This window comes from Narcine bancroftii, chromosome 4 (genome assembly GCF_036971445.1).
Source record: "Narcine bancroftii isolate sNarBan1 chromosome 4, sNarBan1.hap1, whole genome shotgun sequence".
NCBI lineage: Eukaryota > Metazoa > Chordata > Chondrichthyes > Torpediniformes > Narcinidae > Narcine > Narcine bancroftii.
In genome coordinates this window covers 187,218,573-188,372,005 of record NC_091472.1, presented here as the reverse complement: position 1 = coordinate 188,372,005, position 1,153,433 = coordinate 187,218,573, and the positions used below count along the sequence as shown (strand labels likewise).

The 1,153,433-nt window shown below is 41.1% G+C and overlaps 16 protein-coding genes, 3 long non-coding RNA genes and 2 pseudogenes across 39 annotated transcripts; 12 read left to right on the top strand and 9 right to left on the bottom strand.

Moving 5' to 3' along the window:
- Nucleotides 1–20,084: 20,084 nt before the first annotated feature.
- Nucleotides 20,085–59,580, top strand: LOC138761329 (leucine-rich repeat-containing protein 43-like). 4 transcript variants are annotated; one of them, XM_069933253.1, is made up of 13 exons: nucleotides 20,085–20,393; nucleotides 23,557–23,826; nucleotides 38,436–38,546; nucleotides 38,724–38,863; nucleotides 40,501–40,590; nucleotides 41,067–41,305; nucleotides 43,509–43,699; nucleotides 46,354–46,476; nucleotides 47,154–47,294; nucleotides 49,754–49,837; nucleotides 50,589–50,840; nucleotides 52,123–52,231; nucleotides 59,362–59,578. In XM_069933253.1, the coding sequence occupies exons 1-13, from the start codon at nucleotides 20,307–20,309 to the stop codon at nucleotides 59,517–59,519; spliced, it is 1,995 nt and encodes a 664-aa protein (XP_069789354.1). In that variant the 5' UTR covers nucleotides 20,085–20,306; the 3' UTR covers nucleotides 59,520–59,578. The 4 variants fall into 4 exon arrangements, with proteins under 4 accessions (XP_069789354.1, XP_069789355.1, XP_069789356.1 ...); XM_069933254.1 differs by lacking the exon at nucleotides 40,501–40,590; XM_069933255.1 differs by lacking the exon at nucleotides 46,354–46,476.
- LOC138761331 (diablo IAP-binding mitochondrial protein-like) lies at nucleotides 46,611–132,726 on the bottom strand. Of its 3 annotated transcripts, none has more exons than XM_069933261.1 (6): nucleotides 132,633–132,726; nucleotides 132,435–132,537; nucleotides 125,675–125,803; nucleotides 124,373–124,483; nucleotides 115,239–115,335; nucleotides 46,611–46,807 (listed from the first exon to the last, which is right to left on the bottom strand). In XM_069933261.1, the coding sequence occupies exons 1-6, from the start codon at nucleotides 132,689–132,691 to the stop codon at nucleotides 46,764–46,766; spliced, it is 543 nt and encodes a 180-aa protein (XP_069789362.1). In that variant the 5' UTR covers nucleotides 132,692–132,726; the 3' UTR covers nucleotides 46,611–46,763. The 3 variants fall into 3 exon arrangements, with proteins under 3 accessions (XP_069789362.1, XP_069789360.1, XP_069789361.1); XM_069933259.1 differs by lacking the exon at nucleotides 46,611–46,807 and adding an exon at nucleotides 105,619–106,174 and having other exon boundaries at nucleotides 132,633–132,725; XM_069933260.1 differs by lacking the exon at nucleotides 46,611–46,807 and adding an exon at nucleotides 110,614–111,150.
- On the top strand, nucleotides 75,435–91,828 carry LOC138761330 (N-acetyllactosaminide beta-1,3-N-acetylglucosaminyltransferase 4-like). The gene is made up of 2 exons (XM_069933258.1): nucleotides 75,435–75,625; nucleotides 90,171–91,828. The coding sequence occupies exon 2, from the start codon at nucleotides 90,188–90,190 to the stop codon at nucleotides 91,271–91,273; it is 1,086 nt and encodes a 361-aa protein (XP_069789359.1). The 5' UTR covers nucleotides 75,435–75,625; nucleotides 90,171–90,187; the 3' UTR covers nucleotides 91,274–91,828.
- On the top strand, nucleotides 132,087–136,376 carry LOC138761332 (uncharacterized). Its single transcript, XR_011356260.1, has 2 exons — nucleotides 132,087–132,866; nucleotides 136,072–136,376. It is a non-coding gene; the product is annotated as an uncharacterized lncRNA (long non-coding RNA).
- Nucleotides 136,377–201,445: 65,069 nt separating this feature from the next.
- Nucleotides 201,446–260,715, bottom strand: vps33a (VPS33A core subunit of CORVET and HOPS complexes). 2 transcript variants are annotated; one of them, XM_069933251.1, is made up of 13 exons: nucleotides 260,316–260,715; nucleotides 258,449–258,514; nucleotides 253,269–253,396; nucleotides 252,184–252,373; nucleotides 250,162–250,278; nucleotides 237,378–237,552; nucleotides 231,813–232,006; nucleotides 230,448–230,574; nucleotides 229,724–229,791; nucleotides 229,056–229,193; nucleotides 206,868–207,005; nucleotides 204,121–204,289; nucleotides 201,446–203,556 (listed from the first exon to the last, which is right to left on the bottom strand). In XM_069933251.1, exons 1-13 carry the CDS (start codon nucleotides 260,415–260,417, stop codon nucleotides 203,363–203,365), a joined length of 1,806 nt encoding a protein of 601 aa, XP_069789352.1. In that variant the 5' UTR covers nucleotides 260,418–260,715; the 3' UTR covers nucleotides 201,446–203,362. The 2 variants fall into 2 exon arrangements, with proteins under 2 accessions (XP_069789352.1, XP_069789353.1); XM_069933252.1 differs by lacking the exons at nucleotides 201,446–203,556; nucleotides 204,121–204,289; nucleotides 206,868–207,005; nucleotides 230,448–230,574 and having other exon boundaries at nucleotides 229,106–229,193.
- A 16,072-nt stretch (nucleotides 260,716–276,787) lies between these two features.
- Nucleotides 276,788–456,090, bottom strand: clip1a (CAP-GLY domain containing linker protein 1a). Of its 10 annotated transcripts, none has more exons than XM_069933240.1 (26): nucleotides 456,029–456,090; nucleotides 439,113–439,308; nucleotides 427,247–427,809; nucleotides 377,727–377,851; nucleotides 374,237–374,453; nucleotides 372,621–372,818; nucleotides 371,379–371,482; nucleotides 371,002–371,062; nucleotides 363,195–363,299; nucleotides 359,216–360,157; nucleotides 354,016–354,132; nucleotides 353,380–353,437; nucleotides 350,797–350,880; nucleotides 349,247–349,403; nucleotides 345,902–346,067; nucleotides 345,131–345,346; nucleotides 339,111–341,396; nucleotides 337,571–337,708; nucleotides 334,634–334,740; nucleotides 305,857–305,977; nucleotides 302,903–302,955; nucleotides 292,406–292,523; nucleotides 287,918–288,077; nucleotides 285,891–285,943; nucleotides 278,152–278,279; nucleotides 276,788–277,535 (listed from the first exon to the last, which is right to left on the bottom strand). In XM_069933240.1, exons 2-26 carry the CDS (start codon nucleotides 439,207–439,209, stop codon nucleotides 277,307–277,309), a joined length of 6,603 nt encoding a protein of 2,200 aa, XP_069789341.1. In that variant the 5' UTR covers nucleotides 439,210–439,308; nucleotides 456,029–456,090; the 3' UTR covers nucleotides 276,788–277,306. The 10 variants fall into 10 exon arrangements, with proteins under 10 accessions (XP_069789341.1, XP_069789343.1, XP_069789342.1 ...); XM_069933242.1 differs by having other exon boundaries at nucleotides 339,147–341,396; XM_069933241.1 differs by having other exon boundaries at nucleotides 439,113–439,236; nucleotides 456,029–456,080.
- Nucleotides 456,091–474,665: 18,575 nt separating this feature from the next.
- On the bottom strand, nucleotides 474,666–507,378 carry zcchc8 (zinc finger, CCHC domain containing 8). Its single transcript, XM_069933232.1, has 14 exons — nucleotides 506,905–507,378; nucleotides 503,204–503,246; nucleotides 502,793–502,867; nucleotides 502,576–502,681; nucleotides 502,414–502,491; nucleotides 498,459–498,562; nucleotides 497,019–497,084; nucleotides 496,852–496,912; nucleotides 495,663–495,793; nucleotides 495,193–495,335; nucleotides 490,263–490,387; nucleotides 488,715–488,801; nucleotides 483,786–483,906; nucleotides 474,666–481,026 (listed from the first exon to the last, which is right to left on the bottom strand). Exons 1-14 carry the CDS (start codon nucleotides 507,077–507,079, stop codon nucleotides 480,173–480,175), a joined length of 2,169 nt encoding a protein of 722 aa, XP_069789333.1. The 5' UTR covers nucleotides 507,080–507,378; the 3' UTR covers nucleotides 474,666–480,172.
- On the top strand, nucleotides 507,125–511,867 carry LOC138761326 (uncharacterized). Of its 3 annotated transcripts, none has more exons than XM_069933238.1 (4): nucleotides 507,125–507,545; nucleotides 510,023–510,152; nucleotides 510,451–510,584; nucleotides 510,972–511,867. In XM_069933238.1, exons 1-4 carry the CDS (start codon nucleotides 507,429–507,431, stop codon nucleotides 511,845–511,847), a joined length of 1,257 nt encoding a protein of 418 aa, XP_069789339.1. In that variant the 5' UTR covers nucleotides 507,125–507,428; the 3' UTR covers nucleotides 511,848–511,867. The 3 variants fall into 3 exon arrangements, with proteins under 3 accessions (XP_069789339.1, XP_069789338.1, XP_069789340.1); XM_069933237.1 differs by having other exon boundaries at nucleotides 507,125–507,551; XM_069933239.1 differs by lacking the exon at nucleotides 510,023–510,152 and having other exon boundaries at nucleotides 507,125–507,551.
- Nucleotides 511,868–513,348: 1,481 nt separating this feature from the next.
- On the bottom strand, nucleotides 513,349–567,556 carry rsrc2 (arginine/serine-rich coiled-coil 2). Of its 4 annotated transcripts, XR_011356259.1 has the most exons (12): nucleotides 567,400–567,556; nucleotides 546,483–546,654; nucleotides 544,193–544,239; nucleotides 541,458–541,645; nucleotides 540,437–541,165; nucleotides 537,577–537,684; nucleotides 527,407–527,489; nucleotides 520,522–520,563; nucleotides 518,847–519,070; nucleotides 516,922–517,011; nucleotides 514,199–514,376; nucleotides 514,016–514,103 (listed from the first exon to the last, which is right to left on the bottom strand). XR_011356259.1 is itself a non-coding variant. In XM_069933233.1 (11 exons), the coding sequence occupies exons 1-11, from the start codon at nucleotides 567,469–567,471 to the stop codon at nucleotides 513,921–513,923; spliced, it is 1,938 nt and encodes a 645-aa protein (XP_069789334.1). In that variant the 5' UTR covers nucleotides 567,472–567,556; the 3' UTR covers nucleotides 513,349–513,920. The 4 variants fall into 4 exon arrangements, 3 of the variants coding, with proteins under 3 accessions (XP_069789334.1, XP_069789336.1, XP_069789335.1); XM_069933233.1 differs by lacking the exon at nucleotides 514,199–514,376 and having other exon boundaries at nucleotides 513,349–514,103; XM_069933235.1 differs by lacking the exons at nucleotides 514,199–514,376; nucleotides 567,400–567,556 and adding an exon at nucleotides 563,166–563,305 and having other exon boundaries at nucleotides 513,349–514,103.
- Nucleotides 567,557–567,651: 95 nt separating this feature from the next.
- Nucleotides 567,652–775,350, top strand: kntc1 (kinetochore associated 1). Its single transcript, XM_069933231.1, has 64 exons — nucleotides 567,652–567,781; nucleotides 587,420–587,563; nucleotides 588,174–588,294; nucleotides 590,634–590,749; nucleotides 591,140–591,212; nucleotides 597,473–597,550; nucleotides 597,862–597,896; nucleotides 597,990–598,094; nucleotides 605,891–605,981; nucleotides 608,896–608,948; nucleotides 609,038–609,150; nucleotides 609,709–609,763; nucleotides 609,998–610,096; nucleotides 610,552–610,595; nucleotides 610,792–610,857; nucleotides 612,752–612,827; nucleotides 614,697–614,822; nucleotides 614,908–614,997; nucleotides 615,074–615,139; nucleotides 615,226–615,287; nucleotides 617,467–617,578; nucleotides 624,324–624,467; nucleotides 624,560–624,616; nucleotides 643,775–643,876; nucleotides 646,097–646,216; nucleotides 647,686–647,829; nucleotides 648,511–648,609; nucleotides 649,321–649,424; nucleotides 658,373–658,475; nucleotides 658,900–659,034; nucleotides 663,420–663,536; nucleotides 664,469–664,541; nucleotides 664,619–664,686; nucleotides 667,460–667,746; nucleotides 672,451–672,623; nucleotides 673,752–673,849; nucleotides 674,193–674,337; nucleotides 676,779–676,835; nucleotides 688,979–689,142; nucleotides 690,699–690,803; nucleotides 697,242–697,370; nucleotides 708,754–708,870; nucleotides 711,437–711,546; nucleotides 711,799–712,003; nucleotides 721,303–721,392; nucleotides 721,776–721,947; nucleotides 723,847–723,905; nucleotides 725,713–725,929; nucleotides 726,473–726,546; nucleotides 727,194–727,404; nucleotides 728,302–728,411; nucleotides 730,114–730,169; nucleotides 731,990–732,068; nucleotides 733,344–733,462; nucleotides 734,238–734,373; nucleotides 736,499–736,594; nucleotides 742,785–742,841; nucleotides 748,186–748,240; nucleotides 751,748–751,811; nucleotides 754,069–754,198; nucleotides 757,348–757,437; nucleotides 760,803–760,948; nucleotides 772,571–772,658; nucleotides 774,212–775,350. Exons 2-64 carry the CDS (start codon nucleotides 587,432–587,434, stop codon nucleotides 774,233–774,235), a joined length of 6,642 nt encoding a protein of 2,213 aa, XP_069789332.1. The 5' UTR covers nucleotides 567,652–567,781; nucleotides 587,420–587,431; the 3' UTR covers nucleotides 774,236–775,350.
- On the bottom strand, nucleotides 637,528–708,021 carry LOC138761323 (uncharacterized). The gene is made up of 5 exons (XR_011356258.1): nucleotides 707,333–708,021; nucleotides 699,505–702,273; nucleotides 639,254–639,424; nucleotides 637,763–637,794; nucleotides 637,528–637,542 (listed from the first exon to the last, which is right to left on the bottom strand). It is a non-coding gene; the product is annotated as an uncharacterized lncRNA (long non-coding RNA).
- On the bottom strand, nucleotides 775,340–786,965 carry LOC138762406 (hydroxycarboxylic acid receptor 1-like). The gene is made up of 4 exons (XM_069936166.1): nucleotides 786,861–786,965; nucleotides 784,954–785,090; nucleotides 782,722–782,842; nucleotides 775,340–776,956 (listed from the first exon to the last, which is right to left on the bottom strand). Exons 1-4 carry the CDS (start codon nucleotides 786,963–786,965, stop codon nucleotides 775,955–775,957), a joined length of 1,365 nt encoding a protein of 454 aa, XP_069792267.1. The 3' UTR covers nucleotides 775,340–775,954.
- A 141,014-nt stretch (nucleotides 786,966–927,979) lies between these two features.
- LOC138760016 (hydroxycarboxylic acid receptor 2-like) lies at nucleotides 927,980–930,706 on the top strand. Its single transcript, XM_069930452.1, has one exon. The coding sequence runs from the start codon at nucleotides 928,431–928,433 to the stop codon at nucleotides 929,415–929,417; it is 987 nt and encodes a 328-aa protein (XP_069786553.1). The 5' UTR covers nucleotides 927,980–928,430; the 3' UTR covers nucleotides 929,418–930,706.
- A 40,877-nt stretch (nucleotides 930,707–971,583) lies between these two features.
- Nucleotides 971,584–978,810, bottom strand: LOC138762405 (phosphoserine aminotransferase-like; annotated as a pseudogene).
- A 19,187-nt stretch (nucleotides 978,811–997,997) lies between these two features.
- Nucleotides 997,998–999,123, top strand: LOC138760015 (hydroxycarboxylic acid receptor 2-like). The gene has a single exon (XM_069930451.1). The coding sequence runs from the start codon at nucleotides 998,006–998,008 to the stop codon at nucleotides 999,020–999,022; it is 1,017 nt and encodes a 338-aa protein (XP_069786552.1). The 5' UTR covers nucleotides 997,998–998,005; the 3' UTR covers nucleotides 999,023–999,123.
- Nucleotides 999,124–1,000,888: 1,765 nt separating this feature from the next.
- LOC138761321 (endogenous retrovirus group 3 member 1 Env polyprotein-like) lies at nucleotides 1,000,889–1,011,472 on the bottom strand. The gene is made up of 2 exons (XM_069933230.1): nucleotides 1,010,593–1,011,472; nucleotides 1,000,889–1,003,598 (listed from the first exon to the last, which is right to left on the bottom strand). Exon 2 carries the CDS (start codon nucleotides 1,003,231–1,003,233, stop codon nucleotides 1,001,776–1,001,778), a length of 1,458 nt encoding a protein of 485 aa, XP_069789331.1. The 5' UTR covers nucleotides 1,003,234–1,003,598; nucleotides 1,010,593–1,011,472; the 3' UTR covers nucleotides 1,000,889–1,001,775.
- Nucleotides 1,011,473–1,013,517: 2,045 nt separating this feature from the next.
- On the top strand, nucleotides 1,013,518–1,014,799 carry LOC138760014 (hydroxycarboxylic acid receptor 2-like). The gene has a single exon (XM_069930449.1). The coding sequence runs from the start codon at nucleotides 1,013,526–1,013,528 to the stop codon at nucleotides 1,014,540–1,014,542; it is 1,017 nt and encodes a 338-aa protein (XP_069786550.1). The 5' UTR covers nucleotides 1,013,518–1,013,525; the 3' UTR covers nucleotides 1,014,543–1,014,799.
- Nucleotides 1,014,800–1,017,637: 2,838 nt separating this feature from the next.
- Nucleotides 1,017,638–1,091,518, top strand: LOC138761320 (uncharacterized). The gene is made up of 3 exons (XR_011356257.1): nucleotides 1,017,638–1,017,957; nucleotides 1,084,283–1,084,346; nucleotides 1,091,342–1,091,518. It is a non-coding gene; the product is annotated as an uncharacterized lncRNA (long non-coding RNA).
- On the top strand, nucleotides 1,051,159–1,052,434 carry LOC138761319 (hydroxycarboxylic acid receptor 2-like). Its single transcript, XM_069933228.1, has one exon. It carries the CDS (start codon nucleotides 1,051,255–1,051,257, stop codon nucleotides 1,052,272–1,052,274), a length of 1,020 nt encoding a protein of 339 aa, XP_069789329.1. The 5' UTR covers nucleotides 1,051,159–1,051,254; the 3' UTR covers nucleotides 1,052,275–1,052,434.
- A 14,696-nt stretch (nucleotides 1,091,519–1,106,214) lies between the features above and the next one.
- LOC138761318 (hydroxycarboxylic acid receptor 2-like) lies at nucleotides 1,106,215–1,111,510 on the top strand. The gene has a single exon (XM_069933227.1). The coding sequence runs from the start codon at nucleotides 1,106,260–1,106,262 to the stop codon at nucleotides 1,107,304–1,107,306; it is 1,047 nt and encodes a 348-aa protein (XP_069789328.1). The 5' UTR covers nucleotides 1,106,215–1,106,259; the 3' UTR covers nucleotides 1,107,307–1,111,510.
- A 7,048-nt stretch (nucleotides 1,111,511–1,118,558) lies between these two features.
- On the top strand, nucleotides 1,118,559–1,124,002 carry LOC138762403 (hydroxycarboxylic acid receptor 1-like; annotated as a pseudogene).
- The last annotated feature ends 29,431 nt before the right edge of the window (nucleotides 1,124,003–1,153,433 follow it).

Sequence of the window (1,153,433 nt, the reverse complement as noted above, 5' to 3'; positions counted from 1 at the left end):
CCATACCTCTAACTGCAAGACAAGAGCCTGAAGCCTCAATTTCAAGTGCCACAGTGCACTTAAAAGGACATGCACACTCCCCCTTCAACTGGCTGATCCAGCAACTTAACACATCAGATCCTTTCTTTATCTTACATACACTTAAAACAAGACGTGTAGAGCTCACCCTATTAGCGCAAAAATTTCTCCCTGCGAATGTTATAACATCGCTCAGTTCTCATGTACTCCCTGTGCAAAATCACATTTGAATACAATTTATTTCATAAATTGGAATTAACTGGTAGTTAAATTTGCTCATTCTACAGTATTGATAAATGATCATTTATGACATTTAAATTTTAGCATGAATTTTAATCAATATTGGTCAGTGACTGAAGTGGGAAGTCGTGATTTATGAAATTATCTCTGGTCTCTACTCTCCCACTCCCGGCACTTCTCCCAACATTCAGGAGCTGGCACACAGTCCCTGCCTTTTTCATGTTACTCATCTACTATTCCTTTAACTGCTTGCATTAAAATTTTAGCCTTTGCTTTCTGCTTATCCTCAGATGTCTGGACAAATGCTTTTTGTGTGATTTGTAGAAGCTGGGTTATTCCCTGCTCATGCCAATTTTCTGTCTTTTGTAATTTTCTTCTAATGTCTGGGGCTGAGTTGGTAACAAAACCAGTTAGTACCAATTGTTCCCCTGCTGGGGATTCTATGTCGAGACCCCCATATTGTATATATATTTGGTCCCAAAAATTGGTCTAACTGTTCGGAACATCCGTGGGGATCTTCTATCAGGGAGGTCAGTTCTTTCTTAAAGTTACGCACTTCAGTACTGGTCAGGGGCACATTTACGAAACCGAGACCCTCTCCCACGGGAACTTCCCGCAGGGGTCTCATCCAGCTAACTTCTAGCTTATTATTTCTGACCCTGCCCTTTCTTCCAGTAGGTTACGTACCTCCGTACTGGTCAAGGGCACATTTACCTTCGTACTGGTCAAGGGCACATTTACCTGCCCTTTCTTCCAGTAGGTTCTCACTCTGTTCTAAATTACAACAATCTCTCTCTCCTGTCAACGGAGATGGTAATCGAGCGCTTTGTGAGCGAGTTACCATACCACTCCTATTCTCTTCTCTTTTCTCTAGCTGTGGGAATCCCCAGAGGTATCTTTATTCTCCAGAGGTGGGTGATCTTTAAACTCACGGACCTTGACTGCTGAATGTGTAGAAGGAATGTACTAAATCTATTGATAGGGCTCCATACCTCTAACTGCAAGAGAGGAGCCTGGAGCCTCAGTTTCAAGTGAACAGCATACAATTCATTAGAGCCACAACTTGCTTAAAGGGACATGCACACTCCCGCTTCAACTGGCTGATCCAGCCACTTTACACATCAGATCCTTTCTTTATCTCACATACACATAAAGTTAAGATGTATAGAACTCACCCTATTTGCGCAAACATTTCTCCCTGCAAATGTTATAACATCACTCAACTCTCAGGTACTCCCTGTGCAAAATCACATTTGAATACAATTTATTTCATAAATTGGAATTAACTGGTAGTTAAATTCGCTCATTCTACAGTATTGATAAATTATCATTTATGACATTTAAATTTTAGCATGAATTTTATCAATATTTGTCAATGACTGAAGTGGGAAATCGTGATTTATGAAATTATCTCTGGTCTCTACTCTCCCACTCCCGGCATTTCTCCCAACATTCAGGAGCTGGCACACAGTCCCTGCCTTTTTCATGTTACTCATCTACTATTCCTTTAACTGCTTGCATCAAAATGTTAGCCTTTGCTTTCTGCTTATCCTCAGATGTCTGGACAAATGCTTTTTGTGTGATCTGTAGAAGCTGGGTTATTCCCTGCTCATGCCAATTTTCTGTCTTTTGTAATTTTCTTCTAATGTCTGGGGCTGAGTTGGTAACAAAACCAGTTAGTACCAATTGTTCCCCTGCTGGGGATTCTATGTCGAGACCCCCATATTGTATATATATTTGGTCCCAAAAATAGGTCTAACTGTTCGGCACATCCCTGGGGATCTTCTATCAGGGAGGTCAGTTCTTTCTTAAAGTTACGCACTTCAGTACTGGTCAGGGGCACATTTACGAAACCGAGACCCTCTCCCATGGGAACTTCCCGCAGTGGTCTCATCCAGTTGGTTTCTGGCTTATTAGGTCTGGGTTCCTGCTCCCTGGGAGATGGATTGGGGGGCTCTGCCCTTTCTTCCTGAAGAGTCTCACACTGTTCTGAATTAAAGTTTCGTCTCTCTCCTGTCAACGGGGGTGGTAATCGAGTGCTTTGTGAGCGAGTCATCATACCACTCCTGCTCTCCTCTCTCTTCTCTAGTGGTGGGGGAGGTGGGGAAGGTGCAGAAGGGTAGGTTATAGGAGGGGGAGGAAAGATAGGAGCCGGCATAGGAGGAACATAAGGTGGAGGGAGGGAATGTAGCACATCCCACCCTTGTGGTTCAGGGACAAAAGGTTCCTCCTCTCTTTTGTCCCTGTACTCTTTTTCTTTCAAAACTAATTGATCACACGATCCCCTAAGCCAGCAGGCTGCATATTCCCTGCTCTGTAATTAAAAGTACACAGTACTTTATCTCTCTGGTTTTGATAGAGCCGGATGTTCAAAGCTTGACACATCCAGTCATCCTCGGATCCGAGTTTTGGCCAGTACACGGAGCTCCCTTTTATCGGGTATTTAACCCAGTCCCTACAAAAATACCTGACCATGGTCAGTTTGTCCTTTCCACGGGTCCTTCCCGTGCACCAGTCAGATAACATCAATGCGGGTGGGCTGTACGTAGCTATCTGGTGTTCACATCCTGAACCAGGCCTCTCTTCCTTGCTACTCATAATTCCCATACTGAGAGGCAAGTAAAATTCCTCTTACCGAGTTCCAGTAGCAAGGCTCTGGCGCGCTTCCTCCCATCGTTTGTTCTCAATGCCTCTTCTCGGATATCACTCGCTTCTTCCACTGACCAGCCACCCGTCGTCCGTGAGTCCAGCTGAATCAGCCGGGGTGCACCTACTCTCGTCGTCGGGGTACTCTGTCAGTGGAGGGAGTGTGATCCCGGACGAGCCCCCATTTGTTAGAAATAGAAGTACCTTTAAAGAAATTGCTCGAGACAAATATTGAGAACAAAGAACATTTATTACAACAACAATGCAAAGTTGGGTGCTTCCCCTTACCCTGGGAATACACACATACACTGGGGCTCACCCAACTTTTATACAGTTGATTTCAGTATAGGAATACCCTCCCCCTTACATTCTTCTGCCTCCTGCTGGAGAGGTTTGGCATTAGGCAATCCTTCCTGCCTACGTGCAGTTTCAGTATACTTGGGAGGACCAGGGGGTATCCTGTCAGTGTCCCTTCATGTTATTGTCCTTATTCACACCTTCCTGATTCTCGGGGCTACAGTCTCTTGGTATGCAGAGTTGGCTCATCCTGTCTAGGGTTGGCTAATTTAATATGTATAAATCTGTGTAAGGTTAGCTAATTAGATATGTAGGACTTGGTACTTCTGTCCAGGGCTAGGAGACCCTTATCTGATCCAGACTACCTCAACTTCCTACATTCTATTGTTCCTTACCACTCCTTATCTTAGTCTTATGGTGGCTCTTGTCACAAAGACTAGAAGATTCTTATGTTAATCGTGCTGACTCTGCTTTCCTGCATCCTAATCCCCAAGCTCATCCTGTTTGTACTGGTTACAGCCATTAACTGATGTATGAATTTTAGTTTCCTTCATGTTCATAATTTTAGATCAGTTTTCCCATCTCTCACAGATCTGGTGAGTTCCAATTGGAATTGGAGAAATTGAGGATAGAAGAGGCTAAAGGGCAAAGAGAAGAGGCTAAAGGGCAAAGGGAAGAGGCTAAAGGGCAAAGGGAAGAAGCTGAAAAGCAGAGGATGTATGAGTTAGAGGTTAGCTGAAAGACAGTATCAATTAGAGAGAATGAAAATTGATAGGGAGGAAAGAGAGCTGAGGATGTTATTCCTGGGGAGAGGTTTTTGCCTCGTAAAGAGGAAAATCTAGTGCCTCCTTTTGATGAGGGAGATATCGATACCTATTTTCAGCTTTTTGAAAAGGTTGCTGAGAGCTCAATATGGCCAAAAGAGAAGTGGACTTTGATACTCCAAAGTGTATTGAAGGGAAAAGCACAAATTGCATCCTCTAGCTCACACATATCAAACTCAGGCCCGCGGGCCAAATTTGGCCCGTGATATAATTATATTTGGCCCGCAAGATCATATCAAATATGTATTAGAGCTGGCCCGCTGGCCGCCGCGCCAGCATAGCGCACGCACAGCTAATACTACAAATCCCAGAATGCTTTGCAAATGCGTTGGCGCCGGCCCGTCAGCCCACTAATCGCCCCCACCTCCTCTCTTTACTTTCATTAGCATCTGTGACCTGTCGCCCAACTCACATGTAATAAACCCCTTACGAAAAATGGCCAAACGAAAGACAGGAAACAGGACCTTTCAAGACAGGTGGGAGGCAGACTATCTGTTCATCATTTTAAAAGACAAACCTGTTTGTCATTGAAGCAAGTTGCTATTTATTTTTTTGTCTTGTTGGCTTGTGAAAAAAAATACATTTAAAAGGAGCTAAAGGCTATAGAGAAATATTATTTATTGAATATTTTATTTCTCATTTGTTAATGCTTCTTCTGGAAAGAGTTTAACCAAAACTATTATTAAACATTTATTTTAATAAGAAAAAGTTTACCATTACATATATTGAAAGAAGAGAAAACATGCAGATGTTGTTGAAAATTTTCAATAAATATTTAGTTTGGCCTACGACTTAGTCCAAGTTTTTAATTTTGGCCCTCTGTGAATTTGAGTTTGAAACCCCTGCTGTAGTTTGACTGCATAACAAGTGGCAAATTACGATATAGTTAAAGAAGTTGTTTTGAGAACTTATGAGTTGGTTCCTGAAGCGTACAGTCAAAAATTTAGGAGTTTGATAAAAACATGGAATCAATCTTATATAGATTTTGCTTTGAAGAAATCTGTATGGTTTGACCATTGGTGCATTTCCAAAGGAATAAAGAATGATTTTAAAAGATTGAGAGAATTGATTTTGATTGAAGAAATTAAAAGGTGTGTTCTGAAGGAGATTAAATTATACCTGGATGAAAAAGATTTGGCTATGCGGCAGGATGCAGCTAGATTTGCAGATCAGTTTGCTTTAATTCATAAAAATACATTTCAAAATGGTAGACATTTTCAAAAAGTTAATGTGGAGCATAGTAATAAGCCTGTTCAGGGGAGTAATATGGAGCAGGATAGTAAGCCTGAAATTAAGTCTGGAGAGAAGGTTGGAAAGAACAGAACTTCTGGATTTGTGTGTCATTTTTGTAAAAAACCTGGTCATTGTCTAGTAATGAAAAACAAAAAAGAAAAGGTTTTACCAGAAGTATACACTCAATGCTAGGGTGAATTACCAGATGGATTCAAATACCTTCCATATATAGTCGATCCATGTAAAAGTCGACCTCCCCCCCACCCCCCTTTTTATGGGCTAAAATCATGTATTTTCTGTATATTCCATGTAAAAGTTGATCCCCTATTTTTAGCCCCAACTGCCTGCCCATCTGAGCTTCTGATGCCGCAACCGCCATCTCTCGCCCACCCAACTTCAAAAGCCCCAATCGCCCGCTCATCTGAGCTCTCGGCACACACTGGAGTTCCCAATGCTCTGACCACAGATTCCTGCCCATCCGAGCTTCCAACATCCCCACCACGGACTTACTACCCGGTCCTGGCCATCTGAGTTCCCGACACCTTGAATGACACAGGTACTTACCATGGTTAAATGTAATATCTGTGTAAAAGTCGATTCCCCAAATCTGACCCAAAATATTGGTCCCCAAAACTCGGTTATTACACGATAGGTACGGTAATTCTCTAAAAGAGCATCTACTGATTCACTTCATAATACATCATTTCAAAAGGATGTCAAATAGTTTCTTCCCATAGGCTGTGAGACTGATGAATAATATTCTGTAATCAAATAAATCATCCCAAAATATTTATATATATATATATTTATTTAAAATTATATCTTTATGTATATATGTGATTATTAAGTACTGTGCATTGTGTGTGTACCGTGGTCCAGAGAAACATTGTTTCATCAGGTTGTATATGTAGTCAGATGATAACAAACTTGAACTTGAACCATGTGCTCAAACAGAGCTGCTTGTAGGGAGAAGGTACTGGTGATAAAGCCAAGATTTATTGTGCATCCCTAATGTTCTTAAGACAGTGATGGTGTCTTGTTGTCTTGACAATGGCAATGACAATGGCTGGACAGGAGAAGCTTGCTTCTCAGACTGCAGGCCTGTGATTAGTGGTGTGCCTCAAGAATCAGTGCTGGGACCATTGTTGTTTGTTATCTCTAACAATATCTGGATGATAATATGGTAAACAGGATCAGTAAGTTTGCAGATGACACTGAGATTCGAGGCATTGTGGACAGTGAAGAAGATTTTCAAAGCTTGCAGTGGGATCTGGACCAACTGGAAAAATGGGCTTAAGAATTCAATGCAGACAAGTGCATTTTACAAGGACAAACCAAGAAAGGACATACACGGTAAATGGTGGGGTACTGAGGAGTGCAGTAGAACAGAGGGATCTGGGAAAACAGATATATAATTCCTTGAAAGCGGCATCACAGGTGGATAGCGTTGTAAAGAAAGCTCTTGGCATATTGGTCTTCATAAATCAAAGCATTGAATGTAATAGGAGTTGGGATGTTATGTCAAAGTTGTATAAGACATTGGTGAGGCCAAATTTGGAGTATTGTGTGTGGTTATGGTCACCTAACTACAGGAAAGATAGAAAGAGTGCAGAGAAGATTTACTAGGATATTGCCCGGACTTCAGGAACTGAGTTTCATGGAAAGGTTAAACAGGTTAGGACTTCATTCCCTGGAGCTTAGAAGAATGAGGGCAGATTTAATAGAGGAACGCAAAATTATGAGGGGAAGAGACAGAGTAAATGTAGATCGGCTTTTTCCACCGAGGGCAGGTGAGTTACAAACCACAGGACATGGGTTAAGAATGAAAGGGAAAACATGAGGGGGAACTTCTTAACACAGAGAGTGGAGGGGATGTGGAATGAGTTTCCAGCTGAAGTGGTGAATGTGGGCTCAATTTCAATACTTAAGAGGAATTTGGACAGGTACATGGATGGGAGAGGAATGGAGGGTTATGGACTGGGTGCAGGGCAGTGGTTCGTCACAGACTAGAAGAGCCAAAGAGGTCTGTTTCTATGTGATGTTCTATGGTTAAATATTGCAAGCTTTTGTGATGAGTATGGAGTTCCAGATTTAGACTCAGTGACAATGAAAGACCAGCAAGATTCTGTATTTCCAGGTTAGGATCATTGCAACTTGCAGAGAAACCTGCAGATGGTGGTGTTTTCATGTCCCTCTCAAATAAGTTGGTAGTGGAGAAGAAAAGTGGGAAGAATAGAGATGGCAGGTTTGGAAGTGCTCTCGGAATTGTAAATTTCTGATAAAGAGTTTTGGCACAAAACACCAGCCATTCTTTTTCTTCCATTGATACTGAGCTAGGTTTTAGTGTCCTATTAACCCTTTTTTTCTTTATACTTTGATCGCATCATGCTGAGATGGCAGATTTGAAAGGAAATTAGCTTCATGGAAGAAAGCAGAAGGTGATGGAGGAAGATTGTTCCCGAATTAGAGGCCTGTGGCTCATGGTGTGCCACAGGGTTCGTTTTTGGGCCCATTTCTATTTGTTATCATAATCAATGATTTAGTATACATGGCTTGATTAGCAGGATAGCAGAAAGTGTCTGGTTCAGGTACCCCGACATATATCTGTGCTCCATTCTGGAAGACCGGTCATATCTCGGAATGGACGCAGGTTGGGGAATTACCCTCCCTGTGAAACTGAAGAATAAAATGATCAATTTCCTTCCATTCTCTATCTCCAAAACTTTCTTGTTTTCTCTGTTGCTGCAGGCCCTGAGTACCCTACTGGCCTCAAAAATCTGTCTGACCATCAGAATATTGAGCAACAGAATCAGAAAAAAACAAGACCAATGGAGTTAAAGCGCGGCGAAATATCTCAACATGTTGGCCACCAAGACCAGCTCTCGCAAAAGTTGGACACCAGCCAAGGCCAGCTCTCAGGAGAGGTTGGCCACCAGCCAACATGGCAGCCACCATAGATAGGGTCAATTTTCACTGTAATTGCATAAGTTTTATATTTTTTCTTTATTTAAAAAAAAATTATGTTTATATGTGCGGATGGCTGTTGATAGGCTCTATCAATAACCACAGAGTCATAGGCTGCAGGAACAATAGGCTTTAATGCATACAGGACTTTGGCTGGCCCGGATCCAGGTACAGGACTGCCGGAAAGGGGGAGGTAACACGACCTTTATGGCCAAGGCAAAAGGGGAGGAGACTTAAGGGATGAGTCATTAGTGGGTGGGCCAGCCTCATATATACAATAACTGGTAAGGGCTATACAATGGAGGAAAACATATCAGTACAGTCATAAGTTGCATAGGTCGCGTCAGGGAGTATCTGTATTGTAGATCGTGAAGGCAGTTGCCAAATATTGCAGCGAGACCTTGATCAGTTGGGCAGGTGGGCAAAAGAATAATTGATGGAAATTAATCCAGAGAAATGTGAGCAGTTGCACTTTAGGGGGTCAAAGATGAGAAGGACCAACACAGTGGGGATCTGGGGAGTGTTGTAGAGTGGAGTACAGATCCATAATACCTTGGAAGTGGTGTCACAGGTAGATAGAGTGGTCGAAAAGGTTTTTGGCACATTGGCCTTCATGGGTCAGATTACTGAGTACAGAAGCTAGGAGGTCATGATGAAATGTTATAAGATGTTGGTGAGGCCCCATTTAGACTATTGTGTTCAGAAAAGACGTTGTCAAACTGGAGAGGGTGCAGAGAAGATTTACAAGGATGTTGCCAAGACTTGTGGGCCAGAACTCTAGAGGAAGGTTGAGCAGGTGAGAGTTAGGAGTGCACAAGGATGGGGTGATCTGATAGAGGTGTACAAAATCATGAGAGGAATAGATTGGGTGAACGCAGAGAGTATTTTGTCCAGAGTAGGGGAATTGGTAATCAGTGGATAGGGGTTTAAAGTGACAGGAAGAGATTTATCAGGAACTTGAGAGGTAATGTTTTTCACACAGTGGGTGATGGGTGCATGGAATGAGTTAACAAAGGAGGTGGTAGAGGCAGGTACTATTGTAATATATAAGAAAAGAATTGAACAGATAAATGGATAGGATAAGGGCCAAATGCAGGGAGGTGGAACTAGTATGGGTGGAAAGCTTTGGTTGGCATGGGTGAGTTGGGCCAAAGGGCCTGTTTCCATGCAGTGTAACTCTACAATTCTATGACCTAATCTGAATGTTAAGCCAAAGCTGACATGGTTTCCGCTTAGTTCTCTTCTTCTGCTGCCTGTGCTTTGTCAATACTTCTGTGACATTTTACAGTGGTCCACATTTTATACCTACCCTTTTGCATTGCGAGAGCCATCCTAAGATCTTCATGCCTTATCTATGACAGATTCTTGATGAATGTATCCTCGATAAGCTAGCTGCTCTTCATTCTAATGCAAGTTTACTGTTGCAACTTAATCTTGAGAACCTATCCCAGCTCTTCCTCAAAACCTTTTGCATTGTGAAAGTAATTTTTTGAGAATGCTAAAACTCTTTTGATGCTTTTTCCCATCCACAGTTGATGTGCCTTGGTGACATATTCCAAATTTGGCTTAAAATCCTCATCCTTATCGCTCTGTTCTATTCATTTTCTTTCTGCTGCACATTTGAACCATCTTGTGCTGGGTTTGATGACGTTATCAGCAAATCTTCAGGGCTAAAGTGTCATCTCTTATCATTTAAATGGTTGAAAATCCTGAGGCTTCACATATCTCTGTTTTGAAAGAAAATTATAAAATTACATCTGCGTGATCTGAATTCCTCCCACTACAGTTGATCACGTGCTTTACGACAGCTTGTACCGAGCAAAGTTGCTGTCTTAACTTTCTTGATCAATTTACAACAATGTGTCCAGAGATATTGACCAATCATATCTTGTTTAAAAACAGCCAAAATCCCACATTATACCTATGAGCAAGGCAATTCAGAGCCATAATTATTAGTCAATGGTGCATAAAAGGTGGAGGAGATTTTATTCAGTTATTTAACCATTTACTACCTTGCAAAAATATATTTTTGGGTATCTGTAAACACAGAATCTGTTTCTGAGGCCAATGTCAGAACCTCATTCAAGAGAGTGAACCCTCACGAGGCATCAATCCCTGATGGCGTACCTGGCAGGGTAGTTAAAATCTGTACCAATCAACTCGCTGGTTTCATCACTGTCTGTTATGGAAGTGCCAACACTCAGGACAGGAATAAACTCCAGAGGGTTGGTAGCTCAACATGTGACATCACGGACACCAGACTTCACTCCATCGAGGACATTTGCATGAGGCGGTATCTTAAGAAAGCAGCCTCTTTCCTCAAAGACCCCCAATCTCTCACTGTTGCAGTCAGAGGTTCCCACCAGCTTCAAAAGGGCATCTATCATCCCAGTACCCAAGAAGAGTAGAGTGAGTTGCCTCAACGACTATCACCCAGTAACACTAACTTCTACTGTAATGAAATGCTTGAGAGGTTGATCATGGCCAAAATTAACATGTACCTAAGTAAAAGACTGCAATTCAACCACCGTCACAATTGCTCCACAGCAGATGCAATATCACTGGCTCTCCACTCAGCTCTGCATCACCAAGACAACAGCAACTCACACATATGGCTACTCTTTAACTTCAGCTCAGCGTCAACACCATTATTCCCTCAGTGCTGGTCAACAAGCTCTGGGCATCTGCACGGGGTCTCCAACTGGATCCTTGATTTCCTCATCGGAAGACCACAGTCAGTACAAATTGGAAACAACGTCTCCTCTTCACTGACGATCAACACAGATGCTCCTCAAGGATGCGTGCTTAGCCCACTGTTCTACTCACTCAATACCCATGACTGTGTGTCCAGGCACAATTCCAACACTATCTACAAATTTGGTGATGACACCATGGTTGTCGTCAGAATCATGGACTGTATTGAGGAGGGAGATAGATCAGCTCATTGAGTGGTATCACAACAGCAGTCTTGCACTTAACATTAGCAAAACCAAGGAGCTGATTGTGGATTTCAGGAGGAAGTCAGGAGAACACGGACCAGTCCTCATCAAGGGGCCAGCGCTCGAAAGGGTCAAGAAATTCAAATTTCTGAGTGTCAACATCCTGGAGGATCTGTCCTGGAGCCTCCATGTCGATGCAGTCACGGAGAGTTTGAACAGATTTGGTTTGTCACCTAGGACTCTAGAAAACTTCCACAGGTGTACCATGGAGTGCATTCTGGCTGGTTTCATCACTGTCTGTTATGGAAGTGCCAACACTCAGGACAGGAATAAACTCCAGAGGGTTGGTAGCTCAACCTGTGACATCACGGACACCAGACTTCACTCCATCGAGGACATTTGCATGAGGCGGTATCTTAAGAAAGTAGCCTCTATCCTCAAAGACCCCCAGCAACCAGGCCATGCCCTCTTCACTCTGCTACCGTCAGGGAAAAGGTACAGGAGCCTAAAGACGAACAGTCAGCGGCACAAAGACTGCTTCTTCCTCTCTGCCGTCAGATTCCTGAATGAACAATGAACCACAATCACTACCTCACTTTGTCTTTTTCTTGCACTATTTTTATTTATTTTGTAATGTGCTTGTGATAGTACAGATCTATCACCAATGTACATAGTGTATATAGTTACTGTATCTAGACTGTGCTTACAGCGATTGGCTGAGAGCTAAGCCACACCTATTGTTTGGGCCTTAAAGGGTTGTGTCCCTAGCCAGGTCGGATCATTCCGGACTGGTCGGCCACCTGTGAAGAGCTCCGGTCTTTTGCTAATAAAAGCCTTGGTTTGGATCAACAAGTCTTTGGTTCTTTCGACGAGCTGTACAATTTTATTAGCAAAAAGAATTTTTTTGAAAGGGATGGAGCGTTTAACTCGGCCAGAAAAACTTGATATCGACCCACAGTCAGCTACAGCCTTCAAAGCCTTTAAGTTCTGGCTGCTGAACTTTGAAAACTTCCTGAGATTCATTCAGGTAGAGGAGGATAACCAGCGTCTAACAGCATTGCTGTCTATGGTGTCCTTGAGAGTCTACGAGAACATCCAGGATGAGACCACTTACACCGCAGCCATAAAGGTACTGAAGGAACTGTATGATCAACCGGTGAACAGAGTTCATGCCCGGCTCATGCTTGCGTCGAGGAAGCAACAGCCCGGCGAGTCCAGCAGGGCATATTTACAAGTACTAAAGGCATTGGGCAAGGACTGTAACTGTGTGGACAAAACTGCTGCCGAGATCACTAGTGACCTCGTCCGGGATGCCTATGTGGCCGGGCTCCGATCGAACGAAGTGAGGCTGCGTTTGCTCGAACAAGGGGTAGAAAAACTAGAGGACGTGGCCCGGATTGCAATCACAATGGAGGATGCAGCCTTAAAGTCCACCGAGCTCTCTAGGGACTGGACCCCTCGTTCTGATGTGAGTAAAGTGCCCTTCTACCCTACCCCTGACGGCCTGTCGGCTGCTGCTACCCTGCCCCGTGCGAACCCGAAATGTTATTTCTGCGGGAGGGACAAGCACAGCAGATCCCAGTGCCCAGCAAGAAAAGCCAGGTGCCAGAAGTGCCTTAAAAAGGGCCACTTTGCTGCAGTCTGTAGGTCTAAAATGGCCGCCAGCAAACACAGTGCCTCGTGTGAAGCTCAACCGCCACTATCCCATTCAAACTCTTCTTCCCCAGAGCTCTCGTCCAATGAGAGCGAGGGCTCCCCCGCACGGCAACGCCTGACGTCACGGAGACGCCGAACCCGGAAGGGGCAACCCACCGTCGCAACCATGGTGATGGCCTGCCTCTCGCCCCCGTGTGGAACACTTGACACTACCGTCGCTGCTGCCGCCGCCACAGCCACCCCCGGGGCCGACGCTACCGCCGCTGCTGCCGCCGCCACGGACACCCCCGGGGCTGACGCTACCGCCGCTGCTGCCGCCGCCACAGCCACCCCCGGGGCCGACGCTATCGCCGCTGCTGCCGCCGCCGCCACAGACACCCCCGGGGCCGATGCTACCGCCGCTGCTGCCGCCGCCACGGACACCTCCGGGGCCGACGCTACAGCCGCTGCTGCCGCCGCCACGGACACCCCCGGGGCCGACGCTACCGCCGCTGCTGCTGCCGCCACAGACACCCCCGGGGCCGACGCTACCGCCGCCGCAGCCACCCCCGCGGCCAACCAGGTGCTCACCCTAGCGTCCATCGCTGACGACCGCCAGGGCCCGACCACCGATCACGAGCAACTACAAACCCCACTACTTACCATTCACCCGCCACAACAGCACTTCCGGGAGGTTCTCCAACCTGCTCCTCGAGCGTTGACTACGTCATCCCGTTGCGTGACGTCATCCCGTTGCGTGACGTCATCGCGCAAAACTCGCCTGTCAACTGCTTCAATAACATTAAACCAGCAATGCTCTCATCCCCTCACCAGAGCAATGGAACTGATTAAAGTGCATGGACACTACACCAATTGCTTATTTGACTCTGGGTCAACTGACAGTTTTATCCAGCCAGATCTGGCCCTCCGTTGGGGACTTGACATTATCCCCACTACCCAGAGGATCTCATTAGCGACGAGGTCGCACTCGACTGGGATAAAGGGGTATTGCATCGCCACGCTGGAAGTACAGGGCGTGACGGTCACCCACTTTAAATTATTCGTCCTTCCCCAATTGTGCACCCCAGTGTTGCTGGGATTAGACTTCCAGTGTCAGTTCCAAACGGTGTCCCTACACTTTGGGGGACCCCACGCCCCCCTCTCGGTCTGCCATCGCCCCACTCCCGAAGCACCCGAGCAACCCGCCCCCGTGCCCCGGGGCCAATCCTGCGGCCTTTCCACACTCCGGATTGCCCCGCCAGCACTCTTCGCAAACCTCACCCCTGGCTGGAAGCCTGTGGCCACCAAAAGTCGGCAATATAGTTACGAAAACAGGCAATTCATTAGGAGTGAGGTGCGTAGATTGCTGGATGAGGGCATCATCGAACCCAGTTCAAGCCCCTGGAGAGCCCAGGTGGTGGTTGTCAAGAATGGGGAAAAACTACGGATGGTGGTCGACTACAGCCAGACCATTAACCGCTTCACACTCCTGGATGCGTACCCCCTGCCACGCATCACGGATGTGGTGAACCAGATCGCCCAGTACCGCATTTTCTCCACTATTGACCTACGTTCGGCCTACCACCAGCTCCCGATCCGCTGCGAGGACCGACCATTCACGGCCTTTGAAGCGAATGGGCGGCTATATCAATTTCTCAGGGTACCATTCGGGGTCACAAATGGTGTCGCGGTCTTCCAGCGGGAAATGGACAGGATGGTGGACCAGAACGGGCTAACCGCTACCTTCCCGTATCTGGACAATATCACCATCTGCGGCCACGACATGCAGGACCATGACGCCAACCTAGACAAATTTCTTCAAACTGCCCGTCAGCTAAACCTGACTTACAATTTGGACAAGTGTGTTTTCCGGACCACACGACTCGCTATTCTAGGTTGTGTGGTGGAAAACGGGATAGTCATGCCTGATCCTGACCGCATGCGTCCCTTAATGGACTTACCCCCCCCCCACATACCCAGAAAGCTCTCAAACGCTGCCTGGGCCTTTTCTCTTATTACGCACAATGGGTTCCAAACTACGCCGACAAGGCACGTCCTCTTATCAAGACCACCTCTTTTCCCCTCTCGACCGAAGCCACAGCGGCTTTCGATCGAATCAAATCTGACATCGCTGCTGCGACGCTGCACGCGATCGATGAGTCTGTCCCGTTTCAAGTCGAGAGCGATGCATCCGACTTCGCCCTGGCAGCCACCTTGAACCAGGCCGGTCGGCCTGTAGCCTTCTTCTCCAGAACCCTCCAGGGTCCGGAGAGTAGACACTCCTCGATCGAGAAGGAGGCCCGGGCCATAGTTGAAGCGGTACGTTGTTGGAGACATTACCTCGCTGGGAGGCGCTTTACACTGTTGACTGATCAACGCGCGGTCTCCTTCATGTTCAGCAACACCCAGCGTGGTAAGATAAAAAACGACAAAATCGCCAGATGGAGAATCGAACTCTCCACCTTTAACTATGACATCCTGTACCGGCCTGGTAAGCTCAACGACCCGCCTGACGCGCTCTCCAGGGGGACGTGCGCCAGCATACAGATGGACAGACTACGGAAACTCCATGAGGTGCTCTGTCATCCAGGGGTCACTAGGTTTGCTCACTTTGTCAAGGCGCGCAACTTACCCTACACAGTTGAGGAGATCCGCTCCATGACCCGAGCCTGTTCGGTGTGCGCCGAATGCAAGCCCCACTTCTTCCGTCCGGATAACTCCCACGTCATCAAAGCCACCCGCCCCTTCGAGCGTCTTAGCGTAGACTTTAAGGGACCCCTACCGTCGACCAACCGTAATACCTACATCCTTACGGCCATCGACGAATACTCCCGCTTCCCATTCGCTGTGGCCTGCCCAGACACCACTGCCACCTCAGTGATACAGGCCCTTCACAGTATTTTCACCATCTTCGGGTACCCCAATTCCATCCACAGTGATAGGGGGTCCTCATTCATGAGTGCAGAGCTGCAACAGTACCTTCTGGAGTGTGGCATTGCTTCAAGCAGGACCACGAGCTATAACCCACGCGGTAATGGCCAGGTCGAGAGGGAGAATGCCACCATATGGAGAGCGGTTACACTGGCTCTCAAGTCTAAAGGTCTCCCCACCTCTCACTGGCAGGAGGTTCTCACTAGTGCCTTACACTCCATCCGCTCCCTCCTATGTACTGCAACAAATGCCACCCCCCACGAAAGGATGTTCCTTTTCCCGAGGAAATCCGAATCGGGAACCACTGTACCGGCATGGCTCACCGTCCCTGGCCCCGTCCTTTTGCGACGCCACGTCCGGCACTCAAAGAATGACCCCTTGGTCGACCGAGTGACTCTACTCCACGCGAACCCACATTACGCATACGTGGAGTTCCCAGACGGGCGGGAGGACACTGTTTCGGTGCGGGACCTAGCTCAGGACGCGGTAGACCCAGAAAACCCCCCAACTCCTTATGCTCCAGGCCCCGTGCCGCAACAGAAGGACCAACAGCACCCCAATGACTCGGGCCACCCTGCCGACAAAACGACTGGGGAATTGAGCGACGGAGCAGTCGCACCCGATGAGCCCGCTGGTGACACCACTCCAGCGACCCCAATCCCGGCACCACGGCGGTCACGCCGGATGGTCAGACCCCCTGACCGCTACAGTCCTTGACCTACCCCTTCCTTTTCATTCTCTCCCTCGTTTTTGTTTTTTTTTTTCCCGGGTCAATTCTCCAAGAAGGGGTGAATGTGATAGTACAGATCTATCACCAATGTACATAGTGTATATAGTTACTGTATCTAGACTGTGCTTACAGCGATTGGCTGAGAGCTAAGCCACACCTATTGTTTGGGCCTTAAAGGGTTGTGTCCCTAGCCAGGTCGGATCATTCCGGACTGGTCAGCCACCTGTGAAGAGCTCCGGTCTTTTGCTAATAAAAGCCTTGGTTTGGATCAACAAGTCTTTGGTTCTTTCGACGAGCTCTACAGTGCTTTATATAAATATTTGCACTGCAACTCTGCTGGTAAACAACGAATTTCATGGCATGTTCATGTCAACAAATTCTGATTCTGAGAATTAGTTTCCATATTTACAATCTGGGAAGTAATTTATCTCACCATGAGCTCTCCTGGCTCCTGCATTATCTTGAAATAATGCACCGGACAATTTTCTCCAAAGAAATGATGAAAAGACGAAAGCCACTGTCCATTCTCACATCACAGACGCAACTCTAAAATCACCCAATCCATCCCTCTCTGACAATTGTCTGCAAACACCATGATTGAAGTAAGTATACAACGCTAGAGAAACTCAGCAAGTCAGACGGTGCAGTTTACGGCGCAGAGATAAAGTTGCAGAACCAGTCTTTCAGGCTTGAGCCCTTCATCAAGGTGTGAACAAAATGTAGGCAGGCCACCCTCTCCCCCGCCCCCCCCCCCCCCCATCCCACCATCATTTTGTGAGGACGGCTGCCCAAATCTTTATCTTTGTTATATAAAGTATACTGTTTGACCTGCTGAGTTTAGAACCCTTCTCTGACAATTGTTTGACTGTGCGGACCATTCACAGCCTTGCGTGATAATGAGTCAGACCCCCAGGCTCGTTCCACTGCCAACGTAAAGGCCATTATTTGAACTTGGATGCTGTCACTTGACTCTGCCCCAACTTATCTGTTGGTGAAATCTTCTGCGACTTCTAGACTAACCCATTGCAATGCACCCCTTGCTGGTTTTCTTTGTAGGAAAAGCTCTTGTATTCCCTTCTTAAATGTCTGTTTCTCTTTCAGTCGTTCCTTCTTTAAAATCCTTCTTTCTTAAAATTAAGACACCCTTTGACAAGGCATTTAGTCATTTGACCTAATATTTCCCAGTTTGGCTTGGTCCGTGCTGCTTCCTGATGTAGTAATGTTCCTGTGAAGTATCTTGAAAACTGTGGGAGATGTTATTGTTGCTCTTGCTGGATTCCTTCCTGGACTGAGTTACAATGGGCTATCAGTTATAAACCGTCAAAGAAACGAAAAGCAGACACAAACCCTTGAGGAAAGGCCAAGGAAATACTCCGCACCAAACCACACTAGATCCAAAGGAAGAAGTAAGACGATTCTGGATTATTTTACCTGAGCATTGTTACAGCCCATGAAGAAAATATACATTCAGGAAGGGGAAAGGATGCCATAGGGGAGGCAGGTAAAAGGTTTGAGAAAGGTTGAGGAGAAGCTTTAGAAAAAACTGGTTTTGTCAAGCAGGTGTGTGTAAACCAGCCATTCTCAACCTCTTATTGACTCTGGCCCCCTTAGAACTCTGCTCAAAGTTTATGCCCCCTGCCCCCCTTCCCTGTGGTAGTCTTTAGTTGGTTTCTTCTGTACTTCTCTCAGACCGACCACATAAAAAGCATAACAATTATTTTATGATTTCAGTCCACGCCCCCTCCCTTAAATGTGCCCCCTCCACCAGAGCCTCCATTGAGAATGGCTGGATTAGGCACTCACTGTCTTTAGGGACAATTGGATGTAGAGAGGAAACTTCAATGCAGACCAGGATAACAAGTTGTTCAAAAATGATTAATGCGTGAAAGAGATTGGGCCTTCTGTAACTGAGGCTTTGGTACATCCACTGAAGAGTTCCAAAGAGTGGGTTACCTTCCCGATGTCAGGGCAAGGAACATCTTCAGGTGACTGGGCAGAAGTATGAGGAGGGTAAATATTTGGTTATAGAGGTCCTGGGGAGAGAGCATCAAAGGCTTGGAGCTAAATGTTAAACCTCGAGCATTCTCTCTACTTCACTCTGGTTTTGCAAATAGATGGGGGAAAGGAGAGAAATGCACAAAAGTGAGATGTTTGAAGATGAAGGAGAAATGAACAGACTCAATTAGCATGGAGCAGAGAACAGATTATAAAGGAGGAGAAGGAAAAATGATCAAAAATAAAATGAGGACATCTGCTAATGAAGACGGAGATGATTGATTCAACATGATAGAAGAGAGAAAGGTGATACAAAGAGGGGGCTGAAACAAGCTACTTACAGTCCGAGTAACTAAAAGATGGCTGTGAATAAACCAGAGATGTGAATTAAACACTATGCGTTATCATATTTAGAAAAGGGAGAAAGGAAGTTGAATGGTTGTCCAAAATGTAATGTTGATGGAAAAAAGTGAGAAATATCAGGAAGATAGAAATAGAACAAAGACCAAAAAGACAATAAAGAATAAATCACTCCAAAAGAGAGAGAAACAAATGAGGAAAATCAGTTAAAACATAAAATAACAATCATGGCGGGGGTGGGGGGGGGGGGGGGAGGAATTTAGCTACCACAAAATTAATTGGCTTGAAGAATTAGGTGAAGGAGATAAAGCAAGAGAACTCCTTTGATGTGCATTATAACCCTTTCCTACTGGACGTGTGAGGAGTCCACAAAGAAGACTTCATCATTGGATCCAGCAACCTCTCGAACAGCTTTGCAACGAGGTCACAGCCTGTCAACATTTAATACTTCCTGTATCTGCAACTATGGCAGGAGGTGAGCCCTGCTTGCAAATAAATGCCTGCAACCTCTGGAAGTAATTGAAAGCAAATCAGCACCTAATACTCCAAAAGAACAGATATGATGGAATTCATTTTCAAGGGCAGGGAGAATTATTCAACACAAGAAGAAAGGAGGAAAAAAAAAGAGTCGACCAAGAAATCAAATTGGTATTTCCAAAGTATCAGCTTAACCCAATGTATAGTGAGGGAACAAATTGACAATGGTGCTCTTCCAAAGAGCTAGCATAGACAAGATGGGTAAAATGCCCTCATTTGAGCTTTGCAAATCTCTTTGGCTCCTGGTGGGACAGTATTAAAAGTTATCCTTCTCAATGGCCCCATGACTTGTGGTAAGAAAATAATGCAAAATGGCCACATACAAATGTATAATTTCAGACTACGTACTTCTTTGTGGTAATTGATTGGTTGGTAACTTAATTTTGCATTTACAAACTCATGGTTAGAATGACTAAAGGTTGGCTGTGGATAAATCAGAGATGTGAATTAAACACCTCTTCTCAAATCTTGATATCCCTTTAAAATGTTCAGATATTCCAACATTCAAATGTTATTGAATTTTTCATGAATAATTTGGTTTTAGCTCTTAAAAATTTCTCTCAGTTTTATTTCAACCTTTAAAATTAAAACTTTTTGAGTTAATGAGCAAACCACCAGAGATGGGGTAGAGGAAAGGTACACTGTCCCTTTAAATGTCATCCATACACTTCTGTCTTAGAACTGGACTTTTTGTTGTTGCTTGGCAACAGAGAATGACACCTCCTAGCAACTGCTATACCTGGTATAGAACCACACTTACTCTGCCAGTAAGCAATGTGGTTTACTTCAAACAGAAAAACAGGACTTTAAATTAGGATTACTTTTCAAACATTCCCAAACTATCTAAACTACCTGTATGTGAATCCGCTGTGTACCAGGATCAGATGAACACTGCACACTCTCAACCTCAGGGGAAGTCACACTACATGTCCGGATCTACTTCTTCAATGCTTTGAGATGGCTGGTGTTTCTGTGTTTGTAGCTTTCCAACAGCAGATGAAGTCTTTGTGCCTCACTGATTTCCCTTGTGGTCGTGGGAGCTGGGTAAGGAATTCATAGTTCTGTCTAGACAAATACAAAGTTAAATGTTTTTTTCTGCTTTCACTGATAAACTGACAAGGAAGTAATGACTGAGTGTCTGAGAAGTTACCGTGACATCAACTAAATCCAAGAGAAGAAAATCTAAACAGCATTTTTTCTTGCCAGTTAGTTTTTTTGTGTTGTGTGACAGATTATGCTATATCGTTTTAAAGGAAATACATTGTGACAGCTTTTTTTTAGTAGGTCACACACAGATACAAACACTTCAAAACAGATCTCATTTAAAATGCCAGAGCTCTGCTCAAGCCAGACAGTCCAGGGTCCAAGTGCCTTTGCACAAACTTTGAAGAATCCCTATCAGGACTTTACAAGTAGGTGTTAATTGGACATGCTGAGGAGTAATGGATTATTGTTTTGGAAAGCAACAGATAAACAGGCTTGAAAGATTAGGTCTGGTGCTGCAGTCTGTCTGAGTGCAGTTGACTGTTCTAAGAGGATCATGTGGTTTTCTCTGAGTACTTAAAGAGAGAGAGAGAGAGAGAGAGAGGGAGAGAGAGAGAGAGTGAATTCAATTCTACAGTTCAGCAGCAGCTGGGACTGGAACAGGACAAGCTGGCAAGCTTGTGGAAAAACCCCATTTTGAAGTCGGGTTGTGAGTTCTTAGTTCAGCCTGGTCAAAGCCCAGGGAAACAAAAAGGAACTCTGTGGTGACCTGAAAGGAAGAGGTTATCATCTGGAAAACCCTGATGGATCAGGTTTCTTCAGCAAGACACTGAAGTGGCTGATCTAAAGGAATCAGTTTGTGTCCAACAAGCAACAAATCACTCTCTGAAAACTGACAAGAACCTTCCTGAGTGGTAACCATTTACCTTTCAAGCACCAAAGTCTGGTGAAATTCATTAATGTTAAATTCTGTGCACAGTATAAGAATTGCCTGCAACCAGTGAACTTGGAGGAATGAGAAGTGAGATTGGATTGTGAATTAAATAACTTTTCTGAATTCAATATTACATACATGTGCGCTTAGAATTAGAAGTGGATTAAGTTAGGGTAAGTTAAGTTAATAGTAATAAGTTAAAGTTTCATCCTGTTTTCATGTTTAAAGATAATTAAAAGCAACTTTTGTTTAAGTAACTGTTTGTCTTGGTGAATATCTATTGCTGCTGGGTTTTGGGGTCCTCTGGGCTCATGACAGTTGGAGTTAAACTGTGGTATAATTAGATCAGATGCAGAACAGAATAAATGTTTAATTAAAAACTAGTTCTGATGGGATGTCAACAACGGCAAGTGTTAAATCAAACCAGGAAGTGCTGGAAACATTCTATGGTGAGAGCAACAGAGAATTCTCAGGTTAATTATTCTTCATCAGCACTGCTGAGTGTTTCTGTCTGTTTTTGTTTCACACTTCCAGATTGTTTTTTATTTCAAGACCAGAAATGTTAACTCTGTTTCTGGTATCCAATAAAAGTATCTGCCTGAGATGTGTACTTCTGGCATATTTCAGTATGAAGGTGTAGCTGTTACTGATAGTTTCAGATGCTGGCAAGCGGTTGTCAACAATTTTTAACAGATTAGCCAATAATGTCAATAATTCAATAATGTCACTTGAATCAATTTGCTCCATCAAGTCTGTTACCCTTCTATGGTCTATGAATCATTGCTATTAAAATCACTCACTAGTGTTAAATAAATAAAGAAAATGATGAGGACATTTAGATGTGAAGGTAGATTAGTAAGTTTGAGGGAGACGTGAAAATTGAAGGTGCTGTGGGCAGCAAAGAAGGTTGTATAAAGATGTAGTCCTCACAGTTGGAACGTCTGTTTGGGGTAAAACCTAAGCAGAATAAAACCTAAGCAGAATAAAGATGTAGTCCTCACAGTTGGAACGTCTATTTGGGGTAAAACCTAAGCAGAATAAAACCTAAGCAGAATAAAGATGTAGTCCTCACAGTTGGAACGTCTGTTTGGGGTAAAACCTAAGCAGAATAAAACCTAAGCAGAATAAAGATGTAGTCCTCACAGTTGGAACGTCTATTTGGGGTAAAACCTAAGCAATAAATGACGAGATACTAAGGAATGCAGATGAACAGAGAGACGTAGGTGTCCAAGGTCATAATTCTCCAAAAGCGACAACATGGGTAGACAGGATGGTGAAGCACCAACCTGCCATCGTAGGTTGAGGCATAGAATTATATCAACTTTATAAACCACTGGATAGGCTGCTCTTGGAATGATGCATGCAGTTTTGAGTCTTAGCAAGGATGTGACTGCGCTGCAGAGAGTGCAGAGGAGATTCACTAGGATGCTACATTGATTTGAGGAGTTTAAATACCAGGAGCGATTGCAAGAGGCTGAAGAGTGACCTGTAAGAGGCTGAGGAGTGACCTCTAAAAGGCTGAGTGACCTGTAAGAGGCTGAGGAGTGACCTGAAAAAAGTAGATAGGATTATGAGATTTATAAATAAGATAGGCAGATAATTTTTTCCCATGGTAGAGGTGCCAAAACCAAGAGAGCATAGATTGAAGGTGAGACAAAGAAGTTTTAAAGGGGATCTGAGAGGTAAGTTTTCTTTCGCACAGAGAAAGGGTGATATTTGGAACACACTGCCAGGTGGTGGAGCTGGATATAATGACAATGTTTCAAAGGCCATTAGACAGGTGTTTAAAGGATTGAAGGATCTGGAGAAATGGGATTAGTGTAGATGAGCAAAAAGATCCGCATGGATATGGGTGGCCAAAGCATCCATTTTTTGGGCAAATTGGGCCAAAGGGCCTGTTTCCACACCGAGACTTTGTGACTTCAATCAAACAAGTCAGCAAATAAAAACCATGAGCATTTGCTGCCTTATGAATGATTGTTTCATAATGAAGAAGTATTTATGATTTATAATCATTAATTGTTTTGCATGTTATCAGTGTTTAAGAGCTGGAAAGTCAGGCCGTTTCTTCAGCAAGGCCCACTGTTGCTGAGAAGGGAGATTTTCATCATGCCACTGGCGAAGGTGAACCTTATTCACTTCCAAAAGGATAATCTTCTTTTCAATATTTATCAAATTAGTTCCATGTCCGTCTAAATGTATTGCATCCGAAGCATTCATTGTGATGTTCGTCTGAAGGTAAACACACCCAGCAACCTTTTGCAGATCTTTGCCTATTTTCATATCTAGAATGGATCCAAATCACCTACAAAGAAAGCCAAAAATCGCAGACTTCTACAATATCCCGGAGAGAAGAAAGAGGAACAGGAGAAAGATGTAAATGAGGAAGACCTGCAGGCACTGAAGGAATATTTAACTTCGGAGCAGTCACCTTGGAAGGGCAAGGATCTGAGCCCAGAGAACCAACACTTGAGGGAACTGACAATCTCCTCACCATCGCTTGTGAATGAAAACTTCCTTTGTTCCAATTTAAAAACCTTAAGACTTGTCAATAAACAGGTGAGCAAATTATATTATTCAAATATAAGCAGTGAAAAAAGAGAACGTGATGCTTTTACTTAATTTACTTTAATAATTTGCTTTTGCCTTATCTTGAATATTGCAGGTAGGAAATTTGAACAAGTACAGATCATTGGTCTCATCTCTGAATGTCTACACTTCCTGTTCAACTCCGTGCTTTTAAGGCAATTGAGCTAAATTCCCACTTCTCAACTGAGTCGTACCCAATCTGGCTTTGCCTTCCTGAGAGGGAAAAACCAAAGCCCTGAGGGGTTTTCATTCATTAGATGCAGGTGAAGTGTGAATCTTGTTATCATTTGTGGGTAATCTAAATCCGAGCATTTGAATGGAGTTTTTCATCATCGTGTGTCTGGTGATTGAAGTGCCAGTTGATGAAGTAGACAAAGACGATGTGGTCAAACAATAATCATGGCTTTTATTAGCAGAAACTCATGGTACAATAATGAAAGACAATAGGTGCATATACAGTTATATCCAAGGGGAGTGTTCTTAATAGGAGAGATAATGCACAGCCAATGTTAATACAGCAAGGCTTGCCAGAGGGGAGACAGGCAGCTTCGCAGATATTCATCACAGTCTCTCCCCGGCAGAAGAAGGGTTAAAATCAAAAGGACAGCTGCTAAGAAAGACTGAAGCGAGCGATACATGGATACCATGTTTGGCATTGAGAATTCTGTAACAGCCAAAATATGCCAGTATCTAGCAAGCAATCAAAATATGTCAGCCTATCAGGTTGTTTACGAATTCTGGTGCTTCTTCTCAAAACAGGTGGCTCCTTTGCAACCTTGGGAACTGGTACAGGTCCTGGGTCTGTCATGTGGGAAGGACTGACTTCTGGACCCGCTCCAGAATCGCCAGCGTGAAGCAGTGGAGCCTCAGCATGGCCATCTGAAAGCTGACTAGGGGGTCACAGGCTGGGGGGGGGTGGGGGTGAGCCCAACCTCTCAGGTTCACTCTGAAGGGGCGAATCAGGCGAGGCCAGATATCTTAGGGGTATAGGGTCAGTACTCCCGTCTGGGAATCTAACATGGGGTTAGTATGAAGTAGCTGAAATGGTTGGACTAGGGGGTCTGTTTTACACGCCCGAGCATGGCTCTTCAGCCGCACGGTTCCAGGTTCAGATAAACAGGCTGGCCAGTCCATCAGAGTTCCTGATTTCATAGGAAAGGCAAACATACATTCATGAGGTGTTTGATTTGTTGCAGTACACAATAAAGACCAAATAGAATGTAGTGCCTCAGGCAACACCTCCTGCCACCAGGTAACAGGGTAACCATGTGTTTTTAAAGCAAGATTAACAGTCTTCCAGACTGTAGCATTAGCCCTTTCAACCAGCCCATTGCTCTGCGGGTTGTAGCTCATGGTACAGCTGGTAGCAATCCCCTTTCGTAGCAGGGCTCACTGCAGTTCAGTGCTCATGAATGCTGAGCCTCTATTGGTATGAATGTAATTGGGAAAACCAAAAATGCTGAAAATTCTGTCAAGTGACTTAATGACAGACACTGACAAGATGTCACGGCAGGGTATCGCAAAGGGAAACCTGGAATATTCATCAATTACGCTAAGGGAATATACATTTTTGTAATGGTCCTTTAAAATCAAAGCTAATCCTCTCAAAAGGTCGGGTTGCCTTGATGAGAGTGGCCTCTGGAGCTTTGAAGTATTGCGGTTTGCATTCTGCGCAAACGGGACAGCTTTTAGTCAGTTTCCTGACTTCTTCCAGAGAGTAAGGAAGGTTGTTAGCCCTTATGTAGTGGAAGAATCTCGTGGCTTCTGGGTGGCACAGTCTGCTGTGGATCTCTTTTAGCCCCTCCAGCTGAGCAGCAGCAGCAGATCGTGACAATGCGTCAGAGGGATCATTTAACCTGCCCGGTCTGCACTGGATCTCATAATTATAAGTTGAGAGTTCTATTCACCAGCGTGCCATCTTATCATTCTTGATTTTACTTTTGTGTTTAGTACTGAACATGTAGGCTACAGATTTCTGATCAGTGACATGAGTAAATTTTCTGCCGGCTAGAAAGTGTCTCCAGTAGCAAACAGCTTCAATAATAGCCTGGGCTTCTTTTTCAATGGCAGCATGTTTAAGTTCAGGTCCGCGTAACGTGCGGGAGAAGAATGCGACAGGTCTGCCCTTTTGATTAAGGGTTCCTGCCAAGGCTCAATCTGAGGCATCAGTTTCCACTTGAAATGGAACAGCCTCGTCGATGGACGAGAGTGCAGCTTTGGCAATATCAGTTTTAATTCTCTCAAAAGCATCCAGCTTCAAGGCATTGCGGTATTGTTGCACACTGACTGCCCTGACATCACATTCGTTTGCCAGTGAGTCGAGGGCCAGTGCATAGGCAGCATCATTTTCCCCGGGTTTCTGGCATCTAGTCAGCAACTGGTGTCGAACAAGCACCACATTCCATGGCGCTGCATAGCAAGCAATCAGACGTGTCTGGGCTATAGCCAGAGTGGTAGCTCCTTGAATTATGGCGAAAGGGACCTCACCCACTGTATCGCCTCATCGACCACGTTGTTTCGAGCCATGTAGTAATCGAAACAAGCAATCCAGTGGTTGAAAATTTTTCTGGCCCTTGGGGCAGACTGGTCGATTATCAGCCGTTCTGGCTTGAGTGCTACATCCGTCTCTGCTAATAAAATTGAAGTGCCAGTTGAAGAAGTAGGCAAAGACGATGTGGTCAAACAATAATCATGGCTTTTTATTAGCAGAAACTCATGGTACAATAATGAAAGACAATAGATGCATATACAGTTATATCCACGGGTAGTGTCCTTAACAGTAGAGATAATGCACAGCCAATGTTAGTACAGCAAGGCTCGCCAGAGGGGAAACAGGCAGCTTGGCAGACATTCACCACAGTGATACAGTGAACTTGTTCACTTTGCATGCAGGCAGCACTCAAAAATTCCACTCATTCTGCCACTGTTTACGATTTAGAGAATAATTTACAACAGGTAACGAGACGTCAGGGGAACAGGAGGGGGCAGCATCAGAGGAGGAAGGAGCATCAATGTCTCTTTAGCTTCTCTTTCTCACTTTGGTAGGGGGGTCAAGACAGAGGTATCCCTTGGTGTGCCTTTCAGGACGAGCAAAATTAAATCAATGTACATCTATCAAATTCCAAATTTAAATCGGGGGAATTCAGGCTCAAACCTGAGTTCGATCCATGCACCCGCTGGCTCCCTGACACTGACTGTTCCGTGCACTCTGAAGAATTCATCTCTATGCTGACCCCAACCAAAGTAGCATTTGCTCTGGAGCTGGAGTGGAGCCTCCACCACACTCCCTCAGTCCCCCCCACCCTCGTGCCCCCACCACACTCCCTCAGTCACCCCCACCCTGCAGCCCCCACCACACTCCCTGCCCCCCACCCTCGTGCCCCCACCACACTCCCTCAGTCCCCACCACCCTTGTGCCCCCACCACACTCCCTCAGTCCCCCCCACCCTTGTGCCCCCACCACACTCCTTCTGACCCCACCACACTCCCACTGTCCACCTCATCCTCTTGCCCCCACCACACTCCCTCAGTCATCCCCACCCTGTAGCCTCCACCACACTCCCTCAGATCCCACCACACTCCCACAGTCCCCCCCACCCTGCAACCCCCACCACACCCCCTCAGTCCCCCCACCCTTGTGCCCCCACCACACTCCCTCAGTCCCCCCACCCTTGTGCCCCACCACACTCCCTCAGTCATGCCCACCCTGCAGCTCCCACCACACTCCCTGCCCCCCACCCACATGCCCCCACCACACTCCCTGCCCCCCACCCACATGCCCCCACCACACTCCCTCAGTCACCCCCACCCTCGTGCCCCCACCACACTCCCTCAGTCATGCCCACCCTGCAGCTCCCACCACACTCCCTGCCCCCCACCCACGTGCCCCCACCACACTCCCTCAGTCCCCCCCACCCTCGTGCCCCCACCACACTCCCTCAGTCATGCCCACCCTGCAGCTCCCACCACACTCCCTGCCCCCCACCCATGTGTCCCCACCACACTCCCTCAGACCCCCCCACCCTTGTGCCCCCACCACACTCCCTCAGTCCCCCCCACCCTTATGCCCCCACCACACTCCCTCAGTCATGCCCACCCTGCAGCTCCCACCACACTCCCTGCCCCCCACCCACGTGCCCCCACCACACTCCCTCAGTCACCCCCATCCTCGTGCCCCCACCACACTCCCTCAGTCATGCCCACCCTGCAGCTCCCACCACACTCCCTGCCCCCCACCCACGTGCCCCCACCACACTCCCTCAGTCCCCCCCACCCTTGTGCCCCCACCACACTCCCTCAGTCCCCCCCACCCTTGTGCCCCCACCACCCTCCCTCAGTCATGCCCACCCTGCAGCTCCCACCACACTCCCTGCCCCCCACCCACATGCCCCCACCACTCTCCCTGCCCCCCACCCACATGCCCCCACCACACTCCCTCAGTCACCCCCACCCTCGTGCCCCCACCACACTCCCTCAGTCATGCCCACCCTGCAGCTCCCACCACACTCCCTGCCCCCCACCCACGTGCCCCCACCACACTCCCTCAGTCCCCCCCACCCTCGTGCCCCCACCACACTCCCTCAGTCATGCCCACCCTGCAGCTCCCACCACACTCCCTGCCTCCCACCCATGTGCCCCCACCACACTCCCTCAGTCCCCCCCACCCTTGTGCCCCCACCACACTCCCTCAGTCCCCCCCACCCTTATGACCCCACCACACTCCCTCAGTCATGCCCACCCTGCAGCTCCCACCACACTCCCTGCCCCCCACCCACGTGCCCCCACCACACTCCCTCTGTCACCCCCATCCTCGTGCCCCCACCACACTCCCTCAGTCATGCCCACCCTGCAGCTCCCACCACACTCCCTGCCCCCCACCCACGTGCCCCCACCACACTCCCTCTGTCCCCCCCACCCTTGTGCCCCCACCACACTCCCTCAGTCCCCCCCACCCTTGTGCCCCCACCACCCTCCCTCAGTCATGCCCACCCTGCAGCTCCCACCACATTCCCTGCCCCCCACCCATGTGCCCCCACCACACTCCCTCAGTCCCCCCACCCTTGTGCCCCCACCACACTCCCTGCCCCCCACCCACATGCCCCCACCACACTCCCTCAGTCACCCCCACCCTCGTGCCCCCACCACACTCCCTCAGTCATGCCCACCCTGCAGCTCCCACCACACTCCCTGCCCCCCACCCACATGCCCCCACCACTCTCCCTGCCCCCCACCCACATGCCCCCACCACACTCCCTCAGTCACCCCCACCCTCGTGCCCCCACCACATTCCCTCAGTCATGCCCACCCTGCAGCTCCCACCACACTCCCTGCCCCCCACCCACGTGCCCCCACCACACTCCCTCAGTCCCCCCCACCCTCGTGCCCCCACCACACTCCCTCAGTCATGCCCACCCTGCAGCTCCCACCACACTCCCTGCCTCCCACCCATGTGCCCCCACCACACTCCCTCAGTCCCCCCCACCCTTGTGCCCCCACCACACTCCCTCAGTCCCCCCCACCCTTATGACCCCACCACACTCCCTCAGTCATGCCCACCCTGCAGCTCCCACCACACTCCCTGCCCCCCACCCACGTGCCCCCACCACACTCCCTCAGTCACCCCCATCCTCGTGCCCCCACCACACTCCCTCAGTCATGCCCACCCTGCAGCTCCCACCACACTCCCTGCCCCCCACCCACGTGCCCCCACCACACTCCCTCTGTCCGCCCCACCCTTGTGCCCCCACCACACTCCCTCAGTCCCCCCCACCCTTGTGCCCCCACCACCCTCCCTCAGTCATGCCCACCCTGCAGCTCCCACCACATTCCCTGCCCCCCACCCATGTGCCCCCACCACACTCCCTCAGTCCCCCCCACCCTTGTGCCCCCACCACACTCCCTCAGTCCCCCCCACCCTTGTGCCCCCACCACCCTCCCTCAGTCATGCCCACCCTGCAGCTCCCACCACATTCCCTGCCCCCCACCCATGTGCCCCCACCACACTCCCTCAGTCCCCCCCACCCATGTGGCCCCACCACACTCCCTCAGTCCCCCCCACCCTTGTGCCCCCACCACCCTCCCTCAGTCATGCCCACCCTGCAGCTCCCACCACATTCCCTGCCCCCCACCCATGTGCCCCCACCACACTCCCTCAGTCCCCCTCACCCTTGTGCCCCCACCACACTCCCTCAGCACCCCCCCCCACCCTAGAGCCCCCACCACACTCCCTCAGTCACCACACCCTGGAGCCCCCACCACATTCCCTCAGTCCCCACACCCTGGAGCCCCCACCACACTCCCTCAGTCCCCCACACACCCTTGTGGCCCCCCAACTCCGTGTTTTTTTTGAATATTTTATTTATGATTTTCCAGCCTTGAACTCAAACAGTTATCAACATTATCAGCATCAATGTTCACATGGTCAGTGTTGACAACAATTTACAATAATCCATCTGTTACATTTTCCGTAGAGGTCAAGCTCCTTTTATCTCCCTTCCACCTCACTCCCATATTTGACACTGGACGTATAAACAACCACACATACACATGACACTAATGACAGTCACAACAAAGGGAAGAAAAATATGGTAGGATTTTGCGGGTTGGTCAGGGTACGGTGGCCAGAGGCCAGCAGTAGGAGCTCCTCGTCCAGAGCGAAAAAAATAAGAGTTTAAAAGTCAAAGAAATTAAAAGAAAACGACAAAAATGTTTTTAAAAATAAACCCCTACCTTATTGCAATGGGGGAAAAGAGCCAGCAAGGTGAAGGAACTACTGCCACCCAATCAAACCTGCCTCGTGGAGGCCAAGATGGTGTTCCCAGCTCTAGGCCCGAGAAGGCTCAACAATGGAGGCCTGACCTGCCAAGGGCTTGTGAAGCTCATCCAAGATGTCAGCGACAGGCAAGTCCTACCCTGGGAAAATCGGGGGATGAGGGGCTCCACGGGGGGGGGAGATCCGAGCTCCGGATCACGTTGCATATCGTGTCCCTCCCCCCCCCCCCACCAAAAGCTGGGACAAATTTAGCCTGGGAACGCAATGCATTGGGCCGTGGGAAAGGTTTACCTGAGGACGCGGGAGGCCTCTACCCTGCGTCAGGGGATGGCTCCAGCGTCGATTCCAACAAGGAGGAGTCAGACAACAGCCTGGAAGAAAAAACCGTGGGAAGACCTGGGACTCACTGCAGCAGCCACCTGGTGTCAGCAAGAAGGGGAGGGGGCACCTACCCCTACTGGAAGACATCCAGCAGGCTATGTTGAGAATGGAGAAAAGACTGGCCAAGGATTTAAAAGAAAGAATGGAGAACCATACAATAAAATGAACAATTGGGAGAATGACTAAACTGGATTATCAGGAAGGGTAACAGAATTTGAGGGCAGAATTAATAAATTAGAGACCGAGTTCATTGCATGGGAGATGGAGGGGGAATGTCTCTGGCACCCTTGAAAATTATACAGTCAGAGGAATACCATTAAAATTGTGGGGCCGCCAGAGGGTCGGGAAGGGAGAGATCCCATGTCTTTTTTCCAGCATTAGCTCCCAGAGGTCCTGGGAAAGGAACAAATGGGGGACCTGGTAGAGGTAGAGAGAGCCCTTTGGACCCCCTTCCCCCGCCCGGGCTCCGGTCAGAGACCACACTCGATCCTGTTGAAGCTCCTGCACCACCATGGCTGTGAGAAGATTTTAAGGGCAGCAGCACTCGTCGGGGCGAAACCGCGGGGGGGGGGGGTGCCGATGGAACTGGAGGGGGAAAAGATACTATTTTACTCAGATAGAATCAGCCCTCCTGAAGCAGAGGAAAGAATTTGAACCAATGAAAAGGATGGGTAAACAGAAAGGGTACGAATGTGTCCTGAGGTACCCAGCAACCCTAAAGGTCATAATGCCAAGAGGTGAAAGAATTTTGTCAAAGGCCAAAGAGGCCCAGGAATTTGTGGAGCAGCAACTAGTCTGTCAGAAATAATTGTGCCAAACGGTTAGTGTCAGTATTTTTGTTGTTTATTAGAATATATTGTTGAAAATAACTATATATGAAGAGAGTAACAGGCGAATTACCCGTTCGAGTTGTAAATATGCTATAGGAAGAATTTATGAAAAGAAAATGGTCCGGGAGGGGGTGGGGGTGAAGAGTAGTGGGAGACAGATGGATGTAAAAGGCACAACCTTTAGAAAAAAGGTGGATGGTGATGGTATAGAGGGTAAAGTCACCAGAGGTTGAGGGGGAGGAAGAGTTAAAAGGAATTAGAAATGGGGAAGGAAAGTAAATGGGTAAAGGGTTAAATCTTGGTGTAGTATTTTATGTTGTCTTCATCTGTTTTTTCTTTCCTTTCCTTTTGTCATACCTTTCTCTTTTTACTTACCCTTCTGGGGCATGTGGCCCTGGTCTCTACTTTATCTTCTCAGGGTTGTTTGCAGGCCTGGTGGGCTGGAATTCTTATTGGTTAGGCGAGAATGGTCAAGGGGCGGCGGAGACATGGAGAGAATACGGATTTGAAGGACTCCGGGGCAATGATCAAGAACATAAAATATGTTAGTTTTAACGTTAATGGTTTGAATGGGTAAAGAGGAAGAGAGTCTTGGCACACATTTAAAAAAATGGGAGTAGATCTTCTGACCTTTCTGCAGGAAACACATTTAACGGAACGGGAACACCAAAATTTAAAAAGGGGCTGGTGGGTCAGGTAATATCCTTCTCATTCAGTTCGCATGCAGGGTGGCGGGGGGTGGGGGGGGGTGTGGGGGCGGGTGGAATTGACAATCCTGATAGGGAAGAGCGTTCCAGAGAGAGTGTGCAGAATGTGACCACAGACAGAACAGGAAGATTTGTAATGGTGCACTGTCAGATATATTTGGAATCCTGGACCTTAGTAAATGTGTATGCCACAACTTTGATGATGAAAAGTCATACAGAACACTTTCCTAAGATTGGCAGAGGGAAAGGAGAACATCCTGATTGGGGGAGATTTTAATTTTTATCTGAATCTTAGACAAGTCAACAAAAAAATAACTAAAACAAAGGCAGTGAGGGCTATCATTGACTATTTGAAGGAGCCAAAGAAGGGGGAAACATCTGAGGGAGAGAGATTATTCCTACTACTCAATGCAGCAGGAGTCCTACTCTGGAAAAGATTTTTTTCCTGGCTTCAGCCCATATAGAGGGTAGGATCATGGAAGCTGAGTACATGGTAAGACTTCTCTCAGATCATTCAACCCTGACACTAACAATAAAAATGCCAGATGAGCATACAGATGGCGTCTTAATGGATTGCTGATAAAGAAGCTGGAGTTTTGTATTTTTATAAGATTGACATATTTTGCAAGGCCAACTCTTCCTCTACTCCAGATAAATTCCTCCTATGGGATATCCTCAAAGCATACTTGAGAGGCCAGATAATCAGATACACCAAGACGGTGAAGAAAGAATATATGAGGGAGGTGGATGAACTGAAGAAAGAAATTACTCACTTAGAAAAGGAGTACAGAAATCAGGCTCAGAGGACCAGTACAGGGATCTAACAAACAAGAAAATATGCTTCAAACCTATAACATGGAAAAGGCCATAATGAGGTCAAAACAAAAATATTATGAATTGGGAGAGAGAACCCGTAAAATCCTCACTTGGCAGTTGAGGACAGAACAGGCCTGAAGGCCGATCAATGCAATTCAAACTGGGAATGGCAGGACCATGTATAAACCAAAGGAGATTAACGAGACCTTCATGGAATTTTATGAAGGTTTATACAAATCAGAACTAGCACAGGGGTCTGATTAATGGGATCCTGTCCAAATTAGAGCTTCCAAATTTGGATCCAGAAGAACAGGATAATCTAGATCTTCCTTTCACGGAGGAAGAGATAGGGAAAGCATTGAACTCACTGCAGACTGAATTCTATACAACATTTAAAGATTTATTGATACCCCTATATATGGTGTTGAATCAGACAATGGAGACCCATACCCTCCCAGAATCTTTTTCAACAGCCATCATTTCGACGATACTCAAAAAAGGTACTCCATTATTGCCGCCCCCCCCCCCCCCCCCCATAGATCTATTTCACTGTTAAATACAGATTAGAAGATACTTGCCAAAGCTCTGGCGAATAGATTGTCCAATTATCTGCCAAAACTAATAAACAAAGACCAGACAGGCTTTGTGGAAAAGAGACAGGCAATGGATAATATTGACAGACTGTCGAGAATAATGCATCTGGCACAAGCCAGGAATAAGAGAGGTCTGGTTGTGGCCCTGGATGCAGAAAAGACATTTGATAGCCTAGAGTGGGATTTTCTATTCAAAGTGCTGGAAAAGTTCAGTTGAGGGACAACTTTTACAAATTGGATAAGGGAGCTGTACCATGTGCCCAAGGTTAAAGTTGTGACCAATAAACAAATCTCTCCAGCATTCCCAACGACAAGATCAAGTAGACAAGGATGTCCGCTGCCTCCAGCCCTGTTCATATTGGCCGTGGAGCCATTAGCCAAAGCCAATAGATGGGACCCAGATATTAAAGGTTTTAGAGCAGGCCAGGAAGAACATAAAATCAACTTATTTGCAGATGATGTACTGATATATCTGACAGACCGGTAAACTCATTGTCTAGGCTGCATTCTATGCTAGAGGACTCTGGGGAAACTTCAGGCTACAAGGTTAATTGGAACAAGAGTGAAATTTTGCCACTCACCAAGGGGGACTACAGTCAATGTCAGCAAAGCAGTTATTTAAAGTGGCCACAAAACAGGATCAAATATCTAAGAGTGAGAATAGATAATAATTTGAATAATTTATACAGATTGAACTATACCCTCTTGCTGGAAAGGATTGAGGAGGACTTTAATAGGTGGATGTCCTTGCCAATAACCTTGGTGGGCAGGGTCAACTGAATTAAAATGAATGTGTTGCCGAGGCTTCAGTACCTCTTTCAGACACTGCCTGTGGTGTTGCCCTGGGGTTTCTTCCAAAATCTGCTCTCATGGGTAAGAATGTTCCGATGGACTGGAAAGGTAGCCAGGCTCCCTTTGGAAAAATTGAACTGGGATTACAGTCTGGGTGGATTACAAATGCCAGATTTCAAGAAATATTATTGGGCAGCCCAGTCATGATACATCGCCTCACTCTTCGAGGGAGGAGATGAACCAACCTGGGCACAAATTGGCCTGCACACTGTGGGGGTGAAGGTAGCAGAGGACTTTATTTATAAATGGGATGCTAAATTGTTATCTGGAAAAGCAGGCAGCCCTATTTTAAAACGTCATTACCATTTGGAATAAAATTAACCAATACTTAGGTATCAAAGTGGGGCTGTCCCCAAAAACTCCCCTGACTAATCAATACCTTTAACGGTAGGTAACATGATCCTGGACACCTGGCGTCAGATGCATAGAGGACTGTTACAAACAGGGGCAATTTATGTCATTCTAACAACTCAGACATACATACAGTTTATCGAACAAGACATTCCACTGCTACCTTCAGATAAGATCTTTATTATAAAACAAATTAGGTCCAGCCATGGCCCCGCCAAAATACAGCAACATAGAGTCCGTGATTCAAAGGGGGAACACTCGGACATTCACCTCGGCAATGCATTTCCTGCTCCAAGTGGAAGGACCCAAACAAGGCTTTCACAAATCAAGGCAGAGGTGGGAGTCAGACTTAGGAAAAATGATTGATGAGCGGTGCTGGTCTGATCTGTGTTGGGCCAACATGACCATCAATGCATGGTACAGGCTGGTGCAGTACAATTTTCTGCACCTGGTGTACCTGACGCTGCAAAAATTGAACACATTGAAACCAAAATTATCAGATCAATGTTTTAGATGCAGCATTGAGACAGGAATCTTTGTGCACGCAACCTGGACATGTACCAAGGTGAGACCCTTCTGGGTGGAACTAGGCCAAGCCCTAGGGAAAATCATGGGTAAAGAATTCCTACATGACCCTGAGTTGTCCCTGTTGGGAAACATAATGGACATGAGACTTACAATGAATCTGTCCAACTTCCAAATCCAATTCGTAATGATCGCATTGGTGGTGGCCAGGAAGTGTATAGCAGCTATCTGGAAGTCCGACTCCCATCTGAGCATTGTGCGCTGGAACACAGAAATGCAAAGATGTGTTCCCCTGGAGAAAATCACTTATAACTTAAGGAAAAAAATTCCACCTTCAAAAAAATTTTGCAACCATATTTAAATTCTGTGGGAGCACAACTAGAGATAGACCATCGTGTCTTGCTGTCCTGCCTCACCTGCCCACCCCTCCACCACTTGGGGGTGGGGACATGGGGGGGGGGTCCAACTCATCCCAACCAGGTAAACTCAACTCCCTGTCTTAACCGCCACTTGTATTTTTTCTCTGTCCCCATAGCTGTTGAAGAAATCCTTTCCCATATTTCCTCCACGGAGATGTACCTCTCTCTCCATAGTTCCCAACTGCAAGCTCACCTCTGATTCTCCTCCTGCTAGATGTTTTGTCTTTCAATTAAATTTTAAATTTCACTCACCAATTTCCACCTGTGAAAGATCTACATGAAGTTAATTATTTCACTTAAGAATGTGCCCAGACCTCAGTGAGATGGAAATATGTTTGGATGATTCTTTGATAAGGAATTAATGCAATGGTTTTCTTCCCTTCCTCTGAGGAATTTCTGCTCCCTCTTCATTGCCATCTTCTTCTCGTATGTGTCACTAATAGTACTGGGCCCTGGTCTAGGTGTTGCTTTGGAAGTTAGAACTAACGACTTTAGTGGGAGCCATTGTTCCGAGCATTCTGTCAGATGATTATGACCTTTGGAAAAGATTGGCCAAGGGCCCAGATGAAGATACACAATCATCTGAATTGATGGCAATTCTAAAGCAATTTGCTTTTTAAAAAAAATTAGACGAACAGCACGGTAACAGGCCAACTCGGCCCTATGAGTCCATGCTGCCCATTTTACACCCCATTAACCTATACCCCCAGTACGATTTTTGAAGGATGGAAGGAAACCGGGATTCCAGCATTGTCAATGACATCCTAATCCCATTGTATAACAAAAATATAGTAACGATCCAGATTAGCAACCTTCTTCAGCTTTGAATCCCAGGGGATAATTATTGAAACTATGAACTCTCCTACCAACACCTATGGGTAGTTTGAACCCTGCAACAGCAAGATTGAATTGAATCTGCTGCCAATGTTTGTAGAATGCATTGTACTTCGACAATTTATCTTTTTAAAAAAATTTAAAAATTTAAATTTAGGCATACAGAACAGTAACAGGCCATTTGAGCCCTTGAGTCCATGCCGCCCAATTTACACCCCATTAACCTGCACCCACAATACGTTTTGAATGGTGGGAGGAAACTGGAGTCCCCAGAGAAAAGCCACACAGACATGGGGAGAATGTACAAACTCCTTTCAGACAGTGTGAGATTCGAACCCTGGCCCCGATCACTGGTGCTGTAAAGGCATAGTGCTAACTGCTACACCAACCATGCCAACCTAAGCACTTTAATAATATCCAGAGAGAACAAAGAGCTGGGTAGAAATGTGTTCCTCTGCCATTAATAGTATATTAAATTGATTTAAAGATATCTAACCAGGGTAGGGTACATTTCCCACATGAAGTGGAGCATCTGATGGTGATGAAAAACAAGATGCATACTAATGGTTAATGACAGATTGTAATTCCAAGTTGAAGGACACATGGGCTCTCTTCTCCATTTTACAACTTTCCACATAATTTTCCAAAGCAAAATGAGAATGTCAAAGTATTCAAAAATTAAATAGTGTGCTTACAAAAAAAGCAAATGTTTTCCTGGCCCCCACAAGGATCTCTCCAGCCTGGCTGTGCAGTGCAAATATTTTCCTGTTCTTTGTATTTAACAAAATTAACCCTGACTTAAAAATATATACAGTATTCAGATACACCCACACTTCTTTACACTCCTTGTACACACATACACATATTCCTTGTACACACAGACCATATACTCCTTGTACACACACACACATTCCTTATAAACACACACCATACACTCCTTGTATATACACACATTCCTTATACACATACACCGTACACTCCTTGTACACACACATTCCTTATAAACACACACCTTACACTCCTTGTATATATACACACACACACATTCCTTATACACACACACCATACACTCCTTGTATATACACACACACACACACACCATACATTCCTTGTACACACACACACACACACACACACACACACACACACACACACACACACACACACACACACACACACACACACACACACACACACACACACACACACACACACACACAATTTTTCCACCCTGGCCCTCCAGTGTTGCTTGCCATGGTTGGCCAGTTGCTACCTTTCATTCAGTAGTTGGATCAGATGTGACATTTGCACATCCTGCACACAATTTGTGAGGGGAGGAAGAGTCATCTGGAGCCCTCTTTGTATTAACTGCCCCTGACTAAACTGTTTTCACAAAGACAGCAGAAATTGCCAGACATCCCAATGTAAGAATACAAGTAAATCCAGAATAAAATAACCTTTTAACAGCCAGTAATCATTTATTTTATTCTCTTCGGCAGGTTTGTGAGGTTGACAAGGACTTGTTGAAATTTCAGAACCTGGAGGAACTTATATTAAGTGTCAATAGAATTACCACATTAGAGTCAGCCAACCTTCCAAGAAAGCTGAAGGTAAAGATGGACTGTAAGGCTTTCATAATGTTGAATATGCAACTGTCTCTGCCTTCACTGTCAACAATAACCTTATGTAAAGATTATCTAACTCTATTGTGGACAAGGGAGGTCCATGTGCAGCAAGATGCTGGTGTAAAATGCCATCTTTTTTTTAATTGTGTGACCTATTGACAGGTTCTTGAGCTCTGCACCAATGAGATCTCCTCTTTAAAGGATCTAAGTCACAGCCCACCCCCGGGGTTACAACACTTGGGGTTATCACACAACAAGCTCTATCTTGACTTGGAGTACAAATACCTCTCAGGCGATGTCTGGTAAATATTTTGATGCTATGATAACTGTATTGAATAACTACACTGAATATTCCTCATCTACTGAGATATGTTAAATGATTCATGTAAAACACCAACAGCCCTAAATGTAAAAATGGACGAGATCATTGGCTGGAGCTCTATGGTGACTATTAATAGCATCAAGCAGATTTCAAACACAATACTTTTTGATGGATGCTGACCACCCAATATTTTCAGAGGGTCTCCGCTCCTCTTCTGTTTTGGGGTATCTTCCCAATTTGGGGACTGCATCTTAATTGGAACTTCTGAGTTGATCCTGTAGATTTTCGCTATCCAAGAAAGTGAGAAAAGTGGCTACATTCAGCCAGTGTAAATCATCAAACCTCCTGGAAACGATGCTGATTACATTTTAACCGGTTAATTGTTTTCGTGGATCAGGCATCGACGATCACATGGTGATCCCACAGGAGTAAGCTCACTTGCATCCATCAGAACACCAGATGCTGCCATATTTTTCATGGAAACAGTGCCTTGGTGGGAATGAGTCATGTTTCATCATGAATTAATTAATTAGAAACAAGAGTTTTAATTTCACACGTTGCTCCTTATTTATAAAAAAGTTTCTAAAATTCCAGTTGTTCGATAAGGATTCTCAAATAACTATGTTTTAATTGTGCCATTAACTTCGCTCAGTCTTGTCGCTGGCTCCAAACCCCACTTCATGTTTCCTCCATTTTTTGCATCAACCATTAAATTTGCCTGTGAGCTTATACAAGAGTAAGTTAAGGCCATGCATATGTTTCAGGACCTGGATTGAGACTTTGCAGCCTCATTTCACAAAGACACCTACATACATCACTGAAAGAAGATTTATAACCCATTGCTTAAATATATCCCAGAGGTGCAAGATGTACCACCATTCACTTTTCCTGGGTTATTAATATTCCAGGAAGATCACCAGCTAAGCTGGGATCAATCTGTTGCTGCCCCTATTTCTTCTTAATTAACATCTATTTTCTCAAACAATATCTTGTACTAATACATCAGTAACACTTAGTTGCCTTTCTAAATCAACCATTGATGAACAATTGAGTCGGTTGATTTAAGATTAAGTTAAACCATGGCCTTCTCCTGCTCCTATTTCTAATGTTGTTAATGTCAGAATGAAAACGTATTGTAATAACGCTATTAGCTAATATAACCACCATCTTGATAACTATAAGTAATAATAGTGAAGCCTCTGGAATTTCTGGCGCAGTATAAATTACTCCACTCATTGGATATTTTTGGCATGTTTAATTGAATCCAAATGGTAGGAAACAATTTGAAATTCTTCAGATAACATTCAAGGTTTAGTCTGTTCAAATTTGTGAGACTTTGTTTAATGAGCACCCTCACAGTGTAGCCAAATACTGCTCCAGCTTCATCCTTCAGATTACTGTTGACAGCACAGAGGTTGGCCAGATATCTAATAACAATGATCAAAGACTTTGGAGGGCAAAGGGTACAGATCAATAGTGCCAAGGTGGAGGCAGCAGATAGGTTCAAGTTCTTGGGTATCAGCATTTCACTGCACCAACCATGTCCACACAATGGTCAGAAAGTACACCAATGCCTCTCTTTTCTTTGGCATTCCCCCCCACCCCCCCCCCACCAAGTCCCTCAACGACTTCTACAGGTACACCACTAGATGGGTGGATCAGCATGCTATACAAGACACCCAAGATCAAAAGAAGCTGCAGAAGATGGTAATTTCAGCTCCGAACATCAGACAACTTCCCTCCTCTCCATCAGCACCATCGACTTCCCAGTGCCACAGAAAGGCCCATACTGAAAAATCCGTCCCAACCCAGTCACACTCCTTTCTCCTTCCACCCGTTGTGAGATCACGCACTAACAGGCTCAAAGATGGTTTCTTCCCCACAGTTGTCAGGCTCCTGACTGAACCTCACAATACTGATAGCATGCTGCCCTAAGTATATATGAAGTGACCCTTTCGCTGTCACTAGAATGTGCTCCACACATTAAACTTAGTGCTCCTTTATGCATGTCAGAGTTGACTTGCTAAGCTGCTCATGAAGGAATCCTTTCTCACTGCACCAAGGATAATGTGATGATAAATTGGAAAACTGAAATTAAAACTGAACAAAGAATAATTTATATTCTGAGTTTTTATTGTGATTCAATAATAACACTTGTTTGCTTTTTATCATTGGTAAAATAGGTCCAATCTAGTATCACTCGATTTGAGTTTTAATGACTTTGTCAATTTGCGGGATATTGTGGCTCATCTCACTTTGCTGCCAAAACTGAAGAACCTCATTCTTCAGGGCAATCCACTTGCCTTTCTTCCCAATTACCGGGGCTACCTCATAGACACTCTCAAGAACCTTTCTGCTCTGGATGATGTGTTGATATCCTCAGATGAAAGGCACATGTTTAACCTCATGTCTAAATATGATGGTAAGTATTTCAAGTCTCCTATCCTTTACTAGTTATTAGTGCTGAGTCCTTTGTTATATTTCTAAATCTATGCTATTGTTCTTCCACTGGGTTGACTTGAGACCAATGTTTGTGCTATTCAATATTTTAGTTGACATTAAATATTGATCCATGATTAAAGCTCATATGCACAGTTTCACCATCCATTAAATGAGCTTGCTTTTCTCACTGCCCTTGCTTTCACCTGATAATTTAGGGTGCCAGTTGATATCTAATTCATAGTTAAGATGATAGCAGAATGCTCTGTGCAAATTTCGATGCATTGTACAGAACGAGTGCCCGGTGCGATCGATGTCGTGACAGTTGCACAATGAGAAAACTCGACATCTGTAAACAGTCCTCTGAGACTTTGAAAAGAAAATGCTTAGAGCGAGCAACAAATCAAATTAGTATCAGAGCAGTGTCTATATCAGGCTTGGTCACATGATGTAAAACACGAAAGTGCAGATGCTGTGATTGATGTAAAAACACAATGAGCAAAATGTAGACAGGCTCTCATGATGAAGGGCTCAGGCCCGAAACGTTGGTTGGCTATATAAAGTACACTGTTTGACCCACTAAGTTTCTCCAGTGTTGTGTTTTCACTATTGGTCACATGGAGCATTGCAGAGGCCTGATCACACACATTATACAACTGTGAAGGTTAAAAGAAAAATGTGGAAAACTGAAACTATTTGAGAGTGTCAAAAATATCTTTCAGTGTTAAAAGCAACTATAGGTACTCCCTGACATACTGACATGTTCAATTCTGGATGGCCGGTCGTATCTTGGAATGGACGTTAGTCGGAATTGCGTACTTACCTTGTTCAGTCAGCGTCCCAAGGTCTGTAGGCTGGGCGCAGCCAACTTGATTCCTGTTTCCATGCGTGACTCTTTGGTTGGCACATGCGCAGTAGGTTCGCTTGCTAGAGTTCGGTTGGCACATGCGTGAGAGTTAAGCGCCCTGATGATATTGAATTCGAGCCCTTAACTTTCATGCATGCGCCAACCGAACTCCAATACATGCACCCACCATGCGTGTACCAACCAAAAACCCACCCATGCGTATAGGAATCAAGATGTCCCCGCCCAGCGTATGGACCCCAGGATACTGACGATCAGGCACATTTTGACTCTTGCATACCCTGTATCCCTGTAATACTTTGTCAAATACAACATAAACCACATAAATATTACATTTCTTCTCATTTAAAAAAATTAAAAAAATAGCCTGTTTACATTTTGCTCATTGTGTTTTTACGTCAATCACAGCATCTGCAGACTTTCCTGTTTTACATTATGTGACCAAGTCATATATGCGGATGGACATAAGTTGCATAGGTTGCAAGTCATGGAGTATCTGTTTTCATAACTGTATAGTGCCTCTTAACTTCACCTTGTCAGCCAATGAGTTGGAGGCAAAGCTTGACATAGGTTGATAGCACAGCAAACAACAACTTGTTTAAAGAAAAATAAAATGTTCAGATTCATATTCATAATTCAAATTCAGATTCAGATTTCAGGGTACACACATGACATTACATACAACCCTTTTTTTGTGGATGAGGCAGAATTCCCACTTACCGGTGGTGCAAAAAAATCTGAACACAGCCTATACATGTAAACAAATAAAGAACTGTAAATAGTTAACAAATGTAAACAAACTGACTGTGCAATACAGAGAGAATAACGTGCACAAATCAGAGTCCTTATATGAGTCCCTGATTGAATTTGTTGTTGAGGAGTCTGATGGTGGAGGGGTAGAATATAATCAAAACTTTTTTCAATAAAAAATAAAGCAATTTCTACAAAGTGGAGAATAGTAATGTTAAATGATGGCTATCAAATCAATTTTAGTCACTTTCACAGTATGGTTCCCACGATCAATGAACAGGTGAATTACCCCATCATTTCCATTTTGGCATAGGATAATGTAGTCACTATAAGCGGCCAGAAATGGCCTAAATGCTCTAATGTTCAATCTGCGTCTAATAAAGAAAGAAGAGCTTCACGAGGTCAAGCCCTACATCAGAATATCAACCAACCATTTCCTTCAGGCAGCCATTTTTTGGGATTTTACTTTAATTAAATCATAAAATCTATTTTTAAGGGTATATTTATATTTGTCAATGTAATAGCAAAGTGTGTGCTAATTCCTTTTCATCCATCAAATGTCATTCCCTAGAACTTAATGCTAATCTCGCTCGAGTAACAGTAAGTGTAGGAAATGTAACGGGCATTCCTAACTCCGTTGATCCTCTGGAGGAGCTACCCGAGTTTCCAATTGTCAAGAGGAGTTACTTCGTAACCTATGAGTTTCTTGAAGATCTACAAGACTTTAGCACGTTAAATAAAGAGGTCACCAACAAAAACAAGGTGAAGCAGTCAGCTCTTTCCTTCTCTTTTAATTTTTATTTCTCGTTCTTGAAAAAGAGGGTGAGTTTGATTATCACCCATCTTCTGTATGTTATAATATGAATGTCATGCTGTTTGACAAATCAGTAATAAGGATCTATGTTGGGGACATTGTGGAAATAATATTTCTCTTGTAGTTGTGGTCTGATTTAGGATACTTGCTTGACAAAGGTCAGGTAATAAATTTGGCAACCAAATATGTTAAAGGATATAGGGATAGTCAAGGTCAGCCAAAGATTAGCCTTGATCTCACTAAATATCGGACTACACATTCCAAAGGCTTGACCCCTGCCATCAAGAAGGACGCATCAGCAGGTGTGCGAGAGCATCATTCCAACAAGTTACCTATCGTACAACCATCTCATCCTGGTTACAACCTCCTCGCTGCTACTGTCAGGCACAAAGTAGGGAAATCTGACCTCTAGGTTTAAGAACAGTCTTTTTTAACATCTATCTTGCTCTTGAACCTCCCTTACTAGCCTGATCCTACATTACTCTCTTTCGATATTTTTATTAGTATCATCGTACAAATGTTACATAGGTACATGAGAATAAAATAGAGTATGAACAAATCTTATAGAATAATACAGATGGTATTGTAACCTATGTTACATTAAAAACTACTACTATTTTACTTATCTAACGCCTCCCAACAGAGGCTTTTAGCTTAACACGGACAGACCACTACTGATAATAAAAAAATAAGGTAACCAATGGGATCATTACATTGTATCATATGTTCTGGTTGTGTTCCTCTCTTTCCAATTTTTGGGAAGGAGTATTTAATACCTTGTCTTTAGTTGTTAACGTTACTTTGACTCCAAATCCTTTTCTCGCTCTCTTTGGAATAAGTGGGCCAACAGGTCCGATATCGACTGCTTCACAATCCCATGCAGTTGCCCTCGCCTCCATTATCACTAGAAGGGCCATCCTGATGAGATGGAAAGATGCTGGCCCTCCCACTCACGCTCAGTGGTTGTCCAATATGATGCCGTGTCTGACTTGGGGGAAAAATATTAGATGTTCCACTGCTGAAATTAATCTTAACTTTGTTTCTTTTTTTTTTAATTTTTTTATTTTTCACACTATAAACCACATTGATCAAGATACATACATTTTTCTTTTCAAATATATACAGTGTTATTTTTTTCCCCCCCTCCCCCTTCCCATCCCACCCTCCCTACCTCCCCTCCCATTCATTTAAAGTTCAGAATCTAAGATACATTAAACCCGTCAAACAATGTTGTTACTCAATAAAAATAAACAAGAAGTTCCACTGAGTCAATTCTTTTCATTTCCTTCTCCTTCTGTCATTTTAGGTGGTAGATGTCCCCGGTAGGTTTTCTCTATTGTGTTTCATGTATGGCTCCCATATTTGTTCAAATATTGTATTATTATTTCTTAAATTATATGTTATTTTTTCTAGTGGAATACATTTATTCATTTCTATATACCATTGTTGTATTCTCAAGTTATCTTCTAATTTCCAGGCTGACATAATACATTTTTGTGCTACAGCTAAGGCTATCCTAACAAATCTTTTTTGTGCACCATCCAAATCAAGTGCAAATTCTTTGTTTTTTTATGTTACTTAGGAGGAAGATCTCTGGGTTTTTTGGTATATTGCTTTTTGTGATTTTATTTAATATCTGGTTTAGATCTTCCCAAAATTTTTTCACTTTCTCACATGTCCAAATTGCATGAATTGTTGTTCCCATTTCCTTTTTACAGCGAAAACATCTGTCACTTACTGTTGGGTCCCATTTATTTAACTTTTGAGGTGTAATGTATAACCTGTGTATCCAGTTATATTGTATCATACGTAACCTCGTGTTTATTGTATTTCTCATAGTTCCAGAGTATTACTTCTCCCATGCTTCCTTCTTTATCTTTATGTTTAAATCTTGTTCCCATTTTTGTTTAGTTTTACCATTTGTTTCCTCATTCTCCTTTTCTTGCAGTTTAATATACATATTCGTTATAAATTTTTTGATTATCATTGTGTCTGTAATCACATATTCTTTATGGGGTTCTTTTCTCAATTATTTTCAAAATTGGTAAGATCCTACATTACTCCAGGAGCATCAAAAGAACTATTGAAACTTCACCTTTTTCTCTTGCACTCAATGAAACTGTGAATATCTATTTATCTATCCTTTTATTTTTATTATCTTTTTTTTTACTGCCATGGCATATTGTGGTAATTTAACGTACACTGTTGTAGTTGATGTGTCTTACATTCCTGTGTAGTTACAGCAAGTAAAAATTTCAGGGCATCTGTAGATTGCACTTCTGTATATGACAATAAACTCTCACTTCTTTGCCTAATCCATGGTTGGAAATGCATCCTTCCTTCCTGCTTTGACTCTGAATCCATATCCTGGAACTCGCCTTTAATGGCACCGGGGTAAAGGTTGGCGGTGATGCTCTCCACCACCTTCTCAAAGGCACTTAGCATGGGCAATAAATGCAGGCCTTGACAGTGACGGTGGCTCTTAAAAAAACCTAAAGCATAGGCTGGGGGATAAACCCCTTCCTTGTTTATTTTGTAGCTATCTTATATTAATTGTGCTTTTTTAAAAAAATAATTAACAATAGCATATACTTTTTCATAGATGGGCAACCAAAATAAAAACTCCTCCACTGCAATGCCAAGTAAGACCAGAACAATTTTGCCACAGGAAATCCCTTTCATGACTCCTGACATGGTCAACAACACTCCAAGAAAGCAGGAAATGGTTAACAGTGGTAAAATAAATATTAAAATACTTAAGGCAGTTATTCTGTCTGTATCAGTGTTGATGAAGGGTTCCAATCCGAAATGTCGACCATTCTCTATCTCCCACTGATGCTGTTTCAACGCACTTGAGTTCCTCCAGCAGTTTGTTCCAGATTCCAACATTCTGCGTCCCCTTTATTATGTCATCCTGTTTAATCAGAGCTTCCCCGAGATGATTTGCAGGTTACTCTTTGAAAAACCAGCAGGGTATAACAGGAACCGTCACATCAGTGCTTTTTTCCTGCTTTAATAGTGTAAATGTTTGAGTTTCTTGACACTGCCATTGAAATCTGCACATTGACAAACACATAGATTTTTGTAAAAACTGAAAACCAAATTAATTAAAATACCCTGCAAAGGCCACATCTATTTTCAATTGAACTTATGCCTTGAACAACATGAGGAAGTTGCCTGAGACTCCAAAATATCATGTCGTAAGGTTCTTCTCATGTCGAACCAAAGCCTTTATCCCACATGTCAAATTAAGTTCAATGAACCTTGTCAAAATCAAGAAGGTATCCAGGAGACAAAAAAGCCTGTAAAATCACACAAACCTATGTAAAATAAATTTGTGGGGTAAAGCAAGGTAATCTGCCACATAAAATTAAGGAGTTTTAAATTTGATTTTGTCTACAGTTGGTTACTCACAAGATACCTCTAAAGCCATGGGCAGATCCTGTTGTGTATAACTATACCAAGGAATTCAGTGTCATAGATCTGTATGCACTGAAGAAATTGCTCCAAAATGGTCTCACCATCAATGTAATTGAAGAAAAGGTAAACTTTGTTCATGATTACTAGTTGCTAATCCTGTTATGCGAACTGATATGATTGTTCCTTCAACGCAATTTTGTCTCTTTTACATTTTTTACTTCATTTTCGGCAAATGTAATCAAAGGTAGCAGGTGTTTGTGAGTTTCCGAGCGGACTGAATTCATCACAGAGATTATGAATCTCTAACGGTGTGGCTGAGATCTGCTGGCCATTTCCTGACTGTCTGTGAGTCTCGGTTCCTCCACCAACTGAGATCTGGCACAGAACTGAGAAGACCATGGATTTCCATAGTAAAAATTCAATGCTGGAGAAACTCAGCAGGTTAAACCGTGTACTAATATAGTAAGGATAAAGATACATTTCAGACTTTAGCCCTCGATCAAGGTATGAACAAAATGTATGCATGCAGGCACTCGTTGGCTATATATCTTTCGTTTCTATATAAAATAGACTGTTTGACCTGCTGAGTTTCTCCAGCATTGCGTTTTTACTTCAATCACTGTGTCTGCAGACTTTCGTGTTTTACCATGGATTTTCTTGGAAGTTGTAGGGCTGCACAAGGTTTTTATAGTGGGGTTAATGTTCATTCTACAGCGATAATTTTATTAATTGCATTTACACTTAAAAATTGTTTCTGAGCACCAGAGAGGTTCAGAAACATTTTAAAATGCAAGAGTTTGCAGAGCTTGGCAGGAGACTCAGCTGGGCATCTGAGGGTTTCACACTTGGGGTTTGGTTTAAAGCTGGAGTTTAGACTCTGTTATATTACTGTCACTCCATTCGGCTCCAGAACCAAGATCAGCCTTTCAGATTCAGAGGGAAGAAAAATCGAATATTGAGCCTTAAACAGGGGAGACTGTCATATTTCTGGCCTTCGGCAAATACAATTTCAAGTCTTTTTTTTGACTGGGGCTGAGAGATATTCTCCAGGTCAATCTTCAGCTGAAGCTATACTTTTACATCTTGACGAAGGGTTGTGACCTGAACAGTCCATTCATTTTCCCCCATGGAGACTGATCGACCCAGCAGATTGCTTTGTGCTCCAGATTCCAGCATCCGCAAGTCACTCGTGTGTATCCATGCCTCTACAAGGTGTTAACATCAGAGAACTAAATGAAGTCGCACTCAAATTAAAACAGAGAGAGCAGGAGAACTCAGCAGGTCAGGCAGATGTGGGAAGAGAAAAAGAGTTAATATCTCAGATTGAAGAGCCTTTTGTTTTTGAAAATGTTATTTACTGAATCATGATGCAAATGTTAAAACATACAATTAATGAATAAAACTTAAAAAACATACACAAAGTACATGCATGATACTTTAAAACTAATCCCCTACAACCCTCCACCCCCTTCCCTAACCCACCCACCCCAACCACCCCCCCCCATCTACCCCAAAAGAAAAAAAGAAAGAAAGAGAAGATCACATAACATCGAAATTCATCAGTTAATTACCATGCTTTGGAGCCACACCACCACTGTGCGGTGAGGGGATTTAAAAATTCAACCCCATATAATCCAAATACGAGCTCCAAGTTTTACAATAAAATAGATAATTATCAAGTAAATTATATGTTATCTTTTCCAACGGAATACAAGACTTCAACTCCATATGCCATCTCTGGATACTGTAAGGTAAAACATCATGAGATGGGAATGTGTAGGGAGTTACCCTGTACAGGGCAGTAACAAGAAGGGGAGGTGTCCTTGTACTCCTGTTAGGTAAAACATCATGAGATGGGACCGGAGAAGGAGTCACCCAGTACTAAGGAGTAACAGAATGCATCCTTGTACTTACAAGATAAGAGAGACATTGATGGATTGAGAGGCAGGAAGCTAGCAGGGAAAGGATAGCAACAGTTTTAGTCATTGGACAAGTAATGATATGATGATGTTCTAAGCACATATCCAAGGGTATAAAAAATCACCATTTTGCTGATAACGGCAGAATGCATTCTCCGACTAACTTTGTTAGTCGCAAGTGTTACAATCCGGTAATAAAGAACAAAGAACCCTGATTTCGACTCAGCCTGGTGTTTGTCTCACTCATTCATGAACAAAGCAGACCTAACAATACTTAAATCAGTTTCCTTTTTCCAAACATTTTCTGGCCACAGCTAATTCCAATCTCAAATAAGCAATTTGAAATCTATTTAATCTTAACCCTAAACTTAGCCTCTTAATATTACCCAACAAAAATACCAAAGGATCTAATGAAATTTTCACTTTCAAGATAACTAAAAATTCCTTAAGTTTATTCCAAAAAGGTTTACTGTTTCACATGATTGAAGAGCCTTTGTCGGAACATTTTAAAATTTTATTTAAGAAAACCAGCACCTGCAGTTTTTGATTTCCTTTGAACCCTTTAAACTTTACCTCAAATGACTGCTTGTTGTTGCTTTGTTCTAACTCTTTGGATTGTATGTCAATTGTTTCATTTCCTGAAACCTGCCTTTGTTATTTTAGATTCTCTCGTGGCCAGTCGAGAGTCCGGAAATTTCTATGGAAGCTTCCATAAAAGAGAAGAGGAAAGATCGAGATTCTGCAAAGGTGGTATAACCAATGGCAGATGTGCACTGCTGGGTAAATCAGAGGGTTCCTTCAGACCTGCTAGCTGATCGCCACTCTTTAACCAAATGAGCTCAGCTGAGAGTGACACAAGGAACCCAAAATGAAAGAAGCAGCTCAATCTGGGGTTAAATACAAAAAAAACCTGCTTTGCATTTCTCATAGTTTCAAGGTCAACCTAAAAAAATTGCATTGAAAACATTCTTTTGAAGTTCAGTCTCTGTGGTCCTGCAGAAAAAGGTCGGCCAGTTTTGCAGAGCAAATTTGCATAAATGGCAGTGTGATATTGACCAGGTCATCTGGTTTAGTGATGTGGAGGGAAGAATAAATGACATGGATTCCAGGTACAACTCATTCCTGGCTTCTCTCTAGTATTTGCTATGGCTTCTTTGCAACTGCCCGAGAGAGCATATGAGACCTCGCTTTTAACATTGTAACTAAAAGTGAAAGATGAAGACATTTTCCAATTACCTACTTTGGTCTTTTCCCCCACTTAGAAATCCTGTGAATATTGAGCAACCATGAGATGAGGGGTGGGGGGGGGGCGGTGAGTGCAGCAATACTGCAGGTTGTGTGACGAGCCTTGGGTGTCATCTGTGAGCTGACTGGTATCAGTGTTCATATCCAGTACCAATCTAATGTGGCAATTACTAAATAAGTGTAAAACTTTCTGCTGCTTTTTTGTTGTTTGCGAATGTTGATCTGAAATGTCTGTCTGTTGAGGAGGAATTAGGGAGGTAAAGCCAGTGCCAAAGATCAGAAGAACAAAGACAGAGCCAAGGATAAGAAGGGCAAAGACAGCACCGAGGATAAGAAGAAACTACCTACTGTATTTCGAAGTGAGGCACCCGTTGAGAGAATACTAGGGACATTCCATGTCGATCTGAACTCCATTTTAACAGGAAATCATGTGTTTCAAATGGTTTGTGATTTAGGAATTCCTGAAAATGAACCAAAACCAAAATCGCCAACTCTAGATGTTAAGGTAATATACTAACACACTAAGGTAAACTACTAATGTCTTGTAAACTTTTGAGAATCATTATAAGATATAATTCATTGTTCTGTTTGCTTTATTGAAGATATTGGATATAGGCTATATTTCATTAGGACAATGAATAAAGGCCTATCTTCAATACATTGAACCTTAAGATCCAATCGGATCCTTTCTCTTCCCCTGGGATCATTAGATGTGTATTCCTCATGGGATTCATTTCACCAAGAAGGAACACATTGTATACTTTAGGAATATTTTTTTCTCATCTCCATACTTTACCAATCTAAAAATGTTGTTAAGCATTGAAGAATTTAGACGAGAGAGGGAGAGAGAATTGAGGCAAGAGAGGAGATAAAAAAAATTGGAAGGAGAGTATGAAAGAATGTGTGTGTACATTTGAGCGAGTGTGTATGTGTGTGTGTGTGCGCATGTATGTGTGCGCTCACGTGTGTGCATGCATGCATGTGCGTGTGTGTATGTGTGGGTGGGTGCACGCATGCATTGATATTCTTTGCAATTAGTTTCCAATAGCTCTAAGTTGCTTCCTTCAATTTGCTTTATTTAAACATGTATGAGAAGGTCATTGTTTATGAGGCACGAGGTAATGTTGCAGCTATACAAGACCTTAGTTAGACCCCACTTGGAATATTGTGAACAGTTCTGGTTATCTAATTACATGAAAGATGTGGATGGTACAGAGAGGGTGCAGAGGAGATTTACAAGGATGTTGTCTGGATTGGAGAGCATGCCTTATGAGGATGGGTTGAGTGGACTTGGTCTTTTCTCCTTGGAGTGATGGAGGATGAGTGGTGACCTGATTGAAGTGTACAAGATGATGAGAGGTATTGATCATGTGGATGGTCAGTCCCAGGGCTAAAATGGCTAACACAAGGGGGCATAGTTTTAAGGTACAGGGGAATGTAAGAGGTAGGTTTCTCGCACAGAGTGGTGGGTCCTTGGAATGTACTGCCAGCAACTATGGTTGAGGCAGGTACATAGGAATTTTTAAGAACCTAATAGATAGGTACATGGAACTGAGAAAAAAAATGGAGGGTTATGCGTTAGGAAAGGTTTAGGTTGCTGCAGAATAGGTTATTAGATCAGCACAACACTGTGGACTGAAAGGGCCTGTGCTGTGCTGTAATTTCTACGTTCTATGTTCATGTTGCTCCCAGTTAGTTTTAACAATATATTATTTGCGTCATCTTGGCAACAAATAGAACAATAAAAATCACTTCAACTTTATTTTTACAAAGCTGTATTATTCTAGGAATCCAAAAGAAGAAAAAGCGCAAAGAAAAAAGATGACAGGAGTTCAAAAGCTGAAAAAGGCAGCGAGATGAAGCCCAAAAGTAAATTAAAAGACAAACAGGACAGCAGTAAGTGCAACTGTGGCATTTTGGTGCAGCCAAGTATTTAAATAACACCACTTATCCTGATGTTTTATGTATAACTGATGGTATTATTTTTATGGAATATGCCTTCTATCTTATGCCAGGCAAAAGTTAGTATAGCATACATGTTGCATTTTTAATATATTATGACATAACAAAAGGAACCTTGTACTATTCAATAAATCAGTAGTTATTGCATTGAAAAGCCACCAAAAAGAAGAAAAGAAACTGGTAAAATTCTTTGTCATGATTCTGTGGAATACATCTCATTGAAAGGCTCGTGAACCACATAATGCATGTTATTGTTATTTTTAATTATAATTTTTTATTTTTCACACTGTGAACCATATCAACCAAAATATATACAAACACTTCTTATTAAATATACACAGTGGCATTTTCTCCCTTTTTCCCCCCTACCCTCCCTCCTCCCTTCCCACCCCCTCCAAAACCAATAAATATTCAACATATACAATACAATAAACCCATTAAACAATGTCATCACACAATTAAAAATAAACAAGAAAAAGATGTCATCTACTTTTACACACTGGATCAAGTCGTTTTGACTTCTTATCATTTTAGGGGGTGGAGGTCCGAGGCAAGCCCTCTCTGTTATGTTCCATGTATGGACTTTATTTTTTTAAATTATATGTTATATTTCCCAATGGAATACATTTATACATTTATTCATTTCCATGTACCATTGCTGTACTCTCAGGCTCTCTTCCATTTTCCAAGTTGACATCATACATTTTTTTGCTACAGCTAAGGCTATCATAATAAATCTTTTTTGTGCTTTATCCAATTTGAGGCCTAATTCCTTACTTCTTATATTACTTAGAAGAATGGATTTTTTGGTATGTGGCTTTTTGTGATTTTATTTAATATCTGATTTAGATCTTCCCAAAACATTATCACTTTCTCACATGCCCAAATTGAATGTACTGTTGTTCCCTTTTCCTTCTTACAGTGAAAACATCTATCTGATAATGTTGGATACCATTCTTTTAACTTTTAAGGCGTGATATAACCTGTGTAACCAATTATACTGTATCATGCGTAACCTTGTGTTTATTATTATCTTCATAGTTCCAGAACATAACTTTTCCCATGTTTCATTTTTTATCTTTATGCTTAAATCCTTTTCCCAATTTTGTTTATGTTTATAGCTTATTTCATAATTTTCCTTATCTTGCAGCTTAATGTACATGTTTGTTATAAATCTTTTAATTATCATTGTGTCTGTAATCACATATTCAAAGCTGTTTCCTTCTGGTAATCTCAGTTTCCCAATTTATCCTTTAAGTAGGTTTTCAGTTGATGATATGCAAACATTGTACCATGAGTTATTCCATATTTGTACTTCAACTGTTCAAATGTTAATAAATTATTTCCCAAAAAACAATTTTCTATTCTTTTGATTTCTCTCCCATTCTCTAAAGGAAAGGTTATCTATTGTAAAAGGGATTAGTGGATTTTGTGTCAATAACAATTTTGGTATTTGGTAATTCGTTTTTTTCCTTTCTAAGTGGATCTTCTTCCATGTATTAAGTAAATGATGCAATACTGGTGAGCTTTTATATTGCACCAGCTTTTCATCCCACTTATAAAGTATATGTTCTGGTATCTTCTCCCCTATTTTATCTATTTCTATCTTAGTCCAATCTGGTTTTTCCCTTGTCTTGTAAAAATCTGATAAATACCTTAATGTGCGGTTCTATAATAATTTTTAAAGTTTGGTAGCTGCAAACCACCTTGGTTGTACCTCTCTGTTAATTTATCTAACGCTATCCTCAGTTTCTCCCCTTTCCATAAGAATTTCCTTATTATTCTCTTTAGTTCCTTAAAGAATTTCTCTATTTAGGGAATTGGCAACAATTGAAATAAGAATTGTATCCTTGGGAAGACATTCATTTTATTGCAATTTACCTTCCCTATCAACATTAGCGGTAATTCTTTCCAATATTCTAAGTCTTCCTTCGATTTCTTTATTAGTGGCTGATAATTTAGTTTGTACAGGTGGCTAAAGTTATTATCTAACCTAATACCTAGGTATCTGATTGCTTGTGTTTGCCATTAAAATGGTGATTCTTTTTTTAAATTCTGTATAATCCGCATTACTCATTGGCATCACTTCACTTTTATTTGTGTTGATCTTGTACCCTGATATTTCTCCATACGCCTTCAATTTCTTATGTAATTCTTTGATTGATATTTCTGGTTCTGTTAAGTATACTATGATGTAATCTACAATAAACTGATTTTATACTCCTCCTTTATTTTAATCCCTTTTATTTTATTTTCTGTTCTTATCAGTTCTGCCAATGATTCTATTGCTAAAGCGAACAGTGAGGGAGATAGTGGACATCCCTGTCTAGTTAACCTACTTAATTTAAATTGGTTCGATACATATCCATTTACTGCTACCTTCGCCAATGGTCCATTATATAATGCTTTAATCCAATTAATATATTTTTCTGGTAGATTGAACCTCTGTAATACTTTAAATAAATAATTCCATTCTACTCTGTCAAAGGCTTTTTCTGAGTCTAAAGCAACAGTCACTGTTGGCTTCTCATTTCCTTGAAGTGACTGATTTAAATTAATAAGTTTACAGACATTATCCGCTGTTCGTCTTTTCTTATTAAATCCAGTTTGATCTTGTTTTACTATTTTGGTACACAATCAGCCAATCTGTATGTAAATAATTTCGCTATTATCTTATAATCTGAATTAAATAGAGATATTGGTCTATATGATGCTGGTGTTAATGCATCCTTCCCCGTCTTTGGTATTACTGTAGTTATTGCTATCTTACATGAATCTGGCAAGTTTTGTGTTTCTTCTATCTGATTCATTACTTCCAGGAGAGGAGGAATTAATAACTCTTTAAATGTTTTATAGAATTCTATTGGGAATCCATCCTCTCCAGGCATTTTATTGTTCTGCAGCTTTTTTAATATACCCTGTACTTCCTCTATTTCAAATGGTTTTATCAGTTTGTTTTGTTCCTCTTCTTGCAATTTCAGCAGTTCAATTTTAGCTAAAAACTCTTCTACTTTATCATCTTTCCTCTCGATCTCAGTTTGGTATAATTGTTCATGAAATTCCTTAAAGTTTTCATAATTTCTCTATTGTGTTATATGTAAGATGCCAATACAGTTCTTTTAGCTTGTTCTGTTTTAAGTTGCCAGGCTTTTTTTAAGTGTTTTTTTCTCCCAGTTCGTAATACTTTTGCTTTATTTTCATTATGTCCTTCTCCAACTTATAGTTTATAATGTTTCGTATTTTATTTTTTTGTCTGCCAATTCTCTTCTTTTTGTTATATCATCCCTTTTTGCTAATTCCTTTTCTGTACTTACTATCTCCCTTTCGAACTGCACATTTCCCGATTGTAGTCCTTTTTCATCTTAGTTACATAACTAAGTCTCTTTTAATTTATGTTCCATTTCAGTTAGATGCATTTCCTGCACAAATGCTACATCTATTTTTTCAGTAAATTTAATAGCCTCTTCCTTTTAATTTGGTTATGTATTCCATTTCTGTTTATAATCATATAGTTCAACATGTCCATCTCACATCCTGTTTACACCTCATTTCCGCTTCCTCACCACCTCCATCCCCCTGTTCCCCATTTTCATCTCTCAGTTTTCCCTTTTAAAATTCAATGTATGACAATACATTTAAAACATAAAATACTCCAACAACTCCCACATCCAATATTATCTTAACCCCAAATACCCTGCCCCCCGCTCTGAGTTGCTCCTTATCCCTTGCCAGGCAACCACAACTCCCCTTTCCATTTGGATTGCAATGCTGCTTTCAAGCGTCAACGGATTTCGCAGTGACGGTTATACTCTTCCCCCCACCAACCCCCCCAGAAAACATTTTTTTTTACACATATAACAAAGTTCTTCCTTTTTTTCCCCTTACTTCCTTTCTTCCCTTCTCTTTCCCTTCTTTAGTTCTTTACATATAATACTTTATCACCTTTCTTCATTCTTATTACATCTCTTCATCTCTCTTTATGTCCTGCAAGCATTCTGCAAATTCTTGTGCTTCCTCCAGATCTGAGAACAGTCTGTTTTGCTCCCCAGGGACAATATTTTAAGCACCGCTGGATGTCTTAACATGAATTTATAACCTTTTTTTGCTGTTTTAAATTCCTTCCTCTTCTTTAAGAGTTCAAAACTTATGTCTGGGTAAAAAAATATTTTTTGGCCATTGTATTCCAATGGTTTATTGTCTTCTCTAATTTAATTCCTTGACTGCTCCATTATATTTTCTCTTGTCATATATCTCAAATCTTTTACTAAAATGGATCTTGGTTTTTGATGTGTTTGTGGTTTTGGAGCTGGAGCTCTGTGTCCCCTTTCTATTTCCATTCCTTCCTGCATTTCTGTCGTTCCCATGACCTTCAGGATCCATCCTTTTATAAATTCCTTCATATCTGTGCCTTCTTCATCTTCCTTCAGGCCCACTATTTTTATGTTGTTTCGCCTACTATAATTTTCCAACATATCAATTTTCTGAGATAACAACTCTTGTGTCTCTTTAATTTTTTTATCATTTTCTTCCAATTTTCCTCTTGTCATTTACTTCCATTTCTACAGCCATTTCTTGTTCTTCCACATTTTCTACTCTTTTCCCTATTTCTGTCATGACTAGCTCTAATCTTTGCATTTATCTTCTGTTCTTTTCATTTTTCTTTTAATTGCACTAAATTCTAATGACAACCATTCTTTTAATGCTCTCATTTGTTCTTCAAAAAAAGCTTTATCTATGTTTTGTCCAACTGTTGTACCTTCTATTTCTCTGTGAAGATCTTGGTCTTCTTCTTCCTTTTCTTCTGTGTCTGTACCTGTGTTTGTTTCTTCTTCTCTTCTTTGTATCTGTGTCTCTTCTGATTTTTATGATGAGTTGCTTGTCTCACTTTGTCGGGTCTCTTCTTGCTTGGCCTCTTGCTTTGGTCCTCCCCTTCTGGGCTGCTCACCTGTCGAGCCTCCCGTTGCTGCTCCTCTTGCCATTCACCCCGTCGACTTTCTTTCTCACCTGGTACTTCACTCCCTCTCCTGCCGCTTTCCTCATCTTCCAGCTGAGAGCCCTGGTGTCGGGCATCCCTCAGCTGGTCGCGCTGTTGTTGTCCGCTCCTCTGCTGAGCCCCCCTCCCATCGGTGTTTTCCTTTACCTTAGACTGAGCACTGCTCATGCACGACTCCTCCTTTGGTTCAGAGAGCCATTTTTGCAGTCCACAGGGCCGACGCCAACCTCGGCACCACGGCTCCCTGTTCCTTCGTGCAGGTAAGGCCTTCTCTTTTCTTTTACAGCATCTTTTCTTTTTTCCCATTGTTTTTACTTTTTCTTTCTTAGGTGCCATCTTCTTTCTCTTCTCTGAAACTTTATCTTTTATTTCTTATATTTTATATTTATTGAACTTTGTCTTTTCTTAACTTTTTTTCTTCTTTTCTGGAGAGGGTTGGTTTTACCCTACCGGCCACTACTCCATCACGTGACTCCTCTCCCGTAATGCATGTTATTGTTGAGAGATGAAAAGATGGGTTGCACTGCACATTTTGCAGCTCGATGCAGATTAGGAATTTAATAATATTAGTTTAAGCCCATTTATCTTCTTGTTCCAGAAGATAGTGACTGATGATTTGCATCAGCATCATCTTGCAGCACGAACTTCAGATCCCTTTATTCCCTTAATTTCTAAAAGCCTATTGATCGATGTCCTGACTGTATAATTTGGCTGACTGCCCTTGAGGAGGGCAACAAAATGCACAAATCCACTTCATGATGTAAAAGCTCTTCAAATAATGTAAAATGTTACCCCTCATTCTTCTCCTCTCGAGAGAAAAGAGGACCCAGCCTCATAATAACAAGTGCTCCATGGCCGATAATTTCCTCATAAATGTTTTTTGAACTTTTTCCAGTTTAATGGCATTGTCCTATAGATGGGTGATTAGAACTGCACACAATAAATCCAGGTGATCTCACCAACATCTTGTGCATGATGTCCCAACTCTATGGTCATTGATTGCCCTGGCTGACGAAGGCAGGAGAGCTGAACACCTTATTCACCATCCTGTCTACCTGTGTCTCCACGACAAAGGACAGAAGTTGAAATTTGCAGTCAAGTTTCTGACAAAGGCATTAGAGCAATAACAGCTAATTACATTACAAGTAACTGGGCAATAGTTGGTATAAATGGTGTCCAGCATACAGAATTCCTAAAATGTCTTCAGGACAAAAGGTTAGTCAAGTTGTAGTAAGCCCAGCAAATGAAGAGGCAATTCCAGATTTAGTGTTCAGGGATAAAGCCTAATGTACAATTGGAAGGAATGGCAGTGTTTTGGTGCATGTGATTGGTTGGATATATATTCAGGCTATGAAGCTTTCTGGAAGGTGGAATTGGTCTGTGTAGTTCTTTAGTGACCATGGGCTGAATATTCCCCTGTGTTGTACATTTTATGGTTTGTAAAATTTTATGTATTGTCACAAAATAAATATGATATTCTTCCTTTTGTCCGCCCCTAACAATAGGAAAAAGAGAAGCAAATGAGAGGCCCTTCAGTGATCCTGAGTGTCCGTGAATTTACCTCCAGCACCTCCCGCAGCTTCTGCAGCCACACAGGCTCCAGTTCAAACCATCAACAACCCGAGTCCCAGATCTAAACCTTCAGCGCCTGAGACCCTTCACAAGCCCTTCATGCCCTCGGCATCTGGTTCTCGTGAGTCAGTCTTCAGTAGCCAGCACCCTGAGTGAGTCCTTCAGCCATGGAGCTCCTCACTGGTCCACTGATAGGATTGCCATCCTATTGGATCATCTCTTATACTTTTCCTTCTCAATGTGGGATGTTTCTCCCACCCCCGCCCCCTCCCCTGGCTGGTTTCTGGTGCCCTGCACCAGTGCACTGCTCCCCTGAGTGTGCAAACCCTCATGGTACTCTGCCAAGCACTGGCACTGCCATCTTGAGCACAGACCCTGGAGGTTGCAAGATTGTAGCCTGTAGAAGGTTGCCCATAGCGATCATAAATTGTACAATCCAGCAAGTCTATGCTCTCGAAATTCAGGATGCTCAGTTTGAGCTTTCCATTTTTTTTTTCAGGGAAAAATAAAAACAATGATCCAGAAGTTTTGGAAGAAGATGTGCCAAGACACCTCTTTGTTGAGTTTAAGTTACAGTTTCAGCGATGGTCCTCCACAGGAGAAGCATGGGAAGAAATAAACATAAATGATTCGACAGTCATTTTTGTCAAACTCTAACTGTGCAATTCAACAATATAAATAACAACCTTTACTTCAAATCTCCCAATTGCATTTCATAATTATTTTTATGGTGAGGTTGTATAAGAAATTGGTGAGGCCAAATTTGGAGTTTTGCATGCAGTTCTGGTCGTCCAACTACAGGAAGGATATCAGTAAGATTGAAAGAGGGCAGAGATTTACTTGGATGTGGCCGGGTCTTCAGGAGTTGAGATACAGGGAAAGATTAAACAGGGTAGGACTTTATTCCTTGAAGCATAGAAGAATGAGGGGAGATTTGATAAAGGTTCACAAAATTGTGAGGGGTATAGATAGAGTAAATGCAAATAGTCTCCATTTAGATTAGGAGAGATAAATACAAGAGGACATGGCCATGGGGTGAAAGGGGAAAGGTCTAGGGGGAACATTGAGGGAACCTCTGCACTCAGAGAGTGGTGGGAGTGTGAACTGAGCTGCCATCTGACATGGTAAATGCGGGCTCTGCGCTTAAGTTTTAAGAATAAATTGGATGGGAGAGGTCTGGAAGGTTATGGAATGAGAGCAGGTCAGTGGGACTAGAGGAATGACATTTTAGGACAGACTAAAAGGGCTGAATAGCCTGTTTTCTGTGCTGTAGTGTTCTATGGTTCTAAGATACTATTTTATTCGATAAGTTTCAGTTGCTATTACTTTAGTGTGTGGAAATCTTCATCGGTATTATCTGGTTCCCAGTTCATTGGAAGTCCTGCAATGGTCAAATCATAACATAACATAACATAACAATTTACAGCATGGAAACAGGCCATTAGGCCCTTCTAGTCCGCACCGAACCAAACACCCCTCTCTAGTCCCACCTCCCTGCACAATGCCCATAACCCTCCATCTTCTTCTCATCCATATACCTGTCCAACCTTTTCTTAAATAATACAATTGACTCCGCTGCCACTATTTCTCCTGGAAGCTCATTCCACACGTCTACCACTCTCTGAGTAAAGAAGTTCCCCCTCATGTTACCTCTAATCCTCTGCCCTTTAATTCTTAACTCATGTCCTCTTGTTTTAATCTTTCCTCCTCTTAATGGAAATAGTCTATCCACATCCACTCTGTCTATCCCTTTCATAATCTTAAATACTTCTATCAAATCCCCTCTCAACCTTCTACGCTCCAAAGAATAAAGACCTAATCTGTCCAATCTCTCCCTATACTCTAGATGCTTAAACCCAGGTAACATTCTGGTAAACCTTCTCTGCACTCTCTCCACTCTGTTTATATCCTTCCTATAATTAGGCGACCAGAACTGCACACAGAACTCCAAATTAGGCCGCACCAACGTCTTATACAGTCTCAACATCACCTCCCAACTCCTATATTCCATGCAATGATTGATAAAGGCCAGCATACTAAAAGCCTTCTTCACCACCCTATTCACGTGAGTTTCTACCTTCAGAGAACGATGTACCATTACTCCTAAATCTTTCTGCTCTTCTGTATTCATCAATGCTCTCCCATTTACCACGTATGTCCTGTTCATGGGCACTCGGAATAGCTCAACTCTAATGACAGTCAGTAATTCCAATCAGAACGCAGATTTTTATTTGCCTTGGTTCAAGTGTTTTCAAAATCAGGCATAAAATGAGTACTTATGTTTGCGGTGAAGCTATAAACAGGAAAACGTAAATGTCACTTTCAATTCTGTGACCTGATTTTTGCATCTCAGTTTATTGGAGTGAAACGCGAAAGTCTGCAGATGCTGTGATTGTAACAAAAACACAAAACCAGAAAGGCATGGATCTCCCAGTAGCCACCCATTTCAATTCCCTAGGTGACATGCCTGTCCATGGTTTCATGCACCGCCAGACTTAAGAGCACCCTCAAATTGAAGGGACAGCACCTCATCTTCTGCCTGGGCACCCTCCAACCAAATGGCATTTTCTTCAGCTTCCCCTCCCCCCCCCCAATCTTTCTTTGTCTCCTGTCCCCTAGCCAAAGACAACCCTCTACCCTCCCCCAGTAAATTCTCACCTTTCCTCTCTCCTGAGCCCCATCTATATCCAATTAGCACCTTTTGTCTGTCGGTCTGTACTCCTCCCCCCCTGCCCATTCTTCCCTTCTCCCCAGCCTTTTAATTCAGGTGCCCACCTGCTTTTTACTCACACCTTGAGGAAGGGCTCAGGCCCGAAATGTTGGTTTACCTTTATTCCCTTTTATATTTACCTCCTATGTTCGCTGCGTGACCTGAGGAGTTCCTCTAGTATTTCTAATGGTGAAAGTTAAGGGTTCTTTACCAGGGACTTCTGTACCCAAGTGCTGGATGTGCAACTTTGTTAGCATTTGCTAATGGACACACCTACATACCCACCCCAGGTTTATCAGCTTCTACCAAATACATCACTCTCGGGTACGTCTTTGGAATGTGAGAGAAAATCTGACCACCCAAAGGAAACCTACGCCGACACAGTCTCCATTTCTTTCAACTACCCTCCCCCTCGATTCTACCAGTCACCTACATATCAAGACAAATTTACAGTGGCCAATGAATCTACCCTCTATATTATCACTGAGACGTGGGGACGTGGGTAGAAACAAGGGCTCGCGTTAAACCCACAGTCATAGGGAGAACATGCAAACTCCACAGCGAAGGCAGCATGCTAGTGTGGTGATGTGTTTATACTATTCTGTGCTGTCCTATGTATAAGTGGCTAGCCCATCCACTGATGATTCAACCCCATGTAACCCCTCCCCCTGTGACCTGGCCATAAAGGTCGACTTCCCTACCCTCTTCCATTCATTCGAGCACATGGAGTTGGGCCAGCTGAAATCTAATGTATATTAAAGCCTATCATTCCTCACTCAGTCTTTAGAGTTAATGATAGTACGTATCAATTTAATTCACATTAATTTTCCACATGGAATGGACAAGCTACTGAGACCCAACAGACTTAAAATCGATCCACAGACACCCGGAGCTGCCGAATGGTATGAGCAGTGGATCGCCTGCTTCACAAACTTCTTCGAAGTCGCAGTAGGCCTGTTGGACTCGGATGAAAGGAGACTCAAGGATTACAACCGCTTCACTCAGCTAGATGCTTACCCCTTCACCTGGATAGCTGACATGCTCAATAAAATAGCCCAGGACAAAGTGTACTCCAAGATTGAACTGAAGTTGGAGTACTACCAACTTCCCCTTCACCCGGGGAGGTACAAATATACCACCTTTGAACCAGATGGCAGACTCTGTCACTTCCTCAGGGTGCCCTTTGGAGTCACCAACGGGGTCTCTGTGTTACAAAGGGAGATAGATTGGATGGTAGACAGGCATAAACTGACAGCGACCTTCCCCTACCTTGACAATGTCACCATCTGCGGCCATGGAGTCCATGACGCAAACCTGGCGAAATTTCTCAGCACAGCCAAGTTCCTGAATCTGACTTATAACAAGGAGAATTGTGGGTGTTTAGTACCACTAACCTGGCCCTCCTTGGATGCGTCGTGGCGGATGGTGTCATTGCCCCCGACCCCGACCACACGCGTTCCCTTATGGAGCTCCCAATACCACACAACCTCAAGGTACTGATACGGTGCCTGGGGTTCTTTTCTTACTATGCTCAATGGGTGCCCAATTATGCCGATAAGGCCTACCCCTTAGTAAGGTCCACAAGCTTCTTCTTTTCGGCAGAAGCCCGGGTGGCGTTCAACCAAATCAAAGGAGACATCACTAAAGCCACTAATGCCGTGGACGATTCCATCCCATTCCAGGTGGAGAATGATGCCTCCGAATTCGCGCTGGCCGCCACTCTCAACCAAGCGGGCAGGCCAGTAGCATTTTTTCCCCACAGCCCTGAGACATGGCATTAAGGAGGCACAGGTGATCGTTGACGCATCACGCCACTGGAATCACTACCTGGCCAGGAACAGATTTACCCTGCTGACGGACCAATGGGCTGTCACCTTCATGTTCAACACAAAACTGCAGGCTAAAATCAACATCGATAAAATCCTGAGGTGGAGAATTGAGCTCTCCACCTGCACCTGTACTGGCCGGGCAAACTCAACAACCCCTATCCTGGGGGAAATGCACCAGCGCACATCTTGACTGCCTCCAGTCCCTCCATGATGACCTCTGCCATCCTGGGGTCACAAGGTTGTTCCATTTCATTAAAGCCCGGAACCTCCCGTACTCTATCGAGGTCATCAGGTCCCTGACCAGACACTGACGGGTCTGCGTGGAATGTAAACCGCATGACAAGGCACACCTCATCAAGGCCATGTGCCCTTTCAAATGGCTGAGTGTCGATTTCAAGGGACCCCTGCCCTCAACCAATAGGAATGTCTATTTCCTTAACGTTATCGACGAGTTCTCCAGATTCCCATTTGCTATCCCCCGTCCCGACATGACCTTTGCCACAGTTATCAGGGCACTCCGCAGCATGTTCACCCTGTTTGGGTACCCGGATTATATCCAGAGTGATCAGGGATCCTCGTTAATGAGCAACGAGCTGCGGCAGTGCCTGTTGGCTAGAGTCACAGCCACTAGTAGGACCACAAACTGTAACCCCAGGGGAAACGGCCAGGTGGAGCGAGAAAATGCCATTATTTGGAAGTTGATCCTCCTGGCTGTTAAGTCAAAAGGTCTGACGGCATCTCACTGGCAAGAAGTCCTGTCAGAGACACTCCATGACATCCAATCCCTTCTATGCACTGCTACAAATATGACCCCTCATGAACAAGTTTTCTTCCCCAGGAGGTTGGTGACCGGAACCACTCTACCACCCTGGCTCTCGTCTCCGGGACTCATCCTGCTGAGGAAACGCCCGAGGGGCTATAAAACCAACCTGTTGGTGGAAGAGGTACAGCTCCTGTACGCAAATCCACAATATACTTACGTCCAGTACCCTGATAGCCATGAGGACACAGTCCCTGTCCGGGACCTGGTTTGTGCTGGAGACACCCACCTACCCCCAGCCCCATACACAAACAGGACTTGGGTCAACCTAGCGACTCCCTTCCCGGGCACCCACACCACATACCCAGGACCCTCACCCAGCTGAGCCAACCATCACAACCGCCCCCACCCTCTATGGCGATAGCCTTGCTCCCCCCCCACCTCAAGACACCCGACCAGCAATGGAGTTGTCCAGTGCACCCCCAGCGGAGCTGCGCAGGTCACAGGGGCAGAGGAAGCCACCTGACCAGCTGAACCTTTAGGACTGGGTTTTGTTTTTTAAAGAGGGGGTGAATATGGTGAATGTGGTGATATGTATATACTGCTGCTTCTCTGTGTATAAGTGGCTGGCCTGGCCACTAATGACTCGACCCCCTGTAACCCCCTCCCCCTGTGAACTGGCCATAAAGGTTGACCTCCCTGCTGCTTTCTATTCATTCGAGCACATGGAGTTGGGCCAGCTGAAATCTAATGTGTATTAAAGCCTATCATTCCTCACTCAGTCTTTGGAATCACTGATATTGTGTATAGCTAGTTTGGTACCACTGTGCTGCTAACTGTAGTCACACAACAAACTGATGGGTTAAAGTGTCATGGAGCTTTATTGCAACCATCTCCTAAGTTCCACGTGATCTCTGCTGGTCTCGACACCCCCCCACCCCCCCACCCAGAATTGATTACTAAAACTCTGGTTTTGATTAAAGAGAAATTCTCATTAAGTTGAAGAGGAAGATTGCAACAGACAGATGACACACAACCCCCCAAAATTTTATATGTAAACATTAATGCCTATAGGGTCATTAATGTTTATAGCTTCTAGATCAAAGGAAGAAATATTTGATGGAGGAAGTGGCAAGTGTGGCTCAGACAAACATCTGCAACTACAGTGCTCTGTGTAACGTTAGGAGCTGGCCAAGAGCTGTTGCACCCGAGGTCCCTTCTTTGCATTTGATTTTCTTCCCAGAATCTCCTCACCCGTGCTGCTCTCGTTACCCCAAGCTCAGCCTCAGAAAAGAAGAGAAAACTTTCCAACACACACAATGCGACTCCTCTTATGAAGTTTTTCACCAATGGACTAAGTCTTTCTCCTTCCCCCCCAGTACAACGAGCCACAAATAATTAACTCGCAGCATGAGCTTGTGGGCCTTTACCTCTCTGGGCTGCCCACTTGCCTTTCCTCCAAATGCTGAGCCTGAATTTTGCTTGGTGAGGCACGAGCCCAAGGAATTCATGTCATGGTCACTGGGTTAGACACCAACTCCAGGGTAAGTGAGCATCAAAACAATTTTCTGAACACAAGTGTCTAAAATATTTTCTACATGACTTGCTGCAGAGACTTTTCTACATGACTTGCTCCTGAGTGCCAGAATGTCATGTCAACAATCACAGCCTTTGGAGACAAACCTTGTCTCTTCTCCTGGTTGGACAATGAGCAAATGAATGCTATAAAATTAAACAATCCTGCCTCCTTTCTCCCATTCTTACACTTGTGTACTTACCCATAAAAAATCATTTTGCATTCTGATTCATATTAAGAGAAAATATATTTTTCTGTTTATGAACCTCCTCTTCACTGATGCAGAATTCAGCATGCTGCACTCTGGGGATGCTATTCTTGTTGAGAAAAAAAATGTTTACTTCACGAACAAGACCTTGCCATTAGAATTAGCTGCGCCATCGAGCCCTATGAAGCTTTCACTGTGTGGAAATGCAAAGCAAACCCTGTGACGTAAACACTTAAAAATGAAAATGATGAAGTATCCCAGACCTGAAACCATAACGTCTCTCTTTCCGCAGTGTCTGCTTGACAGCATGTCCTGCCTTCATGCAAATACACGCAGCTATCTGGGCTCAACAAATCCAGTGGGATGATGGATATGATGCTGATACATTAAACACAGTTCTCCTTATTTTTGTTTGATTTCCCTCCTTTGCAAATTAGAAAATCTGTCCTCACACCTCAAATTTTTTTCTAAAAAGTGCATTTCTTCAGCAGAAATCCTGTTTATCTTCAGAATTCACAGAAGAACTGGTGAAGTTTTCCCAAAAGATGAAAAGGGCCCCTCCGATCTTTTATTGCCCATTTGGTATTTATTTTCTCAAATATTATGAAAACTCTGAAAAGTATACTTCTGGTAGCATTTTCATAAACTTAGAATATTAGGAGAAGAGGAAATGTAATTGTTTAATAAAACCCCATTTCCTTGTAGATTTGTTCTTTGATGTGATTTATTTAATTTCTTCAATCTCATCTTTCCATTAGCCTGAGAAACAGCTACCACATCGAAGGAAATTTCGCTTCCATTCTCAGTCTTTTCTGATATTTATAACCATTCAGTTCTGTTACCATTAGTTTTGTGTTCTTCAGTGCCTCAACATTTCTTTTATAAATCTGGAAGAGTCACGAGATGGAGTAGTGGCCAGTAGGAGAATACCAGCCCTCTCCAGAAATGAAGAAAAAAAGTGAAGGAAAAGCAAAGCCCCAGATACACAAATAAAAGATAAAGGTGTGGAGAAAAGAAAGAAAATGGCACCTAAGAAAGAAAACCCAAAAACAACGGGAAATAAAGAAGGAAAGACGCCGGAAGAGAAAGGAAAAGGCCTTCCCTGCACGGAAAAGCAGGGACCCGCCGTGGATAGAGAAGCCCGCTCCACGAGGTTAGTGGAGACCCCGCAGGGTCGTGACCTACCGACCGTGGGACTGCAAAAATGGCTCACTGAGCCAAACAGAGGTGCGCAACTAAATAAAGAAAAATAAAAAGAGAAGAAAAGAGGGGGAGCTTTGTTTTAATTTGAAGATAAAAGTGTTTTTGTGAGGGGGTTGGGTGGTAGAGAATAACAGTCACTGCAAAATCAGTTGACACTTGCGAAAGGGTTCGCAGCCTGAATGGAGAGGGGAGTTGTGGTTGACCGGCAAGGGACAAGGGGCGACTCAGAGAGGCGGGGGGGGGGACACTTGGGTTAAGGGAATTTTAGATGTGGGAATGATTGAAATATTTTATGTTTTAGAAGTGTTCAAAAAAGTTCAAAAAGGGAAAACTGAGAGATGAAAATGGGGAAAAGGGGAAAGGAGTGGTGGTGAGGAAGTGGAAATGAGATGTAAACAGAGTATGAGATGGCCATGTTGAACTATATGACTTAAATATTAAGGGAATACATAACCAAATCAAAAGGAAGAGGCTATTAAATTTACTGAAAAAAGAAAAAATAGATATTGCATTCGTGCAGGAAACGCATCTAGCAGAAGTGGAGCATAATAAATTAAAGAGAGACTGGGTAGGGCACGTAACGGCAGCATCACAGAATTCAAAAGTCAGAGGTGTAGCTATATTAATCAATAAAAATGTACCAATCAAAATAGAGGAGGAAATAATAGATCCAGCAGGGAGATATGTAACGATAATGTGTCAGATATATTCAGAACTCTGGAATTTGGTCAATATATATGCACCTAATGCTGCGCTGGGTGGGTCACGTCTCCAGAATGGAGGACCATCGCCTTCCCAAGATCGTGTTATATGGCGAGCTCTCCACTGGCCACCGTGACAGAGGTGCACCAAAGAAAAGGTACAAGGACTGCCTAAAGAAATCTCTTGGTGCCTGCCACATTGACCACCGCCAGTGGGCTGATAACGCCTCAAACCGTGCATCTTGGCGCCTCACAGTTTGGCGGGCAGCAACCTCCTTTGAAGAAGACCGCAGAGCCCACCTCACTGACAAAAGGCAAAGGAGGTAAAACCCAACACCCAACCCCAACCAACCAATTTTCCCTTGCAACCGCTGCAATCGTGTCTGCCTGTCCCGCATCGGACTTGTCAGCCACAAACGAGCCTGCAGCTGACGTGGACTTTTTACCCCCTCCATAAATCTTCGTCCGCGAAGCCAAGCCAAAGAAGAATGAAGAGGATCAAAAGTTTATGCAAGATATTTTTTTGAAGATTGTAAATACTCAGGGGAATATATTGATAGGAGGAGATTTTAACCTTAATTTGGATTCAAAGATGGATAAAACTGGACAAAAGACTAGCAAAAAGAACAAAGTAGCCAAATTTATGGTTAAATCAATGCAGGAAATGCAACTTTTGGATATATGGAGGAGACAACACCCAAAAGAGAATGAATACTCATATTATTCGAGGAGACATAAAACAGACTCAAGGATTGACCTGTTCCTGTTGTCAGCCCATATCCAAGGAAGAGTTAGGAAAATGGAATATAAAGCTAGATTGTTATCTGATCACTCACCCCTGTTATTAGCAATAGAACTGGAGGACATCCCACCAAGAACATATAGATGGAGATTAAACTCCATGCTACTTAAAAGACAAGAATTTATAGAATTTATTGAGCGCCAAATTAAAATGTACTTTGAAATAAATATGGAATCAGTGAAAGACAAATTTATATTATGGGATGCAATGAAAGCCTTCATCAGAGGGCAGGTAATAAGTTATGTAACGAAGATGAAAAAGGACTACAATCGGGAAATAGAACAGCTGGAAAGGGAATTAGTAAGTACAGAAAAAGAACTAGCAACAAGGGAAGATACAACAAAAAGAAGAGAATTGGCGGACAAAAAAATAAAAAAAAAAACACTACAAATGTATAAGGTGGAGAAGAATATAATGAAAATAAAGCAGAAGTATTACGAGCTAGGAGAAAAAATGCACAAAATACTAGCCTGGCAACTTAAAACAGAACAAGCTAAAAGAAATGTATTGGCATCAAGGAAAAAGGACAAACAAATTACATATAACCCAACAGAGATTAATGAAAACTTTAAGGAATTCTATGAACAATTATACTTAATTGAGAATGAAGGGAAATAAGACAAAATAGATGAGTTTTTAGCTAAAATTGAACTACTGAAATTGCAAGAAGAGGAGCAAAACAAATTGATAAAACCATTTGAAATAGAGGAAGTACAGGATATATTAAAAAAGCTTCTTCTTCTTCTTTGGCTTGGCTTCGCAGACGAAGATTTATGGAGGGGTAAATGTCCACGTCAGCTGAAGCCTCGTTTGTGGCTGACAAGTCCGATGCGGGACAGGCAGACACGGTTGAGCGGTTGCAGGAGAAAATTAGTTGGTTGGGGTTGGGTGTTGGGTTTTTCCTCCTTTGTCTTTTGTCAGTGAGGTGGGCTCTACAGTCTTCTTCAAAGGAGGTTGCTGCCCGCCGAACTGTGAGGCGCCAAGATGCATGGTTTGAGGCGATATCAGCCCACTGGCGGTGGTCAATGTGGCAGGCACCAAGAGATTTCTTTAGGCAGTCCTTGTACCTCTTCTTTGGTGCACCACTGTCACGGTGGCCAGTGGAGAGCTTGCCATATAACACGATCTTGGGATTCGATGCTGTCGGCCTCTGCCATCTCGAGTACTTCGATATTAGGGATGAAAGCGCTCCAATGAATGTTGAGGATGGAGCAGAGACAACACTGGTGGAAGCGTTCTAGGAGCCGTAGGTGATGCCGGTAGAGGACCCATGATTCGGAGCCGAACAGGAGTGTGGGTATGACAACGGCTCTGTATACGCTAATCTTTGTGAGGTTTATCAGTTGGTTGTTTTTCCAGATTCTTTTGTGTAGTCTTCCAAAGGCACTATTTGCCTTGGCGAGTCTGTTGTCTATCTCGTTGTTGATCCTTGCATCCGATGAAATGGTGCAGCCGAGATAGGTAAACTGGTTGACTGTTTTGAGTTTTGTGTGCCCGATGGAAATGTGGGGGGGGCTGGTAGTCATGGTGTGGAGCTGGCTGATGGAGGACCTCAGTTTTCTTCAGGCTGACTTCCAGGCCAAACATTTTGGCAGTTTCCGCAAAACAGCACGTCAAGTGCTGAAGAGCTGGCTCTGAATGGGCAACTAAAGCGGCATCGTCTGCAAAGAGTAGTTCACTGACAAGTTGCTCTTGTGTCTTGGTGTGAGCTTGCAGGCGCCTCAGATTGAAGAGACTGCCATCATCCGTGCGGTACCGGATGTAAACAGCGTCTTCATTGTTGAGGTCTTTCATGGCTTGGTTCAGCATCATGCTGAAGAAAATTGAAAAGAGGGTTGGTGCGAGAACGCAGCCTTGCTTCACGCCATTGTTAATGGAGAAGGGTTGAGAGCTCATTGAGAGCTCATCTTACCCGACCTTGTTGGTTTTCGTGCAGTTGGATAACCATGATGAGGAACTTTGGGGGGCATCCAAGGCACTCTAGTATTTTCCAAAGCCCTTTCCTGCTCATGGTGTCAAAGGCTTTGGTGAGGTCAACAAAGGTGATGTAGAGTCCTTTGTTTTGTTCTCTGAACTTTTCTTGGAGCTGTCTGAGGGCAAAGACCATGTCAGTAATTCCTCTGTTTGCGCGAAAGCTGCACTGTGATTCTGGGAGAACATTCTGGGCGACACTAGGTATTATTCTATTTAGGAGAATCCTAGCGAAGATTTTGCCTGCCATGGAGAGCAGTGTGATTCCCCTGTAGTTTGAGCAGTCTGATTTCTCGCCTTTGTTTTTGTACAGGGTGATGATGATGGCATCACGAAGGTCCTGAGGCAGCTTTCCTTGGTCCCAGCAGAGCTTGAAAAACTCATGCAGTTTGGCATGCAGAGTTTTGCCACCAGCCTTCCAGACCTCTGGGGGGGATTCCATCCATACCTGCTGCTTTGCCACTTTTCAGTTGTTCAATTGCCTTATATGTCTCTTCCCGGGTGAGGACCTCATCCAGCTCTAGCCTTAGGGGCTGTTGAGGGAGCTGGAGCAGGGCGGATTCTTGGACTGAGCGGTTGGCACTGAAAAGAGATTGGAAGTGTTCTGACCATTGGTTGAGGATGGAGATCTTGTCGCTGAGGAGGACTTTGCCGTCTGAGCTGCGCAGCGGGCTTTGGACTTGGGGTGAGGGGCCGTACACAGCCTTTAGAGCCTCATAAAAACCCCTGAAGCCACCAAAATACACGCTGAGCTGGGTTCGTTTGGCGAGGCTAGTCCACCACTCATTTTGGATGTCCCGGAGTTTGCGCTGAAGATGGCTGCATGCACGACGGAAGGCTTGTTTCTTCTCTGGCCAGGACAGCTTTGTAAGTGAGCCTGGTGGGCAGCTCGCTTCTTTGCCAGCAGCTCCTGGATTTCCTGGTTGTTTTCGTCGGACCAGTCCTTGTTTTTCCTGGAGGAGAAGCCCAGTACCTCTTCAGTGGATTGCAGTATGGTAGTCTTCAGCTGATCCCAGAGGGTTTCAGGTGATGAATCCATGAGGCGGATTGCATCCTTGAGCTTTGCTTTGAGGTTTGCCTGGAAGTTTCCTCTCACTTCGTCTGACTGCAGGTTTCCAACATTGAACCTCTTTTGGGGGCTTTACTGCCCCCAGAAAATTATTATAGAGCAGCACAATTAAGATACGAATCAGATGTTTATCAAACAAGGGAAAAACCAGATTGGACCAGGTTAGAGCTAGATAAAATAGGGGAGAAGGTACCAGAACATATACTTCATAAATTGGATGAAAAACTGGTGCAACATAGAAGTTCACCAGTACTGCACCATTTACTCAACATTTGGAAGAAGATTCACGCAGAAAGGAAAAAAAACAAATTACCAACTACCAAAATTATTATTGGCGCAAAATCAACTAATCTCTTTCACAATAGATAACCTTTCCTTTAGACAATGGGAGAGAAAAGGAATTCAAAGAATAGAAAATTGTTTTTTGGGAAATAATTTATTATCATTTGAACAAATGAAGTACAAATATGGAATAACTCATGGTACAATGTTTGCATATCACCAACTGAAAACCTACTTGAAGGACAAATTTGGAAGCAGGCTGAAATTACAGAAGGAAGCAGCTTTGAATATGTGATTACAGACACAATGATAATTAAAAGATTTATAACAAACATGTACATCAAGCTGCAAGAGAAAGAAAATGATGAAATAAGCTCTAAGCCCAAACAAAAGTGAGAAAAAGATCTAAACATAAAAATAAAAAATGAAATATGGGAAAAGTTATGCTCCGGAACTATGAGAAATATAATAAATACGAGGTTACGCATGATACAATATAATTGGTTACACAGGTTGTATATCACGCTCCAAAAGTTAAATAAATGGGACCCAACAGTATCAGATAGATGTTTTCGCTGTAGGAAGGAAACGGGAACAACAGTACATGCAATTTGGGCATGTGAGAAAGTGGAAAAGTTTTGGGAAGATCTAAATCAGGTATTAAATAAAATCACAAAAAGCAACATTCCAGAAAATCCAGAGATCTTTCTTCTAAGTAATATAAGAAATAAAGAATTAGGCCTCAAACTGGATGAAGCACAAAAAAGTTTTATTATGATAGCCTTAGCAGTAGCAAAAAAATGTATAATGTCAACTTGGAAATCAGAAGAGAGCCTGAGAATACAGCAATGGTACATGGAAATGAATAAATGTATTCCATTGGAAAAAAATAACATATAATTTAAAAAATAAAGTCACATTGTTTGAACAAATTTGGGAACCGTACATAGAACACAACAGAGAGGGCCTACCGTGGACTTCCATCCCTAAAATGATAGAATGAGAAGAAGATGAAATTAACTAACCCAGGATGTAAAGTAGATGACACAATTTTCTTGTTTATTTTCATTGTGTGATGACATTGTTTAATGGGTTTATTGTATTGTATATGTTGAATGTTTAATGGGTTTGGAGGGGTGTGGGAGGGAGGGTGGATAAAAAGGGAGAAAATGACACTGTGTATATTCAAGAGGGAAATGTTTGTGTGTATTTTGATTAATATGCTTCATAATGTGAAAAATAAAAAATTTTAAAAAAACAAAAACATTTCTTTTATAAATCTATATGTAGTTTATCCCACTTTGAGAAGAAGAACCAAACAGTGTGCCAACTAGAACCCCTGAAAAGGCTGAGGACCCTGTGATATCTGTCTCTGAGGGCGACGTCAGAACATCATTTAAGAGGATGAACCCTCACAAGGCATCAGGCCATGATGGCATACCTGGTGGAAAATCTGTGCCAACCAACTAGCTGGAGTGTTCATAAACATTTTCAACCTCTCAGTGCTGCAGTCAGGGGTTCCCACCTACTCCAAAACGACATCAATCATCCCCTGTACCCAAGAAGAGTAGAGTGAGCTGCCTCAACGACTATTGCCCAGTACTCACATCTGCAGTGATGAAATGGTTTGAGAGGCTGGTCATGGCCAGAATTAACACATACCTAAGCAAAGATCTGGACCCACTGCAATTTACCTATCGTCACAATCACTCCACAGTAGATGCAATATTGCTGGCTCTCCACTCAGCTCTGGATCATCTCGAAAAAAGCTATTCATACATAGGCTGCTCTTCGACTGCAGCTCTCCCTTCAGTACCATGATTCCCTCAGTGCTGGTCAAGAAGCTACAAACTCTAGGCCTCTGTACCCCCCGATTCTGCAACTGGATCCTTGACTTTCTCATCAGAAGACCACAGTCAGTACGAATTGGAAACAGAGTCTCCTCCTCACTGATCATCAACACAGGTGCTCCCCAAAGGATACATGCTTAGCCCACTGCTCTACTCATTATGCACCCATGTCCATGTGCCCAGGAACAATTCCAATGCCATCTATGAGTTTGCTGATGACATTACAGTTGTCGGCAGAATCACCAACAGCAGTGAGACACCGTACAGATCACCTCGTTGAATGGAGTAACGACAACAACCTTGCGCTCAATGTCAGCAAAACCAAGGAGATGATTGTGGCCTTCAGGAGGAAGTCAGGGGAACATGACCCAGTCCTCGTCGAAGGCTCAGTAGTGGAGAAGGTCAAGAGCTTCAAATTTCTGGGTGTCAGCATCTCCAAGGATCTGTCCTGGAGCCTCCACATTGACGCAATCACAAAGAAGCCTCACCAGCGGCTATACTTAGTGAGATGTCTGAGGAAATTCGGTATGTCACTGTAGAGCTCGTCGAAAGAATCAAAGACGTTGATCCAAACCAAGGCTTTTATTAGCAAAAGACAGGAGCTCTTCACAGGTGGCCGACCAGTCCGGAATGATCCGACCTGGCTAGGGACACAACCCTTTAAGGCCCAGACAAAAGGCGTGGCTTAGCTCTCAGCCAATCGCTGTAAGCACAGTCTAGATACAGTAACTATATACATTATATACATTGGTGATAGATCTGTACTATCACAGTCACCAAAGACTCTCGTAATTTTCTGCAGGTGTTCCGTGGAGGGCATTCTGTCTGGTTGCATCACTGCCTGGTATGGAGGCGCCAACTCTCAGGACAAGAATAAACTCCAGAGGGTTGTTAATTCAGCCTGTGACAACATAGGCCCCAAACTTCACTCCATAGAGGATATCTGCATGAGGCGGAGTTTTAAAAGCGCAGCCTCGATCCTCAAGGACCCCCACCACTCAGGCCACACCCTCTTCACTCTGCTACCATCGGGACAAAGGTACAGGAGCCTAAAGAGGTGCTCTCAGCGGTACAAGGACAGCTTCTTCCCCGCTGCCATCAGATTCCTGAATAATCAATGAACCAAAGACACTGCCTTACTTTTTGTGCACAACTATTTAAATTTTTTTATATAATGTTGTAAGATGGTTCTAATAAGAATTTTGCATTGTGACGCTGCCACAAAACACCGAATTTCATGACTTGTTCATGACAATAAATCTTGATTCTGATTCTGTAGATCTGACAGTTTCTCTGTTTTCAATTTCATGGCTCTGCAAAGAGAGTCCTGTTTGTTAGCTTAAGGCCTTGTTCATCTGCACTCCTGAAAACCTTTTGCTGCTTTTACTTTGGAAGAAGTGCATGGCTTCCACACTCATTCACTATTAGTTTGTAGAGATATGTATTAGCAAAAGGAACATGTACTGAAATGTTGCAAATAAGGAATTTAGGAGTTATAGATATTGCAGATTTGTAGATTATTAACCAAATGTTCCACTTCCTGATGTTTGTTCTTTGCCATTGATTCACCAGTACACTTTCCGTGTATGTGTCTCTATCCCTGATCTCCATAGTTACACAGTATCAGGGTCCCTGAGGAATGGTGGCTTAGTCTATGTCTCTGCATCTTACTGACGTTAGTTTCTTTCATGCGTGGAAGAAAGCAGCACTGAAAACTACCACATTTCCTACCTCAAGGGTTTTGATTTAAAATTACCGGCTTGCAGCAAGGATTGTGAAAACCAACCTGAGTCTTTAACCAGGTAAGACCAAATCACACTCTTGATATTATTTGATTCATTTCTGGTATTTAAGAATTAGCACCCAGGTGCCAATATCAGCGTTTTCTTTCTAAGATGATGAGATGAAATGGTCTTTGTTTTGTCTTGACTTGGTATTGAATCAGTTAAAATGTTAAGACTCTACTGACTTAAGCATAATGTTGTAATTATTCTGACCATTCACCAGAGTTTCAGTAGTTAAAGTATTACTTTGTACCCTTTTAAGGTAAGAGACCTGTGGTGATCTTTAAAAATTGTTAATGCTTATCACTTGTATTGAACAAAAATGTTTACTCCAGATCTGCACTTGCATCAGACTAGAATTCATATAAATGCTGAGAGCTAGTTTTAGTAGCCTTCGAACATAAATGTATGAGGACGTAGTTGCCTGATGTTGTGTTATCGTGATACACGGAGTGGAGGCAAGAGTCTGTCGCTCTGAGGAGAAATTTAATTCCTTGATTAAATTATGATTTTCTCCCCTGAGAAGCCAAGTTTAATCAAAAATAAAATATCCACTGCAAGATCTTACAAGACTGCAAAGTGCAAAATGAGTCTGGTTTACTAGGTCAAAAAATACCTCTGTGAACTACCAGATACCTTTCTGTCTGAGATGCGCAAGATTACTAAATTTATTCTTCTGTAAGACCACTATCTCCATGTCAGGCAAGAGGATCTTTCACCACGTCCGAGGAGAGATATCACAGGATGCAAAGGAACTGATTCTCAGTCCTAAATCTGAGGATAACCTTCTTGCATCTGAACCAAAAACTGATTCAAACAACACTCATCTGAGAGAGAAAAAAAACTGAGTGCAGGAATAAGAGAGGTTCCATCTGCTGTTAGTGAAATGCTTTACATTTCAAAGAGCAGCAGAGGTCTACCTGTTAGTTCAATCAACATTATTAAATAAAAACTTGTCATTATCACACACAGGAACTTGCCGCATATCTTAGAGTGCAACAGATGTTTTACTTCAACTTTAAAAAAAAAATTTTAGTTTTGATTTTCACCAACTCCTATAAATTCAAACGCACACTACAGGCTCTTCCAACACCAGTATAAGATGCAGTCTGTTCTTATCCCCCTTCCCATCCATCCCCCCCCACCCCGCCCTGATACAACATAAATAAAGACATATAAATTATACAGATATGAAAAACACAAATACCAGTGGGGTCAATGACCCCCTACAGAAACCTAGGAAAAAGCAGAGGAGAGAGGAAAGGAAACATCCGAAGTAACTGAATAACCAAAGATAAGGAATAAAAAGAAAAAGATGACTAACAGAGCATGTCGTTTGCACCACGTCCCACTTCATTAATCCCAAGCACTTCCCTGTTGGGATGGATTGTTTCAGTATCCTTATTCCGAACCAATATATTTTAGATAAGGTTGCCACACCCTAGCGAATGCGTCATATTTAATCCTTAAATCGTACGTGATTTTTCTCCAGGGGTTTACAACTCTGTATTTTCATATTCCACTGTGTAATATTTAGTTTGGAGTTGGACTTTCACTTGACCACTATACACTCCCTGGCTACCGACAAGGTGACCTTCATGAACTGAATTTGGTATCTGGACAGTCTAAGGCTCACGTCCATAATGTTCCCCAGAAGGTACAATTCCGAATCCTGTGGAAAATCCATCTTTCTAATTTTTTTCAGAATGTCCCCCAGGTCCTCCCAGAAGGATCCCATCCTTGTACACAGCCAGTGTTGAAAGGTTCCAATCTCCACACCACATCTGAAATGCATTTCTGAGATTTCTGGTTTAGATCTATGTAATTTTTGTGTGTGAGGTACAGTTGATGCAGGAAATTGCACCAACTTGTACCTGGCCTTGCTTTAAAAAGAACTGACTGGGGTTTCTGAGACCTGAGAGACTGCAATGAAACACAAAAACTGCAATCGTTGGAATCTTGAGCAGACAAAGATTTGCTGGAGCAACTCAGCAGATCATTGAGCTTCCGCTCTATTCTTTTCTCCCTCTGCTGCTGCTTGACCCCACTGAGTCCGTCCAGCAGAGTGCATCTAGCTTAGGATTTCTGAGATTTGTAGATGTTATAATAAAGCAGCTCACACAGACAGGAAACTGTCAAGGTCAAGTGCATTGACATCTGACTGTACATATACAACCGGATGATAACATCTTTGAAAATGGATAAATCACAAATTGATACCAGGCTCTTAACAGAAGCAAGGGAGAAAATTGCAGAGGCTTTAATTATTAAATCAGCCCTGGCTGCAGGAGTGGAGCTGGAGAACTGGGGGACAGACAATGTTGGGTCCTTGTTTAAAAATGGAGGAAAAAATTAAATGAATAATAGTTTGTTTTGACATTGAGGACAAATTATTGAAATAAATACAGAGGAACAAGATAAACTTCTTTCAGAAAGGCACAGGTTAATCAAAGAGAGCCAGCAAGGATTTATGAAGGAAAGGTCATGTCTTACTAATGTAAGCCCACTTCTTGAGCTGGCTTCATAGAACAAAGAAGAGCAGGCCAAAGGAACAGGCCCTTTGGCCGAGAATGTCTTCTGCTGCACATGCTCTTTGTCCCTCCAGTCCCTGCCTGATCATGTGACTGTCGAAGGGTTGCCATTGCAGTTGCTTCCACCACCTCCCCTTGCATTGCCTTCCAGGCTCCTGCCACTCTCTATGTAAAAATAATTACCCTGTAAATCTCCTTTCAACTTTCCCATTATCACCTTAAAGCTCTCTTATATTTGATTTAATTTAGAGATACAGCATGGTAACAGGCCCTCCCAGCCCACAAGCTCGCCTTGCTCAAATGCACCCATGTGATTCATTAACCTATTGTGAGGACTGCTGTGCAATGAATTCAGACACAAAGTCCACAGGCTGTACAATGGGCTTTAATCAGCTTAAACTTGTACACACCAGGTCTCAGGGACACTCCTGGCCCCACCTGCCTGACTGCTCCCAAAGGGGGCTGGCTCGAGTCTTTATATGAGCTGGTGATTGACAGTGAGTAGGTGGGGCCAGCCTCCCAGGTTGCCTACCTGCAGGTACAGTGGTTTCCCTCTGCAGTAGGCTGGTAGGAGTGCGGCCAGTGTAGAGGCCATATCACCCCACCTATTTACCCCGTCGATCTTTGAATATTGCCATGCTAAAGGAGAGAGGATGAAGGAAGCACATTTTATATTTCTGACCTGAATTTTAGCAATGCTTTTTCACAGTATCCCACATGACCATTAGTCAAAGGGTGCATGGATGTCAAAGGGAGATTGGATAAACATTGTTACAGTAGCAGAATGCAGAGGCTAATGGTCACTGAGTGTTATTGTGTTCAGAAATCTGTTAGCAGTGGTGTGGGTCCCTTGCTTTTTATTGTGCCTGTTAATGATTTAAACTTAAATATAAGGGTTTGATAAGTAAAGTTGCAGATCGTGCAAAATTGGTTATGCCTTTTGATGGTGAGGTAGAATCCCTGACCCTTTCATCAAGGTAAAATCAAAAAGCAGACAGGTCTCTGAACAGAAAGGCTGGGGGTGGGGGGGTGGGGTACGGTAGGAAGGGGAAAAACACATGCCAGTATGAAGAGGCCATAGGCATGGATAGGATGGGAGGAGAGAAAGGTTGAGAATTGATTGGGGTGGCTCTGTAGACCTGGAGGAAAGGAGACAGAAGGATAAGGAGAGGGGAGAGGCCTAATGGGAACCTGAGGTCGATGTTCTGTTAGGCCCCTCCCATCTCATCTCTCTCTTTCCCTATCCCTCTCTCCTTTTCTCCAGCTCCCCACCTCCATCCCTCTCCATTCAGAGACCCATCCCCTCAGCCTATCACTTCTCAGCTTTTCTCACCTGCCCCCTCACCCATATCCACCTATGACCTCTTGCCTGTTGGCCTGTGCTCGCCCCCTGCCCCACCATTTGCCTGTCTGTTTTTTTTGTTGCTCATACCTTGATGAAGGGCTCACGATTGAAACATTGGTTATACATTGTTGCACCGTCCATCACTCAGGAGTCTATTGTGGAGAAACCAATAGGCTTTAATTCACTAGAGAACATAGCACATCCCTACTGTTCGGCTGTCTTGCACTGAGTGGCAGGGGACTGTGGAACAGCCACCTTTATACTGGAGCCTGTGGTGGGGGGGGAGGGGGGGGGGTCACAGGTACAACCAGCCAATAGTTATGCCTGACCAGACAATTATACCCAACCATGGTTTACCATATTCACCCCTTGTTTTTAAAAAGAGTCCCACAGGATGAAGTGGAACTCACAAAGTTATACATTTACAATTTATAAGTCTTAAGTTCAGCCTATCAGGCGGCTGGTCGATCGCGGGGTCCATCGTAGAACCAGTTGCATCCGTGGTGCGGCAGTGGAGTCCTGGATGGTCTCGGGTGCCTGTTTGTATCCATCAGCATTGTGCTGGTGGTTGGGCGCCGTGCCTGGTGTATCCTCCCTCGGGGTTGAGGCAGGATACCAGAGGTTGGGTGCATCATGTGAGGAGGGTGTGTGGTGATTAGCAGCAGTCTCCAGGGCTCCTGAGGGAGTCAAGTCCCTATAGTCCCCAGTGTCTATTCGGGTATACCACATAGGATATTGGAGGTTGACATGGAGGAGGTGGACCCTTTTGACCAACAGGTCAGTCTTATGGTTCCTCACATGCCTCTGGAGCAGGATGGGCCTTGGGGACATCAGCCATGCCGGTAGTTTGGTGCCTGTTGCAGATTTCCTGGGGAAGGAAAACATACGTTCATGTGATGTAGCGTTAGTGGCGATGCACAGCAGGGATCTGATAGAGTGGAGAGTCTCTGAGAACCTCCTGTCAGTGGGAGACTATGAGGCCCTTTGACCGCAAGGCCAGGAGGACTGCCTTCCAAACTGTAGCGTTCTCCCTCTTCACTTGCCCGTTACCCCGGGGCTTATAATTGGTGGTCCTGCTCATGACAATGCCCCTGGCCAATAGGTACTGGCGCAGCTCGTCACTCATAAAGGAAGGTCTCCAGTCACTGTGGATATAACTGGGGATGTCAAATATAGTGAAGAGGCTGCGCAGGGCCTTGGTGACTGTGACAACAGTCATGTCCGAGCAGGGGATGGCAAATGGAAAGCGGAAGTATTCGTCGGTGAAGTTAAGCAAGTACATGTTATGGTTGGTGGAGGGCAGGGGTCCTTTAAAGTCGACACTGAGTCATTCAAAGGGGCGAGTGGCTTTTTAAAAAAAATATTTTATTTATATTTTCACACAAGCTTGTACAATCATATGCCGCGACCTGCCATCGATGGCAGTTCACAATCACATATACATTTACATGTATTCCTTTTCTTTATGACTATATATACAAGCTCATGTCTTTACCAACCCCCCTCCTCCCACCTATAAACCAAGATGGTTCACTCATACTACAATGACAATAACAAACATTAACAATAAAAAATAAATATAAATAAATAAAAAACAAATAATAAGAGAAAGAGAAAGAAAAACAAAAGGGCAGGGACTGTTGCAGCTCAATGGATGGTTTCCAGGCCGGTACTCATTCTTGACCAGGACCAACATGGGGGAGAGGGAAAGGCAGCAGGGAACAAGGAAAGCAACTACTTCCATGCACCTATGTAGCACATGTATGGCTGCCATAGCTTACAAAAAGTAATCTGCTTCTCAGATTGCAGGTTATTTTCTCCAGGGAAACACAACTTTGCATTTCTTTGTTCCATCACTCGATGCTAAGACCATGTCCCCTGGGATAGGGGTTGTTGAGTTTGCCTGGCCAGTACAGGTGCAGATGGAGAGCTCAATTCTCCATCTCAGGATTTTATCATTCTTGATTTTACCCCGCAGCTTTGTGTTAAACATGAAGGCGACAGCCCGTTGGTCCGTCAGCAGGGTAAATCTTTTCCAGGCCTCAATGATCGCCTGTGCCTCCTTCTCGAATGAGGAGTGCCATGTCTCAGGTCTGTGAAGGGTGCGGGGAAAAAATGCTACTGGCCTGCCTGCATGGATGAGAGTGGTGGCCAGGGCGAAGTCGGAGGGATCGCTCTCCACCTGGAATGGGATGAATTCGTCCACGGTGTGCATCATGGTTTTTGTGATGCCTCCTTTGATTTGGTCGAATGCCGCCTGGGCTTCTGCCAATAAGGGGAAGCTGGTGGACCTTGCTAAGGGGTAGGCCTTATCAGCATAATTGATCACCCACTGGGCATAGTAAGAAAAGAACCTCAGGCACCGTATCAGCACCTTGAGGTTGTGTGGTATCGGGAGCTCCATAAGGGGACGCATGCGGTCGGGGTCAGGGGCAATGACACCATGCGCCACGACAGATCCAAGGAGGGCCAGATGAGTGGTACTAAACACCCACAATTCTCCTTGTTATAAGTCAGATTCAGGAACTTGGCTGTGCTGAGAAATTTCGCCAGGTTTGCGTCATGGACCCCATGGCCGCAGATGGTGACATTGTCAAGGTAGGGGAACGTCACTGTCAGTTTATGCCTGTATACCATCCAATCTATCTCCCTTTGGAACACTGAGACCTTGTTGGTGACTCCAAAGGGGACCCGGAGGAAGTGATAAAGTCTGCTATCCGTTTTGAAGGTGGTATATTTGCAGTCCCCCGGGCGAAGGTGGAGTTGGTGGTATGCTGACTTCAGGTCAATCGTGGAGTACACTTTGTACTAGGCAATTTTATTGACCATGTCAGCAATCTGGAGAGGGGTTAAGCATCCATCTGGGTGAAATGGTTGACCGTCTAGCTGTAATCTATCACCATACAGGGTTTGCTCCGTCTCTGACCACCATGACTTGGGCTATGGACTCGAACTGGGAGCACTGATCCCCTCCACCAGGAGTCGCTGAACCTTGGACTTTATACATGCCCATTCCTCAGGTTCTCGAATAGTGATGGAGGGGATATGCAGAGGGTGGAGAGGCTGCAGGCAGGGGCCGGCTGTCGGGGGGAGGGGGTTGTGAGTTGGGGGTTGTACACTGTTATGGGTGGTTGTGGTCGTCCGAACGCCATCATCACGCTCCTAAACTGGCTCTGGAAGTCAAGGCCCAGGAGTATTGGCACACAGATCTGTGGCATCACAAGCAAATTAAAGTTATCATAACATTCACCCCTCCCCTGCCCCACCATTAACGACCTACACAGTACCCCCAGATCTCAGCAGATTGGTCCTTTGTGACCATAGAGTTGTGATAGTACAGATCTATCACCAATGTATATCGTGTATATAGTTACAGTATCTAGATTGTGCTTACAGCGATTGGCTGAGAGCTTAGCCACGCCTACTGTCTGGGCCTTAAAGGGTTGTGTCCCTAGCCAGGTCGGATCATTCCGGACTGGTCGGCCACCTGTGAAGAGCTCCTGTCTTTCATTAATAAAAGCCTTGGTTTGGATCAACAAGTCTTTGATTCTTTCGATGAGCTCTACAATTTTATTAGCAAAAAGAAAAAGAATTTTTTTTGAAAGGGATGGAGCGTTTGACTCGGCCAGAAAAACTTGATATCGACCCACAGTCAGCTGCAGCCTTCAAAGCCTTTAAGTTCTGGCTGATGAACTTTGAAAACTTCCTGAGATTCATTCGGGTGGAGGAGGATAACCAGCGTCTAACAGCATTGCTGTCTATGGTGTCCTTGAGAGTCTACGAGAACATCCAGGATGAGACCACTTACACCGGAGCCATAAAGGTACTGAAAGAACTGTATGATCAACCGGTGAACAGAGTTCATGCCCGGCTCGTGCTTGCGTCGAGGAAGCAACAGCCCGGCGAGTCCAGCAGGGCATATTTACAAGTAGTAAAGGCGTTGGGCAAGGACTGTAACTGTGTTGACAAAACTGCTGCCGAGATCACAAATGATCTCATCCGGGATGTCTATGTGGCCGGGCTCCGATCAAACGAAGTGAGGCTGCACTTGCTCGAGCAAGGGCCGCAATAGAAGGACCAACAGCACCCCAACGACCCGGGCCACCCTGCCAACAACACGACTGGGGAATTAAGCGAAGGAGCGGTCGCACCCGATGAGCCCGCTGGCGACACCACTCCAGCGACCCCAATTCCGGCACCACGGCGGTCACGCCAGATGGTCAGACCCCCTGACCGCTACAGTATTTAACCTACCCCTTCCTTTCATTCTCTCCCTCGTTTTTTTGTTTTTTTTTCCAGGGTCAGTTCTCCAAGAAGGGGTGAATGTGATAGTACAAATCTATCACCAATGTATATAGTATATATAGTTACAGTATCTAGACTGTGCTTACAGCGATTGGCTGAGAGCTTAGCCACGCCTACTGTCTGGGCCTTAAAGGGTTGTGTCCCTAGCCAGGTCGGATAATTCCGGACTGGTCGGCCACCTGTGAAGAGCTCCTGACATTTGCTAATAAAAGCCCTGGTTTGGATCAACAAGTCTTTGATTCTTTCGATGAGCTCTACAAGAGTCGGTGCCGCTCATGGATCTGACAGAGAGAGAGAGAGAGAGGGAGAGAGAGAGAGAGAGAGAGAGAGAGAGAGAGAGAGAGAGAGAGAGAGAGAGAGAGAGTGTGTGGCAGTGTCCAGATGAATAAAGTTCTCTGTGCTCCCACTGACAAACAGGCAGTTAATTTTTTTCCCATTTATCTTGATCTCCATCATCGAGTGGGCGATCGGATGAGGGTTGCATGGTTCAGGGTCACAGAAGCCAGAATCGGGTCATTGTCGTCACTGTCAGATGGGAGACCCGACTGGTAAGATGGTGGTCTCCATGTTGACCACATTGTCGCATCGGAAGAAGAAGAAGGAAGTGATGTCATCCAGGTGGTGGAAAGTGGAGATGATGTCACCCAGGAAGGTGGAAGAGACACTGGGTCATGCACAGGGTTGAGCCGTTCGAGGCCGGCTGTGACGTCAGCACCATGCTGCTCGGTTAGGAGGATTTGGAGGAATTGCAGACACGTTGGTAATGCCCTTTCTTTCCACACCCCGAGCAGGTCGCCTTTTTAGCCGGACAGAGTTGTCTGGGGTGCTTCAGCTAGCCGCAGTAGTGGCACCTCGGGTGTCCGATTGACAGTGGCAGCAGTGGGGTCATGGCTCGCTATCGTGGAGATCGTCTGTGATGCTAGTTCCCAACAAGGCAGTGCCCACAGTCTGCATGTGGAGGCCCTGTTCAGTGGGAGTTCCAGAATTATGATGGTATGAGACGGGAGTTGAGTAAGATTGATTGGGTGTTGTTTATGGGGGAGTTGACTGTGGATAGACAATGGAAAGCATTCACAGATCTAATGGAGAAATTGCAAAAATCGTTTATACCGGTTTGGCATAAAAATAAACCAAAAAAGGTGACTCAACCGTGGATAACAAGGTAAATTAGAGACAGCATTGGGTCCAAAGAGAGAGCATATCAATTGGCCAAAAAAAGTACCGCAACCGAAGACTGGGAGCAGTTCAAGATGCAGCAAAGGAGGACAAAGGGATTAATCAAGAGAGCAAAAATAAATTACGAAAGTAAGCTTGCGGCAAATATAAAAACCGACTGCAAAAGCTTTTATAAATATGTCAAGAGGAAAAGATTGGTGAAATCCAGAGTAGGTCCTTTGCAGTCGGAATCAGGGGAATATATAATGGGGAATAAGGAAATGGCAGACCAATTAAATTCTTACTTTAGTTCTGTTTTTACAAGAGAGGATACAAATAACCTCCCAAGGATGTTGGGAAACATAGAGACTAATGCAAGGGAGGAACTGAAAGAAATCAGTATCTCTAAGGACATGGTCTTGGGGAAATTGATGGGATTGAAGGCAGATAAATCCCAAGGCCTGATAATCTACATCCTAGGGTACTCAAGGAAGTGGCCATTCAGATAGCAGATGCTTTAAGAATTATTTTCCAGAACTCGATAGACTCAGGATCAGTACCCATGGATTGGAGGGTAGCTAATGTTACCCCACTATTTAAAAAGGGGGGGTAGAGAAAAAGCGGGGAATTATCGGCCGGTGAGCCTTACATCAGTAGTGGGCAAAATGATGGAATCCATTATTAAGGATGTAATAGCGGAGCATATGACTAGCAGAGAAGGGATCGGACGGAGTCAACATGGATTTACAAAAGGTAAATCGTGCTTGACAAATCTATTGGAATTCTTTGAGATGGTGACAGGTAAAATAGATGGGGGAGAGCCAGTGGATGTGGTGTATCTGGACTTCCAAAAGGCCTTCGATAAGGTCCCCCATAAACGACTGGCTTCCAAAATCAAGGCTCATGGGATTGGGGGCAAAGTATTGATGTGGATTGAGAACTGGCTGGCAGGTAGAAGACAGAGAGTTGGGATAAATGGCTCATTTTCTGAGTGGCAGGCGGTGACCAGTGGGGTACCACAGGGATCTGTTCTGGGACCCCAGCTGTTCACAATTTACATTAATGATCTGGATGAGGGGATTGGATGTAATATCTCCAAATTTGCAGATGACACTAAGCTAGGAGGGGTTGTGTGCACGGAAGAAGGGGTCAGGAAGCTCCAGTATGATTTGGATAGATTGAGGGACTGGACAGATACATGGCAAATGCACTACAATGTGGATAAATATGAGGTTATCCACTTTGGTAATACAAACTGGAGGGCAGATTACTATTTGAATGGCAATAGATTAAGAGATGGGGAAGTGCAGAGAGACCTAGGGGTACTTGTACATCAGTCTCTGAAGGCGAGCATGCAGGTACACCAGGCGGTTAAAAAGGCAAATGGTATGTTGGCCTTCATATCAAGAGGGTTTGAGTATAGGAACAAGGATACCTTACTGCAGCTGTACAGGGCCTTGGTGAGACCACACCTGGAGTATTGTGTGCAGTTTTGGTCACCTTATCTAAGGAAGGATGTTCTTGCAATGGAGAAAGTGCAGAGGCGATTCACCAGGCTGATACCTGGAATGGCAGGAATGACTTATGAGGAAAGATTGCGCAAATTGGGATTGTACTCGCTGGAGTTTAGAAGATTGAGAGGGGATCTCATAGAGACATAAAATTCTGGCAGGACTGGACGGAGTGGATGCAGATGGGATGTTTCCAATGATGGGAAAATCCAGAACCCGGGGCCATGGTTTGAGGATAATAGGCAAACCATTTAGGATTGAGATGAGGAGGAATTTCTTTACCCAGAGAGTGGTGAATCTGTGGAATTCATTGCCACAGAGGGCAGTGGAGGCAGGTTCATTAAATATATTTAAGAGGGAATTAGATCTATTTCTTCAGTATAAGGGTATTAAAGGTCACAGAGAGAAGGCGGGGACGGGGTACTGAACTTTAAAATCAGCCATGATCTCGTTGAATGGCGGAGCAGGCTCAAAGGGTCGAATGACCTACTCCTGCTCCTATCTTCTATGTTTCTATGTTTACCAGCGATCTTGTCAGCATTGCATTGGGCTGAGTCAAAGGTCTCTTCAGGGGCAGCATGTCCTCCTCGAGCTGCCTCGATGCATGCCTCACTCCAGCCACGCAGGCATCTCAGACCAGCTCCTCCACACACTGGGCTACGGGCATGGAAGCTATAGCAGTGCCCCAGCAGTCTCTCCCCAGGTCATACAGTGCTTGGAGGAACTCATCCATGGACTCATAGAGTTACTGTCTCCTCGAGGCCAGTCGATACTGCGAGTACACTTCGTTCACCCGGGATTGGTAGAGATTACGGAGTTCAGTCATGGCCTCCGGGTAGGTCATGCAGTTCCTGATTGCCAGGTACACTTGGTGGCCAACTCTAGCTTGCAGGTCCTTGAGTTTCTTTTTATCTGAGTCCACCAGTCTCGCTGCAACTTTGAGGAAGTTTTTGAAACAGGCAATCCACTGCTTATACCATTTGGCAGCTCCAGGCATCTGTGGATCGATTTCGAGGCTGTCAGGTCTCAGCAGCTTGTCCATCCCGTGTGGAAAATGTTAATGTGAATTAAATTGATGCGTACTATCAATGACTCCAAAGGCTGAGTGAGGAATGATAGACTTTAATACACTAGATTTCAGCTGGCCCAACTCCATGTGCTCAAATGAATGGAAGTGGGTAGGGAGGTCAACCTTTATGGCCAGGTCACAGGGGGAGGGGTTAGAGGGGGGGGTCAAGTCATCAGTGGGTGGGCCAGCACTTACTCACAGAGCAGCAGCAGTATATACATATCACTACAGGCAGGTTGGGTGCTTTAATAAAATGAAACAACCTGGTGACTCCAGGGTGACAGAGATCATTACGGAGGTTTTGCAATCGGTCGATCTGGGTGTTGGCACAAGTCCCACAGGACAGGGCATCTGGTGGCTTGTTAAGTGTCCCCGGCTGGTAAAGGATGTCATAGTTATAGGCAGATAATTCTATTCTCCACCGCAGTATTTTATCATTTTTGATTTTGCCCCGCTGCTGATTGCTGAACGTGAGCGCGACAGCGCATTGATCAGTCAGCAGAGTGAGTCTCAGAGTGAGCCAGGTAAAGCGCCAGTAGCACACTGCCTCAACAATGGCTTGGGCCTCTTTTTAGACCAAGGAGTGTTGAATCTTGGGGCCCTGCAGGGTGCATGAAAAAAATGTGGCTGCCAGGTCAAGGCCATCGTCTCTCTCTCTCCCTATCCCTCTCTCCTTTTCTTCAGTTCCCTCCTCCTTCCCTCTCCATTCAGAGACCCATCCCCTCTGCCTATCACTTCTCAGCTTTTCTCACCTGCCCCCTCACCCACATCCACCTATGACTTCTTGCCTGTTGGCCTGTGCTCCTCCCCCACCCCACCATTTTAGGGTTTTAGCCCCTGTCTGGGTTTCTTTTATTCATATCTTGTCAAAGGGCTCAGGATTGAAACATTGGTTATACATTACTGCACCATCCATCACTCAGGAGACTATTGTGGAGAAACCAAAAGGCTATAATTCACTCGAGAACATAGAATATCCCTACTGTTCAGCTGTCCTGCACTGAGTGGCAGAGGGCTGTGGAGAGGGGCCACAGGTGCAACCAGCCAATAGGTGTGTCTGACCAGACAATGATAAATAACAATGTTTTACCACATGCATCTTTGCCATAAAGGAAGCTGCATGGCCTGCTGTTTCTCTAGCTCTTGAGTGCATTAAAAGGCATATCGCTGTGGATCAGCACTCTCAAGTTGCTGTCATTTTGTTGCTTCAGAACAGGTTTGAATCGATTAGCACTGCAAAGCTTCATTCTTATTTTCAATGACATAATGGCGAAAAGAAATACATTTGAAGTGCAATTATTGATCTAATCCAGGAAGTGCAGGAACATCATTGTTCTCTCACACTGACCAAATAATCTGCTTTGCTGAAGTTGATGTTGGTTCAGCTCTGGAAAGAATCCCCCAACTTGTCTTTGACAAATGCACCTGAGAGAGCAGACTGGGGTTCAGTCTGAGAGGCCTCCTGCTTTGGCTTGGTGCCTATCCTGTCCAAGTAGTGTTACACCATGGGCTTTCCTCATGAGCTCACTGGGGCATGTAAATCGAGATGCCACTTAGCTGCTAAAAGTTGCCCCTAGAGTACAGATGAGTGATGGGATCTAGCAGGAGCTGATAGGATTGTGGGGAGAATCAAATATGATTAGTGCAAATAGGTGGTATGTGGGTGGAAAGAAAAAGTTTGAAAACCACCATTTTAATTGTACCTAGTTGACTCATTATGTGGATTGTTTCATAACTCCAAAGGAAATGGGCCAATGACAATTTTTCTCAAGCAAACTCTTTCAGTAACAATTGGGTCTAGAGCAGTAATTCTCAACCTTCCCTTCCCACTCACAGACCACCTTAAGCAATCCCTCACTAATCACAGAGCACCGATGGTGTAGGGATGACTTAAAGTGGTCTGTGAGTGGAAAGAAAAAGGTTGAGAACCACTGAGATACAGCAAGCTTTCATGAAGCTGGCGCCACTGTTGAGAAGTGCATGCATTCAAAAGTAAACCTAGTAGTGGCTGGATACAGCAACTTAGCTAAACAAGCAGAACATAGCTGCTGACAGAAGAAGACGGAGGAGTTGATTAGACTAACTCAGGCATCAGTTTTGTTTGCTGATACTATAGTTGTATGTGAGTGGAAATAAAAAGGTTGAGAACCACTGGTTTAAACATTAGATGGCTTGCCATTGAAATGACATTTCCATTTAAAAGCAAGTTCATTCTTTAAAAATTACAATGAAAATAAAACCCTTCAGAATCTCTGTTTCAACCTCTGGTTCTTGAGGTCAGGCAATCTGCAAAGTATGCTGGGAAATGCAGGGTGAATGCTCACTCTGTTACCCAATGACCTTATTTTCCATAGCTTAAAGGAATAATATACATCCATTTGTCAAAGCACTTAGCCACTATTGCAACACAGATGTAATATTGCGACAGCAAGGGTTAAATAAAATGACAAGAAAGCGGGAAGTCTTTATGTACATTGGGGCACATACATTAATATAGCAGAATATTTTGGAGGATGTGGTGAAGATTGTTTGTGAAGTTAAACTATTTAAATTCAGTTTCCTCATCTGTATTGTATAAAACATCCAGAGAGCGAGAGAGAGAGAGAGAGAGAGAAAACATCCTAATTCACTTTGTGTTGTTTTGCAGAATCAAGTTCTTTCAGAATGCTTTTAAAGAAAACTCGGAAAACGCTATATTTCGCTTTGACCGCATCAGTTGTTATGCTGGTTTTCAAGTGGCAAAGCAAAACATCATCAATCAACAAGGATAATGAAAGAACACATCCTACCATGGTTGCTGAAGTTAGTAATGAAGTGACTGAGGCAAGCCCGTGCTTACCGAATAAATCATTCACCGAACAGTCAGCCAAACTACCTGAGATGTACCAGAACTTCTTGGAATATAAGCACTGCAGGACTTTCCGAACTTTGCTGAAACCAAAGGGATGTACTGAAGAATTGTTTCTACTCTTGGCTATTAAATCTACAGCTTCCAACATAGACAGGCGGATCACAATACGTAACACCTGGGGAAAAGCAGGAGTTATCAATGGAGTTGAAATCAAACTAGTATTTCTTTTGGGAGATACCAAGGATTTCCGAGGCCAGCCACTGGAACGCTTGTTAGCATACGAAACCAGGCAGTTTGGTGACATCCTTCAGTGGGAGTTCCAGGACAGTTTTTTCAACTTGACATTGAAGGAGATTCACTTACACAGATGGTTTGTTGCAGACTGTCACTCAGCAAAATTTGTTTTAAAGGGAGATGATGATGTCTTTGTTAACACCATGAATGTGTTAGAATATCTGAAAGATTTTGATCCGAATCAGGACCTTTTGGCTGGGCACGTCATATACAATGCTAAACCAAAAAGAAATAAGAACATTAAGTATTTTATCCCTGAAATCATGTATAAACATCTAAAATATCCCACCTATGCTGGAGGTGGTGGTTACATAATGTCCAGGAAAACTGTGCTACGTCTCTATAAGGCAGCAGACAATATAGAGCTTTTCCCAATAGATGATGTGTTTGTTGGAATGTGCTTGATACAATTGGGGATAACTCCAATCTCCCATATGGGCTTCAAGACGCTCAGTGTACCCCAAGCATTTGCATTCCATCCATGTTTATATAAAGACATTATAGTGGTCCACAAACTGAGCCCAGCAGAGATGTGGATTATGTGGAGTTTAGTGACTGACACAAAGTACCATTGCGCAAAGAAAGAAGAGCACCAGGGAATTTGAACGAGAACATTTGCAGAAGCAGTGGTGATATGGCAGAGAGCTGAGAAAATTAACCATATGTTTTAATCGCCTCACAGTTCGGCGGGCAGCAACCTCCTTTGAAGAAGACCGCAGAGCCCACCTCACTGACAAAAGGCAAAGGAGGAAAAACCCAACACCCAACCCCAACCCACCATTTTTCCCCTGCAGCCGCCGCAACCGTGTCTGCCTGTCCCGCATCGGACTTGTCAGCCACAAACGAGCCTGCAGCTGACGTGGACTTTTACCCCCTCCATAAATCTTCGTCCACGAAGCCAAGCCAAAGAAAAGAATTTGCCTCCTATAGCACTGACTGTAATGTACAGGGCAAAAATGACTGAGATATTTGGAATGGTATGAAGATGAGCTCAATTCCCTTGTTCTGTTTATTTTGTGACAGCTGAATTACTGCAACTAAAATGATAGGTACTTTCCCAGTGAACTATTTCGAAGAAAAAATGCATTGAAACCTTCAGGAAGATCTTCAATGCAAGTAGCACAGGAACAAAGAGTTCAATTACAGTTTCTGCAATCAAATGCATTGCCTTTTCTTTTAAAAATAATTGCATATGCTTTTTCACTGCCCAGGTGAAGAAACTATTAAAGCACCAGTAGTTACTATAATCCTGCTATTTTTCTAATCACTTCTGAGTCTTGCTGACAAGGCCAGAATTTGTTCACCATTTCAAGTACCCTTAGGATGATGTGCTCCTGGGGAAGTTTCAAGACTCAGACCCCGGAGTGGCAATGGAATAAATGTTTATTTCAGTCAAGGCAAGGTATGACGGCCAGACATATTGGTAGTTGCTGGTTTGTCAGTCCTTCCAGGTAATATAAATCGCAGCTTTGTGAGGTGCTGTTGAATTAACTTGGCATGTAACATGTAAATACTTCACCCATGATGGTGGTTGATGAAGCGATGATTGTGCATGAGGTGTTGTTAACTAAATAGGTTGCATGGTTTGGGACACTGTGCAACTTCTGGAGTGCTAATGAATCTGCACTCAACCAGTCAAGTGGAGAGTATTCCATCACTCTCGCTTCGTGCCTGGTACAGAAACTTCAGGTCATTCCACTTGAGAGGAGTTTTAAAACTCATTTAGATGAGTAAAATGGTAACATTTTTCTAGAAGTCAAACAAAATCCTGATGAAAATGGAACTGGGACATTGTCCAGTCCCCTATATATGAAAGAATAGCTTTACAATAAAGGTGGTGGGGGAGGGGGGTGCATCAAAAGTCCACAAATTCGTTCCAAATCCATGGGAGAAGTGGGGAGAGGGGAGTGGTGCTTCAGAGGACAAGTAGGGTTCTGAGTTCAAGGAATGAAGGGATCCTTTAAAACAGAATATTCTGTGGAACTTGAAAGGATAGATGCAAGAATGCAGTTTCCCATGACTGCACCCAACACCAGGGGTCACAGCCTCAAAATAATCACTTGGTCCTTTAGGGCAGAAACAAGGAAGAGGTTTCTTCACCCAGAGGGAAATGAATCTGCAGAATTCTCTATGCAAGACTGGGTTAATACCTTGATGAAGGGCTCATGCCCAAAATGTTGGGTATGTACCTTGATCTTTCCTATATAACCTATACAGGACTATTTGACCTGCTGAGTTTCTCCAACGTTTTTTTTATTTCAACCACAGTGTCTGGGGGGAGTCACGTGATGGAGTAGTGGCCGGTCGGGAAAACCAGCCCTCTCCAGAAAAATAGAAAAAAAGTTAGGAAAAGACAAAGCACAACAAAAATAAAATATAAGAAATAGAAGATAAAGTTACAAAGAGAAAGAGGATGGCACCCAAGAAGGAGAAAGTAAAAACTGAAAAAAAGTAGAAAAATCACCGGAGAAGAAAGAAGAGGCCTTACCTGCATGAAGGAACAGGGAGCTGCGGTGGCGAAGAGCACCCGATCCCCGAGGTTAGTGCCTGCCCTGTGGAGTCGTGACCTCTCGACTGGTGGACTTCAAAAATGGCTCTCGGAGCCAAACAAAAGTGCGCAGTGCACAATCAAAGGGAAAATAGGACAACGACAGCAGAGGAGTGGGCAGACACAGCGCGAACAGCTGAAGGACACCTGACACCAGGGCACTCAGCTGGAGGACGAGGAAGGCGGCAGAGGAGGGAGTGGGGAAACAGACAAGGGAGAAAGATGGAGGGGTGACCGACAAGAGGATCAACGACAGGAGGCCCGACAGATGAGCAGCCCAGGAGGGGAGGACCAGCAGCAAGAGGCCCAGCAAGAGGAGGCCTGACAAAGAGATACAAGCAGATCATCAGGAAAAACAGAAGAGACACAGACACAAAGAAGAGAAGACCAAGATCTTCACAGAGAAATAGAAGGTAAAACTGATGGACAGAATATAGATAAAGCTTTTTATGAAGAACAAATGAGATCACTAAAAGAATGGTTATCATTAGAATTTAGTGCAATTAAAAGAAAAATGAAAAGAGCAGAAGATAAAATGCAAAGTTTAGAACTGGTCATGACCGAAATAGGGAAAAGAGTAGAGAATGTGGAAGAGTGGGAAACGGCTGTAGAAATGGAAGTAAATGGCTTAAGAGGAAAATTGGAAGAAAGTGATAAAAAAATTAAAGAGACATAAGAGTTGTTATCTCAGAAAATTGATATGTTGGAAAATTATAGTAGGCGAAACAACATAAAAATAGTGGGCCTGAAGGAGGGTGAAGAAGGCACAGACATGAAGGAATTTATAAAAGGATGGATCCCAAAGGTCCTGGGAATGACAGAAATGCAGGAAGAAATGGAAATAGAAAGGGCACACAGAACACTAGCTCCGAAACCACAGACACATCAAAAACCAAGATCCATCTTAGTAAAATTTTTGAGATATACGACAAGAGAAAATATACTGGAATGGGCAAGGAATAAAGTTAAAGATAATAAGCCATTGGAATACAAGGGTCAAATTTATTTATTTTTTTTTACCCAGACATAAGTTTTGAACTTTTAAAGAGGAAGAAGGAGTTTTATACAGCGAAAACAATTTTGTGGAAATAAAGGTTACAAATTCATGTTAAGACATCCAGCTGTGCTTAAAATATTTATCCTTGGGGAGAAAAACAGACTGTTCTCAGATCCAGAGGAAGCACGAGAATTCACAGAACTTTTGCAGGACAGAAGAGATGAAGAGAATAAGAATGAAGAATGGTGATAAAGATGTAAAAACAATGTACATGTAAAGAACTAAAAAGGGAAAAGAGAAGCGAAGGAAGGAAGTAAGTAAGGGGGAAAAAGGGAGAACTTTGTTATATGTGTTAAAAAAAAGTGTTTTCTGGGGGGAGAGGGAATAACCATCACTGCAAAATCAGTTGACGCTTACATGCAAGATTGCAATCCAAATGGAAGGGGGAGTTGTGGTTGCCCGGCAAGGGATAAGGGGCAACTCAGAGAGGGGGGGGGAGCATTTGGAGTTAAGGTATTATTGGGTGTGGGAACTGTTGGGGTATTTTATGCCTTAAATGTGTTGTCATACATTGAGTTTAATAAGGGAAAACTAAGAGATGAAAATGGGAAAAAGAGGGATGGAGGTAGCGAGGAGGTGGAAAAGAGGTGTAAGCAAGATATAAGATGGCCACGTTGAACTATATGACTATAAACATTAATGCAATACATAACCAAATTAAAAGGAAGAGGCTACTAAATTTATTGAAGAAGGAAAAAATAGATATAGCATTTGTGCAGGAAATACATCTAAATGAAGTGGAACATAACAAATTAAAGAGAGACTGGGTAGGGCACGTAGCGGCAGCATCTTATAATTCAAAAGCTAGAGGTGTAGCCATATTAGTTAACAAAAATGTACCAGTCAAAATAGAGGAGGAAATAATAGATCCAGCAGGGAGGTATGTAATGATAAAGTGTCAGATATACTCAGAATTTTGGAATTTGATCAATATATATGCACCTTATGAGGAGGATCAAAAGTTTATGCAGGATATTTTTTTGAAGATTGTTGATACACAAGGAAATATATTGATAAGAGGGGATTTTAACCTTAATTTGGATCCAGTGTTGGATAAAACTGGACAAAAGACAAGCAAAAAGAATAAAGTAGCCAAATTTATGGTTATATCAATGCAGGAAATGAAACTTATGGATATATGGAGGAGGCAACACCCAAGAGAGAAGGAATATTCATATTATTCGAGTAGGCACAAAACATTCTAAAGGATTGATATGTTTTTGTTGTCGGCCCATATTCAAGGGAGAGTTAAGACTACAATCTGATCATTCACCCCTGTTATTAGCAATAGAACTGGAGGACATTCCACCAAGAACATATAGATGGAGTAGCACTCCATGCTACTTAAAAGGCAGGAATTTAGAGAATTTATTGAACGCCAAATTAAAACATATTTAGAAATAAACAGAATCAGTGAAAGACAAATTTATATTATGGACACAATGAAAGCCTTTATTAGAGGACAGATAATAAGTGATGTAACTTTTTTTAAAAACTTTATTTATTCGTTCGAAATACACATAATAAATAACATATATAACAATAAACAAAGCATGAACGATATATTTTATATGTATAAAAGAAAAAAAAGAAAGAAGAAAAAGGAACCCCCCCCTTTCAGCCAACTCTCATAAGGAGAGCCATAAAAATAAAAAAAATTAAAGAAAAATTAAGCATACATATTAAGATCTAATCAATGTAAATCAAAATGTAAATATTCTGAGTATAACAACCACTTATTAATAAAAAAACCTATAGTTATCACGCAAAACATATGTAATTTTTTCCATTATTAAACAATATTTCATCTCATTATGCCATCTATTAATATCAATCATATTCATATCTTTCCACGTACTAGAAATACATTTTTTCGCTACAGATAATGCTAAATATACAAAAGCAAGTTGAAATTTATCTAATCCCAGACCTTTCAAAGGTTGCAAACTACCCAATAAAAATACTGTCAGATCTAAAGGTATTTTAATCTTATACAGGTATTCCAGAAACAATTATACTTTCTTCCAAAAAGATTGTATATGTATATATATATATATATATATATATATATGTGTGTATACATGACCAAACCGCATGAAAAAAAGTTCCAACAGCGTTACCACATCTAAAACACAAATCGACGCCGACGCTGAATAACCTCTTGACTCAAATCAGGATAGAATAAAACTCTACTATTCTGAATCATTAACGGAGCTTGTCGTTGTCTCGCATTTTGCACTGCTAGACGAAGTATCGTTTCTCTGTCCAAATAATTCAAACATCGGATTATCACGGGTCTCGGTGGTTGACCAGGCAGAGGTCTTCTTCTTAAGGCTCTATGAGCTCTTTCCAATACCAGACCTCCAGAGAAAAATTCCTGCCCCAGTATTTGTGGAAACCATTTGGTAAAAAAATTAAGAGGATCTTGTCCTTCCATACCTTCTGGCAAACCAACAATCTTCACATTATTCCTTCTACTTTGATTCTCCAAATAACCTACTTTCTTCTCTAACTCCCGCTCACGTTCTCACAATTTTTTAACAGATTTTTCCACCTCCAACACTTTTTCTGTATTAGAAGCCACTTGCTGTTGACATTCCAAAAAAGCAGCCTGAAATCTTTTTAAATCTTCACAAGATGCTTCCATACGTATTTTAACTGTATTCAGGTCTAAACTGAGCCTTTGAGTCATTTCATTCAACATAGGCTGAATGATAGCGTTTAACTGTTTACATTGTTAGTCAGAAAAGCTCAGCCCTGCTTTCTCTTGCGTAGTGGCAGAACCAGGTAACTGCAGCTCCTGCTGCATCTCAACAACAAGCAGTTTTACAGTTTTACTACGGGTCTGGACTCCCAGCGACGGCACCCCGACTTCCTCAGGGGGTCGATGCTGGTCTCCCCCCCGCAACCTGTTGTTGTTCCAAAAACTCATGGAAAAGATCAAGATATTCAGATTGGAGTATTCCTGAGGCATTTCAAGCAATGGAGTCGTCTTCTTGCGTGCTCCCTCTGTTAAAGTTGGCAGGCTGCCAGAATCGGGATCCACTTCGGGGGCACACGCACCTTCCTCCTGAGAATGGGTAATTCCAGCCATGTCCTTCTCCTGGTGAGTAGTAGTCATTTTTTCAGCTCCCACGGGCAATCTTTGTGGTTTAGACACGGAAGAAATTAAAGCTGAAGTTGTAGCAGGCTGTTTAGGCCCTAAATCTTCAGCACTCCGAAAATCTAGTTTCTTCTGCACTTGAGGTTTAATCTTTTTACCATTAATGGCCATAACAGTTCCTTGATACTTTAAACTAAGTTTTAAAAAATTTAAACTTGAAAACAAAGAGTTAAAAATGGGTTCTTAAAAGTCTGGCCAGAGAGGTCAAGATTACACGTCTAGACTCTACGCCATCTTGCCAAGCCCCCCCCATAAGTTATGTAACTAAGATGAAAAAGGATTACAATTGGGAAATAGAGCAGTTGGAAAGGGAGATAGTAAGTACAGAAAAGGAATTTGCAAAAAGGGATGATATAACAAAAAGGAGAGAATTGGCGGACAAAAAAAAATACAAAACATTGCAAACATATAAGGTGAAAAGGACATAATGAAAACAAAGCAAAAGTATTACCAACTGCAAGAAAAAACACAAAATATTAGACTGGCAACTTAAAACAGAACAAGCTAAAAGAACTGTATTGGCATCAAGGAAAAAGGACAAACAAATTACATATAACCCAACAGAGATTAATGAAAACTTTAAGGAATTTTATGAACAATTATACCAAACTGAGAACGAGGGGAAAGATGATAAAATAGAGGAATTTTTAGCCAAAATTGAACTGCTGAAATTGAAAAAAGGGGAGCAAAACAAACTAATAAAACCATTTGAAATAGAGGAAGTAAAGGATATATTAAAAAAGCTACCGAACAATAAAACACCAGGAGAGGATGGATTTCCAATAGAATTTTATAAAACATTTAAAGAGTTATTAATTCCTCCTCTCCTGGAAGTAATGAACCAGGTAGAAGAAACACAAAACTTGCCAGATTCATGTAAGACAGCAATAATTATGTAATACCAAAGACATGGAAGGATCCGTTAACACCAGCATCATATAGACCAATATCACTACTTAATTCAGATTATAAGATAATAGCAAAACTATTAGCAAACAGATTGGCCGATTGTGTACCAAAAATAATAAAAAAAGATCATACTGGATTTATTAAGAAAAGACGAACAGCAGATAATGTCTGTAAACTTATTAATCTAATTCATGCACTTCAAGGAAATAAGAAACCCACAGTAGCTGTTGCTTCAGACGCAGAAAAAGCCTTTGACAGAGAAGAGTGGAATTACTTATTTAAAGTATTACAGGAGTTCAATCTACCAGAAAAATATATAAATTGGATTAAAGCAATGGACCGTTGGTGAAGGTAGCAGTAAATGGATATATATCGAATCAATTTAAATTAAGTAGGTCAACTAGACAGGGATGTCCATTAACCCCCTCATTGTTCGCCTTAGCAATAGAACCTTCGGCAGAACTGATAAGAATAGAAAATAAAATAAAAGGGATAAAAATAAAGGAGAAGGAGTATAAAATCAGCTTATTTGCAGATGACATCATAGTATACCTAACAGAACCAGAGGTATCAGTAAAATAATTACATATGAAATTGAAGGAATATGGAGAAATATCAGGGTACAAGATCAACGCAAATAAAAGTGAAGTGATGCCAATGAGTAACGCAGATTATACAGACTTTAAATAGCAAACACAAGCAATCCGATACCTAGGTATCAGGTTATATAATAACTTAAGCCACTTGTACAAACTAAATTATCAGCCACTAATAAAGAAATTGCAGGAAAACTTAGAACATTGGAAAGAATTACCGCTTACATTGATAGGGAGGGTGAACTGCATTAAAATGAACATGTTCCCAAGGATATAATACTTATTTCAAACGTTACCAATTCCCTTAACAGAATTTTTTTTAATGAACTAAAGAGAATAATTAGGAAATTCTTGTGGAAAGGGGGGAAACTGAGGATAGCGTTAGATAAATTAACAGAGAGGTATAACCAAGCTGGTTTGCTGTTACCAAACTTTAGAAATTATTATAGAGCTGCACAATTAAGGTATTTATCAGACTTTTACCAGACAAGGGAAAAACCAGACTAGACTAAGATAGAACTAGATAAAATAGGGGAGAAGGTACCGGAACATATACTTTGTAAGTGGGATGAAAAGCTGGTGCAATATAAAAGCTCATCAGTATTGCATCATTTACTTAATACATGAAAGAAGATCCACTTATAAAGGAAAAAAACGAATTACCAAATCTCAAAATTATTATTGACACAAAATCCATTAATCCCTTTTACAATAGATAACCTTTCCTTTAGAGAATGGGAGAAAAAATGAATCAAAAGAGTAGAAAATTGTTTTTTGGGAAATAATTTATTGTACATTGCTCCGGAAAGAACACACACAATCAGACGGGTTGAGCTCAGTGAGAAGACTAGTTTATTGCAGGCTGCTGGACTGTACTTATACTCCCAGCCCAGACCTGGCTGAGAACTGCACTGGAGGACGCTGATGTCACCCGGGCATCATGTGTGGTCCCCCAGTGCGGGCTTCTAAGCCCTGTGCTGGGAGGAAGGGAACATACCCGATGGCACCATTTTTGCCGGCTGCCCTGCCACATGGCTTACAAGCAGGGCCGGTTTGCCTGCCTACTGGTGAGCCGTCACACAGCCCCCCCCCCCACCCCACCCCACCAGAACCAGCATCAATGTCCTTTTTCACTGGGCGCCCTCACTTCTTGGGCTGGGCTATGACTACGGGCTCAGTGGGATCGAGGTGCACTGGCTTCAGCCTGTCCACGGCAAATAGCTCCCGCCTGCCGCCAATGTCCAGCGTGAACGTGGAGCTGGAATGCTGTACAACCCTGTACGGCTCCTCGTACAGTCGCTGCAGAGGTGCCACGGTCTGGCCCCACCGAACGAAAATGTACTCTGCGGAAAGCAATTTGGCGGGAACGTGAGACAGGTGGGTGCCATGCCTGGGTGGCGGTGGGGTTTCGAACAAGTCCAAGCATGTCCTGAGGTGAGGAAGTAGTTCATGCGGCAACCGCTGGGGATTGTGAGGTGCAATAAAGAACTCACCAAGTAGTGCCAGCGGCACACCATAGACCAGCTCAGCAGATGATGCCTGTAGATCTTCCTTGGGAGTGGAGCGGATGCCCAGGAGCACCCAAGGCAGTTCATCCACCCAGTTGGGACCGATGTCGCGGGCCATGAGTGCCAACTTAAGGTGGCGGTGCAGACATTCGACCGGTCCATTGGCCTGCGGGTGGTAGGCCATGGTGCGGTGTAGCTGGATCCCCAACCTGTCAGCGAGTTGTGTCCAGAGCGCAGATGTGAATTGGGGACCCCGATCGCTGGTGAGGCGACCCAACCATGCTTGGGAGCAGGAGTTGGTGGAGGCGTCTGCCATCAGGACTGCCTCAGGCCAGCGAGTGGCGTGGTCCACCATCGTAAACAGGTAACAGTTGCCCCGGGAAACTGGAAAGGGCCCGACGATGTCCACGTGAATGTATCTCAACTGTTCCTGGACGTGCTCAAACTCCTGTACAGGTGCCCTGGTGTGCCTGTGCACCTTGGGCGTCTGGCAATGGGTGCATGTTCTGGCCCAGCCCGCGATCTGCTTCCGTAGCCTATGCCATATGAACCATTCTGCCACCATCCGGACCATGGACCTGTTGGACAGATGTGAAAGGTTGTGGATGTGACGGAAGACCTGCCTGCACCACTGCTGGGGAACCACTGGTCGTAGGGTGCCCATGGAGATATCGCATAGGATGGTGCTTTCGCTGCTCAGAGTTGGGAGGTCTCAGAACCGCAGGCCCGAGATGGCGGTCTTGAAGGCCCTCGTCTCCTCATCAGTCTTCTGGTCCCGGGCGAGCTGGTCGAAGTCGAGGCCGGGCTTCAGTGCGCAGATAGCTGGTCACGAGAGTGCATCAGCAACCACATTGTCCTTCCACACCTTGTGCCGAATGTCGGTGGTAAACTCCAACACGAAGGAGAGGTGACGCTGATGGCAGGCCGACCAGGGATCCTTTGCCATCGCGGGCGCCTGGGTGAGGGGTTCGTGGTCGGTGAAGATGGTAAAAGTCCTCCCCTCCAAAAAAATAGCAGAAATGTCGCACCGCCAGGTACATGTCCAGTAACTCACGGTCAAAGGCACTATACTTGCTTTCCGGCGGGTGGAGCAGGCGGCTGAAGAATGCCAATGGCTTCCCATGTCCATTCACCTGCTGCTCCAGGATGACACTGATGGCTGTGGCAGAGGGATCGACAGAGAGTGCCATATGCAGCTTGGTATGCAGGTGGACGAGCTTGGTGGCCTTCGTGAGGGCATCCTTGGTGGCTTCAAATGCGGTGCAGGCTTCTGGGTTCCAAGCGAGCGTTTTGTGCTTAGCTGTGATGAGGGTGAATAGCAGCTGCATGATGCACACAGTTCCCGGGATGAAGCGGTTGTAAAAGTTGACCATACCCACGAACTCCTGTAGCCCCTTGAGGCTGTCCAGGCGTGGAAACTCCCTGATAGCGGCAACCTTCGCAGTGGCGGGCATGGCTCCTTCGGCTGTGATGGTATGGCCAGGATCTGCATGGACTCTTTCCTGAAGTGGCACTTGGCTGGGTTGATGGTAAGGCCAAAATTGGCCAGCCAGGAGAAAAGGGCGCGTAGGTGGGCCTTGTGTTGCACCCGGTCCTTGCTGGCGACAAGGATGTCATCCAAATAAATAAAGACAAAATCCAAGTCTCTGCCCACAAAGTCCATGAGGCGCTGGAAGGTCTGAGCGGCGTTCTTGAGCCCGAACGGCATGCACAGGAATTAGATCAAGCCAAGGGGGGGTGATGATGGCTGTCTTGGGTATGTCCTCAGGGTGCACCACGATCTGGTGATATCTGCGCACCAGGTCAACCTTGGAGAAAACTCTCACACCATGCAGGTTGGGCATAAAGTCTTGGATGTGAGGGATGGGGTAATGGTCAGGAACTGTTGCCTCATTGAGCTGTCGATAGTCTCCGCAGGGACGCCAGCCGCCGGAGGCTTTCGGGACCAGGTGGAGTGGCGAGGACTGCCGAATGATCCCCAGTTCCAACAGGTGTGAAAACTCCTCCTTCGCCACCTGTAGCTTGTCAGGTGGGACCCAGTGTGCCTTGGCGTTTAAACGGTGGGCCTTGGGTGGGGATGTGGTGGAACACCCCGTGGCTCAGTGAGGCAGCAGAGAACTGTGGCTTGAGGAGTGTCGGGAACTCATCCAGGATTCACTGGAACTCGTCTCTGGCTGTGCTGATCGTGGCCATCTGCGGTTGCTCTGAGCAGGAAGCGTCAAGGCGAATGGCCTGGAAGGTATGGGCATCCACCAGGCACCTACGTCGAATGTCCACCAGAAGCCCGTGTGCGAGGAGAAAGTCTGCACCCAGGATGGCAGTCAGGAGGGATGAGACTGTGAACTTCCACGTGAAATTTCGTTGGCCTATCTGGAAGTGGACTGTCTTGTCTCCATACGTCCGGATTTCTGTTGCGTTGGCTGCATGGAGGGGAGGTGCATGAGGTCAATTCCTGGACTCAATGGTTGTGGCCAGGATGACGCTGATCTGGGCTACAGTGTCAATGAGGAACCGCCAGCCGCTCAGTCCCGCAGGTAGAGGAGGCTGTGTCCTTGGCCACCTGCTGCAGCCATTAACAGTGGCCGGCCTGGTCGTTTCACTGGAACGAACAGGGCTGACGACACTTCCGAGCCCTGGCTTCCCAGTGCTGGTGGTAGAAGAGGAGGCTTGGAGCGGATGTTGTGGCCTTGGTCTCTTGGGGGCCTTGCAGGGGCCGGATGCTCTACCGCAGAACTAGGGGCGAGCTTGGTGTGGTCGTGCCCATGCTTCGTGAGCCCTCTGGATATCGTGCGAGCCATAGCTCTTGGGCCTTCTGGGTGTCCTTCCTCGAGTCGGTGAAGCTCTCCTGGACCAGCACCAGCCGGATGTCCCCGGGCATATGGTCGAGGAAAACGTGCTCGAAGAGTGGGCAGTTGGTGTGCTCGCCAATGAGCATGAGCATCTCATCCATCAGCTCCATCAGGGACCTGTTCCCCAGGGAGTCCGAGTGGCACGCTGGTGTCTGCATAGTCCAAGGGATCCTGTAAGCACTTGCTTGATGGACCATTTGGCAGGTGGGTACTCAACAAGGTGCAGCACGTATCTGGCGGTGGCCTGGTCCAGGGCAGCGACCACATGGTAGAATTTGGTTGTGTCGGATGAAATCTGGCGGAGGTGTAACTGAGCCTCCGCGTGGCTGAACCAGGTCTCCGCCTCCTGAACCCAGAATTCAGGCAGTTTCACGGCTATAGCTCTGATCCCAGGCTCGCTCATGATGGGTTCAAAGACGTTTGAACCAGTCGGGGTCACCAATTGTAGCGGCAGCTACACTGCTCCTGCAATAACACACATAACCAGACGGGTTGAGCTCAGTGAGCAGACTCGTTTATTGCAGGCTGCTGGGCTGTACTTATACTCCCGGCCCGGACCTGGCTGAGAACCGTGCTGGAGGGTGCTGACGTCACCCGGGCATCACGTGGTCCCCCAGCGCAGGTTTCTGAGCCCCATGGTGGGAGGAAGGGAACACCCCTGACGGTGCCATTTTGGCCGGCTGCCCCACTGCGTGGCTTACAAGTGGGGCCGGTTCGCCTGCCTAGTTGTGAGCCGCCACATTATTAACATTTGAACAGTTGAAGTACAAATACGGAATAAATCATGGTACAATGTTTGCATTTCATCAATTGAAAGTTTATTTAAAGGATAAATTGGCAAAGAGATTGAGATTACCTGATAAAAGCAGCTTTGAATATGTGATTACAGACACAATGATAATTAAAAGATTTATAACGAACACGTACATTAAGCTGCAAGATAAGAAAAATGATGAAATAAACTATAAACCTAAGCAAAAATGGGAAAAGGATTTAAACATAAAGATAAAAAATAAAGTATGGGAAAAGTTATGTTCTGAAACTATGAAGAATTTAATAAACACAAGGTTACGCATGATACAGTATAATTGGTGACACAGGTTACGCCTCAAAAATTAAAAGAATGGGATCCAACATTATCAGATAGATGTTTTCGCTGTAAGAAGGAAAAAGGAACAGTACATGCAATTTGGGCATGTGAGAAAGTGAATACGTTTTGGTAAGAATTAAATCAGATACTAAATTACAAAAAATAACATACCAAAAAAACCAGAGATATTTCTTTTAAGTAACATAAGAAGTAAAGAATTAGGTCTCAAATTGGATAAAGCATAAAAAATGATTCATTATGATAGCCTTAGCAGGAGCAAAAAAATGTATAATGAAAACTTGGAAGAGAGCATGAGTATACAGCAATGGTACATGGAAATGAATAAATGTATTCCATTGGAAAAAATAACATATAATTTAAAAAAAAAATAAAGTCATATTGTTGGAACAAATTTGGGAACCATATATAGAACACAACAGAGAGAGCTTGCCTAGGACCTCCACCCCCTAAAATGAAAATGGAAGAAGACAAAATGACTAGATTCAGCGTGTAATGAATAGATGACGCATTTTTCTTGTTTATTTTCCTTTGTGTGAAGATATTGTTTTATTGTATTGTATATGTTGAATATTTATGGGTTTTGGAGGGGGATGGGAAGAGGGGAGGGAGGGAAAGGAGAAAAAGCCACTGTGTAAATTTAATGAGAAACATTTGTACATATTTTGGTTGATATGGTTCAGAGTGAAATTTTTTTTTTTAATTTTAAAAACCACAGTGTCTGCAGACTTTCGTATTTTACTTCTGGGTTAGTACAGGAGTGTGGCCCTCAGCTGAAATAGCAGGCGCCAACTTAATGGATGATTGAACAAGGATGAGAGTCCATTGATGTTCTTTTTGTGAGGTGGACTCTTGCAAAGGTCAAAGATCTTTCATTGAAAAATGAAGCACACGATTCTGACTGTGCTCGACAAAGAAATGTTGTGCAGAACTTGGAACTAGGTGAGAAAGTTTCAAAAAAATCAGTGAATAGAGAGAAAGATGAATTTCTTCTAAATCTGCCCCAGACAACTCCTCTGTTCTGCTAGTACCTCTTACTTGTTCAAAAATGTATCCTCTTTAAATGTATCCCCTTGACTTAGCCTCCTGAACTCCAAGACAGAGAATATATGGCTACTTTTATATACACGAGGCTTTTTTTCAGTCAACGCATTCAAAAGAAATGAGTAGTAACCCAATAAAGGCAAAGAGAATTGAAACACATCTAGAAAACAGATTCAAAGATGGTTTGGTTCCTTTAATCTTGCTTATCACAGTTTCAATATTATTGTGGGGCCATTACAATAATACTAAGGACACTTTACAGGCATTAAAGCACATTCATTATGCATGATAAATGGTAAGCTCATCCACACAATTAATAACAAATAGATTTTTTTTTAAAAGATAGGAAGAATCATTGCTATAAGAAATTCTATTTGTGAGTAGTTTTAAAGGAGTGATTTTTTTTTTCAACAAAAATTACCTACAAAATTGGTACAATTTACAAATGTTTGCAGACCAGTTAACTTAAACCTGGTTTCACAGTTAATTTTATAGGCTAACTAGTCTTCCCGCAGATACTGTTCAGGTATTTCTTCGTTAGTTGGCGGTCTGGCAGTCTGCTGTGTGCCTTTAATTGGAGCCTCTTTTCCCTTGAGATGAATGTCTTCCACCTGAACTTCAGCCAATTTAGCCTCAGCTTTGAGGGCCAGTTGTTTTACCTCATCCACCTGACTTTGTGCCATCTGGATATGCGTGTGAACAGTGATCGAGGCCGGATCAGCACCTGGGGATAGAGAGTATATTGAACACACTTGGCCCAAAGATTGCTGGAAACTCTCACTTAAAAATGCAGGGATAAATGAACATTTATAATCTGTTAATCTTTTTGGGCAAGGATATCAAAGATTACAGAGCAGATGAATATAAATGGAATAGAGATTAGCTGAATTCAAACTGAATGAAAGACATGGAAGGACTAAATCAGTGTAACATATTAAGTTTGTTATGGGAACTGTAGGAAAAAAAATGGGGAAAAAGTACAAATTCCTTACAGACGGTGCCAGATTCAAACACGGTCGGTCGCTGGTGCTATAACAGCGTCGTGCTAACCATGCCGCCCATCTACTCCACGTTATCAAGAAAGAAATGAATGGAGGAGTCACGTGATGGAGTAGTAGCCGGTAGGAGAATACCAGCCCTCTCCCGAAAAGAAATTAAGTGAAAAAAACACAAAGCTCAAGAAACACAAAACACAACAAATAAAAGATAATGGTGTGGAGAAAAGAAAGAAAATGGCACCCAAGAAGGAAAAACCAAAAACAACGGGAAAAAAAGGAAAGACGCCAGAAGAGAAAGGAGAAAGCCTTATCTGCATGAAGAGGCAGGGACACGCCGTGGACGGAGGAGGTTAGTGGAGACCCTGCAGGGTCATGACCTCCTGACCGCAGGACTGCAAAAATGGCTCATTGAGCCAAACAGAAGTGCGCAATGCGCACACCAAGGAAAAGGAAAACACCAACGGGAGGGGAGGCCCAGCTGTGGAGTGAACCTACACAACGCGACCAGCTGAGAGATGCCTGACAGCAGGACTCTCAGCTGGAAGAGAAAAGCAACAGGAAAGGGAGTGATAAGAAAGAAAAACAGCAACAGGAAACCCAACAAATAATTAGCCCAGAAGAGGACCAATAGCAAAAAACTATGCAAAAAAACACCCAACAAACTGAGGCAAGCAGCTCAACAAGAAGGTCAGAAGAGACACAGATACAAGGAAGAGAAGTAGAAGACACAAACCCAAGAGCAGACACAGAAGAAGAAGAAGAAGAAGAAGAAGAAGAAGAAGAAGAAGAAGAAGAAGACCAAGCTCTGCACAGAGGAATAGAAGGTAAAATCTTCTCTTTGGCTTGGCTTCGCGGACGAAGATTTATGGAGGGGGTAAAAAGTCCACGTCAGCTGCAGGCTCGTTTGTGGCTGACAAGTCCGATGTGGGACAGGCAGACACGGTTGCAGCGGTTGCAGGGGAAAATTGGTTGGTTGGGGTTGGGTGTTGGGTTTTTCCTCCTTTGCCTTTTGTCAGTGAGGTGGGCTCCGCGGTCTTCTTCAAAGGAGGTTGCTGCCCGCCAAACTGTGAGGCGCCAAGATGCACGGTTTGAGGCGTTATCAGCCCACTGGCGGTGGTCAATGTGGCAGGCACCAAGAGATTTCAAAATAGATGGACAGTATATATATTAAAAAAATTTTCAAGAACAAATTGAAGCATTAAAAGAATGATTGACATTAGAATTTAGAAAAATGAAAAATACAGAAGAAAAAGTGAGTAGAATAGAGCTGGTCATGACAGAAATGGGGAAAAGATTAGAAAATGTGGAAGAACGAGAAACAGCTGTAGAAATGGAAGTGAATGACTTAAGAAGAAAATTGGAAGAAAGTGACAAAAAAGTTAAAGAGTCACAGGAATTGTTAGCTCAGAAGATGTATATAATGGAAAACTATAGTAGGCGAAACAAGGTGAAGAAGGCACAAATATGAAAGAATTTATAAAAGAATGGATCCCAAAGGTCCTGGGAATGCCAGAAATACAGGAAGGAATGGAAATAGAAAGGGCACACAGAACACTAGTTCCGAAACCACAGACACAGCAAAAACCAAGATCCGTTTTAGTAAAATTTATGAGATACATGACAAGAGAAAATATACTGGAGAGGGCAAGGAATAAAATTAGAGAAGACAAAAAACCATTGGAATACAAGGGTCAAAAAAGATTTTTTAACCCAGACATAAGTTTTGAACTCCTAAAGAAGAGGAAGGAGTTTAACACAGCAAAATCGATCCTTTGGAAAAAAGGCTATAAATTTATGTTAAGATATCCAGCGGTGCTTAAAATATTTATCCCGGGGGAGCAAAACAGACTGTTCTCAGATCCGGAGAAAGCACGAGAATTTGCAGAATGCCTGCAAGACAGAAAGAGAGATGAAGAGATGTAACAAGAATGAAGAACGACGATAAAGTACATATAAAGATGTAAAAATAATGTATAAGTAAGAACTAAAGAAGGGAAAGAAAAGGGAAGTAGGGGAGAGGGGGGAAAAGGGGGGAAAAAGAGAAGAAAATAGGGTGAGCTTTGTTTAAATGTGAAGATAAAAGTGTTTTCTGGAGGGGATTGGGTGGGAGAGAATAACAGTCACTGTGAAATCAGTTAATGTTTGAAAGCGGGTTCGCAATCCAAATGGAGAGGGGAGTTGTGGTAGCCCGGCAAGGGACAAAGGGCAACTCAGAGAGGGGGGGACACTTGGGGTTAAGGGAATTTTAGATGTGGGAGTTGTTGAAGTATTTTATGTTTTAGAAGTGTTGTCATACATTGAGTTCAAAAAGGGAAAACAGAAATGAAAATGGGAAAAAGGGGAAAGGTGGTGGTGAGGAAGCAGAAATGAGGTGTAAACAGAGTATGAGATGGCCAAGTTGAACTATATGACTATAAATATTAATGGAATACATAACCAAATTAAAAGGAAGAGGCTATTAAATTTACTGAAAAAAGAAAAAAAATAGATATAACATTTGTGCAGGAAACGCATCTAACTGAAGTGGAACATAAAAAATTAAGGAGAGACTGGGTAGGGCACGTAACAGCAGCATCACATAACTCAAAAGCCAGAGGTGTAGCTATATTAATCAATAAAAATGTACCAATCAAAATAGAGGAGGAAATAATAGATCCAGCATGGGGGTATGTAATGATAAAGTGTCAAATATATTCAGAATTTTGGAATTTGGTCAATATATATATATATATATATATATACACCTAACGAAGAGGATCAAAAGTTTATGCAAAATTTTTTTTTGAAGATTGTAGATACGCAGGGGAATATATTGATAGGAGGGGATTTTAACCTTAATTTGGATCCAAAGGTGGATAAAACTGGACAAAAGACTAGCAAAAAGAACAAAGTAGCCAAATTTATGGTTAAATCAATGCAGGAAATGCAACTTTTGGATATATGGAGGAGACAACACCCAAAGGAGAAGGAATACTCATATTATCCGAGTAGACATAAAACATACTCAAAGATTGACCTGTTCCTGTTGTCAGCCCATATCCAAGGGAGAGTTAGGAAAACAGAATATAAAACTAGATTGTTATCTGATCACTCACCCCTGTTATTAGCAATAGAACTGGAGGACATCCCACCAAGAACATATAGATGGAGATTAAACTCCATGCTACTTAAAAGACAGGAATTTAGAGAATTTATTGAACGCCAAATTAAAATGTACTTTGAAATAAATACAGAATTAGTGAAAGACAAATTTATATTATGGGATGCAATGAAAGCCTTCATTAGAGGGCAGATAATAAGTGTAACTAAGATGAAAAAGGACTACAATCGGGAAATAGAACAGTTGGAAAAGGAAATAGTAAATACATAAAAAGAACTAGCAACAAGGGAAGATACAACAAAAAGAAGAGAATTGGTGGACAAAAGAATAAAATACGAAACATTACAAATGTACAAGGTGGAGAAGAACATAATGAAAATAAAGCAGAATTATTACGAGCTAGGAGAAAAACCGCACAAAATACTAGCCTGGCAACTTAAAACAGAACAAGCTAAAAGAACTGTATTGGCATCAAGGAAAAAGGACAGACAAATTATATATAACCCAACGGAGATCAATGAAAACTTTAAGGAATTTTATGAACAATTATACCGAACTGAGAACAAAGGGAAAGAAGTCAAAATAGATGAGTTTTTAGCTAAAATTGAACTACCGAAATTGCAAGAAGAGGAGCAAAACAAATTGATAAAACCATTTGAAATAGAGGAATTACAGGATATATTAAAAAAGCTACCGAACAATAAAATGCCTGGAGAGGATGGACTCCCAATAGAATTCTATTAAACATTTAAAGACTTATTAATTCCTCCTCTCCTGGAAGTAATGAACCAGATAGAAGGAACACAAAACTTGCCAGATTCATGTAAAACAGCAATAATTACAGTAATACCAAAGACGGGAAAAGATCCACTAACACCAGCATCATATAGACCAGTAGCTTTACTTAACTCACATTATAAGATAATAGCAAAACTATTAGCAAACAGATTGGCCAACTGTACACCAAAAATAGTAAAACAAGATCAAACTGGATTTATTAAGAAAAGACGAACAACGGACAATATCTGTAAGTTCATTTACTTAATCCATGCAGTACGAGGAAATAAGATACCAACAGTGGCTGTTGCTTTAGACGCAGAGAAAGCCTTTGACAGGGTAGAATGGAATTATTTATTCAAAGTATTACAGAGGTTCAATCTACCAGAAAAATATATTTTCTTTTCTCTTCTTCTTTTCTTTGGCTTGGCTTCGCAGATGAAGATTTATGGAGGGGTAAATGTCCACGTCAGCTGCAGGCTCGTTTGTGGCTGACAAGTCCGATGCAGGACAGGCAGACACGACTGCAGCGGTTGCAGGGGAAAATTGGTTGGTTGGGGTTGGGCGTTGGGTTTTTCCTCCTTTGTCTTTTGTCAGTGAAGTGGGCTCTGCGGTCTTCTTCAAAGGACGTTGCTGCCCGCCGAACTGTGAGGCGCCAAGATGCACGGTTTGATGCAATATCAGCAAACATTATATAAGGGACCATTGGCGAAGGTGACAGTAAATGGATAAGTATCGAACCAATTTAAATTAAGTAGGTCAACTAGACAGGGATGTCCACTATCTCCCTCACTGTTCGCTTTAGCAATAGAACCATTGGCAGAACTGATAAGAACAAAACATAAAATAAAAGGGATAAAAATAAAAGAGAAGGAATATAAAATCAGTTTATTTGTAGATTACATCATAGTATAATTAACAGAACCAGAGATATCAATAAAAGAATTATATAAGCAATTGAAGGAATATGGAGAAATATCGGCATACAAGATCAACGCAAATAAAAGTGAAGCGATGCCAATGAATAATGCAAATGACACAGAGTTTAGAAAAGAATCACCATTTAAATGGCAAACACAAGCAATCCTATACCTAGGTATTAGATTAGATAATAATTTAGGCCACCTATACAAATTATCAGCCATTAATGAAGAAATTACAAGATGACTTAGAACAGTGGAAAGAATTGCGACTAACACTGATAGGGAAGATAAATTGCATTAAAATGAATATCTTCCCAAGGATACAATACCTATTTCAATCGTTACCAATTCCCTTAACAGAGAAATTCTTCAATGAACTAAAGAGAATAATATGGAAATTCTTATGGAAAGGGGGGGGAAACCGAGGATAGCGCTAGATAAATTAACAGAATGGTACAAACAAGGTGGTTTGCAGCTACCAAACTTTAAAAAACTATTATTGAGCACCACAATTAAGGTATTTATCAGATTTTTATCAAACAAGGGAAAAACCAGATTGGACCAAGATAGAGCTAAATAAAATAGGGGAGAAGGTACCAGAACATATACTTTATAAGTGGGATGAAAAACTGGTGCAATATAGAAGTTCACCTGTAATGCACTATTTACTCAACATATGGAAGAAGATTCATGTAGAAAGGAAAAAAAATTACCAACTACCAAAATTATTATTGTCACAAAATCAACTATTTCCTTTCACAATAGATAACATTTCCTTTAGAGAATTGTAGAGAAAAGGAATTAAAAGAATAGAAAATTGATTTTTGGGAAATAATTTATTATCATTTGAACAAATGAAGTACAAATATGGAATAACTCATGGTACAATGTTTGCATACCATCAACTGAAAACCTACTTGAAGGACAAATTGGGAAGCAGGCTGAGGTTACCAGAAGGAAGCAGCTTTGAATATGTGATTACAGACACAATGATAATTAAAAGATTTATAGCAAACATGCACATCAAGTTGCAAGAGAAAGAAAATGATGAAATAAGCTAAAAACCCAAACAAAAGTGGGAAAAAGATTTAAACATAAAGATAAAAAATGAAATATGGGAAAAGTAATGCTCCGGAACTATGAGAAATATAATAAATACGAGGTTACGCATGATACAATATAAATGGTTACACAGGCTATATATCACGCTCCAAAAGTTAAATAAATGGGATCCAACATTATCAGATAGATGTTTTTGGTGTAAGAAGGAAACGGGAACAACAGTACATGCAATTTGGGCATGTGAGAAACTGAAAAAATTTTGGGAAGATCTAAATCAGCTATTAAATAAAATCACAAAAAGCCACATACCAAAAAATCCAGAGATCTTTCTTCTAAGTAATATAAGTAAAGAATTAGGCCTCAAACTGGATGAAGCGCAAAAAAGATTTATTATTATAGCCTTAGCTGTAGCAAAAAAATGTTTAATGTCAACTTGGAAATCAGAAGAGAGCCTGAGAGTACAGCAATGGTACATAGAAATGAATAAATGTATTCCACTGGAAAAAAATAACATATAATTTAAAAAATAAAGTCACATTATTTGAACAAATTTGGGAACCGTACATGGACACAACAGAGAAGGCCTACTGTGGACCGCCACCCCCTAAAATGATAAAATGAGAAGAAGACAAAATGACCTGATCCGGTATGTAAAAGTAGATGACATAATTTTTTTGTTATTTTCATTGCGTGATGACATTGTTTAATGGGTTTATTGTATTGTTTATGTTGAATGTTTAATGGGTTTGGAGGGGGGTGGGAAGGAGGGAGGGAAGGGAGGGGGGGAAAAAGGGGAGAAAATGCCACCCTGTATATTCAAGAGGGAAATGTTTGTGTGTATTTTGATTGATATGGTTCATAGTATGAAAAATTTAAATAAAATTTAAAAAAGATGATGTGCTGGATAGGGCCAATAACTGCCAACTCCGTTTGCACTGATGCCAAGCTTGTACTCCAGCACTAGCTGTGTCATCACCACTGAAGCAGCAGATACCTGCACTCCCTGTCCACAAATGACAGATCAGTCTAATCAGCACCAAACTTACATCCACTCAAATCACAGTGACAGTGATGGCAATCACCATAAACTCACCAATAACCTGAAACTCAGTTCGCTTTGCTCGATAACCATTCGCCCTCAGACATCATTGCAGCCTCAACCCAAACAAGAACAGGTCCTGTCATCCAGGAAATCTAATAGTCTTGGAAAACTGAAGTCAACTGCATTGAAGAGAAAACTGGTGGGGAGGAAAGGTCTCGCCACCGGTCAGAATCATACACAGCCCACAGTTGCTGAGAGGCCAATCACCTCATCTCACCTCAACTCTCAAATTGCTTGGTCATTGAATCTCCCTCATCAGAATGGTTGCTCATTGCATAGTTTTCAGTTCCATTGAAACATCCAAGATAATAAACAAGTCTACATATATCGCAAGGCCCAGGTAATACTCCAGCTTGTGTAACTAGCAACTCCCCCTCTCCAGTATCTAAACCACAATCCTGAATGGGAGTATAATTAATTCCTCTCAAAACCACATCAACAACTCAAGGGCTATCATTGAACAAAATTTTTTTAAAAGTACAGCCACAATCAAAATGCAGCTCTGGGAGATGAGAGGCCGGGTATTTTCAATGTGTCCTACTTTTTGGCACAGTCATTGAAGAATGTCAGAACGACACGTCACATTCCCCAACCTCCAGGACGTGCAGTGTCTACAATGCTACTTGACACTACCTCGTACAAAGCATCTTCATTGGCACCCCATTTACCAAACTAAATATTCATTCCTTCCATAGAATCCCTACTTGGAAATGTTTTGCTGAGCCTCAGGTCAACATCTGGACCATCATAACTTCTCTGAGGATGAACCCTTGTGAGGTTCATTGCTTCTTCAATGGTTGTTACAGGCAGGTCACAAATGCAACCTGCTGGTAATGACCACATCCTGTGCACAAATTAAAAACAACACTTTTATAATCTGTGCTTTTGTCACCATGCCACTACTTGTTATGCAGCAAGCTAGACAAATCCAGCACCTTGGGATCCCTCCCAAAATATTTTGACTTCTCTCTATGACCTGTGACCACCTGTCCCAACCTCTATGGGGCTTGTAATGAATTGAATGCTTCAGTGTTCCTGAATGCAAGTAGTTGTGTGACTTGTCCATGGATTGCTACTGTCTGATGAATCATCATACTCTGGGTTGTGTAATAGGTTTCACAACAAACTCAATTCCGCCCCAACAACCTTGGTTCAATCCTGACCTCCTTGCGTAGAGTGTGTACTGTGGGACTATTTGGGATGGCCTGGTTTGTCTCCCACATCCCAAGGCAGGTTCAGTTCTCCCTGTAAATTGATCTGAGTGTATATTAAAATGGTAGATCTGGGATGTGTTGATGGCCGCGTAGGTAACATAATGCAACTAGAAAAATTAATGAGAAATTGATTTACTGTCAGCACACATTGGCTCAATGGGCAGAAGTGGCTTAGTCCTATGTCATAAGGAAATGCAGAAATTCTTTAGTGATGTTTCATTTAATTTTATATAATGCAACTATTAAATTCTTAATGCTATTTACAGCATGGTAGAAGCCAATTTTGGCCATTTAAGCCAGTGCTGTCCAATTATATCTAAATTAATCAACAACCCCATACATTTTGGATGATGGGAGGAAACCAGAGCACCCAGGGGAAATCCATGCAGATACAGGGAAAGCATACAAACTCGTTACAGACAGCGTTGGATTCAAACCCAGGCCGCTGGCACTGTAATAACACCGTGCTAACTGCTACACTAATCGTTACAATGCAAAGCCATTGCAATGTAACATTTAAAAATCATATTTTTTTGTTTAATCAGATACTTAAATGGTTCATTCTTTGAATTCTCACAAATAGTACAATTGCAGATTCAATGTACACAATACCTGTTTGATATGCAGCCTCTGCTACCATTTCAGACAGATGCACTGCAGTCATCCACTTGGACTCATAACTGAGATAGTTCCCCTGCTTCGCTTTCACCTGCAATTACCCAACAAAAGGCAACAGTTACAGATCACAAGAACCTTATCTGGAAATAATACAAAGTTGTCCAAAATACACATACACACAAACTTGAGAAGGGGAGTGCTGGCTTTAAAGGCAATGGCTCACTGGGTTGATTCTGGAAGTGAAGGGATCATCTTTTAAGAGATTGAATAGCCTGGAATTATAACCACTGGGGTTTGGAAAGACTAGGGGGATCTCAGAGGTTCCTATAACATTATGGAAAGAATAGTCATGATGGAAGCTCAGATGTTGCTTCCACTAGCAGGTGAGACTAGACCTTGGGGGTCAGCATCAATATTCAGGGGAGTAGGTTGGAAGGAACTGCTTCTCCCAGAGATTAGTGTGGAATTCTCTGCCCAAGAAGATGTCTCATTGAATGTGTTCAAGGCACACATTGATTTGTGACAAAGAGGGGAAACAGCCAAGTGGAGCTTTGTCCACAGCCAGATCAGCCACAATTTTATTGAATGGAGTGCAGGATGATCTGTTGTTTAAAAAGGTGGTTTTGTAATGAACAGCATTTCATTGCAATTTTATCCACGTTCATTTGTTTCCTTCCTAAGCCCAAAGCACTGTGCTGGTAGGTCTACTGGCTACTGTAACCTCATCCGAGTGTAGGAAGTGACTGAAGTTCAGATTTATTATCAGAGTACGTACATGACATCACGTACAACCCTGAGATTATTTTCCTGCGGGCCAGGCAGAATTTCTAATGACTAGTAATTGTACAGTATTCAAGAATTATGTACAAAAGAATGAAATGTACACAAAAAGAAATGTAAACAAATTGACTGTGGAAATAAATATTCAGTAATAAATAATGAGTGAGTCCTTAGTCTCTGAATGAGTTTTGTTAAGTGTCTGATGGTGGAGGAGTAGATCTATTCCTGAACAAGGTGCTGTAAGTTTTGTGGCACCTTAACCTCCTTCCTTATGGCAACAGTGAGATCAGAGCGTGTCTTGGGTAATGATTGCTGGTGCTCTCCGACAGCAGCGATCCATATAGATGTTCTTACTGGTGGGGAGAGTTTTGCCTGTGATGTACTGGGCTGTGTCCACTATGTTTTGCAGGACTTTCTACTCAGAAGCACTGATGCCCAGCCAGTCAGCACATCTGTAGATGTTTGCCAAGGATTCTGATGACGTACCAAACCTCTGCAAACTCCTGAGGAAGTGGAGGCACTGATGTGCTTACTTCACAATGTCATTAGTTCAATGGGTCCAGGAAACATCTTCCGAGATGGTGACCACCAGGAATTTAGAGTTGCTCACCCTCTCCACCTTTGATCCACCAATGATCACTGGATCATACATCTCTGCTTTTCCTTTCATATAGACTACAATCAGCTATTTGGTCTTGGTGATTATGAGTGAGAGGTTGTTTTTTCATACACCATTCAGCCATGTTTTCAATCGCCGTCCTGTATGCTGACTCATTGCCCCATTTTATACAACCTACTACAGTGGTATTGCCAGCAAATTTGTACATGTTGTTGTTGTTGCATGGAGCCATATTCATAGGTGGGGATCTAAGAACACAGCCCTGTGGTGCTCCAGTGCTGATGGAGATCCACACTGACTGGGATCTGGAGATGAGGAAATCTAGATCCCATTGCATTCTGGAGTAGTGAGGCCCAGATCTTAGTGTTTGCTGATAGCTTTGAGCGAATGATAGTGTTGAATCTGTAGTCAATAAAGAGCATCCTGATGAATGCATCCTTGCTGTCCAGGTGTTCCAGGGCTTGGTGTACAGCCAATGAGATGGCATCTGTGGTAAACCTGCTGTTGCAGTAGGCAAATTGGAATGGATTCATATTGATGCTCATTTGGGACCAGCCTTTCAAAACATTTCATCACTGTGAGTGCCATTGGATGGTAGTCATTTAGGCATCAGTACAATTGAACCCCATTTCAAACAGGTGTGTACCATGTCGTCGGAGTGAGAGGTTGAAGATATCCGTGAATACCTTAGTTGGTTGGTCGGCACAGGTCTGCAGTACAAAAGAGCAAGGAGGAGGGGAAGGTAACTGGGTACACAAGAGAGGACATTAGCAGGGGCTCAAGGGAAGCAATATCAGGGGAAAGTGAGATTGCTGTGCTAGGAGTCGGCATGGACTCAATGGAAATAAATAACCTCTTTCTATGCTGTTATTCACTAGAAGTTTAGGTTCTGCTTATGAAGAGAGAAAAACAGCCTTTACTGCTGATGGATAATTTATTGCAGACGCCCTCTTCGAATATAGAAAGCAAATCGCAGAATTCTGCAGAGTCTGGAAGGCAGTACTGTGCCCAGATGGATGGCAATGGTGTACTCTTCCTCCATCTTATGTTGAGCTTTGTTAGAAGAGGGCAGGAGACCCTCCCTTCAGCGGCACACCTGACCCATACAAAACCTGAGTGGGGTGATGCAATTTTGTTCCAAACTTAACTAAATTCAGAAATTAAGGGACATTTCCTCTGTCTGCTGTTGAAGAGTCATGGAATCCTGTTCAAAGTTAGAAATAAAGGGCCATATTGAGGCAGAATATAGGAAGGTTTATCTTGAGTAGGGTGTTATATGTGGAAAGCTTTGGTTACCGGCATGGTTAATATAGCAGCTAGTGCAATGCATTACAGTGCCAAACAAGAAGAGGCCCGACAAAGTGAGACAAGCAACTCATCAGGAGAATCAGAAGAGACACAGATATAAAGAAGAGAAGAAGACACAAACACAGGTACAGGCACAAAAGAAGAGGAAGAAGATGACCAAGATCTTCACAAAGAAATAGAAGGTAAAACTGATGGACAGAATATAGATAAAGCCTTTTTTGAAGAACAAATGTGAGCATTAAAAGAATGTTTGTCATTAGAATTTAGTGCAATTAAAAGAAAAATGAAAAGAACAGAAGATAAAATGCAAAGTTTAGAACGGGTCATGATAGGGAAAAATGTAGAAAATGTGGAAGAATGAGAAACGGCTATAGAAATGGAAATAAACGACAAGAGGAAAATTGGAAGAAAGTAAAAAAAAATTAAAGAGAGACAAGGAGTTGTTAGCTCAGAAAATTGATATGTTGGAAAATTATAGTAGGCAAAACAACATAAAAAATAGTGGGCCTGGGGGAAGTCACGTGATGGAGTAGTGGCCGGACGGTGAACTCCAGCCCTCTCCAGAAAAGTTGAAAAAAATAAAGGAAAGCACAAAGGCACAAAAATAAAAATTAAAGTAAAGTGAATATAAAGGTGGAAAGAAGATGGCGACGAAAAAAGAAAAGTCGAAACCAACGGTAAGAAGAGAGGAAGAGAAGACAACGGAAGAAGAAGGAGAAGGCCTTACCTGTTCGAAGAGGCCCGCGGTGGAGAGAGAAGCCCGTTCCCTCAGGTCGGTAGAAAGTGGACTACAAAAATGGCTCGCTGAGCCGAGTAAAAAAAACACACCGACGGGAGGGGCGACCAGCTGGGGAGTCAATCTCCACAGCCGGCAATGACAGCTACAGAACAGCAGCAGCAAGAGGAGAACATAGAAGACAACGAAAACAAGAAAGAAGAGAAGAAAAAGACAACAAAGAAACAACAGATGGCCAACCCAGAGGAAGAAGAAGAGGAAGAGTACAGTGAAATGGAAGAAGAAGGGAAAGGCAAGACAATGGATATATTTTCTCTTATTAAAGAATACATGGATTCATTTAAAGAATGGCAAGCACAAGAATTTAGTGATTTAAGAAGAAGAATAAACAGTACAGAAGAGAAAGTGAATAAAATAGATATGACCATATCAGAAATAGGAAAAAGAATGGACAAGGTGGAAGAACGAGAAGCAGCAGTAGAAATGGAGGTAGAGGACTTAAAAAAGAAATTAGAAGAATCTAATAAAAAAGTTAAATAGACACAAGAGCTGTTAGCTCAGAAAATAGATACAATGGAAAATTATAACAGAATAATATAAAGATAGTGGGCCTTAAGGAAGATGAAGAAGGCAAGAATATGAGAGAGTTTATAAAAGATTGGATCCCCAGGATCTTAGGATGTCCAGAACTACAGCAAGAAATGGAAATAGAAAGGGCACATAGAGCATTAGCCTTTAAACCACAACCACAACAAAAGCCAAGATCCATTTTAGTAAAATTCCTAAGATATACTACAAGAGAAAAGGTACTGGAGAAAACAATGGAGAAAGTAAGAGAGGACAACAAGCCACTGGAGTACAAAGGGCAAAAAATTTTTATTTATCCAGGTACAAGTTTTGAACTCCTGAAGAAGAGAAAGGAGTTCAATACAGCAAAGGCGATTTTATGGAAGAAAGGGTATAAATTTATACTAAAGCATCCAGCGGTATTGAAAATATTTATTCCAGGACAGCAAAACAGACTATTCTCGGATCCAGAAGAAGCACGAAAATTTGCAGAACAATTACAAAAATAGACTGAGGGAGGAAGACGGGTAATGAGAGTAAAAATGATCACGATTGATATGTATGTGGGTAAAGACAAAAATAGACTGAGGGATGAAGACGGGTAATGAGAGTAAAAATGATCACGATTGATATGTATGCGGGTAAAGACAAAAATAGACTGAGGGATGAAGACGGGTAATGAGAGTAAAAATGATCACGATTGATATGTATACGGGTAAAGAGGTATAAGAGTGAATAGAGACAATGTGCATACGTGAATGTATCTGTACTTAGAGGAAAATATAGATAGTATAGACAAGAATTAATAAGGGAAGGTAATGGAATAGAGAGAATAAGGAGGGAATTAAAAGAGTGTCCTTTGTGACATATGAAAAGTGAAATCTTTTCTGGGGGGGGCTGGGTGGGGGGAAATAGCGGTCACTGCAAAATCAGTTGACGCTTGCGAGTGGATTCGCAAATCCAAATGGAGAGGGGAGATGTGGTTGTCCGACAAGGGATAAAGGACAACTCAGGAGGGGAAGGGGAGATTGGGGATAAAGAAGATAGAAATAGGAGAATAAGGAAAATGTTGGATGTTGTAGGAATGTTGTCTTATAAAGAGTTGAAAATAAGAAAACAGAAATGGAAAAGGAGGAAAGGTAATGATGGAAAAACGGAAAGAGAAGATAAACAAAATATAAAAGGGCTACGCTGAACTATATGACTTTAAATATTAATGGAACACATAACCAAATTAAAAGGAAGAAACTACTAAATTTAACTGAATAAATGTATTCCATTAGAAAAAATAACATATAGGTTAAGAAATAATATTGAAATATTCAAACAAGTATGGGAGCCTTACATTAAATACAATAGCGAAAACCTACCGGGGACAAACATTACCTAAGTTGATGGAAGGAGAAGGAAAGAAAAGAATGGACTCAGTAGAATTTCTGGTGTATTTTTGTTGAATGACAACATTGTCTGACTGGCTTAATGCAACCTAGATTGTATACCTAAAATGGATGAGAGGGGGGGTGGGGGGGGTGGCTTGGGAGGAGGGAGTGGGGGGGGGAGAAAAAGTCACTGTATATGTGTGAAAAAGAAATAGTGTATATCATGGCTAATGTGATTTACGGTGTGAAAAATAAAAAATTAAAAAAAAAACTTGAGGAATTCTGAGCTGAAAAAAAAAGATAGCCCTAGCTGTAGCAAAAAAATGTATTATGTCAAACTGGAAATTAGAAGATAATTTGAAAATACAGCAATGGTATATAGAAATGAATAAATGTATTCCATTAGAAAAAATAACATATAGTTTAAGAAATAATATAACATTATTTGAACAAATATGGGAGCCGTACATGGAATATAATAGAGAAAACCTACCGGGACATCTATCACCTAAAATGACAAAAGGAAAAGAGAATGGAAAGAATTGACTCAGTGGAAGTTTTTATTCGTTAATGTTGAGTGACAACATTGTTTGATGGGTTTGATGTATCTTGGACTCAGAGTTTTGAATGGATGGAGGGGGAGGTGGGGGAGGAGGGGAGGAGGGAGAGGGGGAGAAAACGACACTGTATATATTTGAAAGGAGAAATGTATACCAAACTGAGAACGAGAGGAAAGATGATAAAGTAGAAGAGTTTTTAGCTAAAATTGAATTGCCAAAATTGCAAGAGGAACAAAACAAACTGATAAAACCATTTGAAATAGAGGAAGTACATACAGGATATATTAAAAAAGCTGCCGAACAATAAAACACCAGGAGAGGATGGATTTCCAATAGAATTCTATAAAACATTTAAAGAGTTATTAATTCCTCCTCTCCTGGAAGTAATGAATCAGATAGAAGAAACATAAAACTTGCCAGATTCATGTAAGACAGCAATAATTACCAAAGACGGAGAAGGATCCACTAACACCAGCATCATATAGACCAATATCTCTACTTAATTCAGATTATAAGATAATAGCAAAATTATTAGCATACAGATTGGCCGATTATGTACCAAAATAGTAAAACCAGATCAAACTGGATTTATTAAGAAAAGACGAACAGCGGATAATGTCTATAAACATTAATCTAATTCATGCAGTTCAAGGAAATAAGAAACCAACAGTGGCTGTTGCTTTACACGCAGAAAAAGCCTCTGACAGAGTAGAGTGGAACTATTTATTTAAAGTATTACAGAGGTTCAATCTACCAGAAAAATATATTAATTGGATTAAAACGTTGTATAGTGGACCATTGGCGAAGGTAACAGTAAATGGATATGTATCGAACCAATTTAAATTAAGTAGGTCAACTAGACAGGGATGTCCACTATCTCCCTCACTGTTCGCTGTAGCAATAGGACCATTGGCAGAACTGATAAGAACAGAAAATAAAATAAAAGGGATAAAAATAAAGGAGAAGGAATATAAAATCAGTTTATTTGCAGATGACATCATAGTATACTTAACAGAACCAGAAACATCAATAAAAGAACTACATTAAAAATTGAAGGCGTATGGAGAAATATCGGTGTACAAGATCAACGCAAATAAAAGTGAAGTGATGCCAATGAGTAATGCGGATTGTACAGATTGAAAAAAGAATCACCATTTAAATGGCAAGCACGAGCAATCCGATACCTAGGTATCAGGTTAGATAATAACTTAAGCCACTTGTACAAACTAAATTATCAGCCACTAATAAAGAAATTGCAGCAAGACTTAGAACATTGGAAAGAATTACCATTAACATTGATAGGGAAGTTAAATTGCATTAAAATGAACATGTTCCCAAGGATACAATACTTATTTCAATCGTTACCAATTCCCTTAACAGAGAAATTCTTTAATGAACTAAAGAGAATAATAAGGAAATTCTTGTGGAAAGGGGGTAAACTGAGGTAGTTACATAAATTAACAGAGAAGTATAACCAAGGTGGTTTGCAGTTACCAAACTTTAAAAATTATTATAGAGCCGCACAATTAAGGTATTTATCAAACTTTTACCAGACAAGGGAAAAACCAGACTGGACTAAGATAGAAATAGATAAAATAGGGGAGAAGGTACCAGAACATATAATTTATAAGTAGGATGAAAAGCTGGTGCAATATAAAAGCTCACCAGCATTGTATCATTTACTTAATATATGGAAGAAGATCCACTTAGAAAGGAAAAAAGCGAATTACCAAATACCAAAATTGTTATTGACACAAAACCCACTAATCCCTTTTACAATAGATAACCTTTCCTTTAGAGAATGGGAGAGAAAAGGAATCAAAAGAATAGAAAATTGTTTTTTGGGAAATAATTTATTAACATTTGAACAGTTGAAGTACAAATATGAAATAACTCATGGTACAATGTTTACATATCACCAACTGAAAGCTTATTTAAAGGATAAATTGGGAAGCAGACTGAGGTTACCAGAAGGAAGCAGCTTTGAATATGTGATTACAGACAGAATGATAATTAAAAGATTTGTAACAAACATGTACATTAAGCTGCAAGATAAGGAAAATGATGAAATAAGCTATAAACCTAAACAAAAGCGGGAAAAAGATTTAAACATAAAGATAAAAAATGAAGGATGCTAAAAGCTATGTTCTGGAACTATGAAGAATACAATAAACACAAGGTTACGGATGATACAGTATAATTGGTTACATATATATGTATCATGCCTCAAAAGTTAAAAGAATGGGATCCAACATTATCAGATAGATGTTTTCGATGTAAGAAGGAAATTGGAACAACAATACATACAATTTGGGCATGTATGAAAGTGAATACGTTTTGGGAAGATCTAAATCACAAAAAATAACATACCAAAAAATCCAGAGATCTTTCTTTTAAGAAACATAAGAAGTAATGAATTAGGCCTCAAATTGGATAAAGTGCAAAATAGATTCATTATGATAGCCTTAGCAGTAACAAAAAAGTGTATAATGTTAACTTGAAAATCGGAAGTGAGCCTGAGAGTACGGCAATAGTACATGGAAATGAATAAATGTATTCCTTTGGAAAAAATAACATATAATTCAAAAAATAAAGTCACATTATTTGAACAAATTTGGGAACCAAACGTGGAACATGACAGAGAGCTTGCCTCGGACCTCCACCCCCTAAAATGATAAGAAGACAAAACGATTTGATTCAGTGTGTAAAAACAGATGACGCATTTTTCTTGATTATTTTTCATTGTGTGAAGACATTGTTTTATGGTTTTATTGTATTGTATATGTTGAATATTTATTGGTTTTGAAGGGGGGGGAGGGAGGGTAGGGGGGGAAGAAAAAAGGGAGAAAATCCCACTGTGTTTATTTAATGAGAAACGTTTGTATATATTTTGGTTGATATCGTTCACAGTGTGAAAAATAAAAAATTATTAAAAAAAGGTTTGTACATTCTCCCCATGTCTGTGAGGATTTCCTCTCGGCCTTACGGTGTCCTCCTACCCTTCAAAATGTAATGGGTTATAGGTTAATTGGGGCTTGTGGGCCAGAAAGGCCTGTTACTATGCTGTATGTCTAAATTAAATATTAAATTAAAACATCCAGTGATGGAACATTGAAATAGGAGAGTATACTCCACCCATGGTGTCTCTAAAACATACAAATTTGAACTTTGAAAAGTACCTTTACACGAGCTTCAATTATGACTTGCCAAATGGCATCTTCCTCTTTTTCACTTAACTTTCCAGTTAGGCCATTATATCTCTGTTGAAGGGAGATCAGGGTGTACACTGCCTAAAACAAAAGTTTGTTTTTACAAAAAGTAGACATTAAACATATTTCATTAATCTGTATTTCATCTAACAAAAGGGAATTTAGTTATGTTTTGAATACAGGCAGTCCCCAGGTTATGAACGAGATCTGTTCCTAAGTCTATCTTTAAGACGAATTTGTAGGCAAGTTGGAACAGGTACATATGGTTCTTATTTAGCATCAGTTAGTCAAGTGTTTGTCTTAGTATCGAGTAAACAGGTATTTTAATATCCGTGACAAATTCACATAGGCAATTTTTGAACAGCTTTGTTTGCTACAATGTGGTATTCATAGTCCTTCTACAATTGAGGCGTGTACTTGATGACATCACACAGGATGTGCCAACTTTAAATGGCATACCAATGTAGCGTCCTGCGGCAGGAGAAGTCCTGCACCGTTCCAAAGGCTGGAAGAATCAGACAGGATACCAGATGCTAGCAGCCGTCGTTCAGCCAATGTTGAACAAAGCCGCACTTTGACGGAGACTGAATTATTTACATCCAGTGGTTGCATCCAGATGCTGCTGTCAATCGCAGGCAGGCTAAATGTTCCCGCATTCTGCTCCATGATCCACACTGCTTCCTTTCGTTTCACTTACGACAAAGCCCTATCACTCTCTGTGCTCTGAAATCTCTCTTGCTCTGTTATTTGTTTGGGGAAACTTTTTAACAGCGTTCTCCTTCCTCGAGCCGACAAACCATTGAAGTTGCGCATAGTCCGTTCGTAAGTACGAATTGTCCGTAAGTCGAACGTTCGTAACCCAGGGACTGCCTGTAGTCAAGCTACATTACTTCCACTCTCTAAACAGACCCTTCTAATATTCAATAAATAATGGAATTTTCATCTATTTTCTTGAATTACATCCATCATGTTTTTCAATAATGTTGCAAATGCAGTGGGCCAATGGCCTCCTGAAGTCTATATAACCCACCTTGTCAACCACCACAAAGAATGAAAAAGTCTAGGGAGTACCTAGTTTTATTTCAAGAACAGTACAGGAATAAAAACACTGGATATCTTCCATCAGTGAAAGTAAGGACTTGTGAATAAAGGAAGCAGTGTGATCCAAATTTCAGAGGGAAGAGAAGATATGTACATTATAATTGATTATAATGCACCTTATAATTCTTACCAAATAGTAAGCAAAATAAAAGAAATTTGGCTTCAACATACCTTAGTATATTCTGTCAAAGTATCAATTAGTGCAAGAGTAGTTTGTGACAGAAAGGTATTGGCACCATCCGTAACCAATGAAACAGCCCGTTTGATTAAATCTTCATGATCGAGCGATATAGGTTCAAGCTGGGCAAAAAATGCACAATTTTTAGAAACAGGTCTGGAATAAGCCGCAGCAGAATTTTGTTAATAATCAAAAGCAAACACCACCATTGAATCACAAACATATTGGAACAAGTCACTGCTTTGTGCAGCTGAATTGAAGCAGGGCTGGAAACTTAATTTTAAACTTAGACATACCCCACAGTAACAGGCCCTTCCAGACCACTAGCCCAAATACCCCAATTAGCCCACAATCCTTGTATGTTTTTGAAGGGTGGGAGGTAACCAGAGCACCTGGAGGAAAGCCACACAGACACAGGGAAAACAAACTCCTTACAGATAGCATCAAATTCAAACTTGGGCTGTAATAGCGTTGCACTAACCATCCCACCCTTAAAAGTTTAATCTATGCTAATAAGGCAGAAAGCAAAATTAAATTAGATTTAGCAGATTTACCAATCACAATCTAAATGAATATCATTCCACAGGAAAATATTCAAGAATCTGTGAGGAATGTCAGCAAGACATCTGGAACAATAAGGGAGAGGTTTTCAAAACCATTGTTGATTTGGAAAGAAAAACAAATATTTTTCCGGTACTGACATGCGTAAAAAAAAATCAAATATTCCCCACCAGTAAGTAATGTTAGTCTTCTAATACTTGTCTATCTTGGTGACAAACTTTTCTATGCCCAGAGTGGATAAATTATTAACATAGAAGATCAACATCTCTTATCTCATCTGGGACATCTGCCACCCAACAGCACGAACAGATAATTCTCCAACTTCAGGTTGTCTATCAACACCCCCCCCCCCCCACCTTTTTCTCCTCTTCTGATCTACTCAGGTTTTCCCATGCAGTTCCAAAACACTTCCCCGCTCCCCACCTTCTTCCCCAGTTTCTTTCCCCTCCCCACCATGGGAAGGGAAGCAGTAAAAGGGAATGAAAATGCCATAAGGGGAGGGTGAAGTGCCAATGGAGGAGCAAACTGAGGAGTCAAATATAGAATGATCCCTTGGGAATGCTGAAAGGAGAGAGCAGGGGAAGAAGCAACTTGATGGTGGAATCTTAAGAAAGGTAGTAGTTAGCACAAAGCTGTTTCAGCGACAGTGACCTGAGTTGGAAACTAGCGCAGTCTGGAAGGAGATTGTACATTCTCCCTGCATCTGAATGGGTTTCCTCCAGGTACTCTTGTTTTCCACCTATCCTTCAAAACGAACAGGGGTATTTGAGTAGCATGGGCTGTAAAGGCTTGTTACCACGTCTAAATTTTTTACAAATTAAAATTACAAATGATCCATTGAATGCAGACCACGATCAGGTGGGAAAGAAGGAGTTTATCCTTGTTCTGTTCAAAGCAGGAGAGATGTGGGAAAAGAAAGGAAATGCAGCTAAATACTCTGTCAACTGTATGGTAGAGGCAGTGGCGGATTAACTATCACCTGGGCCACTAGGCTGAGCTTTAGTAAAGGCCCCCCCCCCCAGGGTCAGCATCATGGGTGGGGAGGGGGGCATTCACGGGCCATGCCTCAACTCACCTCCTTCCAACCCTCTCTCTCACACTCACTTGGAGTTGTGCGTGCCACAGCTGGTTGGCTGGTTTAGTGGGATTTTTCCAGACTCCGTAAACTTAAGGACAAATCGGTGCGCTGTGGTGGTAAATTTAATTTTGGAAGAAAATAGGGAGGGTGGCAGGGGTGCGTGGGGGAATAACTTTTAATCTGTTGTAGTTTCAACACGTGTGTGTTTTAAATGGAAGATTCAGCCATTTTAAATTGAAGCTTATACACACTCTTCATCAGAAGACGATTTTATGTGGATGTGGATCAGATTTGGTGGAATAAGCCAATCAATTAAGAGGATTTCAGTCAATATCATATTTGGCTCATGTCAGTTTCAATCTTTAAAGCTGTTCTATACTTTACTACTCTTTTGGGTTAGTATTGTGATTTTGCTGTTCATTTTGGAGAGAATTGATTCTAGTGGTTTTCAAACTGCTCCCCTAAACTCGCATTCCACCTTAAGCAATTCCTATGCCACAAGTGCTCTGTGATTGTAAAGGATTGTTTAAGGTGGTTTTGTGAGTGGGAAGGGAAGGTTGAAAACCACTGTTTTAATCATACCTAATTAACTCTTAATGTGAACAATTTTTCGAAGCTAAATATTTCAGTAACATTGGGTCTACAGCAGTGATTCTCAACCTTCCCTTCCCACTTACATCCCACCTTAAGCAATCCTTTACTAATCATAGAGAACTTACGGCATAGGGATTGCTAAAGGTGGAATGAATGTGAGTTTAGGGGGGCAGTTTGAAAACCACTGGTCCAAATGTACATTCCTCCTTCGTGGACACTACTCAAGCCATGAGCAGGGCTAGTGCAACCATTAGGCCAATTAGGCATCCACCTAGGGCCAGGCTTCACAGGAGTGCTGTTGAAGAGAGATTCCATCAGCTCTGGCACCTCTGTGTCATGAATGACGTGGTTCTGACTAACATGCTAGAAGCACGCGCATTAATCTGGTAAGGTGGAGGGAGAAAGTGGTATGGCGCACATGGAATGTCACATCAGGCATTGCACCCACCGCTGAGCCCAATCAAGCCCTCCCCCCCACCTCTGCTCAGCCTGGTCAGCATTCCCCACCCCCCCCCCCCCACCACTGCTCAACCCAGTCAGCACCCCCTAACCACCCCCCCCCCATTGTTCAACCTGGTCAGCACCCCCTCACCTGCTCAGCCTGGCCTAAGGCACAAAATAGTCTGGCACCGGTTCTGGCCATGAGGCCCCTCCATCTTTTCCCAAGCAACTGGGTTGCCCACATTCTCCCTCCCTTACCGTTCATTGGCCACTAACCTCGATCCACGGCTTGTCGGCCACTCCCATCATATCCGCCACAATGTGCCAAGAACCTCTGACTCCGGACAGCACGTCTACCTCCCCCCCCCCCCCCCCCACCATTGGCTGCCAATGGAATCACAGAGGATCCTGAATGTAAACCGCGGCATGGGGAAGAACCTTTGGCCCGTCATATTCAGGATCACGTTCAGCACTGTATAGTCTTCTATCACATTTCAAGAGTTTATGTAACAACATTTTTCCACTCACATACTACCTTAAATAATCCCTTACTAACCACAGAGCAATTGTGACATCCTATGTCATAGAATTCTCTATGGTTAGTAAGGGGTTATTTAAGGTGGTATGTGAGTGGAAAAATAAAGATCGAGAACTGCTTTTATTTGAAGATTTCAGTTTGAGGAGATGAGAACTGTGGTGTAATGTAATGTTATCTTATATGTCATATAGTGATTTTTTTTTCCCTTTATTCCTAGTCTCCTCATGTATTGTTTATCTTTAATATGATTAATAAAGATTAAAAAAAAAGAGAACTGCTGATCTAAATACATCTGACATGGAGAAAGATCCTGCTGCCAAGTTGTCCAGAAGCTAACAGTGGAGCACCTTCCAACTTAGATCTGTTATCCACGCTGCTTACACCGTCAACCCACTACACCACACATGTCAAACTCAGGCCCGCGGGCCAAATTTGGCCCGTGATATAATTATATTTGGCCCGCAAGATCATATCAAATATGTATTAGAGCTGGCCCGCTGACCGCCGCACCATTATAGCGCATGCACAGCTAATACTACAAATCCCAGAATGCTTTGCAAATGCGTTTGCGCCGGCCCGTCAGCCCGTTAATCGCCCCCACCTCCTCTCTTTCCTTTCATTAGCATCTGCGACCTGTCGCCCAACTCACATGTAATAAACCCCTTACGAAAAATGGCCAAACGAAAGACAGAAAACAAGACCTTTAAAGACAGGTGGGAGAGAGACTATATGTTCATCATTTTAAAAGACAAACCTGTTTGTCATTGAAGCAAGTTGTTATTTTTTTGACTTGTTGGCTTGTGAAAAAAAAATACATTTAAAAGGAGCTTAAAGGCTATAGAGAAATATTATTTATTGAATATTTTATTTCTCATTTGTTAATGCTTCTTCTGGAAAGAGTTTAACCAAAACTATTATTAAACATTTATTTTAATAAGAAAAAGTTTAACATTACATATGTTGAAAGAAGAGAAAACATGCAGATGTTGTTGAAAATTTTCAATAAATATTTAGTTCGGCCCACGACTTAGTCCAAGTTTTTAATTTTGGCCCTCCGTGAATTTGAATTTTAAACCCCTGCTCTACATGAAAATAAATTTACTGGTGGACATTGGGAATGAATGACATGTCACCGAGTGCCATGCACTACCAGGTGCAGTAATCATTGGTCATTATGAACTTCGGGAATAGGACCACTGGGTGCGAGACATATTGGATGGTATCCTAATAAAGTCAAACAGCGTGGTACAGGCCTTTTACCCCAATTGGTCAATGTAATATGGTCTTCTGAGCTAATCCTATTTCCCTCCACTTGATCCATATCCCTCCAAAGCACAACTGAATGAGAAATTAATACTTTAATCTGTAAATTTTGTGTTCGGTGTTACCTGTTGGTAAGGCAGTTTTTATTAATATAATGTACCATCGGTCACTGAGCATTGTTATAACATGAAATGATGCAGTTATATTTTAACTACAATATTTGATAGCTATTTTGAAAGCATAATTTTTAAAAATGCATGCCATGTAAATTTTAATACAAATATGCTTCCAACTGAGGGTGGGATGCTTTGAAAGGATTTAATTCTGAAAAGCTTTATTTGCAGAGTGGTAGCTCAAATGTTCTCTTTTCTCTTGTGGTAGGTCATCCCTACTTTGCTGTGTGTCATTGTTGGACACTTGATTTCATTGCAAGTAGCCAACAAGAGGCAATGATACAACTTGACAAATTAAATAAATTTTAAAGCTTGGATGATTGATGAGTCTTGTTTACACAGAACTCACCCTCTTGTTTAGAAATGAATGAGAGCATTTTAACAATCCAATTACTCATGGCACTGGATTTTGTGTGTCCGATTTTACTGTTTCTTCCTGACTGAATCAAAACCAATCGAGCGGGACAGGTATCTCAGCAGACTGATGAATTTTAAACCTTGCATTCCATTTAAAAGTTTGTGACATTTATTTGCTAAACCAGTCAAGTGTGCATTTATATTTATTTGTGATATATTGCCGAATGTTGCTTTATTTGTGTGTGCTTTAACTAGATTACTCTTCACAGGCATGTGTGTTTCCCTGATGCTGGTACAGGCAGAGCAGTTCCCGCTGCATGGGAGATTATGAGTATCGAAGACAGCCATTGATCCCGCATTGAGCCGCCACCCTGAGCAGGCCTGTTGTTTTTTTGATTTCAGTGAATAGGTGAAAACCAATCGACAGGAGCCTTGAAAGCTATAAGTTGTTGCAATTTTAAAATACTTTTAATATTGTGGCTCAGTTCCCTTTAGTATCATTAAATTAACATTTCTATTGTTGTGTCCCTTATTTCTATTGTTGTTTGACGGGCCCCTAGGTTTTTCAGCCTACTCAGCTTAATAGGTAGAGGTCAGGGAAGACATGGTTTAGGAAGGATGAAGTCATTAGAGAGACAACTATTTAGAAACCTAATGTTACAACAGACTCTCAGGGCATTACTCAACACTTCTGCTCCCATTCCTTTAATTCTGCTTTTTGCGCCTTTGACACCCATGACTGTGTCTGAGCACAATTCAAATGCCATCTACAAATTTGCCAATGACACCACGGTGGATGGCAGAATCACAGGAAGCAGATCAGCTAGTTGAGCGCTGTCAAAATAATGACCTTGCACTCAACAGGAGTAAAACAAACTGGCTGATTGTAGACATCAGGAAAGGGAAATCAAGAGAACACAAATGAATCCTCATTGAGGGATCAGCAGTGACAGGGGTAAAGAACTTCAATTCCTGGGTTGTATGAAGATCTATCCTGGGACCTTCATGTCGATGAAATCATGAAGACTTGCCAGCAGCTATACTTCATTGGAGTTTGAGGAGATAAGTCACCAAAGACTCTTTACAGGGGTACAATGTAGAGCATTCTAGCTGGTTGCCAATACACAGGCCAAGTGAAGACTAAAGAGAGTTGTGAACTCCCATCATGGGCACTAGTGTTCACTCCATTAAGAACGACTACAACAGAGTCGCACCACCCAGATGCCCTCTTCTCACTATGTCAAGAGCTTGAAGGTGTTACAAATACAAAAACAACTTCTTCCACAGACACTAACTCACTTGTTGCATTTTTTTTAAAAAAAAAACAATTGTAATTTGTAGCAATTTTTGCACCTGTAACGTTACGGAAAAACAATGAGCTTCGTGACACACATCCACGACGATACATTCTGATTCTAATTCTGCATTTTGCTTTCTTGGCCAGGCATCCCAGGATAGATCATTTTCCCCTCATTGTTTGAGAAGCAAGAACAGCAGGTGCTGAAACCTTGGAAAAAAGAGACTCTAGCAAAAGCATCTAGACCCAAGACAAAGTATGGCCACAATAACATCATAGCAACAAGGTCACCTTTTGCTGCCTCAGAGAACAGGCTTGGTGTTTGATTTTGAAGGAAGGAAGTTATTGGAGGAAGATTCACGGCTCTTCTCAAAATGTGCAATCAAGTTTTGCCCCGTAACATCACGGCTCCGAGCTTCCTCCAGCAGTAACGAGCTTGAGGGTGGCGTACCTGCTTAACAGGGACCGCAGCCAGTGTGGCCCCCAGCCCCAGGGCCACCTTCTGCCACCTCGTCGCGGGCATCCTGCCGTGGGGCCACGCCAAGGAGAAGAACCTTCGAAAAGACAAAGCAAAGCGTGCGTGAAAGGGGGCAGGGGTGCGACTGGAACCTCCCGCAGGCAAGACGGCGACCACAGCCCGGCTCATTACCGCGTCAAAGGGCGCCATCGAGCCATCCACCGGCAGAAAGGTGCGGCCATTGTGCCCATGCGTCTGACGTCACCACGTCGGAATTTAAAGGGCGGACACGTAGCCAATGGAGGTGACGCAGAGCCTCGCGGCCCTTTGCGAGGCGCAGCCCGGGCGGTCCCTTGAACTGACAGGCTCCGTTCACCAGGGGCCGTCCCGATTGGCGGTAACACTGTCTGGTTTTAATGTACTCGGGTAATACATTTTATCTTCGTTGAGCAATGTGTATGATATTACAACTCCACGAACTCTACTATTCATAACATGTATTGTAATGTATGGACCCAGCATATCGGTTCTGGGTCTATGTGTGTTGTGTCTCTGTGTGTTATCTCCATGTGTTATGTCTATATGTGTATTACCTCTGTGTTGTGTCTATATGTGTGTTGTGTCTCTGTGTGTTATCTCCATGTGTTATGTCTATGTACAAAAACAAAGGCGAGAAATCAGACTGCTCAAACTACAGGGGAATTACGTTGCTCTCCATTGCAGGCAAAATCTTCGCTAGGATTCTACTAAATAGAATAATACCGAGTGTCGCTGAGAATATTCTCCCAGAATCACAGTGCGGCTTTCGCGCAAACAGAGGAACTACTGACATGGTCTTTGCCCTCAGACAGCTCCAAGAAAAATGCAGAGAACAAAACAAAGGACTCTACATCACCTTTGTTGACCTCACCAAAGCCTTCGACACCGTGAGCAGGAAAGGGCTTTGGCAAATACTAGAGCGCATCGGATGTCCCCCAAAGTTCCTCAACATGATTATCCAACAGCACGAAAACCAACAAGGTCGGGTCAGATACAGCAATGAGCTCTCTGAACCCTTCTCCATTAACAATGGCGTGAAGCAAGGCTGTGTTCTCGCACCAACCCTCTTTTCAATCTTCTTCAGCATGATGCTGAACCAAGCCATGAAAGACCCCAACAATGAAGACGCTGTTTACATCCGGTACCGCACGGATGGCAGTCTCTTCAATCTGAGGCGCCTGCAAGCTCACACCAAGACACAAGAGAAACTTGTCCGTGAACTACTCTTTGCAGACGATGCCGCTTTAGTTGCCCATTCAGAGCCAGCTCTTCAGCGCTTGACGTCCTGCTTTGCGGAAACTGCCAAAATGTTTGGCCTGGAAGTCAGCCTGAAGAAAACTGAGGTCCTCCATGAGCCAGCTCCCCACCATGATTACCAGCCCCCCCACATCTCCATCGGGCACACAAAACTCAAAACGGTCAACCAGTTTACCTATCTCGGCTGCACCATTTCATCAGATGCAAGGATCGACAATGAGATAGACAACAGACTCGCCAAGGCAAATAGCGCCTTTGGAAGACTACACAAAAGAGTCTGGAAAAACAACCAACTGAAAAACCTCACAAAGATAAGCGTATACAGAGCCGTTGTCATACCCACACTCCTGTTCGGCTCCGAATCATGGGTCCTCTACCGGCACCACCTACGGCTCCTAGAACGCTTCCAACAGCGTTGTCTCCGCTCCATCCTCAACATCCATTGGAGCGCTTACATCCCTAACGTCGAAGTACTCGAGATGGCAGAGGTCGACAGCATCGAGTCCACGCTGCTGAAGATCCAGCTGCGCTGGATGGGTCACGTCTCCAGAATGGAGGACCATCGCCTTCCCAAGATCGTGTTATATGGCGAGCTCTCCACTGGCCACCGTGACAGAGGTGCACCAAAGAAAAGGTACAAGGACTGCCTAAAGAAATCTCTTGGTGCCTGCCACATTGACCACCGCCAGTGGGCTGATAACGCCTCAAACCGTGCATCTTGGCGCCTCACAGTTTGGCGGGCAGCAACCTCCTTTGAAGAAGACCGCAGAGCCTACCTCACTGACAAAAGGCAAAGGAGGAAAAACCCAACACCCAACACCAACCAACCAATTTTCCCCTGCAACCGCTGCAATCGTGTCTGCCTGTCCCGCATCGGACTTGTCAGCCACAAACGAGCCTGCAGCTGACGTGGACTTTTTTTACCCCCTCCATAAATCTTCGTCCGCGAAGCCAAGCCAAAGGGGAAGATGTCTGTGTGTTACCTCTGTGTTGTGTCTATATGTGTGTTCTCTGTGTGTTATCTCCATGTGTTATGTCTATATGTGTGTTACCTCTGTGTTGTGTCTATATGTGTGTTGTGTCTCTGTGTGTTATCTCCATGTGTTATGTCTATATGTGTGTTACCTCTGTGTTGTGTCTATATGTGTGTGTCTCTGTGTGTTATCTCCATGTGTTATGTCTATATCTGTGTTACCTCTGTGTGTTGTGTGTGTTATGTCTATATGTGTGTTACCTCTGTGTTGTGTCTGTATGTGTGTTGTGCCTCTGTGTGTTATCTCCATGTGTTATGTCTATATGTGTGTTACCTCTGTGTTGTGTCTATATGTGTGTTGTGTCTCTGTGTGTTATCTCCATGTGTTATGTCTATATGTGTGTTACCTCTGTGTTGTGTCTATATGTGTGTGTCTCTGTGTGTTATCTCCATGTGTTATGTCTATATGTGTGTTACCTCTGTGTTGTGTCTGTATGTGTGTTGTGTCTCTGTGTGTTATCTCCATGTGTTATGTCTATATGTGTGTTACCTCTGTTGTGTGTGTTGTGTCTATATGTGTGTTGTGTCTCTGTGTGTTATCTCCATGTGTTATGTCTATATGTGTGTTACCTCTGTGTGTTGTGTGTGTTATGTCTATTTGTGTGTTACCTCTGTTGTGTCTGTATGTGTGTTGTGTCTGTGTGTTATCTCCATGTGTTATGTCTATATGTGTTACCTCTGTGTGTTGTGTCTGTATGTGTGTTGTCTGTGTGTTATCTCTATGTTATGTCTATATGTGTGTTACCTCTGTTAAGTGTGTTGTCTGTATGTGTGTTGTCTCTGTGTTATCTCTATATGTTATGTCTATGTGTTATGTCTATGTGTGTTACCTCTGTGTGTTGTGTGTTATGTCTATGTGTGTTACCTCTCTGTGTTGTGTCTGTATGTGTTGTCTCTGTGTGTTATCTCTATACGTTATGTCTATATGTGTTACCTCTGTGTGTTGTGTGTGTTGTGTCTGTATGTGTGTTATGTCTATATGTTATCTCTGTGTTATGTCTATGTGTGTTACCTCTGTGTGTTGTCTATATGTGTGTTATTTCTATGTGTTATGTCTGTTTGTGTATTATATCTGTATGAGCATTATGTCTATAATGTCTGTATGTGTGTTATGTCTCCATGTGTGTTATATCTGTGCATGTGTTATGTGTTTGCACTGCTTTATACCGTGGACCAGAAAACAGTTTTGACAGGTTGTACTAGTACAACCAGATGATAAGTGAACTTGATTAGAACTAGAAGTTGCATTGGTTTCCTGAAAATGATGCTCATCCAGTGAAACCCTCGTCCCTTTTATTCTAGGAAAGGTGTATTCTTCTTGGAGGCAGTTCCGAGAAGGCTCAACCCTGTGGTGCCCAGCATCGAGACCCTATCCCTCTGTGCTGATTGGAGTTAGAATGAATGAAAGGTGGTAGTTTACTTGGGGTCAGTGGTGTTACCCCGCCCCGCATGGACTTCCTCCCAGACCAGACCACACAGAATCCTTGGTAATGTTTTTGTACCCCAATGTTACTCGTAAATCGTAATTCCTGTACGTCACTGAAGGTCATAACACTAGTAGTGAGATAAACAACTAGCAAAATTAAAATTACACCTTTACATTACAATGTCATATGCACAGCTTAAATGTATTTCCATTTACAAGGTTTCATATTTATTGTTACATTCTCAAAAAAGTTATTGATTCACAAAAACTAATTACCACAATGTTGTAGCTAAAACGGTTGAAAATTTGACAAAAGCAGCAACTATAAAAACACCAGCACCAATGAAAACAACAGCGCGTGCAGACAAGATTCAAGAGTCATTGAAATTGGGTAATTATGACAGCTCTGACCAGACAGAGTTAATTAGGAGGTTCAAAACAAATTAGCTTAAGAGCTTTAGCCTTGTAGATACCTGTAATCTGGGCTTACGAAAAATGTTTTTGTAGTTATATCTATCTACAGGGATATTTTTATTTAAAATAATAAATTTCTGCTGAAACACTGCACAAAATTTTTATAGACAATCATTTTGGTGTCACCTCCTCTGATAGCGTCACCCGGTGCGGTCTGCACCCACCTCATCCCCCCTAATGACGCCAGAGCTTGGAGTTCCTTTCTTGAGGCTTTTAGAAAGGTGCCACACAACAGGCTCACCAACAAGAACTTGCCATAGGACTGTGATAGCAGGGCTATGAAGTTGGTGAAGTGATGGGAGGTGGACTGGGCGAATAATAATGTCTCTCCGTGGTAATTTACTTAAGCATGATGCTGTTATAGAGGCAACAACCAGGGTTCGAATTCAGTGCTGTCTGTAAGGAGTTTGTAGGATCATCCCATGTTTACATCCGAGCGCTCATCTTTTCTGCCACCATAAAAAACATATGGGGATGTAGGTTAATTTGTGTGTAATTGGGCTGCCTGGGTTCAAATGGCCGGAATCAGCTACTACAGTGCTATAAATAATATTTAATAAAATTTATATTGATAAACCCAGAATTTTGCTGGATTCATCGGATGAGCGTCACTTTCAGGAAACCAATGCGACTTGTAATCAAGTTCATTTATCAACCTGACAAAACAGCGTTCTCTCATTCATGGTGCAAAACAGTGCAAACACACATACAGACATACCATGCATAGAAACAAACAATACATATGCACAGAACTGATATACTTGGTACATACATTACAATACAGAATTGGTCATTCAAGCCACCATTTTAAAAATAAAAACAGGATATGCTGGAAATGCCTGTGTTACCACTAGATCTGGAAGAGAACCCCAGAGGTGGTTCACAAAAATCATTGTCGTGGGGGATATCAGGAGGCTCTGTGGTGGGGGAAGACCAAGATGAGAGTCCTCTTGCAGAATGTCACATCCCTTGGTAATAGTAATCTTAGAAATTCTGAGCCTCATAAGGAGTTGTAGAGTCACATAGCACAGAAACAGGTGCTTCAGCTCAAACCTGTTGATGATAAACAGGCTGTGACGCACTGCAGTGCGAACAAAGCAAGCACAAACAACAAAAGGCTGTACTACAGGCTTTAATTAGCTTAAATCTCGCACACAAGGTTCTGTATCCTCTCTGGCTCCATGTGCTCTGCTCCTGCCCAAGGGCTGGCATGAGCCTTTATATGAGGCCAGTGATTGGGAGGGAGTAGGTGGAGCCAGCTTCCCAGATTACCTCCCCACAGGTACATTGGGTTGCCTCCTGCAGTAGACAGTGCAGGAGTGCGAACAAGCACAGGCAGTCCAGTGGTTGTATCACCACACAGACAAAATGAGAAAGTGTTTAATTGGGGAAGGGCTCTTTACGATGGGATGAGGCAGGATCTAGTGAGAATAAATTGTGAACAGATGCACATGGGAGAAAGCACAGAAGTAATGTGGAGGATGTTGAGGGACCACTTGTGCCAGGTTCAGGTTTATCCCACTGAAGCAGGGAAAAGATGGTAGGAAAGGGAATTGAGGTTGACAAAACAGGTGAGGCAGCTAGTTAAGAGGAAGAAGGAAGCAAGAAACAGGAAGAAGGAAACAGGAAGGACTCATGAGAATTGTGTAGTAGCCGGGAATAAACTTAAGAAAGGATTTAGAAGAGCTCAAAGGTGGCATAAAAAGGACTTGGATTAAGTAGGATTAAGGAGAACATATGTGCATATGTGAAGAATAGAAAGACAATTAGAATAAAGGTGGGAGATTAAGGATAAAGGAGGCAACATGTGCCATGAGGCGGAGGATGTTGGGGAGGTCCTAAGTGAATACTTTCCTTCATTATGCACCAGAAAGTACAACCTTGATCAGGACGAGGTCAGAATTTAACAGGCTTATGTACTGGATGATGTTGAAATTAAGGAAGAGGAAGTGTTGGATATTCTTAAAATCATTAAGATTGTTAAGTCCCCAGGGTTGGACATGATATATCCCAGGACCCATGTTGCTGTGGGAAGGGAGGAAAGAGATAGCTGGGACATTGGGTATGATCTTGGAGTCCTCCTAGGCCACAGGGGAGGTGATGGAGGATTGGAGAATGACAAATATAGACCCTTTGTTTCAAAAAGATAATAGAGAGAATCCTGGGAATTATAGACCAATGAGTCTTACATCAGTGGTGGGCAAACTGTTGGAGAGAACCATTAAGTGTAGGATCTATGAGCATTTGGAGAAGTATAATCTACTCAAGTATAGACAGCATGGCTTTAAGAAGGGAGGCCATCCCTCACAGGCCTAATTGAGTTTTTTGAGGAGGGAACAAAAGAAATTGATGAAGGTGGGGTGCTAGATGTCGTCTATTTGGATTTTAGTAAGGCATTTGACAAGGTCCGCCATGATTGACCTGTCGCACTCACGTACTTACTTGTGTCCTGACTGATGATGTATCAGTGGGATGTGTGGGAGTAGTAGCGTGCACATCCAGCTCAGAATGGTGGGGGGGGGCTGCATACACTGTGATGGATCTTGGTCGCAAGAGGAAGAAATTGAGAGCATCGAGATCATTCGTGTGGCGGAGAGGGTTTGGCTGGGTGGTGTATTTGGTGGGATGAATAAAGATGAATAGAGTTAACTCCATTTTGTGCTGAAAACGTGTATTTTTTTAAATTGTGTGTGTACTGGGTAAATTACTGCAGCTCCAAGGGGTGACCTCATGGATTCACAGCACCTTCTAAGTTAAAAAAGATAGTTTTAGGGATAAACCCCTTAAAGGAGAAGTCGGGGAGGTCAGGCTGCAGGCTGGAGGTTCCTCCCCCCCCTCCCCACCCCACCACACTTTTTATTAAAAATGCACCTGCCTGGTTCACAACCCTCAGGCACGTTTCTCCGCCCTCTGTGTGACAGGTCAGAAGACAAAATTCAGTTTACCTGTGGCTGGTCTTCCAAAGCAGATTGCCTGTAAAGTGAAGGATGTTTTAGTTGATCCAGACAATAATCTCCCAGAGGACATCCTTAAGCCTGCTAATCTGTGGCATACTCAGCCAACTTGGGAGGTTTATATTGCTGAGTTGCTAGCTGACGACAGCCGAGGCGATAGGCAACCATCATAGATGCTGAAGGGATGGTGCAGTCTAGCTGGGGTGCACCCTATTGAAGGGGGATGTATGGAAGCAGAGGTTTCTCCAAAGTTTACCTCGTCGAATTCCAGGACACTTGGTGAGTGCCTTTTGAGCTTTCACCGTCAATAAGTTGGCGGATCATGCCAACCTAGTTATGTCCATAACCTCCTCAATAAAGATAGAAGGAGCAAACGGAGCTGGAACAACTGCTTTCTGCACCTTGTCAACCTCCTGCACCTTATCAACTGAAGATAATCGAGTTGGAGCAGCAAATGGCAGCACTGACTATGCAGGTCCAAGGTTTGAGCACCCAATGGTAGGAATCGTGGTGGTCGAGAATATGGTAGAGGCAACGAGTGGCATATTTGTTGGAGGCATCAGAGATTTGGCACTGTGGCCTGGTCCTGTCAGCCACCTTGCAACTTCTACAAATGGCAGCCAAGAAATGATCAGGCCTGGCAGTGGAGGCAACTGCTGCCCATGGGCACATCGACCACTGTCTCCTCCTCAAAGACCGTCTATTGGGTGTTCAATTGCTTATCAATTCTGGTGCAGAGATTTCTGTGGTACCACCAACCTCTAACAAAGGCAGACACCCCAATGTGTCATGGGCTCTTTCAGCCGTGAATGATTCTCATATACAAACATATAACCAGAGGTCACTCATGCTGGATTTTGGTCTCAAACCTTTTTGTTGGGTTTTCACGGTTGCAAATGTGGCGAATTCCATTTTGAGAGTGGATTTCCTGTTACATTTTTCACTGCTAATGGATTTGAAGAATCGTTGTGTCATGGGCTGCAGCACTTGTATACAAGTGCATTTGTCATCCCTCCAGTGTCGACACCCCCCTGACAAGCCTCCAACCTGGCTCCTTCCCTTTCCGAGCATTGCTCAAGCGTTTCCCTCACCTAGCGACCTCTTCATATCACCATACAAACATTAAACATGCAGAACCCACCACAAAGAGACTCGGGGTCCTCTGGTTGCAGTGCAGGCTCGTAGATTACCCTCGGATTATCTTAAAATCGCGGAAGCAGAATTTGACCACATATAGGAGCCGGGCATATTCCACAGATCTGACAGCTGTTGGGCTTCACCGTTGTATATGGTTTCAAAAAAGTCTCCCGGGGATTGACGGCTTTGTAGTGATTATCGTGCCCTGGACAATTCCACCTTGCCTGACCAGTACAAGATCCTCAATTTACAAGACTTCTCAGAGAATCTCCATGGTAAACTTGTTTGCAAAAATAAATCTAGTATGTGCTTACTATCAGATTCCAGATGAACCTCCTGATGTCGCCAAGACAGCAGTAATTACCCCTTTTTGCACGTTTGAGTTTCTGCGAATGCCATTTGGTCTGTGGAATGCAGCTCAGACATTCCAGCAGTTTATGGACCACTTGCTCACCGGCCTCAATTTTGTGTTTGTCTACGTTAACGATATTCTCGTAGCAAGCATAGATGAAGAGGAACGTAAGAACCATCTTCTATCACTGTTCCAGAGGCTTGATGAATTGGGCTCTGTGATCAATCCCAGTAAATGTGTTTTTGGTGCTGATCTTATATTTAGAAGATAGAGTTATGCAACATGGTATCTTGTCTGATGAAGTGAAAGAAATTTGAGAGTTTCGTACACCCGTTACGTTTGGCCAGTGTCGCCGATTTCTTCGGGACTCTATAATTATTTAAATAGAAAACACAGCCCGGGAGATCGTTTCAGAAGAGTTTATTGACAAGGTTAACTGGAGAGTCCACAACAGTCTCTGCCCGTATCAGGCAGAGAACGAGCTTTTATAACCCGAAACAAACAAGTCTTTAATCAATTGCTACAGGATATGTACTCCCTCTTACACAGTATGGTTGGTTACAAGACAGATTGAAAAGCAGGAAACAGATAAGGACACATCCTTATCACATTCCAACAACTTTGTGTGAGTTACTCTCTCACCCTCTTCTGTCTTGGCGTCTACTTGATTAAAGCCATGTTTCCTTCCACAGTTCCCTCCTTGTAGATCAAAGATCTACACCACTAAGGGAGCATCCTCTTTGTCCTGGCAATTGGATATGGCTTCTTGATACACTCACCGCTATACCCTTTTTATTGTCTTGTTAATCTGTCCCACGAGTGTGCGCACTCTAACCCACATGCAAATTATCACCATAAGTAAGGCCACTAGGGCCACAAACATAATCACAACAGGGTGCCATGCAAAGTGTAGGGTGGATGAGGCTCCTTTAAAAATGACCCACCAGTGATGGACACTGTTGCGTGACCTGGTCGGCTATTTGCACCAGTTGACCCTCCTTGTAAGTCAGGTCAACCGTAGCCTGGCTTAAGGTGCGCCCTAGCTTCTGGAGCTTTACGGTGATTTGCTCATTTTCTTTTAGCAACTGGCTATAATTCACCTAATTCACCATCAGCCTGAGTAAGGGAAGTTCTATCTTCACTAACCTGTGTCATTAGAACCTATGCGATAAAGATGATTCTCCCTAGAGATATGGATGTGTAGACCTTTTCTAAATAACCATGAACAGGAGGAGAGAGTGTCTTTTGGCCGTTCACGATTATCTCCGAATGCCCATACATACATACTTCATGGGATCACACCTCCACTACAATGGTCCGGTTTACAGCCACTAACAGCCAAGTGCACATGCCCTCTGTATGTCTCATAGTGAACGGGTCATACAGAGCAGAATGTAGTGGACATAGCATCCCATCAGACCATTGGGCACAAGACTGTTTGGTGTGTGTGTGAGACCATCCTCATCTACCCAGGTTCCTCAGAATATCGGCTCCCAGAATTGGGCTCCGAACAGTTGGGGGATTGGCATGAACTGGCACCAGGTTGATGCGTTCTGTCCCTTCACCAGCTGCATGGTGACATTGCATCCTCTATGGTCACAGCATGTATGCTGTGGGTCTGGGTGGAGCCAATACTGCGTCAGGTTAAACATAACTTTCCAAGTTGCCGTATGGTGAGACAATACCTCTCTTTTTAGTTCTGCCTGTAGGCCCCGTTTACCTTAGCATTTAGCCACCTTTAGTCCAGGGTAGACATTCTGGCAGGCTCTAGTATTGTCTGAGGTATCATACCGTATATGGAGGGTGATGTTTATAAGCGGGGACGACTACAGCACCTTCTGGCAAGTCTCAAAGAGGTGATGTAAGTGTCCGCCCTGGGTATCTATGGGTGTGGAGAGTGTTGGTGTGTCTGCAGGGGGGCTAGCGCCTGTCCTTGTGGATAGGAGGTTTATGGTTACTGCTGTGGGGCCCGCCATTGTTGGTACTGGGGCTAAGTCCTCATCCTCTCGGTAAAAGGCATAAGCATAATTCGCATTGAGCGCTCCCTTTTTGCATTCCTCAATCCATCGGAATAGGTTGGGGAAAGCATTTCCCCCTCGCCATGCTTTGCGCCAGTAGGGATCTCCTCACTGTTGATGCCACCATTCATTCAGCTCCGGGGGGCTCAGGGGTCTAAAGGTCATTGTAAGGTTCCCGGTTTTGTATTGGAGAGGTCTTATTGTTAGTTCTGGTGATGTCCCGCACCCCAGGAACCCTGACTGATCCCCATTCCAGATGATTCCTCAATGCATCGTGGAGTTGTCCCAGTACCCCTTAGCGTCGGGGTTCTCCTCAGGAAAGATCTCGACTGGCTCCTCTATGGTTACTTCTGTCAATCCCCCCCATTATTAGCCCCAGTATCTTGATTGTTGTCCATGCAAGCATCGCCTTTGTCTGTATCATCCTCCCGGAATGGTTTGTGTGGATCCAGCCGTCCAGTGCATCTAACTTTAAGGCGGTTCTTGTGACTAGGAGGACTTGGGAGGGTCCTTTCCACCTAAGGGAGAAAGGAACAGTCATGAGCGCTCTCACCATTACTTGATCTACCGGTAAAAATGAGTGGGTGTTTTCCTCCAGCCATGGTCCCTGGGTGGCTTTCATCTTATCATACATTTGAAGGGCAGCCTCAACACAACCCTTGGGCATATGCTAGGGTGCTTTCCTGTATCCAAACTTTGGTAACCTCTTCCGGCATCAATAGGGGGTCTTATTCCCGTGCTCATAGGGCGCCCCATCAGAGCCTCGTGTGGTGTCAATTTTGTATTCCAATTTGCCTGATTGTGTAGGGCGTATAATACTATAGGCAAGGCTTCTGGCCAGGGCAGTCCTGTCTCGCCACATGTTCTTTCCTGTCCCCTTTTTACTTCTCCATTTAATCTCTCCACCATACCAGAAGATTGAGGCTGATACGGTATGTGGAATTTCCAATCTATGCCCATTATTTTGCTTACTGCAGTCACTATCTTCCCTATGAAGTGGGAGCCTCTGTCGCTATTTATTCCCCATGGGATCCCATACCGGGGAATCAATTCTTTCATCAGAATCTTAGCTATTGTCCGAGCGTCATCCCTTTTTGTCGGGTACGCTTCTATCCATCGTGTGAACATGTCAACGATCACTAATAGATATTTAAACCCTCTACAAGCTGGCATGTGGACAAAGTCAATCTGCAAATTCTTGAGCAGGGGGAAGTTTGTCATATTTGGCAGGCGAGTGCCCCCGATTGTTTTGCTGACAGATCAGACAGTTTCTCACTTGTCGTTCTATGTTGGTAGAGATTCCAGGTGCAAACCAAATTTGCTTTATGCTATGTAGCATTCCTGCATTTCCCAAATGGGGTTATCCATGTGCTAACTGCACTATAGGCTGGTACAGGCTTCTTGGACACACCACTTGACCATCGTTGCTTTTCCATATGCCTTTGACCATCTGGCATCCGTGGGTTTCCCACGTACGCCATTCTTGGGCAGAAACCCCCTCCTGTGCAGTTTTCAATTCCAATTCCTGTATCATTTGGTATTGCTTGGGAGTGTTGACCTCTTGCTTGAGGGTCATGAGTAACATGGGGTTCCGTTGGTTGGTGACTAGTTTGGCTGCCATTCGGCCCACTCATTTCCCCTTGACACAGGATCATTCTGATTAGTGTGAGCCTGACATTTAACAATGGCCAACTCTGCCGGGAGTTGGATGGGTTCTAATAGCCTCTCTATCATTTCCGCATGTCTTATCCCCTTCCCACTGGCTGTTATGAACCCTCTATTTTTCCATATCTGGCCGAAATTGTGGGTCACCCCAAAAGTGTACTGAGAATCAGTATAGATATTTGGTCTTTTTCCATCTGTCAATACACACGCTCTAGTTAAGGCAAACAGTTCCGCCATTTGTGCAGTGGTGCCTTCCGGTAGGGTATATGCTTCGATAGTTTCGTCATCATTCACAATGGCGTACCCCGCATAGAGCACCTCATCCCAAGGCCAGTGTGAAGACCCGTCAACGTATAAGGTGATATCTGCTTCTATTGGGTCAGTCTTTAGGTCAGGTCTTGGGCTGGTCACAAGCTCGGTCAGGGCCACGCAGTCGTGTCCTTCATGGTCTTCCTCTTCTGTTTCAGGCAATAGATGGTCAAGGTTGTAAGAGCCTGATCTTTTGTAAGTGTAATTGGGTCAGGATAACAGTACCACCTCATATCCTGTCCTTCGGGCTGTGGTGAAATGCTGTGTCGATGTGGAATTGAGCAGCAGTAGTACAGCATGATCCATGACCACCGTACATGGCCGATCCTGCACCAGCAATACCGATTTTTCTACTATCTCTGCCATGGCGGCTACCGCCCGCAAACACGGGGGAATCCCAGTGTCTTCATCTCTCTTACCACAGATGCCTCCGTCAGTGCCGTGGGAGTGGTGTTTGAACAGAGATGGTGGGGAGTTGGAACCTCTGGCATTCTTTTCAGCCAAGCTGTCTCTGGCTCAGGTATGTTTGGTCGAGAACTCTTGGCCATCTAGCTCACTGTGAAATATTTCTATTTTTTGTTGGAAAGTCATCCTTTCACCATTTATACAGACCACCAGCCTCTTACACATTCCGTGAGTCCAAGCACACATCTCTACTTGCCTTGAGAAATTCGGCACTTAGACTTAATCTTACAATTTTCATTGGACAAATGGCACATTTGAATGGAAGGCAAATGCTGTGTCTGATGCCCTGTCCAGGTGTGACATTGACTACTGCCATCAATTTCACTGCCATAGCTCGTGCACAGCACACCAATCCCAATCTCATCTGGTATTGCCCAATCAACCCTTGTCTTCTTTTACAAGATGTGAGCCTGGATGAATCAGGTGAAAGATTGGTCTGTGATTTTTCCACAAGAAGGCCTAGGCCTTTTATGCCAGTGGCAATGCAGAGGGAGATTTTTTAGGCTCTTCATAATCTGTCTCATTCTTGTAAAAGAGCATTGATCAAACTGATTACAGAATGCTTTACCTGGCTTCATGAAAAATGGGATGTTGGATTATGGGCAAGAAACTGCTTGCTGTGTCAATACTCTAAAGTCTCTGGACACACAAAATCCAGTCTGGGAGATTTTGTTGTTCTGGATTCCTGTTTCCATCACATGCACCTAGACTTGATAGGCTTGCTTGGACCATCCAGAGGATGTACTTATCTGCTCACATGTGAGAACTTGACTACCAGAGGGCTAGTACAAGTGCTAGTGCTAATCCTGACCACTAGCGGGAGTCAGGAAATGAGCTGTTGCAGCTTGGTAGTTTCAAGGTGGATGGCTCCACACGGTCATGAGTAGTTTAGCTAAGAAAGTATAGTTGTTTTAAAAGAACCCATTTTTTTATTACAATAAAAGAAACATCACATGGTACCAGAAGTGGAAGAAAGACTAGGAGTATGCAGAGAGTGTATCATTCATTATCAGCAAGATATGAAGAGTGTAAATACTCCTGACGCTGTAAATTGGACTGGAAATATTGACCACGAGTGGAGGCATTTCAAACAAAGTATCATGCTATACCTTCAGACCATTTGACTCGATACCAAACCTGATGCACAGAAGATTGCACTGCTACTTACCGTGTTGTGACCTTAAACACTAGAGGTTTTCAATACATTTGTTTTTGCTGAGGCAGAAGACCAGGGCAAGTTTGACAAAGTTATTGAGATGTTTGATTAACACTGTTCACAAAAGAAAAATGAAACATTTGAGAGGTACATGTTTCACTTGCACATGTAGCTGCAGGGAGAGAGTTTTGATACTTTTTTAACAGACTTAAAATTGAAAGCAAGAACATACAATTTTGGATCACTGCAAGATTCAATGATCCATGATCAAATTATGTTTAGGATATATGATAAGTAAGTGAGAGAGAGGTTGCTGTGAGAGACAGAGCTTACCTTAGCTGGAGTGGTGAAGATATGCCACGCCAGTGAATTAGTCTGCAGCATGCAAAATGTTTGGTGATCATGCAAAAACCAATGAAAATGAAGACATAGTCATAGCCACATTGTCTGAACACAAACATAAACATAAAGCATGATATAGGAAACAACAAAAAGGTGGAGAGACATTGATGTGGCACTCAATATGGACCAAAACAATGCCCAGCCTATGGAAAAGTCTGTAATAAGTTCAAAGGGCAGAATCATTACACAAACCAATGTTTTTCCAAAGGGAAATAAAACAGAAGTGAAAGTGTGCACACTGTCCACACTAGAAGAAACTGCCCTCTGTGATACACTTTTTGTGGGCATGGTAGTGCAGGAAGATTATAATCGAACAGCCAAGCGTGAACAGAGTTGAACAGGACAACTGGACGGTATCTTTACATACAAATAGAACAAATATTCCTTTCAAGCTGGACACAGGAGCAAAGGTCAATTTGATCTGTGAGCACAACATCAGAGCATTGAAGATAAAGCCATACATCCATGCAAATCCTGTACAGCTCAATGGACAGACCACCGACACAGAAGGTACATGTAAACCAGGGTTGGCATCAGAATGATTAGAGAGGGGCATTAGTGAGTTAGAGGGGAGCACAGTGGAACGCTCATAAACTTGCTCAGCATGGAGAGGGGTGTTGTCGGGTGCTAGACGCTACTGATGCTTGAAGTATGCTAGTGACGTGGTCGGGGACGGATGGAGAGTCCCTGCCATGCATCAAGCTAGAAGCTAGTGACATTTGACATATGCTAATGACATGGGAGGGTGTGGGGGCAGGTCTGACAGCGGGCGATGGCCGTGACTGAACGGGGGAGCTGAACACCTCACTTGGGGAGGGCAATACCCATGGGTGCCCCATGACCCCCCCTCCCCTTAGCACCAACCCTGATTTAAACTCAAGGTGAAAGTTAAAGATAAAGAGCACCACCTCAGGCTGGCAGTAGTCCCAGATGGACAGGAATCACTGCTTGGTGACAAAGCATGTGAAAACTTAAGCCTAGTACACACTAGGGAAACTTATTGAATTAGCTGATGTGTTATCCAGGGCAACAACGCAGAGTGAAGTGCACAATGAAATTTTCACAGAAACAGATGTGAACCTGATCTCTGAATCTCTTCCCATATCTGACATGAAATCCAAGCAGATCGCAGCTGAAACAGAAAAGGACACAGTTCTACAGAAGGTCATCATGAATCTGAATGAAGGATGGCCTAGAGGTGAATGTCGCCCATATTACAACATCAGAGCTGAGCTGAGTGTTGTCAATGGGCTTCTACTCAGACAGAGCAGAATTGTCATTCCTCTATCACTACGACAAGAGATGCTGAAAAGAGTGCACGAGGGACACCTTGGAATGGAAAAATGCAAGAGGAGGGCCAGAACTGCGTTTATTGGCCAGGGATAAATGCTGACATTGACAGGATGGTTTCCAGCTGTGAGACCTGTTTGAAACATCACGCAAAGCAGACAAAGGAAACCATGATCATAACTAATGTACCAGTAGAACCATGGCAGAAAGTCGGGACTTTTGTGTTCCATAAGGATGGAAATAAGTATTTGCTGATTATTGATTATCTATCGAACTATCTGGAGATTGTGCTGCTTCCTAACACGTCACCTGCTTGTGTGATCACATACATGAAATCATTCTTTGCAAGACATGGAATTCCTCAAATCATCTACAGTGACAATGGGCCATGCTACAGCTGTAGAGAATTCCAGAACTTTCCAGAAGAGTATGTTTTTCGACATATGACCTCAAGTCCTCTGCATCCAGAGTCAAACGGTAAAGCAGAGAAAGGAGTTCACATACTTAAACAGTACTCAAGAAAGCACAAGACTGGCTCAGATCTGTATTTAGCTCTACTGAGGTACAGAGCTTCATCACTTGAACATGGCATGTCACTTCCCTACTCTGCAGACTGAAACAAGAAGAGATGGAAACAAAAGCGTCTGCAATAGAGGCAAGAAGCAAACTATGACCAAGTGCGCAAGAAGCCTAGGGCCACTGGCACAACATGACACAGTGAGACTCAGAGATTCCAACACTTGGGACAAAAGCGCTACTGTTCTGAAGGAAATAAAACCAAGACCCTGCAAGAACAGAGGATGGTCAAATACTGTGGAGGAATTGAAAGAGCCTGCTGAAAACACCAGAGATGCAACAGGAGCAGACAAATGCAGAAGATCCAGCCTGCACAGCATCTGAGGAAAAGCCACCAGAGCTAGACAGTCGTGAACCACCAGAGCCGACACACGTACCTGTGTTAAGAAGGTTTACATGTGTTTTCAAAGCACCTGACAGACTGAATCTAACATTTGTGCTGCTGATATGTTTATGTTTGTGTTGAATTTTAAATTGAAATAAATATTGTATTAAAGTGTCATGTTGTTAGATTAAACATCTCAAGGAAAGGGGGTGTACTGATAGAATGCTAATGCAAGTCTGGCTCTAATCTTGACCTCTAGATAGAGTCTGGAGATGAGCTGTGCAGCTTGGGTGGATTCAAAATGGATGTCTCCATGAGGTCTTGGCTATGTGTGCTTTAGTTAATAAATATAGTTTTAAAAGAACCTAGGTTTATTTATTACAATAAAAGAAACACCACTGGTGCCAGGAAGCCCTACCTGTCACTGACATCTCTGCAGAGACCCACAGAGGGCCCTCGAACTTTCATGGATCACTGGGTTACATTTTTCGGTGTTGCAGGCACTATTACAACAAACTGAGGGTCCCAGTTCTGAGCTCTTACTGATCTTTTGGACACCATAAGTATTCAGACTATGGTTTACCATCCGCAGGCAAACAGCCTCATTGAGGATTTCCATCGCTAATTGAATGCAGCGTTGACAGCAGATAACGATGCATCTATGTGGAGCGAACATTTGCCAATGGTTCTCCTTGGTGTGTGTCCTGCTGTAAAGTCAGATCTTGGTTGTTCAGCGGCAGAACTTGTATGGCTGGATACTTAACAGTGTGGAGGAACAGAGGGACCTTGGGGTCCAAATCCATACATCTCTAAAGGTCACTACACAGGCTGAGAGGATAGTTAAGAATACCTATGAAATGATGGGCCTCATTAGTCGGGGGATTGAGTTCAAGAGTCAGAAGGTCATGATGCAACTCTTACAAATCTCTGATGAGACCACACTCAGAAAATTGTTTTTGCTTCTGGTCACCTCATTTTTGGAAAGATGTAGAAGCTATGAAGAGGGTGCAGAGGAGAATTGCCAGGATGTTGCCTGTATTTGCTTCTCTTATTTGGGAAACAAGCACCCAAGGCAGCCTCTCTGAGAAACAGACTATTATTAATACCTTGTGGGAACTACCCTTCTAGAATGGGACCTACAATGGCGCACTGTTAGCGAGGAGACATGGGTTACCATGGAGGGGTCACTAATCAGGGGCATCTACAGAGGCACCTGCAAGCGCCACTTCCCCAAGAGCACAATGGTGATTGGTGCATTGGCGGGCTAATTAGTCACCTCTGCAAATCCCAACCTTAAATGGGTGATCTGGACCCCCCCCCCCCACCTCCATGGAAAATAATAAAGGAAGCCATTACCCCCTTGGAGGGACTGGAGTACACAGAGCAGAGAGCACTGGCTCAAGTTTGCAGGGCTGAGACAAAGTTCAGCGACATCACCATGCCGGAGACTTGCAGAGAAATGTACGTAGCTCTAATGCACACTGGCATGGATCGTGCCTTCATTCATGGGATCCTCACATCTACCATGTATGCTGTCTAGACAGAGCATTGTCAGGGAAATCCTGCAAGGTTGGCTTCCAATTCACTGCCCACTCTGACACAGACTACCCTCCCCTCCGTTCCTCCCCACGCAGGAAACATCGCCCATGGTGGTGGCTGACCTCCATCTCCCTCCCATAGGATGGAGGCCAGGGCCCTCTGTGGGTCTATTAATCTGTTCTGTCCCCTCTGGGTGACCTGAGGCCATATACACGGTGGTCATCCACTGGGAAAAGGGGAATACCTAGCGCTGGATGACACTGGTAAATACTGGTGCTGTGCACACCATCATCACCAGTAATCCCACTGTTTGGAGGGGGCCACAGGTTTCCATAGAGGGGTTAGGAGGGTCCATTATCCCCACCAGAGAGGTTACCTCCGCCTCACCATAGGTAACGAACCTCCCCGACCTGTGTCAGTTTGGTCACAGCCTCCCCTGAGTGAATTCGAGGCATGAATGTGCTGAAGGGACTTTTGCTGGCAATCAACACCTTCAGTGTTGCCCAAGCAACCATTGTTGTTGGAGCCACTAAATGGGCATCAATTGTCATTCCCCTCCCCCCCACCCTCCAAGGTGGTCAGTACCCAACAGTAACCATGTGCTGGGGGCAAAAATGAGATCATCAAGGCCATCAATGCCTTGTTAGAGGAAGGAATCATCTGACCAGCCATTTCCTCCTTTAATAGCCCAATCTGGCCAGTGTGCAAGAGAAACGGAACATGGCGCATGACCATTGACCATAGAAAATTAAATAGAGTTGCATTCCCTCTCACTGCTGCCATCATCTTGCTTGAAGAACCGGGGTGGTCAGGGTGGGGGGGTGGTCAGGGTGGGGGGGAGGGTGGGGGGGAGAGAGAGAGACACCAAACACTGGAATGCAGTAAATGACCTCGCTGCAGTTCAGAGTCACAGGACCAATTTGCATTCACCTGGGAATGCAGCCAATATACTTTCTATTCCATGCCCAAGGGCAATGTGCACACACTGTTGTGCGGGATTTTAAAAAAAAACATCTCCCAGACATTGATACAACACATTATATTGACGTTATCCTCCTCCAAGACCCCTCAGAGGACGTTCTGACATAGGCCCTGGGCACTTTAGTTACTGCACTTGGCATGCATGGCTAGGCCATTAGCCCCAAGAAGGTGCAGTGCCCCAGTTGGACAGTCCTGTTTCTAGGCATACATTGACATTCAGGCCAAAAGGACATCCCAGCTACTGCCAGAAATAAAATCCTCAACCCGCCAATGAACAGAGCTTCATTGGCCTTTCAGGCTACTGTCGACAACACCTTACCATGTTATTCCACCCACTGTACTCAGTCTTGAGAAAGAAAACGAGCTTCCAGTGGGATCCCGAGTAGCAAAGGGCTTTCAGCACAGCAAAATAAGCTATCGACCAGGTACTGCCACTAACCTGCCGCAAGACAGGGCCCCACTTTGAACTACCGTGGCTGAGTGGAATCTCTAGCAAAAAAGATGAATGGTTATAGGGTCCCACTCAGCTTCTGAACTGACCATCCCTGAGGTCACATCCCACTACTGCCCATTTGAGCGCCAGCTGTTAGTGTGCTACCTTGTGCTCCTTGCCACCAAATGGCTGCCAAGGCCATCACACTCCAGCCTAATCTCCCCATCATGCAATGGGTCAAGTCCACCGATGCCACCCACAAGGAAGGCCTTGCCCAGCGGTCCTCCATTGTAAAGCAGAAGTGGTACATTGCAAACTGCGCCGAGGCCATCTCTGAGGGAGTGAGCCAACTGCACAAACAGGTCATATCCCTCCCTGAAAGCAATGCACCCCCCCCTCACTGCAATACACCCCTCCCCATGGCCTGGGGCCAGCTTTTTGACATCCTCAATCCTGACCAACAGCAACAGGCCTGGTTCACAAATGTATCCGGTGGGTGGAACAGCAGCAAGCATCTTTGGAAGGCAGCGGTGCTACACCCTGCCACATCTAAGACACCTACACAAGTGGGTGGGGGGATCCATTCACTGGCCAAGCTGGCAGCAGTAGCACTCCTGAGCAGAGGCCAACAGCATGGCTGTATGGATGGCCCAGTGGCACGACATGGGCTGGCAAATTCACAGTCACCCGCACTGGAGTCAGCAGCTCTGGCGGTTTATCTGTGAGCACAGAGCGCTCACGTCCACAGAGACACAGCGGAGGCTGCACACAATGTCATCGTGGACCACGCAGCGCAAATATCCTCAGCTACCATGCACCCCAATCACAATGACCTCAGTGCACTAGCAGCATATGCGTATTGCAAGAATGGCCACCTGAGGGTCTGAAGGCATGTGACAGTGGACAGTGGCACTCACTCATGATGAGGCTAGAATCACGCTGGACAATTGCCCCACATGTGAGCAAGTCAAACCATGGTGCTGGCCAAGGGGTCCACTGGGTCACATTCGCCGCGGCACGGTAGCAGGCTAGGTCTGGCGGATCGACCACATTGGGCCTCTCCCATGCCAAAATGATAGCTAGCTGGAAGTTGCGTCACCTGCCAATCATGGTTGGACTTCACTCACCCATTAGTGCACACCTGACCATTGGCCCCTTTAATCACCTAGTGACCCTCCAGCTTATCATACTATAATGTCCACTGCGTGGAGCTGCTATTTCTCTCTTGCTCTTCAGACCTGAGACATACCCTGTTCCGCTCCAGGTCGCGAACTGTGGACAACACTGGAGGAGTCGTTGGTAAGGTGTGCACTACATAAGGATCAGGGCTGTTGTACATTAGTGTCATTGATAGCATCTGAGCCATGCCTACATTAGAAGGAACGGCGGGTGGCGTATTGTAGTCCTTGGTGGTGATAAGTCTGTACCAACAGTTGTTGGTATCGGTAATCTTTGTATCCGATGTGATTGGGTTGTACTGTGTTTGTATGAGTGTAAGCAGTTGCTACTGTCAGTAGTGTTAAGTCTGATGTGACTGACTATATTGTGTTGTGTGACAAAGAGTACTAGTGTGTGTGATCCCCTCAATTGTTTCACTAAAGAGAGGAGTCATGTGATGGAGTAGTGGCCGGACGGTGAACTCCAGCCCTCTCCAGAAAAGTCGGAAAAAACAAAGGAAAACACAAAGGCACAGAAATAAAAGTTAAAGAAAAGTGAGTATAAGGTGGAAAGAAGATGGCGACAAAAAAAGAAAAATCAACGATAAGAAGAGAGGAAGAGAAGACAACGGAGTAAGAAGGAGAAGGCCTTACCTGTTCGAAGAGGCCCGCTGTGGAGAGAGAAACCCGCTTCCTCAGGTCGGTAGAAATTGGACTACAAAAATGGCTCGCTGAGCCGAGTAAAAGTGCGCAACCGCGCATGAAAAAAAACACACCGACGGGAGGGGGGACCAGCTGGGGAGTCGATCTCCACAGCCGGCAACGACAGCTGCAGAACACCTGCAGCAAGAAGAGAACACAGAAGACAATGGAAACAAGAAAGAAGAGAAGAAAAGGGCAACAAAGAAACAACGGATGGCCAACCCAGAGGAAGAAGAAGAGGAAGAGTACAGTGAAATAGAAGAAGAAGGGAAAGGCAAGATAAAGGATATACTTTCTCTTGATAAAGGATACATGGAGTCATTTAAAGAATGGCAGACACAGGAATTTAATGATTTAAGAAGAAGAATAAACAATACAGAAGAGAAAATGAATAAAATAGATATGACCTTAACAGAAATGGGAAAGAAAATGGACAAGATGGAAGAGCGGGCAGTAGCAGCAGAAATGGAGGTAGAGGACTTAAAAAAGAAATTAGAGGAATCTAATAAAAAAGCTATAGAGACACAAGAACTGTTAGCTCAAAAAATAGATATAATGGAAAATTATAACAGAAGAAATAACATAAAGATAGTGGGCCTTAAGGAAGATGAAGAAGGCAAGAATATGAGGGAGTTTATAAAAGATTGGATCCCTAGGATCCTAGGATGTCCAGAACTACAGCAAGAAATGGAAATAGAAAGGGCACATAGAGCATTGGCCTTTAAACCACAACCACAACAAAAACCAAGATCTATTTTAGTAAAATTCCTAAGATATACTACAAGAGAAAAGATACTGGAGAAGACAATGGAAAAAGTAAGAGAGGGCAACAATCCACTGGAGTATAAAGGGCAAAAAATCTTCATTTATCCAGATATAAGTTTTGAACTCCTAAAGAAGACAAAGGAGTTCAATACAGCAAAGGCGATTTTATGGAAGAAAGGATATAAATTTATACTAAAGCATCCAGCGGTATTGAAAATATTTATTCCAGGAAAACAAAACAGACTATTCTCGGATCCAGAAGAAGCACGAAAATTTGCAGAACAACTACAAAATAGACGGAGAGATGAAGACGTGTAATGAGAGTAAAAATGATCACGATTGATATGTATGTGGGTAAAGAGGTATAAGAGTGTATAGGTATAATGTGCATACGTGAATGTATCGGTACTTAGAGGAAAATATAGATAGTATAGACAAGAATTAATAAGGGAAGGTAATGGAAAAGAGAGAATAAGGAGGGAATTAAAAGAGTGACCTTTGTTACATATGAAAAGTGAAATCTTTTCTGGGGGGGCTGGGTGGGGGGGAATAGTGGTCATTGCAAAATCAGTTGACGCTTGCGAGTGAATTCGCAAACCCAAATGGAGAGGGGAGATGTGGTTGTCCGACAAGGGATAAAGGACAACTCAGGAGGGGAAGGGGAGATTGGGGAGCTAAAGAAGTTATAAATAGGAGAATAAGGAAAATGTTTGATGTTTTAGGAATGTTGTCTTATAAAGGGTTTAAAATAAGAAAACAGAAATGGAAAAGGAGGAAAGGCAATGATGGAAAAACGGAAAGGGAAGATGAACAAAGTATAAAATGGCTACGTTGAACTATATGACTTTAAATATTAATGGAATACATAACCAAATTAAAAGGAAGAAACTGCTAAATTTACTGAAAAAAGAAAAAATTGATATAGCATTTGTCCAAGAAACACACTTAACTGAATTGGAGCACAAGAAATTAAAGAGAGATTGGGTAGGACATGTAAAAGCAGCATCGTATAATTCAAAAGCAAGAGGAGTGGCTATATTAATTAGTAAAAATGTGCCATTTAAAATAGAAGAGGAAATAATAGATCCAGCAGGGAGATATGTAATGATAAAATGTCAGATATATTCGGAGTTTTGGAATCTACTTAATGTATATTCACCTAACGAAGAAGATCAAAAGTTTATGCAAGATATCTTTTTGAAGGTAGCTAATACGCAAGGGAACATACTAATAGGAGGGGATTTCAACCTGAATTTGGATTCAAATATGGATAAAACTGGGAAAAAAATTAACAGAAAGAACAAAGTAACCAAATTTATAATTAAATCAATGGAAGAAATGCAACTTTTGGATATATGGAGGAAACAAAACCCAAAAGAAAACGCACAAAATCCTAGCATGGCAGCTTAAGACAGAACAAGCTAAGAAAATGGTATTGGCATCAAGGAAAAAAGACAAACAAATTACATATAATCCAAAAGAAATTAAGGAAAACTTTAGAGAATTCTATGAACAATTATACCAAACTGAAAACGAAGGGAAAGAAGGGAAAATAGATGAATTTTTGGCCAAAATTGAACTACCAAAACTACAAATAGAGGAACAAAATAAATTAACAGAACCATTTGGAACAGTAGAAATACAAGAGATAATTAAAAAATTACCAAATAATAAGACACCAGGAGAGGATGGACTCCCAATAGAATTCTACAAAACATTTAAAGACTTATTAATTCCGCCCCTCCTGGATGTAATCAACCAGATTGATGAAACACAAAGCTTACCAGATTCATGTAAAACAGCAATAATTACAGTAATACTAAAACAAGGGAAAGATCCACTCTCACCAGCGTCATATAGACCAATATCTTTACTAAACACAGATTATAAGATAATAGCTAAACTATTAGCAAACAGATTAGCAGAGCAGGTACCGAAAATGGTAAATTTAGACCAAACTGGATTTATCAAAAAAAGACGCACAAGACAATATTTGTAAATTTATTAACTTAATTCATGCAGTAGAAGGAAATAAAGCACCTGCAGTAGCAGTTGCTCTAGACGCAGAGAAGGCCTTCGACAGAGTAGAATGGAATTATTTGTTCAAAGTATTGCAAAAATTCAGTTTACCGGAGAAGTATATTAATTGGATTAAAGCATTATATAAGGGACCGTTAGCGAAAGTGACAGTAAATGGACATGTATCAAAACAATTTAACTTAAGCAGGTCAACGCGGCAGGGATGCCCACTATCACCTTTATTGTTTGCGCTAGCTATAGAACCACTAGCAGAATTGACAAGAATAGATAATAATATAAAAGGAATAAAAATAAAAGACAGGGAATATAATATCAGTCTATTTGCAGATGATGTTATAGTGTACTTAACAGAACCAGAACTATCAATAAAAGAATTATATAAGAAATTGAAGGAATATGGAGAAGTGTCGGGTTACAAGATAAACGTAAATAAAAGTGAAGCCATGCCTATGAATAATGCGGATTTCTCAAAATTTAAGAAGGAATCTCCATTTAGATGGCAAATGCAGGCAATAAGATACCTAGGTGTACAAATAAACAAAAATCTCGACCAATTATACAAACTCAATTATTATCCACTAATGAAAAAATTACAGGACGATTTAGAGCATTGGAAAGATCTACCACTAACACTAATAGGAAGGATAAACTGTATTAAAATGAACATTTTTCCAAGGATGTTATACTTATTTCAGGCATTGCCAATACAACTGACAGAAAAATTCTTCAAAGAGTTAAAGAAAATAATAAGGAAATTTTTATGGAGAGGGGGGAAACCGAGGATAGCACTGGATAAATTAACAGAATGGTATAAACAAGGAGGCTTACAATTGCCAAACTTTAAAAATTATTATAGAGCCGCACAATTAAGATACCTATCAGATTTTTATCAAACAAGGGAAAAACCAGACTGGACGAGATTAGAATTAGATAAAATAGGGGAAAAGATACCTGAACACATATTATATAAATGGGATGAAAAATTGGTACAACATAGAACTTCTCCAGTATTACATCATCTCCTCAATATTTGGAAGAAGATTCATGTAGAAAGAAATAAAACAAATTATCAATTACCAAAACTAATATTGACGCAAAATAAGTTACTCCCTTTTACAATAGATAACCTTTCCTTTAGAGAATGGGAAAAAAAAGGGATTAAAAGAATAGAGAATTGTTTTTCAGGAAGTAGATTCTTATCCTTTGAACAAATGAGAGATAAGTACAATATAACTGGAGATACAGCGCTGGCATATTACCAACTGAGATCCTACTTGAAAGATAAATTAGGAAGCAATTTGAGTTTGCCAGAGGGAAGTAACCTTGAATATGTGATTACAGATACAATGTTAATCAAAAGATTTATAACAAATATGTATATTAAACTGCAAGAAAAAGAGAATGAGGAAACAAATGGTAAAACTAAACAAAAATGGGAACAAGATTTAAATATAAAGATAAAAAAGGAAACATGGGAGAAATTATGTTCTGGAACGATGAGAAATACAATAAATATGAGGCTACGTATGATACAATATAACTGGCTACACAGACTATACATTACACCTCAAAAATTAAATAAATGGGACCCAACAGTATCTGACAGATGTTTTCGATGTAAAAAAGAAATGGGAACAACAATTCATGCAATCTGGACATGTGAGAAAGTAGAAAAATTTTGGGAAGATCTCAATCAGATATTAAATAAAATAACAGAAAACAATATACCAAAGAATCCAGAGATCTTTCTCCTAAGTAACATAAAAAACAAAGAATTTGGAATTGATTTGGAGGATGCACAAAAAAAGATTTGTTAAGATAGCCCTAGCCGTAACAAAAAAATGTATTATGTCAACCTGGAAATTGGAAGATAATTTGAAAATACAACAATGGTATATAGAAATAAATAAATGTATTCCATTAGAAAAAATAACATATAGTTTAAGAAATAATATTGAAATATTCGAACAAGTATGGGAGCCTTACATTAAATACAATAGCGAAAACCTACCGGTGACAATCATTACCTAAGTTGATGGAAGGAGAAGGAAAGAAAAGATTGGACTCAGTAGAATTTCTGGTGTATTTTTTTTTTGTTGAGTGACAACATTGTCTGACTGGTTTAATGTAACCTAGATTGTATACCTAAAATGGATGGGAGGTGGGGGGTGGGGGGGTGGCTTGGGAGGAGGGAGGGGTGGGGGAGAAAAAGTCACTGTATATGTGTGAAAAAGAAAAAGTGTGTAGCATGGCTAATGTGATTTATGGTGTGAAAAATTAAAAAAAAAAAAATTGTTTCACTAAAGATCCTTCCTGTGTTCAGCCTGTGTCCAGACTTGTTACTCTTTGAACCCATCAAACTTGCTTCACTTCACACACAACAGAAATCAAAAGGAATAGGGAAAGTAAACACAAAGGTTAATCATAGTTACTTTAAAGATTTTATTTTTTAGAAGCATACAGCTCTATATTCTCCTTAACCTGTGGTATCTCCAACTGAATATGTGCTAATTGATACTGGTATAATGCTATCTCCCAAATGAAATGTAAGAGATTGAGTCCTTTGATGTGCAAGACATGAACAGGCATGTTTGAATCGACATTTCACAGCTCATGGAACTGAGAATATTCAACACATATTTAAAAATTAATAATTAACACAAAAGTCACAGAGGGCAAAACACAAAACTGCCTTGATACAATGGATGGAAACACCAGTTTATGATTTATCAGCAGTAGAATCCAAAGAAATTTTCACAAGTTAAGCCAGATTTACAAACTTCTATGAAAAAACAACTTAGCTTAAGGTTTGGAGGTGGGATCTGGAAATTCTGGCTTGTTTCAAGCAGATGTAAAGGGTTTCAGAAATTTGACTCCTGTTCCCACATCCTCCTGGCTTCACTGAATGTTTCTGACCAAAATCCCCTCCCATGTCCTTCCTTCACCAGGTCAATCAATTTGGAGACACAACTGGCCAAAGGGCCCATATGCTGCTCGATCCACTGAGTTCCTGCTGCTTGCTTTTTGCTCTCACTTCAGGTTGTTTGTGGGTGTTAGAGCAGAAGGGACATTAAAATAAAAAGTTATTTTCATGCTAATAATAATTTATTTGCCACAATGTCTAAAACTACTTTTTAATTGAAGAATAGTCAAATGTGACCTTTTAATGCTTAAGCAGACGATGTAGAATTTTGCGGTAATTCTGAACTCCTTTGTCTTAGTGGTACTGAATTTGATTACTTTACCCATAGAATCAGGACCAAAGCATTCAAATAGGTTATTTCCAGTAAGTGAATGACCAGATACTGTACTGATTTTTGAAATCTAAAATTGCTAAGATTATAAAATCCTCAACATCTCCTATCACTGTTCTACAATAAACTAATCCCCATACTTCCAACAGAAATCCTGAAAATAATGTGATTCTTGTCATACCCACGCTCCTGTTCGGCTCTGAATCATGGGTCCTTTACCGGCATCACTTACGGCTCCTAGAACGCTTCCATCAGCGATGTCTCCGCTCCAACCTCAACATTCATTGGAATGACTTCATCACCAACATCGAAGTACTCAAGATGGCAGAGTCCGCAAGCATCAAATCCATGCTGCTGAAGACCCAACTGCGCTGGGTGGGTCACGTCTCCAGAATGGAGGACCATCGCCTTCCCAAGATCGTGTTCTATGGCGAGCTCTCCACTGGCCATCGAGACAGAGGTGCACTAAAGAAGAGGTACAAGGACTGCTTAAAGAAATCTCTTGGTGCCTGCCATATTGACCACCGCCAGTGGGCTGATATCACCTCCAACCGTGCATCTTGGCGCCTCACAGTTCGGTGGGCAGCAACCTCCTTTGAAGAAGACTGCAGAGCCCACTTCACTGACAAAAGACAAAGGAGGAAAAACCCAACACCCAAACCCAACCCACCAATTTTCCCTTGCAACCGCTTCAACTGTGCCTGCCTGTCCCGCATCAGACTTGTCAGTCACCAACGAGCCTGCAGCAGACGTGGACATACCCCTCCATAAATCTTCATCCGCAAAGCCAAGCCAAAGAAAAAAAGTGAACCTCAGAATTTCCCATCTTGCTGTCCAAAACTCAATGTTAAGAAAAACCCTCCAAAATACATTTTAGCTGGAAGTTATAAGCTCATAGAAATTGCACAGAATTATTATTTTCTGATTGTTGATACCATGTTGAATTTTTAAAAATACATTTAGTCATGACAAACTAGTGGGTCTCCACCTTTTTTTTCCACTCACGTACCACTTTAAGTAATCCCTATACCATTAGTGCTCTGTGATGAGTAAGGGATAGCTTAAGGTGGGATGTGGGTGGGAAGGGAAGGTTGAGAATCACTGCTCTAGACCCAATTGTTTCTGAAATATTTTGCTGGAGAAAAATTGTCATTGGCCCATTTCCTGTGGAGTTATGAAACCGTGCACATAACAAGTCAATGAGGTATGATTAAAACTGGTTTTCAAACTTTTTCTTTCCACCCACTTACCACCTTAAGCAATCCTTTACTAATTACAGAGCACTGATGGCATAGGGAATACTTAAAGTGGTATGTGAGTGGAAAGAAAAAGGTTGAGTACCACTGCCTTGGACAAATAGACCAGCCTAAGAATATACACAGATCCATTGAACACTGGTCCATATTCCAGGTAATCAGATCCCAATGAAGAGTCACAGAAGACACAATTTATTACTTCCAACGAACCAGGGCCTTCCAACATATATTCTGTTCTTTTATCGGTGGTTTGTCCTTTAGGGCTGTTACTTCCTCTCACTTTGCACAGACAAGTACGTAAAAGGAGAAGAGATTGTTGTTCTTGGCTGCTTTCATATACCTTGGCAAAGCTCTAGAGTGGAATTATTCAGATGATCATTTTTGCAGGTTGCAGTCACCCTGCTGGGATTTCTCTAAGGGACACACAGAGAAAAGGTTTTTCAACTATTATTGCCAATGGATTTTCCAATATGAATACACAACAGAGTCACAGAATGAATCATGTGGAATAATGCTGTCAGAGACCAGTAGCAATAATTAAAGATCCACACCACTGCTGCCACCAGAAAAGAGATACAGGTGCCACAAGACTCACACCTCCAGTTCAGGAACAGCTGCTACCCCTCACCATTACACTCCTGAACAACAAACTCATTCAGAGGCTCATTATTTATTACTGAATACAGTAAAACCCCCAGTATTCCTATGGGAATTGGTGGATGCTGGATAAGTGAATTTTCTGGTTGCCTGAAAATGTGTGTTGCGTGCCTGGTAAACTAATTACTAGGCGCACCAATTTTAAACGCTCATATTTTTCACCTACTTATTTTTTTGCCTGTTGCTTGAGGCTGCCGATTGCTTGAGTTCCGGATAATGTGAATTCTACAGTATTTATTTTCTGCATTTGCACAGTCTGTTTGTTTACATTTCCTTTTTTAAAAAAATGTATTGAAAGTTTTACAAAGTACAAACATAAAACACAAAATAAAACTAAATCTACCCCCTGTAAGCCCCCCTCCCACCCATTCCACTCCTTACAAACACCCCGAGCTTATATCTAAAGAAAAACGTTTATACAAAATCAAAATAGGTTGAGTTGTGATGTGTCAATCTACATCTTAAAAAAAAACAAATAAAACAGCTACTTTTCATCTAAATTCATACATTCCAAATACAAAGTCAACATTTTAACAAAAAAGGTGTAATTATTCTGCAAATTGTACGTTATTTTCTCTAAATACAAACATTTCCTTCTTCTTGAGCCGAGTTTACAGTCACCAGTAATTAGAAATACCACCTGGCCCACAGGTAAAAAATATCTCAGGGTTGCATTCAATGTCATGTATGTACTCTGATTACAGCACCAAAGAATGGCATTCTACCCATTGCAACCACACCTATTCCCTGCAGGAATATTCAAGAGAAATTCAACTGGTCCCACTCCCCAGTCTCGCAAATTCTTGCCTTTTAGATATTTCTCTAGTTCCCCTTGAACCTATCTCTACATTAGCCTGCTGTACAATTCGCATGCTAACAGCTTGGGAGTGTAGAAAAACTTTTTCCTTGGGTTACTTTTCTCAACCACGTTCATTCTACATCTCTGGATTCTAGATCCTGTCACAGCTCAATATCGCCATGGCACCACTTTCTATAATTTCCCTGCAATTTTAATGGGTCACATATAGCCCCACACCTATGTTCTTCTGCTCCCATAAAACTGCACTTTTATTGATGTTGTGAACTCTTGGGTTTAGTCTGACCCTCTTACCAGGGAAGAAAGTGGGGTTCGCAACCACACTGGAATCTCGAAAAGCATTTTCTATCTTTTTTTTTGAAGACTTTATTTAAAATTTTATAACATGAATACAATAGAGAATTACATTTAAAGAAAATTTTTTAAAAAAATTAAAATGGTATGATTACAATATTACATCAGAAAACTACACAAAATAACCCCCCCCCTGTTAATTATAACACAATATTAGTAATCTAACTTAAAATTAGTCCAGCCCTCCACACCCCCCCCCAAAATAAAGAGTGAAGAGTTAATAAAATTAACAATTTTATATATGGAAAAAAAATACCCACTTACAAAAAAAAGAGATAAAACTTAACCTAAAAACAATTCTAACAACAAAAATAAATTTTATCAATACTAAAATATCACGCTTAAACATATATTTAAATCAAACTTAAATGAATATAATTAGCAAACTTTAACTTATAAAAAGACATCCTATCCTGAATTGAAAAAGATATCCTTTCCATAGTCAAACAAAATTTCATCTCCAAATACCACTTATCTAAAGTTAGTATATTTCTATCTTTCCAAGTAAGTGCTATACATTTCTTAGCCACGACTAAAGCTAAATAGATAAAGGAAATCTGATAATCCTTTAAACCTAAATCAATTAATGATTGCATGTTCCCTAATAAAAATATATCGGGATCTAATACAAGATGGATATTATATAAACTGTTAAAAATAGATTGAATACCTTTCCAAAACTGTTGCAATCGATCACAAAGCCAAACATTATGCAAAAAAGTATTGGCCGTCTGATCACATCGAAAACAAGAATCCAACTTACTAAGACCAAATTTTTAAAATTTTCCGGCGTTAAATAAAATTATAATTAATCATCGCTAGTCTAGCGTTAATTAATTTCCGAATACTATTCTGACAAATTTCCATCCAAGCTTCTTCAACTATTTTATGTCCTAAATCTTTTTCCCATTTCAACTTATCTTTATCCCAGTCTTTTTTACTATCAATTTCTTGTAAAATACAATAAAAATCAGATATATATCCCTTTTTCGGTATTGAAAGTACATATTCTTCAAAACTAGATTCAGGTAATAAAATCACATGTTGACCACATAACTGTTTTACAAAAGATCTTAATTGATAATATACAAATATAGAATTTCCACTAATACCATATTTCCTTTGTAATTCGTCAAAGGAACACAAACAACCCTCAGAAAAACAATCAGATAAATATTTTATTCCCTTCTTTTCCCATTGTTTCAAAGTGGCATTGGAGACTGTAAAAGGAACAAGTTGATTATTATATAATAGCAATCTTCCAGAATATATATTTTTAAGTCCCAATTTTTAAAGTTTACTTGTCCATAAATTCAATAAATGTTTCAATATTGGCACATCGTAAGTTCGTAGTAAATTTTTATTCCATCGAAACAAAAACTCATGAGGAAATTTTTCTAAAATAACCGCCATTTCTATCTTTACCCAACTAGGTGGGTCGTCCATATTCATTAATGCACTAAGAAATTTAAATTGAGCTGCTTCGTAATAATGCTGAAAATTCGGTAATCTTAAACCTCCAAATTGAAAATCCCACATCAATTTTCTCATTGCTACTCTCGGAAATTTTCCCTTCCATAAGAATTCTCTAATCGCTTTATATAAGTCCTTAAAAAAAGTTTTTTTTTAAATAAAGAATTGATTGAAACAGATATTGTATTCTAGGAAAAATATTCATTTTGATGGTATTAATCCCAAAGGTAGATCCCTCCACCTAATCAAATCTAATTTAATCCTTTTTATTAAAGGAAGATCATTAATTGAGTATAATTCTTGAAATTTCATATTAACATTAACTCCTAAATATTTAATTTGTGTAGTCCACTTCAAATTTGTAATATTTTTATACACTGAATAATCATCTTTACAAATTGGCAAAATTTCACTTTTAGCCCAATTTACCTTATAACCAGATAATTGGCCATAAATTTCTAAACATTCTTGAATTGCAGGTAAAGAAGTATCCGGATCCACCAAATATAATAAAACATCATCAGCAAATAAATTAATCTTGTATTCCTCATTCAGAACTCTCATACCTTTAACATTTTCATTTTGATGTATTAATTGTGCTAAAGGTTCAATAACTATAGCAAATAAAGCAGGTGACAAGGGACATCCTTGTCTAGTAGATCTTGTCAAACTAAAAGATTCTGAAATTTGGCCATTAACAGCAATTCTAGCCTTCGGGTTATTATATAAAGCCTTTATCAATCCAATAAATAAAGAACCAAAACTAAATTTCTCAAGTACTTTGAACAGAAACTTCCATTCCACTCTATCAAAAGCCTTTTCTGCATCCAATGAAACCACTATTGGATAATTCAACTGAAATTTAGATTTATTTATCAAGGTTATTAACTGTAAAATATTATCTGACGCATACCTATTTCTTATAAATCCCGTTTGATCACCATGTATAATTTTAGGCAGATATTGAGCTAATCTATTAGCCATAATTTTAGCTACAATTTTATTCTACATTTAACAACGATATTGGTCTATAAGAAGAAACCTGTAAAGGGTCTTTATCTTTTTTTGGTAAAACCATAATTATTGCGTTAGAACAAGACTCAGGTAATTGAAAAGTATTATAAGTTTGTTGTAATACATCCTTATAAATAGAAGATACATCAGCATAAAAAACTTTATAAAACTCTATAGAAAACCCATCTTCACCAGATGCCTTTCCATTCGGCATATCTCTTATTGCCATTTCTATTTCATCGTCTGTAAAAGGTTTATCTAACTCTTGTCTATCTTCTTGATTCAATTGTGGCAAGTTAATATTTTTCAAGAAAGAATCTATTGCGTCTCCAGTTACATCTTTACATTCTGAAGTATACAATTGTTTATAGAAATTACAAAATTCCTCATTAATCTCCTTTTGATTAAAAGTAATACCTGATTTCTTTCTAATCGCTGGTACAATCCTAGATAATTGTTCCTTTTTTAATTGCCATGACAAAACTTTATGAGCTTTCTCACCCGATTCATAAAACTTATGCTTAGTTCGATTCATTAAACATTCAAACCGATATGTTTGTAATTCATTATATTTAAATTTTAAATTAGTTAACTGATTCTTTTGCGTTTCGGAAGCATGTTTTTGAAATTCTTTTTCAGTAGCAGTTATCTTTTTCTCTAAGTCTTCAATCTCTTTAATTCTCTCCTTCTTTACTTTAGAGGCATAACTGATAATTTGGCCTTGCAAAAAAGCTTTCATTGCATCCCATAAAACAAAATGACTAGAAACAGAATTACAGTTAATACCAATAAAAATTTCAATTTGCTGTTTTAAAAAACTAATAAATTCTGGTTTTTGCAATAGCATAGTATTAAATCTCCATCTTGAAGCTTTCTGAACATCTTGTGAACTCAAATATTCTAATAATAGTAATGAATGATCCAAAACCAATCTAGCCTTATACTCCACAGATGTAACCCTATCCTGCAAATGTGCTGATATTAAAAAATAATCAATTCTAGAAAAAGAATTATGTCGTGAGGAATAAAAAGAAAAATCTTTCTCTATAGGATTAACTCTTCGCCAAATATCAATTAAATTCAAATCTGCCATCATATTAGTCACTTGAATTGCCATCTTAGACTTCTTAATTACTCTTGGGTACTTATCCAATAAAGGCTCCAACACCACATTCAAATCTCCCCCAATCATCACATTAGAGTTCGATTGTCCAAGTAATAAAGACATATCCACAACAAAAACTGTATCTTCAACATTAGGAGCATAAACATCAAGCAAAGTCCATGCCTCATTAAAGATTGTACAATTTAATTTTAATAATCTTCCACCATTTTTCTCTTCATTCTGTAACTGGAATGGTAGATTCTTATGTACCAAAATTGCCACACCTTTTGCCTTAGAATTAAACGAAGAATAAAAAACTTGCCCAACCCATTCACGTTTGAGTTTCAAATGTTCCTTATCTGTTAAATGAGTTTCCTGTAAAAAAGCAACAACTTTTAATTTTTTTAAATAAGCAAGTACCTTCTTACGCTTAATAGAATTATTTAAACCCTGAACATTAAGAGAAGCAAACTTCAATTTAGACATTTCTTACACTCAATAAAACACAACAACAAAACCAAACAAAAAAAAGGAAAAAAAAGAGAGAAAAAAGGAAGAAAAAAAAGAAACCCCCCCAAAAAAAGGAAAAAAAAGAAAAGAAGAAAAAAAACCCTTAATTCCCCTTTGAAATTACAACCAGAGACACAAAAAAATAAAAATAAAAATAAAATAAAAAATTATATATATATAAAAATAATTATTTAAAAAAGATAATAAAAAAAGGCTTCACTCCCTAACCCAAAAATTAGAAAGAAAAAAAAACAGGTCGGAGGTCACAATTACCTCCTGTTTAAACCGCCTAATGCGGTAACTCCCCCAAAATATTGGGTGTGAGATAACTCACACGCAGCTGATGACTTCTGGGAATTAGTGCCCACCCAGTTCCCTCTCCCAACTCCCATCACTATTTGAAATCTTCTCAACAAAAAATAAAATAATTTTTTTTTTCTATTTTTTAATCAACTTTGCCATTGCGACCACCGTTTCTTCCATTTCTTCTAGAAATCTGATTCCCATCTTGCAGTTCTGCCCTCTTTGGAGACCGTGGAGGACTACGTCGATCCTGGAATTGCGCAATTGGCAAAGACTGAGCAAAATCCATAGCTTCTTTAGGATTGTCAAAGAACTTTGGTTGATATCCATCCTGAAAAATCTTCTGTACCGCAGGGTACCTAAATGTTGCCTTATATCCTTTTTTCCACAGCAATTCTTTCACAGAATTAAATTCACGTCGTTGAAACATAATTTCCTGACTCAAATCCGGATAGAAGAAAACACGATTACTCTGAACCATCAAAGGAGATCTATTTTGCTGTGCATTTCTGATAGCCATACGTAAAATAGTCTCTCTGTCACAGTAATTTAAACAGCGAACCAGAACAGGTCTTGGATTCTGTCCTGAAAAAGGTCTCCTTCTCAAAGCTCTATGAGCCCGTTCCAATGTTAAACCTTCAGGAAACTTATCTTGTCCCAACACTTGTGGAATCCATTCAGTGAAAAATTTTCTTGGATCTGGCCCTTCTATACCTTCTGGCAAACCAACAATATTCACATCTTGCAATTGATCTTGTACATCAGATAATCCTTGATCACACTTCTCAAGTCTTTCAATAGTTTTGAATTTAAAAGCTCCATAATCAGCCATCTGTTGAGTATTAACATCCACCAATGCATTAATCTTAGAAGTAAGATTGTTCATAGAATCACCTAAGTGCATCATTGAAGAATATATCTTATGTTCAAGACTCTTGAAAAGTATATCAGCATAAGTGGATTCCAACATAGTAGGATCCTGCTGTTCTTGTGTAATCAAAGGACCTTCTATCCCTTCCTTTAATTTAGTAGCTTTTCTTGCAGTTTGGCTCCGTGTAAAAACCCCTGCCACAGACCCCCCAGAAATGTCAGGAGGCTGATGGTCAGGGTTACCTTTAAGCCAAATCTCATTAAAAAACTTTGTTACATCAGTATCTGGAAGAGCCGTTGTAACTGGTGGTGCACTTCGCAGCGCCACCGCTATAGCAGTCGAATGACAGCTCTTTAACTCTCCAGCTGGTGGCGCCCCAGCTGATTCAGCTGTCAAAGTCTCAGTAACAGCACTCACAGTGGATGTTGTGTGAACAACATGCACCCGGCCAGCCCTTTGTTCTAAAGGCTGCCGAGTGCCGGTACAGAGCAGAGCTCCAGTGCCGAATCCTGTGCTTCTTCTCCTGGATCCATTCCACGCTGAGTCCTGGCTTTTTGTAAACAGGTAGGCTCAGATAATTTCGGAAAATGTAATTTTTTAACAATCTGTTGATGTTTCCTTTTACTTTTTTTTTAGCAAATGTACCATTAGGTGTTAATTCAACACCTCATACTATTTATAAACTTTTTAAAAAGTTTTAACGGGCACTTAAAGACAAAACAATAAGTCAGAGTCAGGAGAGGACTGGAAGGCACGTCTGTTCCTTACACCATCTTGCCACGCCCCCGCATTTTCTATCTTGAGTTTAATAGGTTGGAATCAATGATGCTGATCTTAAGTTGAAATACATTCTATATTAATATTTGTTTTTAGTTCCAGCCTTTATTCTGATGTAGATTCCAAGTCATAGTCATGGAATTCAGTCTACTCTGAGCCAGATAATCCCCTTGAGAAACAGACAAGGGAAAACAGAGACAATTCAAGAAATGATAAGCACTGGAAAGCAGAAACAAATGCCATTGAAGTGAGTAGGAATAGAATAATGATAAGGCAGGGCAGGTGAGTTAGATCATAGAGAAGTCAGTAGCTGGAATGAGAAGTCCTCATTCCAGCCCATTGAGCAGTGGTTTCCAAACTGAACTGCACACACTGATCACAATGGGTTGATACTATTAAGGTAATTTAATCAGGGGTTTCACCGTAATAGTAAAATAAATAAAAGCATGCTGGCTGACCCAGGCAAAACATCACAGGCACCGACCTCCCATTCACTGAAAAAGACCATGTGAGGCACTGCCTCACCAAGGCATCCAACATCAAAAAGGATCCCCATCATCCTGGTTACAATTTCTCCTTGCTCCTGCCATTAGGCAGAAGGTGCAGAAGGCTGAAATCTGGCTCTTCTAGGTTTAAGAGCAGCTTTATTTCCAACAGCTATCAGGCTCTTGAACTTCCCTATATCACGCGAGCCATAAATTTCTCTTGGACCACCTAAGTATCTGTTTGCATTGCTGAAAGAACAATTTTTGCATTAACTGCAACTGTGAATATTTACTTATCTATCTTTTTAGCATTTACTTTCTTTTTTCTCTGCCTCAGAGCATAGTGTGGTAATTTAATGTACACCCTTGTTATTGGTGCATCTTGCATATCTGTGTGGCTGCAGTAAGAATTTGTATATTGTATTTATGTAATTGACAATAAACTTGTCCACTCATGCTCTCATCCCTGGGTCAATCCCAGGCCTTAAAAACGAGTGGCCGTTGGCATCCTTAGGCATTTATGGTGGGAGGGCAAAGGGGGTAATTTGCCATGTGTTCTCATTCAGCGATGTTGGGAAGCACTGCCATAGAGAGTGGAAGAAGAGAACGTGTATGTGATATTCTTGCTTGTGGTTTCCAAACAGGAAATGGAGGGAGGCTGGAGTGAGGCGACCTTGTGAGGATAAAACCATTGGGGAGGGAGTAAAAAGGGCAAGACGTTTAATGACAGTGGCTGGAAAATAAGTGGGACAGAAAATGGTCCGCCTATTCACGCTTGGGTCAGTATTTCCCCTGAATATCATGTTTCTATTGCGTCTAATCCCAGATAGGTATTTTTCCACAAATCTTTGATTTGCATACCAGGAACCTTTCTTGGCAGACTTACTTTTCTTGGTCAGGCTGCAGTTCCGTTTATCAAATATTCACCCGAAATTTTAATGGAATAAGTACTTATTTGGGGGTTTGTTTGGAATTAGTAAGATTATTTGACTATGTGCCTGAGGGACATTTTTCACATTTAAGGTTGCAAAATAATAACAAGGTGTTGTTTAACAATATTTATTGTTGAAGTTTCTACTCCAATTGAGGACTATATCACCAAACCTATTTGGGGCCAATCTAAATTATCAGGAATTTGCTGAACAAATCCAACAAGATAATGTTTGGTTCTGACTTTTAGAGATCAAATTGTTTACCCTCATCTGCCGATATTTAAGAGGTCCTATAGATTTTTCTGCTGAGTTGCTGTTTACTGTAAGCATGTCAATATCTTTGCCAATTATTATGTTTAAAAGATGTTGATGTCACACAGTCAGAGCAATTTTAACTGCAGAATCCTGATCAAGATTTGTTTACCAAGACCATCTGATCCAATGATATTCACCTAAAATCATGAGAGCATAGCGGGGCTGCGCCGATCCACAAGCGAACTGGGTCACAGAGGTGCAGCCTCGTGCGGGGCTGTGACCCCGGGACACTGGGAGCATTGCCAGCCCTCCAGGCTGATGTCACAATGGTCTCGGGGGCAGCAAAGTATCATGGGGGTTGTGCTTATAAGCTCACATGGGAGTTCCAGCAAAATCAGCTAAACTGACTACTGTGTCTTTGTTCGCTACATTTGGTGACCTTGACAGCCCAAATCGGCAAATTTGGACCTCATGATGAATGATGCAAACACAGTCTCCTTGGAGCTGCCTACATTCTGGACCTCACAACCTGTGGTCTGGTTCCAGCAGGCTGAGGCTTAGTTTCATGTTAGGCAAATCACTGCCGACGCCACAAAATACTATTACGTGGTCAGTTCTCTAGACCAGGAGACTGCCGGCAGGATCATTGATTTCCTGCAGCAGCCCCCAACCGAAGACAGGAATGAAGCACTCCTCATATGCACTTTCGGGCTCTCCTGCCGCGAGTGAGCAGCAAGGCTGCTGCACCTGTTTCCGCGCCGTAAATGGTTATCTGGTTATATGAACGCCCTGGGCGACCGCACACCATCCGCCCTCATGAGCGACATGCTGGTGCTAATGGGTGGTCACAGACCCTGCCTGTTTGTTTGAACAGATATTCCTAGGACAGATGCCGGAGGACATTCGCCTGCTTCTGGCCAATGACGACTTCGGCGACCCTCGCAGGTTTGCTGCCCAAACCGACACCCTAAGGCAGGCTAAACAACATGGCAGACCTGCCATCGACTATGTTACTACATCACAGGCCAATCAATAAGGTGGAGCAGCTATTGACTGGGTTGCTGCTCCATGCCAGGGTGTTTGTACTGTTCCAGTGCCAGAGAGAAAGCCTAACACAGCTGGGGACAGCTTGGAAAAAGAACAGTGGTGCTACTACCATCACCACTGGGATTCTGCTGCCCATTGCTGCCAACCACCTTGCTCGCATTGGGAAACGCCTTGGCTGGCTGTCGCTGATGGCTATGAAGGTTGGCTGCAGGGGCAGCCTGGTCTATCTTTGGGACCGGTGTTCTGGTCAGTGTTTCCTGGTCAACATGAGAGCAGAGATCAGCGTATTGCCTCCCACGAGCCAGGTCACTCGTGCAGGAAAGAACGGACCTTGCCTCGCTGCGGCTAACGGCAGCAATATCCGAACATACGGAGTGTGGACCATTCCTCTGGAATTCAGCCCCTGCAGTTTAAATTGATCTTCCCACTGACAGACACATTGCAACCCCTGCTGTATGCAGACTTTCTCTGAGCCTAATGCTTCCGCATGGATCTGAAAGGGTGCCGCTTAGTGAACTTCCAGTCCCTCACCCTATGTCAGGTCACTCTACTGACACCTCATCTCTCACAACGCTTATGCCAAGATCAACCCCCCCCCCCACAATTCTCCTTAGCCATGCCAAGTATGGCATCCAACACCACATCCCCACAGAGGGACCACCTGTATATTCCCAGGCCCGCAGGCTGCCTTCTGACAAACTGCAGCTTGCCAAGAAGGAATTCTGCAAGATGGAGGAAATGGGGATGGTACGACGCTCCGACAGTCCATGGACATCCCCCCTGCACATGGTACCCAAGGCATCTGCTGGTTGGAGACCTTGTCGTGATTATCGCCGGCTCTACGATATCACAATGGCGGAGAGACATCTCACCTCCAATCTTCACGGTGCGAAGATCTTTTTGAAAATCGATCTGGTTAGGGGATACCATCAGATCCTGGTGCACCTGAATGACATCCCAAAAATGGTGCTCATCACTCCTTTTGGGCTGTTCAAGTTCCTACGTATGCCTTTTGAGTTAAAGGATGACGAACAAACGTTCCAGAGGCTTGGACTTCGTGTTCATCTATCTGGATGTTATTCTTATACCAGCCGCTTCCGTCAGGAGCGAAGCATGTAGGGAGGAGTCACGTGATGGAGTAGTGGCCGGACGGTGAACTCCAGCCCTCTCCAGAAAAGTCGGGAAAAACAAGAGAAAATACAAAGGCACAGAAATACAAGTTAAAGAAAAGTGAGTATAAAGGTGGAAAGAAGATGGAGACAAAAGGAGAAAAATCAAAATCAACGGTAAGAAGAGAGGAAGAGAAGACAACGGAGGAAAAAGGTGAAGGCCTTACCTGTCTGAAGAGGCCCGCTGTGGAGAGAGGAGCCCACTACCTCAGGTCGGTAGAAAAAGAACTACAACAATGGCTCACAGAGCCGAGTAAAAGTGCGCAACCGCGCATGAAAAAAAACACACCGACGGGAGGGGGGACCAGCTGGGGAGTCGATCTCCACAGACGGCAACGACAGCTGCAGAACACCTGCAGCAAGAAGAGACCACAGAAGACAATAGAAACAAGAAAGAAGAGGAGGAAAGGGCACCAAAGAAACAACAGATGACCAACCCAGAGGAAGAAGAAGAGGAAGAATACAGTGAAATAGATGAAGGGAAAGGCAAGGTAAAGGATATACTTGCTCTTGTTAGAGGATACATGAAGTCATTTAAAGAATGGCAAACACAGGAATTCAATGATTTAAGAAGAATAAACAACACAGAAGAGAAAGTGAATAAAATAGATATGACCTTAACAGAAATGGTGGAAAAAATGGACAAGATGGAAGAACGGGCAGTAGCAGCAGAAATGGAGGTAGAAGACTTAAAAAAGAAATTGGAGGAATCTAATAAAAAAAATAAAGAGACACAAGAACTACTAGCTCAAAAAATAAATATAATGGAAAATTATAACAGAAGAAATAACATAAAGATAGTGGGCCTTAAGGAAGACGAAGAAGGCAAGAATATGAGGGAGTTTATAAAAGAGTGGATCCCTAAGACCCTAGGATGTCCAGAACTACAGCAAGAAATGGAAATAGAAAGGGCACATAGAGAATTGGCCTCTAAACCACAACCACAACAAAAACCAAGATCTATTGTAGTAAAATTCCTAAGATATACTACAAGAGAAAAGGTACTGGAGAAGACAATGGAAAAAGTAACAGAGGGCAACAAACCACTGGAGTATAAAGGGCAAAAAATCTTCATTTATCCAGATATAAGTTTTGAACTCCTAAAGAAGAGAAAAGAGTTCAATACAGCAAAGGCGATTTTATGGAAGAAAGGGTATAAATTTACACTGAAGCATCCTGCGGTATTGAAAATATTTAATCCAGGACAACAAAACAGACTGTTCTCGGATCCAGAAGAAGCACGAAAATTTGCAGAACAATTACAAAAATAGACTGAGGGATGAAGACGGGTAATGAGAGTAAAAATGATCACGATTGATATGTATGTGGGTAAAGACAAAAATAGACTGAGGGATGAAGACGGGTAATGAGGGTAAAAATGACCACGATTGATATGTATGTGGGTAAAGAGGTATAAGAGTGAATAGAGACAATGGGCATACGTGAAAGTATCTGTAATTAGAGGAAAACATAGATAGTATAGACAAGAATTAATAAGGGAAGGTAATGGAATAGAGAGAATAAGGAGGGAATTAAAAGAGTGACCTTTGTGACATATGAAAAGCGAAATCTTTTCTGGGGGGGCTGGGTGGGGGAAAAGAGCGGTCACTGCAAAATCAGTTGACGCTTGCGAGTGGATTCGCAAATCCAAATGGAGAGGGGAGATGTGGTTGTCCGACAAGGGATAAAGGACAACTCAGGAGGGGAAGGGGAGATTGGGGATAAAGAAGATAGAAATAGGAGAATAAGGAAAATGTTGGATGTTGTAGGAATGTTGTCTGGTAAAGAGTTGAAAATAAAAAAACAGAAATGGAAAAGGAGGAAAGGTAATGATGGAAAAACGGAAAGAGAAGATAAACAAAATATAAAATGGCTACGCTGAACTATATGACTTTAAATATTAATGGAATACTTAACCAAATTAAAAGGAAGAAACTACTAAATTTACTGAAAAAGGAAAAAATAGATATAGCATTTGTCCAAGAAACACACTTAACTGAATTGGAGCACAGGAAATTAAAGAGAGATTGGGTAGGACATGTAACAGCAGCATCGTATAATTCAAAAGCAAGAGGAGTGGCTATATTAATTAGCAAAAATGTGCCATTTAAAATAGAAGAGGAAATAATAGATCCAGCAGGGAGATATGTTATGATAAAATGTCAGATATATTCGGAGCTTTGGAATCTACTTAATATATATTCACCTAACGAAGAAGATCAAAAGTTTATGCAAGATATCTTTTTGAAGGTAGCTAATACGCAAGGGAACATACTAATAGGAGGGGATTTCAATCTGAATTTGGATCCAAATATGGATAAAACGGGGAAAAAAATTAACAGGAAGAACAAAGTAACCAAATTTATAATTAAATCAATGCAAGAAATGAAACTTGTGGACATATGGAGGAAACAAAACCCAAAAGAAAAGGAATACTCATACTACTCGACTAGACATAAAACATACTCAAGAATAAACCTATTTTTGTTATCAGCTAGTATGCAGGATAGAGTAAGAAAAACAGAATATAAAGCGAGAATGCTATCGGACCATTCACCCTTAATACTGACAGTAAAGCTAGAGGACATCCCTCCAAGAATGTATAGATGGAGATTAAACCCCATGCTACTTAAAAGACAGGATTTTAGAGAATTTATTGAAAAACAATTAAAAATGTACTTTGAAGTAAATACGGAATCAGTGGAAGATAAGTTTATACTATGGGACGCAATGAAAGCATTCATTAGAGGACAAATAATAAGTTATGCAACCAAGATGAAGAAGGACTATAATCAGGAAACAGAGCAGTTGGAAAGGGAAATAGAAAACATAGAAAAAAAATTAGCAATAAAGGAAGATACAACCAAAAGAAGGGAATTGGCGGTTAAAAAAATAAAATATGAAACATTACAAACATATAAGGTGGAGAAGAATATAATGAAGACAAAACAGAAATATTATGAACTAGGTGAAAAAACACACAAAATCTTAGCATGGCAGCTTAAGACAGAGCAAACTAAGAAAATGGTATTGGCAACAAGGAAAAAAGACAAACAAATTACATATAACCCAAAAGAAATTAAGGAAAACTTCAGAGAATTCTATGAACAATTATACCGAACTGAAAACGAAGGGAAAGAAGGGAAAATAGATGAATTTTTGGCCAAAAATGAACTACCAAAACTACAAATAGAGGAACAAAATAAATTAACAGAACCATTTGGAACAGTAGAAATACAAGAGATAATTAAAAAATTACCAAATAATAAGACACCAGGAGAGGATGGACTCCCAATAGAATTCTACAAAACATTTAAAGATCTATTAATACCGCCCCTCCTGGATGTAATCATCCAGATTGATGAGACACAAAACTTACCAGATTCATGCAAAACAGCAATAATTACAGTGATACTAAAACAAGGGAAAGATCCACTCTCACCAGCGTCATATAGACCAATATCTCTGCTAAACACAGATTATAAGATAATAGCTAAACTATTAGCAAACAGATTAGCAGAACAGGTACCGAAAATGGTAAATTTAGACCAAACTGGATTTATCAAAAAAAGACGCACAACAGACAATATTTGTAAATTTATTAACTTAATTCATGCAGTAGAAGGAAATAAAGCACCTGCAGTAGCAGTTGCTTTAGACGCAGAGAAGGCCTTCGACAGAGTAGAATGGAATTACTTGTTCAAAGTATTGCAAAAATTCAGTTTACCGGAGAAGTATATTAATTGGATTAAAGCATTATATAAGGGACCGTTAGCGAAAGTGACAGTAAATGGACATGTATCAAAGCAATTTAACTTAACCAGGTCAACGCGGCAGGGATGCCCACTATCACCATTATTGTTTGCGCTAGCTATAGAACCACTAGCAGAATCGATAAGAATAGATAATAATATAAAAGGAATAAAAATAAAAGACAGGGAATATAAAATCAGTCTATTTGCGGATGATGTGATAGTGTACTTAACAGAACCAGAACTATCAATAAAAGAACTATATAAGAAATTGAAGGAATATGGAGAAGTGTCGGGTTACAAGATAAACGTAAATAAAAGTGAAGCAATGCCTATGAATAACACGGATTTCTCAAAATTTAAGAAGGAATCCCCATTCAGATGGCAAATGCAGGCAATAAGATACCTAGGTGTACAAATAAACAAAAATCTAGGCCAATTATATAAACTCAATTACAATCCACTAATGAAAAAATTACAGGACGATTTAGAGCATTGGAAAGAGCTACCACTAACACTGATAGGAAGGATAAACTGTATTAAAATGAACATTTTTCCAAGGATACTATACTTATTTCAGGCATTGCCAATACAACTGACAGAAAAATTCTTCAAAGAGTTAAAGAAAATAATAAGGAAATTTTTATGGAGAGGGGGGAAACCGAGGATAGCACTAGATAAATTAACAGAATGGTATAAACAAGGAGGCTTACAATTGCCAAACTTCAAAAATTATTATAGAGCCGCACAATTAAGGTACCTATCAGGTTTTTATCAAACAAGGGAAAAACCAGACTGGACGAGATTAGAATTAGATAAAATAGGGGAAAAGATACCTGAACACATATTATATAAATGGGACGAAAAATTGGTACAACATAGAACTTCTCCAGTATTACACCATCTCCTCAATATATGGAAGAAGATTCATGTAGAAAGTAATAAAACAAATTATCAATTACCAAAACTAATATTGACGCAAAATAAGCTACTCCCTTTTACAATAGACAACCTTTCCTTTAGAAAATGGGAAAAAAAAGGGATTAAAAGAATAGAAAATTGTTTTTCAGGAAGTAGATTCTTATCCTTTGAACAAATGAGAGATAAGTACAATATAACTGGAGATACAGCGCTGGCATATTACCAACTGAGATCCTACTTGAAAGATGAATTAGGAAGGAACTTGAGTTTACCAGAGGGAAGTAACCTTGAATATGTGATTACAGATACAATGTTAATCAAAAGATTTATAACAAATATGTATATTAAACTGCAGGAAAAGGAGAATGAGGAAACAAATGGTAAAACTAAACAAAAATGGGAACAAGATTTAAATATAAAGATAAAAAAGGAAACTTGGGAGAAATTATGTTCTGGAACGATGAGAAATACAATAAATACGAGGCTGCGTATGATACAATATAATTGGTTACACAGACTATACATTACACCGCAAAAGTTAAATAAATGGGACCCAACAGTATCTGATAGATGTTTTCGATGTAAAAAGAGAAAGGGGAACAACAATTCATGCAATCTGGACATGTGAGAGAGTAGAAAAATTTTGGGATGATCTCAATCAGATATTAAATAAAATAACAGAAAACAATATACCAAAGAATCCAGAGATCTTTCTCCTAAGTAACATAAAAAATAAAGAATTTGGAATTGACTTGGAAGATGCACAAAAAAGATTTGTTAAGATAGCCCTAGCCGTAGCAAAAAAATGTATTATGTCAACCTGGAAATTGGAAGATAATTTGAAAATACAACAATGGTATATAGAAATGAATAAATGTATTCCATTAGAAAAAATAACATATAGTTTAAGAAATAATATTGAAATATTCGAACAAGTATGGGAGCCTTACATTAAATACAATAGCGAAAACCTACCGGGGACAAACATTACCTAAGTTGATGGAAGGAAAAGGAAAGAAAAGAATGGACTCTGTAGAATTTCTGGTGTATTTTTGTTGAATGACAACATTGTCTGACTGAATTAATGCAACCTAGATTGTATACCTAAAATGGATGAGAGGGGGGGGTGGGGGGGTGGCTTGGGAGGAGGGAGGGGGGTGGAGAAAAAGTCACTGTAAATGTGTGAAAAAGAAAAAGTGTATATCATGGCTATTGTGATTTATGGTGTGAAAAATAAAAAAGTTTAAAAAAAAAGAGCGAAGCATGTACCTGCGTCAGCTCTGCCAGCACCTTAGTGAATATGGACTGGCTGTCGCTCCTGCCCGATGCCAGTTCGGGCTCACAACCATCGATTTCCTAGGGCACCGCATTGACCAGCAGGGGGCAGTGCCGCTTCCTTCCAAGTTGGAAGTTTTAAGCAGGTTCGCCTAGCTTTCCACAGTTAAAGGCTTCAGGAATTTGTAGGCCTGGTAAATTTCTACTGTCGCTTTCTACCAGCAGTAGGCAGGATCATGCAGCCACTCTTCGAACTACTTTCCGGCGAGCCCAAGGAATGCAACAAGGAGGCGACTGCAGGTTTTCACAAAGTTGGTCAATGCCACCATTGGCGTTGGTCAATGCCACCATGCTCATGCACCCACATGTCCACATGCCCATGGCCCTCATGGTTAATGGGTCAAACACGGCCGTAGGAGGCATCCTGGACCAGCTGGTCGATGTGAGTTGGAAGCATTTTTCAGTTGGCAGCGAGGCCACCGGAGCAGAAATACAGGGCGATCAATTGAGAACTCTCGGCCCTTTACTTTGCCATCCATCACTTCCGGTACTTCCTGGAAGGGAGGGATTTCACTGTTTTCATAGACCACAAGCCCCTGAAATTTGCCTTTGCTAAGAGGTCGAAACCATGGTCCACAAGACAACAGAGGCATTTCTCCTACATCTCAGAATACACCACTACCATCAGGCACATTGCAGGCAAGGGCAATCTCGTGGCAGATGCACTCTCCTGTTCATCCATTCAATCGATTAGCTCTTTGGCTCCGGATCGACTACTCCATTTTGGCAGCAGTGCAGCTACAGGATGCCGAGATACCACCCGACCATACCGCCATTTCGGGGCTCAACCTGGAGGATGCAAGGTTTGGACCTTCCGGGTCTACATTTCTCTGCAACCTATCCACCGGACAGCCAAGACTCATTGTTCTGGTGGTTTGGAGGCGTCGTGTATTCAACGCCATTCATGGCTTAGCGCATCCATCCATTCATGCTACAATGCAGCTCATCGCTGGCAAGTTTATGTGGCATGGCCTGTGTAAACAGTTGGTCACTTGGCTAAAACTTGCATACACTGCCAGACCTCCAAGATTCAAAGACATATCAAAGCTCCGCTCTAGTTGTTTCCCCCAATGGACAGGCGTTTTGACCACTTGCACTTTGACATTGTTGGTCCCCTGCTGATCCCCAGAGGTGCCACATACCTGTTCACCATGGTTGACAGGTTTACCAAATGGCCAGAGGTGGTACCACTCTTGGACACATCCACAATATCCTGCACCATGCCCCTCATCGCTAATTGGATAACCCGTTTTGAGCTGCCAATGGACATAACTTCAGACGGGGGGCACAGTTCACCTCGAAACTATGGGCAGCGCTATCCCAGCTCCTTGGCACTCAATTACATTGCACCGTGGCCTATCACCCACAGTCCAATGGCCTCGTCAAGAGGTTTCACTGCCAACTGAAAACTGCCCTGATGGCTCAACTCAATGGTCCCAATTGGACTGATGAATTGCCATGGATGCTACTACGAATCCGCATGGTGCCGTAAGAAGACCTGGCCTCATCCTCCACCGAACCCGTGTATGGAGCCCCGCTTATGGTCCTGGGTGACTTCATACATAGGCCTGAGGACAGGAAATACTGCCCACAGCTCTGCTGATGTGACTTTAGGAGAAAGGCTGCAGCTTGGCACCTGTCGCAACATCACACCATGCTCTGACTCCCTCTTACATCCCAAGGGAGCTCAAGGACTGCCAGTACACATTAGAGCACAGGGAGACACATCAAACTCCACTTCAGCGGCAATATGAGGTCCGACCAACATCAACTGCACAAAGTAGAGTGAAGGTTAAATACAGGCTTTAATAGAGTGATATATATATACAGCTAGGTCTTGCCTCTGTGCAAGCCCAGGTCAGAAGGAGATGCATGAGCTCCGATTGGCTTTATATGCACGGTCGTCAGGTGGTAGCTCCTGGTGGCCTAGTGGGGTAATGGCATATCACTACATTCACCTCCCCTTTAAAGGAATTTGGCCACTTCCCCCCCCCCCCCCCCCCCACAAGTTCATAAGTCCAGGATCTGGTGGGCTTTCTTTAGTCTCTTGGACCTTTGGGGTACTGGGGCAGAGGAGATGGGGGTATTGGGGGCAGGGGGTCCTGATGTTGGGTGGTTGAGGGTGCAGGGTTGCTCGTCGGCTGCAGAGTAGGAGCATGCTGGGGGATGTGTTGGGGGTGTATAGATTGGCGGGTTCGTTTTGAGGTGATATGATGGTTGGTTGTCCTGGTGTCTGCTGTCCGTCTTACTGGACTGTGGGGTCTGTGATCCTTCCTCGTCATACACGATACCGGTCGGTGCGATGTCCCTGATGGCTACCGAATCTTCCCGTCCGTCCCTGAATGCGAGGACCGCGTAGTGGAGGGTTCGCGTGCCTCAGCTCTACTGGCTCCACCAGCGGGTCCATTTTGTGGGGCCTGCAGTGGTTCTGGGGGAGTGCCGGACCCGGTGTCATCAGCCATCCAGGCAGCGCTGTGCCCATTGTGGCTTTCCTTGAAAATGAAAACAAGCGGTCCTGTGGAGTTGTGTTTGTGGCAGTACACAACAGTGAGCGTATCGAATGTAAAGCCTCTGGTAACATGTCCTGCCATTTTGCCACACATAGGTATTTTGCCTTTAAGCTCAACAGTACTGTTTTCCAAATAATGGCATTTTCCCTTTCCACTTGCCCATTACCCCTGGGGTTGTTGTTTGTAGTGCGGTTTATGGCGATATCTCTGTCCCATAGGTACTGCTGGACTTCTGCACTCATGAATGCAGCATCCCTGTCAGTGTGCATATAGCTCGGGTACCCACACATGCTGAAAATAGATTGCAGGCACTTTATTACTGTGGCTGCCGACACATCGGGGCATGGAATTGCAAAAGGGAAGCGGGAGTATTCATCTATGGCGTTAAGGATGTAGATGTTTCTGTCATAGGAGAGGAGTGGGCCTTTAAATTCGAAGCTGAGGTGTTCAAAGGGTCTGGTGGCTTTAATCAATGTAGCCCTGTCTGGCCGGTAAAACTGCAGTTTGCATTCTGCGCAGATTGGACAGCCCTTGTTTACTGTCCTTACCTCTTCTACCGAGAACAGGAGGCTATGGGTCCTTATGAAATGGAACAATATAGCGACCCTCCCCAGGTGGCCCAGCTCATTGTGCAAGCTCTGCAGCTGGGACGTGTGATTGAGGGCCGTGCAGAAGCCCCTGGACAGCGCATCTGGTGGCTTATTGAGCTTCCCAGGCCAGTATAAAATGTCATAAATGTACGTGGACACTTCTATACTCCAGCGCAAAATTTTGTCGTTATTTATTTTCGCCCTGTTCTGGTTGTCGAACATGAATGACACGGATCATTGGTCCATGTCCAGAGTGAAGTGCTTACAAGCCAGGTAATGTCTCCAATGCCTCACCGCTTCTACGATGGCCTGTGCCTCCTTCTCCACTGCCGAGTGTCTCACCTCTGACCCCTGTCAGGTCTGCGAGAAAAAGGCTACTGGTCACCCCTCCTGATTCAGTGTGGCTGCTAATGCTACATCTGAGGCATCTGTCTCCACTTGGAAGGGGACTGTCTCATCTATGGCCCGCAGGGTTGCTTTTGCAATCAGGTCCCTAATCTCTGTAAAGGCTTTGATGGCCGCTGGGCCGAGGGGAAACACCGAGTGGGCGAGCCCTGTCGGCATAGTTGGGAACCCACTGTGCATAGTACGCGAAGAGTCCCAAACATCTCTTTAGTGTTTTTTGTGTGTGAGGGACTGAGAGGTCTAGGAGTGGGCGCATGCGGGCAGTGTCTGGGCAGATTTCCCCGTTTTGTACTACATATCCGAGGATGGCCAGTTTCTTAGCGCTAAAGATGCATTTGTCCTTATTGCATGTTAGGTTACATTCCTTAGCTGCCTAGAAGAAGCGCTCGAGGCTCATATCATGGTCGGCTTGAGAGTGGCTGCAAATGGTAACATTGTCGAGGTAATGGAACACTGCCTGGAGTTGGTACTCATCTACTATGTGGTCCATCTCCCACTGGAACAGTGACATCCCATTAGTGATGTCGAAGGGGAGACGGAGAAACTGGTACAGTCTGTCATCTGCCTCAAACGTCGTGTATATGCGGTCATTCTCTCTGACGGGCAACTGGTGATACGCTGCCTTGAGGTCTATAGTGGCGAACACCTTATACTGTGCAATGGTAGTGGATAGGGATCCAGCTGAGTAAACTTGTTGATGGTCTGACTGTAGTCGATCACCATTTGCTGCTTCTCCTCCGACCTTACTACAATTAATTGGGCTCTCCAGAGGCTCTTGTAGGAGTTTGTGAACCTCTGCTCTAATGAACCCTCTATCCTGCGGGCTGTACTTCCTGCTCTTGGTGGCTATTGGTGTGCAGTTGGGAGTGAGGTGCATGAATAGCAGGGGAGGTCCTACATTCAGGGCTGTCAGGTTACAGTGCTGTTTGTTCTTAAGGAGCAGTGGGGGAAGGGGGCCATTGTGTACCGTTGTGATGCTCTCCAATTGACATTGAAAGTCCACCCAGAGCAGGATGGGAGCACAGAGACGGGGGTGGGGGGGAGAACTAACAATTTAAATTCCTTGTACTCTGTGCCTTGTACTTCCAATGTGACCTTGCAGAAATGTGTCACTTTAGCTGTGTGGCTGTTGGACATGAACAAAATCTGGTGGTCACTAGAGAATGTGTTTAGGGCAAGGCGCTCTACTAGCCCCCAGTCTATGAAACTTTCAGTACTCCCGTTGTCCATCAGGCAATTTACTTTCAAACCATTAATTTTAATACTAACAGTCACATTTGATAAATCATGTGGACTTGCCTGGTTCAGATGTAGAGAGGCCAACATGGCATGTCCTCCATTCTGATATTCAGTGTCCTGATCATCGGAGAACTCTGGGTTGTATTCCTCCCCCAATGGTGGTGTCCTCTGTCCAGCATCCTTTGTCCAACATGGCCAGCTGCACATGGCACTCTGTTTCTGTCTACCTGAGGAGGAAGAAGAGCATTCCCACCTCTCATTTGCATGAGAAGAGGCTTTGGCGGGAGCCTTAGGGCTTCTGCAGACTTTTGCATAATGCCCTTTCTTTCTGCAGTTTCAACACCTAGCTTCTCTTGCTGGGTGGGGATACTGCTGCTATATGTTGCCCTTGAGCACTAGTGTTCCTCTCCCTGTGCAGGGCTAATGAGTCCAGCAAAGTATACTCCTCCAGTTCCAATCTAGTATCTTCTGTGATAATTTCACCTCCTGCAGCCTGACTGTCCCTTTTTCTAGCAGCCTCTGCCTGATCTCGGTAGATCTGACGCCCGCTACAATCTTGTTTCTTATGAGCTCGTTCGCATACTCTTGAGCAGATACAGTTTTAAAAGTACACTCCCTAGCTAAATCTTTCAGGGCCAGGATGAAATCCCTAAGACCCCCCCAGCTTGCTGCGACCTGGTCATGAACCCGAGTCTGGAATGGAGCTCACTGTGCCCTTTGTTATAGTGTATTTGGAAGGTGCACATAGCCTCTTGATAGGACTTAGCCTCCTGTATAGGGGATCCCCCAGCTGCACTAGCAGTAGCATAAGCATTTCTTCCTCCGATGCCCCATCAACCCCCATGTAGTTTAGGAAACACCTCTACCACCGGTTGAAGTGAGTACTTGCCCCGGGGGTCCTGGGGTCCAGTTCCAAGCTGTCAGGCCTCACCATCTGGCTGAACTTGAGTCTCTAATTCTGTGGCAGTGGGGGCGCATACCGAGCCTGATCCCTTCCCCACGCGGCCACTCAATCCTGGGGAAGCATGGGTGCCCTCTGGGGAGTTGGGGTTACCTGGGGTTGTCTCTGGGGGAGCGGGCTATCCTGTAGTCCTGGTGGTAGATCGATATTGGGAGGGATACTTGCTGAACGCCTTCTGCCCGCGCTTGTCACAACCCTTGGCTATCAAGCAGGACCCAGTGGGCTGTGTGGCTGGACCTGATCCCGGAGAGTTACTTCTTTACCTGCTCCCAGGTGCTTCTGTCCCTCTCGCAGTCCTCAGTCACTGGGCGAGTCCCTCTCTCCGCCACAGCTTCGATCCCGCGTCTCCCCGCCAGGTCCATACTCGGCTGCACGTGCTTGGGGGACATCTTCATTTTTGAATCCTTAGATCTGGTTTCGGTGGAGTCGGGAGCGTGAGGGCAGGAGGAGCTTCCATCCAGGATATAAATCACTCTATTAAATTGTGACCGACATCAACCACACGAAGCAGAGCGAAGGTTAAACGCAGGCTTGAATAGAGTGATATATACAGCTAGGTCTTGCCTCTGTGCAAGCTCCAATCGGCTTTATATTCAGGGTCGTCAGGTGGTGGTCCCTGGTGACCTAGTGGTGTAATGGCATATCACCACACCATGGTCCTGACATGGGAACCACATGCGAATCAGAGGCAGGGAAGAAGCATTCACATTGACTGCCCCAACCTGGAGCAGCAGGTGCCGGTAGCGTGCCCAAGGCGAAGAGGTCGCTGTTAGAATCTAGGGGTTAAAACAGTATGAAATAAATGATTAATTAATAAGTGTATATTTACTGCATGGTTCAGGGAAAAAGGAATGTGATTAAGTGGCAATCACAGCATGGAGCAAAGTTGGCTGAGCAAAATTGTCTGCTCCAAAATACAGGGAGAGGAAATGCATAAAACGATTTATGCTCAAACTAAAGGAGGTGGTGAGTAGCACAGGAGACACAGGCCAGATCAGAACAAAGAATGGCCTGCAAGAAACAAAGGGAATGGAAAACCAGTCTAGGAGGAAGATTAAGGCAGGAGAAGGTGTTAAAGAGAACAGCAGAAATTGGCCAGACAAGAACAGAATGGTGATTAGAAATATCTGGGGATGAATTAATTTCTGATCAACACAACAGGATAGTCTGGCCTGGAGGATTAAGATGGGAGTGCTACACCCCAGATATCTGCAAAACAGGAGATGACTTGTGATAACCCTTATGCAAAAAGATCTAGCAAAGGAAGACAACTTTTGTTCTGTATGATAATGAAATCTAGCAAAGGAAGCCAACTTTTGTTCTGTATGATAAGGTTGACCTATATAAACTGAACCAACTGGACAATAGGGGTCAGTCTTGGGGAATAGCTCACTGTGCAGGTGACCTATGAACTAACGACTGACCCAGAGCTCTGTTAAGTTTTATTCTTGTGCTGTGTAATAAACTGACTGTTGAACCGAATACCTTCTCCTATCACTTCATTCAAAGAACACGCTGGACTCAGACCACACATAGACTAAATTAAGAGTAAGGTAAAGCCAGAGTCCGACAATTTGGTGACCCCGACGTGATGAAGATGGAGAAGTGACGGAAGAAAAAGATACGAAACACCGGTCGATTGTGGTGTGGTGATAACAAGTGACCATTCTACAAAGGGAGGTAAGCAGACGCCTGTTTAAACGAAGTTCTGCTATTGGCAAAGATAAATTGTGTGTTGTCACTACTCTGCAAAAGCCCTCGTTAAAGCCAAAGAATAAAACAAAAGGGGGTTGGAATCCCCCTAGTAGAACGGGGTTGGAGTCCCCTGTAGTAGAAGGGGGTTGGAGTCCTCCTAGTAGAACAGGGTTGGAGTCCCCTGTAGTAGAAGGGGGTTGGAGTCCTCCTAGTAGAACGGGGTTGGAGTCCCCTGTAGTAAAAAGGGGGTTGGAGTCCTCCTAGTAGAAAGGGGGTTGGAGTCCTCCTAGTAGAACGGGGTTGGAGTCCCCTCGTAGCGATCTTGAGAGATAGCTTTAGACACTTGGCCAATTAGAATAAGGTGTATGGTGATGGTTATTTGCTTCTATAGTGTGTAATAAGTATTTGATTAAGGATCGTGTACCATAGTAGTGTATAAGTATCTGTATAAGGTGCATTGTGATAGTTATTTGTTTTTATAGTGTGTAATAAGTATTTGATTAAGGATCGTATACCATAGTAGTGTATAATCAGTATCTGTATAAGGTGTATTATTTTATAGTTATTTGCTTCTATAGTGGATAAGTATCTGTTTAGGAATCGTCTAGTGTATCATAATAGTTTATAATAAGTATTTGTTTAAGGATCGTGTGTAGTGTGCCGCTGGTGTTCATAATAATGTGGGAAGGGACGAAGTAAATTGCAGGGTGTCAAAATCCTACCAGGGGAGAGACCCAGTGAAGTACGAAGTCTAAAGGGTTAAAAATCGGAACAGAGATGGAAGGAGTAAATAGGGATGTAGGGCAAGAGCTCGGGGGAGACAGAGGGGTTCCCCCATCTGTAAACCGACAGTGGGAAAAAACAAGGAATCAATTACTGGGAGGATTACCGAAGGGAGAGGAGGTACAGGCTATGGCACGGTACGAACAGATATGGAGAGAGCTGCAGAATCAGGGGAAGGTACCACGAGGGTTTGAAAAAATCCGGCTGGTACTGTACTTAGGAGAAGCAGAGAGGGAAGCAGCCAAGGAGGTACAGGAACATGAGGCAAAAGGACAAGGATCTATATGGAATAGAAGAAGGTTTAAACAACAGAGAGAAGTGAAGGAACAGAGAAGGGCAGATTTACACATTATGACATTGGCTTGCATGGCTGTGGAAGCGAACCTTCAACATGATATTAAAAAGGGACCCCTATCATAAAGGAGAAAACGGGGGAGGTTAAGCCATCAGCCTCGCTATATCCAAAGTTACCAGAGACATTGCCACCACCTTATCCTATTCCCCAAATGCCAGCGATGCAGATAAGTGAGGGAATAGTGAATGTCACTGAGTTAACAGGTCCAGAACTACATGAGGCGAAGGAGAGACTGAAGAGAGTTGCGCAGGAGAGAGTGGAGGAAACAAAAGAGTGGGTGCACGAAGTACAGAACGATAGATGTGCAGTAAGGAAAAATAGTAAGGGAAACTGGTATGCGACTGGAAAAAACAAATGAGAGAGAGCAAGAACAGACACTTGAGAATGCCTTCTCGGTAGGAATGTCAGAGGATCACACCACCCCCACTCCTCACAATAGACAAAAGGAGTCAGAGGATGAGGAGATCTCGACCTTTTTGAGTCAGTGTAAGGAGAGTTGGACGGATAAAGCAGGAGTACACCCAGCCACAGATCCCTTACAGACTACACTCTTTAGGGCTGCAGTAACGAGTGGACTGCCAGCTGTAGTTAGGGAAGCGTTAGAGAATAACCCTGATATTCCTGGCTGCTCGAGTGAGCAATGGGAAAAACATTTGACCCATCACATGAAACGTTACAGGGCTAAGCAAAAGGAGGACAAACATACTATGGAGTCGGCACAAGTGCAACTCCTTAAGCTTCAATTGGAAGAGGCTAGAAAAAAGGCAAACGAGGCAAAAAAGATTTCCTCAAAGGGTGCGAACCAGATGATTCATCAGCCAACGCAGCCACCACAAGGGAATAATATGAGTTGGCACCCGGCCCCATATTGGGCACCGGGTCCCACCTATGTGGCCAGAATGGGAGGTCCAATGGGGGGATTCCGAGTAAGAGGGAGAGGTCGGGGTGCTCCACGAATGCAACCAGCCGTATGTTTTGTATGCGGTCAGCCAGGACACTGGAAGAGATACCGCCCGCTGGCTTGGGATCCTCGGGACACTGGGGGAAGGGGATATGGACCACCACAAAATGAGCATTGCGTCCAGCCCCAGAGATCGTCAGTGCCACCCCCAGTACATCAGGGACCCTATGCGGCTCTAGCTCCGAAGAGACAATTCCCTTTGCTGACAGAGGAGGAGCAATATTGCCCACAGTGACGGAGCCCGAGCACCCACGAGCAGGCTAGGTTGGCAGACCCTTTCCTGCAGATTAAAGTAATGGACATGGAAGTATCCTTTTTAGTGGATACGGGAGCCAGATTTTCAACACTCACTGGCGCTGAGTTTCAAGATAAAACATCATCCTCTAGCGTCCAGCTGATAGGGTTCTCGGGTACACCAGAAAATCTGCCGTTTTCTACACCACTAGTCACTTCTGTGGCGGGACAGACTTTTACACATCAATACATTTTGTCAGCCAGGTGCCCTACCAATCTCTTGGGCAGAGACCTGTTGGTCAAGTGCGGAGCATCGATCCTTTGTGGACCCAGCGGAATAGAGGTCACCTTTCCAAATGGATATTCTATGAACTGTTCATTAACTACATTGCATTCCAGTTCTCAGATGTTGTTGGTGGCAGCTGGAGGATCCGCGTCTGAGGGACAATGGGCTGACATTTACTGGGGGCTGTTGCAACCAGAGGACCCACAGAAGGGAGGGCTGCTAAAGCTTTATAATCAATGGAAGCCGTGGATCCAGACGTTACACCCGTATACCCCTCCCTCGGATCCCCCCCATATGACCCTCTTTTACGATAGGGATGGGGATGAAATGTATCAGCATGCCTTTTATGAAGAGGTAGAGGGCATGCAATGGGAGATTAATTCGGACTACATAGTGGTAGGAAAGGAGGGAGTGGCCGCTACGGTGGCACTGACATCTGAACAGCTGGAATGGTATGTGATGGCAGGTGAGGCCATTCCTCATGTCACCCTTGCAATTGGCACTACTCACCAGGCAAAAAATTTGGGACCGATGTGTCGGAACTTGATGTCCCTTAGTGACTGATCTGACACCCAATTACCGACAGTGCAGTTCTCCTCATCTGGTCAGGCATACAGAATTTTGTCCCCGACATATGATCGAGTCCTCCTTGAGCATAGACAGATTGAACGCTTTCATGGCAGAGAGAAGATGGATCACCCCGACTCGGCCCCTATGCTAGATTCTCTCCCTGAGAACCTGTGGTCAGTGGGATCAGCAGATGTGGGTTTTTGTCAGCAGGTTGATCCCATAACCTTCGAACTGTCAGATTACACCCCTATTTGGCAGATGCAGTATCCCCACAAACCTGAAGCTGAGGAAGGTTTGGCAGATACCATTGATGGCCTTATGTATTCAGGGGTGTTGGAACATTCGTGTTCTAGTTGGAATACACCCATCTTACCTGTTTCTAAACAAGACACGGGCAAATATTGGATGGCCCATGACTTAAGGCGCATCAATGGTATTGTGCGAACACCCACAGTTCCAGTACCAAACCCATATACTGCCATGACTGCTTTAACCCCCAACCACAAGTGGTTCTCTTGCATAGATTTAGCGAATGCTTTCTTTTGCTTGCCGCTGGCAGAATCATTAAGAGATGTGTTTTCGTCCACGTATAGAGGTAGAAAGTTGCGGTATACTAGGCATCCGCAGGGCTTTATCTTATATCCAGGGATTTTCAATCAGGTGTTGAAAGAACAGCTGGGGGGGCTAGCACTGCCAGGTGGGGTAGTTCTGATCCAGTATGTAGATGACATCCTATTAGCAGCACCTGATCATACTTCCTGTTTGGAGGCCACCTGTCTCCTGCTAGTGCAGCTGTTCAAGGCAGGCTTTAAAGTCTCTCGCTCAAAGCTGCAATGCTGCAGGCAGGTGGTCACCTTTTTAGGGAGAATGGTCTCAGCGAAAGGCACAGGGATTTCCCCTGCACATCGAACAGCGATACTACATCATACAAAACCAAAGACAGTAAAAGAGATGCTTTCATTTTTGGGTTTGTCAGGTTATAGTAGGCAGTTTATCCCATCGTATGGTGAGTTGACACATCCACTGCGAACTTTGGTGAATGAGCAGGGGATGAGGAATCTGGGAGCTACACTTGATTGGACTGCACAGGCTGAGATGAGTTTTATTCTATTGAAGCAAGCTCTTACAACAGCTATAGATTTGGCGATTCCAAATTATAAACTACCTTTCTTTTTGGATGTTTCTGAAAAAGCACACACAATTGATGGTGTTCTTTTTCAGAAAAAAGGGGGTGGAAGATGTGTGCTCATGTATGTGAGTATCACACTAGACCCGACGGAAGACAGACACCCACCATATACGAGACATGCAGCGGGAGTAGCAAAGATTTTACAAAAGGTGGCACACATAGTAATGGGACATGGCCTGACGGTATTAACAACACATAGTATTGTAGCATTTGTGAGCTCGACAGCATTTACAATGCCTTCGCTAAGGCAGACGAGACTAGAGAAGATCCTGAATGCTCCAAATGTTACGTTTACCCATGAAGGCATTAACATGGCAGACAATATGGGAGAGGGAGAACCACACTGTTGTGAGAAGAGGGTAGTAAAGGATATTAAAATAAGACCTGACTTACAGGCGACACCCTTAAGAGAACCAGATGAAACCTTGTTTACAGATGGGTGTTGTTACAGACACCCCACGGATGGATTGAAAGCTGCCTATGCGGTGGTACGAAAAACTACAGGAGGATTTGAAGAAATCATTACAGGGACAGTGAGAGGAAAGGAGTCAGCACAACTCGCAGAACTACAGGGAATGATAGCAGCATTAAAATGGGCAGAAGGGAAGGAGGTCAATATATATACAGACTCGGCATATGTGGTAGGGACAATACAGGTTGAACTTAGTCAATGGATTAGAAGTGGGTTTTTAACAGCAGCAATGACCCCAATTAAACACGGGAAGGATGTTAGGAAACTGGCTGAGGCCCTCCTGAAACCAAGGGCATTAGCAGTTCTTAAATGTAAAGGACATGATAGAACAGATACGATGGTGGCTCGGGGAAATCAGGAAGCGGACATGGCTGCTAAAAGGGCAGCAGGATACGGCCCTCAGTTTATTATGACACAGGCAGACAGAACGGCACATGACTTATTGACACCGTGTGAGGTAGAAGTAATAATACAGGAACAAGCAAAGGCATCACCTCAGGAAAGGATGGTATGGGAGGAAAGGGGGGCAACCGAGGATCAAGGACTATGGAGATCGATAGACGGGAGGCCAGTTTTACCATCTGGACTCATGAAACTCCTCCTCGAGGAGGCGCATGGGCTAACACACTGTGGAAAGAAGCAGATGATAAGGTACTTGATACATTGGTGGCACCCCTTCCTGCCGGCGATGGTGGAGAACCATATTAGAGAGTGTGAGGTATGTATAACTTTCAATGTCAAGGCGACTGTAAAGCCACATCAAGGACAGTTCCCGTTACCTAAGTTACCAGGGCAGGAAATCGTACTTGATTATACGGACATGATTGAGAGGGTAAGTGGCTATCGATACCTCTTAGTAGCCGTAGATGTGTTCACAGGGTGGCCAGAGGCAATCCCTGCCAAAAGAGAAGATGCAAGGACGGTATGTAAATTCCTGATCAACCAGTATATTCCGAGACACGGATTTCCTAGAAAAATTAGGTCCGATAATGGAAGTCATTTTAAGAATAACGATCTACAGGAGGTAGAAGCGATGTTGGGATTGAAAGATGCCTTTGGAACGGTGTACCATCCACAATCCCAAGGGAAAGTGGAGAGGATGAACCAAACAATAAAAGGTAAGATTGGGAAAGTACAGGCACGGAACAAACTAAATTGGGTGGATGCGTTGCCCCTGGCATTAATGTCAATAAGGAGTTCGGTAAGTTCTGTGACAGGATTTACTCCATATGAACTACAAACGGGGCACCAGTTTCCAGGAGCCAGAATTCAGACTACGCAGAACGAGGTAAGTTCAATGGGATGCAAGCTTTATTATGATAAACTAACGGCTCTGGTGTCAGATTTTTCACAACAGGTCACAAGTTCCCACAGAGAAGGGGAAACACCGATACCTTCAGTCGCGGAGTCGGTTCTGCTAAAAGGTCATCAAAAGAAAGTGGTCGGAGCCCAGGTGGACAGGACCCTACAGAGTGGTGGAGAGGACGTCCCACGCGGTTCGACTACAGGGAAAAGGCGAGACGTGGTATAATTGGAGTCAGTGAACAGCAATGGACCCACCAACACGGACACTGGAACAGATTCGAACGGAGATGACTGGGACTCTGTGAAGAAACCACGGACTAAGAACACTTAACAGTCCACACGTCCCTTTTTAAAGAGACTATTGGACTACGGTGACTGTATATCAGTGGTTGACGGTATAATCAATTTATTGGCATCAAAACAATGAAGGGAGCTGGGATGAACACTATGTGGGGACTATGGGTACTGGTGTTCCGAGCCCTTGAAGGGGCTGGGGAAAAAAAACCACTGTACGAAGTGTTTGTGGTCAGCCTGGGAGGCCCATAACGAACCGAAACAGTACTTTGCGATTTGGACTGACGTTCCTGAACACTGTGTTGGGACCCCACTGGACTGAAGTGTGTTCATAATGGCCAAGTTTGTGAGGTTAAGTTTAACAAGGGGTCAGAGATGCCAGTCCTTGCAAAAACTCCTGAGGTCTTTGTCCCATAAGTTAACTGGTGGTTGGTCTCAGTTTCCTGAGACCAAAAGGGGGACTGTTGGAATCTAGGGGTTAAAACAGTATGAAATAAATGATTAATTAATAAGTGTATATTTACTGCATGGTTCAGGGAAAAAGGAATGTGATTAAGTGGCAATCACAGCATGGAGCAAAGTTGGCTGAGCAAAATTGTCTGCTCCAAAATACAGGGAGAGGAAATGCATAAAACGATTTATGCTCAAACTAAAGGAGGTGGTGAGTAGCACAGGAGACACAGGCCAGATCAGAACAAAGAATGGCCTGCAAGAAACAAAGGGAATGGAAAACCAGTCTAGGAGGAAGATTAAGGCAGGAGAAGGTGTTAAAGAGAACAGCAGAAATTGGCCAGACAAGAACAGAATGGTGATTAGAAATATCTGGGGATGAATTAATTTCTGATCAACACAACAGGATAGTCTGGCCTGGAGGATTAAGATGGGAGTGCTACACCCCAGATATCTGCAAAACAGGAGATGACTTGTGATAACCCTTATGCAAAAAGATCTAGCAAAGGAAGACAACTTTTGTTCTGTATGATAATGAAATCTAGCAAAGGAAGCCAACTTTTGTTCTGTATGATAAGGTTGACCTATATAAACTGAACCAACTGGACAATAGGGGTCAGTCTTGGGGAATAGCTCACTGTGCAGGTGACCTATGAACTAACGACTGACCCAGAGCTCTGTTAAGTTTTATTCTTGTGCTGTGTAATAAACTGACTGTTGAACTGAATACCTTCTCCTATCACTTCATTCAAAGAACACGCTGGACTCAGACCACACATAGACTAAATTAAGAGTAAGGTAAAGCCAGAGTCCGACATCGGCCACCTAAACAAAAGAACTTTATACAACTCATTACCCCCTGACACCGATTCTGGGGAGGGGGACAACGTCGTGGGCTGCGCCGATCCGCAAGCGAACCGGATCACGGACATGCAGCCTCATGCAGGCTGAGAGCCCGGAGACACTGGGAACGTTGCCAGGCTGACGTCACAATGGGGGCAGCAAAGTTTCAGAGGGGCTCACACAGGAGTTCCAGTAAAATCAGATCAATGCACTCACTCCAAGAGCATAACTGACCACGTGTCCAAGTTATTTCCCTTCTGGTCCAGCTATCCTGTATAAAAATGGCCTGGAGCCCACCTGAAGATTATTTCAGTGCATCTTTGTGTTCTGATTTAAGATTTAGCCCGAGTTAGGCAATTGCTGAAAAGATAAATCAAGTAATACCTGCAGCATCTATGGAGAGAGAAAACTTTCTTGACCCACGGGAGAAATGTTGGATTCCTTCCTATTGAAATTCCCTGAAGTGGTTGGACAAGGTGCAACTCTCTGATCAAGAATTTATCAATAGATTGCAATGGTGTGAAACAGCCTGCAAAATGATATCAATGTAGCTGAATTCGATTTTTTAAAAGCTGTCTTTGTTGTTGGATTTGATACTTTTGACAAACACAACTTGAATTTTACAGAGCAGAGGAGCCACACAGATTTTAATGCAAAAGCAGAGAGAGCAAGGGATTGACAAAATACATTCAAGAGAGAGCAGCCAAGCAGATATCCTTCTCTGCAGAACTAACTACCTGCAGATAGCAGACGCTGGAGTAAATGTGAGCTCACTTGGTATAGGGCAAATACATTCACTTTGCAAATCAATATGTTGTATGTATAGCAAAATATCCTCATATATTGCAAAGAGAAATATACAGAATAAGCTATAAACTTTTTTTTAAACAAAATAGCTCGCCTTTAATTAAATAGTGTATAGTGAAAAAGGCAAAATTCATGACCAGGCGACAGAACTCCAATGCTCATGCGGACAATGGTGTGACTGGAAAAAAAATGCAACAGAAATTAGTGCAATGTTTACAGATGATGAGCATTATATAGATTAAAACAAGGCAGGACGGGATTCAGGGCGCGTTGTGCCCGGTCGAAACGATGGGAAGGAGGAAGTGATCGCCGCAGATCTCTGGTTTGTGGCTGGACAGACAACGACGTACAGGTTCCAGGCCCCACGGAAACCTTTCACTCGTTGACATCGGACAGTAAAGTTTGTACTCTCTTATTCTGGTTACCCACTGTATAATTTGATGGATGTATTAATGAAAATTCGCGATCAAATCCCAGCACGCGGTCTCGAAGGTTACATTTAAGATTTTTTTAAAACCCTTATGATCGCGCAGCGAATAAAATGGATCGATGTTTAGCTTAATGAGAAAACATTTCAAACCGATTTAAGTTATTTGTGGTTAATGTTTTAAGTGGTTAAACTCTTGCAATCGTTCGGTTGCCACTTTTGCAGTAAATTAATGCAATACACACCACAACCCTAGCGCCTGCAGACTTTCCTGTTTAATTCTGTATTCTTTTGACCTCTACTTGTTTGTTTTTCTATTAAATGATCTCGCCCGACGACGTTCGTTTCCCAGTTTCTGTCCAAATCTTTGACATCGATCCCACCTTCCTTTTTGAGACGAGCAACAATGTTTACAAGGACACATTCTCTCAAAGTCGCCTATGTGGAGACTTTTCTTTATTCAGTGTGGCATACACAAACTTTATGCAGTAGCAAATGAAGACCTATTTGAATAAATATACCAAGAGGATTAAAGACAAACACATTATTCCGGATCGTATTATGTGATCCAAGGACACGGCAAATAATCTTCTATTTCGTTAGGCGAAGTTTCTCGTTTGGTAAAAGCGTTGCATCCATCTCATTGGAAGCATCTCTTCTCTCTTACGGATCAGGTGCCGATCACTTAACGACCAGTAAGTATGTCGTCCATCCAGCTATAACCAACGCTCCCAGTAGGACCGTGTAACTGAAGAGGACGAAGATGAGGAGTTCTTTCAGCACCCGGAGGTAGTGGACAGCGAACGAATCTGCCCGGCTCTTTCTGCCAGCCATCGGAAAATGGGTGTTGGCCACTCGAAGGAGAGCAGGTTCCAGCAAGGGTCTCTCCCAACTTCTGCCCGTCACCCCTCTATCCGAAAACAATGCAGAACATAATGTGAAGTTAAATAACTCCATGATCAGACATTGTGCTGTTACCGAAGAAAAGGTCAAACGATCTCATTTAAAATCCCAAAGCTTCACTTTTTAAAAAAACAAAGTACTTACAATAACGAGATCACTCCAGACACATACAACCCGATTTTTAGCGGTGATGTGACCAAAAGACCGAAACGTTTATTGACTCGATAAAGCAGAGGAACACAGTTACAATGACTTGCGAATGGTGCGGGATATTTTAATATAAATTTTTAATACTGTGGAAGTTTCCTTCACATTAGTCTTCAACTCAGCTTTGGGTTTTAGTGTCGAGGGTTTAGCTTCGAGATTTATAATGATAGAGCAGCTGCCAAGATCGAAACACGGTCGATCGATTTTCGTCAATAACTTTTAGTGGGATGGCAGATACGGAAGGAGCGGCATCAGCTGTTGACACTTTACAAATGACCGTGACCATCACAAGACATTAAAAATGAAGTTATGGATGAAGCATCTTATTTTTTTGTAGAGCGTTGCCCTGTGAAAAAAAGTCTTAAAAATAATCCTTTGATTGAGACTATAACAGGTGTCGATGACCAGGTTTTGACAAAGTTGGGGTGCCCGTCAATATCCGTTTATAAGGTTCCCCAAACCTCTCGGCTTCCCTCGGTTCAATTAGAATGTGTACCACAGATTGTTGAGGTTTGCTAATACCGAGAGGACCATTTTAGTTTAAAATTCCCCCCCCCCCCCCACCACACACATTCCCTGTGTCTGGCGTGGACCAGCAGGTTCTGGCTGCCCCCTCGGTTCATCCATTCCGGGAATGACAAAAGGTTAGAAAACTACATTTACTTTTCTGCTCTATGGTTGAAAACTTAAAGGCACAAGTTGGGGGGCATTCACTGGACCCAGCTGCCTCTCCCGCACTGAGAAGTCCTTACCTTCAGGAAACTTTCCCCCCCAAAACGAAAGCACCACCGTCGTACTTTTCAACGGTACAAAAAAAATAATTTAGGAATAGAAAGGCCCGAAGACAAATCCTGTCCTGCTCGTCAGATGACGAGGCTCACATTCATCCTGTTGTTTGTGCCAAGCTGATGGAATAGGTGTGGCCGTGGGCATTAAAGTAACAGAAACCTCAAGCGCTCAGGAAACGACGACGAATCCGTCCAAAAGCAGGAAGGACAGTTTGCGTGAATTATTCCCCATTGACCAGAAAGATCTCCCCCCCCCCCCCCCCCAATAGAACGTACAAAATGGGAAATAGAACAGAAAACTCGGGTCGAAAGGAAATTGAGCACAGGGTGAACGCAATGGTAGAAGTGGCTAGGATTGCGGTGTCTAATTAAAGCCTTTATTTGCGACGTATTAAAAATACAGAACTCCCCAGTGCAGACACACACGGCCGCCCGGGACCTGGTATCGTCAACTCCGGGTAGAAGATAGACAGTAGGGTCAAATGAAGGTGGTAAAACGATTTCAGATTGTTTTAAAAGATATGTGGAACAAGTTGTGTTCTCTTGAAAAAAAAAATTTCCACAATCACAACAAATTTAGAAATCCGGTCGTATTTATTTTGCAACATTGTTCTGATACACTGAGTTTCCGATGTGGTTCGAACATTCGGAATTACCGGATTAACATGAACCAAGAGGATCAATTATCAGCCTGCGTGGCACGGAAATCCTCAGTTATTTGTGTACAAGAGAAAACTTGGGGGGGGGGGGGGGGTGGAGACCCTCAAGCGAACAGAAAAGTCAGGCAAGAATTGTTATTTCATCAATCCTGGATCAAAATGCTCTGGCAACAGGCACATTATCCCCTGCCAACCAGGAGCAAATGGGCCTCTAATCCAATCAGGACTTCCTGCGATCAAATCATTGCCTCGTCCACTGCTGTCTTCAGAGGATACAGGCCATTAACGAGCTGATCAGCAAAGCTATTAGCGGTAATTGCTCCTCTGGAGACCAAGTCCAATCGAGGCTTGCTGCTCTTTTGCTGTTTAGTAAAAACAACTTTATGGCGTATTTTTTTTAAAAGCAAAGAAAGTGCCCATTATGGAATTATCCAGATAACAGAATCGACGCACATTAACTACAGCAGGTGACCTCCTGCATCGCTCTTGAACTGTGCTGAGCATCTGGGCCCTGATTCTACATCCTCCAGTCACTCCCCACCTCCACAATTGGAGTGAGTTGACAGATGATGGAAGCGCCATGGATTTGACAGCTAGTTAGAGACTTCCCTCATTTTGATCAAAGGTTGCGACCCCAAAATGTTGACATTTTTTTCCCTCCCAGTGCTCCCATCTTGATGAAGGGTTCCGACCTGAAACGTCTTCCATTCGTTTTCCCCATCGGTTGCTGCTCGACCCAGTTTGTTTGTTGCTCCAGATTCCAACATTTGCAGTTTCCTACGCCTCTGGCTGCCTTTGAGAAACTGCCCAGCCCAACATGTTAGAACTCTCTCCAGAACCCAGACACCGCAAGTTAGCTAAGAAAAAAAAACCTCTTCAAGTGTTTCTTATCAATGTCAATGCAAGATGATGAGAATAAAATGGATAATGTTGAAAACGACATCTAGGTCACAGAAGATGTTCCCTTTCAACCCTCATCCACGCTTTCCTGTACAATTGTTCCAAGCTCTGTGGGCAAGCAGTAATCAAGTGCATCAACCTTCTGGCCATGTCATCATAAAGATTCCCCACTCCGATCAACATCTCTTGACACTACTAAGTTCAGACAGAAGGTTCAGAAGCCTAAAGTCCAACACTTTTTTGGTTCAAGAACATTTTCCCACAACAATCAGGCACCTTAACCTACACAGGGAGGGACCTGCAAAAGATCTGTCTGCACTATTGAAACACCACATCCCAGTCCCCCCACTAACTGCAACTCATCTTTTAATATTTATATTCCTCCTCATGACACAAAGTGGTAATTTCATTTTGATTATGCTGTTGGCATATCTGAAGTATTTGTATGGCATTTAACATGCATTTCTACATTAAATTAACCAGTGTTTTCATTATCCTTCGAGGAAGAATGTTTCAGACCCCTCTTTATCTTAATGCATTTAAAGCTAGTTCAGGTTTCTTTGATTTTATCTCCCACTATGTGTTCACAATTTTCCACAACTCTTGTCAGAATGGTGCAATTGGCCTCACCTTGGATACATCGCTCGCTGTTCCTTTAACCAAAAAATTAATGTAGAACGTAAATAACCAAGGTGTCAGTTTCGATCCTTCTGCTATCCCACCAACTTCCCCCACATTGAAATTGCCACCGCTTGTTGGTTTCTGTCATTTCAATCTTCTGCACTTTTATCAGCCCTGCCATCAACAGTTGTGTGCAACTGCATTGTGCGGCACAAGAGAATTTACGAAAGTAGCACAACGGCCTCAACTTCTCAAACTGACTGCATAGTTCATGCAAATGGCTCATCCTCCACTGAATTCCAGGTTCTTGCTCAATTCACACAGTGCTTAAGAATATTTCAAAGATTCAAAACACTGAGGAAAGATTTCTTAATCTTAGTCCAAACTGAACAACCCTTCAACCAAGTTTTGTGTTTCACTCTTTTCCCACTAAATGTGTGTTCAACTAAAATGTTACTGTGTACATACAAATTTATACTCTTTTCAAACCTCCTATTTGGATCTCTGCTCTCCTCCAGTACATATGAAACTGTAATCACTCCAGTCAGTGGATGGAATTCTATTCCAGAACTCATGCTCCTCTCTCCCCAAGGTCTATCTCCTTCTCGGCTTTTGGTCACTACTCTCATCTCCTGAAGTTGGTCAGTGCTCGATTTTTGTTTGATAATATTTCTGTGGAGCTTTTTGAGATGTACTTATTGCATCTAAGCACACAATAAGACACTCTGTTACAATGGCTAGTTATTGCATCTAATGGCTAGTTATTGTATCTAAGCACACAATAAGACTGTTACGATGGCTAGTTATTGCATCTAAGCACACAATAAAAAACACTCTGTTGCAATGGCTAGTTATTGCATCTAAGCACACAATAAGACACTCTGTTGCAATGGCTAGTTATTGCATCTAATGGCTAGTTATTGCATCCAAGCACACAATTATTCACTCTGTTACAATGGCTAGTTATTGCATCTAAGCACACAATAAGACACTCTTACAATGGCTAGTTATTGCATCTAATGGCTAGTTATTGCATCCAAGCACACAATAAGACACTCTTACAATGGCTAGTTATTGCATCTAATGGCTAGTTATTCTATCCAAACACACAATAAGACACTCTGTTACAATGGCTAGTTATTGCATCTAATGGCTAGTTATTGCATCTAAGCACACAATAAGACACTCTGTTGCAATGGCTAGTTATTGCATCTAATGGCTAGTTATTGCATCTAAGCACACAATAAGACACTCTTACAATGGCTAGTTATTGCATCCAAGCACACAATAAGACACTCTGTTGCAATGGCTAGTTATTGCATCTAATGGCTAGTTATTGCATCTAAGCACACAATAAGACACTCTGTTACAATGGCTAGTTATTGCATCTAATGGCTAGTTATTGCATCTAAGCACACAATAAGACACTCTTACAATGGCTAGTTATTGCTTCTAATGGCTAGTTATTGCATCCAAGCACACAATAAGACACTCTGTTGCAATGGCTAGTTATTGCATCTAATGGCTAGTTATTGCATCTAAGCACACAATAAGACACTCTGTTGCAATGGCTAGTTTTAATACAATAATTTCAATCTTGTAGTTTGTGATGTAAAAATGTGCCAATTTTACATTTTTCGTGTCCAACTACAATTTTAAAATGAGATAATCAAGAAAGGGCTACGAAGTTTCAAGTATGGGCAGCTTATAACGACAAATGAGGCAGCAGCAAAGATACTAAGTACGTGACTTTTCTTGGAACACAACAATATGATAGGATTATTTATTATTCAAAGAAATGGTACAAGTTATCCAAGGCAAACAAATCACAAAAACTTGCATTAATAGTCCATTAAAGTACAGAAAAGCAGCAGAGGTGCAGACTAAATTTATCCAAAATTCTGGGAGAAAGCAAGTCACAACCACAAATCAGTTAATATTCGACATGTTACTAACATTCTCCACAATCAGGGTAAAGGCAGAAAACTGGAGACTGCCAGCTTTAATTCAGTGGTTTGTGTACTAATTGTGTGAAATAAATGCTTATTAAAGCCAAAGTACATTTTAGAAGTAGCTAATTCCTGACCAAAACTACAATCTGACCATAAGTTAATTGTATGAACAGGAATTAATTACTTGAATTAACAACAACAGCAGGCACATGCTGCTGTATTTGACTAGTAAATCGAGAGGTTAAATATAAATAAAATCTTGCATTATCATGGTTGAATTTTATGCTGAAAGCTGGCACTAAAAACTAATGATTTAAATAGCTGGCCTGCTACCTGTAACTGAAATGTGATCAATTCCTTTGAGCAATTAAGAAGGGCTGATGAAGGGCTCAAGCCCAAAATGTCAGTATGCTATATAAAGAACACTGTTTGACCTGCTGAGTTTCTCCAGTGTTGCGTTTTTACTGATCACAAAGTCTTTTTACTAGACACCAAGTCTTAAAATATGAGATGTACCAGAAAGGTTACAGGGAAGATAAAATCAGTTACTGGCTTAGACTAAAGACAATTATTTGATACAGCATGAATTAAAAATATCAAAGACAGCAGGCCAAAATGTAATGATTTATTTTAATGTACTTGTTTCTCACAATCTAGGTACTGTTGAAGTCAATTGCTGTTGCCCATCTCTAACTATCCTGCAGGAGCTACCTTCTTGACTGCTACAGCCCTTTTGCCAAAGGACCTCCCAGCCTTCTGATGGAGTGTGACTTCTAAGATTTGGATCCAGTATGATGATGGACCAGTGATATATTTCCAAATCAGGATGAGGTGTACCATCAGGTGTGCCCTTGTCCTGCATGGTCAAGGTGGTTTAGTTTGTGCTCTCAGGGTAACCCAGGCAGTGCATTTGTGTAGATCCACATTCTGCCAGTACTGGCTGTGGCTAGTAACATTTCATAAAACAGCACATGAACTGTGTTTTGGATTTAGACTGTGTCGAATACAAAAATAAGGAAATATTGTTGGATTGTGCAAGATTTGGAAAGGAGTATTAAGTATTGAGAAATGTTTTATGAATTTTACCACAACAGAACTTCTAACCTCATGGCAGGAGAAAACCGAAGAGCTAAAATAAATAAACTATAAAGCTTTTGCATTTTATTTATTTCACTGGCACAATACCCAAAGAAACGATCTGCTCCACCTGCATTACATTTCCCCACACTACATCTCAGTTGCAAGAAACAACAAACTGGGTTTCTTGAAATTCTTGAATTTTATACATAGGGAGATTAAATAAGATGATATTGTTCAATTTGCACATTACTTCTGCAATGGAATTTTGCATACCAATAAAACAAAATACAGAAAGTCCCCAGAGTTGGAGTAACAGCAACTCTGGGAACATGTGCCTCACTCCTATTTTGTAATTATGCATTACCTATGCCTACTTATGGCACTATACTTCAAATTTCAGGAAGAAACTTGCATGAATGGTCAACCTATTGTCAGGTTAATGGCAATTCTGACACCACTTTCAAAGGGTCAGTTCTGCTATATTGAAGTCCACAGACAGCCATAAGCACATTGCTATGCTAAATTACAGGCTGTGCTCATTTCAACTTCCTTTGCTGAGGTATAACAATCACAATTCCAAATGTTACTGGAATCAGTAATCACTTCAGGAACAAAACATTCATCTGGATTGAAATTGTCTATGGCATTATTCTCTCAGAATAGAGATGCCTCCAATTTGTCCATCATAGATTCAATCCAGGTTTTCCCATTTATTAGTTTTGTGGTGGCAATAATATATTCTGTACCTCCTTCTTCCATTTGGGATAAGAATCTAAGTGCTGCGATTTCAGCATATGTCACACCTCCAAGAAAGAACACCAGAGTGACTCTGTTCTCTCCTTGCTGGCCTAAAGGGCAAGAGAAAAGGAAGACAGATTTTAAGTTCCAAGCTTATTTAAAAATAAACAAGCTCCTTAGAATACATAACTCTTGCAATTTCAGTCATTTTCATTTCTCTTCCCCTAGCACCCTCCATCTAGAATAACTAATTGAAACAGCAAAGGACAATTTCAACAGGGATAAAAAGCGCATGGTAGATTGTATTCAGTGAGTGAATTTCTTCCTGTTAAGAATATTTAGATTCCCCCCCCCAAAGATATGAATGCTGCTGCAACCAATTCCTGTAATTTGTTTCTACTACATTTCACATAGGAAACAGAGAAATGGAAGCATAAATGAGCTTTTTTTTTAAAAAAAGTCTTCTACGTTAAAACAAGTTAATAGCTTTGGTGTCAAACATGAAAATTAGACATTAGTTGCATTCATTTGAGAAATATGACAAAGTTCAACTGTTTAATGGCCTTATTTTTCTTCACCAGTAAGCACTTTGCAGTGATGTGGCAACTGGAGGAGAAAACAGCCAAGCGGCCAGATCTACCGCTACACCGTGCGGGCCTTTCTCGGTCACTTACGTTTTTTATATAGTCCAGAAGGCAGTTGCTGTCTTTCTTCAAAATGAGGCCCTGGCAGCAGCTTTAACACTTCCTCGATGCTCCGCCAGCCAGGCCGAGCCAGTAATTGCGTTAATCGAACACTCAGCGGAGCATAACCACTGTACACATAGGAGATATCATTGGGATTCTAATGCAGGAAAAATTAAAATAAAAATTAACCTCCAGTGGGGCAATCAAAAAAAAATCCAATGTCGCAATGAAAATCAGCTTTACAAAGATACCCGATATGCTGGTAAATAAGAAAATCTGCAGATGCTGAGTTCGCTGCAAATACACAGGACTCAGGCCTGAAGTGTTGACTTGCCTTTATCTCTTATGGATGCTGTGTGACTTGCTGAGCTTTGCCAGCCCTTTTGTGTACCTGATGTTCTACTGGTTGGGAACTTTCAAATGCAATAACTAATTTGGCAAGTTAAATAATGTCAATCAAATCCAAAGTTGAGATTGTTCAATGAGTGAGCCAGTGGGAAATGAAAGATCCAGGTTATTTGACTCCACCTGGCAAGTTGAAGCCGTCACATTTATTCCCAGTCAAATAGCATCCTTTACTTCTACAGTGAATACCAATTAGATTTCTGAACTCTGCATGCCTGTAATTCTGACCTATTGATCATGTCTCAATTTAACACTTCTTTCACTGGTGGCCTGGATTTTGGCTGCTATGGTCCCAAGCCATACGGATGCAAAGGTTGAAAAAAAGATACTTCACAGTTAATGCGGCACATATTCATGACACCTCAAGCTCGATCAGCAGCGATACTTGGAACTATTACAAGTCATCCAGAAAAAGTTTGAAAACCCCACTGTTTTAATCAACCTAATTAACTTGTTATATAACTCCAAAGGAAATGGGCCAATGACAATTTTTCTCAAGCAAAATATTTAAATAACAATTGGGTCTAGAGCAGTGATTCTCAACCTTCCCTTCTCATTCACATACCACCTTAAGCAATCCCTTACTAATCACAGAACATTTATGTAATAGGGATTACTTAAAGTGGTATGCGAGTTGAAAGAAAAAAGTTGAGAACCATTGCTTTAAATGGAGTGTTACGAGCCCAAAGGACCCCAAGAACCAGCAGCAATAGACATTCACCAAGACAAGTAGTTACTTAAACAAAAGTTGTTTTTAATTAACTTTAAACATGAAAACAGAATCATACTTTAACTTATCTCTATACTTAACTAACCCAAATTAACCCCCTTCTCATTCTAAGCGCACGTGTATGTAATGGGTGTGTAAATTTAAGAAAAGTTATTTGGTTCACAATTCAATCTCACTTCTCCTTCTTCCAAGTTCTCTGGATGCAGACAATTCTTATATTGTGCACAGAATTTAACATGTATAAAGTTCACCAGGCTTTGGTGCTCGAATGGTAAATGTTTATTGGTCAGGAAGGTACTTGTAGGGTTTGCAGAGAGAGATTTGTTGTTTCAGGATTTCCACAACTGAGCTACCACCATTAGTCACCTCAATGTCCCACTGATGAAACTTGCCCCATCAGGGTTTTCCAGATAGTAACCTCTTTCTTCAGGCTACCACCACAGAGTTCCTTTCTGTTCCACTTATTCCAAGAGAAACATCAGACAGATGGCACTTTCAGCCATCCACTGCTCTAGAACTTTCTGTTTCCATCCAACTCTTCCTGGCTTGCACTGTTCAGCTGCTTTCAGTGTCACACACACAAGCTGAGAAAGCTTCTTGAGATTGGTCTCACCTCTCTCTCTCCAACTGCCAGCTGCCAGGAAGCCCATGTAACTCCTCACTTGCAAAAACCCCCACCTTCAGCAAACCACAGGAGTCCTCTCTTGGTCAAGGTGTTGTCTTAGATAAACAAAACCCAGGAGTGACCCTTCTGTGAGCACTTTGCAGAAAGGTCAGAAGCCTTATAGTTATCCAACCATTCAGCTTGTCTCCAATTCCAAACAATGGTCTATTAATTTCATGATGTCATTTCAATTAGCACCTACCTGTGAAATGTGCATAAAAGTCTTCAAAGATCCTGCAATGTTACTGAATATGAATTCTTCAATCTTTCAAATAAGATCGGTTTTAAAAGCGATTTTAATTTTACCGAATTCTCCCAAATATTTATCCTTCATTACAGGAGTCTCTGACTGAGTTTGTTGTTGAGGAGTCTGATGGTGGTGCGAATTTTGTGGCACCTATACCTCTTACTTGATGAGAGCAGCGAGAACAGTCCGTGTGCTGGGTGGTGTGGATCCTTGATGATTGCTGCTGCTCTCCAACAGCAGCGTTCCCTGTAGATGTTCTCGATGGTGGGGAAGGTTTTGCCTGTGATGTCTTGGGCTGCGTCCACTACCTTTTGCAGGGCTTTACTCTCAGGGTGTTGGTATCCCCATACCAGACCGTGATGCAGCTGGTCAGCACATTATCTACCATACATCTGTAGAAATTTTCCAGGGTTTCTGATGTCATACCAAACCTCTGTAAACTCCTGAGGAAGTAGAGGAAATGACGTGCTTTCTTCACAATGCCATTAGTGTGTTGGGTCCAGAGAAGATTCTCTGAGATAGTGTCTCCTAAGAACATATATTTGCTCACCCTCTCCACTTCTGGTCACTGGATTGTGCACTTCTGGTTTTCCCTTCCTGAAGTCGATCATCAGTTCCTTGGTTTTGGTGACATTGAGAGTGACATTAAAATGGCATAATTCATAATGAATATCCCTGAACCAACTAACCTGTTCATTGATGTCATCCATCCATAGACGCAGAGTTTTTCTTATTGTTGGATAATTATTTCTAGCGCTTGTCTGAGGTTTTAGCAATCCAGCCTTTTCTAGATTATTCAGAGTTAAAATGTGCTCATAACCATAAGTCTGAAATATAAAACATTTATGCATTAATCATGCAATAAGAAAATCAAGTCATTTTTAAATTCAATTCTATATAGTCCTTAAAAAAAATACGTTTAGAATCTAAAACTTTTTTTTTTAGTGACCATGAAATTGCAAAAGGATACTGGCCTTTATGGTATCTCTAACACATTAGCACCAAGGTCCCCTGCAATGATCTGTGACACAAATGTGCTATGGCGCACAATCTTGTATCATCAGCGAGCTCAACTAACATAATTTCTTCCAAAACCTAGCCTCACCTCAGCTGTACAGTACCTTTCCTCCAGCTTTCACAACCAACCTTCTGCTCCCTCCAGAAATAAAAATTGAAGAAAAATATCCCCTACTGAAGACATTTCCTTCAACAAAGCCTTGAAATCTTTGGAGTCATTTACAATTTATTGAATGAGATGAGAATCACGTTACAGCCAGCTATAACATGGGGCATCCACAAACAATTGAACCACCATTATGAATCGTGAATGCATTTCTTAACTTGCAATCCAGAGAGAAGAGTGTTAGGAAATTAATTTCTGAAATACATGACATTGCCCTCTGTTGCCTCCAGCATTTCTAGTATTCCTCAATAGCTGTGTACAAAATTATATGCACAAATAAAATATTTTTTTTCTGCTCGTCACTGCAGCTGTAACTCATTATAAAGTGCTGAGTGATATGGAGAATTCTTACCCTTATTTACAGAAAGGTTACATGAATGAAACTCACTTTTCACACTATCTGTTCATCTATAAATTTGAGAGAAACTCAGCAAATCAATTTTTACCTTTAAAAACATGGCAAAAAGCATTTGGAAAACTGATTACAAATACCCAAATACTGTTGTTCATGAGGTTATTTGTGCCTATTATAACATTTTAATCAATGCAACTTTTAGTCATTAAAATTTATAGTTTAGGATGATGTTATTTCACCTGACAGAAAGCCAGGTGATCATTGAGGGGAGATCATATGCATCTTCTGCAATACATTCACACAATACAAGCATCACTGGCTAAGACAGCAACTGAAGCCAGACACAACTGGTCACAGGATAGCGATGATGAGCCACCTTCTTGAGCTGCTGCAATCGTTAAAGAGAAGGCAATCCCAGAGTGCTGAATTACTCAGAGAGCAATTCCAATCTGACCCAGCAAAGAAAGAACAGGAATGCATTTTCAAGGGAGGCTCGTGAGCAACTCGGGAGGGAACGTACAAATGGACAATTTTTCACGTTGCCCTTTTCCTTTGAGAGGGCAGAAATTACTGGTTTGAAAGGATTATTGAACAACATTTCCTGCTTTGTCCTGAACTATGAATTTTGAATGTTGTTGGGCTGTGGTCTTGTATTCAAGGAGAGCATCTCATGTATTTCTGACATCTCCTTTGTTGATTCTGGAACGGCTTTCAGCTTGTAGAAGTCAAGTCGCACTGCACCCAATGTAAGCAATTTATCGGATTTAGTTTCTGTGAAATTACATCTCTCAGAATGTTAAGGGGGAATGATTACAGCAAGTATTGGTTTTACTGTTGAAAGTCAAGGTGCTTTGTTTGAAACTATAGGTACCAGGGCCTTGTGGCATGAAAGGTCAACAGCAAATTGCCCAGGTTGTAAGCTAGAATGCAGTCTGAAATTTGAAAGCAACTAAACATCGTTAACAGCAAGCACCATCTCTCTTGCAGCAAAGTCTTTTGCCGAGATGGTTAACCTCCAACAGTCACCATGCTCCTTTGTGCATCGTTCTGACTTTAGCCAATGAAGTCATTTCAAGGATACAACATTTAACTGCAAGCTACAAGCTGCTCTCATTTTCTCACCTATCGCTGTCATACTGGTCTTTTATCCAAATGCAGCAGGGGTCCGGAACAGAGCAGTCACAGTGCAATGCACACTGAGGGGCATCAATCAGCCATCTAGCAAGCATGCGCACTTGACGGAACCACTGATGATATCTTGTATCATTTCTCTGACAATTCTGAAGACAACTAGCGACAATTAGAAGTATTGAATTTTTTTTTTTTTTTAAGGACAGGACACATCTGACTACAAGGGAAAAGTAGAGCAATATAATAATGAATTTATTGTCATATATAGTACAATGTACACGTGCACAAAATTTTAACTTGGTGAACAGGTACCTTGGTTAAAAAAACAACTACAAAACAAAAAACTAAAAATATAAAAAACTACAATGGCATACTTAATTAAATAGAGACAAATAAAAATGTGGACAATAAATCAGTTATCCTAGTGTAAAATAAAAGGTGAAACGAGTTTTTAAGCAACATTATCAGGGTCCCCACAGGCCCCCATTCAATTCAGTCCCTACAGCCACTCACTGATATCACATAGGATGAATGACATTGAGTGAAAACCAACTGTTCTGATAGTGAACTCCTGATGAGACGCAGATAATTATCCACTCAGCTCTTTTAAATCTTAGTGTCTGCAAACACTTCAGCACTTGCATGGAGATGGCCAGTCTCACCTTCCTGTTAAATGAATTGTTCACAACTACTCCTGATTGGTCAAAAATACCAGTTGATTCCAGAGTGAAACACAAACATCTGCAGATGCTGGTGACTGCATAAAAAGACAAAAATGTTGGAGAAACTCAGCAGCTCTCAACTCGACCATTGGAGGTAAAGGTAATATAGCCAATGTGTTGGGCCAGAGCAAAAAGCCTGAATAAAAAGGCTGGGGGAGAAGAGAAGAAAAGGCAAGGAGAGGAGCACATGCCAGCAGACAAAAGGAGAGGAGAGAGTTGATCAGGGGAGGAGTGGCTCAAGCTGAAAAGAGACAGAAGGGAAAATGAGAGTGAAAAAAGGAGAAATAGGGATTGGTCGGGGGGGGGGGGGGGGCTAACAGAAACTGGAGAAGGGCACCCAGACGGAACACGGTGTTGCTTCTTGTATTTGCATGCGGCATCAGTCTGGCAGTGGATGAGAACATGGATAGACATGCTGGCATATGGTAGGGAATCAAAATGGGTTGCCACTAGGAAATCCCTGCCACTGCAGCTGACAGAGCCAAGGTGCTGAATGAAACGATCTCTAGAAATAATTTTCCATCTACAAAAGTTGATTTCTCTAATTAGCATGTAGCCAGTCCTATATTTTAGCTTCAAGTTGACACCTCATCATTAAGAGTCATATGATGGAGTAGTAAAACCAGCCCTCTCCAGAAAAAAGTCAAGACAAAGTTCAACAAACATAAAATATAAGAAATAGAAGATAAAGTTGTAGAGAAGAGAAAGAAGATGGCACCCAAGAAGGAAAAAGTAAAAACTATGGGAAAAGAAGAAGAAAAGTCACCAGAAAAGAAAGAAGGCCTTACCTACACGAAGGAACAATGGAACCGTGGCGGCGAGAATGTCCATTCTCAGAAGTTGGTGCTGGCCCTGCGGAGTCATGACCCCCAGACCGGTGGACTGCAAAAATGGCACTCTGAGCCAAACAAAAGTGTGCAACTGTGCATGCGCGAGGAGTCACACATGAGCAGTGCAAAATCAAAGGTAAAAGAAAACACCAACGGGGAGGGGGTCTCAGCCGAGCAGCGGGTAATCACGACGTGACCAGCTGAGGGACGCCCGACACCAGGGCTCTCAGCTGGAAGATGAGGAAGGCGGCAGGAGAGGGAGTGAGATACCAGGCGAGGAAGAAAGCCGATGGGGTGAACGGCAAGAGGAGCAGCAGCAGGTGGCCCGACAGATGAGCAGCCCAGAAGGGGAGGACCAACAGCAAGAGGCCCAGCAAGAAGAGGCCTGACAAAGTGATACAAGCAACTCATCAGGAAAATCAGAAGAGATACAGATACAAAGAAAATAAGACACAAACACAGGTACAGACACAGAAGAAGAGGAAGAAGACCAAGATTTTCACAGAGAAATAGAAGGTAAAACAGAATGACAGAATATAACCATATAACCATTTACGGAGCAGAAACAGGCCATGTTGGCCTTTCGAGTCCGCACCAGTTCACTGATTTTGTGCGCCCTCTTCAGGCATTGGTCCCGGTAGATCTTCATTCAATAACGATGGGCGAATTCAATGCAGGTGGAATCAGTCATAGAAATGATTGTGAAACGTGTAGATAAAGCTTTTTTTAAGAGCATTAAAAAAATAGTTGTTATTAGAATTTAGTGCAATTAAAAGAAAGGTGAAAAGAACAGAAGATAAAATGGAAAGATTAGAACTAGTCGTGACAGAAATAGGGAAAAGAGTAGAAAATGTGGAAGAATAAGAAACGGCTGTAGAAATGGAAGTAAACGACCCAAGGGGAAAATTGGAAGAAAGTGACTAAAAAATTAAAGAGAGACAAGAGTTGTTAGCTCAGAAAATTGATATGTTGGAAAATTATAGGGCGAAACAACATAAAGATAGTGGGCCTGAAGGGAGGGTGAAGAAGGCACAGACATGAAGGAATTTATAAAAGGATGGATCCTGAAGTGTAGAGCTCGTCGAAAGAACCAAAGACTTGTTGATCCAAACCAAGGCTTTTATTAGCAAAAGACCGGAGCTCTTCACAGGTGGCCGACCAGTCCGGAATGATCCGACCTGGCTAGGGACACAACCCTTTAAGGCCCAAACAATAGGTGTGGCTTAGCTCTCAGCCAATCGCTGTAAGCACAGTCTAGATACAGTAACTATATACACTATGTACATTGGTGATAGATCTGTACTATCACATGAAGGTCCTGGGAACGACAGAAATACAGGAAGGAATGGAAATAGAAAGGGCACACAGAGGACTAGATCCAAAACTGCAGATACATCAAAAACCAAGATCCATCTTAGTAAAATTTTTGAGATATACGACAAGGAATAAAGTTAGAGAAGATAATAAGCCATTGGAATACAAGGGGTCAAAAATTATTTTTTTACCCAGACATAAGTTTTGAACTCTTAAAGAAGAGGAAAGAGTTTAGTACAGCAAAATCGATCCTATGGAAAAAAAGGTTATAAATTCATGTTAAGACATCCAGCCGTGCTTAAAATATTTACACCCGGGGAGCAAAACAGATTGTTCTTGGATCCGAAGGAAGCACAAGAATTCACAGAGCGTTTGCAGAACAGAAGGAGAGATGAAGAGATGTAATAAGAATGAAGAATGGCGATAAAGTATGTATAAAGATGTAAAAACAATGTATATGTAAAGAACTAAAGAGGGAAAAGAGAAGGGAAGGAAGGAAGGGGAAAAAAAGGAAGAGCTTTGTAATATGTGTAAAAAAAAATGTTTTCTTGGGGGTGGTTGGGGGGAGAGAATAACTGTCACTGCAAAATGAGTTGACGCTTGCGAGCAAGATCGCAATCCAAATGGAAAGGGGAGTTGTGATTGCCCGCCAAGGGATAAGGGGCAACTCAGAGGGGGGGATTTGGGGTTAAGGTAATATTGGGTGTGGGAATTGTTGGAGTATTTTATGTTTTAAATTTGTTGTCATACTTTGAGTTTAATAAGGGAAAACAGATGAAAATGGGGAAAAGGGGGATGAAGGTGGTGAGGAAGCGGTAATGAGGTGTAAACAAGATATAAGATGGCCACGTTGAACTATATGACTATAAACATTAAAGCAATACATAACCAAATTAAAAGGAAGAGGTAATTAAATTTACTGAAAAAAGAAAAAATAGATATAGCATTTGTGCAGGAAAAGCATCTAAATGAAGAGGAACATAACAAATTAAAGAGAGACTGGGTAGGACACGTAGCGGCAGCATCATATAATTCAAAAGCTCGAGGTGTAGCTATATTAATTAATAAAAATGTACCAATCAAAATAGAGGAGGAAATAATAGATCCAGCAGGGATGTATATAATGGTAAAGTTTCAGATATATTCAGAATTTTGGAATTTGTTCAATACATATGCACCTAATGAGGAGGATCAAAAGTTTATGCAGGATATTTATTTGAAGATTGCAGATACACAAGGAAATATATTGATAGAAGGGGATTTTAACCTTAATTTGGATCCAATGGTGGATAAAACTGGACAAAAGACAAGCAAAAAGAATAAAGTGGCCAAATTTATGGTTAAATCAATGCAGGAAATAAAACTTATGGACATATGGAAAAGGAAACATCCAAGAGAAAAGGAATATTCATATTATTCGAGTAGGCATAAAACATACTCAAGGATTGATATGTTTTTGTTGTTGGCCCATATTCAAGGGAGAGTTAGGAAAAGTGAGTATAAAGCTAGACTACTATCTGATCATTCACCTCTGTTATTAGCAATAGAACTGGAGGACATCCCACCAAGAACATATAGATGGAGATTGAACTCCATGCTAACTTAAAAGGCAGGAATTTAGAGAGTTTATTGAATGCCAAACTAAAATATATTTTAAAATAAACACGGAATCAGTGAAAGACAAATTTATATTATGGGACGCCATTAAAGCCTTCATTAGAGGACAGATAATAAGTTATGAACTAAGATGTAAAAGAACTACAATCAGGAAATAGAGCAGTTGGAAAGGGAGATAGTAAGTACAGAAAAGAAACTATTAAAAAGGGATGATATAACGAAAAAGAGAATTGGCAGACAAAAAAATAAAATACGAAACATTACAAATGAACAAGGTGGAGAAGAACATTATGAAAATAAAGCAAAAGTATTACGAACAGGGAGAAAAAAAATACATAAAATATTAGCCTGGCAACTTAAAACAGAACAAGCTAAAAGAACTGTATTGGCATCAAGGAAAAATGACAAACAAATTACATATAACCCAATAGAGATTAATGAGAACTTTAAGGAATTTTATGAACAATTATACCAAACTGAAAACGAGGGGAAAGATGATAAAGTAGAAGAGTTTTTAGCTAAAATTGAACTGCCGAAATTGCAAGAAGAGGAGCAAAACAAACTGATAAAGCCATTTGAAATAGAGGAAGTACAGGATATATTAAAAAAGCTACCGAACAATAAAATGCCTGGAGAGGATGGATTCCCAATAGAATTCTATAAAACATTTAAAGAGTTATTAATTCTTCCTCTCCTGGAAGTAATGAACCAGATAGAAGAAACACAAAACTTGCCAGTTTCATGTAAGACACCAATAATTACAGTAATATCAAAGACGGGGAAGGATCCACTAACACCAGTATCACATAGACCAATATCTCTACTTAATTCAGATTATAAGATAATAGTGAAATTATTAGCAAAGAGATTGGATGATTGTGTACCAAAAATAGTAAAACAAGATCAAACTGGATTTATTAAGAAAAGACGAACAGTGGATTATGTCTGTAAACTTATTAATCTAATTCAGGAACTTCAAGGAAATAAGAAGCCAACAGTTGCTGTTGCTTTAGATGCAGAAAAAGCCTTTGACAGAGTAGAGTGGAACTATTTATTTAAAGTATTAGAGGTTCAATCTACAAGAAAAATATATTAATTGGATTAAAGCATTGTATAATGGACGGTGAGCGAAGTTAACAGCAAATGGATATGTATTGAGACAATTTAAATTAAGTAAGTCATCTAGAAAGGGATGTCCCGTTATCCCCCTCATTGTTCACCTGAGCAATAGAACCATTTGCAGAATTGATAAGAACAGAAAATAAAATTAAAGGGATAAAAATAAAGGAGAAGGAGTAGAAAATCAACTTATTTGCAGATGACATCGTAGTATACCTAACAGAACCAGAAATATCAATCAAAGAATTACATAAGAAATTGAAGGAGTATGGAGAAATATCAGGGTACAAGATCAACGCAAATAAAAGTGAAGTGATGCCAATTAGCAACGCGGATTATACGGAATTTAAAAATAGAATCACCATTTAAATGGCAAACACAAGCAATCGGATACCTAGGTATCAGGTTAGATAATAACTTAAGCCACTTGTACAAACTAAATTATCAGCCACTAATAAAGAAATTGCAGCAAGACTTAGAACACTGGAAAGAATTGCCACTCACGTTGATAGGGAGGTTAAATTGCAATAAAATGAACATGTTCCCAAGGATACAATACTTATTTCAATTGTTGCCAATTCCCTAAATAGAGAAATTCTTTAAGGAACTAAAGAGAATAATAAGGAAATTCTTGTGGAAAGGGGAAACTGAGGATAGCGTTAGATAAATTAACAGAGAGGTATAGCCAAGGTGGTTTGCAGCTACCAAACTTTAAAAATTATTATAGAGCAGCACAATTAAGGTATTTATCAGATTTTTACCAGACAAAGGAAAAACCAGACTGGACTAAAATAGAACTAGATAAAAAAGGGGAGAAGGTACCGGAACATATACTTTATATGTGGGATGAAAAGCTGGTGCAATATAAAAGCTCACCAATATTGCATCATTTACTTAATATATGGAAGAAGATCCACTTAGAAAGGAAAAAAAAACGACTGACCATATACCAAAATTGTTATTGACACAAAACCCACTAATCCCTTTTACAATAGATAACCTTTCCTTTAGAGAATGGGAGAGGCGGGAGGAGTCACGTGATGGAGTAGTGGCCGGACGGTGAACTCCAGCCCTCCCCAGAAAAGTCGAAAAAAATAAAGGAAAACACAAAGGCACAAAAATAAAAATTAAAATAAAGTGAATATAAAGGTGGAAAGAAGATGGCGACGAAAGAAGAAAAATCGAAACCAACGGTAAGAAGAGAGGAAGAGAAGACAACAGAAGAAGAAGGAGAAGGCCTTACCTGTTTGAAGAGGCCCGCGGTGGAGAGAGAAACCCGCTCCCTCAGGTCGGTAGAAAGTGGACTACAAAAATGGCTCGCTGAGCCGAGTAAAAGTGCGCAACCGTGCATGCGCAACTCCTCGCGCATGCGCGATGCGCATGCAAAAAAACACACCAACGGGAGGGGCGACCAGCTGGGGAGTTGATCTCCACAGCCGGCAATGACAGCTGCAGAACAGCAACAGCAAGAGGAGAACATAGAAGACAACGAAAACAAGAAAGAAGAGAAGAAAAAGACAACAAAGAAACAACAGATGGCCAACCCAGAGGAAGAAGAGGAAGAGGAAGAGTACAGTGAAATGGAAGAAGAAGGGAAAGGCAAGACAATGGATATATTTTCTCTTATTAAAGAATACATGGATTCATTTAAAGAATGGCAAGCACAAGAATTTAGTGATTTAAGAAGAAGAATAAACAGTACAGAAGAGAAAGTGAATAAAATAGATATGACCATATCAGAAATAGGAAAAAGAATGGACAAGGTGGAAGAACGAGAAGCAGCAGTAGAAATGGAGGTAGAGGACTTAAAAAAGAAATTAGAGGAATCTAATAAAAAAGTTAAAGAGACACAAGAGCTGTTAGCTCAGAAAATAGATATAATGGAAAATTATAACAGAAGAAATAACATAAAGATAGTGGGCCTCAAGGAAGATGAAGAAGGCAAGAATATGAGAGAGTTTATAAAAGATTGGATCCCCAGGATCTTAGGATGTCCAGAACTACAGCAAGAAATGGAAATAGAAAGGGCACATAGAGCATTAGCCTTTAAACCATAACCACAACAAAAGCCAAGATCTATTTTAGTAAAATTCCTAAGATATACTACAAGAGAAAAGGTACTGGAGAAAACAATGGAGAAAGAAAGAGAGGACAACAAGCCACTGGAGTATAAAGGGCGAAAAATCTTTATTTATCCAGATATAAGTTTTGAACTCCTGAAGAAGAGAAAGGAGTTCAATACAGCAAAGGTGATTTTATGGAAGAAAGGGTATAAATTTATACTAAAGCATCCAGCGGAATTGAAATTATTTATTCCAGGACAGAAAAACAGACTATTCTCGGATCCAGAGGAAGCACAAAAATTTGCAGAACAATTACAAAATAGACTGAGAGATGAACACGTGTAACAAGAGTACAAAAGACTGCGAACTAAAAAGACACATAAGTTTTGAACTCCTGAAGAAGAGGAAGGAGTTCAATACAGCGAAAACGATCTGATGGAAAAAGACTATTCTCGGATCCAGAGGAAGCAAGGAAATTTGCAGAACAACTACAGAACAAGCAGAGAGATGAAGACATGTAATAAGAGTAAAAATGACCACGATCTATGTGTGTAAAGGGGTATATGTGTGTATATATACAGTGTGCATACATGAATGTATCCGTATTTAGAGGAAAATATATAGAGTATAGACAAGAATTAATAAGGGAGGGAAATGGAATAGAGGGAATAAGGAGGGAATTAAAAGAGTGACCTTTGTTACATATGAAAATTGAAATCTTTTCTGGGGGGGGCTGGGTGGGGAGAAGTTACGGTTACTGCAAAATCAGTTGACGTTTGCGAGTGAATTCGCAAATCCAAATGGAGAGGGGAGATGTGGTTGTCCGACAAGGGATAAAGGACAACTCAGGAGGGGAAGGGGAGATTGGGGTAAAAGAAGTTTTAAATAGGAGAATAGGGAAAATGTTTGATGTTTTAGAAATGTTGTCTTATAAAGTGTTCAAAACAAGAAAGCAGAAATGGATAAGAAGGAAAGGTAATGATGGAGAAACGGAAAGGGAAGATAAACAAAGTATAAAATGGCTATGCTGAACTATATGACTTTAAATATTAACAGAATACATAACCAAATTAAAAGGAAGAAACTGCTAAATTTACTGAAAAAAGAAAAAAATTGATATAGCATTTGTGCAAGAAACACATTTAACTGAATTGGAGCACAAGAAATTAAAGAGAGATTGGGTAGGACACGTAACAGCAGCATCGTATAATTCAAAAGCAAGAGGAGTAGCTATATTAATTAGTAAAAATGTGCCATTTAAAATAGAAGAGGAAATAAAATAATAGATCCAGCAGGGAGATGTGTAATGATAAAATGTCAGATATATTCGGAGTTTTGGAATCTACTCAATGTATATTCACCTAACGAAGAAGATCAAAAGTTTATGCAAGATATTTTTTTGAAGATAGCAGATACGCAAGGGAACATATTAATAGGAGGGGATTTCAACCTGAATTTGGACTCAAATATGGACAAAACTGAGAAAAAAAATTAACAGAAAGAACAAAGTAACCAAATTTATAATTAAATCGATGGAAGAAATGCAACTTTTGGATATATGGAGGAAACAACACCCAAAGGAAAAGGAATATTTATATTACTCGGCTAGACATAAAACATACTCAAGAATAGACCTATTTTTGTTATCAGCTCGTATGCAAGATAGAGTAAGAAAAACAGAATATAAAGCTAGAATATTATCGGACCATTCACCCTTAATATTGACAATAAAGTTAGAGGACATCCCTCCAAAAATGTATAGATGGAGATTAAACCCTATGTTACTCAAAAGGCAGGATTTTAGAGAATTTATTGAAAGACAAATTAAAATGTATTTTCAAATAAATACGAAATCAGTGAAAGATAAGTTTATACTATGGGATGCAATGAAAGCATTCATTAGAGGGCAAATAATAAGTTATGTAACCAAGATGAAAAAGGACTATAATCAGGAAACAGAGCAGTTGGAAAGGGAAATAGTAAATATAGAAAAAGAATTAGCAATGAAGGAAGATACAACTAAAAGAGGAGAATTGGCAGATAAAAAAATAAAATATGAAACACTACAAACATATAAGGTGGAGAAGAATATAATGAAGACAAAACAGAAATATTATGAACTAGGTGAAAAAATGCACAAAATTCTAGCATGGCAGCTTAAGACAGAACAAGCTAAGAAAATGGTATTGGCATCAAGGAAAAAAGACAAACAAATTACATATAATCCAAAAGAAATTAAGGAAAACTTTAGAGAATTCTATGAACAATTATACCAAACTGAAAACGAAGGGAAAGAAGGGAAAATAGATGAATTTCTAACTAAAATTGAACTACCAGAACTACAAATAGAGGAACAAAATAAATTAAAACCATTTGGAATAGTAGAAATACAAGAGATAATAAAAAAATTACCAAATAATAAGACACCAGGAGAGGATGGATTCCCAATAGAATTCTATAAAACATTTAAAGATTTATTAATTCCGCTCCTCCTGGAAGTAATCAACCAGATTGATAAAACACAAAGCTTACCAGATTCATGTAAAACAGCAATAATTACAGTAATACTAAAGCAAGGGAAAGATCCACTCACACCAGCGTCATATAGACCAATATCTTTACTTAACACAGATTATAAGATAATAGCTAAACTATTAGCAAACAGATTAGCAGAGTATGTACCGAAAATGGTAAATCTAGGCCAAACTGGATTTATTAAAAAAAGACGCACAACAGACAATATTTGTAAATTTATTAACTTAATTCATGCAGTAGAAGGGAGTAAAGCGCCAACAGTAGCAGTTGCTTTAGACGCAGAGAAGGCCTTTGACAGAGTAGAATGGAATTATTTGTTCAAAGTATTGCAAAAATTCAGTTTACCAGAGAAGTATATTAATTGGATTAAAGCATTGTATAAGGGACCATTGGCGAAAGTGACAGTAAATGGATATGTATCAAAGCAATTTAACTTAAGCAGGTCAACACGGCAGGGATGCCCACTATCACCTTTATTGTTCGCGTTAGCTATAGAACCACTAGCAGAATTGATAAGAACAGAAAATAATATAAAAGGGATAAAAATAAAAGACAAGGAATATAAAATCAGTTTATTTGCGGATGATGTTATAGTATACTTAACTGAACCAGAACTATCAATAAAAGAATTATATAAGAAATTGAAGGAATATGGAGAAGTGTCGGGTTACAAGATCAACGTAAATAAAAGTGAAGCAATGCCTATGAATAATGCGGATTTCTCAAAATTTAAGAAAGAATCACCATTTAGATGGCAAATGCAAGCAATAAGATACCTAGGTATACAAATAAATAAAAACCTCGGCCAATTATATAAACTCAATTATTATCCACTAATGAAAAAATTACAGGACGATTTAGAGCATTGGAAAGATTTACCACTAACACTAATAGGAAGGATAAACTGTATTAAAATGAACATTTTTCCAAGGATATTATACCTATTTCAGGCATTGCCAATACATCTGACAGAGAAATTCTTCAAGGAGTTAAAGAAAATAATAAGGAAATTTTTATGGAAAGGGGGGAAACCGAGGATAGCACTAGATAAATTAACAGAATGGTATAAACAAGGAGGCTTACAACTGCCAAACTTTAAAAATTATTATAGAGCCGCACAATTCGATACATATTAGATTTTTATCAAACAAGGGAAAAGCCAGATTGGACCAGATTAGAATTAGATAAAATAGGGGAAAAGATACCTGAACACATATTATATAAATGGGATGAAAAATTGGTACAACATAGAAGTTCTCCAGCATTACATCATCTACTCAATATTTGGAAGAAGATTCATGTAGAAAGAACCAAAACTAATATTGACGCAAAACAAGTTACTCTCTTTTACAATAGATAACCTTTCCTTTAGAGAATGGGAGAAAAAAGGGATTAAAAGAATAGAAAATTGTTTTTCAGGAAATAGATTATTATCCTTTGAACAAATGAAAGATAAATACAATATAACACAAGATACAGCGCTGGCATATTACCAATTGAGATCCTACTTGAAGGATAAATTAGGAAGCAGTTTGAGTTTGCCAGAGGCAAGTAACTTTGAATATGTGATTACAGATACAATGATAATCAAAAGATTTATAACAAATATGTATATTAAACTGCAAGAAAAGGAGAATGAGGAAACAAATGGTAAAACTAAAAAAAATGGGAACAAGATTTAAACATAAAGATAAAAAAGGAAACATGGGAGAAGTTATGTTCTGGAACGATGAGAAATACAATAAATACGAGGTTACGTATGATACAATATAACTGGATACACAGGCTATACATTACACCTCAAAAGTTAAATAAATGGGACCCAACAGTATCTGATAGATGTTTTCGATGTAAAAAAGAAAGGGGAACAACAATTCATGCAATCTGGACATGTGAGAATGTAGAAAAATGTTGGGAAGATCTTAACCAGATATTAAATAAAATTACAGAAAACAATATACCAAAGAATCCAGAGATCTTCCTCCTAAGTAACGTAAAAAACAAAGAATTTGGAATTGATTTGGAAGATGCACAAAAAAGATTTGTTAAGATAGCTCTAGCCGTAGCAAAAAAATGTATTATGTCAACCTGGAAATTGGAAGATAATTTGAAAATACAACAATGGTATATAGAAATGAATAAATGTATTCCATTAGAAAAAATAACATATAGTTTAAGAAATAATATTGAAATATTTGAACAAATATGGGAGCCTTACATGAAACACAATAGCATAAACCTACCGGGGACATTCACTACCTAAATTAACGAAAGGAGAAGGAAATGAAAAGAATTGACTCAGTGGAATTTCTTGTTTATTTTTATTGAATGACAACATTGTTTGACTGGTTTAATGTATCCTAAATTTTGTACTTTGGATGGACGGGAGGGGGGAGGTAGGGAGGGCGGGATGGGAGGAGGGGGGGGGGGAGTAAATGGCACTGTATATGTTTGAAAAGGAAAAAGTGTGTATCATGGTTAATGTGGTTTATGGTGTGAAAAATAAAAAAATAAAAAATAAAAAAAGGAGAACGGGAGAGAAAAGGAATCAAAAGAATAGAAAATTGTTTTTTTGGGAAATAATTTATTAACATTTGAACAGTTGAAGTACAAATATGGAATAACTCATGGTACAATGTTTGCATATCACCAACTGAAAGCTTATTTAAAGGATAAATTGGGAAACATTTTGAGATTACCAGAAGGAAGCAGCTTTGAATATGTGATTACAGACACAAAGATAATTAAAAGATTTATAAAGAACATGTACATTAAGCTGCAAGATGAGGAAAATGATGAAATAAGCTATAATCCTAAATAAAATTGGGAAAAGGATTTAAATATAAAGATAAAAAATGAAGCATGGGAAAAGTTATGTACTGGAACTATGAAGAATGCAATAAACACAAGGTTACGCATGATACAGTATAATTGGTTACACAGGTTATATTTCACGCCTTAAAAGTTAAAAGAATGGGATCCAACATTATCAGATAGATGTTTTCGCTGTAAGAAGGTAATGGGAACAACAGTATATGCAATTTGGGCATGTACGAAAGTGAAAATGTTTTGGGAAGATCTAAATCAGATATTAAATAAAATCACAAAAAATAACATACCATAAAAATCCAGAGATTTTTCTTCTAAGTAACATAAGTAGTAAGGAATTAGGCCTCAAATTGGATAAAGCACAAAAAAGATTTATTTTGATAGCCTTAGCAGTAGCAAAAAAATGTATAATGTCAACTTGGAAAATGGAAGAGAGCCTGAGAATACTGCAATAGTACATGGAAATGAATAAATGTATTCCAGTGTAAAAAAATAACATATAATTTAAAAAATAAAGTCACATTATTTGAACGAATTTGGGAACCATACATGGAACACAACACAGAGGGCTTGCCTTGGACCTCCACCCCCTAAAATGATAAGACGACAAAACGACTTGATTTAGTGTGTAAAAGTAGATGACACATTTTTCGTTTATTTTTCATTGAGTGAAGAAATTGTCTTATGGTTTTATTGTATGGTATATGTTGATTATTTATTGGTTTTGGAGGGGGGTGGGAAGGGGGGTGGGAGGGAGGGTAGGGGGCAAAAAAAGGGAGAAAATGTCACGGTGTACATTTAATGAGAAATGTTTGTATATATTTTGGTTGATATGGTTAACAGTGTGAAAAATAAATAAATTATAAATAAAAATAAGTTGACACCTCATTTTAGATTTACCAGGTATTCATAACTCTTTGTTGAATCAGAGTCTGACCCAGGGGTTAACATGATAAAACAATAAAAATATTGAAAAATAAGTTATCAAATAAATGTTCCATAGGTGCATAATAAAACAAAGTATTAACAAATCTCTATAGCAATACAAACAGTACTGAGACTGATGTTACATTGTAAGATAAAAGGAAAAACACTATACTAAATATCTAATTTAATACCCTCACTTCAGAGGCTACTGACCAACATAAACAGTCCACTACTAATAATTTTTAAAAAAAAGGAAGGTAAAGATTGGGTTTGAGACAGATTATAGATATGTTTTTGGGAGATATTTGGGGCAGGTTTTTTATTGTAGGTCACATACATTTCAAAACAGATCTCATTTAATATACTGGAGCTCTGCTCAGGTTGGCTCAGTGTGCCTTTGCAAAAACTGAAGAGTTCCCAAGAGACTTCACTAATGGATTGTTTTGAAAAGCCTCAGATGAAAGAACTCTGAGGAGGAAGTCCGGTGGAATAGGACAAGCTGGCAAGCTTGTGGAAAGACCCCATTTGGAAGACGGGTTATGAGTGCTTAATTCAGGACAAGCTGGCAAGCTTGTGGAAAGACCCCATTTGGAAGATGGGTTGTGAGTGCTTAATTCAGCCTGGACAAAGCCCTTGTGGTTCATACAAGAGGAGAGGACTAGCTGCCTAATGTTTCAATTGAAATAAGGGAAACAAAAAGGAACTCTGTGATGTCCTGAAAGAAAGAGGTTATCGCTTTCCACTCACATCCCGGACGGTGAACTCCAGCCCTCTCCAGAAAAGTCGGGAAAAACAAAGGAAAACACAAAGGTACAGAAATAAAAGTTACAGAAAAGTGAGTATAAAGGTGGAAAGAAGATGGCGACAAAAAAAGAAAAATCGAAAGCAACGGTAAGAAGAGAGGAAGAGAAGACAAAGGAGGAAAAAGGTGAAGGCCTTACCTGTCCGAAGAGGCCTGCTGCGGAGAGAGAAACCCGCTCCCTCAGGCCGGTAAATAATGGAATACAAAAATGGCTCGCAGAGCCGAGTAAAAGTGCGCGATGCGAATGAAAAAAAACACACCGACGGGAGGGGGGACCAGCTGGGGAGTCGATCTCCACAGCCGGCAACGACAGCTGCAGAACACCTGCAGCAAGAAGAGACCACAGAAGACAATAGAAACAAGAAAGAAGAGGAGGAAAGGGCACCAAAGAAACAACAAATGGTCAACCCAGAAGAAGAAGAAGAGGAAGAGGAAGAGTACAGGGAAATAGAAGAAGAAAAGAAAGGCAAGGTAAAGGATATACTTGCTCTTATTAAAGGATACATGGAGTCATTTAAAGAATGGCAAACACAGGAATTTAAGGATTTAAGAAAAAGAATAAACAACACAGAAGAGAAAATAAATAAAATGGAGATGACCTTAACAGAAATGGGAAAGAAAATGGACAAGATGGAAGAGCGGGCAGTAGCAGCAGAAATGGAGGTAGAAGACTTAAAAAAGAAATTGGAGAAATCTAATAAAAAAACTAAAGAGACACAAGAACTACTAGCTCAAAAAATAGATACAATGGAAAACCATAACAGAAGAAATAACAAAGATAGTGGGCCTTAAGGAAGATGAAGAAGGCAAGAATATGAGGGAGTTTATAAAAGAGTGGATCCCTAAGACCCTAGGATGTCCAGAACTACAGCAAGAAATGGAAATAGAAAGGGCACATAGAGTATTGGCCTCTAAACCACAACCACAACAAAAACCAAGATCTATTGTAGTAAAATTCCTAAGATATACTACAAGAGAAAAGGTACTGGAGAAGACAATGGAAAAAGTAAGAGAGGGCAACAAACCACTGGAGTATAAAGGGCAAAAAATCTTCATTTATCCAGATATAAGTTTTGAACTCCTAAAGAAGAGAAAAGAGTTCAATACAGCAAAGGCGATTTTATGGAAGAAAGGGTATAAATTTATACTAAAGCATCCAGCGGTATTGAAAATATTTATTCCAGGACAACAAAACAGACTATTCGCGGATCCAGAAGAAGCACGAAAATTTGCAGAACAATTACAAAAATAGACTGAGGGAGGAAGACGGGTAATGAGAGTTAAAATGATCACGATTGATATGTATGTGGGTAAAGACAAAAATAGACTGAGGGATGAAGACGGGTAATGAGAGTAAAAATGATCACGATTGATATGTATGCGGGTAAAGAGGTATAAGAGTGAATAGAGACAATGAGCATACATGAATGTATCTGTACTTAGAGGAAAATATAGATAGTATAGACAAGAATTAATAAGGGAAGGTAATGGAATAGAGAGAATAAGGAGGGAATTAAAAGAGTGACCTTTGTGACATATGAAAAGTGAAATCTTTTCTGGGGGAGGCGGGGTGGGGGGAAATAGCGGTCACTGCAAAATCAGTTGACGCTTGCGAGTGGATTCGCAAATCCAAATGGAGAGGGGAGATGTGGTTGTCCGACAAGGGATAAAGGACAACTCAGGAGGTGAAGGGGAGATTGGGGATAAATAAGATAGAAATAGGAGAATAAGGAAAATGTTGGATGTTGTAGGAATGTTGTCTTATAAAGAGTTGAAAATAAGAAAACAGAAATGGAAAAAGAGGAAAGGTAATGATGGAAAAACGGAAAGAGAAGATAAACAAAACATAAAAGGGCTACACTGAACTATATGTCTTTAAATATTAATGGAATACATAACCAAATTAAAAGGAAGAAACTACTAAATTTAAATGAATAAATGTATTCCATTAGAAAAAATAACATATAGGTTAAGAAATAATATTGAAATATTCGAACAAGTATAGGAGCCTTACATTAAATACAATAGCGAAAACCTACCGGGGACAAACATTACCTAAGTTGATGGAAGGAGAAGGAAAGAAAAGAATGGACTCAGTAGAATTTCTGGTGTAATTTTGTTGAATGACAACATTGTCTGACTGGCTTAATGCAACCTTGATTGTATACCTAAAATGGATGAGAGGGGGGGTGGGGGGGTGGTTTGGGAGGAAAGGGGGGGGGGGGAAGAAAAAGTCACCACTGTATATGTGTGAAAAAGAAATGGTGTATATCATGGCTAATGTGATTTATGGTGTGAAAAATAAAAAATTTAAAAAAAAAAAAAGAGGTTATCATCTGAAAAATCCTGACGAGGCAAGTTTCTTCGGCAAGACACTGAAGTGGTTGATTAAAAGGAATCAGTTATGGGTGTCCAGTGAACAACAAATCTCTCTCTGAAAACCAACAAGAACCTCCCTGAGTGGAGCCATTTACCTTTCAAGCACCAAAGCCTAGTGAATTTCATAAATGTTAAATTCTGTGCACAATATAATAATTGCCTGCAACCAGTAAACTTGGAGGAATGAGAAGTGAGATTGGACTATGAATCAAAGAACTTTTCTGAACTTACCCACATGCGCACTTAGAATTAGAAGGGGTTTAAGTTAGGTTAGTTAAGTTAATAGTGATAAAGTGTCTTTCTGTTTTAATGTTTATAATTAAAAGCAACTTTTGTTTAAGTAACCATTTGTGTTGGTGAATATCTATTGCTGCTGGGTTTTGGGGACCTCTGGGCTCATAACAGGGTTCAAAAATTATTTGATTAATATTTTTTGGGAGGAATCCAACCTACCAACGTTATATCATTGGATGCAGAAAAGGCATTTGGTAGAGTAGGATGGAGTTTTTTTATTTAAAGTTTTGGAAAAATTTAAATTTGGACCAATATTTATTGGTTGGATTAAGGCTTTATATAAAAATCCTAGTGAAGAATGGACAGTTATCTTTACCTTTTACATTGAATAGATCTACTAGACATGGCTGCCCTTTGTCATCAGCTCTTTTTGCATTAGTTATTGAACCTTTGGCTCAGATAATAAGGCAAGATAATAATATTAAGGGTATTAAAGTCTAATGAATTTAAAATTAATTTATTTGCAGATGATATTTTGATATATTTAACAGAACCTCAGAATTCTTTAAAATACTTGCATGATAAGTTGGAACAGGATAGTGAAATATCAGGTTATAAAATTAATTGGGAAAAAGTGAGATCTTGCCATGAGCAGAAGTGAACTATACTTCTTGTAAACATATTGTTAAATTTAAATGGTCAATCACACTAATATTTAGGTATTAATTAGATATTAATTTTAGTAATTTGTATCAATTAAATTATTTACCGTTGTTTTATAAAATCAAAAATGATTTGAATTTATGGAAAATTTACCGATTGCATTAATAGGAAGAGTTAATTGTATTAAGATGAATATCTTTCCTAGGATTCAGTATTTGTTTCAATGTATTCCTTGTAAGATTCCTCAAATTTTTTTTTTTAAAGATTTGAATTCTATTGTGAAAAAATTTTTAATGGAAAGATAAAATGGCAAAAATTAACCTGTAAATATAAATTAGGAGGTTTACAGCTTCTGAATTTTGAAAATTATTATAAAGCGGCACAATTAAAGTTTATTAATAGAATATTTGATTTGGAAAAGTCCCTGGTATGGGCAAATATTGAATTATCTCAAATTGGTGAGAAGAAGATGGAGTATTTTATTTATAAATGGAATTTTAAGTTATACATAATTATAATTCACCTATTTTGATACATTTAATGGAATTATGGAATAAAATAAATGATGTAATAGGTACTCACGGGAAAATTTCAAAACACATATCAAAATAAGCTTTTTCCTTTTACGCTTAATAATCAGTTTTTGAAATTATGGTATCAAAAAGAAATTAAATCTATACAAGATTGTTATGAAGCAAATTATTTTATTTATTTTCAAAGAATGAAAGAAAAATATGAAATACTCTTGTTATTATCAAATTAAAGCTTTATTATTTGATAATTTTGCACATATTTTGCAGGCACCCAGACAATCTAAATTTGAAATTTTACTTACAGATGGTGGGAAGAAGCAATTTATATCTGAAATGTATTCATTATTACAGAATAAAATGCCTAAGTTAGATTTGCATAAATCTAGGTTAAAATGGGAAAAAGATTTAGGAATAGTTATTAATCAAGATAATTGGAAAAATTGAAGTAAAGATAGTATGTCTAAAATTGCTAATGTGAGATATTAGTTAGTTCATTATAAATTTTATACATCAATTATATTTAACTCCAGAAAAATTAAGAAGATATAATTTAATTTCTTCAGATTTATGTTTTCCCTGTCAGAAGGAAGAAGGTTCTTTTTAACATTCTACTTGATTATCTGAAATGGTTAAACCTTTTTGGAAGCAACTTAAGGATTTTTAAAAGTTATTTTTAAAATGAAATTTATATTAGATCCATCAGGTTTTTTTTAGGTAATATTAAGGAGTAGAGTTTAGATTTCAAGTTGCATTTTTGAGATTAGCATTGGCTGTAGCCAGAAAATGTTTAGCGATTACTTGGAAATATGGGACTGATTTGAGTATATATAGATGGCATATGGAACTGAGATTTTGCATTCCATTGGAAAAAATAATATAATTTAAGTGATGACTTTTTTTAAAATTGTAAAACTTGGAGCCCCTATTTGGATCAAATGGGTTTAAAATTTTGAATTCTCCGACCAGTTGTGGTGTTACTCTAATCCATGGTAATTAATTAACTAATAATATAATTCTGGTTTACATCTCCTCTTCCTTTTTCTTTATGGGGGATAGGTTAGTTGGTATTGGTGGGAGAGGTCACATGGGAGGAGGGCAGGTAGTAGGGGGAGTAGTTTGTTTTATGGAACATCTAATTTTTTTTCCCAAAAGTCAGATGTGCCAGCATATCAGATGTCAAAACTAAGGAGGATTATGTTATGCCACTAGTGTGAAGATGGAGAGATTCTTTCTAGACTATAAAATGTAAGGGTTAATCTGTTATGCTGTGCCTTACATACTGCAATCCATGCAGTCATTGCACACAATTTATAGGGTTGGATCTCGGAAGATTTATGTCAATCATGTAAATGATATTGTCTGGTGTGTGCATAGTACAATATCTAATTTGCATCAAACTTAGTCATTTAAAGATTTTACAGTCTCAAATAAATGGTCATTTTTATGGCAATTCACATTAAACAGCTAAGCTTACTTACATTCAGGCAATCTGCAATAAATTCACTCAACAAAAATGTGTACCTCAATGGAAAAAGCAATTCATATTTTTCAAAGATCGCAAGGAATTTATATTTGTGAATTTACTTTAAATTCTTCCCAAACAAACTTTCAGAATGAAGTGCATCAATTAATTTGTCTAACCTGCAAAATTTCTCTCTTGTAGTGGTCCAGTACTTTTTGTTTCAGGCCACTGTTGCACACTGACTGCATACAAACAAGTCGCAAAACTTTTGTCAACTGTTCTTTTTGTGCAATAGCGTCTTCAATATAGTTGTTAATCTGCAAGTAGAAGTTGCAATTTGATCTCCGGGTCACTCAATTTAAGCAAACTCACAGTTAATGGATAGAAACACAATACAATCCATTTTATAACTGAAAGACCAGGCCAGTTCCATATTTTACTATGGTTTCAGTCCAACTACAGGTCAACTCATGACTCACCTGTGCACAACTAACAAATTTGAATGATGCTTGTGATAACTGGGTTATCAGTGTTTAAGGCATATTATTATTTATTTTAAATAAAAGTAGAATGATTTTATTATACATTTTTGATAATTGGAATTATACTGTTGAAAAGAAACCACAGATGTTGGAAATCTAAAAACAGACTGCTGAAGTCAGTCGGCACAACAGGCAGCATGTGTGGAAAGTGAAACCTAATTAATGTTTCACTTTGAAACCGAGTGCCTGTCCTGCTGAGTGTGAAGTTTCTATTTTTATAAACAGGTTTTAAAGCAAGTGACTGTATATTAAATTACAGTATTATGGTTTTCATAAAAAAGAACAAGCTGTGGCTATATTATTACCTTGTCTGTGTCAATCCCAGACATAAATTCTTGTTCCACAGTCAGATTGTCAAAAAAGGTCTCAGAGGCTACAAGAAAACAAGCAAATAAAATGTTTAGTTTAGGCAAGACCAGCTTTCAATTTACTTGATCAGAATTTAAAAATCATTCAGAAGATATGGGTGCTGTAAAGGTGACATGCATTAGTTTTTGCCAAATGTCCTTAGTAATAAGAAAGCACTTTCCTGAATCACCACAGCCTACATGGCGCAGATACTCCCCAGAGTGTACTTAGCTTTGATAAAGCATTTTGTTTAAGGACTAACCATATTGCTGTGGGTCTGGAGTAAAAACAAAGAAATGCCGGAGGAACTCAGCAGGTCTTGCAGCGACCATAGGAGATAAAGATTATATAACTGACACTTCTGGCCTGAGCCCTTCTTTGTGTTTTACTTGCCTTGGGGGTGGAATCATGCAGGCAGAATGAACCCAGGAAACTGCCAAAAAGATAGTTTCTATAACACTTACCAATTGTTTCATGATTATTACTGATACTTCTCATTAATCACAGAATTGAATAAAACTCCTGGTAGAATTGGAACATATACTCAGTGCAATAATTCAAGTTTCTGGATTATTAATTGTTAAATTGCATCTAATCTACGTGAATTTGTTCCAAAGTTTATGCTATCCAAACCAAAAAGAATGGAAGACATTCATCTACCTTTTTGTTCAAAAGGTTTACCTGTAGTATCTTTGATGAGTTCAGCGATAGATGTATGATTAGCTAAAGAGGTTCTTGCTGCCTGCATGTGTGGAAGTTGTGAGACAAACTGTTTGATTTCACCCACCGTCTTTGCATTATGCCTTCCCTGCAAGACATGATTCATTGTCATGAGCTCCAATTGGATCTTCCAAATGAAAAATTTTAAATATTCAAGAATTTACTACTCTCCTCAGAACACTGTGCCCTTTGCAATAAATAATCTACATCCAGGATTTTCCCAATGCGACAAGCCGCTGACGTGGTGAGTTAGGGTATTTCTTGCTTACTTCAGGTGAGAAATTTATATTTAATATTATGCTCAAGAATAAAAGACACAAGGCAGGCAAAAGCCACCACAGAATTTCAAAACAGCATTACACCACACCAAAAGGTTTTGTTCCAGCACTATTGGATACATCCAAGCAGTCAGGAGCGAAGAATTGAGGTACATATAAAACAACTGATTTTTCACTTATTTGAAGTAACATGACGGGGTGTTTTGTTAGGTCTGCTTTGTTCATGAATGAGTGAGTCAAACACCAGACTGAGTCGAAATCAAGGTTCTTTGTTCTTTATTGCCGGATTGTAACACTTGCAACTAACAGTGTTAGTTGGAGAAGGCGCATTCTGCCGTTATCAGCAAGTGGTGTTTTTTTTATACCTCAGGATACGTACTTAGTAAATTATCATACCATTACATTGTCCAATGAATAAACTGTTGCTGTCCCTCTCTGTTAGTCTGCTGCTCATCATTCTTGTTAGTGCAAAGCTTATCTTGAGTGTACAAGGTCACATCTGCATTCTGTTACTCCTTAGTACTGGGTGACTCCTTCTCCGGTCCCATCTCATGATGTTTTTACCTTACAGTTTTCATATTAAAATATTCAAAAACTGGGCAAGTCTGAACACGAGAAGTGTTAACGAAGCTTCAAAATCGTGGAGGTCACACCCCTACTGTTAGAAACGTTATTTTTCTTTACTTCCTGAAACCATATTCAAGTTACGCATAATGAAAACTACAGAAGTAATAGTTAATCTCTCTCTCAGACAATTTGAAAATCTGATAGAAACGGGGAAATAGATATTTTAACTATAAGAGGGTTGGTTAAATTGTTTTCCCATACACAACAAACCTCTTGGTTCACGTTAATTTCCAAATAAAATAATAGAAGCCACTACAATATTCACGAATTACCAGAAACAAAAGTTTATTCTTTTGTAGAGAAGCTACAGTTAGATTTTTTTTCCTTTCAAAGGACTAAAACACTTTACCTACTAAATGTATTAGGAAGATTTTATACTTTTGTAGAGGCTGCAAACCTCTGACAATAAAAGATGCATTACCTCAAATGCAGCAGATATGATCTTTGCCTTTTTGCTGAGGACAGAGCCAACTGCATTGAAATTTTTATCCCTAATTTCTGCGTACAATTCTTCTGCAGAATTTAATTGTAGTTTTTTCGGTTCAATGGGAAGATCTTGGCCACTTTCATTTTGCTTTCTCTGTGTAAATTTCTCAGGAGGCAGTTTTACATAAGCTGAAAAACAGGAAAAAAATACAAAAGTTAAGTTGCATCAAAATGATACAAATCTCATCAAATGCCATCATCTCCAAGCTTTTTGAGCATTTAATTACTGTGTGTGGTGATAAACAAGAGGGGAAAATTAAATTTAATACAGTTATTCACATACATTGCATTTATAGCTTGACCCATCTCAATAGAGTGCAATACAGAAAAAGCAATAGTATGATCCAACCTAATGCTGTGTTCATTGTGAAAATATAACTAAAAAAATAGCATTTCATCATAAACGGATAGTCATGACTGAAATAATAACCTCACCCCATGAAGCTGACACAAAAGATCTACATTTGGACTTCAAAGAATGAAGGACGACATATCTGATTCAGCAGTTGCCACTTTTAATAAACTATTGAAAATGATAATATTTTCCCCATTAAAGATGAAAAAAACTAACTGACAATTCTGAGTTGCTACGAACGGCAACTGATAGCAGAAGGCAAACAGATTGATGGGAGTAATAATTATTAATTATAATTAAAAATAGATTTAATCTTGCATGGTATTTTGCACCTAGCATAAGCCAGGTTATTGGAAATCTCTGGAGCATAGTGGCACTTAATAATTGGATTTATCCTTGCATCACTGAAAGCAAAAAACGACAGCATATGCTTAAATAATAGTTCTAAAATACACAGTCTCAACACTTATCAAATAATATCAAAGGATATTATTTTCATCCATGAACCAGAATATGATAGACATTCTCAAAAATTCTTTTACATAACATTCCTTAAAGATTTATTTTTTTTTTTTTAATTGCTATTATACGCACAGCCTCTCCATTTTTGAATAGAGAAAGTCAACTAATTCAATTGGGGAAATTAAAGTATTTATTTCATCAGCAATTTTGCTACAAGCCTAATTTCTTACTGTCTACAGCTAGAAGCATGTTTCACCTTGATGACATGCATTGAATTCGAGAATATAGTCAAGATTTAATATTCAGTGAATAGCAATGGAAAGCTGAAACCAGAGGTTTAGTGAAAAACACAACTCAGTTGGTATTATAAACTTGTGCATTAAAATGTAGGCTGATACCAGACAAATACAGAAATGCTATTTTTCAGTTGCAACATTAAATTATGTTTTGATCTTCTCTCCTCTCGCAAATGGAGAAGATAATAACAGCACAATTTCAAAGGAATTCCTTTACTGCAGGGAGTGGGGGTGGGGCGGGCAGTGCTAGAGAGCAGTTGGTGGAGTAAGTCACAACCTACAGAGATCCTGTGAATTGTATTAATAAAGTATTATTTAATATCAACCCAGGCACTGTCCTACCATTTGATTATAATTGGCAATGCTTTGAAGTAACAGGCGGATTCTGAAGTTTTGAAATGCCTAATAAGGGGTTAAAAGTAGAGACAGCATGCAGCAGCCCGAGAGGGTTACCCTGCAGATTGAACCTCAGACCCGCCTGATGCTATCTCTCCAGACAGCTCACTAGCAGACCAGAGCCGATTTCAAGTGTTTAAACCTAGCAATGCTGACTGAGCTTCATTAAAACAATGGAGAGACCATTAAACTGAAGATAAGAATACCTATTGGAGAAGAACTGGCTGCCCTCAAGTTGAGGCTACAGACTGCAAAAAAACGCAATTCGTGCCTGAAAAAGTATCCACAGACACCAGACTGAGAAAAAACTGTTAGGGAGACAGAACGATCAATGTTGGGGTGTACTGATGACATCTGCTAAATGCAAAAGAACATTCAAACTCACTGCCAAAATGATAACATTGGAAACCAGATGTGAGGTATTTGGACTGGGTATAAAGCCACCGGTAGACCAAGCACACCGTGTCCTATAGCTGATACCAGGGCCGGGAGAGCACCTATGGGTCATCGTGGCCAGACTTCACTATTACAGTGATTGTGTGGTTGTCCTGCACCGTGCCAGAGAACGCTGCGAGGTAAAACTGAAGGGGATGGCTATCTCAGGTTTCCCCGATCTTACTGCAAAAGTGACCCACCTACAGATCACTTACGGCAATGGGGGAAGGATTTCCTCTCGGCTGACAAAGTGAAAGTATCTGTCAAGATGTTGAAAGACAACTGAAGCACGAGTGCCATGGGGTGCTGTCACTTGTTGGTCATTCTTATTTTAATCTGCAGTTACCAAACTTTTCAAGGTTAAGGCAGGATTCCAAGACTTGTATAATACAGCATTACTTCTGTTAAATTTATATGTTAATTTATTGGGCTGTATGACATAGAACTGTAAATCTAATTCAAAATATGCAGGAAGGATGGTTAGATTTCTTTTCTACTTAAATTCACTCTCTGAGTCTTTGACATTTAGTGGTAAGGATATTTAGACCACTTGCATGTAAAGTGTTGTCCCCACGGCTTAGGTCTTAATATGGGGACAAGTCTAGCTAGTATGTGGGAGTATAAGCAGATTTGTTTGTGTATGTTGTGGGGAGGGGGGGGGGGGTTGGGGGACCGCCTTGGCACTTGCACTCAATTAGGGCAGTACAGCCCACAAAATCTAAATGTATAATCCAATGAATCCAAGCACTCCTGACAGTTGGAATATCAGAGGAATTGGAAGCCCTATCAAAAGTTCTCTCCCATCTAAACAGAAAATGAGGAGAAATTCTGGAAAGAGGCTATTGAGAGAATTCATTCTACCACCTCCTGTGCTCATTTGGGACTCATACAGTTCAAGATGCTGCACAAGGTTTGCTTTTCAAAATCCAGACTGTCAGCCATTTAGCCTGAAATAGAGGTCAAATGCAATAGGTTCCACATAAATCACATGTTTCAGTGCCCCAAAATACAAGCGTCCTGAGCAGTCTTCAGCACACTAACCAAAATATTTAAAGTCGATTTGCAAACCTGTGTATTGACTTCAATATTTGGAATCTTTTGACAACTCCCTAAATTCCCTGCAGAAAGAAGCAATAGTATTTACATGTCCATTAGCCAAGCATCTAATCTTGTTATAGTGGAAATCTGACAGGGGTCCTTCTATTTCACATTGGATTAAGGACATCAGTTTCTTTATTAAACTGGAGAAAATTAAATACACATTAAGAGGGTCCTCCAGTGTTGTATGGGGATTATGGAGAAACGTGACTTCCCTGCCTATTTGGAATCTGAAACTTATTTGGAAGTCACATCACCAGTCAATCAAGGTTGGACTCTTGCCACCCATTAGTGTATACCTTGTTTAAATCTCCTAGGGTCATTTATTGGCTAGTCACACAGATCAGAACTGTATTCAACATTGATACATAGCACATTCTTTCTCTCTTCCTCGTGGTCCAAGCACCAGATATCGTTCCATGCCAGGTCGTTACTGTGGACATCACTGGAAGTGTCGCAGATAAGGTGTGAACTACACTGAAGTTAAGCCATAGTACTGCGATGGATCAGTACTTGCAGAGAGCCACACCCCCATTAGTACAGGGAAATGTGAGTAGAGTATAGATGGCCACTGGTATCACTAAGTCGGATGCCAATGTCTATATCGTTGTTTAAGTTATTTAGTAATTGAGCACAGTTTGACTTTCTCCCATTTGTCTCCTGTGTGTTAATTAGAATTACATGTGATTGTAACACTTGTGTCCAGACTTGCCTTTTTGTGAACCCTCCAAACCTAGTACTCTTCCCAACACTATAACAGTAAATTTTTTCCATAAATGGCAACCCTTTATGCATTTTTTCTCTTAACGATAAGGAGTTATTGAGTAAAAGACTGTGAGACAATTGTACCAGTATAATCGGTAACATACCGATAATACAGTCAGCAAAGGAGCTAAGGTGGTCAGTGGGTGGGGTCCAGGTGTGTATCTGAGGGTTTATGTGAACGTTTGTGTATATGTGTGTTGGTTTTTCTGTTTAAGAAAAGAGAATAGGAGCAGAATGTACATCCATATAATGTGTACAAAGTTGTTTTTGATACTCAATATATAATATATATATATATATGTATTTATATATATATATTTAAATATATTTAAAAAGGAATTCCTTTACTGCTTTGAAAATGAAAATGAAAACTAATAAGAATAAATAGCAGACGTGATGATACAAACTCTAACCCATTTACAAATGAATCCACAATGACTCAACACAATTCATTCCAAACAAATAGCATTTCTTGCATTGAACAAATCTACTTGAACTCAGGTTACGCAGCATCAGTTAGGGGGGGGGGGGGGGGGGGGTGGAAATTATCTTTTGTGTTGGAACCCTTCAACCATTCATCCTGTTCAACCCACTGTTACTGTTTGATGTACTAAGTTTCTCCAGCAGATAGTTTTGTTTGCTCTAGTTTCCAGTATTTGTAGTCTTTTGTTTCCCGAGCATTTCATGTACCACACATGGTTTTTCTGAAGTTAGAAGGGAATACTATAAAATTCATTTCTTAAAATGGATAAAGAGGACTAGAATTATAAACATCTCCATAATTGGTTGATTGAACAAACTAAGTTACTCACGTGATTTAAACACGGATATTCAATAGGGGGCCTGCTAATGGAACCTGGGTAATCTACCTGCAAGATCACTGGACTTGGTAGTGGGAAAGGAAACTGGAACCATAATGAGGCAAAGAAGAATATTCAGCTCTTCTTTTTGAATCACCTGAAATTTCTACTGTTTCTAAATAAAAGTTCAACATTTTCCCCTCAAACTCCATTCTGATTGAAACTTTTCTTAGCCTTGTCCAAATTCGAAAGCTTTCCTACGAGGTGAGCAGCAAGTTAAAATGAAGGAGAGCAAAGCAGTTCAGCAACTGATGCATAGTCTGCAAACCTTACAGGATGTTACTGCAAAGCAGCATCAGCTTTTGCCAGTTGTTGCAGGTGGACCTGAAGAATGTTCATCAGTGGGCATTTCATTCACCGGAAGGAGCAGCAGATCAGACCCGTGCTGTCCTAACCCAAATGTCACTCATGAAAATTTCCCATCATCATAATTTTTCACCCTAATTCAGGGCCACCGAGAATCACTGAAGAACTACTGAAAAACTTTATCATTCTGGATGAGATGAGCCAACTTGGCATAAAATGAATGCTGGGCATTGGCATGCACATCAGCACTTGAACCATTACAAAGGCATACAGCGAGGACCCAATGAAATGGCAAAATAGAACCAAATTGTTTTCATGTTAGGAAAGAAGTAGCCTATTTGAAGATTGGGTTATATTGAAAGTGAAATTCATCCAAATGACTGACATTTGTTGACCTGTATGATCTTCATTTCTACTCCAGAAATTTACCAGCACACTTTGATTAAAAAGTCTTTACATCTTACCTGCAACAAGCACTTAGTTACATACATACATGGAGTAGTAAATGTGGAGTTTGTAGAACTTACTATTTTGAATTCCGTACATTTCATCAATCAATCCTTCATAGGTCAATTGTGTTGCTAGTGGTGTTAACAGATCAACATTACGATCAAGCAACAGAAGTTTATCAAACACAGGCAAAATCTGGTTCTGACTTCCAGCAAATTCACGTTTCATTCTTAGCATCATACTTGCCACAAGCTGTGGAAAGAAGATCAGGATTAAAATGATCAGAAGACGAATCTTTATTTTTCATCTCTATTCCTCAATAGGACATGCAGAAAATTAGACTGAATGACTCAAGCAGATGGGAGAAATGTTAGGAAGCTGAAGCTTAGAAGGATAGTCTGCATCAGAAAGGCAATAAGGTGGGGGCAGAACTCAGGATACTACACTGTCCACAGGATACTTTCAGATGGTACTGATCCTAGAAGATGGACAAGTTGCTTACTCTTGGAATTAAAATTGTAAACTTTGGAAAAGAGTTTTAATTTTTTAAAATTTAATACACCACAATATACCAAAACAGTAAAGGTACATACACAAATTCAACATGTTTTATATTACATACATACATATATATATCTTCTTTCTTTGGCTTGGCTTTGCGGACAAAGATTTATGGAGGGGTAAATGTCCATGTCAGCTGCAGGCTCGTTTGTGGCTGACAAGTCCGATGCGGGGCAGGCAGACACGGTTGCAGGGGAAAATTTGTTGGTTGGGGTTGGGTTTTTCCTCCTTTGCCTTTTGTTAGTGAGGTGGGCTCTGCGGTCTTCTTCAAAGGAGGTTGCTGCCCGCCGAACTGTGAGGCGCCAAGATGCACGGTTTGAGGCGATATCAGCCCACTGGCAGTGGTCAATGTGGCAGGCACCAAGAGATTTCTTTAGGCAGTCCTTGTACCTTTTCTTTGGTGCACCTCTGTCACGGTGGCCAGTGGAGAGCTCGCCATATAACACGATCTTGGGAAGGCGATGGTCCTCCATTCTGGAGACGTGACCCACCCAGCGCAGCTGGATCTTCAGCAGCGTGGACTCGATGCTGTCGACCTCTGCCATCTCGAGTACTTCGACGTTAGGGATGAAAGCGCTCCAATGAATGTTGAGGATGGAGCGGAGACAATGCTGGTGAAAGCGTTCTAGGAGCCGTAGGTGATGCCGGTAGAGGACCCATGATTCGGAGCTGAACAGGAGTGTGGGTATGACAACGGCTCTGTATACGCTTATCTTTGTGAGGTTTTTCAGTTGGTTGTTTTTCCAGACTCTTTTGTGTAGTCTTCCAAAGGCGCTATTTGCCTTGTCGATCCTTGCATCCGATGAAATGGTGCAGCCGAGATAGGTAAACTGGTTGACCGTTTTGAGTTTTGTGTGCCCGATGGAGATGTGGGGGGGCTGGTAGTCATGGTGGGGAGCTGGCTGATGGAGGACCTCAGTTTTCTTCAGGCTGACTTCCAGGCCAAATATTTTGGCAGTTTCCGCAAAACAGGACGTCAAGCGCTGAAGAGCTGGCTCTGAATGGGCAACTAAAGCAGCATCGTCTGCAAAGAGTAGTTCACGGACAAGTTTCTCTTGTGTCTTGGTGTGAGCTTGCAGGCGCCTTAGATTGAAGAGACTGCCATCCATGCGGTACCGGATGTAAACAGCGTCTTCATTGTTGAGGTCTTTCATGGCTTGGTTCAGCATCATGCTGAAGAAGATTGAAAAGAGGGTTGGTGCGAGAACGCAGCCTTGCTTCACGCCATTGTTAATGGAGAAGGGTTCAGAGAGCTCATTGCTGTATCTGACCCGACCTTGTTGGTTTTCATGCAGTTGGATAGTCATGTTGAGGAACTTTGGGGGGCATCCTAGGCGCTCTAGTATTTGCCAAAGTCCTTTCCTGCTCACGGTGTCGAAGGCTTTGGTGAGGTCAACAAAGGTGATGTAGAGTCCTTTGTTTTGTTCTCTGAACTTTTCTTGGAGCTGTCTGAGGGCAAAGACCATGTCAGTAGTTCCTCGGTTTGCGCGAAAGCCGCACTGTGATTCTGGGAGAACATTCTCGGCGACTCTAGGTATTATTCTATTTAGGAGAATCCTAGCGAAGATTTTGCCTGCAATGGAGAGCAGTGTGATTCCCCTGTAGTTTGAGCAGTCTGATTTCTCCCCTTTGTTTTTGTACAAGGTGATGATGATGGCATCACGAAGGTCCTGAGGCAGTTTTCCTTGGTCCCAGCAAAGCTTGAAAAACTCATGCAGTTTGGCATGCAGAGTTTTGCCGCCAGCCTTCCAGACTTCTTGGAGGGGGGGGATTCCATCCATACCTGCTGCTTTGCCACTTTTCAGTTGTTCAATTGCCTTATATGTCTCATCCTGGGTGAGGACCTCATCCAGCTCTAGCCTTAGGGGCTGTTGAGGGAGCTGGAGCAGGGCGGAATCTTGGACTGAGCGGTTGGCACTGAAAAGAGATTGGAAGTGTTCTGACCATCGGTTGAGGATGGAGATCTTGTCGCTGAGGAGGACTTTGCCGTCTGAGCTGCGCAGCGGGCTTTGGACTTGGGGTGAGGGGCCGTACACAGCCTTTAGAGCCTTGTAAAAACCCCTGAAGTCGCCAATGTCCGCACTGAGCTGGGTTCATTTGGCGAGGCTAGTCCACCACTCATTTTGGATCTCCCGGAGTTTGCGCTGAAGATGGCTGCATGCGCGACAGAAGGCTTGTTTCTTCTCTTGCCAGGACGGCTTTGTAAGGTAAGCCTGGTAGGCAGCTCGCTTCTTTGCTAGCAGCTCCTGGATTTTCTGGCTGTTTTCGTTGAACCAGTCCTTGTTTTTCCTGGAGGAGAAGCCCAGTACCTCTTCAGTGGATTGCAGTATGATAGTCTTCAGCTGATCCCAGAGGGTTTCAGGGGACGAGTCTGTGAGGCGGATTGCATCCTCGAGCTTTGCGGGAAGTTTCCTCTCACTTTGTCTGACTGCAGGTTTCCAACATTGAATCTCTTTCTGGGGGCTTTACTGTTCCTGGGCTTTGGCTTGAAGTGGTCAGTGTGGCATGAAGTGGTCAGTGTGGCATTCCGCGCTGGGCATGACCCTGGTGTGGAGCACATCTCGTTTGTCTCTTTCTCGCACCAGGATGTAGTCCAGGAGGTGCCAGTGTTTGGATCGGGGATGCATATAAAACACACACACACACAGTGACATTTTCCATTTTCTCCCCAGCCCCCCTCTCTTCTATAACTATAGAAAACAGGGCAGAAAGAAAAAAGAAAAAGCGTGTCATCTAAATATTGCATGTTCTACTATTTCCATAAGTATAACATTAAGAGTTGGAGGTTTCAAATTGGCGATTACTAATAAATTTTATCGGTGAGTCCCATATTTGTTCAAATTTAGTGTAATTGTTTCGTGAATTGTAGGCAATTTTTTCCTAATGGAATACAATTGTTCATTTCTATGTACCACCATTGTATTTTCAAGTGTTTCCATTTTCCAAGTTATCATTATATTTTTTTTGCTGCTGCTAATGCAATCATAATCGTTTTTAAGATCTAATTTTAATTTAGCTCTATCCTTTATATTGCTTAACAAAGATTTTTGGGTCTTTTGATATCTTATTTTTTGTAATTCAATTTAATATTGAATTTAAATCTTCCCAAAAGGGTTTTACTTCTGCACATATCCAAATTGAATGTTCTATTGTACCAATTTCCTGTTTACAGTGTAAACACTTATCAGATAGTGTAGGATTCCAGTCTTTTAATTTTTGAGGTGTGACATATAGTCTATGAATCCAGTTATATTGTATCATCCGACCGAGCATTTATTGTATTTGTCACGGTACCCACACATAGTTCCATCCAAGTTTCGTTATTTATTTGTATATTTAAATCTTTTTCTCAATGTTGTTTGGGTCTGTATATTACCTCATCTTTTCCCTTATTTGTAATCCCAGAATCACAGTGCGGCTTTCGCGCAAACAGAGGAACCACTGACATGGTCTTTGCCCTCAGACAGCTCCAAGAAAAGTGCAGAGAACAAAACAAAGGACTCTACATCACCTTTGTTGACCTCACCAAAGCCTTCGACACCGTGAGCAGGAAAGGGCTTTGGCAAATACTAGAGCGCATCGGATGTCCCCCAAAGTTCCTCAACATGATTATCCAACTGCACGAAAACCAACAAGGTCGGGTCAGATACAGCAATGAGCTCTCTGAACACTTCTCCATTAACAATGGCGTGAAGCAAGGCTGTGTTCTCGCACCAACCCTCTTTTCAATCTTCTTCAGCATGATGCTGAACCAAGCCATGAAAGACCCCAACAATGAAGACGCTGTTTACATCCGGTACCGCACGGATGGCAGTCTCTTCAATCTGAGGCGCCTGCAAGCTCACACCAAGACACAAGAGAAACTTGTCCGTGAACTACTCTTTTCAGATGATGCCGCTTTAGTTGCCCATTCAGAGCCAGCTCTTCAGCGCTTGACGTCCTGCTTTGCGGAAACTGCCAAAATGTTTGGCCTGGAAGTCAGCCTGAAGAAAACTGAGGTCCTCCATCAGCCAGCTCCCCACCATGACTACCAGCCCCCCCACATCTCCATCGGGCACACAAAACTCAAAACGGTCAACCAGTTTACCTATCTCGGCTGCACCATTTCATCAGATGCAAGGATCGACAATGAGATAGACAACAGACTCGCCAAGGCAAATAGCGCCTTTGGAAGACTACACAAAAGAGTCTGGAAAAACAACCAACTGAAAAACCTCACAAAGATAAGCGTATACAGAGCCGTTGTCATACCCACACTCCTGTTCGGCTCCGAATCATGGGTCCTCTACCGGCACCACCTACGGCTCCTAGAACGCTTCCACCAGCGTTGTCTCCGCTCCATCCTCAACATCCATTGGAGCGCTCACACCCCTAACGTCGAGGTACTCGAGATGGCAGAGGTCGACAGCATCGAGTCCACGCTGCTGAAGATCCAGCTGCGCTGGATGGGTCACGTCTCCAGAATGGAGGACCATCGCCTTCCCAAGTATTATATGGCGAGCTCTCCACTGGCCACCGTGACAGAGGTGCACCAAAGAAAAGGTACAAGGACTGCCTAAAGAAATCTCTTGGTGCCTGCCACATTGACCACCGCCAGTGGGCTGATAACGCCTCAAACCGTGCATCTTGGCGCCTCACAGTTTGGCGGGCAGCAGCCTCCTTTGAAGAAGACCGCAGAGCCCACCTCACTGAGAAAAGGCAAAGGAGGAAAAACCCAACACCCAACCCCAACCAACCAATTTTCCCTTGCAACCGCTGCAATCGTGTCTGCCTGTCCCGCATCGGACTGGTCAGCCACAAACGAGCCTGCAGCTGACGTGGACTTTTTTACCCCCTCCATAAATCTTCGTCCGCGAAGCCAAGCCAAAGAAGAATTTGATATACATATTTGTAATAAATTTTTTAACTATCAAAGTATCCATAATTAAATATTCATAGCAACCAAATTCAGGTGTTGATGAGACTCTATGGGGCACTGGTGAGACCTCATTTGGAGTAACTGTGTGCAGTTTTGGGCTCCATATCTTAGAAAGGATATAAGCATGGTTGGAGAGGGTACAGAGGAGGTTTACCAGAATGATTCCAGGTATGAGAAGGCTAACATACAAGGAATGCTTAGCGGCTCTTGGACTCTATTCATTAGAATATAGAAGAATTAGAAGGGATCTCAGAAACATTTTGAATAATGAATGGATTGGACAGAGTAGATGAAAATGTTTCCCCTGTTGGGTGATTCCAGGACAAGAGGGCACAGTCTTAGAATTAAAAAGTACTAATTTACAACAGAGATGAGGAGAAATTTCTTCAGCCAGAGGGTCGTGGACTTGTGGAATTTGTTGCCACATGCAGCTGTGGAGGCAGGATTATTAGGGGAATTTAAAGGGGAAATTAATAGGTATCTAATTAGTCAGGGTATCATGGGATATGGGGTCAAGGCCAGAACTTGGAACTAGATGAGAGAACAGTTTAGCTCAGGGAGATTACACAGAGTAGACTCGATGGGCCAAATGGCCTGGTTCTGTTCATTTTTCTTGTGATCTTGGAAAATTAGTTCCCAGCTTCTCTTTTAAATATCTTTTAAATTGATAATATGAAAATATTGAGCTAGCAGGTCTCATGATGCAGGGAGAGTGAGCAGAGGTAAGACCTCAGAGTTCCCAGATCTACAAGTGAAACTATAACAAAAGATCTTAAAAATAGTCAAAATACTTACAAGTGGTGTGGGAAAGTACCAGGATCAGAAACAATGACAAAAAAAAATAAATCAACAAGCAGAAATGGCAAGGAGTCGATGTCGAAACCTCCTGAGCAAGTCAAGGTGCCTCATGGTGATGAAAATGGCAGGGATGCCCTGAGGCCTGCCAGTGATGTCGCCACCCAGCCGGAGCAACGCGCCTGATAGAAGAGCCGTGACCAGGGAGACAGCGCTGTTTCGAAGGCTCTGGGGTTCGGCAAGAGCCTGGTAAAGACTACTGGGAAAGGGAAAAAGCCTTGGGACGCCCCCTTCCTCAGCGGGACCTCCTATTGTGAGAGTTCGTGCCACGTGAGATGCAGTGAATGCAATGGCTGCGAGATGGAGGAGCGGGACCGCCAGGCCGGGAGAGTACGCGCTGTGCGTGACTCTCAAGCCATGGATGGCGAGTGCGGCGCCCCGAAGCAAGGGGGCCAAGGTGTTTGGTTGAAGAGCCTAGTCAGTGCCTGGGGTGCTCAGAGAACAGCGTCGAGTTGGATGGCATGGCATGTTCGTGTGACGTGGTTGAGGGCAAGGACAGCGACAGGGGCAGATGCGACGGCAGTCGAAGGAAGTCCCATGAAGCCTGGAGGCTTGAAAGAGTCTTACCTAGGGAACAGAACAGGCGGTGGGTGGCACTTGAAGATGTGATGGAGGTATTGGGCTGCATGGAGCACAGACTATTTAAAGTAGTAGATAATAGAGCTCAAACCATGCGGGAAAAGTTGGATAAAATGCAAGAGGGCCCTCTCTGGCTTAATGGGAAGAATGAAAGAGGCTGAGGACAGAGTGGGTGCTAATGAAGACAAATAAAATAAAGAAAAAAAAAATGCCCTGATGAAGGAAAGGGAGCATGTCTGGTCCAAGCGAGACACCCTGGAGAACTGCAGTCGCAGAAACAATTTAAATATAGTGGGATTAAAAGAGGACATGGAGGGTAGAAACACAGTAGATTTTTTCCCAGAGGTGGATCCCCGAAATATTGGGAAGGGACATGCTGGGCTAAAAGATAGAAAGAGAGGGCTCACCGATCCCCACCTTCCTAAACCAAACCCTGGGCAGAGACCCCACTCAATCTTGGTAAAGTTGCTGCATTGCCAAGATAAGAGAGAAAATTATGAGAGCGGAAGCAATCAACGCAAAAAGGAGAGGGAGCCGATGGGGTTTGAAGGTTTTTTTTAACCCTGATATTAGCCAAACACTTTTGAAATCAAGGAAGGAATTTAAACTGGTCAAAAGGATGGTAAAGCAAAAAGGATATGAATGTGTGTTGAGATATCCAGCCACCCTGAAAATAATAATGCCGGTGGGGGGGAAAACACAGAAAGTTCCTATCTGAGCTTAGAAAGGCTCAGCAGTTTGCCGAAGGTTTACTGGTCCTTGAGGGGGCGGGGGGGGATATATAAAAGAAAAGCAATAGTAAAAATGATGAATAAATAATGGTAATGTAAGAATCTGCTGTAAATATTAAGAGTGTTTTGGCACAACTATGTATTATCGGGTTTATGAAAAGGGAAGAAAAAAGTAAATATACAAAATGACAGGAGAAAAGGAGATCTGGGATGCTCAGTGGGGAGAGGGGAAGAATATCTATGCAGGATGCACGACCTATTATATTGAGAGGGATGGTAGCAAATTAAGGGTAATGGTCACCAAAGGCGGGGAGTGGGGTGGGGTGGGGAAAGGGATGGAATATGGGTTGGGAAGGGTTAAGGTTAACCAGTTGTTCTATTATAGTTTTCATTGATGTTATGTCTTTTTGTCTCTCATTAGTTGAACTTTAGAGTCCTTGTTTTATTTTAAACCCAAGGTTTGCTGTGGTTCTGGTGATTGGATACAGATGACCAAGGTTGAGACGGGAACTTGGGGTGGTGAAGGTGCTGAAGGACTACTATACTGATAACCCCAGGGGCAATGGCTAAGAGCATACGTGTTAGCTTTTATGTTAACGGTCTAAACAGAAATATTAAGAGAAAAATGGTCTTGGTACACATTCCTCCAGGAAATCCATCTGACAGAACAAGAGCACCAAAAGCTAAAAAGAGGGTGGGTTCGCCAGGTAATAACCTCCTCATTCAGTTTGAAGGTAAGGGGGGGGGGGGGTGCTATCTTGATAGGGAAGAATGTTCCAGTGAGAATACAGGATGTGACTATAGATAAAGCAGGTAATTTGTATTGATGTACTTTCAGATATACTCAGAATCCTGGACCTTAGTAAATGTATACGGTCCCAACTTTGATGAAAAATTTATGCAGGATATTTTCCTGAAATTTGCAGAGGGAAGGGAGAACATTTTAATTGGGAGAGACTAACTTTTGTCTGGATCCAGATTTGGATAAGTCACCAAATATAACAAAAACAAAGGTAGGAAGAGCAACCATTGAGGGTATGAGCTGAATTTGGTTGATATATTGGCCAATTTCATTATTAAACAAAGATCAAGTGGGCTTTATACCAAAAAGAAAGGCAGCAAATAACATTGGTAGACTGTTGAGTGCATTAAACCTGGCACAAACCAGAAACGATAGGAGTCTTGCCATGGCCTTGGAAGAAGAAGGCATTTGACAGTCTGGAGTGGGACTTAATTTAAGTGCTGTAGAAACTGGGGCTAAGGCCAACTTTTATTAATTGGATACGGGTGCTATATCACGCAACCAAGGTGAAAGTTGCGACCAAAGGGCAAACTTCCTCAGCTTTCCCACTGACAAGGTCTAGTAGGGAGGGGTGTCCACCATCTCCAGCTCTGTTCACACTTGCTTTGGAATCGTTGGCTGAGGCCATTTGTCAGGATCCAGACATCAAGAACTATAAAGTAGGCCAAGATTAACCTATTTGGTGATGATGTGATGGTATAGCTGAAAGACTCAATTAAATCACTGTCCAAATTATGCTCAACCCTGGAGGACTATGGGAAGGTTTCTGGGTACAAGATCAATTGGGATAAGAGTAAAATTATGCCACTCACAGGAGGGGACTATAGTCAGTATCAAGAGAACTGTTACTTAAAGAAGCCGCTAAATGGGATCAAATACCTAAGAGTTAGAATAGATAACAATTTAAATAATCTGTACAAGTTAAATTATACCTCCTTGCTGGGAAAGATAAAGGAGAACCTGAACAGGTGGATGTCCCTGCCCATTATGGTGGTGACCAGGGTCAACTGTATTAAAATGAATGTGCTGCCAAGGCTTCAGTATATATTCCAGACACTGCCTGTAGCACCTGCTTTCACGGTTAAGAACATTTTTATGGAACAGGAAAGTAGCTAGGGTCTCGATGGAGAAATTGACCTGGGATTATAGTCTGGGCAGTTTACAGATGCCAGACTTCGAAAAGTATTATTGGGCAGCCCAGTCAAGATACTTCTCCTCACTCCGAGGGAGGGGGGATGGAATCCTGGGTACAAATTGGTCTGCACTCGGTGGGCAAGAAGGTGGCAGAAAATTTCATTTATAAATCAGATGCTAAATTGCTATCCCGGAAAACTGACAGCCCCATATTGAAACAAATTATTTGCATTTAGTTAATGCAAATAGTTAGTTTAGTTGCTGTATCTGATCTGACCTTGTTGGTTTACGTGCAGTTGGATAACCATGTTGAGGAACTTTGGTTAACAATGGCGTGAAGCAAGGCTGTGTTCTCGCACCAACCCTCTTTTCAATCTTCTTCAGCATGATGCTGAACCAATACCAATATCTTGTACATACCAAGCCTAGAGTCAGTCTTATATGTCTGTTAGAATAATATGAATAATCTCTTTCCTTTGGGTGTTGTTGTCTCTTTTTATCTATTAGTTTTATATCCTGCATTGAGGTTAATGTGAATTTAGCTGCTTTATTTTTTTGTGGTATTTTTCCCAGTTTTATCTAACAATGGGTCAAAGCTAAAATTAAAAAAAAATCTCCACCAAAATACGCCTTTGTGTGTTTGATAATTAAAAAAATGTCTTGCATAAATTTCTGATCATCCTCTTTAGGCACATATATGTTAAATAAATTCCAAGATTCTGAGTAAATCTGGCATGCTATCATAACATATCTACCAGCTGGGCCTGTGACTACTTTTTTTGTTTTAATAGGCAAATTTTTATTAATCAAGATAGCTACACCCCTAGCTTTTGATTTGTGAGATGATGCTAATTCATGATCTTCCCAGTCTCTCTTCAATTTAAGATGTGCTGTCTCTGTTCAATGTGTTTCTTGTACAAATGCTCCATCTATTTTTTCCTTTTTTAGTGATGTCAATAATTTTTCCTTTTAATTTGGTTGTGTATTCAATATCAGTAGTCATAATTTTCGATGTATTCATTTTGTTAACCCAAATTTTCCTATATACCACACCCTCAAATCCTCCAACTCTCTTCCTCTAAAATTATATCTTTGAGAATTATTATTGCTTTACTATACGTGATAACACAAATACCATGAAAAAATTAACAATAAGAAAACTAAAGAACTGTAAAGAAGAAAATGAGAAGAAAACTCCCCCTAATTGAGTTGCCTTTACTAACTTCCAAGACAACCTTAACACCCTTAACTTCATGGGTTGCAGCATGAACCACAAACGTCAGCTGACTTTGCAGCAGACCACCCTTCCCCCAGCCCCTCACCCAGAAAAATTACAACATATTTTTCTTAAAAAATTAAACAAAGCTTTTATAAATTTATATAATCAAGCTTTTAACATCCAAACATATATATGTCCTTTTGTTATAGCAATTACTCTTTTTCTTGCTGAATATTTGGCACTTGTTCAGCAAAGTAACAAGCTTTTCCTGGGTCATCAGTCTATTTTGTCCACCAGTAATAAATACCTTTAAAACTGCTGGGTGACACAGACAAAGTTATAACCTTTTCTCCATTATATCTTTTGTTTAGTTAAACTCCTTGCGCTTCTTTAAAAGTTCAAAGCTTATGTCCAGGTAAAAAATAATATTTCATTCCCATTATTTTCTAATGAACCCTTAATTTCTCTTGCTCTTCTAGCACCCAGCTCCAATATATTTTTCCCTTGTTAGATATCATAGTAGCTTAACCAAAATGGGAGCTTGGTTTTTGCTGCAATTGGGGTTTTGGTGCCAAAGCCCTATGGGCTCTTTCAATTTCAATCTCTTCTTAAAGTTCTGTTTCTAAAATTTGCGGGATCCATTGTTTTAAGAATCCTTCGAAATCTGTGCCTTCCTCACCTTCTTTCAGGGCCACTATTTTTATATTATTACGTCTGCTAAAATTTTCAAGAATATCAATTTTCTGGGCCAAAACATCCTGTGACTTTGTAACCTCTATATTCAGAGTTACTCTTTTTTCTTTTAAAATTCATTTCCATGCCTTTCACTCTTTCTTCTACTTCTTCAAGTTATTTTTTCATATCATTATATTTTCCATGCTTTGAATTTTTACATCTGTTTCCAGTACACAGCTTCTATTAACTTCCCCTGAGATCATTCCTCTGACAACACAACCTCTGAGATCAATGTTTCCATCATTATTCTCACCTGGTCATCAAAGTACTTTGCATCTACCATTTGTGTTTGGCTTTTACCTTTCATTTTCTTCTGTTTTTTTTTTGTCTCTTGATCCATTTCTTCACTCGATATTGAGCCTATTTCCACAGCCGTTTCTTCCGTATTTATTTCCACTATGCTTGCAGCGGCTTGCTGCCGATGTCTGCACTCTTCAGTGCCTTGTTTGAAATGCGTTTCGCGCATGCTCAACTCCTCGCACATGCACATTAGAATCTTTCTTCAACTCCGTCAATCACTGCTGGAGTCCGTCCTGCGCAACCACCTGAGGCTGCTTGCCTACCAGCCTCGCAGCTCGGGCTGTCTTCCTTTGGAGAGCTCCCGAATCCAGAACATAGGATAAGGCCTTCCTCAGTCTTCGAGCACTTTCTTTACTAATCGTTGAGAGTTTCTCCTTCTTCAGTGCCATCTTCAGGCTTTTTTTTCCCCAATGTTAAACTAATGATTTTTAAGTACTGTGACTCAAAGCTTTGTTTTTCTACCACGTTTTAAAACTTTTCTCTGGAGAGTGCTGGTTCCACTTGCTCAGTTGCTACTCCATTATGTGACCATCCAACCAACTTTGGAAAAGAGTTGAGCAAACCAAATGAGCAAGACAAATCTGCAGTGAAGGCTGATTACATTCAATAGAAATTGCTAAATATTTAGTTATTATGGGAATCTAACAATAGGAGGTTGGTGCAGATCAGAGGTAAAAGATCAGTCATAATTATACTGCATGCCAAACCAGACACAAAAGGCCTCATTGACTGATGATTAAGCCAGTTGCAAACAAACTTTCGCACATTGTGGAAATTATTTTCATAATTAATAAGGATCAGTTGTGCTCATGAACAAATGCATTTTTAAAAATGTTGCTTTACAAGCTCAAAATAGAACATCCAATCCTGCCCTCCTGTGGAAAAGATTGGTCTGTTGCTCTGGATCATATTTGTAACTTTGAAATATTTGACCTATCTAATTTGTTCATAAAAAGCATCATCTTCAAATCTTACTGATATTTACAACTCAAAACTCACAAACAAGGTGGTAAAAGTATGAACATACCCGTGCACAGTCACCTTTCCCAAATATCTGTGGAATGGTTCCATACAAAGACTGAAGAGTCATCAAACCTTTTGCAACATGGAACAACACTGTTTGGTCATTCTCAAGGTAACATTCCTATTGAGAAACATGCAAGATGCGTCAATAATTTGTGAATGCTAGGAGAAACTTCATCTGCTGAGAAAATCTTCCAGACACATTTAAACTGTAAAAGCTACAGCAGTTGTATTTGTAATCTAATACGTGTATAATAAGCAGAGCAACATTTTAAAAACAATTTCTACTGGTACGGCTCCAAGACAATGCGAAGTAACAAATAGTGCAAGCTTTCAAGTATAGAAGTTCCATTTGCAACCTTTGACCTCCTTGTTGAACACATCATCATCTTCAATGCCTCCGCATCACCCTGTTGGAGAACCGACACATATTCGGTCCATTATTAGCTATTTAGTTGTAGCCATATATTTGCCAATAAATACTTCTCTCCTCACCCCCAAAGGCTTCACAGGATTAATCCAAATACTGGTACTCCTCCCTTTTACATACTGGCACAACTTTTTAAAATACTGGTGCAGCAGCAATTAATTTTAATTAAATACAAGACAACTGAAGCCATAATCTGTAGTTGCTTCCGCAACCTCCATATAAAACATAACCACAGTCCATGGACTATTTTAAATGGTGCCCTCAATGCAGTGTGTACAAGCTGAAAACTTTGAGTTCAGTTCTTCACAATTGCCATTCTTGCCCTCACCTAAACTTCCTTCCCTTCTGAAAGTGATAACTTATAGTGGCAACAGATTGAAAGACATCTAAAAACATCTGATTGTTTGTAACTATTTTCCATGTACTAAGATGTAGTGTTTTCACAAGCATTTCAACAAATTGCACCATCTGTTCCCAGGATGAGACTTTCCACTCCAGGACAACCTAAATGTCCCCCTTCTTTAATAAGCATATTGTGTAATTTATAAAGTCTACATTTCCTTCAATTCTCAAACTTTTGACCTCAACCCATTTCTCCCATTCGAACACACTTCAATGTACAATGACCTACCCGTGTTTCTGATAAAAGACAACCTGAAAATGTTTACGCTGTTTTATCGTTCCACAAATACTAGCTCACCCACTGAGTATTTCCAACATTAACCTTTTTTTGTTATTCAGGCCTTGCTCAAGGGTCATGATGGAATCATTCAGCACATTGGCTGTAGTACAATTTTATGACTACAACTAACCTGCAGGACAGCCCTCTCAATTTAGGCACTTGTCTCCACGAGTCCTTGCGTGATTGATACAACCATAATATATATTTCTAAGCATACAAGAAATAAGTTAAAATATAATGCCAAGATCAAAGCAAGAATGAAATGTCAGGCAAATGCCAAAAGATAAACAACACAAATTGGAAAGTTTGGGGAAAAAAAAGTGCGGCGGCGCACATCCTCATGGCGAACCGGCCCCGCTTGTATTGCCACGTGGCGGGGCAGCCATGGGAAAATGGCGTCGTCAGAGGTTTCTCTCTGACTCCAGCATCCCTTCCAGCGCGCGCCCTGGGCAGCGATTATGACGTCACAATCCACCAGGTGACTGAGCTCATGCTGCCCTTAAAGGGACGCGCTGAATTTGAATAAAAATGACCTTCGGTGTGGCAGCAGTGATTTCCTTCGACTCCTCCAAGCGCCACAACAGCACTGTTACAATAATTTAAAAGTTTAATATTTAAACTGCCACAAGAATCCAAAGTAAACTCAAGGTGAAAAGGAATTACCTTTCAGTGCTTCAAGGATCAAACCATTATTCAGAATTTCTGCGTTTGATATTATCAGTTTACTTTTACACTGAGAATCTCGAATGACAAATTTTGTAGTAATGGAGATCTTAAATGAAAAAGCAGGCCATGACAATACAATCACAACTATTGCAGCTGAGAGCACTTAGGATAATGTCTGGAAATTATACTCAAATTATCCAGAAAACCAAAAATGAAAATTCAATGGAAATAAGAAAATATGCAGTTACCCTAAATGCACTGTCAACTTCCATGGACATCAGATCACTGTCAAATGGAATCAAATCCAGGCTATATTCCTCTATATGGGTAATGTTGACCAGTTGCCCTTGTTCCTTAAGTCGCTGTTCACAAAGAAGACTTCGGCGAGGCAGAAACAGGATATGAAAATCTCTGTGAGGAGCATGATGCCGGTCTTCACTAAACAAAAAGAAACGGTGTAAACCTACAACACATGGGGAAGACTGTACATGCATTTCCAGGTTTATATACAAATGCCCAATTGAACATTTGCAGAACTTGTAAGCTTTATTTTTAACACTTGGAGGCAGGTGAAAATGACTCTCACTCAAATTTTCATTATTTTCAGGTATAGGTGACCACCCTCAAAACCAGTCTGAAATCAAGCCAATTGGATTAACTATTGTATCAGCTATTTAGAGCATGGGTCTACATCATCCCCACCTCTAATTATGGTCAGTGAGGCCCTTCACTTAGCTGGAGGCCAGCCTCCCCTTTGGAAATTGTGCCAGTGGCACACTAAGAAATTATGCATTTCCAACAGCATACAAACCAAGAGCTCACTGGAAGATCTGGCTTAATTTTTTTCTACTAATAAGGGAAAAATGACATTATAGTATATTTTTGGCTGTGCAACCAATCAGAACACAAATGCAGAATTAAAATTAATGCATGTTATTTCTGTGTACACATTACAATGCAGAAGCAAGCTATTTGGGCCTTCAGGTGATTCCAGCTCCCAGCAAAGCAATTGCATTCATCCTGTTCCTTCTCATATTATTTCCCCATTACAAAAGCAACTAATACTTTCTTCCATGTCCATCAATCCCACTTTTCTCACACTTATCTACACGACAGAATAAATCCCAGGAGTCATTGTATCTTTGTAACATGGGAAGAAACCAGATCACTCAGCAGAAATTTTCACAAGACAGAATGTGCAAATTCTACACCAATAACACCCAGGATTACAGTCAAACCCAGGTCCCTCAGAGCCATCTTATAAAGTGATAAGGAATAATTAAAATCAAGCTGGCAATTAAAGAAAAATATCTTTAAAATTAAATGCACCTACCATCGAATGTTATCAGCAATGATATCCATCAATTCCAGTTTAGGCCTTACAAAGAAAATTATGTTTTTCACATCAGCTTGAGGCAAACGTCCTTCCTTCAGTGTAAACATTTTATCTACTTCATGCTCCTATAAGATTGTAAAACACTTTTACTGTATTAAAATACTTAATGGATGAAAACATCATACTCAAGGAAAATACTATTAAATATTATTTATAAGCGGATATGTAGAAAAAAATTGTGAAATTATTGTGAAATTATTTTTGTATTATGGTAGACATGTACCTGGTGTATTTTTAAACACATTTCCTCATTGTAATTACACAAATATTTACAATCATTGTTGACAATAAAACAACATGAAAGCATAATAGCAGTCACCAAATTTTTGTTTCCTGGAACATTTATGGAGTGTTTTGCTATTAATAGATTGCTTTGAACTTTCCTTGGAAGTGTGCTTGAACATTAAAATTTAGAAGTTCCTGTCAGTGACAAGCTTCAGGTCTGCTTAACATCGAGTTCAATGAGGAAGCAACTTGAGCTAATTAACAGGTGTAAATACACCTGAAAATCCTACAGTGGGTTCAGGGAGGCACAAGAAATGCTTTTCTGTTAAATATTATGGAAGAGATAGACTGTGAGATAGCCAGGAAACATTCATTTATTAAAAAGGGGATATCAGTTGCAGCTATTTCTGAGGGTCTAACAGCCAGATTTAAGGATTGCACTAGGTTATTCTGCCCCACCCAATGGCCTTTTTAAATTGGCCTGACATAATGACACACAAAACCTTGCTACAGATAACATGGATTTTCTTTAAATTCATACTGGGAAGATAGAATTGGAGCACAGAAACAGGGCACCTCAGCCCTTCTAGTTTGTGCCGAACCATTTTTTTTGCCTAGTACCTCTGACCTACACCCAACCCATACCTCTCCCATCCATGCACCTGTCCAAATTCTTCTTAAATGTTAAAATTGAGCCCTCATTTACCACTTCAGCTGGAAGCCCGTTCCACACTCGCATCACTTTGTGTGAAGAAGTTTCCTCTCACGTTCCTCCAAACCTTTTCCCCTTTCACCCTTAACCCATGTCCTCTTGTTTGTATCTCATCTATCCTCAGTGGAAAAAGCCTATCTACATTTACTCAGTTCATACCCCCCCCCCCATCATTTTAAATACCTTATCAAATCTCCCCACGTTCTTCTATGCTTTAAGGCAGTGGTTCTCAACCTTTTTCTTTCCATTTACATACTACTTTTAAGTATTCCTTATGCCATAGGTGCTCTGTGATTAGTAAAGGATTACTTAAGGTGGTATGTGGGTGGAAAGAAAAAGGTTGAAAACGACTGTTTTAATTGTACCTAATTGACTCATTATATGCAGGGTTTCATAACTCCAAATGAAATGGGCCAATGACAATTTTTCTCAAGCAAAATATTTCAGTAACAATTGGGTCCAGAGCAATGATTCTCAACCTTCCCTTCCCACTCACTTATCACCTTAAGCAATCCCTTACCAATCACAGAGCACTGATGGCATGGGGATGACTTAAATTGGTATGCGAGTGGAAAGAGAAAGGTTGAGAATCATTGCTCAGGAATAAAGTCCTAACCTGTTGAAACTTTCCCTGAAGTCCAGGCAACATCCTAATAAATCTTCTCTGCACTATTTCTATCCTATTGATATCTTTCCTGTAGTTAGGTGACCAAAACTGCACTCAATACTCCAAATTTAGCCTCACCAATGTCTTATCTTTCTTTGGCTTGGCTTCGCGGACGAAGATTAATGGAGGGGTAATGTCCACGTCAGCTGCAGGCTCGTTTGTGGCTGACAAGTCCGATGCGAGACAGGCAGACACGGTTGCAGTGGTTGCAGGGGAAAATTGGTTGGTTGGGGTTGGGTGTTGGGTTTTTCCTCCTTTGTCTTTTGTCAGTGAGGTGGGCTCTGCGGTCTTCTTCAAAGGAGGTGCTGCCCGCCAAACTGTGAGGTGCCAAGATGCACGGTTTGAGGCGATATCAGCCCACTGGCGGTGGTCAATGTGGCAGGCACCAAGAGATTTCTTTAGGCAGTCCTTGTACCTCTTCTTTGCTGCACCTCTGTGTCGGTGGCCAGTGGAGAGCTCGCCATATAACACGATCTTGGGAAGGTGAACGTCCTCCATTCTGAAGACGTGACCTACCCAGCGCAGTTAGATCTTCAACAGCGTGGATTCGATGCTGTCGGCCTCTGCCATCTCGAGTACTTCGATGTTGGTGATGAAGTCACTCCAATGAATGTTGAGGATGGAGCAGAGACAACGCTGGTGGAAGCGTTCTAGGAGCCGTAGGTGATGCCGGTAGAGGACCCATGATTCAGAGCTGAACAGGAGTGTGTATGACAATGGCTCTGTATATGCTAATCTTTGTGAGGTTTTTCAGTTGGTTGTTTTTCCAGACTCTTTTGTGTAGTCTTCCAAAGGCGCTATTTGCCTTGGCGAGTCTGTTGTCTATCTCGTTGTCGATCCTTGCATCCGATGAAATGGTGCAGCCGAGATAGGTAAACTGGTTGACCGTTTTGAGTTTTGTGTGCCCGACTTTACCATAACATCCGCACTTCTATACTTAATATTTTGATTTATGAAGGCCAATAGGCCAAAAGCTCTTTTTACAACCCTATTCACCTGTGATATCATTTTCAGGGAATTATGCATCTGTACCACACTCCTCAGTGCCCTACCATTTACTGTGTATGTCCTTTCTTGGTTTATCGTTCCAAAATACAACACCTCACACTTGTCTGCATTAAATTCCATCTGCCCCTTTTCAGCCCATTTTACCAACTGGTCCAGATCCCTCTGCAAGTATTGAAAACCTTCTTCGCTGTCCACAACTCCTCCAATCTTAATGTTATCTGAAAACTTGCTGATCCAATTTACCATATTATCATCCAGATTATTGATATCGATGAAAAACAACAATGGTCCCAGTACTCATCTGAGGCACACTAAGAGCCACAGGCCTCCAATCTGAGAAGCAATCTTCCACCACTACTCTCTCGCTCCTCTAATCCAGCCATTGTCGAATCCAGTTCACTACTTCACTATGAATATTTAGCACCTGATCCTTCCTGATTAACCTCCCATGTGGGACCTTTTTAAAGGCCTTACTAAAGTCTACACAGACAACGTCCACAATTTTTCCTTCATCAACTTTCCTGGTAACCTCCTCGAGAAACTCTAGTTAAACACAACCTACCACGCTCAAAGCCATGTTGATTATCCTTATTCAGTCCATGGCTATCCAAGTAATTGTTTATCTGATCTCTTAGAACATCTTCCAATAATTTACCTACTGCTGACGTCAGGCTCACCGGCCTGTTAGTTCCAGGTTTACTTTTGGAGCCTTTCTTAAACAATGGAACAGAAGCTACTGTCCAATCCTCTGGCACCACACCCATGGCTAAGAACATTTTAAATATTTCTGCCAGAGCCCCTGCAATTTCTGCACTAGCCTCCCTCAAGGTCTGAGGGAATATTTGTCAGGACCTGGGGATTTATCCACCCTTATTTGCTTTAAGTCAGCAAGCACTTCCTCCTCTTGTGACAGAGTATTTAGAGGTGGTTTAGGAGGAATTGTTAGAGCAGCTTGTACACACACATTTTAAAACACAGAATATTTGCAGGAGTTTTACAGAATGCTTTTTGCAGGAGGCAACAAAGTATCGATAGCAGTTTGCCTGAGAGAGCATGTGAGCTTTGCAGGCAGAGGAGAAGAGATTTGTTCTCAGAGAGGGAGGGTGTGAAACAGAGACGAGAGAGACAGAAATCTGTTCCAGAGGGACAAGCTGGCAAACTTTGGAAGGCTGCCTGGTCAAAGGAGAAGACTGGCGGTGTGCAAGGTGACCTGAAAGAAAGAGGATCAGCTGGAGAACCCTGAAGGGGGCAAATTTCGTCAGCAAAACTGATTGAGCAGGAATCACTTGCGGATGTCCTGGAAAAGGAATCTCTCTATGAAAACCAGCAAGAACCCTCCTGAGTGGTAACCATTTGCCTGTTAAACACCAAAGACTGATGAACTTTGTTAATGCTAACTAATGCACAGTACAAGAATTGCCTGCAACCAGTGAGATTGGACTGTGATCCAAAGAACTTTTCTAATCTTAAATATACATTACACACATCTGTGGTTAGTATTAGAGGGCGGGGGGGGGGGGGGGGAGGATTAAGTAGTTAGGTAGGTTAAGTAATAAGTTAAAGTTCAATTCTGTTTTTTTGTTTAAATATAATTTAAAAACTACTTTTTTTTTAAGTAATCCCGTGTTGTAGTGCATATCTATTTCTTCTGGTTTTTGGGGTCCTCTGGACTCCGTAACACTCTTTTATCGGTTTTGGTTCCATGACCTCTCTGCTTGTTTTCCTTACTTCCCATGACTCTGGGTCCACTTGCTGAGTGAATACCGATTTTAAAAAAAAAACCATTTAAGATCTCCCCCAACTCTTTTGATTCCATAAAAAACCAACCATTCTGATCTTCATGGGAACCAATTTGGTCTCTTACTATTCTTTTGCTCAATATACCTGTAGAAACTCTTCTGATTTTCCTTCACATCTGCCAAAGCAACCTTGCCTTCTTTAAGCTTTCCTGATTTATTTCTAGAGGTATTTCTTGCATTTTTTTAATACTCCTCAAGTACCTCTTTCCTCTATGTTGCCTATACCTGTTATACACCTCTCTTTTCTTCTGAACCAGATCCTTAATATTCCTTGAAAGCCAAAACTCCCTGTACCTTCTAACCTTGCCTTTGATCCTGACAGGAACATATCAACTCTGCACTCTTCAAATTTCACCTTTTTCATACTTCTTTGCCAGAAAACAACCTATCCCAATCCATGCATTCTAGATCTTTTCTAGATAACTAATCATGTGTGTGTTTTCCCTTAGACAGCAATAATTTTATTTCTGAATAAAATAAGCCTGTTATTGAAATTATTTTACAGAACCTAAAATTCTGCTCTCATATCAAAGCAATTCCACATTGTCTGAGGATACCACTTGCTTCGACACAAAACTTTCCTTTTAATTAATGGAGTACAAATAGCAAAGTTTTCAGCATTTCTTCAACCATCTAAAATTAACTTCAGTAACATTAATGCTAGGAGCAGCCAGGCCAACATTTCCTACAATAATGTAGCGTTTACCTTCAGTAGTGAATATTGTGCAATTAAGCCAAATGGTCCAGTAAGATATTCATCCCAAACTATTGCCTGTGAAAGGAAAAACAAATGATTATGCTTGCATCAATTTATTGATGTATCTTTTCAGTCTTGAAAACCTCCCAACAATAAATTATCCATTAGCAACTGAGAAAGCAGAAACTATGACATTTTAAAAAAAAATAAAGCCTTGAATTACATTTTTAAAATTAGTAATTAAAATATGAACAACATTAGCACAGTCAACATTTACTGACAATCCAAGTGACACTAACATATAGTTTGGGAAAAATTACAATTTAAAAAAACTTCTTCAAAAACCTATGGTTTTGTACATTTCCTTCCCCAAAATGGAAGATATCAGATAGCGCTGAAGCACTTTTTCGAAGTACACCACTGAAAAAGTAAAACAAACATTTGTTGTTTGTACATTTCCAGTTATCAATGAACAAACAAACATTGATTTTGAGCAGTATTATTTTTATGCCCAAATAAAAACTATCACCATCTATTTTAATATAACAATATATATGTTTGGATCAATGAAAAATTGAGATCATGAATTAATGCACTCTTGACTAAATAATTAATATTGAATAAGCCCCAGGAAAATAAATCTTAATAAGCATTGTTCAAGCAAACTCAATGTGTAAAGGGAAGTCAACTCACACATATACATTACATTTGTAACACAATAAAACATCCAAAAGTGCTTGGATAAACAATATGGTCAAACTATTGCTTTGTTCTTCTTTCTTCTGCAAGCACTTCCCCATGCAAGCATAGTAGATTCAACCTTGATCCTTTCAACTCTTCCTTTTTTCTGGTCCAGTACCATATATAGCTTTCGCACATAAAAGTACAACCACCTGCAATTTAGTCTTAGTTTGATTTTCCATGTGTTAATCGCTCAATTAATATTATGGATTTCTACATGCATCCAGTTTTACATTCTCTATTCAATTCATATGACTTTGTACCCTATTAAAATGGAATTTCAAGTGAAGCACTTACACATTTCCAGCTGACAAGTTCATTTTTTTCCTTTATGTATCAGGAAAGCAAAATAGTGCTGGATATACCCAGCAGTAAAACCATCAACAGTAAAGCCAACAAGAACTTCAGAATTCTATCGCAAAGACATAGTTCCTCTAGAACCATCCTCAATTCTTTAAAAAAATCAACGGGCTTTCTCGACATAGATGCCCTCGATCTGCTGAGTATTTGCAGCAATTTCACTTTTATTGCTTAACATTTTCCAGTTTATCTTGCACCATCATCATTAAACTCATCCCATCAACCTTTTGCTTCTCCCCTTCCATCTTCATATTTACAGTACTTAAAACTCATTATCTCCAAAAGGTTTCGCAGATTCAAAATATGAACTGTTCATTAACATTTGTTGATAACTATAGATACATTTGAGGAAAGTGAGCAAGCTCTTTATTTCAACGATGAAATAAGCAAATAATTTTCCAAATTTCCAAATAATCAGGCAATAACTACATTTTTAAAAAATCTAAGGATTAATTGAACTGTATTATGATTTAAACAACACAAGTTTCAACATGGTTTGTATTGTTTGCAGGGTGTCAGTTTGTATCGCACTCTGAAACAGAATCAATGTTAAAATGCATCGCATCCAAGTATGTTTACCACACAATTCATGCCTGCTTTTAGCACTATTTAATGCAAATTTGGGAAAAATAACATCAAAAATTTCCACCTCCCAAGTCTGCATCACCCCCACTCCAGACACCCCCCACTACCACCACCACCAGACACTGGTGCTGCCACTCCCACGGAGACAATACGCTGACTCGGCCCCACCGCCCCAAGAAAAGTAGCTGACCTTGTTGCCTTCACACTTATCCAGGAATTCGCGCAGCTCTTTACGAACCGCCTCTCGCAAGTTGTTGAGGACCACCCTGCCATAACTCAAGTGCATCGCCATTTTTCGGCGCAGTCATGTGACGTCCTGGGCTGCCAGCCCACGTGACTGCTGCCCAGCCATTGGGCGCAGGCGTCGGCTGGCCGGCCGCTTCATCAAGACAGTCCAATTCATGCAGGCTGGTTTTTAATGGGTGGACATTTCCTGGTTGGACATGCAGATTCTGCTGTTGATGAAGCTAGTGCTTTCAAATAGCCATTGATGGGTTGGGTGCTTGACACCTTTGTTTTGCAACCGTTTCGCCGCCCCAGTCGGTTGGCGCAAGATGGCGCGGGTTCCCCCCACCCCCCTTCTCAGGAGAAGCCCGCGCTTGGCAACGCACGTTGCCCAGGTAATGCTGCCACTTCCTGGTCGCGTCGCGCTGAGCAGGCAGTGACTCCGCAACGCGCTGACGTCACTCCAACAGGCCAACGCGTCCCAGGAAGGAAGTCGCTGGTCCCCTTCAAACAGCGCAGTTAATGGTTCGCCCCCCTGTGTTCGTGGACGTATTTCGGTTCAGCAGCGCTGCCGTTAGCAGATGCTATATACACAATGACTGACTTTCCTTTAGTCATAGGTTGAATGATAGGTCAGGAGGTGCCTGTCAGGAGAGGGGTGGGGAGAGGCAGAAAGAAAACTACCTACCAGGGACTAGTTGAGGTGGTCCAGCACAGAGGGCTGCCCCCGGCTCAGAAGGAAAGGGGAACGAAGAGGAGAGTGATGGTGACTGGGGACTCGTTGAATGTACCCAGATGGTCCGTTGTCTCCCAGGTGCCAGGATCATCTCTGGAAGAGGAGAGCTCCCGGATGTCGTGGTCCACATGGGGACCAATGACATAGATAGTAGTGTTGAGGAAGGAAATATAGAGAGTAAGGAAAGAAGGACCTCAGGGGCGGTAATTTCGGGATAGCTGCTGTGCTAGAGAGGGTAGGTATAGGAAATTGTGGCTGAAGAATTGGTGCAGGGGCCAGGGGTTCAGATTTGTGGATCATTGGGGTCATCCGACCAATATCCTGGTGGGCAGGTTTGCTAGAGCTGTTGGGGAGGATTTAAACTAGTTTGGAAGGGGAGTGGGAATCAGAATGTGAGTGCAGAGATTAGGGTAGAAGGACAAAACCATGATGCCATGTGTTCTGAGTTGGTGAGGAAGGACAGGTGGGGGAAAAATATAAAGGTAGCCAAATAGAGAGGTTGAAATGTGTCTATTTCAATGCTATGAGTATTAGGAATAAAGGGGATGAACTTAAAGTGTAGATCAGAACATGGAACTATGATGCTATGGCCATTACTGAAAACTTACCTGGAGGAAAGGCAAGATTGGCTGATGCAGGTATTGGAATATAAGAATAGGATGGGAGGTAGAAAAGGGGGGGGGGGGTGGGAGATAGAAAAGAGTAGTAGGGGATAGGATCACGGCTATAGAAAGGGAGGACACTGCAGAGGGAGTCTCCACTGAGTCAGTGTGGGTGGAAGACAGAAATAGGAAGGGAGCTATCACTGTGCTGGGAGTAGTCTATAGGCACCCAAATAGCCCTTGGGACACAGAGGAGCAGAAAAGCAGGCAGATTTTGGAATGGTGCAGGAAATACAGGGTTGTAGTGATTTCAACTTCCCTAATATTGACTGGCACCTGCTGACTGCAAGAGGTCTGAATTTGTCAGATGCGTACAAGGATTCCTGACACAGTATGCAGACCGGCTGACTAGAGGAGAGGCCATACTGGATCTGGGTATGAACCTGGTCAGATGGCGGACCTCTCGGTGAGGGAGCATTTTGGTGAGTGACTTCAACTCCCTTAAGCTTCAGCATAGCTATGGAAAAGGATAAAAAAGTCAAACTAGGAAAGTGCTTAACTGGGGAAGGGCTAATTATGAAGGGATGAGGCAGGAACTAGCAAGGGTAAATTGGAAACGTGTTTAAGGGTGAAAGCACAGAAGTAACATGGAGGAGGTTTACAGACCACTTGTGCAGGGTTCAAAATCGATTTATCCCACTGGGACAAGGAAAAGATGGTAGGAAAAGGGAACCATGGCTGACTAAACTGGTCAGGCAACTAGTCAAAAGGAAGAAGGAAGTATACATTAGATATAGTAGGACTTCCCAAACTTTTTAACTCTGGGAACTTTTTAGGGAGCACTGGAAATCGCAGAACCCCAATCGTCATTTACAGTTTAAAAGACCTAACACAAGCATGCATATATCTCTTAATTATTGTGGCGGCATCTCTGTGAGCGAATTGGCCCTGCTTGTACCGCCACGCTGGCGGGGCAGCTGCAGAAGATGGCGCCGTCGGGGCTTGCTCTTGCCTCATGGCTCAGGCCACAGCTTGTGCCCCGGGACATCACTGCTGCGCGGGGCGAAACTCCGGTTGTCCTTAAAGGGGCACGCGTGAAATTCAAATAAACAGTTCAACTGAAACCCTCAGAGTTCAGTGGTGTGTTTCTGTGTTGTAGCAGCTCCTATAATACATATATTTCAGACCAAATTCAGTGCAGGCAGATGCAAATGCATTGCACAACGCTTGCAGCTCTGGCTGGGAGTGAGCCACGAAGGCAGCATCATCTGCATAGAGTAGTTCTCGAATCATAACTTCTGATTTTGGAGTTGTCCTGGACCCGTGACAGATTTTAAGAAATTTCCGGAGCTCCTTGTGTGCAGGGCTTTGCCTGAAGCCTCTGGAAAGGCACAGCGCAGAAGAGCAGAGAAGAAAATGCCAAACAGAACTGGAGCGAGTTCGCAGCCCTGTTTTATGCTGCAGCAGATTGGGAACTCTGCTGATCTCGAGCTGTCGAATTGGACAGTGGCCTGCATGTCGTTGTGGAACTGGAAAATGATGGCAGGGCAGCCAAGACGTTTTAAGCCATGGAATAGGCCTGAGCAACTAACATAGTCAAAGGCCTTGGTGAGATCAATGAAGTACACATACAGGGGTTTGCGTTGTTCAATGCATCTCTCGCAGTTGGCAGAAGGTGAATGTGAAGTTGATTGAGATGGTCAAAAGCCACATGGCTTTCAGGCAGTAATCTGTTGGCAATGGTTTGCAGGTGGGGGAGGATTTCACGACAGAGTATCTTGCCTACAAGGCTGAGCAGTGAGATGCAGCAGTAGTTGTTGCAGTCTTGGCGGTCACCTTTGTTCTTGTAGAGGGTCACAATGTTCGCATCCCGCAGATCTTTGGGGATGCGGCAGTGGAGCCAACAGGTTTTGAATAGTGTGAGCTCGGAGACAAGCGCTTCGCTGCCAAGCTTCAAGATCTCAGAGGGGATACCATCAATTCCAGATGATTTGTTATTTTTCATGCAGTGGACTGCTTTTCTGACATCGGTGATGGTAAATTCAGCATCTAGCTCTGCTAGGACAGGTAGCTGCGGCAGGGTGGTGTTGATGATGTCAGAGTCCACATCGACTGGTGTTGCATAGAGAGAGCTGTAATGTTCAACCCAGCGGTGTAGTTGAGAGTCAAAGTCTATGAGGAGATCCCGTCAAGAGCATGGAGTGGAGTAGTTTTCTGAGGTACTGGACCTAGAGCTTCTTTGATTCCCCTGTACATCCCTCTGATGTTGCCGCAATTCACACTGTTCTCAATGAATTTGGTTTGAAAATCAGCCTGGGCAAGACGGTCGTCTTTAGCCAACAAACCCACAACACTCCATCAATTACCATCAATGGGTCAGTGCTCACCCATTGTAATTCTGCTCCTTGGCTCCACCATGACAACAACTAACTCACTCGACGCAGAACTGGACACACTTTGGGAAAAGCATCCACTACCTTCGGACGCCTCTGTGCCCGTGCGTGGGATAACTGCCACCTCTCCACCAAGTTGAAGGTCCGAGTCTACGAAGCCTGCGTGCTGAGTACTCTTTTCCATGGCTGGGAATCCTGGGCCACATACAGAAAGCAAGAACTCTGCCTTCACACATTCCATTTCCACTGCCTCAGATCCATCCTAGGCTACTCATGGCGCGACAGTCACAAACATCCAGGTTCTAGCGAAGACTGGAAGTACGGACCTCTACTCAATCATCTGTGCTCGCCGCTTGTGGTGGGCTGGCCACATTGTCTGTATGGAGGACGGCCAATTGCCCAAAGATGTCCTCTACAGTGGGCTACCCGATGGTCCCTGCCCTGTTGGCCGCCCACGTCTTCACTACAAAGACGTAATCAAGCGCAATCTCCAGTCATTCCATGTCAAGCATACTGACTGGGAGAGAGAGAGATAGAGAGAGAGAGAGAGAGATAGATAGACAGAGATAGAGAGAGAGATAGATAGAAACAGATAGATAGATAAAGAGATAGAGATAGATAGATAGAGATAGATAGATAGAGATAGATAGATAGAGATAGATAGATAGAGAAATAGAGATAGATATAGATATAGATACATAGAGATAGATAGAGATATAGATAGATAGACAGAGATAGATAATAGAGATATATAGAGATAGATAGAGGGATAGATATAGATAGATAGATATATGTGTGTGTGTGTATGTATAAAAACAATGCATATTCAAGCATAAAGAAAAGTAAATAAACTCACCAGTAGCAGATTAACTTCTACCTGAACCCTAGGCTGAGCTTTAGTAAAGCCTCCCCCAACCCGACCTTGCCCTGCTAAGGGCCCAGGCTATCCCCGGCACCCCTTACTCCCTGCGACAGCCCTAACTAACCCCACCACCCTTTGCATTGAGAAAGCAGTAGGGGAGTTCAGAAATATTGCTCTCTTTGGCAGAGAGCAAGGAAATCCTACATAGTTATGGCAGGTTGAACTTCTTCCTTGAAGAGGGTTACAGTTATGTATGTTGTGGTCCCTAGCATGACCATACATAGGACAGACTAATGATTGACACTTCTCTATTCCAAACTTCTGAAAGGGGTGCCACAATCTCCTAAGGCCTTTTGTTTTTTGCAATTGGCATGTTGACCTTCCTGGTCTGGTTTGATGACAACTGAGACATGCAAAGTCAGTTTGACATTCTTGGATTTCATTTACCGCTACTATTTACAGTTGTAACAAATAAAATCTCAAAAGGGGATATTTATTTGAAAAAAGTTACACCACTAAAAGGAAGTTTTAATTGCTATTCTTGTTAATATGACCCCAATTAAAACAACTACTGCATGACATCTAAATTACATTCACAATCAAATACTGGTAATGTATTCCTACAAATGCAACACCAACTAGCAATGCAAATTTGATACGTTCTTGTATCTAAACTCCAAGTCCAAATAATTGTTGGCACCTACTAATGAATAAATAGAGACTTTGAGTTGCATCACAACAGTACATTCCGGATTGCCTATCATAGTAACAGGTCTACGACAGATGCCATTTCACTCGCTCCACACAAAGCCTTGGAACACCTGGACAGCAAAGGTGCCAACATCAGGATGCTCTTCATCAACTACAGTTTGGCATTTAACATCAGCATCCCCTCAAAACTGATCAGCAAACTCCAAGACCTGGGAGTTAACACCCCACTGGGTAATTGGATCATGGATTTCCTCACCTCCAGACCACAATCAGTGAAAATTGGTAAAAACATCTTCACAATCTCCATCAGTACTGGAGCATCACAGGGTTATGTTCTTACCCTCCTGCTCTACTCACTTTACACCTACATCTACAAATTTGCCACGGTAGTGGGTTGTATAAAGGAAAGGGATGAGTCAGGATAAAGGATGGAAAATGAAAACTTAGCTTAATGGGGCACCAATAAAAACCTTGCCCTCAATATCACCAAAACTAGGGAGTTGATTGTTAACTTCAGGAAAGGAAAGCCCAAGGTATTCAATCCAGAGATGATTGGGGGATCAAAAGTAGAGAGGCAGAGCAAATTTAAGTTCTTGTGAGTGAATATCTCGGATATCTTTCCTGGTCCCGACATACCAATGGCATAGTGAAGAAAATACGTCAGCACCTCTGCTTCCTCATGAGTTTGCGGAGGTTTGGTATGACACCAGAAACCCTGGCAAATGTTTACAGTGTGCTGACTGGCTGCATCATGATCTGGTATGGGGACACCAATACCACTGAGCATAAAGCCCTCCAAAAGGTAGTGGACATCACAGGAAAATCCCTCCCCATTATTGAGAATATCTACAGGGAATGCTGCCATCTGAGGGCAGCAACAATAATCAAAGACCTACACCACCCAGCACACACTCTGTCCTCGCTGTTGCCAAAATAAAAGAGGTATAGGTGCCACAAGACTCTCACCACCAGGTTTAGGAACAGCTGCTAGCTCCTCAATGACAAACTCAATCATAGACTCATTTAAGGACTCTTACTTGTGCACTTTATTCATTTTCTTTTTTGTTCTCTCTGTATTGCACAGTCGATTTGTTCACATTTATTGTGTACAGTTCGTTTACATGTATATCCTGTGTATGTTTTTGTGCACTACTAATTAGTGGTAATTCTGCCGCACTCTCTGGAAAAAGAATCTCGGGGTTGTATATGTCATGCATGTACTGATAATAAATCTGAAACAGTAGGGGAGTTCAAACCAGCTTTGCACAGATGTGTCATTCTGTAACACACTGGTATTTCATGGACTACATGAGGAAACAACTCTATTCTGATTTAACAAATCCAATTACACTCAAATGAGAAAAAATATTCTCAAAGCCACACTTTCAAATACTCAAAGCACATGCCACCTTGGCAGAAAATTTATGATATGTATTCTGAGAAAAAGGACCATAAATCAACTGCAACCATCAAGGAGGTATAGGAGCATTAAAATCAAGTCAGGCTGGGAAATAGCTTCTTCTCAGAGGCTGTGAGATTGATGTAACGAATAAACAATTTCAAAATATTTATTTTTATTATATATTTATGTCCATTTGATTATTATGTGCTGTGCATTGTGTGTGTAAATGTGTTCACTGTGGTCCAGAGAAATGGTGTTTCACCTTGTTGTACTGCATATGCAGTCAGATAACCATGAGGCAGTGGTTCAACTTGAACACAAACTATATTTCAAAAACTGTCTGGAATTTCTACTTGATTGTGGTATATCAGCCTGAATCTTTGTTCTTTCTTAAATATTTTTATCAAGTTTTACATAATAGATATATTTAAAAAATGTAAATTACACAGAGATGTCAAATATATTTAAAAAAATCAAAGTTGTCTGATTTATAGAATACATCTATAAGGTAACAGAACATCTTACCATTTTATCCTGAATATTATATTTTCATTTTCTCCCCCATCTCTTGAGCCCAATACCAAGCCAAAGTTCTATAATTAAAGTAACTGGAGTAATACCATAGTGTTGGAACACAAGGTTTTATAATAAGACTAGAGGGTCTGAAAATAATTCAGAAAAGGTCCCCATAAGTTATTGAAACCTTATGTCTAAGTTACTAATAGAATAACAAGCCTTTTTCTAGATTTAAAAAGGACATAATATCCCTCAGCCACTGAGCATGGGTGGGCGGGGCAACGTCCCTCCATCTTAGAAATATCGCACAAGTGGCCAAAGGAGGCAAAAGTCAGAACCCGAGATTTAATTGGAGTCAAGCTAACATCATCCTCTCCAGTGGTACCAAAGAGGGCAACCAGAGCGTTAAGGTCAAGATTTAAATTAAGGATAAGGTTTTTCAAGGCTAGAGCACACGTCCAAACCACATGAATAAGAGCGAGGCCTCATCTCTACACATTTATCACATCAAGAACTTACATCTGGATAAATACAAGATAATTTAGCTTTGGACATATGAGCCCATTCATTTCTCGCTGGGGGCCTCATTTCTGTGAGGAGCTGGACAAAGTGGAGACTTTCTGTCTTACAGTAGACAAAGTTAAAGAATTTCATATATGTTGCATTCTAAATGTAGTATGTGATGATAAAAGAACCTTTACCTATGGACACCTTTAAATTGCAACAAACAATAATGGGCACGAAGGGATGTGGAACTAACCAATTTAAAGATTAAATCTCAAACCTCAACTGACAATGAAAGGCTTAAATCCAGTTCCCAGGCAGATTTAATTTCATCAAGAGGGACAGGTATTTGGCAGGTTAAACTTTACAGAAATTTATTCAAATGATGCAAAGCAGTTATCAACAAAAAGATTTTTAAAACACTTAATCCCCAGTTTAGGCCATTCTTGAAATGCAGAATTGTGGAAGAAATGATTGAATAGAATAGGACTTGAAAGGGAGAAACCATAAATTCCAAAATATTTTCTGAACTGGGCCCATGTCCTTACAGTGTGCCTAACAACCAGATTATCAATAGATTTATCTAAAGAAAAGGGAAGTGAAGATCCAAGAAAATCTGGAATGGACAGATTTTTAGCTGTACAAAACTCCATTGCTACCCACAATGGGCAGTCAAGTCATTTCTGAAAGTGTATCCAAAACACATGATTACATATATTGACCATCCAGAAATAAAACTGGAAATTGAGCAGCGCTATATCTCCATTTCTTTTAGATTTCTGAAGGTGAACTTTATTTAATCGAGGTTACTTCCTCTTCCATTATGTATAATCAAATCTAATAATTCAAAAAAATTAGGAATAAAAGTTGGTATAGACTGAAAAAGATACATGAATTTAGGCAAGATATTTATTTTGATAGAGTTAATATGGCCCACCAAAGATGTGGACAAGGGTGACCACCGTGTTAAGTGCTGAATCTTTTTTTTGAAAACTTTATTTAAAATTTTACAAAATACAATATCAGACATAAAATAAACAAAAATTAACAACCTCCTATAACCCACCCCCCCCCACCCCTAACTACCCTCCCCTTCCCTTGGAGCTCAAATTACATATAAAAAAAATTTATATAAAATACAAAATCATAGTGGGTTGAATTACAATATACCGCTTCCCCAAAAACTAAAGTAAAACATTACCTAACATCTAAATTCATACATTCCAAAAACAGTCTACATTTTCTCAAAAAAAAGGTAATTATTTTGTAAATTATATGTAATTTTCTCTAAGCACAAACATAATTGAATTTCATTATGCTATCTTTGTATATTTTACGCGTCATCATTTTTCCAAGTTACTGCTATACATTTCCTAGCCACTGCCAAACTCAACTGAATAAATGCTATTCGAGATTTATCTAAACGTGCTGTTAATGGATTCATATAACCCAATAAACACAACCATGAATCCACAGACACTTCTATTTGAAATAAATCTCGCAAAAATTTAATTATCTTTTCCCAAAAAGGTTTAACTTTGACATGATCCCACACTGAATGAACAAAAGTACCTATCTGATCACCACATCGAAAACTCATATCTGAGTCTCTGAAACCAAATCTCTTTAATTTTTCAGGAGTTAAATATAACTGATATAAAAAGTTATAGTTAACTAAACTATAACGCACATTAACTAGTTTTGTCACACTCTCCAAACATAAATTTGACCATTCTTCCTCAGAAATGGAAGTGGATAACTCCTGCTCCCATTTATCTCTCATTCTCAATACACCTGCCTTCTTCATTTTTGCCTGCAACAACAAATATATTTCCAAAACAAACCCCTTCTTTCCCTTATCCATAACCAACAAATCAAACTTTGAGTTGGCAATATTATTTCCCTACCATAAGACTCCCTTAAAAATAATAAGCAAATAAAGTATTCTGTGATATACCAAACTTCTCCCTGAATCTATCAAATGAAAGAAATGAGCCTGCTTCGAAACAGTCTTATACTAATACCAGACACTTAGAGTCCCAATCTTTAAAATAAGGGTTATACATAGAAAAAGGAATTCATTGATTCTGATATAACGGGGTTTTAATTGGACATACATCTTTTGAACCTAGAGATCGATTCTATTTACTCCATACTTTCAACAAATGATTCAGTACGGGTAACTTATATGTTTGTAAAAACAAAGAATTCCATTTATATATAAAGTAATGTATTGCTCTCTCCTGTATCTGATCCATTTCCACATAAGCCTACATCAGTGGTCAATCATTATCAAACAGCCTACTGATAAATTTCAACTGTGCTGCCTGATAATAATTTTGAAAATGTGGCAGTTGAAGGCCTCCCAAATCATATTTCCATGACAATTTCTCCATTGATACTCGAGCCAATTTACCTTTCCACAAAAAGAAACGTTATCACTTTATTTAATTCCTTAAAAAGTCTCCCCGGTACAGGACTTGAAATTGATTGAAACAAATACTGAATACGAGGATATACATTCATTTTAATGCAATTTACTCAACCCATCAATGTTAATGGTAAATCTTTCTATCTATTTAAATCAGACTTAATTTTATTTAACAATGGCAAATAATTTAAATCATATAAATTTTGATATTCCTTATCCACAATTACACCCAAATACTTAATCTTATCTGACCATTTAAATTTAGTAAGTTGCCTACAATCTGAATAATCCCCATCAGATATTGGTAATATCTCACTCTTATCCCAATTCACCTTATAACATGACATCAATCCATAAAATTTTAATAAATCTTGTAAAAGTTTTAGAGATTTTAGGTTGAGACGAATATATCAACATATCAGCAAATAAATTAATTTTATACTCCCATTGTCCTACCTTAATTCCCATAATATTTACATTTTGTCTAATTGCCTGCGGTAATGGTTTATAGCCAACATAAATAAGGATGGCGACAATGGGCAGCCCTGCCTAGTTGATCTAAACCAATTAAATACCCGTGAAACCTGTCCATTCGTCACCACCCATGCAGAAGGATTAATAAATCTCTCCACTTTAAATAAAAATTTCCACTCCACATGATTAAAGGCCTTTTCAGCATCTAGCGCAAGTACCATTGATTGATTGGGTTGTTGTTTTGACGCATTGATTATTGTAATCAATTTAGTAATATTATCTGCCGAATATCTATTCTTAATAAACCCTGCTTGATCGATGTGTTCCAATTTTGGTAAGATATTAGCCAATCTATTTGCTAAAACTTTTACTACAATTTTATAATCTACATTCAATAAAGATATAGGTCTATATGACGCAACCTTTTGTGGACCTCTATCCTTCTTTGGTACAACTGTTATCAATGTCCTTGAAAATGACTCAGGAAATAAACCTGTGTCTGTAGCTTGTTTAAGTACATCCATATACACCGGAAACTACAAATCATGAAATTTTTTATAAAATTCTGTCGTAAAACCGTCCTCCCCGAGTAAGTTCAAAATCCATAAATGGATTATCCAATAATTTTATATCATTCTCATCCAATAAAGTAAATTTAACTTGGACAAAAATGAATCAATCTATTCGGTATCTACATTCCCTTCAGATAAATACAAATCCCGATTAAAAGACAATAGACAATAGACAATAGGAGCTGGAGTAGGCCATTTGGCCCGTCGGGCCAGCACCGCCATTTTAGATCATGGCTGATCATTACCATCAGTACCCCTTTCCAGCCTTTTCCCCATAACCCTTAACTCCGTTACCCACAAAAGTCTTATCTAACTCTCTTTTGAACATAGTCAGCGAATCCACCTCTACCACCCTCTGTGGCAGAGCATTCCACAGATTCACACTTCTCTGGGTAAAAAAATGCTTTCTCATCTCCGTCCTAAAGGGCCTACCCTGTATTCTTAAACTATGCCCTCTAGTCCTCGTCTCCCCCATAATTGGGAACAAGTAATCAGACTTCACCTTGTCTATCCCCCTGATGATTTTGTATACCTCAATCATGTCCCCCCTCATCCTTCTAAACTCCAATGGATACAAGTCCAGTTTTTCTAGCCTTGCTGCATATGACAACCCTGCCATCCCTGGAACTAACCTTGTAAATCTGCGCTGCACACCCTCTATAGCTAGTATGTCCTTCCTCAAGTTTGGAGACCAGAACTGGACGCAATACTCCAGGTGGGGTCTCACCAGGGCCCTGTATAACTGCAGAAGGGCGTCTCTGTTCCTATACTCCAATCCCCTCTTTATGAAAGCCAACATTCCATTTGCCTTCTTCACAGCTTTCTGAACCTGCATGCTAGCCTTCAGTGACCGGTGAACAAGTACACCCAGATCCATTTGCACTTCCCCACTCCCTAGCTTGTCTCCATTTAAATAATACTCAGCTTTCCTATTACTTCCCCCAGAATGAATAACCTCACATTTGTTCACATTGAAATTCATCTTCCGTTTAGCCGCCCACTCCTCCAGCCTGTCCAAGTCCCTCTGCATTTTCCTTACATCCTCCTCACACCCCACACTGCCACCCAGTTTAGTGTCATCTGCAAATTTGCTCATGTTATTTATAATCCCCTCATCCAAATCATTAACATAAATTACAAACAACTGAGGACCCAACACCGATCCCTGAGGCACTCCACTCGTCACATCCTGCCATTCTGAAAAAGACCCATTTACTCCAACCCTTTGTTTCCTATCTCTTAACCAATTTCCTATCCATGTCAGCACCTTACCTCCAATACCATGCTCCCTGATCTTGCCCACTAGACTCCCGTGCGGTACCTTATCAAAGGCCTTCTGGAAGTCCAAATACATCACATCCACTGGCTCTCCCGAGTCCACCCTCTTTGTCACATCCTCAAAAAATTCCAGAAGGTTAGTCAAGCATGACTTACCCTTAAGGAATCCATGCTGACTAGCCCTTATACTATTATTACTGACTAAGTGTTCTGCTATTACTCCTTTTATGATGGACTCCAATATCTTCCCCACCACTGACGTCAGGCTAACCGGTCTATAATTTCCCGTTTTCTCCCTCCCTCCTTTCTTAAAAAGCGGCACCACATCAGCCACTCTCCAATCCTCAGGGACCTCCCCGGAATCTATGGAACTTTGGAAAATGTCGACCAGTGCCTCCACAATTTCCATAGCCACCTCTTTAAGCACCCTAGGATGCAGCCCATCAGGCCCTGGGGATTTATCAGCCCTCAGTCCCAACAATTTACTCATAACCTCCTGCTTCTGGATCCGGATATCCATTAGATCCCCTACCTCCCCAGTAAAGTTCCCCAAGTCTCTTGGTACCGCATGACCACTACCCCCTAACTGACTATAACCTATATCCTCCTTGGTGAAGACAGTTGCAAAGTATTTGTTAGATTCCTCTGCCATCTCCTTGTTTCCAGTAATAATTTCACCCTTGCCCATTTTCAAAGGGCCAATTTTAGACCGAACCAATTTCTTCCTCTTCACATACTTAAAAAAGCTTTTGCTATCCTCCGCAATATTATCTGCTAATTTCCTCTCGTACTTCATTTTCCTGTCTCTTATGGCTTTCTTAGTTACCCTCTGATGTTCTTTGAAGGTTTCCCAATCCTCTAATTTCCCACTCCGCTTCGCTATCTTATAATTACTCCCTTTGGACTTGATAATGCACTTGATTTCCTTAGTTAGCCAGGGCTGCCATTTGGATCTCCTAAAGCCTTTCCTCCACTTTGGAATAAATTTGTCCTGAATCCTGTGAAAAAAGCTCAAAATACCTCATTAATCTCTTGTGGTTTATAAGTAACACCTGAATTTCCTCGTATTGCATTAATTGTTCTAGAAACTTGTTCAGTCTTCAATTGCCATGCCAATACCTTATGCGCCCTTTCCCCCAACTTATACTAATGCTGTTTTGATCTCAAAACCAATCTCTCATAATTATTAGTTTACTTGGTATTATAACAAAGCTTCAAATTAGATAACTGTATCTTTTGCATTTTCCTGAAACTTTTTCTCCAGAGTTGCAATTTCTTTTTCTAACTCCAAAAGTTCAGCTTTAATATTGCTTTTTCCCTTTAGCTGCATAACTAATAATTTGACCTCTCAAATATGCTTTCAAAGCATCCCACAGTGTAAATTCACTATGTACCGACCCCTCATTCATCTCTAAAAAAAAATGTAATTGGATTTCTCAGATTTAACAACATCTCATTAAACCTCCACCTTCTCAGAAACCTCACAAGAAATCAACAACAAAAAATGATCGGACAAAATTCTACTCTTGTACTCCGCACTATCAACTCTACCCTGTAACTGAGCCAACACCAAAAAAATTCGAATCACATCTTGACTTAAATCTGCATAAAAAACTCTATTACCTTGTATCATCATAGGGCCCTGATTTTGCCGATCCTTCTGAACAGCAAGTCGTAGAATTACCTCCCAATCTTAAACAATGAATAAGGATCACTCGCAGAGGTTGATCAGGAAAAGGCTTTCTTCGTATTGCTCTATGCGCTCTATCCAACTCCAATCCCTCTGGAAAAGCATCCTTCCCCAATACCTCTCGCATCCATTTTTGAAAAAACTTCACTCGATCGATATCTTCAAAATCTTCAGGCAAGCCTACTATTTTAACATTATGTCTGCTTTGATTTTCCAAGATAGCGTAGGGAGTAGACATTCCACCTCTCCCCAGAAAAAGCATTATTTAAAAGAGCAGAAAGTGCTGAAGAACTGAGGCCTACCTCGTCGAAGGATCTACAGAAGTCGATTTTGGAGCAGCCGAAGATCAAGGGGGCGTCTCAGGCGAAGGTAATGGTGACTCCGGCACCTGGTTTGCGCCCGACAACGCAAGATGGCACTTCTACATCCAGTGATCCGATGGAATTGGTGAGTCACGCTCCCGACATAGATCGCACACTCGGGGACGCAGGACCTCGCGAAGGCGAGGGCCCTGCTTCAGAACACAGTCGCTTGCACGTCGGGCAGGCTACTGATGTGCTGAGCCCGACGGCCGAGGCAAAGGGCCTTCGCTACGGAGCCCTTGCTGAACTGGACATGCGCTCTCCTGGCGGCCCGATCGTGGTGGGCCCACATGGGAGGGAATGTTGACATGGAGTCGTGGGGCCTGGGAAGCTTTGGTCAGGGAGCTGGAAGAGGAGGAATTATTGGAAGAACCTGATGAGGAAATTGAAGCAATTTTAAGAGCAGCTAAAATTCTTCAAGGTAGGCCTCAAAAGTTAAAGAAAGCTTGTAGAGTGAAATCTCCTTCTTTGCAGGCATTCCAAACAGTGTAAGTGGAAGAAGAAACTACTTTATCTGTTTCTGAAAAATTTATGCAGCATATGAATAATATGGCTGTTCAAGTTACTCAGGGTTTTAAAGAAAGTAAGATTCAATTTACTGAATTGAGAGGAGAGGTGGCATCAGTTAAGGTTGTGGTTAAATGTTTGAGAGCAGTAGATGTAGTTCAGGATGAATTTAAAGATATTAAACGGGCATTTCGTGATTGTATGGATACTGTGGATCGGTATACTGAATGAATAGATTATTTGGAGCATTATCTTACAGATTGGAATGTTCAGAAGCATGAATTTTTGAAGAAGTGCTGAATCTTTGTTAAAAAAAAATCCACACGATTCAAGTGCAAATTTATTTTGATGCAATGTAAACTTCCACAATAACCTTTGCTTCTTTAGAAAAAAAAAGTTTGCATTGTTGGCTTTTCCTACAAAACTCTAGAATGAATGAATTACCTTTGGATGTTTTATGCTAAATCTGAAGCTTTTTCAGATGGTTTGAACGCTGAGCTTGTTCTCTTAGGAACAATAGACTTAAAGTTGATTTTTGAGCATCAAATAGCTAGCAACTGGTCCCATAAGCTGTGTTAGAGACAGATTCAACAGTTCATAAGATTATTTATAAGTAGCAGATTGACACTAACTAAAAATACAATAATAATTAGGTAGTTCTTAGTTTCCACTTAAATATATCAAGGTGATTAGGAATTAAATTTCAAACCAGTTATACAGTTTCATGGAATATCAAATAAGATATGCAGTCACCACTTAGAACTAACTTTTGGAGTTAATGTTGTAGCCAAAGCACACAAGGACTACCAAATGATTGGAAATGTACAACAGATAAACCATCCATTCTGAATATTGAAGTTGTGGGGGGGATGGGTGGAAATCAAGCAAATTTAATCTTACTGTTGGAATCATTTACCTACCTCCTGGATGTATGAGGAAACTTTTCCAACCACAGGGAAATGTGTAAACTTTATTCAGACAGCACCCAAGGTCAGGATTGAACCCAGTATCGAATAATACAACTAGCTGCCCTCATGGAAGATGACTGCAGTGCTTTTTTAGATGGTACACAATCTAGCCACTGTGTACTAGGTGTAGTGGATCTGCATGTTAAAGGTGCTTTGGTCTTGATCTTGGATGTTGTTATCTGCCACTGATTTTAATTTGACCACATCTGCTCGATATCAGGTTTGGTCAAATGATACTTTGTCAAGAGCAGCTGCTCTTTCGTCACCCCTGGAATTCAGCTTTTTGGTTCATTTTGGACGAATGCTGTGATGAGAGATTTGAAGCTGTGTGATTCTGGAGGAGTTCACACCAACTGCAACCGAGTCCACTATGACATTCCTCAAGGTGATGTACGAAAAATTACAAAAGATATTGAACAAGCTACATCATGGAATCAAAGGTAATAATTTATTAAATTCGACAGAGTTTGGATTTCATAAAGTCTTTACATATACCCTCTCTCGGCAACAATTGTAACACTATACATTTATTTCAATACCCAAATTTAGAAATGAAAGAAAAATATTCAACATATCTCATGTTGATTTCTGAGTAACTTAACTTTGGGCAAAATAAATCAAAAGGTATATACAAGTTTGTAAGCCAAATTTTCCACGTATTTTACATTCAATAAGAAATCACTATAATGTTCACCCTCCTTTATACAAAGTCTGACATTCAGAAGCAGATAATTTCAAATACTGCAGCTTTGTACATCAAATTATAATTCAAATTTTTGTTCGGTTGAAGCTTTTTTTAAAGGTAGTTCATACAGAAATTGTAATGAACAATGACAGATATACAGTACAGAGTAATGAAAGGAGAAAATGGTATGTTAGCAGAAATGAAAAGTGATAACTGAAGATCTACACAAAAAAATAAACTACATCTCAGAGTAGAGCAGCGTATTAGAAAGTCTCGTCATCATTGCAGTTATTCGTCCAATGCCCAAATACCTCACAGATGTCACAATAGGGGCGTTCATCTTTTCTACTGCCATGGTATGCAGAATGTGGTGGAAATTCAGATATCTGTGCTTGTGTTGGACAATCCTCTGTGTCGTGGAGATCAAAGCAATCACAAATGTCACAGAAGAAACGTGGTGGAGGTTTCTTCTTAGTTTGGGTCCCATCCAAGCTGCAAAGAAGACATTTAGTATAGTAATCTCAGTAGTCCTGACTTGTTCAAATAAACTCAAATAAGATTTCTGTATCCCTTACTTGAAGGTGAAAATGTTAAGTGCACAGATAAAAACTTATTTGATCTTTATTTTGAAAAGTGTGTTATATATTTTTCTCCCTCCATTCTTTGCCACTGTTTCCTCGCACTAACGTTTTCTCTGAAATAGCTCTGTACCACTGCACAAATCAAATCAAGCAAATCACATTTTGTGAATACATCATTATAAATTCAGCTCCTACCAGACTGGAGGTGGACCTTTCATCTGCTGTATTTCATGGCAACTATGTTTGGAAATAATTGCCCACAAACCCTTTCAGTTTATTTCCGTACCTTTAGATCTTTTTTCTGCATATCATCCTTTTCATAGACTATTTAAAAGCCAACCGTCTCTCTCTCTCTCTCTCTCCCTCTCAAGCATGCACCATTCTTGAAACATGTTAGTTAATTGCATTATCTACAATAGTTATCCTAATTACTTGTCTCTCCATCTCTCAATAACCACAAGTGAAGTATCAATCAACATATTGAGCTCACTAAATTCATAAAGCATTTAATTAGTATTTTTACTTGCCTGTCAAAATTATTTACATCATGGGCTACATTGCCATTGAGGGATGCTTCAGCCAGTTTTTCTAGTTGCACTTTCAGTTGTTCATTCTTTCTTTGCAAATCCACGATTACAGAGTTCAGGAAATCAATCTGGAATTCAAACAAATGAAAGCATGAACGAAATGTAGTGTTCTCTATAAAAAAGGGAATATTCACCACTGGTCAATTATTGCTGCCAGGATAGGAACATGTAGTCTTAATGTTAGCAAAGGGGGTCTATGCTAACTGAGTGAACTATTCCAGAATCCTCCAAATATCTGAGAACATTACATTTAGTCATTTGGGGCTTGTCAATCAAACCACTGTTTGGGGCAGAGAAAAATTAAAACATGCTCTAAATATGAGTAGTATTTGCAACCAGTACAATTATTCTGCAAAGAAAAAATACAAAATACTAATATTTTGCAAAGTAATTGCCATATTTGAAGGTATACAAGATCCCCCTCATTTCAGCATGGAATATTAAGAATTTATTTTCGTGTATTTATGGGTAATTTGGCAAACGGGTTCCTCCTGCACCTCTTGCTCTGCTGGTGGGGGCCATTGCAGTCAGCCTTCTCACTGGGCTCCAAAAAGTATGGCCTTGTGCTGCTGGCGGGGCCACCGTGGTTGACCTTCTCACCAGGAAAAGTAAACGGCGGGTTCAGAAGGCACAATCTTGCACTACTGGCAGAGGCTGCTATTGTTGGGCTTTTCAATGGGGGAAGTGAGTGACGGCGGCAGCTCCGGAAAGCACGAATCACCCGAGGGAAAATGGCCTGCAAAGTTGAGGGCCCGCTTACTGGACAGCCACAGTATCACCGCGGGGTTCTTGAAACTGGGCGAGTAGCTGGCGACATGGTCAATTTCAATTTCGCATACAAGACCAAGGGGGTATTTATGAGCCAATTTTGGGGGGAAAAATCTGCCTTCTAGAGTAGTTATTAACAATTAAAAGGCTTGCAGTCAACTTACACCTTTGCAACAAGAGTACAAAAATTCAGAACACAAATTGAAGATCAGGCCATGCAGTTCATTTTGCCTGCTCCACCATTCAGGAACACCTCCACCAGTATTTTTCTAATCTATATTCCCCTAATGGTCAAGTTTTAAACATGCACATCAATGGCACACATTTTTAGATGAGAATTCACTCATGCATTTATTTCAAAATATAAAAGAATAATATATTTTCATTGTTTATTGCCTTCTTTATCACATTGAAGCACATTTGATTTTTGTGAAGTAATCAATGGGAATATCTATTAATTCAATTAAAGGCCAACATGCGGATTTTAACTGGATAGTCCAATGTCATAGATGACCACGTGGAAGTTTTATGCTCAAAATGTGAAAAGATATCGATGCAAGCAGCAGTATAAATCCTCAGTAATACCAATTCATTGTACTCAAGTTCAAAATTTAGTCAATGCATAATATTTCTGACATTTTACCCATTGTTTTGTCTTTCTTTGGTGGCATGTTGATCTATACATTTTTAAACACTTTCTTCTATTTTCCGTAACTTTTATAACCTTATTTGTCAGTTTTTTTCACCTTTATCAAGGAAACTAGGGATTTGTAGTCTAACCCCATGTCATCATGTGGCACGCCCACCACCCCCCCATTTTTTTCCACACGGGATTAATTTTCAAGATTTTAAAGCAAGTGATTCTAAGTAAAAACTGGAAATGGGTTCATCTAATTTTTTTTATCCTGAGTCATTTTTAAAGCTGAATTCATAAAAGTTGTTTTGTAGTTAACACGTACTTCCCCAGAACCTTGAGGGAAATCAGGGAGAAAATAGCAGAGGCTCTGACAGTGATTTTTCAACAGTCACTGGAGGGGGGCATGGTGCCGCACGATTGGCGTGTCGGTTTAAAAAGGGCTCCAGGTGTAGGGCCAGCAATTATCAGCCAGTAAGTTTGACGTCGGTGGTTGGTAAACCAATGGAAGGTATTCTTAGAGTGAATATGTATACGTATCTAGAGAGGCAGGGACTAATTAGGGACACCCAACATGGGTTTGTGCGGGGAAGGTCATTGTTTGACAAATCTTGTTGAATTTTTTGAGGAGGTGACTAAGAAGGTTGATGAGGGTAGAGCAATAGATGTAGTCTATATGGATTTCAGTAAGGCCTTCAATAAGGTTTCACATGGAAGGTTGGTAAAGAAGGTTTAGGTACTAGGTATGAATGTTGAGATAGTCAGACTGGTTCAACAGTGGCTAGAAGGTAGATGCCAGAGAGTTACGGTGGATAACGGTCTGTCAGGATGGAGACCAGTGATGAGCGGTGTGCCTCAGGGCTCAGTTTTGGGTCCCTTGTTGTTTATCATTTGGACGATGGAGTGGTAAATTGGGTTAGTAAATATGCAGACAATACAAAAATATGGGGAATTGTGAATAGTGACAATGGTTTTCAGGGACAGAAGGATTTGAACTGCTTAGAAGAGTCGGCTGCAAGGTGGCAGATGGAGTTTAGTGTAGATAAGTGTGAAGTGCTTCATTTTGGGAAGAATAATCAAAACAGGACACATGCAGTGAAGGGGAGGGCGTTGAGGATGCAGAGGAACAGAGATCTTGGAATAACGGTTCAGCATTCTTTGAAAGTGAATTCTCATATAGATAGGGTGGTGAAGAAGGCTTTTGGTATGCTGGCCTTTATAAATCAAAGCATAGAATATAGGAGCTGGGAGGTGATGTTGAGACTGTTCAAGGCATTGGTGAAGCCAAATTTGGAATATTGTGTGCAGTTCTGGTCACCAAATTAAAGGAAGGATATCAATAAGGTGGAGAGGATGCAAAGAAGATTTACTAAAATGATGCCTGGATTGCAGTATCTAGAATACAGAGAACAATTGAGTTGACTGGGTCTTTATTCATTGGAGCATAGAAGGTTGAGGGGTGATTTGATAGAAGTGTATAAAATTATGAGGGGGATAGACAGAGTAGATGTGAATAGGCTCTTCCCCTTGAGAGTAGTGAGATTGGAACGAGGGGTCATAAGTTAAGGGTTAGGGGGCAAAAGTTTAGAAGTTATGTGAGGGGAAACTTCTTCACTCAGAGAATGGTAACTGAGTGGAATGACCTTCCGGAAGAGGTGGTTGCAGCAGGGTCAATTTTGTCATTTAAGAGAAGGTTGGATGAGTGCATGGATGTGAGGGTGTTGGAGGGTTATGGACAGGGAGCAGGTAGGTTGGACTAGAGGACATCACTTAAATTGGTGCAGACTAGAGGGGCCGAGATGGGCTGTTTCCATACTGCAATTGTTATATGGTTACTTAATTCTCATGGAGAGCATGGTTAGCATAATTGGGGAGAGACACCATGGTTGAAATAAAAACACAATGGTGGAGCAACCTGCTGAGTTTCTCCAGCATTGTATTTTTTATTATTGGGGAGAGCACTGTTTGGGGTTTGACATCATTGGGGAAGGTAGCAAGATAAACAGACACCTATTCCAGATAGTCAGGGTAAAATGCATCTCATTAATGGATTTCTAGTGAGCTTGAAATGAAGAAAGAATAGTTTGGACTGTGGTGACTTGGAGGGAAGCATTGCAGATCTCAGCATTTATTAATAAAGTGTTTAAAAGACAATTGAATGGATAAGGTTTTCATTACAACTTTGGAGGAGCTGTACTGAGGATCTTTAAATCCTTGCAGATTTAAAACATCCCGAGGTACCATTTTATTCAAGAACAGTGGACAATCCCAAGTCACATGACAAGCAGATGGCAATAAACCATATTTCTGTAATTATAATTGATTATCTGGTTTTCGCATTGTTGTTTGTGGGGTCCTGTTGTGTGAAAATGACCAATGACATTGCTTGTATTACAATAGTGACTGCATCCCCTAAAATACTTGATGGGATATGAAGCATTTGAGCCAACCTGATGCTGTAAATATTTGTGGAATTTTATATTAAATTCAGTATTATGTAAAACAAAATAATAAAACATGCATTAAAACAGGAACTGAGCAGCCCATTCAACACAGATCCATTCCAATTCATAAACATGCTGGAGTCTAAAGATTTAACATTATTCAAATACTAAGATCATCTTGTATGTGAATGATTTTCTGTTGGTGTTATTCAGACTTCTGCCTGATTATCATTGATCTGTGGATTCAGGTAATAGGATTGTCTTAGCAATTTTGCAAAAATAAAAAAAAAGGCAGATATCCAGAACACACAGATAAGGACAATGGCAAGCAATAACAAACCATTTGCTGTTTGGACGGAAGCATCGTCAGCATTCAGGAGGAAAGAGAAAGGAAAAGGAGTTAGCAAAGTGCAGCATTATTCACCATTAAATCTATCAACTAAAAATTGTGAAAGACAAGAACTCTCATAAATATACAACAGAACTAAAAATGTCCTTTTTGTGCATTGATTTTAAAAAATAAATACTTCAAGACAATCTATTTCATGAACCGAGCGAAATTATTATTTGTTTGCTTACACTAAATGACAAACGTATCAATTAATTCTTCCAATTAACTATAATGTTGAATTACTAGAAAAACATTAATGCTCTATTACATGGTGTTAACTCTTCTGTGGAACTGATGTGGTGCAAATGATTTTTTAGAGAAAACCACCTGCTGCATTGAAGAGCTTTGTTTCAATAACAGATGTCTCCAAATTGTTGCCTACCCTTTATTAAAACCTTCCACTGCACCCAAAATAAAATAACTATTATAATAGTAAACCATTTTCAGATTATAAAAAAGCCAAATCTGTAACATCATTCATTCTTTTACAAAAAATGAAAATAAATTGTCCATTTCATCTGCAAATTAAAGATAACAAGTGACCCTCCAATCAAAATCTACAGATGTTTCCAGGCTCAATAGGAATTCATTCTAATGCAGGGAATGTTGCAGTTCCCTGAAGATTAGACCAATCTAAAAGTAAACCAGTTTTGTCATAAATTGGGTAAATGTAATTTAATCATTTGTGGACAGTAACAAAAATAGTTCATTCATAGTCGTTTCAGGAAAAATTACTAATCAATAAAACTGATTATATATTTAAAAACATTCAAGAAAGCTGATCTCAGTATGACAGTGTCTACATGTTTCAGTAACATACTTCGAGGAAAGGAAATCCACCTTCCTTGGTCTGGCCGACATGACAGCCCAAACATGCCATTGTGGTTTAGTCTTAACAACTTCCTCAATTCAGGGACATTTTACAGACAGACAATAAATTCCAGCATTGTAAGTAACATCCACATCCCATGAACAGTAAAAAAAAATATTGTATATAACAAAAATATAGTAATGATCCAGATTAGCAACCTTAAACTTTGAATGCCAGTGGATAATTACTGAAACTATGAACTCTCCTAGCAACACCTAGGGGGTAGTTTGAATCCTGCAACAGCAGGATTGAATTGAATCTGCTGCCAATGTTTGTAGAATGCATTGTACTTTGATAATTTATGTGTTTTTATTTTTTTTAAATTTAGACATACAGCATGGTAACAGGCCATTTCAGCCCTCAAGTCGGTGCCGCCCAATTTATGATCCATTAACCTACACCCCTGGAGAAAACCCAAGCAGACAAGGGCACAACATACTGTTACGAGTCCAGAGGACCCAAAAACCCAACAGCAATAGATATGTACCATGACAAAGGGTAACTTAAACAAAAGTTCCTCTTAATTATCTTTGAACATGAAAATAGAATCAAACTTTAACTTATCTCTATTGACTCACTTAACCTACTTAAACCCCTTCTAATTTTAAGTGCACGTGTGTGTAAGTTCAGCAAAGTTCTTTGGTTCACAGTCCAATCTCACCGGTTGCAGGCAATTCTTGTACTGTGCACAGAAGTTAACAGTAATAAAGTTCACCAGGCTTTGATGTTTAACAGGTAAATGGTTACCACTCCTAAAGGTCCTTGTTGGTTTTCAGATAGAGTTTTTCTTGTTCCAGAACATCCACAACTGATTCCTTTTTAATCAGTCACTCCAGTGTCTTGCTGACAAAACCTGCCCCCTTCAGGGTTCTCCAGATGATAACCTTACATACATACACACATTTTAAAACCAATCTTATTTGAAACACTGAAGAACTCATATTCAGGAACATTGCAGGATCTTTGGAGACTTTTATGCACATTTCACAAGTAGGTGCTAATTGAAATGACATCATGAAATGAATAGACCATTGTTTGGAATTGGAGACAGGCTGGATGGTTGGATAACTACAAAGCTTCTGACCTTTCTGAAAAGTGCTCACAGAAAGTTCACTCCTGGGTTTTGTTTATCTAAGACAACACCTTGACCAAGAGAGAACTCCTGTGGTTTGCTGAAGAAGGTGGGGTTTTTTGCAAGTGAGAGAGTCACATGGGCTTTCTGGCAGTCTCAGTTGGGGGGAGGGAAGAGAGAGAGAGAGAGAGAGAGAGAGAGAGAGAGAGAGATGAAACCAATCTCAAGAAGCCCTCTCAGCTTGTATGTGTCTGACACTGAAAGCAGCTGAACAGTGCAAGCCAGGAAGAGCTGGTTGGAAACAGAAAGTCCCAGAGCAGTGGATGGCTGGAAGTGCCATCTGTCCGATGTTTCTCTTGGAATAAGTGAAACAGAAAGGAACTCTGTGGTGGTAGCCTGAAAGAAAGAGGCTACCATCTGGAAAAGAGCGGTAAACATTTACTTTTCGAGCACCAAAGCCTGGTAAACTTTATACATGTTTAATTATGTGCACAGTATAAGAATTGCCTGCATCCAGAGAACTTGGAAGATGGAGAAGTGAGATTGAACTGTAAACCAAATAACTTTTCTTAAATTTACACACACATTACATACATGTGCGCTTAGAATGAGAAGGGAGTTATTTTGTGTTAGTTAAGTATAGAGATAAGTTAGGATTCTGTTTTCATGTTTAAAGATAATTAAAAACAACTTTTGTTTAAGTAACTACTTGTCTTGGTGAATGTCTATTGCTGCTGGGTTTTGGGGTCCTTTGGGCTTGTAACATAATCATTTCACTCTGGTTCTAAGAACCAATGGGTTGTAGTATGACAATCTAGAGGTTAGCAAGATTGATTTCAAATAACATTGCAACTTTCCCCAATTATATATATTGGGAGAAGTATAGTAATGCTAGCAGAATCAGCGATCAGAGTCATCCTTTTCCACTGGCATACAATGACTTGATCAATCTTTGGACATCTCTTTGGGGCCAGTAGTGGTCAGAATGGTTTATAAGGTTTTGCTAATCTTCAAATTTGGAAGAGAATGCATTAAAAATTGACAGATAAAGTCAAATTAATTTTTATTAAAATTTTTGAATTTAGACATGCAGCATGGTAACAAGCCATTTCGGCCCACGAGTCCATGCCACCCAATTTACACCCCATTAACCTACACCCTGGTACGTTTTTGAATGGTGGGAGGAAACGGAGCCCCTGGAGAAAACCCTCGCAGACACAGGAAGACTGTGCAAACTCCTTACAGACAGCGTGGGATTTGAACACTGTTCTGGATCGCTGGCGCTGTAAAGGTGTTGCGCTAACCGCTACACCAACCACGCTGCCTGTAAAGGAAATAATGTAAAGGAAATCATTAAAAATGCAAAATCTAACCCCATGCAAACTCTACATTTTGTTCAACGTACAGGCATTTGGCTGAACTTTACTTATAGCTTCAACATAGCTTTCCTTTTGCTTCAATCTCCATTTTAATCAAATCAGTTCATTTTTAGAAATTACCTGACTCTCAGCAGAATCATTTTCTTCCCTTTGCTCTTCAAAAACTTGTTCACCTTCAAATTAAAAGATTAAAAATTATATGCAAAAGCACAAGGAATATGAGCATTTGTGAGAACATGACTGTGTTCATATTTATGAACAACTAAGTTAGGTTTTGTGTATTAAAACACAATGAATAATTGTAGTAAATAAATGATCTGTACCAACTGAATTCATATGCAAGTAGTGAGCTATTTTCTAAAGAAGATAAATGTACTGTCAGATTTACTAGTTCTACAGGTGGCTGCAGAATGTTAGCATGGATGCCATTCACCTTCACATCCATGTATCTTCTTTAGTAGTTTCAATGCTAGTTAGTACACATGTATGATGACCTCTGCTTTGTAGTTACATATAGGTTTCAGCCTGTGCTTAGTAGCACCATTCGAAATTCATCCATTCAATTCCACTTGAGACACCTAATATAATCTCAGCTAGGACTTGCGTGCAGTACAGAATGTGGTTACTTTCAGATAAGATGCTGTTCTAAAGTACTCAGGTAGATGCAAAGATCCCAGAGCAACTTTTTAAGAGAAGGAAAAATATTAGCGCCAAAGGCAAGCCAACAACATAGAACCATAGAGGAATTACAGCACAGAAACAGACCACTTTGGCCCCCTTTTTGCCATTGAAACAAATTTCGCAGATTATGTCACTGCTACAGCTATAACAATTAAAGACTTATTAGCCAAAAACCATTTTGCAAGAATATGACAGGCTCTACCTCATAAATCCAAGCAAAGGCATCTTTATTTTGAGAAATTGAGTTCTTTTGAGGCATTAATTCCATCAATTTTATTATTTCATTTATGGCCACGTCCAAGTTTGTTTTTTTACACTGACTCAGAATTTATAATTAGAGGAATCCATTCAATCCATCAAATTTATTAGAGCTGAAACAGACGAATCCTACATTCCAACTGTAGGAATTTGCTTTCTAGGTTATAGTATATCAAATGCACCTGTAATGAGTTTTTAAAATGTAATAAATGTTTTGCCTCCGGCAACCCTTCAGGCAGAAAGGAGCAGAATCTCACCTTTTTCCTCAACTTTTATCCAATCATTTCACCAACTACCTGAAACCTATGCCCTCTAGTTCCTGAGGATTTCAGTCACCTTGATTAAATCTCCCTGTCCGTTCTTTCAAAAGAACGTGATCTCAAGTAATCTTACCTCAAAATCAAAATACTCTACATCAAGTAATGTGCTTGTAAATCTCCTCTTAACCTCCTCTAGTGCTATCATATCCTTTCTGTCATACCGTACAGCAAGTCAAACTGCACACTGTATCATAGATGTGTCATAAAGTAATGTTTTTCTATTCAAACATCTACAGATATGTTTGAAATATTTAAATAATTACATTTTATGGAGTCAACAGGTGTTCTGCTCTTCCAAGGAACACCTCCCTGATCCTACCATGTTCTACTTTAGGATTAATCATTCCATCAACTTGTCCAAATGTCAAAAGTTTTCGAAAATCCCTGGTTTCACACTACCATGGGTGGGAAACTAATCAAAATTAATGTTTTCCTGCTGGAAGACAAAATCTTCATAAGCAATCCTCCACTCATAACACAAATAACTAGTTTAAGGTAGGTTTCTGTCTATACGAAAGAACTTCTAATGTCATAGTGGTACAGCAAGGAAGAAATCCATAAACTGGTTACTGCAAGTTTTTAAAGAGTCATGTAGCAATGTTAGCAAGAGCTTGCAACAATATTAGAGATGTCCCAGTTTGGAAAAATCAAATTCAGTGGAACTGTTTTACAAAGTTAGTTGGAAAGATACAGTGAATAAATTATAAATCTGACAATCATGGAAATTAGCACCAAATCTCTCACACACACATCTCTCCCTCCCCCCTCTCTATATCTATCTCTATAAATATATATAATATATATATATTTATATAATACACATACCCACACACAAATAGATTAGCTATTTACACTACATCATTAATTCAAAATGTCAAGACTAATTACCTGGAGAGGATGCGATGCTATCAATCTGCCTTTGGTTATCATTGATTTTCTTCTCTAAACTCTGTACTTTCTGTTCAAGTTTTGATTTATCAGATTCTAGTGATTGAACTACTGACTGCAATTTTTTTGCCATAGCATTCTCACTTCGTAGCACGGCAATCTGCAAATCATGCAACATTAAGTGTCACCAGTGAATGTTTTTGATAGGAAGTTACAAAAATTTACAATCAATACAAAGCCTTGAAACAATGTTTAGTATCTCAGCCACCATGCTATACATGGAACTTTGTGCAGCAAACTACAACAAATTCATAAATCATTGGTGCAATAATTATAGGTATTTACTCTCAGAAATTAACATTTTGCATGGCATTAAATGAAGAAATGATTTCTTCATTTAACTTTTTTGAAGCTCAAGATCTACTGGTTTTCAGTTTATTGGGCCACATTACATTACACAAATTGACCCAAAATTCACTATTTTTACACTAGTAACAATAAAGTGAAAATTCAAACTGTAACAAATATCAATTTTTTTGGGATCATTTATAGCATGAATTTATTTGAATTGTCAACTGGTCATGAACCTTTGATGAGGGAGAACTGATAACGATAATGAGTTTATTATCTATCTTTTGTATTTATCTTTTCCAATTTAGCTGGACAGATACCAGTTAAAAATAAAAGCATCAAATTACCATATAGCAAGAGATAATAAATAAAATATTCAAAATTACAGCAGTGTGAGAAAAAAAGGTGGCATTTCAGTAATGCAGATATTGGTCTTTCTGTGGTGCTGGAACTGTTTACCATTAGGCAGAATGGGAAGCCTGATAGCTGTTCTTGAACCTGGAGGTGTTAGATGTCAAGTTCCTGAAGATAGCACTGAGAAAAGGTTGTTATCAGGATGACCAGGGTCCTTTATGATGTTGGCTGCATCACCTCACGTAGATGTCTTCAGTAGATGGAGCCCATGATGGACTTGGCTACATTCGCTACATTCTGCAGCCTCCCGAATATTCTGCAAATTGGTAGCTTGCATTCAGATGTCAGCCCTCAAACTCATGGTAACAATACTGGAATTGGAACACTGTGAATTCAGTCTCCACTTCTTAAAATTAAGTTGAAATTAGAATGACTTTTCCAAAGCAGTTCTTTCAAAGTTCTTAGCTTTCTAATAAAAGCTGAGCTGGGGTAGGCGGGGCGGGGGGGGGGGATGTCACAACTGTCCTCAAAAATTTACTTTGAGAACACATAGCCTTCTTGGATTTTGGGCCCTTTCAGTCCCACCAGCAAAATCACCAAGCATCACATGCAAGTGACCTACTTCCTAGAGTGAACCTCTCCTTTGGAGTGCCACAGTGAAATTAGAATGAATTTTTCCAAAGCAGTTCTATCAGTTATCAGTTTTCTATTGAGGCCACATCTGCCCTCAAACTAGTACAGCTGACTCCTTGCCCAGCCAGGGAGTGAGATATGGCTTTTAAAATGTAGCCAAAATCAAAGGATTCTCCCCCACACTGGTCACACTGTCTTTTCTTGCTGCTCCTTTCAGGCAGAAGACACACTAGGGTTTACTCCTGACTTGTCTGCATGGACTTGCACATTCTTCATTTGACTATGTCAGAGAAGCTTGATCGGCAACTGTAAATTGCACCAAGAGTGCAGGTGAATGGTCCTTGGGATCTGTGTGACTGCAGTCGCTGTGGCAGCACTGGAGGTGAATCCACGGACACTCAGTGACTCTGGGGAACTCTCTTTTGGTTTTCTTTCTCTGACTGCAAGAGGCGCTTCAGGCAATTTATGCCAATGGTGAATCTGCCTGCCTTACAGCAGACAAAAGGCAATTTTGTGTAATATGACACTGTTTTTATTACATGACAATAAATTGAATGCTAAATCTGTGGAGGTGTGGGGGGGGGGGGGAAGTTAATTTTGAAAAAATGGGATTAATATAATAGGTGGTTGTTGATCAGCAAGGACTTGGTGGGCCTGTTCCCATGCTCTCTCTCTCTCCATGATGTACTATAGTTGCCAACACTGAAATTTTCTCACCATCTAAAAGGCACTGATCAGAAGCATGAAGGAATACTGACCCCTTGCTTTGATGAGTGCTATTATGACATCACTCAAGTCGTCCAGGGCAAAGTAGCTTGCTTGATTGCCATCTCAAACTCTGCTTCAAGCATTCACTCCATCATCCATTAGTGCAGCATGGTTGCAAAATGCACTACAGATGTTCATGTAGGCTTTTGTGACAGAATCTTGCAAATTTGTATTTCCTTTCACCAGCAGGTCATACATCATGCAATCTTGGAAAATATTGCTGTTCTTTATAAACCCTGGACTTTCTGATTCAACAAATTGTGAAAGTATATGTAGCAGGGGATTCCAGAAGTTCAAGATGAAGGCTCTTCAACACCTCTCAAGCACAATTAGGGGTGTATATCAAAATCTGGTTCTGTCAGCAATAACTGCATCATTAAAATTTATAAAGGTGAATCACAACCACATTGATTTGTATAAATCAGCTCTGTTGGCTTGCAGATGCACAGTCTGTTTCTCTACCAGAATACAAATGAAAGTTTAATTTTTGTTCCAAACTGAAGACTAGCAAAATTTCTTGGGGAAATTGATGGGATTGAAGGCAGATAAATCCCAAGGGCCTGATAATCTACATCCTAGGGTACTCAAGGAAGTGGCCATTCAGATAGCAGATGCTTTAAGAATTATTTTCCAGAACTCGATAGACTCAGGATCAGTACCCATGGATTGGAGGGTAGCTAATGTTACCCCACTATTTAAAAAGGGGGGTAGAGAAAAAGCGGGGAATTATCGGCCGGTGAGCCTTACATTAGTAGTGGGCAAAATGATGGAATCCATTATTAAGGATGTAATAGCGGAGCATATGACTAGCAGAGAAGGGATCGGACCGAGTCAACATGGATTTACAAAAGGTAAATCGTGCTTGACAAATCTATTGGAATTCTTTGAGATGGTGACAGGTAAAATAGATGGGGGAGAGCCAGTGGATGTGGTGTACCTGGACTTCCAAAAGGCCTTCGATAAGGTCCCGCATAAACGACTAGCTTCCAAAATCAAGGCTCATGGGATTGGGGGCAATGTATTGATGTGGATTGAGAACTGGCTGGCAGGTAGAAGACAGAGAGTTGGGATAAATGGCTCGTTTTCTGAGTGGCAGGCGGTGACCAGTGGGGTGCCACAGGGATCTGTACTGGGACCCCAGCTGTTCACAATTTACATTAATGATCTGGATGAGGGGATTGAATGTAATATCTCCAAATTTGCAGACGACACTAAGCTAGGAGGGGTTGTGTGTACGGAAGAGGGGGTCAGGAAGCTCCAGTGTGATTTGGATAAATTGAGGGACTGGGCAGATACATGGCAAATGCACTACAATGTGGATAAATGTGAGGTTATCCACTTTGGTAATACAAACCGGAGGGCTAATTACTATTTGAATGGCAATAGATTAAGAGATGGGGAAGTGCAGAGAGACCTAGGGGTACTTGTACACCATTCTCTGAAGGCGAGCATGCAGGTACAGCAGGCAGTTAAAAAGGCAAATGGTATGTTGGCCTTCATATCAAGAGGGTTTGAGTATAGGAACAAGGATACCTTACTGCAGCTGAACAGGGCCTTGGTGAGACCCCACCTGGAGTATTGTGTGCAGTTTTGGTCACCTTATCTAAGGAAGGATGTTCTTGCAATGGAGGGAGTGCAGAGGCGATTCACCAGGCTGATACCTGGAATGGCAGGAATGACTTATGAGGAAAGATTGCACAAATTGGGATTGTACTCGCTGGAGTTTAGAAGATTGAGAGGGGATCTCATAGAGACATATAAAATTCTGGCAGGACTGGACAGAATGGATGCAGATGGGATGTTTCCAATGATGGGAAAATCCAGAACCCGGGGCCATGGTTTGAGGATAATAGGCAAAGCATTTAGGACCGAGATGAGGAGGAATTTCTATACCCAGAGGGTGGTGAATCTGTGGAATTCATTGCCACAGAGGGCAGTAGAGGCAGGTTCATTAAATATATTTAAGAGGGAATTAGATCTATTTCTTCAGTATAAGGGTATTAAAGGTTACGGAGAGAAGGCGGGGACAGGGTACTGAACTTTAAGATCAGCCATGATCTCGTTGAATGGCGGAGCAGGCTCGAAGGGTCGAATGACCTACTCCTGCTCCTATCTTCTATGTTTCTATTGGCCTAGATTTAGACATTGAACTTGTAAGTTTCTCTACCAAACTGGAATCAGTTCCGTCTTACATGGCCAAGCTAAGAAAGCCTTGCAGCATATTTCCATGAATACTTTCACTAAAATTTCTAGATGCAAACATCGATGGTGATCTATAAAACTATTTTGGCAACAATTGGTACTTTTATTTTTAAACATATACTTGCATATTTTTCCTTTGTAGTATTCCCAACTTTTGCTCAATGTTTTAATAAGTATTACCTCATTCTTGAGTTTCTCTAGTTCTTTGTCTTTATCTGTGATCAAGGCACTGGCAGTAGTGAAGGATTTCTGTAAAGAGTTTTTATCTTCCTCAAACTCTTTCTTTAATAGAGATTCTCTGCAAAAAAAATCTCAGTATACTAATCGTACTCACAAAGACTAAAAAAAAATCTAAATTTAGATTTCAGTTTTACTGTACTCAGCAGCATGGAACTGTTCAAATCATCTTACTATTAAAAATCAGAATGCAGATTTTACTGATTACACTATTTTTATGTACTTCTTAAAAAAATAGGAAATCTTGTACTTACATCTTTATTGTTTGTTGTGTCAATAGTATGGCATTTTAAGAACTGCAGTAAGACATAAAAACTATTCCATAGTAGTTTCGGCTAAACTGACACCATACTCCATTTAAAGGTAACTGAACATGCATGGTTTTGCATACCAATGATTGGATACACAATATTCATAAAGACAACACAGCTAAATCCAACAGTTATAGATTTTACTGTCTAAAAAGCCAATTTAACATAAAAATACACACAAAATCCTAACTTAATGTCATAATCTGACATCCAAAAAAGGCACATGATGCCAAGCAACAATGATTTCATGCATAGTGCTGCAAGTGCAATTACTGATGCATGCAAATGAATGTTGTGAATCCTGCTGACATCTGCATGCTCCCTCTCTGCAAATGGCAGCATTCTCTTTTAAACAACAAGAATAAAAAGAATTACATTTACACAGATAAAAGCTTGTGAGAGGAAGCTTTCAGATTCAGTAGACAAAGTGCAGGTTCATTGAGACACATAACATGCTAAACGAAATGAAACCAATTGTTTCAGCGGAGATGGCAATATAAACTGCTAAATTAATTTTCATGCTATCAGGAATGAGAAAATTAAGTGGAGAACCTGGGTTTTATAGCAAAAAGAACACAATGCTTATTGAAGTGGCCCTTATGGCCATTTCTTAATATTCCCCAGTGCAATTTGGCAAGCTGTAATTTTAAATCACCAGGCCTCATTACAATCTTTCTCCTGACCCTGGTGGAATGACACGGTGAGATAGACATTTTGTTAAAAAAAAATATATGTATATATTGAATGCACTTGGGGCTAAGAAAAAAAAGGAGATTTTTCTGGTGGGGGAAATGAAAGTAACTGAGAGCAATGTCTGTTAGGCAATGGCATTTGTTTTGCTTTAATGAATTAAATCAGGTTTTACTGATTTAATTTTAAAAAAAATGTAGGAAGTGAATTGGCAGGGCAAACATTTTATTGACTAAAGACCTTGAGAAAATAACGAAGAGCCAACCTTCCTCAACCTTTGCATTTCATCTTTATACATGGTATTGCAACCGAATAAAACAACGTGTTCGCATTTTATATTTTTGAGGGTGACGAATATCAAAACGAGGGAAGAACATATTTTTCACTTTTACTTTTCTTGTTAGTACCAAATATTAGCAGAGACAGCTTCAAATTTTGCAGATTTAAATTTTTGCTGTTAACACCCAAGAGGATGAGTCTGATACCATCCAGATTCATTGACATTAGGTTAGCAACATTTTGGACTGGGTTCAAGTTATTGCTGGAACTTCCTCATTCCAAATTTGTCCTCTGAAGGCAGTGGCTGGTTTCTAAAACAAAAATAAATGAGCAATGTGAATCACAATCTCAGCACCAAACTCCTGGTAATGGATTGCTTTATTTTTCTATTTATTTATTTTCTGGGACGAGGATATTACTGGCAAGGCCTCCTTTTATTACCCAACCCTGTATATCCTTGAGAACATGGTCTTGAGCTGCAGCTGTTCTTCTTTGGGAGGTACACTCACTACGCTTTTGAACAGGGAGATTCAGTGACGATGAAGGAATAATGATGTATTTCAGGCTACATGATGTTTTTGATTTGGTACATAAAGGCCAAATTTTGAAGAAGGTGGAGGGTCATGGATGGAGTACCAATCAAGCAGGATGTGGCTTCTTGAATTGTTCTGAGAACTGCATTTACCCAGGCAATGATATGCCATCATTCTCCTGACTTGTGCCAAGTAGATGGTGGAAAGACTGGCATGTTGCCACAGAATATTCATCTTCTGATTTGAAGCCAATGAATCTATGTACCTGATCCAATTAGGTTTCTGGTCAATGTTGAAGATGGAGGAACTCGGTGATGATATTACTATTGAGCAGCAAGAGGAAGTCGTCAAATCACCGTTGTTAGAGATGGTCATTCCCCAGCACTTGTGTGATGTGCATGTCAAATCCAGCCCATGCCCAAACGTTATCTAGCCCATGCCCAAACGTTATCTAGCCCATGCCCAAACGTTAACCAGCCCATGCCCAAACGTTATCCAGCCCATGCCCAAACGTTATCCAGCCCATGCCCAAATGTTATCCAGCCCAAGCCCAAACGTTACCCAGCCCATGCCCAAATGTTATCCAGCCATGCCCAAACGTTATCCAGCCATGCCCAAACGTTATCCAGCCATGCCCAAACGTTATCCAGCCATGCCCAAACGTTATCCAGCCCACGCCCAAACGTTATCCAGCCATGTCTAAACGTTATCCAGCCATGCCCAAACGTTATCCAGCCACGCCCAAACGTTATCCAGCCCATGCCCAAACGTTATCCAGCCCATGCCCAAACGTTATCCAGCCATGCCCAAACGTTATCCAGCCATGCCCAAACGTTATCCAGCCATGCCCAAACGTTATCCAGCCATGCCCAAATGTTATCCAGCCCACGCCCAAACGTTATCCAGCCCACACCCAAATGTTATCCAGCCATGCCCAAACGTTATCCAGCCACGCCCAAACGTTATCCAGCCCATGCCCAAACGTTATCCAGCCCATGCCCAAACATTATCCAGCCCATGCCCAAACGTTATCCAGCCATGCCCAAACGTTATCCAGCCATGCCCAAACGTTATCCAGCCATGCCCAAACGTTATCCAGCCATGCCCAAACGTTATCCAGCCATGCCCAAACCTTATCCAGCCCACGCCCAAACCTTATCCAGCCCACACCCAAATGTTATCCAGCCACGCCCAAACGTTATCCAGCCCATGCCCAAACGTTATCCAGCCCATGTCCAAACGTTATCCAGCCCATGTCCAAACGTTATCCAGCCCATGCCCAAACGTTATCCAGCCATGCCCAAACGTTATCCAGCCATGCCCAAACGTTATCCAGCCATGCCCAAACGTTATCCAGCCATGCCCAAACGTTATCCAGCCCATGCCCAAACGTTATCCAGCCATGCTGCATATCTGTGGACTGTATCATTTTCGATCATTTGTGGAAATGAACTTGGTTTAATCACCAGGAAGCATTCCTATTTTTAACCTTATTTTGGATGTTAGGGCATTAATTCGGTCCAGCATACAGCCAATATGAACTATTCAGTGACCCCCCCCAAAGACTGGGATGATGAATCTCCAACAATTTTAAAGTAAATTGTTGTAGTCCGCCTGCCAAATTTATTTTTAGAGAATTGCTGAATGAATGAAATAAACTCAAGGATAGAAAACATTCCACAAAAATATAAAAGTAGTACAGTAGCAATTTTTCCCCAAAATTGTTAAGAATGACCCATTTCAAAATATGAAATGTCTACTGTGGTGAAGTTTAAATTCATTTGATACAAGGTCAGTTTAGCAATAGATGCTGCAGATTGTTGCATGATCCAGGTCAAGGTTACTTTAATATAATTATAGAAGGCAGTGCTTCTAAGTACATCTTCAATGAAATAAATCCACACATGCTGATAGTTTATTTTAAACTCTGCTATGTAATAGAATCCTTGAAAAGAACAAAGGCCAAACGATTAAAGTCCTATCTGCCAAATGATCTGAGGATTTCTAAAAATCTGCAAGTTATCTTCACTTTTAGGATGGAAAGATAAAGTTTACCTTTCTTAAGCAGTACCAAATTATAATTGGGTTATAAGTAAAGCAGCGCAAGAATCTTTACAGAAATAAAGGAAATGTTTTGGATATTGTTCCAAATACAGGGTTAAAAATAAAAATTAGCATTGCCTGGAGTAAGAATGTTGGATTATAATTAAAAGAACAACTTGCAAAACAAAACTCAATGAAAAGAAAACCACCCTGCTTTGTACCAACTATTCAGGTCTGCAAGTGATCTGTAGCTTTGTAGATTTTGAATATTCCCTGATCCGACTTTGGCAATTCAATGAGAAAGGGAAGACTGATGGATGACAACTTACCTTTTTCTTTGAGACACAAAGAACTAAACTGTTTGCTCTTTATGCTTCCCTATCCAGTCAAATGTCAGGAAAGCAATCGAACAGAAGTTGGATGACAAACCACAAGATTTTAGGAGAAAAGTCCAAAAATTTAGTTAAAGTATAAAGTTTTTGGAGCATTAAAAAAAAAATAGGAATGGAGATAATAAGAAGGCTTTGGGAGAAAATTCTCAGGCTTAAGGTTTTGACAGCTGAAGGTTTGACCAATGAGGAAGGAGTGATTCCACGTGCAACCAAAGTTCCTATTAAGAATCTCTCCCTCTCCCTTTTCTGGATCTCTCTATCTCCATCTCAGGAGACAAACTCTCCACTGACATCTATTACAAACCCTCTAACTTTCACAACTACCTGGACTACTCGTCCTCACACCCTGTCCCCTTCTCTCAATTTCTCCATTTCTGCCGCATCTGCTCCCAAGATGAGGTCTTCCAGTCCAGAGCCTCTGAAATGTCTTCCATAAACGTGGCTTCCCCTCCACCACTATTAACTCGACCCTCACTCGCATCTCCTCCATTCCCCGCTCATCTGCCCTAGCCCCCTCCTGCCCCTAAAAACAATAAACACAGAATCCCCCTCATCCTCACTACCACCCCACCAGCCTCCACATCCAACACATTATCCACCAGAATTTCTGGCACTTACTACAGGACCCCACCACCAGAAACATTTCTCCTTCTCCTCCCCTCAGCCTTCCAAAGGGACTGCTCACTCCATGACTCCCTTGTGCACTCTTCCCACCACTGTGGTCGTAGGAGGTGTAATACCTGCACCCACATCTCCTCCCTCACCATGGTCCAAGGACCCGAACAGAGCTTTCAGGTGAAGCAACACTTCACCTGTACCTCCAAAGAACTCATTTTTGCATCCAGTGCACCCTCTGTGGCCTTCTCTACATCGGAAAGATTGGTCGCAGATTAGGAGATCACTTCGCCCAGCACTTCCTCTCCATCCGCCACAAAAGTGACCTATCCGTAGCCAACCATTTCAAATCTGAGTCACACTCTCAAGCTCACATGTCTGTCCATGGCCTTTCACACTACCCCACCCTGACCACCCACAGATTGGAGGAACAACACCTCATTTTTCATGCGGGCACCCTCCAATACCAGGGCATAAACATTGAGTTCCCTGCATTCCACTAATCAGCTTGCCTCCCCCCCCCACTTAACTAATTATTCCATTTCTACTTCCTTTCTCTCTCCACATAGTCTAGACTTCTCCCCCCCTCCTCCTGCGGTGCTCCCCCTCTCCTCCTGCGGTGCTCCCCCCCTCCTCCTGCGGTGCTCCCCCCTCCTCCTGCGGTGCTCCCCCCCTCCTCCTGCGGTGCTCCCCCCCCTCCTCCTGCGGTGCTCCCTCCCCTCCTCCTGCGGGGCTCCCCCCTCCTCCTGCGGGGCTCCCCCCTCCTCCTGCGGGGCTCCCCCCTCCTCCTGCGGGGCTCCCCCCTCCTCCTGCGGGGCTCCCCCCTCCTCCTGCGGGGCTCCCCCCTCCTCCTGCGGGGCTCCCCCTCCTCCTGCGGTGCTCCCCCCTCCTCCTGCGGTGCTCCCCCTCCTCCTGCGGTGCTCCCCCCTCCACCTATTATCACCCACCCTCACAACCCCCCCCCCCACTTTGTTCGGACATCTCTCATGTTCCCCCACACCTTGATGAAGGGCTCCAGCCCGAAACGTTGGTGACGTATTTTCACCTTTGCTACATAAAGGCACTGTTTGACCTGCTGAGTTTCTCCAGCATTTGTGTTTTTTTTCTATTGAGAATCATTGTTCCCTACAGAAATACACAAGTAGTGCATTTTATATGTGTTAGTTTGCTACAAATTTAGATTTGGAGAAATGTCTGGAATTTACTTTGATAGAAACTTTATATTGCATAATTTGGTTTAATTAGCTTGTTTATAATGATCAAAGGAGCAATAAAGCAGAACAAAAAAACACAGGGATGACATCAACAATGCTTTTTACAGGAGCGTGAGCATCTGTTAAAGATTAAGGGCACTAAGCATGAAAGATTAAATGATCAAATGATTATATAGTAACTAACATTCATTGATAAAGTGGATCAACGCGAAAAACAGTAATGAAAAGTTTAAGTATTCCCCTTGAATAACTACAGATGAAAGTATACCTGAAAACAGTTTCATCTTCACTCACTTCTTTCTTGCCCCAAAGTATTTACTAGCCCTGAAGCAGCTCATCATTCCCTATGACTTTTATCTATCTCTAAAAGATAGCTACCCAATGAAAATGTTTCAGTTTACCAGCTCTGACATTCACATTCAACATGAATGAGCTGCAAGCTCCAAAAATGTAAGATTCAACACCTAAGAAGGAAATAGATGAAGTCAAATTAATTAATTATTTAATAATTATGGATTATCTGAAACTTTGTTCTCTTCCATAGCCATTCCTCTTTACACAAGTGAATGGATCCAAATCACATCTAACTTGAGACAGAGCAAATGAGCAAAGCCCCCTGCTGTAACTATTGGGGAATTGCACAAAGTTGTGCTCTGTTATACAACTCCATTAAGGGCCAAATGTCAATCGGGGAAAAAGTACATTTATCTGAACGTTCAGGGCCTTTATGTGCACATTAGTTAATGTGGAGTTTTGAACTTCTTGATGGCTATGACTTTACAGGAATATCTGGGACACATGGATGGCTTTGGCTGACAGTACAAATGTCATTCCTTTGGTGCCGTCAACTGCACCCAACTCTCAGTTTGGGATTAAAAATTGTTCATGTACACACACTCACACTAGCGTGAAAATAGTGCCAATATCATTTTTTTTTTGTCATTGAATGGCCAAGAAAACCAAGGGACGAAATATCCGACAGCTAACATCATCTTTCCCTTTGTTTTATTAAAATTAAATTTTACATTGTGCACCCTCAAGACTAAACAGACTGTTTGAACATATTTGCTTAAAGACTCCTTAAAATAATCAAGTACTGAATGCCACCCAGTCAGGGCAGAATGTACATAGTTTTAATTCATTTGCAGGTTCATTAGCATCCGTATATATCCTCTGAATTGTGCAACATGCTGGATGGAGCCTGATAGTTAGATCAGGCAAGGATAGAAAAACTAGATGAGATTTTAAAACATTGGAAAATGAAAATAAATGGATATTTCAAAGAATGAGCATTAAATGAAAAGATATGGTGCAATTTTGTTTATAATATTAATTAAAGATGAGCTTTACCAAACTTTCTGCCAAAGGAGTAAGCGGGCAGGTGAAGTCTGTTTTAGATTAGTTGTATATGGTCTGGAAGAAGTACACTAAATGGGTTGCATAGCTTGTGTTTGAAATTTACATGAGGTGAAAGAGGACATTTCTATCTCTTTGAAAATAATTATCAGCATGTACATTGTTAAAGATCAAAGTATAAAAACTTGAGAAAAATGTTAGGGTATATAGACTACAGCAACTTAAAACCATTTTTTTATGATGGTGGCTATGCAGAATTTGATGGCTTAAATTGGCAACTGCACAGGAATTCCAAGCATTGACAGCATTTAGACTAGCTTCTGAATTTTTTCCAAAACAAATTTCACAGTGCTTTTTGTTTTTGTAAATTGTTTCAAAAGGTTCCTTGCATTACCCAGATTCTCCTCTTACTGTTAAAGTAAGAAAAAAGTCTAGTAATGAAGCAAATACCTTAAAGTGTTATTGGGCAAGCTTTAAAATGCAAGATAACAAGAAGCACAAGTTAGAAACAAGGAAGAAAAATACATTACAATCCAGGAAGTTACATAATTCCGCATTAAATGGTTTATTTCGTTAAAAAACTGCTTGAAATAAGTCACACAGAAGCAAGACACAGTAAAGGAAGGTTGCAGCCATTGTATGTACAAAAAAATATGGTTTGATTGGTTTTGGCTACTTATTGTAACGTGGATAGACTTTTTTCAGTCTTACCATCAAAGACAGACAGATTTAGCAAGGACAGCAAAATTAGGAGAGAGAGTGAGATGAAGTTTTGTAAGTAATGCAGAGACAATGACACTTTGCAAGCCACAGTGACTTGTTTGACAAGCTTGCATTAGCACAGAAACAGAAGTCAATGTTCAGTAAAATAGATATTTATCTTTCAAAAGATAACATTCAAATAAATTTAAAGCAGACTTTCATTTACAATTCAAAGGTTTATTCTCAACTGTCAGAGGCTTTAAGTTTTGTCCTTCAAAATATATACAAATGTTTTATTCTTTTCGAGGGATGCTGTATAATTTCCTCGGGAAGCAAATAAACATACCATTTTCAATTTTCATCTTTTAATTAGGCTCTGAACAAATTCTGCACAACTCAATTCAAAATATATTTTTAGCACAAATGTTGTGAAGGAGATTAGAGCCCTGTGACCTTCAAGCAAAAAAAATTCTGAAAACGCTTTCATGAGTCACCCAGATTTACTCAGCTACAATTCAAGGGTAAAAAAAAATTATAAACCAAATCCAATTATGGTGGAAGTCAACATTCAGAAACAAAATGGCCACTCAAGTATTTTAACTTGTTCTTGCTGTACTGTAAATTAACATAATATTGCAACCCGCATCCACCTAAGGTGAAAGTTACTTCTTGAAAAAATGTATTCTGGATAGAACTAAACTAGAAAAGACCAATATGATCTACTTTTTTATGATTAGCAGCTTCATGTAGCTCAGATCCAAATGACTCTATGTCCCTATAAATTTTAACAATATTAATCTACATATGTACTGACACCATGCCATGTAAACTTGTACAACGCATTAACATTATTGAAAAGCAACTACATTTCTTTTGTGTTGTATTTTGATTTGTATTTCATCTCAAGATCTGGGTCAGCACAAGGGAAGGTCATTTATTTTTAAAAGTAAAGCATAAATTTAAATTCTATAATCATTTAGTGCAAAAATTATCTGCCCATCTTATTCAACAATTATTTGAAATGTACAATTTTAAAATAATATTTACCAATAATTTCAGTGCATTAACTGATGAAATGCTAACCTAAATCCTACCTACAATTAGAATCTAATAACTAGCAGCAAATTACCAAAAAAAAAAGAACTACTGATGGAACTCAGCAGGTCAAACAGCATCTGAATGTAAGGAACTGTCAACATTTTAGGTTGAAACACTGCATCTGCCACGGTTCAACCCCTAATCCCTCCCTCCTCCTCTGATACCACTCAAGTTCTTCCAGTGGTTTTTTTTGTTCTTGATTCTACCATCTGCTGTCTCAAATGTAATCAAATGACTTAGGAGTACGGCATTGAAATAGAAATTCCTCACACATTTATGAACACTTGGCAGCAGTGAATTCAGCATCAAAATTTATTAGTATGCACGAATTACTTCATTTAGCTAAATTACTTCAAATAATTACTTTTTACTTTTGGAATCAGCTATTCAAAAAATGAAAATATGAAAATTGGAAAATTTAATTGCAATTAAAAGCTAATTTCCAATAAGAAAAAAAAATACTATTTCACTATTTCTTAACTTAGGTCATTAACACAAATACTCAAAATATGCTGAAAGATTTTTACGGTCATGCATTCAATTTAAAAAATATTCAATTATTTCCAACAGATAGTTCCAACATTTTCATGGAGACAACATGGTTACCATAAGAAAAAGATGTGCAACAATGATATTTAAATTTCTGTAACAGTGTTCATTCATCAAATTTAATGAGGATAGTTTTACCATGCCAACCAAATAGTATGGCCACCAAGGAAATATGGTAGTCATATCCCCTCTACTCTCAAAGCAATAATTAATCAATCAATCCCATTCTGTCCATATTAATAATAACAACATTCCCAAACCTCCCATTAAGTCAGGAGTTCATAATTTCAGAACAACTTTTGATTAGTATTTACGCAAAATTAAATAATACTTTATACTGTGATTCCAATAAATATTGTCTCGATTCAAAATAAAAATGACGAAACTATAATTTTATTAATTTATATTCAATTTGAATAATTTTACTAACCATAATTTTATTAAATTTATAATTTTAATTCATAAAATTATTTGAAATTATTGAGTAAAGATAAGGTAGATAAGTCATGTATCAACCTTACGTACTGGGGAAATTTTAAATGCATTTTGCTCCACCTTAAAAATACTGCATTATTTAGCAGCCAAACTAATTATCTAATATGCTTATACATTCTGCGGATTCTCAAGGAAAAAGTGTTTCAGAATTTGAAGATCTTACCTTTTTTTCATTTCTAGTAACTGATTATTTAGTGCAGATCGCTCTTCTTCGAGCTGAAATGAAAAAAAAGGTTAGCTGGAAGGTTTGTTGTAAAGAGCCTCAAGGTGAGAATGCTACACATAGCTTTTAATTTCCCAAGTTCCAGAGAACATATGAAAATATAAAATTGAAACTAATATTAAAATAATGTTTATTATCTTAAATGATCACCATTAATTCTTAAACATTTCAATTCAAAGTGCAAGAAATTGCACACAAGGGAAACATTGTTATTTCTGTATATAAATAATTTTGCAAGAGAAAAGTAGATGGACAAAATAGGAGGAATGATCTCAAGCCAAAGTATAAATAACTACAGTTTGAAACATAACTTGTACTTTGTCTGCCTATGAAATTGCAAAGATGGACAAATTGGCCAAATTGACTTACAACATTACCATAACAGATACAATCTTCCTTGATCCTAACCAATAATTTAAACTGCTTTCACAAACCTGAAAAGCATCACACACCTCAGCATCTGACAAACAGCTGAATGCCTGGCTTCTGCTCCTATTTCTATGTTTTTATAACTACCGTTAAAACTATAAGTCAGAGGTTCCCAAACAATGCACATGTACCACCTGGGTACTGAAGCATCTATATGGGTGCAAGAGCATATTGTAGGTGACGTTACATGTGAACATTTTAACTCGAATTAATTTACTAAGTTTGAATGTGGTATTTAAAAATAGGCTTGTATCTTAAAATATAAATTTTATCATATTTGAGAAAGGAAAATAAGTTGTTAATTTTTAGGAATATTTGTGACATCCAAGATAAATCTGCATCTCTAACCACAGAGAATCAAACCAGTGAGAGAGTACATGATATTTCAATGTATCAATCACACAAACCTTTCATTTGAAGGTTCCAAAATACTCAAAATGGCTCGGATATTCATTGCACAAAACAACAACAAGGAGACATTGATTCCAACAAAACAAAGGCCATAATAGGGTGATGTGTAATTGTATCTTGTCAAAACTCAAAAATACATTTTTAAAACATTGGACAAAAGTACAACTTCCAATAACTCATTGCCTGCCATTCAATTCTGGATCAGGACAGTTAACTGTGGCATTTCTGAAATTAAACAATGGAATGTGATATTTTGCTCCTTATCCTTAATTTTCTGTCATCAGTTTCAACAACATAGCCCAGTCTAAACAATTAAATACAATATTTTAATGCTCAATCTATGTAACAATTGTGACACCAGCTGGGATATGAGTTTATTTTTAGAACATATTATGATGAATTCTTACAAGATAAAACATGAAAGACTTTTACCCTGATTACTAACTTAGTGGGTTATGCTTATGGTACACTATGTGCGATCTGACTTATCATTTAGCTATAGATTAAGCTTTGCCAATGAGACATGTTGGGAATTATTGAGTCACAGAAAATGTACAGCTCAAAAAAAGTAGCTCTTTCAGTCCATCACTTCTGTGATAGTCAAAAATAAAGCTCTTGCATAATCCCATCTTTCAGTATTAGGTATTTATTCATTATCTTTTGTATTTAATGTCTCTTTTTAATTAATTAAGTATACTTTTTTTAGCTACAACAAGAAATTTGGTACACATGCACATAGTATAATAAAGGTATAATTGACAGGTCTGAAGCCTTATGGATTACAGCTCGATTACACATCCAAATATTCCTTGAATATGATGAGGGTTTCTTCTTTTGTTACCCTCTTGGACATCAAGCTCCAGACCCCGCTACGATCTTGGTGTAAAGATTTTCCTCACCTTTCCCCTATCAATTACCTTATGCTTTTGGTTTTTGAGCCTGCTACTTCAGGAAATACATCTTTCCTATTTCCTCTTTCAAGGTCCCTCATAATTATATTACTCATTTTTAAAGTTAGGTTCAAAAATAAATGATTCCCCCCCCCAAGAAAGTTTACCAAATCAATGAAATTAATATGGTACTTTTATTTCTACACTGAATTTCAAAAAATAAATGAAAAACAATGACTGCAAGTTATCAGACCCAAGCCAACATTTGACCATCATATTTCTGAAGGTAAATGTAAAGAATATGTACCAATTAATAAGAAAAGTGTGACTGTTAAGTTAAAGATAACAGCAAGTGCACCGTATGTATTCTTTTTACTTCTAGTTACTTGTGCTGGCAACTTCAGGGAGCTTTGGATTTGCACCCAAGATCCTTTGCTACTTCTATGCTCCTAAGGTCTTGCCAATTACTGCATACTTTCCTCTTACATTGAAGAAAATTGAAACATATAAATGGGTAGAACGATTAGGCAAAGAAATTCAGAGTTTAGACTTAGCAGTTGAAGATTATAGCCAGCAATGGTAAGCAATTAAGTTCACGGATGATCAAAAAGACAATAATACAGCACATAGTTCTTAGAGAGTTGTAGGGTTGGAGGCCGAAGGCCTTAGAGATATTTATAAATGAGGATGATGATTTTAAAGTCAAGATATTGCTGAAGGGGATAATCTAGGTCAAAGTAGTAAAAAAAAAATCTCCTCAATGGAGATGCTCTAATTTTAGGAAATTAGCTGGGAAGCACAAAACAGAAACTGAATTAAATTATGTAAATAGAGGTGCATGCATGCATGTTGCTGGGGTAACAAGCTGTGCAAAGGCTGTGGTTAGGGATATCCTAATTGCAAAGCATTAGGTACCAAAAAGTTAATCCTTCAACTAGATCAGTGATTTAAATATCTAAATTGACAACTACACGATTTGCAACAATGTTCTCCTTGATAACATATTAATTCTAGTCTGTGAAGAAAATTATACTGCACAAATATTAATTTTGATGAATAATCCAAGCTTAACACATATTGATAATATCCATTTTGAAATTCTAAAAACACTAGTACTTAGATTGTTAAGGAAGAAATAAGAAAGCGCCTTTTCTGATCGCATACCTTCTGATGGCTGGTGACTTCGTCCTTGCTCCTATCCAGCTCGCTTGCCAGTTTGCTGTTTTCCTCATGTAGTGATGCCAGCTGCTGAGACTTCTGGGCTGCTGCCAGCTTCAGCTCCTCTCTGCAAAGGCAAAGAGAGTGTATGGTTACTATAGTAACCACTGATGAGAGTCAAGCAAAGAAGCAATGGGAGAGGATCAGCATCATATCGTCAAAATGTTTCTAGGACACATATGCTAATCTACTGCAAAATGTGCAAAATAAGCTTTTATTGTTAAAAATACAAATCATGCAAAAATAAAGTCAGGGGTTTTGGAACCATAAAATGTAAATGTTCAGGGAGTTACGAGTTCTCAAATAACAGAAGCAGAAATATTTTTAGAATTTTTGTTAGTTAGCTTCACTTGTTCATTGCTACAAACAAACTTGATCCACAAGCTGAAGACATTTTAGCTATAAAGCTTATAGGCATTAATTTCACCGGCTGTATTCACATTAGTAAAACATGCATATTTATTTTGTCTAACATCAATATTTCAATGAAGAACATCTTTGAAAAGATGCATGCTTGAATAATTCATTTCACAGTACGTAACCAGTTTTAAAAAGGACTACTTAATGACTTAAACCATTAAAAGATACAATTTTCTCCCTGTAGTGCAAGCAGATTTGTGTACTGATTCACCATGAAACAAAATGAAGTATAACGTACCATGTCCCACTGTTCCTCACGTGGTAATTTCCTGACCTCAAATTGAATTGCTGGAAAGCAGTGGGAGGAGGGAAAAGGCTTTTGTGAAAGAGGTGGGAAATGGTAATACAGCAAGGCCAGTCATTTTAGACAGAGCACCTCAAAGATAGCGAAAGAGAGTACTGGCATAAAGCCCGAAACCGTTTGACAACAATTGAGTACAGAAGGAAAAGTTTTAAAAAAAGGTGAGCATGTTAAATTGTGCACATCAAAGAATAGTTAATAAATTATATAAAAAGGGAAATTTCAAATCTGAAATTTATTACAAACATTGACAATAATAGCAATCTGTAAAACAAAAGATATGATGTGTTTTCTATTAAAACTAATCAGACAAATCAAATACTTCAATAAGGTTGGAATTCTGGAAATAAGGTGAAGAGGGACAGCCACTGTGCAAGGTAGTACAACAGTCTTAGTGACCTCAAAGTGCTCAGCAGAAATCCAGATCTGTGAACTACTGCAGAGACCTAAATATGAACATGCAGACACCAATCTTGCGTGGGGATGGGTTTAAAGATGCAAAATAAGTTGTGTACAGCTGAAGAAAATAAAGCCAGCTGTACAGAACTCAAAATCTGAAATTAAAACACGAAATGCAGGGCGATGTTTTTATTTGTCACAAGTATCTAATACTGTGAGAATTAGATATTTCTCAATTCTTCTGCAAACAGACCTCTAGCATCAATTGCAGCCATGTTTAGAGGTCAATTTTCAGAGTATAGAATTACCATGAAAAGGAAGATCAATTAGTACCAAGCAAGGGCAGCATGAGATTGAGGATAGCAGGGAAGAAACTGCCTTTAACCCGATTGGTGCATGTTTTCACACTTGTGAGCCTCTCCCTGATGGGAGCAGGAAGAGAGTATGTCTGGGGTATGATGCGTCTTTCAGTATGTTGACTGGCTTTTCAAGGCAGCAGCAGATGTAGATGGAATCCATGGAGGGGAAAGAAGTCTCTGTTATGCTCTGAGCTGCATTCATTAGTTTCTTCCAATCTTGAGTAAAGCAGCTCTCATACCACGCTGAGAAGCATCCAGCAATTACACTTACAATGGTGCTTCTCTAAAAGTTGTTGTAGAGCAGGGGTTGATGCACCATCAATTGCTCAAAAGCCCATTGTAGAGAAACCATATGCTTTTATTCACTGAAGAACACAAGCACATCCCTACTGTTCGGTTGTCCTGCATTGAGCTGCAGGGGACTGGGGAACAGTCACCTTTATACAGGAGTCTGTGGGAAGGGGCCACAGGTATAACCAGGCAATAGGTGTGCTTGATCAGGAAATTATACATAACAATGGCCTACACCTTCACCCCTTGTTTTTAAAAGAGTCCAGCGGAGTGAAGTGAAACTTACAAGTTACAATTCAAAGTCACAAGTACAGTCTTTCAGGTGGTCTAGTTGTTCACTGGGACCGTTGCAGCACCGCAGCAGGGTCCTGGATGGTCTCAGCCACCTATATGTACTCATCAGTGTTCTGCTGGTGGGTAGGTAGCGTAACCTCCCTTGGGTCAGAGGAAGGGTACCAGGGGTCAGGTGTATCGTGTGTGTTCCATGGTGAGGGGGGGTGAAACAGCAGTGGCCTCCAGGGCCCCTGAGGGAGCCAAGACTCTGATAGAAATGGTGTCTTCATGTCTGTCTGGGTATTTCTCGTAGGCATATTAGGAGTTGGCATGGAGGAGGCGGACCCTTTTGACGGGTGGGGGGGGGGAGAGGGGGTGTGTGGGGTCAGTTACATACTTCCGGAGTAGGACGGCCCTAGGTACATCAGCCACGTCAGTAGTGTGGTCTCAGTCACAGATTTCCTGGGAAAGGAAAACATATGTTCATGTGGTGTGGCGTTTGTGGCCGTACATGATGGAGGGACCTGATGGGGTGGAGTGCCTCCGGGAGGATCTCTTTCCAGTGGGAGACTGGAAGGCCCTTAGACCGCAATGCTAGAAGGACTGCCTTCCAAACTGTAGTGTTCTCCCTCTGCACTCCCTGGGGTTGTAACTCGTGGTCGTGCTCGTGCCAATGCTTCTGGCCAACAGGTACTGGCGCTGCTCATCACTCATAAAAGATCCCCCCCCCCGGACACTGTGGCTATAACTGGGGAAGCTAAACAGAGTGAAGAGGCTGCGCAGGGCCTCGGTGACGTGGCAGCAGTCACATCAGAGCAGGGGATGACAAATGGGAATACTCATCAATGATGTTCAGAAAATACATATTGCAGTCAGTGGAGGGCAGGGGTCCTTTAAAATCGACACTGAGCTGCTCAAAGGGACGGATGGGTTTAATTAATTGTGCCCGGTCTGGCTGGTAGAAGTGTGGCTTGACTCAGCAGAGTCCGAGCAGCTCTTTGTCATGGATCTGATCTCGTCAGTGGAGTACGGCAGGTTGTGTGCTTTGACAAAGTGAAAAGGCCTGGCAACACCAGGGTGGCAGACATAGTCATCACCTGGAGCCAGCAGCGCCATACGAGATCCATGGGGGCTGGCACCGGTCTCGTTGGACAGGGCGACTGGCAGCTCATTAAGTTTCTCCAGTCAGTACAGGATATTGTAATTGTAGGTGGACAATTCAATCCTCCACCTCAGTTTTTTGTATGATTCTCCGGCAGTACTGTGAGATAAAAACGCCACATTGGGTCCAGGTGGATGAAGCTCTTCGTGCTTCCACTGTCGAATCAGCAACTCGTTGCATGGCCATTTACCATCAGCGTCCTGGTGAGTTGATGTGGGCTGTGTTGTTTGAGCATGATGGAGGCCAGTGCTGGGTCACTGGGGGTGGTGGTGTCCAAAAGGGCAGCTCCAGGGCCTATACGTGGCGCTGCTGGGTCCAAAAGATGGCACCCAAGATGGCAGCTCCCATGGATCTCGCATGGTGCTGCTGGCTCCAGGTGATGACGATGTCTGACACTGTGGCCCTCACGATCTGCACATGGTGCTGCTCGGAAGGGGTTTGGACTTGCACACTTCGGTGAAGTGACCTTTCTTCTTGCAGCTGGAGCGAGTTGAATCCTTCGCTGGGCCACGTTTCTTCTAATGCTCAGTCAAGTTGCAGAAGTAGCATTTTGGGTGTTCCCTTAGCACTGCGGCTGTGGTCAGTTAGTCACTGGAGCCGGACAAATGAAGCAAGAGATGGTCGCGGAGCACTGCTGCTGTGGTCAAGTCATTAGCAGCACAAGGGGGTGGCACCTTGTCCCAAGATGGTGCCGCCCAGGGTAACCACAGGCAGCCATGTTGTCGGCCTCCACGTTCTGGAGAGCCATCTCCAGTGTACCTGCCAACTCAACTGCTCCAGGTGTCTCTGTTGGACGTAGTTTAACCTGATCCTCATGATGTAGACGTCTCAGATCAGGTTCTTTGAGTACTCCACAGCGGACATAGCCTTGCATTCACAGGCCCTTCCAAGTGCTCGCAGGGCCCGAAAATATTCGGTGTTGGACTCACCGGGTTGTTGTTTTTGAGTAACTAGGGAGGTGTCTGGCATAGACAACATTGATTTTACGCAGGCACTTCCTTTGAGAATGCCCATGGCCTCCTGGTATGTTGTAGCATCCCTGATCATGGAGTACATCAGGGTGCCAACCCGGGAGTGCAGCACTTGCAGTTTGTCAGTCTCCAATCACACGATGGGAGAGGAGGTCTGCAGGAATACTTCAAAACAGTGCAGCCAGAGTTCAAAGTTGGTGGATGGTTCAGGAGATTGAGGGTCGTTTTCCAGCTTTTCTAGCTTCAGGATCATCTCCATTGTAAAAAAAAAACCACAACTTTAAGTGAATAAAATTGATGCACCATTAATTACTCAAAAAACTATAGTAGAGAAACTAATATGCTTTTATTCACTTAAGAAACAAGCACATCCCTACTGTTCGGTTGTCCTGCATTGAGCTGCAGGGGACTGGGGAACAGTCACCTTTATACAGGAGTCTGTGGGAAGGGGCCACAGGTATAACCAGGCAATAGGTGTGCTTGATCAGGAAATTATACATAACAATGGCCTACACCTTCACCCCTTGTTTTTAAAAGAGTCCAGCGGAGTGAAGTGAAACTTACAAGTTACAATTCAAAGTCACAAGTACAGTCTTTCAGGTGGTCTAGTTGTTCACTGGGACCGTTGCAGCACCGCAGCAGGGTCCTGGATGGTCTCAGCCACCTATATGTACTCATCAGTGTTCTGCTGGTGGGTAGGTAGCGTAACCTCCCTTGGGTCAGAGGAAGGGTACCAGGGGTCAGGTGTATCGTGTGTGTTCCATGGTGAGGGGGGGTGAAACAGCAGTGGCCTCCAGGGCCCCTGAGGGAGCCAAGACTCTGATAGAAATGGTGTCTTCATGTCTGTCTGGGTATTTCTCGTAGGCATATTAGGAGTTGGCATGGAGGAGGCGGACCCTTTTGACGGGTGGTGGGGGGGGAGAGGGGGTGTGTGGGGTCAGTTACATACTTCCGGAGTAGGACGGCCCTAGGTACATCAGCCACGTCAGTAGTGTGGTCTCAGTCACAGATTTCCTGGGAAAGGAAAACATATGTTCATGTGGTGTGGCGTTTGTGGCCGTACATGATGGAGGGACCTGATGGGGTGGAGTGCCTCCGGGAGGATCTCTTTCCAGTGGGAGACTGGAAGGCCCTTAGACCGCAATGCTAGAAGGACTGCCTTCCAAACTGTAGTGTTCTCCCTCTGCACTCCCTGGGGTTGTAACTCGTGGTCGTGCTCGTGCCAATGCTTCTGGCCAACAGGTACTGGCGCTGCTCATCACTCATAAAAGATCCCCCCCCCCGGACACTGTGGCTATAACTGGGGAAGCTAAACAGAGTGAAGAGGCTGCGCAGGGCCTCGGTGACGTGGCAGCAGTCACATCAGAGCAGGGGATGACAAATGGGAATACTCATCAATGATGTTCAGAAAATACATATTGCAGTCAGTGGAGGGCAGGGGTCCTTTAAAATCGACACTGAGCTGCTCAAAGGGACGGATGGGTTTAATTAATTGTGCCCGGTCTGGCTGGTAGAAGTGTGGCTTGACTCAGCAGAGTCCGAGCAGCTCTTTGTCATGGATCTGATCTCGTCAGTGGAGTACGGCAGGTTGTGTGCTTTGACAAAGTGAAAAGGCCTGGCAACACCAGGGTGGCAGACATAGTCATCACCTGGAGCCAGCAGCGCCATACGAGATCCATGGGGGCTGGCACCGGTCTCGTTGGACAGGGCGACTGGCAGCTCATTAAGTTTCTCCAGTCAGTACAGGATATTGTAATTGTAGGTGGACAATTCAATCCTCCACCTCAGTTTTTTGTATGATTCTCCGGCAGTACTGTGAGATAAAAACGCCACATTGGGTCCAGGTGGATGAAGCTCTTCGTGCTTCCACTGTCGAATCAGCAACTCGTTGCATGGCCATTTACCATCAGCGTCCTGGTGAGTTGATGTGGGCTGTGTTGTTTGAGCATGATGGAGGCCAGTGCTGGGTCACTGGGGGTGGTGGTGTCCAAAAGGGCAGCTCCAGGGCCTATACGTGGCGCTGCTGGGTCCAAAAGATGGCACCCAAGATGGCAGCTCCCATGGATCTCGCATGGTGCTGCTGGCTCCAGGTGATGACGATGTCTGACACTGTGGCCCTCACGATCTGCACATGGTGCTGCTCGGAAGGGGTTTGGACTTGCACACTTCGGTGAAGTGACCTTTCTTCTTGCAGCTGGAGCGAGTTGAATCCTTCGCTGGGCCACGTTTCTTCTAATGCTCAGTCAAGTTGCAGAAGTAGCATTTTGGGTGTTCCCTTAGCACTGCGGCTGTGGTCAGTTAGTCACTGGAGCCGGACAAATGAAGCAAGAGATGGTCGCGGAGCACTGCTGCTGTGGTCAAGTCATTAGCAGCACAAGGGGGTGGCACCTTGTCCCAAGATGGTGCCACCCAGGGTAACCACAGGCAGCCATGTTGTAGGCCTCCACGTTCTGGAGAGCCATCTCCAGTGTACCTGCCAACTCAACTGCTCCAGGTGTCTCTGTTGGACGTAGTTTAACCTGATCCTCATGATGTAGACGTCTCAGATCAGGTTCTTTGAGTACTCCACAGCGGACATAGCCTTGCATTCACAGGCCCTTCCAAGTGCTCGCAGGGCCCGAAAATATTCGGTGTTGGACTCACCGGGTTGTTGTTTTTGAGTAACTAGGGAGGTGTCTGGCATAGACAACATTGATTTTACGCAGGCACATCCTTTGAGAATGCCCATGGCCTCCTGGTATGTTGTAGCATCCCTGATCATGGAGTACATCAGGGTGCCAACCCGGGAGTGCAGCACTTGCAGTTTGTCAGTCTCCAATCACACGATGGGAGAGGAGGTCTGCAGGAATACTTCAAAACAGTGCAGCCAGAGTTCAAAGTTGGTGGATGGTTCAGGAGATTGAGGGTCGTTTTCCAGCTTTTCTAGCTTCAGGATCATCTCCATTGTAAAAAAAAAACCACAACTTTAAGTGAATAAAATTGATGCACCATTAATTACTCAAAAAACTATAGTAGAGAAACTAATATGCTTTTATTCACTTAAGAAACAAGCACATCCATACTGTTCGGCTGTCCTGCACTGAGCTGCAGGGGGGCTGCGGAAGTCACCTTTTACTGGAGCCTGTAGGGAAGGGTCACAGGTACAACCAGCCAATAGTTATGTCTGACCAGACAATTATACATGACAATGGTTTACCTCGGCGGTGGGGGGGGGTAGTGGTGTGGGTGGTCATGCTTAACTTCTTTAGTCTTCTAAAAAAGAGGTGTTGGTGCACTTTCTTGATCATTTCCACAATGTAGTTGTCCCAGGTCAGGTCTTTCGAGATGTCTATTACCAAGAACTTGAAGCTATCTACTAGTTCAACTTCAACAACATTGTTGTGGAAAGGAGTGTGTACTCTGCCCCCTCACCTGAAGTCAATGATCCTCTTCTTTGTCTTTTTAATGGAGAAAGCCAGAGAGTGTGAGAGAGACAGAGAGGGACTCAGACACAGTGACCCTGAGGCACAGCAAGAGACTGAATGGGCCCACAAGCCAAACAGGCAGAGGGCGTGACCAAGAGATTGTCATCTTGTCACTGGATGTACAATTGCTTTCCCGTGTTTGAGAAGATTCAGTACGTCACTGAAGATTCTTGAAAACTTTTACATTCTGGCTGGTTGCATCACTGTCTGTTATGGAGCTGCCAGTGCTCAGAACAAGAAAAAGCTCCAGAGAGTTGTTTACTCAGTCTGCAACATCACAGGCACCAGACTTTACTCCATCAAGGACATCTACGAGGTGGTGTCTTAAAAAAGCAGCCCCTATCCTCAAGGACCTCGCCCCCCCCTAACCCGGGCCATGCCCTCTTCACTCTGTAACCATCAAGGAAAAGGTACAGGAACCCAAAGACGAACATTCAGCAGTACAAGGACAGCTACTTCCCCACTGCCACCAGATTCCTGAATATTAATGAACCCAAGACACCCTTACTTTTCGTACACTATTTTTAAATTTATTGTTGTAAAGTGGTTTATACAAATGTTGTAGTTGCACTAGGCATGCAGCAAGTGAAAGAACCACGCAGAGTTGAAAGTGAGTTGAACCAAGTGACTTTTAATAGAACTCTCATGCATGCTTAAATCCCTCGGAACCCGATGACGCTTGTGACCCCTGGGGCCTTTATGATATCAGCCGCTAGGCTGTGGGCTTTCCCCATACACAGAACTCCTACAGTCAGATCTGCTGCAGTCCTGCCCACGACTCCATGAGCCGGTTCACCTGTTGTGTGGGCGAGCCGCCACAATGTGTTGTTGCTGCAAAGCACCGAATTTCATGGCTTGTTCACAACAATACATTCTGATTCTACATTTTCACTCATTGGTTTTTGACACCCCCAGTTATAAACTGTAAATTTTAGGACTTTTGGTTCTCAAATCAATTGATGGTACAGTGACTTCAGATTACTTGTTTTTGTCACTATGAGAACTACAATTACAGAAGCCTGTGGCAGCTCACCCACGCAACAGGTGAACCAGCTCATGGAGTCGTGGACAAGACTGTGACAGATCTGACTGCGGCTGATATCATAAAGACAAGTCCGTGGCAGATCTGACTGTGAGATCTCCGGGTGCAGAGAAAGCCCACAGCCTGGCGGCTGATGTCATAAAGGTCCCAGGAGTCACAAGCGTCATCAGGTTCTGAGGGGTTTAAGTATGTGCAAGAGTTCTATTAAAGTCAGTTGGTTCAACTCACTTTCGATTCTGTGTGATTCTTTTGCTCGCTGCATGCCTAGTGCGATTACATTGGTGACCCCGTCAGTCCAAACAGCATTTGGACCTAACGATGACCAACCCAAGCACGCAGAATGTAGTTTCACTGAAATTGCTGACTTTCTGGACCTCACAGCCGCAGTTCTGATTTGAACAGGCTAAAATCCAATTCCAGGTTAGGCAAATTGTCTTGGACACCACAAAGTACTACTATGTGGTCAGTTCACTTGACCAGGAAACAGCAGGCTACAGCATCAACTTCCTACACCAGCCACTGGTTGTCGATAGGTATGAAACAATAAAGGCAGTCCTGATCCGTACTTTTGTCCTCTTGCACCGCGAGCACACAGAGCAGTTGCTCCATATAGCCATCCTAAGCAACCGCGCGCCATCAGCCTTAATGAACGAGATGTTGCCAATAGCTAACGGCCATAAGCCATGTTTACTGTTCGAATAAGTCTTTCTCGAGCAGATGCCAGAAGATATCCACCTCCTTATCGCTGATGACTATTTCAGTGACCCACACAAAGTAGCGGCCCACGCAGATATCCTGTGGCACACCAAGTAGCATGGGGGGCTCCATTGACCAAGTTGTTGCGTTATGCCATAAGGCCTGGGCCTTCCCCATGCCATCATCGAAGCTGGTGATGCCCGCAACAGGGAGCGACCCAGATTGGACTGTTGGTGTTTTTAACTGCCAAATGTGGGGTTCAGATACTCACTGTTGCCGCCCGGGAAACGTCTAGGCTGGCCGTCACCATGATAGCTTCCTTTACTTATGGGACCAACACTCCGGGAGAAAGTTGTTTGTAGAAACAGGGGTGGAGGTTAGAGTCTTGCTCCCCCTCGAGCCACGACACCCGTGCCAGGAAGTCAGAACGGGCGCTCACTGCTGTCAACACCAGCAGTATTCGCACATACAGCATACAAACCATCCCACTACAGTTTGGTTCCAGCCATTTCACCTGGTTGATTACGCTGACATTGTTGCTGCCTTTAGTGGGTGCAAATTTCCTCTGGGCACACTGCCTCCTAGTGGACCTCAAGAGATGGCGCCTAGTGAATGCCAAGACCTTCCAGACCTTCTCATTTGGCGAAGCCAAGTTACGGGCCCACACCTGGACTCTGTTACTTTGTCAGGCAATGAACTTGACAAGAGTACCTTATCATTATTACACCACATTTCTCCACAGTCACCCCTAAGCATGGTGTACAGCACCACATTCCCACTCAAGGACCATCGCTACACACCTAGGCACGCAGGCTCCCACCCAATAAACTCAACATCGCTAAGGAGTTCAGGAAAATGGAGGAGATGGGAATTGTCCAGTGCTCAGTCAGCCTGTGGGCCTCTCCACTGCAACATTGTTCCCAAGTCGGCTGGAGGATGGAGGCCATGCAGCGACTACAGAAGGCTCAATGATGCCACCACATCTGATCACTACCTAGTGCCCCACATTCAGGACTTTACAGGAAATTTGCATGGGGCACACATCTTCTCCAAGGTCAACCTGGTCTGCAGGTATCACCAGATTCCCATCTATCCCAGCGATATCCCCAAGATGGCAGTCATCACCCTGTTCGGTCTATTCGAGTTCCTGTGGATTCCTTTTAGACTCAAGAACATGGCACAGACGTTCCAGCGGCTCATGGACTCAGTGAGGTGCAGCTTGGATTTCATCTTCTTCTACTTTGAGGATATCCTGATTGCCAGCCACTTGCAATAAGAGCATTTGACGCACTTGCGCCAACTCTGCTGCCGCCTGAGTGAATACAGTCTGGCCATCAACCTCATGAAATGCCAGTTTGGGCTGTCAGCCATTGATTTCCTTTGGGACCACATTGACCAGCAAGTGGTTCCCTTGCCAGTGAAAGTCGAGGCCATACGCCTGTTTGCCAGGCCCAGTATAGTCAAAAACCCAACAGGAGTTTGTGGGCATGATCAACCTTTACCACTGATTCCTAGTGACAGGGCAACTAAAAGGCAAGTTTATCTTCACTTACAATAAACCCAATCACAAAGCATGCTACAGGGCCTGGGTAATATCAAGAATTGGAATTTACCAGTATGTGCAACCCTTATCCCTCAACAATTTATACCTCGATTGTGACGTTGCTCATCAATTACATCTCAAATTCCCATTGTGTAAATATTTTAATTATAAAGTGCCGCAATTCAAAAAATTTAGGACCATTTCAAGGTGATTTAAAAAAACAGCTTGTGCAATATTTCCAATATTGTTCGTATTGCAATAACAACCAAAAATAAAATCCCATTTCTTATGTGACAACTAGTTTCCCCAGCGTGACAGAGAAAATTAAATCTAAAAGTGATATGATCAATGGCAGATGGCATGCTTAGAAATAAAAAGATGATTCCTGATTATTTGACATTTGAACTAAGGGTAGCATCATCCAAATAATTACCTGGTTACCAGGGACTAATATACAAATGCTATCTCAGAATTTTCAGTAACTTTTTTTCTACAGATGAAGCACTAATACAATGAGATAAATGGTTAAAAATATCTAAGGGTAAAGACAGTAAAATGAGAATTGATGTGGGATCCATGAAGAGGTTCTTGATAAGCAATTTCAGAGACATGAATCCCTCTTAAAGTGAAATGCAGCTACAGCTGATGATAGCAAACATGAATTAACTAAATCCCCAATTTGTGAAAATCATTACTTTCAAACATACAAAATATTGAATTTTGCACCAAGAACCCAGGGTATGAATATACAGTCACCAAAACTGTAGCACCCAAGGGGCGCTGGACAAAATGGCAACTCTCTGTCTTCCTTACATTAGATCAATGGTTTTCAAACAACTCCCCCCCCCCCCAAACTCACATACCACTTTAAGTAATCCCTATGCCTTTAGTGCTCTGTGATTAGTAAGGGATTGCTTAAGATGGTAAGTAAGTGGGAAAGGAAGGTTGAGAACCACTGCTCTAGACTCATTAGTTACTGAAATATTTTGCTTGAGAAAAATTGTCAATTCCCCATTTCCTTTGGAGTTATGAAACTGTGCACATAATGAGTCAATTAATATGATTAAAACAGTGGTTTTCAAACTTTTTTTCCCACTCGCATACCACCTTAAGAAATCTCTTACTAATCACAGAGGACATGGCATAGGATTTTAGGTGTGGGGGGAAGGGAGGGAAGAGTTTGAAAACCACTGGGGTAGACAAAGTTGAAGAATTTCATGTATATTACATTCTAAACATAGTATTACTTGACAATAATGGAACCTTTTACCTTTACCAAATCCTATGTTGCAATTTTACTGCAGAACTGGTAGATAAGATATTCACTTTTCAAATCGTGAAACAAAAATAGTGGTTTTTGCTGAACATGAAGAACTACATTTTAAAATGACATTAAAAAAAACAACTAGATCTCAACTTAACAAAGTTTCCCTAAACACGTACAGTAAAATCCCTGTAATCTGGAATTCAAACAACCGGCAAAATGGAAAGAAATAAACAAGAATACAAATAAAGAAAAAGTTGAATAAAAGTTTAAAATTGTAAAAGTAAATGTTCTCTGAAGTAACACATGAACCTTTGTTGAAGATAGGAGCAAATATTCAGCCAGTGGAGGGCCTTGGCTATGCTTTGCTCATAGCAGCTGTTTAAATAAAGTTGTAACTAAATAAAATGGCGTTGCTCAGGACGAAGAGCTGCTTAATGCTGTTTACCATTGGCTACCTGCTTAGATGTAGTAACGGTTAAATGTTTTCAAAGAATGTGACAGAAAATAAAGTAAATTTCTTAAAGGCTTACGTATTCATGCAAGTGAATTTTGTTCAGTGCAAGTACAATATAGTACTTTTGTCTTTTAAATTGCTTATTTTTAATGATGGGGTATTAGTTAGGCATTGTAAGAGTGAGTCAAGCAACCAGAAAATTTGCATATCCGGCATCTACCAACCCTCCCATAGGTACTAGATACCAGGGGTTTTACTGTATATAAAAATTGATCCGAGTTAACAAATTGCAAAAGACAAGCATAAAGTAACCAACATGCTCCCAAAGATAGTAAAATCTGGTTATTTTATGCAAACAAAAAGCATTTTAAAAAGCAGTTGGGCATCAGATGTAATGTATCTCAAGAAAATGGTCCCATACACGATTATGTTTGCTTGTTGGCCATCCAGGTTAATGAGATCAATGGCTGGGTCACTCTAGACCCAGTACTGTCCTCCTCACACCCTCTCCCTCCCACTTATGTCTTCTAGCACCCATGGTCTTTCTGTGGTTGTGCGAAGTCAAATCACTGTTGCAAGGACGCAACTGGTAGACTGTCATCATGGTCTTTGCCAGCTCAGGCTATTTCACATGACTTGCTTCCTGAGGAGGCCCTTGCACATTAGTCTAGCAGTAGAGTTCATGTTACATTCATTTTGAAGTAGAAAAGGTGAAAGGAAGAGGATAAATTTCAGATAATTTACATTTTAAAAATTTCAGTTGACATAGATATATTTAATTAATAACTTAAAGGTAAAAGTTCCATTTTTGTCACGTAATACAACATTTGGAATGTAATGTACATGAAATTCTTTAACTTTGTCTACCATAAGGAAGACAGAGTTGCCACTTTGTCCAGTGCACCTCACAGAAATGACGCCACAGTGAGGAACAAACTCACGATTACAAGACCATTGCTCTAACCATTGAGCTATGGCAGCCTCTTATGACCAACATGTGCATTTAAGCATGTTAAGTGTCTTCTCACGATTTCAAGCAGTATTTTAATTTAAGCATGCATCTTTCAATATTAATAAGAAAAATCACTTGCATATTTAATAATTGTCGAATATTTTTAAAAACCCATTCATAAACAATTTAAAGCTTCGGCTCTGATGGCTAATAAGCTTGAGGGTATGACCTAATTGGTTGTTTCTGCATTAATATTGTGTACTTTTTACCTAAATATAAAGAATATTCATCCTAAACTGTCATGGCATAATTAGGTGGTTTGATGGTTCTAACATTCCTTCAACTTACAATTTTGGAAGTCAATAAAGAATTGCCTTTTTAACAAACATCTTCCTTAAAATCTGTTTCACAAATGTTACATCACAGACCAGCAGCAATGGAAATTCATCAAGGCAGTATTTTTCTTTGAAAACACTATATTTATTAGTAACTACTAACAATAATCAAATAAAAACCAACTATGTGCAAATATGCAAACATTACACCTTGGGCACAATTCTGGAAAGTAATTCCAAAGCTCATTCTGAGAAATCCACTGTCGAAATGCAGACTTTTAAACTGAAGCACAGAAATAATACAAAGGAGATGGGAGAGACAGAGACACTGGACTGCCGAAAACTCACAAATCCTCGTTGAGTTTCTTCCAGAGAAATATCCTTTCATATGAACAGTTGTCACAACTCTCCTTTTCCTTGCATCGGGGAAATTAAACGTGTGACTTCCACAATGCTTCCAAAACAAAGATACAGGTCAATCAAAATGACCATTATTTTAGTCACGATCTGATGCAGCAATTCTCAAGCTTCGAAAACCCAAGTACAGGTCAATCAAAGTGACCTTTCCTTTGGTTACGGTGGGGTTCAATAATTCCCCTGAGAGGTAGAATTAGCCGAATTGGCCATTATCACCTAGAGTCATTTCTGCTCTGTGTTCGATGACATGACCAATGGCCAATAAAGTGCTGTTCCTTCAGTGTTCCACACACAGGACTCTCTGACCACCCATGTCTCTGCAGAAAGCACCCAATGTTCTTTCTCCTCTCCAAAGTAGCGAATTTGTCTGCACTAGCTGATGCCACCCAGTCTCTCCAAAGCTGTGAATGGTTGCAGTCTGCACTAGCCCATAAAGTGATACTAACAATAAATGAAACTGAAGCTCGTAGTACTTCCACCAACAAAGAAAATTTTGATCTGTAACAGCAAAATTTTAACTGCAACCTACAATGTTTAAAATAATACATTCACAATTGTTACATGACATAATATAGACAAATATAACATTTCTCAGCAGTGGATACAAATAATGTTTCATTTTGCTGTGAAACATTGCAAACAACATCTTGAAAGGCCATCAGCAATTACATTATCCTTGTATCTAATATGAGTTATCATTAAATCATATTCCTGAAGAATTATACTCCAGTTTAACAATCAACTATTTTTGGGAGGAGTCGCATGATGGAGTAGTGGCCGGTATGGTAATACCAGCCCTCTCCAGAAAAGAAGAAAAAAAGTGAAAAGACAAAGTTCAAAAAATACAAAATATAAGAAATAAAAGATAAAGTTGTAGAGAAAATAAAATGGCACCCAAGAAGGAAAAAATAAAAACAACAGAAAAAAGAAGATGCCGGAAAAGAAAGGAGAAAGCCTTAGCTGCACGAAGAAACAGGGAGCCGTGGCGAATAAGAGCACCTGATCTCCGAGGTTGGTGACGGCCCCGTGGAGTCGCCTCCCCCTGACCGCTGGATTACAAAAATGGCTCTCTGAGCCAAACAAAAGTGCGCAAACTAAGGAGAAGACCGACGGGAGGGGGGCTCAGTCGTGGAGCGGGCAACCACAGCGCGACCAGCTGAGGGATGCCCGACACCAGCGCTCTCAGATGGAAGAAGAGGAAAGCGGCAGGAGAGGGAGTGAAAGGAAAGAAGAGCAGCAGCAGGAGGATCAGATGAGCAGCTCAGAAGAAGAGGACCAACAGCAGAGGCCAAGCAAGAAAAGGCCCGACAATGAGACACGCAACTCATCAGGAAAGTCAGAAGAGATCCAGATACAAAGAAGAGAAGAAGACACACAGAAGAAGAAGAAGACCAAAATCTTAACAGAGAAATAGAAGGTAAAACAGATGGACAGAATATAGATAAAGCTTTTTTTGAAGAACAAATGAGAGCATTAAAAGAATGGTTGTCATTAGAATTTAGTGCAATTAAAAGAAGAATGAAAAGAACAGAAGATAAATGCAAAGATTAGAGCAAGTCATGACAGAAATAGGGAAAAGAGTTGTTTGCTCAGAAAATTATAGTAGGTGAAACAATATAAAAATAGTGGGCCTAAAGGAAGATGAAGAAGGCACAGATATGAAGGAATTTATAAAAGAATGGATCCAGAAAGTCCTGGGAATGACAGAAATGTAGGAAGGAATGGAAATAGAAAGGGCACACAGAACACTAACTCCGAAACCACAGACACAGCAAAAACCAAGATCTGTTTTAGTAAAATTTTTGAGATATACGACAAGAGAAAATATACTGGAATGGGCAAGGAATAAAATTAGAGAAGACAATAAACCATTGGAATACAAGGGTCAAAAAATATTTTTTTACCCAGACATAAGTTTTGAACTCTTAAAGAAGAGGAAGGAGTTTAATACAGCAAAATCAATCCTAAGGAAAAAAAGGGTATAAATTTATGTTAAGACATTCAGCTGTGCTTAAAATATTTATCGTTGGGGAGCAAAACAGACTGTTTTCGGATTCGGAAAAAGCACAAGAATTTGCAGAATGCTTGCAGGACAGAAGGAGAGATGAAGAGATGTAACAAGAATGAAGAACGGCGATAAAACATATATAAAGATTAAAAACAATGTATAAGTAAAGAACTAAAGGGAAAGAGAAGGGAAGAAAGGAAATAAGGGGAAAAAAGGGAGAACTTAGTTATATATGTTAAGAAAATAAGTGTTTTCTGGGGGGGGTTGGGGAGAAGAGAATAACTGTCACTGTGAATCAGTTGACGCTTGCGAGCAGGTTCACAATCCAAATGGAAAGGGGAGCTGTGGTTGCCCGACAAGGGATAAGCGGCAACTCAGAGAGGTGGGGGGGGGGGGGGGGATATTTGGGGTTAAGGGAATATTGGATGTGGGAGTTGTTAAAGTATTTTATGTTTTAAATGTGTTGTCATACATTGAGTTTAAAAAGGGAAAACTGAGAGATGAAAATGGGGAAAAGGGGGATGGTGGTGGTGAGGAAGCGGAAAAGAGGTGTAAACAGGATATGAGATGGCCATGTTGAACTACATGACTATAAACATTAATGGAATACATAACCAAATTAAAAGGAAGAGGCTATTAAATTTACTGAAAAAATAGATATAGCATTTGTGCAGGAAAAGGATCTAACTGAAGTGGAACGTAACAAATTAAAGAGAGACTGGGTAGGGAACGTAGCGGCAGCATCTTATAATTCAAAAGCTAGAGGTGTAGCTATATTAATTAATAAAAATGTACCAATCAAAATAGAGGAGGAAATAATAGATCCAGCAGGGAGGTATGTAATGATAAAGTGTCAGATATATTCAGAATTTTGGAACTTGCTCAATATATATGCACCTAATGAAGAGGATCAAAAGTTTATGCAAGATTTTTTTTTGAAGATTTTGTAGATACAGAAGGAAATATATTGATAGGACGGGATTTTAACCTTAATTTGGATCCAATGTTGGATAAAACTGGACAAAAGACTAGCACAAAGAATAAAGTAGCCAAATTTATGGTTAAATCAAAGCAGGAAATGAAACTTATGGATATATGGAGGAGGCAGCACCCAAGAGAGAAGGAATACTCATATTATTCAAGTAGGCATAAAACATACTCAAGGATTGATATGTTTTTGTTGTCGACCCATATTCAAGGGAGAGTTAGGAAAACTGAATATAAAGCTAGATTACTACCTGATCATTCACCCCTGTTATTAGCAATAGAACTGGAGGACATCCCACCAAGAACATACAGATGGGGGTTAAACTCCATGCTACTTAAAAGGCAGGAATTTAGAGAGTTTATTGAACGCCAAATTAAAACATATTTTGAAATAAATACGGAATCAGTGAAAGACAAATTTATATAATGGGACGCAATGAAAGCCTTCATTAGAGGGCAGATAATAAGTTATGTAACTAAGATGAAAATGGACAACAATCGGGAAATAGAGCAGTTGGAAAGGGAGATAGTAAGTACAGAAATGGAACAAGTAAAAAGGGATGATATAACGAAAAAGAGAGAATTGGCGGACAAAAAAATAAAATACAAAATATTACATACATACAAAGTGGAGAAGAACATAATGAAAATAAAGCAAAAGTATTACCAACTGGGAGAAAAAAAAACACAAAATATTAGCCTAACAACTTAAAACAGAACAAGCTAAAAGAACTGTATTGGCATCAAGGAAAAAGGACAAACAAAATACATATAATTCAACAGAGATTAATGAGAACTTTAAGGAATTTTATGAACAATTATACCAAACTGAGAACGAAAGGAAAGATGATAAAATAGAAGAGTTTTTAGCTAAAATTGAACTGCCGAAATTGTAAGAAGAGGAACAAACTGATAAAACCATTTGAAATAGAGGAAGTACACGATATATTAAAAAAAAGCTGCTGAACAATAAAACGCCTGGAGGGGATGGATTCCCAATAAAATTCTATAAAACATTTAAAGAGTTATTAATTCCTCCTCTCCTGGAAGTAATGAACCAGATTCATGTAAAACATCAATAATTACAGTAATACCAAAGACGGGGAAGGATCCATTAACACCAGCATCCTATAGACCAATATCTCAACTCAATTCAGATTATAAGATAATAGCTCTTTGGCTTGGCTTAGCGGACGAAGATTTATGGAGGGGTAAATGTCCACGTCAGCTGCAGGCTCGTTTGTGGCTGACAAGTCCGATGCGGGACAGGCAGACACGGTTGCAGCGGTTGCAGGGAAAAATTTGTTAGTTTGGGTTGGGTGTTGGGTTTTTCCTCCTTTGTCTTTTGTCAGTGAGGTGGGCTCTGCGGTCTTCTTCAAAGGAGGTTGCTGCCCGCCGAACTGTGAGGCGCCAAGATGCACGGTTTGAGGCAATATCAGCCCACTGGCGGTGGTCAATGTGGCAGGCACCAAGAGATTTCTTTAGGCAGTCCTTGTACCTCTTCTTTGGTGCACCTTTGTCTCGGTGGCCAGTGGAGAGCTTGCCATAGAACACGATCTTGGGAAGGCGATGGTCCTCCATTCTGGAGACGTGACCCACCCAGCGCAGTTGCTAAACTATTAGCAAACAGATTGTCCGATTGTGTACCAAAAATAGTAAAACAAGATCAAACTGGATTTATTAAGAAAAGACGAACAGCGGATAATGTCTGTAAACTTATTAATCTAATTCAGGAACTTCAAGGAAATAAGAAGCCAACAGTTGCCTTTGACAGAGTAGAGTGGAACTATTTATTTAAAGTATTAGAGGTTCAATCTACAAGAAAAATATATTAATTGGATTAAAGCATTGTATAATGGACTGTGAGTGAAGTTAACAGCAAATGGATATGTTGAGACAATTTAAATTAACTAAGTCAACTAGAAACGGATGTCCATTATCCCCCTCTTTGTTCACCTGAGCAATAGAACCATTGGCAGAATTGATAAGAACAGAAAATAAAATAAAAGGGATAAAAATAAAGGAGAAAGAGTAGAAAATCAACTTATTTGCAGATGACATCGTAGTATACCTAACAGAACCAGAAATATCAATAAAAGAATTACATAAGAAATTGAAGGAGTATGGAGAAATATCAGGGTACCAGATCAACACAAATAAAAGTGAAGTGATGCCAATGAGTAATGCGGATTATACAAAATTTAAAAAAGAATCACCATTTAAATGGCAAACACAAGCAATCCGATACCTAGGTATTAGGTTAGATAATAACTTAAGCCATTTGTACAAATTAAATTATCAGCCATTAATGAAGAAATTACAAGATGACTTAGAACATTGGAAAGAATTGCCACTTAAGTTGATAGGGAGGATAAATTGCATTAAAATGAATGTCTTCCCAAGGATACAATACTTATTTCAATCGTTACCAATTCCCTTAACAGAGAAATTCTTCAATGAACTAAAGAGAATAATAAGGAAATTCTTGTGGAAAGGGGAAACCGAGGATAGCGTTAGATAAATTAACAGAGAGGTACAACCAAGGTGGTTTGCAGTTACCAAACTTTAAAAATTATTATAGAGCCACACAATTAAGGTATTTATCAGATTTTTACCTGACAAGGGAAAAACCAGACTGGATGAAGATAGAACTAGATAAAATAGGGGAGAAGGTACTGGAACATATACTTTATAAGTGGGATGAAAAGCTAGTACAATATAAAAGCTCACCAGTACTGCATCTCAATATATGGAAGAATATTCACTTGGAAAGGAAAAAAACAAATTACCAAATACTAAAATTACTACTGATGCAAAATCCGCTAATCCCTTTTACAATAGATAACCTTTCCTTTAGAGAATGGGAGAGAAAAGGAATTAAAGGAATAGAAAATGATTTTTTGGGAAATAATTTATTAACATTTGAACAGTTGAAGTACAAATATGGAATGGTTCAATTTTTGCATACCATCAACTGAAAGCTTATTTAAAGGATAAATTGGGAAACAGATTGAGATTACCAGAAGGAAGCAGCTTTCAATATGTGATTACAGACACAATGATAATTAAAAGATTTATAACAAACATGTACATTAAGCTGCAAGATAAGAAAAAGGATGAAATAAGCTATAACCCCAAACAAAAGTGGGAAAAGGATTTAAACATAAAGATAAAAAATGAAACATGGGAAAAGTTATGTTCTGGAACTATGAAGAATATAATAAACACAAGGTTACACAGGTTATATATCACGCCCCAAAAGTTTTTTAAAAATGGGATCCAACATTATCAGATAGATGTTTTCGCTGTAAGAAGGAAATGGGAACAACAGTACATGCAATTTGGGCATGTGAGAAAGTGAAAATGTTTTGGGAAGATCTAAATCAGATATTAAATAAAATCACAAAAAATAACATACCAAAAAATCCAGAGGTCTTTCTTCTAAGTAATATAAGAAGTAAGGAATTAGGCCTCAAATTGGATAAAGCACAAAAAAGATTTATTATTATAGCCTTAGCAGTAGCAAAAAAATGTATAATGTCAACTTGGAAAATGGAAGAGAGCATGAAAATACAGCAATGGTGCATGGAAATGAATAAATGTATTCCATTGGAAAAAATAACATATAATTAAAAAAATAAAGTCACATTATTTGAACAAATTTGGGAACCATACATGGAACGTAACAGAGAGGGCTTGCCTCGGACCTCCATCCCCTAAAATGATAAGAAGACAAAACGACTTGATCCAGTGTGTAAAAGTAGATGACACATTTTTCTTGTTTATTTTTCATTGTGTGATGACATTGCTTAATGGTTTTATTGTATTGTATATGTTGAATATTTATTGGTTTTGGAGGGGGGAGGGAAGGAAGGGGGAAAAAAAGGGAGAAAATGCCTTTGTGTATATTTAATGAGATACGTTTGCATATATTTTGGATGATATGGTTCACAGTGTGAAAAATAAACAACAAGCGTTCCCTGAGCTGTGTAGATGTAAACATCAAAATGCTGCAAAGCCTGCTTAAGGGACAATAATTCTTTCTCTATGATAGAATAATTCTTTTGATGTTCATTGAATTTCTTGGATAAGTAAGCCACTGAATGGCCAACATCATCACAACTGTTCCTTTGTAATAACATTCTTCCCACAGCTTCATCAATACCATCTACTGCTCAAGAAAATGGCTTCTCAAAGTCAGGTGACTTAAGCACAGGCTGGTGACATAAACTGGCTTTCAATTTATCAAATGCTTTCTAACAAAGTTCTGTTGAAACAAACTTTTCACCCTTCTTGAGAAGGTTAGTCAAAGGAAGGGCAATATCAGCAAAGTTTTTTCAGTACTTTCAATAATACCCCACCATTCCCAAAAGTATCCTAACAGTTTTCTTACCTGTGGGCATGGGAAACTCAGAAATCATCTGAACCTTTGCCCAAGCAGGCACAACTTGCCTTTTCCAACAATATAAACCATGCCACAGTAGCATGGCCAAATTCACTTCTAGCTAAATTAACAGTAAGGGTTGCTTTTGAAAGTTTGTCAAACAATTTCTCTAACTCAGAGATGTGTGCTTCCCTGGTGCCATTCCCCATAACCATATCATCAATATAACCCTTTATATGCACTAAACTTTGAATCACAGAATGAATCATTCTTTGGTCTGTCCCTGAAATTTTTCATTCCAAATAGTAAACATTGTATCCAACCTGATGAAATTATGAATGCAGATATTTCTCTAACTATCTGTTAAGAGAACACACCAGTAACCTTTTAAAAAGTCCATCTTCAAAAGAAACTTAGCCTTTCCAACCTTGTCCACACAATCATTCACCCTAAGGATAAGATAAGCATCTGTCTTTGTTTACCGCATTAACTTTCTATTATCAGTGCAAAAATCTAACCAGCTCATCTGATTGAGACACCAGGACACAAAGTGAACTCCAATCTGAGTTTCATAATATCATTCTTTAACATACAATACAACTCCGATTATCCAAAATGGTCAGGACTGGGGCTATTTCGGATAAAAAAATTTTGGGAGAACTGGTCATTTTTATTTTAAAACAGCCCAGTTTAAAAGTTCTCATCCTAGCTTTTTTTTAAAAATCATACCAGACCTTCATTTTGCCTTGAACCATTTTCAAATTCTCTTGAGCTAATTTACAGATTTTCTGCAAATGATCTTTAAACTTTGAAACATGATCTAACAAATTCAACTGATCAACCTCATTAACCCACTGTTCCTTCAGCAACACTAAAGATCCTTAACTTGGTGTCCAAACACCAGCTCAGAAGGGCTAAAGCCCAATAATTCTTGTATAGACTCTCTCACTGCATCCCAGTCCTTCTCATTCTCAAAACAACAGGTCCTCAACATATTTTTGAGGGTCGAGTGGAACCTTTCCAAGGCCCCTTAAGATTCTGGGTGATATGCAGATGACGTGATTTGGTTAACTCCTAATTTATAAACTATCTGATGAAACAGCCCCAACATTAAATTACTCCCCTAGTCTGAATGAATCTCTTTAGGCAAACTGACTAAAGTGAAAGATTTTATAAGAGCTTTTGACACAGTTTTAGCTTTAATATATCTAAGTGGAACTGCTTCTGGAAACCTGGAGGCTGTACACATGACAGTTAACAAATACTGATTCCCAGCTTTTCTCTTGGACAATGGGCCAACACAATCCACAATAACTTTAGAAAAGGGTTCATCAAGAGCAGGAATAGGTTGTAATGGAGCCACTGGGGTTTACCCACCAATTGACAAATGTGACGGCCAGCAAAATGTCACATAATTTCTTAAACTTAGCCAATAGAATTATACATAGTTTTCCTTACACCAAGATAACCACCCAAGAGCGAGCTATGGGCCAAGGTTAAAATTTCATCCCTAGAGACTTTAGGAACTACAACCTGGAGAACAACTGCCCATTCTTCACTGGCAGGGATATCAGGTGGTCTCCACTTCCTCATCAACTTGCCATCCTTGAAATAATAGACACTGTGCTCCTCCACAGGATCCTACTACCCAGTCCTACAACTGATGGCTCCATACAGGCTGTAAACGGCCTGTTAAAGGAGCCAACAGTGTTTTTTATTTTAAAATCCTGTGACGACAGGGTCTAGGCTCAAGATGGTGGTGCTTGTGCTGTCAACAGCCTCAAGGGACTGCAGACTCTGTGGAAGCAGAGGATTGGTGCAGGACACCAGAAACAGGGAGAAGACCCCCACTTTGAGAAGGAGAAGCAGAGGAGATGGCCCAGAGGGACAGTGACCGTAGCAGCAGACCAGTGAGAGGCTCTGCAGCTGAGAAACCCACACAGACCATGGGCAGCCTGTGGTCAAAGTACTCACACCAGGCTGAGGATTGTTGGACTCTGGCTGAAGTGGTACTGATGGCTTCTTGATCATGTTGGAGGTTTGGATCTGGATCTCTGTTTGCTGATGGTTTGACCTGGTCTGTGTGCCTACAGAGGCCAGGGGAGTGCTAGAGGTGAATTCATAGATGCTCAGGTGACTCTGAAGAGACTCTCTTTTGCTTCTCTTTCCTGACTGTAAGCAACACTGGGCAATTTCTGCTGATGTTGAATCTTTGTCTGCCTTACAGCAGATTAAATGCAATTACATGAATTTTTACATCTGTATTATTACATGACAAAAAAATAAAAGAATCTTTAATCTTTTAAAATTTTAAATTAAATTTAGACATACAGCACGGTAACAAGCCATTTTGGCCCAAGAGTTCACACTGCCCAATTTACACCCAATTAACCTACATCTCTGGTATGTTTCGATCGGTGGGAGGAAATCGGAGCCCCCAGGTAAAACCCACGCAGATACAGGGAGAATTTACAGATACAGGGATTCGAACCCTGATTTCAATCGCTGGCCCTATAAAGGAGTTGCACCAACCGCATGCCATCCGTGCCGCTCTTGAATACCTTTAATTTGTGAAAGATACAGAGTTCATTTGATCTTTAACATTTGGCTTCATTAACGCATCAACAAATACATGCAAATCTTCTGGCATGCCCACGAAGAACCTTACAAAATTTCGAACACACAAACGTTGAGATACTGTATCAGGTGTTTATGAACACAATTTTGTGCACACTAACATACAGGTGCCAGCATGCTCAGAGGTGAAAGAAGTGCTTCATTTATACTCAAGAAGTGTAGTTTAAACCTGATGAAGTGTGATTAACATTTGATGAAGTGTTTTAAACATATCCTGATGAGCAAAAATTGTCCAAAGAAGATGATGGATGGATTTTTACCATACCATGAAACACCAAGCTTCTGTAGCATTGGGTAAGAATCAAAAAATGAAGAGCTATAATAGGAGCTGGTGAAATCTCAGCCAACATAGAGGCAAGATAAGGAATACATCAGTCCTATAAGATGTTTACATTCAATATTCAATTTGAATTTACAATAACAGCTTCTAATCCCAAAATCCAGCACCTTCATCATGTTGGGGGACTGCATATCACTTAATATTTCACCATTGAAACAGACTTCATTCATAAATTACACAAAGCATTTTGTAGATCTACACCAGTGGTTTTCAAACTTTTTTTTCCCCCACTCATATACCACTTTAAGTATTCCCTATGCCATTGGTGCTCTGTGATTAGTAAGGGATTGCTTAAGGTAGTATGTGAATGAAAAGAAAAAGTTTGAAAACCACTGTTTTAATCGTACCTAATTGACTCGTTATGTGCAGGGTTTCATAACTCCAAAGGAAATGGGCCAATGACTATTTTTGTCAAGCAAAATATTTCAGTAACAAGTAGATCTAGAGCAGTGATTCTCAACCTTCCCTTCCCACTCACATACCACCTTAAGTAACTCCTTTACTAATCACAGAGCACCTATGGCATAGGGATTACTTAAGGTGGTGTGTGAGTGGAAAGAAAAAGTTTGAAAACCACTGCTCTACACTTTTTCATTTTATTGCTCTACTGTCTCATTCGTTTTGATAAATAGAACACTTTTTTGTGCCTAGTTCTGCTCAGTTGCTCATGTTCTGGATATAATTAATGTACCTGAGATATGGACCCATTTGCTTTCCATTATTCCTCCAGGTGAAAATTTTATTTCAACTAATGAACACATTGGTGCCAGCATGCTCAGAGTTGAAAAAGGTAATTATCTGCATTGGGCCAGAAACAAGCACACATGGACATCCCACATTCTGTGCCCTATCACTGTACAGTTACCATTAAGATTTTAAATTTGAAATGCTAACAATGCTATTTAATTTATACTCAAACTATGAATGTTTAAAGATTAAAGGAAGACAGAATTATTCACTGCACCATCATGCTTTTAGCATGAAGATTTGAATTTGTGGCTGAACAATGATCAATGTTCAGCAAAACAAGTGAGTGTACACATAATATTCTCCACTGACTAATCAACATCTTCAGAATGCTGTTACCACAGTGAAGCAAGCATTGACAGAATTTTCTGCAATATCAACACTTTAATGTAACAGAAAAGAATGTTTAAGTTTAATATTAAAATACGCTAAATCTATTTGTCACTATGAGGGATTATATACGAAAAACCAAGCAGAGTACAATCATATTAATGCAATACAGTTTATCATGATAATTAACAGATGAGGTTTCTCTTGCATTTAGAATAAATTTATCCTCTAATTATTTCTAACAATAAAATTAAAGACAAGCACTATATTAGGTACAAGTTACCGCAAATATGAGCTGCAGTCATCTTTCATTTAAATATTCTCATAATTCAGATGCATCCCATTTTTTTTTCCTTCAAAAGTTCATGGATAAATATTTTAAAGCCCAGAATAGAATCCTTGCATACAAAGGAGAAGAATGTGTCTAAGCTCTCCTAAAATAAACCTGAACATTGTCCAGATCCTCTATGCTTCTTTCATGAATATCCAAGATACAAATAGGAAATGGAATGAATGTAAGTATTTAGGAATATTTTTCTTTATTTTTGTTTAAAATGCAAAATTGGACTTAGAAGGACTATTTTTCAAACATATCTAACAATTTGACATCAATGGTAAAAGTGATAATTTCCAAAAGTGATAAATTTCTAAAAGAGGAATCTTTTTTTTCACAACAAACTCTGTTCACACCAATTAACAGTCTATTCCAGGAATGCAGATGTTTATTGTGTTTGGTTAATTGCAAATTGCTTATGCACAGAATACTTTCCATTTTTGGAGCTCTGTGCATCAAGTAATCCCAAAGGAGCATCACAACAGCATTTGCAGGAGAAAAGCTCTTTTCCATTCCACTTCAACCACATGTTTGTACGCTGCTTTGCATTTTCACCCCCACTTTTTCACATCAGCAATCCTTCAGCACATTTCAGAAAAAAGTATTAAAAATGTTAAATTACAAGGGGCAAGATTATCAATGTCCACAAAGAATCCTTACAAGCAAAGGAAACTTCTAATTGAAGAGTTCTGGGCTTGATTGAACCCAAAAGGTGAGAGTACATCTACTGCAACAAACCTTAAAAAAAACCAAGATCCTGCAACGGGAACAACAGTACATGCAATTTGGGCATGTGAGAAAGTGAAAAGGTTTTAGGAAGATCTAAATCAGATATTAAATAAAATCACAAAAAATAACATGCCAAAAAATCCAGAGATCTTTCTTCTTAGTAATATAAGAAGTAAGGAATTAGGCCTCAAACTGGATGAAGCGCAAAAAAGATTTATTATGATAGCCTAAAAAATGTATAATGTCAACTTGGAAATCAGAAGAGAGCCTGGGAATACAGCAATGGTACATGGAAATGAATAAATGTATTCCATTGGAAAAAAATAACATATTTAAAAAATAAAGTCACATTATTTGAACAAATTTGGGAACCATACATGGAACATAACAGAGGGCCTACCGTGGACCTCCACCCCCTAGAATGATAAGACGACAAAATGATTTGATCCAGTGTGTAAAAGTAGATGACACAATTTTCTTGTTTATTTTCATTGTGTGATGACATTGTTTAATGGGTTTATTGTATTGTATATGTTGAATGTTTAATGGGTTTGGAGGGGGGTGGGAAGGGGGGAGGGAAGGTAGAGGGAAAAAAGGGGAGAAAATGCCACTGTGTATACTTAAGAGGGAAATGTTTGTATGTATTTTGATTGTTATGGTTCACAGTGTGAAAATTTTTTTTTTAATTTAAAAAAAAATCTCTCCTCATAGCTATCCCCCTCATCTTCAGATTTTTTTTACAGCTTCTGGTTACTTCTTATATATTCCTTTTGTGGTTAGAGGTCAAAACTATATTTTTCTATATTTTAATGGCTTTGTTAAAAGCCTTTGGATGCTCAGCTATGTTAAAACACTATATAACAAACAGGAGTCATCACAATTTGCAAAATTAAGAACATTTCCTGGAGAGAGTTATGTTGGTGATAAGGACCTGTATTTAATCTTCAAAATTTAACAAAACAAATCAAACACATTGTCATCTACTCAGTGGGTTGTTTCCATGTCAAATCTCTCTCTGGCTTTAAGTTATTCACCACTTTCCCTGAAAAATTAGGTGCTATGCAAATTTAAGTAACAAATCCCTTCTAGGGTTCAGAACCACTATTACGAAAATTCTGCTTACCAATAGGTGGGATTAAACAACGCAAATAGTATAATGTTTCACTGAAGTAAAGAAGAACCATCCAGATGAATGGACAAAAATACCTGCCTGTTCAACTGAAATGCTACTTTTTTTTTCCTTGCATTTTCTGCAACTGTGTTTATTTGTCTGTCTTTTCTATTTATTATATCTTTGCATACTGGGGTAATTACTATATACTATTGTAGTTTTTTTTAAAGAAAAAGTACCTGTTTGGGTGCAGCAAACAAAAATTCAAGGCACACGTACAATGTACTTACATGTATGTAAGTAAGCATCATTAAAGTGAGGTACTTTAGCTAAGCCCAAAATGAAATGACTTCAAGAAAGGAAGAGAAAGAGAATAGAAAAAAAATTGGTGAGCTGGGAGGGGGAAAATTGCAATTCCGATCATGTTGTTAATAACATGGTACCATTTAGTTTCAGAATAGGTGCTTTGTTCAATCACATCCAATTTTAATTCTTTAATTTTAAAGAAAGGAAGTTACCACTTGGAAGCAAAGTTATAAATTATCAACGGAAAATTACCAATATGGAAGATGACAATTATTTAATTTAAAGCATTCAAGAGACAAGACTCTTAGAGCAAAATAAATTCTTCAGTTCTCGCTACTGTGAAAACAAAAACTAAAGATTTGTGTAATTCATTCTAAAGTTAAGCGACGGCAACACTGCCATATAAAGAATCTATATTTGCCAGAATTCAACTGTTGTTTTGAACACAAAGTACAATTACTTACATTTCTTTGCAAAGGCTTCCTATTCTCTTATTCTCTGAACTCAGCTGCTGCTTTGAGTGATTCAAGTCTTCTTGGCATTTATTGTTCTGTTCCTTCAGAGTTTCCAGCTGATAAAAGCAGAGATGGATTTACTTGAACATGTTAACAAAAGACCTCAAAAAAAACAGCTATTAAGAAAATGATAGTTTTGAGGCACAGGAAAAACAGTTTTAATAAAGAAAAACAGCTTTCTCAGAGACCCTTTTATAAAAGATTTTAAACCTCTTTAAATGTATGTTCTCTTAGTATTTCGTTTTTCTACCAAACCAGTATGCTGCAAATTTTAAACTGCATCTCCATTTTAAAAATGATTATAATAGCTACAAACCTGATAAAACTGAATAAAAGATCCTCTGATAAATACAGTTCATCTAAATTTCTATGAAATTATTCATTATACACAATGATTAACAGAATATGCTGCAAATGTTCACTGGTTAACAGAATATACTGCAAATGTTCACTGGTTAACAAAATATGCTGCAAATGTTCACTGGTTAACAAAATATGCTGCAAATGTTCACTGGTTAACAGAATATACTGCAAATGTTCACTGGTTAACAAAATATGCTGCAAATGTTCACTGGTTAACAAAATATGCTGCAAATGTTCACTGGTTAACAGAATATACTGCAAATGTTCACTGGACTATTTATATAAAACAAAACTGAGCATCATTTGTCTTTTAAAAAACATACCTTAAGCTGTACAGAGAAGAAATAGGGGGAATAATTATCCTGCAAATCTGTGATATCCATTAGTGATATTAAAGACAATTTCTTCCTTGTGAAAAGTATTCTGAAGATATGCCTTAGATAATGAATGTCATTGCCATCATCTGTCATATTCTTAGTTGCATAACACAAAGATCCTAATGTACTGCCTCCAATCAGCCATCTGACAACTACAGGTTCCTGCATTTTTAGCTGTAACACTCACAACAAATCAGCTTTTATGTACAAATGACATCACTTACAGCTCTATGGATTCAGTTTCTCATCACTATTACTACAGTAAGTACATCATGTGAGTTCGATAAACATTCCTAAAGGGTTTGTTTGAAAAATGCACAAATGCACAAAGCATATGGTGGAAGAGGTTATGTGCAGTTACTTCGTCATATGCCTTTCTAGTGCCGAAACCCATGTATTACAACACCGACATTACATGCTTCATTTTAAATGCCTATGAACTGTGTTCAACAACCACAGTGTCTCAATGCCAGACTTTAGATTATTAAGCAGTTTTTAAAAAAATTAAGTTCACAATAGATTACAGGATATCAATAAATATTGACATGGCTTCCAAAAAAGCTAAATTAACAGAATTTCTTACTGTTAAAAAATGAGACTCTAGCCTTTTTCCTCGCACTTCATTTTTAAAAGACCATAAGACATTGAGCAGAAATAAGCTATTCAACCCATCAAGTCAGCCCTGCCATTTAATCATGAGCCAATCCATCTTTCCACTCAGCCCCACTGCCTGGCGCTCCCCCCATAACCTTTGATGCCCTGGTTAATCAAGAACCTATCAATCTCTGCCTTAAATATACCCAATGACCTGGCCTCCACAATGGTCTGTGGCAACAAATTGCTCAGATTTACCACCCTTTGGCTAAAATTCCTCTGCATCTCTGTACTAAGCAAATGCTCTTTAATCTTGAGTTATGCCTTCTGTCCAAGACTCTCCCACCAAGGGAAACAACCTTTATGCACATTCTCTTTTCATGCCTTTCAACGTTCAAAATGTTTCAATGAGACAACCCCCCCCAAAGTCCAACAAGTACAGGATCTTTAAAAGGAAAATTTTATGTCAGGTGTGGGAGATAGAGGAATAATATCAAAGAGTATGAAATGGGAAAGTGGGCCATGGAACAGCAGAAAGAATCAACTCTGACAAGTGCCAGGAATTGCACTTTGGTTGGTTAAACCAAGGAAGCACTCATACTTCCTGAATAGTAATGCCCTGGATAGTGTGGTGAAACAGAGATTTCGGGGTATAGATGAATAGCTCCATGAAAGTGGTGACACAGGTAGGGATGGGGTGGGGGGCGTTGGAGTGGAATTCAAAAGTCAAACTCTTTTTTCCAGTGGTCTAAACTTAGAGAGCAGAAGTTTAAAGTGAGAGGGGAAATTTTTAAAAAGCTATCTCAGAGACACCTTTATCACACAATGGGTGGAGGGTACATGGAATGAACTGTAAGAAACAGTGGTAGAGATGAGTACAATTATAATGTTTAAAAAACATTTGGATAGGGGTGTGAATGTGAAAGATTTAGAGGAATAAGGGCTGAACATAGGCAAATGGGAGTAACTTAAGTAGCTAAGTTGATTGGATGGTTAAGTTGGGGTGAAGGGCAAGTTTCCATCCTGCAAAACTTGAGGACTCCACAAAATTTTTCAGGTGCAAATATAATCTTGTTTCTCCCCATCTCAGAAACCTACAACAGTTCTGTAGCACTGAGAGCTTTGCATTTCTTCAATTCTAGTCTCCAATGCATCACCTGTCATTTTTGCCCGACGTCTCCACGCTTGTTTTCAAATTTTTAGGCCATGAACTCAAAGTTCTTTTCCTAATGCACCTCCTCCTTTTGTTGTTCATCACTGGCTGGTCGAAGACCATGACATCTAGTCAGTGTTGAGCTGGGTCATTAGACCAACCTGAGTTCTAAAGTTCATTTTAACAGGTAAAAGTATAAGCGGAGGCATAAGTGGTTCTCATCTTTCAAGATTCTCTTTTCCTCTGCTTTATCCATTCAAGTTCCACATAGTTAAGAAATAATTTTACTCTTTTTTTTGTCCGTCCTTTACAATCCTTCACTGCTCTTCAGGAATATTTCATAAATCTTACTGCCTAATGATACAGAGCAAGACAACATAGCAATGAATTGGTTCTTGCCTCATTGACAAGCTTCTGGTTCTTCACTTTAGAGTCTTCCAATTCTGCCAGAGTTTCAGCCTTCTGTTGGTCCAATATACTTTTCTCCTTCATAACTTGCTGTAATGACTGTTCAGCCTTCTCAGTTTTTTTTGAAGCCTAAAAATACAAAATTATATTTATGAATGAATTACAAGTTTTACTGAAACATGTTACAGGAAAATTGTTTGAATTAATTTAATCACTTCTTTCATGTGAAAAGGTCAAGTTTAAAATCATACAGTGCACATAATGTTAATACTTGAAAAATAGATGATTCAAAATTTGCATGCAAAATGTAAATACATCTGAACAATTTTTATTCTGTGTAATTAGACTTCCACATTTCATTGGATGACATTGAATGTTAGTCACCATTACTATTACATACTCAATAAAATTCTGCAAGAGGTGCACGTATGGTTAAATAACTAGCTTTCCAAACTGCTAGATCCATTTTCATGCCAAACATGCCACTGTCTGTTGTTAAAATAAGTAACATGGGAGAAAAAAAAAAATTACAAGATTCATTGACATTAAAAAGTGTCAAAGGGATGATTTATGTTGTGAAACAAGAACATTACCTGCCTAATTTTAGATATTCATTTAGAAAGTATAATTTTGGTCTGTTGATAGATTTACCTAGTAAATGAATTACATTATGACCCTCAACCAGCAGTTTTCTTCAGAGCCACAGGGATTTGAACCAGAGAACACGTCAAAGGGCTCTGGCATCAGTCTGCTGTGTTATCAAATGCTTAATCTTTAAATGGGAGCAGTAATGTCAAACATTCACATCTACACCGGCACAAGGAAGAAATCATATCTGTCTGTAATCCTGCTGTTAACACTCTTTCTAGTAATATTTCCCTTTAACCATAAGTCACTAAATTGTGAACAAGAGTTAGAAGTGAGAAGGAACTAATATTCCTCTACTACTATTGGAACAATCCGTGAAGCATTTTAAATATAGAAATATATTCCAAAGTGTTTCACAGAAGAGTCAAGAAATATCAAGCGACTACTTTAAAGTACAGGAGTTCCTTTCACTGAGACATTTCTTTGGAAATCCATAAATGGAATTTTTAAAATTTCTTTCCTATCCCTGAAAAAGTTAGCTGAGAAAAAGATGAGGATAATCAACTATTAAAGTTGGAAACATGCACATTAGACCTAGCAATAAACTAAAACATGAGTAAGGAGATACTGGATTAAAACACTGTTTGAATATAAACCTCCCTTTTATCCACATGCTCGAGTATGTTTTCTCTAAATGTTAATTCAGGTAAAACAAACAGGGTTTTTAAAATGCAAACATAATTACTTGTGCAGAATTCCCACATTAATTATTGGAGACAAGCCTCAAAAATCTTTTCCCAAGATTAACACATTCTAAAATATAGCCAATACTGTTATAATTGTGATTTAAAGAGCTACAACACCAAACCTGTTAATTCACTCATTAGTAAACAAATGTGCCCATAAATTTTCTGAATTTAATCTAAATGCTTATAATTGGTACCTCAATCTTCTCTGATAAAGTAATATTCAGATGAACCTGAAGATCTTTTAATTTGGAAGCAAGGTCCCCTTCATGTTTCAGCAACACTTCCTTGTCACACGTCAGCTGCTGCAGTTTTGCTTCAGTTTCTCCCTCGACTTGAGCAGAAAGGGCAGCCTGTTTGCGCACCTTGCAGAGGGATTCTACCAGGCCTCCATTCTCTCTCACTAGATCCTCTTTTTCTGTCTGAAGTTTTAACACTGTTGCCATCAAATCATCTTTCTCTCCCTGCAGTTTTACCCGATCCAGGTCAGACGTCTCCTGGTGACCGCGAAGTTCATCCAAAAGTTGCAAAAGGTTTGATTTTGAAGACTGGAGTTCTACTTTTTCTCTGGTTAAGGTATCAGTCTCCTTCTTCAGCTCTTCAATGGTGGATACGAGCCAGATTTTCTCAGCTGCTAGTTTTTCCCTCTCATCAGCAGACTTCTTTTGTGCAGCATGAAATACCTCTTTTTCTTTTATTAGCATTTTATTTTCTGAAAGCAGTTCATCATGTTTAGCTTTAATAACAACCATTTCAGTTGTCAATAATTGGAAATTACTTTCCAGTTCTGTACGAGCCACAATGAGAGCATCTCTTTGCAATTTTGCTGCATCTCTTTCCTGTGTTAGTTGGTTCTCAAGTACTCTCACTTTTTCATTCAGTTCATTATAGTTTTCCTCCAATTCCACTCTTTGCTGAGTAAGGTGTTCTTTTTCAGAGTACTGTTCCTGAAGTTTAGCTACCAGCCTTTCCTTCTCTTCCAGCAAGGAATGCTTCTCTAAGTCCACAATATTTTTACTAATCTGAATTTCATCCAGAAGTGTTGATAAGTTTAATTTTGAGGCTTGGAGCTCTTCATTGTCTTTGGCTGATTTGTCAAGATTTTGCTTTAAAAGCTCAACGTTGCTGAGGAGCTGATCCCTTTCTGCAACAATGGCTGCATTTTCAAAGATTAGCTGCTGTTGCTTCAATTTAAATTCGATTATCTCATGCGAGAGAGATACATTTTCTGCAATTTGCATGCTGCTTTTTGATTCCAAACTCTCATTCTCCCTTTGTAAAAAATCACTGAGGATTTCCAGCTGTGTCTGCCTCTGATGAAGCAATTCTTTTTCAGTTTTCAGAGCATCTTTTTCTTCCTTCAGCTGGTTTACGATGATGGCTGCCTCCTCATTGGATTTCAGCAGCTTTGCAGCCAGCTCCTTATTTTCTTGGACAAGTTCATCCCTCTCTGCAGTAAGTTGTCTCTGAGATGTTGTTAGATCTTCCTTCTCCTGAAGCAATTGAATACGCTCAGAATCTGATACCTCCCTGCTATTCTTAATTTCATCCAAGAGTTTAGACTGACTTGATTTTGATGCCTGAAGTTCCGTATTTTCTTTCATGTATTTTTCTAGCTTGTTCTTCAAATGATCATGACTCGACTGTAGTTGATCTTTTGAGGTAAGGGAAGATTCCTTTTCAAGAATAGTCTTTTGCAAAGTTGAATTAAGATCATCTTTCTCTTTCTGAAGAATTTCATGTTTAGATATTAGCTCATCATGTGCTGATTTTAACAGGCTTCTCTCCTTTGCTAAAAATTCACATTGAGCTTCATGCTCTGAACATTTCAAAAGAATCAAATCTTTTTCCACCATCAGCGCATTTCTTTCTTTCACCAGGTTTTCACAAGTAATTGTTGACTCCTCACGTAACTTCTGGAAATTTTCAGTAATTTTGCTTTTTTCTTTTGCAATTTCCTCTTTTTCGGTAACCATTTTCCTGTGAGCTGACAACAAGTCTTCTTTTTCTCGAAGCAGCTGGGCTCGTTCAAATTCTGCAGCTTTGCTTTCTGCCTGAACATCGTGCAACTGTTTACTCAGTTCTGACCTCGAGACTTGGAGATCCTCATTTTCTTTTGTCAAGTTATCAAGGAGCTGTTGCAAATGTTTGGCTTCCAGGAAAAAGCGGTCTTTTTCAATAACCATAGTGTCCTTTTCCAGACAAAGTTGCTGCTGAGCATTCTCAAGATCCTGCCTCTCTTTTAAAAAGGCTGTTCTTTCCAACAGAAGTTGTTCCTTCTTTGATTCTAACAATTGTTGCTCTTTCTGTAGGGAAGGATACTGTAACTTCAGCTCTGAAAGGTCATATAATAAAGACTCTTTCTCGGATTTTAGAGCATCGCATTGCAGTATCATCTGTTCTTTATCTCCCTTCAAAGCTCTCACATCCTCTGCTATTTGCTCAAAATGAGACTTGGCTGATGCTAGCTCACGGGTTAAAGACTTCAGAATTTAAGCGGGGAAAAAGGTAAAAACAAAACTTAGTGAAGCAGACAATGAAAACAGCATGGATTAAAGACAATACAAAGGTAAAGTGTTCTGCTCAAACATCAAAAGAAGAAAAAAAACAACAGTAATGTTTGGATTCCTCAGCATGTTTATGAAGGTATACAAAAATCAGAGTAATGGATCACTAAAAAAAAATCTACCAAACTTTTCTAAAGCTCCTCAGAGCACTTCAGACTATAATAATAGTTTTGCCACATTAAGTAAAATAATTAATATGCAGGTCAACAAATGAACAAGGTCAGACTTTACAGCAATTCAACTGCTTTGAATGCTCATAGTACATCTTATTAGGAAATGTGAACAGACCTATAATCTCTAAAATATTATTACCTTGTATATAATTAACAGCCTGTATAAAAAGGTTTTATACCCCCTCCATAAATCTTCGTCCGCGAAGCCAAGCCAAAGAATAAAAAGGTTGTCTTTAAAAGAAAATTGGAAGGTGGATGTGGCGTGTTAAGCATGTCAATACACTGATTACATCACAAAGGGACGGCTATCTTAAATGCTCTTGAAACGGAACTTTTAAACCAGGAGAAAGGGTAGAAATCAAAAAAAGAATTCATTTGAAAGCCAGGAGTATGAGAAAAGATACATGAACTATTTTTTTTTTGTCTTTTCTTGAGCAAAGTAATCTGAGATTAAGCAGCATTTGGTGAACTATACAATAGTCGCTGCAGTCACAGTACTTTTGGAGTAATAAAAACATGAGTGTTACTGCATGATATTTGATACAAGGTTACATGGGAAGACTCTGCATCAATGACCAAAAGCTTGTTCAAAGAAGGTTTTTTTTAAAAAAAAACTATGCTTCAAAGGAAATAAAAGAACCAGGCATTTGGGGAGGAAATTTGTAAGGAGATTCGCGTTAGTTAAAGGCACAAGTTTTTACGATGCTCATGAGGCCTGAAAAAGAGAAATGTAAACATCCTGGAATAAGGTAAAGCTAGAGGAGATTATGGATGTAGGAAAGGGCAAGGACATAGAGTATTTTGGATCATTTTAACATCCATGAGACATGGTAGTTGATGAATGAAGGGTCCTAATAAGAGTTAGGACTAAGTTAAAGATTTGGTTTACCTTACTTATCATGAGTAGAATGAAGAAGGTCAACAGGAATGATTAGGTATGGCCAGTTTTAGAGAGAACAGAGCCATAGGTAAAGTCTTCAGGGGTAGATGAGCAACAGTAAGAGCTGAATGCTGATATTTAATGTAAAATAGGCTGCCTTATTGGAAAAGGTGGTCTAAAATGCAACTTGCCAGATGTGTAAATGGTTCAGTTTCAAAGTGTTGTTGAGAAGGAGATAGTGGGAATAAAACAGAGTTTGTGGTTGCACCTTAAAGTGTGCATTCAGCCCTCTATGTTTTCAGTCGGCAGCAATTTCTGCTCAACCAATACCACATGTCAGACAAGCAGGCAAGTATTTTATAGGGTCAGATGGGCGTGCAAAATGGCCAAACAAGAACAGTGAGGCACAACAGGGTGACATTAGCGTGAACCTGAAAAGAATGTTGTGATTTCTGTTAGAAACAATTAATTTGAAATTGGTTATGATAATAGGTGTTTTTTTCAAATCAAATTAATGTATTCTATTACAAGCTCTTGTTTTATTTAGCGAGTGTCTCTTTGGGAGTTGGTGCAGGCTGCAACCATTCAGTTTTCACAACATTTACAGACGGCAAGGCACCATCAGGTCCAAACTATAAACAAGGTTGATGCTCACAACCAAGACCAAGATCAATGATTGTTTATTCAGGGTAAACAGATGGTGATTGAGGGTCACATGATTACAAACCAAGTGATTACAAGTCACATGATTATGAGTCATGTGATTGGGACACTTAAAGAAACAGAATTCAGTATTGATCAGCCAGCCAGCCATCTGATACAGAGGTGGAATGCCTGTGTGGAAATGGACATTTCTGCTGATTCTTCTTGTCAGGGGAATTATTGAACCACCATGACCATGATAATGGTCATTTTGATTGACCCATTACTGGGTAAAGGAAGCAGGTGAATTGCTGCATTGGATCATGACCATTGTGATGGTCATTTCGACTGACCATGACTGAGTTTTGGAAGGATCGAAGTCATCATACATTTCGTTTCCCTGCACAAGGGAAAGGGGTGTTGTGACAATCATTCGTATGAAAGAATATTTCTCTGAAAGTAAATCAACAAGGAATTCCTGAGTTTCTGGCAGTCTGATCACTCAGTCTCTCACCTCCTTTTTAATTATTTCTGAGCATCAGTTTAAAAGTATGAGTTCCAACACAGGATTTATAAGACTGAACTTTGGGAATGACTTTCTAGAATTGGGACCAAGCTGTAATGGTTTGGGTATTACACACACGGACATATGTATATTCGTACATAGTTGGGATAGATTTAACTTAGATGTTAATATTATTAGTAATTATTAATAAATATTTTTCTTTAAATAACACCATCTTGGTGAATTTCTATTGCTGCTTGTCTGTGATGTAACAATTCAAATTTAGCATTGTTTATTGGGTCAATATTGCCATGCCACTAAATAGCGTGACCTTGCAAAATTAACAAAAGTGCAAATTTATATGCATTTATTGCTAGCAGAAATTTAATCAGGGATGGGGGAAAATGGTGGCAGGGGCAGACAGTTTTGAGTATTTAAAATCACAAAAACCCAAGTCTTGGCTACAATAACACAAATTAATTAATCACAATATCAAGCTAGGATACAAATTTGCAAATTGATGCACGGTTGTAAAGGAAGCAAAATATCCAAGGACAATCTAATTTTGTGTTTAATTTATAAAAAATACATTATATGGTATAGTAATTCTGCGAATAAGTTGTTTTTGGGGGAAAAAAGTCATCTGAGGAACCCAAACACTGTCATTTTACAGTTTTTCTCATTTTCTGCAAGAGCATGGTAAACACCAAGAATTATTATAAAACATGATGAATGGAAAATAAAGTAAGAAACAAAACCACAAGATGCAGATGTACAGCTAATCAATAAGAAATGTCTTATTATTGCTGTTACAAATGCAAGTTTAATGAAAACTATATATAAATTAGCATTTCAAAAACTAAATTAGCTAACATATTATCTACTATACTACTTAGATGAAAATAATTAAAATGTTTGCTACTTTTCCTGACACACTAAATGCAAACGCATAATTTGTGAAAGGCAAAACAGAAGTGATCAAAGATATTTATTAACTGCATTGGTAATCTCTTCCAATCAATTAAATTCTAGGAGGTTCTGTAGCATGAGCACTAAAACATATGATTAAAGCATCTCTGTAGGAAATATGTACAACTTAAGTAGGACACAAGATTTTTTTTTCTTTGACTTGTAGTAACTTGCTATTGATCCACAAGCCATTTAATTGTAAGTGTAGAATTTGCAATTAAAATTGCTCCAAAAAGCCAATGTGATAGAATTCATTCTGTGTGTTTGAAATTTAATTGGCACATTTTATATAAAATATATAATTTACAGACACAGTAGCTAATCAGGAAAAAAATTCAAACTGAAACATGTTTTTCTCCCCTCCAATAAAAATCCCAGCACATCTTGGATGCAGACAAACAGTTGATTCATTTCATCATATCAATCCCCAACAATCCAAATCCATCTATAAACCACTCAAATGCAATAGCTGCAAGAATACCTGAACCCGCTCCATTTCTTTCTTCAGTTCTTCTATGAGTTTTTCTCTTTGTGTACTCTTCTCTTGTGAGCTCCTCAATGCTTCTTTGGTTTCCTGTAAATTAATCTTGAGCTCCTTTACGACAACATCGTGGTTCCCATTTAATTCAGAAACTACTCTCTCGTGGTTGCTCTGCAGTTCCTTGGCCGACGTGCTATACATTTCCACCTGTTGCTGCTGTAGGAACAAAATAAACAACAAAAACTTTTTTTTGCAACTTCCACCCTCACAGAAAATGTCAAATTCCACTCCATAAAACTTCTCAAAGACATCCAAAATAATCTATCTAAACAAATAGGCAAAGGGATTCTTCTGAATCATTTTTAAAATTAACATTTCAGAACAAGAATTTTCAAATGTAAAATTTTACATTTAGGACAATTTTTTTTAAAATGAATTTCTCCAGTTATAGACATATGAAATCATTCCTATTGACGTTGCTGCCTAACTGTGAGGCAAATATTAACTATGAGAAAATATCCCACATTTAAATTAAAACATTGATTCACAAATGTTGAATCATCCCTTAATTTGAATGGTTTAAACAGTGATTTTTAACAATTATCCAGTAAATGCTAGAAATGCTAGCTATCAATGTTGTGAATGGAATGAATAAGATAATGATTTTTTTTTAAAATAAATCAATGTACTATATTCCTTATGGATGGGGGAAGTTACAAGTTTTTGATGCACACTCTGGCATTAGCAGAATACCCAAATAGCAGCTTGTACCAGATCTGTCATTTTCTCCAGTATTGCTTGAAGCTCAGTCTGATACTTCTGTTGCTGTTCTTCCTGCAACTGTTCTGTTTTATTTGTGACTTGCTCCAAATTTTCTTGTAAACAAGCAATTTTTTCATTGGATTGACGAAGCAGTTCTTGCAGTTCATCCTGTCTCCTAGAAGAAGAAAGATTTTTACTGGATTAATACTCAAAGAAATAGGTAAGAAAAAAAATTAAGGCCTGATAATCCAGACAATAATAAAACACAGAAGATGCAATACCAACGTTGGCAACATTATCATCCACATGACAATTTAGTCCCTCACACTGTAAATTTTGTATAAATCTGAATATGAAATTTATATCTACCACAATCCAGACCTCAACCTCTCTCCAGGATATTAAAATGTAGATCTGTATTGATTTAGAATTTATAACATTGAAATCTACAACAAAGTACAGGCCCTTTGGCCCATCCAATAACCTATTCTAACAACTGCCAAGAATTTCCCTACTGTAAAAGCCTCCGTTGGGAAATTCCTCAGTTTCATGCACATTCTTTTTAACAATGTATATTGATGATTTAGATGATGGATTGAATAGTTTTGTGGCAAAGTTTGCAGGTGATGTCAAGATCGGTGGTGGGGTAGGAATGGTTGAAGAAACTGAAAGGTTAGAGAGAGACTTGGACAGCTTCGGAGAGTGGGCAAAGAAATTCCAGATGAGATACAATGTTGAGAAATGTACAGTTGTACATTTTGGAAGAGGAAATATCAACAGGAAGATTATTATTTGGATGGGAGAAAATTCAAGATTCAGAGGTCCTCGTGTAGGACCACCAGATTGGATTGGCAGTATAGAAAATGAATGCTACGTCAGCATTCACTTCAAGAAGAAGAGGTGTTGATGAGGCTCTATGATGCACTGGTGAAACCTCATTTGGAGTACTGTGTGGAGTTTTAGGCTTCTTATCTTTGAAGGGATGTAATAATGTTGGAGAGAGTACTTTGCCCTCAGACAGCTCCAAGAAAAGTGCAGAGAACAAAACAAAGGACTCTACATCACCTTTGTTGACCTCACCAAAGCCTTCGACACCGTGAGCAGGAAAGGGCTTTGGCAAATACTAGAGCGCATCGGATGTCCCCCAAAGTTCCTCAACATGATTATCCAACTGCACGAAAACCAACAAGGTCGGGTCAGATACAGCAATGAGCTCTCTGAACCCTTCTTCATTAACAATGGCGTGAAGCAAGGCTGTGTTCTCGCACCAACCCTCTTTTCAATCTTCTTCAGCATGATGCTGAACCAAGCCATGAAAGACCCCAACAATGAAGACGCTGTTTACATCCGGTACCGCACGGATGGCAGTCTCTTCAATCTGAGGCGCCTGCAAGCTCACACCAAGACACAAGAGAAACTTGTCCGTGAACTACTCTTTGCAGATGATGCCGCTTTAGTTGCCCATTCAGAGCCAGCTCTTCAGCGCTTGACGTCCTGCTTTGCGGAAACTGCCAAAATGTTTGGCCTGGAAGTCAGCCTGAAGAAAACTGAGGTCCTCCATCAGCCAGCTCCCCACCATGACTACCAGCCCCCCCACATCTCCATCGGGCACACAAAACTCAAAACGGTCAACCAGTTTACCTATCTCGGCTGCACCATTTCATCAGATGCAAGGATCGACAATGAGATAGACAACAGACTCGCCAAGGCAAATAGCGCCTTTGGAAGACTACACAAAAGAGTCTGGAAAAACAACCAACTGAAAAACCTCACAAAGATAAGCGTATACAGAGCCGTTGTCATACCCACACTCCTCTTTGGCTCCGAATCATGGGTCCTCTACCGGCACCACCTACAGCTCCTAGAACGCTTCCACCAGCGTTGTCTCCGCTCCATCCTCAACATCCATTGGAGCGCTTACACCCCTAACGTCGAAGTACTCGAGATGGCAGAGGTCGACAGCATCGAGTCCACGCTGCTGAAGATCCAGCTGCGCTGGATGGGTCACGTCTCCAGAATGGAGGACCATCGCCTTCCCAAGATCGTGTTATATGGCGAGCTCTCCACTGGCCACCGTGACAGAGGTGCACCAAAGAAAAGGTACAAGGACTGCCTAAAGAAATCTCTTGGTGCCTGCCACATTGACCACCGCCAGTGGGCTGATAACGCCTCAAACCGTGCATCTTGGCGCCTCACAGTTTGGCGGGCAGCAACCTCCTTTGAAGAAGACCGCAGAGCCCACCTCACTGACAAAAGGCAAAGGAGGAAAAACCCAACACCCAACCCCAACCAACCAATTTTCCCTTGCAATCGCTGCAATTGTGTCTGCCTGTCCCGCATCGGACTTGCCAGCCACAAACGAGCCTGCAGCTGACGTGGACTTTTTACCCCCTCCATAAATCTTCGTCCGCGAAGCCAAGCCAAAGAAAGAAAGAAAGGAGAGAGTACAGAGAAAATTTACCAGGATGATTCCTGGAATGCAAGGGTTAACATGAGGAATGTTTATCAGCTCTTGGACTGCATTCATTGGAATATAGAAGAATGAGAGGGGATCTCAGAAACATATTGAATGCTAAAAGGATTGGACAGAGTAGAAGTGAATAGGATGAATCCTGGACAAGAGGGCACAGTCTTAGAATTAGAAGATACCCATTTAAAACAGAGAGGAGGAGAAATTTCTTTAGCCAGAGGGTCATGGATTTGTGGAATTCATTGCTACATTCAGCTATGGAGGCCTGGTCATTAGGGGAGTTCAAGGAAGAGATTGATAGTTATCCAATTAGTAGGGTATCAAGGTAATATGGTGAAAAGGCTGGAATTTAGAACTAGATGCAAGAACAGTTTAGCTCAGGGTGGAGTTGCGGAGCAGCCTCAATGGGCCAAATGGCCTACTTCTGTTCCTTTATCTTGTGACCTCTCAGTCTCAAAAGATTCTATTGTTACTGCCTCCACCTCAATTGCCAGAAGTGCATTCCAAACACCCATCACTGTGTGAAAAACTTGCTTCTTACATCCCTTCAGTACTTATTCCCAAGAATCCAAAAACTATGACCCCCTCATGTTAGCCATTTCAGCCCTGGGGAAAAGCCTCTGGCCACTCATGTGATTAATGTCTCTCATCATCTTGTACAACTCTACCATCCTTCATCGCTCCAAAGAGAAAAGACCAAGTTCAGTCAACTTTTCCTCTTAAGGCATGCTTTCCAATCCAGGCAGCATCCGTGTAAATTCCTCTGCACCTTCTCCATTGAGATGAACCAAAATCAAAACATTAACAAACATATATTAAGAATGACTCATTGCTCAACATTAATATCTACCAAAATCACAGGCAAACCATCACCCTCAAGGCACCTTTCTTTTAGTTTGAGTTCTTCATTCATCTTTGTGAGCTGGGCAGAGTTGTTCCCTGAAGACTTCATCATGTCAGAGATGGTATTTTCAAGTTTGGTTTTATCCTCAGTTAGTTGCTCTGCCCTTTCCTCCTCAACTTTAATTCTTCTCTCCATAGCTAATAAAAGAGAAATCCATCTCAACCAAAGAACAAAGAATGCAACTGTACCATGTTCATGCAAAAGATGATACAAAATATAAAATAAAAAGTTATATTTTTTAAAAATCACGAATCAGAATACATTTAGAGTCCAAGCGTGCAGGTATTTTTGATTAAAAGGGCAGATGCAAAAAATAGTTACTTATTCATATACCCATTGAGGATCTGTGGTTGGGAGCTTGGATGGCGGGGCGTCGGAAGCTCCAGTGGGCGGGTGGGGCGAGGGACCGCTGTCGGTAGCTCCGGTGGGCGGGCAGCCAGGGTGAGGATCCACTGTTGGTTGCTCCGGTGGGCGGGCGGCTGGGGCGAGGGTCTGCTGTTGGGTCACTGGGAAGCTCGGATGGGCGAACAGTCGGGGCCAAGTATGGAGGGGGGGGGGGGGTAAACTTTTACACGGGTCATACAAAAACAAGGGGAATCGACTATTACATGATATCGACGATTACACAAGCATATACGGTAAATTCCAACTCTCTATCCCTAACTCAGTTTTCATAATCACCTTGAACATGCCTCTTTAAAACCTAAAACAAGAGGATGGTATTGAGATCAATTCAAAATTCTTTTGTTGGATTGATTTACATAATCCCTAAAGCTTACAGCCTAACAAACCTATACTTCCTCTGCAAGAACAATTCAATCTTCAGTACATTCAACCTACAGCCTTGTAAATTCTTACCTTCCAGATAATTATCTAGGTATGATTGAATCAGCTTCACAATTACTCTTATGGTACATTCACACCTTAACCAATCACTAATTATACTACTCTTTTTTTTTCCTCTGCTATTCATCATTACTATTCAATACCCCTAGTTCTTGACACATACCAATAAAAATATTTCCTTCCATCTACTTTGTCCATAGATCTCATGATTTTAAATACATTTTTCAGGATCTCCTTTTAACCTCTTCTGTTCAAAGTGGAGCAAAACTCAGTTTCTCAATTCCATTCACATAACTGAAGACACTTGTAGCTAAAATCATTTTGGTAACCTCTTCTGCTTCTCCTCCAAAGATGCCTCATTTTTCCTTCAATGCAGCATTCAGAATTAGTTACATTATTCCAGCTGTAGCCAAATCAGTGTTTTATAAAGGTCCAGGATTTCATTGATCTTGCACTAAATGCCGTTCATTACAAAACCCAGATTCCTGTACTTCTAACCACTTTTTCAACTTGTTCTTTTATACGTCTCTTGTTCCCCATCTAGATCTGAAAGCAAATAAAGTGAATGATAATCCTGCTTAATTTCAACACAACTGATTGCGGAGTCCACAGTAAAGATTCAAGCTTTGTACAAAATGAACAGATCTAAAATTAAAGTTTAGTGCATTTCAAAAAAGAGCTTACCCGAAAGCTGAGATTTGAGCTCCACCATCTCAGAAGACAGTGAAGTGTTTTGCTCTTCTTTCACAAGAAGCTTTGCAAGTGCATCTAATAAAGAAAATAGTTTTAAAAAAATACAAGAATCATGGTTAATATCTTAAAATACAAACTTAGCCCAAATCTTTAGGGAATTACACTAAATCATTAATTAATCATTTTGCTTTCAAAACCTTAAAGCAGAATTGGTACAATTTAACCATGACATAATTCCGTATGTCATGGTGGTTAATGAATGAGATGAAACTTTCGTTTCTGGAACTTGACTAACTATCCATCATGCCAACACAATGGCATTCAGCATGCTAGCCCACTACAAAGTCTTGTAAAGCAATAACAGGGACAAACCTGATTTCTGTGGCTAGATATTTCTGCACGCAGCCATTGAATAAGTCGTTTATTTTTATCTGATTGTACAAGTACAACCTGATGAAAAGAGCATTTTCCAGTCCTCAGTGCAAATCACGCAAACACACCACCATACATAACACACACACAAACAATTCAAATGCAGGAAATATATTCATATATACAAATAAATAATTCTTTGTTCATGAAGAGAGTCTTGAATGGTTACTTTGCTCGTTCAGCATTCTCACTGCCCGTGGGAAGAAGCTGCTCTTCAGCCTAGTGGAGCTGGCTTTGATACTCCTGTATCTCCTTTCCCGATAGGAGCAGCTGAAAGATACTGTGTTCAGGGTGGAAGGGGTCCTCAATGATTTTGTGCAGCCTCTTCAAACAACAATCCCGGTAGATTGTATCATATTGAGGGTGGAGGGATTGTTGTCTGAATAACAAGTAGTGCTTCCCCCCAAAAAAACACAGAAGCATACATCCCTGTCAAATCCATGCCATTCTTTTATTCCACAAAACCATCAAAATCCAACTGTGCTTCCATTCTTGACCAGCATATCTTTAAAATATTCATCCTTTGCAAGCCAATGTAAGAACTTGTATATTACAACATTGAGTCAAGACCCAAAATTCTTACTACTCCATCTGGTCGCTCTGACATCACCAGGGCTCATATCAACTCCATCATCCCAGGCACCCATGGCCTATTTCAATTCACCTGCCACCTGCAACTGACTCTTAGCAGTCACCATCTCCCTGCCCCAACACTGGAGCATCTAGACAAGGATGCCCTTGTCAGACTACTATTCAGTGACTATAGTTCTGCCGTCAACACATAATACTGCCAAATAAGCTTATCATCAAACTCCATGATCTTGGCCTCAGCACCCCCTTCTGCAATAGGATTCATGACTTACTGCCCTGTAGGTCACATTCAGTGAGGATTTGTGACTCCTCCTCGGATTTGCGACTCTTCATCTATGATCACCTTCAGCACCAGTCCCCCTATACTCACTGTACGCTCATGAATGTGTGGATACACAACACTCCAATTCCATTTATAAATTTGTGGATGACAATCACTACCCAAGACAGGATCTAATAACACCATGAATTGGAATATAGAAGAAATAGAGGCTTGGTGCCATGACAACTTCTCTGTCAATGTGACCAAGCTGCTGGTCACAGACTTCCAGAAGAGAAGTGGAGCTCCTGTATTGACAGTCCTGAGAAGATAATAGACAGGTTCAAGTTCCTTGGAGTAAACATCTCCAGTGACCTGGGCTGGTCCACCCACTATGGCCAGAAATTTGGTACATCACCTGGCTTAGTCTCTCTTTCAATTTAATCTACACTTTCACCTGCCTTGGAAAAGTGGCCAACATATTAAAAAATTCATCCCACTCTAGCACACTCTCTTCACCTCCTCCCATCGGGAAGATTCAAGAGTACGAGCACCACCAGATTCAAGGATAGTTTCTTTGCTGCTGTTAACAGACTCTTGAATGAACCTCCTGCTGTAAAATTACATTGCTGTAGCTCTGTAGTGAATGATACTTCAGCACTTTGGTACTGTTTTATTTGCTGTACTATGCACGGAATATCTAGCTGGACTGCTCACAAGACAAACTTTCACATCACACTTTGAAAGATGCGTCAATAAAGTTGAACTTGAATGTTTTATAAATAACTTTTTCCAGTTAAAAAGTTCCAATTTTTTTTTAAAACTTTTCTTTAATAATTTAAAGTGGCTCTCTGCATTAATTATCTTGTGAATTTTTCCAGGGCCTTTGAGAGCTTTCTAGATCTGTCCTTTAGGAGATTTAAAATGGAAACATCAACCAAACTGAAATTACAAATAATCTAGACTTCTGCATATTAAACACCCACTTAAATAGCTTTATTTCTCACACTGCCATTACTTAATAAGCTAAATCAATAAAGAAGTCCATACACTGTCCATCAACTAACTTGCATAGTGTGAATAGTGTGACTATGTCTCCAACATTTAGGCTTGCACAATTTACAACTCCATTTATCCTATTTTTCAAGTTATTCAATAAACCAACTCTGAATCACTCCTTTTCCCAATATGCCATATTTCTTTTAATTAATTTCATACATCATTATTTTTGCCATGTATATGGTATGTCGCAAGTTCAGAGAAACTCGTTAGTTCTACTAAAGTTTTGTTACCTTGTAATGTCTGTTGCAATTTGTGTTCTGCTTCTGATGCTCCATCATACTTTTCTTTCTGAAAGCGCATGAAACACATTTTGAACAGATTTTAATTGTCAATTTATCTCAGAGCAATAAATTAATGAAATTCACTCAATGGTTGAGATCAGAGAAAACAAAAAAAGACAAATTGCAAAAGTCTAAAAGCTACTTTATACAGTAATGGTTAAAGTAATCATATTGTGATAATCTTAACATTTTGATCAATCCTAGCTACTGAAATTAGAGAAATTGTTATTCCTGGTCCATTTTTGCTTTAATTTCTCCAAAACTGTACTGCCTAACTTAACATACTGTCAAATATTCTTTGTACACAAGAAGCATTTTAAGAGATAAAACCAGAAAAATTAACTGTTGGAGCTTAAAGTTTTTAAATATTTGTAGATTATGAAAATTCTCGTCACGTCACAAATGAATCTATAACAATTACCAATACTGACTGTTCTAACTATTTGACCAGCAACTAATTGGTCAAATGGTCAGCAGGCAACTAGAAGGTGGACACCCGAACTAGCACCTACCTTATGCAGAGTAACCTATCCCTACTGTAAACAGACTTAGTCTTACGGAGTGTGAAGGCAACAAGCCACTTACCATGGTCTGCAGTTGTTGCTCAAAAGCTTGTTTATCCTGGCTCACTATAGTCAAACTTTGCTTCAGATTAACAACTGACTGATCTTGTTCCTCAAGCTGTTTGGCCATAACAATAACCTAGTAAATCAATGCAAATTCATTGCAAAAAGAAAAGTAAATGGAATAAATGTGTTGAAATAAGAGAAATCAAGAACCAAAACTTAAAAAATAATTATTAAAGCTTTAATAAGAAAAATAATATTGAAGTTTTTATACCAAATTTGAGTGGAGACTAAACAAATGCACATGACAAGTATAATAATGTCCATGTAATATATGGATTTACCAATAGGATTATTTATGCACAAGATACAAAAATAACCATATAATCATTTACGGAGCGGAAACAGGCCATGTTGGCCTAGTAAGAAAAACTATTTTTCTAGGCCAGAGCCTATCAGTAATTGCAGCCGAGTTGCCTAGATTCTGTGCAATTCAATAATATTGTAAGCTGGTCAACATTAATAATGGTCAGTGTACAAACAAGAAAAAATTCTCAGAAGATTGCTATTTAAAAATCATTCACACATTATTGAAGAACAAATATATTAATCTTGAATAGAGCAGCATTAACTTTTTTTAAAAACAAGCGGAAATTAGAATTGCAGATAAATCAATATATTACCAACGAATATATGGCAAGAAACAATTGATGATCGAGAGTCTGTCTAACACACGGTGCAAGTGGATCCATTATATTTTGAATAAAATTGACATTATCTCTTCTTTAGAAGTCCTATCTACAAAAATAAAAATGTGAAATATTCTATTTCTGTTGCAAGAAACTAAATCATCCTTTGGTGTTAATTGGACAGCACTGCTCCTATAGCAGACAAATAATCAATGAGAATAACTTGGACAAGTAGCTAATAGTGATCAATGGTCTAGATTCCCATAAGTTCCAAATTCAGTATCTATTTATAATTATTTGCATACGACTACAGATTCATGTACCCATTTATCTTTCAAAAGATCAACATCCAACAAGATGTATTGCAAACAAGAAAGCGTTAACAAGAATTTAATACAAAAATCTACTATGGGCCCCAAAAATTTAAAAATTGATAAACCAAAAAATCAGTAGTAGATGTAGTATTATCTGTGAAGAGAAATGAAGAGAATGTTCCCCAAATAATGATGTACTCCTCCCTTTCTTTTTCTTCTTCTTTGGCTTGGCTTCGTGGACGAAGATTTATGGAGGGGTAAAGTCCACGTCAGCTGCAGGCTCGTTTGTGGCTGACAAGTCCGATGCGGGACAGGCAGTACTCCTCTAACCTCAAAATAATTGACCCATTTCTTTGTTTCTTGTTTCAGTATGGTCATCTTACAGCATCAGGTGATACCATATTGCTTAGGAGTGGGGTCTACAGGGATTTAGATAGGCCACCTGTTAGGCAAGCAGGTTGGATATGAACATTTCCTTAACCTTACTATTACTAATTAGGGACAATTGAAAAGAAAAATGTTATAGGAGGTTGGAGAATAAAGGTTTAAAATAGAGGCATATAGAATAAAGAATTGCTGATTTAAATAGATGGAAGGACAATGAAGGAAAAATGATAAATGAAAGACATGCAGGAACATCAGTACAAGTTGAAAACAGAGTTTTGATTAGAAACATAGAAGATAGGAGCAGGAATAGGTCATTCGACCCTTCGAGCCTGCTCCGCCATTCAACGAGATCATGGCTGATCTTAAAGTTCAGTACCCCGTCCCCGCCTTCTCTCCGAAACCTTTAATACCCTTATACTGAAGAAATATATCTAATTCCCTATTAAATATATTTTATGAACCTGCCTCTACTGCCCTCTGTAGCAATGAATTCCACAGATTCACCACCCTCTGGGTAAAGAAATTCCTCCTCATCTCAGTCCTAAATGGTTTGCCTATTATCCTCAAACCATGGCCCCGGGTTCTGGATTTTCCCATCATTGGAAACATCCCATCTGCATCCGTTCTGTCCAGTCCTGCCAGAATTTTATATGTCTCTATGAGATCCCCTCTCAATCTTCTAAACTCCAGGGAGTACAATCCCAATTTGTGCAATCTTTCCTCATAAGTCATTCCTGCCATTCCAGGTATCAGCCTGGTGAATCGCCTCTGCACTCCCTTCATTGCAAGAACATACTTCCTCAGATAAGGCGACCAAAACTGCACACAATACTCCAGGTGGGGTCTCACCAAGGCCCTGTACAGCTGCAGTAAGGTATCCTTGTTCCTATACTCAAACCCTCTTGATATAAAGGCCAACATACCATTTGCCTTTTTAACCGCCTGGTGTACCTGCATGCTCGCCTTCAGAGACTGATGTACAAGTACCCCTAGGTCTCTCTGCACTTCCCCATCTCTTAATCTATTGCTATTCAAATAGTAATCTGCCCTCCGGTTTGTATTACCAAAGTGGATAACCTCACATTTATCCACATTGTAGTGCATTTGCCATGTATCTGCCCAGTCCCTCAATTTATCCAAATCACACTGGAGCTTCCTGACCCCCTCTTCCGTGCACACAACCCCTCCTAGCTTAGTGTCATCTGCAAATTTGGAGATATTACATTCAATCCCCTCATCCAGATCATTAATGTAAATTGTGAACAGCTGGGGTCCCAGTACAGATCCCTGTGGCACCCCACTGGTCACCGCCTGCCACTCAGGCAATTAATAAAAATCAATAAACATGATAGGTAGTACGCGCATTAGGAAGTTAAATCATATAGAAGATGCCTGAGAAACAAGGTTGATAATAATGTGTGACATTGAGCAACTGCAAACCCATGTGAACACAGAGCAATGATAACTGAACAAAGATTTAGAGTGCAATGAGTCCTGAACCTAGACCAAAAAGGGAGAATGCAAAGTTCAAAATTCAAGCTGTAGCACACCTAATCAACTGAAGCCAGATGGCATTGAGATGTTATAGATGCTGATCTGTCTGCTTTCCTTTAAAAATACTATTCTCGACATCACAGCTGCACAACCAGCAGAGCTGCTGCCTTAGATCACCAGATATTTGGGTTCATTGCTGACCTTGGGTGCTGTTTGTGTGGAATTTGCACATTTTCCCTGTGACTTCCTCTGGGTCCTCTGCTTTTGTCCCACATCCCAACGACATGTGGGTTGGTCGGTGAATTGCCCCTATTGTGCAAATAAGTAAAAGGATGTGGGAAGAGTTGATGAAAATGTAGGTAGCAGATTAGTGTAAATGGTTGGTGCAGAATGGATGAAGCACAGAATCTGTCCGTGCTGTATTTCTCCATGATTTTTAAATTTCAAAAATTATTTAGTTAGCAAAGTTATCATAAAATATCTTTTGTCATTTTGGTGCACTAAATAGAAGAGCATTTATTTTAGTGGTGAGAGAATGTTGATATTTAAATAGGACCTGAACTTTAAATGCAGACCCAGCAAATGATTAGGGAAGGCAAACAGAATGTTGTCCTTTATTACAAGAGGATTTAAATACAAGACTAAAATTGTCTCATTGCAATAATTATGGGTCCTGATGAGACCACACTTAGGAGTATGTATACTTTTGGTCTCAAAAATAATTATGAGAATGAAGGAAAGGTTCAGACTGTTTTGATGAGAGGATATCTTACCGAAATTTAAATTTGCATCAAGGTAACAGGCCATTTCGGCCCACGAGTCCGTGCCACTCAATTAACTGACACCTCTGGTACATTTCAAATGGTGGTAGGAAACCGGAGCCCCCGGGGAAAACTCACAGAGACATGGAGGAGAACATACAAACTCCTTACAGACAGCACCGGATTTGAACCCTGGTCCCGATCACTGGCGCTGTTAAAGCATTGCGTTAACCGCTACGCCAACCATGCCGCCCTATTGAAACTTGCAACATTCTTAGTTGGCTCAACATGCGGGTGGAGAGTGGACATTAGCCCTGCCTGAAAAGTCTAGAATCAAAGAGATCACAGATTCATAGTAAGAAGTACTTTAAGACTGATTCAAGGCAAAAAATCTTGTCATGTAGAGGATGCTGAATCATTGGAATTCTCTACAAAGATGGCAGTGGAGGACAAGTTATCAAATTTATTCAATAAAGGATTTCTTGGAACCAAGGTAAAATGGCATTGAACAATCTACTTGATGAACTCAGCAGGTCAAACAGCATCAGTGATTAATGTTTTGGGCCAGAACTTTTCACCAAGGCTGGCATTGAGGTAAGATTTAAAAACGTGAATCAAGCAAGAAGGGCTGTAGCCTACTTCTGCTCCTAGTTCTTGTATACCAATTTAAACATCTCTGGTCTTTCATAATCTGCTCCATTTCCTTCTGTACTTGATTAAAATATTTTAAATCTCTAACTTTTTCTGTTTCTGAAAAGATAACTTCATTATACTGCCTGATTTGCTTAAGCATTTCCAGCATTTTGTGCTTTTATTATGGGAACTTTTATTCATTTAAATCATGCTTTTGAATAACAGCATTAATTCAATAAACATAACTTTCAAAATTATACAAATGAAGGAAACAAATCTTCAGAAGTATGTGATTATGACTATACATTTGTAACAATATTTTTACCCAAGTAAATAGTGGTTAAGTTTAAATTTCAACAAAACAACAAACTTAACAGTTCACAAGTTCATTCGCTAAGTTAGTGAAGACATGCATTCTCAATAGTGGTTTACTTCATTACAGTTTCAGTGTTCAAAACAATACCCCTCTATTAAAAATAGGTAACGAACTTAGCCTATACTGGTGCAAATTTTATGAATACATGAAGACTGTGGATTATTATGTTATTTTCTTCTGTATTCCAGACCAATAAGACTTCTGCTATGCACAAATTGCAATTAGTAATTGCTATAACTCTTTCAATGCCATCTGCAAATGTTATTTATCAGGTATCTGCAGAAACATGTGGAAATTAGTTTGATCTTGAAAGGAATCAAGAACTATTTGTCTTTGTTATCTCCTCCAAAGAAACTTTTTAATTTAGGATTAACATGGGACAAACTGAAGGTTTCAAAATGTTCAATGGAAGTTAGAAACAAAATTGTGAAAGCTATCCTTTCCCACACAAAAAAAATCATTTACTCAAATTAAGGGCCCATAATATGCATTTTTAATGTGATTTTTATTTAAAATTTGATTTTAAAAATCTTTTTAAATAAAAGATGGAAAAATATGTACAAACCTTGTTTCCTTCAGATAGCTTTGAAGCTTCACTGATTATTAACTGTGACTCAACAGCTGCAAGTTTCTCTTCAAGTCTTTTCATTTCCTCTTTACCTTGTGCTTCAACTTCTTGCAGCTTTTCATAACCCATCACCTTTTGTTCTGCTGCAGCTACTTTTGCCGTTAGTGCCTCTACAATTTGTGTCTGTTCATTGCACTTAGCCTGAAACATCTGCAATTCCTTTACCTTCTCTTTGGTTGCCTGTAACTTTGTTAAAGTCTCTTCCATTTCTACCAGGTGTTGATTTGTAGTATATTCCAGTTGTGACTTCAGATTATCTGTATTTCTCTCCTTTTCTATGGTGACTTCTAACAGCTGAGACTTCAAATCTTCTGTTTTTTTAAGGAAGCCTGATTTTTCTAAATCCTGCTGTATTTTAATATTCTCAAGTTCTATTTGATGGTCTGCTTTAAGCTTTTCAAAATTACTCTTCAGCTCCAGAAGCTCTGTGGTTTGGGAATCTGCTCCTTTACTGAAAGAAAGCTTAAGTTCATTCATGGCTTGCTGATGGGATTCAACTGCAGACTCCAATTTACTTTTCCATAGATTAATAACCTCTGAATTTTCAATAGTGGCTTGATCCAATTTGGACTTGAGAGTGACATTCTCCTTGGATAATTTTTCATTAGAAGAGTGCAGCTGTTGAAGTATCTTTTGGTGATCTTCTTCAGAGGTTTCAAGTTTTTCTTTCAATGTTTTAAGTTCACTTTGATGTTCCTTGCTCATCGTTGCAAGCTTATCTCTCATGGAGGAAATTTCTTCCAACAAGGGTGTACTCTCCACATTACCAGAAACTTCAATGCTCACAAGTCTTTGTTGAAGCTCCGAAACTTCCTTTGTGCTTGATGCTAGATCTCTTTCTAACTCCATAATCCGAGACTTCTCAGACACTGTGGCCACCTAAAGTACAATCCCCCATCACAAAACAAATTTAACAAAAAGAAATATGCAGGCATTACGATACTTCTATCTTTATAAAAACTGAAACCATTAACATTAATATCATTAAGCAAATTACTAAAACACTATCATTCAATAGTCTTACCATTAAATCAAATGTTCAAATTAGCCAGTTGCACAATTAGCTTTGACAAGTATACCTTACAGATCATAAATCAGTGGCTGTGTGTAAAAGCAATTTCAACTCCGCATATAGCTGGGGTGTCAATACCAATGGGATGGAAGCGATATCGCAAGGTTTCTGTGCTTCACCAGAGAGAGACACACACACACGAATAATAACCACTGGGGCAAAAAGTACCAGAGACCTGTCAATAGTGATAGAACTGCATTAAAACAAACATTAGATAAAGGAGGGAGGGGGGAGGGGAGAATGTGCAATCTCATTTCAATGCAATTCCAAGACCATTGACATCCTCTGGTACTTGTGATATATTTGTTGTAGTGTGCAAATTAGATTGAAAATGAATTAAATAATCAAATAAGCCCAAAGAGTAAAGAAATGTAGACATTTTAGGCTAATAAAACATATTACCGGTATTGGCTGAAATAATTGATCCCAGCAATAATGATGAACATATAAAAATTAGAAAGTTCCTCAGAGTTTGGAAGGGAATAATTAAAAAGTTGCTGATCCATACATTTCCATAATTTTCTATTGGAAAGCTTAAAATAAGGATGATCTCTGTGGGGGAGAATCACATTTAGGTGAGGTGGCTTACTGCTATTTTCCTTGAGAATCTAAGTGATGAATCTGATGCACAGTAAGTAGGCAGGGAAGGGGGAAATAGACAATGATGCAATATGTTCTTGCTAATGTTTTCTCAGGTGTAACATTTCCAGTATGACCATCCATTAACAATAATGAATGAATCATTGGGATTTCATGCAGTAATAAGAAACTCCTGAAGACAATATAAAGAAATTGATATATTGTCTATACTTATGACAATTGATAAACTGGGCCAATTGATAGTTAAAACACAAGAATGAAAAAGCTACTTGGTACACATAAGCATTGGTGGCAAGGTCAGCATTTATAATCCCGAACTACCTTCGAGAAGGTGGCGGTGAGCCATCTTTCTTGAGCTGCTGCTATTCTTCGGATAAAAGATCTCCCACTGTGCTACAAGTTACATAATTCCAGGATTTTCGGCAAGAATGAAAAATCAGCGATGTATCTCTGAGTCAAGGCAGCAAGCGACTTAGTGGGGTATTGACACTGAAAGTCAATGGTTGGAAGTTCAGAGCAATGTGCCACTTAACAAGCCATGCCTGAATATTGACCTAGTCGTGTTGCATTTAGGCATTGGCTGCTGCTTCATTGGCTGAGAAGCAAATGGAATTGAACATGGCGCAATCAGCACACATCTTCACTTTTGACATTACACAGAAGGAAGATCATTGATGATACAACTGAAGATGACAGGGCCGTGGACATTTCTGAAGATTTCCTGCAGTTTGTCATGACTAGCTTTTAAGCCAAATTTTCTTAAGCTCTTTTATTATTTTTACTCAAACCCACTCTCCCTCCTTCTCTACTCATGATATGCAAAACAACACCATAATCATTTTATGGTCATGTTCAGTCTTTATTTCCTTTTCTCTCATCTGATGAGCACTTTGCAGCCCTAAGCATATAACTGCATTTATGTCAATCATTCACCAACTCAACAATATTGGAAACTGGAAGGATTTAAGGGTGCAACTTTTGAAAGAGAACTCAATTTGGAGATTACTATTTAAATACCACCTCTGCAGTTATTTAAAGAAAGTGGCAGAATCAGTCCTGCTGCACATGAAAATGTCTGTTATACTGAGAAGTAAATGGGAGTTTCCATCTTCAACGGGATCCATGAAAACAAAACATACTTGATAAAGTTAAAAATTAGGGGTAGAAAAAAATTGCTGGTAACATTTAGAATCTTAATTATGCATTTTAATCATTTTTAATAGTTAATGTTGCCTCTAAGTATATTGTATATAGTTTATTTTCTACTTATTGTCAATGTCAAAATATGAAGCTGCTTTTAAATGCTGGTGATATTAATGTACAGCTGTACAAAATACATTTGTTCTCCCCAAAATCAACATGTCAGAACTATGAAATGAAACCTTTTAAATGATGCAATGACAATATCAAAACAGAAATTTGTTTATCAGCTGCACAACTGCTTCTGAGCCAAAAGGAGAAACCTTTTGCTGAAGAAACTGAAAGCTTCAGTTATAAAGGTAAGCTTTAAGAGCACATTCAAAGGAGGAGTAAGGTAGACAGACAGAGGGGGATAAACAGAGAATTCCAGTGATTATAGCCTAGATAGGTGATGGCAAAGCCATCAATATTGAGGCCAAAGGCATGGAAAAACATTTAAAATATCGAGCATTTACCTAGTTATCTTTGTCTTTAAAAATACATTTTAATTTCATAAATTTATTTAAAATTTTACATTTTCTAAATATAACCAATCACAAAGGTGACCACCTATCAAAATGATATTCTGACATATTGCACCACTCAGTGGTAGAATATGGGGTTGCACCCAATATCAATTTTAACTTCAGCAATATTTTCAGCCAGATCTTCAGAAGGTTGCATGGCTGAAGCATTTCCTTGAGAAAGAGGTGGAAAAATTTAAATCCTGGAACATCTCTCACAAGGCTCCCATTTTGTGATTACTCAGCACCAGAAAACTGAGATAGATTGTTAGCTAGCCCACTCATTAAGCAGGGCATGCAGTAAGCAGTTATCAACAAGTAACATACTAGACAGACAAAAAAAATTCCACTTAGCAAAATCTCATTCCAAAATACAAACAAATGCTGTTTAAAATGAAACTACCTTTTCCTTCACCAAATGGTAAACTTTTTTATTTGTAGGGATTAACCAGTACAACAATGTCAATGTTAGCAACTAATATCCATTTTGGCTACATGTTGATAACTGAATGGAGTTCATTGAAACTGTGAAATCCATTACCCTAGTGTCTTCTAACTCTCTCTGGAGTTTTTCAGCTTTGGTCTTTTCAAAGAGCAGGCTCTGTTCAAGCTCCTTAATACGGGCATGCTCCAGTTTGGTCTGCGTCTGTTAGTAAAAAGGGAGAGGAAGAGAACACACCAGTGCCACCATCACATGCCAGCACGACAGGAGGGAGCCACATGCAGGCTTATCCACCAGCACCTTCTGCCTTTTATAACAATTAGGAAAGCAAAAGGTAAATTGAACATAGAAACAATACGAAAGCAAACAGAAATGTTTAATAGAAAATAGTATCAAAAGATATGCAAGGATAAATAGGGAACCATTAAAAGAAATACAGTTTTAAAAAGGCAGATTCAAAAGTTTCATGCAGTCAGTGTACAGTTTATTATCAGCATTGTTCAATTCAGAAGTTAATATTTAAAATTTAGCTTACTACTGTAAACCCCCTTGTTGCTTCTGTATTTTGAAACTTTTGTCTAATTAATCAGAAACAGGATTTAAAGTCAAAATCAATAAACTCCTAAGAATAAATCAAGAGCAAATTATAAAATCCCTCATAAAAGCATTTTCCTTTTCTTTTCTGCACCAATATTAATTTTATTGGGATCTCACTTGCATTGCAACTCAATGCAAATTTACCAAAGTGAACTTCTCATTGTGAATTCAGAAAAAAAAGCAGCAGGATTTGGGTTATGAATTGATTATCTGTCGCACTTGGGTTTTGAATTGATCACCCATGCATATAAAAATGAGAAAAATTAAATTAGCATAACTTGTGATCTATACAAAATAATATTAGTTTAAGTAGTTGTTTCTGAAAGATATGAAAAATGAATCTTTAAATAAACTATTCTGGGAGCTTACAAGGGGACTGCCCCAACAAACCTAAATTAAACATTGACCTGTTTGAAGAGTAGATATTTCAGTCAGCCTTCCTAACAAGAGAATGATGCTTCAGTACCAACTACAAAAAGACTGAAGTAAAACTACAACCAGAGAACACTCCAGTACAGAAACCAGTCCTTCAGCCTTTCAGTCTGTGCCAAACTTGGTACAATTATGAAGGAACAAAATTATAGTGGTCTTAACTTGCTTTTACCCACACTATCAGAATCTTTAAATCATAGAGGCCTACTTGGACCATTCAAAGACCTTAACAACAATATAGGCTACTGATGGGCCAGTTTATGTTTTGAAACCAGGAAATATATGACTCTAAATTAAGAGTTTAAGTGGTCATGATGGTACAAAAATAACAGCAAATTAGATTTTCAAAGGGTAAAGTTGTATCAGCTTTTCCATTTTTAAATAAATCAGTCCTGAGGCAAGCAAGTCTTCTATGAGTCATTAATCCTAAATCCATTTGCTACCCATGTAAACACAATGAAATGTGAAACATTTATTTTCTGAATTTAAACTATTTCATTTCAAAATGATGGTTCAGACTAATTTGACATATTAATAAACGATAATTTGATTCTTTGCAGCACAGAAGTGACATAAATATTTACGGACTTTTAGTCTCTCAGAATGTTAATCTTGTGAGAAGTTTTTCTCATGGCTTTTCATGGGAAACAAACAGGACAACTGATAGTGAATGTGAAATGGAATTCAGAGCTAGCTTCAAAAATAGATGGTGGCCAATGGAACAATGCAAATTGAAGCCAGAGCCTTAACACTGATTTCAGGTAAATTTGAGAGTATTGGCTACTAATCTCATCTTGACAACTTTTGACAGGAGCACAATTGAGAGCGACCTGCCTGGCTGCGTCATTGTGAGGTATGATAGCTACAAAGTATGGGCGATCAATACAGAGGATCATCAAAATGGGCAAGATCACTTTCCTCGATTGACGAAATTTACTGGGAACGTTGCTTAAATAGGACTCAAGGAATTACAGGTATGCGCTGCTTAACATCCACGAATCGTTCCGTGAAATTGGGCATTATGCGATGTGCAAAAACCAAATTGTATAATTAGCAAAGCTATATGGGATACTGTAGGGTACCTGTAAACTTTCTATTTGTAAGTGGGGATCAGTGTAGGGACTGACGCGAGCTGTGGGGAGATCGCGGGACAGTAGGACCAGTTTGGAAATACAGAATACAATTCCCTATTGCTTCTTCTAAATTCCTGCAGACTTGCTCGCAGTAACTGATTATGGGACCATGGACATAAATGTGGTCGGACATTGCCCGAACGGATGTTAAGCAGTGCATACCTGTCTAGAAGACCCTTCCCATCCAGCACACAGTATCTCTGACCCAGTACTATCAATAAGGAGGTAAAGGAACATCAAAATCAGTACTGCCAGGCTATGAAATAGTTTCTTCCTCCTGGCTGCATCTTGTAATCAAGTAAATCATCTCAAAATATTTATTTAAAATGATATATTCCTATATATATGCAATTATTATGTGCTGTGCATTGTTTGCACCATAATTAAGGGAAACACTGTTTTGTCAGGTTGTATTTGTAGTCAGATGGTAATAAAAATGAATGAAGAAATAAAGCTCAAGGGAAAACTTCATACTCCGAAATGATGATGGCCGAAGGTACTTTTATCATATGTTTTGGTTATGCCCATCTCTCTTTAATTTCTGGCAAGGGCTATTTTGCACCTTATCATTAGTTCTTGATATTAACTTAACTCCTAGCCCTTTTATCACTATTTTTGGAGTGAGTGGGCTAATGGGTTTAACATTGACATCTTCATGTAGTGGCTTTTGCTTCCCTTATTGCTAAAGATCCATTAGTTGAGATGGAAAGTTGCTGTTCCTCCCACTCATACACAATAGTTCTCGGATGTGATGGCATGCCTTTCTCGCGAGAAAAATTAGGAATTCTACTACTGCAATGAATTTTAATTTTCTTTCACTTTGGGGTTCTTTCCTCAATTATTTTCAAAAATTGTGGCTGAATTATTTTTGGTCTTTTTTTGACCCCCATTATTTGTTGTTATTATTAAGTAGTGGACTCCTCAACTTGGCCACAAGCCTCTATAGGGTGAGGCTAGATTTTTAGTTTAGATTTTTTTTCCTTTCTCTCCTTTTCTTCCATTTTAATAACATGGTTTCATATGTACCTTGTTCACAGTTATTAGATATTTGTAATGATATTAATTTACCTTATTTTTATCATATGTACCTATGTAATCTATTTTAAAACCAATAAAAAGAAGAAATGATGATGTCCTCAATCTAAACGAGTAATTAGACTGAGCTGTCTAATTTCAAAACACAAGATTCTCCATAATCTTATTTTTCCATAATATTATTCTCCATAATCTGGATTCTGATTAATTTTAAATAGAAAGATATTAGCATGGAAATAAGGGGAATAAAAATATTCACATTTGATTAGAACCTTGACTAATCATGGAGAAATTATACATATGGGCCTTACGAGATGCATGAAGGTGTTTTAAAGTTTCTCCATGAATACTTTTTTTTTTAAAAATCAAAACCCACATGTTGGTTTAAACTCAAACTACACCATAAATTCCTATTAATGTATAATTTGCCTGATCCATATAGAACATAAATGTAAGTATTTTAAGATAAGGAACTCAGTAGGTTGTCCTCATTAACTGATACTCATGTAGACCTGCCGTTTTTATACTATATCACATGCAGTCACATAATAATAGTAAAACTGATTATAAACCATTAATCGGGGTTTACAGCAGAGTAATTCATCATCTTATAAAATGCATTTCATTCTGTGCAGCTGTGAAAGCAACATGCATATGTAATCATTGCTGAGAAATCAGTTATTGCAGTTAGTTTTGGCATTTGTTTGAAAGTAGTATTTTGGGTTGCTCCTATTAGGAACTACTGTATTTAAACGTTGGATGTCTTCATCTGTCTTGAACAATATACCATTCCCTTTAACTCCAATTTTACTCAGAAAGCAGTAGAAAAGTTCTTGTAATACATACATAACTACTTAATAGCATTCTGATTAAACTACCAGTTTTAAAATAAATAAAAGTGGAAACAAAAAGCTGTTCTCTTGCTGATTTTATTCATTTTTCCTGAAATAATTTATCCTTTAAAGAAAAATAGATCCAGAATCATTTTCTGTACCTAATTATTCATGCAGGAATTTGAATAATGTGATTCAGTTAGCAATTTGATTGGGAAAAGCATTTCATTTGTCCTGTTTGTCTGTCCTCATCATTTACACTCACCTATTTTGAGATGGTAACTGGACCAACATCAGACAACTGCAGCTGACATATCCCTGTATTGTTTGTGGAATTAAAGAATTTTTTTGGTTGGTGTGATTAATTCAACAAATCTACTGAGACAATGAGAGAGGAAAAGCAGGTTTCTGAATGATGAGAGCAATGCAAGAATCAGAAATTCATTTACGCTGGAGATTCCTGGGTTTACCCAAATTCCCCTACACAGGTTAGCAAAGTATTAATTGGACTTTCTTGAAGCTTGCCAAACATACCTTACAATTTAATTTGCATGATTTTTTTTTAAGATAACAATATCACTTTTTGCAATGATGATCCAAAAGCAATCATCATGTTTCTACTCAAGGATAGAATCATTGATCTAATTTTTAAAAAATACTATATTTAACTGGTATTATTTTTGAAGACATCCAAAGTTTCCTGATAAAACTGGCAGGATTTGGTCTGACAATTCACAAAACTTGTTTCTTCAGTTTGCCCATTTCTGTATCTTTTTACAATTCTACATCACACATTTGATTTGATCTTACCATTGTTAAATAAAACTTTCAAATTTACTTTCCACCAATGTTCATACAAAAATACTTAATTTTTGTAATAGTTTTAAATGTCATATTCCTTTCCAATGAATAGTCTACTGATTAAATTGCATTCTATTTATTGATTATACACTGGACAACAATTATTTTCAAAGGGTTTGCTTTCTGAAATTAAATTGGGGATAATGATAGACAACTTCAAGATGAACACACAGATAATTTCAGATTTGCTTTATGACAAAGGAAGTTGGAGAAACATTAAATTAACTTTTATGAAATTTAGCATGTCTGATCGCATTGTGTACCTCTAAGCCTAGCTCTCATGTTGACAATACATGTTGCACAACAAATGTGAGGAGCCCAGGGTTTGTCTTTGTCACCAATTTTACAAACGAGATAGAGCTCATAGGCTTTCTTAATAAGTTCAGTCATGCCACATCTTTGAGCCTTAAGCGTATACTCGCCACAAATGTAACAGTATGTATTGGAGCTGTTGTGACATTGACAAGACATTTCTGCTGCATTGAATCTTCCTGAAGACGGTAAATGCTATTGTTAAGTACGCTGCCTGAAGAACATGTGCATCAACATACTTTCAATCAATAAGAATGTAATGCACAGCATCTGTATATATCAGCTGTTTTTATAGCCTGTCTGCATCTATCCTTACTAAGCATGCCCAGGCCGAAGACAATACTTACATAGCACCTGCACTGAGTATATACCCATCCATGCTCTGTGAGCAACATACTAGTAGACTTAAAATATGACTGAAAATCACAAGAACAGGTGCTATCTTTAAAAAAAAAAGTATGTGATAGGAAAATTTTAAGGTGATTTTTTGTGATCAGCAGCCCAAAATCCATAAAATACACCCAAAAGTGTTCAGGAAGCAAAATCTTCATTGTCCAGTCTTACTCTAAAGTAACTAACATTCAAATTGTCCCTTATAATGAGTATTATTTCAGATTTTAAAATACTGATTTCACACTGATAAAGAATAGAATATGGGGATTTTACTACTATAACACTGGAACTGGAAATTGTGAAAGGACTTCCTAAAATGCATTCAAAAGATTACTTCCCATTAGCATGGAGAAAGCCTAATTCATAAACGAAGTTGTTTTGGACTTACTTATTGGGAATGATACTGATCAGGTGGAAGGAGCACATGCAAATACTAAGGTAAAGAGCGAGATTCCCAAATCAAGTTAACCCCAAGGAAGCTACATTAAGGAACATTCCAATTTGTTTCTTTTATAAATCATGGAACACAAAAGGATAACAAAGGAGAGGGATGGGCAAATTAGAGTCAGAATTAGTAATCTGTGTTGGAGGTGACTGAGGAGTGGATATTGTTCTGAATGAATATGCAAAGATAAGGATGATTATGCAATGTGAGCATTCATTTTGAGAAGACTAGCTATAAAAATCAAATATATAATGCTGAATCTTTATAAGGCTTTGGCCAGATGACATTTGAAGTATTGAGACCAGTTTTGGTCCCATATCAGAGGAAAGGTGTTAGTGTTGGAGATGGTCGAGAGGGGGTTCATGAGAATGAACCCGGTGATGAGAGGGTCAATGCATGAAGAAAGTTTGCTGGCTCTGAACTTGTTAGAGTAAAGCAAAGAGATTTAAGAGAGTCAACTTGAAAATTAAAGGGCCCTTTAAAAAACTGTGGAGAAAAAAGAAACTCACTTTGTAAAAAGGTGGTGGAGTCCGAACCATTTCATTTCACAAATGCATGACTGAGCACTTAATGTAGCACAACCTTCAAAGTTACAGACCAGGACAAATAGTCCAGGGACATGGTTAAGGAGCTTTTGTTTTTTTGCCTATTGTGCTATAAATTCTTTTGATTTAGTAGAAGTTCTGGGCTTCTACTGGATTCAATAAAGCCTCTGATGTGGAATGCAGGGCAAGTATTATTTTTGTTTTAAATTACATGAAAGATAGTGTAACCTCCACAAAAACAATAAAATCTTGATTCAGACATATGCATAGCTTTTTTTAAGCTATACCCTTTTATTTTATAAAATGGCATGACTCATTATGGCTTCTCTTCCTACTGATTATAAATTCTCCATCTATTGTAGTCGCTAAACAGTGAAATCTGCAAACAAGAGGATTTATAACACACCTTGTACCAAGTCAATTAGATCTACTGGCGAGCTATCATTGGTTAACAGTTATTACTTTTTAAAAATTCAAGAATGATAGGCAAGAACATTTCTGCTACTGATTATTCCTAGTAATTCCTCATCAGTGCACTTCAAAATGACCCTTGAATAATTTACTCTTCTATTTTACTCAATACTGACATTAAGATAATTTGTCAAATTCATATCTCAATCCCTTTTTGAATATTTACTATACTTAACTCAAATGATCTTTTAGTGTTTTGTAAGAACCCTGATAATAATATCCCAAAACACTGCCATTTCTTCCCTCAGATTTGTGATTTGTTTGTCATAAACTGAATATTCCCAAAGAACTATGAGATTGAAAATGTTGTAACCACTTTAAAAAGTTGAATTAATTTAATCAATAGACCAAGGCCTGCCAGTTTTATGGGCATAGTTCACTTATTTGTGGGATTTCCAGATATTTGAATATTCAAGTTAAATGGAAATAAATTATTTTGAAGCAATAATAGAACTTGTTAAAACACGTACAGAATAAACCTTCATCCTCAATAGAATGCCACAATGTTAATCACTTAAAATTGCACTGTTTGTTGAGGGCACAAGATCATACTTAATCAGGAATTTTTTTGCCACCACTGCAACCACATACCCAAAAGCACAGTGTCAAATAACCAAATCACCCATCGATTGAAAAGTTAAGATATTTAGGACCTGGTCTCCATTTATCATCAGTCACTAGTGTGAACTGTCTCTCATCCCTTTTATACCAACAGGCGTCAAAAAAAAAATTCAGTGTTGCAATTTCCCCATTTTCCAAACACTCACAGTAAACACTAACATGCTAAATACCTATCAGAATGGCCATTTTTTTTTGTTGACGGTCTCTGCAAATCAAGGGACTTATTACCTCTAAATCACCTTTGGTAATGGATTCTTCCTCTACACGAAACTGAAGATCTTCCACTTTTCTGTTGGTTTAAAAAAAGGCATTCTTGAGGAAAAAAATAACACTATTGTGCAACAAAAAAAAAATTACTGGGTGAAGGTCTTTAATATCAAGAAATGAAGGCAAGAAGAAAACTGCTCAGAGTACAAACTGTTCCCAGTTCATACATAAACACTGCTGTAAACCTCCAAGGTTAGACTCAAATTAATTTCTGACTCAACTCACATTAAACAAAGCTTTGTTTTTAAAAAAAAAAACAATTGACAATATGGCCCTACAAAGTTTTTCTAAAATTTGTCATTTATTCTGAAATACATTTCAAAATATTGCCTTAGTACCTTTTTTCTTCTTCTAGCTGGTTCAAAAGTTCCACCTTCTCTCTGTCTGCAGCCTCCACCAGCGCTCGTAATTGGTCCATCTTTGCCTCCATCTCCAATACATTCTGCATTAAGAGACTGAATGTTAATATTAAAGGAAAATTCAGAAATTTGATTTGGTGGCTCTTCAGTTCTCATTACTCCAGGGAAAAAAAAATTTTCAACTGCAGAGCACTGCTGTGAAATACACAGAATTTCTGTGCCACTCAGGTTTTCGATGCTTCAAGACAATATTGAAGAATTTACCCACCCAGGAATCATCATAGTTCAGATCCCATATAATATTTCATCCACAGTCTATTCTTTTGTAGGTCCTCGGCCTTCAATTTTCATTCCCCTTGTGACATGATTGCATTTCTAGTCAAAGAATGTTTTTCAATTCTAATTCGATAGCTACGAGATCTACAGGCCATTTTCATCAAACCTGGTTTGGTGCTTTCAGACTTTGAAAAAAAATCTCTTCAGAGAGGTGTAATTTTTTGTGGATTGTGGATAGTTTACAGTTCCTGTGGAGCAGGAATCATCCATTTGTTCATGGGCCATTGAGAAGAGCTTTATTTGTGAGATCTTTGACATTAATTTTCTTGCAGAGGTATTTCTGTGGCTGCTACCGCTTAAGAGACAACAGACTGTATTGGGCAATAGTTGACAGCACTAATCTTGGTATGAGTGATGCTGCAGACTTGCTGTCTCCTGTTTATACTGCAACATAATCTAGCCATTATCCCTGCCTGGATCAAGGGTACTGCCATGAGGCCTCGCAATTGTTTCTCTAATGAAATAATAGGTTGGTTACATTACACTCATGTTGCCGTAATTTTGACTGGAGTTTTTCCATTCCTTCCTTGTACATTCCATATTTTTTAAGAAATCGTGTCTTTCAATTTTGGCAGTTGCCAAGGATGATTGGTTGATAGGTGGAGAAATAAAAGCAATAGATAGATTTGGATCATTCAGACCTTGTCCACATGAAGTCACCATCTCCTTCCAAATAAAGAATATGGTCTCTGGGAAAGTACATAAATCTTTCATTTAGTGAAAACATGGATAAATCTAATAGCATCTTGCACCTCATTAAATCTATTAATGTCTCTGCCCTTTATGTTGGCCATCACAAAGTAGTGATATATTTTTGCACCCAATTTCTATTGTACCTGGTTCAAATAATTACTTGCTAATTAAGTTTCAGAGAATTAAGCATACCTGTTCATGACCTGTCCGGAGTAACGTGAGCTCCTGTTCAATTTCTCCCACGTGGCTAGTTGCCTTGGCAACCTCTGCTCTTTCCAGATCTCGTTCAGCCAAGAGCTGTTCAATGTGCTGTTGCTTTTCCTTTAAAGCCTCCTGTAATGCAGTAGTGCCTGAAATTTTTCTTGCATAACGTGAGGATGTTTCTGTTAGCTGGAAAAATATTGTTGACACCTCAGTCATTAGAATATTAGTCAAAGTTAGTTTTTTGACAGCAAAATCAACTTCCCTTTATTCCCTTTCTCCTCTCCGATAGTATGATATTCTCTACAACTGTGTGACTATGATGAAAGGATAAAGAAAAACCCTCCCCATAAGATTGTTTGGCTGGAAAAATCCTACTGACCTGATAAGGAAAAGGGCGTCCAATGTGCCTATGTCCCTTATCTACTTGTATAACTATTCTGTCTTCCCATTATTCTGAAAATCATTGATTGTTTCCCCAGTATCAAATCTGAAATAATTTTCCAACATTTCACCTTTTGAGGAAAATTGGTCAACTTCCCCAACCATTACACAAACTTCCCCTCCATGGATTCCATCTACATCACCCTCTGCTAAGGAAAGGTCGCCAAGATACTGAAGGACCCATTACACCCCAGATGCACTCTCTTCTCCCTCCTCCCATCATGGCGAAGGCTCAAGAGTGTGAAAGCATGGATAAACAGGCTTAAAGACAGCTTCTTCCCCCACAGTCATCAGGCATCTAAACAACACTGCTCTCATGCTGCTCTTGCTTAGAATTAATTTATCTTTCTTTTGTACTCATTGGAAATTGCACTCTTTATTCAGCTGTAGAATGTTAGAGATAGCCTGTTATAGATTGCTTGCAGAAAAACTGTACCAGATATAATGTGACACCTACACATTTGCTCCACTCCTCATCTTGACGCCATCCAATACATCACCTGATTTATTTTTTCCTTCCATTTAGCTCACTTCTCACACCATCTACACCCATTTCTGAATCTCCTATCTGTTCCCGCTTTCCCCATTTCTGCCCCCATACTCTACATTCTCTCATCTCACCCCACTCCATCTTCACTCATTTCTTTTTCAATTAATTTATCCCACAGCCTTATTTTCATTCTCTCCTCTCATTTTTTGTCCATCTTTCCTCTTATTCCCCTCCCCAACGTATGGCAGTTAATTAACGTTCCCAATCTGCTTCATACATAAAAGCAAGGTCTCTTACCTGAACAACTATTGGCCAGTGGCATTTGCATCTACCGATGAAGAGTTTAAGTGGTTAGTTTTTGGAGCAAAATCAACCCCTGTCTTAGGAAGGACCTGGACCTATTTCAATTTACCCATCATAACACAGGTCAACAGCCACATTGCTGGCCCTTCACTTTGCATTAGAATCACCTAGACCACAAGAACACCTATATCAATCAGGCTGTCATTTACCAACTACAGTATGGCACTGAACACCATCACATTTATCTTGAAAATAACTCCTCCAAATAAAAGATCAATCAATATTTTGCATGAATTTATGTAAAAAATAACATTATACAGCTTGCAAAAACTTGAGGATAAATTTAAAAAAGCTTTTGGCCATTTCTTACCAATCCTGATCGACTAGGTCTACCACTAATAGAAGATGCTACAGAGCTCAAAGAGCTGATGGATGATGCACTAGGACTCCGCTTGAGATTTGATGAAGAAGCTACTATTTTTCGTACAGTTGTCTTGGCTTTAGCTGGTGTCGTTGAGGGAAATCCAATTCTGGTAACCTTATGAACTGGTGCAAACAAACCATACTTTGCCTGGCATTGAAAATATCTAAACCAAAAGATAAAATATATTTTAGTTCATTTTTCCTGGTTAAATTCTCCCCATCTGAAATGGAGGCAACGTACAGCAGTTAATTAACAAACCAACACATCTTTGGAATGAGAATCAAGCACCTGAGGGGAAACTCGTATGGTCACAGGGAAAATGCACATACTCCATTTGGACAGCTAACAAGTATAGGACTTAGGCAGGTAGAGCTGTGAAGGAGTAGCAAGTCCAGTCTCTCTTAGAAGATAACATTTTTAAGCCTTATCTAGCAGTTTAGTAGTGTTGTGACCGATGCAGAACTAAAGAAGAGTTTTGCAGTCAAACAAACTATATTTTAGATGAAACATTTAAAAGGTTGAGGTTAGAGCCCCTTTGGTTTCAAAACCATTGGAAAATAGCTGAGACTCCTTATGTCTTAGAACACCACAGAAACCTTAGAACACCATAGAACACCTTCAGCCCATCTAGTCTGCATCTTAGCTAATAGTTATCCTAAAACTAATGTTAAAATTATCTAATTGATCAATTTGCTCATGTTTATTAGTTCTTGACATTCAAATTACAACAGTTATAACATTTAAATGATTAATGGCTGTGAAGTACTTTGGGACAGGTCATGAAAAACATATAAAAGGCTAGAGTTTTTCCAATCATTTTCAACCTCTCGCTGTTACTTTTGAAGTTCCCATCTGCTTCATACACAAAAGCAAGGTCTCCTACCTGAACAACTATTGGCCAGTGGCATTTGCATCTACTGATGAAGAGTTTGAGTGGTTAGTTTTGGAGCAAAATCAACCCCTATCTCAGGAAGGACCTGGACCTATTTCAATTTACCCATCATAACACGGGTCAACAGCAGATGCCATATTGCTGGCCCTTCACTTTGCATTAGATCACCTGAATCACAAGAACACCTACATCAGGCTGTTATTTATCAACTGCAGTTTGGCACAGAACACCATCATGCCAGAAAAACTAGTTATCAAACTCAACAATCTGTGATTTTCTTCATCCTTTTGCAACCAGGTTCTTTATTTCCTCATCAGCAAATCCCAATCAGTGCAGATCGGCAGCATCACCTCCCCCTCGGTGAGCATCAACGCAGAGGAACCCAAAGGCTATGAGGTTAGTCCCATGCTCTATTTCTTCAACACTCAAAATTGCTTATCAAGGGGCCTCTCTTGGAGCCAGCACACTGAGACAACCCTAAAGAAGACACGCCAATATCTCTACTTTCTGAGGAGATTCAGCACATTGTTAAGTACTCTATTAAACTATGAAAATCATACTGATTGCATCATGCCCAGGAATGCAGTAGACTGCAGAAAGTTGCAAACTTAGCCAAGTCCATCATGGGTACCGACCTCCCATCCACCGAAGACACGCATGTGTGAAGCTGCCTCAGGAACCATAAAGGATCCCCACCACCCTCGTCAGAATTTCTTCCGCTGCTCCCTTCAGGCAGAGGGTACAGAAGCTTGGCGTCTAGCAACTCCAAGTTCAGAAGTCTTCCCCCCCCCCCACCCCCCAAACCTTACCTGAACAGTTAACAGGCTTGTGAAACTCCTATACTACTCTATACAAAAACCATTTTGGGACCACCAAAATATCTGACCGCACTATTACATTTTTTTTCTTACACTAATTGCAACTGTGAATATTTATCTGTCTATTCTTTTATATTTTTATCTCTATTACTGCCTTGGCACAGTGGTGAATTAATTTATACTATTGTAGTTGGTGCATCTTTGGCTGCAGCAAATAAGAATTTTGGTCTTTCTGTACATCTCTGTACTCGCACAATGACAAACTCTCATCATCAAAATTTCTTTCGTATGCGCTGTTTTTTTTTGTTCATTGATATTTATCTTTAATTCAGCAATTAATTCAACTTCACTAATTCACCATTAAAAAAAATCTCCTCCCCAAATCTCTTTATTCCAGTTATTTCCAATTATTTAGATCAATGGTCCTCAATCCTTTTCCAATCACAGACCAGCTTAAGTATTACTTTACTTACCATGTATCATCAGTGATGGGGTGGGAACATTTTTGAGAATTTGGTTCGTTATCATATTTAAAATCCTCTTTTACCTACTACCTGCTTATTATCAGTAATACTCATGTAATAGCCGAGTTTTGGGGACCAATTTTTTAGGTAAAATTTGGGAGGTTGACTTTTACACAGATACTCTTTTGACTGCAATAAGTATCTGCGTCATTCAAGGTGTTGGGATCATGGATGGCTGGAACAAAGTGCCAAGTCCGTGGCATTGGATGCTCCAGTGGCCGGGGCTCGGATCCGCGGCTGAGGCATCGAGAGCTCCAGTGGGTGGGCTGTCGAGGTGTCCAGAGCTGGGAGAGGCGGGTGGCCGAGGAGAGGAGCTGTAGTCGGGGCATTGGGAGCTTGGATGGGCGGGGCCAAAAATAGGGGGGATGGGGGGGATCCAATTCTTACATGGGATATACAGAAAATACCCAATTTCTGGATCAAAAAAGATGGGTGGGGGGGGTGGGGAAGGTCGACCTTTACTTGGGATCGACTATTATACGAGTATATACGGTATTTATCTTGAACAGTAGACGACCTACAACAAACCCGTGGACCACATCAAGAGTTAATGACGTAGGTCATTTTAGAAAATAGATGGAAAGGCAACCTGCATTTAACTTCTCCCTCTCACCCACAGTGCAGTTAAATCTGGTTTAATAGCTTCTATTCCCTACTTATAGGATTCAGCACTGGTAGTTCACATTTCTAATTATAACCCCCCTCTAGCTGTCTCTCCTTCAACCTGTCTTCAACTAATCTTCGTCCACCTGATCCCCTTTTATTATCTTGTAGCTCTCTCTCCCACCCCACTTTTGTCTGGCCCTCTGCCTCCCCATCTATCCTTCACCCCTCCTGGTTCACCAATCCTTGAATAGGTCCTGTCCAACTCCCCCACTCAGTCGACGTTATCCTGGCCATCTCCTCCCTGCACTCTTAAGAAATGATGAAGTGTTCCAAACGCAAATATTCAAGCATTCTTTTTCTCTCACTGAGTTCCTCCTGTAGATTGTTTTTTATACTTCAGATTTCAGCATCTACATTCTCTCATGTTCCCCATGAATTATTCTGTAGTATGAATTATTCTTTCAATTATAATTAGAAACGATTGAGCTACACATCTGAGCTCCGAGCTTTCGAGGTCATCAAATACTAATCGTCACTGTGATGCTGCGCCAATGTTTTCAAAGGGCTTGTTTGAACACTGTTACAAGTAAACAAACCTGGTTCCAGCCACAGCTCCATCATTCTTTCCAAGGGGCTCATCTAGTTCAACGCCACACCATTCCCCTTTAGCAAAGTCAGTCTCTCCCAGGAAGCGCACTACTCCTGCTTTGGTGCCACCAACCTATAGAGACATGAAAACAAACACCAAGAATTAGTACTTTCTGTGGAAAAAGATAAATATAGTAATTGATTAAACCTATACATAGCTGCACCTTGTTCTATGTGCAATAACCACAAATCAATAAAGGCCGACTTGAAATGACACGGAGATTCTTCCCAACCTACATGGCATACATTTTCAAATTACTGGAGCCATTTTAATACAACTTAAAACATTATTTTAACATTAACCAGCAGAATGTATTCTGGACACGGGGACCCTATTTAGCTTGTAGCAGTCTAATAGGTCAGCAACAATGAAGTAATGATTCATATTTTCCCAGTTCAATCATTAAATTTTAAATCCAGCAATGTTTAGTGAGGTCCACAATAATCAGTCTTCAGTGGCTTGTAGAAAAATTAATCTGTTTAATTATATATAAATAAAGAAAAAAATGAAAAGATACAAAACAAAGTTAAACGTGCTTGGCAAAAGTAAGGGAAAAAGAAAACATGCCTGACCAGTAAACTTTCCTTTAATGTCTTTATGTCATTTTGCTTTGCTTGGATGTTGAGTATAAAATGCAAGTACAGTAACTGAGGATTACATTTTAAGTTAAATACCAAAGTAATCAATATCACGATGAAGTGACCAAGTTAAAAATACATTGCTTACATCAAGTTTCAAAAATTGTTAGAAAAAAAAATTTAGGCCATAAAAGTGTTTAAAAGATTAGGTTTTAAACAAGTCATGTTTATTTATTGCCTTGTGCTTTTAAACTACTAAAAAGGGCACTTGACAATCGCAGAAAAAGATGCTGTTTACAAGATTTTTTTTTAAATCACCTCAAACTAGTGATTTTTCCAAACAATTATAAATTAATGATAGAAAAGAACCAATGAGTGACCAGGAACAGAAAACTAGAGCCAAGTGAAGATCGTGCTGCTTCAACAGAGAAGCGGGGAGGATGGTCGAACACGTGGGCATGTCCTTCGAGCCTGCACAATGGATTTTTTTTTTGGTGGAGAGCTGTGTACTCAGTACTGATCCCACACTTTATACCTGGGTTTATCTGCCATGGTCTCGCACACTGGAATAGTGACAGCCAGGTTCTCGGGTCGTAGAGATTATAATCGGAGTATCCTTCTCCTAGATGGATGGCCTGACAAGACTAATGAGCCCCATCTACCCGGGTTTGAAATCAGAGTTGTCCTTCTCTTAGGCTGGCTGCCAACCAAGGCTAATGAGCCCAGCCTACCCATCCAGTTATACCACTGGACACTCAGTGGCACCATGGCATAGCAAACTCAGTGAAAACAGGGACACCGATGAGGTGTTGCTATGGATGAAGTAATGTACGAGAAGCCATTTGCAGTGACCTCCTGCCTGGCAAGCACTACACCATGAAAGGAGAGGCGTTTCCCTGGCTGAATGGTACATCAGGCCCAGACTTCTCCTGCCCCCCAGCTGAGGGATACAAAACAATAATGATATTTTTTAATTGTTGCTAGATTATACAAAGTTTGATAATAGAAATTAAAATGCCAAGCTACAGCTGCTGAAAAACTACAGACAGAAAAAAAGAAATTGCTCGTTTATTCAGAACTCCCACATTTATGATGTGAATAACATAAAAGCTGCAGCTGGCTAGAATAGGCCAGAAAAGACAATGGAACTAGTAAAACTAGATGAGGATGGATGTTGGAAATGAGTAAAATTGATGTTCGTGCCATTAGGTTTATGGCTGTTCAGCAGGATTTTGACGTATTGCTCCTCAAGTTTACATTTGACCTTCAATCTAACAATGGTCAAGGCTGAGGACTGCTACATTTGTGGAGGAGTGGTTGAGAGAGTTAAAATGGGTTGGACATAGGAAGCTCAAGTCTAGAATCAAAAACAACAGAGCACTGGTGTTCAGCAAAGTAGACACCCAGTCTGTATTTGTTATCATCAATATAACAGGCTGTTGTGAAAGATGGGAGGCAATGAAATTTTTGTCAAGATGAAGGCCAAAATACTGTAAAATTAGCACATCGCATACCAAAAAAAATTGCACAAATCATGGAGAGTTTTGGCTTAACACTCTGGGAAGCTGCAAGAAGAATCAAAAATAAAATCTGTCATGAGTTTAGAAGAATCAATAGCTCAGTGTGCTTTTTAAAAAAATCTTATGAACAGCATCTTTTCTGGGATTGAGGTACAATTTCAAGTGCTCTTTTTAATAGTTTAAAAGCCCGGGCCTTTAAATAAATGTGACTTTTTAAAATAACATCTTTAAAATGTTTTTGTGCCCAAATTTATTTTCTAATGTTTAAAACTTAATACAAGCCATGTATTTTTATCCTTGTCATTTAATTTTGATAGATTACTTTTGTCTTTAAGTTAAATTTAATCCTCATTTACATATAAAACTGCAACTGTACCTTTTGAAAATTCCATCACCAGTGACATCATAGTGGAAAATATTAGTTACAAGTGTCAGTGATAACCTGGACCATTTCTTTCTTCCAGATGGAAGTTGAACTATATTCTGCTTTCAGTTCAGCCATAAAACTCAGACCAGGATCTCTCAATCCACAGAACTAGATTTGTATAGATATTTCCCGTTTATACACTCTGAACCTTGTTTAATTTTGTTTAAAAAAAAAAGAGTAATTTGACTGAAGAGCCTGAAAAACTATCATTCATAATCAACATTAATTTGCATTAACTAAAAATTATGTGGCTTCAAAGGTTCAACAGGGCAGTTAGATTCACAGGTTAATTTAATAATTGATGCTGCAAAAATAAACATGAACTTGAAGTATATGACAGTGAGTAAAACAGTGAACATAAAAAGGCCATTTAAAGCCTTGGACCTATTCTACCTTTCAACGTCGAGCATTGGCAATCTGCGTCTCAATTCCATTTACATGGCAGATTTTATACTCTGAACAAAGAAAGGACGAACCTTTGATTTCAAACTGAATTGATCTACCCTTTACCACTGAACAGCTTTAGTTTAATTTTAACCCACAATTGGAACAATAACCCTCACACTACCACTGGAGAGAAAAGTTTCACTATGACTTACCTATCAATTAATGATAGGCAAGTCATAGGGCAGCATGGTTAGGGCAATGGAGTTTCAGAATCAGCGACTGTGATATGAATACCGTGCTATCTGCAAGGAGTTTGTATATTCTCCACATGTCTGCTTCAGTTTCCTCCCACCGTTCAACTCATTTAGCCCTTCGAGTCTGCTCCACCACTTGAATCAAGGCCAATGCATTTTTCCTCTCAACCCCATTCTCTTGCTTTCTCTCACTGAGCATTCTTTTTAAAAGCTTCACCCCTTTAAAAGACCATTGTAAAAGCCTCTTGTGTTTCCTTTCCATCTTTTTTAATCCAATTTTTCTTTCTCTCTTTCCTTACCCAATTTCACTTTTATTATTACCGTTTCTATCTCAAAGTAAGATAGTCCGTTGATTTGGTCAAAGGCCAACATCTTCCTGCACCGTTATCAGCATAAATTTCAAGTCATCTGAAGTGGAACTGAATCACGAGAATACCATAACTCATTCCAGCTAATTCTGGACTATTAACACATACCCAGCTGACTTTTACTGGTCTATTGCCAACTTTTTAGAAAGTGATTACTTCACATCCAAAACTGGTGGATCGCAAACACGATCTTGTACACTTCCCTGAACTAGTTGCAACATGGCCTGGTCATGTGCAGAATCAATCAGAACTGCTCTATTCATGACATTTAAATAAACACGTTATAAAATCGGGGGCCAGAACTAGATTGCAAGTGTGAATAGGATTAGAGGAGAAGTTGCAAGACATTTAAATACCTGTTAATTATTCAGCATTCAACAAAACTCTGCCTGGGCCGCACTCTAATTTCATTCACCGCACACTCTTAAGGACCATGAACCTTTTTGATTGCTTTGGTATTTTTTTTGTCAGATTTTTCTTCTTTCTACTATGCTTTGAAGACTAGTTTTCTAACTTCACCATTGAAATGCCAACCTATGATTTTATATTCCTTTGTTCTAAACTTCCAGTCAGCAAAAAAAAAACACTCTACTCATTTAATTCACCTCATGGTACCATCCAAATCAATCCCTGATCTTCAATATTCCTGTGAATACAGAATTACTTAAACCTAATCTAAATTAATTATTCAATATTTGAAGTGTGGCAACATTCTGACAAATATGGATTGCATTTCTTGGAGAAACTACGTACTGATAAAGTACCCATACTGATAGAGTACCCGGACTCAAAATGTTGACCATTTCTACCCACAGATGCTGTCTGAACCACAGAGGTCCTCCAATATTTGTTTGCTCAAGATTCTAGCATCTGAAGCACTTATTTCTCTTTTGTGTTAATCTTTGTTGCACATTGTAGATGTAGTTCAACCAGGATCTCATGGTTATAGCAAGACCTCCTCCCCTTTCACTTTTGACTGTCCAGTTACAAAGTGTAACATTCAAATAATCTATTAAGACCATTTTAGATTTTTTTTTCTATAGACAACTGTCACATTTTAGTGATATATAGGCAGATAATTATCAGCATGGATGACGCAACACTATTACAGCACCTGGAACCCGGATTCAAATCCAAAAGTAGTTTGTATGTTCTCCCTGTGTCTGCATGGGTTTCCTCCCACTCTCCAAAAGCGTACAGGGCCTGGAGGTGAATTGGTGTATTTTGGTAGCATGGGCTCGTAGGCTGGAAAGGTCTGTCACTTGTCTAAATTAAAAAAATGATACCTATCTCTGCTCCTTTATTGATTTTGGCATTAAACCAACAAGAAGTTACAATATATCCACCTTTTTTCATCCAGTGGAAAAATCACATTTATTTGCCCCAAAATCCATCTGGCACAGTTATTACTGACAGTCATCATTGGAATGTTATGCTTGTATCCATGCCACCAATTTGTTTGTCATTAACAAATTTGAATTCAAAGCTCTCTCCTTCTTCGACCGTCCCTCAGTTGAGGATGATTTGGTTCAATTCCAGTTCTGATGACAATGTTGGTCCTAAAAGTGGGACAGGACATGCATCATGGAAGAGGCATATGGGTAGTTTGAGAGGTTGTGTGCTCCTTCTATAACCGGTGTTAGTTTTCTCATGGTCCCAAAAGGGAAATTTGAGGTTAATAGTGTCATCCCAGGTGCTCTCTCTCCATTCTGAATGAATGTGGGTCGGGGATTCAGACAAGACAGTTGGTATGTATCAGTTTTTCCAAAATTATCCTCTATCCTGGATTCAACACAATTCAGTAGCGAGTCTATTTTGGCAGCCTTCAAATGCTGCCCATTCTACCTGTCGAAGGAGTTCACCGCCATCATCCTGGTTGCAGTGTACATTCTGCCCCAGGCTAATCTCAAGCTGGCACTGGAGGGACTGAGCACTGTGATTAACAGTCATGAGACAGCACATCCTGATGCCTTCCCGATCATTGTGGGAGACTTCAATCAGGCCAACCTGAAGTTTCTGACAAACTACCAACAACATGTCACATGCGAGACCAGGGGAGCCAACACATTCAACCAGTGCTACACCACTATGAAGAATGCCTACTGAGCAATACCATGACTTCAGTAAGTCTGGCTGTACTCCACTCCTGCTGTACATGCAGAGACTGAGGACCGTAGCATCAGTAGTGAAGACGGTGAAAGTATGGTCAAGGGGGAGTGGAGGAGCATCTGCAGGACTACCTTGAATCCGAGAACTGGAACATATTCAAAAACTCATCCATAGACTTGAATGAATATGTAACACTTTTCACCAACTTCATCAAGGCCTGTGTGGACAAGTGTGTGCCCATGCACATATACTGGGTATTCCCCAATCAGAAGCCCTTGATGATCAGAGGATTCGCAACCTGCTGAGGGGAAGAACAAGAGTGTTTAAGGCCAGGAATCTAGATCTCTGCAAGAAGATCAGGTACCACCTGCGGAAGGCCATCTCTGAGGCAAAGTGGCAATTCTGGAGGAAGCTAGAGACAGAGGCATGCCAGCTACGGTAGGGAATGCAGACCATTACATCCTTCAAGGGAAGGGCTAACACCATAGATAGGTGTGATGCCTCATTACCCGATGAGATGAACTCCTTCTATGCCCACTTTGAGAAGAACCAAACAGTGCCTACTTGAATCTCTGAAAAAGCTGAGGATCCAGTGATATCTGTCTATGATGAGGATGTTAGAACATCATTCAAGAGAGTGAACCCTCGGAAAGCGTCAGGCCCTGACGGCATACCTGGCAGGGTACTGAAAATCTGTGCCAACCAACTAGCCAAAGTGTTCATGGACATTTTCAACCACTCATTGTTGCAGTCAGAGATTCCCACCTGCTTCAAAAGGGTATCAATCATCCCGGTGCCTGACAGTAGTGTGAGTTATCTCAACAACTATCGCCCAGTAGCACTAATTTCTTCTGCGATGAAATGCTTTAAAAGGCTGGTTATGGCCAGAATTAACATGTATCTAAGCAAAGATCTAGACCCACTGCAATTTGCCTATTGTCACAATTGCTCCACAGCAGATGCCATATCACTGGCTCTCCACTCAGCTCTGGAACACCTCAAAAATAGCTCAGCCTTCAATACCATTATTCCCTCAGCGCTGGTGAAGAAGCTACAGACTCCAGGCCTCTGTACCCCACTTTGCAACTGGATCCTTGACTTTCACCTTTCCTTTTCAAAACATTTTTATTAATTTGATAGACAGAAATATCACATGTATATATTATTTAGATATTATATAGGTTTTATAATGCAATACAGAATATGTCACATATCAATTATATATTGTCTTATATAATTCTCAAAAATGTAAAAATTCCTTATGAGAATTTCACCTCATATTCTAACATTGAGATATACATTGTGATTATCTAAATAAACCAATCTCTCCTAGTTATATATAAAAAATAAAAAAAACATACTAATCTAACCCCTCTCACTAAACACAGTCACCAGCAAATAAACTGTAAAGAATTGAGTATGGCCCTTTTGCACTGGATAGAAAACCCCTTGAGCCTACCAAAGTAATCAAATTATGATAATAGTCCATGAATGAGCACCATATCTTGTCAAATTCAACCTTGATCTCTTTAACATTATATCTAATTTTCTCCAAACTCAAGCAAGACATAACATCCTGTAAACAGTGCCTGTGAGTTGATGTTCTGCTGCCTTTCCATCTTATCAAAATTGCTCGTCTGGCCATCAATGAAGTAAAAACTACTTTTTTTTAGATGAATTCAAGGAAATCCTCTCTTCTAGAGAAGAACCAAACAAAGCAATAAAAGGATATGGTTTTAATTTAATCCTAAGAATCTGTGATTGAGTTTTAAAGAATTGTTCCCAATTTTGTTGTAGTTCTGGACACTCCCAGAACATATGAATCATAGAGGCCTCAAAAATTTTACATTTTTCACATAGTGGATCAACATCAGGATAAAAAAAGATAGAATACATATGTCTAAAGTTAGACTATGAACAACTTTAAATTGTATTAAACAATGTTGTGCACAGAATGAAGTATTATTAATCAGATCCAGTGTGTTATCCTAATTTTCATCTGAAGTTGATGTATTCAAGTGTTGTTCCCATTCGTTCTTGATTCCTGTCCCTGAACATATTCTTAGGTCCATCAAATTACTATAAATAATTGCTATCAATCCACCATGGGAAAACTTAAAATCAAAAAATAAATCAAGAACAATGGATTTGGGAATTTGAGGAAAATTAGAGAATTTAGACTGAAAAAAATGCCTAGTTGTAGACAAAAAAAAATGCTTATTAGGAAGGTTGAATTTAACTGTTAATTGTTCAAATGAGACAAAATTGCCTCAAATATATAGATCTTTAAAACTTTTTATTTCTAATTCAACCCATTCCCTAAGAGCTGCATCCAAGACTGAAGGTTGAAAAAGATGATTCTTTATAATAAGACTAGCAAGAGAAACATTAAGATAGCCAAATATATCCTCATTTATGCCATATACTCAGTCCATGTCTCATTATCAGATCGTCCATAAATTTCAAAAAGGAAAAGGATAAGGAAGAGCCTAAAACTGCCAACGTAGCTACATTTTTTGAAAAACTCCGTTCCATTTTTATCCAAGAGGGTTGAACATCTGAAATATCTAAAATTTGAATGAGACAAACCTTCATTCCTTTTGGTCTTCTGAAGATAGGCCTTGTTTATACAGGGTTGTTTATATATATATCTATCTATATGGAAAAATAATCAAATCAAATTAATTAAAGTAAGTTTTAGGAATAAATTGGTAAAGATTGAAATATGTACAAAAATTTTGGTAAAATGTTCATTTCAACGTAGAAGTTGACTCCCATTTTCTGGCTACCTGAGTTGGCCCGTTGGGGGTCGACTTATATGCTGGTCAAAGGGATCGCACGGATTGATTTACTGGGTGATGGCTGGAGGTGATTGCTATCATGGAGGCTCCATCGATAGCGCAACTTGCGATGAAAATATGAAGCAAGTTTTGTTGAAAATGACAGAGATGGCCAAGAAAACCAACAACTGCGCTGCTGAAAGAAAATTTGGTACAGAAGTTGGTAAGAGATTGGAGAAAAAAAGAGACTTTAAGAAATATACCAAAAAGGCAATGTTCGTTGAGAAAAGGAATCACTCATTGGCCAGAGTTGGAAAATCACGTTGCAGAATGGATACGTGAATAGAGGCAAGATTGCTACATAGTCACCTAAAATAAAATAAGAACATTTGCACTGCAGTGGGGAAAGTCACACTCACACCTCAGTAAATATTTTGAGGCTACATTTTGAGGCTGGTGCAATCATTCCATGAACAGGAAAAAATAGGGGGAGTCACGTGATGGAGTAGTGGCCGTACGGTGAACTCCAGCCCTCTCCAAAAAAGTCGGGAAAAACAAGAGAAAATACAAAGGCACAGAAATAAAAGTTAAAGAAAAGTGAGTATAAAGGTGGAAAGAAGATGGCGACAAAAAAAGAAAAATCAAAATCAACGGTAAGAAGAGAGGAAGAGAAGACAACGGAGGAAGAAAGAGAAGGCCTTACCTGTCCGAAGAGGCCCGATGTGGAGAGAGAAGCCCGCTTCCTCAGGTCGGTAGAAATAGGACTACAAAAATGGCTCGCAGAGCCAAGTAAAAGTGCGCGATGCGAATGAAAAAAAACACACCGACGGGAGGGGGGACCAGCTGGGGAGTCGATCTCCACAGCCGGCAACGACAGCTGCAGAAAACCTGCAGCAAGAAGAGACCACAGAAGACAATGAAAACAAGAAAGAAGAGAAGAAAAGGGCAACAAAGAAACAACAGATGGCCAACCCAGAGGAAGAAGAAGAGGAAGAGTACAGTGAATTAGAAGAAGGGAAAGGCAAGGTAAAGGATATACTTTCTCTTGTTAGAGGATACATGGAGTCATTTAAAGAATGGCAAACACAGGAATTTAATGATTTAAGAAGAAGAATAAACAACACAGAAGAGAAAGTGAATAAAATAGATATGACCTTAACAGAAATGGGAAAGAAAATGGACAAGATGGAAGAGCGGGCAGTAGCAGCAGAAATGGAGGTAGAAGACTTAAAAAAGAAATTGGAGGAATCTAATAAAAAAAACTAAAGAGACACAAGAACTACTAGCTCAAAAAATAAATATAATGGAAAATTATAACAGAAGAAATAACATAAAGATAGTGGGCCTTAAGGAAGATGAAGAAGGCAAGAATATGAGGGAGTTTATAAAAGAGTGGATCCCTAAGACCCTAGGATGTCCAGAACTACAGCAAGAAATGGAAATAGAAAGGGCACATAGAGCATTGGCCTCTAAACCACAACCACAACAAAAACCAAGATCTATTTTAGTAAAATTCCTAAGATATACTACAAGAGAAAAGGTACTGGAGAAGACAATGGAAAAAGTAAGAGAGGGCAACAAACCACTGGAGTATAAAGGGCAAAAAATCTTCATTTATCCAGATATAAGTTTTGAACTCCTAAAGAAGAGAAAAGAGTTCAATACAGCAAAGGCGATTTTATGGAAGAAAGGGTATAAATTTATACTAAAGCATCCAGCGGTATTGAAAATATTTATTCCAGGACAACAAAACAGACTATTCTCGGATCCAGAAGAAGCACGAAAATTTGCAGAACAATTACAAAAATAGACTGAGGGAGGAAGACGGGTAATGAGAGTAAAAATGATCACGATTGATATGTATGTGGGTAAAGACAAAAATAGACTGAGGGATGAAGACGGGTAATGAGAGTAAAAATGATCACGATTGATATGTATGCGGGTAAAGAGGTATAAGAGTGAATAGAGACAATGTGCATACGTGAATGTATCTGTACTTAGAGGAAAATATAGATAGTATAGACAAGAATTAATAAGGGAAGGTAATGGAATAGAGAGAATAAGGAGGGAATTAAAAGAGTGACCTTTGTGACATATGAAAAGTGAAATCTTTTCTGGGGGGGGCTGGGTGGGGGGAAATAGCGGTCACTGCAAAATCAGTTGACGCTTGCGAGTGGATTCGCAAATCCAAATGGAGAGGGGAGATGTGGTTGTCCGACAAGGGATAAAGGACAACTCAGGAGGGGAAGGGGAGATTGGGGATAAAGAAGATAGAAATAGGAGAATAAGGAAAATGTTGGATGTTGTAGGAATGTTGTCTTATAAAGAGTTGAAAATAAGAAAACAGAAATGGAAAAGGAGGAAAGGTAATGATGGAAAAACGGAAAGAGAAGATAAACAAAATATAAAATGGCTACGCTGAACTATATGACTTTAAATATTAATGGAATACATAACCAAATTAAAAGGAAGAAACTACTAAATTTACTGAAAAAGGAAAAAATTGATATAGCATTTGTCCAAGAAACACACTTAACTGAATTGGAGCACAAGAAATTAAAGAGAGATTGGGTAGGACATGTAACAGCAGCATCGTATAATTCAAATAAAAAGGTGCCATTTAAAATAGAAGAGGAAATAATAGATCCAGCAGGGAGATATGTTATGATAAAATGTCAGATATATTCGGAGTTTTGGAATCTACTTAATATATATTCACCTAACGAAGAAGATCAAAAGTTTATGCAAGATATCTTTTTGAAGGTAGCTAATACGCAAGGGAACATACTAATAGGAGGGGATTTCAACCTGAATTTGGATCCAAATATGCATAAAACGGGGAAAAAAATTAACAGGAAGAACAAAGTAACCAAATTTATAATTAAATCAATGCAAGAAATGAAACTTTTGGATATATGGAGGAAACAAAACCCAAAAGAAAAGGAATACTCATACTACTCGGCTAGACATAAAACATACTCAAGAATAGACCTATTTTTGTTATCAGCTAGTACGCAGGATAGAGTAAGAAAAACAGAATATAAAGCGAGAATGCTATCGGACCATTCACCCTTAATATTGACAGTAAAGCTAGAGGACATCCCTCCAAGAATGTATAGATGGAGATTAAACCCCATGCTACTTAAAAGACAGGATTTTAGAGAATTTATTGAAAAACAATTAAAAATGTATTTTGAAGTAAATACGGAATCAGTGGAAGATAAGTTTATACTATGGGACGCAATGAAAGCATTCATTAGAGGGCAAATAATAAGTTATGTAACCAAGATGAAGAAGGACTATAATCAGGAAACAGAGCAGTTGGAAAGGGAAATAGTAAACATAGAAAAAAAATTAGCAATGAAGGAAGATACAACTAAAAGAAGAGAATTGGCGGATAAAAAAATAAAATATGAAACATTACAAACATATAAGGTAGAGAAGAATATAATGAAGACAAAACAGAAATATTATGAACTAGGTGAAAAAACGCACAAAATCCTAGCATGGCAGCTTAAGACAGAGCAAGCTAAGAAAATGGTATTGGCATCAAGGAAAAAAGACAAACAAATTACATATAATCCAAAAGAAATTAAGGAAAACTTTAGAGAATTCTATGAACAATTATACCGAACTGAAAACGAAGGGAAAGAAGGGAAAATAGATGAATTTTTGACTAAAATTGAACTGCCAAAACTACAAATAGAGGAACAAAATAAATTAACAGAACCATTTGGAACAGTAGAAATACAAGAGATAATTAAAAAATTACCAAATAATAAGACACCAGGAGAGGATGGATTTCCAATAGAATTCTACAAAACATTTAAAGACTTATTAATACCGCCCCTCCTGGATGTAATCAACCAGATTGATGAGACACAAAACTTACCAGATTCATGTCTCTTTGGCTTGGCTTCGCGGACGAAGATTTATGGAGGGGGTAAAAAGTGCACGTCAGCTGCAGGCTCGTTTGTGGCTGACAAGTCCGATGCGGGACAGGCAGACACGATTGCAGCGGTTGCAAGGGAAAATTTGTTGGTTGGGGTTGGGTGTTGGGTTTTTCCTCCTTTGCCTTTTGTCAGTGAGGTGGGCTCTGCGGTCTTCTTCAAAGGAGGTTGCTGCCCGCCAAACTGTGAGGCGCCAAGATGCACGGTTTGAGGCGTTATCAGCCCACTGGCGGTGGTCAATGTGGCAGGCACCAAGAGATTTCTTTAGGCAGTCCTTGTACCTTTTCTTTGGTGCACCTCTGTCACGGTGGCCAGTGGAGAGCTCGCCATATAACACGATCTTGGGAAGGCGATGGTCCTCCATTCTGGAGACGTGAACCATCCAGCGCAGCTGGATCTTCAGCAGCGTGGACTCGATGCTGTCGACCTCTGCCATCTCGAGTACTTCGACGTTAGGGGTGTAAGCGCTCCAATGGATGTTGAGGATGGAGCGGAGACAACGCTGGTGGAAGCGTTCTAGGAGCCGTAGGTGGTGCCGGTAGAGGACCCATGATTCGGAGCCGAACAGGAGTGTGGGTATGACAACGGCTCTGTATACGCTTATCTTTGTGAGGTTTTTCAGTTGGTTGTTTTTCCAGACTATTTTGTGTAGTCTTCCAAAGGCGCTATTTGCCTTGGCGAGTCTGTTGTCTATCTCATTGTCGATCCTTGCATATGATGAAATGGTGCAGCCGAGATAGGTAAACTGGTTGACCGTTTTGAGTTTTGTGTGCCCGATGGAGATGTGGGGGGGCTGGTAGTCATGGTGGGGAGCTGGCTGATGGAGGACCTCAGTTTTCTTCAGGCTGACTTCCAGGCCAAACATTTTGGCAGTTTCCGCAAAGCAGGACGTCAAGCGCTGAAGAGCTGGCTCTGAATGGGCAACTAAAGCGGCATCATCTGCAAAGAGTAGTTCACGGACAAGTTTCTCTTGTGTCTTGGTGTGAGCTTGCAGGCGCCTCAGATTGAAGAGACTGCCATCCGTGCGGTACCGGATGTAAACAGCGTCTTCATTGTTGGGGTCTTTCATGGCTTGGTTCAGCATCATGCTGAAGAAGATTGAAAAGAGGGTTGGTGCGAGAACACAGCCTTGCTTCACGCCATTGTTAATGGAGAAGGGTTCAGAGAGCTCATTGCTGTATCTGACCCGACCTTGTTGGTTTTCGTGCAGTTGGATAATCATGTTGAGGAACTTTGGGGGACATCCGATGCGCTCTAGTATTTGCCAAAGCCCTTTCCTGCTCACGGTGTCGAAGATTCATGTAAAACAGCAATAATTACAGTAATACTAAAACAAGGGAAAGATCCACTCTCACCAGCGTCATATAGACCAGTATCTTTGCTAAACACAGATTATAAGATAATAGCTAAACTATTAGCAAACAGATTAGCAGAACAGGTACCGAAAATGGTAAATTTAGACCAAACTGGATTTATCAAAAAAAGACGCACAACAGACAATATTTGTAAATTTATTAACTTAATTCATGCAGTAGAAGGAAATAAAGCACCTACAGTAGCAGTTGCTTTAGACGCAGAGAAGGCCTACGACAGAGTAGAATGGAATTATTTGTTCAAAGTATTGCAAAAATTCAGTTTACCGGAGAAGTATATTAATTGGATTAAAGCATTATATAAGGGACCGTTAGCGAAAGTGACAGTAAATGGACATGTATCAAAGCAATTTAACTTAACCAAGTCAACGCGGCAGGGATGCCCACTATCACCTTTATTGTTTGCGCTACCTATAGAACCACTAGCAGAATTGATAAGAATAGATAATAATATAAAAGGAATAAAAATAAAAGACAGGGAATATAAAATCAGTCTATTTGCGGATGATGTTATAGTGTACTTAACAGAACCAGAACTATCAATAAAAGAATTATATAAGAAATTGAAGGAATATGGAGAAGTGTCGGGTTACAAGATAAACGTAAATAAAAGTGAAGCAATGCCTATGAATAATGCGGATTTCTCAAAATTTAAGAAGGAATCTCCATTCAGATGGCAAATGCAGGCAATAAGATACCTAGGTGTACAAATAAACAAAAATCTAGGCCAATTATATAAACTCAATTACAATCCACTAATGAAAAAATTACAGGACGATTTAGAGCATTGGAAAGATCTACCACTAACACTGATAGGAAGGATAAACTGTATTAAAATGAACATTTTTCCAAGGATACTATACTTATTTCAGGCATTGCCAATACAACTGACAGAAAAATTCTTCAATGAGTTAAAGAAAATAATAAGGAAATTTTTATGGAGAGGGGGGAAACCGAGGATAGCACTAGATAAATTAACAGAATGGTATAAACAAGGAGGCTTACAATTGCCAAACTTCAAAAATTATTATAGAGCCGCACAATTAAGATACCTATCAGATTTTTATCAAACAAGGGAAAAACCAGACTGGATGAGATTTGAATTAGATAAAATAGGGGAAAAGATACCTGAACACATATTATATAAATGGGACGAAAAATTGGTACAACATAGAACTTCTCCAGTATTACATCATCTCCTCAATATTTGGAAGAAGATTCATGTAGAAAGAAATAAAATAAATTATCAATTACCAAAACTAATATTGACGCAAAATAAGCTACTCCCTTTTACAATAGACAACCTTTCCTTTAGAAAATGGGAAAAAAAAGGGATTAAAAGAATAGAAAATTGTTTTTCAGGAAGTAGATTCTTATCCTTTGAACAAATGAGAGATAAGTACAATATAACTGGAGATACAGCGCTGGCATATTACCAACTGAGATCCTACTTGAAAGATAAATTAGGAAGCAATTTGAGTTTACCAGAGGGAAGTAACCTTGAATATGTGATTACAGATACAATGTTAATCAAAAGATTTATAACAAATATGTATATTAAACTGCAAGAAAAGGAGAATGAGGAAACAAATGGTAAAACTAAACAAAAATGGGAACAAGATTTAAATATAAAGATAAAAAAGGAAACATGGGAGAAATTATGTTCTGGAACGATGAGAAATACAACAAATACGAGGCTACGTATGATATAATATAATTGGTTACACAGACTATACACCACAAAAGTTAAATAAATGGGACCCAACAGTATCTGATAGATGTTTTCGATGTAAAAAAGAAATGGGAACAACAATTCATGCAATCTGGACATGTGAGAGAGTAGAAAAATTTTGGGATGATCTCAATCAGATATTAAATAAAATAACAGAAAACAATATACCAAAGAATCCAGAGTTCTTTCTCCTAAGTAACATAAAAAACAAAGAATTTGGAATTGATTTGGAGGATGCACAAAAAAGATTTGTTAAGATAGCCCAAGCCGTAGCAAAAAAATGTATTATGTCAACCTGGAAATTGGAAGATAATTTGAAAATACAACTATGGTATATAGAAATGAATAAATGTATTCCATTAGAAAAAATAACATATAGTTTAAGAAATAATATTGAAATATTCGAACAAGTATGGGAGCCTTACATTAAATACAATAGCGAAAACCTACCAGGGACAAACATTACCTAAGTTGATGGAAGGAAAAGGAAAGAAAAGAATGGACTCAGTAGAATTTCTGGTGTATTTTTGTTGAATGACAACATTGTCTGACTGGCTTAATGCAACCTAGATTGTATACCTAAAATGGATGAGAGGGGGGGTGGGGGGGTGGCTTGGGAGGAGGGAGTGGGGGGGGGGAGAAAAAGTCACTGTATATGTGTGAAAAAGAAAAAGTGTATATCATGGCTAATGTGATTTATGGTGTGAAAAATAAAAAATTTAAAAAAAAGAACAGGAAAAAATTTAGTATTACAACAAAAAACAAAAATTGTAGAGAAACTACCAAAAGATCTTGATCATAAAGTTGTAAGTTTTCACCAGTTTATTATTTGTAACCAGCAGAAACACAAGTTTGCATTGGAAAATATTGGAAACATAGATGAAATCCACAGGAATTTTGACATGTTAGGAGACAGAACAGTGGAAACTGTGCAAACCAGAAGTACAGGCCATGAAAGGACCAGGTTTACCATGGTGTTATTGCGCATGGCTGACGAGATGAAATTAAGACCCATGATCATATACAAACGCGAAAGTAAACCAAAAATGAAATTCCCTGCAGGTATTTTTGTAAATTTTAATGAAAAAGTTTGGATGGATGAAAATGGTGTCAAACTATGGATACACAATGTGTGGAATAGACAGCCAGGGGGTTATGCAAAGAATGGAGTTTGCTGGTCTGGGATATGTTTCATAGCCACTTAACTGAGAGGACTAAAAATAGATTAGCACGACATACTACTTACCTGGCGGTTATCACGGGTGGTTTGTCATCTATACTGAAACCTCTCGATATCTGCTTGAACAAGCCATTCAAAAACCATGTGTGCAAGGAATGGAATACATGGATGTCGAGTGGAGAAAAGTCATTTACAAAAGGAGGGGCAATGGGTGCTGCATCACTTGATGTGCTGTGTAACTTCATGCTCAAGGCATGAGAAAGTTAGAGACTGTGATAAAAATCATTTAAAAAGTACAATATCTCTTGTGCAATTGATGGCACAGAAGATGATTCACTGTGGGACACTGACGACAAAGCTGAAATTGCCTTAGAGTGGGACCCATGTGATGACTTTAAATAGTGAGAGTATGACTGTGCTTGTTGCCATATTTGCTTCAGATGATGACAGTGAGTGATTTTGAAGGGTTCTAAATGTATTGATGGTTTCAGACAATGATAGTGCTTTTGAAGTGTTCTAATTGTGTTGTTGTTTTCAATAAAAGCCTGTTGCAGATGGGGTTTTTTTGGATTTCATGGGTCAACATACACCAGATCTGCACAGATTAGATTTTGAGTTGAACTTCAGGTCTCAAAAGCATATCCAGCATTTAAGCCAACCCATTTTTTTGGAGTTACATCTAGACTTACACCCTGATATACACAGTACATTTCTACATCCAATCATTGCCATGTACAAGGGTGATCATCCCAATAATAACTCTTTAGACTGGTTAGCTAATGCTGAAAAATGATCTTACAATACATTTTTTCAACTTTTAGTAATTGTAATTCCCAGGTATTTGAATTTGTCTTTAACTATTTTAAAAGGGAAATGAGCAAAGATTGCTAAAGATCCCTTCATAGGTAATTATTAACTCTTATGAAAATTTATTTTATACCCTGAAAACAAACTAAATTGGGTAAACAAAGTTAGTGTTCTTGAAAAGGAAATCTCAGGTTTGGAAATAAAAAGTGAAAGATAATCACCATATAGGGAAACTTCAATCCCTTTTCTAAATATAAATCTCTACTATCACACAGAGCAACTGCTAAAGGTTCTAAACTCAGGTCAAAAAGCCAAGGGCTTAAGAGGCAACAATATCAAGTTCCCCTATGTAGCCTAAAAAATATTTACGATTATAAATTTGACCACATGAAAGCACTAGGGCCGAAAACAACAGTTTAACCTACTTGATAAAAATTGGACCAAAATTGAATTTCTTTAGAGTAGCAAACATATATTCCTTTTCTACTTGATCAAAAGCTTTTTTGGCATCCAACAAGAAAACACACTCAGTCATTGGAGTGAAAGGTAAAAATAAAATATTCAATAATCAATGTATGTTATTATACATACCAATTTTTAATAAAACTGGTCTGATCAGTATTAATTACTGACAGTAAGATATTATCTACCCTGTGAGCAAGAATTTTAGATAAAATAGTCATATCTACATTAAGTAATGAAATAGGTATACAATACCTATACGAGATGTGCTCCACACCAGGGTCATGCCCAGCGCGGAATGCCACACTGACCACCGGCTTGTTCGCTGCAAGCTCAACCTTCACTTCAAGCCAAAGTCCAGGAACAGTAAAGCCCCCAGAAAGAGGTTCAATGTTGGAAACCTGCAGTCAGACGAAGTGAGAGGAAACTTCCAGGCAAACCTCAAAGCAAAGCTCGAGGATGCAATCCGCCTCACGGACTCGTCCCCTGAAACCCTCTGGGATCAGCTGAAGACTGCCATACTGCAATCCACTGAAGAGGTACTGGGCTTCTCCTCCAGGAAAAACAAGGACTGGTTCGACGAAAACAACCAGAAAATCCAGGAGCTGCTGGCAAAGAAGCGAGCTGCCCACCAGGCTCACCTTGCAAAGCTGTCCTGGCCAGAGAAGAAACGAGCCTTCCGTCGCATGCAGCCATCTTCAGCGCAAACTCCGGGAGATCCAAAATGAGTGGTTGACTAGCCTCGCCAAACAAACCCAGCTCAGCACGGACATTGGCGACTTCAGGGGTTTTTACGAGGCTCTAAAGGCTGTGTATGGCCCCTCTCCCCAAGTCCAAAGTCCTCTTCAGCGACAAGATCTCCATCCTCAACCGATGGTCAGAACACTTCCAATCTCTTTTCAGTGCCAACCGCTCAGTCCAAGAATCCGCCCTGCTCCAGCTCAACAGCCCTTAAGGCTAAAGCTGGATGAGGTCCTCTCCCGGGAAGAGACATATAAGGCAATTGAACAACTGAAAAGTGGCAAAGCAGCAGGTATGGATGGAATCTCCCCCCCGCCCCCCCCACCAGAGATCTGGAAGGCTGACAGCAAAACTCTGCATGCCAAACTGCATGAGTTTTTCAAGCTCTGCTGGGACCAAGGAAAGCTGCCTCAGGACCTTCGTGATTCCATCATCATCATCACCCTGTACAAAAACAAAGGTGAGAAATCAGACTGCTCAAACTACAGGGGAATCACACTGCTCTCCATGGCAGGCAAAATCTTCGCTAGGATTCTCCTAAATAGTATAATACCTAGTGTCGCCGAGAATGTTCTCCCAGAATCACAGTGCGGCTTTCGCGCAAACAGAGGAACTACTGACATGACAGCTCCAAGAAAAGTGCAGAGAACAAAAAACATCACCTTTGTTGACCTCACCAAAGCCTTTGACACCGTGAGTAGGAAAGGGCTTTGGCAAATACTAGAGCGCCTCGGATGCCCCCCAAAGTTCCTCAACATGGTTATCCAACTGCACGAAAACCAACAAGGTCAGGTCAGATACAGCAATGAGCTCTCTGAACCCTTCTCCATTAACAATGGCGTGAAGCAAGGCTGTGTTCTCGCACCAACCCTCTTTTCAATCTTCTTCAGCGTGATGCTAAAACAAGCCATGAAAGACCTCAACAATGAAGATGCTGTTTACATCTGGTACCGCACGGATGGCAGTCTCTTCAATCTGAGGCGCCTGCAAGCTCACACCAAGACACAAGAGCAACTTGTCCGTGAACTACTCTTTGCAGACGATGCCACTTTAGTTGACCATTCAGAGACAGCTCTTCAGCGCTTGACATCCTGTTTTGCGGAAACTGCCAAAATGTTTGGCCTGGAAGTCAGCCTGAAGAAAACTGAGGTCCTCCATCAGCCAGCTCCCCACCATGACTACCAGCCCCCCAACATCTCCATCGGGCACACAAAACTCAAAACGGTCAACCAGTTTACCTATCTCAGCTGCACCATTTCATCGGATGCAAGGATCGACAACGAGATAGACAACAGATTCGTCAAGGCAAATACACAACCAACTGAAAAACCTCACAAAGATTAGTGTATACAGAGCCGTTGTAATATCCACACTCCTGTTCGGCTCCGAATCATGGGTCCTCTACCGGCATCACCTACAGCTCCTAGAACGCTTCCACTAGCGTTGTCTCTGCTCCATCCTCAACATTCATTGGAGCGACTTCATCACCAACATCGAAGTACTCGAGTTGGCAGAGGCCGACAGCATCGAATCCACGCTGCTGAAGATCCAACTGTGCTGGGTAGGTCACGTCTCCAGAATGGAGGACCATCGCTTTCCCAAGATTGTGTTATATGGCGAGCTCTCCACTGGCCACCGAGACAGAGGTGCACCAAAGAAGAGGTACAAGGACTGCCTAAAGAAATCTCTTGGTCCTGCCCCATTGACCACTGCCAGTGGGCTGATCTTGCCTCCAACCGTGCATCTTGGCGCCTCACAGTTTGGCGGGCAGCAACCTCCTTTGAAGAAGACCGCAGAGCCCACCTCACTGACAAAAGACAAAGGGGGAAAAACCCAACACCCAATCCCAACCAACCAATTTTCCCTTGCAACCGCTGCAACTGTGTCTGCCTATCCCGCATTGGACTTGTCAGCCACAAACGAGCCTGCAGCTGATGTGGACATTACCCCTCCATTAATCTTCATCCGCGAAGCCAAGCCAAAGAAGCACTCAGTTGGTTCTTTCCTTCTTTCAAATTAAAAGATATACTTGCTTCATTAAAAGAGGAAGGAAGTTTCCCCTCTCTAAATGAATCATCCAACACAGAGCTTAAGTGAGGTATAAGCTACTTGGAAAAAGATTTATAGAATTCAACAGGATATCCATCTGGACCTGGGGCTTCACCAGATTGCAATGAAGAAAAAGCTACAAGTATTTCTTCTTGAGAAATAGATGCTTCCAGACTAGTGCATTTATCTTGTTGGTAAATTTAAGCGACCTAACAGATCCACCATAGAAGTAATATCATTATCAAATTCAGAAATATAAAGTTTAGAGTAAAATTCCTTAAAAGTTTAGTATATTTCAAAATGATCTGCAGTTATTGTACTGTCTTTCTTCAAATCTTATTGATTTGCTTTTTAGCTGAATTACCTTTGAATTGTCCAGCCAATAATTTACCATCTTTTTCTCCATGTAAAAATAGCCCTATTCATCAACAATTGCTATTCAATAGGGTAGGTGGTAAGAAGGTCAAATTTAGTTTTGTTCTATTCTTCTTTTATATAAATTTGAATTCTTATCTTGAGCTATTAATAAATTAATTTCATGAATTAATTCCAACTTTTCCCCATTGGCCTTCTTAACACTGGCAGTATACGAGATAATTTCCCCTCTTAAATAGGCCCTCATTGTATCCCATGCAATCAAATTAGATATCATTGGAGAAGAGTTAGTAGTTTTAAAAAAATTGTATTTGCTTCTCCATACAACTTAAATATTCTTAATCTGGAATTAGTAAGGTATTAAATCTCCACTGCCTTTTTTTAAGAGGGTATATCCAAAAAATTCAAAGTTAAACAGGAGCATAATCAGAATATTTCTTGACATTCACATGTTTTGTCATAAAATTAATCTGTTTTCATGTTAGACCCCAAAATCTATAGTTGGTTACACAAGTACACTTTGATTATAATATCATCACTTCCTTTTCACCGTTTAATACAAATATTAGATTTAAGAATATAAAGACAAATTGATTTTTCAGTTAATTTGTTCACATATTAACTACCAAATTTTTTAACTTAAGTTTTATTTCAATGTGCAGTCATATCATGTGACCATAACAAAATACATAGATCACATAACAGATGTATATAGCGCATCTATCCATCCCAGACAAACCAAATTCTTTCTGAAGATCTTCATATGATTTCAGTTTCCCCAAAAAAAGCTGCTCCACAATAGTTAGGCCTTTATCCACCCATTTTCTAAAGCTGTTATCTACTTTTCCAGGGAGGAATTCTGGGATACCTACTATTTTTAATGCTCTGGATATAGCGTTAAAAAGGTTGAGTTATTTTCTAATAGCCAACCAAGTTCTTTTTGCAGATTTCGGATAGAATTAATGATTCTTCCTTATCAGACTCTCCGCCGTCATGTGGGGGGATAGTGGAGTGCCTTCTCCATCTGTCCTCATTTGTCACTCCCTCCCTTTCCTCCGTGCTCATTGCAATCCCTAGGTCGGTTCATTACACTCAGTTTTTTTTATATATTTTATTTTAAAATTTTTTAGACCATAAATTTAAAAAAAACAAATGCATAAGTCGACTAATTTATGCTGCATGATGTTGTAACCCAAACCCTCCAAACCCCAACTCACCCAAAAGACCCCAAAAAAGTGTGAAAAGAGAAAAAGAAAGAAAGATAGATAGAATGGAAAAATAAAGAATGGTTGCTGGAAAGTGCCATTCACTCCACAGATTCCAATTCATTATTTAACTAGTCGTCTTCTTTGGAGAAGATTAACATGGACAAGGACAGGAAGAAACTCAACTAAAGATTTATACCCGAGATCTGTAAATATGGTCTCCATATTTGCAGAAACATGTCATACTTATTTCTTAGGTTGTAAGCAGTTTTCTCAAGGAGAACACAGTTATGCATTTCTGCATTCCAGTGTGCCATACCGAGATGGGAGTCAGACTTCCAAGCAATTGCAACACATTTTCTGGCCACTGCCAACATAATTTTAACAAATTCAACTTGATAGTCAGACAATTTCAATTTTGGCCTTATCCCCATTATATTTCCCAGTAAAAATAATTCTGGGTTTTATGGAAACAGATATCCAATAATCTGTTCTAAAAAAAATTCCTAAATCCACCCAGAGGTGGAATATGACCAAGTTGAGTGTAAGAAAACTCCTATCTCCTCACCACATCTGATAAATCTGACTTTAACATTTAATTTCTGTGGTGTGAGATATAACTGATGCAAAAAATTGAACTGTACTAATCTTTATCTTACATTTATTGTTTGTTATTCTGTCCTTACATAAATCAGACCAGTTTTTCTCATCAATACTTACATTTAAATCTGATACCCTTCTGCCTACACCAGTGGTTTGCAAACTGCCCCCCTAAACTCACATTCCACCTTAAGCAATCCCTATACCATAAGTGCTCTGTGATTAGTAAGAGATTGATTAAGGTGGTATATGAGTGGGAAGGGAAGGTTGAGAACCACTGCTTATTGTTACTGAAATATTGTGCTTGAGAAAAATTGTCATTGGCCCATTTCCTTCAGAGTTATGAAACCGTGCACATAACAAATCAATTAAGTATGGTTAAAGCAGTGGATTTTCAACCTTCCCTTCCCACTCACATTCCACCTTAAGCAATCCCTTACTAATCACAGAGCACTTATGTCATAGGGATTGCTAAAAGGTGGAATGTGAGTTTAAGGGGGAAGTTTGAAAAAATCACTGGCCTAGACTTATGAACCCCCTGTTGAGGGGCTCCCATATGAAGTAAGAAGTACATTGCCGAAGTGAATTTCTTTGTGTTTCCATTTCAAATCAGAGACTCCACAACACTAAACTTTGATAAAAGCATTGATGGCCCCAATTTTTCCCTTATGCGTGTTCTTAATTGAAAATAGCAGAAGATAGTGTTGTTAAGGATTCCATGTTTTTTTTTAAATTGTTCAAATGTCATAAATTGCCCCTGCTCATAGCAATCCTCAGCTCATCACACTCAGTTGATCATTTATATTTGAATTATAACATATGCCTTGGTATTTATTTTATACATCTGGTTTAAAGAAGGTTTCTCGATGAGGAAGTCCACTACACAGCTGCCACTTTCATGATGTCACCAAAAGTCTCAACGATAAAATTTCACTCCAAATGAACTTGACAATCAACGTCTGACTTCTGCATGCTTATTCAATTTCTATCCAGTGAATTGGAGGAATATTTTCAGCTTTGAGATGAATGAACATACATTGTATACACAAATTATGAAGTTATGGATGACTCAAAGGGCAAAATATTTAAAAAGAGTATCAAACATATACAGCACAAGTTTCTTTTCTAAAAAAGGAAATACTAAACATCTAAAACAAAATCCCAAAAATAACTGCAGTTGCAGTTTTTGAGATTCTCAATCATATGTTCACACATTAACGCAAACTCCACCATCCAACTTAACAAGCATTGCCATTAGGTCCTGATCTATGAAGCACTGTTGGTAAATTATGGCAAATGCTTCATAAGTAGAATTACAAGACAAATACAAGAGATACTCCATCAGTAAAAATGTCCTTATTACTATACCATGAAAAGGAAATATAAATGTCCTTCAGCACCTTCAATAATAGCAATAATAAACTACACAACCATGAAATTTTAATTCATGGTCATTGCAATGCACATTCTTGGTAACATAATGTAATGCATCATCAATTTTCCTCATCACAGAGGAAAACAGTTAATTAGCATTCTAGCTTCTAGCTATTTTCAAGTCATTTGGGTTGGATGGCATGTGTCTTAGCTTGTACAAGAACAAAATTCTCAGCATATCTCAACACAATAGAGAGCAGACTTATTTCAGGTCATTATATAGCTTTCGAGTTTAATTAAAGCTCATTTTGTACAGGTTGATAAAACAAAAAAAAGTTGGTCTATTGCTGCATTATACTTTTCAGAATAGTCCAGTTCTCATTTACACTGAGAATTCTGAAATATCTTAATAACCTTTCTTAATGGAAAAAATTATGAATGTTAAACTATTGTGGGACAGTGGAATGGCAAGTGTGGGTGCAAGTGGCTATAGTGAAGATAAAGTTTTGGAAGAATGAAAGAAAAATTTGGATATATATACTCTATTGCCTTTCATTGCCTCCCAATGTCCCAGAGCATCTCGGACAAATTTATTATGTTTTTATATTTAAATTTAGACTGACAACACAGTAACAGGCCCTTCTAGTCCACAAACCTGTGGCATGCAATTAACCTACAACATCAGTATGATTTGAATGGAGGAAGGAAACCAGAGCACCTGGAGAAAACCCCAGCAGTGACTGGGAGAAAGTACAAACTCCTAATAGAGATTTGAACCCCAATCACTGGCTCTGTTACAGCATTGTTAGCTCTGCTAACTGTGCCGTCCTCATTAAAATAAACACCCAACAAGTATGGTGTTTATTTTAATAGCGAGATACAACTGTAATGGAACAACACCACATTGATTTTTCCACCTCTGGAATAACTGTACTAAATGTATTAACATAACAGTTACAAAGTTTATTTAAGGGAGGAGGGAAAACTCAGCTTCCCACTTTGATGGCTTCGTAAATGAAAGAGTGATGACTAAAGGTTAAGTAGGCTGACTCATCAAGATACTTCAGCACACATTTCCAAAGTGACTGCCAAATACCCAATATGGAATGCTGAATACAAGTAGATGGAATGCAAGTACACTGTTCTACGTATAGATGATTCTCAAATGCAGTTCGAAATAAAAAAGTTATCTGGTCAATACTGTGGTAAAGCATGGAATATTTTGGCGTTTAAGTCGACCCGCATTTTTCAGCTTAATTTTAAGGATTTTATGTTGTACCATGCGTACAAGTCAACCCTAATTTTTCGGGCGTTCGGGCCTCCTAGGAACAACCCAAAATTTTTAAAAACGCTGCAATCGCAAGTAATAAAGCTGTAAATTAATTAAGTAAAAAAAACACCTTGGTCTACCAGACAGCAACTGTGATGGCTCATGGAGCTGGAGCACCGACATTGTGCTACCAGGCAGAAGCGGCAACGGTAACCTCAGAGTTCCACGTAGCAGCGCCCAGCAGTGGAGAGGTGTCAGGGAGTGGCAGCACCAGTGATGGGGTGGTGCTTCCAGCATCGACTTGTACACCAAATTGACATCAATTTGATTTTTTCAATGAATTTAAGGTCTCAAAAGTATATCCAGCGTATAAAATGACCATTCCTTTTTGAGATTTTTTTTAGGGTTTCATGACTCAACTTGTACGCCGAAATATACAGTACGTTTTGGCTGTTTTAGAACTGGTTATAGTTTGTCTGGAAACGGCTTTTGATGACTGTGCCTGTGACCCCTTCCACAGACCCCTGAATAAAGGCAACTGTGCCACAGCTCCCTCCACAGACCAGGACAGTCGACCAGCATGGATGTGCTTCCATTCTGTTGTTAATAAAAGCCTATCAGTTTCTATAGAACTTCTTGTCTTTAAGTCATTGATGGTGTATTAATTTTATTAAGTTTTTTGATAATGGAGCAGATTTTGAAACCAGAAAAGCTGGAACTCAACCCACAAACTCTGGCTGCGTTGCTTTGAAACGTTCGTACAGAGAATTCTACCATCGTTCGATCAGAGAATGACAGATTCCAAGTACTATATTCCTGGTCAGGGCCCCTGGTATACTTGATAATCAGGGTAGTACCCAGAGACGATGGAAATACTGAAAAGCCAGTAGCTGAGGAAGGTAAACGAGGTCTATGCTAGGCACCTCCTGGCTGGCTACCCAAAAACAGCAAACAAGGGGTGGGGTGGATGAGGGGAGGGAAAAAGAGAAAAAAAAACATTTGAGCGCCGAGTACCTTCAGACCCTGCGAGCCCTCGGACAGGCCTGCGACTGCAAAACTGTGATGGCCGTGGTGAGTACGGAGGACTTGATCAGAGACGCTTATGTCGTGGGCATCAGATCCAGCTATACCTGCAGAGACTGATGGAGCAGGGTGAGGTCTACATAGAGGGCAGTAAAACTAATAGACACTCTAGAGGTGGCCCTCCAAAATATGGATGCCTACTCAGCTGACAACCCAGCCACCTCGTGGTTACCGTGGGCACCGCCATCTTGGAATGTGGGAGGGCCACAAGCCTACAGACCACCACATCCTGCCAGTGACCCAACCATGGCCGCTATACTCCATGAGCATCCGAAGTGCTACTTTTGCCACCTGCATGAGCAGCCAAGAAAAAACTCCACAGCTAGAGCAAACAGCATCTTTCATTGGGCAAAGAAAGAGCATTATGCAAAGGAGTGTAAATCCAAGTCTCCCTTTAAACCCACCAGCACCATGTGCGGGCCATGGGGGCTGCCATCTTGGGCGCTATCATCATTTCAACCCAGCAGCACCGTGTGTGGGCCATAGGGGTAGCATCTTGGATGCTGCCATCATGGGATTAAACACTCGAACACTCCACCATCTCTATGGAGTCTGACAGCGATTTAACATTGGCCTCTATCACGATGGATCAAGGTAGCCCTCACCAGCTCACTCAATCAACGATGGACATAGAGGTAAACAATCATGAGATGAGCTGCCTGTTTGATAGTGGGAGCACTGAAAGCTCCATCCACCCTGACATGGTGCAGCATTACTTTCTCACAGCAAGGCCAGTAAGCAACAAAGTCTCTGTGGCCTCAAGTCCTATACAGCAGATGTTCACGGCTTCTGTGTAGTGACTCTGATTGTGCGGGGCACAGACTACAAAGACTTCAAATTCCTTGTGATACCACAGCTCTGCGCTGCTGTGGTGCTGGGGCTGGACTTTCAATGCCACCTTAAAAGTGTGACGACGGAGTATGATGGGGCCCATCCCCCCCTCACCGTTTGTAACCAGCAGTTTTTAAGCCACCAATTGTGCTCCATCAGCAAACCACCACCCACCCCCCGACCTTTCCTCCCACCATTTCCAGCCAGCAACCCACAGATTGCCCACTGCGCATGACCTGCGGCCTTTCAACCCTCAGGATCACCCCTCCACTTTTGTTCGCTAACCTCACACCCTGACTGTAAACCTGCTGCACCAAAAGTAGGTGATGTAGTGCCAGGGACAGGGCCTTTATTAGGTCGGAGGTGCACCTGCCTCTGAATGAGGGGATCAACTCCAGCCCCTGGAGAGCCCAAGTGATGGTGGTAAAGAATGGGGAGAAACACAAAATGGTCATTGACTACAGTCAGACCATTAATAGATACATTTAGCTGGACACCTAACCTTTTCCCTGCATATCCAACATGGTAAATCAAATCACTATCGATTAAGGTTGGCATACCATACCTGCCAGGAGAACCCGCCAATATACTGCCTTTGAGACAGATGGCCACCTCTACCATTTCCTGAGGGTTCCCTTTGATGTCACCAATGGGGTCTCGGACTTCCAGAAGGAGATGGACTGAATGGTAGACTAGTATGTGCTGCAGGCCACATTCCCATATCTGGACGTCACCATTTGTAGCCATGACCTGCAGGATCATGACGCCAATCTCCAAAAATTTCTCCAGCCCACCAAACTCCTTAGCCTTACATACAATAAGGATAAATGTATATTTCGCACAACCTGCCTTGCTATCCTTGACTGCTTTGCAGAGGATGGAGTCGTTAGCCTCATTCCCAACCACATGCGCCCTTTTTGGAACTTCACCCTCTCCACAGCCTCAAAGCTCTGAAAAGGTGTCTGGGTCCCCAGTTATGTGGACATGGCCCACCCCCTCATCAAATCTACCTCATTTCCCCTGACATCAGAGGCCCATGCAACCTTCAGCCACATCAAGGCTGACATTTACCAAGGTGTAATGCACACTGTGGACGAATCTATCCTGTTCCAGGTGGAGAGTAATCTGTCTAACTTCACCCTGACCACCACCCTTAACCAGGTGGGCAGACCCATAGCCTTCTTTTCCTGGACATCCCAGGGCCCTGAAATTTGACATTCCCCTGTCAAGAAGGAGGTCCAAAGACTTCCTAGAAGGTCTCACTTTGAAACGTTACTTACTGATGGTGGTAAGAAAGGATTTATATCTGATACGTATGCCTTATTGCAGAATAAAATGCCTAAACCAGATATTGATAATACTAGAGTGAAGTGAGAGAAAGATTTGGAAATATCTATTTCTCAAGATGACTGAAGATCTATATGTGAGGATAGTATGACTAAAATTGTAAATGTAAGGTATAGATTGGTTCGTTATAATTTTATTCATCAATTATATTTGACCCCAGAAAAATTGAAGAAATATAAATAGGTTTCCTCTGATTTATGTTTTAGATGTCATAAGGAAGTGGGTAATTTTTTACATTCGGTTGGTTAGGTGAGACAGTAAAACCTTTTTGGAATAAAATCAAGGAGTTTTTGGAGGTTATATTTAAATTTAAAGTTCCACTTGACCCCAAGATTTTTTTTTGGGTTATATTAAAACAATGAGTCTGGAATTAAAATTAGATAAATATTCAAATTGCTTTTTTAAGACTAGCTTTAGCAGTAGCTAGGAAATGTCTTGCAGTTACATGGAAAAATTAGACTAAATTGAGTATCCAACAATGGCATGTGGAGATGAGATCATGTATTCCTTTGGAGAAAATAACATAATTTACAAAATAATTATTCCTATTTTGTTAAAACTTGGAGCCCGTATATGGAACAGATGCGATTTAATCAATTCTTTCGGAGGAGTCACGTGATGCAGTAGTGGCCGGTCGGGGAACTCCAGCCCTCTCCGGAAAAGTTTAAAAAAAAAACACAGAAAACACAAAGGCACAAACACGAAAATTAAAATAAAGTGAAAGTAAAGGTGGGAAGAAAATGGCAGCGAAGAAAGAAAAGTCAAAAGCAACAGGAAGAAGAGAAGAAGAAAAGACATCGGAAGAAGAAGGTGAACGCCTTACCTGTCCGAGGAGGCCCACCGCGGAGAGAGAAGCCTGCTCCCTAAGGTCAGTTGAAGTCCCGAGCTCGGGACTACAAAAATGGCTCGCGGAGCCAAGCAAAACTGCGGAGTCGCGCATGCGCGATGCGCATGACAAAAAAAACACTGACGGGAGGGGGGACCACCTGAGGAGTCGATCTCCACAGCTGAGAATGACAGCTACAGAACAACAAGAAGAAGAGAACATAGAAAACAACGAGAACAAGAAAGAAGAGAGTAAAAAGAAATCAAGGAAACAACAGATGGCCAACCCAGAGGAAGAAGAAGAACATAGAGAAATGGAAGAAGAAGGGAAGGGCAAGACAATGGATTTTTTTTAAAGAATATATGGAATCAGTAAAAGAATGGCAATCACAAGAATTTAGTGAAATAAAAAGAAGAATTAAAAGTACAGAAGAAAAAATGAATAGATTAGAGATGGTCATGTCAGATATAGGAAAAAGAGTGGACAAGGTGGAAGAATGAGAAACTGCCGTAGAAAACGAAGTAGAAGACTTAAAAAAGAAATTAGAAGAATCTAATAAAAAAGTTAAAGAGACACAAGAGCTGTTAGCTGAGAAGATAGATATAATGGAAAATTATAATAGAAGAAATAATATAAAGATAGTGGGCCTTAAGGAAGATGAAGAAGGCAAGAATATGAGAGAATTTATAAAAGATTGGATCCCCAGGGTCCTAGGAAGACCAGAATTACAGGAAGAAATGGAAATATAAAGGGCATATAGAACATTAGCCCCTAAACCACAGCCACAACAAAAACCAAGATCCATTTTAGTAAAATTTCTAAGATATACAACAAGAAAAAATATATTGGAGAAGGCAATGAAGAAAATAAGAAAAGACAAAAAGCCACTGGAATACAAAGGTCAAAAATTTTTTTTCTATCCAGACATAAGTTTTGAACTCCTGAAGAAGAGAAAGGAGTTTAATACAGCAAAAGCGATCCTATGGAAAAAAGGTTGTGGAAAAAAAGACATAAGGCAACATTCAGGTATTCTGCGCTACTGAAGATTTTTTAGGATGGAAATTAGCCAAAGTTCTTTGACAATTCTAAAGAGGTTATGGACTTTGCTCGGTCTCTACCAATCATGCAGTTTCAGGAACGATGTAGTCCTTCAAGGTCTCCAAAGAGAGTAGAGATGTAAGGTGGGATCCAGATTTTTAAAAGAAATGGAAGCAATGGTGACCGAAGTGGTAACGTTGATTTTAAAAAATAAATCTTTTATCTTTTTTTTTGAAAAGAGTTTAAATAGTTTAAATAATGATGATAGTTTAATGAAATGGGAGTTGGGAGAGGGAACTGGGTGGGCACTAGTTTCCAGAAGTCATCAGCTACCTGTGAGTTTTCTCACACCAAATATTTTGGGGGAGTTACCGCTTTGGGCGGTTTAAACAGGAGGAGGTAGTTGGGAACTCCGACCTGTTTTTTATTTCTTTTTAATTTTTGGGTTAAGAAGTGAAGGGTTTTTTTTAATTATTTTTTTTAAATAAATAATTTTTTTTTAAACTCTTTTTGTTTTCTGATTGTAATTGAGAGGGATTTAGGAGGTTCTTTTTTCTCTCCTTTTTTTTCTATTTTTTGGGGGTTTTTTTTCTTTCTTTTTTAAGAGGATGATGTCACAAGATAATAAGTCAAAAATTGAGGATGTTGAATTAGATGAAGAGGAAGATGAGGGGAAAGGTGATAAGAAAAAAAAGAAGAAAATTAAGTACAAATACATTGAGGGAGAAGTGTTTAATAAAATTAAGTTAATTTCGATAGAGAATTGTGAAGATGTTATAAATGAAGAATATGGAGAATTTTATAAGAGTTTGAACTTTTTTCTTTTTTTTTTCTTTTTTTTATATAAGGGGAGGGGAAGGGAATAAAAAGTTTATCTGATTGTTTTTCTAAGGGATGTTTTTGCTCTCTCGATGAATTAAAAAGGAAACTTGGTATTAATGGAAATTCTGTATTTATGTATTATTATGATTTTTTGTATAACAGATATGTGGTTGATATATGATTTTAATATTTGAACTTAGTTTTAAAGTGGATTTCATTTGTTAAATACGTGTATTATGTTTGATTTAAATATATGTTTAAGGGTATTATTTTAGTATTGATATTTCTTTTTGTTGTTAGTAATTTTTTTTGTTGTTAAGTTTTATCCTTTTTTTGTAAGTGGGGTTTTTTCTATTTTATTTACAACATTGTTAATTAATTCTTCACTCTTTATTTTGGGGGGGAGGGTTGGACTAATTTTAAATTAGATGATTAATGTTGTGTTATAAGAGGTACAAGGACTGCCTAAAGAAATCTCTTGGTGCCTGCCACATTGACCACCGCCAGTGGGCTGATATCGCCTCAAACCGTGCATCTTGGCGCCTCACAGTTCGGCGGGCAGCAACCTCCTTTGAAGAAGACCGCAGAGCCCACCTCACTGACAAAAGACAAAGGAGGAAAAACCCAACACCCAACCCCAACCAACCAATTTTCCCCTGCAACCGTGTCTGCCTGTCCCGCATCGGACTTGTCAGCCACAATCGAGCCTGCAGCTGACGTGGACTTTTACCCCCTCCATAAATCTTCGTCCGCGAAGCCAAGCCAAAGAAGAAGGATAATTATTGGGGGGGTTAATTTGTGTAGTTTAATGATGTAGTATTCTAATTTTTATTATCTTTTTTCTTATTATTTCTTTAAATGTAATTTTTATTTTATTCATGTCATAAAATTTTAAATAAAGTTTAAAAAAAAGGAAGAAACTGTTAAATTTACTGAAAAAAGAAAAAATTGATATAGCATTTGTGCAAGAAACATACTTAACTGAAATGGAGCACTAGAAATTAAAGAGAGATTGGATAGAACATGTAACAGCAGCGTCATATAATTCAAAAGCTAGAGGAGTAGCTATATTAATCAGTAAAAATGTACCAATTAAAATAGAAGAGGAAATAATAGATCCAGCAGGGAGATATGTAATGATAAAATGTCAGATATATTCAGAGTTTTGGAATTTACTCAATGTATAATCACCTAAAGAAGAAGATCAAAAATTTATGTAAGATATTTTTTGAAGATAGAAGACACGCAAGGGAACATACTAATAGGAGGGGATTTCAACCTGAATTTGGATTCAAATATGGATAAAACTGGGAAAAAAATTAACAGAAAGATCAAAGCAACCAAATTTATAATTAAATTGATGCAAGAAATGCAACTTTTGGATATATGGAGGAAACAACACCCAAAGGAAAAGGAATATTCATATTATTCGGGTAGACATAAAACATACTCAAGAATAGACCTATTCGGAGATCAGTGTTACACTTAAGGAACAGTGTGCTTTTCTGTTATGGGGTGGTAATCCTAGAGGTTTTGCTGCAGGAGTGCTTCAATTACAATGGGCTCCACTGAGGCCTACGGGGAAAGGCAAGCCCAGGTGAACTCTGCCAGTTACTTCAACCTGTCAGCTGGGAGGAGTCACGTGATGGAGTAGTGGCCGGACGGTGAACTCCAGCCCTATCCAGAAAAGTCAGGAAAAACAAAGGAAAACACAAAGGCACAGAAATAAAAGTTACAGAAAAGTGAGTATAAAGGTGGAAAGAAGATGGCGACAAAAAAAGAAAAATCGAAAGCAACGGTAAGAAGAGAGGAAGAGAAGACAAAGGAGGAAAAAGGTGAAGGTCTTACCTGTCCGAAGAGGCCCGCTGCGGAGAGAGAAACCTGCTCCCTCAGGTCGGTAAATAATGGACTACAAAAATGGCTCGCTGAGCCGAGTAAAAGTGCGCAATCGCGCATGAAAAAAAACACACCGACGGGAGGGGGAACCAGCTGGGGAGTCGATCTCCACAGCCGGCAACGACAGCTGCAGGACACCTGCAGCAAGAAGAGACCACAGAAGACAATGGAAACAAGAAAGAAGAGAAGGAAAGGGCAACAAAGAAACAACAGATGGCCAACCCAGAGGAAGAAGAAGAGGAAGAGGAAGAGTACAGTGAAATAGAAGAAGAAAAGAAAGGCAAGATAAAGAAGGTACTTTATCTTATTAAAGGATACATGGAGTCATTTAAAGAATGGCAAACACAGGAATTTAATGATTTAAGAAAAAGAATAAACAACACAGAAGAGAAAATGAATAAAATAGAGATGACCTTAACAGAAATGGGAAAGAAAATGGACAAGATGGAAGAGCGGGCAGTAGCAGCAGAAATGGAGGTAGAAGACTTAAAAAAGAAATTGGAGGAATCTAATAAAAAAACTAAAGAGACACAAGAACTACTAGCTCAAAAAATAGATACAATGGAAAATTATAACAGAAGAAATAACATAAAGATAGTGGGCCTTAAGGAAGATGAAGAAGGCAAGAATATGAGGGAGTTTATAAAAGAGTGGATCCCTAAGACCCTAGGATGTCCAGAACTACAGCAAGAAATGGAAATAGAAAGGGCACATAGAGTATTGGCCTCTAAACCACAACCACAACAAAAACCAAGATCTATTGTAGTAAAATTCCTAAGATATACTACAAGAGAAAAGGTACTGGAGAAGACAATAGAAAAAGTAAGAGAGGGCAACAAACCACTGGAGTATAAAGGGCAAAAAATCTTCATTTATCCAGATATAAGTTTTGAACTCCTAAAGAAGAGAAAAGAGTTCAATACAGCAAAGGCGATTTTATGGAAGAAAGGGTATAAATTTATACTAAAGCATCCAGCGGTATTGAAAATATTTATTCCAGGACAACAAAACAGACTATTCTCGGATCCAGAAGAAGCACGAAAATTTGCAGAACAATTACAAAAATAGACTGAGGGAGGAAGACAGGTAATGAGAGTAAAAATGATCACGATTGGTATGTATGTGGGTAAAGACAAAAATAGACTGAGGGATGAAGACAGGTAATGAGAATAAAAATGATCACGATTGATATGTATGCGGGTAAAGAGGTATAAGAGTGAATAGAGACAATGTGCATACGTGAATGTATCTGTACTTAGAGGAAAATATAGATAGTATAGACAAGAATTAATAAGGGAAGGTAATGGAATAGAGAGAATAAGGAGGGAATTAAAAGAATGACCTTTGTGACATATGAAAAGTGAAATCTTTTCTGGGGGGGGCGGGGTGAGGGGAAATAGCAGTCACTGCAAAATCAGTTGACGCTTGCGAGTGGATTCGCAAATCCAAACGGAGAGGGGAGATGTGGTTGTCGACAAGGGATAAAGGACAACTCAGGAGGGGAAGGGGAGATTGGGGATAAATAAGATAGAAATAGGAGAATAAGGAAAATGTTGGATGTTGTAGGAATGTTGTCTTATAAAGAGTTGAAAATAAGAAAACAGAAATAGAAAAGGAGGAAAGGTAATGATGGAAAAACGGAAAGAGAAGATAAACAAAATATAAAAGGGCTACGCTGAACTATATGACTTTAAATATTAATGGAATACATAACCAAATTAAAAGGAAGAAACTACTAAATTTAAATGAATAAATGTATTCCATTAGAAAAAATAACATAGGTTAAGAAATAATATTGAAATATTCGAACAAGTATGGGAGCCTTACATTAAATACAATAGCGAAAACCTACCGGGGACAAACATTACCTAAGTTGATGGAAGGAGAAGGAAAGAAAAGAATGGACTCAGTAGAATTTCTGGTGTATTTTTGTTGAATGACAACATTGTCTGACTGGCTTAATGCAACCTAGATTGTATCACTGTATATGCGTGAAAAAGAAATAGTGTATATCATGGCTAATGTGATTTATGGTGTGAAAAATAAAAAAATAAAAAAAAAAGAATAGACCTATTCCTGTTATCAGCTCGCATGCAAGACAGAGTTAGAAAAACAGAATATAAAGCTAGAATATTATCGGACCACTCACCCCTGATATTGACAATAGAGTTAGAGGACATCCCTCCAAGAATGTAGAGATGGAGATTAAACTCCATGCTACTTAAAAGGCAGGATTTTAGAGAATTCATTGAAAGACAAATTAAAATGTACTTTGAAATAAATACGGAATCAGTGAAAGATAAGTTTATACTATGGGACGCAATGAAAGCGTTCATCAGAGGGGAAATAATAAGTTATGTAACCAAGATGAAGAAGGACTACAATCAGGAAACAGAGCAGTTGGAAAGGGAAATAGCAAATATAGAAAAAGAATTAGCAATGAAGGAAGACACAACTAAAAGAAGAGAATTGGCAGATAAAAAAAATATGAAACATTACAAACATATAAGGTGGAGAACATAATGAAGACAAAAGAGAAATATTATGAACTAGGAGAAAAAAACGCACAAAATTCTAGCATGGCAGCTTAAGACAGAACAAACTAAGAGAATGGTATTGGCATCAAGGAAAAAAGACAAACAAATCACATATAATCCAACGGAGATTAATGAAAACTTCAGAGAATTCTATGAATAATTATACCAAACTGAAATCGAAGGGAAAGAAGACAAAATAGATGAATTTTTAACTAAAATTGAACTACCAAAATTACAAATAGAGGAACAAAATAAATTAATAGAACCATTTGAAATAGTAGAAATACAAGAGATGATAAAAAAACTACCAAATAATAAAATACCAGGAGAGGATGGATTCCCAATAGAATTCTATAAAACATTTAAAGATTTATTAATTCCTCCCCTCCTGGAAGTAATCAACCAGATTGATAAAACACAAAGCTTACCAGATTCATGCAAAACAGCAATAATTACAGTAATACCAAAGACAGGGAAAGATCCATTCGCACCAGCGTCATATGGACCAATATCTTTCCTTAACACAGATTATAGATAATAGCTCAAATATTAGCAAATAGATTAGCCGACTATGCACCAAAAATAGTAAATCTAGACCAAACTGGATTAATTAAAAAAAGACGAACAACAGACAATATTTGTAAATTTATTAACTTAATTCATGCAGTAGAAGGAAATAAAGCTCCAACAGTAGCAGTTGCTTTAGACGCAGAGAAGGCCTTTGACAGAGTAGAATGGAATTATTTATTCAAAGTACTACAAAAATTCAGTTTACCAGAGAAATATATTAATTGGATTAAAGCATTATATAAGGGGCCATTGGTGAAAGATCAAAACAATTTAACTTAAGCAGATCAACAAGGCAGGGATGCCCACTATTGCCCTTATTGTCCGCGTTAGCCATAGAACCACTAGCAGAACTGATAAGAACAGAAAATAAAATAAAAGGGATAAAAATAAATGACAAGGAATATAAAATCAGTTTATTTGCAGATGACGTTATAGTATACTTAACAGAACCAGAAATATCAATAAAAGAATTACATAAGAAATTGAAGGAATATGGAGAAGTGTCGGGATACAAGATTAACACAAATAAAAGTGAAGCAATGCCAATGAATAATGCGGATTTCTCAAAATTTAAGAAAGAATCACCATTCAGATGGCAAATGCAAGCAATACGATACCTAGGTATACAAATAAATAAAAACCTCGTCCATCTATATAAACTCAATTATTATCCACTAATGAAAAAATTACAGGACGACTTAGAGCATTGGAAAGACTTACCACTAACACTAATATGAAGGATAAACTGTATTAATATGAACATTTTCCCAAGGATACAATATCTATTTCAGGCATTGCCAATACACTTGACGGAGAAATTCTTCAAGGAGTTAAAGAAAATAATAAGGACATTTTTATGGAAAGGGGGGAAACCGAGGATAGCACTAGATAAATTAACAGAATGGTATAAACAAGGAGGCTTACAACTGCCAAACTTTAAAAATTATTATACAGCCGCACAATTAAGATACCTATCAGATTTTTATCAAACAAGGGAAAAGCCAGATTGGACCAGATAAGAACTAGATAAAATAGGGGAGAAGATACTTGAACATATATTATATAAATGGGATGAAAAATTGGTACAATGTAGGAATTCTCCAGTATTACATCATCTGCTCAATATTTGGAAGAAGATTCATGTAGAAAGGAATAAAACAAATTACCAACTACCAAAACTAATACTGACGCAAAATCAGCTAATCCCTTTTACAATAGATAACCTTTCGTTTAGAGAACGGGAGAAAAAAGGGATCAAAAGAATAGAAAATTGCTTTTCAGGAAATAAATTATTATCCTTTGAACAAATGAAGGATAAATATAACTCACAATAATACAGTGTTGGCATACTACCAACTGAAATCCTACTTGAAGGACAAATTGGGAAGCAGTCTGAGGTTACCAGAGGGAAGTAATTTTGAATATATGATTACAGACACAATGATAATCAAAAAATTTATAACAAACATGTATATTAAACTACAAGAAAAGGAGAATGAGGAAACAAATGGTAAAACTAAACAAAAATGGGAACAAGATCTAAACATAAAGATAAAGAAGGAAACATGGGAGAAGTTATGCTCAGGAACTATGAGAAATACAATAAATACGAGGTTACGTATGATACAATATAACTGGATACACAGGCTATACATCACACCTCAAAAGTTAAATAAATGGGACCCAACAGTATCTGACAGATGTTTTCGCTGTAAAAAGGAAATGGGAACAACAATTCATACAATCTGGACATGCGGGAAAGTGAAAAAATTTTGAGAAGATCTAAACCAGATATTAAATAAAATCACAAAAAGAAATATACCAAAAAAACCAGAGATCTTCCTCCTAAGTAATATAAAAAAACAAAGAATTTGGACTTGATTTGGACGGTGCACAAAAAAGATTTGTTAGGATAGCCCTAGCTGTAGCAAAAAAATGTATTATGTCAGCCTGGAAATTAGAAGATAATTTGAGAATACAACAATGGTATATAAAAATGAATAAATGTATTCCATTAGAAAAAATAACATATAATTTAAGAAATAATATTACAATATTTGAACAAATATGGGAGCCATACATGAAACACAATAGAGAAAACCTACCGGGGACATCTACCACCTAAAATGACAGAAGGAGAAGGGAATGAAAAGAATTGACTCAGTGGAATTTCTTGTTTATTTTTATTGAGTGACAAAATTGTTTGACGGGTTTAATGTATCTTAGATTCTGAACTTTAAATGAATGGGAGGGGAGGTAGGAAGGGTGGGATGGGAAGAAGGAGGGGGGGATGAAAACGATACTTGAAAAGGAAAATGTATGTATCTTGATCAATGTGGTTTATAGTGTGAAAAATAAAAAATTTAAAAAAAAATCAATTCTTTCGCATACATTGATGCTGTTGTCCCAATCCATGGCAAATGAATGACTGGAATTGATATAGATCTCCTCCTCTTTTTTTTCTGGGGTAGTTTAGAGGGGGGATTTTAAAGGATAAAATATTATGTATTTGATTCTACTTTGATTGTATGATTTATTATTAAAAAAAGGGAAGGAGGCCCAAGCCATTGTTGAGGCAGTATGGCACTGGAGATACCACCTCGCCGGCAAACAATTTACCTTGCTGACTGACCAACGTACAGTTGCTTTCATGTTCAACAATCAGCAGCGAGGTAAAAATCAAAAACAATAAGGTATCGAGCAAGAGAATTGAACTTACAACCATCGAGTATGATATCTTGTACTGCCCCAGGAAACTCAATGAGCCCCCAGATGTCCTATACCTCAGAACATGTGCCAATGCACAAATAGACCGCACTCCGGGGTCAGCAGGTTCTTCCACTTTATCAAAGCATCAAAACTATGACCAGAAACTGTCAGGTTTGTGCTGAGTGCAAACTGCACTTCTACTGACCAGACAGAATGCATCTGATAAAGGCTATCTGTCCCTTTGAATGCCTGAGCATTGATTTCAAGGGGCTCCTCCCCTCCTCTCATCGCAATGTGTACTTCCTCAACATCATTGAGAGTATTTGTGTTTCCCGTTCACTATTCCCCGCCCAGACACTACCACAGTCATCAAGGCCCTGCACAATCTCTTTGCCCTGTTTGTGGACACCTGCTATATCTACAGGGACTAGGGGTCCTCTTTTTTGAGTGTTGAGCTGCATCAGTATCTGCTGGCTAGAGGCATCACCATGAGCAGGAACATCAGTTACAACCTCCAAGGGAACAGGCAGGTGGAAAGGGAGGACGTTACCATCTGGAAGGCCATCCTCCTAGCCCTAGAGATCTAGAGGCCTTCCAGTCTCCCACTAGAAAGATGTCATCCCCAGTGTGCTCCAATCAATCAGATCGCTCTTATGTACCACCACCAATGGAACTCCACTTGAAAGAATGTTTTCCTTCCCTTGGAAGTCCTCTTCAGGGACCATGCTGCTGTCCTGGCTGAAGTCCCCAGGGCCAGTCCACTCTGGAAGCATGTGAGGAGCCATAAGTCTGACCCACTGGTCAAAAGGGTCTATCTCCTCCACGCCAACCCCAAAAACGTCTATGTGGCGTTCCCTGATGGGTGCGAGGACACTGTTTGGGACCTGGTGCACTCAGGAGTTCCTGAGATCATTGCCAACCATCCCCTTCACCTACCGCTACCCACGATGCATTAGGACCATGTCATGTTACCCTAGCCCCAGTAGATGGCATGCCAGATCCGTTGCCATGCATCCACCAAGCTGATGCCAATATACAGGTATTCTAGACCATCCAGAATTCAACAGCTGCTCTAGAGCTGGCATTATGATAGTCACAGCAGCACACCAGACCACCTAAAAGACACAATTTGCAAGAACATTTAATTCACTTGGTCCTGCTGGACTCTTTCTAAAACAAGGGGGTGAATGTGGTAAACCACGATATGTGTTTTGGCTGAGTTAGTCCTATAGTTCGTCTGGACAAGTCCCTTGCTGACTGTGCCTATGCCTCCTCCCACAGACCCCTGAATAAAGGCGGCTGTGCCACAGCTCCCTCCTCAGTCCAGGGCAGTTGACCAGCATGGATGTACTTCCATTCTGTTGTTTAATAAAAGCCCATCGGTGTCTATACAACTTCTAGCCTTTTGAAGTAATTGATGGTGCATCAATATTTACTAGCAAATTACTAGGTATGAGGAAGAGGTATCATTATGCTACAGTCAGTTATAAAATTAAGTTATGACACATACTTAAAATGTTAATTTGTTAACAGAATGTAATCATTCATATCAAGAACATGCATAATATAAAATACTTTTGAAAGGGAAAAGACAGCTTCATGACCTAAAAGTACAAAATCATTGAGAGAGAAAAAAAAAATCACATTCCATTCCTTCCATCTTGCATCCGTTAGCAACATACAGTAAATGGAACAAAATATATTGATCCTTGGAAAATCAGGTCTAATTAGCAATGATAGAAGGTTTCAACATAGGAGGAAGCTATGTTTTTTTTTCATTGAAGCAATTTAAAAAATCTGGAGTTATGATTTTCTGGAGTAACAACATCCAATTATTTTTCTATACTCCAACCCCAGGGAGTGCAGTCCATTTTCAATTCACAGCATGATGTCGCACAAAAAGAGTTATTTGCAGTAGTTTACCTTACCTCTAAAAGTTGTGATTCCAAATGTTACAATATAGCATTGCAGCATATTCTCTTGAAATGGCTTTTTTTTTTAAACAAAGTTATAAAATAATGAAAAATATTTTTAAAACTATTCTACATTCCATTATTTTGTTATGTAGATTCTAAAGTGCACACTGATATTTGGTCAAGGGAACATACCGAGATACTATATTTTAAATTTTATGATCAGAGCTCGTGAAGGCAGCAAAAACTACTGTGTGTATGATTGCCCTGATGTAACATCTTGCTGCGAATTTTAAAGCCGTCATCCCTGTGGTTGGAGTAAACTCTAACTTGGACTTAAGGCAAGAGACAGCTTCTTCTGGTATAGACTGGACGGGTTCCTTCCACATTGTCAATTTGTATAGTTAACATTTAAACTCACTTTATCATGAGATGATTGGGTTTGTTCCCATTCAGATTTTTGGTCTCCTTTATTAAAGGAGCTGAATGTAGTTAAGGGAGCCCACCTACAAAAAAAAGTGGAAATGACCAGAATGGGGAAAACCACTTTTAGCAACATTTGCCCTCTGACAATTTCAGCTGCACATGAAATTGTTACAACTATAATCACACACCCCACAAAACAAAAAGGAATGCAAGATTAAAATAACAGAAGTGCAAGTGAAGACCTGGAGTGACAACTCGGAATCATTTGTACAAAATATACATGGAAGGCTACAGGAATGGATCAAAGAAAGTAAATGTCGAGTGCATTAATTTTAAAAAATGTAGACACCATAAAAGGCCATTTCGGCCTAGAGTCTGTGCCGCCCAATTTATGCCCCGGTATCTTTTGAACAGTGGGAGGAAACTGGAGCCCCCAGAGAAAACCCACGCAGACATGGAGAGAACATAAAAGCTTCTTACAGACAGTGCGGGATTCGAACCCTAGTCCACTCCCAATCTCTGCCACTGTAAAGGTGTTGTGAAACAAACATGTCATGAACTGAAAAGTTTTTTTAAAAAACCCTGAAAATGCTGATAACTCTCAGCAGATCAAGCAGCATCCAGGAAAGTCCCTATTCTTTCAACAAAGCAAACAATAATTTATAACTGAGTATAATTTGCTCTTCAAAAGCAATAACACAAGTACCTACTGTACGGATGATGAAAAATGACTTTTCATCAAAACCATATTTTAAAACTATGTATAAAATCAAGTAAATTAATTAAACCTATTTATTTGAAATAATGACACTTGATTGAAGCAACAAATGGCTGGCAAAAGTTAGAACTTGCTTAATTATATTGAATTAAACATGATTTGTTTTAAAAATCCTGTTCAAATTCAAATGGGTGGCACAGTTGGCTTAGTAGATAGTGCAACACCTTTAAAGCGCCAGCAACTGGGATCAGGGTTAAAACCCCACACCGGAAGGAATTTGTACATTCTCCCAGTGTCTGCGTGGGTTTTCCCCATGGGCTTTGGTTTCCTCCCACCGTTCGAACCGTACCGGGGATGTAGGTTAATTGGGTGTAAATTCGGCAGCACGGACTCGTGGGCTGAAATGGTCTTTTACTGTGCTGTATGTATTTATTTTTTAAAAATGGCTTTAACAGAAGCCAATGTCTGAAAGCTAAAGTTAAAAAATGTAAATGCATAACAATCAGGAAACATTTATAGACTAAGAGCTTCAGATCAATGACTTTACAAAACAAATATTGAATGTTAAAGGTGTTCTTTTCTACTTACTGTATAACCTGTCTGGTATTTCCAGGATCTTATGACACAAATGCTAATATCAAATCATTTTTTTAAAATCCACCACTGATGAACCAATAACATTCCGTTAAATTGTTCTGATTTTTTTTTCCACTAGATAGACAAAATAGTGTGTAATGTCAATTTTCTTACTTAGATGCTAACTCAATGCAGAGTCCATTACTGAAAGATATAGTAGGGTGTATAAACAGAACTAATTATCAATACAATCTTCTCGAATGAAAATGCTTACAGACCCTCATTACATTATCCACAATTATTCAATATTTTGTTCTTAAGAGTCAGTCCCCTGAGATACAACTTTAGTTGAGTAATAATTGTATACAGAGTTAAGCACCTATCCACAATCCCACTTTCTCTGATGAACACTAAACATTGTGTGCAAGGATTTATTCATTGATCTCAGTAAGCTAAATTTAATTCCTCAACTGAAATCATTTAGTTAATCTGAATTGTCAGCATAATGGGATTTTAAAAAGTAAAATTTAAACTGATTGATCTACAATTATAAATTGTGAAATGCTGTGTGCATTTTCAAAAAAAAGGAAATTACATATGCTACACTGGTTTTACCACCGTCTTACAATAAAACTATTTAAAACTCATTGGGAATTCCGTAATGTTAAAATTCATGTTAGATTGCTGCTTCAAAAATAGTGAGCAAAAAATGCAAGGTGTTGGAAGTCAAAACACGAAAAAATATTTAACAAATTAGGGGACAACCGTGTAAAGAGAAATAGAATTAAATTTCAAGTCAACTTTTAACTGGATTTTAGAAAAGCTACATATCAAACATGGTTTAACTTGCACAGGGAAAGAGGTAAGAATGAAAGAAGTGCGAAACAGAGAGAGAACGAGGGAGATTAAATGGAACAATAGATTACTGTGAGAGAATGGTGAAACAACTCAACTGCAGCAAATCTGTCTGGAGAAAGTTTTTAAAAAAAACCAAATCAAATCAGAGGAGAGTGGGAAGAAAACATTTGTAAAACTCTAGGATACAAAACACTAAGGCAGAATGCTGCAAATACCCAACAAGCCTGGCAGTGACTATGGAGACAGAAAAAATGATTCAACGTTACAGGTTGATGACCTTTCTTCAGAACTTCAGAAAACCAGTAAATGCAATGCTCTCCACAAACCCAGACTGGCCACACTGAGTATTTTGCGTTAATATCAAAGACATCCAAGTATCAGCAAGGTGAAAATAGGTAATACTATAACACCGAAACATATAATTTCAATATCAATGTTTTACATTTTAAATTTAGACATACAGTACTATAACTTGTTCTTTCAGCCCATGAGCCCATGCCCCCAGTTACACCCAATAGACCCAAAAACCTGATCAGTTTTGAACTGTAGGAGGAATCCTAAGAGCCTGAAGGAATCCCACACAGTCATGAGGAGAACGTACGAACTCCTTACAGATTTGAATCCCGGTCGTTGGCACATTAACAGCGTTGCGAAAACCACTACGCTAACCATGCTGCCCTCTTCAATTTTATTCCAATACCCAAGTTAAATTTCAGTGAGAGAATGATGAAGGTAACTGGTAGAATGACCACTGAATGACATTTGGACAATAAAAGAGAGGAGTAAAACATGAAAGTCTGCAAAGTCATTAAAGTAAAAACACGATGCTGGAGAAAAGAGCAAGGTCAAATAGCGTACTTTATTTTTCTTTCTTCTTTGGCTTGGTTTCGCGGACGAAGATTTATGGAGGGGTATGTCCACGTCTGCTGCAGGCTCGTTGGTAACTGACAAGTCCGATGCGGGACAGGCAGGCACGGTTGCAGCGGTTGCAAGGGAAAATTGGTTGGTTGAGGTTGGGTGTTGGGTTTTTCCTCCTTTGTTTTTTGTCAGTGAGGTGGGCTCTGCGGTCTTCTTCAAAGGAGGTTGCTGCCCACCAAACTGTGAGGCGCCAAGATGCATGGTTGGAGGCGATATCGGCCCACTGTCGGTGGTCAATGTGGCAGGCACCAAGAGATTTCTTTAGGCACTCCTTGTACCTCTTCTTTGGTGCACCTCTGTCTCGGTGGCCAGTGGAGAGCTCGCCATAGAACACGATCTTGGGAAGGCGATGGTCCTCCATTCTGGAGACGTGACCCACCCAGCGCAGTTGGGTCTTCAGCAGCATGGATTCGATGCTTGCGGACTCTGCCAGCTCGAATACTTCGATGTTGGTGATGAAGTCATTCCAATGAATGTTGAGGATGGAGCGGAGACAGCGCTGATGGAAGCGTTCTAGGAGCTGTAGGTGATGCCGGTAGAGGACCCATGATTCGGAGCCGAACAGGAGCGTGGGTATGACAACGGCTCTGTACACGCTGATCTTTGTGTGTTTCTTCAGATGGTTGTTTTTCCAGACTCTTTTGTGTAGTCTTCCAAAGGTGCTATTTGCCTTGGCGAGTCTGTTGTCTATCTCGTTGTCGATCCTTGCATCAGATGAAATGGTGCAGCCGAGGTAGGTAAATTGGTTGACCGTTTTGAGTTCAGTGTGCCCGATGGAGATGTGGGGGGGCTGGTGGTCATGGTGGGGAGCTGGCTGATGGAGGACCTCAGTTTTCTTCAGGCTGACTTCCAGGCCAAACATTTTGGCAGTTTCCGCAAAACAGGATGTCATGTGCTGGAGAGCTGGCTCTGAATGGGCAACTAAAGCGGCATTGTCTGCAAAGAGTAGTTGACGGACAAGTTGCTCTTGTGTCTTGGTGTGAGCTTGCAGGCGCCTCAGATTGAAGAGACTGCCATCCGTGCGGTACCGGATGTAAACACTGTCTTCATTGTTGAGGTCTTTATTGGCTTGTTTCAGCATCATGTTGAAGAAGATAGTAAAGAGGGTTGGTGCGAGGACGCAGCCTTGCTTCACGCCGTTGTCAATGGAGAAGGGTTCGGAGAGCTCATTGCTGTATCTGACCAGACCTCGTTGGTTTTCGTGTAGTTGGATAACCATGTTGAGGAACTTGGGGGGGTATCCGAGGCGGTCTAGTATTTGACAAAGTCCTTTCCTACTCACAGTGTCTAAGGCTTTGGTGAGGTCAACAAAGGTGATGTAGAGTCCTTTGTTTTGTTCTCTGCACTTTTCTTGGAGTTGTCTGAGGGCAAACACCATGTCAGTAGTTCCTCTGTTTGCGCGAAAGCCACACTGTGATTCTGGGAGGACATTTTTGGCCACACTAGGTATTAGTCTATTAAGGAGAATCCTAGCGAAGATTTTGCCTGCAATGGAGACCAGCGTGATTCCCCTGTAGTTTGAGCAGTCTGATTTCTCGCCTTTGTTTTTGTACAGGGTGATGATGATGGCATCATGAAGGTCCTGAGGCAGCTTTCCTTGGTCCCAGCAGAGCATGAAAAACTCATGCAGTTTGGAATGCAGAGCTTTGCCGCCAGCCTTCCAGACCTCTGGGGGGATTCCATCCATACCTGCTGCTTTGCCACTTTTCAGTTGTTCAATTGCCTTATATGTCTCTTCCCGGGTGAGGACCTCATCCAGCTCTAGACTCAAGGGTTGTTGAGGGTGCTGGAGCAGGGCGGATTCTTGGACTGAGCGGTTGGCACTGAAAAGGGATTGGAAGTGTTCTGACCATCGACTGAGGATGGAGATCTTGTCGCTGAGGAGGACTTTGCCATCTGAGCTGCGCAGAGGGCTTTGGACTTGGGGTGAGGGGCCGTACACCGCCTTTAGTGTCTCATAAAAACCCCTGAAGTCGCCAATGTTGGCGCTAAGCTGGGTTCGTTTGGCGAGGCTAGCCCACCACTCATTTTGGATCTCCCGGAGTTTGCCTCATAGACACGTCTCCTGAAACCCTCTGGGATCAGCTGAAAATGGCCATACTGCAATTCACTGAAGAGGTACTGGGCTTCTCTTCCAGGAAAAACAAGGTCTGGTTTGACGAAAACAACCAGGAAATCCAGGAGCTGCTGGCAAAGAACCGAGCTGCCCACCAGGCTCACCTTGCAAAGCCTTCCTGGCCAGAGAAAAAAACGAGCCTTCCATCTCGCATGCAGCCATCTTCAGCGCAAACTCCGGGAGCATACTTTATATTGCAAAGATAAAAATACATTATTACCTTTTCGAGCTTAAGCCTTTCAAGGTATGAGCATAATGTAGGCAGGCACATGAATAAAATGGTGGGGAAGGGATGGGGAGGAGCGCAGACCCACAGGCAAAAGGTAATAGGTGGATAAAGGAGGGAGGGCACAACAGAAAACAGGAGGGAGAGGGGAATAGCTCTGTGAATGGAGAGGGAAGGGGTAGAGAGCTGGAGGAAAGGAGACAGAGGGAGAATGGGGAGTGGTTTAGGAGAAACTGGAGGAGTCAATGTTAATGCCATTCAGTTGGAGAGTGTCAAGATGGAACACAAGGTGTGGCCCCTCCAATTTATGGGAAGCCTTGGTTTGGCAGTGAATGAGGCCATGGACTGACATGTCACCGTGGGAGTGGATGCAGAAATGAAATAGTGGGCTACTGGGAGATCCCAGTCATTGAGGCAGACAGAGCAAAGATGTCAGCAAACTACGTTCAGCCTCTGCGATGTAGAGAAGGTCACAATTGAAGCTGCAAATGATTCCTGCAGATTCACAAATGAAGTGTTGCTTCACTTGGAAGTACTGAATGGTGTGGGCACTTTTTGCATTCACAGGGGAAGGTACCAAGGGGGAGGTTAGTGGGAAGGAATGAGTGGACAAGAGAGTCACAGAGGGGAGCTGTTGCGACGAAAGGCAACGAGGGCAAGATGCGTCTTGTGGGGGATCACATTTTAGGTGACGAAAATTGCGGAGGATAATATGTTGGATATGGAGGCTACTGCATGGGAGATGACAAGGGGAATCCTGTTTTTGTTGTGTCTAGGGATAGAGGGGGCCAAGGTAGATGTGGAGGAAATGCAGGTAAGGGCTGAGTTGATTGTGGTGAACGAGAAGCCATTTTTTTGAAGGAGGATACATCAGATGATCTAGACTGGAAGATCACTTCTTGGGAACAGAGAAACTGAGAAAAAGAAATAGAATCCTTACAAGGGATTGGGTGTGAAGAATGTTGCTGAGGTAGTTGTGGGAGTTGGTAGATTTCCAAAAATTGTCTGTAGAAAGTCTGTAGAGGTAGAGAGAGATCAAGAAAGGGGAAATTGTCAGAAATTGACCAAGCGAATTTGAGGTCAGGGTGAAAGTGAATAAAGTTGACGAAGTTATCATGGGTACATGAGGCAAAACAATTGTATTCGTCAGTGTGGCAGAGGACGAGTTGAGAGCCTTCACCTGTGTAGGGTTGCAGCACAACAAAAAGGGCAATCATTGGTGGGATCCATAGGTACCCATGGCAACTCCTTTGACCAGGAGAAAGTGGGACAAATCAAAAGAGAAGTTGTTGAAGGTAAGAACAACTTCTGACAGGCAGAGAGGGAGATTGGTTAGGTATGTTGTGAAAAAAAGAAAGCAAGGAATTTGAGATCTTCTGTACGAGGGAAGGAGATGCAGAAAGATTGAACGAAGTGAAAATTAAGCAGTCAAGTTCAGGGAATTGTAAGTTATTGAAGAGATGGAGGGAAAGTGAGGTATTGCAGATGTAGATAGGGAGGGACTGGACCAGGCAGAGGGGGAGGAATAGAGTCAAGGCAAGTTGATACGAGTATGGTGGGGCAGGAGCATGCAAAAACAGTGGGTAGAAGATCAAACCAGGCAGTATGTCTATGACCTCATGCACTGCCAAACCAAGGCCACCTGTAAGTTCGAGGAGAAACACCTAATATTCCATCTGGGCACTCTCCAACTGGATGGCATTAACATCAACCTCTAGTTTCTGCTAGACCGCTCCCCATTCTCCCTCTTTTCCCCATCTCCTTTCCTCCAGCTTTCCATCCCCTTCACAGAGCCCCCATTTTCTGTTGTGCCCTCCCTCCCTTTTCTACCTTTACCTCTTCCCCCTTCCCCCAACATTAGGTTCATGTGCCTGCCTACATTTTGCTCATAGCTTGATGAAGGGCTCAAGCCCAAAAAGTTAGTTAATAATTGTCTATCATTGCTCATATAAATAATGCTGTTTGTGACCTGCTTGGTTTCTCCAGCATTTGTGTTCTTACTTTCAGACAAAAATTTAAACCGAGATCTTTTTGGATGTTTAGTTGCAAACCAAACATCTCCTGAAAACATCCCAACGTAAGTCCCACGGCTGAAGTCCTGTATCATCCTCTAACATTGGTGAAGAGGCAGGTGAAGATGTGCACAAATGCACTGAAGGAAATATGGGAACCAAAAGACAAACAGCATTCAGACTTTGAGTAAACAATAGATATTAGATGTGTCAGACAATATTTTTACAATAAGGATCTGGTCAATGAAGAAGTCCAAATTTGGTTGGTTTTCTATCAAGAGAAGAAACTAGATTGTAGAGAGTTCGATGAAGACTCTGACCTCAAGCCAGAACTTCATTAACTGCTGAGTATTTCCAGCATGTTCTTAGGGGAAGACCAAGGTTCAGCAAGTCTAGGAAAGTTTTTTGTAACTTTGGAAGGCTGGGGCAGAAATCAACTCAAAGTGATAAATTGCACTTGTGCAAGATGCACAAAAACTATCAGAGAAATACTTAATGACCTACCAGGACCCGGTCTCCAATCTTTAATTCACGTTCGCCTTTCTTGCTAACAGATCCAGCTTCTGAGAGATTCGACACAGATTCACTTCCTGTTTTTAAGAGATTGGACATTGCTGCAGATTCCTGAGCTCCACCTGATGAAGTTTTTTGAGCAGTTGTAGTAGATGGAGCTGTTGTAATACTGGTAGATGTAGATGTTGGCGATATGGCTCTGGAAACAGGTGTTGCTCGAGTTTGTGAACCACCAGCTTCACCATCTGTCACTGGGCTTCGCAACAACTTTGAAGGTCTTGTAAATATTCCACGCAATGGTTCACATTGGAAATACCGAACCCCAGCAACTGAACCATCATTTTTACCAATTGGTTCATCCAAAACAATTCCAGCCCACTGGCCTGGGGCAAACTGACTCTCCCCGAGGAACTGAATATAGCCAGGTTTACTTCCATTTACCCAGATGCGTTCTCCAATTCTGAAGTCAGCCACATGTTCTTCCTGAGCCTCCGTGGTGGATACACTTGAAGATATTTCTCCAGATGTTGTTTTTTGTGTGGTAGCAATGGATGCTGTATACAAGAAAAAAAATGCAAATTATTTGAAAACATTCTTGTGATTTTCTTTGGGAAAAGTTTTTTTTAAATATAAACTCCTCTTTCTCTCACCCTCTCAATTTCTTGTCACAGTGTAGTTCTATAAACATTAATCTCTTTCCAAAATCATGCATATTGCCCTTTGTTTGGAATTATTAAAGCAAACAAAGAAATTATTACACTGTCAGGCAACAAAGCCTGGACTATCCAATATTCAATTTACATGCACCAGATATCCTAGCTAATTTTTCTGTTCTGAGGGACGGAACAGACAGAACAGAAAATAATAGTAGCAGGAGCCCACCTAACCCTTTCCAAAGCCCATCCTTAATTTTATATTCAATGCCCCACCTTTACTACACTTTCAAGGAGCAATGACACTGCATTTCAAAACTTTTAAGAGTCCTGCCAATGTATACTTCACTTTCAGTTTACATTTGACCTCCAAAACTTCAAAATTTCACACTTTATCAGATTAAATATCTTCTGCTATTTCTCTGCCCATTATTAGTAACTGATTATATCCTGTTGGGGTGTATGGGATGTTTAGAGAGGGGTAGCACCTCTGAATGGGGGGGTGGGGGGGGTGCTGTTGTGCACTTTTCGGGCAGCTTGTCCATCTTTGGTTCACACCCGATCAGCTCTCACCTGTGGCTCCAAGTACCTGTAGTACGTACCACAGCCACACTCCGGTAAACCGTCTCAGCAGACGGCTAAATCACGTGAGGGTAGCCAATGGATCTGCGATCCTCAGTGAGGTAGGGGAGCTGTCTATCCCAGCGTGTGAAGTCTGGCCCTGGCGGATTGAGCGGAAGAGACCACAATGATCCAACGGTCAAGAAGGCAGGCACAGTAGGCGTTGTGGAGCACTAAGAGCATGACAAGACATTTAGAAGTCATGGTCATCTAAAACAGCCATAATAGTTGTCTGTGCCACTGGATCAAGGTCTCTTCTGCCAAGAGAGTGGAATCGCCCCTGTGCAACAGCTGTTCCACTTAAAACTCCATCACACACAGGTTTTTTATTATTATTAGTGTCTTCTTTGAACCGAAGGACAACCAATAATATTCTATTGTTTTCTTTGATCACCCTTGATCCACAACACCACCCAATCACCTACTTTTCCATCCAAGTCATTTATATACATCCTAAAGCATAAGGGACCCACTGCTAGTCACAGACCTCCACCCTTTCATCACCATCTTCTGTCATTTATAGGTCAACCAATTACAAATCCAAATGACCAAATTACTCAGAATCCCATCCTTTCTGAACCTGCCTACCACGGAGTCCTTGTAATATGCCATACTAATGTTCATGTAGTCAACATCCATTGCCCTAACCTCATCACCCATTTGCCATCTCTTCAAAAAGACTCAATGTGTAAGACATAACCTGAGCTGCACAAAGTCACGCCTGACTATCCCAAATCTGACTACGTCTTTCCAAATAGTAAATTTTGATAATCAGTAATTACTTGATCTACTGTTTTTGGAAATCATTTCATGTTAAAATAAATTTGCTGATGTTCATCAGTTAAAGATCAATGACATGAAAAGTTAACACTATTCTCTGTATGGATGCTACTTGATGACTTAAACCCAAAATTTTCAGTTATTATTTCCAATTACTGAGAAGCTAAATATGTCAGAAATGGCAATCTATTACATTATAAATCAAAACTGACCACTCCCAGGTTACCAAGCCTAATTTAGTACATGCAACCCATGCGAACAAGTTCCCACAATATCATTAAACTCTCAAGCCAATATTCAAATCTATGAATGGCAGAATTGTTTTCTTTTCTTTCTCTACTTTTAGTAATTGTTCTTTCTTGTCAATGTCTCATGCACTTTTGATGCCAATGTTGTGATGGTATTTTCTGTTTTTGGACAATTGACCCAAGGAAAAATGTAACCTGCTTGTACAGGCCATCCCCAGGAATATCTGTCTGACAAAATATTTTAGTGACCTAGAAATTAGAGTTGGCAGACCTTCACTTCCCTGTCCAAAATGAGCTTAACTCAACAAAATGCTCCAAAGAATATTGACAAGAATGAGAGTTAGCTGAGCTAGACTTCTTAGTGTTGTCACTTGTCAAGACTTTCAAATTCTGCGAACATCTTGATCAAAACAATTCAATTATTAAAATCCATTCCCAGACAGATATGGCTCAGAGTCCTGGGGTGCATCCTGAGATCCTGCCAAGATCAACTGCCAGGTGTATTCAAAGATGCTGTGTATACTCGTGTAAAAATTGAATTTTGCAGACCATTTTTTAAATGTTAAATTAATAGGGTTGACAATTACATGGATACTACTTTTGAGGGGCTGAAATTCACACCAGAATACAAACTACAACATCAGTAGTAGAAGTCCAAATGATTTCTCAACAGATAAAGAATAAAGCACAATGAATTAAAGCAATATTTGAGTCTGCACGTCAAAACACGCATCCTACCACAGGGGAAATGGGGACCACAGTAAGTATCTGAGTTGTTGGGGGTGTCTGGAGTTCTGATAGGTGGGCTGTGGGCTGAGAGTCTGCATTCGAGGAGTCGGGAGCTCTAATAGTGGGCAGAGGTGCAAGTTCGCAACTGAGGCGTCGGGAGCTTCGGCATGTGGGCAGGTGGTGCGAGGATTTTTTATTTTATTTTTTTAAATTTTTTATTTTTCACACCATAAATCACATTAGCCATGATATACACTATTTCTTTTTCACACATATACAGTGACTTTTTCTCCCCCCCCCTCCCTCCACCCAAGCCACCCCCCAAACCCCCCCTCTCATCCATTTTAGGTATACAATCTAGGTGGCATTAAGCCAGTCAGACAATGTTGTCATTCAACAAAAATACACCAGAAATTCTACTGAGTCCATTCTTTTCTTTCCTTCTCCTTCCATCAACTTAGGTAATGTTTGTCCCCGGTAGGTTTTCGCTATTGTATTTAATGTAAGGCTCCCATACTTGTTCGACTATTTCAATATTATTTCTTAACCTATATGTTATTTTTTCTAATGGAATACATTTATTCATTTAAATTTAGTAGTTTCTTCCTTTTAATTTGGTTATGTATTCCATTAATATTTAAAGTCATATAGTTCAGCGTAGCCATTTTATATTTTGTTTATCTTCTCTTTCCGTTTTTCCATCATTACCTTTCCTCCTTTTCCATTTCTGTTTTCTTATTTTCAACTCTTTATAAGACAACATTCCTACAACATCCAACATTTTCCTTATTCTCCTATTTCTATCTTCTTTATCCCCAATCTCCCCTTCCCCTCCTGAGTTGTCCTTTATCCCTTGTCGGACAACCACATCTCCTCTCTCCATTTGGATTTGCGAATCCACTCGCAAGCGTCAACTGATTTTGCAGTGACCGCTATTTCCCCCCACCCAGCCCCCCCCAGAAAAGATTTCACTTTTCATATGTCACAAAGGTCACTCTTTTAATTCCCTCCTTATTCTCTCTATTCCATTACCTTCCCTTATTAATTCTTGTCTATACTATCTATATTTTCCTCTAAGTACAGATACATTCACGTATGCACATTGTCTCTATTCACTCATATACCTCTTTACCCGCATACATATCAATCGTGATCATTTTTACTCTCATTACCCGTCTTCATCCCTCAGTCTATTTTTGTCTTTACCCACATACATATCAATCGTGATCATTTTTACTCTCATTACCCGTCTTCATCCCTCAGTCTATTTTTGTAATTGTTCTGCAAATTTTCGTGCTTCTTCTGGATCCGAGAATAGTCTGTTTTGTTGTCCTGGAATAAATATTTTCAATACCGCTGGATGCTTTAGTATAAATTTATTTCCTTTCTTCCATAAAATCGCCTTTGCTGTATTGAACTCTTTTCTCTTCTTTAGGAGTTCAAAACTTATATCTGGATAAATGAAGATTTTTTGCCCTTTATACTCCAGTGGTTTGTTGCCCTCTCTTACTTTTTCCATTGTCTTCTCCAGTACCTTTTCTCTTGTAGTATATCTTAGGAATTTTACTACAATAGATCTTGGTTTTTGTTGTGGTTGTGGTTTAGAGGCCAATACTCTATGTGCCCTTTCTATTTCCATTTCTTGCTGTAGTTCTGGACATCCTAGGGTCTTAGGGATCCACTCTTTTATAAACTCCCTCATATTCTTGCCTTCTTCATCTTCCTTAAGGCCCACTATCTTTATGTTATTTCTTCTGTTATAATTTTCCATTGTATCTATTTTTTGAGCTAGTAGTTCTTGTGTCTCTTTAGTTTTTTTATTAGATTCCTCCAATTTCTTTTTTAAGTCTTCTACCTCCATTTCTGCTGCTACTGCCCGCTCTTCCATCTTGTCCATTTTTTTTCCCCATTTCTGTTAAGGTCATATCTATTTTATTCATTTTCTCTTCTGTGTTGTTTATTCTTTTTCTTAAATCCTTAAATTCCTGTGTTTGCCATTCTTTAAATGACTCCATGTATCCTTTAATAAGAGAAAGTACCTCCTTTATCTTGCCTTTCTTTTCTTCTTCTATTTCACTGTACTCTTCCTCTTCTTCTTCCTCTGGGTTGGCCATCTGTTGTTTCTTTGTTGCCCTTTCCTTCTCTTCTTTCTTGTTTCTATTGTCTTCTGTGGTCTCTTCTTGCTGCAGGTGTTCTGCAACTGTCGTTGCCGGCTGTGGAGATCGACTCCCCAGCTGGTCCCCCCTCCCGTCGGTGTGTTCTTTTTCATGCGCGGTTGCGCACTTTTACTCGGCTCAGCGAGCCATTTTTGTAGTCCATTATTTACCGACCTGAGGGAGCGGGTTTCTCTCTCCGCAGCGGGCCTCTTTGGACAGGTAAGGCCTTCACCTTTTTCCTCCATTGTCTTCTATTCCTCTCTTCTTACCGTTAATTTTGATTTTTCTTTTTTTGTCGCCATCTTCTTTCCACCTTTATACTCACTTTTCTGTAACTTTTATTTCTGTGCCTTTGTGTTTTCCTTTGTTTTTCCCGACTTTTCTGGAGAGGGCTGGAGTTCACTGTCTGGCCACTACTCCATCACGTGACTCCTCCCCGGTGGTGCAAGGATTGAAGACCAGTGTTGACATTTACGAGATAATGGAAAATTACTGAATTTTTGGCCAAATAAAATAGGGGATTGACTTTTACACAGGTATATACTGTGTACATAACACCTTTCTGCAACAGGCCATAATTCCCACTTGCTTCAAGCAAGCTCCATTATAGCGATACCCTAAAAAATCCTAACGGGCCTAAATGACATTTGAGTGGTGGCTGACATCATGAAGTGCTTTGAGAGGCTGGTCTTGGCTCACATCAACTCTATCTAGCCTATTAGCCAGCCTACAATTTGCATCTCATCCAAAAACGTCCATGGCAGTCTTCACTCTGCCTGAACAACATCTGGTGCTGAATAAGACACATGTCATGAACGAAGTCCATCGATCCTTGACCTCGAGGGATAGCCATCACAATTTAACAAAATTATATTCATTTTGAAAACTCCTTCCTCATACCATTAATTTTCAATATACTCTATTGTTTGAGTCAGTCTCACTGGAATTGACTGGCTTATCTTACATTTACAAAGTTTCCCGAACTTCAGTGTCCCTTCTTTGTGATACTTTACTCATCCATGCATTCTAAGAAATCCCACAAGTTTCTTATTCAAGTGGACATTCTCTCTGCGTGGAATTAAACAGTGAGATTCAGCAAACATTAGGACATCTCAACTCTGATCTACCAATTTTATCATTTGCACCTTTAAAAGATGAAAACCTTGATCATTTCGCCCTCATTTAACCAGCTGAAAAAACTCGATTCTAGTACCTCGATGCATAATTTAATTCTTAACTGCTAACAACATAAACCAGAGCCCTCCCTCTATGACTCACATCCATGACCAACACAGACCATGACTGAAGTATATACAATGGAGAAACTGTATCATATAGCAATGCCAAAGGCTACTCTGACTCCACCACCAAGAGGCACCTCTGTTCCATAGGAACCTGAAAGCTGCCACATGTCACGGAGTATCACTACACATGAATATTACCACAACATATCAACTCCAACCTACTAGCATCCCTTGACCAACTCCAATTTGCATATCACTAAAATAGGACTCGAGATGCTTATTCTCAGCTCTAGAACACAGTGACAAGGACACCTGCATCAGATTATGAAGCCAAGCAGGCTCAGAACTGATCAGGACTTGGAGGGGAGACCGCCTAAGAATACTAGGTGATGTAGGTTTCTGTGAGAGAAGCTGAGCAAAATGACGACTTTGTCCGTCTTACGGTAGAAAAAGTTACAGAATTTCATGTATGTTACATTCTGAATGTAGTATTATGTGACAATAATGGAACCTTTACTGATTTATCGACTATAGCTCCACTTTCAACACAATTTACCTAACAAACCAATTCCCAAGCTAATGATCTTAGACCCAGCATCCCTCCCTACATTTGGATGCATGATGTTCTATCCCAGAGGCTGCAGCCAGTAAGGATTGGTGACAGCACCTCGTCCATGGTCAGTCCCCTTCTATACATCAAGTATATCCATGACACCATGCAAAACACAGCTCCAACTCCATTGATAAATTTGTAGTTAGGATCGATGAGATGAAGTCCAGAAGAGAAATAGAAGGACTTGTGGCTTGATGCCAGGATAACAACCTCTTCTTCAATGTTAGTAAGACAAAGGAGCTGGCTACAGACTTCTGGAAGAGATGTGGAGTTCACTACCCAGTCCACATCAATGCTGCTGAGGTGGAGATAATAGACAATTTCAAGTGCCCAAGGGTAAATACCTCCAGTGACATGTCCTGGTCCACCGATGTCAATTCAATAGCCAAAAAATGCACTAGAACCTACATTTCATCAAAAGCATGTGGAAATTTGGCATGTCACCTGCATCAGGGCTTACTGTGTAGTATTGGAACTTTTCCACCCAAGAATGCAAGAAACTGCTGAGGATCGTGAACGGGGCTCAGGCCATCACACATTGCCCTTTTCCCTCCATCCATAACTCCATCTTGGTAAAGCAACCAACATATTCAAAGACTCATCCCACCCTGGCTACACTCTCTTTACCCTATGTCCATCAGGAAAAGGATTCACAGGGAGGAGTCACGTGATGGAGTAGTGGCCGGACGGTGAACTCCAGCCCTCTCCAGAAAAGTCGGGAAAAACAAGAGAAAACACAATGGCACAGAAATAAAAGTTACAGAAAAGTGAGTATAAAGGTGGAAAGAAGATGGCAACAAAAAAAGAAAAGTCGAAAGCAACGGTAAGAAGAGAGGAAGAGAAGACAAAGGAGGAAAAAGGTGAAGGCCTTACCTGTCCGAAGAGGCCCGCTGCGGAGAGAGAAACCCGCTCCCTCAGGTCGGTAAATAATGGACTACAAAAATGGCTCGCTGAGCCGAGTAAAAGTGCGCAACCGTGCATGAAAAAGAACACACCGACGGGAGGGGGGACCAGCTGGGGAGTCGATCTCCACAGCCGGCAACGACAGCTGCAGAACACCTGCAGCAAGAAGAGACCACAGAAGACAATAGAAACAAGAAAGAAGAGGAGGAAAGGGCAACAAAGAAACAACAGATGGCCAACCCAGAGGAAGAAGAAGAGGAAGAGTATGGTGAAATAGAAGAAGAAAAGAAAGGCAAGGTAAAGGATATACTTGCTCTTATTAAAGGATACATGGAGTCATTTAAAGAATGGCAAACACAGGAATTTAAGGATTTAAGAAAAAGAATAAACAACACAGAAGAGAAAATAAATAAAATGGAGATGACCTTAACAGAAATGGGAAAGAAAATGGACAAGATGGAAGAGCGGGCAGTAGCAGCAGAAATGGAGGTAGAAGACTTAAAAAAGAAATTGGAGAAATCTAATAAAAAAACTAAAGAGACACAAGAACTACTAGCTCAAAAAATAGATACAATGGAAAACCATAACAGAAGAAATAACATAAAGATAGTGGGCCTTAAGGAAGATGAAGAAGGCAAGAATATGAGGGAGTTTATAAAAGAGTGGATCCCTAAGACCCTAGGATGTCCAGGACTACAGCAAGAATTGGAAATAAAAAGGGCACATAGAGTATTGGCCTCTAAACCACAACCACAACAAAAACCAAGATCTATTGTAGTAAAATTCCTAAGATATACTACAAGAGAAAAGGTACTGGAGAAGACAATGGAAAAAGTAAGAGAGGGCAACAAACCACTGGAGTATAAAGGGCAAAAAATCTTCATTTATCCAGATATAAGTTTTGAACTCCTAAAGAAGAGAAAAGAGTTCAATACAGCAAAGGCGATTTTATGGAAGAAAGGGTATAAATTTATACTAAAGCATCCAGCGGTATTGAAAATATTTATTCCAGGACAACAAAACAGACTATTCTCGGATCCAGAAGAAGCACGAAAATTTGCAGAACAATTACAAAAATAGACTGAGGGAGGAAGACGGGTAATGAGAGTTAAAATGATCACGATTGATATGTATGTGGGTAAAGACAAAAATAGACTGAGGGATGAAGACGGGTAATGAGAGTAAAAATGATCACGATTGATATGTATGCGGGTAAAGAGGTATAAGAGTGAATAGAGACAATGAGCATACATGAATGTATCTGTACTTAGAGGAAAATATAGATAGTATAGACAAGAATTAATAAGGGAAGGTAATGGAATAGAGAGAATAAGGAGGGAATTAAAAGAGTGACCTTTGTGACATATGAAAAGTGAAATCTTTTCTGGGGGAGGCGGGGTGGGGGGATATAGCGGTCACTGCAAAATCAGTTGATGCTTGCGAGTGGATTCGCAAATCCAAATGGAGAGGGGAGATGTAGTTGTCCGACAAGGGTTAAAGGACAACTCAGGAGGTGATGGGGAGATTGGGGATAAATAAGATAGAAATAGGAGAATAAGGAAAATGTTGGATGTTGTAGGAATGTTGTCTTATAAAGAGTTGAAAATAAGAAAACAGAAATGGAAAAGGAAGAAAGGTAATGATGGAAAAACAGAAAGAGAAGATAAACAAAATATAAAAGGGCTACGCTGAACTATATGACTTTAAATATTAATGGAATACATAACCAAATTAAAAGGAAGAAACTACCAAATTTAAATGAATAAATGTATTCCATTAGAAAAAATAACATATTGGTTAAGAAATAATATTGAAATATTCGAACAAGTATAGGAGCCTTACATTAAATACAATAGCGAAAACCTACCGGGGACAAACATTACCTAAGTTGATGGAAGGAGAAGGAAAGAAAAGAATGGACTCAGTAGAATTTCTGGTGTAATTTTGTTGAATGACAACATTGTCTGACTGGCTTAATGCAACCTAGATTGTATACCTAAAATGGATGAGAGGGGGGGTGGGGGGGTGGTTTGGGAGGAAAGGGGGGGGGGGGGGGGGAAGTCACTGTATATGTGTGAAAAAGAAATAGTGTATATCATGGCTAATGTGATTTATGGTGTAAAAAATAAAAAAATTTTAAAAAAAAGGGAAAATTATTCACAAATACGAGATCGCATACCACTAGATTCAAGGACAGTCTCTTTCCCATTGTTATCAGGGTCCTGAATGAACTTGTCCATTGTAAAATTACGTTGCCTTTTCTCCATACCAGCTGATCTCTCTCTGTAACCCTGCACCTTTGTACTGTCTTACTTGTACTATGTACAAGATATTGATTGGTCTGCTTGCAAAACAATCAGTCACTCCATCTTGGTACACGTGACAATAATCTTGAACTTTGTAGCATATCATTTCTACCCTCTACTATGGTTAAAAATCCATGGAAATTAAAGAACAGTTTTGCAGAAGTTCTTTCACCAGAAGAACTTCAATAGTTCAGATGATGACTCAGCAATATCTTTTCAAGTACAATCAAGAATGGATATTGAGTGCTGCCTTGACAGCAATAGGAGAATAAGGGAAAGGATTCAAGTTCTAGAATCCAAAACCTTACAATGTTTGGATTTGTTTTTATTCTCAGGAAAACATACAGTACAGGAAAGAGTTATGGCAGTGACAGTTAAATACATAGATTATATGACCTTAAATGTCAGAGATTCTTTACTTTTTAATCTTTATCTGCATTTACTTCAATTTCTCTCATTTCTTTTGCACCCCATGGTTGCATGATTTTCCGAGTTACCATCAAGAAAAAATAGAAAATTAAAAATCATAACACAAGGGCTGACAAAAAAAAATGTTGCACGGTCATATAGCCTCTTCAATTACATGTTTTTAGCTTTAACGTAGAAATGACAGCAGTGAAAAAAGCAACAATTTTTAGTACCTCTTTTGGAAACAGTCAAGTAGTAACAGGTACACAATTTAACACTATTGATAATGGAATAATAGTTTTAAAATAAATTTTATAAATGAATAACTACTGTATAGAACTAATTAGAACCAAGACACAAACCACACAAACAAAAATAATTTTAAAGAACTGCATGACATTTTTTACAGTTAGTTATTGTTCCATCCCACCAAATTTAGTTATTCCTAAAGGTTTATCATTGTGGATGCTGTTGATCTTTCAGTCTCAAAACTGCATGCGATCCTTTTCCTTTAATAGAATTACTATTTCTCTTTCTCTCTTCTCACCACACCCATCATCCAATTCAATGAAAAATTACAATTTAATTTATCAAATAAATGATGAATGTGCCAGAACAATGGCAGCCCACATTAAGTATTAAAGTAAGCTCTACATTAGAATCCTGTCAGTGTTTAAAAATGAATACAGAGGTTTTCATGCACGTAAACTGAAGCTTTTATATGCATTCCCTTTGTACCTTCTATTTATTACTCATGTTTCCCCAAATCAAAAACGTTGCTGGTTTTTAACTCAAACAACTGGCTATTCCTCTATTCTCCATTGTGTGCAGTAATAAGCATGCAAACTGACTGTAAAGCAGTTGAATTGCAAGGCAATTAAACAGGCTGATGCATATTTTGGAAATGTGCTTATCCAAGCTGTACAAATATGCATATAAAAATTATATCCAAAACAATGCCTTGGTATTTTATTTAAAAATTTAACTGACCCTGTTGAAGCTTACAAGATCTAAAGAGAACAGCAGGAAGAACTGTGTGATGAATCTCATTACACATTTCCATCAAACATTTAACAAAGCACTGCATCAGGATGCAAAACGAACCAAAATAACCTCTACAAATAAATTAAGAATGGTAAACCTGGCCTTCATTTGCAATATATATAAAATCTAATTGGGAGATTTAGACGACTTACTTGCTGATTGTGAAGAAGCCACTTGCTTCACTGCAGTACTTGCTGGCTTGGCAATCTTGCTGGGAGCTTTCAGCCCACTAGGTTTTAGCAGACTCATCCTTCTTCGGTGCTTCCTTGTTCCAGCCTTTGTTTAAAAAAAAAGTCTTTCCCAATCGTCAAATCATCTGCACTGTTTTTAGATAATGTCATTTAAAATCTGCAGAAAGAATATTCACAGAGTGAAAAATTATTTTAGCTGACATGAAATGGATTTGGTGTTGCAGGAAGCAGTATAGAAAACAGCTTCCTCCTGACAAAGCACAATGATCTTTTCCACATGCCCGAGCCTCTAGGAATGACTTCAATGAGGTCCTTCACTATGCTATGCTTGTATTTTTTTTAAATGACTAATGTTAGAATAACAGCATTTTTCCCCAGATATAACTTTATTAATCACTCATTATACATGAATGTCAATTTAAAATTTTCACTAATTTGTAAAGCTTGGTTTAAATATTTTGTAACAGTAGAGTTCCTGGATGGATTATTTTTGATAATCACAAAATGCTGTGCTTTTGTTTATTTATTTATATATTCCCATTTATACATTCCCTTGTCACACCAAGGGTAACATGTTAAACTAAAACACAAAGCAGTTACCAATATAAAATTAAGCATTTTTAAAACATTGGAAGCAATAACCTATGATTAAACCATGAATCTCATGTATTATTGATGACCATACTCCACAGAAACCAGTGATTAATTCTGTCTGAAGAAGAAAACAATGCATTGGAGTTGCTTCCTCGATGAATCAACACATCACTTAGTAAGTTCTCTTGCAACTCTCACAATGAAATCTAGTGCTAACTTTCAAAATGGAACAGACAAAATATTATTTAAACACGGGAGGGAGCCAACAACATGAAGATAGGTGAATTCAGCATATCCCAGCATTGCTTCGTGAACTGCATCCACAATTTGGAATCTCATCCATTGATTTCAGTGATTGGATTTTAGAGTTTTACATCACAGATTAAGTCCCTTTGGTCTTCCTTATTCATGCCACCTTGACCTGCTGCCACCAATTCCTCTGGCAGCTCATTTCATACACCTATTACCCTCAAATTCCCTTTAAATCTTTTCCTACTCACTTTAAAATCTATACCCTCAAGTTTCAAGCTCACCTATCTTGGGGAAAAAGACTGTGACCATTCATCTTATACATCGGCACATTCAGGTGCTCCCACGTAGATCATGCGCTGGCAGTCGCGGCTGGGGGAGTGCAGCTGAAACGTTCAGAAGGCCACGGAGAGGACGCCTTTCTGACACTTGAATGTGCCAGCTGATGGATAGCCATCTACCAACGATAGCCCGCTCCTCGGGACTGTGGCCTAGTCCCGCCCAAGCTCCCTTGACGTCATTTACAGCGCGTCAAGGCATGATTGACAAACAATATCAAGACTCAAAAAAGTCTCAGAGCTCAGCCAAAAAAAAAACAAATTAATGGTATATTTTGAGTTTGCATCTAGTGCATTTTTTATTTGCAGACGTACAAATGAATTTCACCCTGCATCCCTGCCAGTTGGTGCCTCCCCCTCGTCCACCCGACTCACGCTGCCGGTCTCCCGCCTGCCCGACTGACACAGCAGATCTCTTCCCCCCTTGCCCATCCGACTCACGCTGCCAGTCTCTCCCCCTCACCCGCCTGACTCATGCTGCCTGTGCCTCCAACTCACGCTGTCGGTGCTGTGCGTAAAAAAACCCCACTGAAACCCAGTCGATGGGTGACGACGTCATCAGCCCATCCTCTGGCAGCCCAGCTGCTTTCAGAGCAGGATATTAGACCTACTGGAGAAGGGTTAGGTAAGTAGACCTCCTAGCTGGGTACTCCAGTTTCAGATGGCCACCCAACATCCGCATAGGAGTACAATGTGTGGCTTTACAGTCGTGTATTGTGACCATCTGAAAGTGGCTAATGCCTTCCTGATTTTGTAAATCTCAATCAGGTCACCCCTCTCCCAATTACACAAAGGAGGAAAGTTCCAGCCTATCCTATCTTTCTTTATAACTCAAGCTGACCAGTCCCAGCAACTTCCTTGTGAATCTTTTCTGCCCATTTTTCAGCTTAATGATATAGTGCAAAATTCTTTTATTGTCATATAATAGCACAGAACGTAATATTACATGAAACCTTTCACATTGCTGATTATGAGAGTTAACCCTCCAATTTGATGTGTGAAATTACATAAATGGGCAGGGCGAGTCAAGTTCAACCAGGCTCTGATACATGGTGGGGGCATGTATCAAGAGTCCAGCCAAGTTAACTCAACAATCGCCTTCTGGCAGTGTGAATAGTCTATCTGACTTGCTGCGCACCATTAATGACGTGCTTGCGTCAGTCTGGCAGTTATATTTCACAGTGCAGCCAACTGCACTCTGACAACCCTGGCAGCCAAGCTCTGACAGCTACCCACCCACCCCCCACCCCACCACCATGCTGCCTGAGCCCTGCTACCCGACAGCCCCCCACCCCCTTCCTCTTCCATTCCTCTGCCTCTGCACCCCTCCCTCTCTCTTCCATTCCTCTTACCTCTTGCCCCATCTCCCACCTATCAGCCCCACAACGATCGCATCCCGACAGGCCCATCGCCCCGCTGCGCAGTTCTTCAGAAAATCCTGGAATTTTTTTGTTGTATTGCTATTCCTCGTGCCAGCGTAAATAACCCACAAGACTACCCAGAAGCAAAATTAATACATAGATCAATCTAGCGACTGTAGAATTCATGGTACTGGGGCAACAGCTGCACAACAAACAAGGTGAACTGCTGCACAGACATGACACCAGGCTGCCAAGGGAACATGCAGTTAAAACAGCACCTATCTTCTCGCGTTTTCCAAGTACGAACTGAGCTCCCCTCCCAAAAGCAGCCACCACTTCCTCCTCAAATAACAGTCATGTTACCCGGGGGAGCGGCGTGAGGGTTTCCCCACCAGGATGTTCTCCTACTGCACTGGGCGTGAAGGGCATCGAACAGACACCTCCCGAGCCACCCCAGCAGGGATCGCCCGCCGCCTGTTCCACTCAAGTAGCTGGGGCTTCTTGGCCACTCTCTCCTCTATGGACAAGGAACACCTGCCCATTTTGCACCCTTTCAGGCTGAACTGAACAAATGTAGAACTACATTGGATCAGGTTTCAAAATTATATATACTTTTCTCTTAGAATGGACCACGCTGTGACAGAGTTGGGTAACTCTGAAGAATGATAAGTGAGTTGAGCAACTATTAACCAGTTGGCCAAAAAAATAACAGGTTCAAACTCAGCGCGGTTCCCAGCAGCATTATGTGCAATTGAAAAAAAAACAATGTTATCAATCTAATTCTGGAAGGCTCAATTACACCAATCAGAAGCAGATACAGAGGCTAATAATGTTATGGCAACATGTTTGCAAAAGAAACGTGAATGTTCTCACTGGAGAGGAAATAGAAGGAGTGTTTATCATTTTATACCAGGGAAGAGGATTTTCACTTGCAGCTGATTTGGTGTGTATGAAAAAAAATTATTATTGGGCAAGAATCAGTTGGCGGGCCTGTCAGAGCACTGCACGTAATACATCATTCGTGATGTCACCGCTGAGGTGGGACCCCCTTAAAATCCCAAGTTGCAGAGTTATCTGCAAATAATGGTGGTGTGAAAGGCTCCTGGGCCCTGCAATTTTTCCCTTTTCCTAGGTGTGTTGGCAGTGTGAAAGGGGCAAAAGATTCGCCATTAGTGCCACTCAATACCTCTTGCAGTACGAGAAGAAGTGAAGCAAAAATATGGTCCTTCAGAGTCACTGAGTTCCCATGAATTTGCTTCCAGTGCTCCTGCAGCCTCTGCAGCCATGGACTCCTGTTCAATCCATCAGCAGCCCGAACACCAGATCCAATCCTCTGATATGATCAGGAAACCTTTAGCGCCAGAGACCCTTTGGGAGCCACCCTTGTTCTCAGCTCCCTCTCGAATCCCAGATCCAAAGAGCCATTCTTCAGAACCCCACACACCACGCAGGTTCCCGACCGCATCACCCACAGCATGTGTGGGTCCCACAGCCGCTGAAGGGCCTCACTGGTTTACTGCCACAGTCACCACCCTATTGGGTCATCTCTTCTGCTTCTCAACGGTGTGGGGAGGGGTTCACCCAGTTTACGATGTCCTATGCCAGTCCACTGCTCCCCCATAGTCTGCAACCCCTCGTGGCTGCTGCTGGGTATAGGCACCACCTTCTTAGGCACAGACCCTGCAGTTGCAGGATTTTAGTTTAAAACCACCATCGGCTCCTCTGACAGTTTGTTTAATCCTTGCACAGAGCCACCAGTATCAGGACCAGGTGGCTGAATCCTTCAGAACAGCACTGTGCCTCTGCTCTCCCAGGTCTAGATCAACAGTGACTCTGCCATTACAGCAGTGCCGCAATTTCTTACAAGCTGAGCGACCAGAGCTGTACGCAATGTTTCGTGTACTGTAACATGTCCTGACTGATGAAGGCAAGCATGGTCTCCTTCACCACCCTGTCTACCTGTGCCACCAATTTGTAGAAACTATGCACATACTCCTTGGTCTCCCCATTCTACAATTTTCTTAAGGACCCTACCATTTACTGGCGAGTCTAGCCCTGGTTTAACTTCCAAAAATTCACACTTGTCCAAGTAAAATTACACTTCCATCACCCAGTTCATCTACATATTGCTGTAATTTCAGGTTACCTTCTTTACTGACCATTTTAGTATAATTCATAAACTTACTAAAAGCATACTAGCTACATTGTCATCCAAGTCATTAATATAGATCAGCCATTCTCAACGTTTTTTTTCGCTCTGGACCCCTCAGGAAGAAACCAACTAAACTTGACTGCTTCTTAGGGAAGGAGGCCCACAAATTTTGAGCAAAGTTTATGGGCCCCCTTTTCTGCAAAGCAGTCAAGATTAATTGGTTTCTTCCATAATTCTCTCCTACCAACTCCATAAAAAACAAAAAAAGTACTCTTTCAGTCTGCGGCCCTCTTTAAAAGTGCTGTGATTTCCCCCCCCAGGGGTGCCTTATGCCCCCAATGAGAATGGCTGAAATAGATGACATACAACAGTAGATCCAGAACTCATCCCTGATCGCATGCCTCCAATCTGAACAACTCTCCACAACCACCTTCTTTTCCCTACCATCAAACCAAATCTGTACACAATCAGTAGATCACGCTGGATTTCATGTAATTTGACACTACCCTACCATGTTTTTCTTTGGCTTGGCTTTGCGGACGAAGATTAATGGAGGGGTAATGTCCACGTCAGCTGCAGGCTCGTTTGTGGCTGACAAGTCCGATGCGGGACAGGCAGACACGGTTGCAAGGGAAAATTGGTTGGTTGGGGTTGGGCTTTTCCTCCTTTGTCTTTTGTCAGTGAGGTGGGCTCTGCGGTCTTCTTCAAAGGAGGTTGCTGCCTGCTGAACTGTGAGGCGCCAAGGTGCACGGTTGGAGGCGAGATCAGCCCACTGGCGGTGGTCAATGTGGCAGGCACCAAGAGATTTCTTTAGGCAGTCCTTGTACCTCTTCTTTGGTGCACCTCTGTCTCAGTGGCCAGTGGAGAGCTCGCCATATAACACGATCTTGGGAAGGCGATGGTCCTCCATTCTGGAGACGTGACCTATCCAGTGCAGTTGGATCTTCAGCAGCGTGGATTCGATGCTGTATGGCCTTGCTAAAGTCCACGTGAACAACATCCAGGGCCGTAGCCTCATCAATTATCTTTGTTATTTAAAAAAATATCAATTTTGTGAGACATGATTTCCAGCACAAAGCCATGCTGACTATTCCTTTCTTTTTAAAAATATTTTTTATTGATTTTAATAAAGAACATACAAACAAAAGGGGTACAATTCAATACATAGATGGTTATAAACTAAATAAGATATTCCATATAACACTAACATAAATTGTAAATCATATCCATAATTCATATTCTAAATAATATACATTTTTAAGAAAAAAACTCAAATAATGCAAAAAAAAATAATAAAGGAGAAAAACTCAAACCTCAGACTATTCCAAATCAGATTGTGCCCTTCTGAAATGCTAATAGACCCTGCCCTCAGAATCACCTCCAGTAACCTTTACACCACTGATCTTGGGCTCAGTGGCCAGGAGTTACCTGGCTTCTCCTTGCAGACCTTCTTAAAAATCCATTAGCATCCCTTCAATCTGGTAACTCATCTTTAGCCAAATATTTGTGCCTGGGCCCCTGCAATTTCTTCCCTGCTTCCCACAATGTCCTCGGCAACACTTTGTCAGCCCCTTGAGATTTACCTAGCTACATGCACTTGTATATATTGTGATGAGATGCTTGGAGAGGTTGGCGAATTAGAAAACAACTCCTGCTTCAGGAAGGATTGGGACCTTCATTAATTTACCTATTGTCACAACAGTAGATGGCATAGAGTTGGCCCCCTACACTGTATTAAATCATCTAGATCACAAGAACACCTACATCAGGCTGTTTGTTGTTTACTGACTGCAGCTTGGCATTTAACACCCTGTACCAGCAAAACTACAATCAAATTCAGGAATCTAAAACTTTGCTCATCCCTTTTCAACTGGATCCCAGATTTTTTTCATCAGCAAATCGCAAGTGAAATTGTCAACATCATCTTCTCCTCGCTGATCACCAACATGGACACCTCAAAGCTGTGTGCTTATTTTCCTGCTTTACACTCATGATGGAGTAGCCAAGTTCAGATCTAACACAATCTATAACTTTACTAATGACAACCATTGTTATTAGCATAATAGCAGAAAGTTATGACTTTGCGAATCTATGTGGTGGCAGAACAATAAGCTCGTTCTCGATATTAGCAAGATCCTCTCACCCTTCAAAAAACACAGGGTTTGCAAGTTAATTAGTGTATTTGGGTGGCACAGGCATGTGGGCTGGAAGTGCCTGTTAAGCAAGTCTCAATTTAAAAGAATTAAAATTTTAATTGAATTCTGAGGAGATTTGGCATGTCATTAAATAATCTATTGAACTTCTACGGGTGCGCTGTGGAAAGTTTACAGATTGGCTGCATCACAGTCTGGCGTGGAAATTCAAGTGTCAAAAGAATGCAGAAGACTGCAAGAAAGGAGTCCCGAGGTGCCACCCAATGAAAACATCTACACGAGAAGCTGTCTCAAGAGGGCTGCCAATATTATAAAGAACCTCATCACCCTTGCCCCAATCTCTTCGGACAGAAGACACAGATGTCTGAAGTCCAGCTGCTCCAGATTCAACAAGAGTTTCAACAAGAGCCCTTGAAGCTCCCCTTGCTACTCAAATCCTAACAATTGCAGGGCCACCAAATGATCTGTCTGCATTACTGAAATGTCACTTAGTGTTTTTCAGCTCTCCTTTGAAATATATTATCTTTCTTTCTGCCTTGTATTTGTAGCATTTTTTTTTACTATTGTTGTTGGTTTATCATATATACTTCTTTGGCTGCAGCAGGCAAGAATTTCAGTTCATCAGTGAATTGCGCTTACCAGTATGTGGATGACAATAAACTCACATTGAAATGCTTGCAAGTGGTATCATTCCCTTGTTTATTGGAGAATTAGAGACAATTTATTTGCCTATCATATATACTTGTGCAAGTTTTTTGTACCAATTTTTCAGGTCAAATTTAGGGAGGGGTCGATATTTACAAGGTAAGTATCTGCGTCGTTCAACGTATTCAGGACATTGGGAGCTCAAATAGGCAGGCGGCTGGAGCCTAGGAGAGTCTGTGGCCAGGGCATCAGGAGCTCTGGTGGGCAGGTGATCAGGGCGAAGGTCTGAGGTCAGAACTTCAAGAGGTCCAGTGGACGGGGCTAAGATCCACAGTCAGGGCGTCGGGTGGATTGGTGGCTGGGGCAAGGATCTGCGATCAGGATTTTGGGAGCTCAGATGGGTGGACAAAAGCGTTCAAATGTAGGGGTGTTGACTTTTACACAGGTCATATGGAAACCACCCGATTTTTGGGCCAAAAAAAGGTGGTGGAGTGTTTGACTATTATACCCGATCATCTATTACACAAATATACCTCGGTACATGATATATCAGACACATTTTGCCTACTGTGTACAATGGTTTACAAAACATGGTAAAATTATTTATGGATTAAAATTAAATAAAATGTTAGTGCAATGTACTGTATGTAAACTTTATTTATACAGCAGTTTGTGTTCAACTCAACAACATTTGGAAGGAATTAGAAAAACATGCATATAAAAGAAAATTGCACTTTAACAAGATGCTGTTAATATTTTTTTCCTTGCATTCATTACCGATGTTTCTTTCTTCTTGGGAAGATCTTCTGGATCAAGGAGGACCACCTTCAACTCCAGTTCACCAAGTTCAGAGGGAATGGTGAAACTAACACGTGATCTGAAGATTCCATTACAGATTGACACGAGGTGCCTGATGAGCAGCCAGGTGGGTATTTTACGGGATGGTGCACTTGTCCCATTGTTTGTCATGTGCTTCTGTGTGTTGCTGATACATGGTCTTGGAGCTCCATCTCCACTTTGAGAAGCAAGGCCAGGATATTGCAACTTTTCCAAGAGAATGAGAAAATCCTTGACACCTTTTCATTGCCTGCCTGGTAATCACTTCCCATGATAGAGCTCAGAATACAGTGTTTGCTTCAGGAAGCTGGTGCAGACACATGCACATTATAAAGCCTACTCAATGGAGCCAATTGTATCATTCTGGCTGAGATATTACAATGAAACTGATCTTCATTCTTTCCATTAGATTTGGAGGATTTTGCAGAACTGGAATTGATGGCATCTCTGTAGCGTCATTAGTCCAAGTGTCAAAAACGTATTCAAATGCAATTTTCACTGCAGTTTAGCAGACCATTTGTTTTGCGCCTTTTGAGGTCATGATCTGTTTTTGTACTGATGCACTGAAGGCAATAGTGAAACACTGTCATGGTCTTTTCAAATACATCTTCCCAATGGTCAAAGAGCTGCCCTCTGCATCAAAGTGGATACTGACCATACACATATATAGTGGACATGATCTTCACTGCATGGCAATTCTATAAGAAATGTAAAGCAGTACCAAACGGTCTATGTCTTTCAACCTCACAAAGGCCTTTCATTGACTGGGATGGACCATGGAGCACCTTCCTCAAATTTAGCTGATGTCCAATATGGGCCTCTTCTCAGTGAAGACTGTCATTGCCCTAATATTTATCTCTGTAACACTGCATGTTACCTCCAAAATTCTTGCCGTGAGTGGAACTAATTTACAAGATGGAAGATTTTTAACCTATGGAACTAAAACCCCAAATTCAACAACATACCCATTTTAATAGCCAAGCTGCAGTATGCAAATAATATATAAAATTTTACTATAGAAATAGTTATGGCCCAAATTTTGTAATAATTTCAAAACTACTGCTGTCCACTGCCTTAACAATACAAAATCCATAGCAACTTTGAGATTTACACAGATGTATACAGTAATCCCTCAATTGCTGTCCATAATTCATCCCCTTTCCAATCTCAAGGATTTAATCGGTTTTTATCTGTATTACAAATCTTAGACTAAGACAATTTCCATTCTGTTGGCATACAGATATGAGAAGCAGTGCATCATCCCACCTCTCTGCTTTTGGTGCACAACTTAAACCCTTCAGGTATCTCTCCAACTATGGTCCATGTTGCTGGAATCAGTTACCACCACTTTGGTGCACAACTTAAACTCTTCAGGTATCTCTCCAACTATGGTCCATGTTACTGGAATCAGTTACCACCACTTTGGTGCACAACTTAAACCATTCAGGTATCTCTCCAACTATGGTCCATGTTGCTGGAATCAGTTACCACCACTTTGGTGCACAACTTAAACCCTTCAGGTATCTCTCCAACTATGGTCCATGTTGCTGGAATCAGTTACCACCACTTTGGTGCACAACTTAAACCCTTCAGGTATCTCTCCAACTATGGTCCATGTTACTGGAATCAGTTACCACCACTTTGGTGCACAACTTAAACCCTTCAGGTATCTCTCCAACTATGGTCCATGTTGCTGGAATTAGTTACCACCACTTTGGTGCACAACTTAAACCCTTCAGGTATCTCTCCAACTATGGTCCATGTTGCTGGAATCAGTTACCACCACTTTGGTGCACAACTTAAACCCTTCAGGTATCTCTCCAACTATGGTCCATGTTACTGGAATCAGTTACCACCACTTTGGTGCACAACTTAAACCATTCAGGTATCTCTCCAACTATGGTCCATGTTGCTGGAATCAGTTACCACCACTTTGGTGCACAACTTAAACCCTTCAGGTATCTCTCCAACTATGGTCCATGTTGCTGGAATCAGTTACCACCACTTTGGTGCACAACTTAAACCCTTCAGGTATCTCTCCAACTATGGTCCATGTTGCTGGAATCAGTTACCACCACTTTGCATGATGATAATTTTGCACTAAAATTCTTATTGCTGAAGCTGAACAGGTTCTACTAAAAGGGAAAAACTATAATAGTAAACTAATTGAATTAAGAAGAAAATAAATATGCAAGATAGATATAAATATTCACAATAATCCTGGTGCAAAAGAAAATGACACTTTTCAGGTACATCTTTTAGATTCAAAAGCCCCTGAATTTCTCTTCTTTCCCAATAGATTTTTCATCAACCCCTCACCAGACCGACGTCCTTTTAAAATCTACATCATGAAAACGACTTTTCCTCTTTCTTCCCCTTGGCCATACCTTTTTAAATTCAGGGGACTGTCTGATTTTTGGCACACCTGAAGAAGGAGTCAGGCTTGAAATTTCAAATGTCTTTTACTTTCCATGGATGCTGCAGGACCTGCTGAGTTTCTCCAGCATTTTTGTGCACTGCACAAGAAGTTGAATCTCCAAGCTTCAAGAAGAAATTTCCCAACTTCCCTCATAACATAAAATTACAAAAATGCAATGAACTCTAGATTCTGTTCTTTTTCTGATGTTTTTTGCATCTTGTCTGATGTGGTAATCAGAAAAATAATTCATATGAAGTCAGAGACTTACAATGTTAAACATGATCGCTTTCACTTCTATTTATAAACACAAGTAGCTCGAATGCTTTTTTTTTAAAAATCAACTTTCCTGCAACCTTTTAAGGATTTGTATAAATGAGAACTGAAATCTACGCTCATAATTTTCAAATTGTGCCAGAATAGTTTCTTTTGACATTAAATCTCTCTAAAGTGCATTGCCCATTCATTTCACTATCATCCCCTAAACACGAATTTAGGTCATTCGGAAAAATCTAAAAATATTAGTAGTTGCTAATTCGACCCCTGGGGGAACAACTAATATATTGCATCTTTCAACTAAAAAGCAATCCACTCATATCCATAGTTCTTGCCAATTCAGTTTTCATGCAGCTATAATCCCTTAATTCCACAGCCCTTATGTCATTTTGTTGAAAAATTCTCAAAGGGAAGAATGGGGAGGAAGACTGGGGGGGGGGGAGGAAGACTGGGGGGGGGGGAAGACTGGGGGGGGGGAGGAAGACTGGGGGGGGAGGAAGACTGGGGGGGGAGGAAGACTGGGGGGGGGAGGAAGACTGGGGGGGGGAGGAAGACTGGGGGGGGAGGAAGACTGGGGGGGGAGGAAGACTGGGGGGGGGAGGAAGACTGGGGGGGGGGAGGAAGACTGGGGGGGGAGGAAGACTGGGGGGGGAGGAAGACTGGGGGGGTGAGGAAGACTGGGGGGGTGAGGAAGACTGGGGGGGTGAGGAAGACTGGGGGGGTGAGGAAGACTGGGGGGGTGAGGAAGACTGGGGGGGTGAGGAAGACTGGGGGGGTGAGGAAGACTGGGGGGGTGAGGAAGACTGGGGGGGTGAGGAAGACTGGGGGGGTGAGGAAGACTGGGGGGGTGAGGAAGACTGGGGGGGTGAGGAAGACTGGGGGGGTGAGGAAGACTGGGGGGGTGAGGAAGACTGGGGGGGTGAGGAAGACTGGGGGGGTGAGGAAGACTGGGGGGGTGAGGAAGACTGGGGGGGTGAGGAAGACTGGGGGGGTGAGGAAGACTGGGGGGGTGAGGAAGACTGGGGGGGTGAGGAAGACTGGGGGGGTGAGGAAGACTGGGGGGGTGAGGAAGACTGGGGGGGTGAGGAAGACTGGGGGGGTGAGGAAGACTGGGGGGGTGAGGAAGACTGGGGGGGTGAGGAAGACTGGGGGGGTGAGGAAGACTGGGGGGGTGAGGAAGACTGGGGGGGTGAGGAAGACTGGGGGGGTGAGGAAGACTGGGGGGGGGGTGAGGAAGACTGGGGGGGTGAGGAAGACTGGGGGGTGAGGAAGACTGGGGGGTGAGGAAGACTGGGGGGTGAGGAAGACTGGGGGGTGAGGAAGACTGGGGGGGTGAGGAAGACTGGGGGGGTGAGGAAGACTGGGGGGGTGAGGAAGACTGGGGGGGTGAGGAAGACTGGGGGGGTGAGGAAGACTGGGGGGGTGAGGAAGACTGGGGGGGTGAGGAAGACTGGGGGGGTGAGGAAGACTGGGGGGGTGAGGAAGACTGGGGGGGTGAGGAAGACTGGGGGGGTGAGGAAGACTGGGGGGGTGAGGAAGACTGGGGGGGTGAGGAAGACTGGGGGGGTGAGGAAGACTGGGGGGGTGAGGAAGACTGGGGGGGTGAGGAAGACTGGGGGGGTGAGGAAGACTGGGGGGGTGAGGAAGACTGGGGGGGTGAGGAAGACTGGGGGGGTGAGGAAGACTGGGGGGGTGAGGAAGACTGGGGGGGTGAGGAAGACTGGGGGGGTGAGGAAGACTGGGGGGGTGAGGAAGACTGGGGGGGTGAGGAAGACTGGGGGGGTGAGGAAGACTGGGGGGGTGAGGAAGACTGGGAGGGTGAGGAAGACTGGGGGGGTGAGGAAAACTGGGGGGGTGAGGAAGACTGGGGGGGTGAGGAAGACTGGGGGGGTGAGGAAGACTGGGGGGGTGAGGAAGACTGGGGGGGTGAGGAAGACTGGGGGGGTGAGGAAGACTGGGGGGGTGAGGAAGACTGGGGGGGTGAGGAAGACTGGGGGGGTGAGGAAGACTGGGGGGGTGAGGAAGACTGGGGGGGTGAGGAAGACTGGGGGGGTGAGGAAGACTGGGGGGGTGAGGAAGACTGGGGGGGTGAGGAAGACTGGGGGGGTGAGGAAGACTGGGGGGTGAGGAAGACTGGGGGGGTGTGGAAGACTGGGGGGGTGTGGAAGACTGGGGGGGTGAGGAAGACTGGGGGGGTGAGGAAGACTGGGGGGGTGAGGAAGACTGGGGGGGTGAGGAAGAATGGGGGGGTGAGGAAGAATGGGGGGGTGAGGAAGAATGGGGGGGTGAGGAAGAATGGGGGGGTGAGGAAGAATGGGGGGGTGAGGAAGGCTGGGGGGGTGAGGAAGGCTGGGGGGGTGAGGAAGGCTGGGGGGGTGAGGAAGGCTGGGGGGGTGAGGAAGGCTGGGGGGGTGAGGAAGACTGGGGGGGTGAGGAAGACTGGGGGGGTGAGGAAGACTGGGGGGGTGAGGAAGACTGGGGGGGTGAGGAAGACTGGGGGGGTGAGGAAGAACGGGGGGTGAGGAAGAACGGGGGGTGAGGAAGAACGGGGGGTGAGGAAGAACGGGGGGTGAGGAAGAACGGGGGGTGAGGAAGAACGGGGGGTGAGGAAGAACGGGGGGTGAGGAAGAACGGGGGGTGAGGAAGAACGGGGGGTGAGGAAGAACGGGGGGTGAGGAAGAACGGGGGGTGAGGAAGAACGGGGGGTGAGGAAGAACGGGGGGTGAGGAAGAACGGGGGGTGAGGAAGAATGGGGGGTGAGGAAGAATGGGGGGTGAGGAAGAATGGGGGGTGAGGAAGAATGGGGGGTGAGGAAGAATGGGGGGTGAGGAAGAATGGGGGGTGAGGAAGAATGGGGGGGTGAGGAAGAATGGGGTGGGTGAGGAAGAATGGGGGGGTGAGGAAGAATGGGGGGGTGAGGAAGAATGGGGGGGTGAGGAAGAATGGGGGGGTGAGGAAGAATGGGGGGTGAGGAAGAATGGGGGGGTGAGGAAGAATGGGGGGGTGAGGAAGAATGGGGGGGTGAGGAAGAATGGGGGGGTGAGGAAGAATGGGGGGGTGAGGAAGAATGGGGGGGTGAGGAAGAATGGGGGGGTGAGGAAGAATGGGGGGGTGAGGAAGAATGGGGGGGTGAGGAAGAATGGGGGGGTGAGGAAGAATGGGGGGGTGAGGAAGAATGGGGGGGTGAGGAAGAATGGGGGTGAGGAAGAATGGGGGGGTGAGGAAGAATGGGGGGGTGAGGAAGAATGGGGAGGTGAGGAAGAATGGGGGGGTGAGGAAGAATGGGGGGGTGAGGAAGAATGGGGGGTGAGGAAGAATGGGGGGGTGAGGAAGAATGGGGGGGTGAGGAAGACTGGGGGGTGAGGAAGACTGGGGGGTGAGGAAGACTGGGGGGTGAGGAAGACTGGGGGGTGAGGAAGACTGGGGGGGTGAGGAAGACTGGGGGGGGTGAGGAAGAATGGGGGGATGGGGGAGAATGGGGGGATGGGGGAGAATGGGGGGATGGGGGAGAATGGGGGGATGGGGGAGAATGGGCGGATGGGGGAGAATGGGCGGATGGGGGAGAATGGGGGGATGAGGCATCTCTTGTAAACATAGCCAGCATTCATTGCAGACAATAGCCAGGGAACAAAAGCATTATTCGCCTGCTTGAGGCACCTTGATGCAATACTGCCCATTTTAATTGTAATTGAAGTTCAAAATATTGGTTCTTCCACTCCTTCATATTTTTAAGTTATGGAACAGTTGCATGTAGCCCAGAAACAAGAACTTTCAGTTGTCTACTAAAGCTTCCTAATGGAAATCTATAAATCTACAATAGTTATCTTATTAATGACTATTTAATTGTCACATATTTTACAAATCTCCACTTAAGCCAAAATGATTGGCTTGAACTTTCATCTAATTCCCAAAAAGCTTTTTGGATTGGAGCCAATTCCTGTACAATCCTTCATCTTTATTCTTGTTCTAAATGATTCTCTAAAGGTACACACAAAGATGTGAGTGCCTTCCGAGCTCCTCCTTCAATTATCATGATAGGTAATTCACTGTGACACAGTCTTATTTCAACTTTCTTTGCTTATCAGTGGCCAACTGTACAGAATATCCATTTATTTTAAGTACTCTTTTCCTTTACGTCATTTTTTGGCCTTCAAGCTTCTTCCACATCATCTATATGCTTCCCAATGCAGAATTTTCATCTTATTAGCACCCAAACCAGAAAGTTCTAGCTCAGTCATGAATTTCAAACCCTCATAAGTTCTAGCTCAGTCATGAATTTCAAACCCTCATATTCTGATCAAAGATTATAGTTCAGAACTTTCTATGTTCTTGCAATAAGCACTATCTGAATTGAGTATTGCCACCATTTGCTCTCTTTACTTACAGGACCTTCTGCGAAAACAGCTTTTCAGTGTGCAAGAAGGCAGTACAAGTTAAAGACCTGCTCTAAAAGCTCTCCTTCAAAAAAAGCTCTCATTTCCAGTTTGGCAGATCCTTTCACGTACACCCACCAACTCAGGAATTCAGTGGGAATCCAATTTCTGTTCTTATTGAACCAGTTTTTCTTTTGTCCTATTTTGATGTTTAATACTGACCCCAAAAAAATCAAATGTAAAAGTATGCCTCAGAAAGTAACCTTTATAAAACAGTGTGAAATCCAATTGACTCAACTTGGTTTAAATTTTTTTTTAACTGGTCAGTGATAGATCTTAACAAAAGTATTTTGAGACAATAACAGCTAACGAGATGGAAATAGAATGGCTGGTTCAAAGCCAAGAAGATCACATGGACCACATGCTTGAAACTCTTCATCTACGTCCTTTCCAATATTATGCAATCTCAAAGCCAAACCAATGCAACCACTACGAAGCATCAAAATGAAACCGATTCACGGGGAAGTTAGGGAGACACAGGTGGTCCTGGTGGCTCTTGAGTGATTCAGATGGGGTTTTTTTTATCCCCCCCCCCCTCCCCCCTGTGCACATGATCCTAACACAGTCTCCAGTGGATTCCAACTCGGTTTGCAACTTTGAAAAGATTTAAGGAGAGTGCAGTGTGTGTGTGCCAACATAGACAAGTCAACAGACAGTTCTGATCAGTCTAAACAGGTTATAAAAAGTGTAGACTTTTTACAAATGAACCCTTTCTTAAGAAAGGAATCTGTACCAGTAACTCGAGGAAGCTGAAGTGATCATGTGGGCAGTTTACAAGTGATACTGGATACCTGGGTTAATGGGAGGGAGGGAGAGAGGGAGGGGGAGAGGGAGAGGGGGGGAGAGGGAGAGGGGGGAGAGGGAGAGGGGGGAGAGGGAGAGGGGGGGGAGGGAGAGGGAGAGGGAGAGGGAGGGGGAGAGGGAGGGGGAGAGGGAGGGGGAGAGGGGGAGGAGGGGGAGAGGGAGAGGGGGGGAAGGGGGAGAGAGGGGGGGGAGAGGGAGAGGGGGGAGGGGGAGAGGGGGAGAGGGGGAGGGAGGGAGGGGAGGGGGGGGAGGAGGGAGGGAGGGGGGGGGGGAGGGAGGGGAGGGGGGGGGAGGGAGGGAGGAGGGGGGGGGAGGGGAGGGAGGGAGGGAGAGGATAAGAGCCCGAGTTTTCCACCATTTCGCGCCGTGACTTTTCCACTCTCAGACAGCTTTACCCCCACTCCCAACATCAGGTGCCATCGACTTTGTGGGACCCTCCAGGCACGACCCCTACCCTGAAAGGAGCCTCTCAGCGGCGAGTCAAGGCCCCAGCGCCGTTTTCCCGCAGCCCTGTCTCTGGCTGACTCGACCGCTTACCCCCTCCCCCTCCCCCTCTCCCCTTCCCCCTCCCCTTGACCCGCAGCGCTCTAGGCACGGAGCTCCGGGGGAAAACTTAGACCTCAGGCCGCGGCAACTTCGTCCCGGCTCCGCTCCGGAACCGAGAACAGAACCCAACCCAGTTGCAACCGGAACCGAGTGAACTGACGTCAGATCCCCGCCTCCCGCCCGGGCGGCAGCAACGGCCGGAGGGTGAGGCGGGGACGGCAGGCAGGGGCCGGCTCGCTCGCTCGGCGAGTTCCACACCCACGGGTGGGATCCGACATACAAAGAACAGATCGGGGTGTGGACACCAGGTGGGTGGAGGGTGACGGCGCTCAAAGAAGCGAGTAGGTTGCGCTGTTGCCTGGGCATCATTGAATAGGGATACGGACAACCGTCGACTCCTCAGGACAGATCGCCTGATGGAAGGAACTGGATTGAGAAGAAACCCAGTGAAAATAAAAATCTGCAGATGCTGGAAATCGTCCATAAACTTATAAAATGCTTGAAATACTCAGTAGGTGAGGATGCATCTGTGGGAAGAAAACCAAGAGATGGAGTAGACTTGGGTGGAACGCTGTCTGTGCCAATCAATGAGTGGCCAGGTCCCGGAGCAGATCTGGAAAGGAATTCCCTCAACCGGATTCCACCTCCACGCTTCCCCGCATTTCTGCCCAAAAGACTTCCCCCTACCGTCCATTTACTGGCTGATGTCCAGTCACTAGAGCGTTTACGAGCCCAGAGGACCCCAAAACCCAGCAGCAATATTCACCACGACAAATGATTACTTAAACAAAAGTTGCCTTTAATAATCTTTAAGCATGAAGACAGAATCCCACTTTAACTAACCTCGCTTAACCCCCCCCCCCCCCTTTCTAATTCTCAGCGCACATATATGTAATGTGTGGGTGTCAGTTCACAGAAAAGTTCTTTGGTTCACAGTCCAATCTCACTTCTCATTCACTGGTTGCAGGGCAATTCTCATACTATACACAGAATTTAACATTTATGAAGTTCACCAGGCTTTGGTGCTTGAAAAGTAAATGGTTACTGCTCAGGAAGGGTTCTTATCGGTTTTTCAGAGAGAGATTTGTTGTTCGTTGGACTCCCACAACTGATTCCTTTTTAATCAGCCACTTCAGTTTTCTTGCTGACGAAACTTACCCCCCCCCCCCCCCTCAGGATTCTCCAGATGATAAACTCTTTCTTTCAGGTCACCACAGAGTTCCTTTTCGTTTCTCTTATTCCAAGTGAAACATTAGACAGCCAGTCTTCTACTCTTGCATGAACCATCAAAGGCTTTGACCAGGCTGAAATAAGAATCTGTCTTCCAATGGGTTTTCCACAAGCTTGTCAGTTTGTCCTGTTCCAGTCTCAGCTGCTGTTACTGGCTGTAACACTGTAGAAGTGATCTCTGTGTGTCTCTGAGAGAAAGCCTTTTTGACTATCTAAGTGAAAGCCCTGTTTAACTCTCTCTGCTTGCAAAACCACATGACTCCCTTTGAACATCTCCAGATAATCTGCAGCGCCGACAAGATCTTTTATCTGTTGCCTTTTGTAAACAACAATTCATTAGTGAAGTCTCTTGGGCACTCTCCAAAGCTCTTGCAAAGACTGTTGGCCCTAACAGGTCTAGGCGTGGGGCAGAGCTCCAGTATTTTAAATAAGATCTATTTTAAAGTGTTTGTATGTGACCTACTCTAACTAACCTTTCCCAATTTATCTCCCAAAAAACATGTATATACTCTGTCACAAGAGATTAAAATTGATGTCCTGAGGGCAAGGCTGCTTTGTCAGAAGCCCCTTTTCTCACTGCCAACCCTCCTAGGAAATGAGAAAATTTGCAGGACAAGCTGACCCCAGGAGCCTTTCACACCTCACCATTATTTGCAGGTAAATCTGCAACTCAGGATTTTAAGGGGATCCCTTCTCCAGCAATGACAATGCGAGAGCAGGTTGTGGTTTCACACTGCCAGAAGGCTATTGGTGAGTTAACGCAGCCAGGCTCTAACTCACCCTTCCTGGTTATGTAATTTCATATTGCGCGATTTAACCCACGATAGTGGTGGGTTAATTCAGATGTAATTGGCGGTCTGAATAAAGGTGAGACAAATCTCAGTTGTTTGCTGCATCGAGACCTTGCTAACAGAGAACACACTGGACACTGCTATCCAACCAGAAGGTTTCACAGTTCACAGACACTTGGAACTCAGATTCTGGCAAAGAGAAATGGGCCGGTGTGTACTTTATTGCTAATAATGGCTCATGCACAGACTCAATCTCTACTGCCTTAAAGTGACTCGATTAAATGTAGACCCTTCTATCTACCCCAAGAATTATCATCAGTGATTCTCACTCTAAACTCTTATATCCCTCCCATTTCCAATTACAAACAGGCACCTGCAGAGCTGCATGATGCGGTCAGTAAATAAAAGACAGCTCACCCGACACACTTTAAAGGTAAAAGTTCCATTATTGTCATGTAACATACATGAAGATCTAGAACTTTCATCTACTGTAAGGTGGAGAGAGGGCCACCACTTTTCCAGCACCCCTCACAGAAATGAGGCCCCAGCAAGGAACAAACTTTCAACCCCTGGTTTACAAGGCCAGTGCTCTAACCACTGAGCTATCGGAGCCTCTAGATTAGGACTGTCTCAAGAAAAGAGTGCCCAACTACTACCTGCATGTAACCTGCTGTACCAGAGGTCACAGCACACTCAATTACTGCATCACCATGATAAGGAAGGCCTACTGTTCTTTCCCAAGATCACATTTTGGCAAGTTGGATCATCTGGCTGTGATCCTTCTGCCTTCATACAAATAGGACCGAAAAAAGAGAGGCTCTGGACAGCAAGAAGTTGGTCGCAGGAGGCTGAAGAACGGTTACAGGACTTCCTCAAGTCAGTGGATTGGGCGGTGTTCAAGGACTCAGAAGAGAATCTGAATGATTACACTAGGGCTGTCACAGACTTTATCAAAACAGCTGTGGATGGGTGTGTCCCCACCAAATCGCTCATGGTTTTTTTTTAACCCTGGATAAACAATGAAATGTAGAAACTGTGGAGAGCCAGATCACTAGCATTTAAGTCCAGAGATCTAGATCTACAGAAGGAGCAGGTATGACCTGCAGAAAGCCATCTCCTGGGCAAGTGGAGTTTCCAGACAAAAATGGAAACCACGAAGGATACCTGACAGATGTGGCAGGGCCTAAATGACATAACATGCTCCAAAACCAAATCAGCTGCAGTAGGAGACAGCAAAGGTTCACTCCCAGATGAACACATGCCCTCCATGCCTGATTCGACCGTAAGAACAAGAAAAAACCACCACTGCCTGCCACCATGAACACTGATGATCCTCACCTGTCTGTATCCAAAGAGAGTGAATCGGAAGAAAGCATCTGGTTTGAACCCGGCCGAGTATTAAAAATCTATGCTGACCAACTTAACAATGTTGACAGATATCTTCAGCATCTTACTCCGGCAGGGTGTGGTACCCACCTGATTCAAACAGGTGTCAATCGTACCGGTGCCCAAGAGTGTGGTAACCTGCCTAAATAAAGTCTATTGACAAGTGGCACTCACTTCAACAGTGGTCACATGATGGAGTAGTGGCTGGTCAGGGAAAACCAGCCCTCCACAGAGAAAGTTGGAAATAAAAGTTAAAAAAAAACAAGGCAGAGAAGAAAAGTATAAAAAAGTCACAAGATAAAAAGTATAAGAAGAACTTGAAGATGGCTCCAAAGAAGGAAAAGACTACAATATCAAGTAAAGAAGAGATAAAGAAATCACCAGAGAAAAAAGAGGAAGGTCTCCTGTGTCCAGGAGCAGGGAGCTCTCCCCAAGAGGATGGTCCGAGCGGTGAAGCTGGTGAGCGGGCAACTGGGTGGTAACGTCTCCGGGGTGGTCTTGAACGTTGGCTTGCAGAGCCCAAAAAATAAATGCCAGTGCCCATGCGCGACTCCTCACTCATGTGTGTTATGCATTGTAGCAAGATACTGAATTGGCAATGGAAGAGGAACACAGAAGCAACCTTAAAAATACAACAATGGTACGTAGAGATGAACAAAATGTATTCCATTAGAAAAAAATTACCTACAATCTAAAAGACAAATATACTTTATATGAACAAATTTGGGAACCATACATAGAATATATTAGAAACTGGCAATTTCAGACCTCCATCTCTTGAGGTGATACAAGTACGAAAATAATTAAATATGAAAATTTGGACAACACGATTTTCTTTTGTGTTCTTCTATTGCTTATTTATTTTTCTTCTTTCTTCCTTTTATTTCTTGCTTTAAGTTATAGGGGGTGGGGAGGATGGGAGGAAGTGGGGGGAATAAAAAGAAAATGTCACTGTGTACACTTTAATGATGAATATTTGTATATATTGTTATTAACATGGTACACAGTGAAGTATTAAATAAAAAAAATTTCAAAAGTGATGAAGCATTTTGAAAGGCTGGTGTTGAAGTATATCAGCTCCTGTCTGAGCAGTGACATAGATTCGTTCCAATTCACCTATTAGAGCAACAGGTCTACAGTGGATGCTATTTCTCTGGCTATACACAAAGCCCTGGAACACTTGGACAGCAAACATGTATACATCAGGAAGCTCTCTATCGACAACAGTTTGGCATTTAACACCATCATCCCTCAAAACTGATTAGCAAACTCCTTAGACCTGGGACTCAACACCCCACTGGGTAATTGGATCTTTGATTTCCTCACCTCCAGGCCACAATCAGTGAGGATCGGTAAGAACATCTCCTCCACAATCTCCATCAGTACTAGAGCACCACAGGGCTGTTCTTAGTCCTCTGATCTACTCACTTTACACCTGAGACTGTGTAGCTCAGTTCGACAGTAACACCATCTACCAATTTACTGATGATACCATGGTTGTATAAAAAGGGGTTGTATATTCAGGAGGGAGATTGAAATTTGACTGAATGGTGCACCAACAACAACTTCACACTCAATGGCACCAAAACCAAGAAACTGATTGTTGACTTCAGGAAGGGAAAACTAGATGTGTATAATCCAGTGATCATTGAGGGATCAGAGGTGAAGAGGGTGAGCAAATTTAAGTTCTTGTGAGTTACAATCTCAGAGGATCTTTCTTTCTTGGACCCAACACACTTATGACATCTTGAAGAAGGCACCTCTACTTCCTCATGAGTTTGTGGAGGTTTGGTATGACATTGGAAACCCTGGCAAATTTCTACAAGATGTGTGATGGAAAGTATGCTGACTGGCTGCATAATGGTCTGGTATGGGGAGTGTAAAGCCCTGCAATAGGTAGTGGACACAGCTCAGAACAAAACAAGAAAAACCCTCCTCACCATTGAGAACCATCTGCTGATGCTACTGTTGGAGAGCAGCAGCATTCATCAAGGATCCACACCACTCAGCACACGGACTGTTCTCACTGCCACCATCAGCAAAGAGGTAAAGATGCCACAAGACTCACACCACCAGGTTCAGGAAGAACTGCTACCCCTCCACCATGACAAACTCAATCAGGGACTCATTTAAAGACTCTTACTTTTGCACTTTATTGTATTTATCCTCTGTATTGCAGTTTGTTTATATTTCTTTTTTTGAGTACAGGTCTACATGATGTAGTTTTTAGTTTTATTTTGCACTACCAACAAGTTGTAATTCTGCCACAGAATTGTAGGTGATGTCATTGTGTACTCTGACAATAAATCTAAATCAAAGATCAGGAGAAATGATGCTGAAGTGCAACCAGACATTGAGGAGCAGAGCCTTCAAATACTTGAAAGAACAGCTACAACCTAACACAATCAATATATGCACCGAACATGGACTTCTCCAAGTTGCAGAAACAAACCACTGCCAATGAGATTGTGAACCGATTTAAAAATCTGGGGCATGGTGCTCCTCTTCAGGTCCCTGATTCAGGGGGAGGTGCTCACAATGAGAGATAGAAATGTAGAGGGAGTTTTATTTCATGTATAACCTGTGTTAGTTGTTTTTTTTAAAACTAACTGCAGTAAACCTGACTCCTTTTGATGTATCCTAACTGTCTGATCCTGACCTGGTGTGTGTGAAAGAGTACAGAGTCAGGTTTCCTTGGTTTCTATTCTGTCAGTTTTTGGCTTTGGCCACAGGCCTCTATTTTGTGTATCTTTGTATGTTTCCTTTTTGGTTTTGTTATAACTTTATTTATAACACTTAAATTAAAATGCTATCCTTGCTGTCCAAGTTTGCAACTCAGCTCCTACATAGACTATTGGTCTCAGAATGCCTCCAGTGAATCAACAGTCAAACTGGGACACCCTTAATGCATACCTGAGAGGTCAAATAATTGGATATACAAAAGCAGTTAAAAAGGAATAGCTAAGGAAGGTAGAGGAATTGGAGCAGGAGATTGCACACTTAGAAAAAGATTTTCAAAACTCAGGTTCAGAAGAGAAATATCAGTCTTTGACAAACAAAAAACTCAAATATAACACACTCTATACATACATGATGGAGAAAACCATATTAAGATCAAGACAGAAATATTACGAGCTGGGGGAACAAGCCCAGAGTCCTCTCCTGGCAGTTGAGGGAAGAGCAGGCCTCAAGAACGATTAGTGTGTGTGATGACATTGTTTAATGGTTTTATTGTATTGTATATGTTGAAAGTTTAATGGGTTTGGAGGGGGGTGGGAAGGTGGGGGGGGGGGAGGGGGGGGAAGGGGAGAAAATGCCACTGTGTATATTTAAGAGGGAATTGTTTGTATGCATTTTGATTGATATGGTTCACAGCGAGAAAAATAACAAAAATTAAATTTAAAAAAGAATGATTAGTGCGATCCAGAGAGCAGATGACAGGATCTCATACAAGCCAAAGGAGATAAATGAACCCTTCAGACAATTTTATGAAAAATTGTATACATCAAAATAATTTGGGAAGCCTGAGAAAGTAGATTAATTCCTGCCAAAATTGGAATTACCAAATTTAGTTTAGGAAGATCAGGAGGGATTGAATGCCCGCTTCACAGAAAAAGAAATAGGAAAAGCATAGGCTCTGTTGCAAGCTGGCAAGTCTCCAGGGGAGGAGTTTTACAGGGAATCCTAAGATCTGATGTCCATCTTTATGGAGGTGGTGCATCAGGTGGTTGAAACCCCCACACTCCCAGAATCCTTCTCAACGGCAATTATTATGGTGATTCTTAAAAAAGATAGGGACCCATTGAAACTGTCCTCTTATAGACCTATTCCAATGCAGAATATAGACTTTTAGATACTTGCTGTGGTGGAACACAGTATTGCAGGGATGTCCTCCCTGGGCTGGGCAGGCTGGACCACCTTCTGTACCTGTAGGCCCTCCCCATAAGATCCCCTAATCCCCTTGAGAGCCCTAGTCTCCTTCCTCATACCTGCCTTGGATGTGAGCCAGCCACATGTGGAGGCATGCTTGGGTTTTCTAATTAATAAAGCCTTTCATTGGTTGCTTTGTATCAGCAGGTGGTCATTGTGATGATACAACCACAGCACTGGGCTGTGTGCCCACCAGCCTACTGCAGGGGATGACCACCTGGGAGGCTGACTCCACCTGGCTGGCTGTCAATCACCAACGTGTATACATGCTTGAGCCAGTCCCTCCCAGGCCAGCCACATGTGGAGCCATCAAGACTACTACTGGTTAAGTGGATTAATGCCTGTAGTACAGTCTTTTCTGTGTTTTAAGTTTGCTTGCTGCAGTACAGTCATTGATTGAGCTACACTTGTGAAGGCCCTGGCAAGTAGATCGGTGAAGCATTTGCCAAAGCTAACTAATGTAGACCAACCGGGCTTTCTGCAAAAAAGGACAGGCTGCAGATAATATAAACAGATTGCTGAGTATCATACATTTGGCACAGTCAAGGGATGACCCAAGTGTCGCTGTAGCCCTGGATACTGAGAAGGTGTTTGATAGGTTAGAATGAAATTTCCTGTTTAAGGTACTGGAGAAATTGGGATGAGGGTCAATTTTTATAAATTGGATCAAGATGCCCAAGGCTAAAGTTGTGATGAATGGGCAAATATCTCCAGCCTTCCTTCTATTGAGATCTAGTAGATAGGGGTGTCCATTGTCTTCAGCTCTATTCATTTTGGCTATAGAACCATTGACTGAAGGTATACAACAGGATCCAGACTTCAAGGGGCTCAGAGTGGGCTGGGAAGAACACAAAGTCAACCTATTTCTTGATGATGACAGACCCGGCAACTTCGCTGGCCAAGCTTCACTCTACTCTGGAGGATTATGGGAAAGTCTCTGGGTAAAAGATCAATTGGGACACGAGTGAAGTTATGCCACTTACAAAAGGGGATTATTGTCAATTTAAATAAAGCAGTCAATTGAAATGGCCACATAAAGGGATTAAGTACCTGGGAGTCAGGGTGGACAATAATCTGCAAAATTTATATATACACCCTTGCTCAAAAAATTTGAGGACCTAAGCACATGGATGACCCTCCCATCATGTTGATGGGCAGGGTCAATTGATCAAGTTGAATGTGTTGCCGAGGCTTCAGTACCTCTTCCAGACTTTGCCCATGGTGTTGCCCTGGAAATTCTTTCAGAATTTTAATTCACAGGTAAGTAGGTTAATTTGAAATAGGAGAGTGACCATGGTTTCCTTGCCAAAATTAACCTGGGATTACAGTCCGAGCACTGAGATCACCAAACTTTAAGAAATATTATTGGGCATAGCTTTTCCCATGTTTCATTCTTTATGTTTAGATCTTGTTCCCATTTTTGTTTGGGTTTACAGCTTGTTTCCTCATACTCTTTCTCTTGCAGTTTGATGTACATGTTTGTTATAAATCTTTTAATTATCATTGTGTCTGTAATCATATATTCACAATTGCTTCCTTCTGGTAACCTCAGCCTGCTTCCAAATTTGTCCTTCAAGAAGGTTTTCAGTTGGTGGTATGCAAACATTGTACCATGAGTTATACCATATTTGTCCTTCATTTGTTCAAAAAATAATAATTTATTTCCCAAAAAACAATTTTCTATTCTTTTAATCCCTTTTCTCTCCCATTCTCTAAATGAAAGGTTATCTATTGTGACAGGGATTAGTTGATTTTGAGTCAATATTAATTTTGGTAGTTGCTAATTTGTTTTATTCCTTTCTATGTGAATCTTCTTCCAAATGTTGAGCAGATGCAATAAACACGAGGTTACGCATGTGTCTTGGGTAAACTTATACCTCTCATTTTGTTCATTTTAGATTGGTCACAGTGTTTGAGCTACCGAAAGAAAATAGACACACACACCGAGAGCAGTTCAGTTTATACAAATGTTTATTACTAATTCAAAAGCTGATTTCACACTACAATATGCAAGCCCTTCCCAACTATACTTATCAACGCTTGGACTGGTCCCAACTGCCGAAGCGAGGCAACAACTGCACACTTGTAGTAGGTTGTCAGGGCGCTGGTAGCAGCTTCTCCACCTCCCCCGACCGGGACGTTGCTCGGACTCTGGCTGTTCTTCCTTCTTGACAAGGGGTGTTCCCACCCCTCGGAGAGTCTAAACTTCAGCAGCAGGACCACAGGCTTATATACCCCAAAAACAATTAATCATGCGCCTACTCCTTCTAATATTTGTCAGTCAAAATCAAAACTGAACATTACATTCTACAATTTAGAAGATTAATTATTATGGAACCAGGATGTTATAATTTCCTGGTTTATCTCGTAGATACAAAGACTTATTAAAACTTCTCGAGCAAGACAGGTTGTGACCAATTCGTCAATTTCAGAGTGTTGCATTTGACAACTGCTTTCCCTGGGCCTCACAGTGGAATTCCATTTCAAAGTGTATCTTCAGATAAGTCCCCATGGCTGAGTTTAATTACATCTGCTAGTTCTGAAAGTAAGGTGACCTGCGTGTGGACCCAGTGTCGTCAGTTCCACATAAGCAAAAAGCATCTGGGTACATGGTTTTAATCCTCCATTACATCCCACCCCTTGGTCACAATCTGTCATTTGCGAGGCCTAACCAGTATTTGAGTACAGAGGGAGCGAAAAAAGAGAAATCAAAACAACAATTACAAAGATAAGCAATGACGCGAGCAACCAACGGAGGATAGTGTGGCCCACCCCCCCAAATGTAGCAGTTAGCCATGAGAAAGGATTCCAACCAAGGCTCAAATTATCCTTGTTGGCCACAATACCCAGGTACTGGAGCTCACGAACAGATTTTGAAACATGCTGAACAATAACATATTTATATAAGCTGCACTTGAGGCTGGTGACCGAGGACTTCCTTGGTGTAATGCATCGGACCGTGTTTCCCACGGGTAACTCCCTTGGAACGTCCTCGACATTACAAATCCAATTGCTGGCATCAAAGCAGCTGTTAAGCCAGATCACCAGGAGTGTAAAATGGAGAACCTGGAACAAAGAAGCCTGACACATGTCACTCATGATACCATAAGCATTCAGTGTTTAAACAGACTAAATCATCCTGTCCCTCAATAGCTACCCACCGAGTGTTACCCTGGGCAGGTGTCACTATTTCCCCTTTTACAGGAGGGCCACTACCTGGTGGTGCCACCCATACCTTTTGTCCAACATTCTCTAGTTCAGGGATGGGGGGCAATGACTGTTTTTCCTCTGGAATAGGCTGTAGTTCAGAAGCGTGAAGAAGTCGGTGGAAAGGTGTACCTCCTTTTAAAGGGCGATGATTCAAATTGTCGACTGCCTGCTGCAGCACATGGCACCATCCCTTCTGGGTCCCCAGTGATGTTTCCAAACGAATTTGTTCCTTCAGTAAGCCGTTCATTTGTTCAACTAACCCGGCAGCCTGCGGGTAATAAGGAATATGGTGGATCCATAAAATACCGTTGTCATTTGCCCAATCACAGATTGCTTTCCTGGAGAAGTGCGAGCCATTATCAGAGTGAATCTCCTCTGGAACATCATAACGATAAATCAAATGGTTTAGTCCTTGGATAGTGCTAGCTTGGTCAGCCGTCTTGGTGGGAAAAGTAAAAACCAGGCCCGAAAAGGTGTCAACCATTACTAGGATATAATATTTACCCATACAGTCTAGCATGGGGCCTATGTAATCAATTTGCCAGACCGCAGCTGAGTGAGCACCCCATTTTATTCGGCCATGTGGACCAGGTGGAATGGTATGGAACTTCACAAGCTGACATTCTGGGCATGTACGTACGACCATGCGGACATCATCCTGATGGACGGATAAAGCATGTGTACGGGACCACATAGCTGATCCCTTCTCCCCCAAATGACCACTCTGTTCATGTGCCCATCGAGCCAGGGGGACGGTATCAGCACAGCTGATAGTGGCAAGCTGATCTGCTACTGCATTATGTTGAGCCATGTTAGTCGCCATATTGGTATGGGCATCAACGTGATAAACGGTTATCTCACGATGGTGGGAAGCATCCCACAACAGCTGCCACAACTCTTTGCCCCATACTGGGCGGTCATGTATCATCCAGTTGTTCTTTTGCAAATCAGGCATCCATACCACAAGTCCATTAGCCAAAGCCCAGGAATCAGTAAACAGGCGAAGAGGGTGATCATGGGGATCTAGTGGTAAAGTGACTGCCTTCAACTCAGCATACTGACTGGAGCCACCATCCCCCTCCTCCGATAAGTGAGTTCCTGACCTGGGATGGTAAGCCACCTGTTCGTGTACGCGGCCCACCCCTTCAGGCCCTCTGGTCGCACGACTCTGAATATACCACTTCCATTTAACAATAGAAGACTGCTGAGCCCGCCCGATCTTTAGATTAGCATCATTAGCCAGGACCCAATTCATTATAGGAAGTGCAGGTCGCAATTGAACATCTGCATCGCCTGTCATTCTTTCAGTCTCTAGCAGGGCCCAGTAACAGGCTAGTAACTGTTGTTCAAAAGCAGAATAACGAGTGGCAGCCTCAGGCATGGTACGTGACCAGAATCCCAGTGGGACTCGGCGACCCTCTTGTTTCTGCCAGAGGCTCCAGGAGGCCACATCATCAATATAATGGTGAATTGAGAGGGAAGGCGATACTGGAAGGTGGGTGAAGGTATACTGGCGCCCCTTCCAGGTAAAGGCGAACTGATCCTGTGAGTCCTCAGCTATAAGAATACTGAAGAAGGCGTTAGCAAGATCAATGACAGCATACCATGTTCCTGAGTTCCCAGTAGCAATGTTTTCAATAAGGGTGACAATGTCCGGAACTGCTGAAGCAAGTGGTGGGGCATGTTTGTTCAAAAAACGATAATCAACTGTCATTCTCCAGGAGCCGTCCGGCTTCTGGACCGGCCAAACAGGGCTATTAAAGGGCGACGTTGCGGGCCTCACTACCCCTTCTTCTTGCAGAGCATCGATGGTGGCAGTAATCTCTTCCTGCCCCCCAGGGAGACGATATTGTGGAATGCACACTGGTTTCATGGGGGCTGGCACCATCACAGGATCCCACTTAACCTGACCCACTACTAGTTTTTTTGTAATAGTTCGAATTCCAAATTCAAATCCCCCTTGGCTAGTATTAAGGGCCATACCGGCCAACATATTAATACCCAGGATACACTCGTCAGTAGCAGCCACCAGGGCATGTAACCAGACAGGGGAAGGGCTATCACCCACCATGGCACAGACTTTTATTTCCTTTGCCAGGGTGACCGCTCCTCCCAACCCCTCTATTCGAAAGGCCGGTCCAGTCCAGAGGTTGGGATTACCAGGAATCACCGAGTGCTCTGCACCGGTGTCGACCAAAGCCAAGTATTGGCGATCATTACCCCCACCCCAGTGGATTGTTAACGGTATGTAGGGCCGCGGATCCCCGTGTGTGCGCCGTGTCTCGATGGAGTAGACACGGGAATCCTGCCCACACCTTCAGGCTTCAGAAGGGTTTGGGGGCTTCCAGGACCACATGCTATTGTTATCTTTAAGAGCCTGTTTAACCCATTGTTTTACCTCATCATGAGTAACTGGAGCAGGAGAAGCCAGCTCGATAGAAGCAGCAGTGGGAGCAGAAAGCACAGCTGGGCCAGGAGGACTCAGCAGCTGGGGATGATGTTCCCCTGCTTTTTGCCTAAATCGATCTCCAATGGCAGCCAGCTCTTTTACAGAGAAATCACGGATCATTGACTCCTTCCGACCCCTGTTCCCACTTTGGCTCACAGGGTCCTCCACCCAGTCTAGGGGAGGAGGTGGAGGCCATCCAACAGAGGGAGTAGGCCATAGAGCATAAGCAGGGGTTTGGGTATTTTCCCCTGGGTCCACATGGGAAACCGGGGTATCTATCCCTTCCATCTCTACCCTTACATCATCCTCCCTTCTGTCTGTTTGGGAAATCTGCTGCCTTATAGGGCGGGCGTGAACAGCAGATGGAGAGGGTAGTATGTTAGACACATGCTGAGGAGTATCTGCATTATTACCATTGTCATTCCAGATATTCCCATCCCAATCCTCAATTACATCAGGATCGTCACCATTCCTTATCATGGCATGAATACGATATGAATCGGGTTCTACTCCATGCCTTTCCTTATCTGCACAGAGCTGCTGCCGGAGTTTAATATCACGGCAAATCATTTGGACATGCTTATCTTCCCATTCTTTGGCTCTGTCCTGACTGGTGTGAACAATCTCGCTCATCATGGAACAGCATTGTCGCAGGACTTCTAGCTCCTCCTCTAATTGCTTTCTTTTGCACTGAGATTCTACTTCTCTTTGAATTAATTCTGCTTCACGCTGAACGGAGTGGCGTAATGCTGTGGCCAGCAACCAAAAACCATTCGTCAGCGTTCCCTTTTTATCAGGAAATTTACTTTCTCGAAGGAGAGTGGCAACCCGCTCTCCCAGAGGTGCACTTGATGAGTCTAACTTCTCATCCCAACTAATGGGTGGTCCCAACAAAGACAAGGTATTGGCCAACATGCCAAACCCATCGTCTTTGGAAGTCCATCCAGGAATCAAGAACTGCTCAGGGCTCACCTCTTTCTTTCGGCGAAACATCTTGAGACCAACCCTGCTCGCAGCGCCAATTGTCTTGGGTAAACTTATACCTCTCATTTTGTTCATTTTAGATTGGTCACAGTGTTTGAGCTACCGAAAGAAAATAGACACACACACCGAGAGCAGTTCAGTTTATACAAATGTTTATTACTAATTCAAAAGCTGATTTCACACTACAATATGCAAGCCCTTCCCAACTATACTTATCAACGCTTGGACTGGTCCCAACTGCCGAAGCGAGGCAACAACTGCACACTTGTAGTAGGTTGTCAGGGCGCTGGTAGCAGCTTCTCCACCTCCCCCGACCGGGACGTTGCTCGGACTCTGGCTGTTCTTCCTTCTTGACAAGGGGTGTTCCCACCCCTCGGAGAGTCTAAACTTCAGCAGCAGGACCACAGGCTTATATACCCCAAAAACAATTAATCATGCGCCTACTCCTTCTAATATTTGTCAGTCAAAATCAAAACTGAACATTACATTCTACAATTTAGAAGATTAATTATTATGGAACCAGGATGTTATAATTTCCTGGTTTATCTCGTAGATACAAAGACTTATTAAAACTTCTCGAGCAAGACAGGTTGTGACCAATTCGTCAATTTCAGAGTGTTGCATTTGACAACTGCTTTCCCTGGGCCTCACAGTGGAATTCCATTTCAAAGTGTATCTTCAGATAAGTCCCCATGGCTGAGTTTAATTACATCTGCTAGTTCTGAAAGTAAGGTGACCTGCGTGTGGACCCAGTGTCGTCAGTTCCACATAAGCAAAAAGCATCTGGGTACATGGTTTTAATCCTCCATTACAGCATGATACAATATAATTGGTTACACAGGATATACACCACGCCCCAAAAGTTAAATAAATGGGACCCAACAGTATCAGATAGATGTTTTCGCTGTAAGAAGGAAACGGGAACAATAGTACATGCAATTTGGGCATGTGAGAAAGTGGAAAAGTTTTGGGAAGATCTAAACCAGATGTTAAATAAAATCACAAAAAGCAACATACCAAAAAATCCAGAGATCTTTCTTCTAAGTAATATAAGAAGTAAAGAACTTGGACTCGATTTGGATGGAGCACAAAAAAGATTTATTATGATAGCCTTAGCTGTAGCAAAAAAATGTATTATGTCAACCTGGAAATTAGAAGATAGCCTGAGAATACAGCAATGGTACATAGAAATGAATAAATGTATTCCATTGGGAAAAAAAACATATAATTTAAGAAATAACATCACAGTATTCGAACAAATTTGGGAACTGTACATGGAACACAACAGAGAAGTCCTACCACGGACCTCCACCACCTAAAATGACAGAAGGAGAAGAAGACAAAATGAACTGACCCAGTATATAAAAGTAGAAGACACAAATTTCTTGTTTATTTTCATTGTGTGATGACATTGTTTAATGTATCATATATGTTAAATGTTGAGTGGGTGGGGAGGGGGTGAAGGAGGGAGGGAAGGGAGGGGGGAAAGGGGGAGAAAATGACACTGTGTATATTCAAGAGGGAAATGTTTGTGTGTATTTTGGTCAGTATGGTTCATAGTGTGAAAAATAAAAAAAATTAAAAAAAATTATTGGGCAGCACAGTCAAGGTATATCACTTCACTGTTTGAGGGAGGAGATATACCACCCTGGGGACAAACTGGTCTGCACACGATAGGTGAGAAGATAGCAAATGCTTTATTTATAAATTGGACTCTAAATTGTTATCTGGGGACAAAGACACTCCCTTATTAAAACATATTTTTTATGCATGGAACAAGATTAATCAATGCATTGGATTTAAAGTGAAGTTATCTTCAAAAACAGCCCTGACTCAGGATGGCTTAATACCATGGACAATAGGTAACAAGATCCTGAACACCTGGTGCCAGAAAGGGATTAGGTGTATCAAAGACTGCGATGAGCAGGGTCAGATGATGTCATTTGAACAACTTAAAAATAAATATGATTTGTCAAAGAGGAAATTCTTTTGCTATCTTCAGTTAAGGTTTTTTTTTAAAATGGGACAAATTAGGTCCAGCTACAGTCCTACTAGTGTGCAGTGGCACTGATTTGAAAGGGGAGTTGAAAGTTTATTAAGGCAATGTATTTCTTACTCCAAGCCGAAAGCCTGAAGATGGGTCTTCATAAATCTAGCCCATGGTGGGAGTCAGACTTGGGTGTAACGATTGATTAAAGGTGCTGGTCAGACCTATGTCGTGACAGCATTACCTCAATTATTAATACTCAATACAGGCTGATGCAGTATAATTTTCTACACCAGTTGTACTATGCGCTGCAGAAATTGAACAAGACTAAGCCAGAAATTTCAGATCAATGTTTTAGGTGCGACATAGAGATAGGAACCTTTGTGCACCCAACCTGGTCATGCTCCAAGGTGAGGCCCTTTTGGGTAGAGCTTGGCTAAGTCCTAGAGAAAATCATAGGTAAAGAGTGTTCACAGGACCCAGAGTTGTTCCTGTTGGGAAAGATCATGGACACAAGGTTTACGATGAAGCTGTCCAAATTTCAAATCCAATTTGTGTTTATCACTTTGGTGGTGGCCAGGTAGTGCATAGCAGATACCTGGAAATTGGACTCTCATCTAGGCATTGCGTGTTGGAATGTGGAAATGCAGAGCTGTGTTCCCCAGAGAAAATTACCTGTAACCTAAGGAGGAAATATGACAACCTCCTTAAAATTTGGCAACAGTACCTGGGTCAGATAGGTGCAAAGATATAGTGCAGTCCCTTGTGCTTCATCGCTGTCTGCTCCTGCCTACTCCCTCCTTGGGGGTGGGTCCATCGTAATCAGATTGAGATACAAAAATTCAAAAAAGTGATGGCTGGTGGTGGGGTCCCAACGCATCCTACTATTACATCTTTTTCCTTTGGGTTTTTACTTTTTTGTAAGAATTTTTTAGGTGTAATTGTTTTGTTTTACTTTTTGAACCTTTACCGATATGTCTAACTTGTCAGGAAGGGATATTGATAAATGTTACAGGAATAAGGGACTTGTTTTCTTTAGGGTGACTGCGTATTTAATTTGGTCTTTGGATATATTAATAGTGAAAAGGATTGGGGATGGGAGAGTAAAATTGGACGATGGTGAAGCTTGTATATAATTGGAGAATGTAGTGTTTTTTTTTCCATTATGGATTGTTGAGTTTGAAAATTCATAAAAGTAAAATAAAAAAATCAGCAGAGAACATAACCTCAGAAGAGGGCAAAGTAGTCACATTGGACAGACCCCATAAGACCATAAGAATGGAGCAGAATTTGGCCCTTCAGCCCATTGAGGCTACTCCACTATTTGAATCATGGCTGATGTATTTTTCCTCTTAACCCCATTCTCCTTTGGCATCTTTACTAAATGAACCTATAGTCCTTTGCTTTAGACGTACTCAATGGCTTGGCATTAGTGGTAACACATTCCAGATTCACCACTCTCTGAAGAAATTTCTCCTCATCTCTATTCTTAAAGGACATCCTTTAATTCTGAAGCTTTGTCCTCTGGTCCTAGAGTTTTTCATGACAATAACTTTTCCATGTCCACTCTATCCCTTTTGTTATTTGGTAGGCTGTCTAAACTTGTGAATGGCTACTTTGGTTGGACTCAGGTGCAGACTGACTCCACCCTTCCATATCAGTTGCCCAACGACAAGGACCCTGGGGCTGGAGTGCAACCAGAACTTGAGCAGTTCCTTCTAACATCCAAAATGGGCTATGATCTTTTAACTTCATCTGTAAATTTGGACTTGTTTAGTCTGCAGAAAAGACAGCCAGCCTGGGAACTTGCAAAAGATTTTGCATAAGGCTTTTCTACTGAGGATCCCAGTTACATGGAACTGCTTCTAGTTAGAGAACTCCCTACTGAGGATCAACCTCCATCACACTACAGAAAAGATTGCCACAGTACATTTGGATGGTGGAAGAGGAAGTGTGCACTGGAACAGCCTATTTTGCAATATCCACATGAAGTGATGTATTTCTGAGAGATAGTTTAAACTGTACAATACTGAATCCTGAGGGCTTTGAGACCTTGGACCAATACGCAATTCCAGCAGTGTCAATAGCTCAGTCAGGATCATCCCATTCTGTGCACTGCTCTTAAAAGGACAGCCACAGCTCACCCCACTCCTGCTCAGCCCACCCTGGAGTGAATGGGTAAAGTGGTACAAGAGTGTGGGGGCACTGGATAAAGAATATGGAGTCACTCTAATTACAGTAATTTTAGGTCCCAGATGCAGGATACAGAGGAGAGTGTTTATTAGGTTTGGGGAATATGGACAATGTGGCTGTGCTATGTAGAGGCAATGTGGACTCTGGATACAGAGGGTTTTTGTTAAGCAGAACATAGGCATAGAGTGTGTGTCCTGTATACAGGGCATAGGAACACAATGTAGGAAATCATAGCATAGTGAAAGGCATTGTATGGCAAGAGAAAAAGAAGACTGGCAAAGCCACTATTAAAAATAGGAGGCATTGAAAGGAAAGTTTGAGAGCAAAGCAAGTTTTTCAACTTTCTCTCCCCCCCCCCCCCAAAAAAACTTTTCAAGATATAGTAAATGTTGGCTAGGCCAATATTTATTGCCTGTCCAGTATTTATTCCCTTGGCCTTTTATAGATGCTGTGGGACCTGCTGAGTTTCTCCAATACTTTTGTGTATTTATTTTAATGTATCATTTTTTCCAAACCTGAAGCAATACCCAGTAGTAAAAATCTAAGTATCCAGTTTTGAAAAGAAATCTTTAATAATCTGTGATGTTTTGTCATCATTATATCCATAAACTGTTCAAATTGATTTTCAAACTGGTTAGTCAATTATTGATCTGACCAGTGAATATCATCAGATAAAAACACAGTGTTATCATGAAGACAGTTTCAATCTTTTACATTTGCTAGTTATTGAAAAGTATTTAATTTAAAATCCTAAATAAATATCAACATATTAAGTAGTATCAGTGACTGGTTTAATAGAATAAATTTAGAAATAGTTTGCATATTTAAATCAAAAGGAACACTTTCAATAGTACATTTCACATGAACATCTCTTACTGATCTTCCATTAACTACAATCTTAAATAAATTGCATCCTCTTGAACATCACAATCCTTTCAATGGCTCCTTTATATCAAATGAACAAAAACTGCTTACATAGTTTCTGCTTTAGAATAGCTAGTGACTTAGCTAAATTTTAGCCAAAACATCTCATTTTAAATTTGTGCATGTTCCACTTAAAATGCATCAAACTCATTATTTATTTCAAATCGCTTTCTGCTTTAAAAAAAACACATGTATGTTATGGTGGTGACTTTTGTTCTTTGAGATTTGTTAAGATAGCATTTATTGTCCCTCATTGGTTGGTCTTAATAGCTTAGTTGGTCAATTGAGAGCGAAGACTCAATCACATTCCCAAGGGAAGAAGGATGTAGGGTTACTTGTGAAAATGATATTAATGACTTGATTAATTTTTATCATTACAATTTCTGACAATAGGGATTTCAATTTTTTCCCCTCCAAAAACAAATTCAAATATTTAAACTGAGAATAAAAAAACCCCCCACAAATGTTGAAATAAAAACTGCTCGAAATATTAAGGAGGTTAGGAGTTCTCTTCCAATATTGTCAACCTTGAAGAAATGCTTGGCTAAGAAACTTGGTCTTCCCCTATCAAATATTCCCTCTGTTCAACCCATCCCTTTCACACCTCTCAAGTCCGGAAATCTTAATATTTTTCCTTTCCACAGATTTACTTGGTTTGTTCCAGTACTTGTAATGTCCAATGAGGATTTGAATTTCCATTCTCTGGATTATAAAGAGATGTATTAACTATGTTACTGTTTCTGGGAAACACAAATTAAAAGAACTTCTAAATTTCCTTATTTTCCTTGAAGGGTTCAAAATTATAATGGGTTGCCAATGTGAACAACTCTATATTACCTCAACCAAGCAGTAACCTTCATTATAATAAATATTAAAAAGCAAATTATTGCAATTTTAGAAATCTGAATTAAAAATAAACCAGAACCTATTATAATGATCAGTACATCAGGCAGTCTATGGATATGCAAGTACTTCATGTTTCAGGACAGTTAACATTCAACGGAACTGGGAATAATTGGATAGTTTCATTGGATAATTTGCATAGAAATTGGAGAAAAGGCAACGAGTGATAGAACGGAATAGATGAGAGAGGGTAAAAGTTGATGTACAAAATAACTGCAGTTGAAGAAAATGAAATTATCTCAATGGAATGTCCAAAATCCAGAAAAAAAATATACTCAAATGCACTGCAGAACTTTAGTCTGAAGTTTGTACTCAGTTAACATGAGCTGAGTTGATTGAGGTTAAGTTGAATTTCATTGGAAAGCCAAGGATCAAGGTGACAATAGGTATGAAATGGAAAAATGTAGTAGGAGTCAATCAGGGTCATGCCTGCAGTATTCTACATTGCAGTTATCCACCTGAGTTTGGACTCACCAATATAGAGGACATAACATAAAAAGTAGTTAAATTAAAAAAAAGTTTGAACTGAAAGTAGTACAGAAGGTTATGGATTCATATAGAAATGTTGGGACCTGAATAGCAGGAAAACAATAGATTTTTTAAAAAGTGGTTGCATCTACTGGGAGGGCTAGTATGTGTTGGTCAAGAAAATGCAAGCTGGAAATTCTTTCGTCATTCATTACATTATTCTTTCAATACTCATTCCTAGTACAGATATTATCACAGGTTTTGGAGAATGAGGATGAACACAATTAGGTCTTGGCCAACAAACTTCCAATATAAATGTCTTGATATACAAATAGAAAATTATGAACATATTTTCCTATGTTTAAACTAGCTGAAAGATATGTAAGAAAATATTCACCCAATTTAAGAGTGCAATGGCGTGCAATTTCCCATGCTGGTGAATTTATTAGAGAAGTATAAAGAAGTCAACACATCATTATTTTAAAACTGAATTGTATAGCCCCATATTTTTTTAAAATCGGGACAATTCAATTTCAAAAGTAAAATCACAAATGACCAGGGTTCACAATTTTCCTTCCAGATCTTCCATGTCTAACACATGTTGGAGCCCAACAATAGTGGTACCAAACACATTTCAGTGGTATTTCCTTAATTTTAAATAACATACAACAGTGGAGCCTGTGGACAACACTGTTCTCTCAAACAGAAACAAGCCTTCACAGCACTTGGAAGACCCAGCCCATAAAGTACCGTGGACCCATCTGAAATGGGTCTACTTTGAAGTTAAACACATCATATTAATGGGTTCCTTTGCATGTCTACCTCTTCCACTAGCTCACAAGCTTTGCCTTATTCCCCGATTCCCCCTTCTCCAGTTATCACCTTAGAGTGCTAATGTGCTGTTCACAGTAATCTCTTGACCTGAAAAATGCTGATTCTTAACCACAATGCAACTATTGATCCCACATGACACTTTGCTCGACTTACTACCCATATTTCAGCCCAATACCTCCAATGATTTCCAGATGTCAATAGCAAACCATGCCTCCCCTGTAATCAACAGTATTCAATTGGTAGTTCCATTCTCACAGGTCAGTCACTACCCATCCCAGAGCTGGATCTGTTTGACTTCCTTCAGGTTTTCTCCTACTCGTTGCCACAGACTTAAATAGCTACCAAATTATGCTGCCATGGAATTATCCATTTCTAGGTAAGTATGATTATGAGAACATGCAAGTAGCTATTGAGACAATAACTTCAATGAAACCAGAGGCCCGAGACGCACACAATGGATGCCTCTATTTCTAGCGACCAATGAAATTCAATGTCAATATTGATGTACAAATATTCTTATTATTTTTAGACTGAAAATGCATGTCACATAAAATTTTTGATATACTGGTCAATTGATAAAAATCAAAATAGAAATAATGTCAGGTGCAAGATTCAATTTTGATGAAAATGGAAAATTAAAAACTCTTAATTCAGGACTGATTTTTAAAAAATATTTCCAGTTTTATGTTTTAGATTAATAGCATCTTGTATTATAAGTGAGCAAAGCCCTCCTCCCCCCGCCCCAGACCAAATAAGAGGCGAGTTGGTTCACTATTTGTGATCAATAACTTATGTTTCTCTGAGATATATGCCTCATGCTATATCTCATGAGATGTCCTGATGTGGTTCAGTCAGCACAAGGGGCATTAATAAAAAAGGTAAACCAGGCTATATTAAGATGGAAACAACTGGGGTTTTCCTCCCCAACCTCTAATCCTTCAAGCTTTAAATTTTCCTAAGAGATAATATCTAACGAGAATTTGATCCAACACTTGCTTGAAGAAATTCTGTGCATCAAGTATGCATGACCAAAACAGCAGACCATTCCAGAAGATTTATTCTCTGGGAAAAGTAGATTTGACTTTGCACAAGCTAAAATTGTGACCCTGCATCCTTCCTACTTAATCAAAACAAACAATACAATCAATTTCCTTCCTTGGTTTACAATGTTCAGTCAAGGATGATCTGAAGTGCAAAGAACAAACTCTATCCATCTTAATAACCAAGATATTTAATGCTCAGATCGTCTGTGACGGTCTCCAGCACACTTTCCAAAGCTTCAATTCCACACCACTAAATGAGGAATCAAAAGTTCACAATGTATGAAGTTAGGGAATGACTTGCATTAATTTTTGCTTTGGTTTATACCATTTTAGTTACATGAGAAAAGTAAAAGTAAATAATTTTAACACAAGACATTGTCATTACAAGGAAGTATATTTTTGCCAGCATCACTGATGTCTCTTCCAATATGTAGACCATAACACAACAATGTTTTTTTATGTTCCCTCCCTCTACCCCAATTTATTTTCTTGTTCTTTCTGTGACTTCTCTTAAAGAGATAGCTTTCTGGCCTGCTGCAAAGTTCGATTATTGGACTGCAGAAATCGATAGTAGTCTGGACCATCGAAAGCCATTTTTACACTTGATCTTAGCCAAAAGGCCGAGAAGTGATACGAAAGCCATCATTGTAGATCAATACAAAATTTACAACCTGCAGGAAGATGTGACCCATTCACATCCTGCAGCTCAAAAAGCACATTCTAGACATTTAAACAGAACTTTAACAATTTTAAAGTGTCAGAGTACATCTTGAGATGTGAACAAAGTGAAAAGGTTGAATGAAAAAGGAAAGCTCGACTTCAATTAATTTTTGATTGTGATGTCCAATACAAAAGCCAGTTATCAAAAGTGCAAAATGATCATATAATTTTGAGCATAACCATTTGATTTTGATCCTAAGATGGACATTTGCTGGGATGTCCTCTTCTTAGTTTCTTAAACAAGCAATAGCCTTAACAGACTTAATTCTAACTAATTTAATTTTACTTTTTTCATGTGGCTAAAACCTTGTAAGAAAATGACACTCAATGCTGTACGGGTGGAGTTTGTTATTCAGCTAACAAAAATTCCAAGGATATATAAGAAAGGCCTCAAAGTTGTAGCCAGGAATTCACAATTGCCCACATGGTAGCTCAATTATGATTTTCACAAAAGGGCATCTTTTGCCACAATTAAAAAGGATTGTGACCAAGATTACATTTTCTGCAAATTCCAATGCCATTTAATGCAGTCACAAAATACTAAAACATGTAATAGTTCAATTGTTCATCATATTCTCATAGTCCAAGGTTGTGTACTCCTTCCAAAGAACAGCGTTACAAAGGTAGAACCAGCTTTAAAAAACTAAAGCATTTGTGGATATTCATAAAATACCTGAAATCAGCCCTGGTAATCCCTGACAATTTCAATATTTAGTTATTAGGATTTAAAATACTGTACACTAAAATCCATGGCAGGAATATATAAAATTACCTTGGTAATATCAAAAATGTGTATTGCTTTATAAACAAAAATGAAGAAATGAGTAAAAATCCACTGTACACTTAATTCCATGTGAGAAATTCTGAAACCATGCGTAAAGGACTAATTCAACAAATGCCTCTTTAAACGTGAATACTTGTGTTACACGAAGAACCATCTTTCTTTAAGACCAAACACTTTCATTCGTTACCAACTTTAAATTTTCAAGGAGGACTGACATCCAGATTGTTGACATGTTCCACCAAAACCATTTGCTCTGCAGCAAATTGCTGAAGTGAGGTCGTATTGGGGGGGGGGGGGGGGGGAAAAACACTCCATTTATGGTAAACGGTGGTAACATGACAAGGAAGCCTTTGATCCCAAAAATTTCAGTTTTTAAAATGCTTATTTATTTTTCGTTTTGTTTCTTGGAAAATTCTTCAACAAGCTCCTGAGTTTAAGGTAAGTTCCGGTTGCTTCAGAAAGATTGTCATATTCAAAAGGTGTGATTCCAGTGGCAAATTTACTCATGTCGGGCACTGCAGAAATTCTCTTCTGCTGTATTTCTGAACCAGCTGCACTGGTGCCAGCTTCATCTGTTTTCTCTGAACATACTTGGTTTCCTCCAATAGGTTCTGTAGAAATAGGGGTTGAACCTTGAATGGTTCCACTGCTCTCTGTTTCTATTCCAGAGTTCTCAGATTGAGGGTTCTCTTCCCTGTGCTGAGAGTTTCTCAATGAATTGACTGGTTCTTCTCTCGAGTCGATGGAAGATGCTTCAGCAATTGGACTCGCGGGGATAAATTCAACTTTCCCCAATTTATTATTCATCTCTATTTCCATACAGTTGTCCTGTTGAGCTATTGTGGGTGAGGAATTGTCTGAACTCTTGGTTAAAGGAGAATCACAAGGACCTTCTGTCTCACTAGTAGTACCTTCAGTTCGTTCCAGAGCAGCCCAGATCAATCGCTGCTGCTCTTCCAGTTCTTCCAATGACAAATCTTCGTCCAATATTTTGTCCACAATCTTGGGAGTTACTGATTGAGTACTTTCATCTTGAAGTGAGGAACAAGTTGAAGGAGTAGAGGGAACCATATCTTTTGGAAGCGGCCAACGTGTTGGAGTAAGTGGTGCAGGTGGAACAAATGTAGGTGGTGTAGTAGGGGGTGTTCCTTTGGGTAGAGGTGGTGGAGATGAAGTTATTGGATAATCAGGAGGCAATGGTGGAAGAGAATGGAATGACTTTTGAGATTCTGAATCTGCAGAAGAAATAAAGTTAATGTAATTAGCTTGAATTCTCAACTTCAGCCACAAAATTTCAGAACAAGTTCATTTTATCCTGGAACCATAGTGTCAATGATTAAAGTGGCTACACCTTAAGGGCGTTGAGTTTATCTAGTATCCAACACCAGAGTATTCATGGGAACAATAAGGTATTTCTGAAGGAATAGCGAAACACTGAACCTGCTTGAAATCTGAACTAAAACAGAAAATGTTGGCAATGCTCAACATATCAGACAGTATCTGTTGAGAGAGAAGCAGCTAGCTTTTCAAGCTGACGGTCAAAGGTGAAGCGTAAATAATCTGAAATATTGTCTTTTTCGCTTTCCATGGATATTGTCATTCATTTACAATTATTTTATTTGTTTACACTGTGTAGTTTATTTTTTGCACTATCAATTAGTGGCAATTCTGCTGTCATGTATGTACTCTTGACAATAACTCTGAAAAGGTCTAAAGGAGCACATAAAGGGAATGCTGACAAACAGAAAGGTGGAAAAAAGTTGTGGTGGGAGGAGGGGTGAAAGGGGAGAAAAGATTTCAGATGTTAACAAATATGACTGCCAATAGTTCGGCAAAATAAAATTGGGGTAGAAAGTGCCAGAATTAAGTCCTGATATCTAAAAGGCTCTGAGATTGAGATAGTTACAGTGGCAAGAAGGGCAAAGCTGTAAAGAATTTAGAAAACACTTTTATGATCATCAATTCTGAACTGCTGTTGAACAGGAAACAGTAAGCATAAAGTTGATTTTGTGCAACATTTGGAAAACAGAGGGTTAAATAAGTACACTGATACAAGAGGTGAGATAGCCAGGAGCACTTCAAATGGTCATATTCGAAGTTAACAAAAACATGGATGAAAATCTGAGCAGTGGATGAACTAAAATGATGTTTAAATCAGATGTTATGGAGATAGAAGTCTTGATAGCCATGCACAACAGAGAAAAGAGGTGGAAAATCTCATGAAATGGTGTGAGAGTAATAACTCGAGTCTCTACGTGGGCAAGAAGAAATAAATGATCGTGGACTTCAGGAGGACTAGGGATGACCATCCTCCACTACACATCAACAACTCTGTAGTAGAGTGGAGAGCACCGATCCTTGGAGTTCATATCATGGACACAACATTTCTTCACTTCTCAGGAAGGCACAAAAGCCCTTCACAGAAGACTGAAGCGGGCAAGGCTACCAGCCACTATTACGTCAACCTTCTGAAGGTTGTCCTGGCTGGCTGTATCATATGCTTGCTGCAGAGAAATGGATCAGGTCAATCCACAAGATCATAGAGTAGCAGAGAAGATCACTGGAGTCTCCCCCTGCCCCATCAAGGTGATCTACTGGGATTGTTGTCTGAAGAGGGGATGCAAAATCATTGAGGATCATTTCCATCCTGCACACAGCATCTTTGAGCTGCTCCCATCAAGGAGGAGATACAGGAGTATCAGAGCCAGCACCACGCTGAGGATAGCTTCTACCCACGAGCAATGAGAATGCTGAACGACCAAAGGAATTGCTCACACTAACTATCCAATACTCTCATATGTACAAACCTATTTATTTATTTGTAAAGATGAAATATTGTCCTGCATAGTATTGTTTGTCTGTATGTGTGTTATGACAGGTTGTGCGTCTGCATGTTTTGCACTGAGGACCGGAGAACACTGTTTCGTTGGGTTGTACTTGTACAATCAGATGACAATAAACTTCACTGGCTTGACAGCATATGGATGAAATCTGATAGTTTGCAAATGATTTTAGAGGAGCCCAGCATGCAGATGAGAAATAAGCAGGCAGCCACCAAGGAAATATAGGTCCTTGAACTCCAAAGTGAAATGTGCCAGATTGGAAAGCAAACCTAATTCTCTGAGGGCATTTTGATAAATGTAATGCTAGTGAAACAAAACTACAAACATAATAAATTACAAATACTGTTATAATATAATTTGACAAATGATGTATTCTTAACCATAACAGAGATAAAGAATTTTAATTGACTTCAGACCTGCCCTTTTAAACTATATACACCATATCATGCAAAAACAGCTAATAGAAACTAAAACTTGATCTCATTTACTGGCTACACAAATTGTAAAAATTAAAAAAAAACAATCTGACAGGTGAAGAAATGCTACATGTTTGTTTGTCCTACTAAGCTTCCTTTTAAAAATTTTAGAGTCAAAACATATACACATAAATCATTTTCTTTCTGTAAATTTTCCCAGCTTAATTGTAATGCTTACATGAAACTATTATTCGTTGTTAGATAATAAACTCATTTTGTCACATTAAACTTAAGACATGGATATGACCATAGAATTTGCTAGTAAATCACATGAAGCAATCTTTATTTTGAAACTGTTCAAATATCACCTAGCTCAAAAGAATATAATTTCTTGATTTTTCACCAAAAGCAATGAGATCCCATTAATTTAGGAATAGACAAATAAGTTTTAAATGTTTACAGTTTTATAAGAAAATATCTCGATTTGCAATATGAAGTAAACACTTAATTTAATCAATTGTAGACATGAATATGGATAGATCCATAAGACTTCAAGGCACGACCTGTTTACAATTTGTGGCTTACCACTCAGAAGTATGCAAGAAAACAACGAGTTTTCTTCCTCCACTAGAAAGAAATAGCAGTCTTAAAATTTTGTATTTTCTACCAAACCTCCTAAAACAGAATATCAAAACTTGCATCTCAATTTTTCTATGAACTATTAAAGTGTTGTACCTGAATCTATGTCCATGTCATAAGCATAGGCTTTTGTGTCTATATTTTCAGACTTGCGCTTCTTTACACTATCAAGGTTCGAGTTAGCATCAGAACTCCTTTTGCTTGAACTGTGTTTGGTCTGAGAGAAATAAAAATCCCCAGTTAATTCATGTACAGAGTATGTGCTTTTGCTTTATATCATTGGTTCAAAGTAGTGCTAGTGTTAAAGGTACACTGTACCAAAACATTTTTCCTTGTTCATATGTCTCACCCTGAAGTACCTGCTCACAAATTTTCACTGTCCTTGGTTACATTATGCAAGATTATCCTTTTTCATTGGCATGCTCAGGTAGTGACTTCAGGGGAGTATAGGATATTCTGATTTGGGCTCAATATTTTCAACCAATGTCAAGATATATCTTTGCAAACTAAAGGTGTGTCTAGTAATGGGGGTTCTGGAGATAAAGTTCATTTAAAGGCAAATTAAGCAAACTTTATCTCCAGAACTCCCATTGCTGATCAGTTAATTTGGACCTTTATCTGGTTAGACTACCATTTCCTATCTACCAAACATGTTAAAAATGTTCATTTAGTTTTTTTATTAAAAAGGAATAACATGAATATGTCTAATATCACTGTTAAGTTAACATTTTTCATTGGATTTCACAAATGGTAATGTTTCCAATATATTTAAATTTATACTATTGGCCATCATTTCATGAGTGCAGCAATTTTCAAGAAAATAAATGATGAGAAATTAACAAAAATTTTTAAAAAAATACTGCTATTTATTATATTATGTTACAATTTTGGTGCACAAAAATGGATGTAGAACAAGAATACATGATTAAAAAAACTAAAATTTGAAGTGATTTGATGAAATATAGAACAGGATTAGAATAGCTCTTTGAGAGCCAAGTTTATAAATTCTGTGGAAACACATTTACCCAATTCATTCCTCTAGGTTATTTATCAACATAATTGACATTGCCCGGTGATACAATTCAGACAATGACATTTTAATGAATAGTTTAAGCAATTTAACCACTGTCTCATGAACACATAAAATAATGTAATGGAGATGCAAATTTCATAAATAATGTTGCACAATATTTGCTTTATCAATCAAGGTTAAGACAGGAGGCCATAAAATCATCCATAAATCAATAGCAAACAAGCAACAAGATGCCACGACAGGGAGGTGGCTAGCCTTTCCAAAAAGAGGTAAGCGACACCACCGAGCACAACAAAACGACCACAATGGTATGAGGTGGCTCTGGCAGGTAAGATTGAGAAGAATCTGAAGAGATTCAACAAATACAGTAAAGTCATCGTGATCAGGAATTCAATCAACCGACAAGAAAGGGAAACAAATAAATAAATAATCCGAACTAATAAGGCTGGCTAGATGGGCCCCGCAGGGGAAGAGCCGACACTTCGTGGGACACATGCAAATTTGCACTCTTGAACTAGCAATGCCCCTTAATGCATCTGCATTCTTTTCAGATTGTCAGCGTGTGGAAGGTGAGCCAAGGTCCTGACTTGCGTTTAGGCGAGTTGGGTTGTAATATGAGGAAAGTGGTAATTTTCAATAAAGTTGCATTGGAATGAAATGACATTGTCCGGGATGAAGAGCCGGCCGATGCCGCTCACTGCTGGGCGACCTCCCAAAGTATCTACTTATACCTGCCTGGTAAGTGTCTTTATTTGTATGGGACCTCATTTCTGTGAGAGGTTCTGGATAAAGTGGCGACTCTTTGTCTTCCTTACAGAGTTAAAGAATTTCATGTATGTTACATTCTAAATGTAGCATAATGTGACAATAATGGAACCATTACCTTTTCTTTAGTAAGGCTTCACAGTTAGCGCAGTGGCTTGCGCAACACTGTTATATCGCCAGTGACCGGGGTTCAAATTTAAATTTTGTAAGTTATGCAGATCACCTGATTAAAGTGAACTTTACATAATTAAATACCACAATACTTTTTTTTTCAAATTACATTTTGCACTGTCTTTTGTCTTTTAAACAGCGTATAGTTAGGCATTTGAGTTTTGTGTGCCCGATGGAGATGTGGGGGGGCTGGTAGTCATGGTGGGGAGCTGGCTGATGGAGGACCTCAGTTTTCTTCAGGCTGACTTCCAGGCCAAACATCTCCATCGGGCACACAAAACTCAAAACGGTCAACCAGTTTACCTATCTCGGCTGCACCATTTCATCAGATGCAAAGATCGACAATGAGATAGACAACAGACTCGCCAAGGCAAATAGCGCCTTTGGAAGACTACACAAAAGAGTCTGGAAAAACAACCAACTGAAAAACCTCACAAAGATAAGCGTATACAGAGCCGTTGTCATACCCACACTCCTGTTCGGCTCCGAATCATGGGTCCTCTACCGGCATCACCTACGGCTCCTAGAACGCTTCCACCAGCGTTGTCTCCGCTCCATCCTCAACATCCATTGGAGCGCTTTCATCCCTAACGTCGAAGTACTCGAGATGGCAGAGGTCGACAGCATCGAGTCCACGCTGCTGAAGATCCAGCTGCGCTGGGTGGGTCACGTCTCCAGAATGGAGGACCATCGCCTTCCCAAGATCGTGTTATATGGCGAGCTCTCCACTGGCCACCGTGACAGAGGTGCACCAAAGAAGAGGTACAAGGACTGCCTAAAGAAATCTCTTGGTGCCTGCCACATTGACCACCGCCAGTGGGCTGATATCGCCTCAAACCGTGCATCTTGGCACCTCACAGTTTGGCGGGCAGCAACCTCCTTTGAAGAAGACCGCAGAGCCCACCTCACTGACAAAAGGCAAAGGAGGAAAAACCCAACACCCAACCCCAACCAACCAATTTTCCCCTGCAGCCGCTGCAACCGTGTCTGCCTGTCCCGCATCGGACTTGTCAGCCACAAACGAGCCTGCAGCTGACGTGGACTTTTACCCCCTACATAAATCTTCGTCCGCGAAGCCAAGCCAAAGAAAGAGTTAGGCATTGGAAGAGTGTCTGAGTCAACTGGAAAATTTGCATAACCAACATCTGCGATCCCTGTAAGTGCCCAATAATAGGGATTCTACTGTATATCAAGAACAAAGAGTAACTAGGCAAGAATAGGGCCCTTAAGGATCATCAAAGTTCTTTAATGCATGGATCCACAAGAGATGGGCAAGATCCATAATATTTCTTATTTGTAAGACATGGAGGTTAGAGAACTCAGAGAAGTAAGTATTGATAAGTTGAAGAGAGTCCACATTACAGGCACTGGAGATCTTAAAATGCAAAAAGGTAGATAAATCCCCAGGTCCTGATCAAGTGTATCCTAGGATATTATGGAAAGCTATGGAAGAAATTGCATGAGTGCTGGCAGATATTTGCATCATTGTTAAGCACAAATGAGGTGCCATAAAACTGGAAGGTGACTACTGTTGTCTTTATTTAAATAATAGTCTAAAAGAACAAGCCAGGAAACTAATGCCCGATGTGTGCAAATTACTGGAGGGGATTTCAAGGGACAGGATCTACACGCATTTGGAAAGCGAAGGACAGATTAGGGATAATCAACATGGTTTTATGCAAGGGAAATCATGTCACATAAATTTGATCCTTTTTTGTTTGAAGAGGTGACCATGAAGATTGAGAGTAGCATGGTAGATGTTGTCTATATGGACTTTAGCAAGGCTTTTGACAAGGTACATTATGGTAGGTTGGTCCAGAAGGTTAAATTGCATGGGATTCAGGTGAGACTGGCCAATGAATATAGAAATGGCTTGATGGTTACAGCAAGTCAGCAGTGCAGAGTTGTTACTCAGATCGGAGGGAGGTGACCAGGGATGTGCTTGAGGATAGTGAAGGTTACCTGAGTTTACAACAGGGTTCAGATGATTTGGAAAAGTGGACTAAGGAATGGCAGGTGTTGCACTCTAGTTGGTTAAACCATGATGGGACTCGGACAATGAATGAAAATCCCCTGGCTAGTGTCGTAGAACAGGTTTACTTTGGCGTACAGGTACATTTTTTACGTGAGTGGCGATACAAGAAGTGGTGAAGATGGAGTTTCACGCTCTTGTCTTCATCAGTCGGACACTGATACAAGAGTCAGGACATTATGTTACAGCTGTATATGATATTGGTCAGACTGCACTGGGAGTTTTGCGCACTGTTCTCGTTACCCAGTTATAGTAAAGATACTAAACTGGAAAGGGTGTTGGAAAAAAAAACGAGAAGAATGTTACCAGGACTGGTGGACTTGAATTACAAGGAGAGGCTGAGAGCACAAGAGGCTTGGGTAGGTGTGGGGGGAAGGAACAGAGATTTATAAAATCATGAGGGGGCATAGATAATGTAATAACAGGTCATTGACTTTTCATGGTAGGGAATCTAAAACTAAAGGGCACAGATTTAAGCTGAGAGGAAAGACTTAAAAGAACCTGCAGAGCACTCTCTTCAAATGTGTTCAGAAAGCAAAATCTTCATTGTCCAGTATATTTAAAACTATTAAAGAGGAACAATTAAAAATGGAACTTACCTTCTACTTTGCATGATGGTGGTTATTATGGAACAAGCTGCCACAGGAAGTGGTAGAGATGGGTACAATTGTAATGCTTGAAAGATATTTAGACAGGATCACAGATAGGAAAGGTTTAGAGAGATATGGGCCAATCAAAGGCAAATAGGACTAACTTCGGTAGACAATTTGGTCAATGTGGATGTGGGGCCTGTTTCCATGCTGTAAACTCTTGGAGAGTAAATACTGTTCTTATATTTCTGAGAAATTGCTGTTAAGGTGTGAACTATTTAACAAAGCTGGTTTGATCCTAATTGCATTGCAATTTTGTCTGCTGATGATCTACTGTGAATTGATAATTACTAGTTTCAAATGTAAAAGTAACTGTGTAGCATTTTGTCACCAAGCAGAGATAGGGAAATGGAGTCTGAAATGATCACACTTACTGTGAGATAATTCGTATTCAACTGATGTGCAAAGTGTTCCTTGAGATGATGAGATTGCATTGGAATTGAACCATAGAGTCTCCATTCCTGTTGACGAAGATAAAATAACCAATAAATATCAGAAAAAAAATCTTTTTGGCATTCATAGAATCAGCAATTGGTCCAGAAAAATTAAAAAGGATTCTAGCGATAATTAAAAATAGTTTCACGATTGGAGTAGGAAAACATACGGAAGGCAGTAACCAAAGTTGGAAATTTTATTACAATTTTCTCTTCTGCAAACAATTTTAAATTTATACAGAGTACAGTAAAACCCCATGTGTCCGGAATTCAGGCAAATGACAGCCTTAAGCAACTGGAAAAAAAAAACCCAGCAAAATAAATTAAAAAATTAAAATAAATAGGAATAAAATAATAAGTCAAAGTAAATGTTCTCGGAAGTAACACATAAACCTTTGGTGAAGATGGTGGCAAATATTCAACCAGCAGAGTGCCTTGGTTATGTTTTGTTTGTAGCATCTGTTTGAAAAATGTTGTGTTTAAATAAAATGCTGTCGCCCATGATGAAGAGCTAGTTGATTCTGCTCGCCATTGGGGAGACTCTCTTAAAATGTCCCCTTATCCCTGCTTATTAAAAGCTTTCCTGGTAAGAGAATCTGTAAACTTGATGCGGGGCTAAATATCTATAATGCTATGGTTCGTCTTTCGGGTGGCCCTGTGGAGGTGGAGGAACTGGAGATGCAGCGACAGTTAAATATTTTCAAAGAATGTGACTAAAAATAAAATCCTTTAAGGCTTATATATTCATGCAAGTAATGTTTGTTCAGAATAAGTACAGTTTAGTATTTTTTATCTGATAAACTGTTTATTCTTAATGCAGGTGTATTAGTTAGGCATTGTCAGAGTGAATCTCAAGCAAACAGAAATCTGGCATCTACCAATCTCCTTAGGTGCTGGATACCAGTTTTACTGTACTAAAAACATTTAAAACTTTCACAGCTGATGCCCTCTGCTTTCAGTCAACTAAAAGTTTTGGTCCATATTTTTGTGGGTGAAGATTTGGCTACATTCCATGAAGTGTTTTAGTTGAGAAAAGAAACAGAAAACTATATTCCAAAAAACGAAAAATCTTAATTTCATTACTGTTAGTGGGAAAGGTGTAGAAGAGTGCTAACATGTTGACTCCAAGAGCCATGCAATAGTACAAGTCATGATGTTTTGGTTACAAGGCCCTGGAAGTTTCTTGGGTTTGGTGCTCTCAACTAGGAAAAAAACTAGTCCTGAAACTAAAAAATAAAAACTATTGCAGAACAGGATTTTGTTTTCAATAATAACTCTTTTCGGCAAAACAACAGAACCACAAAATTGTGATCCTCAGAAGTCAAAAATGCCCATCAGCTTTTATCTTTTAGGCTGGTTGGTTAAATAGTTGTTAAATTTATAGAAAAATATAAATCTAGGTTAACTACTTTCTCAGAACATTTTGGATAGGACAGAAAAGATTACAAATATGTACACAGATTGTACTATTCCAAGTGCAATGCTTACATCCTGAATCCCTTTTGGAATGACAGCATTGAATCCTGCATAATCTATTAGTTTACTTGTATCATAGGATGGAAAGCTAGCTTTTGGATGTTGTTTGTCATGCTCCATTTCACTGTCGCTTGAATCTATGTATAAAAGTAAGACAAAAATAAAAATGAGTTAACTCATGCCCAGACAAAAAAAAATCTCAACTTCAGAAAATACAAATCCTTCCATTTTCAATGTCTTTTAAAAGTTGGCTTTCCATGAAACAAGGCATCCTATAGATTGTTCGATTGTTTTAGCTTTAAGTTGCACATCACCCTGACTTGGACAAACACTAACTTTTCTTCATTTTGATGCTCAAAGACCATGATATCCTCTCAAAATCATTATGGAATTCAACAAAATACCACAGCAACAAAAAAAAAGCTAAATCTAGCATTCAATCAAGGGTGAATCAATTTTGCCCTCAGCTTCATTTCCTGTCTGTACCTCATGATCTTTCAAATCTCCAAGACCAAAACATTATTCTTGACGGCCTCCAGATCTCTAGGGTAGAGAATTCTAAGGATTCTCACCCTCAGAAATGATTCTTTACCTCAGAAGTAATTCTTTCTTAAATGGGTGACTCATTATTCTTGGAATAAAATGACCCCAGTTCTCTATTCTGTGGAGAGGAAACATCCTTTAACAAGATCTCTTCTCATTCTTCTAAACCCCCAACAACTATAGATCGAACCTGCTCATGCCTTTCTCACAAGGCAATCTCTTCATACGGGAATCAACTGAGTGAGTCTCCTTTGCACTGAAAATGTATACAGTGCACCAGGTGTGGTCTCATTAACTGCTGGCATTGTTGCAGCAAGATTTCCCCACTTTCGAACTTTATTTCATATGCAATAAAGGGCAAATTTCCCTTCAACTTCATGACTACTTGCTGTACCTGAATGCCAACTTTGTGCTTTGTGTACAAGGATAACCAGATCCCTCTATACCACATTATTTTGGAATCTCTCCCCATTTAAACCCTATACTGCTTTTCCATTTTCCCACTTTATACTCCCATCTGTCAATTTTTTTGCAGAATGCATTCATTAACCATCTGCTTTCCCCTTCTTCGAGTTGTCAGTAAAATATGGCTTCATGGAGAAACAAGCAACCAACCATCTTCTCAGGACAGACACAAAAATCAGCAGGGATGAAGGCTTACCATTTTCTCAAAAGTTCAAATAATCACTCTGCCTCACCAGCCTTGATGATGTGAAGTTAACTCACAATCACTGAGACAAGTAGCCTAATCTTACAACAATAAAACTGATTTAACATATGGTATCCATGTTAGAAGTCAGATTTTTACTCACGATTAACTTTGATTTCAACAATATTGATAGGCTAGGAAAAAATATTACACTGAACAACAAAGATTTTGCTTCCTTAACACCTTAGGGTATATTTTAAGGATGTTAGGCTGCTGATCACGAAAACCACCATAAAATTTTCCTATCGTATACTTTTTAGCTATTAGCTATTTTGTGAAGTCTACTAATACATTGCCCACAAAGCAAGATGTTTTGTTCAGTCCAAGCATGTCTGGGCATGCATCCAGTGCAGGTGCTATGCAAATGCTGTCTTAGGCCTGGGCATGCTTAGTAAAGATAGATGCAGTCAGACTATAAAAGCAACTGATATATACAGATGCTATGTATTCCATTGATTATAGATCTGAAAGCATGTGGTGCACATGCTCTTCAGGCACTAACATAGTGAGTGTAATTAACAAGAGCATTTTTGTCTTCAGGAAGATTCAATACAGCAGAAATGTTTTGTCAATATCGCAACAGCTGTGATACATCAAGTATACGTAAAGCTCAAAGATGCAGCAAGACTGAACTTATTGAGAAAGCCTATGAGCTCTATCTCGGTTTTAAAATTGGTGACCAAGACAAACCCTGGGCTCCTCACATTTGTTGTGCAACATGTGCAGTCAACATGAGAGCTAGGCTTGGGGGGGTACATCATGCAATTAAACAACTTAAATATCATAAAAGTTGACTTAGTGTTTCTCCAACTTGGTACATGATACAGCAAATCTGAAAAAATCTGTGTGTTCATCTTGAAGTTGTCTATCATTATCCCCAATTTCTTTTCAGGAAGCAAACCCTTTGAAAATAATTGTTGTCCAGTGTATAATCAATAAATAGAATGCAATTTAATCAGTAGACTATTCATTGGAAAGGAATGTAACATTTAAAACTATTACAAAAATTAAGTATTTTTGTATGAAGATTGATGAAAAGTAAATTTGAAAGTTTTATTTAACAATGGTAAGATCAAATTAAATGTGTGACATAGAATTGTAAAAAGATACAGAAATAGGCAAACTGAAGAAACAAGTCTGGCGAATTGTTGGACCAAATCCTGCCAGTTTTATCAGGAAATTTTGGATGTCTTCAAAAATAATACTATGTAATAGAAAGACAACACTCCACCTACTCACATTCAATGGTTAAATAAGTCTTTCCTGTTTTGAAAAAAAAATCAAATCATATTAAAAATGTAAAGCTTAATTTTCATAAGGCGTGGGGCCCATTCTTGGATTACTATCATAATTTAAAGAATTAGGATGTTTGGATGCTCCCGAGTTGCATTGTCTGGTTTCTGGAAGTGGTCATTCGATTCATGTGTATTATTTACATAAGTTAGCCTTGTTTAGAGGGAGGAGTTTATTCCTCTGTTTTTTATTTCTTTTTTCTTAAGAGACATTAAATAAATGAGTTTAGATGAGTTTGATTATATTACAGAAGATAAATTCTCTTTCTTTTTAGAATTTTATTTACAACTTACCTTATTTTAAAAGAAAGAATATTATTGCTCAGATTTTTATTGTTTTAAACTTTCCTCCTTCCTGGGGTTTATCTTTTTTATCTTCTACTTTGCTTCATCTTTTCAATATTATCTTTGATATATTATGAAGAATGCATCAACTGTTTATATTTTCAAATCAACATGAATTACATAAAAAGAAATAATCTTATAATTCAATGTTGATTTTGAGTAAGAAAAAAAAACAAGGAAAAAAAAACAAGCCCTAACCCTCCCCTTCCAATCCACACCCCAGGGGTAAAAAAATGGAAGAAATAGTCAATAGAATTGAAGAGAGAAAGATCTTTTTTCTAAAATTTGGAGTCCATATCAACTTTTAATTCAATTGAATCCTAGTTAAAATTAAGTTAAGAAATGAATTATGGATATGTTTTCAATTTAAAATGTAAGTATGTTTTATGCATGTGATATGGTTTATGCCATTCACTATATATGTGTATGCTTTTAATTAAACTCAATATATATTTTAAAAAGAATAATAATAGTAGTTAAATGTAGTATTTTTGATCAAATGAATGATTCTATCCTTGAGTAGAAACATGATGATTGCTTTTGGATCATCATTGCAAAACGTGATATTGTTACCTTTAAAAAATATCATGCAAATTAAATTGTAAAATATATTTCACAAGCTTCGAGAAAGTGCAATTAATACTTTGCTAAATTGTGTAGGGGAATTTGGGTAAACCCAGGAAGCTCAAATGCAAATTAATTTCATATTTTAGTAATGGATTCCTGCATTGCTCTCATCATTCAGAAACATATTTTTCCTCCCCCTTTGACTCAACAGATTTGTTGAATGAACCGCACCAACCAAAGGCAGCTCACAGATACAGACGCTGTGCATTACATTAATATAGATTGAATGCATGTTGATGCACATGTTCTTCCAACAATAGCATAGTGAGTGTAATTAACAATAGCATTTATTGTCTTCAGGAAGATTCAATGCAGCAGAAATGTCTTATCAATGTTACAACAGCTGCGATACATTCTGTGTCATTTGAGGCAAGCATCTGCTTAAGGCTCAAAGACACAGCAAGACTGCACTTATTAAGAAAGCCTTTGAGCTCTACTTCAATTGTAAAATTGGTAACCAAGACAAACCCTGAGCTCCTCATGATTGTTGTGGAACATGTGCAGGGGTCAACCTGAGAGCTTGGCTCAGCATCATTATGCAATTAAACATGCTAAATTAAATACAAGTTAATTTAATGTTTCTCCAACTTTGTACATTATACAGCAAATCTGAAATTATCTTTGCGTTAAGCTTGGCGTTGCCTATCGTAATACACTGGTTTATTTTAAGGAATCAAACCTTTTGGGGGAAAAAAATTGTTGTCCAGTGTTATTACTCAACGATGACAACATTGAAGAAGTGAAGAAGAGCTTTTTGTCTGAAGTACGCTATTGACTGTGAAGCTGCATTAAAATAAATGCATGCAAGGGCTTTTAGTGGAAAAGTGACAGAAATTTCCAAATAATATAATTGGAGACATTTACTTCTAAAAAAAAATCAGGAGTACATCAAAGTAACATAACATGTTAAACTTAGACTTGTTCTTAATTTGTTCCAAATAGTTGGCAGAAAGCAATTGGCTACTTTAAATACATTTATCAGACCTCTTAATATTTACTTAACCATTAAATATTAAATTGTGTTATTATCTTTAGCACTTAAGCCATTTCCAAACACTGTACAAGCACAAGAGCAAATTCTTCACTGGGTGCAGTCAAAGCTGCTCTCAGATTGGCTGGTTTCATGCCATTTATCCTCATTGTTCAATAAATAAAATTTGGAGAAGAATGTATGCTAGATCATGATTGTTGCACAAAGTAAATACTTTATTTACCAGAATGAGAGAAGCAAGCTATGGTTAATCCTATTCAATAAACCCCATAGAATGACCCAACTATGGTGGAGATTTATGATGCATACAATAATTATATGCTTAAAATGAAAATTATCATATAGCAATGAGAATAGGAAATGGTGCCTTGACAAAACACTGCAAACATTTCTCATATCTAAGTATTTACAAAGTTCAGATTTGAAATACTTCACCTTTTCCATCATATAAAGCAAGACCTGAATTCTCCTGTTCAGTCTCCAGCAACCATCCTGGTGGATAACCCAATTGGCGCATCCGATAGATGAAAGGTGGAAGATCTTCAACTGTCATCCCAAGAGCCTCTTTAAGTTCTTCACTGCAAAAATTAAATTAAACAATACTATTCAATGCTATTAAAAATGAAACTAAGTAGTTCAAGCATGGCAAAAGTAACTTCAGGAGGGTCAAAGTTCAAGGTTGTGCTGCTATTTCTATGACCTATAATTACAGCAGAATTCAAAGGTTTTCTGGCCAAAACATTTTTTTAAATGGATATAGGCAGTTTATTTCACAAAATCAGTTCTTTATTTCGTTAGAAGGGTAAATGAGTCTAATTTGAAAGTTTTTTTCCCAATGGGCACAATTCAAAGAGTGGCTGCCTCCACCATGATTCTATTGTAATCTCATCTACAAGTGTTTTTACCTTATAACTCCTGGTTTGAACTTTTCAAACCTCTCCATATGATAACGTTGTTGAGAACTTGAATTAGGTGAATCACTGGCCATTGTCATGAATTCTTTTCTTTTTTCACTAATGCGAGCAAGATCACGTGGCTATAAGGTTAATTAAAAGATACGAATTAGTTATTTTTGCTGTTAACAATCACTCATAAAATAGGAATGTTTGAAAGTGTGCAACTGCAATCCCAAAATTAATAACATGCTGCACTTTCCCTCTCTGAAGATCAATCAATTGTTTAAAAAAAACTACCTCTGACTAGAGTTCTTTCCCAGCTACTTTACTGACATGTCCTCATAAAAGTTGGGCATGCAACAGGTCTGGTTAATACGCTACTAATCAATTCCTCAATAATTAAAAAACAAATACAGAATTTTAAAACCAAAGATGCTTCAGGTTTGATATCTTTACAAATTTATACATTTTTCAATTGGATGAACTTATCAATTTTGAACTTGGGCAGAGTATAGTGCCCAGGTGTGATTAAACACTACCTTTACTGAAATCAATGGTCAAATTCACAATCTGCTGTTCCATACCATCAAGTACATTTATTAAGAAAACTAATGACAGATAGCACAGAGAGGGACAAAAAAAGTTTCTGAAACTTTTAAAGAAGGCAATGTATTTAAACACTGCAATGAATATATGGCATATTTTATGTCAAAATGTTCCAAATCACTGTACATCTAATTTACACAAAATACATTAAACAGAGTGGATGGGGTTGCATGAAGGATGACTGAAATTTTGGACATCAGAAAATGTCCCTATCCTTCCCAGCGTGTTGTTGAGATCCTCTATGTCAACCAATGATAGTACATTGGCCACAGTTTACTATTAAATGCAAGAGTACACGTCTCTAACAAATTAACATCTCTTCATTGATTTATCAACTGGTATTATACATTCAAATTCTGGAAACTGGCTTCTGCTTGAACCTATCTTTTTAGGTCAGCTAAACTTAATTGCATCTAACCAAGATGGCCAGTTTCCAGAACTTTTGAAGTTTAAACAAATTGAGAATTTAACTCAACTATTACATCTATGACAAACCTTGAAAGAATCAACATACAAATTTTTGACCTCTGTGTGACAGATGCATACAACTGCTACTATGTTAAATGACAGCTCAATATCGTAACCATCCTACCTTTGGACAATCTTTTAATTGATGTTCTGTTGAACCACAGTTGAAACAACAAGACTTTGGCCTATTTGATACATAAAATGTTTTTGCTGTGTTAATCATGCGTTTCAACAAAGCCCCATTTGTATTTCAAACAAAAAGTGATACAAATTTCTCACTCTTGCACATACCTCTTAGCTTTCAGTTCCACTTCTTGTCCATCTAAAGATACAACTTGAGCGAAGACTTGTTGGTATCTTTGAAATGCATTCAGGAATTACTCATTTCCACAAACATATACTTTAAAGAATCTTAGAGAGATCATTATTGACAGGAAGGATTTTGTAACAGGGCATTTCATTTTCAATTAGTTATATATATATATATATAAAGTACTGAGACACCAAAACAACTGCAGAACTCCATGCAATACACAAAAGTGTTGGAGAAACTCAGCAGGTCACTCAGCATCTAGAGGAAGTAAAGGGTAGTCAACATTTTTGTCTGAGTACTGCATCAAGGTACGAGCAAAAAGTGGGCTGGTGCCTGAATAAAAGGTTGGGGGAGGATAGGAGAGAGGAAGGGGCAAGGGGAGTACGGCCTAACAGGTAAGAGGTCATAGGTCGGATAGTAGAAGAGAAAAAAGCTGAGGTGATGGGGGTATTTGGAATGAAAGGGGAGGTGGAGAACTGGAAGATAGAGGATAGGGAAAGAGAGAGACTGGGGCTGGGGTGCGCAACAGAAGCTGGAGAAGTCTATGTTAATACTATCTGGTTGGAAAGTGTCCAGAAGAAATATTATGTGTTGTTCCTCCAATTTACATGTTTCTCAGTTTGGCCACGGAGAAACATGTAGATATGGGAATGGGTTGTGGGATTAAAATAGTTGGCCACTGGGAGTTGTGGAATTAAAATAGTTTGCCACTTGAAGGCCCATTATTGCAGCGGACAGGGAAAAGGTGCTCAGTTAAATGTTTGTCCAGTCTCTCTGATGTAGAGGAGGGCACAACGGGAGCACCGGTTACAGTAAATGATCCCTGCAGATTCACAAGTGAAATGCTGCTTCACTTAGAACTGTTTGAGGCTCCAAATGGTGATGAGGGAGAAGTGTGGGCACAAGCATAACATTTCTTGCAATCACAAGGGTAGGTACTGAGAGAGTGCTGTGTGTGAAGGGATGAATGGACGAAGGGAGTTCCGAGGGAGCGGTTCCTGCAGAAAGCGGAGGGGAAGATGTGTTCAGTGGTGGGATCTTATACAATGCTGTGCACCTGGATTGATAGCTACTTGATTTACCGACTCTCAATTTCATTTCACGAGTTCTCCACTTCATTCAGACGTTCTTATCACTGAGTATTATGTTCAAACACATACAAGAATCTGTGCTTAGTGAATGAACAATTTCACCAGATATAAATTTACATTTTGAAAACAAAAAAACAAATCACTTAAATTCTGTTTTGATCTCCTATTCAGATCAGGAATATTGTTAAATAAGTGACATTTTCATTAAAAAAACTATAGCATTAGGTGTACTGTAAAACTGACCTCCAAATTTGAAAAACACATGTAAAATTAGGTAAAGAATGAGTCAAAAGATGTAAAAGGTTTTCCATTCAATGCATAGGATACTTTGGTATTTCCCATCCATTTGTTAGCTGTGGATTCTCATTTAATAATGGCTGTCCAAGTTTGTCAAGGCAAAAGCTTGTGAAGTACTGAACACTTCCCACAACCTGCACAAAAGAATGAATTAATACAATTTTACAAATACTAATTTGCAGAATATGAATGAGTATTTGTCTTCTCAGATGATAAGTGCCATGTTATCATTTAAGGAATTCATGGTACTTGTGCACATGTATCAAAATGACTAACAACTTTTATCAAGTTGATGAACAGGAGCAAATTAAAAAATGGCCATAGTATCACTCAAAATAAGAATTCAGAAAAACTGCAGATACCAAATCAGATTTAAATCACATTTATAGTTATTATATTTTAAAACTTAAATTTCCTTTGCAAAAAAATGGCACAAATATATTTAAAAATACCATTAAAATAAGATTTTCTTGTAATATTTAACAAAATTAGAAGATAAAGGCAAAATTGTGGTACAATTAGAAAGGTATTGCCTCACTGCTCCAACAACCAGGTCAATCCTGATTTCCAGAGCTGTTTGTGTCGAGTTTGCATGATTTTCCTATGAGTGGGTTCCTTCTAGGTGTCCTAGTTTCCTCCCATGTTGCAAAATTATGCAATGTGGCAGAATAATTAACCACTGTAAATTGAACCTAAAGTGAAAATGAGTGCAAGAATCTGTGGGGAGTTGATAGTAATATGGAGGGAATAAAATGGCATTGGAAATGTGGACGATATTGAGTGCCGCCATATAGAAAACCTTACTAGAACATCAAAAATTATGACTGTAGCCATATTACTAAAACTTAAAAATAAACTGGCTCAAAATTATTTAAGAATATTTCAAAATGATGATCTGACAAAAAGGTTTTCACCTGTAGTTAGTTTCTTCACTTCCTATTGATGTGGCCTGTTGTGCTGAGTATTTATTTCCAGCATTTTTATTTAAAATTTTCAATATTGTCTGTTTTTTTGATCTTCAATAATGTTATATTCATTATTGAATAATTAGCATTAATAACACCAACAGAGAAGTTGCGAACTGAGAAAAACTAACCAGAATTTATTGTTATGAAATTTGGTTTTGCAGCATCATTAGTGCAAACATACATAAAAAAAATAACAATAGTAATGCAGGAAAAGTAAGGCCGTGTCTTTGGCTCATTGATTAAACAGGATTCTGATGGCAGCGGGGAAGAAAGCTGTCCTTTTGCCGTGAAGAGCTCGTTTTGAGGCTCCTGTACCTTTTCTCCAATGGTATCAGAGTGAAGAGAGCATGGCTTGGGAGTTAGGGGTCTTTGAGGATAGAGACTGCTTTTTTTTTTTAAAGACATCACCTCATGTGGATGTCCTCAATGGAGTGAAGTCTGATGCCCATGATGTCGCAGGCGGTGTTAAAAACCTTCTGGAGTTTATTCTTGAGTTGAGTGTTGGTGCCTCCATACCAGGCAGTAATGCAACAGCCAGAATGCTCTCCATGGTACACTGTAGAGGTTTACAAGAGTCTTTGGTGACATACAGAATCTCTTAAACACCTCAAAGTATAGCCACTGGCGAGCCTTCTTTGTGATTGCATCAATGTGGAGGCTCCAGGACAGAGCCTCGGAGAGGTTGACACCCAGGAATTTGAAGTTCTTGACCCTCTCCACTACCGAGCCCTTGATGATGTCTGTGTCATGTTCCCCTGAATTTCTCCTGAAGTCCACAATCATCTCCTTGGTTTTGCTGACGTTGAGAGCAAGATTATGGTCGTTACACCATTCATTGCCGTGTGATTCTGCTGACAAATGTGTTGTAATCGGCAAACTTCTAGATGGCATTGGAAATGCGCCTGGCCAATCGTGGGTGTCTAACAAGTCGAGCAGTAGGCAAAGCACACACCCTTGGGGTGCGCCTGTGTTGCTGATCAGTGAGGAGGAGACGTTGTTTCCAAGTTGTACTGACTGTGGTCTTCCAATGAGAAAGTCAAGGATAATCTTAGCCGATTCAGTATAGCACACAGTGAAGAATTAAGTTTGTAAGTGGTTGTGCAAGTGGATTCCTTTACAAAAGATCAACATTAATCGCTTAACATTTTGATGAGTTTTGGAAATCATTTCAAATGAATTAATCCATAAACTAGATATGATATTTGATGGCTAAGTATGAGATGGAGAATTATTGGCATGGAGAAATGGCAGGCCTCTTAAATTTCCATTCTTCTTCACAAAATGTTTCTCTTGTGTTATACGTATTTTAGATTCCAAAAGACTGGTTTTCATGAGATAGCTTCCTGCATTTATAACTAAATATTCTTTCATTACACTAAGCACTAATTGGCAGTCTCATGGAAACAGAAAAATGCTAGGAGGATATCATTGGAAGATATTAAATTTTAATATACTGGAAAACAAATCACAATCCAGTAATTTTTGAGAAAATGGTTACATCATTTACACAGGATCTGAACAACATTTCTTTACAATTTTATGAGAAGTTGATTATCTGCCTCCATACTTTTCACTCTGGACCATTTCCAGTGCACTTGTCCCAAAATGTCCAAAAAAAAGGGCAAAGATGAACTAATTTTCATATCTCTACTGAAAGCATTCTGCAAATATTAATAAGGATTCTTGCAAAAGAAAATTTGTAGATTGTGGCATCTCACCCATGCAACAGGCGAACTGGCTCACGGAGTAGTGGGCAAGTCTGTGGCAGATCTGACTGTAGGCCTAGCAGTTGACATCATAAAGGTCCCGGGAGTTGCAAGCATCGATCAAGTTGCTGCATCACGCCCTAAGGCCCGGGCCTTCCCGATGCAACGGAGCCGGTAACGCCTGCAGCAAGGATCGACCTCAGTTCAGACTGTTGCTGCTTTTAACCAGCAAAAGTGGGGTTCAGGAGCCCACCGTTGTTGGCCACCCTGTCCTTTTCCGGTAAATGCCAGAGCCAGCCATTGCTAATGGCTACAATGGCTGACCACTACGATAGCCTACTTTACATTGGTGACCCTGATGGTCACTCGACCAGGAAATCGCAAGCCGGCGCAGTTAGACCTGGAAGACCCTGTGATGGTGCCACCCCCACGCCAATGAGGTCAGTCACCCAAACGGTCTAAAGAGAAGTTGGCTGTGGACTCCGCATCATCTAATGCTGGTTTTTGGGGTGGGTAGGTTCATGTGGCAGCTCACCCATGCAACAGGCGAACTGGCTCACAGAGTCGTAGGCAAGACCACAGCAGATCAGACTGAGAGCCCACAGCCTAGCGGTTGACATCATAAAAGTCCCGGGAATCGCAAGCCTCATCAGGTTCCAAGGGATTTAAACGTGAGTGATAGTTCTATTAAAGTCAGTTGGTTCAACTCACTTTCTTCTCTGTGTGGTTCTTTCGCTCACTGCGTGCCTAGTGCAACTACATTGCTGACTCCGATAGTACAAACGGGATTTGGACCCAACAATGACCGACCAAAGAACACAGAATGCAGTTTCACTGAAACTGCTGACTTTCTGGACCTCGCAGCCGCAGGTCTGGTTTGAACAGGCTGAATAAGATACATTTAAAATAGAAGGAATTACAGATGTGGTATTCATTACATTTAAATAATGTAGGTTGCAGATTTAGATATTCAAGAGATGTATCTGGCAACTTAACGTATAAAAAATGCCAAATTTCTTCTGATGTTATCCAATAATAAAAAGCCTTTATAATCACTCCGACACTTTCACCAAGATGGTTGACAATCACAATCTGACCAACCTCAATCTTGACCTCATTTGATATCCACTTTCATTTGACATTGAAAAGCAGGAAGTGCGGAACTTTAGTCGATTTGTCCTTAAAAAAACTTGAGGTACTGCTGCCTCAAATGGATCAAACTTGAATTTTCCAATCTAAAATCATTCAGACTGTAACTTCAGCTTTGAATGAAGACATGCTTTTATAAAGCAAATAATACTTATCACTTACATGAAATGCATCTTTCATTTTCTTTCCTACATTTAAACTTTTCACCTTCAGTGACTCTTCCAGGAGCACACTTGATGGCTGTAAGGAAATTATATATTCTTTTATCACATCTCCAAACCAAAAAAACTGTACTAGTGAAACTATGTCTGTTTATTTATTTACCTGTGGGTTTAAATTAAATGATGTTTTTTCGAGATCACTTTGCAATTCTTTTTCATATTTTTCTACTAAGCCTATGATGAAGTCTTCAATTTCTTGATGAAACTGTCTGAAATTAAAATGGCGAACATATCTGAGCAGCTGGTACAAAAAATGGAAATGTTGTAATAGAAAGCATGAAGTAAAATTTAAAAGGGTTGATGCTTAAATTCAAACTTACTTTGATATATTGTTATTCATAAATAAGATCTGAACCATTGGGCCATCTGTTTTGGAGTCGCTCACCACTATTTTACTGCCATAAATGAAAAAAGTTAGAAACTTTCAAAACCTAGAAAATGTGTAATCTTTTGCAAATTAACATTTATGTTAGTCAAAAAGAAATCACTAAACTTATTAACCTACTGCATATAAAATTACATTGCACAAATCTGGCAAGAGAACTAAAGCCTTTGAATGAAGAAGATCAATTTAGAATACAGCTAGTCAAATGTTTCCACAAATAACGCATAATTGAAAAGATTATTTTTTATGCATAATGAGTGATTACCACATCATTTTGAAATCATTATACACATTATGTAGCTTTACAAGCAATATTTTATTTAGACTCATTTAATATACAGTTTACCTTGGGCGGGTCAACAGGTTCAACTTCCTCTTAAGTTCCCGATGTTAATTGATTTAAGGAAAAAGACTCAGTATCTTACATTCTGGATATATGTTCACTCTATACACAATATACATGAATATCATATAACATCTAGTCAGTACATTAAAATATATCCATAGCTAGTGGTTCATTATTGAGCTGTCTATTGCCACACATCAACTTATTAATAAGTAGCCCTTCTAGCAAGGCTGTGTCCTCGCACCAACTCGCTTCACCATCTTCAGTGTGATGTCCAAAGGGCCACAGAAGACCATGACGACAAGGACGGTGCCCACATCCGACACTGCACCGACGGCAGCCTGTTAAACCCAAGGCGGCTATAGTCCCATACCAAGACATTGGAACAACTCATTTGAGAGCTGCTCTTGCTGACGATGCTGCCCTTGTTGCCCATACAGAAACAGTCTTGCAGCATATAACATCCTTCTTTGGGAAGGCTGCAGAGCTCTTTGGACTGGAAGTAAGCTTGAAGGCGGCAGAAGTTCTCCATCAGCCTGCAACTCAGGAAGAGTGCCACCCTCCCCACATTACCATCAGCAAGACTGAGCTGAAGAGAGTCCACCAGGGGTGGACCATCTCATTACGTGACAAGATTGGTTTCCCACCTAAATTATCCCATCCCACTCAAAAAAATAGATAATTTTTTTTAAAAAGAGGTTGACAACAGACTGGCAAAGGCAAATAATGCATTCGATAGGCTGCACAAGAGTCTGGAACAACAAGCATCTGAAGAAAGGCACAAAGATCAGTGTGCACAGAGCCATTGTACTGACCACTCTCCTGTACAGCTCCAAGTCGTGGCTCACCAACTGTCACCACCTAGAATTCCTTGAGCGCTTCCACCAGTGCTGCCTCAGCACCATCCTCAGTATCCAGTGGAGTGACTTTGTCACCAACTTTGAAGTCCTCAAACAGGCGGAGGTTACCAGCATCAAGACCACGCTCTCGAAGATGCAGCTACACTAGGCAGAACACGTCTCTAGGATGGATGATCATCACCTGCCCAAAATTGAGCTGTATGGTGAACTCTCCACTGGCCACCTTGACAGAGGGGCTCCGAAAAGAGGTACAAGGACTCTGAAGTAATCCCTTGGCGCTTGTCACATAGACCATCGCCAGTGGTCTGCTCTAGCCTTTGATCATGTGGCCTGGTGACATACCATTCACCAGTCTGTCTCTTCCTTTGAGAGCGCACGCAAGGACTGGCCTTGAGAACAAAAGGAGATGGATGAGGAACCATGACAATAACTGCACCAAACCCAGAACAGTTTTCCTTGCAGCCGCTGCAGCCATGCAGGTCTATCCCACATTGGTCTCAACAGCCACCAGAGAGCCTGCAGCAGACGTGGACACCCACTTCCTAATTTTTTTATTTGCAAAGCCAAGCCATGATGATGATTAAATAATGAAAGCTCTTTGTTGGTACTCTTCCTTTAAACTAGAATCATGAACAACTACACTAGCATTTAAACCAAATTAGACTTGATGGGCCATACTTCAAAGTATGTGGTGATAATCTTTGTTTTAGTAAGTTGGATATTGTTTAGAAGCTTGTAGATGATATAAAAATTGGTGCTAAAGTGGACAGTGAAAAAGATCTGAGATGACAATAGGATAATGATGAACTGGGAAAGTGGGCCAAAGAATGGTAGATGGAATTATAATTCATGCAAGTGCGAGGTGTTGCACTTTGGTATGATAAATAAAAGTGCATCAGGGCAGGATTTACAAAGTACGTGGCATGATCTTGAAGAGAATTGTGGAACAGTGAGGTAAAGGGGCATATTACACAGTTTCATGAATATGACAAGACAGATTGGCATGGTGATGATGAAGACATTTAGCATGCTTGCTCCCATCTGTCAGAAAATTGATTACAAGAGCTGGGACATCATGTCCCAATTGTACATGTTAGTGAGAACATACCTAGTGTATTGAACATATATTTGTCACCCAGCTACAGGATGAAATTAACCTGGAAAGGGTGCAGAAAAATTCATTAGAATATTACTGGGACTGGTAGACTTGAGTTTCAAGAGATAGGAGTTCATTGTCATGTAGAGAGATGAATCAAGATTCTTGCTTGCTGCAGCAACACAGGGATCAACAATAGTTTACAATTACCACAATTTAGAGATGGGGGTGGGGGGGGGGGGGAGGGGTGAAATTTGGAGCAGATGTATGCCGCCAGGTTATGATAGCATCAGCACAGTTGTCTCCAATTTCTTGTAGCCCCCACCTTTGCTTTCCTTCATTCCTGACACCTTTCCTTTTCCCTGCCTCTCACGACATGTTCATTTCTCCTATCAGAAAGCATTGACCCTTCATCTTGTTCTTCTTTCCCTCCCATCAGTATCTACCTATCATCTGTAAGCCTCTGGTCCACTCCCCACCACTTCTCATTCAGGCATCTGCTCATTTTTTGGCATTGCTGATGTAGACCCGAGGCCAAAACCCCAAATGCCGATCACTTTCCATGAGTGCTATATGACATGCCAAGTTTCTCCAACACTTTCATGTACCGTTCTAGCTCTCCAGCACCTTCAGACTACTTATTTACCATCAGAAGGTTCACAACCTTGATGCTATATCCAAGTGATACTCTCCAAATCACATGTCCATGCCTCCATAAAGACTGCCTACCAATATCTCCTTATCACCCAGTTGCATAATAAGCTTGACTTAGCTGAGAGTCAATGGTTTTGCCTCTATTCACTCGAGCTTTTTCTTCTTCCTTCTCTAAATAAAACTAAATTCTACTGCGGCCCAATTCATCTCAAGTTCTTTTCATCTACTGTTCCTATCCTTTCAAGTGAAAATTTATCACACACTTTCAAGATCTATTTTTCAATCTACAAATCTCACTTTCATCTTTTGTCATTTCATTAAATCTATCTTTCTGTCAAAGCTTTGATTTATCTGGATCTCAAATTTTGTTTGACCACATTCCTGTGCAAAACTGAGTCACTCTGTCCTATTAAAGAGGTTTGAAAATTTAAGATGACCATAAAGTAATTATTCATGTTGACATATTTGCTACGCCTATTGCAACATCATGTAGGAAATAATCGAAAAATACATTTATTCAAAAGGTTTGGAGTATTTCGAGAGCCATGAATGTTACTTATTATTCAATGACTTAGCCACAAGTTATTTCAGAAAGAAAGGGCATAAAACTAATATTCAGCGTTTCCAAAAAAAAAGTGTTCAGGAATTTACAATGAATCTGAATAGACGTATTCATTACCAAAAATGGATGGGATTATTGCTTGCTCCAGATTAAATACACCTCTAAGACCATTCCGTGGGGAGAGATGGCACACAAAAAATACTTCCCATGAAATCGCTCCGATCGGATTCGCGAGGAAAAGTAAAACGACAGAAATGAGGGAATGACAGGCCTGTATTCTAGGCCTATTGGGTGAAGACAAACTACAAAAGTGAAACTACAATCGTAATCTTAAAAGCCATCGAACAAACCGCCAGCAAAAGCTTGAGAAGAGAGAAACGGAGCGACGGAGGCGAGAGAACGCCGTTAAACAGTTGTTATGCCCAGTTTAATCCCGTCTGCTTTACGCGGCTTCTCCGCCACGAGCCAATCGCTCCTGAGGCGCCCGGTTTGATTTTGCGAAAACATTTCCATTAAAACAGTAGGATATTCTCTGCCTTCAGGTACCCGACGCTCTCTTCGTATTCCTGCAGTTTCTTCCTGATGTCCTCCATATTACCCAGGTCTTCTAAATGGAGAAAGCGAATATGAGTAGGGTTGGAATCCTCAAACGCCTCGAACAATTTTCGGTCACCAAAATCCAGCTCCGTCCTCTCCGCGGCCATCTTGTCACGAAGCTGCGCGCAGCCAGCCGCGGGTGAAAGGGCAAAGGTCGGAGTGCGCGCACCTCGGCCCGGCCCCGAGCGCTGCAGCGGCCCGTCGGGCTGTGATCCGCTGAGCCATGTTGCAGTTTCGGCCGCAACTGTGCACGAGCCTCATTGGAGGAGGATGCGGGCCGACGTCCTGGAAAACGACGGCTGCAGCCAAAATTGAGGGAGACGCTGGTGATAACGCTGGGACCAGCACGACGAGAGAGAGAGAGAGAGGCGTCGTGGAGATTGATTATCTTCCTGAACGGAAGCGGAAAGGCTCGCGGATTGTTTTTTTCTGGCTGGAAGGTGTGTCGATGAGAACATGGCCTCTGTTGAGCGCTTACCCGTCTGTTTCCCAGAATGGAGCGTGGGCGCCAGGAAATACCGATTCGTCTTCTTGAGTTCGTCCAATTCCCTTACCTTAGGCCAGGATTTTCAGGTAGAGGTTGGTATTCTAAAGATTACTGCATTCCGATTAGGTGTTAAAATGCAACCCAGCTTCTCTAAAATATAATCTACAGAACGTTCGTTCGCTCGGGGCCCTTGCCGTCCATCACGGTCTCTGACCCCCCGAATTCACACAGCGGCGTTGTTGCGGGCGCCACGGTTGGTGGAGCGGCCAGCGCCAGAGATCGGGACTGGGCCGCGGTTCCCACCCCCCCCAGGGCTCCGTCCCACCCCAGGGCTCCGTCCCACCCCCCCCCACCCCACCCCGGGCTCCGTCCCACCCCCCCCCCACCCCACCCCGGGCTCCGTCCCACCCCACCCCGGGCTCCGTCCCACCCCCCCCCCACCCCACCCCGGGCTCCGTCCCACCCCCCCCCCACCCCACCCCGGGCTCCGTCCCACCCCCCCCCCACCCCACCCCGGGCTCCGTCCCACCCCCCCCCCACCCCACCCCGGGCTCCGTCCCACCCCCCCCCACCCCACCCCGGGCTCCGTCCCACCCCCCCCCCACCCCACCCCGGGCTCCGTCCCACCCCCCCCCCCACCCCACCCCGGGCTCCGTCCCACCCCCCCCCCACCCCACCCCGGGCTCCGTCCCACCCCCCCCCCACCCCACCCCGGGCTCCGTCCCACCCCCCCCCCACCCCACCCCGGGCTCCGTCCCACCCCCCCCCCACCCCACCCCGGGCTCCGTCCCACCCCCCCCCCACCCCACCCCGGGCTCCGTCCCACCCCCCCCCCACCCCACCCCGGGCTCCGTCCCACCCCCCCCCCACCCCACCCCGGGCTCCGTCCCACCCCCCCCCCACCCCACCCCGGGCTCCGTCCCACCCCCCCCCCACCCCACCCCGGGCTCCGTCCCACCCCCCCCCCCCCCCACCCCGGGCTCCGTCCCACCCCCCCCCCCCCCCACCCCGGGCTCCGTCCCACCCCCCCCCCCCCCCACCCCGGGCTCCGTCCCACCCCCCCCCCACCCCGGGCTCCGCCCCACCCCGGGCTCCGTCCCACCCCGGGCTCCGTCCCACCCCCCCCCCCACCCCGGGCTCCGTCCCACCCCCCGTTCAAAATTGTACCGGCTCGTGGGCCGAAACGGCCTGTGTAAAATTGTTTTTTTAATATTTTATGTCAATGGATTGAATTTGGCAACAATCAAGACTCTTCCTTGCAGGTGCTGTAAATTTGAAACACTTGTAATGTGTTGATTCAACAGCATTGATACATGTAAAATTTTGTTTGTTTACTCGTATCAAGAAGAGTGAGAAGGGTTCTCCTGCGAACAGACGATCAATTTGCTCAATTAGAAAGTTCAATGAGCATAGAACGGAGAGTCCGGCTAGGGTATTTACTGGGCAAGTCAACACAGTGCTTGAAAATAATGGGTTTTATAGCTTCCTGCAATACTGGATGAGTGAATTATTTAACGAGATTTGCTGATATCACCCGTCATACACCACAGCAAGTCTGTGCCACCTATTCCTTGGCAATGACATGGGAAAATTTCTCCCCGCAGATTGAGATACTTTTGTAGGAGTTTTCTTCGAAGTTACTGGTGACTGTCATTGTTTGATGGTCTCAACCCGATAATGAAAAATGATTCAATAATTGTATTAAATTACACACTTCAATTAGGTTGATTAATCCTTTCATTTGGATGTTTAATAAAGCCAGATCGTGGAAACAAGCTCTTCAGCTCAAATTTTTTCCACGTCCTTTCTGCTCGTATTTGACCCATATCTAATCTGCCCAATTTTTTTTTCTTTAGCACTGCCCAAAGTACCTGCATCAACTTCTTCTGGCAGCCTATTGCATGCATCCACCACCCTCTATAAAAACACAAAATTTACCTCATCGTTCCCATTAAATCTCTCCTCCCTCTGGTTACCGATTCTGGCAAAGGATTTTCTACATTCCCAACTTCTGTACTCAGTTCTCTGACTTATGAAGGCTAATGTACTGAAGGCCTATTTGACCAACCTCAATCTCAATGCTTCGATCTCAACATTCACTGTTTATGTCCTACTTATGTTAGACCTCCCAAAGTGTAACACCTTGCACTTCTTTGTATTAAATTTCAACAGCCATTCATTCCTCTTCCTGAGAGATCCTTCTGCAATCTTTGACAACCACCTTCACTATCTACAATCCCATTCATCGGTGTCATTCACAAATTTGCTAATTTAATTAGAAGCCTACAGAACTCTGGATTTAGTACAGCAAGTGTAATTTTGGTTAGTAAAGACTTGAATCAGAGGGATCTAACCTCTGATTTGTCCATTCTACCTCTCCAAGTCTCATTTTAGAGTTAGGCTATTTTACTGACTGGTTGAAAGCTGCAAATTTACTGTGCTCAAGTATCAGATAATTCAATTTGGAAACATTAATTTCTTATAAGTAAATAAAACCAAGGTTGATGTACATTATATCTGTTAATATATTTCTTTCAAAGTTTAATTTTTTTCCCACCTTTAGGAGAATTTGATTCCCCTTTTTCTTGGTGCTGATGTTATTGCAAAAACTAGCATTCGCACTGAAAATCATCCAAGAATTCATGCAAAATTTGCAAAGAGAGGATTGGCAACGAAACTCAATTTTAGTTCAGGTAATACATTAGCACTTTGTTTAAAAGCACAAAGAACCTAAAACCATGTAAAACTGTGGAATGATAATTCATATTTATGATTATATCTCCTCCAAAATATCACTTACACAGTGACCTCCATGTGCCAAATGATTACATGGCCTCTAATCTCAATTGGAAATGTACAGCACAGAAATGGGCTCTATCAGCTCATCTTTCAATTCTTAACATCCACATGTTGACTATAAAATAAACTACACTTTTTATTTTCTTTACCCATTTCAACTCAATTATGATTTCTGTACATATTTATTTTCAGAATTTCGATTTGAAGGACTGAAGATGCCGATCATGGTGAACAGTCTGTGGTTTTACAGCATTCAGGGACTTTTTCGAATTGCTTTTGAGATGTACAGTAAAAATCAACAGCTAGATGTTCTTGTTGTTTTGCAGGTACAATTAAATGGAAAATGTCAATTATAACTGGTTTCATTGGTGTTGAATAACTCACATTTGAGGCTTTAAGATTAATTATAGCCTTCAGTATAATGATTTATGAAAGTTTATTTTGTATCACAGATCCGTAACTAGTTAGTAAGTTTATTTTTTTGACTCTTGACAGTCTTAACATGGTATCCCAGCAGTTGAACATATTTGAGTAGCACAATCATGGAGTTGAAAGAGGTTCAGGCCAATAACTCAAGATTTGCCAAATTTATAAATCCCTGATTTTGCCTGCATTGATGCAGAAAGTGTTGTACCATATTTGTGAAATGTTATTTCTAATCAAATCAAATGCAGTGATATTTTTGGTTGTCTTGTTACTTGTTCTTTCAATAGAATTTGTGGAAAGCCAGAATAGGAGATCCTGTTCTGAATGAAAAATACGACATTACAGATCTACAAAACTTCCTTGGTGAAGAACTGCTTGAAAACAGCCGCCTTGATAAATGGAGCCATGAAGTTTGCTCTGCATTTCACCCCAACATTCAAAGAACTCAACAGCTTCCAGATAATTTGTCTAGAATAAATGTTTCATTTTTGGACAGTACTGCTAATCAGAATGACCATAACTACTGTGTACAAGAGGAAACATTTTTAGAAGAAACTAAAACTCATATTGGTAATTCACCACATGAAGAAATTTTGAGTAACAATCCTGTGTTCATTAAGTTTAAATCGATATATCAGACTTTCAAAATCTTACCAATAGAAGTACAAAAGGAACATGAAAAAACAATTATATTGTTACTTGATCTTGTCAAACTCCTTATTGGTGAAACCATATCAGCACAGAAGTTGGCTGATATGATGATGCAACTTTTGACAAATCTTCAAGACTTCATTACAAAGACAGAAACAGCTTTAACAGAGGCCAATTCTATTTATTGTAGTCACATGATCTACTCTGTATGTAAATGGTTGGGACATCAGTTTTATTCTGCTAATGCCTTTATCAGCAGGCAAGTTGAAGAGTTTAAAACCAGCCATATCAACAAAATTTCAGACTTGCCACCTGCTGAGGAACTGGTGGATAAACTATTTCCTGAAGCAATGAAGGTTTTGCTGTTAAGCTGGATGGGGCTTGATGACAATTCTGCCTTGTGGAAAAGGCAAAGTGAATATCCAATAGTTCTCCTAATATTAGAGTTTGCCAATCATAATCTAATCACTGGTGTTGCTCATGTATTATATTCAAGCTTAATTTATAAATAAAACAAAGATTTTCAACTAAATACTCTTTGAAGAAGATAATTTTAGAGTAAAATATTTAGTTTACATATGGAAATATTATTTTGATCATAATCACTGATCATTGTTGCTGGGTAAGAATATGGGGTATAGAAAGAGAAGCTTAATTCCCTCGGTTATTTTCCATTAATTTCTTTGACTTTTCTGCAAGTACACAAGATCTTTTTATAGCATTTAACTTTTTCTTTTCAACTGCATCATGCTTTTAAAACATGTATTATGCACTGAGAATTGTGCTTCATTTATCTTAAATGGGTATAGTGAAGCATGCAGATACTGTGTACGCTCCACATGCTTGGTCAAAAAGTTGGTCTGAGAAGTATTGACATCTAGCAAATGAGTGAGATAGTGGAGAACTGGATCTTACATTAATGACAATATACCAACTGTTGGCCTGTCCACAAGTTTCTGCAACCCAAGTGTTCATCTACAATGAGAATCTTAACCACCTATCCCTGACATTCAATGGCAATACCACTGCTGAATCCCCTAATCTTCAACATCCTAGGGTGATGGGTCACTCGTGACCATATATTTAATCAAATCATTCCAGTAAATTCTATGACTGCAAGAGCAAATCAGGCATGGTATAATTCAGCAAGCAAGCCCCTTTAGGCATCTACAAGGAATATAACTGAATACTTTTCAGATGCTCAGATCAATACAACTCCAGTATCATTAAAGCAGTTCAACATTATACAGAACAAAGCTGCCCTTGCAACACACAAATCTTTCAATCACTCCACTACTGCAAAATATACTATTTACAAAACCTACTGTAACAAGCCCCCACATGCACACTCAATCTCCATCAAAGACAGGGAATGATTTACATATACCCTTCCAAGTCATCCATCATACTTTCTATCCCATTCCTTTATTGGCATTGAGTCAAAATCTTGGACCCATCATTCTCAAAACCTGGGCAACAATTTTTCTTCAGTTCAAAGTAGAGGCTGAAAATCCTCAAGAACAAACAACAAATGCTGCTCGGGTCAATATTATCCAGATCCTCAAAAATGATTTTTTTTTAATTTAAAAGAGGTACACAGAATGGTGTCTTATGCAAGACAAAAGAGCAGAGAAGTTGTAAAGAAGGGTGTAAAGATTAGTTATCCCACAAATAGCCAAAATGTTTCAGGAAGAACATTACTGAATTATTGGACAGGGTACAAAAGAGATTTACAAGGATGCTGTAATTATAGGTTTGAAGAAAGATTTTATTTGCAAAATAGGAAGATATCTTTAAGTGAGATGAGTAAATTTGTAAAGAACCCAGATTTTCAAGGGGACAAGCTGAGAGCTTTAGTTAAGCTGTTGGCAGAGGTCCAAATTTAATTGGAGTTAGAGGAAGAAATGCACCATGAATTGTTGAACTACACTGGGTACACGAAGGCTTTGGAACTGGACACTATGGGCTATACATTTCCTTTCTGTTCCTTAAATTTCCAAGATACATAGTAGGTGTATCGAAAATCATCCATTTATTGTTCAGAAAGCTTGATAATGAACAGTGCACTATAAAGCATTTTTTTTTTAGCACTGGAATAAGTACTTACAAACAAACTAACTCCAAATTTACAACTACACAATCATTGGCATTTCAAAAGATGAAAATAACTGTACAAGTTTTAGTACAAAAGCAATCACATAATACAGCAACATGAAGTATTACAACAAAATATTAATGGGATAGGGCTGTTTAAATCAGTGTGCATACATTACTCCAAATACATAAGAAAAATGAGAGAACTTCCCTTTCTTTGTTGTAAAACAACACCTTCAACTGTTTCTTCAATGAAGTCCCAACGTTTAGCAAGAAAACTATCACAGTATGATTGTTGATACACCCAGTTATCGTTACAATCAAAACCCTTTTTAATAAATTATTTTGCATTGCAACAACCATGCAAGCTAGATTGCTAGCTTTTTCAGTAAATGGGAAAGTGAAAGTCAATATGAAGCTTTAAATCTCCAACATGGACAAAGACAATATAAAAAAAATCATGTACTTGAACACAAGTACAATGCTTGCGCTTAAATTGTGTCCATTCCTCTCATCGAAGAGGAGAAACCCAGGCCCATCCCTCTTTGTGTGTGAGTTTGTGATCGTGCCATTTCATATTGAGCATCCAAATTCCTGAACACTTCTTCCTGCTGCTTTAGAGTTTTGAAACTTTCATCAGGATTTGGGATTGGAGTTCCCACCTCTTCCTCATCCTTCAAAACAAAATGATCACAGTACAAAATATTATGTTCAATCACTCAGTTTTAATATGCTCCAAATCGCATGTATAACCACATTACAGTCTTACCTCCAAATATATTTCCCAAGTGAAGAAAGTGGACAACTGACTATTCCCAAGGTGATATAATTGTTCACAGCACAAGAAACAGAAATCGAGCAGTGGCCCTTCTATCCTGCTCCTCCAAGATCATACGGAGATTCCATCTCAATTCTACATCTTTTGGCTCCCGAAAGAGTCCAGAGGTCTAATTCAGTTTAAAATACAATCAAAGACAATGTTCAGAACCCCAACGTAGAATTTAAATCCTGAATGCCCCATTACCAGTTTTAGAGTTCTTGGCCTAAAAACTAGCAGCATCAGCATTTATCCTGGCTTGCTCCTCTGGAATTTGACATTTAATAAATCAGAAAAGTTATGATGCAAATGGTTGACATTCATCCTGTACCCTCTCCTGCAAAAGTTTAAGCCTCAAACATCTGATCAAAGCAGGGAGTTCCTTCTAACTGTTTTGTTTAATGTATGATCCCAGGTTTTTTTGAATCTGTAGTTAAGGGCAACAGATCCTTAACAAAAACTTTTCATAATTTAATTTACCTCAGCCAAGTCTCTCATCAGCTTCTACTGTTCTACAGAAAACAAGTTCAGCCTGTACAAAAAGTCTTGCCTATTCTACATTAAGGAGAGTAGACTCAGATTGAGGGATCACTTCATTGAGCACTTTCGCTCTGTCTGCTGAAACAGCAAGGACCTCCTGGTGGCTAACCACTAATTCCACACCCCATTGCCACACTGACATGTCTGTCCATGACCTCGTGTAATGCCAAGTTGATGTCACAAATCTCGGCAGTTTCCACCAGAAAGCATCAATGTCGACTTGTTGAATTTCTGTTAAGCTCTTCCCCTGGTCTCTCTCTTTCACTCATCCCTGTCTTTGTACTCTGCCCCGATCACCTCAGCTCCTTTCTCAAAACCAGAATTTATTGTCATGAACATGACACAAAATTTGTTGTTTTGCGGCAGAAACACAGTGCAAACATTTATACAAACCACCATACAAAATGAATTTTCCAAGTAAAAGCCAAAGTAAGGCACTGTCTGTGGTTCATTGATCATTCAGAAATCTGGTGGCAGAGGGAAAGAAGTTGTCATTGTGCTAGTGAGGGCTCATCTTCAAGCTCCTGTACCTTATCCTGAAGTAGAAGAGTGAAGAGGGCATGGTCTGGATAGTGGGTCCTTGAGGATAGAAGCTGTTTCCTCAAGACACCGGCTCTTGTAGATGCCTCAATGGAATGAAGACCGATGCCTTTGATGTCACAGGCCAATTTAACAAACCTTTGGGGTTTTTTCCTGTCCTGAGCGTTGGCACCTCCATACCAGACAGTGATGCAACCAGCCAGATTGCTCTCTATGGTACACCTATACAAGACTGAGTCCTCGGTGACATACCGAATATCCTCAAACATTTCATCTCTCATTTATTTCCATCTATCATCTGTTAGCATATGCTTCTCCCCCAACCCTCATTCTGGCATCTGCCTGATTTTCTGTACTCCTGAAGGACGACTCTGGCTCAAAACATCAATTGCCTCTTACTTCGCAGAGGCTGCATGACCTGCTGAGTTTCTCCAGCACTTATGTTTACTACATGAGACCACAGCATCAGCAGATTTTTGCAAAATTTCCTCCACTAATATGATTTTCCAGTCACGTGATGAAGAGAACTGTACTTAACACCCAAGATGCAACTAAACAGGTTTTGCATACAATTTTAACATAACCTCTCTGTTCTTAGATTCTTTGCCTTGGGTAATAAAGGCAAGTGTCCTGTTACCCCTTTCCCAAAAGTGCTTGTACTTTTGATGGTTAGTGACATTTCCCAATATCCTGTTTAACTGTACAAGTTCTTTTCCTTATTGTTTCTTCCAAAACTTCTGCAGCTTGAATGCAATTTATCTATTTTTTGCCCAAATAATGAGATGGTTTACACCCTGAAGTCAATGCACCCTTTGTTAGTAGCACAACCAAGGTTTGTAATATTCTTTTAACTCTTTAGTTTAAATGAGTAACATTAAGGAAACAGGTCCTGTGGAATCCCCAATAATAGTTTTTCAGTCATAAAATCAGCAGTTGACTAATAACTCATTTTCAATGTGCAATGTCTTCTCTTGCTTCTTTCAATAGTCAGGGGTGTACATTTTTTTTTGAGGCATAGCAATTTTACTTCAAAGATGAAAATCTTCATAATTATTCTTCACTATGCTTATCTCATCCACTATTTCACATACTTGCTCCTTACCTAAAACCTCCGTTAGTGAAGAATATCTGAAAACTTTTCATTAAGAATGCCACTCAAATCTACCTCGAAATATAGGATATAATTATGATCTTTAGTAGGTCCTACTTTTTCCTTCAAGATCTTTTCATTCTTTATATTCTAATAAAAATGAGAATATAACCTCCAGTGTTTTTTTACATTACCCCCCCCCACCCCCTTCCATTTCCTTTTTAATTTTAATCCTTCATCTTAGATAGCTGTCCAGGTTTTCTGCATCTAGCATTGTATTCTTTTAGGATTCATGTTATCTTGCAAACAATTACCATTGCCCATATCCGAAATGTTGATTACCCGTTACTTCCTATGGATGCTGCAGGCCCTGCTGAGTTTCTCCAACACTTGTATATTGCACTTGACCCTAGACATTGTTTAACTACTTTTTTTGTCTTGCTTTTCCTGTAATAAACATTTAAAAAAAAAACACATTTTTTCCTTTACTGTTATTTCAACTTACCTTGATGCCCATTAACTTCCGGAATTTTACATTCTGGTCTTTATTACCAAAATTTAGCTTCTCCCATAATTCTGCAGTCTGTGACTTATCCTTGAACAAAGTACATTAAAAAAAAATCAATTATACTGACAGAGAAAGTGATATTTTACAGAAAAAGTTTGGAAAAGAAGCAGGCAGAGAAATAGCATCTCTTATTTCTACTTGCAAGTACTTTGCTCTCATAGGCAGTTCACCAAGCAAGGTGAGCATTAATGACATGGAATTGGACATCATTTCAAACCCTACAAGTGACAAAACTTTGAAATACAATAAAGAGTGAAATAAAAAATGAACAGTAAACATATATGTCAGAATATAGATTGGTGAAATGCTCAGTAACTCTGGAGATACATGCAAGCACTAAAGAATGATACGTTATCTTTGAAAACTGCTTCAACACTGGTAAAAGTTATGGGGATGGGAGGGGTCTGCTCATAAATCTTTTGGTAACAACCAGTTACCAAATTATGCATCTTGATAAAAATATCTGGACTTGAAATATTGAATGACCATTTCTACCCATGGATGTTATCTGATCCATCAAGTTCCTCCAGAATCTCTGCTCAAGATTCTAGCATCTGCAGCTTATGTTTCACTATTTGTTTTGATCCATGTAACATCATGAACAGTAACTAATAGTACAATTTTTTGGGCAACCTGATGCCTACCTATTCTTCTCCCATAATTCAAAACAAAAGTCAGCATTGTTATACAAATCAGATTGTTTTTAAAACTGAATCGAGTCCCTCACTTCTTCTAATAACACAAATCTAAGAGCAGAATTCTGGAAGCAGTAACGCTCATGATAAGCATAATCAAATATATGGAACCCTTCTCCAAAGCATGAAATGATTAAAGTTGCTCAGACTGCCCTCAATCCAAAACTGGCAATAACTGACCACCACTCTCCAATTATGTCTTTTCGTTGTCCCATTATATAATTATCTCTTCCCCCTGCTTACCTTGAACTGCCCTTAGTTTCAACTCTTGGAAAGCCACAGAATGTCAATTACTGAATTCATAATTATTTTATTCTTACATTTATATGTCCCAAATCATGCATATGGACTTGCTCTTTCAAGTAGAATAATTTACAAAGCCAAGATTCTACATATCTTCTATTTTTTTCTTCTTCAATTATTGTGGGCCATTCACAACATCAATCACCTTGTTTTTATTCAGGATTAATATTATTGAATGTCACCTTGCTGAGATGGCAGATTAGTTTGAGATTATACTATACAGATAAACCCAAATCATCTATCATCAGTAATGCTCAAATATCTCAGTGCTTGAAGTATTATTCTCAATTTGGAACACAAGAGTGTTAGCAAAAACACTGGATTTGCCCATTGGTGCCAAATATTTGCTATCATGCAAGGGCTACCCACAGCATGGTCCCCAAACTCTTGAAACATCTTAAATGGTCAGCAGAAAATAGCTTTAGGTTAAAGATCTGACCTTACAAAGGCCACTGTGTGCAGGTCTGAGACCATTTTCATCTAGTATCCTTCAACTCTTCTGCCTCTCCTGCTTCCCACTCAGCAATCCCATCTTACTGTCCTTAATGACAGCCACCTCCCCCTAGGTGCCTTTCATCTGAACAGAACACTACCCACTTGATCATAATTTTGAATCAAATCCATCTGTTTTGATCCTCTGACAATCTGCCCAATATCAATTATTTATCTGGTTCATCTACCCTATACATCATCTTCTCTGACATCCCCAGTCTCCCAGGTCTTTAATCTCTTTCTGCACAGAAGACTACCCTGCTCTTAGTTGGTGGGCAGTGAAGGAGGTAATAAGAGAATAAAAATGGAAATGTTTGCATCAAAGACTCCCCCATCGCAGATAAAGCTGATACAGCACTCAGTAGAACTCACCCCTTCCTTCTTGTTCTGCCAAAGGAGTTTACGTTTCTTCTCTTGTTCTGCAAACTTCATTGGGTTGACAGCAGTTGGGTTGTAATAACTAGGTACTGCTATGCCAGTTTCAGCCAGTGCCTTGGCTTGGAGAGCTGCCATCTGTGCAGCCATTGCAATCTGAGGTGTAACTTGAGTACCAGATGCCAGGAGTGCAGCAACATTGAGAACGGATCCACTACTAACTGTTAAAAAATATCAGAAATTTGATCACCCATATCTTTTCATAAACATTCAACTCTTAATTGTGGAATGTCTATATACTCATTTACAGTGCTGCTCAAGGTGCATTTAATGGCATAAAAAAGCAACTTGATTTTTACCCCCATTGACCTCAATTTTGGATCCAGAGGGCATTATCAGTAGAATGCACCCTACAATGTTACAATATCATCGTGGCTCACACAGACCCTTGACCTAATCACTTAAAAGGATAAGCAAAGTGAAGACATGGAACACTTTAAAAAAAAAATTCACACAACAAATTGATAAGCAGAGATTGCTATTTGTTCATTAGAACAAAAGTGACAAAGTACATGAGAAGGTAAAGCGAATCTTGCCTGTGACAAATTTTAAAAAAGTTATATTTACAACCTATTTTATCCTCTGACCCATTCCACAAGTGTTTTTTTAAGCAAAACTCAGGTCAAAATTCTCAAGTTTACAAACATATCCTTTATATAATTACAAAAAAAATGCAAACTTCTCCCCCCACAAAAATAAAATCACACCTTCCACTGTTCCAACAAATGCAAACAGAAGCATATACATTTTCTTAATGGTGGGAGAGACCAAGTAGTATTGAGAATAAAAGTGAGTTAGATATTGATCCACAGGGACAAAAAGGCTGATGAGTGGTGACCTTTAACTGGAATGCAAAAAAAGGAGCAGTTGGACTAAATTGTAAGGAACATAATGCAATATTATTCTGGATCTGAGTGAGAGAGTGTGTATATCATGCTATGCAAAATCTGAAATCTTTCAGAACTGAAATCAGGTCCTCCCCTCCTCCCCACCCACACCAAAAGAAAAAAAAAACTGGAGTAGATATCTGGAACTCACTCTCCTCAAACTGAGTGTCTTCGTGTCACATTAAGTTTAAGACATTTATTGGTTGGTACAACACCAAGCAACGAGATGCTGGAGTGGGTAAATAAAATTGAGGTAGAGTGAACCAGGGTTACCATGTCACATTCTTCACAATTTATTTTTTAAAAAACCACACAAACCACAACAATATCCTTCAAAGTACTTTTATTTACACCTGCACGCTCGCCCTTAATGTTACAGTCCCTTCTGGGAGTATTGCCTCTGGCCAGGAAATAAATTGTTGTTTAGGTTTAGGCATAAACTCTGTCGATATTATCTGTGAAAATTCATTAACATCACCAATCAGGATTGATAGAGAGTAGAACACCAATAAGTAGTTTTATTCAACAGATGAATAACTGTTTCCAGTCTTTATGACAGGAAAAATATAGATTAAATCTAAATTTTGAATTTTACATTTCATCAAATACTCCAATACATGAAGACTAACCAGAAAAAAAGTGTTGACATCTGGAGTGATTTGAAAGGAACAAATAGGATTATGAAGGAACATAGTTTACTAAAAATAGATATTAAGTTCTCCTACCTGTTGGCTGGTTGACATTTCCAAGTGATCCATTAGGTGTGTCTGTTGAAAATAAATAGTGCTTATTTTTCAGCAGTATTTGTCCAGTTACAATTTTTCAAAATTAAATTTTAAACATTTTGGCAGTTTCTGTTTTCCATGCACAATAATATTCATGACATCTGCATTTTGGCAGCAATTATCAGGGCTCACACTGCAGTGATATTCTCATGGGAGTTTATTGAACAACCAATGGTCCAAAACTTGTAATCCATGCATATATTCATAAAATGGTACTGTCTATCTTGGTAACAATATTCTCCTTCTTAAATTTAACAACCTGGATTCTCTATTTTTGAACTGATAGAAATTTAAAAAAATCCAATATAACTGGTTATACTGTCCAGTAACATATTATTTGCAATTCTATTTCTTTCCAAACAAGTTGACTAAATTACAAATTTGTTCCAGATGTCAAAATGTAACCTTTTTCAATCTGAAATTGAAAATTGGTTTACATCTGGGCATCCACTAAATAATGTAGAAATCAAAATCTCAATCACATTTTATCCACAAGTCTGTACATGTAAAATAGAAACTTCAAAATTTCATTTTGAAATGAGCATCTTTGGAAGTACTGGACAGATACAGCTCAAAAACCATCAACAGATACATCTAGGGTGAACAGAAAAAAAAACACAGACATCAGAAATGAATCTATATATCTCATTAGTAAATGACTCAGTTTTACAAGTGAAAAAGAAAAGAATACATATTTTATAAAAATTGAGCAGAAGAATGCTGCATGCCGATTCTGTATCATATAAAGTCCAAATCATTGCTGAAATAATACTGTGGAGGAAAAAAAAAATCACAGATTTCCACAAAATATCAATGGTTGAAAAGTGGCAACCAACATAAAATTGACAACATTTTTTTTCTTTTAAAAGGGGATAAATTATTTTAGTCATTCCTGCAAGTGTACTCGGTGGAAATATTCCACAAAAGGGAAAGAGGATTTTATTTCATATCGAGAAAGTATCCAATCTTTCATTCTATGTTTCCAACTCCGAAGTTTGCAACTTCAATACTACAATATACCATATATTTTGGCGAATAAATTGACTGGTGTACAAGTCGACCCCCATTTTTCAGCCTAATTTTAAGGGGTTTATGGTATATCCAGCGTATAAGTCAACCTAAATTTTCTGGATGACCCATTGACTGGTGTACAAGTCCACCCCCAAAGATTGCTGGGAGATGGTTGGAGGTGATTGCTATCATGGAGGGTCCAATGACAAAACAAAAATATGAAGTGAGTTCTAAGTTGAAAGGGATAGAAATGGCCAAGAAAACCAACAGAGCTGCTGCAAGGAACTTTGATGTATGTGAGAAATTGTTAAGAGATTGAAGGAAGAAAGAAAAGACTAAGAAAAATACCAAAAAGGTAATGTTAGTTGAGAAAAGGAATCATTTGTTGGTCAGAGTTGGAAAATCACATTGCAGAATGGGTACAGGAACAGAGGAAAGATTGCTACAGTCGCACCCAGACCTCCGTAAAGATTTTGAGGCTACAGTAGGCTAATGCAACCGTTTCATGAATAGGAAAAATATGGTATTACGACAAAAAAAAATCAAAAATTGCACAGAAACTACCAAAAGATCATGATCATAAAATTGTAAGTTTTCACCAGTTTATTATACGTAACTGTATTGGAAAATATTGGAAACATGGATGAAACCCCCATGAATTTCAACATGATGGGCAACAGAACAGTGCAAACCAGAAGTACAGGCCATGAAAGGTACAAAGTTCGACCCATGGTAATCTTAAAGCTGAAATAAAATTCCCAGTAGGTATTTTTGTACATTTTCATGAAAAAGGATAGATGGATAAAAAAGTGTCAAACTATGGATTAACAATGCGTGGAACAGGCGGCCAGGCGGTTTACGCAAGGAATTTGCTGGTCTGGGATATGTTTTGTAGCTACTTAACTGAGAATACAAAGTAAATTAGCACAAATCAACACATGGTGGTTATCCCATGTGGTTTGACGTTTATACTGCAACCTCTTGATGCCTGCTTGAACAAGCCATTCAAAGACCATAAGCATGTGGAATGGAATACATGGATGTCGAGTGCAAAAAAGTAGTTTACAAAAAGAGGAGCAATGGGTGCTGCATCACTTGTGCTGTGTAACTTCGTGCTCAAGGCATGGGACAGTTAGAGACTGTGATAAAATTGTTTAAAAAGTGCCGTACCTATTGTGCAATTGATGATATGGAAGATTGTGGGTCATTAACAATGAAGCTGAAACCACCTCATGAGATAAAAGACTGGGACCCATATGATGACTGTTTAAACTGCTAAGAGTATGGATGAGCTTGCTTCCAACTTTGCTTCAGACAATGATAGTGACTTTGAAGGGTTTTAATTGTGTTGTTTTCAATAAAAATCTCAGTGAAAATCTGTTGCAGTCAGGTTTTGTTTTGGTTTCTCAGTGTTGACTTATTCCAGATCAGCGCAGATTGGATTTTGAGCTGAATTTAAGCCTCAAAAGTATATCCAGCGTACAAGGTGACCCCCATTTTCTGAGTTTTTTTTTGGGTTTCACGACTCTACTTGTATGCCAAAATATATGGTTGATAGCTGGAGAAACAAGTTTCACTTTTATCACGTATCAGTTTTATCACATACAAGAAATGCAATGTTGGAGATGGTTTTGTGAGCAGACCATTGGACATGCATTGGAATCTTGTACTGTGTTTTGTTATGCAAAGTGTAAAATTACAGGGAAAGGTCAATTGATCAGAGTAATGGCAACATAAATTTATTACTTTGGGATACTATTTTTAAATCTAGTGGTGCACAATCTCACATTTGTGAATGTTCTTTTGACAGAATGTTATTCCTGTCAACCACGATAGTCACATTTTCCAAGAAACTAAACATACAGCTCAATTATGTGAAACCTTAATCATAGATTTAAATTTAAAGGATTTGAGCAGATAAGTTTGCCAGTAAACTAACACTAGCAAACGCTCAGTGAACCCACCGAACCGGATACTTTTCCCAATGATAGGAGGGTTCAAAGAGTTATCACTGGACACACATGGAGTCCTAACCATGTGGGAGCTTGTATTAATAACTCCGTGTGTGGGTGTCCTGTCAGGTGTGTGTGTGATTGTGTACCTGTTCACTGACAGGGACCACATCACTGATTGCAGAAATGAAGGCAGCTGGAAACGATCCCAAGGTTGGATTATAAAATCTACAGGTGGAATGATGACCGTCAGGAGTTCAGCCATTTGATTGGGAAATGGCATGCCAGTTGATTGAGTCGGCAGGTTGAACATCTGTGATGAGAAGATAGGGCACCATGTGGTCTCCAATCTGGGGTTACTGTGGTTTCCCAGGGCTGGGCGGGAGGAGTTTTGGGGGAGGTGCAGGGGGGAGAAGGAAAGTCATAGGGAACCCCTATGGTTACTGATATCCCAGCTTAGGCTCCAGTGGGATATTATGTCTGAGTTAAATCATCAGGGTGCCCAGAAAGATAGGGAGATAGAATCCCTGCAACATGAGTGTTGGGAACTAGAAGAGGCACTGCAGCTTTACCAAGGGCATGCGACCAACTTTGCGTGAATGGATGGTGATAACCCTGAGGAAATCGAGTCCCACAACATATTTTCTCCTCCCTGCATACCCGAAACTTTACAAGCCCGACCAGTGACCACGGGGTCCCAGTGTGCAACGAGAGAACCCCACTGATTCTCAAAAATGAAGGGACCTCGGATGGGTACGTATGTAGTCATTGTGAGATAATGGAGTCCCACAACTACTCTGCTAAGGGGCTAACCGGGCAAGGGGACCGATACCAGCGAACACTTAACCATGCCGCTGCTTCAGTTGGGAGATGAGGGGGCTCTCAATTCCTTTCTCTCTCATTGGGAAACGAGCACCCTATACCAGACCTACAGATGATTGCCAACACCTTGTGGGTGCTGCCTGAAGAGGCTGATGGCAACACACTATGGTAACAGGTTCCCTGCCCTCCCAGAATGGGGCCAACACGGCCAGCCTCATTAGCACACCGTAGGCATGGATTGTTAGGGAGTGGGGACAGATCGTGGGTATTTATGAGGGCACCCACAAGCACCACCTTTCAGGGAGCATAAAGGTGACTGGTAGCTTGGTGGGCTATTTAGACACCGTCACACGCCCCGTCTATCGAGGTGTGGTCTTGCCCCTCATGGAACTGGCAACAAGGATGGCAGTCCAGGAAGCCATTATCCTCCTGGAGGGATTGGAGTTCACGGAGTGGAGGATACCTGCTCAAGTTTTCAGGGCTAAAGGGGAAGTTCAGTGACATCACCCTGCTGATGTCTCACAGACATTTGAGCTCTCTGGAGAGAGAAATGCCAGGCGAGGGGGTGGGGGGTGGAAGAGCCCTGTAGATATGGAACTTCCCATATGCTGCCCACTCCAACCTGGACCAGTCTCAGTAATTCTTTGTTTTCATTATCAAGAGAAGGATTGTGTTATTCATCAAGCTCATTGGAATAGAAATTTGAACCATCAGGATCAACAAATTTGAATTTCTGAAGATTTCTGCTTTAAAGTAATGGATATCCGGAAAGAATATAGAGATGCTATGATTGAGTTATTTAAGAAAGGAGTTCGACCTGCTTTGTTGTATCCAGCCCGTCTGCGAATCACCTTGGAAGATGGCCTTAAGAAATTTTTGAATTCGATGGAAGAAGTTTTAGCTGACACCATCTGTAATATAGCCTGTGTCTGAAGCTGTTCTCATTTTAAAACATTTTTTTTTCTTTGGTTAAGGGGATGTCTGACTGCTCTTTTCTGGTGTTAATTGACTTAATAATTACATTTTTTTAAATTTAAATTTTGATGTTAAAGATTTAAATAGTCTATTAATCTTACTTCATTAATGTTTACAGTATACACCTATTTTGATTATTAATTTATTAATACTGCAAGTGATATTCTGTATACAGTTTATTATAATGACCGGTGGGAAAATGTGGTCAGCATTGAAATAACGTATAACGTGTAAATCTATTTTAGGTTTGGAAAATATTTTAATAATCAACTAAGTTTTAGTGTTCATGTTACTGAGCTTGGAAAGTTAAATGTGGATCTTTATAATTTAAGGAGCCTTCTTTTTTAAAAAAAATTACTACTGATTTGAAATTATTTACAAGGTTTAAAGTTTCATGATGTTAATGCATCTGCGTAGGTTTTTTAAATTTCAGTTGAAAATGGGAATGGGACATGTTTCTACTGTGTATGTGCAAATATTGCTTATCTTTATGCTATCGTATTTTTCACTTTGGTTAAGCTTCTTTCTATAGAATCTTTCTTTCTTTGGGGAAAAATTATTACTGTATATTTTGGCGTTCAAGGCAACTGGTGTACAAGTTGACCCCCATTTTTAGCCTAATTTTAAGGTATATCCGGCATATAAGTTGACCCCCATTTTTTGGGCTGAGTGGATCACCCAGGATCAACCCAACATTTTTAAAAACATCCCAATTGCAAGGAACAAAGCTGATTAAATGGAAATACAATACTCCACCTACACATATACAATGGTTAAATGAAATTATGTCTTAAGCTTAAAAAAAAATAGATATGCCATTAAAGAGTCAAATATTAACTTTCAAAAGATGTGGGGCCCATTTATGGACTATTATCATAACCTAAAGAATTAGGGTTGTTCTGAAGCTTTGGTATTGTGCATCTTCAGGTTGTTGTCACTTGATTCCGATGTGTTAGCTTTTAACCTTGTTTAGTGGTAGGGGTTTTGAATTATGTGTTTAAAAAAAAATTCTTATCTTTTGAATTGTACATTACAATATAACTGTACTGTTCAATTTTGCATAATATATCAATAAAAATATTTTAAAAAGAAAGAAAATCATGCAAATCTTTTGAGTGGTATAGAGAATGTAGTTCATTAAAAAGGAAATTAAGGAGGGCACAGATGAAGTTGAGTCGAATTTGAAGAGATGCTGTAAGTATATATTAAAGGTTTAAAAAAAAGTAACTATGGAGAGTTTATTGACATGTAGACCCACAGGAAATGTGCAAGATTCTCCATAAGTATTCATTTTTAAATCAAAAAATGTTTGAAATTAAATTTAGACATACACATGGTAACAAGACTTTTTGGTCCACAAACCTGTGCCAGTCAATTAACCTACAACTCCAGTACATTTCGAACGTGAGAGGAAACTGGACCCCCCGTGGAAAGCCCACACAGGCTCGGGGAGAATGTACAAACTCCTTAGCGCAGGATTCCAATCCTGGACCCGATCGCTGGTGCTGTAACAGCGTTGTACTAACCTCTACACCAACCATGCTGCTATCTGTACTTAATGTGGAGAACGATATGAAGGCTATGGAACTCATAGAAGTAAATAGCGATGGCTTGAAGAGAGCAGGTGCAGGTGTTAAATTACATTAAGATAAATCCCTGACAGAAATTTATCTATCATTAATAGATATGGGCAAGTGGCCAGAAGAGTGAATGTTGTGGCTTTTAAAAATTCTGCATGGACAGGCTAGTAGACAACACATCATTGAGATTACCATCAGCTGTGGCTTCTGGAGGGGATTCTGAGCTAGGATCTACACTGACAATCCTTCAGTACTGCTGAGTCAAAGAGTTGCACTTTCATTACTAAATTGTATGCTTCTCCAAAGGGATGCTAGTACATAATATAAAAAGTCACTTATTTCCACCTTCTCAAGGATGACCAAGGATGAATAATACGCATCTTGCCAGTGATGCACATGTTCCATGAGTATTAAAATGTCATACCACTATTCTCTGCTTGACATAGTTTTGCAAGTTGTATCATACACCAATTAAAAAAAAATACCTGTAACATCTGTTTGTTCCACTTTTTGTTTCTCCAGTAATTCTTTTTCTTTTTGTTCCTGAAGCTTCTTTGCTCTTTCAAGCCTGTAATTCAAAACGATACTTTAGGACTATTTGGCTTCACTGATGAATTTAAGATATTTTTAAGTTCTAGTTTTGGGTAAATTATATACAGTTACCATATTATAGGTTAGTTAATTGGAAAGGTCTTTTCCACAGATACCAAATCATCAGCAATGCCCTCTTAGCAATACATCGGAAACCTGTTACTAGGCAACTCCATTTATGAGTAAAAGTGACATAAAGGACTCACACCTGAAATATTGGCTATGCCACTGCTACATAAAGAATGCTGTGTGACCTGCTGAGTTTCTCCTGTACTTTTGTGGATTGAACAACATTCACAGGATCTGTAGACTTTCTTGTTTAATTCCATTTAATCAATATATTTTTGTTCACATTTTAGAATTAAAAAAAAACGGTGGTGCTGCCGGAGCTGCTGAAACAGCAGCGGTGCCGCTGGTATAGACCTAGGGAGAGCGGAGGGACAGTGCTCCTCTGCAGGGTCCAACCACCCAGTCCTAATACCAATGGTTCCCTACAGGGTTTAAATGCCCTGTTAAAAAGAAGCCGGGGGCTGCAGGTTCTAGGAGAGTAGTGGACCAGCGCAGGGCACCAGAACTGGGAGAACACACCCTGTTAAGAAGGAGCATAGGAGGTGGCCCTACAGGACAGTGACCATGGCAGTGGACATGTGAGGGGCTTCAGCGGCTGAAGGACCACACAGTCTGCAGGCGACTTCCAGTCAAAGAAACCACACAAGCTGCAGGTTGCCGGAGATCCAGGTATAAGAACTGCAATCCGAGAGGGTGCTGAGGGCATAAAGGACCTCAGACGCTGAAGGTTTCCTGATTGCATCGCAGGTTGGGATCAGGAACTCAGGTTGTCGATGATTCAAACAGGAATCTGTGTGGCTGCAGGAGCGCTTGAGGCAAATTCACAGACATTCTGTGACTTTTCTTCACTTTCTCTTATTGTAAGGGGTGCTGGGCAAGCTAATGCTGCCTTTACAGCAGATTAAAGAAACTTGTGTAATATTACATTTTTTGTTTTATTACATGACAATAAAATAATCTTGAACTTGACTATTTGGCAGTTATGATTTTAAGATTCAATTTGTGATTTTCCTTTTCCCATCTAACCAAAAGATATTTTATTGTGAAACATGTCTGTAATGGAAATTGTCTATTATTATTTCAGCTTAGTTTCACTACTAATGAAATACAATTCAATTTACAATAAGATACATAGACTTTTAACAGAAATTACAGTGGTAATTGGATACTTAGAATCATACTTAGAAACAGGCCATTTGGCCCAATTCATTCACATCAACCACTGGGCTCATTTTTCTCTTAATGCTACCACTTTGTTCAGAGACCTACAGTGCCTTCCATCATGCTTGGACAGATTTTTTTCTTTTATTTGCCTTTGTACTTCAGTTTTAAATTTATAATCAAACAATTCACCTGATTCAAATGTACATTGCAGTTTTTATTCCAGGTTATTTGAATACATTTTGGTTTGACCATGTAGAGCTTACAGCACTTTTTATAACAGTTGTCCCATTTCAGAACACCATGTTTGGGACATTTGGCTTTTATAGGTGTTTGTGATTACTCAGGCGTGTTTAATTGTTTCATTGGTACAGAGCGAGGGTTGCTTCTAAGCTTCTGATCACCTTTGGAGTCTGTAGTTGCCATTTTTCAACAAGGACCCGAATTGTGCCAGTGAAATATAAAGAAACCATTATGAGGCTTAAAACAAGAATAAAACAGTAAGAGACATTTAACCAAACCTTAGGATTACCAAATTCAACTGTATGAAACATCATTAAGAGTGAGCATACTGGTGAGCTCAGTAATTGTAAAGCGATTGGTAGGCCAAGAAAGACTTCCACTGCTGATGACAGAAGAATTATAACCAAAATTTAGAAAGTTCCGCAAAAAATCCAATAGATCAGAAACACTCTTCTAGAGATAGGTGTGGATGTGTCAATGACTACTGTTCACAGAAGATTACATGAACAGAAATACAGAAGTTACAGTAGGCTTTTTCAGGTGCATTCTCCGCTAAGAATGCGCCTGAAGAAGCAGAAGCGTCTCTTTAAATTGCAGTTCAGGTGGCAGCGTTGAAAGTGCAGCGCTGGTCACCTGAAAGGACAGCTGTGCCAGGATGCGCATCTGGGCGCATTCTGGCTCCTGTTCCTTGGACAGTCAATTCAGGATGGCTGACTGTCAGCTGGGACAGCGGACGTCCCCACACTGATCTCACTGCCCCGCTCATGGGGCTGGAGCGGCCGGTGGGTGAGTACAGGGGCTGGAGCACTGGCAGGGAGAAAGGGGCTGGGGCGGCCGGCGGGGGAGTACGGCACTCGAATCGGGTACCAGCATTGTTTCGGACAGCCCCCTTCTCCCCCGCCAGCTGCTCCAGCCCCGCAGTTCCCGCGCTGACAGTCCAGCCAGCTGCTCCTGCCCCGATGTTCTGCGCCGAGGGAAAGGGGCAGCTGGGAGAGGAGCTGTCTGACGCTCACCAGCTGATTGTCATCCCAAATGCAGCCGCTTTTAGGCGGCAGATGGCTGGGGAGGCCACTGTTCTGCGGCGATTATCCCTCTTGGAGGAGGGTTACAAAGTTCATCTTGCAAGCGCCACCTGCACATTCGCGTGACCTCCCCACAACCACATACTGCCAAAATATGCAGCTTTACAAACGGGGCAATTGGCCACCTGAAAGTGCCTACTGCAGGATGCAAGCCACAAATGCTGTTAGCCACAAAAAAACATGATGGCCAAATTACAGTTTGCAAAGTATTTAAAAGTGTAATAATATTAATATTTGGGGAGAATTTATAAGATTTAGAGTGGGTCACACACATTTTAAATCAGATTTTATTTGAAAGACTGAAGAATTCACATTGCAGGATCTCTGGAGAATGTAAGCACCTTTCACAAGTAAGTGTTATTTGAACTGACATCATAAAATGCTTGACCATTGTCTTGCTGGAGTCCTGCTGTCTATCAGTACCCTTTCTGCAAAGTGCTCATAGAAAGGTCACTCCTAGATTTTGTTTATCTAACAGATGGGAACAGAAGAAAGAACTCCTGTTGTATTGCTCAGGAGTGGGGGGGGGGGGGGGGGGGGGGGGGAAGAGAGAGTTAACAGCTCAGTCAGTGAGTCAGTCAGTATGTGGGACACTGACAAGTATCTGAAACGTGCAATCCAGGGGAAACTGTTTGAAACTGATGAAAGCAAGTTCCAGAGCAGTAGATGGCTGGAAGTGCTATCTGTCTGATGTTTCTCTTGAAATTGAGGAAGGAATGGAACTCTGTGGTAGCTTGAAGAAAGAGGTTACCATCTAGAAGACCCTGATGGGGCAAGTTTCATCAGCGAGACCCTGAGGTGACTAGTAGTGGTACCTCAGTTGTGGAAATCCTGGAGCAACAAATATATCTCTCTGCAAACCCTACAAAAACCTTCCTGAGCAGTAAACATTTATCTTTCAAGCACCAAGCCTGGTGAACTTTATACATGTTAAAATTCTGTGCACAGTATGGTCATTGCCTGCAACCAGAGAACTTGGAAGTGAGATTGAACTGTGAACCAAAGAACTTTTCTTGAATTTACACACACATTCCATACACTTGCACTTAGAATTAGAAGGGCGTTAATTTGGATTAGTTAGGTATAGAGTTAAGTTAATGTTTGCTTCTATTTTCATTTTTGAAGTTGATTAAAAATAACTTTTGTTTTGAAAGCCACTTGTCTTGGTGAATGTCTGCTGCTGCTGGGTTTTGGGGTCCTTTGGGCTCATAACAAAAGGGCCTACAGAATTCTGTAAAAAGAGTCTGTATCAAAGTGATGGCAAGAGCCAAGTGTGGAAGCACAAAGGAATTACCCAAGATCCAAGGCATACCATCTTATCTGTGAAACACGGGGGTGGGATTGTCATGGCCTGGATGTGTATGACTGCCACAGGTACTAGAAGTATTTATCTTCATTGATAATGCTACTCTGATGGCAGGAACAAAATGAATTCTGAGGTGTATAGAAACATCGTATCTGCTCAGGTTCAAGCAAATGCCTCCAAACTCATTGGCTGGCGTTTCATCCTACATGACAATTATCGCAAACACATTGTTAAAGCAACAAAGGAGATTTTCAAAGCAAAAAACTGGAAAATTCTTGAATGGCAAGGTCAGTCACCTGATGGAAATCCAATTGAGCATGCTTTCCATATGCTGAAGAGAAAACTTAAGGGGACAAGCCCCCAAAAGCTGAAGATGGCTATATTAGAGGCCTGGCAGGGCATAACCAGAAGATACTCAGCACCCGATGATGTCTAAAAATCGCAAACTTCAAGCAGTCATTTCAAACAAGGGATATGCAACGAAGTATTAATAATATTTGCTATGTCCAAATATTATGGTGTCCTGAAATGAGGGGACTATGTATAAAAAGTGCTATAATTTCTGCGTGGTCAAACCAAAATGTATGGAAATACCCTTTAATAAAATCTGGAATGTGTATTTTAATCTGTGGAGCGCAGGGGCAAATTAAAAAAAAATCATCTTTTCCCCCAAAATTGTGGAGGGCACCTATTCTACACAAACAAATCAAATGCTCCTTTCAAAATGCTGTTAGCAACTCAACTTCAACCATATAGAATGCTATGGAACTCAAATGGGTGTGGCAAGATGGCATAGAGTCTAGACGTGCAATCCCGACCTCTCTGGCCAGACTTTTAAATACCCGTTTTTTACCTCTGTTTTCAAGTTTAAACTTTTAAAATTTTAGTTTAAAGTATTAAGGAATTATTATGGCCACTAATGGTAAAAAGATTAAACCTCAAGTTCTTAAGAAGTTATATTTTTGAAGTGCTGAAGATTTGGGGCTTAGACGACTTGATACAGCCCCAGGCTCAATCTCTTCATTGTCTAAACCTCAAAGATTGCCTGTGGGAGCTGAAAAAAAAATATTGCTCACCAAATGAAGGATGGCGCTGGAATTACCCGTTCTCTGGAAGAAGGTGCGTGTTCCCAAGAAGTGGACCCCGATTTGGAAAGCCATTCAATTTCAACGGAGGGAGCACACAGGAAGACGACTCCATTGTTGGAAATGCATCAGGTAGCATTTCAATGAGGAAATCGTTTTTCTTCGTGAATTGATGAAAAAACAATGAGATGCGGGGGGAGACCAGCGTCGACCCCTGAGGAAGTCGGAGTGCCGTCGCTGGGAGTCCAGACCCCGCAGTAAAACTTTCAAAATGCCTTCTGTTGAGTCACAGTGTATGCAATTAAATGCTATTGTTCAAGCTGTTATAAAATCTTTGTTGACATCTCTAATGAATGAAATGGTTCAAATGAATGCTGGTATAAGTTCAGAATTAAATATGGTTAAGACACGTGTGGATGCATCTTATGAAGAATTTTTAAAAATTCAGACTGCTTTTTTTGGACTGTAAACAACAAGTGACTTCTAACACAGAAAAAGTGTTGAAGGTGAAAAAAATCAATCATAGAACTAGGAGAACGTGAGAAGGAGCTAGAAAGAAAAATAGATTACTTGGAGAATCAAAGCAGAAGGAATAATGTGAAAATTGTTGGTTTGGCAGAAGGTATAGAAGGATAAGATCCTCTTTGTTTTTTTAAAGACTGGATCCCGCAAATATTAGGGCAAAAATTTTTCTCTGGGGGATTGGTACTGGAAAGAGCCCATAGAGCTTTAAGAAGAACACCCTCAGCTGGTCAACCATCGAGACCAGTAATAATTCAATGTTTAAGTTATTTAGACAGAGAAGCAATACTTCGACTTGTAGTACAAAATGCGAGACAACGACAAACCCCATTATTGATTCAGAATAGCAATGTCTTTTTTTATTCTGATTTGAGTCAAGAGGTCATCCAACGTCGACGTCGATTCAATCCAGATAAAGAAGTTTTGTGGTGTCAAGGTTATAAGTCTACTTTTCATTACCCTGCAGTGTTGAAGGTGTTTTATGGAGACTATCAATTTTGGTTTTTTGAAACTGATCGTGAAGCAATGATTTTTGCTGATTCATTGCCAGATATAAGAGGACAAAGACATAGCCAACCATTATCTCCTAAAGAAAAATCTGGTTGCTCTAGAAACGGAAATGGCAGAAATGGGAAAAACGGGAATGGAAGGAGTCTACCTCCTTCTGAAATGGGATCTTCGAGTTTGGAATCTTCTGGATGAAAAGAAGAATTTTCTTATTCTATTTTTTTTCCTTTTGTTATTATGATATTTTGATGTTATTGATTGTTTGGCTGGGGAGGGAGAGATTTGCACTGTTCTTTACTAGTCATCAGCCACTGGTGGATGACCCACACCCAATTTTTGTTTAGGGGATTACTACCTTTTGGTAGATTTTGGGGGGGGGGGGGGGGGGGTTGTTTATTTTTTTAAATTTTCATTTTATTTAGTTTTTAATTTGTGATTTTGTTTATTGGAGGGCCTATATACGTTGATTTGAGTTTTTATTTAAAGATATTATTGGTATTTAGTAATAATAGTAGATATGTCAAAGTTGAGGTTTGCTACTTTTAATGTTCGAGGATTAAATAGTCCGATTAAGCATAAGCGAGTCTTGGCGTATATTAAGAAAATGAAAATTGATATTGCCTTTTTACAACAAACACATTTAAATGATAAGGAAAGCATAAAATTAAAAAGGGACTGGGTTGGGCATGTATATTCTTCTTCATTTAATTCTAGAGCTAAAGGTGTAGCAATTTTGATACATAAAAATTTATCTTTTGAATTACAATAAATGGAGGAAAAGGCAGGATGTATTCTTAAATTGGCTTTCTTATGGCTCTCCTTAGGAGAGTTGGCTGAAGGGGGGGGAGATTCTTTTTTTTAATATATATATATATATATATATATATAAACATTTTCATGTTGCTGCATATGTTATATTATTTGTTTTTTGAACAAGTTTTTATAAAAACCACTCACTCATACTGTGCTTTCCAGGTACTTACCATCCTCTGGGTGAAGGTCTTCACATCCCTGCAAAATCTCTTCCCCTTACCCTAAACCTGTGTCCTTCTGTTTTATCAACATCTGACAGGGTAATGTTTCCTGCAGACTACCCTATCTATACCCTTCACTTTTATATACGTCAAAAACATCCTCTTGTAACCTCCTCCACTTCTAGGACAAATCTAACTTTTCCAGCCTCCCTTTATAACTGAACAGTTCCATCCCAGGCATCATCATGGTGGATCTCCTTTATCACATCCTCCCTTTGTCTCAATGATCAGAACTGCACACAATACACCAACTGAAATCTGACCAAGGCATTATAAAATTGGAGCAAAATCTCCCTACTTCTTTATTCAGTCCCCTGACAATGAAGGACAGTATCCTATATTCCAACCTAACCATGTTATCTAGCTATGGATGTGCTCTGTTCCTCAATACTCCCTAAGACTATATCTTTTGGAAGTACTAATGCTGGGACATGCATGGTACAGTAGAAGTTTGAAAATCGATTGCTCAGTCCAGATTTTCTGGCAGTATTTTTAAAATTCAAACTTAAGGAAGAATAAAGAGATGAACAGGTCAATTTTGATCATTTATTGATTAGCAAATACAGCATGCTTCATTTATCAAAACAAGCAGTTTTAAAGAGAAATAAGTGGTTGTATGTCACCTCTGTGCATCAATGGTGCTTAAGCATGAACATGCACACAAAAGGCCGCTAAATTTTAAAAGTTTGAGAATTTTCGAGAAGTCCAGATTCCCAGGTGGTCTGGATTTATGGACTTCTGAATATGTCCCTGCTTCAATGGTACACCCAAATGCATCACCACCTGGACCTAAGGGTTTATTCACTCTCCTCTTATGAAAACCTCCTCCCTTTCACTGAATTCTCCAACTACAAAATCTTTTTTGTGAGAACCAATGAAAATTATTCATTTAGAATCTTCCCTATGTGAGCTCTACAAAAGGTTGCCTCTTTTGTCCCTAATAGACTCTACTTTTATTTTTTTTTGGTCCTTGTAGAACTCCTTTGCATTTACCTTAATCCAGTCTGCCAGTGATTTGTGACTCCTCTCAGCCTTCCAAATTTCTTTTTTTTTAGCATCTCCCTGCACATTTATATTCATGAGAGTGCTCCCTTTGATTAATTCCATGTGTTTGCCTTATCCTTCCTTTGCTCTCTTTATCCAACACTTAATATTCTTCAACACCCAGAGTTCTTTATTCTTGTTGCCACTGGCTTTTACCCTCACAGCAATACCTTGGTCTTGAATTTTTGTCAATTTTCTGATGCCCACTGTGCAGATGTAGACTTGTAGAATGCTCCCATTCTACCATCGTTTACCAGGTCCTCCCTCATATTAATGAAACATCCTTCCTTAATTTAAGACCATTATTGGTGATCTACAGCTATGCTTTTCCATAATTATTAAAAAATATATGGACTAAGAGTCACCATCTTCAAAATGATTCCCCCGGTGACACTCCAAGTGACTTGCTTCATTCCCCATGTTAAAAGTACAGTATTCTCCCTCCTTCATTTGTCAAGCCACATACTCTTATCAAAAAGCTCTTTTGGATGCACTTCAAAAATTCTGCCTCCTCTGAGGCAATCCCAGTTAATATTTGGGAAATTAAAATGCCCCAGTACAATTTCCCCCATTTTTATTGCCTCTCTCATATCTACCAAAATATCTACATTTTTGCTGCTATCTTCTGTTTATGGTAAGGAGACCAGAAACACACCCCCAAAGTGATAACACCCATTTTGTTTCTAATGACCTGGCCTAGTTTGAGGAGCTTTCTGGGAGATGCTCCTGGAACATTAAAATAGTGCAACCTTAAATTCACTTGATTTTCACTTGCTCGTTTTTTCCTGCCTACTGGACTTCACTATTTCGCCTTGAGGTGACTGTACCTTTACATTTGAACAATTTCTTTGTTTAGGATGCAAATCTTTGGTATTAGGGTACATAGTTTCCAATTATTCACAATAATATGTAAAACCATTCCAAAATTCAAAGGATCCTTGAACTTGTCTGGAGAAAATTATCTTTATAACAGGAAGAAGTCTCCAAATGCCTCAAGCATGGATTCAAAAGTATATCCTGCTTATTTTTTTGAATCCATAATAGTCATTATATACATTTTCCACCAAGATGGTGGAAAATCACTATAATTTCAGGAAGATGTAAAAAAAAAACTCAAAAGTCTTAACTTGGAATTAAATGCAAGTGTTAAACAAAAATATTTGTTTCTGGTTAGTCACTTACAGTAATTACCATATATACTTGTACAATAGTTGATCCCGTGTTAAAGTTGATGCCCCTATTTTTGGCCCTGGTCATTCGCCCATCTGAGTTCCCAATGCACAGACTGCCCACCCACCTGACCTCCAGAAGCCCCAAATGCAGATCCATGTCCCAGCCACCCATCCACCTGATGCCTCAAATGTGGATCCTCACCCTGACTGCCTGCCAACAGGAGCTCTGGACGCCTGACTGCAGGTCCTTGCCTCAGTCGCCCTGCCATCTATCTCCTGAGGCCCTGAACACAGACTTACCACCTGGTCCCAGCCATCCAAGCTCCCAACAGCTTGAAGGACGGAAGTTCTTATCGCGGTCAAATTTGGTATCCGTGTAAGTCGACCCCTCCCCCCACCGCAAATTTGACTTGAAAACTGGTCTCCAAAACTTAACAAATATATATGTGGTAATATGCAAATTTGTGGTAAAAGCACAAGACACCACCTCTGCTGACGTTATTAGTTTAACAGGCAACAAACTAAAGACAAAAGCTCCTGAATCAGTCAATAAAATCATTCTAAATGTTAAGACTTGTGATTGTTGTTCAGGTAATTGGCTTATTGGCCATTGTCTGACCAGAAGGTAAATGAAGGCAGATTTTTTTGAATAATGCTACTGTATCAAAAGCTAATGGAAAGCCAATGGAAGTAGAAAGAGATGGATAATGGAAAGATGAACTGCCTCACTTGGAAAAACTCAAGTGAATCAACACAAAGTGGAACAAATAGTATTTGTGACATACTAAATATAAGCTCAATATTAGCACCTTAAAATTTAGACCAAAAGCAAAAATTACCTGCGAGCTAATGCTTCTTGTGCATCCATGGCAGCATTACGGCCTCTAAATGCTGGGGGAGTTCGGCTGCGACTCCTGCTTATGCTAAATTTGCGTTTTCTTTTTTCTCTGCAGCACAAATGTTAATTTATGAATAAAATCATCAATAGCTTTTTTTCATTTCAATTTCTTTGAAGACCACAAAATCTAATATATTAGAAAGGAAATAATTTATTGAAGCATATTTTTAGAACCATAACAAATAACAGATCTTTGAGATTTATATATAACCACACTGGAGAATAGTAGTTTATAAATATTTATCTCCATGTTACTCTCGAACCAAATATCAAAAATGAGTAAATACTGCAGCTGAATTTGAATAGGAAGAAATTGAACCCACAGATTCTGGAGTTCCAACATGGTCTGTTTTTAATTTAGTATTTAGTTTCCACCGGCTGCAGATTTTTTGATTTACATTGGTCATTTGGTTTGTCCCTCCCACCCCACCCCGCATCCTACCAAACAATTATTGTGAACTGCACGCCTGAGTCCAGGGTACCTTGATTAATTTCTCAGTATATTCTTGCTCATGTGATTTATTTTCAATTACATTTTCTAATGTAGGTAATGAAAGACAACACTTGAAATCCGATGAATTAGAAAATCAAAGTTGCTATCCGAGAAGATGACATCACAATTTTTTGTAACTTAAACCCTTCCCTCCCCTATGTTGTAAGTGGAGTTGGAAGTTTTTCCTCTTAAGGATAATCTTAGATGCATGGTCTATAGACAGGGATGTATCAGAAGCAGAAAAAAGGTTGTTGCTACGAATTAAGTGAAAATGAATGTACAGGTACACAATCCTTTATCCGGAACCCTTGGGGGATAGTGTCCCGAATTTCAGATTTTTCCAGATTTCAGAAAGCCAGATTTAAACCCACCCGAATTGTGCTGCCATCTACCCCCTTTGCCTGCCCGACTCGAGCTGCCATCTCCCCCTTGCCTGCCCGACTAGCGCTGCCATCTCCCCCCTCGCCTGCCCAAATCGCGCTGCCATCTCCCCCCTCGCCTGCTCGACTCGCACTATCAGTCCCCCACCCTTTGCCCTCCAGACTTGCGCTGCCGGTCTCCCCCCTCGCCTGCTTAACTCGTGTTGTCGGTCCCCCTTCGCCAGACTTGTGCTGTCAGTCCCCCCTCGCCCGCCCGACTCATGCTGCCAGTCTCCCCCCTCTCGCCCACCCTGCGCTGCCAGTCTCTCCCCCTCGCCCACCCAACTCGCGTTGACGTCTCTCTCCCCACTTGCTGGATTTTGGAGCTTTCCGGATTTTAGATGTCCAGAAAAAGGATTGCGTACCTGTACTAATTTCAGGTTACGAGTCTCCTCTTCTTCTGTACCCTTCTGCTCTTCTCCCCCCTACCACCTCCTTTTTGTCTCTTCCCAATCATCCCCATTCCTCTTTGGTTCTATGTTCCTCAACCCTGTCTCCCCAAAATGTTCTTCCCCTGCCCCCAAAATCCCAAATTCTGTTCTATCTCACCTCTCTTTCTCCCACCATTCTCTACTTATCAAATTCCAGCACTGGTAGCTTTTGTCTTCTAATCACCCACTTTAACCTGTATGAATCATCATCCACCAAATTGGTTTTTCTTGCTTCTCTCCCACTTTGGCATCTGCCTCTCATCTGGTTTGCCAAACCCCTGCTTCATCCCTCCCACCCTGTCTCTTTACGCTGCTCCTGTATACTTTCCTCAGTCTCAAGGAAGTTTTTCAGCTCGAAATGTCAACCAGTCTTTTTCACCCACTTATGCTGCTCAACTTAGTTCCTCCAGCAGACTGTATTTGGCTTCAGATTCCAGCATCTGCGGTATCCTTCATGTCTCCATGGATGCAAGGTTAAGATCATCATTGTAAAAGTATCAGTGGAAGAGATGTTTGCTTTGGGAAATAACAAAGGTATCTCAGTGGCCTTGTGCTGCCAACTAGCAGCCTGCAATTGTTCTTGGTAACTAGTTCAGTTCTCTGAATACATTTTGTATTTATTTTCACATATATTCCGTCATTGCAAATTTTTATTGTGCACTTCAATTTTTTGTTAGCGATTTGGGAGTTTTAAAACAAGTTGCTCTCTGTTAGATTTCTCATGCTGTACCATTCTGGTAAACCTACCTCCTCTGCACCATCTCCAAAATCTTGACATTTATTCACATGTGTGGCACACAGAATCACCCAAATACTTAAACTACAGTTTCAATAATACTTTTTCTGTTTTATTTGTGTTTATACTGTGTTCCTATTTATGACAGAAGGCAACCAGCAATCTGTCTTGACACCTCCAAACATCAGACTAAAAATATCCACCAATTTCAGTTATCTGTCATACTTGACTCATTGGCTACTGCCATCTTAATAAGGATTACTCCAAATTGAAGGACCACCCCACCCCAATTCACAGCTCTGCACCACTTCATTTTTCACTTTCTCTATAATCCAACTTTCCAAGACTGCTGCCCTCTTGAAGATTCTGCCCTCTTCAGCATCTTGAATTTTAATCACTTTGTCATTTATGGCCAAGCCTTCACCCAACAAGTCATCAATTTTTGAAATTTATTTTCTAAACTTCTTCAATCTTTTTTTTTTTTAATCCCCTTTAAATTGTAAATTAAAATCTGACCAATCTTTTGGTTCTCTGTCTGAGAATCTACCAGGGTGACTCAATGCTAAATTTTGCTCAGTAATGCACAAGGTACTACAGATAATATGTTGATGCTAAACTGTATCCTGAAGAGGGATTTATTAGCCAGTAAAAAGAACATTTGGAGAAGATTTAAAAAAAAACCATGCCATTTGTTTTATACAATCAAAGACCAATAAACTTACTTGCTTCTACTTCTACTCCTGCGTGGGCGGTGCCTTGATCGTGATCTTGAACGAGATTTTGGTCGTCTTTTTTTTTCTCTGGTTCTTGAATGCCTGTCCCTGCTCCTTGAGTGTCTTCCACGACTCCTCGAGCGCCTGCCTCGACTTCTCGAGCGCCTGTCCCGGCTGTGAGATCGCTTATCCTTGCTTCTCGAGCGCCTGTCTCGGCTGCGAGATCGCTTATCCTTGCTTCTCGAGCGCCTGTCCCGGCTGCGAGATCGCTTATCCTTGCTTCTTGAGCGCCTGTCCCGGCTGCGAGAACGCTTATCCTTGCTTCTCGAGCGCCTGTCCCGGCTGCGAGAACGCTTATCCTTGCTTCTTGAGCGCCTGTCCCGGCTGCGAGATCGCTTATCCTTGCTTCTCGAGCGCCTGTCCCGGCTGCGAGATCGCTTATCTTTGCTTCTCGAGCGCCTGTCCCGGCTCCTTGACCGCTTATCCTTGCTCCTTGAGTGCCTTTCCTGGCTTCTTGACCGCTTGTTCTTGCTTCTTGACCGTTTGTCCCGACTCCGTGATCGCCTATCCTTGCTCAATCGCCTATCCCGACTCCGAGATCTCTTGTCCTTGCTCCTTGAATGCCCATCCCAGCTCCTTGAACGTTTGTTTCTGCTTCTTGACCGCCTATCCCGGCTCCGAGACCGTTTCTCTTTGCTCCTCGACAGTGATCTCTTCCTCTCTCGACTGCGATGTCGTCTAGGTCATGACACAAACAGAAATTCACACATTTGTGTTTACATAGAGCAATGATACATAGAACCTCCAGATAAACTATTCCACTGCAAGATTCAAATTATAAATACTTCCCCATTAAACAAGTTTTGAAAGAAACAAAACAAAACTGAACAAAAAAAATAAAGCGCTGGCTTTGGATCATATACAGAATTACTATTTCAAAACTTGGCAAAAGAGTTTCAATCAAAATGCTAAACAGAATACAACAAGGCTCAAAATGTTCAACTAAATATATTAACAATACAGTACTTACCTCTCTCTTGATCTGGATCTGGAATAACTTTGGGCCTTCGAAGGCTTCTTTTCTTTTCGCTTTGGTCTGTCTTCTCCATTTTCTGTTGAACTTAATCGCTCTCTCCTTTTGTTGTGCTCCTTGTCATTTTGTTCCTCAGACAACTTGGGTTTTTTGGTAGATTTCTCTTTTAAATCCCGTCTTCGTTCCTGTTTTAAGAAGAAGTTGGTTCTTTCAGGAAAATAGTGCAACAAAAAGAGTTAGTATGGATACTAAAGTACAAAGATTTAATAGTGGGTTGTAAAAGCAACAATTCTTTGAATGTCTCAGAGGGAGTGAAGCAAAGTGCTCTCAACATTCAATGCTTTTCACAACACACCAAACCCAAGAAAATGAATTATGCTGATACATGTTTGAAGGGCTGATAACCTGGTTCTATTCTTGCAATATCAATATTTAGTACACATGAAACTCTAGTTCTGGATGCCATGTTACTGAGAAAGCACACCAACCATATTTGAAATAAAACTGACTCAATACAATCTCGTATCATATGTCTGTCATATAAAATTTCCAATTATCCAGCATATGATCTTAGACACAATATATTAAAAACTGATCAATTGACCAAGAGTAGTTCAGTTATGCCAGCTTGTTAAATATTTCATTGTCACCCATCACTTTCAAAAATATTGACAACTGATGATTAGATTTTCCTGTCAGCAAAAATCCTTACAATGTAGAGTTAAGTTCTGACCCAAACTTACTAATCTTGAAAAAAAAACTATCTTTATCTCTACAAATTCACTGTTCCCTTGTATCCAGTTCCCATTTTTTCCCCCCCAAATTGTGAAATTTGTAGAACTGCACATACTATTTCTAATCAAACAGCTTTTAATGCTTTGGGAGTTCTTGTGAATTCAATTATATTAAATGCTGAGACATTATCAATCTAAAACCTTGTTTTCAAAGCACTTTTACAGAGTTAACCAAAAAGGTGCAATAACAGAATTATATTCTACTGTATGTTCAAAAAGTTTACAATTTACATTTCCATTCAAGAAATCTTAATCACAGCATCACCCAGCAATATACAGGGAGTTAACATCATTATCGATACCCTACCTCTACATATACTAATCTACTTCAATTATTTTAATATTTAAATTCAACTAGTGAAAGGTACTTCTATATGTAACCATTTTAAATAATGCTGGTAATAAAGTGAAGCTACAGATATCTTATAAAATGAAAGTTTTGTTGTTATCAATTAAGAATACCAAGGATTTACTCTGGATATAATATTTACTAAGTTTTACTCTGTAAAAATCAAGCAATCTGCTATCATAGTAAGTGTAGAAAAAACAAATCGAACTAAGTATGAATACAAAAAGGTTTACTGCAGTACTGAATTAAAAGAAAATCAAAGCAAACATGAACTACTCTGTAGGCTGGATCATATCCTCAAACTTGGTTTTGTTGAGCATGAGAACATTTTATGACACTAATTCTGTACACATTGTCTTCTTTTAAAAATTCAAAATACAAACGTCTTCAATTTTGTTAGGCATTCCCAAAATTTAGTCATGGTGCCACAATGACTAAATTATTTGATTTACAAGCCATCAACCCTACCTGGCACTCTCACCTTTCACAAATCCCTGAAAAAAAAATAAAGCATTTGGCCATACCACCAAATGACATTACAATCAAGTCAATTCTACATGCACACACATACCTACCACAAGATGATCATCAAACTGCAATTATGACCGAGTTGCACCCTGCTGTGCAATTAACCACTAAGACTGTGGTTGTGAGACAGGAAGAGGAGCAAATGTACTTTGAACATTTTATCTTATTGAGATCTCAATTCCTTTACTGATTACAAAGATCCGTGATATCAGTGTAATACAAGCCGCCGAACAAAACCTGTTAGCATTACTGATGCTTAGAAAATATATTTTGGCACGTAAGGCAAGAAAGTTTGTTACAATTTCATCAGCAACAGAAAAACAAGCTAGTTCTTGGATAAAGCCCAGCAAAATACATTAGCAATAATAATACAAACTAGAAAGCAACATTCATTTCAAACTAGCCAAATCTTTGTAGTTAATTTTTTTTAAAAAAACTGAAAAATTAGGTTAATTCCTAATTCAATGTAGTTTGTGGGGAAGCAACCCTCCCCCAAAAACCAAATTGAACTGACAACCGAGTAGCATAAATAAAGCAGATTTGCTGGATGATTCTTTCAAGTTAAAAAGCAAATATGAGTGCAAATGGCTGATATTTACCTTTTCAGGAGGTAGGCTTATATTTTTTGCTATTTGACTCTGCAGCGTCTTCCGCTCGCTGTGTCTCTTCGTGCATTAGCACGCTGAGTACGATTCATTATAGAAATGTTATCATTTGATCTACGTATACAAAGTAAACTTTCCAAATACAGAAAAATGCCAAAAATCTGCATTCATACCCTCCTAAATTGTCAAACCACTAAATATTAAAACTGTTAATATCTGGTCAATTATAACCTATTTACTCTATTGTTTTAATTAGAACAGGGAAGAAAATATTTATACCAGTCACATGCTTAGGTAGAATATTGTACTTTGCCATGACAGTTAAGCAATTTTACATATAATTTCCATTTCTTTTGGTACTTACCAGTCCAACTGTCAGTAATCAATTAACATAACTCTCATCAGAACGACATTAGGTTCTTAAATTACCAATATGCTACAGAAAGTGTTAATTACCTCTTTGCTTCTGCTGCGACTTCGTCTGGGTTTTCGGTTTTCACTTTCTGAAAAATGAAAAACTGCTAACTCAGAAGAGTTAAAAAAAAAATTCGAAGCATAATTGCAAAAACTGAAAAACAGAAATTGCCCGAATTGCCTCTTACAGTCAAAAAAAGAGAAGCAAAGGAAAATATCCCCCCCCCCCCACCCCACAAGTCTCTGAGTATCTGAGGAGTCGCTTCCTGCAGCCAGATTTCAATCCAAATCCTTGGCAATCTGAGCTCCAGATCCGAACTTCTGACACAATCAAGAAAGCTTCAGCGCTTTTAGCAACCTTTCGTATCCTGGTTCCAATACCTGGTACCCCTTTAGCCAGTCTCCAGCCATTCAATGTCTGGTGTGAATCCCTCAGCTGCAGTTGCCAGCAGCCAGTGTGGGTTCCCTGCCTCGAGTCACCAACAACCCATCCCCTGGGTGTTCTTCAGCCACAGAACCCCTCACCTGTCTGCCGCCATGGTCACCGTCCCATGGATTCTCTCTTCTGCCTCTTCTCAAATGGGGAGGGTGGTTTCCCTGTTATCTGATGCCCTGTGCCAGCCCCCTGCTTCTGTGGAATCTGCAACCCCTTGTGACTGCTGCTGTTCATAGGTACTTGCATCTTTGGCACAGATTGCATGGTCAAAGAATTTTTAAATAAAACTACTATCGGCTCCATTGAAGCCTGTATGGAGCTGATGTCTGCTGGAATGGGCAGTTGGACCCCGTGGGAGCACTGTATCTATGCTCCCTGTTCTCCATGGGTCTGCACCACCAGCAGCCCAGCCTTTACAGCAGCTCCAGCAGTGCTGGTGCCGAGAACCCACTTGGATCATGGTCACAATCATTGTGATGAAGGAAAAACAAAATAATGGGCCTGATTACCAGATGGATCCAACTGACTTACACTTGTTCAACCACGTTGATATGATGGCAAACAAAAAAGCATACCAGTGTCTACTTCCACAGACAGATAAAATTTGGCACCACATCCCTCAACTACTGCAAGTGCACTATTTAAAATATCCTGTGAGAATGCATCATTGCCTGGTATTGGAACTGCTCCATCCAAGATAGCAAGAAACTGCAGAGAGATGTGAATGTAGTTCAGATCTGTTCACACGAACAGCTCTCCCTTCCACCTACATTTCCTGCTGCTCAGAAAAGCAGCTAATGTCTTAAAAGACACATCCATCCCAAACTGCTCTTTACCTCCTACCATCAGGAAGAAGAGGCTTGAGTACGAGATGGTGCACCACCAGGTTCAAGGAGAGTTTCTTTCCTGCCATCAATCCCCTGAATGAAATTATTCCTGGTTAAATATAATTTCCTTTGGTCTATTCTAACTGATCTTTCTCTCTTTACATTGTGATTTTACTGGTTTATGGGTTCACAAACGTTTTCATTGTAGCTCAGTACATGTGAAAATAAACTTGGACTCACAACTGGTAAGCATTAAGAGTATGCAACTTATATTATTTAAAATCTATTTCAGCATCTTTAGAAATTCATTGTTTTCCAATATTTGTCAACCTAACAATAAAAAGGTATTTAAAAAAAAAAGAATAAATCAATTCACATTTACTTTTTAAAATGCCAGCCTTTTTTGGACAGGAAAAAAAAATCACAAAAAATAATCATTTCAAACAAAAGATGGCATACCAGGCGACTAAGTTTCTTCAGGCAGGCCAGTGAGAAAAGAGCAAATTGATCCCTTTTACTTGCTATTATTTTGCAAAGTGAACGTCAATTTTTTTTGCAACTGGTATAAGCAAAGTAAGAAATCACTTGTTTCAATTTGGGGTCCCAAACATTTTAGACCGATGATCCCTTCAGGGACTATGAAGTCCCTCAATGACCCCCCCCAGGCATGGAATCCCAGCGCTGGACCGGGTGGGGGGCACTGGCAGTGAAGACACTGGATGCTCCTCATGCCTCTTTCTGTCCTCCTGTTCCCTATAAATCACAGTATAGGCCGAAGCCAAATGCAACATGGTGAGAGCTTGGCTGACACTGCCATAAGTGCTATATTAAATCAGCAGAATTAATGGTATTTAATGGTATTAAATCCCATACAATTACAACCCCCTGGTATTTATCAACTCTGGGGGTCAATATCAACCACTTTGGGGAACTCTACCATAGAACACCCAAACAAGGAGAAATTATTTACAGTAGCTACGTAAAAATTATAAAGTCACACACTATATTAATTAACGTCTTAATACAAAGACAAAAAACATATAGATACTGTATTTATAAAGGTACACACCAGATTTTTGTTTCTTTTCCCTAGATCTTGATCTTGATCTTGATCTGGACTGGGATCGTGAAGAATGATGCTTGTAGCTTTTGGGAGATTTAGACGATGTGGATCTCTCACTTTGCATTTCTGTGTCGGTAGATTTTTTCAAAACTAAATCATCCTGTTCAGTTTCACTTCCCTATTTAAACAAAAATGATAAAAGGAGAATCAGTTTGGATGAAACTAAAACACACCAAGTAGAAAACATTGGTGGGAGTTTTCTGTAGGGCCTCAAACAGCATAGTTATGTTGGAAAAAATATAAACCAGAAAACAAAGATAATATGATATCCATGGGAAACTTAAATCTACATCTAAATAGAGCAAACAAAATTAGTCGTGCAATAGGTATGAAAAAAATCATTTTTCAAACCAGCATTGAGGAGAATCAATGAAGGAACAGGCTATTTTGAACTATCACTGTGCAAGGAGAAAGAATTAATTAATAATCCAGTAATTTTGGTGACTGGAATTAATTTTGGAAATTATGATCATAACATCAGACTATGTATATACTGAACCCAAATGAATTGAATCATAAAAAAAAAGCAAACTATAGAAGGGGTAACGTGCAACTTGGCTGTAGCAAAATTAAGACATAGCTTACAATACATTGTCAGAAACCCCCAGCAGCAAAAGTGACTAACAAAAGTTCAGGATAACATGAAAGGAAAAAGATTTCAGCAAGCGAGACCAAAAATTTGAGAATGAAATACAAAAGAATGCATGAGCAAGGTTGCAATGAACATAAAACCAATAATAATAACTGGAATTACCACCTGTAGATATTTGAAAAGGATTAGTAAAAGGGTGTCTCAGAAAAGAGCAATATTGGTGAATTAAGACAGTGCCAATAAACATATTATTGAGTTAAAGAAGAAAATCTGCAGATGCTGTAATTGTAGTTTACCAAAAATAATGGAGAAATTCAGCAAGGTGTGTAGAGTTCTTTATGAAAAATATGGAAACATAACCAACTTTTCAGGCCTGAGGCCTTCATAAAGGTATGTCTTATATCCATTGACAGAGGAGATGCAGGAAAACTCCCATACAATTACAGATCCTAGAATAGTTCCCACAAATTGGAGGAGATAAGAGTGAAAGAAGAAAGGCAATGACTTTCTATATATAGTAACCGAAGTTAATGTGGGGAGTCTAAGCAATTACAAGGGAAAATAGTGAATTTATTATTTTTTGAAAGAGGATCTGAGGTTCAGGTAACATTCTGTTAATCCTGGAACTCTCCACCCAAAAATGGCTTCATCAAAAGTTTTCAAGTCTGTAAGAATACTCACCACCATCTTTTCAAGGGCAACTATGCATGGACCACAAATGTTTGCCTTGCCATTTATGACCAAATCTTGAAATGTGACTAGAAGAGTTTTCATGTTGGATGAACTCCTGAACATTCAGGAGGCGGGGCGGGGGGAGAGTGACTGATTTGAGTTATAGGGACATCATCACACCTGGGAGGCAGGAGGAGGGTAGATGGGTAATGCACAGGAGAGGGAAAGGGTACAGACAGGTAGTGTAGGTCATCTCTGTGAGCGTTCCCTAAATAACAGATTTGCTAGTGTTGCTCCAGTGGGTTTAAACTAGATTTGAAGGGAGAAGGGGAACCAGTGTTAGAGCAGATAGTGAGGTAGAAGAGGATAAAGGTCATGCGAGGACTGCATGTATAGACAGAAATAAAAGGTTTGTACATGATGGAAATGTTCTCAGGTGTACTTAGTTCAATGCAAGGAGTACTGTTGGAAAGGCAGATGAGCTTAGGGTGTGGAATGGCTTGTGGGATTATGACATTATTGCTATTAGTTCGATGGTTGTAGGAGGGGCAGGACTGACAACTCAATGTTTCGAGGTTCCATCGTTTCAGACATGACACAGGGGGAGGGTTGAAAGGGGGAGGAGTGGCATTGCTCATTAGGGAAAATATCACAGCTGTGCTTAAGAGAGGACACCCCAGAGGTCTCGTCTACAGAAACCATATGGGTAGAGCTGAGGAACAGGAAAGGTGTGACTATACTGATAGGGTTGTATTTCAGACCACCCAATAGTCAGAGAGAATTGAAGGAGGAAATCTAAAGAGAGATAGCAGATCGATAAGAAACAGAAAGTTGTGATAGCAGATTTTAACTTTCTGCATATTGACTAGGATTCCCATACTGTAAAAGGGCTGGATGACTTGGAGTTTGTCAAATGTGTTCAGGAAAATTTAAAAATCAATAATTTTGAGAATGCAGAGTTTGCATGTTCCTGTCAGGATTAAAGGCAAAGTTAACAGGCATAGGGAACCTTGGTTTTCAAGGGATATTGTGAGATATGGTTAAGAAGAGAGAGGTGTAAGCAGGTATATAATACTTAAAAAGGAAATTGGGAAGGCAAAAAAAGACATGAGGTTGCTTTGGCAGATAATGTGAAGGTAAGCCTGAAGGATTTCTCCCAGTATATTAAGAGTAAAAGAATAAGGGACAAAATTGGTCCCCTAGAAGATCAGAAGGGACATCTATGTATGGAGCCTCACAAGATAGGGTAGATCTTAAACAGTTTTTTTGCATCAGTATTTACTCATGAAATTGGCACAGTGAATAAGGAAGGAAGAGAGGGAAACAAGCAGTAGTGGCATGGAACATGAGGAGATTAAAGTGGAAGTTGTGCGTGTTGCCTTACAGTGAATAAAGGTAGATAAATTCCCCCAGGCCTGACATGATATCCCCTCGGACCTTGATAGAGACTAGTGTAGAATTTTCAGGAGCCCTGGCAGAAATATTTAAATCGTCCTTAGCCACATGTGAGGTGCTGGAGGATTGGAGTTTTGTTGTTTACTAAAGGCTCCAAAAGTAAACCAGAAAATTATAGGCTGGTCAGTAATTATTGGAGGGTGTTCTGAGAGATTGGGTATACAAGTATTTGGACAGCTGAGGACTGATTAAGGCTAGTCAGCATGGCTTTGTGCATGGTAGATCAGGTTTAACAAATCTTAGTTTTTCTGAAAAGGTTACTAAGAAAGTAGATGAAAGTGTTTCAATGCACTTTAATAAGACCGTTGACAAGATCCCACATGGAAGGTTACTCCAGAAGGTTCAGACACTAGGTAATGAGAAGAAGTCAAAATGACCTGATCCAGTGTGTAAAAGTAGATGACACAATTTTCTGGTTTATTTTCATTGTGTGATGACATTGTTTAATAGTTTTATTGTATATGTTGAACGTTTAATGGGTTTGGAGGGGGGTGAAAAGGAGGGAGGGAAGGTAGGGAGGAAAAAAGGGGAGAAAATGCCACTGTGTATATTCAAGAAGGAAGCGTTTGTGTGTATTTTGATTGATATGGTTCATAGTGTGAAAAATAAAAAATTTAAAAAAAAAAGAAATCGGATTCAAAATTGGCTGAATGGGAGAAGACAGAAAGTGGGAGTGGATGACTGCTTCTCAGACTGGAGGGCTGTTTGTTTGATCTGGATGATAATGTAAACTATATTAACAATTTTGCTAATGACACACTAATTGCCATTTCACTCACATTTCAGGCAGCATCCAATTCATATCCAGAGGCGCCTCGTAGCACCCTCCAGATCTGATGGAGCCAGGGTGACTGTTTCTGCAGCGCTATCCAACATAAATATGTGGTAAAGCAATGGCTATCTTCCCTATCCATAATCCCCCACACAGGTGGAACCGCTGTGTTTCCCAGAACAGTTCCAGCTGCATGGGGGATGGCACGTTTTGAGCCGCAGAGACCGAAGTGCTCAGTGAGGTGCCAGAGTGGCCAGCCTGACTGTCACAGCCCGCACCAGCTGTCCCCTGACGTCCTCCACTGGCCACCCTTGCCCCGACGGCTGCCCCAGCCAACCTCCCTTTGTAGCGGGGCGGGGCACTATCAGGTAGCGGGGAGTTGGGCCATGGGCTGATGGGAGTCATTAACCAGCCCCTAAACAGCTGCTTAGCGTGGCTGTACGTTCAGGTGAGGAGGGATGGCATCGGCGCCTCGGAGGTGCTCTTGCTGCATTCAGGTACATACGTACGTACGTACGTATTTAGCTGCAAGGAGGTATAATCTTCGCCTTTACACAAAGGTGTTTGGTCCACTTAAGATTGTAGACATTGTTGCCAGAAAGAAAGACTTTCAAAGCTTGCAGAGGGATCTGGACCAAATGGAAAAATGGGCCAGAAAGTGGCAGATGGTATTTAATGCAGACAAGTGTGAGGTGTTGCACTTAGGAAGGACAAAGCAAGGTAGGACATAAACAGTAAATGGTAGGGCACTGAGGAGCAGAGAGGAATATAGGGATCTTGGAATACAGATACACAATTACCTGAAAGTGGCGTCACAGGTAGACAGGAATGAAGAAAGCTTTTGGCATCTTGGCCTTCATAAATCAAAGTATTGAGTACAGGAGTTAGGATGTTATGGTGAGGTTGTACAAGACATTAGTGAGGCCAAATTTAGAATATTGGGTGCAGTTCTGGTAGCTAAACTACAGAAAGGATGTCAGTAAAATTAAGAATGCAGAAGAGATTTACTAGGATGCCGCCGGGTCTTCAGGGGTCAAGTTACAGGGAAAAATTAAATAGGTTAGGACTTTATTCCTTGGAGCATAGGAGAAACCTATCAAAAACCTCTATTTGATAGAGGTTTACAAAATTATGAGGGGTATAAACAGAGTAAATGCGCATAGGCTCTTTCCACTTGGATTAGGAGAGATAAATACATGGCTTTCGGTGAAAGGTTTACGGCAGTGGGTCTCAACCTTTTTCTTTCCACTCACATACCACTTTAAGTATTCCCCATGCCATAAGTGCTCAGTGATTAGTAAGGGATTGCTGAAGGTGGTATGCAGGTGGAAAGAGAAAAGCTTGAGAACCACCGTTTTAAAATCACACCTAATTGACTCGTTAAGTGCACAGTTTCATAACTCCAAAGGAAATGAGCCAATTACAATTTTTCTCAAGCAAAATATTTCATTAACAATTGGGTCTCAAGCAGTGATTCTCAATCTTCCCTTCCCACTCACATACCATCTTAAGTAACCCCTTACTAATCACAGAGCACCGATGGCAATAGGGCTTACTTAGTGGTGAGTGGAAAGAAAAAGGTTGAGAACCACTGGTTTAGGAGGAAATTTCTTCACTCAGAGAGCGTTGGGAGTGTGGAACGAGGTAAATGTGGGCTCACTCTGGTTTTAAGAATAAATTGGATAGATACATGGATGGGAGAAGTCTGGAGGATTATAGAATGAGTGCTAGTCACTGGGATTAATGCAATGATGTTTTGAGACAGACAAAGACCGAATGGCTTGTTTTCTGTGCTAGTGTTCTATGGGACAGGGTAATATCAATTGATTGACTTGAAGCAACTTTTGTCTTGCACCTTTTATATTCAAAACACATTTAACTTTACCTGATTATATGTAGTTTTCTCACTACCCCTTTATTCTCCTTTGCTATTTGACAAATGTAAAAATTCAGAAAAAAGGTTTTTTAATTTTTTCATCATCAGGAATCATTATGCTCAAATTAATCACCATGCTCAAATCAATACACGAGATAAACATGGGAACCATAAATAAATAGCTTCTGACTAAATTATCGACATTCCTAAACTACGAAAAAATCCAAGTGATCAGAAATCAGAAAGTGAGAGCCCTACCTTTGAAAGACAAGGGATGAACATTTAAATTATAGATTAATCATCGATGCCCCACAATTGTGAGCAAAGTTTTTGAGGAAAGACAAAATCAGTTAAACCAAGAATCTGGGTATCAAAGCAAGTCAGACCTAACTTGCTGAATAAATCTAATTTATAATTCACATCAGGTGGCTAAGTGAGGCAATGATAACCAGATTTCTGAAGCCACTGTGCCCCCTTGTGAATCAAACTGGAATATGTGCAACTGCAAGATGAATAATACATTCAATTGAAACATCTGTAATTGAACACAATTCATATCTGAAAATCATTTTAACAGTATTTCAAAACTGATCATTCATAATTTTTTTTTTAAATTTTTTATTTTTTACACCATAAATCACATTAGCCATGATATACACTATTTCTTTTTCACACATATACAGTGACTTTTTCTCCCCCCCCCCCCCACCCCCCCCATCTCATCCATTTTAGGTATACAATCTAGGCTGCATTAAACCAGTCAGACAATGTTGTCATTCAACAAAATTACACCAGAAATTCTACTGAGTCCATTCTTTTCTTTCCTTCTCCTTCCATCAACTTAGGTAATGTTTGTCCCCGGTAGGTTTTTGCTATTGTATTTAATGTAAGGCTCCTATACTTGCTCGAATATTTCAATATTATTTCTTAACCTATCTGTTATTTTTTCTAATGGAATACATTTATTCATTTAAATTTAGTAGTTTCTTCCTTTTAATTTGGTTATGTATTCCATTAATATTTAAAGACATATAGTTCAGCGTAGCCCTTTTATATTTTGTTTATCTTCTCTTTCCGTTTTTCCATCATTACCTTTCCTCCTTTTCCATTTCTGTTTTCTTATTTTCAACTCTTTATAAGACAACATTCCTACAACATCCAACATTTTCCTTATTCTCCTATTTCTATCTTATTTATCCCCAATCTCCCCTTCACCTCCTGAGTTGTCCTTTATCCCTTGTCGGACAACCACATCTCCCCTCTCCATTTGGATTTGCGAATCCACTCGCAAGCGTCAACTGATTTTGCAGTGACCGCTATTTCCCCCCCACCCCGCCTCCCCCAGAAAAGATTTCACTTTTCATATGTCACAAAGGTCACTCTTTTAATTCCCTCCTTATTCTCTCTATTCCATTACCTTCCCTTATTAATTCTTGTCTATACTATCTATATTTTCCTCTAAGTACAGATACATTCATGTATGCTCATTGTCTCTATTCACTCTTATACCTCTTTACCCGCATACATATCAATCGTGATCATTTTTACTCTCATTACCCGTCTTCATCCCTCAGTCTATTTTTGTCTTTACCCACATACATATCAATCGTGATCATTTTAACTCTCATTACCCGTCTTCCTCCCTCAGTCTATTTTTGTCTTTACCCACATACATATCAATCGTGATCATTTTAACTCTCATTACCCGTCTTCCTCCCTCAGTCTATTTTTGTAATTGTTCTGCAAATTTTCGTGCTTCTTCTGGATCCGAGAATAGTCTGTTTTGTTGTCCTGGAATAAATATTTTCAATACCGCTGGATGCTTTAGTATAAATTTATACCCTTTCTTCCATAAAATCGCCTTTGCTGTATTGAACTCTTTTCTCTTCTTTAGGAGTTCAAAACTTATATCTGGATAAATGAAGATTTTTTGCCCTTTATACTCCAGTGGTTTGTTGCCCCCTCTTACTTTTTCCATTGTCTTCTCCAGTACCTTTTCTCTTGTAGTATATCTTAGGAATTTTACTACAATAGATCTTGGTTTTTGTTGTGGTTGTGGTTTAGAGGCCAATACTCTATGTGCCCTTTCTATTTCCATTTCTTGCTGTAGTTCTGGACATCCTAGGGTCTTAGGGATCCACTCTTTTATAAACTCCCTCATATTCTTGCCTTCTTCATCTTCCTTAAGGCCCACTATCTTTATGTTATTTCTTCTGTTATGGTTTTCCATTGTATCTATTTTTTGAGCTAGTAGTTCTTGTGTCTCTTTAGTTTTTTTATTAGATTTCTCCAATTTCTTTTTTAAGTCTTCTACCTCCATTTCTGCTGCTACTGCCCGCTCTTCCATCTTGTCCATTTTCTTTCCCATTTCTGTTAAGGTCATCTCCATTTTATTTATTTTCTCTTCTGTGTTGTTTATTCTTTTTCTTAAATCCTTAAATTCCTGTGTTTGCCATTCTTTAAATGACTCCATGTATCCTTTAATAAGAGCAAGTATATCCTTTATCTTGCCTTTCTTTTCTTCTTCTATTTCACTGTACTCTTCCTCTTCTTCTTCCTCTGGGTTGAACATCTGTTGTTTCTTTGGTGCCCTTTCCTCCTCTTCTTTCTTGTTTCTATTGTCTTCTGTGGTCTCTTCTTGCTGCAGGTGTTCTGCAGCTGTCGTTGCCGGCTGTGGAGATCGACTCCCCAGCTGGTCCCCCCTCCCGTCGGTGTGTTTTTTTTCATTCGCATCGCGCACTTTTACTCGGCTCTGCGAGCCATTTTTGTAGTCCATTATTTACCGACCTGAGGGAGCGGGTTTCTCTCTCCGCAGCGGGCCTCTTCGGACAGGTAAGGCCTTCACCTTTTTCCTCCTTTGTCTTCTCTTCCTCTCTTCTTACCGTTGCTTTCGATTTTTCTTTTTTTGTCGCCATCTTCTTTCCACCTTTATACTCACTTTTCTGTAACTTTTATTTCTGTGCCTTTGTGTTTTCCTTTGTTTTTCCCGACTTTTCTGGAGAGGGCTGGAGTTCACCGTCCGGCCACTACTCCATCACGTGACTCCTCGATCATTCATAAATAACGAGTGAGAAAGATACATGTTGAAATAAACAAATCATCACAGAAAAACAAAAAAAAACAGTGGTTTTAGGGGGTGTGGGAGAGAGAAATCAGGCAACCAACGATGGCAAAGCAATTTAGGTATATTGAATTTGTGCAGGAAAGTGGTAGTAAGGTAATGTATTCGTGTCATGATCTCATTCAATGGCACAGCTTGCTCAAGGAGCGGCATGGCTTAGTTCTCTGATTACCAATCAGTAGAGAGGGAAGTGTGACGCTAGGCCTGCAATTGTTTACTATATACACTAGCAATTGTTGAAGAGGAGTTTGAATGTAGGGTAGCTAAGTTTGTTGACAACTCTACATTGAGTGAAAAAGCAAATTGCAGAGGATTATAGATAGACTGAAGAGATAGATAAATTAAGTGAGTAACTATCTGACAGATGGGAGTACAATGGTGATAAATGCAAGGTCATCCAATTTGGAAGAAATAATAGATCAGACTGAAAAATTGCAACATGCTTTGTACAAAAGGACCTTCGGGACTGATTGTACTTGAATCGCAAAAAGTTGGTTTTCAGGTGCAACTGGTAAATGGCCTTCATTGCTAGTTTAAATTTAAGAGCTGCAACTGAAGAGAGTACTGATGAAGGCATACCTGGGAGTGTTGTATGCAGTTCTGGTCTCCTTACTTGAGAAAAGATTCACCAAGTTGATGCTAGAGATTACCCTATGAAAAGAGATCGAGTTGTCTGGGACTATACTCTGGAATTCCGAAGAATGAGAGGGAATCTGATAGAAACGTAAAATTATGAAAGAGATAGACAAGATCGAGACAGGAGTGTTGTTTCCATTGGTAGGTAAGATTAGAACTGGAGGACATAGCCTCAAGATTCAGACGATTTGGTAGAGGATGGATATGAGGAGGTACTACTTCTCCCAGAGTAGTTAATCTGTGGAATACTCTGCCCAAGGAGACAGCGGCCTCATTAAAAATATTTATGACATAGTTAACTACATTTTTGCATTGTGGGGAAATTCACTATTCTTCCTTAATGATCATTTCAAGCTTTGCTGTTTTAAAATCTAGTAATCTCTGTCTTTCACATTTGACCTTTCTGTATTTTATTTTTACTTTTCTCGTCTTTAACTTTTGCTGTAGTCTCTGCTTTGCTTCCTAGTCTTCTGCATGGATTCCCATCCTCTGCCACATCAGTTTAAACCCTCTCAGACAACACTAACAAAAAAACTCAAATAGGACATTGATCCCAGTCCTATTCATCCTCACTATTTTCTATCTCAACTCTGGGCCTCATCCTGCCTTTCTAAAAAATATTTTATTGAGTTCAATAATCTTATATTCATGTAATATTAACATAACAGAAGGAATTAACAAAATGTATACATAATATATAACTGGTAAAAATGCTCTTAACAGTTTCCAATTTTTGTTATTAATTAATATTAAGATTAAAATGAAAATCACGAGTTACTTTAAGCGATCTGCTCATAACTTGGTAAAATATTAATTAATATTATAGTCCAGGACCAACATATATAAACTCCAATTAATCAACATATTTTGAAACAAAGAAAGAAAGAAAACTAATACTAATCTAATCACTCTCTCTAATCAATGTTACTTATATATAAAAAAAGAACAATAGAACTGGATCAGATTACTACCTCCAGAAGCAGATGGAGCATCGCCGGAGCAGCCCAAAAGCCCAAAACTGCCAGCCATGATAATATACTATGAACTGACCCCCATCTTTTCAAACTGGAACTTAAAAAAAAATTTTTTGATATTATATCTTTTATTTCCAAACTTAAATATGCTATTACATCATGTAGCCACTGTCCATGAGTTGGTGGAAGTTCATCTTTCCACTTCATTAAAACACCTCGCCTGGCTACCAGTGTACTAAAAACTAAAACCCTATCGAGATACAAAGATATTGTCGGATCATGAATAAAGCCAAACAAGACAATTAAAGGGCATGGATATTAGTCTTAAAAATCCTTGATAAAGATTGAAAATGTTACCCCAAAATTTTCCTAATTTGGAATATTCCCAAAACATGCCAATTAGTGAGGCCTCAAAAATTTTACACCTTTCACACAATGGATCAACATGTGCTTAAAAATGAGAATTTAAGTTTAGACATATGTATTCTATGTACCACTTTAAATTGTAATAAAACAATATCTAGCACAAAATGACGCATTCCACTCTTAACTTGATTAATTATGACAGTCCTCATTTGAAAAAGTTATATTAAGATCCCATTCCCAATCATTTTTAATTTTAACCATTGAGGTTAGTCTTAAATCCAATAATTATAAATACATAATATTAGCCCATTTGAACAAACAAAATCAAAAATATATCAAGAATATTTGAGTCTGCGGTTAGAGGAAAATCTTGTAGCTTAGATTGGACAAAATGTCTAACTTGGATCTTAAATTTAACTGACAATTATTCAAAAGAAGCAAAATTCTTATGGATAAATAAGTATTTGTAACTTTTAATACCTGATCTATACAATTCCTTAAAACCTGGATCTATTACAGAAGGTGAAAGAAAGTGGTCATCTACAATGGGACTCACCAGAGAAAAACTATTGCAATTCCTCATTATCTGATTCTGAATCAGTTTAAAAGATAATGGTAAAGCTCAGATACTCTAAGCCTCTCAGAAACCTGCTTAAATATAATCTTCATGGAAGAGTCATCAGAAGAAAACCTTTCTTGCATCCTCAACGCAAAAATCCAGCGTCAGATATATGCAAAGGAACATCTAAACAAGCCTGATAAGCAAAGGGGTGGATTGATCATGCTTTGTTTGGGCTTGTATTGCAGCCAGTGGCACAAGAAATATTTCACTGGTAGAGGGAAGAATGAATTCAATTAAATACCAGCAAATTCTGGAAGCAAACATTACAAAATCTGTAAAAATAATGAAAAGAGGATGGTTTCTACAACAGGATAATGATCCTAAGCACACCTCAAAATCCACAATGGACAACCTCAAGGGGTGCAAGCTAAAGGTTATGCCATGGCCCTCAGGGTCCCCCGATCTAAACGTCATTGAAAATCTATGGATAGACCTTAATAGTGCATACAAGTCAGCCCAAGAATCTCACAGAACTAGAAGTCTTTTGCAAGGAAAAATGGGCAAAAAAAATCCCCCAAACAAGAATTGAAAGACTCCTAGCAGGCTACAGAAAGCATTTACAAGCTGTGGTATTTGCCAAAGAGGGTACTGACCCTGCAGGGGGGGTGGGGGAAAAACTTTTGCTTTGGCCTCTTTTTCTTTTTTGTTATTTTGAAAATGTAATAGAAATTAAAAATTTTATCTTGCTTAAAATATTAAAGAAATGTGTCACCTTTAACTTTATGCCTTTTAGAAATCAGGTCATCTTTTACTCATTTAGCTATTCACAGTATCAGAAATTTTGACTAGAGCTGCCCAAACCTTTGCATCTGCATGTGTCATGACAAATAGCTGTTTAGCTCCCTTTTCAGAAAGCCCTTCAGCCACCTGAGACATCCCTGACCTTGCACCCAGGAGGCAACATAATATCTGGGTATCATAGAATTGCCCATCTATTCCCCTTACCATGGAATTTGGTACCACAATAGCTTTACCTCTCTTGCCAGCCTTTTTGTGCAGCAGAGCCACCTTTGGTTCATGAACTTCCTGCTGCTGCTTTTGCCTGATGAGTCATGTCTCCCAACAGCATCCAAAGGGGGCCTATATCTGTTTTGGAGGGAAATGACCACAGGGAACTCCTGAACAAACTTCCCGCTGCTGCTTTTAATCAGCCATTCATTCTTCAGCTTTCCTTAGCCCTTAGTTGCGACATGGGGTTACTGACTCCAGGAGAGCCACAGACCAACGTAGGGCACCAGAAGCAGGAACAACCACCCCCCCCACCCCCCGGCCCCGAAAAGGAGAAGCAGAAGAGACATCCCTACAGAACGGTGTTCAATGGCGGCAGACTGACGAAGCGCTCAACTGCTGTGGGTCCCAGAGGCTGCTCAACACTGGCTCATGTGAACCTGGTATTGGAGGCAGGATTTGAGAGGGCGCTGAGGGCAAGAAGGGCTCCCAAAGAGCTTCAGACACTGATCATATTGGAGGTTTGGATCTGATGCTCAAGTTGCTGATGAAGCTGTACGGTTGCCAGAGTGCTGGCAGCAAATCCATGGACATCTTAGTATCTCAGAATGGACTCTCTTTTGCTTCTCTATTGTTAGGGGCACCAGGCAATGCTCATGGCGACTTTATTTACTTTATGGCTGACAAAAGTTAAATAATAATGAACTTTAAGTATTGTTTTTATAATCTGTATAATTACATGGTTGAAAAATTTAAATAAAATATTCAAAAATAACAGTAATGAACAGAAAGTATTTTGTCAGGGACTAGTGGAGTTCCTCAGGGATTGGTTCAAGGATTTTTGCTCTTTGTGATTTTTACAAATGACCTGAATGAAGAACTAGAAGTTTACGGGTTATACGAAGGTTGGAGGTGTTGTGAATAGCGTTGAAGATTGTCATATGTTAAAACAGGTTATAGGTAGAAAGCAGAGTTAAGACATAAAAGCGGCAGATGGATTTCAATATGGATAAATGTGAGGTGATGCATTTTGGAAGGTCAAACTTGATGAAGGCAGAGTACATGGTTAATGGTAGGATACTTAAAAGCGAGGAAGAACAGAAGGACCTCAGAGAAGAAATCTGTAGATCTCTCAAAGTTGCTATGCAGCTTGATAGAATAGTTAAGAAGGCATATGGAGTATTGGGTTTTATTTGTCGGGGAATTGACTTCAGGAGTCGTGAAGTAATGTTGTAGTTCTGTAAATCTTTGGTGACACCACACTTAGAATATCATCTTAAATCATGATGAAATGCTATGGTCATGGCCAGAATTAATACATACTTAAGGACTGGACCCACTGCAATTTGCCCACCTTCATAATTATTCCACAGCAAACACAATATCACTGGCTCTCCACTCAGCTCTGGATCACCTAGAAACAGCAACTCATATGTACAGCTGCTCTTCGTTGACTACAGCTCAAAGCCTTTAACACCATTCCCTCAGTGCTGGTCAATAAGCTCCAAACCCTGGGCTTCTGCTCCTGGAATCTTGACTTCCTCACCGGAAGACCACAGCCAGTACCATTTGAAAACGTCTTCTCACTGACGATCAACACAGGCGTACCTCATCATGCTTAGCCCACTGCTCTACTCACTCTAAACCATTAACTGTATGGCTATCTACAAATTTAGCGATGACATCATGGCTGTTGGCAGAATCATAAATGGCAATGAGGAAGCATATAGGAGGGAGATAGATCAGCTAATTGAGTGATGCCACACCAAAAAACATGCATTCAACTTTAGCAAAATCAAGGAGAGGATTGTGGATTTCAGGAGGAAATCAGGAGAATATGTCCCAGTCCTCAGAGGGGTCAGCAGTGAAAAGAGTCAAGTACTTCAAATTCCTGGGTCTCAACAACTCCAAGGATCTGGCCTAGAGCCTCCATGTTGATGCAATTATGAAGAAGGCCTGCCAGCAACTATATTTTGTGAGGAGTTTGAGATTAGGTATCTCATCAAAGACTCAAACTTCTATAGGTGTACCATGTAGAGCATTCTGGCTGGTTGCATCAATGTCTGGTACAGAAGTGCCAAAGCTCAGGACAAAAAATCTCCAGAGGGTTGTTCACTCAGCCTGCAATAACATGGACACCAGACCACTCCATCGAGGACATCTTCAAAAGGCATTAAGAAAGCAGCCACTATACTCCGCCTCCCAGGCTATGCCCTCTTCACTCTGCTACCACTGGGAAAAAGGTGCAGGAACCTGAAGACAAACACTTCATGGCTCTAGGATAGCTTCTTCCCCTCTTGCATCAGATTTCCAAATGAACAATGAACCACAGACATTGCCTTACTTTGACTTTTTCTATACAAATGTTCACATTATGATGCTGCTACAGAATGCTTCTGACATGTTCATGACAATAAATTCTGATTCATTACAGGAAATTATGTAGGGGGTGCAGGTGAAATTTAACAGGATGTTGCCTGGATTGGAAAATGTCTTATGAGACAAGGCTAGCAGAGCTAGGGGCTTTTGGAGCTAAGGATGAAAAATGACTTAACAGAGGTCAACAAGATTATGAGAGGCATGGATAAGGTAGATAGCCAGCACCCATTTCCTAGGGCGGGATTAGCAAACACCAGAGGACATCTGTACAAAGTAAAGTTTAGGTAGGGGAGATATTAGGGGCAAGTTTTTAAAATTAAAACAGAGTTCTGGGTGCTTGGAATGCATTGCCAGTATGGTGGTGGAGCCTAGAACCATAGGAGCATTGAAAAGATCCAGACATACAGATGAAAGAGGGTTATGAGGTAGGCATATATAGGTCAGCACAACACTGTGGGTCAAAGAGCCTGTACTATGCTGTAATGTTCTGCATCATGTATGTTCCAATTTTAATGTATTATTACATGACAATTAAAGGAACCTTGGCCTGTGATGACCCTGGCTACATTTGCTATCTTTAGGCATCTTCTGGGCACTTGTATTGCCAAACCAGATTGTGATGCAACCAGTCAGTATACTTTCCACAGTACACCTGTAGAAGTTTGACAGAGTATGTTCCAACATGCTAAATCTTCCTCAACTCTGTAGAAAGTGGATATTGGTGTGCCCTTTTCACAGTTGCCTCAATTTGCTAACTTCAGGAAAGGTTTTTTGAGTCATAAACTCCTCGAAACTTGGTCTGTCTCCAATTCCTTCTTGACAATGCAAACCGGCATATGATCCCTCAGCTTCTTTTTGAAAAATCAAGAATAACCTCCTTGGTCTTGGTGATGGTGAGAGGAAGATTGTAGTCTGGCACCACCCAACCTAGTTCAAAATCTCCATCCTGCGTTCTGACTCATAATGTCTAGTTATTCGGCAAGCAATGGTGGTGTTGCCAGCAAATTTGTAGATTGAGTTGGAGCTGAACATACCTGCGCAGTCATGGGTGTGCAGGGAATAGAATAGGGGACTAAGCACATAACCAAGGGGAGGTCCTGTGTTGATGGTCAATATGGAGGAGGGGTAATGCAAGGCTGCTGTCATCGGAATTCTACTAAAACACTGCATAGAAAAACAGATCAGAATCACAGCACATGTGGCAGCCATTCAGGCCTATAGCAGATTGCCATACAGTTTCTCAGTGCCTTTCAAGCACAGATCGGACTTCTTGAAAGCCTGGACCGAATCAGCATGGTCATTGTTTCACCTGCACACATTTACCTGATGTCACCTTTGATTCTTTTGTAGATCTGACTTTTGAAAATCATCTTAAAACGGGTCGTCCTTAACCCTTCCTATCACTGGAATCGAAACTAGGCAACTGATTTAGATGAGAATTGTCAAACATCCCGGAGATTCGTTTTCCTGTATTTAATCAAGACAAGTAGGATCACACATTGACGAAGGGCTCAAGCCTGAAACGTTGGTTATGGCTCTTTATCTCTGACTTGCTGAATTTCTCCAGCATTGTGTTTTTACTTCAGATCACGGTGTCTGCAGACTTCCGTGCTTTTACTCAACCAGGATGGGTTTTTTTTCCCCAAATAAAAAACCTTCTGTAAATACAATGCAAACATAAGAGTCTATTCTTCCGGATATTCGCCTTTACATCTGTGCACCGCCCAGATGTAAAACCGTAGGAGCCGGCGATAGGATTTGGGCTGACGTGGCGACAAACTTTAATGAAAAAATTATGTTCGTGAGAAACTTTGAGGTACGAATTGTATGGGGGGGGGGGGTAAATATTTGTGCATGCCAAGTCGGGATACCCAAGGGGTGGGTATTTTTTGGCAGAACAAACCCACAAAGCAGCCACCTGCAAAGCTTATTCTATATCATGCACAGACGCCAGCTTAACCCCTCTTTCAATTAAAGCAGAAACAAGACAAAATTCAGCCGACTACTGACAAGAGAATTACGGTCTAAATGCCTGCCACATTGTCGTGTTTCAAGGATGAATGTTCCAGAAAGATTTCCAACATGGCGCCTGCCGCCATTTTCTCTGGAGCCACTTTCATCGTTTCTATATTGAACTGCGACTTTTCCCGATTCATGGGCATCACCCAGCAGCGTCTCAAACAAAACGACAACACGATCTTGGGGCTCATACGTACCGCCATGTTCTCGAGAGCTCCTGGGGAAAAATAATGTTTCCCCCACCGCCAACGGGCCCGGCCAGCTCGCTGCGTCAAGTCGACAAAATGCCCAGCGACGAACGAGCCTGTCGCCCCACGCGGAGCCACAGTGCGCACGCACCAACCCGCCACCGGGCCAACGCTCAGACCGAGGGAGGAGGGAGGGGGCCTTCACGCAGTCCAACGCTTTGATGCCCTATTCTTTTCCAACTCGTCTCATCCTCGCCCTCCTGCTTCTGCAAGTTTGCACGGGATCTTATAGTTTGCATTAAGACAGGGAGTTTCTTCCATGCAGCGGGGGGGGGGGGGTCAAATTTTAAAAAAGACATCAACCCTGCAGAATATAACCATTTCCCCCAGTTCTGACCAGAGTTGTCGACCTCAAACTTTTAACTCTTTCCAGAGATTCCGCTGACTGTCACCACTCTTTCTGCTTTTACTGCTTAAATATTGGAGAGGTTTAGGGAGAGACTTCTAAAATCTGCCACTGATCAGATGCACTGTGGATTGGAGTTTTTTTAAAAAGCCAAAAGATAGGGTGATTGGGCAGGGATAGAGCAAGGAAGGAATTTTTAAATTCGATGAAGGACTTTTTCATTTAATAGGCTGGAAGATGGAAAATAGTTGGGGTTTAATGAGTGAATAGGATTTAATACACCTCAGATCTTTATAATAGAGATTTGACTTCGCGTTGTCCTAGAAAGGGCTCTAATTCAAAATTGGAAAGGAAGAAGGTGAAATAGTACTGATCAAATTGTTGGGAGCTTTGGATCAAATCTCCAGTTCTTGGTAGACTTAATCCTCGGGTCTTCAAGGTGACTAGTGAGTTTTTTTTAATTATTATTTTTTATTTTTTATGTTTACATCCGGTACCGCACGGATGGCAGTCTCTTCAATCTGAGGCGCCTGCAAGCTCACACCAAGACACAAGAGAAACTTGTCCGTGAACTACTCTTTGCAGACGATGCCGCTTTAGTTGCCCATTCAGAGCCAGCTCTTCAGCGCTTGACGTCCTGCTTTGCGGAAACTGCCAAAATGTTTGGCCTGGAAGTCAGCCTGAAGAAAACGGAGGTCCTCCATCAGCCAGCTCCCCACCATGACTACCAGCCCCCCCACATCTCCATCGGGCACACAAAACTCAAAACGGTCAACCAGTTTACCTATCTCGGTTGCACCATTTCATCAGATGCAAGGATCGACAACGAGACAGACAACACTCTCCAAGGCAAATAGCGCCTTTGGAAGACTACACAAAAGAGTCTAGAAAAACGACCAACTGAAAAACCTCACAAAGATTAGCGTATACAGAGCCGTTGTCATACCCACACTCCTGTTCGGCTCAGAATCATGGGTCCTCTACCGGCATCACCTACGGCTCCTAGAACGCTTCCACCAGCGTTGTCTCCGCTCCATCCTCAACATCCATTGGAGCGCTTTCATCCCTAACGTCGAAGTACTCAAGATGGCAGAGGTCGACAGCATCGAGTCCACGCTGCTGAAGATCCAGCTGCGCTGGGTAGGTCACGTCTCCAGAATGGAGGACCATCGCCTTCCCAAGATCGTGTTCTATGGCGAGCTCTCCACTGGCCACCGTGACAGAGGTGCACCAAAGAAAAGGTACAAGGACTGCCTAAAGAAATCTCTTGGTGCCTGCCACATTGACCACCGCCAGTGGGCTGATATCGCCTCAAACCGTGCATCTTGGCATCTCACAGTTTGGCGGGCAGCAACCTCCTTTGAAGAAGACCGCAGATCCCACCTCACTGACAAAAGGCAAAGGAGGAAAAACCCAACACCCAACCCCAACCAACCAATTTTCCCCTGCAGCTGCTGCAACCGTGTCTGCCTGTCCCGCATCGGACTTGTCAGCCACAAACGAGCCTGCAGCTGATGTGGACTTTTACCCCCTCCATAAATCTTCGTCCACGAAGCCAAGCCAAAGAAAGAAGATAATTTTTTATTTTTCACACTGTGAACCACATCAACCAAAATATAGACAAACATTTCTCATTAAATATACACAGTGGCATTTTCTCCCTTTTTTCCCCCCTACGCTCCCCCCCTCCAAAACCCATAAATATTCAACATATACAAAACAATAAAACCATTAAACAATGTCATCACACAATGCAAAATAAACACAAGGTCACACATTTTTTAAATGTGTCATCTACTTTTACACACTGGATCAAGTCGTTTTGTTTTATCATTTTAGGGGGTGGAGGTCCAAGGCAAGTCCTCTGTTATGTTCCATGTTCAGTTCCCAAATTTGTTCAAATAAATTATGTTACTTTTTCCAATGGAATACATTTATTCATTTCCATGTACCATTGCTGTATTCTCAGGCTCTCTTCCATTTTCCAAGTTGACATTATACATTTTTTTTGCTACTGCTAAGGCTATCATAATAAATCTTTTTTGCACTTTATCCAATTTGAGGCTTAATTCCTTACTTTTTATATTACTTAGAAGATCTCTGGATTTTTTTGGTTATTTTTTTTGTGATTTTATTTAATATCTGATTTAGATCTTCCCAAAACATTTTCACTTTCTTACATGCCGAAATTGCATGTACTGTTGTTCCCATTTCCTTTTTACAACACATCTATCTGATAATGTTGGATCCCATTCTTTTAACTTTTGAGGCGTTACCCGTATAACCAATTATATTGCATCAAGCGTAACCTTGTTTATTATATTCTTCATAGTTCCAGAACATAACTTTTACCATGTTTCATTTTTAATCTTTACATTTAAATCCTTTTCCCACTTTTGTTAGGTTTATAGCTTATTTCATCATTTTCCTTATCTTGCAGCTTAATGTACATGTTCGTTATAAATCTTTTAATTATCATTGTGTCTGTAATCACATATTGAAAGCTGCTTCCTTTTGGTAATCTCAATCTGTTTCCCAATTTATCCTTTAAATAAGCTTTCAGTTGATGAAATGGAAACATTCTACCATATTTGTACTTCAACTGTTCAAATGTTAATAAATTATTTCCCAAAAAACAATTTTCTATTCTTTTGATTCCTTTTCTCTCCCATTCTCTAAAGGAAAGGTTATCTATTATAAAAGGGATTAGTGGGTTTTGTGTTAATAACAATTTTGGTATTTGGTAATTCATTTTTTTCCTTTCGAAATGGATCTTCTTCCATATATTAAGTAAATGATCCAATACTGGTGAGCTTTTATATCGCACCAGCTTTTCAGACTAGTGAGAGTTGATGGCTTGTTTATAATTCTCCAGAATTCCCTTTATTCAGGAAATACTCCAAGATAGAAAAAAAACAATTTAATTAAGTGAACAGAGAAGCTGAAGCGACCCTGGGTCAGGCGTCATCCACCGATAGAAACAGTAGTCAAATTTTCAGGCCCCTTTATTGAGATGAATATGGGAAGGGGAGACATCACACATATTAAAGGGTCCATAGAAGAGGGGAGGGGGGAACAAGGTGTCAGGACATTGAACAGATACTGGTAGGGGAAGAGATCACTGGAGGGAGGAGTTGGTGAGAAAGTAAAGGAGAAATGGTAACAGTAGAACAAAATAGAGGAGAGGTTACCTAAATTTAGAGAATTCAATGTTCATGCTATTGGATTTAAGACTGTCCAGGAGAAATATGATATTTATTCCTCATGTTTACAGATGACAAATCCTGAAAATCCAAAATATGTAGGAAGAGAAACAGAGGGTGGGGGAGATGGAACTTCTCTGAAAATGCAAAACTGGAGTGACCAAGAAAATATGCTGTAAACACGGTTATCTGATCAATGAAATTCAAGAGCAGTTAGTGAGTGAGAATATACAAAAAATAACATTGGAGTTGCACATTGAACCCCGTCAGGCAAATCCCTCACTCATTCCCTGCAGCTTAATGAGCTCTTTCCACCCCCCCCCCCCCCACCCCACACACACCACCTCACAGTTCTAACAAAGGGTCTTCAACCTGAAACTTTAATTTTCACAGATATGGCCTAACTTGCTGAGTAATTCCAACATTTTTTTTATTTTCATTTTAACCAGAAAGCCTTATGAATTATCATTCATAATTTTCCTGCTTGTTTCAAATTTTGAAAATTAAATGTACTAAACATATCACATTTGAAACTGCTTGGCATTCTGGAATGTTCTGACAGGCACTAAATAATCACTGAAGAAAGAGATTTTTGCATTCGGACAGCATAAATGATCCTATCATATACAGCCACCTGTTTTAAAATCCCACTGTCCTTTCTGTTGCAGTTGGTGTCGTCAACGATGCCAACACATTTTACACACATAACATTCTGCGCCTCCACTGTTGGAAACCACGTTAAACAAGTGATCACTTGCTCCTCCAGAGAACCAGCACCACACACTCCCACTTCCCCATCACAGGCCGCTAAGAGGGGTCACGTGCTCACGCGTCTCAGGACTGGTGGGCGAACCCTGCGAGCGCGAGGCATGTTGGGAGTTTTTCTTGTCCCGCCAATTTGAAATTAACATTGCGAGGAGAGGTTAATTTCTGACAGGACGTTTTTTTTTTAACTGCTTCCTCGGCGCCTTGGATGTTTTTTTTTCCTTAACTTGGTCTGCGCCTTGTCGTTGACGGTAAGTGTTCTTTTTGATGGTGCCTGCGTTATTCCAGCTTTCAAGACCAGCCGCCCATTGGGCCTTGTTGTTTTGGACATTTCAAGTGAAAGGATGGACAAGGACCAAATCTGTGTGATCACTACGCAGCTGTTGGAAGACCTACTCCTTCTCGGTGTTATTGTTGTCTTGGGGAATCCTTTAAAGTTTGTTCTCCTTCATTGGTACAGTGATTGAGTTTGCCCTCTGCAGAATCCACAAGATGTCATCGGCAGTGATTCTGTTGGATTTGTCTTTAATGGGCTCTCATCAGAATCCTGTGTACTTTTTATAAAAACCATTATGCTCCACTTTGAGAGGTCGCAGACCATGAGGTAGTTTTAAAAGAGAATTTGAGAACATTCATGGAGAAATGTCAAGTCAACTATTTATTGATCATACCATGCTCGCACTGTAGAGCGAGATAGCATTTTTTCAGGACCACAGAGCATGTTTATATAGATATGTATAGGAAAGCAGTTAATACCTCAAAATTTTAAGGTATTAAGGCGTATACACTGAAAGTTCACGGAGCACTATACATATTTGTACTGGGAGTTCAGGAGCCTGATGGCTTGGGGGTGGGGGGAAGCTGTTTCCCACTCTGGACGCAAGGGCCCGAGTGCTTCAGTACCTCATGACAGATGGCAGAAGGGAGAACAGTTTACATGCAGGACGTGTGGAGTATTTCACAATGTTTATTGCTTTCCGCCTGCATCGAGTGTAATAGATGTCCTCAATGCTAGGAAGAGGTTCCCCAATGGTCTTTTCCGGTGATGTCACTATGCTCTGCAGGGTCTTGTGTTCCCAGTGGTACAGCTTCCAAACCAAACGGTGACACAGTTGCATAGGATGCTCTCAATACATCCTCTGTAGAATGTAGTGACGATGGAGGGCTCCTAGAACGCTTCCACCAGCGTTGTCTCCGCTCCATCCTCAACATCCATTGGAGCGCTTTCATCCCTAACGTCGAAGTACTCGAGATGGCAGAGGTCGACAGCATCGAGACCACGCTGCTGAAGATCCAGCTGCGCTGGGTAGGTCACGTCTCCAGAATGGAGGACCATCGCCTTCCCAAGATCGTGTTCTATGGCGAGCTCTCCACTGGCCACCGTGACAGAGGTGCACCAAAGAAAAGGTACAAGGACTGCCTAAAGAAATCTCTTGGTGCCTGCCACATTGACCACCGCCAGTGGGCTGATATCGCCTCAAACTGTGCATCTTGGCACCTCACAGTTTGGCGGGCAGCAACCTCCTTTGAAGAAGACCGCAGAGCCCACCTCACTGACAAAAGGCAAAGGAGGAAAAACCCAACCCCAACCAACCAATTTTCCCCTGCAGCCGCTGCAACCGTGTCTGCCTGTCCCGCATCGAACTTGTCAGCCACAAACGAGCCTGCAGCTGACGTGGACTTTTACCCCCTCCATAAATCTTCGTCCGCGAAGCCAAGCCAAAGAAGAAAGGAGAGAAGGAGGGTAGGAGATGGACTTTCCTCAACCTTTACAGGAAGTAGAGACGCAATATTTGAACAAATATGGGAGCCATACATGAAACACAATAGAGAAAACATACCGGGGACATCTGCCACCTAAAATGACAGAAGGAGAAGGAAATGAAAAGAATTGACTCAGTGGAATTTCTTGTTTATTTTTATTGAGTGACAACAAGGGACCAGGTGAGGTTCTCTGCCAGGTGCACACTGAGGAACTTTTTTAATTTTTTTTAATTTTTCACACCATAAACCACATTGATCAAGATACATACATTTTCCTTTTCAAATATATACAGTGTCGTTTTCTCACCCCCCTCCCTCTTCCCATCCCACCCTCCCTACCTCCCCTCCCATTCATTTAAAGTTCAGAATCTAAGATACATTAAACCCGTCAAACAATGTTGTCACTCAAAAATAAACAAGAAATTCCACTGAGTCAATTCTTTTCATTTCCTTCTCCTTCTGTCATTTTAGGTGGCAGATGTCCCCGGTAGGTTTTCTCTATTGTGTTTCATGTATGGCTCCCATATTTGTTCAAATATTGCAATATTATTTCTTAAATTATATGTTATTTTTTCTAATGGAATACATTTATTCAATTCTATATACCATTGTTGTATTCTCAAGTTATCTTCTAATTTCCAGGCTGACATAATACATTTTTTTGCTACGGCTAGGGCTATCCTAACAAATCTTTTTTGTGCACCATCCAAATCAAGTCCAAAATCTTAGTTTTTTATGTTACTTAGGAGGAAGATCTCTGGGTTTTTTGGTATATTGCTTTCTGTAATTTTATTTAATATCTGGTTTAGATCTTCCCAACATTTTTTCACTTTCTCACACGTCCAGATTGCATGAATTGTTGTTCCCATTTCTTTTTTACAACGAAAACATCTGTCAGATACTGTTGGGTCCCATTTATTTAACTTTTGAGGTGTAATGTATAGCCTGTGTATCCAGTTATATTGTATCATACGTAACCTCGTGTTTATTGTATTTCTCATAGTTCCAGAGCATAACTTCTCCCATGTTTCCTTCTTTATGTTTAAATCTTGTTCCTATTTTTGTTTAGTTTTACCATTTGTTTCCTCATTCTCCTTTTCTTGCAGTTTAATATACATATTTGTTATAAATTTTTTGATTATCATTGTATCTGTAATCACATATTCAAAGTTACTTCCCTCTGGTAACCTCAGACTGCTTCCCAATTTGTCCTTCAAGTAGGATTTCAGTTGGTAGTATGCCAACACTGTATCTTGAGTAATATTATATTTATTCTTCATTTGTTCAAAGGATAGTAATTTATTTCCTGAAAAACAATTTTCTATTATTTTGATCCCTTTTTTCTCCCATTCTCTAAAGGAAAGGTTATCTATTTTAAAAGGGATTAACTGACTTTGCGTCAGTAATAGTTTTGGTAATTGGTAATTTGTTTTATTCCTTTCTACATGAATCTTATTCCAAATATTGAGCAGATGATGTAATACTGGAGAATTCCTACGTTGTACCAATTTTTCATCCCATTTATATAATATATGTTCAGGTATCTCTCCCCTATTTTATCTAGTTCTAATCTAGTCCAATCTGGTTTTTCCCTTGTTTGATAAAAATCTGATAGGTATCTTAATTGTGTGGCTGTATAATAATTTTTAAAGTTTGGCAGTTGTAAGCCTCCTTGTTTATACCATTCTGTTAATTTATCTCGTGCTATCCTCGGTTTCCCCCCTTTCCATAAAAATTTCCTTATTATTTTCTTTAACTCCTTGAAGAATTTCTCCGTCAAGTGTATTGGCAATGTCTGAAATAGGTATTGTATCCTTGGGAAAATGTTCATTTTAATACAGTTTATCCTTCCTATTAGTGTTAGTGGTAAGTCTTTCCAATGCTCTAAGTCACACATGTCAAACTCTGGCCCACGGGCCAAATTTGGTCCGTGATATAATTATATTTGGCCCGCAAGATCATTTCAAAAATGTATTAGAGGTGGCCCGCCCTGCAGCAAGAGCCGATGCTGTTTTTTGGTAATGTCACCCCCACCATCCTCCCCCTTCATTGCACATCCTTCCCCATTGTAACATGAGAAATTGTAACACGAGAAGTCTGTCGATGTCATCAGCCGGCAAGCAAGTTGGAAGGCTCCCCGCACAACCAGTCACTTCTCCCACCTGTCGAGCGGTGCGGCGGATTGGCGAGTGCCTGTGATTTCCTGTCGGTGCGACGGGCATGGCAGGCTGCGCACGGCCCCCGGGCAGCGCGAGCCCCGCACGACTAGCACCGGACGGTCCTTCCACAGCGCGAGCGCACTTCTCCTGGTCGCCACGGCCTTCAGCTCTTGCACCCGCGCGACCCCAGGGACGGCTGGTTCGGCCCTGCACGTGAAGATAGAGATGGTGGCTGTCCGCAAAGGCTGATCGGCAGCGCGCTGGGCCTGAGTGGGTGGGTAAGCAGGGGTGGGAAGAGGGTGTAGGTGAGGAGTAATGGGCAGGGGAAGTTATGGTGGTGCGAGGGGCAGTTAGAGGGAGGGATGAGTAGAAGGAGGGGTGGATAGGGAAGATGTAAAAGGGGAGGGGCAGGGCGAGTAGGCGAGGGGTGATTAGAGGGTGAGAGACGGGTAGAGGGAGGAACAGGTTGAGGGGAGAGGCAGTAGAGGGTCGTGTATAGGATGGGGTGGGTAGAGGCAGAGCGAGTGGAGTGAGGGGTGAGTAGAGGTTGGGTAAAGGACTCGTCAGGTAGAGGGATGGTGGGTCAAGGGTGAATAGAGGCCTAGAGCTTGAGGAGTGAGTAGTAAATGCTGAGGCCTGATGCAGGCCAAAATGGACACAGCCTGTGAATGCTACATCTCCACAGGGACCAAATATGTTTCCCTCAGGTCAAGCAAAGGGTGAACTTGAGCTACCTACTCCTGACCTGTAACATTATCCTCCTAAAGTTATATCCTAAAGTTTAACATTACATATGTTGAAAGAAGAGAAAACATGCAGATGTTGTTGAAAATTTTCAATAAATATTTAGTTCGACCCTCGACTTAGTCCAAGTTTTTAATTTTGGCCCTCCGTGAATTTGAGTTTGACACCCCTGCTCTAAGTCGTCCTGTAATTTTTTTCATTAATGGATAATAATTGAGTTTATATAGATGGCCGAGGTTTTTATTTATTTGTATACCTAGGTATCGTATTGCTTGCATTTGCCATCTAAATGGTGATTCTTTCTTAAATTTTGAGAAATCCGCATTATTCATTGTCATTGCTTCACTTTTATTTGCGTTAATCTTGTCACCCGACACTTCTCCATATTCCTTCAATTTCTTATGTAATTCTTTTATTTATAATTGTGGTTCTGTTAAGTATACTATAACGTCATCTGCAAATAAACTGATTTTATATTCCTTGTCTTTTATTTTTATCCCTTTTATTTTATTTTCTGTTCTTATCAATTCTGCTAGTGGTTCTATAGCTTACGCGAACAATAAGGGTGATAGTGGACATCTCTGCCTTGTTGATCTGCTTAAGTTAAATTGCTTTGATATATATCCATTTACTGTCACTTTCGCCAATGGCCCCTTATATAATGCTTTAATGCAATTAATATACTTCTCTGGTAAACTGAATTTTTGTAATACTTTGAATAAATAATTCCATTCTACTCTGCCAAAGGCCTTCTCTGAGTCTAAAGCAACTGCTACTGTTGGAGCTTTATTCCCTTCTACTGCATGAATTAAGTTAATACATTTACAAATATTGTCTGTTGTTCGTCTTTTTTTAATAAATCCAGTTTGGTCTAGATTTACTATTTTAGGTACATAGTCGGCTAATCTGTTTGCTAATAGTTTAGCTATTATCTTATAATCTGTGTTAAGTAAAGATATTGGTCTATATGACGCTGGTGCGAATGGATCTTTCCCTGTCTTTGGTATTACTGTAATTATTGCTGTTTTGCATGAATCTGGTAAGCTTTGTGTTTTATCAATCTGGTTTATTACTTCCAGGAGGGGAGGAATTAATAAATCTTTAAATGTTTTATAGAATTCTATTGGGAATCCATCCTCTCCTGGTGTTTTATTATTTGGTAGTTTTTTTATTATGTCTTGTATTTCTACTATTTCAAATGGTTCTGTTAATTTATTTTGTTCCTCTATTTGTAATTTTGGTAGTTCAGTTTTAGTTAAAAATTCATCTATTTTGTCTTCTTTCCCTTCGTTTTCAGTTTAGTATAATTGTTCATATAATTCTCTGAAGTTTTCATTAATCTCCGTTGGATTATATGTGATTTGTTTGTCTTTTTTCCTTGATGCCAATACCATTCTCTTAGTTTGTTCTGTCTTAAGCTGCTAGAATTTTGTGCGTTTTTTCTCCTAGTTCATAATATTTCTGTTTTGTCTTCATTATGTTCTTCTCCACTTTATATGTTTGTAGTGTTTCATATTTTATTTTTTTATCTCCCAATTCTCTTCTTTTAGTTGTGTCTTCCTTCATTGCTAATTCTTTTTCTATATTTACTATTTCCCTTTCCAACTGCTCTGTTTCCTGATTGTAGTCCTTCTTCATCTTGGTTACATAACTTATTATTTGCCCTCTGATGAACGCTTTCATTGCGTCCCATAGTATAAACTTATCTTTCACTGATTCAATGAATTCTCTAAAATCCTGCCTTTTAAGTAGCATGGAGTTTAATCTCCATATATACATTCTTGGAGGGATGTCCTCTAACTCTATTGTCAATATCAGGGGTGAGTGGTCCGATAATATTCTAGCTTTATATTCTGTTTTTCTTACTCTATCTTGCATACGAGCTGATAACAGGATTAGGTCTATTCTTGAGTATGTGTTATGTCTACCCAAATAATATGAATATTCCTTTTCCTTTGGGTGTTGTTTCCTCCATGTATCCAAAAGTTGCATTTCTTGCATCGATTTAATTATAAATTTGGTTACTTTGTTCTTTCTGTTAATTTTTTTTCCCAGTTTTATCCATGTTTGAATCCAAATTAAGGTTGAAATCCCCTCCTATTAGTATGTTCCCTTGCGTGTCTGCTATCTTCAAAAAAATATCTTGCATAAATTTTTGATCTTTTTCGTTAGGTGAATATACATTGAGTAAATTCTAAAACTCCGAATATATCTGACATTTTATCATTACATATCTCCCTGCTGGATCTATTATTTCCTCTTCTATTTTAATTGGCACATTTTTACTAATTAATATAGCTACTCCTCTAGCTTTTGAATTATATGATGCTGCTGTTACATGTCCTACCCAATCTCTCTTTAATTTCTTGTGCTCCAATTCAGTTAAATATGTTTCTTGCACGAATGCTATATCAATTGTTTCTTTTTTTCAGTAAATTTAGCAGTTTCTTCCTTTTGATTTGGTTAAGTATTCCGTTAATATTTAAAGTCATATAGTTCAACGTAGCCATTTCATACTTTGTTTATCTTTCCTTTCCGTTTCCTCATCATCACCTTTCCTCCTTATCCATTTCTGCTTTCTTGTTTTGAACACTTTATAAGACAACATTTCTAAAACATCAAACATTTCCCTTATTCTCCTATCTAAAATTTCTTTAACCCCATTATCCCCTCCCCTTCCTGAGTTGCCCTTTATCCCTTGTCGGGCAACCACATCTCCCCTCTCCATTTGGATTTGCGAATTCACTCGCAAGCGTCAACTGATTTTGCAGTGACCGTAACTCCTCCCCACCCAGCCCCCACCAGAAAAGATTTCAATTTTCATATATAACAAAGGTCCCTCTTTTAATTCCCTCCTTACTTCCTCTGTTCCCTTTCATTCCCTTATCAATTCTTATCTATACTCTATATATTTTCCTCTAAATACGCAGATACACTCATGTACACACATATATACATACACACCTATGTATATATATATATGTGTGTGTGTGTATGTATGTATATATATATATATATCTATCTATACCCATATATACACATACATATAGTTCGTGGTCATTTTTACTCTCGTTACATGTCTTCATGTCTGTTTTGTAGTTGTTCTGCAAATTTTCGTGCCACCTCCGGATCCGAGAATAGTCTGTTTTGCTGCCCTGGAATAACTATTTTAAGTACCGCTGGTACTTTATAAATTTATATCCTTTTTTCCATAGGATCTTTTTTGCTGTATTAAACTCCTTTCTCTTCTTCAGGAGTTCAAAACTTATGTCTGGATAGAAAAAAAATTTTTGACCTTTGTATTCCAGTGGCTTTTTGTCTTCTCTTATTTTCTTCATTGCTTTCTCCAATATATTTTCTCTTGTTGTATACCTTAAGAATTTTACTAAAATGGATCTTGGTTTTTGCTGTGGCTGTGGTTTCGGGGTTAATGCTCTATGTGCCCTTTCTATTTCCATTTCTTCCTGTAATTCTGGTCTTCCTAGGACCCTGGGGATCCAATCTTTTATAAATTCTCTCATATTCTTGCCTTCTTCATCTTCCTTAAGGCCCACTATCTTTATATTATTTCTTCTATTATAGTTTTCCATTATATCTATCTTCTGAGCTAACAGCTCTTGTGGCTCTTTAACTTTTTTATTAGATTCTTCTCATTTCTCTTTTAATTCCTCTACTTCCATTTCTACGATTGTTTCTCGTTCTTCCACATTGACCATCTCTATTCTATTCATTTTTTCTTCTGCACTTTTAATTCTTCTTTTTATTTCACTAAATTCTTGTAATTGCCATTCTTTTACTGATTCCATATATTCTTTAAAAAAAAATCCATTGTCTTGCCTTTCCCTTCTTCCATTTCTCTATGTTCTTCTTCTTCTTCCTCTGGGTTGGTCATCTGTTGTTTCCTTGTTTTCTTTTTACTCTCTTCTTTCTTGTTCTCGTTGTTTTCTGTGTTCTCTTCCTGTTGCTGTGTTGCAGCTGTCATCCTCAGCTGTGGAGATTGACTCCTCAGCTTTTCCCCCCCTTCCCGTCAGTGTGTTTTTTTTCATGCGCGGTTGCGCACTTTTACTTGGCTCCGGGAGCCATTTTTGTAGTCCCGAGCTCGGGACTTCCACTGACCTTAGGGAGCGGGCTTCTCTCTCCGCGGCGGGCCTCCTCGGACAGGTAAGGCCTTCACCTTCTTCTTCCGACGTTCTTTCTTCTTCTCTTCTTCCCATTGCTTTCTACTTTTCTCTCTTCGCTGCCATTTTCTTCCCACCTTTACTTTTACTTTGTTTTAATTTTTATTCTTGTACCTTTGTGTTTTGTGTATTTTTTTTAAAACTTTTCCGGAGAGGGCTGGAGTTCCCTGACCGGCCACTACTCCATCACGTGACTCCTATCACCGAGGAACTTGATACTCTTGGTGTCCTCAATGCTAGAACTTTCAATTGTCAGGGGAGTGTGATCTCTCCAGGCCCTCTTGAAGTCGACAACCATCTCTTTTGGTTTATTTAACATTCAGATACCGGTTGTTTGCTCTGCACTAGTTTGTTAGTCTTTATATGCTGCCTCCTTCTTCTTCAGCAAACTTGATGTGGTTCAAGTAATCGTGGCTCAGCAGAAGAAGCAGCAGTGAACTAAGCACGCAGCCCTGGGGGGCTCCTGTGCTCAGTGTGATAGTCTTGGAGGTACTGTTTCTGATCTCAACTGCTTGAGGTCTCCCCGTCAGGAAGTTGAGAATCCATTTGCAGAGGGAGGTGTTTTGTCTAGCATGTCCAACTTCATTATCAGGTACTGAGGTATGATAGTGTTGAATGGCGAACTGAAGTCAGTAAACAACTTTTGAACATACAGGTCCTTATTTTCCAAGTGGATGAGGGCTAAATGAAGGCTGGTGGTGATAGGATCGTCCATGGAGTGGTTTGGATCTATATGCGAACTGCAGGAGGTCCAGTAAGGGGAGGCAACGGGTGCTTGATATGTCCCATGACGAGCCTCTCAAATCAATTCATGACAATGGATGTGAGTGCAACAAGGCAGTAATCTTTTTATTTTTTTTTATTTTTCACACCATAAATCACATTAGCCATGATATACACTATTTCTTTTCACACATATACAGTGACTTTTTCTCCCCCCCCCCCTTTCCTCCCAAACCACCCCCCCACCCCCCCCTCTCATCCATTTTAGGTATACAATCTAGGTTGCATTAAGCCAGTCAGACAATGTTGTCATTCAACAAAATTACACCAGAAATTCTACTGAGTCCATTCTTTTCTTTCCTTCTCCTTCCATCAACTTAGGTAATGTTTGTCCCCGGTAGGTTTTCGCTATTGTATTTAATGTAAGGCTCCTATACTTGTTCGAATATTTCAATATTATTTCTTAACCAATATGTTATTTTTTCTAATGGAATACATTTATTCATTAAAATTTGGTAGTTTCTTCCTTTTAATTTGGTTATGTATTCCATTAATATTTAAAGACATATAGTTCAGCGTAGCCCTTTTATATTTTGTTTATCTTCTCTTTCTGTTTTTCCATCATTACCTTTCTTCCTTTTCCATTTCTGTTTTCTTATTTTCAACTCTTTATAAGACAACATTCCTACAACATCCAACATTTTCCTTATTCTCCTATTTCTATCTTATTTATCCCCAATCTCCCCATCACCTCTTGAGTTGTCCTTTAACCCTTGTCGGACAACTACATCTCCCCTCTCCATTTGGATTTGCGAATCCACTCGCAAGCATCAACTGATTTTGCAGTGACCGCTATTTCCCCCCACCCCGCCTCCCCCAGAAAAGATTTCACTTTTCATATGTCACAAAGGTCACTCTTTTAATTCCCTCCTTATTCTCTCTATTCCATTACCTTCCCTTATTAATTCTTGTCTATACTATCTATATTTTCCTCTAAGTACAGATACATTCATGTATGCTCATTGTCTCTATTCACTCTTATACCTCTTTACCCGCATACATATCAATCGTGATCATTTTTACTCTCATTACCCGTCTTCATCCCTCAGTCTATTTTTGTCTTTACCCACATACATATCAATCGTGATCATTTTAACTCTCATTACCCGTCTTCCTCCCTCAGTCTATTTTTGTAATTGTTCTGCAAATTTTAAGGCAGTAATCATTGAGGCAGGACACAGTTGACTTCGTTGGCACAGCGCTACTCAGGGAGATGTTAAAGATGTTGGTGGGAATATCTGCTCGCTGAACTGCACAACCCCTGAGCACTGCTGGGAATATTATCTGGTCCAGCAGGATTGACTTTGCCTAGTTCTCTCTTAACATCAGCCACTGCAAGAAACAGCACCTGATCGTTTGAAGGAGGGGTGGTCTTCTCTGTTGCCACATCGTTTTTCACCTCAAACCGTGCATAGAAGTTGTTCAATTCATCTGGGAGGTAGGCATCACCAGCACATGGAGTAGTCTTGTGGTTAGTGATACCTTGGATACCCTTTCACATGTGTCCTGTATCATAGCTGTCCAGAAAGTGACTGTGAATGCTCTGGGCCTGCACACGCTTATCCTCCCTGATGGCCTGAGACAGCTTGGCTCTTGTCATTGCTAGGGCTGCCTTGTCGCTCACTCTGAAGGCTGTGTCTCAGTTCCAGAGCAGCACACGCACCTCTGCAGTCGTTCATGGCTTCTGATTAGAGCAAATAGTGATAGACTTGGGCTCAGTGACATTGTCAGTGCACTTATTAATGTAGCTGATCAATGTTGCCGTATACACCTCCAGATTTATGCAGTCGCTAACAGTTGCTTTTCCTTGAACATGTGCTAGTCAGTGAGCTCAAAGCAGTCTTGAAGTGTGTAGCGTGTCAAATGAACCAAAGACTTGTTAGTTCAAACCAAGACTTTAATCAGCAAAAGACTGGAGCGTATTACAGCACAGTCGACCAGTCCAGACTGACCTGGGTCTGGTTAGGAGCTGCCCTTTATGACCTGCCAATAGGCGTGGCTACGACTCTCAGCCAATCACAACTATAAGCAAATATACATTGGTGATAGTATCCTGTACCATCACAAAGTGCATGAATGGTCCCCCCTGGCCAGGTTTTAACCTTCTTCAGGATTGGTCTGTATGCTGTGATTAGCAATACAGAGATGTGGCCTGAGTGATTTTACTGCTTTCCTGAAAATCTCTTGTTATGATGTAGTTTATTGCTTGTTTCAGGATTTTGGTGTCTGACATATTGACCAAAGGGGTCTGATTGGGTGTGATCAACCCTGGGAATGTTGACCTGGGAAAGGAAACAAGCACTGGTTTTCTTTTCTTGCTAATATATTTGTAGAATTGTGTGAAGATGTTTTGTTTCTGAAGTGCAAGGGTGGAAATCACTGTTGCTCAGTATATCATTTTTGTACTGCGTTTGAGGTCTTAATCTTCAACTCTATTTTGTTTTAGATAGCAGAAAAGTATACCATTACACTGGTATATCATTACACATGGTTGCAAGGGTAGGAGGTAATTGGTGGAGAAGGGAGAGAGGGCACAGCAGCAAGCAAGGGGAGGAGGGATGGTAGTATACCATTACACACGCTGAAACTAGTAAGCACTCTGAACCTGGTGCTGGCTGCACACCTGGCCCACATTCTCAATCCCCTACATTTCAGATTTTGGCTCCAAATGCATACCCAGTTCATCCTCCAGATCCTGGCCATGCTGGTCCCTGCTTCAGCCACAGACTGATCATCTCTGGAGTAAAACACAAAAGTCTGCAGACACTGTGGTTGAAGTAAAAACACATTGCTGGAGAAACTCAGCAGGTCAACAGTGTACTTTATATAGCAATACATAACTGATGTTTCAGGCATGAGCAGTTCATCAAGGCATGGAAAAATGTCGGCAGACATCCGAATAAAAACATAAGTGGGAGGCTTGGGGGGCGGATCATGGTTGCAAGGGTAGAAGGTAATATTAATGCCATCCGACTAGAGAGTGCCCAGACGAAAAATCAGGTGTTGCTTTTTCATTTTGCATGTGGTATTTGTGGGATGATATATGAGGCCATGGACAGATGTGTGTGTATAGGAGTGGGACGTAGAACTGAAAGGGTTGGCCACTGGGAGTTCCCTGTCACTTGTGTTAGACAGTATGAAGGTGCTCAGCAAAGTGATCTTCCAGTCTGCGCCCAGTCTTTCTGGGCCACAAAGGGAGCATCAGATGCAGTAAATTAATCATGCAGATACACAAGTGATGTGATACACAAAGTCTGTTTGGGGCTCTGGACTGTGGTGAAGGAGGAAGTGAAGGTGCAAATGTGGTACCTCCTGTGGCCACAGGGGAATGTGCCAGGAGGGTTGAGTGCACGAGGGAGTCATGGAGGGGGCGTTCCCTATGGAAGGTGGAGAGGGGAAGATGTGTCTGGTCGTAAGATCTTGTTGTAATTGCCAGAAATTCCAGAGGATAATGTGTTGGATGTGGAGGTTGGTGGGGTGGTAGGTGAGAACATGGGGAATCCTGTATTTGTTGCATCTGGGGGCAGAGGTGGTCAGGGCATATGAGCAGGAAATGGAAGAGATGTGGGTGAGGGTTGAATTGATTGAGGTGGAGGGGAAGCCACGTTTGTGAAGAAGGCAGACATTTCAGAAAATCTGGACTGGAAGACCTCATCATGGGAACAGATAGAATCCTTGCAGGAGACAGGGTGTGAGGAAATGTCGGTGAGGTGGTTGGTGGGTTTGTAGTATATGTTGGTGGAAAGCTTGTCTCCTGGGTTGGAGACAGATCCAGGAAGTGGAGAATGCTGTCAGAGATGGAGCAGGTGAGTTTGAGATCGGGGTGGAAGTTGGCAGCAAAGTGAATGAAGTTGACAAACCTATCATGGCTGCATGAGGCAGCCCTGATGCAGTCATCATTATAACGGAAGAAGAGTTGAGGGGCCTTACCTGGGTCGACTTGCAGCATGGATTGCTTCACAAAGCCCACAAACAGGCAGGTATAACGGACCCATGTGGGTACCCATGGATACTCCTTTGATTTGAAGGAAGAGCCATGAGTCAAATGAGAAGTTGTTTAGAGTTAGGATAAGTTCTGCCAGGCAGAGGAAGGTGGTGTTAGAGGGTGACTGGTCAGGTCTCTGGTCCAGAAAGAAACAAAGTGCTTTAAGACGTTCTATATGGGGGATTGAGGTATAAAGGGTTGAGTTCACCCAGTTCAGGGAATCTGAAGTCATTGAAGTGATGGAGGGTGTATGAGGTATCACGGATGTAGGTGGGGAGCAATTGGACCAGGGGAGAAATGGTAGAGTCAAGGTAAAAAAAACTAGTTTGGTGGATCAAGAGCAAGCAGAACATGGGTTGAGCCACACAAAACAAAACTGCCCACATTTCCGATTTTGATATTCCTGTATATACTGACTTGTTGCAACAAGGTCTAGTTTGATAATTTGAGTACCCAGGAATGCAGAAGGTAACAAATATATCCAAATCCATCATAGGCTCTAGCCTCCCAACCACTGAAGAGAACTATGAGATGCTATCTCAAGAAGGCCACCAAAATCATAAAGAACCACCATCCCCTTGGTCACATCCTCTTCTTAGTGCTATGTTCAGGGGAAAAAAAATGGTGAGCTGCTGTGCAGACCTGGGATAGCAGAGAATGGAAACAGCACTGCTTTGAAGAATTCAATAGCCTGGGTCCTAATACTGGCAACTCTACGGCTTTAAATGGTCTGTTAAAGGAGCCAACTATGTTTTATTTTAAAATACTGCAACCATGGATGCTGCACCCAAGATGGTGGCTCCAATGCTCAGCAGCGGCAGCAAGGGGTTTCCGACTCCTGGAGAGCAGCAGTCCAGTACAGGGCACCAAAAACAGGAGAAAACTGTTGCAAAGAAAAAGCATAGGAAACAACCCTGCAGGACGTGGGAGTGGACTACAAGGAGGTCAGCGGCTGAAGAATCCACACAGGTTGCGGGTGATGTGGTCAGGAGACCTACTGGTGCAGTGGGCTGCTGGAGACTTGTTCATGGGAACCAGGTATTGAAACCAGGATTTGAGAAGATGCTGACGGCTACAAGGGCTCCTGAAGGGCCACTGGTGCTGAAGGCTTCCTGATTGTGTTGAACTTTTGGATTTGCTCAGGTTGCCAATGGATTGAACAAGAGTCTGTGTGGCTGCAAAGGTGGCCGGAGGTTTGGAGATGAATCCTGAGGATCCTCCCATAAACCAGTGGTGTGAAAATGTTGGCCCAGGAAAATTACCTGGAGTAGGGCTGCGTATCTGGATCATTTACCCAGGCTTCCCTCTCCCAAGCAGGGAAAGCATTGTGACATCAGCGCTTACATGCTGTGTCACCGCTTGCGTGCCTGCACCATCGTGTAATCATTTCGGCACTTAAACTCAATTTGCCTTCAATAAATCAGTTCATTCTGCTATTTTCCTCTTGCATTTCTAAAGACCAGTACATTCAAAGTCCAAAATTTAAAATTTCATTAAATAGTTTCCAAGCCTAACATAAATATTTAACTGTGCTGAGGCTTATTACCTTAAATGATAAAGTTCTGACTTGAGCAAAATAATTTTTGTTCCTATGATTTTAAAGAATTTTGGTCACCTGGTCACATTTGCCCAATATTTAAGAATGTGTGCTGTGTAAGAAGCAGTGCTGTGTAAGAAGGTAGAAACTCACGTGAATAGGGTGGTGAAGAAGGCTTTTAGTATGCTGGCCTTTATCAATCATTGCATGGAATATAGGAGTTGGGAGGTGATGTTGAGACTGTATAAGACGTTGGTGCGGCCTAATTTGGAGTTCTGTGTGCAGTTCTGGTCGCCTAATTATAGGAAGGATATAAACAGAGTGGAGAGAGTGCAGAGAAGGTTTACCAGAATGTTACCTGGGTTTAAGCATCTAGAGTATAGGGAGAGATTGGACAGATTAGGTCTTTATTCTTTGGAGCATAGAAAGTTGAGAGGGGATTTGATAGAAGTATTTAAGATTATGAAAGGGATAGACAGAGTGGATGTGGATAGACTATTTCCGTTAAGAGGAGGAAAGATTAAAACAAGAGGACATGAGTTAAGAATTAAGGGGCAGAGGTTTAGAGTTAACATGAGGGGGAACTTCTTTACTCAGAGAGTGGTTGACGTGTGGAATGAGCTTCCGGGAGAAATAGTGGCGGCGGAGTCAATTGTATTATTTAAGAAAAGGTTGGACAGGTATATGGATGAGAAGAAGATGGAGGGTTATGGGCATTGTGCAGGGAGGTGGGACAAGAGAGGGGTGTTTGGTTCGGTGCGGACTAGAAGGGCCTAATGGCCTGTTTCCGTGCTGTAAATTGTTATGTTATTTTAATCGTGATTCATTTTGCTGTCCTTCAAGAAGAGCTTTTACTCAGTAGGTTGCACAAGTGCTTTCAGAGTGTCAGTGCTGATTTTCTATTTAAATAGCTGTGTACCCTTCTCTTTGTTTTAATCAAAAGACACACAGTCTTCTGATTTCTTCCTGCTGAGTGCGCAATGCATCACTTATCTCTGGGGGTGCTCCCCCCTGCCAAATTGCCGGGGAGGGCAAATTACAGGGAATTTGGACTGTGGTTGAAGGGCTGTGAGGTCCTGCCTTCCCAGGAATTTCAGCCAGATTCAAGTAGGGTCACTGCTCGCCCATGGTGTGAAAAGGCCTAGTGACTCTGAAGGGACTCTCTTTTGTTTCTCTTACTGTAAGGGGGCATTGGGCAGCACTTATGGTGACCTTTTGTCTGCCTTATGGTGGGCAGAAGGCAATTTTGTGTCATATTACATGTTCTGTACTATTATATGACAATAAAGGAATCTTGAAAACCTGCCGATCAGCTCCTCTAGGTTGAAGAGCAGTTTCTTTCCAATGGCTATCATGCTCTTGAACATCCCTGACTACCCTAATTATTAACTATTCTGACACAACAAAAAGACCTGTCCACACTATTGAAGTGCTTCTATTTTTCACTTGATTTACCATAACTGTGAATGTTTATTATTTATCTACCTTTTATATTTATTACATCTTTCAGAACACCAATGTATACTATTGGAGTTTTATTTAATGTACAGTACCTTTTCAGCGGCAGCAAGTAAGAATTTCAGTGTATATGTACATTGTGCTCATGTGTATGACAATAAAACCAATTATCATCAGTAAGACAAAATTCTTTTGTCCATTTGTGCTCTGTTTTGAACATTGTGCTCCATTGCAAATGGTGCATTTCAAAAGCTTGGACACTGATAATATTTTTCAAAGAATACATCACATTGACAAAAAAACCCTTTGATTTCAGAACTAAATTAATGATTTAATTGTTTTGTCCAGGCACCTGCCCATATTTTACCCTTTCCTTAATGAAGGGCTCAAGCCCGAAATGTTTGTTATGCAACCGCTGCAACCGTGTCTGCCTGTCCCGCATCGGACTTGTCAGCCACAAACGAGCCTGCAGCTGACGTGGACATTTACCCCCTCCATAAATCTTCGTCCGCGAAGCCAAGCCAAAGACAAGAAGATTAAGGACACTGTGTGACCGGCTGAGTTTCTTCAGCATTGTGTTTTTATTTCAACCATGGTATCTGCAGACTTTTGTGTTTTAGTTCTTATTTAGCTACTTACTGTGCCTTACTGGCAGACATTGAGATCACCTTGAGATTGAGCTTCCTCCCTTTTCTCCAGTGGTGAAGAAGAATTACTTCTTTGTGGATCTTCCAAATCTGCACCTTGGAGATTTGTGACTTAAATTGTTAATTCTACAAAGCTGAAATCAAAAGTTTAGCGAGCAGACCAATGACTAAATTAGCTACAATATTATTGAATGGTGGAACAAGTTTCATATTAGCCAGCTCTTAAATGAAAATACTTGTTTGTGAGTCAAACCAATAAAGCAAGACGCACTTAAAATCATACAGCATAGTTGGTCATGAGCAGAATTAATTTGTACCTCAGTAAAGATCTGGACCCTTTGCAATTCACCTGCCATAATCGCTCTGCAGCTGATACAATCTTACTGGCTCTCCTCTCACCCTGGATCATCTAGGCAACAGCAACATGTATATCAGGCTGCTTTTCATCGACTACAGCTCAGCTTTCAATGCCATCATACCCTTAGTACCAACCAGCAAGCTTCAAAATCTGGGCCTCTGCAACTGGAACATTGACTTCCTCATTGGAACATACCAGAGTGTATGTTAATTTGGTGTAAATTGGGCGACGTGGGCCGAAATGGCCTGTTACCCTGCTGGATATCTAAATAAAATTTAAAAAAAAAAGACCACGGTCAGTAGTAACAGGAAACAGTGTCTCCTCTTCACTGACAATCAACACAGATGCCCCTCAAGGATGCATGTTTAGCCCACTCCTCTACTCGCTCTACTCTCATGAATGTGCTCAATTCAAATGCCATCTACAAATTTGTCTGTTGCTCTTTTTACAATGAGATCCCACAATACTGCTGTAAAGAAGAATCGTCATTAAGCTGATTTTGTTTTTTACACTGAACCAAACAATGCTGGCCTAATGCTGCCCCAGTGTGTCATTTTACAAAGCACGCCAGCATTCCGGGACCAAAAGAGGTGTGATGTGTAACATAACAACGTCGAGGTCTAGAGTGATGGCTTGTCTGTTTTGCGTAGATGTCATTTCAGCGCTGTGACTACCTCTGCTGCCAGCTCTGATGACATTGGCCTCTTTCCCCCCCCCCCCCCCCCCCCCAATTCTGAGTTCATAATACTTACACAGAATGGCGTGGCGCAATATTCCTGCCTTGAAGAGGCTGTATAAAAGGGGCTAGTGACACTACGGTCGTCAGCAGAATCACAGATGACAACTTGGATGCTAACAGGAGTGTGATAGATCAGCTGGTTGAGTGGTCACAACAACAATGTTGCATTCAACATTAGTAAAACAAAGGAACTGATTGTGGATGAGGAGGGGGGAAATCAAGCGAATGCAAACCAGTCCTCATTGAGGGGCTAGAAGGGCAAAGTGTTAGGAACTTCAAAATCCTTGGCGTCACCATCTCTGAAGATCTATCCTGAGGCCTCCATGTTGCTGCAATCATGAAGAAGGCTTGCCAGTGGCTTTACTTCATGAGGAGTTTGAAATTTGGTAAGTCATCAAAGAGTTTTTCAAATTTCTACAGGTGTACTGTGGTGAGCATTTTGACTGGTTGTATTGCTGTATGGTATGGAGGTACCAATGCATAGGATAGAAAAAGGCTGCAGAGGTTGTGAACTTGGCCAGCACCATCATGGGCATCAATCTTCCCTCCGTTGAGGAAATCAACCAAGAGGCAGTGTCTTAAGAAAGCAACCTCTATTCTCAAACACCCTCGCCACCCAGACCATGCCATCTTCTCATAGCTACCATCAAGAAACAGGAACAGAAGCCTGAAGACGAACCCCCAACAGTATAAAACAGCTTCCCCTCTGCCATCAGATTTCTGAATGGACGATGATTCACAGACTCCACTTCACTTTTCTTTGCTCTAAGTTGTTTTTATTTTTTTTTAAAGTAATTTATAGCAATTTTGCACCTGGAATGCTGAAGCAAAGCAAATTTCGTGACACATTCATGAAGTTAAAATCTGATTCTGTATCTGAATTTGTATTGGTTCTTTAAAAGAGCATATTAGTCCCAATCCATTGCTCTTTTCCTAGACCCTGCAAATGTTGACTATTCAAACATTGCCTTGGTGGATTTATTTCAAGAAACTTTGCTTCTCCAATGTTCTACCCTCCATAAACTTGGTAAAGCGAAAAATTTCTGCCTTTGCCCGAACTTACACTGACCTAATGTATTTGCTGACTGCTTTGGCTTCTGGGTGCGTTAACCATATAACCATATAACAATTACAGTACGGAAACAGGCCATATCGGCCCTTCTTGTCCGCACCAATTTAAGTGAACTCCACAAATCCCATAGAATGTGGGTTCTCATTCATATTTGCAGATTTCTCCTTCACTTCACTGCTACATATTTCTGTTACTTCCTTCAGCCTATCAGCACTCAGATATTGCACTCCTTTTTGTTTCTTGAGCTTCCTGATTTTCCTTTTGTTTATCTTCAGGTGCTCAAACTATGTTCTGAAATTGTCTCCATAAACTGCTGCGCTATGTCTTTTTTTAAAGCTCATTAAACCTTTTGGTTATCTGACAATTTTTGAAATGTTTTGTAACTCTTGCTATTTTAAAGATACCATCCAAATGAAAGTTAGTGATAGGTTGCAAGTAATGTAGCTGTATTTTTTTTGATTATAGCAATTGTTCAAGATGTGGAGTGGCATTGAACTTCTAACAAATGATGACACAGGCAATGGTCGATTAAACACTGAGGCCAGAAAAGAGAGTGGAGCTGCCCTTTATCAAGTTGATACAATAGTTAAAATATCCTCTTCAACAGCAGTAAGTTTTTAAAAAAACATATATTTGTGTGGGCACAAGAAAGGAAAGTGATAACTTCAATAACAATAAAGCTGTGGTTATGATTTAATTATTCTGTATTTAGAATAATTAACGTGACTTGGAGATGAAAAACATTTGCCTCTATCAAAACATGAAATCACTTCAATAATTGTACATCACTGTTAGATTCTCAATTACTAACCTGGGCATACATTAAAGAGAGTACAAATGAGTGATCATAGGTTGAATGGTAAATAGTACTTTGGTTTGCTGCATGATTTCAATTTGTGTTGATACATAAAAACTAGAAATTGATATATATTAAGGAATTTAAGGAATTAATTAATTAATTAAAAATCTGGTGCCATGTGGGCTCTCTAGTTTTGACTTAAGCCATACGTACTAAACTTTGACGTGTTTTGAAAAATAAATGAAATGAATGATTTGTCATTTTCTAGCCTTGCTGTCCCATGTGGATTTGCAACCTGAGCTGATTTTGTGAAACCAAATTAAATTCACAATGCAAATTGTCACGCTGTTAATTTGTTTCGTTTTTAACTGACAATTTTAATTGCTGTTATATAAAACCTAATACTCATTAATTACTTAGGTATCAGTCAGTCCCAAACTTCATGCTTATAGAAACGCTGATGGCTGTGTGGTTGTTGTGGACCAGTCAGTGCTTGTCATGGACCAAATTTGTCAGTCCGTGCTGCTGCAGCTTCAGTTTGGTGAGTAATATTGGCTCAATGGTTATTTTGTTTTAAGTCCAAAATATTCCAGAGAATTGTGGAAGAAGACCCCCAAAGCAGCTTTCAGTGGCATCTGAAGAGCAGTTAGTAGATTAAAATGTTAAATGTGCAGTGAGAAAGTTTCCAGACTTCCAGCAGACTTTCTAAGATGTCCATTTTGCAGATAGTTTTGTTTGTGTGTGTAAATAAGTACAAGCTTCTGCTTGTGTTGAAGCTTAATGCAAGATGTCAATTACTTTGAAATATTATCTTTATTGGCTGATATGAAAATACAACTGAATCTGGTTAAATTTCAAATTCTTCAATTTCCTTTCAGTCAGTGAATCAGGATTGATATCTTAACTCCTGTTTTAAATATGTTTCCACATAAATACCTGTAACATTGACATTTAAGCTAATTTGGGATCTGAAAGGTGCACACATGCCTATTGAATTCTAAAGCCCGTGCTCTTAAAGATATTACTCCTGTACTGCTTAACAAACAAGCCCTTTGTTGAGAAATGATTTCTTAAGGAGAAACTTAAAGCATTTTCTGTGGATTGCAACAGCAAAATACAAATTAACTAATTTGGATCAAGCATTTTGAGAGGCCATACAAAGGAATGGAGAGTGGAATCACTCAGGACAATGTGCTTTTAAGCTCAACAAAAAGAGAGTTAAATGAGATAAGAGCATGTGAAAGAGTTGACATGCAACATTCGTCTTGAATATAAAAATAAAACAATAAGATATAGGAGCAGAAATTGGCCATTCAGCCCATTGAGTCTGCTCCACCATTTAATCATTTTCCCACTCAACCCCACTGCCTGGACTTCTCCCACTTAACCTTTCATGCCTGAGCAAATCAAGCACCTATCAATCTTTACTTTAAATATACCCAATAACTTGGCCTCCCTAATTGCTTGTGGTAACAAATTCCATAGATTTGCCACCCTCTGGCTAAAGAAATTCCTCCTATTTTCTGTTCTAAGTTGTGCCCTCTTGTCCTAGACTCTCCCACCATGGGAAACCACCTTTCTACATCTACTCTTCCCATGCCTTTCAACACTCAAAATGTTTGAATGAGATTCTTTCCCCCACCACCCCCATTCTCCTAAATTCTATCATTCCCAGTATCTTCCTTGTGAATTTCCTCTGAACCCTCTCCAATATCAGAACATCTGCTCCAAACGAGAAGCCCAAAGCTGCTCACAATACTCCATGGGGTTTCATCAGTGTCTTATAAGCCTCATATTCACATCCCTGCTCTTGTATTCTATTCCTCTTGAAATGAATGCCAGAATTACATTTGCCTTCATCACCACCAACTCAACATGCAAGTTTTCCTTCAGGGTATCCTGCACGAGGACTCCCAGGTCCCTTTGCATCTGGCTATTTTCAGTTTTCTCCCCATTTAGAAAATAGTCTGTCTATTTTTTTTCAACCAAACTTTCTGACATTATGTTTAATTTTCCACTTTTTTGCCCATTTTCCTCATCTGTCTGTCATCTTTCAGCTTCCCAGTGTCCTCAATGCTACCTGCTCCAACTGCATCTACCTCCTATTATCTATTTGAGATTATAGTATTACTAGTCCCTTTTCCACTGGCATGCCAGTTAATTGGATGTGAAATGTCCCAGGATAGGAAGCCCTTTGTGCTGTTTCCACTGGACCACCCATAACCCTAATTGCTTTTCCACTAAACACGCTCATCCCCGAGTGTTCTACCTTCAACTGGAAATGGGTGACTTTCAGCGGTCTCTTTTCTACTGGTTTTATCAGCATGATGGCATCAGCAAACGCTGGGGATATGAGTATGGGTAGAGGTGGTTATTCCCCAGTGTGAAATTATGTCATTTGTTGCTGGCATTCAAACAGTGTTCCTTTTCCACTAGACAATAAATTCCCAGTTAATTCCTGGGAAAGGGTGCCAGCGGAAAAGGGGCTAGGTACTCAAGCAGGTTTCAAATATAGTAATTTCAATAGTGTAAGGTTATTGTAAGGTTCTTTTCTCTCTTCTCCATGGAGCACTGATAAATTGACGACAGTGGGACTATACCTCTTCTTATTGTCTGAATGTTGCTGGGGTACAATTCCATAGTGTTGATTGTTCTATTTCAATTTCTGATCTTGCTTGAAACTAAATTGAGTTTTGGCAGATTATTTGATTGTAATTTAAAATAATTTTGTCATTGGACAATTTCTGCATTCCAATTATATTTGCTCATGTTTTCTCCATTCTGGAACACTTTTAGATAATGAATTTCAGAAAAAAATTCTGCCTTTAAGCCATTCTAATTTAATATATCTGATTTTTTTTTTTGTCATGTCAACTATAGATACTGAAGTGGATGTAGTGGCACTTTGTCAGGAAGGACAGTTTCTGATGGTTGGTGAAAGAAATGGAACTCTTCATCTATTACATGTAAAGTCCAGACAGACATTATTAACTAATGTAAGTTGACATTTACTATTGTAATTGGGAGTAGTTAAGAAGTCTTCTGTTAACAAAACATTAAAAAAAACCTTTTTGTTATAACGAATGGTATTCTTTGTTGCATTCCAGATTCTTGATTGCTTTAAGAATTTTGGATTCTAATTAAGGATTAAATCCAGATAATTTGTACATTCAATTTTGCTTTGAGAATTGTAGTTGATCGCAAGGATAAGTATTTGCTAACTTTTTGAATAAGACATGGATCATTTAATATTTTTATTACATCAGACAGAATTAATAATTTGCCTTTTTGCTATTGATAGAGTGATTTAATCAATTATTTTTGAAGATGGCATTTAATTATGCAATAAATAACCACATTCATATACAGTTTCTCTTTGTTGGCAGTCATTGATGAAGAACTCTTTGAAAGGAAAGACTTACCTAAGTCTTATTTTGGAGGAGGAATTCCTTAATTCAGGTGCTGTTATATTTTTAAAGAGCAATTGAAAAGTAGGCTTGAGAATGAACATTTTCTTTCATTTATTTTTACCATATTTTGACATTATAAAACAAATTTTGTTGTTGATATCCCAGTGGATTTTTTTTCTTAAATTTCTAATATCAGAAATTCAATAGATTTTTTTTCTTTCTGGAGCAGAAAGTTCTAATTTAAAGTCTGGTTTTGGCACTGTTCAGAAGGCCTTTCTTATTTCCCAACATCAATGAAAAATAATTAAAAGCCAAACAATAGTAAGGTACAAATTTAGGTGTTAAATGAGTTATAAATTTAATGTTTACTTATTACACCTTGTTTCTACACACTACTCCACCTGCAGACAAAGGAAGTAATATGCATGTCAAGGCTCATTTATTCCTATTATATTGAAAATACTTGGTAACTCCTCATCATACTTGATGACACATTGCTTTAAATATGTTGTATTGATACAATACTCCACCTGCAGGCTAATTAAGTGATTTGCAACTTTAGCTTTATATTTCACATATTTAGACATAAACCAAGATACAGCACATATCTATCCATGTGCATGTTAAGGCCTATTTATTCATCTTGCATTTCAAATCTTAACCTATAAGGTGAATTGACTTATTCTTGATTAGGTACATTTTTTATTGACCATTGTACTAATCTCTGATTTGTCATAATGTTCAATTTGACATCATTGGCTGATTTTGTGATCGGTTGATTAAATCCAGATAATTTGTACATTCAATAATAACTATTCTAAAATGGTATTGAATAAAGTCTTTTCAGTCTAAGAATTTAAAAAAATTGCAGATGTTGGATATCTGAGATTAAAAACACAAAATGCTCTTAAGACTTTGCAGTTTAGACAGTGTGGAAAGAGAAACTTTGCTTTTCAATCCGTAGAATGAGTTTCACCACCGTTATATACAAATTTTTACAGAGGTGTGGTGGAAAGTGTGCTGACCAGCTCCATCACAGTTTGGTATGGGAACACCAACACCCCTGAGCATAAAGCTCTCCAAAAGGTAGTGGACTCAGCCCAAGACATCACAGGGAAAACCCTCCCCACTATTGAGTACATCTTCAGGGAACACTGCCATTGGAGGGCAGCAGCAATCATCAAAGACCCACACCACCAGCTCGCACTCAATTCTCGCTGCTGTCATCCGGAAAGAGGTATAGGTGCCACATGACTCACACCACCAGGTTTAGGAACAGTTGCTACCCCCTCCACCATCAGATTCCTCAACACAAACTCAATGAGAGACTCATTTAAGAACTCTTACTTGCGCACTTTCTTGATTTTTCTTTTGTACTCTCTGTATTGCAGTCAGTTTATTTATATTTATTTTCTGTTTAGTTATTTTATTTGTTTACATTGTATGCAGTTTATTTTTTGCACTACCAATTAGTGGTAATTCTGCCATGCCTGCGGGAATTGTATGTGATATCATGTAGGTACTCTGACAATAAAAGCTGAAATCTGATGTTCATTTTTGCAAATGCATATATCCATTGGTTGCATTCTCTTTTAAGTTCATTAAATTAGGTCTCCATACTATATTAAAGGTAAGTTAACTATTTAGTATTATTGGACTGACGTAACGTTAACGACATCTGAGCTACATCTATTAGCTTTTATGGCTAGGCGGCGGTTTTGCTTAGATGGAGGGACGTTACTCCACCAAATCATGTTCAGTGGCTACATGACGTCATGTCATGATTAAATTTAGAGAAGATTAGATGCTCAATTTCCAATTTGAATGTAAATGTTCAAACACTGTGGGAACCCTTTTAAATTACTTTTATAATCTTTGATTTCTTATGAAGGAAGAAATGTTGACTAATGAGGTAATTTATCAATCTGATAAGAATTCTGTCAATATCAATACAATATCTGTTTGATTAAAATGTGGAGTACCTTGGATGAAATTATATGATTTTATTGTAATTATCCTTTTGAATTTTAATGTATCCATATGCACTCTGTAGTTTTGGATGTGAAATTTCAATGTTAATAAAAATATTGAAAAAGAAAGAGCTCCATATGAACCACATTTGAACAAAGCAAAAAATGCAGATGCCTGGTAATATTTAGCAAGTTGGACAGCATCTGTGAAGAATGGAGGTCTTTGTAGATCATGGAGATCTTTGGTTATTGGTTGACCTGCTGAGTTACCTTGCAATTTTTTTCTCTCTTGTTCATTAAGTCCTAAGATAGGTCAACTCAATCTACCATTAAGAACTCTGTATTTTCTTGCCTTGATTAACTCTTGTTTCTCAAAGTACTTCATAACCTTATGCCATTTTTAAGGTTAAGTTAAATGGCCTGCTCATCCAAAAACACCTGCTTGTATTGTAACTTGTGCATAGTCCTATTCATCCAGCACCTCCTGGCTTCTGTTAGCATTGATTCAAATTTAACTTTTATTGAGTTCAAATCCATTTATGAACCCAAAGGACCCCAAAACCCAGCAGCAACAGACATTCACTAAGACAAGTAGTTTTTAAAACAAAAGTTGTTTTTAATCAACTTTAGACATAAAAATAGAATCAAACTTTAACTTATCTCTATACTTAACTAACCCAAATTAACCCCCTTCTAATTCTAAGTGCACATATATGTAATGTGTGTGTAAATTTAAGAAAAGTTCTTTGGTTCACAGTTCAATCTCACTTCCAACTTCTCTGGATGCAGACAATTCTTATACTGTGCACAGAATTTAACAGGTATAAAGTTGACCTGGCTTTGGTGCTCAAAAGGTAAATGTTTACTGCTCAGGAAGGTTCTTGTAGGGTTTGCAGAGAGAGATTTATTGTTCCAGGATTTCCACAACTGAGGTACCACCATTAGTCACCTCAATGTCTCGCTGATGAAACTTGCCCCATCAGGGTTCTCCAGATGTTACCTCTTTCTTTCAGGCAATCACAGAGTTCCTTTCTGTTCCTTTTATTCCAAGGGAAACATCAGACAGATGGCACTTCCAGCCGTCCACTGCTCTGGAGCTTTCTGTTTCCAACCAGCTTTTCCTGGCTTGCACTGTTCAGCTGCTTTCAGTGTCACACACTCTAGCTGAGAGAGCTTCTTGAACCTGTCCTCTCTCTCTCACTCACTGAGACTCCCAGAAAGTCCATGTGACTCTCCCACTTGCAAAAAAACCCCCACCTTCTTCAGCAAACCACAGGAGTTCTCCTCTCTTGGTCAAGCTGTTGTCTTGGGTAAAAAAAAACCCGGGGTGACCTTTCTCTGAGCACTTTGCAGAAAGTTCAGAAGCCTTGTAGTTATCCAACCATCCAGCCTGTCTCCAATTCCAAACAATGGTCTTTTCATTTCATGACATAATTTCAATTAGCAACAACTTGTGAAATGTGCATAAAAGTCTCCAAAGATCCTGCAATGTTCCTGAATATGAATTCTTCAGTCTTTCAAATAAGATCTGTTTTAAAATGTGTGTATTTATGTAACCTACTCTAATTTTACCAAATTCCTCCCAATATTTATCCATTACACCATCCATGGCTTCAATTTTCCTCTCTTTGCATCATTTATTCCCAAGTAACGTGTTGCATTCCTGTTAAGCCATTACGCCACAAGTCTGAAATGTCTGTTTTCTATTGTAATCCTCAATACTATTGTTTCACTTTATATATACTGGTTATGATTCTTTCATTTCATTAAATATTCACCCTAGCACTATTCATAATTAAACAAATCGAATATATGCTGTATCCTGTCATTAATAAAAACCATTAAACATTATACTAACTTGAAAAATATGTGGGAAAATTTGGGTAAAGTCAGATTCCATGTTAGGTAATTCTTAACCCTTTTGTGTATTTTTGTGATCGTCCAATTTGTAGCTTCTCTAGCTTTGAGCTGATTAGCCATAAAGTTCTGGAATTTCTATCTTAATCTTCTCTGCTGTTGACTGGTGTTTATTTTAATATAATCTTAAAACTGCTAATTAAGATTTTAGTGATCAGCTCTAATATGTCATTATAATATGCCCAGAGGACCCCAAAACCAAGCAGTAATAGAAATTCACCAAGACAAATGGTTACTTAAACAAAAAGTTGTTTTTAATTAACGTTAAACATAAAAACAGGATCAAACTTTAACTTATTACTATTAAGAGCACGTGTATATAATATGTGTATAAGTTCAGAAAAGTTCTTTCATTCACAGTCCAATCTCACTTCTCACTCTTCCAAGTTCACCAGTATCAGGCAATTCTTGTACTGTGCACAGAATTTAACATTTATAAATTTCACCAGGCTTTGGTGCTTGAAAGGTAAATAGTTACCGCTCAGGAAGGTTCTTGTTAGTTTTCAGAGAGAGACTTGTTGCTCATTGGACACAAACTGATTCCTTCTGATTAGCCACTTCAGTGTCTGCCGAAGAAACTTGCCCCATCAGGATTTTCCAGATGATGACCTCTTTCAGGTCACCACAGAGTTCCTTTTTGTTTCCCTTATTTCAAGCGAAACATTATGCAGCCAGCCAACTCCTTTTGTATGGACCACAAAGGCATTGACCAGACTGAACGAAGAACTCACAATCCATCTTCAAATGGGGTTTTTCCACAAGCTTGCCAGCTTGTCATATTCCAGTTCCAGCTGCTGCAGCTGAACTGGAGAACTGAGAACTCTCGCTTTCTTTCTCACTCAAAGAAAACCACTTGACCCTCTTAGAACAGCGAACTGCATTCATACTGCGGCACCAGACTCAATCTTCCGAGTTCATTCATCTGTGGCTTTCCAAAACAATAACCCATTACTCTACAGCATGTCCAAATAACACCTACTTGTGAAGTCTCTATAGGCATTCTTTAAAGTTTTTGCAAGGCACTCTGAGCCTGGACTGTCTGGCTTGAGCAGAGCTCTGGTATTTTAAATGAGATCTGTGTTGTGAAGTGTTTGTTTGTGACCTACTCTTTTTAAAAAAGACCCCACAATTTATCTCCTTCAAAACATATCTGTATACAATATGAAATATAACATAATTTGTCTAACTTACTGATATTTGTTTGCCAGGTAAATTTGCTGTGCACTTCCTTTTTTTTAAAATAATTTTTTATTTTTCACACTATGAAACATATCAACCAAAATATGTACAAACGTTTCTCATTAAATTTACACAGTGGTCTTTTCTCCCTTTTTTTTCCCCCTTTTCCTCTCTCCCCTCTACCCACCCCCTTCAAAAACCCATAAATATTCAACATATACAATACAATGAAACCATAAAACAATATCTTCACACAAAGGAAAATAAACAAGAAAAATGTGTCATCTATTTATTACACACTGAATCTAGTCGTTTTGTCTTATCATTTTCATTCTTATTTTGGGGGATGGAGGTCGTAGGCAAGCTCTCTGATATGTTCCATGTATGGTTTCCAATTTGTTCAAACATTGTGACTTTATTTTTTAAATTATATGTTATTTTTTCCAATGGAATACATTTATTAATTTCCATGTATCATTGCTGTATACTCACTCATGCTCTCTTCCATTTTCCAAGTTGACATCTTGCATTTTTTTGCTATCGTTAAGGCTATCATAATGAATTTTTTTTTGCACTTTATCCAATTTGAGGCCTAATTCTCTACTTATTATGTTACTTAAAAGAAGTATCTCTGTTTTTTTTTGGTATTTTTTTTTGTAATTTTATTTAGTATCTGATTTAATTCTTCCCAAAATGTATTCACTTTCATACATGCTCAAGTTGCATGTAATGTGGTTCCCATTTCCTTCTTACAGTGAAAACATCTATCCGATAATGTTGAATCCCATTTTTTAAAATATTTGAGGAGTAATATATACCCTGTGTAACCAATTATACTGTATCATGCATAACCTTGTGTTTATTGTGTTCTTCATAGTTCCACAACATAACTTTTCCCATACTTCATTTTTTATCTTTATGTTTAATCCTTTTCCCACTTCTGCTTAGGTTTATAGTTTATTTCATTTTCCTCATCTTGCAGCTTAATGTACATGTTCGTTCTAAATCTTTTAATTATCATTGTGTCTGTAATCACATATTCAAAGCTGCTTCCTTCAGGTAATCTCAAGCTGTTTCCCAATTTATCCTTTAAATAAGCTTTCAATTGATGATATGCAAACATTGTACCATGAGTTATTCCATATTTGTACTTCATCTGTTCAAATGTTAATAAATTATTTCTCAAAAAACAAATTTCCGGACTCCGATTCAGTGGTGGTAAATCTTTTCTTTCCCCTTTTAGGCACCTACTATGCAGTCTTGCTAACCAGCACTGGTTTCTTCTGGGTTTCCTGTCTTCAGTTTGCCAAACTTCAAAAAGGTAAAATACTTGTATTACATCTAATGCTGAAGTACAAGCTTGCAAGATCTACATGGTGAAGTAGGTATACAGCATGCTTGAATGCAGGAGGTGGGATGTCACACTGTAGTTATAAAACTTGTTTTGCTGCTCTTCATTAGTATTTGTGCCTGATATCCATTGTTGGATACCAAGTGTCCTACTGAATGATCCTCCTGTATGACATCAAACTTCTCTGATTCATTTTTGAGCATTGTTACAGAGATAGTAATTTTTAGGTCTTCACATTTCAGTACTATTTATTTCTGATGCTTTGCAATTTTTCTTTACAGCAATTGAGACAAAAGACTATGATACAACAAGAACTGTAAGAACTCTATAGAGTGTCTCAAGATTATCTATTTGTAGTACGAGAGGTGTTTTGCTCATAATTTCAAAATGTGTTATCTCTTCACATTAGTTGAAGGAACAGATGAAAATCAAGTTTGTGCAGACTGAAGATAAGCACAGCTGTAACCATGCTGTGGTCGCCAGTTTGAAAGATAACATTAAACTGTTTGTTGGGGTAGGTTTGGCTTGTTATTTGACATCTTTAACTGTTTTTTGGGATCATCAATAAAATGTGCAACAGAAATCTAACTTGACAATTTCTGATATAAACTTGCCAGTTTTGTTGAAAGAATTGAGATTGCTTAAACACTTGTTCATTTCTGAACCTTATGTTAAATCATTGAGTGTTTTAATTTTGGCAGGTGTTCTTGAGGGTATCAGTTGTAATTGGTGAAGGCTCTGACAATATCTTTTTCCACTGTTTCTCAGTGGGTCCCCCACCCCCCCCCACCCCCCCCAGTTACAACTGGGAGAACCCTCATGGATATGGGCTTCAAGTTGGGTTCTGTGTGCAAAGATTGTTTGCTAACAAGTATGATGTATTTTGTTATAATAAGTCATAAACAGAAAAACATCTCTGGAAAAAAATGAGAAACATTAGATTAAAGCTTCCTCTTTCAAACTCCTAAAGAGAATAATTGCTCTACAGTTGCAAATCAAATTAATCCAGATAAGCCATTTACTGGTGTCTTGGAACTGTCAGGAATTTTGACTTCAACTTTTTTGGGGAATGTTTTTATTTGCATGAATACTCGTTTTTCTACTGTAATAACCCTCTCCAAATAACTTTGGATTACTGTGACAAATGTTAATTAATATTAACCCAGAATTAATATGGTGTGATCTTAAACCTAGTTGGTCTGTAAAATGATATTTCTAATTTAATCTCATTTAAATATTCACATTTTAGTCACCCTATTTTCCCTGAAATTACTATTTGAAAGACCATAAACTCAAATTGTTATTTGTCCTCACTGAAAACGATGATCAAAATCACTGCCACTCATATTCCTAACCTCCAGCTGTTGCTACCATTTCTATTTAGTAATATCAGTTTGTTGCCCATTGCTACATCAGAAAGGTGTTGTAACTGAAGTGCCAGTTGATGAAGTAGACAAAGACGATGTGGTCAAACAATAATCATGGCTTTTATTAGCAGAAACTCATGGAACAATAATGAAAGACAATAGGTGCATGTACAGTTATATCCAAGGGGAGTGTCATTAACAGTAGAGATAATGCACAGCCAATGTTAGTTCAGCAAGGCTCGCCAGAGGGGGGACAGGCAGCTTGGCAGACATTCACCACAGTCTCCCCCCTGTAGAAGAAGGGTTAAAATCAAAAGGACAGCTGCTAGGAAAGACTGAGGCAAGCGATATATGTTTGGCATTGAGAATACTCTAATAGCCAAAATACGCCAGTATCTAGCAAGCAATCGAAATATAATGAGATGTTTTATGAATATGTCAGCCTATCAGGTTGTTTATAAATTCTGGTGTTTCTTCTCAAAACAGGTGGCTCCTTTGCAACCTTGGGAACTGGTACAGTTCCTGGGTCTGTCATGTGGGAAGGACTGACTTCTGGACCCACTCCAGAATCGCCAGCGTGAGGCAGTGGAGCCTCAGCATGGCCAGCTGAAAGCTTACTAGGGGTCACAGGCTGGGGGGGTGAGTCCAACCTCTCAGGCTCACTCTGAGTAAGGGTGCAAGGAAAGGGCGAACCAGGTGAGGGCAGATCTCTTAGGGGTACAGTGTCAGTACTCCCATCTGGGAATCTAACATGAGCGTAGTTGGGGTTAGTATGCAATAGCTGAACTGGTTGGACTAGGGGGCCTGTTTTACGCACTCGAGCGTGGCTCTTCAGCAGCACGGTTCCAAGCTCAGATAAACAGGCTGGCCAGTCCATCACAGTTCTTGATTTCCTAGGAAAGGCAAACATGCATTCATAAGGTGTTTGATTTGTTGCAGTACACAATAAAGACCAAATAGAATGTAGCGCCTCAGGCAGCACCTCCTGCCACCGGGTAACAGGGTAACCATGTGCTTTTAAAGCAAGATTAACAGTCTTCCAGACTGTAGCATTAGCCCTTTCGACCTGCCCATTGCCCTGTGGGTTGTAGCTCGTGGTACGGCTGGTGGTAATCCCCTTTCGTAGCAGGGCTGGCCGCAGTTCTGCGCTCATGAATGCTTGCTTAGCCCCTATTGGTATGAATGTAATTGGAAAAACCAAAAATGCTAAAAATTCTGTCAAGTGACTTAATGACAGACTCTGATGAGACGTCAGGGCAGGGTATCGCAAAGGGAAACCTGGAATATTCATCAATTACAGTAAGGAAAAATATATTTTTGTTGTTGGAAGGTATCGGCCCTTTAAAATCTAAGCTAATCCTCTCAAAAGGTCAGGTTGCCTTGATGAGAGCGGCCTCCGGAGCTTTGAAGTATTGCGGTTTGCATTCTGCGCAAACAGGACAGCTTTTAGTTAGTTTCCTGACTTCCAGAGAGTAAGGAAGGTTGTTAGTCCTTATGTAATGGAAGAATGTCATGACTCCTGGGTGGCACAGTCTGCTATGGATCTCTTTTAGCCCCTCCAGATGAGCACCATCAGCAGATAGTGCCATCTTATCGTTCTTGATTTTACTTTTGTGTTTAATACTGAACATGTAGGCTACAGATTTCTGATCAGTGACCAGAGTAAATTTTCTGCCGGCTAGAAAGTGTCTCGAGTAGCGAACAGCTTCAATCATAGCCTGGGCTTCTTATACAATGGCAGGATATTTAAGTTCAGGTCTGTGAAACGTGCGGGAGAAGAATGCCTCAGGTCTGTCCTTTTGATTAAGGGTTCTTGCTAAGGCACAATCTGAGGCATCAGTTTTCACTTGAAATGGGACATCCTCGTCAATGGAGAAATTGCAATATCAGCTTTAATTCTCTCAAAAGCCTTCAAGGCCATTGGAGAGGGAGGAAAATATTTAGTGTCAAACAGAGGATGTGCCTTCGTGGCGTAGTCCCGAACCCATTTGCAGTTGCAGGGAAAGAATCCCATGCACCTTTTAAGGGCTTTTGCTGAGTCTGGGGATGGTAACTTCTTTTTTTTTTTTTTTATTTTTCACACCATAAATCACATTAGCCATGATATACACTATTTCTTTTTCACACATATACAGTGACTTTTTCTCCCCCCCCTTTCCTCCCAAACCACCCCCCCACCCCCCCCTCTCATCCATTTTAGGTATACAATCTAGGTTGCATTAAGCCAGTCAGACAATGTTGTCATTCAACAAAATTACACCAGAAATTCTACTGAGTCCATTCTTTTCTTTCCTTCTCCTTCCATCAACTTAGGTAATGTTTGTCCCGGGTAGGTTTTCGCTATTGTATTTAATGTAAGGCTCCTATACTTGTTCGAATATTTCAATATTATTTCTTAACCAATATGTTATTTTTTCTAATGGAATACATTTATTCATTTAAATTTGGTAGTTTCTTCCTTTTAATTTGGTTATGTATTCCATTAATATTTAAAGACATATAGTTCAGCGTAGCCCTTTTATATTTTGTTTATCTTCTCTTTCCGTTTTTCCATCATTACCTTTCCTCCTTTTCCATTTCTGTTTTCTTATTTTCAACTCTTTATAAGACAACATTCCTACAACATCTAACATTTTCCTTATTCTCCTATTTCTATCTTATTTATCCCCAATCTCCCCTTCACCTCCTGAGTTGTCCTTTATCCCTTGTCGGACAACCACATCTCCCCTCTCCATTTGGATTTGCGAATCCACTCGCAAGCGTCAACTGATTTTGCAGTGACCGCTATTTCCCCCCACCCCGTCTCCCCCAGAAAAGATTTCACTTTTCATATGTCACAAAGGTCACTCTTTTAATTCCCTCCTTATTCTCTCTATTCCATTACCTTCCCTTATTAATTCTTGTCTATACTATCTATATTTTCCTCTAAGTACAGATACATTCATGTATGCTCATTGTCTCTATTCACTCTTATACCTCTTTACCCGCATACATATCAATCGTGATCATTTTTACTCTCATTACCCGTCTTCATCCCTCAGTCTATTTTTGTCTTTACCCACATACATATCAATCGTGATCATTTTAACTCTCATTACCCGTCTTCCTCCCTCAGTCTATTTTTGTAATTGTTCTGCAAATTTTCGTGCTTCTTCTGGATCCGAGAATAGTCTGTTTTGTTGTCCTGGAATAAATATTTTCAATACCGCTGGATGCTTTAGTATAAATTTATACCCTTTCTTCCATAAAATCGCCTTTGCTGTATTGAACTCTTTTCTCTTCTTTAGGAGTTCAAAACTTATATCTGGATAAATGAAGATTTTTTGCCCTTTATACTCCAGTGGTTTGTTGCCCTCTCTTACTTTTTCCATTGTCTTCTCCAGTACCTTTTCTCTTGTAGTATATCTTAGGAATTTTACTACAATAGATCTTGGTTTTTGTTGTGGTTGTGGTTTAGAGGCCAATACTCTATGTGCCCTTTCTATTTCCATTTCATGCTGTAGTTCTGGACATCCTAGGGTCTTAGGGATCCACTCTTTTATAAACTCCCTCATATTCTTGCCTTCTTCATCTTCCTTAAGGCCCACTATCTTTATGTTATTTCTTCTGTTATGGTTTTCCATTGTATCTATTTTTTGAGCTAGTAGTTCTTGTGTCTCTTTAGTTTTTTTATTAGATTTCTCCAATTTCTTTTTTAAGTCTTCTACCTCCATTTCTGCTGCTACTGCCCGCTCTTCCATCTTGTCCATTTTTTTTCCCATTTCTGTTAAGGTCATCTCCATTTTATTTATTTTCTCTTCTGTGTTGTTTATTCTTTTTCTTAAATCCTTAAATTCCTGTGTTTGCCATTCTTTAAATGACTCCATGTATCCTTTAATAAGAGCAAGTATATCCTTTACCTTGCCTATCTTTTCTTCTTCTATTTCACCATACTCTTCCTCTTCTTCTTCCTCTGGGTTGACCATCTGTTGTTTCTTTGTTGCCCTTTCCTCCTCTTCTTTCTTGTTTCTATTGTCTTCTGTGGTCTCTTCTTGCTGCAGGTGTTCTGCAGCTGTCGTTGCCGGCTGTGGAGATCGACTCCCCAGCTGGTCCCCCCTCCCGTCGGTGTGTTTTTTTTCATTCGCATCGCGCACTTTTACTCGGCTCTGCGAGCCATTTTTGTAGTCCATTATTTACCGACCTGAGGGAGCGGGTTTCTCTCTCCGCAGCGGGCCTCTTCGGACAGGTAAGGCCTTCACCTTTTTCCTCCTTTGTCTTCTCTTCCTCTCTTCTTGCCGTTGCTTTCGATTTTTCTTTTTTTGTCGCCATCTTCTTTCCACCTTTATACTCACTTTTCTGTAACTTTTATTTCTGTGCCTTTGTGTTTTCTCTTGTTTTTCCCGACTTTTCTGGAGAGGGCTGGAGTTCACCGTCCGGCCACTACTCCATCACGTGACCCCCCCGGGATGGTAACTTCTTAAGGGAGGGCCATTCTTTCCAGGTCGGGGTGGATTTTACCCTTGCGGACAATGTAGCTCAGAATGGGTAGCTCTGTCGCGTGAACACACATTTGCCCTCGTTAAATGTAAGGTTGAGTTCTTTAGCTGTTGCTAAAAATTTCTTTTTCAGCCTGTGTTTTCCTACAGATAGTGGCATTATGCAGATAGGGATAACTCATACGTCCTAACAATCTTATCTTATCCATTTCCCTCTGAAGTGACCCCAAAAGGTACCCTTTTAAACTGATATAACTCCATCAGCCTCAAAAGCCATATAGGGCCGTTCCCTTTTCTTAATGGGGATTTGGTTAATGGGGATAAGTTGCTTTGAGGTCAATAGTGAAGTACACTTTGTATTGCGCTATCTGATTAATCATTTCATTGATGTGTGGTCAATAGCCAGTTGTCTCTTAGTGTTATTTTTCACAACTACCACTTGGGCCCACCACGGACTCTTACTAGGTTCAATTACTCCCTCTTTAAGCAGTCTCTGGGTCTCCTCTTTGATAAATTCACAATCCTCTTTGCTGTAAGAACGGCTCTTAGTGGCAATCGGCTGACACTCAGGGGATAAATCACTGAAAAGGGAAGGAGTTTTGATCTTTAATGCGGACAGACCACAGTAACTAGCACGGGGGATGGTAAGTGTGGGGAGTGGCCCACTGAAATTTAACAGTACACTGTTCATCTGAGATTGAATATCTAACCCCAGTAACACAGGGCGCAGAGCTCCGGCATAATAAAGAGCCACACATCAGCAAAGCAATGTCCCTGCAAATTTAAAGTAACTTTACACTTGTCCCGTACAGTTTTTGTAAGTTCACTGCAAGCCATCGATATCTTTCGGTTTGCTGGATATCTCCGCAAATTTAAGGCTCTGGCAACTTTCTCGTGGATGTAGCTGTCAGTACTCCTCGAGTCTATTAGACAATCAAGAGTCTCACCATTCACCTCCCCCTTCATAGTTGACCGTTCCAGTCCCTAACATCCCCCAAGCTTTACAGTCAATTGAGCTATCACAGGGGATCTCACCTTGCCATCACTTGAAGTCGATTCAGCCTGCTCGTCTGAAGATTCCCCCTTTTCACAGTTGTCTTTCATTCCTGCAGCTCCAGGAAGCATTTTCTTGGTGCTTCTCTTCTTCTTATCAGTGGGAGTACTTTTCACCTTACACGCTTTAGCGAAGTGGCTGAGATTTCCACAATAGCTGCAGGTAGTAAATCGAGCTGGGCACTTCTGTCTGGGGTGCCAGCTCTTATCACAGAAGTAGCATTTTTCAGGAGTTCACCCTTTTCTTTCCTTCGGGGTTCCAGCACTCCTGGATGTTTCCTTTTCGGTTTCTAGCATTTCACTGAACCGCATGACACTTCTCAGTGTTTTGGCTAGAGTGACTGCCCAGTCGTAGGTTAAGGGCTCCGTCTTCCAGCAGCCTCTGTCGGATGTAACTTGAGTCAATCCTGTTGACAAAAGCATCCAGCTTCAAGGCATTGCAGTGTTGTTGCACATTGACTGCCCTGACATCACATTCGTTTGCCAGTGAGTCAAGGGGCAGTGCATAGGCAGCATCACTTTCCCCGGGTTTCTGGTGTCGAGCAAGCACCACATTCCGTGGCGCTGCATAGCAAGCAGTCAGACGTGCCCGGGCTAGAGCCAGAGTGGTAGCTCCTTGCGTTACGGCGAAAGGAATCTCAGTTCAGGTGGGCCCACTGTATCGCCTCATCGACTACCTTGTTTCAAGCCATATAGTAATGGAAACAAGCAATCCAGTGGTTGAAAATTTCTCTGGCCCTCGGGGCAGACTGGTCAATTATCAGCCGCTTTGGCTTGAGTGCTGCATCCATTTCTGCTAATAAAATTGAAGTGCCAGTTGATGAAGTGGGCAAAGACGATGTGGTCAAACAATAATCATTGCTTTTATTAGCAGAAACTCATGGTACAATAAAGAAAGACAATAGGTGCATTCACAGTTATACCCAAGGGGAGTGTCCTTAACAGTAGAGATAATGCACAGCCAATGTTAGTACAGCAAGGCCTGCCAGAGGGGAGACAGGCAGCTTGGCAGACATTCACCACAGTAATCTCCATAAGCAAGAAGAGATTTTATATAACCCACATATTATGCTAAACATTTGATCCCTCCACCAATGGCTCACAAACTACCAGAGTCTCTGCAATGGCATTCCCAGGTTAAATCTCCAAAACCCATTATATTTTACACCAAGAAGTATGAAAGTTTGTCATATATAAAATATATAGATGCAGTAAATATTTGTTTGCACTAGCCATACATGGTACGTAAGGGCATGAAAACTCCACCATCTGAATATGTAAATGAAAAGCATGAATAATCTTTCTGGATTCATTACTAACATATTAATAAAGCCAAATTTTGTGGCTTTATTTTCTTTTGCTGTTTTGGATTTCCACCACAGAGATTATTTTGTTCATGTTATATTGTGCTTTAGGGTACAGGTGACTGTGTGTTGTCAACATGGAACATGAATGGTATCAAGGGATTGGAGTCTAGTAACGTAGTTGATTCATCCTTAATGAAAGGTACATTGTGAATATCAGTTTGAAAAATGTTTATGTTTATAATTAATTTGCTAAAATATTTTACTCACCATTGTATTTTTATATTGTGCTATTAGTATTATTACCATTGTCCTCTTAATATGTTCCTTGTAATCTCAATTTTACTATTAATTATAAATCTCTGTTCTCCAGGGTGAACTTGATGCATAGTTGTCAAGACTACTTCCTGGTTTCTGTTTCTTTTTGTCCTCTTGCACTTTAATAAATCAAAGTGGGGCTATTAGCTAATGTTGGGATTTGTCTTCCTTTCTCAAAGTCATCACAATTAGTTAATGAACATGTTTTATGGCTAAATAATTAGCTTTTGTTAAAATAGATTAGATTGAAATTGTTAATTCAACGTATTGATTTCTTCTTCTGTTGAAGTGATCACCTCAAGCCTCTGTAATTATACTGCAAAGACAAAGCAAAACATGATAGGATTTCCAAGATGCAAAATCTGCATGCAACACTAATATGCCTGTGAGTGTGTGCAATGGCTGTTGTCATCAGAAAGAAATATTGTAACATACTGGACATCCTATCTATCAGGCATTCTTTCCTGGCTCTCTGCCCATTGTAAAATTTTCATTAATTTTTGGTGAGACAATGTCGCCTTTGATGGCTCTGCCACACCCCAACTCCACTACCTGCCTAACCCTTCCCAATTCAAGTGCACGAAGCTTCCCTCCTATTCCTGTACAGGAAAGTGCTGGAGAGAGTCAGCAGGTCATCCAGTACGCTAAGGAAGTAAAAAGCATTTGATGTTTCAGGCCTGAGCCCTTCATTGGGATTGTTGATAATCATTCGGGCACCTGAATTAAAAGCTGGGGAAAGAGGGAGAAACATATGCCAACAGGTAAGAAGTAATAGGTGGAACAAAATGGAATGCTCGAAGAGAAAGAAGCTGAGAAGCGAGAGGGGAAGTGGGCTAAGAAAGATAGCTCTCTGGAGAAGGAATGGAGGGTGTGGGGAGTGAATATGTAGAAGTCATTTATTGCACCAGCTGCTTCCAGTGCAGCTCAAACATTGAGGAGACAGGACACAGACTCGAAGATTATTTTGATGTGCACTTTTGCTCTTCCTTACTACAGCAAGGACCTCCCAGTGGCCAATCACTTTAATTCCTCACACCATTTCCACACTGATGTGTCTGTCCATTGCCTTATGTACTGCCAAATAGAAGCCACCCACATATTGGAGGAACATCTTGTATTCAGTCTCAGCTGTTCTAACTAGACGGTATCAATATTGACTTCCTATTTCTGTTAACCCTCTTTCTCAGTCTCTCTCTTTCCCTCATCTCTCTGTCTCCCCTCCTGTAGCTCTCTCCTTTTCTCTCCATCTCCCCTCACAACACTGTGTTCATCGTTGCTGTTATGTTTTATCTGCATTTGGTGGGTCATGTGTCTTTTAAAGCCCAACACCCTAGTGGAATTCATATGCAGTAAAGTATACGAGGCATATTAGATGGTGTGCTTTGTGAAGTAATGCAGGACCTGCTCTACTGTGTAACTCAAGGTGGAAAAACATCTCAGCCTCCTTTATTTTTTAATATGTATGGATTTTGGGCTATATGTAGCATATCTATTGTGTGCCAACTTCTTGGGACTTTCTTGAGTTCCTCTGATGATCAAATTGAGATTAGAAGTAATACAGAAATGCAATTTAATGCTTGTAATGTTATGAGCCCAAAGGACCCCAAAACCCAGCACCAAGACAAGTGCTTTCAAAACAAAAGTTATTTTTAATCAACTTCAAACATGAAAATAGAAGCAAACATTAACTTAACTCTATACCTAACTAACCCAAATAACCCCCTAAGCGCACATGTATGGAATGTGCGTGTAAGTTCAAGAAATGTTCTTCGGTTCACAGTTCGATGTACTTCTCCATCTTCCAAGTTCTCTGGTTGCAGGCAATCACCATACTGTGCACAGAATTTAACATGTATAAAGTTCACCAGGCTTGGTGCTTGAAAGGTAAATGTTTATCGCTCAGGAAGGTTCTTGTAGGGTTTGCAGAGAGAGATATTTGTTGCTCCAGGATTTCCACAACTAAGGTACCACCACTAGTCACCTCAGGGTGTCGCTGATGAAACTCGCCCCATCAGGGTCTTCTCGATGGTAACCTCTTTCTTCAAGCTACCACAGAGTTCCATTCCTTCCTCTATTTCAAGAGAAACATCAGACAGATAGCACTTCTAGCCATCTACTGCTCTGGAACTTGCTTTCATCAGTTTCAAACAGTGTTCCCTGGATTGTACTTTTCAGTTACTTGTCAGTGTCCCACACACTGACTGACTGAGCTGTTAACTCTCTCCCTCTCTTCCAACTGAAACTCCACAGAGATCATGTGACTCATGTCTTGCAATACCCCCACCTTCCTGAGCAAAACAACAGGAGTTCTTTCTTCTGTTCCCATCTCTTAGATAAACAAAATCTAGGAGTGACCTTTCTATGAGCACTTTGCAGAAAGGGTACTGATAGACAGCAGGACTCCAGCAAGACAATGGTCAAGCATTTTATGATGTCAGTTCAAGTAACACTTACTTGTGAAAGGTGCTTACATTCTCCAGAGATCCTGCAATGTGAATTTTTCAGTCTTTCAAATAAGATCTGTTTTAAAATGTGTGTATGTATGTGACCTACTCTAAATCTTATAAATTCTCCCCAAATATTAATATTGTTACAGTAAGAAGTGAAATCAAAGAAGTTGAAGGTGAAAACTAGTATGCAACCATGAGGATGGTATTGAAATTAGTTGTCTTTTTTGATTGGAGCAGGGGAGGAAGGAAAAATTAATTATTCAGTGAGTTTATAATGCTCTTTCATACTTTTTAATCATGATGTTGTGACACAATGTTGTAACAAGTTACTTTTTTTTCTAAATTTAGGAGTTAAAAAATGTCAAATCCTTGGGAATACAATATTTATCCTGGATGATGCTGTGAGTTTAATTTGATACAGAAAAAATGTAATGTTTAATCTTTACTATTTTCACCTTTCCTTTAAATTGTAACTTTCTGTTTCTCTCAGTATTTTCTCAGTGTGTGGGATTCCTGTGTTCTTGTTATGATCTGGTCTTGGCCCACTGTTCAGATCCAAGATTTTTTCATGACTGCAGAAGGGGATTCTTCTGCTACAACCAAGTAAGAAAAAGATTGTGCTGGTGCTTATGTGATCCCTTTATCATTTGAGACTTTTCCATTCAGTTAATCAATTTTGTAACATTAAATATTTTTCTTTGTATAGTTGGAATTATTGGAAGAATTATAAACAGCATTTACTCCTAATTACATAAATCCTGCTGTATTTTACTTTAATATTTCACCAATTTGGAAGAAAATGTTTGTTACAGTTATTAGCTCCATGATTTAATTTTTGCTGGAAATTTAAGGAGTTGAAAAGAACAAGCAGATGCAGTTTTCCCTGTGTTATCTCTAGATTTGTTTAAAGAACAGCTTTACTTAAATTGTCAGTCGCACTGAATCATGCATATTGCTTACACTTTCTGTAAACATCATTCTTGCCCATTTTCATCTCATTTTGTTGGCAAGACCTCCTATGAAAGGGTCAATTTGCTGATGCAAGAGATGTGCCCGTGTTTTTGTGTGCGTGTGCTCTGCCATTAAAACCCAAACTTCAACCATACAAGTATTTGCCTCTTTCAGTTACTGTTTTTCATTTAATTTTTTATCTCTTTGTAGGCATGGAATTGCTAACTTGAAACTTGTGGCTTTGACAGTACCTGTGAACAAAGAGGTTATTTTAGTTTTTACATACATTTCCTAATTATTAACTGATGTTTGATTGTGGCTTTGTGAACTCTTATTTGCATTAAACATAAACCTAAATTTATTAATTTTAAATGTTAAATATCTGGAAAAAATGTTTTCTAAAATCATGGAGTGAATTGAGGCTAGAACTAATTTCAGCCAAGTTCTTGCCTTCAGTTTTGGGAACGAAATATAAATATAGCTCTATGATTGTTTACAGATGAGAAATCTCTTGGTATACTCATTTCCTACAATGAAGCTACTGTATTCTTTAGAGGTGGCAAATGTTTCAGCTCTGGTTCAAACAGATGTTGGTCAGGTAAGAGGTGATTACGAATATATCATGGAAACATCTTTTCACTTTGAATTAAGAACTTTTGTTTTCTGCTTACAAATGAATTCTTTATAATGGATTTGTTTGCAGTTAATATATCATACAATTGAACTATATTTTGCCTTGTTGATTGCAAAGCCTTAACTTTTATATTTTTTTTATATAATTTTACCAAGTTTTTTTCCCCTATAACTGCATTATTACAGAATAATGTCAGTAAATAATGCTAATGTAGTTTATCTATTTGATTGTTTTGCTTTTGACTCCATGCCCTCCTACCATTGGAACAACACAAATTCGGTCCAAATCAGGTGGCTTTGAAGAAACTTATCCATAACATGTTACTTCATGACTATATTGAAGTTCACGTACTTTGTTAGAGTAAACTCATCAAGACAAAGCTTTGGTAATTGATTTGTACTGTCCTGTTTCTGATATAGGACACCATATACATTTTGGAAGGACTTTATGAAAATCAGAAAAGGTAGGAAAATATTTGCCAATAGAAATATTATGTCTATTGTATTTTAGCAGTTGTCTAAATGTACACACATCAATGTTTTTGTATATAATTCTTGGTAATTTTTGCTTTTTATTGTATATAATTATTTTAAAGTTTTGTCAAAAGAAATGGAATACAGTTATTTACATGTAGTTATTTCATACCTTCAAAATTGTAGTTCACCTGAAGGAGTCGTTTCCACAATTGCTGTGAGATGTTTAACAGAAGCACTGCCAGAAAACAGGTATGAACAAAAATGACTAATATAGAAATGATCATTGTCCATAAAACTATCTTTAATAAATTAATCATTAATTAGAACACTAATAGAGAAATGAAAAACAAATAGCCAGGTTCATCTTTTTCCTTTGATCTGTTGAACCCATGGCCCTTTAGACCTTCTTTGGTACTTTTATGATTGATCAGGTGCTGCTGTTAGGTCTCTCTTTCATTGTTTCCCATCCACTCCTCACACTTGCATCCTTCCACTCCTGTGATTTTTGTCTCTTCTCTTCCTTTTCCTTACCCTCACTTCCCTCTTATCCCTTCTCCTGCCCTTGAATACTCATCACCTTTTTTTTAAACCAACCGGAGAGCAGGCTTAGTAGACGTGGTATCATGTAATGGTTATCTAAAGACCCCATCGTGGAAGCAGCATTAGATAACCACGATCATAATTTGACTGAATTTTACATTCTCTTTATTTCTACCACTTTAATTGCTATTTCCTGTGCAAATTTCTTAGGTACAGGTCCTATCTGCTTAACTTCTCCTACTGGAGTGCTGTGAAAGCAGTGAGATTTGCAGGTTTCGTGGTTTCATTGACTGAAAGAGAATATATGACCGCATTTTGGGCAATAACATAAATAGATAGTTAACAAATTGTGAGGAGAATACAGAGGCTACAGACCTATATAGATAGGAGTAAAACACAAAAGATTGCGGGCACTGTGATTGAAGTAAAAACACAATGCCGGAGAAACTCAGCAGGTCAAATAGTGTAAAAATATAGCAAGTGACTGAACAAAGTAGTAAGGGAAAGGGGCAGAGGTAGATTCAATGTCCCACAGGCAGGAGGTAATAGGTGGATAAGGCAGGGAGGGCATACCAATAAACAGGGGGAGGGGAATGGCTCTGTTAATAGAGAGGGAAAGGGTTGGGGAGCTGGAGGAAAGAAGACAGGAAATAGGGAGAACAGGAAGTAGGCTAGCAGAAACCCCGGAGAAGTTTATATTAACGCCATCTGGTTGGAGAGTGCCCAGGAAGAAAATTAGGTGTTGCTCCTCCAATTTATGGATGGTCATTTATGATCATTTATAAGGCCATGGACAGATATGTTAGCATGGGAATGGGGCACAGAATTGAAATGGTTGGCCACTGGGAGAGACCTATGTAGATAGATTGAGTGAGTTGGCAAATGGAGTTTCATGCACGAATGAATAATGAAAAAGCAAAATCACCTCTGGTTTTTAGAATGCTTGGGTCTTCCTCTTTGTATCTTTCCTCGAATAAGAAGAATAAAATATTGGGTGTGATAGTATCTGAAGCACAAACAAAAGGATGCCGATACAATAAGGAAGACACATCAAATTTTGGCCTCTCCATATTTTGTTATGACATAGAGGGAGGTCAGTTAGACTATCGAGTCCAAGGCAGTTCACTGAGCAGTACTATTTCTCTCCATGCACACACCCACACCCCCCCGCCCCCACCCCGCAACTTTCTGTAACCTATTTTCCCATCCAACATACACTAGAACCAAATTACTGGTGGCAACTAACCTGTGATGTCTTTGACATGTGGGAAAAAACTGGAGCTTCTTGAGGATCTTGCACAAAGAACGTGCAAACTCCACACAGACAGAATTGGAGGATAGGATTAAACCCAGGTTAATGGAGATGGGAAGCAGCATCACTGCCCATTATTGCTAGGCACATGGAGTAATAAAGCTTTTTGTCCATTGCTCTTGATGCTTTTCTGATTGCTTTACTTCTGTTCTCCATTTTTATTTTCAATATGAAATATTGCAGTATTAGTGTAGAATTTTGTTAAGTGCCTTCAAATAACTTTTCTTTTCCCCTTGTTTTTGCTGACAATTAGTCTACAGATTTGACATATTTCATCATCTGTGTTTTTAGACTCAGTCGCCTGCTCTACAAACATAAATTCGAGGAAGCAGAGAAGTTTGCTCTACAATTTGGTTTGGATGTAGAAGTAAGTCTGACTGCTGGAATGCAGAGCTGTACAATTGGATTTAAAAGAACAAATTAGTGAGGAGAAAGGAAGAAGATGACTGAAAAGCGTGTATTTAGGGAAGTTGAATGAGAAAGCAAGGGAATGCAGGGGTTAAGATTAGTTTACTTCATTGTAAATTGTTAATGTTCACACATAGTAGCAGAGAACTGAGGCCATTATTGTTCATGTTAACTTTAGAAAGTCATTCACATTAAAAATACAAGCAGTGGTGAACTGTGAATAGTAAAATGGGTATTTTTAAAATTAGTAATTGAAGTCCATGTAGTTTTTAAATACAGGTACATGATCCTTTATCCGGACATCTAAAATCCGGAAAGCTCCAAAATCCGGCAAGTGGGGAGAGAGGCGGCAGCGCGAGTCAGGCAGCCGAGGGACCGGTGGTCGGGGAAGGCGGCTGGGCGACTGGAAGGGGGTGGGGTGGGGGGGGGGGGAATCCAGCAGCACAATTCGGGTGGGCTTTCTGAAATCCAGAAAAATCCGAAATTCGGAACATACTGTCCCCTAAGGGTTCCCGATAAAGATCGTGTACCTGTACGAGGTTAATTAGTAAGAATTTAGCTCCCTTTCTTATTATTTTCACTGCTAAGAACTTTTATTTCCAAGGCAACTGATGAATAAATATTTAATTAAATCAATAGCATGCTTTTATTCCAATGCTTTATGCTTGTATTTTTGTTTTGCGAGTAAGCCCAATAAAGTGACCGTGTAAGAAATGTGGCTACTAATACATTTTGAGACAGAATATGTTGTTTTTTATATTGTATATAGATATGTTTTTGGGAGAAAATTGGGGCAGGTTTTTTAGTGTAGGTCACATACAAACACTTCAGAACAGATCTCATTTAAAATACTGGAGCTCTGCTCAAACCAGACAGGCTGGCTCTGAGTGCCTTTGCAAAAACTTTGAAGAGTGAACAAGGGACTTCACTAATGGATTGTTGTTTGGAAAAGCAACAGATGAAAGAATTTGGAGGATTAGGTTCAGAGCCACAGGCTGTCTGAGTGCTGCTTGCTGTTCTAAGAGGGTCACTTGGGTTTTGCAAGCAGAGAGGGGGTCAAACATGCTTTTTTTTGAGCAAGAGGGAGAGAGAAATCAGTTCAGCAGCTGCAGCTGGGATTACAACCTGACAAGCTGGCAAGCTTGTGGGAAAAAAACTATTTTGAAGATGGGTTGTAAGGGCAAAAGACCTTGTAGTCCATACAAGAGGAGAGGACTGGCTACCTAATGCTTCATTTGAAATAAGAGAAACAAAAAGGATCATTCTGTGGTGACCTGAAATAAAGAGATTATCATCTGGAAAACCCTGATGGGGAAAGTTTCTTCAGGAAGACACTGATGTGGCTGATTAGAAGGGATCAGTTTGTGTCCAGGAACAACAAATCTCTCTCTGAAAACTGACAAGAACCTTCCTGAGGGGTAATCATTTACCTTTCAAGCACCAAAGCCTGGTGAACTTTATAAATGTTAAATTCTGTGCACAGTATAAGAATTGCCTGCAACCAGTGAACTTGGAGGAATGAGAAGTGAGATTGGACTGTAAATCAAAACTTTTCTAAACTTGCATACATATTACACGCACGTGCACTTAGAATTAGAAAGGGGTTAAGTAAGTTAATAGTGATAAGTTAAAGTTTGATCCCGTTTTCATGTTTAAAGTTAATTAAAAGCAACTTTTGTTTAAGTAACCATTTTTCTTGGTGAACTTCTGTTGCTGCTGGGTTTTGGGGTCCTCTGGGCTCGTAAGCAATTTGATCAATCAGTTCTTCTTTCATTAATATTTGTATCCTGATGTTCTATTTTAATAAGTATGGAACCCTTTTTTCCAGCTTGTGTACAAAGTCAAGCTGAACATAGCTTTGGAGAATCTGGCAGCAGTCTCTTTAGGTGATGTGAACCTATCATTATGGCAGAACATAGTTGAAGAAGCTAAAGCAGACTTGCACAAAATACAGGTAATAGCCTAAAGTATCTAAGTAAAACTAGGTTATATTTTGTGACTTTTCTAATTGGTTGTCTTTAATAACTTTGCCTTCTCAGGATGATCAATTTGTTGTGAAATATTGTATAGAGGTTCCTTGGCCAACTTTTGAAACAACTTTGGAAATGTTAAATTATGCCAAAAAACGGGTGAGTTTGCAAAGCGTTTTGCCTGATTTGCTGTATGTTTTTTTTAAAATATTAACTAACAGACTACTTTTTGTAGAGTCTGAAGAAAGAAGATAAAAAATCTCTTCATCTGTCTGAGGAGCAAACTGTGTGGTTGGTGGAGGTATAATAAAACAAGTTTTTCAACACTTCATTTGGTCAAGGAAAATATTATGAATTGCTTGTTCTTAATTTTATTCATTTGATCAGGTTTTAAGAGCAGAAGCAAGACTTACTACTTTTCATGAAGCATTTGGACCTGAGAAGTTCAGGTTAGATTTTTTCCTCACTTTATTTTCTTCATTATTAATAAAAAGTAAATCAGCACTCAAGAGAGAAAAAATATAAAAGAGTAAATGAAATACTCTGAAAGTTTCTAAAAAAAAGATCAAAATCTAAGTTGAAGAAGTTGAATAACTAATAATCATTAAATAAGAATATAGGTGAGAGATGGGGATGTCCTTGGAGCAAGTTATATTGAGTTGGGTGGAGAAGGGCTGAAATTGCATTCCATAAATTTGTCATTTATCCTAAAAACCTCTCAATGTTGACAAATGATCCTACTCATAATTATCCATAATTATCCACCCGCTTCCTGTACCTTTTAGCACTGATAGATTTGGTTTATGCAATTTTACAAGGCATTCAATAGAAAAGATTGAATGGGGTACTGAAAGAAGTCAAGGTGTCTGCATTAGGAAATTTGGCTGCATTCTATCAAAGTCTGTTTTGAAGATTTGAGACAAATAAAATGGGGATTAATCAGCATTAATTGCTTGGTGTAGCTGTAGACTGGAGTCATGGTCACTTTTTTCTTTACCAAATGTATAAATTATTTAATTATACATATTGCAATATCAAAATCTGATTGGAATGATTGAAATAAATCTGCAGGGGTCATCTACTGTATCCAGTACTCCCATTATGGTCTCCTCAACATCAGCAAGACTGGACATAGACTGGGAGATCTCTTCGTTGAGCACCTTGGCTCTGTTGGCCGCAATAGTGTGGATCTCCCAGTGGCCACCCATTTCCATTCCCCGCCCTATTTCCTTGTTGATATATCTGTCCATGGTTTCATGTATTGCCAGACTGAGATCACCCACAAATTGGAGGGACAACATCTCGTATTCTGTCTGGTTACCTCCAGTGTAAATAACCTTGATTTTGGAAAGGAAGAGCAAGGAGTGGTTGATACTAGATGGAAGGGCATTAAGTACTGGGTATGAAAAACTTCACTGCAAACACCCTTCTTTTACATCATCTTTGGAAAGCTCATTATAAAATTGAGCTCAGGTGTAAGAAAAATGAGCTGATGACTTGCTGAATTTGTACACTCCAATGGATATCATTTTAAGTTGGTCCAGAATGGAAGACATTTAAAACTATTGAGAATCTACAATGTAGAATACACTGTCTCATCACTTATCACCAGATAAAATAACTCACCTTTATCAACTCATTACAATAAATCCTTTATATATTTGAGGAACTTCTGTTTTCTGTATGATATCTCTGTTCCAGTAAAGAGGGTATCTTAGAATCTTTCATTATCACTTAATATAAGTGATGAGGCAGTCAAGTTAAAATGAGTCCACGTGGAGAATAGAATTCTATACTACAAGTTCTTTGCGGAAGGCAGTATGAGAACTATTGCAGGGAAAAGGTTAAAAACAAATACTAGTGGGGATAGTGTGTAAGCGCAGGGATGTTATGTGAATGGAAACATTTGTGCCAAATGATGCAATGGCCATCTCTAATGTTTATGTCTATGTATATCTAGATTTTCAATGACCTCAGCATTGCTGAGCCTCCGCTATCAACTTTTTTTGCAATTTCAATTGACCAGAAACGTAACTGTTCCAACCATACAAATGGGGCAGAGGTTGGGATTCTAACATCATAAAAAGTATTTTCCATTTTTTTGAATGAGTTTAGCTTGAAAGACACTCAAGAAAGCCAAGGAAAAAAAAGTTTGCTAGATTGGTCACTCTTGACATCACACCCAAGCCTGTGACCTCTACTATCCAGAAGATCATGCATTGGTGCATTGGAAGCCACCATCTGCAAGTTATTGTCCATATCACACAATTGTGACTTGGAAGTATGTCACCACTTCTTCAAAGTCAATCCTACATCATCCTGGTATTTGGCGTTCTCTCCTCACAATCGCAGTCACCATCTCAGGAGCAGTGAGAGAATACATTAAATTTTGGCCTGTTTGGCAAAGCCCGAATTCATTGAACAATTTTTCGAAATGAAAACGTCAGTTCTTTTGCCTCCTGCTGTAACACTGAATAAAGTTCTGATATAAACTTGGATCTGAATTGAAACAGGATTTTTTCTGACCTCTCCTAGTAACAAATATTAAGTATGGTCTGTACTGAGACTTTAAAACTTAGTGCAGTTCCTGTTTTCAATTTCTTTGACAATATTTAATTTATTTTACAGTGGTATTGCTTGGATAAAGTTTGTAAACAATGAAGACCTTTTCAATGATGTACTGTTGCAGCTGCAAGAAGGAAATCAGAAATGTGCCGAATATATTTGGTTAAGGCACCAGGTAATATTACTAATTTATTTTTGTTTCACAGCGTGAAATGTTTTTCTATCTTTTCATTTCAGAATAATGAATGTTGAAATTAGTTTTGGAGGATTATTATGTTGCAACTTTTAAAAATTTAAAAAAATTTTCACACTATGAACCATATTAACCAAAATACACACAAACATTTCCCTCTTGAATATACAGTGTCACAATTTTCTCCCATTTTCCTCCCTCCTTCCCACCCCCCCTTCCTACCCACTAAACGTTCAACATATACAATACAATAAACCCTTTAAACAATGTCATCACACAATGAAGATAAACAAGAAAATTGTGTCATCTACTTTTGCACACTGGGTCAGTTCATTTCGTCTTCTTCTCATTCTGTCATTTTAGGGGGTGGAGGTCTGCGGTAGACCCTTTGTTGTGTTCCATGTACGGTTTCCAAATTAGTTCGAATACTGTGACGTTAGTTGTTAAATTATATGTTATTTTTTCCAATGGAATACATTTATTAATTTCTGTGTACCATTGCTATACTCTCAGGCTCTCTTCTGATTTCCAGGTTGACATTATACATTTTTTTGCTACTGCTAAGGCTATCATAATAAATCTTTTTTGTGCTTCATCCAAATCGAGGCTGAGTTCTTTTCTTCTTATATTACTTAAAAGAAAGATCTCTGGATTTTTTGGTATGTTGCTTTTTGTGATTTTATTTAATACCTGATTTAGATCTTCCCAAAACTTTTCCACTTACTCACATGCCCAAATTGCATGTACTGTTGTTCATGTTTCCTTCTTACAGCGAAAACATCTATCTGATACTGTTGGATCCCATTTATTTAACTTTTGGGGCGTGGCATATAGCCTGTGTAACCAATTATATTGTATCATGCGTAACCTTGTGATTATTGTATTTCTCATAGTTCCAGAGCATAGCTTTTCCCATTTTTCATTTTTTTCTTTGTTTAGACCTTGTTCCCACTTTTGTTTGGGTTTATAGCTTATTTCATCATTCTCTTTCTCTTGCAGCTTGATGTACATGTTTGTTATAAATCTTTTAATTATCATTGTGTCTGTAATCACATATTCAAAGCTGCTTCCTTCTGGTAACCTCAGCCTGCTTCCCAATTTGTCCTTCAAGTAGGTTTTCAGTTGGTGGTATGCAAACATTGTACCGTGAGTTATGCAATATTTGTACTTCATTTGTTCGAAAGATAATAAATTATTTCCCAAAAAACAATTTTCTATTCTTTTGATTCTCTCCCATTCTCTAAAGCACACATGTCAAACTCTGGTCCGCTGGCCAAATTTGGCCCGTGATATAATTATATTTGGCCCGCAAGATCATTTCAAAAATGTATTAGAGGTGGCCCGCCCTGCAGCGAGAGCCGATGCTGTTTTTTGGTAATGTCACCCTCACCATCCTCCACCTTCATTGCACATCCTTCCCCATTGTAACACGAGAAATTGTAACACGAGAAGTCTGTCGATATCATCAGCCGGCAAGCCAGTTGGAAGGCTCCCCGCACAACCAGTCACTTCTCCCACCTGTCGAGCGGTGCGGCGGATGGGCGAGCGCCTGTGATTGCCTGTCGGCGCGACGGGCATGGCAGGCTGCGCACGGCACCCGGGCAGCGTGAGCCCGGCGCGACTGGCACCGGATGGCCCTTCCACAGCGCGAGCGCACTTCTCCCAGTCGCCACAGCCTTCAGCGCTTGCACCCGCGCGGACCCCAGGGACGGCTGGTTCGGCCCTGCACGTGAAGAGAGAGATGGTGGCTGTCCGCAAAGGCTGATCGGCAGCGCGCTGGGCCTGAGTGGGTGGGTAAGCAAGGGTGGGCAGAGGGTGTAGGTGAGGAGTAATGGGCAGGGGAAGTTATGGTGGTGCGAGGGCAGTTAGAGGGAGGGATGATTAGAGGGTGAGGGACAGGTAGAGGGAGGAACAGATTTTTTTTTTTAAATTTTTTATTTTTCACACCATAAATCACATTAGCCATGATATACACTATTTCTTTTTCACACATATACAGTGACTTTTTCTCCCCCCCCCCCCCTCCTCCCAATCCACCCCCCCACCCCCCCCTCTCATCCATTTTAGGTATACAATCTAGGTTCCATTAAGCCAGTCAGACAATGTTGTCATTCAACAAAAATACATCAGAAATTCTACTGAGTCCATTCTTTTCTTTCCTTCTCCTTCCATCAATTTAGGTAATGCTTGTCCCCGGTAGGTTTTCGCTATTGTATTTAATGTAAGGCTCCTATACTTGTTCGAATATTTCAATATTGTTTCTTAACCTATATGTTATTTTTTCTAATGGAATACATTTATTCATTTAAATTTAGTAGTTTCTTCCTTTTAATTTGGTTATGTATTCCATTAATATTTAAAGTCATATAGTTCAGCGTAGCCCTTTTATATTTTGTTTATCTTCGAGGGAGGAACAGATTGAGGGGAGAGGCAGTAGAGGGGCGTGTATAAGGATGGGGTGGGTAGAGGCAGAGCAAGTGGAGTGAGGGGTGAGTAGAGGTTGGGTAAAGGACTGGTCAGGTAGAGGGATGGTGGGTCGAGGGTGAATAGAGGCCTAGAGCCTGAGGAGTGAGCAGGAAATGCTGAGTCCTGATGCAGGCCAAAATGGACATAGCCTGTGAATGCTGACTACATCTCCACAGGGACCAAATATGTTTCCCTCAGGTCAAGCAAAGGGTGAACTTGAGGTACCTACTCCTGACCTGTAACATTATCCTCCTAAAGTTATATCCTAAAGTTTAACATTACATATGTTGAAAGAAGAGAAAACATGCAGATGTTGAAAATTTTCAATAAATATTTAGTTCGGCCCTCGACTTAGTCCAAGTTTTTAATTTTGGCCCTCCGTGAATTTGAGTTTGACACCCCTGCTCTAAAGGAAAGGTTATCTATTGTGAAAGGGATTAGTTGATTTTGCATCAATAATAATTTTGGTAGTTGGTAATTTGCTTTTTTCCTTTCTACATGAATCTTCTTCCAAATGTTGAGCAGATAGTGCAGTACTGGTGAACATCTATATTGCACCAGCTTTTCATCCCACTTATAAAGTATACATTCTGGTATCTTCTCTCCTATTTTATCTAGCCCTAATCTGGTCCAGTCTGCTTTTTCCCTTGTTTGATAAAAATCTGATAGATATCTTAATTGTGCTGCTCTATAATAATTCTTAAAGTTTGGGAGCTGTAAGCCCCCTTGTTTGTACCATTCTGTTAATTTATCTAGCGCTATCCTCGGTTTTCCCCCCTTTTCATAAGAATTTCCTTATTATTCTCTTTAGTTCATTGAAGAATTTATCTGTTTAGGGAATTGGTAATGATTTAAATAGGTATTGCATCCTTGGGAAGATATTCATTTTAATACAATTTACTCTTCCTATCAATGTTCACCATTAAAATGGCAAACACAAGCAATCCGATACCTTGGTATTAGATTAGATAATAATCTAGGCCAGCTATACAAATTAAATTATCAGCTATTAATGAAGAAATTACAAGACGACTTAGAACATTGGAAAGATTATTTTGCAACTTGATGCACATCACTCATGACATTTAAATCTGATATGCAGATACACCCAACCTTCCCCTCTTCCTCCTGCAATGTGGTTTGATTTGCCTTTTTGATAGGAAGTATTAACTGTATTCAGTTGCTGATTCATGTGAAAATGAAATTAAGCATACTTCGACTAAAACACACATACCTGAAAGCAAAATCTGGTTCCTGGAAGTGTGAACATTCAACTTTTAAACTGTGAATAAAAATTCAGTTGGTCTCAATGTCGTTTAGGTACTATGTGAAATTACAATAAGATTATTTACAATAAGATAGCCCAGACCTTGCCTTTCATTTTTTTTTTGCTGCTTTTAGGATGATGTGCCATGTTGGGGCTGATCATTATTGGTTGAACTTTGCTGATTAGTGACAACTTTACAAGACATTGATGAGACCACACTTGGAGTGTTGTGTGCAGCTCTAGTCACCCAGCTGAAAATAAGATGGAAGGAGTGTAGAAAAGATTCATGAGAATGTTACCGAAGCTGGCAAGCTTGAATTAGAAGAAGAGGCTGGACAGGCTGGAACTTTATTGAGGTTTATAAAATCAGGAGGGGTGTAGATAATGTAATAGAGCTTTATAAAATCAGGAGGGGTGTAGATAATGTAATTCGTCATTGCCCTTTTCCCAGAGTACTGAAGTCTAAAACTAGAGGGCATAGATTCAAAGTGAGAAGAGAGAGATTTATAAGGAACCTGAAAGGCCCCTTTTTCTCAGAGGGTGGTGAACTTTGGAACGAGCTGTCTGAGGCAGTGGTAGAGGCAGATACAATTGTACATTTAAAAGGCTTCTTTGATAGATAGATTCATGATTATGAATGTTTGAGAGGGATTTGGACCGAATGGAGGTGAATGGGAAGACCATGCATGGGCAACTTGTTTTAGTGCTCTAAATCTCCAGCTTTATTCCAAATGATTAACTTAACTGAAGTGCCTGTTTCTTTCTCCATTGTGGACCCGTTTCACACTCTGCCACATACGATATAAAGTGCCCTCCATAATGTTTGGGGCAAAGATACTTTTTTCCTTTATTTGGCCCTGTGCTTCACAGTTTTTAATTTGTAATCAAACAATTCACATGTCATTAAAGTGCACAGTCCAGATTTAATTCAGGGTTATTTGTTTATATTTTGTTTTGACCATGTCGAAATTACAATACTTTTTTTTATACATAGTCCCTTCATTTATAGGGCATCATAATGTTTGGGGCATTTGGCTTCATGGGTATTTATGATTACTCGGACATGTTCAATCGCTTCATTGGTGCAAATATAAGAGAGCGAGGCTTATTTCTAATGTTTTGATCACCTTTAGAGTCTGTAGTTGCCAGTTTTCAACATGGATATCAGAGTTGTGCCAATGAAAGTCAAAGAATCCATTATGAGGCTGAAAACCAGGAATAAAACAGGAAGAGACATCACCCAATCCTTAGAATTACCAAATTCAACAGTTTGGAACATCATTAAGAAGAAAGAGCGCACTGGTGAGCTCAGTAATCGCAAAGGGACTGCTATTCCAAGGAAGACCTCAACTGAAGACAGAAGAATTCTCATCATATTGCAGTTTGTTTTCATATCCACATTTTCAGAGATTACATGTATTAGATAAATTAGGAAGTATAAATTAGTTTGACAGTATAATTCCATGAGAAGAAGCACCAGAAACCCATCAATACAGTAGTAAAGATCAGTACAGAGTGCAGGAGTTACAGAGAAATCAATTCAAATCAACCGGTGCAGACTCGAAAGGCTGACGTGGCCTGTTACCGCTCCGTAAATGGTTATATGGTTATAATGAAGAAAAATTCTCAAACAGGTGTCTGACAGATCAGAAGAACTCTTCTATCCACAGAAGACTTCATGAACAAAAATAGAGGCTGCATTGCAAGATGCAAGCCGCTACTTAACCACAGAAAGGATGGGCAGATTACAGTTTGCCGAGTTGTATTTAAAAGAGCCTGCAGAATTCTGGAAAAAGGTCTTGTGGACAGATGAGTCCAAGATTAACCTGTTTCAGAGTGATGGCAAGAATAAGATGTGGAGTGTAAAGGAACTGCCCAGGATTCAAAACATGCCACCTTTGCTATGGCTTGCATTTGCAGAGTAGCCTCTGTATTTCTATTCATGAAGTCTTCTGTGGACAATAGTCATTGACTTATCCTATCTGCCTCCTGATGAGTGTTTCTGATCTATCGTATGTACATTGGTGATTTTTCTTCATTATGATGGGAATTCTTCTGTCATCAGTAGTAGAAGTCTTCCTTGTAATGCCAGTCCCATTGAGATTACTGAGCTCACCAGTATGTTTTCTTCTTAATAATGCTCCAAACTGTTGAGTTTGGTAATCCTAAAGTTTGGGTGAATACTGTTTTATTCTTGGTTTTCAGTCTCATAATTGCTTCTTTGACTTATATTCAATTAAAAAAACCATTCGGACATATAGCACGGCAACAGGCCATTTTAGCCCACGTGCCGCCAAATTTACACCCAATTAACCTACACCTCCGGTATGTTTTATTGCCACAACTCTGGTCCTCGTGTTGAAAAATGGCAACTCCAGACTTCAAAGGAGATCAAAAAGCTGAGAAGCAAGCCTAGCTCTTCTACCTCCACCAATGAAATAATTAACCATGCCTGAGTAATCACAAACACCTGTGAACCCACATGTTCCAAACATTATGGTGCATGTAGAAAAAGTACTGAAATTCTACATGGTCAAACAAAATGTATACAAATAACCTTGAATAATAACTGGAATGTGTGCTTTATTTACAAGTGAATTGTCACTTAATATTACATTTACAATATAGCATACATGAAATTCTTCAACTTTTTTTAAGCATAAGGAAGACAGAGAATCGCCACTTTGTCCAGAGCCACTCACAGAAATGAGGCCCCAGCGAGGAACAAACTCGTGGCCCATGGCTTATAAGACCAGTGCTCTAACCACTGAACACAGAGGCAAATAAAGGAAAAAGAGTTTTTCTTCCAGACATTATGGAAGGCACCATGTTTTGAGGACCACTAATGAACAGGAAGCAAATAAATGAAAAGCATGCAATGATCAGAACTTTGATTACAATGTGTAGCTCTCATTTATTGAGCTCAATTTGAAGGTCTTTATGAAGCTTTGCAGTTAATGAATGGAAATGTTTTGTTCTTTTCATTTTTGATAGGTGGAGTTTGAGAGCAAATTTGATTTGGAAAGACTTCAGAGTTTGCTTGATTCCATTCCAGCAAGCACTCCTTCAGAAGAATTGTGCCTCTGGCTTGGAAATGTCTTCATACCCTTTGTTATAAGGGTTGTTCCTCAGGCCAAGGTAATGACATTAGATAACAAGATGTAAAGAATTACCTTTTCTAAAACTTTGAACATTGCAAAATTATTATTTTTTTTGTTTGAACTTTGTAGAAAATTCTGGTAAAATGGTTGGAGCACAGAGCCCGCAGTCTTGAGCTAACTGAGAAGGTAATGAATATAAACATTTGGATTTGATTCCTTTCTTAAAAAAAAATGTACGTCAGCGATGTTCATGATCTGACATGGTGATTTCTCCATGCTTTTGATAGAAAACTTCTTATTCCAAGATGCTAAAATAATTTATTTAAAAAATGATTGCTATATATCTTAAATTAAAAAAATAATGAAAGCTTTTGTACTCCTTTATCGAAAAATGTAAAGGTTGGAATCCATCGGCCACCTAATTACATCTTTTACATACCGCTACCCTGATCATTATCCTCATTGATTTGTCTGGTGTGCAGAAATGTATAAGAGGGAATTTCTTTTAATTTTAATTTGTAAGATCTGATCTCTATGCATTCCATATTGGACTTCCAGTGACCATCCCTGTACTTGGCAGTGATCCGATTTTGAACCAGATTGTTTGCAGTTTTGAGGGTTTTATTTAAAACTGTACTGAGATATTCACCCTAAATCTTCTTTTTCACCATGGTTATTTACTTCCAAATCGAAATGGTTTTCTATCCTCTACCTAGGCATCTGCTGCCAAAGCCTCAAGTGGATCTTTATTACCATAGTCAACTATTTCAAGACTGAATGCTACTATCTGCATACTCTAGTTCAGCTATTCTCAACCCTTTTTTTGGCTGTGGCCTCCTTAGAACTCCGCTCAAAATATATGGGCCTACTTCCCTGCGAAGCAATCAAATTTAGTTGTTTCCTTCCTTTACGTTACATGGTATAAAAAGACATCAAGGCTTTTACTCTGAGTGTAATATCAATGGCTTGTGATTCGAGAACCAACAGGCTAATGGGAAATAGTTTTTGTAGAACATGTAGGAAATAAGAAAACATGAACAGACATTTAAAAAAAAAGATTATTCTAGAAAAATGGTTTGTACACAATGTGCCATCAAGAAACCTTAAGCATGAAGATGTGAAATATCAAATGAAAATCTTAGTCAGATCCTTGAGTTTGGTGTTCCTGTACAAGCTTTTTATGTCAGGCTCCAAATTGGATAGTGATAGTTGAACATCACCTCTTGTGATAGCAAGTCTGTCCCTGAATTTTGTCAAGGAAACTACCTTGCTGAATCCCCATTCAATTAAGTATGTTGAGGGAAAGGCAATAAAAAATATTTTGGTCTTTTAACAGTTTTGGAAATCTATTCAGCGGATCACTGTTCAGCGTGCAATTGTGTATCACTCTGAAGATGAATCAAATTCTCTTGAATTTTTGTCTTAACATCAGTAGTGTTTTTTCCTCAAATTGATCCAATATCCAATACAAGATATTGAAGTTTAACGGGTCATCATAAATAATAATAATACATACACGCACGCACAATAACTAAACTAGACAAAAAAAGTAAATAAAACAAAATAATGAAGTGATGATTAAATATATATGTTTTATTAATACATGAAAGGAAGGACAACCAATCCGTAAAATGGGATCCAATAATCTTATAAATTCTGAAACTAATTAAGGAAGGGACCTTATAAATTTAGAAAATTAAGGTTTATTACATTAGTAGAGCATTTAATTTTTTCAGAGTTAAGTATGCCATCACATTAGATTATCATTGAGTATGTGTAGGAGGGAACAGCATCCTACTATCTCATAAGTATAGCTCTTCTGGCAATAAGAAGAACAATGGCAACTACATAGGATTGTAGCCCAGACAAAATTAAATCAACAGACTTACTTTTTCCAAATAGGGCAAGAAAAGGATTAGAAGCCAAATTTTAATTAAGAACTAAAGACAAGGTATGGAAGATACTTTCCCAATAATTGGAAAACAAGGAACATGAAGAAAACATATGAAATAATGTATCTTCTTCAGTCTTGCATCTAACACATTTTGAAGAGAAATTAGAATCAAATTTAGCCAATTGAACTTTGGAAAAGTAAGCTCGATGTACTACTTTAAAATGCAATAATGAACGTCAGGCGCATAGACACCAATTTCAAGATAGAATTTTATGTAGCATCAGAAAATTCTTGTTGAAAATCTTGCTCCCATCGTTTCTTAGTCTTGTCTAGGGAATTACCACTAGACATCAATAATAACCCAGAAAACTGATAACAAGTTTTTAGTATTCATCTAAGATTAAAAATCTCCACCTTTAATTCCAAACCTTAAGGAGTTTTAATTCCAAGGAATTTAAAACCTCCTAATCTGTAAATATCTAAAAATAATATGTTTAGTTATTTTAAATTTAGAAGATAATTGTTGAAAAGAGGCCAAGTTTTGGTCAATAAAGAGATCTTGGAAAGATTGGATACCAAACTCTGACCATTGACAAATAGAAAATCTTGCACTGAAGGTTTCTTTTTAAAAGAAATAAATTAACTAAAAGAAAACTTATTAATAAAAATCTATCGCATCCAAAATGTTTTCTAAATTGAAACTAAATCCTCAACATATGTTTAATAACAAAATTATCAGTTAATTTCGAAGCAGAAAAGGGTAATGGAGCTCCATCTATCGAAATGAGGGAATACCTCTTGGTAGAATCAATTACCAAATTAATTGAACTAGCAACATCCTGTATGTCCTTAAGATGAATTGAAAAATTGGGGGAGGAGTCATGTGATGGAGTAGTGGCCGGTAGGGGAACTCCAGCCCTCTCCAGAAATGTAAAAAAAAGATAGAGAAAAAGCAAAGGCACAAACATAAAAACCAAAACAAAGTGAAAGTAAAAGTGTGGATAAAATGGCAGCGAAGAAAGAAAAACCAAAAACAACAGGAAGAAAAGAAGAAGGAAAGACGTCGGAAGAAGAAGGTGAAGGCCTTACCTGTATGAGGAGGCCCGTAGTGGAGAGAGAAGCCCGCTCTCTGAGGTCAGTCGAAGCCCCGAACTCAGGACTACAAAAATGGCTCACGGAGCCAAACAAAAGTGCGGAACCGCTCATGCGCGAATCCTCGTGCATGCGCGATGCGCAAGACAAAAAATAACACTGACGGGAGGGGGGACCAGCTGAGGAGTCGATCTCCACAGCTGAAACAGACAACTACAACACAACAGCAAGAGGAAAACATAGAAAATAACGAGAGCAAGAAAGAAGAGAGTAAAAATAAGAAATCAAAGAAACAACAGATGACCAACCCAGAGGAAGAAGACCAACACCAAGATACTTCTAATAAAAATAAGAAGACCAAAAATACCCAACAAAATAAAACAAACAACCCAACAAGAAAACCAGAAGAGACAGAGGTAAAGGACACAGATCCTGGAGTGGACTCAAAAGAAGAAGAGGAAGAACACAGAGAAATGGAAGATGAAGGGAAGGGCAAGTACATGGATATATATTTTTTTAAAGAATATTTCTTCTTTGGCTTGGCTTCGCGGATGAAGATTTATGGAGGGGGTAAAAGTCCACGTCAGCTGCAGGCTCGATTGTGGCTGACAAGTCCGATGCGGGACAGGCCGACACGGTTGCAGGGGAAAATTGGTTGGTTGGGGTTGGGTGTTGGGTTTTTCCTCCTTTGCCTTTTGTCAGTGAGGTGGGCTCTGCGGTCTTCTTCAAAGGAGGTTGCTGCCCGCCGAACTGTGAGGCGCCAAGATGCACGGTTTGAGGCGATATCAGCCCACTGGCGGTGGTCAATGGGGCAGGCACCAAGAGATTTCTTTAGGCAGTCCTTGTACCTCTTCTTTGGTGCACCTCTGTAACGGTGGCCAGTGGAGAGCTCGCCATATAACACGATCTTGGGAAGGCGATGGTCCTCCATTCTGGAGACGTGACCCACCCAGCGCAGCTGGATCTTCAGCAGGGTGGACTCGATGCTGTCGGCCTCTGACATCTCGAGTACTTCGATGTTAGGGATGAAGTCGCTCCAATGAATTTTGAGGATGGAGCGGAGACAACGCTGGTGGAAGCGTTCTAGGAGCCGTAGGTGATGCCGGTAGAGGACCCATGATTCGGAGCCGAACAGGAGTGTGGGTATGACAACGGCTCTGTATACATTAATCTTTGTGAGGTTTTTCAGTTGGTTGTTTTTCCAGACTCTTTTGTGTAGTCTTCCAAAGGCGCTATTTGCCTTGGAGAGTCTGTTGTCTATCTCGTTGTCGATCCTTGCATCTGATGAAATGGTGCAGCCGAGATAGGTAAACTGGTTGTCCGTTTTGAGTTTTGTGTGCCCGATGGAGATGTGGGGGGGCTGGTAGTCATGGTGGGGAGCTGGCTGATGGAGGACCTCCGCTTTCTTCAGGCTGACTTCCAGGCCAAACATTTTGGCAGTTTCCGCAAAACAGGACGTCAAGCGCTGAAGAGCTGGCTCTGAATGGGCAACTAAAGCGGCATCGTCTGCAAAGAATAGTTCATGGTCAAGTTTCTCTTGTGTCTTGGTGTGAGCTTGCAGGCACCTCAGATTGAAGAGACTGCCATCCATGCGGTACCGGATGTAAACAGCGTCTTCATTGTTGAGGTCTTTCATGGCTTGGTTCAGCATCATGCTGAAGAAGATTGAAAAGAGGGTTGGTGCGAGAACACAGCCTTGCTTCACACCATTGTTAATGGAGAAGGGTTCAGAGAGCTCATTGCTGTATCTGACCCGACCTTGTTGGTTTTCGTGCAGTTGGATAACCATGTTGAGGAACTTTGGGGGGCATCCGATGCACTCTAGTATTTGCCAAACCCCTTTCCTGCTAACGGTGTCGAAGGCTTTGGTGAGGTCAACAAAGGTGATGTAGAGTCCTTTGTTTTGTTCTCTGCACTTTTCTTGGAGCTGTCTGAGGGCAAAGACCATGTCAGTAGTTCCTCTGTTTGCGCGAAAGCCGCACTGTGATTCTGGGAGAATATTCTCGGCAACACTAGGCATTATTCTATTTAGGAGAATCCTAGCGAAGATTTTGCCTGCAATGGAGAGCAGCGTGATTCCCCTGTAGTTTGAGCAGTAAAAGAATGGCAGTCACAAGAATTCAGTGAAATAAAAAGAAGAATAAAAAGTACAGAAGAAAAAGTGAATAGATTAGAGATGATTATGATAGATATAGGAAAAAGAGTAGACAAGGTGGAAGAATGAGAAACAGCCATAGAAATGGAAGTAGATGACTTAAAAAAGAAATTAGAAGAATCTGATAAAAAAAGTTAAAGAGACACAAGAGCTGTTAGCTCCGAAGATAGATATATTGGAAAATTATAATAGAAGAAACAATATAAATATAGTGGGCCTTAAGGAAGATGAAGAAGGCAAAAATATGAAAGAATTTATAAAAAGAATGGATCCCCAGGGTCCTAGGAAGACCAGAATTACAGGAAGAAATAGAAAGGGCACACAGAACATTAGCCCCTAAACCACAACCACAACAAAAACCAAGATCCATTCTAGTAAAATTCCTAAGATATACAACAAGAGAAAATATATTGGAGAAGGCAATGAAGAAAATAAGGGAAGACAAAAAACCACTGGAATACAAGGGTCAAAAAATTTTTTTCTATCCAGATATAAGTTTTGAACTCCTGAAGAAGAGGAAGGAGTTTAACGCAGCAAAAACGATCCTATGGAAAAAAGGTTATAAATTTATGTTAAAATACCCAGCAGTACTTAAAATATTTATTCCGGGGCAGCAAAACAGACTATTCTTGGATCCGGAAGAAGCACGAAAATTTGCAGAACAACTACAAAACAGACAGAGAGATGAAGAGATGTAACAAGAACAAAAATGACACAAACTATATGTGTGTGTATGTAGGTATGTATATGTGTGTATTTTCTTTTCTTTTCAATCTTCTTCAGCATGATGCTGAACCAAGCCATGAAAGACCCCAACAACGAAGACGCTGTTTACATCCGGTACCGCACGGATGGCAGTCTCTTCAATCTGAGGCGCCTGCAAGCTCACACCAAGACACAAGAGAAACTTGTCCGTGAACTACTCTTTGCAGATGATGCCGCTTTAGTTGCCCATTCAGAGCCAGCTCTTCAGTGCTTGACGTCCTGCTTTGCGGAAACTGCCAAAATGTTTGGCCTGGAAGTCAGCCTGAAGAAAACTGAGGTCCTCCATCAGCCAGCTACCCACCATGACTACCAGCCCCCCCACATCTCCATCGGGCACACAAAACTCAAAACGGTCAATCAGTTTACCTATCTCGGCTGCACCATTTCATCAGATGCAAGGATCGACAATGAGATAGACAACAGACTCGCCAAGGCAAATAGCGCCTTTGGAAGACTACACAAAAGAGTCTGGAAAAACAACCAACTGAAAAACCTCACAAAGATAAGCGTATACAGAGCCGTTGTCATACCCACACTCCTGTTCGGCTCCGAATCATGGGTCCTCTACCGGCACCACCTACGGCTCCTAGAACGCTTCCACCAGCGTTGTCTCCGCTCCATCCTCAACATCCATTGGAGCGCTTACACCCCTAACGTCGAAGTACTCGAGATGGCAGAGGTCGACAGCATCGAGTCCACGCTGCTGAAGATCCAGCTGCGCTGGATGGGTCACGTCTCCAGAATGGAGGACCATCGCCTTCCCAAGATCGTGTTATATGGCGAGCTCTCCACTGGCCACCGTGACAGAGGTGCACCAAAGAAAAGGTACAAGGACTGCCTAAAGAAATCTCTTGGTGCCTGCCACATTGACCACCGCCAGTGGGCTGATAACGCCTCAAACCGTGCATCTTGGCGCCTCACAGTTTGGCGGGCAGCAACCTCCTTTGAAGAAGACCGCAGAGCCCACCTCACTGACAAAAGGCAAAGGAGGAAAAACCCAACACCCAACCCCAACCAACCAATTTTCCCTTGCAACCGCTGCAATCGTGTCTGCCTGTCCCGCATCGGACTTGTCAGCCACAAACGAGCCTGCAGCTGACGTGGACTTTTTACCCCCTCCATAAATCTTCGTCCGCGAAGCCAAGCCAAAGATATGTGTGTATGTGTATATACCACCTACGGCTCCTAGAACGCTTCCACCAATGTTGTCTCTGCTCCATCCTCAACATCCATTGGAGCGCTTTCATCCCTAACGTCGAAGTACTCGAGATGGCAGAGGTCGACAGCATCGAGTCCACCCTGCTGAAGATCCAGCTGCGCTGGATGGGTCACATCTCCAGAATGGAGGACCATCGCCTTCCCAAGATCGTGTTATATGGCGAGCTCTCCACTGGCCACCGTGACAGAGGTGCACCAAAGAAAAGGTACAAGGACTGCCTAAAGAAATCTCTTGGTGCCTGCCACATTGACCACCGCCAGTGGGCTGATAGCGCCTCAAACCGTGCATCTTGGCGCCTCACAGTTTGGCGGGCAGCAACCTCCTTTGAAGAAGACCGCAGAGCCCACCTCACTGACAAAAGGCAAAGGAGGAAAAACCCAACACCCAACCCCAACCAACCAATTTTCCCCTGCAACCGCTGCAACCGTGTCTGCCTGTCCCGCATCGGACTTGTCAGCCACAAACGAGCCTGCAGCTGACGTGGACTTTTTACCCCCTCCATAAATCTTCGTCCGCGAATCCAAGCCAAAGAATATATATATATATATATATATATAAAATAGAGTATAGGTAAGAATATATGTATATATACATGTATATATATAAAATAGAGTATAGGTAAGAACTAAGAAGGGAAAGAAAGGAAGTAAGGAGGGAATTAAGAGAGTGACCTTTGTTATATATGAAGATTAAAATCTTTTCTGGGGGGGGGCTGGGTGGGGAAGAATTACAGTCACTGCGAAATCAGTTGATGCTTGCTAGTGAATTCGCAAATCCAAATGGAGAGGGGAGATGTGGTTGCCCGACAAGGGACAAAGGGCAACACAGAAAGGGGAGGGACTATTGGGGTTAAAGGAATTTTAGATAAGAGAATAGTGGAAATATTTTATGTTTTAGAAATGTTGTCTTATAATGTGTTCAAAAAAAGAAAGCAGAAATGGATAAGAAGGGAAGGTGGTGATGAGGAAACGGAAAGGAAAGATAAACAAAGTATGAAATGTCTATGTTGAACTATATGACTTTAAATATTAATGGAATACATAACCAAATCAAAAGGAAGAAACTGTTAAATTTACTGAAAAAAGAAAAAATTGATATAGCATTCGTACAAGAAACACATCTAACTGAAGTGGAACACAAGAAATTAGATTGGATAGGACATGTAACAGCAGCATCATATAATTCAAAAGCCAGAGGAGTAGCTATATTAATCAATAAAAATGTACCAATCAAAATAGAAGAGGAAATAATAGATCCAGCAGGGAGATATGTAATGATAAAATGTCAGATATATTCAGAATTTTGGAATTTACTCAATGTATATTCACCTAACGTAGAAGATCAAAAAAGATAAGTTTATACTATGGGACGCAATGAAAGCGTTCATCAGAGGGCAAATAATAAGTTATGTAACTAAGATGAAGAAGGACTACAATCGGAAAACAGAACAGTTGGAAAGGGAAATAACAAATATAGAAAAAGAATTAGCAATAAAGGAAGATACAGCTAAAAGAAGAGAATTGGCAGATAAAAAAAATAAAATATGAAACACTACAAACATATAAGGTGGAGAAGAACATAATGAAGACAAAACAGAAATATTATGAGCTAGGAGAAAAAACGCACAAAATTCTAGCATGGCAGCTTAAGACAGAACAAACTAAAAGAATGGTATTGGCATGAAGGAAAAAGGACAAGCAAATTACATATAATCCAACGGAGATCAATGAAAACTTCAGGGAATTCTACAAGCAACTATATCAAACTGAAAACGAAGGGAAAGAAGACAAAATAGATGAATTTCTAACTAAAATTGAACTACCGAAATTACAAACAGAGGAGCAAAATAAATTAATAAAACCATTTGAGATAGAAGAATTACAGGAGATATTAAAAAAACTACCGAACAATAAAACACCAGGAGAGAATGGATTCCCAATAGAATTCTATAAAACATTTAAAGACTTATTAATTCCTCCCCTTCTGGAAGTAATCAAACAGATTGATAAAACTCAAAGCATACCAGATTCATGCAAAACAGCAATAATTACAGTAATACCAAAGACAGGGAAAGATCCACTTGCACCAGCGTCATATAGACCAATATCTTTACTTAACACAGATTATAAGATAATAGCTAAACTATTAGCAAATAGATTAGCTGACTATGCACCGAAAATAGTAAATCTAGACCAAACTGGATTTATTAAAAAAAGACGAACAACAGACAATATCTGTAAATTCATTAATTTAATTCATGCAGTAGAAGGAAATAAAACTCCAACAGTTGTGGTTGCTTTAGACGCAGAGAAGGCCTTTGACAGAGTAGAATGGAATTATTTATTCAAAGTACTACAAAAATTCAACCTACCAGAGAAATACATTTGTTGGATTAAAGCATTATATAAGGGGCCATTGGCGAAAGTGACAGTAAATGGATATATATCAAAACAATTTAACTTAAGGAGATCAACAAGGCAGGGATGTCCACTATCTCCTTCACTGTTCGCGTTAGCTATAGAACCACCAGCAGAACTGATAAGAACAGAAAATAAAATAAAAGGGATAAAAATAAAAGAGAAGGAATATAAAATCAGTCTATTTGCAGATGACGTTATAATAGACTTAACAGAACCAGAAATATCAATAAAAGAATTACATAGGAAATTGAAGGAATGTGGAGAAGTGTCGGGGTACAAGATCAACGCAAAGTGAAGCAATGGCAATGAATAATCACAAGCAATGCGATACCTAGGTATACAAATAAATAAAAACCTCGGCCATCTATATAAACTCAATTATCATCCATTAATGAAAAAATTACAAGACGACTTCGAGCATTGGAAATACTTACCACTAACACTGATAGGAAGGATAAACTGTATTAAAATGAACATTTTCCCAAGGATACAATACCTATTTCAGTCATTATCAATACGCCTAACAAAGAAATTCTTCAAGGAGTTAAAGAATATAATAAGGACATTTTTATGGGAAGGGGGGAAACCGAGGATAGCACTAGATAAATTAACACAATGGTACAAACAAGGAGGCTTACAACTACCAAACTTTAAAAATTATTATAGAGCCGCACAATTAAGATACCTATCAGATTTTTATTTGTATTAGAACTAAATAAAACAGGGGAGAAGATACCTGAACATATACTATATAAATGGGATGAAAAATTGGTACAATGTACGAATTCACCAGTATTGCATCATGTGCTCAACATTTGGAAGAAGATTCATGTAGAAAGGAATAAAACAAATTACCAACTACCAAAACTAATATTGATGCAAAATCAGATAATCCCTTTTACAGTAGATAACCTTTCCTTTAGAGAATGGGAGAGAAAAGGGATCAAAAGAATAGAAATTTGTTTTTCGGGAAATAAATTATTATCCTTTGAACAACTGAAGGATAAATATAATATAACTCACGATACAATGTTTGCATACTACCAACTGAAAACCTACTTGAAGGACAAATTGGGAAACAGTCTGAAGTTACCAGAAGGAAGCAATTTTGAATATGTGATTACAGACACAATGATAATCAAAAATTTGTAACAAACATGTACACCAAACTGCAAGAAAGGGAGAACGAGGAAACAAATGGTAAACATAAACAAAAATGGGAACAAGATCTAAACATAAAGATAAAGAATGAAACCAGGGAGAAGCTATGCTCCAGAACTATGAGAAATACAATAAACACGAGGTTACGCATGATACAATATAACTGGATACACAGGCTATACATCACACCTCAAAAGTTAAATAAATGGGACCCAACAGTATCAGACAGATGTTTTCGCTGTAAAAATGAAACGGGAACAACAATTAATGCAATTTGGACATGTGAGAAAGTGGAAAAATTTTGGGAAGATCTAAGCCAGATATTAAATAAAATCACAAAAAGCAATATACCAAAAAACCCAGAGATCTTCCTCCTAAGTAATATAAGAAACAAAGAATTTGGACTCGATGGAGCACAAAAAAGATTTGTTATGATAGCCCTAGCTGTGGCAAAAAAATGTATTATGTCAACCTGGAAATTAGAAGACAACTTGAGAATACAACAATGGTATATAGAAATGAATAAATGTATTCCATTAGAAAAAATAACATATAATTTAAGAAATAACATCACAATATTTGAACAAATATGGGAGCCATACATGAAACACAATAGAGAAATCCTACCGTGGACTTCCACCACCTAAAATGACAGAAGGAGAAGATAACGAAAAGAACTGACTCAGTAAAATTTCTTGTTTATTTTTATTAAGTGACAACATTTTTTACCTGGTTTAAGGTATCTTATAGATTGAACTTTACATAAATAGGAACGGGAGTGAGGGAGGGAGGGAGGGAAGGGAGGGGGGAAAAGGGGGAGAAAATGACACTATATTTAAGAAGAAAAATGTCTGTATGTATCTTGGTCAATATGGTTTATAGTGTGAAAAATAAAAAATTTAAAAAAAAAGATGAATTGAAAAATTAATATGTAGCATCTAATATTAGCTTCCCAATAATGTAATGTAAAATTAGGCAATGCCAATTCCCCATCATTTTTTGTATTTTGAAGGAAATTTTTATTAAGATGTGGGGGTTTATTTCTCTTGACAAAGGAAGAGATAATAGAATCAAGTGAATCGAAAAAGGTTTTGGGAACTTGTAATTTTGGGCACATCTTGAACAATATATAGGAACTTAGGCAGGATATTCATCTTAATAATAGTAATACGTGCAATTAGATACATTGAAAGTGGAAACCACTGAATAAGGATTCCTTAACATGGTTCATTAAAGTCAAAAATTTCTTAAACTTATCGTTGAAATACTTAATAATCAATTTAATTATTCAGGTGTTACTATTACTAACGGTTTTAAAATGAACGGCAAGATCTAGAAAGCTAGAGGAGTTTAAGACAAACAACTCATTTTCTTGGAAATTTAATTTATATCCAGAATATTAACTAAATTGATGAAGGAGTGATAAAATAACTAGAATTGAATGATCAGGGTCAGATATATACAAAAAAAGTCTTCTGCATAAACCAAGACCTTATGAAGATGTATTCCTTGTAATACCAGGAATGTCATCAGATTGCCAAAAAGCCACTGTTAATAGTTCTAATGCTCAATTAAAATATAATGGCTTAAAGGGCAATATTGTCTAGTTCCAATGGTTTGGATTTCATTGAGTTGGTGAAGATTGAAGCTGTAGGAGATAAATATATTAATTTAATCCAATTAATACATTTGGGGCCACAATTAAAGTTTTCTAACACATTGAATAAATAGTTCCATTCTACTCTATCAAACCTTTCTCAGCATCTAAGGAAACAATACATTCAGAAGGTGAAACAGTGGGCGAGTAAAGGATTTTTAATAAATGATGGATATTAAATTGTGAATTATGACCCTTTATAAACTCAGTTTAATCCTCAGAGATAATAAGAGGCATAATATATTCTAGTCTACGGGCCAAAACCTTAGACAATATCTTAGCATCAAATTTCAAAAGAAAAAGTGGCCTGTAGGAAAAACAATCAGAAGGACCTTTATTCTTTTTCGGAATAAGAGGGGCTTCATAAAAGTTAACCGATAGTCTCCCAGCAGCCAAAGATTCAGAAAGTACCGAATCTCAATAAGGTGTCAATATATAAGAAAAAGTCTGGGATATTAATAGATAAAAATATCAGAGAATGATATGAAATAATTATACTCTCATCTTTACAAGAATCAACAAGTGGAATTAATTGTTGGTCTGCGAGAAAATAGTCAGTCTATGAGTGAGTATGATGTACATTAGAGAAAAAAGAAAATTTCATATCATTAGGATGAAGAAGTCTCCAATCATCTATAATACCTGATTGTAGCATAAATGAGTTGATAAGTATAGCAGACTTACTTAAAGTAACAGTTTTGTGGATGAACGATCAAGCACATGGTCTAGCTAACAATTTAAATCGCCACCTAAAATCCAAGAATATAAATTTAAGTCTGGTAAAAGAGAGAACAGATGTTTTAAAAAGTTTGGATCTTCAATATTGGGGTCATAAACATTAACAAAATCAAACAATTTATTTTAAATTTTGCTGGACAAAATTTTAAAAAGTCCATAGTGTCAGTGATACGTTATATTTAATCAATGGAACAGATTGATCAATCAAAATTAAAACATCTCTGCACTTACCCATAAATGAATGAGTGGAAGTGATGTGTCTTCTAAAAAATTAATAAAAAAGAGGTATCAGATAAACTCAGATGGGTTTCTTGTAAGAAAATTATCCCAGGTTGAAACTTTGTAATGTGCCAGAAAACTTTACATCATTTAATCGGATGATTCAAACATGAGATATTCCAAGAGATCACTTTAAGGCCTATAGCCATCTAATTAATTCAAAATTAATAAGATTAAATAATAAGCCGATAGACACTCTAAAAATATCATGGCATACCCACTCAAAAACAATCAACGTAACTTCATCCACCAAACCCAAACTAACCTTGTGAATCCATCCCCCCTCCTAATTAACCCAAATTGTCTTTGCCAGTGCTAATAAATAAAATAGCTACCCCCAAACCTCACTGTTGGCAGCATTCCCTGTAAAAGAAGTTTAAAAAAAATAAGACAGATTCCCATAATTGTTAGGCATATTATGACTAGAAAAGACAAGAACTGAAATGATGGACAATAAAGGAACAAATATTATGTTATACAGTACAACTCTGATTATCTGAAATGGTGGGGATTGGGGCCTATGTCGGGTAAACATTTTTTTTGGAGAACTGGTCATCTTTTAAAAACATCCCAGTAGCAACAGCAAATCACTTGTATCAATGTTTAACAACAACAAACAACAAGGGAATGCTTTTTAAGCATTAAAAATAATGTTTAATTCTACCAAAAAATTCCTGGCTGTTGCCGATCCCTGACACATCCCAACCACCATCGCCAATCACCGAGACCTCCCAACCACCGCCACCGATCCCTGACACGTCCCCACCGCTTCCACTGATCCCTGGGGAGGCTTCCTGGGCTGGTGGAACAGTCACTGATGAGTCGGAAAGCTCCTGCTGTCTCACTAGTCACGGGAGCTCCTGACACCTGAGTCCTGACCGAATCCTCCCCTAGGCCTACCGCACAGGCACATTGAGGAGTCGTGTGCGTGCGTGCGCGTGCAGTAATAGGCCGAGGGGAGGGTTCAGAGTCGGTGTTGGGAGCTCAGGTGTGCTAGAGAGAAGGAGGGGGAGGGAACGCCACTGAGCCTGATGTCCCGCTCCTGCCCGGGAGGCTGCTCTCCTTGATGATGCCGGGACAAGGGATTCTTCCATTAGCTTGCAGCTGGGAGACACCAGCATGCAGTTTGAGAAGAAGAATTGGAGAGAAAAGTCAATAGAGGAAGGTAAAGAAGAAATGGAAAGAGAGAGGAGGAAGTTACCCTAAAACGAGGACAGTCGTCATACTAATTTCACGTCAAGTTAATTTTTTTTCAACCTGAGAGATCAGTTTAGCTCTGAAAAAAATTTGGATAAATGGATTTCAGAGGATCCAATTTTGAATATTCAGAGTTATACTGTAGTTAAAAAGAAATCCAGAAACCAAACTGTAGATGATTAATTAATTCAAAAGGAGAATATTACTTTCAAAGGAAAAGGTTGCATTACTTAGAATGTAACATACATGAAATTCTTTAACTGTTTACCAAGAGTTGTCACTTTTTCCAGCCTCCCTCATACAAACTACAGCACCTGGTGATCCTAGGTGGTCTCTCCTCCAAGTACTGGCTAGGCCTGAGCCTGCTTAGCTTCAGAAATCAGACAATCTTAGGTGTATTCAGGCTATTAGGTTTTCCTATAAGGGAAAGAAAGAATTACACAAAGGCATTTTTTAAAAAAAACAGAATCTATTCCATTTATAGAAAGAGACACAAGAAAGGAATATGTTAAGCAGAACCCATATTAAACTGAAAAGAAGGTAATTAACACTCTTGCACAACTAAAAGACCAAATAAATGTTAAAGAGAACTTAAATGAAGCACATAGAATAGAATGCCCAGGTAAAATATAATCCACAACTTTCAAAACAAAAGAAGGAAGAAAAATATTTAGAACCAAAATGTCAGTATTTTACTAGCAGTCAAAGCTTCCTCCAAGAACTGACAAGCAGCCTTGGGAGAGTTGAACCATTTCAAAGAATTGTCTGTTAGAGTGATTTGCAATTGGGCTGGAAAATGTGACAAAGGCATAAAGCAAACTTTGTAGAGCTGAAACTTAATATCTTTATATTGAGATCGTTCTTTCATGAGTTCAGTAGGATAGTCGTCCATGATCTGAATGATCTGTCCACAATATTTTAGTATTCCTCTGTGACGGGATTTTCTCAGAAGTTGATCTTTAATTTGAAAGCGATATAGAGAATAACAGAGCAAGATTTGCTGCCGGAAGCAGGCCTAGAAATTAACAATCGATGCGTTCTGTCAATTTCAGGTACTGTAGGCAGCAAATCTTCACCAAATACCTCATGACAGCATTGAATTTGGAAAGCTGGCTTGTCTCAGTTCCTTCTTTTAGACTGATAACTCTCAAATTGTTTCTTCTGCTTCTTGCCTCGAGATCAGCCACATTCTTCAGTAATGTTGTACATCTGCAAGTTTGGCTTCTTGAACCTCAGCTGCCTAGGTGGTCTCTCCTCCAAGTACTGGCTAGGCCTGAGCCTGCTTAGCTTCAGAAATCAGACAATCTTAGGTGTATTCAGGCTATTAGGCTCTCCTATAAGGGAAAGAAAGAATTACACAATCAATTACAAAATCAATTCCTTGATTTTGTTTTCATGAGTTTCAATAGTCGACTAATTCTTCAAGAGTCTTAGTGACCTGAGTAAGAGAAGATTAAATCTTCCCATCTTTTTTGGATTCTTTAACATTCTTCCTCAGGTCTTTAATAAGCTCCATCATAGAAAGGCTCGAATCTTCAGAGGTAGACTTTCTTCCTCATTTCTTCCAGCTATAGGCCCACATTTCCACATTTGGAAAACTGGCCTGTCTCAGTTCCTTCTTTTAGACTGATAATTCTCAAATTGTTTCTTCTGCTTCTTGCCTCGAGATCAACCACTTTCTTCAGTAATGTTGTACATCTGCAAGTTTGGCTTCTTGAACCTCAGCTGCCCGTTCCAATTCCTTGATTTTGTTTTCATGAGTTTCGTTTCAAATAAATGAATATGAAAAAAATATGAAGAAAGAGGGGAAAAAAACAAAACCAAAAACAGGAAAGAAGTAATTTAAAAGAACAAGGGCATGGAAGCTGGAGAATTAAAAGGAGTCAGGAGCAACAAAAAAAAATTGTCACTCCATGAATTGCTAGCAGGGAACTTGGAAATTGTAAAAATTCCTGATGTCTGATATTGCTCCAACGAAATTCAAACTTTTTAAGGAAAATAAAATTAGCTTCCTTGATATCAATGAGGTTATTGTATTTACCCTGTAAGGTCCTATTCAATAAATTGAGTTTGTCAAAGATATCTGCCAGATAAAGTATGAACGCCTCTGCATCAACAAGTTTTTCTCCATGCTTTTATGAGAGAGAAAGGAAACAATCATGTTCTTGAGTGCCACAAAATGACGAAGACAATTTCCTTTGACAGCCACATCATTTTGGTATGTAGCAGCAGCGACTGGAAATGTTTGTCACTTTCTTCACATAGTTGCCAGTCTTGAAGGGGATCTGATTTTATTAAGTTTACAGTCTTTATGATAATTGAAAGCAAAGCATTTAACATGCACCTATTTTTACTGCTTCTGAGTGCTCCCAATGAATGATGCAATCAACAGTAAAGACTGAATGTACACATTTTACAAGCGTGTGTTGAACCTTCTGTATCATCCAAACAATGAAGGGCATCTTCAGTTGCACATGCAACTACATTCTTGGATGGGATACTGTTCTCGTTTATGCCATTCTTCTTCAAAAATGGTCAGTCCCTTAGTATCTGCTTTAATTCTTCTGACAAACATCTCTTCCATCAATCCTTTTCTGTCCCAAAATCCAGTATTGTTCTCTTGCAAAATGGATTCGTCAAATTGTAATGAGAATTTGTTGGATTGTAATGCAATGACCAATTGTTTTTCAGTGTCCCTTGCCATTTCATCAACAGTGGAATTACGCAAAGGAATTTCCTGAATAGTTTCCTTGGTATTTAAGTTCATTCTATAGTTCGTGAGAAGTTTGTCGAGATTTGGTATGTCACCAAAGACACGCAGGTGTACTGTGGATACCATTCTGACTGGTGCATCATTGTCTGGTATGGAAGTGCCAATGCACAGGATGAGAAAAAACTCGGCCAGCGTCATCATAGACATTAGTCTTCACTCCATTAGGAACATCTACAAGAGGCGGTGTTTCAAGAAAGCAAGGACCCTCACCACCCAGGTTGCCATCAGGAAGGAGGTACAGGAGCCTGAAGACTAACACCAAATTGTACAAAAACAGCTGCCATCAGATTTCTGAATGGACATGAAGCACGGACATTACCACACTTTTTCTATTCTTTGCACTAATTTATTTAAAAATGTAATTCTAGCCATTTTTGCTCATGTAATGCTGCCACAAACCAAATTTCGTGGCACATTTTCATGTCAATAGATTCTGATGTCCGATATCATTGTGGACACTGAAGGCAAAATATGCGAGTAACATTATGAGCATTTTCACTTTTAGCAATCAATTCACTTATCTTTTGTGATACAAGAAGACCCTTTTCTAATTTCTCTGACATTTCAGTAATTATCTGTTTGAGCGTTGGCCTTCTCTCAAAATGATCTCAAAGGGTTTTGAAGTAATCTTTTTATGTACGATCTCTAAATGATCTCTTGCTTGGCATCATGCTTTTGTTTGAAAATTTAATCAAACACATGGGCAGAGAAGGGTTTTGCGGAGATGTAATGAAACCATATGATGTATTTCACTGAATATCGCTGACGCTTCCTTTTTTAGCTGAGAAACTTGGGTAAAATTGTTTCTGAAAGTAAAAAAAATTAACTATTATGAAGCAAAAGCTTTTCTTACAAGGGTTAGTTCAGACAACAAATTAAATTTTATTGAAAATAATGAAGAATGCACACCTTTGTGGCGGTGTGAGCAGTGGAAGAAACACAGCCACCCCGTTGAGGGTCGTTAACCACTGTTTTTATTCAAATTCAGCACGCCCCTATAAGGGCAACATGAGCTCAGTCACTTGCTGCATTGTGACATCGTAATCACTGTCCAGGGTGGGCGCTGGAAGGGATGCTGGAGTCAGAGAGAAACCTGATGATGCCCTTTCCCCATGGCTGCCCCGCCGGTTCGCCATGAGGATGTGCGCCGCCACACCTTCAATAAAACATACCAGAAGGAGACGTACGTTCGCTACCATCATGAAAATGCTAAGCAAAACGAGAGCACTTGCGGATGTTAGAAACATGGAGCAAAACTTTTCAGTCTGCACACTTATTTTCTGTAATTGATGGCCATAGGAAAACAATGTGGAAGCCAATTCATAGCCAAAACTGATTCCATCTCAAACACAATCATGTCAAAGCAAGGAACACTCTGAAAACATTGTTAATTTTCTGCATTCATTTAAGTGTTCTAGACTTGGATGCCTCCAACTTTGAAAAAAAATCTCCTGTTGCTTGGCAGCTATGCAGCAGTCTTTTCTTTCCCCCTAAAAAATGTTTAATGCATTCAGGTTCCATGCCTCCCCTATACACCTTATGTCTCCCCTTATTAAGGACTTCAGTGCTGTGATCCCCAGGGAGCTTTATGGCCATCACTGAGAATGGCTTCTCTGGTTCATCCTAGCCTATACTTCAGTTGTCTAAATATCATTCTCCTTGCATTGTCTCCAGTTTTCTCCTGCTTTTACCATGTTAATTTAAGATCATCATTGCCTCTACTTGTGTGGCTTGAACTCTAATATTGGTCTATTGTTCTGATGAATGATGGAAATGTTTAATATGTAAATATCACTGAAGTTCAGGAAATTCTCCAGGGATAGAATGCAGAAAATTTTAGTGATTTGTATTTGTTTGTTAAAGCCTCTTGCTTAAGTTTGAACTTTTACAATTTTTTTTATTACTTTGAAAGCAAAATTAAGAATGGTTTTAGTAAATACTGAAATTCCTCCATTGATTTACTATTTTTTTTTTGTTGTTGCATACATTTGCAGGCAAACTGGCCAGAAAATGGATTGCAGATGGCAGAACTGTACTTTGTTGCAAAGAAGCCAAATGAACTTGGACTTGTTACAGCTAGTCTTTGGATCCCTTTAGTAAGACTTGATCATTTTCTCAATCGAGCTGAATTTTGATTTTGTGAGGTCAATTGGAAAAAGAGGAGGGAAAAGTTTGGAGAGTGAACTTCAGATACTGTCACAGAGCCAAGTGAAAATAGAATTAAAGTGGCATCAAATTTTGAAGGATGAGTTAGAATTATGTGAGGGTGGGTTATGGCTGGGAAAGGATTTGTAGTTGAGAATGATATCAAATGTGAACAGGGTGTTAACTGATGTAGAGGTGAAGCATGATAGACACAGGGTAAGTTAACTGCAACTAAATTTCAGTTTTGTTGAAGTTTGGAGGGCGGTATTTGAATTTGAAACTGCAGTAGAGAAATGGAGAGAAAGAAGTTTTAGTTGTAACATTTTGATAGGCAATGTAAAGGAAGGATAAATTAAACACTTAAACTGAAGTTGAATTATGGATAAAATAACATCAAAATTGAATGTAATGTGTTTTTTTCTTCAAAAAAAAACTTGGGTACAAACAAGGACTTTTACAGGTAACTCTCATTGTCATGAAGAGGTTGTGATCCTAGCATGCCATCTATAATGAATTCTTCTGCACTCCAAACCCTGTTTTTCCATTGAATCAGACGTTATTAGTGGAAATGAGTTCCGATGGGATGTTTTTCTCTCACTTAGCGATTTTATCAGAGATGACAAACTCATCATCATTTAACAGCAGAGTGAAAAATCAGACTGGTGGGTATGACAAGGCTCATGTGAAATTAGTCACTTAAATGCTGTGGAACAATAAGATATGGATATGATGACATTACGCTGATTGGGTTGGCAGTCACAGCTAAGTCCCTCCTGGCCCATTTCCTTTTCAGAATGAGGACATGTAAACAGAGTGTAACCCTGCCATGGTCTTCATCTGCAAAGCATTTGTATGATGCTCAAAGCTTGTGGAGTAGAAAAGAATTTAGAAAATGAGGATATCAATGAAAGGGCTGGGGTTCAATGATTGGATTCAGGGAAGAAAGGTGATGCAGGAGTTCAGAGAACAAATAGGTTAAAGTGTGGTGACTGGAATAAAAGCCAAGGAACAATTTTGAGGAGCTGGCTATGGCTATTGCAGTTCCCTTCAATTCTGTGTGTCAGAGACAATGCCTCACAAATGAAGAGCTCCAACAGGGATGGCCAACTTTTTAATTTAGTCATGCAGCACAGTAACAACCCATTTCGACTCATGAGTCTGTGCCGCCCAATTAACCTACACCCCTGGTACGTTCTCATGGGTTGAAAGGGCCTGTACTATGCTGTATGTCAAAATTAAAAGGTTGGCGTAACAAAATCTCATTGCCTCCAAGTATGTAGTGGCTAAAAATAAAAAGTGACAACATTTGTTGTTTATTTTTTTTCATTATGTCTTTATTTATTCTCTCATAAATTCTGTAAGGGCAAATTCCTTGTCCAAATTTTGGTGATGTTTGCAAATTCTGCAGGGGCAAATTTCTATTACCTGAACAACCATAACACAGGGGCTGCCTGTATTTTCTGACCATTTTGGTGTTTTTCATGGGAGAGTGGAAAATATAACATTCTACTTTTTGAGCATTAAATGATTGTTAATGAAGTGTTAATGATTCCCAGAAATGACTCCGTTATTTCCATGTAGAATCTGAAAGAGTATATGCTTATCTCTGAGGGAAAATGAATATAAACAGTTTTCTTAATTCAAAGTGGCTTGTTTGCCCTATAAAATAAAATGTGGATTTCTAAAAAAAAATCTTTTAAGTTTAGTGTAAGACATTTAGAATAAAGTAGGTCATGGAATGGTTCCAAAAATTTTGTGGTTTAAAGTGAAAAACATCAATGAGCATACAGTAAAGCAAAAGTGTACATTTTCTTCATTAATTCTATCAACTGACTTGAAGAGGTAGGAATAGTCTGTTACCAAATGCCTAAATGGATAACTCCACATGCTAATCACCAAAGCTAGGAGGAAGTTCCCAGATTTGATCAATCACTGTGCTTGGAATTGGAAAGATCTCGCAAGGCACGGTATAAATATTACAGATGGTCTCTACCATACAATAAAATACCTGGATTATGTCCACATGGATCTTATCAAACATAAAGCCATTACGCAGCAACTTCTTTGGTGGGTGGGGATGGTGAAGCTAGTGTCTAAACATGTGAAAAGATAAAATTCTGGTTTTTATGTTGAAAAATAATTACACTTTGAACTATTTTTGTTGAATTCAGAAGGAAAATAGTGATTGTGAAGAGGTATGTCAATTAAAGACATTGGTCAATAATCTTCAAGAGCTGGTTGGCCTCCACAGAAAATATAACTGCAGAATGGCTCTCTCGGAGTTTGAAAAGGTTGGTGATATTTTTAGATCAATGATAGGCTAGTGAAGTTTGAACTTTGTAGATCTAGAACTGGTGCTTTATAGCAATTGCATAACAAGAAAACCCAGTGAGGTACCATGCCATATTAGTTTAATGATGTTGAACTTTTATTATGGAGCCACTTTAACATGTGGATGAATAGTGTAATTAGATATGTCTTATTGAACTGAAGGGTGAAATCCAATTAACATTTGTTTAATGGCACATAATCAGTCATCTAGCACTGAACCTGAACTACTTGTGCATAATTTGATGAAATCTTATTCTATAGTTTGGTTATCTAATTGAGCCACTGACAAGAGAAGTATAAGATTTTTTAATTTAATATACAAGAATGCTGGAAAAACTCAGCAGGTCACCCAGCATCCACAGGAAGCATGATATATAACCAATGTTTTTGTCAAGGTATGAGCAGAAAGCAGGCAGGTGTTTGGATAAAAAGATAGGGGGAGGAGGGAAGATGAGCCGAGGCGAAGAGCACAGGCCAACAGGGTGCATATGGGTGGGAGGGCAGAAAGGAAGAAAGCTGTTAAGTGATAAGGGGAGGGGGTAGCTGAATAGGGAGGGAAGGGTTGGGGAGCAGGAAGAGCCAGAGGTACAGGGAAAGAGAGAAAGGCAAGTGAGGGGCCTAACAGAAATTGGAAGTCGGTTAATGACTTATTGGAGAGTGCCCAGATGGAAAATTAGATGCTGCTCCTCCAATTTGCAGGTAAACTTGGTTTGGCAGTACAAGAGCAGACATGTTGACATGGAAATGGGGTGTAGAATTGAAATGGTGGCCACTGAAGGCCCCCATTATTGTGGCAGATAGAGAAAAAGGTCTCAACAAAATGATCTACCAGTCTGCATAACTGGAGGAGCAGCATCGAGTATTCATTCTGGGCACTCTCCAACCAGATGACATGAATGTCGTCGCCCAGTTTCTGTTAGGCCCCTCCCTTATTTTTCTCTCTCTCTCTTTCCCTATCCCTCGGTCTCCTTTCCTCTGCCCCACCCCACCCCTTCCTTCTCCATTCAGAGAGCTACTTTCCTAATATCACTTCTCAACTGCTTTTTTTGATATCTGCCCTCCCACCCATATCCACCTATAATCTTTTTCCTGTTGACCTGTGCTCCTCCCCCTGCCCCTTCTTCCCTTTCCCCCCTACCTACTTATTCAGACATCTCCCTGCTTGCTATTCATACCTTGGCGAAGGGCTCAGGCCCAAAACATTGTTTCTGATGGACGCTGCGTAACCTGCTGAGTTTTATCAGCACTTTTGTGTATTAAACTACAATCATGGCGTCTGCAGACTTGTTTAACTTGACTAAGATTTTTAATCGTGTTTTCTTGGGATTGCATTTTAAAATCTGATTTCAGTCATCTTAATTACCATTGGATAGATGATTTGGAGGATTTATATCTTGTATATTTCACTGCAATTCTGATTTGTTTATAGGAAACAACAGCAACAATTGTATTTCGGATGTTGGATAGAGTTCTGGCTCCAGAGCTTATTCCATTGACTCTTGAAAAGATTATTCAGCCTTACATAACTAAGCATAATATACAGAAGGAAGAACTGTTGTTGCATTACATCAAGGTAAATGTAGTTCTACTTCACAAGTTTTTTTAAATCCAGCTTTAGTGATGAGCGCAAGAGCTGCATGAAATATGTGAGATTTGTTGTAAACATACAAGTTTGAATTTTAGGAAGTTTTGTTAGGAATAACAATTCTACATTTGAGGTTCATTTGCCAATATTCTTAAAATCACGGATAAAAGACATAATGAGGGAAAATTGAAATAACATGTTAATTTAGAGTTTCAGGAAAGAAAAATATTTTAAATCTTTAATCTTGTGATGTTGTACCTTCTTGTAGAAGAGTCTATTTGTCCCTTTGAGTGTACATTGCCTCTGAGAGCAATCACATGAATCTAGTTGTCAACTTGCTTCTCTCACCTATTTGCTCTTAGATGTGCATAATCACCAATCTAATTCTTCTGCCATCTTTCAAAAGTAGCCAATTAAACTACCAATAGCACATCTTTAGTATGAGAGGAAACCAAAGCACCCATGCTAAACATGCAGTCATGGGGAGAATGTGCAGTCCAAGGACTGAGAGCAGTGGAAGTCAGGATCAAACCCAGATCCTCAGAGCACAGATGTAAAATCAATGGTCCTAATGCTTATAGGTTATTGTTTCAACATTAATTGGTATTAGTAACATTTCATTAAAGCTAACAAATGGATAAATGTGTGTAACCTCCTTGCTTTGAATAGGATTTGCTGGAACGATGTAGTTCACGTTCAGCCTCTTTTTTTGAAACTGCGTGGGAGGCCAAAGCTATAGCTGTACTGGGGTGTATGACTGATACTAATGTAAGTATTACATATTGAACCTTAATGGTAAATCCAGCAATTATTTTCAATTGGCATAATTAAGCTGTTGGAGTTTTAGAAAAAATTAAGATGCATTAACAGACCAGATTCTTAAGGCTGCTTTTACTTATTATGTGCCAATTATCCTGTTAGCTAAGGCTATTCCATAGGTAGAAAAGTTCAAAAGCAGGGAATCAACCTTGGGTCTCTGATTTGAAGACCCCTCCTCTATGGTCATTTGACATCTCGCTGCTGTTAAATTCCCTTTTAAATGATTTTGTCTTTGTTTTTCACATATGTTTAAACAATTAAAAAAAACATGAAAACCACCTACCAAAACAGACTTTTCAATTGTTTGTTAAGTTGCATTGCACCCTTTGATTTAGTGCTCAGTAATGAAATCTGACTTGCAAAAGGTTGCTTGACAGAGGCTCTTCATAGACCAGAATCACATTTTAGGCCCAAATGAAAGATTAATCCTAGAAAAGACTGATATTTAATGCATTAGAATATCTATCATTGCAGCTGGTGATGTCATTTGAGCTTGGGAATGGTTTGTCCTCTACCTTCATGGTGGAATTTGAATGATGCAGGGGGTGGGCAAAACATTTTGGATAGGGCGTGCTGTTGGAATAAAGTTTAATATTTTCAGTTGTTAAAAATATTTACAGCACTTTGATAATCTTTGTGACAAATGATGTTCCTTCACAGCTGATTTTTGATGGAGTACTGCAGATAATGTATGGAGCAGTAGTGCCCTGGAGTGATGCTGTGGAACAGCTTGTCAAACAACATTTGAAAAAGAATCATCCCAAGTATGTAATCATTTTTAAATAATACAAAAAATTTAAAGTCATATAACATTACCATGCAATTAATGATGGAACACCTGAGCTTTAATCACTTTCCGTCCCAACATCCAAAGACCCATATCGTTTTTACAGTGATGCACTTGTTCTTCTAATCTAGTCTTATGTACTGAATTTTAGGTTTACAGTGTGGTCTTTAATGGCAAAACTAAATGCAGATTGGGTGATCACTTTGTGAAGCACTTGGTTTCTGTTTGCAAGAGTGACCTTAAGCTTTCATTGCTTTGCACTTTAATTTTGCCTATAACTCAGGGAACAACATCTTCCATCTAAGCATGTTACAGCCTTCTGGAGTCATTATCAAATACTCCCACTTGAGTTCATTCTTTTTCTTTTTGTTTGGATTGGAGCCCATGACATTACAGGCAAAACCCTCCCCACTATTGAGCACATCTACAGGGAACGCAGCCGTCAAAGGGCAGCAGCAGTCATCAGAGACCCTCATCACCCGGCACATGCTCTGTTCTCGCTGCTGCCATCAGGAAAGAGGTACAGGTGCCACAAGACTCGCACCACCATGTTCAGGAACAGCTGCTACCCCTCCACCATCAGAATCCTCAATGACAAACTCAATCAGAGATTCATTTAAGGACTCTTACTTGCGCACTTTCTTGATTTTCTTTGCTCTGTCTCTATATTGCAGTCGGTTTGTTTACATTCATTATCTGTTTAGAGTTCTTTTATTTGTTTGCATGTTTATACTATGTACAGTTTATTTTTTTGCATTACCTTTAGTGGTAATTCTGCCCAGAGGATAAAGGAATTTCAGGGTTGTATGTGATGTCATGTACTCTGACAATAAATCTGAACTAGTCATTTTTGCCTGCCATCATTTTGTCTGTTTTTTTTCTCTTTCTATTAGTTATCCTGACCGATTAGCAATATCCTACAGTCTTAATTTTAAACAACAATAACACAGACAAAGAAACGTAATAGATTTTCAATGGCACACAGTCATTTGATCTCGCCCTTTCAAAGGTATTCCCTCTGTTCTGCCCAACTCTTGTCTCCATCTTCTGTTTCTGAAAACTAAGTTTTCTCTCCCTGTTCTGGCAAAGGGTCCAGGACCTCGATCATTAATTTTTCTCATTCTGAAAATGCTGCCATACCACCATTTTCTGTTTTTATTTCAGATTTCCAGAATGTGCTGTATTTGATTTTATTTCTAAGATTGTGTGACTTTTAAGTGATGGTATTCTCAGAAGATTGCTGCTCCCCAGAGATCAAGGCTACTTGACTAGGAGGTGTTAGCAAGATAAGTTTCGCAAATTGATCATTTGCATCCAGTATGTGACAAGCATTTGCAACCATAATGTTTATTGATGCAGTGTTGATAAATATTGTGATTAGTGATGGGGATGTTTGCCTGCCAGCATACTTTTACTTGGATGAATGGAGCTGCTTAATTATTGTTGTGCTTTATGTCTTGCTACTTCAGTCACCCACAGAATAAAGCAATAAAAATTCAGTGTTAATATTCGAGTTTTGAAATTCTTGTCAGAATATCCAGTTTCTGTTCTCTTCATGTTAAATTCTTTAGCTGATTAAACCTCTGCTCAATGGCACCTGTTGAGGCACAGTTAGCTTAGGGGACAGCACAGCACAAGGCTATTTCAGTGCCAGGTACCCGGGTTCGAATCCAATGCTGTTTGTAAGGAGTTTGTACATTCTCCCTGTGTCTACGTGGGTGTCCTCCGGGTGCTCAAGTTTCCTCCCAGCTTTCAAAATCTAGGTGGTTGTAAGTTAATTGGGATATTTAAAAAATAGCCTCCAGTGTATGGGGACTGAACAGTGATGGCGCTTTCTTTCTTTGGCTTGGCTTCGCGGACGAAGATTTATGGAGGGGGTAAATGTCCACGTCAGCTGCAGGCTCGTTTGTGGCTGACAAGTCCGATGCGGGACAGGCAGACACGGTTGCAGCGGTTGCAGAGGAAAATTGTTGGGTTGGGGTTGGGCGCTTTAGAAGGTCAGAAAAAAGTGGTTATTACGAAGCATTGATGGATCATGCTGCAACTTTTAATTTCAGCCAAAGATGAGATATTTTAAATTTATTCATTTGAAAAATGTAAACATCATATTTGTTCTTGATATTGTGAAAGTGAGCCAGCTTCTTGAACATTGTAGTTCTTGGGGTAAAGGCACATCCACAGTTGGTTGTAAATGTGGATTGGTGGGATCTTGACAGTGGAGGTGTTTTTTTTTACACCCATTGCTCTTGACTTTCCATGTTATAAAGGTTGCAGTTTGTAGATTCAGTTGAAGGAACTTTGGTGGATTAGTGTAAAGCAATCATGAATAAGCAGCCTTTTGTAGAAACAGTGTAGGTAGTGTCAATCAAATGAGTTTCTTTGCTTTTAGATGATGTCACACTTCTCAGTAATATATTCATTCAGGTAGTATATTCCATCACGTTTTAGACTTGTGCCTTGTTGATTGAATGACTTGCAGGATTCGCTTGTTAAATGACTTGCTGGGGAACACCCAACTTTGGACACCACAGTATTTGTGTAGCTGGTGTATTTAAGTTTTTAGTAACTACTGAATCCCAGAATTACCTACATAATGATGTTATTGCTGTTGAATTTTTAAATAAAAATGATTAAAACCTTATGTCAATTAGTCTTGTGGGCTGTCACTGTACAGCTTAACTGCAGAGTTCTAATGGATTTAAGTAAAGGTTTCAGTGACCACATTGCAGAGTGCATAATCATGGACTGGTATATGAACTACCAAGTTCATATACAAGTTGGAAGCTTGTATGTGTCGTTTCTGTATTGGGGCAAAGTTATGAATGGATATTGCTCTAAATTTGCCGGTGTACAGCATTACTCCTGAAACTTGGAATCTGTGGCAGAAAAAAATTGGATTGATGAAATACCAGAAAATCTTTAATTGAGAACATTAACTTGAGGAAAGGCATTTGTATTCTGCTAAATACAACTGTTGGGAATGATTTAAAAAAAAATTAATGTTAGTATGCAGGGGATTCTTTGGCTTGGCTTCGCGGACGAAGATTTATGGAGGGGGTAAAAGTCCACGTCAGCTGCAGGCTCGTTTGTGGCTGACAAGTCCGATGCGGGACAGGCAGACACGGTTGCAGGGGAAAATGGTTGGTTGGGGTTGGGTGTTGGGTTTTTCCACCTTTGCCTTTTGTCAGTGAGGTGGGCTCTGCGGTCTTCTTCAAAGGAGGTTGCTGCCCGCCAAACTGTGAGGCGCCAAGATGCATGGTTTGAGGCGATATCAGCCCACTGGCGGTGGTCAATGTGGCAGGCACCAAGAGATTTCTTTAGGCAGTCCTTGTACCTTTTCTTTGGTGCACCTCTGTCACGGTGGCCAGTGGAGAGCTCGCCCTATAAACGATCTTGGGAAGGCGATGGTCCTCCATTCTGGAGACGTGACCCACCCAGCGCAGCTGGATCTTCAGCAGGCTGGACTCGATGCTGTCGACCTCTGCCATCTCGAGTACTTCGACGTTAGGGATGAAAGCGCTCCAATGAATGTTGAGGATGGAGCGGAGACAACGCTGGTGGAAGCGTTCTAGGAGCCGTAGGTGATGCCGGTAGAGGACCCATGATTCAGAGCCGAACAGGAGTGTGGGTATGACAACGGCTCTGTATACGCTTATCTTTGTGAGGTTTTTCAGTTGGTTGTTTTTCCAGACTTTTTTGTGTAGTCTTCCAAAGGCGCTATTTGCCTTGGCGAGTCTGTTGTCTATCTCGCTGTCGATCCTTGCATCTGATGAAATGGTGCAGCCGAGATAGGTAAACTGGTTGACCGTTTTGAGTTTTGTGTGCCCGATGGAGATGTGGGGGAGCTGGTAGTCATGGTGGGGAGCTGGCTGATGGAGGACCTCAGTTTTCTTCAGGCTGACTTCCAGGCCAAACATTTTGGCAGTTTCCGCAAAACAGGACGTCAAGCGCTGAAGAGCTGGCTCTGAATGGGCAACTAAAGCGGCATCGTCTGCAAAGAGTAGTTCACGGACAAGTTTCTCTTGTGTCTTGGTGTGAGCTTGCAGGCGCCTCAGATTGAAGAGACTGCCATCCGTGCGGTACCGGATGTAAACAGCGTCTTCATTGTTGATGTCTTTCATGGCTTGGTTTAGCATCATGCTGAAGAAGATTGAAAAGAGGGTTGGTGCGAGAACACAGCCTTGCTTCACGCCATTGTTAATGGAGAAGTGTTCAGAGAGCTCATTGCTGTATCTGACCCGACCTTGTTGGTTTTCCTGCAGTTGGATAATCATGTTGAGGAACTTTGGGGGGCATCCGATGCGCTCTAGTATTTGCCAAAGCCCTTTCCTGCTCACGGTGTCGAAGGCTTTGGTGAGGTCAACAAAGGTGATGTAGAGTCCTTTGTTTTGTTCTCTGCACTTTTCTTGGAGCTGTCTGAGGGCAAAGAACATGTCAGTAGTTCCTCTGTTTGCGCGAAAGCCGCTCTGTGATTCTGGGAGAATATTCTCGGCGACACTAGGTATTATTCTATTTAGTAGAATCCTAGCGAAGATTTTGCCTGCAATGGAGAGCAGCGTGATTCCCCTGTAGTTTGAGCAGTCTGATTTCTCGCCTTTGTTTTTGTACAGGGTGATGATGGTGGCATCACGAAGGTCCGAAGTTTATTTAATGGTCTGTAAAATTGAGCAATATTACATTCAGATATTCTTCTTTATATAAAGTGGTGGCGCCATTGCAAAATTTCTGCTCTTGGATGCTAATCATTTGTCATGGCAGAGCAAAAGATTTGATACTAAGACAGAAAATGTTGGGAATCTTCAGTAGGTCAGGCAGTGACTATCTGATGAGGAATAGAATTCATGCTTCAGGTTGATGGTCTTATGTTATTTGTAATGTTTAGCTTTTGTGCAATTAGTGTTGTCCTGACTCCCATGTTTTCCTAAATGCATGACCTCCAATTGTTCTAGAGAAACTATTTTCTAACTTCAAGTCTGTATTTGATCACCTTATCATCATTTTTCTACCTATGCCTTCTGATTTTTTTTTTCCAATTTACACCTTCTGGACATCCTAAATGGAATATGTTTTTATGGATGGTATGTTTAATTGCATGGGTTGTTTGTTAAATCCAATTTTCTTTTTATCCAATTTGCAAACATTTTAAATTAAGATTCTATGTATTATGTTCACAAAGAAGTTTTTCCTCTGTTTGTGCTGGCACATGGCAAACAAATGTGCTGAGCTTTCCAGTATGCCAGCACAGGGGAGGTTGAAACAAGAGGACACAAGTTGAGGGAAAGGGGGCAAAATTTTAGGGGAAACATTAGAGGATGCTTCTTCACTCAGAGAGTGGTGGCTGAATGGAATAATCTTCCAGAAGAAATAGTTGAGGCAGAATCAATTCTTTCATTTAAGAGGAGACTGGATATATACATGGATAGGAGGGTGTTGGAGGGTTATGGGCAGAGAATAGGCAAGGAGATCTAGAGGAATTGTTTGAGTGAACTGGCGTGAACTTGAAGGGCCAAGATGGCCTGTTTCCATGCCATAAACTATGATTAAAATATGGATAATTTTCTCTTCAATAGCCCAAGGGGTCTGTTGGGTCACATTGAACTCCTTACTTAATTCAGCTAATTCCATAGGACCAAACATTTGAAATATTTGAGTGTTAACTGAACTAACAAGGATGAAAGTTCAGATATAACATAACATCACATACAACCCTGAAATTCTTTATCCTGTCGGCCAGGCAGAAGAAAGGTGCTCCAGAAAAGATAAGAATACAAAAACTAGAGAAATGTGAACAAGAAGGAAGTGCAAACAAACCGCAAAACAGAAAATACATATTCAATAATAAATAATGTGCAAAGTTAGAGTTGTTAAATGCCTTTGATCTGGCTCTCAGCTGGTTTCAGATTTCATTGTTCATCCAGGGCTTCTGGTTGTGGAAAACCTGAACAATTTAGTGGGGAAACACTCGCCCACAGCTATTTTGATAAAGTCTGTGACAGGCGTGGTGTCATTATTCAGATCCTCAGCCAAGTCCTTGAACACCACCCAATCAAGTGACTCAAGGAAGTCCAGTAACCATTCTTCAGCCTCCTGCAACCACCTTTTTGCTGTCCTGATCTCTGAAGGATCTTTTGTTAGGTCCTGGCTTTTTGAATGCAGAAGGACCACAGCCAGGTGATTCGACTTGCCAGAATATGATTTCAGTAAAGACCAGTAGTCCTTTCTTATCTTGGTGTCGCAGTAATTGAGTGTGTTACATGTTGGTGGTAAGGGATAGGGTTTTCTTGAGACAGGACTGGTTAAAGTCACCAACTAAAATTTGTAGTGTGTCGGGGTAGGCCATCTCTTGTTTACTGACCACATCATGCTGGTCTTCAAGTTTCTGTTTGCAATCTGCTTCAGGAGGGTGTGACAGATTTTTTTTGTATTTAGATATGTTTTAAAGGAGATAAATTGTGGCAGATTTTTTTAGTGTTGGTCACATACAAACACTTCAAAACAGATCTCATTTAAAATCCCTGAGCTCTGCTCAAGCCAGACAGTCCAGGCTCTGGAAGAAGCCTATAAGGACTTTACAAGTAGGTGTTAATTGGACATGATGTGGAGTAATGGATTATTGTTTTGGAAAGCAACAGATGAACAAATTCAGAAGATTAGGTCAGGAGCCGCAGTCTGTCTGAGTGCAGATGGCTGTTCTAAGAGGGTTGTGTGGTTTTCTCTGAGTGATAGAGAGAGAATTAAGTTCCACAGTTCAGCAGCAGCAGCTGGGACTAGAACAGGGCAAGCTGGCAAGCTTGTGGGAAAACCCCATTTGGAAGATGGGTTGTGAGTTCTTAGATCAGCCTGGTCAAAGCCCTTGTGGTCCAAACTAGTGGAGAGGACTGGCTGCCTAATGTTTCACTTCCCAAATGTTATGGACCCAGAGGACCCCAAAACCCAACAGCCATAGAAATTCACCAAGACTTAAACAAAAGTTGCTTTTAATTATCTTTAAATATGAAAACAGGATCAAACTTTAACTTATTACTATTAACTTAGCCTAACTTAACCCCATTCTAATTCTAAGTGAACATATATGTAATATGTATACAAGTTTTTAAAAAAAGTTCTTTCTTCCGGAAGAAATAGTTGAGGCAGAATCAATTCTTTCATTTAAGAGGAGACTGGATAGGAGGGGGTTGGAGGGTTATGGGCAGAGAATAGGCAGGGAGATCTAGAGGAATTGTTTGAGTGAACTGGCGTGGACTTGAAGGGCCAAGATGGCCTGTTTCCATGCCATAAACTGTTATATGGTTTTATGGATTTACAGTCCAATCTCACTTCTCACTCCTCCAAGTTCACTGGTATCAGGCAATTCTTATATTGTGCCCAGAATTTAACATTTCTGAATTTCAACAGACTTTGATGCTTGAAAGGTAAATGGTTACCGCTCAGGAAGATTCTTGTCGGTTTTCAGAGAGAGATTTGTTGCTCGTTGGACGCCCACAACTGATCCCTTTTGATCAGTGTCTTGCTGAAGAAACTTGTCCCATCAGGGTTTTCCAGATGATAACCTCTTTTTTTCAGGTCACCACAGAGTTCCTTTTTGTTTCCTATATTTTAAGTAAACCATTATGCAGCCAACCAACTCCTTTTGTATGAAATCACAAGGGCTTTGACCAGGCTGAACTAAGAATTCACAACCCGTCTTCAAAATGTTTTTTTTCCATAAGTTTGCCAGCTTGTCCTGTTCCAGTCCCAGCTGCTGCTGAACTGTAGAACCGAATTCTCTCTCTCTCTCAGAGAAAACCACACAACCCTCTTAGAACAGCCATCTGCACTCAGACAGACTGCAGCTCTGATCCCAATCTGAGTTTACTCATCTGTTGCTTTCTAAAACAAAAATCCATTACTCCACAGCATGTCCAATTAACACCTACTTGTGAAATCTCTATAGGCATTCTTCAAAGTTTTTGTGAAGGCACCTGGACCCTGGACTGTCTGGCTTGATCAGAGCTCTGGCATTTTAAATGAGATCTGTTTTGAAGTGTTTGTATGTGACCTACACCAAAAAAAATCTGTCACAATTTATCTCCTTTAAAACCTATCTATATACAATATAAAATATGGATGGCATAATCTGTCACAAGGGATATAAACTCTGGTGAGAATCACTGATGAGAAATCTCTGAGTAAATATAGGCGTCTCCATTTAATTAAGATTTGCTCTAAGGCAGTAAAGCAGCAGGCAGACATGACTCTGATTTCCCTACACACGGGTATTAACTAGAAAGCACACACTGCCCCCTCTCCCTTTTCTAGAATCTCTGATTCAATCCAGTCTGTGAATGATGAAACCCTCCGGTCAGGTAAGTGTCCAGTGTTAGCCAGGTCTTGATGCAGTAAATGATTTAGATTTGTCTTGACTGTCTGATAAAGCAGTCTTGCCCTCAATTTGTTAATTTTATTCTCTAGTGACTGGACATTCGTCTGTAATATGGACAGTAGGGAGGTCTTGGTCCTTTGCACTTCAGTCTTGTTTGGATTCTGGCCCTCGCTCCATGTTTCTTTCCTCGACCTTTGTGGTAGTCTGGCCCTTTAAAGCCTCTTCATCCTGCCAGCCTGTTCCTGACTCAGCCATGACTGGGAGATTTATAGATCATTAACTCTGTCTACCAGCTCCTTGTTTAGGAGAATACCAATTATTCAAATTAAAGAGAGTAGCAAACTGAAAATATTTTAAGTGATGATTGCGGAGAGAGATCTTGAGGATTACTTTTTGAAACATCTCAAAATCCTTGTTCAGTCCAACATTCAAATTTAAACCATAATGGGTTTGGTTTCAGTATTTCATTAATTGCCATTAAGTTCATATTAATGTGGCCAGAAATAAATGGACTCAAGTTGAGAACTATGAAAGCTGATAAATGACCATTATATTGTTACCAGGGTGAAGTTGTTGCAGGAAAGCTACAGGCTTATGGAGATGAAGACATTATTAAGAGGATATGGAATACGGAACTTTGATATGTTCAATGACAATGAGATAATGGTAGGATTACAAGTTTAATATGTTATTCACATACAGCTTATAGAGGTTGAGACAGAATAAGTTGTTGTGTTTGGGTTCCAAATCAAAAATTTATTGGACTTAGCAATTATTGAACAGAACAATTTTTTTGTATCAAGCTTATCACGGAAACATGACATTTATTGATTGGCCTATATTTTTCTGTATTTAAGCAAGTGTTAACTATCTCAACCTTAGTATGATCTATTTGGACAATTTCTGTCATAAACTTTTTTACATTGTTCTTTGTTCTAATTTTGTGTTCTTGAAACAATAGCTAGTTGCTGTTTCATATTGATTGTAACCTTTGAAGCTATTTTTAATTAATTGAAATACAATATAATCTCCAATATGTATCTGTGTATATAAGTATTTTTGTTAACGTGTGTCCTTTCCTTTTGATCAGTGGTTGATAAAATTCATTTTGAAACAAGACCTGTCATCATCTTTGGATGATGCTTTGAAAGTAGTTCATGCGTACATATTAACGCCAGTTGAAGTTTACTTTCTTCATGCAAAACATCTGATGTCTAATAACAAGGTAGGCACTTAACATCTGTGTGGTGGAGTTGAAAGGGAGTGATGGTGTCTTGTATAGATGTCTACTGATTGTGTCTTCTGAATTCCTAACAGAACATACACAAAACTATCAGAAATATAGCTCACATAAGAGGAATTCTTACTCTTAAAATTTCCTTTGTCGTAGAATAGAGAGAGCAGGGAAACAGCCCCTTCAGTCAAGTTACCTAACTGAGCTAATCCAATTTGCCTGTGTTTTGCCCACATCCCTCGAAACATTTTCTGTCCACGCTCCTATCGAAATAGGTTTTAAACGTTGTAATTGTACCCTACTCCACCATTGTCTCTGATAGCATCTACTATATACCCATTGCTCTCTTTAGAATATGTTGCCCCTCAGGTCCTCTTTAAATCTTTTCTCACTAACTTTAAATCTATATTATTAGACTCTCTTACCCTGGGTAAAAGATTGTGACCATTCACCTTATTCATTCCCCTCATTATTTTGAATATCTTAAGAAGTTCTCCCCTCAGCCACCTCGGCTCCAAGAAAAATAGCCCCACTTATGCAGCTTCTTCTTAAAACTCTAGCCCTCGAGTACCATTAACAACCTGGTGGTATCACACACATATTGTACAATTGTTGCATAATATCCCTGCTCCAGTTCTCAATTCCATGACTGATGAAGGAAGGGTGCCAAATTCCTTCTTCACCATGCTGTCTACCTGTGTTGCCAAGCCCTCAGTAGCCAACAACATTCACCAGGGCCCTGCTATTTACTATGCGTGTCCTGTCCTAGTTTAACTTTCCAAAATGCAGCACCTTGTATATGTCGAAGTTAAATTCAATCTGCTATTCCTTGATCTACTTCCAAATTGATTTCTAGCTTATAATCTTCACCACTGTCCTCTCGGTTATACCATCAATTTTGGTGATTTTATTTTTAAAGCTTTTTAAGACTGCCAGCACCACCTCTTCCGAATGTGATTTCTACTGCACTCGTATTTTACTATGCTATATTTTCCTACTACACTGTAAATGCAGACGAGAAGTTTTAATTTAAGACCTTACTCGTCTCCCATAGCTCCATTCATTGTACATTGAATAGATAATTACATTGATCCTCAGGGGGTGCTTTTCTCTCCCAATTTACCCTTAATAAATTTGAATTGCTTAGGATTCTCCTTGACCTTTTCCGCCAAATCTTTGTCCTGTCTTTTTTCTTCCTGATTTCTCTGTTGCACGCACCTCCACTTTGCTTCTACTACTGTAGAGATTCATTTGACCCCAGCTGTCTAACCTTGATATATGCTTCCTTTTTCTTGACCAACCAACCAGGCTGAACCATACTTTGTAGTAAATGAGTTTGTCTCAGAAATCTAATGTTACACAAGGACATTCCAATATATGACTAATGATTTGTCTTGATCATTCTCTCTTGAGAAAACAACACAGAACTTGTAAGGATTTTGGCATACTGTCCAATATGAGTTGAGCCAGATTGGCTGAGGCTTACCAGATATTGGCAATGCAACAAAAGTCCCATAATCAAGTTTCACAGTTCCTTTACTCTCATGTACATAAATACACAAAATTTATTTACTTTTGTTTGCCTGTGAAGGCACACAAAGAGGTACAATTTGTTCGGAGCTCCTACCAAGGAAAAAAAAAGAAGCAAAATAAAGTTCAATCAGAAACATGTGAGTGTGTGTGGACCCCATCACCTTCTTCAATCCCACTGCCTCCTGCTATCCTGTAACTTCTGAGGCTGGAAGGCCTTCTGTCCGTTCCACTGGTGAATCTGAGTTGCCCTCCTCAGCTCCTGGTTCTGAATCCCCAATGCGATTAGGAAGTTGTTATTGCCCGAGGCCTTTCGGGAACCCTGCTCGCCATTAGCACCTTCACAACCTGTTCCAAATAAATGGTTCCAAAGAACCGGTTGCTGGCAGCCTGAATCCTGGTGAGAGTCCTTTGGCTGCTGAGCTCCTTCTGCTGCTGAGAATTCCTAAACTGCAGGGTCTTCTCTAAGACTTCTCAGCTATCCAACTCTTCAAAAATCCAAATGGTTCAGCAGCTGAGTTCTCAAGCAATGATTGCCTGTCTCATGATCACCATCCACTCATCATTGCCCTGGTTCCTCTGATCGCCATTCACTCACCAGCACCCTGGTTCTCACATTCTGTTTGAACTTACTAGATTTGCTAGAAAATTTATCATTCTGTTGTGTACCATCTTCAAAAGAAAATATTGAAGTATTAATAAAATAATATCTGATACTCTGGAAGATCTGCTAGTCCAATGTTACAGAAGTCCTGAGCGTGCAGGAATAGGTTTTTTCATCTCATATTCAGATGGATAAAGACAATACATCTTGAATATTGAAATTCTGTTATTTTTGAAATCAGAAAAAATGTATCCTCCAAGAATCAAAGTCAGAATCAGAATTTAAAAAATAAAAAATTATTCAGAAAATAAGTCATGAAATTTGATGTTTTGCGGCAGCGTCATAATGCAAACATTCATATTATAACCTTCTTACAACATTTCTATAAATTAAAAAAACTAAAACTAATAGTGCATGAAAAGTAAGGCAGTGTCTTTGGTTCATTGATTATTCAGGAATCAGATGGCAGCAGGAAAGAAGCTGTCCTTGTGCTGTTGAGTGCTTGTCTTTAGGCTCCTGTACGTTTTTCCTGATGGTAGCAAAGTGAAGGCTGGGTGGTGGGGGTCTTTTAGGACAGAGGTTGCTTTTTTAAGACACTGCTTCATGTAGATGACCTCGATGAAGTGAAAGCTGGTGCCTGTGACGTTGCAGGCCGAATTAACAACCCTCTAGAGTTTATTCTGGTCCTGAGAGATGGCACCTCCATACCAGGAAGTTTTCGAGGTTTCATTGACTTACTGAATCTCCTCAGACACCTCACTAAGTATAGCCGCTGGTGAGCCTTCTTTGTGATTGCATCAACATGGAGGCTCCAGGACAGATCCTCGGAGATGTTGACATCCAGGAATTTGAAGTTCTTGACCCTCTCCACTACTGAGCCCTCGATGAGGACTGGGTCATATTCCCCTTACTTCTTTTTGAAGTCCATAATTATCTCCTTAATTTCGCTAACATTAAGTGCAAGCCCATTCAATGAGCTGTTCTGTCTCCCTCCTGTATGGTTCCTCAGTGCTGTTTGTGATTCTGCCAACAACTGTGGTGTCATTGACAAACTTGTAGGTGGCATTGGAATTGTGCCTGGCCACACAGTCATGGATGCATAATGAGTAGAGCAGTGGGCTAAGCATGTATCCTTGGGGTGTGCCTGTGTTGATCAGTGAGGAGAAGACTTTGTTTCCAATTCGTATTGATTGAGGTCTTCTGATGAGAAAATCAAGGATCCAGTTGCAGAGATGAGTACAGAGGCCTAGAGTTTGTAGCTTCTTGACCAGCACTGAGGGAATAATGGTTTTGAAGGCTGAACTGAAGTCAATGAAGAGTAGCTGTAGGAATGTATTGCTGTTTTCGAGATAATCCAGAGCTGAGTGGAGAGCCAGTGATATTGCATCTGCTGTGGAGCGATTGTGACGATAGGTAAATTGCAGATGGTCCAGATCTTTGCTTAGGTACGTGTTAATTCTGTCCATGACCAGCATCTTAAAGCATTACATCACAGTAGAAGTTAGTGCTACTCGGTGGGAGTCACTGAGGCAACTGACACTACTCTTTTTGAGTACAGTGATGATTGATGCCCTTTTGAAGTAGGTGGCAACCTCTGACTACAGCAGTGAGAGGTTGAAAATGTTCATGAACAATCCAGCTGGTTGGTTGGTTGGCGCAGAATTTCCGTACGCTCCCAGGTACACCGTCAGGGCCTGACACCTTGAGGGGGTTCACCCTCTCGAATTATGTTCTGACGTTGCCCTCAGAGATTGATATCCACAGGGTCCTCAGCCTTTTGTGAATAGCGAATAGTAATATATTAAAATTGGTATGACCTTATCCTAAATATCAACACAACATTGATTTTATGAGTTTGAAGTATGTGTTGGAAAATATGAAGTCACAGATTAATGATGGTTGGCAGCAGGCCCAGATATAATGGCAGTAGACATTACAGTAAAATATTACCACCGTTATTTTTAGAAATCATTGGGATTTTGAAATGGTTTTTGAAGATTTAACCTTTTGCTAATGTTCTGAGAAAATAACACATTTTGAAATTATATTTTGTATATTCTGATTAAATTCACTCAGCTAAACATACATGCACTTTCAACGATCTATTTCCCATTTGACTTGCCATTCTCCTGTTTTATCTGATTGATATTTCGCATGATTATAGCCTTTCATGCTTTTTTGAGTTTATCAATTTGAAGTAATAAAGTTTTTTGTAAAATTAAAACTTTCTTTCCTACCCTAGGGAGATGACTGCCTCAGTTTGTTAAAGTCTCTTGCACAGAAGGAAGCTGAGACCACGGTAATGCGTTTGAGCACTTGGGCGCAGTTGAAAATTGAAAACTCTTCTGATGATCCTGAGGCAAGATTATGAATGCAATGGTTATAGAAATATCACCTTGTATTTTTAATTGATTAAATTTAGTCACAAATAAAGTTGTATCAGAAAAATTCAAGTCAAAATAATAATCTTTTCACTTTTTCCACCATCTCCTCTCCTCTGCCATCCTGCCCAGAGAATATTGCCTTCTTGTTAGGAATATGTTGATCAGTGATGGTTCTTGCTTATGAAAACAATGTTCAGTTGATCATTTTTCATTCTGAACTGTGATACTGAACTTCAGCAAGAGGTTGGACGACAATAAACTGCAGTTCGTGTAATCTTGAGCAAATTATGTGAAAGTGGTAGGAATCAGCTGATCAAGCAGCATCCATGGAGAGAAACAGATTTTGGGTTTGGATCCTGACACTCTTGAGTCCCTCCAACTTCGCATTGTTTGCATTGGCAAGACTTGGCCTTGAAGCAATTGATGGAAATGTGAACCTTCATGAAGTTGTTACTTGGCTTTCATGTGCGCACACTTAATAAAAGGATTAGGAGGCTGACTCCCATCTGATTATATCAAAGCTGAAGTTACTTGTAACATTTCCAACTGGTATTCTGATCAATCCTTGCTATTTAAGTTATTGACTGAGTCCATTGTAGAGCCCCTTAATGGACCTTTACTGTAGTTTGTTTTGGTGCTAACAAAGCAAATGAAAAAAATATAAATTATTACTCTTTTGACTTGTTGCTCGTTAAAATATTGATCAAAAAAAGTGCTATGAAAATTTTGCATTTTAATTGAAAATGAAATATCATGGTTAATGATCAGATTCTTATTTATTTGGAAGAAAAGTTGTATCGTTAACTAAATGTTGACAGCCAACAATTTGAACTTTTCGTGTAAGTGGATAATTGTGGCAAACAATGTATCAATTCTGTTCATTAACTTGATATTATTTATATTTCAGTGGAAAAAGTATCATGTGTCAATTGCAAAAACAATGGTGGAAATTATTAAATTTTTACAGAGGAATCAAAAGGGTAATTTTTCTAAATTATTTTAGATTGTCCTAAGATTGTATTTGCTTTTAGCTAACAGAATATTTTTGTTTTGACAGACAGCACATTACAAAAGGAAGAAAATGAAATCCTTTTAAATAAATTTAAAACAATTGCAGATTTTCAGGTAATTATTAATAAAATCATTGTTTTTATATATTACATATTTTAAATTACTTCCAATATTGAAATAGAAGATGGAACAGTACAGCACAGTATGGGATCTTTGGCCACAATGTTGTACCAACCTATATGCACCTATTCAACCTTAGCCCGTAATCCTCTATTTTTCTTGATTCAACTTGCCTATCTAAGTCCTTTTTGTACCAGTCTCCACCCCCATGCCGAGTAATGCATTCCAGGCATCCACCGCTCTTTTTTAAAATTAATAGATCTATGTCAAAGAAGTACGTTGGCTACCATCAATGACAGATATAGATTGGTCCATTATAATTTTCTCCATCTGTACCTCACCCCACAGAAATTACACCAATATAAATCTTAATTATTAAAGATTTGTTTTAGGTGTGGTGTAGTGGCTGGTTTCTTTATACCTGTCTTTGCATGAAGGTGAGGCCCTCCTGATATGACCTCTGACACCCTAATCAAGATAACGGGAGTCACCTTCCCAGTAGAGCAAGACCTTTGTCTTCTGGGAAACTTTACTACAGTTGGTAGATCACTAATTCTCAAATTAAATTCACAGAAATTGCCTTGTGTGTGGCCAGGAAATGCATAGCAGTAACATGGAATTCTTACTCCCTCCCATCTACTCATGGATAGGTGGTCTTTGGAGATGAATAGCTGCATCCCACTTAAAAAGGTCACATGCATTCTCAGAAAGGGATGTTACACCTTCCTAAAAATAAGACAGCCTTATTTAGAGCACATAGGTACCTCACTGGCATCAATATAGAGTTATGATCGCTACTGGCTAACCAGTAGATCTCTAAAGATTTTAACACTGGTGTTATCGTGTCTCCATATGTTTTATTGTAGCACTGTCAATGGGATGCTTTTTTTTGTGTTTCTTTTTCTTCATTCTTTCTCTGTTTAATAAGTCTTGTATAGAGGGGAGAAGGTGGAGGGTGTGGTTCTCTTGATGTTTTGTATTTGATATATTTAAAATGATAAATAAAATATTACAATAAAAAGCAACAAACAAACAAAACTTACCTCTGACATCTCCCCGAAACTTTCCATCACACACCATGAATAAATGCCCTCTGGTATTGGGCATTGCCACCCTGGGAAAAAGGAGCCTGCTGTCCACCATTTTTTCCTCCTCTCTTATAACACCTCTATTAAGTCACCACTCATCCTCTGTTGTTCTAGAAAGAAAAGCCCAGCTCAGTCAACCTTTCTTCATAAACATTTTTTCCAATCCAGACAACATCTCTCCTCTGTACTCTCTCAGAAGCTTTCATATCCATCCTATAATAAAGAGACTAGAAATAAATGCAATTAAGTGTGGTCGAACCAGAACTGCACCAGTACACTGAGGCTCTTGGACTCAATCCCCTGTCTCCATCATGGACATCTACATGAGGTGGTGTCGATATATAAAAAAAAAATCAGCCTCTATCCTCAAAGGGCCAGGCCCTCTTCACTCTGCTACCATCAGGGAAAAAAGTACAGGAGCCTAAAGACAAGCACTCAGCGGCACAAGGACAGCTTCTTCCCTGCTGCCATCAGATTCCTGAATAATCAGTGAACCAAAGACACTGCCTTCCTTTTCGTGCACTGTTATATTTAGTTTTCTTTGTAGTAATAAGCTGGTTTATAATATGAACGTTTACACTCTGACGCTGCTGCAAAACACCGAATTTCATGACTTGTTCGTGACAATAAATTCTGATTCTAATAATACACCTTCCTAACTACCCAATAAACCTGTGTGGTAATCTTGAGGGATATATGGACCTGGACCCTCAAGATCCCTCTGTTCCTCCTCATTGTTAAGAATCCTGCCAGTAATCACTTATTCTGTCTTCATTGTTGTCATTTTAGAAAGTGGATTACTGCGCACGTTTTCAGATTGAACTCCATCTGCCAACCACCCAACTCTGCATCCTGACTATTCCCCAGTTTAATAACATCCTTTTACACCATCCACAGTATCTCCGACCTTTGTGCAATCTATAAACTTCCTGGCCCACCCTCTTCTTTGTTCACAAAGTGCACGGCTCCCAAAACAGAACTCTGTGGAACATCACTGATCACCAACCTCCAGGCAGAATACACTCCCAACTATTACCACCTTCTGCCTGGCAGAGTTGATTTTGATACTCCTGTACCTCTTCCTTGATGGTAGTGGATCAAAGATACTGTGTGCTGGATGGAAAGGATCCTCAATAATTAAGTGTTGTATTGACCAAATGGAAGGATATTTGATTTTTATGATGTCAAGATGAGTGCTCAGAGTGAAAAATTTTGTTTCGCAATATTGATAGGTCAGTACCACTAAAACTCGAGTGCATAGTATTGAATTCTTTTATGGGTCATTCTTTAAATCATATGGGGTAAACAAAGAAGATGGAAATTGTGTTTCTGAAGAGTCTTTCAGACCTGCAGGATATTGTAAGGTATATCAGGTTCAATATGGAAGGGTAATTGTAATGTAAAGATTGTAGAAATAAGTATGAGTACAAGTTCCACAAGAATAATCTGAATAATAATTGACATGTTAGTCGTTGGTTTGGAAAACTATTGAAATATGCTCTTTAAAATCTGTTCAAACCTTTTTGGCTTTGCATTTTATTTGAACCATTGCAGCTCTGACAATGCAGCTTTTCCTTGGTATTGAGTTGTCAATTTGTATTATCTAAAAGTTTCATACTTGAAACTTTTCTGTATATTTTTATGTGTTCAATTTTTAACATAATATTGTTGGCTTGCAGGAGTATTTTGAGGGGTTAATTTCACTGAAACATTATGAAAACCCAAAGATGCTTCTACAATTGTGCAATGAACAAGTTCAAGCTTATGCAAGTGTTTGGTCCAATTCAAAATCCAGGAAATATGTAGATCATTACAGTGGTTCAAACACCAATGTGAAGGCTCATAGAGAGGAAAAGCTTTATAAACTGTCCCTCCTGTTTCAAAATTCAGAGCAAAATCTGGTGTCAGTGCTTGCACTGAGGTTACTTGATGATGGAAATATAGAGAAGGCTATAAATATTTGCAGGTAGGAATATCAAAATTCTGCCATTTTATTTATTGTTTGGTCTTTATTAAATTATCTTATGCACATGACATTTAGTCCCTTGAGCCTGGTTTGCTGGCTATCTCAATTCTTCTTTCTATGTTCAGTATCTTCCAGATGGATTTTTAGATATTGTCACTCTCTTTGGCATGGACAAATCGGTCATTTTGCCAACCTCATCACTCCGATCATGATGTTTATTCACCTTCCATTTGTATTCTCTTATTCTAGACTCCAGCCATCCATTCCAGTATCCATCCTTATCAATCTCTTCTGTGTTTTCTATTATGATCACATCCAAGCAGCAGTATGGCAATCATTACTGTACACAATACTCCTAAATGCATTCCAACCAATGTCTATATTGGCAATATTTTGTTGCAACTCATATACTCAACACTTCAGCCCATAAATGCAAACATGCAAAAACCTTCATTTTCCCACCCATCTGCATTGTCACTTTCAGTGAGCTATGAACTTGTACCCATGTACATCACACTACTGACATATCCTACTAGAATATAACTTCCTAAAGTACATTACCTCAAATTGTCTGGATTAAATTCCATCTGCCACTACTCCATCAATCTTTCCAGCTGACCTGCTTCCACATCTCTTTAGAAAGCATTCTTCGATATCTATAACTCCACCAATTTTCATGTCATCTGTAGGCTTACAAATTTCTCATTTTTATCTCAGTTCCCTGCAGCATACCAATTGTTGCAAAATTCCAGTCAGAAAAACATTCATCCATCAATATGCTTTGCCTCTTATCTAAGGATCAAATGTTAGACCCCGTGTTCCTTAACTTTCTGAATCAGCCCACCATGTGGGACACGGTCAAATGTTTAATTGAAGTTCATTTCAACTGCATTATTTTGGGAGTTGGAGAGAAATGGAGCAAAGGCAGAGTTGCAGAAATAGAGGAGATGCAAGTAATGGTTGCATTATTTTTTTTTTGAACCTTTCCCAGAGGCACTGCAATACTGGGTTGATGCGTGGAGTGTTGATAGCAGTGGAGGGGAAACCACGTTTACTGAAAAAGGACATCTCTGAATAGAATGCTTAGTCTCCTGATTTGGAAAGTTTCCTTTCTCTCAATTCTGTCATCTCGACCACATCAATCCCTATTGCTTCTCAGACTTTGTGGTGTGACTCAGGGATCAGTGCTGGTACTATTGTTGTTCGTCATCTATAGCAATGCTTAGTCTCCTGATTTGGAAAGTTTCCTTTCTCTCAATTCTGTCGTCTCGACCACATCAATCCCTATTGCTTCTCAGACTTTGTGGTGTGACTCAGGGATCAGTGCTGGTACCATTGATGTTCGTCAACTATAGCAAAATGTTTGGCCTGGAAGTCAGCCTGAAGAAAACGGAGGTCCTCCATCAGCCAGCTCCCCACCATGACTACCAGCCCTCCCACATCTCCATCGGGCACACAAAACTCAAAACGGTCAACCAGTTTACCTATCTCGGCTGCACCATTTCATCGGATGCAAGGATCGACAACGAGATAGACAACAGACTCGCCAAGGCAAATTGCGCCTTTGGAAGACTACACAAAAGAGTCTGGAAAAAGAACCAACTGAAAAACCTCACAAAGATTAGCGTATACAGAGCCGTTGTCATACCCACACTTCTGTTCGGCTCCGAATCATGGGTCCTCTACTGGCATCACCTACGGCTTCTAGAACGCTTCCACCAGTGTTGTCTCTGCTCCATCCTCAACATTCATTGGAGCGACTTCATCCCTAACATTGAAGTACTCAAGATGGCAGAGGCCGACGGTATCGAATCCACACTGCTGAAGATCCAACTGCACTGGGTAGGTCACGTCTCCAGAATGGAGGACCATCGCCTTCACAAGATCGTGTTATATGGCGAGCTCTCCACTGGCCACCGTGACAGAGGTGCACCAAAGAAGAGGTACAAGGACTGCCTAAAGAAATCTCTTGGTGCCTGCCACATTGACCACCGCCAGTGGGCTGATATCGCCTCAAACCGTGCATCTTGGCACCTCACAGTTCGGCGGGCAGCAACCTCCTTTGAAGAAGACCGCAGAGCCCACCTCACTGACAAAAGACAAAGGAGGAAAAACCCAACACCCAACCCCAACCAACCAATTTTCCCCTGCAACCGCTGCATCCGTGTCTGCCTGTCCCGCATCGGACTTGTCAGCCACAAACGAGCCTGCAGCTGACGTGGACATTACCCCTCCATAAATCTTTGTCTGCAAAGCCAAGCCAAAGAGAAGATAGCAGTGATCTGGATGATAATGTGATAAATTGGATCAGCAAGTTTGCAGATGACACTAAATTAGAGGTGTTGTTGATGGATAGCAGAGCAAGTTTCCAAAGCTTGCAGAGGGATCTGGACCAGCTGGAAAATGGGCTGAGAAAGGGCAGATGGAATTGAATGCAGACAAGTGTGAGGTGTTGCATTTTGGAAGGACAAACCAAGAAAGGACATACACAGTAAATGGTAGGGCACTGAGGAGTACGGTAGAACAGAAGGATCTGGGAATACAGATACATAATTCTCTGAAAGTAGTGTCACAGGTGGATAGGGTTGCAAAGAGACCTTTTGGCATATTAACCATACAACCATATAACCGTTTAAATGGGGATGTTATGGTAAAGTTGTATAAGATATTGGTGAGGCCAAATTTGGAGTATTGTGTGCAGTTTTGGTCACCTACCTAAAGGAAAGATCTCAATAAGATAGGAAGAGTGCATATTTAGTAGGATGTTGCCTGGACTTCAGAAACTGAGTTACAGGGAAAGGTTAAACAGGTTAGGACTTTCTCCCCTGGAAAGTAGAAGAATGAGGGGAGATTTGATAGCGGTATTTAAAATTATGAAGGGGGATGGACAGAGTAAATGCAGATAGGCTTTTCCACTGAGGGTAGGTGAGGTACAAACCAGAGGACATGGGTTAAAGGTGAAAGGGGGAAATGTTTAGGGAGAACATGAGGGGGAACTTCTTCACACAGATAGTGGTGGGAATGTGGAACGAGCTGCCAGCTGAAGTAGTGGATGTGGGCTCAATTTGAACATTTAAGAAGAATTTGCACAGGTATATAGATGTAAGAGGTATGGAGGGCTATGGACTGGGTGCAGGTCAGACAGACTAAGCAAAAATAAATGGTTTGGTACAGATTAGAAGGGCCGAATGGGGCCTGTTTCTGTGCTGCAGTGTTCTATGGTCCTATTTTCATGAGGCTCTCCATTCTCGTACATTCTGTACTTGCTCATTTTTCCTCCCTCTCCCCAACATTACAGGCCACCGCATCCAACAGATTGAAATTTATTTACCGCACAATAGAAACCAATTCCAGCCATTGAAAGCCGAGCCTCCTAATTACACCCATTTAACTTGGCAACCCTGTAGGTTTTTTGAGGGTGGGAGAAATCAGACCACACAAGGAAAACCCATGGAGGTCACGGAGAGGATGCACAAACTCCTTAAAGATCGTGTTGGATTCTAACCCAGGTCACTGGTACTGCAATAGCGTGGCACTCACAGCTACGTGAACCATGCCCCAAATTTTTATTATTTTTTTCAATTTCCACCACACCAATGATCTCACTACCAGTTACATCTACCCCTCAACCCACTGCTTTTTGTAGGTATTGTGCTCACTGTGACCCGTTGTCCACTCATCCTTCGCACTAATCAACCCCACCTCGGTACTTACTGTTGTGACCACACTAACTGCTATACTTCCACATGCATCTTTTCCCTCACCACGATTCAGGGCCCCAAACTGTCTTTCCAAGTGAGGCAACACTTCTCCTGTGAATCTGGAGTTGTCATTTAAGGCAGCAGGTGCTCCCACTGAAGTCTTCTCTTCAATCAGAGACTGGATGAAGATTGGGGGATTGCTTCATTGAGCATCTTTGCTCCATCTGCCATTACAGCTAGGATTTACCAGTGACAAATCATCTTAGTTCTACTTCCTTTTCCCATACTGACACATCTGTCCATGGCTTACTGTGCTGCCAAGTTTAGGCCACATGCAAATTGGAGGAACAACACCTTGTATTCTGTCCTGGCTCTCTCCAACCAGGTGGCATCAACATTGACCTCCAATTTCCAGTAGCCTTCAACCCCCTATTTCCCCCATTGTTTTCCCTAACCTCTGCCCTTGCTTTCCCTCATCTCTCTAACCTCTTTTCCTTTTTCTGCCTCTACTTAGTCTATTTGCCCATTACCCACACTGTCTGTCCACCTCCAAACCCCCTTTCCTTCCTTATCTTTGCTGTGCTCTAGTGTTCTGTGGTTCTATTCACACGACGAGGCTTTCTACTCTTGGACATTCTGTGCTGTTGTGTTCTATAGTTCAAGCACAAATGTTAGAGTACATATTCATCTGCCTCTTCCTCCTATCACCTCCGAGCTTCTCCGTTTTCCCCATTTCTTTCCTCCCACCTGTATTCACCTATCACCTGTGTGCCTCCTCCATCTTTTATTTCGGGCTTCTGTCCCTTTTTTGCTCTTCTGGGTGAAGGGTGAAGACCCAAAACATTGCCTTTCATGGATGCTGCCTGATGTGTTTAACCAGGATTTTGCATGTTGGTTGGGGAGATGATAGTGAATGATTGATTTTAAAAATAATATTTTATGAGAAAATTTAATTAACAGTACAACTATTTAATTTTCTCACTATCTCTGTTTCTATTTTTAGTGAGCTTTATGAACAGCACAAAAATAATCAGACTGGCCAAGTATTGTTTCATGTGGCACAGAAAATATGCAAGATGTTGGAAGATAACGTTCCCATGATAGTTCCAACTGGAATGAACTTGCCTGCTGTCATTTACGAATTGGCCTGCCAAGCTGTCACCATCTGCAGCATGAGTAATTTCTTACTGAAAAGTTGAATTTAACTCAAATGGGAAACTATTTTTTAAGCAATTAAATCTTGATTGTCTTTGATCCTCTTTATTAAAAGTGGATTAGTCCTTACTGTCACTTGATAAAGCTGGTATCTGTATCTCCTCCATTTCTTGTAACTCCGTCTTCATTCCATTTCTCCCCAGGAAGAATGTGGGCAGAGCTCCATTTCATTTCACTTTCTAACCCACCAGCTTTTGCTTCTGATACCTTATTCTCTGACACTTCTGGCAACTTCTGCACAATCCGACCACCTCTCCACCCCACCTGTTTTTCATAAGGATGTCTTTCCTAGACACTCTATTCCATTCATTGAAAACATATTGGTAGATAAAGGATATACTAATGAGTGGGAGGCTGTTTCTCTGGTGGAGAAATCAGAGACTAGAGGACGTGGATATAAAATAAGAAAATTAAGAGGTCAAAAGAATTTTATGAAGCATTTGGTTGGAATCTAGAATGCATTGCTTGCAGATTTCATGGACCAACTTCTGTTGTGGCCTTTGAAAGGGAATTGGATAAATATATAACCATATAACCATTTACGGAGCGGAAACAGGCCATGTTGGCCTTTCGAGTCCGCACCGGTTCACTGATTTTGTGCGCCCTCTTCAGGCATTGGTCCCGGTTTGGATGACTCGGTCTTGCACTCGTTGTGAAACACCTTGGAGGTGCAGTTTGTTACCGGTTTGTTTGACTTGGTCGTGCACTGGTGGTGAAACACCTATGGTGGAGAAAAATTTGAAGCTACAGAGATGAAATCAGTAGTGAATCTTGAGAATTGCCAAAGTAGAGAGGTGGCTTGGATGGGATGGGCTGAATGGCTACACCCTTTGCTGTAACCATTCTATGATTCAAAACACGTGTGCTTGTTATATGGGCTTCCTCGGCCTCATTTTCCTTTACTCCTTGTGATGCAACAGCTTGCTCAACATCAAGATTTTAAACACTTCTTAAGACATAATGTGTATGAAGCTTGATCATACCATCTTTTGTGTTTACCGCACAAACAAGTTACCCTCTAGGGTTAATCTCCACTTCTAATTTTCCTGTCCTAAATGACAATTTAATTTTTAATACTTGGTTTTACAGACCTTGTAATTGACTGTGAAGAATTGTGTAAAAGCACTCGTGCTGCTTTGGATGTGTACAGGCAATGCCTAATTGATGATTATGGATTTAAAACAAAAGTAAGATTTGATCTTTGCTGCTTTTAAATGCTCAGTTTTAATCAATTTCCCATGTAAGAATTATTTATAATTACAATATTGTATTTTGCGCACATTTCCTGTCTTTGTGCTGTACTACTAATTTAAAAAAAATAATAAAACCAGAAGCATGAAGTGTCTCGCGTTTTTGAAAAGCTTAGTTAAGACGCAATCAAGACTGTCTATAAATTGCACGTATTCTTTTCATGTATTTCAGTAAATATTTCAACACCAGTTTGGAGGGTGATTGTAATGTATATCAATATCTACTTTATATCAGATTTTGAAGAGTTATTTATAACCTGAATAATTCTAATTTCAAAAGGTGTCATCATTTGAAACTGACAAAGACCCTTACGATGAGTGGACTTTTGAAGATTTCTTCATGGAAGATGGCATTGTGCTCGATCATGTGACAGTAATGCCTGTAATGTATGAAATTACAACTGCCTTTGTGCCATTTTCTCCAGGTATATCAGTTGCAGCAAGTTACATTTTATCACTGATTTATGGTTTATCTCATTAGTATTTACTGTAACATTCTGTTAAGACTTTGCACCTTTACAAATGTTATAGTATTTTTTCCAGCGAGAAGCATAAGAAATTTTTACTACCACACAACCTTCCCGTACTAGCCTGTGTACATATATTATTACACCTGGTACAGTGAGAAGGGTTCATCTTAATACCTAAAGCAATATTAGAGTCATGAAAATAGACCTGTCAGTCCATGCTGACAAATTTCCCATCTGAGCTCGCCTCATTTGACCAAATATCTCTCTAACCCTTTCCATGTATCCATCCAAATGTATTTTAAATGTTGTCAATGTACCAATCTCTACTTCTTCTTCTGGCAGCTCATTCCATATTGTGTGGAAATACATTAGTAGTCCTTCTTTTAAATCTTTCCCTCATCACCTTAAATTTATGCCCTCTAGTTTTAACCTTCCCTACCCTCTGAAAAAGACAATGACTTATCTATGCCCCTCGTGAAATGTTTTCTCCGTCTTGGATTGCCAACTCGTAATTTTGAGACGGTAACCCTGGTTGTTGACATATTAGTTAGTAGAAAACTCAAGCAGATTGTGGATACATTATAGTGCCCAAAAAAGAAGCAAATAGGTTGTGCTAGGCTGCTCTTGTATGAAGACGGCCTTTCACATTCGGCCTTACCATTAACATGTACTGAATATCATGTTGCCATATTTATATGGTAAATAAAGAATAAATATGTAATTTTAAGCAGCCGTGCTCTGTAGTGTAGTGGAAGAAAGGGTGGGGGTTAAGACAATCTCCACCTGTCATGGCGGGTCTCTGAGGACATTTTAGACCAACTCAAAGATGGCGCTGGGCCACCTTCTATTCCAAGAGAAAGCCCACGAACGGTGGGGAGTGTCAGGTGATGCAATAATGTCACTTCTGGTTTTGGGCCGTCCGAACCGGAAGTGACTTAAAATGCCTGTATAACTTGAGATTAAACAGTTTTGGCAGTTATTGAATGAGTGTCAGTTGTCCTTCCTTAGCTCTGCAACTGGTGGCGCTAAACTAGGAAATAATAATTGTGAACTCCTAGCACTCACTCTTTTAGGTGACACGTTTTTCTGCCTTTTCAGATCCAGTCATTATTTTTGCAAATTAAATTTGACTTTGAAATTCCCCATTTTATTTTTCAGTTCCTTCTGCAATTTATCAATGCTGAAATCTGATTCATTTAAATATTTCACAGTTAATTCCTTAGGGTTGGAGGTGCAGTCTTTGCTGTGTCACTAATATCTCTCACTCTTAGTGACTGCTGCAAAACATTTTTGAGCTGCATAGATGAGGTTAATTATCAGTGAACTTTGATATTTATCCAAACTACAACAAAATCTGATTCATTATTTTATTGTGATTATTCAGTGAGTAAACAGAAATGAAATTTCTATAATTTCACTCGTGATATCATGCACATTTGTGCAAGTGACTTTTGAAGTCATTTAAAGGCATCTTTAGTAGTCTCTAATTAATTTTTAGAACTGTATTAATAGTGTGGTCATGAATATAATTTTCAAAGAGCCAAAATGGAAAGACAATCAGGAGGTGTGAAACCAGTATTAATTTTGGGTTTCCTGTGCTTGCATACAACAATGGAAATTTCAAAATTGCTGTCAGTGTCACAACATTTTCACAGATGATACAGTTTCCCCTGGATTTGATGGAAATTTTTTGAATTTGGCATGAAATTAAGTTACAGGTATTTGCAAGTGAGTTGCATAACAAGTGTTGAAAATTTTTCATTTGCCGATACCTTTATTAAAAAAAATTATGTGGTATGTTGGAAAGTTTGAAATTGTCAGTGAAATATTCTATTTTCATGACTAAAACTATTTGACGATGGCATTTGGTTGGGGAGGTGGTGGAGAAAATTCGGTTATTACACCAGTTATTCCAGAGCATCTATTTCTTTATTGATCATTTCAGCAGTAATTTGAATAAACATGCTCTGCTACTAATACTCCATTAAAATTAGAAAAAAACATGATCTTATATCGGCTTGAAACATTAAGTAAATTTATGCATTAGTTGAACCTGGAATTTCTGCTGCTTTGCATTAGTGTGTGTTCACTTAAACAAATCCATCTGGAGGATTTGTGTAATTGAAGCTCATTACTACTTGTGACCATATCTAGATGGTGATTGGATACAAATTAATTATATTGGCAATAATAATTAAATTCTATTATGCTCCATATGTTATACTGTTTTGCAAAACTGTTGCTGCCTAGCAACTCTAGAATTAGAAGAAAAAGATGTTTAAAATTTAAATTAAAAAAATACATACCATCTTCGATACACTAGTATAAGTTAAGGAAATGTAATTTATAGTCCAGATAATTGATGCTATTTTTGAAACACATTTTTATTTTTATAGATGTAAAGTTACATCCATTGGATTGTGTGTGCTTGCCAATGAGCCCAGATATAGAAGGTATTTGCGTAGATAACCAAAACTAATAAAACTAATGAGTGTACATGTATTGAATGTTCAATATTGCTAATTGTAAAAACTTCAAAAGGAACAGCGTGGGTAGTTTCAATTGTGTTCAGATCCAGTACAGATTTTGGAGTGAACTTTCCCCTTGAAAGTAAAGAAATTAGTTTGATAAACATTCCTAGCAACTGTTAATAATTTGCCATGTAAAAGTAATTTAAGAAACCAATCAATATTTTTCTTATGATATGGGATTTCCAAATCAATTTTCCTTCCTTTTTGAATTGTTGTTAATTTCTGAGGTACTGTAATGTGAGAGCTTGTCTCTCATTGATATATTTCACAGATTGCTGTCGGCCAGGTTAGAACATCAACCCTGACTCTATATGGACCTTCATGCTACTTATGAGATCTTTGTCTTCAGCAGCTCCCAATCTGGGAATTGTAGACTCTTCAGCATCTAGGGAGCAGGTGCCTCACTGCTGTTTGGTTGGGTAACCGAGTTCAAGTTTATTGTCATACATACCAAGATGCAGTGCCAGCAGACACAGTACAGAGGTACAAATTACAGAGTTACAGAGAGAGCGATCAGTTTGTATAAAGCAAAGGCAATGTCATTTTACGATATTAAGGTTAATTCTGGAAGCTGATAACACCGATAAAGAAACTATCTTTGAATCTGATGTTCATGATCTCATACGTGAATATTTTCCAGACAGAAGGGTGGTGAACAGAGTAGCTAAGTGAGATGAACCTTTTGATATGTTGGAAACTTTTCGAAAGCAATAAGAGTTATAGATGGAGTTGATGGAGGGCAGAGGTTAATGTGTAATGGCCTTAGCCACATTCACAACTCTTTGTATTTTATTTGGGTTTTGGACAGAGCAGTTCCCTTACCATGCAGTTAGGATGCTTTCAGTGGTGCACCTGTAGAGGTTGTTAAGGGATGTTGGTGATGGGCTAAATTTCCTCCAGCTTTTTGGATCAGGAGAAGATACTGGAGAAATTTACCCCTGGGAACTTGAACCTGTCTAGTGTCTCGACCTCAGCACTGTTGATGGGAATTTAGGAGTGAGCTCTGCTGCTCCTCTACAAGTAAACAACTAGCTCTCTGCCCTTGCTGAGAGAGAGGTTGTTGTCCTGGCATCAGGCCTCAAGTCCTTCTATCTCTTTTCTGTGCTTTGTTTTGTCTTTGTTGGATCTCCTGTCTATGATGGTGGTGTCATTTGTGAATTTATGGATGAAATACATAGTATCGCAGTTGATGGTGTATATGGAGTATAGTAGGAGACTGGGGACATAGCCCATGGTTCCCCAGTGTTGCATATATTTGCGGAGGAGGTACTGTTACCAATCCTCAGCCTGTGGGATAGAAAGTCATAGATCCAATTGCAGAGGGAGTGCAATAGAAATAGAGCAGTACTCTATAAATTGGAGTCTGGTGTAGGTGTCCTTGTTGTCCAGGTGTTCAAGGGCTGAGGGTAGGTCCAGGGAGATAACTTCCTGTTATTTATGCAGGGTCACACATTGAGAGACTCAAAATTCTGAATGCCATCCTGAGCATTCCTTTTCCACTTTGAGAGGTTGTGGGCCAAGTATTCCCAAAATACATAAGAATGCAGCATCCCCCGTGGCAATGTTTTGTTTTCTCTTTGAATATTTTATTTATGATTTTCCAAACTCGAACTCAAACAGACATCAGTATTGTCAATGTCCATGTTAACAATATCAGCATTGAGTACAGTTTACAATTGTTCATTCTGCACAAATTTCTCTGCAGAGTTCAAGCTCTTTCCATCCCCTTCCTGGTACCCCACCCTGTCCCCAGACCTTCAACATATTAACACAATATTTAACTTGTTGCACAGAACACTAAGGACACACACAGCAAGGGGGTGAAACATACATCAGGATTTTATGGGTTTGTCGCAGCAGTTGGCCAGGGCTCAGGCTGCTCTTTTTTTTCTTGAATTTACCTGGCTGGGATGAGGTGGACACCCTGTTTTTTTTCCCCACCCCTCCCCCACCACCTCATCTGCTGAGGAGCAGAGAGGAAAGCTAGGGCGGCGAGACACAATGGACCACACTATAGTCGTTCTCCCTTGGAATTTAAGTATGGTTGCCAAATTTTTATAAAAGTATCATACTTTTTCCTTAAGTTGTAAGTAATTTTCTCCAGGGGAACACAGCTTTGCATCTCCATGCACCAATACGCGATATTCAGGCAGGAGTCAGCTTTCCAGGTAACCTCTATGCACTTCCTGGCCACTGCCAATGCAATCATTAAAAATTGGTTTTGAAATTTGGACAGCTTCATTGTAAGTCTTACATCCATATGTTTCCCAACAGAAACCACTCAGGATCCAGTGGAAATTATTTACCTATACCTTTCCCTAGGACTTGGCCTAGTTCCATCCAGAAAGGTCTCACCTTGGTACATGTCCAGGTTGCGTGCAAAAAGGTTCCTTTCCCAATGCTGCATCTGAAGCATTAGTCAGATAGTTCTGGTTTAGATCTATTCAATTTTTGTGGCATCAGGTACAGCTGGTGCAGAAAATTGTATTGCACTAGCCTGCACTGTGCATTAATAGTTGCAGTCATGCTGGTCCAACGTAGGTTGGACTAGCACCTCTCATCAATCACTATTCCTAGGTCCGACTCCCACCTCTGCCTTGATTTGTGAAGGCCTGGTTTGGGTCCTTCTACTTGAAGCAGGAAATACATTGCCCAGATGAACTTCTGTGTGATTCCCCCTTTGAATCATGGTCTCTGTGTCACTCCACTCTGGTAGGGCCATAGTTTGACCTAATTTGTCCTGCAAAAAGGATCTTATCTGAAGGTAGCAGTGGAATGTCTTATTTGACAAACCATATTTATGTTTGAATTGTTTAAATGACATTAGGTGCCCCTGCACATAACAGTTCTCTATGCACCTGACGCCATTACGACGCCTGATGTCTAGGATCTTGTTACCTGCCGTTAAAGGTATTAATTAATTCGGAGTCGGGTGTTTTTTGGGGACAGCCCTACTTTAGTTCTCAAATATTGGTTAATTTTATCCCAAGTAGTGATGATTTGTTTTAGTATAGGGCTGCCTGCTTTCTCAGATAGCAATTTAGCATCCCATTTGTTAAAAAAGTCTCCTACCTTTTTGCCCACCACTTACAGGCCAATTTGTGCCCAGGATGGCACATCTCCCTCCTCAAAGAGGGAGGCGATGTATCTCGACTGGGCTGCCCAATATATTTCTTGAAGTCTGGCATTCAAAGTATGCCCAGACTGTAATCCCAGGTCATTTTTTTTCAGAGAACCTGGCTTCCTTTCTCACGAGAGCAGATTTTGGAAGAATCCCCAGGCCACTGACACACGGGCAGTGTCTGGAAGAGGTACTGAAGCCTCGGCAGCACATTCCTTTCAGTTGACCCTGCCCAGTAAAGTTAAGGGCAGGGACATCCAGCTATTTAAGTCCTCCTCAATTCTCTCAAGCAAGGTGATATAATTTAGTTCATAGAAATTATTCAAGTTGTTGTCTATCGAAGTCTTAGATATTTGATCCCATTTTGTGGCCTCTTTAAATAGCTGATCTCTTGACATTGGCTGTAATCCCCCAAAGTGAGTGGCATAATTTCACTCTTGTTCCAATTAACCTTGTACCCGGAGATCTCCTCATAGTACTTCAGAGTAGAGCATAGTTTGGACAGCGAGTTTACTGAGTCTGTTTGATATATCAGTACTTCATCTGCAAACAAATTGATTTTATGTTCTTCCTGGTCTACTCTAAAACCCTTGATGTGTGGATCCTGGCGAATGGCTATTATGAACAGAGTTGTAGATAGCGGGCACCCTTGTCTGCTTGATCTTGTCAATGGGGAAAGGTGGAGAAATTTGTCCATTAGTCACAACTTTAGCCTTGGGCTCATGGTACAGCTACCTTATTGATTTTATAAAAGTTGGCCTTGACCTCAACTTTTCCAGTACTTTGAATAGAAAATCCCACTCCAACCTGTCAAATTTATTTTCTGCATCCAGGGCCACAGCAAAACTCCTCTAATTTCTAGTTTGTGCCAAATGCATTATACTCAATAGTCTGCCGATGTTGTCTGCTGCCTGCCTTTTTTGCACAAAACCTGCTTGGTCTTTATTTAATAATTTTGGCAAATATTCGACCAATCTATTTGCCAATGCTTTGGGAAATACTTATCTGTGTTTAACAGTGAAATAGACCTGTAGGAAGATGGCAGTAGCAGATCTTTATTTTTTTTAAGTATTGACATAATAATTTCTGTTGAAATAGATTCTGGGAGGATATGGATCTCCATTGCCTGGTTTACCCTCTCCATATAGAGGGGCATCAGTAAATCTTTAAATTCCTTATAAAACTCAGGTGGAAATCCAACCTCCCCTGGAAACTTGTTTGTCTGCAATGAATTTAATACTTTCCCTATCTCCTCCATGAAGGGAAAATCTAGGCTTTCCTGTTCTTCTGGGCCTAAATTTGGTAGCTCTAACAGGAATCTGTTAGTTTTATCAGACCCCCCCCCCCCCCCCCCCCCGTCAAACCTGATTTATACAGACCCTCATAAAATTCTCTGAAGGTCTCATTAATCTCTTGGTTTATACGTGATCCTGCCATTCCCAGCTTGTATCGCATTGATCGTCCTTGAGGCTTGTTCTGTCTTCAATTGCCAAGAGAAGATTTTGCGGGCTCTCTCCCCCAATTCATAGCATTTTTGTTTTTACCGTATTATGGCCTTTTATAGGTTTTATAGGTACCGCACGGATGGCAGTCTCTTCAATCTGAGGCGCCTGCAAGCTCACACCAAGACACAAGAGCAACTTGTCCGTGAACTACTCTTTGCAGACGATGCCACTTTAATTGCCCATTCAGAGCCAGCTCTTCAGCGCTTGACATCCTGTTTTGCGGAAACTGCCAAAATGTTTGGCCTGGAAGTCAGCCTGAAAAAAACTGAGGTCCTCCATCAGCCAGCTCCCCACCATGACTACCAGCCCCTCCACATCTCCATCGGGCACACAAAACTCAAAACGGTTAACCAGTTTACCTATCTCGGCTGCACCATTTCATCGGATGCAAGGATCGACAACGAGATAGACAACAGACTCGCCAAGGCAAATAGCGCCTTTGGAAGACTACACAAAAGAGTCTGTAAAAACAACCAACTGAAAAACCTCACAAAGATTAGCGTATACAGAGCTGTTGTCATACCCACACTCCTGTTCGGCTCCGAATCATGGGTCCTTTACCGGCATCACCTACGGCTCCTAGTACGCTTCCACCAGCGTTGTCTCCGCTCCATCCTCAACGTTCATTGGAGTGACTTCATTTCCAACATGGAAGTACTCGAGATGGCAGAGGCCGACAGCATCAAATCCACGTTGCTGAAGATCCAACTGCGCTGGGTAGGTCACGTCTCCAGAATGGAGGACCATCGCCTTCCCAAGATCGTGTTATATGGCGAGCTCTCCACTGGCCACCGAGACAGAGGTGCACCAAAGAAGAGGTACAAGGATTGCCTAAAGAAATCTCTTGGTGCCTGCCACGTTGACCATCGCCAGTGGGCTGATATCGCCTCAAACTATGCATCTTGGCACCTCACAGTTCGGCGGGCAGCAACCTCCTTTGAAGAAGACCGCAGAGCTCACCTCACTGTCAAAAGACAAAGGAGGAAAAACCCAACACCCAACCCCAACCAACCAATTTTCCCTTGCAACCACTGCAACCGTGTCTGCCTGTCCCTCATCAGACTTGTCAGCCACAAACGAGCCTGCAGCTGACGTGGACATTACCCCTCCATAAATCTTCGTCTGCGAAGCCAAGCCAAAGAAAAAAAGATTATGGCCTTTTCCATACTATACATTTGGAGCATGTTAGATTTCAGTTTCCTATTTGTTAAAGCCCTGTAATGGCCCTCCGAACCTGAATTTTGGAAATCTTTCTCGAAATGAGTAATTTCCTGTTCCAATTCGTCCACCTCTCTCATATTTCTTTTTAACTGTTTTGGTGTATGCTTTGAGAGTGTCAAATACGCTTTGAGAGTGTCCCAAAGGAGGAATTTGTCTGGAGTGGAGGAACATTTGGCCTCACAGACCATGTCTATCTGTGCTCTTATAAAACTACAAAACTCCGGCTTCCTCAGCAGCAATGTATTAAGACGCCATCTGTATGCTGCTTATCTGGCATTTCTCAGAGAAGTCTTGCTACGTACTCCACCTCCATGATTCTACCCTTGATATGGGCTGAAGCCAAGAAAAAGATCTATTGTAGAGTAGGAGACATGTTGCTTTGAGTAGGAGTAATCCCTCTCCCTCAAATGTTTCCACCCCCACACTTCTATCAGTTTCAGCTCCTTCATATAGCCAATAGTAGCCCTTGCTGCCTTTGTTTTAGTTATTTTCTTTGTTGACTAACCTAGGACAGGATCCAGATAAAAATGGAAGTGTTTCTTCTCCCCCCCCCCCCCCCCCCCCACCCCTCACCCACCCAAAATCAGGATGTTCTCCTTTCCCTCTGCCAATCTTAGGAAAGTGTTCTGTATGAAGTTTTCATCATCAAAGATGAGGACATACACATTTACTAAGGTCCAGAATTCTGAATGTATCTGACAGTGCACCATTACAAATCTTCCTGTTCTGTCTGTGATCACATTTTGCCTTGCATGTGTGCTTAATGAAGAGGATATTACTTGGCCCATCCTTCCCCTTTTTAGTTTTTGGTGTTCCCGCTCCATCAGATGTGTTTCTTGGAAAAAGATCCGCTTCCACTTTTTTTTAATGTGCACCAAGACTCTTCTCCTCTTCACCGTTCTGTTCAAGCTGTTGACGTATTTTATACTCTTAGTCATTGCCCCAGAGACTTCCAGATCTGTGCTTTCCCCATACCTGTACCGCCCCATGTCCAACACTCGCCCAGCCCTATTCCTCCAGCTGTCTGCTCCAGCCGTCAGGTCTGTGACAAACCATGAGAAAATAGAACAGAAGCAAGGGCCACCCTCTGCGTCATCACCATCCCCCCTCCTTTCCACAGGCTGTGCAATTTGCACTCATCTACCTCCCACACCCCTCCACCCTCACCCATAAGTCCCCCCGGACCATTTCCTTTTCCACAAATTTTCCCAGTAGTATATTTACATTACAAACAATTGAGTTCATTATTGCTATTCTTATATATGACTATTAGTTGCAATATATTCTTGTATACAACAAAAACGTTAATGTTATCCATTTGGCACCATCCACATATATACTATTTCTTACAAACAGGCAGCTGTTTCACAAATTTCCGGGCCTCGTTGGCCTCTGACAAGAACTTTCTGTTGCCTCCTGGCATTACAATTTTTAGTGTTGCTGGATATCAGGACACTTTTGTGTCCTTTCTGGTTGGGCATTCTTTCTATTGGCTCAAATTCCTTTAGGAATTTTTAGGAGTGCCAGACTTATGTCTGGGTAAAATAAGATTTTATCGCTGTCTAACTCCATTGCCCGCACCCCAACTTGCCTTCGCCCTGACTGCCGCTATACTCAATATTTTCTCATGGTTCTGATGACAGAATAGCTTCACCAGCTATTGAGTGTGGTCTGACTGGAGCGCAGGAATGGGGACCGATGAACCCTCTCTACCTCCACCAACTCCCCCAATTTCTCCCTTCCCAGGACCTCAGGCAGCCAGCGTTTGGAAAAAAAATGCTACTGGGCTCCTCCCTTCTTTAACCTCCGGCAACCCCACAATCTTTGGCCATGATTTTCTGAATCTTTGTTAGAGGTGTCCGTTTTCTTCCTTCCATGTGGCGACCTCTTTCTCCAGTTTATTTATTCTATCCTCATTATCTCCTTCTGATAATGATACCCTTCCTGACAGTCCATTTATGGCACTTTCCCATCTGTCCATTTTGTTATATAACTCTCCTGTTTTTTCCTTCAAGTCCCTGGCCAGCCTCTCCTCCATTCTTTTCATGGCCTGTAGAATATCTTGCAGTGAGGGCTTCATGCCCCCTTCCCCTCTCGTTGACGCTGACTTGCTCTCACTGTAGATCCCGGGCCTTCCCTGATTTTTCCCCGATGCTGACTCCATCCTCCTCATCGATTCCAGCCTCGCTGTGATCTCCATTGGACGCGGGGCCGATATCTCCCGCATCCTCCTGCAGGTCATGTTCGGCGCTCATTGCATTCCGCTCCCGGGCGCACTTCGCTCTTTGTTGGGGATGGAGAATGAAATCCACCCTCCCTCCCTGAAGTTCAGATCCCTCTGCAGGTCCTTCAACTCCCGACGAACGGTCAAGAATCGTCTCACCCCTCCTCCCAGGGTCGGCCTCACCTTCCATTGTCCTCCTGGCCAAGCTTCAGTTGCACTCGGCAGGTCACGCCTCCGCCGATTGGACCTCCTGGGCTTCAATTCTGGACTCGGCGTCGACATCTTGGCCTCCAAGATGTCTTGGTGCTAACCAATCCTTCCACTTTGCTTGATTAGTATTCTTCTTGCCCATTATTTCAAGGTAGGAGCCCTTAATTATTTGCTCTTGTTGTTTTTATTGTTTACTTTTTCCTTTTTTAAACTGTTTGTAGTTCTCTTGGTCCAGGATCCCTGAAGGTCGATGTCCTGCTACCCACTCCTCATGATTGGACCTCTGGACAATGTCTCATTTTTGCAAGGAGGCATATCTTTGAATCTTTTCCTCTGTCTACTTGGAAATCTTCATCTGTGTCGTAGCTCTGAAAAGAATGTCTGTAATGGGGCTTCGGTATCAGGCCTGAGAGCACTGAGGCTTGCCCAATATCGCTGACTGAGCATAACCAGGACTTCAATACCTGAAATGTTGGCCTGGGAGAAGATATTGATTTGAGTTTGCGAAGATAGTGTTGTTGATACCTGTCCACGGGTTAATTCAGCTTGAGTTCAGAACCATTGGAGATTTTTGGAGTGAAATTTCCCCTCCTAACTGGAAAGAAAAGGAAAGCAGAGATCCCTTTTAGGCCAAGATCTTTGGTTTGGTCCGAATTCTTGACTTTTAAACACTCTGTTAATCAATCAACCAAAGGCAGAGAGGATACATTGAAGGCAAAGTTCATTTTCACTAAGAGGAGGCATCCAAGGGTCTTGCTATAAGCCACTATCATTGCGTGGCCATGTTTTGAAGCAGCCATCTTCATCGGGGACCATATGGCCCTCATGGGGGCCATAGCACATTTAAGGGAGGGGGGCCTGAAACCATAAAATAATTTTTCTGTTTTTTATCTCATTCGTAGGAGAGAATTATGGATGAAACCAACTAAACTTGACTGCTTCACAGGGAAGAGGCCCATAAACTTTGAGCAGAGACCGAGGGGACCATAGCCAAAAAAATGGTTGAGAATGACTGTCTTAGACCACTGATATCTTTTCCTTGCAGATGTTGACTGTACCTTCTCTTGTCTTGTCTGCTTCAGTGAAAGTGTTGACGGGGGCTAGGAGCTTGGTCTCCCAAATGCATGTAAATGTGATGCTTTACTACAGCTTGAGTACTAATATTTGGATAGCCTTGGTTCTGGGGTATGGTCACCATTGGTTGAGCAGTTTTCTATTTACAGTAGTTTGGAAAGTAAATCAAATCCCATGAGAAGATTGTAACAAGAAATATTGAACCAAGTGTCAAAGCATTGAAGCAGCATAATTTAGTATGAGGTTTCATTGAGATCTGATTGTGGACCATTATGTTTGGGGCAAAGACAGGTTTCTTTTTTCCTTTTGTTTGCCCTTGTGTTCCACAGTTTTAACTTTGTAATCAAGTGATTCACATGTGATTAAAGTACACATTCCAGATTTTATTCAAGGTTTGTAAACAGTTTGGTTTTGCCATGTAGAAATTACAGCATTTTTATACAGAGTCCCCTCATTTCTGGGCACCATAATATTTGGGACATAGCAATGGTATGTATATTAGTCATGTTTAGTACTTGTTTGCATATCCCTTGCATGCAATGACTACTTGAAATTTGTGATTCATAGGCATCCCCAGGTGCTGAGTATCTTCGCTGCCAGGCCTCCACTGCAGCCATCTTCAGCTCCTGCTTGTTTCAGGGGCTTGTCCCCTTATGTTTACTTTTCAGCAGATGGATGATATGCTCAATTGGATTTAGATCGGGTATCTGATTTGGCCACTCAAAAATTTTCCAGTTTTTAGCTTTGAAAAACTCCTTTGTTGCTTTAGCAGTATCATTGCCATGCTGTAGGATGAAGCACCATCAATGAGTTTAGAGGGATTTGCTCAAACTTGAGCAGATAAGATGTTTCTATACACTTCAGAATTCATTTTGCTACTGCCATCAGCAGTTACATCATCAATGAAGAGAAGCGCGCCAGTACCTGTGGCCAGGCCCAGGCCATGTTTCATATGATTTGGATCTTGGGCAATTCCTTTACATCTCCATATTTTGCTCTTGCCATCACTCTTATATGGGTTAATCTTGGTCTCATCTGTCCACAAAACCTTTTTTTCCAAAATTCTGCAGGCACTTTTAAATACTTCTTGGCAAACTGTAATCTGCCCATCCTGTTTCTGTGGCTAACTAGTCTTTTTCACCTTGCAGTGTAGCCTCTGTATTTCTGTTCATGAAGTCTTCTGCAGATAGTGGTCATTGACACATCTACACCTGCCTCCTGAAGAGTGTTTCTGATCTGACAGACAGGCGTTTGGGGATTTTTCTTCATTAGTAGTGGAGTTTTTCCTTGGCCTGCCAGCCCCTTTGCGATTACTGAGCTCACCAAAATGCTCCTTCTTATTAATGATGTTCCAAACTGTTGATTTTGATAATCATAAGGTTTGGATAATGTTTCTTGCTGTTTATTCTTGTTCTTCAGTCTCATAATGGCAGCATTGACTTTCATTCATACAATTCTCATCCTCATGTTGAAAAATGGCAACTACCGACTCTAAAGGTGATCAAAAGCTTAGAAGCAAGCCTAGCTCTCTTATATAATAAAGCAATTAGGCATACCTGAGTAATCACGAATATTTGGGAAGCCAAACATTATGGTGCCCTAAAATGGGTAACTACAATATGTATAAAAAGTGCTGTAAGCTCTAAATCAGTGGTGTTCAAACTTTTTCTTTCCACTCACGTACCACCTTATGTAATCCCTATGCCATCGGTTCTCTGTGATTAGTAAAGGATTCTTAAGGTGGTATGTGGGTGGAAAGAAAAAGTTTGAAAACCACTGTTCTAAATAGTCAAACCAAAATATATACAAATGGATAAAATCTGGAATGTGAACTGTAATCACATGTGAATTGTTTGATTACAAATTTAAAACTGTGGAGCACAGGGCAAATAAGGTAAAAAGTGTATCTGTCCCAAACATTATGGAGGGCATTGCATATCAATTTCTATGCTGTCTTGGTGCAAGCAAAAGAAAAAGATGGATTTCTGTGGGCAACTGAATTTACTGGGGGTTTCCACTGTCCCTCTCTATTGATTGGGTCAAAGATTTTAGTGAGGTTGAGAAAGATCATGTATGCTGGTTGTAACTTTTTGTATTTTTCATGGAATTGTCATGTGAGGTAGATCATGTACAATGAACCTTTAAGTGAGGAGAATTCGTACCATCAATCAAGGAGCAGTGCTTTGATAACTGGGGGTGGGGTGGGGGGGGGAGCATTTGGTGGGAGGATCAGAACGTTTCTGAGGACCCTGGTGATGACTTTTCTATCATATACAATAAGGAGAACCTTCCCTGTCTGCTGTGGATACAACAGATACCCTTGTTTTCCTGTGTGAAATGAGCTATGATTATGTCAAGATAACTAAGTCTAAACCTGATTCTGAAATTGTGTATCTACAAGTCCTGGAAAATGAGTTACTGGGTAACAATCAACCAGAATTAATATTGCCCTGAGATCATTTATACTTAACATCTAAGTTAAAGTTATTTAAATTTCATACATCAATTTCTAAGATGGCTTCACATTATGGAAGGCTTGCATTGATTGTGCAATGCAGAGAGAGAGAAAATGGCACACTTAATAGCAGTATACTTTATCAAGTCTATATTGAAAATGTAAAGTGCACAGCAAGACTTTTAAACCCTTTTATTTTACAGTTTATACCCGTATGGATTTTTAAACAAAAACTCTAATTTATGTTAAACACAGGCCAGAACCCTTTGAAGCCAATTTGTACACCCTTGACCAACCTACTTCAGAATTTACAGGAATATAGTCAATTACAACTTGCTCTGCAGCTGACCATCAACTCTTTTGGAAGCTGTCATCAACATTTTGTGTCAAACAATATGAGTTCAGTGCTGAGTAAAATGGTAGGTTTGGAACATTGTCTATTTGTTATATTAAATATGTGTAATTTATCATTTGTATTTGTTCAGTAAAATAATATGGATGTTGCTGGGAAAGCTGGACTTTGTTATCCTTAAAAATAACTCAATAATAAGAGAAGGTTGTTGTGGTGAAGTAGCTTCCACAATGAGATTCATTAGTTTCAGCGTCCAGACAGAAATGATGAAGGCACAACAGTAAGTGTTTGACTTGGATGAGGAGATACAGTTGGTGCTGATATCAATCTTTTGCTTCATTTCTGGACTTCATTAGTTTGGGCACTGTTACAGTACATTCTCATAGGCATCAAGGGCAGAGTGTCTAGATGGTAGAAACAGTGATCCTCAGCGGAGTGGAAGGGGGTCCAGTAGTGTAGTCTGTCTTGGATGTTAGTGAATGTTTTGAATGTTGCTGGAACTGTATTCATCAAGGAAAGTGAAGAATTTTCCACCATATTCCTGACCTGTACCTTGTAAATGTTGGAAAGGCTTTGAGAATGTTTTTTGTGGGGGGGGCAGGGAGGTAGTTTACTGGCAGACACTACTAGGCACAGAACTTGTTTATGATCATGTTGACTCAAATTACTGTTTGATGTGATTTTTATCTTGATTAATACAATAAAGTCCTAAAATTCAGACTGCTTGGGGATTGGGTCAGGCTGGATATTTTGATTTTGGAGATTCTCTGGCAGTACTTTTAAGGAGGAATAAAAAAGAGATGAACAGGTACATTTTGATAGTTTATTCATTAGCAAATACAGCACGCTTCATTTATCAAAACAAGCAGTTTAAAGAAAAATAACGTCAACACGACAAAAATGTAAACACTTTTCACTACAAATAAAGAGGGTGTAATGGTTGAAAATGAACATTGTAAAAAAAAAAATACTGTATACAAATGAATTTCTTTGTGATAAGATTACCTGTATTAAGCATGGTCGCTTGTTGCAGCTGCGCATCTGTGGCGTTTGCGTATGCTTGGACACATGCTAAATTTAAAATGTTTGAGAGTCCAGATTCTCGGGTGGTTCAGATTTCTGGCATTTGGAGTTTTAGACTTTTACAGTTACCTTCTATAGTCTCAGTTTCATAAGATGTGCCAGCTGTTGCTATTTTGCACAATTCCAGCAAAAAAAGTTGCTTCCCAACTACCGATTGATTCTTATGAGGAAAAAGAGATTGAGCCCGACCGCTATGTGGTAATTCTATCAGAGAGGTAAACATGGACCCTTGCAGATTGAAATATTTTTTTATGTAAATGGAGTTTGCAAGTTCAAGCTGTGACCATGTGGGTTTACTCCCACATTCTAATGATGTGCCAATGGGTTCATTGGAGACCATAAATTATCCTTGATGTAGATTAATAGCAAAAAGAATCAAAAGGAAGTTGACAACCATGTATGAGAAAGAATAAATTGCAGGGAAATGAGGAAAGATGGATTGGAACAAATCGATCACTTGAGTGGGCTTCTTTATTTTTATCAGAATCTAAAACTGGTTATTGATACACAAGAGATTAATTTCTTCTTTTCTATACATAGCTTTTTAAGGGACAAGACATAAAGGAAGTAAAGAATTATGTTATTGAAATTGGAAACGTAGTCTTTTCGATGGTCCAGAAGAATTCACAAGTATTGTTGCATAAGGTAAAGTTGCATCGGACATTCCACTGTAAGTTATCCACCTTGGCAGTATGTGTTGATGACTATTTAATTTACTTTCTATAGATGCAGGTCAATGCATTTCCACCAGAGTTGCTGGATGACCATGTGAAATATGAAGTGTGATTCTACACCTTTTTGCTCCTCATGCACTCAAACCAACTTTGTACTAAAGCTAATTTGCCAACTTTGAACAGCCCTCTTAATGCATTGTTGTTACAGCACCAGTAACCAGTGTTTGAATCCAGCGCTGTCTTTAAAGACTTTGTACCTTCTCCCCATATTTATGTGGGTTTACTCCAGGTGCTCTGGTTTCCTCCCACTGTTCAAAGTATACTAGGGTTGTAGGTCATTTGGGTGTAATTGGGCAGCACGGACACGTGGGCCGAAAGGGCTTGTTACTGTGCTGTATGTCTAAATTAAATTAAAAATTAAACTTTACCTTGACCAAGATAAATCATCTCGACATGGGCAGGAAATTTATTGTCTCTTTTAATTGAATTGAATTAGAGTTATAATTATTTTTATGTACTTGTTTGGCTGCAGCAAGTAACAATATGTACTTTGTATTTTATTGTACATGACAATAAGCCTGTTGATTGTCCTGATCTAAATGTTGGATGACTGACAGAATTTTTGAAAACTGACCATTTTTCTATATGAAACTCACTGTAAGAAATCCAATACCAAGGATTTGTTGAAGCTATTAGTGATTCTACTGTAGCGGCGGCTACACTGCTAACTGAAGGATCACAAAACCAGACTGGTTGAGTTCAGTGAGCAAAACTGATTTATTGCAGGCTTCCTGGCTGGTCTTATACTCCCAGCCCGGACCTGGCTGAGAACTGTGCTGGGGGGCCCCGACATCACTGGGGCGTCAGGTGGGTCCCCAAGTTCGGGCTTCTGAGCCCAGTGCCGAGGTCGGGAGGAAACCCCCGATGGCGCCATTTTGGCCAGCTGCCCTGCTGCGTGCATGACAAGTGGGGCTGGTTCGCCTGCCTAATGGCGTACTGCACACAGCCACCCCCCCCCACCGCCCCAGAACCAGCGCCAATGTCCTTTTTTGATGGGCGGCCTCGCTTCTTGGGTTGGCCCACAGCTACTGGTTCGGTGGAGTCGAGGTGGGCTGGCTTCAACCTGTCCACCGTAAACAGTTCCCTCTTACCACCGATGTCCAGTGTGAAAGTGGATCTTGAATGCTGGATGACTTTGTACGGCCCTTTGTATGGATTTTGTACAGGTGCTGCGGACGGGCCCCACCTGATAAAAACGTACTCTGTGGAGTACAGCTCGCTGGGGACAAAAGAAGCCCATGTGCCGTGTCTGGGTGGCGGTGGGGGTGTGAAGGAGTCCAACTGGGCCCAGAGGCGGGGAAGTAGACCGTACGATGACTGCTGGGGGTTGTGAGGTGCATTGCCGAACTCACCAGGTATGGCTAGTGGTGGACCGTAGACCAGCTTGGCTGATGATGCCTGGGCATCATCTTTGGGTGTTGAGCGGATGCCTAGGAGCACCCAAGGCAGCTCATCCACCCAGTTGGGGCCGGAGAGACGGGCCATAAGTGCCGACTTAAGGAGGCGGTGCAATCGCTCGACTAGCCCATTGGCCTGTGGGTGATAGGCTGTGGTGTGATGTAGCTCGATCCCCAGCCTGTTAGCGAGCTTTGCCCCGAGCACAGAGGTGAACTGGCCGCCCTGATCATTGGTGAGGTGGTTCTGGATGCCGAACCGGGCACAACTGTTCAAAAGCGCTTGGGAGCAGGAGTCCATGGAGGCATCTGGCATTGGGATCACCTTGGGCCAACAAGTGGTGTGGACTACTATTGTGAAAAGGTAAAGGTTACCTCGGGAAATGGGTAAGGGTCCGACAATGTCCACATGTATGTGGCTGAACCGTTCCCGGACATGTTCAAAATCTTGTATGGACGCTCTGGTGTGTCTTTATACCTTGGAAAGCTGGCCCAGTCTGGAATTTGCTTCTGAAGCCAATGCCAGACGAAACGTTCTGCCACCATACGGACCATGGACCTGATGGAAGGTTGGGAAAAGTCATGGATATGGTGGAAGACTTGCCTGCGCCACTGCTGGGGAACCAGTGGTCGCGGGGTGCCCATGGAGACATCGCACAGGATGGTGCCCTCACTGTGAGGAGTCGGGAGGTCCTGGAACCGCAGGTCCGTGATGACAGTCTTGAAGTTCTTCGTTGGACTTCTGATCCCAGGCAAGCTGGTCGAAGTTAAGGCCGGGTGTCAGCGTGCAAATGGCCGGTCATGAGAGTGCGTTGGTGACCACGTTGTCTTTCCCCGCCTTGTGCCGAATGTCGGTGGTGAACTCCGACATGAAGGAGAGGTGACGCTGTTGGCGGACGACCAGGGATCTCTTGCCATAGCGAGTGCCTGAGTGAGGGGTTTGTGGTCGGTAAAAATGGTGAAAGGCCTCCCCTCCAAGAAATAGTGGAAAAGATACATTGCCAGGTACATGCCCAGCAACTCACGATCAAAAGCGCTGTATTTGCACTCTGGCAGGCGAAGAAGACGGCTAAAGAATGCCAGTGGTTTCCACTGTCCATTCACCTGCTGCTCCAGGACGGCGCCAACGACTGTGGCAGAGGCATCAACGGAGAGCGCCATATGCAGGTCAGTGCGTGGGTGGATGAGCAGGGTAGCATTTGCGAGGGCATCTTTTGTGGCTTTGAATGCCCTGCTGGTCTCTGGAGTCCAGGTGAGTGTCTTGTCTTTGCCTGCGATGAGGGCAAAGTGGCTGCTTGATGTGTGCAGTGCCTGGAATGAAGCGGTTATAGAAATTGATCATACCCGCGAACTCCTGTAGCCCCTTGAGGTTGTCCGGGCGTGGGAACTCCCTGATTGCAGCAACCTTCATAGTGGTAGGTGTGGCTCCTTCGACCGTGATGGTATGGCCCAGGAACTCCATGAACTCTTTCCCAAACTGGCACTTGGCCAGATTGATCGTTAGGCCGAAGTCGCCCAGTCAGGAGAAGAACGTGTGCAGGTGAGACTTGAGTTGTGCCCGGTCTCTGCTGGCGACAAGGATGTCGTCCAGGTAAATGAATACAAAATTCAAATCCATGCCCACTGTCCTTAAGGCGCTGAAAGGTCTGGGTGGTGTTCTTGAGCCCGAACGGCATGCGTAGGAACTCAAACAAGCCGAAGGGGGTGGTGATGGCCATTTTGGGTATGTCCTCGGGGTGCACTGGGATTTGGTGATATCCGCGCACCAGGTCGACCTTGGAGAATACCCTCGCGCCATGCAGGTTGGCCGTAAAGTCACGGATGTGAGGGATCGGGTAACTGTCAGATGCTGTCGCGTGGTTAAGCCGTCGATAATCTCCGCAGGGGCGCCAGCCACCTGAGGCTTTCGGGACTAGGTGGAGTGGTGAGACCCAAGGACTGTTGGAGCATTGAATGATCCCCAGCTCCTGCAGATGCGAGAACTCTTCCTTCACTATCTGGAGCTTATCCGGCGGAAGCTGGAGTGTCTTGGCATGGACCGGCGGGCCTTGGGTGGGGATGTAATGAAACGCCCTGTGGCATGGTGAGGCGGCGGAGAACTGCAGCTTGAGGAAGCATGGACACTCGTCCAGGATACGCTGAAGCTCGTCCTTGGGCATGCTGACTGTGGCCATCTGCGGCTGCTCTGTGCGGGAGGCATTGAGGCGAACGGATTGGAAGATACGGGCATCTATCAGTCGCCTATCTCCTATGTCGACCAGGAGTCCGTGGCCGAGGAGGAAGTCGACACCCAGGATGGCGGTTGGAAGGGACGAAACGGTGAACCTCCATGAGAACTTCCGCTGGCCGATCTGGAAGTGGACGGTCTTGTCTCCATATGTTTGGGTCTCCGTAGAATTGGCTGCACGGAGGGGAGGTCCTCGAGGTCGGTTCCGGGACTCGATGGCTGTGGCTGGGATGATGCTGATCTGGGCCCCAGTGTTGACGAGGAAGTATCGGCCGCTGACTGAATCCCGCAGGTAGAGAAGGCTGTGTTCTAGGCCAGCCGCCGCCGCCATTAACAGCACCATTAAGGCTGGCCTGCTCATTTCCCTGGAACGCGTAGGGCTGACGACACTTCCGAGCCTTGGCTACCCAGCGCTGGTGGAAGAAGCAGAGGCCTGAAGTGGATGACTTGCTTCTGGCTATGCTCTTTGAGGCCCCTGCAGGGGCCAGATGTTCCACCACAGCGCTAGAGGAAGGCTTGGCGTGGTCATGCCCATGACTCGTAACCTGCTGGACTGCTGAGCCCTCCGGGAATATTTCGAGCCATAGCTCCTGAGCCTTTTTAGCGACCTTTCTAGGGTCGACAAAGTGCTCTTGGGACAGTAATGGCCGGATGTCTTCAGGCAGATGGTCGAGGAAGAAATGCTCGAAGAGTGGGCAGTTGGTGTGATCGCCCATGAGCGCGAGCATCTCGTCCATCAACTCAATTGGAGTTCTGTCCTCCAAGGCGTCGAGGCGCAGCATCCGAGCGGTACGTTGGCGCCTGGAGAAGCCGAGGGAGCCGGTGAGCACACGCTTGATGGTCCCATACTTATCTTCCGCGGTTGGGTGCTGAACGAGGTGCAGCATTTGTTTGGCGGAGGCCTGGTCCCGGGTCGTGACCACATGGTAAAACTTGGTCAAATCTGATGAAATCTGGTGGAGGTGAAACTGAGCCTCTGCGTGGCTGAACCAGATCTCCGGTTCCTGAACTCAGAAGTCAGGAAGCTTGATGGCTATGGCGTTGATTGAAAGGTAGTTCACGTTGGGTTCAAAGACATTTGAACCTGTGCGGTTCACCAATTGTAGCTGCGGCTACACTGCTAACTGAAGGATCGCACAACCAGACTGGTTGAGTTCAGTGATCAAAAATTGATTTATTGGAGGCTGCCTGGCTAGTCTTATACTCCCAGCCCGGACCTGGCTGAGAACCGTGCTGGGAAGTCCTTTTGTCACCGCGGCATCACGTGGGTCCCCAAGTGCGGGCTTCTGAGTGTGGTGCTGAGGTCAGGAGGAAACCCCCGACGGCACCATTTTGGCAGGCTGCCCCGCCGTGTGCATGACAAGCGGGGCTGGTTCGCCTGCCTAATGGCGTACCACCACACTATTTTCATTTTACTAGCACAAATCTAATTTCATCGAGATTGATGAAACGGTAATAAGAAGGAATTGAAATTATTTTTCTTATCTTTCTAAATTCCATATTAAAACAAATTATAATTATTTATAGTTTTCTCATTTGGTTCAAGCTAAACATTGAATCTGGGATTTTTTTTGCTGCCACTTGAATAAATATCATCGTACAGCCCAATCTCCTAGCATAATTGTGAATAAGAAGGCCTTTTCTCATCTTGATTATTATTAGAGATCTTTACAATTCCTGAGATTTCTGTGTCATATATAAAAACTGAAAGAATGCCAGTTGCTACAAAGGGAAATTTGTTGTTTTCAGTTAATAGCATACTGAGAAGAGTGTCAATTTCTCCAGTCCTTTCATTGTAACTTAAGGAATACAAAGCCATCATCCTTGGAAGAAGGTGATCTTGTTAAAATTATTTCCCTTAATAGAAGTAGCTTTGATTGTTATCACATTTATTTTTTTACTGATGTAAGTTATTAATTGTTCTGTTTTGAAGCAATGATAGGTTGCACAGTAATAAGAAATCCATCTATTGATTTTTTTTAAATCTCTGTCCGTTCATCCCTCCTCACTCACCACTCCATGACCCCTGCGACTTTCCCATGCAACTCGAGGTGGTGCAACACTTGCTCTTGCATTCCTCCCTTACACCATTCAGTGACCTAAACAGCCCTTCTAGATGATCAAAGATTGAAGTGCATTCAGTACTCATGATGTGGCCTCCTCTGCATTGGAGAGATCAAATGTAGATTTGGGGACTGTTTTGAAGCCCATCTGCACTCTGTCTGCCATTGCTATCCTGAGTTCATGATTGCATACCATTTCAATTTCCTTTCCATTACCACACAACCTGCCCATCCATGGTTTTCTCCATTGCTAGAGTGAGGCATGATATAAACTAGAGAAACAATACCTCATTCTGTCTGGATAGTCTACAGCCAAATGAACAATGAATTTTTCAGTTTAAGATAATGAGTCCCTCCCCACCCCCCACTTCCTTCTATCAGGCTATTTCTGTTCTCCTTCCATCACCACCTATTTTCATCCACCTCCCCCTTCTTGTTCCATCCTCTTGGACTCTGTTCACCTACCCTTCAATTCCATAAGGTGCAATTTGTCCTTCATCTCACCCATATAGCTTATTACCACTATTATCACCTTCTGTATTTATCAGATTCCACCACTAGCAGCCTGTATCTCTACTCACTAACTCCCTAACGCCACCAATTCCCTCCCTTTTACAGTTTTGGTCAGGTTATGTTTCAGCATTAAAGCTTGTGATTCTTTTCAGATGTTCAACTGTCGAGTGGTTGACACCGATTTAGCATTGGCTTACTGCACATTATTGTCAAAGCAAATTGTGTTTGAGAAGCTGTGGAACATCATCAACGATGCATGGCAAAATTATAGCAAAATTTTGGTATGTAATAGTTTTTCAGAATTCTCAACAGTGTCATTACTTTTCAACAATTTATTACCTTTCAGATTTAGAATAAATGTGCATAAGATGTAGGAGCAGCAATGGGTAATTTAGCCCCTTGAACCTCCTCTGCCTTTCAATAAGATTGTTCTAATGTTTTGTTTTGGCACTACTTTCCTGTACTAACATTGTATTCCTTTATTTCTTATTTGTAAACATCTATTGATATTTACCTTGAATCTACTGAGCTATCATAGCTTCCTTGGGCAAGGAATTTCAAATTCATTACACTCGGGGAGATTTCCATTTCCCTTTCTGAGAGTTAACTCAGTAAATTGTGTGGGGAAAAACACCCTCCTCCCATTGAACATCACTTTTCAATCTCATCTTTGAAAAAAAACTCATCTACTTTTTTCTGCCAAAGTGAATGACCTTGCTTTTCTGCACATATTCCATATTAGCCCCTTTCACACTGCCAACCCTGCTAGGAAGAGGGAAAACTTACTGGGCATGCTGCACTTGGGAGCCTTTCCCTGATTTACCTGGTTAATTAAGATGGGGGGGGGGGGGTGCTGTCCCTCCTCCAGCGGTGACAATGCGAGAGCAGGTTGTGCTTTCACACCGCCAGAAAGCGATTAATGAGTTAACTTGGCTGGGTTCTGACACTTGCCTCCAAGTATCAGAGCCCGGTTGAATTTAACTCATCCTGCCAGGTTGGAACGTTTCACACAGCATGATTACCAGAAATGGACACACTAAATTAGCCGGTTAACCCACACGGAATCGGCGATGTGAAGGAGGCTTCTGTGTCCTTCTCACTGCTTACATTGATATTTAATTTTATATTCGAAGGTAAACAGATATAATGCACTTAAGCACCTCATCCAAATAATTAATATAGTGTAGCAAGTGGTGCAGTGATTAAAGCAAAACAGAAGTTGTCTGTGAGCTGAACCAACAGAACTGTTTAATGGAATCTTCACAGGAGTTTAAATAATTACAGTTGGCATGCTATCACAATCAACTAATCTCTGAAGTCATGCCCCTCCCAGAGTTCTTTGTGTCACCTCCCCCCCCGCAGCCGCTGGGAACTCTGATCCTGCAGGAGCCCGCAACTACGGACACTGGTTTGATAATGGAGTTCACCACAATAGATTGTGAGCATCTGGAGTTTCAACACTGATCCCTGCTCCACCTCATTGGTTGCAGCACCCCAAAATGACCCTTTATTCCTACTGTTTTCTGTACATAAGCCAATATCCATCAAAACCCGAACATTATTCCATTATGGTATTTACTCTAATTTTATTTTGTAATCTCCTACGTGGCAATTTACTGAAGGCTTTCTGGAAGTCCCAATAGGTAACATCCACTGGTCCCTCCTTATTTATTCTGGTACCAACAACCTCAAAACATGAATACCCTTTCCTAAATGTATGTTCATTCTACCCAATACCATTATTAAATTCTAGATGCCTGTTGCCATCCCAAATAAAGGCCATTCTATTATTTAGTTAATTCTAACATTGATCGCTAAACATTTCTGCAAATGATGAATTTTTTGTAATTAATTCAAGTGGACTCATATCCATGCACTTCCAACAAAAATTTTAAGCTACCCATTTGTTTTTCTCTTTGGGGCAAGGCCTTTTTTTTGGTGCAATAATGGTCAGGTTTTGTCAGAAAGGAGATTTATTGCCAGGGATGCTAATTTGCCAGGTAAACAAGAAAATCTGCAGATGCCATGGTGTAGCACAGTACACCAAAATGCTGGAGAAACTCAGCAGGTCACGCGGCATCCATTAACAAGCAAAAGGAAGTCGAAGATTCGGGTCTGAGTGCCAAAAATCAGGCAGTTGCCTGAATCAAATGGTGAGGGGTGGGCTGGGGGGAAACACAGGCTAAGAGGTAATGGGATACAGGTGGGAGGGTAGAAGGGGAAGAAGTGATGGAGGAGAGTGCAGAGGAAAGCAAGGGGTGGGGATCTGAAGTAAGGGAGGCAAAGGGAAGAAGAAAAAGGGAGAGACTGGGGGAGGGAGTGAACAGAAAGTCTATTGATATCGTTTGGTTACACCTCCTCCCTCACCACCATTCAGGACCCCAAACAGTTCTTCCAAGTGAAATAACGCCTCACCTGTGAATCTCCGATCATTCACTGCATCTGATGTTTGTGATGTGGCCTCCACTACGTCAGGGAGATGAGACACAGACTGGAATATCACTTCATTGAGCAGTTTTGCTCTATTTGTTGCAACAGCAAGGACCTCTCAGTGGCCAGTCACTTCAAATCTGCACCCCATTGCTATCTGATGTGTATGTCCGTGTCCTCATTGTCAGAAATAAAACTTCTCACACATGAGTCTCTTTAAAACTGATGACACGACAAGCTTTATTTACAAGTCTGCAGAGTTGGACTCAACTGGCTTCTCACCAGTTAAGCCCCGATACATACAGTGCATTGATTTTTATACCCTTGTTGTTTGCCCTTCCCCTTCTTATTAATACTGTTTTAATTGGTTAGTATTGCAAAAGCATTCTAAGTACAACTGCATTTTTAATTATCACGTTCGTTACGTACGCTGCGAACTCTACATACACTAAATTCTGTTTCTCACCCTTCTTATCAATCTTTTGTCTCCTGCATGTCTCTCACTATGACCATGAAAAGATATGTTTAAAAAAAACATATCCAGCTGAACTTTTTGTCCTTGGCTGCTAGTAAGCTCCCTGTCCGTTCTGGCTTCCCTTTTTATGATTAATCATCACATTTTAACTTAAGCCATTTTAACCTAAATTCTCTATCTATAACAATCCACCCCTTTCTCTCTTTAAAATGTGTGTATTATATATATATGAATGGGGATTTTAACTCGGGGAAGAGAAACGTCTCATGATAAATTAATTTCGTGCTGAAGTAAAATTCTAACGGGGTCTCCCAGTTCCCCCGGTTGCATAGCCTGTTGGACCATGGAAATCACCAGGCTGCGTAGACAGGGAATAATACAGGGCAAAACAAGTAGGAGGAATAAAATACCTCCGATGACCCACAATAAGGTACGCCACCAGGTTCCTCCAAACCATTTGTCCATCCAATTTAATTTTGCAAAAGGATGCCAGGTTTGAACCGGTACATGGGACAAAGTACGAATATTATCAGCGATTTTTCGAATGGCTTGGCCATTATCATCAATCTGTAAGCAGCAGTTAGTCAAATTAAGCTTTCCACATACACCTCCTTCTGTAGCTAGGAGATAGTCTAGGGCCAGACGGTTCTGATATATAGCAGAGCGCATTTGACCTTGCTGGGATGCAAGTAATTGCAGGGCTAGAGCTGTTTGATTTGTAACAATTTCAAGGACTGCTTGCAAGCGAATAATGCGATTTAACATATAAATAGGAGTACGATAACCCCAGGATCCATCTTGAGCCCATGTAGCGGGACCATAATATTGAATTATGCGTTCTGGAGGCCAATCATCTCCCCATTGTCCCAAATGTACCGTGCTAGAGCAGGGCTGACGGTGTAATGTATCAAAAATCTTCACTCCTAATTTATGACCGTGATCGTGGGGTAGGAGGAAAAATTCTGGGCGGATTATTTCTAGGAAACAAGTTCCACTCCACTGTAAGGGGAGACGAGTATAAGCTTTATTACCACATACCCAGAATAATCCATCTGGGGATACTCCATATCCCCGTTCCCAAACTCTTTTAAGAATGGGGTTTGATTGGTATGGTCCTGTGATGGTGGAACTGGTACAATTCCAAAGCTGAATACTGCTATTAGACAGGGGTAGGCAATTAGTTTTAAAAACAGTGGATAAGAACCAAGTCAGGGGTTTAGGAAACCAAGTGAAATTACCAGGCGAAATGCGAATCCATACAGCCTTGCAGGGACTTTTTCCTACTGGGTATTTGCCGGTTCGTGAGAGACAATAAAAACCAGAGGGGACGTTAGAGAGAGACCAAGTTTCTCTTGATCTCGTTCGGTTAGTTGTCCAAATTCGGGAAATCATGGTCAATGAATTGAGGGACTCCCCCCACCAAGGCCATTGCTCTGACATCCATGGACCCCCGCAGACCCAACAATTGGTTACATTAAAAGTTCCTGCAATTCTAGTTGCAAGATCAACAAAAAGGTTATCTCCCCCAACTGCGTGACCGAAACTTTCATGGTTATTTGGATGGACTCGAACTAAGTCCGGCTGTCTTAAAGGGGCAGGCACTTTTGAGTGTGGAGTGGAATTTCTAATTGGAACAGTACGCTGGTGTATGCAAAACCAGAGTCCATCAGGGCATGGTGGGCCTGAGTCACCCTTCCAACCGTTAAGAGGGAAAGGAGTGGTATTAGGAATCTGTATATAATGATCCATATTATTTCCTTCTTTTTCCACACAAGGGGTATATGGATGTTGGGTGGTATTTTCTGCCCAGCATTTCTCAGGAACTGAGGTATGGGAAATAAAATTACCCTCCTTTCTTCCCCAAGTGCGGTCCTGAAACAGGACCACTGTGTCTCTGCATTTCTTACATTTCACACCTGATAAAGACATAGGCAAACTAAGAAAAATCAAAGAACATAACAATAACATTGTGAATCAAGTCTTTCTGCGAAATCGCAAGGTAAGAGGTTTTTCTCCAGGAACACAAGTCCAATCTGAGTTCGTATCAGGGTCCTGAGGCGCCTCTACAGGTCCCTTAAATCTGGATGCGTGTGTCCACCCCTTCTCTCTTGTTCGTGCTGCAGCCTCTGTAGTTAAGAGAACTTGGTATGGACCTTCCCACTGGGGCTGGAGTTTTTCAGTTTTCCAGGTCTTGATGAGAATCCAGTCTCCTGGTTCCACTTTGTGTAAAGAAAAGTCTAGAGGCGGTGTTTGTGCCAATAGTCCTCTCTTTCGTAAATCTGTAAGAGAGCGTGACAGTGCCTGTAAATAGTTCCTAACAAATATATCCCCTTCCCCCAAGGTGGGACACCCCTCAACTGTACTCCAGAAGGGAAGCCCAAACATCATTTCATAAGGGGACAACCCTACATCTTTTCGTGGGGCAGTACGAATTCTCAATAAAGCCAGGGGCAGACACTTTATCCAAGGCATTTTAGTTTCCACCATTAATTTTGTCAATTGCATTTTTAGGGTTCCATTCATACGTTCAACCCTCCCTGAGCTTTGTGGATGCCAAGGGGTATGCAATTTCCAAGAGACCAGTAATGCATTACAAATCAATTGCTGGATTTTTGAACAAAAATGTGGACCCCTGTCTGAGTCTATAGAATCCATTATACCATATCTGGGGATTATCTGCTCTAGGAGGAGGCGAGCTACTGTAGAGGCTGTAGCATTTACTGTTGGGAAGGCTTCCACCCATCGGGTAAAGTGATCTATTACCACCAACAGATACTTCCATCTTTGGACTTGAGGTAACTCTGTGAAGTCGATCTGGATACTTTGAAAAGGGCGTATGGCTAATGGTTGACCTCCCATGGTCCCTGTCCTCATTACCTTCTTATTAATTTTTGTGCATAGGTGACAGTTCTGCACCTCCTGTTGGGCCAAGGTGTAGATTCCCTTACACACATATTCTCGAAGCACTGTGTCACATAAGGCTTGGGTGCCCCAGTGGCTCTGATGATGCAGGTGTTTTAAAATATTGCGAGTTATTTCTTTATTTAGAACCATTCTTCCATCTGGTGTCTTCCATGTTCCATCAGGCAGCTGGCTTGCGCCCAGCTGAGCCATGTCCTTTTCTTCCTTAGCAGTGAAAATGGGAGCCTTCTTTATGTCTTGTCTTATTGGGATTAAGGTCAGCAAACGGACTTCTTGTTGCATGGCTGCCCTTTTGGCTTCTTCATCAGCCAGTCTATTTCCAATTGCTGTCGGGATATCTCCCCTCTGATGGCTTGGTATGTAGACCACTGCTATTTCCTGGGGTAATGTCAAGGCTTCTAAAGTCAGAGTAATCATCTGTTCGTGTGCCAATTCCTTTCCTCTTGATGTAATTAGACCACGCTCCTTCCAGATCTTACCAAAGGTATGCACTACCCCGTATGCGTATTTGGAATCAGTGTAAATCGTTCCAGTTTTCTCTGCCAGTATTCTGAGGGTTCTCTGCAAGGCATATAGTTCACAGGACTGTGCTGACCAGCTTCCGGGTAGTCTCGTGGATTCTACTACTTTCCAAGTATTTCCTTCTATTATAGCATACCCACTTCTTCTCATTCCGTCAACACATCTGGCGGAGCCGTCAATGTAGAATTCATATCCTTCTCCCAGAGGAGTATCGCAAAGGTCTTCTCGGGTCTTGGTCTGAAGATCCGTCAACTCGACACAGTCGTGCTCCACCTCTCTCTCTGTTTCACTGCCGTATAAAAACTGAGCTGGGTTGCAGCTATTAATCTTTGCAAACTGTAGATCTTCTCCGACCATTAAAATGGTTTCATACTTTAATATGCGAGAATCAGTCAGCCATCGATGGGCAGTTTGTGTTAATAAAACACTCACAGAATGGGAGGTGTACACAGTCATCTTTCCTCCAAAAGTAAGTTTACGTGCTTCCTCTACCAACAGAGCAGCAGCCGCTACTCCCTGGATACACATCGGCCATCCGCGAGACACTGGGTCCATCATTTTGGAAAGGAAAGCCACTGGGTGTCGCTGACCGCCTTTTTCCTGTGTTAAAACTCCCACAGCTGTTCCTTGGTTATGAGTGACAAATAGCTGGAAGGGCTGTTTTAAAGAGGGCAGAGTGAGTACCGGGGCTCGTGTCAGGCGATGCTTCAAGTCCTCAAACCATCCCTCCTCCTCCTGGGTCCATTTCAATGGATATTCATTTTCATTTGTCAGCTTTTCATACATAAACTTCACCAAAGCTGAGTAGTCCTCTATCCATAACCTACAGTAACCTAAGAGTCCCAGGAATTGTCTTATTTCCTTCTTATTACGGGGTAACGGCATTCTAGTGATTCCCGCAATCCGTTCAGGGGTAATCCGTTTCTGTCCTTTACTTATCTGGTGTCCCAGATATACCACAGTTCTCTCAACGAACTGTAACTTGTTCCTGGACACCCGTAGACCCTTTTTCCCCAGATAATTCAAGAGTCTAATTGTATCTCCCCTCATTTCTTGTTCCTTGGGTCCTGATAATAGTAAATCGTCCACATACTGCATTAGTTGGGAATCATCAGATTGTGGATAGTCCGCCAGGATTTGTTCTAGCATTTGTCCAAACAGGTTCGGAGATTCAGTGAACCCTTGGGGCAATACAGTCCACCGAAGCTGTCTCCGACTACCTGTCCATGGATTTTCCCATTCAAACGCGAACATATCTCTACTTTCCTCTTCTAATGGACACGTCCAGAAGGCATCCTTCAAGTCGATAACACTAAACCACTCATGGTCTGGGGGAATCCGACTCATAATAGTATAGGGATTAGGCACCACTGGGTGGCGGGTCTGAACAATAGCATTCAAACTTCTTAGATCCTGAACTAGGCGATAGGATCTATCTGACTTTTTCACTGGGAGTATTGGGGTGTTATAAGGTGACATGCATTCTTCTAATAGTCTGTCTCGTATTAGAGTCTCAATTACCGGCTGTAGCCCTTTTCTCCCTTCCAAAGAAATAGGATACTGACGTTTCCTTACCGGCTGATGACCTGGTATTAATGTGACATGTAAAGGTGGGATGTCCAGACCTCCTCGATTTCCCTCCTTATACCAGACTCTCTCGTCAATGTGCCGTTCATCCTCTTCCTTTAGAGCACAGAGGTGGACTCGCACTTCTCCGTCCACAGGGAGAGCACCCAAACCTAAGAGCCTGTAAGTCCCTTCCTAGGAGGTTAAATCCAGCCGACGGTAACAACAAGAGGCCTTGTACCCCTTCTCTTTCTTCCAGTTTCACTGTTACTTGGGGAATTATTGATACCATTCTGGGAGCCCCTTCTATCCCAGAAATTTTCAAATTACTTTTTACAGGTTCAGTCCCGATTGGCACAGTTATTACACTACTTCGTTCCGCTCCTGTGTCCACCATAAACACCACCTCTTCTCCCTTGGGACCAATTTTTAGTTTTACCAGGGGTTCCCTCTTATACTTGGTCCCCAACATTTGGAACCCCTGACCCCCCTAATCTTCTTCCATAAGTTCGAGGGCACGCAATTCCCTCTTGTATCGGGGGCATTCCCTCTTAAAGTGTCCTTCCTCATTGCAGTAATAGCACTTAACGAACCTCCGGGGTCTTCCCTCTCTTGGATATCTTGGATTGTTTAGAGGAAGGTTTTGTTTTCTTTCCCCTCTGGATTCGGCATTCATCTGTCGGATAGTCTGTACCATAACCTTTGTCGCCCTCTTTTGATCTTCTTCTTCTCTCTGCACATATACTTTTTGCGCCTTTTTTAACAGGTCGCTTAGGGGTTTTTCGCTCTAGTCCTCCTCCTTTTCTAGTTTCTTTCTAATGTCCTGCCATGATCTGGAAACAAATTCAATTCGAATAAGCTGTTCACCCATTGGTGTACTAGGGTCCACGCCCGCATACTGTTGGACATTCTTTCTCACCCTCTCCAAGAAATCAGTAGGGGACTCGTCTTTCCCCTGGTGGTTCCCAAATGCCTTGGTGAAATTGTGACCCTTTGGCACAGCCTCCCATATCCCTTTAATTGTCCACTCTCTATATTGTCTCATACTTGCCAATCCCTCGGGTGTTCTTTTGTCCCACCTGGGTTCATTTAAGGGATATTTTTGTTCATGGGGTCTGGGGTCCCCAGGTTGTTCATATTTCCACATGAGGAGGGCAGCCCGTCGAATCATCTGCCTCTCCTGGGGTGAGAATAATGTTCCCATTATTGCCTGCATCTCTTCCCACGTATATGTGTTTGGTCCCAGGAATTGGTCGAGCTGTTCGGCCAGTCCTATAGGATCTTACAATAACTTTTTCATTTCTTTCTTAAATCCCCGCACCTCTGTACTAGTTAGGGGAACATTCACATATCCCGTTCCCCCTCCCGGTCCTCCCATAGGAACTTCCCTCAGGGGATTTAGGCTTACTGAAAACTTTGATGGTCCTGGACCAGTCTGGGATCTTGTCCAGGGTCGGTTTACCGGTGGAAGTTTAGGGTCCGACTCCCTTAATTCATCCCTTTGTTCCCGGCCCCTTCCGGGGCAATCAGATTCATCACCTTTCCCCTCCAGCAGCGAGCTTCCCTCGGGCGCAGTGGGCACCGGGGGAACATAAGGAGGGGGGAGGTTGTCCAGAGGTTCCCACTTCTTTTCTCCCGCTACCCTCAATTTAAAACATTTTGTTAAGGATCCTGGCCAGGGAACCCAACAAAATGCATATGCTGACTCTTCTTGATTCACCTTTGGTCTCGAATTTACATATATGTTTAATGCTTGTCTAACCCAATCCTCATCAGATCCAAATTTCGGCCACCAGACCGAGGAACCTTTAATAGGTTGTTTCGACCAAAGGAGACAATATTGAACCATCTTTTTCTTGTTTTTGTCTCGATATCTTTTACTATCCCAATTTTCAAACATTCTCCCCAAAGGGCTGTCAAGGGGAACTCCCAGGAATTGTCCTGAATTTTCAGACGAGCCCTTAGATTTTGATCCTCCCATTTTCCCACCTAGATCCGTTTATCGTTGCTGAGGACCCTCTCGTTCTGGACCCTACTCCCTTCTTCTCAGACGCCTCGTCGGAGGTACTGTCCCTCCTTCGGTTACCGCTGAGGTTTCCCTGGGGTCGACCCCTCTCTTCTCGGCACTTCGTCGGAGGTGCTGTCCCTCCTTCGGTTACCGCCGAGGTTTCCCTGGGGTCTATCCTAGAGTCCCACGACAGGGTCCTCACGCCACGACAAAAGCTCTATACCTGATCTATTACGTTAGGTTTTTTTTTTATCCAAACAGGTGTATCCCGTTACACCTGTTACCCAATCCCCACACCACAATCGTAAGTCGTCACTTACCGGTGTCTTCTCGGGGATTGAACCGTCACCCTTCTCCTCTCCGTCTTGTCGTGTCACCTTGTCCGGATACCACTCGCTCAAGCCGCCCGAAGCGACGAGCAAGAGACTAGGAGCCGCTGAACTCAGCGGGGTGCACCACCTCCGATGTCCCTCTTCTCGCCTCCCCTCACGGCTGGAGTGTAGATCCCGGACGAGCCCCCAATTGTCAGAAATAAAACTTCTCACACATGAGTCTCTTTAAAACTGATGACACGACAAGCTTTATTTACAAGTCTGCAGAGTTGGACTCAACTGGCTTCTCACCAGTTAAGCCCCGATACATACAGTGCATTGATTTTTATACCCTTGTTGTTTGCCCTTCCCCTTCTTATTAATACTGTTTAAATGGTTAGTATTGCAAAAGCATTCTAAGTACAACTGCATTTTTAATTATCACGTTCGTTACGTACGCTGCGAACTCTACATACACTAAATTCTGTTTCTCACCCTTCTTATCAATCTTTTGTCTCCTGCATGTCTCTCACTATGACCATGAAAAGATATGTTTAAAAAAAACATATCCAGCTGAACTTTTTGTCCTTGGCTGCTAGTAAGCTCCCTGTCCGTTCTGGCTTCCCTTTTTATGATTAATCATCACATTTTAACTTAAGCCATTTTAACCTAATTTCTCTATCTATAACACTCATATACTGCCAAGTTGAGACCACCCACAAATTGGAGGAACAATATCTTTTATTCCATCTTGGCATTCTCCTACGGGATGGAATCAATATTGACTTCCAGTTTCCATGATCCTCCCTATCCCCTCATCTTTCTGTCTCTCTACCTCCAACTCCTCACCCCCTTCCATCAGAGAGCTATTTTTATCAACCCCTTGCCTTCTCCTCCATCATTTCTCAACTCCTTTATCTTCTACATTCCCACCTGTTTAATGGAATCTTCATAAGAGTTTAAATAATTACAGTTGGCATGCTATCACAATCAACTAACCTCTGAAGTTAGTTATCCACATATTACTTCTTGCCTGTTGGACTGTTCTCTACCTTTCCCCTCCCTCCCCCCTCTCCAAACTTTTCATTTAGGCATCTGCCTGATTTTTGACACTCCCAAAGATGGGGTCCAGCTCGAAAAGTTGACTGCCTTTTGCTTTCTATGGATGCTGAGTGACCTGCTGAGTTTTTCCAGCAATTTTGTGAACTTTGCTAATTTGTCAGATCTTTTGATTTGAGAACACTCAGAGTTCAGATCTAAAAACACTGAGATCAATTTTCAGAAAGCTTCAGAAGCAGAGTTGGAAGGTGGAGAAACAGTTGTGAGAACATGGGAGGTGACCCTTGAATGTTCTGATAGAGGTAGGGATTACACTGATTAACTTGTGGAATTTGTTTTCCTATCTTCATTCATGAATCTTACTATTTCAGGCAGTTGCTGTTGTTGGTGCACAACTGGCTGATTTGCTTCAGGAAGAGGAACAAAGACAGAAGTTCAATTCTTTGATTGTTGATACAGAGTGGGGTCTGAAGCTCAGTAAACTTGGTGTAAGTATATCTCTGTCAAATATTATCTATTAGAACTGAGGTAATTTTAAGTAATAGTTTTAACATGTCAAAATGAATTCGCTGACACCTGAGGTTATGAAGTAGCCTCTATCAATAGGATGTTGTCAGCCATATGGAAATAACAGAGATTAAGGCTTAACCTCTCTCTCTTCCAACAAAAACAAACTTTGCACTCTGAATTTTTAAAAATTGATGGCGCTGCTGGAGCTGCTCTAATGTTAATGCTGCTGCTGGTGCAGACCTCTAAGAGCGGAGACACATTGGTGTTCTGAAGGGTTCAACTGTCTGGTCCTGATACTGACAACTCCATACAGGCTTTAAACAGCTTTTTGAAGGAGCCGACGGTGTTTAGAAGTAAAATCCTGCCACCGCGGGGTCTATTCTTAAGATGGCAGTGCCTGAGCTCGGCAGTGGTCACGAGGGGTTGCAGGCTCTGGAGCAGTGGACCAGTGTAGGGCAGAAGAACACCCCCCTCCCCCACCCCCCAGTTGAGAAGGAGAAGCAGAGGAGACGATCCTTCAGTACGGTGACCAGTGAGGGGCTTGGTGCCTGAGGAAACTACACAGGCTATGGGCACCTTGGAGTTGGATGACCCACCCCACCCCCATCCAGGCTGCATACTGCAGGACACTGCTTCATGGGAACCAGGTATTAGAGCCGGAATTCGAGAGGGTGCTAAGAGCAAGAAGGGTTCCAAAAGGGCCTCAGGCTCTGAAGGCTTCCTTATCGTGTCAGAGGTTTGGATCTGGAGCTTGGGTTGCTGATAACTTGGACAGGAGTCAGTGCAGCTGCAGGAGCACTGGAGGCAAATCCACAGACAGACAATGACTCTGAAGGGACTCTCTTTTGCTTCTCTTTCTGTAAGGGGTAAAGGGCAACACTAAAGGAGACACTTTATCTGCTTTACGGCAGACAGAAGGCAATTTCATGTAATATTTACATGTCTGTGCCATTACGACAAAAAAGTAATCATGAAAAACTGGATTTTTCCTCATGTTCTCATAATAGTTAATAGGTAACATAATAAAGTCAGCAATTGAGCTCCTTATCTGCCTCACAGTTCAATAAATCTACCTCATCGAGGTTTTATTGCACTAACTGATTTTGTTTTTTTTAAATCAACTAATGTCTTAAATATATTCAACAACTGAGCCTCCAATGCAGAGAATTCTTAAGATTCATGACTTTGAATAAAGAATTTCTCTATCTGAATTCTGAATGGCTGATGCCTTATTTTGACACTGGACTTCTGATCCTAGACACGCTAGGATTCTCCCATTGCTCCTTCTGCCTTGTGAATCCCTCAGAAAGTATTGTATGTTTCAATCAACTCTTCAGTTTAGGATTGGAGAGCTTGATCTCATATTGTGCAATCAATCAGGCATCCTAAAAATCAACATGATGTACATCTTCTATTGCAAGTATTCCCACTCTGGTCAGAAACTAAATCTGTACAATCTCAGTGTAACATTTGCCTTCCTAATTTCTCGCAGTAGTTAATTTTCAGTGTTTCCCATACAAGAATACCCAAGTCTCTCTAAATCAGACACCTTTCCTCTCCTGCTATTGAAAAAATACTCCACATTTAATTTTTTCCACTGAAGCGTATGATCATATTTACATAACCTTTCTACATTTGTTGTAGAAGAGAAGCAGAAACTGAGAGAGAAACATTTAACACTTCAAATTGAAAACCCTCCATCCGAACTCAGAGGCTTTTGATCCTGAAGTGTTCACACTTTTTTTCCTCTACTTTTAGATGAGGAATCTACAGCAAGGATCATTTTCTTGAGATTAAGTCTTGGACACTTGAATGAAATCAGGAATTGCCTTTTTATAAAAGAGCCAGCAATTTTTCATTTTCTTTCAGCATCACCACGAGATCACCGTCCTGCCGTCGAATTTACCATTGTTGCTGTTCAAATCCTCCTCCCACCACCTTAGGGAAGTGAGAACTGTACTACAACATAGCTGTCAGTGTTGTCCATTTCTCAGGAAACAAAGAAAAACTTAAAAGAAAAAAATGAAATATTACAAACAATTTTCACTGATAAATGGTGAATGTTCATGTAAACCTGATAAGGTGGTCTTTGACTGCCTTTGAATTTAAGTCTGGATTTAGGCTATTTCCCTTGATCGTCTTCTTTGGCTTGGCTTCGCGGGCGAAGATTTATGGAGGGGTAATGTCCACGTCAGCTGCAGGCTCGTTTGTGGCTGACAAGTCCGATGCGGGACAGGCAGACACGGTTGCACCGGTTGCAAGGGAAAATTGGTGGGTTGGGGTTGGGTGTTGGGTTTTTCCTCCTTTGTCTTTTGTCAGTGAGGTGGGCTCTGCGGTTTTCTTCAAAGGAGGTTGCTGCCCGCCGAACTGTGAGGCGCCAAGATGCACGGTTTGAGGCGATATCAGCCCACTGGCGGTGGTCAATGTGGCAGGCACTTTTTATACACCATTTCAAATCATTTTTTAAGTTGGTGCAAATGCCCCCTTTGTGAATTATTAATAAATTGAATTAATATCAATACCTTTCATTTCTTTTCTTTCTAGATCTTGTTTCAGTCAACATTTAGAGACAATCCAGCAAAGAAGAAGGAATGTGTCCTTATTTTGGTGCAGAATCCGAATGTGGACTCCAAGCTAATAATGCAGTACTGCAGGTAATAATGATTTCATTGAGAAGTACAAATAGTTAGTTCATTAAAATCAACAGAGTCTGTGTACTGAACAGTTTGAGTTTACTGGAACTAAGCAGCGATCCAAGCATTTCCTCAAATGTTGCTGACATTTTTGTTTAGTCTTGGCACCAGATTTATATCTTAAATGTGAATATTGAAAAAAATTGCCTAAATTATTTGGTTACTTAAATTGTAATCTGCTTAATTGCTAAATGCTCAATCATTCTCTTTCAGGGCTTTTGGACTGAACAGTGATGTTGCACTGCAATTGTATATAGAGACGTTGCTTCTACGTGGTACAGGTGGCCATCATGGTGAAGGAGAGTCAAGTGATGTAAAACAATCTCAAGCTAAACTTTTGGAAAGGACTATTGAAGTCATGCCTTTGTTGAAAAATAAATCTGACCTGGTTGTTAGTTTAAGTGGTTCTTTGCGTAAGGTAAGCCTCGGTTAAATCAATCTGCTCTTCTACTTATGCCATAGATTTAAAGCATTAATTAGGAGAAAAGGCATGATGGATGATTGGCCAGGTTTTAGGATTGGAAGCAGGTGCTACTTTGTCATTTTCTTCTTGATAGGGGAGATATCAGTTAAATTCTGGATTGAGAGAAATTAGGCTTGCATATATATCAAAATAAAGGTGCAGATGCATCAAGAATATTGCATTTTTAAAATTTGCTGCTACAGAGGGCTGTGTGTGCTCTGTTATGTACATTTAAGATGATGCTTGGTTTGTTTTAAAGAAACTGAAGGTATGGGTTGGAGCAGGAGGGTGATTTACAAAAAAAGTTATATATATATGTGTGTGTGTGTGTGTGTGTATATATGTGTATATATGTGTGTGTGTGTGTATATATGTGTATATATATGTGTGTGTGTGTGTGTATATATGTGTATATATGTGTGTGTGTGTGTGTGTATATATGTGTATATATGTGTGTGTGTGTGTGTATATATGTGTATATATATGAGCTCCAGCTCCCTCAACAGCCCCTAAGGCTAGAGCTGGATGAGGTTCCCACCCTGGATGAGACATATAAGGCAATCGAACAACTGAAAAGTGGCAAAGCAGCAGGTATGGATGGAATCCCCCCAGAAGTCTGGAAGGCTGGCGGCAAAACTCTGCATGCCAAACTGCATGAGTTTTTCAAGCTTTGTTGGGACCAAGGTAAACTGCCTCAGGATCTTCGTGATGCCACCATCATCACCCTGTACAAAAACAAAGGCGAGAAATCAGACTGCTCAAACTACAGGGGAATCACGTTGCTCTCCATTGCAGGCAAAATCTTCGCTAGGATTCTACTAAATAGAATAATACCTAGAGTCGCCGAGAATATTCTCCCAGAATCACAGTGCGGCTTTCGCGCAAACAGAGGAACTACTGACATGGTCTTTGCCCTCAGACAGCTCCAAGAAAAGTGCAGAGAACAAAACAAAGGACTCTACATCACCTTTGTTGACCTCACCAAAGCCTTCGACACCGTGAGCAGGAAAGGGCTTTGGCAAATACTAGAGCGCATCGGATGTCCCCCGAAGTTCCTCAACATGATTATCCAACTGCACGAAAACCAACAAGGTCGGGTCAGATACAGCAATGAGCTCTCTGAACCCTTCTCCATTAACAATGGCGTGAAGCAAGGCTGTGTTCTCGCACCAACCCTCTTTTCAATCTTCTTCAGCATGATGCTGAACCAAGCCATGAAAGACCCCAACAATGAAGACGCTGTTTACATCCGGTACCGCACGGATGGCAGTCTCTTCAATCTGAGGCGCCTGCAAGCTCACACCAAGACACAAGAGAAACTTGTCCGTGAACTACTCTTTGCAGACGATGCCGCTTTAGTTGCCCATTCAGAGCCAGCTCTTCAGCGCTTGACGTCCTGCTTTGCGCAAACTGCCAAAATGTTTGGCCTGGAAGTCAGCCTGAAGAAAACTGAGGTCCTCCATCAGCCAGCTCCCCACCATGATTACCAGCCCCCCCACATCTCCATCGGGCACACAAAGCTCAAAACGGTCAACCAGTTTACCTATCTCGGCTGCACCATTTCATCAGATGCAAGGATCGACAATGAGATAGACAACAGACTCGCCAAGGCAAATAGCGCCTTTGGAAGACTACACAAAAGAGTCTGGAAAAACAACCAACTGAAAAACCTCACAAAGATAAGTGTATACAGAGCCGTTGTCATACCCACACTCCTGTTTGGCTCCGAATCATGGGTCCTCTACCGGCACCACCTACGGCTCCTAGAACGCTTCCACCAGCGTTGTCTCAGCTCCATCCTCAACATCCATTGGAGCGCTTACATCCCTAACGTCGAAGTACTCGAGATGGCAGAGGTCGACAGCATCGAGTCCACGCTGCTGAAGATCCAGCTGCGCTGGATGGGTCACGTCTCCAGAATGGAGGACCATCGCCTTCCCAAGATCGTGTTATATGGCGAGCTCTCCACTGGCCACCGTGACAGAGGTGCACCAAAGAAAAGGTACAAGGACTGCCTAAAGAAATCTCTTGGTGCCTGCCACATTGACCACCGCCAGTGGGCTGATAATGCCTCAAACCGTGCATCTTGGCGCCTCACAGTTTGGCGGGCAGCAACCTCCTTTGAAGAAGACCGCAGAGCCCACCTCACTGACAAAAGGCAAAGGAGGAAAAACCCAACACCCAACCCCAACCCACCAATTTTCCCCTGCAACCGCTGCAATCGTGTCTGCCTGTCCCGCATCGGACTTGTCAGCCACAAACGAGCCTGCAGCTGACGTGGACTTTTTACCCCCTCCATAAATCTTCGTCCGCGAAGCCAAGCCAAAGAAAAGAATATGTATATATATGTGTGTGTATATATATATATATATATATATATATTTGTATATGTATATATATATATATGTATATATATATATATTTGTATATGTATATATTCTTTGGCTTGGCTTCACGGACGAAGATTTATGGAGGGGGTAAATGTCCACGTCAGCTGCAGGCTCGAATTGTGGCTGACAAGTCCGATGCGGCACAGGCAGACACGGTTGCAGCGGTTGCAGGGGAAAATTGGTTGGTTGGGGTTGGGTGTTGGGTTTTTCCTCCTTTGTCTTTTGTCAGTGAGGTGGGCTCTGCGGTCTTCTTCAAAGGAGGTTGCTCTCCGCCGAACTGTGAAGCGCCAAGATGCACGGTTTGAGGCGATATCAGCCCACTGGCGGTGGTCAATGTGGCAGGCACCAAGAGATTTCTTTAGGCAGTCCTTGTACCTCTTCTTTGGTGCACCTCTGTCACGGTGGCCAGTGGAGAGCTCGCCATATAACACGATCTTGGGAAGGCGATGGTCCTCCATTCTGGAGACGTGACCCACCCAGCGCAACTGGATCTTCAGCGGCGTGGACTCGATGCTGTCGGCCTCTGCCATCTCGAGTACTTCGATGTTAGGGATGAAGGCGCTCCAATGAATGTTGAGGATGGAGCGGAGACAACGCTGGTGGAAGCGTTCTAGGAGCCGTAGGTGATGCCGGTAGAGGACCCATGATTCGGAGCCGAACAGGAGTGTGGGTATGACAACGGCTCTGTATACGCTTATCTTTGTGAGGTTTTTCAGTTGGTTGTTTTTCCAGACTCTTTTGTGTAGTCTTCCAAAGGCGCAATTTGCCTTGGCGAGTCTGTTGTCTATCTCGTTGTCGATCCTTGCATCTGATGAAATGGTGCAGCCGAGATAGGTAAACTGGTTGACCGTTTTGAGTTTTGTGTGCCCGATGGAGATGTGGGGGGGCTGGTAGTCATGGTGGGGAGCTGGCTGATGGAGGACCTCAGTTTTCTTCAGGCTGACTTCCAGGCCAAATATTTCGGCAGTTTCCGCAAAGCAGGACGTCAAGTGCTGAAGAGCTGGCTCTGAATGGGCAACTAAAGCGGCATCATCTGCAAAGAGTAGTTCACGGACAAGTTTCTCTTGTGTCTTGGTGTGAGCTTGCAGGCGCCTCAGATTGAAGAGACTGCCATCCGTGCGGTTCCGGATGTAAACAGCGTCTTCATTGTTGGCTTGGTTCAGCATCATGCTGAAGAAGATTGAAAAGAGGGTTGGTGCGAGAACACAGCCTTGCTTCACGCCATTGTTAATGGAGAAGGGTTCAGAGAGCTCATTGCTGTATCTGACCCGACCTTGTTTGTTTTCGTGCAGTTGGATAACCATGTTGAGGAACTTTGGGGGGCATCCGATGCGCTCTAGTGTTTGCCAAAGCCCTTTCCTGCTCACGGTGTCGAAGGCCTTGGTGAGGTCAACAAAGGTGATGTAGAGTCCTTTGTTTTGTTCTCTGCACTTTTCTTGGAGCTGTCTGAGGGCAAAGACCATGTCAGTAGATCCTCTGTTTGCGCGAAAGCCGCACTGTGATTCTGGGAGAACATTCTCGGCGACACTAGGTATTATTCTATTTAGGAGAATCCTAGCGAAGATTTTACCTGCAATGGAGAGCAGCGTGATTCGCCTGTAGTTTGAGCAGTCTGATTTCTCACCTTTGTTTTTGTACAGGGTGATGATGATGGCATCACGAAGGTCCTGAGGCAGTTTTCCTTGGTCCCAACAAAGATTGAAAAACTCATGCAGTTTGACATTCAGAGTTTTGCCGCCAGCCTTCCAGACCTCTGGGGGGGGGGATTCCATCCATACCTGCTGCTTTGCCACTTTTCAGTTGTTCAATTGCCTTATATGTCTCATCCTGGGTGAGGACCTCATCCAGCTCTAGCTTTAGGGGCTGTTGAGGGAGCTGGAGCAGGGCGGAATCTTGGACTGAGCTGTTGGCGCTGAAAAGAGATTGGAAGTGTTCTGACCATCAGTTGAGGATGGAGATCTTGTCGCTGAGGAGGACTTTGTCGTCTGACTGCGCAGCGGGCTTTGGACTTGGGGTGAGGGGCCGTACACAGCCTTTAGGGCCTCGTGGAAACCTCTGAAGTCGCCAATGCTCGCGCTGAGCTGGGTTCGCTTGGCGAGGCTAGTCCACCACTCATTTTGGATCTCCCGGAGTTTGCGCTGAAGATGGCTGCATGCGCGACGGAAGGCTTGTTTCTTCTCTGGACAGGACGGCTTTCTTAGGTGAGCTTGGTGGGCAGCTCGCTTCTTTGCCAGCAGCTCCTGGAGTTCCTGGCTGTTATCGTCGAACCAGTCCTTGTTTTTCCTAGAGGAGAAGCCCAGTACCTCTTCAGTGGATTGCAGTATGGCAGTCTTCAGCTGATCCCAGAGGGTTTCAGGGGACGAGTCCGTGAGGGGGATTGCATCGTCGAGCTTTGCTTTGAGGTTTGCCTGGAAGTTTCCTCTCACTTCGTCTGACTGCAGGTTTCCAACATTGAACCTCTTTCTGGGGGCTTTACTGTTCCTGGGCTTTGGCTTGAAGTGAAGGTTGAGCTTGCAGCGAACCAGCCGGTGGTCAGTGTGACATTTCGCGCTGGGCATGACCCTGGTGTGGAGCATATCTCGTTTGTCTCTATCTCGCACCAGGACGTAGTCCAGGACGTGCCAGTGTTTGGATCGGGGATGCATCCAGGTAGTCTTCAGGCTATCCCTCTGCTGAAAAAGGGTGTTTGTAATGACAAGCCGCTGTTCTGCACAGAGCTCCAACAGGAGGTGCCCATTGTCGTTGCACTTGCCGACACCATGCTTGCCCAGGATTCCTGGCCATGTTTCTGAGTCTTTGCCGACGCGAGCGTTGAAGTCGCCAAGGATGACAACCTTGTCGGCTGTAGGGGTGCGTTGAATGAGGTTGCGCAGGTCAGTGTAGAACTTGTCCTTTTCTGCTGGTTCTGCCTGGAGGGTTGGAGCATAGACACTGATGAGGGTGATGCGACGCTTGTTTTGAAGGGGGAGTTGCATGGACATGATCCGGTCCGAGTGGCCTGTCGGGAGGTTTTCGAGTTTGGAGGCAATGGAGTTCTTGACCATGAAGCCTACACCAGATAGGCGTCGTTCATCCAAAGGCTTGCCAGACCAGTAGAGTGTGTAGCCTGCGCCGCGTTCTTGGAGGCTGCCTACATCTGCCAGGCGGACTTCACTGAGAGCGGCTATGTCGATGTCAAGTCTGAGGAGTTCATGTGCAATGAGGGCAGACCGACGTTCAGGTTGGTGGCTGTCAGCCTTGTCTAGCATGGTTCTGATGTTCCAGCATGCGAGCTTAAGTTTGTGAGCATCTTTTGAGGGGGAGGACGTGGAGGGGGAGGACGTGGACCTGTCCTCGGGCCTGCGCAAAGGAGGTTTTAGGTCGAGTGCAGTGCGCGCAGTACTGGCCCCACCCTTTACACCCATGGTTCGTGTGCCGTGGCCAAGCAAGCTGGAACGTGGCAACGAGGTCCTTGAGTCGTAGGTTTTATATCGGAGTGGCCTTCTCCTATGCGGTTTTCTTACCCGGGCTGGAGGGGTCTGCCTCCCTTCTTAGGTCGGTCCATACTGCCCGGATCGGGGCCGCCGCCGCCTACCCTCTGCCCGGACCGGGGTTGGGGCCGCCACTGCTTTCCCTGTGCCCGGACCGGGGCCGCCGCCTCCAACTCTCTGCTCGGACCGGGGCCTCCGCCTGCCTCACTCGGCTGAGGCCGGGGCCGCTGCCTCCCCCTTGCTCCTGCCCAGATCGGTGCCGCCGCCACCTACCCTCTGCCCGACCGGGGCCGGGGCCGCCGTTGCCTTCCCTGTGCCCGGACCGGGGCCGCCGCCTCCAACTCTCTGCCCTAACCCTAACCCTAACAAACCCACGCAGACATTACCGAATATTAGCTTGTTAAAGCCCCAGAGTACAACAGTAAAATGAAATGATTAGCGTAATAGAGCAGATGCTGCATTCTAGATACTGTGTTGGAGCTCCATTCATAATACACACACACACACACACACACACACACACACACACACACACACACACACACACACACACACACACATATATATACATATATATTCATATAGATAGGCAGGTGGAGAACATTACCTGTAGGAGAGAATTTAATTGTGAATAAGGATCATAGACACCTTCAGATAAACTGGCACAAAGTTGCCAGGGAGATATCAAAGAGTAATGTAACAAGATTGCAATTTATGTATGCTTGTACTTTGGCGGAAGCATGTACTGATAGCAGATCATCATACTTGCTCTGCTTGCTCCCAAGTTTTGAAAGCAGTGGCATAGCTGGGGGTTGGGGGTGAAGAGGGGAACAAATTTTTCAAAAGTGGTTCCTTTCCTTCCCCACAGCCCCTGCCAGTCAAACACCACCAAAGAATCCGGTGAGGTCTGCCATTCACCACTGACTCACCATTGGGTATGTGTTATGGCACCTTTTTTATGTGCTGCTCCCCTTAACTTTAGAACCTGGCTACGCCCCTAGTTGAAGGAAAACTAATATTGAAGCAGGAAGTAATATACTGAGTTGTGGAGATCACCAACAATAACCTGGGATGATTATTAGAGCAGGAAGCTGAGAGTGATGTGACCTTAAATTCCATTGGCTATATCATCTTAAATACAACTCCGGTTATCTGAAATCAGATTCTCTGAAATTTTCATTATCCAAATTTTTCTTTAAATTTCCGATAAATGAGGATATCCAAAACAACTCAGAAATCCTCGTTTATCCGAAAATCTTTCGGAGCTGAACTGACCTCCACAGGTAGAAATTTTTTTTTACCCAACACGAAATTAGAACGACGATTATCTTCATTACAGGTAACTCCCTCCCCTTTCTCATTCCATTTCATCTTTACCTTCCCCTATTGACTTTCTCTCCAAACTGCTGCTGACTCCCAGCTACAAGCAGTCGGAAGAATCCCTTGTATCAGTGTCATCAAGGAGAGTGGTCTCCCAAGCAGGAGCAAGGACTCGGGCTCAGTGGTGTTCCTTCTTATCCCCTTCCCTCCTCAGCACAGCGGAGCTCCCCGACACTGACTTCAAATCCTTCCCCTCGGCTTACTTCCCCGGTGTGCGTGTGTGGTAAGCCTAGGGGAGGATTTGGAGTTGGGACTCTGGCGTTGGGAGCTCCAGTGACTGAGGAGACAGGAGCCCGCCAACTCGCCAGTGAGTGTTCCACCAGCCCGGGATGCAACCCCGGGGATCAGCAGCAAGTGGTATGTGCTGGGGATCGGCTGTGGTTGGGATGTCTCAGTGATTGGTGGCGGCCAGCATTTTTTTTTTGGTGGGAATTCTCTTCTTTCTTTGGCTTGGCTTCGCGGACGAAGATTTATGGAGGGGGTAAAAGTCCACGTCAGCTGCAGGCTCGTTTGTGGCTGACAAGTCCGATGCGGGACAGGCAGTCACGGTTGCAGCGGCTGCAGGGGAAAATTGGTTGGTTGGGGTTGGGTTTTTCCTCCTTTGCCTTTTGTCAGTGAGGTGGGCTCTGCGGTCTTCTTCAAAGGAGGTTGCTGCCCGCCAAACTGTGAGGCGCCAAGATGCACGGTTTGAGGCGATATCAACCCACTGGCGGTGGTCAATGTGGCAGGCACCAAGAGATTTCTTTAGGCAGTCCTTGTACCTTTTCTTTGGTGCACCTCTGTCACGGTGGCCAGTGGAGAGCTCGCCATATAACACGATCTTGGGAAGGCGATGGTCCTCCATTCTGGAGACGTGACCCACCCAGCGCAGCTGGATCTTCAGCAGCGTGGACTCGATGCTGTCGACCTCTGCCATCTCGAGTACTTAGACGTTAGGGATGAAAGCGCTCCAATGGATGTTGAGGATGGAGCGGAGACAACGCTGGTGGAAGCGTTCAAGGAGCCGTAGGTGATGCCGGTAGAGGACCCATGATTCGGAGCCGAACAGGAGTGTGGGTATGACAACGGCTCTGTATACGCTTATCTTTGTGAGGTTTTTCAGTTGGTTGTTTTTCCAGACTCTTTTGTGTAGTCTTCCAAAGGCGCTATTTGCCTTGGCGAGTCTGTTGTCTATCTCATTGTTGATCCTTGCATCTGATGAAATGGTGCAGCCGAGATAGGTAAACTGGTGGGAATTAAATGTTATTTTAATGCTTTAAAAGCCTTCCCTTGTTGTTTAGACATGGATGCAAATGATTTGCTCTTGCTACTGGGCTGTTTTTTTAAAAAAAAAGACCAGTTCTTCAAAAAAACGATTCTCCAACTTAGGCCCCAGTCGCAACCATTTTGGATAATCAGAGTTGCACTGAGCATACCCTATGTGTTAGAAGTCACAGATCTCTGGGAACTATCTTGGAGAAGCCAGGTTGGTCACTGCTTCTCACAGAAGTGTAGATATGAGCATGGGTCGTGTCTAATTATAAAAATTATACTGAAAACAAAGATTGGATGTTTCATTATAACGATTGTACTGAAGGAGGCCATTCATCAGGAATCAGGAGGAGTGTACATCCTCAGTTGGGAATTTTATGTATCGTCAGAATTCTAGAGCAAAAGAAATCCTGCTAGAGACTTGAGGACCATTTCCTGACCGAGACTGAGACTCATAGAAATGGATACAGTTTTGCTTTGTTTTGGGTGAAGCTTGTTTTCACTGTACACAATTTTTTCAGTGTTGTGAAAATAAATTACTTGGTCAATTGTGTTTAGTCTGATCTGCCTTTCCTAGTGGCTCCCTTTTCCTCCATCCAGAACAAGTTCAGGGTTAAAAACAAATAAAGTCAAATCATTATGTTATTAAACTTGGCGGCAATGATGCATTTTCTAACTCTTATTCAGTAGTATGTTTACAAAGATGAAAAATTTGCTACATAATTTGTTGAATATTGAAGTGTCATCTTTCTTTAATTTTAAGATGGATCCATATAACTATGAAGTCATTGAAAGTGCATTAAAAATTATAAAATTGTCAAATGAGACAACCAAGAATTTTAATTTTGATCAGGTAGGAACAAATAGAGCTAAAGGGGAACAAAGTAAGTAGTGGCTTGATGCTGGATGAACAATAAAATTTGCCTTAGTACTTTTAACTTGCATAACATTTTGGCGAGTGAAATGAGGGTATTTTGGGAAACTTTTAATGAGTTTTTTGGCAAAAGGGAAGAGAATGGGGGTGCTTGATAATAATTTGAACAATAAATTGTTTGTTTCTTTTATATTTGTCTTTTGTTCATTGTAAAGCAAATGTGAGAATCAAGCTATTCTTGGGGTTTTGAGTAACTGTATCATCATCTCAGACTGTGTAGATGACTCCATAATGTTGCTAAGATACAAACTGCATTTATTGATTCTAAGTTTTATTAGTTAAATAAAATTTTGTTTTAATAGGCATTAAGACTCTTGCAACATTTGTACTCCTACAAACGAATTTCACCACTTGGGGATTTTGAGCATCAATATATGCAGAAACATTCAATTGATCTTTCACCAATGGCAGAAAGTCGGCTGCCCTTTCATCTACTCTTCTTTGAAAACACCCACATATTTTGGAATGTGATATGTAAGTACTTAAATTTGGGACAAGCATAATAAGTGGGATTGAGTGATAACACTTTTTAAAATATCTTCCATTCACTTGAGGATTTCCAACTCAACCAGAAATTTGTAGGTGAAGTACAAAATTGTCATATTTATGGAAGAATTCAGTGTACGAACAAGCTGAGAGGGATGATTGAAAGCTCACAACTGGCAGTCAGATTTTAAAAACAACAAAATATTTTACATTGTGCAAGTGCTCTCCTTTGGATTATTTTGAAATTGAAGATGGTCAGAATACAAGTGGTTGTCTGTATGGAAACCACATACAGAAGGATCGTGGCTACCCTCTCTGAATAGTTGCTGTTTGGTGGTAGCATGACATTTTTCTGATTTATTGCAGCATTTGTTTTCAACAAACAAACCAAGATATTTGTTTATTAAAGTAATATACAAGAATAATTCCTGATTAAGACTAGCTATATTAGTTTCAGTTGAGCTGGTTTGATGCAGCAACAGATGGCACTGAATTTCTCTGCAACTCATCAAGTTGAATACTGCATTGAGGCTTGAGAAGATGATTCAAAGGGTTGTTAAATTTCAAAGAAAAGTGGTTGTTTAAGCAAGTATGCATATAGATCAGGTCTGGATTTTTACATAATTGAATTTCAGAAATTGAATATTATAAAAACATGTTTTCACAACCAAGAAGGAAACATTTGGCCAATTGTATTTATTCTGATTCTTTTAAATGGCAATTACATTAAATTACATGTCCAATGTTGACTTTTTTGCAAGTTTCCTTTCAAGCATTTATCCAGTTATCTTTTGAAATTGCTGTTAAATCCCCTTCCATCTTTCAGATGGTGCATTCCAGGTGTTGAGTAATTTCTGTTTTTTTTAGTGGTTTATTAATGCACCCTTTACCCACACTTATTTTACATATTATCTAAAGTACATTCCCTTTGATTATTAGTTCTCTGTACAGTGGAAATAATTCCAATTTCATAAAAGTCCATCACATTTTTGAAAATGTCTATTAAATTTGCCCTCTGCCTCAAGAACATGTATCTCACAATCAACCCAGGGAGAGGTGTGTTTCTGCGTTGATGAGTTTGATCATTCAGTTACCACCAGTACATTTGGACAGCTGGATTCATTTGTCATCCAGTTGAAGAGAAAGAAGTTAAATCTAAGGAATCGAGGGCTATGATGAACTGGCACAGAAAAGATGATGAGATCTGGTTTAGATCAGCTGTGATCATGATAAATGACAGGACAGGTGACTCCTGCTCCTATTTTGTGATGGTCAGTGATCCCCGCTTCAATGATTGATTTGTACAAGTTACAGTACAGTGCCGAGCTCTTCAGTATAAACTGCACACAGCAGTGCACCACCGTTATTAATTCCAGTGTGGATGGTGGCAGTTTCCTTCAGTAAAAAAAAATTGCCCACAATCAAGCATGTTCCAGCTCTGCATAACTTCCTTGCTCTATTTACCAAACTTGGGATTAGATATTTTTTAAAATCAGCCTTCTAAAGTGTACCCATGTATCCTGCCATGTGGAAAAGTGAACATCTATAATATATTATCTAAAATCTTTGGGACATTCTAAGAAAATGTGCCTTTTAGTTCTTCATTCCAAATCCAACATCTCATTTTCCTTTGTTAAGTTTTTATTTGCCCATGTTATTAATCTCCACATGTTCTCCTGATGTCTATCATGTCCACTTACCAAGTTATTTGAAAATGGATGTTTTGGTCCTAATCCCAAGATCTGATAAGGAATTCTGAATTTTGTATACTGCACATAGCATTCTGTCTATTTAGAAATTGTATTATATTTTTATGTAATTTTGTTAATTTCACATTTATAATTCTTTAAAATTGAGTTTGAAAATTAGTTCTTGTTCTTCTTTCAGTTGCAGAACTAAGTGAAGAGACTTTCCCTACACTGCTGTTGATAGCGAAATTGATGAAGGTGAGTTTCATATATACAGATGTACACCAGTTATTTCAGAAATGTATGGTAAGATTATAAGAAATAGGAACAAAGGATTGCTACTACACACTGATCTGCTTTTCAGTTATATATTGGTTGTTCTTTTGACCTCAACCCTTGAATTTTTGCCTGCCTGACACCCTGATTTACCTTTCTCACAAAATCTACCTCTATCTTAAATAAAACAAATATTCCAGCTCTCTGGAGTAGAATTCAAAGAATTTATACCCTTTGAGATTATGTAATTTCTCCTGATTCTATCTTGGGAACATTCACTCTTTTATTTCAAAGAAACATGGAGCATATGCCCAGTCTGCATAATCTCAATGCATAAATAGACTCCCAATTCAGAAACCAAGCTAGTGAACTCAGCTTCACTAAAAGTCATCTTCTAATTAAAGTAGCCTAGAATAGTCCAAGTTTTATCTCATCAAAGCTGCAGCAATTGCATGATTTCTTTTCTTTTGAATTTCATTGCAGCATTGAAGGAGGCAGACATGGGCTGTGTCTAGAAAATAATGATTCACAAGTTGTTTCTTTTATAGATTTTATTTATAAAAAAACTGGCTTACAGAATTTGTAACAGTATCATGAGATATTCATGGGACACTAAGAAAGCATGCTATTTGTGCTCTGCCATAATAAGGTACCCTTAGAGTAGGAACATAATGGAAAGGATGAACAGGACCTTTGTAGCAATTGCAGTCCAGCATTGTTTTTTCCCTGCACTCCTGTCCCCCAGCTACTTCTATTGACATTTCCCAGACTGAGCAGTTACAATTAACAAGTACCTCCCATCCTGACACCACAATTATTTAATTATCCTTATTTCTATCTAATTGTGGACATTCCTTTGTTCTCTCCGGATGGTGGAAATCTAAAATGATAAAAGAAAATGCTGGAAATGGACAATAACTTTGGAAAAATAAACAATTTAGGGTGTCTCAGCATCTTCTGCTTTTATTTCAGAATAAATTGTCGTGTGTGCCCAAAATATATGTACCCACTTGTAACATACTGAGAATGAAAAATGTTAAATGGATGGCAGTCATAAATTCAACAATATATTAGTGTCAATGAGATGATGGTTACTGAATGATGGAACAAGTGTAGGTATCCAAATTACCACTTCTTGTCGCCATTTAACATTCTACCACAGAACTTTTTTTGCTTCCTGTGCTGCTTTTCAAATGTGAAACGGTTCTCTCTTTTTCGCACAAGTCACTACTTAATTCCCTCCAAAAATATAAGTTATCTGTTCATTATCACCTTGCAGCTTTTGAAAATATACCTGTACAAATTGGCTGTTGTAATTCCTATATTTTAGCAGTGACAGTAGATCAAAAGAACTTTATTGGTTGTAAACTACTTTGTGATGTCCTGACATTGTAAAAGATGCTTATTAATCAAATCCTTTCTGTATTCCATTCCTATCTTGTTCCCCTTTTTTCCTCTCTCACTATAAAGTGTGCAGAACTCTGGTCGATATGCATTATGTGTTTTAATAGATGAGATCTAATGTGGTGGAACTTAGGATCATTCTGATCTGTATTGTGTCCCGCCTCCCCCCCCTCCCAGCTCCTCAATGGCACTCCTTTCCGAAGTTATTAAAATCAATTCAAATTCATGTAAATGTCTTGTTTCTCTGCCATTTCTATTCACCAGGTGATCTATAGTTGCATATTGTGAATATTCCGTTGTACAGTTGAGTCTAAAGAATTTGAGCTCCTCACGTTTCAACCCAGTGTTTATCTATCTCCAATTAATAGGACTTATTTTTCTTTAGGTTTCTTTGGATACACTTTATGTGAAAGCTGTTGACCATGTGCTGGCAAAGACTCTAAAACCCAAAGTACTCAAATTGGCAAAAGAAGGATGTGTTTCGCTGCTAACAAAGGAAATATCTGTGACGGTGCACAATATACAGTCATACATTTTGGCAATTACAAATCCAGAATGGGCCACTGCCAGTTCCCATCGAGTTGCTCAGGAACTTCCAACTGGTAAATTGTATTAAATATCTAGCGCTACTTTATGGAATTAACTTGGCAAATTTACTATTTTAATTTAATTCTGTCACAATTAACAAGACTGGCTAAAACTAGCCTAACTAGTCTATACTTTTGTTGCAATATACAAACATTCTGAAGAATAGCTGTGTTACCTGCTGAGCTTCTCCAGCATGTTTGTGCATTGCACTTGACCCATCATTTGCAGCCTTTCTTAATTAACCTTATGCTTTTGTTGTTGCTTCTGTATCAATAGGTAGTTTAAGGGAAAAACATTTTTGTTCCCTTTCCAGAGCAGTCCAGGAGCTGCCTCTCATTCCTTTTCTTTCCATTTTAGCGTTTCCCCCTCCCCCACAGTCATATTGTCATATAGGGTAAAATAATATGCTGTTTGTTTATTTTTAATGAGACTATGGACAGTTTTTTCGCAACTTTGAAGCTTATTTAAAATTTGGTTGACAGACAAACTTGATTTATCTGCTTCAATACAGATCAAGTGGCTTCCTTGCTTAAAATCTGTATGCTCTGTTCTTCCAGGACCTGACAAAATCCAAGCCTTGAAATTTTGTCTACAAATGTCTGAAAATTGGTTAAAAACTACAGCACCAGAGGTATGATTAAAATTTGCATTTCTCATCTGTCACATAAAATTAATAAATAGAGATTCCCTCATAGGAAGCAGCTATTTTCCCCATCGAGTCAAAGCTGATATATTTTTGTAAGCAATTCAAAATGTATTTCAGATGTTTTAGAAAAACAGAAAAATTGGGGGTTGTGGGAATTGAGTTGGAAAGTGAAATTGACGCCATGATCATGTTGAATAGTATAGTAGGCTTGAGGTTGTTTATTCTCTGAATCCTGCTGTTACTTGCGTTCATATGTGATCATCCTTTGATATACTTTATATTTATCGATGTTTTGGAAGTCCTGTAATGTGAAATATTCTGGATTAAAGTAAGTTTTCATTTCTTTTTGCCAGAATTTCAGCATTTTTGCTTGAGGTTCAGAAGATTCTATGCAACTCTTAAAATGTGATGCACATTTTAAAAGCATATTATAGTTTCCTAGGGGATACTGGCTTGAAAGTACCATTATCACCCCAACTCCAACCTGAATTTCCAATGAAAACAGTTTTCTAGTGACTGGAGAATTAACTCTTGATATGTATAGTATATTATTACTTGTATACTTTTAAAAATTGTAATTAACCTGACATTTGATTTTCATTTTAGTAACAGATTTAAAATGTGTTTCTTAGGATAAAGCTCATCAAAAAGCAGAGGACTCATTGAATAAATTGCGAATAGAGTACGAGAATTCAGCCACAGCCAATCTGTTGAGAATCCATAAATTAAACTGCCCTGAGTACTTGAAATTAGTTAAACTGCCAGCTAAACTGATTTGCTCATTGTATGAGCACAGCAGCATTGAAGATCGATTAAAGCGCCCTACTACAAGGGATTATCCGGGTTAGTTCTATTCCTTGATGTAAATATTTGCTTAACTTTGGATGTACAAACTTAAGCTCAATTTGTGTCTTAATAAAACAATTTGAATAATCTTGTCGGTTCAAACTGCATTTTCCTTTCATGACTTAATGCATGTAACCAACCTACAGTAAATCCACCTTGTATCTTGTGTGTATCCTGAAGTTTCAGACCCAATATTCTATTCTGATATTACTGAAACATCATCAGCGATAGACTACAGAAATTCAAGGAAATGATCCACCACATGTGCATGCAATAACATTGTCCCTTTTTAAGAACAAATTAAAACAAAGTGCAGGCTTCACTCTCGACCACCTCCCTCAGACAGTGCAGTCCTGCACTCATTTATCCATGTCAATGTCAGTCCTTCTGCAACCACTTTAAAAAAAATTGGTTTATACATTTTCCATTCAGGAGCAACTTTAATCTTTTGGTATTGATATCCTGGAAGGTACTCTGATTTCTACCCAAGTTTGGCTCGTCTCCCTGCTGCAGAGTAGGCACCATCATCAATTACGTTGTAAATCATTACAATTTCTTTTGCTTGCTTCTGAGACTTTCCTTCTTTATATCCAATCTTGTCATCAGGACTTATCACAGATCTTAATTTGTAACAATGACAGTAAATTAAAATGAGCTGAATTGCTTTGGTGACACAAATCAAAATTAGGCACACATTTCTTTCAAGTGACACCATTCATATTATGCTCATTACCAGTTTGTTTTCTTTTTGGTAGACGGATAACATTGAGAATAAGAAAATCTCATATTTTGAATTAAATCTTCATTGTGCATCTTGAAGGCTGTTAATATCTGTGCACCATTGACCTGATGCAATTAATTCTATTGGAAAATAAAATTTGTTTTATTTTTCAGATATTCATTCTGCAGCCAGTGAACTAGCAGAAATAAACAACAGGGATATAAATAAAATCAGATCTATGTTGTTGGAGGAATATTTATGCCCTCCCATTCATCCAGATTTGGTAAGTGTTCTTCAGTGAGAGGATGTTAAAATTCTGCAGATTTGTGATTGTTTGCACTTTTTTAAGCAAGATCAAGTCATGTTGTGCCATGAAACCTGAAACAATAGTTATGGGAGAAAGGCCTTATTAAACAGAAATTCTTTGTTTTTATTTCAGATCTACAGCACCCACATTTCCTTTCTACATTTGGAACTAACACTGTTTTGATATGCTGAGTTGTAAATTATAAATGCATGACATCTCCATAAGGATTAATTAAGAATAAACTATGACTGCTGGAACATGCAAGAAAACATGTTAGAAAATGCAAATCGAAATCGCGATCTGAAAAGAAGTTTAGATTGAGAGTATGAGACTTGGATAACTTGTCTTGATTTCATATTTTGACATTTTTTCTTGCATTAGTGCATAAATGGTGTATTTGCATATGCAAGTGAATTTACAGTACAACTCCAATAATCTGAAATGGTTGGGACCTGGCCTATGTTGGATAAACTTTTTTTGGGAGAACTGGTCATTTTTTAAAAAAACAGCCCAGTAGCAACTGTAAATCACTTGTAACAGTGTATAAACAACAAACAACAAGAGAAGGCTTTTTAAGAATTAAAAAAATGTTTAATTCTCATTAAAAAAAAAATACTGGCTGCCAGCAATCACTGACATCTCCCTCACCGAGCCTCCGGTGCTGTCAGGAGGCTCCTCTCCTTGATGTCGCTGGGACAAGGGATTCTTCCAACCTTTTGTGGCTGGGAGACAATGGCATGTGTTTGAGAATCCATCTTCAAAATGTGGTTTTTCCACAAGCTTGCCAGCTTGTCATGTTGCAGTCCCAACTGTAAAACTGAATTCCCTCTATCAGAGTAAAGCCTGTTTGACTCTCTCTGCTTGCAAAACTACATGACCTTCCTGGAACAGCAATGTGCATTCAGACAGACTGTGGCACTGGACATAATCTTCTAGTTTGTTCATCTGTTGCTTTCCAAAATAATAATCCATTACTACACAGCATGTCTAATTAACACCTACTTGTGAAGTCCTTATAGGCATTCTTCAAATTTTTTGCAAAGGCACTCGGAGCCTGGACTGTCTGACATGAGCAGAGCTCTGGCATTTTATATTAGATCTGTTTTGAAGTGTTTGTATTTGTTTGTGACCTACGCTATATAAATCCCCCACAATATATCTTCCAAAAACTTATCTATACACAATATAAAATATAACATCATCTTTCACAAAGACAATTAAGTATGGCTACTTTCCCCATTCTTCCTATAAAATTAGATGAAATAGAAAGTGATTTTGAAAAGTGTTTTGATGAGACACTTATTCTATTTTTGTGTTTAATCTTACATTTTTTAATTTAAAGCATTCATTCAAGCTAAAATTAGTGCATTTGCATTAACTGTGTAATTGTAATCATTGATTTGTATCAATCTTTAGTGCGTTCTCCCCGTCTCTGCATGTGTTTTCCCTGGGAGCTCCAGTTTCCTCCTACCGTTCCAAAATACTGGGGGGGGGGGGGGTGTAGGTAATTGGATGTAAATTGGGTGGCATGGACCCTTGGGCTGAAATGGCCTGTGTTACCATGGTGTATGTCTAAATTTAAATCTCTGCACCCTCTCTTGTGGCACTACATATGATGGCCAAATCTTTAGTGTAAAATTTTGTTTGTGTTAATTGGAGATTTTTTTCCCCATTTTAGGACAAAAAGTCACAAGAGATATTTCATAATGTGCAAGATGATTTGGCATTGATGAGGCAAGTTCCTTTCAGTTTTGTTAATGTTTCTGTAGAAGGAGAGAAATTTACTTCCTTTGGCAACCTTTGTATAGCTCCATCATTCTGCTTTGAACAATGTGTGGACTTTATGGTTCCATTCTACTTCCACTGTTTACCATAATGTTTGTGGAAGTTATCTTAGGAATAAGTTAAATGAATAATCACATCTTCGATCTTTTAAAATTACCTTGTGTCTGTTTGCTTTACTCTAAGATTCTCCCTGTGAAGTTTCTTTTCCTGATAATGTTACATAATTTTTTTGATAAGTTCATCTGTTAATTTATCAAAAAAATAATGTAATGTTAATCTTTTAAAAAGAATAGGGGAAGAAAGAATAGCGATGTGATCTGGTCTAAACTAAGTGATCACGATAATACTCCTGCATCAATAGACAATAGGAGCTGGAGTAGGCCATTTGGCCCGTCGGGCCAGCACCGCCATTTTAGATCATGGCTGATCATTACCATCAGTACCCCTTTCCAGCCTTATCCCCATAACCCTTAACTCCGTTACCCACAAGAGTCTTATCTAACTCTCTTTTGAACATAGTCAGCGAATCCGCCTCTACCACCCTCTGTGGCAGAGCATTCCACAGATTCACACTTCTCTGGGTAAAAAAATGCTTTCTCATCTCCGTCCTAAAGGGCCTACCCTGTATTCTTAAACTATGCCCTCTAGTCCTCGTCTCCCCCATAATTGGGAACGTGACTGCAAAGCCTCAAAAGTGTCTTTGGATAGGTTTATTTTAGTGATGAAAGTCAAATTAAAAGGGAAAAATAATCTTGGAAATCTTAAGGAATGTATTCCATAGAACTTGCAGCACAGAAATGCACAATTCAGCCCAGATGATTTCCCCTGCTACGTGGTTTTCATATGTAGGTGATGATGTCAATTTTGGATATTCACTACCATATAATTTTGTCATTTTAACTGTGATTTAATATCAGACGCAGTTGTGGGTTTTGAGTTCTCACCTGGGTATAGTTATGTTATAGAATTATAAAACACAAGTTCATTTGGACTATCGTAACATGTTGGTGGTTTTGAAAGAGCTATCCATCTTCCTCCCACTTTTACCAAATATCTATAAATATTCACATCAACATACTGTTGAATTTGCTTCCTCCAAAATTTTGTAATCAGTACAAATACGTGAGTGATTTTGCTTTCCACTTTTTAATGCATTTTTTTCTTAATGAGCAGAAATATGCAGCCTATCTTGGAAAACCTTTGATTTGGAACAGTGTAGTACAGGCCCTTTGTCCCACAATGTTGTGACAACCTATAGAAATCTACTTCTTGATCAATCTAACCCTCCCCTCCCTCATAACCTATAACCATATGCCTATATAAGAGTCTTTTAAATGTCCCGACTGTATCAGCCTCCCCTGACAGTGCATTCCACTGCTCTCCCTCATCCCTTGCTTGCTACCTTATAATTCTGTTATAAATTCAAATTGGTTTCTCGGAATGCAGGGGTTGCAAGCACTCTTGTTCTCTAGATTTGTCAATAAATGCACAAAATGTTTACCACAGCAGTAAACTTGGCATGAATATTGCAATTACATGCACATCAATATTAACTTGATATTTATTTGTTTACTGTTCAGAAAAGTAGTTGAGTGCATCCATGTTTAAGCAATAACTAATGTATTGAACAATACTGCATCTTTATTTTTGTACTACTGTTTTTAGCCATTTTTATTTTAATTCAACATCATAGTTGCATAACTTTTCATAACTTCTGTTTTACTAACATTAGGCTGTCTAATAGCGGTTCTTATCTTTTTTTTTGGCAGAGCTATCTACCTGCTTCAAGTCTACCCAATTGATCACAGTGCAAAATTACTTATTGCTATTGCCACAGGTCCATCTTCTGTATGTGAATATGATTTAATATTTAGAGTTTTAAATAAGAGTTTAAATTAAAATCAGAGTAACGGACATTGTAGCCTGTCCTTCTGTACCACTTTTTAATGTATTTTATATTTTGCAAAACAGATTATGGACAAATACCATGAACAAACAAAAGAATAACTGAATGATATGTATGATTGATTTTAGTGGGTAAGGCATATAGGAAATTCCACGTGTCTCTGTGGTACAGTACAAAGTTGTAATTTAAGGCTGTAAAGTTTTGTGCACTGTCATTTTCCTGTCACAATGATATCAGATTTGCCAAAAAGAAGGTACAGGTACACAGACACCTAAAATCCGGAAAGCTCCAAAATCCGGCAAATTGCGACCGGCGGTTGGGGGAGGCAGCCGAGGGACCGGCGGTCAGGGGAGACTGCCGGGCAGCCGAGGGACCGGCGGTCAGGGGAGGTGGCCAGGCAGCCAAGGGACCGGCGGTCGGGGAAGGCGGCCGGGCAGCTGAGGGACCGGCGGTCGGGGGAGGCGGCCGGGCAGCCGAGGGACCGGCGGTCGGGGGAGGCGGCCGGGCAGCCGAGGGAGGCGGCCGGGCAGCCGAGGGACTGGTGGTCAGGGGAGGTGGCCGAGGGACAGGTGGTCGGGGGAGGCGGCCGAGGTCAGGGGAGGGCGTCAGGGGAGAAGGTTGGGGGAGACGGCTGGGGATCGGGGGAGGCGGCCGGGAGACGGGCGGTCAGGGGAGGCGTCTGAGGGACCGACGGTCAGGGGAGGTGTCCAGGCGGCTGAGGGACCGGCGGTCAGGGGAGGCATCCAGGCGGCCGGGGGAGGCATCCGGGCTGTCGCAGTCAGGGGAGACGGCCGTTGAGGGAGACTTTTCTGCGACTGGAAGGGGGTGGGGTTGGATAGGCAGAACAATTCGGGTGGGCTTTTCCAAAATCTGGAAAAATCTGAAATTCGGAACACACTGTCCCCCAAGGGTTCCGGATGAAAGATCGTGTACCTGTATAATTGATTTTCTTTTAAAGACAAAAGGGAATGAAAGTTGAAAAAGCATGCATCTAGGTTTGCTGGATTACTAAGAACAGAGTAATTGTATTCATTTTAACTTTATTTTTATCCCCTAATTTTCTTGTGCTGATCTTGTTTTGTAATTGGTGAGAAATCCTCAGGTATCGATTTTCAGTTGATCACAGATCAAAGCTCAATTTTATCCACTAATTTTAGGTATAAATATTGTTCTTATCATACTTCTCTTTGATAGTCCTATTTCTGGCATTTTTGTAGCCTATTGGTGGTGCCCAGCTGACATTTACCCACAGAAGCCGTGCTTTGCAGTGTCTTCTTCATATTGCAGATAGTGAGACAATAGCAAATATCAGTAAGAAGTCAGTCCAACAAGTCAAGTAAGTTGCTATTGAGCTATTTGATAAATGCTTACGATTAAAGCTTAAAAATCTAGCAATTAGCATTCCACTGTATAGAAGGTAATTTTATACATTTTATTTCACAACGTAAGTCACTTTATTCACTTGTGTGCTTCAGCTTGAAAATGTGTTAACTTGTGAGCAAAGCAAAAACGATTTTATTGAAAAAGAAAATTAAGTTACCTTCCTCTTTTACTCACATCCAGTTCATTAGCTTAATGGGTAAATCTGCTTTCTTTTGAACTATTGAATAATATAGCTTAGAAACATCCCACATTTGATCTTCGGTCTTTGCTAAATTAGGTTTATACTCTGGAAGGTCTAAGGCAGTTAACTTTATAACCATGAGAGTTTGGAGAAAAGAATAAGCAACGGATTACGGGACTATATAATCAAGTGTTGGATGCATTCAAGCAGGCTTAATTATAAAGATGAAACTGAAAACTTGGCCTTTAAAACAATCACTGTTAATTATAAGGTGGAATGTTAAGGATCAAATATAATTTGGACAATTTCAGATTTTATTCCTAATTAAAATCACAATGTATAATACAGAAATATTCCAGAAAAAGTGAAATAGCTATATTATTAACTTAAACCTGAGCAAAACAAGAAAAGATAATTACTGCAAAAGAAATATTACTCAATTTTAAGTTATTTTTGACTTTTTCATTATTAAATTATTTTCCTGTTTAATAACTATTTTTGTACTTGAATTGTACTATAATAATATAACTTTGAATTGTTCTTATAGGAATTACCTGAAGTATTGCATTTATTTGGCCGAATTTGAGATCTTGAACATACCATACACCATTGAATCTTTCCACAACAGTCCCAAGGAAGGCATGATCAAAGGTTTATGGAAGAACCACAATCACGAGCCTAGAGTTAGTACAAATGCATGCTTAATGTCCAAAAGCCACAATATCTCTTCGAGTAATTCTACTTTTCTTTGATCTTTAAACTTGTAAATCTTTCCTTTTCAACCTGTGTTGGCCTCGCATGATTTTATACATATCAATTATATCTCTTTTTTTGTTCCAAACAGAACATTCCAATCCATTCAGCCCCTCAGCATGATTCTCCACTCAAGGCAACATACTCAAATTTGGGGTGGCACAGTTGGCGTAGCAGTCGGGGCACCACCTTTACAGTGCTGGGGTTCAAATCCCACGCTGTCTGTAAGGAGTTTGTGCGTTCTCCCCGTCTCTGCATGTGTTTTCCCTGGGAGCTCCAGTTTCCTCCTACCGTTCCAAAATACTGGGGGGGGGGTATAGGTAATTGGATGTAAATTGGGTGGCATGGACCCATGGGCCGAAATGGCCTGTGTTACCATGGTGTATGTCTAAATTTAAATCTCTCTGCACCCTCTTGTGACACTACATTTTGTTGTATGATGGCCAAAACTGTATACAATTATTTAACTGTATCCTAACTTTGTGTTTCACACTGTGCTCTCTTCACTGTCCTGTATTTTTTTTTAATCATCTATCATGTATCCCTTCCAAGCCACCTTATATATCATTACTACCTTCAAAGGTCTGTGAATAACATTCCAAAATTTGTTCTGTTCTACGTTTCTTGACATTCTACTATCTGTTATATTACACTCCCAAAATATATACATGCACTTCCCCAGAATGAATTTCATTTGCCACATGTCCCCACCTGACCATTCATTGGTATTTAGAAATGTTTATATATCATCCACAGTGATGATTTTTGTATTGTGGGCAAACTATTTATTCATTGCTTTCAAATTCAAATCTTGCTTTTTTAAATTTTAAATTTAGACATACAGCATGGTAACAGGCACTTTCGGCCCAATTACACCCAATTGACCTACCCACCTGGTATGTTTTGAAGGGTGGGAGGAAACCAGAGCCCCCAGGGAAAACTCACAGGAAGAACGTACAAACTCTTTACAGACAGCATGAGATTCAAACCTAAGTCCCGATCACTACTGGCATTGCACTAACCACTACACTAACCATGCCACCTGATCATATAAATGTGTCCAGAAAAAGATCAGCCCATTATTGAGCATGAGAAAACCATACTCATAGCTTTGAAGTCACAAGTATTCCTGTTTACCATTACTGTTTCCCATTGAATCAATTTGCTTGCCACTTACCCTTAGTTCTTAATAGACATTTTCTTTCCTGCCTTGTGGTACTTTGTCAAATGCCTTAGTAAAATTGATATAGACTTCATCTAAAACACTCTCCTCATCTGCCTCCTCCATGAACTGGAATCAAGTTTGTCAATCAATGTCTTCATTTAATAAATTCATGCTGTTTCACATGTGTCTGATAAAACTGGTCATTTCCCAATTGAACACTGAATTTCGATAATTTTGCTTTCAAAATATTCTTCCACAGCAACACTTTTCATTTGCTGATGTTAAGACCAGTACTGCCACCAATGTTTAGCTTTTAGTAATTTGTCAGAAATAATGTTCAACTTCTTTCTGAATTGATTGCAATAATGAAAATATTGAGTGAAAAAACTGTTTTAATTTTCATCTTAAAGATTGTATATCTGCTCTATTTAAAACTGATATTGAATGTTAGTCTAATCCATTATAAATGATTCTACGAACAAGAAATGGGAGCAGGAATGCTATAATCTGGCCCTTTGAACTTGTTACACTATTAATATCAGGATTGATAAAGTTTTCTGAATGAGCCCCATTACCAATGTTTATCCTGAATTCCACATCTTTCTTGACCTTGGATACCTACACTGAATCTGAACACTCATCATACTATGGCAAATTGTAAAGATTTTCAATCATTTGCGAGCAGTTCTTCCTCAGTCTTAACCAGGCAGTGTTTTATCCTTACAATGATTCTAGTTCTAGAAAGATAATTGAATTAGTATAGTAAAAGTTTGGTTGTCAGTATGTTGGTTATTTATATTTAGCCAGGTATTTTCAGAGAGCATTGTACGGTTCAGATAATGCCTTCTTTAAAAAGAAATTCTAATAAACACAATTTATTTTATTCAAAGGCTGTTAGATTGATTACTGAATTGAGTTTGGAGTACAAGATGTATGACCCACCACTATGGAATGCAATATTACAGAAATTACTGGCTTTTAATATGGTGAGTGAATAGTATAACTTAATCTTCGTGCATGCATAGCCAATAAAACCCAAATTAACTAAATTAAAGTCATGGGGACACCCAGCACATAACTGAGCACTCTGTCACAACATGTGACCAGCTATTGAGTACCTGTCTGTTATTTCTGTTTCTCAGCATTCACTTTCTTTGCCACGGCTTTTTAAATTGCTTATCTAAACACTTACTTTTGAGAATAATTGGAATTCACTGATGGCTTTTATTTGCATTAACCTCTTCATTCATTCATTCAGGTGTCTTGCCGTTCGGTGTGAGCGATTATCTTAGAATGTAAAATAATCTTTACCAAACACTTACCACCCCTAAGACAGACAATCTCCATTAGTGTCGCCCAGTTCCCCTTACAGTGGGAAGCTGCTTTCAGGTGGAATTGCCTGGAGAATGCAGCTCCAGAGCAGGCTGCAAGTGTCTGTGAAAGGACGTTCAGGTGGCAGTGCTAAAGGAGGTGTTCTGACACCTGAAAGGTCTGAAGCGGGAAGAGGGGCCACAGAACAAACGCTGGCTCCTGAGTATGGGCAGGGGCAGCCATCTGACAGCTCGCCTCCCTGGAACGGGACTACAGGGGAGTGTGGGGCTGAGGTGGTCAGGCGGTGGGGGGGGGGGGGGGAGTACAGGGTTGGGGTGGCCATCCCTGAAAATCCTGACTTATCGAAAGTTTTGCCTAAGCTGCTTTTTTAAAAAACTTTATTTATTCGTTCAAAAAAACAAATAATATATGACATATACAGCAATTAAACATGAACATTTTTTAAAATATATATAAAAAAATAAAAAATAAAAGAAAAGATCCCTCCCGCCTTCAACCAACTCTCCTAAGGAGAGCCATAAAAAAAGAAAAAAGAAAGAATATTTAAAAAAAATTAAGTATACATATTAAAATCTAATCAATATAAATTGAAATGTAAATATTCTGAGTATAATAACCACTTATTAATTAAAAAATTATAATTATCATGTGAAACCTACGTAATTTTTTCCATTATTAAACAATATTTCATCTCATTGTGTCATCTATTAATATCAATCATATTTGTATCTTTCCACATACTAGCAATACATTTTTTGGCTACGGATAAAGCTAAATATACAAAAGCAAGCTGAAACTTATCTAATCCCAAGCCTTTCAGAGGTTGCAAACTACCCAATAAAAATACTGTTGGATCTAAAACTATTTTAATCTTATACAGATATTCTAAAAACGATTGCATTTTCTTCCAAAAAGATTGTATATGTATACATGACCAAACAGCATGAAAAAAAATTCCAACTGTATCACCACCTCTAAAGCACAAATCTGATTCATTAAAACCATATTTTTTTAAATTTTTCAGGTGTCAAATATAATTGATGTAAAAAATTGTAATTAATCATTGCATAACATGCATTTATCAATCTAGTTACACTATCATAACAAATATCTAACCAATCCTCTTCAGAAAAAGTAAAACCAATATCCGCTTTCCATTTAATTTTAGATCTATCCCAACCCTTTTTATCCATACCATCCTGTAATATTTGATACATAAATGAAACATAACCCTTCTCTAGTACCTTCATAAGGGAAATCTCAAATTTAGTCATTTTAGGTAAAATCATATCTCTACCAAACATACGTTTTACCAAAGATCGAATTTGATAATAAAGAATTCGTATCAATACCAAAATTTTCCCTCATCTGATTAAAAGATAAAAACTTACCCTCTTTAAAACAATCTTCCAAATTTTCCACACCTTTAAATCTCCAGTGCAATAAATTTTGATTATGTATTGAAAAAGAAATAAGTTGATTATTATACAACGGAGTTAAAGCCAATAACTTTCCTTCACATTCAAATGTGTTTCTTGTAAAAAGGCAATATGAATTTTAATTTTCTTAATATACACCAAGACTCGCTTACGTTTAATCGGACTATTTAATCCTCGAACATTAAAAGTAGCAAACCTCAACTTCGACATATCTACTATTATTACTAAATACCAATGATATTTTTTTTTTTGAAGACTTTATTTAAAATTTTATAACATGAATACAATAGAGAATTACATTTAAAGAAAAATTTTTAAAAAATTAAAATGGTATGATTACAATATTACATCAGAAAACTACACAAAATAACCCCCCCCACCAATGATATATTTATATAAAAACTCAAATCAACGTATGTAGGCCCTCCAATAAAAAAAATCACAAATTAAAAAGTAAGAAAAAAGTTTTTAAAAATTAAAAAAATAACAATAAAAAAATCCCCCCCCCCAAAAAAAAACTACCAAAAGGTAGTAATCCCCTAAATAAAAATTGGGTGTGGATCACCCACCAGTGGCTGATGACTAGTAAAGAAATTAGTGCAAATCTCCCCCTCCCCAGCCAAACAATCAGTAACATCCAAGTATCATTATAACAAAAGAAAAAATAAAATAAGAAAATTCTTCTTTTCATCCAAAAGACTCCAGTCTCGAAGATCCCATTTCGGAAGGAGGTGGACTCTTTCCATTCCCATTTTTCCCATTTCTACCATTTCTTCCATTTCCAGAACTACCAAATTTTTCTTTAGAAGATAATGGTGAGCTACGTCTTTGTCCTCTTATATCCGGCAATGAGTCAGCAAAAATCATTGCTTCACAATCAGTTTCAAAAAACCAAAATTGATAGTATCCGTAAAAGACCTTCAACACTGCAGGATAACGAAAAGTAGACTTATAACCTTTACGCCACAAAACTTCTTTAACTGGATTAAATCGATGTCAACGTTGAATGACATCTTGACTCAGATCAGGATAAAAAAAGACTCTACTATTCTGAATCAATAATGGGGTTTGTCGTTGTCTCGCATTTTGTACTGCAAGTCGAAGTATCGCTTCTCTATCCAAATAACTCAGGCATCGAATTATTACTGGTCTCGGGGGTTGACCAGCTGAGGGTATTCTTCTTAAAGCTCTATGGGCTCTTTCCAGCTGAGGGTATTCTTCTTAAAGCTCTATGGGCTCTTTCCAGTGCCAATTCCCCCAGAGAAAAATTCTTGCCCTAATATTTGCAAAATCCAGTCTTTAAAGAAATGAAAAGGGTCTTGTCCTTCTATACCTTCTGGCAAACCAACAATTTTCTCATTATTCCTTCTGCATTGATTTTCCAAATAATCTATTTTTCTTTCTAGCTCCTTCTCACGATATCCTAATTCTATGACTGGTTTTTCCACCTTCAACACTTTTTCTGTGTTAGAAGTCACATTGTTTACAGTCCAAAAAAGCAGTCTGAAATTTTTTTTAAATTCTTCAAAAGATGCATCCACACATATTTAATTCTGAACTTATACCAGCATTCATTTGAACCATCTCATTCATTAGAGATGTCAACACAGGTTGAATAACTGCATTTAATTGCATACATTGTGAATCCGTAAATCTCAGCTCTGCGCTCTCTGACATGGTGGCAGAACAAGGTAACGGCAGCTCCTGCTGCAGTTCAACAAAAGGCATTTTAAAAGATTTACTGCGGGTCTGGACTCCCAGCGACGGCATCCCAACTTCTTCAGGGAGTCGCCGCTGGTCTCGCCAAGCATCTTGTTGTCTTCTCATCCATTCACGAAGAAAAACTACTTCTTCAGATTGTAATGCTGCCTGATGCATTTCCTTTTCAGCCTCCACAGGCGATCCTTGGGATTTAGGCAATGAAGAAATTGAGGCTGCTTCAAGTCTTCTAGGCCCCAAATCTTCAACACTTCGAAAATGTATTTTCTTTTGAACTTGAGATTTAGTCTTTTTACCATTAGTGGCCATAATAATTCCTTAATACTTTAAACTAAAATTTAAAAAGTTTAAACTTGGAAACAAAGGGTTAAAAAATGGGTATTTAAGTCTGGCCAGAGAGGTTGAGATTACACGTCTAGACTCTACGCCATCTTGCCACATCCCCCGCCTAAGCTGCTTTCAGGTACAACGGGGGATTCTTGGAGCAGGATATTATACCTTCAGGAGAAGGGTTAGGTAGATAAACCTCCTGGCCGGGTTCTCCACTTTCAGGTGGCCACCTGACAGCTGCATAGGAGTACAATAGGCTGCTTTATAGTTGGGTATTGTGGCCATCTGAAAGTGGCTAGAGAGAAAGAGAAGCAAAAGAGACTCCCTTCAGAGGCACCGAGTGTCTGTTGATTCGTCTCCAGCGCTCCCACAGCCTTTGCATCTATTCAGGCTCCAGTTAAAACCATCAGCACCCAAGCTCCAGATCCAAATCTCTGATGTAATCGGGAAGTCTTCAGCGCCTGATGCCCTTCAGAAGTCCATCTTGCCCTTAGCACCCTCTCGAATCCCAGTTCTGATCCTGGTTCCGATGAGCCAATCTCCCACAGTTCATGCGTGTCGCCCAATTGCAAGTCGACTGCTGTCTATGTGGGTCCTACTTCCTCTGAGACCCTTACTGGTCTGCTGACATGGTCACTTTCCCTTTTGGGTCCCTCAGCCGCAGAGCCCCTCGCCACTGTGATCACCTTTCTATAGGGTCGTCTCCTATGCTTCCTATTCTTGACAGGGTATGTTCTCCTCATTGGTCTGCTGCTCCCTTGGAGTCTGCAGCCCCTCTCCTGAGCACAGGTGCTGCTATCTTGGGCACAGACCTGAGGTTGCATGATTTTAGTTGTAAAATACCGTTGGCTTCTCTAACAGGGCACTTAATGCCTGTACAGAGCTGCTGGCATTAGGTCTGGGCAGGTGAACCTTCGGAACAGTGCTGTGCACACACTCTCTGCTCTCCTGGGTCAACACCAGCGGCAGCGCTGTCATTTTTTTTGAAAGAGGATGTGCATAAACCATGTTTATTGAACTGGATGTGTGATGTATCACAAGGTAATTAAGAGAATGCAATAATATTGATATGGTTTTTATAAGGCATTTTGAAAAATCTCCTTGGCTAAATTTAGTTATTGAGCATCATGTAAGAAAGAAGTCAGTAATAGTGTGGTCTCAAGACATTAGCTTTATGGACAAAAATCAGAAGAGTGATGGTATATCTAGATGAGGTATGTAGGTAAAAATTCAAAATTTACAGAAGAAGCTAAACTTGGTGTAGTCAATAGTGTGGTTAATGCAGACGTGTGAAGAATTTGGACAGTCTATTGTATAAATGGCAGAATTTTGTAAGTCGTGTAGGACAAGTGATTCAAAGAGATTTAGAAACCCTTGAAAGTGAAGGGAATATTATGAGATTCTGCATTTGATTTAAAGAGGGAAAGTGAACAAAATGATATTGAATCTGTGTGAAACACTGAAGTGTGCATTCAATTGCAGCTACTATTGAGCAGGAAGGGTGTTAAAAAGGATTTATTAGAATGGGTTGGGGATGAGGAATCTAAGCTTCATGATTAGATTGGAGAAGACTGGGTGAAAATTTTATGGGTATGCTCAAGACTGGTAGATTCGATAAGATAAAAGGAGAAATTTCCCATAAATAGATGGGTCAAGATCCAGAGGGAACATATTACTAATTTCTCCAGTATTTTGTGTTTTTACAACAACCTGAGGAAATGTGTGTGGTGGGGGGGGGGGGGGGGGGGAAACATTTTTAATTGGAATGGTTATGATCTGGAACTCCCTGCCTCGTGATAAATTATGGAGATAATCAGAGCTTTCAAAAGAAAATTTGGGAGGCATTTAATTAAATTTGAAAGTCTTGGGGAAATGGGGCTGAACTAATTCTTCTCTAAGGTGCAAGCATGATCTTGATACGTCAAATGGCCTTCTATGCCTTTACAATTTTTTAAATTCTTGGTTTAAAATTTAAATTAAAATTTAAGAGCATTACAATGAAGGGTGACCACTGAGGTGAAAAGATAAGAAGGTAGATACTGGTGAAGAAACTCCCAGTTGGTGTATTGCTCTTCATTTAGCTGGTAGAACATGATATGCACATAGACTTGAGTTAAATATTTTGATGAAGTTTACAGAGATAAGCAAGAGGTAGAGACAGGTGTCCTTGTTATCACCATCCTTGACAATATATTGAAGCCATTTGTGGGACATATTAAGAAATTTTAGTTCAGAGGTTTGTAGGCTTTGCCTTTGTATTACTTTAATACTCTAAAATATATTTTGCAACACTACGTACATTTATTTGAAAGAAATGTGCAATTTTGTACAAAATGTTAATACTTGTTTGTTACAGACTAACTACTTGAGCAAAGTTTTAATCGCAATCACTGCAATACTCCCTTTGTGGCAGGTATGTACTATTTTGTTTTGTTAAAGTTCAAATTTAGTATCATCTGGCTGTACGTCATACAAAACAGTTTCTCTGGACTATGGTGCACAGCACATAATAATTACATAATTTGTGAGTGACTGTGGTCCTATTGCTGATGCTTTGTTACTTTAAAATTTCAACAACTGAGTTGGAATTGATGACTGTATAAAAGTGATAAATATGTTATAGCTACTGCAGTTTTAAAGGTTCACAAAATGACATTTTCAGTTGATCAATTTTTCATTCATTGTTTCTTAAATCCCTTAAGAGCAAAATCATGAGAAGTTATAAAGCACAATAAAGGCTGCAAGATTAAATAAGTTTTTATCTGGCCTTTAGGCAGAAGACCAGGGGTTTAATGACAATGGGAACTTAAATTACCACTGAAGAGTGATTACTGGATAACGTAAGGGTATTAAAATGGTATATCTGACCTTCCAAAGAGGTTTTATAAGGTACTTTGAAAGGTTGTTACGTTATATGAGAGTGAAGACAATTATAGTATTTGGATAAAATAATAACTAAAGGACTGATACTCTACAATGACATCATTATCAGCACTGAATCTTGGTTCTTCAGTTTTATATTATTGGCTTGCATACCTCATCAAAATTACGAATGATACCAATTATACCGAACTGAAAACGAAGGGAAAGAAGGGAAAATAGATTAATTTTTGACTAAAATTGAACTACCAAAACTACAAATAGAGGAACAAAATAAATTAACAGAATCATTTGGAACAGTAGAAATACAAGAGATAATAAAAAATTTACCAAATAATAAGACACCAGGAGAGGATGGACTCCCAATAGAATTCTACAAAACATTTAAAGATCTAATAATACCGCCCCTCCTGGATGTAATCAACCAGATTGATGAGACACAAAACTTACCAGATTCATGTAAAACAGCAATAATTACAGTGATACTAAAACAAGGGAAAGATCCACTCTCACCAGCGTCATATAGACCAATATCTCTGCTAAACACAGATTATAAGATAATAGCTAAACTATTAGCAAACAGATTAGCAGAACAGGTACCGAAAATGGTAAATTTGGACCAAACTGGATTTATCAAAAAAAGACGCACAACAGACAATATTTGTAAATTTATTAACTTAATTCATGCAGTAGAAGGAAATAAAGCACCGGCAGTAGCAGTTGCTTTAGACGCAGAGAAGGCCTTCGACAGAGTAGAATGGAATTATTTGTTCAAAGTATTGCAAAAATTCAGTTTACCGGAGAAGTATATTAATTGGATTAAAGCATTATATGAGGGACCGTTAGCGAAAGTGACAGTAAATGGACATGTATCAAAGCAATTTAACTTAAGCAGGTCAACGCGGCAGGGATGCCCACTATCACCATTATTGTTTGCGCTAGCTATAGAACCACTAGCAGAATCGATAAGAATAGATAATAATATAAAAGGAATAAAAATAAAAGACAGGGAATATAAAATCAGTCTATTTGCGGATGATGTGATAGTGTACTTAACAGAACCAGAACTATCAATAAAAGAACTATATAAGAAATTGAAGGAATATGGAGAAGTGTCGGGATACAAGATAAACGTAAATAAAAGTGAAGCAATGCCTATGAATAACGCGGATTTCTCAAAATTTAAGGAGGAATCCCCATTCAGATGGCAAATGCAGGCAATAAGATACCTAGGTGTGCAAATAAACAAAAATCTAGGCCAATTATATAAACTCAATTACAATCCACTAATGAAAAAATTACAGGACGATTTAGAGCATTGGAAAGAGCTACCACTAACACTGATAGGAAGGATAAACTGTATTAAAATGAACATTTTTCCAAGGATACTATACTTATTTCAGGCATTGCCAATACAACTGACAGAAAAATTCTTCAAAGAGTTAAAGAAAATAATAAGGAGATTTTTATGGAGAGGGGGGAAACTGAGGATAGCACTAGATAAATTAACAGAATGGTATAAACAAGGAGGCTTACAATTGCCAAACTTCAAAAATTATTATAGAGCCGCACAATTAAGGTACCTATCAGATTTTTATCAAACAAGGGAAAAACCAGACTGGACGAGACTAGAATTAGATAAAATAGGGGAAAAGATACCTGAACACATATTATATAAATGGGACGAAAAATTGGTACAACATAGAACTTCTCCAGTATTACACCATCTCCTCAATATATGGAAGAAGATTCATGTAGAAAGAAATAAAATAAATTATCAAATACCAAAACTAATATTGACGCAAAATAAGCTACTCCCTTTTACAATAGACAACCTTTCCTTTAGAAAATGGGAAAAAAAAGGGATTAAAAGAATAGAAAATTGTTTTTCAGGAAGTAGATTCTTATCCTTTGAACAAATGAGAGATAAGTACAATATAACTGGAGATACAGCGCTGGCATATTACCAACTGAGAGCCTACTTGAAAGATAAATTAGGAAGCAATTTGAGTTTACCATAGGGAAGTAACCTTGAATATGTGATTACAGATACAATGTTAATCAAAAGATTTATAACAAATATGTATATCAAACTGCAAGAAAAGGAGAATGAGGAAACAAATGGTAAAACTAAACAAAAATGGGAACAAGATTTAAAAATAAAGATAAAAAAGGAAACATGGGAGAAATTATGTTCTGGAACGATGAGAAATACAATAAATACGAGGCTGCGTATGATACAATATAATTGGTTACACAGACTATACATTACACCGCAAAAGTTAAATAAATGGGACCCAACAGTATCAGATAGATGTTTTCGATGTAAAAAAGAAAGGGGAACAACAATTCATGCAATCTGGACATGTGAGAGAGTAGAAAAATTTTGGGATGATCTCAATCAGATATTAAATAAAATAACAGAAAACAATATACCAAAGAATCCAGAGATCTTTCTCCTAAGTAACATAAAAAATAAAGAATTTGGAATTGACTTGGAAGATGCACAAAAAAGATTTGTCAAGATAGCCCTAGCCGTAGCAAAAAAATGTATTATGTCAACCTGGAAATTGGAAGATAATTTGAAAATACAACAATGGTATATAGAAATGAATAAATGTATTCCATTAGAAAAAATAACATATAGTTTAAGAAATAATATTGAAATATTCGAACAAGTATGGGAGCCTTACATTAAATACAATAGCGAAAACCTACCGGGAACAAACATTACCTAAGTTGATGGAAGGAGAAGAAAAGAAAAGAATGGACTCAGTAGAATTTCTGGTGTATTTTTGTTGAATGACAACATTGTCTGACTGAATTAATGCAACCTAGATTGTATACCTAAAATGGATGAGAGGGGGTGGCTTGGGAGGAGGGAGGGGGGGGGGAGAAAAAGTCACTGTAAATGTGTGGAAAAGAAAAGTGTATATCATGGCTATTGTGATTTATGGTGTGAAGAAAAAAAAAAAAATTACGAATGATACAAAGCAAAGTGAAAAATAAAGCTGTGAGGAGAAAGATTTAAACAAGTGAGAAAAAAATATAGAAATAGAGGCAGTTGCAATTCATTTGGCCTCATATGCCTGAATCAGCTTTAAAACCATTATGCTGATATTTCACCTCAACGACATTTTCCTTTAATAGATAAAATCTGTGGGTTTCTGTCTTGATTACACTGAACTATTCAACTTCTGTTGTGCTCTTGGATAGAGTTCCAAAGATTCATCATTTCTGACATGAATGGCCTATCCTTTAATTTCAACAGCCAGGGAAAATGTCAACTGTGCATCGACATTGAAAAGCCACATTGAAATATTGTACATTTTAATGAGACTTTTGGTTTTTAAATTAATATAGGCCAGTTTGCTTAATCTTTCCTCTTACAACAACCTGGCATCTCAGCATTTAATAACCCTCAAAGTAAGCACTTACTTTATCGCATATATTTTATCTTGTACCATTTGGTATCCCTACCCAATATTCCAGATATGGCCACACCAGAGCCCTTAGAATCAAGAACTGTCCACTCATTAACTCTGATCCTCTTTGTTAGGTCTGCTTTGTTGAAGAATGAGTGAGTCAGACACCAGACTGAGTCGAAATCAAGGTTCTTTATTACCGGATTGTAACACTTGCAACTAACAGTGTTAGTTGGAGATGGCGCATTCTAACGATATCAGCAAGTGGTGTTTTTTTTATACCCCAGGACACGCACTTAGTAAATTATCATACCATTACACTGTCCAATGAATAAGCTGTTGCTACCCTTCACTGTTAGTCTGCTGCTCATCAACTTGTTAGTGCCAAACTTATCTTGAGCGTACAAGGTCACACCATCCTGTTACTCCTTAGTACTGGGTGACTCCTTCTCCAGTCCCATCTCATGATGTTTTTACCTTACATCTTGCAGGAAAGGCCAATACATCACTTCCCTTGTACCAAAACAGCCATGTACCTCTGAGTACCAACCTCATTCAATGTCAGAATTTTAAAAAAAATGATTTTCCTGCTTTTTCTAACAAAGGTGATATCCTCAATTTTATACCTAATATTCCATCTGTACAAGTCTGACCACATCTCCCTGTGACTTCTAAAAACTTGGGTGCATTACACGTGACCCCTCACCTGAATCATTGATAGATCATTGAACACCATTTTTTTTGTTTGGCATTTTACTGATAGCAGCCTCCCTTCATTGTCAAAAGTAGTTGGGTGCTTGTCTATAGCTCCCAAAAATGATTTATGCCTTTCTCTTTTTCTTATTTCTATCCAAAACTATTCTACTAATTGCTTTAATGAGCTCCAAGCCGCCTCTGCTATATTTATTCCATCCTTTTATTATCGGGTCTACCCTGATGTTTTCTATTTTGTCTGCATCTTATAAACATCCTGTCATATTTAATTCCCCTTTTTTTAATCTCTTTGCAACTACACGTCTTAATTCTAGCTTAATCATAGCCATTTATTTTTTTTGTACCATTAATTCACCTACCTAATACAAATTCAGGCTGTTCTTGGGAACCATGTTTCTGTTACTGCTCTCATACATTTATTAATCTTCTCATGTTCTCTTGGAAATGCCGATACTTTTTCCACTTGAATACACTTTTTTTTTGTGTTCACTTGAGCAAGTGTTCACCTTTTTAATTTTTGCTCTCAAAAGCGGAGGGAACCTTAAACAAATTGGTCATGAAATTCTGGCAAGCAAGTGTCAGTTTTTCCAATCCTGAATAGAATACAGCTATGTCAATACTACCTACTTTAAGCTTCAAAATAAATTTTGTTTCTTCATATACAAACTCATAAATGTACAACTCAGTAATTAAGTGCTGTTTTTTTCAACATTGAAAAATATATTTTATTTTAAATAGATTCCCAATTTTACCAGAGCATGGCGCAGTGTGATACTTGCACCTTTCCTTTCAGGTAAGAAATGCTTCTTTTGTAATAAGCTTCCAATTTTAAAATCCATTTGGAGATGCAATTGTTTGAATCAGCCTTTTTAAGATACTTTGCAGATGCTGGAATGATGTAGGTAATGCACATTACATTTAATTCTTCTTTGGCTTGGCTTCGCGGACGAAGATTTATGGATGGGGTAAAAGTCCACGTCAGCTGCAGGCTCGTTTGTGGCTGACAAGTCCGATGCGGGACAGGCAGACACGGTTGCAGCGGCTGCAGGGGAAAATTGGTTGGTTGGGGTTGGGTGTTGGGTTTTTCCTCCTTTGCCTTTTGTCAGTGAGGTGGGCTCTGCGGTCTTCTTCAAAGGAGGTTGCTGCCCGCCAAACTGTGAGGCGCCAAGATGCACGGTTTGAGGCGATATCAGCCCACTGGCGGTGGTCAATGTGGCAGGCACCAAGAGATTTCTTTAGGCAGTCCTTGTACCTTTTCTTTGGTGCACCTCTGTCACGGTGGCCAGTGGAGAGCTCGCCATATAACACGATCTTGGGAAGGCGATGGTCCTCCATTCTGGAGACGTGACCCACCCAGCGCAGCTGGATCTTCAGCAGTGTGGACTCGATGCTGTCGACCTCTGCCATCTCGAGTACTTCGACGTTAGGGATGAAAACGCTCCAATGGATGTTGAGGATGGAGCGGAGACAACGCTGGTGGAAGCGTTCTAGGAGCCGTAGGTGATGTTGGTAGAGGACCCATGATTCGGAGCCGAACAGGAGTGTGGGTATGACAACGGCTCTGTATACGCTTATCTTTGTGAGGTTTTTCAGTTGGTTGTTTTTCCAGACTCTTTTGTGTAGTCTTCCAAAGGCGCTATTTGCCTTGGCGAGTCTGTTGTCTATCTCATTGTCGATCCTTGCATCTGATGAAATGGTGCAGCCAAGATAGGTAAACTGGTTGACCATTTTGAGTTTTGTGTGCCCGATGGAGATGTGGGGGGCTGGTAGTCATGGTGGGGAGCTGGCTGATGGAGGACCTCAGTTTTCTTAACAGTGTATTAAATCTCAAAATCAAATTGAGTCATTGAACATGAAGCTTTGCATGATAATCTGCAGGTGCTAGGATCTAGTTCAGTACACAGAATTGCTGGAGAAATTCAACAGATCATGAAGCATATATAGGAAATAAAAGGCAGTCAATGTTTTGGGCCTGAATATTTCAACAGGAATGTTGAAAATCAGACAGACGCCTAAAAAAAAGGAGTGGGAGGTATACGGGTAAGAGGTAATAGGTGGATACAAGAGGGAGAGTAGAGGAGGTAATGGAAGGAGAAGGTAGAGGCAAAGAAAAATAACTCTTCGGGGAGATGGATGGGAAGGGGGTGAAGAGCTGGAGAAAGGGAGGGAAATGGAGACGGGGAAAGGAACTTAACTGAAATTAGAGAATTGATATTAACACTGCCTGGTTGGAGACTGCCAAGAAAGTATATCAGGTCTTCTTCCAGTCTGCAGGTTGACTCAATTTGGTAGTATGTGAGGCCATGGACAGACATGTTGGTGTGGCAATGGTGTGTGCAATTAAAGTGGTTGCCCCCTGGGAGGTCCTTGCTGTTACAGTGGACAGAGTAAAGGTGATCAACAAAACAATTTCCCAGTCTGCGTCTTGTCTTCACAACGTAGAAGAGGCTGCATCAAGACCACTAGATGCAGTAAATGACCCCCATATATTCACGAGTGAATTGTTGCTTCACTTGGAAGGACTGTTTGGGACCCCAAATAGTGGTGAGGGAGGAGGTGCAAATGTAGCACTTCTTGAGGTCACAGGAGTCCCAAGGAGGCGATTGATGGAAAAGCATGAGTGGATGAGGGAGTCCCGGCTGGAATGATCCTTACGGAAAATGGAAAATGTATCCAGAGGTGCAATCCCATTGTCAGTGGCAGAAATTGCTGAGAATATGTTGGATGCAGAGGCTGGTGGGTTTGGGAGGTAAGGACAAATTGAACCCTGTCCTTTCATGTTATATTGGGCAGGGCAGGTGGGTGGTGGGGATGTGGGTGTGTGGGGTTGGGGCCAGGACAGATGTGTGGGAAATTAGGAGATGCAGAGGAGGACTAGGTTAATGGCAGTAGAAGGGAAGCCATGTTTTCTGAAATGAGAGGCAGTTTGCTGCATCATTTTTATCAAGCACACTGCCAGATATTGGAACCAGGGCAAAGAGGGACGAGTCCATTAATGGTTATATATTTTCATTCAAAAATCTGTCCATTTGGCGCATGTCTAAATGGATAGTTGCAGAAGAAGTTTAACACAAGAGAAATTTCAACTAATATATTAAATATAAAAGACGCCACATTTGAGTGTGCATGAAGCAAAATAGAGTCGATGTCAACAGAAAAATAGAAAAGTAGAATATTTCTTAATTGGTGAGATATACAATGCCAGGCATTATCTTTTGAATATAGATAGGTAAGAGATTCAGATAGAGGATCACATTTCAGGATATTTGAGGGGATGATTGAGAGTTTTAATGCACAGGGTGTACTTCTTAAAAAAAAATGTCCTATGGTTAAAGAAGAGTTGATGCAGATGTGACTGAATGAGTTATAAAGTAATATCTTCAGTAAGTCCATGGATAAATTCTACATGTACAATATCTGTTGAGCTTTTTGGATAATACAAGTGGATACCAAGGTCAGAGATAATGCAAAATGTAATTATTGGATGAACTAAATTATATTGTTAAATAGGTTTTGTTTCCCTTTTAAAACAAGGAAAGCAATGTAAAATATTTAAATTAGTGTACTGTCTCTGTGTGACAGATTTAATCATGAATAAACCAGACACAGCTAGACTTCCTGTTCTCACTTCCAACTCTACATAGTCTTCAAGTCACTCTTCTAAATTCTAGGAAACCACAGAAGTGTATATTTAACATATGTGCCTCCTTCATTCCTTCCCCTTCTGTTTGGGGCAGGAGTCAAGGTCAGGTGGTCTTTATCTCCTGTTTTGGGCAGTGTTATGGGGAAGACTTTGTTCACCAACTTTACATTAATTATGGTAAGCTGTTGAGGCATTGGGAGTTGGTGGTTGTGATTGGACGCTGCAGTGTCTGTGAACTTGAGCCAAGCGGTGGGCCATGATCATTACCACATGTGATCTTCAAAGTTCTATCCCACGCTTTCAGGTTTTAAATCATACTATCCCCATGGCACTGAGCAATATATGCCGAAGAAATATGAATGGCATGACGGAAAATAAGAAAAGAGATGCAGCAAAGCTCTCTCCCTTAATGGAATCAGAAGTTAAAATGAGCAAGCTATACAAGCTGGGCTGGTCTGGTGAACTTGTACTAGTTTCAAACACATTGCTGCCTAACAACTGGCACGTTATGACTATTTGATTGTTAAATAAAATACCTTTTAAAATGCTGTTTAAAATATGCCTTGCTTTCAAATCTTTAGGAAATACCATTTTAAAAACTGATATCACTCTTGTTGTTGAAGTCTTTGAAATTACCTACATTTTTTTTTAATCCAGCCTCGTGTCCGCCAAGTCCAAAACAACTGAAGGCTTGTTATGAGTCATTTCTGCTCTTGATCAAGTAAGTGCTACCAAATAAAGATTGGTTATTATGCCCAATTGCAATTTAACTTTATTAATGCCCATTTTAATGTCTCTTTTTCATCCAGGAAATCAAAAACAGTATAAAAATTTGGTAGAGCTCTAGGAATTCTGTTTGTATTTATGGAACCTCTTCATTCTTCTCGTTTGGGAAATCTGTTTGAAATTCATGCATTATGTATTTAATTACTTATAGAGAAGCTAGCTATAAGTTGTTTTATTTACAAGCTTGTTATATTAACAGTCTGAGAAATTTAATAGCATTTAAAGGCAAACATTTGTTTTCTTGCTTGCCCTCAATCTAAAATAGCTGGAGGACACAGTTAGCGTCGCAGATCCGTCGTGATTAAAACATGGTAACATTTCTTATGCAATTTGAGGGTGAACAGCTGTAGTCCAAAAACGTACTCAACTTAAATAAGGCTAATTATAAAGGTACTGAAGTAGAGTTGTCTCTGGTGCACTGGGAAAATAAACTAAACAAAAGGCTTGTGGTAGGAATGAGCAGTGGCAGATAATTGAGAAGCATCATAGTTACTCAGCAGACATTTCTCTCATTTATAAAGACTGAATGAGAGAGATTATGGCCAGCAAAGAGGGGCAAGAAAAATACTTAAGCAATAGCATACTTAGTGGCAAAAGTGAGTGATAGACCAACGAATTGCGAATCTTTCAGAAACCAAAGGGGGAGACACAAGGATGGAAAAAATAATTATGAGAGTCAACTTGCTGGTTATATCAAAATAAACAGTAAGAGCTTATAAGGATGCCTAGAGTTTTACAACATTAAAAACAAGCCCTTCAGCCTAACTTGTGCATCTGAGGCACCTGAGCTAGTGCCACTTGCCCACGTTTGCTCTATATCCCGTGAAACCATTCCTATTGACATACCAAATATCTTTTAAACAAGGTACCTGCCTTTACTTCTTCCTCTTGTAGCTTGTTCTGCATATCCTCTGTGTGGAAAAACTTCTCCCTCATGTCCCCTCAATCTTTCCCCTCTCATCTTCAACCTATACTCTCTCGATTAAAACTTCCCTACACTGGGAACAAATCTGTGTCCGTCCATCTCCGATACTCTGCTGCTTTTATGAACTTGTGTGAGTTCACCCCTCCGCTTCCTTCACTCCAGGGAAAATATAGTCCAAGTCTCTCCTGTCACTTCTTCTTATAACCAGCTCCTGTCAATATTTATGTTAATTTTTCCTGTGTGGTCTCTCACTTCATCATATTCTGCCTATGGCATGGCCATCAGTCCTGCACACAATACTGCAAGTGCAGCGTCATTTGTGCCTTGTACAATTGTAACATAATATCCCAACTCTTGCACTTAATGCTTTGTCCAGTGAAAGCGTGCACATTCTTCACCACCTTGTCTGTTTATGTTGCGACTTTCAAGTTAACTAAGTACTTTTATCCTTGAGTTTTTGTTATTCAAAACTCTGAGGCCCTGCCATTCACTATGTATATCTTGTCCTATTTAATTCCCCAAAAGGCATAACTTCACACTTGTCTGAGTTAAATATCAAAAAGGAAGAGGATAGTTAACAGAAGTGCAGTCCCTGAAGAGTGAGACAAGGGATCTAATGATGGTAAACAAGGACAGATCATTTTATCCCATACTTTGCATTAGTCTTCAGTGTGGGGAATATTGGATAATAGATGGTTTGTTTCAAACTGCATGGAAGAACTTGTAACAATTCCTGTCCTGAACGTCAAAGCATTGGATAAATCAAGTCAAGTTTATTGTACAAGTGCCACCTTATGAAACAGCATTCTGTAAAAACATGCAGTTTTTTGACAGGGAATGAAAGAGGTAAAAGGACAAGAAAGGCTTTTCCTGTGGTTGCATAGAATGTGCTGTGAAAAGGAAAGTGGCTGTTGGTGGAGAGGGAAAAACCAGTTGGGGGTGTTGACCTCTTTTTGTAAGTTACACAATATTATCGTTGAACAAAGGTGTTGGTAGAATGGGAGGTGAGGGCAGCAAGAAGTTTATTTCCCCCCCCCCCCCCCCCCGCACAGGGTAGGAGCAAAGGCAATGGATGCAGAAGAGTGGGTGATGGAACAGTCTCCAATTTAAGCTGTATTTTGTTGACAGAATGAATTTTATTATTCCAGTGTAAATGCACCGTGTTCAAACGAAGTCCATGTTCTGCTATGCAAGCTGACATGATAAAGTTAATGTTAACTTGTTTGATGATATAATGAAAATTATGCTATTTATTTTCTGATCTTAGATGTCCTGTTTTACCTGATCTTGATCTAATTGGTATTGCTAAACAATATGTTCAGTTGGAGCTGTCAGCATTTGCTCTAGGTTGTCTGCTACTTATCCCTTATTCAGAAAAAAAGAAACAACAAATACAGGTATGTGATTTTTGAAGCAATACAATTGTAACTTGCAGGGTATTTGTTTTCCGGAAGAAATACTGAAAATCTGAGGCTTAATGAATATTTAAATAAAATCCTAGGGAGAACTCACCAATTTAATATTTGATCATGTTATTTTTTTTAGGCTAATAAGTTTATTTTAAGTTTCTAATCAATAAAAGCAATAGAATTCATTGGGATGTCATATTACCACTGCCAAGCAGACACCTGAAACTAGGCAAACACGATAGGCTGCAGATGCTGTGATTGTAGTTAAAAACACCAGAATGCTGGAGGAACTCAGCTGGTCTAATCAGCATCTATAAGAGACAGAGATATATGGCTGACATTTCCGGCCTGAGCCCTTCTTCAAGGTAAAATCAGAAAAGGTAGAAGCAGGATATGTCAGAAGTCTCAGAATTCAAACAATGGGGGAGGAATCCAGACCAACAAAAGGTGTTGATTAGATGTGATAAGGGGCTAGGTGGAATTTATCATGTCTGTGCGAAAGGAGACCGGGAATGGAGAGACGACGGGGGAAGCAAGGGGGTGAGGATAGACGGTTTAACGAAAGCCAGGGAAGTTGATATCAATGCCATCCAGTTGGAGGGTGCCCAATTGGAAGATAAGGTGTTGTTCCTCCAATTTACAGGGGAGACCATGGACAGACATGTCAGCAAGGGAATGAGATGGAGAAATGAAATAAGTGGCCACTGGGAGATCCACACTATTGTGGTGGAAAGAGCCAAGGTGCTCAACAAAATGATCTCCCAGTGGGAGCACCAGGTGCAGTAGATGACCCTGCAGATTCACATGTTTATGCTGAGGGAGGAGGTGTGGGTGAAAGTGGACCATCTCCTGTGGTCACAGGGGTGGGTCCCAAGGGAACAATTGGTGGGAAGAAGGGAGAGGACAAGGTAGTCACGGAGGGAGCAGTTCCTGTGGAAGGCGGGGAGGGGAGAGGAATATGTGTCTAGTGTTGGGATCGTGTAGTAGATGGCAAAAATGGCAGAGGAGAATATGTTGGATGCAGAGGCTGTGGGATGGTAAGTGAGGACAAGAGAAATCCTCCCCTTGTTGCATGTGGGGTCAGAGGGGGCCAGGGAAGATGTGCTGGTAATGGACAATATGCAGGTGAGTGTAGAGTTGATGATGGTAGAGGGAAAGCCACGTTGTTTGAAGAAGGAGGACGTCTCTGATGATCTAGCAAGGAGTCCTTGTCCTGGGTGCAGATGCGATGGAGATGGAGGAACTGAGAGAATGGAATGGAATTTTTACAAGGGACAAGGTGGGGACCTAGTCCTGTGGCTGCAGGTGATGCTCCACTTGTGCCAACACCTCCTCCCTAGCATAAAGACTCGTCCTCCCTGGTCCAGTCCCTCCCCATGTACATCCGGGATACTTCACTCGCCCTCCATCACTTCAGCAACTTCCAGTTCCCTGAACTCAATCACCTCATATTTACTGTGGCTATCCAATCCCTACACACCTCCGTCCTCCATACTGAAGGCCTCAAAGCCCTTTGTTTCTGGACAATCCAATCAGTCCCCCTCTACCACCACCTTCCTCTGGCTGACACAACTTGTCCTTACCCTTTCCCTTTGGCTCTTTGCACTTTCTCCAGGTTAAAGGGGTAACCATGGGTACCTGCATGTGCCCCCACCTATGCTTGCTATGTTGGCTATGTGGACCAATCCATGCTGCAAGCCTACACAGGCAAGACCCCCCCCCTCATCTCTTTCTCCGCTACATCGATGACTACTTTGTGCTGCCTCATGTACCTATGACTTCATCCACTTTGCTGCCAATTTCCAACTTGGTCCATTTCCAGCAACACTCTCCCTTTCCTCCATCTCTCTGTCTCCATCTCAGGAGACAAATACTTGATAGACATCTTCTACAAACCCACCAACTCCCACAGCCACCTTGACTCCACCTTTTCCCACCCTGTCGCCTGTAAGGATCCATTCCCTCCTCTCAATTCCTCCATCTCTGTCACATCTGCACCCAGGATGAGGACTTCCATGCCAGATCATCAGAGATGTCCTTCTTCTTCAAACAATGTGACTTTCCCTCTACCACCATCAACTCTACATTCACCCACATATCCTCCATTACCTGCACATCTGCCCTGACCCCTTCGCCGCCTCACATACCAGCCTCCGCATCCAACACGTCCTCCTCCACCATTTCCACCAACTACTACAAGATCCTACCGCTAGACACATATTCCCCTCTCCACCTTCTGCAGGGACCCTCCGTGACTCCCTTGTCCACTCCTCCCTCCCCACCAATCGTCCCCTTGGGGTCTCCTGTGACTGCAGGAGATGCTCCACTTGTGCCCACGCCTCCCTTAGCACCTTTTGGGGCCCCAAACAGTTCTTCCAAGTGAAGCACCATTTCATTTGTGAATCTGCAGGGACCATCTACTGCATCCAGTGCTCCCACTATGATCTCGTATACATCGGAAGGACTGGATGCAGACTGGGAGATCGTATTGTTGAGCACCACAGCTCTGTTTCCGCAATGGCGTGGATCGCCCAGTGGCCACCTATTTCAATTCTCCATCCCATTCCCTTGCTGACATGTTTCTCCATGGTTTCATGTACTTTCAGACTAAGACCACCCATAAATTGGAGGAACAATACTTCATTTTCTGATTGGGCACTCTCCAACTGGATGGCATTAATATCGACTTCCCTGGCTTTTGTTAAAACCCCACCCCCTTGCTTCCCCCGTCGTCTCTCCATTCTGGGTCTCCTTTCGCACAGACATGATGAATTCCACCTAGTCCCTTATCACATCCAGTTAACGCCTTTTGTTGGTTTGGATTCCTCCCCCCATTGTTTGAATTCTGAGACGTCCTGCTTCTGCCTTTTTCTGATTTTACCTTGAAGAAGGGGCTCAGGCCAGAACCTTCAGCAATATATCTCTGTCTCCTATAGATGATAAATAGATCAGCTAAGTTCCTCCAGCATTTACATCTTTTTTTAAAGACAACTGACACCAACATACCTGTGACTGACCCCACCTCCTTCTTACTTTGGAAATGTTAATGAATATAGAAGTTTTGGGCATTTTCCTGGATCTTAGTACATAAGTTGTTCAAAACATTTTGTTGAATATTTATCTCTGTTTGTTTGAAGGGATTTCTCTTGTCAGTTGATTCGGTAACCCTTTTGGAGCAAGTTGCTGATCAGATGACAACTGGAGAGGTTGCAGGATATGCATCCAAGGTAAAATATCTCATACAGAAGCAAAGAAAACTGATATTATAAGTTTTTTCTATGTTGTTGTTTGGACATTATCCTAAAGATCTGAATGACGAGATGAGCAAACCTTTCAGTCGATGCTTAATTTCTTGAGAAGCCTGCTGTCAGAATTATAATGATTTGAAGAGATCTCATGATTTGTATCACCTGGTTCAGGGACGGTTGCTAACCGTCCACCATCAGACTCCAAAACAACAAACTCAGAGACTTATTTAAGGGCTATTACTTTGCACATTATTTGATGAATATTTATTTATTTTGTGTATTGCACACTTGGTTTGCATAGCAGTTAGCACAATGCTATTACAGCACCAGTCACCCGAGTTCGAATCTGGTGTTGCCTGTAAGGAGTTTGGACATTCTCCCAGTCACTGTGTGGGTTTCCTCCCACCTTTCAAAACGTACGGGGCTTGTAGGTTCATGAGCCAGAAAGGCCCATTATCATGTTATATGTTTTTGTTTACATTTCTCTTTTGTAGTTGTACCTTTTCTTGAGTACAGTTTTTTTGCACTATCGATCAAAAGAAAGTCGGCAGGGAAAAGAATTTCAGGGTTATATGTGATGTCATGTATGTTCTCTGACAATAAATATGAACTGATAAATTAGTGGCAATGAAAATCCTAGTATTAAGTGCATTGGAAATCAGGGTAAGGACATTGCTGAAAAATTAAATGGCTAGAATCAAACAATAATAATGGAAATATTTTATGGTGCCAGAAATCATAGAATTTGGGACTAAGTTATTAATTTAAAGTAGCAAGTAAAGACAGGGTGTCAATAGCAGGTTGTGCTTTGGTATTGTTTAAAGTGGACACTGGGCCTTGGGATTGGTAGCAAGCAAGGTCCTGGCTTGGGTCATTAACAAGCAACCAAGGTTAAAAATAAATAATACATGTGTAGAGCACTAGAAGAATTTTGATTTTAATCTTTGCAAGAACTCAAGTTATAAATAAAGTATCCACTAGTTGAAGTGAAGTGGAAATAAAACCCTTACTATTATTTCATCATTGATAGATGAAAAATATTTTAGCAGTTATATTAGTGATAGGGTGAGTTTTCGACTATTTGGATGATTTGGACCAATACAGTATCCCATTACAACTGTTAATAAGCACAATGTGCTATTTAGAGGTAATGGTGCCTATTTGCACTGATTGCAGCCTGCCAGTAAGGAAGTCAAGGATCCAGTTGCAGACAGCTAGAGCAAGTAAGAGTTTCAGTGCATCGTTTTCAAATCTGATGCCTAATAAATCTGTTAACTTTATCAATTCTTTTTTGTTGGATTATGAACTTGTTGATGTAGGGTGTTTTCTACACCCTAATGATGAAGAGTTTTCTTTTTTCACACATTTATCATCAATATTCCAGGATTGATTATTTCTTTGTTGATAATTAAGTGGTGGCCCACCTCACTGACAAAAGACAAAGGAGGAAAAACCCAACACCCAACCCAAACCAACAAATTTTCCCCTGCAACCGCTGCAACCGTGTCTGCCTGTCCCGCATCGGACTTGTCAGCCACAAACGAGCCTGCAGCTGACGTGGACTTTTACCCCCTCCATAAATCTTCGTCCGCGAAGCCAAGCCAAAGAAGAATCAATTAAGTTCCATCGGTAACAGATTGTGCCTACGGCACAATTGCTGTTTCTGATCATGCATCTTTGAAACTCTCTTTTACACTCTGATGTCACTTCTGGAGTCTAGCAATGGCGGTTTAATTCAACCTTACTTCAAGATGAAAAAATTGTAGAGTTTATTAAGGAGCAAACCTCTTATTCTTAACAAATTTAACTGAGGAAATGTTGAGTTTAACTGTCTGGGATACATTTAAAGCATACCTTCGGGGAAAAATAATTTCCTATTCAGCTGGGTTAAGAAAACGTACAAAAGAAGAATTATTATTATTGAATAATAAGATTAAAGAAATTGATAGGGTATATTCAAGGATCCCTAATGCTGAAAGAGTAGAACTTCAAACGCAATGTGATTTACTTTTAACATACTGTATTGAAAGCCAACTTCTTAAACTTAAAAGTTTGTTCGTGGTAAATTGTTAGCTGGTCGATGAACATCAGCTATGGCCAAAGACAGATGACTAAAATTAGTAAAAAAGACAGAACCATTGTGTTTGATCATGATGAAATGAATAAAACATTTCAGGAATTCTAATCTGATTTATATAAATCTGAGTTTCCTGACAATTCTGTCTCTATGGATAGATTCCTGCAACAGTTGAATATCCCTAAAATTTCTTCTAATTATCAACTTTTATTGGAAGCTCCAATTTCACAGTTGGAAATTTTTTAAGCACTTTCCTTCCTTCATTCTGACAAAGTGCTAGGTGCAGATGGTTTTTTAGATGTTTTGCTAATATACTTACTCCCCGACTTTGTAAGGTATTTAGTGATTCTAATCTTTTTAGAATCTTGTCATGAACATTTTATGAAGCGTCAATCTCCTTAATTCCTTCTGATTGCGCTTCCTATACACCAATGTCGTTATTGAATGTTGATTCTAAAATTCTTACCAAGATTTTCAGCTAATAGTTTGGAAAATATTCTTCCTCAGATTATCTTTCTAGACTAAACAGGATTTATAATGAATCGATATTCACATTTTAGTATCTGTAGATTAATGGATATAATTTATTCCCTATTGCTTAAAACACCAGAATGTGTAGTGTTGTTAGATGCAGAAAAGGCTTTTGATATAGTGAAATGGAAATGCCTGTTTGAAGTTTTGAAAAGATTTAATTTTGGCCCTGGTTTCGATTTTGGATTAACTTGATTTATCAACATGTTTAAGTTTAGAGAAAGTTAGGAGTGTACATTTGATACTTCTGTTAAATTTGAAGAGATTTGGTGATTATTTTCCCTTCCGGACTATATTTATTTCTGTTCTCTTTGTTGGTGAAGCCCAGTCGATTATTTTTTATGAATAAATTCTCAAGATAGGTTTCTCAGTCTTTTTTGCTTTTTTTTCTTAGATTAGGTGTGGGTTAAAATAGTTTAAGTTAGAATTTAATTTTTTTATAAAATAAAAAAAGAATTTCCGTTCACATGTGTCATGTATATAACAAAAAGCTCATTATTATTTGCAGCTCCTGACCCCCGCCTCTCAATAACCAGGTTCAGAGTTCAGTGTTTTCTTGTTACCATCATCCCTTGTCTCAATCGCTGGCACTGTAACAGTGTTCCACTAACCCTGCCACCCTTGATTCTTAAAGTATTGTTTTTATTATTTACAAGGCTTTTAAAAACACAATTTAAAATCGACGGTAATCTTTGTTTTAAAAGAAGTCTTAATAAATCTATTTTAATCTTTGAAGATTAAGGACTTGGCGTTAGGCAACATTGCAGACAAGAAACAGTACGAGATGCTTATTGGATCAAAATTCTTTCCTTCTCTGAAGCAATATATGATTGATAACAAGCGTGTGAAAGAACTGGTGAATTACCTTGTAAATAGGAGCTGGTAAGTATAAACTAAGATCAGTAAAGATCCAGATTCTTTGTTTATATTTTGTTTTGCCAGTCTCTTACAGATCTGAGTTTAGAAAAATGAATGTAATTCCTTGAACACGTCGATGCGTTGAATTGAAAGGATATGTTCCATGGTCTATGACTCTAATGTCATTCTCCTGCCTTTTTCCCCATGCATAAAAATAAAAACTCTTCCCTTTCTAATCTGTTGCAGATTATGCAGTGAAGCATTCTATGCCCTGTGTTTTAAAAAGAAAGGGCAAAGCATATTCATAACTATGGACTTTGTTGATATTATTTACTTTATGCTGCCTGCCTGAATCTCCATGATAGGCACACAATTGTTCCTTAACTATAGAAATCCTCTGTGCAATTTTGAGGATTTGTTTGCTTTTTATTTTTCTGTTTTACTGCTTCAACCATCTCTTAATCACTTCATATAACTAACGTGTTTTGACTGTGATATGAAGAAAAATGTCTTTATCATTTTATTTTGGCATCTTTTATAAAACAGGACACTCAACGCTAAAGGATGCATTTTAACAGATTGGAATCAGTGATAGCATGTCAAGACTTAGAATGATTTCTTTGCTTTTTGACTTTGATTTATTTTGTTTATTAAACACTGGAAAGAATGTAAATATATTGGAGACAGTACAAAGCAGATGCATCAGGACATTGTCAAATTGAAGCATTTCACTTAAAAGGAGAGATTAAACAAGTTGTGTGGAGATGTTCAGAACAAGATATGATCAGAATTTATTGTCAAGAATATGTGTCACGAAATTCATGGCTTTACATTGGAAAAAAAAATGCTATAAAATACACATACGTTTTAAAAAAGTAAATTTGTGCAAAATAAGAGAAAAAAGTGAGGTAGTGTCCATGGTTTATTGTCCATTCAGAAATCTAATGGCAGAGGGGAAGAAGCTGTTTTGTACCATTGAGTGTTCATCTTCAGGCTCCTGTACCTCCTTCTTGATGGCAGCAGTGAGAAGAGGGCACGGGCTGGGTGGGGAGTTCCTTCATGAGAGGCTGCTTTCTTGAAATGCCACCTCTTGTAGATGCTCTTATGGAGTGAAGACCAATGTCCATGATAGCGCAAGCCTCTTCCCGTCCTGTACATTGCACCTCCTTTCCAGACAGTGTTACAATCAGTCAGAATCCTCTCCATGGTACACCTACAGAAATTTGGAAGTCTTTGGTGATGTGGCAAATCTCCTCAGACTCTTAACAAAGTATAACTGCTGGCGAGATCATCTGAGATGTTGATAACTTGGAATTTGAAGTTCTTTACCCTTTCTACTGCTGAGCCCTCGATCAAGACTGGTTTGTGTACTCCTGATTTTCCCTTCTTGAAGTTTTCAATCAGTTCCTTGGTTTTGCTAAGTTGAGGGCAAGGTTGTTGTTGAGACACCATTCAACTAGCTGATCTATCTTACTCCTGCACGTTTTCTTATTGGTCAACTTTATTGTTGCATGTATCAAAGATGCAGTGTAAGTGGATGTTTTGTGAGCAGACACTTAATGTAAATAAAAGACTACAAAGTGCAAAGTTACAGAGAAATATCAGTTTGGATGGAGTAAAAGCAACATAATTTTAATATTTTGGGATCATTCAGAAGTTGGGTAACAGCAGAAAATAATCTGTCCTTGAATCTAGGGGTGCATGATCTCACACTTGTGAATCTTCTAGCTTGGAGGGCAGTGAAGAGAAGGTGTCTATGGTGGGATGAGATGTAATATATTGCCTGCTTTTCCAAGGCAGTCAATGTTAGAGATGTAGTTGATGGAGGGGTAGGGGCTGTAAATGATGTACATTGAGCCCCTGCAGTTCATCCTGAGGGATAACTTGATAGAGGTATACAACATTTATGAGAGGGATACATAGGTTAAATAGTGAGAAGCTTTTTCCTTAAGAGGCTCGGGGATTAAGACGAGGGGTAGAGATTTAGAGGGGCTTTGAGGAGATTTTTTTTGCACAAAGTGTGATTGGAATCAGACAGATGCATAAGAGATGGTTGAAGCAGGTATGCTCACTACATTCTTGAGTCGCCAGGACAATGAACCTAATGTGAGTAAATGGGATGAGTGTAGATGGTGCGAAGGTTAGCATAGATACGGTGATCCAAAGAGCCTGTATCTGTGCCATGTAGCTCCATAACTCTAAAATTGATGTGAATCTATTGTGGGATTTGATCTGTTTCCCTGGAAAATTCGAAAATAAATTATCTCTATTTGCATCTCTGGCTTCTTTGTTCGTATAACTCAGAGATCTGGACATTGTGTTTCTAAGCCTTAAGTAAATCGTTTAGTGTCACGTGGACAGAGATGCAGTGAAAAACTGTGTTTTGTGCACCATGCTCTAGCTCTCTGTTTTCAATTCAAAAAAGTTCACAGAAAACATATACAAGATCAGTCATGACATTGGTACCCAACCTTAATGCTTTTGAATATGTTGATTTGTGCAAGAGCAGCTCAAAAGCATTCTCAGTTCCTTTGTTAATTTTCATTGAGCTTTCTCTCACTGTAGTTCATTACCCCAAAAATATATCTATTGATTACTTTCGAATATACTTAACAATCTTTCACTGCCTTTATTTTCATCGCAGCAGGAAAAGTAGAATCTGAAGACTACTGTCTTTTAATGAAGTCATGTTAGATCTGATTGTATCTTCAACTCTGCATTTTATCTACCCATGGAATCCTTTCACCCAATTTATTATTAGGCATCTATAACCTCTGACCTTAAAATATTCAATCAAACTGATGATTTCTGAAGATTTGCAGCCCACTGAGAGGGAAGATTTTGTCTTGTTTTCCTCAAATAGCCAATCCCATAGTTTTAAATGTGGCCTCAACTTTTTGTTCTCCGATAAGAGCGAACATATTTCCCAGTTCACTCTTGATCTTTATCTTTATAAAATCCCCTTTCACTGTTCTGAATTTAAGTTGATCTAACCAGATTATCTGGCAGCAAGTTCCACATTCTAACCACTCTGAATAACAATGTTTCTTCTGAATTAATATTTGGATTTATTGTGGACTATCTGTTATTTATGACATCAAATCAATTTTTTACAATGTGAATGGGTTTGATCCATCTTAACCATAGCATTCAATTGTTTTTTAAATGTTTAAATTTAAATGCAGGGTTTTGCTGACACAAATGTTACGGAGTCCAGAAGACCCCCCCAAAACCACCAGCAATAGATATGCACCACAACACAAAGGGGTCCTTAAACAAAAGTAGTTTTTAATTATATTTGAACAAGAAAACACAATTAAACTTTAACCTATTACTATCAACCTACCTAACCTACTTAATTCCCCACCCCCTCCCCAATTCTAAGCGCAGGTGTGTGTCATGTGTATTTAAGATTAGAAAAGTTCTCTGAATCACAGTCCAATTTCACTGGTTGCAGGAAATTCTTGTACTGTGCATAGAAGTTAGCATTAACAAAGTTCACCAGTCTTTGGTGCTTAACAGGCAAATGGTTACCACTCAGGAGGGTTCTTGTTGGTCTTCAGAGAGAGATTCCTTTTTTGTTCCAGGACATCCACAACTGATTCCTGTTGAATCACTCTTGCTGACGAAACTTGCCCCCTTCAGGGTTCTCCAGATGATCCTCCTTCTTTCAGGTCACCTTTCAGACAGCCAGTCTTCTCCTTTGACCCCAAAAGTTTGCTCTGGAACTGATTTCTGTCTCCTTTCTCTCTGTTTCACACCCTCCCTCTCTGAGAGCAAAACTATTTTGTAACTGTTTTGTCCCCTTGCAAAAATCACATGCTCTCCCAGGCAAGTTGTATGCTGCAACTTTGTTGCGCTTTTTACAAAAGTCCTGCAAATATTCTGTGTTTTAAAATGTTTGTATGCAACCTGCTCTAATAATCCTTCCCAAAACACCTCGAAATACTCTATCACACCTTTCCCCTTTAAAGGGAATTTTAATTCTTGAGTTAAAATTCAGTTATAATTAAACTGTCTTAAAAATCACTAAGAGATAATACATAATATATAAATTGTTATAGTACAGTTATTCAATTTTGAAAGTATCTTTATACACAATCATTTTGAACAACTTGACAAACAATCGGAAATCACATTATTTACTCCTCTGATATGGTTAATTTGCAGATCATATTCTTGTAATATTAAACTTTAGTTTAACAATCTTGTTTTTATTCTTCATTTTATTCAAAAACCAGAGGATTGTGGTCAGTGAATATAACAATTGGTTCATGGGAGGTACCAAGCTATATGTCAAAATTCTGCAGAGCAAATATGATACCCAACAGTTCTTTTTCAATAGTGGAATAGTTCTTTTGATGAACATTGAATTTCTTTTGAAAAGTAGGCAACTGGATGGTCAATTTCATTATATTTTTGCAATAAAACTGCACCTGCTGCTCTCTCACTGGCGTACACTGCTACAGAAAATGGTCTGTCAAAATCAGGAGACTTTAACATAGGGGAATGGCATAGCATATCCTTTAAATTTTCTAAAGCTGTCTGACAATCTTTAGTCCACACAAATTTCTTCAAAAGATTGGTTAAAGGAAGAGCAACCTCAGCAAAACTTCATGTAATATCCTGCCATTCCTAAAAACCTTCTAACTGCTTTCTTGCCATTGGGAGTAGGAAACTCAGAAATTGCATTCACCTTAGCTTGAATAGGTGCAACTTTGCCATGGCCAACTACATAACCCAGGTATGTTACTGTGGCATTTGCAAATTGACTCTTTGCTAAATTACCAATTAAGTTTGCTTTGGATAATCTTGCAAACAATTTGTCCAGTTGCCTTAAATCAGGGGTGTCAAACTCAAATTCACAGAGGGCCAAAATTAAAAACTTGGACTAAGTCGTGGGCCAAACTAAATATTTATTGAAAATTTTCAAGAACATCTGCATGTTTTCTCTTCTTTCAACATATGTAATGTTAAACTTTTTCTTATTAAAATAAATGTTTAATAGTTTTGGTTAAACTCTTTCCAGAAGAAGCATTAACAAATGAGAAATAAAATATTTAATAAATAATACTTCTCTATAGCCTTTAAGCTCCTTTTAAATGTATTTTTTTTCACAAGCCAACAAGTCAAAAAAATAACACTTGCTTCAATGACAAACAGGTTTGTCTTTTAAAATGATGAACATATAGTCTGTCTCCCACCTGTCTTGAAAGGTCCTGTTTTCTGTCTTTCGTTTGGCCATTTTCCGTAAGGGGTTTATTACATGTGAGTTGGACCACAGGTCGCAGATGCTAATGAAAGTAAAGAGATGAGGTGGGGGGCGATTAGCGGGCTGACGGGCCAGCGCCAACGCATTTGCAAAGCATTCTGGGATTTGTAGTATTAGCTGTGCATGCGCTATACTGGCGCGGCGGCCAGCGGGACAGCTCTAATACATCTTTGATATGATCTTGCGGGCCAAATATAATTATATCACGGGCCAAATTTGGGCCACGGGCCTGAGTTTGACATGTGTGCCTTAAATGTTCTTCCCATGTGTTACTCTTTGTGACCAAGTCATCAATATAAGCATCTGTATGAGTTAACCCTCGGATAATTGAATTAATCATCCTCTGGAATGCTGCAGGGGCATTTTTCATGCCAAAAGGTAACATATTATACTTATATAAACTGGATGGAGTTACAAAAGCTGAAATATCCTTTCCTCTCTCAGTTAAAGACCCACACCAGTAACCCTTCAACAAATCCAACTTAGTAATAAATTTAGCTGTGCCAATTTTATCAATACAGTTATCTATTCTTGGAATAGGATAAGCATCTGTTTTAGTTACTGAATTAATTTCCCTATAATCTGTACAGAACCTAACAGTTCCATCAGGTTTTGGTACCAGAATACAAGGAGAACTCCAATCTGAGTTCGAAGGTCTAATAATGTCATTCCTTAACATATATTCCAGCTCCTGATCCATGATTTTACTCCTCTGAATGTTTATTCTATATGGGGGCTGTTTTATGGGATTTGCTTCTTCTACATCTACATCATGGTAAATCACTGATGCCTTTTTTAGAACATCAGGGAACAAATTTGTGTATTTGAAAAGTAATGCTTTCAACTGCATCTGCTCTTATAACTTAAGATGGCCTAACTTTTCCAAAATTGCTGAGTTAGACAGGCACACAGGAACAATGATTTCTTTAAGGTTACCATCACAAGATTCTGTTTCCATAATCTTATGATCCACCACTTACTCCACTATGTTAACAGCCAACACCTCTGATACAGATTGTTCTCCACTACCCTTATCCTCTAAATAAGGATTCATTAACAATTCACCCTCCAAGTCATATCCACAAGCCATTTCTTTAATCTCCTGTTCAGTTACTGCTTTCTCCCTTATTTATTTTCTGTTGCTGAATTAACTCTTTCCTTGACAAAGAGAAATCCTCGCTCTCACAATGACCCTGTTCTTTCAAAAGTACCTCAAAAGTATTGGGCAAATCTCTATCAACTGGATTTTCTTCAGCTGTTAGCTTCTTAGTCATAGACCTAGTTCCTGCACTTGCAGGATATATCTCATAATTCTCTTTAACCACATCCTTACTAGGCCGATTTGTCAATCTTAAAATTGACCCAACTTTATCCTTGCCAAATCATTCCCCAACAAAAACAAGACACCCTGCATGGGTAACTTTGGAATTACTCCTACAACAACAGGTCCATTAACTAATACTAAGTGCAGGTGTGTGTAATGTGTATTTAAGATAAGAAAAGTTTTTTGGATCACAGTCCAATCTCACTGGTTGCAGGCAATTCTTGTACTGTGCACAGAAGTTAGTATTAACAAAGTTCACCAGTCTCTGGTGGTTAACAGGCAAATGGTTACCACTCAGGAGGGTTCTTGGTGATTTTCAAAGAGAGATTCCCTTTTGTTCCAGGACATCTGCACCTGATTCCTGTTGAATCAGTCTTGCTGACGAAACTTGCCTCCTTCAGGGTTCTCCAGATGATCCTCCTTCTTTCAGGTCACCTTTCAGACAGCCAGTCTTCTCCTTTGACCAGGAAGTCTTCCAAAAGTTTGCCAGCTTTGTCTTTCTGGAACTGTTTTCTGTCTCCTTTCTCTCTGTTTCACACCCTCCCTCTCTGAGAGCAAAATTGTTCTGTCTGCCTGCAAAAAATCACATACTCTCCCAGGCAAGCTGTATGCTGCAACGCTGTTGCTTTTTTTGCAAAAAAGCACTCTGCAAAAGTCCTGCAAATATTCTGTGTTTTAAAATGTTTGTGTGCAACCCGATCTTGCAATTCCTCCCAAACCACCTCTAAATCCTCTGTCACACAAACCAGCTTTCTGTGGTGGTAAATTGCAAATTAAAATGGAGTGTATGCTTGGAGGAGAGGGGGTGGGGGGTGGAGTGTTGTCTAATATGGATTTTAGGAGGTCTTAATGAAAAATATGAGTGTCCATTAAAGATTGTTATGAGAGAAAAATAAAAACGAAAAGGGCATTTTTGTTTTAGAAAATTAACTTGTGAGATGCAAGGGTAAGCGTTGAGGCTCAACAGTTCACAATCTATGGATGAGAATATATCAGAATCTTATGATGATACAGTCCCTGGTGGCACTGCAAGTGGTGAGGTAGACAAGGTGAGGTTTCCAGAGAAAGTGAGTGGGTGAGGATTTGGCTGATGAAATACAGGGCGGCACAGTTAGCCTACTGGTCAGCGCAACAGTTTTACAGTGCCAGTGACCTGGGTTCGAATCCCATGCTATCCGTAAGAAGTTTATACATCCTCCCTTGTCTACATGGGTTTCTTCCAGGTGCTGCTGTTCCCTCCGACATTTCAAAAACAGTGTAGGCATATTGGGTGAATTTTGGCAGCATGGGCTCATCTGTATGTATGCCCAAACAGTCGAGGGGAAATTGAGAAAATCAATGTATTTTTCAGAGGATTTGTAGTGTGGATTGTGGATGATCATGTGACCTCTCCATCTGGAACCTGGTCGGTACATGGATTACGAAGGGTCACATGACCTTGCCGGCTAGATCCTAATCAGAAGTCACCTCACCTGTCAAACAAGGGTTAGATCTGTCCACCTGTGAGACTGATGCATGATTGCTCTTTACTGCGGATGTCTGATTGGTCCTCCGGTTGCCGATCAATGGTTAGATCCGACCCACAGGTGAGGCTGACACGCGTTTGAACCTCGCAGGTCACATGGGTGGCCTTGCATCGAAAAAGCAGCACGTGGAGTCTCTCTTTTTTTCCCCCTCCCTCCCTCTCCGTTTTTGCTGCTGCATGGAGACAGTCACTGAATTACAGGCCATAGGCAGCACCAGATTCCTGACTGCAATGGTCAGTCCTGGATCACAAGCTGTGGACATTGCTGGATACCAGGTTAATTTGATATACTTGTTAGTTGTGATTAATTTACTGTTTATTAGCATGTTGATATTGCTAGAGATAGAGAGGGATGGTGAGTATTGTGCATTCCCAGTCGGGATATGAGAATGTTTAGCAGCGATTTATTTGCACCCTATTTGTGTTTTATTCTAGGTAAGTCCATATGAGTGTGTTCACATTTGTGAATTCCTCTGTGTATAATTAAGACTAGTTTGTGTCTAGCCTTGATTCTCTTTGAACCTGTCAAACCTATTCTGAACACAACAGGATCTTCTTCTGTTGTGAAGTACAGATATTCCCTGACTGAGGATCGGTCTTATCTTGAAATTTACAGAAGTCGGAATTTTCCCCACATGCATGGAGTACTGAAGTCTTAAAGCAAACCTTTTAATCAAATGTTGTATTTGACAAACAATAACAAGGATACAGGGCATGTAAGAGCCAAAATGTGCATACGTATTTTGTTAGTCGGCGTCCCAGGGCCCATAGGTTGGGTGCAGCCATCTTGATTCCTATGCAGTCTTCAGTTAGCCCACGCTTGGTGCATTCGTGCATTGGAATTCAGTTGGTGCATGCGCGAGAGTTATGGGCACAAATTCAGTATTTTCTGGGCACTTAACTCTTGCATATGCGCAACCCGAACTCCAATATGTGAACCCACCGTGCATGTGCCAACTGAAGACTGCACAGGAATCAAGATGGCCGTGCCCAGACGATGGATCCTGGTATGCCAACTAACAAAGTAAGTGAGCACTTTATAGTTATAGTTTGTCAAATGCAACATAAACGGCATAAATTTTTTATTTTCTCTTATATATTTTAAAAATTTAGTTGTATTTGGGGATGGGCATAGGTCGCAAGTAAGGGAGTACCTGTACAACAAACAATTAACATGGTCAATGATCCTTTGCCCTTTATTGCAAGGAGGTTCTATTACAGCAGAAATGGTGTCCTACTGAAATTATAAAATGTCCTATTAAGATCATATGTGGAAGATATTGTACTGACCTGATCTGCCTAGGAAAGGGTATACTTGAAATAAGAGGGAACCAACAAAGGTTCACTCAACTAGTTCATGAGGTAGGAAATTATCCAAGAAAGGATCAAATAGACTGAGGCAGGGTCTTTATAATTTGAAGAACAGGTGATCTCATTGAGATATTCAAAGATCTTATGGGGTTTGATGGGATAGGTGTAGGAATAATGTTTCCCCTAGCTGCTGTGCTCTGAACCATATGTCACTGTCTCAATATAAAGTTTTGACCATTCAGAAATGAGCAGACTATGGAAGTGTACAGTAAAGGAACAGTGGCAACCATGATGCAAAATTTAACTAATCCATTCATCTTATCTAAATGACTCTTTAATGCTGCTATCATATCTGCTTCTGCTACCTTTTCTAGTAGTGCATTTACTCAATTCCTTTACTAAAACAGCTACTGCTTTACTCTCGTTAATCATCTTCATTGTCTCCTCAAAAAACTCAAATCAGGTTTGTGAGATATGCTGTCCCCTAAGCAAGTCATGCTGACTATCCCTAATTAGTTAGTGTTCTTCTAGGTGCGAGTAGATCCTTTCCCGAAGAATATTTGTATACAATTTCTTGACATTGATGTGATGGTTCACTACCTTTAAGTTCCTGATGGTCCCTCATGCCCATCTTAAACAAAGAACAATATTAGCTATTCTTAGTCCTCTGGGACCTTGTCTGTAACTAAAAAGATACAAAGATCTCTGAAAGACCCCAACAATCTTCTTTTGCTTCTCAATAACCTTGGATGTATCCCATCAGCCCCAGGGGATGTCCACCTTAATATTTTTCAAGAGACCCACGCTATGTCTGAGAATATCAGGATATTCCACTCTGATCTCACCATCCTCCATGACTTTCTCCTTGGTGAATACCTATGTGAAGTATCTTGCCCACTGGCTTTAGCGATAAATTTCCTCCTTTGTGCTTGATTGGTCCTACCCTTTCCTAGGTTACCCTCTTTAATTTATGCATAAAATATTCTAGGTTTTTCCTTAATCCTGCTCACAAAGGGGATTTAGAAACAGAAAATGCAAGAGAAGACCATCTAGCCCCTCAAACCTGTTCCATTAATCAAACATCATCATCCATTAATGCATCATACGACTTCAGTACCATATAGTGAATTGGCCATAACACCGTTTGAACATATTTCTTGAATTGGCCTGAACAGCTTTGAAAGGGATTTCCACAATTTCACAATACTGAGTGAAAAATACAGATTTTTCCTCACTTAAGCTGATGTCCTTCCTCAGAGTGGCACTAATGAGCAATGCTACCCCACCTCCTTTATCTTTTGGTCAATCTTTCCAAAATGTTGAGTACCCTTGAATATGAAGTTTCCAATCCTGGAACCATTCTAAGTAATTCCAGTCTGGTCATAGCAGGTCTGCTGAGATGAGAGAAATTTCTTCTTGGTGAATGTAATTGCTCTTTAGAATTCTGGATGATATATGGCCATGAAAGTTCACTCTCAGAATGTATATACAAGCCAGAGATCAACATAGGTTAAAACCTCTATTTTGCACAAAGACAAGAGATCTTATTGAATGATGGGACAAGTGCAAGATCTATTCCTACATCTGATTCTTGCAACTACAGGGTTGGTGAGTTGACATTCAGAAGTCGAGGTGAAATTTTCCAGTTATTTTGGGATTGGCGTTTAAAAGCTGTGGCAAATGTTCAGTACGATATGGATTATGTCTAACACTGTGGTTCTCCACCTTTTTCTTTCCACTCACATACCACTTTAAGTATTCCCTATGCTATAGGTGCTCTGTGATTAGTGAGGGATTGCTTAAGGTGATGTGCAGGTGGAAAGAAAAAGTTTGAAAACCACTGCTTTAATTGTACCTCATTGACTCGTTATGTGCACAGTTTCATAACTCCAAAGGAAATAGGCCAATGACATTTTTTCTCAAGCAAAATATTTCCGTGACAATTGAATCTAGAGCAGTGGTTCTCAACCTTCCCTTCCCACTCACACACCACCTTAAATAATCCTTTACTAATCACAGAACACTTGTGGCATAGGGATTACTTAAAATGGCATGTGAGTGGAAAGAAAAAGTGTGAGGACCACTGTAAGGTTAGACCTTCCTGCAGTCATAAATAATTTGCTTTAAGTATCGCATCACCTTCAAGTATACTCACTGGTCATTTTTGTATTCATCTCCAAGATGCTTATAAGTAATTAAATTTTACTCTTACAGCCTTGATGAAGCCATCTCAGTAGTAACTGTCTACCTAAATTATGAAGGAAGACCCATCAAATCTGATATTTCTCCTGATTTTTTAAAGGTAAAATATGTTTTTAAATAAATCTTTTTCATGAATTTTCTTCTAAGGAAATAATATCATTCTTATGAAATAAGTACGGATATCCCTGGGTACGAACACCTGACTTATGGACAGCCCAGCTTCTATAATATTAAATTTGAAAGTCCCACTTACATGCAAATGTTCATTCCTATGGACAGTGCAAGATCTCGATCTCCCTCTCTCTCCTCCCCCCCCCCACCCCTAAACTTCTAGTGATTGTCTTTTTTTTTTCACGAGTCTCATGTGTTTTTGATGCCATTCATTGCAGTGCTATAAAAGTATGGTTGCCATATCAAGTGATTTTAGTTTTTTTTCTGATGTGGACAAAAATGACTTGTGGATATAAATACCCATATCTTCTGGTGACATTATTTGATCTGATTTTAATTCAGTCATGAAATTTAAATGTTTCAGAAAATAATAATACTGCTAGAATTGATCTAACACACATTAGGGTGGTGACAAATGACTTTAAATTGAATAAATTCGAATGAGATTTTTCATCACTTTCTTACCATAGTTGGCACAATTAAAGGTAAGTAATTTTCTCAATTGCGATGAGTTACTGTGCGCACGTCCAGCCAGCAGCAGCGTAGTTTTGGGGACGTCACTTCTTTGTATGTGGAGTTGAACATTTCAGAGCAGGACATCACGTGGGACAGCTCTATTGAAATGTACAGAACAGTGACAAGGCCTAGCTCTAATCCAAAAATAACCAATACTTGGTGAATAGTTTATGGGAAGCTGTTAGCCTTTGTGCTGCTGAGAGAGTGGGAAAATTATTTAAGATTTCTGGCTTCAGATCACTGAAATGACTTATTTAGTCTGCCTGCTCAATTTGGTCACAAAGCCTGGATTCTTTTGAACTGCATTTTGGATTTTCAGCATCTATTTTATTTTGCTTTGTGATTCCTGATGTTTGACAATTGGCATCATGAGGATAGATGATGAAATGAATTAACATGCTTGTATTCCATTAGCTCAGCTGCTGTTTATCCACGTTTAGATTTAATAGTTTCACATCCACCCTTTGTTCAGCTGCCAACTTGTGAAAGTCTTTTCTGTTGACTTAACCTGCTGCAAAATTTGAAGAAGTTATATTTAGCTACCCAAGTGCAATATTTGCCAAATACACTAATATATAGAAAAGAATCCATGTCGCAATAGCATGAGTTTAACTACCCTGCACTGTTAGTTAAAAGATAGTTGTCCTCGTCTGTCATCTTCAGCAGCCTTCTCGCATACTAATGGCGTAACAGAAATAAAACAAATCTTTTATTCACACTCAGTGTATTATTAAAATGCAGATGAACTATTTACATTGTTAAAACGAGCTGAGATGAGTAAAATAGAAATACTCATGAAATGTCAGCATGGAATCAGATATATTTATATCTTCTCCAGCCAAATGAATTCTCGATCAAGCCACTGCCTACTAGTTGACTGTATCAAAAGTTCTCTTAAAAATAGACTAATCTTCCTCAAAAAATGAACAATTTTTAAAAATTTGTTTTTTTTTTAAATTCTTTCAGGAGTTTCTTGGTGATCAGAAGTAGAGAAACCAGAGACACCAACAGTCGAACAGTATCTTTTATTGTGTAGCTCCCTTGGCCTTCCTGTGGAAAAATGTTGCTAAAAAAATGTATTTATCATTTTGTCACATTGTGATTCTTCTTGTACATGCTATGCTTAGTTTAGAACTTGTTTTAAGTAGTTTCTCTTCAGAAAAGAAAATATTAAAACATAAAGGAGGCTACTAGCAAATGATATCCAAGAAAGTCTCCCAGCAGTAGGTGGGTTATTCAGAACATATGGGTAAGATTTATTCTTGTTCATCTGTATTTATTGTGTCTGTCTGGGTGTTTGTGACAGTAATGCATAACCATTATTATCTGACCTTCAATTTGTTCCTTTAGCATTTAAAATACTTTTTATTTTTATATTAGCAATCTCTTTCCCAGAGCAAGGAGGGGAAAAATCAACAGAGTTCTTGTTTCTGATTAGAATCAAGAGCGACCTCCTGAAAGATGTGCAATGTCTGCCTGCTCAATTTGGTCACAAAGCCTGGATTCTTTTGAACTGCATTTTGGGTTTTCAGCATCTATTTTATTTTGCTTTGTGATTCCTGGTGTTTGACAATTGGCATCATGAGGATAGATGATGAAATGAATTAGCATGCTTGTATTCCATTAGCTCAGCTGCTGTTTATCTACGTTTAGATTTAATAGTTTCATATCCACTCTTTGTTCAGCTGCCAACTTGTGAAAATCTTTTCTGTTGACTTGTACGATAGATTAAACTGCTGCAAAATTTGAAGAAGTTATATTTAGCTACCCAAGTGCAATATTTGCCAAATACACTAATATATAGAAAATAATCCATGTCACAATAGCATGAGTTTAACGTCCCTGCACTGTTAGTTAAAAGTTAGTTGTCCTCATGTGTCATCTTCAGCAGCCTTCTCGCATACTAATAGCGTAACAGAAATAAAACAAATCTTTTATTCACACTCAGATGAACTATTTACATTGTTAAAACTAGCTGAGGTGAGTAAAATTGGGGGGAAAAAAGAACGTTACTGTTTTCGGTAAACAATTTTTTCCAAGTTAGGTTGGTGTCATAGTCACAAAATCTTTAATAAACTTGAATTAAAATCCACATTTGAAGCTTACACTGGTTGAATGTTTCAGTGACAATAAGATAGCAATTATTTATTCATATTGTATGTTTAAATGGTACAGTGGGAACATGAAAATTAAGATTGCTTACAAAACATTTAAGATTGTTACTTTTCCTGACACTTAGTCTGATCAGTCAATAGTTATGGGATTTTCATATTGATTCTACTTTTGGAAACTACATGCATGTTTATTTTTTCAAAGAAAAGCATATTATAAAAGCAATCATATTACAAATTCTACATATTTGTAAATGCAAATATTGAGGGTCGTGCCCAAATAACACGAAGAAAATGTTATATAACACAAACGATAACTTGAGCAGCTGGGACCTCCCCAACCACCTGGAGATTGATGGATATCTGTAATAATCTGCAGATGAAGCAGGTTTTGTAAGATATCTCACATGATCTGATACAGTTTGATTCCTTTCCATTAATTCCAGCTTCCAAAGTTCAGATTCTCTTGCATTTCAAGTTGTTGGCTCAGTGGTTGCGTGGCAGGTCTTACAGGCTTTTGCTTTGTTTTCTTTTAAACTGCATTGCTTGGTTTAAATCCAAGTTTGTTATCCATACTGAATAATGTGAGCTCGCTGACCTATTTCTGATTATTTTCCACGTGTAAGTTGTTTGCTGTTGATGGTAGAATTTCAGGTGAGTTTTGTGAATTTTTCACTTTCAATTTGTTTGAACACTTTTGAAGGAAAATGTTCTGAAATTTTGAACTAGAGTAATAATAGACAATTGGATCAAGCATGCTATTAGCGTAAGTTAGACAAAGTACAAGATAAAATCCCTCAACTGCTGCCCAGTAGTCCTTGCTTGCTTCTGCTGTCTTTGACTGCAACATCAGCACAACTGTTCTACCAATGATGCTGGGCAAGAAACTGAGTGTAAACACGATGACAATAGCTAACACCGCACGTTTAGCCTTATTGAATTTTTTTCTCATTTTACCTTTCTTGTTATGAAGTCTTGAAATCATTGAATAAGTACAATAGAGGATAACACAGAGTGATGCTAAAAACTCAACAACATAAAAAACATCATACCATGTTGCACCAATATTTAAAGGATCATACAAGTTAAAACTTTCACAGTAGGTAAGGTTTTTCTGATCAAACGTATGACTTTCAAAGAGAAGGTTTGAGGTAATTCCAATCAGTACAGCCCATGTGAGAATCATTCCTATTATTGCACATCTTAGTGATAGGGCGTTTAGCTTGTGATGAGGATGAACCACTTTAAAGTAGCGATCTAATGCCACAAGTGTGAGAAAAGCGATGCTTCCTGCCCGATTCAAAGACACCATAAATAACAGCAAATTACAAGCACCATCCCCAAAAGTCCAGTTCTTTCGGTTCATGTAGTAAACCATTCTAAATGGTAAGCAGCACATCAAGAGAAAATCGGCTAGAGTTAGATTAAACAAATAAATGATACTTGGTTTTGAAGGTTTCATCTGAAAGCAGAAGATCCACAAAGCAATTGCATTGAAAAGTGAGCCCAGAATAAATTCCACCAGCAACAATGGTACTACAATCTCCAATAGTTTTGCTTCATCAAAAGTGGCATTCATTGTTGCACTGAGAGCGATAATCTGAATTTATAAGAGTGGTTTATATATGATCCTCAAAATAACTAGTTCCTTTTTAGTGAGGTCTGAGGGGCAAGTAAATTGACTCAGTTCCTGAGCTGTGTTTATTAGTTCACACTCATATGAGTGGACAAATAGATTTTTTAATTTATGTAATTCTACTTGAGTGGCAGAACTAGCTGATGATTTCTTTGACCCATTCACTAATGTTTTGTGGAAGCAATCCTTCATTATTTCACTTCTCAAAATTACATCATAATTACTAATTTTTTTGTGTGGCAGCACAGCATGGTGGTGGCAGTGTTTATTCCCCCTTTATTTAATTTTCAGTCAAGTTACAAAATAAACAAAATCAAAGAAATATGACAGATATATACAATAAAATACCAAAACCGAACTACACGTTGATATACAAAGCAGGAAGAATCAGTACATTATCACAATTATCAAATTCTGCACTATTGTTTATAAATACAAAATTGCACATCGTTCCGATCCTTAAAAGGAAAGTAGGAAACAAAAAAAACAGAAAGACCCCCTCCCTCAAAGAAAAAGAAGAGATAATTCTCCTGTATAATGTGACAAAATCATCTATTTTCCAAAATCATTAATTACATACAGATGAAACTACATGATTCATCCGGAGTTTACTTCCTCCCTTAAGGGATAAATGTCTTGACATAGACATCACTAGAGATACGGGTTTTGGAGACTTGAGGAGGAGGGGGGGGAAGAAATCATCAAAGGTTAATCCCCACGTATCTTAAATATATTCTTAAAAGCATGTAGCAATTTCTGAGGTTGTAAGAAATCTCCAGGGGAACATAACTATGCATTTCTGACTTCCAAAGTATCAGACTCTGTTGGGAATCAGATTTTCAAGTAAATGGCTTTGCATGTCCTGGCCACTGCTAAAGCAAGTTTAACAAATGTCAATTGATGTTTCAACCGCCTCATTTTAGGTCTTAGATCTGCTCATTTCCCCAATAAAAACAAATCTGACTCCTGAGGGTATTGAATTCTGATTATTTGTTCCAGGAGATTCTCCAAATCTTCACAGAAGCATCTCACCTTAGGGCATGACCAGGTTAAATGCAAAAAGGTCCCTGTATCTTGACCACATCAAAAGCATAAATTGGATAATTCAGGTTTCAATTTAATTTAATTTTTACAGAGTAAGGTACAGCTTATGCAAAAAATTACATTGCACCAGCCCATACCTTACATTCATTGTTTTGCTCATGCTGTCTCAACACAGGTCAGACCAGCAAAATGCATCAATTTCTATTCCCAAATCTGATTTCCATCTCTTGACTTATCTAGCCCTTGTTTAAGGGCTTCCACCTGAAGTAGGAAATACATTTTTGATAAATGTATTTGTGTTCACCTTTTGAACCAGAGACTCTATTCAGTACACTGCGGTAAGGTCAGTGCTTCACCTAATTACTGAAAGTGCCTTGAAGTAATCTGTTGGCTGCACTTGTGACCTTTAGTCAGAAAATGCATGGGCTCTTGTCTCACTTTGGGTAGTGTAGCAGTTAGTTCAACTATATTACAGTGGCACTGATGAGTACATGGATGTGAGGGGGTTGGAGGGTTATGGACAGGAAGTAGGTAGGTGGAACTAGTTGGAGTTTCATGTAAATCGGTGCGGACTAGAAGGGCCAATATGGCCTGTTTCCGTACTGTTATTGTTATATGTAATTTATCCCTTAAATAAGATCTTAACTGAAGATAAAAGAAAAATGTATTTAAAACTCCAAATTTATTCCTGATTTGTTCAAATGTCATAATTTGTCTCTGCTCAAAACAATCTTCAATATATTTGATCCCACTCTGAGACCAAGTTTCTAGAATTTTATTATTAATTGTTAACAGAATTAATTTATTTTGAGCTAGGTGTGTTTTGGGTGAGAGGCCTCCCCTAACACCAATTTGACCATTGAGTTTATTCAAAATTGTTATATGTTTTAGTAAGGGGGTTTCCTTAGGATGAAATAGTAATTTGGAATTCCATTTATATATAAAATTTTCTGCCATCTTCTCACCAACTTTATACAGTTCCCCTAACTTTACCCAAGATGACTTGTCTCCTCTGTCAAAGAGGGAGGTGACGAACTTCATTTGGGTTACCCAATGGTGGCAGTGTTAGTAGAATACAGTGTCAATTACCCATATTTAAATCTGGCACTGTCTGTAAATTGTTTGTAGATTCTTCCTGTGTCCTCTTATGAGCCCAGAGGACCCCAAAACCCAGCAGCAATAGATTTTCACCAAGACAAATCGTTACTTAAACAAAAGTTGCTTTTAATTACTTTTAAACATAAAATAGAATCAGATTTTAACTTATCACTATTGACTTAACTAACTTAACCCCCTTCTAATTCTAAGCGCACATGTATGTAATGTGTGTGTAAGTTCAGAAAAGTTCTTTGATTCACAGTCCAATCTCACTTTTCATTCCTTCAAGTTCTCTGGTTGCAGGAATTTCTTATACTGTGCACAGAATTTAACATTTATAAAGTTCACCAGGATTTGGTGCTTGGAAGGTAAATGGTTACCACTCAGGAAGGATTTTGTTCGTTTTCAGAGAGATTTGTTGTACACTGACACCCATTTAAATCAGCCTCTTCAGTGTCTTGCTGAAGAAACTTGCCCCCTCAGGGTTCTCCAGATGATAACCTCTTTCTTTCCAGTCACCACAGAGTGCCTTTTTTGTTTCCCTTATTCCAAGTGAAACATTAGACAGCCAGTCCTCTCCTCTTACATGACCCACAAGGGCTTTGACCAGGCTGAACTAAGCGCTCACAACCCGTCTTCCAAATGGGATTTCCACTGACTAAAACTACAGAACTGATCTCTCTCTCTCTCTCTCTCTCTCTCTCTCTCTCTCTGGGAGAAAGCCTATTTTACTCTCTCTACTTGCAAAACCACATGACCCTCATAGAACAGCAAGTTCTACTCCAGACTGAATGCGTCTCTGACAAGCTCCTTCATCTGTTGTATTTGTAAACAACAATTCATTAGTGAAGTTTCTTGAGCACTTTCCAAAGCTTTTGCAGACCGTTGGCCCCGACATGTCGAGCCTGAGCAGAGTTCCAGTATTTTAAATAAGATCTGTTTTGAAGTGTTTGTGACCTACACTGAAAATCCTGCCCCAGTTTGTCTCCCAAAAACATATCTATACTCTGTCACAGTCCACATGTGTTTCCTCCAGATGTTCCTGTTTCCTACTACATTCCAAAGATGTGTAGGGTGATGTGGGTATGATTATGTGGCGCAGGATCATGGGCTGGAATGGTCTGTTATGCTGTATCTCTAAATTATACATGTATAAATGCAGATAGATTTCCATCAAAAATAACCTTGACTTATGATTAATTTTTGAGGTTTTTAAAAAAAAAAGTTGCCTCGTTACAGATCAAGTTCTGAATAGTTCCAATGCTCCTCGTTTATTAGGATCCCTAAATTATCCTTAGAATGTGAATCATGGCATTAGTTTAGAAAATTGTAAGGAAGTTTTACATTTTGCAAAGAATGAAATTTGGAACTGCAACAAAAGAGTGCAGAGAAATAGTATGAGGGATAAACTAAAAGTTAATTGGAAGTGCTATAAATTGGATTCACAATCAGGTTTATTGCCATAAACTTCATAAAATTTGTTCTTTTGCAGCAGCAGTAAAATGTGCAGGAACAAGCTGCAAAATTACTATGAATTACAATAAAAAAAATAAGATTAAAAAAATATATGATTAGTGCAAAAGCAGAGAATAAGTGAGGGGGTGTCCATAGGTGCATTCGGTAATCTGATGGTGGAGGGGAAGAATGCTGAGTGTGTGTCTTCAGGCTCCTGTACCTCCTTACTGATGGTAGTCAAGTTTATTGTCATCTGATTGTGCAAGTACAACTTGATGAAACATCATTCTCTGGTCCTTGGTGCAAAAACATGCAGCCACACAGCCAGACATAACCCACATACAGACATATGCAGGACAAGTATTCTATCCATAAAAATAAATATTGTTTTATACAAATGAGAGTCTCGGAGGGTGAGTGTGAGCAGTTCCTTTGGTCATTCGTTCTCACTGCCATGAGAAGAAGCTGTTCCTCAGCCTGGTGGTGCTGGCTCTGATACTCCTGTATTATCTTCTCCAATGAGAGCAGATGAAAGATGCTGTGCGCAGGATGGAAGGGGTCCTCAATTATTATTTTTTTTGCACACACTCTTCAGACAACATCGATATGTTGGTGGGAAGGGAGACTCCCAGTGATCCTCTCTGCCACTCTTATAGTCCTGCGGATTGATCTCTGATCCATTTCTCTGCAACAGTCATACCACACTGGGATAAAGCCAGCCAGGATGCTCTCGATAAAACTCCTATAGAAGGTTGATGTAATGGTGGCTGATAGCCTTGCCTGTTTCTGTCTTCTCAGGAAGTGCAGTCACTGTTACACCTTCCTGATAAGTGAAGAGATGCTGAGGGTCCACAATAGATCACTAGTCAGGTGAATTCCAAGGAACTTGATGCTCTCCACTCTCTATTACAGAGTCATTGATGTGTAATTGGAGGGGGTCGATCCTGGTCCTGAAGTCCACGATTATATTTGTCCTTTTATTTAAAACTTTATTTATTCGTTCAAAATACAGATAATAAGTAACATACATAACAATAAACTAAACATGAACGATATATTTTATATATATAAAAGAAAAAAGAGAAAGAAAAAGAGAACCCCCCCCCCTTGAGCCAACTCTCCTAAGGAGAGCCATAAAAAGAAAAAAAAAGAAAAAATTAAGCATACATATTAAGATCTAATCAATGTAAATATTCTGAATATTACAACCATTTATTAATAAAAAAATATAGTTATGCGAAACATATGTGATTTTTTTCCATTATTAAACAATATTTCCTCTCATTATGCCATCTATTAATATCAATCATATTTGTATCTTTCCACGTACTAGCAATACATTTTTTCCACTACAGATAATGCTAAATATACAAAGGCAAGTTGAAATTTATCTAATCCCAGACCCTTCTTTAAAACAATCTCCCAAATTTTCCACACCTTTAAATCTCCAATGTAATAAACTTCGATCATGTATTGAGAAAGAAATAAGTTGATTATTATACAACGGAGTCAAGGCTGACAATTCACCACTAAAACCTATCATTTTCTTTGTCCATAACTTCATTAAATGTTTTAATATAGGCACATTATGTTGCTATAACAAATTTACATTCCATCTAAACAAAAATTGATGTATTTAAACCTTGAACATTAAAAGTAGCAAACCTCAACTTTGACATATCTACTAATATTACTAAGAACTAATAATATCTATATATAAAAACTCAAAACAACATAAATATGCCCTCCAATAGGAGAAAAGGAAACCACAAATTAAAGACTAAATAAAATAAAAATGAAAAAAAAAAGATAAAGTAAAAAAAAACCCAAAAAACTACCAAAAGGTAGTAATCCCTAAACCAATCTTCGGTGTGGATCACCCACCAGTGGCTGATGACTAATAGAACATAGAGCAAATTTCTCCCTCCCCAGCCAAACAAAGAATAACAACAAGATATCATAATAACATAAAAATAAAGTAAGAATAAGAAAGTTCTTCTATTCATCCAAGAGATTCCAAACTCAGTGACCACATTTCAGGAGAAGTTAGACTTTCCATTCCCACGATTATCTTCGTCCTGTCGAGGTTGAAACTCAAGTTGTTACTTGCATCATTTCACAAGATTTCCCACCTCTTCTCTGCTGTGCGACTCATCAATGTTGCTGATGAGGCTGACTACTATTGTGTCGTCTTCAAACTTGATTACAGCCACAATGATAATTAAAAGATTTATAACAAACATGTACATCAAACTGCAAGAGAAAGAGAATGATGAAATAAGCTGTAAACCCAAACAAAAGTGGGAACAAGATCTAAACAAAGATAAAGAATTAAACATGGTAAAGTTGTGCTCTGAAACTGAGAAATACAATAAATATGAGGTTATGCATGATACAATATAAATGGTTACACAGGCTATAAACCACGCCCCAAAAGTTAAATAAATGGGACCCAACAGTATCAGATGGACGTTTTCGCTGTAAGAAGGAAACGGGAACAACAGTACATGCAATTTGGGCATGTGAGAAAGTGTAAAAGTTTTGGGAAGATCTAAATCAGGTATTAAATAAAATCACAAAAAGCAACATACCAAAAAATCCAGAGATCTAACTAATATAAGAAGTAAAGAACTTGGACTCGATTTGGATGGAGCACAAAAAAGATTTATTATGATAGCCTTAGCTGCAGCAAAAAAATGTATAATGTCAACCTGGAAATTAGAAGATAGCCTGAGAATACAGCAATGGTACATAGAAATGAATAAATGTATTCCATTGGAAAAAAATAACATATAATTTAAGAAATAACATCACAGTATTCGAAAAAATTTGGGAACCGTACATGGAACGCAACAGAGAAGTCCTACCGCAGACCTCCACCACCTTAAATGACAGAAGGAGAAGAAGACTAAATAAACTGACCCAGTATGTAAAAGTAGATGACACAATTTTCTTGTTTATTTTCATTGTGTGATGACATTGTTTAATGGGTTTAAGGTATCATATATGTTGAATGTTGAGTGGGTAGGGAGGAGGGTGAAGGAGGGAGGGAAGGGAGGGGGGGATAAAAAGGGAGAAATGACACTATATTCAAGAGGGAAATGTTTGTGTGTATTTTGGTCAGTATGGTTTATAGTGTGAAAAATTAAAAAATTTTTAAAAAAAAACAAAAAAACTTGATGACTGTTGGATCTGGATCTGGTGATGCAGATTGTGGGTCAGTTACATGAACAGAAGTCACACTGCCCTGAGATGCACCAGTGCTCAGCGTGACAGTCCTCGATATTCTTCTACTGACAGACTGTGATCTTTCCGTTAGGAAGTCTAGGATCCAATTACAGTGAGGGGTATTGAGTCCCAGTGAGAATAGGTTCTCCACCAGCCTCTGAGAAACGATTGTATTAAACACTGAGCTGAGGTCAATGAACAGCAGCCTGGCATTTGAAGCAACGTTCTCAAGGTGGGCCAGGACATAGTGAAGCAACAAGGTTATAGCATCATCTGTGGAATGGATTCTTCTATAGGTACATTGAAATAGATCCAAAGTGTCTCTGGGTGTTCTTTGATATGTTCCATCGCCAGAGGCTTGAAATGTTTCATAATGGAGGGAGTCAGTGCCAGAGGGCGATAGTATTTGAGACCTGTTATTGTCACCCTCTAGGGTACCAGGAGGATGGTGGCTGTCTTGTACTCTGCAGGAATGATGGCCTGCAGAAGTCTATGAAGAACTCTGTCAATTGGTCTGCATAGTGCTTCAGTACCTGACCAGTATGTCATCTGGCCCCGCCGCCTTGTGTGGATTTGCCTTGGATAGGGTTCTACTTGCCGTGGCTATGCAAGGGGCCAGTTCATCGGGGGACATGGAGCTTTCTTTGGCATCATCCTGTTCACATCAAACTATGCATGTAAGGAGTTCAGTCTGTCTGGAAGGGAGTTGTCATTGTTCTCAATTTGCAAGGTTGACTTGTGATCCGTAATAGTCTTGATCCCTTGCCACAAGTACCTTGTGTCGTTGGTGTTTCACAACTGTAGCCTCGCTTTGCCTTCCAGATTGCATGGTTGAGTTCAGCCCTGTCTGATCTTAGTGCCATACTACACTTTGTCCTGAACTCAGCATCATGAGGTTTGAGAAGACCCCGGTTCTCTGCATCCAACCATAGTTTCTGGTTGTAAAGATTTTGATCTCGGTGACATCCTCAATGCACTCAATGTAGCCATTCACTGATCCCATGTTCTCCTTGATGCTTACATGGCCATTATAGGTGGTCACCTCCCTGAAACCGCTCCAGTCTGTGGTCTCAAAGCAATCTTGCAAAGGGTCCCCACCCCTGGCCATGTCCTGATCTCACTGTGAACTGACATACTTTGCTTTGCCAGCAGTCTGTAGCATGTGATCGTTGTAACCAAAGTTGGGGCAGGGTGCAGACTTGAACACACCAGGGATGTTGATGTACACCTGATCCAGGGCTTTCTCTCCTCTGTAGTTGAAACCATAGTAAGACTGTTTTCACATGACATTTGAAGGCATCAGCAACAATCATGGCACTGTCTGTGTGGGAAGTCTGGGCGACATGGATGGCAGCATAAAGCTTCTTAATGGCTTCACCCTCATTATCCATAGGCAGAATGTAGACTGCGGCAATCAGTGTGGCCGAAAATTCCATGGGCAGGTTGTAGGGTCTACATTACACCAGGACATACTCTATCTCTGCTGAGCAGAAGGCCTTCACAATAGGGACATTGGTGTACCAGTTCTCATTGAGATCAATGCACACTCCTAATGCTGATCTCAGATTTTGACATCCCTTTGGGCACATTTCATCTCTGGCAAGAAAAGTTTGGTGGAAATTTTTGACATTAAATAGAATAAGGAAGTACTTTTGGAAGCTGTAGTCTGATGCAATTGCATATTCTCGACAAGAAAGAAATTCAGTAATCAGCTCATGAATGGCTGGGGTGGGATGATGGGTGTGTCTAGCTTTCACAAGGAAGAACATGATGATATGCTTTCCTTTACCACTTAGATGCATTTTCAGAATATGTTAAACATGCTACTAGCTGATAATCAAAAAATTGTGAATGTTTTTAATCACATGGGCATTGAAGAAAGGATAAAAAGGGTGAAGGGGAGAGCTGATGAGAAACAATTTTATTTAACTTAGGAAGGTTGGAGATATTTTATGTCATTAGATTTTGTATGGTATTGTTTATGGTGAGAGGTCCACGCTATTGTGGCAGACAGAGCTGAGGTGCTCAATGAAGTCATCTTCCAGTCTGAGCCGAGTCTCTCCGAAGTAGTGGACACCACAACGGGAACAGCGGATACAATAGATGACTGCTGCAGATGTGGAAGGCAGAGAGGGGAATAGGTTGGGATCACCTAGTAGGGGACAGAAATGGTGGAGGATGAACTGGTGGCTGCAGAGACTGGTGAGGACAAGGGGAATCCTGTCTTTGTTGTGTGTGAGGGAGGAGGAGGAGGCCAGGACAGATGTGCGGGATGTCCAGAGAAAGATAATATTACATCAAAGGGAAAGACAGAATGTTGGCAAAAAGAGCAATTGGCTTGCAGATTGGGTACATTCTAGGATTCAACAAAGGCATTGATAATGAAAGGGCCAGAATAAAAGAATAGTCTAGTGAGAAGCATAAAAAACAGGTTTTAAGATCTGTGTACAGGCAAAAATGAAGCTGGTGTGAGCCCCTTGCAGGATGTGACAAGATAAATTATACTGAGGAAATGAAAACTGTGTGGCAGCACACTCTCTCATGGTGAACCGGCCCCGCTTGTACCTCCGTGTAGCAGGGCAGCCATGAGAAAATGGCACTGTTGGGGGTTCTCCTTACCTCATGGTTCCAGCCCAGCATGCGCCTCAGCCAGCTGTTATGACATCACCGCTCACGCGGTGGCTGAGCTCATGCTGCCCTTAAAGGGCCGTGCACAGGATTTGAATAAAACATTCGTTGAGAGCATTCAAGGTGGTGGGAGTCTCTTTGCTGTAGCTACCACCACATTGGTGACCCAAACAAGCCCAGACATTTTTCTGGTCTCCCAACATGAATCCAGCCGAGATCAATGCCGTCGCTGTGAAACTGTCCCCCTTCTGGACCTTTCGCCCACATACGTGGTTCATGCAGGCAGAGGAGCAATTTTGCCTCAGGAACATTTCCACAGACACCACGATGTTTTACCATGTTGTGAGCATGCTAGATGAGGAAACGGCAGCCACGGTGGATAATCTCCCACAACCCACCAGCTGAGGGTAAATACCCTGCCTTCAAAAATCTTCTGGGCACCTTCGGTCTCCCCACAACAGCGTGCCTCCAGACGCTTGCATCTAGATAGGTTGGGAGACTGAACGCCATTGGCCCTCATGGATGAGATGCTGGCGCTGGTGGAAGATCACAAGCCCTGTTTCTTGTTCCACCAGATCTTCCTGGAGCAGATACCCGAGGGCATTCAGCTCCTGTTGGCAGACGAAGACTTCAGTGACCCACAGCAAGTCTCAACCCAAGCGGACACCCTCTGGCGCACCAAGAGAAAGAATGAAGCTGCCCTCAGCCAGGTCACCCGTCCAGGAGCCAGCCGATCACAGCCCCCCCCTCCCCAAGTTGAAGCCAGAGGAGCACCATCCCACTTGGTGCTTCTATTATCAATGTTAGGGGGCACAAGCTTGTAAGTGCAGGCAACCCTGTACCTACCAGGGAAATGACTCCGCCAGCCGCCGTTGATGGCTGCAGCGGCTGGCCATGCGAACAGCCTCCTACACGTGTCCAATGAGTCCTCCGGCTGGCGTTTCCTTGTGGACACTGGAGCAGAACTGAACGTCTTGCCCCTGACCGCCCTTGAAACTTGCACCCGATCTCGTGGTCCCACCCTGCAGACAGCTAATGGTTCCGCCATTAAAACTTTTGGCACCTGCAGGGCACAGATACAGATCGGGAAAGATAAATTCTGCTGGCCTCGGGGTACCATGCTCTTGTGGGCTTACTTCCTCAGACCACATGGCCTGCTGGTAGACATGAAGGGAAAAAGACTAGTTAATGCCCACACGTTTCACTTGGTCTGCCTTGATGCCACGGACGCCTGCAAGCCTGAAATAGCCACCATCACCCTCCCCCCAGGGACGAGTATTCCAGTGAACTCGATGAATTCCCCTCCATCCGGCAGCTGCAGCACCGGGTCTACCATCATATCTCCATGCAAGGCTGCACGCCAAGGCTCGATGACATCCGCCTGAGAAGCTGCAGTGAGCCAAGGCGTTGGGTATTGTCAGCCGCTCTGACAGCCCCTGGGCATCCCCTCTTCACATGGTCCCCAAATCTTCCAGAGGCTGGTGACCCTGCAGTAATTATCAATGCCTGAATGACGCGACTACGCCTGACAGTATCCAATCCCTCACATCCAGTGCTTTAAAGCCAACCTCCACGACGCCCAGGTCTTCTCAAAAGTCGACCTGGTTCAGGGTTATCATCAAATCCCAGTCTACCCCGAGGACATTGATAAGACAGTGATCATCACCCCGTTCAGCCTGTTTGAATTCTTGCGCATGCCCTTCAGACTTAAAAATGTTCCAGACTTTTCAGCACCTCATGGATGCAGTGGGCAGGGACCTGGACTTTGTGCTTATATACCTCGATGACATCCTGATTGCCAGTCGTGACCACGAGGAGCACAAGGTCCATCTCCACACCCTGCTTGTCTGCCTGGTGGAATTCGGCCTCACAGTCAACGTGGCCAAGTGCCAGTTTAGCAAGCAGATGCTGCATTTCCTGGGACTCACCATCTCGGCAGCAGGAGCCGCCCCAGCGCCGGAAAAAGTCGCGGCCGTACGGTAGTTCCCCCAAACTCACCTCCCTCAAGGGCCTGAAAGAATTCATAGGTATAGAGAACTTTTATCATCGTTTCATCCCCGGCGCCACCCGATTTGTGCAGCCGTTGTTCTCATTGATCGGCTCTAAAGACAAAGTCCTGGTTTGGTCTGAAGAGGCAGAGGGCCACAAAGAATGCACTGGCCAATACTACCTTGTTAGTTCACCCGCACCCGAAGGCACACACCATGCTCTCAGTAGATGCCTCAGCCACAGCCGTTGGGGGCGTTCTTGAACAGTGACTTGATGGACAGTAGCACCCGCTGACCTTCTTTAGCAGGCACCTTCGACCGCCAGAGCTCAAGTACAGCGTCTTCGACTGGGAACTTCTGGCGCTGTACCTAGCCATCTGCCACTTCCAGTACTTCCTGGAGGGCAGGCCATTCACTGCGTTCACTGACCACAAGCCTCTCACGCAGGCCCTCGCGATGGCCAAGGATCAGCCCACCAGCAACGCCATCTCTCCTATGTGTCGGAGTTCACCACCTACATTCAGCACAGGGCAGGTAGAGACAATGTCATGGCGGAAGCACTTTCCTGACTGGCAATCAACACCCTCTCCCCCGGCCTCAACTACACCCAACTGGCACAGGCGCAGAAGGAAGACGTGGAGACGCAAGCCCTCCGTACCGCCATTTCAGGGCTCTGTCTCCAGGACACATGCTGCTCTTCGACGTCTCCACTGGTTCACCGCACCTGGTAGTCCCACCACAGTGGAGATCGCGGGCCTTCAACATGGTTCATGATCCCTTTGGTGAAGGCATCGGTGTGAATTGTGGCAGAGCGGTTCATGTGGCATGGGGTTAAGAAGGAGGTAGCTGAGATGGTGAGGAGCTGCACCCAGTGCCAGGCCTCCAAGGACAACCGGCATACGTAGGCCCCGAATGAGCAGTTCGACCCGGCAGTCAAACGTTTCCAACACGTACATGTTGACATCGTGAGCACCCCCCCCTGCCGGTGTCCAGAGAGGCGCATTACCTCCTTACAGTGGCCAATACTACCTTGTTAGTTCACCCGCACCCGAAGGCACACACCATGCTCTCAGTAGATGCCTCAGCCACAGCCGTTGGGGGCGTTCTTGAACAGTGACTTGATGGACAGTAGCACCCGCTGACCTTCTTTAGCAGGCACCTTCGACCGCCAGAGCTCAAGTACAGCGTCTTCGACTGGGAACTTCTGGCGCTGTACCTAGCCATCTGCCACTTCCAGTACTTCCTGGAGGGCAGGCCATTCACTGCGTTCACTGACCACAAGCCTCTCACGCAGGCCCTCGCGATGGCCAAGGATCAGCCCACCAGCAACGCCATCTCTCCTATGTGTCGGAGTTCACCACCTACATTCAGCACAGGGCAGGTAGAGACAATGTCATGGCGGAAGCACTTTCCTGACTGGCAATCAACACCCTCTCCCCCGGCCTCAACTACACCCAACTGGCACAGGCGCAGAAGGAAGACGTGGAGACGCAAGCCCTCCGTACCGCCATTTCAGGGCTCTGTCTCCAGGACACATGCTGCTCTTCGACGTCTCCACTGGTTCACCGCACCTGGTAGTCCCACCACAGTGGAGATCGCGGGCCTTCAACATGGTTCATGATCCCTTTGGTGAAGGCATCGGTGTGAATTGTGGCAGAGCGGTTCATGTGGCATGGGGTTAAGAAGGAGGTAGCTGAGATGGTGAGGAGCTGCACCCAGTGCCAGGCCTCCAAGGACAACCGGCATACGTAGGCCCCGAATGAGCAGTTCGACCCGGCAGTCAAACGTTTCCAACACGTACATGTTGACATCGTGAGCACCCCCCCCTACCGGTGTCCAGAGAGGCGCATTACCTCCTTACAGTGGTTGACCGGACCACGAGATAGCCGGATGCCATTCCTATCAAGGAGGCTTCTGCCGAGATGTGCGCCAGGAACTTGGTCACCCAATGGATTGCCAGGTTCGGAGTTCCAGCGCACATCACCAGCAACAGGGGCACCCAGTTCACCTCCGCCCTCTGGACTCAATTGGCAAACCTACTGGGGGTTAAACTCCACCACACCACGGCTTATCACCCACAAGCAAATGGCCTTGTGGAGAGATTTCATCGCCACCTGAAGTCAGCCCTCATGGCTCACCTCACAGGTCTCGGCTGGGCAGACGAACTACCCTGGGTCCTCCTTGGCATCAAAACAGCACCCAAGGAGGATCCACAGGCATACAGGTGTACGGTGTGCCACTCTCGTTGCCTGGTGAGATCTTCAGCACGGACTTGTAGGCCAAAATGGTCTGTTACCGTAGATCAGATAGTCTGATCTCAGTCCTAGGGAAAATGTTGAAATCCATCCATGAGGTGGTTTTGGGAATAAAACATTGGTGTGGACAATTGGTTAACAAAAATAAAATGCAGAATTAATGGGCTGTTATCAGGTTGTGCTTTGCTGATGTGTTGGGTGCTGGAAGGTTTGTACAGGGGCTCTAGGTTCTTATCTCTATCAATGATTTAGATGGGAAGAAGGATTCAAGTGTAATATATCCACGATTACAGATGATACAATGCTAGTTGGCAATTTGACCGGTCAGGCTTGGTGGGGAAATAGACTGATAAGTGACTACTGAAGGAATGTCAGATGAAATAAAATATGGAAAAATATAAGGTAGAATATATAAGGAAATGTATTTTTAACCAGAGATTGAATGGGATTGTTGTTCAGAGAGACCTGGATTTTTATGAACATAATCACTGAAAGTTAATGTGTAGAGTTTCCGATAACGTGCTCTTGTTCACAATAAAACCCCTGCCCCAAACAAAATATGCAGATATGTATGATGGGGCTCTAAAAACACAAATGACCTGCATTAAAATATTTAAATACCTAAAAGAAAAAGATGCTCATTAACAAACTGCTTCATTACATTGATATTTGCAAGCTCTGATTAGTTTTGAACAACTACATAAAGAGCAACCACACTTTGAATCGTGCACAGCTTGAAATTGTCAAATATATAGACCCAGTGGTTGATCTTCAATATGTGCATGTACATTGGTAAATTTGACATTGATGTTGCAAGTACATGAATAGCAAATTGGCTGATAGCAAGTATTAAGTCTGCACTTGGAGGAGAGGGAATTCGTCAGATTGATTCCTGGTAGATGTGTTGTCTGTTCTCCTTTTATAGTGAAAAGATACAAGGTAATTTCATTGAAATGTACAAAATTCCTTTTGGACTGCTGTACAAATCTGATGTTTCCTCTGGTAGAAGAGTCAGTTATTATGGTATTTATATTTTTGAACCACCAGTGGAATGATAATTGCATAATTTATTAGTTTAAGATTTCAACTAGATATATGTCGAATGTTTTTATCCTTGTCTTATTTAATGTCTAAGTAAAATTTGGGTAATTATCTCATTTTATGTTAACATTGATGGTCTCCAAGAGAATCAAATTCCTTGGAGTGCACTTGGCAGAGAACCTCACCATGTCCCTTAACACTAGCTCCATAGCCAAGAAAGGCCAGCAGTGCCTCTACTTCCTACAAAGGCTGAGGAAAGTTCATCTCCCACCCTCCATCCTCACTACATTCTACAGAGGATGTATTGAGAGCATCCTGTGCAACTGCATCACCACCTGGTTTGGAAGCTGTACCACCTCGGACTGCAGAGGATTGTGAAATCAGCGGAAAAGACCATTAGGAAAGACATCTACGACACTCAATGCAGGCAAAAGGCAATAAACATTGTGAAGGACTCCACACACCCCTCATGTAAACTGTTCTCCCTTCTGCCATCTGGTAGGAGGTACTGCAGCACTAGGGACCTTATGTCCAGATTGGGGAACAGTTTTTCCCCAAGCCATCAGGCTCCTGAATTCCCAGAACATATATAGATAGTGTACCGTGGACTTCTACTGTATACATTATAATATTTCAATGTGTTTAACTTCTCGTGTTATGAGCCCAGAAGACCCCAAAACCCAGCAGCAATGGAAATTCACCAAGACAAATGGATAACTTAAATAAAAGTTGCTGTTAAATATCTTTAAACGAAAACAGGATCAAACTTTAACTTATTACTATTAACTTAACTTAACCTCCTTCTAATTTTAAGCACAAGTGTAGGTAATGTTTATGTAAGTTCAAAAAAGTTCTTTGATTTACAGTCCAATCTCACTTCTCATTCCTCCAAGTTCACCGGTATCAGGCCATTCTTATACTGTGGTCAGAATTTAACAATTATGAATTTCACCAGGCTTTGGTGCTTGAAAGGTAAATGGTTACCACTCAGGATGGTTTTTGTTGGTTTTCAGAGAGAGATTTGTTCCTCGTTGGACGCCCACAACTGATTTCTTCCGATCAGCCACTTCAGTATCTTGCTGTAGAAACTTGCCCCATCAGGGTTTTCCAGATGATAATCTCTTTCTTTCAGGTCACCACAGAGTTCCTTTTTGTTTCCTATATTTTAAGTAAACCATTATGCAGCCAACCAACTCCTTTTGTATGAAATCACAAGGGCTTTGACCAGGCTGAACTAAGAACTCACAATCTGTCTTCAAAATGTTTTTTTTCCACAAGCTTTCCAGCTTGTCCTGTTCCAGTCCCAGCTGCTGCTGCTGAACTGTAGAACTGAATTTTCTCTCTCTCACACACACTCGGAGAAAACCACATGACCCTCTTAAAACAGCCAAATGCACTCAGACAGACTGGGGCTCCGGACCTAATCTGAGTTCGTTCATCTGTTGCTTTCAAAAACAATAATCCATTACTCCACAGCATGTCCAATTAACACCTACCTGTGAAGTCCTTACAGGCATTCTTCAAAGATTCTGCAAAGGCACCTGGAGCTTGGACTGTCTGGCTTGAGCAGAGCTCTGGCATTTTAAATGAGATCTGTTTTGAAGTGTTTGTATGTGACCTAAACTAAAAAACCTACCACAATTTATCTCCTTCAAAACATATCTATATACAATATAAAATATAACGTAATCTGTCACACTATTCCAACGTATATGTATGTAAATATGCTGCATTGTCCTGGAGAAATGCTATCTCTACCATGCAAGCAGGGTATAAATGATAAATAAAGGTGACTTCACTTGACATACATTGTCATAGCAGTTTGATACAGCAGAATTGCCTTGCCAAGTCATTGGAAGGAAACTAGTTATAAATGATAATGTTGTGAGTGTGAAGCCAGATGTAAGCTAGATAGAGATAATACTTCACCAAAAGTGCATATTTAGACAGGAAGTGTTCTGTCAGTTCGGTCGTTTCATTGCTATTATTATAGTACAATCCTTCCCCTGCCCCACATTATATTTTAGTTCACTTGGAATATAACTTCTTGACACTTCTGATGGAATTTGAAATCATTTCCATATCATTGGTCTGCATTTCCATTCTAATAAGATAACAGATTTCATCTAACTCCATTTGTATTCCTGTCTCTTCCAAGTGTTAGGTCTGCTTTGTTCATGAATGAGTGAGTCAAACACCAGACTGAGTCGAAATCAAGGTTCTTTGTTCTTTATTGCCGGATTGTAACACTTGCAACTAACAGTGTTAGTTGGAGAAGGCGCATTCTGCCGTTATCAGCAAGTGGTGTTTTTTTTATACCTCAGGATACGTACTTAGTAAATTATCATACCATGACATTGTCCAGTGAATAAACTGTTGCTATCCTTCTCTGTTAGTCTGCTGCTCATCATTCTTGTAAGTGCAAAGCTTATCTTGAGTGGACAAGGTCACATCTGCATTCTGTTACTCCTTAGTACTGGGTGACTCCTTCTCCGGTCCCATCTCATGATGTTTTTACCTTACACAAGTTTATTCTTTTATTTGACATAAAATAGAGATAGGTAATGTACGAGAGACGTACATTATTAAGGTCATGATACAAGATCTGCTGATGGAGTGGGTTTGATGAATTGTATTTTCTCATCCAGCCATTTATTATCTTAAACACGGAGCATGTGCAGAGGAAGTGGGTACTCAATAGGCAGGTAAATGCTAACTGGGCAATATGAAAGAAGCAAGAAAGGAAACTGGTTTAAAGAAACCAATTGAAGTTTCTTCAAAGAAACACTGTGAATCTGGAGGGGTCATCTACTTCATCTGGTGTTCCTGTTGTGGTCTCCTCTACACTCAGAGAGACTGGATGCAGACTGGCAGATGGCTTTGCTGAGTGCCTCTGCTCAGTCTGCCATAATTGTGGCAACCTGTTTCAATTCTCTTCTCCATTTTCATGCTGGCATGTCTGTCCATGCTCTCATACACTGCTAGATTGAAACCATCAGCAAATTGGAAGTATTCCATCTGGGCACCCTCCAACCAGATAGCATTAACATTAACCTCCCGTTTTCATTAGCCCACTTTCCCCCATCTATCCCTATTTCTCCTTTAACTCTCTCTCTTTTCCTTCTGCTCTGCATTCATAGATCCACCCCCTCCCTTGATCAATTCTCTTCTTTTCTCTCCCATTCATGTCCAATTATCATCTTTTGTCCATACACATCCCCATGCCCTTTCTTTCCTTTCCCCCAGCCTTTTAATTCAAGGGCCTGACTGCTTTTGACTCCTATCTTGAATAAAGGCTCAGGCCCGAAATATCGGTCATGCTGTATCTCCAATGGACTCTGTGAGACCTGCTGAGTTACTCCACCATTTCTATGTTTTTACTACAATTATGTCATCTGCAGACTTTAATGTTTCACTCTAAAGAAATCATTAATCTTTCTCTGGTTTCATATCGTGAGCTCATTAATTGATGCATAGTCAGTGATGATGCTTTGAGTTGAATGTGATACAGGACCAACATGGTTGAGGAGTGGCGTGAAATATGGGGAATGAGGAGCAAGAGGGCTGCTTATTGGGGGGTGGGGAAAGCAGTTATGGATGACAAAAGGATTGAGAAATAACATCTCAATGAAAAAATAGTGATGGCTTACAGAGTTATAAAAAACTGAGTATTGAGGGAAGTTTGCACAAAATAGCTACATCAATAAAAACCATCACAGTTTAAAAAGAAAGGAAGTCAGCAGAAAGTGCAGACCCACGAGACAGCAGACACTAGAATCTAGAGCAGGGTTTCCCAACTGGGGGTGCGAGGTAACATTTAAGTTTTTTTTATAAATCCATATTCCTTCAATTTGGATAATATGTCAGATGATGAAGAGCTGTAGGAAGATTTTATTGAACTGTGCACAAATTGTGTTCTTGAAATGCAGTTTGAAAGCAAAACTTTGGAACAATATTGGTGTTCGGCAATGGACAAGTTTCCAAGAATTTGTGAAAAAGCACTAACTGTGCTCATCCCATTCGCGATGACATACTTATGCGAGTCTGGATTTAGTGCCCTTTTGTCAATCAAGACAAAATCTAGAAATCGCTTGGGTGCACAGGCAGACGTGCGGATTGTTATCAGCAACAAAGTGCCATGTTTTAAAAAAATCTTAAGCAATAAACAGGAACAAAAGAGTCATTAAATTTAAATTGGCTTATGAACATTTGAACATTAGTTCTTTAATTTTTTTTAAAGAAATTTCATGAATGGATGAAAATTTAATTTTTTTGTAGGGTTTATGCAACTTTTAATTTGTTGTAATATTTTTTCTTTTCCATATGTTTCATTTTTGTTTATATATGATTAAAATGTGATTATACAAATTTATTTTGGTCACCTTCACCTTTATTCTTAAATAAATTATTACTTTAAGGGGGTGCGAGAACATATAAAAATTTTTTAGGGGTGCGGGGCATAAAAAAGGTTGGGAACCACTAATCTAGAGTAAAAATAAAACCACTGGAGGAACTCAGTAGGTCAGGCAACTTCAGAACTCAGCAAGGATGCAATTTTTGATAACTCAGTGACATGTAGCTAGATATAATTTAAAAAAAACTCTGCTCTGCAGCTTCTTTGGATTTGTAACTTACAATATTTTACCTTCTGTCTCCCTACTGAAGATTGACCAATGAGTAGAAGTATCCGTTGGGGTTATTGACAATTACATGACTGGATGCAAAATGCATAAAAGTTCCATTATTGTTGCATAATACAGTAAAACCTCGTTAGAACATGGTAGTTGGGGTCCAAGATTTCCTACCACGTTACAGCCGAGTCGTGGAACAGATGCATATATGTCAGAGTGCCCACAGATAATCAAACCCAAATACTACCTGTTTTCGAATGATCCGCTATCTATAACTAACAATTTCAATGAAAGAAAGCAAGTGCATTCTTTTAATATTGGGATTCTGAATTTTAATCAACTTATTTGCAAAGTTTGGGGTCCACAGACACCCACGCCATAAGCAATTCTGTGGATTAACGCATCGCGTTCTAACGAAATTTTATTGTACTGCATTTAGAATGTTACATACGTGAATTACTTCAATTGTTATCTACCATAAGGCAGACAGAGAGTTGCCACTTTGTCCAGCGTCCTTCGCATAAACCTACAGCACTTGATATTCCGAGGCAGATCCCCCTCCAAGTACTGAACTGTCCTGAGCCTGCTTAGCTTCCGAGATCAGACAATCCCAACCGTATTCAGGCTATTGGGTGCTGTAGTTGATATTTTTTTTTAAGAATTGGTACTTAATAGTACTTAAGGTAAAGTAAAGAATTACATTATCCATTTATAATATAGGGAATGGTATGATCTTGTGGATGCCAGGATGCCGATCCATCTCTGGCGATACTCTTCCCCTTCCTTGATCTCTGTCTCCATCTTGGGAGATAAGCTTTCTACAGACATTTCTTTACAAATCTACCAATCCCACAACTACCTTGACTACACTTCTTCACACCCAGTCCCCTGCAAGAATTCTATTCCTTTCTCTCACTTTTGTATCTGCTTTCAAAATTGGGTCTTCCAGTCCAGATCATCCAAGATGTCCTCATTCTTTCAAAAATGTGGATTCTTCTCTATCACCTACTCAGTTCTTACCTGCATCTCCTCCATTTCCCCTTCATCTGTCCTGGCTATCTCTGCCACTAGATTCAATAAAAACAGGATCCCTCTTGTCCCCATCTACGATCCTACCAACCTCTGCATCCAACATATTATCTTCTGCAATATCTGTCACTTAAAACATGGTCTCGCTACCAGTCACATCTTCCCCTCTCCACCTTGAGTAGGGACCACTCCCTCAGTGACTCCCACATCCACTCATCTCTTCTCACTAAATTGCACCCTTGGCACCTTCCCCTGTGGCCGTAGGACGTGCCACACTTGCACTCACACATCCTACCCCACTAACATCTTGGGCCCCAAACATCCTTCCAAGTGAAGCAACACTCAAATTGTGAATTGGTGGGAGTCATCTGCATGCAGTGCCCCAGCTGTGGTCTTCACTACATCGGAGAAACTGGACACAGACTGAGAGATCATTGAGCACCTTCGCTCTGTCCGTATCAATCTCCCAGTGGCTAACCAGTTCAATTCTGCACCCCACTCCTGCACTGACATGTGTGTTCATGGCCTCATGCACTGACAAACCAAGGTCACCCGTGAATTGGAGGAGCAACACTCTCTTTTCCCATTACCTCTGTCCTTTTTCTCCAGCTCTCCAATCCCTTCCCTCTCCGTTCACAGAACTGTCCCCCCTCCCCCTGTTTGGGGGTGTGCCCTCCCTCCCTTATCACCTATTGCTTGTGGGCCTTTGCTCCACCCCTGCCCCTCCCATCATTCTGCTTGGGCACCTGCTTACATTTTGCTCATACTTTTTAAAAAATTTTTTTTAGTTTTTCACACAATAAACCATACTGACCAAAATACATACAGACATTTTTCTCTTGAATATATACAGTATCATTTTCTCCCCTTTTCCCCCCTCCCTTCCCTCCCTCCCTCTCCCCCCTTCCCATTTATTCAAAGTTCAATCTATAAGATACATTAAATCCATTAAACAATGTTGTCACTTAATAAAATAAACAAGAAATTTTTATCTTTTACTTTTATATACTGAGTCAGTTCACTTCGTTGTCTTCTCCTTCTGTCATTTTAGGTGGTGGAGGTTCATGGTAGGATTTCTCTATTGTATTTCATGTATGGTTCCCATATTTGTTTGAATATTGTGATGTTATTTCTTAAATTATATGTTATACATTTATTTATTTCTATGTACCATTGTTGTATTCTCAAGTTGCCTTCTAATTTCCAGGTTGACATAATACATTTTTTTGCTACAACTAGGGCTATCATAATAAATCTTTTCTGTGCTCCATCCAAATCGAGTCCAAATTCTTTATTTCTTATATTACTTAGGAGGAAAATCTCTGGGTTTTTTGGTATATTGCTTTTTGTGATTTTATTTAATATCTGGTTTAGATCTTCCCAAAATTTTTCCACTTTCTCACATGTCCAAATTGCATGTATTGTTGTTCCCGTTTCCTTTTTACAGTGAAAACATCTGTCTGATACTGTTGGGTCCCATTTATTTAACTTCTGAGGTGTAATGTATAGCCTGTGTATCCAGTTATATTGTATCATGCGTAACCTCGTGTTTATTGTATTTCTCATAGTTCTGGAGCACAGCTTTTCCCATGTTTCATTCTTTATCTTTATGTTTAAATCTTGTTCCCATTTTTGTTTAGGTTTACCGTTTGTTTCCTCATTCTCCTTTTCTTGCAGTTTGATGTACCTATTTGTTACAAACTTTTAAATTATCGTTGTGTCTGTAATCACATATTCAAAATTGCTTCCTTCTGGTAACCTCAGACTGTTTCCCAATTTGTCCTTCAAGTAGGTTTTGCTCATACTTTGATGAAGGATTCAAGCCTGAAACGTCGGTTATATATCTTTATCTTTGCTCTATGATGTACACTGTTTGACCTGCATTGCATTTTCCCTCCCTCCAGCACAAATATTTGGCCTGTATTTTCCAAACAGTTCAGTCATCGAGCATTATAATTGTCCATGGAGACCACACATTAACCTATATGGAATCTGACTGGACTCATGTACCAACCTTTGCAAAACCTGCATTGACATATTATTAATGATTAGCTTTAATTATTGTTTGCTTCTGCCACATCGCAGTCTTACAAATATAACAATATTCCTCATAAAGTTTACGTGGACATGTTTATCCAAAAAATGGTCCAGATTGTACTTAGTTTTCAGCTCATTTAAAAAAGCCTTTTAGAAATCAGCATTACAAGATGGAACAGGATTCATTGTGATAATGTCAGCCCGCTGCTTTGTTATGTGATTCAGGTTTTTCTGCACAGGTGCAAGCCCACAGATGTCTGTGAAGAATATTTTGCGGTATATGCCCTGATCAGTGATGTATGATCTTAGCCACTTTTATTCTTAGTGCTAAAATCAAAAACAAACTAGCAGAAACTGGATATCTGAAATAAAGCCAGAAAATGCTGGGGAAAACCTGCCAGGTGATGCAGCATCTGTGGAAAGAGAGGTTTTGAGTGTGAGATCTTCATCAAAACTAGGAAGGAAAAGCATGCTAATTTTCATGTCGAGGAGAAGGTGAGAGAGTGATGTTGAAGAGAATGTCTTTCATAGGTTGAGCTGAAATGTTTAATGGGGACAGTTGGTCTGTGTAATGTGTCGATAGGTTCCTTGCATCCTCTCTTCTGCCCTTTGCCAATGCGTAACATTTCCCACTTTTCTGTGCAGCTTTTACTTCCCACTCTGCAAGGACACAAAGAGTTCTTCCAGGTGAGACTGCTTCACTTGCATTTATTCCAAGCTAGCACTGGTGTCCCCATTGTGGCCTCCATTCCAGTGGAGAAACCAAACAGATTGGGTATTTGCTTTGTGGAGCACCTGCAGCCAGTCCCTAGGAGTGACCCTGAGCTTTCATTTACCTGCATGTTAATTTGCCATTCCACTCCTATTCTGATCTTTCTGACCAAATACTAGCTCATCAAATGGCACCTCAGCTTCCATCTGGACACATTGAGCCTTCTTGAGTGTATTCTTTTGTGTTTGGAAAGCAAGGAAAATTGAAACTTGTGATACACAACTGAACAGATATAGATTATTTACCAATATCTTTATCACTAACTTTCTTGATGAGACCTGAATGTAGCTATTATTCATTTACTTATGCAAACAGAACCACACACCACACGGCGGTAAGTGAAAAAACATTTTGCATGAACTTTGTGCTGATCCTGCCTGTACACAAAAATAATTTGCACATTTTGCAGATAGCAGTATTGAGGGAAATGCCAATTATTATGAGTAATTTCCTTCAGAGGTGGATCCAGGGCCGACAGTTTCTGGTGGATTTACATGGACTTTTGTAACAAGAGTGGACACTCATATAGGATACTGAAAAAGTTCACTGGTGCAGCAGTGGGTTTGAAAGGTTTGTGGGGACAGGATATGTGTGTTAACAGATATTAACCTGGATCTGGATATTAACTTAACCAGATTAAATAAGACTGTAAGAAATAGGAGAAGGAGTAGGCTATTCAGCACTGAGTCTGCCCTGCCATCTAATCATGAGCTGATCCATTTTCCCAATTAGCTCAACATCTCGGCCCTGGCTAATGAAGAACCATCAATCTCTGCCTTCAATATATCCAATGATCTGTCCTCCACAACTGCCTGTGGCAACAAATTCCACAGATTTACCATTCTCTGGCTGAAGAAATTCCTCTGCATTTCTGTTCGTACCAGGTGCCCTTCAATCCTGAAGATGGGCCTTCTTGACCTCAACTCTCTGACCATGGGAAACAGCCTTTCTCCATCTACTCTGTCCACCATTTTCAACCTTCAAAATGTTTCAATGAGATCCCCCTCATTCTCCTAAATTCCAACAAGTATAGGCCAAGAGCTGTCAAACGCTCTTCAAATTATAGCCCTTTCATTCCTAGAATCAACCTCCTCTGAACCCTCTCCAACTTCAATACATCTGCTCTTAAGTGAGGAGCCCAAAGTTACTCATAATACTTTGTGAGGTCCCACCAGTGCCTTATAAAGCATCAACATCACATCCCTGCTCTTAAATTATATTCCTTTTGAAATGAATGCCATCATTGCATTTGACTTCTTGACTACCAACTCAACCTGCCAAGTTCACCTTCAGGCCATCCTCCACAAGGACACCCATGTCCCTTTGCATCTGGCTATTTTCAAATTTCTCCCCATTTAAAAAATAGCCCGCCAGTTTATTTTATCTTCAAAGTGCATGACTGTACACTTTCCAACATTGTACTCCATTTTCCACTACTCTGACCACTCTTCTAGTCTGTCTGTCCTTCTGCAGCCTCTCTGTTTCCTCAGCATTACCTCCACTTACCTTCATATCATCTGCCCACAATCATTAATATACAACATAAAAAGACGTGCCCCCCCCCCCCCACACCAAACCCTGTGGAACACCACTAGCAGATTGGTAGACAACCTGAATGTGATCCCTGTATTCCGACTCTCTGCTTCTTGTGTGATGCGCTATCAAGCAGAAGAGCAGACACAAAACATAAAGTCTGTTCATCAGGCTTTATTCCACACAAACTTCCACAGAGCTGGCTGTGAGAGTAGCTGTGCTGGCTCTGAGACTAACCTCGAGGGGCCGGATGTAGCTTATATCCCGGAGGTGGATTGGCAGCCAACTGGGTGGGGCTTGGTCCATTCAGATTGGCTGATTGACAGATGGCCAGGTGTTGCCTTGTCCTCCAGTGATCTTCCTGCAGGTGCACAGGTTACCCCCTGTGTATCACCACATCTTGCCAATCAGCTAATGCTCTACATTTGCTTATATGCTTCCTGTTATACGATGGGCTCTTGTTAAGTACCCTTTGTGGCACTTTGTCAAAGCCCTTCTGAAAATCCAAATACACAACATCTGCTGCATCTCCTTTATCTAGCCTTCTTGTCACTTTTTCAAAGAATTCTATAAGGTTTGACAATCAAGAGTTTCCCTTAAGGAAACCATGCGGCCTTTAGCCTATCCAGTCATATGACTCCAAAGAATCCATAAATTCATCCTTAACAATCCACTCCAACATCTTCCCGACCACTAACATCAGGCTAACCAGTTACTTTCTGCTGCCTCCCTCCCTTCTGAAATAGTGGAGTAGCATTTATGATTTTCCAATCTTCCAGGACCATGCCCGTATCTATCGTTTCCTGAAAGATCATTACCAATGTGATGTGCTATTGAGCAGAAAGCAGACACAAAACATAAAGTCTGTCAACAGGCTTTATTCTACATAAACTTCCACAGAGTTGGCTGTAAGAGTAGCTGTGGTGGCTCTGAGAATTACCTCGAGGGGCCGGCTCAGGCTTATATCCTGGAGGGTGATTGGCAGTCGACCGGGTGGGGCTTGGTCCATTCAGGTCAGCTGATTGACAGCCGGCCAGGTGTTGCCTTGTCCTCCAGTGCTCTTCTGCAGGTACACAGGTTTCCCCCCTGCAGTCGGCTCATGGTGAATCACCACAACCAGTGCCTGCTCAATCTCTACCACTTTCTTTCAGAAGCAGAGGGTGTAATCCATCTGGTCTGGGAGATTTATCCACCCTTAGACCATTCAGCTTTCTAAGCCCCTTCTCCCTTGAAATTGATACTGCACTCACTTCCCTTCCCTGATACCCTTCAACATGTGGCAGACTGCTAATGTCTTCCACGGAGAACGACGGATGCAAAACACTCATTTAGTTCCTCTACCATCTTCTTTTTTCCCATTAGTATTTATCCAGTGTCATTTTGTAGTGGCTCTATATCTACTCTCACCTTTCTTTTACTCTGTATATACATGTAACCTTTGATATTATTTGCTAGCCTACTTTCACATTTAATCTTTTTAAGTTAACTTCTGTAAATTTCTAAAAGCCCCAGTCCTCTCTATTTTCCCACTAAATTTGGCTTCTTTGTATGCCCACTCTTCTTGGATTTATGTTGGTTTTGACTTCTCTTGTCAGCCACAGTTTGATATTTTTCTAGTGAATAGTTCCCCCTTTTTGATATTCCTGCACCTTCCTCATTTCTTGCAGAAACCTTTTCCTGTTCTTTGCCTTTATATTTTCATAGCCACAAATAAGTGGAAGCTGGATCTGAAACATAAACAAATTTTATCTTTAATCACCACTTCACTGACGGATATTTATATTTTATCCTCATGACTAAGATTTATTAGACCCAGAAAATCATCTACACTGTTTTCTTCATTAGTTCATTTTCACTGAACAAAAGGAAAGTGAATTTTGAGAATTGACAGATTCCTAGCAAATCAAGGGCTTCCGGAACCATGCATGTACACATTGACGTGTTGCTAGTGAATATCTCAGATGGCACCACTTAAAAGCATTTGAACCAGTGAAGATATGTTACTAGACCTGGCCCATGCACGCCAAGTGCGATGGCCAAGAAAGTGCACCAGTGCTACTCCCTCAGAAGTCTGGCATGTCACCTGCAGTCCTCAACAGCTACAGATATCCACTGAAAGCATCCAATCAAGGTGCGTCACTGGCCCGTCCAAGACCACAAGAAAATGCAGGTTGCGAACATGGCTCTCCACTCCCATACCACTCTCCCCTCCATCCATTCCATCTATACCTCCTGCTTCCTTGAAAAAAAACAGCTAGCGTATTAAAAGAAGCATCCCACACCATGCACGCTCCCTTCACCCCCACCTCCTGTTGAGAAGATTCAAGGACAGATTTATTTTCCTGACATTTTCAGACACCTGAATGAACCTGACATTGGTAAAATTCTGCAGCCTTTGCCCTATACCAACGGATCTCTCTGCAACTCTTCAGTTCTGTATTGTGCCCAATTTACTGTACTATGAGAAGCGTAGCTGCACTGCTGACAAAATAAACTTTATCCTTGCACCTTGGTGCATGTAAAAATAAACTTGAACCTCCTGAAATGGAGGTGGATTTTGGTTGAAGAATTTGCTGAAATAATGAGAACCCTTAGGCAGCTCGTATATGCATTGGACAGAAGGAGAGACGATCTCCCTTTGAGTAAGTAGGGTACAGTCTACATATCAATGCAGAAGGTCATGGAAGAAAGAACAGAGCTTGTCAATGGAAGATTTGCACCCAGGATGTGGCTACACCAGTGAAGGAAAATAATGATATAGCTGTGGATAATAATAATGAGCTGATAGTCGCACATGTTGTACAATGTTCAACAAAATCCTTACCTGGTGCAGTGGAACTACAGCTGCAACAGTATATGTTAAAGTGAATTAAAAAGTGATAAAATATTACTGAGCTTTGACTGTCTTAAACTGTCAACTAATATTCTCCCACTTTAATTCCAATGTTGCCTGTTTTCAATGCTCCTCTTTTCCTAACCAAGCCTTTCTCCAAGCTCTTACACTTTACTGCACCTTCTAGTTCAATATACATCATTATGAAACTCAAGCCTTTCATTGGTTATCAGCTATTCTAGCGTGACAAACACAGTTTCGACAGCCCCTTAGCTCAGAAAATGAGATGGAATACAAGTTTGCCAGCATTATTCGAGTAGGAGAACTCTCTTATCCCTTGAAAGAAGCAAGATGATAATGCAAGCAGACACAGAGTTCAGCACACAGCAACTGATGGTCAGTGAGAAAGATACAGGCACTAGCTCATCATGGGTGAGACTGCACAATAGTTTACAGCAGAACTAGACTCCAAAACAATAAACAGAAGCATCAACTTTTTAAATGACTTGCTGTACCTGCATTCTAACTTGCCATGCTTCATATACAGTACTCGGATCCATCATTAATCTAGTGACACCTTTCTAGTAACTGATTGCCAGTCTGACAATGAATTGCTTACCCTTCCTTTGTGCTCATCCTGCTTCTCTCTGCTTTTTTCTAGGCTAATAAATGTTTCATCCTGGGGCTCTCTTAGCTTTTGCAGTAACCTTTTCTTTGGCACATCCAATTTTGGCAGAATCACAAATGGCAATGAGAAAGTGTACAGGAAGGAGAGATCAGCTCATTGAATGGTGTAACAACAACAACCTTGCACTCAACATTAGCAAAACTAGGGAGATGATTGTGGTCTTCAGGAGGAAGTCAGGGGGACACGACCCAGTCCTCATCGAGGACTCAGTAGTGGAGAGGGCCAAGAACTTTAAATTCCTGGGTGTCAACATCTCCGAGGATCTGTCCTGGAGCCTCCACGTTGATGCAATCACAAAGAAGGCTCACCAGCGGCTATAATTTGTAAGGTGTTTGAAGAGGTTCGGTATGTCACCAATGACTCTCTTAAACTTCTACAGGTGAACTGTGGAGAGCATTCTGGCTGGTTGCATCACTGCCTGATATGGAGACACCAACTCTCAGGATAAGAATAAACTCCAGAAGGTTGTTACCTCAGCCTGTGACATCAGAGGCATCAGACTTCACTCCATTGAGGACATCTACATGAGGCGGTGTCTTAAAAAAGCAGCCTCTACCCTCAAAGACCACCCAGGCCATGCCCTCTTCACTCTTCGGGAAAAAGGTACAGGAGCCTAAAGACGAGCACTCAATGGCACAAGGACAGCTTCTTCCCCGCTGCCATCAGATTCTTGAATAATCAATGAACCAAAGACACTGTCTTACTTTTTATTTTTTTTATAATAATGTTGTAAGATGGTTATAATATGAACGTTTGCACTGTGACGCTGCTCCAAAACACCAAATTTCATGACTTGTTCATGACAATAAATCCTGATTTTGATTCAGGAATTCCAAAAACATTATTTCTGCAGAATTCCCATTGTCCATTGTGATTGTTCCATCCTCAACAAACTCTCCCAATTTCTTTCAAACACTATTTTCCTTTTAAGACCATTGCAATCATTCAGCCGTAAATGGTCCTTCATCCATTTAAGTAAGTAATCAGAAAAATTGTTAAAAGTTAGTTGCAACTGGGTGGCATGTTTAGCGTAGCGGTTAATATAATGCTGTTACAGTGCCAGTAATCGGGACACGGGTTTGAATCCTGCACTGTCTGTAGGGAGTCTGTACATTCTCCCCATTTCTGCATGGGTTTCCTCTGGTTTCTTTCCAGTGAGTTGGAGGAGGAGTCGTAGGAAAGAGAAGAACAAGGGAGGAAAAGAAGGGCATTACAGGTAGGTGAAAGGCAGATAAAGGGGGCAGAGGGCCTGATGCCCTTTGCCAGAGAAATACTGGAGACCATTGGCCAGATAAAAAGAACTTTGAAGACACTGATGGGAGGGCAGGGGGCAATCAAAGAAACGCTGGAAAACCTGACAGAAAGGATATCAGAAATGGAAGGGAGAATTGAGAGAGTGGAAGAATGATTGGATGAGAGAGAGAGAACGAAATGGATGGGAGGGAAAGGGATAGGGTGAGGTTGTTGGAGAAGATAGATACCTTAGAAAACATCAACAGGAGGAATACAGTTAAAATTGTGGGGGTGAAGGAGGGTAAGGAGGGGAGAGACATGGTGAAGTTCCTGAAAAATTGGATCCCAGATGCACTGGGGAGGGAACAAATTGGAAATAATTTAATAGAATGGGTCCACCGGTATCTCGCATCCCCACCTGGGGCCAAACCAACAGCCACACCTTCGCTACCAGGATAGAGACAAGATTTTACAGGCAGCAGCGGTGGTTGTGAAGGCGGTGTGGGGGGGGGGGGGTGGGTCTGAAGGAAAATGAGGGGGAGAAGGTTTTATTCTACCGAGGCATAAGCGTGGGGCTATTGAAATGCAGGAAGGAATTTGACCCGGTTAAAAAGAGCCTTAAACAAAAAGAAATCGAGTTTACCCTCCTTCACCTGGCAAAGTTGAACATAGTAAGGGCAGGAGGGGAAAGGAAGTTTTTTTTAAAGGATCCAAGGGAGGCAAAGGACTTTGTAAGAACCCTGCCACCACTTCAGGAATAAATGTAAATAAGGGGGAGAGAGGGAATCAGAAGGACTGTAAATATTGTAATTGTGAGGAATATGAGGGGGTGTGTTTATTTTCATAATGTTTAAAGATATTAGAAGTAAGAATGAATACAGGAAGTTCAAGGAAAGGGAGGGAGATACAAGTGGTGCATTAGGCACGTCTCAAAATGGCGGGGTTATTGGTGCCCAGGGGGGTAAAGATAAACTGGGTGGGGGGGGGGGCGATATATGGGTTTTTCTTCATTTTGCTATCGAGGTAATTTAATCAATGGTATTTTTAGTTGCATGAGGGTGTGGGGTGGGGGGGGGGAATAAATACATGCTCTGTATATTACATTAATGTTAAAAAAGATTATAATGTTTGATGAGTCTATGAAAATTTTAAAATATTCAAAATAAATTGGGTGTAATTGGGCAGCATGGGTTCATGAGTTGAAAGGGCCTGTTACCGTGCCGTATGTTGAAATGTAAAAAAATTAAATTTAAAATTAAAAATTGCTAAATAATAAAAATAAAGACCCATAAATGGTGAGGCATTTTTAAATTTAGATCTTGAGCAGCTGTGGAACCACAGTCTGAAACAACATTAAGTGGTTAGATTTATAGTGCTACATGTATGGATGTTATTTTTTTTCTTCCAGTCAGAAAATATGTAAAGTTAGTTATCGAAGATGAAGAGATAAATATTTGATTGCATGTGTGTGTGTGTATGTGTGTGTGTGTGTGTGTGTGTGTGTGTGTGAGAGAGAGAGAGAGAATGTGCATTATACAGGTCATAAAGTGGAATTGATTTATGGTCTTGGCTTCCTGGATTGTTGTTTTTTTCAATTCAAGCATTCTTTCGAAATGCACAAATTCTTGTGGAGATCATAAACCCAGCAGGATGCTAAATATGGTGCATTGTTTGACAAAATAGCATCGGTAGACAATATTTGGAGATATCTTTGATTCTTCTCTGATTGCAGCTGGCCCACATAAAACAATGGTTAGCTATGGCCACAGTGAATGGGACAGGTCTTTTTCTAGGTATGATGTCACAGGAACAGAGGGCAGTGTTACAAAGGGAAGTTAATATGAAAGAGAACAAATTGGTGCCCCTGTGGTGGGGTGAAAGATGAGGACGAGGTATCTATTATCAAGGACAACCAGAACTAATAAGTGATCGGGCAGAGACAGCAGGAGTTTATGAAAGGAAAATCAGATTTAATAAATATGTTCGCGACCTTTAAGGTTGCAAATAGCAGAACAGAAATGAAAGAGTAGGCCAGCTGCATCTGGAATAATGAATTCAATATAGTTAATGCTTGCAACAGAGGGAGAGCAGCAACGGATCACCAGACTGCTTAATGAGTTTGTTTTGTTGTATGAGGAGGACTTTACCTTCATGAGTTTGAAACATGAAACATACTTTAAAAAATTTTAATTTGTAAAAAAATTTAGGCATACAGCACTGTAACAGGCCAATTCGGCCCTATGTGTCCATGCCGCCCGCACACCCCATTAACCTATACCTCAGTATGTTTTGAATGGTGGGAGGAAACTGGAGCCCCTGGAGAAAAACCCTCACAGACGCAGGGAGAATGTACAGACTCCTTACAGACAGCATGGGTTTCGAACCCATGTCCGGTCCCGATCACTGGCGCTGTAAAGGTAACCACAGTGCCAACCGTGCTATCCTATGTGTGATTCTTTTGGTAGGCACAGATGCAGAGAGAATCTTTCTCTCACTGGAAACTTTACAGCTGGGGGTGGGGTTAATAATCTCAAAATAGGGGGAAAATTCAGGACAGAGGTGAGGGCAAGTTTCTTCACCCAGAAGGTGGTGAATCTTTAGACTCTCCGTCTAAGAGAGCTATAGATGATGTCACTAAGTACATTCTCCAAAAAGATCAATGGGCTCTTAAGCTATTAACAGATGAGTGCAGGCAATTGGCATAAAGATAAGGAGCCCTGTTGGACCTTCTGGATGGAGGAGTAAACATAAGGGGTGAATGGCCTACTCCTGCATTATGTTCTAAGCCAGGATGAGGTGATATTAAATGAAAAGAAAATATGAGAATGGAAAGAAATGGAGACCTTGGTAAGTGGAGAAATGCAAAAAGTGAACGTTTAGGAATAGTTGCAAAAATTACTTGCAAAAGATCAGTGGGAAACTAGAAAATCGGGAAAATTTTTATAGAGCAACAAAGAACCACAAGGCGAACAATAAAGAAAGGGAAGGTAGATTGTGAAAAAAAGATTGGCACAAAATAGAAAAGATAAAGATAAAAGTAAAAACAAATCATAAATTTTTTTAGAATTAAATAAACTGGAAAAGGCTGGCTTGGAGGATGAGAAAGGGTAATGAGGAAATGACAGAAATTTTAAATGACTCTTTGTGTTGGTCTTCATGGTGGAGGATGTGTCTACCATGCCAAAGACAGATTATGCATGTGGTGGGTAGTGAGGACCTGGATACAACAGTGATCACTGAAGAAGGGGTACTGACCAAACTTGTGGGCCTAAAGCTAGATATGTCCCCTGGTTCTTCAGGAAAGCATTTCAGGGTTACTGAAAGAAATGGCAGAAGTTATAGTTGACGCATTGGTGATAATTTACCAAAAGGGCGTTAGCCCATGAGGAGAGATTGAATCGTTTGGGACTGTACTTGCTGGAATTCAGCAGAATGAGAGGGAATCTCATAGAAATGTATAAAATTCTGAAATCAATAGATAGGATAGAGGTAAGTAAGTTTATTTTACATTGGTAGGTGAGACGAGAACTAGGGGACGTAGCCTCAAGATCCAGGGTAGTAGATTTAGGATGGAGATGAGGAGGAACTGCTTTTCCCAGAATATGATGAATCTATGGAATTCTCTGCCCATTGAAGCAGTGGAGACGATCTCAGTAATTATGGATAGAATTTTGCATTGTAAGGGAATTAAGGAATATCATCAAATCAGCCATAATCTCATTAAATAGTGAAGGAGGCTCGACTGGCTGGATGGCCGACTCCTGCTCCTATTTCTTATGTTCTTATGTAGCCCATATCTTTAATTTATAAGGGAAGTTAGAAATGGATTTGTTTTGAGAAGTTGGTGGTATGCTAAATGCAACTCACTTTCATGATTCTGCTCATTGGACAATCGCCAACAAGGAGGCAGAAGGTCAAAAAGAAGTTACCAAATACAGAGAACTTTTTAAAATAAATTATACCAAGCTGCATGCCACCACATTCGCAAAAAAAATCCCCATTTCTAACTTCCCTTAGGATATGATGGTCAAGAAATTTACCAAAACGCTAATTTCTGAGAAGAATAAGGAAGTTCAACACGTCTCCCGTGTACCACAGCAACTTCTGCAGGTGCGTGAAACACCAAAGTCTGCAGACGCAGTGATTGAAGTAAAAGCACAATGCTGGAGAAACTCCTCAGATCAAACAGCATACTTTTATCTAACAAAGATTCCCTCTCCTGCCTCCTTTCCTCCAGCTCTCCGCTTCCTTCCCTCTCTATTCACAGAGCCATGCCCCCTCCTCCTGTCTTCTCTTGTGCCCTCCCTCCCTTATCCGTCTATTACCTTTCCTGTGGGCCTGTGCTCCTCCCCTTGCCCCCTCCCCTCAGCATACAAAGTACACTGATTGGCCTGCTGAGTTGCTCTGGAATTGTGTTAACTTCTTCAGGTGTTTCATTGAAAGCCTGCTTATTGGCTGCATCATGTAATGAAATGAGAGCTACTCTGTTTCAGATTGGGAAAAAGCTACAATGCTCAAGGTAGTGAATGCAGCTCCGAACATCACATAAATCTCCCTCCCTGCCATAACTCCATCTATGTCTGTTGGCTAGGCAAAAAGGAGCCAATGTACAGAAGGGCTCCTCACACCAAGACATTCACTCTTCTAGGAGGTACAAGCCCAGAGCTATCAAATGCACCTTGAATGTTGATCCTCTCAATGCTGATCATTCTTTTCTGGACCCTCTCAAATACCAGCATGTCCTTGCTTCAATATGGGTTCCAAAAATGCTCACAATACTCCAAATGCGGTCTGATTAATGCCTTATAATGCCTCAACATTACATCCTTGCTTTTTTAAAATTCTAATCTGCTTGAAATTAATGCTAATATTGTATTTACCTCCTTTACTACCAGCTTGACCTGAAAGTTAACTTTTACAGAATCCTTTTATAAGTTCTCCCAAGTACCTTTGCACCTCCACTTTCTGAAGTCTCTCCTCATTTAGCAAATAGCCTTTATTCCTTCTACGAAAGTGCATGGTCATAAACCTCTCCATGCTGTTTTCCATATGCCCGCTCTGCCAACCTGTCTAAGTCTCTCTGTGGACTTCCTGCTTCCTCAACACTCCTCTCTACCTATCTTTGTAACATCCACAAACTCCACCACAAAGCCATCAATTCCATCATCCAAATCATTAACACACAATGTGAAAAGTATCAGTCATAACATCACCCCTGCTGAACACCACTAGTCACAGGCAGCCAGCCAGATAAGGCCCCCTTTATTCCCAGTCTTTTTGCCTTCTACCAGTCAGCCCATCTCCTATCCATGCTGGAACCTTTCCCATAATACCATGGACTCCTATCTTGTTTAGCAGCCGGATGTGCCATTTCAAAGGCTTTTTGAAATCCAAGTAAACAACATTCACTGGCTTTGCCTTGTCTGTCCTTGTTGGAGCCAAAACTGCATTGTTTACAGTCGATGGTTTGGCTGTGGCCCTTGGCAGTGTTTGGGGTTCCTGAGCATGTTCTGCCGCTGTGGTTGTGTGCGTGCGTGAGTTTTGCGCAGCCCGTGTTGACTGGTATGGCAGGATGGACGGTGGGTAGGGCTCTGATATTTTCTGTGACCGTTAGTCATGTGAGCAAGGACATTCCATTACCAAATTCATGGATGTTACTATATTACAATGATCAATGCTACATTGTGAGTTCTTTTGTGTTCACTAATAAACAGTTTTAAACGCATCTGTATTTTGTTATGAATTTATTTGAACACGTCACAGTGAAGAACCCACTTAGCCTCTGAGTGTCTTTTTTATGGATAGTAGTTGCTACAGCCTTGCTTGTAACTTCCTCAAAGAATCCAACAGATTTGTCAGGCATGATCTCCCCTGAAGGAAACCATGTTGATTTTGATGATTTTACCTCGTGCTTTCAAGAACAGCAAAACCTCAACCTAATGGACTACAGGATCTTGCCAACCTGAAGTAAGCTCTGTTTTGCCTCTTTTCCTTCTTAAAGAACGGAGTGATATTTGCTATCTTCTGGTCCTCTGGAACCACTCCTGACTTGATTGTTTCTTGAATTTCGCTATTAATGATTCACAATCTTTCAGCTACTTCTTTCATAACTCTTGGGCAGTGTGAGAAACAGAAGTACCTTCACAGAATTTGCTCGAGACAAAAATTGAGAACAAAGAACATTTATTATACAACAATGCAAAGTTGGGTGCTTCCCCTTACCCTGGGAATACACACACACACTGGGGCTCACCCAACTTTTATACAGTTTATTTCAGTATAGAAGTACCCTCCCCCTGACATTCTTCTGCCTCCTGGATGAGTTTGGCATTAGGCAATCCTGTCTGCCTACGTGTGTTTCTGTGAACTTGGAGGACCAGGGGGTATTCTATCGGTGTCCCATCATGTCATTGTCCTTATTGTCCTTATTCACACCTTCCCGACTCTCAGGGCTTACTAACTTCTTATATGCTGAACTTGCTAATTCTGTCTAAGGCTTACTAATTACATATGCGGAACTTGCTGATTCTGGTCTAAAAGGCTAGAAGACCCTTATCTTATTCAGACTAACTTTACTTCCTACATTCTATTATCTATCCTTATCCTATTCATACTGGCTTTATTCATTACACATATATCCATACTAGTTTTCTTCATCTTTCATATTTTCATATTAGTTTTACTCATCTCTCACAGCAGCATGGTTAACACTGGTTAGCACAACGTTATGACAGAATCAGCGGCCCAGGTTTGAATCTGGTGCTCACTGTAAGCAGTTTGTACCTTCTCCCTGCATCTGTGCAGGGTTCCTCTGGGTGCTCCTGTTTCCTCCCACCCTTCAAAGGGATCTGGAGATTGTAGGTTAATTGGTGTACTCGGGTGGCATGGACTCGTGGGCTGGAAGGGCCTGTTCCCATGCTGTATGCATAAATTTTAAAGACATTTAAAATTCGAAGAACGGCTAGGTGAGCCGCCTATCTCAGAGGGCAGCATCGCCTGGATTTCATTTCACAGGGAGTACCCCGGAAGTCACAGATTGTATGTTCTGCTTGGGTGCGAACTCATTGAATTAATTCATAGAGGAGTGTTATCCAAGCTGTAGGTGACACACTCACACAGACTTTCCTCGTAACAAAACAGAAATCAGCATTTTGTGGGGGGGGGGGGGGGGAGGTTACAGTTAGCCCAGCGGTCAACGTGCCAGTGCCCTGGGTTTCAATCCGGTGTTGCCTGTATTCTCCTCATGTCTGCATTGGTTTCCTCCAGGTGCTCTGGTTTACTTCCACTGTTCAAAACGTACCAGGGTGCTGTTAATTGGGTGTAATTGTCCAGCATGGGTTTGTGGGCAGGAAGGACCTGTTACCGTGTTGTATGTCTAAAAAAAAAACCTGGGGCATAGTCCATCCTGTCTAGGTGAATAATCCACTGAGGAGATGATAATTATTGGTACATTTAAAAAGAAATTTTTAGTTCTTCATATTAATTTGACTCCACGACCTTTTACTGATTGCGGGCCCTCTGGTTTAATTCTGACTGCTTCACCACCCTATGTAGTTGCCCTTGCCTACTTCATCACTAGTTGGAAAGATGGCTGGCACTCCCACTCAGTGGCTGCCTGATATGATGGCATGTCTGACTTGGGGGGAAAAAATTAGATGTTCCCCTGCTGAAATAAATCTTAACTTTGTCTCTTTATGGGATTCTTTTCTCAATTACTTTCAAAATTGGTAAGATTCACTCGATTTTTGGCTTTTGAAACCAATGTTCACCTTCCTTTTTTATTATTAGTAGTGGACTGTTTATGTTGGTCAGTAGCTTCCAAAGGGAGGGAATTGAATTAGATATTTATTTTACAATGCAACATTGGTCTCAGTACTATTTGTATAGCTGTATGAGATTTGGTAATTCTTTGTATAATTGTTACGTACCTATGGAACATTTATTTCATAAAACCAATAAAAATATTGAAAAAGAAAGGAAATCCAAGTTAAATTTAGAGGGCGTTGTCAACCCAGTGTTTAAAGGTGCTTGTCAATGTTTCATTACGGCTGGGCGTGCAGCTTGCTGAAATGTTAAAGTGGGCATGTGCTGCCATGAAGAATAACCAGATGGTGGAGAAAATGTATTTTCATTGGGAAAGATAACGATCTTTCCCAAGAATTTTATTGAACTATCCTCTGACAATTGAAACAGTGCTCTCTTCAATAGAAAAAGCAGAGCTCTTCAGTTTGCATTAACTGTGGACAAACATTTCTGATTGGTAGGCAGATTTTTCAGAGAATTTTGAAGGCTATTACTGGCAATGAAAAGTGGGATTTTTATTTCCTGAGGTCATTTCGATAACATATTATGAAGTACAACCATGCCACATAAAATCATTTACAAATGCACATGCAATATTTTTGTCCACAGCTAAGTTATAAATGTTAGAATTCATTATTCAGCAATTAAGGGTAAACAAGTAAACTAAACAAGTAAATACTTCAACATCCGGCACGATTCATAAATCAAGAAATTTGTCTGCAATGTGGTAAGTCCCCAGAGCAACAGTTCTGCCCAGTACTCGGCGGAAATATTCGAGTCTCCAGAGTGGGAATGATCCTACCACTTCTCCTTTGGAGGCATGAGTATCCTTTTCATTGTTTGGTTGCACGGTCTGGAAGCTGAAAATTTTAATTCTACTATCATTTTATGATCTGAATTTCCCAGACTGATTCACTTTATTGTCCATTTTAAAATGTTTGATTAAATGTTCTATTTTATGTACAAATAAATACCATTAAACTTCTCCATTCCAATCACTTTTTCATCTCTGGTGAAATTTCTGGGAGTACAAAGGTAATAAAGATGAAATGATTACTGCCATTAATGATTCTGTCCCTTCTTTCCAACTTCTATCAGGGTCTTGAACCTACCCTTGAAACATTAATCCTAGATTGCTCTGGCATCAAAAAAGGACTGTCTACACTGATGCATTTAGCATCTTTCTTTTGTATTTTATTGCTTCTTTTTAAATTAAATTATGAATACAATAGCAGATATTTTTAAAATGAAGTACCTGTTTAGCTGCAGCAAGAAAGAATTTTGGTGCACGCATGTATTGTACATTATTGTTGGAGTGTAAGCACTGCTGTACAAATAATTCTAATGCTAAGTCCACAGACTGTACAACAAGCTTTAATTAGCTTAAACTGTACACACCAGTTTCAGTATACTGCTGGCTCCACTGACTGAATGTTCCCAAAGGGGGCAGTTCGAGTATTTATACAGGCCGGTGATTGACAGCCAGCAGGTGGGACCGGCCTCCCAATTTGCTTACCTGCAAGTACAATGGCTGGTAGGAGTGCAACCAGTTAGTGGTTGTATCATTACATGGAGTCTATATTTTTATTTTAAAAATAAAAGCTGCCAAGAATTGGAAATGCATTTATCTTTCTGCTTAAAGGATAATGGGATTCCATTCTCATTTACTGAGGAAGATAATTGGAGTACAGATCAATCTGGGCAGCCTTGCACTTAGCGTTAGCAAAACCAAAGAGATTATTGTGGACTTCAGGAAGAAGTCAGGAGAACCCTACTGAGGAGTCACGTGATGGAGTAGTGGCCGATAGCAACATAGCAGCCCTCTCCAGAAAAGAAGAAATAAAGTGAGGAAAATATAAAGTTCAAGAAACACAAAACAAAGATTAAGTTGTGGAGAAAAGAATGAAAATGGCACCCAAGAAGGAAAAAGTAAAAACAACAGGAAAAAAAGAAGAAAAGACGCCAGAAGAGAAAGGAGAAGGCCTTACCTGCATGAAGAAACAGGGAGCCATCGTGGAGAAAAGAGGCCGCTCTCCAAGGTTGGTGACGACCCCGCAGAGTCGCGACCCCCCCCCCCCCAACCGCTGGACTGCAAAAATGGCTCTCTGAACCAAACAAAAGTGCCCAGTGCACTCACTAAGGAAAATGAGAACACCGACGGGAGGGGGGCCCAGCTGAGGAACAGGCAAACACAGCGCGACCAGCTGAGGGATGCCCGACACCAGGGCTCTCAGCTGGAAGAAGAGGAAAGTGACAGGAAAGGAAAGTGATAGGAAAGAAAAGCAGCAACAGGAGGCCCAACAGCAAGAACCCAAGCAAGAAGAAGCCCAGCAAAGTGAGGCAAGCAACTCATCAGGAAAGTCAGAAGAGACACAGATGGAAGGAAGAGAAAAAGAAGACACAAGCACAGGTCCAGACACAGAAGAAGAGGAAGAAGACCAAGATCTGTACAGAGAAATAGAAGGTAAAATAGATGGACAGAAGATAGATAAAAAAAATTTCAAGAACAAATGAGAGCATTAAAAGAATGGTTGACATTAAAATTTAGTGAAATGAAAAGAAAAATGAAAAGTACAGAAGAAAAAATGAGTAGAATAGAGCTGGTCATGACAGAAATAGGGAAAAGATTAGAAAATGTGGAAGAACGAAAAACGGCTGTAGAAATGGAAGTGAATGACTTAAGAAGAAAATTGGAAGAAAGTGACAAAAAAGTTAAAGAGCCACAAGAGTTGTTAGCTCAGAAGATGGATATAATGGAAAACTATAGTAGGCAAAACAACATGAAGATAGTGGGCCTAAAGGAAGATGAAGAAGGCACAGATATGAAAGATTTTATAAAAGAATGGATCCTAAAGGTCCTGGGAATTCCAGAAATACAGGAAGGAATGGAAATAGATAGGGCACACAGAATACTAGCTCCGAAACCACAGACACAGCAAAAATCAAGATCCGTTTTAGTAAAATTTTTGAGATATACAACAAGAGAAAATATACTGGAGCGGGCAAGGAAGAAAATTAGAGAAGACAAAAAACCATTGGAATACAAGGGTCAAAAAATATTTTTTTACCCAGACATAAGTTTTGAACTCTTAAAGAAGGGAAGAGGAAGGAGTTTAATACAGCAAAATCGATCCTATGGAAAAAGGTTATAAATTTATGTTAAGATATCCAGCTGTGCTTAAAATATTTATCCCAGGGGAGCAAAACAGACTGTTCTCAGATCCAGAGGAAGCACAAAAATTTGCAGAATGCTTGCAGGACAGGAGAGATGAAGAGATGTAACAAGAATGAAGAACGACGATAAAATACATATAAAGATGTAAAAATAATGTATATGTAAGAAAGAAGGGAAAGAAAAGGGAAGAAAGGAAGTAAGGGGAGGAAAAAAGAGGGTGAATTTTGTTATATGTGAAGAAAAAAATCTTTTCTGGAGGGGGTTGGGTGGGAAAGACATAGCATTTATGCAGGAAACGCATCTAACTGAAGTGGAACATAATAAATTAAAGAGAGACTGGGTAGGACACATAGCGGCAGCATCATATAATTCAAAAGCCAGAGGTGTAGCTAAATTAATTAATAAAAATGTACCAATCAAAATAGAGGAGGAAATAATAGATCCAGCAGGGAAGTATGTAATGATAAAGTGTTAGATATATTCAGAATTTTGGAATTTGATCAATATATATGCACCTAATGAAGAGGATCAAAAGTTTATGCAAGATATTTTTTTGAAGATTGTAGATACACAGGGGAATATATTGATAGGAGAGGATTTTAACCTTAATTTGGATCCAATGTTAGATGAAACTGGACAAAAGACCAGCAAAAAGAATAAAGTGGCCAAATTTATGGTTAAATCAATGCAGGAAATGAAACTTATGGATATATGGAGGAGGCAGCACCCAAGGGAGAAGGAATACTCTACTATTCGAGTAGGCATAAAACATACTCAAGGATTGATATGTTTTTGTTGTCGGCCCATATTCAAGGGAGTGTTAGGAAAACTGAATATAAAGCTAGATTGCTATCTGATCATTCACCCCTGTTATTAGCAAAAGAACTGGAGGACATCCCACCAAGAACGTATAGATGGAGGTTAGGGAGATAGTAAGTACAGAAAAAGAACTTGCAATGAGGGACGATAAAACAAAAAGAAGAGAATTGGCGGACAAAAAAATAAAATGCGAAACATTACAAATGTATAAGGTGGAGAAGAACATAATGAAAATAAAGCAAAAATATTATGAGCTAGGAGAAAAAACACAAAATATTAGCCAGGCAACTTAAAACAGAACAAGCTAAAAGAACGATATTGGCATCAAGGAAAAAGGACAAACAAATTACATATAATCCAATAGAAATTAATAAGAACTTTAAGGAATTTATGAACAATTATACCAAACTGAGAATGAGGAGAAAGGTGATAAAATAGAAGAGTTTTTAGCTAAAATTGAACTGCCAAAATTGCAAGAGGAGGAGCAAAACAACTGATAAAACCATTCGAAATAGAGGAAGTACAGGATATATTAAAAACGCTGCCTAACAATAAAACACCTGGAGAGGATGGATTCCCAATAGAATTCTATAAAACATTTAAAGAGTTATTAATTCCTCCTCTCCTGGAAGTAATGAACCAGGAGAACCCGACCCAGTCCTCACCGAGGACTCAGCAGCATCTCTGAGGATCTGTTCTGGGGCTTCCATGATGAATAGGCCATGCCCTCTGCCCTCTGCTACCATCAGGAAAGTGAGACAGAAGCCTAAAGATGACTACTCAATAATACAAGGACAGCTTCAGATTCCTGAACGATCAATGAACCAAAGACACGGCCTTGCTTTGACTTTTCATGCACTGTTTTAATTTATTATTTGTAAAGTGGTTTATATGAACGTTTCCACTGTGATGCTGTTTCAAAACAATTAATTTTGTAACTTGTTCATGATAAAAAAAATCTGATTCTCAATTCAAAAGGGATCTGATTTCTAACTATTTAAATTTCTGATCCATCTGAACTAAAAACAAATTAGAAAACAACATCTTTCAAGATAAAGAGAAGGGAGAGGGTGGTGAGAACAAGAGAGAATGAGATGGTGGTGACTGAGAGAGAGAGATCGGTGAAGATGTTCATTGCAGATGATCTGTCAGGTGTAGATGTAAATAGAAGCAGATAAATTAATGCAGAGAAGGGAGAGAAATTAAACAATGCTGGAACAGTTAGATGCCAACACAGCAATTGCTAGAAATCGGAAAGAAGAAATACTGGGATTACTAACCAATTCTGCTGCACAATGAAAAATTTGTTTATCTGAATTTATTGAATGAACTCCAGAAGAAAGACTCAGGCCTAAAACATTGACTGCCTTTTACTTTAGATGGATACTGCATGACCTGCTGAGTTTCTCTGGCATTTCTGTGTATTGTTATTGAATTCAACATTGTTTACCAATGACTACAATTCCCATGGTTGAAGATGAGACACAGTTCCTGGAACTCATGTAAAGTTTTGTTGGAACAGAGTAAGATACAGAGATAAAATGGTCAGAGAGAATGTACGATGCAGAATTGAAGGAACAAGCAAATGAAAGATCTGCAACATGTGGATTTAACAGAAATATTCCGCAAAGCTCTCACACAATCTGCATTTCATCTCTTCACTGTAGAGGAGACTACATTGTGAGACCCGAACTCAGTGAACTATACTGGAAAAAATCCGAGTACATCTTTGCTTCACTTGGAAGGAGTGTTTGGTCTTGGATGCCAGGAAGTGGATGTTAAAGAATAGCTGCTACATCTCCTGTGGTTGCATCTTCGCACGGCACAACAGTGTCATCAGGTCAATCTCTGAATGTTCATTACTGTAACATTTCAAGAAACTACACCTGACATTTTAGCATCTTCTACTTTTCCAAGATTATTTGAGAGATGGATTGATAATCCATGATCTCCACTGTGAACCAATGAAGGTTTATTACAGTCCAAGCTACATCATATAATCACCTAAATGACAACTGCTGTGAAGTATTACTATACTGTGCTCTTATTTTTGGTCCAATGTTCTAGCAAGTGTCAGGGAATGGTCTGTGTTCTCATAAAGCTGGAGAGCAGAGCATGTGAGTTGTGATTCAAACAGTCCAAGTTATATGAATGAATGTGACAAAAGAAAGCCTTTCCAAGTGAAAGGGAAGCATAACTCTGTTTCTGTCTGTGCAGATGTTGCCCGACCTGCTGAGTATTTCCATCATTTACTGTTTTGACAACAGAATTCAGAATGTGTTGTCATTAATCCAGTCAATTGTGATCTTTATTGTGTTTTTTTCCAGTGGCCTCTCACTGTGGGTTGAGGAACTTACCTGGAAAGACATTAATATTTCATATTTGTCACAAATTAAAAAAGAGGAAGCTTGTATTACACAATGTTTATTTTATCTCTAATTACTTCTTTTGAAAGTTTCACCATATCCTGAAAATTAAGTAAAAGACACAGTTCGGTTTCCTCTCAAAGATGTTTGTATGTTAAATTGCCTTTCGTATATTGATCAGCGGCTGAATGTGGAAGGGAGAATGTGGGTAAAATAGCATAAGGGATAAACGTAGAATTGGCATAAGTGTGTGTTTGAAAAGGTCAAGTCAAACTGAGGCCCCTGGATTTGTATATTTGTCTGCTGTGTCCTTGAATGTTGCACCTCACAAGAATGGTTTAGATGATTATTTACTTTAGAAGAAGAATTGTATCCAACCCTATCACAATGGACCAAAACTGTCAAATGTTTCATATAAATTCACTAACACTGCTCTTTACAGCTTGTATTTGACATCACTTTGTAATAGTTACACATGGCAGAGGTGCATTTTTTTTTGCCAAATTGACTACAAATAGTATTCCAAAATTACTCCACTGTCTGGAACTTATTTTTAAATATGTGACTCATTTGTCTCAATACTCTTGTCTCCATGTTCTCTGACTCATCGTCTTATTGTGTTTGAAACATCTGATCTTTCTGGTTTGACTGTCATTTCTCTCACCCACTTAGTTGAGAAGTAATTTTTATCAAAATGTTCTATCTGATCAAAGATAATTACTTGCTTGTGTTTAGGCATTCGTGCACTTTACATGAATCATCTTCAATCCCGTTGAAAGCAAAATCATAAAAAATGGGTAATTTTCCTTACCCTGCAATAATCCAAGTTCAGATGTTTTGTCAGAGCACATACAAGACAACACATACAACCCTGAGATTCTTTTTCCTGAGAGCCAGGCAGAAATTCTACTGAATGGTAACCGTAAACTTTATTCATGAGTAAAGATATGTAAGCAAAAGAGAAAAATGTAAACAAAGAAAGAAATGTAAAGAAACTAACAGCAATACAGAAAAAAAAAAATTCACTTATAAAAATCTGCAATGTAAGAATCGTTAAATAGGTCCCAGATTGAGTTTGTTGTTGAGGAGTGTAATGGAGGAGGAGTAGTAACTGTTCCTGAACCTGGTGGTGTGAGTCATGTGGCACCTATACCTCTTTCCTGATGGCACCAGCAGGAACAGAGTGTGCCCTGGATGGTGTGGACCCTTGATAATCGCTGCTGCTCTCCAACGGCAGCTTTCCCTGTAGATGTTCTCGCTAGTGGGGAGAGTTTTGCCTGTGATGTACTGGGCTGTGTCCACTACATTTTGCAGGGTTTTCCACTCAGAGGTATTGTTGACCCCATATGAGGCTGTGATGCAGCCGGTCAGCATAATTTCCACGACACATCTGTAGTTGTTTACCAATGTTTCCGATGTCAAACCAAACCTCTTCAAACTTCTGAGGAAATAGAGGCACTGACATGCCTTCTTCACAATGACATTGGTGTGTGGTGTCCGAGATAGTGACGCTCCCAGGAATAACCACATGTAGATTTGAATCAAGTGACCATTTATTCCACACGGCAGCTCTTCTCTTGCTATGACTTCATTTGTTTTAACAATTTACATCAGGTCTTTTCACTTTGCTGCAAGAAATATATGTCTTTAAATATTGTGTTTGATGATCTCAGAACAATTTCATGTTTAGTTTCTAATTTCACAATTGCTTGTGGAAAGGACAAATGAACATTTTCCTGGCTGCCAGTAGCGCCACTAAAGTTGGTGTCACCCAGTGCGGCAATTTATGGTGTTACCCCCACCCCCATGGACCTCCTCCCATACCAGACCATACAGAATCCTTAGTAATGTTTTTTGTACCAATGTTACTTGTAAATTGTAATCCCCATCTATCACTGAAGATAATGGCAATAGTATTGAGATAAACAACTAGCAAAATTAAAATTAAACCTTTACATTACAATGTTATACACACAGCTAAAATATATTTACATAGTTTCTTGTGAAAATTCGGTAAGAAAACAATAGAATTCAAAATAAAAATGTTTAAGAATTACATTAAATTACTATTTCATTCTCTTTTTAAAAAATTTTATTTATTAAATCATGATGTATATATTGAAACAGTCAGGGCAGAGGGGACTGGCGGGGCAACGGGAGCAGTCGGGGCAACAGAGACTGTCAGGGGGCACCCGGTATGGGCTGGGACAGTCACACCAGGCCGCTTTGGTCTCTGCAGCTCAAAATGTGGCAGAGCAATAGCCATCTTCCCTACCTATAATCCCCCACTCAACTGGAACTGTTCTGGGAAACTTAGAACAGTGTCAGCTGAGTGGGGGATTATGGGTAGGGAAGACGGCCATTGCTCTGCTGAGTATTGATGATGGTTGGTGCCACGAACCAGTCGGCCTACCTCCACAGGGATCCAAAGGACACTACACGGTGCTTTTCCTTTGAATGGGACACTGGAGCAGCCTTTTTGGGCTGTTGTTTGAATGGTAAGTCCCAGATTTTCGATCTGCCCCGTAGCCGGTCTCCAGGCGGAGGTCCGAACTGAAATGAACATTTTCTGATAGCAGCATTCCATGTAGATATTCTTAATGGTGGGGAGAGTTTTAACTGTTATGGTCTGGGCTGTGTGATGAGTCCACTACCTTTTTCAGGGCTTTCCAATCAGAGCTATTGGTAGCCCGTAACAGGCAGTGAGGCAGCCAGCAGCACAATTTCCAGTAGACAGCTGTAGAAGTTTGCCAGCATTCATGATGTCAAACTGAACTTCCTCAAATTCCTGAGGAAGTTGTTCACAATGACATTGTTATTGTTAGATCTAGGAAAGGTCCTCCAAGATAGTGTCTCCCAGGAATTACCACATGTAGATTTGAATCAACTGACCATTTATTCCATTCCGCAACTCTCCTCTTGCTATTTAACCCAAAATGACTTCCTTGTTTTAAAATTTTCCTTCAGAAGGCTTTTCACTTTGCTGCAAGAAATATATTACTCTAAAGATTGTTTGATAATCTCAGAACAATTGCATATCCAGTTTCTAGTTTCACATTTACTTGTGGAAAGGACAAATAAACATCTTCGTAGCTGCCAATAGCTTTCTATTTTTCGGGTCAATGTTGGACAAAAAGTGAGGGAATTAGATCCTTCTTCCAAATGTAGTGTGGACAAAGGCACACGGAAATGAGGCAGTGCTCACTGAATCTATTGAATAGATCTATGGGAGGCACTGCCTTAAGAAGGCAGCCCACGTCATAAAGGACCCCCATTATCCTGGTCACACCCTCTTCTCACTGCCACCTTCAGACAGAAATTTCAGAAACCTGAAGACAAGCACCTCTAGATTCAAGAAAAGTTTCTTTACAACAATCTTCCCCCTATTACACCATTTTAAAAACTTGTTTTGTGTGTGCACATTTTCATACACTAAAACCTTGAAGCGTGAATATGATAGCACTACTTCATTCTATAACAATTTGCTCAATGAGTCTCTTAGGACAATTCACATGTCTTGATGATCTCCTGATTGATTGTCCTTGAATCTGAGTTGTTGCCTCAGACGATGTCTTCTCAGCTGTGTATTCAACAGTATCCATCTTTCCATCTACTGTGGCTGGTCCCATTTGAAGATTTCAACAATTTTTTCGCAGAACAGCACCTTCACCTGCCTGAATGGTGTTTAATCTTGGTTGGACTTCACTAAAGACAGTTCCCTTCTGAGTCCATAAGTTTGTTTTGTCTTTTAGCCTTGGTCACCTGTGTAGAGTTCTGGTAGGTTTTTTGTTCCTCTGTCAAAGTAATAATTTTGATTTTCTTTCTGTTGTTCTTTGAATTTCATCACTTTCTCCCCATATTTTGTTTTTAGCAGGTTCTCCTGAATGGGTAGGTTTGATTTTAGCCTACTTCCCATAAGGAGTTGTGCTGGTGACATACCACACTCGAGCGGCATTGTGCAGTATACTAGCATGCTCTAGTAGAAGTCTGTTCCACTGTCTTTTGCCTTGTTCATCAGTCTTTCACTGTCTGTACTGATTTTTTCCACTAGACCATTGGACTGTGGAAAATGAGGACTTGATGTGGTGTGTACAAAGTCCCACTCTTTGGCAAATTGTTGGAACTTTAAATTGAAAAACTGTGGCCCATTGTCTGTGAAGACCTCGCTTGCCACGCCATGTCTGGAGAATATGGCTTTCATATCTGTTATTACAGCATCTGCTGTGGTGGTGTTCAATTTACACACCTCTGGATACAGGGAGTAATAGTCTGTGACTACAAGATAGTCCTTCCCTTGACATTTGAATAGGTCAGTGTCTACCTTCTGGAAAGGTCTGTCTGGTGCTGGTTATGGCTTTAGTGGTTCTGCAGGATTGCTTGCTTGATATTTCTGGCATATTGTACAGTTTGACACTTCACTTGTTGATTCTTGGCCAGTGCATCACCTCTCGTGCTCTTTTCTTTCATTTTTTGATTCCGAGATGTCTTCCATGGATCCTTTTTAGCATCTCTTTTCTCAGACTCTTTGGGATAAGGATTTTGCTTTGTTTGTAGATGATGTCTTCAACCACTGATAGTTCCGCCCTGCAATTCCAGAAACATCAGGTGAGCAGTCCTGCTTCATGTTGGGACATCCATCCAAGATGGTTTTTCTCAGTTGTCTCAGTGTTTCATCTTTGTTTGTCTCTGATTTTATGAGCTCCATTTTTGCATCTGATATGGGCAGCGCACTTGAAGGCATTCACGTCTTCATCCATTTTGGTGTTTGTGGGCTCTCTCATGTCAATAGCTCTAGACAACATGTCTGCTGTGTATATTAGCTTACCTGGAGTGTGCTCCACATTCAGTATATAACATTGCAGCCTAATCATCATTCTTTGTATTCTAAGTGGACATTCATTTAATGGGTTTTGGAACAATGCAATCAAGGGCTTATGGTCAGTCTCTACACTTATTGCATGTCCTGACACAAACTGATGAAATCTTTCACAGGCGCATGTGATGCTGAACATCTCCTTTTTAATTTGAGTGTATTGCGTCTCCACGTCTGTCATTGAGCGTGATGCATACGCAATGGCTTGCCAGTCATCATATTTTTGCAGAAGAACTGCACTGAGCTCACTATGCGATGCATCTGATGATATCTTGATGGGTCTCGCTGGTTCATAAAACCTAAGAACTGGTTCCTCTGTGAGCAGTTTCTTTAGTTCCCTCCATGACTTTTCATGCTTGTGATCCCTCTCCCATTCAATGTTCTTTTCTGTTCGTCTTCTCAATGGAGCCATCTTTTCTGAGAGGTTGGATATAAATTTAACCATATAGTTGACCATCTGTACATCCTTTTTGCATTGTGGCCTCGGCATGTTCCCAATGGCGGACACCTTTCTGGGATCTGGTCTGATGCCCTCACTGCCGATAATATCTCCTACAAATGTTAGTTCTGTCACCCTGAGCTGGCATTTCTCTCTATTCACCTTCAGGTTTACTATTCCTTGTTGTTTCCAGCACTTTCCTTAGTCTCTCATCATGCTCCATGCTCGTGGTTCCCCATTGTGATAGTACAGATCTATCACCAATGTATATAGTGTATATAGTTACAGTATCTAGACTGTGCTTACAGCGATTGGCTGAGAGCTTAGCCACGCCTACTGTCTGGGCCTTAAAGGGTTGTGTCCCTAGCCAGGTCGGGTCATTCTGGACTGGTCGGCCACCTGTGAAGAGCTCCTGTCTTTTGCTAATAAAAGCCTTGGTTTGGATCAACAAGTCTTTGATTCTTTCGACGAGCTCTACACCCATACTATGATATCATCCATTGAGGTATCAACTCTGTCTAGGTGCTCATAGACCATATGGATAGTTTTGTGATACACTTCAGGAGCTGAGGCAATTCTGAATGGTCACCTTAGGAATCTGTATCTGCCAAATGGACTATTGAATGTGCACAGTCTTGAATTTGCTTCATCCAATTTTAACTGCCAAAATCCTGATGATGCATCTAACTTGCTGAAAAACGTTGCATTTGCAAACTGTGACATGATTTCTTCATGCGTTGGAAGCTTAAAGTGTTCTCTCTTTATTGCTCTGTTTAGATCTCTTGGATCCAGGCAAATTCGAAGCTTTCCATTCTTTTTGTCCACAATGACGAGTGAATTCACCCACTCCATTGGCTCATCTATCTTCTGAATCACGTTCAGGCTTTCCATCCTGTCCAACTCTGCCTTTAGTTGCTTTTGAAGCACAAATGGGACTTTTCTGCATGGATGTATTATTGGTGGCACATGTTTATCCACTCTGATCGTGTTTTCTCCTGGAAGGCAGCCTAGACCCTGAAATAGATCACTGTACTCTTTCATGAGTTCACCATAGACTGTCTCTCCTTCGCTTTCCACCATGAGGACTCTTTTTACCAGGTTCAGTTTCTACAGGCTGTTAAACCTAGTAGGGCCTGTCCTTCCTTTGGTACCACAATGAATGTTAACATGTGCTCTTTGTCTGTGTGTTTCACTTTGAACATGCATTCTCCTTGCACTGGTATATTTGTACTTGAATATCATGTCACCTTTACTTTTGTTCCATACATCTTTGGTCTGGGTCTAATTTTCTTAAAATCAGCTTCTGATCCAGCTGCTGAAGATCCAACTGCGCTGGGTAGGTCATGTCTCCAGAATGGAGGACCATCGCCTTCCCAAGATCGTGTTATATGGCGAGCTCTCCACTGGCCACCGAGACAGAGGTGCACCAAAGAAGAGGCACAAGGACTGCCTAAAGAAAGCTCTTGGTGCCTGCCACATTGACCACTGCCATTGGGCTGATATCGCCTCAAACCGTGCATCTTGGCGCCTCACAGTTTGGCGGGCAGCAACCTCCTTTGAAGAAGACCGCAGAGCCCACCTCACTGACAAAACACAAAGGAGGAAAAACCCAACACCCAACCCCAACCCACCAATTTTCCCTTGTTTCTCAATTCATTTACAACCGCTGCAACCGTGTCTGCCTGTCCTGCATCGGACTTGTCAGCCACAAACGAGCCTGCAGCTGACGTGGACATTACCCCTCCATAAATCTTCGTCCGCAAAGCCAAGCCAAAGAAATATGTCATTCACTTTTAATCTCAACATTCTTTCTTGTTTTCAGTCACAACATCTATATAGAATTCCTCTATCTCCCTTTCATCTACTGCATGAACGTTGCTTTGTTGCACTTGGTTCCTACAACAATGGGCATAATGATTGCTTTTGTTGCACATGTAGAATGTTTTACCATTTGCTGAACACTTTTTTAGTAGGTGTGGTGTACCACTTTGATGACATAGCTGTCAATTGTCCCTTTCCTTTTTGTTCACTAGCCATGCCTCTTTTTCCACTTTGCCATGCTTTTCGTTAAACAGTTTATGTCTGTTCTTGCTCATTGCATCCACGTTGCAGCTAGTTTCACTGAACAGCTCTTTTGCCTGCATTTTTAGTTTCTGCAGCTCCACAGAGAGCTATGGCTTTTTCCAGGTCGAGATTTTGCTCTCTTCGCAGTCTTTCCCTTAGATTATTATCTGGAATACTATACACAAGTCTATCTTTTATCAGCGAGCTGGTCAGTCCACCAAATTCACACATTTTGCTTCTGTTTCTCAATTCATTTACATACTGATCAATACTTTCTTCCGTTTTCTATATACATATGAAAAATCTGTGACTCTCAAACACCATGTTATGTTTAGGTATGCAGTATGCCTCAAACTGTTCCATTATTTTTTTCATTTTCATTTTGTCTCCTTCAGCAGCAAATGTGAAGTTATTATACACCTCCAGGGCTTCATCACCCACCACACGTAAGAAAACTGATGCTTTCACTTTATCACTTTTCTTGTCAGCTCTGACTGCCACTAAATACAATCCAAAATGCTGCTTAAATTTGTTCCAATTTTCAGCCACATTACCTGTCAGCTGAAGTTTCGCTGGTGGATGTAATCCTTCTATTATCACTGTGTTAGCCTCTCTTCACTGATCAGTTGCTGACTTTAGATTTTACCTTTTAAAGTATTTCCTTCATCCCACTTCTGACAACGTTTCATCTTGTATTCGTATGTGTGAGTTCTTCGACAACGCATGGATGAAGGAAAAGGTTCTTTACTTTAAAGTTGTTATGAACAGCACCATGAGGCTGCAAGTCTCCATTACAGCTCTGTATACTGTGTGTCTCCTGCTCTGTCTCAGCCCCTGGTGGCAGCCAAGTATAATCAAACAGTAAGGCATTGCTAGTTGCCTTGCAACCACAATCACTATTATTACAAAAGGCAAACATGATCAATACCGATGCTGCTCCGCCACCCAGACCGTCCATACGGAGTAAATGTGCAGCCTGTTAGCGGCATAATAGGGCAAATATCTCCAGCAAAAGGACCTTCAGGGCTTTATACCTGTTGTTTTCCGGAGGCTGCTGTCGGAAATTGACTATTCAGCTGCTCTTTCTTGGTTGAACGCAGTAATACTTCGTTTCATCTCCAAGAATGTTCTTGACCTGGAATTGGGCCTCCGCCTGCTGAAACCATACCAGTGGCAGAGTGATCCAGAATACTGGCAGGTTCAGGGAAACTGCGTTAGCATCGCTCATAAATTTTTTGGGTTCAAATACTTTTGAACCATTGGGGTCACCAATATGGCAGTGTGCCACAATGAGGAATGGAGGTTGGTTGTGTTGAGCGAGAAATGTGAAGATGATGAAGAGATGGCTACAGTACAGTTACTTACAATTTCGAATTCTGTGTCTGGCTCCTTCACTTGTTCCTTGGTCTCCCCCTCCCTCCCATGATGATGGTGCAATCACACTTTATGGCCAGGCTGCTATTTTGCGGGGCCGTGCGGCAGCTATTTTGTGGGGCCGTGCAGCAGCCATTTTGCAGGGCACGAAGGCACACACTGCTTTTTCTTCTCTCCCTCCCTCCTCAGTGGCATGATCACACCTTAGGCCGGGCTCCAATTTTGCAGGGATGAGCGTCAGCCATTTTGTGGGGCACAATGGCGCATGCTGCTTCTTCTTCTCCCTCCCTCCCTCCCTCTACTCTGCTGGGCCACTTATCCCATTGCCTGCACACTGCTTTGCCTAGGCCACGTGTGACATAGCCTGACAGCGGATGCGTGTCACTAGCCACCTGATGATCAACAGGGCAGTAAGCCAAATGGAAAATGAGCTCTGCGTAAAGCAGAAGTAGGCATCATTCTCCTTCTGGCCGGCTTGTCGGTTTGTAACTATGGGTTATTCATAAATTGGATGTTTTCAACCTGGGGACTGCCTGTATTGCTAAGTCACATTTTTTTTGCATCATGATAACTGAATAAATTATTATCTATGTCAGTGGTTCTCAACTTTTCTCTTTTTGCTCACATACAAATTTAAGTATTCCCTAGGCCATCGGTGCTCTGTGATGAGTAAGGAATTGCTTAAGGTGGTATGTGAGTGGGAAGGGAAGGTTGAGAACCACTGCTCTAGTCCCAATTGTTAGTGAAATATTTTGCTTGACAAAAATTGGCCCATTTCCTTTGGAGTTATGAAATGGTGCACACAACAAGTCAATTAGGTACGATTAAAACAGTGGTTTTCAAACTTTTTCTTTCCACCCGCATACCACCTTAAGCAATCCCTTACTCATCATAGAGCACCTATGAGAACCACTGATCTATGTTTTATATATTTATTGTTTTATTAATTTCAATTACGTATTTACTATGGAGTTGTTTGTTTCACAAAGCATCTGTTAACTTGCAGCAAGAATTCTGGTGCATGTGGACATTGTAAAATGTATATAAAAATAAACTCAATATTATTAATTGTATTCAGCATGTCATGATTTAATTTATAACATTAATTGAAATGCTCATTATGTGTGGAATTTTAATTTAGCTGGATAGAGTTCAGTGAGTGGAGGTAGATTCAGGGGAGATGTCAGAGGTATGTTTTTTACTCAGAGAGTGGTGGGTGCTGTAAGGTAAAACATCATGAGATGGGAATGTGTAGGGAGTTACCCTGTACAGGGCAGTAACAAGAAGGGGAGGTGTCCTTGTACTCCTGTTAGGTAAAACATCATGAGATGGGAATGTGCAGGGCAGTAACAAGATGTGAATGCATCCTTGTACTTACAAGATAAGAGAGACATTGATGGATTGAGAGGCAGGAAGCTAGCAGGGAAAGGATAGCAACAGTTTTAGTCATTGGACAAGTAATGATATGATGATGTTCTAAGCACATATCCAAGGGTATAAAAAATCACCATTTTGCTGATAACGGCAGAATGCATTCTCCGACTAACTTTGTTAGTCGCAAGTGTTACAATCCGGTAATAAAGAACAAAGAACCCTGATTTCGACTCAGCCTGGTGTTTGTCTCACTCATTCATGAACAAAGCAGACCTAACAATTTGGTGACCCCGACGTGATGGGTGAGTGAACACTGGACGACGGTTTCTGTTTTTTCTGACAATCATCTCAGCCGGCTGATAAAAAGGTCCAGAGAAGCCTGTTTTAACAAAATTCTCTTTTTTTTAAAAATCTTTATGATTGTCAGTAAGAACTGGAGATCGGACAAATTAGACGACCACAATTGAAGGTCGCATGCCAGGATTGTAACACGTAAGTGATTACAGACAAGATAAAAGTCCTTAAGGTGTTTGAATGACATTTATTAAGTGCTTCGCAAGAAACTACTAGAGTTTAAAAGTCTTTATTGTGTCGTTGCAAAGTCCAATAGAGTGAGAAGGTGGTCTATAAACAATTGAGGACCTAAGTTTTCTGCCCTAAACTGGTTATTAAGAGGAGAAATCTCCCACGTGAAGGTTGGGCTTTGAAAGAAAACAAAGGTTCAGGCTTATTGGCCTCAATTGTATCTGAGAGACTGACTTATAAATGTCCGGTAGGTATGATAATGTCTGTACACTTGAGAAGTTAAGAATTTATTTCCCCAATTCGCCGTGGTGGAATACCACAGCAGACACTAGAGACCTTGAGACAACAAAAAAAGTTCTCAGGGACGCCTGCCTGGTGAACAAGAACGACGACAGAAGGCTGCGACAGCTGTGTCCGGATCAGGTAGGAGATATTAATGAAAAAGTTGACAAACTCCTAAGAGACACCCAGTTTATTCGAAATACTTTTGATAAGTTAAATGAGGGTATTCCCAACATCACCAAGGAGATAAAGTTACGTAAATTCATAGATTGGTACAGGGAAACAGGACAAAAGTATAGCCCAAATATTTGGTTTTCTAGTTGTAATTTAACTTTCAGACCCCTTTGGGAAAACAGAGAGTGGAAAACGAGCAATCAGAGTATACAGGACAGTCTGAAGTCAATTGGAGGACAAGACTTAGAGACTGTTCTTTTAAAAGATATTAGTCATCCAGCTTGCAAGGAGACATTTTTAAAAGCAATTTTCGTTGACATAGATCCCCTAAACGGACAAGAACCTAAATTAAAACAGGCATTAGAAAGCGGTCCCGCAGCTATGGCTGTACAGTTGCCTGCTAAGACTTTTGACCAAGTTATTAAGGAAATTAATCAGGAATTAGAGGAGCGAAATACCAGTAATGCGGCATTGGAAAAACAAAAAATGCTCCGAAAATGTGTAGACCGCTGGAGGAAGAGGGGTTGGTTACCCGGGGGCACTGAGATGTTCCTGACAGGTGAGGAAAAAAAAATTTTTAAACGTAGAGGCTTAGATAAGCTGGAAGAAACAAAACACAGAAGGGAAAGGAAAAGTGCCTGTTTCCAGTTTCCAGCCACGAAGTGTCCGGGTTTGCTCTCTCCCTCCCTCCTTTCACCCTCCCCCCTCTCTCTTCTCTCCCCCCCTCTCTCTTCTCTCCCCCTCTCTCTCTTCTCCCCCCCCCTCCTCTCTCACCCACTCCCCCTCCCAATCCCAATCTGTGGCGGTGCTGCCCTGAAATCCCCAGGTTGGGCAGGGCAGAGAAATACAATTTGGTTTTAATTTTGTGCCCACAATTCCAGCTCCGCATCAAATGGGATCCTGTTTTATCCTCTCTCCCTCCCTCTTTCCCGCACCCCCACCATTGCGGGATCAGGGCAGACATTTTGGGCTGACGTGTAGCTCACTCGAGGTGGGAGGGAAGGAAGGAGTGATAGTTCCCAGTGGTGGGAGACCCAATCTGATCCAGACCAGTGATCACAGGATGAGAACCTTTTAAAACCTTTGAAACGAAAGTGTTAATCTGAAGACTTTTCTCCCAGTGGGGCCAGTGCAAGGCATTTTCTCTCTCTATCTCTTGTGCTCTGTGTATCTGCCTCTCTATCTCTTTCTCTCGCTATGCTCTCTCTCTCTCTCTCTCTCTCTCTCTCTCTCTCTCTCTCTGGCACCCCAGATGGGACACTGGAGTCACGTCCCTTATATCCAGATATTGAGACACTGGGGTGTGACAAGAACCTCGGGAATAGGGACACATCAGACGAGGTACAGGCCCCTTTAATAAAAATAGAAGGGGGAGTCATTGATGTGGAGACCCCTCTGGAGTCCAAGAAAATAGAAAAGGAGTTAGAGATACAGAAATGGAACATGAAAAAGGTTCAGGATAACATTAAAAACTTAAACAGAGATATTAATGTGCTGGGGCAGATCAGTGAGGATCAACAAGAATTAATGGTAGGTGTATTGAAGGAAGTGGAAAAGATAACTACAACTGTCAGAAACTTCCCTTATGACACTTCAGAATAGGATAGCGATTGATATGGTCCTGGCAGAGAAAGGTGGAGTGTGTGCTATGTTTGGAGATCTATGCTGCACTTCTATCTCTAATAACACAGGGCGAGATGGATCACTCACTAAGGGGTTAACGAAACTTAGGGCATTGGCAAAAGAATTAAAAGCCCAGTCTGGAGTCTCCAATCCTGTTTTATTCTGGTTACAGGGAGTGTTTGGGAGATGGAGCACATTGTTAGGACAACTTTTGCTGGGTTTGTTCATTTCTGTATCAATTTTTATCACTTGTGGCTGTTGTTGTATTCCATGCATTCGAACGCTGGTCACGAGGACCATAGAGAAAGCCTTTGCTGACTGTGATGAACTGCCTCCGAAATATCAAGCTGTGCAGGCTGTGGAGCAAGACTATCTCACATTACAGGAGACGGAGAAACTTGCTGAGATCGATCTGGAGTCTGATGGGGAATGTGATGGAAAGGAGGGATTGTGAATTAGATTGTTACACATATAATTTTAACCTTGCTTGTAACCTAAATATTATAACCTTGATTGTAGAACAAATATTATAACATTGATTGTAACACAAACATTATTAATCAGATTGTAGAACAAGTATTATGAATTAGATTGTAGACCATATGTTAACTTGGGAATTTACTAATGTACGGGGGTTTAGCTAGTTTTTTGCTTGGGGGCAAATGGGATGAAACTTGTAAACGGGCAATGGGATCGGGGTGACGGATGGGGGGTGTACGCAAAGGAGGGTTGGGGGAGCCCTCGCCCACCAGCCGAACTACCCTGTGAACAGAACCCGTATAGAGCTTGGCAATAATAGGCGAACTAATGTAACGCGGTGGTAGCATAGTCAGGGCGAGATTGTCCTCTAAAGAGGACAAAGGAGGGATTGTAAGGTAAAACATCATGAGATGGGAATGTGTAGGGAGTTACCCTGTACAGGGCAGTAACAAGAAGGGGAGGTGTCCTTGTACTCCTGTTAGGTAAAACATCATGAGATGGGAATGTACAGGGCAGTAACAAGATGTGAATGCATCCTTGTACTTACAAGATAAGAGAGACATTGATGGATTGAGAGGCAGGAAGCTAGCAGGGAAAGGATAGCAACAGTTTTAGTCATTGGACAAGTAATGATATGATGATGTTCTAAGCACATATCCAAGGGTATAAAAAATCACCATTTTGCTGATAACGGCAGAATGCATTCTCCGACTAACTTTGTTAGTCGCAAGTGTTACAATCCGGTAATAAAGAACAAAGAACCCTGATTTCGACTCAGCCTGGTGTTTGTCTCACTCATTCATGAACAAAGCAGACCTAACAGTGCCCGGAATGCATTGCTGGGGATGTTGGTGGGGGCTGGTACAATAGAGCGACATTCAAAAGATTCTTAGATAGGCATATGGATGTTAAGAAGATTAGAAGGTTATGTATATGAGATAAGGAAAAATTAGATTGTTATAGAGTAGGTTTCCAAATATTGGCACAGCATCATGGACAAAAGAGCTTTGTTACAGAGTTCTGTGTTGTGTATTGGCCTATGTGTTGTGTGGTTTTATGTTAAAAAGTGACAGTTTGCTTTAGAGAGTGTTAGGTCTGCTTTGTCCATGAATGAGTGAGTCAAACACCAGACTGAGTCGAAATCAAGGTTCTTTGTTCTTTATTGCTGGATTGTAACACTTGCAACTAACAGTGTTAGTTGGAGAAGGCGCATTCTGCCGTTATCAGCAAGTGGTGTTTTTTTTATACCTCAGGATACGTACTTAGTAAATTATCATACCATTACATTGTCCAATGAATAAACTGTTGCTACCCTTCTCTGTTAGTCTGCTGCACATCATTCTTGTTAGTGCAAAGCTTATCTTGAGTGGACAAGGTCACATCTGCATTCTGTTACTCCTTAGTACTGGGTGACTCCTTCTCCGGTCCCATCTCATGATGTTTTTACCTTACAATCCCTCCTTTGTCCTCTTTAGAGGACAATCGTGCCCTGACTACGCTACCACCACGTTACATTAGTTCGCCTACTATTGCCAAGCTCTAAACGGGTTCTGTTCACGGGGTTGTTCGGCTGGTGGGCGAGGGCTCCCCCCAACCCTCCTTTGCATATACCCCCCATCCGTTTCCCCGATCCCATTGCCCGTTTACAAGTTTCATTCCCATTTGCCCCCAAGCAAATAACTAGCTAACCCCCCAAATATTAGTAAGTACCCAAGTTAACATATGGTCTACAATCTATTTCATAATATTTGTTCTACAATCTATTTTATAATGTTTGTGTTACAATCAATGTTATAATATTTGTGTTACAATCTATTTCATAAACCCTCCTCCACGTCACATTCTCCATCAGACTCCAGATCGATCTCAGCAACTTTTGACGCCTCCTGTGATGTGAGATAGTCCCGCTCCGCAGCCTGCATAGCTTGATATTTCGGAGGCAGCTCATCGTGGTTGGCAAAGGCTCTCTCAATGGTCCTCGTGACCAGCGTTCGAATGCATGGAATACAACAACAGCCACAAGTGATAAAAATCGAGACAGAAATGAACAATCCTAGGAAAAGTTGTCCTAACATTGTGCCCCATCTCCCAAACACTCCATGTAACCAGGACAAAACAGGGTTAGAGACTCCAGATTGGGCTTTTAATTCCTTCGCCAATGCCTTAAGTTTTGTCAGCCCCTTAGTGAGTGACCCATCTGGCCCTGTGTTATTAGAGATAGAAGTGCAGCATAGATCGAACTGGAAGGTGCTATCCTTGTCTTTATCTATCTTCAGAATATCCTTGTCTTTATCTATCTTCAGAATAACTTTGGCCCCGCATGGATCCGAACTACTCTGTTGGCTTGTTTGGCAACCCATCAACAGGAATGCCCATAGGGCCCTCGGCATTGTCCACATTTGTGGACTCAGATCAGAAAGATATTTGTCTGATTCCCCGTGATCAATATTTTCTCCTTTTATGGGTCGGTCTCTTTCTATTTTCTCATTCACTACCCGGTCCCATGCTTCAATATTCAGTCTGATAAATTTCCCTCCCTCCGAGGTGGAATATCCCAGGATTTCTGTCTGCCTGTATTCACACCCCATCACTTCCTTCACCATCGGACCCAACTGTCGGGCGTGGTGATCTTTGGCAATTCCCAAGGTTACACGTGGCACACTTTCTACTCCTAAGCAGAACCACTCCATTTGTTCTTCTGTCATGACAACCATAGCAGCTATTCCCTCCTTACCCACAAAGATAAATGGACAATGTATCATTTCTGTCTTCCCTTCTTTTAGAGAGTCCCACCTCTCCTCATACTCCTGGTCCGGGTGGATGGTATAGTTTAATGTTACATGCATAGGATCCAGTGGATATTGGTAATCCCCATACTGAGGAATACTGGCCCTCCACTCAAAAAACTGTTTAATCAACCCCGGGCCTGGTTCATCATACAGTAGTCGACTCCAGATAATAATAACCTCTACAGAGTCTTCTGAAGCATTGGTTGGAGTCATTACTATAAACTGTCCTTCCCTTTCTGGTGTGTCCCCCGGGTATGTTAACCGAAGGCCCTTCTCAGAACATTGTATAGTTATTCCCAGTTTAGTAAGAATGTCCCTTGCCAATAAATTAATGGGGCAACTTGGCACAACCAGGACAGGTGCTCTAACCCTTTGTCGTCCAAATGTCATGTCGATGTTATCTGTATAGGGCTGTGTTTCCCTTATCCCGGAGAATCCTATTGTAGATAATGTTTTGCCTGAATATGTGCTCCCTGGGGGCTGTTTAATCACGGTCGTAACCACTACCCCTGTGTCAATTATAAATTCAATTTTTTTTTCCATTTACCGTCCCCCAAATTTTCGGTGGCTCCCAGGGAGGCGTGATTTTTGATTCTCCAGGGCCCCGTCAATAATCAAATTCAGCACCTTCCCAAATATCGTCATCACACTGGGGTGCCTGGACTTGTTGATCACTCTGCCATCCCCCAATTTTCTGGGGCCGATCAAAGTGTCCACCCCTACCCCTTGCTTGTCCTCTTAAATTTCCTCCTCTTCCTCTATAGCCTCTAATAGAGAGTAATCCTTTTCCCCTTCCTCTCCCTGCCTCTGGACAGTCCTGCTGGTAGTGTCCAGGATTTTGGCAGTGCCAGCATATGGTATGTTCTCCTCTATACATGGTACTTAGGGGTCTTTCCCAACCATTCCCGGATTTATCACTGGCCCCATGGCCTGTGGGACTATCTGTTGGGCCGCTAATTTAATCCCTATTTGTTCTATGGCTCTCATCAATTTATCGGTTGTCTTGTCCACTCCCTTCTGGATGCACTTTCTGACTTAGCCTGCTCTGATTGACGATGTCGTTTGAGTGCATGTGTCAGGTGTCTTTTCCACAAGTCCTCTGACATCTTCTCTAATCCCACAATGTCCCTTAATTTTGCTTGAACCGGACCAGGCAGTCCGTTTATTGTCCCATTACGAAAATGAGCATTTCCCAGGGGGCTGTGGTCAGGTCTTTCTCCAGTCCCTGTCTCCCATAAGTCCCATGCTCGAGAGAGGTACTCTTGCGCAGTCTCCCCTTCTTTTAGTTGGAGGGTTACCAAGGCGTCCAAACTATAGGGTGTAGGGAATGTTTCTCTAAGTGCTTCCCAAAATCTATTTCAAATTGAGTCAAATCCTATTTCATCCCCCAATTTACTACTTCTAAGGATTCTCTCTATTTGCTTCAGGGCCCCTTCTGCCTTATTTTTATCATGATAGTTTTGACATCTGCGAGTGCTAATTGTTCTTGACAGGTTTCTCGGCAAAACAAGAGATCCTTGGACCAGCCCCATTACTCAATGGAGGAAGTTTTTTCATTAGACTCTCTAAGTCCATTCATGACTAGGGTACATATTTTTGATTTCCCCGCCCCGTGATCAGCAATGGGCATTGATGTCTCAATTTTGGGGATTTCTGTTCCTTTTTTACTCTTGGAATACATCTATTTATTCCCCCCTGTTCAGACACCTCTTCGTCACTACTGTCACTGTCCCCGTCAGGTTCTGATGTCTCAGAGTCAAAGGTATATCGTTCACGTTCGTCTCTAAGATAATTTTTTCGGTTAGAGTCTAGTGGTTTCACGTCTTTCTCTTTCGTCCTAACTATGTCCAGGCGGGCATATCTACTCTTCTCCCTCCTGAGTTCTTTTATGCTACTTCCCTCCCATGGTGGGTCATATCCCGTTTCCTCATCTGTACTACACTTTTCGTCCTTTATTCCTGTTACTGTTCCTCCAGCTTGGAGTTCTGCTGAGAGTGTTGGAGTTATCTTTTCCATTTCTTTCAATACATCTACCATTAATTCTTTTTGTTCCTTGCTGGTCTGCCCCAGCACATTCACATCTTTGTTTAAGTTTTCAATGTTATCCTGAACCTTTTTCATGTTCCTTTTCTGCGTCTCTAAGTCTGTTTCTATTTTCTTGGATCCCGCGGGGGTCTCGACATCTATTACTCCCCCTTCTATTTTTAGTAAAGGGGCCTGTACCTTGTCTGACGTGTCCCTATTCCCGATGTTCCTGTCATGTCCCAGTGTTTCAATATCTGGATATAAGGGACGTGACTCCTGGGTCCCGTCTGGGGTGTCAGGGGTACCTTGTGACTCCACATATGCATAGGGCGGGGGTCTACAAGCTATTTCTACAGGGGCCATAATAGGTGGGTTATCAGGGAGACCAAATTCTTCGAATATTGCTAGGTCATCGCGGTACTGCATCTCCTTGTCTCTCATCTTTTTTTGTGCAGACTCTCGATTAAAGATTTTCCTTTCTATGTCCTGTTTGTATAATTGTATAAGACTCACTTATAAATGATTTATTGTCAGAGTACATACATGACATCACATACATCCAGAGACTATGAGAGAGAGAGAGAGCATAGCGAGAGAAAGAGATACAGAGGCAGATACACAGAGCACGAGAGATAGAGAGAGAAAATGCCTTGCACTGGCCCCACTGGGAGAAAAGTCTTCAGATTAACACTTTCGTTTCATGGTTACACCTTTAAAAGGTTCTCATCCTGTGATCACTGGTCTGGATCAGATTGGGTCTCCCACCACTGGGAACTATCACTCCTTCCTTCCCTCCCACCTCGAGTGAGCTACACGCCAGCCCACAATGTCTGCCCTGATCCCACAATGGTGGGGGTGCGGGAAAGAGGGAGGGAGAGAGGATAAAACAGGATCCCATTTGATGCGGAGCTGGAATTGTGGGCACAAAATTAAAACCAAATTGTATTTCTCTGCCCTGCCCAACCTGGGGATTTCAGGGCAGCACCGCCACAGATTGGGATTGGGAGGGGGAGTGGGTGAGAGAGGAGGGGGGGGAGAAGAGAGAGAGGGGGAGAGAAGAGAGAGGGGAGAGGGTGAAAGGAGGGAGGGAGAGAGCAAACCCGGACACTTCGTGGCTGGAAACTGGAAACAGGCACTTTTCCTTTCCCTTCTGTGTTTTGTTTCTTCCAGCTTATCTAAGACCCTACGCTTTAGAATTTTGTTTCCCTCACCTGTCAGGAACATCTCAGCGCTCCCGGGTAACCACCCCATCTTCCTCCAGCGATCTACACATTTTCGGAGAATTTTTTGTTTCTCCAATGCCACATTACTGGTATTTCGCTTCCCTAACTCCTGATTAATTTCCCTAATAACTTGGTCAAAGGTCTTAGCAGACAATTGTGCAGCCATTGCTGCAGGGTCGCTTCCTAATGCCTCTTTTAATTTAGGTTCTTGTCCGTTTAGGGGATCTATGTTAACGAAAATCGCTTTTAAAAATGTCTCTTTGCAGGCCGGATGAAAAAAATTTTTTAGTGAAACAGTCTCTAAGTCTGGTCCTCCGGTGGACCTCAGATTGTCCTGTATACTCTGATTGCTCGTCTTCCACTCTCTGTTTTCCCAAAGAGGTCTGAAAGTTAAATTACAACTAGGAAACCAAATTTTTTGGGCTATATTTTTGTCCAGTTTCCCTGTACCAATCTATGAATTTACGTAACTTTATCTCCTTGGTGATGCTGGGAATACCCTCATTTAACTTATCAAAAATACTTCGAATAAACCAAATTCTCTTAAGATTCTGTCAACTTTTTCATTGATATCTCCTACCTGATCCGGACACAGCTTTTGCAGCCTTTCGTCGTCGTCCTTGTACACCAGGCAGGCGTCCCTGAGTACTCTTTTTGTCGTCTCAAGGTCTCTTATGTCCGCTGTGGTATTCCACCACGGTGAATTGGGGAAATAAATTCTTAAGTTTTCAAGTGTACAAACATTATCATACCTACCGGACATTTATAAGTGGGTCTTTATATACAATTGAGACCAATAAGCCTGAACCTTTGTTTTCTTTCAAAGCCCAACCTTCACGTGGGAGATTTCTCCTCTTAATAACCAGTTTAGGGCAGAAAACTCAGGTCCCCAATTGTTCATAGACCACCTTCTCACTCTATTGGACTTTGCAACGACACAATAAAGACTTTTTAAACTCTAGTAGTTTGTCGGCGAAGCACTTATCAAATGTCATTCAACCACCTTAAGGACTTTTCTTCTCTCTTTAACCACTTACATGTTACAATCCCGGCAGGTGACGACCTTCAATTATGGTCGTCTAATTTGTCCGATCTCCAGTTCTTACTGACAATCATAAAGATTTTAAAAAGAGAGAATTTTGTTAAAACAGGCTTCTCTGGACCTTTTTATCAGCCGGCTGAGATGATTGTCAAGAAAAACAGAAACCGTCGTCCAGCGTCCACTCACCCATCACGTCGGGGTCACCAAATTGTTAGGTCTGCTTTGTTCATGAATGAGTGAGTCAAACACCAGACTGAGTCGAAATCAAGGTTCTTTGTTCTTTATTGCTGGATTGTAACACTTGCAACTAACAGTGTTAGTTGGAGAAGGCGCATTCTGCCGTTATCAGCAAGTGGTGTTTTTTTTATACCTCAGGATACGTACTTAGTAAATTATCATACCATTACATTGTCCAATGAATAAACTGTTGCTATCCTTCTCTGTTAGTCTGCTGCTCATCATTCTTGTAAGTGCAAAGCTTATCTTGAGTGGACAAGGTCACATCTGCATTCTGTTACTCCTTAGTACTGGGTGACTCCTTCTCCGGTCCCATCTCATGATGTTTTTACCTTACAAGAGCCAAGGTGAAGGTGGACTACTGAGAGGGTGGGAGATAGATTGAGCATGGGCAGAAAATGATCTAAAAATGTCTAGTCTTGGATGATAAACCACCACTGGGAGGTGCTGTAGAGTGGAAGAATTTTGTTTATAATCTTTGCTTTGGTTGAGTCTTGTGTGTTTTGTGTTTGTTTTTGTGTCTAAGTTTTTTTGTGGGCTGGTTGGAACTTACACTTTAATTACATATGTTATATTTAGGCTGGGGAATTTATTAGTTTTACACTGTTATAGAAATTTGCATAGTAACCAGTGGGCATTGTTATAAAAGGCAGGGGGGGGGGGGGTGGGGGAGGGATTTGAATTAAAGTTTGAAGGTGAATTTTTGTTAATAAAGTAATTGTTCATCTTTACCCCTGTGTGATATGCCTTCTTTGTGGTTGCTGGTTTGATCTTGTAACATAATTTGGGGCCTCATCCAGGATCAAACCAATTTGGGAGCTTTAGGGGTGATTGACTTGTGCTTAGTTATCAGTCGTCTGAGTTTGACTCAACCTCCAGCTTGAAATTAAAAATAAATGGTGAGTGTATAAATCACCAGCAGAAAAGCCAGCAACTATGAATATTGACCAGTTCATAGCTAACCCTTCAGTGGTTATTTTTAAAATGGCTAAAAAGTCAGAACTGATGGTTAAAGTTGGCAAGTTAAAACTTCTTCCAGTAAGAACTAGGATGAAAAAAGAAGAAAATTGCCCAAAAGATTGTTAAACACTATGTAGGAAAGGGGGTATTTGAAGAACCTGCATTAGAACAGTTTCCAAAGGAGAAAACTTCAGAGGAAGTAAAGTTGACTTTGAGAAAACTAGAGTTAGAGGAAAAAAGAGAGGCAGAAAGGAAAACCGAACGGGAAGCAGTAAGGCAGGCAGAAAGGGAGGAAAGGGTGGCCGCAAGGGAGGAGAGAGCAGCTGAAAGAGAGGAGAGAGAGAGAAAAATAATGGAAACATGAGTTAGAACTAGCCAAATTGAGGCAGACCCTAACCCAAGGAGAGGGAGAAGCCCAAAACCCACGTGCTGGTCAGGAGGAGAGGTTTCTGGTCACTAGAGAAGTGAGGTTAGTTCTTCCATTTGAGGAAGCTGAAATAGACCAGTATTTTCAGCATTTTGAGAAAGTAGCTGTAAATTTAAAATGGCCACCAGACTCCTGCTACAAAGTGTTCTTAAAGGGAAAACCCAACAGGCGTATTTGTGTCTCACTGTACAACAAGCAGCTGATTATGAATTTGTAAAACAGGCTATACTCCGATCTTATGAACTAGTCCCAGAGGCTCATAGACAAAAGTTCAGGAGTTTAAAAAAAGCAGCAACCCAATCTTACGTGGATTTTGCTGATAGGAAGGTTGTGTGTTTTGATCGGTGGTGTGCCGCAATGAAAGTAGAAAATAACTTTGATTTATTGAGGGAAATCATTCTGATTGAGGAGATTAAAAATTGTGTTCCTGACGATATTCAAGTGTACTTGGCAGAGAAAAATATAAAAACTTGGCAAGAATTGGCGAAATTTGCAGAGGAATATGGTTTAACCCACGAGTCTAAGTGGACACCAGGGAAAACCTTTCAAAGGAATACTGCTGATAATCCAAGGAGAGTAGAAATAAAATCTAGAAGTGAGGTTAAAGGAAGAGAAATGGGTGAAGGACAAATTTTCAAGTGTTATTTGCCACTATTGTAAGAAGCCAGGGCACATAATAGCAAATGGACCTGTATTGAAAAGGAAGAAAAAGAAAGGAGTGGTACCAACTGCCTGTGTTCAGTGTGAGAAAGTTAGGGATATTTTTAAACCATTCATGACTGAAGGTTTCATTTTAGCTAAAGAAGGATCCAATCAAGTGCCAGTTGAAATCCTGCAGGATACTGGAGCAGCCCAATTGCTTGTATTAAGCAACGTTTTGAATTTTGGTGAGTAGACCGATACTGGAGATCTGAATTTAATAAAAGGCATTGGTGGTGAAGCAGAGTCTATACCTTTGCATAGAATAGTGATGAAATCAGAATTAGTTAATGGCCCGGTTACGATAGGGATAAGATCAAGTCTGCCGGTGAATGGAGTTTATCTTTGGTTAGGGAATGATTTAGCAGAGGGTAAAGTCTTACCTGCGGTGAAACTCACAAGTAAGCCATTGGTTTATGAGTCCGAAAAGGATTTGGAAATCTACCCTCCGTGCGCCATTACTAGAGCCATGTCTAGAAAAAAGGTAGAGAAAGTCTGTGATGATCCTGTAGTAAAGGCAAGCATTGAGGACAAACCTAAGGATCCAGCTTTGCTGTTGTCAAGAGAAGAATTAATAGCCAGACAAAAGCATGATCCTGATCTTGCTGGGATAAGAGATAAAATTCTGTCTAACCAGGAAATTGAAACTGTGCCAGTAGGTTACTTTGTTCAAGATGTAATATTGATGAGAAAGTGGAGACCACAAGTGATACCTGCCAGTGAAAACTGGGTGGTAATAAGGCAAGATGTAATTCCCAAAACTTACAGAAATTAAATATTAAAGTTGGCTCATAGTACACCTTTAGGAGGTCATCTTGGAGTGAAGAAGATGGTAGAAAAGGTAAGGAAACAGTTTTATTGGTCAAAATTAAGAAAAGATGATGTGAACTTTTGTAGAATCTGTCACACGTCAACTGGTTGGCAAGCCTAATCAAGCACCTTTACAACCCATCCCTGCTTTCGGGGAGCCCTTCTCAAAAGTGATAGTGGATTGTGTTGGCCCATTGCCAAAAACCAAAGCAGGAAATGAATATTTGTTAACATTCATGTGCACAGCTTCAAAGTTTCCAGAGGCTATTTCTCTGAGAAACATTAAAGCAAAGACGATTGTGAAGGCTATGCTAAAATTTTTCACACTGTTTAGCCTACCAAGGGAAATTCAATCGGACCAAGGGAGTAATTTTATGTCTGAAATATTTCAACAGGTGGTGTATGAATTGGGAGCCCATCAAATTGTGTCGTCTGCCTATCATCCTGAAAGTCAAGGGGCCTTGGAAAGGTTCCATTTAATTGTGAAAAATATGATGAGGGCTTATTGCATGGAAAATAATAAGGATTGGGATGAAGGAATCCATTTGTTATTGTTTGCTGTTAGAGAGGCAACTCAGGAGTCTCTTGGCTTTAGTATATTTGAGTTGGTGTTTGGTCATGAAGTCAGGGGTCCATCACTATTGTTGAAGGAACAGTGGATACATAATGATATACAATCAAATCTGTTGGATTATGTTTTCAAATTTAAAAACAGATTACATCAGTCTTGCGAGATAGCAAGGAAAAATTTAAAAACTGCTCAGGGCAAAATGAAAATTCGGTATGATCAAAAAGTAAAAATTAGGGACATTAAACCTGGCGACAAAGTATTGGTTTTGTTTCCAATGCAGTCAAACCCTTTGAGAGCTCAGTTTTCAGGACCACATAAGGTGAAATCAAAAATTAACCAGGTCACCTATGTAATTGAGATGCCTGGTCGTCGAAGAGAAGCACACATCTGTCACGTGAACATTACTTTCAGAAAATGACTGAGGAGGAGACTAGGATTCAAACCAAGGTGCTAGTTATAGAGGAAAGTAAGGAGGAGATAAGTTTCAGGGAAGGTCATGGAGCACAGAAAGTGATAAGCCCCAGACTAGAAAGTTCTATAGTTTTGCAAAACTTAGACACCGTTAATGCATTTGACTAACTCAGAAAGGGAAGAAATGAAGACAATACTTATGAAATTTAAGGATCTGTTCCCAAATGTTCCAACATGAACTACTGTGGCTTGTCATGATTTTGAGGTCAGTGATGCTAAGCCTATTAAGCAGCATCCTTACCAAGTTAATCAGGAAAAGAGCAGATTGTTGGATCAAGAGGTGGATTATATGCTCAAAAATGACATCATCTGAAAATCAAGTTCAAATTGGAGTTCACCGTGTGTTCTGGTGCCTAAGCCAGATGGCTCAATTAGGTTTTGTACAGATTATCGAAAGGTAAACATGGTGACAAAGACTGATGCGCTCCCTATTCCCAGAATAGATTGTAGAGATAAGGTGGGAAGGCTAAGTTTTTTAAAAAGATTGATCTCTTAAAAGGAAACTGGTGTGTTCCTTTGAAAGAGAAAGGCAGGGAGATTTCTGCATTTGTTACACCTTCGGGATTGTATGAGTATAATGTTATGCCTTTCGGGATGAAAAATGCACCTGGCACATTTCAGAGAATGATCAATGCAGTAATTCAGGGTTTAGAGCACACAGGAACCTATATCGATGATTTAGTAATTAGTACGGATACATGGGAAGAACACATGCTTGAATTAGAGCAGTTATTTCAGAGACTGGTGGAAGTACACCTCACAGTGAATTTGCACAAGAGTGAATTTGGACATGCCACTGTAATTTATCTGGATTTTGTGGTAGGACAGGGACAGGTGGCTCTGGTTGGAGTGAAAGTATTGGCTATCACTCCCTATCCCTGGTAATAAGAAAGCTCCTCAGAGATTTCGAGGTATGATTGACTACTATCGTAAATTTTGTAAAAACTTTGCAGAAATTGCACTCCCATTAACAAAACTACTTGGAAAGAAAAAAAATTATCTCGTCAGGTGCATGCGTTTCTGAAGTTAAAGGCCATTTTATGCCATCAGCCTGTACTTGTGTCCCCTAATTTTGAAAAGCTATTCTCTTTAGCCTTGGACGCCGGTGACAAAGTGGTTGGTGCTGAACTGTTACAGAAGAAGGATGATGAAATAGGACATCCTATTTCATACTTCTCGAAAAAGTTTAATGACCATCAACAAAATTATTCAACCATTGAGAAGGAGTTATTAGTGCTTGTTTTAACATTGCAACATTTTGATGTCTATATTTGTACAGCTCAAAATCTTTTAATAATATATACTGATCATAATCCATTAATTTTTCTGTCTAAAATGAAAAATAAGAACAGACAGTTATTGAATTGGAGCTTATTATTACAAGAGTATGATTTAATTATTACACACATAAAGGGGATGGATAATGTAATAGCAGATTGTTTGTCAAGATGTTAATCTGGGTAGATATGAATCTAATCACATACTTACTGTAAAAAAATGGAGTGTTTATTTTATTTTATTTTATTTATGTAATACTTCCATTAATTGTTAAAAATTTGTTCTTGTGGACCAAATTTTTTTTAGCAAGGAAGGTGTTACAGAGTTCTGTGTTGTGTATTGGCCTATGTGTTGTGTGGTTTTATGTTAAAAAGTGACAGTTTGCCTTTGAGAGCCAAGGTGAAGATGAATTGCTGAGAGAGTGGGTGGCGGACTGAGCATCTGCAGAAAATGATCTAAAAATTTCTGGACTTGGATGATAAATCACCACTGGGGGTGCTGTGGAGTGGAAGAAGGCCCAGAACATGAGTCATTGTCTGGAAGACAGTTTAGAATGTTGGGATTTCTAAAAGGGATGAACATTCCGAAGGCAGCCAGAAGGATTCGGACCAAGCCAATGGTTCCTCTCTCTGCAAGCAACATAAGACAACTTTGAATTTTGTGCTCTCTCTCTCTCTCTCTCTCTCTCTCTCTCTCACTCTCTCTGCCTCAAAGCTCTTTCAAGCAAACTGAATTTTGTTTATGATCTTTGTTTCAGTCGAGATCGCACTTTTGTGAGTCTTGTGTGTTTTGTGTTTGTTTTTGTGTCTAAGTTTTTTTGTGGGCTGGTTGGAACTTACACTTTAATTACATATGTTATACTTAGGCTGGGGAATTTATTAGTTTTACAATGTTATAGAAATTTGCATAGTAACCAGTGGGCATTGTTATAAAAGGCGGGGGGGGGGGGAGGGGGAATTTGAATTAAAGTTTGAAGGTGAATTTTTGTTAATAAAGTAATTGTTCAACTTTACCCCTGTGTGATATTCCCTTTTTGTGGTTGCTGGTTTGATCTTGTAACAGCTTATACTGTGCTGTTCGATGTTGTGATGCCCAAGAAGCACAGATATTTTCACTAGGGACTGTAGATGGTGGAATCTGGTACAAAAGAACATACTGCTGAAGAAATCCAAGGGTTTCATCAAGATATTTTTGTAGTCTTTTTTTTAAAAATGAATTACCTATTTGGCACAGCAAGTACTTTGTTGTGTGTGTACACTGTACTGTATAATGCACGTGGCCATAAACTCATTATAGTTAGAGTCTTGATTTGTATTTTTTTAAAAAAGATGCAAAAAAATTAAAAAGAAACTTCTCTTTCTGCTTATAGGATAATGGGATTTCATTCTTGGTTACTGAGGAAGATATTTGGAGTACACATAAAGCCGATTTCTAACCATTTCAAATTCTGATCCATCTGAACTAAAAACAAGTTAGAAAAAAAACCTGTTTGAAAATAAAGAGAAGGGAGAGGATGGCAAGAACAAGAGACCCAGATGGTGGTGAGAGAGAGAGAGAGAGAGAGAGAGAGAGAGAGAGAGAGCGGGGAAGACGCTCATTCCAGATGATCTGTCAGGTGTAGATGTAAATAGAAGCAGATAAATGAGTGCAGAGGAGGTAGAGAAATTAAACAATGTTGGAACTGTTAGATCCAAACACTGCAATTGCTGCAAATCGGAAAGAAAAAATACTGGGATTGCTAAGCGACTCTGCCGCACGATGGAAAATTTGTTTATCTGAACTTATTGACTGCAATCCAGAAGAAGGATTCTGATCCGAAAAATTAACTACCTGTTACCTTCTATGGATAATGCATGTCCTACTGAATTTCTCCGGCATTGTTGTATACTGTTATTGAATACAGCAGCGCCTTTACTTCCGATGAAGGCTGAGGAAAGGTTATCTCCCACCCTCCATCCTCACTACATTCTGCAGAGGATGCATTGAGAGCATCCTATGCAACTGTGTCACCGCCTGGTTCGGAAGCTGTACCATCTCAGACTGCAGGACCCTGCAGAGGATTAGTGGTCAGTGGAAAAGATCACTGGGAAACCTCTTCCTAGCCTGGAGGACATCTACTACACCCGATGCAGGTGGATAGCAATAAACATAGTGAAAGATTCCACTCATCCAGCATGTAAACTGTTCTCCCTTCTGCCATAGGGCAAGAGGCACTGAAGCACTCAGACCCTTATGTCCAGAGTGGGAAATAGCTTTCCCCCCCACCAAAGCCATCAGGCTCCTGAACTCCCAGTGCAGATGTGGATAGTGAGCCATGGACTTTCAGTGTATACATCTTAGTACATATTTTAATGTGATAATTGCTTTCCTAACTTGCATCTATGTATATATGCTGTGTGGTGCTGGAGAAATATTATCTCATCCTACCGTGCGAGCATAGTATGAACAATAAATAAAGTTGACTTGACTTGATTTGAATTCAATGTTGTTTCCAATAGCTACCCTGTCCCTTGTCAAAACCAAGATGCAATTCTTGGAACTCATGTAAAGTCTTGCTTGAATAGAGTAAGAGACAGAGATAAAATGGTCAGAGTGAATGTACGATGGAGAATTGAAGGAACAAGCAAATGGAAGATCTGCAACATGTGGATTTAACAGAGATGTACTGCAAAACACCCAAACAATTTGCATTTAATCTCTTCACTATAGAGGAGACTACATTGTGAGACGCGAACTCAGTGTGCTATACTGGAAAAAATCCGAGTACATCTTTGCTTCACTTGGAAGGAGTGTTTGGTCTTGGATGCCAGGAAGTTTATGTTAAAGAATAGCTGCTACATCTCCTGTGGTTGCATCTTCGCACGGCACAACAGTGTCATCAACAGGTTAGCCTCTGAAGGTAGCATTCATTACTGTAACATTTCAAGAAACTACACCTGACATTTTAGCATCTTCTACTTTTCCAAGATTATTTGAGAGATGGATTGATAATCCATGATCTCCACTGTGAACCAATGAAGGTTTATTACAGTCCAAGCTACATCATATAATCACCTAAATGACAACTGCTGTGAAGTATTACTATACTGTGCTCTTATTTTTGGTCCAATGTTCTAGCAAGTGTCAGGGAATGGTCTGTGTTCTCATAAAGCTGGAGAGCAGTAGCATGTGAGTTGTGATTCAAACAGTCCAAGTTATATGAATGAATGGGACAAAAGAAAACCTTTCCAAGTGAAAGGGAAGCATAACTCTGTTTCTGTCTGTGCAGATGTTGCCCGACCTGCTGAGTATTTCCATCATTTACTGTTTTGACAACAGAATTCAGAATGTGTTGTCATTAATCCAGTCAATTGTGATCTTTATTGTGTTCTTTTACAGTGGCCTCTCACTGTGGGGCTGAGGAACTTACCTGGAAAGACTTTAATATTTCATATTTGTCACAAATTAAAAAAGAGGAAGCTTGTATTACACAATGTTTATTTTATCTCTAATTACTTCGTTTGAAAGTTTCACCATATCCTGAAAATTAAGTAAAAGACACAGTTCGGTTTCCTCTCAAAGATGTTTGTACGTTAAATTGCCTTTCGTATGTTGATCAGCGGCTGAATGTGGAAGGGAGAATGTGGGTAAAATAGCATAAGGGATAAACGTAGAATTGGCATAAATGTGTGTTTGAAAAGGTCAAGTCAAAATGAAGCCCCTGGATTTACATATTTGTCTGCTGTGTCCTTGAATGTTGCACTCACAAGAATGGTTTGGATGCAACTGTGTTAAAATGAATGTGTTGCCGAGACTTTAATACCTCTTCCAGACTCTGCCCATGGCATTGACATGGGGATTCTTCCAAAATTTGCTTTCTTAAATAAGGACATTTCTACGGAATGGAAAGGTAGCTAGGGTCTCTATGGAAAAATTAACCTGGGATTACAGTCTGGTGGATTATGAATGCCAGACGTCAAGAATACAATTGAGCAGATCAGTTGAGATATATCGCCTCACTCTTTGAAGCGGAAAGTACACCATCCTGGCCACAAATTGACCTTCCTGTGCTAGGGAGAAGGTAGCAGAGGTCTTTACTTATAAATAGAATGCTAAATTGTTATCTGGGAAAGCAGGCAGCCCTATTCTAAAATAAATTATCTTCATTTGGAATAAAATTAAACAATATCTAGGAAATACCCCTGACTCCAAATAGATTGATGGTAGGTAACAAGATCCTGGACACCTAGCATTGTAATGGCATTAGCTGCATAGAGGACTGTTACAAGTGGGATCAGCTAATGTCATTCGAGCAACTCAGACACAAGTATGATTTATTAATTAAGACATTCTACTGCTACCTTCAGATAAGATCTTTTCTGCAGGACAAATTAGGTTCAACTATGGCCCTACCAGAGTGCAGTGACATAGAGACCCTGATTCGAAGGGGGAACACACAGAAGTTCATCTTGGCAATGTATTTCTTGCTCCAAGCGGAAGGACCTAAACCAGGCCTTCACAAATCATGGCAGAGGTGGGAGTCAGATTTAGGAATAATGATTGATGAGTGGTGCTGGTCTGACCTGTGTCGGACCAGCATGACTGCAATTATTAATGCTCGGTACAGGCTGGTGCAATACTATTTCCTACATCAGCTGTACCTGACATCACAAAAATTGAACAGATGTAAATCAGAATTGTCAGACCAATGCTTCAGATGTGGCGTTGAGACAGGAACCATTGTGCACGCAACCTGGACATGTATCAAGGTGAGGCCTTTTTGGGTGGAACTAGGCCAAGTCTCAGGGAAAATTGTACCAGCTTGTTCCGTGCATTAATGATTGCAGTCATGCTAGTCCGACACAGGTCAGACCAGCACCACTCATCAATCATTATTCCTAGGTCTGAATCCTCTGCCTTGATTTGTGAAGGCCTGATTTGAGTCTTACCGCTTAGAACAAGAAATACATTGTCGAGATGAACTTCTGTGTGATCCCCCTTTGAATCATGGTCTCTATGTCACTGTACTCTGGTAGGGCCATAGTTGGACCTAATTTGTCTTGTAGAAAAGATCTTATCTGAAGGTAGCAGTAGAATGTCTTAATTAATAAATCATACTTGTGTCCGAGTTGTTCAAACATTAGCTGCCCCTGTTCGTAACAGTTCTCTACGTTCCTGATGCCAACTTTCTAAAATTTTTCTTCTGATGAAGTGAGAAGGAAGAAAATGTAGCTGATGTGGTATATTTAAAAAATAAAATCAATGCAGCATTTCTAAAACCAGCATTCATTCTTCATGTTGTAAAAAAGGCAGAAAAATGTACCCAATATTGAATCTTCCCCTGTTATGATCAATAAAACCCCAAAACGATGGCTGTCTATTTTTCTCCATGGATGCTGTCTGACCTCCTGAGATCCTTATTGATTTATTTTTGCATGGATGTGCGGGCAAATCAAAGAGAGACAGGCAAACTGCTTTTGATTGTGTGGCAGCAGGATTGGTTCTTAAAGCTGCACCAACAGTTTTACAGCAAACATAGGGTTAGGCTTGGAAATAAGGCAAGACAAGTCTGCAGTTACGAGCCCAGAGGACTTCAAAACCCAGCAGCAATAGAAATTCACCAAGACAAATGGTTACTTAAACAAAAGTTGCTTTTAATTATCTTTAAACATGAAAACAGGATCAAACTTTATCTTATTACTATTAACCTAACTTAATCCCCTTCTAATTCTAAGCGCATGAGTATGTAATGTGTGTGTAGGTTTAGAAACTTCTTTAATTCATAGTCCAATCTCACTTCTCACTCCTCCAAGTTTACTGGTTGCAAGCAATTCTTATACTGTGCACAGAATTTAACATTTATGAAGTTCACCAGACTCTGGTGGTTACCGCTCAGAAAGGTTCTTGTCAGTTTTCAGAGAGAGATTTGTTGTTCGGTAGACCAAACTGATCCCATCTAAGCAGCCACATCAGTGTCTTGCCGAAGAAACATGCCCCATCAAGGTTTTCCAGACGATAACCTCTTTCTTTCAGGTCACCACAGAGTTCCTTTTTGTTTCTCTTATTTCAAGTCCTCTCCTCTTGAATGAACCACAAGGGCTTTGACCAGGCTGAACAAAGCACTCACAACCCATCTTCCAAATGGGGTTTTCCACAAGCTTGCCAACTTGCCCTGTTCTAGTCCCAGCTGCTGCTGCTGACTGAATTCTCTCTCTCTCTCTCTCTCATTCACTCAGAGAAAAGCCTGTTTTACTCTGTCTCTCTGCTTGCAAAACTTGCACTCAAACAGCCTGCAGCTTTGACAAGTTCTTTCAACTGTTGCTTTTTAAAACAACAAGCCATTAGTGAAGTCCCTTGGACACTCTTCAAAGTTTTGCAAAGGCACTCGAAGCTGGACTGTCTGGCTTGAGCAGAGCTCCAGTATTTTAAATGAGATCTGCTTTGAAGTATTGTTATGTGACCTACACTTAAAAACCTGTCTCACTTTATCTCCCAAAAACATATCTATATACAATATAAAACACAACATCTTCTGTCACACTGCAAACAGTGGATCATACTGAGATGTTTAAGTGATACCGTTTTCTCCAGAAAAGAATGAAAATGGTGCAGAAGCAGATTTCATATGTGGGGTGATGTTGTGTAACAGGGACAAATGTATTGATGGCATGCTGAAGTGCCAGTTGATGAAGTCGACAAAGACGATGGAGTCAAACAATAATCATGGCTTTTATTAGCAGAAACTCATGGTACAATATGAAAGACAATGGGTGCATATACAGTTATACCCAAGGGGAATGTCTTTAATGGTAGAGATAATACACGGCCAATGTCAGTTGAACAAAGCTAGGCAAGAGGAAGACTGACAGCTCAGGAGAGATTCTTCCCCCTGGCAGAAGAAAGGTTAAAATCAAAGGGACAGCTTCTAGGTAAAATTTTTAGCAAGCAGGCAATTTACTGCAAGTGCAATACATTAATACAATAAATGGTATTGAGAATTCACTGACAGCAGAAACAAGGCCAGTATCTAGCAAAGCAATCGGAATATAATGAAATGTTTATGAATACTGGAGTCTCTCGGGTTGTTTACGGATATGGGTGGATTTTCTAATTGGAACAGGAGCTGGTGGTGTTGATACAGTTCCATGGTTGATAGTGCGAGAAGGTCAGACTTCTGGACCCGCTCCAGAATCACCAGCATGAGGCAGTGGGGCCTCAGCATGGCCATCTGAATGCATACTAGGGGTCACAGGCTTGGGGGGGGGGGGTGAGTCCAACCTCTCAGGATCACTCCAAGTGGGGGTGTGAGGAAGGGGCTAACCAGGCAGGGCCAGATCTCTTAGGGGTACAGTCTCAAACACTCGAGGGAACAGAGGAAGGAAGAGGTGAGCAGGTAAGAGATATTAATCTGAGGGCTTTTACTGGGCCTAAAGTAAAGTTGGGAGAGGAAGGGAGTAAAGTGTAAAGAGAAGGGAAGTAAGGAATCTTTTTAAAGGCACTTACCGAGGGACTTGTTGATTTAATCAAGAGGGGAGGGAGTCGGAGGCGACTGTTAGCGGAGCGAGGAGGAGAGGCTGCTGGGAAGGTAAGGCCTATAAAAAGACTCTGACTGGGGCTTGATCAAACACTCAAGAGAGCAGAGAAAGGAAGAGGTGAGCAGGTAAGAGATATTATTCTAAGGGCTTTACTGGGCCAGGTTTAAAAAAAAAGCAATTAATTAATTAATTAATTGGTTAATAGGTCAATTGGTTAGTGGGCCAATAAATAAGCGGGAAGGTACAGGGAGTGGCCTGATGAAGGAGTGGAGCTTCGGTGAGCATATCTGAATTGAGGTAAGATGGTCACATTTAATTTAATATATATATTTTTATATTTACACTGGTAAAGTACAGAGAGAAGGAGGAAGGATGAGTGTGAGGATGAAAGAGAAAGGCCAGGCTCCAGAGAGAGTATCTGAGCCTGAAATCCTCAGAAATAGGTACTCTTCCTTGAGTACTGAGGAAGGGGATAGTCAGGCTAAGGTAGGCAGAGGTGTAAGGTCAACCTCTGTACCCCGGAAAGGAAGTAATAGGAAGAATAGGGCGATAGTTATAGGGGACTTGCTGGTGAGGTGGATGGACAGAGGATTTTGTGGATGAGGTAAGGAATACTGGATGGTGGTTTGCCTCCCTGGTGCCAGGGTCGGGGTTGTAACTACATGTGTCCAGAATATCGTGAAGGGTGAAGGGAAAGAGCCTGAGGTTGTGATTCTTGTCGGTATCAACGACATTGGTAGGAAGGAAGAAGTGATCCTGCAAAATGAATATAAGGAGTTAGGCAGGGAGCTCAGAAGAAGGACCACTAAGGGTGTAATCTCTGGATAGTGAGGGTAAAAATAGAGTCAGGTGGAGACTGAATGTGTGGCAGAAGGGGTGGAGTAAAAGACAGGGCTTTCTTGGACCACTGGGACCATTTCTGGGGGAGATGAGACCTATACTGCAAGGATGGGTTACATCTAAATCCCAGAGGTACCAGTCTCCTGGCAGGGGTGTTTGCTGGAGCTTTAAACTAGTAAGGTTGGGGACAAGGGTTCATGTCAGGGAGGATAGCAAGAACAGAGCCTTTAGCCAAAGAAAAAAGGCTTTTTCACACAATCTGGAGGTGGAACAGCAGCAGGTAATAAATAGTGGCCATAATAACAATTGTAGAGAGGGTGAGAGGTAGAAATTTAAATGTGGAAGATCTTTGAAATGCATTTATTTCAATGCAAAGAGAGTGGTAAACAAGGTGGATGAACTAATGGTGTGGATTGACACGTGGTGTTATGATCTGATCGGAATTTGTGAGGCATGGTTGAAGGAAGGTTGTGACTGGCAGGATTTCGCTGCTTTAGATGTGACAGAATTGGTGGGGTACGAGGGGGAGGTGTGGCATTGCTTGTCAGGGAAGATATTACAACTGTGGAGGTCTCATCATGCGAGGCTCTATGGGTTGAACTAAAAAATAAGAAATGTGAGGTTACAAATATAGAGGTATGTTATAGGCTGCCAAAAGAGGATAGAGAGCTGGAAGAGCAAATGTGCAGGGAAATAGCTGAGATGTGTAGTAGAAATAGGGTTGTGATAGTTGGGGATTTCAATTTTCTTAACATTGATTGGGAAACACAATCAGTAAGAGGGCAGGATAGCTTAGTCTTTGTACAATGTGTTCAGGATTGCCTTTTACAGTAGTATGTTGAAGTGCCTACTAGAGGGGAGGAAGTGTTAGATCTATTGTTAGGGAACGGAATAGGGCAGGTGACAGAAGTGTGTGTTGGTGAAAACTTTGGATCCAGTGATCATGGGTCCATTAGCTTCAACTTAAATATGGAAAGGGATAGGTCAGGTCCAAGGTTGAAGGTCTTTGAGTGGGGAATGCCAGTTTGAAGAAATGAGAAGGGATTTGCAGAAAATTATATGGGCTGATCTTTTTTCTGGAAAGGATGTCGAGGAGATTTGGAGGGTATTTAAAGAAGAGATATTGAGAATACAGGATCTTTACGTGCCAGTCAGATCGAAAGGCAAGGCCAAAAGCCTAAGGGAACCGTGGTTTTCTGGAAACATAAGGAAGTTGGATCGGGATAAGAGGGGGACATTTACTAAATTTAAGAAGCAAAAAATGAGTAAGATGTATAATTATTACATAGATTGCAGAAAAAAATCTGAAGAAGGAAATTACAAAGGCAAAAATAAAGTATGAGGTGTCAATAGCTGATAAGGTAAAAGTGAATCCTAAGGGATTTTACAGATGTGAATAGTAAAAAGAGGGTTAAGGATAGAATAGGACCATTGGAAAATGAGAGTGGTGAACTGTGCAAGGAACCGTATCAGATGGCAGAGATATTTAATGATTTTTTTCTCATCTGTGTTCACGAAGGAAAAGGACATTGGACTATGTTAGATAAGTGAGGCAAATGGCTTAGTTATGGAAAAGATGGGGATAAGTAAAGAGAGGGTTTTGGAGCTTCTAGGGTGAGTAAAAGTTGGTAAGTCTCCTGGTCCTGATGGGATTTTCCCCAAGACATTAAGGGAGGTCAGGGAGCAAATAGTGGAGGCACTGTCGGTGATTTTTTAACAATCACTGGAGGAAGGTGTGGTGCCGCAGGATTGGAGGGTTGCTAATGTAGTTCTGTTGTTTAAAAAAGGCACGAGGTGTCGGCCAAGTAATTATAGGCCTGTAAGCTTGACTTCAGTGGTAGGGAAAGTTATGGAGGGTATTCTTAGTGATGATGTGCATAAATATCTAGATAAGCAGGGATTGATCAGGAGCACCCAGCATGGGTTTGTGAAGGGGAAGTCATGTTTGATGAACCTTGTTGAGTTTTTCGAAGAAGTGACGAGAAAGGTAGGGTAGTTGATGTAGTCTATCTAGATTTTAGCAAAGCTTTTGATAAGGTTTCACATGGAAGGTTAGTAAGGAAGGTTCAGTCACTTGGGATTAATAGTGAAATAGTAAGATGGGTTCAGAGGTGGCTGGAGGAGAGACAGCAGAGGGTCATGGTGGACAGCTGTCTGTCAGGATGGAAGCCTGTGATGAGCAAAGTGCCTCAAGGATCGGTGCTTGGTCCCCTGTTGTTCATAATTTATATTAATGATTTGGATGATGGGGTGGTTAACTGGGTAAGTAAATACGCAGACAATACGAAAATAGGGGGAGTGGTGGATAGTGAGGAAGGTTTTCAGGGATTACAGAGGGATTTGGTTTGTCTGGAGAGTTGCGCTGAAAGATGGGAGATAGAAATTAATGTAGAGAAGTGTGAGGTGCTTCATTTCAGTAAAAGTAATCAAAATAGGACATGTATAGTAAATGGGAGGACATTGGGGAATGCAGAAGAACAAAGAGATCTTGGAGTTATGGTGCAGCATTCCTTGAAGGTGGATTCCCATGTTGACAGGGTGGTTAAGAAGGGATTTGGTATGCTAGCCTTCATAACTTGTAGCATAAAGTATAGGTGCTGGGAAGTGATGCTGGGACTTTTAAAGCATTGGTGAGGCCAGATTTGGAGTATTGTGTCTAGTTCTGGTCTCCAAATTACAGGAAGGATATAGATAAGATGGAGAGGGAGCAGAAAAGATTTACAAGGATGTTGCCTGGCTTAAAATACCTAGAGTACAGAGAAAAATTGAAGAGGTTAGGACTTTATTCATTGCAACATAGACAGTTGAGAGGGGATTTGATAGAGGTGTTTAAAATTATGAAGGGAATAGATAGACTAGGTGCAAGTAAACTCTTCCCCCTGAGAACAGGGGAGATTGAAACAAGAGGACACAAGTTGAGGGTAAGGGGGCAAAATTTTAGGAGAAATATTGGAGGATGTTTCTTCTCTCAGAGAGTGGTGGCTGAATGGAATAATCTTCCAGAGGAAATAGTTGAGGCAGAGTCATTTCTTTCATTTAAGAGGAGGTTGGATATATACATGGATAAGAGGGAATTAGAGGGTTATGGGTGGAGAATAGGCAGGGGGAGCTAGTGGAGTTGTTTGAGTGAACCGGCGTGGACTTGTAGGGCCAAGATGGCCTGTTTCCATGCAATAAACTGTTATATGGTTACCGTGTCCATGCTGTCATCTGGAAATTTAACATGGGCATAATTGGGGTTAGTGTGCAGTAGCTGAACTGATTGGACGAGATGGTCCGTTTTACGTGTCCGAGCGTGGCTCTTCAACAGTATGGTTCCAGGCTCAGATAAACAGGCTGGCCAGTCCATCACAGTTCCTGATTTCCTAGGAAAAGCAAACATACTTTCATGAGGTGTTTGATTTGTTGCAGAACACAATAAAAACCAAATAGAATGTAGCGCCTCAGGCAGCACCTCCTGCCACTGGGTAACAGGGTAACCATGTGTCTTTAACGCAAGGTTAACAGTCTTCCAGACTGTGGCATTAGCCCTTTTGTCCTGCCCATTGCCTTGTGGGTTGTAGTTCGTGGTGCAGCTTGTGGCAATCCCCTTGCATAGCAGGGCTTGGCACAGCTCAGCATCCATGAATGCTGAGCCTCTGTCTGTATGAATATAACTGGGAAAACCAAAAATACTGAAAATTCTGTCAAGTGTCTTGATGACAGATGCCATTGAGACGACCGGGCAGGGTATCGCGAAGGGAAACCTTGAAAATCTTTAAAATCTAAACTGATCCTCTCAAAAGGTCGGGTTGCCTTGATTATAGTAGCATCTGGAGCTTTAAAGTACTGCGGTTTGCATTCTGTGCAAACAGGACAGCTTTTTGGTCAGTTTTCAGACTTCTTCCAGGGAGTAAGGAAGGTTGTTAGCCCTTGTGAACCCTGGGTGGCACAGTCTGCTGTGGATCTCCTTTAGTCCCTCAAGCTGAACACTGGCAGCAACTCATGACAATACGTCAGAGGGATCATTTAACCTGCCAGGTCTGTACATAATCTCTGTACATGAGTTGAGAGTTTTATTTGCCATTATCGTTTTTGATTTTACTTTTGTGTTTAGTACTAAACATGTAAGCAACAGATTTCTGATCAGTGATTAGGGTAAATTTTCTGCCAGCTAGAAAGTGTCTCCAGTAGTGAACAGCTTCAATGATAGCCTGGGCTTCTTTTTCAATGGCAGGATGCTTAAGTTCAGGTCCGCGTAACGTGCGGGAGAAGAAGGCCACCGGTCTGCCTTTTTGATTAAGGGTTCCTGCCAAAGCACAATCTAAGGCATCAGTTTCCACTTGGAACGGGACATCCTCGTCAATGGACGAGAGTGCAGCTTTGGCAATATCAGCTTTAATTCTCTCGAAAGCTTTCAAAGCTATTGGAGAGAGAGGGAAAGATTTTGTGTCAAACAGAGGGTGTGCTTTTGTAGTGTAGTCACGTTCCCATTTGCAGTAGTAGGAAAAGAATCCCATGTACCTTTTAAGGGCTTTTGCTGAGTCTGGGGGTGGTAACTTCTTAAAGGGAGCCATTCTTTCAGGATTGGGGCAGATTTCACCCTTGCGAACAATGTAGCCCAGAATGGGTAGCTCTGTTGCGTTGAAAACACATTTGCTCTCGTTAAATGCAAGGTTGAGTTCTTTAGCTGTTGCTAGGAATTTCTTTAAGTTGCGGTTGTGTTCAGTCTGTGTCTTCCCACAGATGGTACGTTTCCCTATCTGGATAATATCACTCTGTAACTGATACGTTCTAACAATCTTATCCATTTCCCTCTGAAACACTGACACATCGTTAGTGACTCCAAAAGGTACCCTTTAAACTGGTATACCCCCTAACAGCCTCAAAGGCCGTATAGGGTCGTTCCCTTTTTTAATGAGGATTTGGTGGTAAGCTGCCTTGAGGTCGATAGTCTAGTCGAGTACACCCTGTATTGTGCTATCTGATTAATAATTTCATTGGTGCGTAGCAGGGGGTAGGCATCCAAGTTAGTGTAACAGTTGATTGTCTGGCTGTAGTCAATAGCCAGTCGTTTCTTAGTGTAATTTTTCACAACTACCACCTGGGCTCACCACGGACTCTTACTGGGTTCATTCACCCACTCTTTAAGCAACCTCCGGGGTCTCAGCTTTAATATACTCACTAGTGTGGGGGATGGTAAGTGTGGGTAGTGGCCCATTGAAATTTAACACTACACTTTTCATCTGAGATTGAATATCCAACCCCAGTAACACAGGAGCGTGGAGATCAGGCATTACAAAAAGACATACATCAGCAAGGCAATGTCCCTGCAAGTTCAAAGTAACTTTATGCTTATCCTGTACAGTTTTTGTAAGTTCACTACAAGCCATCGATATCTTTCAGTTTGCTGGATATCTCTGCAAATTTAAGGGTTTGGCGACCTTCTCGTGGATGTAGCTGTCAGTACTCCCTTAGTCTATTAAGCAATCGAGAATCTCACCATTCACCTCCCCCTTCATAGTTGACCGTTCCAGTCTGTACAACCCCCAAGCTTTACAGTCAATTGAACTATCACAGGGGAACTCTGTTGATCTCACCTTGCCGTCACTTGAAGTTGACTCAGCCGGCTCGTCTGAAGATTCCTCCTTTTCACAGTTATCTTCCATTCCTGCAGCTCCAGGATGAATTTTCTTGGCGCTTTTCTTCTTCTTATCAGTGGGAGTATTTTTCACCCTAGATGCCTTAGCAAAGTGGCCAAGTTTCCCACAATAGCTGCAGGTAGCAAATCGAGCCGGGCACTTCTGTCTGGGGTGCAAGCTCTTATCACAGAAGTAGCATTGCCAGGGGTTTTCCCTTTTCTTTCCTTTGGGGTTCCAGCTCTCCTAAATGTTTCCTTTTCAGTTTCTAGCATTTCACTGGACCACATGGCACTTCTCAGTGTTTTGGCTAGAGTGACTGCACAGTCATAGGTTAGGGGCTCCGTCTCCAGCAGTCTCTGACGGATGTAACGAGTCGATACCGTTAACAAAATTATCCAGCTTCAAGGCATTGCGGTGTTGTTGCATGGCGCCACATAGTAAGCAGTCAGATGTTCCCGGGCTATAGCCAGAGTTATAGCTCCTTGCACTATGGCAAAAGGGACCTCACCCAGCAGGGAATTCAGGTGGCCCCACTGTATCGCCTCATCCACCTCGTTGTTTCGAGCCATGTAGTAATCAAAACAAGCAATCCAGTGGTTGAAAATTTCTCTGGCCCTCGGGGCAGACTGGTCGATTATCAGTTGCTCTGGCTTGAGAGCTGCATCCATTTCTGCTAATAAAATTGAAGTGCCAGTTGATGAAGTAGGCAAAGATGATGTGGTCAAACAATAATCATGGCTTTTATTAGCAGAAACTCGTGGTACAATAATGAAAGACAATGGGTGCATACACAGTTATACCCAAGGGGAATGTCTTTAATGGTAGAGATAATACATGGCCAATGTCAGTTAAGCAAGAGGAAGACTGACAGCTCAACAAAGATTCACCACACATGCCAGAAATATTTCTCATGACCATTAACATTCTTGAATTGGACTGAATGTAAGAAAGCAAGGTTATTTAAGAAAACAATCAAAACTTCTGAAACAAAATCAGATATGATGCAAGACCTCAACCAGTCAAGGAACATCTGTGGAAAGGGAAACCAGTGAACGTTTGGTCAATGTCGCTTTCTCAGAACATACCTATTAGTTGTGGTATTACCGACCTTGATGAAGGGCTCAAGCCCGAAATGTAGGTTATGTATCTTTATCTTTGATATATAAAGTACACTGACCTGCTGAGTTTCTCCAACATTGCGTTTTTTACTCTTAGTTGTTGTTTATTATAGTTAACATACATACAGACATTTCACATAGTAACTAACTTAAACAGAAATTTTAAAAAGTGTATACAGTGGTAGTCTAGAAGTTGGAAGAATATTTGAAACTGCAGATGTTCAAGATGGGGAGAAATAAAAATATGGGACATACAATGGAAAGCAGGGAGAAACCAGAATGATGACATCTCAATATTAAATTATCTCTCCAGGTCATGTAACTTGGAAGAGATCTTAGATCATGAATGTATAGATTCATGTATATCTGAGAGAAGCAGGGATCCAATTGAAGATGGTTGAACCAAAAAGCCTGGCATTTGATTTGCCATGTAGGATTATGATTTATGTGGAGTTGGCCAGGGTAATTCATCTTGTAGTAGTTGGAACAGAAGCCTCCAGTAACAGAAAGAACATTTCTCAAAGCTCTAGTTCTGAGTCAGTCTCAGAGATTCCTTCTCCAAGCATTGAAGAGCCCGAGCGCTACTCACGTAGGAGGAATGGACATATACCCGTAGCTTTGATAATGAAGCAGAAGCTCACAGATAGCAGCAAAGTCTTGAAAATGACACCAGAGAATGTTCCTTATCAGAGGGCAGAGAGAGAGTAATCTGCATCATATTGCACCAACTGCAGTTCACACAAAATTTATCTTGTATGACATTTATGCTACAAGTACCTGTAGTGTAGGATACCTGAATTTTTCAGGGCATTGTAACTGTCATTAGGAAAATAATTACAGTATTGTAAAGCTAAGTGATAAAATTACTGAAGTCATCAATGTGAAAGCAATTGCCTTGAGCTTTGTGTTTTGGTTAAGTAGGGGTAAATAATTGGAGGAAATGCCAACAAGAGTACAGCTTGGCAACATTGCTGTTGATCTACCCGAGTCATCATTCAGACCACAGAATGGCTGAACCTATACATTTAAAACAATCTTTACCATGATCTAATTGTGAAGGGCATAGATATGGCGATAGTAAGAAACTTTTCCCTAAAGCAAAGGTATCCACTGAACCAAAGCCACTGCCTTACTTTGACTTTTTGTGTACTATATTTTTTATTTATTGTTGTAAAGTGATTTATATGAATGTTTGCACTGTGAATGTTGCTGCAGAACAACAAATTTCTTGACTTGTTCATGACAATAAATTCTAATTCTGATTCTGCTTGTCATTGCACAATCATACATGATGAAATCAGGCATGTAGTAGCTTTTATTAAAGTATTACAAGCTCCTGTTTATTTAGTGGGTCACTTTGGGGGTTGGTGCAGTCTGCAACCATTCGGTTTTCATAACATTTACAGACTGCATGGCACCATCAGGTCCAAACTATAAACAAAAGGACTATGGTGGTTTATTCTGGAAAACAGGTGGAGCACTTACAGAGAGTCATGTGATTATGGGTCATTTGATTGGGACACTTAAAGAAACAATATTTCAGTATTGATCAGCCATCTCTCTGGTAAATATAGAGGAGGAATGATTCTGTGTGGAAATGGACATTTCTACTGATTCTCCTTGTCAGGGGAATTACTGAACCACCATGACCATTTGTTTCCCCTATGCAAGGAAGAGGGGAGTTGTGACAACTATTCGTATGAAAGGACAGTTCTCTAGAAGCAACTTGACAAGGATTTGCAGTCTGATCGCTCACCTCCTTCATGATTATATCTGCAACAGTTTAAAAAGTCTGAGTTTCAACACAGAATTTCTAAGAACTTTGGGAATGACTTTCTAGAATTGTACCTAAGCTGGTATTCCACACGCCCACACGCCCACACGCCCACACGCCCCACACGCCCACACGCCCACACGCCCACACGCCCACACGCCCACACGCCCACACGCCCACACGCCCACACGCCCACACGCCCACACGCCCACACGCCCCACACGCCCACACGCCCACACGTGAAATTTGTTTATTTATCTTATTTGATAGGAGTCCCGTTGGAGGCATCCAGAGTTAATTTGGCTTTCCATGACCATTTTTGTTTTTGTGTGCATGTGCGACTTCCAGGAATGTTGGCTGGAGCATGCACGATGTGTTCACGTGTTGCAGTGCCAGTTGGAGCATGCGTGATGGAGCTAGATAATATACATTAAAAATGTGGCAGCAACATAGAGAAGGGTGAGTGAAATGCTTATAACTTTCATTGATCATTTTTATAAATGTTACTCTGTATTCATGGAGCTTTAATGTAGATGTTATTTATAGTCATTTCATCGAATATTAAAGAAGATAGTTACCAGTTTACGTGTGAAATAAAAGATTTAAATACATCTTGATTTGTATTGAATATAATTGAAACACTTCATGAACAAATGTCTCACCTAGCCTTCAAGTGACTATTTATTGGATTGAAGTCAAGTATATTCGTGCATAGTTTGGATAGATTTAAGTAAGATGTATTATTAGCAATTATTAATAAATATTTTGTTTTAAAAATAACACTCTCTTGTTGAATTTCTAATGCTGCTGGCATGCGACTCAATAAATGCAGAACATTGCAGAAGAGATAAAATACAGTATTTGCTGTTCCTGGAATATTGTCAGAACTGGTGTTCAACTGGAGCACAGTTCATTTTGGATTAGAATCATAGTTGTACATTAAAGAAAAAGGTCCTTTGGTCCACCATTGCATGCCACCTATCAAGAGCTTATCTGTCTCAATTCCATTTGCAGGCACTTTGCCAGTTGCCTTCTATGCTTTGACAATTCAAGTGTTTGTTCAGCTACATTTTAAATGTTGTGAGAGTTTCTGCTTCCACCATCCTCTGGTGAAAAAAATCTTCCTCAGATCCCCTCTGAACTTGCTACTTATTTTATGCCCACACCTTCCACTTTTGGATACCCTTGCTTTAGGGAAAAATTTCTCACCAGGAAATATAAAACTATCTTCATATCTATGCTCTTTATAATTTGGTTGACCTCAGTCAGGCCTGCATCATCAGCCTCCTCCTCTTCAAGGAATCCAAATCTAGCCTATCCATATTTTCTCTGGCACTTCTTCTGTATTGCACTTGACCCCAGCATCTGCAGACTTTCCTGCTTAATGCCAGCCTATCCAGATACATCTTGGAGAATCTGATGCAATTGAACTATGTTAAACATTTATTAGTTCTTCCAACTGGCAGTAGAGAATCCAATTTATTGTCACCTGATTGCACAAGTACAACCCAACAAATAATGTTCTCTGATCCTTGGTGCAAAACATGCAGGCGCACAACCAGACATAACACACATACAGACAAACAATACTATGCAGGACAAGTATTTTATCTAATCAAATAAATTTTAAAAAATTATTTCATGAATATGAGAGTCTCAGATAGTTAGTGTGGTCATTCAGCATTCTCACTGCCTGTTGGAATAAACTGTTCCTCAGTCTGTTGATGCTGTCTCTAATACTCTTGCATCTCTTTCCTGACAGGGGCAGCTGAAAGATGCTTTTCATGGTGGAAGAGTCTTTGCATGCCCTCTTCAGACAATGATCCTAGTAGATCACATCAATGGGGGAGGGGAGGGGGCGAGGGAGACTCCAGTGATCCTCTCTGCCACTCTTATGGTGCTATGGATTCACCTCCGATCCATTTCTCTGCAACACCATATCACAATATGATGCAGCTGGCCAGGACACTCTCGATAGATCTCCTACAGAAGGTTGACATAATGGTGGCTGGTAGCCTTGCCCAGTTCAGTCTTCTCAGGAAGTCCTCTCTCTCCCTCTCTCTCCCTCTCTCTCCCTCTCTCTCCCTCTCTCTCCCTCTCTCTCCCTCTCTCTCCCTCTCTCTCCCTCTCTCTCCCTCTCTCTCCCTCTCTCTCCCTCTCTCTCCCTCTCTCTCCCTCGCTCCCTCGCTCCCTCGCTCCCTCGCTCCCTCGCTCCCTCGCTCCCCCCCCTCGCTCCCCCCCTCGCTCCCCCCCCCTCGCTCCCCCCCCTCGCTCCCCCCCCTCGCTCCCCCCCCCTCGCTCCCCCCCCTCGCTCCCCCCCCTCGCTCCCCCCCCCTCGCTCCCCCCCCCTCGCTCCCCCCCCTCGCTCCCCCCCCTCGCTCCCCCCCCCTCGCTCCCCCCCCCTCGCTCCCCCCCCCTCGCTCCCCCCCCCTCGCTCCCCCCCCCCCTCGCTCCCCCCCCCTCGCTCCCCCCCCCACGCTCCCCCCCCCTCGCTCCCCCCCCCTCGCTCCCCCCCCCTCGCTCCCCCCCCCTCGCTCCCCCCCCCTCGCTCCCCCCCCTCGCTCCCCCCCCCTCGCTCCCCCCCCCTCGCTCCCCCCCCCTCGCTCCCCCCCCCTCGCTCCCCCCCCCTCGCTCCCCCCCCTCGCTCCCCCCCCTCGCTCCCCCCCCCTCGCTCCCCCCCCCTCGCTCCCCCCCCCTCGCTCCCCCCCCTCGCTCCCCCCCCTCGCTCCCCCCCCCTCGCTCCCCCCCCCTCGCTCCCCCCCCCTCGCTCCCCCCCCCTCGCTCCCCCCCCCCTCGCTCCCCCCCCCTCGCTCCCCCCCCTCGCTCCCCCCCCTCGCTCCCCCCCCCTCGCTCCCCCCCCCTCGCTCCCCCCCCCTCGCTCCCCCCCCCTCGCTCCCCCCCCCTCGCTCCCCCCCCCTCGCTCCCCCCCCCTCGCTCCCCCCCCCCTCGCTCCCCCCCCTCGCTCCCCCCCCTCGCTCCCCCCCCCCTCGCTCCCCCCCCCCTCGCTCCCCCCCCCCTCGCTCCCCCCCCTCGCTCCCCCCCCCCTCGCTCCCCCCCCGCTCCCCCCCCTCGCTCCCCCCCCCTCGCTCCCCCCCCCTCGCTCCCCCCCCCCTCGCTCCCCCCCCCCTCGCTCCCCCCCCTCGCTCCCCCCCCCTCGCTCCCCCCCCCTCGCTCCCCCCCCCTCGCTCCCCCCCCCTCGCTCCCCCCCCCTCGCTCCCCCCCCCTCGCTCCCCCCCCCCTCGCTCCCCCCCCCTCGCTCCCCCCCCCTCGCTCCCCCCCCCTCGCTCCCCCCCCCTCGCTCCCCCCCCCTCGCTCCCCCCCCTCGCTCCCCCCCCCTCGCTCCCCCCCCCTCGCTCCCCCCCCCTCGCTCCCCCCCCCTCGCTCCCCCCCCCTCGCTCCCCCCCCTCGCTCCCCCCCCTCGCTCCCCCCCCCTCGCTCCCCCCCCCTCGCTCCCCCCCCCTCGCTCCCCCCCCCTCGCTCCCCCCCCCTCGCTCCCCCCCCCTCGCTCCCCCCCCCTCGCTCCCCCCCCCTCGCTCCCCCCCCCTCGCTCCCCCCCCCTCGCTCCCCCCCCCCTCGCTCCCCCCCCCTCGCTCCCCCCCCTCGCTCCCCCCCCCCCCCCCTCGCTCCCCCCCCCTCGCTCCCCCCCCCTCGCTCCCCCCCCCTCGCTCCCCCCCCCCCTCGCTCCCCCCCCCCTCGCTCCCCCCCCCCTCGCTCCCCCCCCCTCGCTCCCCCCCCCCTCGCTCCCCCCCCCCCTCGCTCCCCCCCCCTCGCTCCCCCCCCCTCGCTCCCCCCCCCTCGCTCCCCCCCCCTCGCTCCCCCCCCTCGCTCCCCCCCCCTCGCTCCCCCCCCCTCGCTCCCCCCCCCCTCGCTCCCCCCCCTCGCTCCCCCCCCCTCGCTCCCCCCCCCTCGCTCCCCCCCCTCGCTCCCCCCCCCCTCGCTCCCCCCCCCTCGCTCCCCCCCCCTCGCTCCCCCCCCCTCGCTCCCCCCCCCTCGCTCCCCCCCCCTCGCTCCCCCCCCCCCTCGCTCCCCCCCCCTCGCTCCCCCCCCCTCGCTCCCCCCCCTCGCTCCCCCCCCCTCGCTCCCCCCCCCCTCGCTCCCCCCCCCTCGCTCCCCCCCCCTCGCTCCCCCCCCCCTCGCTCCCCCCCCCCTCGCTCCCCCCCCCTCGCTCCCCCCCCCCTCGCTCCCCCCCCCTCGCTCCCCCCCCCTCGCTCCCCCCCCCTCGCTCCCCCCCCCTCGCTCCCCCCCCCCTCGCTCCCCCCCCCTCGCTCCCCCCCCCCTCGCTCCCCCCCCCTCGCTCCCCCCCCCTCGCTCCCCCCCCCTCGCTCCCCCCCCCTCGCTCCCCCCCCCTCGCTCCCCCCCCCTCGCTCCCCCCCCCTCGCTCCCCCCCCCTCGCTCCCCCCCCTCGCTCCCCCCCCCTCGCTCCCCCCCCCTCGCTCCCCCCCCTCGCTCCCCCCCCCTCGCTCCCCCCCCTCGCTCCCCCCCCCCTCGCTCCCCCCCCCTCGCTCCCCCCCCTCGCTCCCCCCCCCTCGCTCCCCCCCCCTCGCTCCCCCCCCCCTCGCTCCCCCCCCTCGCTCCCCCCCCTCGCTCCCCCCCCCTCGCTCCCCCCCCCTCGCTCCCCCCCCCTCGCTCCCCCCCCCTCGCTCCCCCCCCCTCGCTCCCCCCCCCTCGCTCCCCCCCCCTCGCTCCCCCCCCCCTCGCTCCCCCCCCTCGCTCCCCCCCCCTCGCTCCCCCCCCCTCGCTCCCCCCCCCTCGCTCCCCCCCCCTCGCTCCCCCCCCCTCGCAGAGTCGAGTGTGGTCGTTCCTGGTCTTCCTGAAATCCATGATAATCTCCTTCATCTTGTCTACATTGAGATTCAGGTTGTTACTCTTGCACTATTTCACCAGATTTTCCACCTCTTCTCTGTAGTACGATATTGTTGTATCATCTGCAAACTTGTTGACACAGTTGAAGCTGGATCTGGTGATGCAGTCATGGGTCAATTGAGTGAACAGCTTTGAAAAAGAAAAATAACAAGCTTACTCTTGTTTTAATGAATCATCAATTGGTTAATTTCCTGATTATTGTGCACTCTATTTGTGGTTTTATTCTTGTACAGCTATTAAAGTGTCGTTGTCTCTGTGTGCAATTGGGCTTGATAGTTATGGGGGAAAGTAGCGGGGCACAATTTGAAGCAAAAGCTGGTAAATGAGGTAAAGGACAGCAATTTCAATCAACAGTAAGTTCCTCACCAGGAAATATAAAATTTAACAATGGTCTGTGTTCAAAACTATACTAAGTATGTTTGAGTTCCTGAGAACAATAAATCCATGCTTGATACATTAGACATTTCTAAAAATTCTGTTCTAATTAAAGATGGTGAGTTTAGACTAGACATGAACAGAGCCTAGAGTCACAGAATACTAGTGAGTCCAAAAAGTTCCTCAGTTCTAGGAATGAACATAACATCCAGAGATAAACTCAAGCCACTATGGAAGCTGGTGAACAGGTTGAATCTGTAATGATTGTTTGTGACAGTAACAAGTGTTTATACATATTTTTTCCATGAGGAAAAGCAGTTTATCCATTAATAAATAAAAAGAATTGAGATAAGTGGTCAGAGAACGTGACCTCATCTCTTAAATGCTACAGAGAATTACTGTCTAGTCAAGTGGAATAAAGTATAAATCTGTGCTCGAAGCTCCTGAATCCTGTGACTGTTATTTTTTTTAAGTAGAACCAGCCAGTGCTCTTGCAGTTCCCTAAGTCCTCCTTAGAATATGTTGCACAGATATGTTACTCAAAATGCTATGGTAGCCATGGGGGATTTAAATAAGCTACTCTTTGCAGACGATGCCGCTTTAGTTGCCCATTCAGAGCCAGCTCTTCAGCGCTTGACGTCCTGTTTTGCGGAAACTGCCAAAATGTTTGGCCTGGAAGTCAGCCTGAAGAAAACTGAGGTCCTCCATCAGCCAGCTCCCCACCATGACTACCAGCCCCCCCCACATCTCCATCGGGCACACAAAACTCAAAACGGTCAACCAGTTTACCTATCTCGGCTGCACCATTTCATCAGATGCAAGGATCGACAACGAGATAGACAACAGACTCGCCAAGCCAAATAGCGCCTTTGGAAGACTACACAAAAGAGTCTGGAAAAACAACCAACTGAAAAACCTCACAAAGATAAGCGTATACAGAGCCGTTGTCATACCCACACTCCTGTTCGGCTCCGAATCATGGGTCCTCTACCGGCATCACCTATGGCTCCTAGAATGCTTCCACCAGCGTTGTCTCCGCTCCATCCTCAACATTCATTGGAGCGCTTTCATCCCTAACGTCGAAGTACTCGAGATGGCAGAGGTCGACAGCATCGAGTCCACGCTGCTGAAGATCCAGCTGCGCTGGGTGGGTCACGTCTCCAGAATGGAGGACCATCGCCTTCCCAAGATCGTGTTATATGGCGAGCTCTCCACTGGCCACCGTGACAGAGGTGCACCAAAGAAAAGGTACAAGGACTGCCTAAAGAAATCTCTTGGTGCCTGCCACATTGACCACCGCCAGTGGGCTGATATCACCTCAAACCGTGCATCTTGGCGCCTCACAGTTCGGCAGGCAGCAACCTCCTTTGACGAAGACCGCAGAGCCCACCTCACTGACAAAAGGCAAAGGAGGAAAAACCCAACACCCAACCCCAACCAACCAATTTTCCCCTGCAACCGCTGCAACCGTGTCTGCCTGTCCCGCATCGGACTTGTCAGCCACAAACGAGCCTGCAGCTGACGTGGACATTTACCCCCTCCATAAATCTTCGTCCGCGAAGCCAAGCCAAAGAAGAAGAAGAAGAAGAAGAAGAAGAGATTGGGAAACTAGGTTGGACCAGGATCTCAAGAGAGAGAATCTGTAGAAAGCCTATGAGATGGCTTTTTGATGAGCTCACGAGGGGATTAGCTGGTACTGGATTGGATGTTAAGTAATGGACTAGATATGACTAGAGAACTTACACAATTTGACTGAATTCAATTTAAGATTTAACAAGGAGAAACTAAAGTCATACGTATTGGTATTTCAGTGAAGTAATGGGAATTACGCTGGCATGAGAGAGGAACTGGCCAGTGTAGATCGGAAGGGGCACTGGCAGGGAAGGCAGCAAAGGATGGAGTTTCTCAAGATGCAATCAATGGATGCAGTGAGTACTTGCCGTTACTGCCTGATTTCCGTGTGCCTTTTGTTCGCACTACAATTGGAAGAGGGATCTAATTCCTCCACTTTTTGCCCAACATTTTTGTTGAAAATTTTATTTATAATTTTACAGACTCCTCCTTTACAAACATTATAGGGGATCAATCATCCCCTTTTACAGATCATTCTTTATCAAGTCTTCTTTTCTTCCCCCCCCCCCTCCCCACCCTTCACCCTCCCCCCCCCCCCAACATTAATGAAGACAAATATATCAATTACTAAGAGTAACAATACATATGCGTGAAAAAAGGAGGGGGGTGGGGTGGGGGGATGCCAGCCAGGCCTCCAAATGTTCTCCTCATTCTCTGCATTTCAGGACTTGTGTGAGCCTTTTGTCCTGTTGAAAAAGGCCTTGGGAAGGTTAATCACACTTGTGTCGCAAATACAGCCACTGCACCTTAAAGAGGGTGTTGTATCTCCCTCTGAGATGATGAGTAATTTTCTCCAGGGGAACACAGTTCTGGATCTCCATGTTCCATTGTGCTGTGCTTAGTTGGGGGTCAGATTTCCAGGTAACTGTTCCTGGCCACTTTTACAAATTGAATTTGTTGTTTGGATAACCTCAGACTCACATCCATAATAACCTCCAGCTGGATCATGTGGATATTCCACCCCTGTAATCTTTTGCCAAAATGTCCCCTAACTCTACCCAAAAGGGTCACACCTTGATGCATAGCCAGGTTGAGTGCACAAAGTTTCTCGTTTCTACGCCACACCTAAAACATGATTTTTGAGATTTGTGGTTTTATCTGGTATAATTTTTGCTGTATAAGATACAGCTGATGCAAGAAATTGTAGTGCACCAGCCTATATCTGGCATTAACCACTGCAGCCATGCTGTCCCGACTGAAGTTAGACCAACATCATTCATGAATTGTTGTTCCTAAGTCTGACTCCCATCTTTGCCTTGATTTATGGAGACCGGTTTTGGGCCCTATTTTGGAACAGGAGATAAATAGCAGCGATTAATTTGTGTGATTCCCTTTCAAATTAGAGTCTCCATATCATTACACAATGGCAGGACCATAGATGGACCTAATTTATCCCTCAAAAAGGATCTTAATTGAAGATAGCAGAAGAAGGTCTTACTTGATCGATCAAATCATTTTTTAATTGCGCAAATGACACGAGCTTCCCCTTCTCATAACAGTCCTCAATATACCTGATCCCTTTCTGGCACCAGGTGTCCAGGATCTTGTTACCCATAGTCATAGGAATAATCTTATTCTGGGTTAGCAGTGTTTTGGGGGTCAACACTACTTTTGACCCAATAATTTGTTTTTTTTTGCCGTGTTTGAACATGCGCGTGAGAGAGCGCGTGCTGGAAGTGCTATCTGTCTGATGTTTCTCTTGGAATAAGTGGAACAGAAAGGAACTCTGTGATAGCCTGAAGAAAGAGGTAATCATCTGGAGAACCCTGATGGGGCAAGTTTCATCAGTGAGACATTGAGGTGACTAATGGTGGTACCTCAGTTGTGGAAATCCTGGAACAACACATCTCTCTCTGCAAACCCTACAAGAACCTTCCTGAGCGGAAAACATTTACCTTTCAAGCACCAAAGCCTGGTGAACTTTATACATGTTAAATTCTGTGCACAGTATAAGAATTGCCTGCAACTAATGAACTTGGAAGAATGAGAAGTGAGATTGTACTGTGAACCAAATAACTTTTCTTAAATTTACACACACATCATACACGTGGGCTTAGAATTAGAAGGGGGTAAATTTGGGTTAGTTAGGTTAATAGTTTGATTCTGTTTTCATGCTTAAAGATAATTAAAAACGACTTTTGTTTAAGTAACTACTTGTCTTGGTGAATATCTATTGCTGCTGGGTTTTTGGGGTCCTTTGGGCTCATAACAATTGAGACAAATGGGTCACATATTTAAAAATAGGTTCCAGTCAGTGGAGTAATTTTGGAAAACTATTTGTAGTCAAAGTGATGTTCAATTTGGCAAAAACCAAAGCACCTCTACCATATGTAAATATTACAAAGTGATTGTGGTGTGATCATTGACCACTTGCAAGAGTCAAAGGCTTTATTGATCTGAAGACCCAGACATGCCTCTACATGCTGCTGGCTCACGTCCAAGGCAGGTATAAGGGAGAAGACTGGGGCTCTGTCTTTATTAGGGGATCTTAAGGGGAGGGTCTACAGGTACAGAAGGTGGGCCAGCCTGCCCAGCCCAGTGAGGACATGCCCAGACATTCCCTCAGAACTGTGTTCCACCACAGTGATGTCCAATATAAGCTGTAAAGAGCAGTGTTAGTGAATTTACATGAAACATTTGACAGTTTTGGTCCATTGTGATAGGGTTGGATACAATTCTTCTTCTAAAGTAAATAATCATCCAAACCATTCTTGTGAGGTGCAACATTCAAGGACACAGCAGACAAATATACAAATCCAGGGGCCTCAGTTTGACTTGACCTTTTCAAACACACATTTATGCCAATTCTATGTTTATCCCATATGCCATTTTCCCCACATTCTCCTTTCCACATTCAGCCACTGATCAACATACGAAGGGCAATTTAATGTAAAAACATCTTTGAGAGGAAACAGAACTTGCGTCTTTTACTGTTTTTCAGGATCTAGTGAAACGTTCAAAAGAAGTAATTAGAGATAAAATAAACATTGTGTAATACAAGCTTCCTCTTTTTAATTTGTGACAAATATGAAATATTAAAGTCTTTCCAGGTAAGTTCCTCAGCCCCACAGTGAGAGGGGACTGTAAAAGAACACAATAAATATCACAATTGACTGGATTAATGACAATGCATTCTGAATTCTGTTGTCAAAACAGTAAATGATGGAAATACTCAGCAGGTTGGGCAACATCTGCACAGACAGAAACAGAGTTACGCTACCCTTTCACTTGGAAAGGCTTTCTTTTGTCCCATTCATTCATATAACTAAAACAGATAACAAGACAACCTTCTGAGTCAAAGATAATGAGACCTCCCTACTGGACAGACTGAACATCTTCTCTGCATCGTTTGAGAAGAACAGCTGACGCTGAAGAAAGCTCATTGTCCCCCTGGTGAATGATGCGGTCGAGCTGAGGAGAACCCTATCCAAGGTGAACCCACGCATGGCAGCAGGACAAGACAACTTACCTGGTTGGGTACTGAAGGACTGTGAAGATCAACTGTCAGAGATCTTTACGGATATCTTCAATATGTCATTGCAGCAGTCCATCATCCCTGTGGGTTTCAAGATAGCCACCATCATCCCAGTTCCAAAGTGAGTAACGGTAACAGGCCTCAATGACGAGAGACCTGTGGCACTGACCTCCACCATTATGAAATGCTTTGAGCTTCTGGTGATGGAATGGATCAAAGTATACTTTCCAAAGATACTGAACCCATTTGAATTCACCTGCAGATGGAACCATTTCAATGATGATGTTATAGCTTTGTCCTTCCACTCTATTCTGAACCAAATGGAGAAATGTGCCTCATACACCCATCTGCTGCTCAATATTATCATTTGCCAGAAGCTGTCCTCACTGGGACTCCACACTCCTCTCTTAACTGGATTGTGGACTTCCTAACGGGTCAGTAGCAGAATATCCAGCACTGTCAAGCTATGCACTGGAGCACCTCTGGGCAATGTGCTCAGCCCACACCTGTTCATGCTACTGACCTACGACTGCAAAGCCAGATCCAGCTCCAATAGAGTGTCAAGTTGGCAGACGATACAATGGTAGTTCACCTCACTAGCAACAACAGTGAGTCGCACAACAGAGAAAAGGTGGAAAAACTTGTGATATGGTGTGAGAATAACCACCTGAGTCTCAACATGGCTAAGACGAAGGAGATGATTGTGGACTTCAGAAGGACCAGGAACAACCAACCTCCACTACACATGGCATGTCATGTAGGTCACATACAAACACTTCAAAGGAGATCTCATTTAAAATACTGGAGCTCTGCTCAAGCCAGACAGGGGAGCTCCTGGGGGCCTTTGCAAAAACTTTGGGGAGTTCCCAACAGACTTCACTAATGGATGGTTGTTTTGAAAAGCAACAGATGAAAGAGATTGGAGGAGTGGTTCAGAGCCGCAGGCTGCCTGGGAGTGCAGCTTGCTGTTCTAGGAGGGTTTTTGCAAGCAGGGATGGAATCAAAAAGACTTTTCTCTGAGAGAGAGCTGCAGCTGGGACTGGAACAGGACAAGCTGGAAATCTTATGGAAAAACCCCATTTGGAAGATGGGTTGCGAATGCTTAGTTCAGCCTGGTCAAAGCCCTTGTGGTCCATATAAGAGGAGAGGACTGGCTGCATAATGTTACACTTGAAATAAGAGAAACAAAAAGGAACTCTCTGGTGACCTGAAAGAAAGGGGTTATCGTCTAGAAAACCCTGATGGGGCACATTTCCTCGGCAAGACACTGACGTGGCTGACTAAAAAGGATCAGTTGTGGGTGTCCAGTGGACAACAAATGTCTCTCTGAAAACCTTCAAGAACCTTCCTGAGCTGTAACCATTACCTTTCAAGCACCAAAGTCTGGTGAACTTCATAAATGTTAAATTCTGTGCACAGTATAAGAATTGCCTGCAACCAGTGAACTTGGAGGAATGAGAAGTGAGATTGGACTGTGAATCAAGAAACCTTTTTGAACTTGCACACACATTACATACACATGTGCTTAGAATTAGAAGAGGGTTAAGTTAGGTTAGTTAAGTCAATAGTGATAAGTTAAAGTGTGATTCTGTTTTCATGTTTAAAGATAATTAAAAGCAACTTTTGTTTAAGTAACCATTTGGCTTGGTGAATATCTATTGCTGCTGGGTTTTGGGGTCCTCTGGACTCATAACAACATTAATAACTCAGTCAGGAAGGCATAACATTGACTGCACTTACTGAGAAGACTGAGGCAGGCAGGCTACTGGCCATCATCTTGTCAATTTTCTACAGGAGTTCTATCGAGAATGTCCTGGCTGGCTGCATCACAGTGTGGTATGGTTTCTGTACAGCAGTGGGTTTCAAATGTTTTTTTTCTACTCGCATCCCTGTGCCACAGATGCTCTGATTAGTAAGGGATTGCTTAAGGTGGTATGTGAGTGGGGAGAAAAGGTTGAGAATCACTGCTCTAGACCCAATTGTTACAGAAATATTTTCCTTGAGAAAAATTGTCATTGGCCCATTTTCTTTGGAATTATGAAACTGTGAACATAATGAGTCAATTATGTACAATTAAAACCAGTGGTTTTCAAACTTTTTCTTTCCATTCACATGCCACCTTAAGCAATCCCTTACTAATCACATATAACCTATGGCTTAGAGATTACTTAAGGTGGTATGCGAGTGTAACAAAAAACATGTGGAGCATTCAATTGGAGATCAATTGGAGATAAGAGTGGCAAAGAAGATCACTGCGGTCTCCTTCCACCCCATTGATATGGTCTACTGCGATTATTGTTTGAAAAAGGCTCGCAAAATCATTGAGGACCCCTACCACCCCTCATACAACATCTTTCAGCTACCCCCATCAGGGAAGAGATATCGTTGTATCCGAGACAGAACCATTAGGCTGAGAAACCCCTTCACATGGGCAGCAAAACTGCTGAACAACTGATGAACTGTTCATACAAACCCTCCAAGACTCTACTATTTCTTAAACAATAGTTATTTATTTTTATATATGTATATATGTACTACATTCCTACGTTGTCTGAATCAGAATATCACAACTCACATGTTCTGCTCTCCAGATTTATGAGAACACAGACCATTCCCTGCCACTTGCTAGAACATTGGACCAAGAATAAGAGCACAGTATAGTAATACTTCACAGCAGTTGTCATTTAGGTGATTATATGATGTTACTTGGACTGTAATAAACTTTCATTGGTTCATAAAGGAGATCATACATTATCAATCCATCTCTCAAATAATCTTGGCAAAGTAAAAGGTGCTAAAATGTCAGGTGTCATTTTTTGAAATGAACATTCAGAGATTGACCTGATGATGAGACTTAATGTTGTGATGTGTGAAGATGTAACCACAGGAATTGTAACAGCTTTTATGGCATCCAAGACCAAACACTCCTTCCAAGTGAAGCAAAGATGTACTTGGACTATTTCTAGTATAGCACACTGAGTTCGGGACTCAAAATGTAGTCTCCTCTATATTGAAGAGACGAAATGCAGATTGCGTGAGAGCTTTGCAAGTACATCTCTGTTAAACCCACATATTGCAGATCTTCCATTTGCTTGTTCCTTCAATTCTCCATCATACATTCATTCTGACCATTTTATCTCTGTATCTTACTCTGTTCCAACAAAACTTTACATGAGTTCCAGGAACTGTGTCTCATCTTTGACCATGGGAATTGCAGCCATTGGTAAACAATGTTGAATTCAATAACAATACACAGAAATGCCAGAGAAACTCAGCAGGTCATGTAGTATCCATATAAAGTAAAAGGCAGTCAATGTTTCAAGCCTGAGTCCTTCTTCTGGAGTTCATTCAATAAATTCAGATAAACAAATGTTCCATCGTGCAGCAGAATTGGTTAGCAATCCCAGTATTTTTTTCTTTCCAATTTCCAGCAATTGCTGTGTTTGCATCTAACAGTTTCAGCATTGTTTAATTTCTCTCCCTCCTCTGCATTTATTTATTTGTTCTATTTACATCTACACCTGAAAGATTATCTGCAATGAGTGTCTTCCCCGCTCTCTCTCTCTCTCTCTCTCTCTCTCTCTCTCTCTCTCTTTGTCACCATCATCTGGGTCTCTCTTGTTCTCGCCACCCCCTCTCTTCTCTTTATCTTGAAATGTCATTTTTTTCTAATTTGTCTTTAGATCAGATGGATCAGAACTTGAAATGGTTAGAAATCAGCTTTATGCGTACTCCAAATGAAAAATAACAAATCACCTGGAATCGATGGTATCCCCTCTGAGATCTTAAAGCTTGGCAGCGAAACGCTCATCTCCGAGCTCACAACACTATTCAAAACCTGCTGGCTCCACCGCTGCATCCTCAAAGATCTGCGGGATGCGAACATTGTGACTCTACAGTCTACAAGAACAAAGGTGACTGCCAAGACTGCAATAAATACCGTGGAATCTCACTGCTCAGCCTTGTAGGCAAGATACTCTGTCGTGCAATTCTCCCCGCCTGCAAACCATCGCCAACAGAATACTGCCTGAAAGCCAATGTGACTTTCGAACATCTCGATCAACTATTGATATGGTCTTCACTTTCTGCCAACTACAAGAGAGATGCATTGAACAACGTAAACCCCTCTATGTGTGCTTCATCAACTTCACTATGTTAGTCCCTCAGGCCTATTCCATGTCTTAAAACATCTTGGCTGACCTGACACACAACTGTCCATCATCATCCAGTTCCACCTCAACATGCAGGCCACTGTCCAGTTCAAAGGCTTGAGATCAGAAGAGTTTCCAATCCGGTGCAGCATAAAAAAGGGCTGCATACTCGCTCCAGTTCTGTTTGGCATTTCCTTCTCTGCTCTTCAGCGCCGTGCCTTTCCAGAGGTTTCAGGCATAGCCCTGCACACAAGGAGCTCCGGAAAACTTTTTAATCTTTCACGGCTCTGGGACAACTCAAAAATCAGAAGAGTTATGATTCAAGAACTGCTCTATGGAGATGATGCTGCCTTCGAGGCTCACTCCCAGCCAGAGCTGCAAGCGTTGTGCAATGCATTTGCATCTGCCTGCACTGAATTTGGTCTGAAAATCAGCCTGGGCAAGATGGTTGTCTTTAGCCAACAAACCCATGACTCTCCATCAATTACCATCAATGGGTCAGTGCTCACCAACATAGAGAAATTCTGCTACTTGGCTTCATTATGACAACAACGAACTCACTCAACGCAGAATTGGACACGCGCTGGGAAAAGCATCCACTACTTTCGGACACCTCAGTGCCTGCGTGTGGGATAACTGCCACCTCTCCACCAAGTTGAAGATCCGAGTCTACGAGGCTGTGAATCTTTGGCTGTGAATCTTTGGTCACATACAGAAAGCAAGAACACCACCTTAACACAATCCATTTCCACTGCCTCAGATCCATCCTAGGCTACTCATGGTGCCACAGAGTCACAAACATCCAAGATCTGGAGAAGACTGGAAGTACGGACCTCTACTCAATCATCTGCACTCGATGCCTGCGGTGGGCTGGCTTCATTGTCCGTATGGAGGATGGCCGATTGCCCAAAGATGTCCTCTTCGGTGGGCTACCAGATGCTCCCCGCCCTGTTGGCCGCCCACTACAAAGATGTAATCAAGCACGATCTCCAGTCATTCCACGTCAACAATACTGATTGGGAGGGTCTCGCAAAAAATCACACTGCATGGCGTTTAGCGAGTCGCAGTAGCACATCACAATGTACCAACAACTACAAAAAGTTCTGTGAGGGCAGAAGAGATACCAGGCACCGTGTTCATCTTCGCTCACAAAGGGATGGGCCATAATGATGACGATGACTTGTACTCCAAATATCTTCCTCAGTAACTGAGAGTGGAATCCCATTATCCTTTAAGCAGAAAGAATAACCTACCTCCACTTTAGCCACCTTTTTCCACTTCATATAATTCTAAAAACTTTTACTATTTGTTTTTATATTTTGTGCCAATCTTTTTTCATAATCTGCCTTCCCTTTCTTTATTGTTCATCTTGTGGTTCTTTGTTATTTTTTTCCAAATTTTCCTGATCTTCTTGTTTCCCACTGATCTTTTGCAAGTAATTTTTGCAACTTTTGCTGAACACCTCACTTTTTTGCATTATTCCATTTCCTTCCATTCTCCAGTTTTCTTCTTTTCATTTAACATCACCTCACCCTGGCTTAGAACATAATGCCATTCACCCCTTGTATTTACATCCATTAGGTCAACCAGGGCTCCTTATCTCTATGCCAATTAATATCTTAAGAGCCCATTGATCTTTTTGGAGAATGTACTTAGTAGCAGGATCTACAGCTCTCTTAGGAGGAGAGTCTAAAGATTCACCACTTTCTGGGTGAAGAAACTTCCCCTCACCTCCGTCCTGAATTGTCCCCTTATTTTTGAGATTATTACCCCAGCTGCAAATATCCCAGTGAGAGAAAAATTCTCACTGCATCTGTCACCTACCATATTTCAAACTCAAGAAAGGTCCTCTTCATACAACAAAACAAACTAATTAAACAGTCATTAAACAGTCATTGCTGCTCTACCTCTGTTGCAAGCATTAGCTAGGGAAACCCCACATATTGAATTCATTATTCCAGATGCAGCTGGCCCACTCTTTCATTTCTGTTCTGCTATTTTCAACCTTAAAGGTCGCAAACATATTTATTAAATCTGATTTTCCTTTCATAAACTCCTGCTGTCTCTGCCCGATCACTTATTATTTCTGGTTGTCCTTGATAATAGATACCTCGTCCTCGTCTTTCAGCCCACCACAGGGGCACCAATTTGTACTCTTTCATATTAACTTCCCTTTGTAACACTGCCCTCTGTTCTTGTGACATTATGCCTAGCAACAGACCTATTCCATTCACCGTGGCCATAGCTGCAATCAGAGAAGAATCAAAGATATCTCCAAATATTGTCTACCGATGCTATTTTGTCAAACAATGCACCATATTTAGCATCCTGCTGGGTTTATGATCTCCACAAGAATTTGAGCATTTAGAAAGAATGCTTGAATTGAAAAAAACAACAATCCATGAAGCCAAGACCATAAATCAATCCTGCTTTATTTAGATTTAGAATTTTTTGAATATTTTATTTATAATTTTTCAAACTCAGTAACAACAATCCAAAATAATCCATAATAAAAAACACACTACATTCTCTAATTATATACAAGCTTCACCATTGAGTCCAATTTCCCCCCCTTGTCCCAATTAAGACTTACAAAGACAAAATTAACTAGACAATTACTCTAAAAAGAAAAACAGCAAAAATAAATTAGCCGTCGTCCCTTATTCCTGTAACGATAAATAAGCCCTTGTCCCTTATTGCTGTACAACAAATTAGCCCTCGTCCCTTATTCCTGTAGCATTTTAGAGTATCCCTTTTACTTCCTGACAAATTGGAGACATAACGACCAAAAGTAAAACAAAAGAGTTACACCTAAAAAAATTCTTACGAAAAAGTGAAAAGAAACTCAAAGGAAAAACCATAATCGTAGGATTCGTTGAGACCCCAGGTCTTTGAATTTTCATGACTCAACCTGATTAAGATAGATCCCCAACCACCCCCTTCCCCCCACCCCCAAAGGAGGGGGTAGGTGGGAGAGGACAGAACAATGAAGCACAAGGGACCACACTATATCTTTGCACCTATATAATGGAGGTACAGTTGCCAAATTTTAAGGAAGATGTCATATTTCCTCTTTAGGTTACAGGTAATTTTCTCCAGGAGAACACAGCTCTGCATTTTCACATTCAAACGCGCAATGCCTAGATGAGAGTCTGACTTCCAGGTACCTGCTATGCACTTCCTGGCCATCAAAGTGATAAACACAAATTGGATTTGAAATTTGGACAGCTTCATCGTAAACCTTGTGTCCATGATGTTTCCCAACAGGAACAACTCTGGGTCCTGTGGAAACTCTTTACCTATGATTTTTTTCTAGGACTTGATCTAACTCTACCCAAAAGGGCCTCACCTTGGAGCATGACCAGGTTGGGTGCACAAAGGTTCCTGTCTCTATGCCGCACCTAAAACACCTGAAATTTCTGGCTTGGCTTTGTTCAATTTCTGCGGCGCATAGTACAAATGGTGTAGAAAATTATACTACGCCAGTCTGTATCAAGGTCATTCTGTCACGACGCAGGTCTGACCAGCAATGTGAATCAATCATTACACCCAAGTCTGCCTAGATTTATGAAGACCCATAGATTTAGATTTTTAGATAACTTTTATTATCATTGCACAAATACCATGAAACTGAATGGACAGCGCATGCACACACACATAAAACAATAAAATATGTTTATGACCTGTATAATGCACGTTCTCTCACACACAGACCTGCAATCAATATTTATTTTCACATCTTCGATAACTAACTGCATTTATATCTGATGCCAATGAGTGAATCAACAATAAATTACATATTTTCTGACCATAAGAAAAAATAACATCTGCACATGTAGCACTATAAATCGAACCACTTAATGTTATTTCAGACTGTGGTTCCACAGCTGCTCAAGATCTAAATTAAAAATGTCCTCGCCATTTATGGGTCTTTGCTTTTATTATTTAACAATTTCTAAAATTTAATTTAAAATTTAAAATGTTTACATTTAGACATACAGCACAGTAAGAGAGCTCTTTCACCCACCCCATCCCCCCAAGCTTGTGCCACCCAATTACACCTGGTACATTTTGAATGGTGGGAAGAAACTGGAGGAAACTCGCACAGAAACGGGGAGAATGTACAAATTCCTTACAGTGTGGGATTCAATCCCGTGTCCCGATTACTGGCACTGTAACAGCATTACGATAACCACTACGCTAAACATGCCACCCAGTTGCAAATAACCTTAACAATTTTTCTGATTACTTACTTAAATGGATGAAAGACCATTTGTGGCTCAATGATTCCAATGGTCTTAAAAGGAAAATAGAATATGAAAGAAATTGGGAGTATGTTGAGGATGGAACAATCACAATGGACAGTGGGAATTCTGTAGATATAATGTTTTTGGATTTCCGGAATGCATTGGATGTGCCAAAGAAAAGGTTACTGCAAAAGCTAAGAGAGCCCCAGGATGGAACATTTATTAGCCTAGATAAAAGCAGAGAGAGGCAGGATGAGCACAAAGGAAGGGTAAGCAATTCATTGTCAGACTGGCAATCAGTTACTAGAGAGGTGTCACTAGATTAATCATGGATCCGATAACTGTATATGAAGCATGGCAAGTTAGAATGCAGGTACAGCAAGTCATTTAAAAAGTTGATGCTTCTCTTTATTGTTTTGGAGTCTAGTTCTGCTGTAAACTATTGTGCAGTCTCACCCATGATGAGCTAGTGCCTGTATCTTTCTCACTGACCATCAGTTGCTGTGTGCTGAACTCTGTGTCTGCTTGCATTATCATCTTGCTTCTTTCAAGGGATAAGAGAGTTCTCCTACTCGAATAATGCTGGCAAACTTGTATTCCATCTCATTTTCTGAGCTAAGGGGCTGTCGAAACTGTGTTTGTCACGCTAGAATAGCTGATAACCAATGAAAGGCTTGAGTTTCATAATGATGTATATTGAACTAGAAGGTGCAGTAAAGTGTAAGAGCTTGGAGAAAGGCTTGGTTAGGAAAAGAGGAGCATTGAAAACAGGCAACATTGGAATTAAAGTGGGAGAATATTAGTTGACAGTTTAAGACAGTCAAAGCTCAGTAATATTTTATCACTTTTTAATTCACTTTAACATATACTGTTGCAGCTGTAGTTCCACTGCACCAGGTAAGGATTTTGTTGAACATTGTACAACATGTGCGACTATAAGCTCATTATTATTAACCACAGCTAAATCATTATTTTCCTTCACTGGTGTAGCCACATCCTGGGTGCAAATCTTCCATTGACAAGCTCTGTTCTTTCTTCCATGACCTTCTGCATTGATATGTAGACTGCACCCTACTTACTCAAAGGGAGATCGTCTCTCCTACGAGCTGCCTAAGGGTTCTCATTATTTCAGCAAATTCTTCAACCAAAATCCACTTCCAGTTCAGGAGGTTCAAGTTTATTTTTACATGCACCAAGGTGCAAGGATAAAGTTTATTTTGTCAGCAGTGCAGCTACGCTTCTCATAGTACAGTAAATTGGGCCCAATACAGAACTGAAGAGTTGCAGAGAGATCCGTTGGTACAGAGCAAAGGCTGCAGAATTTTACCAATGTGAGGTTCATTCAGGTGTCTGAAAATGACAGGAAAATAAATCTGTCCTTGAATCTTCTCAACAGGAGGTGGGGGTAAAGGGAGCGTGCATGGTGTGGGATGATTCTTTTAATACGCTAGCTGTTTTTTTTCAAGGAAGCAGGAGGTATAGATGGAATGAATGGAGGGGAGAGTGGTATGGGAGTGGAATCCATGGTCGCAACCTGCATTTTCTTGTGGTCTTGGACGGGCCAGTTACGCACCTTGATAGGATGCTTTCAGTGGTCATCTGTAGCTGTTGAGAACTGCAGGTGACATGCCAAACTTCTGAGGGAGTAGGAGCACTGGTGCACTTTCTTGGCCGTCGCACTTGGCGTGCATGGGCCAGGTCTAGTAACATATCTTCACTGGTTCAAATGCTTTTAAGTGGTGCCATCTAGATATTCACTAGCAACACGTCAATGTGTACATGCATGGTTCCGGAAGCCCTTGATTTGCTAGGAATCTGTCAGTTTTCAAAATTCACTTTCCTTTTGTTCAGTGAAAATGAACTAATGAAGAAAACAGTGTAGATGATTTTCTGGGTCTAATAAATCTTAGTCATGAGGATAAAAAATAAATATCCGTCAGTGAAGTGGTGATTAAAGATAAAATTTGTTTATGTTTCAGATCCAGCTTCCACTTATTTGTGGCTATGAAAATATAAAGGCAAAGAACAGGAGAGGGTTTCTGCAAGAAATGAGGAAGGTGGTGGTGCATGGGTGACACTTTTTTAGCTGCTCCTTTTTTCAGCTTCCACACCTTGCCTTCTTAATCTACTTTTTCCTTAATGTGGAGTTCTTTCTTAGTTTTAGTTCTTCTCCTGTCCTAGTTTATTTTACAATTGAAAAATTGTCTAATCGTGGATTAGACTGGGAGAAAGGAAGAAGAAGCCTCTACTTCTGAAGATTGTGCCTCCACGATGAAATACATTTAGGACTTGAATAAAGAAGTTAGAGTTTAAAAAGGAGTCAAAAGACCTGTTGCTGAAAATTTGGGCGATTTACGAGATTTCATCAAGGAACACGACTCCAAAATTAAGGAATTAGAAAAAACCCGTTGACACTCAAGATTTCCTGCTGGATGATGTACAACGTGATAATCTGATATTTAAAAAAACCTAACAATTTACTATTGGAGAAGGTTGCAGACTTGGAAGCGAGAAACAGAAGAAACAACTTGAGACTCATTAATTTGGAAGAGGGAACCAAATCAGGCCAACTTCCCAAATTCTTCACTGGGTTTCTCCGCAAGGTTTTTGGACAAGATCTGTGGCCAATTCCCCCTGAAGATGACAGAAGGCACCAATCATTCATCTCTAAACCTGCTCTTGGTATGAAGCCTCAATCAGTCATTATCTGTGTACACCGTTTTCAGCTCAAAGATCAGCTTCTAAGAGAGTCCCGAAGCAGAGGGACTTTAAAGTGTTGTAATTAGAATATGGTAGACTACTCGCTGAAGTCATGAAAAAACGCTCTACGTCCCAGGTCTATAATGTCGGCTTAAAACCATCATTGCACTTCTCAGCTAGATTGAGAATCACTTGACCAGACAATACCAGGAAGTGGTTACTTTCTCTGCAGGGTGCAGCTGACTTTCTGAAAGATTATCGTCCAGTTTCAGTGAATGAGTTAAATGTGTACTTATTGACTCTTTTAGATATTTTTTTGTCTCTTTTTGACATGAGTACTGGGGTTTTCTTTTTTTTGCTTACTTTGAGATGAACTTAAACTGATATTTTATAAGACTTGTTTAGCAGGCCCACACGATGTTTAGCAACCCTGCACACGATGGGGGCGAATCGTTGTAGTGAACAGCCAGCGCGGCAGTACACAGGGGCTTCCCCCACCGTGCAGAAGTTCCAGGCTGCAGGAATGCTTTGCCAAGGGAACGGCCAGGCCTCACAGCAGCATTATGACATCACTCCCGTGAGCCTGTCACTTCCCCCAAAAAGAATTGTGCGTGGTTTGAATAAACGGCAGGTACTGGTTTACTTGATTGGTGTGGACAGCATTTAATTCAGCAGCTCTGCCTTTAGCAGTGCTACAGTGGTGACCCCAAACAGGTTCTACACTTTTAGAACCCACCCACGCAGCAAGATGAATCCTGCCAACTCGTCCACAGCCCAAGCGGCTGCCACCAACGGATCTCCCGCGGCAGTTCACGTCATAAGCATCCACTTGCCGCCATTCTGGGCAAACCAGCCATGCAGCTGGCTGCATCTTGCAGAATCTCAGTTCGCCCTGCAAAGAATAACAGCCGTGGTCATGAAATTCTGGCACATGGTCAACACCCTGGACCCCACCACAGCAGCAAAAGTTGCCCTGTTTGTCAACAGCCCACCGTGGATGGCAAGTAAATGATATTTAAATGGTTTTTGCTTGATCATTTGAACTTAGCCAGCACGAACAGGCCGTTCATGGGCTTAACACGCAGGGCCTAGTGATTGCAACCCCTCAAAACTGAGGCAGGAGCTAGTAGCCCTTGCAGACAGACACACAAAGTGCTTCCTGTTTGAGGCCCTATCCCTTTCCAAGTTGCCAGACTGAGATTATTCTGTTATAAGAAACACATCTTTATCTACCTGATACCTCATGAATTTTGAACTTTTGGAAGGGACAGCAATTCCACTTCGCATTTTTGTCTAAATCTAGGGGTGTTTCAATCTTGATTGATCAAGAGTGCTGTTTATTTAACATGAAGTTATCGTGGACATTAATGGTCATTTTCTTACATTGTCCAGTAAACTTCATGTTTTTGTTAACACTTATGGTCCTAATACTGATGACCGGAATATGTATTCTTTGATAGGTGGTGACGACTTAAACTGTTGGCTTGACCCGGTACTTGACCACACTTCTCATAAAATCACTAATTTAAATAAGTCCACTATATTTAAATATTATTTTATGTAACTCTCGGGGATTATTGACATATGGAAATTTCTCCATCCTGATGATAAAGAATTCTCTTTTTTCTTTAAGGTCCACCATACATATTCACATATTGATTACTTTCTTATTGACCAACAATTAATTTCTTCTGACTTTTGTTCATACGAAAGCATACACATTTCTGACCACTTTCCAATAATTTTGTATATTAATATCCCGGATTTACCTAGAATTTCCTCCATCTTAAAAATTTTTCCTTCAAAATATTAAAAAGTACAGGGGCTTTAGCTTTTATTATTTGGCAGCTAATATTAGATACATTATTTTTTTGGATTCATCACAAGGAAAATTTAGGTGCTTCAAGATGGATTAACTTGAGGAGTCACATGATGGAGTAGTGGCCGGACGGTGAACTCCAGCCCTCTCCAGAAAAGTCGGGAAAAACAAAGGAAAACACAAAGGCACAGAAATAAAAGTTACAGAAAAGTGAGTATAAAGGTGGAAAGAAGATGGCGACAAAAAAAGAAAAATCGAAAGCAACGGTAAGAAGAGAGGAAGAGAAGACAAAGGAGGAAAAAGGTGAAGGCCTTACCTGTCCGAAGAGGCCCGCTGCGGAGAGAGAAACCCGCTCCCTCAGGTCGGTAAATAATGGACTACAAAAATGGCTCGCAGAGCCGAGTAAAAGTGCGCAACCGCGCATGCGCATGAAAAAAAACACACCGACGGGAGGGGGGACCAGCTGGGGAGTCGATCTCCACAGCCGGCAACGACAGCTGCAGAACACCTGCAGCAAGAAGAGACCACAGAAGACAATAGAAACAAGAAAGAAGAGGAGGAAAGGGCACCAAAGAAACAACAGATGGTCAACCCAGAGGAAGAAGAAGAGGAAGAGTACAGTGAAATAGAAGAAGAAAAGAAAGGCAAGGTAAAGGATATACTTGCTCTTATTAAAGGATACATGGAGTCATTTAAAGAATGGCAAACACAGGAATTTAAGGATTTAAGAAAAAGAATAAACAACACAGAAGAGAAAATAAATAAAATGGAGATGACCTTAACAGAAATGGGAAAGAAAATGTACAAGATGGAAGAGCGGGCAGTAGCAGCAGAAATGGAGGTAGAAGACTTAAAAAAGAAATTGGAGAAATCTAATAAAAAACTAAAGAGACACAAGAACTACTAGCTCAAAAAATAGATACAATGGAAAACCATAACAGAAGAAATAACATAAAGATAGTGGGCCTTAAGGAAGATGAAGAAGGCAAGAATATGAGGGAGTTTATAAAAGAGTGGATCCCTAAGACCCTAGGATGTCCAGAACTACAGCAAGAAATGGAAATAGAAAGGGCACATAGAGTATTGGCCTCTAAACCACAACCACAACAAAAACCAAGATCTATTGTAGTAAAATTCCTAAGATATACTACAAGAGAAAAGATACTGGAGAAGACAATGGAAAAAGTAAGAGAGGGCAACAAACCACTGGAGTATAAAGGGCAAAAAATCTTCATTTATCCAGATATAAGTTTTGAACTCCTAAAGAAGAGAAAAGAGTTCAATACAGCAAAGGCGATTTTATGGAAGAAAGGGTATAAATTTATACTAAAGCATCCAGCGGTATTGAAAATATTTATTCCAGGACAACAAAACAGACTATTCTCGGATCCAGAAGAAGCACGAAAATTTGCAGAACAATTACAAAAATAGACTGAGGGAGGAAGACGGGTAATGAGAGTTAAAATGATCATGATTGATATGTATGTGGGTAAAGACAAAAATAGACTGAGGGATGAAGACGGGTAATGAGAGTAAAAATGATCACGATTGATATGTATGCGGGTAAAGAGGTATAAGAGTGAATAGAGACAATGAGCATACATGAATGTATCTGTACTTAGAGGAAAATATAGATAGTATAGACAAGAATTAATAAGGGAAGGTAATGGAATAGAGAGAATAAGGAGGGAATTAAAAGAGTGACCTTTGTGACATATGAAAAGTGAAATCTTTTCTGGGGGAGGCGGGGTGGGGGGAAATAGCGGTCACTGCAAAATCAGTTGACGCTTGCGAGTGGATTCGCAAATCCAAATGGAGAGGGGAGATGTGGTTGTCCGACAAGGGATAAAGGACAACTCAGGAGGTGAAGGGGAGATTGGGGATAAATAAGATAGAAATAGGAGAATAAGGAAAATGTTGGATGTTGTAGGAATGTTGTCTTATAAAGAGTTGAAAATAAGAAAACAGAAATGGAAAAGGAGGAAAGGTAATGATGGAAAAACAGAAAGAGAAGATAAACAAAATATAAAAGGGCTACGCTGAACTATATGTCTTTAAATATTAATGGAATACATAACCAAATTAAAAGGAAGAAACTACTAAATTTAAATGAATAAATGTATTCCATTAGAAAAAATAACATATAGGTTAAGAAATAATATTGAAATATTCGAACAAGTATAGGAGCCTTACATTAAATACAATAGCGAAAACCTACCGGGGACAAACATTACCTAAGTTGATGGAAGGAGAAGGAAAGAAAAGAATGGACTCAGTAGAATTTCTGGTGTAATTTTGTTGAATGACAACATTGTCTGACTGGCTTAATGCAACCTAGATTGTATACCTAAAATGGATGAGAGGGGGGGGGGGTGGGGGGATGGTTTGGGAGGAAAGGTGGGGGGAGAAAAAGTCACTGCATATGTGTGAAAAAGAAATAGTGTATATCATGGCTAATGTGATTTATGGTGTGAAAAATAAAAAATTTAAAAAAAAAAGATGGATTAACTTAGGAGGAGGAGTCACGTGATGGAGTAGTGACCGGTAGGAGAATACCAGCCCTCTCCAGAAAAGAAGGATAAAAGTAAAGAAAAAGCAAAGCCACAGACACACAAACCACAACAAATAAAAGATAAAGGTGTGGAGGAAATGGCACCAAAGAAAGAAAAGCCAAAAACAACAGGAAGAAAAGAAGAAGGAAAGACGGCGGAAGAGAAAGGTGAAGGCCTTACCTGTACGAACATAGGAACATAGGAAGTAGGAACAGGAGTAGGCCAAAAATGGTCCATCGAACTTGCTCCGCCATTCAATAAGATCATGGCTGATCTAATTTATGACCTAACTCCACCTACCTGCCTTCTCCCCATATCCCCCAATTCCTCTGTCATGTAAAAATTGATTTAACTGAATTTTAAATATGCTTAATGAGGCAGCCTCAACCACTTCCTGGTTAGAGAATTCCAAACATTCACTATTCTCTGGGAAAAACTATTTTTCCTCATCTCTGTCCTAAATCTACTCCCCCGAATCTTGAGACTGTGTCCTCTCGTTTTAGTTTCCCCGGCCAGCTCAAAAAACCTTCCTACATCTATCCTATCCATACCTTTCATAATCCTATATGTTTCTATAAGATCTCCTCTCATTCTTCTGAACTCGAGTGAATGCAATCCTAGACGATTTAATCTTTCATCATAAGTCAACCCCTTCATCCCAGGGATCAACCTAGTAAACCTGCTCTGGACCGTCTCCAAAGCCAGTATATCCTTCCTCAAATATGGAGACCAGAACTGGACACAGTACTCCAGGTGCAGTCTCACCAGTACCTTTTACAGTTGCAACATTACCTCCCTACTCCTGAATTCAATTCCTCTAGTGATGAAGGCCAACATTCCATTTGCCTTCTTAATAATCTGCTGCACCTGCAACCTAACTTTTTGCGATTCATGCACAAGCACTCCCAAGTCCCTCTGTGCAATAGCATGCTGTAGTTTTTCACCCTTTAAATAATATTCAGCTCTTTTATTTTTCTTGCCAGGAATTGAAGAAGCAGGGACCCGCCGTGGAAAGAGGAGCCCACTCTCTGAGGTCAGTGGAATCCCCGAAGGGTCGCGACCCACCGAACGCAGGACTACAAGGATGGCTCATGGAGCCAAACAGAGGTGTGCAACCGCGCATGTGTGAGGAATCGCGCATGCGTGATGCGCACAACAAAGACAACACTGACAGGAGGGGAGACCAGCTGTGGAGTTCCACTCCACAGCTTGAACAGCTGAGAAAGACCCGACAGCAGGGCTCCCAGTGGGAAGATATAGAAAATAATGGGAACGGGAGGGAGGAGAATGAAAAAAGGAAATCAGAGACACAGCAGATGACCAGCCCAGAGGAAGAGGACCAACATCAAGACACCATTAATAAATAAAAAAATACCCAGCAAACTGAGATAAACAGCCCAACAAGAAACTCAAAAGAGACACAGATACAAGGAAGAGAGGTAGAGGACACAGGTCCTGGAGTGGACGCAGGGGAAGAGGAGGGAGAGCATCAAACTCTGCACAGAGAAATGGAAGATGAAGGGAATGGACAGTACATGGATAAAAAATTTTTGCAAGAATATATGGAAGCAGTAAAATAATGGCAGACATGAGAATTTAGTGAAATAAAAAGAAGAATAAAAGGTACAGAAGAAAAAGTGAGTAGATTAGAGATGGTCATGACAGAAATAGGGAAAAGAGTAGACAAGGCGGAAGAACAAGAAACAGCCGTAGAAATGGAAGTGGACGACTTAAAAAGGAAATTGGAAGAATCTGATAAAAAAGTTAATGAAACACAGGAGCTGTTAGCTCAGAAGATGGATATAATGGAAAACTATAATAGGAGAAACAATATAAAGATAGTGGGCCTTAAGGAAGATGAAGAAGGCAAAGATATGAAAGAATTTATAAAAGATTGGATCCCCAGGGTCCTAGGAATGCCAGAATTACAGGAAGGAATGGAAATAGAAAGGGCACACAGAACATTAGCCCCTAAACCACAGCCACAACAAAAACCAAGATCCATTCTAGTAAAATTCCTGAGATATACAACAAGAGAAAATATATTGGAGAAGGCAATTAAAAAAATGAGAGAAGACAAAAAGCCACTGGAATACAAAGGTCAAAAAAATTTTCTACACAGACGTAAGTTTTGAGCTCCTTAAGAAGAGGAAGGAATTTGACACAGCAAAATCAATCCTATGGAAGAAAGGCTATAAATTTATGTTAAGATATCCAGCGGTATTTAAAATAGTTATCCCGGGGCAGCAAAGCAGACTGTTCTTGGATCCGGAGAAAGCACGAGAATTTGCAGAACACCTGCAAAACAGACAAAGAGATGAAGAGATGTAACAAGAACAAGAATGACGACAAACTTCATATAAAGAAGAAAAATAATGTATAAGAAAGAACTAAGAAGGGGAAGAAAGGGAAGAAATGAAGTAAGGGGGGAATTAAGAGGGTGAGCTTTGTTATATGTGAAGATAAAAGCCTTTTCTGGAAGGGGCTGGGTGGGAGAGAACAACAGTCATTGAGAAATCAGTTGATGCTTGCGAGCAGGTTCGCAATCCAAATGGAGAGGGGAGTTGTGGTTGCCCAGCAAGGGACAAGGGGCAACTCAGAGGGGGGGGGACATATGGGGTTAAGGGAATTTTAGATGTGGGAATAGTAGAAATATTTTATGTTTTAGAAGTGTTGTCTTACAGTGTGTTCAAAAAAAACCAGAAATGGATAAGGAGGAAAGGTGGTGATGAGGAAGCGGAAATGAAAGATAAACAAAGTATGAAATGGCCAAGTTGAACGATATGACTATAAATATTTATGGAATACATAACCAAATCAAAAGGAAGAGGCTGTTAAATTTACTGAAGAAAGAAAAAATTGATATAGCATTCGTGCAGGAAACACATCTAACTGAAATGGAACATAATAAATTAAGGAGAGACTGGGTAGGGCACGTAACGGCAGCATCACATAATTCAAAAGCCAGAGGTGTAGCTATATTAATCAATAAAAATGTACTAATAAAAATAGAGGAGGAAATAATAGATCCAGCAGGGAGATATGTAATGATGAAATGTCAGATATATTCAGAATTTTGGAATTTGCTCAATATATTTGAAGAGGATCAAAAATTTATGCAAGATATCTTTTTGAAGATTGCAGATAAGCAGGGGAATATACTGATAGGAAGGGACTTTAACCTTAATTTGGACTCAAAGATGGATAAAACTGGAAAAAAGACTAGCAGAAAGAACAAAGTAACCAAATTTATGGTTAAATCGATGCAGGAAATGCAACTTTTGGACATATGGAAGAGACAACACCCAAAGGAGAAGGAATACTCATATTATTCGGGGAGACATAAAACATACTCAAGGATAGACCTATTCCTGTTGTCAGCCCACATCCAAGGGAGAGTTAGGAAAATGGAATATAAAGCTAGATTGTTATCTGATTACTCACCCCTGTTATTAGCAATAGAGCTGGAGGACATCCCACCAAGAATGTATAGATGGAGATTAAACTCCATGCTACTTAAAAGACAGGATTTTAGAGAATTCATTGAGCGACAAATTAAAATGTTCTTTGAAATAAATACGGAATCAGTGAAAGATAAGTTTATACTATGGGATGCAATGAAAGCGTTCATCAGAGGGCAGATAATAAGTTATGTAACTAAGATGAAGGACTACAATCGGGAAATAGAACAGCTGGAAAGGGAAATAGCAAGTACAGAAAAAGAATTTGCAATAAGGGAAGATACAACAAAAAGAAGAGAATTGGCGGACAAAAAAATAAAATATGTAACACTACAAATATACAAGGTGGAGAAGAACATAGTGAAGACAAAACAGAAGTATTATGAGCTAGGAGAAAAAATGCACAAAATACTAGCTTGGCACCTTAAGACAGAACAAACTAAAAGAACGGTATTTGCATCAAGGAAAAAGGACAAACAAATTATATATAACCCAACGGAGATCAATGAAAACTTCAAGGAATTCTACGAGCAACTATATCAAACTGAGAATGAAGGGAAAGAAGACAAAATAGATGAGTTTCTAGCTAAAATTGAACTACCGAAATTGCAAGGAGAGGAGCAAAATAAATTAATAAAACCATTTGAAATAGAGGAAATACAGGATATATTAAAAAAACTACTGAACAATAAAATGCCAGGAGAGGATGGACTCCCAATAGAATTCTATAAAACATTTAAAGACTTATTAATTCCTCCTCTCCTGGAAGTAATGAACCAGATTGAAGAAACACAAAACATGCCAGATTCATGCAAAACAGCAATAATTACCGTAATACCAAAGACGGGGAAAGATCCACTAACACCAGCATTGTATAGACCAATATCTCTACTTAACACAAATTATAAGATAATAGCTAAACTATTAGCAAACAGATTGGCCGACTGTGTACCAGAAATAGTAAAACTAGATCAAACTGGATTTATTAAGGAAAGACGAACAACGGACAATATTTGTAAGTTCATTAATTTAATCCATGCAGTACAAGGAAATAAAACGCCAACCGTGGCGGTTGCCTTAGATGCAGAGAAAGCCTTTGACAGAGTAGAATGGAATTATTTATTCAAAGTACTACAGAGGTTCAATCTACCAGAGAAATATATTAATTGGATTAAAGCATTATATAAGGGACCAATGGCAAAGGTGACAGTAAATGGATATATATCAAACCAATTTAAATTAAGCAGATCAACTAGGTAGGGATGTCCACTATCGCCCTCACTGTTCGCGTTAGCTATAGAACCACTGGCAGAACTGATAAGAAGAGAAAATAAAATAAGAGGGATAAAAATAAAAGAGAAGGAATATAAAATCAGTCTATTTGCAGATGATGTCATAGTATACTTAACAGAACCAGAAATATCAATAAAAGAATTACATAAAAAATTGAAGAAATATGGAGAAGTATCAGGGTACAAGATCAACACAAATAAAAGTGAAGCAATGCCAATGAATAATGCGGATTTCACAAAGTTTAAGAAAGAATCACCATTTAGATGGCAAACACAAGCAATTCAATACCTAGGCATACAACTAGATAATAATTTAGTCCATCTATACAAACTAAATTATCAGCCATTAATGAAGAAATTACAAGATGACTGAGAGCATTGGAAAGACTTACCACTAACACTGATAGGAAGGGTAAATTGTATTAAAATGAATATCTTCCCAAGGATACAATACCTATTTCAATCATTACCAATTCACCTAACAGAGAAATTCTTCAAGGAGCTAAAGAAAATAATAAGGAAATTCTTATGGAAAGTAGGGAAACCAAGGATACCGCTAGATAAATTAACAGAATGGTACAAACAAGGGGGCTTACAGCTACCAAACTTTCAGAATGATTATAGAGCAGCACAATTAAGATACCTATCAGATTTTTATCAAACAAGGGAAAAACCAGATTGGACCAGATTAGAGCTAGATGACATAGGGGAGAAGGTACCTGAACACATACTATATAAGTGGGATGAAAAGCTGGTGCAACTTATTAGTTCACCAGTACTGCACCATCTGCTCAACATTTGGAAGAAGATTCACGTAGAAAGGAAAAAACAAATTACCAACTACCAAAATTATTAGTGATGCAAAATCAACTAATCCCTTTCACAATAGATAACCTTTCCTTTAGAGAATGGGAGAGAAAAGTGATGAAAAGAATAGAAAATTGGTTTTTGGGAAATAATTTATTTTCTTTCGAACAAATGAAGTACAAATATTGCATAACTCACGGTACAATGCTTGCATACCACCAACTGAAAACTTACTTGAAGGACAAATTGGGAAGCAGGCTGAGGTTACCAGAAGGAAGCAATTTTGAATATGTGATTACAGACACAATGATAATTAAAAGATTTATAACAAACATGTACATCAAACTGCAAGAGAAAGAGAACGAGGAAACAAGGTGTAAACCCAAACAAAAATGGGAACAAGATCTAAACATAAAGATAAAGAATAAAACATGGGAAAAGCTATGCTCCAGAACTATGAGAAATACAATAAACATGAGGTTACACATGATACAATATAATTGGTTACACAGGCTATACATCACGTCCCAAAAGTTAAATAAATGGGACCCAACAGTATCAGACAGATGTTTTCGCTGTAAGAAGGAAACGGAAACAACAGTACATGCAATTTGGGCATGTGAGAAAGTGGAAAAGTTTTGGGAAGATCTAAACCAGGTATTAAATAAAATCACAAAAAGCAATATACCAAAAAATCCAGAGATCTTCTAAGTAATATAAGAAGTAAAGAACTTGGACTCGATTTGGATGGAGCACAAAAAAGATTTATTATGATAGCCTTAGCTGTAGCAAAAAATTGTATTATGTCAACCTGGAAATTAGAAGAGAGCCTGAGAATACAGCAATGGTACATAGAAATGAATAAATGTATTCCATTGGAAAAAATAACATATAATTTAAGAAATAACATCACAGTATTCGAACAAATTTGGGAACCGTACATGGAACACAACAGAGAAGTCCTACCACAGACCTCCACCACCTAAAATGACAGAAGGAGAAGAAGACGAAATGAACTGACCCAGTATGTAAAAGTAGAAGACACAAATTTCTTGTTTATTTTCATTGTGTGATGACATTGTTTAATGGGTTTAATGTATCATATATGTTGAACTTTGAGTGAGTGGGGAGGGAAGGAGGGGGAAAAAGGGGAGAAAATGACACTGTGTATATTTAAGAGGGAAATGTTTGTGTGTATTTTGGTCAGTATGGTTCATAGTGTGAAAAATAAAAAAATTTAAAAAAATAGATGGATTAGCTTAGAAATTAAATTCACCAAAAAATTATTTTCTTCTTTTGATACTTGAAGTACTTTTACCTTTTATGGCCTCCAAATTAATTGATGATTTTGTTGTTAGACAAAATCTGGTTTCAATTTAGGCAATATTTTGGATAACACAGATTCTTATTAATTTGTCCTACTTTATGAAATTCTTTCTTTTTACTTTCAGTTCAAGGTATTGGTTACCATCACATTTAGGTATCCAATTCTTTTTAGATATTTTTACTGTCCAAATCTTGCCTCTTCTGAACAATTATTCACCAAATTTACAATATCTACACATCACTTTTTTGTTATTTACAGATTAGGAGCTTTTTGAATTCTTTAATTTTGAAGCTCCCTGAAGACCTGGATCCTAATATGATTGGGATAATTTATAACTTCAACCTAATTATAAAGGAGTGGTGTCAGGCCTTTATGAATTACCTCTGAATTCCAGGGACAGTTCCCTAGACAGAATTTATAAAACTATGGGAACAAGATTTTCAACAGTTATTTTCTGAAACTACATGGAATTCTATTCTGAAATGAATGCATTCTCTTCTTTTTTAATATTAGTAGTGGACTGGTCTGAAGGGATGGGATCGATAATTAGCATAGGGTTTCTTTTACTTCTTTTAAATGTAATGTAGATTTCAATGCCAGTTTTATTACTATACTGACAGGATACCTGGTGTTGCCCGGGAAATAAAACACTCAGTTATTGATGACCTAAAAGGTTAAATTCAATGTGGTCATGACATTCAGCATCAAATTCAATGTGGTCATGACATTCAGCATCAAATTCAATGTGGTCATGACATTCAGCATCAAATTCAATGTGGTCATGACATTCAGCATCAAATTCAATGTGGTCATGACATTCAGCATCAAATATTACCTCTAATGAACTTCCTTGGACATTTCGAGAGTGCTCCACGTTGATCTGCATGGAGAACAGACAAACATGCACAAATTAGATAAGATTTGTTCATATTTTATTTTATTGTCATGTACCTATATAACATTCATTCAATGAAACCAATAAAAATATTGAACAAGTAAGAGATGAGAAGGTGCAGGAATAATACATACCAAAAATATTAAATAGAAAAATATCATGACTGTGGCTGACAAGGGAAGTCAAAGCCAAATTAGTGGGAAGATAAAGAACTGGGGTTTTTTAAAACATTGGAGTCAATTGTCAAGGCTGAGGTTGCAGGCATACTTGGATGCAAAAGACAAGGTAAACCAAAGGCAACAGAGTTTCCTTAAGGGAAAATCTTGCTTGACAAACCTATTGGAATTCTTTGAGGAAGTGATTAGCAGGCTGGATAAGGGAGATGCAGGGGCTGTTGGGTATTTGGATTTTCAAAAGAACTTTGACGAAGTGTGGCAGATGATATGCAGGTAACTAGAGGACCATGTCGTGCTGAAGAAACAGGGAAGCTGTAGAAGGACTTGGACAGATTTGGAGAATGGTCAGAAAAATGGCAAATAAAGTACAATGTCAGAAAGTGCATGGCCATGCACTTTGGTTGAAAAAATCAATAGGCAGACTATTTTCTAAATGGGGAAAAAGTTTGAAAATAGCCAGTTGCAAAGGGACCTGGGAATCTTTGTGCAGGGTAGCCTGAAGGTAAACTTGCAATCATCAAGGATCCACACCACCCAGTATACACTCTGCTCTCACTGCTGCCACCCAGTGGTGGATTAACTATCACCCGGGCCCCTAGGCTGAGCTTTAGTAAGGCCCCCCAGGGTCGGCATCATGGATGGGGAGGCATTCGCAGGCCATGCCTCAACTCACCTCCTTCCAACCCTCTTTCTCACACTCACTTGGAGTTTCGCGTGCCACAGCTGGTTGGCTGGTTTAGTGGGATTTTTCCAGACTCCGTAAACTTAAGGACAAATTGGTGCATTTGTGGTGGTAAATTTAATTTTGGAAGAAAATAGGGAGGGTGGCATGGGGTGGGGGGTGCGGGGGAATGACTTTTAATCTGTTGTAGTTCCAACGCTTGTGTGTTTTAAATGGAAGATTCAATTATTTAAATTGAAGCTTATACCCGCTCTCCGTAGAAGACAATTTTGTGCGGATATGGATCAGATTTAGTGGAATAAGCTAATTAATAAGAGGATTTCAGTAAATATCATATTTGGGTCATGTCAGTTTCAATCTTTAAAGCTGTTCTATGCTTTACCAGTTTTTTTGGGTTAGTATTGCGATTTCGCTGTTCATTTTGGAGAGAATGGGTGATTAATTCTAAATGCACACTCTTTCCCCCACCCTCTTGACACCATTGCTCTCCGTGGATGCTGTTTACATTTCTTTCTTTGTTTACATTTCTCTCCTTTGTATCTTTCTTTTTGAGTGCATTTTATCATTGTGTGATGACATGTATATACTCTGACAGCAAATTTGGGCTTGAAATTTGAACTCGAACTTCAGGTATAATTTCCTCCTCTCATTGATTGCATAAAGCATGGTTAGTGCTATTTTCAATGTCTTGCACTGATCTTTGTGTCTGATCCAAGGTGAGACCTGTTGGTGCTTGTTTTCCAAGCTTCCTGTCTGCCACAATATATGTGGAAAGTGGAAAAGCAAGAGGACACAACCAATCTTTGGTGTGACACAATCCTGAGTATACCATTACTCTGAAGCCAGGGGTTTGCCTTTGATCAATGAGGAATGTAGTAGGAGATGCTTGGTACAGCACGAGGCATATCTAAATTGAGGCCCCAAACAGGTGCAGCTGCAACAAGGGATGATAGGTATACAGCAAGTAATCCCTGGCATGAATGGTGCTGGACAATTAAACAGATAATGGGTGAGACATCCTCAATATTGCATGCATGTGAGTACAGAAGGCCTTTTACACCCTGCCTGAGAACTATGGTTACGTCGGTTTCCAAACCATATCTCATCCGTTGTGTCCTGATGTGATTTGACATCTCTATACACAGCTGTCCTTTTAATTACTGTTTGCAGTTTACATTTTTTTAAATATTTTTTTATTTTTCACACTATGAACAATATCAACCAAAATATCTACAAACGTTTCTCATTAAATTTACACAGTGGTCTTTTCTCCCTTTATTTCCCCTTTCCCTCCATCCCTTCTACCCACCCCCCTCCAAAACCCATAAATATTCAAGATATACAATATAATAAAACAATATCTTCACTCAAAGGAAAATAAACAAGAAAAATGCGTCATCTATTTATTACACACTGAATCTAATCATTTTGTCTTCTTATCATTTTCATTCTCATTCTAGGAGATGGAGGTCATAGGCAACCTCTCTCTGATATGTTCCATGTACAGTTCTCAAATTCGTTCAAACATTGTGACTTTATTTTTTAAATTATATGTTATTTTTTCCAATGGAATACATTTATTCACTTCCATGTACCATTGCTATATTCTCAGGCTCTCTTCCATTTTCCAAGTTGACATTATACATTTTTTTGCTATTGCTAAGGCTATCATAATGAATTTTATTTGCACTTTATCCAATTTGAGGCCTAATTCTTTACTTCTTATGTTACTTAAAAGAAAGATCTCTGGTTTTTTTGGTATGTTATTTTTTGTAATTTTATTTAGTATCTGATTTAGTTCTTCCCAAAACATATTCACTTTCGTACATGCCCAAGTTGCACGTAATGTTGTTCCCAGTTCCTTCTTACAGCAAAAACATCTATCTGATAATCTTGAGTCCCATTTTTTAAATTTTTCAGGAGTAATATATACCCTGTGTTACCAATTATACTGTATCACGCGTAACCTTGTGTTTATTGTATTCTTCATAGTTCCAGAACATAACTTTTGCCATACTTCATTTTTTATCTTTATGTTTAGATCCTTTTCACACTTCTGCTTAGGTTTATAGTTTATTTCATCATTTTCCTTATCTTGCATCTTAATATACATGTTTGTTATAAATCTTTTAATTATCATTGTGTCTGTAATCACATATTCAAAGCTGCTTCCTTCAGGTAATCTCAAGCTGTTTCCCAACTTATCCGTTAAATAAGCTTTCAATTGATGATATGCAAACATTCCATATTTGTACTTCATCTGTTTAAATGTTAATAAATTATTTCCCAAAAAACAATTTTCTATTCTTTTTATTCCTTTTCTCTCCCATTCTCTAAAGGAAAGGTTATCTATTGTAAAAGGGATTAGTGGATTTTGTGTCAATAATAATTTTGTTATTCGATCATTCATTTTTTCCTTTCTAAGTGGACCTTCTTCCATGTATTAAGTAAATGATGCGGTACTGGTGAGTTTTAATATTGCACCAGCTTTTCATCCCACTTATAAAGTATATGTGCCGGTACCCTCTCCCCTATTTTATCTAGTTCTATCTTAGTATAGTCTGGTAAAAATCTGATAAATACCTTAATTGTGCAGCTCTATAATAATTTCTAAAATTTGGTAACTGCAAACCACCTTGATTATACCTCTCTGCTAATTTATTGAATGCTACCCTTGGTTTCCTCCCTTGCCACAAGAATTTCTTTAATTCATTAAAGAATTTTTCTGTTAAAGGAATTGGTAATGTTTGAAATAACTATTGTGTCCTTGGGAACACATTTATTTTAATGCAGTTTACCCTCCCTATCAACGTTAGCGGTAATTCTTTCCAATGTTCTAAGTCTTCCTGCAATTTCCTTATTAGTGGCTGATAATTTAGTTTGTACAAATGGCTTAAGTTATTATCTAACCTGATCCCTAGGTATCGGATTGCTTGTGTTTGTCATTTAAATGGTGATTCTTTTTAAAATTCTGTATAGTCTGCATTACTCATTGGCATCACTTCACTTTTATTTGCGTTAATCTTGTACCCCGATATTTCTCCATATTCCTTCAATTTCTTATGTAATTCTTTTACTGATACCTCTGGTTCTGTTAGGTATACTATGATGTCATCTGCAAATAAGCTGATTTTATACTCCTTTATTTTTATCCCTTTTATTTTATTTTCTATTCTTTTCAGTTCTGCCAAAGGTTCTATTGCTAAGGCGAACAATGAGTGGGATAGTGGACATCCCTGTCTAGTTGACCTACTTAATTTAAAGTGACTCGATACATATCCATTCACTGCTACCTTCGCCAACAGTCCATTATACAATGCTTTAATCCAATTTATATATTTTTCTGGTAGATTGAACTTCTGTAATACTTTAAATAAGTAGTTCCACTCTACTCTGTCAAAGGCTTTTTCTGCATCTAGAGTAATAGCCACTGTTGGTTTCTTATTTCCTTGAACTGCATGGATTAGATTAATAAGTTTACAGTCATTGTCCGCTGTTCGTCTTTTAATAAATCCAGTTTGATCTTGTTTTACTATTTTTGGTACACAATCGGCCAATCTGTTTGCTAATAATAATCTGAGTTAAATAGAGATATTGGTCTATATGATGCTGGTGTTAAGACCAAACTGGATTTATTAAGAAAAGATGAACAGCAGATAATGTCTATAAATTTATTAATCTAATTCATGCAGTTCAAGGAAATTGAATAAGTCTTTGGTATTACTGTAATTATTGCTGTCTTACATGAATCTGGCAAGTTTTGTGTTTCTTCTACCTGATTCATTACTTCCAGAAGAGGAGGAATTAATAACTCTTTAAATGTTTCATAAAATTCTATTGGAAATCCATCCTCTCCTGGTGTTTTATTGTTCAGCTGCTTTTTAATATATCCTGTACTTCCTCTATTTCAAATGGTTTTATTAGTTTGTTTTGTTCCTCTTGCAATTTCGGCAATTCAATTTAAGCTAAAAACTCTTCTACTTTATCATCTTTCCCCTCGTTCTCAGTTTGGTATAATTGTTCATAAAATTCCTTAAAGTTTTCATTAATCTCTGTTGGGTTATATGTAATTTGTTTGTCTTTTTTCCTTGATGTCAATACAGTTCTTTTAGCTTGTTCTGTTTTAAGATGCCAGGCTAATATTTTATGTGTTTTTTCTCCCAGTATGTAATACTTTTGCTTTGTTTTCATTATGTTCTTCTCCACCTTATTCATTTATAATGTTTTGTATTTTATTTTTTTGTCTGCCAATTCTCTCTTTTTTTATATCACCCCTTTTTACTAGTTCCTTTTCTGTATTTACTATCTCCCTTTCCAACTGCCTTATTTCCTCTTAGTTACATAACTTATTATCTGTCTTCTAATAAAGGCTTTCATTGCATCCCATAATATAAATTTGTCTTTCACTGATTCTGTGTTTACTTCAAAATATGTTTTAATTTGGCATTCAATATACTCTCTAAATTCCTGCCTTTTAAGTAGCATGGAGTTTAGCCTCCATCTATATGTTCTTGGTGGGATGTCCTCCAGTTCTATTGCTAATAATAGGGGTGAATGATCTGATAGTAGTCTAGCTTTATACTCACTTTTCCTAACTCCCTTGAAAATGGGCTGACAACAAAAACATATAAATCTTTGAGTAAGTTTTGTGCCTACTCGAATAATATGAAAATTCTTTCTCTCTTGGGTGTTGCCTCCTCCATGTATCCATAAGTTTCATTTCCTGCATTTATTTAACCATAAATTTGGCTCCTTTATTCTTTTTACTTGTCTTTTGTCCAGTTTTATCCAACATTCAGTCCAAATTAAGGTTAAAATCCCCTCCTATCAATATATTTCCTTGTGTGTCTGCAATCTACAAAAAAATATCCTGCATAAAATTTTGATCCTCCTTGTTAGGCGCATATATATTGAGCAAATTCCAAAATTCTGAGTACATTCTGATGCTTTATCATTGCATACCTCCCTACCAGATCTATTATTTCCTCCTCTATTTTGACTGGTACATTTTTGTTAACTAATATGGCTACACCTCTAGCTTTTGAATTATAGGATGCTGCCGTTACGTGTCCTACCCAGTCTCTCTTTAGTTTGTTATGTCCCGCTTCAGTTACATGCGTTTCCTGCACAAATGCTATATCTATTTTTTCCTTCTTCAATAAATTTAGTAACCTCTTCCTTTTAATTTGGTTATGTATTCCATTAATGTTTATAATCATATAGTTCAACATGGCCGTCTTATATCTTGCATACATCACTTTTCCACCTCTTCGCCACCTCCATCTCCCTTTTCCCCATTTTCATCCCTTAGTTTTCTGTTATTACACTTAATGTACGACAACTCATTTAAGACATAAAGTACCCCCGCAGTTCCCACATCCACTAATACCTTAACCTCAAAAGACCCCCCCCCCTCTCTGAGTTGCTCCATATCCCTTGCCGGGCAACCATAACTCCCCTTTTCATTTGGATTGCGATCTTGTTTGCAGCATCAACTGATTTTGCAGAGACGGTTATTCCCCCTCCACCCAGCCCTCTCCAGAAAACACTTTTTTTTAACACATATAACAAAGCTCTCTCTCTCTTCTTTTTTCCCCCTTTACTCCCTTCCTTCCCTTCTCTTTTCCCTCTTTAGTTCTTTACATATACATTGTTTTTACATCTTTATATATACTTTATCGCCGTTCTTCATTCTTGTTACATCTCTTCATCTCTTCTCCTGTCTTGCAAACGTTCTTGCGAATTCTTGTGCTTCCTCCGGATCCGAGAACAGTCTGTTTTGCTCCCCGGGTATAAATATTTTAAGCACGGCTGGATGTCTTAATATGAATTTGTAACCTTTTTTCCATAAAATCGATTTTGCTGCATTAAACTCCTTCCTCCTCTTTAAGAGTTCAAAACTTATGTCTGGGTAAAAATATATTTTTTCACCCTTGTATTCCAATGGTTTATTATCTTCTGTAACTTTATTCCTTGCCCGTTCCAGTATATTTTCTCTTGTCGTGTATGTCAAAAATTTTATTAAGATGGATTTTAGTTTTTGATGTGCCTGTGATTTCAGAGCTAGTGCTCTGTGTGCCCTTTCTACTTCCATTTCTTCCTGCATTTCTGTCATTCCCAGGACCTTCAGGATCCATCTTTTTATAAATTCCTTCATATCTGTGCCTTCTTCACCCTCCTTCAGGCCCACTATTTTTATGGTGTTGCGCATTCTATAATTTTCCAACTTATCAATTTTATGAGATAACAACTCTTGTGTCTCTTTAATTTTTTTGTCACTTTCTTCCAATTTTTCTCTTAAGTCATTTACTTCCATTTCTACAGCTGTTTCCTCCACATTCTCTACTCTTTTCCCTATTTCTGTCATTACCGGTTCTAACCTTTGCATTTTATCTCCTGTTTTTTTCATTTTCCTTTTAATTGCATTAAATTCTAATGATAACCATTCTTTTAGTGATCTCATTTGTTCTTAAAAAAAAACTTTATCTATATTCTGTTCATCAGTTTTACCTTTTATTTACCATTGTCCATCAATTTTATCTTCCATTTCTCTGTGAAGATCTTGGTCTTCTTCTTCCTCTTCTTCTGTGTCTGTACCTGTTTGTGTCTTCTTCTTCTTCTTCTCTTCTTTGTGTCTGTCTCTCTTCCGTTTTCCCTGATGAGCTGCTTGTATCCCTTTGTCAGACCTCTTCTTGCTGGGCCTCTTGTTGCTGGTCCTCCCCTCCTGGGCTGCTCGTCTGTGGTGCTTCCTGACTTTGGTCTTCTTGTCGGTCATCCCTCTGTCTATCTCCCATGTCTGTTTCATCGCTCCCTCTTCTGCCATCTTCCTCATCCTCCAGCTGAGAGCCCTGGTGTCAGGCGTCCCTCAGCTGTTCATGCTGTGACAGCCCGCTCCTCTGCTGAGCCCCCCTCCCACCGGTGTCCTCTTTCTCCTTTGATTGCGCACTTTTGTTTGGCTCCGAGAGCCATTTTTGTAGTCCACCGGTTGGTGAGTCGCAACTCCGCAAGGCAGGTACTGACCTCGAGGGTCAGGCGCTCCTCGCCATCACAGCGCCTTGTTCCTTCTTGCAGGTAAGGCCTTCTTCTTTCTTCTCTGGCGACTTTTCTACTTTTTTTCCAGTTGCTTTTACTTTCTCCTTCTTGGAAGCCATCTTCTTTCTCTTCTCTGTATCTTTATCTTCTAATTCTGATATTTTATTTTTGTTATGCTTTGCTTTTTCCTAACATTTTTCCTATTTTCCTGGAGAGGGCTGGTTTTCCCGACCGGGCACTACTCTATCATGTGACTCCCGACCGCATTTTTCATTTTGAAATGATTCATGCAGACAAGTTTTATTTTATTTAATAGCTACTATTAGTTTCTAGCATGTTACTGCTTTTTCTTCTTCTTCTGAAAACCTGCCTTCATTGTTGTTGGATCTTAAACTCTGCACCAAATAGCACCATGGAGAATTTCACTAGTGGGACTGTGGTGCGCTGTCAGTCAGAAGCAAACACACTAAACCAAAAGACTGTACAACAGGCTTTATTTGACGTAAACTTCCACAGAGCCAACTGTGATATTGAGCTGCTGTAAACTCTGAGAGTGACTTCGAAGGGCCGGCTCAGCTTATTTCCCGGAGGGTGATTGACACCCAACCAGGTGGAACTTGGTCCATTCAGGTCGGCTGATTGACAGCCAGCCAGGTGTTGTCTTGTTCCCATGCTCTTCTGCAGGTACAGAGGTTGCCCCCTGCAGTACGCCAGTGGTGTAGCGCCACAGGGATCACAGCGGCTGAAGTAAGTCACCTATCAACAGTTTCTAAAGCTAATTATAGATGGACAACGAGTGCTGATCCTGTGGTATTGAAGTGAATATTGAAATAATTTAGAAGTATTAAAATGAATTAAAACTCAAAATGGAAGCCTGTTGTCTGAGAGATTAAGGGACTGCACCCATGAATGTGATACAGACTGGTACAGCCTTCATAAGGCACAACAGATGGCTTTGGAATGCAAACAGTGCAGGTAAGGAATGTGTCTTTTTGCTGAATGTGGAGTAAGTTTAACTCAGTATTGTTATTACTCAACCTTGATACAGGGGTATATGAGATGGGATGGGTGGGGGGGGGGGTGGTGGTGCTACAAGGGGTGTGACTTACTTTGTATGTAATGGTAATTCACCTTATATGAGAATAATGATGTAATCTTTTAGTTTGACTTTTTTACTCAAGTGTATAAAAGTTGATGCATCCCTTTGTCGGACAGAGACCCCTGGAGACTGTTTTAGAGGTTGAGAGCAGTAGGGGTTCTCTCAGGTAACTTGGTGTCCAATGAAGAGTTAACTGTACCAGTTCTGTGGGTTGTGTTCCTTGCAACAGAGGCAGCAACAATCCAAGAAATTAATTTAAAAAGTGTAGATTTCAAAATCAGAAATTGTTTGCTATTTTTAGTTCTTAAATGAACTGATATTAATCAACAGAATTACAAAGTGGTAATCTGCGTACTAGGTTTGTTACATCTCTAATTAGCCTTGAACATCTGCCTTCTTAACCCACTGCATTCTTTGGGGAGACGCTGTTGGGAGAAATGTTCCAGTGATTAGATGTAGCCAAGAGGAGGAACAGTGACATTTTATCAAAACAGGCTATTCGGCCCCTTGAACCTTGTGGTGGTACACCACTGGCCTACTGCAGGGAGAAACCTCTGTACCTGAAGAAAAGCATGGGGACAAGACAATACCTGGCCGGCTGTCAATCAGCCGACCTGAATAGACCAAGCCCCACCCAGTCAGGTGTCAATCACCCTCTGGGATATAAGCTGAGCCGGCCCTTCGAAGTCACTCACAGAGCTTACAGCACACAATCTCACAGCTGGCTCTGTGGAGGATTACGTCGAATGAAACCTGTTGTACAATCTTTTGGTTTTGTGTGTTTGCTTCTGACTGACAGCGCACCACAAACCTGCTCTATCATTCAATAAGGTTGTGCCTGATCCAATCTTGGCCCCGAGACCACGTTCTCATGTTTTCCTTGTATTTCCTTTTGGTTTAAAAGTCTTCAAATTCTTTGCCTGAATACAGAAAAATAGAAAATTACATCACAAAAAAAAAACAAGTTCCTTTGGCCCTTCTAGTCTGTGCTAAATAATTTTTGTATAGTCCCACTGACCTGCACCCAGTCCATAGCCTTCCATACCTCTCCCATTCATATACCTGTCCAAATTCTTCAATGTTAAAATTGAGCCTGCACTCACCACCTCAACTGGCAGTTTGTTCCACACTCCCACCAGTCTCTGTGTGAAGAAGTTCCCCCTCATGTTCCCCCTAAATGTTTCCTTTTTTATCTCACCTACCCTTAGTGGAAAAAGCCTATCTACATTTACCCTGTCTATCCCCCTCATAATTTTAAATACCTCTATCAAATCTCCCCTCATTCTACCCTCCAAGGAATAAAGTCCTAGCCTGTTTTCTTTCCCTGTAACTCAGTTCCTGAAGTCTGGGCAACATCCTAGTAAATTTTCTCTGCATTCTTTCTATCCTATTGATATCTTTCCTGTAGTTAGGTGACCAAAACTGCACACAATACTCCAAATTTGGCCTCACCAATATCTCATACAACTATCATAATATTCCAACTCCTATACACAATACTTTGATTTATGAAGGTCAATATGCCAAGAGTTCTTTACGACCCTGTCTATCTGTGACACAACTTTCAGGGAATCATGTATCTATATTCCCAGATCCCTTTGTTCTACCACACTCCTCAGTGCCCTACCATTTACCATGTATGTCCCTTCTTGGCTTGTCCTTTCAAAATATATCACCTCACACTTGTCTGCATTAAATTCCTTCTGCCATTTTTAGCCCATTTTTCCAGGTGGTCCAGATCCCTCTGCAAGCTTTAAAAACTTTCTTCCACAACACCTCCAATCTTAGTGTCATCTACAAACTTGCTGGTATACTTTACCAGATTATTATCCATATCATTGATATTGATGACAAACAACAAAAGTTCCAGCACTGATCCCTGAGGCACACCACTAGTCACAGGCCTCCAGTCTGAGAAGCAATCATCCATCACTATTCTCTGGCTTCTCCCATCCTTCCATTGTCAAATCTATTTCACTACTTCAGCTTGAATACCTGGCACCTGAACTTTTCTGAATAACTTTCAATGTGGAACCTTGTCAAATGCTTTACTAAAGCCCATGTGGACAACATCTACAGCCTTTCCTTCATCATTTTTCCTGGTAACTTCCTTGAAAAACTCTGTAAGATTGGTTAATTGAAAAATATCAAAACCAAAGTCAAAAGAAGCTCAGAGTTCACCTGCAGCATCGACTGATAGTCCGAAGGGAGCTGCCTCTACTTCCCCAACTTCAGGAACTTCTGCTCAAGAACTACAGGCAATCCTATCAAGGGTGAAAGCCTTAGGAACATGGTTTGCAAAGGTTGAAAGAGTGATGAAAGATCTAGTGGACTTGATCAAAAACATGGGTGAGTCAATCACCGATTTAATGGAACAAATGAACAGGACTGAAAGAGACTTAGGAAAGCACGATAAGAAATTAGAAGAACTGCGTGACCAAGCAAAACAGTGGGTGATTGATAAACAAATGCTCCTTAATAAGACTGATTATATGGAGAACTTTAGCAGATGAAATAATGTATGTATAATTGGTTTAAAAGAAGGTGTGGAAGGAAGAGATCCAGTTAAATTCTTTGAATCCTGGATTCCTGAGTAATTCAGCAGACCTGGAGAGAGCCCATCGAACCTTTGGACCTAGAAGAAATGAGAATGTGTATCCTTCACCAGTCCTTGTGAGGCTGTTGAACTTCAGGGATCAGGAAATGACTTTAAGAGCAGCATTTGGGTACTCTAAAACAAATAATGCCCCGCTGAAATTGGATGAACAAGAGGTCATGTTTTTCCAAGATTTCAGCCCAACAGTCGTACAGAAAAGAATTCAAGGAAGTCAGGAGGTAGCTCCAGATGAAGAATCTCATCTACTCCCTGATTTTACCAGCGATTTTAAGCATGGAGGTGTTGGAAGGCAACTGATGGTTTTTCAAGACAAAGCAAGATGCAGAAGAATTTGTTCATGGACTTTAAGAAGAAAAAATGACTTTGGAAGAGAACTTTATGAAGACTGCATTTTTGAGGACAACTTTTATACTAAAAGATTACATCATTATTCTCATATAAGTAAAGATTTTTTGAGTTGTCTGATATTTATGAAGTAATATTATTGATGGTTCGTGGAGAGCTTGGGGAAATGTTAAATATTAAACAAAGTAACAGCAGAGTGTAGACTCTGGTCTAAGGGGGGTGTTGGCATCAGGAGGGAAGTTTGTTTTAAAGATGATACTTTAGGATGGGGTTCTTCTTCTTTTTCATCCCTGGAGGATTCCGTGGGCTTATTTACGTCACTGTCAGAGCATGGGCTTTGCAACTTTTTAAAAAGAGATCACAAGATTGTTTAACTATTTACTGTTACTGTATTACTGTGCAATATTTGTCTGTAAATCAATGTGGATAAGAAGTTAAAGTTTATAAGTTTTAACATTAACAGTTTAAATTGAACAATCAAGAGAAAGAAGGTTTTGGCTCACTTGAAAGTTAAAGGCAGGTGTGGTTTTTTTTTACAGGAAATGCATCTTATCAAGGTGGAACATGACAAGTTAAAAAGAGGATGTGTGGGGCAGGTCTTCTCTTCATCGGTCAATTCTAAGGCAAGTGGGGTTGTGATTTTAATAAATAAAATGTTCCGGTTATTGTAGAGAATATATCAAAGGACCAAACGGGTAGATATGTGATGGTAAATTGTAAGATTTATTCAGAATCATGGACACATGAATATTTATGCACAAAACTAAGATGATGAAACCTTTATGAAGGATATATTTTTGAAAGCTGCTGAGGGGAGACAAAAGATTTTGATAGGAGGAGATTTTAATTTCTGTCTGGATCTGATATTGGATAAATCTGCAAGAACAGTAATTAGGGCTAAGGTTCCTAAAATGGCATTATCTTATATGAAGGATCTAAATTTGATTGATATTTGGAGGCAGCTTAACCCAGCAGAGAGAGACTATTCTTTCTACTCAAGGGTACATGATTCACATACAAGAATTGATTTATTTTTACTGTGGGCTGGACTAAAAAGATAGGGTGATGAAGTCAGAATACTTATCAAGGATTACTTTCTGATCACTTACTGCTTACGCTGTCCATTTCAATAGTGGAGAAACAGGAAGGTGTTTACAGATGGTGTCTTAAAGCGGGATATCTTTTGTGAAACAAATCTGGGAACAATGGATAGCAGCTTTTTAATATGGGATACAATGAATGCTTTTGGATTATTTCATTTATGAAAAATGTGAAGAGGGAATATAATTCAGATTTAAATAATTTGGAAAGAGAGATATTGGAACTAGAAAAAGAATATCAGAGAACAGGTGAACAGGATAAATATAGAACAATGGAAAACAAAAAAAAATGTTATAATACCTTAAAACATACAGAGTGTAAATAAAAACTTAAGACTACTGAAATATTATGAACTGGGGGAACAGGCTCACAAAGTGCTGGAATGGCCAGGTAAAGGTGGAAGAATCAGCAAGGGAAATAAATGTAATACAGAAGGATGCCAACATAGTTACATTTAATCAGAAAGAAAGAAATTATTCCTTTTGGCAATACAGTAAAACATCGCTAGAACACAGTAGTTGGAGTCCAAGATTTCCTACCGCGTTACAGCCGAGTCGCAGAACAGATGCAGATGTGTCATGATTCAGGAAGCAGGAAAACAGAATACTGTCACTTGAACCCTATAACAAGACCATTAAACTCCACATATTAACATACACATATTGTAAATGAGTCATACGAGTCCATTTTTGAGTTTATGGTATCCTAAAATCAATGTTTGGGGTCCACAGACACCCAGACTATAAGCAATTCCATGGATTAATGAATCGCATTCTAATGAGGTTTCACTGTACTACACTGAGTTTTTTAGATTGGATTTACCGGGGGATGAAAACAAAATATTTGAGTTCTTAGAAGGGGTTGAAATTCCTAGATTGGATGAAAATGATAGAAATGACCTGGATTCCACTTTTACATGGGAAGAGATTGAGAAAGCATTGAGTACGTTGCAAGCTAACATGTCTCTGGGAGAGGAATGGGTGTCCACCTGAGTTCTATAAAGAATTTAAAGATACGTTAATGCCATTACTGATGGATGTATTGGATCAAATGGTGGAGACACAGACACTTCCGGAATCTTTTTTGATGATGATAATTATGGTATAACCCAAAAAGATCCATTAAAAGTGTCATCATATAGGCAAATTTCTCTTCTTAATGCTGACTACAAAATTGTAGCAAAGGCATTAGCCAATAGGCTGAGGCAATATCTAGCGAAATTAATACATCCAAACCACGTGGGATTTGTAAAGGGTAGACATTTAGTGAATAACCTACCTAGACTGTTTAATATTACACATATGGCAAAATGAGTGGGTAATCCAAGTATAACTGTTTCACTGGACGTAGAAAAGGAATTCGGCTGATTAGAATGGCCATTTATGTTTAAAACATTGGAGAAATTTGGTATCAGAAGGGGATTTATTAATTGCATTAAGATGTTATATCAGTCCACAGGCAAATGTCAACAATATTCCTTTTGAGTAGATCGAGCAGGTATTGTTTATAATGGCAATTGAACTTATGGCTGAAATTATTAGAAGAGATCCTGAGAATAAGGGCTTCATGGTCAGACAAGATGAACATAAAATTAGTTTATTTGTGGATGATGTACTATTATATTTGTCACATCCAGAAGGATCCTTGGAAAAATTACAGAAGACTTTCAGAAAATATGGTAGAGTATCTGATAATAAGGTTAATATGAACAAAAGTGAAATAATGCCCTTAACAAACCATGATTATGAAGGATATAAAGATGCAGTAGGTTTAAATGGAAATCAGATGGGATTACATATATGGGAGTAGCAACAGGCAACAATTCACAAAATCTGTATAAGCTTAATTATGATCCTCTACTTAGTAAAATGGAAGGATTTGCAAATGACAATAATACGAAGAGTGAGTTGTATAAAGATGAAAGTGATGCCGAGACTTCAATACTTGCTCCAATCACTACCTATAGCTTTACCTAAGATTTTTTTTCAAATTGTTAAACTATCAAGTAAGACAATTCATATGGAATAACAAAGTGCCTAGAATTGCATTGGAAAAACTAACCCAGGATTATAAATTAGGAGGGCTGATACTTCTAGACTTTAAAAAAAAACTATCTGTCTGCACAAGCGAGACTTTTAGTATCCTTTTCTGAAGGGAATTCACCAAACTGGGTCTGTATGGGGCTACATTCTTTGAAGGAAGCAACAGCTAAAGACTTTATTTATAAACGGAGCATTAAATCAATAAAAAGGAAGGCAAGTAACCCTATCTTGTTACATATGGTGAAAAAAGTGAGTATTTCACTAAGAGCTCCATTTTGCAATAATGTATTGTTAACTATGAATATGGGTAACAGAATTCTAAACATACGGTTACAAAAGGGTATAAAGATTGTTATAAAGATGCTGTTTTGATGTCATTTGAACAAATGAGGCCTATGGTGTACCTAATGGAACATTTCTATTTTCTTCAACTGAGAGTCTTCTTGAGGCATTGACTTCTCTGGGAGTTAGTGAAATGGAATGAACGCTTTGGATGGGTAATATGCCTAAATTTATTTACCAGAATGTATTTTGCTCTTCAATTAGAAAGTGCTAAACCTGGTCTGCAGAGATCAAGGGAAAAGTGGAAATCAGACTTATGTGTTGCAATATCAAACAATCCTGGTCTGAATGGTATGTGGATAGTGTAACTTCAACTATTAATGCAAGATATGAGTTGGTTCAATATAATTTTTTAGATCAGCTGTATCTCACTCCACAGAAGTTGCACAAATCTAAGCCAGAAATACCAGAACTGTGTTTTAGGTGTGAAGTAGAGGAAGGACCTTTTTGGCAAGAAATTTCTGAAGTATTAACAAGAATTACAAGGGTGAACTTCCCAGGCGATTCAGAACTTGATTTGTTAGGAAATTTAATAGACATAAGTAATGATCTGACAGAGTTTCAAATTTTCTTTATTAAAATTGCACTAGCAGTGGCCAAAAAGTGTATTGCAGTCACGTGGAAATCAGACTTTCCAGTTACCTTGGTGAGGTCGATAGCAGAAATGATTAGCTGGATACCAATAGAAAAAAAGTTGGATACCAATGGAAAAAAACATACAATTTAAAGAACAAACCTAGCCAGTACATGGTTTATTTGGAATGCAAAATGTAAGTAAGAAATTACACAAATCAACATATTGCATCTCATCTATAATAGCATAACAAAAATATAATATGCAAAGACAAAAAAATAAAATCAAAAGTTAATCAAAACCCCATCCCCCTAACAATGTTGCATGGCAGAAAGAAACAACAATAAACGTCACTCCTAAAAGTGAATAAAAAAAGCTGACAAAACTTGGATTATAAAATATATCTTACGATTGTGATAATAATTCAACAATGTTCCCCAGAACATTTGGTATCTGATGCTAGAATTATTAATTAAATATTGAATCTTTTCTAAGCATAAACAAAACATAATATTTTTTCAGCCACTGAGTATGAGTAGGTGGGGCAGCACCCTTCCACCTGAGATGTACAGCAGGTCTGGCCAAAAGAGAAGTAAAAGAGAAGATGCAACATTTGTTTGAAGTCATCAAAACATCATCTTCTCCCATTGTATTGAAAAGTGCTACCAAAGGATTCTGTTCTAACTTTATATCCAAGATTAAATATAAAGTTTGGAAAACCTCTTTCCAGTACTTTTCAAGAATATGACAGAACCGAAACATGTGAATTAAAGAGGCCTCATCTCTCTTGCATTTATCACAACACGAGTTTACCTCTGGATAGATATAGGATCATTTGGCTTTTAAAATATGGGCCATGCATACAACTTTAAATTGTAATAAACAATGGTGGAAACATAAGGATATAATATTGACTAACCTCAAAATTGAATCCCAGATCTCTTCCGATATGGACACATTTAAATCCTGTTCCCAAGCATTTATAATTTTAAGTATCAGGGCATGCCATTTCATTATAAATAAAGGATATTAAACCTTTACGTAATGGTTGTAAACTAAAAAACGTATCCATGACATTCACATCTGGTGCCCTAGGAAAACCAGACATTTGAGATTGAAGAAAATGCCAGATTTAAAAATATCTAAAAAAAAGGGTATTTGGTAAATTGGACTTCTCAGAGAGTTGTTGAAATTATGCAAAACTATTATCAAAAAAAATATCTGAAACCCCTTCTGTGCCAAATTTGAAAAGCAAAATCTTGCAAAGCTGGCTGAAAAAGGTGCTTGAATAAAATTGGATTGAAAGAAAAAAAAATCATGAAATCCAAAATGCTTCCTGAATTGAACCCATACTCTCACAGAGTATCTGTCAACTGGATTGTCAGTTGATTTATCTAAAGAAAAAGGCAGTGTGGATCGAAGAAGCGCTGGAATGGAAAAATGTTTTTAGCAAAGTTAAGCTCCATTGTACAGTCAATTCAATTATGAAAATATAATAAAAATATGAGATTATGTATATTGACCACCCAATAATAAAACCTAACATTAGTTTAGTAATGCCTCTATTCCTTTTCAATTTTTGTCAGAGCTTTATTTAGACGAGGGTGCTTACCCTTCCATATATAAACTGATATAGCTGAATCAAGCGAGACAAAAATGATTTAGGAACAAAAATTGGTATAGATTGAAATAAGTATAAAAATTTAGGTAGAATACTCATTTTAATAGAATTAATATGGCCAACCAAAGTTGTAGACAGGAGAGACCAATGCATGAAAGATTGTTTCACATGTTTTAATAATTTAAGAACATTTTCTTTGAAAAGATGTTTATGAATTTTAGTAACTATGATACCAAGATAAATTAATTGATTTCTCACAATTTTAAAAGGAGAACTAGTACACACTGAAGCTGATGCATTCAAAGGAAAAAGTTCACTTTTATGTGAATTTAAGTTATATCCTGAAAACTATATTGGGAAAGGAGGTATCAGGGTCTGCTACATAAAGTAAGAGATCAGAGAGAGACTTTATGTTCAATCCCCTTCCTCCAAAATCCCAGATATAACTTGACACTCCCAAAATGCAATTGCTAATGGCTCTATAACCAGATCAAAAAGTTGTGGATTTCGGGGGCATCCTTGGTGGGTATCCCTTTGCAAATTGAAAGGCTGAGACAATTGAGAGTTACTAAGAATTGAAGTGGGAAAACACAAATGCAATAACTTAATCCATTTAATAAAGCATGGTCCAAAACTAGATGTTTCTAAAATCATAAATAGACACCTCCATTCCACCCAATCAAATGCTTTCTCAGCATCAATCATTCAGGAACTACGCTAGAAGATAAATATAAAATATCAAATTAAACGATGAATATTAAAATAAGAGTACTTTTTTTATATAAAACCAGTCTAATCTTCCAAAATAATTGAAGGCAATATATTCTCCAATCTACGGGCCAGAATCATGGCCAGAATTTTAACATCAACATTTAATAAAGAAATTGGCCCACTGGAGGCTTTAGGACTGTATCTTCTGAGCCACAGTTGGCTTGGGTGCAAAGGAATGGTGAGCTCTTGGAACACCTTCCATTAATTTACCAACTACTGATGTCAGGGTTATTTTTGACCCTTTTTTAAACAACGTATATATATATGGAGAGGGGATCCATTAGGATCCTCAATGGCGTGAAGCAAGGCTGTGTTCTCGCACCAACCCTCTTTTCAATCTTCTTCAGTATGATGCTGAACCAAGCCATGAAAGACCTCAACAATGAAGACGCTGTTTACATCTGGTACCGCACGGATGGCAGTCTCTTCAATCTGAGGCGCCTGCAAGCTCACACCAAGACACAAGAGAAACTTGTCCGCGAACTACTCTTTCCAGACGATGCCGCTTTAGTTGCCCATTCAGAGCCAGCTCTTCAGCGCTTGATGTCCTGCTTTGCGGAAACTGCCAAAGTGTTTGGCCTGGAAGTCAGCCTGAAGAAAACTGAGGTCCTCCATCAGCCAGCTCCCCACCATGACTACCAGCCCCCCCACATCTCCATCGGGCACACAAAGCTCAAAACGGTCAACCAGTTTACCTATCTCGGCTGCACCATTTCATCAGATGCAACGATCGACAACGAGATAGACACAGACTCGCCAAGGCAAATAGCGCCTTTGGAAGACTACACAAAAGAGTCTGGAAAAACAACCAACTGAAAAACCTCACAAAGATAAGCGTATACAGAGCCGTCGTCATACCCACACTCCTGTTCGGCTCCGAATCATGGGTCCTCTACCGGCATCACCTACGGTCCCTAGAACGCTTCCACCAGCGTTGTCTCTGCTCCATCCTCAACATTCATTGGAGCGCTTTCATCCCTAACGTCGAAGTACTCGAGATGGCAGAGGTCGACAGCATCGAGTCCACGCTGCTGAAGATCCAGCTGCGCTGGGTGGGTCACGTCTCCAGAATGGAGGACCATCGCCTTCCCAAGATCGTGTTATATGGTGAGCTCTCCACTGGCCACCGTGACAGAGGTGCACCAAAGAAGAGGTACAAGGACTGCCTAAAGAAATCTCTTGGTTCCTGCCACATTGACCACCGCCAGTGGGCTGATATCGCCTCAAACTGTGCATCTTGGCGCCTCACAGTTTGGCGGGCAGCAACCTCCTTTGAAGAAGACCGCAGAGCCCACCTCACTGACAAAAGGCAAAGGAGGAAAAACCCAACACCCAACCCCAACCAACCAATTTTCCCCTGCAACTGCTGCAACCGTGTCTGCCTGTCCCGCATCGGACTTGTCAGCCACAAACGAGCCTGCAGCTGACGTGGACATTTACCCTCTCCATAAATCTTCGTCCGCGAAGCCAAGCCAAAGAGAAGATATATATATGGAGAGGGGATCCATACGGAGCAATGATTCCCACTCCATTGCTCTCTGCCATAGAGAATTCTAAAGATTCACTGCTTTCTGAGGGGCAATTTATTTTCTCCACTAAGTTTGCTGGAGGGTTACAGAATGAAATAAGATTCAGTGTTGTGATTTTCTATTGATTTCCAAAGATGTAAAAGGGCTCATGTTAAGGTGCAAGAGATCCACTAATTAAAGCAATTTGCAGCAGGATCTTATACTTACAATCAGAAATGTACATTTTTAGGAGTCCAGAGGACCCATAAACCCAGCTGCAATAGATATTCACCAAGACAAATGGTTAAACAAAGGTTACATTCAATTATCTTTAAACATGAAAACAGAATCACACTTTAACTTATCACTATTAACTTAACTAACCTAACATAACCCCCTTCTAATTCTAAGCGCATGTGTATGCAATGCGTATGTAAGTGCAGAAAAGCTCTTTGATTCACAGTCGAATCTCACTTCTCATTCCTACAAGTGTACTAGTTGCTGGCAATTCTTATACTATGCACAGAATTTAACATTTATAAAGTTCACCCGGCTTTGGTGCTAGAAACATAAATGGTTACCGCTCAGGAAGGTTCTTGTCGGTTTTCAGAGAGAAATTTGTTGTTTGTTGGACACCCACAACTGATTTCTTTTAATCAGCCATTTCAGTGTCTTGCTGAAGAATCTTGCCTCATCAGCATTCTCCAGATGATAACCTCTTTCTTTCAGGTACCCACAGAGTTCCTTTTTGTTTCCCTTATTTCAAGTGAAACATTAGGCAGCCGGTCCTCTCCTCTTGCATGAACCACAAGGGCTTTGACCAGGCTGAACTAAGCACTCACAACCCATCTTCCAAATGGGGTTTTCCACAAACTTGCCAGCTTGTCCTGTTCCAGTTCCTGCTTCTGCTGCTGACTGTAAGACTGCAGAACTGAATTCACACTCTTTCTCTGCTTGCAAAACCACACGACCCTCTTAGAACAGCAAGTTCCACTCCAGACAGCCTGCAGATCTGACGAGTTCTTTCATCTGTTGCCTTTTTGTAAACAACAATACATGAGTGAAGTCTCTTGGGCACTCTCCAAAGCTTTTGCAAAGGATCTTGGCGCTGACCTGTCTAGCATGAGCAGAGCTCCAGTATTTTAAATAAGATCTGTTTTAAAATGATTGTATGTGACCTACACTAAAAACCTGCCCCAATTTAGCTCCCAAAACATATCTATATACAAAACAAACACAACATAATCTGTCACAACATACCTTCAAGGTTCCAGTATGTGAAGACCAAAGATTCAACTGGAAAATATATGAAGTGCAAAAGACAGTGTAACTTTTTCCATCTCGGTGCAGTGTTCCATTTTGAGATCTGGAATAAACTGCCAAAGAATGTTTCAACAATGGGCTCCTTTTGGTTGCATATCAAAGAAATACTGTATTCACTGTGCAAGCTTCTGTTATCATAGAAACTCATATATAGAAAGTCTATCCATTTAAAGGCTATTTGCAACCCAGAATTGCATGATCATTTTGGTTTAACAAAGGACAAGCTTTTATTTGGGTGTTGTTAGCACTGGGAACTTCATGACTGGAGATTAATTACAGTCTAGAAAAAGACACACTGAAAGTTGGACATAACTTCCCTCCTGCCCAGGTTACATGTGTACGTGAATGTTTAAGTTTTTCAAGGAACAGTACTGATGCTTCACAGTCTCACAGACCTGTGTTTGATCTTGACCATAAGTCCTGCCTGTGCATAGTCTGAACGTGCTTTGCGTGACTGTGCATTCAATTGAAGGAGGACTTCACAGACTTCTTCAGCACCTCAATGCAGCACTCCATCATTCCTACAGGGTTCAAGACAGACACCATAAATCTGGTACCCAAGAGGATGACAATAACAAGCGTCAATGACAACCACCATGTGCCACTGACCTCTATGAAATGCTTTGTGTACCTGGTGATGGAATGCATCAAAGTACACCTCCCAGAGATGCTGGATCCATTTCAACTCGCCTACCATTCTACAGCCTTTTCCTTTCACTCTGCCCTGACCCATCTGGAGAATGACGCCTCATATGTCAGGCTGCTATTCATTGATGTCAGCTCGGCATTTAATATGATAATTCCCCAGAGACTGGTGGAGAACCTGTCCTTGCTGAGACTCAACATCCTTCTATGTAACTGGATTCTGGGCTTCCTAACGGAAAGACCACAGCGTGTCTGGGTCGGTAGAAGAATGTCAAACACCATCGCAGTGAGCACTGGTGCACCTCAGGGCTGTGTCCTCAGCCCACTCCTGTTCACTCTACTGACCCACGACTGCATCACCAGATCCAGCTCCAACAGAGTCAACAAGTTTGCAGATGACACAACAGTAATTGGCCTCATCAGCAACAATGATGAGTTGCAGAACAAAGAAGAAGTGGAAAATATTGTGAAATGGTGCGAGAGTAATAACCTGAGTCTCAATGTGGATAAGATGAAGGAGATTATCGTGGACTTCAGGAGGACCAGGAATGACCACCTTCATCTACACATCAACAATTCTGTAGTAGAGAGAGTGGAGAGCACCAAGTTCTCTGGAGTTCACTTAATTATTGTCCTATCGTGGACTCTCAACATCTCCTCACTTGTCAGGAAGGTGGAACAGTGACTGCACTTCCTGAGAAGTCTGAAGCAGGCAAGGCTGTCTGCCACCATTATGTCAACCTTCTATAGGAGCTCTATCGAGACCGTCCTGGCCGGCTACATCACAGTGCAATACAGTTGCTGCAGAGAAATGGATTGGAGATCAATCAATAGGACCATAAGAGAGGCAGAGAGGATCACCGGAATCTCCTTCCCTCCCCCATTTCCCTGTTGACATGATCTACTGGGATCATTGTCTGAAGAGGGCACACAAATCAATGAGGGACCCCTTCCACTCTACACACACCACTGTTCAGCTGTCAGGGAAAAGATACAGAAATATCAGAGCCAGCACCACCAGGCTGAGAAACAGCTTCTTCCCACGGGCAGTGAGAATGCTGAACGACCAAAGGAACTGCTCACACTAACCATCCGAGACTTCCATTTTCATGAAATAACATTGATTGATTTATTTGATTAGATGAAATGCTTGTCTGGCATATGTATTGTTTGTCTATATGTGTATTATGTCTGGTTGTGTATCTGCATGTTTTACACCGAAGACCAGAGAACGTTATTTGGTCTGATTGGTCTTGTTCAATCAGATGACAATAAACTTGACTTGACATTCTCTCTGGGTGATGTTATTTCTGTCCACAACCAAAGGTTATACTAGTTAGGCAACTATAAAGTTTTACTCCTCAGTGTAAAAAGTTGGCATAAAGAATTAATAGGGAGTTGTTGGCATGCAGGAGAGAATATGTTGTAAGGCTACAGGAAACTGAGAAAGAGAATGAGACTAATGGGATTGATTCCCTTGGGGCCAGCATAGCCCCGATTGTCAAATAGCCTCCTTCTCATTATATGTATGAACTAGAAGATATCAAATCACCAAGAAGATTTTGTATTTTATCCTAAAACTTTATATATAACACAAATCCTCTAGTTTGTCTCTCAGTGGATAATGCCGACCTACATTTAATGTCTATCCCCCTCATAATGTTAAATACCTCATTCAAATCTCCCTCATTCTCCTACCCTCCAGGGAATAAAATCCTAACCTGTTAAACTTTTCCTTGGAATTGATTTCATGAAGTCCGGGCAACATCCTAGTAAATCTTCTCTTTCTATCTTAATGATATCTTCCCTATCGTTAGGTGAGGAGGAATTTCTTTACCCAGAGGGTGGTGAATCTGTGGAATTCATTGCCACAGAGAGCAGTAAAGGCAGGTTCATTGAATATATTTAAAAGGGAATTAGATATATTTCTTCAGTATAAGGGAATTAGGGGTTACGGAGAGAAGGCGGGGACGGGGTACTGAACTTTAAGATCAGCCATGATCTCATTGAATGGCGGAGCAGGCTCGAAGGGCCGAATGACCTACTCCTGCTCCTATCTTCTATGTTTCTATGTCAAGTTCTGAATCTTTTAAGTATCAGCAAGATTTCAGTCGAAAGATTGGATCTTGAACTTTTTGCATATCCTGTTGATGTGCAACACAGACACACACAAAAAAGAGTAGCTTGGTGGGTTTATCTGATTAGAATCACAAAGTCAAGCGAAAAAGAAGTCTTTACCCTTGGTTCGGAAATTAGATAAGAATATGAGATTTTGACAGTTCACATTTTAGGCATCCTGCAGGTCAACTGGAATCGGTGGAGAGAGAAAAATGTTTCAGGATGAGGACTGTGGAGTCAGGAATCACACACAATTTCTGACTTGTTGAGTGTTTACAGCATTTTTTGTTTTTTCATCTTCTTAGTGTTTGCTGATTTTGATTTTCATCCTCTTATTTCTCATGGATGAGGCTAGTATAAACAGAAATTAATTGCTTTGGTCTTCACAAAAGAAGGTGAGGGGAGAAAATGGATAGAAAAAAATATCTTGAGTAAAATTAATGAGTATTTTAACTGATGAGAGAGTTTATCTTGCACAATATCACAGGATATGGTTCCTCATGAATCACACAACTCTAAACTTAGCATTAAAAATGACGATAGCATGACAATTGCCACGTACAGCCAGAGAGAAAAGGTTTCTGAAGAACTTTAATGATGGAGTATACAAGTTCACCTTGCCAGTGATATATCACAGTAGTTATAGCTTGTTTTTCATGTCCTGAAGAATCCCCAATTAATTTAATAATTAGAACCGGAAGAATGTCTGGCAAAATTTGTCTCCAAATGCAGGGAGCTTACTGATGAAAATCAGTGAAAAACAAATCTTTATGATTTCTATAAAAATTCAAAAACTAAGATTACATTTATTGTTTTCTTTTTTTTTTCTTTTTCTTTGGCTTGGCTTCGCGGACGAAGATTTATGGAGGGGGTAAAAAAGTCCACGTCAGCTGCAGGCTCGTTTGTGGCTGACCAGTCCGATGCGGGACAGGCAGACACGATTGCAGCGGTTGCAAGGGAAAATTGGTTGGTTGGGGTTGGGTGTTGGGTTTTTCCTCCTTTGCCTTTTGTCAGTGAGGTGGGCTCTGCGGTCTTCTTCAAAGGAGGCTGCTGCCCGCCAAACTGTGAGGCGCCAAGATGCACGGTTTGAGGCGTTATCAGCCCACTGGCAGTGGTCAATGTGGCAGGCACCAAGAGATTTCTTTAGGCAGTCCTTGTACCTTTTCTTTGGTGCACCTCTGTCACGGTGGCCAGTGGAGAGCTCGCCATATAATACGATCTTGGGAAGGCGATGGTCCTCCATTCTGGAGACGTGACCCATCCAGCGCAGCTGGATCTTCAGCAGCGTGGACTCGATGCTGTCGACCTCTGCCATCTCGAGTACCTCGACGTTAGGGGTGTGAGCGCTCCAATGGATGTTGAGGATGGAGCGGAGACAACGCTGGTGGAAGCGTTCTAGGAGCCGTAGGTGGTGTTTTATTGTTAATGTATATAAAAACCACAAACAATATTTTCCTTTGTTTGCCCTGCAAAGGCACACAAAGAGCCACTACTAGATTAGGCAATTGTCAAGATGAGAAGAAGCAATGGGAGTTTCCTCAAGACAATCGAGTGTCTGTCAATTCCCCCCCCACCCCACCCCCAACCTCCTTCTGGAGCCCCGGTAACCCCGTAGCCGCATGACCACTTGTCAAATTGAGTAGTGATCCTCTGTTCAAGGCATGCAAGTCTCCCTCCTCAGCCATTTGCTCTGCCCACTGTGGGACCGGATCGATGGGATTGTGATGATTGATGGGCAGCATGAACTTCATTTTCATGGCATTTCTACTAAGCTGATTCCTTGACTTCCACTGGTCCAAGCTTACTTTTGTTTTGGGGGGGGGCGGGGAGGGGGAGAGGGGAAAGACTTACATTTATAAAGTGCTCAATACCAGACCGTAATGTTAACTGCCTTTTACTTCCTTTGGGTGTTGTGTGACTTGCTTAGTTTCTCCATCACTTTTGTGCATTGTACTGGACCCTGGCATCTGCAGATTTTCTTGTTTACCAATATTCCATCAATTAAGTTTATAGCTCAAGTTCATATGCAAACCAATGAAACAGTGTCTCTCCAGACCATGGTGCATGCACACAAACACAAAATGTACAATGCATAAAGATCACATAAATAATCAAAATAAATACATATATAAATATTTGGGATGACTTTCACAGTTATAGGATACTGGTCATCAGTCTCACAGTCTGCGGGAAGAAGTTTTTCCACAGTTTGGCAGTCTAATGTGGTTTATGAAATTAACCTCGACTCCCTTCCCTGACTACCACTGAAAGACAACCTTTGGAGGTCAAATAGTTTTGAATAATTTGAATCAGGCTGACCACCAATTTTCTTTAATTTATTCTGAACCATTTGACCACAGAATCAGGGTAAAAGGTTCCATTTAGATGAAATTCTTTAACTTTTGTCTACTGCAAGGAAGACAGAGAGTCACCAATTTGCCCAGTGCCCCTCACAGGAATGAGACCTCAGTGAGGGGTGAACTCACGCCCCCTGGTTTACAAGGCCAGTGCTCTAACCACTAAGCTATTGGAACCTCTGTGTACTACCCTGAATGAAGATAGGATAGGGATGAGTAAGAACTGCATTTCCCAGAGGGTGGGATATCTATGGAATTCTCTGCCCATGGATGCAGTGGAGACTGCCTCAGTAAACATATTTAAGACAAGGTTGGATAGATTTTTGCATCACAGGGGAATTGAGGGATATGAGGAAAAGACAGGTAGCTGGAGATGATCCATCATCAGATCAGCCATGATTTCATTGAATGGTGGAAAGGTTCAATGGACCAAATGCCCTACTCCTGTTCTGATTTCTTATGTTCTTAGAAGGCAGAGTTTTGGACCTTGCATTCCACATTTTGAGCCTTCAGAGGATGAAGGGTTCAGACCCGAAGCGCTGATAGCTGGTTTCACATTTGGGTCCCACTAAATCAGCCATTCAGTGACCTGGGATAGGAATGGGGGCTTTGGCTTTTCATACTTGGCCACTCCTAACTGAATCCTTTCACACATGCAAGGAGCAATCCCCGGGTTTAGGACTATTCTACCTTCTACTGCTGATGTCATGACGCATTGAGTGTTGGTGGACCTGCCCTAAATCCCGATCAATGTATTATGATCTTATAATTTGAACAAAATGAATCATGCCTAATTATAACATAATTAAGCTTTATGTACAGCACAGCATGAGTCCTTCAGCCCCCCCGTGTTGTTGTATCAACCTTTATAAGGGACCAAGGGAAAATGCTAGCAATAAATAGCAATAGCAAACAATTTTTAAACAGCATGGGAAAGCTGGTAGCATTATTGTGCACAATATAGAAATACTGTGGGAGGCGGGGCATGGCAAGATGGCGTAGAACAAAGACGTGGGATCTGTTTCTCCCTGGCAGGACTAATTAATGCCCAAATTGTAAAGACTTTATAAAAGTTAAAAAGTCTACTGATGAAATATTAAGTGTTGAGGTTGCAAGAAAGGAAGAGGTCAAAAACAAAAGAAATTAGTTATTAAAGTTGTGAAAAATCTGGGCCTACCGAATAGAAGGAACACCAGGATCGATTATGTATGGAACCCAAATCTCAGAGGAAGTCTCCGGAGGAACTTGGAAGAAGGTCGACCTCTCCGAGGATTCAGTCGGCGAAAGATGGCACCGATGCCAGTCGGGACATACGCGGGCGCGACGTGACTAGCATGATTGGGGGTGGCGAGTTGAGTGGGGCCGCGCAGGGGTATGGGCGGAACGGCACTCTGGCAGCGTCCGGACGCCCACCAACATGCCAGCAGATGCATGCTACCACGTAACGGGCCCTATGAGCATGTGCCCGGTGTTGCACTTCCGCGAAGTGCTGGACCGGTTCTGTGCTATGGGGGAACCTGCTCCGCGTCAGGCTAAGGAGGTCAACCCGATGTGGACTGGGGTCCAGACATGCAGCAGGGTGGCCAGAGAGGATGTTTTAATGCCAGAAGATAAAGAGGAAGAGAAAATTGAATATTTGGATGAAGAAGACCAGGAATTGTTGCTGATGGCAGCTGAAGCAATGGAAGGTAGGCCCAGAACTACAAAAATGGCTTCTCCTTTTAAATCTGCTATTTCACCTACTTTAACAAATCCTTCACCTGGACCTGACGTGGCTACAATGTTTGAAGAGTTAATAAAGCAGAATGAAAAAATTATGACTTATATAACTACTGGTTTTCATAATATTGATGAACAACAATGAAGTGAAAGGTAAAATATCTGATGTGCATGGAGAAATTGCTGCTATGAAAGGGGATCTTAACAAATGTTTGCTTGCAGTGGATGAAATAAAAGAAAGATGTAAGAATATTGAAGATAGAATGGATCAAGTGGAAGAATCAGTGTCTGGATGGGACATGCAGAAAAATATGTTTATGCAAAAGATTGATTCATTGGAAAACCAAAGTCGACAGAATAATGTTAAAATAGTTGGACTTCCAGAGAATATTGAAGGTCAATAAATGGATTCCAGAAATATTGGGGATGGAATCATTTCCAGATGGACTGGAACTGGATAGGGCTCATCAAGCATTAAGAAGGAAACCTTTTCCGGGATAATCTCCGAGAGCAGTTTTACTTAGATGTTTAAGATATCAGGCTCGGGAGACGATTTTACGCCTTGCCATGCAAAAAACTCGAGTTGATCAGAATTCAATAATGGTTCAAGGCAGTAGAGTTTTCTTTTTTGCAGATTTAAGTCAGGAGGTAATACAGCGACATAATCAAGCTAAGACGGTGTTGTGGAGGAAAGGTTATAGATCAACATTTAGATATCCAGCTGTGCTGAAAGTGTTTTATGGGCCATCTCAGTATCAATTTTTTTGAAAATCCTCAGGATGCTTGAACTTTTGGTAATTCTTTACCAGATAACAAGTTGACTTTCGATCTTTCTAAGAAGCCAGCTATCAATATTCCCAAATTTAAGAATGGAAATGCGAGTGAACTGCAGAAGATGGAGCTGGTGCAACTAATTGATGTGGCAGAAGATACTTCAAGTCAATCTGGACAATAAGTTCATGAATTAATTCTTTTTGGAGGTCTGGCCAAGGAGAGGAAGATGACTTTGATGAATTCAAAGTCATCTGCCACTACTGCCACTCGTGGTAACGACCACACCCGGTCGATGAGGGGGGGTATTGCTTTGCAGTTTTGGGGGGGGGGGGCGAGGAGGTTTTTTTTTTGGGCAGATATTTTTCTTTTATATATTAATTTTAATTTAGGCTTGTAAGGAAGGGGGGTTTCTTATCTTTTTTGTGAGTTTTTTTTAGTAGATTTAGAGGAGGAGCCAACTTTTATTGTAAGAGCAGACTGTGTTAAGTGCCACCCTATAGGAGATAATGAACAACTTGAATTTTGCGACTTTTAATGTTAAGGGGTTAAATCATCCGATAAAACGAAAAAGTATACTGGATTATATTAAAAAGCTGGAGGTGGAGATTGCATTTTTGCAAGAAACTCATTTGACAGAGAAGGACTGTTTTGAGGCAGGTAAATTTTCTACATTTAAAAGACTACAAGAGAAATTTGGTATCTCTTCAAACTCTTTTTTGGCTCATCATCAAGTTTGAGATTGTTTGCAAATGCAAATTGGTAGGGATTTAATTTTACCAAGTCAATCCAAGTTTGAGATTCTAATGGTTGATAAGGAAACAAAAGGGGTTATATCAGATATGTACAGGTTGCTGCAAGAAAAAAATGGACAAAGTTGGGGTATTCAGGATAAAAGAGAAATGGAAGAAAGATTTAGATATTGAATCATCTTAGGAGGAATGGTCAAATATGTGTACTGATAGTGTTACAAAATTAATTCATGTGAGATGTTTAATTATAATTTTATTCATCAATTGTATTTGACTCCTGAGACGTTGAAGAAATATGGATTTAGTTCATCAGATGTGTTTTAGATGTGGGGAAAGGATAAGTACCTTTATGCATTCTGTATGGACATGTAAGAAAGTTAAATCCTTTTGGGAAAAAGTTATACGATTTTTGAGAGATTTATTCAAAATTGATTTGCATTTGCACCCAATGATGTGCTTATTGGGTTATATGAATCCTGTTATCCCGGGGTTGGCTGACAAATCACATTTGGCATTTTGTGCAGTTAGGGCGAGCAGTAGCAAGAAAATTTATAGCTGTTACTTGGAAAAATGATGTGGAATTGAATATTCAAAGATGGCATAATGAACAACAATCGTGTTTCTACTTGGATAAAATAACCTATAATTGCAAAATAATAATTTTTTTGTTAAAATGTGGAGTTTATATTTGGAATGTATGGCTACAGATCTTAAATAAATGATATGTACAGAGTTGGCACGTTGATTCACTAACTTTAAATGCTCACTTTTTTAAGCCTCTGAGGGTTGGGGAAGGGGTATTATACTTTTTTTTTCTATCTGTATATTCCATTTTTCTGTAATGTTTCATAAAATTGTTAAAATTTTCAAAAAAAAGTGGGGGAAAAGTGATGGCGGACCTGCCCTCCCAAAATTCCGTGCGGCAGAGAAAGGGCTGTATGCACGGAGCACTCATGGAGGGGGTTTCTCTGCCGGATGCTATTCTGGGAAGTCAGATCCGCCATTGCTTTATTCCCATGGTCTTTTTATAAAGATTGTGTGCTATAGCACTACCAACTTCCCCACACGGTTTAAAAATTGTCTATTGCTATTTATTTCCTCTCTCTCTCCCCTGTTGCGACTTACCCACGGCAAAGTTTATACCTTCATTTTAATATTTTCTTCCATCACGTTCTTGGACTCGCGCAAAAACTTGGGTCATTTCAATCCCACAAAGCAATTGCAAAGTGATTCACACTTGCCTGATTGCAGACACCAAGGATTGTACTAGGGGTGGAGGCAGTCAATTCTGGACATTAGATGTCATTGAGAGCATTTTCCTTTCACACTAGACACTTTAAAGGCTGGTGGCCGTTAATTCCTGAGACCACTTGCAAGGGTGAAAGGTACTGATAACTTTTCCTCCTACTGATTCTACTCCACTCGCCAAGTTCCTCCAGGGGGTTGGTTTTTTTTGCTCCAGGTTCTAGAAGAAATGATAGGTCACCAGGGATGACCTTGTCTATAAAGCAGTCCAGAGGTACAGTCTAGCCTTCCAGGTTCGTCTTGCAGAGAGGCAAGACCTCTCAGTGTACATATTAGGTAATTAAACCTGTCTTGTCCTCGCTCTGCTGGTCAGTACAACTCCATAGCCTCTCCTGTGCCTCCATCGTTTTTATTGGCTTCGCTTCATAATCACACCCACTTGTGAAGGCGGGGGTGGTTATATTTTAATACCCAATATTACAAACCCACTTCCCCAAGAGGGTGAGGTACTCGGTTAAAAATCAGCCTCTCCCAACACTTTGAGTAACTTCTGAACCAAACGTCTTTCGTAATGACAGACGATGAACTTTGAGTCTCCATGCAGAAGCATTTGATCCTTTTGACTGCGCCTCTGTTTATGAGACGACTTGATTTCCATCTCATTGATCCCACCCATCAACTGTAAGGAAGCAGTTCATTTCAAACTTAGTCTTGAGGTCCGCACTGAGTCCCGCCTGCAATGGACGAGGCCCGGGTTTGCTCTCCCGATGACATCGATGCGTCCTACAATTCTCCAGTGATCCTGATAACCTTTGTCCTGGGATTCATTGGGAATTCGATCGCTTTGTGGATCTTCTGTTTCCACGTCAAATTCCGGTCACCAAACACCGTCTACTCCCTGAACCTGGCGATTGCGGACACTCTTTTAATCTGCTGCCTCCCGTTTCGAGCCGACTACTTCGTGCGGGGCAAGGACTGGATTTTTGGCGATATTTCGTGTCGCCTGAAGGTCTTCATGATTTCCTTAAACCGGGTGGGCAGCATCGTCTTCCTGATGACCATAGCGATCGATCGCTATTTTAAGGTGGTGCACCCCTTCCACAACGCCAACAAGATCACCCCACGGTGTGCGGCGAAGATAGCGGGCGCCCTGTGGGTGGTGGCGGTGGCGATCTGCTCGCATCTGTTAAAGGAAAGACACGACTTCCAACACAACAACGTGACAAACTGTGAACCCTTCAAGATAAACCATCAACTGAGTCCTACTGCAATCTGGACATATGCTGTTTTTATTATCTTCAAGTTTCTTTTACCAATGTCAGTTATCCTGTTCTCCACCTTCTGCATCATCTGGAGGTTAAAACAGATGGAAACTGAAATAAGGTACACGTACAAGCGAGCAGCGAAGCTTGTGATAGCAGTGGCATTGGTTTTCACCATCTGTTTCTTACCCACCAATGTTGCAATTGTCGTGGTTTTAATCACCAAGCTCCGAGCTTCGACAGACTGCAGGTCGTATGTCGTTGCTGTGGATACATTTCACAACACCCTGTTTATAACATATTTCAACAGTGTGATGGATCCAATTATTTACTACTTTTCAAGTTCAACGTTTAAAAATGTTTTGAAGAAAGCCTTTCCTTGCCTTAATGCAAGCTTTTCCACCTCGACAAGAGATGATGAAATGAATCCAAAGGGTCCCAGAATGGAAATGGATGTGGATTGACATTTGGGCTCAGTCGTCTCAATTCCACGGTCCCCTGTCTAATTCCATCATGTGAATTGAATGTGTATGATCAGATTGTGACAGACTGTTATATTATGTTTTTGGAAGACAGGTTGTGGGGTTTTTAGTAGGTCACACACAGATACAAAGACTTGAAAACAGATCCCATTTTAAATGCCAAACCTCTGCTCAAGCCAGACAGTCCAGGCTCTGGGTGCCTTTGGAAAAAAGTTGGAAGAATCCCTATAAGGACTTCACCAGTAGATGTTAATTGGACATGCTGTGGAGTAATGTTGTGGAAAGCAACAGATGAATGCACTCAGGAGATTGAGTTGGATGCCACCCTCTGAGTGCAGTTTGTTGTTCTAGGAGGGTCATGTGGTTTTCTCTGAGTGCAAGAGAGAAAATTCAGTTCGACAGTTCAGCAGCAGCCGGGACTGGAACAGGACAAGCTGGCATTTTGAAGATGGGTTGTGAGTTCAGCCTGGTCGAAGCCCTTGTGGTCCATACAAGAGGAGAGGACTGGCTGTATAATGTTTCACTTGAAACAAAAAGGAACTCTGTGATGACCTGAAAGAAAGAGGTCATCATCTGGAAAACCCTAATGGGGCATGTTTCTTCGGCAAGGCAAAGTGGCTGATTAGAAGGAATCAGTTGTGGGCATCCAATGAGCAACAAATCTCTCTCTGAAAACCAACAAGAACCTTCCTGAGCAGTAACCATTTAACTTTCAAGCACCAAAGCCTGGTAAAATACATAAATGTTAAATTCTGTGCACAGTATAAGAATTGCCTAATACCAGTGAACTTGGAGGAGAGATTGGACTGTGAATCAAATAACTTTTCTGAACTGATACATACATACACGAGCGCTTAGAATTAGAAGGGGATTAAGTTACATTAAGTTAATAGTAATAAGTTAAAGTTTGATCCTGTTTTCACGTTTAAAGATGATTAAAAACAACTTTTGTTTAAGTAATCATTTGTCTTGATGAGCTTCTATTGCTCCCTGGTTTTGGGGTCTTCTGGGCCCATAAGAGTATAATTAGTGGTTAATGGATAAGTGTAAAATATAACATAGGATAAAGTGGATAATATAGGAATTATGACAATTTTAAAAGTGCTTGTGATAGTACGGATTCTATCACCAATGTGTTTATGTATATATTGTGGTATAGGATGGTGGTGATTGGCTGAGAGCATAGCCACGGTGTTGCTCCTAGCCAGACCCAGATCATTCTGGACTGGTCAACCTACATGTGATACACTCCAGTCTTCTAGTTAATAAAAGCCTTGGTTTGGATCAACAAGCTTTTGATTCTTTCAACGTGCACTAGTGCTAATAAAGTACAATTTACATTGTTAACATATGACATTGCAAAATATCTCCTCAAATTCTTCAAATAAATTATCTTTTTATGGAGGTTAGAGGCTTCAATTACCCATAAAATTCCCACTGCCAACTATAATATGTTGATTTTCTCAGTGTAGATGGCACCACACTCCATTCAATATGAATGACTGGATGTTAGCAAGACAGCAACTCAAAGCTGGGTGGGTTACATTAATTAAACAGTCACAGGTGTAATTTTTGTATGATAAGGAATTACGTTTCAGTGCAATTTTAACAATAGTGGATCTCACATGGTAAATATGTTTACTCTGTGAGACTAACAGCATTTTCTGATTTTTGAGGAGCACATGGTGATTGCCATCATCAATTCTCTACACTTCTGCCAAATGGACAGGTGACTTACCCGATGTGAAAATGAACATTGTGATTCATTGGGGAAACAAAAGATGGGGCTATTGGCCAGTACCTGCAAATATTGCAATGATTTTGCACCAGTTCTGTGGAATAAGGGACTCATTTCTCATGGAGGAAATTGGATGCAAAAGATTCACTTGGCCGAATTTAAATATTTTTAAAAAATGTAAAGATGCATTTATATAATATGTAGCCGACATCAGCCGCATGAATAACAATAGCAGGCGGGAACATATATATATATATATATATATATATATATACACACACACACACACACATACACACACACACACACACACAATATATATATATATCACATTCAACCCTGAGATAATTTTTCCTGTAGGTGAGGCAGAATTACCACTTAGTGGAGGTGTTAAAAAAAGCTGTACACAAAAAGAAATAACAAAACAACAAATGAACCTTGAGATGTTGAATAGTGACTTTGCTTCTTCAATTATTGGTGACCATATTGGAAAGATTTTTCTTTAGATATTTTTAAAGCTTTTCAGAAACTCCAGAACATTTAGGTTAAGTTTAGACATGTATCATTCTTCCATCAATTTGCACTGGGACTCCCAGATGCCACACTCAACAAAATGTTTATTGATATCATGGGCAGGAAATTTCTCCTTTGCCTGCAATTCAGCTGCCTGCTTGGTCAATGCGTGGACCAATCGATAATGAAGTCTGCATCTTAGTGGCCTTGGTACAATTCAAATATATCTTTGTGGTGCTTCTATCATTCAGCAGGAGAAGTCTTCAAAAATGCATTAATTTGACTTGTGAATAGCTGAAACCCCAGTGATCACTGGGTTAACCCAATATTTACAGGTTGCTAATGTAAAAATGACTTATCTTTGTTTCTGTCTGTTAGACAATTCTCTTTCCATGCTAATAAATTTCCCTAATGCACTGAGATCTTATCTTATACTGCTTGGAAATCCAAATATACTACATCTGCTGGGTTTTTTAATCCAGCCTGCCCACAACATCCTGACTGTAACAATTTCTTTCATACTAATGTTGACTCTGTTTATTGATTCTGCTTTATTCAAGTCAAGTCACTTTTATTGTTCATACCTTGCTCGCATGGCAAAGATGAGCATTTCTCCAGGACCACGGAGCATATTGGTCTTTGAATATTGAAAGAATATTATTCTTTGAATGTCTTACTGGTTTGTAAATGATTGAGTCCAAGAGTCATACATGAAAACTCAAGATAAAAGGAGCCTGGGGCCTTGAGACTACCCATGAGCACAAAGATACTCCATGCTGACCCCTTCCAGTACCTATCTATAACCATATAACAATTACAGTACGGAAACAGGCCATAATTGACCCTTCTAGTCCGCACCGATTTATGTGAACCCCACTAGTTCTACTAATACCATTTACCAGCATTTGTCCATAGCCTCCCAATTCAAGTGCTCACCCAGCTACTTCTGAAAACCTGTCTATATCCATCTCACCATGTTCTTAGACACCAAGTTCCAGACTTCAAAAAACAGCTGGATAAAAAAAACTCTTCCTCTCATCCCCTGTAAATCACTTACTCTTCCCTTTAAACTATGCCCTCTGTTATTACATGCCACTTCCCACGGGGAAAGGTGTCTGTCTACCCTCCTCTGTTATTACATGCCACTTCCCATGCGGAAAGGTGTCTGTCTACCCTCCTCTGTTATTACATGCCACTTCCCATGGGAAAGGTGTCTGTCTACCCTCCTCTGTTATTACATGCCACTTCCCATGGGGAAAGGTGTCTGTCTACCCTCCTCTGTTATTACATGCCACTTCCCATGGGGAAAGGTGTCTGTCTACCCTATCTATGAGAACAGAAGAGGATGAGAAATAAAAGCAGGAATAAGCTATCCGATCACGGCTGATCTGATGATAAGTTCATCACCACCTATCTGGCTTTTCCCCATATCCCTTAATTCCCCTACAATGTAAAAATCTATTCAACCTTTTCTTAAAAATATGTACTGTGGCAGCCTCCACTGCATCAATGGGCAGAGAATTCCATAGATTCACCATAGATCAATACACCATAGAAACAGGCCCCTTATAATCTGTGCTGACCATTTTTTTGCCTAGTCCCACTGACCTCTCCCATCCATGTATCTGTCCAAACTCTTAAGTGTTAAAATCTAGCCCCCATTCATCACTTCAGCTGGTAGTTTGCTCCACACTCCCATCACTCTCCATGTGAAGAAGTTCCACCTCATGTTTTCCCTAAACATTTCCCCTTTCACCCTTAACCCATGTCCTCTGATTTGTACCTCACCTACCCTCAGTGGAAAAAGACTAACTACATTTACTCTGTCTATCTCCCTCATAATTTTAAATACCTCTATCAAATCTCCCCTCATTCTACTAGGTCCCAGGGAAATAAAGTCCTAACCTGTTTAACTGTTCCCTGTAAATCAGTTCCTGAAGTCTGAGCAACCTCCTAGTAAATCTTCTCTGCACTATTTCTATCTTATTGTTATCTTTCCTGTAGTTAGGTGACCAAAATTGCACACAATATACCAAATTTGGCCTCACCAATGTCTTATACAACTTTATCATAACATCCCAACTCCTATACTCAGTACTTTGATTTATAAAGGCTAATATCCCAAAAGCTCTCTTTACAATCCTATCCACCTGTGACGAATTATGTATCTATATTCCCAGATCCCTTTGTTCTACTGCACTCCTCAGTGCCTTACCATTTACCGTTTATGTCCTTTCTTGATTTGTTCTTCCAAAATCCAACACCTCATACTTGTCTGCATTAAATTCTGTCTGCCATTTTTCATCCCATTTTTCCAGCTGGTCCAGATCCCTCTGCTTCGCTGTCCACAATGCCTCCAAGCTTAGTGTCAACTGCAAACTTGCTGATCCAATTTACCACCTTATCATCCAGATCATTGATATTAAACAAACAACAATGGTCCCAGCACTAATCCCTGAGGCACACCACTAGTCACAGGCCTCCAGTCTGAGAAGCAATCATCCACCACTACTCTCTGGCTTCTCCCAGCCAGCCATTGTTGAATCCAGTTCATTATTTCACCATGAATACCAGTGACTGAACCTTCCTGACTAATCTTCTATGTGGGATTTAGAGAAATGGAAAGATTTACCATTAACTTTAATAGGGAGAGTAAACAGCATCAAGATTAATATATTTCCATGGATATCTGTTCCAAACGCTACCGATTGCCTTGATAGGAGAATTTTAAAAATTAATAAGAAAGTTTTTGTGGGTTAAAAATCAAGAGTACTTGGAAAAATTAACATGGATATATAAACAAGAATGATTGCAGTTACCATATTTCAAAAACTATTATAGAGCAGCACAGTTAAGATATCTATCAGAATTTTATCAGACAGGAATCAGATGGAATTATACAAACTAGGAGAAAATGTCCCGGAACATGTGGGACCTTGTCAAAGGTCTTACTAAAGTCCATGTAGACAATATCCACAGCCTTTCCTTCGTCAACTTTCCTGGTAACCTCCTCAAAAAACTCTATAAGATTGGATTAAACATGACTTACCATGCATGGAGCCACGTTGACTATCTCTAATCCATTCCTGGCTATCCAAATAATTGTATATCCAATCTCTTAGAACACCTTCCAATAATTTACCAATTACTGACATCAAGGTCACCAGCCTATAATTTTCAGGGTTTCCATTCTCTTGAAAAGGAGTTCCTCCTCATTTCTGTCCTAAATCTACTAGTAAATGACCTTGTATCTTTAGGCTATGTCATCTAGTTCTAGTCACACCTCACAGGGTAAGCAACTTACTTACTTCTATCTTATATACACCAGATGATTAAATCTCTCTTCGTAGGTTAAGCCCCTCATCTCTGGAATCAACCTGGTGAACCTCTTCTTCATCGCTTCAAAGCCAGTACATCCTTCCTCCTTTTGGGGTGGCACAGTTGGTGTAGCAGTTAGTGCAATGCCTTTACAGCACCAGCGATCAGGGCTGGGGTTAAAATCCCACACTGTCTGTAAGGAGTTTGTACGTTCTCCGCATGTTTGCATGGGGCTCCTGTTGTTCGGGTTCGTGTGGGTCCCACAGATTAAGAAACAGACCAAAATGTGGGTACAAAGCACACATTTATTTCAGGGATGGAATTGAGACAACAGGGTCGATATGTCAAGCAAACTTCTACACATACACAATATGCAGGGGGTAAATATACACTTTCGGATGACAAAGGGAAACCGACAGAAACTGGGGAGGTTACAAAAGCATACACATTCAACAATCAGATCAAAGTGATATTATGTGCCCCCACCCCTTGACCGGTATGGACATGGCTCTGCTACCTAGCCTCAAGACTCACCCAACCCAGTACAGAAGGTGATACTTACATGCCACGAGGAGTGGCAAAGAGGCAGAACAAAGGGACACATGGTCCTTTATAGTTCTGGGAGCAAAGCTGGGAGGCCAATGGTAAGGGTAAGTGTGGGCCCCGTTGGTTGCTGTGGCCAATAGCTCGAAGCCAAGTGCAGGGACTCAGCAGGGGGGATCTGAGATGATTCACCTGGGCCAATTGTAAGGGTCACCTTGATGGCTTGGGGTCAATCTTTGACTTTGATTGGCAAGTAGTGTGTCCTCCGAACAGGAGTGCAGCAGCGCAAGGGGGCGTGGCAAGATGGCGTAAGGATCAGACGTGCCTTCCAGTCCTCTCCTGACTCTATCTTATTGTTTTGTCTAGAAATACCCGTTAAAATTCTTTAAAAGTTTAGATAATTTCAGTGCTGTTAATTTAATTTATGATGGTACAATTGATGGAAAAGAGCAAAAAAAAACGACAACAGATTATCAAAAAACTACATTTTCCAAAAGTTCAAGTTTTGGAGCCTACCTACAGGAAAGACACCGGGACTCAGCGTGAAATGGATCCCAGGAGAGAGGTACAGTGTTCGGATGTAGAGCTCTATGTTACATCGGTAGAGCCCCCTAAAGAGGGCGCCAAACAGCCTTTAGAACAAAGAGTTACTCAAAGGCATTTGTCAGCTGTAGAGGTGGCGCTGCAAACTGCATCTCTTGAGATACAAGAACCTATACAACTTGATGTACTGGGAGAATTTAATACATTATGAACTGGGGAAAACCCTGGCCAGCGTCCTCCAGTCATTGCTGGAGAGGCTGTGGCTGGGGTTTCCACACGCAGTCATACTACAAGGAAGGCAACCAGAATGAAGGAAGGAATAGAAGATCCTTTGGAGAAGAAGCAGGAATCTGTTGAGCCAAAATCTCTTCCAATTGAAAAGATTTTTGTGAATCTTGAATCTAAATTATCTTATACAATGCAGAGATTTTTCAAGATTATGACTGAACTTGGTACTAGGTTTAATACTTTGGTGAAAATACATTCTCAACAGATGGCTGAGTTTGGAGCTTTTAAGCTTGAAGTGAGAGATAAATTTAATTTGTGTGAAGAAGATATAGACGAAGTATGGGATCAAGTTTTTGATGTGACCAAAATGGTCAAAGACTTACAAACTCAAAATAAAAATTTGGTGAAAAAGATTGATTATTTGGAAAACCAATCCAGACGGAACAATATAAAGATTATTGGTTTGCCAGAAGGTATGGAGGGACCAGACCCAAGAAAATTTTTTCCTGAATGGATTCCGCAGGTGTTGGGTCAAGAACATTTCCCGGAAGGTATAATACTGGAACGTGCTCACAGAGCCTTGCGTAGAAGACCTATTTCAGGTCAAAGTCCAAGACCTGTTTTGGTTCATTGCTTGATCTATTACGACAGAGAAATAATTTTACGAGTGGCTATTAGAAATGCACAACAGAGAAAATTACCCTTGATGATTCAAAATAATCGAGTTTTCTTCTATGCGGATTTGAGTCAAGAAGTTATGTTCCAACGACGGGAATTCAATCCTGCTAAAGAGTTGTTGTGGAAGAAAGGTTATAAGGCAACCTTTAGATATCCAGCTGTTTTGAAGGTTTTTCAAGATAGTTGCCAACCAAAGTTCTTTGATTCTCCAAAGGAAGCTATAGCATTTGCTCAAGAGCTGCCAATTACTCAGTTTCAACAGAGACATAGTCCACCGCGATCTCTAAGGAGACAAGAGATGGAAGAAAAGAGCCGTGCTCCAAGAAGGAATGGTTGTAATGGTGACTCGGCAGTTGGAGCTGATTAAAAGAAGTGTTGTCCTTTTTTTTTCTAATTTTTTTTAAAAAAAGGGATATTAAATAATGATGATGTTAGTTTAAGATGAAGTGAGAGTTGGGGGAGAGAACTGGATAGGCACTATTTCCTGAAAGTCATCTGCTACGTGTGAGTTATCTCACACCCATTCTTTTTTTGGGAGTTACCGCATTGCGCGGTTTAGACAGGAGGGGGTATTTTTAACCTCCTACCCATTTTTTTTCCTTTTTTTTTGTATTATTAGATTAAATATAAAAAAAAGCATAAGAAAGTATTTGATTGTTTAAAAAACTAAAAATTGATGTGGTTTTTTTTGTAAAGTTTATTCAGTAGATAAGGAATATCTGAAATTTAAATGTGAATGGGATGGATAAGGCTTTTTTATATTTTTTCTTTAACTTTAAGGTGAAAGGAGTGGTAATTCTGGTGTATATTATTTTGCTATTTTAGTTATAGAACGAAGGGAATAATGGTGAAAGTTATAAATTGAATTGTACAATTCTTAATGAGGCTTGAATTTTGTTTGTGGTTTATGCTCCATTTGTTGAAGATATAGATTTCGTTGTAGATGTGTTTTTATTATTTGGATATCTGAATTTTAACGTAATGATTGGGGATATTTAAATGTGGTATTGGAGCTTTTATTGGATAACTATTCAAGAGTAAAAGGGAAAAATGGTGGAAGAGTACTAAAATTGAATTGTACAATGCTTAATGATGTTTGAATTTTGTTTTAAGATGGTGGTTTATGTGACCAATATGATGATAGATGTGAAGTTAGTTGATATTTGGGGAAGGTTTATCTCTATAGAGAAAAATTTTTTTCATCTTTTTTTTCATGCTACAATTTTTTTTTTAAGAATTGATTATTGTTTAAGAATTTTTGATAGATAATGTTACTAACTTTACTAATTTTTTATGTTAAGTTTGAGTTAAATATATGTTTCATCTTAACTCCGTTTGTTAAATATATGCATTTAAGTTTGATTTAAATATGTTTTTTAAGTCTGATATCTTAGTATTAATTACTTTTTTTTTGTTAGTATTTTAATTTGTTATGTTTTTGTTTTTTTGTAAGTGGGTTTTTTTCTCATATATTATTAACTTTATTAATTCTTCACTCTTTATTTTGGGGGGGAAAGGGGGTGTTGGACTAATTTGAGTTGGGTTATTAATGTGTAATAATTATTGGGGAGGGTATAGTTTATTTAGATTACTGATATTGTATTGTAATTTTATTATTTTATTCTTAATCTTTTTTTAATGTAATCCTATATGTTATTCATGTTATAAAATCTTAAATAAAGTTTATAAAAAAAGGAGTGCAGCAGCGCCACTTGGTGGACGTTGCCTCACCATTACAATCCGCCCCGTCAGAAGACTCACTGGTCGCCAATAAAGTGTGACAGGAAATAAAGAGGTCTAATGGGGCAATGCTGAGGTGTGTATAGATTGACAAACACATAAAATGACTATAGCAATGATAACAAGAATAAATGCAATCCCCCAGTGAATGATAGTTGCCCAAATGTCACTCATGGAGCCAAATGGCCACCAATGTCCCCATGAGGTGGTGTACTGGAGGAACTGTTCCATGGAGTTTTGAATTTTGGCCATTGAGTCCCGAATGTGGTCAGTCATGCGAGTGATGTTAGAGGATTCGACGGGAATGTAGGTGCAGCACTCCTCTCCAATGAGTGCACAGGTTCGCTGCTAGCAGGTAGTCCAAGGTCATTCTATTTTGCAGTGCCACCATACGTACCGCCTTCAGCTCTGCAGCTGTCCAGGCCAGAGCATTCTGTGTATGGTGGAGGGACACTGCCATCTTGTTGGCCAACGTCTCCAGGAGGGTGGTAATCCGGGTCACTTCGTTGGAGAGAGCCATGTGGTGCCGTAACTGGGGAAGGCGAGCATCCAGAACCTTTCAGCTGCGGTAATGGCCCTCTTGTTGAGGTGGTCACTAAAGGCTGGGTGCTCCCCTAGGACATCGAGAGAATGGATATAGGGCACCACGAATGCGGGGAAACAGCATCTGTACCAGGTGGCAGGGAGCCAGGGGTACGCACGGTGCTCGGATACCCAGTAGGTGCCATTCAAAGTCAAGGGGCCTCCCAGCTTGGAGACACCATTGGAGATGATGAGTGAATAGCCCAGGTACCATCTATGCAGGCAGTCACTGTCGCCGACTGGGAAGTTGGAAGTGTGTGTTGGGGAGTCTGCACCAACACTCTTTTGGTCAATGGAGGAGCTGTGGGATGATGCGGAGGGTTGGGACTCGATTGGAGGTCAAATTATAGGAAGGGAAATATCAATTCCTGAAGCACCAACCCCATCGGGAGTTGGTGGAGGTGGCAGAGTTGAGTGGGAATGTGAGGGAAGACTCACCATTAGGTACACCCCATACAGGCAACCCAAAGCCCGCTGGAGCAAAGAGTCTATGTAAACAGTTCATCTGAGAGCTGTCCAGTGGGATGGGGGTAAATGGTAGCGTTTGATCAGCATGTGCTGGAGTTTGGACCCAGATCCAGCAGTCCAATCCGTTCATGGTGGTGGTGGCGAAATCGTACACAATGCAGAGGAACGTGTTCGCTGATCTGGCATTGCCAATGGTCGCCGATAGCAGCAGGGGTAGAAGCAGGGCTTGCATGTTCCTGTGAGGTGAAAAGAAAACAGGGGGGGGGGGGGGTGTAGTGCATCGAATGACTCAAAGACTTATTGACTCAAACCAAGGCTTTAATTAACACATGATTGGAGTGTATTACATCAAGGTCGACCAGTCCAGACTGACCTGGGTCTGGTTGGGAGCAGCCCTTTATGACCCACCAGTAGGCGTGGCTACGGCTCTCAGCCAATCTCTATTGCTATATGTAGATTTTTTTTTAAACTTTATTTATTCGTTCAAAATACAGATAGTAAATAACATATACAACAATGAACCATAAACATGAATGTTATATTTTATATATAAAAAAAGGAAAGAAAGGAAAAAAAAGACCCCCCCCCTCCTTCAGCCAACTCTCCTAAGGAGAGCCAGAAAGAAAAGAAAAATAATTAAGAAAAAAATTAAACATACATATTAAGATCTGATCAACGTAAATCAAAATGTAAATATTCTGAATATAACAACCACTTACTAATAAAAAATTATAGTTATCATGCGAAACATATGTAAGTTTTTCCATTATTAAACAGTATTTCATCTCATTATGCCATCTATTAATATCAATCATATTTGTATCTTTCCACGTACTAGCAATACATTTTTTTCACTACAGATAAAGCTAAATATACAAAAGCAAGTTGAAATTTATCTAATCCCAAACCTTTCAGAGGTTGCAAACTACCCAATAAAAATGCTGTCAGATCTAAAGGTATTTTAATCTTATACAGGTATTCTAAAAACAATTGAATTTTCTTCCAAAAAGATTGTATACATATATATATATATATATATATATATATATACATGACCAGACAGCATGAAAAAAAGTTCCAACAGAGTTACCACATCTAAAACACAAATCTGATTCATGAAAACCATACTTTTTTAGTTTTTCAGGAGTTAAGTATAATTGATGTAAGAAATTATAATTAATCATCGCATAACGTGCATTTATCAGTCTAGTTACACTATCATAACAAATATCTAACCAATCATCCTCGGAAAAAATAAAACCAATATCCACTTCCCATTTACCTTTGGATTTATCCCAACCCTTTTTATCCATACCATCCTGTAATATTTGATACATAAATGAAATATAACCCTTCTCTGGTACCTTCATAAGAAAAGTCTCAAATTTAGACATTTCAGGTAAAATCATATCTCTACCAAACACATGTTTTACCAAAGATCGAATTTGATAATAAATACCATAACTGTCCCTCATCTGATTAAAAGATAAAAATTTACCTTCTTTAAAACAATCTCCCAAATTTTCCACACCTTTAAATCTCCAATGTAATAAACTTCGATTATGTATTGAGAAATAAATAAGTTGATTATTATACAATGGAGTCAAAGCCGATAATTCACCCCTAGAACCAATCATTTTCTTTTTCTTTGTCCATAGCTTCATTAAATATTTTAATATAGGCACATTATGTTGCTGTATCAAATTTATATTCCATCTAAACAAAAATTGATGTATTTCAAATTCAGAAATATTTGCCATCTCAATTTTGGTCCAACTAAAGGGCCATTCCAAATCCATCAATGAACTAATAAATTTAAGTGGGGCTGCTTCATAATAATTTCAAAAATGTGGTAAAAGTAATCCCCCTAACTCATATTTCCAAGTTAATTTATTCAAGGCTACTCTCGAAAATTTACCTTTCCATAAAAACTCCCTAATCGTTTTATTCAAATCTCGAAAAAAAATATTATCAAGTAAATACGGAATAGATTGAAACAAATATTGCATAGGTGGAAAAATATTCATCTTAATTGTGTTTATCCTACCCAATAAATTAATAGGTAAATCTTTCCATTTAATCAAATCAGTTTTAATTTTTTTAATTAATGGAACATAATTTAATTTATATAAAGATTGATAATTAACATTCAAAATTATACCCAAATACTTAATTCGATCCTTCCATTTCAATTTAAGAATATTCTTATAAGCTGAATAATCTCCTTCACTTACCGGTAATATCTCACTTTTTTCCCAATTAACTTTATATCCAGAAAGACATCCATATTGTATCAGACACTCCTTCAAGTGTAAAAGTGATTGAGTTGGATTTGTTAAATACACCAATACATCATTGGCAAATAAATTAATTTTATATTCCTCATCTAAAACTTTCATACTTTGTATCTGTGTATTTTGTCTTATCAGCTGTGCCAAAGGTTCGATCACTAATGCAAACAAAGCTGGTGATAAAGGACAACCTTGACGAGTTGATCGAGTCAATTTAAACGGTTCCAAAATCAAATCATTCGTCAATACTCCAGCTATCGGTTTACTATATAAAGCCTTAATCCAACCAATAAAAAAAGGACCAAACTTAAATTTCTCCAGAACTTTAAACAAAAAATTCCACTCAACTCTATCAAATGCTTTTCGGCATCTAAAGATACCACCATCGGGTGGTCTGAAGATTGTCGAAATCTATTAATCAAACTAATCACGCGCAAAATATTATCTGAGGCATATCTATTCTTTATGAAACCTGTCTGATCCATAGGAATCAACTTAGGTAAAAATTTAGCCAATCTATTTGCTAATATTTTAGCTATTATTTTATAATCTACATTTAACAACGAAATTGATCTATGTGAAGATATTTTCAAAGGAGCTCTATCTTTTTTTGGGATTACTGTAATTAAAGCACTAGGACAAGACTCATAGTGTTCTCCAACTTGACATAATACATCTCCAAATACTGTAGAAAAATCATCATAAAAAATTTTATAAAATTCGACCGAAAATCTATCGTCACCAGGCGATTTACCGTTCGGCATTTCCATCATAGCCATTTTAATTTCCGAATCAGTAAATGGTGCTTCCAACTCCTGTATATCTGCATATTCTAATGTCGGTAAATTCAACTGTGATAAAAGAAATCAATCGATCCATTTTCTTGTTTTCCGTCAGATGTATATAACTTTTTATAAAATGAACAAAATTCATCATTAATCTCACGAGGTTTATAAGTGATAAGCAAATTCCATCTAACAGTATTAATAGTCCTCTAAACCTGTTCTTTCTTTAATTGCCATGCTAATACCTTAAGTGCTTTCTCTCCCCATTCATAATACCATTGTTTAGTCCTATTAATCATAAATTCAAATTGATAAGATTCCAAAATATTATATTTTAGTTTCAACCTAGATAATTCTATTTTCTGATCTTCTGTAGCATCTTTCTGAAATTCCTTTTCTAACTCATCAATCCATTTCTCTAATTCAAGAGTCTGATTTAATCGATTCTTTTTTATTTTAAAAGTATAACTAATTATTTGTCCTCTCAAATAAGCTTTCATAGCGTCCCATAATACAAACTTACTTTGAACAGAGTTAGAATTTTCTTTAAAAAAAAATTAATTTGTTTTTTCAAATAATCATTAAATTCCGTATTTTTTAATAACATTATATTAAATCTCAATGATAGGCCACTTGAATTTTCTCAGAGGTTGCATATGTAAAGTATAACAAAGAATGATCTGAAATCACCTTGCTTTTGTATTCCGCTTGTATTTTCCCTTGTAAATGTGCCGATACTAAAAAAAAGTAAATCCTTGGAAACGATTCATGTCTAGTTGAATAAAAGGAGAAATCCTTCTCTGTCGGATTAAGACGTCTCCAATTATCTACTAAATTAAGATCTTTCATCAACACATGAACCTGAACTGCCATTTTAGATTTCTTAACTCTCTTCGGAGATTTATCTAATAAAGGTTCCAAAACACAATTAAAATCACCACCAACTAAAACATTATCATTAGCTTGACCCAGATATAAAAATGCATAAGAAATAAATAGCTCATCATTTACATTTGGGGCATAAATATTAAGTAAAGTCCAAAATTCACTAAAAATCTTACAATTCAATTTAAGAATACATCCTGCCTTTTCCTCCATTGATTGTAATTCAAAAGATAAATTCTTAGGTATAAAAATTGCTACACCTTTAGCCCTGGAATTAAATGAAGAAAAATATACATGCCCTACCCAGTCCCTCTTCAATTTCATATTTTCTTTGACATTCAAATGTGTTTCTTGTAAAAAAGCAACATCAATTTTAATTTTCTTAATATACGCCAAAATGCTCTTACGCTTAATCGGACTGTTTAAACCTCAAACATTAAAAGTAGCAAACTTCAACTTTGACATATTTACTAATATTACTAAGAACTAATAATATATTTATATAAAAGCTCAAATCAACATAAATAGGCCCTCCAATAGGAGAAAAAAAATCACAAATTAAAGACTAAATTAAAAAAAAGAAAATAATAAAAAAAATCAAAAAAAGAAAAAGAAGAAACACCCCCCCCCAAAAAAAACTACCAAAAGGTAGTAATCCCTAAACAAAATGTGGGTGTGGATCGCCCACCAGTGGCTGATGACTAACAGACCAAATCTCTCCCTCCCCAGCCGAACAAAGAATAACATCAAAATATCATAATAACATGAAAAATAAAATAAGAATAAGAAAATTCTTCTATTCATCCAAGAGATTCCAAACTCGGAGACCCCATTTCAAGAGAAGTTGGACTCTTTCCATTCCCATTTCTCCCATTTCTTCCATTTCCAGAACAACCAGATTTTTCTTTAGGAGACAATGGTGGACTATGTCTTTGTCCTCTTACATCTGGCAATGAATCAGCAAAAATCATTGTTTCACCATCATTCTCAAAAAACCGAGATTGATAGTTTCTATAAAACACCTTAAACACTGCCGGATAGCGAAAAGTAGACTTATAGCCTTTACGCCACAAAACTTCTTTAACTGGATTAAATCGACGTTGACGTTAAAAGACCTCTTGCCTCAAATCGGGATAAAAAAATACTCTGCTATTCTGAATCAATAACGGAGTTTGTCGTCTTGCATTTTGCACTGCTAGATGAAATATTGCTTCTCTGTCCAAATAATTCAAACATCGAATTATTACAGGTCTTGGTGGTTGACCAGGTAAAGGTATTCTTCTTAAAGCTCTATGAGCTCCTTCCAATACCAAGCCTCCAGAAAAAAATTCTTGCCCTAGTACTTGTGGGATCCAGTCTTTAAAAAAACGAAGAGGATCTTGTCCTTCCATACCTTCTGGCAAACCAACAATTTTCACATTATTTCTTCTGCTTTGATTCTCCAAGTAGTCTATTTACCTCTCTAACTCCTTCTCACGTTCTCGCAATTCTATAACGGATTTTTCAACCTTCAACACTTTTTCTGTATTAGAAGCCACTTGCTGTTTACATTCCAAAGAAGCAGACTGAAATTTTTAAAAATCTTCACAAGATGCTTCCACATGTGCTTTAACTATATTCAATTCTGAACTTATCATTTGAGCCATCTCATTCATTATAGGCTGGATGACAGCATTTAACTGTTTACATTGTAGATCAGAAAAGCTTAGCCCTGCTTTCTCTAACATAGTGGCAGAACCAGGTAACTGCAGCTCCTGCTGCAGCTCAACAAAAGGCATTTTAACAGTTTTACTGCAGGTCTGGACTCCCAGTGATAGCACCCCAACTTCCTCAGGGGGTCGACGCTGGTCTCCCCCCACAGCTCGCTGTTGTTTCAAAAAATCACGGAGGAGATCGAGATTTTCAGGTTGGAGTACTTCCTGAAGCGTTTCAGGCAATGGAGTCGTCTTCCTGCGTGCTCCCTCCGTTAAAATCAGCAGGCTGCCAGAATCGGGATCCACTTCTTGGGAACATGCACCTTCCTCCAGAGAATGGGTAATTCCAGCGATCTCCTTCATTTGGTGAGTAGAAGACATTTTTTTTTCAACTCCCACAGGCAATCTTTGTGGTTTAGGCACTAAGGAAGTTAAACCTGAAGCTGTAACAAGTTGTTTAGACCCCAGATCTTCAACACTTTGAAAATGTAACTTCTTCTGCACTTGAGGTTTAATCTTTTTACCATTAATCGCCATAATAGTTCCTTAATACTTTAAACTAAAATTTAAAAAGTTTAAACTTGAAAACAAAGGGTTAAAAATGGGTACTTAAAAGTCCGGCCAGGGAGGTTGAGATCACACATCTAGACTCTATGCCATCTTGCCACGCCCCCCCCCCCCCCCCCCCCTGCTATATATAGATATATACAATTATATACATTGGTGATAGTATCCTGTACTATCACATTCACCCCTTCTTTAGGAACAGACCCCAGGTTGTAAAAGAAGAGAAAGGGAGAGAAAATTAAAAAAAACAGGGGGTATAGCATGCAGTGTTCACGGGCTGTAATGGTTGGGAGGACTGATTGTCTGACGTGACGCCGGGATCAGGGTAGCTGGCAGAGAATAATCGCTGGGGTCCCCGGGTGTGGGCGCAGTTCCGCCTAGTCCACAGTCGTCATTGGCTGTGGGCTGGTCTGATCTGCTGCTGTTGTCATCCGTGAGGTGCTGCTGATCCCGCTGTCCCGGCATGTCACCTAGGGGAAACCTGGATGGAGGTTGGGGTTGGAATGTGACAATGTTAGGCCCGGCTTGGGCCAGGTCTCTTACTGAGACTGTGTCCTCCCACCCATCTGGGTACTCGATATAAGTGTAGTGCAGGTTCACATGTAACAGCATTACCCGGTTGACTAGGGGGTCATTTTTCGAGTAGTGGACGCGACGTCTCAGCAGGACAGGTCCAAGAACTCTCAGCCAAGCCGGAGTGGTTGTCCCGTTTCCAACTTCCGTGAGAATGTGAACATACATTCGTGCGAGGTAGCGTTGGTGGCAGTGCATAACAGGGACCTGATGGAGTGTAGGGTGTTTGGGAGGATGTCCTGCCAACGAGTGGTGGGGAGGCCTTTGGACTGGAGGGAAAGTGTGACTGCTTTCCAGACACTGGCATTCTCCCTTTCAACCTGTACGTTACCGCGCAAGTTGTAGCTAGTGGTCCTGCTCGAAGCAATACCGCGCTCCAGAAGGTACTGCCTCAGCTCTGCATGCATAAATGAGGACCCCAGGTTGCTGTGGATGTAACTGAGGTACCCAAAAATGGCGAAGATGCTATGCAGCGCATCTATGACTGAGGAGGCGGTCATGTCCAAGCAGAGGATAGCGAACGGGAAGCAGGAGTACTCGTCGATCACCGTGAGAATGTAGGTGTTATGGTTTGTCAACGGTAGGGGCCCCTTGGAGGAGTCACGTGATGGAGTAGTGGCCGGTCGGGGAACTCCAGCCCTCTCCGGAAAAGTTTAAAAAAAACAGAGAAAACACAAAGGCACAAACACGAAAATTAAAATAAAGTGAAAGTAAAGGTGGGAAGAAAATGGCAACGAAGGAAGAAAAGTCAAAAGCAACGGGAAGAAGAGAAGAAGAAAAGACATCGGAAGAAGAAGGTGAAGGCCTTACCTGTCCGAGGAGGCCCGCTGTGGAGAGAGAAGCCCGCTCCCTCAGGTCAGTCGAAGTCCCGAGCTCGGGATTACAAAAATGGCTCGCGGAGCCAAGCAAAAGTGCGCAACCGCACATGCGCGAAGAGTCGCGCATGCGCGATGCGCAAGACAAAAAAACACTGACGGGAGGGGGGACCAGCTGAGGAGTTGATCTCCATAGCTGAGAATGACAGCCACAGCACAACAACAAGAGAACATAGAAAACAACGAGAACAAGAAAGAAGAGAGTAAAAAGAAATCAAAGAAACAGCAGATGACCAACCCAGAGGAAGAAGAAGAAAACAGAGAAATGGAAGATGAAGGGAAGGGCAAGACAATGGAAATATTTTTTTTTAAAGAATATATGGAATCAATAAAAGAATGGCAATCACAAGAATTTAGTGAAATAAAAAGGAGAATAAAAAGTACAAAAGAAAAAATGAATAGATTAGAGATGGTCATGTCAGATATAGGAAAAAGAGTGGACAAGGTGGAAGAACGAGAAACAGCCATAGAAATGGAAGTAGATGACTTAAAAAAGAAATTAGAAGAATCTAATAAAAAAGTTAAAGTGACACAAGAGCTGTTAGCTCAGAAGATAGATATAATGGAAAATTATAATAGAAGAAATAATATAAAGATAGTGGGCCTTAAGGAAGATGAAGAAGCCAAGAATATGAGAGAATTTATAAAAGATTGGATCCCCAGGGTCCTAGGAAGACCAGAATTACAGGAAGAAATGGAAATAGAAAGGGCACACAGAACACTAGCCCCTAAACCACAACCACAACAAAAATCAAGATCCATTTTAGTAAAATTCCTAAGATATACAACAAGAGAAAATATATTGGAGAAAGCAATTAAGAAAATAAGAGAAGACAAAAAGCCACTGGAATACAGAGGTCAAAAATTTTTTTTCTATCCAGATATAACTTTTGAACTCCTGAAGAAGAGGAAGGAGTTTAATACAGCAAAAGCGATCCTATGGAAAAAAGGATATAAATTTATGCTAAAGTACCCAGCGGTACTTAAAATAGTTATTCCAGGGCAGCAAAACAGACTATTCTTGGTTCCGAAGGAAGCACGAAAATTTGCAGAACAACTACAAAACAGACAGGGAGATGAAGACATGTAACGAGAGCAAAAATGACCACGAACTATATGTATGTGTGTATATGGGTATATATATATATGTGTGTGTGTGTGTGTGTGTGTGTGTGTGTGTGTGTGTGTGTATGTATATATGTGTGTACATGTGTGTATGTGTATTTAAGAGAAAATATATAGAGTATAGATAAGAATTAATAAGGGAAAGAAAGGGAAGAGAGGAAGTAAGGAGGGAATTAAGAGAGTGACCTTTGTTGTATATGAAAATTAAAATCTTTTCTTGAGGGGGGCTGGGTGGGGAGGAGTTACGGTCACTGCGAAATCAGTTGACGCTTGCGAGTGAATTCGCAAATCCAAATGGAGAGGGGAGATGTGGTTGCCCGACAAGGGATAAAGGGCAACTCAGGAAGGGGAGGGGATAGTGGGGTTAAAGAAATTTTAGATAGGAGAATAAGGGAAATGTTTGATGTTTTAGAAATGTTGTCTTATAAAGTGTTCAAAACAAGAAAGCAGAAATGTATAAGAAGGAAAGGTGATGATGAGGAAATGGAAAGGAAAGATAAACAAAGTATGAAATGGCTATGTTGAACTATATGACTTTAAATATTAACGGAATACATAACCAAATCAAAAGGAAGAAACTGCTAAATTTACTGAAAAAAGAAAAAATTGATATAGCATTCGTGCAAGAAACACACTTAACTGAAGTGGAGCACAAGAAATTAAAGAGAGATTGGATAGGACATGTAACAGCAGCGTCATATAATTCAAAAGCTAGAGGAGTAGCTATATTAATCAGTAAAAATGTACCAATTAAAATAGAAGAGGAAATAATAGATCCAGCAGGGAGATATGTAATGATAAAATGTCAGATATATTCGGAGTTTTGGAATTTACTCAATGTATATTCACCTAACGAAGAAGATCAAAAATTTATGCAAGTTATTTTTTTGAAGATAGCAGACACGCAAGGGAACATACTAATAGGAGGGGATTTCAACCTTAATTTGGATTCAAACATGGATAAAACTGGGAAAAAAATTAACAGAAAGAACAAAGTAACCAAATTTATAATTAAATCAATGCAAGAAATGCAACTTTTGGATATATGGAGGAAACAACACCCAAAAGTAGGGGCCCCTTGAAGTCCACAGTGAGACATTTGAAGGGCCGGGTGACCTTTATGACATGGGTCTTCTCAGGCTGGAAGTTGGGCTTGCACTCAGCGCATACTGGGCAGGCTCGGGTCATGGAGTGGATCTCCTCAACCGTATAGGGCAGGTTGCGGGCCTTTACAAAGTGGGCGAACCTGGTGACCCATGGGTGTCAGAGCAACTCATGGAGTCTCTTCAGCCTGTCCAGTTGTACACTGGCGCATATCCTATGGGAAAGGGTGTCGGGTGGGTCATTGAGTTTGCCAGGCCGGTACAGAATGTTGTAGTTGAAGGTAGAGAGTTCAATTCTCCAAATGGCAATCTTATCATTTTTGATCTTACCCCATTGGCTGCTGCTAAACATAAATGAGACCGCACGCTGGTTGGTCAGCAGTGTAAAGAGCCTGCCAGTGAGGTAGTGTCTCCAACGACATATGACCTCTACAATGGCCTAGGCCTTCTGCTCGACAGAGGAGTGTCAGCTTTCTGGGCCCTGGAGGATCCTAGAAAAGAAGGCGACAGGCCTACCGGCTTGGTTTAAGGTGGCTGCCCGTGCAAAGTCAGATGCATCACTCTCCACCTGGAAGGGTCTGGATTCGTATACTGCATGCAGAATAGCCGCGGTGATGTCCGACTTAATGCGGTCGAAGGCCGCACTGACTTCCGCTGACAAGGGGAAGGAGGCGGACTTAATTAGTGGTTGTGCCTTGTCTGCGAACTGTGGGACTCATTGGGCGAAATAGGAAAAACCCCCAGGCAGCGTTTGAGTGCCTTCTGAGTTCGGGCCAGTGGAAGGTCCATAAGAGGGCGCATGCAGATGGGATCTGGCTTTACCACCCCATTCTCCACCACGCAAACTATAATTGCGAGGTGGGTGGTCTGGAAGACACACTTCTCAAAATTGTAGGTCAAATTCAGCCGTTTCGCAGTTTGGAAGAATTTCTCAAGGTTGGAGTCGTTGTCCTGCGGTTCATGGCCACAGATGGTAACATTGTCCAGATACGGGAATGTAGCTGTTAGCCCCTTCTGGTCCACCATCCAGTCCATCTCTTGCTGAAAGACCGCAACACCATTTGTGACACCGAAGGGTACCCTAAGAAATTGATAAGTGCCCAATCGCTTCGAAGGCCATGAAAGGGTGGTCCTCCAGGCGGATCAGGAGCTGGATGTAGGCTGATCAGAGGTCGATGGTGGAAAACACACGGTATTAGGCAATCTGATTCACCACATCTGTGATTAAGTGGTTGACCGTTTGGCTGTAATCAACCACCAACTGCAGCTTCTCCCCGTTCTTCATGCCTACCACCTGCGTCCTCCAGGGACTTGCGCTGGGATCGATGATGCCCTCACCCAGCAGTCTGTGCACCTCACTTTTAAATTTCCTGTCCCCGAAGCTGTACTACCGGCTTTTAGTGGTAGTCGGTTTCCAGCCAGGGGTGAGGTTGGCGAAGAGTGCTGGAGGAGCGACCCGGAGAGTGGAGAAGCTGCAAGTGGAGCACTGGGGCGCGGGGACTGGTGTGAGCTGTCGCTGGCAGGAGTTCTCCAGGGTGGAGTGGTGGCAGACAGAGAGTGGAGAGTGGGGACCCCCGTAATGCAGTGACACCAATTTAAAATGACATTGGAAATCCAACCCCAACCACACAGGAGCACATAATTGAGATAGGACCAGCAACTTAAACCCTGTAAATTTGATGCCCTGAACTTTCAAGGTCACCACACAATACCCCTTGATGCCATTGAGTGGGCTCTTGTGGCCAGCGAGATCTTCTGGTCCGTCGGGTGAACTGCTAGCGTGCATTGTTGGACCAGGTCCCCCCAGGTGGATGAAGTTCTCCATCGAACCTGAATCGAGTAGACAGTGAGCATTACTGGCTGTTCTCCTTAATCGTTTCCATGGCCTTAACTAGGGGGTGCGGCTCGTCCTGGTTTAATGTCACTGATACAGCAACCGATACAGGGAGTGGGGCTGCTGCCTGTGTTGGTGACTGTGGAGGCTGGCATGATGATGTCACTTGTCGCTGGGGGGGCCGTCTGGTGGATACTCGCATTGCTGGAGTAGGGGTGAAGCATCGTGGGGCCTCAGCCTGGTGCACTAGGCTGGAGTGGTGACGTCATCTGAGTGGGCGGGCCATCGGTGGCAAGTTGCAGAGGCTGCTGAGTCCAGCCAGAGTCAGTGGCGAGCTGCACTTGTGGTGCAGGCAGGCCGACAAGGTCTTCTGGTGCCGGGACCTAGTCGGAGTCGGCTGCGAGCTGTGGAGGTGGCGGCCGGCATTGTACAGGCGGTTCATCGGGGCCAGAAGACGCGAAGGTCCCGTTGAGTTGGGGGGGGAGAACATCATGGATCAGCGTCACAGCGGCAAGGGTGGAGCATTGCAAGGGCAGCGTCTTCCGCACACGGTGCTTGTATCGTGATGTCAAGCGTTGCTGTGCGATCGATTCCTCGCTCTCATTGGATGAGAGTTCCGAGGATGAGTAATTCGAACCTAAGGAAAGCGGTTGGTCCTTGCAGAAAGCATTTTGGACCAGCAGACGGTATCGAAGTGGCCATTCTTGCCGCACTTCTGGCATTGGGCCTTCCTCACAGGGCACCAGGATTGGCTGTGCTTCTCCCTCCCACAGAAGTAGCACCGGGGCCGCGTCCTGGATGAGGTCGTTGGTGATCATGGAGGCAGTTTTGTGGTGCAGGCACCTGCTCTACCCAGTAACCTTAGTGCCTCGAGGTAGGCTCTGCGGGACTCACCGGGCTGCTGCCTTCGGGTCACCACAGCATGTGCCTGGCATAGTCCTCATTCACAGGCCACTCGTAGAGTCCCCTCAACATATTCAAAGCAGCTATGTAGGAGGTCGCGTCCTGGATATTTTCGTAAACCCTCGTGGACACCATAGACATCAGGTCTAACAGTTTATCTGTGTCCTCCTCCACGATGGGGTCTGATCGCTGCAGATATGTCTTGAAGCACCTCAACCAGTGCCTGAAAACACTCTGGGCAGTAGCTGACTGCGGGTTGATGCTGAGATGTTCTGCTCGTCAGCATTCGCTCCATCCATTGAAAATTGTGTTAATTAAATTGTAGTGTATTGAATGACTCAAAGACTTGTTGACTCAAACCAAGACTTTAATTAACACATGACTGGAGTGTATTACATCAAGGTCGACCAGTCCAGACTGACCTGGGTCTGGTTGGGAGCAGCCCTTTATGGCCCACCAGTAGGTGTGGCTACAGCTCTCAGCCAATCACTATTGCTATATGTAGATATATACAGATATATACATTGGTGACAGTATCCTGTACTCTCACGGTGGGAGGGGGAGTGGGTGGGTGGGTAAGAACTCATTGTCTCTTTGGTGAGATGATGGGTGTGGAGGCAGGAGAGGTTGGTTTGGCCCAGCATTGCAACCCACCAGGTATCTCCTGGAATGCACGCAGCAATCTCCCCCTTTTGGGGCGGATCTCTTAGCTGTTGTCCTTGGTCTCGGGGAGTTTGGGGGGCTCTGGTTCCAGGGATGGGGAGTGTGAGAGTGGTGAGACATGGGGGTGTCTCCTTGGTCGGTGGGGCATGAGTTTAAATGATCCACTGCCTGTTGCTGCACAGTCAGCCACCCCCTCAATGTGTGGGAGGATGTCAAAGTGTGGATGCTCTCCTTGAGCAGGCCGTTCATCCTTTCAACCAACCCGGATGCCTGGAGGTGATAGGGAATGTGGAGCAGCCACGAGATTCCCGCCTCAGCAGCCCCATCTTGGGCTTTGGACCCCGTGAAATGTGAGCCCTGATCTGATTTTACCTCCCACAAGACTCCATAAATGGAGGAGAGGTGCTGTAATCCTTTAATGGTGTTTTCCTGGTCAGCTTTCCTACAGGGTACTGCCACCAGTACACCAGAATACGTATCCATCATTGTTAGGATATACTGTTTTTTATTTTGATGTGGGAGCGGTCCGATATAGTCGATTTGCCATACGCGACCTAGTCCCGTGCTGCGGCGAACGTGACCCGGTGGCTCCATTGGCCACCCCTTTGGCTTTACCTGCTGACAGACGGGGCAGTTGAGTACGACAGTTTTGCACTGGTCCAGGGTGAGGGCGACCCCGAACTGTTCTGCCCATTGCTGCATGCTGTCAGCCCCTAGGTGGCCGTTTTTGTGGTGGGCCCATGTGGCCAGTGCCCATTGTCTGTGTCTGGTGGGGAGGTGGAGGCAGTGCATATTTGGGCGGCTTGGTCCACGGCCGCATTGTGCGCTGCCTCCTCTGTGGTGTTGCGGGTGTGTGGATCGACATGGTGAACTGTGATCTCCCTGTGGGTGGCTTGGTCCCAGATTAGTTGCCAGTGGTGCTGCCCCCAGAGCGGGCGTCCGTAGATTTCCCACCCCATTTTATGCCATCGGGCCATCCACACCGCCATACTGTTGGCCACTGCCCATGAATCAGAGTAGATGTGGACAGGCCCAGTGGTGTACTGTAGTGAGAGTGCTACTGCTGGCTGGAGCCCCCCCTCTCCATCTTTGATGATGACTTTCCCTATGGCAGGGTGGAGAGCTGCTGCCTTCCAGTATTGCTTACCCCCTTTCCAGCGGCTGGAGCCATCTGTGAACCAGGCGTGTGTCCTTTGTTGGGGGTCGAGGGAGTCAAAGGGGTGGGCCCAGGTCACGAGGGAGGGCGGGATTTCAGCCAGTTCTGGAGCTGGCTCCTGGGTTTGTTGGAAGGACATGACCTGCTCGTGGAGGCGGCTCACCCCTTCTGGGTCGGGCTCAGCGTGGTCCGCGATATACCACTTCCATTTTACTATGGATGACCGGTCTTCCTTGTGGGTGCCTGTGTGGTGCTCGGTGGCTAGGAGAGCCAAATAGCAGGCCAGTAGTTGGCGCTCGAATGGGCTGTAGCGCGCAGCAGCTTCAGGCAGGAACTTTGTCCAGAAATCCAGCGGGACTCGGTGATCTCGGAGCTTCTGCCAGAGGCTCCATTCGGCGGTGGTCTCCCTCGCTGACACCTGTAATTCAAAATGAACACCTGCCTGTCTGGGAACGAGGGGCAATGCTTGTTCCACAGCCTGTTTCGCTGTCTAAAAAGCAATCTGCTGCTCGGGACCCCACTGAAAGGTTGCCTTTTTGTATGAGACCCTGTAGAGTGGTTTTAGGATCATGGTGAGGGGTATGTGCTGCCAATAGCCCAAGAGACCCACAAAACTCTGTGTACTGGTTTTATTAGTGGGGACTGCAAAGTTTAAAATTTTATTCGTGACTGATTCCGGTATTTGCCCAAGTTCCTGAATACCCAGGAAATGAGTTTCATGGGAGGGCCCCTGAGTTGCATATAGGAAATTCTTTAGCATTTGAAGGTCTGGATGGAGTATCATCTCAATGTAAAATTGACACCTGGGAGGGGGGAGGTCAATTGACTGCAGATAACATGGGACTGTGAAGATAGACCTGAGGGAGTCTACAAAAAGTGTATTGTTGGACATCCCAAGTAAATGCGAATTTGTAGTTGGGGGATGGAAAAGAATAAGAATGCATTGGCCAGGTTGACCCCTACATACCAGGGCTTATCTGGTCGGGAAGTTATGTCTTCCACTAAGGTGACAATGTCTGGGAAACCAGTGGTCAGCGGGCGAGCAACTTTATTCAGCTGCCTGTAATCCATAGTCAATCTCCAGGTGCCATCCTTTTTGCGGACTAGCCAGACAGGGCTATTGAAGGGAGAGGTTGCTGGTCTGATAACTCCCTCCTGCAAGAGAGCCTGCACAGCCTTGGTGGTAATGTCCCGGTGTCCTCCCGGGAAGTGGTATTGCCGCAGGTGGGTTACTTTGGAAGGAGGGAGTATGACGACGGGCTCCCACTTCGCTGTCCCCACTAACATGGTCGCCCGTGCGTCCCGAAAGGTAAAGTGGCCCTGGTTGGTGTGGAGGGACTGTCCCTGTAATAAATTGATGCCCAATATACATTCAGGGGAGGGCGCAATGAGGACCAAGGCAGGTGCAGGGGGTTGGTTCCCTATGGCCAGGTGGATGGTGACCTCCTTTGCATACAGGAGGGAGCCTCCCAGCCCCTCTATCTGCACGGGGGTCCCCCTCCACGCCACAGGGTTGCTAGGGATGATGATGTGTTGTGTGCCCGTGTCCACGAGAGCCAGCCAGTGCTGCACATTGCCCTTTCCTGAGTGTGCAGCTACAGGGATGTGTGGACTCAGGTCCCCCAGGTGGAAAGGGCAGCAGAGTGCACGCACTGGAGACCCTGGCCTCCATCCTATGGGAGAGGATTGGGGGTCTACCACGCACCATTAGCAGGCTGCTCAAGCAGGGTGAGGGCAGTCATTTCATGCAGCAGCTGTGGCCGGTTCTCCGCCTTAAGGGCTGGGGAGATGGGGTCGGGTGGCGGGGTTGAGATGAGTGGGGGGTGGTTGGGTAGTGCGGGGGCGGGAATGCCACTGGAGTCCTGCTTGCCGGTGGGGCAGCCCGCCTCCCTTACACAGCTTCTTCCAACACGTATACAGGGCAGGAGTGGGGATCCCATCGATGCTGGTGGGGTCCACTCGTGCGTGCAGCAGGATGAAGCAGAGCTGCCTGCGGGGAAACCGGGGGTTTCGGGTTCCGAGTGCTAGACTCCACACTGCGGAATAGCATGGACGCCTCCCGTGGCATGTACTCCAGCCCCTCAAGAAGTGATGGCGTCCCATACTGTTCTCCCCATGAGCGGTAGAATTATGGCCCTGAGGTCGAGGGCAGCAGTAGTTACAAGGTGTCCCGTGAGTGCGCCAGTCACCCTCATGTTCTCTATGAATCCTTGGTTGGTGGCCCCCCCAATAGATCCCGTAGATAAGTGCCCACTCCCTGATGACCTGGGTGCCCTCCCCTACCGTGGCCCACTGGGATCTCCCTTGGAGGTTCCATTCCAGCCAGGTGGGATACCAGGTCTGTATAGCTGCTACTACACGCACGCACAGGGATGATCCGCTGCGGATCCCCCTCCTGTGGTGCTCATAGGGCGTTGTTAATGGTCTGTGTGAGAAACAGAAGTACCTTCACTGATTTCGCTCGAGACAAAAATTGAGAACAAAGAACATTTATTGTACTACAGTGCAAAGTTGGGTGCTTCCCCTTACCATGGGAATACACACACATACTGGGGCTCACCCAACTTTTATACAGTTCATTTCAATGTAGAGGTACCCTCCCCCCCCCCACCCTAACATTCTTCTGCCTCCTGGATTGGTTTGGCATTTGGTAATTCTGTCTGCCTAGTGCAAGTTTCCGTAAACTTGGAAAGACCATGGGGTATCCTGTCTGGGTCCCATCATGTCATTGTCCTTATTCATGAATCTGCCTTTGTCCTTATTCACACATCTCATCCCCAGGACTTACTAATTCTATATGCAGAACTTGCTAATTCTATCACTATAAGACCCTTATTCTATTATACTTGCATAACCCTTCCTCACACTCTTATCGGAATTCATCCCTACTCAGCACTTACTTAACTTCCTCTAGTCTAGTCTAATATTCCCTATTTCATTCATACTAGCTTTACTTCCTATATTCTATTATCTCTTACAGTCTGGGACTCAGAGATATTCTCCAGGGCTCCCACAGCCTGAGGAGCCAAGCAGCAAGGTGCTCGCCTGGCCGCTGGCAGTGTCGGTCCGCCAGCTGGATGAGCTCCTTGGGGGAGTAGTCTCGTGTCTCGGCGGTCTCTGAGGGTCCCCTGGCGCGGGTTCCCGCTGCCCCCTCATCAGCTCCCTCTCCTCCACAGAAGACCTGGGACCGTGTGGTGACAGGTTGGGCTTGTGAGGGGTCAGCGGAGGGGGGGGGGGGAAGGACAGTTGTGTCGGGACCCTGGTTCCCTGGTGGTCCCGTCCTCATCACTCTCCAACCAGCTATACCCATCCCCCAGCCAAGCATCTGGCTGCTCACCTCGCCGGACCAAGGCTCTAACTTTAATCAGGTCAGGTCGCCAGCCCGACCGACAGGCTGCCTGAGCCTGCTGGAGCTTCATCAGTCGGCAGGCAACCCCTGTGCCTCTGGTCTCTAGGTCGCTTGCTCTGCCTTGGGCAGCAAGAAGTGTCTCCTGCAGTCCGCTGCAGGTCTGTTCCAGGGCCTGTTCTTTTGCTCAGAGAGCGACTGCAGCTTGTCTACCAGCTGCTTGGTGATCCCTACCTGGCGTCTCAGCAGTGATGCCAGCAGACAGTAGGCTCTCCTCTGACTGCCCTTTGCACTGGAAAATCCCGACTCTTTAAGGAGGGTTAGCACATTGTGGCCCATACCCTCGCCACGAGGGTCCAGCTGCTCGGACCAATTCATGGGCTTCCCGAAGTCAGCCAGCATGCTGGCCAGACTTCCAAATTCCTCACTATTGCCGGCCCACCTGGGGATTCTGTCTTTGGGGCCAATACTGGCTTTCTTTCCCCTGTTCCAAGACATCCCTCCAATCTTTGCTTGGCCAAAACCCTTGCAACACATCTTGCAACAACTCCAGAATCCCTCCAGGGTTGTGAGCTTCAGGACTCAGCCATCAAGAAAGAAGCCCAAGCCATAGGGGAAGCCAAGTGCAGGGGCTCAGCAGGGGTGAACTGAGGTGATTGTTTGGGTCACCTTGATGGCTTGGGGTGAGTCGTTGACCTTGATTGGCAGGTAGTGTGTCCTCCGAACAGGAGCGCAGCAGCGCCACTTGGTGGTGGTGGCTGCCTCTCCATTTCAGCTCCATTTTCCTTCCACCCTTTTAAACGTGCCTGGGTTGTAGGTTACTGGGGTGTACTCATGAGTGAAATCGCCTGTTATTGTACTGTATGTCAAAAGTTAAAAAAAAATTAAAGTTAAGCAGGCCAGAACTGCAGCAGTACTCCAGATGCAGCCTCACCAGTAGTACCCTGTTGCTGGGCCTGGACTCCTGTGTCACCTTAAAATTGTGACCATGGAGAACTCTGGCCCACTCCCTCCAATCACAGTGTAGAACGGAAAGTCGCAAAAGCCAGATTCCACATGCGGTCTCTCCACTCTAAATACTAATTTCCCCCTCACTGTTTCTGAACCTGACTCCCGATTGCAAACCAATAGCTACAAGGAGGAGGCGATACAGTGCAGGGGATCGGGAATTTATCAGAGTAGAGAGACAGCGGCTGCTCAAAGAAAACATCAATGAGCCTAGCAACAGCCCATGGAGTGCCCAGTAGTAGTCATAATCGTTTCACACTCCTGGACATGTACTCCCTCGCTCGATTTTTCGGAAATGGTCAACGAAATTGCGCAGTACCAGATCTGATTTGACCATTGACCTGAAAGCTGCATACCATCAGTTACTGATCCATTCCGAGGACCGCCCCTACACAGCATTTGAGGCAGACGGATGGCTCTATCAGTTCCGGAGGTCCTTTTAGGTATCACCAATAGGTTCTCGGTCTTCCAGAGACAGATGGACAAAATGGTCAATGAGTACGGGTTGAAGGCCACCTTCCCTTATCTCGACAATATCACCATCTGTGGACACTCTCTGGAAGACCATGACACCAACCTCCAGAGGTTTCTCCACATGGCCAAGGCCCTGAACCTCGCGTAAAACTCCAGTAAGTGTGTGTTCCAGACAAAAAGTCTGGCGATCTTGGACTATGTGGTGGAGAATGGCATCATTGGTCCTAACCCTGATCGAATGCACCCTGTTAAGACTTCCTGATCCAGGGGACCATGAAAACCTTAAGGAAGTGCCTGGGCTTCTTCTCCTACTACGCCCAGTGGATCCCTCACTATATGGATAAGGTCCGTCCCCTCTTAAAGTCCACCTCTTTCCCATTGTCGGCTGAAGCCCAGGCAGCTTTCAACTGCATTCCGAGCTACGTCGCAAAGACCACCATACATGCGGTGGACAAGAACACACCCTTCCACATGGAAAACCGATGCCTCTAACATAGCTTAACCAGACAGGCAAGCCAGTTGCCTTTTTCTCCCGCACCCATGAGCTTTGGAACCCATCTGTGGAGAAAGAGGCTCAAGCCAATGTAGAGGCCATCAGAAAATTTACACTACTCACCAACCAGAGATCGGTGGCATTTATGTTTAATAATGCAAAAAAGGGGCAAAATAAGGAATTATAAGATCGCTAGGTAGAGGATCGAACTCTCCACCTATAATTACAAAATAGCATATAGGCCAGGTACTCAACCTCCAGATACCCTGTCAAGAGGAACCTGTGCCTCTGCACAGACCGACCAGTTGCAGTCACTGCACGATGAGCTTTGCCACCCAGGCATCACCTGCATGGCTCATTTCGTCATGGCACGCAACCTGCCCGACTCCGTTGAAGACATCAGGGAAATAACCAGGTCTGCATGGAGTGCAAGGTGCACTTCTACTGACCTGACAAAGCACACTTGATAAAGGCATCCCGCCCCTTTGAACAACTCAGTGTCTATTTCAAGGGTCCCCTCCCTTTTATCAATGAAAACATGTATTTTCTTAACATCATCAATAAGTATTCACGTTTTCCGTTCGCCATCCCCTCCCCAAACATGAACACCACCATGGTCATCAGGGCCTTGCACTTGATTTTCACCCTGTTCGGGTATCCCAGCTATATCCATAGCAACCGGGGCTCATCATTTATGAGCGAAGAACTACGCCAGTCCCTGCTCGTAAGGGGCATTGCCTCAAGCAAGACGACTAGCTACAATCCCCGGGGGAATGGACAAATTGAAAAAGAGAACGCAACTGTATGGCCTTCCAGACTTACACTGGCAAAAAGTCCTACTCACGGTGCTCCACTCCATAAGGTCGCTCCTCTGCCCGGTGACCAACGCATCTCCACACGAGCTTATGCTTACAACCCAGAGGAAATCCCCATTGTGACTACTCTCCCAGTTTGGCTAATGGCACCAGGGCCAGTCCTGCTGAGAAAGCACGTGAGGAGGAGCAAGATAGACCCCCCCTGATTGAGAGGGTGCATCTGCTGCATGCTGACCCAACGTATGCCTACATGGCATACTCTGATGGCAGAGAGGACATCATCTCGATCAGAGACCTGGCACCCACTGGAACTGAGCATTCGCTGCTTCAAGTGTGCCCCACTCAGGGTCCCAGAGGACACTGCTCTGGGAGGACCAATTCACCCCATGGCCTGAGCTGGAGCCCTCGAGACCCACTGTCCCTGTACCACAGAGGGTTCAGGAAGCCCAAAGTCTTCTAGTACTGTGAATATTTGTAAAGTATTTGCTTTTTTAATGAATGGTCTCTGTTTTTTACCCACAGGCTCAATTCTGAAGGAAGGGGTGAATGCAGTGAACTGGAATTCACTGTCAATGTATTATTCAGATGGATGGCTCCACCCTCACCTACCCCAATATAAACCCTGGTTTTCCCACCTTACCTCAGATTCACCTAAGGACTATTATGTCTACCGGCTATTGATTGTAAGCTATTAAAAGGGAATTTGTAGTCCTCACTTGTCGGAGTGCATTTAGTCGTGCTACACTGGGGGTCAGCTATATAAACAGAGATAGGAAATGTATTATCCTTGGGGACATTAATCCTTGTAAGAGCAGAGGAAGGTAAGTCAGAACAAATAGCAGTGTTGAAGACCAAAGTCAGATGTAATTCTGTTGTATGGGAAAGGGACCAAACGGAGACAGCATGACCACCATTAACACCATTCCTTTTTTTTTGTTCTTCTGAGGTCCCTGGCATCACCAAAGCCCCAAGGCTGTCTCAGTGCACTCTGTTCACTGAATGTATGCAATCAGATGTCATCTTGGCGGTTTGCACTCCAGTGATTTATACCTGCAGCCAAAATGTTCAACAGTGCTGTAATACTGCCATCTACCTCACAAGCACATTGTACTGTTGGGAATGTGGTGATGACTGAAAAAAAAGCTGGTGAAATCAGTGTCACCCTGATAATGACCCGACTGTTTATTTCTCTGGACCCTAAACTTTTCCTATCCAACCCCCTTGGTGTGACAGTGGCCAAAACAGGTTGACCTTCACATTAGATGGTAATGGACTAATTCCCTGGCACAAGAAATAAAAGGAACCATTTCTCAGACTTACAACAGGCAACAAAATAAGATGAAGATGAATCAATGAAAACAGATTGGTGATTGTAGTCGTGTAAAGGAAGGTCCAGGGGAAATTTTGTAGCAATACCTGAAGGAAGAGCAGCTGACTGTACCCACAATTATGAAGGTGATACAAACAGCGTACAGCAAAAGAGAACTCATGTGCCCAATTCAAAAAAATGAGACACGTGCAGCTTGCTGTCATGTCCTGTGGAGAGCAAATTTCAGTGGGTGTACTGTGGTGCTGCCACTATGTGTATAGATGTATATATGTGCTGTGTGGGTTGGCCCCTGAATCTGTGACTCCTCCCTCCCAGATATCCCCATAAAGGCTGTCATGACCAAACCCTTCCCTCAGTACCTGCCTTAGAACCTGGCCAGCAATGTGCAAGCTGTACTGACACTTTAAGGTGATTAAAGCCTATTAATCACAACTCTCTGTCTGACTGTGGTTGATTGGTAGTACAATTTTAAACCATGGACAAGGTACTTTGGGTGGGTAGATTAGACCCCAGAAGCCTCGACTAAATTCAACCAGTGGGTGTACTGCCTCAATGCTTTCATGAGGCGCAACGACGTGCGGAGCGAGGAAGACAAGAGGGAAGTACTCTTTGCTCAAGTCGGCACCAGGTTTTCCAACCAATAAAAGACTTTGCTACTTATTCTGAAGTGATGGAGTTCTTGCAGAAGCAGTTCCAGGCCACGATGAATGTCATATATTGTCTTGGGTAAACTTATACCTCTCATTTTGTTCATTTTAGATTGGTCACAGTGTTTGAGCTACCGAAAGAAAATAGACACACACACCGAGAGAAGTTCAGTTTATACAAGTCTTTATTACTAAATCTAAAGCTGAATTCACACTATAATATGCAAGCCCTTCCCAATTATACTTATCAACGCCTGGACTGGTCCCAACTGTAGTAGGTTGTCGGGGCACCGGTAGCAGCTTCTCTACCTCCCTCGGCCGGGACGTTAGCTGGACTCTTGAATTTCTTCTTGCTGAGAGATGTTGCCACCTCTTGGAGAGTCTCAAACTTCAGCAGTGGGACCATGGCTTATATTATCCAAAAGTTGTTTACTTCAGATCTTATCTCTTTGAACAAATGATTTAATTAGACCAACAAAAGAAAACTGCACCCTGGGCCTCATGGTGTAAATTAGATTATGTCTTCTGATTCAACTGCATCCTGGGCCTCATGGAATTTAGGTGTGTCTACTAATTCATATGCATCCTGGGCCTCATGGTGTAAATTAGATTATGTCTGCTGATATTCTAAAAAACAAGCAGGTTCTCAGCCTGCAAAGTCTGCAAAAGTGAAAAAACAGTTTAAATCTTCCATTAAATATTGTCGGACCCTGGCTTTACCCTACCCTCAATTTAGTCTATGTGTCGTCTGAGTCCAGCGTGCTCGTTAAATGAAGCAATAGGAGAAGGTATTCGGTTTCACAATCAGTTTATTACACAGCACAAGAATAAACCTTAACAGAGCTCAGGTTCAGTCGTTAGTTCATAGGTCACCTGCTCAGTGAGCTGTTCCCCAAGACTGACTCCTACTGTCCAGTCTCTTCTATTTATATAGATCAACATTATTACACTGAACAAAAGTTGGCTTTTTTTGCTAGATTCCTTGCATAAGATTTATCTCAAGCAATTTCCTGCTCTGCAGTTATCTAGGGTGTAGACCTCCCATCTTAATCCTCAAGGCCAGAACATCCTGTTGTCTTGAAGAAATCAATTCATACCCCATATATTTCTAATTATTTCTTTGTTCTCGTCTGGCCATAGTCTTCTGTTCTACTCAACACCTCCTTATGCCTTAGCCTTCCTACTGAATTGTTTATACATTTTCTCTCTTTTATATTTGGAGGCAGCAAATTCTACATACTGTGGCTGTTACTTAATTGCATTCCTATTTCCCTTAAACAGTATAATTGAAGTAAATAGTAAATTGTTACATAGTACTGGATTAATGAATACTTAATGAATAGTACATAGGCATATTTTCTATGATTACTTAACCCCTTGGTTCCAACTATATATATATATATATATATATATTCTTTCTTCTTTGGCTTGGCTTCGCGGACGAAGATTTATGGAGGGGGTAAAAAGACCACGTCAGCTGCAGGCTCGTTTGTGGCTGACAAGTCCGATGCGGGACAGGCAGACACGGTTGCAGCGGTTGCAGGGGAAAATTGGTTGGTTGGGGTTGGGTGTTGGGTTTTTCCTCCTTTGCCTTTAGTCAGTGAGGTGGGCTCTGCGGTCTTCTTCAAAGGAGGTTGCTGCCCGCCAAACTGTGAGGCGCCAAGCTGCACGGTTTGAGGCGTTATCAGCCCACTGGCAGTGGTCAATGTGGCAGGCACCAAGAGATTTCTTTAGGCAGTCCTTGTACCTTTTCTTTGGTGCACCTCTGTCACGGTGGCCAGTGGAGAGCTCGTCATATAACACGATCTTGGGAAGGCGATGGTCCTCCATTCTGGAGACGTGACCCATCCAGCGCAGCTGGATCTTCAGCAGCGTGGACTCGATGCTGTCGACCTCTGCCATCTCGAGTACTTCGACGTTAGGGATGAAAGCGCTCCAATGGATGTTGAGGATGGAGCGGAGACAACGCTGGTGGAAGCGTTCGAGGAGCCGTAGGTGGTGCCGGTAGAGGACCCATGATTCGGAGCCGAACAGGAGTGTGGGTATGACAACGGCTCTGTATACACTTATCTTTGTGAGGTTTTTCAGTTGGTTGTTTTTCCAGACTCTTTTGTGTAGTCTTCCAAAGGCGCTATTTGCCTTGGCGAGTCTGTTGTCTATCTCATTGTCGATCCTTGCATCTGATGAAATGGTGCAGCCGAGATAGGTAAACTGGTTGACCGTTTTGAGTTTTGTGTGCCCGATGGAGATGTGGGGGGGCTGGTAGTCATGGTGGGGAGCTGGCTGATGGAGGACCTCAGTTTTCTTCAGGCTGACTTCCAGGCCAAATATTTTGGCAGTTTCCGCAAAGCAGGACGTCAAGCGCTGAAGAGCTGGCTCTGAATGGGCAACTACGAGGCTCTAAAGGCTGTGTACGGCCCCTCACCCCAAGTCCAAAGCCCGCTGCGCTGCTCAGATGGCAAAGTCCTCCTCAGCGACAAGATCTCCATCCTCAACCGATGGTCAGAACACTTCCAATCTCTTTTCAGTGCCAACCGTTCAGTCCAAGATTCCGCCCACTGATTGTGGGCATGAACTCTAGCAGGGTTATTTGCCATGCCCTTTTTCCATTGGTACAGATATCCTTTGATTTACACACTTTTCAAGTTTTATGTCTAATGAGCTTGTATCCAGGTGCAGGACCATTTTTAACCAGGAATATATTTATCACTGTGACATGAAACTATTGGAAGATCATTTTATCCTGAGACTAAAGTTCATAATACTTACTCAGGCCTGTGTGCGGGAGGGCGGGGTTTGCGGGCGATCGGGTTGGACAACGATAGTGCGGGGGCATCGGCTCTCGCTGCAGGTTGGCATCTTGGCGGATCAGCGGCCCTGTCACCGTGAGTCGCGGATCGGCCTGCGGCAGGGAGGGGGAGTGGGCAACGGTCCTGGCGAGGTCAGGCCCGAGGCCTCCGGTTCCGGGCGCTGGGAAGCGGCCTTGGCTTCCCCTGACACCGGCCAGGCCCCAAAACCAGAGTCCACGGTGAGACCCTGCAACGTAAACAGAGGAGGTGGGGGAGATTAGCAGACTGACGCCAATGCATTCTGGGATTTGTTGTATTACTGTGCATGCACTATACTGGCGCGGCGGCCAGCGGGCCACCTCTAATACATTTTTGAAATGATCTTGCGGGCCAAATATAATTATATTGGCCCGCGGGCCAGAGTTTGACATGTGTGCCCTAGCTGGACAATGTGACAATCTGCAGCCATGATCAGCAGGACCTTGATGCCAACCTCCACAAGTTTCTCCAGGCAGCCAAAAGTCTCAATCTAACCTTTAATCAAAAGAAGTGCATCTTTAGCATTTTGCAGCTGGCTATCCTGGGCTGTGTGATGGAAAATGGTATCATTGGACCAGACCCTGACTGCATGTGTACCCCCTGTTGGAACTTCCATTACCCCAGACCCTCAAGCCCCTGAGTAGGTGCTTGGGCCTCTTCTCCTACTATGCCCAATGGGTCCCCAATTACGTGGACAAAGTCCACCTCCGATAAAAATCGGCCACCTTCCCCTGTCGGCAGAAGCCCAAACGGTGATCACACACATCAAGGATGACATCGCCACTTATAGATGAATCCATCCCCTTCCAAGAGGAGAGTGATGCGTCTGACTTCACACTGGCTGCCATGCTCAACCAGGCGGGCAGGCCTGTGGCATTTTTTTCCAGAATCCCTCCAGGGTCCTGAGCTTCAGGACTCAGCCATCAAGAAAGAAACCCAAGCTATCAGAGGGACTACCTGGCCCATAAACCGTTCACCCTGATGATTGATCAACATGCAGTCACTTTTATGTTGAACAACAAACAGCGGAGAAAAATGAAGAATTACAAGAAGCTGAGGTGGAGAACTGAGCTATCTAACTACATTACAAGATCTTGTACCGACCTCTTAGACTTCCCACCTCGCAGTGACAAGATGCCCTCCCCAACGCACTCCATGCCACCAAGTCCCTTCTCTGTACGGCCATGAACGCAACACCCATGAAAGGCTCTTTTCAATCCCCAGGAAATCGGCATCCGGAACCACACTTTCCTCCTGGCTGACTGACCCTGGGCCCAAGCTACTTCGGAGGGACATGTAACACTACAAACTGACCCTCTGGTTGAGAAGATCCATCTCCTCCACACTAACCCCCAATATGCCTATGTGGAGTATCAGGATGGTTGAAAGAATACCATCTCCATCCAGGACCTGGCACACAGGAGATCCCTCAAACGACCGGCCAATCCCCTCTCCTGGTAAACCTGACCAATATCGGTGCCCAAATTCGCGTCACAAAATCCAGCCAACCTGAACAGCACCATGGTACCAACACCTCCACCCCCCCCCCAACCAGTGGCACACCGCCTGTTTCACAAGACATCACCGAGGAACCAACAACTGTGCTACAGCAAACCCTGCAACGGTTGCAGGGACAGCCGAGACCACCAAACAGGTTGAACCTGTAAGGGACTTTGAAATATCACAAAGCTGTGATGAAAACTAAACCACACCTCCCTACCGGACTTTGTTTAAAAAGGAGGGTTGAATGTGGTGCAACCACTATGTATATAGATGTATGTACTGTATGGGCTGGCACACCCCCTGAACCTGTGACTCCTCCCTTCCAGATATCCCCATAAAGGCTGTCACACCCAAACCCCTCCCTCAGTACCTGCCTTGGAACCAGGCCAGCAACATGTGAGATGTGCTGACACTTTAAAGTGATTAAAGCCTCTTAATCACAATTCTCTGATTGTGTTCAAGCTGTGAGAACGGAATAGCCATATGACAATGTGAGGGAGAAATAGAGAGGGAGGAGAGAGAGAGAGAAAGAGAAGGCCCTTTCATGCCAGGACCTTACCTAGCATGGAGCAGACTAAAAGGCTGCTCCTTCATTGCATTCATGTTGAGCGGCTCCTTGTAGCGGCCTCCGGAGCCGATGGAGGCGGGGCTACTGGTGCTGTAGTGCAATGGGCATCTTCCCTACCCATAATCCCCCATGCATCTGGAACCGCTCTGTGTTTCCCAGAACAGTTTCAGCTGCATGGAGAGTAATGGGTAAGGAAGATGGCCATTGCTCTGCTGTGCTTTGAGCCACAGAGAGCGGCCTCGAAGGCCGAAATGGCCTGGGGAGGCCATCACAGCCTGCACTGGCCGTCCCACCTTGATGGCCCGCATTGCCTGATGGCTCCCGCCGGCCGCCCCAGACCTGATGGCCCCCACTGCCTGACAGCTCCTGCTGGCCTCCACTACCTGACGGCTCCCATTGACCGCCCCTGCACTGATGGCTCCTGCTGATATGGAAAATATACCTATGTACTATTCATGATATATTAATTAATCCATTGCTATATAACAATTTACTATGTACTTCAACTACACTGCTTATGGAAAATATTAATGTAATTAAATAACAGCCACAGTATATAGAAAAGATGGCCGATTATAGTATGTGTAGAATTTGCTGACTCCAAAGCCTGCTAACTTTAAAACACGAGGGAAAATATCTTCATCCCTAAATGTTATACAAAACTACTAACTTTAAAACAGAAGACCAGAGAGAAAACATCAAGGACATACATTCAAATCTAAAAATATAATAGTGGTTACAGGCACCAGGAGAATAAGCATTAAAACAGGATGATATCAGGGGAGTAAGAGAAGATCAGATAGGAGGTTACACAGGACAAGGTAAGGGAACCATAGTGGCAAGTGATTTATTCTGAAACAGGCCGGTTACAAGAAGATAAGCGTAATGCAAGGAGAAGTGATAAGAATACCATGACCCGAGAAACGAACCCAGGATGAGTGACTGAAAATCTGTATTTAAAAAAGGCAGTGTCTCAAAGCAACAGGCATTTCAGAGTCCAGGCTTTGATTTGTCTCAGCTTTTGTTTGAAAATAAAGGCTTAAACATTTCTGAAGAATTCTCTTCGTTTCCTGACTTATTTTTGGACATCATAAAACCACAACACCAACCGCTCCTGCCTTGAGGGGGTCATGGAGGGAGAGGGGTCATGGGCTGATGGTGTCATCAGTCCACCCCAACCAGCTGTTTGCAGCAGCTGTCCATTAATGTGGGGCAGTGGATCGCAGCACCCCACCGATTATCCTTCCCTGAGAGGGATGGCAGTTGGTGCCTTGGAACCGGCCATTCAAGAAGGTAAGTCTCTCCGCATAAGGGCAGAGAACCTCCGCCTTTATAGTTCGTCTTTGTCTTTGCATGAAAGGACAGACAGAGAGAGAGAGAGAGAGAGAGAGAGAGAGAGAGATGAAAAGAAGGGGGAGGGGAAACAGTTACACATCTGGGCTGTAACTTTTGATTATTTACACACCTAACATTCAAAATTTAAAATGTTGGCTCAATACATCAGCATGTTGACTTAAACTGTTTGTATATCTGTGACAGATTTAATTTGGTTCAAGGTCTGGGGATTTTTTTTTATTTCCTCACTTAATGCATACCTCATTGACAAAGGAAATTGTGAGATCATGGAATGCAATTATGAAATTGTGGGTTTGAAACAGTGAAAATGAGTTCTATTTGTCACAGGATCCAGGGGGAAGTGGAAAGAGAGCTAAATGAAGAACTGTTTGGACAGGGGGAGCACAAGTTCAGTATCAGATCAAGATGTGGCTGTGAGCTGATGCTTGACTAGACCATGTGCTAAATTAGTGTCCCAGGTTTTGATACCTGCTTCAGGTCTTTGTGAGCAAGACTTTGAAAGGCTGACTAACTCTGCCTGAATCTAATTAGCTTGCTCACCCACCAAAGAGCCAGTGGCACCATTGTGCATCATTGGTGATCAGACCAGGCACAGGTAACAGATTTGCTTCACTGAAGAATATTAGTGAAATAGAAGGGGCTTTATGATATGTTGCATGGTAATCAATACTGAAATTAGTTATTATTTTAAAACTCCAGCTATTCACAGAACTAAATATAAAATACCCTTCTGCTGAGGTAAAATTTGAACTCTGGACCTTTCATCCAGTTCTCTGTATTGATGATCCAATTGTAACAAGGCCAAAGTACTCAATAATCCATCAACAATAGATATTCACCAAGACAAATGGTTACTTAAATAAAAGTTGTTTTTAATTATCTTTAAACATGAATCAGAATCACACTTTAACTTATCACTATTGACTTAATTAACCTAACTTAACCACCTTCTAATTCAAAGCGCACGTGTATGCAACGTGTGTGTAAGTTCAGAAAAGTTCTTTGATTCACAGTCCAATCTCACTTCTCATTCCTCCAAGTTCACTGGTTGCAGGCAATTCTGATACTGTGCACAGAATTTAGCATTTATAAAGTTCACCAGGCTTTGGTGCTTGAATGGTAAATAGTTACCGCTCAGGAAGGTTCTTGTCAGTTTTCAGAGAGAGATTTGTTGTTCGTTGGACACTCACAACTGATTCCTTTTTAATCAGCCACTTCAGTGTCTTGTCAAAGAAACTTGCCCCCTCGGGGTTCTCCAGATGATAGCCTCTTTCTTTCAAAAATGAACCACAGAGCTCCTTTTTGTTTCCCTTATTTCAAGTGAAAAATTAGGCAGCCATTCTTCTCCTCTTGCACAAACCACAAGGGCTTTGACCAGGCTGAACAAAGCACTCACAACCCGTCTTCCAAATGGGGTTTTTCCACAAGCTTGCCAGCTTGTCCTGTTCCAGTCCCAGATGCTGCTGACTGTAACACTGTAGAACTGAATTCTCTCCCTCCCTGTTTGACTCTCTCTGCTTGCAAAACCAAATGACCCTCCTAGTTCTGCTACAGACAGTCTGAGGCTCTGACTGGTTCTTTCATCTGTTGCCTTTTTGTAAGCAACAATCCATTAGTGAAGTCTCTTGGGCACTCTCCAAGGGCCCTGAGGCCAACATGTCTAGCATGAGCTGAGCTCCAATATTTTAAATAAGATACTCTAAAAATCATGTCCCAATTTATCTCCCAAAAATATATCAATACACAACATAATCTGTCACAATAATTTAAATACAATTTCAGCCTCCACAAAAGTGTTTTACAAAAGCCAAAAGGCACACAATTGTGTTTACTTGATGTTCCATGTCTTAATGAATAAATGGCAGCTAGAATCCAAATTCAAGTAGAAATGTGAGATTTCCACTGATGAGTGGATGGTCTGAAAATGCCATTATGCAGAAAGTTGGCGAGATGAGTTTGCAAACGTCGACGAGTGTGATGAAACAGAAGATTATTTGCCAATGGATGAGGAGGATGTGAAAGAGAATGCGGAGGAATGGGAATTAAGGGGGTGCTTTGAATAAGGAACGAATTAGAGCACATGATCGGTGTAGCGACCACCATCCATGCAAAAGCAGCTCAGAGGCTAAGTCGGCTCTTTACGCACACAAACAAATTCATACCGAAGTCCTGATGCATTTTCAATTATTTATCAGGACTTGTAACGATCATTGTAATGTGATAACGATAACGGTCAACAGAAAATATCGGAACCCGACTCACCCACCGTCCATTCCCACCCCCCAGAGCAGCCAATGTGGGCTGACGACGACTCCATTCGCGCGCCACCAATGGCCCAAGTCAATCACGCAGGCGCACTGGAAGATTCTGAACGCGCTCAGCCTCCGGGATGCCGCCGACGCCTGCAGCCAAATGGACGATGGTAAGCTCGTGCACCGGCCCCAAGTTTACTATGTCTCAAATAATAATTACACAGATATAAATAACAATCAGATAGAAAAAAATTCCAATATTATGTAGATCTTCTTTCTTCATCGGCCAGAGGTTATCAGAACATAGCCTTGAAAAGAGTGATATTTACCCCCACTCCGGACCAGTAAAGTCTGTGTAGTGGGCAGAGGGGAGAAAAAACCCAACAAAAATAAAATCAGCCAAGGTTTTAGGAGTTTTTTCCACTGTCACAGTCAGGACATTTGAATTCCACTGACAGACCTGTGGCCCTTTCAACAGCATCGTGTTATTTTTAGCAGCTTTGTCAGGAAGGGCACTCGCCATTTGCATTCCTAGTGCATATTAGATATCCATTGTGCTTCTGCAGGTCGAGACAGCCAGACACACGCATAGAATCCATTTAATCCATCAAAAATATCATAGATTTCACAGCACTGTTCTGGCCCATGGCTTCAGCACCTCCACAATTGTTGATCCATTGCAAGACCAATCCCATAATGTCAATATTGTAGGTTGCTGGACCTTCATACTGGGCCTTCTTTCAGTGCAAATCCCAGAAGCTCCTCTCTGATTATTACCACAGTCACCCCAGCAGATTTTTCTGAGCACCAGCAAAAAATCAAACTAAACTTGGTTACAATCACTGGGTTTGAAAGAAAACTTGAGGACATGTCACCGACCCAGCACACTTCCCTTTACGTCTGGGATAAAGGGGAAATTCCACACCATGAACAGTCTCATTCTTCTTCTTTGGCTTGGCTTCGCGGACGAAGATTTATGGAGGGGGTAAAAGTCCACGTCAGCTGCAGGCTCGTTTGTGGCTGACAAGTCCGATGCGGAACAGGCAGACACGGTTGCAGCGGCTGCAGGGGAAAATTGGTTGGTTGGGTTGGCTGTTGGGTTTTTCCTCCTTTGCCTTTTGTCAGTGAGGTGGGCTCTGCGGTCTTCTTCAAAGGAGGTTGCTGCCCGCCAAACTGTGAGGCGCCAAGATGCACGGTTTGAGGCGATATCAGCCCACTGGCGGTGGTCAATGTGGCAGGCACCAAGAGATTTCTTTAGGCAGTCCTTGTACCTTTTCTTTGGTGCACCTCTGTCACGGTGGCCAGTGGAGAGCTCGCCATATAACACGATCTTGGGAAGGCGATGGTCCTCCATTCTGGAGACATGACCCACCCAGTCTCATTAGTGCAATGGTAAACATAAGAGGCATTCAGGTTCAAATTCCAATTGCTTGGATTCGGAATAGTTCTGTAAGGATCAAGCTTGGGGTGCACGATACTCACTTTTCCATATTTCTCTGCTTCTTTGGCTTCATTGGCAGTCCAGGTTCCAGGAACCATGTAATCTGCACTCCTCTCTATTATTAATCCAGTATGATTTAAAGGTACAGCACTGAACAATCCAGTTCCACCTCCCTGGAGAAAGATCACTGTAGTTTTCAGGTAATTTGAGTTCTTTCAGGTCAATTTTTGGGGGTAAATTTTATTTATCATTTGCATCAATACAAACATTAATTCAATAGAAATAATATCTTATAACAACATAATACAATTTTATATACAACATAATACAATTTTTTTTTCCATTTTCTCCCCCACTCCTATCCCTCCTACCTCCCCAAAGAAAAGCAAGAAAAACACCTAAATCTATACATTTACTATTATTACATAATTATCTTATTTTCTAACTATTAATTATTAACTTGAGAGGAGCGGGTGATGTGGAGGATATGAATGGACCTTTATTCACAAAATCCATATACAGTTCCCAAATAAAAATTCCTGATCTGATTCCTCAATCTACAAATAATTTTTTTCTAATGCTATATAGTTTTGCATTTCAATGTTCCCTTTATCTATTGCTACAAAATTCTCCATTTTCCACATTATTGCTACACATTTCTTCGCTGCCGCTATTCCTATACTCAGAAATTTTATTCGATATTTATCCAACTTCAATTTCACATCTGCTTCATATATATTATCATGTACAAATATTCTCAGATCTTTTTGTATTTTTATCTTCATAATTTGTCCTAATAATATATTCAAATCCTTTCAGAATTCTTCCACTTTTACACAAGACCAAACTGAATGTAAAAAAAAGTCCCAATGACTTTATTACATCGAAAACATTTATCAGAATGATTGTTGTTAAAACCTGTCACATTTGTGGCCCGAAATGTGAAGTTAATAAAACATTAAACACAAGTTTTATCAGGTAAACTTCTGAGTGTCTTTATTCTCCCGTTTCCTTTGTTCTCCTGCTTGCATTCTTATCTCTCTCTCATACCACGTGACTTCCGGTACATCTCATACATATTCATTATCATGACATCCCTCCTTTAATCAGAAATAAACTTTACCTTCACTTACCAATATCCTTTGGAAACTTACAAACATCGTAACTAATGGTAATACTATAACTCAACTACATAAAATTTACTTCCTACAGCACTCATACATGCACTTTATGATATAAGATTAAATACTGTCCCAAAGTTCTTATTAAAACTATGGCACAAAGTCTTCGTATCGTTTGGGCACTTTCCAGTTTCGTTTCGGCCTGCCTGCGATATTGTCGTCGCTTCTCGGTTGTTCACTCTCAGCGTCGAAAATACTGCTCGCCACGGCTTCGGGTGTTTCTGGCGCTCTAGTCACTTCATCAGGAGTGCTGGTAACTGCCTCTGGAACATCATCAGGTCTCTCAGTTTCAGCATCTCGTATTGGCCTTTCAACCTCTTCGCTCGATGTATCTCTGGACTGGTACCTTTTTACACCTGAGACATTTCTCTTACACAGGACTCCAGTCAGAGACTTGACTGTCACCATACTGCCACTTCTGGATACAACAGTATAGGGTTGATGGTAATAAGGTGTGTCTAGCTTACCACCAGTTTCCTTTATTTCTGGCATTTTTGTGCAGATTTTTCTCCCAAAAAATGCTTCTGCAGGACTTTTTCCAGTGGTTGCATGAGGCGTTGCTCGATAGACAGCCACATAAGATAGCAATGCTTCTCGCCAATTTTGTCCTTCTGCGTGTGCAATCCTCAATCGTTTTTCAATGGACTGATTTTGTCTCTCTACTTCTCCATTGGCTTGCGGCCATTTTGGAGTTACTTTATGATGGTGGATACCTGTGGTCCTCATGTATTCCGTAAATGTCTCTGAAATGAATTGTGGACCATTGTCAGAGTATAATGTAACAGGTAATCCATATCTTGCGAATATCTCTGCTAACGCTTGTATTGTTTTTTCAGTGGTTGTGGACTTCAACACCATGTACTCATAGTATCTGCTGTAGTAATCTATCACTACCATAATTGATTCACCCGTCGGTAAAGGTCCAAGAAAATCAACAGCTACGTCGATCCCTGGTCCTGTCGGAAGTTGCGTACTCCGGATCGGTTCTGGCAGATTACTCCTACTTGTGATTTGACATCCGTGACAAGTTTTAACAAATTTCTTGGTGTCTTTATCACAACTTGGCCACCATACCTTGGTCCTGAGGTTTTGCTTGGTACCAACAATGCCTAGGTGTCCTTCATGCGCTAAGGATACGATCTTCGGTCTCAATCTTTGTGGAATCACCAATCTGCAACATCTCAATATACACTGTCCGATGCAACAAAGTTCGTCTCTAATGGGAATGTAAGCCTTGTGAGTACACTTGTCCCATTGTCCACTCTGTATGCATTCTCTTACTTCCATGAGTTCTGGATCACGTTCGGATTCTCTCTCAACTTCCTTCGTAGTCACAGCTTTCGGTGTCGCCTGAATAGCTACGAAGCATACAAAGCTCTCTGTTTCTGTTCCCAATTCTGACTTGGATTGTGGACCACCATCCTTCACCAATCTGGACAGCGGATCAGCAAATTTTGTTTTCCCTGCAATGTGGATTACTTTATATTTGTAGGGTTGTAGTCTGAGTACCCATCTCTCTATTCTGGCACATGGTTTGGATCTAGGTGCATAGATCACCTCTAATGGCTTATGATCTGTGATGAGTTCAAATTCAATGCCGTAGAAATATGCATGGAACCTCTCACAGGCCCATACAAGTCCGAATGCTTCTTTCTCTGTCTGAGAGTATCTTCTTTCCACATCTGATAACGATCTGCTGGCATAGGCAATGATTCTTGGTCCTCCATCATGCATCTGGACCAACATGGCTCCTAAACCAACCGGGCTGGCATCCGCTATGACTTTGGTTAATGCCGCCGGATCGTAATATCCAAGAGTTTTTGCATCTATCAGGTTTTGCTTCAGCGCTGTGAACGCTTTCTTCTGCTCAGATCCAAAATGAAATGGTACACCTTTCCTGGTTAGTTTCCTTAGTGGTTCTGCCACTGTAGTGAAATTAGGAATGAACTTTGCACAAAAATTGACCAATCCCAGGAAACTCCTCACCTCTGTTGCATTCTGAGGAGCACGTGCCTCTGCAATAGCTTTCACCTTGGCCTCTGCAGGGTTTAGTCCTTTCCGTGTAAGTCTGTGTCCCATGAAGTCCATTTCTGACACACTGAACTGGCACTTGTTTCCATTCACGGTAAGGCCTGCCTCCTGTAGCCTAGATAGTACACGCCTCAACCGTTTGTCATGCTCTTCCTTCGTTGGTGCATGGACTATGATGTCATCAGAAATGTTGGCAACTTCAGGAATGCCTTGAATCACTCGATGGATTTCATACTGGTAGATCTCCGAAGCTGCATTAATTCCCAATGATAGTCTCTTGTAATGATACAATCCACAGTGAGTCACAAATGTTGTTACATCTCGGGAACCTGGATCCAGCTCTAATTGATGATAGCCCCATTTCAGATCAATTATTGAGAATATCTTACTGGTAGTTAGTTCTTGAAGTATTTCCTCCACCGTTGGTATAGGGTGTCGTTCTCTAATTATAGCTTCATTGGCCATTCTCATGTCAACACATAGTCTTATGTCACCCTTTGGTTTGGGCACAATCACTACTGGGCTGACCCATTGTGTCGAATGTTCCACTGGTTCAATAATGTCTTGTTCGATCAATTCTTTAATTTTGGCTTCGACTTTCCCACGAAGTCCAAACGGAGTTCGGCGCATTGGTTGTGCCTTGGGTTTGACCGTTTCATCTACCGCTAGCTTCAATTGTCGACCTTTCAGCTTTCCTACTCCTTGGAAGACTGCGGGGAATTCTTGCTTCATATCCTCGTATGACTGAATTGAATTGACACAAGCTCCAATATGAAGTATTGCCAGGTCTTGCGCTGTGCTTCTACTCAGCAATGGTTCTCCCCTCTCTTCTATGACCATAAACTCTGCTTCGGTGTACTTATCTCCAGCTTCAACAGTTGCAGTAAAACATCCAATGGTCTGCAATGGCTTTGTTGCTGTGTATGGATACAGTTTCTTGGAACACTTCTTTGAGGTACAGATGATCTTTTTCCTTTTCAACTTCTCCCATAAATGTCGATCAATCACATTACTGTCACTGCCTGAGTCTACAATGACCAGCACTGTCACTCCACCAATGATCACTGGGACCTTCTCATGATGTACTTCATTCAACGTAAATTGGTAACAACTCTGTTCCTCCTGGGTATCATCATCGTCACCGTCTATCTGGCGAATGGTATCTTTCTTTCCAGGATACTTTCCTTTCCCCCAGGTTTTGCCTTTGGAAGTTGTATTCTTCCTCTTCTGGTCTGCATTGGACTTGCTTTTGCACACTTTCTGCAAACTTTGCCTTTGGCCGGGCAATATGGGTCTTTTCCAAAGTGACCTCGGTTTCCACATCGATAACACTCCACGTCCTGTGTCGACGTATATCTTGGCTGATCATGGCGATGTGAGAGCCTCTTAATTTGCTGGCTTGAGTTGTCTTTCAGGGTCATGGTATGAAATTGCTCTTCAACAGCCTCTAATGCAGCAGCAATGGTTAAAGCATCGGTGAGTTCCAACTCACCCCCTCTTTCCAGTAGACGTCTTCTGAGTTTATCTGATCTGCAGTGCTGTACAACTTGATCCAATAATTGGTTGTCCAAATCAGCTGACATGTAATTGCATCCAACAGCTAGCTGGCGTAGTCTCGTCACGTACTGAGCAATTGTCTGGCCATCTTCTTGTCTCGTTCTCCGAAACAAATGGCGTTGAAATGTAGCATTCGGTGTCACTACATAGTGTGCATTTAATGCATCTACCACTTTCTGGTACTCATCCTTTCTTCCAGTATTCAAAAGTGTCTTAAATGTTTCCCGAACTGCAGGTCCAGCAGTGAAAAGAAGTAATGCCCTTCTCTGTGCTTTTTGTTCAACTGTACCAGTATGTAGAAATAGGCCACAACTGTTGGCGTAGGATTCAAATTCTTCCAGCCATGCCTTCCATTTCACACTTACAGTGCTTGCATCACCAGTCGGGTCAAAATGAGCAATTCCACTATGTGTTAGAAAGTCACTGTCTGCCCCAGCCATGAGGAAATATTCCAGCTCCAAGAGTACTGAGTCAAAGAGAAAATTCTTATCACCTTGAAGTTGTCTGTAATCCTCTATAATCTTGTTTAGTCCTTAATTTTCTTCAAGCTTCTTTCATCCTCGTCGCCAATGTCACATTTGTGGCCCGAAATGTGAAGTTAATAAAACATTAAACACAAGTTTTATCAGGTAAACTTCTGAGTGTCTTTATTCTCCCGTTTCCTTTGTTCTCCTGCTTGTGTTCTTATCTCTCTCTCATACCACGTGACTTCTGGTACATCTCATACATATTCATTATCATGACAAAACCATTTAATTTATAAGGAGTAATTGATGTAAAAAATTGCATTGAACCATTTGATATTTGGCATTAATCTTATTTGTAGCACTCTCTTTACACAATCTTGACCATATTTCTTGAATTTGTATATTTAAATCTTTTTCCCGTCTTTGTTTAGATTTATACAAATCCTTTTCCTCATAATATCTTGCTGGTCATTTTCAGCCATGCTGACAATTTTGATGAAGTTTGCTGATCTGTGGCTCATTTCCAGAACACTAGTTCCAAGCCCTCTGTAATCCAACAGCTCTTTCTGTGCTTGAAGCAGGCTTGGTTGCGGGAGCTTCCCAGGACCAGCAGCAAAATTAAGTATTTGCTTCCTGCTACCATCCTTTGCAGATGCGATGAGCTTCTGATAAGTTAACAATGTGTTTTCAAGAACAAAGACAACTTTCTCCACATTCAGCTTCACGCAGGTCCTGATCAGCTGTGTTACTTCTGAAACTTGTTTGGCTTTCTAGGTATACGTTGCCTTTATCCTTGCATTAGCCTTTTGTTCCTCCTCTCGAAGACTGATGGTACCATTTCCATATGCTTGAGACCATCATTCTTAGTGCTGATTTTTTTGTCCCAGTTGTCTTCTCTTACTTTTCATCCTCAAATGTTCTTTCTTTTTAGTCCTCAGTTCACTATCTTTCCACTCAAAATGTCTGTACATCTCACAAATATCAGTAATGGATGATTCCATTGCATTTAGCTTTGCAGTTATTTCTTTTGATTATACAATTGCCTCCTTTGCTTAACATCCACTTGAACAATGCCATGTTGATTGAAATGACCTTATTGGAGTACATGGATTTTTTTTTAATTTTTTTATTTTACAATGTATCAGTCTCCTGTATAGATCTGAAGGAGCCGAGTTTCTTTTATCACCTTTACAATCATCAATTTAGTCTTTGCAGTTCCTATAGGAACATTTGTACGACTCACAAAGGTAGCCCGTTTTAGGTTCTGGTGCATCAATCAGCTCTTGTAAATAGGATACAAATCCATAAGTTCTTGAATGGGTCTAGTAGGTAGCTTCCTTGCCCCTGAAAAAGTAGGTGCATGCACCATATTTACTTTTTGCCTCTGTTTATCCTTCATGAGGTCAGAGGCTGGTCATGGCCAGAATTAACATGTACCCAAGCAAAGATCTGGACCCACTGCAATTCGCCTATCATCACAATCGCTCCACAGCAGATGCAACATCACTGGCTCTCCTCTCAGCTCTGGATCACCTCGAAAACAGAAATTCATACATGGGCTGTTCTTCATTGACTACAGCTCAGCCTTCAATACCATTATTCCTCCAATGCGGGCCAAGAGCTACAAACACTCAGCATCTGTACCGCACTCTGAAACTGAATCCTTGACTTTCACATCAGAAGAACACAGTCAGTATGAATTGGAAACGTCTCCTCCTCACTGATTATCAATACAGGTACACCCCAAGGATGTATGCTTCGCCCACTGCTCAATTTGTTATACACCCCTGACTATGTGGCCAGGCACAATTCCAATGCCATCTACGTTTGCTGACAGAATTACAAACGGGATTGAGGAAGTGTACAGGAGGGAGATGGATCAGCTCATTGATTCGTCTAATTACAACAACCTTGCGCTCAACATCAGAAAAACCAAGGAAATGATTGTGGACTTCAAAAAGAAGTAAGGGGAACATGACCCAAGGGCTCAGTAGTGGAGAGGGTCAAGAACTTCAAATTCCTGGATGTCAACATCTCCGAGGATCTGTCCTGGAGCCTCCACATTGATGCAATCACAAAGAAGGGTCACAAGTGGCTATACTTTGTGAGGTGTCTGAGGAGATTCGGTATGTCACTGAAGGCTCTCATAATCTTCTACAGGTATACCGTGGAGAGCATTCTGGCTGGTTGCATCACTGCCTGATATAGAGGTGCCAAATCTCAGGATAAGAATAAACTCCAGAGGGTTGTTTACTCGGCCTGCGACATCACAGGCTCCAGACTTAATTCCATCGGTGACATCTACATGAGGTGGTGCCTTAAAAAAGCAGCCTCTATCCTCAAAAACCCCCAGCACCCAGGCCATGCCTTCTTCAATCTGCTACCATCAGGAAAAAGGTAGAGGAGCCTAATGACGAGCACAAGGACAGCAGCTTCCCCACTGCCATCAAATTCTTGAATAATCAATGAACCAAAGACACTGCCTTACTTTGTGTGCTCTATCATTTTAATTTTTTTGTAGTAATGTTATAAGATGGTTCTAATATGAATGTTTGCTCTATGATGCTGCCACAGAACACCGAATTTCATGACTTGTTCATGACAATAAATTCTGATTCAGATTCCGATTCTTCCATGATCACACAAACAAAGGCCCTCAGATTATTCAGTGAAATATAGGTTTCAACATACTTGGCATTCCTTGAATCCTTCATATTGAGCTCGAGCATAATTGGCTCATAGATGTGTGCACAGAATTTACTCCTGATCTTGCATAACTGTAGTACAGCCATGTATGTATCTCTAAATCGATCTTGAAGTTTTGCCTCTTTAAAGTTCATCATGTCTTCAAGTTTTTTTGATATTAGCCAGGTTGTTTATGATGGTGCTTACAGTTTGAGGGCTAAATTGTTTCATATTGTTCTCAGCACACTTCCTAAGGGCAAACAAAGTTTGCACAACTTGGAGATGAAGTTGCTCCAAAAGATGCATTGTCATCTGTGGTCAGCCTCACTCCATCTCATTTATGTAATTGAGTTTACAGTACCCTGTCAGGATGCAGAGGAGGAGACCTATGAGCACAAGAAACTGAGTTACACTGAGCATGCAGCTGAGGTGCAGCAGCATGGCTGGAAGGCAAAGGTCCGACAGGTTGAAGTAGGCCGCAGAGGATTTGCAGTCAGATTGACATCAAGGCTGTCTGTAGTGCGAGGAAAGATACACTAACAAGCAGTTAAAGATCTCTCCAGAGCTGCTGAAAAGGGTAGTCAGTGGCTCTGGATGAGGAGAAAGGATTCCACCTGAGCACTTAAGTGAGTGAATGGCATCTAGGGGGTGAGCCCGGGATGCCGGGATTCACTGCTGAACCCTCCGGAGGTGTGTGGGTCTATCAGTGAAATGCCGAGAAAGGAGGATGCCCACTTGATAACCCAGAATATGCCACCATTCACTTGGCCACCCTGCAGAGTCTGGCAGCAAGTCTCAGGAGGGCAATAAGGGAATATTAACACTTAGTCTACAAAACGTATCTGCATTCCACCATGTTCTAATTGCAGTTTCCAACAGGCCACCAGAGGAACCTGTGGAGGAAAATCTGAACACAAAGGGTTAAGGGTTCACCCATAAGTTGCTTACAAGAACATAAAAGGGTCAGTTGTATATTGCTTAAGTGGAGGCAGGGAACCGCAAGTTGCGATTTATCTGCAGACATGATAAGCTTCGGAATTCTGTGAAACAATGATTAAATTATTGCCAAATGTTGACAATTATAAACTATTGTCAGGGTGACTGCAACAGGAAACCACATGCAGGAATGCACTGACATTTATTGTATATAAACTCTGTTAAAACTGGCTGTGAGCAGAGCAAGCTCAGGCTGGGTGCTGGGCATGTTCTCCAAGATATCTTGCTAATAAAACTCTTTCAAAGTGTTACCCTGGCATTGGTAGTTGATTCTTTTTCCACAACAGAACCGTAACAGGTTACGGCCTTCATCTGGTATTTTCACCTGGTGGAACATTGCTTCAATGTCTGCAGTGATGACAACAGGTTCTTTACGGAATTTAGCCAAGACTCTGCAAAACTTTTGGATATCATGTCAGTTGTGTAGTCCGAATGAAAGGAAGAATCCGTCTTGAATTTTCTCTTTAGGATCAGTGTACGTTGCTCAGCAACAATTCTATTGACAGGCATGTATATTTATCCTTCCTGTAAAGGAAATCCAATGCAATAATGGCAATTGACTGGTTTGGCAGATTTTGAGACGAAATCCAAGAACTACTCATCTTCTCCTAAAGGTTCTTGGTCATCATTGAGGCACTCAGCAAAGTCAAGCCTGAGCTGCTGTTCCCACAGCTCATCAAGTTTCATAACTGATATTCTGTTGACACCTGTCGCTGACTTCTCCTGCCAAGCGTGATTTTGACAGTGTAAGGTCCATCTCCCACACTCCATATTACATCTAGTGGTTTCAGAGCCTTTGGTTCATCTGAGCCAATCAGCATCTCTATCTCAGAGCCAATTTCAGGTAGATGAATATTCTTCAGACAAGACCACCAATCAATATCGTGTTGATGTGGGATGTTTCCTTTGTTCACAGGCATAATCTTCTGGGTGTATATACCTGGGAGATCACAAAACTCATTGCTGTCCAGTCCAGTGACCTCTAAGCCTGAAACAATTATGGTTTCAACGACCTTCCTTTGACCCATAGTTATCAATAGAATTCTTGACCTTCTTTCCTGAAGATAAAACTTATTCATTAGCCCCACTGTGCAAAATAATGCAGTGCTACTTGGGTCAAAAAAATGCATAACTATGCACTTGTGGCCACTGGAATCACAGTGGACACAACATAATAACCACACAAGATGTTTTTAGAGTGAATCAAACAGATTTACACCTCAACACCCATGCAACCTTTTAAAAGCCCAAATCACGAGCTCAACACACAATGACATAATCACACACTGACGTTACATGGCTGGTTCGATGCCTTCTGGGAGTTTTAATGCTGTCATAATGCCTCGACACAACCCCCGCCGCCACCACCCCCCCTCCCCCACCAGAACCAGTAGAAAGGTTTGTCTGTCTTTTAGGTGGTCGACCTCTGCGACGGACTGTCAGATGCTGCAGTGGGGAAGACTTGTCCACCTGAGCTGGTTTAAGCCTGTTCATAGTGAAAGACTGTGGCTTCCCTCCAATGTCCAATATACAGGTCGATCTAGTTTGTCTGAGAATCCTATAAAGTCCTTTGTAAGGTGTCTACAAAGGTTGATCAAGTGTTCCCCTATGGACAAAGACATTTTTGCTGTTTTTGAGGTCTTCACAAAGGAAGAGTGTTCTCCGTGTGAAGATGGTGGTATAGGGTAAATATTCCTACTGTCTCCCTTAGCCTGCTCAACAGTTCCTTAGGATCATCGCTGGAGTTGGAATGGTAGGGAATTAACTCCCCTGGGACCATCAACGATGTGCTGTACACGAGCTCCGCAGATGAAGCTAGGAGGTCCTCCTTTGGAGTTGCTCCAATGCCCAGTAAGACCCAGGGCAGCTCATCAGCCCAGTTTGGGCCCTCTAAGCCATCGAGGCTGATGAAATCTTTCCACCATTCCATTAGTCTGAGGATGATAGGCATTTGGATGATGAATTGTTGTATCGAGTCAGTGAGACAAAGCCGTCCACAGTGAGGAAGTAAATTGTGGTCCTCTATCTGAAGTAGCCAAAATGAGACACCCAGGAACTGAGGAACTCCCGAGCATGTGTCTGCAGTAGCATCTACCATAGGCATTGCCTCGGGCCACTGTGTAAACCTGTCTATTTCTGTAATAATATAATGCTATCCTCTTAAAACAGGAATTGGACCAACGATGTCCACATGGACATGAGCAAAATGCCGAGTAACTGCTGGGAAGGACTACAGTGGTACCTTAGTATGATGCTGAACTTTTGCTTTCTGGCAGGCAATGCAGGACCTCACAATTTGTGTAACATCTTTTTTAAGTCTGTGCCACATGAACCTGTCTGAAACCATGTGAACGGTCGATCTAATTGATGGACGTGAGAGACCCATGCACAGAGTCGAATACTCATTGTTTCCATGCTGTCAGAATTACTGAGCATGGGAGTCCCATTGATATATCACAGAGGAGTTCTTTTCTTTGGCTTGGCTTCGCGGACGAAGATTTATGGAGGGGGTAAAAAGTCCACGTCAGCTGCAGGCTCGTTTGTGGCTGACAAGTCCGATGCGGGACAGGCAGACACGATTGCAGCGGTTGCAAGGGAAAATTGGTTGGTTGGGGTTGGGTGTTGGGTTTTTCCTCCTTTGCCTTTTGTCAGTGAGGTGGGCTCTGCGGTCTTCTTCAAAGGAGGTTGCTGCCCGCCAAACTGTGAGGCGCCAAGATGCACGGTTTGAGGCGTTATCAGCCCACTGGCGGTGGTCAATGTGGCAGGCACCAAGAGATTTCTTTAGGCAGTCCTTGTACCTTTCCTTTGGTGCACCTCTGTCACGGTGGCCAGTGGAGAGCTCGCCATTAATTCCAAAATTGACATCTTTCAATTGCAAGTTTATGATTCCAGTCCAATAAGCATTCGTCTCATGGTCATGTTCTTGGGTCGTGGCCAAAGCTGTGTAGTCAATACCTTGATCTACAGATGAAGCCTCGAGTGGAGCAGAACGGGACAGTGCATCAGCTACTACATTGTCTTTTCCAGAATATGTAGTATTTTTGTGGAAAATTCTGAAATGAATAATAATTGCCAATGTTGTCGTGCTCTGCGACCTTGGAAAATGCAAATGTTAAGGGCCTGTGGTCAGTGTACATAGTAAAATCTCTGCCCTCCAAAAAAATATGGAAGTGTTGAATAGACAAGTAAATGGCCAATTATCAAAAGCGCTCTATTTCTTCTTTCCGTCATGAAGATGGTGGCTGAAGAATGCTAGCGGTTTCCATTGCCCATTGACATATTGATGAAGGGCACCTCCTACGGCCATACTGGAAGTGTCTGTAGAAAGGGTGGTGGTTGCTTGAAAACTGGGGAGCTGAGCACAGTGGCATGAGTCAGCAAACCTTTTGTCTTCAGAAGACGCTGCTTCCCTCTTCAATCCAATGGATGGTTCTGGCATTTCCGGAAAGTAAATCGAAAAGAGGCTTCATGATATGAGCTGTTCCTGGAAGAAACCAACGGTAAAAATTTACCATTCCAAAGAATTCCTGAAGGCTTTTAACCGTAGCTGGTCATGAGTACTTGGTAACGGCCTCAACTTTGGATGGCAGTGGAGTCACGCCTTCCTGAGTAATCCTATGCCCCAAGAAACATTACTTCTTGTCAAGACATGTTATTTCTTGTCCAGAATGCATTTATCTGGATTGATGGTCAGTCCAAAGTTCTGAAGATGAATAAAAGTGTATGAAGATGTTCCAAACATTCTTTCTTAGTTCCACTGGCCACTAAAATGTCGTTGAGGTAAATGAAGACATTGATCATACCACATCCTAAAACATCCATCACTCATTGAAATGATTGAGCAGCATTCTTTCATCCAAATGGCATTTGTAAAAATTCAAACAACCCAAATGGGATAATTATTGTTGTTTTTTGGAATGTCTTCTGGCTATACCAGTAGTTGGTGATAGCCACACACTGTCTATTTTGTAAATTAGCCGAGAATCCTGAATATGAGGTATCGGATAACGATCCGGAATGGTGGCGTCATTAAGCCGCCTGTAATCTCCACATGGTCGCCAAGTTCCATTGTGTTTCAGGACCATACATAATGGAGATGCCCAGGGGGTGTCAGACCTATGAATTATGGCTAGTTCATCCATCTTGGCAAAGTCTTCCTTAGCTAAATGCAGCTTCTCTGGAGGCAAGCGCCGCACTTTAGCTGGGATAGGAGGGCCCTTAGTACAAATACGATGAGTAAAATTGTGCTTTGCAGTGGAGGCAGAAAATTGTCAATTAGTAATCTCAGGGAAATCTTGGAGCATTCATCCACTGGTTTACTTAATGTTTGGAGGAGGAGAGCAGGGGTATAGGCATCTGCCAGGGAGTAGTTCCATCAAAAAGCCAATGTCCTTTTAAGTCGATAAAGAATGAATGAGCCTGAAGAAAATCTGCACCAATCAAAGGTTGGGATACTGCTGCTATAATAAATGGCCATGTGTAAAGATGATTCTCAAACTTGACAGTCATCTTCCTGGTGCCAAAGGTCAGAATGTTGGAACTGTTAACTGCTCATAGTTGCAGGTCTGGGGTCGGATGGCATGTGTCAAAACTGGTGGGTGGAAATACATCAACTTCTGAACCCGTGTCCACCAGAAATTTTCACTGGGACAACTGGTCCCATACATACAGTAGGCCTGCAGGTTTTTCAACTGCTGCAGCCCTTACTGATGGTTGGCCTGGGCGTTTCCCACAAACGACCAGGGTGGAAGGCACTTGTGGCCATTTACTCCCCAACGTCTGTGGTAATAACACCAAGATGAGGTGTTGGATAAATATTGGGAAGATTTTGGTAAGATTAGTGGGTTACATACATATCCACATTTTAAAACCGGACTTATTTGGAAGACTGAAGAATTCATATTCAGTGACATTGCAGGATCTTTGGAGATTTTTATGCACATTTCACAAGTAGGTGCTAATTGAAATGATATCATGAAATGAATAGCCATTGTTTTGGAGGAGACAAACTGTGTTTTGTTTATCTAAGCCAACAGCTTGACCAAGAGAGGAGAACTCCTGTTGTTTGCTGAAGAAGGTGGGGGGTTTTTGCAAGCGAGAGAGTCACTGTGCTTTCTGGCAGTCTCAGTTGGAGAGAGAGAGAGAGAGAGAGAGAGAGGGAGGGAGAGAAGACAAGCCCTCTCAGCTTGTGTGTCTGACACTGAAAGAAGCTGAACAGTGCAAGCCAGGAAGAGCTGGTTGGAAACAGAAAGTTCCAGAGCAGTGGATGGCTGGAAGTGCTATCTGTCTGATGTTTCTCTTGGAATAAGGGGAACAGAAAGGAACTCTATGGTAGTCTGAAGAAAAAGGTTACCATCTAGAAAACCCTGATGGGGCAAATTTCATCAGCAGGACATTGAGGTGACTAATGGTGGTACCTCAGTTGTGGAGATCCTGAAACAACAAATCTCTCTCTGCAAACCCTACAAGAACCTTCTTGAGCGGTAAACATTTACCTTTTGAGCAGCAAAGCCTGGTGAACTTTATACATGTTTAATTATGTGCACAGTATAAGAATTGCCTGCATCCAGAGAACTTGGAAGGAGAAGTGATATTGAACTGTGAACCAGAGAACTTTTCTTAAATTTACACACACATTACATACATGTGCACTTAGAATGAGAAGGGGGTTAATTTGGGTTAGTTAAGTATAGAGATAAGTTGAAGTTTGATTCTGTTTTCATCTTTAAAGATAATTAAAAACAACTTTTGTTTAAGTAAATACGTCTTGGTGAATGTCTGTTGCTGCTAGGTTTTAGGGTCCTTTGGGATTGTAACAGTTTCCACAGACTACTTGCTTGTCTTGGGGCTTTGCCTACTTGTTGGGAGTAATGTGCTAAGAGCACTAAAGTGTGGCACGGGGTCAATATCTGAGGAGTTGGTTGGTTCATGTTGTGCTTTTTAGCCAGCCATAGAATGTCTGTCTCTGCCACTACAGCACTTGGGTCTTCAAATGAACACTTGGATAACAAGAGCCTAATATCATCTGGCATTCACTCTATCAAGAGCTGCTTGAATAACATATTGGGCCTTTAGCCAGCTGCCAGGAGCAGCATTTCATCCATTAGTTCTGAAGTGGCGTGGTCTCCCAACCCATCGAGACATAGCATACACACGTAATAAAAGTACTTTTAAAGCGTCATACTTGCTGGTATATGGTGGATCCTGAAGGAAGTCGCCGACCCTTTTAGCGATGGTCCAGGCCACTGATGAGATGGTAATAACGAGTAGTGTCCAACTCGACTTTGCAAAGGTGAAATTGTGGTTCACCGTGCTGGAACCACAGTTCAGGCTCAGCTTTCCAGAAAGGTGGCAGCTTCACAGCAACGGCTGCAGAGTCCACATTTGTCCAAAAATACATTTTCAGACTCTTTGGGGTCACCAATTGTGGCCATTGGAATCACAGTGAACATGATGAAATAACCAAACAAGGCATTTTTAGAGTGAATCAAATGGATTTACTCTTCATCACCCACTCAACCTTTTAAAAGCCTGAATCATGCGCTCGACACGCACTTACATCATCACGCACTCACATCACATGGCCAATTCGATGTCTCCTGGGAGTTATAGTGCTGCCACACACTGTTGTATTCCCCTTCCTGGCCTTGACTTGTCCAGGCTCTATTAAGAGTTTGCAGTTACCTTCACCAGCCCCAGTACGACCACCTGTCAGAACAGAGACTACAGCACTGTTTTCAGCTGTTTCCTTTATTTCTACTTGCTCCTTTTTCATTTCCTTCTTTCTTTGGTGGATATCCAGCATTCTGGGATGCTTTAAACTGATGTGTCCTTTACACAGACAGCCAGGACATACTCAATTTTCTTTGAGAAAAGCAAATTTTTCACTGTGTGCCCTCATTTCCACTGTGTCCACCTCCACAGGACAAACAGCTCTTCACAGCAAGCAAACTCTCCTTTCCCTTAGTTCCTTTTTCATTGTCCTTATCTGCAACTGTGGAGGCAAAGATACTTCCTTTTATTTTTGGATAAGGCTGTAACTGGGACCTCCTTACATCTTTGCTCACTGCTCGAGTGTCTCCAAATACTGGCTCTGTTGCAATCTGTACTTGCCATTCAAGGAAATCCACCACATCCTTAAAGTTAGCTCTTTGATTATGTTTTGACTGGAAACCACAGGCTACAATTCTCCATATATCCCTCAGCTAGAAGGGCAACTTCCTTATGATGACTAGCATATTAGAAGGCTTGTCAAGCTCATGCATGTAGTTGATATTTTCCATGGCATTAAAACATCCCCTTAGAAAGAGGGCGTATGCCTGTAAACCCTTTATGTCAACTGGTTTTATTGACGACCATAAAAGAGCTTTCTCCATAGAAGGTCTAGCAATTTTATGCTTGTTGCCAAAATGCTCCTGTAGAAAAGACTTAGCCCTCCTGAATCCTCTATCGGAGACCATAGGTAGGCAACTCCTTGCGTGTTCCCTTGGCTGTCCTTTTGTGTACTGTTCCAGATAATACAGATAATTTCTGGGGCTTTTGTTCTTGTTTTCAAAGGATTTATGGATGCTTGGTACTGAATTGGATCACCATCAAAAACTTAAATCTCCTTCTTGGGCATGGAAGAGAGACACTGTAGCTGGATTAATGATGCAGTGATTTCATTTTCCCTTTCCATTACTTAAAATATGTTGCTCTGTTCACCGTTGCTTGCAGCAGGTAATGTAGCTGAAGATTTCTGATGCTTGACTGGAGTGTCAAGGGAGCTGTGCTGAGAAATTGGAATTGAGTGGTTGATATTATTGGTGTTGGTGGATTAGTAACACCGTGCTTTGGGAAAATTGACCATGTGTACGCTCAGGGTCAGCACCAAAGGAGGGCATCCCAGGCACTGCCCCCCAAGCAAAGTGCTGTACCCCCCCCATACAGTCATGGCTAACGCTCACCGTCAGACCCACCCCCACCCCTCCAGCATCACTAGCGTGGGTCAAGCGTTACTAGTGACTAATGACACTTGACGCCATAAAAGCAGCGCTCTCAGCATCTACATCAGAGGGGCGGCTGATGTTAACAGCACCCTCTAACCCCCCCCCCACTGAGTGAGTTTATGAGTGTTTCACTGTGCCCCCCCCCCCCCCAAATGCTTATGCATCTTCTAACATTCGTTCAGGCGCCAATGCTGTTTACATTTGTCTTGTTATTGTGTTATAAAAGGATCTGCCTTAACGTTAAATATTTTCTTTTCCTGTTGTCCTTTAGACTCCATACCATCAGACACTTCAGATAAGTTACTTTGAACACCGGATCCCTTTGAGGCTCCTAGTACCTTCACTTCGGCCATAGTAGCACCAATATTTGCTTCCAGCTCCAGCTGCTCCTTTTTCCTCCTCATCTCATCCTTTTTCCTTCTTAGCTGCTCCTCCTGGTTCATTAGCTGTTCCTCCTGCTTTTCCAAAGCATGTTTATCCTTAAGCAATTTTTGTCATACAACAAAAGCAACTATTTCAGCCTTGGCCTTTATATGTGTAGATGTTGTACAGTAAATTCTGGAGTTTGATCCAGAAGAACTTTGTTTGCTTCTCCAGCTTCCAACATTTGACACACTGTCACCTGATTGTATTTCATCCTGCATGCCAAATGTTGCCTTAATATTTGACTCTTTCTCTAGTTTGAATTGCACATCCTTTGCATTTTCATCCTCTTCACCACCATTTTGTGACACATCTTTAGCCACTTCCAAGTTGCTGACTTTACATTCAGTCAATGTTTTAATGGCGCCTCGGTGGCAACACCGACCCCAGCGGCCACGGTGGTCATTATATGCATCTCCATCCAACCATCTGCCAAGCTCGAGCACCAAGCACGCTCAACACAAGCCCAAAATCAACAGTCCCCAGTGGATGAGCGGCAGCACCTCCAAACAGATTCTTTCCAACCATTATCAGACTCTTGAACAGACGTCTGACTAGAAAAATGATAATCTCTTGCTCTGTTGCCCTGATATGTTTTTCTGTAACACTATATACTCAGCACCTCTGTTTTATTTTGCACCACCTGTTATACTTAAGTATGGGGTGACTTCTTCTCATAAGTTCAAAGAGAGAATGTGAAAAATCCACACATAGAGCACCCAAAAGATCAGGTTTGAAACCAGGCACTTGTTTCCTGGAGGCAGTGGGAAATCAATTTCTCCCTCACAAATTCTAAATGTAGGTTCTTTGACATTTCCTCACATCTCTGACTAGATCACAACCCACTGCTGAGTATCAGGCCACCAGCTCATGAAGGGATACTGACATCATTTCCTCAGGAGTCTGTCTGTTCTCTGCTCCATCCTCTCAGATGCCCATGTCTACACAGTCAGCCTCTACTACTTCTCCACAAGACCTCTTCCTTCTGATCTTTGTTGTATGTTTTCATTCTTCATTCTTCTGCACTGATGTCTGTGACAATTTGACAGTTTCCAGTTTCAGATCCAACTGGCTCACCTTCCCTGCATCCCTACACTTTCCCTACATCCGCACCTTCGCTGTCTCTACATCTCCTTGCCCTACCAGGAGATCCACGTCAACTCAGTTGTTTTAAACCAGCAGCCTTGCTACTTGTTCTTAATCAATTCTCCGCATCAGAGGATCTCGACAAACTATATTGAGTTGAGTCTAACAGTTCTCCAAAGTGAAAAGAGCTGCTTTAATATAGTACCTTCATGCCTTCAGATGCAAAAGAACACAATGGTCAGAGAAGCACTTCCATCTCAAAGGAAAATCAAAAACTAGATATTGGGAAAATGAAAGGATTTTAACCTAAAGGTTTCATTCCATCTTAAATGCATTTTATGTTTATTGTCTTCAGGATATTTGTGAGAATTAGTCTAATAATAGAGAAAATAAAATCTGAAAGTGATTAATATTATAAAAATATTTTAAATGAAAGAAAAAATTTAATGCACTCAACAGCAGAATAAGGTACTGTGCAATTTCAGGTTATGAATGACAACATTCTGATTATGAAACCAATTATATTTCGCGCGCGCGCGTGTGTGTGTGTGTGTGTGTGTGTGTGTGTGTGTGTGTGTGTGTGTGTGTGTGTGTGTGTGTGTGTGTGTGTGTGTGTGTGTGTGTGTGTGTGTGTGTGTGTGTGTGTGTGTGTGTGTGTGATACATGTATGTGTGTGCACGCGCACGCATGCAATGTACAGATCCACAGAAATTCTTACTTTCTGCAGCCAAATGGGTACTTAAGATGCACCACCTATAATGATATACATTAAATTCCAACAATATGCCAAGGCAGAAAAGGCGATACAAATATAAAAGGATAGCAAGACAATTATTCATTGTTGCAGTTAATGCTGCCTAGTTAGAATGCTTTAATGCACAATTTACACCAGAAAATTAACATTTTACATTCTGAGCATTTTAGGGTGTATTTTATGGATTTTGGGCTGGTGATCATGAAGCTTAACACTTTCCCATCACAGAATTTTTTTAGATATAACCTATTTTTGTGATTTCCTGTCATATTTTAAGTGCACTCGCCCACCAAGCAAGCTGTTTTGGTTAGTCCAAGCATGCACTCAGCGCATGTACTATGCAAATATTGTCTTAGGCCTAGAAATGCATAGTCAGGATTGAAGCAGACAGGGTATGAAGACAAGTCACATACATAGATACTATGCATTACATTGGCACCAGAACAAATGTTAGAGGGGGACATTAGCGTATTCATGGGGGGCACAGTGCAATTCTCACTCAGCGGGGGGGATTGCTGTTGGATGCTGGGACCTCCGACAAATGTTAACATCATCCGGCCCTTTGATGAAGGTGACATGAGTGCTGCTTTTATTGCATCAGGCATCACTAGTGACACTTGACTCACTCTAGTGACACCTGATGCAATAAAAGCCTGATGCGAGTGGAGAGTCACTAGCGTGCATCTAGCGATGCTGGAGGGGGTGTGAGCGATGGCCGTGACTGTATGGGAGGCACAGCACCTCGCTTGGGGGTTGGGGGGGATTGTCCACAAATGCTAACCCTGGTATAGATTGAGCACGTTGATGCACATGCTATTCAGGCAATTGAATAGTGAATGTATTGTCTTCAGGAAGATTCAATGCAGCAAAAATGTATTTTTTTAAAAACTTTATTTATTTGTTCAAAAACCAAATAATATGACATATACAGCAATTAAACATGAACATGAACATTTTTTTTTAAAAGAAAAAGTACACCCCCCCCTTCAGCCAACTCTCCTAAGGAGAGCCATAAAAAAAAGAAATATTAAAAAAAATTAAGTATACATATTAAAATCTAATCAATATAAATTGAAATGTAAATATTCTGAGTATAACAGTCACTTATTAATAAAAAAATTAATTATCATGCTAAACATATGTGATTTTTTCCATTATTAAGCAATATTTCATCTCATTATGCCATCTATTAATATCAATCATATTTGTATCTTTCCATGTACTAGCAATACATTTTTTCGCTACAGATGGAGCTAAATATACAAAAGCAAGCTGAAACTTATCTAATCTCAAGCCTTTCAGAGGTTGCCAACTACCCAATAAAAATACTGTTGGATCTAAAACTATTTTAATCTTATACAGATATTCTAAAAACGATTGAATTTTCTTCCAAAAAGATTGTATATATATACATAACCAAACAGCATGAAAAAAAGTTCCAACCGTATCACCACATCTAAAACACAAATCAGATTCATGAAAACCATATTTTTAAAAATTTTCAGGTGTCAAATATAATTGATGTAAAAAATTGTAATTAATCATTGCATAATGTGCATTTATCAATCTAGTTACACTACCATAACAGATATCCAACCAATCATCTTCAGAAAAAATAAAACCAATATCCGTTTCCATTTAATTTTAGATCTATCCTAACCCTTTTTATCCATACCATCCTGTAATATTTGATACATAGATGAAATATAACCCTTCTCTGGTACCTTCATAAGAAAAGTCTCAAATTTAGTAATTTTAGGTAAAATAATTTCTCTACCAAACATACATTTTACCAAAGATTGAATTTGATAATAAAGAAATAAAGAGTTCTTATCAATACCAAAATCTTCCCTCATCTGATTAAAAGATAAAAACTTACTCTCTTTAAAACAATCTCCCAAATTTTTCACACCTTTAAATCTCCAATGCAATAAACTTTGATTATGTATTGAAAAAGAAATAAATTGATTATTATACAACGGAGTCAAAACCAATAATTTATCCCTAGAGCCTATCATTTTATTTTTCTTTATCCATAACTTCATTAAATGTTTTAGTATAGGCACATTATATTGTTGTAACAAATTTATATTCCACCTAAACAAAAATTGATGCATTTCAAATTCAGAAATACTTGCCATCTCAATTTTAGCCCAACTAGAAGGCCGTACCAAATCCATCAATGAACTAATAAATTTAAGTTGGGCTGCTTCATAATAATTTTGAAAATGTGGTAAACGTAGTCCCCCTAACTCATATTTTCAAGTTAATTTATTCAAAGCTACTCTCGAAAATTTACCCCTCCATAAAAACTCCCTAACCATTTTATTCAAATCTCGAAATAAAATTTTATCAAGTAAATACGGAATAGATTTAAACAAATATTGTATACGTGGAAAGATATTCATCTTGATTGTATTTATCCTTCCCATTAAATTAATAGGTAAATCTTTCTATTTAATCAAATCAGTTTTAATTTTTTTTCATTAAGAGCATAATTTAATTTATATAAAGATTGATAATTAACATTCAAAATTATACCCAGATATTTAATTCGATCAGTCCACTTCAAATTAACAATATTCTTATAAACTGAATAATCTCCTTCACTTACCGATAATATTTCACTTTTTTCCCAATTGACTTTATATCCAGACAAAGATCCATATTGTATTAAACACTCCTTCAAGTGCAAAAGTGACTGAGCTGGGTTTATTAAATACACCAATACATCATCAGCAAATAAATTAATTTTATACTCCTCGTCTAAAACTTTCATACCTTGTATCTGTGTATTTTGTCTTATCAACTGTGCAAAAGGTTCAATTACTAACGCAAACAAAGCTGGTGATAAAGGACAACCTTGATGAGTTGATCAAGTTAACTTAAAAGATTCCAAAATCAAACCATTCGTCAATACTCTAGCTACTGGTTTACTATATAGAGCCTTAATCCATCCAATAAAAGAAGGACCAAACTTAAATTTCTCCAAAACTTTAAACAAAAAATTCCATTCAACTCTATCAAATGCTTTGTCTGCATCTAAGAATATCACCATCGGGTGATCTAAAGATTGTCGCAATCTATTAATCAAACTAATCATGTGCAAAATGTTATCTGAAGCATGTCTATTCTCTATAAAACCTGTTTGATCAATATGAATCAACTTTGGTAAAAATTTAGCCAATCTATTCGCTAATATTTTAGCTATTATTTTATAATCTACATTTAACAATGAAATTGGTCTATATGAAGATACTTTCAAAGGATCTCTTTTTTTAGGAATTACTGTAATTAAAGCACTAGAACAAGACTCAGGTAATTCTTAATGATCTCCAACTTGACATAATACATCCCCAAACACTGTAGATAAATCATCATAAAAAATTTTATAAAATTCAACCGAAAATCCATCATCGCCAGGCGATTTACCGTTTGGCATTTCTAACATAGCCATTTTAATTTCTGAATCAGTAAATGGTTCTTCTAACTCCTGTATATCTCCATCCTCTAATATCGTTAAATTCAACTGTGATAAAAAAAGATCAATCGATCCAGTTTCTTGTTTTCCTTCAGATGTATAACTTTTTATAAAATAAATAAAATTCATCATTAATCTCACGAGGTTTATAAGTAATAAGAGAATTTCGTCTAACAGCATTAATAGTCCTTGATATCTGTTCTTTCTTTAAATGCCACGCCAATACCTTATGTGCTTTCTCTCCCCATTCGTAATACTGTTGTTTAGTCCTATTAATCACACATTTAAATTGATGAGATTGCAAAGTATTATATTTCATTTTCAGCCTAGATAATTCTATTTTCTGATCTCCTGTGGCATCTTTCTGAAATTCCTTTTCTAACTCATCGATCTGTTTCTCTAATTCAAGACTGATTTAATCGATTCATTTTTATTTTAGAAGTATAACTAATTATTTGTCCTCTCAAATAAGCTTTCATAGCGTCCCATAATACAAACTTACTTTGAACAGATTTAGAATTTTCTTTTAAAAAAAATTAATTTGTTTTTTCAAAAAAATCAATAAATTCCATATTTTTTAACAACATCTCCAACGATAATCTATTTGAGTTTTCTCAGAAGTTTCATATGTAAAATATAACACAGAATGGTCTGAAATCACCCTACTTTTATATTCTGCCTGTTGCATTTTCCCTTGTAATGGAAGATTTAAACCGTGTTTCTTACTTTTGCAGCCTTTGCTTCTGCAAGGCTGAGAACCTGCTTGTTTTTTAGAATCAGCAGACATAAGCTAAATTCCACCGAGGGGCCAGAGATGCTGTTATCTGACGAAAGGACATCTGTGTACCAAGAACATTTAATCTTCCTGCTTGTTTTGGTCACAGACTGTCAGAGGCCTAGCCTTGATGCAAAATAAATCATTGTATTCAAAGTGATAAGCTGAAAATTATGTTATTCGATAGAAGCCTAGGCATACTAGCTTGCTCGCTTATCTTTCTTGCTGTGCTGGGAATAGGGGCTTGGGTAAGCAGTTTTTGGGTAACATAAGCCATGGTCCCGGTGCTGAAGTTTGAGACTCTCCGAGAGGTGGCAACATCTCTCAGCAAGAAAAAGAACTTCTAGAGTCCAGCCAACGTTCCGGTCGGGGGAGGTGGAGAAGCTGCTACCGGCGCCCTGACAACCTACTCCAAGTGTGCAGTCATTGCCTCGCTTCGGCAGTTGGGACCAGTCCAGGCGTTGATAAGTATAGTTTGGAAGGGCTTGCATATTGTAGTTTGAAATCAGCTTTTGAATTTGTAATAAACATTTGTATAAACTGAACTGCTCTCGGTGTGTGTGTCTATTTTCTTTCGGTAGCTCAGACACTGTGACCAATCTAAAATGAACAAAATGAGAGGTATAAGTTGACCCAAGACACCCTTGTAAATGTGCCGATACTAAAAAGAAGTCAATCCTTGAAAACGATTCATGTCTAGATGAATAAAAAGAAAAATCTTTCTCTGTCAGATTAAGACGTCTCCAAATATCCGCTAAATTAAGATCTTTCATCAGCGCTTGGACCTGAACTGCCATCTTGGATTTTTTAACTTTCTTCAGAGATTTATCTAATAAAGGTTCCAAAACACAATTAAAATCACCACCAACTAAAATATTATCATTAGCTTGACCTAAACATAAAAATGCATCTGAAATAAATATTTCATCCTCTGCATTTGGGGCATAAATATTAAGTAAAGTCCAAAATTCACTAAAAATCTTATAATTCAATTTAAGAATACATCCTGCCTTTTCCTCCATTGATTGTAATTCAAAAGATAAATTTTTATGTATCAAAATTGCTACACCTTTAGCCCTAGAATTAAATGAAGAAGAATATACATGCCCAACCCAGTCCCTTTTTAATTTCATGCTTTCCTTCACATTCAAATGTGTTTCTTTTAAAAAGGCAACATCAATTTTCATTTTCTTAAAATACACCAAGACTCGCTTACGCTTAATTGCACTGTTTAATCCTTGAACATTAAAAGTAGCAAACCTCAACTTTGACCTATCTACTATTGTTACTAAATACCAATAATATCTTTATATAAAAACTCAAATCAATGTATATAGGCCCTCGAATAGAAAAAAAATCACAAATTATAAACTAAATAAAATTTAAAAAAATAAAGAAAAAAAAAAGAAAATCCCCCCCCCCCCACCAAAAAACTACCAAAAGGTAGTAATCCCCTAAACAAAAATTGGGTGTGGGTCACCCACCAGTGGCTGATGACTAGTAAAGAACTTAGAGCAAATCTCTCCCTCCCCAGCCAAAGATCGAATTTGATAATAAAGAATTCTTATCAATACCAAAATCTTCCCTCATCTGATTAAAAGATTAAAACTTACCCTCTTTAAAACAATCTCCCAAATTTTTCACACCTTGAAATCTCCAATGCAATAAACTTGTATTATGTATTGAAAAAGAAATAAGTTGATTATTATACAACGGAGTCAAAGCCAATAATTTATCCCTAGAGCCTATCATTTTATTTTTCTTTATCCATACATTAAATGTATTAGTATAGGCACATTATATTGTTGTAACAAATTCATATTCCATCCAGCAAAAATGTCAATGTTGCCACAGCTGCGATATTACATTGTTACATGGTGGGAGGATAAATGAGACACAGCATGACTGCACTTATTAAGAAAGCTTGGTGACCAAAGCAATAAATGTCAAAATACTTTTAGGTCATGACGTGTCCACATCATTATGCGATTAAACATGCTAAATTCAATAAAAGTCAATTTAATGTTTCTCCAACTTCCTACATGATGCAGCAAATCTGAAATTATCTCTGTGTTCAGTTGTCTCTCACAATCCCCAGTTTCTTTTCAGGAAGCAAACGTTTTGGGGGGAAAAAATCGTCCAGTGTTATTGGTGGTCTGACTATTTTACTCCACCCTTCAACTCCGGGGTTTTGTGTAGGTTCATGTAGACTGTTCTTCTTGCAAAAAAACGTATTGCTCTCTGAAGAACTGTGACTAATTTGCGGTGGAATTACCAATAATGGAGAACTCGACCGGGTCATGTGTTCCCGGTGAGGAGCCTAACTTGTCCTACAACCCACCAGTAATTCTCATCACATTCTTCTTGGGATTTGCTGGAAATGCAATTGGTTTGTGGATTTTCTGCTTTAATGTAAAATTCCGGAGACCAAACATCGTTTACTCACTGAATCTCATGATTGCGGACACCTTGTTAATCTGCTGTCTCCCCTTTCGAGCCGTTTATTTTCTCCGGCGGAAAGATTGGATTTTCGGTGATGTTTCATGTCGTCTGAACATATTTATGATTTCGTTAAACCGGATTGGCAGTGTAAACTTCCTTATGGTTATTGCTATTGATCGCTACTTTAAAGTGGTCCATCCGCTGCACAAGGTAAGCAGGATAAATCCAAAATGTGCATGGAAGATTGCAAGCGCCTTGTGGATCGTGGCGTTGGCCGTTTGTTTGCACTTGCTGACTGAACCACACGATTTTAAACACAACAACGTTACAAGCTGTGAGCCATTCAACATACTTAATCCTCTCAGTCCCACTGCAATTTGGACGGACATTGTTTTTATATTCTTTAAGTTTGTTTTACCAGTTTCGGTTCTCCTCTTCTCCACGTCCTGCATCATCTGGAAGTTAAGACAGATGGAAGCTGAAATCCGGAGGAAATACAGGCGAGCAGTGAAGCTTGTGATCGCCGTGACAGGGGTCTTCGTCGTTTGCTTCTTGCCCACCAACGTTGCCGTTGTCGCTGTGTTAGTCACAAAGTTAAGTACAACAGGCTGCAAGTCGTATGTCACAGCGGTTAATATCTTTTATAACACTTTGTTCTTAACCTACCTAAACAGTGTGGTCGATCCAGTTATTTATTACTTTTCCAATTCGTCATTCAAAGACGCTTTGAGGAAAAATCTCCTTCGTCTTAATTTAAGACGTTGTGAATCACCAACAAATCTAGAGAATGACCAAGGGCAATTTCAAAGGGTACAGAGCGGGAATGCACAAGCGATCTCCGCAACACGGGTCTGATCTCTCCCGGTGCGAATGAACCATATTCCAATTGGTACTGTGCCATTTAAAGCATTGGCAAGTGGAAAACCGTGGAATGGTGCATATTTTAAACAATTTGTCAAGGGGTGATTTGAACATGTTCTGAAATCAACTGGCATCTCATTTCTGTGAGGGGCGTTGGACAAAGTGGCGTCTCACAAAGTTTTTTTTAAAAATCCTTCTAAATGTAGCATTACGTGATATTAATGGAACCTTTACCTTTAAATAAAAGCTAATGGTTAAGATAGAGAGCAGCAAAGTATCTCTACGCTCTTAAAAGAAAAGGTTTCTACAAGTTTAGACATGATGACCATTCGCTTTAAGTAGATATTCGTTTCCTCCTGTATTCCCATTAAAGTTCCTCATATAACTCCAGCTGGTCGATCTTGTTTATTAATTTAATATTTCACTGCGAACTATTACAATAATAATATATACATTCATCGATTAAATAGTGACATTTTCCCCCTTTTTCCTACCACTCCTCCCCATCCCTATATTATAAAGAAAAAGAGGTTGTGTCGTCTTAAATGTTATATTTAAGTATTTTTATATTTGTCGTTTATTATTTTAAGAGGTGGAGGTTTGAAATCTTGTTAATAACTAAAATCTTGTTAATAACTAAACCATTCCAGTGAAGCTAGGAACTGTCCGGTTCCAGTAGAGCATTCTCAGAATAAGTCTGATACACAAGACTGCACTAATCTCATCCAGCTCAGGACAGTTCTTCCTCAACATTCGATATTCCTTTATTGTCTTGTAATAAAATATCAAGTCAAGTTTATATCATCGTTCTCCGGTCCTCGTGCAAAACATGCAGATAAACAACCAGACATAACACACAAACAATGCTATGCCGGACAAGTATTTGTATTTCACCTATACAAATAAATTAATAGATAGTATTTTGTACATATGAGAGTCTTGGATGGTTAGTGTGAGCAGTTCCTTTGGTCATTCAGCATTCTCACTGCCCGTGTGAAGAACGTGTTCCTCAGCTACCCCCACTCCCAGCCCCCAATCACTGAATGTCCTGGATTCGCTTCCAGCTCACCCCTGCAGCCGCACAGACCATCCGCAAACCTCCGACGCGACCAGGAGGTCCTTACCCACCCTCGGCTCCCATACCGGGTACCCCTTCAGCCCAGCATCAAGCAGTCCGCAGCATGGTGTGAGTCCTTTGACCACAGTCGCCAGCAGCCGCCTACCGTACTCTACAGCAGGATAAAGTATGGGGCTGTTGGCAATGGAGTCTTCGTAGCCTGACAGTAGTGGACCGAGGTTACTGAACTCGTGATTCGGGTGCGCGAAGTCTAATTTCGTACCAGAGCAGGTGGAATTCATTTTCAGTATATAAAACAAAATACAGCAACGCAAAGTGCTTACACGTGACAAGGAGAATGAAAGCACCAGCCTGTTGATCTACGACAAAGTTGCTGCACTTGAGTACCTTGTGGGTCACCAATTACATTAAACAACCCCTGCACAACTTGGCAGAATTGACCAAAATGACGACTCAGGTACATACTGTCAGGCTGTAGACCCCTGCAGCCTCTACCTTTCCGACAACTCCCTTCCCTCACTACGAATGAACAGTCGGCAGACCCGTACTTGGTTGAACACGCTGACAGGACCTAACCTCCAGCCAACTGCACTGGTTACAAATAAGACGCGTAAACTGGAGTCAAATGAAGAAATATTATTGTGCTAGGGAATACATGGGGAGACGAAACACTATTCATGACTGATCCCAATCTCTAAGCCAATATAAGAGTGGGATTTGTTGGACTCTGGCTTTAATTTATTTACTCTTAATTTAGTCTATGTGTGAACTGAGTCCAGCGCGTTCGTTGAATGAAGTGATAGGAGAAGGTATTCGGTTCAACAGTCAGTTTATTACACCACACAGCACAGCACAGCACAAGAATAAAACTTAACAGAGCTCGGGGTCAGTCTGTTAGTTCATAGGTCACCTGCCAGTGAGCTACTCCCCGAGACTGACCCCTATTGTCCAGTTGGCACAGTTTATATAGGTCAATCTTATCACACAGAACAAAAGTTGTTTTCCCTGCTAGATCTTTTTGCATAAGGGTTATCACAAGTCATCTCCTGTTTTGCAGATTTCTGGGGTGTAGCATTCCCATGTTAATCCTCCAGGCCAGACTATCCTGTTGTTTAGATCTGAAATTAATTCATCCCCAGATATTTCTAATCACCATTCGGTCCCTGTCTGGCCAATTTCTGCTGTTCTCTTTAACACCTCCTCGTGCCTTAATCTTCCTCCTAGACTGGTTTTCCATTCCCTTTGATTCTTGCGGGCCATTCTTTGTTCTGATCTGGCCTGTGTCTCCTGTGCTACTTCCCACCTCCTTCAGTTGAGCATTCCTCCTAAATCGTTTTATGCATATCCTCTCCCTGTATCTTGGGAGCAGCCAATTTTGTTCAGCCAACTTTGCTCCATGCTGTGACAGCCACTTAGCCACATTCCTCTTTCCCTGACTCATGCAGTACAAATAAACTTATTGATTAATCATTTATTTCATAATGTTTTAACCCCTAGATTCCAACAGTCCCCCTTTTGGTCTCATGAAAATGAGACCAACCACCAGTTAACTTATTAGATAGAGAAATCCGGGTTACATGCCAGGGTTGGCATTTCTGATCCCTTGTAATCATTACACTCTTGAGAGGGCAGTAGGGACAAATACATGCCTTGGGGTCTGGGGATGTCTCTATGTGACAGCGCTCGTTGAATGAGGCACTGGAGGCAGGGAAGGATGCATGGGATCAGAATCAACGCCAAAACCACAAATCCAGCAACTAGCACTATAGTATGTATCCATCCCCAGTCTCCAGAGAACAAATTTCCCAGCCATGCGCTGCCCAAGGGTCGCCAGGTCTGAACCAGGACGTGAGCTAATTTGCGAATACCTGAAGATAATTTCCAAAATAGCTTGTAAGCGAATCAGACGGTTTAACATGTAAATTGGGGTTCGATATCCCCAGGACCCATCCTGGGCCCAAGTGGCAGGTCCATAATAAGAAATAATACGCTCTGGAGGCCAGTCCTCTCCCCACTCACCGATCTTTAACTCCCTTTTCTGGTGTAGCCCCTGATATACCTGTGTGGCTAACTGATGTGAGTCGTTCTGTGGTAACAACACAAATTGTGGTTGAATGATACCTATACAGCACGTTCCCCTCCAGTCTGGCTCCAAAAAAGTGTATGCCATATTCCCACAAATCCAATATAATCCCTCTGGGGCAAATCCATGTGGATAGAGATGCGCCCAAAATTGTCTGAGTGAGGGAACCCCTTCATATGGATTCACGCCCGTGCAATTCCATACCACTTTCCCACGGGAGGGAGCGGTGATAGATTTGCAATTCGCTACCTTCTGTGGGGACAGGAACCACCGGGGACGCTGAGGATGCCATCGAGGGAACTTTCCCAAGATTTTAACCCTTGTGCACCTCGAATCTCCTTTATAATGATGGCCTTGCTCCTTCCTGATACATTCCTCTCCTAATGGGTGATTAGCTAAATGCCATATCTGGCGGGGGCGCGTTTCCTCCGCCAATCCGTGAAAACTCATCAACTCCCACACTTCCAGTGGCTCCCCGCTCCATGGCCATGACCCATCTCTTGTGGGTCCCCCACATACCCAACAGTTTTTTACCCCCAAGAGTTCTGCCGTAGTTTGGCAAAGGTCTACCCATCTATTGTCCCCTGCTCTCTGGGTGGCTGCCTGGCGTTTAGCGTTGGCATAGATATCCCCCTTATCTCTGTCCCATACGTATGGTTGTTTCCCCGTTTGCCACATGGGTTCCCACTGTATCCTCTGAATGGGAATTGAGCCCCCTTTCTCCTTATCTTGGTCTCCCTCAGGGGCACAAAACCATGTTACTCCTTGGGGACAGCGGTCTTGATTTGGCGTAACCTGTAACGATCCCCTATTAAATTTAACATCATACACTTGTCCATTATGCACACACTTACGTCCCGTCTGAGTTCCCACACAGTGTTCAGGAAAGTTAGTCCAATCAGCAAAGTACTGTTCTCTTTCGTTATGTGAACCCCAAGCCGAGTGCACACACTTCATACAGTGGTTTTCTTCCCCAGCCCCTTCAAGGGCTTGGACTACCAGTGCCCATAGTCCCCACATAGTACTCATCCCGGCTCCCTTCATTGTCTTGATGGCAACCAGTAGATTCTACCGTCAACAGTCCCCGGAGTCCAATATGTTCTTTAAAGGGACCCGTTCAGAAAGTTCTTAGTCCGTAGTTGCTCACAGGTTCTCAGTCGCCGCCGTACGAATCTGTTCCAGTGTCCGTGCTGGTGGGTCCGTGGCTGCACACTGACTCCAATGATACCACGTCGCGCCTTTTCCCTGTAGTCGAACCGCGTGGGACGTCCTCTCCACCACTCGGTAGGGTCCTGTCCACCTGGGCTCCGACCACTTTCTCTTGATGACCTTTAGCAGAATCCACTCCGCGACTGAAGGTATCGGTGTTTCCCCTTCTCTGTTGGGACTTGTGACCTGTTGTGAAAAATCTGACACCAGAGCCGTTAGTTTATCATAATACAGCTTGCATCCCATTGAACTTACCTCATTCTTCGTAGTCTGAATTCCGGCTCCCGGTCCCGGGAACTGGTGCCCCGTTCGTAGTTCATATGGAGTGAATCCTGTCACAGAACTTACCGAACTCCTAATTGACATTAATGCCAGAGGCAACGCATCCACCCAATTTAGTTTGGTCCGTGCCTGTACTTTCCCGATCTTACCTTTTATTGTTTGGTTCATCCTCTCCCCTTTTCCTTGCGATTGTGGATGGTACACCGTTCCAAAGGCATGCTTCAATCCCAACATTGCTTCTACCTCCTGTAGATCGCTATTCTTAAAGTGACTTCCATTATCGGACCTAATTTTTCTAGGAAATCCGTGTCTCGGAATATACTGGTTGATCAGGAATTTACAAACCGTTCTTGCATCTTCTCTTTTGGCAGGGATTGCCTCTGGCCACCCTGTGAACACATCTACTGCTACTAAGAGGTATCGATAGCCACTTACCCTCTCAATCATGTCCGTATAATCCAGTACGATTTCCTGCCCTGGTAACTTTGGTAACGGGAACTGTCCTTCATGTGGCTTTACAGTTGCCTTGACATTAAAAGTTATACATACCTCACACTCTCTAATATGGTTCTCCACCATCGCCGGCAGGAAGGGGTGCCACCAATGTATCAAATATCTCATCATCTGCTTCTTCCCACAGTGTGTTAGCCCATGCGCCTCCTCGAGGAGGGGTTTAATGAGTCCAGATGGTAAAACTGGCCTTCCGTCTATTGATCTCCATAGTCCTTGATCCTTGTGTGCCCCCCTTTCTTCCCATACCATCCTTTCCTGAGGTGATACCTTTGCTTGTTCCTGTATTATTACTTCTACCCTACACGGTGGTAATAAGTCATGTGCTGTTTTTTCTGCCAGTATCATAATAAACTGAGGGCCGTATCCTGCTGCCCTTTTAGCAGCCAGGTCTGCTTCCTGATTTCCCCGAGCCACCATTGAATCTGTTCTATCATGTCCTTTACACTTAAGAACGGCTAATGCCCTTGGTTTCAGGAGGGCCTCAGCTAGTTTCCTAACGTCCTTCTCGTGTTTAATTGGGGTCATTGCTGCTGTTAAAAACCCACTTCTGATCCATTGACTAAGTTCAACCTGTATGGTCCCTACCACATATGCCGAGTCTGTATATATATTGACCTCCTTCCCTTCTGCCCATTCTAATGCTGCTATCATTCCCTGTAGTTCTGCGAGTTGTGCTGACTCCTTTCCTCTCACTGTCCCTGTAATGATTTCTTCAAATCCTCCTGTAGTTTTTCGTACCACCGCATATGCAGCTTTCAATCCATCCGTGGGGTGTCTGTAACAACACCCATCGGTAAACAAGGTATCATCTGGTTCTCTTAAGGGTGTAGCCTGTAAGTCAGGTCTTATTTTAATATCCTTTACTACCCTCTTCTCACAACAGTGTGGTTCTCCCTCTCCCATATTTTCTGCCATGTTAATGCCTTCATGGGTAAACGTAACATTTGGAGCATTCAGGATCTTTTCTAGTCTCATCTGCCTTAACGAAGTCATTGTAAATGCTGTGGAGCTCACAAATGCTACAATACTATGTGTTGTTAATACTGTCAGGCCATGTCCCATTACTATGTGTGCCACCTTTTGTAGAATCTTTGCTACTCCTGCTGCATGTCTTGTACATGGTGGGTGTCTGTCTTCCGTTGGGTCTAGTGTGATACTCACATACATGAGCACACATCTTCCACCCCCTTTTTTCTGAAAAAGAACACCATCAATTGTGTGTGCTTTTTCAGAAACATCCAAAAAGAAAGGTAGTTTATAATTTGGAATAGCCAAATCTATAGCTGTTGTAAGAGCTTGCTTTAATAGAATAAAATTCCTCTCAGCCTGTGCAGTCCACTCAAGAGTAGCTCCCAGATTTCTCATCCCCTGCTCATTCACCAAGGTTCGCAGTGGATGTGTTAACTCACCATACGATGGGATAAACTGCCTACTATACCCTGACAAACCCAAAAAGGAAAGCATTTCCTTAACTGTCTTTGGTCGTGGATGATGTAGTATTAGTGTTTGATGTGCCGGGGAAATCCCTGTGCCTTTCGCTGAGACCATTCTGCCTAAAAAAGTGACCACCTGTCTGCAGCATTGCAGCTTTGAGCGAGAGACTTTAAAGCCTGCCTTGAACAGCTGCGCCAGCAGGAGGCAGGTGGCCTCCAAAGAGGAAGTGGGATCAGGTGCAGCTAATAGGATGTCATCTACATACTGGATCAGAACAACCCCACCTGGCAGTGCTAGCCCCCCCAGCTGTTCTTTCAATACCTGATTAAAAATTCCTGGAGATAAGATAAAGCCCTGCGGAAGCCTAGTATACCGCAACTTTCTTCCTCTATACGTGAATGAAAACACATCTCTTAATGGTTCTGCCAGCGGCAAGCAAAAGCAAGCATTCGCTAAATCAATGCAAGAGAACCACTTGTGGTTAGGGGTTAAAGCAGTCATGGCAGTATATGGGTTAGGTACTGAAACTGTGGGTGTTCGCACAATACCATTGATGCGCCTTAAGTCATGGGCCATCCGATATTTGCCCGTGTCTTGTTTAGGAACAGGTAAGATGGGTGTATTCCAACTGGAACCCGAATGTTCCAACACCCCTGCATGTATAAGGCCATCAATGGTACTTGCCAAACCTTCCTCAGCGTCAGGTTTGTGGGGATACTGCCTCTGCCAAATTGGGGTGTAATCTGACAGTTCGAAGGTTATGGGATCAACCTGCTGACAAAAGCCCACATCTGCTGAACCCACTGACCACAGGTCCTCAGGGAGAGAGTCTAGCATAGGGGCTGAGTCGGGGTGATCCATCTTCTCCCTACCATGAAATCGTTCAATCTGTCTATGCTCAAGGAGGACTTGATCATATGTAATGGACCAAATTCTGTATGCCTGAGCAGATGAGGAGAACTGCACTGTCGGTATTTGAGTGTCAGACCAGTCACCCAGGGACCTCAAGTTCCGACACATCGGTCCCAAATCTTTTGCCTGGTGCGTAGTGCCAATTGCAAGGGTGACATGAGGAATGGCCTCCCCTGCCATCTCATACCATTCCAGCTGTTCAGATGTCAGTGCCACTGTAGCGGCCACCCCCTCCTTTCCTATCACTATGTAGTCCGAATTAATTTCCCATTGCCTGCCCTCTACCTCTTCATAAAAGGCATGCTGATACATTTCATCCCCATCCCTATCGTAAAAGAGGGTCATATGGGGAGGGTCCGAGGGAGGGGTATACGGGTGTAACGTCTGAATCCACGGCTTCCATTGATTATACAACTTTAGCAGCCCTACCTTCTGTGGGTCCTCTGTTTCCAGCAGCCCCCAGTAAATGTCAGCCCATTGTCCCTCAGACACGGATCCTCCAGCTGCTGCCAACAACATTTGAGAACCGGAATGAAGTGTAGTTACTGAACAGTTCATAGAAAATCCATTTGGAAAGGTGACCTCTATTCCGTCGGGTCCACAAAGGATGGATGCTCCGCACTTGAACAACAAGTCTCTGCCCAAAAGATTGGTAGGGCACCTGGCTGACAAAATGTACTGATGTGTAAAAGTCTGTCCTGCCACAGAAGTGACTAGTGGTGTAGAAAACGGCAGATTTTCTGGTGTACCCGAGAACCCTATCAGCTGGACGCTAGAGGATGATGTTTTATCTTGAAACTCAGTGCCAGTGAGTGTTGAAAACCTGGCCCCTGTATCCACTAAAAAGGATACTTTCATGTCCATGACTTTCATCTGCAGGAAAGGGTCTGCCAACCTAGCCTGCTCGTGGGTACTCGGGCTCCGTCACTGTGGGCAATATTGCTCCTCCTCTGTCCGCAAAGGGAATTGTCTCCTCGGAGCTAGAGCCGCATAGGGTGCCTGATGTACCGGGGGTGGCACTGACGATCTCTGGGGCTGGACCCAAGGCTGCTGTTGTGGTGGTCCATAGCCCCTTGCCCCCGGGTCCCGAGGCTCCCAAACTAGGGGACAGTCTCTCTTCAAGTGTCCTGGCTGACCGCATCCAAAACATACGGCTGGCTGCCTTCGTGGAGCACTCCGAACTCTCCCTCTTACTCGGAATCCCCCCATTGGACCTCCCATTCTGCCCCCATCGGTGGGACCCGGTGCCCAATATGGGGCCGGGTGCCAATTTGTATCATTCCCTTGTGGTGGCTGCGGTGGCTGCTTAATCATCTGGTTCGCACCCTTTGAGGAAATCTTTTTTTCCTCATTCGCCTTTTGCCTAGCCTCTGCTAATTGAAGCTTAAGGAGTTGCACTTGTGCCAACTCCGTAGTTTGTTTGTCCTCCTTTTGCTTAGCCCTGTAACGTTTCAGGTGATGGGTCAAATGTTTTTCCCATTGCTCATTCGAGCAGCCAGGAATATCAGGGTTATTATCTAACGTCTCCCTCACAACAGCTGGCAGTCCGCTTGTTACTGCAGCCCTAAAGAGAGTAGTCTGCAAGGGATCTGCGGCCGGGTGTACTCCTGCTTTATTGGTCCAATACTCCTTACACTGACTCAAAAAAGTAGAGATCTCCTCATCCTCCTTTATGGAAAAGGTCAGGGACTGCATGACACCGGGGGGAACGGGAAACTTATCCCGCATTGCCCCTCCTATTGCCGTAGCATGGTTGGCAAATGGCTCAGCATCGAGGCACCTAGTGATTCCTGCGATCATTTCTACCTGCTGAATCTCCCACAGCCCAAGCTGTTTCCTCAACAATGCTCTCCAATCCCCTATGGCTATCTTATGTTCCATCGTAAATTGGCAGAACTTTCCCATCCACGCTCCACCTCCCTCAGTCGGAGGTGGCATTTTGTCCAAAATACAATTCATGTCAGTGAATGAGAAGGGTTGATACCTTTCCCCAATTTGCGGACCCTCATAAATTAGCGGCACCTGTCTATATCTTTCTGGAAGCCGTACTTCCCCCCTTTCCCGCAACGCATATCCCAAAGGGGAGCGAGGGTTCTCCTGACCCTGTCTTCTGTGTGTGATCATGCTTCCCTTGATCGTGACTGGCTGTTCCTCCTCTTCACTCCCAGCACTCACACTAGCAATATCAGCCTCCTCACTGTGCTCTCTCTCCCGCTCCCATCTGACACTCGCTGGGTCATATCCCTTCCTATTCTCCTCTTCTTGTCCCAGCTCTCTCCCCGCTGTGTTTCCTAAGCACCTACTATGTTCCCTTACTGCAGCTATCTCATTCTGTCCTTCGTGTACTTGCTCTCTCTCATTTGTTTTTTCCCATCGCATACTAGTCTCCCTTACTTTACATACATCATTCTGTATTTCCTTTGTTAACTCCTTCATGTCCTCCACCCTTTCCTGCATAACTCTTTTAAGTCTCTCCTTCGCCTCCTGGAGTTCGTGACCTGCTAATTCAGTGACCTCCACTATTCCCTCATTTATCTGCATCACGGGCATTTGGGAAATAGGATAAGGTGGTGGCCATATCTCTGGTAACTTTGGATATAGCGGGGCTGACGGCTTAACCTCCCCCGTATTCTCCTTAGTGATATGGGATCCTTTTTTAATATCATGTAGAAGGTTCAGTTCCACAGCCATGCAAGCCAATGTCATATTGTGTAAATCTGCCCTTCTCTGTTCCTTCACTCCTTTCTGTTGTTTGAGCCTTCTTTTATTCCATAAAGACCCTTGTGTCTTTGCCTCATGTTCCTGTACCTCCTTGGCTGCTTCCCTCTCTGCTTCTCCTAAGTACAGTAACAGCCGGATTTTTTCAAACCCTCGTGGTACCTTCCCCTGACTCTGCAGCTCTTTCCAAATCTGTTCGTACCGTTCCATAGCCTGTACCTCCTCTCCCTTCGGTAATCCTCCCAGTAATTGATTCCTTGTATTTTCCCACTGTCTGTCTACAGATGGGGGAACTCCTCTGTCTTCCCCGAACTCTTGCCCTACCTCCCTTATTACTCCTTCCATCTCTGTTCCGATTTTTTATCCCTTTAGACCTCGTACTCCCTGGCTCTCTCTCCTGGTAGGATTTTGACACCCTGCACTCTACTTCGCCCCTTTCCACGTTATATAACCACCAGATGACCAGCAGCTCCCTGAAAACAGGTGTTCCCCTTCAGGGATGATCAAAGAGAGAGAGCCAGCTGGGGGATTATGTGTCTCGTGGTTGTGTGAAGTGTCTATTGTTTGTTTTGCGGTTAGCTTGTTAGTTTCCCCCTTTGTGTGAAATGTACATTGTTTGTTTTGCGGTTAGTCTGTGTACACTGATGCCTCACTGTGTGACTGCCTATCCCCACTGTGTTTCCCTGATCCGTATTCTAAATACCTTGCCTCTATGCCCTTTCTACCCTGTAAAACAGTACAATCTGTAACCTCTGCTACCCCTTTTTCAGAAGTACTTAAAACATCGAGAGTAATACAGTGATATACACAGCAACAATACCAGCGTGCATGAAAAAACAGTTAAATGCCGAACACCTTATACAGAAACTTATTACTATTATGGTACACGATTCTTAAACAAATACTTATTACACACTATAGAAACAAATAACTATAACACAATACACCTTATACGGATACTTATTATACACTACTATGGTACACGATTCTTAAAACAAATACTTATTACACACTATAGAAACAAATAACTATCACCCCATACACCTTATACTACTTGGCCAAGTGTCTAAATCTACCTCTCGAGATTGCTACAAGGGGCTCCAACCCCGTTCTACTAGAGGGACCTCAACCTCCTTAGAGGGATTCCAACCGGACCTCAACCTCCGTAGAGGGATTCCAACCTCCTTTTCCTCGAGGGACCTCAACCTCCGTAGAGGGATTCCAACCTCCTTTTGTTTTATTCTTGTCTTTAACTAGGTCTTTTGCAGAGTAGTGACAACACACAATTTTATCTTTGCCAATAGCAGAACTTCGTTTGAACAGGCGTCTGCTTACCTCACTCTGTTGAATGGTCACTTGTTGTTATCATCACACCACAATCGACCGGTGTTTCGTATCTTTTCTTCCGTCACTTCTCCATCTTCATCACGTCGGGGTCACCAAATTGTTGGACTCTGGCTTTAATTTATTTACTCTTAATTTAGTCTATGTGTGAACTGAGTCCAGCGCGTTCGTTGAATGAAGTGATAGGAGAAGGTATTCGGTTCAACAGTCAGTTTATTACACCACACAGCACAGCACAGCACAAGAATAAAACTTAACAGAGCTCTGGGTCAGTCTGTTAGTTCATAGGTCACCTGCCAGTGAGCTACTCCCCGAGACTGACCCCTATTGTCCAGTTGGCACAGTTTATATAGGTCAATCTTATCACACAGAACAAAAGTTGTTTTCCCTGCTAGATCTTTTTGCATAAGGGTTATCACAAGTCATCTCCTGTTTTGCAGATTTCTGGGGTGTAGCATTCCCATGTTAATCCTCCAGGCCAGACTATCCTGTTGTTTAGATCTGAAATTAATTCATCCCCAGATATTTCTAATCACCATTCGGTCCCTGTCTGGCCAATTTCTGCTGTTCTCTTTAACACCTCCTCGTGCCTTAATCTTCCTCCTAGACTGGTTTTCCATTCCCTTTGATTCTTGCGGGCCATTCTTTGTTCTGATCTGGCCTGTGTCTCCTGTGCTACTTCCCACCTCCTTCAGTTGAGCATTCCTCCTAAATCGTTTTATGCATATCCTCTCCCTGTATCTTGGGAGCAGCCAATTTTGTTCAGCCAACTTTGCTCCATGCTGTGACAGCCACTTAGCCACATTCCTCTTTCCCTGACTCATGCAGTACAAATAAACTTATTGATTAATCATTTATTTCATAATGTTTTAACCCCTAGATTCCAACAGATTGCCGCGAACTAAGTATTATTTTTCTAAAATTTAATCTTAACACTTCAAGTGTCCTTTGTCCAGAAAATCATCTTCACACTTAGGCACATACACCCGTGCACGTCTGTGTCTGAATACTGGACACACACCGGGTGACCAGAACGTGCAGAAGCGTTCAGATACAAGATCCGACTGTGTGAATACGTGCGTGCTAATGCGTTCACAATGAGGAGGGTTACAGTGTGGATTGAACTTCCACAAAGCAAGTCCCCAAAATGATTGGATAAATGGTGTCATCAGAAATCATTAATTAATTTTTCTTGGTCTGAATTTTCTTAGGCGTTTCCCTCAATGGGGAAGTCGGCTCTGCGTTGTGTTCCAAATGCAGAACTTGCCCTTTAGTCCCCGTCCCCCCCCCCCCCCCCTCTATTAATATGGCCACATTCGTTCAAGGATTTGCTGGAAACGCGATTGCTTTTCAGGCCTCCTATTTTTACACAAAATCCCGAATCTCATAATTGCTGCCTCAGGAAGGGCAGAGATTATGGAAGAAAAGGGTTCTTTTTCCTCTCTCCCGCTGCTGTCGCTTCTCCAATCCCACCTTTCTGTGCAGCGGCCAGCTTCCGAGTATGCCCCTCGGTAAAGACATGGTCAAAGAGATCTAAAGAGGCCGGCCACTGCACCCGAGAGTCCGCGTGAACTTTCACAACTGTGGACAGACAGGAAGAGATTGGCGCTTTGTTTGCATTGGGAAGTAACCCATGGTTTTTGGGGAGTAACCCGTGGTGACCCGTGGCAATTAGACGATTCGACAGGAGTTGCTAAAGATTGGTACACGTTCAGGTAGGTGGAGGGCTCCTTTGACTTATGAGGGAAATGGAAGATGGGATTTGGTAAAAATGTATAAGGGGCAGAGATTTATGAGCTTTGCCATTTGACAGTGAGATCTGAGCCACTGATATCCCTCAGCAGCGAGGGATGGATAACAGTTGGCAGATGAACATTTTCAAATCTCTTTATACTTTTAACCTTCGTGGACGTGTGAAATCCACCTCGGGGCCACGCTGGTCTCTTTAATATAGGAGTGATGGAAACAGCTATTGTAGATGGCTTTAATTTAATGAAGGGCTCTGTGGTGCACTGTTGGTCAGAAGCAAACACACAAAACCAAAAGACTGTACAACAGGTTTCATTCCACTAAACTTCCACAGAACCAGTTGTTCACTCTGAGAGTGACTTCGAAGGGCCGGTGGGGTTTGGACCATTCAGGTCGGCTGATTGACAGCCGGCCAAGTCTTGTTTTGTCCCAGTGCTCTTCTGCAGGTATAGAGGTTGCCCCCTGCAGTAGGCCAGTGGTGTACCACCACAGTCACAACCCTTCTTTAAAATTGTCCCGTGGGGATGGGGGGGGGGGGTGTAATTGCAGTAAAGAGTCCTAAAAAATATATACAGTATTTACAGATTGAGAGCCGTCGCAGGACTGGCTCCTTCCTGGTCACTGGTCGGTGAGGGTGTGCGGGGGCTAGGGGCGGGGGCCAGTGGCTGGCGTGGTGAAGCGCGGAGGAGTGACCAGGGGTTGGGGTTAAGGCATGTGTGCCGCATCGGATGGGCAGGGGGACAGGTTTGTCCCCCACGGTTGTAGTAAGTCCTTTGTGCCCAAGGAAGTCTTGAGTGCCCCATAGCTTATTAAGAAAGCTTGGTGACCAAAGCAATAAATGTCAAAATATTTTTAGGTCATGACGTGTCCACATCATTATGCGATTAAACATGCTAAATTCAATAAAAGTCAATTTAATGTTTCTCCAACTTCCTACATGATGCAGCAAATCTGAAATTATCTCTGTGTTCAGTTGTCTCTCACAATCCCCAGTTTCTTTTCAGGAAGCAAACGTTTTGGGGGGAAAAAATCGTCCAGTGTTATTGGTGGTCTGACTATTTTACTCCACCCTTCAACTCCGGGGTTTTGTGTAGGTTCATGTAGACTGTTCTTCTTGCAAAAAAACGTATTGCTCTCTGAAGAACTGTGACTAATTTGCGGTGGAATTACCAATAATGGAGAACTCGACCGGGTCATGTGTTCCCGGTGAGGAGCCTAACTTGTCCTACAACCCACCAGTAATTCTCATCACATTCTTCTTGGGATTTGCTGGAAATGCAATTGGTTTGTGGATTTTCTGCTTTAATGTAAAATTCCGGAGACCAAACATCGTTTACTCACTGAATCTCATGATTGCGGACACCTTGTTAATCTGCTGTCTCCCCTTTCGAGCCGTTTATTTTCTCCGGCGGAAAGATTGGATTTTCGGTGATGTTTCATGTCGTCTGAACATATTTATGATTTCGTTAAACCGGATTGGCAGTGTAAACTTCCTTATGGTTATTGCTATTGATCGCTACTTTAAAGTGGTCCATCCGCTGCACAAGGTAAGCAGGATAAATCCAAAATGTGCATGGAAGATTGCAAGCGCCTTGTGGATCGTGGCGTTGGCCGTTTGTTTGCACTTGCTGACTGAACCACACGATTTTAAACACAACAACGTTACAAGCTGTGAGCCATTCAACATACTTAATCCTCTCAGTCCCACTGCAATTTGGACGGACATTGTTTTTATATTCTTTAAGTTTGTTTTACCAGTTTCGGTTCTCCTCTTCTCCACGTCCTGCATCATCTGGAAGTTAAGACAGATGGAAGCTGAAATCCGGAGGAAATACAGGCGAGCAGTGAAGCTTGTGATCGCCGTGACAGGGGTCTTCGTCGTTTGCTTCTTGCCCACCAACGTTGCCGTTGTCGCTGTGTTAGTCACAAAGTTAAGTACAACAGGCTGCAAGTCGTATGTCACAGCGGTTAATATCTTTTATAACACTTTGTTCTTAACCTACCTAAACAGTGTGGTCGATCCAGTTATTTATTACTTTTCCAATTCGTCATTCAAAGACGCTTTGAGGAAAAATCTCCTTCGTCTTAATTTAAGACGTTGTGAATCACCAACAAATCTAGAGAATGACCAAGGGCAATTTCAAAGGGTACAGAGCGGGAATGCACAAGCGATCTCCGCAACACGGGTCTGATCTCTCCCGGTGCGAATGAACCATATTCCAATTGGTACTGTGCCATTTAAAGCATTGGCAAGTGGAAAACCGTGGAATGGTGCATATTTTAAACAATTTGTCAAGGGGTGATTTGAACATGTTCTGAAATCAACTGGCATCTCATTTCTGTGAGGGGCGTTGGACAAAGTGGCGTCTCACAAAGTTTTTTTTTAAAATCCTTCTAAATGTAGCATTACGTGATATTAATGGAACCTTTACCTTTAAATAAAAGCTAATGGTTAAGATAGAGAGCAGCAAAGTATCTCTACGCTCTTAAAAGAAAAGGTTTCTACAAGTTTAGACATGATGACCATTCGCTTTAAGTAGATATTCGTTTCCTCCTGTATTCGCATTAAAGTTCCTCATATAACTCCAGCTGGTCGATCTTGTTTATTAATTTAATATTTCACTGCGAACTATTACAATAATAATATATACATTCATCGATTAAATAGTGACATTTTCCCCCTTTTTCCTACCACTCCTCCCCATCCCTATATTATAAAGAAAAAGAGGTTGTGTCGTCTTAAATGTTATATTTAAGTATTTTTATATTTGTCGTTTATTATTTTAAGAGGTGGAGGTTTGAAATCTTGTTAATAACTAAAATCTTGTTAATAACTAAACCATTCCAGTGAAGCTAGGAACTGTCCGGTTCCAGTAGAGCATTCTCAGAATAAGTCTGATACACAAGACTGCACTAATCTCATCCAGCTCAGGACAGTTCTTCCTCAACATTCGATATTCCTTTATTGTCTTGTAATAAAATATCAAGTCAAGTTTATATCATCGTTCTCCGGTCCTCGTGCAAAACATGCAGATAAACAACCAGACATAACACACAAACAATGCTATGCCGGACAAGTATTTGTATTTCACCTATACAAATAAATTAATAGATAGTATTTTGTACATATGAGAGTCTTGGATGGTTAGTGTGAGCAGTTCCTTTGGTCATTCAGCATTCTCACTGCCCGTGTGAAGAACGTGTTCCTCAGCTACCCCCACTCCCAGCCCCCAATCACTGAATGTCCTGGATTCGCTTCCAGCTCACCCCTGCAGCCGCACAGACCATCCGCAAACCTCCGACGCGACCAGGAGGTCCTTACCCACCCTCGGCTCCCATACCGGGTACCCCTTCAGCCCAGCATCAAGCAGTCCGCAGCATGGTGTGAGTCCTTTGACCACAGTCGCCAGCAGCCGCCTACCGTACTCTACAGCAGGATAAAGTATGGGGCTGTTGGCAATGGAGTCTTCGTAGCCTGACAGTAGTGGACCGAGGTTACTGAACTCGTGATTCGGGTGCGCGAAGTCTAATTTCGTACCAGAGCAGGTGGAATTCATTTTCAGTATATAAAACAAAATACAGCAACGCAAAGTGCTTACACGTGACAAGGAGAATGAAAGCACCAGCCTGTTGATCTACGACAAAGTTGCTGCACTTGAGTACCTTGTGGGTCACCAATTACATTAAACAACCCCTGCACAACTTGGCAGAATTGACCAAAATGACGACTCAGGTACATACTGTCAGGCTGTAGACCCCTGCAGCCTCTACCTTTCCGACAACTCCCTTCCCTCACTACGAATGAACAGTCGGCAGACCCGTACTTGGTTGAACACGCTGACAGGACCTAACCTCCAGCCAACTGCACTGGTTACAAATAAGACGCGTAAACTGGAGTCAAATGAAGAAATATTATTGTGCTAGGGAATACATGGGGAGACGAAACACTATTCATGACTGATCCCAATCTCTAAGCCAATATAAGAGTGGGATTTGTTGGACTCTGGCTTTAATTTATTTACTCTTAATTTAGTCTATGTGTGAACTGAGTCCAGCGCGTTCGTTGAATGAAGTGATAGGAGAAGGTATTCGGTTCAACAGTCAGTTTATTACACCACACAGCACAGCACAGCACAAGAATAAAACTTAACAGAGCTCGGGGTCAGTCTGTTAGTTCATAGGTCACCTGCCAGTGAGCTACTCCCCGAGACTGACCCCTATTGTCCAGTTGGCACAGTTTATATAGGTCAATCTTATCACACAGAACAAAAGTTGTTTTCCCTGCTAGATCTTTTTGCATAAGGGTTATCACAAGTCATCTCCTGTTTTGCAGATTTCTGGGGTGTAGCATTCCCATGTTAATCCTCCAGGCCAGACTATCCTGTTGTTTAGATCTGAAATTAATTCATCCCCAGATATTTCTAATCACCATTCGGTCCCTGTCTGGCCAATTTCTGCTGTTCTCTTTAACACCTCCTCGTGCCTTAATCTTCCTCCTAGACTGGTTTTCCATTCCCTTTGATTCTTGCGGGCCATTCTTTGTTCTGATCTGGCCTGTGTCTCCTGTGCTACTTCCCACCTCCTTCAGTTGAGCATTCCTCCTAAATCGTTTTATGCATATCCTCTCCCTGTATCTTGGGAGCAGCCAATTTTGTTCAGCCAACTTTGCTCCATGCTGTGACAGCCACTTAGCCACATTCCTCTTTCCCTGACTCATGCAGTACAAATAAACTTATTGATTAATCATTTATTTCATAATGTTTTAACCCCTAGATTCCAACAGATTGCCGCGAACTAAGTATTATTTTTCTAAAATTTAATCTTAACACTTCAAGTGTCCTTTGTCCAGAAAATCATCTTCACACTTAGGCACATACACCCGTGCACGTCTGTGTCTGAATACTGGACACACACCGGGTGACCAGAACGTGCAGAAGCGTTCAGATACAAGATCCGACTGTGTGAATACGTGCGTGCTAATGCGTTCACAATGAGGAGGGTTACAGTGTGGATTGAACTTCCACAAAGCAAGTCCCCAAAATGATTGGATAAATGGTGTCATCAGAAATCATTAATTAATTTTTCTTGGTCTGAATTTTCTTAGGCGTTTCCCTCAATGGGGAAGTCGGCTCTGCGTTGTGTTCCAAATGCAGAACTTGCCCTTTAGTCCCCGTCCCCCCCCCCCCCCCTCTATTAATATGGCCACATTCGTTCAAGGATTTGCTGGAAACGCGATTGCTTTTCAGGCCTCCTATTTTTACACAAAATCCCGAATCTCATAATTGCTGCCTCAGGAAGGGCAGAGATTATGGAAGAAAAGGGTTCTTTTTCCTCTCTCCCGCTGCTGTCGCTTCTCCAATCCCACCTTTCTGTGCAGCGGCCAGCTTCCGAGTATGCCCCTCGGTAAAGACATGGTCAAAGAGATCTAAAGAGGCCGGCCACTGCACCCGAGAGTCCGCGTGAACTTTCACAACTGTGGACAGACAGGAAGAGATTGGCGCTTTGTTTGCATTGGGAAGTAACCCATGGTTTTTGGGGAGTAACCCGTGGTGACCCGTGGCAATTAGACGATTCGACAGGAGTTGCTAAAGATTGGTACACGTTCAGGTAGGTGGAGGGCTCCTTTGACTTATCATGAGGGAAATGGAAGATGGGATTTGGTAAAAATGTATAAGGGGCAGAGATTTATGAGCTTTGCCATTTGACAGTGAGATCTGAGCCACTGATATCCCTCAGCAGCGAGGGATGGATAACAGTTGGCAGATGAACATTTTCAAATCTCTTTATACTTTTAACCTTCGTGGACGTGTGAAATCCACCTCGGGGCCACGCTGGTCTCTTTAATATAGGAGTGATGGAAACAGCTATTGTAGATGGCTTTAATTTAATGAAGGGCTCTGTGGTGCACTGTTGGTCAGAAGCAAACACACAAAACCAAAAGACTGTACAACAGGTTTCATTCCACTAAACTTCCACAGAACCAGTTGTTCACTCTGAGAGTGACTTCGAAGGGCCGGTGGGGTTTGGACCATTCAGGTCGGCTGATTGACAGCCGGCCAAGTCTTGTTTTGTCCCAGTGCTCTTTTGCAGGTATAGAGGTTGCCCCCTGCAGTAGGCCAGTGGTGTACCACCACAGTCACAACCCTTCTTTAAAATTGTCCCGTGGGGATGGGGGGGGGGGTGTAATTGCAGTAAAGAGTCCTAAAAAATATATACAGTATTTACAGATTGAGAGCCGTCGCATGACTGGCTCCTTCCTGGTCACTGGTCGGTGAGGGTGTGCGGGGGCTAGGGGCGGGGGCCAGTGGCTGGCGTGGTGAAGCGCGGAGGAGTGACCAGGGGTTGGGGTTAAGGCATGTGTGCCGCATCGGATGGGCAGGGGGACAGGTTTGTCCCCCACGGTTGTAGTAAGTCCTTTGTGCCCAAGGAAGTCTTGAGTGCCCCATAGCTGTCAGGGGTGTGTGTCAGGCCAACAGGATCCTGGGCTGGAGGATGCTGTGCTGTGGTGGGGGCTCCTGCTGGTGCCAGGTCCTTGGTTGAGACGGTGTCCTCCCTGCTGCTGCCGAACCTAACATAGGTGTAGTTGTGGTTCATGTAGGAGGAACACCTGCTCGACCAGGGGTTCGGCCTTGTTTGCCCGCACATGTCTACGCAGGAACACCGGTCCCAGGGATGCGAGCCATGCTGGAGAGACATTCCCATCACCGATCTCCTGGGGAATGAAAACAGGTGTTTGTGAGGGGTCTTGTTAGTAGCCATGCACAGGAATGACCGAGTGGCATGGAGTGCTTTGGGAAGAGCATCCTGCCAGTATTCTATGGACCACCCCTGCCTTTCAGATCACCCCATTTTCGCGTTCCACTTGCCCATTACCTCTTGGGTTGTAACTGGTTATGCGACTAGTCACGATGCCCCTTGCTGTCAGATACTGGTGTAGTTCCTCACTCATGAAGCTAGACCCCCCCGGTCGCTGTGGATAAATGCAGGGTAGCCAAACATGGTGAAGATCTATGTCAGTGCCCTGGAGGTGTCTGGGCAAGGGATAGCAAAAGAGAAGCGGGAGCACTCGTCTACGACCGTGAGGAAATAGATGTTCCGATTTGTGGAAGGCAGGGGCCCCTTGAAGTCCATGCTGAGGCGCTCAAAGGGCCTAGTGACCTTCACGACATGAACCTGGAGTGGGCAGAAAAAGCGAAGTTTGAATTCTGCGCAGACCTGGCACACCTCGGTCATGGTCCTGATGTCCCTGATAATGTACGGGAGGTTCTGGGACTTGATAAAATTATATAAGCAGGTGACGCCTGGGTGGCAGAGGGACTCGGGCAGTGCCTGCAGCTGGTCATCATAGAGTGACGCGCAGGTCCGGGAGAGAACGTCGGGGGAGTTGTTAAACTTTCCCAGATGATACTAGTTGTCGTTGCTGTATATTGTCAGCTTGACTCTCCAGCACAAGATCTTGTCATTTTTGATCTTGCCCCTGTGGGTGGTATTGATCATGAACGCCATGGGCCACTGGTTGGTGAGGAGGGTGAACCTCTTGTGCGGGCCAGGGAGTGGTGCCAGTGATGGACCGCTTCCGTGATCGCCTGGGCTTCATTTTCAATGGCAGAGTGCCCTAGCTCGGAGTCGTGGAGGGTCCTGGAGAAGAAGGTGACCAGGCACCACCGCCCCCCCCCCCTTGGTTGAGGGTAGCGGTGAGGGCTACCTTGGAGACATCGCTCTCCATCTGGAAAGGGGAATCCTCGTCCACGGCATGCGATGTTCTGCCTGATGCACATGAAGGCTACCTGTGCTTTGGATAGGAGCAGGAAAGTTGTGGCCTGGGCCAGTGGGCAGACCTTGTCTGAGAAGTGGGGAACTCACTGAGTAGTAAGAGAATAAGCCAAGGCACCTGCGGAGGGCTTTGAGCGTGGGGTGGAGGGGCAGCTCCATTAATGGGCGTATCCATTCTGGATCTAGGCTGATGACACCATGTGCCACGATGTACCCCAAGATGGTGAAGCGGGTGGTGTTGAACACACACTTCTCTTGTTGTAAGTGAGCTTCAGCTCCTCAGCCATCCAGAAAAATTTCTCCAGGTTGGTATCGTGGTCCTGCTGGTCTTGGCCACAGATGGTGAGATTATCCAGGTACGGGAAAGTCACCTTTACCCTGTGCCGGTCTACCATCCGATTAATCTCCTGCTGGAAGATGGAGACCCCATTTGTGACCCCAAACAGAACTCAGCAGAACTGGTACAGATGCCCGTCCGCCTCGAAGGTGGTATAGGGCTTGTTCCACAGGTAGATGGGGAGTTGGTGATAGGCCAACTTCAGGTCAATTGTGGAGAAGACCCGGTAGAGGGCTATCCATGGTAAGGATTAGTGCTCAGCTGGGTGTACTGGTTGATGGTCTGGCTGTAATCCATGACCATCCTCGGCTTGCTTCCCTCTTTGACCACTAGGACTTGGGCTCTCAAGGGTTGTTGCTGGGCTCTATGACACCTTCCGCCAGAAGCCACCACACCTCTGCCCTGATGAAGTCTCTGTCCATGGCGCAATAGCGCCTACTTCTGGCGGCTATCAGCTTGCAGTCTGGCGTGAGGTGTGAGAAGAGTGCGGGAGGGGTGATGCGCAGCATGGAGAGGCCACAGGTTGGCTGAAGCTGGTTGGACGGTGCGCTGTGGAGGTAGTGACCTCCCAAAGGTGAGGGTGATACTCTGCAGATGGCATTTGAAGTCTAAGCCCAGGAGAACTGAGGCGCAGAGTTTGGGCATGACTAGGAGCCTGAACCCAGTGTATGTCTCCCCCCACTCCCCCCCACAGTGCCTGTGTTGACCACATTGTAATCATTTTGGCCCTGGGAGGGCCTCAGTGATGGCGGCGTCTGCGCCTGTCCGGCCCAAGGTGGTGGTGCTGCGAGGGAGGGTGAGGCATGGCTGGCCTTCTTCCCCAGCTGCGCTCGTTGCGCCAGGGGAAGTGATGTCATCATGGCTGCGGAAGTGATGTCATTCCGTAGACCAGAAGTAACATCTTGTAGTCTTCTAAAGGCGGTGATGGCGAGAGCGAGGGCTCATTTGGGCACATGGTGCGCACGCGGCGATCATTGCCGGCGAGGCCAGAAGTTGGGCCGCTGGGGTTGGGGAGGCTGGAAGTGGTGGTGGGGCAATGGCATCACTCAGCAATCGCACATGTCAGGGATTGTGGGGGGGGGGGGGGGGCGCGAAGAGATCGTAGAGGGCTACTGAGCTGCTGGCTGGCTTTGAGAGGCATACTTTGGCGAAGTGACCTTTCTTGCCACATCTTGAACAATATTGGTTTTTGGCCGGGCAATTTTGGCGCGATCGACGATCAGACCCACACTGAGACCCACAGTAGTTACATGCATGCTGGACACCCGCAGCAGCGATGTTTTCTTCCCCAACTTGATCTAGGGCCACAGCAGCCAAATGTACTGACCACGTGGAGGCCTGAGGAAGCCTGGAATCGAAGGCTTCGGTGTGCAGGGCTGCTTCCTCCAGAGTTTGGACTACCTCCATTGTTTTGGCCAGGGAGTAGATATTGTCCTCCAGCAGCTTCTGCCTGATAGCCCTCGCAGGCATCTCTGATCAGCCTCTCGACCTCCCTTTCATTTACCCCAGGTTCAGCCAGACAAGGTTGGGCCAACTCATGCAGGGCTCCCAGGTAAGACTCGGCCAACTCCCCAGGTAGTTGGGCACAGATACTCAAGAAATCCACATTCGTGGGAGGTTTATACATGGTGTTCATCGCTTCCGAGTACCCGGTGCAGATTTTGAGTGCCTGGAAGGCTCTGGGACCCAGCTTTGATCGGAGTAAGACGAGCCAATTTTGATCAGAGTCCAGGATGTGATTGGCATGAGCCTTGATGATCGCTTCGACCGTGTGCTTCCAGATCTCGAAGCGTGTTGGTGCTTCCAGGTGGAGTGGGTCGATTTTGAGGCTCCCGGCGCTCAGGAGCTTTTCCACAGCAGCTTTAAGAATTTACTTTGAATAAATTGTGGTGCAATGTCGGTCAGAAGCAAACACACAAAACCAAAAGTCTGTACAACAGGCTTTATTCGACATGAACTTCCACAGAGCGGACTGTGAGGAGTCCTGCCGTAAAGAGTGTCTTCGAAGGGCCGGCTCAGGCTTATATCCCGGAGGGTGATTGACACCTGTTGGGGTGGGGCTTGGTCTATTCAATTCGGCTGATTGACAACCGACCAGGTGTTGTCTTGTCCCTGTGCTCTTCTGCAGGGTCAGAGGTGCCCCCTGCAGTAGGCCAGTGGTGTTACACCACAGGCTCAGGCCCGAAAAGTTGGTTTTGCATCTTTATCTTTGCTGCATAAAGAATGCTGCATGACTTGCTGAGTTTCTCCAGCAATTTTGTGTAAAATGTCCACGGGTATAACCTGAATTCTATTCTGCTTGTCACAGTGATGGATCAACACATGTTGCTTGTGGAGGTGACCTCCCTGCCAGTGTGGAATGTGTGAATTGAGGGTAGTCACATGCCCTCCCCATCTGGAACTTACTCGGAAGTCACATCACTTGCCAATCAAGGTTGGACTCTGGCCACCTTGCCTTTGGTTCATCACTGGCCAGAAGCCCTGATTTGCACTGTACATAGTTCCTCAACATGATTATCCAACTGCACGAAAACCAACAAGGTCGGGTCAGATACAGCAATGAGCTCTCTGAACCCTTCTCCATTAACAATGGCGTGAAGCAAGGCTGTGTTCTCGCACCAACCCTCTTTTCAATCTTCTTCAGCATGATGCTGAACAAAGCCATGAAAGACCCCAACAATGAAGACGCTGTTTACATCCGGTACCGCACGGATGGCAGTCTCTTCAATCTGAGGCGCCTGCAAGCTCACACCAAGACACAAGAGAAACTTGTCCGTGAACTACTCTTTGCAGACGATGCCGCTTTAGTTGCCCATTCAGTGCCAGCTCTTCAGCGCTTGACGTCCTGCTTTGCGGAAACTGCCAAAATGTTTGGCCTGGAAGTCAGCCTGAAGAAAACTGAGGTCCTCCATCAGCCAGCTCCCCACCATGACTACCAGCCCCCCCACATCTCCGTCGGGCACACAAAACTCAAAACGGTCAACCAGTTTACCTATCTCGGCTGCACCATTTCATCAGATGCAAGGATCGACAATGAGATAGACAACAGACTCGCCAAGGCAAATAGCGCCTTTGGAAGACTACACAAAAGAGTCTGGAAAAACAACCAACTGAAAAACCTCACAAAGATAAGCGTATACAGAGCCGTTGTCATACCCACACTCCTGTTCGGCTCCGAATCATGGGTCCTCTACCGGCACCACCTACGGCTCCTAGAACGCTTCCACCAGCGTTGTCTCCGCTCCATCCTCAACATCCATTGGAGCGCTTTCATCCCTAACGTCGAAGTACTCGAGATGGCAGAGGTCGACAGCATCGAGTCCACGCTGCTGAAGATCCAGCTGCGCTGGATGGGTCACGTCTCCAGAATGGAGGACCATCGCCTTCCCAAGATCGTGTTATATGGCGAGCTCTCCACTGGCCACCGTGACAGAGGTGCACCAAAGAAAAGGTACAAGGACTGCCTAAAGAAATCTCTTGGTGCCTGCCACATTGACCACCGCCAGTGGGCTGATAACGCCTCAAACCGTGCATCTTGGCGCCTCACAGATTGGCGGGCAGCAACCTCCTTTGAAGAAGACCGCAGAGCCCACCTCACTGACAAAAGGCAAAGGAGGAAAAACCCAACACCCAACCCCAACCAACCAATTTTCCCCTGCAACCGCTGCAACCGTGTCTGCCTGTCCCGCATCGGACTTGTCAGCCACAAATGAGCCTGCAGCTGACGTGGACTTTTTACCCCCTCCATAAATCTTCGTCCGCGAAGCCAAGCCAAAGAAGAAGAAGTACCAGCACTCAGCACATTTTCTCTCTCTGCCTTGAGGTCCAAGCCAAGGACACCGCTTCATGCCAGATTGCTACTGTGGAAGTCGGTGGAAGGGTCACAAGTAAGGTGAGAACTGCAGCTCCCCCTCCCCCCACCCCCCCCCCCCCCCCCCCATTGGTCAGGGCACCAGGAGTTTGTGTAAGATTCCCTGTTTATAGCGTGTGAGTGGGGTCAAATGTTAGTTTACCATTGTCAGAGAATGCTGATGTCGGAGTTGAATGTATTGTTGCTTACGTGAATTAGTACTTGTGTTCCTTTTAACTGTTTATTTCCCATGTGTTAATAAAAGTTACGTGTCGTTGTAACACATGTCCAGACTCATCTCTCTGTGAACCCACTGAACCTGATACTCTTCTCAACACAACTGGCATTGCAAGCAGGGTTCAAAGATTTATGACTGGACATACATGGAGTCTTAACCATGTGGGAGATTGTATTAATAAGTGTGTGTGGTGTGTGTGTGTGACTCTGTTGGATGCTTGTGTGATTATGTACCTGCTCACTAATGGGGACAGCAGAAGGTGACCCACAGTTAGGGAAGCGACCCCAGGGCTAGATTATAAAATCCCTAGGTGGACCGATGACCATCAGGGATTCAGCCATTTGGTGGCAGGGCGATTGGGACGACAGCTTGGACCTCACAGAGGGAAGATAGGGCACCATGTGGTCTCCCACCTGGAGTTACTGGGGTTTCCCGAGGCCAGTGAGGGGCACCAGTGGGATATTACATCTGAGTTAAGTAATCAGGGTGTTCAGAAAGATAGGGAGATAGAATCCCTGCAACATGAGGGTTGTGAATCTGGCTCGCAGCTTCACCAAATCATTGTCCAGCAATATGTGCTCCCCCACCAGAGGTGACTGTCGGACTCTGCCTTTTCCCTACCCTCAATTTAATCTATGTGTCGTCTGAGTCCAATGTGCTCATTGAATGAAGTGATAGGAGAAGGTATTCGGTTCAACAATCAGTTTATTACACAGCACAAGAATAAAGCTTAACATAGCTCAGGTTCAGTCGTTAGTTCATAGGTCACCTGCTCAGTGAGCTATTCCCCAAGACTGACTCCTAGTGTCCAGTCTCTTCTATTTATATAGATCAACATTATTACACTGAACAAAAGTTGGCTTTCTTTGCTAGATTCCTTGCATAAGATTTATCTCAAGCAATTTCCTGCTCTGCAGTTATCTAGGGTGTAGACCTCCCATCTTAATCCTCAAGGCCAGAACATCCTGTTGGCTTGATCAGAAATCAATTCATACCCCATATATTTAATTATTTCTTTGTACTCATCTGGCCATAAACTTCTGTTCTACTCAGTACCTCCTTACGCCTTAACCTTCCTACTGAATTGGTTTATACATTTTCTTTGTCTCTGACATTCTCAGTCATGGTTCTATTTGTTCTCATCTGGCCATAGTCTTCTGTTCTACTCAACACCTCCTCATGTCTTAGCATTCCTCCTAGATTGGTTCATATATTTTCTCTCTTTTGTGTTTGGAGACAGCAAATTCTGCACGTACTATACTCAGCCAACTTTGCTACATACTGTGGCTGTTACTTAATTGCATTCCTATTTCCCTTAAACAGTCTTTGTTGTTTGGCTTGGCACTGTGGACGAAGATTTATGGAGGGGTAATATCCACGTCAGCTGCAGACTCGTTTGTGGCTGACAAGTCCAATGCGGGACAGGCAGACATGGTTGCAGCGGTTGCAAGGGAAAATTGGTTGGTTGGGGCTGGGTGTTGGGTTTTTCCTCCTTTGTCTTTTGACAGTGAGGTGGGCTCTGCGGTCTTCTTCAAAGGAGGTTGCTGCCCGCTGAACTGTGATGTGCCAAGATGCACGGTTTGAGGCGATATCAGCCCACTGACGGTGGTCAATGTGGCAGGCACCAAGAGATTTCTTTAGGCAGTCCTTGTACCTCTTCTTTGGTGAACCTCTGACTCGGTGGCCAGTGGAGAGCTCGCCATATAACACGATCTTGGGAAGGCGATAGTCCTCCATTCTGGAGACGTCACCTACCCAGCGCAGTTTGATCTTCAGCAGTGTGAATTCGATGCTGTTGGCCTCTGCCATCTCAAGTACTTTGATGTTGGAGATGAAGTCACTCCAATGAATGTTGAGGATGGAGCGGAGACAACGCTGGTGGAAGCGTTCTAGGAGCCGTAGGTGATGCCGATAAAGGACCCTTGATTTGGAGCCGAACAGGAGTGTGGGTATGACAACGGCTCTGTGTACGCTAATCTTTGTGAGGTTTTTCAGTTGGTTGTTTTTCCAGACTCTTTTGTGTAGTCTTCCAAAGGCACTATTTGCCTTGGCGAGTCTGTTGTCTATCTCGTTGTCGATCCTTGCATCCGATGAAATGGTGCAGCCGAGATAGGTAAACTGGTTGACCGTTTTGAGTTTTGTGTGCCCGATGGAGATGTGGGGGGGCTGGTAGTTATGATGGGGAGCTGGCTGATGGAGGACCTCAGTTTTCTTCAGGCTGACTTCCAGGCCAAACATTTTGGCAGTTTCTGCAAAACAGGACGTCAAGCGCTGAAGAGCTGGCTCTGAATGGGCAACTAAGGTGGCATCGTCTGCAAAGAGTAGTTCATGGAAAAGTTGCTCTTGTGCCTTGGTGTGAGCTTGCAGGCGCCTCAGATTGAAGAGACTGCCATCCATGTAGTACCGGATGTAAACAGCGTCTTCATTGTTGAGGTCTTTCATGGCTTGTTTCAGCATCATGCTGAAGAAGATTGAAAAGAGGGTTGGTGCAAGAACGCAGCCTTGCTTCACGCCATTGTTAATGGAGAAGTGTTCAGAGAGCTCATTGCTGTATCTGAACCGACAAACAAACAGTATACTTGAAGTAAATAGTAAATTGTTACATAGTACTGGATTAATGAATACATAATGAATAGTACATAAGCATATTTTCTATGATTATTTAACCCCTTGGTTCCAACAGTCCCCCTTTTGGTCTCATGAAAATGAGACCAACCAAACCACCCATTAACTTATGGGACCTCAGGAGTTTTGGCAAAGACTGGCATCCACGACCCCTTATTAAACTTAACCTCATAAATTTGGCCATTATGAACACACTTCAGTCCAGTGGGGGCCCCAACACAGTGTTCAGGAAAGTCAAGTCCAATCCGCAAAGTACTGTTTCGGATCATTATGGGCCTCCCAGGCTGACCACAAACACTTTGTACAGTTGTTTCCTTCTCCAGATGTTTCAAGGGCTAGGAACAACATCACCCATAGTCCCCACATAGTATTCATCCCAGCTCCCTTCATTGTTTTGATGCCAATAAATGGATTATACCACTGGTATACAGTCACCGTAGTCCAATAGTCTCTTTAAAAAGGGACGTGTTAAGTGTTCTTAGTCCGTGGTTTCTTCACAGAGTCCCAGTCACCTCTGTTCGAATCTGTTCCAGTGTCCGTGTCGGTGGGTCTGTTGCTGTTCACTGACTCCAATGATACCACATCTCTCCTTTTCCCAGTAGTCGAACCGCGTGGGACGTCCTCTCCACCATTCTGTAGGGTCCTGTCCACCTGGCCTCCGACCACTTTCTCTTGATCACCTTTAGCAGAACCCACTCCGCGGCTGATGGTATTGGGGTTTCACCTTTTCGTTCAGTACTTGTAACCTGTTGTGAAAAAGCTGATACCAGAGCCGTTAGTTTATCATAATAAAGCTTACATTTCATTAGACTAACCTCTTCCTTTGTGGTCTGAATCCCGGCTCCAGATCCCGGAAACTGGTGCCCCGTTTGCAGTTCATGCGGAGTAAATCCTGTCACATAACTTACCGAACTCCTTATTGACATCAATGCCAGGGGCAGCGCATCCACCCAATTTAATTTGGACCATGCCTGCACTTTCCTGATCTTACCTTTTATTGTTTGGTTCATTCTCTCCACTTTTCCTTGGGATTGTGGATGATACACCGTTCCAAAGGCATGTTTTAACCCTAACATCGCTTTTACCTCCTGTAAATCTTCATTCTTAAAATGACTCCCATTATCTGACCTGATCTTCCTAGGAAATCAGTGTATAGGAATATACTGGTTGATTAGGAACTTAATTACTGTTTTTGCATCTTCTCTTTTGGCAGGGATTGCCTCCGGCCAACCTGTGTACACATCTACTGCTACTAAGAGGTATCAATATCCCCTTGCCCTCTCTATCATGTCCGTGTAATCAATTACAATTTCCTGCCCTGGTAACTTAGGCAATGGAAACTGTCCTTCGTGAGATTTCACAGTCGCCTTGACATTATATGTCATACATACCTTACACTCTCTGATATGATTCTCCACCATCGCCAGCAGGAAGGGGTGCCACCAATGTATCAAATGCCTTATCATCTGTTTCTTCCCACAGTGGGTTAACCCATGTGCCTCCTCCAGGAGGGGTTTCATGAGTCCAGATGGTAATACTGGCCTACTGTCCGTTGATCTCCACAGTCCTTGATCTTCGGTTGCCCCCCTTTCTTTCCATATCATTATTTCCTGGGGTGATGCCTTCGCTTGTTCCTGAATTATTACTCCTACCTCACAAGGTGGCAATAAGTCATGTGCCGTTCTATCTGGCTGCATCATAATAAACTGAGGGCCGTACCCTGCTGCCCTTTTTGCGGCCGTGTCTGCTTCCTGATTTCCCCGAGCTACCATTGTATCTGTTTTATCATGGCCCTTACATTTAATAACTGCTAATGTCCTTGGTTTCAGGAGGGCCTCAGCCAATTTCCTAACATCCTTCTCGTGTTTAATTGGGGTCCTAGCTGCTGTTAAAAACCCACTTCTAATCCATTGACTAAGCTCAACCTGTATTGTCCCTACCACATATGCAGAATCTGTATATATATTTACCTCCTTTCCTTCTGCCCATTCTAATGCTGCTATCATTCCCTGTAGTTCGGTCAGTTGTGCTGACTCCTTTCCTCTCACTGTCCCTGTAATAATTTCTTCAAATCCTTCTGTAGTTTTCCGTACTACCACATAGGCGGCTTTTAATCCGTCCGTGGGGTGTCTGTAACAATAACCATCTGTAAATAAGGTTTCATCTGGTTCTCTCAAGGGTGTAGCCTGTAAATCAGGTCTTATTTTAATATCCCTTAGAACCCTCTTTTCACAACAGTGTGGTTCTCCCACTCCCACATTGTCTGCCATGTTAATGCCTTCATGGGTAAATGTAATATTTGGAGTATTCAGGATCTTTTCCAGTCTCGTCTGCCTCAGTGACGTCATTGTAAATGCTGTCGAGCTCACAAATGCTACAATACTGTGTGTTGTTAATACCGTCAGGGCATGCCCCATCACTATGTGTGCCACCTTTTGTAAAATTTTTGCTACCCCCGCTGCATGTCTCGTACATGGTGGGTGTCTGTCTTCAGTCAGATCCAGTGTGATACTCACATACATTAGCACACATCTTCCACCCCCTTTTTTCTGAAAAAGAACACCATCAATTGTGTGTGCTTTTTCAGAAACATCCAAAAAGAAAGGGTGTCTATAATTTGGAATCGCTAAATCTATAGCAGTTGTAAGAGCTTGCTTAAGTAGAATAAAATTCATCTCAGCCTGTGCAGTCCAATCAAGTGTAGCTCCCAGATTCCTCATCCCCTGCTCATTCACTAAAGTTCGCAGTGGATGTGTCAACTCACCATACGATGGGATAAACTGCCTACTATAACCCATCAAGCCCAAAAATGAAAGCATTTCCTTAACTGTCTTTGGTTTTGGATGATGTAGTATCGCTGTTCGATGCACAGGGGATATCCCTGTACCTTTCGCTGAGACTATTCTTCCTAAAAAGGAGACCACTTGTCTGCAACATTGCAACTTTAAGCGAGAGACTTTAAAACCTGCCTTGAACAGCTGCATTAGGGGGGGGGAGTCACGTGATGGAGTAGTGGCCAGACAGTGAACTCCAGCCCTCTCCAGAAAAGTAAAAAAAAATAAAGGAAAACACAAAGGCACAGAAATAAAAGTTAAAGAAAAGTGAGTATAAAGGTGGAAAGAAGATGGCGACAAAAAAAGAAAAATCGAAATCAACGGTAAGAAGAGAGGAAGAGAAGACAACGGAGGAAGAAGGAGAAGGCCTTACCTGTTCGAAGAGGCCCGCGGTGGAGAGAGAAACCCGCTTCCTCAGGTCGGTAGAAAGTGGACTACAAAAATGGCTCGTTGAGCCGAGTAAAAGTGCGCAACCGCGCATGAAAAACAACACACCAACGGGAGGGGTGACCAGCTGGGGAGTCGATCTCCACAGCCGGCAACGACAGCTGCAGAACACCTGCAGCAAGAAGAGAACACAGAAGACAATGAAAACAAGAAAGAAAAGAAGAAAAGGGCAACAAAGAAACAACAGATGGCCAACCCAGAGGAAGAAGAAGAGGAAGAGGAAGAGTACAGTGAAATAGAAGAAGAAGGGAAAGGCAAGATAAAGGATATACTTTCTCTTATTAAAGAATACATGGAATCATTTAAAGAATGGCAAACACAGGAATTTAATGATTTAAGAAGAAGAATAAACAACACAGAAGAGAAAATGAATAAAATAGATATGACCTTAACAGAAATGGGAAAGAAAATGGACAGATGGAAGAGCGGGAAGCAGCAGTAGAAATGGAGGTAGAGGACTTAAAAAAGAAATTAGAGGAATCTAATAAAAAAGCTATAGAGACACAAGAACTGTTAGCTCAGAAAATAGATATAATGGAAAATTATAACAGAAGAAATAACATAAAGATAGTGGGCCTTAAGGAAGATGAAGAAGGCAAGAATATGAGAGAGTTTATAAAAGGTTTGATCCCTAGGATCCTAGGATGTCCAGAACTACAGCAAGAAATGGAAATAGAAAGGGCACATAGAGCATTGGCCTTTAAACCACAACCACAACAAAAACCAAGATCTATTTTAGTAAAATTCCTAAGATATACTACAAGAGAAAAGGTACTGGAGAAGACAATGGAAAAAGTAAGAGAGGGCAACAAGCCACTGGAGTACAAAGGGCAAAAAATCTTCATTTATCCAGATATAAGTTTTGAACTCCTAAAGAAGAGAAAGGAGTTCAATACAGCAAAGGCGATTTTATGGAAGAAAGGGTATAAATTTATACTAAAGCATCCAGCGGTATTGAAAATATTTATTCCAGGACAACAAAACAGACTATTCTCGGATCCAGAAGAAGCACGAAAATTTGCAGAACAATTACAAAATAGACTGAGGGAAGAAGACGTGTAATGAGAGTAAAAATGACCACGATTTATATGTATGTGGGTAAAGAGGTATAAGTGTGTATATGTATAATGTGCATACGTGAATGTATCTGTACTTAGAGGAAAATATAGATAGTATAGACAAGAATTAATAAGGGAAGGAAATGGAATAGAGGGAATAAGGAGGGAACTAAAAGAGTGACCTTTGTTACATATGAAAAGTGAAATCTTTTCTGGGGGGGGCTGGGTGGGGAGGAGTTGCGGTCACTGCAAAATCAGCTGACGCTTGCGAGTGAATTCGCAAACCAAAATGGAGAAGGGAGATGTTGTTGTCCGACAAGGGATAAAGGACAACTCAGGAGGGGAAGGGGAGATTGGGGCTAAAGAAGTTTTAAATAGGAGAATAAGGAAAATGTTTGATGTTTTAGGAATGTTGTCTTATAAAGGGTTTAAAATAAGAAAACAGAATGGAAAAGGAGGAAAGGTAATGATGGAAAAACGGAAAGGGAAGATAAACAAAATATAAAATGGCTACGTTGAACTATATGACTTTAAATATTTATGGAATGCATAGCCAAATTAAAAGGAAGAAACTGCTAAATTTACTGAAAAAAGAAAAAATTGATATAGCATTTGTTCAAGAAACACACTTAACTGAATTGGAGCACAAGAAATTAAAGAGAGATTGGGTAGGACATGTAACAGCAGCATCGTATAATTCAAAAGCAAGAGGAGTGGCTATATTAATTAGTAAAAATGTGCCATTTAAAATAGAAGAGGAAATAATAGATCCTGCAGGGAGATATGTAATGATAAAATGTCAGATATATTCGGAGTTTTGGAATCTACTCAATGTATATTCACCTAACGAAGAAGATCAAAAGTTTATGCAAGATATCTTTTTGAAGGTAGCAAATACGCAAGGGAACATATTAATAGGAGAGGATTTCAACCTGAATTTGGATTCAAATATGGATAAAACTGGGAAAAAAATTAACAGAAAGAACAAAGTAACCAAATTTATAATTAAATCAATGGAAGAAATGCAACTTTTGGATATATGGAGGAAACAACACCCAAAAGAAAAGGAATATTCATATTACTCGGCTAGACATAAAACATACTCAAGAATAGACCTATTTTTGTTATCAGCTCGTATGCAAGATAGAATAAGTAAAACAGAATATAAAGCTAGAATATTATCGGACCATTCACCCTTAATATTGACAGTAAAGCTAGAGGACATCCCTCCAAGAATGTATAGATGGAGATTAAACTCCATGTTACTTAAAAGGCAGGATTTTAGAGAATTTATTGAAAAACAAATAAAAATGTATTTTGAAATAAATACGGAATCAGTGGAAGATAAGTTTATACTATGGGATGCAATGAAAGCATTCATTAGAGGGCAAATAATAAGTTATGTAACCAAGATGAAGGACTATAATCAGGAAACAGAGCAGTTGGAAAGGGAAATAGTAAATATAGAAAAAAAATTAGCAATGAAGGAAGATATAACTAAAAGAAGAGAATTGGCGGATAAAAAAATAAAATATGAAACACTACAAACATATAAGGTGGAGAAGAATATAATGAAGACAAAACAGAAATATTATGAACTGGGTGAAAAAATGCACAAAATCCTAGCATGGCAGCTTAAGACAGAACAAGCTAAGAAAATGGTATTGGCATCAAGGAAAAAAGACAAACAAATTACATATAATCCAAAAGAAATTAAGGAAAACTTTAGAGAATTCTATGAACAATTATACCGAACTGAAAACGAAGGGAAAGAAGGGAAAATAGATGAATTTCTGACTAAAATTGAACTACCAAAACTACAAATAGAGGAACAAAATAAATTAACAGAACCATTTGGAATAGTAGAAATACAAGAGATAATAAAAAAATTACCAAATAATAAGGCACCAGGAAAGGATGGATTCCCAATAGAATTCTAGAAAACATTTAAAGACTTATTAATTCCGCCCCTCCTGGATGTAATCAACCAGATTGATGAAACACAAAGCTTACCAGATTCATGTAAACAGCAATAATTACAGTAATACTAAAGCAAGGGAAAGATCCACTCTCGCCAGCGTCATATAGACCAATATCTTTACTAAACACAGATTATAAGATAATAGCTAAACTATTAGCAAACAGATTAGCAGAGCATGTACCGAAAATGGTAAATTTAGACCAAACTGGATTTATCAAAAAAAGACGCACAACAGACAATATTTGTAAATTTATTAACTTAATTCATGCAGTAGAAGGAAATAAAGCACCTACAATAGCAGTTGCTTTAGACGCAGAGAAGGCCTTTGACAGAGTAGAATGGAATTATTTGTTCAAAGTATTGCAAAAATTCAGTTTACCGGAGAAGTATATTAATTGGATTAAAGCATTATATAAGGGACCGTTAGCAAAAGTGACAGTAAATGGACATGTATCAAAGCAATTTAACTTAAGCAGGTCAACGCGGCAGGGATGCCCACTATCACCTTTATTGTTTGCGTTAGCTATAGAACCACTAGCAGAATTGATAAGAATAGATAATAATATAAAAGGAATAAAAACAAAAGACAAGGAATATAAAATCAGTCTATTTGCGGATGATGTTGTAGTGTACTTAACAGAACCAGAACTATCAATAAAAGAATTATATAAGAAATTGAAGGAATATGGAGAAGTGTCGGGTTACAAGATAAACATAAATAAAAGTGAAGCAATGCCTATGAATAATGCGGATTTCTCAAAATTTAAGAAGGAATCTCCATTTAGATGGCAAATGCAGGCAATAAGATACCTAGGTGTACAAATAAACAAAAATCTAGGCCAACTATATAAGCTCAATTATTATCCACTAATGAAAAAATTACAGGACGATTTAGAGCATTGGAAAGATTTGCCACTAACATTAATAGGAAGGATAAACTGTATTAAAATGAACATTTTTCCAAGGATATTATACTTATTTCAGGCATTGCCAATACAACTGACAGAAAAATTCTTCAAGGAGTTGAAGAAAATAATAAGGAAATTTTTATGGAGGGGGGGAAACCGAGGATAGCACTAGATAAATTAACAGAATGGTATAAACAAGGAGGCTTACAATTGCCAAACTTTAAAAATTATTATAGAGCCGCACAATTAAGATACCTATCAGATTTTTATCAAACAAGGGAAAAACCAGACTGGACGAGATTAGAATTAGATAAAATAGGGGAAAAGATACCTGAACACATATTATATAAATGGGATGAAAAATTGGTACAACATAGAACTTCTCCAGTATTACATCATCTCCTCAATATTTGGAAGAAGATTCATGTAGAAAGAAATAAAACAAATTATCAATTACCAAAACTAATATTGACGCAAAACAAGTTACTCCCTTTTACAATAGATAACCTTTCCTTTAGAGAATGGGAAAAAAAAGGGATTAAAAGAAATGAAAATTGTTTTTCAGGAAATTGATTCTTATCCTTTGAACAAATGAGAGATAAGTACAATATAACTGGAGATACAGCGGTGGCATATTACCAATTGAGATCCTACTTGAAGGATAAATTAGGAAGCAGTTTGAGTTTGCCAGAGGCAAGTAACCTTGAATATGTGATTACAGATACAATGATAATCAAAAGATTTATAACAAATATGTATATTAAACTGCAAGAAAAGGAGAATGAGGAAGCAAATGGTAAAACTAAACAAAAATGGGAACAAGATTTAAATATAAAGATAAAAAAGGAAACATGGGAGAAATTATGTTCTGGAACGATGAGAAATACAATAAATACGAGGCTACGTATGATACAATATAACTGGATACACAGACTATACATTACACCTCAAAAGTTAAATAAATGGGACCCAACAGTATCTGATAGATGTTTTCGATGTAAAAAAGAAATGGGAACAACAATTCATGCAATCTGGACATGTGAGAGAGTAGAAAAATTTTGGGAAGATCTCAATCAGAGATTAAATAAAATAACAGAAAACAATATACCAAAGAATCCAGAGATCTTTCTCCTAAGTAACATAAAAAACAAAGAATTTGGAATTGATTTGGAGGATGCACAAAAAAGATTTGTTAAGATAGCTCTAGCCGTAGCAAAAAAATGTATTATGTCAACCTGGAAATTGGAAGATAATTTGAAAATACAACAATGGTATATAGAAATGAATAAATGTATTCCATTAGAAAAAATAACATATAGTTTAAGAAATAATATTGAAATATTCGAACAAATATGGGAGCCTTACATTAAATACAATAGCGAAAACCTACCGGGGACAATCATTACCTAAGTTGATGGAAGGAGAAGGAAAGAAAAGAATGGACTCAGTAGAATTTCTGATGTATTTTTGTTGAGTGACAACATTGTCTGACTGGTTTAATGTATCCTAGATTGTATACCTTAAATGGATGGGGGGGGGGGGGTGTGGGGGGGTGGGTTGGGAGGAGGGAGGTTGGGGGGAGAAAATGTCACTGTATATGTGTGAAAAGGAAAAAGTGTGTATCATGGCTAATGTGATTTATGGTGTGAAAAATAAAAAATTTAAAAAAATTAAAAATAAAGAACAGCTGCATTAGCAGGAGCCTAGTGGCCTCCAAACAGGAGGCAGGCTCAGATGCTGCCAATAAGATATCATCTACGTACTGGATCAGAACTACCCCACCTGGCAGTACTAGCCCCCCCAGCTGTTCTTTCAAAACCTGATTGAAAATCCCTGGGGATAAGATAAAGCTCTGCGGGAGTCGAGTATAATGTAACTTTATACCTCTATATGTAAAGGAAAACACATCTCTAAACTGTTCCGCCAGCGGCAAACAAAAGAAAGCATTTGCTAAATCTATACAAGAGAACCACTTGTGGTCTGGAGTTAAAGCAGTCATGGCGGTATATGGGTTTGGTACTGGAACTGTGGGTGTTCGTACAATACCATTGATATGCCTTAAGTCATGGGCCATCCGATATTTGCCCATTTCCTGTTTTGGAACAGGTAAGATGGGTGTATTCCAACTCGAACATGAATGCTCCAACACCTCTGAATACATTAGGCCATCAATGGTATCTGCCAGACCCACCTCAGCCTCGGGTTTATGGGGATACTGTGTCTGCCAAATGGGAGTATAATCTGAAAGTTCAAAGGTTATGGGATCAACCTGCTGGCAAAAACCCACGTCTGCTGGTCCCACTGACCAAAGGTCCTCAGGGAGAGAATCTAACCTAGGGGCAGAGTTGGGATGATCCATCTTTTCTCTACCATGAAAGCGTTCAATCTGTCTATGCTCAAGGAGGACCGATCATTTGAAGGGTACAAAATCCTGTACGCCTGACCAGATGGAGAAAACTGCACTGTCGGTATTTGAGTATCGGACTAGTCCCTCAAGGACATCAAGTTCCGACACATCGGTCCCAAATCTTTTCCCTGGTGATTAGTGCCAATTGTAAGAGTGACATGAGGAATGGCCTCACCGACCATCACATACCCCTCCAGCTGCTCAGATGTCAGTGCAACTGTAGCGGCTACTCCCTCCTTTCCTAACACTATGTAGTCCGAATTAATCTCCCATTGCATGCCCTCTACCTCTTCATAAAAGGCATGCTGATAAATTTCATCCCCATCTCTATCGTAAAAGAGGGTAACATGGAAGGGGTCCGAGGGAGGGGTATGCGGGTGTAACGTCTGGATCCACAGCTTCCATTGATTATAAAGCTTTAGTAGCCCTCCCTTCTGTGGGTTCTCCGGCTCTAGCAGTCCCCAGTAAATGTCAGCCCATAGTCCCTCAGACGTTGATCCTCCAGCGGCTGACAACAGCATCTGAGAACTGGAACAAAGCGTAGTTAATGAACAGTTCATTGAATATCCATTTGGAAAGGTGACCTCTATTCCGCTAGGTCTGCAAAGGATCGATGCTCCACACCTGACCAGCAGATCTCTGCCCAACAGATTAGTAGGGCACATTGCTGACAGAATATATTGATGTGGGAAAGTCTGTCCTGTCATAGAAGTGATTAGTGGTGTAGAAAATGGCAGATTTTCTGGTGTACCCGAGAACCGTATCAACTGGACGCTAGAGGATGATTTTTTAGATTGAAACTCTGCACCGGTAAATGTTGAAAATCTGCCACCCGTATCTACTGAAAAGGATACTTCCATGTCCATCACTTTAATCTGCAGGAAGGGGTCTGCCAACCTAACCTGCTTTTGGGTGCTCGGGCCCCATCACTGCTGGTAACATTGCTCCTCCTCCGTTAGCAATGGGAATTGTCTCGTTGGAGCGAGAGCCGCATGGGGTACCTGATGTACCGGGGGGTGGCACTGACGATCTCTGGGGCTGGACCCAAGGCTCATATTGTGGTGGTCCATATCCCCTTCCCCCAGTGCCCTGAGGACCCCATGCTAGGGGGCAGTCTCTCTTCCAGTGTCCTGGCTGATCACATCCAAAACATACGGCTGGCTGCATTTGTGGAACACCCCGACCTCTCCCTCTTCCTCGGAATTCCCCCATTGGACCTCCAGTCCTGCCCCCATAGGTGGGACCTGGTGCCCAATTTGGGGCCGGGTGCCAGTACATATTATTCCCTTGTGGTGGCTGCGGTGGCTGCTGAATCATCTGGTTTGTACACTTTGAGGGATTCTTTTTTGCCTCATTGGCCTTTTTCCTAGCCTCTTCCAATTGGAGCTGAAGGAGTTACACTTGTGCAGACTCCGTAATTTGTTTGTCCTCCTCTTGCTTAGCCCTATAAAGCTTCATGTGATGGGTCAAATGTTTTTCCCATTGCTCAGTCGAGCACCAGGAATATCAGGGTTATTCTCTAACGCCTCCCTGACTACAGCTGGCAACCCATTCGCTACGGCAGACCTAAATAGTGTAGTTTGCAAGGGTCCTGTGGCTGGGTGTACTCTGGCTTTATCCGTCCAACTCTCTTTACACTGACTTAAAAAGGTCAAGATCTCGTCATCCTCCTTAATGGAAAATGTCAGGGACTGCATGACACCGGGGCGAATGGGAAACTTAATCCGCATTGCACCTCCTAGTGCCGTAGCACGTTTTGCAAATGGTTCGGCATCAGGGCACCTAGTGGTTCCTGCGACCATTTCTACCTGCTATGTCTCACAGCCCAAGCTGTTTGCCTAATAATGCCCTCCAGTCTCCCATTGCTATCTTATGTCCTATCGTATGTGGGCAGAACTTTCCCATCCACGCTCCGCCTCCCTCAGTAGGAGGTGGCATTTTATCCAAAACACAATTCATATCGGTGAACGAGAAGGGTTGATACCTTTCCCCAACTTGTGGTCCTTTATAAATTAGCGGCATCTGTCTATATCTTTCTGGGAGACGTAATTCCTCCCGGCCTCGCAACTCATATCCCGAAGGGGAGCAAGCGCTTCCCTGACCCTATCTTTTGTGTGTGATCATTCTTCCCCTAATAGTGACTAGCTGTTCCTCATCCTCGCTCTCCACACTTACACTCACTATCTCACTTTCCTCGTCCCGAACTCTCTCCCGCTGCCACCTTACACTCACTGGGTCACCTCCCCTCATTGCCTCCTCTTCTTCCTGTTGTCTATTGTGAGGAGTGGGGGTGGTGTGATCCTCTGACATTCCTACCGAGAAGGCATTCTCAAGTGTTTGGTCTTGCTCTCTCTCATTTGTTTTTTTCCAGTCGCATACTAGTTTCCCTTACTTTACATACATCTTCCTGTATTCCCTTTGTCAATTCCTTTATTGTCTCCACACTTTCCTCCACAACTACTTTCAGTCTCTCTTTCACCTCCTGGAGTTTTTGTCCTGTTAATTCAGTGACATTCACTATTCCCTCATTTATCTGCATCACTGGCATCTGAGGAATCGGATAAGGTGGTGGCAACGTCTCTGGTAACTTTGGATAGAGCAGGGCTGATGGCTTAACATCCCCTGTCACCTCCTTCCCCTTTTCCTCCTTTGTGATAGAGGATGCCTTTTTAGTAGAATGCTGAAGGTTTGTTTCCACAGCCATGCAAGCCAATGTCATATTATGTAAATTTGCCCTCCTCTGTTCCTTCACTTCCTTCTGTTGTTTAAATTTTCTTCTATTCAAGATAGACCCTTGTCCCTTTTTCTCATGTTCCTGTATCTCCTTTGTTGCCTCCCTTTCGGCTTCTCCTAGATATCATACAAGCCTGATTTTTTTCTAATCTTAGTGGCACCTTCCCCTGACTCTGCAGCTCTTTCCATATCTGATCGTACCATTTCAAAGCCTTTACTTCCTCTCCCTTCGGTAGTCCTCCCATTAATTGACTCCTTGTTTTTTCCCACTGCTGGTTCAAAGATGGAGGAATCCATACACATCCCCCATACTCCTGACATTCCCCTAATTCTCCTTCCATCTTTCGTTCCTATGTTTTTTCCTTCAAACCTCGTAATTCAATGAGTCTCTCACCTGGTAGAATTTCGGCGCCCTTCAACCTACTATGAACCTTCACACTTTCTTGTAACCACAAAAGAAAAACTTAACACAATACTCAACCAAATAACTATGCAATACTAAAACAAATAACTCATACAATATGTTAACTAAATGGCCAAGACCTTTAACTTTTATAACTATGTCTCTACTAGGGGACTCTAACCCCTATTCCTCTAGGGGGCCTCTAATCCCTGTTTTTTCCAGGGGACTCTAACCCCCGTTTTTCTCCAGGGGACTCTAACCCCCGGTATCTCCAGGGGAGTCTAACCCCCGGATTTTTTAAACTTTATTCATTGGCTTTTACTAGGACTTTTGCAGAGTAGTGACAAAACACAATTTTATCGTTGCCAATAGCAGAACTTCATTTAAACAGGCGTCTGCTTACCTCCTTTTGTTGAGTGGCCACTTGTTATCACCACACCACAATCGACCGGTGTTTCGTCTCTTTCTCTTCCGTCACTTCTCCATCTTCATCACTTCGGGGTCACCAAATTGTCGGACTCTGGCTTTACCCTACCCTCAATTTAGTCTATGTGTCATCTGAGTCCAGTGTGCTCATTGAATGAAGTGATAGGAGAAGGTATTCAGTTCAACAATCAGTTTATTACACAGCACAAGAATAAAGCTTAATAGAGCTCAGGTTCAGTCGTTAGTTCATAGGTCACCTGCTCAGTGAGCTATTCCCCAAGACTGACTCCTACTGTCCAGTCTCTTCTGTTTATATAGATCAATATTATTACACTGATCAAAAGTTGGCTTTCTTTGCTAGATTCTTTGCATAAGATTTATCTCAAGCAATTTCTTGCTCTGCGTTTATCTAGGGTGTAGACCTCCCATCTTAATCCTCAAGGCCAGAACATCCTGTTGGATCCTGTTGGCTTAATCAGAAATCAATTCATACCCCATATATTTAATTATTTCTTTGTACTCATCTGGCCATAGCCTTCTGTTCTACTCAACACCTCCTTATGCCTTAACCTTCCTACTGAATTGGTTTATACATTTTCTTTGTTTCTGACATTCTCAGCCATGGTTCTATTTGTTCTTCGTCTGGCCATAGTCTTCTGTTCTACTCAACACCTCCTTATGTCTTAGCATTCCTCCTAGATTGGTTCATACATTTTCTCTCTTTTGTGTTTGGAAACAGCAAATTCTGCACATACTATACTCAGCCAACTTTGCTACATACTGTGGCTGTTACTAAATTGCATTCCTATTTCCCTTGAACAGTATACTTGAAGTAAATAGTAAATTGTTACATAGTACTGGATTAATGAATACATAATAAATAGTACATAGGCATATTTTATATGGTTACTTAACTCCTTGATTCCAACATGACCCCTGATTAATCTATCTTGTGAGCTCTCCCAACCCCCTGCCACAGGAGAAGACCACCCTTCAAGCTGTTCATTTCTTGAGGTGAAGGTCTATGAAATGCTCATCAGAGCAGACAGCTGCTATCTCATCTCTGATCACAGCCATTGACTCGTTTTACCCGCAGGAGCCTTTGTCACATTTGAAATCTAAACCTTGTATTGGGCGCAGACTTTGTAATAGACCTTTTGAGGTTTTTCCTCTCTTTTTTAATCACCCTGAGCTGCAGTAATGATAAGTAGTGTCAGTGAATTGAAGTTACAATTTGGAGATTCAAAGTTACAGTTTATAAATAGAGTGTCATTGATCAAACAATAGTAAACTCAACATGGTTATCCAACTGCACAAAAACCAACAAGGTCGGGTCAGATACAGAAATGAGCTCTCTGAACCCTTCTCCATTAACAATGGTGTGAAGCAAGGCTGCATTCTTGCACCAACCCTCTTTTCAATCTTCTTCAGCATGATGCTGAACCAAGCCATGAAAGACCTCAACAATGAAGACGCTGTTTACATCCGGTACCGCACGGATGGCAGTCTCTTCAATCTGAGGCGCCTGCAAGCTCACACCAAGACACAAGAGCAACTTGTCTGTGAACCTCTCTTTGCAGATGATGTCGCTTTAGTTGCCCATTCAGAGCCAGCTCTTCAGCGCTTGACGTCCTGTTTTGCAGAAACTGCCAAAATGTTTGGCCTGGGAGTCAGCCTGAAGAAAACTGAGGTCCTCCATCAGCCAGCTCCCCACCATGACTACCAGCCCCCCCACATCTCCATTGAGCACACAAAACTCAAAACGGTCAACCAGTTTACCTATCTCGGCTGCACCATTTCATCGGATGCAAGGATCGACAACGAGATAGACAACAGACTCGCCAAGGCAAATAGCACCTTTAGAAGACTACACAAAAGAGTCTGGATAAACAACCAACTGAAAAACCTCACAAAGATTAGCATATACAGAGCCGTTGTCATACCCACACTTCTGTTTGGCTCCGAATCATGGGTCCTCTACTAGCATCACCTACGGCTCCTAGAACGCTTCCACCAGCGTTGTCTCCGCTCCATCCTCAACATTCATTGGAGCGACTTCATCTCCAACATTGAAGTACTTGAGATGGCAGAGGCCGACAGCATCGAATCCACGCTGCTGAAGATCCAACTGCGCTGGGTAGGTGACGTCTCCAGAATGGAGGACCATTGCCTTCCCAAGATCGTGTTATATGGCGAGCTCTCCACTGGCCACCGAGACAGAGGTGCACCAAAGAAGAGGTACAAGGACTGCCTAAAGAAATCTTTTGATGCCTGCCACATTGACCACCGTCAGTGGGCTGATATCACCTCAAACCGTGCATCTTGGCGCCTCACAGTTCGGCGGGCAGCAACCTCCTTTGAAGAAGACCGCAGAGCCCACCTCACTGACAAAAGACAAAGTAGGAAAAGCCCAACACCCAACCCCAACCAACCAATTTTCCCTTGCAACCGCTGCAACCGTGTCTGCCTGTCCCGCATTGGACTTGTCAGCCACAAACGAGCCTGCAGCTGATGTGGACATTACCCCTCCATAAATCTTCGTCCGCGAAGCCAAGCCAAAGAGAGAAGAAGAAAGAGTAAAAAAAATGTATATTTCTGCTTCCGTTGACATTGACAATGTCAACCTGGAGCTTCCATTAACAGTAAAATACCTCATGAGGTAGGGGCTTCGGGAGCTTTTATTTAAAATCACTAAATTGGCTAATTTTCAGTCCCGACTCCTGGGTATCATTACAGGGATCTAACACAGGCACTTGTGACACTCATTTAAAGAGAATGTGGGTAGGAACAGCATCCAGGTGTCGGACGACATCCCAGGAAAATGGGGTGCTCCGGATGTACACCTGCTGACCTGCATCCTGCTTCACCATGGGATAGCATGGGAGGGGGGGGCGTGGCAAGATGACGTAGGGAACAGACGTGCCTTCCAGACCTCTCCTGACTCTGATTTATTGTTTTGTCTTTAAGTGCCCGTTAAAGTTCTTTTAAAAGTTTATAAATAATAAGAGGTGTTGGATTAGTGCCTAATGGTTTATATGCAAAAAAAAAGGTAAAAGAAAATATCAACAGACTGTTAAAAAACTACATTTTCCGAAATTGTCTGAGCCTACTTGTTTACAAGAAGCCAGGTCTTAACATAGAATAGATCCAGAGGAGGACGTGCAGAGTTCGGCATTGAAGCTCCGTTTTAAGCCGGTGAGGCTCTCTGAAGGTCGCACTCAACAGCTTTCAGAACAAGGGGCTGGACGGGTGCCAGTGTTTCGCACGGTGGCCACTGCAGGTGTTGTTGATGAGGCTTTGACAGTCCACCAGCTGGAGAGTTAAAGAGTTGTCATTCGACTGCTATAGTGGAGGCGCTGCAAAATGCATCTTCAATTACAACGGTTTTTCCAGACATCGATTCAGTGAAGATGATTAAAGAGATTTGGCTTAAAGATAACTCTGATCTTCAGTCTCCTGGCATTGCTGGGGGGACTTTGAGAGGGATTTTTATACGAAGTCAAACTGCTAGAAAAGATACTAAATTAAGGGAAGGGACAGAAGATCCTGTGGTCTCTAAGGAACAGCAAGACCCCATTATGCCTGAATCTACTTCTGTTGAAATGTCTGTTAAGGATCTTGAAGATAAGATATATTCTGTATCAAGTCACTTAGCTAATTTTGTGAACCTGTTTATTTCCAAGATTAATGCGATGGCGGAAGTCATTAATGGAGCTTTTAAGCTTGAAACCATTGAAAGATTTGAAATGTGTGATCAAGGTTTAGTCGATGCACAGGATCAACTGCAAGATGAAAATAGAATAATTGAAACATTGCAGATCCAAAATAAAAATTTAGCAAAAAAGGTTGATTATTTGGAGAATCAATCTAGACGGAACAACGTGAAAATTGTTGGTTTGCCAGAAGGCATAGAAGGACCAGATCCAAGAAAATTTTTTACTGAATGGATTCCACGAGTGTTAGGACAGGATAAATTCCCAGAAGGTTTAATACTGGAACGTGCTTATAGAGTTTTAAGAAGAAAATCTTTTTCAGGACAGAATCCAAGATCTGTTTTGATCCGTTGTTTAAACTATTGTGACAGAGAGACAATTTTACGTATGGCTATTAGAAATGCCCAGCAAAATAGATCTCCTTTGATGGTTCAGAATAATCCTGTTTTCTTCTATCAAGATTTGAGTCAAGAAATTATGTTTCAACGATGCGAATTTAATTCTGTGAAAGAACGGTTGTAGAAAAAAAGACATAAGGGAACATTCCTACTGAAGATTTTTTAGGATGGAAATTAGCCAAAGTTCTTTGACAATCCTAAAGAGGTTATGGACTTTGCTCAGTCTCTACCAATCATGCAGTTTCAGGAATGATGTAGTCCTTCAAGGTCTCCAAAGAAAGTAGAGATGTAAGGTGGGATCCAGTTTTTTAAAAGAAACGGAAGCAATGGTGACCGAAGTGGTAACGTTGATTTAAAAAAAATAAATCTTTTATCTTTTTTTTTGAGAAGAGTTTAAATAATGATGATAGTTTAATGAAATGGGTGTTGGGAGAGGGAACTGGGTGGGCACTAGTTTCCAGAAGTCATCAGCTACCTGTGAGTTATCTCACACCCAATATTTTGGGGGAGTTACCGCTTTGGGCGGTTTAAACAGGAGGAGCTAGTTGTGACCTCCGACCTGTTTTTTTTTAAATTTTTGGGTTAAGAAGTGAAGGTTTTTTTAAATTATTTTTTTAAAATAAATAATTTTTTTAAAAACTCTTTTTGTTTTCTGATTGTAATTGAGAGGGAATTAGGAGGTTTTTTTTCTCTCCCTTTTTTTCTCTTTTTTTGGGGTTTTTTCCTCTTTTTTTTCTTTCTTTTTTAAGAGGATGATGTCACAGAAGATAATAAGTCAAAAATTGAGGATGTTGAAGAGGAAGATGAGGGGAAAGGTGATAAGAAGAAAAAGAAGAAAATTAAGTACAAATACATTGAGGGAGAAGAGTTTAATAAAATTAAGTTAATTTCGATAGAGAATTTTGAAGATGTTATAAATGAAGAATATGGAGAATTTTATAAGAGTTTGAACTTTTTTCTTTTTTTTTCTTTTTTTATATAAGGAGAGGGGAAGGGAATAAAAAGTTTATCTGATTGTTTTTCTAAGGGATGTTTTTGTTCTCTCGATGAATTATAAAGGAAACTTGGTATTAATGGAAATTCTGTATTTATGTATTATTAATTATGATTTTTTGTATAACAGAGATGTGGTTGATATATGATTTTAATATTTGAACTTAGTTTTAAAGTGGATTTCATTTGTTAAATACATGTATTATGTTTGATTTAAATATATGTTTAAGGGTATTATTTTAGTATTGATATTTTTTTTGTTGTTAGTAATTTTTTTTGTTGTTAAGTTTTATCCTTTTTTTGTAAGTGGGGGTTCTTTCTATTTTATTTACAATATTGTTAATTAATTCTTCACTCTTTATTTTGGGGGGAGGGTTGGACTAATTTTAAATTAGATGATTAATGTTGTGTTATAATTATTGGGGGGGGTTAATTTGTGTATTTTAATGATGTAGTATTCTAATTTTTATTATCTTATATTTTATTATTTCTTTAAATGTAATTTTTATTTTATTCATGTCATAAAATTTTAAATAAAGTTTAAAAAAAAAACCATGGGCTAGCATGGCGACAGGCATCTTGACTCTGCATAGGGAGCGCCCAAGCATGAGGCCAAGGTGTGGGATAAGACAAGAGAGGGCTCTGGCACCTCATGGATGACCTTGCACTGCCTGCTTGCAGACATTGGTGGTAAGGGTGCTCACATTTGCTAGCCAAGCCGGGGAAACCAGGCACATGATTCAGTGATCTGACAAATTTCTTTTTCAACCCCCCCCCCCCAACCTTTGGGAGCAACTCCCACAGCACCCTGCTACATCGCAAACACAGCAACCCTGTCTGGTCGAGGGAGATGGTAAGGTGTTGTCATTGTATTTGATTATGTGCCTTGCTGGCATATGGAAGGAACATGTGTATGTATTGATTCACTTGATTGGTATCATATTTTCCTTCTTTTCAATTTGTTTATTTAGTGTCATTTTAATGTCTTTTTGTTTTTGATTTTCTATTTTTATAACATGTACATACAGCCATCATAATGATTGCAGAATGATGTGGCTTCTGGGGGAGTGGAATGTTGTGTGTGGAGGAAACTGGCCTCTCTGCCTGCCTGGAATATTGTAGATAGCGGGTGATCACGAGTCCTCCCATCTGGAACTAATTCAGAAATCACACCACCTGACAATCAAGGTTGGATTCCAGCCACTCATTAGTGCACACCTTGTCCTGAGCTAATTTAAATCACCTAGGGTCATTGTTGGCTAGAAGCACAGATTAGCACTGCATTATAGTACCAACACTCAGCACACTCTCTCTCTCTGACTCATGGACCAAGCCCTGGTCACTGCTCCATGTCAAGTCACTACTATGGACATCACTATAAGGGTCGTGGGTAAGGTGTGCACTGCACTGAAGCTGAGTTCTGGTATCGTGATAGATCAATACTTGCAGTAGAGCCACACCGCCTTTGATCAGGGAACTGGGAGCACGTTTATAGTGTGGGAGTGGGGTTGAATATAGGTTTACAGTTGTTGAGTCCGAGATGAATTAGTAATTGTGTACCGTTTAACATTCTCCCCTGTTCATTATGATTATAACACTTGTGTCCAGACTAGTCTCTCTGTGAACCCTCTGAACCTGATGTGGTGATATGTAATTAGACCACTAGATCACCAGGGGTCATCCCGGTGACCTTGTATATAAAGCAGTCCAGAGCTACAGACTAGCCTTCCAGGTTCACCTTGCAGAGAGACAAGACCTCTTAGTGTACATATTAGTTTATTAAAACTGTCTTATACTTGCACTGCTGGTGTGGTTATTGTCAGTACAATTTAATAAACTAATATGATAGCTACTAGGATGGAAGCTACTTCTGCTCCAAGGCACTTTCCCGACCACCTGGAGACCCTTCCTGAGGAATGGAATCCGGGGACAACCAGCACATATGTGCAGAATTCCCGACCACTCCAGAGCCAGGGAAAGCAGACACCGCTACCATCACTCCCCCAGCAGCAGATTCCCCAGTACCACAGAGACCTGACGCTAATGCTGGGATCCCCCCTAAGCCTGCTGCAAATGTCCCAAAGCCAGAGACTCAGCCAACAGCCCCAAGCACCCAGGTTACTCCTCCAGCAGACACAAGCCCCACAGAGGCTCTACCAGCAGCTCCCAGTACCCCAGGATCCACCCTTGCTACACCTAGGGACCAGAGACTGCGGCTTAGCCATGTGCTGCGACCAGACAGGCTGGAGCTCAACCCCAGAAATCCTGGCGCCGGCACACACTTCAGCCGCTGGCAGAGATGCTTTCTGAATTACGTGGAGGGTGCTGAGGCATCTGATAAAGAGCTATTAGTGCTGCTGTTAGCACAGCTGGGAGACTACCCTTACTCCCTTATACAGGATGCCAGGTCCTACCAAGAGGCAATGAGCACTTTACAGAGGCATTGCTGCCCATTGACCACCGCCAGTGGGCTGATAACGCCTCAAACCGTGCATCTTGGCGCCTCACAGTTTGGCGGGCAGCAACCTCCTTTGAAGAAGACCACAGAGCCCACCTCACTGACAAAAGGCAAAGGAGGAAAAACCCAACACCCAACCCCAACCAACCAATTTTCCCCTGCAACCGCTGCAATCGTGTCTGCCTGTCCCGCATCGGACTTGTCAGCCACAAACGAGCCTGCAGCTGACGTGGACTTTTTACCCCCTCCATAAATCTTCGTCCGCGAAGCCAAGCCAAAGAAAGAAGACAGTAAGGGGCATAGTGAACTCCACTCCCAGTACAGACTCATGACCAGGTCACAACAAGTAGGGGAGTCTGCCAGAGACTTTATACTCTCTCTGAAAGACCTGGTGAGAGGCTGCAACTTTAAAGTAGTATCGGCTCAGGAGTATGCGGAGGACCTTATTAGGGACAGAATTATTGCGGGCATACGGTCCACTGAGACGAGACATCGATTGCTGGAGAAAGGAATGGTGGGGCTAGTTGAGGCAGAGACTATTGCAGAAGCTTTAGAAAGCACCAGGAAAGAATTGGAGGAGTACTCACAGGACCCTGTGGCTGGGACAAATGTCACACTGCTGGACTCTCTACCCCCACGAAAAGAAAAGTCTGCTGCCTCACAGGAATTCATCGCAGCAGCACACCTTGAGGGTCCCAAGTGCTTTCTGTGGACAAAGAAAGCACCCCAGAGCCCTCTGCTCTGCCAAAGAAAATGTCTGTTCCAACCGTGGAAAATGTGGTCATTATGCAAAAGTCTGCAGAAGCCCCAAGGCCACAGCAAAGGCCCATTCTCATGCTAATGAGAGGCAGGAGAGCTCTTCTTTCTCCACAGACAAACTGAAGAAGACGAATGCCATGTGCAGCCGGCCATCTTGGACAAATGCTACAAAGCAGAGGACACAGCCTTCAGGAGATGAATATAATGCCGAGTACTATCGGATAGAAGGACACGAAAGATCACGCCAGACTTGCTTCCTTATGCATGAATCAGGTGAGTCCACACAATTTATCTGACTCCACTGTGTGCATCAAAATTAATGATGTGAGGGTAAATTGCTTAATAGATAGTGGAAGCACTGAAAGTTTTATTGACCAGGGGTTAGTCAACCACCTTGCCCTCCCCACATGCCCGAGTGAGCAACGGATCCTGTTAGCAGCCAGCAGCCTTGCGGCTGAGGTAAAACAGTTTTGCAGGGTTACTCTAGAAATCCAGGGCACAAAATGCGAAGGGTTCAAATTACTAGTACTCCCTCACCTCTGTGCCCTGGTATCATTGGGGTTAGATTTTCAGTGCCAGTTAGAAAGCATTACAATAGTGCACAATGGCCCTCACCCCCCACTATGCCATGAAGAAACTACACTGCAGCCTGTCTGTCCTGAACATAGAACCCCCTCCGCTGTTCACACACCTGACCCCAGAATGCACACCAATAGCTTCAAAGAGCAGGAGGTACAGCCCGAGGGACAGAGCCTTCATTAGGACAGAGGTCCGCAGGCTACTACAGGAGGGCATCACAGAGCCCAGGTGGTTGTAGTAAAGTCAGGAGAAAAACTGTGCATGGTAGTGGATTACAGACAGACAATTAACAAATTTACACAACTAGATGCCTAGCCCCTGCCACGCATAGCAGACATAGTCAACAACATTGCGGAGTATAAGGTGTTCTCCACCATAGACCTGAAGGCAGCACACCACTACCTGCCCATTAGAAACTGCGATCGCATTTACACGGCACTTGAGGCAGACAGCAGGCTGGATCAATTTCTGTGACTCCCCTTTGATGTCACCAATGGAGTGTCCCTGTTTCAGAGAGAAATAGACCGATGAGTTCCAACTGAAAGTGGTGTTCCCCTACTTAGACAACGTGACAATCTGTGGCCAAACTCAGGAGGATCATGACATGAATTTAAAATGCTTCTTCCAGGCAGCCGAGGAAAGGAACCTAACATACAACAGGGACAAATGTGTCTTTAGCGCCAGGAAGTTGCCAATCCTGGGCTACATAGTGCAGAACGGGGAAATCAGCCCAGACCCAGCCCGTATGTGCCCTCTCCTGGACCTCCCAGTGCTACACACGCTGAAAACACTAAACAGGTTTTTGGGACTGTTCACTTACTATGCCCAATGGGTCCCCAACTACGCTGACAGGGCCCGCCCACTTATAAAAGCCTCAGTTTTCCCACTGTGTCCAGCAGCCACCAGAGCATTCAAGGACATTAGGGACCATATCGCTAAAGCTATCATAGATGAGTCGATCCCCTTTCAAGTAGAAACGGATGCATTCGATGTGGCTCTGGTAGCCACCCTAAACCAAGACCGACGACCTGTAGCCTTTTTCTTGTGAACCCTACAGGGTTATAAAATCTCTAGGTGGCCCCTAGCCATTGTGGAAGCAGTAAGGCACTGGCTACATTACCTGGCATGCAAACACTTCACCCTTGTCACGGACCAACGGTCTGTGGCTTTTATGTTCGATAACCAGAACAGGGGGAGAATTAAGAACGACAAAATCCTGCGCTGGCGGATAGATTTGTATACATTTAACTATGACATTCTATACCGCCCCGGGAGACTCGATGAGCCCCCAGACGCGCTGTCCAGAGGCACTTGTGCCATCCTTAACCACACGTCCCAGTTGCAACTGGGCACCCGGGGATCGCTAGACTGCTTCACTTCATTGAAACCCAAAATCTCCCATTTTTGGTAGAGGAAGTGAGGTCAGTGAACAAGAGCTGCCTCATTCTTCGTCTGTGCGGAATGAAAACTGTAATTTTACCGGCCAGACAAAGCCACCCTGATAAAAGCTACCAAACCTTTTGAGCACCTCAGCCTTGATTTTAAAGGCCCACTCCCATCCAATAATAGAAATGTCTATTTCCTCAACGTAATAGATGAATATTCCCGTTTCCCCTTCGCAATCCCGTGTTCTGATGTATCGGCAGCCACTGTTATAAAATGCCTCCAACCCATCTTCAGCATATTTGGGTACCCGAACTACATACACACAGACAGGGGTGCTGCATTCATGAGCGCAGAAGTACAGCAGTACCTGTACGAGAGAGGCACTACGTTGATCCTCAAATGAATTTGGTTTGCAAGTTGGTCCCTTATTCATCGGAAATCGTTCAATCTTCAGGCAACTTTCTCTGAACTTCTGCTTTTGGGTTAAGTCCCCACCCATGAGTGTGATGTAACAGTATAAATGTGTTGATTTTTCAACGAGTTAATATATCACTTCTGAAGCGATGTAATTGGGTTTATTTACTGTAAGACTTGGAGAATGGCGAACTTGACCCAGAGCTGCGTTCCCAATGAAGACAAGAGTTCGATATACAACTCGCCAATAATTATTATAACGTGCGTCCTTGGATTCATCGGAAATGCGATCGCTTTGTGGATCTTCTTTTTTCACATCAAGAACTGGAAACCAAACACCGTCTATTCCCTGAACCTGGCGATTGCGGACACTCTTTTAATCTGCTGCCTCCCATTCCGAGCCGGCTACTTCATACGAGGCAAGGACTGGATTTTTGGCGATGCTTTATGTCGCCTGAACATCTTCATGATTTCCTTAAACCGGGTGGGCAGCATCGTCTTCCTGATGACCATAGCGATCGATCGCTATTTTAAGGTGGTGCACCCCTTCCACAACGCCAACAAGATCACCCCACGGTGTGCGGCGAAGATAGCGGGCGCCCTGTGGGTGGCGGCGGTGGCGATCTGCTCGCATCTGTTGACAGAACCGCATCACTTCAACCAAAATAATGATACATTCTGCGAGCCCTTCAACATAAATCACCCTCTGAATCCCACTGCAATTTGGACGGACGCTATTTTTATATTCTTTAAGTTTGTTTTACCATTTTCGGTTCTCCTCTTCTCCACGTCCTGCATCATCTGGAAGTTAAGACAGATGGAAGCTGAAATCCGGAGGAAATACAGGCGAGCAGTGAAGCTTGTGATCGCCGTGACAGGGGTCTTCGTCGTTTGCTTCTTGCCCACCAACGTTGCCGTTGTCGCTATGTTAGTTACAAAGCTAAGAAGTGAAACGGATTGCAAGTCGTATGTCACAGCGGTTAATATCTTTTACAACACATTGTTTATGACATACCTGAACAGTGTGGTCGATCCAATTATTTACTACTTCTCAAGTTCAGCATTTAAAGGTGCTTTGCAGAAAGCTCTTGGTCCCCTTAATGTCAGTTTGTCCAAGTCAACGACAGATCAGGAAATGGAGCCACGGGAATCTAGAGCAGAGCCATCTATGGATCGCCACCTGAGCTCCGCGATGCTCCTCTGATCATCTGCAACCCGAGACCACTGTGTAAATTAGAAGTTCACTGTCAGATTGTCTAATGAAATGATAACTTGTGAATAAGGGTTCAAATGCATTCGAAGCATTTTATCAAGAAGTAAATTGTTCCTAAGATGTTCTGAAATAAACTACGGTTTACACGGCATTGTCAAGCCTTAATGTTGCAGATATTTTCTTTCAGTCCAAGTTCAACATGTATTGGGGGTGTTCTTTGGCTGGCTTCGCGGACGAAGATTTATGGAGGGGGTAAATGTCCACGTCAGCTGCAGGCTCGTTTGTGGCTGACAAGCCCGATGCGAGACAGGCAGACACGGTTGCAGGGGAAAATTGGTGGGTTGGGGTTGGGTGTTGGGTTTTTCCTCCTTTGTCTTTTGTCAGTGAGGTGGGCTCTGCGGTCTTCTTCAAAGGAGGTTGCTGCCCGCCAAACTGTGAGGCACGAAGATGCACGGTTTGAGGCGATATCAGCCCACTGGCGGTGGTCAATGTGGTGTAAATTAGGCGGCACGAACTGGTCGGGGCGAATTGGCCTGTTACATTTACGAAGTGCAGTGCTAGAGTTTGTTTTGGGAGGAGACCAATTAGACACTTCATACATAATATAACAATTAAAACAAAATACAGATTTACAGAGAAATCAGATGGTATAGAGTAAAGGAAGCGCAATTTTACTCTTCTTAGGTTCATGGAGGAGTCTGAAGATCAGTGAACAAGAAACTATACTTGAATTTGGTGGTGCACCTCGTGAATCTTCTCCCTGTTTGGAAGGGAGTGAAAAAAACTGTGGCTGAGATGGAATATGTCTTATGCTGGATGCTTTTCCAAGGCAGTGGGAGGTGTAGATGGAGCTGATGGAGGGGAGGTGTGTGCGATGGTCTAAGCCATGGTCACCACTCTGCATTTTCTTGCGGTCTTGGGCATAGCTTTTCCTGTCCCGCACAGTGATGCAGTCTGATAGGATGCTTTCAGTGGTGCCCCTGTAGAAGTTGTTAAGGGATGTAGGTGATCTGACATCAAATTTCCTTAGGTTTCTGAGAGGCAACGATGTACTTTCTTGCCTATTACATCGATGTGGGTGGGCGAGGACATACCATTGAAGATTACACCAAGGAACTCTATCTCCATCTCATCATCATTGATGTAGACTGGTGAGTGAGCTCCACCCTTCTTCAGCAAGTCACTAATTAGCTCCTCAGCCTTGCCAATTTTAGGGGTTAGTTTTACAATAGGCTGTGGTGTTTAAAATTCCTTCTCGTTGACTCTGCTTCTTTTATTTAATTGCAACGTATTCTTCATTTTCTGGCCAAATTGTTCCTCTATGAATAGGAACATTGCTCAGGGAAGTTTGGACCACAGGAAACAGGACAAGGTTGGTCCAACCAAGTTCACTTCAAAGTGTTGGAAGAGGCATTTGCTAATGCAGTCGATCAATACTTATTAATAGAACGATTGTGTCGTACTTGCTACCTCACTTACTGACCTGGGAATCTCCGGTCCATGACCCTTGGGATACAAGCGCTAAAATTCCAGAGAAAGTGGTGGAAAGAATGTGCACCTCACAAACCAACCATTCAACTGTCCTGACTGTAGAAAAGCCTGCGGTTTGTCTAGTGGCTTCATGTGCCATCTCAGAACCCATAATGTCAGAGTGAAAGGAAGTCATCCTCATTCCCAAAACTCTGCTGAAGGAGAAGTAATATACTAGTATTGTAAAGGCATGAACAAGTGAAGAAGAGATATGAAATCAAATTCCTATCATGGAGCTGGGGAATTTTAAATGAGGAAATATTGCTAACACTTCTTTCACAGTTTATAAAATTATATTTTAATGAAATAGGGTAAACATTTTGATCTGGCTTAGAAATTGCAATGAATCAGAAAAATGTGTACTTTTGCTGATTTGACCATTGGGCATATGAGCCGTTGTAACAACCTTCCTCTATTCCATTCCCTGCTTGATTAGTTTTGGGCAATACTCAAAGCACTGGAGAAATTCAGCAGGTCACACATCATCCATAGGAAATAAAAGGCAGTCAACATTTTGAGTCCTTTGTCAGGAATTTACCTTTGACTAGCTTTGTGTTCTCTATAAGTTGAAGCCCTATCCTGTCCTAAATCTTCCTGAGCCTTCCTTTTATTTTCTTCCCTTCAGTTCATGACACATTATGGGCATTGCTGAGAGCATTCCATTTCTTGCAATATGGACAAAACATTGTAGCTTCCGTTGTTGCTAAACTTGTAATGACAGTTCTGCTTTATAACTTCCATAATCAGTACTATAGCAGAAATTTCAAATGCCTTGCTTTTGGCTGAATTTTAGAGTCTACAGCATGGAAACAGACCCTTCAGCCCCACTTACCCACGCCGATCAAAATGTCCCACCCACACTAGTCCCACCTGCCTGCATTTGGCCCCTATCCCTCTAAATACATCCTATCCATGCATCTCTCCAAATGCTTCTTAAACATGGCAACAGTGCCTCTACCTCAAACACCTCTTCTGACAGCGTGTCCCATATAGTCACCACCTTCTGAGTTTTTAAAAAAAAAGTTACTCATTAGGCTCCTATTAAATCTCTTCCCGATACTTTAAACCTATGTCCTCTGGTTACTGATTCCCCTTCTCTGGGCAAAAGACTCTGTGCTTTCACCCGATCTATACCTCTCATGATTTTGTACCCTTCCATGAGATCACCGCTTATCCTCCTGCACCCCAAGGAATAAAGCCCAGCCTGTACAACCTCCTCCTATAGCTCAGGACCCTGAGTTCTGGCAACCTCATTGCAACTCTTCTCTGCACCCTCTCTAGCTTGACATCATTTTTTCTGTAACATGGTGACCAAACATGAAACACAATACTCTAAATAAGGCCTCACCAACATCTTATCCAACTGCAACATGACCTCCCAGTTCTGTACTCAGCAATCTGATTGATGAAGGCCCAATGTGCTGAAAACCTTTTTGACTGCACAGTTTCATAATTCCAAAGGAAATGGACCAATGACAATTTTTCTCAAGTATTGCATCTAGAGCAGTGGTTCTCAACTTCCCTTCCCACTCACATACTACCTTACCATTCACAGTGCATTTATGGCATAGGGATTGCTTAAGGTGAAATGTGAGTTGGGGGGGTGGGCAGTTTGAAAACCACTGATCTAACTCATTGATATAGATGACAAATATCAATGGGCTCAGTAGGGATCCCTGTGGCACACCAGTCCAGTCCAAAAAAAACAGCCTTCCACCGTCACCTTCTGCTTTCTTCTATGAAGCCAATTTTCAATTCATTCTGCACTATTCTTGGATACCATGTGATCTATCCTTCCAGAGAGGCCCTATCATGAAGAACCTTTATTGAATGTCATGCTGAAAGCCACTTATACAAGTTCTGCCCTTGTCAACATTTTTAGTCACATCTTTTTTAAAAAAAGTCAGATTTGTGAGATTTGACCTTCAAATTTCCAGGAAGGATTGGAGTGGGGGCTCATTGGGATAGACCTGGTTGTATTGCAGAGAGGTGTGGTGGTTTTTGGGATGCTGTTAATGGGACAGGGTCTGATGTAATGATAGAGTACTAGCATTCCAAGGAAAGATATGAAATGTTTTTTTTTAATGAAGGAGTATCTTCCTGGGTCAACTAGCTGGTATTTGCTAGGAGATGCCCTTTATCCAGAAATGATGCCAAGGCAAGGGTGCTTTAAAAGCCTTACTGTTCTAGAAGTGAGTAAGAGAGAAGGACAGAGAAGAAAAGAGTCGGGAGCAGGTAAGAAAGCTTTTTTAAAAGTCTCTTACCGGGGCCTGTGGAGAGGAGTTGGCGTCGGAGGCGGCCATTGGTCGGGCGGGCGTACAGGAGAGCGTGTCGGGAAGGTAAGGTCTTTTTAAGGGCTCTTACTGGGGACAGGGCCTAGTAGTCGGGAGAGGAGAGGAGAGGAGAGGAGAGAGGAGAAGGACAGAGAAGAAAAGAGTCGGGGGCAGGTAAGAAAGCTTTTTTAAAAGTCTCTTATCGGGGCCTGCGGAGAGGAGTCGGCGTCGGAGGCGGCCATTGGTCGGGCGGGCGTACAGGAGAGCGTGTAGGGGTTAATTGGTAAAAGGCCAATAAATAAGAGGGACAGCGAGCGAGTGGCCCAGCGAGCGAGTGGCCCAGCGAGCGAGTGGCCCAGCGAGCGAGTGGCCCAGCGAGCGAGTGGCCCAGCGAGCGAGTGGCCCAGTGAAGGAGTGGGACTTCCAGGCTTTGGCTCATCAGGCTTCACCGAAAGCAGGCGGAGAGAAAGGTTGGCTGTTTTTATTAGCCCTTCCTAGGTGAGTGCACTGTACATTCCATTACATTAAAAGGCTGAGCCATGCCTATGGGGTTAGTGCTCTGCTCAAGTTGCCAGAGGTGGGAGCCATGGGTGACCTCCACCCTCCCAAATGACCATATCTGTGCCAGATGCAAAGAGGTGGGGTTCCTTAGGGGCCAAGTTGATGAACTGGAGCTCCAGCTTGATGACCTTAGGCTCGCAAGAGAGAGTGAGGAGGTAAGTTACAGGACCTTAAATCTTCCCACAGGACATACCTGCAGGGGATGTAACCAGACACAAGTATTAAAGAATAAAATTAAAGAAATGGAGTTGCAGCTTGATGATCTGAAGAATTTATAGATACAACACTCAGGGAAGTGCTTACCCCTGGATTGGGGGGGTCAGGTAAGTGGACTACTGTCAGGGGATGGGGGGAAAGTTGCTAGCTCTGTGGTGAGCACCCTGGTGGCTACTGCTCTTAGCAACAAATATAGTGTATTGGATGTAGTTGGGGAAGATAACCTGCCAGAGGTTGCACCAAGGGAACGGGTGGTGCGGAAAGGAAGGAAGGGGAACAAGGTGGTCATTGGGGACTCCATCGTCAGGGGAACAGACAAAAGATTCTGCGAACCTGACAAGTGTTCCCGTATGGTGTGTTGCCTCCCAGGAGCCAGGGTGCGAGACGTCTCGGATAGGGTTCAGAGTATCCTGGGGGGGGGAAGGTGAACGGCCAGAAGTCCTGATACACGTGGGTACAAATGACGTGGATAAGATGAAGGAGGAGATCCTGAAGAGGGACTACCGTGAGCTCGGAAGGAGGTTAAGAAGCAGGACCTCCAGGATTGTAATCTCGGGGCTGCTACCTGTGCTGTGCATGGGTGGGGGCAAAAATAATAAAATCAGGAGGTTAAATGTGTGGCTGGAGGAATGGTGCAGAGTGCAGGGATTCAGGTTCATTGACCATTGGGATCTCTTCTGGGGAAGACAAGACCTCTACAGGAGGGATGGTTTACACCTGAATGCAACGGGGGCCAATATACTGGCAGTTAGGTTTAATAATGCTGTCGGATTTGATTTAAACTAATTTGGCAGGGGGAAGGGAACAGGACTGATAGGGAAGCAGATAGGAGAGTGAATATAGGGGTGGTTCCGCTAGACGGTGAAACAATAAGGAAAAAGGGAACTAAAAGTGATAGGAGAGTAGGGGCAAGTGCATCTAGAACAAAGGTGGAGGGAGAAAGGAGATATGGTATCAAGGTATTGTGTATGAATGCACGGAGTGTAAGGAATAAAATGGATGAGCTTGAGGCGCAAATGGCAATGGGAGGTTATGACATTGTCGGAGTAACGGAGACATGGCTGCGGGAAGGGCAGGATTGGGAAATAAATGTTCCCGGGTACACGTCCTATAGAAAAGACAGAAAGTTAGGAAGAGGAGGTGGGGTAGCTCTGTTGGTAAGAAATGAAATTCAGGCGTTTGAAAGGAAAGACATTGAAACAGGTGGGGTAGAGTCTGTTTGGATAGAATTAAGAAATTGTAAAGGCATGAGGACCATAATGGGGGTCATTTACAGGCCTCCGAAAAGTAGCTCAGATATCGGTAGAAGTATAACTCAGGAATTAAGAGTGGCATGTCAATACGGTAGTTATGGGGGACTTCAACATGAAGGTGGACTGGGATAATCAGACGGGAGCAGGAACATAAGAGAGTGAGTTAATTGAATGTCTACGAGATACTTTCTTGGAGCAGCTAGTGGAGGAACCTACCAGGGGGAAGTCGATTCTGGACTTGGTGCTGTGCAGCGACGCAGAGTTAATAAGTGACCTCGATGTAGGGGAGCCATTAGGGAATAGTGACCATGGTATGGTTACTTTTGAGCTGCAATTAGAAAGGGAAAAAGAAAGGAAGTCGGAAGCATCTGTACTGCAGTTAAATAAAGGGGATTATGCAGCTATGAGGGAGGAGCTAGCCAAAATAAAATGGAAAGATACACTAGCTGGGAGGACAACTGGGGAAAAATGGCAGGTATTTTTGGACATTTTTCACAGGATTCAGGACAAATTTATTCCAAAGTGGAGGAAAGGCTCTAGGAGATGCAAATGGCAGCCGTGGCTAACTAATGAAATCAAGTGCAATATCAAATCCAAAGGGAGTAAGTATAAGATAGCGAAGCGGAGTGGGAAGTTAGAGGATTGGGAAACCTTCAAAGAGCATCAGAGGGTAACTAAGAAAGTCATAAGAGAGGGGAAAATGAAGTACGAGAGGAAATTAGCCAATAATATAATGGAGGATAGCAAAAGCTTTTTTAAATACGTGAAGAGGAAGAAATTGGTTCGGTCTAAAATTGGTCCATTAAGAATGGAAAAGGGTGGAATTATTACCGGAAACAAGGAGATGGCTGAGGAATTTAACAAATACTTTGCAACTGTCTTCACCAAGGAGGATATAGGTTATGGTCAGTTAGGGGGTAGTGGTCATGCGGTATCAAGAGACTTGGGGAACTTTCCTGGGGAAGTAGGGGATCTAATGGATATCCGGATCCAGAAGCAGGAGGTTGTGAGTAAATTGTTGGGACTGAGGGCTGATAAATCCCCAGGGCCTGATGGGCTGCATCCCAGGGTGCTTAAAGAAGTTGCTATGGAAATTGTGGAGGCACTGGTCGACATTTTCCAAAGTTCCATAGATTCGGGGGAGGTCCCTGAGGATTGGAGAGTGGCTGATGTGGTGCCGATTTTTAAGAAGGGAGGGAGGGAGAAAACGGGAAATTATAGACCGGTCAGCCTGACGTCGGTGGTGGGGAAGATATTGGAGTCTATCATAAAAGGAGTAATAGCAGAACACTTAGGCAGAAATAATAGTATAAGGGCTAGTCAGCATGGATTCCTTAAGGGTAAGTCATGATTGACTAACCTTCTGGAATTTTTCGAGGATGTGACAAAGAGGGTGGACTTGGGAGAGCCAGTGGACGTGGTGTATTTGGACTTCCAGAAGGCCTTTGATAAGGTACCGCACGGGAGACTAGTGGGCAAGATCAGGGAGCATGGTATTGGAGGTAAGGTGCTGACATGGATAGGAAATTGGTTAAGAAATAGGAAACAAAGGGTTGGGGTAAGCGGGTCTTTTTCAGGATGGCAGGATGTGACGAGTGGAGTGCCGCAGGGATCGGTATTGGGTCCTCAGTTGTTTGTAATTTATGTAAATGATTTGGATGAGGGGATTATTAATAACATGAGCAAATTTGCAGATGACACTAAACTGGGTGGCGGTGTGGGGTGTGAGGAGGATGTCAGGAAAATGCAGAGGGTCTTGGACAGGTTGGGGGAGTGGGCTGCTGAATGGAAGATGACGTTCAATGTGAGCAAATGTGAGGTTATCCATTTTGGGGGCAATAATAGGAAAGCTGAGTATTATTTAAATGGAGACAAGCTAGGGAGTGGGGAGATGCAAATGGATCTGGGTGTACTTGTTCACCGGTCACTGAAGGCTAACATGCAGGTTCAGAAAGCTGTGAAGAAGGCTAATGGCATGTTGGCTTTCATAAAGAGGGGATTGGAGTATAGGAACAGAGACACCTTCTGCAGTTGTACAGGGCCCTGGTGAGACCCCACCTGGAGTATTGCGTCCAGTTCTGGTCTCCAATTTTGAGGAAGGACATACTAGCTATAGAGGGTGTGCAGCGCAGATTTACAAGGTTAGTTCCAGGGATGGCAGGGTTGACATATGCTGAAAGGCTAGAAAAACTGGACTTGTATACGATGGAGTTTAGAAGGATGAGGGGGGACATGATTGAGGTATACAAAATCATCAGGGGGATAGACAGGGTGAAGTCGGATTACTTGTTCCCAATGATGGGGGAGACGAGGACTAGAGGGCATAGTTTAAGAATACAGGGTAGGCCCTTTAGGACGGAGATGAGAAAACATTTTTTTACCCAGAGAAGTGTGAATCTGTGGAATGCTCTGCCACAGAGGGTGGTAGAGGCAGATTCGCTGACTATGTTCAAAAGAGAGTTAGATAAGACTCTAGTGGGCAAAGGAGTTAAGGGTTATGGGGATAAGGCTGGAAAGGGATACTGATGGTAGTGATCATCCATGATCTGTAAAATGGCGGTGCTGGCTCGACGAGCCGAAGGGCCTACTCCAGCTCCTATTGCCTAAAGGTAACATCTCATTTACCCAAATAGTCAAAGCAACTAAGTACAGATTTGAATTGACTCATTGAAAAGCTGGGACGCTTCCATAGAACGGGTTTGTTTTCATAAGCAGAGGAGGGGCTGGTAGAGGGAAAGGTGGAATGAAGGGAATGTAGGATAAGCCAAAATAAGTTAATAAAGAGAGTTAGTGTGGTGATAGAAGCACATTATGTGCATTTAAAAAAAATCTATTTGTTGCTAATTGTGAGGGATAAACAGCAGAGTTGACTAATACTAACAAAGAAAAAAACTGAGCTGTGATGAACACATGCTGAATAGCCAGTTCTGATATGCACAGAAAGAAAATGTAAGATCATTAAAATGAGAGAATTCAATATGAATTCTCCAGAAATGCACAACATGCCAAGCAAAACATAATGGGTGTTCTTCAAACTTGCATTGAGCCTCAGCACAGCAGTCAGAGTGGGAGAGGGTGGGTTTGAAGCTGGGGGTCACTGGTTGGGACATCACAAGGCAACCGTCCAATTTGTGTTTGGTTGCTACCATCAAGAGAAGACTGCATTATGAACACTAAATGAGGTACAGTCGATGAGAAAAGATTATAGGTTAATCGCTGCTTCAGAGGGAAGGGCTGTTTGGATTCCTGGATGGTGGGGAAATGAGGGCAAGAAGACAGGTTCTACATCTGCTCCAGTTACATGTTAAAAGTGTTGCAGCTGGGGACAGAGGAATGGACCAGGCAATCTCCTTGAAATAGTGAAAGTGGAAGGAATACATCTTCACTGTTACAATAAAACCAAAACTTGCGGGTAAAAGGTTACCATGGTTACATAGCAACGGGGAATTAAATGCAAAATCAGGAGGGCCATGATTTAATTGAATGACAGAGCTCGCTCAAGAGTCTGAGTAGCTTACGTCTTCTCCTAACTTGGATGCTGTATGAGTCAAAATTGTAAAAGCTTGATATAAGTATGGTACTTTTATGTAAGGAACACCAAGCATGCAAAGTGACTCTTACCACCATATACTTAAGCAAACAAGCATTGGAATAAATGTGGCAACAAATACAGCCTTGAATATAGGTTACTGAAAAAAAATTAACTGTTCCAGTCAAAAAGCTGGATAACTTAGAGAAAGCTTGCTACAAAATGTAAGGATTTCAAGGCTCTAACATAAGACATGAAAGATGCAGGTGAATAGAGCCACTTGATGAAAGAAACAATGACTTAGGAGTGATACGACAAGAAAGATTAATGTTCCTTTGCTAGCTCCAGTTGTCAACAGCGCTGAAATGGAAAATGTACGTGCTGTGGTGATGTAAGCGTCTGTAGAAAAAATGTTTTACCAGAAAACATGCAATATCTGGTTGTACAATATTGATTGGTAACTCTTAATTGTAAAAAATTCTTTTATGAGGAAACGGTGCAAATTAAATTCTACTTGTAATTACTTTCCTTTTTGATTTGATGCTCACATTGTTAAGCAATACACTATCCAAATTGTAACAATAGAAGTTTATTTCAACATGAAATGCAGAGCCTTTCTTCATATTTATTATCATTTAAAACATCCATTGAGAATGTGCAAATGATCAATCAATTCTGTGAGTATTAATTAAAAAAATTAAAATGCAGACTCTGTAAATCTGAAAATAAAACAAGAAATGCTAGAAACACTCAGTAAGGAGTCAGCATCTGTGGCGAGGGAAACAGAGTGAAATACTTATGGTTGAAGACCCTTTATCGGAACTGGAAAAGAGAGAATATCACTAATAACACGCAGGAAGGGTTGTGTGGGCATGCTGTTTACAAAGCTACCTTGTTGATAAATTAATGAGTGCAGTTAGAGATCTTTAATAAAACAAGCAAAGGAATATATAAAAGCTGTGAAATGCCCATCAGCGCTCTCAAACCAAAAGAAGGTTGGAAAATGGCCAGAATGTCAGGCAGTGTATGTGGAAAGGGAAGAGCTGAATTAATATTGCTGGATACTTCACAGCAGATGAGGCCAATTCAAACAGAAAAATAAGATAGGCGAAATTGTTAAATTTGACGTTGAATTGCCAAGGCTCCAACTTGTCCAGTTGGAAGAGTAGGTGTCAATTCTCAAACTACATTGAGAACCTGCTTGTTGTTTTGGAAAAGTGCAGGGAAGATATTTATTAATTTTTTAAAAAATTTGGACATACAGCACATTAACAGGCCATTTCAGCCCATGAGTCCTTGCTACCCAATTAATCACCATCATGAACCTTGTTTTTTATTAACGTGCAGTGGATCTGTGATAATAGTAATATTTTGGTGAAGTTTAAGCTACATTTCTAATAAATATGTCTTAAGTAAAGTAGTGGAGTTAATGTCAGTAGTTCCTCTGTTTGCGCGAAAGCCGCACTGTGATTCTGGGAGAATATTCTCGGCGACACTAGGTATTATTCTATTTAGTAGAATCCTAGCGAAGATTTTGCCTGCAATGGAGAGCAACGTGATTCCCCTGTAGTTTGAGCAGTCTGATTTCTCGCCTTTGTTTTTGTACAGGGTGATGATGGTGGCATCACTCTCCCAGAATCACAGTGCGGCTTTCGCGCAAACAGAGGAACTACTGACATGGTCTTTGCCCTCAGACAGCTCCAAGAAAAATGCAGAGAACAAAACAAAGGACTCTACATCACCTTTGTTGACCTCACCAAAGCCTTCGACACCGTGAGCAGGAAAGGGCTTTGGCAAATACTAGAGCGCATCGGATGTCCCCCAAAGTTCCTCAACATGATTATCCAACTGCACGAAAACCAACAAGGTCGGGTCAGATACAGCAATGAGCTCTCTGAACCCTTCTCCATTAACAATGGCGTGAAGCAAGGCTGTGTTCTGGCACCAACCCTCTTTTCAATCTTCTTCAGCATGATGCTGAACCAAGCCATGAAAGACCCAACAATGAAGACGCTGTTTACATCCGGTACCGCACGGATGGCAGTCTCTTCAATCTGAGGCGCCTGCAAGCTCACACCAAGACACAAGAGAAACTTGTCCGTGAACTACTCTTTGCAGACGATGCCGCTTTAGTTGCCCATTCAGAGCCAGCTCTTCAGCGCTTGACGTCCTGCTTTGCGGAAACTGCCAAAATGTTTGGCCTGGAAGTCAGCCTGAAGAAAACTGAGGTCCTCCATCAGCCAGCTCCCCACCATGATTACCAGCCCCCCCACATCTCCATCGGGCACACAAAACTCAAAACGGTCAACCAGTTTACCTATCTCGGCTGCACCATTTCATCAGATGCAAGGATCGACAATGAGATAGACAACAGACTCGCCAAGGCAAATAGCGCCTTTGGAAGACTACACAAAAGAGTCTGGAAAAACAACCAACTGAAAAACCTCACAAAGATAAGCGTATACAGAGCCGTTGTCATACCCACACTCCTGTTCGGCTCCGAATCATGGGTCCTCTACCGGCACCACCTACGGCTCCTAGAACGCTTCCACCAGCGTTGTTTCCGCTCCATCCTCAACATCCATTGGAGCGCTTACATCCCTAACGTCGAAGTACTCGAGATGGCAGAGGTCGACAGCATCGAGTCCACGCTGCTGAAGATCCAGCTGCGCTGGATGGGTCACGTCTCCAGAATGAAGGACCATCGCCTTCCCAAGATCGTGTTATATGGCGAGCTCTCCACTGGCCACCGTGACAGAGGTGCACCAAAGAAAAGGTACAAGGACTGCCTAAAGAAATCTCTTGGTGCCTGCCACATTGACCACCGCCAGTGGGCTGATATCGCCTCAAACCGTGCATCTTGGCGCCTCACAGTTTGGCGGGCAGCAACCTCCTTTGAAGAAGACCGCAGAGCCTACCTCACTGACAAAAGGCAAAGGAGGAAAAACCCAACACCCATCCCCAACCAACCAATTTTCCCCTGCAACCGCTGCAATCGTGTCTGCCTGTCCCGCATCGGACTTGTCAGCCACAAACGAGTCTGCAGCTGACGTGGACTTTTTACCCCCTCCATAAATCTTCGTCCGCGAAGCCAAGCCAAAGAAGAGAAAAAGATGAGTTAATGACAGGGTTACACACAGGTCAGAGCACCTTTGCAAAGACATCATTGCACTCAGATCAAAGTGTCATTTTGGACTTGCAGTGTCTCGAAGAACAACACCATAATGGAACTGAAGTGTTTTTAATGAAAACTCAAGAAATGTTTGGAGGCATTTGAGTTGGAGTGATATATGGTTAGAATTTCCGGAATAAAAGAAATGAAACTCAGAGACATTTTAAAGAGAAGTGAGGTCACCTTTCGAAGTCATGACATCTGCAAGCCAGTTAGAAGATCACATGTTTTGCAAGAAACTGGGGTTGGCAAATGTTTAAAATTCCAATTACTGATCATGTTTTACAGGAATTAAGACTGACCTCTGGTAATGTAATTTCGTAGTGTGTGTGTGAGTGTGTGTGTGTGTGTGTGTGTGTGTGTGTGTGTGTGTGTTTGTGTGTGTGTGTGTGTGTGTGTGTGTGTGTGTGTGTGTGTGTGTGTGTGTGTGTGTGTGTGTGTGTGTGTGTATTATTATCCAAAGGCTGAAGCATTTTGATACCAGAAGATGAAGAAGAAAACAGAAGAAAAAGAAGCATGAAGAGGAAGAAGATTGACAATATTCTCTGGAGAAGGAGGAGATGCTGTTCTAACTGTTCTAAAATAAGCAAGACCACTTCTGACTGTCTCTTTTTGTTATTAGAGGGCAGGTTCATTATGTGAAACACAGATTCCAAAATCTTCAAGCAAGAAAGGAGAACACTTGTGTGAAGAATATCTCCCTGAAAGACAACACATCAAAAGGAAGTGTGAGTTTGAAATAAACCTGATGATCCACTCTTGCTTTATAACTTCTTCTGGGTCACAAATTTAAAAGATCCTGAAGTTCAACAAGAGGTTTGAAATTGGACTGTAAAATTGACATTTCAGAATCAAGCTCAACTTGTAAGGGTTTGGACACACACACACATTATAAATATTCACACATTTACACTTACACTTGCACATAGTGGGGGTTAAGTTTAGAGTAAAGTTTAGTTATCTAATAAAAAATTACAGAAGTGGACTTTCCACAAACCTGGAACTATTCCTTCTGGGAGATATTGGTGAAGTACAGTTTAGATTATCCAAACACCAAATTCAATTTGTGTAGGTCACTTTTTCGGAGGCCAGGAAATGTAAAGTGGTGGCATAGAAGTCCAACTCTCCACTTAGTATTGTTACAGAGTTCTGTGTTGTACATTGGCCTATGTGTTGAAAAGTGACAGTTTGCCTGAGAGAGCCAAAGTGAAGGTGGAGTGCTGAGAGAGTGAGAGATGGACTGAGCATGTGCAGAAAATGATCTAAAAAATTTCTGGACTTGGATGATAAACCAGGTGCTGAAGGTGGTGCTGTGGAGTGAAAGAAGGCTCAGAGCATGAGTCATTGTCTGGAAGAGAGTTTAGAATGTTGGGATTTCAAAAAGGGACGAACATTTCAAAGGCAGCCAGAAAGATCCAGACCAAGCCAGTGGTTCCTTGCTCTGCAAGCAACATAAGACAACTTTGAATTTTTGTGCTATCTCTCTCTAAAAGATCTTTTGGCTTCAGTTTACCAAACAAACTGAATTTTATTTATGATCTTTGCTTCAGTTGAGATCGAAGTTTTGTGAGTCATGTGTTTTGTGTCTAAGTTTTTCTGTGGGCTGGTTGGAAATATAACTTAGACTTTAATTGCATATGTTATATTTAAGATGGGAAATTTATTAGTTTTACACTGTTATAGAAATTTGCATAGTAACCAGTGGGCATTGTTATAAAAGGGGGGATTTTGAATTGAAGTTTGAAGGTGAATTTTTTTTGTTAATAAAGTAATTGTTCATCTTCACCCCTGTGTGATATGCCTTCTTTGTGATTGCTGGTTTGATCTTGTAACAGTATTAAGAAATGGAGTTCAGAAGTTCAAAGTTGCATTCTTCTGGAGAAGATTGCTGATAATACGGGAAAGAAGTATAACACGTTCATTAAAATATGGCATCCGTATCTGAGGCACATTGGTGCACAGATATGATCTATATCCACCCCCCCCCCCATCACAAGTAATGAGACAAGAAACAAACTGTCCCACCAGATAAATAAAGGAGAGAGTGAATTGGGGTTGTGGCACAGATGACGTGTGTTTTAAAGTTTTACTTTTTATCTTTTATATTTTATGGTTTATTTAACACCCGGGGTTCTTGAACTTTGAGGAAGGTCATAGATCCCAATGATACTAGACTGTTGTATGTATGTTGTTGTATGTTTATATAAGTTGAGGGAAGGGGGGGAGGAATAAGGGGAGGGGGAGAAATACTGGACTCTGTAAATTAGTAAATTACATTGTGTAGCAAGAAAATATTTAGTATTATTTAGCTGCACTTGCATGAGTCTTTGAAAATAAAATATTTTTTAAAAGTTTAGAGAACCGTTATGTGATTAATAGTTTAATAATAGCTATTATTTTGAATTTATCACTGTCTGGCAAATCTTCCATTGCTGTTCCTGTGTTAGTACTAGCAAAGGGCTTGAAAATTCATAACAAATAGAAATAAATTAGATTTGCTTAATTTTGAAGTGTAAGTTAGGAAAGGTACAGCTAAAATTATTTGGCTACCTTTCTCTCAGGGGTGTTTGTGTCCTTGCATGTGAAAAGCATTGTAAGGGAACAACACCTGACAAGAGAGATTGGAGATGGGGATGGAGTAGGAGAGAGTGTGGGAAAGAGGGCAAAGGAGAGACAGAGTGCAAGAGAGTGGGGAGAAAGGGCTGACAGAAGAAAAGAGAGAGAGAGAGAGAGAGAGAGAGAAAGGGAGGGGGAAGAGAGAGAGTGGGAGGGGAAAAGAAGAGAGAGCAATTTAAACCATTTGGCATTAATACCCACAGTTGATGGTGAGACCACACTTGGGGTATTGTATGCCGTTCTACAGGAAAAAATATAATTAAAAGGTTGAAGAAAGGTTTTACAAGAAAGTTACCAGGACAAGCAAGTGTGAATTTTGAGAGGCTGCTTAGGCTGGGCCTTTTCTCCTGGAGTGTGGGAGGCTGAGGGGAGGATCTCAGATGGAGGCATAGATCAGGTAAATAGTCATAGCCTTTCCCAGGGGAGGGGGATTTAAAATTAGAGGACCTAGATTTAAAATGAGAGGGGAAAGATTTGAAGGGATCTGAGGGATATCTTTTTCATAGAGTGGGTATTTGGAATGAGGTGTGGAAGTAGTGAAGGAGGGTACAATTACAGGCTTTAAAAGACATTTAGATGTATATATTGTTACGAGCCCAGAGTACCCCATAACCCAGCAGCAATAGATATTCACCAAGACAAATGGTTACTTAAACAAAAGTTGCTTTTAATTATCTTTAAACATGAAAACAGAATCACACTTTAACTTATAACTATTGACTTAACTAACCTAATTTAACCCCCTTCTAATTTGAAGCACGTGTATGTAATGTGTGTGTAAGTTCAGAAATTTTATTTGGTTTATAGTCCAATCTCACTTCTCATTCTTCCAAGTTCAATGATTGCAGGCAATTCTTATACTGTGCACAGAATTTAAAATTTATAAAGTTCACCAGGCTTTGGTGCTTGAAAGGTAAATGGTTACTGTCCAGGAAGGTTCTTGTCAGTTTCGAGAGAGAGATTTGTTGTTCCAGGACATCACAACTGATTCGTTTTTAATCATCCACTCCAGTGACTTGCTGATGAAACGCCCCTCCCCCCCACCCCGTCCAGGGTTCTCCAGGTCACCACTGAGTTCATTTTTGTTTCACTTATTCCAAGTGAACCATTAGACAGCCAGTCCTCTCTTCTTGCATGCACCAAAAGGGCTTTGACCAGGCTGTCTTCCAAATGGGGCTTTCCAAAGCTTGCCAGCTTGTCCTGTTCCAGTCCCAGATGCCTCTGCGGGCTGTAACACTAGAATTATTTCTCTCTCTCTCTTAGAGAGAAAGACTGTTTGACTCTCTCTGCTTGCAAAATGACATGACCCTCTTAGAACAGCAAGCTCTACTCTAGACAGAAGGTGGCTCTGATAAGATCTTTCATCTTTTGTAAACAACAATCCATTAGCGAAGTCTCTTGGGCATTTTCCAAAGTTCTTGCAAAAGCTGTGGAGCTGATATGTCTTGCATTAATAGAGCTCCAGTATTTCAAATAAGATCTATTTTAAAGTGTTTGTATGTAACCTACTCTAACAAACCTTTCCCAATGTATCTCCCAAAGAACATATCTATATACTCTCACAATATGGATTGGGAAGTTTTATAAGGAAATGGTACAAATACAGGCAAATGGAACTAGGTTGGATAGAGAATGCAGTCTTCATTAATAAGTTGATAATGATAATAAGTTTATTGTGATACTCATTGTACAATGTACATATGCACCAATTCTTACTTGATGCAGCCTAGCAAAACGAAAAATGAAAAAGGTAAACCAATGAAATTAAATGAAAAGACACAATAGCTACATAAGAGGGAAAATAATAAATATTAACTGTAATCTAAGAGCAAAAAAAGTGACTGGCAGTCGCTCAGACAATCCTTTGTGCTGTTGGCAGATTCTATCAAAGAGTATCAAAGGAATGTTCAAGAGCTTGATGCATGTTGGAAAGTAACTGTGTTTGATCCTAGAGGGGCTGGTCTTCTGCCAGAAGTTAGGCTGGAGATCCTGTTTTCCATGCTGTAAAACTATGACTCCACGGATTAAGTAATTTTGAAACAATAAAAACAAATAATAATGTTTTAATACATATATACTTTTGAAAGCTAAGGAGAGCTCAGGCGATAGATATGTGTAAAAAGGTTTGAATGTCCATAGATATGAATCACTGTCATTTTGTTTTTCTGCATATGATTAAGAAATCAGTGAAGCAAGCATGTGACTCAGAAATGGGTAAACATCTTGAAATTACTACTGTACTACTCCAAACTAATGATTCTGCATGCTGAGCAAGTGACATTACTGTCATAACGGAATGACTTGTTTTTTCCTCCAGTCTAGAGTAAGGAACTAGTGTTGCCTAATTTAACCAATCCTGTTTCAAGCCTAATTGCACAACTCCAGAATATAAAATAAAGCTGTAAGGAAATGATGTTAGTTTGGAATGATTCCTAAGTAGGAGTAAGGATCTGATGCCCACAGGAGTGAAACAAATGTCTGTACAAAAGAGGGCGGCACAGTTAGCATAGAGTGCAATGCTGTTACATCACCAGCGACTGGGGTTCAAATCTGGCTCTGTTTGTATGTTCTCTTCATGTCTGAGTGGGTTTTCCCCGTGTGCTCCAGGTTCAAAATGTACTCTAGTTGTAGGTTAATTAGGTGGCATGGGCCAGCAGAGTTCTGGATGCTCCTGTGGGTAGATAACCCTGTCAATTAATTTGCACCTAATTGGAATGAATCAGTATTAGGGCCATTTGGAGAGATGGATGTAGAAAAGTCAATAACAGGATTATTAAACTTTAAAGGCATTTTATACCAATATTAAAAACAAGCAGCTAACTGGAGAGAGTGAAGGACTACTCAAGGATGGAGCCAGAGGAAGTGGGTAAGAATCTAAATGTTGACCATTCATCGAGGAGAAGGCTATTGGGGATAGGGAGATATGAGAGGTCTATGCAGATAACGTAGGGCATGTTGATGTCAAGGAGACGGAGGTGTTGGGTCTTTTTAAAAAAAATTTAATCATACAGCACATTAACAAGCCCTTTCAGCCCACAAGCCCATTGACACCAAATTAACCTCCAACCCCTGCACGTTTTGAAGGGTGGTAGGAAACTGGAGCACCCACGCAGACACAAAGAGAATGCACAAATGCGCCAAATTCAAACTCGGGTTGCTGGCGCTGTAACAGTGTTGCACTAACCACTACACCTGTCAGGTGGATAAGTCCCCAGGGCCTGATGGGATCTATCTCAGACTATTGAGAAAGGCAGGTGAGGAGATTGCTGAAGCTTTGACAAGGATTCTTGTATCCTCTTCAGCCACAGGTGATGCTTCAGAGGACTGGACAATGTTCATCTATTTTAGAAGGGCCATAGGGACAAATCAGGAAATTATATGCCCGTGAGCCTTGCGTCGATGGTATGGAAATTATTGGAGAAGATTCTTAGGGAAAGGAATTACACACATCTGGAAGAGCCTAGACTTATTAGGGATGGTGAACATGTCTTTGTGCAGGAGAAGTCATTTTTTACAAATTTGATTGACTGTTAGAGGAGATGATGAAGGTGGTTGATGAGGTTAGGGCAGTAGATGATGTCCTCATGGATTTTAGTAAGACATTTGACAAGGTAGTTTTGGCAGGCACATTGAGAGAGAGTGATATAGATCAGGGGCAGGTGGTTGGAATTAGTTTGAACTGGTATCAGGGTCAACACTGACAGAGTGGGGAAACTAGCCTGTTCCTAGCCATACTGTTCAATATTTGCAATGAAGTCATCCTCTTTCTATTCCACATTAGTTCTGAAAAAGAGGGATGTGAAACAATATGTGAAGGAAACACCATGAAAGTTGGACAAATATGGGCAGAGTATGGAGCCAATCTTATTTCTTGAAGCCACTTCATGAATTGTCGTGGTGAAGCTCCTTATTTTCTGAGACATTTTGGTGGACTGAAGACCCTTGGTCCTTGTGGTAAAAGCTATCTTGGCTACAGCTTGCTCCTGTCTGATACGCTCCAGCAACATTATTGGATCCATCCAGACAGGAGACAGAAGGAGAGGTAGTATGAGTAAAGGGGTTGAAAAAATGGGGCTGGGTAAGATGGTCATTCATGTTCATATGTGTGCATGCACGCATATGTGTATGTTTGTGTGTGCACGGGCATGCGTGTGTGTGCACGAGCACGTGAGTGTGTGTGTGTGTGTGTGTGTGTGTGTGTGTGTGTGTGTGTGTGTGATGTGTGTATTTATGTGCATGCCCACATGCATCTGTGTGTATGTGGTCACTAGAATCACAGTGGAAACGATCAAATGGATTTACTCTTCATCTCCCGCTCAGAATCATGCGCTGACATCATCACGCATTAACATCACATGGACGGTTTGATGCCTCCTGGGACTTCTAGTGCCGCCAAAGCACCTCTACATGTACATGTCAATTTAAACACCTATGAACCTGTGGTGGTACACCACCGGCCTACTGCAGGGGGCAACCTCTGTACCTGCAGGAGTGTAAGGGGACAGGACAACACCTGGCCGGCTGTCAATCAGTCAGCCTGAATGGATCAAGCCTCACCCGGTCAGGTGTCAATCACCCTCTAGGATATAAGCCTGCGCCGGCCTCCCGAAGTCTCACTCAGAGTTACTGCAGCTACAGCCAGTCTGGCTCTGTGGAAGTCTTTGTGGATTAAAGCCTGTTCTACAGTCTTTACCTTGTGTGTGTTTGATTCTGGCTAACAGCGCACCACAGAACCCATGAAGACATGGTCTCCAATCATCTTGAATGTTATTGCCATTGAAACAAGACCTCCTTCTCTCAAGAGTTGGTGTCCTGCAGAATTAAAATAGTTCATGGTATCACAGAAGTGGTAGTGAAAACATGTTCACAGGTCTTGAGGAACTCCTTAAGAAGAGGGAGAGTGAGAGATAACATGCTGAGATAACTAAGGGAGAACAGCAGGTGTCCCTCTAATGCAGCATCTCTGGGCCTTTGTCACTGCCTTCACTCCAAGCTGTGAGAGGAAAGCCATTCCATGGAGCTCATGGGCAGTGATCTCAGACAACCTCAGAATCCTGTAGACATGGTGGAAGACATGAGTCTGAAACTGTTAACATTGACAGAGATTTTACCACTTTCTCAGTTACCCATAGTAATTTTCATGAAGCTAATAATGTTTGACTGGACTTCCTCAGTGTCATGAATATAACTTCACACAAACTGGATGTGGAGTTTTGACTGTAGGGGTAGAGAGGTCGTGCTACAACACCCATTTCTGCTGTAATCACCAGTGAATTGATTGCTGCCAGGTTTATGCCCACAGTTGTTATGCTAACTTTGCCCACTGTTGCTAAGTTTCTTTCCAAAGAGCATGTCTCTTCTCTCCTGCTCTCAGCATTGGTCACTAAGAACACATCCCACTGATATAATGAAGGGCTATCTAGAGAGCGACAAGCCATTAATGACACAAGTAGCCTGGGACTAAGAAACAGTAGAACGTGAAAGTCTGTAGACACCGTGGTTGAAGTAAAACACAACACTGGTGTGGTGATCCCTGGATTTGCATGCATGTATGCAGTATGTAGTTGCTTGTAGTTGCTCTCTGCTAGCTGGTATGGAGGATTGGCGCTATAGACTGACTAGGGGGAAGTAGTCCCCTTGCTTGCACATAAGTGTTCCTGACCACTGCTCTCAGCTCAGATCAGGACTAGCCTCGTAGATGACTAACACTGCCACATTCTTGCTAATAAAAGCCTATGTTATTCGCTTAACTTCTGCCTCATGAGTTATGGACTGCGGTTCAATTTTATAAGCAAGATTTGTTTCAGATGAGTTCAAAAGCAGTGCCTGATCCCAAAACAGAGTTGGGGGATGAAGACGATGGAACAATCAGTGGAGCATGGGTTTGCCAACTGGAGGTTCTACAACCGCCTCTGCTCCCTCCTCTGGGGACTGCAGCACGAGCACATGTTCAAGCCCCACAGCCAATGCAGCCTCTCGCACCCCTGGAACAGTTGCCTGCGACCAGATCTTGACTTCTGGTAAGAATGGAGAAAATTATGAAACTCAACAGGCTCAAGCTCGATTGACAAGCCCAGGAGGCTGCGACTCTCTTTGAGCATTGGCTGTGGTGCCTGGAAGCATTTTAAATGTGGCTGGAATAGTGGACGACAAGCAGAAGCTACTCATACTTCTGAGCCAGGTAGGCACCAAGGCCCATGTACTGATAAGAGACTTACTCATCAGCTATTGCAAGCAGCAGCCGGGAGAAATCGATCAGTGACTTTATCCTGGCACTTCCTGTCCTGGGGAGAACATGCTTAAGGAGAGAGGAGTCTATTGATATACTGGTCCTGGACTCATTGGTCTCTGGAGTGAAATCAAACTATGTGAGACAGCGGCTGCTAGAGACAGGTGAGCTGGATTTAAATCAAGCTAAAAGAATTGCTGAATCTCTAGACATTGTGTTGAATCATGGACATGTGCTCCTGCCGAACCACCTGAATGGCCAGACTCAAGACACGGCCAGTGACCCTGTCATGGCTGTGGCTCCACAAAATCAACTGAAATGCTACTTCTGCAGACAAGCTAAGCATCCGAGATCCCGATGCACTGCTAGAGAGACTGTGTGTGTTAAATGCGGCAAAAAAGATCAATATGGAAAGCTCTGCAGAGGGCTCTCTTAAAGGACCACCAAAACTGTTCTTATCTCTCAAGGGGAGCGGGAACAGCCATCAATCCCTTCTGCCCACTTATCTCAAAATCTCCCACCGGCACACAATATCGGACAGCATCCTCTGGAGACAAGCGACATGAAGAACAGGATGATTCATCACTGACGATGCTGGCCTCACTGGAACTTAATCGGGCAAGTCGCAATGATTCAACCCGTTCCATGCTGAATATAGAAGTAAATGGATGCTTCACAAACTGCTTGTTTAACAGTGGAAACACCCTCATGTGGCTGTTCTCTGTGCTCTCAAAGTGCGAAGTACTAACCGTAAAATTCACCTAGCCTCTAGCTCCCACACTGCAGAGGTATATGGCTACTGTCTTCCCAACCTGTTGATCAAGGACACTGAATGTAAAGATTTCTGATGGCTCATCCTACCCAATCTCTGTATCCCTGTGCCTTTGGGCTGGATTTCCTGTAGCCAACACAAAAGTGTAACCCTTGCTTATAATGAACTCCACCTACCTCTGAATGTCGGACAACCCTCATGCAACCTCTCGATGCTGAGAGTGTCCCCGCCGCTGTGACTATTCACCAATCTCACATCCAATTGCTAATCCATAGCAACCAAGAGCTGGCGTTACTCTGCTACTGGCAGGTCATTCATCAAATCAGAAGTACAACGAATACTTCAGGAAAGCATTTATGAAACCCAGCACAAGCCCCTGGTACGCTCAAGTCATAGTAGTAAAACAAGGGACAAAGAATCGGATGATTGTCGATTACAGTCAAACTATAAACAAATTCACTCAATTGGATGCTTATCCCTTACCGAGAATAAATGACAAACCAAATAGCTCACTACAAGCTCTTCTCTTCCATAGACCTGAAATCTGCCTATCAGCTGCCCATTCATGAAAGTGACCGTATTTATACGGCTTTCAAAGCTAATGGCAGGTTGTATTAATATCTCCGCGTCCATTTTGGGGCCACTAACGGAGTGTCTGTATTCTGGAGAGAAATGGACCGCATGGTGAGTGACAATAACCTAACCGCCACCTATCCCTACTTAGATAAAGTCACAATATGCGGTCATAACTTACAGGACCACAATACTAATCTCAACAAATTTCTCAAAGTTGCCCAGAATCTAAACCTCACATACAATGAACAAAAGGGCACCTTCCGTGCAACTAAATTGTCCATCCTGGGCTATGTGGTCGAAAATGGTGTGATCAGCCCAGATCCTGACTGGATGCGCCCTCTCCTGGAACTATCGGTCCATACAACTCATAAAGCCCTGAGAAGATGTCTGGGATTTTTCTCCTACTATGCCTAGTGGGTATCTCACTACACCGACAAAGCCCAACCTCTTATCAAAACGACCTCTTTCCTCCTTCTCAGAACAAACTCTTGCTGCTTTCACTAATATCAAGCAAAACCATGCCCGAGCCTCCATGCATGCTATCAACGAATCTAAGCCATTCCAAGTGGAAAATGACGCCTCAGATTTTGCCCTGGCTGCTACCTTAAATCAAGCAGGCAGACCATTGCCTTCTTTTCCCACATCCTGCAGGACCCCGAAATATGACACTCCTCAGTTGAGAAAGAGGCAAGTAGACGATTCACCCTAGTCACTGACCAACAATCTGTGGCCTTCATGTACAACAACCAGGCTCATAGCAAAATTAAAAACTACAAACTACTCTGCTGGAGATTGGAACTATCCACCTTCAACTTCGACATTCTGTACCGCCCAGGTAAATTCAATGAACCCACAGGTACTTATGTCTCTGTAAGTGTCACTCAACTCTAAACATTACACAATCAATTATGCCTCCCTGGCCTATTTTTGTTATCAGCTAGTATGCAGGATAGAGTAAGAAAAACAGAATATAAAGCTAGAATACTATCGGACCATTCACCCTTAATATTGACAGTAAAGCTAGAGGACATCCCTCCAAGAATGTATAGATGGAGATTAAACCCCATGCTACTTAAAAGACAGGATTTTAGAGAATTTATTGAAAAACAATTAAAAATGTATTTTGAAGTAAATACGGAATCAGTGGAAGATAAGTTTATACTATGGGATGCAATGAAAGCATTCATTAGAGGGCAAATAATAAGTTATGTAACCAAGACGAAGAAGGACTATAATCAGGAAACAGAACAATTGGAAAACGAAATAGTAAATATAGAAAAAAAATTAGCAATGAAGGAAGATACAACTAAAAGAAGAGATTTGGCGGATAAAAAAATAAAATATGAAACATTACAAACATATAAGGCATATAAGGTAGAGAAGAATATAATGAAGACAAAACAGAAATATTACGAACTAGGTGAAAAAACGCACAAAATCCTAGCATGGCAGCTTAAGACAGAACAAGCTAAGAAAATGGTATTGGCATCAAGGAAAAAAGACAAACAAATTACATATAATCCAAAAGAAATTAAGGAAAACTTTAGAGAATTCTATGAACAATTATACCGAACTGAAAACGAAGGGAAAGAAGGGAAAATAGATGAATTTTTGACTAAAATTGAACTACCAAAACTACAAATAGAGGAACAAAATAAATTAACAGAACCATTTGGAACAGTAGAAATACAAGAGATAATAAAAAAATTACCAAATAATAAGACACCAGGGGAGGATGGATTTCCAATAGAATTCTACAAAACATTTAAAGACTTATTAATTCCGCCCCTCCTGGATGTAATCAACCAGATTGATGAAACACAAAGCTTACCAGATTCATGTAAAACAGCAATAATTACAGTAATACTAAAACAAGGGAAAGATCCACTCTCACCAGCGTCATATAGACCAATATCTTTGCTAAACACAGATTATAAGATAATAGCTAAACTACTAGCAAACAGATTAGCAGAACAGGTACCGAAAATGGTAAATTTAGACCAAACTGGATTTATCAAAAAAAGACGCACAACAGACAATATTTGTAAATTTATTAACTTAATTCATGCAGTACAAGGAAATAAAGCACCTGCAGTAGCAGTAGCTTTAGACGCAGAGAAGGCCTTCGACAGAGTAGAATGGAATTATTTGTTCAAAGTATTGCAAAAATTCAGTTTACCGGAGAAGTATATTAATTGGATTAAAGCATTATATAAGGGACCGTTAGCGAAAGTGACAGTAAATGGACATGTATCAAAGCAATTTAACTTAAGCAGGTCAACGGGGCAGGGATGCCCACTATCACCTTTATTGTTTGCGCTAGCTATAGAACCACTAGCAGAATTGAAAAGAATAGATAATAATATAAAAGGAATAAAAATAAAAGACAAGGAATATAAAATCAGTCTATTTGCGGATGATGTTATAGTGTACTTAACAGAACCAGAACTATCAATAAAAGAACTATATAAGAAATTGAAGGAATATGGAGAAGTGTCGGGTTACAAGATAAATGTAAATAAAAGTGAAGCAATGCCTATGATTAATGCGGATTTCTCAAAATTTAAGAAGGAATCTCCATTTAGATGGCAAATGCAGGCAATAAGATACCTAGGTGTACAAATAAACAAAAATCTAGGCCAATTATATAAACTCAATTATAATCCACTAATGAAAAAATTACAGGACGATTTAGAGCATTGGAAAGATCTACCACTAACACTAATAGGAAGGATAAACTGTATTAAAATGAACATTTTTCCAAGGATATTGTACTTATTTCAGGCATTCCCAATACGACTGACAGAAAAATTCTTCAAAGAGTTAAAGAAAATAATAAGGAAATTTTTATGGAGAGGGGGGAAACCGAGGATAGCACTAGATAAATTAACAGAATGGTATAAACAAGGAGGCTTACAATTGCCAAACTTTAAAAATTATTATAGAGCCGCACAATTAAGATACCTATCAGATTTTTATCAAACAAGGGAAAAACCAGACTGGACGAGATTAGAATTAGATAAAATAGGGGAAAAGATACCTGAACACATATTATATAAATGGGATGAAAAATTGGTACAACATAGAAGTTCTCCAGTATTACATCATCTCCTCAATATTTGGAAGAAGATTCATGTAGAAAGAAATAAAACAAATTACCAATTACCAAAACTAATATTGATGCAAAATAAGCTACTCCCTTTTACAATAGATAACCTTTCCTTTAGAGAATGGGGAAAAAAAAGGGATTAAAAGAATAGAAAATTGTTTTTCAGGAAGTAGATTCTTATCCTTTGAACAAATGAGAGATAAGTACAATATAACTGGAGATACAGCGGTGGCATATTACCAACTGAGATCCTACTTGAAGGATAAATTAGGAAGCAATTTGAGTTTGCCAGAGGGAAGTAACCTTGAATATGTGATTACAGATACAATGTTAAACAAAAGATTTATAACAAATATGTATATTAAACTGCAAGAAAAGGAGAATGAGGAAACAAATGGTAAAACTAAACAAAAATGGGAACAAGATTTAAATATAAAGATAAAAAAGGAAACATGGGAGAATTTATGTTCTGGAACGATGAGAAATACAATAAATACGAGGCTACGTATGATACAATATAATTGGTTACACAGACTATACATTACACCTCAAAAGTTAAATAAATGGGACCCAACAGTATCTGATAGATGTTTTCGATGTAAAAAAGAAATGGGAACAACAATTCATGCAATCTGGACATGTGAGGGAGTAGAAAAATTTTGGGAAGATCTCAATCAGATATTAAATAAAATAACAGAAAGCAATATACCAAAGAATCCAGAGATCTTTCTCCTAAGTAACATAAAAAACAAAGAATTTGGAATTGATTTGGAGGATGCACAAAAAAGATTTGTTAAGATAGCCCTAGCCGTAGCAAAAAAATGTATTATGTCAACCTGGAAATTGGAAGATAATTTGAAAATACAACAATGGTATATAGAAATGAATAAATGTATTCCATTAGAAAAAATAACATATAGTTTAAGAAATAATATTGAAATATTCGAACAAATATGGGAGCCTTACATTAAATACAATAGCGAAAACCTACTGGGGACAAACATTACCTAAGTTGATGGAAGGAGAAGGAAAGAAAAGAACGGACTCAGTAGAATTTCTGGTGTATTTTTGTTGAATGACAACATTGTCTGACTGGTTTAATGCAACCTAGATTGTATACCTAAAATGGATGAGAGGGGGGGGGGGGGTGGGGGGGTGGCTTGGGAGGAGGGAGGGGGGTGGGGGGGGAGAAAAAGTCACTGTATATGTGTGAAAAAGAAAAAGTGTATATCATGGCTAATGTGATTTATGGTGTGAAAAATAAAAAATTTAAAAAAAAAAATTATGCCTCCCTGGGGTAACAAGGCTCTACCATTTTGTAAAATCACACAACCTCACTTACTCTGTTGATGAGGTTTGCGCAGTCACGCGCAATTGCAAAATCTGCGCAGAGTGCAAACCACAGATTTACTTACCACAACACACCAACCTCATCAAATCCACCCATCCCTTCAAACGCCTCAGTTTCGACTCAACCTTACACCTACGCCAACATATACATCCTTATCATTATCGATGAATTTTCCCGTTTCTCTTTCGTTATTCCCTGCAAAGACACATCCACCACTACGGTAATCAAGTGCCTCGATCACCTCTTCTCCCTCTTTGGTTATCCAGAATATATACACAGGATCCTCCTTCATGAGTGACGAACTCTGCCAGTACCTACTGACCAGAGACATTGCCAGCAGCTGTACCAATAGACACAATCCACAGGTAACAGACAAGTGGAGAAAGAAAACTCCACAATCTGGAAGGCCATAATCCTTGCTCTCAAAACTAAAAGCCTCCCTGTCTCCCGCTGGCAGAAACTTCTCCCAACTGCACTACATTCCATCCGCTCCCTCTTCTGCATAGCCACCAATGTGATGCCTCACAAACATATCCTTCCTTTTTTTTTTGTGTTTCAAATGTTTTTATTTTTATTTTCCTGATCACTGAAATCACGTGTTTCCATTAGCCAGAGGTGAAACTTGGTTGAGATTTTTGCGGTGTTCATTGTTTTTTTTTAAAATTTTTTATTTTTCACACCATAAATCACATTAGCCATGATATACACTTTTTCTTTTTCACACATTTACAGTGACTTTTTCTCCCCCCACTCTTCCTCCCAAGCCACCCCCCCCCACACCCCCCCCTCTCATCCATTTTAGGTATACAATCTAGGTTGCATTAAACCAGTCAGACAATGTTGTCATTCAACAAAAATACACCAGAAATTCTACTGAGTCCATTCTTTTCTTTCCTTCTCCTTCCATCAACTTAGGTAATGTTTGTCCCCGGTAGGTTTTCGCTATTGTATTTAATGTAAGGCTCCCATATTTGTTCGAATATTTCAATATTATTTCTTAAACTATATGTTATTTTTTCTAATGGAATACATTTATTCATTTCTATATACCATTGTTGTATTTTCAAATTATCTTCCAATTTCCAGGTTGACATAATACATTTTTTTGCTACGGCTAGGGCTATCTTAACAAATCTTTTTTGTGCATCCTCCAAATCAATTCCAAATTCTTTGTTTTTTATGTTACTTAGGAGAAAGATCTCTGGATTCTTTGGTATATTGTTTTCTGTTATTTTATTTAATATCTGATTGAGATCATCCCAAAATTTTTCTACTCTCTCACATGTCCAGATTGCATGAATTGTTGTTCCCATTTCTTTTTTACATCGAAAACATCTATCAGATACTGTTGGGTCCCATTTATTTAACTTTTGAGGTGTAATGTATAGTCTGTGTAACCAATTATATTGTATCATATGTAGCCTCGTATTTATTGTATTTCTCATCGTTCCAGAACATAAATTCTCCCATGTTTCCTTTTTTATCTTTATATTTAAATCTTGTTCCCATTTTTGTTTAGTTTTACCATTTGTTTCCTCATTCTCCTTTTCTTGCAGTTTAATATACATATTTGTTATAAATCTTTTGTTTAACATTGTAGCTGTAATCATATATTCAAGGTTACTTCCCTCTGGCAAACTCCAATTGCTTCCTAATTTATCCTTCAAGTAGGATCTCAGTTGGTAATATGCCAGAGCTGTATCTCCAGTTATATTGTACTTATCTCTCATTTGTTCAAAGGATAAGAATCTACTTCCTGAAAAACAATTTTCTATTCTTTTAATCCCTTTTTTTTCCCATTCTCTAAAGGAAAGGTTATCTATTGTAAAAGGGAGTAGCTTATTTTGCGTCAATATTAGTTTTGGTAATTGATAATTTGTTTTATTTCTTTCTACATGAATCTTCTTCCAAATATTGAGGAGATGATGTAATACTGGAGAAGTTCTATGTTGTACCAATTTTTCATCCCATTTATATAATATGTGTTCAGGTATCTTTTCCCCTATTTTATCTAATTCTAATCTCGTCCAGTCTGGTTTTTCCCTTGTTTGATAAAAGTCTGATAGGTATCTTAATTGTGCGGCTCTATAATAATTTTTAAAGTTTGGCAATTGTAAGCCTCCTTGTTTATACCATTCTGTTAATTTATCTAGTGCTATCCTCGGTTTCCCCCCTCTCCATAAAAATTTCCTTATTATTTTCTTTAACTCTTTGAAGAATTTTTCTGTCAGTTTTATTGGCAGTGCCTGAAATAAGTATAATATCCTTGGAAAAATGTTCATTTTAATACAGTTTATCCTTCCTATTAGTGTTAGTGGTAGATCTTTCCAATGCTCTAAATCGTCCTGTAATTTTTTCATTAGTGGATTATAATTGAGTTTATATAATTGGCCTAGATTTTTGTTTATTTGTACACCTAGGTATCTTATTGCCTGCATTTGCCATCTGAATGGAGATTAAACATATCCTTCCTAAGGAAATCGACTACTGGAATGACTATGCTGGCTCACAACCCCTGGAACCGCTGCTCAAGCGTCATGTCAGACCCCACAAATCAGATCCATTAGTCGAACCAGTTCAACTCCTCCATGCCAACCCACATTATGCCTTTGTTGCTTTTCCACACAGGAGGGAGGAGGGAGGACACTGTGCCTGTCCAACACCTCACATCAACTGGGATGCTTGAATCTCCACCTCCATCCCAATCTCCACCACCTCAAACACCTAGCCCACCCACACAAGTACCGCTCAGTACCGAACCACAATTGTCAACCCCACTTATGTGCTCTTTACCTCGCCACGTCCATTTTATTCCACTGGAACCTCCACCCACGATGCCATCATTTCCACCATCCCCTACGACACCGACCATTGGATCTTCTTCAGCTCAGGTATCACCACCACAAGAGTTTCCAACTCAAATCTCACCACTGTAGGAGCTGAGACGGTCCAGACATCACATCAATCCACCGGACAGACTCAACCTGTAATTGTAATTACTAATACTGCACTTATGTACTCTTAATTTAGCCTTTAGTCCATTATTTTACCAGTCTGTTACGGCTGGTTTCCATTTTTTTAAAAGGCTGGGGTGAATGTGGTGATCCCTGGAATTGCATGCATGTATGTAGTATGTAGCTTGTAGTTGCTCTCTGCTAGCTGATATGGAGGACTGGTGCTATAGGCTGACTAGGGAGAAGTAGCCCCCTTGCTTGCACATAAGTGTTCCTGTCCACTGCTCTCAGCTCAGATTGGGATGAGCCTTGTAGATGGTTAACACTGCCACGTTCTTCCTAATAAATGCCTATGTTATTCACATAACTCGTGTCATGTTAGTTATCGTTCGTGGTTCAGCTGGAGAAGCTCAGCAGGTTAAACAGCGTCCATTATTAGCAAAGATAAAAATACATGACCAACATTTTGAGCTCGAACCCTTCATCAAAATGTGAAAAAATGTCGGCAGGTGTCGGAATAAAAAGGTAAGTGGAGGAGGCGTGGGGAGGGGGAGGACCTTGTTCACAAAGGCAGGAAGTGGAGAAAGGAGGGAGGGCAAAGTAGCAAGGAGGGGAAAGAGGGATGGCTGGGTGAATAAAGAAGTAAGGGGTGGAGAGCTGAGGAAAAGAAGATGGGGAAAGGGAAAGGGGGGGGAAGGAGAGCAGGTTAATAGAAACTAAATAAGTCAATGTTAATGCCATTCACTGGAGAATGTCCAGATGGAAAATCAGGTGTTGTTCCTCCAATTTACGAGTATGTTGTTATATGTGGACTTTGGAGAAACATGTGGCCTCCCTGCCTGTCTGGAATATTGTCAATTGCGGGTGTTCATGTGTCCGGCCCGTCTGAAACTTATTCGGAAGTCACATCACCTGTCAATCAAGCTTGGCCTCCACACCTTACCATTGGCTCATTTAAATTACCTAGGGTCATTATTGGCTAGGCACCCAGATCAGAACGGTACATAACATCAACACATAGAACATTTTTTCTCTCTGCCTTGTGGTCCAAGGCCCGGTCATCGCTCCACGGCAGGTCACTACTGTGGACATCGCTGGAAGTGTCATGGGTAAGATGTTCACTACACTTAAGATGAGCCGTAGTACTGCGATAGATCAGTGCTTGCAGAGAGCCGCTTCCCCGTTGGTACAGGGACCGGGAGTGTGTGTGAAGGTCCTTGACTGTAGAGTGTGTACATGTGTGTGAGTGTGTAAGGTATAGGTGGTCACTGGTTTCGGAGCCTGACCAAGGTCCGATATGAATGTCTATATTGTTGTTTAGTCGTAGAATAATTGAACAGCTGATGTGGACATTTACACCCTCCATAAATCTTCGTCCGCGAAGCCAAGCCAAAGAAGAGAAGAAGAATTGAATATTGTTTCATGTTCTCCCCTGTTTGTCTTCTGTGTGTTCAAAAAAAGTTACCTGTAATTGTAACACTTGTGTCCACACTTGTCTCTCTGTGAAGCCACTGATGCTCTTCCGAGCATAACAGTGGTCTTGGTGGGATAGAACATGAGGCCTTGGACAGATATGTGAGTATGGGAGTGGGACACATAACTGAATTGGTTGGCCACTGGGAGGTGGATTGTGGAGAAACATGTGGCCTCCCTGCCTGTCTGGAATATTGTGGATTGTGGGTGGTCACGTGTCCTCCTCGTCACATCACCTTCCATATCAAGGTTGGACTCTGGCCACCCATTAGTGCAAAACTTCCCTTGGCTCATTTAAATTACTTAGGGTTATCATTAGCCAGCACCCAGCTCAGAACTGTGTAAAACATCGATGTATAGCAAATTCTTTTCTCTCTGCCTCAAGGTCCAAGCCTCGGACATCGCTCCATGCCAGGTCGCTATTGTAGATGTCACTGGAAGAGTCACAGGTAAGGTGTGCACTACACATCAGCTGAGTATTAACACTGCAATAGATCAGTGCTTGTAGAGGACCTCACTCTCGCGAATTGGGAGCGAGTGTGGAAGTCCCTGTCTGTTGAGTGTGCACCCTTGCATGAGCGTGTAGAATATGGGTCTGCAAAGTAGTCGATATCGACCCCCAGTGGTCAATGGGACCATCCAGGTCAAAAAGAAATTGATAACACTGGGGAGGGGTCAATAATGCAGAGGGAGGGGTCAATTTAAAATAGCGCCTCCACACTATATCACCCCTACCCACTCCCCCATTCGACATGTGAGGAGCTTACCTGCCATGAACCTTCGTGCACCGCTGTCACCTTATCACCCATGCGCCAGAAGGCCGCCCACAGCCTGTGTACCCCAGGGCCTTGCATTTGACAGGTAAGTGCCTTTTCTGTCCCTTTGTCCTCCATTTGGGGGTGTAGGGATATCAGGCCACCCTACCCGGCACCCTCTATCCAGACCCCCTGTCATCCATCACCCCCTGCCATCCAGCACCTCACCCAGCACCCCTTTCCCCCATCCAGCGACAGGATTCCATGCCTGGTGATAGTTGAGGGACCACGTAGTCTCTGGAGGGGTTTACGGTCTAAAATGTTTGGAGGCCCCTGGTGTAGAAGATAGGCAGCTACTGATATCAGAGTCCAACCTGGGTCTGATGTGAATGTCTATATAGTTGTTCAGTAGTAATGTAATTAAGTATCATTTGATGTTCTCTCCTGTTTGCTTCCTGCATGTTAAATAAAGTTACCTGTAATTTGTAACACTTGTGCCCAGACTCAGCAAAGGTAAAAATACATAACTGACGTTTTGGGCTTGTTATATAAAGGACACTGTTTGACCTGCTGAGTTTCTCCAGCATTGTGTTTTTACTTCAACCACGGTGTCTGCAGATCTTCTTGTTTTTCTTTGTCTCTCTGAACCCACCTGTAGTGCACTATTAGTAATCACTAGGCTGAGGGAATGATAGGCTTTAATATACAGAAGATCCTTGCTGGCCTGGATCCAGGTATAGGAATGGAGGGAAGAGAGAGGTGGCTCAACCATTTTGGCCCAAGACCATGGGGGAGGAGTCATAGGGTATGAGTCATCAGTTATCAGTGGACGGGCCAGCTCCATATATACAGTAGCCAACAATAACTATATACGATGGAGGAAACATATCACCACATTCACCCCTCCTTTTAAAACAGACCCCCCCCTCTAGTCTTTGAACACAATAAACAAACAAAAAAGCTGCCAAGGCAACTGAATCTGACCACGGGACCTGCAGGGAACAGGGATAGAGATAGAGGTTGTTCCGCCGGCTTGGTGTCTAGATAAGGGGCTTCCAAAACTACTTGGAGAGGATGCTGTCTGTGTGGGAGAGATGTGAAAACGCAGGGTGATCAGGGGTGTATGGTATGTATGGTATAAGAGATGTACCTCTTCGACCACCACCAGTCCTGAACGGCTGAGCCTGGTAAGTGCTATCCCTGTGGTAATGGTGAAGGCCTCTAAAACTGGAACAATGACTGCAGCATTTGGTGTAGGCATTCACTTGAAGCCCAGTCCCAGTGGGGTGATCTACCCACCTGGAATCATTGTAAAGACTGATGCACTTGCAATAGGTCGTAGAGTGATATTCTTCAAAGACTCATTCTCTGGAACAGTACATGATTTAATTTTTGTACTGCGCCTTTTGTATGGAACAAAGAGCCTGACCGGTTCAGTCAGGGACATGCCTTTGCAGCAGGCAGAACAGACGCAGGACGTTGCGTGCAGATTCTAGAATGCCATCTTGTATCAGACCCTGCAAGGGGCGGCAAGCCTAACGAATGCTTCTTTTCCAGCCTTTTCTACTTGCACGACCTGCCATCCCTTCAACTCGATGGGAGCGTATCAGCTCTCTCTCTTTGTTTTATGCAATGCCCTCTGTTTCCAGAACCCAACCTGTATTTGAACAAAATACTGCTCGCAGTTTGGCAAAGGACTGGAGGCGCGTCCCCATACACAGATGGATCCCAGTTGTACTCGGTTCCATCCTTGTCAGGGCCTGGTGTCAGAGGAGTTGATGGTAGCCGTGGGCCTTGAGTTATAGGTACACTGGGCATTTTCAATCCTATTGTTTCCACCATGCTGTCACCTGTGTGGACCATAATCAGTGTGGCTTTGTCTGTGGAGAGACCTCCTCCCTTCCGCAGTGTGGTTTTTCCGATCGTACCTGTGGTGATATGTAATTACACCACTAGGACACCAGGGGTCATCCCGGTGACCTTGTCTATAAAGCAGTCCAGAGCTACAGTCTAGCCTTGCAGAGAGACAAGACCTCTGCGTGTACATATTAGTTTATTAAAGCTGTCTTATACTCGCACTGCTGGTGTGGTTATTGTCAGTACAGTACCTGCTCTGATCTGAAAGCATTTGCAATAGATGTCACACAAACGTTATCGGCAACACCAGCCCTACCTCTCTCGGTTACCAGCAGTCACGCCAGCAAAGCTGCTTTCGTCCACACTCGACAGCTGTTCGGCCATGTTAATCTGCTTGTCCCCCATCACCGACCTCTCATCATTGAGGATCCGCTGCCACCACTGGCAGGCCCAATGTCCGTTGTTGCCACCTTCAGTGGGGCCGAGAACCGCTGCTGCTACCTGGGGGGTCTGATGTCCATTTCTTCCGCCACCACCGGGAGTGCCGAGGTCTGTGAGTTGTGGGTTGTTTACCGTGAGGCATTGTCCATTGTCCGAGCGCCATTGTCACACTCCTAAACTGACTCTGGAAGTCGAGGCCCAGGAGGATCGGCGCGCAGACCTGGGGCATGACCAGTAAGGAAAGGTTCTCGTAACATTCCTCCCTCACCATCAAACACACAACATAGTACCCACTAATGTCTGTTTTATAGTCTTTTGCTGCCAACGAGATGGAGTTGCTCATTGGCCAGACTGAGACCAAGAATCTGCCGTCCACATCCAGATGGATGAAGTTCTCTATTCTGCCACTATTGAAGAAACAGTTCTGCATTGTGGAGTGGACGATCAGATGAGGGCTAGCCTGGTTCAGTGCAATTGATGCCAGGATCGGATCGTTATCTTTGTCCGTGACGGGAGGCCCAATGCACAAGATGGCGGCCTCCATGTTGACCACGCGGTCATGGCTGCTGAGGTCGAGGAAGAAGGCGGAAGTGATATCAGTGAAGTGGGCTGCGACTGCGCAGTCCATGTCGGGGACAAGGGCAGCAGCAGGTAAGATGGCGCTCCTCTCACTGCGCACGCGGTCGGCACTGATGTGTGGACTCGTCGGTTGCACTTACCATGCTGCTTCATGGGGAGGCTCTGGCCTTACATACCCGCAGATTGGAGGTCCACTTCTAACTGATCGGGGCGCAGCAGCTTCTCCATTACCGGAGGAATAAGTGTCTGTATATTAAATTGTAGGGCACTATCAATAACAACCAAGACTAGGCTGAAGAAATGATAGACTTTAATATACAGAAAAAACCTTGCTGGCCCAGATCCAGGTATAGGAATGGCAGGAAGAGAGAGGTGGCTCCACGTTTATGGCCCAAGACCATGAGGGAGGAATCATAGGGTATGAGTCATCAGTGGGCGGGACAGCTCCATATATACAGTAGCCAGCAATAACTATATATAATGGAGGAAACATATCCCCACACCACCGAACCAGATACTCTTTTAAACACAATAGGAGCATCCCTGGTAATGGTGCGGACGGAGCAGTGGTGCTCAGAGAAGCAATCTCCCAGTCTGTGCACAGTCTCTCTGAAGTAGAGAAGGTTACAAAGGGAGCACCAGATGTCGTAAATCAGTCCTGCGGAAACACAAATGGAGTGTTGCTTCACTTGAAGGGCCTGTTGGGGGCCTCAGATCGTGGTGAGGGGTGAGATGTGGGCGTAAGTGTGGCACCTCCTGCAGCTGATGAGGGAGGAGGTGTGGGTGTAGGAGATAATTTGTGCATCATTTGGATCTCTTATGGGGAAGGTCTGACCTGTACAAAAAGGACAAGCTGCACCTGAACTGGAAAGGGATCAAAATCATGGCAGGCAGGTTTGCTGGAGTTGTTGGGGAGGGTTTTAACTAGTTTGGCGGGGGGTGGGGGGGGGGGGGGGGAACCAGAATGTGAGTGCAGACAATAGGGAAGAAGGGCAAAAGCATAATGCTATGTGCTCTGAGTTTGAGGAAGGACAGGCAGGGGACAAAACATAAATGTAACCAGGTAGAGGATTTGAAATGTGTCTATTTCAATGCTTGGAGTATTAGGAATAAAGGGGATAAATTTCAAGCATGGATTAGTATGTGGAACTATGATGTTGTGGCCATTACAAAGACTTGGCTGGAGGAAGGGCAGAATTGACTGATGCAGGAACCGGGCTTTAGGTGTTTTATAATGAATAGGATGGGAGAGGGGAAGAGGAGGGAGGGGAATAGCATCACTGGTCAGGGATAGTATCACAGCTATTGGAAGGAGGACGTTGCAGAGGGAGTGTCGACTGAGACAGTGTGGGTGGAAGTCGGAAATAGGAAGGGAGCTATCACTATGCTAGGAGTAGTCTACGGGCACCCAAATAGCCCAGGGACACTGAGGTGCAGGAAATATATATAGGATTGTAGTTATGGGTGATTTCAACTCCCCAAATATTGATTGGCACCTCCTTACTGCAAGAGGGGCTGAATCTGTCAGGTGTGTCCAAGAAGGATTCCTGACACAGTATGTGGACCAGACGATGAGAAGAGATGCCATACTGGATCTAAATCTGGGTAATGAACCTGGTCAGGAGATGGACCTCTTGGTGGGAGAGCATTTTGGTAAGAGTGACCACAACTCCCTGAGCTTTAGCATAACTATGGATAAGCATAAAAGCAGACAAAATGGGAAAGTGTTTAATTGGGGAAGAGATAATTATGAAGGGATGAGGCAGGAACTAGTGAGAGTAAATTGGAAACATATGTCCAAGGGACAAAGCACAGAATTAATGTGGAGGAAGTTTAGGGATCACTTGTGTTGGGTTCAGGATAGGTTTGTCCCACTGGGACAAGAAAAAGATGGTAGGAAAATGGAACCGTGGTTGACGAAACAAATGAGGTAGCTAGTTAAGAGGAAGAAGGAATCATATATTAGATATTGGAAAGAGGAAGGGCTCATGAGAAGTATATGATAGCCAGGAAGGAGCTAAAGAAAGAAATTAGAAGAACTTGAAGGAGGCATGAGAAGGCCTTGGCATGTAGAATTAAGGAGAACTCCAAGGCATTCTATGCGTATGTGAAGAACAGAAGAATGAATAGAATGAAAGAGGGGCTGCTATAGGATAAAGGAAGCAACATGTAACTGGAGGTGGAGAAGGTAGGGGAGGTCCTAAATGAATACTTGGCTTCAGTATTCACAAGAAAATGACCTTGATCAGGACAAAATCAGAATAGAACAGGCTTAGGAAGAGGAAGTGTTGGATCTTTTTAAAAACATCAAGATTGATAAGTCCTCGGGGCTGGATGCGATATACCCCAGGCTGCTGTGGAAAGTAAGGGAAGAGATAGCGGGAGCAGCAGCTATGATCCTTGAGTCCTCTTTGACCACAGGGAAGGTGAATGAGGATTGTAGAATGGTAAACGTAGACCCCTTGTTTAAAAAAGGTAATAGGGAGAATCCTGGAAATTATAGACCGGCGATTCTTACGTCAGTGGTGTGCAAACTATTGGAGAGGCTTCTATAGGATAGGATTTATGAGCATATGGAGAAGTACAGTCTATTCAAAGATAGTCAACATGGCTTTGTGAAGGGAAGGTCGTACCTCATGAGCCTAATTGAGTTTTTTGATAAATAGATCAGAGGAGGATGGTCTATATGTTATGAGGCATTTCATTTTAGTGTGACTGTTACTTTAAAGGTTAACAAACTAAGGGTTAGTATAAGATGTGACCATTCACAATCATGGAGAGAACTGAGTTGGCAACAATTAGGGACAGACTTATCCTCTGGAGGAAGTGAAGGAATATTTGTTGCTTTTATCCAGGCACAGGTGTGAAGAGTCATGTGATGGACAGACTTAAAGGAACAGGACTTTGAGCAGCATCCATTTGAAGGGAGATGTGCGGGAGTGACTCCATGTGGTAATGGACAATTTGTTTGTTTCTCTCTGTCGGGTGAAGTTTGGATCCCCAACATGGCCAAAAGAAGGGTCATTTTTGAAGGGGAATTAGTGTACCACACTGTGACCAAAAGAAAGATCACTTTGAAGGGGAATTATTAAATCCCACTATGATCAAAGGGAAGGTCACTTTAGGCTTTTTCAGGTGCATTCTGCGCTAAGAATGCGCCTGAAGAAGCAGAAGCGGCCCTTTAAATTGCCATTCAGGTGGCAGCATTTAAAGTGCAATGCTGGCCACCTGAAGGACACAGCTGCACAGGATGCGGCTCTGAGCACACTTCGGCTCCCGCCCAGTGTCAGCTGTGCTCCCACTGATGTGATGTCATTTTGAGCGCAACAAGAAGGAACACAGATCAGACCCTGTGCAGGCAAGAGACATAATGATGATGATTTCAGCATTTCTGAGTGTTCAGAATGAGATACGGCAGATCCTTGGTAAGGCTATTTGTGCTGTTGAAGCTCTTAAATCGTCCTTGAGATCTGAAAATCACATAGGTGCAATCAGGAGAAGGTTCCTGCAAAGGATGAGGGCAAGAAGACAGCAGTTAGCGGTCGAAAGGCGCATGGAGCGTAAGCTCCACAGACAAAGGCGAATGCTGCTGGTCAGTCAATTAACTATGGTGACACATGTGTCTATGGGTTGCCCGAGTGCTTGCCAACTCTCCTCTGTATAGAAAAGCAGAGGACCAGGGCGGATACCTCTTCCCACATGACGTGAGTGTTCACCCTTCAAAGCTCCATGTTTCAATACGTTATGTATGCTGCTTGTGTCAACGTTCAGGTGCATGAATTAACTACATTTCTGCATTGTTGTACCTGCAGGTGTCCAAGGATGTTGAGGGAGTGGAGGTTCCAGCACATCTTGTGGGTGATGCAGCATATCCCCTACGAAGCTGGCTGATGAAGGGGTTCACTCAGCACCGAGCACTAGATCCGGATCAGCAAAGATTTAACAAGGCCCTTAATTCAGCAAGGATAGTGGTGGAACATGCGTTTGGCCATCTAAAAGGCCGCTAGTGGTGCCTGTCCAAGTGTTTAGATATCTCTACCGCCTTAGTCCCAGATGTTGTGTTTGCCTGCTGTGTGCTGCACAATATATGCGAGATTAACAAGGAAGACTTCCCTTCAGAGTGGACATTGGTTGAAGCAGATGGACCTGCACCCAATAGCGCAGATTGTCCTGATCAGCAGGCCCATGGGCACCAGGCCATCCGTTCTGCCATTATGTCCATCCTGCAAGGGTATGTCCCTGCTACCCAGCTCCCCATTTTCCACAATTTGTTCCCTCGTCCACCCTCCCCACCCAATACGGTGACATGAGCCTGCTGCCCGGTATGTTATGTGTTCTCGTGAATGAACGAGTGCATATAAATGAAGCATGTGACTTGTGTGTTTGTCTAAAATTTAATAAAAGACGTTCTTTGAGAAATCACACTGCTTCATAAATATCTGAGGTAGATATCTCAACATTAACATTTCACATCATTCTTAAACTTGAAGGAAACCATGGAATGGACAAATAACAGTGCAAATCCCCTCCACACTTGGACACTGCAGAACAAACACTAAAACAGTAAACACAACAAACACCTCCACCCGGCACCATAGCATCTCACTGCTGGATGTTTCCATCCTTAAAGTGTCGCACTTAACATTGCCCTTATGAGGGGCTTCATGAACAACAAATGTGAACAGTGAATTAGCAGCATTAAGGATGTTTAGTCCAACACAAACCTCATTCCAGCATTGAGAGGAATGAGTTGGGGGAGGGGGGGAGGTGATGAGGAACCTGTCCTGGACCCCAGCATCTCAGTCATGCCAAGGTATCTACTACTGTGATGCACTGGTGTGGATTGGAATGGCATGGTGGATGGAGGAGCCAGGTACATGGGATGAGGCTGACCATATGACTGTGGGAATGTGGATGGGGAGGCCTCCATTCGCGTGACCAATCTGTTGAAGATGACTGACTGCCTGTCCATTGCGGTGCTCAGTCCCCGCAGGGAAGCTGCAAACTCAGACATCGACTGAGCATGCTTCTCCACTTTGGCGTTGCTTCCTTGTCCTCCCTCAGGTCAGCGAGCATGACTCTCTTGTGATCCAGTGGCTCCTCTGCACGCTGGCGGTCTCTCTCACTGTCCTCCTTGTCAAGTGCCAACATCATTGCCTGCAACTCCTACGCGAGAACCTGAACCTTGGTCAGTCACTGGTACTTGCGTCTGGGACCAGAGGCTGTGGGTGGAAACAGGAAAAGTGCCTCAGCATTGGACTTAGGCGCTTCTCCATAAACACAACCTCAATGCTACTGTACCTTGTTCTCTGTTGAGAGTGCCGCCTCCCCACATCCAGGGACAGTGACCTCTGTGCTTCCTCTCTCAGGGGCATCCAAATCCGTGGCTGCCGGGTCCTTGGCGGTGGCCTCCTCCTCCTGGACCGGCATGTCTCCTCCATTGCTGCTGTGTGATCCCTGAGATCCCTCAGGGATGAGCTCTGGGGAATCAAGGGTCTCCAGAGTGCTGGCTACATTCAAGGGAGTAGCTGAGCAGCTGGCCCCCCAGAGAGTGTGGCACTGGTTGAAGTACTGCCACCTCTTGCGCCCGTTGCCACTCCTTCTGTTGTGGTCCAGAACTGCGTGGAATTTCTTCCTCATGCTCTTCCGATTCGTGACCACTTGGTTTTTACTGCACTTGTGCCCTTGCGCTGCGAGCACTCCAGACAAGCGCTTAAATGTGGGACCATCCCTAACTGTCCCTTTCCTGGGATTCCTGCGTCAGATGGTCTAGAAGCAGTCTTACCTCTTCATCAGACCAGTTATAAGCCTTTTTTAGAGCCATTGTTCAAATGCACTGTTTTCCTGCACTGCTAAAACAAAACGACTGAATCTGCACTAGCCTGCCTGCACAATGCGCTTCAAGATTTGCACCAGACGACGACGTCACTGCCACGTCAGCAGCCTGCCCCTTTGACAGCCGCTTTCAGCCAGCTGCATTCAGGTGGCTGGGGGAGCCACTGAGCTGCGCTGATTATCCCTCTCGGAGGAGGGTTACATAGCTTGCCTCAAGGGTGCCTCAATATATGCGATGTTCACGTGGCCTCCCCACAGCCACATATTGCCCAGCTTTACATGCGGGGCAATTGGCCACCTGAAAGTGCCTTTTGACTGACCCGTACTTGGGTATTGGAAACAGGAAAAATACAGCATTTTTAGAAGCTGCTGGTGCTTCTGGTGCCTTCCGTGTCAGATCTGGGGTTGGACGAATGTGGATCCTGTTTCGTCTCAACTGCCTACCAGATTCTGTCTCAAAGATATATGACCTTGGTGTCTCAGCTTCTCTAACAATCTTTGCTGGACTCCAGGTTTTTGTCTCTGGCACTTGAACATGCACATGTTGCCCTCTGAAGAGTTCTGGTAGTGTTTGTGCATGTTTATTGTAATGTTGACGACTTTCCTCTTGTATGTTAGTCAGCTTTCTTCTTGTTTCCTCTTGGTCATCTGGTGGATGGATTTTGTTTAGCAGGGTTGTCTTGTACTTTCTGCTATTCAGAAGCTCTGCCGGGGATTTCATGTCAGCTCTCAAAGGTGTGGCTTGCAGCGACAGAAGGGCGAGATAGGAATCTTACTTTGTCTCTTGACAATTTGTGAGAGTGCGTTTAATTGTCTGTACATGCCTCTCAATGAATCCATGGCCTTTGGGGTAATGTGGTGATGAAGTAGTGATGGTGAACCCGTATTCTGCAGCTATTTCTCTGAATTCACGCGATGTGAATTGGGTCCCATTGTGACATATCACTTGTTCGGGTCTCTCCTGTTCTGTGAAGAGCGCACGTGCTACATCAGTGATGGTCGATGCTTACAGGTCCTTCACTTTCCTGATGAAGGGGAATTTGGAGTCGTAGCAGGACACAATCAGATACCATTCTTGGTTTTCTGTGAACAGGTCTGCTCCCACTGTGTGCCATGGCCTGGCGGGTATTTCCGCAGGTATCATCTCTTCTTTTTGTTGTGTATTTCTGTATTTTTGGCATGCCGGACGTGTAGCCACCATGTTTTCGATGTCCTTGTATATGCCTATCCAGTAAACTGCTGACTTTGCTCTAAGTTTATATTTCTCCATTCCTATGTGGACGGTGTATTTTCTGGAGAATTTCTTTTTTTCATTGTCTCTGGTATTATCAGCCGTGACCCTGCCATCAGTACCCCATTCTCCAGGGATATGTCGTCCCTGATAGAACAATACTGGCGTATTGTAGCTGTACCTGTTTTATCCTTTCTGGCCATCCCTTTATCACCTGTTGGGAGAAGCAGCTGCAGCTCTTCATCCTTTACAGTTTCTTCTTTAATCAGGTTTAGTTTGTTATTGGATATCCTGATGAGGTGATGTATTTTGATCTCCATGTCTTTCATTTGGGGAAAGACGTGACAAAGCATCAGCAAGTACCATTTTCTTCCCTGGCCTGTACTTCAAGGTGAAGTCATAACATTGGAGATGGAGGAATAGCCCTCATAGTCTGGCTGGTGCCTTGCTTAGTTTCTTTTTTCTGGATGTGTTCCAGTGGGCGATGATCACTCTCTACCACAACTCGCATAGAGGAATTTGTGGAACTTTTTGCATCCATATATGACTGCCAACTGCTTCCTTTCAATATTGGCCTATTGGGTCTCTGCTGTTGTCAGGGCCTTTGATGCAAAGGATATCGGTTTTCCTTCCTGGATCAATGTTGCCCCAAGGTCTCTGATAGAAGCATCTAATTGTAATGTGACAGTTTTTCATCTATCATAGTAGCTTAGTTCTTCTCTGCAGACGACTTCCTTTAGCGTTGAAATCTCGCTGATGCGATGGAGACCACTGAAACTCTACATCCTCTTTCAGCAACTCTGAGGTTGGCTGTGTGGTCTGACATGTGTGGGATGAAGGAACTCATATATTGGACCAGGCTGAGGAAGTTTCTTAGTTCCTTTATGTCCTTTGGATGTTCCATTTCAGCAATGCCTGTTACTTTCTCTGGGCTTAGCCTGACCCCTTCAGGTGTGTCCACCATTCCGAAGAACTGGCCCTCCTCCACCTTAATGATGCATTTGTCTGCATTGAGTTTGATGCCGGCCCCTCTTGTTCTCTCCATGGCCTCATGTAGGTGGAGATCATGGGTTTTCGAGTCTCTGGCAAAAATCTGGATGTCACCTGCGATGCCGACAGTGCCCTTACATCCCCTGTAGGTCTCATCTATCTTTTGCTGGAAGATGTCTTGGCTCACCTTTAGGACAAAAGGTAGGTGCAGGAACTTGTACCAGCCGAATGGAGTGTTGAAAGTTGTTAGCAGTGTCGATTCATCATCCAGCTTCACATTCCAATACCCATTCTTGGCATCTACCTTACTGAAGATTTTGGATCCCACTAGTTCAGAACTGATGTCCTTCAGCATTGGTATTGGATAGTGCCCTCTTTTGATTGCTTAGTTTAGGTCTTTGGGGTCCAGACATATTCTTAAGCAGCCATTCGGTTTTTCTTTTACTACTATAGAATTTACCCAGTCAGTTGGTTCTAATACTTTTGCTATTACTTGTTTATCTTCCATTTCTTCCAGCTCCTGCTTTAGCCTTGGTTTCAGCTCTATTGGCACCTTACGTGGAGCATGGATTATTGGTTTGTATTTTGGGTCTATAGTAATGTGGTATTCAAAGTTCCCAAAGCATCCGACTGTGTCATCAAAGCATTCAGGGTACATGTCCATGAGCTCGGCCTTATTTGTGATTGGAGGCCGTTGCTCAAGTAGGGTGTTGCTATTGATCCTCCTGGACATTTTCTTCTCCCTAATCTCATTGTTTACAAAAATTAGCTGTCATTTTTAACAACTATTCAGGCCTAGGATTGCTGGTCTGTCGGCGTCAACCACAAAGAATGTGCATATGATGCTCTTTCCTTTATATTTGCCTTTTATTTGGACTTTTCCTAGTTGTTTAATCACAGGGCCACCATACGCTGTGAGCATGATATTTGCGGCATTTAGTGTGCCTTTCTTTATGTACTTGGGGAACATCTAAGCGGAAGGATGTTGCTTTGTGATCCAGTATCCATCTTTATTCTCAAGTTGAATGTTGTTGGTTTGTTTCTGATCTTTCTTTTAACTTGGATCATGGTGTGCAATTCATTTTTTCTCCCTTCCCTTTCTTGGACATTTCATGAAGGAGTATTGTTTCGATGCCGAGCATTAGTGAGTCGGAGTCACTGCTGTCACTTCCCTTGACGGGGTGCACTTTCCTTCTGTATTCTTGATTTCTTTCTCTTTTCATGTCAGACCTACACATCTTTTCCCACAGTTCCTGCACTTCGAACCATATGCGGGGCACTTCTTGCGGAAATTGAAGGGGTGTATTCTGCCGCACTTCCTGCAGTTATCGGATGTCTGCGACTTTCTCTGCATGCGCTTTATAGCATCGACCCTTCTATCTCTGTGCTGCATGTTGGCCTGCATGGAGAGGGATTCCATTTACCTTCGAGTGGCCTTGAAAGCCCTAGCTGTGTCTACTGCATCTGCTAGTTTCAAGCTGTCTTTTCCTATGAGGGCTTTCTGCCCTTCAGGATTAGTCCTTCCCCAGATTAGTTGGTCAACTGTTCTCTCCTCGATTCCTTTGAAGTTGCATTTTGCTGCCATGTTCTTCAGCCTTGTGAGGAAATTATTTACTGACTCATCAGGGTCTTGTTTTAATCCCTGGAAATCATATCGCTTTATTCTATGGTTGGATTTCGGTTCCAGATGAGAAGAAAATTTTTCTAATATCCTTCCTGGGTTATTTTCTTCCCCTTCAGCCAACACCCAGCTATTAAACAGGTCTAGTCCTCGCTCCCCCGTCCAAAGAAGGACCTTTTCCTCTGATGTGATTCCCTTGTGGAGACTTTTGAATACCAGGTTGCACTTCTGCTTCAACTTTCTAAAAGGCTCTATGATGTCGTTGGCTTTCCCGTCCATGACTGGGTGAAATGCGGCTGCGGCCATCTTCTTCTCCAGCTCTGGTTGTCAGGTAATGCTGCTTTTTCCCTTTGTTTCTTCTCTTCATGTTTATTTTAGTTTATAGGGATTTTTCCCTGATCTGATGTGGGTTTCTGTCAATCCCATCGCTGCCACCATGTTATGTCCTCGGTTGTACCATTGGAGGTCTTGATAAGCACTCAGAGAAGCTTGTAAGTTTATAGCACAAACTTTTACTTACATCAGTATTGGTCAGGCTGCATGTCATATATGAATACTGTGGTGCGCTGTTCGCCAGAATCAGACACACACAAAGATAAAGACTGTACAACAGGCTTTAATCCACAAAGACTTCCGCAGAGCCAGGCTGGCTGTGGCTGCAGCAACTCTGAGTGAGGCCTCGGGAGGCCGGCACAGGCTTATATCCCAGAGGGTGATTGACACCAGACTGGGTGGGGCTTGATCCATTCAGGCCGACTGATTGACAGCCAGCCAGGTGTCCCCTTACCCTCCTGCAGGTACAGAGGTTGCCCCCTGCAGTAGGCCGGTGGTACACTCCTGCAGGTACAGATGTTGCCCCCTGCAGTAGGCAGGTGGTGTACCACTGAGCATGTTCACCACTCAGTGTGATGTGGCTCTTACAATGTGTCTCACGAGCATGCTCACCGCTCAAGTGTGATGCGGCTCTTACAGTCTTGCAGTGTTCATGCTCCAGCATAAAATAGTCCCAAGTTTCCACTGTATATAACAAGGGGTAAGTATTTTTTATGCAGGGTTGTGGGTGCCTGGAATGCCTTGCCAGGGATAGTGGTGGAGCTGAAACGTTAGGGGCATTTAAGAGAATCTTAGGCAAATGGATGGAAGTAAAATAGTGGGTGATGGGGTAGGCAGGGTTTAGAACATTTTTAAAGGAATATATGGGTCGGCGCAACATCGAGGGCCAAAGGGCCTGTACTGTGCTGTAGTGTTCTATGTTCATTGTGTTTTTACTGGGACTAAGGAGCTCATGGTGTGAGTTGCAAGACTGATGTAAAACTGCAAATTGCATGGTGCTGTGATTGTAATCTTTGTGTACTCCATTCTCATGAGGTGTATGCAAAGTGTACAATCCAGGCTCACAGAGAGAAATATAAAAGCACAAAAATGTCAGAGGGCCTCACAAGTTTACAAAGCAACCAGAGGAGGTAAAGATATACAATCAACATTTTGGGCCTGAGCTCTTCTTCAAGGTGTGAAGTGAAAAAAGCTGGCAGGCATCTGAATAAAAAGGCTAGGGGAAGAGCACAGTCCAACAGCCAAAAAGGCCGTAACTGGACACAGATGGGAGGCCAGGAGAGGAAAGATGGGAATTGATCGAGGGACTGGGGTGATCCTGTGAATGCAGAGCTGGCGGAAAGGAGACAGTGTTACGGGAAGGGGAGAGAAGCGAGTCTGGGTGAATACATGGTCATAGTGCCTAAGAGCAGCAGGGAATGCAAAGGGGAAGCAGTGAAAGAGATTCTTATAGAATCTTCGAAGAGAGGAGGAGAACTTCTTCAGGGTAGGTATCCCTCAAAATGATTTTATGTTGGAGCAACCAAATATAGTGAAACACAAAAGCCTACAGAAGCTGTGATTGTAGAAAAAATGCAAAAAATGCTGAAGGAATTCAGCAGATCACAAAGCGACCGTAGGAGGTAAAAATATATAACCAACATTTCAGGCCTTGAGACCTTCTTCAAGGAATTACCTATAAACAGGCAGATGCTTGAATAAAAGCTGGGGGAGAAGGGAAGAAATGCCAGGGGAGGAGCACAGGCCAACAGACCAAAGGCCATAATTGGAAATGGATAGGACAGTAAAGGAAAGGTGAGAATTGATCGTGGAGGAGGGTAGCTCTGTGAATGCAGAGCTAGAGGAAAGGAGATGTAGTGGAGAGGGAAAGAGAGAGAGAGAGAGAGAGAGAGCTAGCGGAAAGGATACATAGGTATTGTGACCTTTACCTTTATAATCGCTTGAACAATAGGCAGACATTTGTTTTGACTCGTTAATGAAAAGTCCATTCCAAAGTAGCATTGAGTTTTTCACTATTTATTTGAACTCTTGAAACAGTAAACTATACTTGAAACCATTAATAAATGGACAATAAACTATTAATACGTTAATACTTTCAAAATTACACAGCAAAATAAATTATTTGGACAGCCTACACTGCCCAGGATCTACACAGCACAAAAGCAAAATTCAAACTAACTCCTTGTTTATTTCAGTGGTTCTCAACCTTTTTCTTTCCACTCACTTTAAGTAAGTAATCCCTATGTCATAAGTGCTCTATGATTAGTAAGGGATTGCTTAAGGTGGTATGTGAGTGGGAAGGGAAGGATGAGAATCATTGCTCTAGACCCAATTGTTAGTTAAATATTTTGCTTGAGAAGAATTGCCATTGCCCCATTTCCTTTGGAGTTATGAAACGGTGCACATAACAAGTGAATTAGGTACCATTAAAAGTGGTTTTCAAACTTTTTCTTTCCACCCACATACCACCTTAAGCAATCCCATACTAATCACAGAGCACTTCTGGCATAGGGAATACTTAAAGTGGTATGTGAATCATGGGTCCTCTACCGGCACCACCTACGGCTCCTAGAACGCTTCCACCAGCGTTGTCTCCGCTCCATCCTCAACATCCATTGGAGCGCTCACACCCCTAACGTCGAGGTACTCGAGATGGCAGAGGTCGACAGCATCGAGTCCACGCTGCTGAAGATCCAGCTGCGCTGGATGGGTCACGTCTCCAGAATGGAGGACTATCGCCTTCCCAAGATCGTATTATATGGCGAGCTCTCCACTGGCCACCGTGACAGAGGTGCACCAAAGAAAAGGTACAAGGACTGCCTAAAGAAATCTCTTGGTGCCTGCCACATTGACCACCGCCAGTGGGCTGATAACGCCTCAAACCGTGCATCTTGGCGCCTCACAGTTTGGCGGGCAGCAGCCTCCTTTGAAGAAGACCGCAGAGCCCACCTCACTGACAAAAGGCAAAGGAGGAAAAACCCAACACCCAACCCCAACCAACCAATTTTCCCTTGCAACCGCTGCAATCGTGTCTGCCTGTCCCGCATCGGACTGGTCAGCCACAAACGAGCCTGCAGCTGACGTGGACTTTTTACCCTCTCCATAAATCTTCGTCCGTGAAGCCAAGCCAAAGATGTGAGTGCAAAGAAAAAGCTTGAGAACCACTGGTTTATATTATACTGTGATAGTCTGTGCTCTGTAAAAAACAGGAAAATACACACAGAACCATGCAGGACACATTTATTTAAGTCACGCTAGCAGGAATGAGGGATATTGATGCCAGGTAGACAATGTCACCTTGTCACTTGAATCTCATTCAAAGAACACAGAGAAACAATGCAGTATTTAAGGCATTTTCTGGCATACAAATCTGATAGGCATCTCTTTGAATTCATTGTTACAAGTCCTGGTTTAACACCTGGCATTGGTCTTTTCTTAAGACAAGGAAATGGTTGATGTCAATTATTTATTCACAAGTACGTCATAATGAAGAGAAATAATTTCTTACATATGAAATTCGCAAAAATCTGGCAGGATCGGTTCCAATACACTCTCTTATCTGCATTCTGTATACCCAAGATTTAGTCTTTAAGTAGCACATGTAAATGATCAGCCTCACATCAACATTCACAAAGGGAAAGGGAATTTCAAGGCTGAGGTAGAATTGGAACAAAACTCTGCTGGTGCCTTTAGTGTTGAAGTGTGCACCCTACAGCCAATGACAAATCAAATTGAAGCTGACAGTTTGACAGTAAGGCGTAATTAGCTGTCTTAGCACAGAAAACTATTTATGAATGGGCTTGCTCATTCTCTGCTCTCAACTCAATTGATTGAGCCATTTAGCACTCTGTTAAAAGCTATGTGAGCCACATTGACCACCGCCAGTGGGCTGATATCGCCTCAAACCGTGCATCTTGGCGCCTCACAGTTTGGCGGGCAGCAACCTCCTTTGAAGAAGACCGCAGAGCCCACGTCACTGACAAAAGGCAAAGGAGGAAAAACCCAACACCCAACCCCAACCAACCAATTTTCCCCTGCAACCGCTGCAACCGTGTCTGCCTGTCCCGCATCGGACTTGTCAGCCACAAACGAGCCTGCAGCTGACGTGGACATTTACCCCCTCCATAAATCTTCGTCCGCGAAGCCAAGCCAAAGAAAGAAAAGCTATTATTGCTTCTGTGAGCCTGCTTGAGGACTGTGTGCGCAGGAAAGGCTGAAGTGATCAATTTACTTTAGGTGATTAGATGATTAGTTTAATAGTCTGCCTGGAAGGTGAACTGCCCAGTAAACATGTGGGTTTCTTCAGCCCAATTCAAACTAGGGATTGGTGTTTTTAATAAAGACAAAATCAGTGGTGCTTTTTCTTAATAATTGTTATTTCTGGCAAGTTCAAAGGTACAAACTTCCACAATACACACAGAAAAAATCTTTGGCTTTCACCCTGTTACTGTAGAGACACTCCAAGAATTCGTAAACAATATGCTTGCTGCTAGTTTCTTGCAAATATGTGCAAGTCATTTTAATGCTTACAATACTAGCCCCTAATTATTATAACTAAAAATAATAATTACCACTACAAAGAAAATCAAACAATAATACATCCGGTAAATATTAAAAAGAAAGTGGAAGCCAATCATTAAAGCTTTCTGCTTCTTGTAAAAGACAGATTTTGGTCATCAGTCAATTTAGAAAGCCAGTTTTAGTGTTAATCAGAACTTGATGTACTATTGCAGCATTAAACTGATTTATGGGCCACACAGATACAGATATCCAGAACTGCTTGAAATTCAACTTGGTGCAAGATGCCCTTTGCTCTGCCCGAGTCTTGTTGGCCTTTCAGCTCATGGAGATGTTGGCGAGAGAAAGCTGCCGACAGACACATTCCAGGCTGCAGGAGTACGTGCTGAGGCTTGGCTCATCTAACATGACGGCAATGTGGAGAAGGACCACAGTCTTTTTTGTCATGGGGCATTGTGGGGCTGAGACTCAGAGGAAGTCACTCAAACAATAGAGAGGGTGACAAGGTGCCTCACTGGTGGTAATGCTGCTAAATGGAAAACGAAGGTAACACCGAACGGTGAGGGAAATAAATGGATAGGATACTAAGGGTACAAAAAGACTTTGTGTCATTTTCTTTCTGTAAATAATTTTTTGTGGATAAAGACTATTGTTAGTTAAAAATATATTTTAACCCAGTGGTTCTCAACCTTTTTGTACTCCCATGCCACTTTAAGTATTCCCTATGCCATAAGTACTCTGTGATTAGTAAGGGATTGCTTACGTGGGTGGAAAGAAAAAGATTGAAAACCTCTGTTTAAATTGTTCCTCATTGACTTGTTATGTGCACCGTTTCATAACTCCAAAGGAAATGGGCCAATGGCAATTTTTTCAATCACAATATTTTAGTAACAATTGGGTCTAGAGCAATCTCTTACTAATCACAGAGCACCGATGGCATAGGGATTACTTAAAGTGGTATGTGAGTGTGGCAGCTTAAAACAGAACAAGCTAAAAGAATGATATTGACATCAAGGAAAAAGGACAAACAAATTACATATAACCCAACCGAGATCAATGAAAACTTCAAGGAATTCTACGAGCAATTATACCGAACTGAGAACGAAGGGAAAGAAGAGAAAGTAGATGAGTTTTTAGCTAAAATTGAACTACCAAAATTGCAAGAAGAGGAGCAAAACAAATTGATAAAACCATTTGAAATAGAGGAAATACAGGATATATTAAAATATACGGAACAATAAAATGCCTGGAGATGACGGACTCCCAATAGAATTCTATAAAATGTTTAAAGACTTATTAATTCCTCCTCTCCTGGAAGTAATGAACCAAAGAGAAGAAACACAAAACTTGCCAGATTCATGTAAAACAGCAATAACTACAAAGATGGAGAAAGATCCACTAACACCAGTATCGTATAGACCAATATCTCTACTTAACTCAGATTATAAGATAATAGCTAAACTTTTAGCAAACAGATTGGCCAACTGTGTACCAAAAATAGTAAAACTAGATCAAACTGGATTTATTAAGAAAAGACAAACAACGGACAATGTCTGTAAGTTCATTAACTTAATCCATGTAAGGAAATAAGATACCACAGTGGCTGTTGCTTTAGACGCAGAGAAAGCCTTTGACAGGGTAGAATTTAATTATTTATTCAAAGTATTACAGAGGTTCAACCTACCAGAGAAATATATTAATTAGATTAAAGCATTATATAAGGGACCAATGGCGAAGGTGACAGTAAATGGATATATAGCAAACCAATTTAAATTAAGCAGGTCAACTAGGCATGGATGTCCATTATCTCCCTCACTGTTCGCTTTAGCAATAGAACCATTGGCAGAACTGATAAGAACAGAAAATAAAATAAAAGGGATAAAAATAAAGGAGAAGGAATATAAAACCAGTTTATTTGCAGATGACATCATAGTATACTTAACAGATCCAGAATTATCAATAAAAGAATTACATAAGAAACTGAAGGAATATGGAGAAATATCGGGGTACAAGATCAACGCAAATAAAAGTGAAGCGATGCCAATGAATAATGCAGATGACTCAGAGTTTAGAAAAGAATTACCATTTAAATGGCAAACACAAGCAATCCGATACCTAGGTATTAGATTAGATAATAATCTAGGCCATCTATACAAATTAAATTATCAGCCATTAATGAAGAAATTACAAGATGACTTAGAACATTGGAAAGATTCACCACTAACACTAATAGAAAGGGTAAATTGCATTAAAATGAATATCTTCCCAAGGATACAATACCTATTTAAATCGTTACCAATTCCCTTAACAGAGAAATTCTTCAATGAACTAAAGAGAATAATAAGGAAATTCTTATTGAAAGGGAGGAAACTGAGGATAGCGCTAGATAAATTAACAGAATGGTACAAACAAGGTGGTTTGCAGCTACCAAACTTTAAAAATGATTATAGAGCAGCACAATTAAGGTATCTATCAGATTTTTAATCAAACAAGGGAAAAACCAGATTGGACCAAGATAGTGCTAGATATAATAGGGGAAAAGGTACCAGAACATATACTTCATAAGTGGGATGAAAAACTGGTGCAATATAGAAGTTCACCAGTACTGCACCATCTACTTAACATTTGGAAGAAGATTCATGTAGAAAGGAAAAAAAAACAAATGACCAAGTACCAAAATTATTATTGATGCAAAATCAACGAATCCCTTTTACAATAGATAACCTTTCCTTTAGAGAATGGGAGAGAAAAGGAATTAAAATAATAGAAAATTGTTTTTAAGGAAATAATTTATTATCATTTGAACAAATGAAGTTCAAATATGGAATTACTCACGGTACAATGTCTGCATACCACCAACTGAAAACCTACATAAAGGACAAATTGGGAAGCAGACTGAGATTACCAGAAGGAAGCAGCTTTGAATATGTGATTACAGACACAATGATAATTAAAAGATTTATAACAAACATGTACATTAAGCTGCAAGAGAAAGAAAATGATGAAGTAAGCTATAAACCCAAACAAAAGTGGGAAAAAGATCTAAACATAAAGATAAAAAATGAAATATGGGAAAAGTTATGCTCTGGAACTATGAGAAATATAATAAATACGAGGTTACGCATGATACAAATTATAACCATTTATAAATGGTTACACAGGCTATATATCACACCCCAAAAGTTAAATAAATGGGATCCAATATTATCAGATAGATGTTTTCACTGTAAGAAGGAAACAGGAACAACAGTACATGCAATTTAGGAATGTGAGAAAGTGAAAAAGTTTTGGGAAGATCTAAATCAGGCATTAAATAAAATCATAAAAAGCCACATACCAAAAAAAACCCAGAGATCTCAGTAATTTAAGAAGTAAAGAATTAGGCCTTAAACTGGATGAAGTGCAAAAAAAAAGATTTATTATGATAGCCTCAGCTGTAGCAAAAAAATGTATAATGTCAACTTGGAAATCAGAATTTCCTGAGAGTACAGCAATGGTACATGGAAATAATTTGGAAAAAATAACGTATAATAAAAAAAAATAAAGTCACATTATTTGAATAAATTTGGGAACCGTACATGGAACACAGCAGAGAGGGCTTGCCTCAGACCTCCACCCCCTAAAATGATAGAATGAGAAGAGGATGAAAGTGTGTAAAAGTAGATGACACAATTTTCTTGTTTATTTTCATTGTGTGATGACATTGTTTAATGGGTTTATTGTATTGTTGATGTTGAAGGTTTAATGGGTTTGGAGGGAGGGAGGGAGGGTAGGGGAGAAAATGACACTGTGTATCATCAAGAGGAAAATGTTTGTGTACATTTTGATTAATATGGTTCATAGTGTGAAATTTTTTTTTTTAAAGTGGTATGTGAGTGGTTGCGAACCACCTTAGAATCTATCCTCTGCATTCATGTCTGTGTTTTGCTAGGATCACTGCCTTTGCTGAATTTCGAGTTTCATTTCACTCTGCAGCCACACCCACCCTGACCGTCAGCCCCAATTGCATGTTCAGTCGTTTGTAAATTTATATTTTTGGCATTCACTGTGACTTGTGCTCATTTAATCATAGAATTTTTTTTGATCATCACGGTGGTTTTGATCTGGAACCAACCAAAATCTCGGTGTGTCCCCCCCCCCACCTCCCCAGTTCTTACTTCTCTCCTTGATTTTATCCAAAGTTTACTGCGATTCCCTCCACAATGGATAATGATATCCAGCAATGTACCCCGGCGAAGGACATTTATTCGTCCTACAACCCGCCAGTACTTATTTTAACTTTCATCTTTGGCTTTATTGGGAACGCGACTGCTTTGTGGATCTTCTGCTTTCATGTCAAATCCTGGAGACCCAACACGGTGTATTCACTGAGCTTGGCTGTTGCCGACACTCTGCTCATCTGCTGTTTACCCTTTCGAGCCGATTACTACAGACGTGGAAAGGACTGGATATTTGGCGATGCTCTGTGTCGTCTGAAGATATTCCTGATCTATCTGAACCGGGCAGAAAGTGTGGTTTTCCTGACAGTGATGGCACTTCATCGCTATTTCAAGGTCATCTACCCGCACCACAAAGTGAGCAAGATGACTACAAAGTGTGCGGTGAAGGTAACGTGCTTTCTTTGGCTTGCAACTCTGGCTGTTTGTTTGCACTTTTTGATGGAACCGCGCACCTTCCTTCACAACAATGTAACCAAATGTGAGCCATTGAAGATCACCCGGCCTTTGGATTTCTCAGCTCTTTGGACGATGATTATTTTGATTGTGTTCAAGTTTATTTTACCAGCCACAATCATCCTGTTCTCGACCTGCGGCATCGCCTGGAAGCTGAAGCAGGTGAAATCTGAAATGAGGGCGAAATATAAACCGGCAGTGAGGCTTGTGATCGCCGTGGTGGTGGTCTTCCTCATTTGCTTCTTGCCCACGAATGTTGCTGCAGTCGCGGTTTTAATCTCGAGCACTTTCAAAGACTGCAAACATTTTGACGTGACTGTCCAGTTATTCCAGGACACGCTGTGCATCACTTATCTGAACAGCGTGCTCGATCCAGTGGTTTACTACTTCTCAAGTTCAACGTTCAAAGACACTTTGAGGAGATCTCTCATTTCTCATCCGTTAAGATACTTCAGGCCAGGGACAACTCATTCAGTTCAGCCGACACCTGTAATCCAACAAGTTAGTGAACCTCAAAGATCATCAGTCTGCAATACCTTCGATCACTTTAAAATCGAATCATCGGGTCATTTATGATCCAGTTGCTGTTTGGTTCCCACTCGATCTGCCACGAACATTGTGCGCTCAGTCATGCAATCCAAGGTCACTTCACTGTCAGGACTCCGTGGTCAAGGCGAAGCTTAAGGGCAAAGGACCGCTGTTGAGAGCTACAACAAGCCCGAAACGTTGGCGATGTGAGCCTGTACTAACTATTTCAACTCCCCCAACTATTTGTCACAATGACATTGCCTGTCCTCAACCTTTGTGCCTTTGCTACATCAAGGCACTGTTTGACCTGCTGAGTTTCTCCAGCATTGGTGTGGTTTCCCCCCATAACAGAATCCTGTGTTTTACCCCCGTTCCGACAACTGAAATCACTCGACCCCTGAAGCCTGCAAATCCTCCACATCAAGCGCGACGTCTTGCAAGTCACCGTTCTTTGCCACGGAATATTCTTCAGCACCTGCACCTCAGAGAATAGGACCAAGTCGTTGCTGTTGAACCTCGTTAGTTAAAGAATGAGACACAAGGGTGTTGGGTGTGAGCTTCTCCCCAATCCTGTTGGCTGTTGCTCCTCATAGAAACATAGAAGATAGGAGCAGGAGTAGGTCATTCGACCCTTCGAGCCTGCTCCGCCATTCAACGAGATCATGGCTGATCTTAAAGTTCAGTACCCCGTCCCCGCCTTCTCTCCGTAACCTTTAATACCCTTATACTGAAGAAATAGATCTAATTCCCTCTTAAATATATTTAATGAACCTGCCTCTACTGCCCTCTGTGGCAATGAATTCCACAGATTCACCACCCTCTGGGTAAAGAAATTCCTCCTCATCTCGGTCCTAAATGGTTTGCCTATTATCCTCAAACCATGGCCCTGGGTTCTGGATTTTCCTGCCTCTTCACAATGCTTTTGGATAAATGTTGTTATCAAGAAGACAATCTTTTTATATATATAGTTGATGGTAGTAGAGAATATCATAGAAAACGATCTTGGGCACACTCTGAACCATCCATGTCCTGCCACTGAGACATAATTTCTAGAGTGTCTGGAATGGGTGGATCTTGTTTAAAGAGTTGGCAATATTGCAACAGAAATTAGGAGAAAATGTGTTACCTTAAAGCATTATGATTTTTTTAAACAAATTCTGTCATTGGGTACATTCAGGGCATCAACCCTTCCCCTCCTCTCCCCCATTCCCAAACCCTCCTCCAGCAGAATGAGGACAGAGTCCCTCTGGTCCCCTCTTTCCATCCACCACCTCTGCATCTGACACTTGACATTCTACCACGTTCTGTGCAATCCCACCTCTAGCCACATCTTCTGTTCCCACCATTATCTAGTTTTCATGGGGTTAAGTCTCTCCAAGACCCCCTAGTCTGCACTTCCCTCCCTCCCCACCCACCCACCCTTCAGCCCCGAGGCACTTCCACTGTAATCACAGAAAATGCAGAACTTGTCCCTACATCTCCACCCCTCACCTCCATCTGGGGCCACAAACAGACCTTCCAAGTGAGGGAAAGATTTACCTGCACATGGTCCAACGTAATCTGCTGCATCTGGTCTACCCAGTGTGATCTCCTCTGTATCGGTAAAACCAAATGCAGATTAGCTGTCTTTTACCAAATATTATCCTCTATTTGTGAGCCTGTACTAACTATTTCAACTCCCCTAACTATTTGTCACAATGACATTGCCTGTCCTCAGCCTCAACCTTTGTCAGGTTTGGTCAAAAATAACTTGAGGAACAATGCATCTTATACCCCTTGGGCAGCCTTAAGCCTAACAACATGAATATTCAATTTTCCAATTTTTGATACCTTCCCCCACCCCACTTCTATCTGGTCCCACTGTTTCTACCTCATCTTTATCCACTCATGTACTTACTTTACCCTCTAAATTTTCTTCTCTCTCCTTTCCAGTGGTTGCTCCTTCTTCCTGTCTCTTCATCTCTCACACCTTCAGTCCAATACCATATCATTTCTTGCCCCACTTCTCTGCTTCTTTCCCTCTTTATTAACGTACTATAACCTTTTTACTTTAGTCTTTTATTTTTGAAGATTTTATTGATAATTTTTCAAACTCAGGGTCAACAATCCATAATAAAAAACACACTATATTCTCCAGTTATATACAAACTTCATCCTTGAGTCCAATTTCTCCCCCCCTCCTATCCCCCCATTTCACAAATATTGCATACAATCACAAAATTAAAAAGACAATCTCCTCAGGGAAAGAAAAGCAGCAATAAATTAGCCCTCATCCCTTATTCCTGTAAGATTTATCAGTGTCCCTTTATCTTTCTAACAAGTTGGGGCATAAGGACAGAATGTAAAACAAAACAATTACACAAAGAATTACTCCGAAAAAATAAAAAACAAACCCAAATAAAAAACTGTAATCATAGGATTTGTTTGGGCCCCACCACTGGCCTCCAGGTCTTTAAATTTTTGTGGCTCAACCTGATTAAGATGGATCTCCCCCTTCCCCTCCCCACCTCAGTGAGAGGTGGGGAGACAGGGGTAGACAGAGCAACGAAGCACAAGGAACCATACTAAATCTTTGCAACTATATGATGCAGGTATGGTTGCCAAATTTTAAGGAAGGTGTCATATTTCCTCTTTAAGTTGTAGGTAATTTTCTCCAGGGGAACACAGCTCTGCATTTCTGCATTCCAACATACAATGCCTTGATGAGAGTCTGACTTCCAAGTAACCGCTATGGACATCCTGGCCATCGCGAATGTGATCTACACAAATTGGATTTGAAATTTGGACAGCTTCATCATAAGTCTCATGTCCATGATGTTTCTCAACAAGAACAACTCTGGGTCCTGTAGAAATTCTTCACCTATGTTTTTTTAAACTTTAATCTTGATAAAGGTCCTGACCTAAAATGTTGACTGACCACTTCTATCCACAGATGCTCTCTGACCTGTTGAGTTCTTCCAGCAGTGCTTTGCTCCCTGTTCCACATACCTGGCTCAAGGAACTGTTTCTATAAGATAACTAATGTGGTATTAATTCTCCTATCAAAGCTAAGGAACATATTGCCTATTTTAACTTAATATCAATTTAAATAATTCCCAAATGAGTTTGAGAATGAGATCATTCAAGAATCTTTTTGTGCAAGACATGCTGAATATGAACACAAGGAAATAATACTCTGACTTGTGTAGGAATTGCTAAACAGTAATGCAACTAATTAATGTGCTTTGGCCACAAGCTTAGTAATCTTCAAACTTGGCACTTAAAGGAGCTTTGGTACAACTTGGATTTTCCACAATTTATATTCAGATCACAGATACCTCAAGAAATAAAACAGAGACTGAAAGAGGGAGACACTCTAGAAATTTTCAATTCATTAGTTAAACTGAAACTGTAATTAACAGGAAAGGCACATTTAGAATAAATTTCCAGGAAATTAAAAACACAGAGAATTTTACTTTGTTTTTCTTTTTTAACTGTATTTCTAGTGTTACGTTTAAAATGATAAAGTCAACTTTAGTTGCTTTGAAAGGAAGGCCTGAAATGAGTTATCCATCAAATTGCAGTTAAAAATGAAGGAACAGTCCAGGTGTACTGACCATGAAAGAGGTTTGCACAGAATTGATAATGAGGACAGAAGCAAAGAGAAGTAATCGCCAATGAATAAATAATAAAAATGACAACATATCCTTTTTCTCAACTGTCTTCTAAAACCAACAGCCAAATATAGCTTAACTAAAAAACAGTAGTGATGACATTTGCAAGAGAACAGAGTTACTACAAAAGTTTATAAATATCTCGTGAGAAGTCATTGCTGTTTGCAAAATCTTTCCTCTTTATTTTTGTGTAAACGATCTCTCAGTTTGTGTCAGTTAACGTTTGCCTTTACCGTAGATAAACAGGATAGATCTACATGCCATTAATACTTTTATCCTTTTATAGTTTGGCATTTCTGCTGAAATTGGTGTTGGTGCTGTGCTCTGAGAATGACCGATATTTTGATTCAGTTATGAATAATTCACTGCCTTGGTTTTGTGATACTGTGAATCCCCATTATATGACCATAGACAAGAGGAAGTTGTATTTGAAACAAATCTCTATGTTTAAATGTAAAACAAATGATGGTCGTTCTGTGGAATAATTAACCAAATGCATCTCTGAAATTGTTTTGAGCCAAGTTCTCGTTTTTTTGTTCATATTATTAATTTCCCTTAAGATTTTACTTTGAAATGATTAGAAGTGATGGCTACTTTTTGTGGATACAAAAACAATATAAAGTTTGAATAATGTTAAACTATCTGTGTTTCTTGTTTCCTAACAAAAAGATTTGCATGTGTCAATGCAACATTGTAGTTGTGGTGCACTGTTAGCCAAAATCAGGCACACATAAAGATAAAGACTGTACAACAGGCTTTAATCCACAAAGACTTCTGCAGAGCCAGGCTGGCTGTGGCTGCAGCAACTCTGAGTGAGGCCTCGGGAGGCCGGCGCAGGCTTATATCCCGGAGGGCTTGATCTATTCAGGCCAACTGATTGACAGCCGGCCAGGTGTTGTCCTGTCCCCTTACACTCCTGCAGGTACAGAGGTTGCCCCTGCAGTAGGCCGGTGGTTTAAATCATAAAGATCTGTGTGGTGATATGTAATTACACCTCTAGGTCACCAGGGATCATCCTGTATATAAAGCAGTCCAGAGCTACAGTCTAGCCTTCCAGGTTCATCTTGCAGTGAGACAAGACCTCTTAGTGTACATATTAGTTTATTAAATTGTACTGACAATAACCACACCAGCAGTGCGAGTTCAAAACAGCTTTAATAAACTAATATGTACACTAAGAGGTCTTGTCTCTCTGCAAGAAACAGATGCTGTAATCTGTTGTGTAGTCTCAATTAGATCCTATCTACATTGCAGTAAGACAATTTACTGTGCATCAATCCTCTGATGTTGCTTTGCACAGAAGGGGGCCATTCAGCTGATCAGGTCCATGTGGCTTCCAAGGCAGCAGTCTTGTTAATCCTGTTTGGCATCTCTTTAAACTTGCAATTTATTCTTTCTCACATTTTCCTCTCTTGATCCCTTTTGCCATTAACTCACAGTAAGCAGGAAGTTAAAGTGGCCATTTGACTTCTTAGCATATCTTTGGAATGTAGGAGAAAACCAACCAGGGCAGTTGAAGGAAATCCATGTAGTCATGAAAAATAAACATGCAAGCTCCTTAAATCTGGCACCTGAAGTCACATCCCTGGAGCTGTGAGGCAGAAACCGTGGCCTGTAGCATCACTTACCTTTCTAATTGCCGGCAGGGTGATGAGCAGATGGAACTAGCCTTTTGCAAATCTGCAAAGAGAGAGGATTTGTGAAGGCAAAACTTTATGCCATCTCCAGGCTTGTGTGCTGACAATTATAAAAGGGCGACAAATAACCTGTGCATTAGATAAAGGGATAGGCTCAACTAGATCATGTAAAACAAATGTCATGGCTCTGGTTCTTGGATAATGCACCAGTAAATGTTTTGCTGTTAAACTAGTTCTGTATTTATATAGGGGCTTTCTTCTATGAGAGGCAGTGAACCCATTTTCTATTCATAAAGGTACATGAAAAGAGAGGAATATCTTTAGATATTAAGGGACAGATGATGCAACCAAGTGGCATGAGGGAACGGAGGAAAAATCAGCCATGATCCCATTAAAGGTAGAACAGGGATATTGGACAAAATAACCTGCTCCTGCTGCTCTTATTATCCCAAAGCTCCCACAAAAACCTTGATGGATTCCTGAAAGTGGCTGAAACTGAAATTTTTCTCATATTTTGGCAGAAGGCATAACGGTTAGCGCCATGCCTTGACACCGCCAGTGATCGGGACTGGACCTGGGTTCGAATCCTTCGCTGTCTTTAAGGAGCGTGTACATTCCTCCCCGTGTCTACGTGGGTTTTCTCCCAGGGACTCCAGTTTCCTCCCACTGTTCAAAACGTACCGGGGATGTAGGTTAATGGGGTGTAAATTGGGTGGCACGGACTCGTGGGCTGAAATGGCCTGTTACGGTCCTGCATGTCTAAATTTAAATGTAAGAGAAAAAAACTGAGAAATGATAGGGGGAGGGGGTTCCTCTTTGACTCCTTTCTTCCAGCTCCCCACCCCCTTCCTTCTCAATTCAGTGAGTGACCCCCTTCCACTATCAGCTCAGCTTTTCTCTCTTCTGCTCTTCCACCCTTATCCACCAATGACCTCATGCCTGTTTACCTGCACTCGTCCCCCTGTCCCTTCTCCCTTCCTCCCTGTAGAGCGGATCGAAAGATCCAAAGACTTCTTGATCCAAACCAAGGCTTTTATTAACTAAAAGACTGGAGAATATCACAAGTAGGTCGACCAGTCCAGAATGACTTGGTCTGACTAGGAGCAATCCTTTAAGACCTGCCAGTAGGTGTGGCTATGCTCTCAGCCAATCACAGTCATCCTACACTACAATCTGTACATATACACATTGGTGATAGAATCTGTACTATCACACTCCCCCTACTTTATTTTAATAATCAGGCCTGCCTGATTTCTGCTCATACCTTTATGAGGGGCTCAGGCCTGAAATGTTGGATATATACCTGTGCCTCCTATGGATGGTGTGTTACCTCCTGAGTTTCTCCAGCATTTTAAAAAATATTTTATTTACGATTTTCCAAACTTAAACTCAAAGTTATCGACATTATCGGTGTCAACGTTAACAGTATCAGCATTGATGACAGTTTACAATTATCAATTCTACACAAAGTTTTCTGCAGAGTTCAAACTATTTCTGTCCTCCTCTCTCCCCACCCCCCAAACCCTTAACATCTAACACTTAGCTAACCATAGTTACATACAACATTGAAGACACTCACAGCATATATCAGGGGTTTATGATTTGTCACAGCACGGCAGCCAGTGCTCAGGCTGCTTTCTTTTCTTGACATTACCTGGTTGGGATGGGATGGCCCCCCCATCCCCAAAACTGATTGAGGGGTAGACGGGGGGAGGTTGGGCAGCGAGGCATGATGGTCCACTCTATAGTTGTGGTCCTATGGAATTTAAGTATGGTTGCCAATTTTTTTTTAGAAATTGTCATACTTTTTCCTTAAGTTGTAAGTAATTTTCTCCAGGGGAACGCATCTTTGAATTTCTGTGTTCCAGCGTGCTATGCTCAGGAAGGGTTGGACATCCAGGTAACCGCTTTGCACTTCCTGGCCACCGCCAATGCGATCATTATGAATTGGATTTGGAATTTGGTCAGATTCATTATAAGTCTTGTATGTTTTCCAACAGGAACAACTCTGGATCCTGCGGGAATTCTTTACCTATAATTATCCCTGGGACTTGGCATAGTTCCACCCAAAAAGGCCTCACCTTGGTACATCCAGGTTGCATGCACAAAGATTCCTGTCTCAATGCCGCATCTAAAACATTGATCTGACAATTCTGATTTAGATCTGTTCAATTTTTGCAGCATCGGGTACAGCTGGCGCAGAAAATTATATTTCACCAGTCTGTACCATGCATTAATGATTGCAGTCAGGCTGGTCTGACATAGGTCAGCATTGCTCATCAATCACTATTCCTAATTCTGACTCTCACCTCTGCCTTGATTTGTGAAGGCCTGTTTTGGGTCCTTCTGCTTGGAGCAAGAAATAGATTGTTGAGATGAACTTCTTCCAAAATTTGTGTTCCCCCTTTGAATCATGGTCTCAATGTCACTGCACTCTGTTATCCTGCAGAAAAAAATCTTATCTGAAGGTAGCAGTAGAATGTCTTATTTGATAAATCATACTTGTGTCTGAGTTGCTTGAATGACATTAGCTGACCCCACTTGTAACAGTCCTCTACGTACCTGATGCTATTATGACACTAGGTATCCAGAATCTTGTTACCTACTGTCAATGGTATTTATCTATTTGGAGTCAGGGATGCTTCCTAGATATTGGTTAATTTCGTTCCAAATGAGAATAATTTGTTTTAGTATAGGGTTGCCTGCTTTCCCAGTTAACAATTTAGCATCCCATTTATAAGTAAAGACCTCTGCTACCTTCTCCCTAGCACAGGCAGGTCAATTTGTGGCCAGGATGGTGCACTTCCCCCTTCAAAGAGTGAGGCGATATATCTCAACTGGTCTGCCCAATAGTATTTCTTGATGTCTGACATTCATAATCCACCAGACTGTAATCCCAGGTCAATTTTTCCATAGAGATCCTGGCTACCTTTCCATTCCATAGGAATGTCCTTATACATGAGAGCAAAGTTTGGAAGAATACCCGGGGCTACGCCACAGGCAGTGCCTGGAAGAGGTACTGAAGTCTCGGCAACACATTCACTTTAACATAGTTGACCCTGCCCACTAAGGTTATGTGCAGGGACATTCACCTATTTAAGTCCTCCTCAATTCTCCCAACCAATGGGGTATAATTTAGTTTATATAAATAATTCAAGTTTTGTCTATTCTGACTCCTAGATATTTGATCCCGCTTTGTGGCCACTTTAATTAACCGTTTTCTTGAAATTGACTGTAATCCTCCTTAGTAAGTGACCTCTTGTCCCAATTAACCTTGTAGCCAGAAATCTCTCCATAGTCCTCCAGAGTAGAGCGTAGCTTGGACAATGAATTTGCTGTGTCTGTCAGATCTATCAGTGTGTTATAGGCAAATAAATTGATCTTATGTTCTACCTGGCCTGCTCTAACGCCCTTGATGTCTGGATCCTGGCGAATGGCTTCAGCCTGTGGCTCCTTGGCTAGTATGAACAGGAAAGTATAGCAGACACCTTGTCTATTTGATCTTGGCAGTGGGAAAGCTGGAGAATTTTGACTGTTGGACACAACTTTAGCCTTGGGTGCATGGTTCAGCGCCCTTATTGAATTTATAAAAGTTGGCCCTAACCCTACTTTAAATAGAAAATCCCACTCCAATGTGTCAAATGCCTTTTCCGCATCCAGGGCCACAGCTAAACCCCTCTTGTTTCTGGTTTGCGCCAGATGCATTATACTCAACAATCTGCCAATGTTATCCGCTGCCTGTTTTTTTTGCACAAAGCCTGCTTCATCTTTATTTATTATTTATGGACTTTTCCATACTATATATTTGGAGCATATTGTATTTCAGTTTTTTTATTTGTTAGAGCCCTGTAATCATCCTCTGAACCCAAATTTTGGAAATCCTTTTCTAGACAAGTGATTTCCTGATCCAATTCAACCACCTCCCTCATATATTGCTTTTTTTTAACTGTTTAGGTGTATCCAATTTTCTGACCTCTCAATATGCTTTGAGGGTATCACATAGGATGAATTAATCTGGAGTAGAGGTACAGTTGGCCTCACAGAACATATCTATTTGCACTCTTATAAAACTACAAAACTCCAGCTTCTTTAGCAGTTACCCTTTAAGATGCTGTCTGTTTGCTGTATCCTGCTTATTTGGTATTTCTATTGTTAATGTCAGGGGTGAATGATCTGAGAAAAGTCTTGCTGTGTACTCAGCCTCCACGATCCTACCCTCTACATGGGCTGAAGCCAAGAAAAATCTATTCTAGAGTAGGAGTCATATTGTTTTGAGTAGAAGGAATAATCTTTTTCTCTTGGATATTTCTGCCTCCATGTGTCTATCAAGTTGAGCTCCTTCATACAGTCTGCCATTGTTTTTAGTTATTTTCTTTGCTGATTTAGTAAGACAGGATCCAGACAAAAATTAAAATCTCTCCCAATCAGGATGTTCTCCTTTCCCTTTGTCAATCTTAGGAAAATGTCCTGCATGAACTTTTCATCATCAAAGTTGTGGCATACACATTTACTAAGGTCCAGGGTTCTGAATATATCTGACAGTGCACCATTACAAATCTTCCTGTTCTGTCTATGATCACATTCTGCACTCTCACTGGAACACTCTTCCCTATCAGAATTGCTGCACCCACCCCCCTTCTCTTTTGTGCTGAATGAGGTGGATATTACCTGGCCCACCCATCCATTTTTTGAAATTAATGTTCTTTATACTCTTAGCCATTGCCCCAGAGACTACATGTTTATCCCCAATCCTCTACCGCCTGTATCCTTCATTCGTCCAACCTTTTTCCTTCAGCCATGTGCTCCAGCCAGCTGGGCCCGTGACAAACCTTGGGAATGTAAAACAAAAACAAGGACCACATACCCCAAAAGGACAGATAAGAAAATAAATTCAACAAAAAAAAGAAAAAAAAACACAAAGAACTACATCAAACTCCGACCTCTTACCAACATATAGTCTCCATCTCTATCTCCTTCCTTTTAATCCTCCCTCCTCCCCAACACCCCCTGGCCTCTGGTGACTTCACCCTCTGTGACATCACCATCCCCCTCCTTACCACAGGCTGTGTATTTTGCACCCATCTACTTCCCATGCCTCTCCACCCTCACTTCCCTCATTTCTCTTTTTACAAATTCTCCCATCAATGTATTTACACAACAAACATTTAAACTCACTATTGTTATTCCCATTTAGCTATTACTTGCAATGTATTCTTACATTCAACAAAATATTGGCATTACTCATTTGGCACTACACACATATATACTATTTCTTACAAATCGACATCTGTTTTACAAACTCTTGGGCCTCTTTGGCCTCCAACAGGAACTTTCTCTCACCCCATGGCATTATGATTTTTAGAGTTGCCGGATATCTAAAGACATTTTCTGCTCGGCCTTTCTTTTTATTGGCTTGAATTCTTTCCTTTGTTTTAGGAGGGCCACACTCATGTCTAGAATCACACATTATTCCCCTCCAGCTCCATTGCCCCCCCTTCCCCCCACATATTCACCCAGACCGCTGCCGCACTTTAGATTTTCTCACAGTTGTGGTGATGCAGAAGCTTCACCAGCACCGAGCGTGGTCTTTGATTGGGAGACAGGCATGGGAAGGGGACCAATGGGCCCTCTCGATTTCCACTGATTGCCCCAGTTTTTCCTTTCCCAGACCTCTGGCAACCAGCATTGGAAAAACGCTATGGGGTCCCTCCATTCTTTACCTTCCGGCAACCCCACAATTTTTATGGTGTTCCTCCGGCCATGGTTCTCCAGTGTCAATTCTCTGCCAGAGACACCCCCTTTCTGCCTCCCACATGGTGACTTCCTTCTCCAATTTACTTATTCTGTCCCCATTATCTCTTCTTTCTTCCATTTCAGACACCCTTCCTGTCAGTCCAATTAGGGCATTTTCCCATCTGCCCATTTTGTCCCTTAAATCTTTGGCCAGTTCATCCCATGGCCTTTAAATTATCTTGTAGTGAGAGCTCTATGCCCCCTCCTCCTCTTGCCGATGCCATCTTGCTTCCCTCCTGGATCCTGTGTCTTCTCTGCATGTTTTCTCATGACGCTGCCTCCAGCTTTCTCGTGGCCTCCCACCTCGCTGGAATCTCCATTGGAGACATCTACTGATGCAGGGCTGAGAACTCCCGTGTCCTCCTGTAAGCCGTTCCTATTGCCCGTCGTGTTCTGCTCCCAGGCGCTCTTTTCTTGCTGTCTTCTGGGGAGGGGCACAATGCACTCCCCTCCCTGAGGCTCGGACCTCCCCGCAGATCCCTCGCCTTCTGATGATCGATCGGGGACTGCATCGCTTCTTCTCCCGGGCGAGCTTTATCCATGCTCGGCGAGTCGTGCCTCCATCATCGGTACCTCCTGGGACATGGTTGGCTATCTTGGGCTCCATGAGATGGGCTGGATCAGGTCCTCCTACCACGCTGGCAGTCTTTGCCTGGCTGGTGCTTTTCTTTCCCATTATTTCTAGGCAGGGATCTTCATTTGCCTGTTTTTTAAAATTATTTTTGATGTTTATTCTTTCTTTTTAAACTATTTTTGAATCTCCTGATCTGGGACTCTAGGGATCGACATCCTGCTACTCATTCCTCATCACGTCAAGTTTCTCCAGCATTGTTGTGCATTGCAAACACAGAGAAATTACTCTTCGATTGTTGTAGCTTTGTTATAAGCCCACCCATAATCTATGATGCATTCCACAAAAAAATCATTTTATTAATCTTTAAAATTCCTTACTGAAAGGGGAATGTCCTTTGTTTGAGGACAATACTGATTTGAACATTTATATTTGGCATCATTGGGAACGTGACTGCTTTGTGGATCCTCTGTTTTCATGTAAAATCCTGGAGACCCAACACGGTGTATTCACTAAGCTTGGCAATTGTGGATCCTCTTTTAATCTGCTGTTTACTATTTCGAGCCAATTACTACAAACGTGGGAAAGGACTGGATATTTGGTGATGCTATGTGTTTTCTGAAGATATTCCTGATATTTCTGAACCAGGCAGTAAGTGTTGATTTCCTTACTGTTATGGCACTTAATTGCTATTTGAAGGTGATCCATCTGCTCCATAAAGTGAGCAAGATGACTACAAAGTGTGCGGTGAAGGTAATGTGCGTTCTTTTGTTTGCAGCTCTGGCTATTTGCACTTTTTGATTGAACTGCGCACCTTCATACACAACAATGTAATTAACTGTGAGCCATTCAGGCACAGCCTCCAACCTTACTGTTTCCCAACCCTGCTCCACCTATTTCTACCTCCTACCCAAGATCACAAACCCAATTGTCCTGGCAGACCTATCATATCCACGTGCTCCTGTCCCTCCGTACTGGTCTCCACTTACCTCAACTCTATTTTGTCCCCTCTGCTCCAATCCCTCCCCTCCTTCATCTGGGACAATTCACATGCCCTCCATCACTGCAGCAGCTTCCAGTTCCCTGAACTCAATCACCTCATATTTACCATGGATATCCAATCCCTATACACCTCCCTCCCCCATACTGAAGGATTCAAACCCCATTGTTTCTGGACAATAGACCCAACCAGTCCCCCTCCACCACCATAATCTGGCTGGCAGAACTTGTCCTCACCCTTGATAATTTCTCCTTTGACTCATCCCACTCTCTCCAGGTTAAAGGGATAGCCATGGGTACTTGCATGGGGCCCAGCTATGCCTGCTTTTTTGTTGGCTACGTGAAGCAATCTATGCTACAAGCCTACACAGGCAAGACCCCTCAACTCTTCTTCCGCTAACTCAATGACTACTTTGGTGCTATCTCATGTACCCATGATGATTTCGATGACTTCATCCACTTTGCTGTCAACTTCCACCCCGACCTCATATTCACTTGGTCCATCTCCAGCAACACTTCTCCCTTTCCTCCATCTCTCTGTCTCCATCTCAGAAGACAAACTCTCAACAGACATCTTCTGTAAACCCACTAACTCCCACAGCCACCTCGACTCCACCTCTTCCCACCCTGCCCCCTATAAGGATCCGTTCACTTCTCTCAATCCCTATTTCTCTGTCACATCTGCTCCCAGGATGAAGACTTTCAGACCAGATCCTCAGAGACGCCATCCTTCTTCAAACAACATGGCTTTCCCTCTTACAAAGACAGGATTCCTCTTGTCCTTACCTACCACCCCACCAGCCTCCGCATCCAACACATCCTCCTCCATCATTTCCACCACCTACTATGTGATTCCACCACTAGACACATATTGGCCTCTCCTCCCCTCTCCACAGGGACTGCTACCTCTGTGACTTCCTTGTCCATCCCTCCCTCCCCACCATTCATCCCCTTGGTGCCTACCCCTGTGACCACAGGAGATGCTCCACCTGTGCCCACACCTCCTCTCTCACCACCATTTGGGGGCTTTCAGGGCCAACTCTACCAGGGCTAGGCAAACTAGGCAGCTGCCTAAAGCACAGACCACAGAGGGGCACAGTCAGGGTCGGACAAGTTTAGCTCAAGTGCCCCGAACAACATGTGGCAATCAGGTAAGGCTTTAAATGTAATGATAGAGATCATGCTTGCAAGGTCTTGATTATAGTTCCTGTTTGATTAGACTTGGCTGCCAGTAGGGAGCTGACATGGAGGCAGAGACTGCAGCATGTAAGATCTGTAATGGAGGCTTGCAGCCTCATGGAATGCCTCATGGGCTGTTTACATCAACTTTAAAGTAAAGAACCTTTTCCTTCATCCATGTGTTGTCTAAGAACTCATACATATGAATACAAGATGAAACAATAATGTTTTGGGGAAGGTGCTGTCTGGTGAGTGAGGGGCTCAGGTAGGGCAATGGTATAGCAGCCCCCCGAGGTGGGGGGGGTGGAGAGGTGGTAATGCTTTTGCTCACCCCTGGCCACATCGGCTCAGTGCTGGGTCGCTAGAGCCCAATGCATCCCTCTCCAAGGAGGCTCGTTACTTCCTCACGGTGGTGGATTGGGCCACAAGGTGGCTGGAGGCCATCCCAATTAAGGAGGCCTCCATGGAAACATGCGCCAGGACTCTGGTCAACCAATGGATCACCCGTTTTGGATTCCGGGTACATCACTAGCAATTGAGGGGCACAGTTCAGATCTGCCCTGTGGATTCAGATGGCGAAGCTCTTGGGGGGGGGGGGGCAGGGTCAAGCTCCACCACACTACAGCATACCACCCGCAGTCCAAAGGGTTGGTGGAGAGGTTCCACAGGCACCTGAAGACATTGCTTATGGCCAGGCTCTCTGGACAAGACTGGGCAGATGAACTACCTTGGGTCCTCCTCCTCGAGATTAGGATGGCACCCAAGGAGGACCTGCAGGCTTCAGCAATGGAGATGGTCTATGGCGCACTGCTTTCCCTGCCGGGTGAGTTTTTCGGCCCAGACCCTGACACCATGGCCACTGACAAAAACCTGCTGGTGAACCTATGCAGGCGACTGACCTCCCTAGCTCCCCCACCCCCAGCACGCCATGGCACCCGGCTGTTTCATCTCCCCAAAGAGCTTGACTCGGCCCAGTTTGTTTTCGTGCAGAGGGGTCCACAAAGTGCAATGCTACAGCGACCGTACGAGGGGCCATACAAAGTTTTGCACTGGTTCAGTGGAACCTTCACCCTGGGCGTTGTGGAGAGAGAGGAACTTTTTACAGTGGACCGCCTGAAGGCGGCCCATCTGGACTTATCACAGCCAGTGCAGACGGTCGTGCCCAAGCGCCGGGGCCAGCCGACAAAGCGACAGGATGCGTAGCCGGTTCTGGGGAGGGGGTTGTGTGGTGGCGCACATCCTCATGGCGAACTGGCCCTGCTTGTATCGCCACATGGCGGGGCAGCCATGGGGAAATGCCATAGTTGGAGGTTTCTCTCTGACTCCAGCATCCCTTCCAGCGCGCACCCTGGGCAGAGATTATGATGTCATAATGTACCAGGTGACTGAGCTCATGCTGCCCTTAAAGGGGCGCGCTGAATTTGAATAAAAGCAGTCATTAATGACCCTCAACATGGTGGCTGTGTTTCTTCCACTGCTCACACCACCACAAAATTCCCTTTTTGCCTGCTGCAAGTCAGACAGATTCGCCACCAGCAGTTGTCAAGGCTCCTCTTACATTTCTTACAGTTAATGAAAGAGAAGCAAAAGAGAGGCCCCCCCAGAGTCACAGAGTGTCCGTAGATTTGCCTCCAGCATTTCTGCAGCCTCCACATCCACCCAGAGTCCAGTCCAAACCATTGGCAAATCGAGCTCCAGATCCGAACCTCCGACATGGTCAGGCACCTCCTCGCATCACAGTTCTGATACCTAGTAACCTTCTGGCCAGTTCGAGCCAGTCTCCAGCAGTCCACAGGCCGGTGTGAGTCTCCTGACAGCAGTCTCCAGCAGGCCCCAGCTTCTGTAGGTTCCTCACCTCGAGTTGCTAGCAGCCCGCTGCAGAGCCCCCTCACTGGTCTACCTCTGTGGTCACAGTTCCGAGGGTTATCTCTTCCACTTCTCCTTCTCGACAGGGGTTGGTCTTCCCATTTTCTGGTGCCCCGCTTCCCTGGAGTCTGCAGCCCCCTCGTAGCTGCTGCCGATTAATAGGTGCCACCATCTTGGATGCAGACCCTGTGGTCATGGGATCTCAAATAAAACCACCGTTTGCTCCCTCAATGGGTTGTTAAAAGCTCGTGAGAAGCCAATGGCAGTCAACTGGGCTGCTGGACCCTGCAGGAACACTGCATCTCTGCTCCTTCACTACTTGTGGGTCTACCCAGCAGCACCGCTGCCGCTATAGTAGCTCCGACTGTGCGGCGATCTTTGAAAACCTTATCATATCCAATGAACACCTATTGTTGGTCTGGACTCCTCCCCCAGCCAGTATTGCCTGCATTCTGAGATTTTCTGCTTCTGTTTATTTTTGAAGAAGGTATCAGAGCCGAAATGTCAGCAATAAATCTTTGTCTCCTATGGACGCTGAAAGACCAGTTGAGTCCTCCAGCATTTTGGTGTGTTTTTAAGCCATTCAAGATAACCCGGCCTTAGTTTCTCAGCATTTTGGACTAACTTTGTTTTTATTGCACTCAAGTTTATTTTACCAGCAGCTGTCATCCCGTTCTCTGCCTGTTGCATCACCTGGAAGGTGAAGCAGGTGAAATCTGAAATGAGGGCAAAATATTTGTTTCTTACCCACCAACATTGCTGCACTTGCTGTTTTAATCTCAAGCAGTTCCTAAGACTGCGAACATTTTGACGTCACCGTCCAGTTATTCCAGTTGTTTACTACTTCTCAAGTTCAACGTTTAAAGAAATTTGAAGAGATTTCTCATTTCTCATAATATAAGAATTTTCAGATCGGAGCAATTTATTCAGTTCGACCAACACTTGTTATCCAACAAGTTGTTGAATCTCAAAGCAATGCCTTTGATCATTTACAAACAAAATCAACAGAGTTGTATGATCCAGCTACACTGAGGGACTGGGCATAGAAAGGGAGATCGCTTTGTTGAGCACCTCGGCTCAGTCCACTGCAGTAACATGGGTCTCTCATTTCAATTCCCTGTCCCATTCCCTTGCTGACATGCCTGACCATGGTCTCATTCACTGCAAGAATGAGGCTACTAGCAAAATGAAGGAACAACATCTCATCTTTAATCTGGGCTCTCTCCAACTGGATGGAATTAACATAATCTTCTCTGGTTTCTAAGATTTGCAGGAAACTTATTTGACTGAAATAGAACATGGGAAGTTAAAAAGAGATTGGGTTGGATCAGTACTGGCCTCTTCATTTAATTCTAAGGCCAGAGGAGTAGCTATATTTAAAAAAATTACAAATTAAAATGTTGGATACAACTATAGATAAAGCAGGGAGATATGTATTGATTAATTGTCAGATTAATTCAGAATATTGGACATTAATGAATATATATCCAACAAATGATGGGATATTTATACAAGATATTTTTATGCAATTATCAAGTGCATAGGGGAAAATAATAATGGGTGGAGATTTTAATTTTACTTTTGATTCAAAACTAGATAGATCAGATGGAAATATTGTTAAAAATAAAGTATTTAAAATTGTGACAGATTTAATGAACAAAATGAGACTTGTTGATAGTTGGAGGAAAATTCATCTTAATGATAGGGACTATTTTTATTCTTTTAGACATAAGACGTATTCACGTATTGATATGTTTTTAGTCTCCACACAATTAGAAGCTAGAGTTCAGAAGATTGAGCAAGAATATTATTGGATCATTCACCTTTAGTGATGTCAACTGCGTTCGAAGAACAAAATGTAGGTTATAGATGGAGATTTAATACTGTACTTTTAAAGAGGAAGGACTTTTGTGAATTTATGAGAAAACAGATAAAATTTTTTCCAGAAATTAATGAACACTCAGTAGCAAATAAATTTATTATATGGGACTCTGAGAGGCTATTTAAGAGGACAAATAATGTTACACATGTAAAATAAAGAAAGAATATATGAAAGAAGTAGATCAATTAGACAAAGATATATATTATTTAGAAAAGGAATTGCATGTTCATAAAAATGAAGAGAAATGAAGATTATTGAATCAAAAAAATTGAAACTTAATACAATAAAATATTATAAAGTGGAAAGAGATGTATTGCGCACATGGCAGAAATATCATGAATAAGGTGATAGAGCCCATAAAGTTTTATCATGGCAACTCAAAGCGGACCAATTATCATGAACAATAATAGCCACAAAAAGAGAAACTGGTCAAATTACATATAAAACACAAGAAATTAATGATTTTAGGAATTTTTATAAACCATTATATCAGTCCGAATCTTTAAAGGATGAGGAAAAAAAGATGAATATCTATCACAAGTTATATTGCATGAATTAAATGTCGATGAAAAAATGGAATTAGCCAATTCATTTATGGATGTTGAATTATGTGATATTTTGATGTCTTTGCCAAATAATGAGGCTCTGGGAGAGGATGGTTTCTCTCTGGGGTTTTATAAAGAATTTAAGGAGTTGTTAATTCCTGTTTTTAATGGGAAATTTGGATCAAATGAGAGACTCTAATGACTTACCAGAATCTTTTAAAACAGAATTAATAACAGTTATTCCAAAAAAGGAAGGATACTTTCTTACCATATGTTACTGATATCATTATTAAATACAGATTATAAAATTGTATCCAAATTATTAGCTAACAGGTTAACCCAATATTTACCTAAATTAATAAATTTGGTTCAGATTGGTTTTATTAAACATAGAAGATCCATGGACAATATAGTTAAATTTATGTTTATTAAATGTAGCCCAGAAAAAAAAGATACCAGCAGTAGTGATGGCTTTAGTCATGGTAAAAGTGTTTGATAGACTAGAATGGAATGTTTTATTTAAAGTATTGAATGTTTTATAATTTGGATAAGAGCTTTGTATAATCATCCAAAAGCCAAGGTGGTTACGAATAGGTAAATATCTAATCCTTTTCCATTAGAAAGGTCATCTAGACAAGGATGCCCAATATCATCATTTTTATTTGCCTTGGCTATAGAACCATTGGCAGGTGATAAGAAGAGATAATGATATTAAAAGTTTTACGATAGGATAGAGAACATAAAATTAGCTTGTTTGCAGATGATATTATATCTTACAGAACCAGAAATATCACTGAAGAAAATAAATGTACAATTGGCAGAATATGGTTTGATATCAGGTTATAAAGTCAATTTGGAAAGAGTGAAATGATGCCTACGAATGATAGGAGCTATACATTAAGTAAGCAGGTGATGAAGTTTAAGTGGCAAAAGGAAGCAATTAAATATTTAGGAATTAATATTGATAGAAAAGTAAATAATTTATTTAAATTAAATTATCTGCCATTACAAAAAAAATTAATGGAGATTTAAAGAGATGGAAAGATTTACCAATAACTTTAATAGGAAGGGTAAATTGTATAAAGATGAATATTTTTCCAAGGTTGCAATTTTTATTCCTATACCAACAAAGTTTTTCAAAAATTAAATAAAAGTGTAAGAAAATTTATTTGACGTGATATAATGCCAAAGATAATTTTGGAAAAACTAACTTGGAAATTTGATCAGGGAGGATTACATTTGCTACTTTAAAAAATTATTAAAAAGCAGCTGAATTAACATTTCTATCCTCCCGTTATCAAATTGGGGAGAAGACAGCTTGGGTACATATGGAAATTAATTACATAGGAGAAACTAATCCAGAACATTTTTTGTATAAATGGAATGAGGAACCTTTGAAAGGAGTACCAATTTTAAAAGATTTTTTCAAGATTTGGAATGGAATTCATATAGAAAGAGGAATTTTCTCTTCTTTGGCTTGGCTTCGCGGACAAAGATTTATGGAGCGGTATGTCCACGTCTGCTGCAGGCTCTTTGGTGACTGACAAGTTCGATGCGAGACAGGCAGGTACGGTTGCAGCAGTTGCAAGGGAAAATTGGTTGGTTGGGGTTGGGTGTTGGGTTTTTCCTCCTTTGTCTTTTGTCAGTGAGGTGGGCTCTGCGGTCTTCTTCAAAGGAGGTTGCTGCCCGCCGAACTGTGAGGCGCCAAAATGCACGGTTGGAGGCGAGATCAGCCCACTGGCGGTGGTCAATGTGGCAGGCACCAAGAGATTTCTTTAAGCAGTCCTTGTACCTCTTCTTTGGTGCACCTCTGTCTTGGTGGCCAGTGGAGAGCTCGCCATAGAACACGATCTTGGGAAGGCGATGGTCCTCCATTCTGGAGATCTGACCCACCCAGCGCAGTTGGGTCTTCAGCAGCGTGGATTCGATGCTTGTGGACTCTGCCAGGTCGAGTACTTTGATGTTGGTGATGTCAGTTTTCTTCACGCTGACTTCCAGGCCAAACATTTTGGCAGTTTCCGCAAAACAGGACATCATGCGCTGGAGAGCTGGCTCTGAATGAGCAACTAAAACGGCATCGTCTGCAAAGAGTAGTTCACGGACAAGATGCTCTTGTATCTTGGTGTGAGCTTTCAGTCGCCTCAGATTGAAGAGACTGCTATCTCTGCGGTACCGGATGTAAACAGCGTCTTCATTGTTGAGGTCTTTCATGGCTTGTTTCAGCATCATGCTGAAGAAGATAGTAAAGAGCGTTGGTGTGAGAACGCAGCCTTGCTTCACGCCATTGTTAATGGAGAAGGGTTCAGAGAGCTCATTGCTGTATCTGACCCGACCTTGTTGGTTTTCGTGCAGTTGGATAACCATGTTGAGGATCTTGGGGGGGCATCCGAGGCGCTCTAGTATTTGCCAAAGCCCTTTCCTACTCACGGTGTTGAAGGCTTTGGTGAGGTCAACAAAGGTGATATAGAGTCCTTTGTTTTGTTCACTGCACTTTTCTTGGAGCTGTCTGAGGGCAAAGATCATGTCAGTAGTTCCTCTGTTTGCACGAAAGCCACACTGTGATTCTGGGAGAACATTTTTGGAGAAAGAGGCGAAAGAGGAATTAAGAACTACCAAATAGCTAAGATAATGTTAAAGCAGAATCCACATTCCTTTTACTTTAAATTATCTTTTTTTTTATATCTGGCACAATAACGGGATGAAGAGGATAAAAGATTGTTTCTTACGCTATTTTTTCTTGACTTTTGAACAAATGAAAGAGAAATACAATATATCAAATAAAACTATCAGCTTAAATCATATTTAAAAAACAAATTAGGGATGAATTTTAGACTTTTCGAACAGAGCCCATTTGAGTGTTTAATAATTTATACATTTATTGAGAAATTTATTACTAATATATATATATATAGAATTTCAAGACACAATTCAGAAAAAGGAACCATCAAAAAAAATTGGAAAAAGATTTAAATATACAAATTCATGATGAGGCCTAGTCAAGATTGTGCCAGGAGAGTGTAACAAATACAATTAATGTTAGATATCAAATGGTACAATATATTTTTTTACACCAATTATACCACACTCCATATAAATTACATGGACTTAATTAAACTTGTTATGAGAAATGTTTCAGATGTAACAAAGAAACAGGAACCTTATTACATGGATTTTGGTCTTGTGAAAAAGTAGGAAGATTTTGGGAAGACTTGAATATATTATTGGGACAAATTATGAAGATATAAATACTAAAAGATCCCAGAATATTTTTGCTTGGTGATTTATATGAATTGATACTTATTTGAAGTTAGACAAATACCAATTAAAATTTTTTGAGTGTAGCAATAGCGGTGGCATGGACATGTATGGCAGTAACATGGAAGTCAGATAATTTTATAAGGTTGGATAGATGGCATACAGAAATTCAAAATTGTGTACTGTAACAGATTATGTTGTGCTTCTATTGTATATAGATATGTTTTTGGGAGATAAATTGGAGCAGGTTTTTTTACTGTAGGGCACATACAAACACTTCAAAACACATCTCATTTAAAATATTGGAGCTCTGCTCAAGCCAGACAGGGTGGCTCCTGGGGCCTTTGCAAAAACTTTGGGGAGTGCCCAAGAGACTTCACTAATGGATTGTTGTTTTGAAAAGCAACAGATGAAAGAGATCAGAGGAGTAGTTCGGAGCCACAGGCTGTCTGGAGTGCAGCCTGCTGTTCTAAGAGGGTCATGTGGTTTTGCAAGCAGAGAGAGGTTTGTTAGAGTAGGTTACATACAAACACTTTAAAACAGATCTTATTTGAAATACATGCTAGACATGATGAAGCCAACGGCATTTGCAAGAGCTTTGAAGAGTGCTCAAGAGACTTCACTGATGGATTGTTGTTTACAAAGAGCAACAGATGAAAGATCTTGCTGGAGCTGCAGATTGTCTGGAAGAGAACTTGCTGTTCTAGGAGGGTTATGTGGCTTTGCAAGCAGAAAGAGTCAAACAGGATTTTATATCTGTGTCAGAGAGAGAAAGAGAGAGAGAGAGAGATAACTTGTGCAGTGTTACAGCCAGCAGACAACAGAGACAACAGCTGGTTCTGGAACAGGACAAGTTGGCAAGCTGTGGACAACCCGTTTGGAAGATGGCCTGGTCAAACCTTGTGGTTCATGCAAGAGGAGAGGACTAATGTTTCACTTGGAATAAGTGAAACAAAAATGAACTCTGTTGTGACCTGAAAGAAATAGGTTGTCATCTGGAGAATCCTGACAGGGCAAGTTTCGTTAGCAAGACACTGAGGTGACTGATGGAAGTACATCAGTTGTGGATGCCCTGGAACAACAAATCTCTCTTTCTGAAAACTGACAAGAACCTTCCTGAGCAGTAACCATTTACCTTTCAAGCACCAAAGCCTGGTGAACTTTATAAATGTTAAATTCTGTGCACAGTGTAAGAATTGCCTGCAACCAGTGAACTTGGAGGAATGAGAATTGATTGGACTGTGAACCAAAGAACCTTTCTGAACTTACACACACATTATATACACATGTGTTTTGAATTAGAAGGGGGTTAAGTAAGTCAATAGTAATAAGTTAAAGTTTGATACTGTTTTTATGTTTAAAGATAATTAAAAGCAACTTTTGTTTAACTAACCATTTATCTTGGTGAATATCTATTGCTGCTGGGTTTTGGGGTCCTCTGGGCTCGTAACAATACCATTGGAAAAGATTACTTATAATTACTGAGAATTTTTAAATGATTTGGAAACCACATATGGATTTCATCAGTAAGAGTCCATCGACATCGTCCATAACACCCACTCCTCCCAATTAATATGTACAGGATAGAATAATATGTTGGGAATATATGAATAGTGAATGATAAATAAATTCAGGTGGTTTTTTTTCTTTTTTCTCACTTTTTTTCTTATACTTTTGGGGAGGGGGATAAAAATTTTAAAAATTATATATTATTTTGTATCTTTTTATTACATTGTATTGTTATATGGTGAAGAATTATATGTATGTATTGATGCAAATGAAAAATAAAATATTTTTAAAAAACTTCTCCGGTTTATGTTATTTCACACCCCCCCACACACACATTTCCCCTCTTCTTCCCCTTGTCACCTTTCCCCCAGGTCTCTCTCTCTCACCTTTTCCCTCCCTCTCTCTCTCTCCTTTTCCTTCTGTCTCCTTTCACAGAGCCAAAATCAATTCTCACCTCCCTTTTATCATATCTAATTAACACCTTTCATTGGACGGGACCTCTCCCCCAGCCAGTCTTCTGTCTTTATTCTTACACCTTCCTGTTCTTTGCTTGTACCTTGAAGAAGGGCCCAGGCCTGAAACGTCGGTCCTCGATCTTTACCTCCCACAGACCGGCTGAGTTCGTCCAGTATTTCTGTGTTTTTATGATCCAGCTGCCAATTAGCTGCTTCTTTCATTCAAATTGGCTTAGAGAAGAACCGGGAAGATGATGGGCACTAAGAAATATCTTATATTTGACTGATCTCTCTTCCAGCGAGTAAAACACAAAATGCTGGAGAAGCTCAGAAGGTCAAACAGTGACCCTTATGTACCAAAGCACATCTTCCAGTCAGGATTTGCTGGAAAAACTCCGCAGACATTTAATGTAAGTATGAAGTTACTCCCAAACCACTTTCCTTTAACTCATTTAAAAGGTGTTAAGAATATGATGGCAAAGTGTACATGAATTCATTCTCTGCATTTTATGGAGTCAAAATGTGATTTTTTTTTTAGCATGTTCTTTTACAAGGAAAAGGGAAGTGTGCCATACATTACTTCTTCACCGCTACTAAAAATGTGTGAGTTCATAAACTGCACAAATTTGGGTCATATTTTATATTGTGGCACACTGCAGGAGCAATATCAGTGGAATATAATGAGTGCGTGCCTTTCCAAAACCAATTAGACACTTTGAGGGATCAATCACGTCAAATGGTTCAGCACCCAGAGACCAGTCAACCCTCTGTGCTCGTGCAGGCTCTTTGAAACAAATAGGGCCACTTCTCTTTTCTCAAAACCCCTGTTGGATTTCCCCTTTTGAAGTATATTTTCACCTTTCTCCTGAAATGTTAGAAAAAAGATATATTCTGTCCATTGGGCGTTTTGGTTGAATTTGCAGTGAAATCCGTTTATTGTTTGCTTGGATTGGAAATTGGTCATCTGACTTTCTTGCATGGTGCAGCCAGTCAAAGATTTCTAACTGGTGTGTGAGGTGCACCCTAAAAATTGCAGACCAGGTCTTGCCCCAAGGCCACTCTACCAAAGTGAAGCCTTCACTGCCTTGGTTCATTGAGTACAGGGAATGCCAAAATTCTGTCACTATTTTGGGCGATTTTAGAATAATTCGTATAGGATTGATGGAATAAGTAATCTACTGTATATGTGAGCTGCTTGGATTTTGCCTGATCTTAATACACTTAATAATGAGTCTCGATCATGCACATGCCAGATTCTGATCAAGGGTAACTGTTTTAAAAGTATCTCAATTCATTTATGCTAAATTTTGTAATGTTCTTAAGCTGTAATTATTTTGACATGGGTATACAGAAAACACCATCTGAGAGTATTCAATTATTTCTATTTTCTCTCATTCTGTGTGTGTAGATTAATTTATGACTGCAGTGTGAGGTTAAGCAGGAAAAATCGTTTGCTTTCAAGCAAACATCAACCAGGTCTCTGCTCCTGTGTCAATGTATTATGGAGTGAAGCAAGAAAGTCTGTAATTAATGCACAAAAGGTCTGGAGAAACTCAGCAGGTCCTACAACATCTATAGGAGTAAAAAATATCAATTCAAAATTTTGGGCCTGAGCCCTTCGTCAAGGTACGAGCTAAAAGCAGACAGGTGCCTGAATACAAAGATTAGGGAGGAGCGAAGAAGGGGCAGGGTGAGGATGAACAGTAGCTCTGTTTTCCCATTTATGCACTCACTATAGTTGGGCAAACCTGGACTAAGATGTGGACACCAGCAGCATCAGTATCTGAAAGTGGGAATGTCGATTCCAACTTCAGAAACAGGCAATCATTTTTGCATTTTTTTTTAAAGCTTTCGCCTGTGGAAACCTGAATGCCTCTAATACAATGATATTACCAGTTCAAAGTCATCCTCTACATACAAAACCCTATCAACGAATGGTAGATGTGGCATTTACTATCATATTATTATATTATGTTTGGCCTGGAAGTCAGCCTGAAGAAAACTGAGGTCCTCCATCAGCCAGCTCCACACCATGACTATCAGCCCCCCCACATGTCCATCGGGCACACAAAACTCAAAACGGTCAACCAGTTTACCTATCTCGGCTGCACTATTTCATCGGATGCAAGGATCAACAGCGAGATAGACAACAGACTCACCAAGGCAAATAGCGCCTTTGGAAGACTACACAAAAGAGTCTGGAAAAACAACCAACTGAAAAACCTCACAAAGATTAGCGTATACAGAGCCGTTGTCATACCCACACTCCTGTTCAGCTCCGAATCATGGGTCCTCTACCGACATCACCTACGGCTCCATCCTCAACATTCATTGGAGTGACTTCATCACCAACATCAAAATACTTGACCTGGCAGAGTCCACAAGCATCGAATCCACGCTGCTGAAGACCCAACTGCGCTGGGTGGGTCGCATCTCCAGAATGGAGGACCATCGCCTTCCTAAGATTGTGTTCTATGGCGAGCTCTCCACTGGCCACCGAGACAGAGGTGCACCAAAGAAGAGGTACAAGGACTGCTTAAAGAAATCTCTTGGTGCCTGCCACATTGACCACCGCCAGTGGGCTGATCTCACCTCCAACCGTGCATTTTGGTGCCTCACAGATCGGCGGGCAGCAACCTCCTTTGAAGACCGCAGAGCCCACCTCACTGACAAAAGACAAAGGAGGAAAAACCCAACACCCAACCCCAACCAACCAATTTTCCCTTGCAACTGCTGCAACCATGTCTGCCTGTCCCGCATCGGACTTGTCAGTCACCAAAGAGCCTGCAGCAGACGTGGACATACCGCTCCATAAATCTTTGTCTGCGAAGCCAAGCCAAAGAAGATCCACATTACAATTACAGTACGGAATCAGGCTATCACAGCCTCTCTAGTCTGCACCGATTTAAGAGAACTCCACTAGTTCCACCTACCCACTCCCTGTCCATAACCCTCCAATCCCCTCCCATCCATGCACTCACCCAAACTTCTCTTAAATGACAAAATTGACCCTGCTGCAACCACCTCTTCCGGAAGGTCATTCCACTCAGCCACCACTCTCTGAGTGAAGAAGTTTCCTCTTAAAATACTTCTAAAATTTTGCCCCTAACCCTTAACTTATGATCCCTTGTTCCAATTTCACTACCCTCAAGGGGAAGAGCCTATTCACATCTACTCTATCTATCCCCCTCATAATTTTATATACCTCTATCAAATCCCCGCTCAACCATCTATGTGCCAATGAATAAAGACCCAGTCTACTCAGTCTTTCTTTGTATTCTAGATATTGCAATCCAGACAACATTTTAGTAAATCTTTTCTGCACCCTCTCCACATTATTGATATCCTTCCTATAATTTGGGGAACACAACTGCAGACAGTATTCTAAATTTGGCCTCACCAATGCCTTGAACAGTCTCAACATCACCTTCCAGTTCCTATATTCTATGTTTTGATTTATAAATGCCAGCATACCAAAAGCCTTCGTTACCACTCTATCTACATGAGAATCCACTTTCAAAGAACAATGAACCATTATTCCAAGATCCCTCTGTTCTTCTGCATTCCTCAATGCCCACCCCTTCATTGAATATGTCCTGTTTTGATTATTTTTCCCAAAATGAAGCACCTCACAATTATAGTCCCCTAAAACCATTGTCACTATCCACAATTCCCCCTATTTTTGTATTGTCTGCATATTTACTAACCCAATTTACCACTCCATCATCCAAATCATTAATGTAGATGACAAACAACAAGGGACCCAGCACCGAGCCCTGAGGCACTGGTCTCCATCCTGACAGACAGTTAACCACCAAGACTCTCTGGCATCCATCTTCTGGACACCATTGAACCCATCTGACTATCTCAACATTAATACCTAGCGCCTGAACCTTCCTTACCAACCTTCCATGTGGAACCTTATCGAAGGCATTACTAAATCCATATAGACTACACCTACTGCTCTACCCTCATCAACCTTACTAGTCACCTCTTCAAAAAATTTAGCAAGATTTGTCAAACATGACCTTCCCCTCACAAACACATGTTGGGTGTCTCTGATCAGTCCCTGCCCCTCTAGATACTTATATATATTATAATTAAGAATGCTTTCCATTTGTTTACCAACCACTGATGTCAAACTTACTGACCGATAATTGCTGGAGCTACACCTGGAGCCCTTTTTAAATGAACCACGTTTACAACATGCTAATCCCTTGGCACTACACCTTCCTCCAGGGACTGTTGAAAAATCACTATCAGAGCCCCCGCTATTTCCTCCCTGACTTTCCTCAAGGTCCTGGGGAAAATCCCATTGGGACCCAGAGACTTATCAACCTTTATATGCCTCACAAGTTCCAACACCTCCTCTTTCCTAATCCCTATGTTTTCTATAATTACTTCTTTTGTCTCACTTATGTTACATGATTCCATATCCTTTTTCCTAGTGAATACCAACGAGAAGAACTCATTTAATATCTCCCCCATCTCATTCAGCTCCACACACATTTCTCCACTCTGATTCTCTAATGGACCAATTTTAACCCTCATTCTCCTTTTGCTATTCACGTATTTGTAAAAACCCTTCAGATTTACTTTCACCCTGTTCGCTATAGCCACCTCGTATCTTCTTTTCACTTTCCTAATTTTTTCTTAAGCTTCTTCTTACAATCCATGTATTTTCCAAGGATCTCATCTGTATCTTGCTTCCTGTATTTAATGTAGGCCTCCCTTTGATCTCAAACCAACTTCCTAATCTCCCTTGAAAACCACGGTTCTCTTGAACATTTGGGCCTGCCTTTTATCCTAACAGGAACATAAAGATTCTGCACCCTCAAAATCTCACCTTTAAATGACCTCCAATTCTCCTCTTCCTCCTTCCCATAAAACAAATCATCCCAACCACTTCTTGCAAATCCTTTCTCATTTCATCAAATCTGGCTTTCCCCCACTCAAAAACCTTAATCGTCGGACCACATCTATCCCTTTCCATAATTATATTGAAACTAATGGTACCATGATAACTCCTATCAGGGCATCTTTCAACAGGGTTTGCAAAAGATGCAATTATTTAGGAGCGTTTTATATGACCATGAAACATAAACAGAAGTAAATCATTTGACTCGTCAGGGGTCACCACCATTTGAATCATGGCTAATATATTTTTTTCTCTCAACCTTATTTTCCTGCCATCTCCCCCTAACTGTTGATGTCCTCACTAATCATTAAACATACCCAATCAGTTGGCTTTCACAACTGTGACAATGAATACCACAGATTCAACACCCTCAGGCTGATGAAATGTCTCATCATCTCTGTTCTAAAGGGATGTCCTGTTATTCTGATGCCTCTCCCACTACTGGAAATATTGTCTAGTATTCCTTTCAATATACGGTAGGTTTCAGAGATTTCTACACATCGATCTAAACTTCAACAGGGACTAGGCCCAGAACCATCAAAAGCTTGGCATATGTTAACCCTATCATCCCCAGGACCATTCAGGTAAACTCCTCTGGGGCTTTCTCCAATGCCAACACACATTTCCTTAGATATGGGGCCATTAGCTACTTACCATACTCCTGACCAGAGCCTCACCCTCAACACTACATCCTTTCTTTTATATTCTAGTCCTCTCAAAATGAATGCTAACATTGAATTTGCCTTCCTTACTACCGATCCATTCTGCAAGATCACTTTCAGGGAATTCTGCACTAGTATCTCCCAAGTCCAGTTGAGCATCTGCTTTCTGAATTAGAAAATAACCTATTTGAAATTGAAATTTTCAATTTAAATTTAGACATACAGCATAACAGGCCATTTTGGCCCATGAGCCCCAGCCGCCCAATTACACCCAAATAACCTGCAACCCCTGGTACGTTTTGGTCTCCCGGGGAAAACCCACACAGACACGGGGAGAACGTATAAACTTCATACAGACAGTGTGGGTTTCGAACCCAGGCCCCGATCACTGGCACTGTAAAGGCATTGTGCTAACTGCTACGCCAACCGTGCTGCCCAATTTAGACATACAGCATGATAACATTTCGGCCCAAAATGGCCCTATGCCTTTATTCTTTCTACCAAAGTGAATGACCATACACTTTCCTACCCTGTATTCCATCTGCCTGTGGCCTCAGTTTGTAGCATTTGCTGAGAGCTCAATTGCAGATGTCACATGACCCGATTCATTTTCGTTCTCTGAAATTCCTAATTTCTTAGCACTTAGCCATTTGCCATTCTTTGAAATTGCATAAGCTCATATTTCCTCTTTTGAAAATAACTGACTTAAGGTTTCTTTTAATCATTTTATTTCCTCTTCTAAATTTGTTGCTGTATCTGCAAACTTGGATATATATATATCTCACATTTGTATCCTGGTGTATAACTCTCCCTTTTATATTGAAAAGCTGATTTGATAATGAAAGATGATGATTGTGACTAACCAATGTTTCTGAAATTGCAAGCACAATTTTAATTCAATAACGTTTACAATTGGACCTAGAATTACATCATAAGTGCAATCTTTTCCTTTATTTTATTTCATTATTTTTAGACATACAGCCCGACATACAGCCCTGTAAACAGGCCAATTTGGCCCTACAAGTCCATGCCCCCCAATTTACACCCCATGAATCTACAGCCCAGTATATTTTTGAAGGGTGGATGGAAACCAAAGCCTCTGGAGAAAACCCATGCAGACACTTCTCCCGACAGAACTATTAAAAATCCGACTTTTAATGTTTTTAAAATTAAAAAAAAATTGGATAGCTAATAAATTTTAGAAGGCAAACAAGTGCACAAGCTCTTAAAAAAACGATTTCTAAACAACTTTCAAGTACTGAAGAAATTGGGCCTACCTTCAAGATGGAGCCCAGAGAGTCGATTCCTGTTCACCCAAGACCGCAATGGCAGTCCCTGGATAAGTTGCACTTGACTCCAGCGCCGACATCATGCAGCGTCAGGGAAGATGGTGCCAGAGCCCGAAGACATCTTCCTCCCGACTATGAGGAGCAATTGTGCATACGCGAAACATCGAGCTCGGCCTGTGTGATGGGGGTCCCAACTTCTCGCAGCCCAGTGATGCTGGACGAACGGGAAGGAGGAGTTGGGACCCATGGGCAGGCTGAAATCCCATTGGTTTCAAAGGAGGAGAAAGAAGGAGACGTCGGAGGGGGACTGGAGGAAGAAGTCATTTACCCAGGTACAGAAGAGGAAAATACAGTAATATATAAGGGTAGGCCCTTGTGTAATAAGCTTATGTTAATGAAGTTTAAGTCTGATCCTCATTATTCAGACTTGGCAAGTCAATTTGATATTATCGAAACAAATAGAGAACATGGCAAGTCAGATGAGTCAAGGTTTTTCATCTATGAAGGAACAATTTACTGGTATGAAAGAAGAGATATCGTCTATTAAGATGGATGTGACAAAATGTGTGAAGCTGGTGGATAAAGTACAAGATAAATTTAAGAAGATTGAAGAAGATTTTCATGATAGAAAGGATGATGTGGAACAATGTAAAGAAAAGATGAGACAGATGGAGGATTCATTTCTTTTTTCTTTGGCTTGGCTTCGCGGACGAAGATTTATGGAGGGGGTAAAAAGTCCACGTCAGCTGCAGGCTCGTTTGTGGCTGACCAGTCCGATGCGGGACAGGCAGACACGATTGCAGCGGTTGCAAGGGAAAATTGGTTGGTTGGGGTTGGGTGTTGGGTTTTTCCTCCTTTGCCTTTTGTCAGTGAGGTGGGCTCTGCGGTCTTCTTCAAAGGAGGCTGCTGCCCGCCAAACTGTGAGGCGCCAAGATGCACGGTTTGAGGCGTTATCAGCCCACTGGCGGTGGTCAATGTGGCAGGCACCAAGAGATTTCTTTAGGCAGTCCTTGTACCTTTTCTTTGGTGCACCTCTGTCACGGTGGCCAGTGGAGAGCTCGCCATATAATACGATCTTGGGAAGGCGATGGTCCTCCATTCTGGAGACGTGACCCATCCAGCGCAGCTGGATCTTCAGCAGCGTGGACTCGATGCTGTCGACCTCTGCCATCTCGAGTACCTCGACGTTAGGGGTGTGAGCGCTCCAATGGATGTTGAGGATGGAGCGGAGACAACGCTGGTGGAAGCGTTCTAGGAGCCGTAGGTGGTGCCGGTAGAGGACCTATGATTCGGAGCCGAACAGGAGTGTGGGTATGACAACGGCTCTGTATACGCTTATCTTTGTGAGGTTTTTCAGTTGGTTGTTTTTCCAGACTCTTTTGTGTAGTCTTCCAAAGGCGCTATTTGCCTTGGCGAGTCTGTTGTCTATCTCATTGTCGATCCTTGCATCTGATGAAATGGTGCAGCCGAGATAGGTAAACTGGTTGACCGTTTTGAGTTTTGTGTGCCCGATGGAGATGTGGGGGGGCTGGTAGTCATGGTGGGGAGCTGGCTGATGGAGGACCTCAGTTTTCTTCAGGCTGACTGGATAGGAAATTCAGGGGAATGATTTATTGAAGAAGATTGATGCTTTGGAGAATCAAAGTTGGAGAAATAATGTTAAGATTGTTGGTCTTCCGGAAGATTTTGAGGGCCCAGACCCAGTTCAATTTTTCCAGAAGTGGATCAATGAAGTTCTGGGGTAAGAATATTTTCCGAATGATTTGGAATTGGATAGAGCTCATAGAGTGATACGAAGAAAACCTCTCCCAGGTCAAGCTCCATCCTCTATCCTGATTAGATGTTTACATTATCAAGATAGAGAATTGATTTTAAGAGTTGCAGTTCAAAATGCGAGAAGTAATCAAGACCGCACCCACCCCCACCCCCCCACCCCCGGTAGTTAAGAATAACAGAGTTTTCTTTTATGCTGATTTGAGTCAAGCGTTATTAAACAACGTAAAGTGCTTAATTCTGGCAAAGCTGTTTTGTGGAAGAAAGGATATAAATTTGCTTTCTGATATCCTGCTGTCCTTAAAGTTTTTTATGGAGACTTTCAATCTCAGTTCTCTAGTGATGATGCTGAAGCCCTTACATTTGGTAATTCTTTACCTGATAATAAACACATGAAACGTCAAGGAAGTTTTTTCCAACAGTCCACACCAGCTCAGAAGGAGAAGAAGAATGGTATACAAGAGAGGGGATCTCAACAGTTGGTTGACTAACCCTGTGGAAAGGGCTAGCGAGTCCATAATTTATGAATCTTCCTGAAAGAAGAGCATTTCAGCTAGGTTCCACCATATGAGTTGATCATATTCAACAATTGATGACTCAACCACGTGTTGCTGAAGAACCAGTGATGTCAAGGATCTCCACCAATGCCCTCACAGCCATACCAAGGAACCCCATCAATGGCATCTTTTACATATCAAGGTCCAACGCTAACGGTACCAGTTCTAGTTCAGCCACCTCCATTGACAACAAGACAACCAGTCGCAAGCCATGGTGGACAATATATTATCACTCATGGTGAAACAAAATGAAATTTTTGCTATGTTAGTGCAACAACGAGGTTTATATAGATTACTTAAGAAGGAAATTCCTGTTTTTAATGGTGATCCATTGCAATATCTGATGTTCATTAATTCCTTTGAACATCACATTGAAATGCCAAAGATCATCTGTTATTACCTGGAACTGGAGGACGCGAGAAGGAGTTTGTCAAAAATTGCCAATATATGGATCCAGACCAAGGTTTCAAAAGGGTAAAAGAATTATTGCATCATCATTATGCAATGAGCATAGAATCGCAAGGGCCCACATAGACAAGAATTTATCTTGGTCATCAATAAAGTCAGAGGACACAAAGGCTTTACAAGCAGATGCACTCTTTCAGAGAGGATGTTGTAATGCAATGGGAAGTAGTGTACATTTGCAAGAACTGAATTTGCTTGCTAATTTGATTATTATTATCAATAAATTACCTTACAAGTTAAAGGACTTATGGAGACCCAAAGTTGTAGAGCTTAAGATGCTTTCCGGAAGGGACGCTACTTTTGAGGATGTTGTACAATTTTTGGAATGGCATGTGCCTGTTTACACCATATCAGCATTTGGAAATATTTGGGATACTTCAACAGTTCCTAAGGATGTAAAAAAGTCTGAATAATCGTCTCAATTGAAACCAAAGGGAAGTATCTTTGTTACTGCTGTGTCAGATACAAGCACAAGAAAGAACAAGGAAACAATGAAAAAAGATCAGACTGTTCAGGAAAGCTGTTCATTTTGCAAAGAACAACATCCTTTGGAAAAATGTTCACGATTAGACAAAAAAAATCGTATGACGAGAAATTAACCTTTTTAAAGAAGAATGGAATATGTTTTGGTTGCTTGTGAAAAGGACACATCAACAAAACTTGTAATAAGTGATTTATGCAGCTTAAAACATCCCAAGTTATTGCCTGCACAACAAAGTAAAGTTGAGAAGAAAGTCAAACAATCTGAATCCAAGACTACAGACACAGTCAAAGAGAATGCATCAGCTTCAGTTCAGACAAACAGTCTTACTGGGGCTGGTGACAAAGCTTTCTCAATAGTTCCTGTACAAGTTAAAGCTAAAAAAGGAAGCTTCATACTGAAGACATGCATTCCTTGATCCAGGCAGTACCGCATCATTTTGTACTGTTGAATTAATGAATAAACTTAATCTTCATGGTAAAAGATCACAAATCTTGTTGAAGACAATGAATGATGAAAGGAACATTGAAACTAATATAGTTTCAGGTTTACAGATTGCTGAATTGGAGAGCAATGAATTTTGTGATCTTACAAGTGTATATAGTCAGAAAACTATGCCTGTGAATAGGGAGAATATTGCATCTCAGGATGATATCAAACAGAGGGATCATCTAAAAGACGTTGGCTTACCCAAGATTGACGCTAAAATTGAGATGTTAACTGGAGGCTCTCGAACCTCTAGAAGTAATAAGGAGTCAAAATGATGTCCCTTATTCTGTGAGAACATTGCTTGGATGGACAATTAATGGACCATTAGGAGGAAAATGAATAATGATCAGGAGTCGTCGAATGTTAATTACAACAGAATTTCAGATGTCAAACTTAATGATCTGTGGGAACAACAGTTTAAAATTGATTTCTCTGAATGTCACAAAGATATTCAAGAACATTTGAAGGAGGATAAGCAGTTTCTGGATTTAGTTTCAAATTGTGTTAAACGTGTTGATGGTCATTACTGTATAGCCTTACCTTTGATGAAAAGAGAAATTTGTATGCCAGACAATAAAATAATTGCAGAACAGCGTATGCTGAATTTGAAGAGAAAATTCAGAAAAATTCCTTCCTTTCATTTGGAATATACCAATGTCATATAACCATATAACCATTTATGGAGCGGAAACAGGCCATGTTGGCCTTTCGAGTCCGCACTGGTTCACTGATTTTGTGTGCCCTCTTCAGGCATTGGTCCCGGTAGATCTTCATCAAAATTCAATTAATGTGGTGTTGGAGGAGTGAAGAGTAGCTCACATTGTTTTATTGTTTATAAAAAGCTGCAAATGTAATCGCATGTCAGATATGATAACCAAAGGTTATGTAGAAAAGGTATCAAAAGATATCTCGGAATGTAAAAATGGTATTTAATTCATCTTGGAGTTATACATCCACAAAAGGAGAAGCTACAAGTAGTATTTGATTGTGGAGCATCATTTCAAGGAGTTTCATTGAATTCCCAACTTTTACAAGGTCCAGACTTAACCAGTAATTAATAGGCTTTCTGATAAGATTTTGTAAAGAGCCTATTGTAATTGCTGCAGATATTGATGGTACATCGTGAAAGTACCATCAGAAGATCTTGATTTTCTACTATTATTATGGTGGCCTAATAGCGATTACAGTAAAGATATGATTGAATACAGAATGACAGTTCATTTGTTTGGAGCAACTTCATCACCGAGTTGTGCAAATTTTGCTCTCAGAAAATGTGCTGAAGATAATGAAGAGTGATTTAGTTCTCAAGCTGTAAGCATCATTAGAAATAATTTTTATGTTGATGATTGTCTTACTTCAGTAGTTTCAGAAAAAGAAACAATAAATCTTTATCATGAGTTAAAAGAGATCTGTAATAAAGGAAGTTTCTTCCTTATGAAATGGATTAGCTACAGTCAAGATGTGTTGGCTGTTATTCCTGAGGCAGAAAGAGCAAAAGAGATAAAACATCTTGACTTGGATTGTGACATTCTACCGGTCAAAAGAATTCTAGGAGTGCAATGGTGTGTTTGATCTAATGTTTTCAAATTCAAATTTATCTTGAAAGAATGACCTTTGACAAGGAGAGGTATTCTTTCGATCATAAGCTCAATACATGATCATTTGGGAATGTTGGCACCAGTAGTATTAATAGCCAGGAAATTCTGCAAGCTACACCATTTGGGTGATGCGAGCAAAGATGGTTATGGTACTGTCAGTTATTTACTATTCCGAAAAAACCAAGAGTGAGTACATTGTGGATTTGTAATGGGGAAAAGCCAGAGTGGCTTCATTAAACCCAGTCACTATACCGCCAATGGAATTGACTGCCACTGCTATGGTGAGCAAAATGGACACTGTGTTAAGAAAGGAATTACAGATGGAGTTAGCAGATTCTGTGTTTTGGTCTGATAGTACATCAGTACTTAAATACATTAATAACAAAACCATGAGGTTTCGTACTTTTGTGACTAACAGAATTAATGAGATTGAGAAGGTTTTGCATGTTAATCAATGGAGATATATTAAAACAGTGGATAATCCAGTTGACATGGCTTCACAAGGATCAAAAATTCAATTGCTTCAGAAAAGAGCCAACAACTGGGTGTTCGGTCTTCAGTTTCTTTTGCAATCTCAAGAAGATTGGGCTCAAAATCCAGAAGAGGTAAAATAAATTTCTATGGAGGATCCAGAAATCCAAAATACTAATGAATTTAATTTTACAGAAGCTCAAATAGAGTTATGTAAAGCAGTTCAAAATTGGAATCAACATCAAATTCATGATTCATTACTTCAAAAGGAAATTAATTAGATATTTAACCTGCCCAGGATATTTAACCTGGCGGTGCTTGTGGGAAAGAATGACTAGATCAATCAAGAACATTCTTAATTCTATTTTGAATAATCAAATGCTTGATTATGACAATCTTCAGACAGTATTGTGTGAGATTGAAGCTATTTTAAATAGTTGTCCAATAACTAAAGTTTCTATTGATTCAAATGATATCGATGAACTTACACCAAATCATCTCTTCTTAAATCTAAACCTTTAATGCCTCCGGGTCAATATCAGAAAGAAGATATTTATACAAGACGCAGATGGAAACAGGAGCAGTTTATTGCAGATTTATTTTGGAAAAGATGGATTATTAAAGAATATCTTTCATTATTACAAGAAAGACAAAAATGGTCTAAAGCTAAACGCAATTTTGCATGTGGAGACATTGTAATTATCATAGATGATTCTGCACCAAGAAATTCTTGGTTGTTGGGAAGATTGTGGAAACTGTTCCGGACAAAAAAAAAGGGTTCATTCAGCAAGTGCAGATTAAAACCAAGACTGGTTACTTAAATTGACCTATTACTAAAATCTGTCTTTTGCAAGAAGCAGAAAGTTTTGACTTTTAATTTTATAATTACCATAATTTACTTTTGTTTCTGTAATAGTAATTATTGTGTATTAGTCATGAATGCCTATTATAATAATTAGGGGATGGAATGTAGAGGTTAAAACCTTGTGTTTATGATTTATGGTTGTTTTATGACTTTCCTTTTAAAGATTAATTGTTTTTGTAGAGTTGCCATAGTTACTATGACACCATATGTCGTAATATCCGAGCGGACCGGGAGTACTCTTCTCATTCTTGGAATGACCATGGAAGAGACATGAGCTCCCAATAAACTTTTCTTTGAATTTATCATTATTATTCAATATTAATCATTTATTATCATTTTAATTCATTTATCTTTGTTTGAAGTTCAGTATCGTTATCATTTACAATCTGCTTTGTTTTACTCATCATTATAAAGTGTGAAGCTATGAAAATATTTATTTGCTTTTATCAACGGAAAATTAAAGCTATTTACAGCCACAAGTACGAAGTTTGATTTATTTGGATGAATAAGATACAATTCGGAAATATTGAGCCTTACTTCTCTTGGAAGGTGACGTTTTGAGATTGAGAAATATTAGAAGCTGGGAAGTGTCACCTACAAGCACTGCCTCCTGTAGGGCACAACAGCAATGCTGGGGGTGGGGGGGGGGGGTGATTCTATTTACTATCATTCTGGGCACTGTTATACATCTATGTTAATAGTAATATTTAGGTTAAGGTTAAGTTATATTTCTTATAAAAATGTCTCAGTAAATGAGAGTTAAAATATTGTATATGCCTTCTTCATAAGTTGATGGTAGGCTGGTACAGGGGTCACAGCACCTTTACAGGGAACCATTGTATTTAGTAAGTGGTGTCATATTGAGCCTCTGCCTTGAGGCTGGCTAACTTCAAAGAGAAAAATTAAATCTTATCCTTTCATAGACCAGCCCTAAAAGTCTGCTCTTGCTCCTTGTAGTGTCCTCTGGGGCTGATGGAGGCAGTGAGACTGGTGCCGGCCGCCGAGTTGATGTCATTCATTCATTCACACACACTGAGTGCAGAAAGAGCCCGATAGTAGAGAATGGTGACCCCAGAACAGGTAGGAAAGTTGATTGGGATGTTTGCAGCCAATCTTGGAGCCCAGGCAGAAATGCTTCCCCGCTGTGCACATTGTTGGTGTTTTAAAAATCCTGCTCCTGCAATCAGGCTGACAATGTCACCGTGACATCATCAGCCTTCCCCGAGCCAGCTGCTTGCAGTGACAGTACATTGATGATGCATGGTGGAGCTTGACACTAACTCAAATTGGAGTCAGCACCTTGGAGCTGGTTGGGGAGCATTCATGAAGGCAAGTTTTCCCTCATGAGGGTGGAGAATCTCTGCCTTTACATTTGGATTTTTTTGCTTTATGAAAGGGCCTCGAGAAGAGAGTTCACTCTTGGAGTCACAGTGTCTTGGAAAGACAGAGCTAATGGAATTGAAGTGATTCTTAATTATTCAAAAACAATGGAGTGTTTGCTTTATTAAAAACTGAAGTATTTAAGTACTCAATAAGAACTGATGAGGAAGCCATCCATTTTTAAACTAAGCCATTTAAGCCCCTTGAACAGTGATGAGGTTATGAATATGGAGTGGTTTTGAAAAAGGAACAGAATTTTGGTAGAAATAAAACTGATAGTCATGTGGCTTCGAAGAATTGAGACTGACCTCATTGGTTATGTAACTGTCACATAATTTGGAGAACAGGGTACAATAACCAGAATATGTGCTGTTGTGTGCTACTCCTGGGAAATGGGGAACACAGAATCAGTTGCTTTGGAAATAAGGAAAAGAGGACAGAATTCTCTTGGACCCATTTTTGTATGGCCACTTCATTTAACCCTTGTCTGGGTTCGTGAATTCATTGTGGAAGAAATAGGCACATTCGCTGTCTCTTTGAAAAGAGGGCAGATTCTTCGTGTGGAAAACAGATTCCAAAATCTTCAGTAAAAGAGATTTGATCCTGGGGGGGTTACATGATGCTGTGAGGCTGGGAGGATGTGCCCTAAAGAGGTCCCATTAAAAAGCTTCAAAACAAGGGGAAAAAAATCAGCCCAAATAAAATGATTCAACTTACCCATGCCAAGGCAATACGGGCAAGAAGAGCAGGAGGCAGGTTACTGAGGAGTGGGACCATCCAGAAATACTGGAAACAATGAGTAAAAATTCACTCTACACTGGCGACCTGCAGGCTCCCGCACTAATGGTGCAAAGGCAAAGCCTGCAACGTCAGGTTTGCCTGACAAAGATATCCTGGCAGCGGTGTGGTCGCTGGCGACCCAGATTGGCAGACTGGAACACCAATTAGACAACAGGCTGAAAGAAGTTTCCGAAGGCCTGCTCAACCTGCAAGCTTCAATTGGGACCCTGACGAATTGAGTTGGGACCCTAGAAGACAAGATGGAGGATGTGCAGGACAGGCAAGAAAAACTGGAGAACACAGCTGACATGTGGGTCGCTGAGAAAAAGCAACTGATGGACAAGTTGGAATATTTAGAAAATTATAATCAGCGTAACAATATCAAACTATTGGCCCTGAAAGAGGTGGAGGAGGGGAATGATCTGGTGGAGTTCTTCAGCATTGGATCCCCGAAGTGTTGGGAACAATTCAAGAGGCCCCCTAACCATAGAAAGGGCTCATCGGACATTTGGTCCCTGCCCTGCCCCACCCCACCCCAAATCAACGACCAAGACTGGTTCTGATACAGTTCATCAGTGGCCGAGACCAGGAAACAGGTGCTAAGGGCACCGATGACCAGGTCAAGGGAGACAGGAGAGCTGGTGGAATTCGTGGGGGGGGGGTGGGATAGACTGATGTTCTTTCCCGACCTAAGCTCCGCACTGTTAAAATAAAGAAAAGAGTTCGAGCAGGCCACGAAAATATCGAGACCCAAAAAATACGGAGCCACAGGAAGCTATGCGATGTGCACAGGAATTACCAGAAAATGCATAGACCTGCAAAACACAGGCTAAACTGAGCATTTTGAAGGAACTATGGACGAAAGGTCCAAGTAACCACAAGACGATGGGGCTCTCTATAGTTTTACAATTATTGACTTACAAAGACAATTGAAATAATTATAGACATGAATGGACAAAGTAACCGGGGATTGACAAAGTTCTGTAACTGGTTGAAGGGAACAGGGAAATGTATATTTCTATCTTTCCTTGTTTCAAAAATTTCTAAATAGAAAAAATAATGGGAGCTCAAGGTGGAAGAGACTGTGCAAGGCTGCAGTGTAGATCGAGCAAACAAGGAGATGGTATACAAGCAGATTTGCAGTAAGAGGGGAAATGCACAGGAGTACGGAGGAGCAGCAGCGCCAAGGCAGAAGATGGGACTATTTTGAATGTTTTCTTTGCTAACTTTGATATATAGGGTTTTAAAAAAAATGTTTATTTCATTCTATTTATTTCAGTTTGTTGTGGGGGGGGGGGTTATGTTACTCTTATGTCTACACTCTTTTTTTCTGGCTGATGTGGACATTGGCATGGAAAGACCATGAACGATGGAAAGGCACGATGAGAGCGTTACTCAAGACTATTAAACGAGGATTCTGTGAAGGTGAAATGATAAGATATAGAAACACAAATGAATAAGGCTATCAAATTTATCAGTATCAACTTGAATGGCCTGAACAGCCCCATAAAAAGGAAGTGGGTCCTGGCTCACCTCAAAATACTGAAGGGACTGGGTGGAGCAGGTGTTCTCCTCCTTTGGCTCCAAAGCTAGAGGGGTAGCCATTTTAGTACACAAAAGGGTCCCGGTGGTGGTGAGCTGTAAGGTTACAGACCTGGCCGGGAGATTTGTAATGGTGTACTGCTAACTATATTCAGATCCATGGACACTACTAAACTTTTATGCACCAAACTTTGATGACAAGCAGTTTGTGCAAAATGCTTTCCTGAGGGTGGCAGAGGGAAAGCAGAAATACATTGATGGGTGGAGACCTAAATGGTTACCTGGATCCCATTCTTGATAAGACATCTGGTGAGGTCCAAAGCAGCAAAAATTCATGAAAGAATTTGATAGACATATGGAGACAGAGGAACCCACAGGCCAGGAACTATTCCTTTTATTTGAACCCCCATGATTCCCATACTTGAATTGACTATTTTTTGATGTCTGCCTAGTTGGTGAACAGAGTCCTTGAATTGGAATACTTAACAAGACTAGTATCAGATCACTCACCATTAACTTTACAGATAACTGTCTTGGGTAAACTTATACCTCTCATTTTGTTCATTTTAGATTGGTCACAGTGTTTGAGCTACCGAAAGAAAATAGACACACACACCGAGAGCAGTTCAGTTTATACAAATGTTTATTACTAATTCAAAAGCTGATTTCACACTACAATATGCAAGCCCTTCCCAACTATACTTATCAACGCTTGGACTGGTCCCAACTGCCGAAGCGAGGCAACAACTGCACACTTGTAGTAGGTTGTCAGGGCGCTGGTAGCAGCTTCTCCACCTCCCCTGACCGGGACGTTGCTCGGACTCTGGCTGTTCTTCCTTCTTGACAAGGGGTGTTCCCACCCCTCGGAGAGTCTAAACTTGCAGCAGGACCACAGACTTTTATACCCCAAAAACAATTAATCATGCACCCACTCCCTCTAACATTTGTCAGTCAAAATCAAAGCTGAGCATACTATTCTACAATTTAGAAGATTAATTATTATGGAGCAGGATGCTATGATATCCTGGTTTATCTCGTAGATACAAGGACTCATTAAAACTTCTTGAGCAAGACAGGTTGTGACCAATACGTCAATTTCAGAGTGTCGTATTTGACAACTGCTTTCCCTGGGCCTCACGGTGGAATTCCATTTCAAAGTGTATCTTCAGATAAGTCCCCATGGCTGAGTTTAATTACATCTGCTAGTTCTGAAAGTAAGGTGACCTGCGTGTGGACCCAGTGTCGTCAGTTCCACATAAGCAAAAAGCATCTGAGTACATGGTTTTAATCCTCCATTACATTCCACCCCTTGGTCACAATCTGTCATTTGCGAGGCCTAACCAGTATTTGAGTACAGAGGGAGCGAAAAAAGAGAAATCAAAACAACAATTACAAAGATAAGCAATGACGCGAGCAACCAACGGAGGATAGTGTGGCCCACTCCCCCAAATGTAGCAGTTAGCCATGAGAAAGGATTCCAACCAAGGCTCAAATTATCCTTGTTGGCCACAATACCCAGATACTGGAGCTCACGAACAGATTTTGAAACATGCTGAACAATAACATATTTATATAAGCTGCACTTGAGGCTGGTGACCGAGGACTTCCTTGGTGTAATGCATCGGACCGTGTTTCCCACGGGGAACTCCCTTGGAACGTCCTCGACATTACAAATCCAATTGCTGGCATCAAAGCAGCTGTTAAGCCAGATCACCAGGAGTGTAAAATGGAGAACCTGGAACAAAGAAGCCTGACACATGTCACCTACGATACCATAAGCGTTCAGTGTTTAAACAGACTAAATCATCCTGTCCCTCAATAGCTACCCACCGAGTGTTACCCTGGGCAGGTGTCACTATTTCCCCTTTTACAGGAGGGCCACTACCTGGTGGTGCCACCCATACCTTTTGTCCAACATTCTCTAGTTCGGGGATGGGGGGCAATGACTGTTATTCCTCTGGAATAGGCTGTAATTCAGGAGCGTGAAGAAGTCGGTGGAAAGGTGTACCTCCTTTTAAAGGGCGATGATTCAAATTGTCGACTGCCTGCTGCAGCACATGGCACCATCCCTTCTGGGTCCCCAGTGATGTTAACAAATGAATTTGTTCCTTCAGTAAGCTGTTCATTTGTTCAACTAACCCGGCAGCCTGCGGGTAATAAGGAATATGGTGGACCCATAAAATACCGTTGTCATTTGCCCAATCACAGATTGCTTTCCCGGAGAAGTGCGAGCCATTATCAGAGTGAATCTCCTCTGGAACATCATAACGATAAATCAAATGGTTTTGTCCTTGGATAGTGCTAGCTTGGTCAGCCGTCTTGGTGGGAAAAGTAAAAACCAGGCCCGAAAAGGTGTCAACCATTACTAGGACGTAATATTTACCCATGCAGTCTAGCATGGGGCCTATGTAATCAATTTGCCAGACCGCAGCTGAGTGAGCACCCCGTTTTATTCGGCCATGCGGACCAGGTGGAACGGTATGGAACTTCACAAGCTGACATTCTGGGCATGTACATACGACCATGCGGACATCATCCTTATGGATGGATAAAGCATGTGTACGGGACCACATAGCTGATCCCTTCTCCCCCAAATGACCACTCTGTTCATGTGCCCATCGAGCCAGGGGGACGGTATCAGCACAGCTGATAGTGGCAAGCTGATCTGCTACTGCATTATGTTGAGCCATGTTAGTCGCCATATTGGTATGGGCATCAACGTGATAAACGGTTATCTCACGATGGTGGGAAGCATCCCACAACAGCTGCCACAACTCTTTGCCCCATACTGGGCGGTCATGTATCATCCAGTTGTTCTTTTGCAAATCAGGCATCCATACCACAAGTCCATTAGCCAAAGCCCAGGAATCAGTAAACAGGCGAAGAGGGTGATCATGGGGATCTAGTGGTAAAGTGACTGCCTTCAACTCAGCATACTGACTGGAGCCACCATCCCCCTCCTCCGATAACTGAGTTCCTGACCTGGGATGGTAAGCCACCTGTTCGTGTACGCGGCCCACCCCTTCAGGCCCTCTGGTCGCACGACTCTGAATATACCACTTCCATTTAACAATAGAAGACTGCTGAGCCCGCCGGATCTTTAGATTAGCATCATTAGCCAGGACCCAATTCATTATAGGAAGTGCAGGTCGCAATTGAACATCTGCATCGCCTGTCATTCTTTCAGTCTCTAGCAGGGCCCAGTAACAGGCTAGTAACTGTTGTTCAAAAACAGAATAACGAGTGGCAGCCTCAGGCATGGTACGTGACCAGAATCCTAGTGGGACTCGGCGACCCCCTTGTTTCTGCCAGAGGCTCCAGGAGGCCACATCATCAATATAATGGTGAATTGAGAGGGAAGGCGATACTGGAAGGTGGGTGAAGGTATACTGGCGCCCCTTCCAGGTAAAGGCGAACTGATCCTGTGAGTCCTCAGCTATAAGAATACTGAAGAAGGCGTTAGCGAGATCAATGACAGCATACCATGTTCCTGAGTTCCCAGTAGCAATGTTTTCAATAAGGGTGACAATGTCCGGAACTGCTGAAGCAAGTGGTGGGGCATGTTTGTTCAAAAAACGATAATCAACTGTCATTCTCCAGGAGCCGTCCGGCTTCTGGACCGGCCAAACAGGGCTATTAAAGGGCGACGTTGCGGGCCTCACTACCCCTTCTTCTTGCAGAGCATCGATGGTGGCAGTAATCTCTTCCTGCCCCCCAGGGAGATGATATTGTGGAATGCACACTGGTTTCGTGGGGGCTGGCACCATCACAGGATCCCACTTAGCCTGACCCACTACTAGTTTTTTTGTAATAGTTCGAATTCCAAATTCAAATCCCCCTTGGCTAGTATTAAGGGCCATACCGGCCAACATATTAATACCCAGGATACACTCGTCAGTAGCAGCCACCAGGGCATGTAACCAGACAGGGGAAGGGCTATCACCCACCATGGCACAGACTTTTATTTCCTTTGCCAGGGTGACCGCTCCTCCCAACCCCTCTATTCGAAAGGCCGGTCCAGTCCAGAGGTCTGGATTACCAGGAATCACCGAGTGCTCTGCACCGGTGTCGACCAAAGCCAAGTATTGGCGATCATTACCCCCACCCCAGTGGATTGTTAACGGTATGTAGGGCCGCGGATCCCCGTGTGTGCGCCGTGTCTCGATGGAGTAGACACGGGAATCCTGCCCACACCTTCAGGCTTCAGAAGGGTTCGGGGGCTTCCAGGACCACATGCTATTGTTATCTTTAAGAGCCTGTTTAACCCATTGTTTTACCTCATCATGAGTAACTGGAGCAGGAGAAGCCAGCTCGATAGAAGCAGCAGTGGGAGCAGAAAGCACAGCTGGGCCAGGAGGACTCAGCAGCTGGGGATGATGTTCCCCTGCTTTTTGCCTAAATCGATCTCCAATGGCAGCCAGCTCTTTTACAGAGAAATCACGGATCATTGACTCCTTCCGACCCCTGTTCCCACTTTGGCTCACAGGGTCCTCCACCCAGTCTAGGGGAGGAGGTGGAGGCCATCCAACAGAGGGAGTAGGCCATAGAGCATAAGCAGGGGTTTGGGTATTTTCCCCTGGGTCCACATGGGAAACCGGGGTATCTATCCCTTCCATCTCTACCCTTACATCATCCCCCCTTCTGTCTGTTTGGGAAATCTGCTGCCTTATAGTGCGGGCATGAACAGCAGATGGAGAGGGTAGTATGTTAGACACATGCTGAGGAGTATCTGCATTATTACCATTGTCATTCCAGATATTCCCATCCCAATCCTCAATTACATCAGGATCGTCACCATTCCTTATCATGGCATGAATACGATATGGATCGGGTTCTACTCCATGCCTTTCCTTATCTGCACAGAGCTGCTGCCGGAGTTTAATATTACGGCAAATCATTTGGACATGCTTATCTTCCCATTCTTTGGCTCTGTCCTGACTGGTACGAACAATCTCGCTCATCATGGAATAGCATTGTCGCAGGACTTCCAGCTCCTCCTCTAATTGCTTTCTTTTGCACTGAGATTCTACTTCTCTTTGAATTAATTCTGCTTCACGCTGAACGGAGTGGCGTAATGCTGTGGCCAGCAACCAAAAACCATTCGTCAGCATTCCCTTTTTATCAGGAAATTTACTTTCTCGAAGGAGAGTGGCAACCCGCTCTCCCAGAGGTGCACTTGATGAGTCTAACTTCTCATCCCAACTAATGGGTGGTCCCAACAAAGACAGGGTATTGGCCAACATGCCAAACCCATCGTCTTTGGAAGTCCATCCAGGAATCAAGAACTGCTCAGGGCTCACCTCTTTCTTTCGGTGAAACATCTTGAGACCAACCCTGCTCGCAGCGCCAATTGTCTTGGGTAAACTTATACCTCTCATTTTGTTCATTTTAGATTGGTCACAGTGTTTGAGCTACCGAAAGAAAATAGACACACACACCGAGAGCAGTTCAGTTTATACAAATGTTTATTACTAATTCAAAAGCTGATTTCACACTACAATATGCAAGCCCTTCCCAACTATACTTATCAACGCTTGGACTGGTCCCAACTGCCGAAGCGA

Bases quoted from the DNA above. Each gene is read 5' to 3' on its own strand.
- LOC138761329 (XM_069933253.1), top strand. From the start codon at position 20,307: ATGGCTGGTGTTTCTGTGTTTGTAGCTTTCCAACAGCAGATGAAGTCT. The intron at 47,295-49,753 runs GTAAACTTTGTT...TTGTTATTTTAG, and splicing joins TCAATGTAATTGAAGAAAAG to ATTCTCTCGTGGCCAGTCGA. The intron at 49,838-50,588 runs GTGGTATAACCA...AGGAGGAATTAG, and splicing joins AAGATCGAGATTCTGCAAAG to GGAGGTAAAGCCAGTGCCAA.
- LOC138761330 (XM_069933258.1), top strand. From the start codon at position 90,188: ATGCTTTTAAAGAAAACTCGGAAAACGCTATATTTCGCTTTGACCGCA.
- LOC138761331 (XM_069933259.1), bottom strand. From the start codon at position 132,691: ATGGGCACAATGGCCGCACCTTTCTGCCGGTGGATGGCTCGATGGCGC. The intron at 132,538-132,632 runs GTAATGAGCCGG...GTCTTTTCGAAG, and splicing joins CGATGGCGCCCTTTGACGCG to GTTCTTCTCCTTGGCGTGGC. The intron at 115,336-124,372 runs GTACTTTTCAAA...GGGTAATTGCAG, and splicing joins TAATTGAAGCTCGTGTAAAG to GTGAAAGCGAAGCAGGGGAA.
- vps33a (XM_069933251.1), bottom strand. From the start codon at position 260,417: ATGGCGATGCACTTGAGTTATGGCAGGGTGGTCCTCAACAACTTGCGA. The intron at 252,374-253,268 runs GTAGGTGCATTT...CTTTTTGTTTAG, and splicing joins ATTGCTGATAACATTCGATG to TGAAGACCGGCATCATGCTC. The intron at 229,792-230,447 runs GTAAACCTTTTG...GTTTTCTTGTAG, and splicing joins ACTCATCAAAGATACTACAG to CCTCTGAGACCTTTTTTGAC.
- clip1a (XM_069933240.1), bottom strand. From the start codon at position 439,209: ATGAGTCTGCTAAAACCTAGTGGGCTGAAAGCTCCCAGCAAGATTGCC. The intron at 305,978-334,633 runs GTAAGTAATTGT...TTGCCTTTGCAG, and splicing joins GGAAGCCTTTGCAAAGAAAT to AGAGGAGCTGAAGCTGGCAG. The intron at 302,956-305,856 runs GTATGCGATCAG...TTTTCATTTCAG, and splicing joins AAGTCACCAGCCATCAGAAG to CTCGAAGAAGAGCGATCTGC.
- zcchc8 (XM_069933232.1), bottom strand. From the start codon at position 507,079: ATGGCCGCGGAGAGGACGGAGCTGGATTTTGGTGACCGAAAATTGTTC. The intron at 488,802-490,262 runs GTAAGCATTGCA...CTTCGTCAACAG, and splicing joins TTCCAAAAGGGATTCAGGAT to GAATGGAGACTCTATGGTTC. The intron at 481,027-483,785 runs GTACAACACTTT...TTTCTTCTGCAG, and splicing joins TGACATGGACATAGATTCAG to ATTCAGAATCTCAAAAGTCA.
- LOC138761326 (XM_069933237.1), top strand. From the start codon at position 507,429: ATGGCCTCTGTTGAGCGCTTACCCGTCTGTTTCCCAGAATGGAGCGTG. The intron at 507,552-510,022 runs GTTGGTATTCTA...TCCCACCTTTAG, and splicing joins GCCAGGATTTTCAGGTAGAG to GAGAATTTGATTCCCCTTTT. The intron at 510,585-510,971 runs GTACAATTAAAT...TTCTTTCAATAG, and splicing joins ATGTTCTTGTTGTTTTGCAG to AATTTGTGGAAAGCCAGAAT.
- rsrc2 (XM_069933233.1), bottom strand. From the start codon at position 567,471: ATGTGTGTAAAATGTGTTGGCATCGTTGACGACACCAACTGCAACAGA. The intron at 537,685-540,436 runs GTAAGTTTATTG...TTTGTGCTGCAG, and splicing joins AGGAGTAGAAGTAGAAGCAA to AGAAAAAAGAAAACGCAAAT. The intron at 520,564-527,406 runs GTATTTTTTTTT...TATTTTCAACAG, and splicing joins GGAACAAACAGATGTTACAG to ACACACCTAATGGATCACTT.
- kntc1 (XM_069933231.1), top strand. From the start codon at position 587,432: ATGTGGAGTGGCATTGAACTTCTAACAAATGATGACACAGGCAATGGT. The intron at 608,949-609,037 runs GTGAGTTTAATT...TGTTTCTCTCAG, and splicing joins TATTTATCCTGGATGATGCT to TATTTTCTCAGTGTGTGGGA. The intron at 697,371-708,753 runs GTATGTAATAGT...TTACTATTTCAG, and splicing joins AAAATTATAGCAAAATTTTG to GCAGTTGCTGTTGTTGGTGC.
- LOC138762406 (XM_069936166.1), bottom strand. From the start codon at position 786,965: ATGAGGGCCAATGGCGTTCAGTCTCCCAACCTATCTAGATGCAAGCGT. The intron at 785,091-786,860 runs GTATTTACCCTC...ATGTGAAAACAG, and splicing joins AGAAGATTTTTGAAGGCAGG to TCTTACTATGGTTTCAACTA. The intron at 776,957-782,721 runs GTGGGAAATCTT...TTATAAATTCAG, and splicing joins AGTCGCACAGCAGAGAAGAG to ATTATCGCTCTCAGTGCAAC.
- LOC138760016 (XM_069930452.1), top strand. From the start codon at position 928,431: ATGGACGAGGCCCGGGTTTGCTCTCCCGATGACATCGATGCGTCCTAC.
- LOC138760015 (XM_069930451.1), top strand. From the start codon at position 998,006: ATGGAGAACTCGACCGGGTCATGTGTTCCCGGTGAGGAGCCTAACTTG.
- LOC138761321 (XM_069933230.1), bottom strand. From the start codon at position 1,003,233: ATGAAGGGAGCCGGGATGAGTACTATGTGGGGACTATGGGCACTGGTA.
- LOC138760014 (XM_069930449.1), top strand. From the start codon at position 1,013,526: ATGGAGAACTCGACCGGGTCATGTGTTCCCGGTGAGGAGCCTAACTTG.
- LOC138761319 (XM_069933228.1), top strand. From the start codon at position 1,051,255: ATGGCGAACTTGACCCAGAGCTGCGTTCCCAATGAAGACAAGAGTTCG.
- LOC138761318 (XM_069933227.1), top strand. From the start codon at position 1,106,260: ATGGATAATGATATCCAGCAATGTACCCCGGCGAAGGACATTTATTCG.